Below are 1,153,433 nucleotides of genomic sequence, written 5' to 3'. Positions count from 1 at the left end.
CTCCATCTCAAGATCTGCAATCACATCTGCAAAGACCCATTTTCCAAATATTGTAACATTTACAGGTTCTAGGGAGGATTAGTGTCTGATATTTTGGCCACCATTCAGTCCACTACACTGTCCCAATAAACTGGGACCTCCTAAAGGGCAGGGACAGGGTTTTGCTCATATTTTTATTCCCAGCATTTAAGACCAATAGGGATTCAACAAATGTTTAATGAAGAGTTGGAGAATAAATAAACTAAACACTCTTATTTTGCAGGTATTGACTATGTATTTGTTCAACAGTCATTTATTGATCATTTTTAAATGTACTTGCCCTAGGCATAGAACATACAGATACTGCCCTAGGCATAGAACATATAGTAACAACACAAAACACACATGGCTCTGCCTTCAGGGAGCCTACATTCTAGTAGGGAAACCAGACATTTAAAAGGAGCATACACAAACAAATATATAAGTACATGCTATAATAACGGTTAGGAAATAAAAGTGCAAAGATCAATGAGAGAGAATAAAGGTGTGGAAGTCAGGAAAGAGAAAAAGGAATATTTGCCATCAGGAAAGGGTTACCAAAGTGGTCTTAGCCTTCACTGCTGAGCCTGGTATATCACTTAGCATCTTAATAATATGCTCTGGAAGACGCACTGTATAGTCAGATCTTTGTATGTGACAACATAGTGTTGGAAAATGAAAGGACAAGCCAATAGGACTGAACCTGTTTTGAAGACTTTTAAGGGCTCTATAAATATGCAAAGAGGTGGAACATGAAATTTGGAGTTGATAACTAATTCAAGTAAAATGTATAAGAGAATGAATTTTTGAGCTTACAGTTGTGTGTCTAGAAAGGGATATAGAATTCACAATGATCTGTCCTCTGACTTTGCCTGCCTTTCCTTGCTGGATTAGATTGGATCAGCAGGGTGTCAAAGTAAAATATTTTTAATGTTACAGAACAAAAGAGAAAAGCCATTGGGAATACTGTTTTCTATTTTTTAAAACAGGGCAATGTAGTACTGACTGCAAGTACATAAAAGTCAATTATTAATTAGTATTAATTAACATGGTCAAGAAAAACTTCTCTCTTTTCAATAAAGGGAGTCATTTTTCCTTCCTTTTCATACTCTACTGCCCATAATGTATGTGTTCGTCCCTCTCCGTTTTTTGTTTTCGTTTGTTTGTTTGTTTTGTTTTGTTTGAGACGGAGTCTCACTCTCTCGCCCAGGCCGGAGTGCAGTGGTGCGATCTCGGCTCACTGCAACTTCCACCTCCCAGGTTCAAGCAATTCTCCTGCCTCAGCCTCCTGAGTAGCTGGGACTACAGGCGCGTGCCACCACGCCTGGCTAATTTTTGTATTTTTTAGTAGAGACAGGGTTTCACCATATTGGCCAGGCTGGTCTCGAATTCCTGACCTCGTGATCGTCTGCCTCAGCCTCCCAAAGTGCTGGGATTACAGGCGTGAGCCACTGCACCTGGCCTCTCTCTGTTTTTAAAATTTTAATTACCCGACAAAGAATACATTAAAGTTGGCAATATTTGCATATGCAATCTCTTCATAATGAATTCAACAGACATTCAATGATTATAAATAGTAACACTAGGACAAGAAATACTTAAACTTACAATGGGTTGCATTAGTCAAAGAGGTATAATAAATTAAAATATTGTGATTTTCACATAGGAACAATGCTGCAATAACAGTGTTATGTTTGTAACCAAATGTCTGATGCCATATGTTGTTTTAATGACCATACTATCACATTTAATCAATTCTAAGTTATATGCCACACAGTAATACACTTTTTAATGTGTATATAAATCAATGACCAATTCAGTTGCATAACCAAGTGTAAGAATTGTATTTATTTAAGGGCGCCTATGGAGAATTTTGGTGGCAGGAGCAGTGCTGATCTGTAAGAACGTTCATCATCCCAAGAAATATTGTATCTGGGGCTCAGGAGGCAGAGCAGTTCCTAGGAAATGATCTACATACAGAAGAAACCGGGGCCCTGAAGGTTCAAGGCCAATGGAGACAAGGAAGGCCCCAGTTCATTCTTACACAGTTCAATTGGGAGAAACTGAGGGTGGTCTATGAGCAGAGAGGAGAGAGTCTGAGGACTTAAATATTGAATACCTGGCAAAGCCAGGTAGTATCTCCTTTTACCCAAGCTTTGGTTGGCTCTGGGGATCTCCTATACAAAGCTTATCTCTTTTGCTCATTTTAGATGTTCTTTGTTTCTAGTTCCTCTGTTCAGCGATTGGAATAGTAGTATTTAATCTGTCCTATGAGCACATCCAGAGAATGGCATTTTTGCCTCACATTCACCAAAACCTTAAAAAAAAAAAAGATCAGTGCTATTGAAACAGGTACAAAAGGTGAACAATTAGTTTCTCTTCTCATCTAAGCCTACTAACACTACCGAAATTTCTATCATAAATAACTCTTGGTTAGCTTTTTTGTTAACAAGTAAAATTGGCGTGATAGAAGGGAACTTTCCATTTTACCCTGAAAAAAAAAGCTTTTTTTACAACGACCATGTGTAACTTTTGCACCAAAAAAATTTTCTGTTTTGAAAATGAGCATGGGAAAGACTGTAGAGAAATGGATTGACTTGAATCAAATTAAAGAAAAGTGGAAGAGAAAATAAAATAGATACGGTAAAGCTGATTGATGCAAGACCTTGGGTAACGAGTAGAGCAGTTGAGGCTTCCCCTGCTTACTGGTTACTTTCTACTCAAATTACAGCAAGGAGAGTTTACAAAAGGGTCTCAAGGATGGAAGTTAAGGGGTTTGACTGTGGGAAAACTTGTTCCAGGGGTAGCCCCTAACTCTGCTAGTCCAGATCCATGGTAACAGCAACAACCATCTCTTCTCCTTCAGAAGAAATTCTCCAAGAGCCTCACCAGCTCACCAGCTGTCATGATGCCAGTCTTGTCAATCTGTGATTCCAGAGTAGGGTCATAGCACAAAAGAGAGTTAGCAAAGGAATTCAATGATGAAAACAGTATTTCAGAAAGTTAAACTTGATAGCAGCATGTAGTATAAATTAGAGGATATAGTAGCAATAGGAAAAAACCCTAGAGAGAAAGTAGAAAATGGTATTTATTGAGCACACACTCTATGCCATAAATTTGGTTTTCTTACATAATTTTAATCCTAAAATAACCCCTCTTCACTATGTAGAAGTTATTATTCCTATTTTACATATGAACAAATTAAAGGGTGATTAAGTGGCTTACCCACGTTCTCACTGCAGATAAGTTCAGAATCAGGGCAGAGGCAACCTTAATGGAGATGGAAGGATGAAGCTAAGAGACACTGTGGAGGAGGAAGGGGATTTGGTGACTCCACAAGAAAGTCAAAAATGAAAGAGGATTCAAGGCTGGTTCCAAACTCCTAAGCCATGGTGTTAAAAGAGTAATGCGAATGAAATTGGGGAAACCAGGAGATAAATTTGTAGGAAAGAAAGGAGTGGTTTTTTTCTGCTGTTAACAATAAAACTATAAGTATTTTTTAAAATTCAGCAATACAATATGATTTACATTGAAAAGTAAAAATCTTCTTCCTTTTCCCATTCCCACTCTCAAATCTTAGTGACTATTCACTGCTTCTTGTGTATTCTTCCTTAAAAGTTTCTTTTACACAAATAATGATCATACACTACCAAATCTTATTTACGTTGCCATTAATAGTATATTTTTAAGCTAGAGCTTTCCAGGTGTGCCTCATCCTTTTTAAAAGCTGCATAGTTTTTCACTGTACTCACTTATCCTTAACCAATTCTGTACTCAGTTAAACTTAACCAATTCTGTATTGATAAGTATTTTGGCTGTATTTAGTAGGATCGTTTATAGTGTTGTTTTTGCCACTATTATTGCTTACAACTACAAAACATTGCTGCAATGCAAATTCTTGTATGAAATTTTTTCTTTTTCTTTTTTTAATTTTAATTTTTATTTTTGAGATGGTCTCTCCTTATGTTGCCAGGTTGTAGTGTAGTGGCTATTCAGACACAATTATAGTGCCCTACAGCCTCAAAATCCTGGGTTCAAGCAATCCTCCCTTCTCAGCTTCCTGAGTACTGGGACTTCATGTGTGTGCCGCTGTGCCCAGCTTCATTTTTAACTGACATACAACAATTTTACATATTGGTGGGTTACATAATAATAATGTAAAATGATCAGATAAGGGTAATTAACATATCTATCATCTTGAACATTTATCATTTCTTTGTGTTGGGAACATTCAGTATCCTCCTTCTAGTTGTTTGAAACTATATATTATTGTTAACTACAGTCATTCTACAGTGGCATAGAACACAGGAACTTATTTATTCTATCTAGCTGTAATTTCGTATCCTTTAGCAAGTCTCTCCCTATACCCGTCTTCCTTCTACCTTTCACAGCCTCTAGTATCTCCTGTTCTACTTTTTACTTCTATGAGATCAACTTTTTTTTAACTTCTACTTATGAATGAGAACATGCAGTGTTTACATTTCTGTTCCTCCTTATTTCACTTAACATGATGTCCTCCAGTTCCATCCATGTTGCTGCAAATGACAGGATTTCTTTTTATGGCTGAATAATATTCAACTGTGTATGTAAACATTTTCTTTATGGCTCTTTATGGTTCATTCATCTGTTTTGGGCCACCTATGTTGATCTCATATCTTGGCTGTTGTGAATAGTGTTGCAGTAAACTTGGGGGTGCAGATGGCTCTTTGATATCTGGTTTCCTTTCCTTTAAATAAATGCCCAGTAGTGGGATTGCTGGATCGTTAGGTAGTTCTCTTTGTAGTTTTTTCCAGAACCTCCATAATGTTCTCCATAGTGGCTGTACTAATTTACATTCCCACCAACAATGCATGTGTTCTCATTTCTCTGCAACCTCACCAGGATTTACTTTTTGTCTTTTTGATAATGGCCATCCTAAATGGATCATTGTGGTTTTGATTCTGATGATTAGTGATGTTGAGCATTTTTTCCTATATTTGTTGGCCATTTATATGTCTTCTTTTGAGAAATGCCCATTCAGAGCATTTGACCATTTAAAAATCAGATTGTTTGGGTTTTTTGCTGTTGAGATGTTTGAGCGCCTTGTATATTTGGATATTAATCCCATGTTTGATGAATAGTTTGCAAATATTTTCTCTCATTCTGTAGGCTTTTTACTCTGTTGATTATTTCCTTTGCTACGCAGAAGCTTTTTCGTTTTATATAATCCTATTTGTTTATTTTTGCTTTTGTTGCCTGTGCTTTTGAGGTCTTATTCATAAAATCTTTTCCCAAACCAATATCCTCAGGCATCTCCCCTGTATTTTCTCCTAGTATTTTTATGGCTTCAGCTCTTACGTTTAGGTATTTGATCCTTTCTTAGTTGATTTTTGTATATGATGAGAGATGAGGGCCTAGTTTCATCCTTCTGCATATGAATATCCAGTTTTCCCAGCACCATTTATTGAAGAGACTGTCCTTTTCTCCAGTGAGCGTTCTTGGTGCCTTTATCAAAAATCAGTTGGCTGTGTGGATTCACTTATAGGTTGTCTATTCTGTTCCATTGGACTACGTGTCTGTTTTTATGCCAGTACCATGCTGTTTCGGTTATTATAGGTTTGTAGTATATTTTGAAGTCTAGTAGTGTGATGCCTTCAGCTTTGTTCTTTTTTTTTCTCAGGATTTCTTTGGCTGTTTGGGATCTTTTTGGGCTCTATACAAATTTTACGTTTTTTTTCTATTTCTGTGAAGAATGTCATTGGTATTTTGATCAAGATTGCACTGAATCTGTCAGTTTATTTGGGTAGTATTGTATGCAATTTTAAAACATATTTATGAACATGTATTTCTTTCTTTTTTTTTTTTTTGAGACGAAGTCTCGCTCCCACTGTGCCCCGGGCTGGAGTACAATGGTGTGATCTCGGTTCACTGCAACCTCCACCTCCCAGGTTCAAGGAATTCTCCTGCCTCAGCCTCCCAAGTAGCTGGGATTACAGACACACACCACCACACCCGGCTAATTTTTTGTATTTTTAGAAGAGACAGGGTTTCACTATGTTGGCCAGACTGGTCTCGAACTCCTGATCTCATGATCTGCCCACCTCAGCCTCCCAAAGTGCTGGGATTACAGGCGTGAGCCACCGTGCCTGGCCTATGAACATGTATTTCTAAGAGAAATTCTTATTAATGGCAGAGCTGGCCGGGTGCGGTGGCTCAGGCCTGTAATCCCAGCACTTTGGGAGGCTGAGGTGGGCAGATCCCCGAGGTCAGGAGTTCTAGACTAGCAGCCTGGCCAACATAATGAAACCTTGTCTCTACTAAAAATACAAAAAATTAGCCAGGTGTGGTGGCAGGCACCTGTAGTCCCAGCTACTTGGGAGGCTGAGGCAGGAGAATCGCTTGAACCTGGGAGGCGGAGGTTGTGGCGAGCCGAGATTGCGCCGCTGTACTTCAGCCTGGGTAACAAGAGTGAAACTCCATCTCAAAAAAATAAACAAATAAATAAAATAAAATAAATGGAAGAGCTAGGTCAAATAATTTCTTTTATATTTTAATAAGTGTCTTTTAAATGTTGATAAATATTACCAAATAAACATACTAACAAACAGCCATACCTACAGAACACAGGGGGGCCTTATTCTCCACACTTTTATTATTTTATTTTATTTTATTACTTTTATTTTATTTATTCTTTTGGAAATGGAGTCTCACTCTGTCACCCAGTCTGGAGTGCAGTGTTGTGATTTTGGCTTGCTGCAACCTCTGCCTCATAGGTTCAAGTGATTCTCTTGCCTTAGCCTCCCAAGTAGCTGGGATTGCAGGCGCCTGCCATCACACTCAGCTAATTTTTGTATTTTTAGTACAGACGGAGTTTCGCCATGTTGGCCAGGCTGATCTTGAACTCTTGACCTCAGGTGATCTGCCCGCCTTGGCCTCCCAAACTGCTGGGATTATAGGCGTGAGCCACAGCACCCAGCCAGAATGTGTATTTTCAAACTAATTCATCTTGCCAAACTGACACATGAATAATGTTACCATATTGTTTTAAGTTGCTGCATGAAATGTTTTTTGAGTTTGAGGAGCTGCAGGGTCACTTACAAAGAGCATTCTTGTAGGTAGTTAGAAGTATAGGATCTACATTTGAATGAACAATGAGGATTATAGATGTTGATTTTGGAATCATGCCCATGAAAAACTAAAGTGTTCTAAAAGAGTAAGTGTACAGTGAAAAGTGAAGAGGAACAAAACTAAGCTCTGGGGATGAGAAGTGGTGACAGAAAGAGGAAGATGAATCAGCTATAAGGAAACTATAAGGCCTAGGAAAATTCGGAGAAACTTAAGATTACAGAAGGCAAAAGAGGAGAGTCCAGGAAGTGAGACGTGTCACGTGTTGCATCAAGAACTAGGAAAATAACCAAAAAAGAAGTTATTTGCTTTGTCAGATAAATGAAAACAGGTTTATTCAGTTTTATTATCTATATGTTGGAACTCATGTGAGCCACATCTATGGTTGAAACCTTTACTATTTATTAGAAAATTCCACCATAACATGACAGATGAGAAACCCAGCTAGCTCTTTAAATTTTTCCAGAGATGAAGTTGGCCCATTTCCAGAATGTTAAATAATGCTGGCAATAAAATGGAGGGTAGTTTTGAAATGACCATTCTCACCATCCCATCCCAATGTACCCTGCCCACCCATTGTTTTACTAGCAGTTGCACCTTTAAAATGAAGACTCTAGCAATGCAAGGGAGGCCTGAAAGGTTGAGGATAAAGGTTATTGTGTTATATTTAAACATATAAAATTTAATCTTTATTCCAATATTGCTATAAGAAGTCTATTCATACTGCTACACATAATAAAATGAACTGAAATAAGAAGCAATAAAGAAATCATGACTTATTCTTGGAATGAGAATCATGAACCCTAGGTGACTAATGTCAAGACTATGCAAAGTGTACTTCCTGCCAGTGTCTTAGCATCGCCTCCCACTCCCTTCCTCAACCACCCACACCTTCCATATATATCTGAAGATGACTTCAACTCCACTATGCCTCTCTAATCCAAGCTCTTCCAATGGAAGAAGAATGCCTTATAATTGTATTCTACAGGATTATTTCTTGTCTTCCTTTTGTACTCTCAAGACTCAAGTTTGACCAAGATAAAAGACATCAGAAAATATAATTTGTTTCCGACTGGTGATTACTCGCTGATTTTACTTTTTGCTCTCTATTCTGAAATATGAGTTTTCATCTGATGTCTCTGGACTCATCTTTGTGGTGGTGGTGGTGTTGCTGCTGCTGTTTTAGTTTTTTAAGAGATAGGGTCTTGCTATGATGCCCAGGCTGGAGTGCAGTGGCTATTCAAAGGTGCAATTATAGCGCACTACATCCTCAAACCCTCTGCGTTCAAGTGATCCTCCCACCTCAGCCTTCCAAACAGTTGGGGCTACAGGCACACACCATAGTGGCTGGCTCTGGACTCATCTTGACACTGAAAGGGATTAGTAGAAATTCATATTAAATTTAGGAATTATATATTTGCTGCATTAGACTCCTTTCAGGGTCAATCTTTATGAAGTATATAATAACAACTGTCTTGGCCGGGTGCAGTGGCTCATGCCTGTAATTCCAGCACTTTGGGAGGCTGAGGCAGGTGGATTACCCGAGGTCAGGAGTTCAAGGCCAGCCTGGCCAACATGGTGAAACCTCGTTTCTACTAAAAATACAAAAAAATTAGCTGGGCGTGATGACAGTCACCTGTAATCCCAGCTACTCGGGAGGCTAAGGCAAGAGAATCGCTTGAACCCAGGAGTTGGAGGTTGCAGTGAGCTGAGATGGCTCCATTGCACTCCAGCCTGGGCGACAGAGTGGGACTCTGTCTCAAAACAAAAACAAACAAACAAACAAAAGAATAACTGTCTCATTTCCAACTTCTTGGGGAAACAGAAACAGATGCTCTGAATGGACACACTGGGTTCCTGAAAATGAAGCCTGGAGTCTATTAAAAAAAATCAGTATGATTTGAAGTCAAGGCATAACAGTAAGTCTAGGGGAGGTGAAGTTTTGTTCCCTCCATGACCAAGAGATTTGCCTCCCAGTGTAATTTCTGCCCATTTTGTCAATGATGTTTGGGGATGCACCTGCAGTCAAACACTGACTGGTCAACTCAGGAGAAGGAAAACCAAGCTCATTATTTAAATGTAGTCCACTAATTGTTACACACAAATTGTCATAATTGGCCAGTCAGTCTAGCCACAATATTAAGTCTCTTAACTTTACTCTATAACTTTTCATATTTCTTCACATATGCAAGTCTGATGAAAACTATGGACACGTTCCCCTGAAAAATTCACATTTGCATACCCACCCCACCCTCCGACACACAAACATGCACACACATGTCTTTTGTAGAGCTTTAATAGATACTCTGAATTCTAACCACATATCCCTTGGGGTGCCCAAATAGGCACTTCTCTTACCTTTAAATGAGTTTGAGTCAGGAAAATTTTATCCAAATATTCTTCTAGTAAAATTCAGCACAGCCAAGAGGCCATGCCTTTCAGGCTATAGAGTAGGGTGATACCACACTACTAAATATAAAAATACCCCTCTCAAAAGTGATATGAGTAATGTGCTATCACATCTGGAACAACCCTGTGGGTGGAAAACTTGATGGCTTGGGAGAACATGGATGGACCACCAAAATCCCCTTTTTTAAACAAGTGCTAATTTTCTTCTTAAATTGAGTACACATCCAGGCTGGGCATGGTGGCTCACACCTATAATCCCAGCACTTTGGGAGCCCAGGCAGGCAGATTACCTGAGGTCAGGAGTTCAACACCAGCCTGGCCAACATGGCAATACCCCATCTCTACTAAAAATACCAAAATTAGCCCAGGAGCAGTGGCTTACACCTGTAATTCCAGTACTTTGAGAGGCCAAGGCAGGAGGATCATCTGAGGTCAGGAGTTCAGGACCAGCCTGGCCAACATGGTGAAACCCTGTCTCTACTGAAAATACAAAAAATTATCCAGGCATGGTGGCACATGCCTGTAATCCTAGCTACTCGGAGATGCTGAGGCAGTAGAATCGCTTGAACCATGCAGGCAGAGGTTGCAGTGAGCCGAGATCACGCCACTGCACTCCAGACTGAGTGACAGAGCAAGACTCAGTCTCGAAAAAAAAAAAAGAAGAAAAAGAAAAAATTAAGTACACTTCCTTCCACCATAAATGGAAGAACAGAATAAAACAGGATTTTTTACCTCAATCCAAATTTGTAAATGGGGTCACATTAAGATTTCATTATAAATTTGAAATCTTTTAAAAGAAAGATTGGTGATTCTAGTCTATCATATTTATGCTTTAAATTAATATGCTTGCTTATTTGTTTATTGACTCAACAACCTTATTGAGCACTGGCTATGAGCCCAGCACTATGCTAGGCATGTGGGACAGAAAGATATATAAATAAACACAGTCCATCTCCAAGAAGTGGGAGAATGGTGAGAAACTGAGAGTATTTAATACAAGGTATAACATCAATTACAGGGATAAAGTGTGACAAGCAAAAAAAAAACTGTTTTCTAGGATATACAGGTAAGTCAATACATTTGTTGTATTAAGCCTTAAATATTAAATTATTAAGTGTGCTTCTAAGTTATAATCATACAATGGCTTTAACTATAGTTTAGTAACATATACTACCAAAGCTTTAACTCCATGAAACTTGGGCTAAACTTTTAAAGGATATTCCTTATTTTGGTGTTTGAGGAAAAGTTTTTGCTTTTTTTTTTTTTTAAAGAAATAAAATGAACACCCATCATAACGGCTAAAACTGAAAAGACTGATAGTGCTAAATGGTGGCAAGGATAGGAGCAACTGGAACTCTCATATGTTGAGTGTAGGAATTTAAATCGGTAAAACCACTTTTCAAAAATTATTTAGCAGTTTCATATAAAGTTAAACATATTTCTATGCCATGACTCAGCAATCCTCCCAGGACCCAAGAGAAATAAAAATATGTTCACAAAAGACTTTTATAAGAAAGTTTGTAATAGCTCCAAATTGGAAACAATCCAAACGTTCATTAACAAGAGATTGTATAAACAGAGTTTGTCATATTCATACTAATGGAATACTATTCAACAATAAAAAGAATGGGCAACTAATACACATAACAATATAGATGCACCTCAAAAACACTGTGCTGTGAGATAGCACCTAGGCACAAAAGAGAACTTACTGTACGTCCCGTTTGTATGAAGCTCTAGAACAGGCCAAACTAATGAAAGATGATAGAAATCAGAACAGAAGTTGCCTCTGGCAGTTGGCTGTGATGAACTGAGAAGAAGCACGAAGGAATTTTCAGAGAGAGGAACATTCCCCATTTCGGGAGGGTGAGTGTTACATGATGTGGTAGGCAGAATAATGGCTCCCAAAGATGCCCACATCCTAACACTCCAAACCTGAGAATATGCTACCTTATATGGCAAAAAGGACTTTGCAGATGTGATAAAGGTTAAGGACTTTGCCGGGCGCAGTGGCTCACGCCTGTAATCCCAGCACTTTGGGAGACCGAGGCAGGCAGATCACGAGGTCAGGAGTTCAAGACCAGCCTGGCCAATATGGTGAAATCCCATTTCTACTAAAAATACAAAAATTAGTCAGGCATGGTGGTACATGCCTGTAGTCCTAGCTGCTCGGGAGGCTGAGGCAGAAGAATTGCTTGAACCCGGGAAGTGGAAGTTGCAGTGAGCTGAGATCATGCCACTGCACTCCAGCCTGGGCGACAGAGCCAGACTCTGTCTCAAAAAAAAAAAAAAAAAAAAAAAAAGTAAGGACTTTAAGATGGGGAGATTATCTGGGTGGGTCTAATCTAACCATATGAGCCCTTAAAAGTACAGACCTTTCCCTGGCTGTGGGCAGAGAGAATGGTATCGGACAAAAAGGGCAAAAAGATACAATATTGCTGGTGTTGAAGATGCAGGAAGGGGTCATGAGCCAAGGAATGTGGGTGGTCTCTAGAAATTAGAAGAGAATAGGAAATAGATTCTCCTTCAGAGCCCCCAGAAAGGAACACAGCCCTGTCAACACCTTGATTTTAGTCCAGTGAGATCCATATCAAGCTTCTGACCTACAGAAGTGTAAGATAATAAATTTGTGATGTTTTAAGTTATTACATTTGTGATAATTTGTTACAAGGTCAATAGAGAACTAACACACATAGGTATATGCATTTGTCAAAACTCATCAAAAGGTACATTCAAGATCTATATATATCACTGCATGTAAATTATACCTTGTTATGAACTGTGTTCCCCAAAAAGATATGATGAAGTTCTAATCCCCAGTACCTCAGAAAGCCTTTATTTGGAAATAGGGTCATTGCAGATATAATTAGTAAAGATGAGGTTGTACTAGCGAGTGGGATAGGCCCTTAACCCAAAATGACTAATGTCCTTACAAGAAGGGGAAAGACAAAGATATACCGTGAGAATGCCATGCAGTGACAGGGGCAGAGACTCAAGTGACGCAGCTGCAAGATGAGGAATGCTAAGAAGTGATCACCAGGAACTAGAAAGAGCCAATCAGGGATTCCACTCAGTGTCTGCTGGGGGTGTGGCCTTGCTGACACCTTGATTTTGGAGTTCTAGTCTCTGAAACTATAGAATAAATGTCTATTGTTTGAAGTCACCCAGTTTGTGATACTTTGTTATGGCAACCCTAGGAAATTAATATATATCTCAAAAGTTTGTTTAAATCTGGAGTAACAAAAAAAAATAAAATATTACAGATACAGTTGAAGCCCCTTTCATAGTCCTGCCAGTAAACTTCTTCCCTCTCTCCATGGAGGTAACCACCATCCTTAATTTCTTATCTATCATTCCATTGCTTATTTTTATACATTTGCTATATATCTATGAATCAAGCATTTTTGCATGTTTTTATTTTTTCATTTATTGGAACAAAAATAGAAACTCCTCGTTTCTTTCTTTTTTTTTGATAAGTGTATGGGTACAATGATTTGATACGTGTGCACATTATGAAATGACTACTACAATGAAGCTAATGAACACCTCTATCACCTCACAGTTACCTTTTCTGCGTACATATATGGTGAAAACACTTAAGAGCTACTGTCTCAGCAAATTTCAAGTATACAATACAGTATAATTAACTGCAGTCACTGTGCTATACAACAGATCACAACAATTCATTCATCTTGTAACTGAAACTTTATACTCCCAGCCTCTGGAAACCACCACTTTATTCTCTGTTTTTATGAATGTTTTGTTTTTGTTTTTGTTTTAGTGTATTGCAGTCTCCATCTCCTGGGCTCAAACCATCCTCCCACCTCAGCCTCCTGAGTGGCTGGGATGACAGGCGTGTGCCACCATGCCCAGCTAATTTTTAAAAATTTTTGTAGAGATGGGGTCTCAAACTGGACTGGTCTCAAACTCCTGTGCTCAAGCAATCCACACGCCTTGGCCTCCCAAAGTGCTGGGATTACAGGTGTGAGCCACCACGCCTGGCCTGTACTGTTATTTTTTAATAGAAACCACGTCACTTCATTTGTTACAGCAAATAATAAATGAGACACAATAATTCAAAAGGGACCCAAAAAGCTTTCTCATCCCACAAAATAACAGAAAAGATAAGCACCCAAGCCTTTGGTTAATTTTTTCCTTTGATCCCTGTTCTCTCACCCACACTGGCATGCTGCTTCCAAAATAGAACTTTGCCTTCAACTTTTACACGAGCTAAGATGCTAGTCCATCAACTTGCCTTCATAATGTAATGGAGGTACTTAACTTAGCTGAGGCACCTGGACAAGAATTTGATTTCAACTTCATCCTAAGGCCCATGACTGGTTTCTTTAAAAAGCTGCAGGTGAATGAGATAGAAAGGACAGAGACATGAGATGGAAACTAGAGAAGGATGAAGAGGATGACTCCACGCACTATAGGACCGCAGGCCTCTCAAGGCTGAAAACTCAAAGAGCAGTATGATACCCACACAGCTGGGGAGAGCACATGCCTTCAGTTTCTCCTGTAACATGGGCCATGGGGCAAAAATCTGGATGGCAAATGTCACCATGATGAAGGCATACAGGGACCAGGGAAGGCATGAGGACAGGCAGACAGAAGCAACGATGGCCGTGTTCAAGGACAATGTGATGGATACAACGGCAGCATTGGTGCCACAGTGAAAGCAGATGAGGTGGCCTAACAGCGTGAAGACTGACTGACACAGCACAGGTGGTGTCAGTGCTGACAGACTGTCAGGGTCTTCGACACTAGCAAACAGCCATAGATGAAAGTACTGAAGACTACAGGCTCTTCAAGTCAGCCCACCGGACATGCCCACTCTACTTCCACCCTTCACCTCTAATCGAGATCAAATAAAACATATGCAGCCGGTGAAGAAGCCAGGCCAGTCCCAGAAGGCCAGTGGGAGACCAGAAACCCTTTGTCCATGTAACATCAGATAACTACGAAAAACATAGACACCATGCAGCTGATGGATCACCACACTCAACTCAAATACCCCAGTCGAATATTGGTATTTCTGAGCACAGCTCTTTCAGGTCCACGTAATTATCAGGGAAGGGCTGTCACTCACATAAGGCCTTCTGCCACTTGGCCTCCTTAGTGTTAGTTACAGGTTGGCATGATTTCTTTATGCACTGTCTACTGTCCTATTAATGAAGAGTAGATAGCGGATAAAGGATATTAGGCTATTTATAAGGTGAGTAGACTATCAACCAGACTATGAGTAGACTATCAACCAGGCTATCTAGTGGATTGAGGATATTTATTTTCTTTTTTTGCTATTATAAATGTTGTATATTTATATATGCTAGAAATATTCATTAACATGAGTCAATGTTTGTTAAGGATACATACTAATGGAATTGCCAGGTCTTAGAAGATATATATCTTCAATTTGACAAGACAGTCACACACTGCTATCGGAAATGACTGCCCCAATTTACAACTCACAACGATAGTATAAGGGTTCCTATTGCTCCACAGCCTCTGTGACACTTGGTATTTTCAGGCATTTCATTTTTACCATCTGATAGACAAAAGCAGATTTACCAGAAAGCAAATGAGGTTTAGGCTTCAGGACCTTTCATTTGCATGGGCCCCTTCAAAGGCCCTGCAGTTAATTTTATATGTGAAATTTTGTAATCTTTTTCTTAAAACGAGATCCACAAATTGCATAATCTTCATGCTCCACTGAAGCTAGTTACAGCCCTGCTAATGATGGATGTGAAATGTATATGGTTGTACTTACTTTTCCCTGATAACTAGTGAACTTGAACATACTTTCATATGTTAATTGGCACTTCAAGTTTTCTGTGAATTTTGCCTTTTGTTTATTGATTTGTAGGAGTTCTTGATATCTTCTGGATATTAATCTTTTTTAAGACTTAACTGGGCAAATACCTTGTTCAGTCTAGAGCTTGTCTTCACTTTTGTTGTAGTGTCTTCCATGTTTTAATTTTAATAAAGTTGGATTTGTCAATCGTTTCCTTTATGATATGCACATTTATGTGACTTGTTGAAGAAATATTTTTATTCCAAGGTTATAACAGCATATTTTTTCTTCTAAAAGTTTAAAATTTTACCTTTTCTATTTAGGCCTTTGGTCAATCGAAAAAATGTGTGTGTGATTGCTGCGAAATAGAAATCTAAATTTTATTTGTTCCACATGGATAGCCAGTTGTCTCAGCACCATTTATTGAATAGTCCATCTTTTCTCTAATGCCATGTAACCTCTATTATATACCAAGTTTCAATACATGTTTCTAGGCCTTCTGTCCTCTTCCATTGGTATGTTTATTTCCCACAGCACAAACATATAACTGCCATAATTACTATAGCTTGATAATAAGTCTTTATATCTGCAAAATAAGTTTCCCCATTTTTTCTTCTTCAAAGTTGTCAACAAATGTTGCATGTTCTCACTAATATGTGGGAGCCAAAAAAGTGGATCTCATGGAGAGAGAAAGTAGAATGATGGCTACCCACAGGCTGAGAAAAGTAGCAGGGAGGGGGGATGGAGAGCTGTTGATCAATGGGTACAAACGTACAGTTAGATATAAGGAATAAGTTCTAGTGTTTGATAACACGGTAGGGTGGCTATAGTTAACAATAAATTATTGTATAGTTCAAAATAGCTAGAAGAGAAAATTTGGAATGTTCCCAACACAGAGAAATGATAAATGTTTGAGGTGATAGATATCATTATTACCCTGATTTGATGATTACACATTGTATGCATATATCAAAATATCACATATATCCCATAAATATGTACAATTATTATGCATCAATTTCAAAAATTGTCTTGACTTTTCTTGGCCCTTTGTGCTTCCATACAAGTTTTAGGCCAAGTTTGTCCAGTTCTATTACAATGAAAAAGAAAAGCTTTTTCATTGTAATAGCATTTATGTAATAGGTTAATTTGAAGAAAACATCTATATGATATTGAACTTTCACATTCATGAAGATTTATGGCTTCATATTTTTTTTTCTTTTTTTTTTTTTGAGACGGAGTCTCGCTCTGTCGCCCAGGCTGGAGTGCAGTGGTGCGATCTCGGCTCACTGCAAGCTCCGCCTCCCGGGTTCACGCCATTCTCCTGCCTCAGCCTCCTGCATAGCTGGGACTACAGGCGCCTGCCACCACCACGCCCGGCTAATTTTTTGTATTTTTCAGTAGAGACGGGGTTTCACCGTGTTAGCCAGGAAGGTCTCGATCTCCTGACCTCGTGATCCGCCCGCCTCGGCCTCCCAGTGTTGGGATTACAGGCGTGAGCCACCGCGCCCGGCTATACTTTTCTTAGGTTTTGTTTTTGTCCTTTAATAATGTTGTGTAATTATCTCTATAAAGTTCATCATTATATATCTTTAGATAAGATTTACTCCAGCCAGGCACAGTGGTTTGTGCCTGTAATCCCAGCACTTTGGGAGGTCGAGGTAGCAGGATAGTTTGAGTCCAGGAGTTGGAGACCAGCCTAGACAACATAGAAAAAACTCATCTCTACAAAATAAAATTAAAATTAAAAAATTTACTCCTGTAATCCCAGCACTTTGGGAGGCTGAGGCGGGCAGATCACGAGATCAAGAGTTCAAGACCAGCCTGACCAACATGGTGAAACCCTGTTTCTACTAAAAATACAAAAATTAGCCAGGCGTGGTGGTGCACGCCTGTAATCCCAGCTACTCAGGAGACTGAGGCAGGAGAATCGCTTGAACCCGGGAGGCAGAGGTTGCAGTGAGCTGAGATCGCACCACTGCACCCCAGCCTGGGCAACAGAGTGAGACTCCATCTCAAAACAAATAAATAAATAAAATTAGCCAGGTGTGGTGGCATGTGCCTGTAGTCTAAGCTACTTGGGAGGCTGAGGCAGGAGGATCACTTGAGCCCAGGAGTTCAAGGTTTCAGGAAGCTATGATTGAGCCACTATACTCCAGCCTCAGTGACAGAACCAGATCTTGTCTCTTAAAAATAAAAAACAAAAAGGATTTATTTCTACTAATCTTTGTAGCTTTTGTTGCTATTACCAATGATATCTTTCTTTTCATTACATTTACTACATTGTTATTATTAGTATATAGGAAGGCTATATACTATGTAATATATATAGTGTAATATATATAGTGTAATAATTTGCCTTTGTTCAGCTTGTATCCATCTCTCTTATTTGTTCTAAAATAAATCATTTTTATGCTGATCAATATAATTCTGAGCCTCTACCTTTAAGTGCAATATTTTCCAGTTCTTCCATCAACCATACCTAAATACAAAATTTAATCAGTGTATAGTGGTTCTGAATAAATATGCTGTACATCTGTTAAAATTATAAAAAGCAGTATTATACAGTAGTTAAAGACATGACAAAGTTAGGCTTTCTGGATTCTAGCTGGCTTCAATAAAAGCCAATAAAAATTAAAAATTGAGATTTCGCCACAAATGAAATCTCAATCTATTCATTTGTAAAATAGGAATAAAAATACTAAGCTATCTATGGTTGTTATGAGGATTAAATGGGATAAACCCAATAAAACACATTGCAAAGTTACAGCCCATACTAAGCACTAATTAAAGTTAGCTAATATTGATAAAAGCACGATAAGTGGCACCACAGCTCATTCAGTTACGCAGTTAGCACAGGTGTGAGCCAGATTTAAAAACACAGGTTAGATTAATTTCTAACAAACGCTAGTGACCTGTCCACATTCTTTTGGAATTGTCTTATATCAAACATAATTCATTGATTAAACTGTCATTGAACCACTATTTATTGAGTCATTGTTCTGTGGTAGATTCATTCTAGGTACTGGGCATACAGCAGTGAATTCACCAAAGTCCCTGCCTGCGTAGGGCTTTCATTCTAATGAGAAAGCCAAACATTAGCCAAGTAAATAATTGTGTATTTTTAAATTATGATGCTATGTTTTAAAAAGTACATGCATATTAACCAAGGGACTTTAAAAAAGTACTCTGAGAGAATGCCACAAGAGGGGCTAATTGAGATTAGGAAGTCAAAGTGGTTCTCCTTGAGAAAGTGATGTTGAAGCTAAGTAACAGCCAAACCGAGAGAGAGAGAGAGAGAAGTGCATTTAAGCAGAGAAAATGATGTCTGCAAAGAGTGGGCAAATTTGGGACTACAGGGGGCCACCATGGTGAGAGTGGAGAACAAAAAAGTAAGAGCAGAGTCAGATGAGGTTGGAGGGTTGTGCAGGGAGATCATGCAAAGACTCTGGAGGCCTGTTTTCTTCCGTGTAATCATCAGCCCCACAAAGAGGACTAGTGTGAAAAGATCATTCTGATTAATGAGTGGTAAAGAGATGGGGAGGGCTGCAAGAGGAAGCAAGAAGTGCAGCAAAAGGTAAGAGTGAAGATGAAGAAAAGTGACGGCTTTGGGATGTATTTTGGAGGCATGCTCAATAGGGCTTAAGGATGGATTGGCTGCAGGTGGGGAGAAGGTCTGCAAGAGGAAGTGTCAGAAATGGTTCCCAGGTCTCTGACATGAGTAAAGGGGAATATTCTTTACTGAAATTGGGAAGACTAGAGATGGAGCAGATTTGGGAGGAAAGATCAAGAGGTCTTAATCTCGATATGTGTCGTGTTTGAGATGCCTATGAGGCATCCAAGCAAAGATGTGGAATAGGCAGTTAAATATGTGGACCTAGAGAGCTGGGGTTAGAAATCTGAATGTTGCTGGGAGCCATGGGACTCTTATTTAGGGTAAGAGGGTAGCAAGAGAGGAGAAGGAAATTCAGAACAGAATCTTAGGAAATGCCAAAGAAAGAGTTAGAGAAGAAATTGGCAAAAAGGATGAGGTGAAAAACAAGTGTGTTAAAATTTTTTTAGCATTTTAAGAAGAGAAGATTTTAGCCCAGCATAATGGCTGAGGCCTGTAATCCCAGCTACTCAGGAGGTTAAAGCAGGAGGATCACTTCAGGCCAGGAGTTTGAGACCAGCCTGAGCAACACAGCAATACCCCATCTCTAAAATTAACTAATTAGTTAAATAATTTTTAAAATAAGAAGAGGAGTTCATGAAAGAGTAGTCAGCAAGGCCAATGCTTTTAAGTAAGATGAGAGTTGAAAGGATTCATTGTGTTTAGCAACATAGGGTTTATTGCTCTTAGGAAGAGCTGTGGTGGGGGCGGAAATTGGAATGCAGATATGGCCTGTGGCTGGAAGTTGGGTGAGTGTTCCTAATGAGGGCCTTTATCATACCAGGAGTTAACCTATACACTACACTTTTGTAGCCCATGACAGATTCCATGGAGTCATCCAGCCAAAAAACACCACCACTAAACTCTCATCTAAACAAGTTGGTAAAATGTCAAGGAGATAACCCTTGAGAAGATTCTTTTTTTTTTTTTTAAGTCCACATGCGCATCTGCTGTGCAAATCTCTGCAAACCAATGAAATTACATACACACAAGTGCAATGGGTGGTTTAATCTCACAAGGAACTTGAGGAAGCAATTTTCATCATCACTTCTGCTGATCAAAGTCTCAAAGGTCAAGACCACATTGCAGTCTTTTCATTGTTGTAAAAGTTAATGAAAGTTAATTATTAAAGCTGACAGAAAGGTAATTTGTCCACTGTCTTACATAGTCTATATATAGACATCCCTATGCATATGGATGCATGCAGAGCCTGTAGACCTGAGTGGATGGACACTGCCTCTGAGAACTAGAACTTAGAACTTTATCTTGAAAATGTACCACTGTTGCAGAAGCTCCTCACAGAGTGTATGTCAGGTAGGAACCAAATTTATGATTGTTATATTCAAACTGGTTTTCTGTTCCTTGAAAATGGTATTTTTTCTGATCAAAGCCTATTTAGGAGTTATTATGTTCTTAAATTTATTCCATGTGTGTGAATATTTTGAATGAATCCACTAATAAGCTATGCATGTATGTCTGGAGCACTAGCAATGTGGAATAAATATTTAAGTAGACTTTAATTTAACAAGTAAATGGTTGTAGGCATCATTATAGCCTTTTCAAAGATATTAGTGTTCTTGTTTTAATTATTCAGATAATTCCTTTAATTCTCCACTCAAATCTTGACTTTATAGATAGATTGCTCTGAGGGTTGGCAAAAAAAAAAAAAAAAGCAAGCTTTAAGGAAAGAGTTTCTCCAGGAGACAGAATCACCTACTAGAAAAGATTCAGAAAGGCCATCTGGTCCCAGACAGGCATAGGGGTATGTACCTGTAGTCCTAGCTACTCAAGAGGCTAAGGCAGGAGGATAGCTTAGCCCAAGAGTTTGAGATCAGCCTGGGCAACATGGCAACACCTTGTCTCTTAAAAAAAAAAAAGGGGGTGGGGGGCATATGGTCTAGAAGTGAGAAATTTATCTGCTAGACATCCTAGAAAGTCCAAGACTAAGGGAAACAGGGAGAGAAGAAAAGGCAATGGGAGTAAGAAGGATAGAGAATGGAAAGAGAATAGAGATGGGGAGAAAATGGTCACTGGAAAGTAGCAGAATGCCCTATGCCACAAATAGTATAATATAATATAATATATTAGTAATGTATGAGCACTTATCCCATACGTTACTAACTCTATCAAGATAAAATCTGTTTTATTCTTTAAAATGTCAGGAAAAGATTATACAACTTTCTTTGTATATGCAAGTGAGGAACAATTTATCAAATTATTGGACTAAATAATTCTCTTTTCTGAAGTAAGTTAGTCATTTGGAAAAACTGTGTCACGAAATTTGACTGCATAAAGCTCATTCCTTTTTTTTTTTTTTTCTGAGATGGATTCTCACTGTGTCGCCCAGGCTGGAGTGCAGTGGCACAATTTCTGCTCACTGCAACCTCCGCCTCCCAGGTTCAAGTGATTATCCTGCCTCAGCCTCCCAAGCAGCTGATACTACAGGCATGCTCCCCTGTGCCTGGCTTTTTTTTTTTTTTGTATTTTTAGTAGAGACAGGGTTTCGCCATGTTGGCCAGGCTGGTCTCGAACTCCTGACCTCAGGTTATCTGTCCACCTCAGTCTTCCAAAGTGCTGGGATTACAGGCATGTGCCACCCCATCCGGCCAAGGATTATTGCTAATGAAAAATTAGGAAGCAACTAATTTGATTTCAGAAACAAGTAAAATGGGGTAACACAATACATACTTTGCCTTCTCCCTCTGGATAAGGGAATAAGTAAGTATATAAAGACATGAACAAATGTTTAATACCTCCTAAACAGCTCATATTCGACTAAGAAACAAAATCATTCAGAAAATGAGAATGAATATTTTTCAATTACAAGAATAAATATGCAATAACACAGTCTAGCTCTTCTCTACAATAAAAGTCTTTGATTCTCCAAAGAGAAAAGAAGAGGCTTCTCTAGCCTCTTTGTCACTTTGTTGAGAAGAAGGGGAAGAATAAAGCAAGTCACCTCAAGGAGATTGGTCCCTAGGCCACCAGGCTCATGTTTTGTGTTGTGGATATTGAGTGTAGGAGTGTGAGGCTTTCATGCTCAAAAGCAAGGACCCTGAAGGTGCCTCACCTTGTTCTTTTGCCTTGTCTCTCTTGGGGGTAGGGGCTGAGCCCCCTGACATTCAATATGTAGCAGAGAAGAAGATGTAGTGGAGAGAGTCAGTTATTCACAAGATGTGGCTTCTCATCCTGGCTCTGGGAAGTTGAGAAAGTCATTTATCTTCTCTCATCTCCATTTCTTCATCTGTAAATTAGTGACAATACAGCCTATCTTGTCTGCTTCCATCACACAGTAATACTCAAGGAAGCAAAGTGAAAGTGCTCAGAAAACCTCAAAGCCTTATAGAAATGGCCAGGGATTCTCTTTCGCCTTCTGTGAGCCTACTGGGTGTGAAACCCCTTGCTATGCTGCATCCCAACATTTCTCTAACGGTTTAGCCTATGGGCCAACAAAGCCTTCTGTTTCAGTGTTTGGAACTCTCAATATCTTTTGACATGATTTGCTTATTGCCCACTGCTTTGTCATCACCCCTGCCAAACCTATCTGTTCTTTAAAGTCTAACCCAAGACTCACAGTTCCTTCACAAAACCTTCCTAACTCCAACCCACATTTACATCCCTTCTTCCAATTTATTATCTGCACCAATTATTTTGGGCACTTCTCCTGTGTATGTAAACTTTGGAGTTTAGGTCTACATTATTTATATATCTTTTGCTCATAGTTCAGTTTATTTCAACAAACTTTCTTGTATACTTACTATGTCATAGGACCTAGCAAAAGAGGGAAAAATGGTTAAGATTTGGGCCTCGCCCTTGGGAAACTCAGTCTTAAAGGGAAGAGAAACATAAACAAATAATGTATGACATGGAATAGACATATATACAAGGTACTTACAAGAAGGAAATGATTAACTCTATCTAGGGATTCCATGAAGGCTTTACATCATTTTCTTATCTTCTACAACTGTTTTAGGAACTGAGTTCCTGACAAATAATAGGCTGATACATGTTTGTTGAAGGAGTGAAGAAATGAATCAATGGTCAGCTGAGTTGTGTTTTTTTTGTTTGTTTGTTAGTTTGTTGTTGTTTTGTTTTTTTTGTTTTTTTTTTAGAGACAGGGTTTCTTTATATTGGCCAGGCTGGTCTTGAACTCCTGGCCTCAAGCAATCCTCCCACTTCAGTCTCCCAATGTGCCAAGATTACAGGCATGAGCCATGGCGCCCAGTTGTGCTGAGTATTTTTAAGAATGAATTGGAATCTACCAGGTATTGGAGAAGAAAAACACAAAGGAAATCATGTGTACAAAGATACGGAACTGCTAAATATCATAGTGTGTTAGGAAGCTGCTGCAATTGTGAAGGAGGAGTGAAGAAGCTTGTGAGATAGACCAGAGCCAAAACATGAAGGACCTTGTATGCCATTCTAGGAAGCTCAGATAGATAGATAATTTTAAAACTACGTTAAAACAAACTAGGATAAAAATGGAAAACTGCTACTTCTAAAGATAAGCTTAGAGTAAACATAAAGTCATAGAAAAGTTGGCAGCACTAACATTTTCCAACAGGTTCTAGCTGACTTTTGTCATGTGGACCAGTTGTAAATTCAGTCTAAACAGTCAATACTAAACTCACTTCTGAGACTGCTACCTATGAACTTAAGGCTAAGAAGTCTCCCTTTGTATACCCTGCTTTCAGTTTTAAGAACAGCCCTAGAAGGAAAATAATGGTCTCTTCGTTTTGCTATTAGGAAATTGAAGGCTTGGGCCGGGTGCTCACGCCTGTAATCCCAGCATTTTGGGAGGCCGAGGCAGGCAGACCACTTGAGGCCAGGAGTTCAAGACCAGCCTGGCCAACATGGCGAAACTCCATCTCTACTAAAAATACAAAAACTTAACTGGGCATGGTAACGGGTGCCTGTAGTCCCAGCTACTCGGGAGGCTGAAGCAGGAGAATCACTTGAACCTGGGAGGTGGAGTTTGCAGTGAGCCGAAATCGCACCACTGCACTCCAGCCTCCAGCGTGGGCGACAGAGCAAGACTCTGTTTCAAAAAAAAAAGAAAATTGATGGCTTGAATCACTGGCTCATAGCAAACGTAGTTAAGATATGGCAAGGCAAGGATTTGAAACCTGGTGTGCTTAGTTGCCAAAGTCTCACTCTTTTCTGTTGTACCTCCCAATTAAATTAGGTTTGACTTCCTTCTTCAGCATCTTGGGCAATGTAGTAATAGAATTGATGAAAAATAATAGTAATGATTATTGCCCACCTCAGCCTCTGACCTCTTCTGAGCTCTCTTAACCAACCTCAGTGCTGAGACCCCCTCCCCTCCATTCACCACTCCAGCCCTCTCCCATTCTGATGCCATCATCTCCCTGCTTCTATCCAGCCTCGCACTAACCAGAATGTGGAGCTTCTTGTGCGCTTGATTTCTGATTCCTCTGGCTGCTGATGGAGATCCCTCTGAAGGTGCTCACTGGAGCAATTATTCTGCTTGTTCTCCCATCTCTCACCTGCTCCCCCAAGTACAGTTATCAGGACGCTGCTGTATTTCCCATTGTCCAAGGACTAATTCATGAAATAGGGCTGGCTTACCTCTGGTTTTGCACTGACTGGCTCAGAGATATTTTGAGATCCATGAGGTGAGTCGTGTTTTCAGCAGATTTCAGGCACAGTATGGCATTTTCAGTGATGTCTCCATTGAAGGCCTTTCTCAGCTTGAGCAGCTATGGAGGGGTGATGCTACTAGGAGCTGCCTTGTCCAAGAGTGGAGGCATCTAATGTGACTGCGGACGGGCTGGGAAGTGTTCTGCACCCTTGCTTGTCTGCTGGTTTCAAATGACCGCTAATTAAAGACAAATCCTAGCACTGCTCATCAGCATCTTGGTTCAAATTAGTTGTTTCCCAGCAAAAAGGGCAGACCTCTGAAAGACTAAAACACAGAATAGATAAACACTGAGTGGAAAGGTCAGGGCCAAAAGACACTTCTCAGCAGAGCAGGGCAGGCAGAGTGGAGGTTCTCGCAACTGGAGGCCAGTCTGCAGGTTGGAAATGGGTGGAACTTGGAGTGGTGGGGAGGTATGTACATGACAATCCCTAGAAATATCAAAAAGTTGTTAATACATGGGAATAGTTAAACTGAGAAACTGAACTTCAGAAATTAGTCCCAGGATTAAATTTCTGCTCAAAAAGAAAAAAAAAAAAGCAGAGAACAACAATGTGTATGACTAAGCCACAGCACCAAGATATGTAGGTATATGAATGTCTACGTGTGTGTCTATGTATGTAATATATATATCATAAAGGCCAAAAAAATAATAAAAAGCACGTCATAGGGAAGCAAATAAAAGTGGAAATATATACAAACAAGGCTTGGGATTCTATAATTAGTAAGAGGAAGGGACTCTGCGAATGAATTTCAATCCCCAAATCCACAGACACCCCAAGGAACTCAGAGATCCATGAAGATAGAACATGAAAAGGCTTTTACATTAATATGGGCGTAATATTTGAAATTGGAATTGTGATTCCAGGAACCAGAAAAAAGTGTTTTCCAAGAATTTCTGGCAAAAATGTAACTTGTTCAGGTGAAAAAAAAGTTTAAAAAATCTCTTTTGAATTCCTAATTAAAGATGAGCCGAGATCTCGCCACTACATTCCAGCCTGGGCGACAGGGCAAGACTCCGTCTCAAAAAAAAAAACAAACAAACAAACAAAAAAAAATGAAGGTCATGCTCAAGAATCTCAGAAATGATGACATGGAGAATGTCATTAATTTATGACTATCTGGAACATCTCTTCAGCAGAGGTACCATTGGGGTAGTTGATTCAGAGGCCCACATTGTATGTTACACATGGAGGCATAGCTTTTGGAAGCGGGGATGGGTGCAAGGGGAAAACAAAAAGGCTGGAATGTGGCCCTCAAGATTTCTCCCTAAAGTCTGGAAAGATTTCTTTTCTTTTCTTTTTTTTTTTTTTTGAGATGGAGTCTTGCTCGACATGTCACCCAGGCTGGAGTGCAGGGGCATGATTTCAGATCACTGCAACCGCTGCCTCCCGGGTTCAAGCAATTCTCCTGTCTCAGCCTCCTGAGTAGCTGCGATTACAGGTGCCCGCCACCACGCCTGGCTAATTTTTGTGTTTTTAGTAGAGACAAGTTTTCACTGTGTTGGCCAGGTTGGTCTTGAACCCCTGACCTCAAGTGATCCTCCTGCCTCAGCCTCCCAAAGTGCTGGGATTACAGGCGTGAGCCACCCCGCACCTGGCCGGAAAGATTTCTTAAGCTCCCCTGATTCCTACCCTGAGCAGTCCCCTTGCAGGCAGTGCTTGGGTATGAGGAGGAGGCTTTTACTGGCAAGACAGCCAGAGTTCAGGCTCTTGATTCAGCTGGAGGTATAAGAAAGCCCACTAAAGAGACAGCCATAGCCATCCTCAGAGAAGGAAGCTGATTAGAAATGAAGTTATATTTCTCCCATCATTGTCATCGGCAAAAAAAAATTAAAATAAAAAAAAAAAATACAACAGCCAGAAGAACATAAGTACCTTCAAGATATTTTTTTAGGGAAGATAACTAATACATTTCTGTGAACTTCTTGAGGAAAGCATGAGTAAAGCAAGCAAAGAGCAGAATCTTTTTTTTTTTTCCTGTCATAGCAGCATCTGACAGAAATACAAATACACAGTGCTGAAGTCTTCTTCATCCTAAGGTTGGCTAGGTTGGTTCCTTCAAAGGATTAAAGCTGTTCTTATAAGATATTCCAGATACCCTTTGTGAGAAATCCAAGATGTCAGAAGTGATTGACCATGGATTAGATCTTAATTATTAATGCTCCAATCATGTTGTTGGTAATCAGCAAAAAAAAGACAAAAATCCATGCTCTGCACAGCAATGCACAAGTCACCTCCACTTTGCGAGCAAGTTCTTCTGACAATGGGAAGTACTGTCTAGTTAGTGGGATTTGACCCCTGCAGTGTGGGTGGAGAGATGGAAGAGGGAATGGAAACAAAAGAGAAAAGAAGCACTTGGGAGTGGCAGGGGAGGAGAGGCCCAGAAAGAATAGCAAAGGAGGATCTAAATGTCATAACCTAGGCCCTGGTGGTGCACCTATCAGCTACTTGGGAGGCTGAGGCTGAAGGATTGCTTAAGCCTAGGAGTTTGAGGCCAGCCTGGGCAACATATGAAAGATCCCTGCCTCTACTGAAATATTTTAAAAATTAGCAGGGCATGGTGGACCACACCTGTAGTCCCAGCTACTCAGGAGACAGGAGGACCGCTTGAGCCTAGGAGTTAAGAGGCCATAGTGAGCTATGATTGCACCACTGCATTCTACCCTAAGCGACAGTGAGATCCTGTCTCTAATAATAATAATAATAATAAGGGAGTCATAACTGAACTCAAAGGAACTCAAATCCTGGAGGTCAAGCCAGAGATTTGGGGCAGAAGCAGTACATTGTGGTCAAAAGTTAGTACAGAGGACTTTAGAGGAAACTAGAAAATGGGGTGGGAGAGAAAAATGGGTGATCAAAGAGAGGTCAAGTGGGGCCAGCAGTAGAGGCCAGCATCTGATTCCTGGTTATAACTTGAGCTCTGCAAACATGCTGAAAATCCCATAAGGTATATGAGGGCACGGTATAACAAGATGCTATCTAGTGTGAGATAATTCAATTAATCGCTGTGATTGAAGTTGAGGAACAAAACTTGGGCATTATGAGTAGTAATATAGAACAAGATTAGAGGGAAAAAATGCTAGCAGTTAGTTGGAATGTTCTTCGATTATGTTCATATTGAACAATAGAGAAGCTGCATGACATAGAAAAGATAGCAAAGAAGTCTGAAAATGCAGGTACCATTTCTGCCATTTTAACAAGCTGTATGTCCCAAGAAAAAGTATTTCCATTTTAGTGTGGGTTTGGAGTGTGTGTGATTATTTTATCATTTGTAAGAATAAAATAATAATAATAAAATAATAAGAGTAACTGCCTCGAATTGTGAAGGCTAACCTGGTAATGTGCATTTAAACATTTTGTAAAATTGATCTTTTAAGCATAATAGAACAGGATTGAGATAAGAATTAAAAACTTAAACATTTTGTGTAGAAAATGCTAATAATTAAAATAATAACTACCATTTAGTAAATGCCTATAGTGTGTTGGATATAAACTAGATGCTTTGGAAACCTTATTTAATCTTCACAATCACCTGAAACTTGAATATCTTTATCCCCATTATACAGGCAAGGCTCAGAGAGGTTAAGGAACTTGCCCAGGATCATTCCTTTAAAAAGACCTTATTACTCACAAATAAAGTAAACAAATAATATTTAGTTTGTTTCATAGTTTCCTTAACCACAAATTGTAAAACTCTAACTCCCAGAAACAATAAGGAAATAACTGAAATAGGCAATACCTTTAAATTTCACAATTTTTTAATTTTACAAGGTAAAAAAATCAAATTTTAAAATTCTGTTGGGTAAATTGGAACAGTCTGGACTGGAGTTAGGGGCAATAAATAAACTTTAAATCTAATCTGTCCCAACACTTCAATGCCTTAACTTTGGAAATATTTCTGGGAAAAAAGTTGATGAGAGTATCTTGCCTTATAAGTAAAAAATTGACTAAATGATTCATAAACTGAGTCAATTTTGTTACTTTTTGGCAAATTAAAAAATAAAATAAAGCTCTTGTTTACTTACCTAAAAAAGCCATGTCCAGCTCACCGGAATAAAATATCGCTGTCGCAAAACACAATCTAGGTCCCTTAATCCTGCCTTTTTTGATCTTAAAAGGTGGTAACATTCAGTTCGGAGCTCACTCATCTGTAAATTGCATCACATTATCTCTGAGTTATTTAAGAAGCAAGCTCTGTTTGGTTTCAGGCATTTTTAACCTGCTAAAGGCAAGAAGAAGTGTTCACCACATAGTTCCAAAGGTCTTCAACTTGCCACAGCCAACAGAAAAATCAAAATGATTGAACCCTTTGGGAATCAGTATATTGTGGCCAGGCCAGTGTATTCGACAAATGCTTTTGACGAAAGTCATAAAAAGAGAGACAGACATCATAAAACATTTCTGGATCATCTCAAAGTGTGTTGTAGGTAAGATATTTTTTAAGGTATTGGCATTAGGAATACATTTTTGAAACACTTTCTCCTAAATTTTCTAACTTTCCAACTCTCCCTTCTGGCTCTAGTCCACAGCCTACAGTTCTTTCCTCTTTAGTTTCCAAACCTCCTACTCCCTGACAGAGTTGGAAAGGTAGTGTCTAAAATGAACCCCATCTCGGCTTATCAACACGGTCTTTCCAAATCAGACAACTAACAGATGGGGACAGAGGAAAATTCTCGTTTGAAATATTGCATGATTTGAGCTGAGGATGACAAATAGGTCTATTATGGTTAAAGAAAAGCAAGCATTTTAAAAAATCCTTTGTTGGTGACCAGAGGGCAGCTGATTATGGGTAAAGAATGTTACTGGGAGTGAAATTACTAGTTTAATCTTTAGCATATTACCATCTTTACCAATTTCCCACCGACAGGTACTAAACTTAAAGTTTGATGTTAATTGACTGACCTGTGGCTTTCCATGTTTTCAGCTGTTCCGCACAAAAGGCCAAGAGAATTGTCCTCTCTTTGTTCCCCATAGCATCTTGGTTGCCAGCATACCGGCTTAAAGAATGGTTGCTCAGTGATATTGTTTCTGGTATCAGCACAGGGATTGTGGCCGTACTACAAGGTAAAAATTTTTTTAAGTATAATTTATATACCATAAAATTCATCCTTTGAGTGTGTACAGCTCAGGGACTTTTCGTATATTCACTAGGTTGTGCATCTGTCACCACTACCTAATTCTGGAACATTTTCACCACCACCAACCCCTAAAAATCCCTTACCCATTAACTTCACATGCCCCCCACCCTTTCTCTGTGGATTTGCCTATTCTGGATATTTTATGCGAATGAAATAATACAATACATGGCACTTTGTGTCTGGTTTCTTTCACTCACTGTAATGTTTTCAAGGTTGATCCATATTGTAGCATGTATTGGTACTTCATTCCATTTTATGGACAAATAAGTATTCTGTTGTATGGGCATATCACAATTTTTTTATCCGCTCATCAGTTGATGAACATTTGAGTTGTTTCCACTTGGGGGCTATTATGAGTTATGAGTAATTCTATTTTGAACATCTGTGTACAAATATTTGTGTGAACATGCTTCAATTTTCTTGGCTATATCACTAGGATTGTAATTGCTGGATCATATGGTAACTCTATATTTAATCATTTGTGGAATTGCTAACTTATTTTCTAAAGTAGCTATACCATTTTACATTGCCACTAGCAGTGTATGAGAGTTCAAATTTCTCCATATCATCAACACTTGTTATTGTCCATCTTTTTTCTTTTAGCTATCCCAGTGAGTGTGAAGTGGTATCTCATTGTGGTTTTCATTTGCATTTCTCTAATGACTAGCAATATTGAATATTTTTTCCAGGTGTTTATTGGCCATTCGTATATCTTTTGAAACATGTCTATTCAAATTTTATATCCATTTTTAAATTGGGTTATTTGTCTTTTTGTTGTGGAGTTGCAAGTGTTGTTTCTATATTCTGGATACCAGACCCTTGTCAGATATACAATTTGCAAATAACTTTTTTATTTTGTGAATTATTGGTTAACTTTCTTGATAGTATCCTTTGAAGTACGCATTTTTAAATTGTGATTAAGTCCAGTGTATCTGTTTTTTTTATTGGTTGCTTATGCCAGGGGTCCCCAATCCCTGGGCCACAGACCAGTACAGGTCCGTGGCCTGTTAAGAACCGGGCCACACAGCAGGAGGTGAGTGGCAGGTGAGCAAATGAAGCCTCATCTGTATTTACAGCCACTCCTCATTGCTCTCTTTACCTCCTGAGCTCCACCTCCTGTTAGATCAGCGACAACATTATATTCTCATAGGAGTGCAAACCCTATCGTGAACTGTGCACACAAGGGATCTAGGTTGCATGCTCCTTATGAGAATCTAATGTCTAATGATCTGTCACGGTCTCCCATCACCCCCAGAGGGAACCATCTAGTTGCAGGAAAACAAGCTCAGGGCTCCCACTGATTCTACATTATGGTGAATTGTATAATTATTTCATTATATATTACAATGTAATAATAATAGAAATAAAGTGCACAAAAAATGTAATACACTTGAGTCATCCCAAAACCATCTCCCCTTCCCTAGTCAGTGGAAAAATTATCTTCCACAAAACCAGTCTCTGGTGCCAAAAAGGTTGGGGACCGCTGGCTTATGCCGTAGGTGTCATTTCTAAGAAACCATTGACAAATCCAGGTCACAAAGATTTATACCTATGCTTTCTTCTAAAAGTTTTATAGTTTTAGTTCTTACATTTACATTTTTAATACATTTTGAATTAATGAGGTAACATTTTTAGGATCCAATTCTAAGTACCATAAGAACCAAATGAGAATGTCTTCGATTCCTCTTGCACAGAGTAAGGGCTCTGCTGCTTATGTGTTTACAGGTTTAGCATTTGCTCTGCTGGTCGACATTCCCCCAGTCTATGGGTTGTATGCATCCTTTTTCCCAGCCATAATCTACCTTTTCTTCGGCACTTCCAGACACATATCCGTGGGTAAGTCAGTTACTGAGCTGATTAATGCTCACATTGTTTTTTCTTTATGAATTTTATTAGCCATACCTTGTATCAATTCCAAATTTCACATAATCCAGGAGAAGAGTCATGGTCTCCTGTGAGAATTAGGACCAGGGTTTGAGAAGGAGGGCAGGGTCACAGATGGCAGCCATTTTATTTATTTATTTATTTATTTATTTATATTTATTTTTTGAGACGGAGTTTTGCTCTTGTGGCCCAGGTTGGAGTGCAGTGGCATGATCTCAGCTCACTGCAACCTCCACCTCCCAGGTTCAAGCGATTCTCCTGCCTCAGCCTCCCAAGTAGCTGGGATTACAGGCATGCGCCATCACGCCTGACTAATTTTTGTATTGTTGGTAGAGACAAAGCTTCTCCATGTTGGTCAGGCTGGTCTCAAACTCCCGACCTCAGGTGATCCGCCCGCCTCGGCCTCCCAAAGTGCTGGGATTACAGGCGTGAGCCACCACGCCCAGCCTCGCCAGTCATTTTATATGCTCTTATTCTGTGGTTGAAAGACAATATGCTTTAGAGAGGCATATACTGACCACAATTCACCCACTGTTAATTAGGTCCGTTTCCGATTCTGAGTATGATGGTGGGACTAGCAGTTTCAGGAGCAGTTTCAGGAGCAGTCCCAGATGGCAATGCAACTACTTCGGGATTGTCTAACAACTCGAGTAATTCTTCATCACTGGATGACAGGAAGGTGATGGTGGCGGCATCAGTCACAGTGCTTTCTGGAATCATCCAGGTGAGCACCTTCTCATGTAACTTGCCCACCTCAATCTGTTCGTCTTGACTGTTACACATCTCTCTATTTTTCCTCCCCCCTGCCACTCCTCCCCATCTTCCCTTTGGTTTGTGTCTCTCCCTCATGGCCCATAGGAAATACTGTAAGAAGGGTCACTCACCACAACCAGAGGGAGAGGAGTGGGTCAACAGTACAAAAACGAATGAATGTGGGTCTAGACAGAAGGAAGAAGAGGAATGGAGAGGCACAAACAGTGACAAGTGAAATGCTTCAACATATATCTGGGAATTGATAGAGTCAAGAAACATAACTGTATACAAGAAATCGTCATACTGGTGGCTTTGGAATTTTTTCTTTAATACTTCAGCAACTATAATCTAGTTGGAAGGGATGGGGGCTTTGAACTGTTCATGTCAATTTTGGGGAAAACTGAAGAGGTTTATGGTGGAGCCTAAAGTCTCGCTCCCAAGCCATACGCTGACACTCCTGCTGAATAGTGAAAATGTCATGGACTTTTTGAGATGTTGCCTAAGTTTATGGATAATGATATTACTGGTTAAGACCACTTCTTAAAGAAAGAAAAAGTCAATTTCTACAAGGACATAAGCATGTGTCTTATTGACAATTTGGTTAGTTATTTCTAATACATTTCTGAACCTAGTATAGAAATGGAACCCAACTGGGCTTTGGGCAGCCACAGCTCTGGCTGCGTTCTGGAGACGTGAGCAGAAAGACAGGCCAAGTATCCAAGGGAAGGAGAATCCATCCAATTCACTTTATTGCAAAACAATGATGCTTTAGGGGTGAATTAACCATCCTTTTCCCCCAGCTAGAACCAAGCACTTCTGATGTCCAATATGCAGTTATGTATTTCTTAAGCAAGCTGAGCAACTTTGAGGAAACAGGATAGACACTCGCTCATGTATGTTCCAGCAGCTAGAAAGTATAACTTAAAATTACATCAGCAAATTTATGAGGGCTGATGCTAGCTAAGATTCTACTAGAAAAGGCCTATGAGTCTTCCAAAGACAGCACACTTAAAAATAAATTAAGTGTGAATAAGCCTGTTACTTCTTGGGGGCAAACTAGACTTATATCCTATGTGAATACCATGTAACGTTCCACCTAGATGATGTGGTGGAAGGGAAGGAGAGCGAGGAACCCTGGATGGGAGGTGTCCCAGGAGGCAGGGACATTTGCTTATTCAAGGCATGTACATACAGTTTGAACCTTTACGTTTTGTGTAATATTATTTCAGTTGCGGGTCCTTGAGTTTGCTGAGGTATACTCCTAATCTATGCTGACAAAGGCTTTTGTTCTCTTTCCAGTTGGCTTTTGGGATTCTGCGGATTGGATTTGTAGTGATATACCTATCTGAGTCCCTCATCAGTGGCTTCACTACTGCTGCTGCTGTTCATGTTTTGGTTTCCCAACTCAAATTCATTTTTCAGTTGACAGTCCCGTCACACACTGATCCACTTTCAATTTTCAAAGTAAGTATTTTTTTCACCTAAAAAATACTGAAATACATGAAACTCACTACTGTGTTTTTAGAGAGCTTTCCTTTAATGCCTTTGCCATAGGGTTTACCTACAGGTTGTAAAATTTATTCATATTAAAAAAGAAAGCAGCACTTTGGGAGGCCGAGGCAGGCGGATCACAAGGTCAGGAGATCGAGACCATCCTGGCTAACACAGTGAAACCCCGTCTCTACTAAAAATTAAAAAAAAAAATAGCCAGGCATGGTGGCGGGCACCTGTAGTCCCAGCTACTCGGGAGGCTGAGGCAGGAGAATGGTGTGAACTAGGGAGGTGGATCTTGCAGTGAGTCGAGATCACTCCACTGCACTCCAGCCTGGGCAACACAGTGAGACTCTCGTCTCAAAAAAAAAAAAAAAGAAAAGAAAAAGAAAGTAAAGCCAGGCATGATGGCTCATACCTGTAATCCCAGCACTTTGGGAGCCTGAGGCAGGAGGATCACATGACACTTGAACCCAGGAGTTCAAGACCAGCCTGTGCAACAAAGTGAAACCTCACCTTTACGATAAATAAAATAATTAGCCGGGCATGGTGGTGCATGTCTGTAGTCCCAGCTTTTTGGAAGGCCGAGGCAGAGGATCTCTTGAGCCAGAGAGTTAGAGGCAGCAGTGAGCTGTGATTGCACCACCGCACTCCAGCCTGGGCAACAGAGCAAGACATAGTCTCAAAAAAAAAAAAAAAAAAAAAAAAAAAAGAAAAGAAAAGAAAGAAAAAAGGAAAGGAAAGAAAAGAAAAAGTAGCAAGGGAACAATACTGAAAATCAACCACATCTACCATACAGCTAATGTTAACAACAAAATTAAGTAACACTTCTCTTAGATTTGACTCAAGTATTTTCCAAAAGGAAAAAAAAAAGTCTATGTTTTAAAAGCTTTACCATTTTGTCCCAAGTTTTAAAATGTTTCTTAAAATCTTATTTTGAAAGAAATTTGCTGATTGAGTTATGATGTTTTCCTGTTTCTTGAAAAGCATGTCTCATTCTTTTAGAATTGAAGTTCTTGGGTCCTTTTTGCACCCCGTTTAGAAAATAAAAGAACATTTACCACTATATAGGTCAGCAGTTCTCCCCTCCTCCAGAGGATGCAAAGTAGAACAGATAGTGTTCTTAGTTTTAAAACTTGGGACAAAATGGTAAAGCTTTTAATAACATAGATTTTTTTTTTTTGAAAATACTTGAGTCAAATATAGGAGAAGTGTTACTTAATTTTTGTTGTTAACATTAGCTCAATGGTAGATGTGTTTGATTTTTAACAACTCCCAACAGTTTTTGGGAGTTGAGACAGAACTTGCTCCCAATTGGAACCAACACTCTCTCAATTCCATCCAGAGGCATTCCAGAAGTGGAGTGTTCTAGAAGCAATTTGGGATCCAGTTTTGGCCTGCTTGGGCTTTTGGGGGTATGTGGATGTGGAACCCAACTAGCTTCAAGAAGTAAGACCATGCATAGTGCACAGTTAACCAGAAAACTATTTTCCAGAAGTGACATAGAGAGTCAGCTAAGAAATGTGAGGGGGTGTAAACCCCCAAAAAGGGCCATGAATTGAGCATACTAAGCAAAACTATCAAAGATCAGAAGTTATTCCCTGGATAGAGTAGTGATGGCTGTGAAATAAAAAGTGATGACCAAAGAGACCTAATAAAGGCAGGAGACCAGTGGGAAAAATGTGAAAAGTATCCAACAAAATTTGACACTAGCCATAGAGATTCCCAGAAAAATGCCAGAAGCATTCTTAAACTAGTGTGCCGCCTACACTATGCTAACTTACTCTTCTCATATCTCCATCGCTACTCTCTACAATTTCACATTCACGATTAAACCGGGGCAGAACAGGAAATCACCATCAGTCTCTGTCAGTCTTTTTGCTTCCATGTTTATTTTTATTTGTTTGGAGATTTGTTGTATCCAAATTATGCATTAATATAGGGCTTTGGTGGTTTTTGTTTTTGTAATTGTAGGTACTAGAGTCTGTATTCTCACAAATAGAGAAGACTAATATTGCAGACCTGGTGACAGCTCTGATTGTCCTTTTGGTTGTATCCATTGTTAAAGAAATAAATCAGCGCTTCAAAGACAAACTTCCAGTGCCTATTCCAATCGAATTCATTATGGTAATTGATCATTTTCAGACTCTGTCATAGTTACTCTACTATAGTTACTCTACTCTACTTTATATGTTGAAAGTCCTTCACCATCTGTAGCTCAGGAGGTTTTAGTGGGGCAGAGGCCATCTCTGCAGTTTTCGGGCATAATGTTTAGCATGGTTTTATTTTTATTCAGAATTTAATAACTTCCTCTTAAGATTTTGAGTTAATTTTTTCCATGTGAGACAAGGATAGTGCCGAGAGCAAGACCCTTGACAAAATGTCGTGTTAGAGCCGTTTGAATTTAGCTGTGGTTCTCAATCCTGGAGGCATGTTAGAATTGCCTCCGAATTTCTTAAAAAGTAACAAAGCCTGGGCTGGAATTCTTACTTAACAGGTACAGAAGTGGGTTTTGGCAATTTATTTTTTTTCAAAGCAAGACTCTTACTTGCATCTCACATTTCTAACTTGGGCCATTTGCAACTTTGCAGACCGTGATCGCAGCAGGTGTATCCTATGGCTTTGACTTCAAAACCAAGTTTAGAGTGGCTGTGGTTGGGGACATGAATCCTGGGTAAGTGTGTCTTCGATGATGGCATCACCATGCACTAAGCAGAGAGTTAGCAGTAGTGACAGGAGAGGTACAATCCGAACTGCAGGTCAGCCTGCAGGTAACCCTCATCAGAATCCTCCCTGCACCCTGCATCCCTAAGGAAGGCTCACTGCTTTCCTTCTAGGAAGGTGCTACAAAGAAAGGCAGGGTGTGCAGTTGTTTTTTTTTTTTTCAGCCTCCCCACAGTGAATGCAGTTCTTAATATCAGAAGGCTTCTCCTTGTGGAAGAACTCACAAACAAGACAAGCAGGGACACAGACCAGTAGAAACTCACAGGAAAGTAAAATTTAGCAAAGTAGTGAAAGTATAAAAATAAGCAAAGTAAGTCCAGACGTAGTGGCTCATGCCTGAAATCCCAGCAATTTGAGAGGCCAAGGTGGGAGGATCACTTGAGCCCGGGGGTTCAAGACCAGTCTGGGCAACACAGCAAGACCCCCATCTCTTGTTTTTTTAAAAATATATAAATAATACAATAAAGAAATATAGGCAAAGTAAACTGCTTCTCCTCTTAAAGAAACATCAAGTGAAACCAGATTTCCTTGTCCATAAATTACTATAAACAATATGTAATGCTTTGTTTGAAGTTACTGGAGCCAAGTTCTGAAAGTTCAAAGAAGACACTGAAGGAACACAGGCACTCCACGTGAGCAGTCCAGATAGGCACACTCTGTCCTTTCTCCTGATCAGATTCAAAACAAGGGCAGAGCAACTTTTCCCACTGCAAAAGGATGAGAAGTCCAATTTGTACAAGAATTTTAAAATGTATTTCATTACATTTAGTGAATTGAGAAGGAAGATCATTTTGTGTTGTTTCTTCTAACCACAGCATCAGTTTCTTCCAACTTACCAAGGAAAAGTTGTTTTCCTGTTTTGTTTTGTTTTGTTTTTTTAAAAGACTTCTCTCCCTCTCTATGCTTAACACATATTTGAGAATTCGAGAAATCAACATTTATATGAATTTTTTTTTTACTTTAAAACAGCCACATTCTTTTAAAGGCAAATATATGTTCTTTTAATTTTTTTAAAGAAAAAAAATTTTTTTATTACCAGATCTTCGTGTGTTACATTTCATGAATCTCAAGCATCACTTTTAATTTTTAAAGTTTTAAAGTGGAAATTAGGCTGAAACTGAAAGACTGTTTCTAGGGTTTCCTTCTATTCTGCCACTTTGAAGTGATTTCACTTTACTTAAATGTCTTGGGAGACATAAACCAAATAGAAAAAATAAATACTTGCAAAACCAAACAGGATCTTGTCAGAAGGGCTTGGAAAATAAAAGATAAACTTAAGATCACTGAGTTACACCTTAAATACCTCAACAACAGTCTTGTTTAGTGAGTGTATTTTCAATGTCAGTGTACCTCTCTCCACAGTGTGTGGGGTGTGGCAACGGGTAACCATTACATTCAAAAGAGTGGCAGTGTAACCTAGTAGGTAAGCTCCAGTGTTCTAGAGGCAGAGTACCTGAGATTTGATTCTGACTCACTTTCTGAGCTAAGCACATTACCAAAAACTGTGCCTCAATGTTCTTGGCTGTAAAAATGAGGCTAAAAATAATAGCTATCAAGTAGGATTCTTTTAAGAGTTGAGTGACTTAATACATGTAACATGCTTAAGTGCCTGACTTACAATAAATGTTCAAATTACACTACTATTGTTACTAGTTTAACACCTAAATTAGGTAGCAAGCACTTGAGCTTTTTACTCTCCGTTTTTTTTCTGGGTGATGATTGAATGGGTATTTTAAGTTTTTGTTGATTGCAAATAGACTATAACTGGAAGGTAGTGATTATTAATTATTGCTAACCTACTGTTCATGAGTATGCCACCTTAGAAGTTATTTTGCAAAGTCTCATACACTAAATACAAATAATTTGGCTGAAGAAAAGTGCTCATTGAAACAGTAAAGGAAACACAAGGAGTATATTCAGATTCCAGAGGGATCCTATAATAATAGCTGACAGGCACTTTGTGTTTTACAGTGTGTAAATAGTATTTGCATTTATTATTTGACCCTCCCACTAAACTGTGAAGAAAAGAGAACAAGGACAGGCGCCATGGCTCACGTCTGTAATCCCAGCACTTTGGGAGGTCGAGGCGGGTGAATCACTTGCGGTCAGGAGTTCGAGACCATCCTGGCCAACATGGCAAAACCCTGTCTCTACTAAAAATACAAAAATTAGCTGGGCGTGGTGGCATGCACCTGTAGTCCCAGCTACTTGGGAGGCTGAGGTGGGGTGATCTCTTGAGCCTGGAAGGTGGAGGTTGCAGTGAGCTGTGCACTCCAGCCTGGGAAAGAGGAGACCCCATCTCAAAAAAACAGAGAACAAGCATTATTATCCTCACTCTACAAATGAGGAAATTGTGACTCGGGAAGGGCAAGTGGCAGAGCCAGGAAATGAACCCAAGTCTTTAGACTGTAAATCTTCATCACATCACTCTGTCTATGGTGTTCAGAGACCAGAACAAAAGAATAATAAGGTCCTGGTTATTAAAAAACAAAAACATTCCAAGCTAACTTTTGGATTTATAATGGCATCAGATATAATAGTACTTCTTCAAAATTATGGTATAATAGTACTTCAAAATTAGAGCTAAAAATGTATTACCATAGATATTCACAAAATGTGGAACAGCAATTCAGAAAGAGTTGATTGGACCTAATTAACCCACTTCCAATAAGTCTGATGTCAGAAATAGATGCTTATAGGAGTGGAACATTTTAGTAAATTGATGTTAAGCTTGAGATACATCCACCTTTTATGATACAATTAGTAAATATAATTGAACTGGTCTACGTTCATGAGGCTTAAGCACAGAAGTATGCCCTATGAGTTGAAGGTTTCTCTGACATATATCACTTTAAAGAGAAACCCACTCTCCATTAGGGTCACAGTTGGCTCTAGCATTTCTGTGAAGTGCAGGGCAGAGTCCAAGGCCCATCTATTTGCCAGGAGTTTTCCATGAAAGGTTATTATTATCAACGGAAAGAAGACTTTTTTGCTTTCCTTGTCTCGGAATTGTGTTTGCTCAAAGGACTTCATGTATGGATAACTATTGGGAGCATTTTGAGTGATGCTTTGCAACCCAGTGTAACAATACAAGTGGAATGGAAGACATTTTGCAGGAAGCTTATAAGAATACACACGCACATTATAGTGTGGTTTTACTGGCAAAATCATATCTGATTTACCACTATCCTTGGATTGAATTTGCAATCTTTTACCAAATTCAGGCAGTGTTGCTTTTCAGCATTAAGAAAGCAGATTCCAAAGTTGTCAGTGGAGATAAATTCTCGTTAATCATACTCCAAAGTGAGACACAACTCAGCCTAGATTGCATTCATTCATTGATTTGCCCAATGGTTATATCAGTTTATGAATTGGTTGGTGACATTCAGACTTGCTTAATTTCAATTTTAGATTTCAGCCTCCTATGACACCTGACGTGCAGACTTTCCAAAACACCATAGGAGATTGCTTCGGCATCGCAATGGTTGCATTTGCAGTCGCCTTTTCAGTTGCCAGCGTCTATTCTCTCAAATATGATTATCCACTTGATGGCAATCAGGTAAGTATACAAACTACACTGGGTCTCATTGGGCAACTTTAAATAATATTTTGCACACATAATATCAATGGTGCCACTTCTGAAAAAGGTTCCTTCTTGTTTTCTTGTCAGGAGTTAATAGCCTTGGGATTGGGTAACATAGTCTGTGGAGTATTCAGAGGATTTGCTGGGAGTACTGCCCTCTCCAGATCAGCAGTTCAGGAGAGCACAGGAGGCAAAACACAGGTATGTTAAGATCTTTGCTGCAAGCACTGTCCTAGCATTAGTAACTAGGAAATTCAAGCCGGGGAAAAGTTGAGTTGGTGATGATAATTTTTTTATCCTCCCAGATTGCTGGGCTTATTGGTGCCATCATCGTGCTGATTGTCGTTCTAGCCATTGGATTTCTCCTGGCTCCTCTACAAAAGGTAACACTGTCTTTGGATAGCATCTCTACTTTTGGTGGTAAATCAAGGACCCCGGTTCTTAAATTCTGAAAGCACAAACTAAACTAGGGGAAATGAGGTAATGACAAACTCTCAAGTACTCTTCTTGGCCAATCCTCTGTGTGACCAAAAATATTTCTTTTCTGCTGGCAACGTTTTCTGAATGTTAGGAACATAGATGCCCAACCCTCCTTATCTCCTCTACACTTTGCATGTGCATAGCCCCAAGTAGAATTAATGTTGAAATAGGAGGGCACCCTGTAACCGCACCTTCAACATGCATGGACTGAGTAGAGGTTTTCTTAAAGGTTAAGGTAATCAGGCCCGCTATCTAATTCAGAGAATGGCACTACCAGCCACACAACTCGTTCTTAGGAAGACACCCTGAAGCTTCTAGAACTTTGGTTTAACCCCAAGACCAACACTGTTGGATTGTGGGATGGGAGTGAACAGCCAGCACAGACCTCCCAGCCCTACTCTCATGCTCCTCTGCCTATAAGCTTGAGGGTTTAGTTTAATACTTTGTAAATTGCTGCAGCACTCAGATATAAAACATACCATCAGACCCTGGAAAGCAAAGGCTCTCTAGGAAACAAGATGACAGTAAATATATTGTTCCTTGTGGTTTTAATATAATTTTGTGATGGTACATGGAGCCCTGTTGACCTGCTTCTAATCCTGGCTCTGCTACTTATTATCTGTGTGATTTTGGGCAAATTACTTAATCTTGCTGAACCTCAAGCGCCACATTTGTAAAATAGAAAGGGAAATAATACCCACTACACAGAGTGACTATAAAAATAAATAAGATCATGTATGTGAACTACTTAGCTGAGGGTTTGGCATATGATAAATACTTGATAAATGATAGTCATTATTGTTAATATTATTATTATTCTACATTGTATTACACTCCTGGCTACAAAGGATATAGAGATATGATACAGCCCACCAATGTCTATTGGCTGTTACCTAGGCCTTTTTTCCTTGTTGGTTGGTAGCCGAACGGTGACTTTGGTCCCAGGTTTCTGGACTCCCAGTGTGGTCATCTCAAAAAGCTCACTGACCAAATCCATCTTCAAGCAGGGCAGAGAACAATTTGCCAAAAATATGCATTCTCCATAGGCTATACTTCTGATTTCAAAATAAGTGGCATAAAAGGAATGAAAAAGTCACCACTAAAGAAATAGAATATATCTCAATAAAAATAAACGCACACACACTCACCCCTACAGAGAGAACTCCACCCTCTCATGCTTCTCCCCGGGTATACACTTGAGTTCTACCTAGCTCACATCTATTTGGAGACACTAAAGGAATAATTACCAAATCTTGTCCAAGATTTAATCAAAGCCCCTTTTATAAAGGGTCCTGTGATATGTTCTTTTTAGGCCATTGCGGTCAGGAATGTCTTTGTTTCAAACACCCAAATAACTATTTTGCTTCTTTTTATCATATGAAGGCAAAATAACCCATAATAAAAGCTCATAATAGATATTTGTTGAGTGCTCACTGCATGTCAGCAGAGCTCTAAGCATTTTCTCTTCATTTAATCCTTTATATCAAATGCAGTACGGATACCAGATTCCTGCGGAAATTATCCCCCTTTCCTTTCTATGATTTCTTAATGCTCTGTAATCTTTACTTTAAAAGTACTCTGTCATATATGTATGTCATCGTAAATTATTTCAAATTGTTTTTCCGTAGAATACTGACGGTGGGAAATAATGCCCGTGAAAAAAAAATGTCTCTTCGCACAGGTGTCTCTTGACATATTTTATACTTAGAGAATTAAAAGTCCTGCAAAATGGAGAAGCCGGTTGTACAGTCCTCTGACTTCTTCGCCTAGCTACCACAATGGTGACATCTTACATAGCTGTAGTACAGTATCAGTACTATACATTAGTATAGTATGTTAAGTAGATTACAGACTTTATTCAATTTTCACCATTTTTTAACTGGCATTCACTTGCGTGCCAAATTTTTTAAAAATCACTTAAGACCATATTTCTTCTAAACTGTGACCTCTATTCTCACAGTTAGTAAAATTAATTGCTTAGATATTATATTATAAGGATTACCTGTGAAAATTAGAAATAGGCAGATCAGTTCAACTGTCCTCAAGATATAAAAATAAAAACTGTGTCTGACTTTTCTTTGTACATTGTGTTTTCATGGTATAGCAGTATACAAGTTCCATACTCCATTCAGAATAAAATAAATTGGCAGAGGGAACGGACAGTGAGGGGCATGTTCCTACAATTACGATAAAATCCAAAGAACGAAGAGAATTTACTTAGCTATTCAGCATTTTTCACCTTAACTATCACAATTCCTGCAAGACAAAAGATCACATTCTGGCTGTGGAAGAATTGGAAGCCTGAAGCGTGGCTGTAGGGATTAGTACTGGCCTGGGAAATATTCATTCATTGGCTCAGCCACTCATTCACTGACTAATTTTAAAGCCCCTCCTGTATGCATTTAACATAGTAGGTTCTGGGGATATAGCAGGAACTAGATAGATATGTTTCATGCTGTCCCAGAAAGCCCGCCTCAAGTCATCTCATTCCAGGACCTCAAGCTCCCCAAGCTATTTTTTTTTTTTTAAGCAAAGAGCAACCCCCATCTCCTTGACTCCAATAAACAAACACACATTAGACTGTCTCTGCTTGGGAGGAGTTTATTCCAAGTGTTTATCTCTCATAGGTCTGAAGGTCTGCCTTTCTCTGTCCCAAGGTGCAGGCTACTAAACGCCATCAGATCATCTATCTCATAATCACAAGAGCAGCCTAGGCCTTGTCACTGTTGTGGGGACAAAGTCATTCATAGGAACAGGTCAGAGTCCCAGTTCTGGTGTGTCTTGTGTGGCATCACACACCGGAAAGGGGTGTATGCTTTGATTTGCTTTGAGGCCCTTTAAAGCACACACTTATCTATAGCCTTCACCTTCGCTTCCATATGGTTTATTTCATTAACTTAAAGTACATCTGATGTTTGTGTTTTTCACAGTCCGTCCTGGCAGCTTTAGCACTGGGAAACTTAAAGGGAATGCTGATGCAGTTTGCTGAAATAGGCAGATTGTGGCGAAAGGATAAATATGATTGTGTAAGTAGAGGCAATAGTATTTGAAAGAGAGATAAATCACAATAGCATTTTAACGCTAATGTGAAATGTATGTTTATATTGTAAACAAAATATAGAAATTTTGTTTCTATATATCCATTCAAAAAAACCTTAGTTTGTTTTATTTGCTATTTTTAAATTGCATACTCTAATGATCATTTTCTGGGACTTTAATTTTTTTAAATGGGCTACTTTTAACTTAAAAGAATGGGCTCCATGAAACACTAGTCTAGAACTTCCTTAGGCCTATTCTAAAAGTTCTTGCAGTAATCCCAAATACCACAGAAACTCTCTGAATTTAGGGTATGCATGGCTTCTGTTCTTCATTACATAATGTGTTTGTTTCCACAAATCTGTGAAGAACTTAATTTCTGAACATTCCTTTTGGAAATACTCTCATTTGGAAAGGCTCCCCCTTGCTCTCACATGCTTTGCTATTTTAACAGGGTCAAAGTCTGTGGTGTAAAAATGCCTGTTAACATACCCTTAGGTATTTAAAGATCGTAACTAGTAAACTACACTTGGTTTACTTTTGTGGGGCATTTTAACACCCTTTTGGCACGCTAAAATTCTTATAAAGATAGCAACCATTAATTAAATCAGCAGACCAAGAGTAAAACATTAGTATAAGCTCTACCAGTTAATTTGCTGATTTTTTTTTTAAGAGATAGGATCTCCCTCTGTCACCCAGGCTGGAGTGCAATGGTGCCATCCTAGCTCACTATAACCTCAAACTCCTGGGCTCAGGCAATCCCCCTGCCCCAGCCTCCTGAGTAGCAATGGCTACAGCTGCAGACCACCATCCTCAGCTATTTTTTTTTATTTTTTGTAGAAACAGATTCTCACTATGTTGCCCAGGCTAGTCTTGAACTCCTGGGCTCAAGTGATCCTCCCACCTCAGCCTCCCAAAGTGCTGGCATTACAGGTGTGAGCCTTCACGCCCAGTCTAATTTGCTGATTTTAATCAACAGCACCTGGTTCTATTAGGTTGGTGCAAAAGTAATTGCGGTTTTTGCAATTATAATTATCACTGTGAAAGATAATTCCATTTCCTAAGTGAGTTGGAGATGGGATTAGAAATAAATACACTTTCTTTGACTCCTCTTATATTTGTGTGTGTTTTTGTGGCCCAGAACCTGAGCCAGCAGAAATGACCTCTTGGGAAAAGTGTCTTCTGTGCACTTTACTCCCTGGCGCAAGATGACAACTTTCAACTTCCACCACGTCTGGCAATTTTTTAAATTTCTTTTTATACGGACAAGGTCTCACTGTCTCTACAAAAAAAAAAAAAAAAAAGAGTTTTTTTAAAAGACCCCGTCTCGACATTGTACTTCAATCAAAGTAAATTGTAGTGTACGTGTTGCCTTCTTTTCACAGTTAATTTGGATCATGACCTTCATCTTCGCCATTGTCCTGGGACTCGGGTTAGGCCTGGCAGCTAGTGTGGCATTTCAACTGCTAACCATCGTGTTCAGGACCCAATTGTGAGTGCTCAAAGTGCTCTGCATCCTGGCAGGCTCGGACCTGCCCACATCAGAAGAGAAAAAAAAATGTCACTGGCTAAGAGAACAGTAGTTGGTTGATAGGTGTGCATTTCTATCAGGATGGGTCAGTTTATCCTCCCTCCGGTTGCTCATCTCAAGGCCTGAAGGGCAATAGCGTGGCCCAGCTTTGGAACATCAGCCCAGGGAGGAGACCTGCTGTTGGTCTGCTTCTGGCTTTGACTCCAGTTCAAATAAATCATATAAATCTCTGAGTCTATTCGCCCAGCTATAAACCAGAAGTAATTCTATTCCAAGCAGGCTTAATGTCTTTGCCTTGTACTTGTTAAACATGGAAATGTGTTACTGAGATTGTGAGATTCTTTCCATCTAGTGGATGGATTTCCTCTTTATAGGTTGTTAGATTGCACTCGTACCTTTAAAATATGGAGCTGGATTAGAGAACTTCTCAAAGGTCCCTCTTACCTTAAAATTCCACAAAAGCCATTTGGAATTCTTGATTTTTAATAATCATTCAGTCCAAGCATCTTTTTAATTTTTATTTGTTTATTTATTATTTTTTGAGACAGAGTTTCGCTCTTGTCGCCCAGGCTGGAGTGCAATGCTGCAATCTCGGCTCACTGCAACCTCTGCCTCCTGGGTTCAAGCAATTCTTCTGCCTCAGCCTCCCAAGTAGCTGGGACTATAGGTGCCTGCCACTGGCTAATTTTTGTATTTTTACTAGAGACACGGTTTCACCGTGTTGGCCAGGCTGGTTCGTGAACTCCTGACCTTGGGTGATCTGCTCACCTTAGCCTGCCAAAGTGCTGGGATTACAGTCATGAGCCATGGCGACCAACCTTGATTTTTTTAAATCTCTGCCATGTAACATCACTACCATGTGGTTGCTGAGCCTATTTTGAATTACATGGTGTGACAGAAAAAGAGGCTTCCTTGGGAACTAAGGAGTTCTAGAACAGAAATTGTTATCACAAAGTCAATCCCTGACTGATGGAATACATCCATATTGAAATACTCCTGAACTCTTTCATTTATTTATATTTCATTCCATTTTTTACTGGGAACCCATCAAACATAGAGACAATGAATGGTCATAAGCAAGTCATTTTACTTTTCCATGTCCTTATCCATACAACTGGGTAATCATATCTGCCTTACCTCATGGAATAACTGTGATATTCACAATCAAAATGGCAAAAGCATAAGGAGTTGCTTTGTAAACTGTAACATGACAAATGAGAGGCACTTTTTAGGTGCTGTGAGAGGACACAAAGATAAGTAAAACAAGGTGTTCACCTTCCAGAGTCTCTGATGGCATGATGATTCCCCAACCTTTTACATTTTGAAAAGTGAGCCTGCTTTGGTATGCTGGAAAAAAAATCAGTGTTAGCCTTATAGGCTTAACAAACATACATGAATGATTTACTTGGTGTTTTTCTCCCTACAGTCCAAAATGCAGCACACTGGCTAATATTGGAAGAAGCAACATCTATAAGAATAAAAAAGATTATTATGATGTAAGGGAGATTCATTTTTTTCTTTGACTTGCTAAATGATATTAACTATGGATCTAATGGGCACCACCTAACAATGCTTCTCTGCCTTATAGATGTATGAGCCAGAAGGAGTGAAAATTTTCAGATGTCCATCTCCTATCTACTTTGCAAACATTGGTTTCTTTAGGCAGAAACTTATCGATGCTGTAAGGTTTGGGGTTATTTAATTTTTTTCCTTGTAATCTTACTGAATATCTGGGAATGTCATTGTTCTGTAAGGTCATTGTTGAGGCTGGGTTGTGTCACATATGTTGAGGTGGGGTTGTGCCAGTATTTTTTGTCCCATGTCCCACAGCAGATGAAATTACCTTATGGGGAGTTTGTTAATAGGTTGGGAAATAAGCCTCTTCAGATGACATCTAATATAGAAGAATCCTTTTCTCAAATTCTGATGTAGAGTAAAAGAAATTTACCAAGTTTTGGGCTGCTAGCTTTTAGTAAGTGTCATCCTACAGATTTTCTTTGGGCATCAACTTCAGAAACAGTGAAGGAGCATTTAATATTTGACCACATTCTCAAAGAGATTCACTATAACAGTTGTAAATGAATAGTTAATACTGAATAACAATAAATACTGAGTGTCCCTGGCAAACTGGAGAGATGATGACAAGGAAGCAGTCTTGAGAGTTAAGAAAAAAAGCTCAGTCCTCCCTCTTGAAACATGCCTTTGGTCTACTCTGTACCTTGCATAGAGCCTCTGCCTTAAACCTTAACTATTATTATTAGTTTGATATGCATCCGATATTTTTCTACCGAGTTTTTTGTTGTTGTTTGCAAAATGAGATTATATTGTATATTTGGTTTTCTGTACTGCCCTTTTCGATTACTCTAGTAAACTTCCATCTAACTATATTTTTTGTCAAGGATTTTTTTTTTTTGAGACAAGGTCTCACTTTGTCACCCAGGCTGGCATCATCACAGCTCACTGCAACCTCAAACTCCTGGGTTTGAGCAATCCCCCTACCTCAGCCCCCAAGTAGATGAGACTCCAGGCATGTGCCACTACACCCCACTAAATTTTAAATTTTTTGTAGAGAGGAGGGCTTGCTTTGTTGCCCAGGCTGGCCTTGAACTCGTGGCCTCATGCAATCCTCCCACCTTGGCCTCCCAAAGTGCTAGGATTAGAGGCTTGAGCCACCACGCCTGGCCAAGGATTTTTTATTATGTAATTTGATCCTCCTCTCTTATTTATCTGTAACTAAATATTACAGCAATAAGAATTCATTAGTGTTAAAAAAACAAAGATTAGCCTCAAATATAATACTAAAATTATAAAATAAAATTATACAATAATAAATAACATACAATTATAAATTTTAATAAGATAAAAATTACATACAAGCAGAACACTTATGTAGGTGCCACTCGTACTCAATAAATAGAAAATAAGTAAAATAAAATTCCTTAAGAGTTGTGTAGGTTCCAAACACAAACAGATTCAAATAGAGTTTATGTCCATTCATGTATAATTTATGGATGAATCCTGGACTGTGTTATACAAAAGCTTTTGACTGTTGATAACTGCATACAGGTGGAGCAGAGCATGGGTGTGACCCAATGTTGTTGCTGATGTTGTTTAAACTACTTTTAAATTTTGTCACAAATATTTTTATTATCTGTCCCAATCCCTCAAATCACTCCACTTAAAGTAGTTAAAATTATGCTATATAAATAACAGAATATTCAGTACTCTTGTAACACAGCAATGGGTTTCTCAGGTTGGCTTTAGTCCACTTCGAATTCTACGCAAGCGCAACAAAGCTTTGAGGAAAATCCGAAAACTGCAGAAGCAAGGCTTGCTACAAGTGACACCAGTAAGTTACTTGACCACATTTCTATGCATTATAGCTAAAAGCTTAGTAAAGGATGATTCAAGGTGTTAGTTCCATTCCTTTAAATGAAATGCCAGATAAACAAGGGATTTCATGTGTCAATGAGTGTTATATTTTAAAATGACATCGTTTTGAGGGTCTCCCTAAAATTTTTATTCTCCTGGGAAAAGTACCAAACACAATTGTCTACAATCTTGTTGTTGTTTTGAGACAGTGTCTCACTCTGTGGCCTAGGCTGGAGCGCAGTGGTGTGATCACAGCTCATTGCAGCCTTGACCTCCCAGACTCAAGCGACCCTCCCACCTCAGCCTCCCAAGTAGCTGAAACCACAAGCACATGTGCCACCATGCCTGGCTAATTTTTTTATTTTTTGCAGAGATGGAGTCTCGCCATGTTGCCCTGGCTGGTCTCAAACTCCTGGGCTCAAGTTATCCTCCCACCTCAGTTTCCTAAAGTGCTGGGATTACAGGCATGAGCCACCACACCTAGTCCAATCCCATCGTTTGGCTCAACTCAGAATCAGTGCTTCTGAAACTCACTGGCTATCTCTGACATACACAATGTTTTTCTTGGTCACAGTTTTCATGCTTGTTATCCTCTCCTGCAGAAAGGATTTCTATGTACTGTTGACACCATAAAAGATTCCGACGAAGAGCTGGACAACAATCAGATAGAAGTACTGGACCAGCCAATCAATACCACAGACCTGCCTTTCCAGATTGACTGGAATGATGATCTTCCTCTCAACATTGAGGTCCCCAAAATCAGCCTCCACAGCCTCATTCTCGACTTTTCAGCAGTGTCCTTTCTTGATGTTTCTTCAATGAGGGGCCTTAAATCGGTAATTTCTTTGTTCTTAATGGAAACAACCAATCAATGAATAAAGGTAAAAAAAAAAAAGTGTATTTGTGGGCTGAGCACAGTGGCTCATGCCTGTAATCCCAGCACTTTGGGAGGCCGAGGTGGGTGGATCACTTGAGGTCAGGACTTCAAGACCAGCCTGGCCAACATGGTGAAGCTCCGTCTCTACCAAAAATACAAAAATCAACTGCGTGTGGTGGCGTGCACCTATAATCCCAGCTACTCGGGAGGCTGAGGCAGGAAAACGGCTTGAACTTGGGAGGTGGCAATTGCAGTGAGCTGAAATTGCACCACTGCAGTCCAGCAACAGAGTGAGACTCTGTCTCAAAAACAACAACAACAAAAAACTGTATTTGTGGAAGGATGCTCCTTTAGGTAACATACATTTAATTAGAAGTAAATGATAATCTTAGAGTATTCCATGGAGGGAAAGGTGGTGTTCAGTGGACTCTTGAAAAGGGCATTTTCCATGAGACTGGGTACTATATTGAAGGGAATCAAATCTACAGTTCTAATGTATGCTGAATCTGCTGGTGGACAACTATGCTCACATTCCTTTCAAATTTCAATTCTGTGCTGTTTTCAAATCTTTGTGGGCATTGTATCTAAATTATTCTGAAATCAGAGAAGATCTGGAAGGGTCCTGGGAAAAAATGTAAGAGTGGATCCTTTTGTTTTATCCTCATCTATTATAAGCTGATGAAATTTCACTTGGCTAAAACCCAAATAGATATATGAGAGAATAAATGTCACGTGATTTCAAAACACGACTGAAACAATCAGATTGCAGTCTGTTTTCTTTCCACAGATTAATCACGTTTCTAAAATAAATTAGTTTCTAACAGAAATGCAGAAACATATAAAAAGAAAATTTAAGAAATTCTACATCTTTCTCTCTTTTTCTTGGGTTTCCACAAAAATCTGCCCAAGTGAGAGCTGACTGAAGATAAGACCTATTAAGCATGGGTGAACTGGATACAAAATTAGAAAATGGAAGAATTTTTTTTAAATGTTAACATCATGCAACTCTCAAGTCTACTTGCATTTTCTTTTCTTTTTTGGTTTTGGTTTTTGTTTATTTTAGCTTTTGATTACTTTAGCTTTTGTTTCTGCATTTTCACTCACACACACACACACACACATTTATTTTTTGGTTCTAGCAGTATAACACAAAGGACAGGGGCTCTAATTCTTAGTTAAGTGCCTAGAAGAGGTTCTGAAAGTGTTTACTGATGATGGCAATGATATTAATGATCATCTAACCTAATCAAACAATATAAGCTACTTTTCTTACCTCACATGATCTTACTCATATCACTACTGGTATTTGTTCTTAGCCTAGAGACCAGAAAAATGTATAAAGATTCATTGGTGCTAGATACATCCATTCATTGTGGACAAGAATAATTAGCAACTCATGGTCCATAGGTTCTTTTTTAAAACTTTTATGTAGCAAGAAAGCTCTAGTTGAGATCATCCCAAAGAAGACACTATTTTAAAATTAAATCAGAGTTGTTCTTATGAGTTTGAGGCACAACATTTTCCCATAATACTTCCTTCAAGAATTATCATTTTTAACTTCTTACTGAGGAGAAGGGCTCCTTTGTTTGGGTTTATTTCTGTCATAGAGCCTTGTTTTTAACTTTAGTATCTCTTGACACTATTATCTCTTTTTAAAATGTTAAAGCTTCTAAAAGCAATATATCACCCGTAAGGTATAATTCTGATTGTTTTCTTTATATTTCTGACAAGTGAAACTGTTCCCTAAGGAAGATATACTTTTCTTTTTAACAGATTTTGCAAGAATTTATCAGGATCAAGGTAGATGTGTATATCGTTGGAACTGATGGTAAGTGGCTTTATTTTTGTTTTATGTTCTGACAATCACTTCAGGCTCACTGCCAACTCTCAATCTAGACAGCCTCTCCAAAGAATGAGTATTTTATATAATCATGATGAAAATCTAATACGCAGCCAACCCAATAAAAATCCCTATGGAAACAGCATCTTTGTATTTTAGTTATGTTGATATGTAATTAAATACATTCTACAATTTGAATCCTGGTTTCATAGGCAACAAAGGAGGAATATGTTAACTATTTTTCACACTAAACTTCCTGAAAAGGTAGCCTTGTTTTCTGTCTCTCTTCCTCCCTTCCCTTGCACTCTCCAGCCCATAACAATTTGGTTTAGCTTCACCTGCTGATGAGACCATCCTTGCCAAGGTTATCAGCGATGTCCAGATTGTCAGGATTAACTGCCTTCGTCTCAGGTCCCTCTGCAGCAGCTTACTTGAGCATCTGGCACTCTCTCTAGCATTTGTCTTTGAAACTCTCTCCCTCCCTGACTCTGGCAGGACAGTTCTGATTCACCTCCTACCTCTCAAACATCTCCTCAGGGTCTGACATTGGTTCTTCTCCCACTTTCAGTCTCCTCCAAGCTTCAACCTTACACTCTATACCATAGTTCTAATTCCACAGATTCTTTCTAGTCAATTTCCTACATGTTTATGATTTCATGTATATCTACTTGTTAATGAATCCCCAAACTATACCTCCAGCCCAGATCTTTCTTCTGAGCTGTAGACCAATGAACTCGACTGTGGACGTCCCCCAGGCACCTCAGATAGACATTTTTAAAACTACGTATATGATTCCCCCTCCCAAAAATACTTCTTTCCTATCACAATCACTGCATCGCTGCTTACCTAGTTTTCCAGATAGAAACCCTGAAACCATCACCAATTTCTCCTCTCCTTCCCTCTAGTCAGTGAGTCACCAAGGTCCTATAAATATTTCCTCTTAAATCAGTCTCTTCCTCTCCACTTCCAGAACTTTAATCTAGACCCTTCTCACTTCTCAACTAGGCCTTCTAGAAGGACTTTCTAACTAATATCCTTGTCCATCCCTATAATGCTCTCCTATCCCATTTTCTGAAAGAAGGCTTCTTCAGGAATTTTTCCGACAATAACTGAAAATATCCTTGCTTCCCCAGGCAGAGCACTGGGTCTTCAGACGGTTTGTATCTACAGAATACGCACATATCACATAATTTTGCAGTCCAGTTTCTGTCCCTACTAGACTCTTATCTCTTCCAGGGCAGGTATTGTTCTTGCTTACCTTTTCCCTGTCTCTTCTCTAGATCCTAGGACATGATGGGCATTCAGTAAAGACTTATTGAATACCTACTATTTATCAGGCACTGTTCTGGGTGCTGGGAATACAGCAGTGAATCTGACAAGCCCCTGTCCTCATGAAGCTTATAGCCTCATAGGAAAGCCACATAATAAACAAACAAAAGCATATTTCAGGTAGTGATAAGTGCTAAGAAAAAAGCAGAGTTAAGAAACAGAGGCTGGGAGCGGTGGCTCATGCCTGTAATCTTAGCACTCCAGAAAGCTGAGGCAGGCAGATCACTTAAGTCCCAGAGTTTGAGACTAGCCTGGGCAACATGGTGAAACCCCGTCTCTAAAAAAAAAAAAACATATTAGCTGGGTGTGGTGGCATGTGCCTGTAGTCCCAGCTACTCAGGAGGTTGAGGTGGAAGGATCGTTTGAGCCTGGGAGGTCGAGGCTGCAGTGAGCTGTGATTGTGCCCCTGCACACCAGCCTGGGTGACAGAGCAAGACCCTGTCTCAAATCAAAAAAAAAAAAAAAAAAAGAAAGAAAGAAAGAAAAGAAAGAGAGAAAGAAAAGAAAGAGAGAAAGAAAGAAAGAGAAAGAAGAAAGAAAGAAGACAAAATAAGAAGGAAAGAAAGGAAAAGAAAGAAAGAGAAAGAAAGAAAAAAGGAAGGAAGAAAGGAAGGGAGGGAGGGAGGGAGGGAGAAAGAAAAACTGGTGATCAGGGATGTCCAGCAATATGACATTTTGAGTAGAGACTATTATGAAGTGAGGCAGTCAACCTTGACAGTACTTAGGGGGAGCTTTTTAGGGAGAGGAGATAAGTGGTACACAGGTCCTTCGAAAAGTATAAAATTGCATCCTTAATCTCTCCCTTTCTACTGGATCCTGTCCCTAAAATATACAGACATATTCTAGTTTTAAGACTTTTTAAAAAAACTTTTAAGTTCAGGGGTACACATGCAGGTTTATTACATAGGTAAACTCGTGTCATGGGGGTTTATTGTATAGATTATTTCGTCACCCAGATATTAAGCCTAGTACCCATTAGTTATTTTTCCTGATCGTTTCCCTCCTCCCACCCTTCACCCTCCGATAGGCCCCAGTGTGGGTTGTTCCCCTCCATGTGTCCATATGTTCTCATCATTTAGCTCCCACTTACAAGTGAGAATATGCAGTATTTGGTTTTCTGTTCCTGCATTAGTTTGCTAAGGATAATGGCCTCCAACTCCATGTACCTGCAAAGGATAGTGGGTTTTTAAAATTTTTTTTATATGTTTTTATATAGTATTCCATGGTGTATATGTACCACATTTTCTTTATCCAGTCTATCATCGATAGGCATTTGAGTCCATGTCTTTGCTGTTGTGAATAGTGCAGCAATCAATGTATGCATGCATGCGTCTTTATAACAGAATGATTTATATTCCTTTGGGTATATACCCAGTAATGGAATTGCTGGGTCAAATGGTATTTTTGTCTTCAGCTCTCTGAGGAATCGCCACACTGTGCTTATACACTGTTGGTGGGAGTGAAAATTAGTTCAACCATTGTCAAGTCTTCCTTATAATTAAAAATATCCCCTTGATCCCAGAAACCTTTAATTTACTAACAATTTTACCCTTTCCTCATCATCCCAGATATTTTGGAAAGTATCTGTTCCTGCTGTCTCTGTTGCCTGGCATTCTTTTCAGTCTTTATCAAAGATTATCACCTTCCTTCCCATTGCACGCCACCCACTCCATCCCAGATCCTGGTGGCCACAATGCCCTCCACGCTCCCTCTCCGTCACTGAAAGCTTCCTGTAAACAGAAGAATCCATCTTCATAATTGTGTACCTTCTCTTCCTCCACTTTTCTCCAAATCCTAGGCACTTTTAGATGGTATCTGCTCAAGTTTTCCCAGATACCCACCAAGAGGAAAATTTCTCAGAATTTTCATAGTACATGATCTATATCTCTCTTATATGTTCAACAAAAAATATGAAGACATACTGTGTGCTGGGAATTATTTTAAAACTAAGAGAAGGAAAAAACTAGATTGCTCCTTTCCTCATTATTACACTACACGTTTTCTGTCAGTACTACAGGAATATATAAATGTTCTGTCTTCCTTGAGGCCAAGATTCAGGTCTAATTTATCTTTTGATCTTTCTTATTACTCAGCCAGAGTTTTGCACATGGCAGACATAAGGTAATAGTTGGTTGAGTAATCTATGTAAATGAATGCTGTTTAGTGCCTACAAAAATGGGATTTCTCAAAGATGATTAGAGAGGTAAGTGGTAAGGAAGATGTTTTCTCATAAAACCCAGCAGCTTTGGGAAAATGGGCTATAATAAAGAACCACAGCATATCACTGGTCCATAAACATATGTTCCATTTTGGCAGAATCCCAAACTTTAATAAGAAGCCACACTTGATACCCTAATCATTAAGCAGGGAGATCAATTCACTAGGCTCCTGCCTAAATGAATTTTTTTCTAGGAACTACTGTTTTTCATTTGCTCCTTTGCCTTCCTCCTTTTTACATTAGGGCATTAAATTTTTTTTTTTTTTATTAGAAAGGTATTTGTTAGTTCCAAAAGACATTGTACTAAAGATAGACCGGTATTATACCACTGCAACCCACAAACACTTAACCAAACCTCAATGAAATGCACATTTGCAAATGGAAGGTGAAATTACTAGCCTCGAGGGGAAACCGGTAGCCAAACAATTTTCTTCCTAAAAGTTGCTGTTTTTTTCTCTTCAGATGACTTCATTGAGAAGCTTAACCGGTATGAATTTTTTGATGGTGAAGTGAAAAACTCAATATTTTTCTTAACAATCCATGATGCTGTTTTGCATATTTTGATGAAGAAAGATTACAGTACTTCAAAGTTTAATCCCAGTCAGGTACCAGCTCTTTGGTGACTTTCACAATTGCATAAGCAGCCATCTGCACTCCTTAAATTTCTCTTTATTTTTCAACATTAAAAAAAAATCAGCCCCTAATCCATATTTCCATTCTCTTTTTCTCAGGAAAAAGATGGAAAATTTGATTTTACCATAAATACAAATGGAGGATTACGTAATCGGGTATATCAGGTAAGATTCTGCAACAGGTTTATCTTCACCTAGACATCACAGCAAAAAAAACCCTTCCAAGTAGTGAGGCCACTTCCTGCGTGTGGCAGAAAGTCCAGCACTTGCTTGAGCCTCTGTGCCTCATCCCTAGAAAACCGAAGCAATGCTAACCAATTTCACAGGGAGTTTTCAGGAAAAGAAACTCAGACCCGTACAAAAACAGGATGAAAAAATACTGATAATAGATCTCCATTAATGCAATATTGAGCACATCTTCTTTTGTTTTTCAAACCACTCACAACAATGCTCTTATTCCGGCCCTGTAATAATCCACATAGCAGGGAAGGTATTGCTCTTTCCATTTACAGGTGAATTAGCGATGAAAATGATAAGCGAATACACACGTCCCAATAGCCAGATGCTTGAGAAGTCCCTAGCACAGTGCCCAGTCAAGCAACGAAACAAGTTTCTATCCTTCCTTACTAGAGTGAGTTGCCAATTCAGCATTTAACTGGAGAGTCCCATTTCATTGTAGATGTTCATTTCTAGAACATTCAGTCCTTTAAAGCAATGTTTCTAGTTTGGGAAAAGTAGAATCACAAATTAAAATGGGTTTCTGCTGTAGGCCAGGTAGATGGCAGGTGTATTACATTCATTATCTCAATCCTTATAACAATATACAAAGAAGATATCTTCATTTTCCAAATGAAAAAAAAAAATAGGAAACAGGCTCAGAGAGCTTAACTAATTTGCTTGAGGTCACACACCAAGTGACCCCAACAGGATTGCACTAAGATCTTTCTGATGACAAGACCAGTCTTCTGTTCACTATAGTACACCACCTCTATCCTCTAGTGAAAGACTTAACGGATTGAGGGACCAGAGAAAGAATTTAATGATTGTCTTCAAGCATGGCAGGTGGCTGGTGGTATTTCTTAGTTGAAAGGTCTCAAAAAAGGAATTTCTAGTCAAAATGAAAAAGAAATGTATAGCATAAGATAAATCTGGAACATTATTAAGAGTGGTATCAAGTAGCAAAGGTCAGATGAAAAGGCCATTCCAGAAAATTGGATAGACCTGAGGTAAGAGGTGAATGTACATAAGCACCATGATTCTGTCTCCCAGGACTAGATTCCAGAGAAACCCAATAAAACTGGCACCTTGCCTGAGTACCTTATAAGAAAAGTCTCGCACCAGAAACCCTCTCCTCAGTAATTGTATTCAGAATTGTCACCAAGTATTGGAGGATAAAGGGTAGGAACAGCATTTACCTCATGTCTGACCCAAACACTAGAACCAATTGTCTAACAAATGTAGCTAGCACAGTGGTGGACCTTGGCTTCCCCACATTAAAAAAAGAAACATTTAACACCAGCTCTTTGGCCTCAAGGAAGGTAAATCACCAGCTGTGGATAGGCTACCAGTGGTGACTAGGGTAAAAGCTGAATGTACCAGGCCAACACACATAGTCCTTTGGAATAAATGTGAAGAAAGATATTGCTACAACACACTGTACCATTACTTTAAGTTAGGCCTTTGAATTACAATGTGGTATCACATGGATCTATGTTAAACAAGCAGTGATGGAAGGTACTTGATCATTAAAATTCAAGACAAAAAAACCCCTGATAACTCTGGTAAATTCTAGCTCCTAAGATGTGATTGTTGTAACAGAACTTGACGAGTATTTTAAAACAAGAACTTTCTGTCTTCTTCCAGGTGCCAGTTGAAACAAAATTCTAATCAACATATAATTCAGAAGGATCTTCATCTGACTATGACACAAAAAACAACTTTATACCCAGAAAGTTATTGATAAGTTCATACATTGTATGAAGAGTATTTTTGACAGAATATGTTTCAAACTTTGGAACAAGATTGTTCTAGCATGGCATATTTTTCACATATCTAGTATGAAATTATATAAATATTCTAAATTTTATATCTTGTAGATTTATCAAAGGGCGAAAATTATTTTGTTCATACGTATTTTTGTAGCACTGACAGATTTCCATCCTAGTCACTACCTTCATGCATAGGTTTAGCAGTATAGTGGCGCCACTGTTTTGAATCTCATAATTTATACAGGTCATACTAATATATTTCCATTAAAAAAATCAGTTGTACAGTGGATGTGTCATGTTTTGTTAAATTTGTTAGCTTTCTGAAACATGCCTGCTGTGGGTCCTGTTATATAGTGGTCTGGCTGGAAACCTGCTACATGAGAATCTTCTAACAGAACCCCTGTAATCAGGCTTCTTTGCTCAGATTTTATGATTAGCAGTTTTTTAAAGCATCCAACCTCCTATCCAGATTTTAAACACAATCCTTCTAATGTAATATCTGTAACTATATAGATTTAGTATGAAAACTATACAAGCTAAAAAATGAGAAAACAAGGAAGGTGAAAAGAAAAGATGGGTAGCCAATTCTTCCGGGTCTCAGTGGGAAGAAGAAAAACAGATGGCAGGAAGTAGTATGACTCTCTTCTTTTTTCACTGCTGGTTATTATTTGTAACTCACAGGGCAGAATAACAGCTCTAGACCTCAATTTATCTGGAGGAGGAGATTCAGCACACCTGCTTCTCTTTTTCCACTGGCGTGGCTCTTGGTGCAAATTTGTATTTATGTAATAGTTAGAAATTAAACATCAGCACCAACAGAAAAATATTCAACGCCCTTTATTAAACATCAAACCACTTTGTCAATGGGAAAAGCTGCCCCAACTGTTTTAGATCTTACCTCTGAACATTGTTGTCAAAGTACCTTTCCACTCTCCGTTAGTGTTTTTGAGAGGGCTTCTCTACTGGACTTAAAACTACATACACAAAGGTAAGATAAAGGTTATTTACATAGCCAATCTTAAAAGCAGAATATCAGCACTCTTTAATTTTCCCATTTTTTTGTAGAGACAGGATCTATGTTGCCCAGGCTGTCTCAAACTCCTGGCCTCAAGCAATCCTCCTGCCTCGGACTCCCAAAGTGTTGGGATTACAGGTGTGAGCCATTGTGCCCGGCCACAGCACTCTTTATAACAGTGTTCAACTTTTTGAGTCATGGACTCCTTAGAGTCTCATACACCCTATGAACTTTGGGGGAAAAAATACACACACACACACAATTTACATATAAAATGCCTCACAAATCTTGGGTTAAGAACTTCTCCTCTAAAGAGGGCAGGAAGTCGAAATTGAAAACAGGAGCCTATTTACTCAATCATTTGGTTTGAAGTTGAGGCAAATGCCTTATATATAGGATTGTCGCTGAGGTCTCCATCTTCCCAAGCAACGGTGCCCTCTGCACTCTTCTTGCCAAACAAACCAAACCAAACCAAACAAAAACAAAAAACTCAAGAAACAAGCACAAGCACTCCAATTCTTGTGCCCACATCACAGTACATTCAACCTTATCACCTTAGAGGTTTACTTATCCTTATCCTTAAATGTTTTTTTCTTGTAGGCCACTAAGGTTGGGTATGCTTCTAGTAATGGGAATACATGGGGCTGAGCCTCTACTTGCCTGCCTCAGAGCACATACTGGAAATTGACTAGTACCAAAATCTGATCCCTAATTTAGGAAGAAGTCAAGAGACCATGTTGGAAGATAAAAATAAACTTATATAAACCAGAACAAGATTGGAGGGGACAGGATGCAACTGGGAGACAGAACAACTTGTGAAGAGACAAATACATTACAGAAATTCAGAAAGTGTGAAAGTAATACATGTTGAGCAGTTTATCTTTAAAATTATTTTATAAGTTATTTAAGCACTTGATACATATTTTTGTCTAAACACAGGAACTTACCACTTAGAAATGTAAATGAAAATTTTTAAATGGCTGACCCTACACTGCATGAACAAGAATATAAAAGAGGGATATTTAATTCATGTTTCTAGCATCTTCATCAGGATTTCAACATGTCAAGGCTGATCTGCTGATCTTCCCCTAATCTGCTCTACCAGCATTTTTTCTACCTCAGTTAACGACAACTCCATTTTTCTTAAGCTGATCAAGCCAAAAAATCCACCAGGAAATCCTACTGACTCTCCTTTTAAAATATAGTCATTTAACTGTCAAAAGAGCCCCAATAATGTCGGTACTATAATTTCCCGTTTTTTAAAAAAGCAAAGTAAATGAAGACTCAAAGAGCAAGTAACTATTCTAAATTAGATAGTCACAGGTGGTAAAGCCAGAAATCTGTCTGGACAGTCTAACTCTATACAACACAGGCTTTTAAATATTAGAAAACATCACTTCTCAAAAGAAATTAAAACCTAACTAAAATCTGATTACAAGATAGGACTAAACTCAGGAATAATTATAGGTGCATTCCACAGATTTGTTCCAAAGTCACTAATTTAGCATTGTACAATTATATCCAGATAAGCTGCTAGGAAATACTAATGTTCAGAATTAAATACATTTTCTCTCACGGTTTTGTATGTATTTTGGTAATGTATTTTTAAACATTAAGATTTATGTCCCGGCCACAATACTTTGAATATAAGGAAAATTTTTGAAGAAAATTTAAGGACAACTATCAAGAACAATTCCTAGGTCTAAAGTTAGAATGTAAGCTCCTAAAGGGCAGAGACCATCTATTTTGTTCATTATCATACACCCACATCTAACATATATAATAGGTATTTAACTTTATAAATCAATAATTCATATATATGTATCTTTATGCATATCTTTCCACAAGTCACCCACTTCCCACTTCTTGATACGTGTAATGTTACCACCACTATCTCTCATGTAAATTATTAAAACACCCTTCTGACTGGTCCCCCCGCTTCCATCTTAGCCTCCTTCATCTTATCACACAGCCAGAATAATCCTTTTACCCAAAAAAAAAAAGTTTTAACATTTTTAAGTGAATAGATTTTTTTTTTAAATAAGTCCTACCCAATTGTGAGAACTAAACCCATGACTTATTATTGTTCGCTTCAATCCTATGCTTCTACGGTGCCAAAAAATTCAAAATTTTTAAAGATGGGGATGTGGGAAAATTAAACACTAAAGTGTTAGGAATTCTGCCTTAAAACTTTTTCCCTCAATGATGGAAAACTGAAGGGACATGAATCAAACAAGATGTTTAAAAATCCAAATTAGGTTTTATTAGCATCACTGCCAAGTATTTTACCTGGCTTATATCCACTTCTCGTTAAGCCTAGTATATCTGATACTGCTTTGATTACACATATACTGTATTAAGCAAACTGATTGGTTTCTAGGCCATAATTTAGCAAATTACAAACCAGTGAAGAAGAGTAAGTCCACTTCAATCAGAATATAGTATGTTTATATCAGTATGAAGAGTTAAGTCCACTTCAATCAGAATATAGTATGTTTATATATGCTTAACATCAACATACTAATTTGACGGCTAATCTAATGAAGAAATATCTTTGAGTACTCATGCACTTTTTTCATGTACTCATAATATGGGGCATTTTCAAAAAATGAAAGACGGAACTGTAGAGTTTTCCCAAAAAGATTACAAAAGATACTCTTCCAATATATTAGTCAGAACAAAGCCTTCGGCAGTTCTGTATACTTCATACAGCCTCTTATTCAGTTTAAAAGATGTTCAAATATCTCTTCCATTTACATTTCAGTGGTATCTAATTAGTATTTACACGTTAATTTTGAGCAAGTAGTTTTTACAGGGCAAAATGAATATAGTTTCTTATAGTCTTTGCAACAGATATTTCCCCAAATACTGTATTATACTCTGAATAAACATGCCACTGAAGAAATGTAACATTCAACTTGATGGTTTTAATCTTTTAGAAGTGAACTTAATTTTACTGTAGAAAGTTGTATCAATATAAACATGGAAAATTCTGCATTCTCCCAAATGTGCCAATACATAAAAATTCATCTCGGCAAAATAGTATTTATGCTTCCATTTTATTGTTTTTAAGAATTAAACTGCCACCTCAGTAGTCTTAAGAGCAATATAATGAAACATACATACATTTAATTTAGACTTATGTCCATCATAGCTTCAAAGGCTTCCCTGAAATAAGGCTGGGATTCACATCTTTTTCCGTAAGGAAAGAAACACTAACAGTAATTTTGTTATCCTTCTACCCACCCACCCTCATTCAAACAATTGATGAATTCAAGTCTAACACGATTTAAAACTTTTGTCTGCTACAACATTCATCTGATATGCCTCCCTGCATAACATAGATTTCTTAAACCTAATTGAAAATAAATCATTTTTTTAAAACTCTACAAGAGTTCTCTCAATTCAAAATTTTATCATGATACTGATTTTCTCATCCAATACATAGGCTAAGTGGTTTCTTACCACATTCAACTCTAGTGACTTTCAATAAAAGCAGGATAGCTCTTCATAAATAGTTGAGAAGCTCTAAAGTCATTTTGGCTATTTTCTTATTACATGGAACAAAGAATGGTTTGGATTTTTAACAGTAATATTTTAATAGCTCCTAAACAGAGGGATGAAAAGGAATCAAGTTTGCACCAGTCCAAGTACCTACAGTAATATGATAGAAGCACTCACCACCATTTCACACTACTTCACTCCCATGCTTTTAATAACAAGCATTTCTCACTAGAAATATTGCATTAACACTGGACTTTCAAACTGCTAAATGTAGAAAATCACTTGCCTGACTTAAAACAAAAAAGTTTATTAGTTATTTTTGGCCAGTCAAGGTTGAAACGGCCATTTTGTTATTTCTAACTTCTGCTCTAGGGTTCAGAAATGATTTTGCATCTGATCATTCAAGATGAGAATTTGTTTCACCTGTATCTGACAGAATAAAATGGTAAATTAGCAATCAGATCACCCTTTGTCAAAAGAAGTATGTTCTAAATGTATATACTACAAACTATCTAATAAATGATATCTGCATACTACATATTTCATGTTTTATTATGCACCATTTTAGTGGGGAGGAAAAACTTCACAGGGATTTATTCAAAGGATATAAATAATATCCTAAGAATGTTGATTTATACATATGAGTTCTGTATAAACTGTTAAGTGGTCATCTTAGCTAAACTATAACAAGCCCCTATAATGTAAAAGCTGACTCGAAAGGCACCATGTAAAGCACTGAAATCCACAATTTAGCTGTTATTTCCTCTTCTCCAATACAAAATTATCTGGTAGTCTTCACTGTTGACTCCATGCTAAAATGTTCCAAATTCAGACTGCTTTACCGACAAAAGGAATAGGAAATAAAAGTTTTTAAATTTCAAGTTAGAGGAAAAATCCTATCACACAGCAATGAAACCTGAGCAAATGCAAATTTGTGATTACAAGAATATGTCCTTCATTAATACATTATTCAAATTCCTCCATGGCATTCAAACTGTAGTTGAAAATCCTATAAACAAGAACCCACTTAAACACAGCATCAAACTCTAACATGAAATGAAGAATTACATAAAGCCTATTCAGCCCTATTCAGTTTAAGACAATGAACAAAACAGAACACATTTCATCTAAAGAACACCATTTAAATAGTTCTATAAAATAATGTTACGTAAGATCAGTATGTGTGGTGCATATGTGATTCCGACCATTCAGTAAAAAAGCATTAATGAGTAACAGCATTCCCCCACCAGCTTGAAGCCTGTAGAGTTGATTACTTTGACCATCTCTTTCCAAATAATTAGTAATGTCTTTTAACATTACGAACAAATATATCTTAGTACTAGAATTCCAATGTATTTTGGTGCTCCTGAGGCTGCCTAAAAATGAAAAGGCATCCAAGTGAAGTGCATTGTATACTTACTATACCTCGAAACCTCAACATTTCAGTGCCTAAAATGTGAAATAATTCTCTATCATTTAACAGTCTGCCTTACAGCAAATTCTAGTAGATTTTTACTTTCAGTATTTTATTATAACTTTGGGAAATTAGTGGTAAAACATATGGTTTAAAAAACAGTATGTGGCTGCACTTAAATTGACATAAAAATAGCATTTTTACAACCATATTGAAATTTAATCCTTTTACACAGGTTAACAAAATGTATCACAAGAAAAACTAAACATTGGGTTTAACAAAACAATACTTTTGAAGTAAAACAATGAAAAATTTTTTCAATGTTTTTACAAATGGTCACCTCTGGGTCAATTTACTAAACTAGGGGAACAAAGAGATGTTAAAATATAGCTGTGCTCAACTGAGCCACTTATCTGTACTACAGTATGGTACTTGAAATCAATCTTAAGGTCAAGATTTAAAACCACTTTAAGAAACAAGACCCTATGTGTTTTATACTACCTCGGTAAGAGGTACTCTTCCTTCCCAAAACAGTCAAAGCTTAATTAAAAGATTGACTATACATAAGTTTTTTTCCTCCTCATATCTTCAGTTCAAAATACTATTATCATTGGTAATACGGTCTATATCTCGTCTGATCTGGATGATGTGGTCCAGGAAGTGGGGTTTGAGAAGGCGGACCCTGCAATCGTGGAGGAGGAGGTGGCCCTCTTGGTGCAGGCCATATACCAGGACTCATTCCCCCTGGTTGTGTAAATGGAGGGCTCAGAGTTCCTTGATCTTCAGTGAACTGGGGTAATGAGTTAGGATTATAATGGTGAGGAGGGGGTGCAGTTACAGGTGGACCACCATGTTGAGGTGGGGGAGGTCCTGGAGGAGGATGATTCATATAAGGTGGCATCTGGGCAATAATATGTCCAGGGGGCGGGGTTATTGGTGGTGGAGCAGAGGTCATTGGTGGAGGTGGAGCTTGGCTATATACCAAGTGAGGAGTACCTGCAGCCTGGGGAGGATGTGGCATTGGATGGCTTATTGGTGGTGGAGGAGGTGGGGGTGGTGCATAATGTTGCTGTGGAGGCATAATATGATGAGGGTGCGATACCACTGGTTGACCCTGATATTCAGGATGATGGTGAGCAGGTGCTGGGGCAGGAGGTGGTGGTTCTCTAGCACCTGAATTTGAGTCATCCTGAATAGGGACGGTTATTAAATTGCTGTGTTTTCTTGTTGAAATACGAAAGGTTTCCTGACTGACCGATCGAGGTGGAGGTGGAGCCATGGACAATTCTGCTGGAGGAGCACGAATATCCTCATGTGGCTGATTATAGTGCTCATGTGGCACATGTTGCAAAGGAGGTGGTGGCATCATGATGTGCTGCTTTGGCGGAATATGGCTCATATGGTGCTTGTCTGGTGGCATTATAAAACGTTCAGGGATTTCAGTTGGTGGTGGGGCAATAGGAGGATGAACATTTTCAAGTGAAGCACGGGTAACAGGTTTTCCAGCTCTCATATGGCGATGGTTGATATGAGCCTGTAAGTCTCTCTGAGACAAATATGTTCTCTTGCACCCTTGAACAATGCTACACATGAAGAGAGAACCTCGTGTACACTGCTCAATTCGCTGCACAGGATCACTACAGCTAAATTAGAAGGGAAAAAAAATGAGATTTACTAAAAGAGAATATAAAAAATTATGTAATTTTCAAAAATATGCCTGTTTTTAAAATTTGACTGTTACATAAAACACAGCAAAAGTCCACAATTAGAAGTTACAGTTATTCTACGTGAACTTTTAATCTTCCCTACTTTGTTGTCTGCTAGCCATTAAGCATAGACATTTCTGTCAACTTCAGAACTCCTAATATCAAACAGTATGTTTCAAGAAGAGACCTCATTCTTCCCAAGGCCTAGAATTTACCCAATTTTCTCAAACAATTGTACTTTCTGCAACCATTTGCCAAAAAACCCAGCAAGAAAAAAACCAACGGGTTGATTACTTACAATCATGGAATTCAAACTTGTATGGTATTATTGAGTGATAACTGTTTGTTGAGCAAATAATACTAAGTGGAAAACAGTAAGTAGAAGACACTCCAAGGACTACAACAAGTAACATCAGCCTCATCATTAGGGTTCTTAACATTAAACATAAACAATTTCAATCCAAGCCTTGACTATTAAAAGTCCTTTAAAGAAGGGTTTTTTTCTGAATTGTCAGACAAATTTACACTTTCCTAACTTTCTAATTTGTGAGCACTAAATTTAACTTCACATTTTCTTAAAAACTCAGGGTCAAAATTGTAACTATTTTTCATTTACCATATTTAATCCATACTTGCCATTACAGCTTTCTTGACACAGTGGGGAAAGACGACTGAAATAGGAATCTGAAGATCTTGGATCTGGTATTGGCTCAGTAATTTGAAGTCATTGAACCATTTTTGAGTTTGTTTCTTCATTTGTACAATGAGGTTAAAGTATCTACCCACTTCACAATGTTTTTATATCTATTTCATATTACTTAAAAGAATATTAATATCAAATGAAACAATGAAAGTGACAGTATTTAATCCCCAATTAAGCACTATATATAAATATATGTGTGTATATATATAAGCAATTATCATTGAATATGTGTGTCAGGTCATTTGACACTATACTAAATGGCTCTATGCTCTTGATTTTGAGTTGTGTCTATCTTTCCATCCTTACTATAAGGCTGGCACTCCTTATTGATGTTATTATGCTTCCCTTTTGTGGCCATCTGGCACACTGTTTGCTTCTAGTTCACTGTAAATTCCGAACTACCTCCACCTTAGCAAGATGTGAAGCACTTTCTCTTGGGTGGTGCTTAAAAACAGTAATATATACTGTTTAACTCTGACTGCCATTTCTTCACTTCCTGATCTGGGTCTGTTAATCCAGATAGGCTTCTGTCCTAAAATTGCTACTAACGACCACATAAGTGAGGTGTGACATTTAGTACTTTGTTACATTTAGTCCATTAGTAAGGTTAGTACATTAGAATATTCAGTACATTAGTTACATTTAGTACCTTGAGAACTAATTTCTTTAAACAGTAAGTACCTTTTAATTTCCTTCTAATACTTATACAAAAGAGGAAACCTTTAAAAGTCCTCTAAATAATGTTTTATCACATCTGAAATCCTTTATCCCGATGAAGCAATCAAATTTACTATGTAACTTAAAATGAATGTATACCATGCTGAAAAATTAGGCCTGAGAGAAAACACCCAAAAAACAAGTGATACGTATTTCTAATGTCTTAATTTTCTGAATTATAATTCTATAAACGAAATATTTTTTAAACTCATAGAACAAATGTTATAATCTGTTACTTTAAAATGCTAATAAAAACATGCCAAGAGAATTAGTTGTCACTGAGCTGTCAATAAATCACCCCTTTCTCTCCTGGTGACATCAAATTTTCCTACACCATAAAAGGGAATCATTACCGACAAGTGTCCACAGCTTTGTTATCAATCAATACCACAAATCTTGGTGTAGCTTTAAGCACAGGTTATAAGTGATCTAAGAAGCCTATGGCTACTCCAAGCAAGTATCTTGCATTCTTTCCTAAGCCTTCCTTATCAAGGATTCTGAACTGATATAAAAATTCTTATTCTGTTTTCTTCAAGACCATCCCAAAATGGATCTAGCTTTTTATAACTTGTTTGAGACTATGTAATGATGGTGTTCTAAGATATACTCCAAATATAATAATCCGATTTGAAAGTAACAAGAGCTTATATATACAGTGCTTACTATATGCCAGCTACTATATATATGTATGTGTGTACATGCGTTATATATATATATATAAAACCTCATTTAATCCTAAAAATACCTCAAGGAGGTAGGTACTATTATCAGCCTCATTTTATCAATAAAGAATACCCTATGACAGTAAAACAGCTAATAAATAGCAGAACAAGGATTCGAACCCAGGAATTCTAATTCTGGAGTCTTTGCTCTCAATATATCTTAATACTTCTTTAATGTCCCATCAAAAAAAGTAACTGTTTTTTGTTTATAATACTTCTATAACGGCAAACAGATTTCATTTTGACCAATTTGAGTTGACTGATAGTGGCTACCTTGCCCTATATTAAAGAGAAACCTAAAGCAAGCTGGGCTCACAGAAAAAGATTAGCCATGTCTGTATGTTTGATCTCCTGCCTGATTTACATCACTCCCTAACCTTTAATCCAACTTATAAATCATTGCACTAAAACTTTATTATTTAAAAAAGGTAATGATAATCTTATCTTACCCTGGACACATCTTGTCTCCCTTTTTTTCATGTAAAATAGCACAGTCATAGCAAAAAACATGCTTGCATGGAATCTGTAAACAAAGACATATTACAGTTAAGCATATTAGAACTTAAAATATTTAAAAATATATATATATATAGTAACCTATACATAAGGCTTAGAAGACACTTGAGAATACCTGTTAAAATGAACATTTATTAAGTACTAATTATAATAACCTTTTTCAATCACAAAGCCTTTTGAGAACATGACAAAAACTATGGCTCTTTTCCCAATAAATGTACACACATGCATTTGCTTATACTTTCTGGAGGTGTAAACCCTATGAATTTCACCCATGGTCCCCACACGTTTTTTTCCTTTTTTTTAAGAAACAGATCTTGCTCTGTTGCCCAGGCTGCAGTCCAGTGGTGGGATCACAGCTCACTGTTACCTCGAACTCCTGGCTGATGTTCCCACCTCAGCCTCCAGAACAGCTAGGAACACAGGTGTGTGCCACCACACCAGGCTAATTATTTTATTTTACTGTACAGACAGGGTCTCACTAAGTTGTCCAGGCTGGTCCCAAACTCCTGGCCTCTGGCAATCCTCCCACCTCCCAGCCTCCCAAAGCCCGGGATTATAGGTGTGAGCCACCACACCCAACCCCCTGCAGGTCAAAAGCTCCTGAAGAATACTTTAATTATGTGGGGTTTTTTTTTTTAATCTTGTTTCTCCTGAAACTATTCCAATGCAGTAAAATAACAAGTATGTCCTATATTTAACATAAGCAGCACCTTCCTCTGGTGGTTTTAAGTTAATTGACTCATAAAAATCTAAAACTCAATCAGAAGGATACATTAAATGATCTTAGAACCACATTTTTAAATTCACAGCCTGTTACTATTTCTTTACTACGATGTACAGCAAAGCAACAGTGCATAATCCACGCCATCTACCATCACAGGTATGTTACTGAATTCAATTTTTTTTTCTAAAGGCAAATGCAAAACTATCTTTTTTGGAGGGAAGAAATGTGAAAATTACTATAAAATTACAGTTAGGATTGTAAAATTTTTTTAATGATTAGAATTCAATTTTCAGAAATAATAATTACTATTAAGCCTCTCTGAGCCTCAGGAAAAAAAGAGAAATTATAAATATTATTAATGCAGTTTTAGGTAAAAAATTGTGGCCTTCAAAAATAAGCAGTTTTGTTCTATTTATTAAGAAAAAAAAATTTCCTTAATAAACTGGAATAACTGTAAATTCACTGGTATCAAACACTCCAAAGAAATTAGTTTTCAGAAATTATTCTAATTTTCAGTTTTATTTAATATTTTAAAAGAATTCAACGATTTGTCAAGATAATCATATTAAATTCATAGTATTCCAATACTTCCCTTAGTTATTTCATACTTATTTAAAATTTCACAAACTTAGTCATTAAACAATGATAAACCTATCTAGTTAAATTTCAGAACCCCACCTCTATGCAAATGCTTACTTACAAAAACAATATTTAATTATACTTACCATTCTCCCATAGATTTTAATAGGCAATCCACACTTGTCACAGAAATGAACTGGTGTATCATCCTTTTCACCTAAGATGTTTATCTGTTGAAATGATATAATTAAAATTACCTTCTTACACCATTCTAAAGATTGTATCTACACAATGAATTGGTCAATATTTTATAAAAGTTGTTAAAAAAATTAGAAATAGAAGCCTCTTGGTATAATCTCCATTTATTCCCCACCATTAGCTGTGATACCATTAGTTTTTCTTCTTAGTGTTAAGAGTTATTGATTTTACTGAAAATTACTTCAAATTATTGTTGAAAACAGAGTATTAACAAATGATTTGTATGTGCTGAAAATCATAGTTATAACAAGTTCATAACATTCTTTATGTATTGTGCATCACTCCAATAAAACATTTTAAGTATTTAACACTTAAAATATTTTATTGTTATAATACAATTTTTCATTTTTAATTATACCTGAAAGTCCCAAAAAAGGTGTCCAGGAAATCTTCGCTGATTTCCAAACAGCTCACCCCCTTTACAGTCATACCGTTCTTCTTCATTATAATCAAATCCTTCTGAGAAAAAAAAAAGTATTGCCCATTAACTTTCCAAATCTCAAATTTCATTTTGGAAGCACATATACATGGCAAAACAGACCTTTTCACTAAAAAGCCCATCTGATGCCTTTCAAAGCTTTTCTAAGAATAAGACAATCAAGATTAGTTTAAAACATCAGTTAGAAGTGATCTTGGTGATCTAGTCCAACTCTTTTACTTCATTATTGAGATTACTGTATGGAGACTCATAATAACTCAACATATAGAAGATAAGTGGCAAAGCCAGGAACAGACCTCAGATCTCTTGACTCCCATTCAAACGCTCTTATCAATTCACGAAACTATTTCTAATGTAAAACTTTACTGATTACTGACTATCATGCTTGTTACACAAATTTTTAAGATATTGATCACCATTTATTCTAGTCTAGCTACAAAAATGGTATGCTAAGAGACTGATTTTATTGCCAATAGTATAATGAAAACATAAAGCATTCTATGGATTTTATTAGCAAACAAGTTATCCTCTTCTTTAGCCCTAAAATGAGTGATTTAGACACTTTAACATATTCATATTTCATCCTGTCAATTAAAACCACTCCCTGATTAATTACTCAAACAACAGGAGACATATCATATTCTTATGTATCCTTTCCTACAATGCATTTATCAATATCAATAAACTTAAGATATATGAAGATGAAAGGGGCTCAATTTCTCTGGCCTAATTAAAAAGTTGATGGCAATCTTCTCATCTCCTACAAAAGAACAGAAAACCAATCAACAGTCTGATGGGAATTCTAGGTAGAATCCAATTACCTAAAGTAAAGCTGAGCAGACAAATATATCCCTCCAAGGAGCCAGGCTTCTCACGACTCTTTTGGCCCTAGAACTGGTAAACAGAGTAGCCAAGCACACAAGTTTTAACTTTACCCACATGACTAAATTACAGCACCTATACACAGACACAGACACACACACACACACAGAGACACATTCACATTAACACACAAACAATGATGCAAGAAGTTTTTGAAGCTGAGACACTTCAGTGTACTGCTATTTAATTACTGCCAATACGAATGTATAATCCAGTCAGGATCCTCTTGTAAGTTACACCTGAGTGTTCCTAGGCTCCTATATCACCCGTTTACACCTTAGAAAAGCTGGTGTAATCTAAAATTCAAAATAAGGAAACTCAATTTTTCATTTTTTTTTTTTTTTTTTGAGACAGAGTCTCACTCTGTCACCCAGGTTGGAGTGCAGTGGCGCGATCTCCGTTCACTGCAAGCTCCGCTTCCCAGGTTCAAGCAATTCTCCTGCCTCGGCCTCCCAAGTAGCTGGGACTACAGGCGCACGCCACCACGCCCGGCTAATTTTTTGTATTTTTAGTAGAGACGAGGTTTCACCATGTTAGCCAGGATGGTCTCGAACTCCTGACCTCATGATCCTCCCGTCTCAGCCTCCCAAAGTGCTGGGATTACAGGCGTGAGCCACCACGCCCAGCAGAAACTCAGTTTTTCAAACCAGAAAATTATTGAGATAACAGCCAAGGAAATTAGGAGCACATTATCATTTTTCAGAGTAGTTCCACCTGTACTCCCATCATTAAACTATATATATTTTGATTGATGCCTAGGAAAACAACAATCAAAAACAAATTTATTTTACTCCAAAATCCGAGAGGGAAAGGGGAGAAAAGGATTTTGGCTTTTCTGCATTGTTTGAACTATTAAAGAATGTATTTGTACACTACCGTGTTGTTTTAAAAAACTGTTTTTTTAAAAAAAGCCAAAGCAGGAGTGACCCTAAATTACAGGTAGTGCAACAACAGCCCTAGGTTATTACTAACATGATTTCTAACATTTTGACTTCAAATATACTTGTTTAGATGGGAGAGGAACCCTACAATAAAATAAACCATAACGTATGTTGTAACTAAAGCAGTTTGATTCTACAAAATAAATACAGACAAATTGCTGGAATAGAACGGCAAGTCTAGAAATACAAAAAAATACTTTTAATACAGGGGTCCCCAACTCCCAGGCCTTGGACCAGTACTCTTGGCCTGTTAGGAACTCGGCCACACAGCAGGAGGTGAGGGGAGGGCTAGAGAGCATTACTACTTGACCTCTGCCTCCGCCTCCCGTCAGATCAGCAGCCACATTAGATTCTCATAGGAACGCAAACCCTACTGTGAACCGTGCAAGAGAGGGATCTAGGTTGATGCTCCTTACGAGAATCTAACTACTGCAACAGTTGCATCCTGAAACCACTCCCCGCACACTGCCATCACTCTCCATCTGTGGAAAAACTGTCTTTCACGAAACCAGTCCTGGTGCCAAAAAGATTGGGGACTGCTGCTTTAACATATATATGATAACAGTAAAATTCCTATTCAGCAAGGAAAAGAGTTGGGACAATGTTTCGAGGGAAAAAAAAAGCCAGACCCCATCTTTTTTCCCCTTAATAACCAAATACATATCCATAAATGTTCTAAAGCAGTATCAGTGAACTTTTTCTGTGAAAGGCTAAATAGTAAATATTTATGCTTTGTGGACTATATGGTCTCAATCACAATTACTCAACTCTACCATTATAGTGTGAAAGCCCCCACAGATAATACTTAAATGAATGAGCATAGCTGTGTTCCAATAAAACTGTTTATAAAAACAGGGCTACATTTGGCCCACAGACATAGTTTGCTAACCTGTAATCAAGGGTAAGATGGAAAAACTCTTTTATACTGGTGAAACAGGGGAAGGTCTTTCAAATAATGTCACAAAACCCAGAAGTCATAAAAGCAAAGACTGGATATCTGACTACATAGAATCTTCAGGATTCTCTGCAATAACTGTAATCCCAGCACTTTGGGAGGCCGAGGCGGGCAGATCATGAGGTCAGGAGATCGAGACCATCCTGGCTAACACAATGAAACCCCGTCTCTACTAAAAATACAAAAATTAGCTGGGCATGGTGGCGGCACCTGTAGTCCCAGCTACTCAGGAGGCTGAGGCAGGAGAATGGCATGAACCTGGGAGGAGGAGCTTGCAGTGAGCTGACATCCTGACACTGCACTCCAGCCTGGGCGACAGCGCAAGACTCTGCCTCAAAAAAAAAAAAAAAAAAAAAAAGATTCCCTGCAATAAATATTTTGTATACAAAATTCAAAAGACAAATGAAGAATATATACAATATAGGCCAGGTACAGTGGCTCACGCCTGTAATCCCAGCACCTTGGGAGGCTAAGGCAAGAGGACTGTTGAGCCCAGGAGTTCAAAACCAGCCTGGGCAACATAGCAAGACCCCATCACTACAAAAATTAAATATAAAAAATTAGCCAGGCAGGTGGGGTGCACCTGTATTCCCAGCTACTCAGGAGACTGAGGTGGAAAGATCACTTGAGCCTGGAATATCGAGCCATGATCCCACCACTGCACTCCAGCCCAGGCAACAGAGTAAGACCCAGTCTCAAAAAAAACAAAAACAAACAAACAAACAAACAAAAATATATATACACACACACGCACATACATAACATATAACAAAAATCCTATTAATTTACAAAGAACTCAGAAGAAAGGATCTAAACAAGAATGACCAATACTATGAAAAAATATCTGCTCTCTCATAATTAAAATAAATTTACATCAAAACAAAAATTTTAAAAGGTTTCTAGTACTCAGTATTGGTATATGGGAGTAAAAACTAACATACCTTTTTTGAAGAGCAATTTGACAGTACTTGTCAAACTCTAAAATCCACAGTATCCATCAAGTTTTAAAATATCCAAATTTGTAGTTTTAAAGTCTTTGGAATTAAAAAAAAAAAAGGCCAAATCTGTACAAAGTACAAATTCTACAAAGTATACATACTAAACTGTATGTCCAAGAATATTTGGTGCAACGTTTTTTGTAACAGAAAAAACTGGAAAAACTGTTAAATAAATTATGGTATATCTATAAATACCCAAACCTATTTTTTTAATGAGGTACATCTGTATGTACTGATAAGAAAAAAATCTCAAATGAATATTACATGAAAAAATGGTAACTACACATAAAAAATTAATACTTTTGTATAAAAAAGTCAACAGGGATTATCTTTGGATAGAAGGATTTTACTTTTAATGTTATGCTTTCTGCAATACTGTTGAGATTATTGAACAATGGGCAGTATTGCTTTCAACAACAAAAGGAATCAAATCAAAAAATATTTATAAAGGAAAATAAAAATACAATGTGCTACAATGAGAAGTCAAACAAGAAGGTTGAAGAATGAATAGAATACGTAAGACAAAAAGAGGTAGCTATAAGATCACACAGACTGTCTGGAGCAATCAGATAAAACAGAAAGAGTGTTGGACCTATTAGTTAAACAAATTACCTTCATCACCAGGTGGAGCCTTTGCAGGCATCCTGTTTATAGTTCTTTGAGTTCGCGGTGCAGGTTTCGCTTTGTTTGCTTGTTTGGAGATGAGCTTTATAGGAATTCGTCTGCGAACATCAAGACCACCCAGGGATCCAGAACTATTAGTGCCTTGTAACTCATTGTCTGTGTTAGGAAAAAAAAGTTGTAATTTCTTTTAGTTTTTCTTTTTAAAGATTATTCTGCCACAGGTATTAAAACAACATACCTAACATTATCAAGGTTAAAGATCTGGGTTCTGATTTTCAATATTACATTAAGTTTAACTGCTAATTTTATTTATTTTGGATCAACACTTAAGGCAATGCTTTTTAACCCCTTCTGAGATATGGAATCCTTTAAAAAATTGATAAAAGTTACAGGACCTCTCCCTAGAAAAGTGAATAAAATTTTTCATATAATTCCAGAGAAGTTTACAGAAACATGAAACCATTCATGAACCCAAGAACCATTGTCTTGAACTACAAGAGAATTTTTTGAAAGAAAAAGAGTAAGAAGGAGAAAAAGAAAGAAAACCATCCCTATCTCCATGTCTGATCATCAAGCATGCAAAGCAGAAAATAAATTTAGTAAACTGAACTAACACTGATGAAGGCAAAATTAAATAATGCATTTGAAAATGAAGTTAAGAAATGTGATTATTCCTTAAGTGTAAAATAATTATTCTAAAAATCATTCAGAAATATAGTAAAAATCATTATACCATTTAGTAGTAAAAACATGCAATAATGTATTTGTGCTATAACATGTGACTGAGTTCTTAGTCGGCACTGTAATGGAAAATTATAATTTAAGAGGATGCAAAGTTCCTATACTATAACTAGGTCTAAACAACTGTCACTTTCTAGTCCCTGGAGTCTTTACTTGTTATTGTCTATAGAACAAATTAATTCTTGTCCCATGAGTAACAGGAGTATAATTTCATAGAACTGACTCCATCTAAAGCTTAAGAGTTACCTTTTTTCAAGTAAATGAAAATATATAATACAGAAAATATTTAACGTGACCTACTAAAGACAAAAAGGAAAATGCTTAAAATAGGAAATACAAATAACATGTTTTTTAATTTGTAGTGTTTTAAACATGACAAGTTATTGAACAAGGTTGTATAACTGCCCCTGCAGGAAATATTACAGTCAAGATTGATAGCCAAACCATCCACATTAAATTCAGCAAAGCCAAATTTGGAAGTAGTAAGCTAGTACCAATGGCCTCCAAGGCTACTAGGATTACAGACACACACTAAGTTCACATTCATTTGCACTTTTTCTGAACAATGTATCAAACAAAATTAAAAATGAGTCCTTAATGATTATTTTAATCTACTTACTACTCTTACAACAGCTAATCCTAAAACAAGGGGGGGCGGAATTACATAGTTAGCTAGAATCTTGAGTTAGAGTAAACCCAACTTGATCAGCTTTCAACACTTCATTAAATAGACTCACAAGCTGATTAATGTATTTGATCTGTTTTCACTGTAGTTGCTTATGTATGTGAAAGTACTGACAAGCAACGCATTGGCCAAAAGAAATATGAATGACTTTTTTCCTTGCTCAAAAAGTATTCCTGACATTCCAATGAACTAAAAAGCAAGTCGTTGTAGACATATAATCAGTTCAATGCTGTCCCTCAAATATTAAATATTCAAATATCAAAATGGTTTAATCGTTTTACCTTTGTGAATAATGAAAATACCAACACTTCATTACAAGTCCTTTTCACACCATCCTGAACACTTGAGGTCTCTACTGTTGCTTGCATAGTCTACCACTTTCAAGAGCTGGCTGGCCCTTCCCACTTTACTTCACAGATTCAAGTTCATGAGGTACAGCATTTAATAATGATAACATTCTGGGTTTCTTTGGGACTTTTTTGCTTTTTGTTGTTTTTAAATTAAGAATCAGAACATAAAGCACTATTTCCTTCTGAATACAGTAACAAATTATAAAGTCCTTAACAACAAAAATTTCTTAGATATTACATAGAAAGTGACTAAGGACTACTGGCCACTTAAGATAAATTCACTTTAAAAAGGCACAACGCTTCCATATCATATAGTTTAAAAAAGATTGGGGATTTTTATCTTGAATAAAAGGAACCAACAAATATTTTACAAAATCTGGGATCTTTTACAAAATCTGGGATACAGTTACAGAAGTGCTAATTCTTAGAATGACCAAAGAATAAATCTAGTGTTAATCGGGAGCCCCTTGGAGTAATTTTTCTGGCAAGATTCTATTAGAACACCTTCATTTTTACATTTGAATGTTTCAGTATGATCAAAAAATGGGTCATTTTTGCATAATGTTCAAGGGTTTCATCTGTTTCCCCAAGGACCTCTTAATCCTTTAATATTGAAATTATTCTTTTGAGATGCCTATCCTGTCATGATTCTTCAATTATCTAGCTAAGTGGCATTTCCTCATTTGTCAAAGGCTTTGTGATTTAAACAATTATCAAATTCATGTTTACAAATTTAATGAAAACCAGAATCTTCTGCAAGGTTTATAATTTTATTTCACAATCAATGCACAGTATTTGATACTGTCTTCTGATACTAAACATCAAAGAGATTGATTCATTTAAAAAAAATAAAATAGGTAAGAAGCTAGTGTTAAGCAGAAGGGACATCTGAGTGGGAACTAATTTTTTAAGTGTTCAGTTCATTCGTGAGTATTTTCATGTTAAGATGAGTTTTACTTCCTTAGGCAATCTCTAAACTTCAAGAATTAAGATAATAAACACTCTTTACACTCACCCCTATTACGATTTCCTAACATAATAGCCTCTAAACTATGGCAGGAACTTGACTCACAATTCCAGTAGTGGGCTCAAATAGGAATTACTTTCCTAAAGTTGAATGTTTGCTATTCTAACATCAAAATCCCAGTTTCAACTCTATAAATTCCCAAACACTGGAATTCTTTACAGCCTGGTTCTAGGCCGGCTTCTCCTCTGAACACACCCTTCTTAAGTGGTCTCATCTGTCCTCATGCTTTAAAATACCAGCTATAAATAAAGGTACTAACTTCCAAATACGTATTTTCAGTGCAGATCTTTCCTCTCATCTCCACTTGGCATCTCTCCTGTGTCTCAATAGTTATCTCACACTAGCAGTCCAAGACCAAACACTTGTTCCCAAATTCCCGTCTCACCTCTACAAAAAAAGATTGTTTTCTGCCCCAAGTTTTCCTCAGCTCAATAATGGACCCTACCTAGTTGCTAAAACCAAAAACCTAAGCATTTCTCCTTTCTCTCACATTCCTTCAAACACCATCAAAGTATTTACTGAAGCTGCCCATTATCCTTCATTTTCACCAAACCAACCTTCTCTTCCCGTCTACTGCAATCAGCTATTTTCCATCATTCTTACCTCCCTCTCTTACACCATTCTTCATAGAACAGCCTATTATATTTTTTAAAAGAGATTGTGTTCCTCCTCCACTTCTGTTCAATGGCTTCATATTCACTTAAATTAAAATTCAAACGTTTACCATAGCTTTCAATGACCTGAATGATGTGCCTGCTGCCCTCCTTTCCAATCTCACTTCAGGGCTCTTACCCTCTGGCTATTACTAGGCTGCAGCTGACTTCACTGTATCTTCCTACCTCACTGCCTTTGCACTTGCTGGAAATGCCCTTCCTCTTGCTTTTTTCCCAGGGCTGGGTTCTTCTCATCCATCAGATCTTAGCTTCCACAAAGACCATTCCTAACAACCCTCTCTGAAATTTCGTCCTATGAATCTCTCCACAGCACTCGTTTATTTTCTTCAAAATACTTATAATCCGCAAACATTAAAAAAAAATAAATTAAAAAAAAAAGAACGTATTGTCTGTGTTCCTCCATAAAACAGAAGTTCTATCACGGACCTGGTCCGTCTCGTTTACCATTCCATCTTCCATCTCCCGACCTACAGATATCTGCATGTATCTGGCATAAACATACACACCTACATAAATAAACATACACAACTACGTAAACATACATACCTAATTATATAATCAATTAGATATCTGATGAGTGAGGACAACTCAATACTCAAGAAAAAGCCTTTTTTTCTCTATTTGTGATATGGTCGCTATAAAGGTATGGGGTACATGTTAACTCCAAGAGCACTCATTCAATATCCAAGAACCACAAAGAAGCAAAAGCCAGAAAATACATAACAAAGGGTGGAGCTACTCTTACTTGGAGAAAAGTATGAGAATGCCTTGATTTTAAGCTCCTCTTTGTAAATACCCTCAAATGATGAGTAAGGACCTCAGCCGAAGCGCGGGGCATGCTTTTGGTTTAGGTAGAAAAACTGCTCCGAGTTTGATTCCAAAAACTCTATCAGACTCCCTTCTTTCACCTCTCTAGTCCATGAAGGATCGGAGACACGACAGGAGGTGACCACTGCAGCACCCGCCCAAAGCTGACTGAGACAGCAGGAAGTCTCCAACCCATTCTCGCCCGTCCACTCCCAGCGTAAAGAGGATTCCGCGACTCGGAGACCGCAATCTACCCGCCAGTCTCTATAATGTAGGCCAGAGCAGCTGGGCTGAATAAAACAGAGCCGGGGCTCTCCCTTCCCAAAGGCCTACATCGCCCACCGGTCCGGGCTCGGAGCTCAGCAGAACCAGAGAAGGAGCGGTTGTTGCCGGCACGGAGGAGGTAGGTACCACACCAGACGGTAGGCCAGGAAACGGCAGGCCCCTACCGGGCACAGGAAGGCATCTGTGAGATTTCTTCTCACTGCCACACCCTAGTGTTGTGGGGCGAGCGTAATCCCTTTTGCCTGCTGGGCGACCAGCCCCAGGCCGGCTAAGGGGGCATGGAACAGGGACCCCCACTGCCTCCGCCTCCTTACCAGTGTGATCCATGATTCGGCTCGCAGAGCACAGTGGGAGCGGAAGTCAACCGCGCCGGAGTCGCAGCGAGCGCGTGCGCACTGCCTTCCGGAGGCCGGGAGGCGGAAGTCCGAGCAGGTTGTCCCAGTTTTGGCCTGCAAAGACTTCCTTCTTTCGCCTCCACTACCCAACTCCTGTGAGGGACTCAGGCATAGTTCGGGCAGAGACAGAAAGAGCGAGCGCGCGAAGAACTTTGGTATCGAGGTTGCTAAGGCTTCTCCTCATGTGCTTCAAGAGAAAGTAGCCTTTAACTGTGGAAAGGATACCAGGGGGACCGGGGAAGGGGAGAGCAGTGGTAAAAATAAGCCTGAAGCAGATAAGGCGACTGCCCGCCCCCGCGGAGAGCTGCCTTCTGGGACTTGTAGTGCGCGGGGACCCCGGGGCCGGCTGGCTGCGCAGGTTCGTCCGTTGCGCTGGCCCCACCCCGGCGGGCGGAGTAACGGTTTGGAATCTCCCGGGGTCAGCGAGCGCTTGTTTCCTCCGCCTGGTGTAGGAAAAGTGTAAACACGCGCGCTCCGGAAGGTGTCCTCCAGTGGGAGGTTGCTTAGGGGATGGCGGAGCTGTGAAACTCGCAGCTAGAAGGAAAGTTTCAACGCTTATTGTCTAAATTTTGCTTTGTCGTGACGAGCTACCTAGACCCACGCAGAGCTGACTATATGCCCCGGTTCCCATCTCTTAAGTCTCTTAACAGTTGAAACACATTTATAATGCTTGACTGCCACTCACTTTCTAGGGAGAGCTCTTGTGACGCTACGAACCTCTCGAACACCTGACGACTGGGCGCCAGGGCCGGATGGAGGGTGGAGAGCCACTGCGGCGCAGCTGCCTCCTCTTAACGGGGACACCTAGCAGGAATGTGCGGAGTGGAGCTAAGGGGAGCGGATAGAAACCGAGGGAGGGGAAGAGAGCGCGAAGGCTTGGCCGGAAGGAGAGGTTAAAAAGGAAAGGCCTAAAATGAGGAAGAGAGTTACCACAACAAGCAGTACCTAGTTCCAGTTCTTGGTCCCAGGAGTTTGTGGTTGTTGCTGCTTTCATCTTCCTCAGCCAACACAAAAGGAAAGTGCCAAGGGGCGATTCCTAGGACCTTCAGTGCAGTCTCCACCTTGCGGACTTGGCTTATTTGTGTGCACTCCTTTCTCCAGCCTTTTACACTTGATGCTCTTGGATGAATAGAAAGGAGCACAATTAATGGAAAACACAAGCTTGGGAGTCAAGGGATTTGGGTTCTATTCTTGTCCTCCCTTGGTGACGACATCATTACCTTGGGTTATTCAAGCTTTCAGTGCCAGAGTTCCTATATTAATAAAAGATTATTACATTGACCTCTAAGAGAAATGTTTTCATGGTACTGAATTGCAAATAAAGTATGTGTAGCAATGTGTCATATCTTTGTAGTTGTACGGTATTAGCTGTGAATCATACTGTGATGATCAGTGCGATTTAAGTGCACCATGTTATTTGGTGATTATTTTTCTGAGATCTTGTAAAAGATTTTTCCGCTATATATATGCAGCTTTATAAACAAGTTTTTAGGTACATTCACAACTAAGGACATTTGTGAATCAAAATTATCCCTGCTTTTTTTAAATGTAAAGTTCTGTATTTTTAGGTGGTTTTCAAGATGCTTTCAGTTTCTGGAATTATTGTTTTGGGCGTTGGGACTTGCCTAACCTTTTTCCCATACCTCCCTATTTTTCTAAATACAGTGTTGATATAGTCAGGCATTTTTCACCAATTTGGGTTTTTTTTAAAAGAAGTTTTCCTTAGAAAGTACTTCTTTTTCATATTAAAAAAAATTTTTTTTAAGAGATGGGGTAACCCAAACTGGAGTACAATGGCACAATCATAGTTCACTGCATCCTTGGACTCCTGGGCTCAAGGGGTCCTTATGCCTCAGCCTCCAGAGTAGCTGGGTCTACAGATGCTCATCACCACCACTGGCTTTGATTTTTTTGTTCTATCATACTTAGCCTATCAGCTGACAACCTTCAGATTCATGCAAATCCAGGTTCAGAGTAGTAGTATTAATGTCTGCTGATGCTGATATTTAAATAATTAGAATTAAATAGAGCTTTCAAGTTGTATTTTATGTAATTTAACCTGTAAGTTAGAAGTTTTGTTGGCATTTTATGGTGCATCAAGAAAACTTACTGAGAGAAGATGTACTTATTTTAGATCTGATAAAATGTTAAACGTGTTTGATTTGATTTGACATCTCTTACTTTCAGGCATTGCTTTAGCATCTGTGGTCTGTATTTACCCCCTTAATTGTGGTTGCCTTGAATTACCAATGCAGTAGTAATGTGATAAATTAATTTCTTTATGTACGTTTTATTACTGCCCTCTAGTATCTCTTTTCAGGGACCAACGTGCTGTAACCGGTCACAATTTCTTTATCAAGAGTTGCCATTAATATTTATAGAGCATAAGGTTTATATTGCTTATATATAAGCTATATATAGCTTAGATGCTGACCTAAGGTTTATAAAAGTGAAAACTTATCGTAATGGGCAGTCTGAAGCACTGAGGTACACCTTTTTATCTTACTGGCAAGACCATCTACTACCTATGAATTATAAGTTAGTGGTCTCCAAGATGTTTTCATAGCCTCCCATTTACATAGTTACTGTTTATGCTATGAGAAAAGTAAGAGGGGTATCAGAGAGCTTGTTTTCCCCAATAGCCTGTTACAGACTCCTCAGTACCAAGTAAGGACAAAAACCTTCATCTCCTAACACTCTTTCAACTGTATCCCACTGAGTGCCTAGGACTGCATAAGGCAAAAGCTGTATAAATAATGGCCCCTACTTCAAGGATTCTACAGGATATCATTTATAGAAATATGTGAAGATCTATATAATTTAGTTCTAAGTGTTGAAAGGAAATTCAGTGCTACCTACATTTAGATAAAGTAGTGGGACTGAGGGTAGTTAGTTTGGCTTTATGGAGGGATTTAAGCTGAGCCTTATGTAAATGGATAAAATTTGGAGAGGAGGAGAGCAATAAAAGGCATATCACACAGAAGAGCAAGGGCACAGATGTGAGGATTGTATGGTTTATATACAGGACAGTGAAGAGCTTTATTTGTAGTCTTGATCCATGTTTGGGAGTTCTAAAAAAGTTATTATGGAGCACCTTGAAAAAGTAAGATTTCAGAGTAACAGTAAAGAAGTAGAGCAGTTAACAAAACCTAGCATAATATATTCATATAACAATATAATCCAGCAAGATACATTCAAAAACAATGAGCAAATCTTAACTTGGGGTGGGGAGATGAATCAGTTGATGAACAATCAATCAGAATTAAGGTGTAATACTATTACACCTAGACCAAGAACAATTGACCAGGAAGCCAGAGATACCTATGATGGCCAAAATGCCATGAAGTATGAATGAATTGTTAGTAAAAAAAAAAAAAAAAAGATCCAGGTAGTGTCCAGTATATGTTAATACGTTTGATAAGCAGAAATGGAAAAGGCAGTAAAATATTCTGGTTAGATATATGCCTTATCAAGGTATGGCAGCCAGCTTTTCAAACACCATCAAAAACTGGGCAAGAGACAGATTCAGAGAATAAGAGGGAAATAGAGTGTAAAAACAGAATGTTGCTGATTGAAGGCCTTGTCCCGTTCCTGTCTCGAAGGAGATTACATTCTCATTGAGGCCTGGCAATATATGTACTCATTTGAAAAGGAACCTTTTGATCTAGAGAGGTCCTGCAGCCTTCCTTCTTTTCTGAGAAGGAAAATTTTGCAGTGGATATCCTTTGAGCTGGATAGACCAGCCCCTCCCTACAGCTTCTTTGCTAGTATAATTGCCTCCAGTTCACTCCTAAAAGGATGCTTAGGGTATTAAACTGCTCTGTAGTAAGCAACTAGTCTGTATATTGTTTCCTAAACTTAAGAAGGCTTTTTGTTCAGGGGCCCCTGACCCTAACCTCAGCTGCCACTCCATGCCAGTTGAAAAAGGCTTTCAGCCTTCCTTGGTGCTATGGTTTGGATAAAGGTATTCCTCCAAAATTCATATGTTGGAACTTAAACCCCAAGGTGGTGATATGAAGAGGTGGGGCCTTTTGGGAAGTGATTTAGCTGTGAGGGCTTTGCTGTCATGAATGGTATTGCCGTTAGAGTCTTCAGAGAGCTGCCTGTGAGCCATGTGAGGACAGAGCGTTCATCCCTTCCAGTATATAAGCAACAGGGTGCTCATCTCGGAAGCACAGAGCCCTCACAAGACACTAAATCTGCTGACACCTTGATCATGGACTTCCCAGCCTCCAGAACTGTAAGAAATAAATTTTTATTGTTTATAAATTACGCAGTCTCAGGTATTTTGTTACAGCAGTACAAACAGACTAAAACACCTGGTCCGCTTGGTTTGTAAGTAGATCCTGTTACTGTTAAATAAATGTTTCTGTCAGAAATACATTCTACATCATAGTCCAGTACATAAACTCACAACACCTAAGCATATATATAAGTGTCATGAAACTATACTTACCCTTTCTATATGCAGTTCTGTCTGCTATTTTTATTCTGTCCCTTTAAAAAAAAATGTTGGTTATAATGCACTAAAATAATGTCAAAGTGCACTAATTGGTTATAATTCAAGTTTGAAAACCACTGCTTTATATCTCCCATGATGTTATGAAGAGCTTTTTGTATTGGTCAGGGTTCTCTAGAGGGACAGAACTAATAGGATAGATAGATCCTATTATTATTAAATTATTAAATATCCTCTTATTATTAAAGGGGACTTTAAATATTAACTCACACAATCACAAGGTCTCACAATAGGCCATCTGTAAGCTGAGGAGGAAGGAGAGCCAGTCCAAGCCCCAAAACTAAAGAACTTGGAATCTGATGTTTGAGGGTAGGAAGCATCCAGCACGGGAGAAAGATGTAGGCTGGGAGGCTAGGCTAGTCTTGTCTTTTCACATTTTTCTGCCTGCTTTATATATTATAGCCGCCCTGGCAGCTGATCAGATGGTGCCCACCCAGATTAAGGGTGGGTCTGCCTTTCCCAGCCCACTGACTCAAATGTTAATCTCCTTTGGCAACACCCTCACAGACACACCCAGGATCAATATTTTGCATCCTTCAATCAAGTTGACCCTCAGTACTAACCATCAGAAGTCTACTTCTTGTCAGCTTGAACCCATACACATCTCCTGAGATCATACATAATCTTCAAGTAAAGACAATAATAAGGTCATAATTACATCTAACATAATACAACCATCCTTTGTACAAACGGAAACGCACCAATCCCCTACCCAAATACTATTACATAAAGTTAACAATATTTAAATGCTGATGTGAAGTCAATAAATCTTATGTCACATGGTAACAGAAAAATACTATTACATAAGTTAATACTATTAACTTATGTTAACAGTTTGGCTTAACTATAACCCAAATACTATTACATAAAGTTAACAATATTTAAATGCTGATGTGAAGTCAATAAATCTTATGTCACATGGTAACAGAAAAAGGAAATAAAATGAAGATATTTTCTTAGTACAAGTGTATACATGCACAAACATGTTTTTAACAAAAGAAGGAAGAAATACTCCTGACAATTACAGTCCTTGTGTCTGCAGCTGATCATGTGGTCGTAGCTGGTATTGATGACTACCTTCTTCTACTATCCGTTCTGTATTCCATTTGCCTTCAGCAGGCACCTCAGCAGGTCATGGTTTTTTCCTGGTGGAGTGACCCAAACCTTCATTCCTGAAGTGTCTAGGCCATTTGTAGTCCTGCCTGGATTGCGCTGTTGTAGTTTCCCGTTCATCACAGGGCATGGTAATACTAAGAGACGCCCTAATGGATCTCCTGTATTCCATGTGTACTCTTCCCTACCTCTGTTGTGGAGTAGTAGACTGATTTTGTCTTGATAGTCCAGGTCAGTCACCGCAGCCAACACTGTAACTCCCTTCTTAGCCTGTTGACTTAAAGGTAATAGGAGCCCAAAGTGTCCAGGTAGCAATCTTAACTTCCAGTTTAATGGAATCGTTGTGTCTCCTGGTGGCAGTGTTCCTCCCTCTGAACTAAGATCTCTAGGCCAGCAGAACGTAATGTTGCAGGAACAGGAAGCAAAAATTTTACTAGTGGATCACTAGGGGTGATGGTAAGTGGTGCCACTTCTATTTCCAAACCTTGATTCCTGGACCTGTGAATCCTGGCTATGGGAGAAACAGTACCATATATTGGACGCTGCTTCAGAGCATCCATGGCTTTCTGGAGGACTTTGCCCCAGCCCTGCAAAGTACTGTCACCTAGTTGGCATTGTGACTTCAAAAGGCCATTCCACCGTTCTATTGATAGAATGGTGCTTCAGGGTAATGGAGAACATGGTAAGAAGAGTGAATTCCATGAGCATGAGCCCACTGCCACACTTCTTTAGCTGTAAAGCGAGTGCCTTGGTCAGAGGCAATGCTGTGTGGAATAACATGACAGTGGATAAGGCATGCCATGAGTCCATGGATGGTCGTCTTGGCAGAAGCATTGCATACAGGGTAGGCAAACCCATATCCAGAATAAGTGTCCATTCCAGTGAGGACAAACCTCTGCTCTTTCTATGATTTAAGAGGTCCAATATAATCAAACTGCCACCAGGTAACTGGCTGATCACCCCGAGGAATGGTGCCATATTAAGGGCTCAGTGTTGGTCTCTGCTGCTGGCAAATTGGGCACTCAGCAGTGGCCGTAGCTAGGTTAGCCTTGGTGAGTGGAAGTCCATGTTGCTGAGTCCATGCATAACCTCCATCCCTGCCACCATGGCCACTTTGTTCATGGGCCCATTGGGCGATGGCAGGGGTGGCTGGGGAAAGAGGCTGAGGAGTGTCTACAGAACAAGTGGGTCATCCTATCCGCTTGATTATTAAAATTCTCCTCTGCTGAGGTCACCCACTGGTGAGCACTCACATGGGTTACAAATATCTTCACTGTTTTTTACCCCTCAGAGAGGTCCATCTATATATCTCTTCCCCAGATTTCTTTGTCACCAATTTTCCAATCATGCTTCTTTAAAGTCCCTGACCATCCAGCCAAACCATTGGCTACAGCCCATGAATCAGTATACTGTTGGGAACAGGCCCCCCAAAATCTGGCCATAAACTGGCCCCAAAACTGGCCATAAACAACATCTCTGCAGCACTGTGACAAGTTCATGATGGCCATAACGCCCACGCTGGAAGGTTGTGGGTTTACCGGAATGAGGGCAAGGAACACCTGGGCCACCCAGGGCAGAAAACCACTTAAAGGTGTTCTTAAACCACAAACAATAGCATGAGTGATCTGTGCCTTAAGGGCATGTTCCTGCTGCAGATAACTAGCCAAACCCACCCCTTTATTTTGGCTCATCCCTTTGTTTCCCATAAGGGATACTTTTAATTAATCAAATATCTATAGAAACAATGCTAATGACTGGCTTGCTGTTAATAAATACATGGGTAAGTCTCTGCCCGAGGATCTCAGCTCTGATGGCTGTGAGACCCCTGATTTCCCACTTCACACCTCTATATTTCTGTGTGTGTGTCTTTAATTCTTCTAGCGCCGCTGGGTTAGGGTCTCCCTGACCGAGCTGGTCTCGGCAGTATGTAATCACACATCTGGCCATTTCTCCTTCCATGCAAAGTGCACAACCGGGTGCACTGCTCAAAGTTCTGCCCTCCAGGAAGATTTCCCTTCACCACTGTCCTTCGGGAATGTCTTAGAAAGGGGCTGTAGTGCTGCGGCTGTCCACTTTTGGGTGGTTCCTGCATACCATGCGGAACCATCTGTGAACCAGGCCCTAGTCTTCTCTTCCTCTGTCAACTGATCATAGGGAATTCCCCATGAGGCCATCGGTGCAAGCTGGAGGAGAGAAGGCAGGGTGGCAGGATTGGAGACCATGGACATTTGAGGCACTTTCTCATGTGACTTACTTGTGCCTTCAGGACCTGCTCAAGCCCAATCATGTATATACCACTTCCACTTGATGACGGAATGCTGCTGTGCAGGACCCGCTTTATGGCTAGATGGATCAGAAAGCACCCAGTTCATGATAGGCAGTTCAGGTTGCATGATGACTTGATGACCCTTATTCAAACATTCAGTTTCCACCAAAGCCCTATAACAGGCCAAGATCTGTCTCTCAAAAGGAGAGTAGTTATCTGCAAAAGATGGCAGGGCCTTGCTCAAAAATCCTAGAGGCCTCTGCTGTGATTCACCTATGGGGGCCTGCCAAGGGCCCCAAACAGCATCCCTATCAGCTACTGACACCTCAAGCACCCATTGGATCTGCTGGGTCATATGGCTGAAGTGGCAGAGCAGCTTGCACAGCAACCTGGACCTGTTGCAGAGCCTTCTCCTGTTCTGGACCCTACTCAAAACTGGCAGCCTTTTGGGTCACTCAATAAATGGGCTGGAGTAACTCACCCAAATGAGGAATGTGTTGCCCCCAAAATCCAAATAGGCCCACTAGGCATTGTGCCTCTTTCTTGGTTGTAGGAGGGGCCAAATGCAGCAACTTATCCTTCACCTTAGAAGGAATATCTCAATAGTCCCCACACCACTGGACCCCTAGAAATTTTACTGAGGTAGAAGTTTCCTGAATTTTAGTTGAATTTATTTCTGGTCCTCTGGCATGCAAATATCTCACCAGTAAGTCCAGTGTGTTTGCTACTTCTCACTCACTGGATTCAATCAGCATAATGTCATTAATGTAATGGACCAGTGTGATATCTTGTGGAAGTGAAAAGTGATCAAGGTCTCTCTGAATAAGGTTATGACACAAAGCTGGAGAGTTGATATACCCCTGAAGTAGGACAGTAAAGGTATATTGCTGGCCTTGCCAGCTGAAGGCAAATTGCTTCTGGTGGGCCTTATGGACAGGAATAGAGAAAAAGGCACTTACCAAGTCAATGGCTGCATACCAGGTACAAGGAGATGTGTTAATTTGCTCAAGCAATGAAACCTGGTACAGCAGGTAACTCCAATTGGAGTTACCACTGGGTTAAGCTTATGATAATCCACTGCCGTTCTCCAAGATCCATCTTTCTTCTGCACAGGCCAAATGGGAGAGTTGAACAGGGATATGGTGGGAATCACCACCCCTGCATCTTTCAAGTCCTTGATGGTGGCACTAATCTCAGCAATCCCTCCAGGGATGCAATATTGTTTTTTATTTACTATTTTTCTAGATAGAGACAGCTCTAATGGCTTCCATTTAGCCTTTCCCACCATAATAGCCCTCACCCTACCAGTCAGGGAGCCAGTATGGGGGTTCTGCCAGCAGCTAAGTACGTCTATGCCAATTATGCATTCTGGCACTGGGGAAATAATCATAAGATGAGTTTGGGGACCCACTGGACCCACTGTAAGTTGGACCTGAGCTAAAACTCCATTAATTACCTGACCTCCATAATCCCCTAATTTAACTGGAGGACCACAATGACGTTTTCGGTCCCCTGCAATCAACGTCAGCTCAGAGCCAGTGTCCAGTAGTCCCTGAAATGTCTGATCATTTCCCTTTCCCCAAGATACAGTTACCTTGGTAAAAGGCCAGAAGTCTCCTTGGGGAAGGATGGGAGAAAGATACTGTCGGTAATGTAGTGGGGTCCTTCATCAAGGGGACCCAGCCTCCCCTTCATTCAAGGGGTTCTGGGTCTGTAAACTGGCTCATGTCTGGAAATTGATTGAGGGGGCATGATTCTCTGTTTTTATAATTTAAATTAGTATTTTATCCATTTGACCTAGAAGTTTTCTGCTTATATAAATAAAGTAGGAATGCAGTAGGCTTCCTATCAATTTCACTTCTAGGAACACTGTGATTAATTAGCCAATGCCAGAGCTCTACATGAATCAGACTATTGTGATTGCCACTTTGCCTCTGCTTTCCATTACAGTAGCTACGGCTACCTTGCCTTTTACAATTGAGTGCTGCCACTTTGCCCCTGCCACCTTGGGATCCAGTTATTCCCATTGTATTTAAATTTTGTAGTTGAGTGACTGTGGTTCTCACTGTCAGCTCTGACATACAGAAAACAGCAATTACAGGGCTCTTCAAACATGCAGGTGCTGCCCTCCCAAATATATTTTGCAAGGCATTTGTCAAGGATATAGCTTCCGGACGCTCTCAGGTGGGATGAGTAGGTCTAAAGTGACTAATCCACTCCACCATCCCAGTCTCCCTAAGCCTTTGGATCCCTTCCTCTACATTAAACCAAGAGAGATCAGGCATTTCCAGCTTGCTCACAGTGGGCCATCCTTTAATCCATGTTTTAGCTAACCAAGAAAATAAACTATTAGAATCTTTTTAACTCCCTGAGCTGCAACATTAAATGGTGTCCCTACTTAGTGGGCCCCATCAGTAAATTCAGCCTGATCCAATTCTGTGTTCCTTCCACCATTATCCCACACCCTTAATATTCATTCCCATGCTGGTTCTCCAGATTTCTGTTTATATAAATCAGAAAACTCAAGCAGTTCTTTTTGAGTGTAGTGCACCTCCTTATGGGTCACACTCAACCTCACCTCTAGGCACCCACCAGGACTTTAGTCTAGCTATAGGTCTAGAAGCAGAGAGGTGTTGGGGGTGTCTCCTGAGGAGAATCAACATTATCTTGCCTGGCAACTGCCTGAGGGGATGCCATCACTGTTGCCTCAGGCATCACAGATGTCTCCTCAGACAAAGGTGGAAAGACTGATGGCAGCATGGGTCAGGGAGGGGATGTTGCCACTACTGGGGATGGGGAAGCTGTTCCTTCTGGCAAAAAAATGTTCATCAGATCTTACAAGCTCAGTGTCCCCAGCTTCATCAAGGTCCTCCCACACATCCCCATTCCAAGTTTCAGGGTCCCATTCTTTTCCAATCAATGCCTTCACTTTAACAGTAGACACCTGGTGAGGCTGTGCATGCACCTTTCATTGCAGGTCAGCCACTCACGTGATAAGAGCTTATGCCTGTTTTTCCACAATTTCAGCTCTTTCTCTACAGGAGATAAGACTGTCACTCAGGGCAATCTCAGCAGATTTGTGGCTCAGTGTCTGTTTCTGAAACTGGGAGACAGAATCCCTGAGTTCATTATTGTCTTTCATCATTTTGTCCACTGAACTTAGGAGCAACCAACCAACCAGCTTCATTATGTTCCTTGGTTCTCCACAGATGGTCAAAGGTATTATGTATAGAGTCACTAAACTCCTTGCCTCCCACGAGCAATGAATCAGGAGTGTCAATTGCATTTATTTCGCATAACTCTCTAAACAGTTCACACCAAGGACTATCAGTGTTCTCCATACTATTAGAAGTAGAGTCGTTAGCATTTTTGGGTCTAATCATATTAAGCAGCCACCTCCCCCCGAAACCAACCTAACTACTCCATCCTTAATATTCTGTTCCTCTGAACCGCACTCCTGGTACCAAAATCTCATATATATATATATATATATATATGAGTTTATATATATATGAGTTTATATATATATACATACACATACATATATATATACACTCATATATATATATGACTTTATTCAGTATTAACTCACACTATCACAAGGTCACACAAAAGGCCATCTGCGGGCTGAGGAGCAAGGAGAGCCAGTCCGAGTTCCAAAATTGAAGAGCTTGAAGTCCAATGTTCGAGGGAAGAATGCATCCAGCAGGGGAGAAAGATGTGGTCTGGGAGGCTATGCCAGTCTAACACTTTCACGTTTTTCTGCCTGCTTTATATGTGCCGGCAGCTGATTAGATGGTGCCCATCCAAATTAATGGTGGATCTGCCTTCCCCAGCCCACTGACTCAAATGTTGATCTCTTTTGGCAATACCCTCACAGACACAACCAGGATTAATATTTTACATCCTTCAATCCAATCAAGTTGACATTCAGTATTAACTGTCACAAGCATACAGGCAAAAGACAGTTATTTTCAAACATGAAGGAACTCAAGCAACACAACATGCCTGAGTTTTTCTTGGGACGGGGGGAAACATCTGTGTATATGTGTATGTTTATTTATACACCCATATGCAACAATCAAATACAATTAGAGAAAATTTTAAACTCAGGAAGTAAAAAATTGGGAAAATAATTTATTGAACAACAAGTATTTATTAGTGCCTACTATGTGCCAGACATTCTTCTAGACACCAGATACATCAGTGAACAAAGCAAATAACTCATCATGCCTGCATGAAACTTACATTTTAGTAAAGTATAGCTGGTTTAAATATGTAACTTTACTAATACTAAACAACTATGGAAATTATGATTACAGAATAAAAGGCAAATGTTTCAAACCTGGATAAAATAAATACCACGTAACTGAAAAATTGTTGTGGAGAGAGGAGACAAAGCTAGTAGGTACTAATTTTTCACGAAGTGTCTACTTTTACTGTTTAAAATTGAAAAGCAGTTTAAAATACAGTTATATGCTGCATAATGATGTTTTGGTCAACTGCACATGCAAAGGTAGCCCCACAAGATTATAACGAAGTGGAAAAATTCTTAGCACCTAGTGACATCATAGCCAACCTAACATCATAGTGCAACTCATTACTCACACGTTTGTGGTGATGCTGGCATAAACAAACTGGTGCTACCAGTCATATAAAAGTGTAGCACATAAAATTATATACAATACATAATACTTGATGATAAATTATTATACTAGTTTATGTATCACTATACTTTTTATCATTATTATTATTATTATTTTTGAGATGGAGTCGCCCAGGCTGGAGTACAGTGGTGCGATCTCGGCTCACTGCAACCCCCGCCTGCTGGGTTCAAGCAATTCTTCTGCCTCAGCCTCCCGAGTATCTGGGACTACAGGCGCACACCACCATGCCCAGATAATTTTTGTATTTTTAGTAGAGACGGGGTTTCACCATATTGGCCAGGCTAGTCTCAAACTCCTGACCTCGTGATCTGCCAGCCTTGGCCTCCCAAAGTGCTGAGATTACAGGCATGAGCCACCATGCCTGGCCTTTTTATTATTATTTTAGAGTATACTACTACTTGTTTTTTAAAAATGTCAGCTGTGAGACAGCCTCAGGCAGGTCCTTCAGGAGGTATCCAGAAAAAGACATTGTTATCATAGGAGATGACAGCTCCAAGCATGTTATTATCCCTGATGACCTTCTAGTGGGACAATATGTGAAGGTGGGAGACAGTGATACCGATGATCCTGAACCTGAGTAGGCCTGTGCTAACGTGTATCTTTGTCTTAGTTTTTAACAAAAGATTTTAAAAGTGAAAAACATTTTTTAATAGAAAAAAACTTACAGAACAAGGATATAAAGAAAAAATATGCCGTACAACAGAAACACAAACAGCTGTACAATGTGTTTGTGTTTTTAAGCTGTGTTACTACCAAAAGAGTCAAAGAGTTAAAAATTAAACAGTTTATAAAGTTAAAAAATTACAGTAAGCTTAATTATTGATGACATAAATTTTTTATAATTTTAAGTTAGCGTTAAGTGTACAGTGTTTATAAAGTTACAGTAGCATACAGTGATGTCCTAGGCTTTCACATTCTCTTACTGACTCACTCCATATATGGTAAGTGCCCTATACAAGTGTACCATTTTTTGTCTTTTATGCCATATTTCTACTGTACCTTTTCTGTGTTTAGATACACAGATACCATTGTGTTATAGTTGCCTACAGTATTCAGTACAGTAACATTCTGTACAGAGTTGTAGCTTTGGAGCAATAGACTATACCATATAACCTAGATGTGTGGTAGGCTGTACCATCTAGGTTTCTGTAAGTTCACTGTATGAAGTTTGCACAATGATAAAGTCACCTAACACATTTCTCAGAACATATCTCCATCATTAAGTGATGCATGACTATTAAGAATAATATCAAGAATAAAAAACATTCAGCCTCTTGGAGATTTTCATAATTTCTTAACCTAGAAATAGCCTTTGGAAAAAACACTTCCCATGTTAAAGAAAAAAAAAATTTTTTGAGACGGAGTTGCTCTGTTGCCCAGGCTGAATTGCCCTGTTGCCCAGGCTGAATTGCTCTGTTGCCCAGGCTGAAGTGCAGTGGCGTGATCTTGGCTCACTACAACCTCTGTCTCCCAGGTTCAAGCGATTCTACTGCCTCAGTCTCCTGAGTAGCTGGGACTACAGGCATGTGCCACCATGCCTGGCTATTTTTTTTCTATTTTTAGTAGAGACGGGGTTTTGCCATGTTGGCCAGGCTGGTCTCAAACTCTTGACCACAAGTGATCTGCCCGCCTCAGCCTCCCAAAGTGCTAGGGATTATAGATGTGACCCACCACGCCCAGCCTGAATTTTTTTTTTTTTACTTCATATCTTTTTGTTGTATCAAATTTAAGCAAAATTAATTAAAATTAGAACTTTTAAATTAAAGAGGATCTATTGCAGAGCAGTCAGGGTCTAACTAGAAACTGCTTCAAGTATTTTAAATGAGGGAATTTAATACGTGGAATTAGTTATTCAGGTAATGGAAGAGCTAAATCAAACAAGATAGTAGCAGGCGTGGTAGCACTTGCCTGTAATCCCTGCTACCTGGGAGACTGAGATGGGAGGATCACTTTTGCCCAGGAGTTTGAGACCAGCCTGGGTAACACAGCAAGACCCTGTCTAAAAACCAAACAAACAAGCAACAATGACAACAAAAAACCCAAAACATGATAGTAAGTTAATGTGGTGATTAGTAAGAGCCAGAAGCCACTCCGTTTTTAGACTGAAAGGACAAAGCAAGAAAGCAGTGTTTACCTGAACCACAGGGGCCCAAAGAAAGCACAGCTCCGCCGGGCGCGGTGGCTCACGCCTGTAATCCCAACACTTTGGGAGGCCAAGGCGGGCGGATCACGAGGTCAGGAGATCGAGACCATCCTGGCTAACACGGTGAAACCCCGTCTCTACAAAAAAAAAATACAAAAAAAATTAGCCGGGCGTGGTGTCGGGCGCCTGTAGTCCCGGCTACTCTGGAGGCTGAGGCAGGAGAATGGCCTGAACCCGGGAGGCGGAGCTTGCAGTGAGCCGAGATCGCGCCACTGCACTCCAACCTAGGTGACAGAGCGAGACTCTGTCTCAAAAAAAAAAAAAAAAAAAAAAGAGAAAGCACAGCTCATATGAAGACTATACCTCTGGCTTCTCCTTTTCTCACACCCTCCAGTTTCCACGAGTCTCTCATTGACTGATTCCAGCCTGGGAAATGCAGACTGCAGAGATGAAACTCCTTGCGGTACTGGTAGAGCAGAGGCAGGGCAAGGAACGGGCATGTAGGCCTTGGATTCAATATACAGTACTGTAGTACTTTAGAAGTTTTGTTACCTAGCTACATGTACAGATATACAGAGAGATAGTTGGGTGTGCTCTTCACCTGTCAGTGATAGTTGCCTTAGTCCATTCAGGCTGCTATAACAAAATATCATCGACTGGGCAGCTTATAACAACAAAAATGCCTTTCCCGCAATTCTCAGGGCTGAGCAGTCTAAGATCAAGGTGTTGGCAGATTCTGTTTCTGGTGAGGGCCCTTTTCCTGGCTCATAGATGGTTTTCTGGTTGTGTCCTCACATGGTGGAAGGGGGAAGGCGGCTCACTGCTGGAGCCTCTCTTTTCTTTCTTTTTTTTTTTTTTTTTGAGACAGTGTGTTGCTTTGTAGCCCAGGCTGGAGTGCAGTGGGGCGATCTCGGCTCACTGCAAGCTCTGCCTCCTGGGTTCACGCCATTCTCCTGCCTCAGCCTCCGGAGTAGCTGGGACTACAGGCGCCCGCCAACACGCCCGGCTAATTTTTTGTATTTTTAGTAGAGAGAGGGTTTCACTGTGTTAGCCAGGATGGTCTCCATCTCCTGACTTCGTGATCTGCCCACCTCAGCCTCCCAAAGTCCTAGGATTACAGGCATGAGCCACTGCACTCGCTGGAGCCTCTTTTTAAGGGCACTAATCCCATTCATGAGGGTGCTGCCCTCATGACCTAGTCACCTCTCAACAGTCCCACCTCCTAAGACCGTCACATTGGGGGTGAGATTTCAACATACGAATTTGAGGGAGATAAAAGCATTCAGACCATAGCAAAAGTTATTCCTGAGTAGAATGATTTAGGGTGATTCTTAGAATTTTATTCTAGTATTATTTGAGGGGTTTTTTAGTTGGAGTTTTAATATTTTTCACCCACATATTCTGATGAGCTAAATCACTAATGAACTTAAGTTTAAAACCATGCTAAATTGAGGTAGAATTCTAGAATCATAAACATACAGTGTTTTCCAGCATTATTACCACGTAAGTCAATCCTATATGTTTACTTGTGCAATTGATAAGCCTTCCGATTCCACTTAGGTAAGAAGTTTAAATTAAATCTGAGGCAAATTAATTATGCATTGTATTTTTGTAACAGCTTTCCCCCCATTTCATTGGTAAGTATTTCAGTATGAATCTCTAAAATATAACATAGTGACAATGCCATTATCACACCTTTGTCTCTTCAAAAAGTCAAGGTCCTGAGGGGAGGAAAGGGTAGGAGGACTTTTTTGAATTAGTAAAACTAAAGACATTTAATCATTATCATTATTTTAGAGTATACTACTACTTGTTTTTTAAAAATGTTAACTGTAAGACAGCCTCAGGCGGGTCCTTCAGGAGGTATTCCAGAAAAAAGCATTATTATCATAGAACATGACAGCACTTTTTCAAATGCAATGAAATTGATTGGATCCAAATTCAGGGGAAAATAGCTATAAAAATTTGGAGAAATTTTAATATAGATGGGCTAGGAGATGATATAAGATAATTATTCTTGCGTGTAATAATGGTATTTTGGTTAGGAGATGAACGCTGACTCGGTAGGAGGTAGCATATTGTGATGTGCAAGTTACTTTCAAAATATATATAGGTAGATAGGCATATAGATAAGGCAAGGATGGCAAAATGTTGACAATTGGTGAATCTTGGTGGGGGAGGTATAATATTGTATCCTTTCAACATTTCTGGTGTTGAAAATACTGTATAATTAAAAGTTGGGGAAAAAAACTCTAGACAGATTCATTTGTAACAAAAATAAATGTAAACAAAACCAATTAAAATAAAAGATATCTGGTGCTATAAATTGAATATTTGTATCCTCCCAAATCCACATGTTAAAGCCCTAACCCCCAGTGTTTATGGTGTTTGGAGATGGAGCTTTGGATGATAATTAGGATTAGATGGTCATGAGGGTGGGGCTTTATGGTGGGTTCAGTGCCTTTATAAGAAGAGATACTGAAGAGCTTTCCTCTCTCTGTTTCTCTCCACACACATGTGCTTAGGAAAGGCCATGTGAACACACAGTGAGAAGGTAGCTGTCTGCAAGCTAGCAAGAGAAGTCTCACCAGAACCCAGCCATGCTGTCACCCTCATCTCAGACTTCCAGCCTTCAGAACTGTGAGAAAGTAAGTTTCTTTTGTTTACATCACCCAGTCTATGGTATTTTGTTATGGCAGCCCAAGCTGATTAATACAGATTTTGGTACCAAGAAACAGGGTGTTGTGTAACAAATACCTAAATATGTGGAAGCAGTTTTGAAACTGGATAATGAGAGACTGGGAGAGCTTTGAGATGTATACTAGAAATATGAACATTAAGGGCAATTCTGTGAGGTCTCAGAAATGAGGAACATGTCATTGGAAGAATATATTAATTGGAGGAAAGGTGATCCTTGATATAAAGTAGCAAAGAATTTAGCTGGACTGTGTTCTAGTGTTTTGTGGAAGGTAGAACTTGTGAGGCTGAATTGGATATTTTACTAAGCAAAGTGTCCGAGGAGTAGCTTGATTCCTCCTGACTGCTTATAGCAAAATGCGAAATGAAAGAGGTGAATTGTAGAAGGAATTAAGCAAAAAGGAACCAGAGCTTGAAGATTTGGGAAAATTGTCAGCCTATCCATATTGCAAAAAATGAGAAAGCTTGTCCTGAAAAGAATACTAAGGGTGTGGATGAACATCCATTTGATAAAAAGATCATGAGTGCAGTTCGTGAACACAATCAGCCATTTCAACGGAAAGCAGGCATAGAGATGGGATTATACCAGCAGAGACACCACCCGTTTGAACTAAAGGGGACAAAGAAAGAGAGGGCCCAGTGCAGTGGCTCACACCTGTGATTCTAGCACTTTGAGAGGCTGAGGCAGGCAGATCACTTGAGCTCAGGAGTTTGAGACCAGCGTGGGCAACATGGTGAAACCCTGTCTCTACAAAAAATACCAAAAAAAAATTGCCAGGCATGGTGGCATGCACCTGTAGTCCCAGCTACTTGGGAGAGCTGAGGCAGGAGGATTGCTTGAGCCTGGGAAGTTGAGACTGCAGTGAGCCATGATCATGCCACTTCACTGCAGCCTGGGCAACAGAGCCGGATCTTGTCAAGGAAAGGGGAGGAGAGGGGAGGGGAGGGGAAGGGGGGGGGAGGGCAGGAGAGGGGGTTGGAGAGGCGAAGAGAGGAGAGGAGAGGAGAGGAGAGGTGAGGAGAGGAGATCCTGTCAAGGAAAGGAAAGGAGAGGAGAGGAGTAGGAAGGCGAGGGAAGGGGAGGGGAGGGGAGGGGAGGGGAGGAGAGGGGAGGAGAGAAGAGGAAAGGAGAGGAGAGGAGAGGAGAAGAGAGGGGAGGGGAGGGGAGGGGAGGAGATCCTGTCAAGGAAAGGAAAGGGGAGGGGAGGGGAGACGAGGGGAGGGGAGACGAGGGGAGGGGAAGAGAGGAGAGGTAAGGAGAGGAGAGGAGATCCTGTCAAGGAAAGGAAAAGAGAGGGGAGGGGAGAGGAGGGGAGGGGAGAGGGAGGGGAGAGGGAGGGGAGGGGAGAGGGAGGGGAGAGAGGAGAGGTAAGGAGAGGGAAGTAGAGGAATGGAGAGGAGAGGAGAGGAGAGGAGAGGAGGGGAGGGGAGGGGAGGGGAGAGGAGAGGAGAGGAGAGGAGAGGAGATCCTGTCAAGGAGAGGAGAGGGGAGGGGAGGGGAGAAGAGAGGAGATCCTGTCAAGGAAAGGAGAGGAGAGGGGAGGGGAGGGGAGGGGAGGGGAGGGGAAGGGAGTGGGAGGTAAGACTGACTTCTTGGATTTTACAGGACAGGACCATAGAGCTATTCAGCCGTGAAAGTGAGCTACTCTTCAAGAAAAGGAAAAAAGGACCCCAAAGGCAATTGAGAGGTCATCAGGACTGCCACTCCTACCACAGGCTAAGAGTGCATGGGCCCAGGGGGACGGCATAGGGCAAGACTGCCTCCACCTTGGTTTCAAAGGTCTCTGCCCAGCAAAGCTTCATGTTTGTGGCCGCACGTTAGCAGTGGGGGTGATGCTACTACCTCGGTGAGTCTGGAAGGCCAAGCATTGAGCCAAAGAGGAATTTCCTCCAGGCTTAAGATATAACAGAATTTGCCTTGCTAAGTTTTGGACTTGCTTGGGACCCATCACTCCTTCCTTCTTTCCTATTTCTTTATTTTTGAACAGAGATTTGTATTCTACGCCTGTGTCACCATTTTATTTTGGACGCCCGTAACTTGTCTGGTTTCACAAGTTCATAGCTGGAGAGGAATTTTCCCTCAGGATGAATCATACCTCAAATCTTATCCGTACCTGGTTTAGATATTTAAATGAGACTTTTGACTTTAGATTTCAGAATTGATCCTGGAATAAGACTTTTGGGGATTGTTGGGATGAAATAAATGTATTTTGCATGCAGTAAAGACATGAATTTTGGGGGACCAGGGGGCAGAATATTATGGAGTGTATCCTCCCCCAACTTCATGTGGATGCTGTAACCCTCAGTGATGGTATTTGGGTATGGGGCCTTTGGGAGGTAATTAGCATTAGATGAGGTCTTGAAGGTTAGACCCTCATGATGGGATTAGTTTCCTTACAGGAAAAAACACCAGAGAGCTTGCATGTGCCTGCCCGGAGGAAAGGTCTTGTGAGCCACACTGCAAGAAGGCTGCTGTCTGCAAGTCAAGGAGGGAGGTCTCACCAAAACCCAGTCATGCCAGCACTCTGATCTGACTTCCAGCCTCCAGAACTATGAGAAAATAAATTTCTGCTGTTTACACCACCCAGTCTATGGCATTTTGTTATGGCAGCCCAAGCTGACTAATACACCTGGGAATGACCTAATTTCCCTGAGTTGCACAGAAAATCCTTTATAGTACCATGAAGATAAAATATACTAGAAAGAGAAAAGATTGGTACTTAATTGCAGTGAATCTCTCACTGAGAGGCTAGAGAATAATATACTCTTTCTTTGTTCGGAATAAACACTCCAGATTGTTGGAACAGAGTGTGAGTTCTCTATCTAATTTGCTATATGGGGAGGAGAGTGTCAGTCTTCACCTAACTTTAGCTATTCTATTTATTGTTACTGTTTGCTTATCTCCTGCAGTAAGAGGCAATACAAATGATAGCCTAGTTCTCCTTAACCTTTACCTAGGGCACTAAAGGAATTCAGAATGAATCTTGTCTGCCCAGTGTCCAATTCAGGACATTTCTTAGGCCCTTTCTTAATGCCCCAGGGAACAATCTACCTGCTTCCTTGGACCCCATTAGCATTTAAATCTTTTTCAGCTATCTCTAGGATGTTAAACCACACCATCAACATTCACTTATCAAAAGAAATTGTACTGATTTCTTTAATTGTAGAATTGACTCAATGTTTTAGAATAGTAGTTAAAGGATTTGGGCTCTGGAATTTTAGCTCAGCAGTTTACTTCCCGAGTGGCCTTCCTTAGGCAATTCACTTAACCTTTCTTTTTCTCAATTTCCATTATCTGTAAAATGAGGCTACTTGTTCCCACCTGTAGTGTTTTTGTGGCAATTACATTAGCCAGTGAGGCCAGGTGTGGTGGCTCACACCTGTAATCCCAATGCTTTGGGATGCTGTGGTGGGACAATTGCTGGAGCCCAGGAGTTTGAGGCTGCAGTGAACTGTGATTGTGCCACTGCACTCTTGCCTGGGCAACAGAGCAAGATCCTGACCCTAAAAATAATAAGTAAGTAAATAAAAAATAAATTAACAATGAACTTAAATAACTAGCATCACAACTTTCACAATGCCTAACAAATAATAAGCACTTAATGACTGTGAGTCATCTTCATCTTTGTCTTCATCATCCTCAAATTTGACAGATAAAAATCCTAGACAGAAACCGTTTTAGGAGATGGTGTCCACTAGGTGGCACCAGCCACAGGTAAATAAAGTCTCCCACATACGTTTCACCAAAAGTTTGGAAGTCATGAAGAGATGTAAAATATATTGCATTATTGCAATGGCAATAATGGAATATATAGAGAGAGAGATATAAATATATTGTGGCCCCAAAACTAGATATTTCCTCCAAAATAATTACCTAATGGATGTCTTACAAGCAAACATGTTCTGGTTTGTGATTCCCAGGCCCCAGGAGATTCTGAGGCAGGATCAGCAGACAAATTTTGAGAAACTCTCCTATTCTGTAGCTGGGTATGATGGTATGATACTAAACCTCACCATCTCAGGAGTGTAATTAGGGTCAGGTTTGGCTAACAACTGGAGCTTTTGTTTTGCAGAAATATGTTCCTCCTACTTATGTTGTAGCAGGGTGTGATTTGGAGAAGAACCCTGTTGAAGGTCAGAGATTTTGTACCTAAAATTCTGTGGAAGGAAACTCTTTGTGGGCAGTAGGGAGGGGAGTAGACAGCTGACACAGGGACAAGAACTTGGTTGGAAGGGCAAGAGTTCAAATAAGGTTTTTAGGAAGTTTTTCTACATGACAAGTAAATATCCGCAATCCTTTTGTAATTGGATGTTTTTCTGATATCTGAGAAACTCTTAGTAAAGCAAGAACAAAATGGGCTGGACATTTGAGTTATAATACTTTTAAACTTTTCTGTCTTGACTCCTTTCTGTTATCCCTAAGCCTTCAAGCAAAATCTTATTAAACATATCCTAGTTATGTTTAAGGGAAGTAAGGTGGTGTCCATCTTTGAGATGTATTATTATACCAGTTGAAACTGAGTTATAGAATTAAAGTGACAAACTTTTAAAAATGTGAATGCACTCATTAATAGAGAAATTGAATAAAAGCCTGGAATTCCTACATAGGGTGGACTGTTTTGTCATTTGGGTATCAAAGGGCAAGGCGATCCCAGAAGACTGGCCATGGTAATACTCTAAATCAGTTGAAGACCTAGGGGCTGGAGATGGATCCCAGACAGGGAGAAGTTGACAGAAAAAAAGCATAAAAGGGTAAAAGTGAAGAGGAGATGTAAGCAAATTGGAACATAATTAAATTGGGTAGAAGAAGTTGAAAAGAGCATTTTGGGAAGTAGATCTGTCCTGGCCTTTCTGTCTTAGAAAGAAATAGAAGAGAGGCCTGTGGCAGAACCATTCCTTCAACTTCCTGGCTCCCCACTCCCATCCCATCCTAAATTCCTTTCATCCCAGAGAAAGGGGAGTATTCATCCTATACAAGTTAGATCCCCTCTCATCTTTTGTCCACACACCATCAGTTATCTATTCCCTCTTGTACATTTTCAATTCTTCTTTCATTACTAGTTCTACTCTCTAAGTATGTATGTGTGTGGGAGGATCCCTTGAGCACCAGGAGTTTGAGACCAGCCTGGGCAATATAGCAAGACCCTGTCTGTATAAAACAAAGAATACAAAAATTAGCCTAGCTTAGTGTGGCAAGTCTGTGGTCCCAGCTACTCAGGAAGCTGAGTGGTAGGTTCACTTGAGCCTGAGATGTCAAGGCTGCAGTGAGCTGTGATTGTGCTACTGCACTCCAGCCTAAGCAACAGAGGGAGATCCTTTCTCAAAAAAGAACATAGTATCAGTGGTCACCAATATTTTTAGCTCTCCTTCCCTTCTTAGACATTTGAAAGTATTATATTTGCCCGCTTTTTTTACTTTGGCCACCGAAATATGAGTGAAAGTTATATGTTGCTTCTGGGTGGAAATATTTGAAGCAGGTTCACAATTCTTGCTTTCTTTCTTGTTTTGTTTTGTTCTTCCTTGCCTTCAAGAAAGGTGATCCTGTGTTGAGATAATAGATGTCTAAGATCAAAGCAGCCTAGAATGCTAAGTCATCACATGGAAAAAAAAATTGCCTTGACCCACAGCAAACATTCAGCAAGAAAAAACCACCCCAAACTTTTCTTGTATAAGTCACTAAAGTTTTTGCTCTTTTTAGTTCTGAGGTATGAATGTGTTAGGTTACTGTAGTATAATTAAACCTATCCTGGCTAATGTAAATGCTATGCAAACACTTATTTTAAATACATCTATTTTAGCCCCCACTTCCAACTAGCTGGCCACCCATAAGCCTCCCTAAACAGAAATTATGGAGCTGCCAATGCTTGTGAACTGACGCTCTTCAAGTCTCCCATATTTCAGTAATTATCATCACCATCCACTTAGTTACTCAATCCAGAATTCAAAAACAGGGATTATCTTAATTCTTCCCTCTTCCTCCCCTCACAGTCTGATCACTAAGTTTTCCTAAGTCTGTCTCAAATAGATCCTGAACATCTGCGATGGCCTTCTTCCTGTTCCTACTTCAGGTCTTGGAATATTTTATATATATATAAAATACAATACCTTCTTGTGGTACAAAATCAGAAGTTAATACAGGGTCTACAGTAAAAATTCTGCCTCGAACCCCTGTCCCCAGGTACCCAGTTCCTTCCTGTAGGCAACCAAAATGACCAGTTCCTTTTGTATCCTTTGAGATGTGCTCTGCACATAGAAACAAACAGTCTACACTTCTGTCAGAATAATCTTTTTTTTTTTTTGAGATGGAGTCTTGCTCTGGAGTGCAGTGGCACAATCTCAGCTCACTGCAACCTCCGCCTCCCAGGTTCAAGCGATTCTCCTGCCTCAGCCTCCCAAGTAACTGGGTTTACAGGTGCGTGCCACCAGGCCCTGCTAATTTTTGCATTTTTGTAGAAACAGGGTCTCACTATGTTGGCCAGGCTGGTCTCGAACTCCTGGCCTCAGGTAATCCGCCTGCCTCGGCCTTCCAAAGTGCTGGGATTACAGGTGTGAGCCACTGCACCTGGCCAGAATAATCTTTTAAAAATACAAATCTGACTATATTTTCCCAGTCTGAAGCCTTTCAGTGCTTTCCCATTACAAACTTTTGATTGTTTAGCATCCTGCTTTGGTGACCTCCTTGCCTTTTCTCTCTTACTACCCTCCAGTCCTGCTGATCTTTCACTTCTGAGTCAACTCCCCGCCCCACTGTGTTCTTTCCTAACTCAGGGTGTTTACCTACACTGTTCCCTCTGCCTGAAAACTTTTTCCCCAGATCTGTACATGCCAATTCCTTCCTTAAATATTACCTCTTTAGAGAGTGTGCTATTCTTGTCATTCTCTATTATTGCCCTTCATTTGTCGCCTTCAGTCTCTACCTCCTTATAATGGCTATTGCTATGTAAGTGGTCATTATATATTTATTGCTATGTTTGCTTCTTTATTGATCATCTCCCACGTTAGACTATAAGTTCCATGAGAATAGAAACTGTCTTTTTTTTTTTTTAGCCGTTCCCTGGATACCCAGCCCCCAGTTTTGTGTCTATTACAAAGTAGGTTCACATTAAACATTTGATGAATTAATGAATGAGGAACTAATGGAAAATCTAATACTTTGGGGTAGGAATGCAGATGGGCAGAGGAAGATGAAACTAAAAAGAGAAACTAGCCTCAACTATTTAAGCAGGCAAATTTGGCCTCCACGTTGTTTCTCCCCTGAGTGAGGGTTTTTATCCCATGCCTCCTTACACTATGTGGCTCGCTCTGCCTCTGGTTAGGCCAGCCACTTATTATGCAGAAGAAGGGCTGGCGAGAAAGAAGAGCAGAACATCACTCCCACACTTTCAAGCCCTTTAATTCTTTGGGAGAATGTGGCAGTAAGCACAGAATGCTCATTTTACAAAATACAAGCACAGCTTGTATTTTGTTGTAAACATTTAATAATGGGTTTAAACAGAAATATTGAGCAATCACTCCTTGCTTTGTCTTAGGGACCAAAAGTTTCTTTATTACAAGCAAGTAAAATCAGAACAAACAATAATTCTCACATAGAAACAGTAACATGTTTATAAGGAAATGTTAACTCCACAATCTCAAATCAATATCTACTTCTACCCATATGTTTTTAAATAGCACATATTTCTTTTTCTACCATAAAAGTAGTGCTTCATGTAATTATAAATAATAGAATACTAAAATTATCTTTAAAGGATAGGCTATGAAAATAAAAATCACATCCATGGAACGAGCCTTTTATTTCTAAATCACAAAAGCTAGTATGTCTGCTTTCATCTCTTACTCTCTTTGGAAACTAAAAAACAAAAGCCTCATTCATCTCCACTTTAATTTCACCTTCTGAATTTATTTCTAGATACCTAGATCACCTGATTGGATTAGCGAGGTAATGTAACCCAGCCATTTGTCTTTATCTCTTACCACACTGGAGGATAAAACCCAGGCTACTTTATGTAGTATATAAGGCTTCTCATTAGCTGGCCCCAGGCCACCTTCCAGCCTCATTTACCACCTTCTTCCCTTACTCACTTAACTGGGAACTTACTGGAGATAGGTCATGGGCTCATGTGTGTGTTCTAAAGGTCTAGCCCTCTCTTACTCAACCAAATACTTCTGGGTCAGGGAATAGAAAGACGTCCAGACCTCCTTCTTTTGTATATGGCATAGGCTTGAAGGAATGGGTTAAATGATCCTGCTGTGCTGGTTTACTACAAATCGATGAGCTAGGAAGTGAATGCAACTGGAGAGAGTAGGCTTGACTACTTTGGTCAACATGCGGAAATAAGAACCGTCCTCAAGTGTTGGGCAGTGCCACTAGTTTACAAATGCCTTGACGAGAATCATACCTGGTCTTCCTTGTGAAGAGTCTCTCCCAACTTGCAGTATTGGCTGGCCAAGGACTTGTAAAATTCTTTAACATCTAAAAGGTGACCTTTACATGCTCCCCAGTATCACCTAGAGCTCCTCCATGGCTGAGGTGGCTGTGGGCAAAAATGAAATTGCAGAGAAAGAGTATGTCCTCATTGGAGGCTCACCAGAAGTCATTGCAAATGAATTCTACAACAGAATATTCAGTGTTCAACTTACCCTGACTATAGGAAGTCTAATATCAGAGCTATTCCTCTAATTCAGAATGTCTTTGTTCAGCCATAAGTCTGGGAATGGTGTCAGAAGAAGAGGTATATCTGCACTTGGAGTGCATTTTTAAAAGGGTCCCCAGAAGGAGTCTTGTGCTGATGGCATAGTTAAGCTTCTTGATTGTGGTGGTGTTTACACAAAGCTATACATGGGATAAAATTGCATAGAGTGCCCCAACACACACACACACGCAAACACACACACACACACGAGTCCATGTATAACTGGTGAAATGTGAATAAGGTCTATGGTTTATACCAACGCCAATTTCCTGTTGTTTTTTTAAATTGTACTGTAGCTAGGCAAGATGTTAACATTGTGGGAGCCTGGGTGAAGGGTGCATGGGAATCTTGCCACATATTTCTTTGCAAATTCCTGTGAATTTATAATTATTTCAAAATAAAAAGTTTTAAAGGAGCTGGAAGGGGACTCAGAGTATTGGTGCACTTGATCTGAAACAATGCTTTGGGAATCACCTTGAAACTAGAAGACCTTATGCAAAAACAGTACCTCAATGTTCAAGCCCAAAAATGTTCCTGAAGAAAACGATGAAGTGGGCTGACTTGGTTGGCATATTCAAAATGGATATAGACATTAAAGGGCCTTTAATTCCCTGAAGCTCTGTTAACATACAAGTGAATTCCCAGGCCATTTTCTGGAGACCAATAGGTGAGGCAGAGAGGCAAGCAGGTGAGCTGTCACAGTAAGTCTTTAGAATAGGCCTGCAAGCTCAGGAAACTCTGAATGTCTTATGTACTTAATGACTGCCATTCTCAAATTATGTTAACCTTACTCAGCATCACTGACTTTAGCTTAATGCATTCATCTGACAATATGTATTGCACCTCTACCGTGTATCTGACACTCTACTCTTCTGAATACTTGGGATATGTCCAGGAGCAAAATAAAGAACCCTGCCTTGGTGGAGCTTATGTTCTAGTATAAGTGAGGAGGCAGGAAGAGAAACAGTAATAAGTGAATTACAGAGCATACTAGAAGCTGATATTAATGGAAAGAGCTGGGTAAGGGGGACCAAGAATTCAGGAGATGGTGTGGCATGTGGGGGAGGGAGTGTTGCTCACTTCTCTGAGTTCTTGAAGGATATGATTATATTGAAATCAATCCTCTCTTTGGATTTTATTTTCCCATTATGAAATTCCCTACCCCACCATTCCTTTCTTCTTCTTAGTCTTTCTCTTCCTTCCACCTTTTATTTTACCTTCCTCTTTTCTTTCTTCCTTTAATTTTCCCTTTCTTATTTCTCTTCCTTCCCTAATTGTCATTCTTTTTCTCTGTGGTTCTCTTACATTTTTCTCCCTTACTTTCCCCTCTGACCTTCCTTTCCTTCTCCCCTCATTGTTTCTATTTTTTCTCTCTTCCATTCTTTTTCTAGCTATTTGTCATTATGTGACTTTCTTACAGAACTGAACTTCATGTGATTTAACTAAAGTTTGTGTGGTTTTTGTTACACTGTTAAATTGTTTGCATGATAAATGCTACTCTAACTGAAACCAAACTTTCTTCAGATACCTAACCCGATGCAAATGGAAAATAACCCTAATTTCATTGATTCTCACCTCACAGGTCTAAGCCCCAGATAGAGGAACCCCACCCCACCAAATATTTCTGGAATGTGCAAGGATGCCTCACAAAAATGTTCATAGTAGCACTATTCATGAGAGCCCAAAACTGGAAACGACACAAATATCCACAAACAGTAGGATGAATACATAAGTGGTGGTAAATTCTACAATGGAATGAATACTATATACAGCAGGGAGAATGAATGAATGATTGCTATATTGAATAAGATGGATGAATCTCTTCATTATAATGTTGAGTGAAAGAGGACAGACACAAAAGAAAGGGGGAAAAAAGAAATAATCTTTGATTCCATTTCTATGCAATTCAAAAAAAACAGATTTTAAAAGTCAGGACAGTGACTGCCCTTTGGGGCAACCAACTAAGAGGGAGCATGAAAGAGTTTATGTGGTGCCAGTGGCATTCTGCTTGTTGATCTGGGCACAGGCCACCCTGGTGTGCTTGTTTTGTGAAAATTCTTCAAGCAGTACACTGTGATTTGTATCCTTTTTTACGTATGTTGTGCCAGAATGAAAAGTTTGCTTAAAATAATAATAACCATTGCACAAAATAAACTGGAAATATTTGGATAAGAATCACAGGTTTAACTGTGATATTTGTGAGTAATGTTGTTTATTGCACTGACAAATCTACAAAAAGAAATTACAAACAGAAGTGGTGCTATAAAGAATGCCTTATAATGATGACTGATAAGAGCAATGACAAACTTAGAATGAAGTATTTTTATTATATTTTATTTATTTATTTATAGAAACAGGGTCTTGCTGTGTTGCCAGGCTGAGACTCTAACTCCTGGGCTCAAGGGACCCTTCCGCCTCAGGCTTCCAAGTAGCTGAGGCTACAAGGGCATGCACCACTGCTCCTGGCACATTCTTTATTATATTTAATAGTTTTGTTCAGAAAGGACACATCCGAGTAGTTTAAAAGACAACATTACATTTATTTTTAAATGTGTGCAAATATTTTCAAATGTACATGATTTGATTTTTTAATTTATTAAAACTCATATACAATACTGGAATCTTATCCTATAGGTTAAAAATATAACAAAAGGCAGCTTTAATTTCAAGTGAAATTTTCATTGATAATACAAAACTAATATTATGCTTACTATTCACAAAATACATAGAAAAGACAGTATTCTCACAGTTTGCTGACTTATGTCATCACAAATGAACCCAGAATTTACAAACTCTAGCCTTGTTATAAAACGTAACTTTGGCATTTCCTTCAAAAAAGTGAGCAGTGCATATTTCCTTTATTGAACAAAGGTATTCATTCATTTTCTGCAAGACTATTACATTCACTGTTTTTTTGTTTTTTTGTTTTTTTGTTTTTTTTTTTGAGACGGAGTCTTGCTCTGTCGCCCAGGCTGGATTGCAGTGGCACGACCTCGGCTCACTGCAAGCTCCGCCTCCCAGGTTCACGCCATTCTCCTGTCTTAGCCTCCCAAATAACTGGGACTACAGGCGCCCGCCAGCCACCAAGCCCGGCTAATTTCTTTTTTTCTATTTTTATTAGAGACGGGGTTTTACCATGTTAGCCAGCATGGTCTCGATCTCCTGACCTCGTGATCCACCCGCCTTGGCCTCCCAAAGTGCTGGGATTACAGGCGTGAGCCACCGTTCCTGGCCTACATTCACTCTTTAGCGAGATGATTTGTTGTCAATATAAGCAAGTAGTGCTGTGAAAATGAGGCAGCATTATAATCCTAGTTATGCTGTAACCAGATTTACAACCAGAATTCAGGATTAACCAATTTGTATGATCATTAATCGTATTCTTTCAGAAATAGACACATCGTTTCTGGTTGTATTTCAGAAGAAAAACAGAGAAACCATTCTACCTTTAGGCAGGGGTGACTGCAGGACTTGAGTGTGTACAAATTTTGGTAAATGCAGGGGTCCTGGAACCAATCCCTGGAGTATACCAAGGGATGGTGTAGTTTTCAATCAAGCAAGACATTCTCAACTGGGGACCTGGATATTACGTTTCTCTAACAATGAAGTACAACTTCATTCACTCCAGTGTGAAATATATGGGAAAAGTCCCCAAGATCAAAGCCTGTGTTGTATATAATACCTAGAAAATTGTTGGCACTTAGGAAAAAAATAAATAAAAAGAAAATATATAAAAACTTTTGGTCAAAAAAACCTGTATTTTTCAGTATGTACATTCCAAATGAATGTTTTTATACTGAGTTCATTTAGAATGCTTTGTCTTTAAAAATTCACTTTAAACATAGACTACATAGGTAGTTCAGTTTTTAGATTTTTTTTAAGTGGTCAGAGTTCAGTTAAAGATTACGTACTTTACATACTGCTAAAATTTTTGAGAAAAAATATAAACTCATTTTAATCACCATGGTTATATAAGCACATCAAAAAATTTTTCACTCAGAATAGCACTGTTTTTATGTCAGATTTTACACAGATCATACCTATATATGCCTCCATGCAATGATCATCTCTATAGACTAAGATAATTAAAACTGATTTTTAAACAAAATAATCTGTCATATATTTTTCTTTGATCTCAGTGGTGATCATGATTATTATCATATCAAAAAAATGATTTTTATAAACCATGAAAATTTCTTTATTATTTCATTTGTCTGCATCAATGTTTCAAAATATATTGGCCTGGTTCTGTAGCTTTTAGGTAAACCATTTCCAGGATCAAAGAGATCCTCAATTCCGGCTATATGTAATAACACTTCATTATTAGATACTAAGCAAATTTGCATTTTTAAAACTCCAACTTATTATCCAGAGTTATTTTCAAAGGCTTTTATTGATGAACACATTAATAATTTTATTTCAGCATTTACTAAATGTGACCTTACATGGTGATCAGTGCAGCTCATGGATATCCAGGTCAGTCAAAAACTGATTTTTCTTTATGATTAATCATTCGTGACTCACTTGACCACAGAGGCTGTTGGGTCAGCACTCGCTCTAACTGAACAGAGGTATGCCAGTACCCACGTGAACATTATTAGCAAATCTGTGATGTGGATCAGCAGCATATTATAACACCAGCTTATCCTGGACGCTGCCAAATCGTCTGAATAATTCTCACCATTTTGCACATGTTAGGGATAAGGTGTTTATTTTATAAATAAAGCCTAGAAACAGTTTTAGTGCTTCTCTTTCAATGGCTTAATAGAAAAAGGAATGAGTGTTTTGAGTCTGAAGAAACAGTCAATGCAGTGAGGAAGTTTTGTCTTGTATTCCTTGCTCATGGAGACCTCCCGAGCCCACTTTCAGGATGCAAGTGTACGCATAGCCTGTGGAAGCAAGGGGAAAACAAAGTGTTGATACAACTGAATTCTCCTAAGTCTGCATTATCTTTTTTATAAATATGTTTTTATAGTATTGATTGCTTACTGCTACTCATCTTAGGTGTACATCATCACAATAGAAATAGGGTAAAAACTTAATTTCGTATTCATTATACTTTTTTTTTTTTTTTTGGAGACTGAATCTCACTCACTGTTGCCCAGGCTGGGGTGCTGTGGCGCGATCTCAGCTCACTGCAACCTCTGCCTCCCAGGTTCAAGCAATTCTCCTGCCTCAGCCTCCTGAGTAGCTGGGATTACAGGTGCCTGCCACCACACCCAGCTAATATATATATATATATATATATTTTTTTTTTTTTAGTAGAGATGGGCGGGGGGTTACCATGTTGGTCAGGCTGGTCTCAAACTCCTGACCTTAAGTGATCCCCCTGCCTTGGCCTCCCAAAGTGCTGGGATTACAGGCTTGAGTCACTGAGCCTGGCCTGTATTCATCATACTTTAATTGGATTTATTTAAGAGCAATGATTACTATTTATTAAGCACTTACTATGTACAAGGCACTGCTCTTGTTACTTTACATGTATCCTTTAATTTTCACAATTCTGTGGTATTGTTACTACTTTACATGAAGATACTAATATGAAGACAGGATAAGGAATTTGCCCTGGCATGCACAGCCAGTAAGTAGCAGAACGAGGACTAGCACCCAGGTCTGTCTGGTTCTAAAGTCCATGCCCTTGAAACTATTGTGCTATATTGTTTTACCATCTATAGAAACCCTCCCTGAATGATTATTTTACATGGCAACCAATAAATATCCTATAATATAGCAGTCTTAAGTTCTAATGTTGACATATGAGTTTTTGCTCAAACTAAGGCACCCTATATCCATAGAGTCATAAACTACTAGAGCTAAAAGGACTTCTCAGGTTGATAATGACTTTCCTGGGCTCACTAAGCTGGTAGGCCAAGATGCAGGTACTGTGATTTTCACTCTAGCAATGTATTTCCTCCACAGAAATCTCTGCCTGTCATCCTTACTGCCTGATTTCACTACAGGGGGTTGAATGTTTTTCTTTGCAACATTTTTTCAAGACCTAGAAAAAGGCAGAGAAGGCAGGCTTATCAGATTTGATTATGACACCAGGTAACGGGTAGTGGGGTAGAAAATATCCTGGATGACAGATTCAAAACACAAAACTGGCCAATGTGGTAGTTCATGCCTGTAATCCCAGCAATCTGGGAGGGCAAGGCAGGTGGATTACTTGAGGTCAGGAGTTCAAGACCAGCCTGGACAACATGGCAAAACCCTGTCTCTACTAAGAATACAAAAAAAAAAAAAAAAATTATCTGGGCATGGTGGCGAGCGCCTGTAATCCCAACTACTTGGGAAGCTGAGGCACACGTGAGAATCTCTTGAACCCAGGAGGGAGGAGTTGCAGTGAGCTGAGATTGTACCACTGCACTCCAGTCCAGGTGACAGAGTAAGACTCAGTCACAAATAATAATAATAATAACAATACAAAACTGTGTCAGTAAACAAGAACCAACAAGACGCAATCTAGCAGAAATAGGTGTAGTGTATTAGGGTCAAAACTCAATTAAATAAATATAAGTAGGGAACTCTACTAGACCATAAGTTGTATGAAAATTCCCCAGTCTTTAGTTGGCCCCTGCTCAATAGAAGCCAAAATTCTGATGTTGCTATTATGAAAGGAAACACATTTTTAAGCTGTAGTAATAAGCATATCTTGATGAGATCAAGGTAGGTCATGGTTTAATAATCTCCACGCTGGCCTGGCCACATTTAGGGTTTTGTGTCCCCGTCATGACCAGAGAAGCATTGACTGCATGTTTGTAAGGAATAGAAGGAACTAGAAGAGTCTCAACTGGAAGAGAGTCTGCTGGAGACATGAGAACTATTCTCAAATATTTGAAGGGCTGTTCAGTGGGAAGGTTTGTGTTGCTAAGGAAGGCAGATATCAGTTCACTAGGTGGTTACTACAGAAAGGCCAAATTCAGTTCTGTAAGCACAAGTAACATTTAGAGACTTCCAACCATGTAACAAACTCCCTTGAGAAGCCGCTAGTAACCAATGTCTGGAAATATTCACATAAAAGCTGAATGAACATTCATCAAGGATGGTGTAGGAAGGATTTCTGCATGGGCTAGAATGTTAGACTACTTGATTCTAATAAATCTTTCAACTTTTTACAATTCTGTAATCTTCCTTCAGTGTTCACCTCTTACCCAGTGGCAAAGCTGCAAAATTTACTCAGATGCCACAAGTTCAGGCAAGTTTCCTAGGAATAGTCTGATGTCACAAGAGCATCTGAAATACACAGAATCAGTCTAGGGTGGGGAGAGTGTGTTTTTAAAGCGTTTATCAGTCATATGAAGGAAGGTCATAGGGTTTCTGTTCCTCACATACTATTCCTGAGGCTTATGAAATTCCTGGCTTAGAAATTTCCTCTATTCATTTTTTTCCTATCCCATGGCCTTACATGTCTGGAAGAGCAGTATGCAGAGGTGTAGGTATCAAATCAGGAGGAGTGTGTTGGCTCTTGCCAGTTGCTGATCATCCCGAAATGCCTGGGACAAAAGATCCCCAAGTACTTAACGTCTTCAAGGGAGAATTCTTATTTTCTCTTTTTCCGTGCTATGAAGCCATCTTTTTTGCATTTGGGGGAATTATGTTCCCTGACAGTTCTTAATCAGATATATTCACTATTTGTATTACTCTAATTATTCAAAATGTAATTCAAATATTTTCTTCAGAAGAAAATGATCATACCTCATCCTGGACATCAAGTTCTTCTTCCGTCAGCTCTGTTTCTATTAATTCAAGGGTATCTTTACAGTCTTGAATGAGGGTGATCTTGAAAAAGAGAACACAGGGTAGAAATAGAATAGCATCAACCCACCTGATGCTCCACTGAAAATGATTTTAAGCTTTCCTGGTGCTTCTCATCTATCTTTACATACTTCAGAATCCTCTTCAGCTGTATTGTTCTTTTATATTTCCCAACTAAAATTTTTTGTATATCATTTTTTTGCACATTCAAAGGTGAACTGGTATAGTTCTCCATTGTCTAAGCTCCTTTTCAGCTCTCTTCCCCAACCTCTTGAGTGTATGCCTCTTAACAAGTCACCCCCTCTGCCTAAATGATTCAGCAGTCAATAGTGCATCTCTCAATGGCTAAGCTAAGAGCACTTAGCACAGCGTTGAGTGTGCAATGAATGCACAGTGAAGAGCTTGTCACTGATGACAAAAAACAGTCATAAATGGAATTGGGTGGAAATTAGTTCTATTGGAGATGGAAACCAATGTCTATGGACCAAGTTGGTTATTCAGAAAAGCTCTACTTTTTAGAGGTGGCATGTAATTTAATCTTCTACACAGAGGAAACCAATGACAATTTTGGCTTTGTCTTTTGCATGGAAAAGGACATTTTCAAAGCAACTCCAAATATATATCCAGGCTAAAATGACATTTTGAAATGCTACTTAGCTACTTTTCAACTCACAAATAGCCCAATTCTCTTAGCTAGTATGAGAATGAATTAGAGGGTTAAGTCCCTGTGCAAATGGTATGACATAATGGGAAAGGTAGAGGATAAGTCTAACTACAAGTTGTGTCCTGAGATAGTCCTGTGATGGTAAAATAAAGGGATAGGAAGAGGGTTGTGTCATTGCCGTCACAATATCTGTGATACAGAGGGACTCTTCTTGAAGGAAAGCACCACAGGTGAGGTTTATCATCATTCACCTACTTATCACATACAAAGCTTTGTGCTAGACTCTGAGAAGACACAGAAATATAAGCCTCTTGATCTCACAGGCCACCAGGAATGTCCAACCCATTTTTAGTGGACCAGTAAGTATGTAATACAAGCATTCCGTTATGCTTAGTCTATTTGTTTAAGGTCCAAAAAAATCCATCCCAGCCACTCACAATACCTCTCTGATTGCAAACAAGACTGAGTCTAACCTAGTAGGTACACTCTTGGTTAGTGGTTTTTATGACATGGATAGCCTAAAATCTTAGTAAGAATGGGTATAAACAAATAAAATAACTGTTTTCATGTTGAGAAAGAACTTGATTCTGTTTTACTTGGTTCTGTTTTACCTTGGTTCTGTTTTACTTTTAATGTGGGTATCTTAAAGGATACTTCATATGATCCTACTTTCTTATCACCTATGGGTTAGAGAATTTTAAGTTGGGTAGAAAAAGGTTTATGCATTTTCAACAATAAGCAGTTTTTTTTTCTTTAGATTTGTAGCTTTACTCTTTTTTTTTTTTTCCTTTTTTATATTTAAGATCCACAGCTTGGTAGTTAGGACTAGTATTTTACCAAGGAACATTAAATAGAACAATCTCTCCACTACCAGTGCCTGAAAAGAAAAATATAATATCATTTCCTAAGTTAGTTTTCTTCAATCAACTGTCAATCTACAATAAGGATCTACTTATTCTATTTTTAGAAAAATGGGAAGCAATTTAAAATATCCACTATGTCACTGGAATCATTATTGTTATTATATCTTGATAGGTATTTGCTTTAGTTTCCTAAATTCACTATGAGAAATGAGATTCTTGTGCCACCAGGAGCACCATTAGGCCAAGCCCAGTGAACCAGACCAGAATGCTCACCTCTTCTGGGTATTTGACAGAAAAATTAACAAAATAATACCCATGGGAAATCAGGGCCTATTCTGGAGCCAGATGCGCTACTGTTGTGCCACGAGGCCTCCCATCAGGACCTATTTTATTTTGTAGGGAAAAATTTTTGGGCTTATTTGTGCCTTGATTTTTTAGTTTCTTTTTCAAAGATCACTTATGGCCTGATGGATCCTGTTTAAAGACATTTATAATTCAAGGTTTTCCGGATTGCTGAGAATTTAAGTGGAATTTATGTACACAAATCCCAGATCACAGAAGATCCAAGATTCAATATTCTAAAAAGGCATTATTAATAAACCTACACATTGTAGAACTATTCAGTACTGGGTACTACCAGGTAATTTCCTGTAAACTATCTTATTTAGTCTTCATATCTACCTAGCAAGGTTAATGTTTTTACTTCCATTTTACTGATGAAAAAAACTGAGGCTCCAAGAAGTTATAGAGATAGCTTAAAATTCAACAGCTAGACTAGACTTGTGTAATGTTTGCCATTTATAGAAATCATTATAGTTTAGAAAAGATACACCTGTAGAAAGGTTGAATATTTACCGTTTCTAAAATGGAATCTTGACCCTCTTGAGATTTCACCTGGTTCTGTAGATAGAGTATAGCATCATGGACCGTCAAAAAGAATGTGTCCTTTCTAATGTTGTCGTCAAAGAACCCGCATTGCTCCAGCTTTTCTATCACATAATCTTCAAAAGAAAGACACAATGTTTTGTTAGTTCCTAGGAAAAGAAATTTTTGTTTGTTTGTTTTTGAGGCAGAGTCTCATTCTATTGCCCAGGCTGGAGTGCAGTGGCATCATTGCTCACCGCAACCTCCACCTCCCAAGCTCAAGTGATCCCCCTCACCTCACCCTCCCAATTAGCTAGGACTACAGGCACACCCTACCATGCCCAGCTAAGAAAAGAAATTTTAAAGCATCAACCTATATTAAGTTTTTGTAGCTCCTCCTTTTATTTATTTGTTTTTCTCTTATCCAAAATGTGACCCAGATTTGAAATGACAGTTTCTTTTCCAGCAGCGTATAGAATGGTTATCCCATAACTGGTCGTAGTCAACCTTGTGGACGATCACGTCCCTTTGGCCAAGCCAGTGTATCCATCCTCCTGCTGCTGTGGGCCAGGCTGCTAATGTTTCACAGCTGTGCCCTTCTCTGGAGACTTTCCCTTGCCCATTGGCAGCTGTGTCATCTAAAGAGGACTGGGCCTGTAATTCCAGCACTTTGAGAGGCCGAGGAGGGTGGATCACTTTGAACCCAGGAGTTCTGGGCAATATGGTGAAACCCCATCTCTACAAAAAAACGCAAAAATTAGCTAGGTGTGGTTGTGTGCACCTACAGTCTCAGCTACTCAGGAGGCTGAGATGGGAGGATCACTTGAGCCCAGGAGTTCGAGGCTGCAGTGAGCCACAGTTGCACCACTGCACTCCAGCCTGGGTGACAGAGCAAGACCCTGTCTCAAATAAATAAGTAAATAAAGAGAACTGGGAGGGTTCATCCCCACGCATGGCTGGCCTGCAGCCACTGACTGACTGATATTGGGGGAGAAAGCAGGTCCCCTTGCCTCAAGAAGGCATAACCTTCTGGTACTCTTCCTGTGGTGGTGCTCCCTGTGAAATCAGGGATCTATGCTGGACTTCAGAAACCATGTCTTTGATCAGCTTCTTCCCCTTCCCTATCCTGCTCCCCTCACTGCTTCATAAATTTCCTCAGGTGTACTCTCAATAAATCGCTTGTGCAAAAATCCCCATCTTGGGCTCAGCTGCTAGAGAATTCAACCTAAGCGTTAGCACTTTCCTACACACATACATTCATGAAGAAACAGACACAGAGACTCACACCCTTGAGAGTCCTCCTGTTCTAAGGAATCTAAGTAATCTCCAGCTTTGCTCTCCTCATAACAATATCCCCGCATTGTCAATATCCACCGCACCCCCACCCACTGTCAAGACACACATTTCCATACATTACCAGCTCTGTGGCACAAATTAGAAGTAACATCTTTCTGGGTTCAAAAATGTTCTCAGAGTTTTTATGCTTTTTGTTTTTAAAAAATAATAATAATAATAGAAACAGGGTCTCGCCATGTTGCTCAGGCTGGTCTCAAACTCCTGGCCTGAAGTGATCCTCTGACCTTTGCCTCCCAAAGTGCTGGGTTTACAGATGTGAGCTGTCATGACCGGCCTATTTATTTATTTAAATCTTAACTCTAGCTTGGCAATCAGAGGTTATTTAAAGGTTGTTTCTAAATATGGACTTAGGAAGGAAATCAAAACAAGGCAGAAAGGAACTAGTAGGTAGGAAAGATGTGGGAAGAAATTTACTAGTATGAAGAAGATAAAATTGAAAAGAGAGTAATTTTTTCTTTTGTATAGGAGAGAACCTTATATGGTCAAAATGATAAGGAGAAAAGAAAAGTAAATCTTTGTCCTAAGGTGCAATGCCAATTTTAAAAAAGGAAGTATAGGACAAAATGAAGGTTTAAGCAAATTGTAGAAGGCTTGTAGAAGATAAATATCATGAAAAATTTTATGCGATTGAGTTGGCTAAAAGTAGAAGGGAATTATTTATAAGTTTTCCTAAAAATTGAGCATTAATATTAAAGTACACTGATGGAAGGCTAAAGTTTGGGCCTATGTGTTGGAACAATAGAGTTTTCTCAGAGGATTGGTTTGCTCTTAACAGAAAATTGTGAGAGGATTTTATCTTCTAGGTAACTGGCCTAGAAAACAGGGATTTCATGTTTCATCAATATAACTCTTCTTGTGCTTTGTGCCTTTGAACTCTTTTTTCACTTTGGTTTTATTTCATAGTGACCTATGATCCTATTTTGATCAAATGTTTTAAACCTTCGGTATTTGACAAACTTCTCAAAAATCAAAATTAAGTCTTTTTGACCTTGAACTAATTTGGGGATGTTCCAGAGGACCCTGGAATTTCTTAAAGAATCTGTAAAAGAGAGATGTTAAACCAAATGGCCTTATCTGATAGGTTAAATTATATGGGAAGCACTGTTAAAATAAGAAATGATGTTTAACCTTCTTTGTGCTATATTTTTATAGATATGTTATTAATATGTTCCAAAATTATATAACATTCCTAGAAATGTGATAGGTCTTGATATAAATGCTACCAGTCATAATTTTGGTTATTTTAAATTGTTGTGTGTCACAGAAATATCCAAATATCCTTGTCAATTGGGTAACTCACATCTTTAAATATAGCCACTTTAAGTCTTGTTGTCCACAGTTAATTGTTTTGTTCTGATACTTTTTCTGAAAGCTCTTTGTAAGCCATTATAATTCTAAAGTGCTGTGACTTCAAAGAGTTATATAGGAAGAATGAAAAGAACTCTGACAAATACAGGTTTCTAATAACTTTGAATTCATACCATTCGATGGAATTAAACTGCCAGCCAAGATCAAACAGAGCAAGAATTAATTACATGAGACTGAATGAACTGATGGAGAAGAATTATCGGTTTTATGGCTTTTTTATTTGAAACATTGCTTGTTCTTTTAATATTTGTTTTCCAGATCTAAAGAAAATTTTTCTTTAAAGCTATCTGTAGTTTACAGCCACTTGGTTAAGCATACTTTTTTTTTTTTTTTTTTTTTTGAGACAGGGTCTCACTCTGTCACCCAGGTTGGAGTGCAGTGGCACCATCTGGGCTCACTGCTACCTCCACTTCCCCAGCTCAAGTGATTCTCACCCTCAGCCTCCATGCCCAGCTAATTTTTTGTATTTTTTGTAGTAATGGTGTTTTGCCATGTTACCAGGCTGGTCTCAAACTCTGAGCTCAAAGCAATTGTCCGCCTTGGCCTCCCAAAGTGCTGGGATTACAGATGTCAGCCACCGCACCCAGCCTGGTTAAGCATACTTTCATAAACAAAAATTGAAACATTTGCTTTTCCTCTCTACCTGATCCTTCCAGAATTTGGAAACTCTTCGTGAGTATTCTTATTTTTATGGCAATATGATTATTTACATGAAAGTTCAATAAGAATCTGTTCTTTTAAATGGAATACAATTGGAAAACATTGGTTATATTATCAAGGCTTTGACTAGAATATCATATTTGAAAATGTGCACAGAATTCCTGGCTTCAAGGGCTTCTAGCCTTATAGTGAGTGAATAAAAAGTCATTCCTTCCTGGGAGGCCCAGTAACTTCAAGATATTAGCTACATCAGGCAAAGTCTAATGTCTGCCTTGGTTTGACTTCATAGCATCAAGACGTTTTAAAAAGTCCAATCTGAGATTCCTCGTCAAAATTTCTAGCAAAGCAATTATTTTTTGGAGACGTGGTCTCACTGTGTTGTCCAGGCTATAGTGCAGTGGCTATTCACAGGCACAATCATAGTGCATTGCAGCCTTGAATTCCTGGGCTCAAGCAATCCTCTCACCTCAGCCTCCCAAGTAGCTGGGATTACAGGCACGCAACACCTCGCCTGGCTTGGCAAAGCATATTTAAAAGGAGTCACCTATGTAGTTATTCTTGCTGTACTGTGTAAATAATCAGTCAGGCCAAGTTTGAGACTAAACTTATTTTGTAAACAAATTGGTCAGTCTACCATGATTGTCTTTGATAGAAATGGAGGTGACTATAGAAAGAAAAACATACGGTTCAAAAGAAAAGCATAGTAAAACTGTTCTTAGACTGTAGCCCGTTCAATATTTATGAGTTTTTATTATCTACTTGTAGACTGAACTGGATTCTTAATTCTTTTAGCTTTCACTAATATCTGGCTACAACACTCCAATGAAGACCAAGAACTACTCAGTTCCTGAAGTTCTGTAAGCTGAAGCTGAACAACTCAGTGTAAATTTCAAGAGATGAATCTCATGCTTAAACTGTGGGCAACATAGAGAGTTCACCAGAATGCTGGATGCCACAACTAGAGACAATAAAACTACAAACCAAAACAAGAAGTTGTCAACTTCATGCTGTAGACAGCTCCAAGACTGTCGGAACAAGACTCCCTATCATAAGATTCTTATCCCTTTTAATTTTCCCTTACTTGTGCCTACCTCTTTCACTTGGCAGGATAGTGCTGTAGTTAAAATTTCACAATCAGTAGCTTCTTTGGGTAACTTACACTTTCTGTTTTAATTTAAACCAGTCATGGAATGCTAGATTACCTGCTAACTCAACAAGGAAGCATCTGTGCAGTTGGGTGACACTTCTTGTTGTACATATATAAATACATCAGGTACTACAGAGAAGACTTCTTGGTTAAAACAGGTAGTCTCCTTGTGAGGCTATTCAATTTTAGTTGGTTTGGTTCATGGGAATCCTGGCTAAGGAGCATACTATAAACCCTTGGTGTTATCTTCCTGATAGTCATAATAGCAGTCTTCCTGGTACATTATACCCTCTCAAAGTTTTAAATGTTTCCAAAAAGCCACTTGTCAGACATCAAATGGTCTCTCTGAAACAAAAAAAACTCAGAGAAATACATGATAATGAGGAGGGCACATAAGCTACACATGACCTCCTGAGACCAGAAACCCAAAATGATGGTAACAGAGTAGTGCTGATCTCCTACATTTTGTTCACTCTTACCTAGGTGAGAGCCTGATCAAAATGGGGGAAATCATCAAATAAAAATGGTAAAGGTCATTGTTTTAGTCCTCTTGAGCTTTGCCCTCCCAGAGCTTTGCAGCTTCTAGCAGCCAGAACGAAGGAGTAGAGCAGCCTTCAGTGGCTCAAGGGCCAAGCAGCTGTGCCCATCCTGGGGTCATGCAAGGCACAAACACATAGTAAGATAAAAAATAAAAATAAAAGGGCATTGTTTTAGACTAAGCTCCTGCACTAGGCCCCAACAGATAAGACTAAAAATCAAAATGGAGTCACTCATGCTAAAGTTTCAAGTTATCAAACCTAAACTAAATTGTTATCTGACACTTGAAGAAATCAGGAGAGAGAGGTAATAGCAAATTTCCTAAAACAGGCCAGTTTAAATTTCCAGTTGACATAATAATAAAGCTTCCTCTGCAATAATCCTTATACAAAAAAGTATCCTGACATGACCTCATGTTAACTAATCCATTATTTTCCTATTGTTCTGTCTCACTGTCTCTGACTTACAAGAAAGTAACTTTGAATGGACTAATATACTCTTTGTTGCTTGCTTTTGCTGTCTTTTGCCTTTTCTGTCTATAATACCGACCTCCCACTTGGTTCCTTGGAACACTTATTCTGTTTTATGGAATGAAGCAGTGCCAGATTCTAGAATTGCAAATAATGACAATAGAGATCTTTAAAAGAAAAAAAAAAAGGCCTTCAGACATAATGTGCCCACAGTCCCAGGTAGGAGAAAGGGCTTACGGGAAAGTCTTACAGGTAGATATATAGATATATGTATTTACCTTGAAGTGATGCAAAATACACATTCACATCAATTCTTTGGAATTCTTTGACAATCTAAAAATAAAAAAGGAGAGTTTGTAACAATTAATAACCTTATCTGCCCATAATTCAGTAGCATTCAGTTACTTGCTCAGGAGAAACATTATTACTTTCATGGTTAATCAGGACTTTAAGGAGAGGTTATTATTGCAAAACCATGGAGGTTTTCAACCTACAGTAATGGTATAATTAGGATTATATCTCAAGAGATGGCAATATCCAGCGCTCAATAGCACAGCACTTGATAGCGTGGAGGTGCTAAATAAACATTTGTGGAAAGAAGAGAGTACAGGAGGCTTTCTAATATAGGCCCTGCTGATTGGAGAAGAGATATGGGTGTGGCTATGCTCATCAGGTTCAAAATGTTACTATTGACCTAAAAGTCAAGGCCTCTATTTTGAATGTCAGTGTCCTGACTGTGATTTTATGCTACAGTTTTACAGGATGTTACTCATTGGGAGAAACTGGGTAAGGGGTACATAGGATCTAAATATTATTCCTTACAACTACATGTGAATTTACAATTATGTCCAAATAAACGTTTAATTTTAAAAAGTCAAGACACAAGACCCATGGTCAATAATAAAAGAGAATTTGAGAATTGTGGAGGAAAACAAATCAAGACCTCTGTTCAAGTATAAAGTTTGGAGTCTTCTTTAGCTATCATAACTGTCATTATAATATTTGAAAGTAAATATTTGTTGTGTGGGAAATATTCTGGCATTAAATATGTTAAGACTCTCCCCAAAAGTAATTCATTGAACTCTCTGGCCAATATAGTCTACAATGGATCTCAGCCAATGCTTAGAGTGAAACGTACAACAAAGAACAAGAGTGTTTTCAAATGAGCTAATAACAAAATCTGCTAAAAGAACTGGAACAGAACCTGTCAGCATATTCTCATACTCTTTTGCCAAGCACAATCACTTCTCTACCTTACCTACCTAGTACCCACATCCTGGAATCATTTCCTCCCCTTATAGAGGTAGCAAAGAAGCCTTAGCTAAGCGGAACCTCAGTAAGGAGTCAGCTTTATATTATTACATCTGATTGTTGGTGTCTTGACCTGCTTACTTTTCTGCCTGACCCTTTTGATACCTGCCTGAAGCTTCACTAAACTTGATGCTTCAGGTGATGTCCTATTCATCTTCTTTGGAGCACTTACTACAGTTGCTATTTATAAGATGACTTAATGTTTGCCTTCTCCTCCAGACTGCTAAGTCCCACGTAGGTAGAAACTGTGTCTACTTCATCACTAGTCTCTTGTGCCTCACAGAGTGCTTAGTACACATTAGGCATTTCACATTTATTTGTTGACAGAATTAATGAACTTCAGCTTGCATAACTGGTTTCTGATATCATTAATGTTTATATCCTGCATACTCCTCAACTCTTACTTTGACTTTCCAGATGCCTGACCTGCTTCCTAATCTAACCTCTTAATAATGCCTGGCTTTTCCAGTCCTAACATACACCTGGTATTCCTTATCCTGTTGCTGTTAACATAACAAATAGAAATGTAATACTTAATAAACTTTTGCCCATTTTTTTCTACTTTTCATATACCATGTGCTATACATTCTCAGAAAGATAAAACATAATAAATGTGAATTAATTTGCTGGGGAGTATCTTTGAACCAGATATTCTTTTTTTTTTTTTTTTTTTTGAGATGAAGTCTCACTCTGTCACCCAGGCTAGAGTACAGTGGCACAATCTCAGCTGCAACCTCCACCTCCCGGGTTCAAGCGATTCTCCTGCCACAGCCTCCTAGGAGCTGGGACTACAGGTGTGCGCCACCATGCTCAGCTAATTTTTGTATTTTTGGTAGAGATGGGGTTTCACCATATTGGCCAGGCTTGTCTTGAACTCCTGACCTCATGATCCACCTGCCTCAGCCTCCCAAAGTTCTGGGATTACAGGCGTGAGCCACCACACCCAGCCTGAACCAGATACTCTTCTAAACACCTTATATCTATGAGCTTATTTAATCCTTGTAACAACCTGTGTAGGTAGATACCATCATTACCTCCATATTACAGATGAAGAAACTGAGATATAGACAGATTAAGCAACTTGCCCAGGGTTGTACTGCTAGTAAGTGGTGAAGCCAGTATCTACCCCAGGTAGTCTGGCTCCAGAGCTTATGCTTTAAAATATTACACTTTTTTACAAAAGCATTCACCTAGAAAAACTACAAAGCCCAAGTATTTGCCCTGTTGCAATACTGGACAACCCACATCATTTTACTATTGTCAAAGCTCCAAATGTATAATTCAGAAAACCAGAACCTTACCACCCGCAGTGACCTCACTCCAACAACGTCCAGGAAAGATATAGCTCCACAGTCAAGCACAAGGCTATGGATTGGCACTTTGGGAACGTTCACTTTGACTGGAAGCTCAGAGTTCCAATCCACTTGAATCTCTATTTCCTTGGTTGGGATATCAAGTTCCTCCGGATCTTCAATATCTTCATCAGGCTCAAAAGCATTATTTGTTGAACCAGCATCACTTATGATGCCATTCTAAACGAAGAAAACACTGTCAACTTAATTGTCAAAGATTTGAAATCTTTCAACCATTCATATCAAATTATCCAAAAGACCTACACACTGTTCCTTGGTAAGCAAGACATCAAGGAGATGAATTTTTAAGGATGGGTTTCACCTCAGCCCAAACTTTGATGTTGTCTAGGAAGAAAACTGGGAGAACAGAGGAGCCAGGAAACTTTTGTTTTCTGGAAGACTGTGGAACTTGGCAAGAAATACACTGGCCAGAGAGTCTGAGTAAAAGTTAATAGCTCCAAAAGTTTATGGACTTACTGCCTTCTATGGTGGGTAGTTTTCTGGCAATGAATTTGCATTTATTTTGTGCCTTTCGGTAAAAATAAAGTATAGAAAATAATGAAGACACTGTTCATGGTGGGGAAAAAATCACATCCTGTGTTTCCAGGCAGCGCTGCTGATTTTATTTCATTCCCTTCCACTCCCTCTTGCCTATAAGAATAGCTCAGTTGTTCTTTGATACGTACATGTCATTTGTTCATTCACATCTGGATACTAAAGGAGATAGATTTAATTTTAGACCATCCAACTGCTCTCATCAGGGAAAGGAAATAATTTAAGGGGGAAAAGAAAGATGTCGTCTCACCTTTGTTGCTCTTAATTGTCCATTTTTTATTAGTTTCTGTATTTTCCTCAGTGCTTTCAGCCTCTTATTATATACTCTAATGGCATCAAATCCAACCTTTGGAAATAAATGTCAAGTTACTTAAAATGCCTGGCACCTAAAGCTTATTAATGGCAACTGTTATCTGGAAAGGCTATTTCTCAAAGGGTATAATTCCTTGAGCTATCCTGCCAAAAAAGAAATTGTAAGGTCTGATGGAGTAGATCTCTGTCTACTCCCAGGCTACCCTACTCCTACCAAGAAGCTCTGAGAAGACAGTAGCATATTAAAGGCTCCAAGACAGTAAAAGACAAAACAGCAAAAAACAGCAAAAAACAAAACAAAACAAAACAAACAAACAAAAAAAAACACACGCACACACCAAAATACCCTCTTTAGTTTAAGTCTGGGTTTTCCAAATTCCCTTGGTGTCACAGAGCCCTTTTGTTATTGCAAAATCTGTGAACATTCCTCTGAATCAGTTTGCCCTGGAACTCACTTAGAAAAACACTGATTTACAGGCAAACTCCAAGTTCTTTTTGCTGCAACTGGGCAACCCTACCTCCAATACATGTTTCCACTGTCTCTCAGCTCACATAGTTCTCAAACACTTGACATGATTTCTTTCCTTCAGCCAACTGCGGCACAAAGCCTGTTAGTCCAACTAATCTGGATCTCTTCCTTCTGTGAACTCTCAACTGTCTATACTACTTATTTGGAACTTACTCAAATTCCGCCTAGAAACATCTCTGATGTTTTTGTCTGGCATAGTTATTGCTACCTGGGTTTTAACACATGTGTTTTTTTAATCCCCAAATAGACTGTAAATTATTTGAAGGCAAGGGTGTTATATTTTAATTCTCATTGCCCTACACAAAGGGAAGAGGGTCTAGTGCCTATTCCTGATTGGAGCCCAATAAATATTTGTAGAATGAATGAAGTCTCAAAAGAGGTTAGAAAACAAATTTCTAGGGTTAAAATACTTACTGTGGACTTGATACATTTTTTAAAACCATCAACATTGCCATAGAAAATAGGACTGGAAAATCTAAGAATCTTCACTCCTCGAGGTTCTTCAATCTGGCATTAAAAGAAATTGTCTGGGGTTAAATAATTTCAAGTCTCAAGTATTTAATTACATTTCTGGCTACTTAGCAAGGAGTCAAGTCACAGTTGCTCAGAGGAGCTGGGTAGCAGCACTCAACTTTTCTTTCTTTTCCTTTTTTTTTTTTTGAGATGAAGTTTTACTCTGTTGCCCAGGCTGGAGTACAGTGGCTCAATCTCGGCTCACTGCAACCTCCACCTCCTGGGTTCAAGTGATTCTCCTGCCTCAGCCTCCCGAGCAGTTGGGATTTCAGGTGCTGCCACCACATCCAGCTAATGTTTCCATTTTTAGTAGAGACAGAGTTTCGCCACATTGACCAGGTTGGTCTCAAACTCCTGACCTCAAGTGATTCGCCCGTCTCAGCCTCCCAAAGTCCGATTACAGGTGTGAACCACCGTGCCTGGCCTCTACTACTTTTCTTGAATAGGGAGGCAACAGGTTACAAAAACTCTTGGACCTCTACAGTCTCATAGAAGGTCAAAGTTAGAAAGAGCCTTAGAAAGCAATTTATTCAACCCTCTGATTTCCAGATAAAGAAACTGAGGCTTAGAACAGTGCCATGATTTGCCTGAAGTTCATACCACTGACTCTCCTGATTTTGCTAACGTTCTTTAAAAGTAGCAAAGAAAAAAAGCAAAATCAATGGGATTTGCAGAACTGAGGCCTATGATATCATCTGCTGTTCTCACCCTGACATACAATGGCCACACCCAAAATAGAACCCAGGAATCATAGAATCATATACTTTTCTAGTCTTCAGGAATCAGCAATTTTAGTCTAGCTGCTTCAGATGAGAAAACTGAGGTCCTGAGAGGCTGAATGACTTGGGCAAAGTCTCACCAAGATGGAGCCTAGAAGTCAGAATTCCCTAACTCAACTTAGAGCTCCCTGCCCCAAAGCCAAAAATATCTCTAAATCATTTTAGCTCTTAATGGCACTTGGCTCAACATAACAGAAAGATCACGGAAGTAAATTAAGTAGCAGCTACTGAAATCCCAGGTTCAATGTCCAACTTTTTTTAATGTTAAGGTAAAATTAGACTGCAACTTCCTAGGGTTCACATTATTATTATTATTATTTGCTAAATTTGTATTTTCTTAATTTACTTTCTCTGCTTTTTTATCTTTGTTTCCCCTAGTCACCACTAAGCAATTTTATTTGCAGGTGACACAAGTCCATCAATGGGATGTTTAATTTCTTTGTTTTTCATTTCCTGTGTCATATTTTATTTCTTCTAATTCCAAGCATAAAGCAAAGCGTCTAATAATAAGGTCTTGGTCATAGAGAACTTGATAATCTCTGGTTAGAACTGAATAAAGAAAATCTTACAGAAGATAAGAATTATATACCAGATAAAATTTTGGATGAACATCTAGAAATTGCCTATTATTTTTAAATTCCTCTTACAACAGTTTTATATTAAAATGACATTCAGCTGGCCAGGTGCGGTGGCTCACGCCTGTAATCCCAACACTTTGGGAGGCCAAGACGGGCAAATCACTTGAGCTCAGGAGTTTGAGACCAGCCTGGGCAACATGGTGCAACCCCATCTCTACTAAAAATACAAAAATTAGCCAGGCGTGGTGGCACCTGCCTGTAATCCCAGCCACTTGGGAGGCTGAGACAAGAGAATCACTTGAACCCAGGAGGCAGAGGTGGCAGTGAGCTGAGATCGTGCCGTTGCACTCCAGCCTGGGTGAAGAGTGAGACTCCATCCAAAAAGAAAAAAAAAAGACATCCAGCTAGCATAGACAAAATTCATATAAGCCATGGGTGTCAGAAGGTACACTGGATCAAAAATTTTCATGACAATCCCTGTGGACTAACAGAATTTCCCAATAGGCACTTCTCCCTTTGGCTACCTTGTACGTAAAACGGAGCTGCTGAAATTTCAGGCTAGTAAACCCAAGTCCAGCAAATGTCTCACAAAGGTACTTACATTTTTGTAATTCTTGGTACTTTTGTAGATATCTGTGCTAGGGATGCTTCCAAGGCCATTCCAAGAAGGACTAGAGAAAAAATATCAAGGTCAAGATTTTTTGGAACAGCCATATTTTGGAATAAAAAGTTAAAAACAACAGCTACTAAAGAGCCCATCATTCTGGTGTTTTGGACTCTGTCTTTATTGCAAATGACATTTTCCTGTAGCTAACTCTGAAATGAACAGCTGGTGTTTGTGTGGAATCGGCAGGGGAGGGGAGAAACTGTGCCTCTCTTCTGATGGCTGAGAGAAATAATGAGCATCATACTTGCACGTGCACAACACGTTATAGGATAAGCAAAGAGCTTTCACGCATGTGAAATCTTATTTAAGCCCTGCCATAACCCTGAAAGGTCATCAGTATTATCCTGATTTTTATTGTTAACTTCTTAAGAGAAGTGAGAAAAGCCCTGGAGGTAAAGGGCAGCAGAGCCTCTGTCTTTAACCCCTGGGTCTTCCAGTGCCTGGCACTTCTTTGTGACTTAGTCATTTTTTATAGAAATAGGAGACCGGGAGGACCAGAAATAAGTCCTTCCTGTCAACCAGACTATTGATTTCCTGTTCCTGATGCAATCAGATAAATTCCGTGATTCTTCATGTGTGACTAGAGACATGTTAAATACAATTCCTGAAGAAAGAGTATCTGTTTAGTGTACTTTCAGCATTGTGCTCTCTGGATCAGCATGATAATTACTGGAAATTAAATACTGTGGAGGATACTGCTTTTTGTTGGCTAAAAGCCTAGATACCAAACTAGCAGCTAAAATGTGCCACCAGTTATTCCTTGGCTTACAGGTTTGTGCTGATTTTTAACTTAAAAGTTCATAAGCTAATCTCTCTCTGTAAAACTCTTCTTTTCCAACCACATCCATGCAAGAAAAAATAGACACTGCGGCATACACAGCATGAGAGACAGCATCTTCTAAGGAGGGTTTTTGAGACATGTCCTAGCAGCAAATTGGACACTTTGGGAGCCTGCAAACCTTCTCAGGCCCTTGGGCAATCATTTAGGGTGCTGAGGTGGAAAACACAAGCCTTTTAGTTAGGCACCAATATGCCAAGGTAGGGAAGGAGGGCAGGACGGAGAACTGGCTAGTGGAACAGGAGAGGTGAGCTGATGCTAAGCTGAAGACAGCTATCTTGATGTTTTTCCATGTGTCTTCTTTCACGGCCCAAGCACAGGCAGAGCAGGGGCCAGAAGTCTGGAAAGACGATGGACACATTGAGGAGGGAGAGAAAGACTGTTCCCCTCTAGGACCAGGAGGGCACTTAACTAAGGCCTCTCTAGAATCAAAACAAAACCAACCAAAAAACCACCTTCAGGCTCCTCACCTTCCCTCACAGGCTGTTTTCCATTATTTAAATCATGTCTTTGCTGCCTTCACTCTGCATATGAGCTAATTGTTTCCTTCACATAAATGTGTGGTTTATTGGTTATATGCCTTATTGGTTATATGACAGATTTGAGTGAATTTTGGCTGTCATCAGCTGTTTTAAAGTCCTCCTGTTCTGGGTTATGTAACTTTTGGTTACTAGCTTTAAAAAAGAAAATGAACTATAATATATAACAGCTGTCTTGTCCCAAGCCTGGGGCTCAGTGCCTTGCATTCCTCATCTCATTTAAAGAAGAAACTACAAAGCAACTTCAGCCTTTGGCTAAACTATGTACCTTTTAGTCTTACCACAACTAAAAGGAGAGCACAGCAGTGGAGGACATGAGTAGGTACATAGGTTCAAATCTTAGCTCTGCCACGTACTAGCTGTGTGATCTTAGGGTTGCTTCTTAGCCTTTCTGAATTTCTCTTTTCTCACCTGTAGAATGAGACTAATCAAATCTATTCATAGGCTATTTTTGAAGATTAAGTATGTCTGTAAAACACTGTGTGCTTAATGCATAGAAGCACTCAATACATAGTAACTATAACGAAAGAAAGTGGCTTCACTGTATTTATCAAAATGGTATAAGAAAGCTCAGAGTGTGTTGTTCTGTTTATAAGAAATCTGGGTTTTATGTTACTCACAACTGAACTCTCAGGACCACAGTCAATAGTCCAAATATAAGGCCAGCTAGTAAACCGAGATCCAGCCCCAGAATGATGGACACTATACACGTAAACACCCAGATAACCTAGGGAAAAAAACAGAAATGAAAAGAATTATATTAATCTATCAGGTACCATCATGTGATAACTACCTATAAAAATAAGATCAATTATCCACAAAAAAATTACAGGTTTTTTTTTTTCTTTTGAGACATGGTCACACTCTGTTGCCCAGGCTGGAGTGCAGTGGCACCATGATAGCTCACTGCAGCCTCCATCTTCTGGACTCAAGTGATCCTCCTGCCTCAGCCTCCCAAGTAGCTGGGACTACTCACAGGTACATACCACCACACCCGGCTAATTTTAAATTTTTTATTTGTAGTAGAGACAAGGTCTCACTGTGTTATGCAGGCTGGTCTCAAATTCCTGAGCTCAAGTGATCCTCCTGCCTCCCAAAGTGCTGGGATTACAGGCCTGAGCCACTGTGCCTGGCCAAATCACAGCTTTTTAAAAATATTGTGACATCATTCATTTTATATTTAACTAGCTGTAGAAACTGGGCTTCTCAATTAAGACCAACTGTCCCATTTTATTTATTTCTAAATTTTTGAATAGCTAATATATTTGCATGGTTCATAAGGGAATTATCATTAAAAAGGGGAAAACTCTTGCTCACAACCCTCCCCCTTCTCCACCCATTCCCAACTTCCCTCCCTCCTTGTATCCGTTTTTATTTCTGCCTGTGTCTGTGCTTTTCCCCAGCATTTCTATTCTGGTCTCTTTTTCACTTAACGATTTGTCTTGGAAAATTTTCCATATCAATATGTAGGAAGTCTTCTCATTCTTTTTATGGTTTAAATTAGAGAGGAACTCTGAAGGATTTAGCTTCTGATTTTTAGTTTCTCAGAATAGTTGTGAAGGTTATGTTAGTCAGAGTTAAAGTCAGCATGGGTTTTTACACTTCGTATTTTGTTTTTGCATTGTTTTGTATGTTGTTTGTCCTTCTAAACCAGGGTGTTTAAACATTTTTTTTGCTTTTTGCGTTTAGAAGGCCAAAGGTGTATGAATGAGCCTCATATGGGATTCTTGCTGGAAATTGACCTTCCCAGAGATACAGAATCTTCACAAAATGCAGTTCACATGGAAGACTTCATGGCTTTGATTTATCCCCACAATTCTAATTTCTCCTCTGGAGTTCCCAAAGCGCAAGTGAGACTTAGGGGATGGGGGGAATATAGTGATATGGCAGGAAGCATATAAGAACCAAATCTTATTTCAGATAAAAATGGGCGGTAGGTGACTTACAGCATCAATCTTATTCTGCCTCCACAGACGAGGAATGTCACACACCTGCATAAACATCCCTTTCAGGTTGGCAATTACGACAGCTGCCAAGACCGACTGCCAAGAGAGACAGAGAAGGCTGTGTTATTCAGGGAATGGTTTTCCATGTGATGATTGTTAAATCTCCTGTTATTTATCTGGTAGCAGAGTAGTGAAGGGAAATTATGCAATCGGTATGCAGAGAAGCAGGGTTATACCTTCTGCAAGGGTTCCAGAAGCTTCCCCAGGGCAAGAATGGCGATCATCACAATTGCAGCAGAGATGATGCCAGCAACCTGGAAGACACACACCTCCCATGAAAAGGATTCGTCCTTCTCCCTTGTGTCTTCCAGCTCACTGGATGTGTGTATCAGACAGCCTGTTCACAGACACACTTCATCCCTGCCTCCCCCTTCTGCTCAATACTGTCGAGAAAAGTGAGAGTTATTTGCTCAAGCTACAACACTGAACAAAAATGGCATCTATATATGCTATGGCAGAAAAGTTAAAGAAAATGTGGAGACTGATCCTATGAAATTAAAGCCAGTTTGACAGGGAATTCATTTGGAGTTAGTACACACCTGCAGTTTCGGCGTCCATTCAGGCCAACCTTCTAGTTATTTGCCATGGCAGGAAACATGGACCAACCCCCCCTTTCCCAACAACAGAGATCATTGTCATATTCTTGGGAAATAAATTCTCATGGCACATAGCTGATTCTTCTGCATTATTGAAGCTGCAGCTATAATAGCAACTCTGATAACACTTCGTACTTGTAGCACATGGTCTCATTAAAGTCTCAGAGAAAATAAATTTACTCATCCTATTGCAAATTTGAAATGCCACATTTGCACATAGAGAGGTGGGATTGTGTCTCCTGCTTTCTCTGACAGTTCCACGGAGGCAGACTCAGAGCTTTGCCCCAAGGCAGCCTGAAACAGTGGCTATGGAGTGACGGGGCAATAGCAGGGGTAAAAGGAAGCTTCAGAAACTTTACCTTCACTGGCAAAAATAGCTCTCCTAAGATCCATAATAGTTAGGAGAGAGGCTGAGGGGGTGGGAACTACTCTCTCGTTTGATTAGATGACCAATGAATTCTCTGTTGAGACAGCTGGGGCAGAGCCAAGATGAAGATTAAAAGCTCTGAAACAAAGAAGAAAAGGAGACAGAGAACTACAAGCAAAGCAATCAGAGAGGAAACAACTGGGAAGATTGCGTTGAGCACAAGTACTGCCTAGTGCAAGAGGTCTGAGTTATGGGAGACAGACACTGCAAATATAAACAGAAAATTAGAAAGCACTCGCTCTACCTGGCAAATTGATCATTTATATTTAGATTATAGTTGGGTCAGCCTGAGGCAATATGATGTGTACGAGGTACTAAAAAGCGTGTTTTGGCTGCCTTTTCTATGCTCTTCCTATCCCCACCCTAGATTCCCAGTACCCTGGTGCTCTTTCCCTTCTCCTGACTAAGCAGAGAAGCTGATATCCTCCTTCCCTGCCTTCTCTTCGCTTCCCTTCCTCTCCCTTGTCCTTCCTTCCATTTTCTTCTTTCCTTCCTTCCCTTATCCCTCCCTTCCTTCCTTGCATGCGATTACTCAACCAGTATTTACCTAGCCACTTGCATCTCACTGTGGATGGGGAGCTCTGTGAACTGGAGAAAGATACGGAGATTTGGGGATGAGGACCACAGTCAGCTGCCAAACTCATGCCAGGAGAGTGGCCACCTACTTGCCAAGTATATGTCATAATGAGTCTCCAATTATGGGAGGCCAAGGCTCATTTGGCCAGTATATTAAAATTGGTGAGTGATCAATTATTTGTACTTACTTGATAAGGCTTGCTTGTGAGAAACTCTGTAGACTTTGTATCTACAAGCAGATTCAGTTACTAAAAAATTATTCTGTAAAGGGAGGGGGTAATCAGAGCTAAAGGGTGGTTTGTAATCAAATTACTTTTCCGTGAGTCAGTGGAAGTCAGATGGGGGTGAAGGAAAGAAAAGGTTCCAATGTTTAATTCTTCTACAATCTGTAGATGTGCTAAAAACAGTTCGTATCCACCAATACTCATTCTTCCATTCATTCATTCAGCAAATATATGCCAGGTGCTTCTTATGTGCCAGGCACAATATATGTATCATAGATGCTAAGATGCTATTCTTGCCTAAAGGAGTGAAACAATGAGCATTTACAAGTATGTGCTAAGACTTTACATTTTCTTGTTTAATCCTCACAATATCCCTATGAGACGGATGCAATTATCATTTCCATTTTGTAGATGCTGAATCTGAAGTTCCAACATAAGAGAAAACACGAGAAGCCACACAAGAGAAGCCCTGCCAGTTTATTTGTCCATCAGTCCCTGGATTTCAGTTCAGGCACTTAGACTTTTAACCCCAGAATTTAGTATACATTTCAATAATTAAACATGAAGCCATTTCTTTACTCGTTTCATTCTTTAATGCTGAAATCCTGGCATCCTTCATTCCTAATTATAATACATGCCAGTATGTGGCAGGGGGTATTAGCTTACCAGAACACCATTATCCCCCAAACCCTCTGCCAAGGAGGTCACTTTACATGGGCATTCTTACTGGGACAGCCAGCCCATGCCTCATTTGAGCCTGGAGGTAACAGCAGGAGAATGGACATCAGCAGTTTGAGATTTGCCTGTACCCGCTGAAGACCATGTGCTCTGGAGAGCTTGTCAGTGCTCCGTCTCAAATGAAAGCAGCAGAAGTTCCTGCTGCCGGCAGCTGCAGCCTGAAATGGGCACAGCTTTGGAAATTGGCTCTGACCTCTTCCCCTTGACCACAGATCTCTGGCTATGCCTCCGGATATGAGCTGTATTATTTTACCTGTTCCCTCAGAGCTGGAAATATTTGCCAAAAAATAAAAAATTAAGAAAAATTCTGAAAATAAAATTTTTTGTTGAAAAGCAGCAAAAAAACCTGGAAGAGGCCAATTCTTCCAAGTCTGTCACAAGATCCATTATACATAGGAAAGGAGCATCACATGCATATTGGGGACAATTAAAGCTCTCCCTGGGCAAGTCACTGTTGGAGTCATTAGTTTTTTCAGTTATTCTCATATATATATATATATTTGAATATATATATGAGAATATATATATATATTTGAATATATATATGAGAATATATATATATGAATATATGAGAATATATATATGAATATATATATGAGAATATATATATATGAATATATATGAGAATATATATATATGAATATATATGAGAATATATATATGAATATATATATGAGAATATATATATGAATATATATATGAGAATATATATATATTTGAATATATATATGAGAATATATATATATATTTGTGTGTGTATGTGTGTGTGTGTGTATATATATATATATATATTTGACACAGAGTCTAGCTCTTGTCACCCAGGCTGGAGTGCAATGGCATGATCTTGGCTCACTGCAACCTCCACCTCCCAGGTTCAAGTGATTCTCCTGCCTCAGCCTCCCAAGTAGCTGGGATTACAGGCATCCACCACCACACCTGGCTAATTTTTGCATTTTTAGTAGAGAAGGGGTTTCACCATGTTGGCCAGGTTAGTCTCGAACTCCTGACCTCAATTGATCCGCCCACCTCAGCCTCCCAAAGTGCTGGGATTATAAGCATGAGCCACTGTGCCCGACTTATATTTATTTTTTAAGTGTCCCTGCCTTAGTAAAACCCATTTGAAGACTGTGAAGACTGTGTGTGTGTGCGTGCATGCGTGTGTGTGTGTGTGTGTGTATTGCACTATGTAGTTTGGGTTTTTTGTTCTTTGTAGTCTCAATGCACTTCTTACTCCTAAATAATAGTTCTTTCTGTGTTGGGAAGATAAGGACCTCAAGGCATAAGAGACAGAAGCGCAATTCCTGAGTCTGTCCCTTGTGCCCATCTGCTTGGTGTGGTCTCTTCGACTGTGTCTTGCTGGAAAGAGTGGCCTTTGAGCATGGCTCCTGAGTTTTCTGAATGCTGAAGGAGAGATTATCCAGAGATTAACTAGGATGCTGCCTTTTTGGCCACCTTGTAAAGGCAACAACTGCAAACCACGTTTAAAAAGATAAGATTAAACCCACATGCAGAACTTCAAGAACATAAATCTTACTCAGGAAGAAATGCCAAAAATGTTACAACAAAAATATTCTTGGCTAGCAAACTGTTGTTCTGTGGGAAAAAACACCCGGGGAGGAATTTCCTGATCCTTGTAAAGGAAATGTGAATAGAGCTTTTCACTTTCCTGAAAATAGAATAACTCCTAAAGCCAGGAAGCGCTTTTACCAAGCCGTCTGTCTCCCCAGGTTAACAAATTAACAAAAATAAGCATCCTTCATTACTGATTCCTTGTCAGTTGTTATTGACCATAGAGAAGCAGGTAAGTGTAGCTACATGTCAGGTAAGCACTGACAAATAGATTTGAGAATGACTGTATCAGAAAACCATACATGTTGTTTTTTAAGAGATTTCAGGTGAGGGAGTGGAACAAGAGGAATAGGCCTGAGATGAATCAGATGAGGAAGTCCAAGTCTGAAAGGCAAATTGTCCTGCTAAGCTCTGTGCGAGCCTTCCTCTGTTGCCATTCCTCGACTTGTTCTCTGAGATGGGTATCATAAGGCTGTTGTTCCTACCTGTGTCTTTCCTCCAGTGCTCTCCTGGACGGCCGTGCGGGACAGAGCAGTGGTGGCCACAAAACAAGAGAAGAATCCTGAGAAGATGTTGCTGATCCCAAAGGCAATGAATTCCTAAGGGAGAGACTGGATGACAACGATCCTACAAATTGAATCTTTGCAAGACCTTCACTGAGTATTTCAGGAAGTACATTAAGAACAAAAACTCCTATGTATGCCCACCCTGCGTGGTGGTCCAGTTTAATTTTTACCGTGATAGTTACTTGGGGTCCTTGTACGACATCAAGAGTTTGGACTCCATACCGTTTGAGAGAGGTCTCATTGCTCTCGATAATTTTTAAAGTTGACAAGAAATAGCACCTGATCGTTTGCTAAGCTTTTTCACTGCCTAGTGAATGGAATGTCTGCAGCTCTCACATAAAGTGTTTTTCTGTGGTTGAATATTCTCTGTGAAGCATATTACGACTAGCAGTGCTGTTATTCTGCTTGATTACTAACCATTTAACTACTATCATTGCTATACTGTATTTTCAGAAACATATAGATACAGAACTTGCAAATTTTCAAACAGTGTGAAATCAGCTTACCTGGCAATGTATCACATGCCTACAAAAATTGCCTGTATATATTAACTGCACAGTGAACCACCTCAATTTAAAGTGGTCACAACTATTATTAATGTTTGTTGCACCGTTTTGTCACATTATAACTGCCATTAAAAATAATTGCCAAGAGGTACTGGGTTACAGGAAGAATTCTCTTTCTGACCTAATATGTTCACTTTGAATGTCATTTATGACCTGACTGAATTAGCTCTTTTAAAATTAGTGTTATTTCAACTTACTTCTTAAAAAAGCAAAGTGATGCAGTGTGTCTATTCCAAAATAATTTCTAATTAGAAAACGCAAGAGGAAAACCAACCCAATAAGGTCTGGTGAAAGAATCCAACCCCTTCTTTAGCTGACACCAAAATCTTTTCCATTTATGTTTTTTTCCTGTTTCCAGCCCTATAAAACCAGTTCAGCAAAAGGGCACCCATACCTGGTTCCCATCGATGGTGTAATCATACTTGGTGGCATATACTTTTCCTACTGACACTGCAATAGCATAAGCCACCACAGCGATGGAAAATGATGCAGCCAGCATCTCCGAGAACAAGCTCACAGGTGGAAGTTCAGGAGGCAAAAACCTAGTGAGTTTTTAAGTGAAAAATGCTGTGAAGATTTGACCACCATTCTTTTTCCCCATCTCATCAAATGCTATATCCGCTCAGTCACATATTAGACATGAAAGTACTTGATCCAAAAGAACAAAAAGCACATGAAATACCTACATGGTAGTAGCAGCTTTTATAATGTTTAATCAGAAGTTGGTGTTATCTCACTGGCTGATTTCTTTGTCCTCTATTTTCGAGCCTACCCATGCTGACTTTTCTCTATCTCTCACATGAATAAATCTGCTGTTACTGATTCTTTAATATCATACAGCCCCATCCATGCCATCTCACATGTTAGTGTTTCTTCTTCCACAATTTCATCTTAAAGGTCTTTGAATTTAAAAGAGATTCTAGCCATAATATGAGATTTACTGTGTTTGAAGAGGTATCAGGTCTGTTAAAGAGACAAAGTATGTATGATGCTAAAAGAGCTCAGTGGAAAATCCTTTTTTTGAGAGCCAGGACATTTAAAATCTTCTTAAGGCAAAAAAGATTAAATTAATATAATTATCGCAATGCTCCATAGTGACTAAAATATCTTAACGATTGTGGGGTCCAATGACTACCATTTGACAAAACCAGAGCTACCCTACAAACCATATAAAAAATTAACCTACACGTTATGCCATGAGGTTGTCTCAAATATGAAAATTTGGGAGATGTACCTATATCTTGATGACTATCCACATGGTGTAATTCCAGAGGTCCCCAGCCATGAAAGGTCTCCCCGACCTATCTCACTTATGCCTAAAGTTTCTTTAATAAGGAAACTACATTTTCCCCTATAATTAGAGAAGAGTGGTAAAAATAAAATAGAAATAAGGTTCTTAGAGAAAACCATAGAGAAAGTTAACCTAGCAAGCATCCTAGGTATTGTTGAATCCACCACTCTTGTCTTGTCTTGTTGATAAACGAACTTAGACCTGGAAACGTGAAATGATTTGCTTGAGGTCAGTTAGTGGGTCCAGGTCTAAATGTTAGATATTAGACGATTTCCTACCTAACAAGATCTGTCTTGTTCTCTGCCCTTGTAACCTTACTCTCCCTACCCGTGAAGTTAATTTTCAGACTCCTTTTCTCCTTATATCCCATCCTACCCCACAAGGAGACTCTGGAATGAGCCCCATCTGTAGACAGACAGGATGTTGGAAACCCTGATCCAACAGTTGGGCGACTCAGCATGACCTCACCTGCTAGTTGGAATGTGACTTGGGACCACACTTCTCAAAACAGGCTCCTGACTTGCTCCTGAGACCCAGTCAACCCTACTTCAGGTCACTCGGACTTGTCAGGGTAACTTTCCAGTTTCACATACAGCTTAGTTTTGATAGCAGCCTAATGCACTTTGCCTGCCTGGCTGCCTAGTTCTCCAAATATGACCTGATCCTTGATTATCCAGGGTTGCAAAGTGTAAAGTGCAAAGACTTAAGTCAAAGGACCAGAATCACTCTCAAATGACTTTTGGCATGTTATTTAAACCCACCACGTCCCGGTTTCCTCAGCTGTCAAATGGGGACTATATACTCTTCTCAAAAGATTCAATGAGAAATCACTTGTGTAAGTAATTAGTGTCTACACATATAGTAGGTTCTTGGTATGTATTGGGAGAACCTAAGTCTGTCATACTCCTGCCACTCATGTCTGCTGTCTTGCTGAACCCTAAGTGTGCCAATTATTTGCCCCAAACCAATTGAAGTCCCATATGGATATCTTCTAATGACCTGTAAGTAAGCCTTTTTTCCTTGCCCTTGCCCTTGCCCTTGCCCTTGCCCTCCTTCTGTGGATATAACTCTCTAAATTTTTTGCTCAGTGGGCCTGTTTGGCCCCAGCCAAGCATGTCAGGCCTGATCATAAGACAACACTACAAAGAGCCCAAGGGAGTGAGCAAGTGAACACACACTTATCTGAAAAAATGAAGACCGGGAGAGGTGAACCCTGAAGGGCCCAAAATTCCGCAAACAACAGGCCAGCGTCATAAACAGAATACCAAACAGAATACCAGAGTACTTCAGACTGGGTCTGAACACTTGGCAAATGCACCACCACTCCGGCTAGAAGAGAAGAGTAGCCCTCAGAAAGCAGCCAGGAAAAAACCCCTGTGGTTTTGTTGACTTTGCCCCTGTGCCACGCTTTCAAGTACAACTGCAAAGCACATACTTTAAAAACAACAGTAGGCCTGAGTTCCCCAAACCAATGAATGGAACCCAGATTGATGGGACAGGGCATGTTCTGTCGGCCACCTATAACTTGATACATCCTAGGAAACCTGATGAAAGGGGTCTATAACAGTGCCTGTAATCCCAGCACTTTCGGTGGCTGAGGCAGGCGGATCACCTGAGGTCAGGAGTTTGAGGCCAGCCTGGCCAACATGTTGAAACCCCATCTCTACTAAAAATTAGCCAGGCATGGTAGTGTGTGCCTGTTGTCCCAGCTACTCACGAGGCTGAGGCAGGAGAATTGCTTGAACCTGGGAGGCAGAGGTTGCAGTGAGCCGAGATCATGCCACTGCATTCCATGCTGGGTGACAGAGTGAGGTTCCGTTTCAGAAAAGGAAAGAAAGGAAAAGAAAAAGAAAGAAAGAAGGAAAGAAAGAAAAGAAAGAAAGAAAGAGAAAGAAGGAAAGAAAGGAAGAAAGAAAGAAAAAAAGGAAGGAAAGAAAGAAAGAGAAAGGGAAAGAAAGAAAGAAAAAGGGAAAGAAAGAAAAAAGAGGAAGAGAGAAAGGAAGGAAGGAAGGGGAGGAAAGGGAGGGAAGGGAGGAAAGGGAGGGAAGGGAGGGAAGGAAGGGAAGAAAGAAAGAGAATGAAAGAAAGAGTAACAAACATGACAACAAGAGGACCTCTGGAACTGACGAAGACAGGAGGCAAGACAGTGAATATGGATTAAAATTTAGAGGACAGAGCTGTCAATCTTGTCATGGGTTTATACACACACACACACGCACCACAGAGATCATGCCACTGCATTCCAGGCTGGGTGACAGACTGAGACTCTGTTAAAGAAAAGAGAAAAGAGAATAACAAACATGACAACAAGGGGACCTGTGGAACTGGCAAGGACAGGAGGCAAGAGAGTGAACAGGGATTAAAATTTAGAGGACAGAGCTGACAATCTTGTTATGGGTTTACACATACACGTGAGCACGCCCGCCCGCACACACACACACACACACACACACCACTATAACAGAAGAGGTAAAAGAGAAGCCTGGGCAGGATGAGTGAGGAACTGGGCAGATTACGAGTTGCATATAAGGACCAGTTGCATGAGAAGAGAGGCACATGACTGGCCCTCATAGTGTCTGCTGGTTAAGAAAGCACGCAGGATGAGAGAATGAGTGAATCCTAGTGGGGCGCTTGGATGTTGACTGGACAAGGAAAAGTTGTATGTTTCTACCAGGAAAGGGACTGGAGGGAAGGGCATGGAGCCACTGTTTTTGGCTGTCCAATGGGGCGTTGTTGCTGGGGACTAACTTATGGTCCTAACCTATGGTCCTAGGTTAGGAGTGATCCTAACTTATGGTCCCAACCCTCAATAGGATAAAGGGAACTACCAGCAGCAGCCTTAATGGAGGACTGAAGCAGGGAGGAGATCAAAAGGGGGCATATCACAATCTCTCTGTCCCTCTTCCTTTCACTGTGCTCACCTCAGGGCCACTTTAATACTCTGCTTGCTTTTTTCCAATCTCTCCACTCCCTTTCTTTTTCAGGTTGGTTAATATCATCAGAATTGCTTCTGTGCTACCAGGTGAGATCAGATAACCAAGGCCTTTGTTGTGGCTTGATTATAATGACATGGGCTTGGGTATTTTATTCCTTCAACAAGTGTTTTCTGAGAGCTTACTGTGAGAAGAGCTCTGTGCTCTGCGACAGAGCTGAACAACACCAATGGGGTCACTGCCCTCATGGAGTAGCTTAAAGTCCCTGGGGCCAGGCAGGTTAAATTAGCTGACCAAGCTGACCAGGTGGTCTGTCAAAGGATTCAGCTTCATTAAACTCAAGGGAGAGAGGCTAGAAATCTGTTCTCAGGAGGAGCGCACAGGAAAGCTCTGCAGAGGACCTGGAAGGATAATTTAGGGCAGAAGAAATGAGTTCCCCAAACCAACTAATGGAACACGGATGGATGGCACAGGGCCTGCTCTGTGGACCACCTATAACTTGATATATCCTAGGAAGCCTGACAAAAGAGATCTGTAAAGTATCTTTTTCTGTAATTGTTTCTAACTAATGAAATTATCTAATTGTTAGATTAGATTTGTTGATCCTCTCCTAAAGAGTTTCTCCAGTTTCCTTGAGGACAAGAATCACTTGAGGCACTTTTGAAAAATATTAATTCCTGAGCCCCACCTCTGGAAAGCCTGATTCAGTAGGTTTGGGGTGGGAACCAGGAATCTGTGTGAAAAAGGATCCCATGTGATTCTTACAAAAGGGTAAGTTTGAGAAACACTATAATGGATAGCATGTAAATTAAGTCCCATGTAGCCAGCTGTGCTTTTTCAAATAGTTTGGAACAGATATTAGAAGAAATTATAAGATTCATCAAATGGGAATACAGCAGTTCCCTGTAGAATAAGCTCTGGGAATAAGCTTGCCTGAGGAAGTTTCTATTAAGAGCATGGAAAACAAACACTGGTACCAAACAGTGGCTCCATGCCCTTCCCTCCCCTCCCCTCCACTCCCTTTCCTGGTAGAAACACTGGTACCAAACTCTTCTAGTCTTAGGGAAAACTAGTACCTCTTGATCAACAGCAAGTCTAGTCTTAAATGTTATGAGTGAATGTTACAAATATAATAAACATCTAGGCCTCCTTTGTAACCCCATATGAGAAAATTATGGTGTAAGGTGTCTTCACTACTCTTCGTTTCATGAGAGATCTCACTGGTGTTTCATAATAAGCTTGAGTTGAGGCTTCAGCTGTTTTTATTATCCTTGTCTTATATAGGAGAATCTCCTCAGGTCACAAAACTGGAAGGTGACAGAGATGAATGAAGGACCTTGGTCTTTTACTTTTCTAATTCACCAAACTACCAAATGTTTCCAAAACTTCCCTTGAAGATGATGCATTTTACTTATGGGTACGAGGGATATAATTATTATCCAAAATTGATTAAACTAAATGATAGAGAATTTAGACCAGATGTCCCTGATTCCTTAAGCAGATTGTTCACAGTGCAATAGATGTTACTAAGAAATGATTCTATTTATATTATAATGTTATGTATAAGTTTAAATCAGGAGTCTGGTGTTAACTGTACATGTTCTGCCATGTTTTAAGAAAATGAAGAAAAAAGAGCATATACGGCTGCTTTTAAACAAATGGCTTGACGTTTGTCTACACACATACTGTTTGTCTTATGGTTGTTTCTTCAAGATCACACACAAATAGGACTATTGAAGGAGCATCAGTGAAATGAACTTGTAATAAAAGGTTTCATTTAAATAAAAAGGACTGACTTACTGACTTAATGTATTAGTACTAAGAGGAAACACCACACTCACCCCCTTGGGATGGATTTAACAATGCCAGCATTGTAATTTTTTTCCAGGTTGGCTCCATATGAAATGGCAGTAGCAATTATCGTCTGAAATAAAACAAAAGATGTTAAAAACTCCATTGGTTTTAATAATTCCTTGCTTGTCAACCAAATAATGCTGAACTTTCTAACTACATATTCTACTTACCACAATTACTTCTATAGGAATAGGGACTGGGATTTTGTGTCTAAACCGATCATTTAATTCCTTAACTGCCATACAGACGACAATGGTGAGTAATCCAGCAGTGAAATCAGCAAGATTGGTATCACCAATATTTTGAAAAATCTCAACCAGTGTCTATAAAAAGAAAATAATTTTATATACTTCCTGCTGCTACACACACACGAGCAAGCACACACAATCAATTCTCATATGAATCTTCCCACATGAAAAACCATGATATCAGCATCAAACAACACTCAAAAGTTTCAGTAAAATGATAAAAATGTGTTGGTTGATACAGAGACCGTTACATACATACAATTGCTGCAATATATATATATACACCAAGTTTTTTATGATTGTTTACTTGGAAAGGAAAAACTGGGTGATTTCTACATTCTTATTTTTGCTTCTCTGTATTTTTTATGATAATAATAAAGATGTCTTAAAAGAAAAAAAGTCATTATAAACATACTGCCTTTTACTTTCAGAAATGCTTTACAAGTTTATATCTTAAAATGGGTTTCTAGGTGCTATCAAGTAGCCTTATTTTTACTACAGTGATACAGCATTGAGACCAAAGGCTGATAAACCTGAAACTCCCAGTTGATCAGTTGGTTGTATTTTTTGTGTGTATATGTGTGTGTGTGTGTGTGTGTGTGTGTGTGTTCTTTCTTTCTAGCTTTCTTTTTTTTTGGGCACAATTAGCCAGTATTTTAGGTAAAGTTCTTTCCTAAACCTGAATTATATAGATAATAACAAAAAATAACAAAAAATCCTAAAATACTTCATATGTGGATACCGGTAGACTGACTTCATTCTTTCTGGCAAAGAAAAGCTATTGAATTGACATATAGGCCAAGCATACTTTTTTTTTAAATTAAAACATTTTCATGTTTTATTTTAAAAATTTGATTTTATAATGATATAATTATATCAAATCTTTTTTTTTTAATTCCTAAAGCTGAATTGAATCTGTAGTTTTTGTTTTTTGTTTTTTGTTTTTAAATTATACTTTAAATTTTAGGGTACATGTGCACAACGTGCAGGTTTGTTACATATGTATACGTGTGCCATGTTGGTGTGCTACACCCATTAACTCGTCATTTAACATTAGGTGTATCTCCTAACAAGCATACATTTTTGGAAATAAATTTGGTACTTAATTTTATTTCTCAAACTTGAACTAAGATAACATAAAAAAAACTTTTTTTTTTTTTTTTTTTTTTTTTTTAGCTCTGTTGCCCAGGCTGGAGTACAGTGGCCTCGAACTCCTGAGCTTAAGCAATCCTTCCACATCACCCTCCAGAGTAGCTGGGGCTACAGGCGGGCATCTATATTTATTTTATTTATTGTAGAGAGTACAATAAATAGGCTATTTTATTTTTTGTAGAGATTGGGGCGGGAGGTGGTGGGGGCGGGGGACGGTGTCTCACTTTGTTGCCCAGGCTGGTCTCGAACTCCTGGCCTCAAGAAATCCTCCTGCCCAACCCCTCAAAGTTTTGGGGTTACAGGCATGAGCTACCACAACTGGCCAAAAAAAATCGCTAAGTAGACAGATGAATCAATTCAAGAAAAACTAGTTTTGTTTTGTAAATAGGTGACTTCTGGGAATCAAGGGTGTTTTCAAGGAAATTAGCAAGGAAGAATCCCAAGGAAGAACACTAATATCTTTGTTATATTAACTTCAGTCCTGTAGAAGGCATGATTTAAGAAAGTATCTTTGAGACATTTCTTTGAGACAATCTCCCAGTGAAGGTAACTTTTCTTTAAATGAGCTTTTTTATAGACATATTTTATAGGAAGATAAAAGAATGGAGCATCTTATAGTTTATAACATGTATTTTACTTATTTTCACAGATAAACTACTTTTAAAATAATTATAATGATAATCTGGTGACAATTATGTATGAGCTTAATGAACTTTAAGAGCTTAATGAACTTTAAGTACTTAATGAACCTTAAGTAATCTAGGAGTCACTTTGCCAGCAACCTCAACTCTCTGGAACACATTCAAGAAGAGTAAGGGAATGGGGGAGAAGTTATTATGCAAGCAAAATACCTCCCACCAAACACTTGGACTAGAGTTCAGGCATTTAACTTGTAGGAAGACTCTTGAACTTTCACTCAGAGAGTACTTTTGCTCTTTCCTGAAATCCAGTACTAACAAATTCACTTTGTCTGGTTTTCAGAGTCACTGAAAATTGCTAAAGGCAGATACACTGACAGAAACAAGACGATGCCAGGGACAGCAGAGTGAAAAAGAAAATGGGATAACTACCACCAGCAGACGCAATAACAAGAACTTAGGGCATTTAACACAGGAGCAAACAGCCCTATCTACCCCAGAGGCTTGAAGTTCATCATTGCTGTTTGGTCCTTTACATAATCAGTTTTCTGATGAATGACACTGATTAATTCAGGAGCTAAGTATAACATTTTGATGAATTGTCTATTCATTAAAGGTGTACTTTTCAACTCAAGATGCAAAAATTAAAACTTGAAAAACAAAACATTTGGAATCATTATCCCAATCACACAAACATTTTTACCTTACAAAAATAATCACTACAGGATTCCAGTTTAATCCATGAGAATCAATTAGACCTTTGAATAAAAAGTATGTCTGGTGGATTAAAAATGTAACATGGGGTTCAAAAACCAAAATCAGTTTATATTACACAATTGTATCATGCAAGGCATCTGAGTAAGTAAATAAGTTGCCTACATATTGAGTAATCATTCAGAATCTTTTAAGAAGAGCTCTATTATAGAAAGTTTAATCTGTGCAGAAATGAAACTCACCATGTGAACTGCAATAGTCAGTTTACATTATTATTGTATAATAATAATATTATATAATAATAGAAGATTATACTTATATATTATGTAATAATATATAAAAGATTATACTTATATAATAAGATAAGATGATATAATAATATGAGATTATATTATATAATAATATGAGATGATATAATAATATGAGATTATATTATATAATAATATGAGATGATATAATAATATGAGATTACATTATATAATAATATGAGATTACATTATATAATAATATGAGATTATATTATATAATAATATGAGATTATATTATATAATAATATGAGATTATATTATATAATAATATAAGATTATATAAGATAAGATTATATAATATAATAAGATTATATAATATAATAAGATTATATAATATAATAATAAAAGATTATATTATATAATAATATAAGATTATACTTAACGACATAGAAATTAGACTCTACAAAAACACTGAACAGTACTTCTAATTTAGTTTACTGTTAAAATACCATAAAATATGTTAATAGTATGGATACACATATGATTCTGTATTTTAGCTTAGTATTCCAAATAATTCAAATTATGATAACGAACTTTTTGGTAATAGGTAATATTTTACTATATTTCCTGCTGTGTTTGGAAAATTTTAGGACAATTTCATTTAGATAATTTCTTTGTTCTTGCCCAGGATTACCTGGGTTTATGAAGCCATAAGAAAAAAATTATGCCCAATAAAGTGTATGAGAAAATTGATCAGTTTACTATTGGAGCTGAATTTATTTGTTTATTTTATCTCCACGAATATCACAAACCCTTCACAACCACCTTTTGCTGTCAGGCATTTCCTTCCATATCTTTTGTGTATACATGTACAGATCAATCCTTAAAGTGTTACTTTAATACAATGTATAAATTTTACATACTGAGATAGGTACAAAGTAACAAATCTAATCAAGCTTAGTGGTGGCTTTCAAAGCTCTCACCCTTGTCTACTGAGACAAACCATTCAAATTGAATGGTGGGAAATCAACCCCTAAGTGGACTGGGATTTACTTAGATAACTGAGTAGCTACATGGTAGCATCAGGGGTATTAACTAATTCTAAATTGCTGCCAATACCCTGTCATTCTCCCTTCTGCCTCCTACATCCAGTATCTCTGACATTTGTAAATTAATTGATTTCTTTTTCTTCTAATATTTTCTCCCCTATTTCTTTGCATTCGTTATTTCTAGTTGTCAGCACCTCTTTGGGGGAGAGGGCAGGACAAACCAAAGTGCAACCTTAGAACAAAGATAAGTTAACATTCCAGGTAAAGTATTTTACAACAATCACAGTCTTTCCTGGGAGAATCCTCTACTACTCTGCATTTATTGAAGGATTCTTTCATGTATAATTGCAATGGTAACGTCATAAGCAAAATTCTCTGTTCAGGGACTAAGCGGCTCGTTTAACCCTATGCAATCATTTTCAGACCTGCTGATTTTTTTTTTTTTTTTTTTTCAGAAGAGCAAACTTGTATTCACCACCATATAGGGATGACTGAAATACCTTCTCCAACTTGGGTGGCCTGTGAGGAGTTCCTTGCAAAATTCTATGCTGCATGCTAAACTGAGAGTTCGAGAAAAATATTCAACAGGAAATAAGTTACATAATGACTGCACTTGGTTTAAAAACTATTTTTGACCTTAGTCTAGTGTTTCCTGGTCACTTTTGTCCCTGTCAAAGTGAAATCATTTGCAGAAAGTTTCTTCTTAAACATAATCCTACGAGACCAGAAGAACTATTTCTCTTGTTCTGCAGGGGTCCTGCAATGGCCATGGACCCAGGTCAACAATTAGTTCGGACCTCCTGTGATCTGTGTAGATGAAGGCCTAGCAATGTTTGCCCAATGAGGTGAGTATACTCAGTAAGAGATGTCTTGGTAGGTTAATGAGTCACTGGGTTTGTATAGGGAGTGAACAGTGCCTGGCACATGGTAAGTATTCAATATATGTTTATTGAATAGATAAACTGAATGAATGAGAATGAAGGAATAAATGGGTGAACATTTGATGGAGAAAATGTAAAAGTAAGTAAAAGCAAGATGTGCCAGGGGCTGCAAAAGTTACAGAGCCTGTCAAAATAAGGCAGTCAGAGGTCTCAAAAAGAACTAAGGATTGGCCAGGTGCAGTGGCTCACATCTATAATCCCAACACATTAGGAGGCATGCAGTAAGAGGACTGCTTGAGGCCAGGGGTTCAAGACCAGCCTGGGCGACATTGCAAAACCCCTGTCTCTACCAAAATAAAATCTAAAATTTTTAATTTTAATTCTAAAATATGGGCTGGACATGATGGCTCACTCCTTTAATCCCAGAACTTTGGGAGGCCAAGGTGAGAGGATCACTTGAACTCGGGAGTTCAAGACTAACCTGGGCAACATAGCAAGACATTGCCTCTACTAAAATTCAACAAAGAAAAAGAAAATTAGCCAGACGTGGTGGTGCACACCTGTAGTTCCAGCTACTCATGAGGCTGAGGGGGAAGAATCTCTTGACACAGGGAGATGGAGGTCGCGGTGAGCTATGACTGCACTACTGTACTCCAGCCCAAGCAACGGGGCAAGATCCTGTCTCAAAAAAAAAAATTCTTTTTTAATAGAAAACTGAGGATTTGTCAGGAAAAATATATCAAGAATGACCCATATAATGCTGAATCAAAAACTTTTTCTAATGTTTCCTAATAGGCTGGGTCCCGAGGAAATGAATGGCGAGCTTCATGAGGTCTATTCATCTGTGATAATAATAATAATAATAAACTCAATTCTTACTATGTGCCAGATATTGTGCTAAGTGCCTTACACATATTTTCCTTTTCAATCCTCACTGCTCTAAGAGGTAGCTACTATTACTACTCCTATTTTACGATTGAGGACACTGAGGCTTAGGGAAGTTGAGTATAAACATCATGGGTAGTGGGTGGAGAACCAAGACGCCAACTCAAGTCTGTTGAAGTTCAAAGTCCATGATCTTTTTTGTTTGTTTTTTGTTTTTTGTTTGTTGTTGCTGTTATTGTTGTTTGAGACAGGGTCTCACTCCCATCACCCAGGCTGGAAGGCAGTGGCATGATCTCGGCTCACTGCAGCCTCAACTTCCTGAGCTCAGGTGATCCTCTCACCTCAGCCTCCCAACTAGCTGGGACTACAGGTGCATGCCACCAGGCATGTCTAATTTTTTTTGTATTATTAGTAGGAACAAGGTTTTGTCATGTTGCCCTAGCTGATCTTGAACTCATGGGCTCAAGTGATCCACCTGTGTCAGCCTCCCAAACTGCTGGGATTACAGGCATGAGCCACCACACCTGGCCTCATGATCTTAATCACTATGTTATTCTGCCCCCTCTGTCTATTCTCACTGCTTAGCGTAGTACCCAGCCTGTAGTAAGCACTAGGTAATATTTGTTGAATGGATGGAGTGTAATAGTATGGGACTATGGCACTGTTGTAAAATTGAGCAATTCTTGATATATTCACCAATTCTTAGATATGGCCTTACATTGTTTTAGAAGCTAATAGGTGGGTCTTTAAAGACTCAAACTCCATTCTTAATGTTGACACATTATTTTCGTATGGTATCATTCCCCCCAAGCTAGGATGACATCATGTTACTATTATCACCATTTTTCAAGCATCAATAACACGCTTTATATAGAACACATTTTTAGATTCAAAACCTTTTTCAAATCTAATTAGTGTGATCTACATCCTGCTTTTGCATTTCTTTTGCATGGTGAATCATCTCTGAATCTAATGTTCCTTTTCATCTATAATTGTTGAGACATTTACATTATGCATTTTATGGACTCTCATGGTTAGAAAAAGCTTTTAGAGATACATCTCCAATCATTTCATTTCACCAATAAAAAAGAAAAGATACCTTGAAATAATCATTTCAAAATAACTCCTTTATTTAGAGTACTTGTTATGTACTAGCCCCTGGGCCAAGTGCTTATCTATTCTTATTTAACAATCCAATGAGGCATATACTATTACTAACCCAATTTTGCAGAGAAGGAAACTGAGGCATGGTGATTGGCTCACATGGCTAGTAGACAGTAGAGCCAGAATTTGAATCGAGGTCTATCCAGTTCTAAAACTGAGCTTTCAATTAGCACCCTACATGATGTATCCAGGGTCACTCACCTGTTAGAGACAAAGCTGAGGCTAGAAATCAAGTCTGTTACATTCCAGAGCAGCCTTTACTTCATTATACCACTTTGTTTTCATTAATGTTTTTAAGTACAATAGTATTTCTGACAAAAGCAACCAAATGTTTTCAATGGCTCCCAAAGTATGCATAGAGAAATGTGGGTGCTCCAGACTCAAGTTTTGTTTTGTTTTGGTTTTGGTTTTGTTTGAAACAGGTTCTTGCTCTGTCACCCAGGGTGGAGTGCAGTGGGGCGGTCACAGCTCACTGCAGCCTCAACCTCCAGGGCTCAGGAGATATTCCCACCTCAGCCTCCTAAGTAGCTGAGACTACAAGTGTGCACCACCACACCCGGCAAATTTTTGGATTTTTGGATTTTTTCTTTCCTTTTCTTTTCTTTCCTGGACTCAAGTGATTTGCCCACCTCGGCCTTCCAAAGTGCTGGGATTACAGGTGTGAGCCACCACGCCTGGCCCAGACTCAGAGAATGAATACAATTGTTTCTGGAATGAACAGTAACCCATCCCTGGAGCAAGAAGCAACACTTACATAGATAATAGAGAGAACTCCATTATAGTTTTTGGTTGAAACATTGAGGACAATCTTTAGCTGTGAGACCAGCACTTGGAAGGCAGCAGCTGTTGTGAAGCCACCAACCAAAGGATCTGCCAAGTACCTCACTATGAATCCAATCTGCAAGCCGCCAAATATCAACTATGATAAGGAAAAGGAAAGAAAAATTAAACGTTTGCCTGGGATAGAAACCTACTCTCTGGAAATATTAAATCAAGCTTAATACCAATGAAAACACTAGTAGCCTGCCTATAGCACAAAAATACTGGTAGAAAAAAATATGAATTTCTTAGTACCCTATCACTCCCCTCCCTCCACCACTCTAAAATTTGAAAACTAAGCGTAATAAAAACCTTGAAGTATTTCTATACATGTACTCAGAAAAGAAAAAATCCATAGCTTATTTCTGTGGCTTTCGGCCCTGTGTCTCTGCTCACCAGAACATTTTTTCTCCTTTATGGATTCCCGTATATTTCCCTTCTCTCATCCTCAATTGAATCACACATGTTCTTCTGTGCTTTTTTTCTGTCTCTGACTTTGATGATAAGTGAGCCTTAATAAGTGGGGTCTTGCTGACTATTTTAGCATCTAACCTAAAACAATGTAATTTAGAAAATAATTTTGGGTTCCAGGAAATTACTTTGTTTTGTTTTTAGAAGAATCTTTAAGTCTATATGCTTTAAAGTTAATTTCAAATAAAAATTACACCAATCTATATTTTACTTGTAAGTTCATTACCTGTATGATTCCAACCAGCAGAGTCAGGGCACTGGCAATGAGGACTCTAGCTGTATCTCTAGCTGCAGTGTCTATCATGGTAGTATTTAACACAGTTCCATTGCTGCTGGATATGAGAAAGTGTTCGTTGGGGGCCATGCTCAGAACAACAGATCCCACCATTAAACTCACCACTGGAAAAGGTCCTGGGGAAAAAAAGTCCCTAACAATTAATCAGTTATTAATCACAAATGTTCAATGTGTCTGCATAGGATTTTAAAAATGTATAAAAGATTTAGCTGTGACTAGGAAAATATTGTTTGTTCACGAAAGAAGCTGAGCCAGATGCAGTGGCTCACATCTGTAATGGCAGCACTTTGGGAGACTGAGGTGGGAAGATCGCTTGAGCCCAGGAGTTCCAGACCAGCCTAAGCAACATAATAAAACCCCATCTCTACCAAAATAAGACAAAAATTAGCTGGGTATGGTGGTGCGTGCCTATGGTCCCAGCTACTTGGGAGGCTGAGGTGGGGGGATTGCTTGAGCTGGGGAGGTGGAGGCTGCAGTGAGCTGAGATCACGCCACTGCACGCCAGCCTAGGTGACAGAGTCAGATTCTGTCTCAACAACAACAACAAAAAGAAGCTAAAAAAGCAGATATCTCGAGGCATTCATGACCTAGAAATAGGCAAGAGAGACATGTAGGTAGATTATTATAATACGACATTCAGGATGCTTCGTGAGTATATCAAAAGGTCGTCTAACCTGTCTATGTGTGATCCTCATGTGTATGGATGGTGGGGATGGGGATGAGAGTTGTCAGGGAAGGTTTTCTGGCAAAGTTGGCACATACATTGAGTGTTTACTTGTTCCACTCAATTTTTATTTCATATAATCTTATTAATTTCCTAGAGTGTCCAGTGTCCTGATCTCTGTGGATCTGAGTACCTTGATCAATATCACAGGGTCCAAGTTAGGATTAAAAAAACAGCAAAGGGAGTATGAAGTTTCTTTCTCTTTTCGTAAGACAAAACATTTTTTCGTATCAAATGTCAATCTGTAAGATTTTATATTTTTAAAAATATTATTTTTTTCCAGCAACTGCTCCGTTCACTACTGTTATTTTTATCCATGATGATAATGATGATTCTACCCTTTCATCATGGAAGCCTTCATGGTTTTGAGGTCTCAGATCCTAACCCCAATCACCTGGAATATCTCAATGTATAGAACACCAAAGAGCAAAATCAGCTTCCATGTTCCTCATCTAGTCAAGCACTCAACACTAATTGATTCTCCAAGGTGTGGAAGTTCTTTCAATCAATAACCTCTTTCTGATCTCCTTCTAAGGAAATACAACTAAGGACAAAAACATGGGTTGGGGATAAAGTAGACGGTTGCATTTATTTCAAGAGGATCATCGAGGTAGACATGTCTAGCCAGCAGATGAATGTAGGAGCAAAATTTTCTCTAGTATAAATGTCAGTCACAAAATAGCATTAAAACACTCATTTCCTAGGACATTCTAACAAACGAGAATTCAAATTTTAGGAATAGCAGGAAAACTTATTATAAGCCATACCAAGAAAGAAAGCCAAGCTTAGCTTCTGAATTGTTTTGGTAAGATTTTGCCAGTCTTCTAATATTAGCAATTTAAAATAAGTATGCTCTTTAATTAAATCATGAACATGTATTTGACGAACATACTTAGTAATTTCTAAGTTAATCCAGTAAAATGGTAGGTTCAAAGACCTTGTGTCATTTTTTCCCTGTCATTATGACTCCGAAAATGGAGTCAAATTTATCACGTTTCTAAAAATCAAAACATGCTAAAATGTTAAGGTAGGCTGTCATTTTCACTTTTTCGATTTTTCCTTTTCATTAAAAAAGTTACCTAACATCAATGAATAGAAAAAGCAGGCAAAACACTGAAATCCCATTTCCCTGAGAACATTAACACAGACATATTAGGTTGGTGCAAAAGTAATTGCGGTTTTCACAATTAAAAATATAATTGCAAAAACCGCAATTACATTTGCACCAACATAATAGAGGTATAATGCACTTAATATAGCCAAAACACTTTAAACATGAGCAAATATAATTGTAAAACATGCTTATAATTACCAACTGAGATATGTCTTGATGTTCCAAAGATGAAGTATGTCAGGATAGGGAAAAAAGCAGAGTAGAGACCATATCCAACAGGAACTGCAGCTAGTAGAGCATATGCCATCCCTGAAAGCACATCCAAAGTGATTACATTCACAAACCAAAGTTACAGTATGCAGAAAGTCGTCAACTTACAATGGTTCCACTTATGACTATGACTTTATGATGGTGCAAAAGCAATATGCATTCAGTAGAAACCATATTTCAAGTAATCATACAACCATTCTGTTTTTCACTTTCAGTACATTATTCAGTAAATTACATGAGATATTCAGTACTTTATTATAAAATAGGCTTGTGTTAGATTATTTTGCCCAACTGTAGGTTATTATAAGTATTCTGAGCACATTTCAGGTAGGATAGCCTAAGCGATGATGTTCCATAGGTTAGGTGTATTAAGTGCATTTTTGACTTAAAATATGTTCAACTTGCAATGGGTTATTAGGATGTAACTCATGATAAGTAGAGGAGCATCTGTCTTTCTACTGCACAAAGAAGGGCCTTTACACAGATACTCTCAATTTACAGTTTCAACAGATTAGCCTGTCCTGAGTTGGTCTCCTTATCTTGCATACAGACTGGCTACGCTAGGATGCAGAACAGGATCCAAATCACCTGGAACAATGATTGCATCTACAAACATCACCTGCTCAAATGAATTGACTCAAATGATCAGTAATTCAGTCTTCCACTAATTAGATCAGTGGGAAAAAACAATCAAGTCAAATGTTGATTAAAAACTTGGTCAGGCCCAGTGTCCTACACCTATAATCCCAGTGCTTTGGGAAGCCATAGGCAGGAGTATCAGTTGAGCCCAGGAGTTTGAGACCAGCCTGGAAAACATAGCAAGACTCCATCTCTACAATAAAATGAATGAGCCCAGCATATTGGTTCACGCCTGTAGTCCTAGTTATTAAGGAGGCTGAGGCAGGAGGATTGTTTGAGCCCAGGAGTTTGAGGTTACAGCAAGCTATGATCGTGACATTGCACTCCAGCCCGGGCAACAGAGCAAGACCTTATGTCTAAAAAAGAAAAAAAAATGTTTTGGTCAATTCACTCCAAAGGCTCAGACCAGTTTTGCACGGAGGCAGTTGTGTCTGAGCTCAGTGTTTCTCCGCGTTCTGAGGGACACAGTCATTGTTACACTGCCCTTTCTCCTTTCTTGGTGGGGAAGAAAAGTTAGACCCATAGAAAAAATATGATAATTATACTCAACAGCAGACAAGACAACTCTACCCTGATGAAGTTTACCAACTCCTCCACTAGGCAATGGCAGCAGCCCCCAGACCCATTAATGCCTGGCTATAGAGAAATCAACATTCTAGTTTACATGAGGGTTAGAAGAGGATAATGACGTTCTTTTCCTTGGTTAAATACTTGGGTAGTCAGCATATCTTACTCCGTTTTACCTCCTCACCCTTCACTCACTCACAATGAGAGAAAATCAAGCCTTTTGACCCTTGAGTCATTAATAAGGAATTACATTTATAGTAGTTTATTAAAAATGGCAACAACCTGAATATGCTGGCTCCCACACACTCAATATTACTTATCAGATGAATGTCCCCAAGCAGGGAAGTGGTTAACTAAGTTATGCTTCATACTCCGTAATTCTATGAAATGAAATTGATGTGATGCTCAGAAGTACATTCAGTAATGTGGAGAGATGTGAAGTAAAAGGGAAAAAAGTGAGTAAAATCAAGATTCAAAATGCATAGGTATGTATGCTCCTACTTTTGTAAAAACTACACTCCCACTCCAGCGTGTGGGAATGTACGCGTTAAAAAAATCCGGAGGGGCCGGGCGCGGTGAGTCACACCTGTAATCCCAGCACTTTGGGAGGCTGAAGTGGGTGGATCACGAGGTCAGGAGCTCAAGACCACCCTGGCCAAGATGGTGAAACCCCGTCTCTACTAAAAATACAAAAATTAGCCAGGCATGGGGGTGGGCACCTATAATCCCAGCTACTCGGGAGGCTGAGGCAGAGAACTGCTTGAACCCAGGAGGCGGAGGTTTCAGTGAGCCGAGATTGCGCCACTGCATTCCAGCCTGGGCAACAGAGCAAGACTCCATCTCAAAAAAAATAAAAATAAAAAAAAATCTGGAAGTATTTTGAATAAAATATGAAGTAATTTACATCTACAAGAAACACAATACACAACGAATAATATAATAAACTTTCATGTATCCATCATCTAGCTTAAGAAATAAATTACTGCCAATGCAGCGGAAACTCTCAGTATACTCTTCCTCAATCACATCCTCTTTCCTCCCTCTACCCTCAGAAAGCAACAATTATCCTGAATTTGGTGCCTATTATTTCCAGACATTTCATTATACTTTTATATAGATAAGTATTTATGTGCCTAGTAAGATATTTACTGAAATATCAATGGGTTATCTGTATGGTAGGATCAGAGGAGACTTCTAGTTTGTGGTGGAGGTATTTTTTCATGTTCCTTATATGTATTTTCTAGTTTTCTACAATGAGCATTCATTCATTCAACAACAGTTGATTATGCACCTACCGTGTGTCAGGCACTGTTAAAACAAAGTCTCTGCCCTTGTGGAGTTTGTATTCAGAAAAATATATCTATTAGTGCAATTGTTTTAATATATAAATTACAAACAGGAATTGCAATAGTCAGTAGTCCCAAGAGCATGGAATAAAATAGGAAGGTGACTCCACAGAAGGAAGATAAGAAAAGAAGGAGCAGGGGATGAAAGCACAAATTGTCTATTTCATATGGACATTTTTCAAGTCCTTCTCAAACTTCCGTTTCCCCAAACTGGGTTCTGCAGTTCTTAATATGCCTGGAAAAGGGGAACTTTTCAGTTTTCATATAGAGTGTCCCATTTAGGGACCACTACTACTCAAATATACTGGAATCATCTTTATTATAAAGAAACTTGGTACAACAGTTTTAAAATTACACAATTTGTAAAGAAATCTGGGGCTAGGTGTGATGGCTCATGACTGTAATCCTAGCATTTTGGGAGGCTGAGGTGGGAAGATCACTGAGGCCAGGAGTTCTAGACCAGCCCGGCCAACATGGTGAAACCCCGTCTCTACTAAAAATACACAAATTAGCTGGGGGTGTTGGTACATGCCTGTAATTTCAGCTACTCCAGGAGGCGGTGGTTGCAGTGAGCCAAGATCATACCACTACACTCCAGCCTGTGTGACAGAGAGTCTCAAAAAAGAAAAAAAATTAGAAGAAATCTGAGCCATTGATTTAAATGATAGAATTTCTCTGTTGGTAGTCATGATTTATAGGATGGTGACATATACTGACAAAGCAGGTGCTAATAAACAGTTGAAATTTATATTAAATTTAAATTTCTTCTAAAGGTAAAGCCTTCCACCATGTGAGGATGCAGCAAGGAGACGGGCTGTCACCAGAAACTGAATCTGCAGGCACCTTCATGTTGCAGAAATAAATTTCTGTTGTTTAAACAAACAAATAAATAAAAGTCAAAAGGAGAAAGCAGACAGCAGACTCCTTAAAGTTGTGAATAAAAATAGCACTACAAGGTTTGCATTGATCTTTTGCTGTCTGATGGGAATTTGTTTTAATAACAAAAATCAGAAAGATCCCATCATCCTTAGCAACTTCCTGGCTTCCCAGTAACCTGAGCTGGTCTTCTCGGAGTTGTTCTACTACTCAGCTGCTCAGCCAGTGGTTACGGCATGGACATTGTCATCACTGGAAACCACACCACCACCTCCAAAATCTGAATTTTGAGCCTCTCTCCAGCTACAGCCTCCAAGTCTTCCAGCTCACAAACCGCAGAATCCTTATTGCAACATTTATTTTTGCTCATGAGGCTTCTAATCAATTAACCGATCCACTTTCTCCCTATCCTCCACACCTTCCTGTCTTCACTTCCCCCTTGCCCACACAGATTCCACGGAATTTTGCAAATATTCTTAACTCCCTTTTTTCACTCTCTCCTTCCTTCCTTTTCTTGTCTGGCAAAAACCCCAATTTGGCTGACCTCAAACATCCACCTTATCCATGACAGCCTTCGAGCAGCCAGATAAACTGGACCGAAGGCATCTACATCTGGGCTAACCAATTTCATGTAAAATTTGTGACCACAAGTGCTAGATGGGCACTCAACACTGCCTGGGGACCCAATTACATTTCCTCAGGGGGTGTGCCTTCCTCTCCTTGAGACAACTATTCAAACCTCCCCTACTTACCTCAATCTGCCCAAACCCTTCTCCACCAGACTCAAAGTTAAGAGACATATTCTGCATTTAATCGAAAACACAGAATCCATGAGATGCTCCCAAGTTGCTTTTCATCAAAATTTCAAACCTGTTTGCATCTGCACCATTTGGGCTATCTTCCTTTGAAAATGGAAGAAATATCCCTCCTGCCTTTAAGGAGTAATTCTCCTAGTTCTGTTCTCAAACCCCTCCACGTTTGCCCCTTTTTACTACTTTGCTTCTAGTTATTTCTCTTGTACTTCTTGCACCATGGATCTCTTTCTTTCTACTAGGTCATTCCTATCTGTTCACAAATACATTCTAGTATCTCCCATATTGAGAAAAACAAATTCTCCATTCACTCTATCTTCATCTCTTATCTCCCTCTGATTCATGGCAAAACTTCTTAAAAGCTGTCTGTAATCCTTCATCATACCCCACCCCTCAGGCAAATTCAACACTCTTGGCCCCTCTATGCTTTTTTTTTTTTTTTTTTTTTTAACCTTCTCTCTTGGCTTCTGATCCCACATTCCTTTGGTTGTTCTTTGTCTTCAACTTCCTGCGCCCAGCTTTCTCAGGTTCTTGGCTGCCGCTCTCCTTGCCTTCCTAACTTCTAAGTACTCTGGCTCTCTTTTCTTCTACACCTGCCCTTTCTTCCTAGGTAATCACAGGCATTCCCACTCTTGTAAATATCACCTCTTCAGCGATGCTTTCCTGATTTTTATGTCTAGCCTAGAGCTCCCCTCTAACCTTCACACTTGCAGTAGCTCCCACTTCTCTATGTGGCATCTCCACTTAGATGTCTCACCCCTGCATCTCAAACTTAGCATATCCAAAAGGAAACTTGATTTCCTATCCCATACCTGCTCCTCAGCCTGTCTTTGCCATTTAGATAAATGATGTAATGATCTATCCGGTTGCTCAAGCCAGCAACCTTGGAGGCATCAGTGATTTTCATCCACACTCATCATTATGTGTCAGTGATTCTTGCTGCACAATATATTCCATATCTTGCAGCTCTCTTCATAGCCTGCCTCATCTGGTTCAAGCTGACATACCTATTCTCCCTTTAATTCACAGCAATATCCCCACAGGGCCAGGAATAGGATGAGGCAAATGAGGTGCCTAGGGTACAATATTTAAAGAGGCATCCTGAGAGTGAGTGCCTCCCTTACCTCATCCTAATCCCAGTCGTGCCTCAATTTATTTCATGGTTTACTCACCCTCCCCCACTGCACTCACCCACACTACAATTCTTCCTCTTCCTCCCTGGAAAATACTAAGTTTTCTGGCCTCAGGGCCTTTGCACCTTTACCTGGTACACTCTTTTTTTCTGCTTATCACATGGCTGTCTCCTTCTCATTCTCTTGTCTTTGACTAAATTTCACCTTCTCAGTAAGGTCTTCCTTGACCATTATATCTAAAATAGACCTCCCTTCCTGGCTGGGCACAGTGGCTTACACCTGTAATCCCAGCACTTTGGGAGGCCAAGGCAGGCAGATAACTTGAGCCTAGGAGTTCCAGACCAGCCTGGGCAACATGGTGAAACCTTGTCTCTACAAAAAATACAAAAATTAGCCAAGCATGGTGGCACATGCCTGTAGTTCCAGCTACTGGGGAGGCTGAGATGGGAGGATCACCTGGGCCCAGGAGGCCAAGGCTGTGGTGAGCTGTGATCTCACCACTGCACTCCAGCCTGCGCAACAGAGCAAGACCCTGTCTCAAAAAAATATAAAAATAAAGACCCATCTTTCAAATTAATCCCTATTGCAGTATATTTAATCCATCACAATAGATATTGCAATCTATAATTATTTTTCTATTTATCTACTAATTTAATTCCCATCTCTACCCCTCAAAATAATTTTACAAAGCTCCATGAAGTCAGCACCTGTGCCTGTTAATGAACCACTGAGTGCACATGGCTGGATACCTGGCCTACAGAATTAGTTTATAAATATTTATTAAGTGAATGAATGATAAATGAATGTGTACGTGAGACAGATTAACCTCCCAGAAATTCACCTTACACAGAAAACTTTATAGAGATAATGTTTCTAGAAAATCATCTTACCCATAAAGTAAGGAACTACACAATAGACACTGGATTAAAATCCCAGCTGTACCACTTACCAGCCACATGACCCTGGGCAAGATTTAATATATTTTTTCACCTACTGAAAATGAAATAATAATAGACCTACCTAGCAGGATTGTTAATGAGGATTAAATGAGATAGCTGGCAACATTCTTACTTAGCATAGTGTCTCATGCTTATAAACAAAATGAATTCTTATAAGATACTTGTCTATGAAAACTGGGGAGACATGGAGCATGAACCACCATTTTTCATATATAAAGAAGATTCATTATCAGGAATGCAATTCAATCTTTTTCACTAAATATACCATCTATTATGTGCCTGTCTCTGTGCTAGGCACCTGCTGAACAAACATGAATTAGGCATGGTTCCTGTCCCCCGGGAGTCACAGGGTGTCACCATGTCACAGCCCTTAGGGCACAGCGTAGAATACTTGGCATTGTTTAACTTAGGAACCGCACAGCCCATCCTAGTCTCTCTCCCGTCCACCTTTGTGATTAAGAACATGCTTGATCAGGCTGAGGCTCCACCCTGGGTTCATAGGCCATCCTCCTTCTCTGCGGGCATCTACCTGGCCTGATCTGAGCAATCTTGAAAGCTCCATAGCCAAATTTTAGCTCACAATATTGCTCAACATTCATTACTAGCTTCTGAAATAGTCTATTTTCAAGCCATCCCCACCCCACCCTACTTCCCATCACTTGGCAAACTCAGACTTAGCCATCAGGGAAACTCAGCTTTGACATTCAACTTCCAGGAAGCTATTCAAGATCCCCTAAGACCACTTTGAGTGAACCTCATTTGCACTCCCTTAGCAAGTAATTTGCACTCCCCTGCCACAGCCCTTATCACATTGAATTGTTATCTCTTTCTCCATTGGACTATGAGTTTCTTGGAAGCAGAGGATGCATCTTATTCATGTCAGCATACCTAGTGCCTGGAACATATTAGGTGTTTCACAAATTATAATAAATAACGAAATTTCTGTTTTCATGATTCAGGGTCTTTGGGAAATTGGTCAGGGTGTTGGGGGTGGGGCAGAAACGAGATGGTGGGGATAGGGGACAGAGGAGAATGCCACACTGCTAGGCATCAACTATACAACAGATTTCTAAGATGCTTATGGGAATATTATGGTATGAACTCAGTTTATAAAAGAACAAATAACCACCTATGTTGGCATATTTTCCCACAAATTAAAATAAAAGGATGAACTTTTTTAAAAAGGGATGAGGGGCAGGCAAAACATTCATGTGGAGTCCAGGCTAGGAAGCTCCCTTCACTTTTCCTTAAGCCAGTTTCAAACTGCACCTGAAGATCCATGTGTGGGAGGCTGGGTGTGGTGGCTCATGCCTGTAATCACAGTACTTTGGGATACCAAGGAGGGCAGATCACTTGAGGTTAGGAGTTCCAGACCACCCTGCCCAGCATGGCGAAACCCCATCTCTACTAAAAATACAGTAATTAGATGGACATGGTGGCACATGCCTGTAGTCCCAGCTACTCAGAAGGCTGAGGCACGAGAATCACTTGAACCCGAGAGGCAGAGAGGTTGCAATGAGCCAAGATCGTGCCACTGCACACCAGCCTGGGTGACAGAGCAAGACTCTATCTCTAAAAAGCAAAGCAAAACAAAACAAACAAACAAACAAAAAAGATCCACGTGTGGATATAAAATAATTTAATGTGTTGCAATCATCATTTAAAAAACCTAAGCATAATAGAACAAAGTGAAAGATTAGCATATTGTAATAATAAATATTTTACAGGAACTTTAGATATATATGTATATATCAGGATGTAACACATATTTCTTTTTTTTTTTTAAATCTTGACTTGAAACTCTTTACACATTTCTTATTGAATTGTGGTCAATGAAAATTGAGAAGCTGGCCGGGCGCAGTGGCTCATGCCTGTAATCCCAGCATTTTGGGAGGCCGAGGCAGGCAGATCACGAGGTCAGGAGATCGATAACATCCTGGCTAACCCGGTGAAACCCCGTCTCTACTAAAAATACAAAAAATTAGCCGGGCGTAGTGGCGGGCGCCTGTAGTCCCAGCTACTGGAGAGGCTGAGGCAGGGGAATGGCGTGAACCTGGGAGACAGAGCTTGCAGTGAGCCGAGATTGCACCACTGCACTCCAGCCTAGGTGACAGAGCGAGCCCCTGTCTCAAATAAAATAAAATTTTAAAAAATTGAGAAGCCACTGCCTAGTATATGCCTCTAAATTGGACCTCTGCACCTAGTAGGGCAGCAGTTTCCCAGGAAGAGAACTCTAAGGAAGGGGAGAAAAGAGGTGACTCTCTCCACTAAGGGGCTCTTCAGGAAAGATACAGGCCTTGAAGGGTAAGCAAACATCTGTCACAGACCTACGGTAGCTGGGGAGAAGTGTTAAACTCCTGTTGGAGACCAGAACTCTCAATCCGCCAACATCTTACCTTGCAGCGTGGCCACTAGCCCAGTACTAACTCCCGAAATGATGTCACTAAGCAGCCATTCCTTGACTCGGTATTTGGGGAGCCACTCCAAGATGGGCACGAGAGTCTTTAGCACACCAAAGGCTCTCTTTCTTGAACAACTGTCAAAAAGCAAGAAAACTGGCTTTTCAGTCCAATCTCAGTCACAATCAATTTGCAAATCATAAAGTTATGAACTGGATTCTGCTGATGTTTATAACTGTTTAGAAAAAGAATAAGAATTTCCTGGAAAATAATAACCCTGAAGTGCTTACCATGCTTTTGCCAAGAACCGTATCTATCCTTTTAAATTCACTCTTCTAGAGAACACAGGATTAAGTGTCCCACCCCTCGCTCACCTTTTTAATCCTCTGAGAAAATATTCCTACACAAAAACCTATTTTCTGGTCCAGCCAGAGACTGATGGATGTGGAGTCTCTAAATGGAGATTAATTTTCAGACTCCTAATCCAGGCGCCTTATTATTATTATTTTCTTTAAAGAAAATAAACACACTGAGTATATTTTGGCAATACAAGCCTGGAGCTAGTTTTTACAAAAATCTTAGCATGAGGAATGTATACCTTATACCTTGCTACTTAGTAGTTTTTAAATTCAATGACCTGTAGATAAAAGAAAAATATCAAAAGTAGGTGGTATAACTCCTGATTTGAATAAATTGTTTTTTAATTAAGGCATTTATGGGAAAATTGGACATTTTAATAATGACTCGATTTTTTATATTAAGGAGTTATTTTTAGATATTAAGGTGTGATCATGAAATGTGGTTATATTTTTTAAGAGTCTTTAAAGATACGCAGTAAAATACATAAAGACAGTATGCTATATGAGATATGCTTAAAAATAATACTGGAGGGAGCAAGTAGGTGTCGATACAAGAAACAAGAGTAACTCGGAGTTTATCACAGTTGAGGCCGAGTGATGGGTTAAAAACGGTGGGGGTGGGGAGTTCATTATACTACTTCGTCTACTTATGCATATATTTGAAATGTTCTATAATGAAAGGTTTTAGAAACTCTAATTTCTTTATGTTTGTGACATCTAGTTACGGCATGTTTGGGTTTAGAGACTGAGGGTGGCTCTCCCTAGGGGTCCCACCGCCTGCTGGTGAAGTACTTGGCACACCCCGCACTCCCCTGGGTCCTAGCTTGTATTCTGGTCTCTAACTGAATGGTAGCCCGCCTACTTAGCTTGGGTGTTTCAAGGACTCCTCCTGGTCAAGAGCTGGGTTTCCCTATTCATTTCATTTAAACGAATTCCCAAGAAGGCAACAGGGACCCACTGTACCCCAAGAGGCACTCCAAGTTTCCTTCAGAGAGGAAAAAGAGAGATGGGGCTCCCAGAACCCACTCTCCCCAAAGGCGAGTTTCCCAGGTAAGTTCATTTCGGGCCCGAGACTGATGGAGCCACCCTCCTACCAGAAGGGCGGCGTGGAGGACCGGAGACCGAAAGTCGGGCCTCTGGGAGAAGCAGCTGGCGCCCAGGGGCTCCGCCGCCCGCACCCCACGCTCGCCTACAGGGGACGCCCTCGTCGCCCCAAGCCGTGGACGCCCCGCTCCGCTTCTCCCTACGCGGGCCGGCGCGGCCGCTACCTGCAGCACTTGGCCAGGCTCTCCCGCAGCGTCTTGCGCTCCTGCAGACGCCGCTCGTGCTGTTGCTGGAAAGCGAGCTCGCTGTAGACCGGCCGCGACACCACGTAGCTGCAGCTGTACTCGGGGAGCTGCAGCGGCTCCGACCTGCCGCCTGGCGCTGCCATGACCTGCGAGCCAGAGGACAGCGAGGAGGGAGGAGACGCGGTAAGGGAGGACGATCGCAGGTGAAGAGCGAGGAGCAGAAAGAACGGGATCACCTGTTAGCTGCAGCCCGGCCCCCCTGCACCGCGAGTCTGGTCCGCGTCCTGCAGCCCTCGGCGCTGGCGACAAGCGCCCCACGGCGCGCACGGCCAGCCTGCAGGGGGGCACCTGAGAACCTTCGGGTCTCGCGGCCTGCACCCGCTGCCCGGGGTTCCCCAAACTTGAAGAGAGTAAGCCCTGCTCTGGGGACTTCCCGAGCTCCACTCAGTCCCCTATGGCCCGCAGCCAGGGCGCTGTCCGCGTCCTGAAATCTCCCCCCAAACCAAGGGGCTGGGGCAGGGGCCAAAGGCGCGTGCAAGGCTGGAAGCGGACACTGAGAGTCCCTCCCTCCCCGCACCTGACCCGGGACGCAGCTCCAGGCTCGCACTGGAGGAGAAGTGCAGGCCCCCGGGCCAGGCGTGGAACCCTCAGGGCGCGCTCCGCGGGTCCCCAATAGGCGGACGCTGCAGGCACATTCCAGCAGCTGTCGCAGCCCTCTCAGGGACAGAACTTTCAGCTTATTGAGCAAGTCTCTCCCCGCGTCCTGTTTTCCGAGCAGCCTGTTCGCTCTCGGCGTCTCAGAAAGAAAGCTGTACTGCCCCCTGCCCGCCTGATCCGTGCCCACTCAAGAGTCCCATCCGCAACCCTCGAGGCCTCCCCGGGAGTGGAGCCCGGGCCGGGCGGTGTGGGCATCTTCAGGGTGAACTCACCTGTCTCCGCTCGCGCCCCGCCCTGAATGCCCCGCGGACTACCCTTCCGCTGCCTTTATAGCGCTCTCAGAACGCAGTGGGACGTTTTATTTACGGAGCAACAGACACCTTGGTCGAAGGGAAAGACACACACAGGCTGCGGTCTTTCCCAACCGATCCTATCAGGAAATAAATCCTACCCCTCCTGCATTCTTTCCCTTTCCCGAACCGGGAAGGCTGAGACTCTTACTGGCTGCCACGCAGGGGCCACCCGGATCCTCACTCATCCCGTTACTAATCTCAAGGGCTGGGAGGTCAGGGGCGGGCCAGGCCCTGTGGAACTCCTTAAAGGAGAGCAGAACCTGCCTAGAGGAAGAGGTCCGTGGTCTCTGGGAGCCTGCCACAGGTGGTCTCATACCACACGGGGAGGAGAAGAGGAACAGTGGCCAGGTTTCTATATAAATAAGTCCTTGAATTTCTAGAAAGTCTTTTAGGAGTATTCAGTGAGTGGAGGATACAGAGTTCACGATTTACTCAGATTTTAGCCACTTATTCCACGTGTGCATGTGTGTGTGTTTTATTTCACAATCCAAATCAAGCCGTCCAGGTGGCCGTTTCTTACCCACTAGACTCTGTTTTCTCTTTTTCTCATTCTCCTGGACAATCAGGGAAGGAATAAACTGGACTACATGGAAATCAAGACTAGAAGAGAGTGAGGAGGAGCCGGAGCTATCCTACCTCATCAGTGTTTTGTCTTCTGTTGGGATGAACTTCGCTAAAACTAATGCATGGTTAAGATGAAAGGCAGAAGGAAGGGTTTGATAAACCAGAACATTCTCGCCTGATTATTAGTGTTCTGAAGTAAATACAGAAGAGGCTCCAAAATACAGACCTCTGTACATCAACCTTCTGTAATCCACCTACCTTACATATACAGACCATGACAATTCTACGAGCTCCTGGAAACAGAACTCAGAACTCCTCCCCAGAGAACCCTGAAATTGTAGTCAGCATGTGCGTTTTCCTGAGAAGTGAATGAGTCAACAGCTTTCAACAGATCTTCAAAGGCTTACTTCACCCAATGAAGTTAAGAACCATTAAAGAAGAAACCTAAAAGGAAAATCCAGGTCATGAACTTCGCAATTTTTATTCACATACAGAGAAGAGGGGAGGAATCTCTTGTGTATGTTTTACTTATGTATACCAGTGGTTCTTAATAAAGGGCTTTTTTTGCCCCCAGAGGGCAATGCCTGGAGACATTTTTGGTTGTCACACCTAGGGGGATGCTATTGGGACCTAGTGAGTAGAGGCCAGGGATGCTGCTAAACATCCTACAATGAAGTTTGCTATCACTCCAAGGTTTTGCATGCGACTTAAACTGTACATTTATTAATAAATTGCTACATGTACTAACATATGTATCTCTCTCCATATATGTACATAAGTGTGTATTTTTTCATTATTGTTGGATGTATAGCTCAACTTCACTACAACAGAGGAAAGTATTTGTTTTAAAGTAGAATCTGAATATACTCACTCTGTATACCCTCATCCATACCTTCAAGATCTGGTGAAAACACTATCTCTTGCATGAACATTCTTTGATGCTGTAGTTCAGAATTAATCCAGACACTTTTCTGTATTCTCTTAATACCTTATCTGATCTTCTCTTAAGTTACCTCTCACTATCTACCTTAGTAACACAATTTTATTTACATACGAGTCCTCTCTCCCTCACTAGACAAAAACTCCTTGAGGGCAAGCACTGTGCCTCCTTTCAACCATTATTATCTTCTCTCATGTTTTTTGAACAGATTTATCTATAGCCCAAACATATATTTTCAAAAAACTAAAAATTACTTTACATATTTGATCTAAGGCTTTGTTTTTCTCAATTAAGACAATGCTGTGGATATCTTTACAAGTGAGCCCATAAGGATTTTTCTTAACCTTGGAGATGGCTGTCTAGGATTTCAGAATATCAACTCGTATTTGTAGCTCCATGGCAACTCACCTACACAACTTACAACTCTTTATTGAAGGCATTCTGTACCAATATAAATATAGTCCATATCCCATTCTAATATGGATTTCTGCTCCTTGTTGCTTGCTATTTTGAACACTTTTAGTCTGGTCCAGTCAGGCCTATAAACCACTTTGCATCAGAACTTAGCAATGGTTTGCTGGTTCAGAGGATTAAAGAGTGGGGTAAGGCTGGCAGAACGACAGAAGAGAAAAGACTTGAATAACAACAGGAGGCAAAAGAGTAACTTCACTTGGCTAATAGAATTCTTATTTGAAATGCATCTCTGTATATAAGAGTTTGGTTCAATAATCACAATATAATAAGTCCTGCATGTATCTGGACGAAGATAATTGCTTTTTTCTGTTCAATGCTTTTCTATAGCAGAAATAGCTGGGGCAGAACAAAATGGTATCTCTGTTACAGGATTCTATAAGGGTATAGAACTGCTTTTCTCATAGGTGAAAAGGCAGACTGTTTGAATTTGGCTGTTTTAAAAACAGAAGAGTAGGAGGAAATAACAGCTTGCTCTCCCCACCCTATTTAATTGTGATATTAAACACCTTAGATTACTCACTTGGGCTTTACAAGGCAACCTTCACCTGTTTCACGCAGAGGTGGGTGGTTCTTATTTATCAGATTTTTTAAAAATTCAGGACTTCTTTCCAAAGAAATAGATGCATCACTTAAAAATAAATGTCAGAAAATATTATTGTTACTTTACAGTACTTATTTAGCAGTTAATACTTTTTTAAAAGGCATTTTCTTATTTATCATTTAGGCATTTGCAGTGTAATACAAACTCCCTTGTTTGATTATGCATTCACCTGTTCATTCATTCATTCATTCATTCAAGGATTTATTAGGAAATTACTTGTGCTGGCTGTGGGTACAATGATGAACAAAAGCTGGTACCCTGGCCTCATATTTATGGGTGCAGTAGACACTAATCAAATGATCACAAAATGTGTATCTTATTTCACTGATTATAAAATACAGATTTTTCACATTTTATCAGGGTTCATGTTATAATTGATGATCTACTATATATCATAGTTTAATTGATAGCATATTTTGTGATTCATAAAATAATTATGAGTTTTATAATAGAATTATATAATTAATAAAATATAGATATTTACATAAATTTATAGTGTATCTATGCCTTTTTTTTCTTTTTTAGAGATGGGATCTTGCCATTTTGCCCAAGCTGGACTTGAACTCCCAGTCTCCAGAATAGCTGGGACTACAGGCGCACACCACCACACCTGACAGAGTATCTATGCTTTTGAGTGACTACGTGTGCTACAAGAATGATTTAATTGAATCCTTCATTTATTTAACTTAAGAGCAGTCAATCTTGCTACATTATTTTTGTCTGAGAGCAAATATTGTGGTATAAATTTTTTTTTCTTTTCTTTATTTTATTTTATTTTTTTTTACAATTTAAAATGTTCTCTAATCAGAAGAATTGCAAAAGAATGCAAACATGTTGGCTGGGCACTGTGGCTCACAGTGTAATCCCAACACTTTGGGGAGCTGAGGCAGGAAGATCACTTGAGCCAGGCCTAATCCTGAGCTTTTATTTCATTATGCGTGTTAATTTTCTCAAGATAACAAATGCTAAATTTTTGCCATACTTATACAAAAAGAGAACTGAACTGAACTTTCTTTCTATATTTCTGATCTCTTCTTCTCTGAGCAACTTATTGGGCTTATTCTCAGTAATCATATAGTTTTGCACTCAATTGTTTTCTTGGTTTTTTGTTGTTATTTTTATCTTGCACTCAATTGTTTTCTATTTGTTTACTGTATGCTACTTTATTTTCTTCTCCAGTTATAAGATATGCTCCCTAGGGGCATAAATAATATATGTCTTTTATGGTATTACAAAAATAAGATGTGTCTATAGTAAATAATTTGGAAACTACATTAACGTATAATACAGTAATCACATTTTATCTCATTATCCAGATAATCACTGTTTTGCTTATTTCTTTTTTTATTTATTCTTTCTATGCAGACATAGGTATACATTTTTATTAAAGTAAAATTATAATGCTAGTCTCTTTATTTCCCTACACAATACCTTGACAAATTATGACAATATAATAGGTATCAGACTGGTTAAATTATTGATCAATCGATTGTTTAACAATGGAATTTTGAGAAATCATTGGGTAGAAATAAAACTAGTTTTAAAAGAAGAGAATCCAACCCTTAAAACATCAAAAAATTAATTATTTGTAAATATTATGTGGCAATCCATTCAATTTTAAACAACTTACAGTGTCAATAAAACTATAATTCAATAAATTTCTCAGGCAGAGCCCATCTGCCTCTTTTTTAATATGAATGCAAACTTGATATGTGGTTTAGTAAATTGCTAGAATGAAATGATGGCATAGTTTTGGGTTTTGAGGGGCTTTCAGTGTGTGTGTGTGTGTGTTTGTTTGTTTGTTTGTTTTAAACAGGGTCTGATTCTGTCATCCAGGTTGAAGTGCAGTGACACTATCTCAGCTCACTGCAACTTTTACCTCCAAAGCTCAAGCCATTCTCCACCTCAGCCTCCCAAGTAGTTGAGACTACAGGCATGTGCCACCACACCCGACTAATTTTTGTACTTTTTGTAGAGACAGGGTTTTGCCATCTTGCTCAGGCTGGTCTCAAACTCCTGTGCTCAAGCGATCCACCTGCTTCGTCCTCCCAGGGTGCTGGGATTACATGTGTGAGCCACCACACCCAGCTGGGTTTCTTTTAATGTTTGTTTTAATGATGATTTTTTTTTTTCAAGAGATGGGGTCTCGCTTTGTTACCCAGGCTGGTCTCAAACTCCTGGGCTCAAATAATCCTACCACCTCAGCCTTCCAAAATGTTGATTATAAAAGGACATTACAGGCATGAGCCAACCGCACTTGGCCTGGATGTTTTCTTTCTTTTTTTTAGAGATGGGGGTCTCACCTCAGTCCCTGAAGTAGCTGGCATTACAGGCCTGTGCCACTATGTCGAGCCAATAATGGCATAGTTTTCTAAGCAAAGAATAATTTGAAGACCCTTCCAAATTTCTTATTATTTACATGTGTTGCACTTTTAAAGTTATCCTTGCATATCTTACCTCATGAAATCTGTGGTTTGTTAACGGAGGGAGAAAAGGGAAGCTTGAGGATTGTTTCAAGTAAACACTGATGTGCTGTGTTACCACGAGTTGGATGTTTAAGTATTCCATTCATTCATTTAATTATTCATTCATTGATTCATACATTTATTTACTTACACCATGAGTATTTAGTGAGCCCTTAACTTGTATCAAACACTATCTAAGTGTTGGGGATACAGCAGTGAACAAGTTTGTCAAAGTTCCTGCCTTCAAAGTACTCATATTCTAATGGGGGACAGTGACTATCAGCAAAAAAATAAATCAGATAACATTCTGTTGTGATGAAAAGCTGTGGGAGAAACAGAAAGATGTCTTGTGGAATTATTGATGGAGCAACACACAGCAAGGGGAGGGGGAGGACCACCTTAGAGGGGGTGCTCAGGGAAGGCCTTCGTCTTTCAGAGGAAATGACATTTGAAGAGAGACTAAAGGATGAGAAACAGCCTTCCTGGAAGAGGAAACAGCAAATGCAAAAATTCTGAGTTAGGAAAGAACTTGATGCACTTGAGAAACAAAAAGAAGGCCGGCAAGACTGAAATCCACATAAGTCAGATCCGGGCACAGCAAACTGGACGTCCTCAGTATATATGTGGCAACTGAAACCAGGCATTTAGGATGAGGAGAGAGGCAGATAAAAGACCAGCACCAAGCCCTCAGACAGTCCAACATTTAGAGGTCATTTATAAGAGGAGAGGAGGGGCCTCTTCTGTAAAATGCTGAGAATCCTTGAACTCAGGGGGTGAGGAAAAAAACACCTCTAAATTATTTTGAACTTCTTGGAGATATTTCTCTCAATAAAATTTATTTTGTACTTGTATCTTTTAATGACACTTGTAAAGTGGAAAAAAAATCTGAACACTTGAAACTTGTCCCTCTTTTTTTTTTTTTTTTTTTTTTTTCTGAGACAAAGTTGCACAGGCTGGAGTACAGTGGTTCAATCTCGGCTCACTGCAATATCCTCCTCCTGGGTTCAAGTGATTCTCCTGCCTCAGTGGTACAGTCTTGGCTCACTGCGACGTCTGCTTCCAGGTTCAAGTGATTCTTCTGCCTCAGCCTCCTGAGTAGCTGGGATTACAGGCATGAGCCACTTTGTTCCAAGATCTCATCCAGGTTACCACATTACATTGGGTTGTCCTGTTTCCTTAGGCTCCACTTGGCTGTGATAGTTTCTCAGGCTTCCCTTCCTTTTCATAAACTTGACAGTTTGAGAAGTACTGGCCAAGTATTTTACAGGATGTTCCTTTTTTGGAATTTGCCTGGTCTTTCTCATTACTACACTAGTGTTTTATGGGAGAAAAACCATACAAAGTGCCATTTTCATCATATATTATCAAGGGTTCATAGTCAACATGACTTATTGTTGATATTAACCTTGATCACCTGAGAGGTAGTGTTTATTAGGTTTCACCACTGTAAAGCAACTCCCCTTACCTCTCCCCTTTTCCATTCTTCTATAATCTCTCTTACTCCTTTTTTTTTTTTTTTTTTTTTAAGACATGATCTCATTCTGTTGCCCAGGGTGAGTGCAGCGGCACCTTCATGGCTCATTGCAGTCTCGATCTCCCAGGCTCAAGCGATCCTCCCACCTCAGCCTCCCAAAGTGCTGAGATTGCAGGTGTGAGCCACCTTGCCCAGACCATTCTGCAATCTTCGGAAGGAAGTCATTATATGCAGCCTACGCTTGAGGAGTGGGGAGTTGAATTCCACATCCTTGAGGGCAGAATACCTAAATAAATTATTTGGAATTCTTCTGCAAGAGAGATTTGTCTCTTCTCCTCCATTTATTCATTTATTCAATTATTTCTTTATGTCATAAAATCATGAATATTTATTTTATATGTTGCATTATAAACCAACAGTACTTTTTAAGAAATCAAATTGTTCCAGGCTTGGCCATTAGGAACTCTTTCAGTTGGCTTCTGTGCCCTTTGACATAGCCCCACCAATGTAGGGTGGTTTTATTTTTTGGTTTTGGAGCATTTTCTTACTTTTGGGCACTGTAAGATGCTCCAGGCTGATCTTGTGTATTTCCTGTGTAAAATCAGCCATTTCTCAAAGGAACACTTGTTCCTTTTATCGGTGAATGGTATCAGCAACCAAGATCTGGGTGACAGAGTGTTTCTTGCTGCAGGGGAATTGTTGCTCTAGGCCGTTTCAGCTGACAGAGCAAAGAAATACGTGTGTATATTAACAAAGGCATATACACACATCAATAATATTTCTATATCTAATCATCTATATCTCTATTAAATTAAACATAAGTTCATACTAATTAAGAGATATTTTTATTTTATAGTATTTTGTACTATTTGAGGTGATTTTTAATAGGTCAATTTGTTACTTTGTCAGTCATTTAAAAAGAAATTATATTATGTTTGAAATGCCCTAGTGATAAGATAAATTATATATACGTATGTCTTGATAGTTGTGGATTACTAGATGCAAAACAAATGGTCTATTGGTGTTGTTTGTTTGTTTATTTTAGAGACAGGGTCACACTGTGTCACCCAGGCTGGAGTGCAGTGGTGTGATGATAGCTCATTGCAGACTCGATCTCCTGGGCTCAAGCGATCCTTCCACCTCAGCCTTCCAAATAGCTGGGATTACAGGCATGCACCACATACCTGGCTACTTTTTAATTTTTTATAGAGATGGGGTCTCACTATGTTGCCTAGGCTGGTCTTGAATTCCTGGTCTCAAGTGACCCTTCCGCCTTGGCCTTCCAAAGTGCTGGGATTTACAGGCGTGAGCTACTGCACTTGGCCCCTGTATAAAAATTTTGTGAATCAAACTTCTTTAAATATGTTAGGAGAATTAGATGATTAAGATAACTCACATGAGTTACTCTTTTATTATATAAAGAATGAGGCCAGGCCCAGTGACTCATGCCTATAATCCTAGCATTTTGGGAGGCTCAGAAGGAGGACTACTTGAGCCCAGGAGTTTAAGACCAGCCTGGGCAACATAGTGAGACCTCATCCCTAAATAAATAAATAAATAAATAAATAAATAAAGCCAGACAAGGCAGGGTACATCTGTAGTCCCAGCTACTTGAGAGGCTAAGGTGGGAGGATCACTTGAGCCTGGGAGTTTGAGGCTGCAGTGAGCTGTGATCACACCACTGCACTCCAGCCTGGGTGACAGAGTGAGACCCTGTCTCAAAAAAGAAAGACAAAAAAGAATGATCACCACATGCTTTTGTATGTTGCATGACACCTCAACATGGTAAAAAATGAAATAGTTCGAAGATGGCCGAATAGGAACAGCTCCAGTCTACAGGTTCCAGCATGAGCGACGCAGAAGATGGGTGATTTCTGCATTTCCAACTGAGGTACTGGGTTCATCTCACTGGGGAGTGCTGGACAGTGGGTGCAGGACAGTGGGTGCAGCACACCATACACGAGCCGAAGCAGGGCGAGGCATCGCCTCACCCGGGAAGCGCAAGGGGTCAGGGAATTCCCTTTCCTAGTCAAAGAAAAGGGTGACAGACGGCACCTGGAAAATCGGGTCACTCCCACCCTAATACTGCGCATTTCCAATGGGCTTAAAAAACGGCACACCAGGAGATTATATGCCGCACCTGGCTCGGAGGTTCCTATGCCCATGGAGTCTTGCCCATTGCTAGCACAGCATTCCAAGATCAAACTGCAAGGCGGCAGCAAGGCTGGGGGAGGGGCGCCTGCCATTGCCGAGTTAGTTGTTTGATTAGGTAAACAAAGCAGCTGGGAAGCTCGAACTGGGTGGAGCCCACCACAGCTCAAGGAGGCCTGCCTGCCTCTGTAGGCTCCACCTCTGGGGGCAGGGCACAGACAAACAAAAAGACAGCAGTAACCTCTGCAGACTTAAATGTCACTCTCTGACAGCTTTGAAGAGAGTAGTGATTCTCCCAGCAGGCAGCTTGAGATCTGAAAATGGGCAGACTGCCTCCTCAAGTGGGTCCCTGACCCCTGAGTAGCCTAACTGGGAGGCACCCCCCAGTAGGGGCAGACTGACACCTCACACAGCCGGGTACTCCTCTGAGACAAAACTTCCAGAGGAACGATCAGGCAGGACCATTTGCGGTTCACCAATATCCGCTGTTCTGCAGCCACTGCTGCTGATACCCAGGCAACCAGGGTCTGGAGTGGACTTCCAGCAAACTCCAACAGACCTGCAGCTGAGGATCCTGACTGTTAGAAGGAAAACTAACAAACAAAAAGGACATCCACACCAAAAACCCATCTGTACGTCACCATCATCAAAGACCAAAGGTAGATAAAACCACAAAGATGGGGAAAAAACAGAGCAGAAAAACTGGAAACTCTAAAAATCAGAGCGCCTCTCCTCCTCCAAAGCAACGCAGCTCCTCACCAGCAGTGGAACAAAGCTGGATGGAGAATGACTTTGACGAGTTGAGAGAAGAAGGCTTCAGATGATCAAACTACTCCGAGCTAAAGGAGGAAGTTCGAACCAATGGCAAAGAAGTTAAAAACCTTGAAAAAAAATTAGACGAATGGCTGACTAGAATAACCAATGCAGAGAAGTCCTTAAAGGACCTGATGGAGCTGAAAACCAAGGCACGAGAACTACGTGACGAATGCACAAGCCTCAGTAGCTGATATGACCAACTGGAAGAAAGGGTATCAGTGATGGAAGACAAAATGAATGAAATGAAGCGAGAAGAGACGTTTAGAGAAAAAAGAATAAAAAGAAATGAACAAAGCCTCCAAGAAATAGGGGACTATGTGAAAAGACCAAATCTACGTCTGATTGGTGTACCTGAAAGTGACGGGGAGAATGGAACCAAGTTGGAAAACACTCTGCAGGATATTATCCAGGAGAACTTCCCCAATCTAGCAAGGCAGGCCAACATTCAAATTCAGGAAATACAGAGAACACCACAAAGATACTCCTCGAGAAGAGCAACTCCAAGACACATAATTGTCAGATTCACCAAAGTTGAAATGAAGGAAAAAATGTTAAGGGCAGCTAGAGAGAAAGGTCGGGTTACCCACAAAGGGAAGCCCATCAGACTAACAGCTGATCTCTCGGCAGAAACCTACAAGCCAGAAGAGAGTGGGGGCCAATATTCAACATTCTTAAAGAAAAGAATTTTCAACCCAGAATTTTCATATCTAGCCAAACTAAGTTTCATAAGTGAAGGAGAAATAAAATACTTTACAGACAAGCAAATGCTGAGAGATTTTGTCACCACCAGGCCTGCCCTAAAAGAGCTCCTGAAGGAAGCACTAAACATGGAAAGGAACAACTGGTACCAGCCACTGCAAAAACATGCCAAATTGTAAAGACCATCAAGGCTAGGAAGAAACTGCATCAACTAACGAGCAAAATAACCAGCTAACATCATAATGACAGGATCAAATTCACACATAACAATATTAACCTTAAATGTAAATGGGCTAAATGATCCAATTAAAAGATACAGACGGGCAAATTGGATAGTCAAGACCCTTCAGTGTGCCGTATTCAGGAAACACATCTCATGTGCAGAGACACACATAGGCTCAAAATAAAGGGATGGAGGAAGATCCACCAAGCAAATGGAAAACAAAAAAAGGCAGGGGTTGCAATCCTAGTCTCTGATAAAACAGACTTTAAACCAACAAAGATCAAAAGAGACAAAGAAGGCCATTACATAATGGTAAAGGGATCAATTCAACAAGAAGAGCTAACTATCCTAAATATATATGCACCCAATACAGGAGCACCCAGATTCATAAAGCAAGTCCTTAGTGACCTACAAAGAGGCTTAGACTCCCACACAATAATATTGGGAGACTTTAACACCCCACTGTCAATATTAGACAGATCAATATTAGACAGAAAGTTAACAAGGATACCCAGGAATTGAACTCAGCTCTGCACCAAGCAGGCCTAATAGACATCTACAGAACTCTCCACCACAAATCAACAGAATATACATTCTTTTCAGCACCACACCACACCTATTCCAAAATTGACCACACAGTTGGAAGTAAAGCACTCCTCAGCAAATGTAAAAGAACAGAAATGATAACAAACTGTCTCTCAGACCACAGTGTAATCAAACTAGAACTCAGGATTAAGAAACTCACTCAAAACCGCTCAACTATATGGAAACTGAACAACCTGCTCCTGAATGACTACTGGGTACATAACAAAATGAAGGCAGAAATAAAGATGTTCTTTGAAACCAATGAGAACAAAGACACAACACACCAGAATCTGGGACACATTCAAAGCAGTGTGTAGAGGGAAATTTATAGCACTAAATGCCCACAAGAGAAAGCAGGAAAGATCTAAAATTGACACCCTAACATCACAATTGAAAGAACTAGAGAAAGAAGAGCAAACACATTCAAAAGCTAGCAGAAGGCAAGAAATAACTAAGATCAGAGCAGAACTGAAGGAAATAGAGACACAAAAAACCCTTCAAAAAATCAATGAATCCAGGAGCTGGTTTTTTGAAAAGATCAACAAAATTGATAGACCGCTAGCAAGACTAATAAAGAAGAAAAGGGAGAAGAATCAAATAGATGCAATAAAAAATGATAAAGGGCATATCACCACCAATCCCACAGAAATACAAACTACCATCAAAGAATACTATAAACACCTCTACGCAACTAAACTAGAAAATCTGGAAGAAATGGATAAATTCCTCGACACATACACCACCCCAAGACTAAACCAGGAAGAAGTTGAATCCCTGAATAGACCAATAACAGGCTCTGAAATTGAGGCAATAATTAATAGCTTACCAACCAAAAAGAGTCCAGGACCAGATGGATTCACAGCCGAATTCTACCAGAGGTACAAGGAGGAGCTGATACCGTTCTTTCTGAAACTATTCCAATCAATAGAAAAAGAGGAAATCCTCCCTAACTCATTTTATTAGGCCAGCATCATCCTGATACCAAAGCCAGGCAGAGATACAACCAAAAAAGAGAATTTTAGACCAATGTCCTTGATGAACATTGATGCAAAAATCCTCAATAAAATACTGGCAAACCGAATCCAGCAGCACATCAAAAAGTTTATCCACCATGATCAAGTGGGCTTCATCCCTGGGATGCAAGGCTGGTTCAACATATGCAAATCAATAAACGTAATACAACATATAAACAGAACCAAAGACAAAAACCACATGATTATCTCAATAGATGCAGAAAAGGCTAATATCCAGAAGCTACAATGAACTCAAACAAATTTACAAGAAAAAAACAAACAACCCCATCAAAAAGTGGGTGAAGGATATGAACAGACACTTCTCAAAGGAAGACATTTATGCAGCCAGAAAACACATGAAAAAATGCTCACCATCACTGGCCATCAGAGAAACGCAAATCAAAACCACAATGTGACACCGTCTCACACCAGTTAGAATGGCGATCATTAAAAAGTCAGGAAACAACAGGTGCTGGAGAGGATGTGGAGAAATAGGAACACTTTTACACTGTTGGTGGGACTGTAAACTAGTTCAACCATTGTGGAAGTCAGTGTGGCGATTCCTCAGGATCTAGAACTAGAAATACCATTTGACCCAGCCATCCCATTACTGGGTATATACCCAAAGGATTATAAATCATGCTGCTATAAAGACGCATGCACACGTGTGTTTTTTGCAGCACTATTCACAATAGCAAAGACTTGGAATCAACCCAAATGTCCAAGAATGATAGACTGGATTAAGAAAATGTGGCACATATACACCATGGAATACTATGCAGCCATAAAAAATGATGAGTTCATGTCCTTTGTAGGGACATGGATGAAGCTGGAAACCATCATTCTCAGCAAACTATCGCAAGAACAAAAAACCAAACACCGCATGTTCTCACTCATAGGTGGGAATTGAACAATGAGAACACATGGACACAGGAAGCGGAACATCACACACTGGGGACTGTTGTGGGGTTGGGGGAGGGGGAGGTATAGCGTTAGGAGATATATCTAATGCTAAATGATGAGTTAATGGGTGCAGCACACCAACATGGCACATGTATACATATGTAACAAACCCGCACGTTGTGCACATGTACCCTAAAACTTAAAGTATAATAATAATAAAATTTTAAAAAAATGAATTAGTTCCTTCTTCCAACCCCATTTTTTAACTTACTCCTCTTCTTGACTTTCCCATCTTGGTGAATGGCATCCCAATCCCATTCATCCCATTGCCCAAGCCAGAAATGTAGCAGCCACTTTGATTCCTTCTTCTCTGTTATCTTTCATGTCATCTATGGTCAAGTCCACATGTTGAATAGCTCTCCAGTTCTGTCTGCTTCTGTCTCTTTCCACCGCTACTGTCTGGGGTCAGCTGAGGATTACCCCAAAGCAATAGCCTCCTAATAGGTCTCTTTGCCTCTTCTTTTGTTCTACTCACAAATTATTCTCCAAAGCAGCCTCCAAAAGTCTAAGAAATGCAAATCAGGTCAGGTTCCTCCTCAGTTTAAAATCTTTCAAAGGCTCTCCACTGCCTTTGACAGGGCATTGCTAATGCCCTGTCTTTCTATGCACCCATGGCACTGAGCTCTGTTTTATCTCTGGACCTGGTGACTTGCTTCTTCCTCTGCCTGGAACTCTTTCCCCCTTTCTCCATCCCTCACTTCTTAGTTTAGTGGTCCCTTTGATAGTTACTTCCCTAATAACCAAAGGCAAGGTTAGATTACCTTCCTACATATAACCTTAGCACTCTTAACTATGTGTGTACTTATCACACTGAAGGGTACTTGTCTGAATCCAGTATTAGACTATGAACTTCCTGAAGGTAAGGAGTTTGTTTGTTTTTACAGAGACAGGGTCTTGCTCTGTTGCCCGGGCTAGAGTGCAATAGTGTGATCCTAGCTCACTGGAGCCTCGCCCTCCTAAGCTCAAGCCATCCTCCTGCCTCAGCCTCCTGAGTTGCTGGGACTACAGGCACACGCCACTGTGCCCGGCTAACTTTTAAATTTTTGTTAGAGATGAGGTCTCGCTATGTTGCCCAAACTGGTCTTGAACTCTTGGAATCAAGCAATCCTCCCACCTCAGCCTCTCAAAGTGCTGGCATTACAGGCACAAGCCACCACCCTCAGCTAGTAAGGACTTTTTAAAGAATATAGTGGAGACACGTTTTCTCAGTTTCAGTCCTAGGTCTACCATTTTCTACCTGAGTGACCTTGAGCAAGTGATTTAGCTTCCTTTGACTCAATTTTATCATCTTTAAAATAAGATTATGTGAGAATAGTACCCATCTCATAATGTTGGTGTAAAAAATAGTTGCAATGCCTGGCACATAGTAAGTACTTGATAAATGTTAACTATTATAATTGAGGTCTGGAGCCCTGGGAGCAGTTCAAGTTAGATCTTGGTATATTTTGAGCTTCATTCCAAAAAAAAGGTACATGAGTATATGTATATGCTATTTGATGTTGCCAGGAATAGCTAATTTTATCTGTCAAAAATTTCTTCCTAGCACACTCTTTTGAGTCACGGATTTTGGCTTTTAAGTAAGCTAAAGGTTGTTAATTGGGAGAATGGCCAGAAAAACTTATCCACAGCTTTCGAATCACATGTTGAACAAATCTGGCATCACAAGCGTCAAGCTGCCTTCTGTTTCTAATCATTTTTCTTTCTAATTTTGTTTCTCCCACCCAAAGAAATTATAATTTATTTTCATTGCAGAGTCCATGAAAGATGTCACAAGATGTAAAAGCAATTATTTTCAAGAGGATGAAACTCATATTTGCTGAACATCGCAGTTGGCTTCATCCCAAATGCTAAGCAGTAGCAATACTTCCCTAGATTGAGACAACGTGTTACTGATCTGAGAAGACTGGCAAAAGTCTTGGCTGAGAAAATCTTTCTTCTCTTCTATATCTCTAAAATTCTTTAAAAATGAGCGTGCGTGCGTGCGCATGTGCACACACACACAGAGTGCAGCATCTTAATTATGAAAGGTTCTCTAAGACCATACAGGTCAGTGGCCTGGGCCATGAAAGTTTTGAACCCAAGCCATGTTTCAAAATAGACTTCCTTATGGGAGTTTCACTTTTCTTCCTTATGTTTCACTTTTCTTTTCTAAGCTTTTCTTTCTTTTCATTCCCAACTTCTACTTCTTGCCCCCTTACTGTAACCTTAAGAGAATAACCTCTTTGCTTTTGATTTCCCCTATTTGGTCTTTCTCTTACATATCTTATGGTTTTCTAAGTTTAGGCATCTGTCCCTGCTTAGATGTTCCTGTAAAATGATGTAAATCAGGAAATGACCTTTTGTCAACCCTAAAGCCCATATCTTGTAAAACAATAAAATGCTTACAAAAAAAACAAGGCTGTTTATTCCTCTTCTCTGTTTATCCAAATCTATTCATCAAGCCTTACATCACAACCTCCTTTTTCTCCAGGATGTATCACCAGCATCTTCCCTGGACTGAACACTCTTTCCTCAGAGATTTTACTATATTTTTATTTCTACTACAGATTTGACATTATCTTGTAGTTATGCCAGTTCCTTCTGGGTTTATGTTAATTCCCAGCAGAAATAAGTTTCTTGAGGGCTAATCCTTATCTGTGACCTTGGGCAAGTTTTCTAACCTTTCTTACAAGTATTAGTAAGTAATAGTCATTCATTACATTGTCATAATAATGAAATACCATGATAGAACTTTCTGGGCCATAGTAATGTGCTCAATAAAGTTAAATCCTTTCCCTTTTCTCCTTCGTTTTGTGGTCTCCTCCATGGTGCCCATTGCCATCCAGTGGGAGGTGATATAGAGCACTGATTCAGAATATGGGCTGGAGTTTGATTCCCAGCTTAGTCACTCCCTAAGGAATTTAGGAAGCATACTCAGTCTCTTGTCAACCTCAAATAAGCAAAAGGGTTAGAATCTAGTTTAAAGAGAGTTTATTCAAGCACAAAGTTGAGGATGGCCACTTGGGAAACACAGATTCCAAAAAATGAAAGTCATTGTTCGAAAGTGTAGAAGTTTGGGCTCATTTACATAGATAAGTTTGGGGAGCTTCAAAGAATTTCAACCCTTTCTATATAAGGCTTTATCTTATTAGTTATGGCAGTCTTTTTCTTTTCAGGAAAGGTAATTTTACATTCTACACTGAAGATGTAACAGTCATGGAGTCTTTTGCACTATCTGGCCTGAATTAGGTACAGGACAATAAAAGAGAACGATAATCTATAACAAAGATTAGTGATTGGAAGGAGAGAGGGTTTGGTTTCTGGTCTCTCCTAGTCATTTACAGAACACAAACAATGAGGAACAAAGTTAATCCATAGTGTAAAAAGCATATTGGCCAGAGAGGCCTGTTGTAGAAGGTACCATTATGGGAACTGGAGCTGCTGATTAAGCTTGATTAAGATGACAACCTCCCGAAAGCACTGAGGCTTCACGGCAGAGCCTATGGGGGAAAACCGGTGGGGAGCCTGGCCGGTATTGGTGAAGTGCTGGGCAAGAAGCTGGAGGAAATGGGCTTTGACAAGGCCTGTGTTGTCCTTGGCCGGTGCTAAAGAAAGAGGAAGACCTTGCCCAGGTATGGCTAAGGGACACATGTAGCACCAAAGCCAAGCAGCCCCAGGACTGCTTTGGATGCCTTCAAGAGTGGTGTGACGCCTTCTTGTGATGCTTTCTGGGAAGCCCTCAATGCCCAGCCCCAGCGTTGCATCCTCAGAGTTTGCAGCCAAGTAGGGGACTCCTCCTGTGTCCTCTACAAAGGAAATGATTGCTGCTGTTGTGCTTGCATCCAATGGACTCCAGGGGTGTTTTGGGAGTTTTCTCCCCTAACCATTTCAACTTTTTTGCAATACTAACTCTTTCATGCACCTCCCTTCCTTTTCCTCTGCCAGTTCCCTGGTGACACTTGCCAACTTTCCTGATGGATTTCTGGCCCCATCCCTCACCCCTACCCTCACTTCTAGTGTTTCATGCCATTTGGTTCCTTTTTTTCACAGAACAGTCATTGTCTCTGTGAAGATTTTTAGATCAATAAAGTCAGTGGCTATAAAAAAATAAAAATCAGAAGGTACAGCCACAAGCTACATGGCACAGACCACAGTCACATCTCACTCAAAGCTTAAAGTGTTTTATGGGGTTTGAACAGCGTTTTAACTTTTATTTATCTTCACATTTCCCACTTTTCATCAAGATCTTTCGAAGAAAGCACTGCAGATGATCTCAATAGTTTTCACTCCTTTTATGTTCAGGAGTTTCATTCCCCGTCACTAGGAAGGCTCATTCCTAGGAGGTTATGTTCCTTACTGAGGCAGATTTGGATTTCTTAAGGAAGTCAATATCTGGGAAATCTCAGATATCACAAATATATATGAAAAGTAAGTTGAGCTCTCAGTATATCCCTGAGGTATGACTGTCCATTGTACTGTCTGTTCTCCCAAGTGAAGGCAAAGAGAAATTGACTGTCTTTATCCACAGGAATACTAAAACATGCACTGCATAAATCTATCATAGTAAAAAACTCACCTTCAGCGGGGATGGTAGTCAACAACATATGACTGTTTGACACTAGCAGATGGCAAGGAATAACTATGTTGTTAATTGCTCTCAGATCCTGTACAAACCTCCATCCTCTGTCATCTGGTTTTTTTTACAGGAAGGGTTGGAGTGTTACACAGGCTTCTACAGGGAATAATCAGACCTCTTTTTATGTAGTCTAGAACTATAGGTTGTATTCCTTCTAAGGTCTTTGGCTTTAAAGAATACTGTTTAAGGTTTGAAAGAGGTTTTGATGAGTTTATTTAAATTTTGATTGGGGAAGTCAAGATAATTTTTCCAGTATCAGTGAAAGACTTTGGCCACAACTGATCAGGTATAGCCTTTAACAATTTTTGTATTTGTTTATCAATCAATAATTCGGTGTCCTCTTTGGCAATATAAATTGCAGCTTGTGAATTTAAAAGGATCAGATTCTGAAAAATTCATGATGTCTAGTAATTCAACTTTGTCTTCTAATTCTAAAAACATTTTACCCTTTTGGGAAAAAGAAATATGGGTATTATATAGTTCTAAGAAATGTCTTCTGATCAAATGGATAGTGGCTTAGAGAACGAAGAGAAAAATACGAGTCTCTTGTAAAGGACCTACTTGAAAAGCTATAGGCTAAGATTTTTGTGCCAATATAGATGAGTATTAGTGACACCCACCATTTAAATGGTTTACTTTAAGGAATGGGACCTTGTAATAAGGTGGGATTTACTACAGATAATGCAGCTCAGTGTCAATAAGAGCTTATGTTTGTTCTCCATTTCAGATACTTTCTATTTCTCCCAGAATATTAATATGGAGGAAAGGCAAGGTCTCTTTAAGTTCTTTGGAGCACCCTCCTTTTCTTTTTTTCCTTTGCCTATTGTTGTTGCCTCCATTTTAGTTTTCAGCAACCTTTCTTAAGGTGACCAGGGTGTTTTTGCAATAATGACAAAGCAGAGGGTTAAATTCATTCTGAGGTTTTTGGGATATGTTTTGGAGGTTCAGACTAGGTAGATAATTGTTTTAGTTATAAATTCATAATCTTATTAGCCTTATTCTTTTGTCTGGCTTCTTTTTCTCTTCTTTAGTTAAGGCATGAGATAACTGATCAGCAAAATTACCCAAATCATGAATGTGGGCAATTGTCCAACTACGATGTTGTCCTTTTACTGTTAGTCCTAATTCTTCATCTAAGTAACCCACTTATGAAATCGAAATTGAGGAGAATATCATTTTGGTGATTAGCCTAACTCTCTTTGGATAATCCTGAATATGGTTTAAATATTTTTTTGAATCTCTCAAAATATGTCATTTCTGACTCATCTGAATTTTGTTGACATTGTTGTATTTTATTCCAGTTGACCATTCTTTGGAAGGTCAACTGAAGGGGTGGCTTGAGCAAAGCCTTTGAAACCTCATGGTCACATTTGTGGTCTTCTGAAAATGTATGAAAGTCCTCCAGGTGGTTCCTCCAATTTGCCTTAGCTCTTCCAATCTTTAGCTTTACTTTCTGATACTAACATGTGAACTACTTAATACAAATTGGAAAAATCAGGATTGTAAACTTGAATATTTAGTTCAAATTTCCTGACAAAACCAATAGGGTCTTGGTGGGGATGAGGGAATTCCTTAATTATGCCTTTAATGTCTACTTTTGATCATAGTTGATAAGTTAAGGCAGGTTCTCCTCTACCAGATACCAGCCATTCACAAAATGTAGCTAAAACAACAGGAGTGGGAAGAAGGGGAAGGGGAGGAAAAGAAGGAAAGGCTGGGCAGTGTCGTTCAGATGAGGAAGAGATGGGGAATAAAGAGATGGGGAAGCAGAAGGAGGAGTAAAAGAAGATTTGGCAGTTTTTTTTTTTTTTTTAATTTAGAAATGGTTTTAGAGGGCTTTTAATTTTCTTCCTGTAGAGGAAGAACTTTGTCAGAGCGCTTTTCAGATGCTTAAAAGTACCTTTAGAAGTAACTCTCCCAATTATTTTAATTTTAGAAATAGCTTTTTCTAATTGTGCACATAAATAAGCTAATTTAGGTATTTCAAAGATAGCCCACTTTGGTCATTGTTGTTTGGGGTCTTCATGGGTTAAGAAAGACAATTTTTCTAGATATTGACGGGAGGTTGCACCACAATATTATACAGGAATCCAGCTGGAATTTCTAAAGGTGGATCTCTCCTTAAAAAGGAAGACTCAGTTTTAGATGGATGATTGCCCATAATTTGGATTCTCTTTTTAAGTGATCAAAGATGAAATGGGAAAGATGTTTTTGATCTGGTATGTTGCTTAATGGGGATTATTCCTTAAGGTGACACCGGTGAATCACGTCTCTCTTCTTACCTTTCTCGGTGAAAGCCAGGAATCCTGGGCACTTAAGGCACTAGAAGATCAGCCCTTCATATGTGCCCACCAGGTTAAGCAAGATTTCCTGTATGTTCTTCTTTGAGAATTCTCTATATGACTATTGCATGTTATGAGTAATGAGTTCAGACACTCCCACAAGACCCTATTAGCCTAAGATGCCTTTTGGCCAGGAGAAACAGTGTCCCTTATCTTTGGTACTTATCTTCATCCTCATAGAAAGCTTTTCTCTCTCTCTTTCTCTCTTTCTTTCTTTCTTTTCTTTTCTTTCTTTTTTCCTTCCTTCCTTCCTTCTTTCTCTTTCTTTTTTTTTGGTGGAGTCTCACTCTGTCACCCAGGCTGGAGTGCAATGGTATGATCTTGGCTCACTGCAACCTCTGTTTCCCAAATTCAAGTGATTCTCCTGCCTTAGCCTCTTGAGTAGCTGGGATTACAGGCACATGTCACCACACCCGGCTAATATTTTGTATTTTTTGGTAAAGACAGAGTTTCATCATGTTGACCAGGCTGTTCTTGAATGCCTGGCCTCAAGTGATCTGCCTGCCTAGGGCTCCCAAAGAGCTGGGTTTACCGGCATGAGCCACCACATCTGGCCATCCTCATAGAAAGCTTTTCTTTTTGGTCACTCAAAAACAAACAAAACCACTTTAGATATGTCAAATGAACCAAGCTTCAGAGTTTAGCCAGGTTTTTTTTTTTAATGCAAATTTTGCTTAAGCCACATTCACTTCCTTTTTTCAGAGAGACAAACTTTCTTTCCCTGACTAAAATTCAAATGAGAGAAAAAGCTGTACAAATGTTAATGAGCAGTTACAAATAACACTTAACCTTAGAGAAAAGTGAAAACCACAAATCTGTGAACAGAAGAATATCTAGAGAACAAACAAAAACTCTTACCTTAAAGCAGAGCTTCAATTCCAGCTCCGTCAAGGGTGGAATTGGGTCACTTGAGTAAAGTCTGATTCTCAACTCAAATCAGGGAGATTCAAAACCTGAGAGGGTCTTCACCGGAGACCCTCTGCTGGCTCCAGTGAAGTCAGGTGAATGAAAACTGTTCATGCTGATACCAAGATCCTAACTGTGGGCAATGCAGTGGGCAATCAACAGAGGCTTGCTTTAGGTCCTTTCATAGTTGCCAAAATGTCAACTTGAAATAAGCATCAGAATCTAGTTTGATTTGAAGAGAGTTTATTTTGAATTTTGAAGAGAGTTTATTCAAGTACAAAGTTTGAAGATGGCCTCCTGGGAGACACAGATTCCAAAGAATGGAAGTCAACACTTTGAAGTGTAGAAGTTTGAGGTCACTTACATAGATAAGGTTTAGAAAGCTTAACAGAATTTCAATATTTTTCTGTATATGGCTGAATGTATAGTTATAGTAATCCAATTAGACAAGGTAATATTTTTCTTTTCAGGAAAGGTCTATTTAACATTCCACACTGAAGATATAAAATTCAGGAAGTAATTAGTGCTACCTTAACTGAGTTAGGTACTGATGGGGTTTGGTTCTGTGTCCCCACCCAAATCTCATAGTGAATTATAATCCCCATAATCCCCACATATCAAGGGAGGAACCTAGTGGAAAGTGATTGGATCATGGGGGCAGTTTCCCCCGTGATGTTCTTGTGATAGTGAGTGAGTTCTCATGAGATCTGATGGTTTTATAAGGGGCTCTTTCCCTTTCAGACACTCTCTCTCTCTTTCCTGCCACCATGTAAGATGTGCCCGCTTCTATTCTACCATGATTATAAGTTTCCTGAGGCCTCCCCAGCCATGTGGAACTGTGAGTCAATTAAACCTATTTTCTTATAAATTACCCAGTCTCGGGCAATTCTTTATAATGGGTGAAAACAGACTAATACAGGTACAAAAAAGGAGGCAGTTAATCTATCACAAAGATCAGTGATTAGAAGGGGGTCTGGTCTCTTGTCTCGCCTCATCATTTACAGAAGAAGAACACTGAAGAAGACAGTTAATCTATAATCTAAGGAGCAGAAGTTACAACTCCATGCTCCATGGCTGAAATCACAGTCACATCTCTCAAGACTTAATGTGTTCTCTGGGGTTCCAAGAGCTTTTAAATTTTATTTATTTTCACATTCTCTATGCCTCATTTTTCTTATCTGAAAATTGGGGGTAATATTACTACTTGCTTCATGGGCTTGCTGCAATGTTTAAATGACAAACAGTACATAATGCAATTAGACCCTAGCACATGGTGAGTGCTCAAGGAACATTGGCTGCTCTTATCACAAGGATCAGTGTATAGTAGGCATCTAAAAATATGTGAAATAAATTTTAAAAAGTTTATGGCATAGAAGTAGATAAAGCAATCAGAACCTAGCACATGGTGAGTGCTTATTAAAAAGTACAAGTCATTTTATTTATTTTTACATATTTATATTTTTGAGATGGGATCTTGCTATGTTGCCCAGGCTAATCTCCTGGATTCAAGCAATCCTACCTCAGCCTCTTGTGTAGCTGGGATTACAGGCATATGCAACTATGCCCAGCAGTATGAGTTCTTTTTTTTTTTTCTTGAGACGGAGTGTCGCTCAGTCGCCCAGGCTGGAGTGCTCTGGCCGAATCTCAGCTCACTGCAAACTCTGCCTCCCGGGTTTACGCCATTCTCCTGCCTCAGCCTCCCAAGTAGCTGGGACTACAGGTGCCCACAACCACACCCGGCTAATTTTTTTGTATGTTTAGTAGAGACGGGGTTTCACCGTGTTAGCCAGGATGGTCTCGATCTCCTGACCTTGTGATCCACCTGCCTCAGCCTCCCAAAGTGTTGGGATTACAGGCGTGAGCCACCATGCCCAGCCTATGAGTTCTTTTAATAAACGGATTGACTGAGGTAAACTTGGTCACTGTTTTCTACCCAATGACTGTCTTCTATTTAGTTTGCCAATCTATCTTACACCTGGATTGTAAGTGATTTGCTGCACCAGTTCAAACTGTGTTTAAGTCATAAAAAGGAAAAGTTTGGAAAACCAAAGTCAGAAATAATTAGCAAGTGAAATTATAATCAAACAGGAAAGGTGTTTAACAAGCGTGAATGAGATATCCCCAGTGGCATACATCTTATTTAAAATCTTAGAGTTCTGGAAAAGGCAAAGTCATATGCTAAAGTAATGTTAATGTAATTACATTAGAAATAGATGGAAATGTGAATACAGGCTGATGACCTATATAAAGAAGCCTGTGGGCCAGGGCAGTGGCTCCTGCCTGTAATCTCAGCAGTTTGGGAGGCAGAGGCAGGAGGAACACTTGAGGTCACGAGTTCGAGACCAGCCTGGCCACCATGGTGAAACCCCATCTCTACTAAAATTACAAAAATTAGCCAGGCATGGTGGTGTGTGCCTGTAATCCCAGCTACTCAGGAGGCCGAGGCAAGAGAAGCGCTTGAACCGTGGAGCCAGAGGTTGCAATGAGCCAAGATTGCACCACTGCTCTCCAGCCTGGGTGACGGAGCAAGACTCCACCTCAAAAAAATAAATCAATAAAGAAGCCTGTGCACACTGATTGCAATGGGGCAAAAATAAATAAATAAATAAATAAAAAGAAAGAGGTCAAAATAAGGCTTTTTTTTTTCTTTCCAAAGAGCTCAGAATGTATTATAAACATCCCATTAATCTGTTCAGTGTTTCTAGAAAAGTAAGATAAGGTACTTAATTGAGTCATACTGCTTAAAATTGTTTTAAAAAATTCATCAGTCTTATATTTTAAGAAATCAACTAGTTCTATAAAGGGTGAATAAGAGAAACCACAGTCCTCAGCCCCTTCTCCCATTCTTCTTTTCCCAAAGGCAACCACTCTCAAATGCTTTAGCTGATTCTTTGACAGGTCTCTCTATAACTGTAATTAACACTCCTGCATTTCTGTTCATTTTTCTCACTTTTTGCGATGAGGATTTGGCTCGCTTTCTTGTGTGCCCACCACTACCAAACCTCTGCACACTCCCTATTTCTCCATCCTCCTTAATACAGGGTCATAATTTTGGTCAGATCAAATTATGATATTAATGGTATTTGGATTATTATAATATGTTTTCTATTCAAAATGGAGGGGCTGGGTGTGGTGCCTCATGCCTGTAATCCCAGCACAAAGGGAGGTTGAGGAGGTAAGATCACTTGAGCTCAGAAGTTCAAGACCAGCCCTGGCAACACAGTGAGACATTGTCTCTATTGCTTAAAAAAAAGGTAAAAAAAAAAAAAAAAAAAAAAAAAAAAAAAAAAAACGAAGGTGTGTGGTAAACCACTATTACTTTTTTTAAATTAATTAATTAATTTATTTATTATTATTATACTTTAGGTTTTAGGGTACATGTGCACAATGTGCAGGTTAGTTACATATGTATACATGTGCCATGCTGGTGCGCTGCACCCACTAACTCGTCATCTAGCAGTAGGTATATCTCCCAATGCTATCCCTCCCCCCTCCCCCTACCCCATAACAGTCCCCAGAGTATGATGTTCCCCTTCCTGTGTCCATGTGTTCTCATTGTTCAATTCCCACCTATGAGTGAGAATATGCGGTGTTTGGTTTTTTGTTCTTGTGACAGTTTACTGACAATGATGATTTCCAATTTCATCCATGTCCCTACAAAGGACATGAACTCATCATTTTTTATGGCTGCATAGTATTCCATGGTGTATATGTGCCACATTTTCTTAATCCAGTCTATCATTGTTGGACATTTGGGTTGGTTCCAAGTCTTTGCTATTGTGAATAGTGCTGCAATAAACATCTGTGTACATGTGTCTTTATAGCAGCATGATTTATAGTCCTTTGGGTATATACCCAGTAATGAGATGGCTGGGTCCAATGGAATTTCTAGTTCTAGATCCCTGAGGAATCACCACACTGACTTCCACAATGGTTGAACTAGTTTACAATCCCACCAACAGTGTAAAAGTGTTCCTATTTCTCCACATCCTCTCCATCACCTGTTGTTTCCTGACTTTTTAATGATGGCCATTCTAACTGGTGTGAGATGGTATCTCATTGTGGTTTTGATTTGCATTTCTCTGATGGCCAGTGATGGTGAGCATTTTTTCATGTGTTTTTTGGCTGCACAAATGTCTTCTTTTGAGAAGTGTCTGTTCATGTCCTTTGCCCACTTTTTGATGGGGTTGTTTGTTTTTTTCTTGTAAATTTGTTTGAGTTCATTGTAGATTCTGGATATTAGTTCTTTGTCAGATGAGTAGGTTGCAAAATTTTCTCCCATTTTATAGGTTGCCTGATCACTCTGATGGTAGTTTCTTTTGCTGTGCAGAAGCTCTTTAGTTTAATTAGATCCATTTGTCAATTTTGGCTTTTGTGGCCATTGCTTTTGGTGTTTTAGACATGAAGTCCTTGCCCATGCCTATGTCCTGAATGGTAATGCCTAGGTTTTCTTCTAGGGTTTTTATGGTTTTAGGTCTAACATTTAAGTCTTTAATCCATCTTGAATTGATTTTTGTATAAGGTATAAGGAAGTGATCCAGTTTCAGCTTTCTACATATGGCTAGCCAGTTTTCCCAGCACCATTTATTAAATAGGGAATCCTTTCCCCATTGTTTGTTTTTCTCAGGTTTGTCAAAGATCAGATAGCTGTAGATATGTGGCGTTATTTCTGAGGGCTCTGTTCTGTTCCATTGATCTATATCTCTGTTTTGGTACCAGTACCATGCTGTTTTGGTTACTGTAGCCTCGTAGTATAGTTTGAAGTCAGGTAGTGTGATGCCTCCAGCTTTGTTCTTTTGGCTTAGGATTGACTTGGCAATGCGGGCTCTTTTTTGGTTCCACATGAACTTTGAAGTAGTTTTTTCCAATTCTGTGAAGAAAGTCATTGGTAGCTTGATGGGGATGGCATTGAATCTATAAATTACCTTGGGCAGTATGGCCATTTTCACGATATTGATTCTTCCTACCCATGAGCATGGAATGTTCTTCCATTTGTTTGTATCCTCTTTTATTTCCTTGAGCAGTGGTTTGCAGTTCTCCTTGAAGAGGTCCTTCACGTCCCTTGTAAGTTGGATTCCTAGGTATTTTATTCTCTTTGAAGCAATTGTGAATGGGAGTTCACTCATGATTTGGCTCTCTGTTTGTCTGTTATTGGTGTATAAGAATGCTTGTGATTTTTGTACATTGATTTTGTATCCTGAGACTTTGCTGAAGTTGCTTATCAGCTTAAGGAGATTTTGGGCTGAGACGATGGGGTTTTCTAGATATACAATCGTGTCGTCTGCAAACAGGGACAATTTGACTTCCTCTTTTCCTAACTGAATACCCTTTATTTCCTTCTCCTGCCTCATTGCCCTGGCCAGAACTTCCAACACTATGTTGAATAGGAGTGGTGAGAGAGGGCATCCCTGTCTTGTGCCAGTTTTCAAAGGGAATGCTTCCAGTTTTTGCCCATTCAGTATGATATTGGCTGTGGGTTTGTCATAGATAGCTCTTATTATTTTGAGATACGTCCCATCAATACCTAATTTATTGAGAGTTTTTAGCATGAAGTGTTGTTGAATTTTGTCAAAGGCCTTTTGTGCATCTATTGAGATAATCATGCGGTTTTTGTCTTTCGTTCTGTTTATATGCTGGATTACATTTATTGATTTGCATATATTGAACCAGCCTTGCATCCCAGGGATGAAGCCCACTTGATCATGGTGGATAAGCTTTTTGATGTGCTGCTGGATTCAGTTTGCCAGTATTTTATTGAGGATTTTTGCATCAATGTTCATCAAGGATATTGGTCTAAAATTCTCTTTTTTGGTTATGTCTCTGCCTGGCTTTGGTATCAGGATGATGCTGGCCTCATAAAATGAGTTAGGGAGGATTCCCTGTTTTTCTATTTATTGGAATAGTTTCAGAAGGAATGGTACCAGCTCCTCCTTGTACCTCTGGTAGAATTCGGCTGTGAATCCATCTGGTCCTGGACTCTTTTTGGTTGGTAAGCTATTGATTATTGCCACAATTTCAGCTCCTGTTATTGGTCTATTCAGAGATTCAACTTCTTCCTGGTTTAGTCTTGGGAGAGTATATGTGTCGAGGAATTTATCCATGTCTTCTAGATTTTCTAGTTTATTTGCATAGAGGTGTTTGTAGTATTCTCTGATGGTGGTTTGTCTTTCTGTGGGATCGGTGGTGATATCCCCTTTATCATTTTTTATTGCATCTATTTGATTCTTCTCTCTTTTTTTCTTCATTAGTCTTGCTAGCGGTCTATCAATTTTGTTGATCCCTTCAAAAAACCAGCTCCTGGATTCATTAATTTTTTGAAGGGTTTTTTGTGTCTCTATTTCCTTCAGTACTGCTCTGATTTTAGTTATTGCTTGCCTTCTGCTAGCTTTTGAATGTGTTTGCTCTTGCTTTTCTAGTTCTTTTAATTGTGATGTCAGGGTGTCAATTTTGGATCTTTCCTGCTTTCTCTTGTGGGCATTTAGTGCTATAAATTTCCCTCTACACACTGCTTTGAATGCATCCCAGAGATTCTGGTATGTTGTGTCTTGGTTCTCGTTGGTTTCAAAGAACATCTTTATTTCTGCCTTCATTTTGTTATGTACCCAGTAGTCATTCAGGAGCAGGTTGTTCAGTTTCCATGTAGTTGAGCGGTTTTGAGTGAAATTCTTAATCCTGAGTTCTAGCTTGATTGCACTGTGATCTGAGAGACAGTTTGTTATAATTTCTGTTCTTTTATATTTACTGAGGAGAGCTTTACTTCCAAGTATGTGGTCAATTTTGGAATAGGTGTGGTGTGGTGCTGAAAAGAATGTATATTCTGTTGATTTGGGGTGGAGAGTTCTGTAGATGTCTATTAGGTCCGCTTGGTACAGAGCTGAGTTCAATTCCTGGGTCCTTGTTGACTTTCTGTCTCGTTGATCTGTCTAATATTGACAGTGGAGTGTTAAAGTCTCCCATTATTAATGTGTGGGAGTCTAAGTCTCTTTGTAGGTCACTCAGGACTTGCTTTATGAATCTGGGTGCTCCTGTATTGGGTGCATATATATTTAGGATAGTTAGCTCTTCTTGTTGAATTGATCCCTTTACCATTATGTAATGGCCTTCTTTGTCTCTTTTGATCTTTGTTGGTTTAAAGTCTGTTTTATCAGAGACTAGGATTGCAACCCCTGCCTTTTTTTGCTTTCCATTTGCTTGGTAGATCTTCCTCCATCCTTTTATTTTGAGCCTATGTGTGTCTCTGCATGTGAGATGGATTTCCTGAATACAGCACACTGATGGGTCTTGAGTCTTTATCCAATTTGCCAGTCTGTGTCTTTTAATTGGAGCATTTAGTCCATTTACATTTAAAGTTAATATTGTTATGTGTGAATTTGATCCTGTCATTATGATGTTAGCTGGTTATTTTGCTCGTTAGTTGATGCAGTCTCTTCCTAGTCTCGATGGTCTTTATATTTTGGCATGATTTTGCAGCGGCTGGTACCGGTTGTGCCTTTTCATGTTTAGTGCTTCCTTCAGGAGCTCTTTTAGGGCAGGCCTGGTAGTGACAAAATCTCTCAGCATTTGCTTGTCTGTAAAATATTTTATTTCTCCTTCACTTATGAAGCTTAGTTTGGCTGGATATGAAATTCTGGGTTGAAAATTCTTTTCTTTAAGAATGTTGAATATTGGCCCCCACTCTCTTCTGGCTTGTAGGGTTTCTGTTGAGAGATCAGCTGTTAGTCTGATGGGCTTCCCTTTGAGGGTAACCCGACCTTTCTCTCTGGCTGCCCTTAACATTTTTTCCTTCATTTCAACTTTGGTGAATCTGACAATTATGTGTCTTGGAGTTGCTCTTCTCGAGGAGTATCTTTGTGGCGTTCTCTGTATTTCCTGAATTTGAATGTTGGCCTGCCTTGCTAGATTGGGGAAGTTCTCCTGGATAATATCCTGCAGAGTGTTTTCCAACTTGGTTCCATTCTCCCTGTCACTTTCAGGTACACCAATCAGACGTAGATTTGGTCTTTTCACATAGTCCCATATTTCTTGGAGGCTTTGCTCGTTTCTTTTTATTCTTTTTTCTCTAAACTTCCCTTCTCGCTTCATTTCATTCATTTCATCTTCCAACGCTGATACCCTTTCTTCCATTTGATCGCATCGGCTCCTGAGGCTTCTGCATTCTTCACGTAGTTCTCGAGCCTTTGTTTTCAGCTACCTCAGCTCCTTTAAGGACTTCTCTGCATTGGTTATTCTAGTTATCCATTCGTCTAATTTTTTTTCAAGGTTTTTAACTTCTTTGCCATTGGTTCGAACTTCCTCCTTTAGCTCGGAGTAGTTTGATCATCTGAAGCCTTCTTCTCTCAACTCGTCAAAGTCGTCCTCCGTCCAGCTTTGTTCCGTTGCTGGTGAGGAGCTGCATTCCTTTGGAGGAGGAGAGGCGCTCTGCTTTTTAGAGTTTCCAGTTTTTCTGCTCTGTTTTTTTCCCTTCTTTGTGGTTTTATCTACTTTTGGTCTTTGATGATGGTGACGTACAGAAGGGTTTTTGGTGTGGATGTCCTGTTTGTTAGTTTTCCTTTTAACAGACAGAACCCTCAGTTGCAGGTCTGTTGGAGTACCCGGCTGGCTGTGTGAGGTGTCAGTCTGCCCCTGCGGGGGGATGCCTCCCAGTTAGGCTGCTCGGGGGTCAGGGGTCAGGGACCCACTTGAGGAGGCAGTCTGCCCGTTCTCAGATCTCAAGCTGTGTGCTGGGAGAACCACTGCTCTCTTCAAAGCTGTCAGAGAGGGACATTTAAGTCTGCAGAGGTTACTGCCGTCTTTTTGTTTGTCTGTGCCCTGCCCCCAGAGGTGGAGCCTACAGAGGCAGGCAGGCCTCCTTGAGCTGTGGTGGGCTCCACCCAGTTCGAGCTTCCCAGCTGCTTTGTTTACCTAATCAAACAACTAACTCGGCAATGGCAGGCGCCCCTCCCCCAGCCTCGCTGCCACCTTGCAGTTTGATCTCGGAATGCTGTGCTAGCAATGAGCAAGACTCCGTGGGCATAGGAACCTCCGAGCCAGGTGCGGGATATAATTTCCTGGTGTGCCGTTTTTTAAGCCCATTGGAAAAGCACAGTATTAAGGTGGGAGTGACCCGATTTTCCACGTCCCGTCTGTCACCCTTTTCTTTGACTAGGAAAGGGAATTCCCTGACCCCTTGCGCTTCCCGGGTGAGGCAATGCCTTGCCCTGCTTTGGCTCGTGCACGGTGCGCGCACCCACTGACCTGCGTCCACTGTCTGGCACTCCCTAGTGAGATGAACCCAGTACCTCAGATGGAAATGCAGAAATCACCCGTCTTCTGCTTCGCTCACGCTGGGAGCTGTAGACCGGAGCTGTTCCTATTCGGCCATCTTGGCTCCTCCCTTCTATTACTTTTTATTTGCTAGACATTTTTTGGGGTGAGGGGGTGTTCTTTTGAGTTTTGTCTTGTTTTTTGTTTGTTTTTTCATCTTGCATTACTTGCTTTCTTTTCTGAGACCAGTAGTATCTATCACTATTCAACCCCAATTCTCCAGCTTATACCTACGTCTTTCAGTATGTTGATTCACGTCAGGTATCTGATCAACTTCATGTTCTAGAAAAAAACCCCACCCCAAGTTATCTGAACTGTTTCACAGCTAACAATCTCCCTTTACCAACATCCTGTAGACCTCTGCCTCTCGCTGTGTAGATCTTCTTTCTCAAATATTTTCCCATCCTTTTGGTGGAGTACATCCTCTATCCACTAGCTTCCCAAGAAAGGGTATGTGGGAGGTAAAGCTTTTGAGAACTTGCAAGCCTAAAGTATGATCCTTTACTCATACTTGATTTGCAACTTGACTGACCCATAGAATACTAGGTTGGAGATAATTTTGAAAGCATTGTGTATTAGTCTGTTCTCACATTGCTCATAATGACATACCTGAGACTGGGTCATTTACACAGAAAAAAAGGTTTAATGGACTCACAGTTCCACATGGCTGGGGAGGCCTCACAATCATGGCAGAAGGCGAAAAGCGTGTATTACATGACAGCAGGCAAGAGAGAATGAGAGCCAAATGAAAGGGGAAACGCCTTATAAAACCATCAGACCTCATGAGACTTATTCACTACAATGAGAACAGTATTGGGGGGAACAGCCCCCATGATTCAATTATCTCCCATCAGGTCCCTCCCACAACACGTGGGAATTATGGGAGCTACAATTCAAGATTAGATTTGGGTGGGGACACAGCCAAACCATATCACATTGTTTTACTGTCTTCTATCTTCCAGAGTTCCTTTTGGGAAATCTGAACTTGTTCAGATGCCTCAGCCTTTGCGTGCTGTGTTTTCTGGAAATGTGTAGAATTTTCTCTTTGTGTGTTATTCATCAGTATGGGTTTTATGCTATGGTTTGAATATGTCCCCTCCCCTCCAACATTCAGGTGTTGAAACTTAATGGCCAAGGTGATGGTGTTAAGAGATGGGGCCCTTAAGAGATGCTTAGGTGATGAGGGCTCCTTCCCTTGTGAATGGGATTAGGTACACTGAAAAAGGCGCTTGATGGCGGAAGTCTGTCCTTTTTTGCAGCCCTCACCAGATACCAAACCTGCCAGTGCCTTGATCTTGGATGCCTCAGCCTCCAGTACTAACAGAAAGTAAATTTCTGTTCTTTATAAATTACCCAGTCTCAGGAATGTTGTTATAGCAGCACAAACAAAATAAGACAGTTTATTTTTGGGCATTGGGCTGAGGATTTAGTGAGACCTATTTTTTCCTGAGGGCTCTTTTTTACTTTCTGATTTTTTTTTTTTTAATTTTTATTATGAGACAAGGTCTTGCTCTGTTGCCTGGGATGTAGTATAGTGGTGTGATCTTGGCTCACTGTGGTCTCGACCTTCTGGGCTCAAGTGCCTCAGCCTCCTGGGTAGCTGGGACCACAGGCATGTGCCACTACATCTGGCTAATTTATTATTTTTCTTTTTTTTTTGTAGAGATGGGGGCTCACTCTGTTGCCCAGGCTGGTCTCGAACTCATGGACTCAGACGATCCTCCTGCCTCAGTCTCCCAAAATTTTGGGATTATAGGTGTGAGCAACCGTGCCTGGCCTGAAATTTTTTTTTATACTTTTTAATTCTGATTTCATGAGTGCATTGTAATAAAAATTCATGACATTTCTGAAGACATTGAGAGTTTTGTTGTTCTTCCCGCACACTTTCTGTTTTCACTATATATATATTTTTCCTGTTCAGGTGTTTCTTGAATCTCTCATGCTTGATTACCTACTCATATTTAAAAGTGGAGGCTTCAAGAGCTGCCTGGAAACTGAGTAAGTGGGTGAGGCTTGGTCATGGTGAGATTTCCTGTAGGGTGAGCTGCCTGGGCCTTTGGATGGGGAAGCCCTGATGTCAACATCCATGTGAGTGTATTTGGATCTTTCTTCTTGGGTCCGATAGATTCCTACCCACAAAAGACTTATTTGGTGTTCTGCCTGGAAGTAAATAAAAGTAAATAACTGCTGCCATCATTCTGAGATGAGGAGGAAGTTTTGCATTTAGTAGGCATACATCATTTACTTAACCTTCCTGTTTTTTGTTTGTTAAAACACACCCTCTGCTTTACCCTCTTCAAAGAGGAAGACTGTCTTCTGCTGGGGTGAGGGAATGAAATCACCCAGCATTTGGAGGAAGAGAGGGGCATCTGGGGATATAACTGCTTCTCAAACAGCTTTCAACCAACCTTCTTTCTTCCATCACAGCCCTGCCCCTCTTTTCTAGAAGTAGTTGTGCCTTCAATGCCTGAGCCTTAATTATTTGGTGGTTTAAATTGACTTGGTTCTTGGATTTCCCCAGGAGGAAAATGAGTTCAATTTTTCATCAGTTTTACCAAGTCCATACCACCTGTTACCTGTTTTGTAGCTTTCAAAAAGTTGGTGTTATTTCTTCTCATGTTCACTGTATCCTTACAGGTTTATGCTTAAAAAACAAAAACAAAAACAAAACAAAACAAAACAAAAAAACCCTTTACCATACCATAGTTTCAGTGCAGTTTAGGAGAGAGTGAAAGTGTGTGTTCAATTAGCCATCTTTTTGCAATTCTCCTTTTTTTATGGTATATTTTATAGTGTTTAGAGATTTTTTTGCAGCTGCCTTCTTTTGGAAAAACCAAAGGCAGCAGACTCTCAGCATGCTGAACTGGGGCTACTTGCTCCATTTCAATTCTTAAATTTAGAACTATGCCTCTGCTTCCCTCACAGACAGTCCAATTAAAAATAAAAACTCTCCAAATCAAGAATCAAGAAACAGTTATGGGACTCTGATTGCAGAAAGCATTTTCAAAAGCATTTAGCATTCAAATAACTTACCCACTGAGATAGACAGAACAATGGTCTCCCAAGGATGTTCACATTCTAATCCCTAGAATCTGTATGTCAAATTACATGTCAAAGGGGAATCAAAGTAGCAGATGGAATTAAGGTAGCTAATCAGCTGACTTTAAAATAGGGAGATTATCCTGGGTCATCTGCTTGGCCTAATGTAGTCACAAGGATCCTTAATTGTGGACGAGGGAGACAGAAGAGTTATTGTCAAAGTGATACGATGTCAGAAAGACTTGACCATCTCTTCCTGGCTTTGAAGATGGAAGGGGAACATGAGCCAAAGTATGTGGGTAGCCTCTAGACACTGGAGCAGGAAAGGACACAGATTCTCCCCTAGAAGCTCCTGAAGGGAACCAGCTCTGCTAACAGCTTTTTTTTGGGGGGAGAGGGGATCAATTTTTATTTGGGCTCCTCACAGTGGTTATAGTCAGTCTTCAGAACAATCTCAGCACAGGAAATGCATCACCAAGACTGCCTAGAAAAGTCTGACCAGTAGCACCCTACTGCTTAAAATACACATATTCACAATAACTGACAAATGATAATGTGCCTCACACAGGAATGTGTTCGCATTTGCAAATCTCTCAACTGGCTGTAGCATCAAACCCTCCACCAACCCCTTCCATCTCATTCACCTGGAAAACCAGTCTCAATCACATCTTCCGGCCCCGGAACCAATTCCTTATTAAATCTCTCCCTGAGCGGGGTAGCCTCCTGTAGCGGGGGCCAGACTGCGACTTGAGAATCAAGCCCAGCTCCACAGGTTGCATTTCCATCTTCTTGTGCCTTTAGGGTAGGACACTGCAATGAATCCCACAGTTAGCACTCCACCACTTCGCCACACTAACTGGGGAAAGGAACTTGAGAGAGTCAGAATTCATCCATTTGATCTGTTCACTGAAAAAGGATTCATTTTGGTAGAACTTGTTTGCCTTTGAGACACTTCAGTGAGTTATTTGGGATTCTTTAAAAAGGTGGAAGGAAAGGCGTCTGAGGGCTATGACACAATCCAGCCACCTTTGGCCACATGCCAGCTTGCTTGTGCCCACTGGACTCGGCAGAGGGAGGCAGGCCCTGCAGTACCCCCAGTGCCCTCAAAGCCTCCTCCTGGCAATTCTGGGCAGGGCCGAGGTCTGGGCCACAGCTAGTCCAAGACTGTCTTTGAAGATTCAATCAAGCTTCTGTCTGAAATTCCACCTTCTTCTGTCCCAGGTTGTTGTGGACACCCCTAGGGGCTGGTACAGAGGACCAGGCACAGCCGAGGGGGGCAGACAGGCTCAGAGCACATTTCCATTTACAGGGAACAGAACACAGGCTCCCATGTGTCTCCGGAGCAATGTGCAAGTTGCAGTGGTGAGTAGAGTAAAACCTCTACGTTGAGCACAGTTATCTCTGGCAAACACAGGGGCCTGCAGTCAGTCCACAATGCTGTGGAATACACTTGAGTACATAGTCAGACATTTGCCCCGTAAACAGTAAATGCGTAACATCAGTTACTTGGAGAGGGCCATTTGTGCTCCAGACATGTGGTTTGCATGAGGAGAATGGCTGTCACTCAAAGTATCTTCCCAGGGAAACAGGGCTCGGGCTCACACAAAATGGACAGGCATGCAGGGTTCACCCAAAAAGTTACGGTGTACAGACTTCACTCTGTTCAACATGGATTTTGGTTTTGTGGAATCCAAATGCACTAATTTACCTTACAGCCTTGGATTTGTCTGTTTGGGGACGTGTATTTTATGTACATATATATATATATATATATATTTTTTTTTCTTACCACAACGTCAATGCCTTGCCTGAATATCATTATTGTTCAAGGGTGGGGGAAAATCAGACTCTTCATATGAACAGCGCTGCACGAGGAATGTTCATTTCAGCTGTTTGCCGCCTCCATTCAGATTATTCCTATCACAGCTCAGCTGGTGACCCGAAGCTAAGCAACAGGCACAAGGATCCTGCGGGTCTTCCAGATGGCTGTGTTCACCTCCTATCTGAGAGACTCTTTACACAAAAAATGAGTTGTCCCACTCAAAAGGAGTGGGGACAGGGGCAAGGACAGGACATGAAAACCACAGATAACCAAGGTGTTTCTTCCAAGTGGTCAGTTTAAAACAGACAACGACCAGCCATCCATCCCCGCAAAAAAACCAAAAGACAAACCACAAAAAAAAATTTATTCAGAATCAAAGACAAAATACTGTGTGAGAGCCAGGCTGGAGGGGCCCTTTCTCAGGGTCCATCCCTTCCTCAGTCTCCTATCTCTTTCCTCCTATGTGTGAGGAACAGTGAGACATAAAGACCTGCGGAGCATGTGCTTGGGATGGAGGCTGACGCCAGCCACCTGTGGGCACAGACCAAGGGTAGAGATGCAGAAAGCTGCACATCTATCCACCACCATGGCTTAGGGCCACCTGCTCACGGAGGTTTCAGAGACAGCCTCCACGTTAGCCTTCACACGAGACATCTCCTTCTGGCTCACCTGCAGCCAGGCTCTTTGAAGGCCAACTTGGGAAAGAACTACAAACGTCATTTTTCAGAAAAGAATTCTTGCCTGCTCACTGGTGAAGTTATTTTCAGTTGTCTTTTGTTGTCTGTTTTCAAAAGGAAAATAAAAAAAAGAAAAGGCAGTATAATCTTTCACACTGGAACCAGCCTGCAGCCAGCCAGAGGCCACTGGGAAAGGGCCTCTTAGTGATGCACACTGGGTGCATCCATCACCTGGAATTTGACAGATCAACAAGCCCCCTACCAACCTATCATACAACTGCCCATCAGCTCTCATCCTCCCACAGGATTAGCTCAATGCTGGCTCTGCAGACACTGGGAGCCACAGGTGACAAAGCCTGGGCCTCTTCAGGCTTCCTTCTTCACCCAGGGCTAAGATGGGTTGCCTCTCTGGGACTGAGACACAGTGACGTTCTCTTAAACTAAACTCATAGCACAAATCCACTTTGTCACCAACAATCATCTCAGGGCACAGTCTCAGCCTCCTTCCTTGAGGGCCTTTAAAACACATCCCTCTGACCCAAACAGGTAGGTGAGATAGGACTTTAAAGGGAGAATAAAGGGGATAGGGATGGGGTATGAGGAATGAGAAACAGAACCAACTTCTCAGCCCTCCACAACATTGTGCCTTTGTAGGGCAAGAGGCATCCACACTGCAAACTGTACCTGGAGATGGAGGAAAATGCAGGAGAGGAGAAAGAAAAAAAAAAGGGAATCAAGTGGCTGTACCAGTTTCTCTGAAAGTCATTTAATGCTTCTCTCATGGTTCTCCCCTACCCTGGTTGCTTTGCCAAGTTCTTGGGTCCTGGCAGAGCCTGATCTAGCTGCGGGAGCTGCTGCTCTGGGAGTTGGGAGAGTCCTGCTCGTTGATGGTGTTTAGCAGCACGCATGCAGGTAGCTGTGGCAGGTGCAGGTGCCCAGGCTGTCAAGCCTGCTCCTCGGAGGGCTGGAAGAGGCCTTCCTCCTCAACACCAGGAGGCTGCACATCGCAGCTGTCGCAGAAGTCCACAGGCCCATCCAGTGTGTCAGCGATGAGCACGTTGAACTCTTTAAGGCCATGATCATGGTGGCCCTGGCATACGCACTTCAATGCCCGAGTCACCAGTGAAGCGGTGATGTCTCCTGAGCATCTTCTCTTTGCTGTCGGTGGTGCGCTGCCATGTTCAGAACTGTCATCTTTCAGCAGCTCCTCCTTACATTCTGCATCCTTGTCCAGGAAGGCCCCTGGGTCCAGCTCTCCCAGGCTGGCTACAGAGCCACTGGGCTGCATCCCTAGGGCTTTGGTGGCTACTCGGTCACCTGGTAGGTCAGAGGGCTCGGGATCAGCGATGCTTGGGGGTCTTGTGATGCTTCTGCTGGGCTCAGACAAGGGATTCCCTTGGATCCCCTGGCGGGATTGGCGCCGGGGGACTGCCACCTGCCAGGCCACACTGTGGAGGCAGGAGCTGCTGCTGCTGTGTAGCTGGAAGGCACTGTATGCTGGAGGAGGAGTTGGAGGCTGGCTCACCACTTCCTCATAAGGAGGTAGTTAAGTAGTTTAGTAAAAACCTGAAATAAAAAGGCAGCACTGAGTGATTGAAGGCTTCTCGGCAGGGGATCAGGTTGATTTCATGTTGCCCATGCTGGGCCTGAAGGCGGTGCTTGGCTTGGCGGTGGTGGCCAATGTAGCAGCAGCTACGGATGATGATGATGGTCCACACCAGCCAGAGCCACCAGAGTTCCTAGCAGTAGTTGCAGCACTGATACTGTCCACAGCAGTGTCCTGTGTCACAGATGTAGCTTTGATTATTGGTATTCACTCAGGCTTCCTTATCCTGTGGGGGTTCAGCCCTCGCTGACAGGGGGCTGGGCATCGCTGGGAGAAGCAGGAGTGCCACGCCACCTAGGAGCCTTCTCTCCATCCCCCTCCTGCTCCTGTCCCTCTGCCATGGCACTGCCACCTCCCTCCTCCCTCTCCTCCTCTACCCTCTTCTTCCTCGTTCCTGCTTTTTTCTGCCAATTTGACTTTAGCCCAGGAAGACTAATTTTGGACTTCTGACTGCTAGAATTATAAGATAATAAATTTGTGTTGTTTCGAGTCACTAAGTTTGTGGTAATATGTGAAAGCACCAATAGGAAATGAATACACTCACTATAAATTAAAAAAATAAAGTATGATTCATGTTACCTTAAAATCTGAGAACCCAGAAACAAATCCATGCATGTACAGTGAACTCATTTTCTGCAAACGTGCCAAGAACATCCATTGGAGAATGGGCACTCTCTTCAATAAATGGTGCTGGGAGAACTGGGTACCATATGCAGAAGAATGAAACTAGGTCCCTATCTCTTGCCATATACAAAAATGAAATAAAAATGGATTAAAGACTTAAATCTAAGGCTTCAAACTATGTAACTACTAGAAGAAAAAATTGGAGAAACTCTCCAGGACATTGGACTGGGCAAAGATTTCTTGAGTAATACCCCAAAAGCATAGGCTACCAAAGCAAAAATGGACAAATGAGATTACGTCAAGTTAAAAAGCTTCTGCACAGCAAAAGAAACAATCAGTAAGTGAAGAGACAACCCACAGAATGGGAGAAAATATTTGCAAACTATCCACCTGACAAGTGATTAATAGTATATATAAGGTGTTCAAACAACTCTATAGGAAAAAATCTAATAATCCAATTATAAAATAGGAAAAAGATTTGAATTAACATTTCTCAAAAGAAGACATACAAATGGCAAACAGGCGTATGAAAAGGTGTTCAATATCATTGATCATAAGAGAAATGCAAATCAAAGCTACAATGAGATATCATCTCACCCCAGTTAAAATGGCTTATATCCAAAAGACAGGCAATAACTCTAGAGAGGGTGTAGAGAAAAGCAAACCCTTTGGACACTGTTGGTGGGAATGCAAATTAGTACAACCACTATGGAGAACAGTTTAGAGGTTCATCAAAAAACTAAAAATAGAGCTACCATATGATCCAGCAATCATACTGCTGGGTATATAACCCCCGAAAAGGGAAATCAGTGTATCAAAGAGATATCTACACTCCCATGTTTGTTGCAGCACTGTTCACAATAGCCAAGATTTGGACGCACCCTAAGTGTCCATTGGCAGATGAATGGATAAAGAAAATGTGGTGCATATACACAGTGGAGTACTATGCAGCCATAAAAAAGAATTAGATCCTGCCATTTGCAACAACATGGATGAAACTGGAGGTCATTATGTTAAGTGAAAATAAGCCAGGCACAGAAAAACAAACGTTACATGTTCTCACTTATTTGTGAGATGTAAAAACCAAAACAAGCACATAGGGATAGAGAGTAGAAGGATGGTTACTAGAGGCTGGGAAGGGTAGTAGGGGTTGGTACAGGGGAGGTGGAGATGATTAATGAGTACAAAAAAATAGAAATAATGAATAGAACCTAGTATTTGATAGCACAACAAGGTGACTATAGTAAAAATAATTTAATTGTATGTTCTAAAATAACTAAGAGTATAATTGAATTATTTGTACAAAGGGTAAATGCTTGAGGGAATGGATATCCTATTTTACATGGTATGATTATTACACATTGCATGCCTGTTTCAAAACATCACATGTATCCCCATAAATATCTATATATACTATGTACCCACAAAAAATTAAAAACTAAAAAAAAAATTTAAAAAAAGAACTCCAAAAAATTTTTGAGGTTTTCAACAGATTGATTACATTAACTCTGCCCTCCCATTCCTTATCTAGAGGAAGATTTATATGGAAGTAATGATAGTGAAGCTTCAGGGCTTTTGATTACATTAACTCTGCCCTCCCATTCCCTATCTAGAGGAAGATTTATATGGAAGTAATGATAGTGAAGCTTCAGGGCTTTTGGTACACCAGGTATCAAGAATACTGGAGTTGTAGAGTGTCCTAGGTAGAAAGGAGAAGCTAGGTTGCAGCCGGAATCCGGTGAATTGTCCCAAGAGATCTTAGGAGAAGGGTTTCTGAATCTCCAAACCTCCAGTTATTTATTGCAATTTCTGTTCTTATTCTGAATAAATTCATACCTAATTTTGTTTTGGTAATTTTGTATTGTTTTTCTTATAGAGAACTCCCCAAGTTGTATCTGCTCTAGGCCCCAAATATTGAGATCCACTCTGCCCTTGCCTTTTTCTTTTTTAATTATTTAATTTTTTTATTGAGATGGGGGTCTCACCCCTTTACCCAGGCTGGAGTGCAGTGGTGCAATCATGGCTCACTGCAGCCTCTGCCTCCCAAGCTCAAGCAATCCTCCCACCTCAGCCTCCTGAGTAGCTGGGACTACAGGCATGCACCACCACATCTGGCTAATTTTTGGTGGAAATGGGGCTTCACCATGTTGCCCACGCTGGTTTCGAACTCCTGAGCTTAAGTGATCCACCTGCCTTGGCCTCCCAAAGTGCTGGGATTACAGGCATGAGCCACTGCGCCTAGCTGCATTTTTCTTTTTTAAATAGACATAGGCCAGGCCTGGTGGCTCACATTGTAACTCCAGCACTTTGGGAGGCTGAGGTGGGAGGATCACTTGAGCCCAGGAGTTCGAGGCTAGCCTGGGCAACAAAGTGAGAACCCCCCCCATCTCTACAAAACATGAGCAAATTTAAAGAGGTTTGGTGGCACATGCCTGTAGTCTCAGCTACTCAGGAGGCTGATGTGGGAGGATCACTTGAGCCTGGGAGGCCAAGGCTGCAATGAGCCGTGATCGTGCCACTGCATTCCAGCCTAGGCAACAGAATGAGACCCCATTTCAAAAAAAAAAAAAAGATGTAAAAACATCATAATATATATGCATATATACATATATATGTAATTATTTTAATCATTGAGAAAGGAAAAAAAAGTTGCAGTTAAGGTTCAAGTGACTAACAAAACACCTCAGACCCAGGCCCTTTCATAATATCAAATCTGCCAATGGGATTTGAAGTGAAATACATCCATGTCTGGATGTATTTTAAGAATGTTGGTCCAAATTGCATCTGATCCTGTCATAATCTTAAGACAACAGGACACACTCTGAAGATGGGGAATGGGAAGAGTCATCTGAAAAGAATCTGACACACTAGAATTGAACTGAATTCAATCCAGATAAGCAAACATTAGCTGCATGTCTGAGCAAATGGGGCTCTGTGCTTTCTCTGAGGTGGAAGAAGAGGGGTGGCAGGGGAATGACTGATCACAGTTAAGAATAGGCATCCTCTGGCCAGGCACGGTGGCTCACTCTTGTAATCCCAGCACTTTGGGAGGCTGAGGCGGGTGGGTCACCTGAGGTCAGGAGTTCAAGACCAGCCTGGCCAACATAGCAAAACGTGGTGTCTACTAAAAATACAAAAATTAGCCAGGCATGGCGGCGGGTGCCTGTAATCCCAGCTACTTGGGAGGCTGAGGCAGCAGAATCACTTGAACCCGGGAGATGGAGGTTGCAGTGAGCCGAGATCGTGCCATTGTACTCCAGCCTGGGCAACAGGAGCAAAACTCTGTCTTAAAAAAAAAAAGGCATCCTTAACTATCTACCAGTTTCAACACTGTCCATTTTCATTCCAGAAAACTAGGGGGTCCACCTTTTGTTTCCCAATGTTTTCAATGATGTAAAATGCACTTACAAGTGGTTAATATGGTTAATACTACAATATGAATGTAGTTAACCTAACTATACACTTAAAAGTGGTTAATACTAGTAGTTAATACCAAAGAGGTTGTACTAACCAACCACTTTTAAATGTATAGTTCGGTGGTATTAACTACATTCATATTGTTGTGTAACCATCACCACCATCCATCTCCATACACTTTTTACTTTTAAGACATTTTAAAATTCCATTAGATTATTGTTTTTAGATGGGGAAATTCATGACTGGGCATCAGGCTTTGTATAATGTTCAGAATAGTTTACCATGAGAAACTGTTAAACGTTCTTAACATGTATCAACTCGTTTAGTCCCGTCAGCAAGACTTTAAGGTAGAGTCTAAATCAACTTAAAGATGAAGAAACTGAGATGCAGAATGGGTAATAAATAAAGCAGATGAGATTTGAACACAGGTAATCTACGCATGTAACCACTACATTCTATTGATTCCAGAGCATTTTCTGCCAATAAAGATTCTCATGAAATGTCACCAACAGGGGATAAGGTAAATACCTTGTCATAAGACGATGGGTCTCATCCACCTTTTCTGCTCTCACATACTGGATGGTTATGGCAGTCTCATTACTAACACTGTTGCCTGGGGCAGGAATTCTCACGGGTGGTAGTGGTAAACAGGGCATATGAGTCCTTGTGCTTTAAACAAACTGAACCCCCCAGGTGATGTGTATATGACCTATGAGAAGTTTGTTGTAGAATTCTGTTGCAGAAGAATATTTATTGATGTAGTGGGAACGAAAGCAGGTCACAAAACAGTATGCATAAAAATAGGTGTGATCTTATTTTTGTAAATATTTGTGTGTATATATATATGAAAATTAGACAAACAGCTATTTTTTCTTTCATTTCTACATTTACTATGTATCAATTTTGTTTGAAGAGGAAAAAAAACAACAAACTTAAAAAAATAAAGTTTCAGCAAGTAAACCTCTATGGAGGGTTATTCCAGGAAGCCCTTGGCTGAGAAGCGGTGGTCTAAGAGTCTTTTGTGCTCCAGGAAATTGACAGCCCTTGGGAGAGACCAAAATTCTTTACCATGGGTGGTGCTTCAGGGAGAACAACGATTTCTGAAGGAAACAGACTTCAGAGAAGCCTGGGTTACCAGGAAGACGGCTAGTTTAGGGGGCAAAGCCAACACTTCAAACACATTCTTTCCTCAAATTTAGGAAAAGAGCTGATCTCCAAGAAAAAGTTGGAAACTTTTTCCTAACTTGTTTACACACCTTGTTTACACATCAAGCTCTTATATGCTATCTTTGTATATATAATGTACCTGAAATGATCTTGAGGTGTTTGTTCTTGTTGTGGTGTACACCATAATAAAGACAAAGAGGGAGAAGAGATTTGTAAACTTTTATAATGTGAAATGCACAGCTATTGTGGGGGTGCGATGCATGATTCTGATTAACTAATAATGGTTAAGTCAAATACAAAAAGTTGAGCATGCAGAGACAGTAGAGGAAGTAATTTTTAATTAAGATCTCAACATAAAAGGCAAAGATACAAAGGTTTTGTGCTGCATAGGACAAACATATTTATGGCTTTTTATTATGTCTAGGACGTTGAGACAATGCATTGCAGTTATCTGGTGTCATTCACAGCAATTCAGGACAGGTGTGGTGCTTATGGCGTCAGGGACACAGCTCCTTCTTGTTGCTCCACTTTGCATGGCCTCAACCTCATGATCTAAAATAGCAGCATATATGTTTCAAGCAGCAGGACAGAGGAAGAAAAAAAAGAAACTGGCCCCACATGGACAGTCCTACCTATTTCCACTTACATACAAGGAGATGGAAAATGTTATCTTTATGCTTGACAGCTGTTTATAAAAAAAATACAAAACTGGAGCATGTATTAACACAGGTGAATGAAAGAATGAATACTGGGGGACAACCAGTACCCTCTGCCACAAGCATCTACTGCAGGATGTCTCCACCTTGGCAACACTGACATTCTGAGTGAGATCATTCTTTGTTCCAGTCCTGTGCATTGTGGAATGGGTTTAACAGCTTCCCTGGCTTCTATCCACTAGGAGCATTCCCCTGGTTATGACAACCAGAAATGTCTCTAGGTATTGCTAAATGTTCCCCTCAGGATGACCTCTCCACTTCCTGTTGAGAACCACTGATTTACTGTGTGCAGGAACTGTGTTAATCACTGAGGAGACAAACCATAAATGAGATCATTTCAGATGGTAATAAGTGCTATGATGAAAATAAAATAGGGTAAGAAGGCAGACAGGTCTGGGATGCAACATTTATTACACATGCAAACGTACTGACAGGGGAAAGAATTTGGCTTGTTCCAAGAATAATCAGAATGCAAGTATGTCAGGATCTATATCCCAGGGAAAGAACAACAAAAAGAAACAGGTATGATTGGCAGAGCAGGTGGACTGAGTTGAGGCTGGAGAGTAGATGGCAGCCTGGTGAGGTCTTGGTGGTTTGATCTTAACTGCAGTTGGAAAGAATTGGAAGACAAGCAGGGAATGACAGTTGGAAAGAATTGGAAGACAAGCAGGGAATGACATGCTTAGTGTTTTTTTGTTTTTTTGTTTTTTAAACCAGGTGGCTGCTGAGAGCATGTATATGAGAGAAGCACTAGAGAAGATACAGGGAGATGAGGAGGTCGTCATAGTCCATGTGAGAGATGATGATGGCTTGCAGTTAGGCAGAGGCAATGGCAATGGCAATGGCAAAGGCAAAATACAATTGAAGGAGAAAAGTAACTAAGATAGGAGATGGCTAAGGCTATCTTTGACTTATCCAAATGGCTAATGGGGAAGATGGAGCGGTGTTAGAGTAATTGTTTTCCACACCCCTTGAAATTCAGTTCAGGCCATTACAGATCTGTCCTGTATGCTCCTGTATTAATTTACTATGGCAGCAGTAACAAATAATCACAAACTTGATGGCTTGAAACAATAAATTTATTCCCATAGTTCTGGAGGCCAGGAAGTCCAATATCAGTTTTATTGGTATCTGCAGGGCCATGCTCCTGCTGGAAGAGGCTCTGGGGAAGAATCTGTTCTGTGCCTCCTCCAGCTTCTGGTGGCTGTCAGCATTCCTTTGCTGCGGCTCCATCACTCCAATCTCTGCCTCTGTGATCACTGTGCTTTCTCCTCTGCTGTGTGGTAATATCTCCCTTTGCTTCTATATAAGCATAGATGTAGCTGCATTTAGGGCACACCCAGGTTACCCAGGATAATCTCTCCATCTCAAGACTTTAACTTAATCACATCTTTTGCTATAAAAGAGAACATTTCCAGGTTCCAGGGATTTGTATAGGGATATCTTTTGGGAGGTCATAATTAAGCCTACCACAGTTCCTAAAGTGTTTGAAATCATTTCTGGTGCAAGTAATAAAGTTGTGTTTGTGTAGAGATCAAAGTGGAAAGAAACACTGTGAAAGTAATTTTAAAAATGCTGTTCAGTAAAGAAATGTTAGAAAAAGAAAAAGAATTTCATAAGTGGATTTCCAAGATTACTAAGAAAGGGATGAAAAAACACAGGAGGGTTCCATGGACTCTAGACATATCATCCTAGACATTAAAGTCAATGCTTAAAAGCACGGTCATATTCACACATTGTATAGTGGGCACTCAAATGCACAATAGCCTGTCATGTTAGTAGGGCTGGGCATAAGCTGGTGGTGGTGCACAGATGGGAGGGACAGCGAGAAGGCAGTGGACACTGGAATGGGAATGCAGAACTGAACCAGCCCACAGAGGTAGGGCAAGGCAACAGGTTCAGGTACATCCAAGTAGCTGTGGCTAGCAGGTCCGATGAGGAAGCAGGAGTGACACTGCAGGAAAGCAGAGACCATTAACAACTCCCAGAATGGGTAATATTTAGAGATTCAGGCAGGCTGCTGGCATCAGGCTAATATCTCAGAAAGTAGTTAAACTTTAGGCTCCTGATTGGGGTTCCAGGCAGGACTCTGTCACTGAAAGGGAATCCTAGTTCTCAGCATACTAGGATAAATAGCCAAGAGAGGAACTTACGCCCTAAAGAACAAGGCATGAATCTAATTAGCAGCACTGGGGTCCAAGATAGAGCTGGACAAACAACAAGGATAACTCATCCCAAATTCTGGAGTGCTTATCCAGAACTTGCTAAGTGCTACTTCCTAAAGACCAGAACCTCCAGGCAGATTTGCAAGTAGGGGGAAAGTCTAATAAAAGTTTATGTAATTCTGATGGAAAAAGACAAGAATAACATTCCTGTGTTTGAATCTGTAATACAGCCTAAGACATGAAGAAGTCATTATTGACAATGGGAAGGAAAGTAATTTAATATGCAACATAACTCAATCCATGAAATAAATATTTACTTATATAATACAATTTGCTAAACACTGCCATTATTAAGGAGAGTACTAGGAAAAACTAACAAACATAGCATGTGAAACAGCCGGGCACGGTGGTAAAGGGCACAGACTCTGGAGCCACAGTTGACTAACACACTGCAATATTTTATGTTTAGCAAATTATAGCTGGTCTGTGTATAAACAGAAGAGCGATATCTGGGGGATCAGGATACCTAAATTCTAGAATTACATCCTGGCCCTGAATCTAACTATCAATGTTGCCTTGGAAAAACTGCTCAAACTTTTGAGGTCTAAAGTTTCAGACCTGTAAACTTGAGAGGGTTGAGGTCCAGGGTCCCTTAAATGTAAACTTTAAAATGCTTTTTTTGGAATCTTTCAAATCTTCAAGCTCTTCAAAGTGCACCCAGCCTTTCTCCTTACTATACAGTCTGAACAACTTTAAGAATCACTGTATTTTCTTAGTTTATATAGTAATCCTGATCTAAATTTTATTATTCCCATTTTGGAGACAAGGAAATAGAGGTCTAGGCTAGCGTGGCTAAATAAGCGATAAAGCTGGGATTAGATTTTAACTCTGCCCATTTTAAAGCTGTGCATTTTCTATTTTTCTGTAAGTTATTCTGACATTAGACTTAATTTTCACATAGTAGGCTAGGATTCCAAGCACTCAGTATCTATATATCTACCCAGATAGCTCTTACTTTGATATTTCTAAGTCTATACTTTGAGCTAACATTTGCTCCATTCTCTCTTATTTCAGCACTCCCTTTTCTTGTTATTTATGGTGTTGTCAGCCCATATGGTCTAACTCCCATTTCTTACTCCTGTTGAATGTCTCCTACATGTCTGTTTTTTAGCAGTAACTCCTGACTTTCATCTGAAATAAAATTTTTATGTACTTGCTCATTTCAACCACTTTATGATGAAAACAATTAGCTAGGTGTGAAGTTGGTGCTAAAATTATAATAAACAGAGGACGAAACAAAGACAAGAGAAATAAAAACTCCAGGATTTTCCTTTTTTTATATTTAGGTTTTTATGAGACAAGGAAGATGATTTCATGTCTAAACACTGGAACAACTGAAATCATATTAATATTATAATCACTGCCATCTTCTCAAGTACTTCTAAATAGTACTTAATATTTAGCTTTCAGAATATAGAAACATTGTAGAAAGACTGTGTGATACCAGTGTATGTATTTTTGAGGTAATATTTATATAATTAGTTATTCTCACAACCAAGGGAAATAAATACTGCTTTTTGGATAAGTTCTACGTTAACTTTTCAAGAATTCTACACTGTTGTAAAATAAATTCAGTTCAGTGGTATAGCAGTTATACAAATATATGTAAGCTCTATTACTAGATTAACTTGAAACAGTAGCGTGGTTACTAATTATGTGTTATTAATAAAAATATTAACAAAAAACAGACCAAAATGTGCAGGGGCACAGTAACAAAAATATAATTATCAATATAGCTATCTTATTAGAGTAAACTATAGTATCATCAGGCTTAAAAAAAACTAAGGTCATTGTTTTTTCCGACTCTTCCTTACAAATACAGTGGATAACTCTGATCAGTTATCCTTATTTACATTCCCTGTGTACAAATTTGCTGATATTGAACACTATTTTTAAACACATCATCATCTGATTAAATAGGTTATTATTACTGAAAACTTATCAAAGCTTTCAAGGCTATTAATGGTTTCATGCAACTTAAAACTTCTAATTTTGGAAGTAACCGGTTAATGAATTTTTTCCTTTTATTGGTAAACAGCCACCATATACCAGTGACATTATCAATATGTAAATATGGTATTTAACATGCTTATATTTTTCTTAAGAGCTGGAATACAGCTTTTGCAATATATCTGAAACATCATCAAATATTTTGATAATGCCATTACAATACAACCTATGTGTGGCATTAAAAAAAATTACAAACCAGTCATAGCGCATTTTTCTGAACTTAAATTTTCTAGAGGCTAACGTAACAAAATTAACATTTTGACACAGTATATTGCAAACGTCTTTTATAAAGTTTACAGTCTTTTCTTGTTGCCTCTTTCTAAACGATCCTGTAAGGAAAAAAATATGATTTATGTAGTACAGCAAAGAGAAACAGATTCATAGACATGACAAGGACTTTTAAAAAACATTCTCTCTTCTATGTATACTTATGAGAATAATTAAATGTGAGAAAAAGGATTGAGAAAGTCTAAAATTTTAAAAACTATAAAATTTGTGGTTTTTACTTAGGAAAAAGAACACTCTTGGTAAGTTAATTTTTCCCCTTGCCTTAATCTATTTTGCTTTTGTTTCACAGGTTACACTAGGAAAACATGATTTCTAAAATTCCCCCACTGTTAACCCAATTAAGGTTTTTGGCAAACGAAAGAAGGAAGGGACAAAAACCTCAGCTAGGGTGGCTTTGGTTTTGTCCTTCAGATATTTGCCAAGAGAACTGACTTCTCAAATTATACTTGGCTGATCATGTTATAAAGATGACTATATTACATCATTTAAAACTGAATGAAAATGGAATAGAAATTAATCTTAAGAGATCACTTGTGCTAAGAAAGTAAATGTCTACATCAAGAAAAATATATAAAATGGGGTTGCAGAGTGTTATTGCTTGTATAAAGAAGTTCGTTAAGCTCTTGTTCAGGCTGAACATTACTGCTTCCATAGCAACTTTAATAACGTTAACTTTTGCAATCAAATAAGAAGACAAGAGTAGAGGAGGTAAATTACTTTCACATGTTTACATATGTGGCCCCTTTTGATAAAAAACAAAGCTTTAATGAAAGCTATTATGGACAAGTCCCTTAAGTGATGGCTGATTTTCCAAAATGAAATTTAAAAACTGGCAGGTGCTGATGGGTTTGCGCAGCCAATAATCTCTAGTTAGTTCTGTTTTTCTTTTTTTAAGAAGAGAAGCAGGGCAAATAAGGAAAGGACTACACGTTTTGAAGGGACTGTTTTCTAATATTTATTTAGTGCCTATAACAGGGAGGGGACCAGATGGGGAAATCCAAAAGGATTTAAAAGATGCAAATTGGGATCTATTTACGGTAAAGAAATCAGCGTTTCCCTGTTTAACCTTTGTCTCCTTAATATTTTAATGATCTTTTCTTTTATGATTGTTCCAATGAAAGTATGTCAACTATGTAAAATTCAGAAAGCTAGTTCCAAAGAACCTTAGGATATAATTCAATATCTAAGATTAGTTTGACAACAGAAGTAAATTCATGAGGACAATTTGATAGAGCTTTTTACCATAGAGGGTCTATAACTATCTTTTGCTCCTCAAGCAGGGCTCAGATGAATATTAAAGCACAAGAGTTAAAGAAAAGGGTTCTCGGCTGGGCATGGTGGCTCGAGCCTATAATCCCAGCAGTTTGGAACGCCCAGGTGGGCGGATCGCTTGAGGTCAGGAGTTTGAGACCAGCCTGGCCAACATGGTGAAACCCTGTCTCTACTAAAAATACCCAACTTAACTGCGCATGGTGGCATATGCTTGTAGTCCCAGTGACTCAGAAGGCTGAGGCACAAGAATCGATTGAATTGGGGAGGTGGAGGTTGCAGTGAGCTGAGACTGTGCCACTGAACTCCAGTCTTGGTGACAGAGTGAGACATTGTCTCAAAAAACAAAAAAACAAACAAACAAAATGGGGCTCTTAATGATATCTAAATCTGAGAATCTTATACAGGGTCTCATATTGGACAATGGTTGGGGGTGGGTAGGTGAAGGAAAAAAAATGTAACCAATCAGGACATAATAAATAGCATTCTTGATTATAAATATATAAAGTGCTTTCTTATACAGGATCTGATTTAATTTTCTTAAGGTATTACAACCTTTATTTAAGTAGTAAAGTACCTGAGGAGCACAGATGTCAAATGATTCACCTGTGGGTTACAGAAGTGGTAAACTATGGAGCTGAGATTTTGCTTTCCTTGAAACAGAGATATTATGGGAAACTGGTTTTATAGGTGATGAAAAAGTACACACACCAAACAGGGTGGTAAGGAACCTCTGGGATTATCAATAGCAGAAAAGCCACCACTACTTCTTGGGCTGGAAGGATGAGGGTTATGGAGCCCAGGTGTGAAGGCCAGTATGTAGAAGCTGCCCAGTGGGACCTGGAGGGAAGGAACTGGAGCCATAAAGGAGAAGGCCTCTACAGCAGAAAGAGTAGAAGAAATCCCTGGCTTTCCCCTTCCTCCTGCCTTCAGTCTTCTAGTGCCTGCCACTGGCTAAACCTTCCCAGACTGAGTCAGACAGCAAGGGAACCTTGGAAAAGGACCTCCCAGAGATACAGAGTAAAGCAGTGGTGAGAGGAGAATGGATCCAAGAACACAATCCAATGACCAGCAAAGGCCAAAGAACATAGTGGTTAATGACGGAGGTTCTGGAGAAAGATTCTCTGACTTTGAATGCTATCACTTACTAGTTACTTTGGATAAATTATATAACATCTCTGGGTCTCAATTTCCTCATTCACAAAATAGGGATATTAAAATAGTTGCAATTATTGAGCTGTCGTGGAGAGTAAACAAAACAACATATACGAAGCCCTTAGCCAAGTGCTTAGTCCAGAGCATACTCTCAACAAATGTCATCTATTAAATATTTCAAAAACTGATTACAAGCAGAAATTAGATCAAGTCCTAAAGTGCTATCAAACAAGGCCCTACTCTTGGCATGGTGTCTGGCATAATCTGGAATGGGGTCTTTTCCACAGAAACAGGTGTAACAACTATTTTCTTGGGAAGGAATCACTTTTTTTTTTTTTTTTGAGATGGAGTCTCGCTCTGTCACCCAGGCTAGAGTTCAAAAGCGCGATCTCGGCTCACTGCAACCTCTGCCTCCCAGGTTCAAGTGATTCTCCTGCCTCAGCCTCCCGAGTAGCTGGGATTACAGGCACTCGCCACCATGCCCAGCTAATTTTTTGTATTTTTAGTAGAGACAGGGTTTCATCGTGTTAGCCAGGATGGTCTTGATCTCCTGACCTCGTGATCCGCCCGCCTCGGCCTTCCAAAGGGCTGGGATTAAAGAAAGGCGTGAGCCACCACGCTCAGCCAGGAATCAATCTTAAAAGCTTTCTACTTCCTTTACCAAGAATGCAGCAGCTCCAGGCTGACTGTGGCTTTTTTGTGGGGAGATCGGTTGAGGAAATCTCATTGTTATATACATTCTTCAGAATTAAGAGAACCAGTGGCTGTTACCACAATGGAGACATTCAACAATGGAGACATTCAACAATGGAGACATTCAACAATGGACACTGGCCATAAGAAATTGAAGGCATACTTCTGGTTTTCCTTTCTCCATTCAAAGATCTAAGCATGTCTGACATCATGGCAAAGTCCACTAATGTCTATACTCAACCTGGCTGAGTAAACCCTAATCTCACAAATAGGGGGAAAATGTTGTATTTCTAGGCAAGAGGTCTCTGAAGTGACTTCTTCACTTTCCAAGGTGGACGCTGAAAGATACCACGGAATAATTATCATGCCCCGATGAAGTCAGCAATTTTAGGGTCTCTATTTTCGAGATGGGGAAGGGGTGGTCTTGCTGACAATCTACCTATCTGCTTCCGGCCATGTGAACTGAGCCCTCAGTGTCCTGGGACTGGAGCATACAGGGTATTCACCCTTCTCTGGCTACCTTGTCTTTTGCTATTGTCAAAGTAGGCTAGTTAAACCAAACATGCAAACCAACTGGGACTATCAGATTACAAACATGTGCTTTGGATTACTTAATCACTGGCTCTAAACCAACGCTAAAGTGGTTGGTTGAGAATAAGTCATTCTTTCAGCAAAATTCCTACAGAGGAAGTAATACAAATGATAATGATAATACCTATCATTTCTTGAGTGTTTACTATCAGCTATGCATAGTACTAAAAAACCTACACATTTTATTTAGTTCTCTTAACAATCCAGTGAGCCAGGCATCATTATTGTTTCAATTTTATAGATGAAAGAAGTGAGCCCCAAAGGGATGCTATAACCTGCCTAGGATAAAAAACCTAGCATGCAGCCAGGTATAGGTAGATATTCCAGGTAGGTCTGACTACAAAGTCTATGAGTATAGTGTCTGCTTGCCTTGTGCCAGGAACAGTGCTGAGCCTTGGAGATACCATGACCATTAAGATTCAGGGAAATGTGTACAGTGAAATAAAAAGCTATCATTTGTAAAAAGCCCTGACTGAAAGCCACAAAGGCTGCCAAATTTTGAAGACCAGCCCAAATAGTCTGTCTTGGGAGAAACTGGGAGGGAAGGCCAGGGCTGTCTCTGGAATGGTCTCTTCCCCAATTTATCAATGTGTCTGGGAAATCAATTCAGGTAACTGGCTGGCAGCAGAAGGGAGAGAGGAAAGACAAGCCTAACAGGGATGAACGTTTCTTTTATTGAATTAGAGAGAAAGAGAAAGAAAACCTATGGCCCAGATCTGACTTTGTGGCTTTAACAATGAAACATTTTTTTCCCATTTCCATCTTTCAAATCAACATTTGGAGGTAAATAATAAATTTGAATGCTAAAGTCTTGTCCTAATATGTCTAAAACACTGAGACAAGAGTAGTGTGATGTGGAACTTGAAATTCTGGCCTCATTTTGGCATGAATATGGCAAACATCCCAAAGAGCAAAACTCATCTTTTCTAGAACCAGTCTGTTTTCCAATGCTGCCATTTTTGTGGCTTAATTCTTTTGCTTAAAAATTCACCAAAACTGGAATGCTGTAAGTATGCACGTCAGCAATTCCTTAAAATTATCTTGTATTTTCCTGCAATGTCCTAGTCTTTACCCTCTAGGTAAAAATCTGGCTTCTTTAAATCGTTTAACAAAGCCAGGATTAAGTACATCATCTTGATTAGTTAAGGACAAATAACCCAAATAATTTACTTAGGTAATTACTATTTCAAAACATTTAGGCGCATAAAGTGCATGTCACACCCACCTGAAGTTCAGAGTGTTCTTTCAGGAGTTGATCATATTCTTTCGAAAGTCTCTCTGACTGCATCTTCATTTCCATCACATCATTTTGTGCCTTAGAAAGGGCTAGAAAATATCGAATAGTTTTATTTTTATTTCAAAATAATTTCAAATTTATAGAAAAGTTACAAGACTTAAATAGAGAACTCCTGTATAGTCTTTATTCAAATCCGCTGTTAACATTGTGCTACATTTGTTATCAGATTCTCTCTCTTCACACATACTATTATTTTCTTGACTCATTTGAGAATAAGGTGCAGGCATCGTGCCCCTCTACTCTTTAATACATTTCTGTGAATGTGCTTCCCAGAAACAAAATATTATCTAACATAACCATAGTATAGTTACCAAATTTAGGAAACTTAATATGAATACAATACTTTAAATCTAATTTATCATCCATATGCTAATTTTTGGAATTATCTTAATCATGTCCTTTTAGCATTTTCTCCACTGCTAGTCCAGGATACAGTGCTAGATCACATATTGCATTTAGTTATCATATCTCTTTAATTTCTTTTAATCTGCAATGATTCCCCACCATTATCACAGCCCTCTTCTCCCCATCTTTCATGACACTGACATTTTAAAGAATACAGGCCGCTTTTTAGATAGAATGTTCTTTACTTTGTTTTTCTCTGATGTTTCCTCATGAATAAATTCAGGTCATGCATCCACTTACATATGAATATAAGTGATATTAAATGCTTCTCAGGGCATCCAGAGGCCCATTACATCCAAAGTTTCCCTGTCCCTCACTGGTTTTTCCATTTTATACTTACAATTTTAACCTCTGTAACTAAAGCAGAAATATATAGGAAGACAATTTAGTCTATGCAAACATCCTGCTCCTCAAGATAATGGCACACAAGAATTATATATTGACCTTTGCCTACCAAGGAGCTACAAGTCATATGTCAGCAGATTCATGGTCTTAGATAGAAGTAAAATAAATAAATAAATATATATATACACACACATATATAACAATACATTGTGAAGAAGGTGCTAACGAGCAAAATATGTAGAAGAGCAGTACAAAATGGGTTAGAAAAAATTAAAGTTGTCATACTTGAAACTTTTATCTCAGACAGTGCTTTCAGAAATCATTTTTCCAAACTCTGAGAATCCTGAAGTAGCTCTATATCATATGTAGCCTTCAGAAGTTCTACATTTGGAGGTCTTTTAGGGTAGGAGTTTAAGGGAAAAAAGTAGAACTTATAAATTTAAAAGCTACTTTTCTGGCACAATGAAATAAAATTATAGGTTCCAGTTATAAACAATCTTTTCTCTTGAGAAGTCATCATATAGGCATTTTTATATAAATATATAAGCCATTATCAACTAAAGTGCTTTTTGTATCAGTACTTTCTAGATAGTATTGTCAAATGTTCTACACAATTCTACATCTGTGTTATCAATATGGTAGCCACTACTTAAATGTGGCTATTGTGAACTTTAAATGTGGTTAGTTTAAGTGAGGACCTATATTTTCAATTTAAGTTCAATTAAATTTAAACAGCCACATGTAGCTAGTGGCTAGCCATATTGGGCAGTACAGCTCTGTAATTTCCTCCATGTTCCTTCTATAGCTGCATAATTCTAAATAAGGTATTAAAGACTGATTTTGAGAAATTTAACGTGATGTCACTTGCTAAAGGTATGAGTCAGGTATGGAAGACACTTTTGGGGATGGTTAGATTTCATTAGGACCACCTTCACAACATAAAGAGTTATATGTTAGTTTTCAATTTGGGTTCTACAAGGCATTTCCTAGAGGCTACTTGAAAATATGATGCATGGTGGTGGTATCTTCAGAACTCAGCAAAAAAGTTTAAGACCCTGGATTTCTGGTACATAAAGTACACAGTAGATTCCGCAACCTAATAGTGGCTGACTAGCCTGCAATGGTGTTTATTTTTTTTTTTTGAGACAACATCTTGCTCTACCACCCCAGCCAATTTTTAAATTTTTTTGTAGAGATGAGGTCTCACTATGTTGCCCAGGCAGGTCTTGAACTCCTGGCCTCAAGCAATTCTCTCACCTCAGGCTCCCAAAGTGCTGGGATTACAGTTGTGAGCCACTGCCCCTGGCCTATAGTGGTAGTTTTAAGAATGTTGTTGTTATGGTCCGAATGCTTGTCTCTCCACAAAATTCATATGTTGAAACCTAATTACCAATGTGATCGTATTGGGAGGCATGGCTGGGGAGTGATTAGGTCATAAGAGTGGGGCCCTCATTAATGGGATTCGTGCACTAATAAAAAGAGGCCCCAGAGAGCTGCCTTTCCCTTTCCATTATGTGAGAACATAGCAAGATGGTACCATCCATGAATCATGAAACAGGCCCTCATCAGAGGCCTAATTTATTGGGGCCTTGATCTCAGACTTCTTAGCCACCAGAACTGTGAGAAATAAATTTCTGTTGTTTATAAGCTACTGAGTCTAGAGTACTTTCTATTAAGACAGTTGGTCAGGCGCTTGTAATGAACAGGAGTTGGTCTTAATGTTAAAAATGATTTATACTTGAATTTCTGACATTAATAAGTTATTTAATAAATTTAATGTATCTTAGATATCAACCCAGTAGTTCCTTTTTAAAAGAAGCTAGAAAACCACTTGTACAGCCTATCTAGGAGTTTCTTCTGGTTACTACTGGTATAAAGCTATTAACGGAACAAATGCAGACAAATACTGTTTTTCTGCCACTTATTAAGCCAAGGTATAAACTGTGTTTCTTATTTCATTTTGTATTTCAGTGGATATTAATAAATCTAATGAATACTATCACTCCAATTAGGGGAGGCTATTATTGTCTAGACACATCTTGGACTGTTTCCCAGTCCTTTATCTCATTTTATAAAAATTATTGTGTTTTGGATGTCTTCCACCTCCTTTTGCAACTGCATCTGTAACCAAGGGATTATATAAACTTGTTATCTGACATGTGAATATGCTTATTTTATTTTGAGTCATATTATTTTGGAAACAGCATATAGAAGAAAAATATTATTGGACAAGGAGGCTTTAGATGATACATCTAAGTTGCTATTGCAATTTTCTTAACTGCAAAAATGGGCTTCTATCACTTGCCAGTGGCTTTATGGAAATACTGAGATATTTCCTAAGAATACTGGCCAGATTCAATAAGAGACTGCTATGTCCTAGGTTATGGTCCATTAGATATTTTTAAAGGCACATGCATCATTTATTAATATAGGAAATAACTTCAACTAATGTTACAGTGACACATAGTAAGCAAAAATATTTGTTGTCTTTCCAAGTGTCAAACGTTCACTTATGGAACTATTTGCAAAAGTGGGAGGAGCTGGTGAGACTAATGTACCGTGTAAATGTATTGTATCACTGTGATTTCCACCTGAGATAACAAACACTGCCAGTAAAGCTCTGCCGGGAAACGGAAGTTTTTAGAGGCATTGGCATGACAGCTAAAGTTGGGCTGTTGTACAATAGCTGTAAGGATTGAGCCAGAGGAAAACATATTTTATTTGAAAAATTTCCATATGTCTAGTGTTGGTTTCTTTCCAATTTATTTGGTTCTCTTTTTGAGAATTCAAGAGTGTGATACACTGGAGCTATTCAGTATTTAATCCTCACCTGTACTACTCCTTTGCCAATGATCACTTATTGGATTGTTAATCTACAGTAATGCTTCCAAGATACTTGGAAAGCAGACACACAAACTTCTGTTCAGTAAGGACATAAATTGTGGTTTAATTATATTATCTTTTTTTGTAAATGCCTATATTGTCAAGTCTGTGTAGGTAAATTAAAGGTTTACGTTTTATTCATCACTTCAATCAACACCTAATCTCTTTTAACCTCACACCCATCTGTTGATAAAGTTTGTTGATAGCTATAAAGTTCCTTTACAGCTCTCCAATCCATACCTTCCACTCCAGCTCTGTGACCACTGTCCTCATTTTCAGATTAGATTATTAAGTGGATTTCTCACGTAGTTGCCCGGCTACTTTAATCCATTGTCTATAATGCTGTCAAAGTGATTGCTCTCGTGCCTAAAAACCCTCTAAGAGTGCCCTGAAAATGTTAACATACAAACATGCCATATGAGGCCCTTCAGGATGGCTTCTAGGCCTACTGCTCAACTCTCTCCACTGGTTCCATCTTATTTTACACTCCAGTTGCCTTGAGCTCCTTGTAGTACCTCAAAAGTGCCATACTCCTTTGGTTACATGCTGCTTATTTTTGTTATAACACCTTGTCCATCTCCTCCTACTTCATCTGGCTAATTAATGTCATCCTTTAAAATGTCAAGAAAGTGTCGATCTCCAGTGTTGGCTTCTACTACAACTCAAGTTTCACCATAGCACATATTGAATTGAAGGGCAACTATGCCCTTACTAGACTATGGACTACTCAAGAAACAAAGCTGTGTCTTATCTGTCTGTCTGAGTACCTAGCATATTGCCTGGTATTGGTAAGTGTTTAAAATATCCTCCTTGAAGGAATGAAAGAATGAATAAATGAAAAGTGTAAGCTTTAAGCATTTGAAAAATTCACTTGTGTGTAAACAGTTCACTTGGAAATGATAAATGTCAGGTGAACAATACAAAGTGTTACTTTAGTCACCTGATAGGAATCTTGGTTGAAACAAGATAAAAACACCTTCAATCAAAAACCAAAATACTCAGGATAGCCAAAACAAAGCAAACAGACCATTCTTGAAATATTTTGAAGAAAATCTACTCATGTTACGAATATCTCATACTACTCCAGAATCAAAAATAAAATACAAATAAATAGTATCACAGAATCCAGCCCAATTAAAAAAAATCCCTAAACATTGATTCTAAGAATGGGGCAGGAAATGTTCAAGATAAGCCTGGAGTATCTTGTAATGCCAGAAAGTAAGGAAGTGCTCCAAAAATGAAACAAACAAACAAACAAATAACCAAAATAGAAATGTGTCAAAGGGACACAGGAGCCAAATGAAAGAGCTCCCAATGGTGAAAGCTGGACAACCTGAACAATAAACTAAAGTAGTATTAAATTATAACCCAAATTATAAAATAAATACCTATGAGTCCATACTGACAAACAAATGGTAGAGAACAGACAAATCTGTGTAGAAGAATTCCAAACAATTTACACAGATACTCTACTTTCAAGGAGGTTAAGCGTAACTTTCCTTTTTTTTTTCTTTTTTTAATCCACTCATTTGCATACTGATCCTCATTTCTGAAGTGTGGGCTGTGAACAGTGACTCACAAAGATTACAGTATGGAAAAAGGAGGGAAAAGAGGAACTTTACAGTTCAGAAACTAGACAAGCACTATTTTAGCCAGGTGATCAAGGTCAACATCAAAACTGATAAGTTAGGTTAATAATATGTACTCTTGATACAATGTGATGAAAGCTGGCACATTACCTCTGTGACTTTCAAAACCTATACAAAAGTAGAAAACATGGAATCCAGGCTGGGCACAGTGGCTCACACCTGTAATTCCAGCACTTTGGGAGGCCGAGGCAGGCGGATCACCAGGTCAGGAGTTCAAGACCAGCCTGGCCAACATGGTGAAACCCCGTCTCTACTAAAAACACAAAAATTAGCTGGGCATGGTGGTGTATGCCTGTAATCTCAGCTGCTCGGGAGGCTGAAGCAGAATTGCTGGAATCGGGAACTGGGGAGCGGACGTTGCAGTGAGCCAAGATCGCGCCACTGCACTCCAGCCTGCACTACAAAGGGAGAATCTGTCTCAGAAAAAAAAAAAAAGAAAAAGAAAGAAAACATGGAATCCAGGAAAGAGGGTATCAATACAGGAAAGAGGCAAAGGAAATCCTCATAATAATGATGAATATATAGTTGTAATAATATGATATAGTAAAAGTTATGATATATTTAAATTGAAAGGATGGAGGGGGATGGGAAGTATGAGGAGTCAGGAGGGAAACTGGCTGAGATAAAGAGATCTAAGTCCTCGTCTTCCCTATAACAAAGTCAAAGATAATATCCCATAGTGAAAGATCAAGAAAAAACTACCTAAACATTGCATTTAGAAACCTGGAGGCACATACCACAGAACATTTTTTTTTTGAGATAGGGTCTTACTTCTGTTGCCCAGACTGGAGTGCAGTGGCACAATCTTGGATCACTGCAACCTGTGCCTCCCAGGCTCAAGCGATTCTTCTGCCTCAGCCTCCCACGTAGTGGGGATTACAGGCATGTGCCACTACCACCCGGTTAATTTTTATATTTTTAGTAGAGACAGCGTTTCACCATATTTGGCCAGGCTGGCCTCAAACTCCTGAGCTCAAATGATCCACCTGCCTCGGCCTCCCATAAGTGCTGGGATTACAGGTGTGAGCCACTGCGCCCGGCCTCAGAGGACATTTCTAAAGGAGTTGAATGTAGTTGCTTCTGGGGACAGGGCCTCAGGAGACTGCTCTTTTTCATTATAAGCCTTGTGTTACCATTTTCCTTTAAAAATATGTATATGTAAAACTTTGATAAAATAAAAAAAAGTAAACGGTGCTCCAGATAAATACTCCCTTTTATAACAAAGGCTCTCAGAGCTGGGAAGACCTCTAGAGATTTAGTCCCATTTTTTATTTCCCTAACATAATTATAATGAAAAGAACATGCTAATTTCTTTACTCAAATCATTTCTTCTGCAAAGTTTTATTATTCCATATCAATGGTTCTAATAAATGTTCTAAACAAACAGCCACACTCTAACACTAATGAGAACTGGTTCTGTTTACTGGCATATCCTCTCTTCTCCCAATGCCCTACATTTAAGACTTGTGGCCCCATTTCACATAGCACACTTGTGTTCCCATTTCACATAGCACACTTGTGTTGTGAGCTAACAGATGCATAAAACCTGCCAGATCCTGTCCTAAAGATCCTAAGATTGCATGAAACATTCTTCTAAAGTGAAGAATATGGCTTAATTAATCACCTGCTGAACTTATTAAGTTTGGAGAAAGGGAAGTTACTGTGAAAAGATTTTTCTCATGAAAAATAAATATAATTTGAAGGGTCAAAAAGCCAACAATGAAAATAGTTCTTGATAGTCAGTTTTGCTTAATTACATTATTTGGAGCTATATAATAGACATTAAAGTTTAACTAGTTCAGTCCCTCATTTTACAAAAGAGAAAGCTATGCCTAAAAAGAGTCAATGACTTCACCAAGATTACCCAGTGTATCCTCAGATTTTGCAATGTAATTCATGTAACTTAGCAAAAGCTATATGAACAGCTTCTAATATTTAAGGTCTACCAACAAAGTAAAGTTGGAATACGGCCAATTAATTAGATAATTCAAGCCAAAAAACTATCACCCTAGATTACTTGGGTATTTGGAAGAGGTTTTTTATTTTTATTTTTAAATTCTTTTTACAATAAAAAGCTATCTTTTTCATTAAGCAAAAGAAATTCATTGTAGAAAATAATTTAAACTCTAGGAAAAAGTTATTTGTTGTACATGCTAAGGAAAACCACTATTAATAGTTTAGTGTTTTTTCTAATTGAAAGTGTTTTAAAACTAGAGTTGTACAGTTTAATTTTTGTACCTCACTTGGCCATAAACATGAACCTTCCATAAGTTGATATCATTAGAAAAGTATTTACCATGAAGGATTATAGTAAACATGCATATCTAGGTATGGAATAAGACAGTAGAAAAGAACACCAAAGCATTCAAAGTAATTATCTCCTGTGATCTTTTAGGGGCTACATCAATGGACCCCTCAACCATACAGCATTATCATTCACTGCACCTAGTGTGACACATCGACTTCTAACAGACCACTCTGGTTTTTGCTTTGCTCTTCTCACTCAGGACAGTAGTATCATTTCAGTCACTTTTCTGCCATTCTATGTCCATCAACACATTTAGAGAATTGTGCTTGATTACATCTTTATCACCTGAAACATTCCTTGATTCAGTATGCATTTAGCACTCTCCACTCATGTTTTTGGTAGACTAGCCCATGTTTCACACTGGGGAGGAAATGAATCCCTTTATGTACATATGTTTGGTTCACCATCTGGACTACAAGCTCTTCTGAGAAGAAACTGTTTTCTCTTGCTTTAATGTCCCTCTGTAAAGATTATAAAAGCTTTTCCTCAGGGTAGACCTCGTTATGTTTGCTAATACTGTGAATAATATATAAGGTATCTTTGAATTTCTGTCTTAATATCTTCCCTATAGCAATTCCTCCTGGTTACTGAAAGACACATAGTTTATGAGTATAGGCCTTGATAACAGATAAGAAGCTCACAGGAAAGGGAAACATCACAACTAAATGGGAATGTAACAGGGAACCAAACAGGATGCAATATCACCATTATATATTAGTCCAAGAAAAGTACTCCGACAGCAAGCAAACCCTTTTTTCTGTTTTGACAATAACATCAATATGTGAAGATAACACAGAGACGAACTAATAAATACTAATAAATCCTTTATTTACCTAACTAAAAGGATTGGTCATGAGTTTTATTTGCTTTAAATAATTAAAATACTATTAATTATATATTGCCTATTGGCACAACCATCAAATAAACTATACTATTCTTTCTTAACGCAGTTTTTTTTTTCAGTTGATACAAGGGACAAAGGTGTCAAAGAAGCAGAAACTTCCAGACATGAAAACAAATAATATGTTTTTTTCTTATTTAAATCACAAAAGTGCATTAAAAGGCAACAAAGCAAAATAAAAAAAAACAAAAAAAAAAACAAAAAAAAAATGACCAAAAACAGCAAACTGTTTTTAAGCATTAATAATTTAAAAATAAGCTGGTGGCTTTGATATAACTGTAGGTAAAAGATAACTAAGTTCATGTCCACAAAAATTTACAAGTGTAAAACATGCTTAGGGCAAACTTTTAGAATTTATTTTTAGATGAATATATGATTCATTTGTAAGAAACTGGAAATTCTATGCTTTTAAACTTGTATACAAAGCTTATGTCTTATTCTTAACACTGAAGAGGCAGGAATTTCGGGTTTTGGGTATACAGAACAGCAATTCCCCTGTAATTTTCTATCTTGTCTTGATCTCCAATTTCTCTGGAAAAGCACTTCAGCTATTTTTCACTATCTGGTCCCTATGTTAACTGGCAATAAAAAGTAAAAAAAACTTAACATCTTCAAGGGTATTAAAGTTGCTCTGTAAAAGGTAATTTTAGTTTTGTTCAAGGTAAGTCAAGGTGATATGAAAGCATTTATCCAGGAAGATAGTTGAATTATCATTATTTTAAGCAGGGGACTAAGGGTTCTGTTTCCTGGTCCAAATCTAGTATCTCTATTGCGTGCTGCTAATACTTAGGTACCCGTAATAGGTCTTTACACTCAGTTTCTGATTGTTAGTATATGCTTTAAGAAATTTATTTAAAGTTTGCTTTATCCTCAAGAGGCACACTTTTTAAGGAAAGTGTTAATTATGCTCCACATTAAATGACTTTACAACGATTGAATTACTTGAAAAGTTCTTTTAAAAACTGCTGAGGCCCAGGCACAGCAGTTCATGCCTGTAATCCCAGCGTTTTTGGAGGCTGAGGAGGAAGGGCTTGAAGCCAGAAGTTCAAGACCAGACTAAGCAGCAAAGCGAAACCCTGTCTCTACAAAAAATTAAAAAAATTAGGTGGGCATGGTGGTGCACATGTGTAGTCCCAGCTACTCAGGAGGCTGAGGCGGGAGGATCTCATGAGTCCAGGAGTTCGAGGTTGCAGTAAGCCATGACTGCACCACTGCACTCCCACCTGGGCGACAGTGAGACTCTGTCTCAAAAAAAAAAAAAAAAAAAATTGCTGATGAAACAAAGAAGGAACAAAGGAAAGCAGGAACAAAGAGAAGAAAGGCATGGTCAAGAAATTTCCCCCAACTACTGTTTTCTCTTTTCCTTTATGTAGGAGACATATACTGCTAATGCAACCTTTACTACAAGATTGGCAGCCCTAAGAATTCCTTTTAAAATATGGGATGTTTTTTATATCTATATGTATTCCTGCTCCTAAAAGAATGAAGAACAGACATTTCCACATGCAGCTCAATCACTTTTTAAAAGATATTTACTTTTATCATTGCTTGGATGTATACAATGACTGAATGCTACATATTTCTAGTTATAAGAATAAAGGAGACCGGGCGAGGTGGCTCATGCCTGTAGTCCCAGCACTTTGGGAGGCCAATGCGAGCAGATCACGAGGTCAGGAGATTGAGACCATCCTAGCTAACATGGTGAAACCCCATCTCTACTAAAAATACAAAAAAATTTGCTGGGCGTGGTGGCAGACGCCTGTAGTCCCAGCTACTTGGGAGGCTGAGGCAGGAGAATGGCGTGAACCCGGGAGGCAGAGCTTGCAGTGAGCCAGATGCCACCACTGCACTCCAGCCTGGGCGACAAAGTGAGACTCCATCTCAAAAAAAAAAAAAGAAAAAGAATAAAGGAAGGTATTCATTTATGAAAATAAGTAGTTTTCCTGGAAGAGATCTTTAAAGCCAATCTCCTTGGACATCAGAAGGTTTTTCCACTAAATACAATGTCTGTGCTAGGGTGATATTACTGCACGGAAGCACCGGTAATAGTTTACAAACTCTGGTCAAAATAGGAGTTGGAGGTTAAAAACTGAAGGTGTTTGCCACTACTGACAGTGTTCTTAGTAGCTTTTTTTAAGAGGAAAATAGGGTGTTTTCCATATGAATTTTCTTATCCTTTGTGTTACTTAAATCTAAGTGAAACATTTTCTTCCAAGTGTATTAGTGGAAACACAACGTAAATACAAAAGCTGCCTCCAGAATGCCACTTTTTAAATTTGGGGCTAACTAGCTTAAATAAACATTTGTATTTATGTTGTGTTTCCACTAATACACTTGGAAGAAAATGTTTCACTTAGATTTAAGTAACACAAAGGATAAGAAAATTCATATGGAAAACACCCTATTTTCCTCCAAAAAAAAAATTGCTTTTTTTACTCAATTTTCAAATGTAAGATCTCTTTCTAAATCTTTCTTAAGCCTTGTCACCTTAACACCCTCAATATTTAGAAATCAATGAATATTTCTGAGTGGTACTGTGCACAAAGCATTGTACCACTGAATTCATCCAAATCATGCACTATTAGTTGATATATTTTCTTAGTTCTTACCTTACTGAATTTAACTGGTTTAGGTCAACAGAACATGATCAAGGAAACACCTTCTTTAGAAATGGAACTTTGATCTTCTCAAGGTCATTACAAATGTTATTTTTTAAAAAAACTTAGGATAAATAGAACGTGTTCATAAAATATTATACATCTTGCTGGAACCAAACAGGACACACTCAAACAGGTAAAATCTGCCTTTACCTGAACACTAATTCACTTTGAAAGTAGCTCTGCAGTCTATACTTCAAACACAGAAGCTGGTATCAGTTGTTATCAGATTGTAAACACAATGCTTACATTGTCAAAGAGTTCATTTTCTCTAAAATCTGATTTTGTCTTTTAAAGAAATGCTCATGTAATACTAAGTTAAGTTTTATGCCAGATTTAAAGAGTTAAAGCTCAAAATATCTCAGAGCTGGAATTTTTGAAAGGTGAAAGGAGAAACTAAATTGAGCAGGGTTAAGAGAAGTGTAGCACACATACACTCTTGTCTATCTTTTATTTTTGTGCCACCCTGCTTACAACATAAGAAAAGAGATTCTCGGTGGTTACAGAAAAAAGAAAGCAGGATTTTGAAAGAATATTTTTGTGTTTTGGAAATAGATGGTTTCATTCTTCAAAAGAATTAGTAGCAATATTTTATGCAGGGTTAAAAAAGAACACTAGTTTCTCTTCTGAAATGTCTGTTGTAAACCATAGATAACTATTAAATTCATTTTCATATAAACAATAACATTTCTTGATCATGTTCGAAATCTTTTGGAATTACAGAAAAGGCAACAGTACCAACTAGAAGATTCTTGAATTTTGGGCTATACCATGCCAACTACATAATATACCACTTTGTCTATAAGGGTAATTTATTTTTTAACTTATTGCTTCTGAACTGTCTTCTTTTTTTCACTTGAGATAGTAAGTAGGAAAGTGACTAAAGAATTTTGTGTCACATAAATATTCTCCGGAGGATTTTTGTTCTATTCACAGAATTAGCTTTTATTTTTATGTTTTCCATCTCAAATTCAAATACATCCTGATTGAAGTAAACCCTATCCAAACAATGTACCTTAACATCAACTGAAAGTGTGGTTTCTCAGTGTCTGGCCAACATAAAAAACTATCTGTTGTATGCAGAAATGTTGCAAATCATCAAGCCACAAACTTACACTCAGAGTTTTCTTGGATGACACTGAATTTGGGGTATCTACTCTTCTGCGCTGTGCAGATGCAACAAAAATAATTTGTTCTTTCACTAAGAAAAAAACACTAGCAAAACTTTTTTTTTAATGTAGAAGAAACTGCTGCCTTCAGGAAAATGGAGTTGGGATGCTCCACTTCAAGCCTACACTGCAATGTTATGTTGGAAGGAGGCACTCAAATTCTTAGCTGACATCCCAGATATTGTTGCCTACTCTGTGCCTACCCATCACTTTCAAGGAACGCTTTCCTTATGTCTAACAGGTAGAATATATTAGTGCTTGAAATAAACAATATATTTTCTTGTAAGAAAACTGTTCCCCTGCAATTGCTTCTCTGAGAGGAGGAATATACAATGATGGAAAAATGTGATTTATTTTATAAAAACACATTTATAAACAACTTTTTAGGAACATAGCTCTTTTGCTAAGGCAAGAACATCTGTATTTACAACACAGATCTGAAACACCTACATGTTTTTCTGTATAACAGAGCATGTTTCTCTTGGCTGACACAATGTTTTATCTTCATATTTGAACAAGAATTTATAAATAGGTCATTCTTGGTATCTTAGAAGAACATTTAGGCATTAGTTTTGTTTTAGGAAAAACAGTGAAGTGTACAGCACAAAATATCATGCTAGTCTTTTTACTTTTTCACATGTACACAAAATTACCATCTGAAGTCTTCCTTAATTCAGTTTTCAGTTTCTGCTGGTCTTCTACTAGTTTTTTATTTTCTGCTTCCAAAACACATTCTTCATCTTTACCATGGCTTTTCAAAATCTATTGCAAAAAGGAGATACAGGAAGAAATAAGCTTAGATTGCAATAGCCAGACATTCTTACAGAAAATAAGCTGAGTAACCTATCTAAAATTACCGGTTTGTAATTTATTCTTTGTCCTTTTCAGAATTTTATAGTTTTCTACAATGTACTTTTGCTAACAGAAACTTAATATTTGGGAAACACACAAAAAAGATTTCTTATTATGGCTGAAATCTCCAAAATGAACATAAGAATTTCTAGTTGCTATGATTAAAATAATGTTCTCAAAAGTATTTAGGTAAATAATGTCAGTCTTTCTTCCTCAATTAATGAGAAATGTAAATCTAAGGGAAAAAAAACAGTTCTGAGGATGATATTAATTAGAAAACCATTATGTTCTGATTGTAGAGCTATCTACTCAGCCTATTTTTATACAGACAAATTTGTAAGAGAAGAATATGTGAGAGTGGAGATGGGTAAGTGGGAAATGACAGGGCCATTTCTACAGCTGGAAAGTTCTAATTTTCGTTGAACAGTTTCCAAATTACTGTTATTCCATTAACCCTTTATAATGCTCTTTATATTTTAAAATTGATTCTGGCTTTAAAAATGTTAGTGTTTGTAGCTTATCTTTTCTAGGCAAGAAAAATTAAGATCCATATAGTAAAACAACTGATCAAAATAAAATTATCATGGAGTAAAAATTTCATAATCTGTATTGTGAACAGAAACTATAATTATCATCAGAACTAAGAAGCTGACTTAAAGAAATGATAAAGAATTTAAATTACCAAGAAAGACAAAGTAAATGTTTGAAAAACATAATATGTATACTGTTGTGGGTCAATAGACTAAATAAAGAGGCAGCAACTTTTTTTTTTTTTTTTTTTTAAGAAACAGGGTCTCACTCTGTCACCCAGGCTGGAGTACAGTGGTGCAACCCATAGCCACTTCAGCCTTGACCTCCTGGGCTTAAGTGATCCTCCCATCTCAGCCTCCTGAGTAGCTGAGACTATAGGGGTATGCCACCATGGCAGGCTAATTTTACAAAAAATTATATATATATATATGTGTGTGTGTGTGTGTGTGTGTGTGTATATACATGTGCATATATATATATACTGTATTGCCCAGGCTGGTCTTGAATTCCTGGCCTCAAGCAATCCTCTCACCTCAGCCTCCCAAAGTGCTGAGATGACAGGATCAGCCACTGCACCTGGCCAGTGGCAGCAACTTGATACTGACAGGTTCTATAGTCAGGTAAAAAAGGAACACAGGAGAATTTTAAACAGACTGACATAAGAGAGGAATTTCTATGCAGGGTGATTCATTTTCTAATGTAAGCCAATATATTCATCAAAACACAAAGTTCTACTGAGCAATGACTACATGCAAATATTTTACAATGCAAGGTGCTGTAAGAGATAAAAATATAAGAGAAACATGGTCTCTACTTTTGAGTAACTTCAATCTAGTAGAAAGGATGAAACAAGCATAAAAACTGTAGCACAAGACCAAATACAGTACTACTGTGCTATATAGAGATTAGGCAGCCCAGAGGAGGAATTAAAGCTCTAATGCACATATTATATAATCTCAAGGACTGTTTTTTGGAGACAGGAGGATTGAAATACATTCTGAAACTAAAGGAGCCTCATATCTTCTCAAATTAAAAAAAAAGTTTTTCTTTTTTGTAAAGAGCAGCACAAGAAAAAAATTTCTCCAAATCTCTTTTAATGTGTTGCCTACTTCAAGTTGAAAACAACTCCAGCTATTACTTCACTGAATTCAGTTCATAAAATCTCCAGTGATTACCCAAATTAGAAGAGAATCATTGAGTTGCAAGAATGTTTTCACTGACTGCTTGAATTTTCATGCCATTGACTTGGAAAAGTTGGATTTGTATTAGTCTTGTAAATAAGCTTTCACTACTGCACCTGTAAACTTGCCTAAATTTATGACGTGTAACTTGACACTGGAGAAAGACCAAGAACACTGAAATCTGAAATTTAATGATTACCAGCTACAACAACGCAAGTGTTCACTGTCTCATCCAAATTATCCCACCTTGCTAAGGTGAGTGGCTGGAAAAAAAAATCAGGGCAAAGTAAAGCTCTATCACACTGAAGTAGTAAAATTAAAAGTTAATTGGTCTTTCATAATTATTTCTTTAACTGAATATCAGAACAGAAAGGGCACATAGGTACCACATGGAAATTGTTCTATTGGATAACATAGGAGTTGAGGGCACAAAATAATGTGGTTATGAATGTGGATTCTAGAGTAAGGCTGCTTAGGTTCAAATTTTAGTTCTGTCACATATTAGTAGAATGATGTTGTACAAGTCACTTAACCTTTCTATGCCTCTGTTTCCTCATCTATAAAATGAAGATAATAACAATACTAAACTCATGGGGCTTTTCCGAAAATTAACAGTTAAAAACCTTGGTGTGAAGCATTTGAAGCAATACCTGGCACAATGTTAACTATTATTTATAGCTAAGGAACTTTGAAGCCCATTAACATAGGTGATTTGTGCTAGGTCACATGTTGGAACTAGCACCTAAGTCTCTTGGATCTCAGGGTAATGCAGTTCACTGGATAATGTGTCTCTGATAGAGAATGAAGAAGTATGGCTGGGCGCGGTGACTCTTGCCTATAATCCCAGCACTTTTGGAGGCCAAGGTGGGAAGATTGCTTGAGGCCAAAAGTTTGAGATCAGTCTGGGGAGGAAGGGAGGGAAGGAGAGGAAAGGAAGGAAAGGAAAGAAAGGAAGGAAGGACAAAACAAAGGGGGTGTTTTCACAAGCTTATCTTTCCTTAGCTTATTTTTCAAAATCTACATGAAGTACCTTGAAATAGATGTCATCTTTTATATTCTCACTTATGGCCTTTATTGGTCACTTTATTGGTCAATTAGTTATACTCTGAGCACTGACAGCTGCTTTTATGTGCTGCTCAAAGACTTTCTCCCCACTGTGTACTGGCTTTAGCCCAGCCTATCTGTTCCTCCTCTGATTGGGTCACAGCTATGCAGGAAGCAGCAAATCAGAACAGTATGGAACCAAAGGAGAGGAAAACAAACAAACAGAAAGAATAAATCATGCAGGGTCAAGGAATTGGTAATCATGACATAAATTTCCTTGCATGGGTAACCGGTTCTGAAAACAATTCCAAGAGAAAAGTTGCAAAAGTATTCTGAGGAAGGTGCTTTTTTTAAAAGGGCAGGACAAATTTAAGTGTATTAACTATAGTATGTATGAGAAAAATAACACTTTCCATTTTCTTAGAGCTAAAGAATAAGAGGAAAACAACTGAAGAGAAAAAAAAAGCAGTGTTCTGATGGTTACAAATCATTACTCCAAAATGATGTGTATAATTTTAAATTAAGATATGTACATGATCAGTTGTTCTATAAATACAAAGCTGCGTGCTTTCGAGTTTAGTTATTACGTATCAATCAAAGCTTTAATGACTGTGTTTTTATTTTTACCACTGTGAAATGAGATCAAAGGATAGAAAATAAAGGAATAACATTAAAGGTTTCAAATATTATGTGCAATTATCAATCTAGCATCAATGACGTTTCTCTGCTTTCTATAAACCAATCATTTAAAATAAAACTAAAATCTAGGCTTAAAAATACTTTAACTGAAAAAGAAATAGAAACAGAGTTATAAAGACTTGCTTTAGATTATAAAGTAAACTTAACGGTAATGAAGGAATTAAAATTCATATTCCCAGAATACTATTTTCTCCTTAAATCACAGAAAATAGGTCCAATGGTATAAATCCACTATGGAGAAAAGGCAAATCTAAATAATAGTAAAAATATTACTGGGAACAAGCATTTCTAAAGAACAGTAAAACTATTCTTGAAATAATCATTACATAAAATAGTTAATTATGGTCATTTTCTGCTTATAAAATATAAAAATGCTCTTTTTGATGCTGAAAACAAATACATTACTCCTTGGGAACACCAACAACATTTAATTTTTACAAAGAAAATTAAATACCCGTTTTAGTTTTTCATTTTCTTCCATAAATTTTTTGGCAGCCTTGTTAGTATTTTCTGCTTGAGTTTTAAGTACGCCTTTGTTTGACAGTTCTTTTGCCAGTTGAGTAATAAGCGTAACCAGACGTCTTAACACTCTAAGAAAAAAAAATCAGAATAATGTATTACTGGCCAATCACCAGAAACTTATTTTAAAACAGTCATTGCCAAATTACTCCCCATTAGGTATAGGTGTGGTGGTGGCAGATAATGTTTAGGCAGAACCCATTATTCTTTTTTTAATTTAAGTCTCTTAGTAAAAACAGGCCCGTGTCTCATTCCTTCGGAATCTTTGTTAGAAGACCAGCATTTAGAATACAGGTTCAGTGGTACTTACTTGTTTTCCTGTAGAAGGCTTTAGCTTGGAGGAATAGAAACAGGAAAATTTCAGACAGTGTGACAGGGCCAGTAAGAGAATTATTTTTTTTTGGCCCAGTTCAAATTCTGCTATTTAAGGAACATTGTGTAAGGTCAAACAAGCCGAAGAACAGCTCATTCACATCTGTTTATGGGTAACTGCCATTGTTAGAAGAAGTAGTGACTACTATCCTCAATTATTCATTCAGCAGACATTCCTTTTACTCAGGAATGCTAAGTGTTAAGACACTCTGCTAGGCACTGCAGGCGCAGCGGAAAACAGCAAAGTCCATGCCCTCGGGGGTTTGGCTCCTAGTTGTGGAAGCAAAAGTTAAAACAGTATTTAATTACAACCAGGAATGACACTAGAAAATGAAGTATATATACATTCTTTGAGCACCTGTAAGAGAAGACCTACCTACTTTGTGGGTAGTGATGGCCACAGAAGGCTTTGAGAAAGAGGCTAATGGATGAGTAAGAGTTAGCCAGGAAATGAGGAAAGAAGTGTTCTGGCAAAACGAATAGCTTGTGTAAAGACCCTAAAATGGGAAAGAGTTAGGTACACTACAGAACTCAATCAATATCTGTTGCAAGACGGAATGAATGAATAAATGGTGAAGGTCTGTAAGGGTGGAATGCATTGTACATGTCAGAGACACGTATGAGACAAGGCTCCACAGAGAGGCAGGAGCCTAATCATTCAGGGCCTTATGGACTGGGCAAACCTACAAGCTGTTAACTACTGTTTGTTATTTGGGTATATCATCTGAATTCTTTTACAAAGATGTTATAAAAAAATCTACAGGCCGGGTGCGGTGGCTCACATCTGTAATCCCAGCACTTTGGGAGGCCAAGGCGGGAGGATCACGAGGTCAGGAGATCGAGACCATCCTGGCTAACACAGTGAAACCCCGTCTCTACTGAAAATACAAAAAAATTAGCAGGGCATGGTGGCGGGCACCTGTACTCCCAGCTGCTCAGGAGGCTGATGCAGGAGAATGGCGTGAACCCAGGAGGCGGAGCTTGTAGTGAGCTGAGATCACGCCACTGCACTCCAGTCTGGGTGACAAAGCGAGATTCCATCTTAAAAAACAAACAAAGAAACAAACAAAAAACTACAGTAGGCTGGGTACAGTGACTTGTGCCTGTAATCTCAGTACTTTAGGAGGCTGAGGTGGGAGGATCACTTGAGGCCAGGAGTTTGAGACCAGTCTGGGCAACATAGTGAGACCCCATCTCTACAAAAAATTTTAAAATTAGCCCTACATGGTGGTGTGTGCCTGTAGTCCTAGAAATGAGAGGTTGAAGAGGCAGGATCACTTGAACCCAGGAGTTTGAAGTTACAGTGAGCTATGAAGGCACCACTGCACTGCAGCCTGGGCAACAGAGCAAAAGGCTGTCTCTCTTAAAAAAAAAAATCTACAGTAAAGGTGGACAAAATGAGAAAGAGAAGCATAAATCATGTTTTTAAATTGTGCTTCTATTATTATTTTTTACTTACAGCCAAAAAAATAGTGAAAATCCAGAAATGTAAAGATTTCTTTGAGACCTAAAAAGTTTCATCTGTGTGTGTTCATAGGCATCAGGTCTGCTGGTGGAGCTCTTCTCAATGGTATGAACTGAGGAATATTTCCTTACTTCTCTCACGGCATCTATTACAGAAGAAAAGAAAACAGTACTTTTGGCTTTTACGAATATAAACTTGCTAAAAATGGAAAGCAGTTTTAGAAAAACTGACCACACTTTTAAATAATGGACTTCAGGCAGAGGCGATCTTTATGTCATTCCGTCTACAGTACCTGGGAACTTTTCATGCTCAAAGTAGGTGCTGTATAAATGGACACTAGTAGCAAATTTTGAACTACTATAGCATTTTTAAATTATTCATCTAGTACTTACCATCATTTTATTGTTTCTCATCTCTAACTACACTGCAAACTATTATCCTTTACATTTTCTGTCTCTAAGATGACTAAAATTCAGCCTATTGACAATGACAGATGTCATATCCCATTACAATCAATTCCAAGAGACTATCCCATTTCTCTTACTACACAAGCATTTTATTACATATTATTACTTTAAATGATTGAGATTTTCAAAATATTTGGTTATATTGAAATTTCCACTGGCATAAGTTTGTTAAAATGGGATTTGATCTATGGTGGCATACACTCCTCCGACTAGTGCATAGCAGCTGCTACTGGAAATGTTCAGACAGCTGCTCCTTTGATGCTTTCAGTTCTGGGAAGTCTCAGATGCAGGGGAACCACTTCTTTCCAGCGGAAAATAGATGTCAGCTTATAAGGGTCTACATTGAGTGCATTCTTAGTTCCTGGATTCTTGTATGTACTAGGGAAGGCATCTGCCTTATAAGGTCTTAAAAGCCAGTGGAAGTATATGAACAAGTTTGAATGCTCCCCTTTCATGTGACCAACAGAAGTCTTGGGTAAGAGTTATTGCCACACAAGGAACTCCAGTTAGAAAACTGGGGCCATTTTGACTACTATTTTATTTTTAGTAGCTTTATTGAGATATAATTCACATACCATAAAAATTTACCTCTTTAAAATGTATAATTCAGTAGTTTTTAGTATAGTCACAAAGTTGTATAACCATTACCATTATCTAATTTCAGAACATTTTGGTCACCCCACAAAGAAAATCTATACACATCCCTCAGCTCCTGGTGACCAGCAATCTGCTTTCTGTCTCTACAGAACTACCTGTTCCAGACATTTCATATAAATTGAATCATATACTATCTGCTCTTTTGTGTCTGGCTTCCTTCACTTAGCATAATGCTTTCAAAGTTCGTCTGCACTGTAGTCAGTACTTCATTACTTTTATGGCTGAATAATATTCCATTGTATGAATGTGGTAACATTTGGTTTATCTATTCATTGGTTGATGGCATTGAGCTGTTTCCACCTTCTGACTATTATGAATAATGCTGCTATGAACATTCATGTGCAAGTTTCATATCGACATGTGCTTTCATTTCTTTTGGTACATACCTAAGAGATGAACTGCTGGGCCGTATGGTAACTCTATGTTTAATTTTTGAGGAACTGCCAAACTGTATTCCAAAGCAGCTGTACTACTTTACATTCCCACAAGCAGTATATGTTGGTTCCAATTTCTCCATATCCTCGGCAACACTTGTTATTATATTTTTGATTATAGTCATCCTAGTGGGTGTAAAGTGGCATTTCTTTGTGGTTTTGATTTGCATTTCTCTGATGGCTAATGCTGTTGAACATCTTTTCATGTGCTTGTTGATCATTTGTATATCATCTTTGGAAAAATATGTATTCAGATCCTTTACCCATTTTTAAATTGGGTTATTTGCTTTATTTGTCTCCCAAATGTCTTTCATAGAATTTTTTTCAAACTGAGAATTTTATAATGGATACTCATTACATATAGTTATGTTTCTGTAGTCTCTTGACATACAGTACTTTTTAAAAAAGGTGCCAGGCCAACTGTTTTCTAGAAAGTTCTCACATTCTGGCTGGGTGTGGTGGCTAACACCTGTAATCCCAGCACTTTGGGAAGCAGAGGCAGAAGGATAGCATGAGGCCAGGAGATTGAGACCAGAATGAGCAAAATGGCGAGACCCTGTCTCTTTTTTTAAATATTAAAAAATAAATAAGCACAAAGAAAGTTCTCACATTCTGAATTTGTCTGAGTGTAGTCCAATTTCTTTAACTCCTGTATTTTTAGAAAACTAGAAGTCAGACTTGATTGGTTCTGCCAGGCCTCAGAAAGTCAAAATAAAATAAAACAAATACTTGATTGGATAAGGTTTAATACTTTTGGAAAGAATCCCTCATAATTTATGCTGTGTAATGTTAGTTTGTCTCATACTTTTTGATGCTAAATTTGATTACTTAGTTAAGATGGTGTATTAGTAAGGGTTCTCCAGGGAAAAAGAACCAATAGCGGGTGGGTTGGTGTGGGGGGGGGTGTGTGTGTGTGTGTATGGGGAAGAGTGGTACGGGGGCAGAAAGAGAAAGAGAGAGAGAAAGAAAGAGAGAGAGCTTGAGATTTATTTTAAGGAACTGGCTCATATGCTCGTAGAGGCTTGTTAAGTTTAAAATCTGGAGGGTAGACTGGCAGTCTGGAGATTCAGGGAAGAAATACATCTTGAGTCCAAAAGCAACCTGCGGGCAAAATTCCTTTTTGCTCAGAGGAGGTCAATCTTTGCTCTATTAAGGCTTTCAACTGATTAGATAAAGCCCACTAACCTGTTTTTATTTTCCCCTTTACTGTTGAAATCTGGTAGTGTGAGTCTCCCAATTTTGTTATTTGTAAAGATTTTTTGACTGTTATATGAGTTCTTTGCATGTCTGCATAAATTTTAGAAGCAACTGATCAACTGCTACAAAAATGCCTGTTGGGTTTCTCATTGGGACTGTGTTATGTCCGTAGAATTTTGGAAGAACAAACATTTTAATAATATTGAGTATTCCAACTGATGAAAAATCCCCATTTATTTTCATCTTCTTTAATTTCTTTCAGCAATGTTTTTGTAGTTTTCTGTATAGATCTGTTGTGCCTCTTTTATAAAGTTTATTTCTAAGGTTTTTAGGCTTCTTGGTGTACTTAGAAAAGCAATTTTTAAAAATGTCATTTGCCTATTGTTTACTGCTTATAGTATAGAAATACAATTACTGATATACTGAATTTTTGTATACTGACCCATCTGTATTTTGTGACCCCACTATATTAATTTCTTTGACATAAGAGCTTTCTTGTAGATACTTTAGGATTATCTCTTTCTTTCTTTCTTTTTTCTGAGACAGGGTCTGGCTTTGTCACCCAGGCTGGAGTGCAGTGATGTGATCACATCTCACTGCAGCCTCGACCTCTTGGGCTCAAGCAACTCTCCCACCTCAGCCTTCTGAGTAGCTGGGACTACAAGCGTGAGCCACCACACCTGGCTAATTTTTGTACTTTCTGGTAGAGATGGGGTTTAGCCATGTTGCCCAGGCTGGTCTGGAACTCCTGAGCTTGAGCAATCTGCCCACCTCAGCCTCCCAAAGTGGTGGGATTACAGGAGTGAGCCACTGTGCCAGGCCAGGATTTTCTATATAAATAATCATGTCATCTGCAAATAAGGACATTTTACTTCTTTCTTTGCAATCTTTAAGCCTTTCATTTCTTTCATGACTTATTTACCCTGGCTAGGATATCTATTACTCAAATGAATAAACAGAGTGTAAATATCCTTGCCTTGTTTCCAATCTTACGGGGGAAGCCTTTGATATTTAAGTATGATGCTAGCTTGAGGTTTTTTGTAGATCTTCATCAGAATGAAAAAGCTTCTTTCTAAATCTTTAAAAAAAACAACTGAGTGAATATTATTTTTTTCACTGTCAATATTCAATATAATGGGTAGATATTATTAAGGTGGAAACTAAAATCACTGATTTTACATCTTTTTTAAAAATAAACATTCAAACCTATAATTTTTCCTTTAAGCAGTGCTTTAATGGCATCTTAAAACTTTAACATATTGTATTTTCATTATTGTTCAGTTAAAACATTTTCTAATTTCCTTTGTGAGTTCTTTGACCCTAGGATTACTAACAAGTCTTGTTTAATTTTCAAACATGTATAGGTTTTCCAGATTTCTGTTACTGATTTCTATTTTCACACTCTGTAGGGGCTGGGCACAGTAGCTCTCATCTGTAATCCCAGCATTCTGGGAACGGGGAGGATCACTTGAGGCCAGGAGTTTCAGACCAGCCTGGGCAACAAAGCGAAAGTCTGTCTCTATAAAACAACAAAAACAAAACCCCCATACTCTATATGATTCCAATCCTTGGTAGGACTTCAATCCTTTGTATTTATTGAGACTTGTTTTATGGCCCAGAATATAGTGTATCTTGGTGAAGAGAGTTTAGTATATTCATGTGCCCTTGCAAAGATTATGTACAGCAGGGGTCCCCAACTCCCAAAGCCATGCACCTGTACTGCTCCACGGCCTGTCAGGAACTGGGCTGCACAGCAGGAGGTGATTGGCAGGTCAGTGAGCAAAGCTTCATCTGTATTTACAGCCACTCCTTATCGCTGACATTACTGCCCAAGCTATCAAATCAGTGGTGGCATTAGATTCTCATAGGAGTGCAAGCCTTATTGTGAACTGCGCATGCAAGGGATCTAGGTTGCACGCTTCTTATGAGAATCTAATGCCTGATGATCTGCCACCATCTCCCATCATCCCCAGATGAGAATGTCCAGTTGCAGGAAACAAGCTCAGGGCTCTCAGTGATTCTACATTATGGTGAGTTGCATAATTATTTCATTATATATTACAATGTAATAATAATAGAAATGAAGTGCATATAAATTTAATGTGCTTGAATCATCCCGAAACCATCCCCTGCTCCTGCATATGGAAAAACTGTCTTCAATGAAGCTGGTTCCTGGTGCCAAAGAGGGTGGGGACTGCTGATGTACAGTTTACAGCTGTTTGGAGAGGCTTGATTTTTATACTTTTTTAGAGTAAGTCTGTTTTGCTTTAGGCCTTAGTTATAGTAAATTTCTAATTCCTGGGATATAGTCTCTATTCCTAAGGAGTAGCCCTTCTGTGATTTTAGTGTAAAGGTTCAAGGTCTTTACTAAGCCCCTCTAACGTGACGAGGCTCATACTCCAAACTCTGTCTCTCCTTGGTGGCCAGCAGCCAAAATTTATTCTCAGCCTTGCTGCTTTCTGCTGGCTGTTCCTTTTCATTAATCTCCTTGGAATCTTTCCTACACATCCATGGTTGAAGAGTCAACCAAGAATTTAAGGGGAGTTTACATGTGGATTTTGGGGTTCCCTTTTTGGGTTCTCTCCTTTCTTAGACATCCTTCTTATTTTCGCATCTATCTGACCTCTGACCCCTTAAGTCAGTAAGACTGTCTTTTTGCTTTGAGTTCTATATAGTTGTCTATGCCACATGACTGGAAAGTGGTTGGAAGAAAGGCTATATAAATGTGATCACACCCAGTATGATTCCCTTCTTTTAAGGGTTGACGTCCTTCTAGTTTCTGCCTGCTTTTGGTTGCTCTACAAGGCCTTCAAATACCTTTTTTCGTATTTTATCGTGGGTTCATAATTTTTAACACAGAAGAAATAGTCTAATACCACCCGTTTTGCTATGACCAAAGCCAGACTCCTATGTCTTTAACAAAATTATTTTAATTTATTGAGGCAAAATTCATGTAACATAAAAGTAAACACTTTAAAGTGAACAATTCAGCCGTGCTTAGTATATTCACAATGCTGTGCAACTACCACCTCTATCTAGTTCCACATTTCCATACTCCAAAATAAAATCCAAATAAATCACTCTAGAACCTTAAAAATTCTTAATTTTTGACTTTATATTTGTATGCCATATCTATTCCTGAAAGTCTCAGTTTCTAATACCATGAACACACTAATTTGCTTGATGCTGCACTATACATAAAACAACTTTTAAATTACCAACAATAAAACTATTATAAAGTTTCAGATTTCATTGTAATCCTCTTGGTTCTTAAAATGTACCCTACCAGGGAGGTAAAAAGTTAAGAGTACTATGTTCAAGAGTAATTATTTTTCTCTGTGTTGTATACTGCAATCTGATGTACTATTCAGTTCATTTGTTCTGACTTATTTTCAATTCTACAGCTTGCTTTTTTCTAGCGCTGCACAATTTGAAGTTTTCTTTAAATTCTAGAATAGTTTAAGAAGCAGTAGTAATATCTGTTTTCTGAAAGCAGTAGGGTTTCTTATAAAACTATCTGGTTTTTTGCTTTTTTTTTTTGAAATAGGGGTCCTTTTTGATAACTTTCTATAATTTTTCTATATAAATTACTCTGCTTAAATTTTCTGTATCTATTGGTGTTCATTTGGTAAATTATATTTTTCTACAAAATTATACATTTTATCTAGGTTTTCCAATTTATCTGCATATTTATATAAAGTAGTCTCTTAAATGATCTTTAGAAAATTTCCTGTATCTTAATGGCTATTTCCCCTTTGTCATTTCTCAGATTGCCTCAATAATATAGTAAGAGCATGCCAACCACTACCAAAAAACCAACAAACAAAGATAATATATATTTACGACTTATTTTGAACAGGCAAATAGCGAGTACTATGAAGGATCATTATGCTTTGTGATTAATCTTTCTTGGTAATTAAACGGGAATAATACTCCTGAATCCATTATGCAGAAAAGCTGAAGATTAACCAACAATATTAAAAAGGTTTATTAATGTCAATGGTCATGGAAACATACCTGTAGAATACATCACCTGTATACTAAAATGGTAACTATGTCTGAAAAATGGAATGGAGTCAACAATAAGGGAAGGATGTGACATACAGTCAATTTTCTATAAACCATCTGAAGATGATCCAATTTTAGATCAGTTATGGAAACTTTCAAATTCCTGGGATGCATTTCTGCTAACACTAAACATACTCTTGAAATTCCCACTTCCATTCTGTCTTTTACCAGCACCTAAAATACACACATGCACACACACTTGTATGCACACACTCAGTTAGTGTTGGCTCTAAGAATATAAATACTTCTTAATAGCTACTTTATTTTGGCTGGGTGCAGTGGCTCATGCCTGTAATCCCAGCACTTTGGGAAGCTGAGGTGGGTGGATCGCTTTGAGCTCAGGAGTTTGGGACCAGTCTGGGCAACATGACAAAACCCTGTCTCTATTAAAAAAAAAACAAAAATTAGCTAGGGGTTGGTGGCTCTTGCCTGTAGTCCCAGCTACTTGGGACGCTGCAGCTGAAGAATTACTTGAGCCTGGAAAGTGGAGGTTGCAGTGAGCCGAGATCACACCACTGCATTTCAGCCTTGGTGACAGAGTGAGACCCCGTCACACACACACACAAAAAAGAATAAATACATATAAAAAGAAAATGTACAAAAAAGTTACCTTATTTAGAGAGATAACCAAGAAAAAGGAAATAAATTTCCAAGTAAAATATAAATTAAGCATGAGTAATCCACTGGTTTTGCATTATTTACATCATTGTTGGGGACTGGAACATCAGACTCTGCACTTTACATATGTTACTGCGTTTAAATCTTAAAACACGAAAGTAGGTGTCATTACTCCATTTTGGATGGAGACCTAGAGGATAAGCACCTATCTGGCTGCCTTAACTATGGATGATGTCCTTGTTCTCTGGAAATTAATTACCCTGTTTACCCAAAGATGCAGGCTTCAGCCAGCAGTCATGATTCTCCCTTGTGACCTTCCTGGTTATAGGAGACGAGGAGTAGATACCTGGTGCTAGCTGGTCCAATTTTTTTTTCCTTTGATGTGGAATTGGGATTCAGAGATGATGAATTAATCCTTGCATATGTCTGGAATGGTAACACCTGGCAGCTGTTTGGTACCCATTTACTGCCTTGGAGATAGACAGAATATCAGAGTCCATAATAAAAAAGAATGAAGTATATATAGGGAAAATGTATGGCCAAGAAAAGGACATTTCAGTTTCAGGTACTAATCCCTCCCTGGAATTTGGCTTCCTTCCTTTCTTGGGCTACTCTGCAACAACCCCGTATTTTATTACAAATTTTTCCTTTTTTGGTCAAGTGAGTTCAAGTTGGTTTCTTTTTTTTTGAGATGGAGTTTCACTCTTGTCGCCCAGGCTGGAGTGCAATGGCACGATCTCGGCTCACTGCAACCTCTGCCTCTCGGATTCAAACAATTCTCCTGCCTCAGTTTCCTGAGTAGCTGGGATTGCAGGCACGTGCCCCCATGCCCAGCTAATTTTTCTATTTTTGGTAGAGACAGGGTTTCACCACGTTGGCCAAGCTGGTCTGGAATTCCTGACCTTAGGTTGATCCACCTGCCTTGGTCTTCTGACGTGCTGGGATTACAGAGGTGAGCCACTGCGCCCGGCCAAGTTTGTTTCTAATGTAACCAAAAGAACTTATACTACAACTCCCCTCCCTTACATGATAAGTGACAGTTTTCAGTAGAAATTTTTGTGATAATTTTAGAGTTAGAAAATCATAAAATCAGGAGCTGCAGAGATTATTTCCATCTCTCCCTACATTTCACAAGATGAATAAATCAAACCCAGAGAAATAAAAGCCATTTCAAAGGTCCTTTAGTTAGCTGGTGGCAGAACTGGAACCGGTTTTCCTTACTCTTCTTTACTAACTTCTTGTAACTAGTTATACGGCTAGAGACTCAATCCATAACATTAATAATGTACCACGAGACAAATATTTACATCTTGAAAAGAGGCACAAATCATTCATACCTTTCTGTTTTTGACAATACCATCCCTTCTCATACCAGATGTTCTTAGTTTTATAAAGAGGATTCTATTTGAGAGATTGGTGGTTTGGAACATGGAAGACATTTTCTCACAAAACAGTGACAAAGACGGCGGTTAGGGTCCCAAGTTCGCCTCTCTAAATCCTACTTAACCAACAACACAACAACTCTGAGGGAATTCTGAGGGAAAACATACTCTGTGCAAGAAAGGGCATTTCAAGAAGTAGCTGGGTAATCTTAGACAAGTCACTTAATTTCTCTGAGCTCAGTAACAAGTGGAAAAACATGGTGATTATTAAGACTCATGGAACTTCTGGTTTGACAAGAACCTAAAGGTCTACTTTTAATTTTTAAAATACTGTTACTATGAAAATTTAAAACATGCTGAAAAACAAGTACAGACATTATGTAAACAAACGGGCATGGTCATTTCCCAATAAAACTTTATTTACAAAAATAGGCATTTGGCCCACAGGCTATATAGGTTGCGGACCCTGCTATGTAACAATGCTGTTATTACAACTAAAGTTAACATAAATTCCCTAATATTATACAATCACTCCATATTCAAATTTTTGCAGTAGTCCCCAAATCTATGTTGCAGTTTTTGTTTGTTTGTTTGTTTTTTTAAGGAATGGTCTTGCTCTGTTGCTCAGGCTGGAGTGCAATAGTTCACTGCAACCTTGAACTTCTGGGCTCAGGCAATCCTCCAGTCTCTCAGCCTCCCGAGTAGCTGGGACTATGGGTGCACATCACCACACCTGGCTAATTTTTACATTTTTTGTAAAGATAAGGTTTTGCTATGTTGCCCAGGCTAGTCTCAAACTCCTGGACTCAGGCACTCCTCCCACCTTGGCCTCCCAAAGTGCTAGGATTACAGGCATGAGCCACCGCGCCCGGCCATGTTTATTTTTTAATCCAGTCCAAATCCACACCCTGCATCTAAGACTCCTTTGGAGAGCCTAATGATTGTATTCTTTTATTTGCCTTTCTAACAGTTAAGCTCCTGGGTGCGTAGGACATCACAGTAACAAAGGAGAGACAACACCATGAAAAATAAAGTCTGGTAACTCTGAACAGCAAGGTATGCATTATTATACAGCATTTAAATCTTAAAATAACCTAGAAGGGGTTAAGAATCATTGTGCCCTGTTGAAACTTAAGCTTGAACATATAGAATGGTAGTATCTATCAACTGTGTATCAATATATCAGTATCCACTCTATGTACTATGAATATACTATATAAAGTCAACTGTACACCAATTGTAACATCAACTCTATTAATTAAAAAGTAAGAAATTCATTTAAAAAACAATAGAGTTATATTTATTCAAAGAAGGGATCTAGTACTTACCTAGAAACAGAACAATCAACAGGATGATAATGGTAAGGAAAGCCTTGTTCCAAAAAGTTGCAATTTTACCCCAGACATTAAATGAAAAAATCTTCTGCCATCTGTAAAGCAATACAATTATATTGGTATAAAAAAACTAAAATAAAGTTTTGAAATACTTTTTAAATACTGAAGTAACATTTCAGTAATTTTGTAGCAAGTGAAAATTACAGAAATTTAATTTTAAAATTTATTAATTCTGACATGACAGAATATCTCTTGAATTAAAAAACAACTCTTTCAAATTTAATAACAACCTGATATTTGATTATCCTCTGTCTGGTGGCTTAAATATTCTAAAAGTAAACCACACATGAGCAAAACCTTAAAAAGGAATTCTTGCAGTAGTAAAATATTACATTGTTGACAGAAGCTACTACTCTGTATCTTTTTCATGGTCAGAGCAATGACTTAGAAATAAAGATATATTGTTCTAACAACTGGCAACATTTCAGGAGTGGGGTCTAACTCTGATTTTTATATAGTACACTTTTAACATATACTCCAAGTAAAAGTTTCTCTACTTTAACCATGAGGGAATTATAAAAACTACCCAGGTATTATATACATAAATTGAAAAAATCTTAAATATGTAGCTTGATAATTTTCACACTCACACACTATATATAAAAAACCATGTAATTACTACAGATAAAGATGTGAACGTAGAGAAATGAGATGGGGAAATTAGCTGGATTGAACAGTATAAACAATGACGGTAGTAAGAAAGCATGGGTTATAAATGGCAAAGTGACAAAATAATCCATCACGCAGTAGGAAAGGTAACAAACTTCGTACAAGGGCAATTTAAATGAGTAACACTTTAGTCGAAAGGAGGCAGAAAAATGTAGTAAGCATTTAAATAGCTTCAAGCACTTACAACTTGAAAAAAACAGTTTCACTTTAAGATTAGGACACATTTAAGATTTAAGATTAGGACAACTTTAAGTAACCACTAGAAATTGGTGGGGTGAGAGAGATTCATACAGATGAATTGGTTCCTTTTGTCTCTGCTTCCAAGTCCAAGCAGTTTATATAGCCAATATTTAAATTATGCAATATAAAATTTTATATTTTTAAGAGAACATAAGTGGTAATATCTTGATCTAGGTCCAAGTGTAAATTTACTTATTTCTTCAAGGTTTGGTGTGCTGTAAAAGGGAACGTAAGAGACCTGTCATAGGGAACAACTAGCAGTTGAGCACCTTATCATAGCTAATACCTATTGTGCTCTCACTACATTATGGTTCTAAGTACTTTTACATGTTTTATCTCATTTAATTACAACAACTACCATAAGAGGTAGACACTAGTACTATCTCCATTTTAGAGATGAGGAAACAGATCAGAGAGGATCAAGAGCATGCCGAAGGTTAGTAACATGCAGTTATAGGTGACCTGATTTCTGAGCATGTGCCTTTAACCACTGGGTTATGTAAGAAAATAATAGAGACTAAATGATGAAATATTTTCTTTAAAGATTATGGTGACACAAATATAAAAGATAAAAAGATGTGGATACACATAGGACATACTGTAAATGATCTGCATGCATACATACCGTATTTTCTTTATATTTGTACATGAGAATACATTTATATATCGTATGCAAATATACACACATCTACCTAATAGCTACTTGATCAGGATGGGTAAAATTTTTATTTGGCAGGAAGAAAAATATTGATCCATAAGTTACAGATCACTCTGATGGAGAAAAGATCAACTGACAATTTTTTCTTCTTTGCAAATCCTTAAGCCTTATCTATTAATTAGATGTTTATATACAAGATCTTTCTTCTTCTTGAGTATATATAGGATTCTATCATTGCAAATATTACCAAAAAGCAAAACAGGGTGTTACTGTTTGAAACAAAACCTACAGGATAAGAGGCAGCATGATGGAGTAGAAAGAACACTGGACTAAGAGCCAGATTTTTTTCTAGAATCTGTCACTTACCAGCTAGGTAACCTTAGGCTACTTGCCCTCCTGGGTCTCAGTACGTGATATATAGAACATGGGTGGAATGGATCAAATAAGATCAAAGACCCTACAGTATGATTCAATTTTTTTTCTTTAGTAAGAAACAACTTACTGAGCTTAGCTTAGCTGATAGAGAAGGACAGAAGAGAGCAGAAATCCAGGCAGGTAAGGAGCAAGTTAGCAGTTGTGAAAGACTATCTGGACCCTGAGCTAAGGTGAAACTTTAAGAAGTTTCTCCCAGTCCTGGGATTTTACTACACTTTAGTGGGTTATCTCTAGGATCTCATTTATGAAATATTTTATTTTATGTCAGGAGTATGAACAAATGTCTTGCAGCATTTTTATTACATGTATATTTCCCCATTCATACTATCAAATTTCTGGATCTAAAACTAAACGACTAAAAAGTAGATTACTGCAAGGGTAAAATGAGCCACTGCTTGGCTTGAAACACTGTACTTGGTTCAAGACCTTAGAAGTTCCGTCACTAAAGAACTAATGCTAATACGTGGTTGTGATACTTTTCACATTCAGCACTTTTAATATACATTCATTAATTTTATGTGAAATCAAAAGTAGTAAAATTGTCATTAAACATTAATGAAACTATTTAACGGTTACAAAGGCGAAAACTAAGAATAATTTATTGGTTTTGGTTTCTAAATTGCTGTTCCAGTGCCTCAATGAAACACTTTTACACCCATGCTGTACTGTAAACATGATTTATCCACTTACATTTATTTAGTTCATGGCTCCAATTCAGGGGCAATAAAACAAAGGTAAAACCTGAGACAAGGCAGGGCAGGTGTTAAAAGTATAATCGTTGCTTTATTGTATCTGTAATCAACAGAATCAAAAGTATAGGCGCCTTTTCTTTTAGAAGGGAAGAAAAAGTTATTTCACTTGTACACGTAACAGAGTTTTATATAAAATGTTATTTTAATATTGTCATTATATACTACCTAATTCGTTAGGTGAGTTTATTTTCAAAGACTTTCCAAACTTTTTAATGTTCAGAAAACTTTTTCCATTTTACATTAGGAGCGATCCAATATTTATCACAGTTAACGATTTGAAGGTTTCCTACCTCTGAGGAGGAATAAAAGGTAAGCAGAAGATTAAAATGAGTCCTATTTCGGCATAAAGAAAGGTTGCCACTGCCGCCCATTGGAGTGTCATTTTTTTTCTTCACACCTAAATGGAGAAACACTTATTTTATCTTGCTTCCTTTCAAACAAAACCAGGTTCAAGGCCCCGAGGCGCAGCGTTTTTGTCCAGGGGATGGACAGTGTCCCACCTTCTCCCACCTGGGGAGGCCGGCACGGACCCCGGTCAGGAAGGGGGAAAGGGTGGCCCGGGAAGCGGGTGTCGCCACCTCCCTGGGAGTCGTGGGAACTGGCGAGGCGGCCCGCTGGCCACTGCCTTTTCCGCCAGCTTCGCGGCGACAGAAGCCCAACGCCTCCCTCCACCAACTCCCGGCTTCCCGACCCTCCCGCTCCCAGAAGGCGCCGCGGGCCTTCGACCACCGCGCCGCGGACCTGGCCGGGCCAGGTCGGGCCAGGCCAGCTCCGCGGGCTTCTCCAGACCAGGCAGCGGCGCTCTCCCTCCGCGGCCTAGCGCCTACGGGTCCCCGGGTCGCGGCCGCCCTTACCCGCAGGCAGCCCGCCTGGCTCACCGCGCTGCTCCGCGGCCGCCGACGCCCGGGACGTCACACGCCGCGGCCGGGCGGGGGAGGGGAGCCAGGGCCCCACCCCGCCTCCCGCCCCGCAGGCTCCCGCCCGCGGGTCTGTCCCAGCTGATGTCACAGGCGGCGCGACCACGTTTATTGGCAACAATTGTTTTCTAATTGGCGGCGGGTCAGAGAATGAGTTAGACTTTTGACCTGATGCTTGGAAGTCGGAGCGCAACTTCTTCGGGAGAGCAGACTTTCCACTGCTAAGTGCGGCCCCGGCGGGAGGGTGCCGGGGTCCAGGTCTAAGGAGCGGCGCCGGGCGGCGGGGCTGGATTGGGTGGTGCAAATTCAGCGAACGCGCTTAAGACGCACTCCTTTCCGGTCACTTAATCTCTCTTCATGGTGGGAACTGTTTGTGTCCAGAATTAAGCTATATTTAATAAAGGGCCAGGATGAGGTGGTCGTGCAGCATTTTGTTCTGGAGAACCTAGGATCAACTGTATGTCACAACATATTCCGTAGGCGTTCCCGTTCCCGTCCATGGGCTGGGAAGAGACAGTAAACTTTATTTACCGTGATGTTTGGGGACTGGTACGAAAGGTGGGTATGGGGATATTCTTTCAATTACTATTTTCCAGCTTTTCAAACTGTGCGTGTACATTTAAGTTGTTGAGTTTTTTCAATATTGACAACGTATCAGGAATTTAATAAAAGTACTATCCTGGTGACAATTATTTGGGGAATAGTAAACAAATGTTGAAAATGGATAATTATAGAATATAAAACATTCAAAAACACATTTAAGTTGGTGCTTTTTCTTAATGTATCACAAATATTCTGGATCACATGTAACAGAAAAAATAGAAAAATAGACTTTGAAAATAAATTAACCATAAGGAAGATTTTTTTTTTTTTTTTTTTTTGAGATGGAGTCTCCCAATGTCGCCCAGGCTGGATTGTGGTGGTGCGATCTCGGCTCACTGTAGCCTCTGCCTCCCAGGTTCAAGTGATTCTCTGGCCCCAGTCTCCAGAGTGGCTGGGATTACAGGCGCCTGCCACCATACCTAGCTAATTGTTGTATTTTTAGTACAGACAGGGTTTCACCATGTTGGGCAGGCTGGTCTCGAACTCCTGGACTCAAGTGATCTGCCTGCCTTGGCCTCCCAAATTGTTGGGATTACAGGTGTGAGCCACCGCGCCCAGCCAGGAAGTTACTTTTTTTCTTTTTTTTGAGACGGAGTTTTGCTCTGTTGCCCAGGCAGGAGTGCAGTGGCGCAATCTCAGCTCACTGCAAGCTCCACCTCCCAGGTTCACACCATTCTCCTGCCTCAGCCTCCCGAGTCGCTGGGACTATAGGCGCCCGCCACCACGCCCAGCTAATTTTTTGTATTTTTAATAGAGACGGGGTTTCACCGTGTTATCCAGGATGGTCTCGATCTCCTGACCTCGTGATCTGCCCGCCTCGGCCTCCCAAAGTGCTGGGATCACAGGCGTGAGCCACCGCGCCCGGCCAGAAGTTATTTTTAATCAAAAGTGTTAGAACTTTTTGCCCATCCACAATGGTTCCTTCCAAACACGGAGCACATTACTCTAGTGATGATTCTGTGCTCACAACACTAGGGTAATTCAATTCAGAGTTCTGCCCATACCTCCCTATTTTGTACAGTATTCATAGAAAATGAAAAAGCCAGTTATCTTAAAAAAAAAATGCATTAACTGAAAAGTGAAAACAGAATGTACTGAGAAAAAAGATGGCACCACAGTGCTTATGTTAAAATGGATTCATTCAATATTCCCAAATGTGAATTAAACAGTTTTACATAATTGTTTCCTTATAACAGTTTCATGTTGGCAAAACAAAATAATACTGTAATTATGAAGTTTTATTTCAGTCTGAGATACTTAATTCTTGCAGTGCATGCCCACCGATAACAAAATCTATTAATAACACTCCCAAACCATGGGACTTTAAAGTTACAATCAACAGCTGAGAGGCATAAAAGTAATATCATTAAACACAGAGTATGAAAATTAGGTTTTAAAATTAAAAACAAAACCTGGTTACTATTCTCTAGGAAATATTTCAAATATATAATCATCTCCAGGTTGGCCACCAAATTTCCTATACTGAAGATATGGTAGATTGCAGTTAATTTTATCTTTTTAGGTAGCAGATATATTTATTAAGCTTTCAATCTTTGGAGGATCTAGAAGTTTTGAAATGTACCAAATTTAATGTCATTAACCAATTGGAATTTTTAATATAAGTTCTGAGTGCAATTCTATTCAGAATTTCCTTTTCTTTTTCATTTTGGATGGATGTTGGTATTTGTTCCACACTTTTTTGCACCTGCATACTTCTTGTTAACTTACAGATACTATGAGCCATACTTTCTTAGTATTAAATTTTATTTTAAAATGTTAAAAACATGATTACTTTAGGAAAAAATTCCCACTCTACCCATCCCCCCAATATCTATATAACAGGATTCAGAGCAGTATTTGTCAATGTTTGCCAAGGATGATCAGGATGTTTGAACCACCGGGAGTTTTCTTTAAACTGTATATTTCTGGGTCTACCCCAGATCCACCGAATCAGAATCTCTGAGGGTGGTGTCTATGACTGATTTTTAAAAAACGCTCCCAGGGATTGTTTTTATACTAAAATTTGAGAGCTACTGGTTTAAGGTACAAAATATGACCTTCTGTAGTTTCACTATGGGTCTAAAAGTATATATTAAAATTATTTGGGAAGTCTAGTCAAATGCCATAATGGTCTGTAAGGTAATCTATGATTGCTGATGTGCTTGACAGAGCATTAAATACCCTTTTTTCCTGCCTTGAAGTTATCTTTTCCATCATGTACATTAAATGTTGATGGAAACACATGTAAGGAGTCCCGAGTTCAAGAGCAATGTCAACCCAGTCCCAGATGCATTTCAGTGGGGTTTCCTCATATCCAGCAAACATGGCCGGGTTTGCTAAGAGTCCTCTTGCAACCATCACACCTACAAATTAAAGCACACCATATTTGTCCATACATTAAGAACCCCTGGTCATTAGTTCAAGCTCAATGAAGCAAACAGAATATTTTTTTAAAAAGTATTATCACAAGGTTTTGTAATGTCTTTATTACATTAATATGTTTAATTCGATTACAAAAGAATTAATTTTGGTACCTTTTGTAAACCAGGAAAGTTTAAATGTACTTACAGAAATCTTTATTTTTTAAAGATTTCTACATTAAACCATTAGTCTTTGGTTTTTCTTTAGGGTAAATCTGGATTGTCATAAATTGGGCTGCTTAAAGTTCAGTTTATCTATATTCTCCCATCTAGCAATTATAGGGCTTGGCATGCCAATAATTTAAGGGAATAATGAAACTGCATAGCAGTTCTGGGGTTCCTTTAGCTCTTATCATTCTCGAGTTCACTTACTCTCATTTCTAGGTGCTGTATTTTACTAGTAGGCTATCTGGAAAATTATTCACTGGTCACTAGATATAATGGTGTCAGAAAAGTAACTGAATTAATTTATCCCAGTTAAGATAATCCATGTTTTTCTAAGTAGAAAACTTAACATCATTTTAATAAATCGCTTAGCTTAAAACAGTACAATGGGAAAATATGGCTTAATGTTATACAAAACAAATGAAAATCAAATTAACATTACTTCCCCACTCTCATTTCTTCCCCCCCAATTAAAAGAACCCAAGTACTTATTTCTTACCATCTGTCCCAGTAATCCGCCACACATTTTCTGCTTCCTTTAAGCTTCTGATGTCTCCATTAGCAATTACAGGTATAGACATATTTTCCTTAATTATTTTAATGGATTCATAGTGCACCGGCTGATGTCTTTCTTCAGCAGTTCTTCCATGGACTGTAATCCAGGAAACTCCTGTTGCTTCAGCCTTTCGACAAAGATCTACAGTTCTTTTAAGGTCATCATGGATCCTACAATTTCAAAATTACATTTATCTGTTCACAGCACACAAATCTTAATGCTAACATTAACTGACTAAAATGATATTTCATCTACTAAATTAGTTAGCTTTGCTATATCATATGATTACCCTATGTCATTATCAGCAAGGTTTTCTTCAGGGATCAGTTCCTACACAAGACCTCAAATTTAGCTATTTCACTATTGACAGCAAAGGACAAAAAACAAGTTTTATCTTAGACCTAGTGCTTCTATGTTTTGGCTTTGATAAATGAAAGAGCCATGAAAGTACTGTCACAGATGAATTTAAACCTTAATATTTGCTGTGCATGCCCCCATCCCCCAGTGGGAGAAAACAACACTTTATCTTGAAATATGTTTTCAGGCTGGGCACCGTGGCTCACTCCTGTAATCCCAGCACTTTGACAGGCTGAGGCAGGTGGATCACTTGAGGCCAGGAGCTCAAGACTGGCCTGGCCAACATGGCGAAACCTCGTTTCTACTAAAAAATACAAAAATTAGCGCGGTGTGGTGACACACACCTGTAATCCCAACTACTTGAGAGGCTGAGGCATGAGAATTGCTTGAACCTGGGAGGCAGGGGTTGCAGTGAGCCAAGATCGTGCCACTGCACTCCAGCCTGGGCAACAGAGTGAGACTCTGTCTCAAAAAAAGAAATATGTTTTCAACCTGTCACGGAAAAACTGATTCCTGGTTTATTTTCTTTTCATTGTGAAATTTTAGTGCAAATATTTTTCCTATTTTCTACACTTGGCACCAGTAATGTTTCTTAACATTAAATACTACATAGCTAAAGTTGAAAGTTTGGTGAAACTTAAAGGGAGGCTTTAACTTTTGTTAAAAGTACAAAGAGGAAGTTTTTCAGGACTATAAATGAAAATTATGGTATATATTCTTTTACTAAATGTCTTATTTTCAATATTTCCATACACCAGCTACCAATTTATTTAGGATAGACACTCCCAACAGCATCAGACAAAAGCAATAATCTTTCATTTCCTAAGTAATGGATTATCCTATCAATAGATTGAAATATTGTCTTTACCTTATTTTAATAGAAATTGAAAATCCAGGGGTTTCCACTTGATTTCTTACTTGTTTCACCATGTCTCGAACAAGCTCTGGCTTGTTTATTAAGCAAGCCCCATAACCTTCTGCCATTGCCCACCTTTGTAAAGCAAACACATGAACAAGTGAATTATAAATAACTGGAAAAGAAGACAAAATTCTGAAAGCACTGAAATGTAAGTGCATCAATTTCTCTAGTGATCTGGAATAGAAACAAATTTTAAAAATTCATAGATTCAGCATTTGTAAGTGGATCAATATGAGATTAGGAAAACATGTTCCCAGATCAAAAAGTACTCAGGAGAAATGGTTTTCATTGGCAAGTGAGAATATTAAGTTAAAAGTCATTCAACCAAAACAGGTTTAAATATTTGAAGTAATTGCAATGACTTCAGATTTTAAAAATTCCAAATTTGATGTTTATTGTGCATAACAAGAGGTTTTATTAGTCTCAATAGTAGAAAGATATTTTTGGCTTACAGCATTCCAATACCACTAAACAGCTAAACAGCTTATTTAACCCTCCTAATGGGTATACAAATATGTCTAATCTGATTTGGATTATGCTATACTTAACAAGTTTGCTTTTATTCTTTGTACACATTTTGAATTACTGATAATCTACTACAGTGCCAGTAAAGTAGAACTATTATTGTCAGTCTGGGCGCAGTGGCTCAGGCCTGTAATCCCAGCACTATGGGAGGCCAAGGAGGGCGGATCACCTGAGGTTGGGAGTTTGCAACCAGCCTGACCAACATAGAGAAACCCCGTCTCTACTTAAAATACAAAATTAGCCGGGCGTGGTAGCGCATGCCTGTAATCCCAGCTACTCGGGAGGCTGAGGCAGGAGAATCGCTTGAACCTGGGAGGCGGTAGTTGTGGTGAGCCGAGACCACACCACTGCACTCCAACCCGGGAAACTCTGTCTCAAAAAAAAAAAAAAAAAAAAAAAAAAGAAATATTATTGTCAAATTAAGTACACCCTATCAACACCCAGTTATTTAACCCAACCAAGTAACTGTGGTATAGAAAGAAAAGGTGATTATAATAAGGTATTTTTATAAGGGGAATTAATTAGGAGAAAATATGTAGTGATTTCCTAAGTCAAACAATCTGTTTTCAGAGCAAGTATATCTGACATGACAGTAAAAATACATTTTAGGGATTGCCGTAAACATTAGATTCTCATATAACTACTTATGGATGAGATTCAAGGCACAGCCACATAAAAATTCTATTGGTGAGGGGGGACAAAACACCTGTCAAAGGTCTATACATCGTTTCAGTCATCAGAAAAGACCTTTGAATTTATGTTTCTAAATTACATTTCCCTATATTTTCTTCCTTCTTGTTTTGAGCCCTGGGACTGTAACTCTATTTTCTTTTTAATTTTTGGAAAACTAGAAAGATATTTTACCATGTTCACATAGTTTTTTTCCTACTCTTTTGGAAAATTCTTCCAACTTCTTTGAGCTTTACCTCTGAGGGCAACCACAGTTAATGTCTATTCCATTCGCGTAAGGACAGACTATACGAGCAGCATCAGATAAAAGTCTTGCATCGTTAGCAGCAAACTGAACAATCAATGGGCAATCACCTGACAAAATGAATAGCTCAACATTAAAATTCACAGGAAAAAACCCCACGCACACACACACCAAACTTTAATGTTTGTACAGGATAAAATAGCAATAACGATTTTTAGCCTAAGAAGCATCTGTCCAAATAATATAACATTAAACAATTTAAAATATTTAAAATTAAAAGCAATTTACACTCGGTAAAAAATTCAAACAGTACAAAATTTGATAAATGAAAACAATTCTAATACTTTTGACAAAATAGACCCTCTTCCCAAAGGTGAGAATTAGTTTACTGCATTCCAGAACAATTTTTTTGTATACCTGTAAAATTTAAACAAGTGTGAACATTCTATATATACCACTGTGCCTACTGTTCCTTTCTTTCCTCATGTATCTGGGAGACGTACTCAGACCTATTTTCTTCTTTATAGTGGGATATTCCACTGTATGGATGGACCATATAGTGTATTTTTAGACTGTTTCACATGCTCTAAGTATATTCATACGGTAAATTCTTAGGAGAATTGTTAATAGGCATTTAACATACAACACTGTGACAAATATTACAGAATTATCTTCCAAGAGTTTACCAATATAGACATATACCAATATGGATAAAAGTTCTTGTTTCCTCACAACTTATCATACAGTGTATATCCAACATTTGAATATTCTAATTTGTGAATTCTCTTCATATTCTTTGCATTTTTCTGTATATAATTTTCCCTTTAGTTGTTCTTTTTATTTGTAATTTTTTTATAAAACAAAGAAATTAGTATTGCTATCTATCATGTGTTATAAATACTCTCAGTTTTTTGTCTTTGAGTATGTGCTCTTACATATAAAGGTTTAAATTTTTTTTTTTTTTTTTTGAGACAGAGTCTCTGTCACACAGGCTGGAGTGCAGTGGCGCAATCTCAGCTCACTACCACCTCTGTGTCCCAGGTTCAAGTGATTCTCTGGCTCAGTCTCCCAAGTAGCTAAGATTACAGGTGCCTGCCACCATGGCCAGCCAATTTTTGTATTTTTAGTAGAGATAGGGTTTCACCATGTTGTTCAGGCTGGTCTCAAACTCCTGACCTCAGGTGATCCACCCATCTTGGCCTCCCAAAGCACTAAGATTACAGGCATGAGCCACCGCCTCTGGCCCAAAGGTTTAAATTTTAATACAGCCGAATGTATTAAAGCTTCCTAGGTTTTAAAGAACATATTTTTCGTATCCTTGGGTCAGTGTTATAAACTCTGTTTAGATGTATTTCAACATTTCTTTTGAGGAATACTTGTATGAGATTCACTGGGTGTTTATAAAAATGCAGATTTCGGGGCATCATCCTAGTTGCACTGATTCAAGATTCCTATGGCAATCTACTGATTTACAGGATTATGATGGTTTAGGAGAATTTGCTTTATTCTTTATGGAGATGTAAGGTTCTTTCCCTTTTGTAACTCAAGAGAGTTACAGAATTTCAATTTAACAACCATTTATTGGTCTAATATATTTCCAACACTGTACTAGACGCTGAGGATACAAATCAAGCTATTTCTAAAGCTACAGCCCTCAAGGAGGCTGAACCTAATGGGAGAAAAAGGCATATAAAGAGGAAATCACAATGCAGTAGAATTAAGTGCAACATAAGAGCCTGTGCTTAGCAGGGAGGACATGAGTAGAGGATGATAAAAAAAAAAAAAAAAAAAAATTCATGACTACAAATATTGAGAGCTGAATGAAGAAACATAAACTACAGTTTGCAAGAGAGAGAGGCAGTCTGGTGTGAGAAGACAGGGTATGTTCAAGGACTTAAAATAACTTAGGAATTTTGAAGGATAAAGTCAGTGGGCTGTGGGGAGAAACTGAAGGAAGATAAGGCTGCAGAAGATGTATTCAGAGGTCAGATTATGACAAACTGTGTATTATCTTTAGGTGCTGAAATTTTAGTCTTTAAGCCAGTAGCTCTCAACCTTTAACAAGCTCAGAATTACCTGGAGAGCTTTTGAAACACAGATTGCTGGACCACATATCCGGAATTTCTGATTTAGTGCACCTGTAAATCTCCATTTCTAACAAGTTTCCAGATAATACTGATGCTGCTGGTCTGGGGATCACATTTTGAGAACAATGAGAGAAAAATTTACATGTTCAATAGGTCACTTTGGTCTCCTTGGAGGATAGTTTGGAATGGTACAAGACTAGAGGCAGTGTGACAGGAATCTACTCTAGTAGCCCTAGTGAGAGGAGAGGGTTTCAAAGTGACCTTACACTTTGGTATATACACTGATAGTCTGCAAGGCATTCAGTAATAACATGTAAAAAATACTTATTAAAAACACTAAAGAACTAAAGCTTTTTCACATAAAATCTCTAAATTGTGTTGTTTCTGATTAGACAAGATAGTTGAGTTTGTAGACAAATTTAAAAAGTTTTACAAAGTCAGTACACTCGGTTTCACATACCTTGATTTGTGGTAAATTCGCTGTCTCTGGCTTTTATAGATTTGACAAAATCAGCGGCAACAATCATTGGTGTGTAACACAGATCACAACTATATTTTCTTACTAGTGTCCTAAAAGCCAACCTGTGAGCATATAAAACCTTAATTATGCATTTAGAAACACCACAAACATATTTTAGTGCATTGTTAAATATTTATCAGAGCAAGTTCTACCTATAGGGAGATGGAGGAGATTTACTTTTCCCTATTATTCCTGCTAAGTATTACTAAAAACCCTGGATATTATATATAAAACAAACACAAGAAAATTTTGAAAGGTGAAGAAAAGATGTCCAGACAGGCTAGTGACCTCAGGACCTGAGGAATGACAGGGTGGTGAGTTCTCTGGGTTTTATTTTTGTCTCAAATATCCTAGACTTGAAGAAGCTGGCCACCTGGAAACAACAATGGATGCAGACAAAACCAGCCCCAACAAAAGCCTTCTCTAACCAAAGGACCAGGAAAATGTTCTGTCTGACCTAGTAAGACAGAAAACTTTTAGACAGTTCTACTCCAGCCAAATACGGTAGAAAAAGCTATGGCTTTATCTCCATTAGCAAAGGCCAAGTGGGAATCCTAGATTTCTACCCTCCAAAGGCTGTAAGAAGGTGCTCCAACATTCTACTGATATGTTGTCCAAGGCCAGGTAAGGATCTGAAACTTCCATCTCTGGTGGCCAGTGAGGTCACTCCCAGCCCAGTGGTATCAGGAGGCCACAAGGGGAGCCTGGACTTCCATGCCTGCCAGCAGTAATGAAGCACTCTTCTCCCTCCCTGCTTGGTGTGGTATCAGAGGAGGCATAGTGGAGAGCCAGGACTTTCATTATTGCCCAGCATATATGAGGCTACCCTCACCATGGGGAACTGGAACTGTCATCCCTGCCCAGCAGTAATGAGGAGCTCCTCACCCACCAGATGTCAAAGGAGGCCAAGTGGAGAACTTGGACTTCTATCAGATAGCAATGAGGTGGCACCACTCCCCTACATCATTCCCTGCCGGAGTGTTGTCAGAAAAAGCCGGTTAAAACAGAAGGTGCAATAGTCAAAAACAATTAACGTAATCTATCATATTAACAGGCTAAGTAATAAAAATCACATGATCATATAGATGCAGAAAAGGCATTTGACAAAATACACTCATACACAGTTAAAAAAAAAAAAGGTGAACTCTCAGAAAACCAGAAGTAGAGGGAACCTTCCTCAGTTTGATAAAGTGTATCCACAAAATTCCTATAGAAACACTTTTGCCTTAGACAGGAACAAGGTAAGGAAGTCTGCTCTTATCACCCTTATTCAACACAGCGCTGAAACTTCTAGTCAGTGCAATAAGGCATGATAAAGAAACAAAAGGCATATGATCAAAAGGAAGAAATCCAACTGTCCTTATTTGCAGATGACACGGTTGTTCATATAGACTCTGAAGGAATTTACAAAAACAGTAGAACCAACAAGTCAGTTTAGCAAGTTTTCAGGATATAAGATCAACATACAAAAATCTATTTCTATGTGCTAGCAATAAACATGTGAACACCAAAAATTAAAAATTCTATTTACAAACATGCTCAAAACAAATCTGGATGTCTTACAAAACATGTACAGAACTTGTATGCTGAAAACTACACAATACTGATGATAGAAATCAAAGAAAATCTCAATCAATGGAAAGATATACTATGTTCATGGACTGGGAGACTCAACCTAGTAAGAAAGTCAGTTCTTCCCAAGTTGAGGTATCAGTTTCACACAGTTCTTATGAAAATTCCAGCAAGGTTTTTTGCAGAGATAGACAAGGTCATTCTAAAATTTATTTGTAAAGCAAGGGAACTAGAATCGCTAAAACAATTTTGAAAAAGTAAATAAATTGGGAAGAACCAGTCTACCTGATTTCAAGACATATTATAGAGCTATATAGTAAAATTGTGTGGTATTGGTGGGGAAAAAGATACAAGATCAATGGAACAAAACAGAAAATGCTGATTTCTCACAAAGAAGCAAAGAATTAGAGGAGAGATAGCCTTTCTTTTTTTAGAGACGCAGTTTTACTCTTGTTGCCCAGGCTGGAGTGCAGTGGTGCGATCTCGGCTCACTGCAACCTTCACCTCCCAGGTTCAAGCTATTTTCCTGCCTCAGCCTCCCAGCAGCTGGGACTATTGGCATGTGCCACCACGCTGACTAATTTTTGTATTTTTAGTAGAGACGGGGTTTCACCATGTTGGCCAGGCTGGTCTCGAATTCCTGACCTCAAATGATCTGCCCACCTCGGCCTCCCAAAGTGCTGGGATTAGGATTTGATGGCGTGAGCCACCGTGCCTGGCCGACAGCCTTTCAAAAATGGTGCTGGAGTAACTGGACATCCATAGGCAACCTAACCTAAGCCTCACACTTACATAAAAGTTAATGCAAAATTGATCATGGACTTAAATGCAAAACATAAAACTATAAAACTTTTAGGGAAAAAAACATAGGAGAAAATATTCAGGATCTGGAGCTACATAAAGGTTTTTTATACTTGACATCGAAAGCACAATTTACAAAAGGAAAAATTGATGTTAGACTTCATTAAAATGAAACTTTTGTTCTGCAAAAGATCCTGTTAGGAGCATGAAAGACAAGCCACATACAGGGAGAAAATATGTGCAAATCATGCATCTGACAAAGCAGAATATATATCTAGAGTATATAAATAACTCTCAGCACTCAATAGAAAACAAGAAAACAAACAAATGGACAAAAGCACTTGAATAGATACTTCTACAAAGACAACATACAAATGGCCAATAAACACACAAAAAGGGGAGGAGCCAAGATGGCCGAATAGGAACAGCTCCGGTCTACAGCTCCCAGCGCGAGCGACGCAGAAGACGGGTGATTTCTGCATTTCCATCTGAGGTACCGTGTTCATCTCACTAGGGAGTGCCAGACAGTGGGCGCAGGTCAGTGGGTGAGCGCACCGTGCGCCAGCCGAAGCAGGGGCGAGGCATTGCCTCACTCGGGAAGCGCAAGGGGTCAGGGAGTTCCCCTTCCAGGGGTGACAGACGGCACCTGGAAGATCGGGCCACTCCCACCCGAATACTGTGCTTTTCCGACGGGCTTAGGAAACGGTGCCCCAGGAGAGTATAGCCCGCACCTGGCTCAGAGGGTCCTACGCCCACGGAGTCTCGCTGATTGCTAGCACAGCAGTCTGAGATCAAACAGCAAGTCGGCAGCGAGGCTGGGGGAGGGGCGCCCGCCATTGCCCAGGCTTGCTTAGGTAAACAAAGCAGCCTGGAAGCTTGAACTGGGTGGAGCCCACCACAGCTCAAGGAGGCCTGCCTGCCTCTGTAGGCTCCACCTCTGGGGGCAGGGCACAGACAAACAAAAAGACAGCAGTAACCTCTGCAGACTTAAATGTCCCTGTCTGACAGCTTTGAGGAGAGCAGTGGTTCTCCCAGCACGCAGCTGGAGATCTGAGAACGGGCTGACTGCCTCCTCAAGTGGGTCCCTGACCCCTGACCCCCGAGCAGCCTAACTGGGAGGCACCGCCCAGCAGGGGCAGACTGACACCTCACACGGCCGGCCAGGTACTCCAACAGACCTGCAGCTGAGGGTTCTGTCTGTTAGAAGGAAAACTAACAGAAAGGACATCCACACCAAAAACCCATCTGTACATCACCATCATCAAAGACCAAAAGTAGATAAAACCACAAAGATGGGGAAAAAACAGAGCAGAAAAACTGGAAACTCTAAAAACCAGAGTACCTCTCCTCCTCCAAAGGAACGCAGTTCCTCACCAGCAACGGAACAAAGCTGGACGGAGAATGACTTTGACGAGCTGAGAGAAGAAGGCTTCAGACGATCAAATTACTCCGAGCTACGGGAGGATATTCAAACCAAAGGCAAAGAAGTTGAAAACTTTGAAAAAAATTTAGAAGAATGTATAACTAGAATAACCAATACAGAGAAGTGCTTAAAGGAGCTGATGGAGCTGAAAACCAAGGCTCGAGAACTACGTGAAGAATGCAGAAGCCTCAGGAGCCGATGCGATCAAATGGAAGAAAGGGTATCAGCCCTGGAAGATGAAATGAATGAAATGAAGCGAGAAGGGAAGTTTAGAGAAAAAAGAATAAAAAGAAACGAGCAAAGCCTCCAAGAAATGTGGGACTATGTGAAAAGACCAAATCTACGTCTGATTGGTGTACCTGAAAGTGACGGGGAGAATGGAAACAAGTTGGAAAACACTCTGCAGGATATTATCCAGGAGAACTTCCCCAATCTAGCAAGGCAGGCCAACATTCAGATTCAGGAAATACAGAGAACGCCACAAAGATACCCCTCGAGAAGAGCAACTCCAAGACACATAATTGTCAGATTCACCAAAGTTGAAATGAAGGAAAAAATGTTAAGGGCAGCCAGAGAGAAAGGTCGGGTTACCATCAAAGGGAAGCCCATCAGACTAACAGCAGATCTCTCGGCAGAAACCCTACAAGCCAGAAGAGAGTGGGGGCCAATATTCAACATTCTTAAAGAAAAGAATTTTCAACTCAGAATTTCATATCCTGCCAAACTAAGCTTCATAAGTGAAGGAGAAATAAAATACTTTACAGACAAGCAAATGCTGAGAGATTTTGTCACCACCAGGCCTGCCCTAAAAGAGCTCCTGAAGGAAGCGCTAAACACGGAAAGGCACAACCGGTACCAGCCACTGCAAAATCATACCGAAATGTAAAGACCATCGAGACTAGGAAGAGACTGGATCAACTAACGAGCAAAATATCCAGCTAACATTATAATGACAGGATCAAATTCACACATAACAATATTAACTTTAAATGTAAATGGACTAAATGCTCCAATTAAAAGACACAGACTGGCAAATTGGATAAAGACTCAAGACCCATCAGTGTGCTGTATTCAGGAAACCCATCTCACGTGCAGAGACACACATAGGCTCAAAATAAAAGGATGGAGGAAGATCTACCAAGCAAATGGAAAACAAAAAAAGGCAGGGGTTGCAATCCTAGTCTCTGATAAAACAGACTTTAAACCAACAAAGATCAAAAGAGACAAAGAAGGCCATTACATAATGGTAAAGGGATTAATTCAACAAGAAGAGCTAACTATCCTAAATATATATGCACCCAATACAGGAGCACCCAGATTCATAAAGCAAGTCCTGAGTGACCTACAAAGAGACTTAGACTCCCACATATTAATAATGGGAGACTTTAACACCCCACTGTCAACATTAGACAGATCAACGAGACAGAAAGTCAACAAGGATACCCAGGAATTGAACTCAGCTCTGCACCAAGCGGACCTAATAGACATCTACAGAACTCTCCACCCCAAATCAACAGAATATACATTTTTTTCAGCACCACACCACACCTATTCCAAAATTGACCATATACTTGGAAGTAAAGCTCTCCTCAATAAATGTAAAAGAACAGAAATTGTAACAAACTGTCTCTCAGATCACAGTGCAATCAAGCTAGAACTCAGGATTAAGAATCTCACTCAAAACCGCTCAACTATGTGGAAACTGAACAACCTGCTCCTGAATGACTACTGGGTACATAACGAAATGAAGGCAGAAATAAAGATGTTCTTTGAAACCAACGAGAACCAAGACACAACATACCAGAATCTCTGGGATGCATTCAAAGCAGTGTGTAGAGGGAAATTTATAGCACTAAATGCCCACGAGAGAAAGCAGGAAAGATCCAAAATTGACACCCTAACATCACAATTAAAAGAACTAGAAAAGCAAGAGCAAACACATTCAAAAGCTAGCAGAAGGCAAGAAATAACTAAAATCAGAGCAGAACTGAAGGAAATAGAGACACAAAAAACCCTTCAAAAAATAAATGAATCCAGGAGCTGGTTTTTTGAAAGGATCAACAAAATTGATAGACCGCTAGCAAGATTAATAAAGAAAAAAAGAGAGAAGAATCAAATAGATGCAATAAAAAATGATAAAGGGGATATCACCACCGATCCCACAGAAATACAAACTACCATCAGAGAATATTACAAACACCTCTATGCAAATAAACTAGAAAATCTAGAAGAAATGGATAAATTCCTCAACACATACACCCTCCCAAGACTAAACCAGGAAGAAGTTGAATCTCTGAATAGACCAATAACAGGAGCTGAAATTGTGGCAATAATCAATAGCTTGCCAACCAAAAAAAGTCCAGGACCAGATGGGTTCACAGCCGAATTCTACCAGAGGTACAAGGAGGAGCTGGTACCATTCCTTCTGAAACTATTCGAATCAACAGAAAAAGAGGGAATCCTCCCTAACTTATTTTATGAGGCCAGCATCATCCTGATACCAAAGCCTGGCAGAGACACAACAAAAAAGAGAATTTTAGACCAATATCCTTGATGAACATTGATGCAAAAATCCTCAATAAAATACTGGCAAACAGAATCCAGCAGCACATCAAAAAGCTTATCCACCATGATCAAGTGGGCTTCATCCCTGGGATGCAAGGCTGGTTCAATATATGCAAATCAATAAATGTAATACAGCATATAAACAGAACCAAAGACAAAAACCACATGATTATCTCAATAGATGCACAAAAGGCCTTTGACAAAATTCAACAACCCTTCATGCTAAAAACTCTCAATAAATTAGGAATTGATGGGACGTATCTCAAAATAATAAGAGCTATTTATGACAAACCCACAGCCAATATCATACTGAATGGGCAAAAACTGGAAGCATTCCCTTTGAAAACTGGCACAAGACAGGGATGCCCTCTCTCACCACTTCTATTCAACAGAGTGTTGGAAGTTCTGGCCAGGGCAATTAGGCAGGAGAAGGAAATCAAGGGTATTCAATTAGGAAAAGAGGAAGTCAAATTGTCCCTGTTTGCAGATGACATGATAGTATATCTAGAAAACCCCATTGTCTCAGCCCAAAATCTCCTTAAGCTGATAAGCAACTTCAGCAAAGTCTCAGGATACAAAATCAATGTGCAAAAATCACAAGCATTCTTATACATCAATAACAGACAAACAGAGAGCCAAATCATGAGTGAACTCCCATTCACAATTGTTTCAAAGAGAATAAAATACCTAGGAATCCAACTTACAAGGGATGTGAAAGACCTCTTCAAGAAGAACTACAAACCACTGCTCAAGGAAATAAAAGAGGATACAAACAAATGGAAGAACATTCCATGCTCATGGGTAGGAAGAATCAATATCATGAAAATGGCCATCCTTCCCAAGGTAATTTACAGATTCAATGCCATCCCCATCAAGCTACCAATGACTTTCTTCACAGAATTGGAAAAAACTACTTTAAAGTTCATATGGAACCAAAAAAGAGCCTGCATCACCAAGTCAATCCTAAGCCAAAAGAACAAAGCTGGAGGCATCACACTACCTGACTTCAAACTATACTACAAGGCTACAGTAACCAAAACAGCATGGTACTGGTACCAAAACAGAGATATAGATCAATGGAACAGAACAGAGCCGTCAGAAATAATGCCACATATCTACAACTATCTGATCTTTGACAAACCTGACAAAAACAAGAAATGGGGAAAGGATTCCCTATTTAATAAATGGTGCTGGGAAAACTGGCTAGCCATATGTAGAAAGCTGAAACTGGATCCCTTCCTTACACCTTATACAAAAATCAATTCAAGATGGATTAAAGACTTAAATGTTAGACCTAAAACCATAAAAACCCTAGAAGAAAACCTAGGCATTACCATTCAGGACATAGGCATGGGCAAGGACTTCATGTCTAAAACACCAAAAGCAATGGCAACAAAAGCCAAAATTGACAAATGGGATCTAATTAAATTCAAGAGCTTCTGCACAGCAAAAGAAACTACCATCAGAGTGAACAGGCAACCTACAAAATGGGAGAAAATTTTCACAACCTACTCATCTGACAAAGGGCTAATATCCAGAATCTACAATGAACTCCAACAAATTTACAAGAAAAAAACAAACAACCCCATCAAAAAGTGGGCGAAGGACATGAACAGACACTTCTCAAAAGAAGACATTTATGCAGCCAAAAAACACATGAAAAAATGCTCACCATCACTGGCCATCAGAGAAATGCAAATCAAAACCACAATGAGATACCATCTCACACCAGTTAGAATGGCAATCATTAAAAAGTCAGGAAACAACAGGTGCTGGAGAGGATGTGGAGAAATAGGAACACTTTTACACTGTTGGTGGGACTGTAAACTAGTTCAACCCTTGTGGAAGTCAGTGTGGCGATTCCTCAGGGATCTAGAACTAGAAATTCCATTCGACCCAGCCATCCCATTACTGGGTATATACCCAAAGGACTATAAATCATGCTGCTATAAAGACACATGCACACGTATGTTTACTGCGGCATTATTCACAATAGCAAAGACTTGGAACCAACCCAAATGTCCAACAATGATAGACTGGATTAAGAAAATGTGGCACATATACACCATGGAATACTATGCAGCCATAAAAAATGATGAGTTCATGTCCTTTGTAGGGACATGGATGAAATTGGAAATCATCATTCTCAGTAAACTATCGCAAGAACAAAAAACCAAACACCGCATATTCTCACTCATAGGTGGGAATTGAACAATGAGAACACATGGACACAGGAAGGGGAACATCACACTTCGGGGACTGTTGTGGGGTGGGGGGAGGGGGGAGGGATAGCACTGGGAGATATACCTAATGCTAGATGACGAGTTGGTGGGTGCAGCGCACCAGCATGGCACATGTATACATATGTAACTTACCTGCACATTGCGCACATGTACCATAAAACCTAAAGTATAATAATAATAATAATAATAATAATAATCATAAAAGAAAAAAAAGAAAAATAAATAAACTGCATAAGCAATGTCCTTATCAAAAAAAAAAAAAAAACACACACAAAAAGATGTTCAGCATCATTAATCATTAGGGAAATGCAAATTAAAACTGCAATGAGATACCACTTCATACCCATTAGGATGAATATAATAATAAAAAAAAACTCCCAGAACATAACAAGTGTTGATGAGGATGTGGAGAAATTAAAACTCTTGTTCACTGCTGGTGGTAAGGTAACATGGTGCAGCTGCTATGGAAAGCAGTATAGTAGTTGCTCAAAAAGTTAAACATAGAATCACCATAAGATCCAGCAATTCTACGTCTGGGTACATAGTCAAAAAGAATTGAAAGCAGGGTCTCAGAGACCTGTTACGAACCATGGGTATTTGTATATGGGTATTTGTACACCCATAGTTCATGACAGTATTATTTGCGATAGCCAAAAGGTGGAAGTTATCTTGTGTTCTATCAATATATGAATGGATATCAACAGATGAATGGATAAACAAAATATACATAAAATGGAATATTATTCAGCCTTAAAAAGGAACAACAGTCTGATATATGCTACAACATGAATGAACCTTGAGGATGTTATGCTGCATAAAATATTAGCAAAATAAATCCAGTTCTGAACAAATACGTATAAGACTTACATGAGGTACCTAGAGTAGTGAAATTCATAGAGGGAGAAAGTAGAATAATGGTTGCCAGGGGCTGCTGTGGGGAACAGTGGAATGGGGAGTCATAGTTTAATGTGATAGAATTTCCATCTTCTAAGATGAGAAGAGTTTTAGAGATCAGATGCACAACAATGTGAATGTAATTAACACTACTGAACTGTATTCTTAAAAATGATTGAGAGGTAAATTTTATGTTACGTATATTTTATAACAAACTTCTAAAAAAACTCAATAGTAAAAGAGCAAACAATCCAATTAGAAGATGAGCAAAAGATACGAAGAAATATTTCTTCGAAAACTGAACACACAACTACCTCAGGACCCATAATTGCACTCCTATTTGTCCCAAGACTTAAGTTCACATAAAAATCTATACATCAATACTTATATCTATTTAATATCCATTATATACTTATAGGTAGGAGTTACAACCACCACCATTTTTATAGATATAAAAAGTGCAGCTCAGAGAAGTTAATTGTTTACTCAGGATCGCATATATACTAGGCAAGTAGTAGCACCATAACTCAATTCTAAATCATGATTCCAAAGCTAGGAGTTTGAAGTTCCCATACGGTGGGTGGTCTTACAGTACTTTTAAAAAGTCAGAGCATAAAAGGGAAATTTCATCTTAGTTCATTAACCATTTTGCAACACTTACTTTGAATATCGAACCATTGGGGCACAGACTTTTACCAGCTGTCCAGAATGAAACATTTCTATGGGATCTTTTTTTCTTTCCTGACATATTGTCGTTTGCATGCAGTCACTCTTCATTAATACAGATATGTTTCAAATCTGAAAAAGACAATAAGCTTGTATAGAGAAAATATGCTTTCACTATATTAATTCCATTCTAACAATTTCAACTGCCAACAACATATTTTTTATCAGGCTTGTGGGCTCAGAAATTTTTTTATTAATAGCTTATTTTCACAGTATCCAATATGATACTATAGAATGCTGCCTCTATTTGTAAGATAAATAGATGTGGAAAACTACCCAAGATAGTTGTGGAAAAACAAGATGCAGAAAACGAGATTTTTTTCCCCTAGTTTACCATGTTGTAAGTTTTCATGTTATTTAAAAATTTTTTACATGTTACTTTGTTGGGATTGGTAAGCCAAGAAATTTGGTTTGAATTATTTTATATATGATACTCAACTGGCATTTGGAAATATCTTGTTTTATTCAGGAAAGTTAAATGGCATTAATAGAGCAACTCTTAAGTAGTCAGTGTTTCAAAAGATATCCTGGTGCTTTTATTGTAATTCTTGAATCCTGTTCTGTCTGTCAATCAGAAGATAAACAAACGTTAATTATTTTTAAAAATTTTAATGTGATATTATCTAGTGAAAATTTCAATAATAATTCTACAATTGCATTGTAAATCACTTTTATACCCCAAGAGGTACAGGTACGAGTGATGAAATTATGGAGTTTATAAATGGTTTACATTTGCTGTACTTAAAATCCTACCATTTCACAGTGTTGGCTACTTTTCATATTCCAGTCTTTGGCCTTAGTAACTTAGAAACAGGTATGTATGAAGGAAAAATGAAGCAGAAAACAACAACAACAAAAAGAATCAGATATGGGCCAACTTTAGAATGGTCTAATTGCTCAAACTTTAGAGTCTTTAACCTTTAGGCAAGGAGTTGAAATTAAAAATAGCCAAGGTACTTAAGGATGTCAGGATCTTGTAAGAAACCGCTGGAAGCACCAATATTTAAGTAACAGAGGAAAAGGGGAGAGCAAAAGAGACTGAAGATGAACTTTGGAGCTGGGAGGAATAAACCTAAAGAGTGATACTCAGAAACCAAGAGAGAGACCATTATGAAGGAAGGAGGGGATAGGTATCTTAAACATCAGAGAAAAGTAAGGCAAAAATAAAGTGTGCAATGGCAACAAGGTCATTAGTGATTTTAGCAAGAATTACTTCATTTTTATCCACTCCTGCAGTCATAGTAAATGGCATACAGAAGGCCTCAATATTTATTTGCTGAAAGAATAAATCAGTAGCTTTCAAGGGGCTGGGCTCACACCTGTAAACAGCATTTTGGGAGGCCAAGGTGGGAGGCTTGTTTAAGGCCAAGAGTTCGAGACCAGCTTGGGCAATATAGTGAGACCCCCCCATCTCTAAAAAAATTATAAAAATTAGCTGGGCGTGGCAGCAAGCGACTGTGGTCCCAGCTACTCCAGAAGCTCGGGCAGGAGGATCCCTTGAGCCCAGGAGGTTGAGGCTGCAGTGAGCCATGACCCTGCCACTGCACTCCAGCCTGGGTGACAGAGCTAGACCCCAACTCAACAAAACAAAACAAAACAATCAGTAGCTTTCTACCTTAGTTGTACGCTACAATGACCTGAGGAGCTTTTAAGAATTAGGATGCCCAAGCCATACCCTAGACCAATTAAATCCAAATGTCTGGGCTCAGGATGCAGACATCAGTGTTTTTATTAAAAGCTCTTCAGGTGATTTCAATGTGCAGCTAAGCTTGGAATTACTGGAATAAGTTAATCCAAAGATTCCAAAGCACCTGGTACAATTGTTTGTTTAAATGGGTTCCTACCTTACCTATTAACTCCTTTTAGGATATGGATTGAGTCTTATGTTTGTAAACTCATGAGAGCATGCAGAGTAGGGGGGTCAAAACTTTCACTGTATGAATGAATATTACTCACTCTTCTAAAATATTCCACTGGGGGGAATAAAGCCAAGGAAGGAAAAACAATTCCTAATTCACAAGTAATGAATGAATCACCCCTATTCCCATCATGACTAAGATCTTACATACTAGAGAAAATCCTCTGAGACAAAGAGGGCATAATGCAGTGTGGCATAAGACTTGCTTACCTAAGGTGTTATGAGTATGAAATGCATTTAGAGTTATAAAATACTTAGAACAGCGATAAGCACAGGATAAGTAATAGCACCTTTTTGAAACAGAACGTAGAAAACCACGTAGCTCTGGAACTGGATAAAATTGGTTTCCTGGATACATACCTACTGTACAAAATGAAACAGTCATCTTACAGCTTCTTTTTGCGAAGAAGCTTAAGACTGTCTTGCATACTTGTGGTTGATTGACCCTGTTAATTTATCAGTATTTATCTTAGAAGAAAGAAATCTAGGTCAAAAATGCGAACGTATTAGTAAAGAAAATACAACGGGAACCAACCTGATGCTCTTACAGCGTCAATAGTGTTAGTTGAGATATGGACCATCTATCAGTTTGTAATTAAGAAAAAGTCTGGCACGTGACTGAAACTGAGGAAGAAGTAGAAAAGGCAAAAGGTCAAAGGTCTCATGGGAAGGAAGGAGGGTAGAGACAGTGAGTTTTATTGGTCCTTTTATGGTTCAGACTTCCTTCTTCATCGATTCTCCCTAATTCTCTTCACTGTTCATCCCCAGCAACTTTTCTTCCCAAGCATTTCCTGCGGGCTTTTATTACCCCAGGAGTGCCAATCAAGGCGTGCGACAGATAAAGCTGTGTAGCAACTAACGCGTGACTCTTGTGAGTGTGGAGGGCAAACGAAGCTCCCTGAAACCTCTGCTCTGCTCTCCTGCCTTACGCCGCGCGGCCCCTGTTCTGAGGTTTAATACTTGCTTCACAGATAAGCGCTGCGGCCACGTTCCGGTGCCCACCTTCTCCTTGGCCAGGGCACGACGCCAGCCCAGGGGGCGCGGCCCTGAGCTGCTGCGAGAGACAGCGGAAAGCGCCGGCCCGACGGCCTTGGCTCCCTCGGTGCGCTGGGCGCAGAGCACTCGGACCCTGGGGGCCCACTGCTCGAGTACCTATGCTGCTCCTAGCCAGGCTTAGCCCAGGCGCGGGCTGAGAGTCAGTTCGCCAGGCGGGCCTGGAGCCATGGGCTGACTGGGCGGACGGCGCCCGGATTCTGCGTCACCACTTGGGCGGAGCCGTTCTGCTGCTGACGACATCAACGCGGCACCTGCCAACATGGAAGGTGGCGACGGCAGCGTCGCTGTAGCTGGCCTTGGAGCTCGAGGCTCTGGAGCGGCTGCAGCGACAGTCCGGGAACTTCTGCAGGACGGTAAGGAGACGGGGTCTGATCAGGTCGTGGGGTTGGGGGTCTGCGCTGCTCCGCACCTGGACAGCGAGGTGGACCCAACCCGTTGCTTTGCAGAAAGTTTTCCAGTCTGGACCTGACCACTCCCCTCCGTCCGGCCCCCTGGCGTGGGTACTTTTCTAGCCAACCTGTTTCCTCTGGGACTGGCTCCCTCTTTTCTGGTGTCTTGGGGACACTTGGTTTCTGTGTGCTCCTCATTTCAACTCGACCCCCAATGCCTCCAGCTTCCCTGAAGTTTCGGGAGCCCAAACCCTGTGGCCCGCGTTGGCAGCCACCAGCTGCTGCCGCAGTTCTTGACGAAGGGGTGTAGCGTTCGAGCTCTTCAAAAGTGTAAGCTCTAGAACAGGCGGCAGACGCATAATGAAATAGGGCCTTGTTTTAAAGTAGAACTGGAAACGCCTACTCCTTTAACAAATGGACTGTACAGGGTGACCCCTCTTGCAGGCTGGTTTTTTTTTTCCTCCTTTATGAGGCAGTTATCTACAGTGACACGTGGGGGAGGGTTTGAGGCATTCGTTCAGGTTGGGATTAACCATTTGTACAGAATCTAGCAGTCAGATTTTATTGCTAGTCAGTTTGGAGAGAAGTTGCGCAAAATAAGAAAAGTTAGATATAATATACTTGAAAAGCGTATTCAGTTGTGTCAATCCAGTTACCATGTCCTGAATCTCTTATCCTTCAGAATAAAGTTCACATTTATAAGCATAAAAATAAAGCCCTTCTCACCTGTTCTTAATTTTTTCTCTAGTGGCCATCGCATTCCACCTTGTACTAAAATCATTTGTATACTTGTTTTAATCTCTTCTGTATTGCAGACTTTTTTTAATATCCCATAGTGTGAATAGCAGTATCTTGCATACAGTAGGTGCAGAATGTTTTTTTAAATTGATCATCGCAGTTAGAAGCACATGCACACATTTGAAGAACGAAGTGGGTAATAAATAAATTTCCAAATTATTGTTTATTTTCTCTGACTGTTGAATATTTTATTGTCGTCCTGAATTACATGCCTTTTCATGATAATTTATGTACTTTTCTGAAAAGCAATGATGTTTTCTGAACTATTTTGTGTTGGAAACTCTAGGTCAGGGTCTCTGTCTAAAACTTGGCTAAACTGAATTTAAACTTTAGATACAAGGCAGAGACCCTGATATATTTGCAATTGCTCCTGATATATGTGCAATTCTTGCCCTCAAGTAGTTCACCATCTAGTAGAGGAAATAATCTTGTAGAGCTATAAAGGTAGGTGCTGTAATATAGTGATGTAAGATAGCAGTAGGGTTGCGTATAAAGTAGAGCATTAATACAGAGGAGAATGATAACTGGGGGTTGGAAACTGGTTAGGAAATGTCAGAAAAGGCTTTCTAGGTGGAGACGTTTTAAACTGTAGATAGGACTTCCCCAGGTGAACAGTGGAACACCGGATATATGTTTCAGTAGGATGTATTTCAGGAATTGTAATCAGTTCTTGGATGGTAATAGTCTTCAGTTCTGCCTTCTGTATTTTCCTCCTTGGTTCTCTGCCATTCTCCACAGCGATTATTTAAATCTTCTTTACCCTTTTCAAACCTTTCCCTTCAAGCTCAACAAATGACTTTAAGCTTCCCTGGGGAGAAAAAGAGGATCCATCAGATGTGAACTTTCTCCATTTCTTGCCCATCAAACCTATGAATTTAACCTCAACCTATAACCATCTGTTGCACCTTTTTTCCCTTGCCTTTTCAATTGCAACAGAAGTGGAGCCTCTGCTCCTTTCTTTCTTTCTTTTTTTTTTTTTTTTGAGATGGAGTCTTGCTCTGTCGCCCAGGCTGGAGTGCAGTGGCGCAATCTCGGCTCACTGCAAGCTCTGCCTCCGGGGTTCACGCCGTTCTCCTGGCTCAGTCTCCTGAAAAGCTGGGACTACAAGCGCCCATCACCATGCCTAGCTAATTTTTTGTATTTTTAGTAGAGACGGGGTTTCACCGTGTTAGCCAGGATGGTCTCGATCTCCTGAGTGCTGGGATTACAGGTGTGAGCCACCACGCCCGGCCAAGTCTCTGCTCCGTTCTAAGGATAGTGCCTCCTACTTTGCTCTGGATTTTTTCTTCCTGTTTCCTAGGGACTCAGTCACCCTCAATCTATGCCATTGAAATAACTTTGCAAGGTTTCCAATGACTTGCTTGCACATATGACAAATGGACACTTTTTTGGTCCTTTCCTTTAACTTGTAATAGCATTTGATTCCTTTCTTGAAATACTTTCCTCATGTGGTTTATGGGTGCCGTGCTTTTTAAAAATTCTTAATTCTCTAGGTGCTCTTTTCCAGGTTCCTGTAGATACTTGTCAGTTCAGTTTGTTCTGAATTAAGCGGTCTCTGTTGCCCCTCCACCCCCAACATTCCTGAGGAATTAAGCATTTCCAGCAGAAACTTTGATTCACTATATCAGGGATTTGGCCAATGACAGAGTATCGGATTGATAGGCTTGGTGAGGACAGATGCATAGTATGAAAATTGGTGAGGTGTTTCTGATATGCCTCCTATGGGAATGAGGAAACTGTAAAAGAGAAGCATTATATAATTCATCTCTTTAAAGGCTGTCAGCCCTCAAATGCCACATCCCGTTGTGTTTGATCTTTGTAAGCTCTATGACAATACTAATACTTTCTTTATCCCTTCTTTTGGCTTTTGCCATTCTTTTTTGTTTCTCTGTCTCCCTGAGCACTCTTTAGTCTCTTTGATTGCTTTCATTTTCTCTGTCCACCTCCAACTTTCCTATCTTCCTCATTTTCCTGCCTTTTTGTGCATTCTAAAACTTTTTTTCCCTAAATCATCTGGTCTTGTCCGTGGTTTCAGTATGCTCCTTACCTGTCTTCTGAATTATGAAACTATATTTTTAACTGCCTACTGGACATTTCTATCCTAATTTTTTTATGATATGCCATTCCATAACCTGTATGGACATTTCTATTTTGATAGTAAACAAGCAGTGCTAGTTCTATAATACACATGAAAACCTACATATGAACAAATAGTACAAGTTTTACATATGAAAAAATGAAATGAATTCACTTTTTCTATTCTTCTCTCCTAATCTTTTCCTCTGGTAGTTTCTGTTATCTGTGTTTACTATGTTGTTAGGTAAATGTGTGCTTGTTCCCCTTGTAAATTATGAATTCCTTGGAGGCAGAAGTTTATGTTCATCTTTGTATATTCAGTGTCTAGTGGTCTAACTTAGTGTAAAACTAAATTTCCTATATCAGTTGCTTAATCAAGAAATTTGGGAATCCTTGTTTGTTCTACCTAATCACCCATTTTCAGCTTGTCACTAAGTCCTACATCCTGTGCAGTGTGAATATTTGTTAAATTTGTCACTTTGACATTCTTAGTGCCACTTATTCAGGTCTTATTCAGGCCTTCATTATGTCTCTTAGGCTGTTAACATAGTACTTTACTGGCCTCTGTGGTTCTATTTATTGGGTGTATTGGTAAATTGGCTTTGTGGGAAAATAGAAAAAGCCCTGATTTTTGTAGTGTTTGCTGATTACCATGGTGTAAATACTCTCACCATCGTAGATTTTAAGATATCCGTGTGAAAGGTCAACCGGCTCACAGAATTCCTGAAAATTTAACAGTCGGTGCTCAAGAGCCAATAAGAGGCAACTTCAGCACATTGCTGTGTGACTAATCCTTTTTCCATCATCCTCTATACAGCTGCCAGGATTATTGTTCTGTAACGTACAGCTGATAGTGCAATTTCTTGGGTTAAATGAGATATGGTTAAACATTTCAAATGTCTTACAAACCTCTTTTCAAACTGCGCTCCAACCTTTGGAACCACATCTGTCATTCTTTACCATTTCTGTCCAATATACATGTGCTATGATCTAGACACACTGAAATCAGTATTCCCCTTATTTCTCAAAATATGCCATGGCATTTGCCACTGCTAAACCTTCCGTTTGCTTGGAATGGCTTTTTTCATTTGTCTGGCTGACAGGACTCTTAATTCTGAGAAGCACTTGGCAAATTAGAAGGAAATGTGGTTCTCAGACTTAAAAGCAGTCAAAGTAGCAGTTTCCTTCTTTCATTCCACTACATTTTAAGAATAATCAAGAGTATGAGCCTTTACTTTTTGTTGTTGGTTGTTACCAGAATGATACTATCAGCTGATGTATAGATTGGTTATCATGGAACCTGCCATGTGTCTGGTATTGTTCAGACAATGGAGATGAGTTAGCAAACAAAACAAAGACCTTCTTCCCCTCTTGGAGCATACATTATAGGGGATGTAGACAATTTAGGTTTTCTTATAAGTACTCTATTTTGTTTGTTTCATAATCTCTCTCAAGGCAGCTTTACGTGTATCTACTGTATCATTAGGAGATTTGGTACATGGTTACCATGAGCTCCCTTCTGGGTATCTATTTTTAGCTTTCAATTCTCTTAATTTTTCTTTCATCCACAAATTTGTGGATTTCTATATTGAGGGGTATCTTTTTAACATCTAGTATTACTTCTGTTTTCTGTCTATTAGGGGCCTATTTTAAACAACTTTTCTTTCCATTAACATATTTCACCCATAAATTCTAAATTTCAGTAACGCCTATAAATTTATATTTCCTATTGTTATTAAAATTGCAGATTCACTTTGCTATAACAGTATTTGTGTATTGATCTAGAGATATCTGCGGCCATAAATATTACATATATATATATATATATATATATATATATATATATACATAGCCAATTTTCCTGTTGTCTTTTCACTGACAATGATCTTGTTTTCTTGGATTAATAGTTATAGCTAGTAGTTATTTATTTATTTATTTTTTTTGAGAGGAAGTCTTTTTTTTTTTTTTTTTTTTGTGGACAGAGTCTTGCTCTGTCGCCCAGGCTGGAGTGCAATGGCGCTATCTCAGCTCACTGCAAGCTCCGCCTCCCGGGTTCACGCCATTCTCCTGCCTTAGCCTCCTGCGTAGCTGGGACTACAGGCGCCCACCACCATGCCTGGCTAATTTTTTAAATATTTTTAGTAGAGACGGGGTTTCACTGTGTTAGCCAGGATGGTCTCGATCTCCTGACCTCATGATCCGCCTGCCTCGGCCTCCCAAAGTGCTGGGATTACAGGCGTGAGCCACTGCGCCCTGCCAGAGATGAAGTCTTGCTCTGTCACCCAGGCTGGATTGCAATGGCACAATCTCGGCTCACTGCAACCTCTGCCTTCCGGGTTCAAGCTATTCTTCCGCTTCAGCCTCCCGAGTAGCTTGGATTACAGGCACCCGCCATCATGCCCAGCTAATTTTTGTATTTTTGTAGAGATGGGGTTTGGGATTTCACCATGTTGGCCAGGCTGGTCTTGAACACCTGACCTCAGGTGATCCACCCACCTCGGCCTCCCAAAGTGCTGGGATTACAGGCGTGAACCAGTGTGCCTGGCCAGTCGTTATGTTTTTAATCTCTTTCTCAATGTTATACTTCCTTTAGGTCATGATAAAAGTAAGCATTAAGCAGTATAGTGGAGTGGTTCAGAGTATGGGATCAAAATATGTTAATTATGATTATAATTGTTCTGTTGTTTAATAACTGGTTTAGTACAGGGTAATTAAGGACTTTTCCTTATTTTTTCCCCAATCCAGAGTGTTATAGTGACTTTTTAAACGAAGACTTTGATGTAAAGACTTATACTTCTCAATCTATTCATCAAGCTGTAATTGCTGAACAACTAGCAAAACTTGCCCAAGGAATCAGTCAGCTGGACAAAGAACTACACTTACAGGTAATTCTGATCTTCAGGGTCCCTATGGATTGTTCAGCCTAAAGTGATAATTTAGCATTTTTATAATCTTATTAAATACAAATGCATATTTACATGAAGAAGTGCATACTTACCAGTGTGACTTATTTTTCAAAGTAAATTTTTGAAATTTTCTGTAAACCACTTTTTGTTTGTGGGAAAACTAATATACCACCTCACCAAAGCCTTTCATTCATACTTCCTGTTCACCACCTTAACTGATGTGCAGCGAATATAGTGGGCAAAAAATAGGATGTGTTCGATAAAGATAATAGAAAATGGAATTTTGGAAGTAAAACAATATGAATAAGAAAAATTGGGATGTTACATTGGCAATTCATATTTTATAAGCACAAAGTGTAGCATTTGCTGAAATTACAGAAAGTTGATAAATGTTATTGTGAGTAGGATACCATATGAGACGTTAGGCTACGGGTCCTAATTTCAGCTATGCTGTTAACTGACTTTAATATCACTTAATGTCTTTGAGTCTTGCTTTTTTGTTTTTTAATCTATCAGATGGGTTGGAATAAGCAAGAGGAAGAGGAGACTGTAGTAGATAACTTTGAAGATTCCTTCCTCTACTAAAATTCTGTAATTTTTATAGGGCGATTTTATGGTATAATTTCTAGTGTTGCCTTTGATTGAGTAGGTATTTAATATATTTAAATGAATGAACATATGTATGAAACATAGATTGTTTACCAGGAAACATAGATTTGGTATAACCTGAGACATATCCACTTGATCTTTTTTGTGTCTTAGTTTCTTTGAGTGGCTTAGGACTGGGATGCCTTCTAAGGTTATTTTGACTCTAAAATTCTGATTATATATCATTTGATTTCAATCTTTATTGACAGATATTTAGAAAACACGTTTAGGCCGGGTGCAGTGGCTCATTCCTGTAACCCCAGCACTTTGGGAGGCTGAGGCGGGCAGGTCACGAGGTCAGGAGTTCCAGACCAGCCTGGCCAACATGGCAAAACCCCATCTCTACTAAAAATACAAAAATTAGCTGGGCATGGTGGTGGGCGCTTGTAATCCCAGCTACTCGGGAGGCTGAGGCAGGAGAATCACTTGAACCTGGGAGGTGGAGCTTGCAGGGAGCCGAGATCGTGCCATTGCACTCAAGCCTGGGCAACAAGAGCAAGACTCTGTCTCAAAAAAAAAAAAAGAAAACACGCTTAATTGTCAAGCTTTGGGTTAGACTGTGGGGATAGCCAAATAAATAGAATACATTTCTTGGCTCTCCAAGGACCCACAGACCAGTGGCAGACACGGACAGAAATAATGGCAGGCAAGCGAGGCCTGTTTTAAATAGAATAGTGTGAGTTGTTTATGAGAGCAGGGGAGAATGTATTTAGTTTAGTCTAGAGTTCTGAGGGGGTGGCTTTTTGCAAGAACCACCTGCAATTCTTTCAGTCCTTTTATGCTTGGTATTTTCCTTATTCCTTGTATGCAGCATCTACTTTGCAGGAATCAATAAGAACTTAAAATGTATTTACCATCACTTAGAGGGGAGAAGTTGTAGTGGCCTAGGATGTGAGGTAGAGGAAGTCTCTGAGTCCCAGTAGTCTATATCAGTGAGATGACTAAAATTGTAAAACATTTACTATTAGGGTTTAGTGCAGGAACTAGAAATCACTCTAAGAAAGACACTTCATACAGAGAGTTTGGATGCTTGTCAAATTGTTGGGTGAATAGCTAGTGGACGGAGTTGAAGGAACTACCACAGATGCAATACAGAGGCCTGGAAGTACCTGTTCTTACCTTACATGCCAGTGCTAAAATTCTGCCTCTAGGTACCTGATGACTAAATCCTGGAGTGAGCAATGTGGTTCTCTTAACTGTCTCTAAATTCTCAGGTCTCAGGACCTTTATTACTAGCTGAAACAGTAAGCTTTCCTCTCTCCTTTTTTTTTTTTCGAGACAGAGTCTTGCTCTGTCATCCAGGCTGGAATACAGTGGCATGATCTTGCTCACTGCAACCTCTGCCTCCCGGGTTCAAATGATTCTTGTGCCTCAGCCTCCCGAGTAGCTGAGATTACAGGTGTGCACCACCACATGCGGCTAATTTTTTTGTATTTTTAATAGAGGCAGGATTTCACCATGTTGGCCAGGCTGGTCTCAAACTTCTGACCTCAAATGATCCACCTACCTCGGCCTCCCGAAGTGCTGGGATTACAGGTGTGAGCCACCGTGCCCAGCCTAGCTTTCCTCTCTCTTGTCTTCCACAACTCTTGGAAAAATCATTTAATTGGTTGCAAGGGAGTCTATGAAACTATAGTTTTAGGCTTTTTAACCTTACCAAAGTATTACTCGTGATAAAGGAGAATAGATAATTTTTAAAAAGTTTGTCTTGTTAAGATGGACATATTGATGACCGTATCAGTAGGCTGGGAAAAATTCAGACATCTTCTGGCAACCTTACGAATAAAAGACCGAGATGACCAAGAGTAATACTTTGAGTAGATATGATAGAAAGAAACTTGACAGAATGACAGTGATATCTGAAACAGGACAAAGTGGAGAATTTAGGGGTTCCAGTGAATTAATCTTTGGTGATTAAGAACTTCAGTCAGCAGACTAGACATGAAACTTCGTATTCATTGGAATAAAAGGCACACAATAATAAGGATTCCTGCATTATTCTAAAGAGTTGCATGATTTCGTGATGTTTCTAGGAATGTCTTGCATGTGGCCTTTAGTAACATTGGTTTTTTTGTTCTGGCCATCTGCAGTGCCCTAATTTTCATAAAAGTATCAAACATCTATAGGGAAAAGGATTTGCTGTGGGTATGTGACACTGGGAAACTGGAAGCAGAGAGATGTTCAGGTATAGGTGAGCACTGAGTGCTGTATCTTTCCAGAGTAGGATGTAGCCTTGGTGGTGCTGAATCAAATTCAAGAACAAAGAGAACCTGATGTTTGAAAATATTCTTTAAAGGGAAAACATAATAATGGTGTGGCAACAATGAGCTGTTTTTTACATTTTTTGGCACAACTCCACTTGTACATCTCTTTAAGATAGCAAGGGGCTTGTCTGAATGTTTGTGTTCCCCTAACATTCATATGTTGAAACTTAATCTCCAATATGATAGTATTAAGAGCTCGGGGCTCTTATTAGGGTTTAGTGCAGGGCTCTTAATACTATCATATCATATTGGAGAGGCCCGAGGAAGCCTGTTTGCCCCTTCCACCATGTGAAGATAGATACAAGGTACCATCCGTAAGGAATGGGTTCTCACCAGATGCTGAATTTGCCAGTGCCTTGATGTTGGACTTCCCAAAACCCCAGAACTGTGAGCAATAAATTTCTTCTGTTTGTAAATTACTCAGTCTAAGGTATTTTGTGTTTGCAGTCCAAACAGACTAAGACAGGGCTAAGAAAAGGCTGTAACTCCTCTTGCTCTGTGTTGAACTGTAAATGTATGTGTGTTCCCGCTTGTAACTCATCTCAGACACACCTTAAAAACCTGTTTTTTTCTTTTGTATTTGTATTTGCCTCATTTCTACACCAAGAGAGATCGTCCATTCTACATTTTGGTTACAAGGAAAAATACCTAACAGAGCAAAAGCTAATCATTTATTTTTGATTTTCAGGTTGTTGCAAGACATGAAGATTTACTGGCACAAGCAACTGGGATTGAGTCGTTGGAAGGTATATTTCTATTAACTGCTAGAGATTATGTAGAGCTAGACCAGGGATTTTCAAGCTTTGGCAAGCTACTTTGGATGGCAAGTATTTTAGACTTTGCCAGCCATACAGTCTCTGTTGCAACTACTAAACTCTGCCATTGTAGAGTGAATGTAGCCAGATAATATGAAAACAAATGTGTGTGGCTATGTTTCAGTAAAACTTTAGTAAAACTTTGCTGGCCCCTGAGCTAAATGATCTGGGTTCAAATCCTTGTTTTACTGCTTACTAGGTGTTTGACTTTGGGCAAGTTAGTTAACCCTTCTCTGCCTCAGTTTTCTTATTTGTAGAACAGGGGTATAATGTGTACTAACATAGCATTATTCTGAGAATTAAATGAATTAGCAAGATACTTAGAACAATGCCTGCACATATTTAGTGTACCTGTAAGTGTTAGTTAATTAAAACAATAAAAACATCAACAATACCAGAGTGACTAGTAGTGGAAGAAGGCATGAATTTTTTTCTTATTTTTGCCTTTCTTGGAGCCTTTTTTGCAACTCTTTTTAATGAAAATATAGTGGAATAATAATTGGATTTTTATTTTTACAAATCTGGTGATTTTTGTTTGACTAAATCTTTTATGAATTTTTCATTCCCTCTTGATTAAATTAAACTACATCTCATAAATATGAGATGTAACTATTGTGTTTTACATTATTACTTATGATTACTATTATTAATCATTGTACATCAGAAGAAAGGTAAGTGGTTTTTCTCAATGTTGATCAAATTCTTAAGGAGAGAGGATATTGTTTTCTGTGATGCAGTATTTTTTAATGCTTCCCCCAGTATTTCTCATGTACTCAAAGATACTAACTTATTCTCAGCATGTACAATATTTCTAAGATACCCTGATGAAGAACTTAGTATTTTTGGAAATAATAGTTTGTTATTTGAAATCTGGGATACATATCTGACTGGGTTCTTAGGAAGATTAAGAAGCTCTAAGTACTGATTGACTTAGTACTGGAAATTTATTATTATTATTATTATTATTATCATTATTAGTCATTTCAACTTTTATTTTAGATCCAGGGGTGGGTATATGTAGGTTTGTACCTGAGAATATTACATAATGCTGCGGTTTGGGGTACAAATGATCCTGTCACCCAGGTAGTGTGCATAGGACCCAACAGTTAGGTACTCCCTCCTCTAGTAGTCCCTATTGTCTATTGTTGTCATCTTCAGGTCTATGAGTACCCAATGTTTAGCTCCCACTTATAAGTGAGACTGTGCGGTATTTGATTTTTCTCTTCCTGCCTTAATTTGCTTAGGATAATCACCTTCAGTTCTATCCATATTGCTGTATAGGACATGGTTTCATTCTTTTTTTATGGCTGTGTAGTATCCATGGTATATATGTACCATGTTTTTTAAATCTAATTCGCTGTTGTTGGGCACCTAGGTTGATTCGATGTCTTTGTTATTGTGAACAGTGCTGTGATGAACATACGAGTGCATGTGTCTTTATGGTGGAACAATTTATTTTCTTTTGAATATATATCCAGTAACAGGATTGCTGGGTCAAATGGTAGTTCTGAGTTATTTGAGGAGTCGCCAAACTGCTTTCCACGGTGGCTGTATCTTCCCACCAAAAGCATATAAGCATTCCCTTTTCTCAACAGCCTCACCAGCATCTGTTGTTTTTTGACTTTTTAATAATACTCATTCTGAATGGTGTGAGATGGTATCTCATTGTGGTTTTGATTTGCATTTCTCTGATGATTGGTGATGTTGAGCATTTTTTTTTCATGTGTGTTGCCTGCATGTATGCCTTCTTTTGAGAAATGTCTCTTTATGTCTTTTGCCCACTTTTTAATGGAGTTGTGTTTTTGCTTGTTGAATTAAGTTTCTTATAAATTCTGGATATTAGACTTTTGTCAGATGCATAGTTTGCAAACATTTTCACCTGTTCTGTAGGTTGTCTGTTTATTCTATTGTATTGATAGTTTCTTGGGCTGTGCAGAAGCTCACTAGTTTTAATTATATTTTTAAATCTCATAATATTTTTATGCATTTTTGAGAGCAAGTAATATTTTAATGGCAATCTTTAAAACATGCTAGTTTTTTATTAATAAGGATGGCATGGTAGTACATTGAGTGTGTATAGGTCTAGATGAATCACCACAACAGAAATATTTCTCATTGTGGGTTTTAAATATGTGTTTTAGTTCTATAATGTGCTTGTTTTTCCCAGAATGATGTTCAAAGATTAAAATATTTGAAATACACTGCTAGACTGAATTAGAATGATTATCTCTTGTGTGAGTGTGTAGAGTACAAAGGCTGGCTACTTTTTTCCTATGATTATCTCAGAATATTCACTAGATTATTTGAACATAAAAGATTGAAGTGTAGGCCAGGGTGCAGTGCCTCACGCCTGTAATCCCAGCACTCTGGGAGGCCAAGGTGGGAGGTTCACTTGATCCCAGAGTTCAGGACCAGCCTGGGCAACATAATGAGACTCTATCTCTATAAAAAATAAAACATTAGCTTGGCATGGTGGTGCATGTTTCTAGTCCCAGCTACTTGGGAAGCTGATGTAGGAGGATCGCTTGAGCCAAGGAGGTTGAGGCTGCAGTAAGCTGTGATCGTGTCCCTGCCCTCCAGCCTGGGTGACAGAGCAAGACCCTAGACCCTGTCTCAAAAAATAAATAAAATAAAAAACTTTAAATGTGAATTGGTTAGCATTCATTTTAGCATGATGTGTCTAGATGTTATTTTGAGATGCTGAAAAGTAAGTGTGGTGTGTATACATGTTAGAAAAATTGAATATTGTTCTAGCTTCTACTTCATCTGCTTTATTCTCCTAAATATGTAAAATTTTTTTAGCATGTAAATAGTTTGGAGGTATGTTTAAGCCTATTTTATTTAAAAATGTTCTTTTTAAAAATATTCTTCCAAATATTACTTTGAGAATTTGCTAGGTTTCAGAAAGCTATAGCAATAGACTTTTTGTTTTCATGGAATTTTGAGGAATATTTATTAAGCTTCTTTTTGTCAAAAAGAGGTAGCCTCCCATCCTGGCTAACGTGGTGAAACCCCGTCTCTACTAAAAATACAAAAAATTAGCCATGCGTGGTGGCGGGTGCCTGTAGTCCCAGCTACTCGGGAGGCTGAGGCAGGAGAATGGCGTGAACCCTGGAGGCGGAGCTTGCAGTGAGCCGAGATCGTGCCACCACACTCCAGCCTGGGCGACAGAGCGAGACTCTGTCTCAAAACAAACAAACAAAAAACAAAGATAGCCTCATTCATTTATTTGTTCATTCAGGCAATCAAATAGTAATTAATAACTTGTTAAGTACTAGGCACTTGTGAACGATAGACAGAGTCACTGTCCTTTTGGAACTATGTTTTTGTCCTGGAGGTAGATAAAAAAAAAAAAAAAGTGCAGGTAGAAAACAGGGCTGGGCATGGTGGATCATGCTTGTAATCCCAGCTACTTGGAATGCTGAGGCATGAGAATTGCTTGAACCTGGGAGGCAGAGGTTGCAGTGAGCCGAGATCATGCCACTGCACTCCAGCCTGGGCAATAGAGTGAGACTGTATCTCAGAAAACAGAAAGAAAAATTTTATTTGTAAATTCTATAGAGAAAATAAAACAGGTGATGGGGATGGATGAAGGAGAGGGAAGGCCTTTTTGAGAAGATGACGTTTGAGCCAAGATCTAATGATGAGGAGGAGCCATCATGTGAAGATTTGAGGAAAAGACTGAACAATAAATGGGAAAGCAGGAATTAATTTGGCATGTTTGAGGGGCAGAAAGTAGCCCAGAATAGCTGATGTTTAGTGAAGGAGGGAGAGGATCGTAGATAAGGTTCTTGGGAAGGAATTTGGATTTAATTCTAAATGCAATGGTAAACCTATGGAAGAGTTTAATCAGGTTATTGTATGATGAGATTAATACTCGGAATAGTTTACTCTGATAGCTCTGTAGAAAAAGGCAATGGTGGAATCAGGGACACTGGTTTGGAAGCTGTTAGAATAGTAGAAGTTGATGGTGCATTGGATTAGAGTGGTGGCAGATGGAGTAAAATGTAGGCAAAGCTGATAGGGTTTGTTGATGGCAGATGAAAGAGCTGATGGAAAAAAGTCACCGTGAGTTATTCCTAGGATTTTGGTCTCAAAAATTGGATAGATGATGATATGAGTAATGGAGATGTCATAGCCTGGAGAGAAGTGTGATTTTTGATGGGTTGGGGGGTAGGGCATAAACTGTCTTGGGTATCTTAAATTTGATGTAACAGTACAGGCGAAGAGAGAAAGAGGACAGAGAGATAGAGAGGGAATGAGAACATAGGCAGATATATAAAGAAAATCTTTTTACATAGATGTATGTGTATATGTTTGTATATGTGTGTGTGTATAAAATCAGTATTTTGTTGAACAGATACTATTTGAAACTTTGGGACTGAATGAAATTCCTGAAAGATTGTAGATGGAGAAGAGCAGATGGATGAGGATCACGTCTTGGGGTACTCCAGCACATGTAGAGGTCTGACAGAGGAGAAGTGGGAACAACTAATGAGATAATAGGAGACCCAGGAAGCGTGATGATTTGAAAGCCTAGAAAAGGCCGGGCGCGGTGGGTCACGCCTGTAATCCCAGCACTTTGGGAGGCCAAGGCGGGTGGATCACGAGGTCAGGAGATCGAGACCATCCTGGCTAACATGGTAAAACCCCATCTCTACTAAAAATACAAAAAAAAAAAAAATTAGTCGGGCATGGTTGTGGGCGCCTGTAATCCCAGCTACTCGGGAGGCTGAGGCAGGAGAATGGCGTGAACCCGGGAGGCAGAGCATGCAGTGAGGGGGGATCAAGCCACTGCACTCCAGCCTGGGTGACAGAGCGAGACTGTCTCAAAAAAGGAAAGCCTAGACAAAAAATGTTTTAGAAAGGGAGTAGTCAACTGCTGTGAATTTCTGAGAGCTTGAACAAGGTTAAGACAGAACGAACAATAGAATTTGGCAACTCGTAGATTTCTGGTGACCTTGGTAACATCTGTTTTGGTGGAGTATTGATGGAAACCGATTGAGACTGGGTTGTGGAGAGGATGTGATTGGAGAGGATATGATGTAAGAAAATGGTTATAAGTAATGGCAGTGTATTCTTGGCAGTGTATGGTGAATACACCACAAAACCAGCAGAAAAGTGGGAATCTTTGATTCAGAGAGGATTCTGTTGAACTGAACTCTGTTATTGTATACTTGTATGCTGATAGGAATGTTTATTTGTTCTAATATTATTTCATTTAAAATATGATGACATGTCTATACTTAAATTTAGCTATTAATAGAGTACTATGCTTTCAAAACAACTATGCCAGTTGGATATAGAAACTGAATTTTAAAGAATGGCATTCAAAATAATTAAATATCTGTACTAATTGGAAGCCTAAATAATAAAATTTATGCTTGATCTTCCTGAAAATGTTTTTCCAATTTTGTGAAAATTTCCTCATGTTGTAAGCCTAGAGAGTTGTAGACTAAGCTGTGGACTATAGTTTTAATAAAGGAGTAATGGGGCAAAGGGGATATCATGGAGGATCAGTCATACTTTTTTGGTAATGTGTTAAAATATACATAACATAAAATTTATTGTTTTTAGCATTTTAAAACATACAATTCAGTGGCATTAAGTACATTTACAGTGTTGTGCGACCATCCTCAGTATCTAGGTCCATAACTTTTCCATCACCCCAGATGGAAACCCCTTTTCCATTAAGCAGTCAGTTCCCATTCCCTGTCAGGCTTCTTTTGTGAGGCAAAGATTGGAGGGGGAGACCAGTTACAGGCTTTTACAGCAGTGTGGGTAAAAGATACTGGTTGCTTGGATTAGGATGGTGACAAAAAAAGTTAAAATTATATATGCATGTATTTTCTTTTAATTTAACTTTTTACCCAGTTGGATGCCCTGTAAATTTGTAAAGCCAATGTTAGCTTATGTTTTCCTAGGTGTTCTTCAGATGATGCAGACGAGAATTGGGGCTTTACAGGGAGCTGTTGATAGGTACTGTTATTAATTTTATAAATAAATGGAATGGGAATGTTTTTATCCATTGATATTTTGAAAATGATTTTATTCTCACTCCTCTCTTTTCTTTTCCTTTAGGATAAAAGCAAAAATTGTTGAACCATACAATAAGATAGTTGCCCGTACTGCACAACTAGCAAGACTTCAGGTAGTTTCTTACTTTTATTTCTTTATACTTTATTATTCATTTTGTTTTCATAAGTGGACAAAATTTAAGAGTATGAGTTTGGAAGAAGTGAGAGAATGGGAACAGAAGGTAAGAGAAAAGGAGAAAAAAACACTAAAAAGCCTTAAGATGTCTAGCTCAAAAAATACAAATCTAAAGTGAATTCTTTTCACTGTCATTGCAGTATATAATTGTTTATTAACTTACTTATGTCTTCAATTTCTTTCATCAATGTTTTATAGCTTTCAGTGTATAGATGCTTCACCTCCTTGGTTAAATTTATTTCTAACTTTTTTTTTTGGTAGCTGTTGTAAATGGGAAATGGGATTGTTTTTCTGATTATTTCTTTGGATAGTTCATTGTTAGTATATAGAAATGCTACTGATTTTTGTATGTTAATTTTGTATCCTCTGACTTTACTGTATGCATTTATTCTAGCACTCTTTTGGTGGAGTCTTTAGGGTCCTTTATCTAGTTTTCTGTCTAAAGGATCATGCTGTCTGCAGACAGGGACAATTTTACTTCCCTTCAGATTTGGATGCCTTTTATTTCTCACTTGCCTAATGGCTCTGGCCAGGACTTCCAGTGGCTGTGTTGATGAATAGTAGTGGTGAGAGTGTGCATCCTTGTTTTGTTCCTGATCTTAGAGGAAAAGCTTTCAACTTTTCACTGTTGATTATGATGTTAGTTGCGGGCTTGTTGTATATGGCCTCTATTGCGTTGAGGTACATTCCTTCTATAGCAGTTTTTTTGAGTTTTTAACATGATGTATTGTTGAATTTTACCAAGTGCCTTTTCTGCATCTATCAAAATGATCATATGGTTTTTGTCTTTCATTCTGTTAATGTGGTATATCATTTATTGATTTGCACATGTTGAACCATCCCTGCACCCCAGAGATAAATCTCACTTGATCATGGTGAATGATTCTTCTGATGTGCTACTGAATTAGATTGGCTAGTATTTTGTTGAGGATTTTGCATCTGTGTTGGTCAGGAATATTGACCTGTAATTTTCTTTTCCTGTAGTGTCTTTGTCCTTGACAGAAGGGTAACATTAGCCTAATAAAATGAGTTTGGAAATATTTTTCCATCTTTGATTTTTTGGGGAGAGTTTTAGAAGGATTGGTATTAGTTTTTCTTTAAATGTTTGGTAGAATTCAACAGTAAAGCCATCAAGTCCTGGGCTTTTCTTTGTTAGGAGACTTTATTACTGATTTAATCTCTGTACTCACTGTTGATCTGTTAAGATTTTGTTTCTTTATGATTCAATTTTGGTAAGTTGTATATGTCTAGAAATGTATCAATTTCTTCTAAGTTATCCAGTTTGTTGGCATATATTTGTTCATAGTAGTTTCTTATAATTCTTTATATTTTTGTAATATCAGTTGTAATGTTTTCTTTTTTCATTTCTGGTTTTGAGACTTCTTTTTTTTCTTAGTCTAGCTAAAGTTTTATTGATTTTATTTGTCTATTCAAAACACCAACTCTTATAGCAAGGCATGGTGACACGCCTGTAGTCCCAGATACTCGGGAGGCTGAGGCAGAAGAATTGCTTGAGCCTGGGAGGTGGAAGTTGCAGTGAGCCGAGATTGCACCATTGTACTGCAGCCTGGGCAACAGAGCGAGACCTTGTCTCAAAAAAAACACCAAAACCGAAAACCCAACTCTTGGTTTTATTAATCTTTATTGTTTTTCTAGTCTATATTTAATTTATTTCTGCCCTGATCTTTATTATTTTCTTCCTTCTACTAACTTTGGGCTTTGTTTGTTCTTTTTCTAGTTCTTGAGGTTTAATATTAGGTTATTTATTTGAAATCTTTTTTGATGTAGACATTTATTGCTGTAAACTTTCGTCTTAGAACTGCTTTTGCTGCATCCCACAACTTTCGGTATGTTGTGTCATTTGTCTCAAGACATTTTAAAATTTCTCTTTTAATTTCTTTTTTGATCCATTTGTTGCTCATAAGCATGTTGTTTATTTTTTTGAGAAATTTTTGGTGAATTTTTCGAAATCCATCCTTTATTGATTTCTAGTTTAATACCATTGTGGTTGGAAAAGATATTTGATATGATCTCAGTCTTCTTAAGTTTGTTAAGCCTTATTTTCTGGTCTAACATATGATCTATCCTGAAAAAAGTTCCATGTGCATTTGAGAAGAATGTGTATTCTGCTGCTATTGGACGGAGTGTTCTGTATTTGTCTGTTCAGTTTATTTGGTTTAGAGTGTAGTTAAAGTCTGTTGTTTCAATATTTATTTGTTGGTTTTTTTCTTTCTTTTCTTTTTTTTTTTTTGAGATGGAGTCTCACTCTCTCACCCAGGGTGGAGTGCAGTGGCCTGATCTCTGTTCACTGCAACCTCCACCTCCCAGGTTGAAGCCATTCTTCTGCCTCAGCCTCACGAGTAGCTGGGATTACAGGTGCCCGCCACCATGCCTGGCTAATTTTTTTATTTTTGGTAGAGATGATGTTTCGCCTTGTTGACCGGGCTGGTCTCGAACTCCTGACCTTGGGTGATCTGCCTGCCTTGGCCTCCCCACGTGCTAGGATTACAAGTGTGAACCACTGCACCCAGCCTATTTTCTTTCAGCACTTTGAATAGATCATCCCTGTCTCTCCTGGCTTATAAGATTTCTACTGAGAAATCTGTTCATAGCCATCTTGGGATTCCTTTGTATGTGATATGCTTTTTTTCTCTTGTTGCTTTCAAGATCCTCTCTGTTTTTTATTTTTGACAATTTGATTGTAATATATCTTGGGGTAGTCTTGTTTACGTTGAACCTGATTGGAGATCTTTGAGTTTCCTATACCTGGATATGTTTGACTTTCCACAGATTTGGGGAATTTTTCTTATTATTTTTTAGAATAAACTTTCTTCTCTCTCTGCTCCTTCTGGGACACCCATAATATATAAATTGGTTTGCTTGATGGCGTTTTGTAATTCTCAAAGGCTTTTTTTACTCTTTTTCTTTTTTCTTTTTGTTCCTCTGACTGGATCATTTCAAATAACCCCTTTTCAAGCACACTGATTCTTTTATGTGATTGAGTCTACTGTTGAAGCTCTCTTTGGAATTTTTTTAGTTCAGTCATTGTGTTCTTTAGTTCCAGAATTTCAGTTGGGTTCATTCTTATGGTTTCTGTTTCTTTGTTGAACTTCTCATTTTGTTTGTTTATTGTTTTCCTGATTTTGTCTACTTGTCTAGTTGTATTGTCTTGTAGTTCATGGAGTTTTTAAAAGGTGATTATTTTGAATTATTTGTTAGGCAGCTCATAAACCTTAATTTCTTTAATGTTTGTTCCTTTGGTGGTGTTATGTTTCCCTGATTGTGATTCTTGTTGCCTTGTATTGGTGCCGGCACATTTGAAGAAGTAGGAACTTACTCCACTCTTTGCAGACTGGCTTTGGCTGGGAAAGTTCTTCACCATTTAGCCTGACCAGAGATCCTAGGCAGGCTTTCTGGTGTGGTCTGTGGGCAGACTTACTGCTGGTGTCTTCAGGCAGGCTGTTGTGGTAGCTGGGTTAGCAGGTGCACAGGTCTGGTGCTTGGGTCCATGAGGTTTGGTCTGCAGACTATATTTACTGGGGCAAATGTGGGTCATGAGTTTGCTGGAGCAGACTTAGATCCAGGGTTCACAGTGCCAAGCTGGCCCCTTGTGGAGTGGACACGTTGACTATTAGGGGCCTAGTCCACAAGAGCTGGTCTGAAGCCTGGTCCCTTGGGAGCTGACCTGGCACTTGGACCGGACTTTAGCTTGAATCTGCAGGAGCCAACCAGTTGCTGGCACCTGGGACCTTGGGGATGGGCCTGGAGCCTGAGTCCACAATGCCTGGCTTTCACTGGCACCTGGGACCATGGGGGTGGGCCTGGAACCTGTGAGTCAGGCCTGGTCCTGGGTCTACCAGCGTTAGCCTGGAGCTTGGGTTTGCAAGGGTGGTCCTGAAGCCTTGGTCTGCTGAAGTAAGCCTGGACTCTGGGTCCACTGAAGGCTGTGGTCCGTGGGTGCTTGCTTTGTGCCTAGAGCCATGAGAGTCTTCCTAGAGGCTGGGTGAGTGAGTGCTGGCCTGGAGGCTGGGTCTGCAAGGGCTTGCCTGGAGACTGGGCCACTGAGGCAGGTGTGAGTCATCTGGTCTTGGGGGCTGGCCTGGCACTGGATTCTGCTGTGATAAGCCTGGACCCTGGGTTTGCCAGAGGAGGCCAGGTTCTCCTGGGATGGACCTGGACCCTGGGTCTGCCAGAGGAGCCTGGACTTTGTGTCTGTTGGAGTGTGGGGCCACAGGGGCTGACTTGGAATGTAGACCCGTAGGGCAGGCTTGGAGCCTGTGTCCTTGTGTGCTGGCCTGGTGTCTGAGGCCACAGGTGCCAACCTGATGCTGGAGCAGACATGGTGTTTGGGGCCACGTGGGCTGGTCTGGAGCATGTGGCTTCAGGGGCTGGCCTGGTGCTGGAAGTCTGTGTGCTAACCTGGCACTAGGGCTAGCCTAACATCTTGGGCTATGCGGGGTTGCCTGGTGCTGGGTTGGGCCTGGAGCCTGAGTTGGGATTAGCCTGAAGCCGAGGGCTGGTCTGGGGCCTAGGGTCACTGGGACCAGCCTGGTAGTGGAGTGGGCCAGGAGGTGTAGTCTGGAAGTACTGGCCTGGAGTCAGGCGGGGGCAGGGTGCCCAACACGATTTTAATGGGGCAGGCCTAGTGTTGGGGCTGAGGCAAAGTCCAGTGCTCAATTCCTTCTCTTTTCTCTACTCAACGAGCATCTGTCTCCTTGCTAGCTGGCTGGTGTTGGGGATGCAGGTAATGTGACACTGTCCTTCCTACTCTCTTCAATGTGCCTCTTTTTATTTCTGTGCTATATTCAGGTGCTGTAATGTCTCACCTGGTTTCTTTAACTTTTGTGAAGATGTTTTTGTGTGTGGATAGTGGTTCAAATTAATGTGTCTGCAAGCTGGAGTCCTGGAAAGTCTTCCTCTGCCATCTTACTAATGTCACTTATAAACATATCACATTGATTTTTTTAACTAAAAATTATGCTTTAATATCCTGTTTTTTTGGAAAGTATTATCCTTTTTTGGATTCATCTATATTGCTTTTTCTTTTTTTTTTTTTTGAGACAGAGTTGTGCTCTGTTGCCTAGGCTGGAGTACAGTGGAGCGATCTTGGCTCACTGCAGCCTCTGCCTCCCAGGTTCAAGGATTCTCCTGCCTTAGCTTCCCAAGTAGCTGGGATTACAGGCACCTGCCACCACATTCGGCTATTTTTTTGTTGTGTTTTTAGTAGAGACAGAGTTCACCATGTTGGCCAAGCTGGTCTCAAACTCCTGACCTCAAGTGATCCACCTGTCTCTGCCTCCCAAAGTGCTGGGATTACAGGCGTGAGCCACCATGCCTGGCCTTGCTTGTTGTTTTGTTTCATTTTTATTGCGGTAGACTATGTCATTATATGAATATTCTGCTTATGGAATTTGGATTTTTTCCAGATTGGGACCATTATGAATAATATGGCTGTGAAAACTTTTTTACAGATATATGTTGGCTCATGCTAATAGCTCTTTGTGTAAGTTATATCCTGGGAATGAGATTTCTGGGTTATAGGGTTTCTGATTTTCAACTTTATTAGATAATGCCAAACTATTTTACCAAATGGTTATACCACATATGCTATCAGTATATGAGAGTTCCTTTCAGTTTGTATCCTTGCCAACACTTAGTGTTGTCAAACTTGTTAGTTTTTGCTAATATTTTAGGTGTGTGGTGGTATCTCGTTGTGGTTTTGTTTTTCGAGGAACTAATTACTAAGGAGATTGAACCTCTTATAAGTCATCTATTACGTGTGTTTCAGATATTCCTCTGCCTACCCATTTTTTTCTCCTTCTCACTCTTGTGTGTTGTTGGAGAGAAGTTAAATTTATCCAATTTTTCTTTTATGGTGAGTTCTCTTTTATGAAAAATTCTCACAAGATAACCTTCTCTACCCTGAAGTTATGAAGATATTGTATATTGCCTTCAAAAACATGTATTGTTTTGCCTCATATGTTTAGATCTATAATCTACCTGGAATTGCTTGTAAATTTACTAATCTTTTTAATTAAGTATCTAATCTGCTGTTAATCCCATCCTGTGTGTTTTTATAGTTTTTTTTTTTTCTTTTTTCTTTTTTTTTTTGAGATGGAGTCTCACTCTGTTGCCCAGGCTGGAGTGCAGTGGCACGATCTTGGCTCACTGCAACCCCGCCTCCTGGGTTCAAGCAATTCTTCTGCCTCAGCCTCCTGAGTAGCTGGGAGTACAGGTGCCTGCCACCACGCCCAGCTAATTTTTGTATTTTTAGTAGAGACGGGGTTTCAACATATTGGCCAGGCTGGTCTTGAACTCCTGACCTCGTGATCCGCCTGCCTCAGCCTCCCAAAGTGCTGGGATTACAGGCTTGAGCCACCATGCCCGGCCTATAGTTTTCATCTCTAGTTTATATTTGTGTCTTTTTATATCTTCTCTTTCTGTTATGACATTTATATTTCAATTTCATTTATATACATACACACACACGCATAAATATATATCTATATCTATATCTATATCTATATCTATATCTATATCTATGTATATATGTTTTTTTTGAGACAGGGTCTCACTCTGTCACCCAGGCTGGAGTGCAGTGGCACGATCTCAACCCACTGCAATCTCTGCCTCCCAGGCCCAAGCTATCCTCCCACCTCAGCCTCCTGAGTAGCTGAGACTATGGGCATGCACCACCACACCTAGCCAATTTTTGTATTTTTTGTAGAGACCGGGTTCTGTCATGCTGCTCAGGCTGGTCTCGAACTCCTGAGGTCAAGCATTCCACCTTTGTTGGCCTCCCAAAGTGCTGGAATTACGAGTATGAGCCACTGTGTCCGGCTGACATTTATGTTTTCATTTACCTTCTTGAACATATACATGTTTATAAATTTTTTTTTTTTTCAAGACAGAGTCCCGCTCTGTTGCCCAGCCTGGGGTGCAGTGGCAGGATCTTGGCTCACTGCAACCTCCGCCTCCTGGGTTCAAGTGATTCTCCTGCCTAAGCCTCCTGAGTAGCTGGAATTACAGGCATGTGCCACAACACCTGGCTAATTTTTGTATTTTGAGTAGAGATGGGGTTTTACCATGTTGGCCAGGCTGGTCTTGAACTCTTGACCTCAGGTGATCCGCCTGCCTCAGCCTCCCAAAGTGCTGGGATTATAGGCATGAGCCACCGTGCCCAGCCTATAAAATATATTTTAACATTTAATTCTTCATTATTTCTAAGTTTGTTTTTGTTGATTAACTTTTCTTCTTGTTTCTTGTTCTGGGTTTTATGTGTTTTGCTTCTTTACATACCTGGTAATTTTTTATTGGATATTAGAAATGTGTATTTTATGTTTAGGGTTCCTAGATTATTTAAAATTTCTTTTAAATAATGTTGGACTTTTTTCTGGTTCACACTTGAGTTACTTGGAATCAGTTTGATCTTTTTTTTTTTTAAATTTAATTTAAATTTTTATTTATTTATTTATTTTTGAGACAGGGCCTTGCCCTGTCACTTGGGCTGGAGTATAGTGGGGCAGTCTTGACTCACTGTAACCTCCAAGTGCTGGGCTCAAGCAATCCTCCTGCCCCAGCCTCCCAAGTAGCTGGGACTAAAGGCACACACTACCATGCCCAGCTAATTTTTTTTTTTATTTATTGTAGAGATGGGAGTCTCGCCATGTTGCCTAGGCTGATCTCAAACTCCTGGCCTCAAGTGATACTCCTACCTGGCCTCCCAAAATGCTGGGATTACAGGCATGAGCCACCCTTAATCTTTTTGAGATTTAGTTTTAAGTCTTTGTTAGTACAGGTCCAGAACAGCCTTTAGCCTAGGGCTAGTTTAGCCCTGTTTACTATTAGGTCTTTCTACTGTTGTTTCAGTGTTTCTTTTCCTGTGCTTCCTCTCTCACATGCACAGATTGGTACTCAGAAGACTGGAAGCTATTTTTCTGCTTATCTCCACAACCTCTCTTTTTGCAGCTTCTTTTTCTCCAATTCTCTGCCCATAAACACTAGCTTTTTTGGCTTTCTTGAAGTGTAATCTCTACTTCCCAACTTCAGAGAGACTGTCATGCTCTGTTTCCCTTCCCTTCCCTTTCCTGTGGCCTGAAAATTGTCTCCCAGTGGTAATCTGAGACAATTGTTAAGCTCATGTTCTTGTTTCTGTCAAAGATCACAGACCTGTGTTTTCTGTTATCTAATTATTGTCCAATTATTCTTTCCTGTTGTTCTAAAATTATTTCGTGTATTTTGTTCAATTTTCTAGTTGTTTAAAATGGAAAGGTAAGTCTGACCCTATTGCATCGTTAGAAGTCACACTCATTATTAAAAATTGAGTTATAAGTTACATACTATAAAATAATCACTTTAACATGTACAGTTTAGGGGTTTTTACTATATTCACAAGATTGCATCTTGTGAATACAATATCTAATTATACTATAATATTATCTAATACCAGAATATTTTCATTACCCAAAAAAGAAACTGTGCCCATTAGCAGTTACTCCCTCTATCCACTTCCCTACACCAGGCTCTCAACTAATCTGCACTAATCTGCGGTCTTCCTTTTTGGATTTCCCTATTCAGGACATTTCATGGAAATGGATCATTCATTATGTAGTATTTGGCTTCTTAATGTGATGTTTTCAAGGTTCATCCATATTGTAGCATATGTCAGTACAGTAAGTTCTTATTTAATGTCATTGATAGGTTCTTGGAAACTGCAGCTTTAAGTAAAAGAACATACAGCAGGTCCTTGAATAACATGTCATTTCATTATAACACTGAGGAGGAAAAAACTGGGTTTTATTATATGTTGCTTTGTTGTTGTTTTTTGAGACAGGGTCTTGCTCTGTCATCTAGGCTGGAGTGCAGCCTCTTGAGTAGCTGAGACAACAGGCACGCATCACCATGGCCAGCTAATTTTTTTTTTAATTTTAATTTTTTTTAGACAGTGTCTCTCACTGTGTTGCCCAGGCTGGTCTCAAACTTCTGGACTCAAGTGATCCATCTTCCTCAGCCTCCCAAAGTGCTGGGATTACAGGAGTGAGCCACCTGGTCCATTGTTTTCACTTGAAGTCAAAAGAACCAGTTGATGATGTTTAATGAGGACTTAGGTTCTTCTTTACTTTTATGGTCAAATAATATATCATTTTATGAATATATCACATTTTGTTTATCCATTCAATTTGTTTATCCTTTCATCAGTTGATGAATATTTAGGTTGTTTCTACTTTTTAACTATTTTGAGTAGACTGCTAAGAACAAACGTTGCATAAATAATATTTATGTGTGCTTTTTTTTTTTTTTTTTTTTTTCAATTCTTGGGTATATACCTGAGAGCATATTATGCTAGGTCGTATGCTAATTCTATGTTTAACATTTTGAGGAATGCCAAACTATTTCCAAGGCAACTGGACTGTTTTCCATTGTTACCAACAATGTATGAAGATTCTAATTTCTGTACTTTTTTTTAATATTGCCATCTTATTGAAGTGGCATCGTTGTCTTGAGTAAATACCCGAGATTTGTTGTCTTACAGCCACACAAAACTAGGACACAGACACACAAATAGTGATGTTCAGAGTGGAAGTTTAATAGGCGAAAGAAAGAGAAGAGCTCTCTCTGCTGCAGAGAGAGGGGTCCTGGAGAACTGGGTTGCTGCTTTTATGGTGAAATGCAGTGAGTTTTATAGATGAGCTTGAGGAGGCAGTGTCTAATTTACATAGGGCATGAAAGATTGGTCAGACTGGGTGTGGTATTTGCCTAAGGTGCAAAAAACGAGTTAGGGCTAGGTGTGCCACTTGCATAGCATGTGAAAAAGCTGGCCGCCCTGCCCTAATCTTTTATTAGGCAGATGGGTTCTCTGGCTGGCCGGTGCTGTCTGTGTTGCCTGCTTCTTTACTGTACATGTGGTGACAAAGAAAAGCAAAGATGGACCCTCCATGTTGAACATACCTGGCTTCCAGGTAGCCCTTTTCTATTGACACAGCTGCTGGCATTCACCTGTTCAGTTTCCAGCTTGGTTATCTATGTCTGCAGCTCGATTTTTCAGGCTGCTCTTTGTTAGAAAAGAAATGATTTGGGAGCTACTTTTTGTTGAAAGAGAAATTCTGCCAAGGACTCTGTTGCCCTTATTATCTGCCTAAATAATTTCTATCTCCTGTATCATTATTGGGTATGAAGTAGTATCTCATTGTCATTTTGATTTGCATTTTCCTAATGGCTAATGATATTGAGCATCTTCTTTGGTGCCTTTTGGCCATTTATCTATCTTCCTTGGAGACATGTCTATTCAAATAATCCTTTGCTCTTTTTTTTTCTCTTTCCTTTTTTTTTTTTTTAATTATATTTTTAAGTTCTGGGATACATTTGCAGAACGTGCAGGTTTGTTACATAGGTATACATGTGCCATGGTGGTTTGCTGCACCCATCAACCCGTTATCTACATTAGATGTTTCTCCTAATGTTATCCCTCTGCCTTGGCCCCACCCCCTGACAGGCCCCGGTGTGTGATATTCCCCTCCCTGTGTCCATGTATTCTCACTGTTCAGCTCCCACTGATGAGTGAGACTATGCAGTGTTTGGTTTTCTCTTCCTGTGTTAGTTTGCTGAGAATGATGGTTTCCAGCTTCATCTTTATCCCTGCAAAGGACATGAGCTCATTCTTTTTTATGGCTGCATAGTATTCCGTGGTGTATATGTGCCACATTTTCTTTATCCAGTCTAACGTTGATGGGCATCTGGGTTGGTTCCAAGTCTTTGCCATTGTGAATAGTGCTGCAGTAAACATATGTGTGCATGTATGTTTATAGTAGAATGATTTATAATCCTTTGGGTATAGAATGATTTATAATCCTTTGGGTATATACCCAGTAATGGGATTGCTGGTCAAATGGTATTTCTTGTTCTAGATTCTTGAGAAATAGCCTCACAATGGCTGAACTAATTTACACTCCCACCAACAGTGTAAAGTGTATAAGGAAGGGCTACAGTTTCAGTTTTCTGCATACAGCTAGCCAGTTTTCCCAGCACCATTTATTAAATAGGGAATCCTTTCCCCATTGCTTGTTTTTGTCTGGTTTGTCGAAGATCAGATGGTTGTAGATATGTGGTGTTATTTCTGAGGCCTGTTCCATTGATCTCTATTTCTGTTCCATTGGTCTATGTATCTGTTTTGGTACCAGTACCATGCTGTTTTGGTTACTGTAGCCTTGCAGTATAGTTTGAAGTCAGGCAGTGTGATGCCTCTAGCTTTGTTCTTTTTGCTTAGGATTGCCTTGGCTATATGGGCTCTTTTTTGGTTCCATATGAAATTTAAAATAGTTTTTTCTAATTCTGTGAAGAATATCAATGGTAGCTTGATGGGAATAGTATTGAATCTATAAATTACTTTGGGCAGAATGGCCATTTTCACGATATTGATTCTTCCTATCCATGAGCATGGAATGTTTTTCTATTTGTTCGTGTCCTGTCTTATTTTCTTGAGCAGTGGTTTGTAGTTCTCCTTGAAGAGGTCCTTCACATCTCTTGTAAGTTGTATTCCTAGGTATTTTATTCTCTTTGTAGCAATTGTGAATGGGAGGTTGCTCATGATTTGGCTGTCTATTATTGGTGTATAGGAATGCTTGTGATTTTTGCACATTGATTTTGTATCCTGAGACTTCACTCAAGTTGCTTATCAGCTTAAGGAGTTTTTGGGCTGAGATGATGGAGTTTTCTATATATACAGTCATGTCATCTGCAAACAGAAATAATTTGATTTCCTCTCTTCCTATTTAAATACCCTTTATTTCTTTCTCTTGCCTGATTGCCCTGGCCAGAACTTCCAATAATATGTTAAATAGTAGTGGTGAGAAAGGGCATCCTTGACTTGTGCCAGTTTTCAAAGGGAATGCTTCCAGCTTTTGCCCATTCAGTATGCTATTGGCTATGGGTTTGTCATAAATAGCTCTCATTATTTTGAGATATATTCCATCAATACCTAGTTTATTGAGTGTTTTTAGCATGAAGGGCTGTTGAATTTTGTCGAAGGCCTTTTCTGCATCTATTGAGATAATCATGTGGTTTTTGTCATTGATTCTGTTTATGTGATGGATTATGTTTATTGATTTGCATATGTTGAACCAGCCTTGCATCCCAGGGATTAAGCCGAGTTGATCGTGGTGGCTAAGCTTTTTAATGTGCTGCTGGATTCGGTTTGCCAGTATTTTATTGAGGATTTTCACATCGATGTTCATCAGGGGTATTGGCCTGAAATTTTTTTTGTTGTGTCTCTGCCAGATTTTGGTGTCAGAGTGATGCTGACCTCATAAAATGCGTTAGGGAGGAGTCTCTCTTTTTCTATTGTTTGGAATAGTTTTAGAAGGAATGGTACCAGCTCCTCTTTGTAACACCTCTAGTAGAATTCAGCTGTTGATCTGTCTGGTCCTGGGCTTTTTTTTGGTTAGTAGGCTATTAGTGCCTCAATTTCAGAACTTGTTATTGGTCTATTCAGGGATTCAACTTCTATCTGGTTTAGTCTTGCGAGGGTGTATATGTCTAGGAATGTATCCATTTCTTCTAGATTTTCTGGTTTATTTGCATAGAGCTGTTTATAGTATTCTGTGATGGTAGTTTGTATTTCTGTGGGATCGGTGGTGATATCCCCTTTATCATTTTTGATTGTGTCTATTTGATTCTTCTCTTTTCTTCTGTGTTAGTCTGGCTAGTGGTCTATTTTGTTAGTCTTTTCAAAAAACTAGTTCCTGGATTCATTGATTTTTTTTGAAGGGTTTTTCATGTCTCTATCTCCTTCAGTTCTGCTCTGATCTTAGTTATTTATTGTCTTCTGCTAGATTTTGAATTTGTTTGCTCTTGCTTCTCTAGTTCTTTTAATTGCAATATTAGGGTGTCAATTTTAGATCTTTCCCACTTTCTCCTGTGGGCATTTAGTGCTATAAATTTCCCTCTAAACACTGCTTTAGCTGTGTCCCAGAGATTCTGGTATGTTGTGTCTTTGTTCTCATTGGTTTCAAAGAACTGATTTATTTCTGCCTTAATTTTGTTATTTGCCCAGTAGTCATTGAGGATCAGGTTGTTCAGTTTCCATATAGTTGTGCGGTTTTGAGTGAATTTCTTAATCCTGAGTTTTAGTTTGGTTGCACTGTGGTCTGAGAGACTGTTGGTTATGATTTCCTTTCTTTTACATTTGCTGAGGGGTGTTTTACTTCCAATTATGTAGTCAATTTTAGAATAAGTGCTGTGTGGTACTGAGAAGAATGTATATTCTGTTGATTTGGGGTAGAGAGTTCTGTAGATGTCTATTAGGTCTGCTTGGTCCAGAGCTGAGTTCAAGTCCTGAATATCCTTGTTAATTTTCTGTCTCGTTGATCTGTCTAATATCGACATTGGGGTGTTAATATCTCCCACTGTTACTGTCTGGGAGTCTAAATCTCTTTGTAGGTCTCTAAGAACTTGGTTATGAATCTGGGTGGTCCTGTATTGGGTGCATATATATTTAGGATAGTTAGCTCTTCTTGTTGCATTGATCCCTTTACCATTATGTAATGGGCTTCTTTGTCTTTTTTGATCTTTGTTGGTTTAAAGTCTAAACAATCAGAGACTAGGATTGCAACCCCCACTTTTTTTTTTTTTTGCTTTCCATTTGCTTGGTAAATATTCATCCATCCCTTTATTTTGAGCCTATGTGTGTCTTTACACATGAGATGGGTCTCCTGAATTCATCACATGAATGAGTCTATCCAATTTGCCAGTCTGTGCCTTTTAATTGGAGCATTTAACCCATTTAAATTTAGGATTAATATTGTTATGTGTGAATTTTATCCTGTCATTATGATGCTAGCTTGTTGTTTTGCTCATTAGTTGATGCAGATTCTTCATAGTGTTGATGGTCTTTAACTTGTGGTTTGTTTTTGCAGTGGCTGGTACCAGTTTTTCCTTTTGATATTTAGTGCTTCCTTCGGGAGCTCTTGTAAGGCAAGCCTGGTGGTGATAAAATCTCTCAGCATCTGCTTGTCTGTAAAGGATTTTATTTCTGCTTTGCTTATGATGCTTAGTTTGGCTGGATATGAAATTCTGGGTTGAAAATTCTTTTCTTTAAGAATGTTAAGTATTGGCTCCTACTCTCTTCTGGCTTGTAGGGTTTCTACAGAGAGATCTGCTGTTAGTCTGATGGGCTTCCCTTTGTGGGTAACCTGACCTTTCTCTTGGGCTGCTCTTAACATTTTTTCCTTCATTTCATCTTTGGCGAATCTGATGATTATGTGTCTTGGGGTTGTTGTTCTTGAAGAGTATCTTAGTGGTCTTCCCTGTATTTCCTGAATTTTAATGTTGGCCTGTCTTGCTAGGTTGGGGAAGTTCTCCTGGATAATATCTTGAAGTGTGTTTTCCAACTTAGTTCCGTTCTCCCTATCACTTTCAGGTACAGCAATCAAATGTAGGTTTGGTCTTTTCACATAGTCCTGTATTTCTTGGAGGCTTTGTTTGTTCTTTTTCATTATTTTTTCTCTGATCTTTTCTTCACGCTTTATTTCATTAAGTTGATCGTCAGTCTCTGATATCCTTTCTTCCACTGGATCTGTTCGGCTATTGATACTTGTGTATGCTTCACGAAGTATTCCTGCTGTTTTTCAGCTCAATCAGGTCATTTATGTTCTTCTGTAAACTGGTTATTCTAGTTAGCAATTCCTCTAACCTTTTTTTCAAAGTTCTTAGCTTCCTTGCATTGGGTTGGAACATGCTCCTTTAGCTTGGAGGAGTTTGTTATTACCCGCCTTCTGAAGTCTCCTTCTGTCAGTTTGTCAAACTCATTCCCCATCCACTTTTGTTCCCTTGCTGGTGAGGCATTGTGATCCTTTGGAGGAGAAGAGGCGTTTTGGTTTTTGGAATTTTCAGCCTTTTTGTGCTGGTTTTTCCTCATCTTCGTGGATTTATCTACCTTTTGGTCTTTGCTGTTGGTGACCTTTGGATGGAGTTTTTGCATGGTGTTGATGTTGATGCTATTGCTTTCAGTTTATTAGTTTTTCTTCTAACAGCCAGACCCCTCTGCTGCAGGTCTGCTGGAGTTTGCTGCGGGTCCACTCCAGACCCTGTGTCTCTGAGTATCACCAGTGGAGGCTGCAGAACAGCAAAGACTGACTAGAAAAAAATCACCGTGAGACTAGTGTTAAGCATGAGAACTAGGATTAAATGAAGGTTATAAAGAATAGTATGTAATGACTATATGTTTTGGCAAAGAAATATAATTCAGCTGTAAAAAACAGTGGGAAGAGCATATGCAAAAAACTTTAAAAACTATTTTCAGCCATCATACTTTTGACTGTAGTGTTGGTTTTGTTGATCAGGTATTTTCTGTGTATTGTGCAGCAAAGCAAATGAATAATTATACATTATTCTAATTTTGTTATCTCCTGTGTCCTTGAGAGCTAGGAATCTTAATGTGGAAGAAATTATATACTGTTTATATTTATATAGATGTAAGAAGGCTAAATCCTCTACTTCTGATTTGTAATTAGAAGTATCAGTATGAACTTGAGCTACTTTAATGTTATTTAAAAATAGTATATACCTTATATTTGTGTGTGTATATATATATTTGTGCATATGTATATGTATGTTAATCTGAGAATGTTTTATGTGTATTGTGGCATAAATCAAATGAATATTTATGTGATATTTTAATGTTGACATTTCCTAGCTATGTCTATGAAAAAGTCCCAGAAATGAACAAACCTAGTTCTGTGAATGTGGTCTTGAAATGCTGTTTTCTGCCTGGGCACAGTGGCCCATTCCTATAATCCCAGCACTTTGGGAGGCCAAGGCAGGTGGATCACATGAGGTCAGGAGTTCGAGATCAGCCTGGCCAACATGGTGAAACCCTATCTCTACTAAAAATACAAAAATTAGTCAGGCATGGTGGCGGGCACCTGTATTCCCAGCTACTCAGGAGGCTGAGGCAGGAGAATTGCTTGAACCCTGGAGGGGGAGGTTGCAGTAAGCCAAGGTTGTGCCATTGTACTCTAGCCTGGGCGACAAAAGCGAAACTGTCTCAAAAAAAAACAAGTAATGCTGTTTTCTACTAAAAGAAACCAGGGCTTCTTTGAGAAATCTTTGATTCCAGGTCTGGGGCATGAAATGTATAAAATGATCCTGGAACATTTTTATACCAGATACCAAGGAGGCTATTAACGACTGCTCGGTTCGTGACAAAGGAACTCAGGAACTGACTTGAAGAGGCTTTGGGTGACCAGCTATTTTAGTTTTACTACTGAAAGTCTTAAAACTTGGGAAACTTCTCAGTCTCAGGCAAAGTGGTTCAGTTAATCACTCTCAGAGGCTTCTGCTGGCCAAAATGGAACACTTTGAGCATCAATAAGGATAAGAGCCATGATGGGTTGGGCATCTCTTATTATGTTTAAATCCATTTCATAATGATATCAAAAAAAAAAAAAAAAAAAGCAAAACCCCAGAACACCCACCACCCCCCCCCCCCACCGACTAATTTTTCATTATTGGTGAATATTAGGAAATTATTCCTTCATTTTGAAAACTGATAAGGGAAAGATTAAGTATTTATTTTTACTTTTGGTGTGAACAATACTCTTAGGTAAACAAATAGTCAATGAGGTAAAGTTTATTTTTATAGAGAAATTTCATATGCTTGTAAATAAAGACAAAATTACAGAAATGGATTATTACTATTTTGCAGTCACTTATGTTTCAATGGATTTTGACATTGAATGTCAGTGGCTGATACTCAACACAAAAAGAGAGAAAATCATATGTCTCTTAAAATATACCACCCTCTAATGTTTAATGTTGCCAGAAATGCTAAACTTAAATCTGTTGAAGCTGCCCACATCCAACTACTAATTTACAGGTAATATAGAAGATAGAGGAACTTGTTAAACTGCATCAAGGGAATACAGTCAACAAAACCCAGTCTGTGAGAAACTTTAGGACAGATGATCCAATATATTCAACAAATTGCAATGAAAAAGAGAAGGTGAGAGAACAGATTAAAAACAGGAAAAATTAAACCATAGCACTTAGGTATTTGTACTTCAGTAATAAAAAAAAATAAAAGTAAGGAAGTGATTAATGTAAAAGAGTAGTGGTTTCTCTTGGTTGGCATGAAGGGTAATGGCACTGGGAGGGAGTACATGAGGGCTTCTGTGGTGGCTCACATGGTCCTGTCTCCTGATCTATGTGTTGCTTCTAAGTTCATTTAGCTGTGTATCTCTGAGTGTGGTTTTCCATGTTTGTGTTATATTTAGTAGTAAAAGTCTAAAATAAAAAAACAGGGAGGGAAAGGAAATTGATTGGAGGGGAGGCAGCTATATTGGGAAATGGTGAGAATTGATGCCTTATAGATCAACTTATAATAGCTTAGACTTATTAACTAAGGATTTTATTAAATGGTATTCCCAGAAGATTCAACATAATCTGTAAGTAGAGAGCCATTAAAGTTTACTAAAAAGGGGATTGGAGTGCTGAAAACTGTGTTTTTTTTTTGAGACGGAGTTTTGCTCTTGTTGCCCAGGCTGGAGTGCAATATCACAATCTCGGCTCATCGCAACCTCCGCCTCCCAGGTTCAAGCGATTCTTCTGCCTCAGCCTCCCAAGTAGTTGGGATTACAGGCATATGCCACCACACCCAGCTAATTTTGTATTTTTAGTAGAAGCGGGGTTTCTCCATGTTGGTCAGGCTGGTCTCGAACTCCCGACCTCAGGTGATCCGCCCGCCTTGGCCTCCCAAAGTGATGGGATTACAGGCGTGAGCCACTGTGCCCGGCCCAAAAACTGCATTTTTAAGAAGATAAATCTGGCTGGGTGGATTTCAATGAGAGACTTGAAAGCTAGCCAAGAAACCACTATGTAAAGGTAATGGTGATAAAGATGTGGATTGGGGTGATGCTTGTAGGAATAGAGGTAAAATAACAACTCTTGTTTTATGCAGTAGGATAGTTGGTAAGATTTGGTGACAGATTAAGTATGGTTGCTAAAAATAAAAACAGTAGAAATAAAGATTGCATGTTTTGAGAGCATACCCTTTGTTGGGTAGGATTAGGGAATTCTGGATGACAATCTTAGAGTAAGAGCTTAATTTCTTCTTACGATGTATTTAAAATCTCAGAGGAATGAGATTTTACGTTCCAAATTGTTTATCTAAAAATGTCAGTTCTAACAGGGAAGGTACTGATAATGTTTCCAGTGCAAGATATCCAAGTTACTGGTGTCGAATCCATACAGGTCTGCAGCAGCCTCAATTCTTGCCTCCCCAGAAGAAGAATTCGACTGAGGGGCATAAGGCAGAAAAAGAGACCAAGGCACATTTCAGAGCAGGAGTGGAAGTTTATTTAAAAAGGCTTTAGAACAGGAAAGAAAGAAAGGAAAGTACGCTTGGAAGAGTCCCATGTGGGCACTGAGGTCAGGTGCAGTGTTTAACCTTGATCCGAGGACTTGATAGCCTGGCTCCTTTCCCAAGATTCTTCCCTTAGGGTGGGCTGCCCACATGTCCAGTGCCCTCTTTACCTTTAAGAGGTGAGCACAGGCCGTGTGTTTAGGAATTTCTATGCATGCCTGCCTGAGGCTTTCTTCCTTTTTCAGGCGGAGTGCCCCCTGAAGGTCATATTCCACCATTTTGTGTCTTACAGCACATGCGCTGAAAGTGGCTTCTCCCTGGCATTTGCATTCAATTAACACGTTAATGCACCAGGCGTGGACCATCAGGAAATGTCCTCTACCTGGCACTGGCTGCCAATTTATCAGTTTTAGAGAGGCAATGTGATAACTTCTGAATCATCAAGTGATGTTCCTAGTGGGTGGGGCAATAGCCCTCTCCTGCCCCACTCTTGACTAACTACCTGCAACAACAGTGATTGTTTTTGTTAAGTGCATAGTTGGGACAGAGATACGAGGGTAACTTTTCAATGTTATTTCTTTTTATTTCTTGAATTTTGAATCATGTGCTTGTATTATCTATTCAGAAAACGAATAATATTTAATTAAAAGATAAAGATGCCCCAATTGTCAATTTCCATGGGAAAAATTCTCCTTTGGCATTCCTTTTTTTTTTTTTTTAATTTAAGTATTTCAGACTAGTTTCTCTGAAAAGCAGTCAGGTAAACATGTTTAATACTTGATTGGCTTTGACTTACATGTGTTTGTAAACATATGTTTGTTTTATGTTTGAGTATGGTGTATGCATACATACGGTGTATTGCTTGTGAGTGCATGAGTGTGGCTGTGTGTGGCTCTGGTGTATGTATTTATTTCACCCATAAAAGAACGTTTATACCTGGAGGTTCAGGGACCCTGGCTTCTCAGAGCTTTTAATTCTTATTGCCACCGTGTAGGATTTTTCTCCTTAAACAGGGGAGATGTCCTTGCTTCTCAGTTAGCCTTGGGACCATTCAAAAATGGTTGTGATGCAGCAGTATGGAATGTCTCTCTTTCCTTTGTAATCCCTACTGAGGCTGAAGATCACTACATGTTGGTTATTCAGTATGTCGCCCTCTACCACACTCTCCCTCATGCAACTGCTGTGAATCCAGCTTCTGTAATAAAGTGTCCTAAAATACATGAACCTTTATTTCTTATCTCAGCCTTTTGATAGGTAAAGACCTAGTATTAGATCTGGGAAAAGGAATAGGAAGTGTGTGAAATAGTTTTGTTTTGTTGTTTATGTACTTTCTCTTTTATAATTTATTAGTGATTAAAAATCACCACGCACGGTGGCTCACACCTGTAATCCTAGCACTTTGGGAGTCTGAGGCGGGAGGCTCACCTGAGCCCAGTAGTTTGAGAGCAGCCTGGGCAACATGGCAAAACCTCATCTCCACAAAAAATACAATTAGCCAGGCATGGTGGCACACGCCTGTAGTCCCAGCTACTTGGGAGGCTGAGGCGGAAGGATCGCTTGAGCCCAGGAGGTAGAGGTTGCAGTGAGGTGTCATCATGCCACTGCACTCCAGTTTGGGCAACTGAGCGAGACCCTGTTCTCAAAAAAAAAAAAAAAAAAAAGATTAGGAAAATAATGAAATTGAGAGAAGTTTTAAGACTAGTCCTGCAGGATATAGGAAAGAGAAGCTGGGACTGAAAATAACAGGAGGCAGTAGTAGGAAGCTGAGCAGCCTAGCATCGTGATTGTCAATTTTGGCTGCACATTGGTACCACCTGGGAATATTAAAAACATGAAAACATAACTCATGCTTGGTTCTAACCCATAGAGATGCTATTTTAATTGGTCAGGGCTGTGGCCTGGGCATTGGAACATTTTCAGTCTCAAGACTGAGAACCACTGGCCTAGAGAAGAAAGCTGGTTTAGGACTGAAAGAATCCTTGGCTCTCACAGTGCCTCAATTCCAAGTTCTCTCCACTTGGGATGAATTGGAGTTTATTGTAAAATGTAAATATAGTATTTCTGTGTGTTCCCTAGGACATTTGATGCTTTTTAAGACTTGCGATTATTTAGGTTTGTGGTTGGTGGGAAACAAAAAAAGCGTGAGTGAATCTTTAGCATCTGGAAAGAATGGGTAGATTCACATATTAAGCACACTGTGAGCCACTGTGTGTTTTTTTTTAATTTAAGTTCCAGGATACATGTGCAGGTTTGTTACATACGTAAACATGTGCCATGGTGGTTTGCTGCACCTATCAACCCACTGTGCTTGTTATTACTATTTATTAGTAGTAATAAAACTTCATGGATCAACTAACTTAACATTGTGATGTTTGCACAGGTTGCCTGTGATTTGCTTCGGAGGATTATTCGTATCTTGAATCTCAGTAAGAGACTCCAAGGACAACTGCAAGGGGGAAGTAGAGAGATAACAAAAGCTGCTCAGAGTCTCAATGAACTTGGTAAGTTTTTTTTTTTTTTTTTTTATTAAAAAGTTAGTAGAGATTTAAATATTTTTAAGTCACTTGATTGGTTGACTTTTGTTATCACCATTAGCAAGTACTGTTAAACAAATTTTTAAATAATTGGCTGTATACAATATTGTAGCACTTCTCAGAATAAGTACAATTAGTTGATTTCATTGAAATGCTATTTATTTTAATTATATAGTAAAATTGGCCTTTTTCATATACAGGTCTGTGAATTTTAATACATATACAGATTTATGTAAGCACCATTACAGTCATGATACAGAACAATTCCATCACTCCCCCAGATTCCCTCATTATCCCTTCACGATGACGCCTACCCGCTTCCGCTAATCCTGGCAGCCACTGATCTTGTCTCCATCATTGTAGTTTTGTCTTTTTGAGAATGACACATAAATGGAATTACAAAGTAGGTGACCTTTTGAGGTTGTCTTCTTGTACTCAAAATAATACCTTTGAGATTTATTCAAGTTTTGGGGTGTACTAATAGTTTGTTACTTTGTGTTTGATTGAATACCATTGTATGAGTAGCCTGCAGTTTGTTTATTGATTCACTGATTGAAGGACATTTGTGTTGTTTCCAGTTTTTGGTGATTATGAATAGGTGTACAGGTCTTTATGTGAAGTTTTCTTTTCTCTAGGAAATATTCTAGAGAAATGCTGTTTTTAAGATGATAAATCCCATGCTGATACTATGCCTAGAAGATTTAAAAAATTTTTTTCTTTGTTCATTCTTTTCTCAGACATTTATTGTAGGACTTTGACAGTCAAGAGTTTAATGTTCATGGTTTTGACTATTAACCAGCTGCAAAGTCCATGATGCAGCAGTTCATAATTTTTCAGGCAAAATTTTGAATAGCTAGTGAGTGCACATAGAACTGCCCAACACTTTTAATGTGGCTTGGTGGTTTTCTTCTTTTCACGGGGTACCCACTTATTTTTCTGAAGTGGATATATGTAGTGGCATTTGTACTTTGTAGGCTCAGAAGTCTTTAATTGTATCCATTTCAGATATCAAGAGTCTGCTTACTCTTGCTATTGTGCTTTGAAAGCAGTTATGCCAAAATAGTATCAGAGAAATGTGCATTACATGTTCTTTCTGAATTTTCCTGTCTTTGATTTTTTGATTATATAGTCATGCTATGCCGTAATGCTTATTCCATATTTTTTGTTAATCAAGGAAATCCTTCACAAATAATGCTTCAACAGCATTGCAATTGTGTACTGCTGAAATACAGGTTTTGCTTAGGAAAATCATTGGGAATATCTCTAACTTGTGATTTAGTAGGCTTGGAAAGTGTCATATAAAAAGTTGAACTTTTAAGCTGGGTATGGTGGCTGGTACCTGGAGGCCCAGTTACTTGGGAGGTGGAGGCAGGCAGAATTGCTTGAGGCAAAGAGTTTGAGATCAGCCTAGGTGAACAGAACAGATCTCCTCTTGGCTCTAAAAAGTAAAAATTGAGAAGTAAAGAAAATTAAAACAAAAGTTGAGCATCATAGCCTGTGCCTGCAATCTCAGCTACTTGGGAAATTGAGATGAGAGGATCACTTGAGCCCACAAGTTAGAGGCTGCAGTGAGCTGTTACTGCACCACTGCTCTCCACCCTGGGTCACAGAGGAAGATCTTGACTAAAAAAAAAAAAAAGTTTAAACAGTGAGTAATGCTTGTGTGTTGTTTTCACAGTATTATCTAAACATAGAAGGGTAAAAATCCAAGTATCAGCCACTGTTTTGCTCTATCACATTTAATATCTGTGCACCAACAATAGTTTGTAGGATTGTGGAATCATTAAACATAGATGCATATTATTCCAAGGCTTATTATGGTTGTTTGTCATCACTGACACTCCTTCAGTATTAAAAAAGTGCTACATTTTGATTGGATTATGATTATAATTTCTTCTATGATTGACAGATTCTGTAATACAAATGGTCATGTCTTCGAAAAAAACAAAAAACAAAAACAGGCACAGCTGGGCACGGTGGCTCACGCCTGTAATCCCAGCACTTTGGGAGGCTGAAGCGGGCAGGTCATGAGGTCAAGAGATTGAGACCATCCTGGCCAACATGGTGAAACCCTGTCTCTACTAAAAATGCAAAAATTAGCTGGGCGTGGTGGTGTGCACCTGTAATTGCAGCTACTCGAGAGGCTAAGGTAGGAGAATCACTTGAACCCAGGAGGCGGAGGTTGCAGTGAGCCGAGATCCTGCAGCTGCACTCCAGCCTGGTGACACAGCGAGACTCTGTCAAAAAAACAAACAAACAAAAAAACCCCACAAAAAAACAGGCACAAGTATTGATCATAATGTTCTGAGTTAGTATAATGCAGAGTATAAAACCATTATCCTTCCAGTGTGCTGTTGGCTTTACCTAAAGTTTTTATAAAGATTGTTAAAAAGTTTTTGAGAAAATATAGTTCATGGTGGAATGATCTCAAAGTGGATTGTATTAATCTAATTTTTAAAAGCTTTGCAGATGATGTGTGATTTAATATTTGCAAAGACATCATGTCTTTTTTATTCACCACTGTAGTTCAGTCTTGACCAGTCCTGGCATTTATAATAAGGAGAAGCCAAGGAAAAATAAGTTGCTACATTTGGAATTAATATTTGAGTAAAAGTAATAATTTTGCAGTCACTATTACAGTTACACACATATACACTAAATGACACTTCTGTGATTGGAACTTCTCTAAAATTGTCAGTGTCTTTATCAGTATGGTTGTTTTTCATTAGAAAGCATTAGAAAGAATAAAATGATGAAGAGTAACAGTGTTTATACCATAGACCCTTGAAATTAACTTAAAAGCAATCTTTCAAACTTGAAAGGTTTGAGGCTTGATTTGGGACACCCAGATGAAATACATTGTTGTCTGGAAATTAAGTATATTCTATGAGACTGGGGTGTGGAGTGACTACTAGTGAATACAGATTTGTTTTAGGGTGATGAAAATGTTCTGGAATTAGATAGTGGTGACTTTTGTGCCACCTTGTCAGTGTACTAAAAGCCACTGCATTGTACACTTTGAAAGGGAGAGTTTTATGTTACGTAAATTTGAAATTCATCAGTGTTGTGTGTATTACTACCTTTGCCTTTTTATTACGGACTAGTATTCCATTGATACATCATAGTTGGTTTATCCATTTACATGCTGATGGACAATTGGGTTGTTCCTAATTTTTTAATATTATAAATTAAGCTGCTATGAACATTCATGTACAAGTCTTTGTAGGAACATATCCTTTCATTTCTCTTGGATAAATACCTAGGATTGGAATGTCTAGATCATATGGTAGGTATATGTTTAGCTTTTTAAAAAATTGCCAAGGTTATTTTTCCAAGTTGTTGTAATGTTTACATTCTTTTTTTTTTTTTTTCTTTTTGAGACAAAGTTTCGCTGTTGTTGCCCAGGCTAGAGCATAATGGGGCAATCTCGGCTCACTGCAACCTCCGCCTCCCGGGTTTAAGCAATTCTTCTGCCTCAGCCTCCCGAGTAGCTGGGATTACAGGCGCCCGCCACCATGCCCGTCTAATTTTTGTATATTTAGTAGAGATGGGGTTTCACCATGTTGACCAGGCTGGTCTTGAACTTCCGACCTCAGGTGATCCACCCTTCTCGGCCTCCCAAAGTGCTGGGATTACAGGTGTGAACCACCGTGCCCAGCCAATGTTTACATTCTTACCAGTAGTAGTTGAAAGTTCTACTTCCCCCTACAACCTTGCCAACACGTTACACTGTCTTAATTTTAGTCATTCTAATAGGTATGTCGTGAGTTTTCAAAAAAAGCTGTAATTAATAAAAGAGTTGAGTAAGGTTTCAGTATACTAGATACATATAGAAAAAATTAATTGTATTTCTGTATACTCTGTTAGCAACAAGCAATTGGAAATTGAAATTCAAAAATACCACTTATAACAGCATAAAAATATGACAGACTTAAGGATAAGTCTAACAAAAGATGTGCAAAACCTGTACACTGAAAACTACAAAATATTGTTGAGAACAAAGAAGACCTAAATCAATCAATCAGTCAATGTTGTTCATCAGTTGGAGGACTTAATATTGTTTATTAAGATGTACGTTCTTCCCACCTTGATCTATGAATTCAACAGAATTTCAGTTTAAATTCCAGGAGGCTTTTAGAAGTTGACAAGCTGATTTTAAAATTCATATAGAAATTCAGAGGATCTAGAATAGCTAGAATAACTTTTAAGAGAAAACAGAGTTGGAGGAATAACCCTACCTGATTTGAAGACTTATTACAAAGACTCTTTAAAGTAATCAAGACATAAAGATCAATGGAACAGAGATCCCAGAAATAGACCCACATATATATGAACAACTGATTTTTGACACATTTAGTAGAGAAAAAAATAGTCTTTTCAGCAGATGGTGCAGGAACAATTGGATCTCAATATGCAAAACAGTGAACTTGTATCCATACTTCATTTCATATAAAAATATTAACTCAGAATGAATTCGTGTCCTAAATGTAAAATCTAAAACTATAGAACTTGAAGTAGGAGACTCAGAAGATTTTTTTATTTTTATTTTTATTTTTTTATTTTCTTCTTAAATTTTTAATTTTACTTTAAGTTCCGGGATACATGTGCAGAACATGCAGGTTTGTTACATAGTTATACATGCGCCATGGTGGTTTGCTGCACCTATCAACCTGTCATCTAGGTGTTTTTGTTGTTGTTGTTTTTTGAGACGGAGTTTCGCTCTTGTTGCACAGGCTGGAGTGCAATGGCGCAATCTCTGCTCACCGCAACCTCCGCCTCCTGGGTTCAAGCGACTCTCTTGCCTCAGCCTCCTGAGTAGCCAGGATTACAGGCATTCACCACCACGCCTGGCTAATTTTGTATTTTTAGTAGAGACAGGGCTTCTCCATGTTGGTCAGGCTGATCTTGAACTCCTGACCTCAGGTGATCTGCCCACTTTGGCCTCCCAAAGTGCTGGGATTACAGGCGTGAGCCACTGCGCCTGGCCTAGGTTTTAAGCCTCACATGCATTAGTTATTTGTCCTAATGCTCTCTCTCCCCTGCCCCCTGCTCCCTGACAGTCCCTAGTGTGTGTTGTTCCCCTCTCTGTGTCCAAGTGTTCTCATTGTTCAACTCCCATTTATGAGTGAGAATATGCAGTGTTTGGTTTTCTATTCCTGTGCTAGTTTGCTGAGGATGAAGGCTTCCAGCTTTATCCATGTCCCTGCCAAGGACATGATCTCATTCTTTTTTATGGCTGCACAGTGTGCGTAGCACATTTTCTTTATCCAGTCTATCGTTGATGGACATTTGTGTTGGTTTCATGTCTTTGCTTTTGTAAATAGTGCTGCAGTAAACATACATGTGCATGTGTCTTTACAGTAGAATGGTTTATATTCCTTTGGGTATATCCCAGTAATGGGATTGCTGGGTCAAATGGTATTTCTGGTTCTAGACACTTGAGGAATCGCCACACTCTCTTCCACAACTGTTGAACTAATTTACATTCCCACCAACAGTGTAAAAGCATTCCTATTTCTCCACAGCCTCGCCAGCATCTATTGTTTCTTGACTTTTTAATAATTGCCATTCTGATTGGCGTGAGATGGTATCTCATTATGGTTTTGATTTGCATTTCTGTAATGATCAGTGATGTTGAGCTTTTTTAAATGTTTGTTGGCTGCATAAATGTTGTCTTTTGAGAAATGTCTATTCATATCCTTTGCCCATTTTGTGATTTTTTGTTTGTGTCCTTGTAAATTTGTGTAAGTTCCTTGTAGATGCTGGATATTAGACATTTGTCAGATGGGTAGATTGCAAAATTTTTCTCCCATCCTGTAGGTTTCCTGTTCAGTCTGATGATAGTTTCTTTTGCTGTGCAGAAGCTCTTTAGTTTAATTAGATACCATTTATCAATTTTTGTTTTTGTTGCAATTGCTTTTGGCATTTTCATCATGAAATCTTTGCCCATGCCCATGCCCTGAATGGTATTGTCTATGTTTTCGTTTAGCGTTTTTATAGTTTTGGGTTTTACATTTAAGTCTTTAATCTATCTTGAGTTAATTTTTGAATAAGGTATAAGGAAGGGGTCCAGTTTCAGTTTTCTGCATATGGCTATCCAGTTTTCCCAGCACCATTTATTAAATAGGGAATCCTTTCCCCATTGCTTGTTTTTGTCCAATTTGTTGAAGATCAGCTGGTTGTACATCTGTAGTGTTATTTCTGAGGTCTCTGTTCTATTTCATTAGTTACATATCTCTTTTGGTACCAGGACCATGCTGTTTTGGTTACTGTAGCCTTGTAGTATAGTTTGAAGTCAGATCGCATGATGCCTCCAGTTTTGTTCCTTTTGCTTAGGATTGTCTTGGCTATATGAGCTCTTTTTTGGTTCCATATGAAATTTAAAGTAGTTTTTTCTAACTCTGTGAAGAATGTCAATGGTAGTTTGATAGGAATAGCATTGAATCTATAAATTACTTTGGGTAGTATGGCCATTTTCACAGTATTGATTCTCCCTATCCATGAGCATGGAATGTTTTCTCATTAGTTTGTGTCTTCTCTTATTGCCTTGAGCCGTGGTTTGTAGTTCTCCTTGAAGAGGTTCTTCACTTCCCTTAGTAGCTGTATTCCTAGATATTTTATTCTCTTTGTAGCACTTGTGAGTGGGAGTTCATTCATGATTGGGTTCTCTGCTTGTCTGTTGTTGGTGTATAGGAATGCTTGTGATTTTTGCACATTGATTTTGTATCCTGAGACTTCACTGAAGTTGCTTATCAGTTTAAGGAGTTTTTGGGCTGAGACGATAGGGTTTTCTAAATATACAGTTATGTCATCTGCAAACAGACAATTTGACTTCCCCTCTTCCTATTTGAATACCGTTTATTTCTTTCTGTTGCCTGCTTGCCCTGGCCAGAACTTCCAATGCTATGTTGAATAGGAGAGGTGAGAGAGGGCATCCTTGTCTTGTGCCAGTTTTCGAAGGGAATGCTTCCAGCTTTTGCCCATTTAGTATGATATTGGCTATGGGTTTGTCATAAATAGCTCTCATTATTTTGAGATATGTTCCATCAGTACCTAGTTTATTGAGAGTTTTTAATATGGAGGTGTGTTGAATTTTATCAGAGCCCTTTTCTGTGTCTGTTGAGGTAATCTTATGTTTTTTGTCATTGGTTCCGTTTATATGATGGATTATGTTTATTGATTTGTATATGTTGAACCAGCCCTGCATCCCGTGGATGAAGCCGAGTTGATCGTGGTGGATAAGCTTTTTAATGTGCTGCTGGATTCGGTTTGCCAGTATTTTATTGAGGATTTTCACATCGATGTTCATCAGGGATATTGGCCTGAAGTTTTCTTTTTTTGTTGTGTCTGCCAGGTTTTGGCTATCAGGATGATGCTGACCTCATAAAATGAGTTAGGGAGGAGTCCCTCCTTTTCAGTTGTTTGGAATAGCATCAGAAGGAGTGGTACCAGCTCCTCTTTGTACCTCTGGTAGAATTCGGCTGTGAATCCGTCTGGTCCTGGGCTTTTTTGGCTGATAGGCTATTAATTAGTGCCTCAATTTCGGGACTTGTTATTAGTCTATTCAGAGATTTGACTTCTTCCTGGCTTAGTCTTGGGAGTGTGTATGTGTCCAAGTATTTTTCCATTTCTTCTAGATTTTCTAGTTTATTTGCGTAGAGGTTTTTATAGTATTCTCTTGGTGGTAGTTTGTATTTCTTTGGGGTCAGTGGTGATACCCCCTTTATCATTTTTTATTGTGTCTACTTGATTCTTCTCTCTTTTCTTCTTTATTATTCTAGCTAATGCTCTATTTTGTTAATTTTTTCAAAAAACCAGCTCCTGGATTCATTAATTTTTTGAAGGATTTTTCGTGTCTGTGTCTCCTTCAGTTCTGCTCTGATCTTAGTCATTTCTTGTCTTCTGCTAGCTTTTGGGTTTGTTTGCTTTTGCTTCTCTAGTTCTTTTAATTGTGATGTTAAGATGTCAATTTTAGATCTTTCCCACTTTCTCCTGTGGGCATTTAGTGCTATAAATTTCCCTCTAAACACTGCTTTAAATGTGTCCCAGAGATTCTGGTATGTTGTCTCTTTGTTCTAATTGGTTTCAAAGAACTTCTTGATTTCTTCCTTTAATTTTGTCATTTACCCAGGAGTCATTTAGGAGCGGTTGTTCAATTTCCATGTAGTTGTTTGGTTTTGAGTGAGTTTCTTAATCCCGAGTTCTAATTTGATTGCATTGTGGACTGTTTGTTATGATTTCCATTCTTTTGCATTTGCTGAGGAGTGTTTATTTCCAATTATGTGGTTGATTTTAGAATAATTGCCTTGTGGCACTGAGAAGATGTATATTCTGTTGATTTGGAGTAGAGAGTTCTGTAGATGTCTGTTAGGTCCACTTGATCCAGAGTGAGTTCAAGTCCTGAATATCCTCGTTAATTTTCTGTCCCGTTGATCTGTCTAATGTTGACAGTGGGGTGTTAAATTCTCCCGCTATTACTGTGTGGGAGTCTGAGTCTCTTTGTAGGTCTCTAAGAACTTGTTTTATGAATCTTGGTGCTCCTCTCTTGTGTGTATATATATTTAGGATAGTTAGCTTTTCTTGTTGAATTGATCCGTTTACCATTATATAATGCCCTTCTTTGTCTTTTTTGATCTTTGTTCGTTTAAAGTCTCTTTTATCAGAGACTAGGATTGTAACCCCTGCTTTTTTTTGTTTCCCATTTTCTTGGTAAATTTTCATCTATCCTCTTATTTTGAGCCTATGTGTATCTTTGCACGTGAGATGGGTCTCCTGAATATAGCCCATCAATGGATCTTGACTCTTTATTCAATTTGCCAGTCTGTACCTTTTTAATTGGGACATTTAGCCCATTTACATTTAAGGTTAAAATTGTTATGTGTGAATTTGATCCTGTCATCATGATGCTAACTCATTATTTTGCACACTAGTTGATGCAGTTTCTTCATAGTGTCATTGGTGTTTTCATTTTGGCATGCTTTTGCAGTGGCTGGTACTGGTTTTTCCTTTCCATATTTAGTGCTTCCTTCAGTAGCTCTTGCAAAGCAGGCCTGGTGGTGATGAAATCCCTTAGCATTTGCTTGTCTAGAAAGGATTTCCTTTCTTATTTCTGCTTTGTTCATGAAGCTTAGTTTGGCTGGATATGAAATTCTGGGTTGAAAATTCTTCTCTTTAAGAATGCTGAGGCCAGACGCGGTGACTCATGCCTGTAATCCCAGCACTTTGGGACGCCGAGGTGGGCGGATCTTGAGGTCAGGAGTTCGAGACCAGCCTGACCAACATAGTGAAACCCCTTCTCTACTGAAAAATAGAAAAATTAGCCAGGCGTGGTGGTGTGTGCCTGTAATCCCAGCTACTCAGGAGGCTGAGGCAGGAGAATCACTTGAACCTGGGAGGCGGAGGTTGTGGTGAGCCAAGATTGTGCCACTGCACTGCCTGCAGCCTGGGCGACAGAGTGAGACTCCATCTCAAAAAAAAAAAAAAAAAAAAAAAGGAATGTTGAATATTGGCCCCCACTCTCTTCTGGCTTGTAGAGTTTCTGCTGAGAGATCCACTGTTAGTCTGATGGGCTTCCCTTTTCTAGGTGACCTGACCTTTTTCTCTGGCTGCTCTTAACATTTTTTCCTTCAATTCAACCCTGAAGAATCTGATGATTATATGTCTTGGGGTTGATCTTCTCATGCAATATCTTAGTGGTGTTCTCTGTATTTCCTGAATTTGAATGTTGGCCTGTCTTGCTAGGTTGGGGAAGTTCTCCTGGATAATATCCTGAAGAGTCTTTTCCAACTTGATTCCATTCACCCCATCTCTTTCAGGTACTCCAGTCAATCATAGGTTCTTTATTTTTACATAGTCCCATATTTCTCTGAGATTTTGTTCATTTTTTTTTTCATTCTTTTTTCTCTAATCTTGTCTGTATGCCTTATTTCAGCAAGGTGATCTTCAGACTCTGATATCCTTTCTTCCACTTGATCTATTCGGCTGTTGATACTTGTGTATGCTTCACTAAGTTTTTTAGCTGCATCAGGTCATTAATGTTCCCCTCTAAACTGGTTATTCTAGTTAGCAGCTCCTGTAACCTTTTATCAAGGTTCTTAGCTTCTTTGCATTGGGTTAGAACATGCTTCTTTAGCTCAGCAGAGTTTGTAATTACCCACCTTCTGAAGCCTACTTCTGTCAATTAGTTCATCTCATCCTCCGTCCAGTTCTGCGCCCTTGCTGGAGAGCTGTTGCGATCATTTGGAGAAGAGGCAGTCTGGTTATTGGAATTTTCAGCATTTTTTCACTGGTTTTTCCTCATGTTTGTGTATTTATCACCTTTGATCTTTGAGGCTGATGACCTTTGGATGGGGTTTTTGTGTGGAGGTCTTTCTGTTGTTGTTGCTTTCTGTTAGTTTTTCTTCCAACAGGCCCCTCTTCTGCAGGTCTGCTGCAGTTTGCTGGGGGTCCACTGCAGACCCTGTTCGCCTGGGTATCACCAGTGGAGGCTGCAGAACAGAAAAGATTGCTGCCTGCTCCTTCCTCTGGAAGCTTCGTCCCAGAGGGTCACTGGCCTGATGCCAGCTGGAGCTCTCCTGTATGAGGTGTCTGTCAACTCCTGTTGGGAGGTCTCTCCCAGAAACATAGAAGATTTCTGTGACTTTGAATTAGACAGTGATTCTTAGATGTTACCCAAAGCACAATTCACAAGAGAATAAAGTTGATAAATTAGATTTCATCAAAATTTAAGACGTTCTTCAAATGATACTGTCACGAGAATAAAAAGACAAACTGTGGACAAGGAGAAAATATTTGCAAAGTATATTTGATAGAGGACTTGCATCCAGACATATCAAAAGACTCAAAACTTAATAGGAACTCCAACAACCCACTTAAAAAATAGGCAAAAGAGTTGAACAGACACTTCACCCAAGATGATGACAGATATGCGTCTGTAAACATGCTCAACATTGTTAGGCATTAGGGAAATGAAAATGAAAAGTATACTATTATCTTATTGTCAGAGAATAATTATTTTAGTACAGACATATTTATTGTACTTTTTAATGCAGGTTATTATGTAATAGTTTAAAAAATAAAACTACAAAGTGTAGATTGAATGATTAAGTTATATCACATAGATTCATGATTTTTCTTTAAGAAGAGTCTTGGGACTAGATGAAAATTTAGATAGGCATTACTACAAAGTGGTGATGTTATTTAAGCATGAGTAAGATAATGTACTTACTACATTCATGGCTGCCAAGAGACAGTATTTACCTGGGTAAATTTGTCATAATCCAGGATCTGTTCTCTTTCTTATTTTTTCTGGCTTAGAAACTTTATTTTGCTACACTGAGAATTGATTTAATAATTGTTTATAGATATTTTATTGCCTGACTTGTTGTAAAGAGGGCATTAATTTGACTAACAGTAAATCAAAAGATAATGAAAAAGAGACTAGCAACAAGAGTAAAAGAAGGATGATTTGTAGGGAGTTTCTTTGACAGCCCAGCTTTTACATTAAAGTCCTCAATTGAGGCAGTAAGGATTCATCATTCTCCTCTCCACCTCCCATTGATGGATACTCTGCTTTTGAGGGGAAATGGAATATGGGATTCACAGGAGGATGAGGATGACTGTATCTCTTACACACCCTAATGACAACTCATCCTTCTGAAATTTTCCCAATTCTGTGTATTAATACATTTAGTCTCTCGAATGTTAGAATGATTCTCTACTAATCCCACTTGTGAAAACAGAATTGTTAGTATATTTACGGTTCAAATGTATAGGTTACTGTGATAAACTTTGTATCTTTTTTTAATGTTGATTCTTTACTGAATCAATCTCTTCATTTTATGAAGTCTACTTATATATCTAGCAAGATTTTTAGTTTCCATCAATAATATATCTGTATCCCGCATATCGAGTCTCATGATAACATTAATTCTAGGTAGCTATTTAGTATTATCTAATCTATTTTTGGCTTATCCTACAAATAGAGATTGAAGGAGGAAAAATTTCCCATGAAAAAGTAACCAGACCATACCTTCATGAATACCTTTAGTCTGTTTATGAAAATCATGATTTATAATTTAATTTATTTATCAAACAATTAGGTTTCAATATACATAAACCCTGTAGCTTGTTAGAATCTCCTACAAAGTGAGTAAAATGCAGTTTCTGTTTTTGAGAAATGTAAGATCTGTCCTTATCTATAAACTCAGCATAAAACTGATAATGACAACAACAATATATTGATGATGATGATGATGATGATGATGATGATGATGATGATGATGATATCCATGGGGTAAACCAGACTCTGCCTAGTCTTCCTATTTTGGCTCATCTGCACTTTCCATGAAGTAACAATAACTAAACTTTCAACATTCTTTTATCATAAAACTTGGAAAAATTCATTTACTTATTCAGCCATTGTTTATTGAATATCTACTGTGTGTGCTATGTGCTATTCCAGACACTGAAAATACAAGACACTGAACAAAACAGAAACCCCCTACCCTTTGTAGAATTTATATTCCAGTGGGTCCTAAGGACACCCATCTGGTGTATCTATAAAAATCTGATTCTAAAGCCTGAGCTCTTAAACCACCAATGCTATACTCTTTTCTTAAACTCTGTGGCAGAATTTAATTGCTTCATAAAAGGGATTGCTGCTATTGGTAGGTCTCCCAGTGTCCTTTAAAAAAAAAATCACATTTTTATTGTACTTTCTAAGAATACCTTATACAAAATAGGTTTCAATGTATATTATAATTCAGTGAAAATGAGAAAATGACTTCTGGTTGAGCTATAACCTCATAATAAACCAAAATATAAAATGTGTGTGTGTGTGTGTGTGTGTGTGTGTGTGTGTGTGTAAAATAGGCCATGTTTATATAGAAAATGTATTTTATGTTAGGATTGTGGGTTGACTGTTGTTAGTAACTTAATATTCTATTTTAAAGCTTTATTGCATTATTGAAGAATCATTTTTTAAAAGTATAATCAAGCAATTGGATATGATAGAAAATATTTTCTCTACTAATTTTAATTGCTTATGGTCTATTTTCTGAGTTTTACAGTTTTATTGCTTAGCTGCAGTATATTAACACCATGTGTCATGAGAGAATATTCTTTTTTTAATTTAATTTTATTATTATTATACTTTAAGTTTTAGGGTATATGTGCACAATGTGCAGGTTTGTTACATATGTATACATGTGCCATGTTGGTGTGCTACACCCATTAACTCGTCATTTAGCATTAGGTGTATCTCCTAATGCTTTCCCTCCCCCCTCCCCCCACCCCACAACAGTCCCCGGAGTGTGATGTTCCCCTTCCTGTGTCCATGTGTTCTCATTGTTCAATTCCCACCTATGAGTGAGAAGATGCGGCATTTGGTTTTTTGTCCTTAACAATAGTTTGCTGAGAATGATGGTTTCCAGTTTCATCCATGTCCCTACAAAGGACATGAACTCTTCATTTTTTATGGCTGCATAGTATTCCATAGTGTATATGTGCCACATTTTCTTAATCCATTCTATCGCTGTTGGACATTTGGGTTGGTTCCAAGTCTTTGCTATTGTGAATAGTGCCGCAATAAACATCCGTGTGCATGTGTCTTTATAGCAGCATGATTTATAATCCTTTGGGTATATACCCAGTAATGAGATGGCTGGGTCAAATGGTATTTCTACTTCTAGATCCCTGAGGAATCGCCACACTGACTTCCACAATTGTTGAACTAGTTTACAGTCCCACCAACAGTGTAAAAGTGTTCCTGTTACTCCACATCCTCTCCAGCACCTGTTGTTTCCTGACTTTTTAATGATCGCCATTCTAACTGGTGTGAGATGGTATCTCATTGTGGTTTTGATTTGCATTTCTCTGATGGCCAGTGATGATGAGCATTTTTTCATGTGTTTTTTGGCTGCATAAATGTCTTCCTTTGAGAAGTGTCTGTTCATATCCTTCGCCCACTTTTTGATGGGGTTGTTTGTTTTTTTCTTGTAAACTTGTTTGAGTTCATTGTAGCTTCTGGATATTAGCCCTTTGCCAGATGAGTAGGTTGCAAAAGTTTTCTCCCATTCTGTAGGTTGCCTGTTCACTCTGATGGTAGTTTCTTTTGCTGTGCAGAAGCTCTTCAGTTTAATTAGATTCCATTTGTGAATTTTGGCTTTTGTTGCCATTGCTTTTTGTGTTTTAGACATGAAGTCCTTGCCCATGCCTATGTCCTGAATGGTATTGCCTAGGTTTTCTTCTAGGGTTTTTATGGTTTTAGGTCTAACATTTAAGTCTTTAATCCATCTTGAATTAATTTTTGTATAAGGTGTAAGGAAGGGATCCAGTTTCAGCTTTCTGCATATGGCTAGCCAGTTTTCCCAGCACCATTTATTAAATAGGGAATCCTTTCCCCATTGCTTGTTTTTTGTCAGGTTTGTCAAAGATCAGATGGTTGTAGATATGTGGCATTATTTCTGAGGGCTCTGTTCTGTTCCATTGATCTATACCTCTGTTTTGGTACCAGTACCATGCTGTTTTGGTTACTGTACCCTTGTAGTATAGTTTGAAGTCAGGTAGCGTGATGCCTCCAGCTTTGTTCTTTTGGCTTAGGATTGACTTGGCTATGCGGGCTCTTTTTTGGTTCCATATGAACTTTAAAGTAGTTTTTTCCAATTCTGTGAAGAAAGTCGTTGGTAGCTTGATGGGGATGGCATTGAATCTATAAATTACCTTGGGCAGTATGGCCATTTTCACGATATTAATTCTTCCTACCCATGAGCATGGAATGTTCTTCCATTTGTTTGTATCCTCTTTTATTTCCTTGAGCAGTGTGTTTGTAGTTCTCCTTGAAGAGGTCCTTCACATCCTTTGTAAATTGGATTCCTAGGTATTTTATTCTCTTTGAAGCAATTGTGAATGGGAGTTCACTTACGATTTGGCTCTCTGTTTCTCTGTTATTGGTGTATAAGAATGCTTGTGATTTTTGTACATTGATTTTGTATCCTGAGACTTTGCTGAAGTTGCTTATCAGCTTAAGGAGATTTTGGGCTGAGACAATGGGGTTTTCTAGATATACAATCATGTCATCTGCAAACAGGGACAATTTGACTTCCTCTTTTCCAAATTGAATACCCTTGATTTCCTTCTCCTGCCTAATTGCCCTGGCCAGAACTTCCAACACTCTGTTGAATAGAAGTGGTGAGAGAGGGCATCCCTGTCTTGTGCCAGTTTTCAAAGGGAATGCTTCCAGTTTTTGTCCATTCAGTATGATATTGGCTGTGGGTTTGTCATAGATAGCTCTTATTATTTTGAGATATGTCCCATCAATACCTAATTTATTGAGAGTTTTTGTCATGAAACATTGTTGAATTTTGTCAAAGGCCTTTTGTGCATCTATTGAGATAATCATGTGGTTTTTGTCTTTGGTTCTGTTTATATGTTGGATTACGTTTATTGATTTGCATATGTTGAACCAGCCTTGCATCCCAGGGATGAAGCCCACTTGATCATGGTGGATAAGCTTTTTGATGTGCTGCTGGATTCAGTTTGCCAGTATTTTATTGAGGATTTTTGCATCAATGTCCATCAAGGATATTGGTCTAAAATTCTCTTTTTTGGTTGTGTTTCTGCCCGGCTTTGGTATCAGGATGATGCTAGCCTTATAAAATGAGTTAGGGAGGATTCCCTCTTTTTCTATTGATTGGAATAGTTTCAGAAGGAGTGGTACCAGCTCCTCCTTTTACCTCTGGTAGAATTCGGCTGTGAATCCATCTGGTCCTGGACTCTTTTTGGTTGGTAAGCTATTGATTATTGCCACAATTTCAGAGCCTGTTATTGGTCTATTCAGAGATTCAACTTCTTCCTGTTTTAGTCTTGGGAGGGTGTATGTGTTGAGGAATTTATCCATTTCTTCTAGATTTTCTAGTTTATTTGCATAGAGCTGTTTGTAGTATTCTCTGATGGTAGTTTGTATTTCTGTGGGATTGGTGGTGATCTCTCCTTTATCATTTTTTATTGCGTCTATTTGATTCTTCTCTCTTTTCTTCTTTATTAGTCTTGCTAAGTGGTCTATCAATTTTGTTGATCTTTTCAAAAAACCAGCTCCTGGATTCATTAATTTTTTGAAGGGTTTTTTGTGTCTCTATTTCCTTCAGTTCTGCTCTGATTTTAGTTATTTCTTGCCTTCTGCTAGCTTTTGAATGTGTTTGCTCTTGCTTTTCTAGTTCTTTTAATTGTGGTGTTAGGGTGTCAATTTTGGATCTTTCCTGCTTTCTCTTGTGGGCATTTAGTGCTATAAATTTCCCTCTACATACTGCTTTAAATGTGTCCCAGAGATTCTGGTATGTTGTGTCTTTGTTCTTGTTGGTTTCAAAGAACATCTTTATTTCTGCCTTCATTTCGTTATGTACCCAGTAGTCATTCAGGAGCAGGTTGTTCAGTTTCCATGTAGTTGAGCCGTTTTGAGTGAGTTTCTTAATCCTGAGTTCTAATTCGATTTCACTGTGATCTGAGAGACAGTTTGTTATAATTTCTGTTCTTTTACATTTGCTGAAGAGTGCTTTACTTCCAACGGTATGGTCAATTTTGGAATAGGTGTGGTGTGGTGCTGAGAAAAATGTATATTCTGTTGATTTGGGGTGGAGAGTTCTGTAGATGTCTATTATGTCTGCTTGGTGCAGAGCTGAGTTCAATTCCTGGGTATCCTTGTTAACTTTCTGTCTCGTTGATCTGTCTACTGTTGACAGTGGGGTGTTAAAGTCTCCCATTATTATTGTGTGGGAGTCTAAGTCTCTTTGTAGATCACTAAGGACTTGCTTTATGAATCTGGGTGCTCCTGTATTGGGTGCATATATATTTAGGATAGTTAGCTCTTCTTGTTGAATTGATCCCTTTACCATTATGTAATGGCCTTCTTTGTCTCTTTTGATCTTTGTTGGTTTAAAGTCTGTTTTATCAGAGACTAGGATTGCAACCCCTGCCTTTTTTTGTTTTCCATTTGCTTAGTAGATCTTCCTCCATCCCTTTATTTTGAGCCTATGTGTGTCTCTGCACATGAGATGTGTTTCCTGAATACAGCACACTGAAGGGTCTTGACTATCCAATTTGCCCGTCTGTATCTTTTAATTGGATCATTTAGCCCATTTACATTTAAGGTTAATATTGTTATGTGTGAATTTGATCCTGTCATTATGATGTTAGCTGGCTATTTTGTTCGTTAGTTGATGCAGTTTCTTCCTAGCCTTGATAGTCTTTACATTTTGGCATGTTTTTGCAGGGCTGGTACCGTGTGCCTTTCCATGTTTAGTGCTTCCTTCAGGAGCTCTTTTAGGGCAGGCCTGGTGGTGACAAAATCTCTCAGCATTTGCTTGTCTGTAAAGTATTTTATTTCTCCTTCACTTATGAAGCTTAGTTTGGCTGGATATGAAATTCTGGGTTGAAAATTCTTTTCTTTAAGAATGTTGAATATTGGCCCCCACTCTCTTCTGGCTTGTAGGGTTTCTGTCGAGAGATCAGCTGTTAGTCTCATGGGCTTCCCTTTGAGGGTAACCCAACCTTTCTCTCTAGCTGCCCTTAACATTTTTTCCTTCATTTCAACTTTGGTGAATCTGACAATTATGTGTCTTGGAGTTGCTCTTCTCGAGGGGTATCTTTGTGGCGTTCTCTGTATTTCCTGAATCTGAATGTTGGCCTGCCTTGCTAGATTGGGGAAGTTCTCCTGGATAGTATCCTGCAGAGTGTTTTCCAACTTGGTTCCATTCTCCCCGTCACTTTCAGGTACACCAATCAGACGTAGATTTGGTCTTTTCACATAGTCCCATATTTCTTGGAGGCTTTGCTCGTTTCTTTTTATTCTTTTTTCTCTAAACTTCCCTTCTCGCTTCATTTCATTCATTTCATCTTCCAACGCTGATACCCTTTCTTCCATTTGATCGCATCGGCTCCTGAGGCTTCTGCATTCTTCACGTAGTTCTCGAGCCTTTGTTTTCAGCTACCTCAGCTCCTTTAAGGACTTCTCTGCATTGGTTATTCTAGTCAGCCATTCGTCTAATTTTTTTTCAAGGTTTTTAACTTCTTTGCCATTGGTTCGAACTTCCTCCTTTAGCTCGGAGTAGTTTGATCGTCTGAAGCCTTCTTCTCTCAACTCGTCAAAGTCATTCTCCGTCCAGCTTTGTTCCATTGCTGGTGAGGAGCTGCATTCCTTTGGAGGAGGAGAGGCGCTCTGCTTTTTAAAGTTTCCAGTTTTTCTACTCTGTTTTTTTCCCATCTTTGTGGTTTTATCTACTTTTGGTCTTTGATGATGGTGACGTACAGAAGGGTTTTTGGTGTGGATGTCCTTTCTGTTTGTTAGTTTTCCTTTTAACAGACAGGACCCTCAGCTTCAGGTGTGTTGGAGTTTGCTAGAGGTCCACTCCAGACCATTTGCCTGGGTATCAGCAGCGGTGGCTGCAGAACAGCGGTGGCTGTAGAACAGCGGATCATGGTGAACTGCAAATGCTGCTGCCTGATCATTCCTGTGGAAGTTTTGTCTCAGAGGAGTACCTGGCCGTGTGTGGTGTCAGTCTGCCCCTACTAGGGGGTGCCTCCCAGTTAGGCTGCTCGGGGGTCAAGGACCCACTTGAGGAGGCAATCTGCCCGTTCTCAGATCTCCAGCTGCGTACTGGGAGAACCACTTCTCTCTTCAAAGCTGTCAGACAGGGACATTTAAGTCTGCAGAGGTTACTGCTGTCTTTTTGTTTGTCTGTGCCCTGCCCCCAGAGGTGGAGCCTACAGAGGCAGGCAGGCCTCCTTGAGCTGTGGTGGACTCCACCCAGTTCGAGCTTCCGGGCTGCTTTGTTTACCTAATCAAGCCTGTGCAATGGCAGGCACCCCTCCCCCAGCCTTGCTGCCGTCTTGTGGTTTGATCTCAGACTGCTGTGCTAGCAATCAGCCAGACTCCGTGGGCATAGGACCCTCCGAGCCAGGTGCGGGATATAATCTCCTGGTGCGCCATTTTTTAAGCCCGTTGGAAAAGCGCAGTGTTAGGGTGGGCGTGACCCGATTTTCCAGGGGCCGTCTGTCACCCCTTTCTTTTACTAGGAAAGGGAACTCCTTGACCCCTTGCGCTTCCGGAGTGAGGCAATGCCTCGCCCTGCTTCGGTTCAGACACGGTGCGCTGCACCCACTGTCCTGCACCCACTGTCTGGCACTCTTCAGTGAGATGAACCCAGTACCTCAGATGGAAATGCAGAAATCACCCGTCTTCTGCGTCGCTCACGCTGGGAGCTGTAGACCAGAGCTGTTCCTATTCAGCCATCTTGGCTCCACCCACCCCATGAGAGAATATTCTTAAAACCAAATGTCTTAGAAGCATTATGATACATTTATTGTGGAAGAGAGAGGTAGTTTAAACTTGTTTCATCCACTGATGTTCTTATTGTAGCTATGATATTTCTTAATCTGATAAAACAATACTTATAGGCAAACATTTCTCACTTATGTATAGATGAAAGTATGATTTATATAATCTTGCCATACAATAGGGACCCATTAATTACTGAAGTAATTGATGTTTTTTGAGATGTCTATAATATGTTGTAGTTGGTGAAGATTTTAGAAAGTTTTATTTTGGCCGGGCATGGTCGTTCACGCCTGTAATCCAGCACTTTGGGAGGCCGAGGCGGGCGGATCACGAGGTCTGGAGATCAAGACCATCCTTGCTAATACGGTGAAACCCTGTGTCTACTAAAAAAAAAAAATAGAAAAAATTAGGTGGGCATGGTGGTGGGTGTCTGTAGTCCCAGCTACTTGGGAGGCTGAGGCAGGAGAATGGTGTGAACCCAGGAGGCGGAGCTTGCAGTGAGTGGAGATTGCGCCACTGCACTCCAGCCTGGGCGACAGCGAGACTCTGTCTCAAAAAAAAAAAAAAAAAAGAAAGAAAAGGAAGGAAAAGAAAGTTTTATTTCAAGCCTATTAAAATCGTTCATTGATAGGAAAGGTTGAAAATAAACCATGAGCTTTGAAAGAAGCTGCACGGTACAGCCTACACTGTGAGCCAGGTGAAAAACTGTAAGTCCCCAGAGGGTGAGAGAGGAAGAGACTGCCTCCAGGATACACACCCCTACAGGGGAACCTGACAATCCAATCCACAGGGGAAGACCTTTATCCTACTCAACACTGGAACTGATTTAGGGAGTGGTGACGTATATAAAAGTAGGAACGGCAGTGGGAGCTGCCTGGCGTGCTTTCCCAGTCTGCAGAGTAGACCAAGGGGAGCCATTCGTTATTCTATCTCACAGCGTATCTCATGGAAGTCTGCCGGCTAACTCAGGAAGCAGTCACAGGTTGAAAGAACCTCCCAACTGAATTTTGTGATAACCTCAAATGAGGAAGAATTTCCTAGGCCAGAACCAGAGGGTGAGTGGCGAGTGTCCTGTAGCCACAAGCTAGGGAGCTGGGTTCCCCAGCTGTGTGAGCCAACTGGGAGGGGCGTGGCCTGAAACCTGTGGTTCCTGTTTTCCCGCAGGGAAGGCATATGGCTTGGGGCAGTTTTGAGTAGAAGGTCTAGAACTTAGCTGGATGCTGCTATTGGGAAACTGTGGGTGTGAGATCTGCCTTGCCAAGTATGCGGGGAGCTGGGTGGGGTTTACTATCACCTGTTACTTCCCACTCCCTACATAAAATTCTCTGTGCAGCAGAGGCAGTTAATACACCTCTCTGGAACATTATCCCAGTGCCAGAGAAACCTGCCTCGAACTCCTGCCCAGGGGCTGCTGCTTGCCCCACTTGTGGAGAGTCAGAGCGGGACCTGCCTGACCCCAGCCCCGACCTGGTTTTACCCCTCCAGCCACCCTGGTAGTTTAACACAAAGGACAGAAACTTTTGGGAGCTTTATGGCCCTGCCCATTCCTGAGAAACCAGAGCACCGCCCCTGGGTAACATAAGGCCAACACAAATAAGACTGTTACTACTGCAGCTGGTGCTCTTTTGCACACGTCATTTCCTGGCTGGAGGCCAACTAACACAGTCCATTACATCATCTCCAGGTAGAATAACACTGCACCCAGGAAGGAGAAAACTTGTGCATGACCTTACCTATCACCATTGCCTCTACTACCCTGGCCAACCAGGAGGTCCTGAGTCTGTCCACATAACCTTTTCATTACTACTACAACCATCATTTAGAAAGCCAACACATTAAGACTGTCCATAACCAAGGAATCTCACAGTCTGTGTCACTTTCCTGCCACCCCCATCAGAGCTGGTGCTGGTACCCACTGCTGGGAGACTTGAGGGCAGGCCACATCTCTGGATTCCTTGCAGATATTCCCAGCAGCAGCCTGGAGTATGGCAGCCACACTGGGCATCTAGACCCAGAGGAACAACAGCGTTCACAGTATTCTTGCCCTTAGGGACACCTGCTTCTAGGGGAAGGGAGAGCGTACCACATCAAGGGACCACCCATGGCACAAAAGAACCCAGGCGGGAGGCCTTGAGTCCCAGATCTTTCCACTGGTGGGAAGTTTCTTTCAGGAGAGATACAGTTGCCGTGCTGGGCTCAGCAAGGAAAATCTGCAGCTCTGCCCCAACAGTCAGGCAGTCCTGGTGCTTGTGAATAGCCTTGGAGAAGATGACTTCTTTTCCCCCTCATTCACCACTGCAGACACAGGTGGGGCTTTTCCCATAGGAGCTTGGCATGGGTATACCTATAGACAACCTCTCTGAAACACTTCAGGGTGACTACATCCCCACAGGAGGAGCACTCTCCAAGTGCAGGATTGTATGAGAGGCAGAGGCACAATTCCTCTCCACTTGGAAAATCAACATTCCTGCAGATGAATTTTCTGCCAGCCTGACAAGGGAGCTAAGGTGGCTCCAGTCCTTCCCTCTAAGACCTCAGTGTGTTTCACTGAGCGCTTCCTCAACCACCTCTGTCAAGGCTGGGACCTTTCCCTACCATTGGGTACTGCATTTACCCACCTGCTTTAACCATAGCTGGTTTTTACCTGTGGACACCTCCTGTATTGGCCTGAAGCCTAAAATATTCAATCCAGTAAATAAAATACTGGGAAAAAAATAAATAAAAAAGTGCACATCACAGGGGAATGAGATTAAGCATCAAGAGACCTCTACCATTTCAACCCTATGGGAGACAGTGAACTTGCTCACTTGACCAACATATTGCTACTACAACCAGCAGCAGAGAAAGCTATCATACAAAGACTCTTTATAACCAAGGAACTCAGAGTTTCCACCCCTGAAAGCACCAAGAACTGAATTCTCTCTTTGAGAGATAAACAAAATGGATAGACCATTAGCTGGATGAACCAAGAAAAAAAAGAAGATTCAAAGAAGCTCAATTAGAAATGAAACTGGAGACATTACAACCAATGCCACAGAACACAATAGATCATTTGAGACTACTATTAACACCTCTATGCATATCAACTAGAAAACCTCGAGGAAATGGATAAATTCCTGGAAACATACAACCCTCCTAGATTAAATCTGGAAGAAATAGAAACCCTGAGCAGACCAATAACAAGCAGCAAGATTGAATCAGTAATAAAAAAATTGCCAACAAAGAAAAAGCCCAGGGCTAGATAGAGTCACAGCTGAATTCTACCAGATATTCAAAGATGAACTGGTAACAATCTTACTGCAACAATTCCAAAAGATTGAGGAAGAGGGAATTCTCTCTGAATCATTCTATGAAGCCGGTATTACCCTGATACCAAAACTCAGAAGGGACATAACAAAAAAAGAAAACTACAGAGCAATATCCCTGATGAACATAGATGCAAAAATTTTCAGCAAAATACTAGCTAACCAAATCCAACATCACATCAAAAAGATAATGCATGGTGATCGAGGGGTTTTATTCCAGGGATGCAGGGATGATTTAACATATGCAAATCAATAAATGTGATATATCACATAAACAGAATTATAAATAAAAACTATGTGATCATCTCAATAGATGCAGAAAAAGCATCCAGTAAAATCCAGCATCCTTTTATGTTAAAAAACCCTCAACAAACTAGGCATAGAAGGGATTTCCTTCAAATTAATAAAAGCCATATATAACAAACCCACAGCCTACATGATACTGAATGGGGAAAAGTTGAAAGCCTTCCCCCTGAGAACTGGAACAAGACAAGGATGCCCACTTTGATCACTTCTATTCAACATAGTACTAGAAGTCTTAGTCCTAGTCAGAGCAATCAGGCAAAAGAAGGAAGTAAAGGGCGTCCAAATTGGAAAAGAAAGTCAAACTATCACTGTTTACTGATGTTATGATTGTATACATAAAAAACCCTAAATAAAGACTGCTCCAGAAGACTCCTAGGTTTGATAAACAAGTAAAGTCTCAGGTTACAAAGTCAATGTACACAAATCAGTAGCACCGCTACACACCAACGACCAAGCTGAGAATCAAATCAAGAACTTAGCCCCTTTTGCATCTGCAAAAAAGATAAAATACTAGGAATATACTTAACCAAGGAGGTGAAAGATCTCTGCAAGGTGAACTACAAAACTGCTGAAAGAAGACATAGGTGACACAAACAAATGGAAACACATCCTGTGTTCACAGATTGGAAGAATCAATATTGTGAAAATAACCATACTGCCCAAAGCAATCTACATGTTCAGCGCAATTCCCCATCAAAATACCAACATTATTTTTCACCGAATGGGAAAAAGAATCCTAAAATTCATATGGAACCAAAAAAAGCCCAAATAACCAAAGCAATCCTAAGCAAAAAGAACACATCTGGAGGCATCATATTACTGGACTCTTAGTTATACTACAAGGCTGTATACAGTTACCAGAACAGCATGGTTCTAGTATAAAAGTAGGCACATAGACCCAATGAAACAGAATAGAGAACTCAGAAATAAAGCCAAATACTTAGAACCAAGTGATCTTCAACAAAGCATACAAAAACATAAATTGGGGAAAGGACACCCTATCAAATAAATGGTGCCGAGAAAACTGGCTAGCCACATGTAGAAGAATGAAACTGTATCCCTGTCACTTTATACAAAAATCAACCCAAGATGGATCAAAGACTTAAATCTAAGACCCAAAGCCATACAAACCCTAGAAGAAAACCTAGGAAAAACTCTTCCAGACATTGGCCTAGACAAAGTATTCATGACTAAAATCCCAAAAGCAAATGCAACAAAAATAAATAAATGGGACCTGGTTAAGTAGCTTCTCTACAGCAAAAGAAATAATCGTCAAAATAAACAGACAACCCACAGAATGGGAGAAAATATTTGTAAACTGTGTATCTGACAAAGAACTAGTATTCAGAAGCTACAAGGAACTCAAATCAGCAAGAAAAATAAATAATCCCACCAAAAAGTGGGCAAATGACATGAATAGACATTTCTCAAAAGAAGATACGCAAATGGCTTAGAAACATATGGAAAAATGTTCAACATCCCTAATCATTAGAGACATGCAAATTAAAACCACAATGAGATTATCAGCTTATTCCTGCTAGAATGGCCATTATTAGAAAGTCAAAATACAATAGATGTTGGTGTGGATGTGGCAATGCTCATACACTACTGGTGGGAATATAAATTAACACAAGCTCTATGGAAAACAGTATGGAGATTCCTTAAAGAACTAAAAGTAGATCTACCATTCAATCCAGCAATCCCACTACTGGGTATCTATCCAAAGGAAAAGAAGTCATTATATGAAAAAGACACATGCACACATATCTTTATTGCAGACCAATTCACAATTGCAAAGATATGGAACCCACCTAAATGCCCATTGACCAATGAGTGAATAAAGACAACGTGATGTATATGTATATACACACCATGTAATACTACTCAGCCATAAAAAGGAATGAAGTAATGTGTTTTGCAGCAACATGGATTAAGCTGGAGGCCATTATTCTAAGTGAGATAACTCAGGAATGGAGAACTAAACATCAGATGTTCTCATTATAAGTGGGAGCTAATCTAAGAATACGCAAAGACTTACAGAGTGATAAAATGGACTTTGGAGATTCAGAAGAGGAAGGGTATTGAGGGTGTGGAATAAAAAACTGCATATTAGGTACAAAGTACACTACTTGGGTGATAGGTGTACTAAAATCTCAGAATTCATCACTACATAATTTATTTATGTAATCAAAACCACTTGTACTCCAAAAGCTGTTGAAATAAAAATCGAAAGAAAAAAAATACCATGAAACTGTTTCTAGTTTTCAATTAGGTTTCCCTTTATTGTAAGTCTGAAGTGACTTGTTTCTTAAATGCATTGAAATTTTTTTTGTGTGACAACTTCTTCATAGTTAATGTAATGTATATCTACAGTGTATATCTACAGTGTAATGACAGATTATAAACATTTTCAGTTTGTACATTTGATTTAAATGGTCTCTAAATTGCTTACATATGTGACTGGGTTCAGCCACCACCAGATGGGGGTGATGTTGTGCTCAAATCCAAATGGCCAGAAAGGCTTATGCTTAGATATGTGTTTGTATGTGGTAGAGATAAGCATATAGAAATTATACACACAAGCACACAAACCTTTTTTTAAACTAATTGAAGTTAATGTTGCTAAAATTTATATTTAACAGGTGATACCCATACCACATTTATGATTCTTTTCGTTCTTTTATCATATCGTGTAAAAAATTCAGGGTAACATCTAGACAAAAACAAGGAACTCTTTTACTATAAACATTAGTATGTTGTTTTTCATACATTTTAAAGTTGCAAGCATTTCTAGGTATGTGTTCTGTTTCATATGGTTGTTTAATAATGTTTATGGAAGCTCTGTATTTTACCTTACTATCAACCCTTGCTGGAAGACTTACAAAGTTTGAGAACAATTTATTTAGCTTAAGGTACTTCAAACTAGTAATGTATGAAAGTTTTTTATTTCTTGATTCTAAGGGATTTTCTTTTTCATTTGGATGCTTATGCCAATACTTCTCAAGTTCTTTTCCTTTCTAGTATATATTACTAATAATGTTAATTTGAAAAAAATGTGTCTTAATCTAAACAAAGTGCCTCAGAACTACAGGCTTATTCTATTGTTGACTGTTCCTTTAAAATTATGCTAGCTTTCTTCTTGATGAATTACAGCTTTGGGTCTCTAAGTATAGTATTGTACAGGAAAGTTAGGTGGGTTGTTCTACTTTTCATTGCCAAGATAATTTATTCCTTTATATATGGAAAAGCCAATAACAATGTGAAACAGTTTTTATCAGTCTTTGTTTTGGTAAATACGGTAAATTAAGATTGCTAAAGGCTGTTAGAATGGTTGAATGTAAATTTATGATTATAGGTGTACCTGTAGAATTTTACACTTTCATATTGTATAAACAACAGGGCAGGGAGGCATGATCTTCTGAGAAACATATTCAATAAAATAGCTTGCAGTTTTATTCATTTGTTTCTAACTTCTGTGTTAGAGATTTGAAATCTCTTTTGATGAATCAGAAATGTGATTTGATGAATCTTTTAATATCATATCCAAAAGGAAGATACATGCTGATGACATGGTTTTATTATTATAACTAGGAATATATCCTGTTGCCAGTGGTGATAATCTGTATTATTTCCTTATTAATTATATTAAAAATAAGGTTATTTCATTGTTGAAAAAACCCTGAAATTATTATCTCTGGTAAACCATTCTCTAAAATCCAATCAGTTTATACTATGTAACTAAAAAGTGCCAAATTAGTTATCTAGGGATATATCTTATGGTGAATTTATTTTCGTGGGCACCTCAAGAAGGCATGATCCTCAGAAAGAGATAGTACACAGAGATGTATGAAGTTGTTTCTGTAGCAATTACAGAGATTAGTAACATCTGCTTTGAAAAAAAAATCCGTATCTAAACTGCATGGTCTAGGTCTATGGAAGTTCAGTTGTTCACTTCTCAAGTTTATCCAGAGTCACTTCTTGAGGAGAATGCAGAATTTGTCAGCAAAAGTTCCTGAAGACCCCCTTCATATGTTCCAGGAAAGAACAATTGGATAGAATCTTATTTTTCAAAACAGGATGCCAACTCTTACATCTTAAATTGGTTTCCACAGCACGTGGATCTATATTCAGTGTAGCATACATTACTGATTGACTTCCCAGTTCCTTTCTTTCCATTCTTTCTTTTGGCAGGGTCTCAGTTTGATTGAGTGCTCTTCTTCCTAATAATATCTTTGGGCTCAAAGAAGGGACCACTTAATTGCTCCAGTGCTTAAATCATGATTGATCATGATAGTTTCATTCCTTTACGTAATGGTTTAAACATGGACATGCGACCTCATCTGGGCTCAGGAGACTTGAGGAGAAGTGAGCTGGGGGATGTTTTAGAAAGGTTTTCTTTGCAAAAATATGTAGATGCAAAGGAAGAATTAGAGCTGGAGATTAGATACTATCCCTACTTCTAAACTTTGAAATTGAGATACACTATTTGCCTGTTTGCACTGAATGAACAGACTCCAGTTCCCTCTTTAACATTCCATTCTGTCATCTCATTTTAAAAATTTCAGGCTAGGCATGGTGGCTCACACCTCCCAGCACTTAGGGAGGTCCAAGGCAGCCTGATCACTTGAGGTCAGGAGTTCGAGACCAGCTGGGCCAACATAGTGAAACCCCACCTCTACTGAAAATACAAAAAATTAGCTGGGCATGGTGACGCGCTCCTTTAATCCTACCTTCTCAGGAGGCTGAGGCAGGAGAATGGCTTGAACCTGGGAGGCGGAGGTTGTAGTGAGCCAAGATTGTGCCACTGCACTCCAGCCTGGACAACAGAGCGAGACTCCGTCTCAAAAAAAAAAAAAATTTACTCCTCTTCCCTTTGTTTTTTAAACTTTTCTGGATAGGTTAATAGGAATACTTTACGTTAGTGTGGTGTTTTTCTTTTTTAAATTTTAGAATGGTAAGTACGCTTAATATGAGATCTACCCTCTTAACAGATTTTTAAATGTATAATATGGTATTGTTATCTATAGGCATGGTGTTGAACAGCAGATCTCTAGAACTTACTTATCTTGCTTTACTAAAATTTTATGCCCATTGATTAACAACTCCTCATTTCTTCCTCTCCCGCAGCCCCTGGCAGCCACAATTCCATTATTCGCTTCCATGCATTTGTCTATTTCAGATACCTTATGTCAGTGGAATCATGCAGTATTTGTCCTTCTGTGACTAGCTTATTTTACTAAGCATAATACCCATAAGATTCATCCACATTGTTGCATATTTCAGGATTTCTTTCTTGTTTAAGTCGGAATAATATTCTGTTCTATGTATATATATCACATTTAAAAAATCCGGTCATCAGCTGGTGGACATTTAGGTTGTTTCTGTATTTTGGCTGTTGTAAATAGTGCTGCTGTGAACATGAGAGTGCAGATACCTCCTCAAGATCCTATTTCAGTTATTTTGGATAAAAACCCAGAAGTGGGACTACTGGATCATATAGTAATTCTATTTTTAATTTCTTTGAGGAATCACCATACTATTTTCTATAGGGGTTGTACAATTTTGCATTCCCACTAACAGTGTAAGAGGATTCCAATTTCTCCGCAACCTCACCAGCATGTGTCTGTTTTTTGTTGTTTTTTTTTTTTTTTTTTTTTTTTTATAATAACCATTCTAACGGATGTGAGGTGGTATCTCACTGTGGTTTCGATTTGCATTACTCTGATGACTGGTGATATTAATGATCTTTTTATATACTTGTTGGCTATTTGTATGTATTCTTTGGAAAAATGTCTATTCAATACATGGTTCGTGAATATTTTCTCGCATTTCATAGGTTGCGTTTTCACTGTCTTGTTTCCTTTGCTGTGCAGAACCTCTTTAGTTTCATGTAGTCCCACTTGTATGTTTTTGCATTTGTTGTCTGTGTTTTTGGTCACATCTGTGAAATCATTGCCAAGACCAATGGTACAGAGTTTTTCCTCACGTGTCGTTCTAGGAGTTTTACGGTTTCAGGTCTAATGGCTAAATCGTTAATCCATTCTGAGTTGATTTTTGTGTATGGTGTAAGACTAAGGGTCCAATTTCATTCCCTTGCATTTGTATATCTGGTTTTTCTTTTATTTGTTGAAGAGACTGTCATTACCTCCTTGTGTATTCATGGCACCCTTGTTACACATTGGTTTATCATATATGCATGAATTTATTTCTGGGCTCTCTACTCTGTTGCATCAGTTTGTCTTTCTTTTTGCCAGTACCATACTATTTAATTATTATAGCTTTGTGTATGTATATATAAAGAAGTAGGATGATACCAGCTATGTTATTTGTTTCTCAGAGTTATTTTGACTATTCAGGGTCTTCTGTGGTTCTATATGAATTTTAGATTTTTTTTTCTATTTCTCTAAAAAATGACATTGGGATTTAGATAGGGATTGCATTGAATCTGTAGACCACTTTGAATAGTAGGGAAATTTTAACAGTATTCAGTCATCTAATCTATGAACATTAGAAGTATTTCCATTTGTTTGTCTTCTTTAGTTCTTTAGTTTCTTTTATCAATGTTTTGTAGTTTTGAATATACAGGTCTTTCACTTTCTTAGTTAAGTCTGTTCCTAGTATTTTATTCTTTGGATGCAATTGTAAATGAGATTGTTTTCTTAATATCTTTTTCATATAGGTTGTTATTGGTACATAGGAATGACACTGATTTTTGTGTATTGATTTTGTATTCTGCAACTTTACTGAATTTTTTATGTTAATAGTTTTTTGGTGGGGTCTTTATGCATTTCTGTAAATATTAGATCATGTTATCTGCAAACAGGGACAGTTTTACTACTTTCCTTTTGATTTGAATGCCTTTTATTTATTTTTCTTACTTAATTGCTCTGGCTCGGATTTCCAACACTATAGAAGTTTTGGTGGAGCAGGTGCAGGCTAATACTTGTTTGTTCGTTTGTTTGTTTTGTAGAGACAGGGCCTTGTTTTGCCATTCAAGCTGGAGTGCAGTGGCAGTGGCGCAGTCATATCTCATTGTAACCTCAAACTCCTGGGCTCAAGTGAGCCTCTTGCCTCAGCCACTTGAGTGGCTGAGACACAGGCATGTCACCATGCCTGGCTAATTTTTAATTTTTATTTGGTAGAGATGGAGTCTCGCTGTGTTGTCCAGGCTGGTCTCGAACTCCTGGGCTCAAGTGATTCTCCTGCGTTTGCCTCCAGAAGTGCTGGGACTGTAAGTGTGAGCCACTGTGTCTGGCCTTGTTTTGTTTTTGATCTTAGGGAAAAAGCTTTCAGTCTTTCACAACTGAGTATTTTGTTAGCTGTGTGTTCTTCATATAAGACCTTTATTGTGTTAAGGAAGTTTTTCTTTTATTTCTATTTATTAAATGTTTTTATCATGAAATGGTGTTGAGTTGGGTCAAGTGCTTTTTCTGCATCAATTGAAATGGTCATGTGTTTTTTTCCTTTCATCCTATTAATGTGGTATATTATATTGATTGATTTTTTTTTTTGTTTTTTGAGACAGAGTCTCGCTGTTGCCCAGGCTGGAATTCAGTTACACGATCTCGGTTCACTGCAACCTCCGCCTGCTGGGTTCAAGCGGTTCTCATGCCTCAGCCTCCCAAGTAGCTGGGATTATAGGCGCATGCCATCACACCCAGCTAATTTTTGTGTTTTTAGTAGAGATGGGGGTTTCTCCATGTGGCTGGGCTGGTCTCCGACTGCTGACCTCAAGTGATCTACCCGCCTTAGCCTCCCAAAGTGCTGGGATTACAGGCATGAACCACTGTGCCCAGTCAGTTGACTGATTTTTGTATGTTGAACTACTCTTGTATTCCAGAGATAGATCCTAGTTGTTCATGATGTATGATCCTTTTAATACACAGCTGAATTTGGTTTGCTAGTATATTGTTGAGGATTTTTTTCATCTGTGTTTATACAGGATATTGGGCTGTTGTTTTCTTGTAGTGTCTTTGACTTTGGTGTCAGGCAAATGCTGGCCCTCATGGACTGAGTTAGGAAGCATTCCCTTCTCTTTGATTTTTGGGAAGAGTTGTAGAAGTATTGATATTTACTCTTTAAATGTTCGGTCCAACTGGGTGTGGTGGCATGTGACTGTAATCTCAGGTACTCAGGAGGCTGAGGTGGGAGGATCATTTGAGCTCAGGAGTTCAAGACCAGCCTGAGCAAAATAGCGAGACCTTGTCTCTTAAAAAAAAAAAGAATAAATGAATTAAAAAATGAATAAAAATAAATAAAAAATAAATGAAATAAAGTATTTGGCCAAACTCACCTGTGAAGTCATCTGGTCTGGGATTTCCTTTCTTGGAATTTTCTGCTTTTATGTTAATCAAATACTTTTGTGTCTTCTATTTTATTTTGTTTGTGTACTTTTTAGCTATGTGCTTGTACTATTTTTCTAAGAATTACACTGTAACTCTTAGAAATTCACTGGAGATTGCAATATGCATCTTTAATTACCACAGTGTGCTTAGTGTTGAATTACTTCAGGTGAAATAGTAGCTGCTTTGAAGTCTTTGCTAAGTCCCACTCTGAATCAATTTCTATTGACTTTTTTTTCCCTTTTCATGCATATGGATCATGTTACCTCATTTATTTGCATGTGAAATAAATTTTGGTTGAAAACTAGACATTATGGATAGTACATTTTATTGATTGTAAATTCTGTTATATTCTCTGAGGATTGCTTATGTTGTTTTTGTTCTAGCCTGTAGAACAAATTTAACTTGTCTGGTCTTAAACTGTACATTATTTTCCCTGCATTGTGTAGTTGCTGGTTTTGCTCAGTTCTTTAATCTTACAGCTGCCACTTTGTGAGTGTAGTACCTTATGGTTTTCCCTGTACCTGTGTAGTTAGCTGTCGCCAAGGATTCTGGCAAAGTTGGTACTAAAATTATGGCCCTTACCTCTTTTTCCTTTGTGAGTTTCTTCCCTATCCTTTCAGTTGCTCTGCCAGCCATGAGCTCAGTCCTCTGACACCGCAAGTTAGTAAGGCCCCAGCTTTCTGCCCATTATAGCTGTGCACTGTTTAGGGAATGCTATCAGTCTGAAAAAGCAGCAAACTCACTCATTTTACGGATCTTGTAAGGGTAGATTCCTCTCTGACTTTCGATTGCTTTTTTCTCCAAATCCCCATTGGATCTCTGCCACGCATATGTATTTTAATGGTAAGGTGGGGATTTGGTCTTGCTCCTGTGGCTCTCAGGATTCCACCCACCGACCCCTCGTCCCCAGCTTTATATGAAATAACTACTCTGCCTGCCCTGATTCCTGTTCTCAGCCATCTCCAGAATGTAAGTCTGTATCTATGGGACTTGGAATGGGAGTTGTGGTAGTGAGTGCCATTAGACAAAAATGACCAGACTTGCAATTCTTACCCATTGCAATTACTATAATTAAAAGTAAATCTTTCTTTGGTTATTTCTGTTGCCTTGAAATGCAGTTATTCATCGTTTAATGATGGGGATATGTTCTGAGAAATGTGTCTTTAGGTGATTCATCTTTGTGTAAACATCATAGAGTGTACTTACACAAACCTAGATGATGTAGCCTACTACACACCTAGGCTATATGGTATATCCTATTGCTTCCAGGCTGCAAGCCTGGACAGCATGTTGCTGTATTGAATATTGTAGGCAGTTGTAACACAGTGGTACTTGTCTACTTAAACATATCTAAACATAGAGAAGGTGACATATTATGCTAAGGTCACTGTGGCTGTGACATCATAGGCAATAGGAAATTCTCAGCTCCATTATAATCTTATGGGACCACTGTTACTAATTAAAGCATCATTATGTGGCACATGACTATGGTGTGTTTTTAAAAATGCTTTATATAGATTTAGAGCTTATCTGCTGGAAACTATGCCTGACCAGTTCACTCTGCCATTAGTGGAAGCTAGATGAAACTAATTTGTATTTGCCTGTTTCTCATAGGCACTCAAAGACTGTAAAATTGGATATGCATTGTAAATTTAAATCACTTTGATAACAATCTATGTAGGTTGAGAGCTTATGCGTTATTTTTAGTTTGAAATTAGAGGTAATATTAAATATAAACTTAAATTTTATGTATATAAAATTTCTGTACTCCCAAAGAACAAATGGATATAATAATGTTGTCAGGTATCTTTACTTTGGTTTTTGGGGTCTATTGCTATTAAATTACTTTGTTTTGAAAAGATGACATGTCTTGTGGAAATTTTTAATACTCAAATTAGTTTCATGTTATTATTTTTCTAGCTATTTAACAATTTATTTTCTAAGGCACATCTTTCCCTTATTTAGAAGAACAGCAGAAAAACTATGCCAATAGAAGTTGTTCTTTCTTTTTGCCAAAACTAATTCGAAGTAGCAACACCTTCTTCATAGTCTTTGAATATATTTAATATGGGGATTCTAAGAGATTCTAGATGTTGCATGTGTTGAACTCATGGGTCTTGTCACTGGTTTAAGTTTGGTCTTGTTTCTATGACAAGAACAGTGTTGTGCTTTCTAGAAGATATCATCTAAGCCTGTGTCTTCCAATGTGACTTTAGCCTTGTGGTAACATTATTTAGGGATTGAGATTTGTGGGACACAGGCAGTTAAGCAAAGAGAGAGAGTCTAAAATTATAAATAAGTTCTGTTTTACAATGAGAGATTTAATTTATTCAGCCTTAAGTTATGTTCACATATTTAGATATTCTTTGATTTCAAGAGAAGTAAGAGCTTAGTGATAATAGCTATTCTAATTGATGAATTTACTCATAGTGGTAATATTTAATGATGCAATTGCTCAGTATTTTGAACTCTAATGCTTTTGATCCTAACGACTTTTGAGGCTAAAGGATAGTATCTTACTCTGTTTTGTACTGCTGTAAAGAATACTACAGATTATATAGTTTATAAAGAACAGAAATGTAGTATCTCACAGTTCTGGAGGCAGGAAAGTCCAAGAACAAGTTGTTGCCGTTCAATGTGGGCCTTCGTGCTGCATCCTTACGTGGTGGAAGGTAGAAGGGTAAGAGAGATGAACTCTGTGTTCCTTTGTGGGATAAGAGTAGGAGTGAGAGAACCTACTCCTGCAAACCCTTTTTATAGCGGCATTGCTGTATGTGTACATAAGGTGGAGCCTATATGAGCTAAACATCTCCCAAAAGGCCCCACCTCCCAACACTGTTACATTGGGGATTAAACTTCCAGCATATGAATTTTGGGGGACACATTCAGACCACAGCAGATCATGACATGTTCTGTGGTGTTTTTTCTGACTTCAAATCAGTGCAGCTCAACAAATATGGCACAATAGGTGGAATAATGGTCCCCCAGAGAGTCCTGTTTTAATCCTTGGAACCTATGAATATGTTACCTTACATTGCAAAAGGGTCTTGGCAGGTACGTTTAAATTATAGGCTTTGAGATGGGGAGATTATTCTGTATTGGAAGACGAAGGCAGAAGAGTGGGTAGGTGATGGACGAAGAGACAGGAAAGATTTGAAGCATGAGAAGTACTTGATTTGCCATTGTTGGCTTTGAAGATGAAAGAAGGAGATCATAAGCCAAGGTATGTAGATGTCGTCTAGAAGCTGGGAACTGTCCTCAGCTGATAGCCTGCAAGGAAATGAGGTCCTCAGTTCCACAACCATAAGGACTTCAATTCTGCCAGCAACCTAAATGACCAGGGAAACAGAGTCTCCCTTAAGGGCCTCCAGAAGGGAATACAGCCATGCAAACATCTTAGTTTTAGCCTGTTGTGACCTGTTTTGGACTTTACCTTCAGAGCTATAAGGTAACAAATTTGTGCTTTTTAAGCCTGTAGGTTTGTGGTAATTTGTTACGGTAGCAATAAGAAACTAATACATGCAGCATTTGTACCATGTCAGTTACATGGAAAGAGGACTGTTTGTTTTGGAGGAAGAAGAATGATTTTTGAAGTTCTTCTCTAGAAAGACATTAGAGTTAAAGCAAAGCGAAATAAACTACACACACACACACACACACTACCCATTGTTGTTTTTGTTTTTTTGTTTACTATGTTTTGGCTCTTCTGACAGAAAAGTGCCAGGATTCTAAGACCTTTTATTGCCAGAAACTAGATATTTTTTTATACACAGATACAAAATATTAACTGATGATTTAAAAATAAACAGCTGTAATGGGATATTGCTTATAAAATATCTTTTATATGTGTCCATCTGTTTATGTGCCTGTTTTAGAATTATGCAGATTAATGAAGTTCATTCTTAGTCTTTGGAATACTTACAGGATATTATCACAGATCTGGCTACAAGTGTAGGGTGAGTCTATTTCTTAGTCATAGTTATTTAATTTCTAACAGAAGAATATATTTAGTCAAGATTTTAGTACAGTGAGCAGGAAATTTCTCATGGAATTTTCTATTGAGGCTACTTCTTCAAAATCATGTTTGTTTCACATTATGTTGTAAGGAATCCTTGTGATTTGGATGAAAGGAATGTTGAGCTGTTTCACTCTGGTCCCCTAATTTTGCTTCGTTGAGGGTAGTTTGCTTTTATCTTGTTTATAAATTTGAGTTTTGTAAACTATTTTATTTGGAAAAGAAAAAGTTCCTTTGCTAAAAGGGCTTTGAAAATGGAAGCCATATTTTTTCCTGGGAGAAGTAATAGAACATTCATTGGCAGCTGTAGGGTATGAGCCTTCACCTGGGAAAAGACTTGAGGAAGAATTGCATCTTGGGACAAAGTGGAGAGCATGAATGGTTAACATATGTATCAGCAGTCTATGTGGAGTAAGAGAGTGAGTGGGAAAAAATGGTGTTTTATTGGGATGTGCTGTGTGATAAACCACATCCTCCAGCTTGATCTAGTTACTCTTCAGGGATGGAAGAGTACCCAGGATATTGATCTCTTCTTTGGAAGATAAAGAAGCAAAGTAATCTCTGCTTGGTCTTTTCCATTAATGCCAAGTTGTGATAATTGCAGGACAGAAGGTAGAGGATAGAGAGAAGGTATTTTGTTTGTATGCTGTTGTTTTTGATGAAGTTTGAAGATACTGAAGAATAGCCACCTAATTGATTGATTTAGAGCCTTTCTACCTAAAACTAAGTACGAAATTGATATTTTAAAGTGAGTTAAATGGTAGCAACAACAATAAAAACTGCAAAGGATTAGTGAGGAAGACTTCTACTGAGGGTAAATAACTTTGAATAAATCTTGTTGAATGGGCACATGGAGGCTAGGTATTTTAAGATAATAATGAGAACAATACCGTATTCATAAACTTTTTTTCCATCAAAGTAATACTTTACTAATACTTTAGAGGCTTCATAATATCATAAAGTGATGCCATAAACTATTATAATCATTTCTGCTATGTAATTTGTGATTGAGAGACAAGAAAGAATAGGCTTTGAAACCATTTAGATCTTGATTTAAATCCCATTTCCATCCCTGTTTCTAACTGTGAATTACCAGAAGTTAACTTCTCACTCAGGTTTCAGAGGACTGTTAGGAAGATATAACAAGCCAGAGTAGATTTCCTTTGCCCCTGCCCAGTATATAGTAGGTCCTCAAAATATTGCTTTCCTCCTGTTTTCTTTCTTTAGAAATATAACTAAACAACAAATTTGTGTGATATTTTGATGATCACTTGGAGCATACATCATAATTTGTGATTGTGTGTTCTACTTCTGTGTGCTCAAAAATACTATTCCCCATCCCCCATTACATCATGTAATGCTTTTCTTGAAAAAAAAAAATGGTATTTTTGTACACACTTTTCTCATGCATATTTTTCTGGGAACAAGATATTGAAGTATTAGTGTAAAGATTTCTGCATTAAAGATGGACACTGGCAAGACACCGTGGCATGTGCCTGTAATCCCAGCTACTTGAGAGGCTAAGGTGGGAGGATCTCTTGAGCTCAAGGGTTTGAGGTTATCCTGGGCAATATAACAAGACCCTATCTTGGAGAGGCGGGGTGGGGGACAATACTGGAGGAGAGTAGAAACATTTAAGAAAAGTGAAAATCAAGTCTCTGAAATTTCTACTGAGGTAATAAATCATAATCATTCCTTTTAAAAATAATTTATTCCTTTAAAAAATAACTACATCACATAACTGAATTGAAAATGTATTTGGTGTTTTTTAAATAAAATTTCAGAATAATAATGATAAAAGTTTCCATTGATTGTTGTATTGCAGGTATTATGCTGAACATTGTTTGTGCTTATCTCATTGAAGCTTCACAACTCTGTGAGGTAGATGCTATCATTTGGCAGATGGGCAAAGAGAATCAGAATAAGATTAAGTAGCATTCCCGGATCACACAGCTAGTAGGAAGAAGACTTGGATTTCTTTTTCCTTTTTAAAAAAAAAATCTCTTGGGCAATTATTTGCTGTGTTGCAAGTTAGTTGTTGAATACATATGCCCTTAAAGTTTTTGATATGACTGGGAGGCTTTCTTTGAGGGTCATTCCTTTATAAGTAGTTATTATGTTACATACTTAACGTGCATAGTCATTCTGAAGTAAGTATTTGAGGTTACAATGTGAGTTTTCTTCCTCACTAAACATAGATTTTTTTCTTTTTTAACAATGGGTGAACTTGTTTCTTGGACTTTCACTTTTATTTCTTCAACTTGTACTCTGGTAGAGGTGGTAAGGGGATCAGACTTCTGTAAGACAAAAGTATATGTGAACTTAGAACTTTACTAAAATTTGGGTAGGGTTATAACAATATTGTTTGTCACCGGAAGCTGAATGAACTATACAGCTTTCTTTTTTAAATTTAATGTGATAGATGGCACCTCTTCCGTTGATGCGGCCTGCATTTTCTTTTCAACCATCATTTATCTCGGCTGAGATATGAGATTGGTTTGAGATTTAAATGTGTTCATTTTTAATATTCCAAGAAAATAAGAATACATTTTAGTGAAGAGTTTATATTTTGCTTCTGTTACTTAAAAATGTGTTCATTTTTAATATTCCAAGAAAATAAGAATACATTTTAGTGAAGAGTTTATATTTTGCTTCTGTTTACTCTAAATTTTAGAGAACATTTAAGGACATTAAACAGGCATCATTTAAATGGTCCCTGCAGTTTTAACATTTTAGTGAAGTATGAAAAAAGTACATATACTGTAAATGTACAGCTTAATGAATTTTCACCTCTATAGTTTTCATAGCCTGGCCTAATTACAGATACAAGAAAATAGAGGAAAACTTATTCAAGGAACATTCCAAAGGTTGGAAAAATCACAATGTTTGGTTGCTCAGGTCTCTAAAAATGGAAAATGGCAGGTTTCATATATGTAACATTATAACTTTGGGGAAATACATAGTTTTGAATGCAGGAGGAAGAAATGAGAAAAATGCTGTTATTCTTTAAAAAAATTTTTTACTAATATTTTGAGGCAGGGTCTTACTCTGTTGCCCAGGTTGGAGTGCAGCGGTGCAATCTTGGCTGACTGCAACCTCTGTCTCCTGGGCTTAGGTGATCCTCTCACCTTAGGCTCTTGAGTAGCTGGTACTACAGGCGTGCGCTACCATGCCCAACTAATTTTTGTATTTTTTGTGGAGGGATGGGGTTTTACTATGTTGCCCAGGCTGGTCTTCAATTCCTGGCCTCAAGTGATCCATCCACCTTCCTTGGCCTCCCAAAGCGCTGGGATTACAGGTGTGAGCTACCACACCCAGCCTATTATTCTTTTGGCTTAAACCAAATAATTGATAATTATGATATGTTTTCATCTTTTTCAGTTTCTTCAAAATATTACAAGGGAATGAGCATGTTGTATAGTATGCTCATAAATAAAAGATAACAGAAAACAAAACACAAGAGAAACAAGACCTGGATGTCTTAGTCAACAACTTAGTCTCAATCTAGACAGTACTTTGTGAGAAAATGTCTTTTTCTAAATATTATATCCAGATGACCAATTTATTTGATTTTCACAGGCTCAATTTTTCATATATATTTTTTATTTAATAATATAATTTTACATTTATGTTTGGTAATTATCAGTACGGACCCAAAATGTAACAGAGGAAGGAATTTTTATGAAGGCCTGCCATATGCTATATTTAAAAATTTTTTTAAATAAATGGGCTTGGAATAATCAGCTCAATTTTCTATATTTTTAAAATGAAATACTACTGTCATAATGCTTTCAATGGTTTAATAAAACAATGTTTCTTATAAATATTTTTAATTTGTAAAGTTATATTAATATATGTTCATTGTGAAAACTAGAAAATTGAGGCATATGTTGATTGCTGAAAATTAAAAACTACAGATATAACCTTGAGATTCATTATCAGCATTTTCAGAAACCTCTCAACTGTTTGCTTATGCGTTACTGTGTTTATTATACATACTATTTTGTACCTAAGATTACATTATGGACATAATGCCATGCTAATAAACATGATTGTATGTCATAATTTGAGTGGCTGGATAATATTTAAAAACTATCCAATACTTTATGTAATAATCTATTGTTAATTATTTTAGTCATACTTTTTTTTTTTACTGGTATAAACACTGTTTTGATCATCCTTAAACATACATCTTTGCACAATTGTTCAATTTTTTTCCTTATGATACATTTTAGAAGTTGAATTTCTTGGTCAAAGGTCATGTTTGAGGTTTTTGCTTAATATTTCAAAACAAAATATATTTTGTGTAGTCACGTGAAAAATACTCATAGGTGTATCGAAATTATCAGTCATAAGCATTTAAAAATTATTTGCTAGCCAGGCACGGTGCCTCACACCTTAATCCTGATACTTTGGGAGGCCCAGGTGAGAGGATTGCTTGAGGCCAGGAGTTTGAGATCAGCCTGGGCAACATAGTGAGACCCCCATCTCTTAAAAGAAAAATTAAAAATTGTTTGCCAAGCACATGTGAACATTATTTTGTATATTTGTATATTTGTATATTAATTTGTTTTAAAATTTATTCTAATTTGGATTTGTTTTTGCTGTATGTGATTGAACAGTTTTGTGTTTGTCATTCTTTTTCACTGGTGAGTTACCTGTTCGTATTCTTTGCCTATTTTCCTTTTGCCATGTTGGTTTGTAACTATTTTTTATACAGTAGAGGTAAATTTGCTTTACTACATAGGTTGTAAATGTGTTTCCCAGTTTATTCTTTGATGTTTTAGGTTTAATTTTAGAAGTTTTATAATTATACTTGTTCATCTTTTACTTAATAATGGATTTATTTGGTTCCTCATCATAATATTACAAAAATATTCACCTCCATATTCTTGGATATTTTTATGATTTTACTTTTATCTGTCTGCTATTTTTTTGGTATAACTTAGGCACATAGCAACCACATCTCACAACTCTAGGCAGTACCATTTACTGTCACATAGACTATAATGTGAACTGTGCTTCCTGGAGTTGTACAACTCACTGACTCTGGGAATGGTTAAGCATTAAACCCTGTTTTTCCATTGTTTAGTTACTTTTCCAACACTACTTAATGAATAATCCGTCACTTCACCACAGACTTGAAATATCTTAGTTTTCATAATAAATTCTTATATTTGCTTGAGTCTTGTATGGACTTTCTATTGCAGTTCAGTTGTTTGTCTGTTTTCCTTTTTTAAGTCTTGGGATTATGGTTTTTGTTGCATTTTAGTTATTATTCACTTATTACTATTTACAGCTAGTTTTTTAAGTGTTTTCTTTTTTATAGTTTTTAATAGGAAAATATAATTGGACATACGCATTTTCCACTGGCATTTTTTTTTCCAAGACTGTGTCTTTGAGTAATTTGTAAGTCATCTTAATTCTACATTTGAAAAATATGAAGAGATTGCTGCAATATTTGGATATGAATTATTTTCTGTTATATATTATGTTGTATTTTAAGTCTCGGTGATGAGTATCTGGTTGAAGATTTGTGATCAGGGATTGAAAATGAGCAGAATTGTATTTTAGGTAAACGGAAATGGAAATTATGAGAGACTGCTGGCCTCTGACTTGATTTCTTCACCTCACAGTGGTCTAGGATATTGAGGGTGTAAACTATGATGATAGAAATAGAAAGTGAAAATGTATGTTTTTCAACATACACTTGCATACTGGTAAGTCTAGAAAGACTTTCTCTAGGTTTTGGGATTAAATTATAATTTTTTTTTGGCTTGGGAAACATGAATATAACCTATTTTCCAGCTTTATCTCTGTCTGCTTCTACATTCATATAGTGTGGAGTATACTAGTCAAAGTGAATTGTTTCCTGGAGACTTGCTTTTCTTGCTTCTGTATAATTGCCCAAGTTTGTGCCTCTGCCTAATATGCTGTCCTTGCCCTGATGCCATCAGCCAGTCTCATCCCTCATTCAGAGTTCAGTGCCATTTGCTTTGTACAGCTTTTCCAGGTACATGTGCCTCCTTTTCCTTTGAGCCCAATTGCTCTTTGCTTATATTCTTATGATATTTTGCTTTGTGACATTGATGTTGGCACATTTATCTTATCATAAAAGAACCCCAATGTTTTATGAAATGTTCAAATTTGGCATAAGTGAGGGCTAAGTGCTGTCATAATGGACCCTTTAAAAGTGCTTTTATAATTTTTTTCAGTGCTTACAAGATAACAGACTTGTATACTCTAGTAACTGGGATATATGATTACTGTTGTCAGACAATTTAGTCTGGGTGTATTTGTGTCACTAGATTCTGTGACATGTTATTCACTAAGTTTTTAGAAACATTTATGTAGTTTGACAAGCTAGTTACATTGTAAAATTGGTAAGCATGTTGATATAAATAGTACCCATAGAAGAATACTGTATTTAAAAGGGTCTTATTTCTTGTATTTGACAATGGTGATAAAACATTTGTGTAGTGTCTTTTATCGTGTAGTTCAGAACACAGTTCTTTTAGCTCTTATTGTATCTGTTCTAACTGTATCTTTGAATCAAATCATCAGTTTTGAGAATCAGAAATTTCAGGCAAAGTAGACTTTTCTTAAAATTAGTTAATGAAAGTTCAGTTCTTTAGCTTATTTCAGAATTTGGTAACAGCAACTTCCGCATAAAACAGAGTGGCATTCTCGAGATTTTAGTCTTCGCTTCAGCTCCGGTGGCTGTTCAAGTTTTTGTTCTGCACTTAACCATTTCTCTGTCAATTATTTTCCATAATTTTGTTGAGAGAGAATATTTATGGAAGATATTTCTGAAGGTTATCAGTCCATGCTCCATTTCTCTTAATTAGTGAATCTCTGAAGGTTATCAGTCCATGCTCCATTTCTCTTAATTAGTGAATCTCTGAAGGTTGTGGGGTAAGGGAAGGAGAAAGTAACTGTACTAGAAAACCTAGAGGACATTTTTGTTTTTAAGAACGCTTGTCTTCTTTTCAGTTGGAGGTACTACCCTCCCCTTTCTACACAGTCTGATTGACCTCTTAGGTGTGTTACAAAATGATTCAAATCCACTGTTTTAACATTCTAGAATCTATCCCTGGATTAAACCAGAGTTGCAGAGGGTTTTATACCTAGACAACCATTCCCATCTAATTCTTTTTACTAAATTTCACTTTAGTTTGATGTTATTATTGTACATTGAAGAAAATTATAATCATTAGCTATGTAAGAATTCTTGTTGCCTTTTCTATAAGGTTTTTGTGGCCAGTGTTATACATTGAGGGATAGAAGAAACAACCATGTGAGACTTAAGGTATCGTTGTAGTTGTGGAAAACATTGAGAAGACCCGTGAGAGACATGGGAAGGCCCATGAGAGTCACTGCTCTCTGGTCTTAGTACCAATAGTTTGTACTTCTGCTGAGCATCTAGGGAGTTTTTAATGTTACCAATGCTGAGACATGTAATCAGCTCCTTTTCCCTGTTTAAATGACCTAGTAGAAAGTATGTAGAATTCAAAGAAAGAGCCTAAAATAAAAATTAAAAAGAAATCATAAGGAGCAATTTGTGGCTCACCTCTTGTAAGAATAGAAGACTTAATGATACAAGTATTTTTTCATTCTTTTCATGCTCTTTGCTCTGATTTTATTATTTTTTCATTTAGTGCAGTTGTGTCTAAAATTCTTAAAGTCATCTTGCTGGTAGCGATGGTGCCCGCCTGTCACCCCAGCCACTCGAGAGGCTGAGCAGGGAGGATTGCTTGAACCCAGGAGTACGAGGCCAGCCTAGGCAACCTAGTGAGACCCTGTCTCAAAAAAGAAAAAGAAAATGCTAAAGTTATTTTATATTATCTTTAGGATAAGGGAGGATATATATAAATAAAATTATATCTAACATTTACCAGTTTTGCTTCCCTGCTTTCTTCCTAACACTGACGATGAGTTTTATTTTAGTTTTGGGTTACATACTCTTTGGAGGATCTTACTGAATTTGTCAATCTTTGTTCTAGGAAAAAAAAAATGCATAACCACACCCGTGACATTTTGCATCTGATTTAGGGTACTTTATGAGACTCTAGGAAACCCTATACTAAAGCCATTGTTTATCTGGAATATATTATTTGGCAAATATTTTTCTATAACGTGGCCATATCCAATCACCTGAATTATTGAATTATGGTCTTTGTATTTTTTTTTTTTTTTTTTTTTTAGATGCAGTTTCGCTCTTGTTGCCTCCCAGGCTGGAGTGCAATGGTGCGATCTTGGCTCATGACAACCTTTGCCTCCCAGGTTCAAGTGATTCTTCTGCCTCAGCTTCCCAAGTAGCTGGGATTACAGGCATGCACCACCACACCCGGCTAATTTTGTATTTTTAGTAGAGACGGGTTTCTCCATGTTGGTCAGGCTGGTCTCGAGCTCCCGACCTCAGGTGATCCACCCACCTCAGCCTCCCAAAGTGCTGAGATTACAGGCATGCGCCACCACGCCCAGCCTTGTCTTTGTATCTTTAAGTTGTATTCACTAGCAGCTGATTTTCAGTAATGCTCATTTTCAATAAGTTGTGATAGGTTAGTTTCATGATTAAATCAATGAAAATACTAAAAACCAAAAGTAATAACAAAAGATAATATCGGTGTGGTTGGAAAAAGTTCTTAGTGAAAGAGTTAATAAGAAATGTTCCTAGAGTAGTGTTTCCGTAATACCATTTGCGGCATTTATCAAGTATCAGTGTTACTTAAACTATTATAATACAGAATAGGAATTTAAAGGATGTCATAAAATTATCAAAGATTAGGTTACTGTTTACTAAATTGCATTAATGGTACAAAGTAAATAATAATAGCAAAAGAAAAATGTTTGATTCAAACCTCTACCTAACCTGAATGGCATTTGTTCAAAACATACAAAATACAATTTGTAAGTATTTTCACTGCAAGTTTATTTTAGAAGTAATTCTTTTATGTCAGTTATGTTTCAGTAGAAGTTTTATAGTGAAATGAACAAAAATGTGCAAGAATAGTACTTCTGGTTTGAGTAAGAATTTTATGAAAAATAGTAGCCATGCAATTTTATAATTAATTGAGTAGTTTGGTTGAGTGAAGTACATAACAGTTTATGGTGAATGTTTTGTGTTTGGTAGCATTTTATCTTCTGAGAGTATATGGTTCTTAAAGGAAACTTTTGTCTAGATAACCTTGTTTAAAGAAACAACATTTTATTTCTTAGAAATCTAAGGTAGTACTGGATTATAGTATGTGTAATCCAACTAAAATTTAATCAGTTAAAATGAAGTAAATGGAGGAGTTTTTTCAAGAAGGCAGTACAGTCTGAATTAAGAGCTGCTTCTGTACCTTTTCATTTATTACCTGAATATCACCTTGATACATAGTCTGTCTTCTGATATCTAAAGTAGTAATTCTTAAACGTCAGCACACAAATCACCTGAGAGTACTTATTAAAACATATATTGGTTGGGCGCGGTGGCTCACACCTATAATCCCAGAACTTTGGGAGGCCAAGGTGGGAGGATTGCTTGAGACCAGGAGTTTGAGACCAACCTTGGCAACATAATGAGACCCTGTCTCTACAAAATTTTTTTTGTTAAATTAGCTGGGCATGGTGGTGCCTGCCTGTAGTCCGGGCTACTCAGGAGGCTAAGGTGAGAGAATCGCTTGAGTCTCAGAGTTCGAGGCTGCAGTGAGCCATGATTGTACCACTGCACCCCAACCTGGGTGAGAGAGCGAGTCCCTGTCTCCAAAAAAAAAAAAAAAAAAAGATTTTTTTTTTTCAGGATTGCAACCTCAGAGATTCTGACTCAGTAAGTCAGAGGGTCAGAGATGGGGCCCAGGAATTGGCATTTTAAAAAGTACCACAGAATCTCTGACAGAGGTGGACTACATTTTGAGAAACAACCTTCTAAACAAGATACAACAGTAGGGTCTGAGGTTAAAAATTTGTTCATTTTCAGTTCCACTAATATTTACTTATCAGTCGGTATGTATCAGGTACTTTTTTGGGAGGCATTATAAAAGCAGTATAAAAGTATTATAAAAGTAGTGCGAAAGTACATTAGTATTACCAACTGTTATTGTATTGTGTGCATTTAAGACAATTTTTATAAAATTGTTAGGTAGCTACAGTTTGCTAGCATTTTGTTGTTTGTAAGAAGTGATAGTTGGAAAAAATTTAACAGCAAAAGAAAAGACAAAGCTTTTTTAAGAATTGAGAGTGAGACTTTTTAAAGTACAGAGTATGTAAATTTGATATTTTATATTTCAACCTGTCCTAAGGCATTAGCAATATTTTGGATGAAATATATATCTTTGATTCTTCTTTACCCAATCAATATGCAGTATACCCAACCAGTGTACTCAGTTTATAGTATATGACATACGGGATTGTGTGTAATATTACTGGCTGATTGAAGTATAAATATATTAATATATAGTTATTACCTCACTACAGTCCCATATGTATTTCTCACTCCTACAGTCTACATTTAATGTGGCCAGTGCTCTCATTTGTTAGCATTGACATTTTAAAATTTTATATTAAATTTAAAACATTTAATTTTTCAAATCTTATGAGTATTATGTGTCCACAGCTGTCTGAGGGAAAAGCAGTTTCCCCATAACCTTGTCATCCTCGCTAGGCACTTTCTCTCTTCATCCTGATAAATTGGTTGATGTGCTTTGGTAGTCTGCCTTGCTTAATACCTCTGAGAAAAATATGACATATTGCTCTCATGGAAGCAGGGTGACGAAAATGACCTCAATCCCAGACAGACTTAGCTCACCTCCCTTATCTTACTTGATGCTTCAGGGTTTGATAGTGGCAGGGAGTTGATATTGGTGTCAGTGACAGGAATGACAGCACATTTTAACACTTGCTGGTGCAAGTACAAAGCTGTCATATTTGAAAGCCATGGATACAGCTTTTGGAGGCCTGTAGAAAATGTGTGAATAGAATGGGAGAGACACTTAGGATTATTTTCACATGTTGTTTTAATATGAGCAAGGGAAGAAATATTATTGTGATTACGTTCACTTGGCTTTTTTTGTCCTGAAAAAAATGAGTATTTCTGAAAAGTTGATGGCTTTTGTATTAGTGATAAGCCCACTTTTCCATTTGTTTCCACATTTCAATGCCATTTTGTTCTAAATATCTATAAATTGTAATATTTAATATTTATTCTACTTGTTATGATGGAGTGTTTGTTACATTTCTAGTATGTGCAGCCTCTCAATGGAGGTATCTTTTGCTTTTTTGAATGCTTTTTAGAAAAAAGTCAATCTTCAAATTAGTTTCTTTTGTGAGCTCTAACCTACAGTTCTGTATTCTATTTGTATTTCTCTAAGAGCTTAGCATCTTTGAATATTTTAGGTCTTTTTCCAGCCTCATCTGGGTTCTTTTATCTCCTTACTTTCTCTTTTACGATATGATCTGAACTTCTAAATTTCTAACATTTATTATTGGTCAACTCATTTTTAACTTTCTTAGAGTTCACTGCAGTCCCTGAGTGGGGGCTTACATTCATGAGTACATACAAGTGCTCATCTGAGATACAAAGAAAACAGTTGGTAAAAGTTTACTTTAGTTTTCTTATTTCTCATCTTATTTAGTGGAAAGGATAAAAGAAATACATTATTTTATGGTTTTCCCATTGCTTCTTGCCTTCATTCTGAAATATAACCTTCTCAGTTGCCAAAGGTAACTTGGCAATTAAAAATTTTAATTTTTAATTGAAACTGAAAATGTGAATTTTCTAACATGATTTTGAAATACAGTTTGAAGTCACTTAAATGGAATAGAAAAAGCTTTATTTGCCCTTTAATTACTATTATCCTTTAGAAATGTTGCTATTTTAAAACATTTTAATTAAAAACTATTTTTATGTAGCCATTAACCAAGAATGAGGACGATATGTTTATAAAGAGTTGGATGGATGCCCGTAATAAATTATTCAGGGAAAAAAGCAAAGGATGACATTTGTGTGTTTTACTTCATATACATTGGTATTTTCTCACTGTGTATTTTTTATAGTTAAAATAGTTATTAGAAAATATGTGTTTAATGGAAAAATGGAATAAACCAATTGAAAAATATATAAAGTAGATAATTTAAAACATCAATTCGAAATTTTCATTCTGAATAGCTTCTAATAACTAGAACATTATTTAATGTTATTTTACTTCATTGAGTTTTCTGCCTTGCCAGATAATCTTTTTGTTTTTGCCTGTGTTATCAATGTAATTTATGCAAAGCATAATTAAATAGTTATTTGATTATTGCGGATAATCTGTTTCTTATGGTCTTCCTTATGGTCATCATTTTTAATTCTTTAGTCTCTTATGCCAGTTTTCTTTCCTAGCTAGTTAGTAAATATTGATTCTGCCTTCCCGTTGCCTGTCACATCTGTACACTCCCTTGTCAAGCTAGTGCCATCACTTTTTGCCAGGCCTTTCACTAGCTATGAAGGTGATGGCAGCAGCTTCCTATCTTCTGTGTCTCATCAATTCTGTCTATGTGTTGCTGTTTTATTTGTTTTTTTGAAGCTCATTTTTTCACCTTGTAATTTCCCTGCTCAGATACCTCTTCTAGCATAAGATAGAAGGCTTTCTATCTTATGGCCCAAATTTAACTTTCCAGATAACTTCTCGCTACTGTATTACCTTTCTTCCAAAGAACAATTTGCTCTTCCAGAATATGCTGCAGCAGCTTTATTCAGCAATGTTTTTCTTTATACTGTTCTTAAATTCAACATGATCCCTTTCTTCTAAAGTCTATTAAGAACTTTATTCTTCTTTTATAGTATTTACCACATCTGCCTCTGTTTTTAGGTATTGCCATACTTTTTAATACCTTGACTCTAGATTTTAAGCTCTTGAGGGTAATGACTCTTTCATATAATTCAAAGTATCTGCCAAAATGCCTCTTTTCTGTAAGATTTTAAATGCTAATTGAATCACAAAGTTTACTTAATTGTATAATCATGAAATGCAATAAAATTAAAAGTTTTATTGACTTTGAGAAGTAGCGTTGAAATACTGTGTGGAATAAGCCCTACTAAGGTCCTATTTTCTAATGATTTTAGATTTTTTAACCCTTAAGTCTAATTTCAGTTCATTGAAGAATCTGGTTTTTAATGCCCAAGGAACTGAGATTTTGCTACACATTCGTCCCCCCTTATCTTCATGGATACATCCCAAGACCACCAGAGGATGTCTGAAACTATGGATAGTATTGAACCCTATAGATAGTATATCATGTACTATGTTTTTTTCCTATACATACATAACTATGATAAAGTCATATATCAGACACAGTAGGATATAACAACAACTAATAATAAAGTAGTACAATTATACATAAATTTATAAATAAGTTTAAATATAACAATTTAAAACTTATAAATTGTTTATTTCTGGAATTTTCCATTTAATATTTTTGGACCACAGAGATGACCATGCTAACTGACCATGGGTAACTGAAACTGCAGCAGGTAAAACCACGGATAGGGGGAGACTACTGTTATTTTAGTTAAAGGATGAAAGAATAGAACATACAACTAACAATTGACTTGGGTCAGAAGTACAGAATTATCATGAATGGCATTTTAAAAGACATATAATTATAAATAATTCTACCTTCACAATAAGTTTGAACGTTTGTTCAGTAGTAGTTGGTAGAGTAACAACTCCCTTAAATTAACACACAAAACAAAGCAAATAAAATTTACCACATCTTGTTGAGCTCATATTTGGTTGGTATTTAAAATACTATGCGGAATAAGCCCTACTAAGGGCTACTAAGGGCTTTTTATCCTTTGGAAGAAATGACCCAATTAACTATGTAGAAATTGATATCTATGCCTATGATTTATGATATATGGATAGAAAAATTTAGTTTTAAGAAAGATCCCATATTGAGTTTATTGTTGCCTCTATTGCGTTTGCATTTTCAATTTTTTCATTCTAACAGGAAGAATTAGCCTTAATGCTTTTTTGAGCAAAATTATTTGAAATAAAGTGAAAAATTCACACATTGTAATGAAGACCAACATAAAGAAAATAGAAATATTTCATCTTTTCATAGAACAGATGTTTAATACAAAAAGTTGTCTAAGCTTCTCATTCTCACATTTAAGCTGAGGTCAGTAGTTGGAAACATAGTTGTGACTTGTTCTTGAAGCTAAATTTTTAACACATAAATATTATTTTGGTTTACATATTATATACTACTTAGCACATTAAAAAGCTGTTAGAAGTTTTCTGATAGGTATGTTTTCTTTGTCGTAAATCAGTTGATGCACTTTTGTATACCTGAAAGATCATTACAGATGGTCAAAAATGCTTGTTAAATGTCTGCTTCAGTGTCAAGTATAGAAATGATAGCAGTTTAAAGGGCAATGTAATATTTACCATTTATTTCTTATTTAATTTCTTATTACAGAGGACAAGAAGGCATGAAAGCAGTTTAGACAAATATATTAGAAATCTCTTTTTATACTGAGTTCTTTGGCATAGTTATAAACCTGAAGAATAAAAATATTTAAAACACAAGGGAGTTTTTCTTAATATGAAGGTTCTAAAAATAGTCTAATTTTTATTAAGATTATAAAACTAGATACTAAAATTTTAATTTATGCTTGGGAGTCCAATTATAAAAATCATTTTTTAAATTTTTAAATGAAGATATTAATGAGTTTGTTTTACTTCCTGGGGTAAAAAATAAAAGAAGATTAGGAGCTAGTCTGTGCCAAATGTATTTACCAGACGAAAATTTTCTTAATCGTTTTGTGCCTGAAGTGTTAATTTCTCTTTGGGGTTTCAAAAAATATCTTACTTGCTTATACTACCTTTTGTCAAATTGAAGCATTTTTTTTAAATTCCAAAAAACAGTAGAAAATAAGACAGAAGGAAATTGGGCTTTTGCCAAGATTTGACATTATGTTAACATTATTATCAGAAGTAAATTACTATTTAATTTGTCATGTAACCTTAGTGAGTTCAAGCTATTGCATGGTATTCATTTCTCCAAGGATTAGGGTATTCAGTAAACTAGACTGGATAAATCTCATTTATTTATATAAAAGTGATATATTATTGAATTTTTAGACATTTAATATTTTCTTTAAAAATGAATTGCTACTTGGTTTAGTGGATACGGTTTCAGAAAATAGAATAAAAGTTGTTCAGCTGACCAATTACAATGCAGTATATTCCTATTTTAAATAACTTATTGCTAAATTTCTGATAGTGATATTGACAGTTATTGATAGAGTATTACATTATAACAATTGGAAAATATTTGTTTGATATGAGATTCCCAATCCTTGTAATCTGTAGTTAGGGTTAGTAATTTCATGATTTTCCCACATGAATTGAGGGTGGGAGAGAAAAATGCCTAAAGTTAAGTGATGGTACGGTAGAAAAGTGACAAGACTTATTGTTACCTTAGTGATTTCATTGTGGGAATAAAACAACTACATTTTGAATTACTTGGGAGCTATGATTTGGTAGGAACATTGTATAAACTATATTACTCTAAAGTTGTATGTATCTAAAATTAGAGGCTTTGTTAGACTTTTCTATAATGATTTAAAGTCTTTTTTTTTCATTCCTGGTATTCAGATTTGGGTAGTTAACTTTCTATTATACAAAAGGGCTGAGTTGAATAAAGTTAGGAAGTCAGTTTATTTTGATGTACTTTTTTTTTTTTTTTTTAAATCATTGTACTATATGAATCCAGAGCATTTGGCTTAGACTTAAGCAAAGTGAGGAAGGAAGAAAGAGGCTGGTGCTTTAGTATTCTTCCTTCCCTTTATTTTCATTTCATTTGTATATTATAGGCATACTGTCCTTGAACTTAGAAAATCAATCTTTTTTTTCCTAGTAAACATGAATTTTAAAGTTTCTCTATTTTGGTGTGTATACAGAGGTTTTTTTGGTTCATTAATTTTAAAATTTTGATAAATTCTATGATTTTTTACATTTAAAAGAATAAAGCTTCATACGTACTTAATTATTTTTGATGCATCATATATAGCAAATACACTATACCAGGAAACATAGCATAGTGGTATGGAAAATACTGGATTGTTTTGAGCCCATAATTTTGGTTTTTAGATTAAAATGCTACTCCAGTTGTAATATAAATATATCTGTAGTTCGTGGCTTAGAAACAATGCATTTTAACTTAAAAAATAAAGCAAGGATACCTATGTCAGTTACATTTTAAAGTTATACACTGTTTTAAGGCTATGTATTTATTCTTTAAAAAATATGACTTACATGAATATTTTCTGTTGGACATAATATTGACAAAATATACACATGATAGTACTTTAACAAACTGCCATGCAACAAATACATTAAGTAATGAAGAAATTGAATATATATGACCTATCTAATTGACATTCACATTGAAAATTTACAACATAATCAATACTTAAAATATTTTTCTTATATTTGGCAGTAATATCAGTTTTTACAATTTAAATTTAAAACTCATTTGAATGTGGATTTGGTGAAACTTAGACTTTTCTCTAGTCTGTGACAACCTGAGGCACTAAACATTTTTCTCTTATTTCACTATCTTCAAAGGTAATTTTTTTGTTTCTTTTAGGATCTATCCAAGAGTTGTGTATTACAGCATTATTAGGCAGGGGATCAGCTTCTACTATAGAGACAACTCGCTTTTTCATTTTACTTTTCAAGACCTTTTGAAATTTTTGTCTAGTGAATGCATATAATAGAGGGTGAAATATAGTTGTTCCATAAGCCATGACTAAAAAACACAATCTTAATTTTACTAAAAGGTCACTTGGGCCTAAACATAAAATGGTGGTATTTAAAACAGAAATTGGTGTCCAGCAGAGAAGAAATGTAGATATAATCAGTAAAGACATCCTGAAGACTCTCTTTTGTCTTTCTCGTCGTTCACGGTGTCGTTTCACAGCTCGCCGGAGGGCAATTATTACAGAAACTGAAGTTCTTACACCAAAGACTACATTTCTCCCACCACTGCTTTGTGACATGTCTGTAGCCTCATGTTGTGTGGTTAGAGAAATTGTCTTTTTCTTTCTTGCTTTCTTCTTCTGCCCTGTTGAAAATCTTGTGCCTATTCGAATATTAAGAGCCTGAAGTATTTTGGTGTATGTGATTAACATTACTACAACAGTGAAAAAGAATATTGGGATCTGTACTAACAGGTGATAATACATTCCCAGTTCAGTGTAGTATTCATTTGTACTGACACATAAAAGTGTCTTGTTTTCCCAGGTATTTCCACTTTGAAGACTGAAAAAATTTACCTCAATAAAAGGAATCAGGAAAGAGAAAAAAGAAAAAATCCAAATGGATATCATTAACATTACAGCTCTGCCCATTGTCAGAATTCGATTTGCAGGTTTTACAGAGATGTCATATCTGTCCAAAGTGATAGCAAAAACGTTGATTGCTGTTGAGACACTTGCAAAAGATACACAAGCCTCATGGAAACAGCAAATGAGAGCAGTGTTACTCTCCAGTGAAAGCAGAAGGATAACTATAGTTAGAGGAATACATCCCACACAAATTATTACATCAAGTACATGAAGATTCATTGTAATAATGTTACTGACAGAGTTGATTAAGTTGGATTTCATGCAGTAAAGTACCAATACGGTGAGGTTGCTGCCAAGTCCCAACACAATTTCTAACATAAGAAATCCGGTGAGAGACACTTGAAAGCTTAACGGATATGATAGTGGTTGGTACATATTGGTGTTGATGTCATCAATGTCATCTCGCACTGTAATGTTAGATTCAGACTGCATGTTGATTTCCAGAATGGGAGAAAAACACATTCTTTTGGAGCAGTTGGTTTTTTTCCCTAGAAAGTGAAATAGAATAAACTATTTGATATTTGGCAATTTATATGACGTATAACGTGTTCTTTGTAAGAAAAAAAAATCTTTCAATTGTGTACTTAGTTTAATTTTTAAGCTTGTAAACTATTAATAGAATATGAAGAATTAAGAACCATCAAGTTTGCATTGTTTTGATATAAAAGAAAATTGTGTTTTCCTTTTGAAGAAATAACTATGGAAATTGTTCCTCTGTAGTGTAAAGTTACTTAATATGCTAAAGGGCTTTTCTCATTTGAGTATTTCAAGCTTATTATTTGAGATAAAGTGTATTTTTATATGATAAAACTACCTAGCATACAAAATTAATTTCATCCCAGTGTCTTAAAATTTCATTTAAATGTTGTGAGTAGGTACCAAATGAATGCTATTTTAATATGCTCTAGCATAATGAGTGTAGGTGTAAGTTATTCCTGTGAGATTTCAAATGAACAGGACAAGTGTTCATTTAAAATGACAAATGGTACAGAGCACTAGTTTAAGATGCTTTATCCATGTTGATTGAATTCATATTCAGAAGTCAACAATGTGCTTGGTGATATTTGGGGTTATTTCCCACAGAAATAGGCCAATGATAAATATTTTACATATCACAGTTACAGTGCTCACTGAACTTTGCAATTGGCAAACTTAAAAATTAGAAGAAATGGGACATTATGCTAAAATAAAAAGCTACAAAGCTTGGTAAAAGAGCACTAATCACTCCTATGAAATGATTTATTTTGTGACCACACCCTCTTGTATCTTGTGGAAACAGAAAATTGAAATTTAATATCACATTAAGAAATAGCCATTTTTGAAGTAGTTTAAAGGAATATATCAGTTGACATTGTTTAAACTGAATTTTTAAAGTAAAAGATGAAATTTTAGAGAAAAGGAGTATGTGAAGCCCGTTTTTTGAGGAAGCTTTTAAAGTTACACATTACCTGTGAAACCTTTTGTATATATCACCCATTGTCTAATTTTGAAGAAAAATTAAAAAAATACAAACGCTTTTGCTAATTCATGCAAATCTATATTTTAATATATAGGGGTTTAGAATAATTTGTAAAAAATAATGTCTAATGTTCTGGGCTAAAATGTCAGTTAATCAGTATATTCATTTTAAAATATGAACTCATACAACCAACTATATTTCACATTTCAAATACAGCATTTCAACTGCAAAATCATATTAAACATAAATTATAAAAGCTAATAATTTTCAAAATTCATGTTAACTTTCACTTGATGTTATATTTGACAGGTTTTAGAATACAGTTTTATTTATGCATGTTTTCTGGGAATAATATTGCAGAAACACAAATGGTAACATTATTTCTTTTGAATTAGTGTGAAATATTACTAGAGGTATATTTATTCAAGTAAGCTATGGTCTTAGCTAACATTGAAATCCTATAAAAATGGAAAATTTTAAGTGTGCCAAATTTTCTGAACTGACAGATTAAACATCAGGTCTTTATCACATCAGTTAGATTTATAATTAAATAAAGCAGAAATGTCAAGTTAAATGATGATTAAGAAAAATACATTTTCTTTAGAGCAAGATTCTGTTCTTTTGTAAATGTTAAACAGTGTGGTGGGGTGCATGCATCTTCTGACCTACCTGTTTGCTGTTGCCTTATGGGCCTTTTGGTTCACTATGGCAGTTTTTGACAAATTGATACATGATATCATTGACAGATTTTGACATGAATTTTTACCTGACAACAGTGAAGTAGCTGTGTTTTATTTCATGTCTTGTAGGAATTCTTTCGTTTTCTCTCCAATACTTCAACTGCATGCATTATGAGATTTAGTTGGCTGATGGATTTCTAAAGAACAGTACATAATATTTGTATTTGTTTTGCTTTAAAAAGTCACGGCCAAGAGAAATTTCCTCAGATGATAGGAATTATGTTTCCCTTTGATGGAGTACATGATAATATTTCTTTATTTTCCAGAATATGTGAAAACAAAAAAGGAAACATAAGGTTTGTAGCTTCTAAAATATATTTAGACATCCTTTTGTTACCATTGTAAATCTGTTTTTAATAGCAGTGCTCACTATTTTGAAATGATTTCTTGATCACATAACTTGCTTTATATTATAAATCCAGGCCATGTCCTTTTGATAAAAACCATCTGCTGTTTAATTTTGTTTGTTTTCATTAGAAGAGGATACATAATTGGTCATAAAAGTCAGATAGAAAAATCCATTAGTCATACCAATTGATATGAATATCTGAATATTTAGTGCAGAAAACACTTGCTAAATCTTCCTTTTGTGTGCTGATAAAGTATTTTGTTTTCTTTTTGGAAATTCATGTTTCATTATGTCTTCCAGAATCAGTAACTTCCACAATTCTGGTATATAAAAGTATAAACTTCCCCTTTTAAAAATTCTTTTCAGGCTTTTACAGTTATATTGTTTTTCTTTTTGTGGTTATTTTATGTAGCATCTTCTTAGGATACAGTTGATTTTTTATATTCCATCAGTAATGTAGACCTATTCCCTGGTTTTAACTCCTTAATGTCTTAAAGTCATGTTACAAGAACATCTTGCAGTTCGTAGTTCAGACAGCTAGGGAGATGCTCAGTCAATTGCATTCTTCATATTGTCAGTTGTAAATACTGAATTCGCTGCTATCGGCCCTTGTGAAAAGAAGAAAATTGGTTAAGAAATAGGGTTTTTAATAATTTGCAATTAATTGAAAGTTACTTTAGTTTTGTTTAAAAACTATCCAGTATTTGTTATCAAAATAACCAAACTGTATTATTAGAGCCACAGCTATATGCATAAAATTAAGTTTCTTTAAATAAAAGTCTTTTTTCCTAATAAAGATTGTATATATTATGTATTATGTTATTTAACAATAGAGTTCACATTTCAAATACAATTGTGAGAGAAAAGCTATATTTTTTAAAACTAATTTCTGCTCTCATTTTAGAAGCTAACCTGTATTTTCAGAGATGATGAACAATTAACATACACTAAACATACTGTTATTTCTTCTTTGTAATAAATTTAACAACATTTTTTGCTGTAAAAATATTGTAACTTGCCTAGTTATTAGCACATGCTTTGAATTTTAACTCATTAAAACATTTCATAAAATACTATAAATTTCCATTGATGAATTGTTCATGTGGTTGAAATACAAAAGGTAATAAAAATTGTAACTGCAAATTAATTTTCAATGAACTTGCCCAATAATAAACTTAACATAAAATTAAGTAATAAGTAACAGCAAAATAGTAAACCTAGTTCTTTTAAGAAACATAAGCATTTTGGAACACTGGAGAAAAACTGTACTGATTACATTAAAAATATTTAGTATATCTGAAGTGACTCAAAAGCTGTCTTCATAGTGAATTTACAAAGAATATTTGTATTTAACAATGCATCCTAAAAAATTACATTTAAAATGTAGCATGTCTTAAAAGAAATAGATCTTAAAATACATGTCTAGCAATAAGTAGAATTAAACAAACTCTTAAAATTTAGGCTGAAATTTTTCAAAGTAATTTTTACCCCACTATGCCGGTTCAAAAGCAGCTGTATACTATAATAGGAACAAATCTTACCTCCGCTAAAGATTTGATAAATTCTTGATGTAGTTGAAGCATTTCCAGTTTGGATTGATTCATTTTGTTCACTTGTTAGTAGAGGACTGGGGGAAGAGGGTCATAAACATCTCTTCGAAAATGACCTTAATGAAAATACATGTCTGTAGTGTGCCATTGTTTCAGCAGTACTGCTAATGTATGGAACATGTAGTGCTGCTTAGAGGCTGCTGCAGTCTCTCACTCTTCCTACTGTGGAATCAATAAGCATCTGAAAATACATAATGAAAGTAATTTGACATACTGAAGGCTTCTTGTCTCCAGAGACAACATTTAGATTCAGTCTTTCTAAAAAGGAACGGCACTGCTTTTCAGAGGAAAGCCTGTTCCGGGCAGCTTTTGCAGAATGACAGCCTACCTTGTCGCTTCTCTCCACTGCAGAGAGATGCAGTGCATTCACTAATTTTGATTGGTCAGTTGTATTGGGCTTAAACTGTGCTTCATATGTATAGCAGGGATTTCCCCCGCTCCCCACTGTTTTATATAAAGGACACTTTTTTAAAAAGGCTAAATTTATGAGTGGTTGTATGTTGTTCTTAAATAGAATATGTGTAAATTAGTATTTTAAAAATGTGTATTCTATTCTGGTTTGTTGGTCACTTATGCCAAACATTAAAAAAAATGCAGGGAGGTGGGGGAACAGGACAGAATTACATAGTAAAAAGTATATATTCTTTTTAAAGCCTTGATAATTGCATTTGAGAATATTTTAGTCATATATAGGTTTTTGATTGAGATCTTTGTTCTACAAATAGAAACCCACTGCATCTTTACTGTGAGCCACATTGAATTTCAAATAGTTTGTTTGTATTCAAGTCGTCTTCTCTGGGTATTCCAAATTGTTGTGAGCATCTCAAGGTGTTAAACATTGTCATGACTTCACTTCAGTATTCATTCATTTGGGTATTCATTCATTTCATTCATTCATTCATTCAAAATAATAATCAGATTGACCTAAGGTGATAATAACCTAAAATATTTTTTAAACATTTCATTGTAGTAGCTTAGTCTCAGGCTGTAAAACTTCAATCAGTAATCATTGTATTACTTTTGGAGATTACTACTTGGTCTTCACCTTTGATAACCCTTTTATTTGGTAGATGTATACTGATCATTTGCTATAATATTTTATTTCAGTTGGCTTATTCTATTTTTGACCTGGGCACATTTATTAGTAGATTGCTGTTTCTTAAATATTATATGTAGCTACACACTAATGTTGTTAGTAAAATATTATTTTAAAGGATAAAGTGAGTTACATGTCTTTATAAGTTATAAAGCCAAATCATTATAAGGTAGATACATTTTCAAAATGAAAATAATGGTACAAGTAGTGAATATTTAAAATTAAATATTTAAATATTTAATTAAAATTAAAATTTAATATTAAAAATAAAATTAAAATATTTAAAATTAAATTTCTATTAATTTTAGTTACCTATAAGTTTCTGTTTTTAATGGTGAGGATAAATTTCTTTCAGACTTAAGTAGATAAAACAGCTGGACTCTGTTGACAAACTAGAAGACATTACATGTGGCTAAACTGTTAGAATGTTAATTATCACCTGTTTCCATTATTTTAGGAATATTTAGTGACCTTCATTTTTCAAAATGTATACTGTTTTTTATTTGCAACTGGAACTATTATTATTTTGAAAAGCAGTATGCATTTTTATAATCTTCCACTGGTAGTGTTGAATCTTTATAGGGGAATAGCTGACCAATATGAGTTGTGAGTTGCATTTCTATAGAAGTTGAGAGTAATATGGTGGAAAATTTTGTTGTGAATTTCTAAAATCTTCTGCACAGCTTTGGGTGGCAAGGCTTTGGTAATTCTAAAAATGAAAATGTTGTGCTGCTATTCATGCATTTTGAAAGTTGGGGAAAAGGATCTTGCTAGAATGCCAGCCATTTATAAAGATAACTTACACACACAGAAACACATACACACACACACACACACACACACACACCACAGCACACACATTCATTTAAGCTTAAAACTAAGACCAGAGAAAGCATGGCATCAGTGGAAATATGTAATGGGGACGAGGAGATTATTAACACAGCAGAGTGCTTTTCTGCCAGAGTTCAAGTAGTTGCTTATGTTTATCATCAAAATATACCCATGAAGTAGAAGAAACCAAGGTACAGAGAAATTTACTGACTTGAAAGGGTCAAGGTAAGTTAGCAGCAGAGTCAATGTTAAAACTGCAAACCACGCTGTACTAGGCAGTTGGCCGCCTCTCTTTGGAAAATTGTGAAGGTCTTGGGACTTAGAATTGGATAATCTAGATTTAGTTGCTATTTATTACCTATATAATTTTTGGCAAGTCAAACGTCCTTTGGGTCAACTTTGATTCCTTTTGTTGAAGTATATTTTTGTGCTTTGTTTAACTCTTTGTGAGACAGTGTTTTCAAGTTATATTCAGATTATTTCAAAAAAACAAAATCTGGGGTTTCTGAGCCATAATGGTAGCTCGAGCACAGACAGTGCTCTTTATTTTCTGTATGAGTAACTTGTCTCCAAGGATAAATAAGATATCACAAACTTTTTTTTTTTATTGTGTACAATGCTTAGTATAATTTTATTTCCTTTTTAAAAACCACAAATTGGTGATTAACAAGGTATGCCGAAATCTTAACAAGGTAATTCCAGCTTCCCCTGTTTTTAACAAATATGCAAATATCTCAACTACTGATTGAGAATCAGATTATATTATTTTCATGAAAAAAATTAATTACAGGCCGGGTGCAGTGGCTCTCGCCTGTAATCCCAGCACTTTGGGAGGCTGAGGCAGGTGGATCACTTGAGGTCCAGAGTTCGAGACCAGTCTGGCCAACATGGTGAAACCCTGTCTCTACAAAAAATACAAAAATTAGGCATGGTGGCACAAGCCTCTTGTCCAGCTCCTCGGGAGGTTGAGGAATGAGAATCGCTTGAACCTGAGTGGCAGAGATTGCAGTGAGCTGCGATCGCACCACTACCCCTCCAGCCTGGGCAACAAGGTGAGACTAGGTCTCAAAAAAAAAAAAATAATAATATCAGATTATCAATTTATGAAGATCCTTGTTTCCATAGTAACACTCACACTTGTGCATTTAATATATTTTGTGCAATTAATATAACCTTTATATACTAACCTAGGAGAGCAGTTTGACTTCCTAATGATAACTAAGCACTAGATGTGATTCTAACCCCAAAATACAGCTCAATTAAAATCCTTTTTTAAAAGTTGTGCTTTTCTTTTTAGTTATAAGTATTTTAATTGCATATCTGTTTTAATTCCTAAAAATTCCTCCTATGGGAAGTCTCTGACTAATTTTATGTATTTGTCTTCTTAAATTTGGACAACAGTGACTATGACAGAGTAATTTATTGTGTATTTATATTGTACTATTCATATCAAATCATCTTACCCAGCTTGTGGCTAGTTCTGATGCCACAGTTTTGAAGATTCTCTGAGTTTGTAAATAAAAACTCAGCTTTGTGAAATATTGGAATTCACCATAACTGAAAGTACTTTGAAACAATTTTAAGGTATCTATGTACAAACAATTTTTAATTGCTGAAAATCAGTTTTGAGCTGTATTGCGACAAGGGTCCTTTTTCAATGGATACTTAGCGTAGTAAACCTTGAACTCTCTCTGATACTGGAGCCCATAGAAAAAAGGTTTATTTTGCTTTAACGCCAATTCAGAGATTTTATTTGGCTTCTCAACTTTACATTTATTTCACAACAAATATTTCATCAGAAAAATAGAAATGGACCATCTGCTGAACTTCCATCAAGTGGGGAGTAGCTGAAGTCATAGAGAATCAACAACATTGGTGATTCATTTTCTGTATGAGAATAATTGAAAACTGATTATATTTGATAAAGCACATGCATCAGAATTGCATACACTTAACAGATAGAAAATCCAAAGCCATTCTTTCCCATCCTTCCCTACTTCACCTAAATTGGGCATTTACGTTTTTTTCATTTTTACTTTTCACACTGTGTTTGTAAGTCATTTGCCAGAATCACATACATTATAAAAGTAAATACATGGCATTTCTTGCCATTTTTCCATGCATACCTACACTTTGGATCCTGTGACTATTATTACAATTTAGCCTCCCTCTGTTGCACAACTGTTGGCATGTCTACCTTGGGGCTTTGTCCAAATTATTACCTTCATATCCAGTTTTCTGGTTTACTGTTTTGACTGCTTACTATCCCTCTTTGCCTTCCTAAATATTATGGATTTTATTGATGTTTTTCTCGTATATTTTCATCAAGGAACTACACAAATAGCCATGTTTGTGCTCCATCACCCCATTGATTTCTCTTTTCTCTTGCTTCCTTTTTTTCTTTGCATAATTCTCTTACTCTTAAGTTATGCAGAATCAAATTAATTTTGTGTCCTGAGGCCAAGTCCATTGATCAACTGCATTACATATTTAACAAAGCTGTGTCAAGGACATAGCTGACTGTCTACAATCTAGTGCTCTGTTATTGATACTAGTTAGATACATAACATTTTTGTAAGAAGGCTGCCATTCTTTATATAAAGAGCCTGAGAATGGCAGAGTTTTACTATAGGCTATAGTTCTACTATAGACTCAGTAACATCCACTATACTACTTGAGTCATCCATTTGGGAAAATGAATGCATTTTAAGAGTTTAATTAATAATTCTTAAAGACTGTAATCACTGGTGTCTTTCTGCCAGGTATATTCAGCAGTGTATCTTCAGTTACTGCTACCTTGTGATCTCTGTTTAGGGGTGCAATATCTATAAAAAGTCCTGCTGTTATTTTGATTGGTATTGCAGAGAATCTGTAGATCAGTTTGGAAAGAAATGACATCTTAACAGTACGGAGTCTTCTAACTTATGAACATAGTATCTCTACTATTTTTAGGGCTTTTAAAATTTATTTTGTCAATATTTTGTAGTTCTTGGCCTATAGATCCTGCACATATTTTGTGAGATTTGTGTTTAATTATTTCTTTAGTGCTATTGAAGTAGCACCTAATTTTTAAAAAAATCCAATTGTTTATTGTTAGTTTATGTAATTAGGATCATATTGAACTCATATCCTGCAACTTTACTAAATTCATGTATTAGTCTTGGGAGTTTTTTGTGTGAATTCCGTGGTATTTTCTATATAGACAATTGTCTGCAAATAGAGATAGTTTACTTTTTCCTGAAACATGTGAGACTTACTTATATTCTTGTCTTCTTGTACTGCCTAGGACCTCTGGTATTAGGTTGAATGGGAGTGTGTTGGGAGGAACAATCCTCATAAGCCCTGAATATCCCTGAACATTCTTGCTGGATATGCTGAGAATGCAAAGCCCTAACAGAACTACCCTTTACCCCATCCATTTCTCAGGAAGGGGTTGTAGCTAGTAACCTTGAGGAATGAAGTAATGACACGCTAAAAGATGTCAGCAATGAGGATGTGGAGCTTTGGGTAGACTAAGTATATTATAAGTTCATTTGTGGAGTTTGAGTGGGCAGCCACTTGAAATTGAATGTAAATGCAGTCTTGCTGACTGGTACATAGCTGCTCTTTCACTTTGTGGACTCTCATTTTTCTCTACCCCCTCTATTCTAACCTCAGCTGCTTAAGATAAAAGCCAAATATGGTAGGGAACCTCAGGGAGGGAGAGGAATTCAGACTTTTTTTTAGCTCTGTTGAATAGAGATGCTCAATTCGCCATCCTACGTGGTCCTGTGGGGAAGAAGCACAGTAGGTGTCAAGGTAGGCTGAAGGCACTGAGGACTGCAGGGTGGAGTCCTAGCAGCATGCACAGGGGCAAATTAGAGACCCCTAGGCCCAAGTACTTCCAGGAGCACAGCGTCACCCTGGAGTGAGAAACCAAAGCAGAAGAAAAGCCTTCCCACCACCACAGTCCTCTGCAGAATAGATTCCCCCCGCTACCTTGTCTTCCCCATGCTCCTGGTTAGGAAATAATGTAGTCTCCTGGCAGCTATGGCTGTAGTCCCTTTTGTGCATATGTTAAATTCCTTGGTCTGTGTTCCTACAGGGGGTAAAACACTCAAATTTTAAAAAGCTAAAATGTGGATGGAGCCTCTGGGCCTATTCAGTGTACTATTGTTTTGGGTTCCTCTGCTAAATGTATAATTGGTATTGATAATTTTATGTTCTTACACTATGAATACTTATAGATTCAGAGGAGATTCTCCTATTCATGGGCTGCTGCATGTAGAGAGGTGTTCCCCTGTTCCGTTTCCCCTCCCTGGGTGATTCAGCAAAAATAACGTATCATCCCAGGAGGGAAGAAAAGAAAATCACAACTTTGGTTAAAGGCTCCATGACTGCTGGAGAACTCAGCCATTTCCCAGTACAGCAGTGCCACCTGCCTGACCCAGCTACCAAGTGCATCTCTTTTGAAAAGGCAGATGCAGCTTTGAAAAGGGATGCAGCTGGCCTGGACTTAGTATCATTTTGGCTTTCCGCGAAGTAGAACCTACCCCTTTTGGGGAAAAGCTTATTTCTCACTTTGCCACCTGAAGCAAAGCAATTGACTCATTATGGCCCTGGATTTAAGGAATTTCTTGTAAATACCTGGGCCTGTTTCACTAACAGTTCAGCCCAATTAAAAGCTGATGCAGTTGTTCAGGGTCAGTGCCAGCTACAGAAAAGTGAGAGTGGGTTCCATCACTCCATTCTTATAGCTTTGACCAATATGCCCCTTGGTTAACCTTGTTATATTTTTACTGGCTCCTGGCCTGTTGCGAATAGCCTAACCTTCAGGTCTGCTGTTAGAAGACTAACAGATTAAAAACAACTTTTCTGGGACTTCAAACTGTGAAAACAAATTATAGTTGCCAGTCAGACAGTCTGGCTTACTCAAACCTGTACCTCCCAGATTGCCATCATTTCTACCTGGAGTCGTTATTGTATCAGATATGGTAATAAATCCACCATAATAGTCTGGGCAATCATTGTGTCCTGGTTTTTGGGAATAGGGACTTCAATCAGTGTCCCACCCCTGCTTCCACTTGTAGGATGAATTCCTTTTCCTCCTTCATGGCTAAAGATTTTTTTTTTTTTAAGGCATTTTTCTTCTCCTAGTTCTAATGTGTTTTCAACAGTGCTCAAAGCATATTGGGGTTGTTGCCCTTCCCTCTGGGGTTTAAGGCTCCCCTCTGACCCCTTACCCCCCATATTAAAGATGGTAGAAAGGATCCAGCCTGGACTTCATGCTTTCCCGCAGTGGCTTCATGCTTCCCCCAAGCCTGCACCATGACAAATGCTTTCTCAGGCCTTTCACCATACACTCAGTCTTTTTGTGTATGCCTGTGAACATCTGGTGAGATCTTTGCAAAAGTCCGTGAATGGGTATGAATTCCCTTTGTGTCTGTAGATTCCCTGGCTTCCATATTTTCTTGCGAACACACACTTAGCCTTTAGCAATTCATTAACAGTTTTGACTGAATTATTCTTACTGGTGTCTAGTATTGTCTTCTCCAGATACTCCAAGTGCTCATGTCCCATGTGTCCTGCCTTTCATTAGAATTTAGATTGGTTAGTTTTCCAGTAACCGCAGCACTCTGATGAGTTCAAGAAGTTTCTGTTTGTAGATCATTTGTTTTTCCCTTGTTCTTTTTTGTAGTTACAGTGTGAGCTATGTTCTATCCAGCTTCGTGCATCTCATATGGAAGCTGGGATTTTAATTGATATCACAATGAACCTGTCTATCTGTTGGGGAACATTCACACCTTTGTATTGAGTCCTCTGATCTTTAAACATGGTATATTTCTCCACTTATTTAGGTTGTCTTTAATTTCTCTCAGTAATATTTTGTAATTTTCAGTGTAGAGGTCTCACACATATTTTGTCAAGTTGGATAGTGCTAGACTCATAACATTTTTGATACTATTATAAACGATATTTTAAAATTTTGATTTTGTTTATATAAAGAAATACTGTTGAATTTTGAATATTGAACTTAAACCATATGATTTTGCCAAACTCATTTATTTATTCTTTTCTTGATTCCTTACTATTTCCTTCTTACAGAATTATATTTGAATAAACAAAGGTTTATGTCATCCTTTTCAATCTTAAATCTGTTTTGGTCTTGCCTTATTGCCGTAGCCAAGACCACAAGTAATATTGAGTAGAAATGGTGAGAGCAGACATAATTGCTTTTTTCCATGTCTTCAGGGGGAAAGTATTCAATCTTTCATTATTAGGTTTGATGCTAGGTATAGGGTTTTTATGGATATCATTTTTCAGGTTGATAAAGTTTCCTTCTTAGTTTGTTGAGAATTTTTATCAGGAATGCATACATTATTTAGGATTTTTTCCATTTAATGAGAGTTCTTATGGTTTTTCTCATTTAATCTAGTAACATGATAAATTACATGGATTTTTTTTTTAATGTTAAGCCAACCTTGCATTTTTGACATAAACCTATTTTGATAGTACTACCTTTTTAGATATTGTATGATTGTATTGACAATTATTTTTTAAAAATCTTTTGTCTATGTAGTCATAAGGCCTATTGGTCTGTCATTTTCTTTTATTGTAATATTTTGATCTGGTTTTGAATCAGGGCAATGCTGGACTCCAATGAGTTGAAAGATGTTCTTTTTCTCTAATTTTGAAAATGTTTTTGTAAGATCAGATTTAGTCCTTTCTTAAATGTTTAATAAAATTCACTAGAGAAGACATTTGAGCCAAGAGGTTTTATGTTGTTCAAAGTTTTAAATTATAAATTCAAATTATTTAATAGATAATAGATTCATATTTTCTATTCTGTATTTTGATGATATATATCTTTTGAATAATCAGTTTACATTTAAAAGTTGCTGAATTTATTAACATCAACTTGTTTTTAATATTTCCTTATTGTATCTTAATTATCTGTAGGATCTGTGCAGATATCTTCCCTTTCATTACTGATATTTGACAATTTGTATCATCTTTTTTTCTTTTTGAGTTTACCTACAAGTTTACCAATTTTCTCAATCTTCAGAAATAACTAGCTTTTGATTTCTTTGTTCTTAGTGAACAATGTTGTTATGTTCTTTTTCTGTTTTATTGATTTCTACTCTTTAGTATTTCCTTTCCTCTCTATTCTGGTAAAAGTTTCTTTCATCAATTTTAATTTTTTTTTAATACGCGGTTCAGTATTGTTTTACCAACATTCCACAACTTTGGATGTTTTATTTTATATCGCTTAGTTCAGTAGCTTTCTGATTTTCCTGAAGTATCTCTTTGCTGTTACATGGGTTATTTCAAAGTATGTTGTGTTTTTTTTTCTTTTTGAGGCAGAGTTTTGCTCTCTCAACCAGGGTGGTACAATTACTGCTCACTGTAGCCTCGACCTCCTGGGCTCAAGAGATTCTCCCACCTCACCCTTCCAAGTAGGTGGCACTACAGACATGTGCCACCAGGCCCAGCTAATTTTTGTATTTTTTGTAGAGACAGGGTCTCACCGTGTTGCCTGGGCTTGTCTTGAACTCCTGGACTCAAACAATCCTCCAACCTCAGCCTCCAAAAGTGTCGGGATTGCAGGCATGAGCCACTGTGCTCGGCCAAGTGTATTTTCTAATATTTAAATACTTGGTGATTTTTCAAAGTTTTTTGTTAGTGATTTCTAATTTAATTTCGTTATGGTCAGAGAACATGATTTGTATGATTTCTGTTCTTTTAAATTTGTTTAGGTTAGTTTAATGGCTCAGTATATAATCTATCTTGGTGATTGTGCTGTGTACTCTTGAAAATAATGTGCTTTCTCTCATTGTTAGGAGTAGTGTTCTATAAATGTCAAACAGGTCAAGTTAATGATAGTATTGTAAAATCTTCTCTAGCCTTACTGATATTGTTTTTACTGTTCTATTAACTTTTTTTTTTTTTTTTTTTTTTTCCCCTGAACCAGAATCTTGCTGCATCACCCAGGCAGGAGTACAGTGGTGCTATCACAGCTCACCGCAGCCTCAACCTCCCAGGCTCAGGCAATCCTCTGGCCTCAGCCTCCCAGGTAGCTGGGACCACAGGTGTGTACCACTGTACCTGGCTTTTTTTTTTTTTTTTTTTTTTTCCAGTAGATATGGAGTCTCCTTATGTTGCCCAGGCTGGTCTTAAACTGCTGGGCTCAAGGATCCTCCTGCCCTGGCCTCTCAAAGTGCTGGAATTACAGTCGTGAGCCACCACAGCTGGCCCTGCTCTATTAACATTTAAAATAAAGATTTTTTTTTTTTTTTTTTACTGAAGAGTTGTGAAATCCTCACCTATAATTGCAGATTTGTCAGTTTTAGTTTTTTGACTTCATCTGGTTTTTGTTTCATGTGTTTTTATCGGGTGCATGCACATTTAGGATTGCTATGAAATACATTTCTTTGTGCTCAGTGATAATCCTTTTCTCCTGTCAATATAGCTATTCCAGGTTCATTCTATATAGTTTGCATCATATATATAGATTATTTTTTAACCTTCACTTTTAACTTGTTTATTTTTGAGGTGTATTTTCTGTTGATAGTAATGGTTTGTTTTTGCTTTTTAAATCCAATTTGATTTTTGTCTTTTAATTGGAGTGCAGAGTATTTGCATTTAGTCTAATTTTCATATGGTTAGGGTTACATCTTCTGCCTCTCATTTGTTGTTTGTTCCATGTATTCCTTGTTCATTTTTTCTTTCCTACCCTTTTTTGGATTGAGTAATTTTTACAATTCCATTTTACCTTCTCTGCTGACTTATTAGCTGTATGTATATAATAATATAAATGTGTGTGTATATATGTACATATATAATATATGTATATATAACATGTACATATATATGTTATATATGTACATATATATTATGTATATGAAGTACATGAATTCTCACTCTGTTGCCTAGGCTGGAATGCAGTGGAACGATCTTGGCTCACTGCAACTTTGACTTCCCGGGCTCAAGTGATCTTCCTGCCTCAGCCTCCTGAGTAGCTGAAACTACAAGCACTTACCATCAGACCTGGCTAATTTTTGTGTATTTTTGTAGAGATGGAATCTTGCTATGTTGCCTAAGGTTGGGGTCTTCAACTCCTGGCCTCATGTGATCCTTCTGTGTTGGCCTCCCAATGTGTTGGGATTACAGATGTGAGCCACTGCACCTGGCTTAGCTATATTTTTTAGTTTTCTTGTTTTAATGGTTGTTTTAGGTTTTTTGATATACATGCTTAACTTATCACAGTCTAGTTTGAAGTAATAGCACATCATGTATAATGTTAGAACCTTACTATTAATACAATATAATTTCTCTTGGTCCCTTCCATCTTTTCTGCTGTTTTTTACTTCATAGTACAGTGTCACTATTTTTCTTTTAAATAGCCAGTTATCTTTCAGTTTTTAAAAAAGTTTATGTTTATCCACATATTTACAATGGCATTGTTTGTTTCTTTTTGTACATCAGGGATACCTTCTGGTATATTTTCCATCAGCCTAAAGAACTTACTGTGACAGCTTTTGTAGTGCAGGGTTGTTTGCAACATTCTTTCTGTTTTTCTTGTCAAAATATGTTCTTTTTGTCTTCATTTTTGACTTTCACTCAATAATAGCTCTATACAGACACTTTGTTCTTCCATCATTCAAAAAATGTTTTGTTGTTTTATGGCATGCTTGGTTTCTGATGACAAGTCTGTGATCATTCTTATCTTTGTTCCTCAGTTCTGTGATGTATCTTCTTTCCTCTAGCTTCTTTTAAGAGTTCCTCATTATTTCATTGTTTTTATAATTTTCATTGTGATGTACCTTGGTGTAATTTTTTGTGTGTACTCTCCTGCCTTGCTTGGGGTTCACTGATATTTGTGGATCAGTGTTTTCGTTGTGGTTGTTGCTGCTATTGTTATTTGTTGTTTTTGTTTTTTCATCAACTTTGAAAAATTATTTCATTGTTTCTTGAAATACTTTTTTTCCTTAGAACATTATTCTCTTTCTTGGACTTCAAAAACTCCTATTTTAGGCTGGGCGCAGTGGCTCATGCCTGTAATCCCAGCACTTTGGGAGGCTGAGGCGGGGGGGATCACGATGTCAGGAGACCGAGACCGTCCTGGCTAACATGGTGAAACCCGATCTCTACTAAAAATACAAAAAATTAGCCGGGCATGGTGGTGGGCGCCTGTAGTCCCAGCTACTTGGGAGGCTGAGGCAGGAGAATGGCATGAACCTGGGAGGCGGAGCTTGCAGTGAGCTGAGATTGCGCCACTTGCACTCCAGCCTGGGCAACAGAGTGAGACTCTGTCTCAAAAAAACAAAGAAACTAACAAAAACTCATATTTTAGACTTGGTATTTTTCCACGTCATTGATGCTTCCCCCCCCCCCCCCCGTAGCTTTAATTTGTTTGGGTAGTTTTGGTTGCTCTGGTTCCTATTTCATCACTCTTTTTAATCTTTTATAGTGTCTGATTTGTTGTTAAGCCCCTCTAAAGAACTTTTCAGTTCAAATATTGTGTTTTTCAGCTCTGGAAAGTTTTATTTGATTAATTTCTATAGTTACAATTTCTCTCTGTTGTGTTCATGTGTTTCTTTAAATCTGTGAATATACTTTTAATAGATATTTTAATATCTTTGTCATGTAATTTTGTCATCTTTTTTGCATTCTAGTATTTCTAATAATTTGTTATTGGATGCTGGTCATGTTGTTTGAATACTATGAATGGATTTTCTTATCCATTAGTGAATGTTGTACTTTGTTCTATCAGGCAGTTAAGTTACTTGTGGATCAACTTGATCCTTTCACGCTTGTTTTTAAGCTATATTAGGGCAGCTTTAGAGGATCATTTATTCTAAGGCTAGTTTAGTCCTACTGTTAAGGCATACTCCTTCATAGAGCCATATTGAATGCTCCTGTTATTTAATGGTATCTCCCTTTTTAGCATTCCAAGCTAGAATATTTTGCAGTATCTGTGAGTTTGAGAGTTGATCAGTTTTGCAGATTTTCTGGTAGTGGTTCTTTGCCTGGCCTTTTTGAGTCTCACTGTGTACATTTATAACTTAGTATTTCTTTGAAGATTCAGGAGTCCCTATATAGAATTTTCTGGTACTGTTTCTCTGCTTAGCTTACCTTTTTTCTGTTATTCTTACCTGAGAATTACAGCTTTCTCAGCCTTCCTTAACTCAAATTTGTCCCTTCAACTAATTGAGTTCATTGTGTTTACTGAGGTTTTCCCCTTACATTATAGGGGAAAGTATATTTAGCCGAAAGCTAAAGTATATTTAGCTGAAAGCTATTTTTTAGGGATCACAGTCCTGCATTGCCTGCTGTCTAATATCTCAAAAGAGTAGTTTCATAAATTCTGTCCCATTTTCTAGTTGCTAGGGTAAATCCTGTACCAATTATTCTGTTAGGTTGGAAGTAGAAGTTTTAAATCTGTTTTTACAACTTAATTGTCATGGCACTTCTTTTAGCAATTATGAACTACCTTGAGGCATTTCTTTTACTGGTATCTTAAAGTTACGTCTTAAAGTTATTGAAAATCTTTGGTGGTTGTTTTACTTTTTACTCCTTGTTTCTTATGTTAGAGCCAATAGGTTAGTAATATTCTGAATCATGCAAATCTGATTCTTGATGTTTAAAATATCTGCTCTGGGCCAGGCACAGTGGCTCATGCCTATAATCTCAGCACTTTGGGAGGCTGAGGGGGGCAGATCTCTTGAGGTCAGGAGTTCGAGACCAGCCTGGCCAACATGGGGAAACCCTGTCTCTACTAAAAATAAAAAAAAAATAGCCAGGTGTGGTGGTGTGTGTCTGTAGTCCCAGCTGCTTGGGAGGCTGAGGCACAACAATCGCTTGAACGCGGGAGGCAGAGGTTGCAGTGAGCAGAGATAGCACCAGTGTACTCCAGCCTAGGTGATGGAGTGAGACTGTGTCTTAAAAACAAACAAACAACAGATCTGCTCTGGACAGTTTTCTTTCATAAATGCTTCCATAATTTTTTTGTTGTTGGAGGAAAAGATTATGTGCTGGAGAAAAAAATCATAAACTATACAAATTTATGCCCTATGATCTCTAGTCATTTCTCTGTCTCTCTCTCTCACAGGTGTTATTATATATACCATCAGTTAGCAAACTTTTTCTGCAAAAGGCCAGATAATAAATATTTTAGGCTTTGTGGGCTGTATATAGTCTGTGTCACATATTCTTTGTTTTCTTTTTTGACCTTTTAAAAATGTAAAAACATTCTCAGCTTGAGGGCTGAGACCACCACCACTTTGTTCACATAACCTTCCCCTTTGATTTTTACCAGAAGACCTTACTTCTTTATTGCAAAAACAAATAAATTTTATCAACTTTTTGCTTCCTGTGCATCTCATCTAAAAGCGTATCTAGACCTTCAGTTATTTGTCCATCTTTCATTCTTGTGTTGAGGGAAGATAGATGCATGTTCTTTCGTTTAAGCCTAAACCCACTTTGTGGATTCCTCTTCCAAATTCATTCACAGGTTGTTCCAGTTTGCACTCCTATGTATTATCTTCTCTGACTCTTCTAGCTATACTCTGTTAACATGTTCTGTTCTCACTTTATTCCTGCTGCTTTAAATTTTGTATTCATGCCATCTACCACGACAGCTTATCTTATTATGTACTTTTAGTTGAGTTTAAATTGCAAATGGAAAAAAATAATGGTCTTTAAACTGTAATAAAGTACTTAGGTATAAGGTGTTTTACATACTCATTTCTGAGTCAATCTTGGCAACATTTTCTTTATTTCATAAATTAAGAGCTTTTTTTCCTCTGGTGACAACATATTAAGACATATTAGAACATCTCAAGCAAAAATCTTCTGTGATGGGGAAGGAAATACTCTCCAAAAGGCAAAACATCAAGTACAGATTTTTTTTTTCTTTTTAATTTTAGGAATCAGACTAGATGTAGGCACATTGTGTTGCAGGCGTCACCTCACAAATCTGCCAACGCATGTCTTTTCTGAGCTTCAACACAGCTGCTGTCCTAACCAGCAGCTCTCCTTTCCTCTCCTTGATAGTGGTTTGCATTGGTGTTTTGGTTTATGTTGGGGAAGGAAAAATACAAAAGAATCTCTTTTTCATTTTTCTTATGATACTATGGGTTTAAAAAAACTATAATGTGAGTTAAGTAGCAGTGGCTTCTTCAGGATCATCCTTATACTAAGAAACACAAAGGGCATTAGGTGTTTTAAATATAGATAAGTCCATTTATGTAAAAAATACTTTAAAGAATAAGATTACTTGTAACGAATAAAGACATTAAAAAACTACATGTTCTTACAACAATTTGTTCTATTCTTTTTTCCCTGTAATACAGTTATTCCTCCCCCGCTCCCCACACAACAGATTTGTAATGTAAGAATAGAATCATGGTGCAGCCTGCAACTCCCAGAGGTAAAACACACAGTACTAGACTTCCATCTGTAGATTTTACTTTTCAGATTTCATATCATTTTCTCAGAGTTAAATTCAAATTTAAAATCATTTTAAGCTTTCAAGGATTGTATTCATATTGTTCTTTTAAGTGGTTTCATCATACTGGATTCTGTGTTTAGATATTTTATTAAGCATAATTTTATTATTTTTCAATTATATACACTAGGCAACTGCTTGTGTCTTAAGTTTTAATTGCTTGCTTTTGTCATATTGAATTAGTTTTGAAATAGTCTTTTACTGTTGAATATTTCCCTTTTGATGAACTTAAAATAGTATCATTAATGAATTTTTTTATCTATTTGAGTAAATTTCTTATTTTGATTTGGATATTTCACATATACAAGCATAACTCAGAATTATTCAAAATTGAAGAAATGTGGTATGAATCATCTGAAGGATCAGTAATACAATAATTTAATATTTTTAAATTCATGTTTGACATTGCACTTTCATTTGGAAACATTTAGCCTAGAATAAAGACAGTTTATTGGTATTATAATAGCTGTGTTAAGTATTTGAATCTTTTGAATCACAGATGAACTCTTATACTAGTAGAATGAAAATCTGTGCCATATTGTGCTCTCTTTTTGAACATGTGATGTAATGAAGATATTTCAGATAAGTTAAAAATACCATTGTTTTACTAGCTTTAGAAAGGAGACCAGTAAAAGTGTTATTTGACTGATGTAATCTGGGGGAAATTGCTCTGTGAAAACATTAGGTGATTTTGCATTTAGATTTTGACTGTTCCTTCCTCGTTATAGAAGATTCTTAATTTATAGTAACTTGTTTATTTGCTGAGACAAGAGTATAAAATACATTTGGTTTTGCTGATGTTCAGGAAGAGAGTCATTTAGCTAATGTATGGGCTTAGCTTTGCTTACTTTCCCAATTTTATCCTTGTTAGTTATCTATATATTCCTCAGATTCTCATCATTAATACCATACACAGCAACTCTCAAGACTCACATTTAAAAACTGGGAAAATCTTGAAATTCCTATTGTTTGTATCTATTGAATGTACTATATTAGTATGAGAGATTTAACTCCTGTACTTTCAGTTGTAATGCTGACTTACTTTTATTTTGTAGACATGTGACTATTGTTCAGATTATTTTGAAAATCACCATAGGAAGGTCTGATTGCTTGGTTAAACATTTAACAAATATTCATTACATTCTGTGTGTCCAAAAAGTATAAGGTGCTAAGGGAACAATGACAATGCATTTGTAGTTTAGTAAAAGATGCAGATGAATACGCTATGATAGTATACAGTAAGTGCAGTACTAAAGATTAAGTATAAGGTGCTATGCAATCACATAAGATAGACACTAGTCTGCAGGGAAATGATCATGGAAAGCTCTCCAGAGGAAGTGGATAAACTAGATATGAAGAATACTCAAGTATTTGCCAGATCAAGGGGATGGGTGCTTGTTCAGATTGGTGAAGGTGTATCATACAAAGAGACAGCCTTTCCTAGAAGAAATTAAAGATGGGGAATACAAGAAAAGAAGGACAGTGTATTAGTCTGTTTTCACACTGTTGATAAAGCCATACCCGAGACTGGGAAGAAAAAACGGTTTAATGGACTTACAGTTCCACATGGCTGGGGAGGCCTCACAATCATGGGGAAAGGCAAGGAAGAGAAAGTCATGTCTTACATGGATGATAGGGGCCAAAGAGAGTGCTTGTGCAAGGAAACTCCCATTTTTAAAACCATCAGAAACTCCCATTTTCAAAACCATCAGATCTTGTGAGACTTATTCACTATCAAGAGAACAGCATGAGAAAGACCCGCTGCCACGATTCAATTACCTCCCACCGGGTTCCTTTCATGACAGGTGGGAACTGTGGGAGTTACAATTCAAGGTGAGATTTGGATGGGGATGCAGTCAAACCATATCAGACGGGGAAGCATTGAGAGATAGGGCCAAATATTATATGGCCATCCAAGCCATATTAGGGAATTTCAACTTTTACAGGAGAGCATTGATGACTCTAAGGGAGTAATGTAATCAGACTTGCATTTTAGAAAGATCGCTCTGACAATAATGTCAAATGGATTGGAATATTGGGAGCATAATTAGAGATAGGGAAGTCCAGTATGCCAGGCAAGAGTTTATGGTGATAAGAATTAAGGGAGTAGCATTGAGGATGGAACAAAGTAGTGGGATCTGTTTTGAGAAGATATAGGAGCAGTGAGGTGTGGTTAAAGAAGTAGGGCTGACTTGCAAAATTAAATGGATAGTAGGTCTACTCACTGAACCATTCGTAGGAGGAATGGTTCTGTGAGGGATAATTATATGTACATAATTAACCTTTGAACAATGTGGGGGCTAGGGGTGCTGACTCCCCATGCAGTCAAAAATCCATGTATAATTTTTGACTCCCCAGAAGCTTAACTGCTAATAGCCAATTGTTGACTGGAAGCCTTACCAATAACATAAATAGTTGATTAACACATATTTTATATGTTATTTGTATTATATACTGCATTCTTACAGTAAAATAAGCTAAAGAAAATATTATTAAGAAAATCATAAGAAAGAGAAAGTATATGTAATGTTCATTAATTGGAAGTGGATCATCAAAGATTTTCATTCACATCGTCTTCATGTTGAGTCGGCTGAGGAGTAGGAGGAAGAAGGAGGGTCGGTTTTGTCTTAGGGTCGCAGAGGCAGAAGAGATGGAGGAGGTAGAAGAGTAGGCAGGAAAGGCAGGCACACTCAGTGTAACTTGACAGAAATACATGGCAATTTCTGTCTGACTTTTTTGCTTTTTCATTTCTCTAAAAATGTTTCTGTATGGTACCAATCCTTTCACCATTTACTTTAGTTTCAGCGCCTGTAACGTAGAAGGGTCCATGTTATAAAAGAAGTCAAAAGTAGTCTTGAATAATTGGAACCATTCTGCTAGATTGTCTAATGTCAATTTGTTTTCTGGCACATCTTCTTCTACATCTTCTTCCTCATCTTCTGGCACTGGTTTGGAAACACTCCTGAAACCCTTCACCACTGCCACCTTTTTCTCATATCTATGATCTCTTTCATGGTTTTTTTGATTGGCTCTGCTGTGAATCCTGTGAAGTCATGCACAACATCTGGATCCAGTTTTCTCCAGCAGTAATTTATTGATTCAGGCTTGATGGTTTTCATGGCTTTTTCTGTAACAGCGATGGCATGTTCAATGGTGTAATCCTTCCAGACTTAAATTATGTTCTCTCTGTTGGAGTTCTCTTCCATAGCATTGACAGCCCTTTCCATAGAGTACCATGTGTAATGAGCCTTAAAAGTCCTTATCACACCAGATCTAGATGTTGAATTAGAGTTGTTGTGGTTGGGGGCAAGTAGTCTACTTCGATGCCCTGGATGTTGAACTTCATGGGGTTCTGGGTGGCCAGGGACATTGTCTGATATCAAAATAACTTCAAGGCAAGGTACTGACTTCAGGGACAAACCAACAATGGAAGCAATCAAGAAAAGGTGTTCTCGTTGTCCAGGCCTTCTTGTTGAACAACCAAAAGACTGGCAGTAGTGTTTATCTTTTTCCTTCAAATCTTGGGGTTAGTAGCTTTAATAGATAAGGACAATCCTCCTGATCATAAGCCCAACTGCATTTGCACAATACAGTGGAGCTAGCCCATCTCTTACTGCCTTAAATCCCGGTGCTTACTTTTCTTCCTTACTAATAAATGACCTTTATGACATGTTTTTCCAGAATAGGGTACTTTTGTCCACATTAAAAACCTGTTCAGGCATATATCCTTTCTCCTCAATGATTTTCTTAATAGCACCTGGGAACTCATCTGCTTCTTCCTGAGCAGCAGAAGCTGCTTCTCCTGTTACCTTGATTTTTTTGTTCTTGTTACATAAATTAAACCTTTATTCTAGGCTAGTGATGTCTCAAATGATAGAGCTTCTACTGGCCTTTCAGTTTCTTCAGTCTTCTGATGGCCAACTTTGCCATGTTGGTGGAAGTGGCATTGTAGATCCAGGCACCATCAGCTACTGTTTTCATGTAGGAACCATAGTGTAAGATCCCTACTGCATGTTTCTTCATCTTGGTTTAGCCACAGAAGGAGCAGGTGTACTTGGCAGGATGGCTGATTTCAGTTTTCTTCAGTGTTTTCCAGAGGGAGGCACCATAGCAATCCCATATTTACCAATGATTTCAGCCTACTTGGTGAGTTTTAGCTATGTAGCTGTGAACTAGGCACAAGCCCAGAGAGGACTATCTTGATATTTTTAAAGCTACACCGCTTTCTAAAATTATGAAACCATCCTTTGCTGGGATTAAATTCTCTAGCTTTAGATCCTTTACCTTCTTTTTGCTTTAAGTTGTCATATGACCTCACTATTTCTTGAATCATAGGTGTACCTTTTTTATAGCAATCATGCACCCACATAAAAGCTACATTTTCAATACGAGATAAAAAGATATTTTGCAAAAAGTGCTGCTGTAGTGCAGCAATGGCTTCACGATTTTTCTTTTCGTTTTTTACAGTGGTCCTTGTGCCGGATTCATTTATCTATCTTGAGATGGTAGGCAACCATAGCTGCAGGTCTCAAAATTCAGCACACATCAAGCAATTCAACTTTTTCTTGTAATGTCCTGTCTTTTCTCTGCTTCTTGGAAACACTTCCAACAGCGTCACTAAGGGCACTTCATATGGGTCCCATGAAGTTATTCAAGGTTTATGGTATTGCATTAAAAACTATGAAAAATAAGTGAGAACTGCAAGAGATCACTTTCTATTGTGATAACACAATTTATTGGAGAGAGACAAACTGCTCAAGCAAAGATGTTAGCATCTCTTAACATTTAAGGAGATAATTGTAACACTTGAGATCACAGCAATAGCAAAAGGATGTGGCTACCAAATTATTACAGTAGTACAGTATGTGCTACAGTTAATTTCTTTTTCTTTTTTCTTTTACTTTAAGTTCTTGGATACATGTGCAGAATGTGCAGGTTTGGATACATGTGCAGAACGTGCAGGTATACATGTGCCGTGGTGGTTTGCTGCATCTATCAACCGATCATCTAGGTTTTAAGTCCTGCGTGCATTAGGTATTTGTCCTAATTCTCTCCCTCCCCTTGCCCCCCACCCTCTGACAGGCCCAGGTGTGTGATGTTCCCCTCCCTGTGTCCATGTGTTCTTATTGTTCAACTCCCACTTATGAGTGAGAACATGGGGTGTTTGATTTTCGTACTACAGTTAATTTTGTGCAGTTGTGATTTAATACCACATCTTTATGTTTGTTTACATTTTTCTCAACTGTGAATGGTGCCATGTGTGGTCTGCAAGTGTTTTCATAAGTTTTGATAAACTTTAATTTTTATAATATATTTGTGTATATTTTATGGTAGTGATAAAATAGACTGGTATCCGCATATATTTTATATATTCTTGACGTATCTTTTTCTTAATTTTTTTGATATTTCTAGGCTGTGTGGTTCATCTGCAAGTTTTTTCAAATTGTTGCATCAAATCTCCAAAAAAATTTCCAATGTATTTATTGGGAAAAAAGTCTGTGTATATGTGGACCTGCACATTTCAAACCTATTCAAGAATCAACTGTACTCTGGGACATGTTGAATTTGAGGTGCTTATTAGACATCCAATTGTAGACAGCTAATAGGAAACTGTGTATGTGGATTTGAAGTCCTGGAGAAAGAAAGGGGCAGAAGGCACAGATTTGAGAGTTGCCACAAAAGGGGGGAAATAGGACAGATATCCTGAGGAATTCTGACATGTAAGGGGTGAGCATAGGAAGAGAAGACCAAAAGGAGACTAACAGGCATTAGCTAGAGAGGTGGGATAGTATGAAATGATGGAAGCTAAGAAAGCATGGTGTTTTAAGGGTGAAATATCAACACTGTAGATGAGAGTTGAAGAGTAGCCTTAGGATTTAGCCAAAAAAAAGAAAGAAAGAAAAAACATAGCTGGTGACCTCCGCAAGACAGCATCAGGAATATGGTAATCACACAAGTATTGAGATCAAGGTGAACATTAGTGTGAACTTATTTTTCATATGCCTCTTTCAATGAAGAAGTAATTTCAGCTGTTCAGCAATATAACATTCCATGTTTTGGGGGAGGAGGGTGTCAGTAAGAATATTATTATTATTTTTGAGACAGAGTCTCACTCTGTCATCCAGGCTGGAGTACAGCGGCATGATCTCGGCTCACTGCAACCTCCACCTCCCGAGTTCAAGTGATTCTCCTGCCTCAGCCTCCCGCGTAGCTGGGATTACAAGTGTGTGCCACCACACCCAACTGATTTTTGTATTTTTAGTAGAGATGGTATTTCACCATATTGGCCAGGCTGGTCTCGAACTCCTGAACTCAGGTGATCCACCCACCTCAGCCTCCCAAAATGCTGGGATTACAGGCGTGAGCCACTGTGCCCGACTGTCATTAAGAATAAAATTAATTTGTGGAAAGTTATTTTTGAAGACTTTATAATCCGAATAAAAGCCTGATTTATGAAATGCTGTAACCTGAAACTTTAGATTGTAAAAGAAAAAGAGAAATAGATGTCATAATATAGCTTGAATTTGAAATAACTGGGATTTAATATAAACTACCAATGACTTGGAGTTTCATCTTATAGATAATATATGGTTATTGACAGAGTATTATGAGATACTGTATGAAAAATGCTATAATGCCTATAGCCTCTAATATAATACCTGTCAAGTATGTGTGTTTGTATGTAAATATGTGATATACTGAACACCTTATATATAACTATATATACTGGTTAATAACTCAGGACACTTTTCCTCTTCGTATGTATGTTATCGTGTGACAAAGTGAAAGTTTAAAACAACAAACATTTATGAAATTACATCATTTCTTAAGAATAATAGCCCCCTAAAGATGTCCATGTCCTATTTCCCAAAATCCCCAAATATGTTACATTATGTGGTGAAAGAGACTTTGAAAATATGGTTCCAATTATGGACCTAGATATGGGCTAAGTCTAATACATGAGACCTTAAAAGTGGAGAACTTTTCCCAGCTGATGTTGGAAGAGATGAGTCAGAGAGGTGAGGCAGAAGGGTGTTCAGAGAGGTTCAAAGCGTGAGACAGAAGTAGGGAGCTATGAGCCAAGGAATGTGGGTGGCCTCTAGAAGCTGAGAATATCCCCCAGCTGACAGGCAGCAAGGAAACCAGAAAGTCAGTCCTCCAACTACAAGGAACTGAAGTTTGTCAAAAACCTGGCTGAATCTGGAAGCAGTTCTTTCCCAGAGCCTCCATTAAGTAACAGAGACAGCCAATACCTTGATTTCAGGTTTGCGACACCCAGAGCAGAAACAGCCAATTGAGCCCACTGGACTTCTAACCTACAGAATTGAGATAGTAAATTGTACTGTGTAGAGCCACTAATTTTGTTGTAATTTGTCATGGCAGCAATAGTTAACTAATGCAAAGGGGTAGGAATCCAGAAGTGGCTTAGCTGGGTGATTCTGGCTTAGGACCTCTCATGAGGTTGTAGTGAAGTTGTCAGCCAGGGTGTGACTGGGGTGGAAGGATATACTTTCAAGCTGACTCACATGGTTGTTGGTAGGCCTCCATTCCTCACCATGAGGGCCTCTTTCTAGGACTGTGCATGATGTGGCACCTGACTTCCCAGTGTGAGTGGGGAGAGAGAGAGACAGTGAGAGCATGTGAGTACACGGTATAGAAGCCATCATTTTTTTATAGTCAAATCTCTAATATATATCATTATGTTGGCTGTATTCTGTTGTTCACATGGACCACCCCTGGGATAATAATGATTACATTACAGAGGAATGTGATTACCAGGACGCAGGGATCATTGGGGGATCATGTTGAAGGCTGGTTACCACAAGTATGTGTGCCTAAGATGACAAACTGTCAGTTCCGTATTACCTAATTAGCCATATATAATCCCAGGTCTGCAGTGTAATTTTAAGCAAGTTATTTAGCCTCTCTGAAACTCCAGTTATTCATTCAAAATTGAAATCAGTTGAAATTAGTTTTATGTGTCAACTTAGCTAGTTTAAGCAAATAAGGTGTTTCTTAAAGGTCTCAGGACCTATTTTTGAATATGCGATTTGAAGATTAAGGATCTTGAGATATTTTTGATAAGCTAAAGGAATGGTTGAAGATAGAAGACTATCACTGATTTACCTTGTCTTAGATTATTCTTGAACCGGTCAAGTTTGTCATATCATATGAACATGGCTGCTCCCTCTGTAATGACATGGATTGTTCCTAAAGCTGCTGAGTAGTGCCTTTATTGCAAGCGGCACTATTCTCAATGAGGTCTTTATGAGTGGCACTTGTCAAGTTGTGCATTGGGCAGTCTGTGTATCTGTACACAGTGGCCCTGTATTTATGTACTTTTGACAATTTTAGGACTTATGTCCATAGGTATAAGTGTCTCTTTTGTCTGTTGGTGTGTCTTGTAGCATAGTGCCTAGCGCATGATTACTCAATAAATATTTGTTAAAAGAATGGATGAGTGCATGAGTGAATGGTTGATGGGGCAATATCACTATTCAACTACTTAAATGCTTTTCATCGTGTACCATTCTTTTAGTCATCACAATATTTTTTATTTAACTTTATATTGTGATACCAAGAAGATTCTGTTTACACTAAAGAATGAAATAGAACAATTTGTAAGATAGTGGAATAAATGAAGGGATAAGTACTTGCTAGCTAGTTTCTGATAGATTAAGGCAATTTTCCAATTCATCTTTCATTACATAAGTCCAAAATGGATTAACAGTAAACCTGTTTGTAAATAGCAGTCTCTTATGTGCTGAAGAATTGCTTTCAGTTTGTGTATGCTCATCATAAGTATAGAAAAGTTTAATAATCTTAAGTATTTTATGGGTGGTATGCAAGATATTTTAGTTGAAGAATCTTTTCAGGAATATTTTAGTTGAGGGTATTGTATCTTGAGGAATTATGCTATTCTCTCTTACTTAAACCTTTAGAAACGTGTATGGTTTTAAGCAAAAATTTAACAAATAAAGACCTAGGAAGAGTGTGTTTTTGTAACTCCACTAATATTTATTAGCTACATTTCTACAACATGTTTTTTTGAGACAGGGTCTTGCTGTGTTGCCCAGGCTGGAGTGCAGTGTCCTAATTACGGCTCACTGCAGCTTCAAGCTCCTGGGCTCAGGAACTCCTGGGCTCCTGGAAGCTCCTGAGATTCTCCTATCTCAGCTTTCCAAGTTGCTGGGACTACCAGTGCCTGTCATCACTGGTATTTTTTGTAGAGACAGGGTTTTGCTATGTTGCCCAGGGTGGTCTCAAACTCCTGGGTTCAAACAGTTCTCCCACCTCGGCCTCCCAAAGTGCTAGGATTACAGGCATGAGCCACTACGCTTGCCCTACATTTCTACTTATTAGTTTCAGTTATAAGAAATTATGAGGGTATGTATGTCACAATCCAAAAAGAAGTACTCTTTAAGACTGGTGCTTTTTTAAATTGTATTTTTGGTCATCCTAAAGAGTTGTGTTACTCAACTTCAATTCAATTTTGATGTGTTTCTTATGTGAAAATCACTATTCTTTTATTACAGGAGAGGCATAGTCCTTGCACTTTAGAGTTTATGATATAGTATTTGATGATTTGGGATATGTAAAACTAAGAGAAGTATAAAAATAACTTTAATGTGATCAGTATTCAAAAAGAGATATTAACAATGTGCTATGAAGGTTCAAAATAAACCATATTGTTTGAAGAATTAGAACAAGTTTCGTTAAATAAAGTAGGGGGTGAAAGAACAGGTATAATTCTGAAAAGCAGGGTTGGAGTGGCGAAAATAGTGTAAGAAAACTGCAGGTATCTTTCAGCTTATAAAATCCTGAACCATTTGGCCTGTGCCACTTTTCATGGCTAATTTTTTATTTTTAATTATTGCTCTGAGCGATGATAAGATGGACTTGAATAATTTAAACTCTATAAAACTAATACTGAATAATTTAGACTCTATTCTAAAAATAAATTATATGATTAATTTGCTGCTCTATCCTGCAACCAGCCAGTTTACTGAGGATAGGAGAATTGTGGTAGTGTTAGCTAGACTAGAGGATAATACAGAATATAGAGACTTATAGAACTGAGAGGGAAGTAGAGAGACCAGTTAATTCATCATCCCCATTTTGAAGATTAAGAAACAACAGAGAGATAAGTGCCCAGTTTTCTGCACATATTTACTCTGATGGAACTGTTCCTGTGTAAGTCTGTCTTTCAACAGTCAGTCCGTTAGGACAATTTGAGGTAGGCGTCTAATTCATTTTTGTTAAGGTAACTAAATCTGAAATATTTAATTTGTGCAGAATCTGTAGATTCCTACAAACAAGTCAGTCCAGTGCTTTCCCTGCTTTCTGTGCCTCTTACTAGAGATCTCATTTATAGCTCACCTAGAAGACGGTAGAGAATATATGAAATATATAATATCAATTTGGCTGTAGGAGAGACTGTGAGTGGGATGGGTAGGAACATAAGTATGCCAGTTGGCATAAGTTCTTCATGGCACACAAACATGAGGAAAAATTCTAAACTATGCTGATAGAGGAAGAGATTGAGCCCACCACAAATTAAGACTAGGATTTTAACAAAAAAAAAATTTCTGGGCTGTCAGCAAAGTCATTTATATTTTTAGTTTTTATTAGCAGCATAATTTAAAGTCTCTCCTCTATTATAATACTTCATTACATTAGAGATATTATTTTGGCCTGAGGTATTTTTTAACAGCTTTATTAAGATATAATTAACATATCATGTAATTCACCCATTATAACTTGTGCAATTCAATGGCTTTTAGTATATCCAGAGAGTTGTGCAATTGTAGCCATAAACTAATTTTAGTAGATTTTTATTATTCCCCGAAACCACTTCATACCTATTAACAGTCACTCTCCTTTCCTCCCCAAATCATGCAGTCCTAGGCAACTAATATTCTAGAACCAATATTCTGTTTCATAGGTTTGACTATTGTGGATGTTTCATATAAATGGAATAATATATGATCTTTTATGCCTGGCTCTTTCACTTAGTATATATTTTCAGGGTTCTTTCACATTGTAGCATGTGTCAGTACTTCATTCTTTGTAATTGCCAGATAATATACCATGTATGGATATACCACCTTTTGATTTTCTTTTCATCAGCTGACATTTGGGTTCTGCAAATATTTTCTCTTTTTCTGTGAATTGTCTTTTCTGAAGTAATTTTATTTTAGTTTAAAGGTAATACAGTTTGAGAGATATAACATCCTATTTTCATGGACCTGCAGCAAGAGAAAACCCTTGATGTTGCATCTTTTAAAGATTATTATAGACTCCTCTCAAGCTTGGAAAGAGATTAGGATGTATAAATTAAGGAACTGGAGAGTTATACTGCAAGGTCAGCTATTTTATTACAGCAGATTCCAGACTGTATCTTTAAATTCTGTTCTTTCTTACTGGTGTTTCTTTTTCCAGCTTTTAAAATCTTATATTTGTATTCTCTGAAACACATCTATTATAGCATATTATTGGGTCTGCCATCTACCCAAAGAGTCTGCAACCCTAAATTATCTCTCTCGGTGACAGATTACATGCTACTAGTTTCTCTTTTCTTATAGACTTTTTTTTTTTTTAGGTGAAATTGATTTAAACCTCAGATGAGACTGTATTTCCAGAAGGTAACATGTAGCCAGAGGCATATATGTGAAAGTAGGGAGGGAACATGGTTGACATACTGTTGGGCTGATGTTTACCTTTAGTGCATAAGTATTTAAAAAAAAAATAAAACCTGCGGGTTACTCCTGACACATACAGCCATATCAAGCTTTCTCTTTTGTCAAGGCCAGACGTATTAGTCTGCTTTCACATTACTATTAATATAAAGAACTCCCTGAGAATGGGTAATTGATAAAGAGATTTAATTAGCTCGTGGCTCTGCAGGCTGTACATTCTTCTGCTTCTAGGGAAGCCTCAGGAGACTTATAATCATGGTGGAAGGCGAAGGGGAAGCAAGCATGTCTTACATGGCTGGCAAAAGGAAGAGAGCAAGCCCAAGGGGAAAGTGCTGCACACTTTTAAACAGCCAAATCTCTTGAGAACTCACTCACTATCACAAGAACGCGGAGCCGGGGGGGGATGTCTGCCACCATGATCCAGCCACCTCCCACCAGGCCCCTCCTCCAACATTGAAGATGACAATTCAATATTAGATTTGGGTGGGGCCACAGAGCCAAACCACATCACCAGATGCTTGGTTCTTGAAATTGTGTAAGATTTCTTTCCTTACCTTTTAGATAACATATTTGCTCAGTTCATGGATCATCGTTTGGGCTAGAAGGAAGAGAGCATTGCTAAACTAATGCATACCAATAGGTTTATTATTTTGAAGAATATTTCTATTTTAAAATGTGACTTATTAAATAAATCCCTGATTGATAGAATTTAAACTCTTTTAGTGAAGTGAATAACTTTGAGCAGTGGAGGAGATTTTTGAGCATTAGTCATTAAAATTTAGCACATATGGTCTAAGTAAATGCCAGAAGAGATACAAGTAATGTGCTGTGAAAATTCAGAAGATGGATAAGTTATTTACAATTTGAAAGGTTAGAAAATATGTTATGTGGAGCTGGCACTTGAACTGAGTTTTGAAAGATAAGATTTTATTAGGCTATTTGGAGATTGGGAAGGTGCATACACTTGGAGTCAGGGGAATAATCTTCTAGTTTGACTAAAATGTAAGCTCTGGATTACAGGTCAAACATTGGATTGAATGCACACCTTTATTTCTGCTCTCTCCTTTATGTTCACTAAAATGACAGTGAAGGGCTAAAAAGGCATAAACGACAAAAACAAAGAATGGAGACAAGTTAAGGACTCAGTCCCCTAAGATTGTTCCCACTTCAGATGCCAGTTATAAGTCCCAGGTTATCAGTAGTATTTCTCATCTACCTGCTGTAGATTAAGGGGTTTCCCACAACTCCCTCCTCAGGATTGGTAATTCTTTTTTTTTTTTTTTTTTTTTTTGAGACGGAGTCTCACTCTGTTGCCCAGGCTGGAGTGCAGTGGCGTGATCTCGGCTCACTGCAACCTTCGCCCCCCTGGGTTCAAGCCATTCTCCTGCCTCAGCCTCCTGAGTAGCTGGGATTACAGGCTCCTGCCACCATGCCCAGCTAATTTTTTTTGTATTTTTAGTAGAGATGGGGTTTCACTGCGTTAGACAGGATGGTCTTGATCTCCTGACCTCATGATCCACCCGCCTCAGCCTCCCAAAGTGCTGGGATTACAGGTGTGAGCCACCACGCCCGGCCTGGGATTGGTAATTCTTTAGAACAACTCACAGAGCTCAGAAAAGTGCTTAACTTATTATTACTATTTGTTGTTGTTGTTGTTTTAAAATAAAGGATACAACTCAGGAACAGCCAAATAGAAAAGATATATAGAGCATAGTATGGGGGAAGGGACACAAAACTTCACTTCCCTCTCCCATGGGTTGACCTCTCAGCACCTTGATGTATTCATCAACTCAGAATTTCTTTGAACCCTGTGGTTAGGGGTTTTTATGGAGGTTCCATTACATAACCATGATTGATTAAATCATGAGCCATTGGTGATTGACTCAGTTTTCAGCCTCTCTTCCCTCGCCAGAAGTTGGTGTGGGGTGGGATTGAAAATTCCAATCCTCTAATCATGCATCGATCTTTCTGGTGACCAGCCTTCATCCTGAAGCTATCTAGTGGCCACCATCATTCTATTAGCGTGCAAAAGACAGTCTTATTAGTCCAGAGATTCCAAGGGTTTTAGGAGCTGTGCCAGGAACCTGGTACAATATTTGGAACAAAGATGAAATAATTATTTTTTATTATATTACAACATCCCTCTCAGCTTTTTTTTTTTTTTTTTAACCAAGAAAAACAACCAAAACTAAACTATCCTATAGCTGCTGAAAGTTGTAGTTATTTTACTGATTTCTGCTGAGGTGTTGAGAATTAAGACCAGAATAATCTTCTGGTAATTAATTCATTCAAACAAGTACATATTGAAGTTCTCCTATGTCCTAGATATTACTCTAAGCACTAGTGATACAACAGACAAATTTCTGCTCTCAAGGAGATTAAAAGAATGTTTTAGGGACAGTTAGACAAGTAGATTCATACACAGTACCCTTTACTGATGTGGAGAATACTGTGAGGAGCCATTTTATGGGAGAAATAACAGTTCATTTTGGAAGTATTAAATTTGGCCTACCTTTCCACTACCCAATGATATATTAGTCAAGAAATTCATGGAGGATGTTGGGGCTGAGGATATAAATTCAGGGTAGACAGTGTGTCGATTCAATGATCCAAGAAGCTCAGCTCCTCAGCAGAATCATAGGCGTGCCTCTCCCCTTTGCAAGTTCACCTTACCAAACTTAGACTCCTTCTGTCCTTCTCCTTCAGCACCTCCTGTTTTCTAGTGTATCCCATTTTTGAAATATCATTTTGGCACAAAACTTCTACTTCCTTTTGCCCAGTCTCTTAGACCCTGCAAAAGTACAAAATTGTCTTTATTTGCAGATGACATGATAGTCTACTTAGAAAACTCAAAAGGATATATTACATTAGATTATAATCTATTAGTTATAATTATATTTTACATAATAATTGTTACATATATAGTTAATATGGTTATATTAAATATATTTAAGAAATATAGTTAATAAAATTTAGCCAAATTTATGGAAATAAGATCAATTTATATAAATTATTTTCCTACATACTACATATAAAGTTAGAAATGTAATTTTCTAAGTAAAAGATACATTAAAGTAGCAGCAGAAAAGTAATGTATTGAGAAAAGAGCAGTTTTGGTGGTGGTAGGAACAAAAGCCTATTTGTAATGGGCTTGAGAAAACGGGGAGAGCAAATCCAGATAGAATACAAACTTACCTGAGGAATTTTCCTGTAAAGTGCAGCAGAGAAACTAGTAGTAACTGGAAAAGGATGTAAATTTCAAAGATTTTTTTTTTCTTTTATAGGCTGTAGGAATTGCATCATAGTTATGTCTGATGGGAATGATTCCACAGAGAAGGGAAAAATTGATGATGTAAGAGAGTGAGGGGAGCATTCCTGGAAGAATGTCCTTGATGAGGCGGGAGGGCATAGAACCTAGTGTACATAATGGAGGGGTTGGCCTTACAGTAATGATCGTGGGATTGGGTAGCAGAAATTGGGTTGAACACAGGATCATTAGAAGAGAAGAGGTCAGGAAGTGGTGATGAATGGCATAGTTTGATGATATGAGATTCAAAGCTGGAGTTTTGAAGAGTTTTGAAGCGGATGGAGGGAGAAGAGCCTGGAAGTGTCAGTAAGAAGCAAAGTGGACAACAACCTAACCTCCAGACCATGTGGTAGAGAAGGGGTAAAGGAGAAAACATTGCCTACTTGAAAGACTGTAGAAGGAGAGCCAAGTTTCTGTTAGAACAAGAAGGTGTGAATTTATTTTCTTCATAAAGCCTGTTTCTCTCTGATCTAAATTATATTCCTTCTCATGGTCTTTTCGAGCACTTAAATCGCCTCTAGTTTATAATTACTTCTTTGTAAGTACCATTGTTTGGTTGTAAGTAGTATAAAGTCTCCCATACAGTAGCTTAACAGTAACAGGTGCATCTTTCTCATATGATAGTCCAGGGGTATTGTAGGGCAGGAAATATAACTTTGCAGTCCTCCTAAGTTTGTAGTTGGGAGAGAGTCCTGTAACAAAAGACGGAGTAAGAAGAGAAAAACAAGCAAGTTCGCTAATGTGTGCAGTGCACATCACTCAGAAGAAACCTCAACGAAAGATAAAGCAGTGGCTTAAAACTCTGGCTTATATAACGTTTTTAACAAAGAACAATACATTTTAGAGAAGTGACAAGACAAAGAAAAGCAGTTTTAGGCTTCCAGAGGCGGGAAATCGTGGGAAGGTAAATTTATGGGAATAAACTAATGGAGTAAAATTTGTTTGCAGATTTCTCTGGTGCTGCCTCTGAGCTGATAAGACTTGTCTCCAGTAAAGGAGAATTTATATCCTGTCTTGGTGGAAAAGAGTGGAGGATAGAAAGAGCCCTTACTCCATTTGCTGCTTCTTAATTGCCTTTAGCTCAAACATATTTATGTCAAAGAGTCATATTTTGGGATGATAGAAACTAAGTTTCTTCTCTTTTTCTGGTCCACCATGCTTATTTTCATCCATAGGGCCTCAGTAAGATTGCTTTATCTTCAGGCATTGAATCTAGTTTCCAGGTAGGAAAAGAAGGAAGAGGTATTGACTACCTGAGAAAGTAAAACTTTCCCATAAGTCTTTGACAGATTGGGACATATATCTAATTGGCCATTTCTTGCATGTTAACTGTTTCTCATGGACATATTTTGCTAGAAAAGGAGATTTATTTAGTTGAGCACCTTATTACCATGAACAAAATTATAGTTTGGTTAGTTATGATCAAGGGGAAAGTGGATATTGGTTTAGAAATTTGCAGGTACTGTAATGAAAAAATACTTAGTATACTACTGTTGTAGGAAAGCAAGAATTTCAGTTTCTATGAGGAATGTCTGATTTTATTATGGTTTAAAAATGCATATTAAGATGTACATTAATATGTGCATCTAAATATATATATAAATTAAAAATAGGCATGTGAAATGTATATTAAAATCATATACTTCCTTTCTGAAGTATCTAAGAGAGCAACTGTCACAGAGTAGCTATTCAATAATAGTTGTCCAGTGGAAGGACTTTAAGTATCTGAAAGAGCACCTGTCACACAGTGGCTATTCGATAATAGTCGTCCAATAAAAGGCAAGACATATTCACTTTCCTCCAGGCACCAGTATTCTATATTTTTAGCAGAAACAAGAAAGAAGTTACTATGGTTCTTAACCTAAGATGCCTAAACCTCAGGTTTTGGCTTATTGTTTTAAAATGATGCCAAAGGGCTATGCTATCTACTAACATAATAGATTAATACCAAGCAGAATGCACTGGGGCCAGATATTCACCATTTTTGGAGTAGAGTAGGCAGAGGAAAGGGCACTTGGTGACATAGTCAGAAAGAAATCATGTGACAATGTGTTATAATGCCTTAAGCTAATGTAAAAATTCATGGTTTTTAAATGATTTGGTAAATATCTCATTTGAAACTCATACTAATTCAGAGAGGAGATCCCAATTTAATGAATGAATAAACTGAGGCTCATTAAATTCCTTGTCTAGGTTTGCATGGCCTGTAAATGGTGAAGTTGAAATTAGATCTCTGATTTTTGACTTGGTCAATACATGCTGTTTGACCACAAACAGTGTCATTGAAATGGCTTACTTAATTTAAGTATTACTGTAAATGGACATTGACTTCTTTGAAAAGACAAATCAGGGTCATATTTGCTTTATAAATACATCATACTATTTGCAATTATTATTAAATACTACACTTTTTATTTAAACAAGGCATACTGCGTCTTGATGACATTTGCTGAGCATTCATGATCCAACTCTGCTTTCTCTATTGCTTTAGAATTTTTATTATATTCCTTTATTCCCCTTTTAAGTCAATTTTGGTTTTCTTTCCATCAGTTGAAAGCAAAAATTAACATTTCATCAATTTTTATTTACAATAAAAGTTTAAAATGAATGCTACACATAAAATAGAACTTTTTTTGTCATAAAATATGCATAACAAAATTTGCTATTTTAACCAATTTTAAGTATGTAGTTTTATGGCATTCGTTACATTCGCATAGTTGTGCAACCATCACCACCACCTGTCTCCAGAACTTTTTTATCTGTACCAACCTGAAACTCTGTACTCATTAAACACTAACTGCCCATTCTCCCCTACCCTCAGCCCCTGGCAACCACCATTCTTATTGTGTCTGTGATTTTAACTACTCCAGGTACCTCACATCAGAGGGATTATATATTTGTTTGTTTGTTGACTAGCTTATTTCATTTAGCATAATGTCTTCAAGTTTCATCTATGTTGTATAGCATGCGTCAAATTTTCCTTCCTTTTAAAGGCTGAATGATTTGCTGTATGTATATACCACATTTTGCTTATTCATCTGTCCATGGACATTAAAGTTGCTTCAGTGTCTTGGCTACTGTGAATAACCAACCTGTCTTCATCCTTCCCTCTCCCCATCCTTCCCAACTTCTGTCTGGTTATCAGCATTCTATTCTCTAACTCTATGAGATCCACTTAATTAGCTCCCACATATGAGTGAAAACGTGGTATTTCTCTTTCTGTGCATATTTCACTTAATATCATATCCTCCAAGTTCATCCATGTTGCCACGAATGATGTGATTTCATTCTTTTTTATGGCAGAATAGTATTCCATTGTGTATGTATACCACATTTTCTTTATCCTTCATTCATCGATGTACATTTGAATTGCTTCCACCTCATGGCTATTGTGAATATTGCTGCTATGAATATGGGCTTACAAATACCTATTCAAATCCCTGTTAAATATCTTTTGGTATATATAGAAGTAGAATTGGTGGACCATATGGTAATTCTATGTTTAGTCTTTTGAGAAACAACCATACCATTTTCCACAGAAACTGCATCATTTTACATGTCTGCCAGTGATATATGAGGATTTCAGTTTTTCTTTTTTCTCTTTTTTTTTTTTTTTTTCTGGGACAAAGTGTCTGTCGCCCAGGCTGGAGTACAGCGGCACGATCTTGGCTCGCTGCAACCCTTGCCTCCTGAGTTCAAGCAATTCTCGTGCCTCAGCCTCCCGAGTAGCTAGGATTGCAGGTGCCTGCCACCATGCCCAGCTAATTTTTGTATTTTTAGTAGAAACGAGGTTTCACCACGTTGGTCAGGCTGGTCTCAAATTCCTGACCTCAACTGATCCACCTACCTCGGCCTCCCAAAGTGCTGGGATTACAGGTGTGAGCCACTGCGCCTGGCCAGATTTCAGTTTTTCTATATACTCCTCAACAATTGTTATTTTCTGTTTTTCTTTTTTAATTGTGGCAAAAAACAAATACCATGTAATTTCCCATCTTAGTCATTTTTAACTGCACAATTTAGTACTATGTTTATATTGTTGTAGAGCAGATTCCCAGAACTTTTTCCCCTTGTAAAATGGAAATTCTATACCTATTTAACAGCTCTTAATTTTCCTCTCCCCCACCTGCTGGCAACCACCATTCTACTTTCTGTTTCTATGAGTTTGACTACTTTAGATAACCCATAAAAGTAGAATCAGACAGTGTTTGTCTATTTGTGACTGACATTTCATTTTGCATAATGTCCTCATAATCTGTGTTGCAATATGTGACAGGATTTTGTTCTTTTTTTTTTTTAAGACCGAGTCTCGCTCTGTCATCCAGGCTGGAGTGCAGTGGCATGATCTCAGCTCACTGCAACCTCTGCCTCCCAGGTTTAAGCGATTCTCCTCCCTCGGCCCCCCGAGTAGCTGGGACTACAGGCGCGTGCCACCACATCCAACTAATTTTTTGTATTTTTAGTAGAGACAGGGTTTCACTGTGTTAGCCAGGATGGTCTAGATCTTCTGACCTAGTGATCCACCCGCCTTGGCCTCCCAAAGTGCTGGGATTACAGGCGTGAGCCACCACACCCAGCCAATTTTGTTCATTTTTAAGGTTAATATCCTATTGGGCTTATAATGCCGCATTTTCTTTTTCTTTTTATCTTTTTTAAAAATTTTATCTCTTTATTTTTTATTTCAATAGGTTTTTGGGAGCAGGTGATGTTTGGTTACATAAATAAGTTCTTCAGTGGTGATTTCTGAGATTTTGGTGCACTCATCGCCCAAGCAGTGTACACACTGTACCCAGTGTATATACCACATTTTCTTTATACATGTATGTCTGCCAGTGGACTTTTGGGTTGCTTTTACTGCTTGGCTATTTTGAATAATAGCTGCAGTGAACATGGATATGCAGATATTCCTTTAAGATCTTGTTTTCCATTTTTTTGGATGTATGCCCCAAAATGGGATTATTGTATCATATGGTGATTCTAATTTTAAGTTTTTTCAGGAAGGTCTATATGGTTTTCCGTAACAGCTGCACCATTTTGCATTTCTAGACATGATGCACAAAGGTTCCAATTTTTCTACATCCTTGCCAACAGTCGTTATTTTCTGTTTTGTGTATTTTTTTAATAGTGGCCATTCTAACTGGTGTGAGGTGATATCTCATTGTGATTTTGATTTGCATTTGTCCAATGATTAGTGATGTTGAACATCTTTTCATGTGCTTGTTGGCCACCTGTCTCTCATCTTTAGAGAAATGTCTATATTCTTTGCCCATTTAAAAATCAGGTTATTTGCTTTTTTGTTTCTTAATTGTAGGATTTCTTTATATATTCTAACCCTTTATTAGAAATATTATTTGCAAATATTTTCTCCCATTCTGTAGGTTGCCTTTTCACTCTGTGAATTGTGGTATTTACACGGAAATTTTACATTTTGATGTAGTCCAGTTTATTTTTACTTTTTTTACCTGTGATTTGGTGTCAGTATGCGAGAAATTGCCAGATTCAATGCCGTGAAATTTTTCCTTTATGCTTCTTCTAAGAGTTTTATAGCTTTAGCTCTTATGTTTAGGTCTTTGATCCATTTTGAGTTAAATTTTGTGTATAGCTAAGGTAATGGTACGATTTTATTGTTTTGCATATGGATATCCAGTTTTCCCACCACCATTTGTTGAAAAGACTGTCCTTTTCCTGTTGAATTGTGTTGGCACCATTGTAAAAAATCATTTGACCTTACACATAAAAGTTTGTATCTGGGCCCTCTATTCCACTGATCTGTATGTCTGTCTTTATGCCAGTACCAGACCATTTTTATTATTGTAGCTTTGTAATATGTTTTGAAGCCAGCAGGTGTGAAACTTCCATCTTTTGTTTTGGCTGTTTGGGGTCCCTTGAGATTCCATATGAATTTTAGGATGCCTTTTTCTATTTCTGCATGCACACACAAAATGCCATTGGGATTTCAATAGGGATTGCATTAAATCTGTAGATCAATTTGGGTAGTATTGACATCTTAACAATATTAAGCCTTTCAATTCAAAATCATGGGATATCTTCCATTTATTTGTGTTGTCTTTAATTTCTTTCAGCCATACTTTGTAGTGTTCAGAATACATGTCTTTTGCCTCTTTATTTTCTCTAAGTTTATTCTTAAGTGTCTTACTCTTTTTGATGCTAAAATTGCAAATGGGATTATTTTCTTAATTTCCTTTTTGGATTGTTCATTGTTAGTGTACTGAAATGCAACTGATTGTTGTGTGTTGATTTTGTATCCTACAACTTCGCTAAATTCATTTATTTTTACAGTTTTTTTTTTGGTGTGGAATCTATAAGGTTTGTTATATCTAAGATTATGTCATCTGTGAACAGAGATAATTTTACTTCTTCCTTTCCAATTTGGATGCCTTTTATTTCTTTTCTTGCCTAATTGTTCTGGCTAGGACTTCCAGTACTATGATGAATAGAAAAAAATAGAAAATTTTTTGTAGAATTTTTTTTGCGAAAATGGATGCATCCCTGGACTTTTTATAGTACATGGTAGAATATATGTACTATAAATAGAATATGACTTCATAAATCCCCATTTTTCTTCCTAGTTAGAATTTTTTAAGTAGAAAAGACTTTATTTTCACGTAGAGGCAGCTTTTCTTATAAGGCCAGTTTGATATTAATGGTAATTTTTGGTTAAGTGATATTCTTACACTGAAACGATTGTGTTTGAGTTTTTAAGCATTATTGTATTTTCCTCTGGTCTGTACTTACGTCATGTTCTTATTTCAGTATCCTAAGTTCATATCCTCAGAGTATTAGGTGGTACTATCTTGTTAACTTCCGCTCCCTCTCTTTTGTATATCAATTACTCTTGAATTGCCAAAATATTTTGCAGCCTGGCATATTTTATCAGTTTGAATTTTATTTTAACCCAGCAATGTTTTGTCTGACCTCTCTGTGTTTAATTTTTCAACTTTAGTTTACTGTATAGCAGTTATTTTTATAGAACATTATGGTCTTTTCACTTGACATACTCTTTTTGATTATTCTCTTTGTACTTAAGATTTAATGCTTATGCCAAAGCATTCAAACACATGAGATAGGATATGGTCAAAATAAGAATGGCAAAATGATGGTAATTGTTGAAACTCAGTAATGGGTACAAAGGATCATTCTCTCTTCTTTCATGATATTTTTACAATAAAATGTTCACACACACACACACACACACACACACACACACACACACACACACTTCCTGTTTAAAATAGCAGTTCTTTAGGCTCTGTATTTGTAGGCTGACCTTTATTTAAAAGTCATTGTTGATTGGGCAGGTTCGTACCTTTAATCTTAGCACTTTGGGAGGCTGAGGGCAGGCAGATTGTTTGAACTCAGGAGTTCTAGACCAGCCTAGGCAACAAAGTGAGACCTTGTCTCTACAAAAAATAAAATAATTAGCTAGGTGTGGTGGTGCATGCCTGTGGTCCCAGCTACATTGGAGGCTGAGGTGAGAGGAAGTTGAGCCTCAGTATCCTGAGGTTTGAGCTTGGGAAGTTGAGACCACAGTGAGCTATGTTTGTGCCATTGCAATCCAGCCTGGGTGACAGAACGAGACCCTGTCTAAAAAAATTAAAAAGAAAATCAATGTGGCAGATAGGATTTTTCTAGTAAATAATAAAATCTAATAGTAAGATGATAGAGTTTGATGATGCCCCAGATAAAAAATAGATTATCTTTCATATATTCTCTATACTTCAGTGATTTTTCCCCATCTTTTTATTTTAAAAAGTTTTAAATTAGAGAAAAGTTGAAAGAATAGTGAAATAAACACCCCTTACCCATAACCTAGATTTGCCAGTTGTAAAACTTTTGCCATGTTTGTGTTATCTCCCTCTATAGATATCTTTACTAATTTTTTGTCTGCTTGTTTTATCGATTATTTATAAAAGGATATAAAACTATTTGACATAATTATAGATTTTCAAATTTCATTCTTTTTTATTTTTGCTACATTTATATCAAACTCTGTTGTTATGTGCAGACACACTTAAGATGTATTGGGTGTATTAGTTCATTAGGGATGCTGTAACAAATTACCACAAATTTGGTGGCTTAAAACAACACAGATTTATTCTTTTACAAATCTGGAGATTAGAAGTGTGAAATGAGTTTTAAGGGACTAGAATCAAAATGTCAGCAGAGCTGGTTCCTTCGGAAGGCTGTAAGTTAGTTTTCTGTTTGTTTGTTTTTGGTTTTGGTTTTTTTTTTTTTTGGTTTTTGGAGGTTGTCCACTTCCCTTGGTTAATGGCCCTGCATTGTATCACCTTTTCTCCTCCTGCTTCCATTCTCACAGTGCCTTCTTCTGTAATCAAATCTCCCACTGCCTCTGTTTTATAAAATCACTTGTGATTTTATTAAGGCCTATCCAGGATAACCTCCCCATCTCAAGACCCATGGCATATCTGCACTGTTCCTTTTAGCATGTAAGGTAGCATTTCACAAATTCTGAGGATTAGGTTGTTGGATATCCTTAGAGTACATTAATCTGCCTAGCACAGATGGCAGCACTTCCCAAATTGTTCTATAGATTCAGTGCAGTCCTTATCAGAATCCAAATTGGTGTTTGCTGCAGATATCGTAAAATGATCCTAAAATTCATACTGGAATGCAAGCAACCCAGAATAGCTAAAACAAATTCTAAAAAGAATAGCCAAAATCAACTTGAGAAAGAACACAGCTGGAGGACTTACACATACTGATTTTAAAACTTAGTACAAAGCTACAATAATTCATACAGTCTGGTAATGGCATAAAGATAGATATGTAGATCAGTGAAATAGAATTGAGAGTCCAGAAATAAACTCTGACATTTGTAGTTAATTAATTTTTAACAAGAATGTGAAGACAGTGTAATTGGTAATGAATAGTCTTTCAAAAAATTGTCCTGGGACAACAGGTATCTACATGCAAAAGAATGAATATATATCACTTCCTCATACCATGCAAAAAAGGAACTAAAAATGTATCATATACCTAAAGATCTAAAACCATACACTCTCTTAGAAGAAAATATGAGTAAATTATTGTGGCCTTGGTTTCTGAGATACAACACCAAAACCACAAGTGACAAAAGGAAATGAGTTAAATTACATTTTATCAAAATTTAAAACTTTTGCACATTAAAGGACATTATCAAGAAAGTGAAAAGACAATCCACAGAATCAGAAAAGATGTTTTTAAATCATATATCTGACACAGGGTACTTGCATACAAAATATATAAAGAACCCTTACAACTCAAAAAAGATGAATAACCCAACTGTATTAGTCCGTTTTCATGCTACTGATAAAGACATACCCAAGAGTGAGCAATTTACAAAAGAAAGAGGTTTAATGGACTCACAGTTCCATGTGGCTAGGGAGGCCTCATAATCATGGTGGAATGTGAAAGGCACGTCTCACATGGCAGAAGATGAGAGAAGAGAGCTTGTGCAGGGAAACTCTCCTTCATAAAACCATCAGATCTCATGAGACTTATTCATTCTCACAGGAAAGACCTGTCCCCATAATTCAATTACCTCCCACCAGGTCCCTCTCACAACATGTGGGAATTTTGGGAGCTACAGTTCAAGATAAGATTTGGGTAGGGACACAGCCAAACCGTATCACCAACTAAAAAATGAGCAAAAGCCAGACACAGTCCTGTAGTCCCTGCTGCTCTAGAGGTTGAAACAGTAAGATTGCTTGAGCTCTAGGAGTTTGAGATCAGCCTGGGCAACATAGCAAGACCCCATCTCTTAAAAAAAAACTGGGCAAAGACTTGAATAGGCGTTTCTCCAGAGAAGATGTGCAAATGGCCAATGAGCACATGAAAAGGTGGTCAGTATCATTAGTCATTAGGAAAATGCAAATCAAACCACAATGATATACCACTTTACACCCCCAAGAATGACTAAAATTAAAAAGACATATGGTAACATTCTACTCCCTCTGAGCTGTCAGATCCATAATATGCTACTCTTCCAAGATGATATTTTATTTAGTTCCTTTGAAGGATTGAGTAAAATATGGTTGTTCCATAAAGATTCCCTATAGTAAGGGACAGCTAAAATATTTTAGATAAAATTTTAAGTGGTACTGTTAGTAATATTCTGTTACTTAGTATCTTTCATTGTACAATAGGTTTGTCACACACTCATTCTTGGCTTTTTTTAAACAGCAGACAAGAAATGCTCATGGTGGAATTGACATGGTGACCTCCATTTTATTTAGCAAAATATCTGATGCCTGTGCTTCAAGCCAATATAGTTTTTGTTCTACCTTCCTAACTCCTCTTTATAAGCATATTCATTCATTATGAAAATTGTGTTTAGTAGCTCAAGAGCTCTTAAGCTAAGAAAATATGAGAACTTGCTGGTAATATGCCAATGAGTGTTGTGTAGAAGATTAAACAGCTTATCCTGCAGCTGCTCTGCATGTGGAACCTTCATTGACTTCAATTCTCAGTTAACTCTTGGTCTGTAGCTTCAGGCCTAAATTGGGGGTTGATTGAAGATAGAAAAAAATGAATATAACAGAGAGAAGATGTTTCAGTTTCCTAGGGCTACTGCAGCACATTACTAAAAACTGAGTGCCTTAAAACAACAGAATTATTCTTACACAGTTCTGGAGGCTAGAAGTTTGAAGTAAAGGTGTTAACAGAGCCATACTCTCTCTGAAGTCTCTAGAGGAGGAATCCTTCTTTGCCTCCTGTAGCTTTGGTGATTGTGGCTGTTCTTGTTGTCGCTTGACTTATAAATGTGTCATTCCAATCTCTGCCTCTATCTTCACATGGCTTTCTCCTAGGTCTGTGTGTCTTTACATGGCATTCTCCTCTCTGTAGCTGGGTCCAAATGTTCCTTAAAAGGTGTCTTTTAAGGTCACCAGTCATTGGATTAGGGGCCACCCTAATCCAGTTTAACTTTATTTTAACTAGGATAGTAGCAGGAGACAGACAAATCCTAAGCAGACAGGGGCAGGTCCCTGGTGAAACCCCACCTTCAAATGAAAGACAATTTAAAGTGTGAAGGCCAAGCTACAAGTCTTGGATAAATCCACATACCGGCTTGAGAACCTCTCTTCCTGTTTGGCGTACTTTCCTCTGATTGATCCCCACCTTTCACCTGTTTTACATATACCTACCCTTTCCTAATTGGTTTTTTATACTGTCGAGCCCACCTTTGAGTGGTGCCTTTGTTGTAGTCTTTTTTGCGTACTCACAAACCAGTCAGCATGCACTTCCCATTCTGAGCCCATAAAAGCTTCGGACCCAGCCACACTGAAGGAGAGACACCCGACTTTGAGTGGGGGACCACCCTCACATTCCCTCTCTGCTGAGAGCTGTCCTATTGCTTAATAACACTCTTCTCTGCGCTTCTCAACCCTTGATGGTCAGTGTAATGTCATTCTTCTTGGATGCAGGACAAGAACTTGGGAACTGCTGAACGTGGGTATGAGCTGTAACATGGGTGGGCTGAGGCATTCCCAGCCCAGCCACAGGCTGAGCTGGTGCATAAGCAAGGCACAGCCCAGTGGGCTGAGTGGGTAGGATGTCTCCTGTGGCAGGCCTGGGGCCGAACGAGGCTTCGGTGGAGGTGTCACCAGCTGGAGGTGGTCCAGCTGGCAAAAGTCAGTGAGAAAAATCCAGCGTCAACTGTATTACACCTGGGAAAACCTTGCTTCCAAGTAAAGTCACATTTATAGGTACTGAGGGTTAAGACTTCAGTACATCTTTTTTTGCATAATACGATTCAGTCCATAACAGAAGAGTATATATTTTTGTCCTAAAATGTATTTAATTCTCAAGTTGTGAAATAATTTGTGTGTGCAGTGTTTTCACAGGGAGTTAACATGAAGGGAGTTTAGTGAAGAACAGTGAATAAGAGAAGAAATTATCAAGTTTGGGCCATGTAAATTTTGATGTATAGGAAAAGCCAAATCTCAGTTGCTGATCTCTGGTCACCTCTCTTGAAGTCCGTGGTAGTTTGGAACCCTCCATTATTTTCCTTACCTCGTGACCTCCACTCTTCAACTGGACTCCAGTGTGGTCTGTCTGTACAGCCTTACTTTTGGAGAGAGGTCAATAAAGTGTTTATGATCAGATAGATGAACAAGACCAGAGGAATTGATTTTTGGGGCCAGGTTTGTCAGATTGGCCCTTCACTGCTGTCGTGCAAACCTCGAAACCCATATATCGAATAGTAGTCAGAGATTACTCAGATATTTTTCTGGGGCTGCAACCACTGTCAGTTTCTTTAAGTACTTCATCTTTCTCCAGAACTCCAGTTCCTTACTGAAATTAGAGTTCCTAGTTGAGATCGACTGAATCTACTATACCTAATTTAAGTAGAAAGGATTTATTATAAGATTTTAGAATGTATAAAGAGAACAAAGTTTTACAGGTCCAGAGAATCAAACTTTGATCTGAATGCCCCAGACAGTTGAAACACACAGCTACACTATGGGGCCATTCTAGCAACAACACTGCAATGGACAGAATGTTTATGTCTCCCCCAAATTCATATGCTGAAATTCTTACCTCCTAATGTGATGATATTAGGAGGAAGGGCTTTTGAGAAGTTATTAGGTCATCATGATGGAGCCCTTATGAATGCTATTATTATCTTTGAAAAAGGGATCCCAGAGAGCCCTCTTGCCCTCTTCTGCCATATGAGGATACAAGCCTACAGCCCAGAGGAGAGCCCTTACCAGAAGCTGACCACGTTGGCACCCTGATCTTGAACTTCCAGCTTCCAGAATTGTGAGAAGTAAGTTTCAGTTGATTATAAGCCACCCAGTTTATGGTACCTTGTTATAGCAGCCTGAACTAAGACAAACACCATTTGTGTCACTTTCCAAATCCTGCCTTAGTAGTTATGAACTTGGGCAAGTTAATTAACTGCTCTGTGCCTCAGTTTGATCATCTGTAAAGTGGAGCAGATAAATGTATTAAATGAGTTGTTATATTAAATGAGTAATATACAGGTTCTTATAACAGTGTCTGGAGACATAGGGTCTGTAGTGCTCGAGCTGCTATAACAAAGTACCACAAACTGGGTGGCTTAAATAACAGAAATGTGTTGTCTTACAATTCTGGAGGCTAGAAGTCCTAAATCAATATGTCAGTAAGTTTGCTTCCTTGTGTGGTCCGTAAGGGAGAAGCTGTTCCATGCCTCTTGCCTAGCTTCTGGTTTGCTGGCAGTCTTGGGAGTTCTTTGGCTTGTGGAAACTTTACCCATGTCTCTGCCCTTGTCTTCACATAGCATTCTCCATGTGTGGGTATTGTCCAAGTTTCCTCTTTTTATGATATAAGGACACTAGTCATATTGAATTAGGGGCAACAACCCTATGTTTAAATAAGGTCACATTTTGAGGTACTGGGAATTAGGACTTCAACATAAGAATTTTAGGGAGACACAGTTCAACTCATAACACATAGTAAGCATTATATGAATGTTTATTGTTATTGTTATTTCTGATGATTTATTGTATTATCACCCCAAGTAGTTCTTCTAACCTTTTACATCAGTGTATTGCATCTGTAATGTGTAGATTAGAGAGTAGATACTCTGAGTTAACTTTAAGCCCTTAAAATTTGCAAACCTTAGTAATTACCATTAATAATCTTCATGTTATTTCTTCATAGTAAGGACTCTTCTGACTGTGGATATGTGACTCCCATAATACCTATATAATATTTCTTGTGTGTTTTTAAGTAAAATTCAGATATAGAATAAAAATTAATCTGACTAGAAGTTGTTATGGTATCATGTATATGAAGATTCTGTGGTCATTAATGTTTATATGATGGAGACTCTTCATAGGAGAGTAGGATATAAATAGAAGTGTATCTTCATCTTTTTTTTTTTTGGAGACGGAGTCTCACCCCTGTATTATTGCTTGTAAGTGCTTTATACTATATTAATAAGACCCTTTATTGACCTGATTTTTAAAGGAGTAAACAAAGGGCTTCTATCAGTGGATTTATATGGATTTTGTTTCTTTTAGTATTGCATCTAAATCAGTATGAAGTAGTCACTGTGTTTTTTTAAGTGTGTTCCATGGGTTTTAGTCTTACTGGATCTTTTGAAAAATCCGAAGGGAAAAAAGTGGGGGATGGATGGTATCCTGTGGATAAATAGATGTGGGAAATATTATATATTATATTCTTCTTTTGGATGTTCATTGTGCACAGTAATAGTTTTGAGGAGTATTGTGGTAAAGTACCTACTTAATTTTGTGTTTACCCTAGGATTCCCTTAAGTTATAACACCTATTAATATATTGCAAAGTCAGTGTCCACTAAGCTTTTAATTTTTTGGAGTGCTTGGACCTGAGTGAAGCAGACCCTCTAGTGTCCATAATTAAGAATTGTGTGATCATTTTTAGCTCTTTGGGAACAAAACACTTTAATGTATATAAGGGTATCATTCATGATTTTGGATAGAGGACAGCCTGGTTTATAATTCTGTTTTCTAGTCTGTCAAAAAAGGTATAACGTAAATGTAGAATTGATATCTGTTTCCGTCTTTATACAGTGCTGAGCATATAGTGGCTGTTTGAAATAGAAAATCCTTCTTGGTGTCTTTCGTAAGCATAGTGAAGAGGGAAAATGCTTTTTTCAGGGGTTGAATAAACCCCATAGCTCTGTTTGATATATTTCTTTTGCAGTTTTTCTTTTTTTAAAAAAAAAAAAAGTTTTGTTGAGGTATAATTGGTATCAATAACCTGCACTTGTTTAAAGTATATAACTTTATACATTTTTATATATTTATAGGCCTGAGACAGCATCAACATAATCAAGATAATAAACATATTTATCACTCCCAAAAGTTTCCGTGTGAAACCTCCATTCCACCCTTCTCTGAAAACCCCTCCAGGCCCCAGGGAACCACTAACCTACATTTTTTATTTATTTATTTTTTATTTGGAGACAGACTCTCGCTCTGTTGCCCAGGCTGGAGTGCAGTGGCACGACCTCAGCTCACTGCAACCTCTGTCTCCTGAGTTCAAGTGATTCTCGCGCCTTAGCCTCCCGACTAGCTGGTACTACAGGCACGCACCACCACGCCCTGCTAAATTTTTGTATTTAAGTAGAGACGGGGTTTCATGATGTTGCCCAGGCCGGTCTCAAACTCGTGAGCTCAGGCAGTCTGCCAGCCTCAGCCTCCAGAAGTGTCAGGATTATGGGTGTGAGCCACCCCACTCAGTCTCACTAACCTACATTCTACCTTGTGTTTTCTAGAAATATTTTGCAGTCTCTGTCATCTGTTCATTGTTTTTCTGCATTCTTTTCATTATTTTTAAATTTTATCTCATTTGTTGACTTACTAGCTATAAACTCTTAGTTTGTTGTTAAAGGGTTCATAGTAAACATCTCTAAATTATCAGTGTGTATCTTCCTTGCATTCCCAGAAGAAATTCCTTGTGGTCATGGCATATTATTCTTTTCATATGTTGCAAGATTCTATTTGCTAATATTTTCTTGATATTTTTGCATCTCTGCTCTTGAGGGAGATTATTTTGTAGATTATTTTTTGTTGTTGTTATGTCTTTGGTTTTTGTATTAAGGTAATCACATTTGCTAGTGTTTTGAAGACTTTTGTGTATATCTCTTGAGGGATAATGTTCTGTAGCATTCTTTTTTTCCCTAGTTTTGGGAAGTGTTCCCTCTCTCATTGTATAGAATTGATTTCTTTTTTCAGTGATAATGAAAACATCTGGGCCTGTTGATTTCTTATTCAGAATGTTTTAAACTACAAATTCAGTTCCCTTAATGTTCTAGATCGACTGAGATAATCTTGTATGAGCTCTGGTCGTTTTGCTAAGTTGTTCAGTTATTCATAGTTTTCCACTATGATATGCCTGTGAGATCCATAGATATATCTTCTTTTTAATTCCTGTTACTGATACATTTAATTCTTCATCACATCTCTGCCTGATTAAGAAATTCAGACTAAAGTCTTTTACAAAAGCAAATATCAAAATATAAAACTGTGGTTTAGAGAGGGTTATCTAGAAGACTGATGAACAGTAATCTGGAGAGGAAAGATGCCTTTTTTTGATCCGTTCAACAAACTTTGTGTCTTTGAAATTAAAATAAATTGTATTGCAAAGATTAAGGCTTATCACAACCACATTTGAACTCTTTCTGAAGCATCAATCTTCTTGGCTACAATCATATCAGATATTCTACAAAGAACACAGCTGCTAGAGAATACTGAGATAAATAACAAATTTAAATTAAGACAAAACAAAACAAACAACCATTAAATAACACCAAACAACATGAATGTTGTAGGGTTATAATATTGACAGAACTGATTTATCCAATCACAAATGAGATTTGGGCTTTCCACATACTGAATAATGTTCCAGAAGTCAAAGAGAATAATGTTCCAGAAGTCACTTAAATCTAAGGTAGTTCAGTTTTTTAAAAATTGCTTTAAAGATACATCCACACACAGACACATAAACATACACAGAGTCATGGCTTGCTTTTTCTGTTTTAAGTTTCATTAAAGAAACCTTAGAGAACACAGAAGTTAGTGAAAAAGTCATCCAAAACTCCAAGGACAACTACATATATATTTGATTTTCAGTTCATTATTCTAATGAACTAAAAAATAGTGTTTTATTTTTATTTATTTGTATTTTTAGTTTAGTTTTGTTTTGTCTGAAATGGAGTCTTGCTCTGTCACCCCAGGCTGGAGTACAGTGGCACAATCACAGCTCACTGCAACCTCCGCCTCTGGGGTTCGAGAGATTCTGCTGCCTCAGCCTCCCAAGTAGCTGGGATTACAGGAGCATGCCACCATGTCCAGCTAATTTTTGTATTTTTAGTAGAGACAGGGTTTCACCATGTTGGCCAGGTTGGTCTTGAACTCCTGAACTCAGGCGATCTGCCTGCCTGTATTTGGAATACTTTAATCATATTTAAGTAGAGATCTTAAATCTGATGATGAAACATGTCTTTGAAGAAAAATATTTTAAAGACAAATTTTCACATACAATTGCAGAGTATTGCTAATAAAGTAATATAATTGAAAACACAGTAAAATAAAATTATAAGGCAAAAATTTTAAAGTTGTGGTATTTGCACAGAAATGCAAATGGCTTATAGAGAACAGAGAACGTAATAATGTGGGCTTAAAATTTTAAGATTTTAATATGTGATAGCCTAAATATAATTAGACAAATAGAAAAATTATAAATAAAAGCTCACAATATATAAAACCAATAATTGAAAAAAATTTAACGAATACAATGCTTATTCCAACTAAAAATAATTTCTTAACCTTTAAAGAATGAATTACAAAAAATATTTTACTACCAATTATCTATTTTTTCTAATAGTAAAAATAAAAAAGAAAAAGAGAATGGAGGAGGTATGTTTATCAAATGAAATAGAGAAAGGCATTATCATCAAAAACACATAAAGAATTTATAGAATTTTTTTTTTTTTTTTTTTTTTTTTGAGACGGAGTTTCACTCTTGTCGCCCAGGCTGGAGTGCAATGGCACAATCATGGTTCACTGTAACCTCCGCCTCCCGGGTTCAAGCGATTCTCCTGTCTCAGCCTCCTGAGTAGCTGGGATTACAGGCATCTACCACCATGCCCAGCTAGCTAATTTTTGTATTTTTTGTAGAGATGGGGTTTCACCATTTTGGCCAGGCTAGTCTCGAACTCCTGACCTCAGGTGATCCGCCCGCCTCGGCCTCCCGAAGTGCTGGGATTACAGGCGTGAGCCACTTTGCCTGGCCAAGAGTTTATAGTTTTAAATGGGAAGATAACCAAAGGCTATTAAATAACACATTCATGTAACAGAATAACCGTAAGTCTATATTTGAAAACCTATTAAACCTTTTTAATAATCTTTGAAATTAATCTTTACATAAAATGAAATAGTAAATATTCACTGAAACATCTTTAAAATATGTAAAACTATATTTCAATTAAAAGTCATTTCTTACAAAAATTTTAGAGAAAACAGGTACATCTTTTCAGAGGCCAAATATTATATGATAGAAAGAATACAGAACTAGAAATGAGAACACCTGTGCTTTAATTATGCTCAATTCTATGACCTGAGAAAAATCACTAAACTTTTCTGAGACTCCAACAGTGAAGATTAAAAAACCTATGTTGCTAACCAAGTAGGGTTGTATGGAGCAAGTAAGACAATATGCATGAAGCACGTTTTGTAGACCATAAACAACTACATGTAAGTTATTAGTTATTATTTTCATAATAGGATATTATTCTTTTGATTGGGATAGGGAGAAGAAGGACCTGGAAGAACATGTAGAGATAATCTTAAGGAGTTCAGGTATTACAGAAAACAAACACAGGTTATAAAATTTGTTTGTTTGTTTTGAGACGGAGTCTTGCTCTGTTGCTCAGGCTGGAGTGCAGTGGTGCGATCTCGGCTCACTGCAGCCTCCACCTTCCAGGCTCAAGTGATTCTCCTGCCTCAGCCTTCTGAGTAGCTGGGACTGACTACAGGCGTGTGCAACCACGCCTGGCTAATTTTTCTGTATTTTTAGTAGAGATGGGGTTTCACCGTGTTAGCCAGGATGGTCTTGATCTCCTGACGTCGTGATCCACCCGCCTCGGCATCCCAAAGTGCTGGGATTACAGGCATGAGCCACCGTGCCCAGCCTAAAATTTGTATTTTTCTGACTAGTTCTTAATTGATACCATCACATAAACTATGCATAGAATAGCCTCAGGCTTAAGTAAACTCCTTTAGCTGAATCTTTATATTTCAAGTCTAAAGCACTTCTCAGGACATGTTCATCTTTCTTGTTCTTCAAAGCTTCATGGAAATTTAGAATCAAAAGTCTTACTTCTTTTTTGTGTCTCTCACACAAGGGGGAAGGAAAATACCTTACTATTAAAAATGAGAATTAGTTTTCCTTTCCTAAGTCTCACTCTGTGTCTGCTTTGGCTACCACAAAAAATTACTCATAGCCAATGGAAAGAAAATACGTTGTCCGTCTGTTCTTCTGGGCACCATTTTTCCTTTTTTCCTGACTTTCTAACTGTGATACTGTTGATATGACATTATACTTTAAAAACATGAATTTAAACAAAACCTCATCCCTCCATCATCAACAGAAAGAAATTTCAGGTCCTTTATTTAATGCCTACCTTCCAGTCAGTACCTAGCTAGAAATAACTGTCAGTATCTCTCCTTAGATGCCCTAGGTAAAATCAGCAGGGATATATAAACAATGACCACTACCATAAACTAAGGATCTAATTGACATCTACAGAGCACTCCACCAAGCAAAAACAATACAAATTCTGTTCAACTACACATGGAACATTATCCAATATAGACCATGTTCTGGGTCACAAAACAAACCTTTTAAATGTAAAAGAATTGAAATAATACAAAGTATGTTCTTTGGCCAGCCACAGTGGCTCATGCCTGTAATCCCAGCACTTTGGGAGGCCGAGGCAGGCCGATCACTTGAGGTCAGGAGTTCAAGACCAGACTGGCCAACATGGTGAAACCCCATCTCTACAAAAATACAAAAGTTAGCTGCATGTGGTGGCAGGTGAAGCAGGAAGCTTGAATCTGGGGGCGGGGGATGGGGAGGTTGCAGTGAGCTGAGATTGCGCCACTGCTCCAGCCTGGGAGATAGAAGGAGACTCCGTCTCAAAAAAAAAAAAAAAAAAATTGTTCTTTGATCATAATGGAATCAAATTAGGAAATTTTCTAAACCTTTGAAAATTAGTACATTTTTAAATAATCAAGGGATCACAAAGGATCTCTGAGAAATTTCTCTTTGATTTTGAATTGAGTGAAAATGAAAATACAAAATCAAAATCTGTGCAATGCAACCAACGCAGCAGTTAAGAAGGAATTTAATAACATTAAGTGTGTTTTTAGAAGAAAAACTTTGTTATTAGAAAAAGGTCTCAAATCAATAATACAAACTCCTGCCTCAAGAAACTAGAAAAAAGGTAATATAAATCCAAAATTAGAACAGAACTAATAAAGAAGATGAAATCAATGAAATTGAAAACAGGAAAATAGAGAAAAATCAATCAAACCAAAAGTTGACTCTTTGAAAATATCAATAAAATTTGTAATGTCCTAGTAATTACAACGAAGAGGAAAAGGAGGAAAAATTACTAATTATATAATAATATTCACTGTTTGCCTATCATATTTGCTATGAGTATTTTCCCAGTCTGTTGATTTTTAAGTTTTTGTTTACATATTATTTCTTGAGGCCAACATGGTGAGACCGTGTCTCTACTAAAAATACAAAAATTAGCCGGACATGGTGGCATGCCCCTGTAATCCCAGCTACTTGGGAGGCTGAGGCAGCAGAATCGCTTGAACCCCGGGGCGGAGGTTGCAGTGAGCTGTGATTGTGCCACTGTACTCCAGCCTGGGGTGACAGAGCAAGACTCCATTTCAGACAAAACAAAACTAAACTAAAAATACAAATAAATAAAAATAAAACACTATTTTTTAGTTCATTAGAATAATGAACTGAAAATCAAATATATATGTAGTTGTCCTTGGAGTTTTGGATGACTTTTTCTCTAACTTCTGTGTTCTCTAAGGTTTCTTTAATGAAACTTAAAAAAAGAAAAAAAAAAAGCCATGACTCTGTGTATGTTTATGTGTCTGTGTGTGGATGTATCTTTAAAGCAATTTTTAAAAAACTGAACTACCTTAGATTTAAGTGACTTCTGGAACATTATTCTCTTTGACTTCTGGAACATTATTCAGTATGTGGAAAGCCCAAATCTCATTTGTGATTGGATAAATCAGTTCTGTCAGTATTATAACCCTACAACATTCATGTCGTTTGGTGTTATTTAATGGTTGTTTGTTTTGTTTTGTCTTAATTTAAATTTGTTATTTATCTCAGTATTCTCTAGCAGCTGTGTTCTTTGTAGAATATCTGATATGATTGTAGCCAAGAAGATTGATGCTTCAGAAAGAGTTCAAATGTGGTTGTGATAAGCCTTAATCTTTGCAATACAATTTATTTTAATTTCAAAGATACAAAGTTTGTTGAACGGATCAAAAAAAGGCATCTTTCCTCTCCAGATTACTGTTCATCAGTCTTCTAGGTAACCCTCTCTAAACCACAGTTTTATATTTTGATATTTGCTTTTGTAAAAGACTTTAGTCTGAATTTCTTAATCAGGCAGGGATGTGATGAAGAATCAAGTGTGTGGAGCTTTTTAGATAATTTTATGATTGTGTTCTGAGAATGGCCTCAAGAAATAATATGTAAACAAATAACTTAAAAATCAATAGACTGGGAAAATACAAAATAATGGGAAAATAGCAAATATGATAGGCAAACAGTGAATATTATTATATAATTAGTGCAAAGGGATTTAAGACAAAAAGGGAGCAAAAATTATTTAGAAATTCTCAAGAGGAAATATAGTTAGTAAACAGTATTCAGCTTCATAACTTAAATCAGATTAGACTATCAATAAGAACATATTTCTTATAGAAGCATATATAATATTCAAAAACAGTGGTAATATCCAGTGCTATCTGTGGTTAAATTACTCCCATAGATTATTGGAAAAAGCATATAAAGTAGTATAGCCATTTTGAAAAGTAGTTTGATAATTTGTATCAAGAAGCTAAAGTGTTACTTTGATCCAATAATTCTGTCTTTGATTCTCTCCCAAGAAAATAATTCAGGATATTGAAAATCTTTATAAAGATGTTTAAAGTAGTCATTTATGATAACAAATATTCCATCTTAAACTGAAGGTTAAGTAAATTTTGGTCATTAATTTGATGAAATATTGGGAGCTGTCAAAAATTGATATTTTTATAAGGACTGTCTTAGGGTAGGTAAATGTATGTAACATTAAGTTAATAAAGAAGACATTGTAAATAAGTATAATTACAAATAATAAGAGCAAAACAACTCATAGGTAAAATTTTAAAAGGATAGATTTAAAAAGAATATAGTAGACATTTACTTTTAAGCTCAATCAAGGTTTTAAGTATTTTAGAAACATCTGAAGGTTGCTTCTGAGACATTTATTTGTATGGTGCTCTTTATAAAGTTGGTGTGTAGGAGGGAGCCACTTTTGTTGGTGACTGTAGCCAGCTGCCCAGACCCTGTACCTCAGTTTTTCCTTTCTCTGCACTTTCTCACATAAATATCCAGGAGGAGGATATATGCTGTTTTTCTGTTACTTGAGAATTTGGAGATTCATAAATTTCTGAGATATTGCTGTGCAAATTCCAATGCTCCACTGGCCAGTGGTTGCCTCTGTGTTATGGGGTTATATAATTTCCCCTCTTTTTAATATTTCTCTGACTTCTAAAATATCTTTAATGAAAACGGTACTATCTTAAAAGCTTTTATCTAGTTACCAGTTAGTAATCTTTGCGTTAAACTCTTCTCCCTGAGGTAATATATTCTGCTTTTCCTATAATGTCCCATCTGCTGTTAATCTCATCCAGACATTATACATTTTAACTGATTTGTCTTACTTTATTATCCATGTCTATTTGACATGGTCAGTCTTTTTTGATAGGGGAACATATGAAATACAGTTATAGTAACTGTTGTGAAGTCCTTGTCTAAAAATGCTATACTCTGTGCCATTGGTTCATACGTAGTTTTTAATGGGAAAATATAAAAATGCAAAAACACATTTTTAACATATATAAGTTATAATACTGCCCACTAAATTTAAGAATTAGTGTATTAGAATAATGTTGTATCTGCTATCTCTGCTAATTTTTCTAAATGTTGTTAATGTTTCTGTGTATCCCAAATAATATATGTTTAGTCTTATGTTTCTCAGTATGAATTACCTGTTGCTGTGTGTGTTTTCTAAAACTTGTTCTTGTTCCTTAACATTATCTTATTGTGATTCATTGTTATTGATATTTATACCATATGTATATACCTGTCATTTGTCTATTTTTACTCTTCTATAGTAGTACTTGGAATGAATATATTACACAATTTTTTTCTTTTATTGATGGTTATTTGGATTTTCAGCTTTGTTTTTAACAGTGCTACTACGAACATTCTTGTACATGTCTTCTGATACACATATATAAAAACATTTCTGGGGTATGTGCCTAAGAATGGAATATTTTAGTCATGGGGGATACACATATGAAACCTTATCAGATAGTCCCATATTGTTTTCCAAACTGGTTTTTACTAACTTACAATGTTGCTATTTATATATACACACATCTATACACACATATATACATATGTGTATATATATACATACACATACATATATACATTCATGCACATGTACATATATCCCTATGTATATGTTACTGTTGCAATTAACACTGTAATAAATGAGTTTGTGCTCAAATATATTCACCTTTTTCTTCTTTTTTAAAATTATTTATTCCCAGAAGCAGAATCATTGATTTAGAGGATGTGATTTTTTTTTCTAGTAGGCTAGCCACCTTATTTTAATTTTTGGTATTATTTTTCTTGACTTCTATTTACTTTTTAGAATTTAGTTTTATTTATTTTGGAAGTTATACATGTGTAATAAACTCAAATAGCTCTACAAGGTTTATTTTTTTAAAATGGCAATGCTCTGCCCTCTTCCTGGCCTCATTTACTCTTAGAGGCAAACTTTTCAGTCTTTTTCAGCTAATTATTTTAGTATTTGCCTCCATATCTGTAAATAATCTGCTTATATTTCCACTTTTTAATTTTTAACTTCTTTGACTCCCCATCATGGAGCATGAAGATTTACCCTCCTCATTCCTTTCAACTTCCAGCACCAACCCAATTTCATACGTGCATTCCTCATTCATCTAGTTTCTTCTAAATAAATTAGTGCTAACATAATTGTGAAACATAAGTGCATAGCTGAATTCTTTAGCAAACTGTAGTTGTACTTTCCTTTTTTTGTTTTTGTTTCCACAAAGGAGGAGGCTAGTAAAAGAAGGGACAGTGGGCCGGGCGCAGTGGCTCACGCCTGTAATCCCAGCATTTTGGGAGGCTGAGGTGGGTGGATCACAAGGTCAGGAGATCAAGACCATCTTGGCCAAAATGGTGAAACCCCGTCTCTACTAAAATACAAAAAATTTGCCAGGCGTGGTGGCGTGCACTTGTAATCCCAGCTACCTGGGAGGCTGAGGCAGGGGAATCACATTGAACCCAGCGGGCGCAGGTTGCAGTGAGCTGAGATCGCGCCACTGTACTCCAGCCTGGCAACAGAGCAAGACTGAGTCTCAAAAAAAAAAAAAAAAAAAAAAAAGGGACAGTGAGGATTTTGGAATCAATAAAGACATTTTCTATTGTAAAATAGGAGAACATGTTAGTCAAGGTGAAGCCAGAGGTTCATGAATGGAAGGGCAACTGTAATAAACTAGAATAAACCAGAACGTTTATTCTGGTAGCCATGTGTACTATTGACTAGAATATTGAAAGCCTAGTAAAATGACTGATGTGCTTGAATTCCCTTTTATCTAATCTAGTAGATTACATTTTTCTCAAGTAAACCAAGAGATGATTAATATCATTTCTTTTCCACTAAAAGCACTAGTCTCATAGTTTTCTCCTAAGGAGATGATAAATACATTAAATTCAGATAGATCAATTTCATTTCCTGCTACATCATTGTGGTATATGAAGGGATCCAAGAGATATTTGTATTAAGTGGCTAGGAAGTTAATTCTGGCTGTGCACTCCACATTTATTAAGGTTTAATTGTCATGATGTGAGTAATGTTGCCACATTTCAAAATTTGGATTGCATGTATTTTTAAACATTTACATATTTTTAAAAGTTAAACTAGTTATTTAATACTTTCATTGTTCTAACCTGGGCAAATTTTATGAACAGTTATATCTGTTATGATTTTTACATCTTTACCCTTTCAATGTGCAAATTGGAAGAATATCGGAGGAATACTATCTCTTTGAATATAAGCTCTATTCTTTCGAGACCTGGGATTATCTACTGAAAAGACTGTGGTCAGAAAGACCAGGATTTAAATTCTGTTTTACCGGTTACTAGCCAAGTGAATTAGTTCAGATTACTTAGATTCTTCGGATTTTAGTATCTCCATCTAGGTATGATGAAATTTCTAGCAAGATTGTTTAGAAAATTACAAATAACAGATGCATTAAAGTAATATACACTTTGCGTCTAGCTTAATGTATTATACATGCTACATCTTCAAAAATGTTAGTCATTGTTATTAGAATCATCATCATCATCATTTTGTTCTTGGCTCCAGTCTCTAGATGTGCTTGACAAAGAGCAGATACATAAAGACTTGTAACACTGATAGTGATTGTATGCATCAGATAAATGGGAGGGTAAAATTTAGTATCATAATCCCTCTATTCTTCTGTGGTGAAGGGCAGACGCTGGGGTTTGTTACTACATTTTTTTCCTGTTTTTTTTTTGTTGTTGTTGTTGTGTTTTTTTCCCTCTGTTGCTACATGTCTCTTACTGAAAAGCACGTTTGGGAATAATTAGTAACTAAAATAATATAGACCTTTCTCCCTCCCAGCTCTTAGAGCCCTTTGTACTGCAAATCTAGCGTGTTGTTTGGTTACTTCATCAGGTGAGTGATTGTAAATATGGTTTGGATAACTGGGGAGGTGGAAGCTGGTGGTGGTTATATAATATGATGAAAGCCACTTTTTTGCTTTTAAAAATACTGGGACCCAGCTACTCAAGAGGTCAAGATGAGAGGATCACTTGAGGCCAGGAGTTTGAGACCAGCCTGAACAACATAGTGAGACCCTGTCTCTTAAAAAAAAGAAAATAGTTGGACGTGATGCCAGGTACTGGTAGTACCAGCTACTTGGGAGGCTGAGGTGGGAGGACTGCTTGAGCCCAGGATTTTGAGACTATAGTGAACTATAATCACATGTGTGACAAGCCACTATACTCCAGCCTGGGCAGTGTATGAGACTCCCCCATCTCTTAAAAAAAAACAACAGCAGCAGCAAAAAAACTATACTTTCATCTTGAGAATTTTCTGAAAATGTGAGAATATTTATTTACTTTAAAATACTAAATTTGACACTTTTAAATGTGATCTCTTGACATTTCCTTAAACTTGTCATAATCATCATTTCTATTCTTGCCTTACCAAATCTGTCTTATTTGGAGCATTTAACTCCAGCATAAATTACTTATTAAATAGAAAATATTTGGGAAACTATATTTTTTAAAATACGGATTTTGAATGGCAACCCTGTTTGATAGCCTTGTTTTTTTTTTTTGAGAAGTTATACATATTTTGATACCTTGATATTTATTCAGTATTGAAATATTTGAATGTGTATGTTTTTGTTTTAAACAGATTATCTTTCTCAAGGAATAGATCTTTCTGGAATAGAAGTGATAGAAAATGATCTACTTTTTATTGCAAGAGCCCGACTTGAAGTGGAAAATCAAGCTAAGCGCCTACTAGAGCAGGGTTTGGAGACTCAGGTAATAAAAATAAGACTGTTTTTTGATGTGAAAAATGTGTCATAATACAGGTGAACATTTGACTTTGAGTTCAAAAAGGTAATGTATGTCTTATAGTAATATATCACTGAGAAAGTATGTCTACAATTTAAATCAAAGAATGGGTCATCGTTAAGGGAAATTTTAATATATGTTTAATATATTTAATTTAAAAATAGACCTAATGTTTCTAATGTATAATGTATATAACATGAAATGTATTTTTTATGATGTGCATATATAGATAGATAACTAGCTGACCATGCCTGCTTTGTCTAAAGCACGGTTCCTTATTTAAGCCTTTCAACAACCCAGTAAGATTGGTATTATTGTTAATTTTATTTTGCAGTTGAAGAAACAGAACTTAAATAAGTTGTTGAAAATCACATAGCTAGTAAATTATTTAGTTTGGATTCAAATTTTAATCACTGTAGTCCCAGAACTTTGCACTCTTAATCATTATGCCATAATTTTAAAAATTTTGGACTTGACATTTCTCCTAAGGTATCATTTTCCTGATGCTTAATTTTCTGAATTGGAAGAAATTCAAAGTTATTGATGTATTAGATTCAACAACTTAGAATTAGATCTTAGATCTACCCTTGTATTACACCCAGATATTTTCTCCATTTGTATTGGGCTCCAATATAAATATTAATACTTAGAGTTTTTTCATATCCTGTAAATCAGGAATTTCATTTTGTGCATTTATATTGGACAGAAACAATGTTATTAATGTGCTGTTCTTTAGCCTCTAAATCAGGAAGGTGCTTATTTGACTTCTGATTCCTAAATAGTTGTAATTTTTAAAATATAACTGAATCAGGTACTTTTTCTTTTAAAATTGAATATCATACAAAATGAAAAGTGGACAAATCATAAACTTTCATATGGAATGAATACCACAGTGTGAACATACCTGTGAAATCAAAACCCAGGTCAGAAATAGGACATTACCAGTACTCCTAGAGTTTCTTTACCCTCTCTCACAATTTTTACTCTCTTCTGGCTTCCCCAAAGATAATTATTATTCTAACTTCTAACATTAGAGATTACTTTTAGTTGTTTGGTCAATTATGTTTTAATTCTAGGTCTCCCTGTAAGGATGAAACTGTTACACCGTTTAAAAAAAATAGAGTATTTCTCTACATTAAATAAGAGAAGATACCTTTTTTTAGATCCTCAAAAGAGAAGGAAAGATAACTCTATTAATCAAACATTTTGCCCTGAATTTCAAAACAAGAAAGGGCAGTTGCCTTCCTAAGAAGTGGCCTCTGGGTTTGACTCTGTAGCCCTCCATCCTGTATGAATTATGCCTTCTTTGGGATTTTATGCAGGGAATTTATTTTCTATAACATATTGTCCTCTTCCTCATATGGTGGTTTTCATCTCCTAATCCTTTTGTGTCTCCCATCTCTAGGACTTCAGCAGTACTGTTTTCTCTCCATTCTAAATCCCATCATCCTGGATGTTACCAATACCTATGGAGATGGTTAGTCTCATACGCTGGGCTCACAGTAGTTTGACATCTACTAGCCCAAACTTGAGTCTAGTGCCCTTCCCTTCCGTCCTATTTCAGTATCTTTCCCTCCTTATCAACGTTGAATATTGTCATTAGTATCATTTGGTCTAAGTCTCCAGTGTCTCTTCCTTTGACTGTAGATTCCTGTTTTTTCTGCCCTCCCGCTCCCTTGTTCCTGTTATAACTCATAATTCTTTTATTAACCTAAAACATCAATCTCTTGGCCGGGCACAGGGGCTCACGCCTGTAATCCCAGCACTTTGGGAGGCCAAGGCAGCCAAATCACCTAAGGTTGGGAGTTCGAGATCAGCCTAACCAACATGAAGAAACCCCTTCTCTACTAAAAATACAAAATTAGCCAGGCATTGTGGCACACTCCTGTAATCCCAGCGACTCGGGAGGCTGAGGCAGGAGAATTGCTTAAACCCAGGAGCCGGAGGTTGCGGTGAGCCGAGATCTTGCCATCACACTCCAGCCTGGGCAACAAGAGCAAAACTCCATCTCAAAAACAAAACAAAACAAACCCATCCATCTGTTAACTCATCTGCAGCATAAATGTCTTTACTACTTGATGATTTTCTACTCTGTCAACCTCATGTCTGTCCCCTTCTCTGGCTCTACTTATTTTTTTATATTAAATTGATCAAAGATGTGTCTCTTCAACTATTCACCTAACTAATGATTCTCAAACTTCACAATGCATCAGAATTGATGGGAGGACTGGTTAAAACACAGACAGCTGAGCCCAACACCCAGAATTTCTGATTCAGTAGATCTGGTACCAAGAACTATTCCCCTTGATGATACCCTCAAATTATTTCACCGTTGCCTTTCTACTACTCCTGCACAGCAAAATGCCATCTGTGGACCATGCAACATTTATCCCTATTTTACTTCTATGCCTAGTCTTTTCATTGCTCTTAAAAAACAAAAACAAAACAGACAACTGTAAGATTGATGTAACTAAAATTTATGATTCTTAGATGCAGCTGGGCTTCAATTACTTTTTTATTACGTCCAGTTCCCTCTTCCATTTCAAATGGTTGTTTCAGATTTTCTTTATTCACTGTAAACCTCCAGTCTCTTCTCTCTCATTGTCGTGAGATGATCTTGTCACACTCCTTACAAGGAAAATCAAGGTCACAAGGCATGCATGTTTTTGACTTCATGCGAAGTTCATTCTTAAGGACACAACTCCATCAGATCTCTAACCTTCCTATTTAAGGCTAATTCCACACCATCCTTTCTGCCCTGCTTCTTTACTTTGCTTTTTGGCTTATCTGAATCTTCAACTTTTTCCTTTTTATTAGCAGCAAACAAAGATACTAAAATTTCTGTCACTTGAAAGGAAAAAGCATTCTTCAATTTTAACTGTTTACTTAGTTATATCTTATTATGTAACTATTTCCTAGTCTGTTTACTTCATAGTCAAACTATTTGGAAGAATAAGCTGCTCTTACTGTCTCCTTTTCTTGACTTCTCATATAGTCCCCAGTCTACACTATTGTGGCTTCTAACATGACTTCTTCAATAAATCTACTGAAAGTAGATTGCTTTCAGTAGATTACTGAAAGTAGATTGCTTTCAGTAATCTACTGGGTGACCTCCCAGTTTCCTAAAGGACTTTTTTTTTCTTTTCTCAAATTTTTGACATTGGTAACCATTTCAACTTCTTGACAACCTTTCTTCTCTTCTTTTCTTTATCTCAGTCTCTCCTGTTTTCTTTTTTTTTTTTTTTTCCCATGACATTGCTTTTTGGTTTCTTCATAATTGTCCAATTTCTGCTTACTTCCTTAATCTTTGTGCTCTCTCTGTGTGACCACTTTTTATTCTAAATGCTTTTCCTTGATGATCTCGTATATTCCCATTTGCTGATAACTTTAAAATCTCAGTCTGCTTCCAAGATCTCTTTTGTAAACACTAAATCTTTATAGCTTCCTGCCCTGCCTGCAGGATGCTTGTATTGGTTAAGGTTTGCTTATAGAGAACAGAACTTACTTTAGCAAGTTTTAGTAGATAGGGGTTTATTATAGGATATGGTTGGGAGGGCTCAAGAAAAAGACCATAATCTGAGCCTCTCAGAACTACTGAACTGTGCGGAATTGGGCAAGTTGGGCAGGTGTTGCTTCCTCCATGTCAGGAAACTCCCCACTGGTGTTTTATATAACCTTCATTGCATTTGATAGCTTCAGAGCCATATTTCCTCTGACAAGATCTAGATCAGCAAAATGGATGTCCCCTGTTCTGCCTTTTGGCACTCATAATGCTGGGGACTATACACCAGGCCCCATTAGAGCTGATAGAAGAAATCCAAACACCTCTATGACCGAGCTTGGCAGGGAAAACAACAGAAGTAGGAAAAGTACAGCCTCTGCCATCTAAATGTCAAACAAGTTCTTATAGTTAACGGAACATTAGTCATATCTGGACCCTTTTACAGCAAACACATACTGAAACGAAGCCAGAATGTATATTAAGCAAGCTCATTCTTAGTATCATCCATATTATTCCATGAGACCATCATAAAGACTCTATAACTCAGAATATTAAAATACAGAGTTGTCAAATGTATCTTCTCCTGTGTTAGCTGCTGTGGAGCACCACTATTCAACTGGAAAACTTGGAAATCAGCTCATCTAAGGACCAGCACACTTTTTGCGAAGAGACAGATAGTAAAGTTTAGATTTTATAGGCCATTTACTTTCAGTTATAACTACTGAACTCTGCTGTTGAGGCAGCAAAACAGCCATAGACAATATGTAAATGAATGAACGTGGTTGTGTTCCATTAACACTTTATTAGCAAAAACAAGCAATAAACCAGATTTGTCCCACGAGCATAGTTTGTTGACTCCTGTTCTACTCTGATTGTTTCTGTATTCTTGTTTCATACCTTAGCTTTCTCATCCTGATTACTATATTAGTCTTCTGTTAGTGTCTGATTTCCATTTAATATTCATACTGCTTCCACAGTGATCTTAATATAAGGCATATCTAGTCATGTCCGTTTACTACTTAAAATTCTTCAACAACTTTGCTCTTTATAAATCTCAAACTGTAATCCCATTTGCTTTTTGCCATCTTGCTACATCCCCAAATGACACTTATGGCTGTCCCTTGTTTCCCTGAACATAACAGGTTTGTTCAGCCTCTGTGGTTTGCATTTAATGTTAAATATTCTTTGAACACAGTTACTGGTCGAATTTACCTGGCTATTTGTTTTGTATTCATTCTTTACCCAACTTTGTCCTCCTTAACTTCCCCAAATAGCCTTTCTTGATTCTTGTGGGTGGTTTTAGAACCTCTTTTTAGGGTTATAATAGCACCTTTGGAAAAAAAAAGAAGATGCTTAATAATGTTTTTTATTATATTTGAGCATTTTATTTATCACTCTTGTTACAATATATATATGTTTTGATGTACTCACTGGATTGACGTTAAGACCTAGTACTATATCTTTTATCTCTGTTTTCCCATTCTTTGAATTGCTCAATAAGTATTTGTTAAGTATTAAATAATTGGATAAAACACTAGATGATGGTCTTGATGTTTATTTTTCTTTTTCCTTTTTTTTTTTTTTTTTTTTTTTTGAGATGGAGTTTTGTACTTGGAGTGCAGTGGCGCGATCTCGGCTCACTGAAACCTCCGACTCCTGGGTTCAAGTGATTCGCCCGCCTCGGCCTCCCGTGTAGCTGGGATTATAGGCACATGCCACCACACCCAGCTAATTTTTGTATTTTTAGTAGAGACGGGGTTTTGCCATGTTGGCCAGACTGGTCTCAAACTCCTGACCTCTGATGATCCACCTGCCTCTGTCTCCCAAAGTGCTGGGATTACAGGCGTGAGCCACCATGCCCAGCCCTAATGTTTCTTTTGAAGGATGATTGCTCAAATTATCAAATTGTTTGATAATTACTTCTCAAAGAAATACTTAAGGAATTCCAAGTCAACCTTGAATAAAGATGAATATTTCTACAGAAAATTGATATTAGCATAGTTTGTTTAGTTGTGAGAAAGATGGCAATTTATATTTCAGGGAGTGCAATGTCACGAGCCTTTTGTATTAATCTAATGGGAAACCTTATGTATATATACTACCTAAAATTTTGTATCTATGACATGTTTTTGATGTACACATTTGTATATATCTTTATGCAGTTCTTAAAATTTTACTATATTTTAGAGTCATGGGACTCAAACCAAGTAATTCTAGAAAGGAAACAGTACCAACGTTTTTGAAACCAAAATATTATCTTCAATAGGGATGGATAAATTTAACATGTCAAAAAGGAATGGTTACTTTTAAAGGCTTTTTATTTTTTAATTTAATTCTCTTATATTTAAAGTAAGAAAGTATTTTCTAGCCTAGTTGTTTCTAAATAAATATATATTAGATATTTTATTGTCTTGTGCACATTTTTACCAGTTGTCAAGTTTGGCTTTTCTTTGGTTTTTAAATTCATGTTAAAAATTAAGAGACTGACAAACTTTTAGGAAGTTAGTATTCCTTAAATGTTGATAGTTATCTGTTCAGACTGTATAAATTTATTCAAAGATTTATCAAAGTAGATGACTGTTGTTATTTAACCAGTGGCCTATTTCTAATAAATCAGATTAAAAAGACAAAAGTATAAAAGTAATGTGTGTCTGCACGGGTAGATGTAGAATGATCTGCATAGATCTTAGAAAAATAGGAGTCAGGGAACTATAATTTTGTTGTATGTCTCAGCATGGTTCATAGGAGGATAGGTTCTGCTCAGTGGACGGGGAGTATTTTCTCCCTGTAAGGCCATATGTATCATATTGTCATAGTTTATTGACATTATCCCTTAATATTATCCAATTCATTTGTCTTATTTAGATGTATAAAGTAACCTTCTGAGTATAATTTGGCTCCTCTGTTAGTCCATTTGGGCTGCTGTAACAAAACACCATAAACTGGGTGGCTTATAAAGAGAAATTTATTTTTCACAGTTCTGGAGGCTGGGGAAGTCTGAAGGCTGGAGGTGCCAGCAGATTGGGTATATACTGAGGGCCAACGTTCTGATTCACAAATGATGCCCTCTCGATGTGTCCTCATGTGGTAGAAGGAGCAAAGGCACTCTCAAGCTTTTTTTATAAGGGCATGAATCCCATTCATGGGTGCCCTGCCCTCATGATGTAGTCATCTCCCAAAGGCCACACCTTCTAATACTATCACCTTGGCGGTTAGGATTTCATCATATGAATTGAGGAGGAAAGACACAAACATTCAGACTATTGCAGCTTGCTGTATAATTTTCCTAAAGGGAGAAAATGTATTATCTGCCAATATTAACATTCCGGTTCAGTTCATGAAATTTACTGTATTTCTTATGTATAAATTGATATTTGTGTTTGTAACATCTTTCTGAGTTTAATTGTGTGTGTTTGTCTTCCTCAGACCTGGCTTACTCACAAAGTCAAGTTTCGGGTTTTGTGGAGCTGAGAGGATTAAACTCTTAATAATCACGTCACTGAGATAAGGCTTCTTGGGAAGCAGGCTGTCGTAGTAGAAAGAGCCTGTGTTTGGGAGCTAGTGCCTTTTCTTCTCAGAGAGCAACAAGACAGAGGTGTCATCCAGCTGTGTCAGCAGGCAATTTAGGAATTAAGAATGAAAAGAACCATTGTTCAGTCCCTGTTCTCTGTCAGGCTCTGTGTTAGTCACTTTACATTTGTTATCTCAATTGCAATAACAGATCTGTGAAGAAGATATAATTATCCACTTTCTGTATGGTTAAGGAAACAAAGAGATGGAAAGGTTAGGAAATTAACTGAAGATTACATAGCTGGCAAGTAATAGAATCATGATCTGGAGCTCCTGCTTCCCCCCTTCTTTAGTAAGACCAACCAGTTTATTCTAACTTTATTAAATAATTATATTGAAAATTATTTGACAATTTGTGAAGCAATTTGTATTGAAAAGGGAATTTTTATAGCATAAAAGTTTTTTTAGGAAGTCTCCATTTGATGACTAATCTAAACTGGTCCTTCAGTGTTCCTCAGAATTTTTGTTTTCTGGCCAACTGTTTTTTTTTTCCATCTTCTGAAATTACTCTTTTACACTCTCTTTACTTTCCATCAACCATCTCCTCTTCCCATACCCCCATTTTACTCTGAGCTGATGTCCTTAATTCCTGCTTCACTGAGAGTCCTCTCACACCACCTCTGCTCTAGATCCTATTTTTTATTTTCTTAGAACCTTATCCTGTTGACATTTCCATCCCTCATTTCCCTTATACTGTCTCCTTCTCATCAGCATTTAAACGTGCACATTTTATGCTACTCTCCTCATATGTTCTCTGCTTTTCAGTCTCACAAGCTTTCTATTAGTCATTCACATCCCATTTTCCTTTCTTCTTTAGGGCCTTGGTACTCTTTTTATGCCTGGAATATGCTTCACGCTCCCTGTATTTGAACAGATGCTACAGCTTATATGTATTTTATCCTCAAATTATATTCTCGCATATATCAGAGATTAAAATAAATGTATAATGTTTATTATAAATATAGACTAAAAGAATTACAGTATTTTAACTTTGAAGTACTATTGCATTCATGAATGATTGTGCACTTAGTTTATAGGCTCTTAGCCTGAATAGATGTTCAGTAAACAAGGAACTTTTGAAAAATTACATCATATTATCAGTTACATTTAATAATTAATTTCTGACATTAATTTGATTCCTCAAAAGTGTTGATGATCCTCTCTTATTGAGTATGTAGTTGATGCCCATCATTTTCAATATCAGTTCATTGTAAAACTTAAAATAGCATGAGTCTTTAGTGCTATCTTTACCAGTTGTGAAATTAGTAGTATTTAATAACACTAAAAATTCTCCATCTTCATTGTGTTCAGTGATTTTTAGATTTTTGGTTATTGACTGATAATTCAATGAGATCTTTTGTTAAAAACTAAATTGTTACTTTCTGTTGAATCATGTTAAAGAAATGGATGGTGTTTCTATTCATTGAATTCTGCCCTTATAAAATCATAAAAATAGTAATAATAATAATAGAGTCACCTAACTGTAATTTGCAGATAAATTGCCACTTCATTTTTATGGCTGCTATGTTCCGAATGCATCCTCCTCAAAATCTCCTTATGTTGAAATCCTAACCGCCAAGATTATCTTCAAAATTATGTTATTTGGAGGTCGGCCTTTGGGAGGTAAACAGGTCATGAAGGTGGGACTCTCTTGAATGGGATTAGTGCCCTTATAAAAGACTTTTTGCACTTATATCTACCTTCCTCTCTCCTTCTACCCCTCATTTTACTCAGAGCCTGAGAGAGCTGCTTATCCTTTTGCCATGTGGGATCACATTAAAAAGGTGTCCTTGTCAGGGAAGGGAACATCACACACCGGGGCCTGTTGGGGTTAGGGGGCTAGGGGAGGGATACCATTAGGAGAAGTATGTAAATAGGTGACGGGTTGATGGGTGCGGCAAACCACCATGGCACGTGTATACCTATATAACAAACCTGCACATTCTACACATGTATCCCAGAACTTAAAGTATAATTAAAAAAAAAAAAAGGGTGTCTTTGTGTGAACTAGGAACATGAGCCCTTATCAGATACCCAAACTGCTGGCACCTTGAACTTGGACTTCCCAGTCTTCAGAACTGCAAGAAATAAATTTCTCTTGTTTATAAGCCCAGTCTATGGTATTTTGTTGTAGCAGCCAGAACAGACTAATATAATAGCTATTCCTTTGTTATCTGAAGCAACTATTTATTAGAAGAAAGTTAGTGTAATTTCTTTTTTTAGCATTCCTTTCCAAACCAAAATTGTTTTAGTAAATGCAAATAGCCTCTTTCATCACTACTGTTTTTTCCTAGTTAATTGCCTAAGTGTTTTGTATTTATTTTTATGTTTTAAATAGCTTTGTAGTATTATAAAATACTGTCATATTGCAAAATGTCTATTTTCAGATTTATAAACTAAATGACTGTTTAGATATGGAGGAGCTATTGTTTCTTTCTACACGGAAAATACATAAATAAACTTCTGACCTTACAAAAGCCTTATTATTTCTGTATGGGAAAGATTTATAGTGATATCACTACCATTTTCTTTGGAAAAATTTGGAAGGACTGGTGATTTAGAGCACATCTTCTGGGGATGCACAGAATATGATCATATTAGAAAAAACATTTTTCAACTCTATAGGCAGTCTGTCACAGCATGCGACTAGATATGCCATCCATCTGCAGCTCTTCCTGATTCCCATTTCTCTCTTTTCTACTCACCATACAATCTTTCCCTGACAGGAGTCACACAAAGAAAGGGAGAGGACCTCATTTATTTATTTATTTTTTCAGGATTACAACAGACTCCATTACCTCAGGCTTTAACTAGCTTTCAAAAATAGGTGGTAGAAATTGTGATCTGAATCAGTTCCTGCATCACCATAGATACCAGTCCCCCACAGTAAAATGATGACATTTTAATGAGGAAGATGACTTTACCTTGTGAATTAGAAGCTTTCCCAGTAAACAAGTGTGAGACTTTCTGTAGGTTCAAGGTGGAGGAAGATAATGTATTTACTTGTCTTTAGAGGTCATCAGGAAAGAGGATTTCCGTGTTCACTTCTTTCAGAGCTTAGTACCTGGCTATAATCTCGACCCTGTGGTAATTGTTGCTAGTGATAGTAACTAAGTATTCATGAACTTGCCTTTTCCCTAAAGCAGAAGACCTTCTTGGTCAAGCCTAGGGTCCTGGTGCTTATCAACTGTCAGCCAAAAGTACCATGACAACCTTAGAAAAGCCAGCTCTAGAGAACCTAGACCTAGACCTAGCTTCTCTAAGAAAATAATGTAGAATTGAAGTTCAGTAGATAAATATCTATATAGTATACAGTAAGAAATTATGATATTATGAGCTCTTTTCACTTTTGCAGTTAAAAATTCTGACTTATTTCTGGTATAGCAAGGATACTAGTTCAAATGCATTGTGTTCAGTGGGCTCTATGGAAGTTAAGCATTATCTTAAGCTTCAAAAAGAAGGTCCTCCTGAAGTTGAACACAGTGATTCCTTTTGTAGTTAATGATAGTAGTTCTGCAGGCAGCAAGCAATTGTTTTGGGATGTTTTCCTTCCCTTATGACCCAACAAACACCATGTGCCTAGCTTTAAAAGGTACAGCTTTTATATATTTAGCTGTTTTTCTGACTTGTCTCATGGATTATACAACAGAGCTCATCATTTGGGCCTGTGTAAACTCCTTTGTATATTTGGTCCCAGTATTGTTTTTACCACTAACTAGAGTTTCAGTAATTTTTCCCCTCTTGTTCAAAACTTGTTCCTTGGCACACAGTAAACAACTTGAAAGAATGAATGTAGTAAGAGCTCTCGTATTTCCTTTATGACCTTCAAATGATAATTTGCTGTTGTTTCCCCAAATATTTGTCTGTTTGTTCTCATCACTATAGCTTTCATTAGATTTAATGGAGACCTGATGTGGAGTACATTGGTATTCAATTAAATAAACTTTATGACATGTATAAATAATAATTTTAAAAGTTACTCTTCGACAATTTCTTTTTAAAGATAACATTATACATCGTTATTAATAATAGTTACATAATATGTACCATCATAGCGTTTTATAATTTAAAAGGATATTTTAAAACTAATCATTTAAATTTTTTCTCTCTAAAGCTTAATGTTAGTTGTGTAACATGTCCTTTTTATTTTATCCTTAAATTTGAATGGAGATTAATTTGAACTCTTACATAACACCCAAAATCATGGGTTGGTAAACTACAGCCCGTGGCCTGTTTTTTATATTGCCCCAGTGCTAAGAATTATTTTTATATTTTTAAATGATTGGAAAAAAACAAAAACAAACAGCATATGTAGTGTGCAAAGCCTAAACTATTTGCTGTATTGCACTTTAAAGAAAAAATATGCTGATCCCTGCTTTAAATAATTGATTTTCTTGGCAGATACTTTCATCTTTTCTTTTCTCCTACTCTTTCTCTCTGTCTATCCTTTCCTCTTTTACGCTGTGTCAATTACCATATGGTATTTCTGTATGCTTTTGTTTTACACCAAATGTAAAGTATTACTTTTATTCTAGTTTCTATACGCAGTCATGTTATTTTCATATTCTTTGACAAATTCTCTTCTTACGAACAATCCACAATAACATTGGCTACTTTATTATTTTATTTTATTGCCATCTTGCAGTGCGGACTTACATCTAATTAACTATCTGCTTTTAGACTTAGAGTATTTTGGTGTTATTACTTCCCATAGTTTTCCAGTTCACAGAATGCATTTCATTTCAGTTATTCATGTGAATAATTTTTCAATAACGGACTAAATTTATTGTATTTCATATAGAATTCTGTTACTGCTGTTTGATTAAAATTTGGTGGTCACTCTAGTCTATGTGTAATTGCTTTCTGCTTCTCAAAAATTTCTCAAAACTGTGTTTGTACTTATATAAATCTATATGATTTTACTTAATTTAAACACTCTTGTGCTGGAGTGTTATTATAGTAGTGAATACTAGAATTTTATTTTGTAATTTAGAAAAATTACAGGCAGCAACTTTTTGTCATTATAGATTAATTTGCATTTCCATGGTTTTATATAATTAGAGTTATACAGCGTGCTCTTCCTCATATCTGGCTTTATACATTCAACATAATTATTTTGAGATTCATGCATGTTATGTGCATTGATAATTTGTTCCTCTTTTATTATGTCACTACTTATGGAAGTATCTTTATACATTCACCTATTGATGAGCATTTAGGTTATTTCTACTTTAAGACTATTGTAAATAAAGCTGCATTAACACTCAAGTACAAGTCTTAGTTTCAGCTTATATTTTCATTTCTGTTAGGTTAATACCTAAGGCAAAAAAAAAGGTTAGATTTTTGCAAAGACTATTATGTTTACTTTTTAAAGAGAATACCAGTTTTCTGAAGTGGTTCTATTAGTTGACATTTCCACATCAGTAGTTTAGGGTTCTGGTTCCTCCAGATTGTTGCCAGCATTTGATGTTAGCAGTCTTTTTAATTTTAGCCAGTTTAGTCGGTGTGTAGGAGGTTCTCATTGTACTTCTTATGTGCATTTTGTTAATAACTACTGATGTGACAAACTTTTTAACTGCTTAATAGTGAAGGTTTTTGTTCAGTTTTTAAAGGGTTTGTTGTCTTCTCATTATTGAGTTGTAAGAATTTTTATTACATTCTGGATGTAAGTCTTTTATCATATTTTGTATTGTAAATTGTATTAGTCAGTTTTCACACTGCTATAAAGACATACCCACGACTGGGTAATTTATAAAGAAAAGAGGTTTAATTGACTCACATTTCCGCAGAACTGGGGAGGCCCCAGGAAATGTATAATCATGGCAGAAGGGGATGAGGCATGTCTTACATGGTAGCAGGCAAGAGAGAGGAGTGTGTGTGGAGCTAAGGGGAAAGAGCCAATTATAAAACTATCAAGTCTTGTGAAAACTCACTCACTATCATGAGAACAGCAAGTGGGAAAACCACCCCCATGATCCAATCACCTCCCACTAGGTTCCTCCCTCTACACATGGGGAGTATGAGGATTACAATTCAAGATGAGATTTGGGTGGGGTCACTGCCAAACCATATCATAAATATTTTCTTCTGTGTCTTTCCTTTTTTTCTGTTATCATACACTTTTAGTGTATAGTTTGATGAGTTTTAGTACACTTATTTATTTTAATTTTTTTTTTTTCAGACAGAGTCTTGCTCTGTCACCCAGGTTGGAGTACAGTGGCGCGATCTCGACTCACTGCAACCTCCATCTCCTGGAATCAAGCAATTTTCCTGCCTCAGACTCCCGAGTAGCTGGGGCTACAGGCACTTGCCACCACACCTAGCTAATTTTTATATTTTTAGTAGAGACGTGGTTTTACTATGTTGGCAAGGTTGGTCTTGAACTCAGGTGATCTTCCTGCCTCGGCTTCCCAAGGTGCTGGGATTACAGGTGTGAGCCACCTCTCCCAGCCAAGTTTTAGTAAATTTATACAGATGTGCAACCATCTTATAACCAGTTTTGGAATATTACCATCATCATACAAAAGTTCCTTCATGCTTGTTTGTAGTCGGCTCCTCCTTCTACCCCCAAACCCAGGCAATTACTAATCTTGATAGATTATAATTTCTGTCTTCATAGTTTTTTTTCTGAAAATTTTACATAAATACAGTCATATGACAGGTAATCTTGTGTATCTAGCTTCTTCACTTAAGCACAATGTTTTATTTGGAATGATCCATTTTGTTGTATGCAGTGATCCCCAACCTTTTTGACACAAGGGACTGGTTTCATGGAAGACAGTTTTTCCACACATGTGGGGGCAGAGGTGGTGGTTTTGGGATGAACTGTTCCGCCTCAGATCATCAGCATTAGATTCTCATAAGGAGCACACAACCTATGTCCCTCGCATGTGCAGTTAGCAGTAGGGTTCGCACTCCTATGAGAATCGAATGCTGCTGCTGATCTGACAGGAGGCAGAGCTCAGGTTATAATGCTCACTCCCCTGCCGCTCACCTCCTGCTGTGTGGCCCAGTTCCTAACAGGCCACCGACTCTTACTGGTCAGCAGCCCAGGGGCATTGGGAACTCCTGGTTGTATGTATAAATAGTCCATTGTTTTTCATTGATGAATAATATTCAGTTCTATGGATATATACATTTTGCTTGTGTCTTGATAAGTTGGTAGACTGCTTTTGTTTATTATGAATAATGCTGTATTTTCCTCCCTTGATATTGTCTTTTTGAAAAGCAAAATTTTTTTAGTTTTGATAAAGTCTAGTTTATCCATGTTTTCTTTTGTATATTATGAAAGAAAGTTTTGCGTACCCTAAGGTTACAAAGTTTTTGTCTCATGTTTTCTTTTAGAGGTTTTAGAATTTTACATTTTAATTTTTATGTACAGTGCAAAATTAATTTTTTTCCATAGAGAAAGTCAGTTTTTTGAGCACCATTTGTTGAAAAAGACTTTTTTCCCTTTCATTTAATCCTTCATTGTAATTTGTGGATACCTTTGCATTTTGAGGTTATTTAATTTCCTGTCAGTCTTTCCCATAATGGTTTTAATATCTATTAACGATTTCTGCCTAAATCTTTTTCTTAAATTACTTAGTCAGGGATTATGAAAGGGTGATTTTCTATTTTTGTTATTCCTTGTGTTTACTAGCTGCGATTATTTTGTAAAGAACTTTAACTCATCAGCTGTGCATATTTGGTTACCCTGAATTGCAGTTTCTTTTGAAAATTATATATAAATACTTAGAAATTTCACTGTCATTACTTTATAGAGTAATGAGTTGATACAGTAGTCACCACCAAAGGCAGCAGATGAGATGTGATTTTATTCTTTTGTTTTTCATCTGTTAAAAAATTATTGTTATGGGCCCATGTATTTTTTAATATATTGTCTTTCAATCAATTTGGTGCTGGATGAGGCTGTATGAACTGTTAACAGCAAGCTAGATTAATAGTGCCTTAAACCAACAGATTCGACTGGGTGTAGGTGGTGCTAACATTGTTTCAACTATTCAACAAGGATTCAGGCCTTTCTTTTTTCCATTCCATCATCCTTAGTGTGCTTTTGCTTGTCCCATCATGGTCACAAGATAGCTGTCATGCCGCTAGCCATTATGTCTGTGTTCAAGGTACAGAGGTGGGGCAGAGCCAGTTGTTAGTCAAAAGGTGTTGTTATAATATCCTTCCCCAAATTGCCTAAGCCAACATGTCCTTATGTCTCACTGGCCAGATTTGAGTCACATGCCCAGCCTAGCTATCGAGAAGACTGTGAAAACAAGTGTCTGGTAAAGAGGAACAGAATTGTCAACATTGGCTCAGGCTACTTATCAGCCATTGCCTGAGAAAATTAGGTTTTTATCAAGAAAAAAGAAGGCAGAAAGGAGTTTTGGGCAATAGCTAATACATAATGCTTGCCATAAATATCTTTGGTAAAGCACAGAATGACTTTACATTTTATTATATTTAAAAATAAGCTATGTTTTTATGGCTGCCACATTAATTTGTCATTATTACTTCCATTTTCTTATAAAATTCATTTTATTGTTGAATAAACATTTTCAATAGTTTCCTTTTAATATTAATTACTGTTATCTAATATGACTTGGAATATGTTATTCTGTGTATTGACATTATTTAAAAACTTTTATTTAATGCCAAACTATGACTTGTTAGAATGTCTTCTTCAGATATTTTGTTAAAAATTGAGAAATTCAAATAGCTCTTCTTCTCCATATTGATCATTTTTATACTCTCTTCCTCATTTTTTTAGGCACTCGGTGTTTCACTTTCTGTAGAACTTTCCTCTTCTAATCCATGTTCATCTTCATTCTTTCTACCTCTTGTCTTTTTTCTCTCATTTCCCACCCCCCACTCCTCACCCCCCTGGCCTTTCTATATAATCCTTTTTCTTTTTCTGCCTCTCTTCAAAATAAAGGCTAGAATAAAGTTGATTTCTGGTGTATGAGATCATATTGTACTATTAAATTTCCTTTTTAGTATCTTAATTTTATTTGTATTTTGTACTGTTGACTGTTGATTGTTAACAGGTTCTGAAATAATTATATTAGGTTAGCTGAGAAGTACACATCAAGCATTAATGGGTTGCATGTTACTGAATCAGCAAAGCTACTGCTAAGCTCTGAATCACAACCAAGGTAGCTAATATACTTCTTGCTTTTAAATTATGGTATTTAATACGATTCTCTTTTCCTTTAATTCTTGTAATCTCCCATGGAGCTCCATTAAGTTTTCATTCTTCTAGACATGTGTTATCTCCAGAAAAAGTGTTACGTGTGTGTAACATAATAGAGCATATGCACACAGATATTATAAGTTGCCTTAAATATTTTGTCCTGTTATATGGTTGTCACATGTATGGTGTTATGGATTTATTAAATGTTCTTCATAAATATTAGGATTTTATAATTTCTCAATGATTGTACATGATTAAGGTACTGCTCCTTTTATTGTCTTAAATTTACCTGAAAATCGGCCTAATTTTATTAAATACATATTCTACCCAGGGGGAGTGGTTTAAAGAATTATCTGCTTTGTTGGACATTTGGGTTGGTTCCAAGTCTTTGCTATTGTGAATAGTGCCGCAATAAACATACGTGTGCATGTGTCTTTATAGCAGCATGATTTATAGTCCTTTGGGTACCCAGTAATGGGATGGCTGGGTCAAATGGTATTTCTAGTTCTAGATCCCTGAGGAATCGCCACACTGACTTCCACAATGGTTGAACTAGTTTACAGTCCCACCAACAGTGTGAAAGTGTTCCTATTTCTCCACATCCTCTCCAGCACCTGTTGTTTCTTGACTTTTTAATGATTGCCATTCTAACTGGTGTGAGATGGTATCTCATTGTGGTTTTGATTTGCATTTCTCTGATGGCCAGTGATGGTGAGCATTTTTTCATGTGTTTTTTGGCTGCATAAATGTCTTCTTTTGAGAAGTGTCTGTTTATGTCCTTCGCCCACTTTTTGATGGGGTTGTTTTTTTCTTGTAAATTTATTGAGTTCATTGTAGATTCTAGATATTAGCCCTTTGTCAGATGAGTAGGTTGCGAAAATTTTCTCCCATTTTGTAGGTTGCCTGTTCACTCTGATGGTAGTTCCTTTAGCTGTGCAGAAGCTCTTTAGTTTAATTAGATTCCATTTGTCAATTTTGGCTTTTGTTGCCATTGCTTTTGGTGTTTTAGACATGAAGTCCTTGCCCATGCCTATGTCCTGAATGGTAATGCCTAGGTTTTCTTCTAGGGTTTTTATGGTTTTAGGTAATGTAGCACATATACACCATGGAATACTATGCAGCCATAAAAAATGATGAGTTCATGTCCTCTGTAGGGACATGGATGAAATTGGAAATCATCATTCTCAGTAAACTATCGCAAGGACAAAAAACCAAACACCGCATGTTCTTACTCTTAGGTGGGAATTGAACAATGAGACCACATGGACACAGGAAGGGGAACATCACACTCTGGGGACTGTTGTGGGGTTGGGGGAAGGGGGAGGGATAGCATTAGGAGATATACCTAATGCTAAATGACGAGTTAATGGATTCAGCACACCAGCATGGCACATGTATACATATGTAACTAACCTGCACATTGTGCACATGTACCCTAAAATTTAAAGTATAATAATAATAAAATTTAAAAAAAAGAAAAAAAAAGAATTAATCTGCTTTGGCTGGGCGCAGTGGCTCATGCCTGTAATTCCAGCACTTTGGGAGGCCAAGGTGGGTGGATCACCTGAGGTTGGGAGTTGGAGACCAGCCTGACCAACATAGAAAAACCCTGTCTCTACTAAAAATACAAAAATTAGCCAGGCGTGGTGGCACATGCCTGTAATCCCAGCTACTTGGGAGGCTGAGGCAGGAAAATTGCTTGAACCCAGGAGGTGGAGGTTGCAGTAAGCCAAGATCTTGCCACTGCACTCCAGCCTGGGCAACAAGAGTAAAATTCCTTCTCAAAAAAAAAAAAAAAAGATCTGCTTCATGGTAAAGACGATTTGATTTGTATCCTTTACACACTATTTTAAAAAGGTGTATCGCTTTTTAGCAGTTAGGATTGTCTATATAGTGAAAGATAGCTACTTTGAATTTTTGCTTGAGTTGACTTTGCATCTTTCTGACTATAACCTCTGTCTTTGGGAAAACAGTGAGTTGGGAACATGTTGATCATTTCTTTCTTTCTTTCTACTTCCCACCACCCTTTACTTCTCCCTCCCTATCTTCATTCTCCCTCTCTTTCTCTCCACTTTTCTTTCTACCCCACCGTTTCCCCGTCTTTTTAATGTGATTCTGGGGTTTCTTATTTTTCATTTTGAGTGTGAAATGGTGCACTTATTAAACTTTGAAGAAATATTTTAGTTTTGAAACATCCATACTAATAAATTATTTTGGAAGTAAAATTTTTAAATCTCTGTGTGGTTTTCCAGTTAAAATCAGTTGGACTCAACTAAGTCTTTATCATAAGTCAAAGTTTTGTGAACTGAGTCACTTTTTGTGAGTCACTTTGTGAGTTCACAAAGTTTTGTGAACTGAGTCACTAAAGACTAATATTCTTTAGTCACTAAAGAATATTAATATTCTTTAATATAGAATATTAAAGAATTCCATAATATTCTTTGTTATAGAATTTCATCACTATAACAGCAGAGCAACATGAGCTAAATTTGTATTCTGTATTTGTCCTTTTCCTTCGCTCAGTTTGTTGCCCTTCTTTTATAGACGAAACACTTAAAAAAAGAATTTAACTTCTAAGGAATATTTTATTTAGAGGAAAAAGTAAAATGTGATTGTTAGTCTTCATGATACAAGGATTTCCTTTCAGAGTTTCAGTGTGAATGGTATTATCCACTGTGGGCCCCTGGACTTTCATATTTATGTCATTTTTGCATTTTATTTCTCATCAAATTCTGTCACTTTTTATTTCTAATTTCAATTATATAAAGTTTTAAAAATCCTGTCACACTGATTTAATGCTGTATTTATGCTCACAAAGGTTATCTCATATTAGCCTCTGGCTTTGTAAACTAAAATATTGCTTTCTATTTCGTGAAACAATCTTTATAGCAGTCTTGCTACATCTCTGTTCCATTAGCTATGCCAGCAGTTGCTTTGGTTACAGTGTTCCTGTTTTGGCAAGCTTGGGTATCTTAAACAATTATGCTTCTTTTCTGACTATTCTTGTGGAATTTTATTTTCCTCCCATGTAATGCTACAGAGAGGTTGAGAAAGAAAGAAAAAAATCACATCATATTTATTTCTAAAGCAGGGGAAATATTTTGGTTTTGTAAAGAAAACGATTGTGCCATATTCTGAAATGCTTTTGAGGATCAGGAAGTCTTTTTCTTTTTAAGTATCTTTTTCTTTTTAAGTATCTTTTTCACTTAAAAAATATCTTTTCTGGCCAGGCACGGTGGCTCACGCCTGTAATCACAGCATTTTGGGAGGCTGAGGCAGGCGGATCATGAGGTCAGGAGATTGACACCATGCTGGTTAACACAGTGAAACCCTGTCTCTACTAAAAATACAAAAAAAATTAGCTGGGTGTGGTGGCAGGTGCCTGTAGTCCCACCTACTCGGGAGGCTGAGGCAGGAGAATGGTGTGAACCCAGGAGGTGGAGCTTGCAGTGAGCCGAGATTGTGCCACTGCACTCCAGCCTGGGCAACAGGGCAAGACTCCATCTCAAAAAAAAAAAAAATAATAAACAAATATCTTTTCTACCCTGTTACATGGTCTTTTATCAAATTTTATATTATAATCTATGAGGTTAGGAAGTTTCATAGAAGATTGATTTGTTGAAACTTACAGTGACAATTCATAGAAAAGTTATTCTTCGAATATTGATTTTCCAAAGAGAAGACATTGGCTAGAAGATAGCGCAACTTTTGCAGTATAATTTATCTTTTTCTAGCATAGTATTTTAAAAATGGTTTTGGTCTGTTTGTTTTGAGATCTCTTACAATTGCCATAGAACATATCTCACCTGCAAAATGGGTACATCTGGAGATCGTGTAAAGTCAAGAGTTGACAGGATGACCTGCTGGAGAGAGGACAGAATGGGAGTGAAAGACCCAAGACCTGAGCCTGGTCTGCCACCAAGCAGCTGTGGGCCCACCCCCTTGGTAGCTTAGTTTCCTTGACTATAAAGTTAGCATTATGCTACTTATTCATGCCTATCTTGTGATGACAAAATAAAATCAGTAGGTGTAAAGGCCTTTTTAATAGCTGGAAGCAATATTTACTCATAAGATGTTATTGATCACGGGGAGAAAGTGTCTTCTTGGAGTATACTGTTTTCTACAGATCATGATGGGGTATTGCAGTGAATGCGGACCACCTAAGGGCACAGAGTACCAAGAATGGGAGTGGTTTTGTAAAGAGGGAGTTTGGTAGGGGATGTAAGGAAACAGAGTAGAATTCCTAGAGCTGATCCTGGAACATTGAAAAAATAGGTGTACAAAGCAGGCAGTTCCAAGATGAGCAGTGAATTGAAGTACTCACATTGTATTTGTCAAGATTTCTTATGCAGTGAGAAAGAGGACTTCATTAGGGACAATTTATGATTTTATTGACCTAAACTGCAATAAAATTGTAATTTGTAGCAGTCTGGTATGCGAGGCAAGAAGTTGATTAACTGTTGTTCTCTGCTTGCTTAAAACCATCAAGCTCCCCAGAGAACACAGTGACCTAGAATACTAAGAAATAAGAATTTTTTCCATGGACAGTTTTTATGGAGACTTTAAAGTTGAGGAATACATGTGGTATGGAGGCGCCTTTTAGAAGGTTTGAGCTAACCTGTGTATTTGTACAGAAAATAACATAAGTAATGGTTTCCAAACAGTGACCTGCAGATTGGTGGCAATCATGCCAAGGTTTCATCAGTCCCCTCTACAATTAAAAAAAGGACATGGTAGTGACTTTTTCATAAAGCAATGTTAATGCTACATAAAAACAGCTCTAATTCTGATTTTTATCCTTTTTTTTTTTGGTATTTCAATATTCTTTCCCTCATGAATTAGTGATAGTAGATAGTGAGTTGTTTTTTAATAGTCTTACTGAAATAGAAAATTCATTGGTCATTCTACTTCCTTTTAAGGTTTATTTTACCAATTTTTCTAAAAAATAGGCCTTTCTTTAATTGGTATTAATGGTTATTTGCAAATAAGCATTGTTATTTGGAAAAAGCATCAACTTTAAAATCAGACTTGAAGCCCTACTCTGCCATCTATTCCTTGTCTCTTAACTTCTCTATACTTCAGTTTCCCTGTCTTTAGGAAATGATAGCAACTATGTTGAACATTTTTTGGGGGAAAAGTAGACATCATATATGTAAAACACCTAAAATAATGCCTGGTTCATAATAGGAGCTCACTAGATGATTGCAGCAGAGAAACTATTGTTATAAGACCATAATTTTCATCATTAGTAAATTGGGTTTTCTGTCCTTCGCATAAGGATCATACCCTTTTATACTCTGTGCAAGGAACACCTGGGCATTAGAGAACCAGGTAAACCTCTGGAGGAAAGTGATCAACGTGGTATTGCTGAGGAAAATAATGTTTTTTTAGGGGTGGGGACTGAGTCTCGCTGTGCCGCCCAGGCTGGAGTGCAGTGGCGCAATCTCAGCTCACTGCAACCTCCACCTCCCAGGTTAAAGCATTTCTCCTGCCTCAGCCTCCCAAGTAGCTGGGACTACAGGTGTCCGCCACCATGCCCAGCTAATTTTTGTATTTTTTGGTAGAGATGGGGTTTCACCATGTTGGCCAGGGTGGTCTCGAACTCCTGACCTTGTGATCTGCCCTCCTCGGCCTCCCGAAGTGCTGCGATTACAGGCTTGAGCCACACGCGCCCAACCAATAAGGTTTATTAATTTGGCTTTCAGGGATGATGTAAATAGTGGTTCTCAAACTTTGGTGTGTATATGTCACTTGGGATGCTGCTTTGAAAAAATGCAGATTCCTCCCACATGCAAAGGAATGAAATTATACCCTTACCTTGCACCATATACAAATAATAACTCAAAATGGATTAAAGACCTAAAGGTAAGACTTGAAACTATACAACTTTTAGAAGAAAACATAGGGGGAAGTGTCATGACATTGGATTTGGCAGTGATTTCTTAGATATGACACCAAAAGCACAGGTAACAAAAGCAAAAATAGACAGATGGGACTACATCAAACTTGTAAACGTTTGCAAATATTCAACAGAGTGAAAAGGCAACCAACAGAACAGGCTGAAATATTTGCAAACCATGTATCTGATAAGAGGTTAATATCTAAAATCCACAAAGGACGCTTAGAACTCTGCAGGGGTCCCTCCCGCAGACCCTGACCCAACAACAGATAAATAACGTACACTGACACAGATATTATGCTTGTCAGTCTGCTGAGGGTCCAGGCAGCTTACAGACTCCCAGGAGAGTGCCATAAACAGTTGCAACTGGGGCCCTACTCGCTGGCCTTCCGGGCATTTATTCAGCACACGTTAAATGACAAAAGTTTTAAGTAAACATCAAGAGAAGGTAATTACTGTTGCCGACCCTCCCCCCCTCCCCCCACCAAGTAGAGAGCAATCATGCATCCATGGATGGTCAAACGTTAGTCTTAGGACCACATGAGTAAACAAGCTATTTAGATAGACTCCTCTACGTTCCTATGTTAATTACCTTGCTATAGCTCAAAGAGGATTAGGGTGCCTTCAGCCATAACTCTATCCTGAGGCTTTTGCAAAAACCTTCTGGCCTTCCAAGAAGGTTTATTTGACAATTTTTCCCACCACCCTGACTGAACCCCTAACATCTCCCCCTTTTCTGTATCAAGCCTTATTGATTGGAGAGCGCAGATATATGCAGGAACAGATTTGTCAGATGTGGCGGTCGTTGCTCTTATTCTGGCTTTGCATCCTAGATAAGACAATCATGAGTATAATTAGCAACATTCTTTTCCAGTCAAAGAGTGACCCCCAGGAGCGGGGGTCTAACTAGGAGATGATCTGGCATACCCTTCCATATGGCTGTTTATTGGCTGTGTAGATCTATAGTGTGAACGGATTCTAAAATTTTAGTTTTAATTTGCTTTACGTCTGCTGTTAAATTGTCATGAAAGGTTCCCCAGAGGTGTTGTTTCACCTCATCCCAACTATGGATTGATTGATTCCATGGTAGAGAAGTGACACAGATTATGTTTATGCTACTAGTTTCATTTTAATTGCTATCAGAATGTTAGTGCATCTTGTCGCTCCCCAACATATTCCAAAGCAGCCTCGAGGGCTTGCAGACGTGCAAGAATTTTTTTATCTATACCTTGCCGTAAGAGGTTCATTAGACACATTTTTGGCCAGATTACCTACAAAAGCAGCTGTTTGTACTGATTCAGTAATAGATGCCACAGCAAGGCAAGCAGTTGCCAGGATGATTGTGGCTGAGACTATAAAGGCCATAAGTGTAACTATGAATCTTTTGTGTCTGACAGGCACATTCTAAGGTGGCAGGGGCAGAGGAATCTTGCCAATCACGTGTCAAATTGACTGGTAGGAATGCCTCAGATTATCTCCTTAATACCATGACACTAGTAATATTTCGAACAGATATATTGTAATATATTGTAATTAGTGATACATGAGGCGAACCAAGCCTGTTCTTGCACCTGGGTCACAAACGTGGAGTATTGGGGTGAAATAGAAATATTGGTTCCCTTAAGGAAAACATATGGATGAATAGTGCAAATTAGGCACTGATGTGTGTGATTGTGAATAAAGGTCATAGTGTAGTCATTACTGGAATTATGATATGTCCCATGCCAGGTGTTAAGGGAGGTGCCAAGATGTCCCAGGTGCCATGAAGTGTCTTGGGGTGGCATGGACTTTACTTGGGGTCTGGGATATCCCATCCCCCCATCGGCCCAAATCATAGGGGAATGGGACATGGCAATGAAATGCTGATTGAGCCATGACAGGTGAGGACATTAGTAAGGCTGCCCTGCAAATGGCTGTGGGGGCTCCAGTCTAAGATGTTATAATTGCCTCACTGGAGGCCACGGGCTTGTCCCCCATGACAGACGTGCCAGCTAAAGTGAAATCCATTACTTTCCCGGCTTTGTCCTTTAGCACAGGAAGGAATGTTTGGGAAAGCGGCATTGATTGTATTACCTGGTTTGAGGCCACCTGCAGCTAAGGCTGTTAAGGCATTTTCTTTGCCATGATTTAGCCATAATTGTGTTTGGGCAGAGATGCACAGTAAGGGTTAAAACCTTTCTAATTTACATACAGTGGGAGAATAGTGGAGTTATATGTAGTGTTATCTGGCACCTTAGTCCAATGTGTGCCATTATTGAGGGACCCCACTGGGGGTAAATCTATCCCTCCTAGCCAAGCAGTCATGTTATTATAGGCTATCTGGCACCTTAGTCCAATGTGTGCCATTATTGAGGGACCCCACTGGGGGTAAATCTATCCCTCCTAGCCAAGCAGTCACGTTATTATAGGCTGGGAAGCGGGTGTCTGCCCAGGTGACAGGGCGAAAGAAAGGCAGATCTAAGATGTGAGCCCAATAGAGTGTAGCAGGTACAGGTTGCAGACAAAGGGAGAGCATATAAAGGATCGATACCCTACGTGAGTTGCAATATTCAACAGAAAGCATAGCTAGGAACAAATTATTTGGAGTAAATGATGTCTGTGTCTGGAGTAGAATTCGTTCAGCCTTCTGAGTTATCCTCTTCAGCATCAGGTGATATTTGAGGCTTGTGTCGTCCGTGGAAGCCGCGTTGTCCAGGGCTGCGGGGTCCTGTAGGGTCAGTTCCTTCATTTCTGGTACCAGGTTGGGTCCTAGGCACGCCATGGTGTGGTTTGATGTGCCATGCTGGAACACAAAGAGGACCTAAGGGGGTGTGAACACAAGCATGTCCTCTTCCCCACGTTAGTAATTCACTTGGACCACACCATACATTACTGTTCACATCTTTCCATAAAACTGCAGGTTTTATACCTTAAGAGGTTTTAGCAAAGTGCTTTTCTACAGCTGATTGAAATTTGTCATTTAAATTTAAAAACTTAAGGGTAAATAAGGCTTGTGCCAATAGTGTTGCAGGGTCTTTACCCATACTCTCCCTTTTCTGTTTTCTGAGCATATTTTTAAGGGTGGAGTGGGCACGTTTTACTATGGCATGTTCTTGGGGGTTATATGGAATGCCTGTGGAATGTTTGATGTTCCATGAGTGACAAATTGTTGAAATTGTGAGCTGTCATAAGCTGGACCATTATCAGTTTTAATTTTTTGGGCTGCCCCATAAACACAAAAGTTAAAAGAAGATGTTTAATGACATATCAGGTTGATTCTCCAGGCAAAGCATGGGCACTAATTAAGTGAGAATTGGTATCAATGGATACACGTACATATCTAAGTTTTCCAAATTCAGGGTTGTGTGGAACATCTGTTTGCCATAACTGATTAGGTTCTAATTCTCTAGGGTTAATACGTGTGGAAGGAGGGGACTGCCTGTGAGCTGGCAATCTGGGCATTGTAGGATAATTTGTTTAGCCAGTTTCTGGGTAAGTTGAAATTGTTTAGATAAGTTTCTCCAATTTTGGTGGAAAAATTGATGTGGTTAGGTGGCTTGGTCAAGCAGTGATGTCATAACCTGAAGGTCTGCTTAATTATTACCATAAGCCAATGGGCCAGGCAGAGAGCCATGGGCTGGAATGTGTGTGATAAAAATAGGTTGTGTATGTTGATCTAGCAATTGCTGAAGTCGAAGAAAAAGAGCACACAGGGTGGGCTCAAGAATGTACCTAATTAAGGCTGTTTCAAGGTTCTGCAATAAATAAACAGAGTAAACTGAGTCACTCACGATATTTATGGGCTGAGTGGAAAAAGTTTCCAAGGCCAGTATCAGAGCCCCGATCTCAGCTCTTTGAGTGCTAGTAAACCCAGATTGAGTGATTGAATTATGTGGTCTCCACCAGACTGCTGCTTTTCCATGTTTATCATCCAGCTTTTAACTGCTCCTTAACTAACTCATGGGCTCTTTGTTAATTTCCCTTCAGAGGTTACTGTTTACTTAAATTGGATTTGGAGAGAGTCACATTAGGGGTAAGAGAGAGATAACAGTGGCCATCATCAGAAATAGGTCTATCAAATTCTTAAATTTTACTTAAATTTTAGCAGCAAATTATAATCTGAGATGTTGCTTGTATACAAGGAACACACGAAATTTTGCCCTGGGCTACCTGCGGAGCTGGAGAGCTGAGCAGGTGGGCCCCAGGGCGGCAGCCACTTTGCACTTGCTTAGGCACTGCCGCTTTCTGCTGCTGGCTGGGCGGACCTTCCCGTTTGCACCTCCTGCCCCTTCCCAGCAGGCCAGCTGTGGCGTGCTGGGCCTGGCTTCCTGTTGCTGCCTCCGCTGCTCAGGCTGAGTTCTGGGGAGCATTTGCTGGCTCCGGGTTTGTGAGCTTACCTGCCGCAGAGCCTTTAATTTACCATCTGCTTGACCATGGAGCTCCAGTCTCTAATGCTTTATCTTTTTATAAGTGTTAAAAGAAATACCTGATGGCCTTGTCGATCTTGCATTACTGGGCAAGCTAAGAACTCCCCCTCTAATGCCACTTGCTTAAGACAGGGTCTCATAGCTACAGCGTTATCTCTTGTCTTTTTACGTATTTATTGGAGGAGGGGGTTCAGGCAAAACCTCCATTTCCTCTTTGTTATTTTGGCCCAGTGATAGTGGGGCTGAGGGAAAAGGAGGCAGTAAGGCAGGTGACTTTCCTCCTCCTTCCCCTTTTTAGGCTCTCTGGTGTATAACGAAGCCAGGGCTGCCTTAATTAAAGCCCACAGCATTAAAGATGATGCTGGTACCTGTTACCCTTGTGCATAATGTTTCAGATTTCTCCCTACTTGTTCCCAGAGCTTTTTGTCTAGCGTGCCTTTTTCCGGGAACCTTGGGCTTTGGGTTACAGCAGTTTGCATCAGGTCCCTTAATTGTGCCTGCGAAACCGAGGTTCCACTAGCTTCAAGCAGATGTTTAAATACTTTTATATACTGTTTTTGTTGAGCTGATAACTGTTGTCCCATCATGAACCCTCAGCCTGAACAATCCCCCCCGAACTTGGAGATCCCGAGTGGGCACCAATGACTTACTGATTACTCACTGACCACGCGGTCCTTTTCACTTGTTTTTGGGGGCTTGTTGTGCTTCCTTCCCAGCGTTCCTCACACGGCGCACCAGCTGCAGGGGTCTGTCTGGCAGACCCTGACCCAACGACAGAGAAATAACGTACACTGACACAGATGTTATGCTTGTCAGTCCAGCTGAGGGTCCAGGCTGCTTACAGATTTCTCAGGAGAGTGCCATAAATAGTTGCAACCCCGGCCCCAACTCCTTGACAACCACGCCCCACCCCTGCCCCCAGTAGAGAGCAATCATGTACCTGCGGATGGTCTAAGTTTAGTCTTTAAAGAAGCTATTTAGATAGACTCCTCTATATTCCTATGTTAATTACCCTTGCTATAGCTCAAAGAGGATTAGACTACCTTCAACCGTAACTCTATCCTGAGGCTTTTGCAAAAACCTTCTGGACTTCCAAGAAGGTTTATTTTACAGTTTTTCCCACCATCCTGACTCAACCCTAAGAGAACTTAACCACACACACACACACAAAACCTGGTTTAAAACTGGGCAAAAGACTTAAATAGACATTTCTCCAAAGAAGATATACAGATGGCCAGCAATCATGTGAAAAGATGCTTACCATCATTAATCATAAGGGAAATGCAAATTAAAACCACAATGGGATATTACCTCCACCCATTAAGATGTCCATCAAAAAAAAAAAGAAGAAGAAAATAACAAGTGTTGGCAAGGATGTTGAGAAATTGTAATCTTTCTGCACTGTTGTTGATAACTCTATACTCATTAAATAACTCCCCATTACCCTCTTCTCCTAACCTCTGGAAACCTCCATTTTACTTCGTGTCTTTATGAATCTGACCACTACAGGCACCTCATGTTAAATGGAATCATACATTTGTCTTTTTTTGACTGGCTTATTTCACTTAGCAAAATGTCCTCCAGGTTTATCCGTGTTGTAATGTACATCAGAATTTCCTGCCTTTTAAAGGCTGAATAATATTTAATTGTGTATATATGCTATATTTTGTTTATCCGTTCATCCATCAATGGACACTTGGTTTGCAAGCATATGTATTGTTTTCTGTTACCCTTATCTTATGTATTGGTTTCCTGGGGCTGTCATTAAAAATTTACACAAGGGTAAAAAAGAATTTAAGAAGAAAAAATTGCCACAACTGGGGTGGCTTAAAACAGTAGAAACGTATTTTCTCACAGTTCTGGAAGCTGGAAGTCAAATCAAGGTGTTGGCAGAACACCTTGAACTCTTGAAGAATTCTTAGCCTCTTGTGAGGTTCTGGTGGTTCCCATCATTCCTGGGTGTTCCTTGCTTTGTAATTGTATCATTCCAGTCTCTGCCTCTGTTGTCACATGGCCTTTTTCACTGTGTGTCTCTGTGCTTTTCTTTTAAAAGGACATCAGTCATTGGCTTTAAGGCCCACTATAATTCACTATGACTTTATCTCAACTAATTACATCTGCAAAGATGCTGTCTTCAAATAAGGTCACATTCTGAGGTTTGGTTGGACATGATTTCTGGAAGGACATTGTTCAACTCACTATGTCTTCTACAATTTAATTCATTTGTTAAGCATATAAAGATGTATATTAGCTCTGACTACCATAACAGAATACCATAGACTGGATGGTTTAAACAGCAGAAATTTATTTCCTCACAGTTCTAGAGACTGGAAAGTCCAAGACAAAGATCCAGCAGGATTCAGTTTCTGGTGAGGGCTCTGCTTCTTGCTTACAGACAGCCACGTTCTTGCTGTGTCCTGCCATGGCAGACAGAGTGAGCAAGCTTTCTGGTATCTCTTCTTCTTAGGGCACTGATCCCATGAGACCAGCCCTCCCAACCCCTTGTCATGACGTTGTTGCAGGACTTTTCCTTAGTTCAGCTAACGATGGGGTCCTTGTTTGTCCCATGGCCACAAAAATTTAGGCTTGCAGATGGTTTGAAGGGTGAGTGAAGCTCGGTTTTATTGGGTGAAAAGGGGAAAAGGGGGAAAACAGGGCCTCTCGCAAAGCCAGAGTCCCTGGTACAGTGCTTCCTGCCCAGCAGTTCAAATCCCAGGTTCTACACAGGAAGAGGAAGGGCCAGGCTCCTCCCTGCTGCAAAGGCGGTGAACTTCCCAAGGCTCCACCTCAGTGGGCAGGCAGGTTGGAGTTTCTCCAGGGACCCCTCCCACCTGGCTGTTTCATTACCCCCTCTAAAGAAGTACATCTAACTGCCATTAGATGAAGGGTAAGGATGAAGACTGATCTTAACTGCTTCCTGGTGACAGGGGCCGCTATTTTGGGGGAAATGGCAGTCAGAGCTTCCTAGAGGCCAATCTAAGGGTTCCCAGCAGAAGGAGCCATCGTCAGAGGCTCCGGTTGTGACCATTTGGAGTCTGATGGCTTGAAGGCAAGAACAGACAAACCATCTTATTAGAAGACATGTATCAAAATGAAACAAGGGGAGGGGTAAGGACAGCTCAGAAATTCCGAGGCCTTCTACCAATTTGCACAGGGAGGGAGACCAAAAGCTTGACTGGCAAAAAAAACTTTATCCTTTTGGTGGTATGTTGGGCTTCTGGGATCTCTTCCCCTGAGCTTAACCCTAAGCCAGCGAGTTTGAGAAATTCTTTCCAGTTTGGAGGATGCATCTGAAGGGAGTGTCCCCTAGTACAGAGGCACAGTTACCTATCAGTGAAGAGAGGACAGATGAGAAGAAAGAAAAAAGAAGGCATCTTTTAATGGCTTCCCGGGGGTTCAGAATGCATTAGAAAGGGGTACAGACTGAAGATGAATGGCTGCCCATTTAAAAAGAGAGGAACAGGCATCCCTGGTTCCCTTCTCTTCCTACCAGATACCTGGGGTACGTGAGGGAGAGAGGGAAGAGTGTCCTCTTTCCTTCTTCTGTCCTTGCACCCCCAAGTTCCAGCAACCTTGGCAGGCACCGCAAAAGCAGCTTTGCACCCTTGAGGTAGGGGGGCCTAGAGAATAGGAATTATCCACTCTTACCTGTGTCTCTCTAGCACCTACTGTCAGTAATCTTGGAGTTCCCTAGACCTCATTTATGCCATGGATATTAACCTGGCCTTTATCCATGAAACAGGAAGGTTGGGGTTGGCTTAATTGTCAGGAGTGAGCCACGCTTACCTGCGTTGTGCCTTTTAACCTCTGTTGTCATTTGCCTCTGGATCCCTCAGATCCAGTTTTCTGTCCTAGGGCTTTGACCCAAAGCTTGAGCCCGGGACAAAAATGTGTCTTGGAGGGGTTGGATGGACTCCTTATCATAAGCTAAATGCTAAGGTGAAACTGTGTAATTGAGTCCTCCTCCAACAAGGGAGAGAAAATGATGTCTTGTGACACACCCAGATAACTGGTAGCTATAGTCGTGCTTGCCAGAATTTGGGTGCGTGGTGCTTGGCTTTGGTTAGCTCCCTTGGTCTTACTTTCCCAAAAGGAAACCTCTGAGTGATGTGCATCCTATTTATTCCCATCACCTGGCAGGATTTGCAGGATTTGCAGGATTTTAGCTCAGAAATAGAAAATTGATCCAGATTTTTACATTACCCATCCCTCTTGTTCTTTCTGAGTTACAGCTGGAGATTGCTGTTTGATTTACAGGAACAAGTAAGGTTAGTCTAAAATGTAGGCGAAAACTTAAAAACAACTAGTGAATTTAGAATTTAATGACAAATATATGATGAGTTTTGAAACATAACTTCTGTCTTTCCAGTCCTCATGTTTGTTAAAAAATCATCACAGGACTGAGTTCTTTGAAAAATAGACTTTAGGCTGGGTGCGGTGGCTCATGCCTGTAATCTCAGCACTTTGGGAGGCTGAGGCGGGTGGATCACTTGAGGTCAGGAGTTCAAGACAAGCCTGGCCAACATGGTGAAACCCCGTCTTTACTAAAAATACAAAAAATTAGCTGGGTGTGGTGGTGGGCACCTATATTCCCAGCTACTCGGAAGGCTGAGGCAGAGGAGAATCGCTTGAACCCGGGAGGCAGAGATTGCAATGAGTTGAGATCGTGCCATTGCATTCTAGCCTGCAACAAGAGTGAAACTCCCTCTCAAAAAAAGAAAGAAAAAAAGAAAAACAGACTTTACTTTTATACTTGGCCTGGTTATTTGCATAAAGTGCAGCAAGAATAATTATTTCTACATAGGCCTTTTGGAGTGGCTTTGATGGAATTCTGTTCCACAAGGAATCTCGGATAAGACCTTTTAAAGCCGAGCCCAGCCATGGGTTTATATCCTCAAATACCTGTGATTTGGGTGATCCTCTCCTCTTAAGGTCCCAAGATAAACTTGGAGCTCCTGGACCTGTTAGAAAGTGACATTCTTTACTGACCACAGGTCAGGAACCCTGTACAGGGACTGAGTAGATGAGGGTTTGAGGCCAGTTTCCCCACTGGACTTTTATGGGCTCTGCAAGTCACGATTGACCCCTTAAAGAGAAGCATACCCTTCCAGTCAAAGCCTTGGTAAATTACCAGTCTTTTCAGTTGTGTCATGTTGCAAAGGAAAAATGGATTCTTGTTGCACTGATGCAAACAACTATATTGCCATAAGAATACTCACAGATAGTTTCCAAATTTTAGAGGAACTAGACAGAGAGAAACAAACATGCTCCAGTCTTGATCACGGGGGGTATACCTTACCCAATTAATAAAGGCCATAAATGTATAAAATAAGTTTCCTTGACTCTGAAAAACAAAACAAAGGTCAGCAGTATTCCAACCAAAAGTCAAAAAGGTTGCTTCAGCTTTCTGAGTTCAGTCGATAATTAGTTAATTATTGTTTTGCTTGATACTTTTGAACATTTTAGCTCTTCGTGAGTCTTGTACATTTTCCTTTATTCCAATGTCACAGTCTCCAAAGTTATGAGAAGCCTGTATTTGAGAGCACCTATACAAGTTCTGTAGATTATAAACCATCTTTTGAAAAGTATAACAACAAGACGACAATTGTGAATTGCAAAATGTCCAGGGTAGTTACAGTTAGAAACACAATTGACGAAGTTTGGTTATCTCCATGGTTTCCAATAACTTAACCTTAATTATGATTAGTAGCATATACTTAGATATTACAATTTTAGAAATCTCATACAATTTGGAACATATTAGCAATATTTACAAAAATATAACCTAAAGAAGACTGAACATCATTTTGGCAATCCCATGTAGCTAAACATATCAAATAATTCTGTTTACCTCTCTTTTCTAGACATTTCAGGGGCCCTCTACACTATCTGAAAAGCCAGGTGTCAGGAAAGACAATTCTGAAACTGAAGTTTGATTTTGGGAGCCTTTTTAATATTTTTAAAGTGCTTGATTTTATGAAATAGAATTCCAGATTAACATAAACGATTTTATTTTGTCAAAATGACTCAGAAATTTTAAAGAAGCAAAAACCTTTTATAAACCTTTTGAATTTAATTAATATGTTCACACAGAGAACCTCTTCTGCAAGATTAATTCCCACAATTTTCCACCACTTCTTTGAACCTTCAGCTTTCTCTTACCTAATTTAAAATAATCCTTTAACCCTAGGTAAAAATGTGTATCTCCATGCCTTCTTATAACATTACAGAGAAAAACCACATTTTACTGTTCTTACACCCCTTGCATGTAAATCTATTTCCAGTAGTCTCAATTACATGTTATAGTGGTAACTCCTAGTAACTTTTAACTTTAAGGTAAAACTTTAATTGTGTGCTAAGGTTTGACTAAGGTTTGACTTCAGCATAATTAAGGGCGTGGTTAGTTCCATAAGTCCCCAGGCCTTACAAATTGTGAAGCTGGCAATAGTTTCCAAACCCAAAAAGCAGTTTATAACCTTAAAACATTTAGTAAACCTTGCATCTGACTGCATAGTTTAGTTCACCTATTTACATTTTTATGACACATGCATTTTACCAATAATCTTTAAGCCTGCTTTTATTTCTCAAAGATTAAAGTCACATGAACTGAAAGGTATCACAGCTTTTAACTTCCCTTAAAGAAACAGTTGATCCAAGCTCTTGTTTTTCTTTAGGCCAAATTAATTAGGGCTCCTTTTACAGACATCACACACAGTATACACACAGACAGGCCGAATAAAACCCAGTTGCTGGGTGGAGCCCTTTAAGAGACAGGGCTAGGATAACATGCAGATGTGCAACTAGAGAGCACTAATCCTCTAAGGCAGGATTGCTAAACAAAGCCTTGCCAAGCAGTTACCTGCCATGCCCCCAGGATGTGAAACAAGATGGAGGCTGGCAGCACAAACCATACAGACATGCAAAGCACACCAGACTGGCCACAGCCTAAAACTAGCCACACAAATCCTTTTTCACAATTAAAGCTTTGCAGAGAGGATCAACAGTGATAGTTGGGGGGCCTGGCCTAGTAAAACGTCTTGTAGAAGAAAAAAAACTTTAAAAGTTAACTTGCTGACCGGAAAAGTTAACTTGCTGACCAGGTAGAGAAGGGGAAAGGGAAAAAAAAAACAGTTTAAAAATGCCTGAGGAAGAACGTCTTATTCTTATGCAAGTGGTTCCTCCAGCAGGGAGAAAAGTTTAATTACTGTCCCATGGAGCTGGAGCTGAGCCCCTTGGCCAGGGAAGGGGAAGGCTGCTGCAGTGGTGCCTGGCTGGGAACAAGCCAGCCTGCTGTGCAGGACCCTTGGGCCATGCATCCCCAGTCCTGGCACAGAGGTAGGTACGGAGGGGCAGCTGCTGCTCGCTGGTCCGCACCAAAATGGGAAGGAAAAGCCCATGAAAAGGACCAGGAGTGATGTGCGGGGAGGATGGGAGTGGGGGTCATGGTTTCCCCCGCCCTTAGAAGTCTGAGGATGAAAAGACTCAGGAGCAACAGTGAGAAGTTTTGAGTCCCCATTTCACTCACCTCTTCTGGAGGTTCCACGTTGCATGCCAAAACTGTTGGAGGACTTTTCCTTAGTTGAGCTCAAGGTGGGGTCCTTGTTCGTCCCACAGCCATGAAAATTTAGGCTCACAGGCAGTTTGAAGGGTGAGTGAAGCAGGGTTTTATTGGGTGAAAGGGAAAAACCAGGAAAACAGGGACTCTCACAGGCCAGAGTCCCTGCTAGAATGCTTCCCGCAAGGTAGTTTAAATCCCAGGTTCCGCACAGGAAGAGGAGGGGCCAGGCTCCGCCCTGCTGCAAAGGTTCTGAACTTCCCAAGGCTCCACCTCAGTGGGCAGGCTGGTTGGAGTTTCTCCAGGGACCCACTCCCACCTGGCTGTCTCAACATCATTCAACCTTAACTGTTTCCCGAAATCCCCATCTCTAAATACCAATACATTGCAGGTTAGGGCTTCAATATGTGAATTTTAGGGGACACAGACATTCAGTCTATAACAACATTCAAAAACAAGACACAAATTTCATGTTAGGCAATATTTCGGAAGTTAATGATTTTTAAAAACAATGACATATACTTTTGATTATGTATACACACAAGCATAAATCTTGCTTATATTGGCTTTTAAAAAATACATAAGATTTATGTTTAATAATTTAGGCATTTGTATATTGTTTTACTGTATCTAATTTCTTTCCCTTAAAATAAATGATAAATCATTATTGAGTGTTGTTTTAGTTGGTTGAGCACTTCCTATTATTTATTTTAGAATTTTTAAATTGAAATGTAATCAATAGGAAAGTGCATGCACCATCAGGGTGCCGCTTAATGAATTTTTCACAAAGTAAACAAACATGTATAACACGCGCTCTGATTTAAAAAAAAAAAAAAAAAAAAAAAAAAAACCACCTTTCCAGCATTCCCCAAGCGTTCTACATGCTCATTCTCATTTAATAAGCTTCCCTCAAGTAATTCTTATATCAGGGTTTGAGAGCCACTTATGTAGGTACCGGGATTTGTAGTAGGTATTAGTGTGGATCTCTTATCTGTCAGGTGGTGGTGTTAATGGATTTGGGTTCCACCAATGTGCTGTCATTCACAGGCTTTTGTATATATTGTGTCTCTGCTTGAAGCCATTTTTCCTTTTGCTTTCTCACTCCTCTAAATCGTCCATACCTTCTTACTGCCACTCCTGACACCTTCCTATAGCTCCTTACTGCCACTCCTGACACCTCCTGACACCTTCAGTTCAGATTGTAGCTGAGAATACTTCCTTTAAGGAACGTCGTCACCTCACTCCTCCATCCCTCTTTTCTCCCCAAGTCTAAGTAATTGCCCCTCCTATGTGTTTTCATTAATCCCTCCATTTTCCCCCTCATTTATCACAGTACATTCTAATTGCTGATTTACTTGCCTTTATCTCCATCAGACAATAAATATTGAAAGCTCAGACAGTGCAGTGTTTGCTTCATTTTTTTAGTCTACAGTACCTCACACAGTGTGAGCACATAGTGGATGATATACATGGAATGATGTTAAAATCATTATGTTTTAGTATTATAAAGGATATTAGAGTTCATCTAGTCCAGTCCCCTTATTTTACAGATGAGTGAACGAAAAGCCTGAAGTTCATTATTAATAAGGGTTCAGTAAGAGCCAGTGGTCAAAACCGATGGTATTTATAATGAAGCAGAATAGTGGGGAAAAGACACTAATGTTCAGTATCACTAGATGTTCTTTATTTGAATCGTAGCTAGACAAAATTATTTCATTTCTAATTTTTGTAATGTTCCAGTTCTGGCTCTGACTAGATTATTCTAGCATTCCATTTGTGTTCTCTCATTCCTACTGATTCTGTTTTATATTTATCTCCTTTGTAATTTCTCGATTCCTATCCCTTCGTCTTCCCTCCCCTCCACAGTGGTGGGATCGCCACTCACTGCAACCTCTGCCTCCCAGGCTCAAGTGATTCTCCTGCCTCGGCGTTCCAGGTAGCTGGGGCTACAGGCACACGCTACCACACCCAGCTAATTTTTGTATTTTTAGTAGACACGGGGTTTTGCCATGTTGGCCAGGGTGGTCTTGAACTCCTGACCTCAGGTGATCTGCCTGCCTTGATCTGCCTGCCTCAGCCTCCCAAAGTGCTGGGATTACAGGTGGCTAACAGTTTTCTATTTTCATTATTTATTACTTCAATTTAGTTTGCTTCCTAGACTAGATTCCTATGATGATCCATTTCAAAAGTGTTCACATTTCCAACAAACAATGCCCCATGGGCAGCTTAGACTCATCCATGTTTATATAAATAATTAATTGACAACTATGTTATCACAAAATAATTAACACTTTTTTCATGTACACAACACTCCAGCCAATTTTCTGTTCACCAATCATCATTTAAAGTCCGGCAAAGTCATTTAGTCTGTTGGTTCCCAAATGCTGGTTCTCAGGTAGCTGCTGATTGTATCAGAATCAGCTGAAGAGCTTTGAAAAATATAAATAACCAGGCCTCAGTCTGATCCAAGTGAATCAAAATTTTGTTGTCTGCCTTTTTCTAAAAAAGATCTTCAGCTAGCTTTTGGAATCCCTCCTTTCATCTTGCCTCATCATTTTAATGTCTTATGAAATTGAGACACAGAGGAAAGAGCTGACTTCCTCAGGGCTACCCAAATGGTATCTATTGTGTAACTTTATTTTAATAAGTAAAGTAGCATGATAAGAATTCCTTTGGAATTGGAACAAAGCGAATTCTTAACATTCTTAAAAGTTTTGGGATATTAATAAATGATGTCAGAACCAATATTTTTTATTATATCTATACTGAATACCAGATAATGTAAATGTGTTGTCTCAATATTCTTTGCAACTGTCTCACAAAGAATTTATTAGCAAAGCAAATCATAGAAATTTACACACTCTTCACTTATTCAACTGACACTTCCTGAACACGTATCTGGGACTTGTGCTGGGTGCAAGGAGTATAGCAGTGAATAAAACAAATGTGGGACCTTCCCACAAAGATCGTAAAATCTGATGAGGAGGCAAACATTAATTATATACATAAATACAGTTTGATGAGTGATAAAGTAATTTTCCCAGAGTCACACAGCTTATCTTTAGGAGAGCTAGGTTTTCATCCCAAGAATAATTTTAAAAGCCCATGTTCTTTCCACTATAGCATGATGCTAATGGATCAAGGTAAAAGAACTAATGTTTGGGGCCTCTTCTTCCTGTCTTCTAATGCTAACTCCGTTTATAAAGATTATATATATTTTTTATGCTTCCATTCTTTATTGATAGAATGCAGATTATTGGGTAATAAAAAGGGCAAAACATATTGTTTCATTGGAGAGAAACTTCATAAAATCTTTGTGAAAAATTCTTTGGAATTAGGCTCGAAATAAAATTTTATCTGACACTGACTACAGGAAGAAAACATGTAGTCAAAGAAACTCATTGTTCCTGCTTCTCCTCTGCAGTCTGGATTCATGAGGGACTAAGGATATGGAAAAAAATAAGTCAGTTTCACTGGTAAATCACACTATGAGTTCACTTTGTATTATTTTTATCCTTATTATTATTACATGGAGATATCTTATATCATCCAAGCTCTTCCAAAACATAGCACTATTCTCCAAATAATATCAAGCATTTGGTGGTACCAGAGTTTACATAACTAGGTCCTGCATTTTTGGATGTGTAATTAATTTTCAAATTTGTATGATTCTATTGAGTGATGAAATTAAAAAAATCTTTGTTAATTGTCTGTTTATGTTTATTGGTCTGAAAGTTCCCTGAAGTCAGGGAAAGTTACTCTCTTTGTGCTCCCTGTTCCTTGCACAATGTCTGGCACTTAGAACCCATTCCATAAACTTTGTCAATTACTTGTATCCTTGAATTTTTAATCTACTGGAGTCAATTTTTACTGATACATTCTGGTAAACTTTCTCTTTATCAAAGATGCATATATGTTCATACCATTCTTTGATATTTGCTATAAATATTTACCTTAATATGTTATTGATGCTACAATTATGGATGTTTTTATGTGCAAATGTTTTATCTTAACTTTTTTACTTTTTAATTTCTTTTTTTATTATACTTTAATTTCTGGGATACATGTGCAGAATGTACAGGTTTGTTACATAGTTATACACGTACCATGGTCGTTTGCTGCACCCATCAACCCGTCATCTTCATTAGATATTTCTCCTAATGGTATCCCTGCCCCAGCCCCAGCCCCCGACCCCCGACAGGCCCCAGTGTGTGATTGTCTTCCACAATGTTGTCTTCCACAATGGTTGAACTAATTTACACTCCCATCAACAATGTAAAAGTGTTCCTATTTCTCCACATCTTCTCCAGCATCTGTTGTTTCCTGACTTTTTAATGATCGCCATTCTAACTGGCTTGAGATAGTATCTCATTGTGGTTTTGATTTGCATTTCTTTAATGATCAGTGATGATGAGCTTTTCTCATATGTTTGTTGGCCACATAAATGTCTTCTTTTGAGAAGTGTCTGTTCATATCCTTTGCCCACTTTTTGATGGGGTTGTTTGTTTTTTTCTTGTAAATTTGTTTAAGTTCTTTGTAGATTCTGGATATTAACCCTTTGTCAGCCCTGGATAGAGTGCAAAAATTTTCTCCCATTCTGTAGGTTGCCTGTTCACTCTAATGGTAGTTTCTTTTGCTGTGCAGAAGCCCCATAGTTTAATTAGATCCCATTTGTCAATTTTGGCTTTTGTTGCCATTGCTTTTGGTGTTTTAGTCATGAAGTCTTTGCCCATGCCTATGTCCTGAATGGTATTGCCTAGGTTTTCTTCTAGGGTTTTTATGGTGTTAGGTCTTACATTTAAATCTTTAATCCATCTTGAGTTAATTTTTGTATAAGCTGTAAGTAAGGGGTCCAGTTTCAGTTTTCTGCACCAGTTTTCCCAGCACCATTTATTAAATAGGAAATCCTTTCCCCATTTCTTGTTTGTGTCAGGTTTATCAAAGATCAGATGGCTGTAGATGTGTGGCATTATTTTTGAGGCCTCCGTTCTGTTCCATTGGTCTATATATCTGTTTTGGCACCAGTACCACGCTGTTTTGGTTACTGTAGCCTTGTAGTATAGTTTGAAGTCTGGTAGCGTGATGCCTCCAGCTTTATTCTTTTTGCTTAAGATTATCTTGGCTATATGAGCTCTTTTTTGGTTCCATATGAAATTTAAAGTGTTTTTTTCTAATTCTGTGAAGAAAGTCAATGGTAGCTTAATGGGGATAGCATTGAATATATAAATTACATTGGGCGCTGTGGCCATTTTCACGATATTGATTCTTCCTATCCATGAGCATGGAATGTTTTTCCATTTGTTTGTGTCCTCTCTTATTTCATTGAGCAGTGGTTTGTAGTTCTCTTTGAAGAGGTCCTTCACATTCCTTGTAAGTTTTATTCCTAGGTATTTTATTCTCTTTGTTGAAATTGTGAATGGGAGTTCATTCATGATTTGGCTATTGTTGGTATATAGGAATGCTTGTGATTTTTGCACATAGATTTTGTACCCTGAGACTTTGCTGAAGTTGCTTATCAGCTTAAGGAGATTTTGGGCTGAGACGATGGGGTTTTCTAAATATATAAACATGTCATCTGCAAACAGAGACAATTTGACTTCCTCTCTTCCTATTTGAATACCCTCTATTTCTTTCTCTTGCCTGATTGCCCTGGCCAGAACTTCCGATACTATGTTGAATAGGAGTGGTGAGAGAGGGCATCCTTGTCTTGTGCTGGTTTTCAAAGGGAATGTTTCCAGCTTTTGCCATGATATTGGCTGTCTGTTGGTTTGTCGTAAATAGCTCTTATTATTTTGAGATGTTTCATCAATACCCAATTAATTGAGTATTTTTAGCTTGAAGGGGTGTTTCTGCATCTATTGAGATAACATGTGGTTTTTGTCATTGGTTCTATTTATGTGATGGATTACGTTTATTGATTTACGTATGTGGAACCAACCTTGCATCCCAGGGATGAAGCCAACTTGATCAGGGTGGATAAGCTTTTTCATGTGCTGCTAGTTTCGGTTTGCCAGTATTTTATTGAGGATTTTCACATCGATGTTCATCAGGGATATTGGCCTGAAATTTTCTTTTTTTGTTGTGTCTCTGCCAGGTTTTGGTATCAGGATGATGCTAGCCTCATAAAATGAGTTAGGGAGGAGTCCCTCTTTTTCTATTGTTTGGAATAGTTTCAGAAGGAATGGTACCAGCTCCTCTTTGAACCTCTGGTAAAATTCAGCTGTGAATTTGTCTGGTCCTGGGCTTTGGTTGGTAGGCTATTAATTACTGCTTCAATTTCAGAACTTGTCATTGGTCTATTCAGGGATTCGACTTTTTCCTGGTTTAGTCTTGGGAGGGTGTATGTGTCCAGGAATTTATCCATTTCTTCTAGGTTTTCTAGTTTATTTGTGTAGAGGTGTTTATAGTGTTCTCTGATGGTAGTTTATATTTCTGTGGGATCAGTGGTGATCTCCCCTTTATCATTTTTTATTGTGTCTAATTGATTCTTCTTTCTTTTCTTCTTTATTAGTCTAGCTAGTGGTCTATTTTGTTAATCTTTTCAACAAAACCAGCTCCTGGATTCATTGATTTTTTTAAAGGGTTTTTTGTGTCTGTATCTCCTTCAGTTCTGCTCTGATGTTAGTTATTTCTTGTCTTCTGCTAGCTTTTGAATTTGTTTGCTCTTGCTTCTCTAGTTCTTTTAATTGTAATGTTAGGGTGTCGATTTTAGATCTTTCTCGCTTTCTCCTGTGAGAAATTTCCCTCTAAACACTGCTTTAGATGTGTCCCAGAGATTCTGGTACGTTGTGTCTTTGTTCTCATTGGTTTCAAAGAACTGATTTATTTCTGCCTTAATTTCGTTATTTACCCAGTAGTCATTCAGGAGCAGGTTGTTCAGTTTCCATGTAGTTGTGCGGTTTTGAGTGAATTTCTCAATCCTGAGTTCTAATTTGATTGCACTGTGGTCTGAGAGACTGTTAGGATTTCCGTTCTTTTGCATTTACTGAGCAGTGTTTTACTTCCAATTATGTGGTCAATTTTAGAATAAGTGCGATGTAGTGCTAAGAAGAATGCATATTCTGTTAGTTTGGGGCGTAGAGTTCTGTAGATGCCTATTAGGTCCGCTTGGTCCAGAGCAGAGTTCAAGTCCTGATATCCTTGTAAATTTTCTGTCTCATTGATCTCATATTGACAGTGGGGCATTAAAGTCTCCCACTATTATTGTGTGGGAGTCTAAGTCTCTTTGTAGGTCTCTAAGAACTTGCTTTATGAATCTGGGTGCTTCTGTACTGGGTGCATATATATTTAGGATAGCTAGCTCGTCTTGTTGCATTGATCCCTTTACCATTATGTAATATGCTTCTTCATCTTTTTTTATCTTTGTTGGTTTAAAGTCTGTTTTATCAGAAACTAGGATTGCAACCCCCGCTTTTTTTTTTTTTGCTTTCCATTTGCTTGGTAAATATTCCTGAATCCCTTTATTTTGAGCCTGTGTGTGTCATTGCACGTGAGATGGGTCTCCTGAATATAGCCTACCAGTGCGTCTTGACTCTTTATCCAGTTTGCCAGTCTGTGTCTTTTAATTGGGGCATTTAGCCCATTTACATTTAAGGTTAATATTGTTATGTGTGAATTTGATCCTGTCATCATGATGCTAGCTGGTTATTTTGCCTGTTAATTGATGCAGTTTCTCCATAGTGTCCGTGGTCTTTACAATTTGGTATGTTTTTGCAGTAGCTGGTACTGGTTTTTCCTTTCCATATTTAGTGCTTCCTTCAAGAGCTCTTGTAAGGCAGGCCTGGTGGTGACAGAATCTCTCAGCATTTGCTTGTCTGTAAAGGATTTTCTTTCTCCTTCGCTTATGAAGCTTAGTTTGGCTGGATATGAAATTCTGGGTTGAAAATTCTTTTCTTTAAGAATGTTGAATATTGGCCCCCACTCTTTTCTGGCTTTTAGGGTTTCTGCAGAGAGATCCGTCGTTAGTCTGATGGGCTTCCCTTTGTGGGTAACCCGACCTTTCTCTCTGGCTGCCTTTAATGTTTTTTCCTTCATTTTAACTTTGGTGAATCTGACAACTATGTGACTTGGGTGCTCCTCTTGAGGAGTATCTTTGTGGTGTTCTCTGTATTTCCTGAATTTGAATATTGGCCTGTCTTGCTAGGTTGGGGAAGTTCTCCTGGATAATATCCTGAAGTGTGTTTTCCCACTTGGTTCCATTTTCCCTGTCACTTTTAGGTACACCAATCAAACGTAGATTTGGTCTTTTCACCTAGTGCCCTATTTCTTGGAGGCTTTGTTCATTTCTTTTCACTCTTCCCTCTAATCTTGTCTTCTTGCTTTATTTCATTGAGCTGATCTTCAATCTTTGATATCTTTTCTTCCACTTGGTCTTTTCAGCTGTTGGTACTTGTGTATGCTTCATGAAGTTCTCGTGCTGTGTTTTTCAGCTCAATCAGGTCATTTATGTTCTTCTGTAAACTGATTATTCTAGTTAGCGATTTTTCTAACCTTTTTTCAAGGTTCTTAGCTTCCTTGCATTGGGTTAGAACATACTCCTTTAGCTCGGAGGAGTTTGTTGTTACCCACCTTCTGAAGCCTACTTTCTGTCAATTCATCAAACTCATTCTCCATCCAGTTTTGTTTCGTTGCTGGAGAGGAGTTGTGATTTTCTGGAAGAGAACAGGCTTTCTGGTTTTTGTAATTTTCACCCTTTTTGCGCTGGTTTTTCCTCATCTTTGTGGTTTTATCTACCGTTGATCTTTGCTGTTGGTGACCTTCAGATGGGGTTTCTGTTTGGACCTCCTTTTTTTTGATGTTGACGCTATTCCTTTCTGTTTGTTAGTTTTCCTTCTAACTGTCAGACCCCTCTGCTGTAGGTCTGCTGGAGTTTGCTGGAGGTCCACTCCAGACCGTTTGCCTGGGTATCACCAGCAGAGGTTGCAGAACAGCAAAGATTGCTGCCTGTTCCTTCCTCTGAAAGCTTCGTCCCAGAGGGGCACCTGCCAGATGCCAACTGGAGTTCTCCTGTAGGAGATGTCTGTCGACCCCTGCTGGGAGGTGTCTCCCAGGCAGGAGGCACTGCGGTCAGGAACCCACTTGAGGAGGCCGTCTGTCCCTTAGCAGAGCTCGCTTCAGAGCCAGCAGGCAGGAACATTTGAGTCTGCTGTAGTTGTGCCCACAGCCACCCCTTCCCCCAGGTGCTCTGTCCCAGGGAGATGGGAGTTTTATCTGTAAGCCCCTAACTGGGGCTTCTGCCTTTCTTTCAGGGATGCCCTGCCCAGAGAGGAGGAATCTAGAGACTAAAGATTATTTTATTTACCCATTAGGTTGATGCTCTTATTTTTGCTGTTATGCACATGAGGAAACTCAGCCTTAAAGAGGTTAGATAATTTGCCTTTAGGTTTTGACTGCTAAGTGGTAGAGTTTGGATGCTCACCTAGGTCTGGCTCCAAAGTCTGTGAAATAATAACAAAAAGCTAGTAATGGAATACAAAATCCAATAGAAGCCAAAATTTAGTTACTTAACAAGATTAACAAATTAAATTGTTAAATACCAACAGGACTGATGAGGAGAAGGGAAAAAAGAGGCACAAATTACCACTATCAAGAATCAAAAACGTGATCTAATAACAGACCCAACAAAAAGTAAAAAAAGTTAAGACAATATTAAGTATGAGTTTATACCAATTGATTTGAAAAGTTAGATGAAATTGACAAATTTCTGGAAAACAACATATCAAAAATAACACTAGGAAAATTATAAAATCTATCTAGTTCTATATCTATTAACAAAATTGAATTTATTATTAAAAAAACCTTTCCTTGGAAAAAACTCCAAGGCTAATCAGCTTCACTGGGGCAATTCTTCCAAACATTTAAGGAATAAATAAACCAGTGTTACGTAAACTGTATCCAAGAATTGAGAAAGAGGGACCAAACATATTTACCTGCTCATTTTATGAGGCCAGGATAACATCAATATGAAAATGACAGTATTGTAAGGAAGTAAAATTACTAGCTGTCTTCCTTTAAAATCTCTACAAAAATAATAAGCAAAGTGTTAGTAAATGTAGCCACAGAGATCTAAAACTGATAATGTATTATGACCAAGATGGCTTTATTCCAGAAATATAATTTCTCAAGTAAAGGAGGAAAATTATTATCTCAATACATACTTAATAACATTCAAAATCAATTCATGATTAAAAATACTCTTAGCAAGCTAGTATCTATAATCTGATAAAGGGCATTTCTAAAAATCTCGATGGTGAAATATTTAAGGCTTTCTATTTGATATTAGGGATGATGCAAAAATACCACTCTTATTTCTTCTACTCAGTGCAATACTTAAGATCCTAGCCAAAGTAATAAGAAAAGCAATGAGATAGAAGATAATGGGAAGGGAGAAATAAAAATTATTCAGAAATACCATGGTTATATAGTTAGAAAAGTCAAAACAATTTACTGATTGTTTACAAAAAATTTAAAAACATACAGTTTATATCAAAAATAATAGAAATAATTTAAACTAAAGATATATGACTTTTTCACAGAAAACTATCTATAAAACATTAAGAGAAATTAAAGACCTGAGTAAATGAAAAGAGATACCATATTCATGGATTTGAGAACTCAATATTACAAAGATATCCATTATTTCTAATTATAGAGTTAATGCAATCTCAAACAATACCTGAAAACTTTTTTAAAAAAAGGACATTTGTCAAGCCAATTTTGAAATTTATATGGAAGTGTCATATATCAAGAAGAGCCTATATCAAATTGAAGAACAGAGGCAGAGGATTGCCAAATCTGATATTTAAAGCTACAGTAATTTAGATAGGTGAATTGTAAGGATAGAGAAATGGTAGAGATTTGAAAGTCCAGAAACTCACACACATATTTAGAAACTTGGTTTATTGCAAAGGTGGCTTTTCAGGAGTGCGGGTGATTTTTATTTGCTCTTTTTTTGATCAATTGGGTATTCATGTAGAAAAACACTAATCTTGACTCCTATTTCACATTCTATAGAAATTAATTCCAGGCGAATTGTATTTCTGAGCATGAAACATGAACCAATAGTGTTTCAGTAGGATAACTTTATGAATGAAAGATATCTTTATGAATGTGGGGTGGGGAACACTTTTCAAACAATACCAAAAGTACTAAACCATAGAGAGTAAGATTGATAAAATGGGCTATATTCAAATTAGGAATTTCTCTTCCTTAAAATACTTGATTAAGAGTGGGAGAACATATTTGCAGTACGTATAATTATCAAAGTGGTTGTATCCAAAATATATAAACAACTTTATATGTAAATGACAAAAAACAACTAGTTAAAAAAATGGGCAAAAGATATGAATGAGTTCTTCACAAAAGAAGATATCCAAATGGGTAATTACCATGTAAGAAGTATTCAGTTTTTTAGTCATCATAGAAATACAAATTAAAATCATAGTACTCACTCAAAATAATAGCCAAAATTAAAGGAATGATCATTTGAATTTTTGGCAAATTTGTGGGGCATCCACAATTTTCATATATCACTGGTGGGAGTGTAAATTGCTGCAATGGCTTTGTAAAATTGGCAGTATCTATAAACTCTAAGTGTACTAATATGATTTAGCAGTTCTACTCTTGCCTGCAGAAATGCATGTGTATATATGTTCACTAATAGAGGTGTACAGAATGTTCATGGTGGCATAAATTAAAATACCTAAAGGTAGAAGTAAGCCTATTATTTATCAACAGTAGGATGGATAAACTAAAGCAAATTATTACAGTGGAATACTGCACAGCAGTAAGAAATGAATCAACTACTGCTGCATCCAACAACATGGATGAATTTCACAAAAAATATGTTGAGTAAAAGGGACAAGCCAAAAGATAATACAGACCGTATAATTCCATTTATGTGAAATTCAAAAACAAAATAAATTTTTGGTGTTAGAAGTAATGATAGTGATAATATTTGGAAAGGTGCAGTTTGGGGAACTACACAAGATTCAAAGGTGCTGATAATACTTAGCTTCATGATCTAGGTGATAGTTAACTAGGTGTGTTCACTTTGTGATAATAAAGCTGTGCTTACGTAATTAGCATACTCCTCTGTATGTATGTTACTTAAAGAATTTTATTTCAGATAATTATTTTGCAGTTTTTTAACTGGCATAATCTATGTGTTAAGCTATAAATATGAATGCCATTAATTGAAAAAGTGAACATGTTAATTGACAAGTTTAAAATTACTTCTAGAATTATAAATATTGTAAATTGTAAGTATTATAAATAGTGCTATAATATATACTTCTTTAATGATGAGCTATATTTGTAATATAATACACTATTACATTAAAATAACGCCAATAGATTTCAGAAGTAACCTTTTCAAACATGTTTTGAGAAGTTAGAAGTTAGTAATTTTTGAAGTGGAGAATTTTGAAGAGTGGTTTATTTTAGCTAGGTGTTTTAAGTGAAAAATTTAAGTGTTTTTTAGTTGTTGTATGCATAAATCTTACAACGTACATTCAGCTGATAACACTGAAACTGTACTCTGTGTGGAGAAGCTATGCTTTTCAGATCCTCTGATAATAGTAAAGGCAATAAATATAGTTTTAAAGTATATCTGTATTATAGTTTTATGAGGTGAAAGTATTCTTTGATGTTGCTCCAGTAGTGCTTTCTTGGATTATACATACACTTAAATAATGACATGGGAAATTTCTTTACAGCTGCCTCATTTTGATTTTTGGTCTCTACTAAAAAGTTTAAAGACAAAACAGTCTGGGGAGAAAGGAAAAAAATGGAAATAACAGTAAAAGCAAATGCTATGCCCCTTCTTTTCAGTTAATAATTTTTTATAAAATAGCTTATTTTCCTTGTTGGCATACATTAATAGAGAATTTACAACATAGAATTAAGTTCTATTATGACCATATTAAATTAAGCTTTTTTATTAGAACATTTTAATTTGAAATAATATCCATTTGGTTCTTTTTCTTGTTTAAAAAAAAAAAAAAACTCAAATGAGTATTGTTATTCGCCAGCCATGTTTCCTGTTATTTTCTTTAAGCTGAGTCTACTTTGCATCTGTGTGTGAGTTTATCTGTATGTCTGCAGCATGTACTATTATTAAAATAACACCAAAAGATTTCAGAGGTAACCTTCTAAAATAAACTTAGTATAGAAAATAGGTTCATGAAATAATTTAACATTTTAACCATGTGTCTCTAATAACAGACACTTACTAATGCGTGAGAGGATTTTGAGTTATTTGGACCTGAAAATATATGTCAGTGTCTCAACTTCTAGCTTGATAATTTGTTCGTTAACTTAGCCACAAATCCAACCACCCATTTATATCACTCTGGCCATAATCCACTCATTGATGGTATTTCAATACCTCCCTCATCTTCTGCCTCTCTGCTTCACTCTGCTCCATCATGGCCTTCTTGCTGTTTCCCTAGCATACTAAGCACATTGCTGTCTCAGCACTTTTGCTAATACCACTGCCCAGATCTGTATTTTCCCATATCTTCCTTTGACTCCCTCAGTGTATTCAAGTCTTTGTTTAAATATTACCTCAGAGGTGCATTCTCTGACTAATCTCTGTATAATAATTCCCATCATACTCTATTCTTATTCCCTACTTCACGTTTTTATAGCACTTGTTACTACTCGTTATTCTGTTTTATTTATGTTTTGTACATTTCTCAATAAATATAAGTTCCATGAAGACAGGAACTTAATTGGTTTTATTTCACTACTGTTTTTCCAGCAGTCAGAGCTATGACAGATACAGTAGGCACTGTATAAATATTTGTAGTTAGAATGAATGAATGGGTCAGTGAAATATAATGAATATAAGTCTTCATGGTTCAGCTCTCAATCAGCTCCACAGAATTCATTTATTGTCTAAACAAATGTAGAAATAACAAATGTTATTTCTAATATGGTTCTTTTTATAGGGATTGGTGGTAGATTTTAAATAAGTTCGAATATTATACAACAGACTTTCAAACTTCTTGTTATTTTTTAAAGGAGGACAAAAATGTTAAGGGGGAAAATAATATACATAGTATTTAACTTTGTCTTTTATGAAATAAATAATGATTAAAAATAATCTTCACTTCAAATTGTGTTTTTTCTTGTCTTTGATAATTTTAAAATATGGTATATTTAAATATGATAGGACTGCTGAAGTCCTGCTTAAAGTTGTATATTTATATTTATTTTGTTTGTTTTCGTATTTATATCTGTTTCCACCCCACCCCACCTTTTTTTAAGAATCCAACTCAAGTCGGAACAGCTCTTCAGGTTTTCTATAATCTTGGAACTTTGAAGGATACTATTACCAGTGTTGTGGATGGATATTGTGCTACTTTAGAAGAAAATATCAACAGTGCATTAGACATAAAAGTTTTGACTCAGCCTTCCCAGTCAGCTGTGAGAGGTATGGATGTGGTTTATATTTAGCTTCTTTATTTATTTATAACTGAGAAGTCTTTTGCATAGTATGTGAAACACTCATGTTTCAAAGCAATCTAATGACTCATTTTTTAGTAGACAGAAAATGAGAGAAGAAATTATGTTTCAGAATTTATTTATATCTTTTTTGTCTAATCAGTGAGTTGAACTGGCCAATTGGTATATTCAGAACTTCTAGATAAAGATCCATAAACTGTAGCGTCATTTGGTTGAGAGGAAACAGATGCAAAAAATAAAAAATAAAAAGGCAAGGAACATATTTTTCTTCTAAAATCCTTATCCTCCCATGTACTTCTTAAAGACAGAAAATTTTTTTTAAGGAATGCCATCTCTACTTTAGCTTTTTGGACTTTTCTTTATGATAATTCTGGTACCCAGGAAAAATAATGATTGACTGTGGAGATAGAAACTGATAAAATCCTTGGCAACATTACAACTGTAGTAAAGTCTAAAGAAAACTATTAAAGGATGGTAAATTCAAGGTAGAGAGGAGTAACCTTTCATTAGGAGTCTGTAAACCTTTTCCTACCAAGGCATATCTGGTGATATTTACATATACACATGCTTCTCCATAAAAGAAGATAGAAAAGACCACAGATATGTCCATCCTTACTTACTTGCTGCCACTCCATCTCTCCGTTTCTCCCCTTATATTCATTCTTCCTTCCTGTTGGTAAGGATGAACTATGCTTTCTCCCAGCAAAGACCAAGCACTCTGCAGTTGTATTAGATCCCATCACTACAAGGTATTGCTTTAGCAGATGCCTTCTATCAGGTTGACAGTGTTTCTTTCTTTGCATCTCTTTCCCTTCACATACAGTTGTGTTATTGTATCTCCTTTTGCTTAAAACCAATTAAATAAATATATCTTAATTTCTTTCTTCAGCTCTACTACCTGCATGTTATTTCTTCAGTCTTCAGGAAAATTTCCCAAAATGTTATCTGTAGTTAATGTTTCTGGTTTTTCTCCTCCCATTTTTCTGTTGAAGGCACTCTGATCCATCACAGGGTTGATAGAATAACTCATATTGAATTAATAACAGTTCCTGATCCATAGCTAATAGTAAAAAAAAGTGACTATTTATTAATTTTTAATTTTTTTTAGATTTTTAATTTTTTATTTAAAAAAATAAGGATGGAGTTTTGCAGTGTTGCCCCAGTTGGTCTTGAACTCCTGACCTCAAGCAATCCTCCTTCCTTGGCCTCCCAAAGTGTTGGGATTACAGGCATGAGCCACCATGCCTGGCCTATTATTTTTATATTTGCTATATAAATGTGATCTTACGTAATACTGAATATATATAACTTTTAAGTTGTACTAGATAAAAAGAGATAAAAGAATCTTAGGTCTTAAAGAGATTTTTAAAGGTTAGCCCTAGCCTCTGAATAGGTTTGTATTGAAACTATTCCAGAAAGAGATCTTTGAAAAGAACTTGCCAAAGGAGATTTTACTCTTGGCTTTTCCCAGCAAGTATTCTCAGAAAGTTTGATATAATGTTTAAATTTCCAGGAGCAGTTTAATCTCATTCCCCCTTGTGTCGTCAAGAATGGGGAAAAAAATGAAAGCAGTTATTCACGTGCTGTCAATCCTAATGTATACCTCTTTTGTTGAGAGAATAAAGAGTTTTAAAGCTGCCTTATTACCATGTGTTGACAAGTGGATACCATGATTTAACACAGAAACCTTAAGCATCAGTTCTTTATTATTTTCTTTAAAAGAATAATCACAATTTTTATATATATATATATATATATATATATATATATTTATTCATTTATTTTTTTAGCTGGAGTTTCTGGTCACCCAGGCTAGAATGCAATTGCACGATCTTAGTTCACTGGAACCTCTGGTGCCCGGGTTCAAGCAATTCTCCTGTCTCAGCCTCCTGAGTAGCTGGGATTACAAAAGCCCACTACCATGCCCAGCTAATTTTTGTATTTTTAGTAGAGATGGGGTTTCATCATGTTGGCCAGGCTGGTCTCGAACTCCTGACCTCAGGTGATCCACCCACCTCGGCCTCCCAAAGTGCTGGGATTACAGGCGTGAGCCACCGTGCCCGGCCAATTATTTTATATTTTAAAATGTTTTATAGACAGTATTAATGTTAGTTTCCTGATCTTGTTTATATTGAAGTTATGTAGGAGAATGTCCTTGTTTGTTGGAAATACACATTAAAATATTCAAGAATGATGGACATGATGTCAATAACTTACAAGTGGTTCAGGGAAAATTTTTTTTTACAATACTTACAATTTTTTTTATAAGTGTAAGATTATTTCAAAATTTTCAAAATACATAGGATTCTGTCAGTGTGTGTTTCTGAGAGTGAACGGCTTACAGCTGGTGAGTATCTAACACAGCCACTACACAGGAGATTGACAGTGGCATTCATGAGTGTGATGGTGCATGATCTCATTTTCAATCTGAAACTTCCTAAGAAGAGAAAAAAAATTATACACACACACATATAAATATAAATAATATAATTTTAAGTACAAAAAATAAAAAGCCTGTAACTCAATAAGAAAAAGGTAAACAACCCAAGAGAAAAAAATGGATAAAGAATATGAATAGGCAGGTCACAGAAGAACACATTCAATAAACATGTGAGAAGATATTCAGCCTCTTTTTGGAGGATGAACTAGTTATTAAAGAAATACAAATTAATCATCAGATTGGCAAAATCTAAGACACAACTAAGTTCTGGACAAGAGCAGAAACTCTTGTAAACTATGCAAGGAGAATAAAATTCACTTTACTCAATTTTATCAATTTTATCTCTAAGGTGGAAAATGTGTTCACCTTATGATGTTATACTTTCTAAGAATATACTGCAAGGAAACTCTGGCATGTATATGTAAGAATTTTTGTTACCTGGCCGGTGTGGTGGCTCATGCCTGTAATCCCAGCACTTTGGGAGACTGAGGTGAGCAGATCACTTGAGGTCAAGAGTTTGAGACCATCCTGGCCAACATGATAAAACCCCCTCTCTACTAAAAATACAGAAAAATTAGCCGGGCGTGGTGGCGCATGCCTGTAATCCCAGCTACTCAGGAGGCTGAGGCAGGAGAATTGCTTGAACCCGGGAGGGAGAGGTTGCAGTGAGCCGAAATAGTGCCACTGCACTCAACCCTGGGCAACAGAGCAAGACTCCATCTCAAAAAAAAAAAAAAAAAAGAATTTTTGTTACCTCATTGTTTACAAATAGTGAAAAAGTGCGAGCAACGGATAAACTAGTTTATTAACAGGATTAATATACAGCATTTAAATTAACAAATTTCCCAGTATAGATAATGGTCAAAAACAGTACATGAAAAAGTTACAGATACATACATACAGTCTGATACCAATTTAAAGCCTAAGAATATGATAGACTATATTAAATTGTTTTTGCATGTGCACATATGTACTAACAGTGTAAATATGCACATTGGAATAATGATCAACAAATTTAACATACCAATGCTGGGCATGGTGGCACATGCCTGTAATCCCAGCTACTTGGGATGCTGAGGCGGACGTATCACTTGAGCCTAGGAGTTCGAATCCAGCCTGAGCAACATAACAAGACTCTGTCTCTTAAAAACAAACTACAAAACCCGATACCATTACATCTGATGAGAGAGCAAGGGAAATGAGACCAGCAAAAGAGAGGACAAGGAAACTTCACTTTATTTAGTGTTGTATTTCTTAAAGCTTGGTGATTAGTGTTCATAACATTATTCTATATGCTTTTTTGTATGCCTGAAATATTTAACAATAAAACATAAATGTTAAGAAAGTCTAACAATGAAGAAAGATGATGATGAAGCAAAGTAGACAACACAGAATATCCAAATTTCGTCACCCAGATAGATACTGTAGTTGTTACTATACAGTGAAAAGTAGTCCATACATTTATCTGTGCATTATATGTTATAGAAGGGTAAATGGAGAGGCATAAATGGAATTTTAAGTTATGTGCTTTTTAAAAATACCTTTTTATTATAAAACTTAAAGAAAAACATAAACATGTAGCTTAATGAATTATTATAAGGTGAACACTTCCTAGGCTAAACCAGCGATCCAGAAACCTGTTTATGTACTCCATACCCATCACAACCAACCCCTCTCTCTCTCATATGTAACCATTATCCTCACTTTTATATTGATAACTTCCTGTTTTTCTTTTTATAGTTTTATCATTCATATGTGTGAACTTAAGTACCATAGTTTAGCCTCACCAGTTTTAGAATTGTACTTTTTAAAATAAAAAGTATTTTACTTTCATTCAACAGAATAATTAGAAATTTATGTAACATCAAGGACTTAATGAATTTCCAATTAATGCTTCTTCATAAGAAATACTAGATCCTAATTGATACCTCTAAATTTAAAAGTAGTGAATGAAAGATTAAAAAAATTAAGAAATTTAAGTCATTTGTTTACTAAGTCTGTTGAGTCTTTACTACTAAGTGTGGGAAATAGGCATACTTAAACTTTTCCCTACCCGCCCCCCATCCTCATTTGCCTGTTAGTTATGTTATTTTTGAATGATTAATGTTTTTTACATTTTCTTCTATTTTTAAATTATTTTAATCTCTGGTTCTTTTAATATGACCTCTGCATTTCTTTTCTCTTTTTTTCAGTAGCTTTAGGGGTACAAGTGGGTTTTGGTTGCATGGATGAATTGTATAGTGGTGAAGTCTAAGATTTTAGTGCATGGTCACCCGAGTCATGTACATTGTACCAATATGTTGTTTTTTAGCCCTCACATCCCTCCTACTCTCCCATTCTGAGTCTCCAATGTCCATTATACCACTCTGTCTTTTCGTACCCATAGCTTAGCTCCCACTTATAAGTGAGAACATATGGTATTCAGGTTTCCGCTCCTCAGTTGCGTCACTTAGAATAATGGCCAATTGTTCCATCCAAGTTGCTGCAAAAGATATTATTTCATTCTTTTTTATGGCTGAGTAGTGTTCCATGGTGTGTGCGTGTATGTATATATATATATACATACACACACAACAGTTTCTTTACCCACTCATTGTTTTATGAACACTTAGATTGGTTCCCTATCTTTGCAATTGTGAGTTACATTGTGATAAACATACACATGTAGGTGTCTTTTTGATATATGACTACTGGGTAGATACCCAGTAGTGGGACTGCTGGATCGAATGGTTAGATGTACTTTAGGTCTTTGAGAAATCTCCGTAGTATTTTCCATAGAGGTTGTACCAGAGCTCTCCATTTCTATATTCATCTCTCCCTTGGCTGGATATCGTAATCTAGTTGATTTTTTAAAATGTTTTATGGGTACTGTGCTTTCTGAGTCCTTGTGTAGTTGGTGGTGTGTTTTGCTTTTATGCTTAAATGATTTGGCCAGGTATAAATTTTTGTTTACACTGTCTTTCCCTTAGAATTTTGTAGCTGTGTGTGTCCCAATAAATAACGTTTTTCTTCCGCCACTGAATTGGAAAATGAGACACAAATGTAGGAGACAAAAAGATGACAATTGTAATGTTAGTTTTATTACTGTTAAAAAAAAAATACACCAAAAGGCATAGCTTAGATTTATAACCAAATGGATTTTTTAATATATCACCTCAAAATTAAACTTATTTCCCAATTCAGCCTTTCCCACTATACTTACCATTGGTAGAATGTTGGTCAGAATGCATCTTTTATATATGCAAAGCTTCAACAACAGAGAAAGGAAGAGACTGAGCCAGTTAGGCTCAGTTTCTTATTCAGATTCACTCATCACTCACTCCTCTTCACATGGGGAGAATTGGATAAGAGGTAGGGAAAGAAGACAAGAAAGTTACTTTAGCTGAAGTCCCTTCATATGAAAGGAAAATGGAGGGTCCCATCTACCATCAGTCATTGCTTTACCAACTGCTGGGTTTTAGTGTTATATTAGAGAATTATGAGACTAATCAGATTTTTATCCCACACTAGCTGACTTGCTTTTTCTTGACTATCCAAATGGTTTTTCCTTTATCTTTGAAGTTTAGTGACTTCTTTAGGATATGTCTCAGAGTTTAACGCTGTGTGTCAGTTTTTGTGTGTGTATGTGTGTTAAAGTATGTTCCCTTTTATAGAAAAGTTTTCTTGCATTGTATATTGAATGTTTTTCTGTTCCATTTGTTTTTTTCAGGAGCTTTATGCATATATCAGATATTCTCTGTTTTCCATGTCTAGTATCTTCTTGCACTTGGTGCTGGGCATAATGTGGGAGAGAGGGTGTCATGGATGTGGAAGTCTGATTCTCAGCCTGGAGTTTTTTTTTACTTTGCTTCCAGTATCTTTGTATTTTACTTCATTTTGTATTATTTCCTCTTGCCTGTTTCACATGTGTTACTATGTTTTCACTCTCGGTTATTATAACTTTTGTTTTTTTCTAATATGGTCCTAATTTCTATAATATTTTTCCAGTGAGTATTCCAGTAATTTGAGACAGTGGAAAACTGGTATCCCTTTCTATTGTTTCTTCGGTGATCTATGTTTATCATTGCTTTTAGCTTATATTCCTTTCTTCCTCCTTCCTGCCACCCTCCCCAGTGTCTATGTTAAGTCCATTGTTGCTTTGTTTCTGATGATTATTCATCATTGAAAAGTGCTAGCTATTCATTGAAGAATAGTTTAGGCATGGCTGAAGGGAGATACCTGAAGCAGTCTGCAATTTAATTTAGGTTTGTTGTCTACAATAACCATTGACCAGTTTGTTACTTCTTTTTACCTTGGGAGCACATCTGTTCTCAAAATTTGTATCATTCAGAAGCTTAGTATGGCTCCCAGTAAAGCTATTTAAGCCATTTCAGTGTTGAATCCTAGCATTCTCAGTATTTTTTTTTTCTTCATCTCACTTTACCTCCAGTAGTCTCCTCACACTCAGGGGCTAATTCTTAAACAACTTAAATATCAATTCCTTATGATTTTCCTTCAGCTTTTCTTTTTTTTTTTTGTCGTTTTGCAGTGTTGAACATTCCCTGGCCTGTCCTAATCTGTAGATCTCAGCTGTAATCAAATAATCCTTAGATAGCTTGTGCAAATTCTTACAATTGGTTTTAAGAGCAATTTACTTCTTCCTAATGATCTAAGGTGTCATCTATCTGTTTCCTTCTTCATTTTGACTTATCTACAGCAACTGGCGTGCATGCTTCATAATCTCAAGTTTGAAGTTTTGGTTGATTCTTTGTTTCTTTGAAGTTGACATTTTCTACCTTTTGTTTGATTTTCTTTTCATTGGCATTCAAGAGAAAAAAGAAAATGATTTTATTCCACCATCACTAACTAGAAACCATTTTTCAAGTATTATATCTATGAGGAACTCTTAGTTTATTTTATCACTTAAATAAAACTTAAGAGACTATTTTGTTTCTTGAGTCTATTAAAGCTAACTGGTAATGCAATGTCTTGTATTTCTGCTTGTATTTAAAAGAATAATAGGTTAAAGGGTTTCATAATTATAATAAAACCAAGTCATACATATTCCAGGAATTTGACCTATATTTTTTAGTGTTCATAAAGGCACTACATACCCTTTTCTCACTGTTATGAGTTCATTCTTTATATAACATGAGACAGCTGCAGATTGTTAAAGTATTATCCATTTCCTGTATACCTTCCCTTAATAGTCTTTGCATAGCACTGCAAATATTCTAAAGATTCATTAGATGCAGATTTCAAACAGATATTATCTATATTTTTTAAGCCAACATCTTTCTCATAGATTATTTTATTGCTTGCTACTATTATCAGATTAAAGAAATAACTGCATCTGTTTGCTAAAGGTACATGTAATTCTTTTCTGAATTGTTGAAAAACTACAGTGAGGTAGTTTACACACACAGTCCCTCTGGTTTTCTTGATCTTGTCCTCCGTAAAAGCAGGGATATAGAATGACTAACCAATGATGAGCTCTTCTACTGCCTGGTATTAAACGTTAGTTTGGAGTGAAATGTATGCCTTTCAATTTGGGATTAAAATTTCTATATTATTATTGAAACATTTCAAACTTTTACATATAGATTCCTGTGTGTGTTATATACAAGAAAATTCTTAGACACTCTCACTCTCTAGAAATTTAGTATTGATACATTAATATTATTTAAGGTGCAGTTCATACTGAGAATTTTATTGTTCCCCAAAATGTTGTTTATGTAAGTTGATTTCGCCTGACTGAAACCAATGAAACCAATCAGGGATCATGCTTTTCTTTTGGCTGTCTTGTCTCTTTAATAAAAAACAGCACCGCTGGCTTTTTTGTTGTTGTTGTTAATGGCATTAACATTTTTTGGAGAGCCTCATAAGCTGAATTTGTCTGGATTCATGTGACATTTTCTTCATGATTAGCTTCAGGGTAAACATACTATTGGTAAGATGATGTTGTGTACTTCCTATTACATCATATCAGGAAAACAAAATTATTTCAGTTTGTTTCATTGTTGCTGATGCTAAATTAGATCACTTCATTATTTAGGCAAATGCCAGATTGCTCCTTGTAATACTATGCTCTTATCTTTGTAATTAGTAATTTATAGGTGCATACTTTGAGACTATGTGATGAATATCTTGTTCTCGATAACTTTTTTTTTTTTTTTTTGAGCTGGAGTTTTGCTCTTGTTGCCCAGGCTGGAGTGCAATGGTACGATCTCGGCTCATCGCAACCTCCGCCTCCTGGGTTCAAGCAATTCTCCTGCCTCAGCCTCCTGAGTAGCTAGAATTACAGGCATGCAACACCATGCCCGGCTAATTCTGTATTTTTAGCAGAGATGGGGTTTCTCCATGTTGGTCAAGCTGGTCTCGATTCCTGACTTCAGGTGATCTGCCCACCTTGGCCTCCCAAAGTGCTGGGATTACAGGCATGAGCCACCATGCCCGGCCAATAACATTTCACTTAGTGTTTTGATATCCATCGATACTCTTTCTCTTAATTAACTTTGCAACTAGTAGTTGCAAAATGGTGATTTTTTTCTAATTCTGTCATTCTTTCTGCATTTATTAGCTGATGATACTCTTTTGTAAAGAGCATTTCCATCCTTTTTAAACATTTGAGTTTCCCTGTGTACTCATGAATTATTTTTTAATCATTGTTTTATAATTCATTACCATCAGTATTATTTTGGATGGCCAAATTCTCTGAAATTTGTGTTGTGGAAGCCCCGTCCAGTCAACTTGATGTATCCTTTTGAAAAATTTCATTTGTCTGCAAATACTTTATTGCTCACTGGCACAATATCTACTACATTCACCTTGTATTTTCACTGCTCCAAATATGAAGTCACTCTTTTTTCCACTGAATCCTGCTTTGTTTTTACTGGAGAATTGTCTTAGAAATCAAAATTTGGATACTATGTATACTTATTACTATTGAGGAACCATTGTCTCTCTGACTTTCCAGTGGATAGAGTGGGGAAATACCTCTGATTCCCGTTACATATTTGTGTCTTTTATTATGTTTACACTGAGAACCTTATTTTGCTCCATTCCAAAATATACCTAAACTAGTTTCAGGATTACTACTTCAATACCACATCCAGCAAAAATCTATTTAATAAAGTTCAGTATTTCTTTATAATTTTTTTGTGCATAAATGTATCTCACTAAAGTCAGCATTCTATAAGTAAAAATTCCATGAATTAAAATTGTTTTCCTCCTGTGTGGTTATATTGTCAATTTGACATACAGTTAGTTTTATTTGCTTCGGTATTTGTTTATATTCAGTTTTTTTTTTTTTTTATGAAAGAGGGGGCACAACACACCCATACTTTATTTGTTTTGGTATGTGTTTATATTCAGTTTAGGGTTTTGTTTTTTTTTAAGAAAGGGGATACAACACACACATACACACACATGTGCATACACAGGATAAATGGGAAATTAGTGAAGATGGTTTCCTACAAGGGGCATGAGAGCGGTAGGAAACAGAGGAAGACTCACCTCCATCCCTGTACCTTTCACCTGTTTCATTTCCCACCATTCTCACACCTCTCGTAGGAAACCATTTTCATCAATTTCCATTTTATCCTTCCTGGGTATGTGTCGCTTCCCTTTCTTTCTTAAGCATAAAAGGTTAAGATTCTTACTCATAATAAATTATTTCCTAAAGAAGGAACGTCTCATTTTTTAGCTTGTGTATGGTTTTCATAATAACATATATATATTTGCCTTTGGAAAACTTTATTTTTCATTGTTCTTTCTCACTCATAACCAGGGGGACCTGGACGATCTACCATGCCAACCCCAGGAAATACTGCAGCTTTGCGTGCTTCACTCTGGACCAATATGGAGAAACTTATGGATCATATTTATGCCGTTTGTGGACAGGTAAATGTTTGAAGGAGTGGAAAAAACATTAATATGGATTAACTCCTGGTTATTCCAAGTTGTGTGACCTTGGGCAGGTTTTTTAATTGATGGGCATTCAAAATACCTCCACTAGCTGATGATAATGTACGTAAAGGTTGCCATTTGTCTTTTCTTGCTTTTTCTATTGCCTAAGCTTTACACTTGTTTCATTTAAGGTACAACATCTACAAAAAGTATTGGCCAAGAAGAGAGATCCTGTTTCTCACATTTGTTTCATTGAAGAAATAGTTAAGGTATGTTTAAATGAAAATATTTTTATATCTTTCTTGTACAAAACAGGAATATATGAGTCAGCATCATTTGTGTTACTACCTTATAGAGTGGCTACATATCAAATGGCAATAGAGAAGTGTATTTCTTGACAACTATAAATGTTCCTTGCAATATAAATGTAATCATGGGGCTGGGCGCGGTGGCTCACGCCTGTAATCCCAGCACTTTGGGAGGCCAAGGTGGGTGGATCATGAGGTGAGGAGTTCGAGACCAGCCTGACCAATATGGTGAAACTCAGTCTCTAATAAAAATACAAAAATTAGCCAGGCATGGTGGCATATGCCTGTAGTCCCAGCTACTCGGGAGGCTGAGGCAGGAGAATTGCTTCAAACCAGGAGGCAGAGGTTGCAGTGAGCTGAGGTCGCGCCACTGCACTCCAGCCTCGGTGACAGAGCGAAACTCTATCTCAAAAATAAATAAATAAACTAAAATAAATGTAATCATATTTGTTTATGGAGTAGCTGCTAGCAATAGTATTATTTATAGATTAATTTCTGTAATGTATATACTAATTTCTCATTTTCTGTCATATAAATGACAGCTTATAAGTGCTTTAAAACTTCCACTAGAGAATAAGGTGAAAACTTTTGATAAATACGACATTTAAATAGAAGTCATTATAATGTGTTTACTGAAGGTCATTGATTTTTCCCATAAAGTACTTTGCTATATTCATTTTCCATATTCTGAGATCTTTCTGTCATCCACCAATCTACTAGCCTCATGGGCCATAAGAATTCTTTCCATGCATAGGAATCCCTGATTCTACATTTTATTCATTATATTGATGTGTTTTTGATAATGATTCATAGGATAATGATGCTACCGATTGTTAAATCCTAACCTCCAGTAGCCCAAAGAAAAAAGTTTCCTGAGTTTCCAGTGTTATGGTATAGGTAATTTCCTTTGTAAGTCCACAATATTAAATATTTTGTATACTGTGTGGAAAGCCTCCAGGACTATCCCTCAAGTTTGATGATTTATTAGGAGGATCGATAGGACCCAGTGTCCAGGATCCTTAGGGTGTCACTTCGCCAGCCAGAAACTCCTGTGACCAGTGGTGCCTTCTGCCTGAATATTGCTCGTGCCTGCTGGGCTCGTTCCGCCCACTTGGCCTAGCAGGTTGCACTTGGCTCGCACTACCAGCCCAGACCCCACAACTGACAAACACGAGCCAAGGACAGAGTGGTGAGTGGTATGTGAGTGACAAGCCTGGGGTCCAGCCGCTGTGCACAGCCAGGCACACTGGCTGCTGTGGCAGGGCAGGCAGCTCCAGGTGTCAGCACAGGTGCTAGCTCCATGTGAGGCTGCAGCTGGATCAGATGTACTGCACACAGCTTATGCTGCAGGCGCCCACATCTAGATGAGAGGAATGTAGTGACACCTGGAAACTCAAGAGACACCAGGAATTGCAGAATCCCAAAGAAGGTGTCACAGCCCTGGTTCGGGGTGCCCCTAGGTGTGGGCTCCCCAAAAGGCCACAGCTCTTCTCTCCTTCTTGTTGCCCAGAACGTGGTGAGGAGTGGGGGCATGTTTCAGCCTTGTTTGTGTTACAGCTTTTTTAGTCCAGCCATTTGGCGGGTCCTGAATTCTTGTCCCACATCCAAGAAGAATGAGGTATGTGGACAACTGGAAGGTGAGCAAGGCAGAGAGGAGCTTCACTGAGTGGCAACCCGAAGTGGGTAGCTCCTTTCTGCAAGCAGGTCGTCCCCACAAGTGTCCAGCTCTTAGTGGAGAGGTGACCTGCAGTGTTTAGCTCCATTCCACAGGCAGACCATCCTGATGTCTGTGCAGCCCTCAGTGTAGAGGAGATCTGAAGTGGGTAGGTACCATCCACAGGCTGGTCATCCCGACATCCATGCAGCCCTCAGCATAGAGGAGACCTAGAGTGGTCAGCTTATATCTGCGGGCAGGTCACCCTGTCATCTGCGCAGCCCTCAGCATAGAGGAGACCTCGAGTGGTTAGCTTGTATCTGCTGGTAGGTCATCTTGTTACCTGTGCAGCCCTCAGTGGAGAGGAGACCCAGAGTGGGTAGGTCCCTTCCGCAGGCAGGTCATCTTGATGTATGTACAGTCTTCAGTAGAGAGGAGACCTGGAGTGGATAGGTCCCATCTGCAAGCTGGTCATCCTGACATCTGTGTAGATGTCCCTCAGCAGACATCTCCCTCAGCAGAGAGGAGACCCAGAGTGCTTAGCTTGTATCTCCTGGCAGGTCATCCTGTCGTTTGTGCAGCCCTCAGTACAGAGGAGACCCAGAGTGGGTAGCTCCTATCCACAGGCAGATAGTCCTGTCATCTGCCCGAGTCTGGCTGAGTCGGGGGTTTTTATGGGCTTCAGAAGGGAGGAAGTGTGTACTGATTGGTCCATGGTTGGCGATGGGCAGGCCTGGAAAAAGCACCATAACTTCTCACTCCAGTCTGCAGAACTGGCATTCCAGCCCCCAGGCTTCAGATCCCTGGCTTAAATGTAGGTTCTCACCACGGACTCGCCCATTTCTGCCCAGCAGCCTTTCTGCCTCCCGCCACCATCAACCTGTCGTCCACAGCACTCAGGCTATTCATGCCAAGGGGCACCTGCAGGCCCTCACTGAGCTGCCCTCAACACTCCCTCGGCCTTCCTCCCATGCTTGTTGGTGTCCAAAGTCTGGAGTAGGCCAAGGTGGCAGAGGGCTGGTGTGCTTCCCTGAGTGTGCACACACCTGGCTGAGATGTGACAGCACCTGGGCTTGGCCTCAGTTGTGCTGTGAAATCAAAGTAGGTGCTGGGAGCGGGGAGAGGCCAGGCAGTGGGAGCAGGCACTTTCAAGCCTGTGGAGGTAGGGGGCTTCCCAGGTCCCCAAGAACACAGGGATGCCTCGGTCCACAGCTGTTGCTGGGCAGCTGCAGCTACAGCCAGGAGGGCAGAGTCCCACCCCTCCAATTCAGAAGTGGGTGGGACTCCTGCCAGCTCTCCGCTGCAGCCAGCCTCATGGCAGTGGCTGCTCCAGACAGGTCGCCCCTGCCATCACCAGCATATAGTTGTACTCATGGCTATGATTTGTGGCAGTGAAAGGATGCGCAGCAAAATCAGCAAAAGGAAAAAAAGATGCATGGGGCAAGGTCTAGAGGAGACCAGATGCAAGCTTCCAAAGAGTCCTCTCCCACTGGAGTTAGACATGACCCCCTTGGTTATTCCAGCAGCAAGTTATGACAGCATGTAAAAAGTGCTGTCTACTGGGAAAACTCAACTTGAGCTTGTGAGTCCAGAGTTTTATCAGGGGTTAGTTAATGCCTAAAGACATACCAAAATTCTAGACTCCCAGTAGAAAAGCAAGTGTTCAGTATAAACCATATTGTTTGTCACAGACAGTTTAGGTACAGTGAACAACTCTTAACAGAGAATTATGGGGTCCTTCTCAAAATCTGAGTTCCTAGATGCTAGCCAAATACCAACCTTGCAATCAGGATTTTCTGACAATAGCTACTCAGACCTGTTATGTTAACTGTTTTGTGCACATATATTTATATCAGTAACTTTACCCTGCTTTCTACTTGGCTTTCAATTGTGTGAAAGAAACAATGAGATGCTTTTGTCAAGGTGTATAGTCACTCATGTTTTGCATTTATTACTAGATGGGATAATTAATATTGGGCCTTCATATTTACAGACAAACAACTATACTTGCAGTGTTTTCATTCATTTGTTCTGATTTTGGCTGTCTTTCTACACAAATGAATCTATTTAGTCTTTATGTGCAGTGGCCTCATTTTGAGCCTTTTTTATTATTATTATTATTATACTTTAAGTTCTAGGATACATGTGCACAGTGTGCAGGTTAGTTACATATGTATACATGTGCCATGCTGGTGTGCTGCACCCATTAACTTGCCATTTAGCATTAGGTATATCTCCTAATGCTATCCCTCCCCGCTCCCCCCACCCCACAACAGTCCCCAGAGTGTGATGTTCCCCTTCCTGTGTCCATGTGTTCTCATTGTTCAATTCCCATCTATGAGTGAGAACATGTGGTGTTTGGTTTTTTGTCCTTGCGATAGTTTACTGAGAATGATGATTTCCAATTTCATCCATGTCCCTACAAAGGACATGAACTCATCATTTTTTATGGCTGCATAGTATTCCATGGTGTATATGTGCCACATTTTCTTAATCCAGTCTATCATTGTTGGACATTTGGGTTGGTTCCAAGTCATTGCTATTGTGAATAGTGCCGCAATAAACATACGTGTGTATGTGTCTTATAGCAGCATGATTTATAGTCCTTTGGGTATATACCCAGTAATGGGATGGCTGGGTCAAATGGTATTTCTAGTTCTAGATCCCTGAGGAATCGCCACACTGACTTCCACAATGGTTGAACTAGTTTCCAGTCCCACCAACAGTGTAAAAGTGTTCCTATTTCTCCACATCCTCTCCAGCACCTGTTGTTTCCTGACTTTGTAATGATCGCCATTCTAACTGGTGTGAGATGGTATCTCATTGTGGTTTTGATTTGCATTTCTCTGATGGCCAGTGATGATGAGCATTTTTTCATGTGTCTTTTGGCTGCATAAATGTCTTCTTTTGAGAAGTGTCTGTTCATATCCTTTGCCCACTTTTTGATGGGGCTGTTGGTTTTTTTCTTGTAAATTTGTTGGAGTTCATTGTAGATTCTGGATATTAGCCCTTTGTCAGATGAGTAGGTTGTGAAAATTTTCTCCTATTTTGTAGGTTGCCTGTTCACTCTGATGGTAGTTTCTTTAACTGTGCAGAAGCTCTTCAGTTTAATTAGATCCCATTTGTCAATTTTGGCTTTTGTGGCCATTGTTTTTGGTGTTTTAGACATGAAGTCCTGGCCCATCCGTATGTCCTGAATGGTAATGCCTAGGTTTTCTTCTAGGGTTTTTATGGTTTTAGGTCTAATGTTTAAGTCTTTAATCCATCTTGAATTAATTTTTGTATAAGGTGTAAGGAAGGGATCCAGTTTCAGCTTTCTACATATGGCTGGCCAGTTTTCCCAGCACCATTTATTAAATAGGGAATCCTTTCCCCATTGCTTGTTTTTCTCAGGTTTATCAAAGATCAGATAGTTGTAGATATGCGGCATTATTTCTGAGGGCTCTGTTCTGTTCCATTGATCTATATCTCTGTTTTGGTACCAGTACCATGCTGTTTTGGTTACTGTTGCCTTGTAGTATAGTTTGAAGTCAGGTAGTGTGATGCCTCCAGCTTTGTTCTTTTGGCTTAGGATTGACTTGGCGATGCGGGCCCTTTTTTGGTTCCATATGAACTTTAAGGTAGTTTTTTCCAATTCTGTGAAGAAAGTTATTGGTAGCTTGATGGGGATGGCATTGAATCTATAAATTACCTTGGGCAGTATGGCCATTTTCACGATATTGATTCTTCCTACCCATGAGCATGGAATGTTCTTCCATTTGTTTGTGTCCTCTTTTATTTCATTGAGCAGTGGTTTGTAGTTCTCCTTGAAGAGGTCCTTCACGTCCCTTGTAAGTTGGATTCCTAAGTATTTTATTCTCTTTGAAGCAATTGTGAATGGGAGTTCACTCATGGTTTGGCTCTCTGTTTGTCTGTTGTTGGTGTATAAGAATGCTTGTGATTTTTGTACATTGATTTTTACTTTTCATATTGTTATTCCTTTTGAACAATTTAATATTCTATAAACAACATAAGAACAGTTATAATGAAACAACTGTACTCAGGAGAATCTAATGAAAATATCAAAAGTAAATAATACTGCTATTTAGGAGGCTTATGTTTGTAATATTATTACATTGGGTAGAGTTTCTACATAAAAACACATATAAATTCTTGATAACAATAAATTATTAAGGTGAATGAACACTGGCAACTTGTGCAGGCCAGATTTTAAATGCATATGAGTCCAGGGACAGTGGCTGATGCCTGTAATCCCAACAATTTGGGAGGCTGAGGAGAGAGAATCTTTTGATGCCATGAGTTCAAAAAAACCAGCCTGGGCAACATAGGGAGACCACATCTCTACAAAAACTAAAACAATTAGCCAGGAATGGTAGTGTACACCTGTAGTTCCAGATATTCAGGAGTCTGAAGCAGGAGGATTGCTTGAGCCTAGGAGTTCAAGGTTGTAGTCAGTTAAGATTGCACCACTGTACTCTAGCCTGAGTAACAAAGCGAGACCCTTTCAGGAAGAAAGAGAGAAGGAGAGAAAGAGAGAAAGAAAATGCATATGAATCATTACTGATTAAAAAGGATTGTTAGGTATAGGGATATATGCTTTTTATTCACCTATTTCGTGTACTTAAGAAACTTCTCATTAAAATAAAACCATTAAAGATTGCTGTTTCAGAGACTATTCTCACGCTATTTAAGAATATATTCCTATGCCACACACACATACCTATTTATATATAAATTTTAATGTAAATTACCAGTTTAGTTGAAATTTTTTTGAGGGCAATATTTATGAAAAAATTTAGTCTCTTGGAATTCAGTGTACCTATCTGTAGAAAAGATCAGTCTTTTGTGAAAAGTCCAAAGTGACGTTTCCCTCTCCATACTTGGGAATTCCAGAGCAAGAGAAAAGTAAAAAAAAAAACTCAAAAGACAGCACATAAGGTCCTCAATATTTAGCACAATTTCTTTGTATAGTCTTTTTCTTCAAATACATCTTTATTATAAAGCTATAAACAAATATTTTTGCTAAGGATGTAACTACCAAGTAAGAACATTATTTTTCTAGTTAAGATAATTATCATTGGCAATAGAACCTTTATAAAAAGTTCAGGATTTTTAGAATGATTTGGGGACCCTAAATAATAACCCTTATATTCTTCAGGAAATTTCAAACTTGAGTAGATAATGATATATCTCTTGAGTCACTGAAGAGTGATATATGCACCAAGATCTCTTTTTGTAACCTCTTTTCAAGGAAAAGGTTATGAATAGAATGTTCTTCTTACTCTACAAGTTTTTGCAGTTTTAAGATATTTAAGGATCTATCCTGATATTGAAAATTCTTTCTAATTTAGTGACTTAGCCTTTTATACCTGTGAATAAAATTTTATTTATTTTAAAAATGAAGTAAAAGAGTATAAATAGTACAGGATGAAATAATATTAGAATTATGTCATATGTTTTCTATAATGTTTGTTCAGAAATTAATACTTTTTTTCCCTAGGGCAATCATTACTAGCAATTATCTTTTCTGCACTGGAATCTGTCTATAACAGACTTAAAAAAAAGTACTGAAATTTTTTTCTTTTTTTATTCAAAAGCTGCCTTTGAGAAAGTAAAATTTTTAATTACTTATTTTATTATTTTGTTTTATTTATTATGAGTCAGGGTCTCACTGTATTGCCCAGGCTGGTTTCAAACTCCTAGGCTGAAGTGATCTTCCTGCCTCAGCCTCCAAATAGCTGTGACTACAGGTTTGCACCACCACACTTGGCTAAAAGTTGTACAAGCAGTAGTCTGTACTTGAAATTCACTGAAAGCTAAATTAATAGATATGTTTTCTTTGGTTTAGAAAATGGATTATAAACAGTTACATTATTAATTTCGTATCAAGTAGGAAAATTAAGAATATATTTTCCAGATTTCTTTGTTTTCAAACCATTTGGTTTCAATGCTTCTGTAATTCACTGTAAGCTATGATGAAATTTCTGTATTTCATTTCTTCTTACCAGCTTGTTTTATTTCTACCCAAAAAAGCCTTTATTTTACATTTTCCTTTGTTAAATAATTTTTATAATTATTGTCCTTTTATTGTAGTTCAATATCTAGAGTTGTTTTAAAATTAATTTTTATTTTAGGGCAGCTTTAGGTTTACAAAATATTGAGCAGAAAGTACAATGTTATGCATTATGCAAGAACCATGGGACTATACCGTGCTAAGAGCAAACTCTAATGTGTAAACTGTGGACTTCAGTTGATAATGTAACAGTAGTGGTTCATCAGTTGTAACAAATATACCACTATGCACAATGCTTTATGCAAATGTATGTCATGCATCCACCATTCCAGTATCACACAGAATGGTTTTACTAGTTTCACTTCCCTAAAAATTCCTTTCTACCTATTCATTCTTGCTTGAATTCCCTTCTAAACCTCTGTAACCACTGATCTTTTTACTGACTTCATAGTTTTTGCCTTTTTCAAAATGTCATGTAATTGGAATTACACAGTAAGTTGCCTTTTCTGAATGCCTTCTTCCACTTAGCAATATGCGTTTAAGGTTCCTTCAATGGCTTATTTTGGTTTGGTAGTTTTCTTCTAATCACTGAACAATATTCCATTGCCTAGATATACCTCAGTTTGTTTATTCATTCATTTATTGAAAGATATTTTGGTTGCCTCCAGTTTTTGCCAGTTATGAATAAAGCTACTGTAGACATTATTGTGTGGTTTTCACCTCTTGCTCAGCCTTTTGCATTTTCATCTCTTTCGGGTAAATACATAAGAGTTGCGCTTGCTGACTGTATTGTTAGACTATATGTAGCTTAGTAAGAAACTGCCAAACTGTTTTTGAAAGTTGCTGTATCATTTTGTATTCCCATTAGCAAAGAAAGAGAGTTATTTTTGTTCCCCATCCTTGCCAATATTTGGATTTGTCAGTGTTTTGGAGATCGGCTGTTCTAATAGGTATGTCATGGTAACTCATTTTTTAAATTTGTGTTTTCCTGTAGATTTTTTAAACCTGTGTTTGTGAAAAAATTTTTCATTAGTTAATGTTCTAAGACTTCATCTGTAGCAAAAACAAACTGTCCTGCTACGCTCATTATTTAATAATCTTTATGTGTTATATTTTATAGTCAGTCTGCCCAGATCCCTAAAATATGTTAAAAGTGGTCTAAAATAATTTACGTAAGAGTAACTATAGCTTTTAGCATTTGGAAAGCCAAATCTTAAAGGGCTTCTTTTGTAACAGTTATTCAAGTGGTGTCAAGGGCAGGACAATGTAGTAATTAAGAGTTTTGACCTGCTATCAGACAGGTATGATTTGCTACCACTGATTGTGCAACCTTGGGTAGGTCATGTAATCTCAAATATCAGATGAGGATAATAATAGTGCCCACAGAACTGAGATATTATGAGGGGAAGTGAAATAATTTACACTTATTTCAGAGACTGACTTGACAATTTGCTATCATAATTATTAAGTTTCGCATTTATTTTATTTTATTTTATTTGAGACGGAGTCTCACTCTTGTTGCCCAGCCTAGAGTGCAATGGCGTGGTCTCAGCTTACTGCAACCTCCGCCTCCTGGGTTCAAGCGATTCTCCTGCCTCAGCTTCCTGAATAGCTGGGATTACATGCACCCACCACCATGCTGGCTAATTTTTGTATTTTTAGTAGAGATGGGGTTTCACCATATGGGTAGGACTGGTCTCGAACTCCTGACCTCGTGATCTGCCCGCCTTGGCTTCCCAAAGTGCTGGGATTACAGGCATGAGCCACTGCACCCAGCCCTAGTTCAGTCTTTTTTTAATGCTGGAACTTTTATATAGGGTTCATAAACTGAACAAATGCTAGCTGGTAAAGAATCTTGCCATGTGAGAAAGTCAGTTTTACTCAGTAGTTCTAATAACATGATATGCTTGTACATTAATTCATGTAGAGTATCAGAAATTTAAATTATTGATCATGCTTCCTTAAACCAGTGTCAAGGATTTCCTCTGAATGTATCAAATTCATATGTCTCACTTTACTAAAGTGAGTTATGACCTAACGTGGTAATTTTGTTGCTATAACAATTTGAAAATGGTATTTCTTAGTTGTGTTCTGCAGAGTCTTGTGAGAATTATTAATTCTAAATTATATACTTTTTTTAGCAGACAAAAAAATAAACATTTGGGTTTACTTTAAAACTTAGTTTTCAACGTAATCTTCCAAATCTGCCTTGGTTTTTGCTAAGATTTTGATTTCAGATGACAGAGACAACTGTGTAGATTAGTATTCAAAGTGTAATCTTAGGAATGTTCAAGGGAAAAAAAATCCCACATGATAGTGGGATTCTGTAATGCTTTACTAGTTCAGAAGTTTTTACAGTTGATGGCTATAATGGTATAAAGGATATATCAGAATATAAAGAGGGCATAAATGGTCTGAATATAAAATAAAACTTGACCAATTATATCTGGTGTAACAATCTTAGGGACATTTTAGTTTATTATTATTTCATTCCTCTCAGCTCATAACCTAAGCGGTATTTTAGTTTAAATGTACAGCCTTTTGAAAGCTGTTTTTTAGTTGAGATAACTAATTCTGCTTCTGCATTAATAAATGCCCTGGCTAGCTTATAAAATTATCCTGTTATTTTCAGTTTATATGATAATTTGAAAAGATATATTTATACCTATCCATATTATTTTGGCATTTTAACATTGAATATTCTTTTAACATTAAATATTCTTTTTCTCTTTACTATATTGTGTTTTCTATGGTTTATATGAATGGATGCAGTATTTCATTTTTAAATTAGAATTTTAGGTTGATTATTAGACATTAAGAAATTCAATGTTGACATCTTTAAAACCAGTTAAGAGTTTTATTATCACTGTCTAATCACCAATACTATATAATACTTTGCTTGAAAGTGAGTGTAGCAAATTATTGACAAATTATTAAGGATCTACACATTGGAAAACAGGCTGTAGATTCTTATTTGCAGGATTAAGTCAGCTTAGCTGTGTGGGGGATTATAGATATGATACTTTCATTTTCTAAGCCGGCAATTTTTATCATTGAACAGAATCTTGAAATCATATGTATAGGATGCATTAAACTAAATTTGGAGAGCATTCAGCATTTTCAGTTGCTGTATTACTAATGAGAATCCTAACTATGAAAAATAATGTGTTTTCTTTTGCCCTTTTAGACATATCAAATGATTTGAAGATAGCATTAAAGACTCTAACTCAAAAATTTAGGACATCCAATCCAAATTTGAAATCTTTTGAAATTTAGGACATCCAAATTTGAAATCTTTTCAATATTATGAGATAAATGTTCAACTTATTTATCTATGGATTCTCAATTTGATTAAAATATTGAATAGGGATAAACCAGGTAGATTTCTGTGTTTTGTTTTTGTTTTTGTTTTTGTTTTACAATTACCTTGCGAAGGACCATTTAAAAAAAAATTTTATTATTATTATACTTTAAGTTTTAGGGTACATGTGCACAACGTGCAGGTTTGTTTCATATGTATACATGTGCCATGTTGGTGTGCTGCACCCATTAACTCGTCATTTAGCATTAGGTATATTTCCTAATGCTATCCCTCCCCCCTCCCCCCACCCCACAACAGTCCCCGGAGTGTGATGTTCCCCTTCCTGTGTCCATGTGTTCTCATTGTTCAATTCCCACCTATGAGTGAGAACATGCGGTGTTTGGTTTTTTGTCCTTGAGATAGTTTGCTGAGAATGATGATTTCCAATTTCATCCATGTCCCTACAAAGGACATGAACTCATCATTTTTTATGGCTGCATAGTATTCCATGGTGTATATGTGCCACATTTTCTTAATCCGGTCTATCATTGTTGGACATTTGGGTTGGTTCCAAGTCTTTGCTATTGTAAATAGTGCCACAATAAACATACGTGTGCATGTGTCTTTATAGCAGCATGATTTATAGTCCTTTGGGTATATACCCAGTAATGGGATGGCTGGGTCAAATGGTATTTCTAGTTCTAGATCCCTGAGGAATCGCCACACTGACTTCCACAATGGTTGAACTAGTTTCCAGTCCCACCAACAGTGTAAAAGTGTTCCTATTTCTCCACATCCTCTCCAGCACCTGTTGTTTCCTGACTTTGTAATGATCGCCATTCTAACTGGTGTGAGATGGTATCTCATTGTGGTTTTGATTTGCATTTCTCTGATGGCCAGTGATGATGAGCATTTTTTCATGTGTCTTTTGGCTGCATAAATGTCTTCTTTTGAGAAGTGTCTGTTCATATCCTTCGCCCACTTTTTGATGGGGTTGTGTGTTTTTTTCTTGTAAATTTGTTGGAGTTCATTGTAGATTCTGGATATTAGCCCTTTGTCAGATGAGTAGGTTGCAAAAATTTTCTCCCATTTTGTAGGTTGCCTGTTCACTCTGATGGTAGTTTCTTTTGCTGTGCAGAAGCTCTTCAGTTTAATTAGATCCCATTTGTCAATTTTGGCTTTTGTGGCCATTGTTTTTGGTGTTTTAGACATGAAGTCCTTGCCCATGCCTATGTCCTGAATGGTATTGCCTAGGTTTTCTTCCAGGGTTTTTATGGTTTTAGGTCTAATGTTTAAGTCTTTAATCCATCTTGAATTAATTTTTGTATAAGGTGTAAGGAAGGGATCCAGTTTCAGCTTTCTACATATGGCTAGCCAGTTTTCCCAGCACCATTTATTAAATAGGGAATCCTTTCCCCATTGCTTGTTTTTCTCAGGTTTGTCAAAGATCAGATAGTTGTAGATATGTGGCATTATTTCTGAGGGCTCTTATTATTAGTAAATACTCTTATCTGTAAAGGTTAGAGGATTTCTTGTTTTACTTGTATAGGGACCAGATATTCTTAAAGGCTCTGTCACTACAGTACATACAAATTCTACATAAATTAGAAAAAGATGATTTTTAATGTACTATTAAGCTTGCAAAAAATAAGAGAATCTTTGAGGGACATCCATACATATATAGATACATGTAAAGATAAAATAGTTGAACCTGTAGTGAGGATTTGTGAGTGATAGGTGAATGCACAAGATGGGGTTGTCTTGAGGTCAAATACCCACATCAGTGATGGGATCAATACTCTGTGCTTTGGGGATGTAGCAAGATGGAAGAAGAAACTTGAGAGTCTTGCATTACACCAAGACCCAGGGTAGTGGCTAACATGAACCTTAACTGGTAACATCATGTCACTCCCGTAAGAAACAAATGCAGTTCCTCTGTAGAGGAACACATTTTTAGTTTTAGCCACCAGAATTCTTATATTAAGGTTAGACAAATATAAGCTCACAGTAAAAAATTGCCAGTCTCATAAACTAGAATCTGTGAATGAGAGCAGAAAAAATAAAAACAATGCAAAATGGCTTTTAGACTCCTAAAGAACTTCTCAAGGATGCTATGGATTTCAGATAGTAGAATTATCTGATAAAGAATCTAAGGTATCTGTAAATGAAATCCTTTAAAATATGGAATAAAAAATTGAGAAACAAGTGACTTAGAAATTACTAGGTAGATCTGAAAATGAACCAATAGAACATTTAGAAATAAAAATAAAGTTGTTGAAATAAAAGAGCAGATACATTAAACACAAGACTACAAAAAGCTAAAGAGCAAATTAGAGGTCTGGCAGATAGAATCAGTGAAATTATCCAGAATGCCTCATAAAGACTAGGTTATGAAGAATATGAAAGAAAAATTTAAAAATTATGGAGGATCCAATGAGGTTTTAATATAAGCCTTACTGGAAAAAGAAAGCTAGGAAACTGTAAAAGAAAATTTGTATGATCCTCTCAATACATGCAGGAACAGCATTTGACAGAATCCAACATCTATGTCTGATAAAAAATTCTAGGCAAACTAGAAGTATAGAGGGAAGCTTTCTCAACCTAATAAAAGGCATCTAAGAAAAACGAACAGGTAAAATCAGACTGGGTGCAGTGGTTCATGCCTGTAATCCCAGCACTTTGTGAGTCCGAGGGGGGTTGGGTCAGTTGAGTTCAGGAGTTTGAGAACAGCCTGGCCAACATGGTGAAACCCTGTCTCCACTAAAAATACAAAAAAGGCCGGGTGCAGTGGCTCACGCCTGTAATCCCAGCACTTTGGGAGGCCGAGGCGGGCAGATCACCAGGTCAGGAGATCCAGACCATCCTGGCTAACACCATGAAACCCTCGTCTCTACTGAAAATACAAAAAATTAGCAGGGCGTCGTGGCGGGCGCCTGTACTACCAGCTACTTGGGAGGCTGAGGCAGGAGAATGGCGTGAACCTGGGAGGCGGAGCTTGCAGTGAGCCGAGATCGGGCCACCGCACTCCAGCCTGGGCAACAGAGCGAGACTCCGTCTCAAAAAAAAAAAAAAAAAGAAAAAAAGCCGAGTATGATGGCATGTGCCTGTAGTCCCAGCTACTCTGGAGGCCTAGGCAGGAGAGAATCACTTGAACCTTGGAAGCAGAGGTTGCAGTGAGCAGAGATCGCACCACTGCACTCCAGCCTGGGCGACAGAGCAAGACTCTGCCTCAAAAAAAAAAATCATATTTAATGGTGGAAACCTAATGTTTCTCCCCTAAAATAGGGAAAGGATTTCTTTTTGTTTTCACTACTTCTGTTTAACATTGTTCTAGCTAGTGGAATAGGCAAGAAAAATAAAAGGATTCCAGTTTAGAAGAGAAGAAAATTATCTTTATAGATTACATGATTGACTATATGGAAAATCCATTGGAACCTACAAAAGCTATTAGAGGTAAGTCAATATATAAAAGTCAGTTGTACTTCTGTAAATTGGTAATGTACAGTTAAGATATATGTTTAAAAATATGTACAATTCAGTATAATATGCAATAGTTAGTTGTACTTTTATATATTAACAATGTACAATCCATTGTTCAGGAATTGATCAGTGTTAAAAACTCCAGAGCCAGGCATGTTGGTACAAGTGTGTAATCCCAGCTACTCAGCAGGCTGAGGCGGGAGCGATCACTTGAGCCCAGGAGTTCGAGGGTGCAGTGAGCTGTAATGGCATCACAGCACTCCAGCTTGGGCAACAAAGTGAGACCCTATCTCTTTAAAAAAAAAAAAAAAAAAGAAAAATTCTAATATTGATAACTGTACTATGGTTACATAGGAAAATGTCTTTATTCCTAGGAGATCACTGAATTATTTAGTGGTACAGAGCCATGATGTGTGCAACTTACTTTCAGATGGTTCGGAGACAGATAAAATGAGGATGGTAAAGTAAATGTGGCTCGTGGTAAATATGAGTATGCAAATAATGAGTGGGTTTTTGGGGGGCTATTCCTGCATCTTTTCTGTAAATTCAAAATTATATCAAATTAGAAATTAGAAAATAAGAGGACAATAAGAAAAACTTTATGCTAATTTTTAAATACAAGTAGAAATGGACAGATTTCTAGAAAAATACAGCTTTCCAAAATTGCTCAAGTAGAATTAGAAGCCATCCACAGTCCTGTAGCCTTTAAAGAAATTCAATCAGTAGTTTAAAGTCTACAGATCAAGAAACTAGTAGGCCCATATGGTTTTTCAAGAAAATTCTACCAAACTTTCAAGGAACAGATTATGAAGTTTTTCTAGAGAAGACCCCTTGCCCAACTCTTTCTGTGAAACTAGTATGACCTCTGTAACAAGACCAGTTTAGGGTTACAAGAAAGGAAAATTACAGTACAGTCATGCTCAGGAATATATATTGAAAAATTTTCAATATTACCACAGAAGTGCGGTAGTATATACAAATGATATAACTATCAAAATAGATGTAGAAAGAGTATTTGGCAAAATTCCTTTTTTTTTTTTTTTTTTTGAGACGGAGTCTCACTCTGTCACCCAGGCTGGAGTTCAGTGGTGCGATCTTAGGTCACTGCAGCTTCCACCTCCCAGGTTCAAGCGATTCTCCTGCCTCAGCCTCCTGAGTAGCTGGGACTACAGGTGTGTGCCACCACCCCTAGCTATTTTTTTGTATTTTAGTAGAGACAGGGGTTTCACCATGTTGGCCAGGATGGTCTCGATCTCCTGGCCTCGTGATCCACCTGCCTCAGCCTCCCAAAGTCCTGGGATTGCAGGCATGAGCCACTGCGCCTGGCCTTCGATGCCCTTTATCCTTGCTTATTTTCTGCATTGTACTGGAGGACTGACCCAGCATAGTAAAAGAAGAATAAGAAATAATAGAATTCAAATACACGTTAAAAATTTTTTAAGTTTTAAAATGTTTTTAATGAACACATAACGTACTATTTATAGAGTACATAGTGATGTGATACATATAATGTATAGTGAGCAAATGAGGGTAATTCGCATATCCATCTCAAACATTTATCATTTCTTTGTGTTGGGAACATTTACTGTCCTCCTTCTAGCTATTCAAAACTATATAATGTATTATTGTTACAGAGTTCAAATATTCGAGAGGAATTCATTTCTATTGTTTATCTTCACATTTGAACAAATTGCAGACCTATCAAAATTATAGAAAGCTACATGTAAAATCCAAATAATCTATGAATGCCTATAATTCTATTTAAGGGCGATATCTTCTTGCTTTGTTTCTAACTTTTATACTGATTCATTCTCTCTCTCTCATCCCCCTCCCCGGTGGTAATTATTTACCTATAAACTTTTAATCCTGTATATCACATACTTGAGTTATAAAGTCCTGGACACGAACACAACCCAAAGTATAACAGTCTTTTCCTGATTAGGATCATATGTAATACCTCTTTTTAACAACATTTGAAAGAATGTCAGGTGGGATGGAGGAAAGTTCTCCCCAAACTCTTTAGTTATTTGAGTGAATCAACTTATTTATAGTCAGAATCACTTTCTGTTTGTCTCTCTCTCTTTGATGCAGTCATTGCTTGGGTATATAATATATGTGAACATTTCTAGAATATTCTAGTACATTATGATATACCATTCATCAAAATTGAAATGGTGAACACTTTCTCAATCTTAAAGTTAGAAACTTGCTGAATATTTAAACGGTTTTACCTTTTCACACAAATGGGTTAATATCCTCCTGTTGATGGGGAGCATCACACACCGGGGCATGTCGTGGGGTAGGGGGAGGGGGGAGGGATAGCATTAGGAGATATACCTAATGTAAATGACAAGTTAATGGGTGCAGCACACCAACATGGCACATGTATACATATGTAACAAACCTGCACATCGTGCACATGTACTCTAGAACTTAAAGTATAATAATAAAAAAAAAAAGAAAAAAATATCCTCCTTTTTATGTGGTGTTAGAAAACCTACAGTGAGCAGATACATATGGGTAGAAGTTAGATGAAAGTGTGAACAGTTCATTGTCTTTAAAGTTGGCTCCAATTATTTTCTCCTTTTGATTTTTCTCTTTATTTCCTAGGGAATGCTTAGACTTTAAAAAAAATCACCATATGACCCATAGAGAAAAGTAATATCTAATAATGAAGTGAATGTTTTACAAAATTTTCTTGAACAAGTTTTGCCTAGGCACTGGGACACAAAGTTGAACAAAGTGACCTAGTCCTTGCCTTCCAAAAGCTGCTTTCCCCCTTTGTTTCCTTTCCAGTCACAGTTGTTTCCCTCAAGGAACCCTTCACAAGACTTATTTTAATATTCCATGGAAATATTGACAGAAAATATCCTTCAGTAGTTTTAAATGGTAAAATATTAAATTATCTGAAGAAAGAAAACTTATAATGGGAAGGCCTAAAGAAATGTTTCCATAATATGTTTGTTCTTGATGTGTAAAAATGGTATTTAGAAACTGTAGAAAATGGAAGATTCTGTCAGAGTAATAGGCTTTTCTAGCAATCAGTTATGAATTTTTCACTTCCTCAAAATTCTATACAGCATCAATTAGTTTACATAAAGAATTTGCCGTTACTAAAACTACTTTTTTTAAGTAAAAGTGAAAGATATTATTGGTTCTGTTATATAATTAATGCATGAGTATTATACTTAAGCTATACAAAATTATATATAATGTATATTCTGATTTTCTGATACAAAGCAAAGTAATACCAGATTAGGCTGCTTGCTCAAATAGCAAAATATGCTGAAATGAAATATGGTTTGTTTGTTTATTTTTAGTAATCCAATATAAATTTGGCATACTCTTAGGTGGGAATATAAATAGTTTCACTCCAACCTAATTCATGTGATTTCTTGTGTTTATTTTTTAATTGTGATAAAAGAATTAGCTTAAGAATTGCATTACTTAAAACTTATCAACTTAAGTTTAAGTGTACAGTACAAAAATAGTATTACCTATATGTTGTCTGATGCTTTCTGTTGTGCAACAGATCTCTAGATCTTTTTCATCTTATAAAACTGAAATTCTGTATCCATTGAACACCACCTCCCATTTCCCTGCCCCTTACTTTCCCCTGGCAAACACTACTCTACTTTCTAAGTGCCCGACTACTTTAGATACCTTATATAAATTGAATAATACAGTATAGGCATACCTTGTTTTGTTGTGCTTCACCTCTATTGTGCTACACAGATACTGCATTTTTATTTTTATTTATTTATTTTTTACAAATTTAAGGTCAGTGACAATTCTGCATCAAGCAAGCCTATTGGTGCCATGTTTCCAACGTATGCTCATTTGTGTCTCCCTGTCACTTTTGGTAATATTGTCGCAATATTTCAAATTTTTTTGTTATTTTATCTGTTAAGGTGATCAGTGATCTTTGATGTTACTATTGTATTGTTTTGGGGCACCATGAACAGCCCCCATATAAGATGGCAAACTGAATCAGTAAGTGTGTGTGTTCTGACTGCCCCACCAACTGGCCATTCTCACAACCCTGTCACTCTCCTCAGGCTTTCCTGTTTCCTGAGACACAACAGTATTGAAGTTAGGCCAATTAATAACCGTACAGTGACCTCTAAGTGTTCAAGTGACAGGAACTGTCACATGCCTCTCATTTTAAATCAAAAGCTAGAAATGAGTAAGCTTTGTGAAGAAGACATGTTGAAAGCTGAGAAATGCGGAAAACTAGGTTTCTTATACTAGTTAGCCAAGTTGTAAATGCAAAGGAAAAGTTCTTGAAAAAATTAAAAGAGCTATTCCAGTGAATACATGAATGATAAGAAAGTAAAACAATCAGCCAGGCACGGTGGCTCACGCCTGTAATCCCAGCACTTTGGGAGGCCGAGGTGGGCGAATCACCTGAGGTTGGGAGTTCAAGATCAGCCTGACCAACATGGAGAAACCCCATCTCTACGAAAAATACAAAATTAGCCGGGTGTGGTGGTGCATGCCTGTAATCCCAGCTACTCAGGAGGCTGAGGCAGGAGAATTTCTTGAACTTGGGAGGTGGAGGTTGTGGTGAGCCCAGATTGCACCATTGCACTCCAGCCTGGACAACAAGAGCAAAACTCCGTCTAAAAAAAATAAATAAATAAAGTAAAACAAGCTTGTTGCTGATAGGACAAAAGTTTGAGTGGCCTGAATAGAAGATCAAGCCAGCCACAACCTTCCTTTAAGCTAAAGCCTAATCAAGAGCAATATCCTAATTCTTAAATTCTGTGAAGGCTGAGGTAGGTGACGAAGCTGCATGTTTTCTTGTTGGAAGCTAGCAGAGATTAGTTCATGAGGTTTAAGGGAAAAAAGCTACTCCTATAACATAAAAGTACAATGTGAAGCAGCAAGTGCTAATGTAGAAACTATGGCAAGTTATTGAGAAGATCTAGCTAAAATCATCGATGAAGGTAGCTACACTAAAATCACAGATTTTCAATGTAGATGAAGTAGCCTTAGAAGAAGATGCCAACTAGGACTTTCATAGTTAGAGAGCAGAAGTCAATACCTGGCTTCAAAGCTTCAAAGGATAGGCTGGTTCTTTTTTTAGATCTAATGCCCCTGGTAACATTAAGTGGAAACCAGTGCTAATTTACCATTCCACAAATCCTAGGACCTTTAAGAATGATGCTAAATCTATTCTGCTTGTGCTCTATAAATTGAACAGTAAAGCATAGAGGATAGCACATCTGTTTATAGTATGGTATGCTGAACATTTTAAGCCTACTGTTAAGACCTGCTCAGAAAAAAAAAAAATCCTTTCAAACTATTACTCATCATTGATAATATACCTACTCACCTAAGAACTCTGAGACGTATAAGGAGACTAATGTTGTCTTCGTGCATGCTAACATAACATCCATTCTACAGCCCATGATTAAGGAATAATTTTGACTTTCAAGTTTTATTATGTATTTTTGGGTTTTTTTGTTTTTTGTTTTTTGTTTTGAGACAGGGTCTCCCTCTGTCTCCTAGGTGGGTGTGCAGTGGTGCGATCTCAGCTCACTGCAATCTCTGCCTCCCAGGCTTAAGTAATCCTCTAGCCTGGGCTTCCCAAGTAGCTGGGACTGCAGGCATAAGCCACCACACCTGACTAATTTTTGTATTTTTTGTAGAGAGAGGGTGTTGCCATGTTGCCCAGGCTGGTCTCAAACACCTGAGCTCAAGCAATCTGCCAGCCTTAGCATCCCAAAGTACTGGGATTGCAGGCATGAACCACCATGCCTGGCCTTATTATTTCTTTTTAATTTTTGTTACTTTAATTTTAACTTTTACTTAGATTTTAAATTCATGTTTGTTACATGGCATATTGCATGATGCTGGGATTCGGGGTATAAATGATCCCATCCCCAGGTAGTGAGCATAGAACCCAATAGTTTTTCAACCTTTGCCCCCTCTCTCCTTGCCTCCTCTAGTAGTCCCCAGTGTCTCTTGTTGCCATCTTCATGTCCATGAGTACCTAATATTTAGCTCTCACTTATAACTGAGGACATGTGGTGATTGGTTTTCTCTTCCTGTGTTAATTTGCTTTGGATAATGGCCTTTAGCTATATCCATGTTGCTGTAAAAAGACATTATTTCATTCTTTGTTTGGCTGTGTAGTATTCCATGGTGTTTACATGCCACATTTTTGTTATCTAATCTACTATTGATGGACACCTAGGTTGATTCTCTGTCTTTGTTATTGTGAATAGCACTATGATGAACATACAAGTGTGTGTGTCTTTTTGGTAGAATGATTTATTTTATTTTGAATATATACCTAATAATGGGATTGCTGGATTGAATAGTAGTTCTATTTTAAGTTCTTTGAGAAATCTTCAAATTGCTCTCCATAATGGCTGAACTAATTTACATTGCCAGAAACAATGTATAAGCATTCCTTTTTCTCTGCAGCCTCGTCAGCATCTGTGGGTTTTTTGGGGTTTTTTGTTTTTTGTTTTTTGTTTTTGAGACAGAGTCTCGCTCTGTTGCCCAGGCTGGAATGCAGTGGTGTGATCTTGGCTCACTGCAACCTCTACCTCCCAGGTTCAAGCAATTCTCCTGCCTCAGCTTCTTGAGTAGCTGAGATCACAGGTGCCCACCACCATGCCCAGCTAATTTTTGTACTTTTAGTAGAGACAGGGTTTCACCAGGTTGGCCATGCTTGTCTGAAACTCCTGACCTTAGGTGATCTGCCTGCCTCAGCCTCCCAAAGTGCTGGGATTATAGGTGTGAACCACCGCACCCAGCCTGTGGTGTGTTTTTTGTTTGTTTGTTTTGACTCTTTTATAATAGCTATTCTGACTGTTATCTCATTGTGGTTTTGATTTGCATTTCTCTAATGATCAAATGTTGAGTATTTTTTCATATGTTTGTTGGCTTCTTGTATGTCTTCTTTTGAGAAGTACCTGTTCATGTCTTTTGTCCACTTTTTAATGAGATTATTTGTGTTTTGACTGTTGAATTAAGTTCCTTACAGATTCTGGATATTAGACCTTTGTTGGATGCATAGTTTGTGAATATTTCCTTCTATAGTGTAGGTTGTTGGTTTACTCTTTTGATAGCTTCTTTTGCAAAGCAGCTCTTAAGCCTAATTAGGCCTCACTTTGTCAATGTTTTTGTTGCAATTGCTTTTGAAGACTTTGTCATAAATTTTTTCCCAAGGTGAATGTCCAGAATGGTATATCCTAGGTTTTCTTTTAGAATTTTTATAGTTTGTGGTCCTACATTTAAATCTTCAATCCACCTTAGTTAAGTTTTGCATATAATAAAAGGTAGGGATCCAGTTTTATTCTTCTGCCTATGGCTAACCAGTTATCCCAGGACCATTTATTGAATAAGGAGTCCTTTCTCCATTGCTTATTTTTGTAGACTTTGTTGGAGATCAGATGGCTGTAGGTGTGAGGCTTTATATCTGAGTTCTCCATTCTGTTCCATTGGTCTGTCTGTTTTCGTACCAGTACCATGCTGTTTTGCTTACCATAGCCTTGTACTATAGTTTGATGTTGAATAATGTGATGTCTTCAGCTTTGTTCTTTTTGCTTAGGATGCTTTAGCTATTCAGGCTCTTTTTTTTGGTTCCATATGAATTTTAGAATACTTTTTCTAATTTTGTGAAAAATGAAATTGGTAGTTTGATAGGAATAGTGTTGAGTTTGTAGATTACTTTGGGCAGTATGACCATTTAAATGATATTGATTCTTTCAATCCATGAGCATGGAAAGTTTTTCCATTTGTTTGTGTCATCTATGATTTCTTTCAGCAGCATTTTGTAGATCTTATGGAGATCTTTCACTTTCATGGTTAGATGTATTCCTAGGTATTTCATTTTTTGTGTGTGGCTATTGTAAATGGGATTACATTCTTCATTTGGCTCTCAGCTTGGACATTATTGTCATATAGAAATGCTACTGATTTTTATACATTGATTTTGTTTCCTGAAACTTTGCTATAGTCACTTGTCAGTCCCTGGACCTTTTAGTGTAATCTTTAGGATTTTTTAGTTATAAGATTATATTGCCAGAGAAGGCATAATTTTGACATCCTCTTTTCCAAATTGGATGCTATTTTTTCTTTCTCTTGCCTGATTGCTCTGGCTAGCACTTCAACTATTATATTGAATAGGAGTTGTGAGAGTGGGCATCCTTGTCTTGTTCCTATTCTCAAGGGGAATGCTTCCAGTATTTTTCCATTCAGTATGATGTTGGCTGAAGGTTTGTCATAGATGGCTCTTATTGTTTTGAGGTATGTTCCTTTGATACCCAGTTTCTTGAAGATTTTTATGAAGGATATTAGATTTCATTGAAAGCTTTTGTCTGCATCTATTGAGATGATCATATGGTTTTTGTTTTTAATTCTGTTTATATGTTTAATGACATTTATTGATTTACATATGTTGAAACAACCTTGCATCCCAGGAATGAAACCAACTCGATCATGGTGAATTAACTTTTTGATGTGCTGTTGGATTCCATTTGCTAGTATTTTGTTGGGAATTTTACATCTATGTTTGTCAGGAGTGTTGTCTGGTGGTTTTCTTTTGCCATTTTGCCTTTGCCACATTTTGGTATCAGGGTGTTGCTGGTGTCATATTATGAGTTAGGGAGGAGTCCCTCCTTAATTTTTTTTAGGGGGATTGGGAGAGAATAGTTTCAGTAGTATTGGTGCCAGCCCTTTTTTATGTCTTGTAGAATTCTGCTGTGAATCAGTCTGGCCCAGGGCTGTTTTTTGCTTGGTAGATTTTATTACTGATTCAGTTACAAAACTTGATATTGGTCTGTTCAGGGTTCCAGTTTCTTCCTGATTTGATCTTGGGAGATTGTGTGTTTCCAAGAATTTATTCATTTCCTCTAGATTTTCTAGTTTGTATGCATAGAGATGTTCCTAATAGTCTCTGAGGAGCTTTTGTATTTCTGTGGGATCGGTTGTAATGTTGCCTTTGTCATTTCTGATTGTGCTCATTTGGATCTTCTTTTTTTTCTTTGTTTGGTCTATCAGTCTTGTTTACTCTTTCAAAGAACCAATTTTTGGTTTTATTAATTCTTTGTCTGGATTTTTGGGCCTCAATTTTATTCAGTTCCACTCTGATTTTAGTTATTTCTTTTCTTCTGCTAGTTTTAGGGTTAGTTTGTTAGTTTCTTTGTTCTTGGTTCTTCTAGCTCCTCTATGTGTGATGTTAAATGATGAATGAGAGATCTTTCTGACTTTTTGAGGTAGGTATTTGGCACTTAAAACTTTCCTCTTAACACTGCTTTTGCTGCATCACAGAGATTTTGGTATGTTATGTCTTTTCATTTTTTTCAAAGAATTTTTTTATTTCTGACAATTTCATTGTTTGCTCAAAAGTCATTCAGGGACATGTTGTTTAATTTCCATGTAATTGTGTGAGTTTTGGGAGATCTTGTTGGTATCAGTTTCTATTTTATTCCACTGTGGTCCAAGATTATGATTGGTATTTCAATTTATTTTTAATTTATTGAGACTTGCTTTATGGCATGGCATGTGGTGAATCTTGGAGTTTGTTCTGGGTGCAGATGGGAACATATATACTGTAGTTGATAGGTGGAGTATCCTGTAGATATCTATTAGGTCCAGTTGGTTAAGTGTTGAACTTAAGTCTAGAATTTCTTTGTTAGTTTTCTACCTCCATGATCTATGGAATGCTCTCAATGGGGTATTGAAGCCCCCCACTATAATTTTGTGGCTGTCTATATATGTTTTGCAGGTCTCTGAGAACTTGTTTTATGAATCTGTGTGCCCCAATGTTGGGTGCATGTATATTTAGGATAGTTAAGTCTTTTTGTTGAATTGAGCACTTTATCATCATATAATGCCTTTCTTTATCGTTTTTTACCGTTGTAGGATTAAAGTCTGTTTTATCTGACGTAAGAACAGTGACCTCTGCTCTTTTTTATTTTCCATTTGCATGATCTTTCTCCAACCCTTTACTTTGAGCTGATAGGTGTTACTGCATGTGAGATCGATCTCTTGAAGATAGCAGATAGATGAATCTTGTTTGTTTTACCCAATTTGCAATTCTGTGTCTTTTACCTGGAGCATTTAGGGTATTTACATTCAAGGTTTATATTGATATCTGAGGTTTTGAGCTTATTATGAAGTTGTTAGCTGGTTACTTTGTAGTTTCTATTGTGTGGTTGATTTATAGGATGTGTTGGCCATGTAAAGTGTGTGTGTTTTTGTGGTAACAGGTATCATTCTTTCATTTCCATGGTTAGCACTCCCTTAAGGATCTCTTGTTGCGTATCTATTCTTATGCTTTTTAGCCATTTTAATATCATCTTTGAAGAAAAATCTATTGAAGTCTTTTGTCTATTTTAAATCAGGTTATTTTTGGCTGTTACTATATATTCTAGATATTAACTTATTGTCTAATATATGGCTAGCAAATATTTTATCCCATTCTGTAGGTTGCTTTTACTCTCTGTTGTTTCCTCTACTGCATAGAAATCTTCAAGTTTGATGTAGTGTAATTTATTTTTGCTTTTGGTATCATATATAAGTAATTGCCAAATCCAGTGTCATGGAGCTTTTCCTTATTTTGGTCTAGGAGCTTATATTGAAGTCTAATCTTTTAAATTAATTTTTATGTATGGTATAAGGTAAGAATTCAGCTTCTTTCCTTTGCATGTGTATGTATATCTAATTTTCCCAGTAGCATTTATTGATGAGGCTATTCTTTCCCCATTTTATAGCCTTGGTGTACTTGTCAAAGATCATATGGCCATATACTTGAGGGTTTATTTCTGGACTATCTATTCTATGCCATTGGCCTATATGTCTTGTTTCATACTGGTACCATACTGTTTTGATTATGGAAGCTTTGTAATATATTTTGAAGTCAGAATGTATGAGACCACTAGTTTTGTTTTCCTTCTCAAAAAAGATATTTGAGGTCCTTGAGACTTCATATGAATTTTAGGATTGTTTTTCTTATTTCTACTAAAAATGCCATTGAGATTTCTTCAGCACAAAAATTGATTTCCTTTTATTGAAGAAAAATGTAGTTGTGGACAAAAACGTGGGTTTTTGTTGATGGCAGCCCATTGTTCAGTGCATCATGGTAACATTATGCAGCTTTAATGCTGAAGTGGAATACATCTCAATTCTGAGGATACTGGTTTTGATCCTGTTTTTAAAAATTGATACATAATTTCTATACATATTCATGGGGTACTTATGATATTTTCTTTCATGCATAGAATGTAATGATCAAGTTAGGGTATTTAGGGTATTCATCTCCTCAGGTACCTATTTCCATGTGGGAACATCTCAAGTCCTGTCTTCAAGCTATTTTGCAATAAAAAATACATTGTTGTTAACTATAGCCACCTTACTCTGCTATTGAACATTAGAACTTATTTCTTCTAACTGTATGTTTTTACCCATTTACCAACCCCCACTTTCTCCCCCACCCAAAACACACACCCCTTCCCAGCCTCTTTGATATCTATCCTTCTTCTTTCTCCCTCCATGAGATCAAAATTTTAAGCTCCCATATATGAGTAAAAATGTGCAATCTTTTGTCTTTCTGTGCTTGGCTTGTTTCACTTAATGACTTGCAGTTCCATCAGCATTGCTGCAGATGTCCAGATTTCATTCTCTTTTTGTGGCCAAGTAGTATTCCATTGTGTATATATGTCATGTTTTCTTTATCCATTCATCCTTCAATGGACACTTAGGTGATTTCATATCTTTGCTTTTGCGAATAGTGCTACAATAAACATAAACCCCTTTGATACACTATATCCTTTTCTTTAGATAAATACCCAGTAATGGGATTGCTGAAGTATATGGTAGTTCTCTTTTTAGTTTTTTGAGAAATCTCTGTACTATTTTCCGTAGTGGCTATACTAATTTACCTTTCCACCAACAATGCGTAAGTTTTCCCTTTTCTCCGCATCCTCACCAGTATCTGTTATTTTTTGTTTTTTTAATAGTAGTCATTCTAACTGGGGTAAGGTCATATCTCGTTGTGGTTTTGATTTGCATTTGCCTGATGATTAGTGATGTTGACAATTTTTTAATGTACCTGTTGTCCATTTGTATGTCTTCTCTTGAGAAACGTCTATTCCAGTCCTTTGCCCACTTTTTAATGGGATTATTTGTTTCTTACTGTTGAATTGACTGAGTTCTTTCTATGTTCCGGATATTTGTCCTTCTGGCTCCCAGGCGGTCTGCACTGGTCTTGGCTGTGGCTGCAATGAGCTGGCTGGGTCATTCCCCAGGCCCACAGGTGGCATATGCAAGTGAGTGACTGCTGTGGTAGTAGCGGTAGCCTGGGTTGAGAACCTGCTGTACATCATTTTGTTTAAAATTACAATTGAAAAACCCTGTCAGTGACTTTAATTGAGGAACATTGTGAACTCATAAATTGATTTAAAAAAATTTTATTTTGTAATATGCATATTTTCAGGTATATGTGATAATTTGTTACGTTCATATAATGTGTAAAGATCAAATCAAGGTAATTGGGATATCCATCACCTTAAGTATATATTTTATTTATGAATTTGAATTATTCTCTTACAGCCATTTTGAAATGTACAATAGATTATTGTTAACTGTCATCACCCTGCTGATCTATCAAACTTTGGGTCTTATTTCTTCTATCTAACTGTATATTTGTAGTCATCAATCAGCCCCTCTTTGTGTACCTCTCCCCTCGATTTTTTCCAACATCTGGTAACCACCAGTCTACTCACTATCTTCATGAGATCCACATTTCTAGCCACACATAGTGTAAGAATATGCAATATTTGTGTTTCTATGCTCGGTGTATTTCACTTTTCATACAGTTTCAGTCATGTTGCTGCAAATGAAAGGATTTCACTCTTTTTTATGACTGAATAATATTCTACTGGGTATATATGCCACATTTTATTTATTTATCCCCTGATGGACAATTAGGTTGATTTCATACTTTGACTGTTGTGAATAGTGCTTCATTAAACAAGGGAGTACAGATATCTTTTTGATATATTTTATTTCTTTCTTTTGGATGATCTGGCCATTACTGAGAGTGGGGTTTTGAAGTTCTCTACTATTATTGTGTTGCCATCTATCTCTCCTTTTAGATATGTTAATGTTTTCTTTATATACTTGGATGTTTCAATATTGGGTGCATACATATTTATAATTGTTATATATCTTCTTGCCAAATTGACCCCTTTCTCATTATATAGTGATCTTTGTCCTTTTTATAGTCTTTGGCTTGTAGTCTCTTTTATCTGATATAAGTATAGTTTTTCCTGCTCTTTTTGGTTTCCAGTTGCATAGAATATCTTTTTGCATCCCTTTACATTCAGTTCATGTGTGTCTTTGTAGGTGAAGTAGGTTTCTTGCAGGCAGTGTATAGTTGAGTCTTGTTTCTTGATCCATTCAGCTACTCTGTGTCTTTTATTGTAATTGTACAATTGAATCCATTTACATTCACTGTTATTACTAATAAGTAAGAACTCACTACTGCCATTTTGTTTGTTTCCGGTTGTTTTGTAATTCCTCTTCCTTTTTCCCTTTCTTACTGTATTTTGTTAGCGCTTAAGTAATTTTTGTCTGATAGTATGTTTTAATTTGTTGCTTTTTATTTTTAGTAAATGTTTTAGAGACTTTTGAATCATTATGAGGCTTACAAAAAACATAAGTTGTTTTGTTTTATTTTATTACTTTTTCAGACGAAGTCTTGCTGTGTAGCCCAGGCTGGAGTGCAGTGGTGCGATATCAGCTCACTGCAACCTCCACCTCCTGGGTTCAAGCGATTCTCCTGCCTCAGCCTCCTGAGTAGCTGGGATTACAGGTGCACACCACTGCACCTGGCTATTTTTTGTATTTTTAGTAGAGACAGGGTTTCACCATGTTGGCCAGGCTGGTCTTGAACATAAGTTATTTTAAAGAGATAACAACTTAGATGACAAAAGATACAAAGAAAGAAAAAACTTTAAAAACTTTACATTTTAACTCCATTCTCCTATATTCTGACTTTTTGTTTGCTCAATTTACTTTTTTTCACTGAGAAAACACCTGTGAATCAATTTACATATTTTTGTGTTGCCTATAAATATAAAACACGTCAATCTCTAAATATCAATATGATATATCTGATTGCTATAGCTATTATTGTTTTTCATAGATGTGTCATGCTAGAATTATGAGTGGATCACACAGCACATTTACAGTATTAGAGTATTCTGGTTTTGTTTGCGTATTTAATTTTACCGGTGGGTTTTATACCTTCAGATGTTTTTGTTTATTTGCATATTACTGTTTTTTTTTTCTTTCAGAATTTTAAGAACTCCATTTAGTATCTCTTGTAAGACAGGTCTGATGGTGGTGAATCCTTTCAACTTCTATCTTCTTCCTTTTTGAAGCATAGCTTTGTTGGATACAGTATTTTGGATAGCATTTTTTTTTTCACTTTGAAAATGTTATCCCACTCTCTCCTGGCCTGTGTGGTTACCATTGAGAAGTCTGTTGCCAGACCAACTGTAGCACTCCTTTATATAGTATTAGTTTCTTTTGCTGCTTTTAGGATCTTCTCTTTGTTCTTGGCCTCTGAGATTTTAATTATTATATGCCTTGGGGTAGTTTTATTTGGTTCTAATCTGTTTGATTTTTTTCAGCCTTCCTGTAACTGGATATTCATAGCCTTCTCAAATTTTGGAAGTTTTTTTTATAATCTTCAAGCTTGGAATACTTCTGTAAGATCAACTTCTTTAGCTTCTGCTTATGAATGGAAACATGCAGCATTTATCTTTCTGTTCCTGGCTTATCTTACTTAACATAATGTCCTCCAGCCTCATTCATGTTACCTTGAATGACAGAATTTCATTCTTTTTATAAAGGCTGAATAGTATTCTATAGTGTGGATATACCACATTTTCTTAATCCATTTCTCCGTAGATACTTAGGTTTTTTCCATATCTTGACTAGTGCTGCAGTAAACATGAGAATGAAGATACCTCTTTGACATACTGATTTCCTTTCCTTTGGATATATACCTGGTACTGGGATTGCAGGAATTTTCAAAATACTAGTAAACCATGCATTCTTAACTGGGGGCAATATTGACCCCAAGGGAGAGAAAATAGTTCTTATTTTTCTTTCTTAGTTTCTCTTATTAGGGAGAAACTAAACCTTATTAATCAAATCTAATTATAGTATATAATTATATATTAAATATAAGCAAAATATATGTACTATATTATATAGGTATAAGTATAGTTAATTCTTTAATTTTTATTTTGGGAGAGTGATAGTAAAAAAAAAAAGGTTGAGACACACTGCAGTAAACTATATGAAAGGGGTTTTAAACCCTTTAACACCATTATTTAACAGTGATCTCTAGGTAAGAGTATGAGATTAGGCATTAGACATTTGAGTTTAAAGAGGAACTTTTACTTTTTACAATATGTACGCTATTATTGAAATTTTTACATCCAGAATTTACTGTTCTAGTTAGCATTAACTTTTAGATTATCTCTATTGCTCCTCCAAAAAATTTAAAAGAATAATGGAAACATCATATTTAATCCTTTCATCCGGAGACAACACCTGTTACTATTTTGTAAAAAGTCTTCGTGTTTATCTGTATATATTTTAATAAATGCTACCTGTTCTACCTTCAAAATGTATTTAAAATCTGACTACTTTTCACTATCTTTGACTGCCTCATTAATCTAAGCTCTTATTTTATAAAACAAAAAGTTGATTGCATTATAAATATTTTTTTCTCTCTGAACAATATACATGTAAAAGCTAATATTTTGATTTTATTGGAAATTCTTTGGGTTTCTTATTTTGCTCTGTAGTGTGTGTATAGGGTTGTACATGTATAGGGTTTCTTTGCTCTGTGGTGTTCATCTTGAAGTTTCTATTTAATTTCCATAGCTTTCTTCTTTGTAATGAGACAGCAAAATGTTTCCCCTGAAGGCTATTTTTCAACAAAGAGAAATTTTTCTTTGCCTTATTTTATTTGCTTTGCCAGGATCCCTCTGCTTTGAATCCAGAAAATGATTAAGAACTAATTTAAAATTAATGTATACTTCGTTTCTTTGATCAAATCGGCAGGCTTCCTTATTCACAACATGATTTATCCACAGAGATCTCTGGCACAGACCTTTTGTTAAGTCTTTCACACTCTCCTTCCTTTGATCTTAATTTAGCTCCCTCTGCTTCTCTCTGACCTCCTCTCAGTAAGCACACTGACTTAGAGACAATTTATCAAGGACCAAAAAAAATTGTATTGCTTATCCTCACCTCCCCCATCTGCCTCAAAGGTGTCTACTTCTTTTTCAGGCTTAGTTTTCAACTTTTGTTTTTTGATTCCACATCATCCCATCTTGGTTTTCTCCAGTATCAACTTCTTTCCTCCTTCCTTCTTTTCAATGTTTTACCATCTAAATATTTTTTTAAAACAACAAAAACCTGAGTCCTTTATTTTCTTCTAAACCCTTTTTTCCTTCACACTCAGGTTTCAGTAAGCTACCTGGTATCTCTACTTCCCTGCTTCTCTTTTGCCCCACACCCTTGATGTTAAGGTTTCACTCTACTGAAACCTTGTTGCTCAGTGCACCTTAGTGACCCAGCTGCCAAATCCTTCTGCCCACTTCCCAGACCATGTTTACTTCACTCCTCTGAGGTGATTGACCCTTCTTCTTAAATCTCTCCTCCCTCAGGTATTCTCACTCTTCAGAATTCCTTTACTGATTCCTCCTCCTCTTCATCCCCTTCCTTTTAAAATATTTATAAAATTTCAAACATATACCAAACTATAGAACCCAAGTATAGGACGGTGAATCCCTATGTACCTGCCATCCAGTTTCAGTGATTATTAACTTATGCTCAATCTTTATTTTATAATCATCTCCACCCACTCCTCTCTCTCCACTCTGAATCATTTCTTCCATCAACTTTTAATTGATTTGTTCCCTGTGGCCCACCCTCAACATTATTTTCTTCCCATGCCACATGCAATATATGGAAAAGCTTGCACAGGCTAATAGTTTCTACCACCTCTAAATGCTGATAACACTTAAATCTATTTTTTTAGCATAGGTCTTGCTGAAAAGCAGTCAGTGGCCAGGTATGGTGGCTCATGCCTGTAATCCCAGCACTTTCAGAGGCCAAGGTGGGTGATCACATGAGGTCAGGAGTTCGAGACCATCCTGGCCAACATGGCGAAACCCCATCTCTACTAAAAATACAAAAATTATCTGGGTGTGGTAGCAGGTGCCTGTAATCCCAGCTACTCAGGAGGCTGAGGCACGGGAATCATTTATCATTTGAATCCTGGAGGCGGAGGCTGCAGTGAGCCGAGATCGTGCCACTGTACTCCAGCCTGGGTAACAGAGTGGGACTCCATCTCAAAAAAAAAAAAAAAAAAAGACGCGAGCAGGGTCATCTCCACTTGGATGCCCCACAGGTTCCAGAAGTATAAGTCTAAAAGAGCACATCTTTCTTTGCCCACCTGCTGCTCCTTCTTAAATTCTATTTTGGTTGCATAATCTTCATCCTCCTAGTTCTTCATAAATATATTTAGTCCTAGTTATTAATAAATACATCTTCTGGCCCATCAAGTTGTATCAGTTTTCCTGCTGTCCACTCTTACTCTACTACTATGGCCATAGAAAGGTCCCTTTTGCCTAGATTTTTTCAGTAAATTCCTAACTGATCTTTTTGCCTGTAGACTTGGTACCACCCCACACACTATTCGTCTTCCACATTATTATCAGAGTGATTTTCTTTTCTTTCTTTCTTTTTTTTTTTTGAGATGGAGTCTTGCTCTGTTGCCCAGTCTGGAGTGCAATGGTGTGATCTCGGCTCACTGCAAGCTCCGCCTCCCGGGTTCACGCCATTCTCCTGCCTCAGCCTCCCGAGTAGCTGGGACTGTAGGCACCCGCCACCATGCCTGGTTAATTTTTTTGTATTTTTAGTAGAGATGGTGTTTCATAGTGGTAGCCAGGGTGGTCTCGATCTCCTGACCTTGTGATCTCGGCCTCCCAAAGTGCTGGGATTCCAGACGTGAGCCACTGTGCCCAGCCCAGAATGATTTTCTTATAGCACAGCTTGATCATGGTATTATCTTATTAAAACTCTCAAGCGATTCACTATTATATCTATGATGAATGTAGACATACCTTGATCTGATCCTTGTCTTACTTTCCATTCTTATGTCCTCCCTCTTTCCTGAATGCTCACTTTTTATTCAGGGGATAGAAAACACTTTTTCACATCTCTGTGTACTATTAGCTGGGTGTGGTGGCACGCACCTGTAGTCCCAACTACTCGGGAGGCCTAGACAGGAGAATCGCTTGAACCCGGAAGGCGGAGGTTGCAGTGAGCCGAGATCGCACCGCTGCACTCCAGCCTGGGCAACAGGGTGAGACTCTGTCTCAAAAAAAAAAAAAAAAAGGCTCTAGCTCAAGAGATCCTGATTCTTCATAACAAAATAAATCCCATGAAAATATTATTTCTACTATTTATGTGAGGAAATCAAAAGCTCAGAAAGATGAAGTCACCTTTCTAAAGTCACAGCACAAGTGATAGACCTTGGATTTAAGTCAAGGTTATTTGACTTCAAAACCCATACTCTTTTCACTATACCCAGCACAATAAGGTTAGCATGAAAGTTTGGACCTTATTCAATGTGCAGCAAGAAGCTGTCAAATATATTTGAGCCAGGAAATCCATGATCAATTTGGTGTTATAAAGAGAAAAACTAAAGAATATATGCTTTGAAAGCTGTTTTGTTTAAGTATTAATTATTCTAAGTTTCTCTGTATACATTTAATTATGTTGAAATCAATGACTAAAGCAAAGGCCAAGCCATAATTCTAAATAATAGATTTATCTTTAAAAAGTTGTGACATTTTTGTATATTTTACTTTTGTTCTATTTATATGTAATAATATGTGTCTGTTTAGTTTTATTATCAGCTTACATGGTCTCAGCCAAAAGTCCAAATTTCATTGTTTCTTAAAGTTAGAATTATACTGTTTGTATTTATAACCAAGAAACAAGGTCAGAAAGATACTTTAAATTACAAATGTTTCCCTGAATTGATCTGATAACATGATTCCATTTAACTTAATGTAAGACATACTGGGAGTCAGTTATAAATAGATCATTGTCAAATATCCTTCCAGTTCAAATCTACTTGAATTATTCAAAATGTAGTTCAATTAATTTTGTTTCAAAATGTTTAGAAGCAAATATGTAACAGGCTGACTTGACTTGAAACAAGCACAATGATTTTTGTATAGCTTCATATTTTCTTTATGCAGGAAATTATATTTATGTGATGTAGTTTTGACAGTAAAATTTTGTTTTTGTTTTCTTAAAGACAGGGTCTTATTCTGTCATCCAGGCTGGATTGCAGTGGTGCGATCCTGGCTCACTGCAGCCTTGAACTCCTGAGCTAAAGCAGTCTCCTGCCTCAGGCTCCCAAGTAGCTGAGACCATGGGCACATGCTCCCACACTCAGCTAATTTTTAAAATTTTTGTGTAGAAACGGGGGGTCTTGCTGTTGCCCAGGCTGGTCTTGAACTCCTGGCCTCAAGCGATCCTCCCACCTTGGCCTCCCAAACTGTTGGAATTACGGGTATAAGCCACTGCACATGGCAATAACATTTCTGACTATCCTTTGATAATTAAAATTAACATTCTATCTTTTTATATTTTGGTAGGAGATATAGATTTACTATTATATAGTATAGTATATGTACAGATACTATTATATATGTGTATATATAGGGATACATTATACATACACAGCATATATATATATGTATAAATAGATGGGTATATAGATAGAGAAAATCATTGCTTTAACATATTATCTTACCCCCAAATCCACTTTTTTATTATTATCTTCTATACTTTCCCATTCCCTCTGAATCTACTTTATCTCTCTCTATCTCTCCCAAGGACTTTTCACATCCTTTCTTGTTCCAACAGCTATGTGTCCTTCTTAGTACATCTCTTTAGTAGCTGCCTCTAGCTCTTAATTTAGACAAGTCCTTGGGGTGGATTGATTGATTTATTCAACACTTGTATTAGGGTATCAGGGTTCTTCAGAGAAACAAAAGCAACAGGAAATGTTATATATTTGTATATAGAAAATAAGGAATTGGCCAATGGGATTATGGAGACAAGTTTGTAGATCTGTAGATCTGTAGTTGGCAAGCTGGAAAGCCAATGATGTAGTCCCAGTCCAAAGGCCTGCAGGCTCAGACCTAGAAAAAGCTGGCGATTCAGTGGTGGCGTGTGCCTGTAGTCCCAGGTACTCAGGAGGCTGAGGCAGGAGAATCACTTGAGCCCAGGAGGCGGAGGTTGCAATGAGCCAAGATCACACCTCTGCACTCCAGCCTGGGCGACAGAGCGAGACTCCATCTTAAAAAAAAATAATAAAAACATAATAAAATAATAAAAATAAAATAAATAGTTTTCTGTTTCCAAAAAGTTTCCTTAAAAATATTTTTACTATTGTTTTAACTAGTGAAATTTCTTAAGAGTTTTATGGGGGAAAGAATCTCAGGCTATGATAATTGTACTAAAATATGTATTAGAATAACTTTTTTAAATAAGGGAAGTAACTAATTCATTTTCCCTGTCCCCCATCTCTTGGCAATTACCATTATTCTTTCTGCTTCTAAGAGTTTGACTATTTTAGCTACTTCATATAAGTAGAATCTTGCAGCATTTATCTTTTTGTGACTGGCTTGTTTCACTTAGTGTAACATCTTCAAGGTTCATTCATGTTGTAGCATATGATAGGATTTCTTTCTTTTTTAAGACTGAATAGTGTTCTATTGTAAGTACAGTCATGCACCACATAATGACATTTCAGTCAATAATAGGCTGCACATACAACTGTGGCCTCGTAAGACTGTAGTACTGTATATTTGGTGTGTCTTTTTGATGTTTAGATACACAAATGTACTATTGTGTTACAATTACCTACAGTATTCATTACAATAACATGTACAAGTTTGTAGCCCAGGAATGATAGGCTATCACATAAAGCCTACTTGTGTGGTAGGCTGTCCCATCTAGGTTTGTGTAAGTACATTCTGTGATTTTTGCACAATGACAGAATTGCCTAATGAGGCATTTCTCAGGCACATTCCTATCATTCAGAAATGCATGACTGAATATACTACATTTTCTTTATCCATTCATTCTTTGATAGACATTTGGGTTGTTACCATCTCTTGGCTCTTATGAATAAAGCTGCAGTGAACATGAGTATTCAAATAAATCTTCAAGATCCTGCTTTCAGCTCTTTTACTTATATACCCAGAAGTGGAATTGCTGGATCATATGGTAATTTTGAGCAACCTCCCTAATGTTTTCCATAGCGACTACACTATTTTACATTTCTACCAACAGTGCACAAAGTTTCCAGTTTCTCCACATCCTCGCTGACACTTGTTATTTACCGGTTTTTTATAGTAGCCATCCTAATGGATGTGAGATGACATCTCAGTATGGTTTTGATTTGCATTTCCATGATGATTAGTGATATTGAGGATCTTTTCATGTGCTTGTTGGCCAGCCATTTATTTATTTGCTTTGGAGAAGTGTCTACTCAAGTCCTTTGCCTGTTTTTTAATCATGGTATTTGTTTTTTTAATTGTTGAATTGTCAGAGCCATTTATATATTCTGAATATTAACTCCTTATTAGATATATGGTTAGCAAATGTTTTCCCCCATTCTGTAGGTTGCCTTTTTACTCTATTGATTGTTTCTTTTGCTGCACAGAAAATTTCAAGTTAGGTATAGTCCAGTTTGTCTATTTCTGCTTTTGTTGCCTGTGTTCATGGTGTCCTATACAAGAATTATTGCCAACTCCAGTGTCATAGAGCTTTTCTCCTATGTTTTTTTTCTAGGAGTTATAATTTCAGGTCTTAGGTTTAAGTCCTTAATCCAATTTGAGTTAGTTTTTATATATGGTATGAGGTAAAGGTTCAACTTTATTCTTTTGCATGTGTATATCCAGTTTTCCCAGCAGCATTTATTGAAGAGACTGTCCTTTTCCTATTGTGTAGCCTTGGCACCCTTGTTCAAGATTGTATGACTGTATACTTGATCATTTATTTTTTTGTCTCTCTATTTCATTGGTCCATATGTCTGTCTTTATGCTGGTACCATACTGTTTTGATTACTGAAGCTTGGTAATATGGTTTTTTCCATTTGGATGGGTTTTATTTGGGTTTTTAGAGATAGGATCTCCCTTTGTTGCCCAGGCTGGCTGCAAACGCCTAGGCTCAAGCAATTCTCCCACCTCATCCTCCAAGTAAGCTGAGACTACAGGTGTGTTCCACTGCACCTGGCTCTGTAATATGCCTTGAAGTCAGGAAGTCTGAGGCCTCTAGCTTTGTTTGTTTGTTTTTTCCCTCAAGAAAGATATTTGGATATTTGGGATCCCTGGAGATTCTCTATTAATTTTAGTATTTTTTTATTTCTGCAAAAATGCCATTGAGATTTTGAGAATCTGCAGATCATTTGGGGAGTATGGACATTTTAACAATATTAGGTCTTCCAATCCATAACACAGGATGCTTTCCATTTACTTGTGTCTTCTTTAATTTCTTTCAACCATATTGTGTAGTTTTCAGTATACAAGTTTTTTACCATCTTGAATAAGTTTATTCTTAAGTATTCTTTTGGATACTGTTATAAAAATAGGGTAGTTTTCTTCATTTTTTTCTGGATACTTCATTGTTAGTTTGTAGAAACACACTAATTTTTATGTGTTGATTTTGTAGGCTACAACTTGGCTGAATTCAGTTATTATTTTAACAGGCCTTTTTGAGGAGTCTAGGATTATCTACATACAAGATCATATCATCTAGAAACAGATATAATTTTACTTCTTCCATTCCAATTTGGATGCTTTTTATTTATTTTTCTTGCTTGGTCCTTCTGGCAGGACTCCTAGTACTATATCATATAGAAGTGGTAAGAGTGGGCATCCTGGCCTTGTTCCTGATCTTAGAGGGAAAGCTTTCTGTTTTGCACCATGGAGTAGGATGTTAGCTGCAGATTTTTCTTATGTGGCCTTTATTATGTTGATGTAATTTCCTTTGAGTCCTAGTTTGTTGAGTGTTTTTATCATCAGATGGTGTTAAATTTTGTTGAATGCTTTTTCTGCATTAATTGAGACGACCATGTGGTTTTAGTCCTTCATTCTGTTAATGTGGTATATTATACTTCCTTAACATGATGAAAAGCATCTACTTTAAACTAAGATACGCAAGACATAATACATAAAATCTTAGGAATCCGAATGTATTTTCTGATCGTTGCATAAGAAATCAACAATGATTTGATTTGCCTTGTTTATGATAAACAGTTCTTGAGTAAATTTACAACCATAAGACTTATTTTAAAAAGGAACAATAATGAAAATGAAAGTGCACACAGGTATAAAAGTCACAAATCAGTATTTTTCATTGGTCATTTTGTTCACTTGTCCAAAATTATAATTTTATTTTGGGGACTGTAGCAATATTTTAACATTAGAGATATTTTATTTTATTTTTACTCTTACTTTGTTTTTTTGTTTATTTGTTTGTTTCTTGAGACCGAGTTTTGGTCAGTTGCCCAGGCTGAAGTGCAGTGGCGCAATCTTGGCTCACTGCAACCTCGGCCTCCTGGGCTTAAGCGATTCTCCTGCCTCAGTCTCCCTAGTAGCTGGGATTACAGGCATGTGCCAGCACACCTGGCTAATTTTTGTATTTTTAGTAGAGACGGGGTTTCACCATGTTGGCAAGGCTGGTCTCAAACTCCTGACCTCTGGTGATCCACCCGCCTTGGCCTCCCAAAGTGCTGGGATTACAGTTGTGAGCCACTGTGCCCAGTCTTAAAATATTACTTTGAACCATATGAAGTTGGCATTTCTGGCTGCAAAAATAGTAGAATATTGGCAGTGTTATATTGTATGCCACACATGTGGATGTATCTTAAAGTATTTGGCAAAATTTCTAAGAGTGTGATTCTGTTTTAACAGTGTTAAAGTTCTTTGTCTTTCTTTAACAAATGATACTTTAATTAATATTTGTCTTTTCTTTATAGTGCTTACTTTTTAAAACGTATATTCAAAGTTGAAAGTATCATACTAAACTGAGTGGTAGTAATTCCTGTGAGTTTTTTTAAAACTATATCTAGGCTTCAGCCATTCTCTTTTGTAATAGTGAATTATTTCTTGTTAGTTATCCTTGATGTAAGCATGCTTTTGTCTATCATTTTGTTATAGTCACACAAATTGCCCTCCGTATTTAAAAAAATGATGATGACAGTAATAATTGTAATAATAGCTAACATTCATTGAGAGTTTATTGTATTTCAGGCATTGTCCCAAGACTTATATTAATTTGTTTAATCCTCATAATTATCCTGCAATGTTATCACCGTTTTTCATATGAAGAACAAAGGCCCTGAATGGCTAAGCAACATGCCCAAGGTTACGCCAGCTATTACGTGGCAGAGAAGAATAATGACTACTTGAACATGAGACATAATTTGAATAATCTTTATACTTCCATTTAATTAATAATTCTATTGTTTGATGGTTAGATGTCTAAAATTTTTATTTAAATTTTAAATAAATTTTCAAGGTTACATGTTACCCATTATGATTTCTTAAAATAAATGAATTTTTTTTATTTTTTAAAAATTTTTGTTTGTTGTTCACAGGATGGACAACCTGAAATTTTCTACACATTTTGGAATTCAGTTACTCAGGCACTTTCTTCTCAATTTCATATGGCAACAAACTGTAAGTTTACTACTTATTTTGAAAATTAATTTCAAAGTTTTAAGTTATTTTATCATTTGATGTCAAGAAGCTTTGCTGTATTGGTTTACAAAACATTTTTATTGCTATTTTAAAATTCCTGGCTAATTGTCATTTTGTCTAGATGTTTAATCTGGAATCTCTTAGACATATATTCAGTAAACAAAATTTTTACACATTTTTGTAATTAATATTTAGAATAAAATTCTCCAGAAAAATAAGTCAATATCTTATTATTCAGACATCAGAAGAACTCTGTCTGAATTTTTCCTACATAGAGTGTGTAAAGCAGTTAATGTTGAAAAATTTAGTTCATGCTTTTAGAATTAGTTTATAACTAAAAGATATAAAAATACAGAGACTTTGCAAATTTTTTATTGTTAAAAATGAAGATTTAATGAATAAACAGATGAAATATCTACATCATGAATTAAAAGTTGGTCACTCAAATATGTTCCACAAAACTTTTTCTTTATTTCTTTATATCATGAAATAATGGCCTGGTAGGTCTATACAATGAAATATGCAAACCAGCTAATATCTTATGCGTGTGTTTGTCTGAATACTTTAGGTAAGAGCATATAATGTACCTAGGCCTTTAAAAAAGTGTTAAGAGTTCCTTTCTATTTAAATTTTTATTCACAAGCATTTACTAGAAGGACTTACTGTATGCTAAATATGATTTAGTCACTGCCCTCCCCACACTGACCAGAGTTAAATAAACTAGTCTGCTTGTCTCTACCTATTTCTAATGAAGTATGTAATAAGACAGTAACCACAAAGAGGTCTTCATTCATTTGTAGCTAAACAGAACTTAAGCTAATGGGATATTAGGATCCATTTATTCCATTTAGTTGTAGTGTTTTGTTTTTTTCCAGATGGAGTCTCGCTCTGTCACCCAGGCTGGAGTGCAGTTGCGTGATCTCAGCTCACTGCCACCTCCACCTCCTGGGTTCAAGCAATTCTCCTGCCTCAGCCTCCCTAGTAGCTGAGACTACAGGAATGTGCCACCACACCTGGCTAATTTTTTTGTATTTTTAGTAAAGACGGGGTTTCACCATGTTGGTCAGGCTGGTCTCGAACTCCTGACCTCAAATGATTGGCCCGCCTTGGCTTCCCAAAGTGCTGGGATTACAGGCATGAGCCACTGCGCCCGGCCTATTCCATTTACTTGTGAATCACACTGCTCATTTTGGGAGGGAATAAATATCATATATTTCCTTGGTTTTTGTTTTTGCTCAGCTTTATTGAGATATAATTTATATGCAGTAAAAGTCACCAATTTTAAACATAAAATTCTATGATGTTTGACAAATGTTTACATTCATATAACCATCATTACAATTAAGATATAGAACATTTCCATCATCCGCAAATTTTCTTTATGTACTTTTGCAGTTTATCTGCTACCTTCACTCCCTGGGTCCTGGCAACAACTAGAATCATATAGTATGCATTATTTGATCATTAGCATAATGAAGATTCTTCCATGTTGTTGCATATATCGGTAGTCCATTTCCTTTTAAATTGTTGAATTGTATTCCATTGTGTAGATATATACCACAATTTTTTATCCATTCTGCAGTTGGGAAACAAGTTGGATTATTATGAATAAAGTTACAGTTATTTACATACATATATCTCTTTTGTGGACATATGTGTTCCTTCTCTTGTGCAAATATGTAAGGGTGGAATTGCTAAATTATTTGGTAAATGTTGTTTAACTTTACAGAAACTGCAGTGCTGTATTCCAAAATGGATATACCATTTTGCATTTCCATCAACAATGTGTGATAGTTCCAGCTGCTCTGCATTTTTGCCAGTCCACGATATTGTCAGTTATTTTAATTTTAGTCATTCCAATGGGTGTGTACTAGTTTTTTTTATTGGGGTTTTAGCTTCCACTAAACTAATGATGCTTTCTTAGTTCATTTGGGCTGCTACAACAAAATACCACAGACTGGGCAACTTATACATAACAGAAATTTATTTCTCACAGTTCTGGAGAAATGGCAAGTCCAACATCAAGGTACTGGAAGATTTAGTATTTGGTGAGGGCCTGCTTCCTGGTTCATAGACTGTGCCTTCTGACTGTGTGCTCACGTGTTAGAAAAGGATAGGGAAGCTATCTGAGCCTCTTTTGTAAGTGCACTAATCTCATTCATGAGGACTTTCTCCCCCTGACCTCATCACCTCTGAGAGAATCCACTTCCTAACCCCATCACATTTGGTGAGTAGGTTTCAACATATGAATTTGGGGAGATAAAACCATTCAGACCATAGCAGATGTTGACCACATTTTCACAGGCTTAGATGCCATCTGTATAACTTTTTTGGTTTTGTATTTGTCTAAAGGATTGCCCTCTGTTTTTATTGTATTTCTTGTTCTCTTACTGAGTCCCAAGGAATCTTTGCATATTCTGGGTTCAGAGTACTTCCTTAGTTGCATGTTTTGAAGATATTTTCCCCTAGAATGTGGCTTGGCTTTTTGTTTTCTTAACAGTGCCTTCCAAAGGACAAAAGTTTTAAATCCTGATCAAATTCAATGTATCAAAGTTTTAAATAATTTGTACTTTTTTTTGACCTAAAAATTATTGCCTAACCCAAAGTCAGAAGCATTTCCTCTTACATTTTATTTTAGAAGTTTTACTAGATTTGAGTTAATTTTCGTGTATTTTATGAGTTATCTCAACATTCATTTATTTTAGAACATATGGCTCCAAAAAATTATTCTCTGCCTATTGACTTCTTGGAAACTTTTGTTGAAAATCATTTGGTTATCTGTAAGTAAGACTATTTCTGGACTCTGTTTGGTTCCATTTTTCTGAATGTCTATGTTTACATCAGTACAAGAGGGTTTTCGTCACAGTAGTCAAAGTCCTCCTATTTTGTTCTTCTTTATCAAAGTAATTTTGGTTACCATAGGTCTTTTGCATTTCCATATGTGTTTCAGAGTTTTGTTCCTACAATAATTGTCTCCTGGGATTTTGATGAGGATTGCATTGAATCTGCAGATCAATATGTGATGAATTCACAGTTTAATATTGAGTCTTCTGATCCACATCCTGTATCATTCTATTTATTTAGGACTTTTACATTTTCTCTTATAAATGCTTTATAGTTTTTAGCATGCAGTTCTAACAAATCTTTTCTTAAATTTATCACTGTTTTATATATTTTGATGCTATTCTATATGTTATTTTTTCATTTTACTTTATAATTGTTAATTTTTAAAATAGAGAAATACAATTGATACTTGTATTTTGACTTTGTGTCCTCTGACTTTGCCAATCTTACTTATTAGTTCTAGTAGTTATTGGTGATTTCTTACAAATATGAAAGTCTCAGTTTTTGGAATAAAAGAAAGCAAATGTAAAACTCACTTATGGAAGCCCTTTGAAACCCTGATGTCTAAGTTGGGTAAAGAGGTGCCTTCTGATGATAATCATTACGGGAGGTGAGGGTGTAGAAGAAGTCCTGTTTTAACTTTGGACTCAGTTTACTGGGAAGGAAAGGATGTCTGTACTTAACCAATCATGGTTTTCAGTTCACTGAGCTTCCAAAAAAATCAGTGTGAAGTTTTTCTTAAGCATTATCATCTCCTTTCTCTCAGAGAGTCCTGTAATTATGGAGAGGGTCTCATTTTACAGTGTGACAGAGGGGACATATATTTATACCTTTAATTATACCTCCCTCTGATCTCTCTTTCCATACTTATCCTTTAAGATACTAGACAATGAAATAGATCTTCTTTTACTGACCAACCTAACCTGTAATTGCAACCAGTTTTAGACTTGGACAACCAGAAAGACACCCTTGATATGCATCATGACCTAGGCTGGTTGGGGTTTCCTTGTGCTGATTACTGAATCTTGAGATCTCTTAGTGTTGCTGATGTTTAGATAAAAATTCAGTTGGACAAAACAAGATTATATTTCCTACCATTCACACCAAGAGGGGAACCAGGAACATTGCCAGTTTTCTGTGGATATTTGAATGATCTATGGCATTTTGCATAGAAAAGATATTCTAAAAGGAAAATTGTCATTGCAAAGTTTTGTGTAAACAGATATAAATCCCTGTTGTTGCTATTAAGCCATAGCTCACATAGTCTAACCTTTAGTTACACACTTTAAAAATATTTAAAATAGTATAAGTAAATATTCCAGCATAAGGTAGGTAAAATTAACATCTGTCTTCTACTATTTATATCACAGAACTTCACAGAGTCACCAATTTTTCAGTGTTGACACAATTTTTTGTCTTGCCTATGCCGTCTTGCCACCTCATTCTCCTTATCTCTCATTTGTCTAGCCCTAAGCTTGCCTGCATGGATCTTTTCCAACATGTCACACTGTACAACATCAGAGTGTTCACTCTTTTCTAAAGAATTATGCTTTTCAGTTTTTTTGTTGTTGTTGCTTTGTTTTTTGAAATGGAGTCTCACTGTGTTTCTCAGGCTGAAGTGCAGTGACTATTCACAGGCACAATCATTGCACACTACAGCCTTGAACTCCTGGCCTCAAGTGACCCTGCTGCCATGGCCTTCTGAGTAGCTGGGCCTACAAGAGCACTACCACATCCAGCAGGTGATGTTTTTTGAAACTGGAGAAAACCAGTTTCTTATCACTCAGTCACTCAGCATAATAAATTAGGGATTAGTTGTGTTGGATCCTAAATCACTTAAATTTTGAAAAGAAAGAAAAAAGGTCATTTAATGGACTTTTACTTCCCTACATGGAAAGGTAACTGCTACCTTAGATGTTCTCCCATTATAAACTAGAACAGTGAGTAAAATTTGTGAAACACCTGTTTTCAGACATTGGGCAACAGGCAGTATAGAACTGTGATCCCAGATAAAGCAAAACAAATTGAACGCTAAAATCACCCCAGCTTTCTACCTGGCAGTTTCCAGACAGCTGCACACACAAAAAAATGGGAATCAATATATAGTCTGCCATTCTTACTAAGTTGAGTCCAGAACTCTTTAAAGGATTACAACAAAATCCGTCACTTAAAAATGTAATATCACATATTCAGCATCCAATTAAAATGAGTGGACATGAGAAGAAGCAGGAAAATGAGACCATAACCAGTAGAAACAGAGAAGCTGAAGTATCAGTAGTATAAGCAGACTAGGAATTTTAAAACACTTCTTATAAATGTTATAAATGTGCTCAAATATTTTAAAAATAGCATAAACATAATGAGATAAATGGACAGTATAAAGAATCAAATGGAACCTCCACATATGAAAAATACAGTATCTGAAATTATTTCACTAAATAGGACTAAATGCAGATTTAACCCTGAGAAGAAAAAAAAAAAAAATCAGTGAACTAGAAGATATAGCCATAGACATAATTCAGAATAAAGGATCAAGATTTAAAAACAAGCTTAAAAAATTATTAGAGTCTTAGGACCCATGGGACACGTCAAGCAATCTAACATATGTGTAATTGGAGTTTTAGAGCCAAGAGAGGAAGGGAAAAAGAAAAAAGTTAGAAAAAAATAGTTGTTGAAAATGTCTAAAACATTTTTGTTATGGACTAAATGTTTATGTGCCCCCTCTTCCAGTTCATACACTGAAGCCCTAACCCCCAGTGTAACTGTATTTGGAGATAGGGCCTTTATGGAAGTAATTAAGGTTAAATGAGGTCACAAGGATGGGCCCTGATCTTATAGGATTACTGTCCTTATAAGAAGTGGCGCGAGAGAGCTTACTCACTCTCTATGTACACAGGCACAAGGAAAGGTCATGAGAGCACTTAGCAAGAGGGAGGCCATCAGCAAGTCAGGAAGAGAAATCAGCCCTACCAGAGCCTTGATCTTAGACTTGTATGTAGCCTCCAGAACAGTGAGAAATAAATTTTTGCTGTTTAAGCCAAAAAATCAAAAACAAAAAAATTATTTATGGCTGTAGTTGCAACGCATCTGTGTCACATATTAATTTAAAATGTACTTTATCACTCTAAAAAGTTTTTTAAAAACTTGGGGTGGCTATCATTTTATTTTCTTTCTTTAAATGAGTACATTTAATTTGTACTTTGAATATTTCTTCTCTCAATGTGACAGGAATCTACAAAGAAAAAAGCCATTGGAAGCCAGGTGCTGTGGCTCATGCCTGTAATCCCAGCACTTTGGGAGGCCAAGGTGGGCAGATCATAAGGTCAGGAGATTGAGACCATCCTGGCCAACATGGTGAAACCCCGTCTCTTCTAAAATACAAAAAATTAGCTGGGTGTGGTGGTGCGCATCTGTAGTCCCAGCTGCTTGGGAGGCTGAGGCAGGGGAATCACTTGAACCTGGAAGGTGGAGGTTGCAGTGAGCCGAGATGGCCCCACTGCACTCCAGCCTGGCGACAGAGCGAGACTCTGTCTCAAAAAAAAAAAAAAAAAAAAAAAAAAAAATCCATTAGCATACTTGAAAAATTTCAAGCCTTTAACCATTATGTTTTCTGATATTGTTTATTATTTATTGTTTTAGTACATTTTTAGTAAAATTGTAGAAGGTAAACTATGGAAATCACAATAAGTAAGTTGAACTCTACAGAGTAAGACTAGGATGGAAATGCCCTTGTCCGCTCATTCTAACATCTATGTTAATTCTGGGTTTTTGTTTGGTTGAATTTTCTTTCCATCAGATCTGATATTTTTCTACTTATTTGCATGTCTAATAATTTTTATTGGATAATAAACATGAACTTAAACTTGTTTGGGGCTGATTAATTTTGTCGTCTCTAATACTGATACTATCAGATTACTTAAAAACAGTTTGATCCTTTTGAATATTGCTTTAAGATTTATTAGCGAATTCAAAGCAGTAATAATCTGCTATTTATTTCCCAGTTATGAGGCAACGTTCTTCTTAATACTCTCAAATTAATACCCTGTGAATTATGAGGTTTTCCAGCCTGGTTTTAGAGAATAGGGACTATTCTCAATCTTATGTGAATGTAACAGGATGTTCCCTCTAAACCTTTTTCATAGTTTTTCCCCAAACTCTGGAAGTTTAATGCTGATCAGTGCTTTGCTGAGTACTCAAAGGGAACCCTTTGCACATCTCTGGAATTCTCTGTCTATGCGCCTCTGTTCTCTCCGGTATTCTTTTTTGTGAACTCTAGTTGTTTCTTTTTGGCTGTTCTGGAAGGGAGGGGATAGAAGGAAGGGTATTTTCCCTCTTTCTGTGCCATGGCCTGGAAAGTCCTTTAAGATAATGAGCTGGGGCACTCATAGGGTTCATCTCATTTGTTTCCTGACTCTGAGGAATCACCATCCTATGTTGCATGTTAAATGTCTTAAAAGCCATCTTTCATATATTGTGTATTTGTTGTTGTTTCAGATAGGGTGGTAAATCTGGTCCCTATCATATCATCGTGACCATAAGCAAAAGTTCCTCATTAAAATTTCAATGAGAAACTTTTGCTTATGTTCATGATGATTTAAATAGTGATTAAAATATTTAATGATTCAAATTTAAATAATGATTAAAAGTATATTTCAGAATATTATATGGGAGTGTGTGTGTACGTTTATTTAGTGATACTGTCATTTACTTGTCAGTGATTATCTGCTTTTCTTTTTTTTTTTCCTGAGACGGAGTCTCACTGTGTCACCCAGGCTGGAGTGCAGTGGTGCGATCTCCATTCACCGCAAGCTCCACCTCCTGTGTTCACGCCATTCTCCTGCCTCAGCCTCCCGAGTAGCCGGGACTATAGGCGCCCGCCACCACGCCTGGCTAATTTTTTTTTTTTTTTTGTATTTTTAGTGGAGACTGAGTTTCACTGTGTTAGCCAGAATGGTCTCTATCTCCTGACCTTGTGATCCGGTCGCCCTGGCCTCCTAAAGTGCCGGGATTACAGGCGTGAGCCACCACGCCCCGCCTGCTTTTCTTAACCATTACAAACCTTCAGTATTCTCCACATGTCTTCCTTTATCTCCTGGGTCATTAGGACAATTAATGTCATTAAGAAATTTTTTCCTGTACCTTTCTTCCAAATAAGAGCCTTATTTCCTCCCTTTGAGCCTCAGAAGATAACTGAACTTCTTCTTCAAGGCCACCCATTTACTGGTGCCCACACCTACTCTGTTTATTTCTCTCTCCTAGCATCATCATTTATACTTCTCCTTTTTCTGTGTTGGATTTCTACTTCTCTTTTAATTTCTTTTCCTCAGCTATAAGCCTATTCAAGTTGCTCCCATGTAATAAAAAATAAAACAAAACTAGAATGTTCCTCTTTAGTTGTTATTTACTCTCTCTGTTTTTATGTAAATTTCTCCAAAGAGTAGTTTGCATTTTTTGGTCTTCATTTTCATTCTGTTGATTTCTCAACTAGGTGTAATCTGGCTGTCTTCCATCATTCTATTGAAATTGTTCTCATTAAGGGAAGCAATGACCTGCTTTTTAATTGCCAGTGTATGTTTTCAGTTCTTATCTTATGGGACCTATCTGTCTTGTATAGTGAAAGAAGCTAATGAGAGGAAACATAATATGTAGACAGAAAATCCCATTAATATTTCACCTTAGGAATAGCCTGCTACTTCTAATACCATAATTACTTTAATAACTTCCTTTGGGAGAACTCCAAAGTAAGTTGTTTATAAAGTACCTTCAATTTTTATAGCACATACAGTCCCTGAAGTATACTGTAGTACTTCTTAGAATTATAGACAGGCAATATTAAGGAAGTGCAACCATCTGCAGAGTTGAGGATTACACACAATGTAACAGATTGTCTAAGTAAGTAATATTTTGGCAAAGTATATCTAAAGGAAAATGTTCCTAGTTAGGAATATGTTCTTTCTGATTATACATGTTCATGCTTAGTTTAAAAAAAAAGTTCTATTAGAAGGTATAATCCAAGAGTTTGACAATAAATTTACTTCTGTTTGGAAGTATGCTTGAAAAATCTAGCAAGTACATCTCTTTTTACAGGTCTAAAACCCCTTGTGCGGTATTAGTCTCTCAAAACTCTTAAGCCACTCAAAGAAGTTGTTCATACAATTTACAGTGCTAACATGGTTATATATCTGTAATACTTGGCTTCCCAAACCAAGAATGAATAAGAGATACATTGAGATATATGTGTTTTCAGATTTTAAAAGTTTTAAGGCTTGAAATATTGTATACTAAAGCTCATTATCTTTACCTTTTTAAAACATATAGTGATAAAGAGTCAAATCTTTCCAAGAATTAGGGAGATAAACAAACTACATGAGAATGTATGTTCTTTAAAAAAAAAAAGGTTAGAATAGTGTGCAAGTTGAGATCATATTGTGAATATTTCTTGAAAATTAATGTCTACCTTAATATGTGTATACTTAGGGAGATAAACCTAATATACTTATTTAAAGTACTTTTTAGAATTTTGATCCTTGCAATGGAAGCATTTTGTTACATAGTTCTAATGAGCCTATAAAGTACCATCCTAACACTGTGTAACACAAAAAGAAAACTTGCAATTTGTGTTAAGGGCTTGAGATAAGAGGGATCTTTTAGGAAAGTACTAAAAGTTTATATACCATGGAAGAAAGTAAATCTAGCTATCAAGTAAGTGCTTTGATGTTCTATTTGGCAGAACAAATTTGATCATGTCATTTTCTTATTAAAATCCTGCATTGACTTCCAGTAACCTTTGTTTTGTTTTGTTTTGTTTTGTTTTGTTTTGTTTGAGACAGAGTCTTGCTCTGTCGCTCAGGCTGGAGTGCAGTGGCACGATCTTGGCTCACTGCAACCTCTGCCTCCCAGGTTCAAGCAATTCTCCTGCCTCAGCCTCCCAAGTAGCTGGGATTACAGGCACGCCCACCATGCCTGGCTAATTTTTTTTTTTTTGTAGTAGAGATGGGGTTTCACCGTGTTACCCAGTATGGTCTCTACCTCCTGACCTCGTGATCCGCCTGCCTCGGCCTCCCAAAGTGCTGGGATTACAGGTGTGAGCCACTGCGCCCAGCCAGACTTCCATTAATCTTTTTAAAAAGTATTTATTAAGCTATAATACTCAATAAGAAAAAGTGTGCATATCATAATTTCACACCTAGATGAGTTTTTCAAATTTTAAAACATCTGTATAACTAAGATCAAGTACAGCATCAAGAATAAGAAACAGTATTATCTGTAGTCCAGATGTTCCCTTTGTGTCTCCTTCTAGTTTCTACCAGCCCCTCTCAACAAATTTCTAATGGAATTTTTTCCACTAATTTCTAATGGAATTTTTTTTAATTGTTATTTTTCTTTTATACAGATAAAATCATCTAGTTTGTACTCTTGTGTCTCCTGTGTGACTTCTCTTGCTCAAAATGTTTCTAAAAGTCCCCCATATTGTTGCATGTACTTGTAAGTCATTCTCAAAATGGTAAAATATTCCATCCTGTGAATATACCGTAATATGTTTATCTCTCATATTATTGATGAGCATTTGGGTGATTTCCCATTTTGTGCTACTTTAAATAATGGTACCATGACAATTCTGTGCAATTTTGGGAATTAACTCAAAAATGGAAAATTGATGGCAGAATAATAGTCCTTCCAAAGAGTTCCATGGCCTAATCTCCAGAATCTATGATTACATTACCTTCATAGCAAGAGGGATTTTGCGGATGTGAGTTAAGGATCTTAAGGTAGAGAGATTATCAAGATAATCTGTGATCATCTGAGTGGACCCAGTGTAATCATATAGTCCTTTTAAGAGTAAGAGGAAAGCAGGAGTCAGAGGAGGAGATGTGATAATGGAAACAGTGGTAGGAGTAATATAATTGCTTGAAGGGGAGCCACAAACCAAGGAATGCAGACAAGTGGAAAAGACAGGGACAGAATTCCCCCTAGAACCTCCAGAAAGAACATGACTATACTGCTGACACATTGATTTTGGCTCAGTGAGACCAATCTCAGACTTCTGACCTCCAAAACTGTAAGATAATACATATTAGTTGTTTTCTCAGCTTATTAGGTACTGTCGGAGAGTTTTCCAACATGGCTGTACTCATTTAAACTCTCCTTGGCAGTATATGAGAGTTCTAATTTTTCCACATGCTTGTTAATACTCGGTATTGTCTTCCTCTGGCATTCCAGTTGTGTATATAGAGGCTGATTATTTCAGTTCACTCTAGGATTGGGTTGGTGTGGGGCAGGTGCAGTTTTAATAAACACTCAGTTTGCCTTTCATTCTCCTCTTTTACTTTGACATGCTTCTCCCAAGCTTTTAATTGAGAAGTTGAAGAGTCTTTGTCCTGAAATACTGAGGTTGATCTAGCTCTGCTGTCCAAAGTTTCACAGACTTCCCACCTCATGAAACTTTAGACCTAGTGAATGTCTTCAAGATAAGACCTTGCTTGTGTTTGTGGCATGTCCTTTCCCCACAGCTGGTCTTTTGTTTCCTAAGCCTCACAAATGGGAAGAAACTTCTACTCCACTTTTTGAAGATTTACACCTAATTCCCTGGCTTCCCTCACAATCGCAGAACTCAGCAAATGTTCCATGGGAAATCCAGTTTGAGATTCCTTAAGTTTCTAATTTTTCACTCCTGTTCTGTGAACCCCTAAAAGCTTTGTTAGTTTTTCCCTTCTTCTGCCGAGGTCCTCTGCTTCTGCCAAGCCTGAATTTTTTAAAATAGATAAGCCTTCTTTAATTGTTACAAGAAGTGAACTGGTCTGCCTCCACTCTTCTTCCATTACTCTCAAAATGCAATTCAAATATGACTCTTCTGGTCCCTTCCTGTTTCCTCAGCACTCATTATTTTTCTTTCTACGTCTTTATCTCATACTTAAGCCTGAATTGTTGAATGAATCACCCTCTTTCTCCTCAGCATTTACAAATACCTGAAACACATGTCTATATCCTCCCCTTCATCTCTGTAACTCATACTTGTCTTTTCAGTCTCAGGGTAGAAATGAAGTGTTCCCTGACGCCTCTTTCCCCATGCCCACCCAAACATGAGCAAGACCTCTTCTGTCAGTTCCCACAGAATTCTTAATGTACCCGATTTCAGCACTTAGCCCACTGCATTATAATGGCTCACCTACTAGCTTATCTGAGTCTCCCACTGGGCTCTGCAAAAAGCTTCTGCCTACCTCTTTCCATGCTATAGTCCTATGAGAACACAGTGCTCAGTAAATAACATTCTGTTGAGATGGATCCCTAAAGTGTTAAATATTTAAAGTCTTTATTACTTTGAAGGAACTCTGAAGAGAAAATGAACTGTAAAAATCAAAATAATCTTTATTTTTAAAAACGGACTTATAAGCCAAAGGAGACCCAAATATGAAATACTTTTAGAAACCAAACAACAATATCTATACATGATAAACAGGGACATGAAAAGATGGTTGCAAGAGCATTAGTGGTGATTATTATAGGATGGGAAGCTAGGATGGGTTCACAGAAAAAAAAATCTCCAGTTTACTCTGTATGTCAGGGTAAATTCCAAGTGGATCAAACAATTACATATGAAATATGAAACCATTCAAGCCTAGAATAAGCTAAGAATTGGGGAAAAATTTTCTGATTCAACATCCAGAAGCAATGATGAAAACTTTGATGATTTGATTATGTTAAAATTTTTTTTGCATGGAAAAAAACCTTGAGCAAAAAAAAGGAAAAATGACAAAATAGAAAAAAAATTTTTTAATTAACACTAAAGGTATGGCATTAGTATCTCTATTATATAAAAAGCTTCTAAAATGGGAATTAAAAAGCCAAAAACTCTATAGGGAAAAAAATGTAAATACTCTTAAGTGTGTGTAAATATGCTCGATATCACTTATAAATAGAGAAATGCAGAATGTACAGAGAGACATTATTTCTCATCTATCAAATTAGCAAAAAATCAAAAAGTTTGATAACATACTCTTTGGCAAGCCCGTGAGGAAAAGTCAGTCTCACACATTGTTAATTAGCATACAAACCTTATGGAGGGGCATTTGTGAGTTCTCAACAAAATTATATAAGCAGCTACTCATTTACCCCGAAATTCTACTTTTAAGGATCTATCGCATAGATGCACTGGCAAAAATTTAAACAGACATTCATCGGGCTATGGGTTGCATGATTATTTGGAATACCAAAAATTGCAAACAACCCAAATGTTCATTACTGTGGCATTAGTTAAACAAACTATGTTGAATCCATAGAACGGATGTTGAATCCATAGAATTCCATAGAATGGAATGGAATTTTTTTTTAACATATGTGCTGAGAACTTTTATTGATGCCAGTCGAGATTAATGAAATATAGAGCATCTTTGTTGAAGATAAACTGAGGGAAATACCACAACTTTCCATTGCTGACAGGCTTTTGTTACCCAGCTGTCTCAGTCCTGGGTGTGTATACTGGGTGCATGCCCTTGCCTCTTCTTTTGGGATGTCTTAGTGTTAGCACCTGCTCCCTAATGACTAGCTTTTCTGCATAGTTTGAAGCTGCTTCATTTTTTGTTTTTTGCCTTCGAGCAGTTTTCAGTTTTTAGTTTTTAAGAAACTGTCCTCTAACTGGTTTAGAAATTTGTCCAGCCTTTTGGGTTGTATTCCACACATGTTCTTTATCGTTTCTTCTTCCTTCAAGGGTGTCCGTAGCATCTGCCATTAGCGACTGCAGCACTAATTTTTGTTTTAGCATTTTGTGAATTCACTAAGTTGTACAGAAAACTTGTGTTTACATTGTTTTTATAGAACTAGCAGAATAATACTGATCTATTTTTTAAAAATGCAAGCCATTGCTTCTCTAATTTGTCTGATAAAGTGGGCAGCTTAAATTCTGAAACATCTTTATAAAGTTTATGAGCTTTTTATTCCACTTCTGGTGAGCCATGGTTGTGGCTTTATGAAGTAGCACTGTGTGATCGGTATATTAATATGCTTCTACAACGAGCTTTTTCTTTGCTTGTGTTGGATTGTCTGGGGGAACATCCCAAGTCTAACTGGTATCATTGGGGAAGTTAATCACATGATATTAACTATAGCTTGGGAGAGTGGCACATGCAGCTATAAAAAGAAATGAGGAGAAAAAAAGGAATGAGGAATATCTTTACATACTACTTTGGAGAGGTCATCAAGATTGTTAAGTTAAAAATCAATGGCTAAATATGTGTATAGTACACTTTTGTTTACCTAAGAAAGAGGTGACATAAATATACATTTTCCTTATATTTTTAAAAAACTGAAGGATAAACTATAAAATCCAGAAAAATGGTTGCCAGTCCTAGGGAGAGAGGGGGTTGGGTATGAAGAATACATTGGCAGGAACAGTGATAAAAGCTAGACTTCTGTGAATATACGAATATACTTTTTTGTGTAGATTTAAGTTTGAAGCCATATAAGTATTTTACACATTTATAAAACAAAATGAAAATGAAAAAATTCCTAAAATTACAAAGTAAAATTAAATAAGTGAATGTAGATGTGTGACACAACCACACAAAGTCAACTCTTTCATTTGACTTTCTGCTTATTTGATGCCTTTACTTTTAAACTCAGTAATTTGTTTCTTGTATTCCTACTGGGATACCCTTAAAGGACAACAAAAACTGCCCCCAAAACCCATGAACTCTTTTCAGTAATCAAGATACTGATGGCAGCATTACTACTATACCTACTAGCTTATCTGTGTCTCCCACTGGGCTCTGCAAAAAGCTTCTGCCTACCTCTGTTCCATGCTATAGTCCTATCAGAGAACACAGTGCTCAGTAAATAACAGACATTCTGTTGAGATGGATCCCTAAAGTGTTAAATATTTAAAGTCTTTATTAATTTGAAGGAACTCTGAAGAGAAAACGAACTGTAAAAATCAAAATAATCTTTATTTTTAAAAATGGACTTACATGCTAAAGGAGACTTGTTATTTTCAGACTGTTGTGTGTGTAGTGTGGGATAAAGTAAATGAATAATCATATTGATATGATAGTCAGCATTTTCAGCATGAGAGAATGAAGATGCAAAGTGAATGAGATCAAAGTGAACTGATGATGTATTTTTTTCTTTAAAAAATATTTGATTTATATATATTTCATAGCTCTGACCACCGAAAAGGCCTAGAAATAATTGTCATTCAGTAGTACTGAACCCCTTTATCACTTATGTTGTGGTCTTTCCACATGATTTCCCATTTTAAAAAACCATAATTCCATGAGGAAATGGCTGATTCCAGGTCTGGGGCAGGAAATGTACAGAATAATTCTGTAATCCTTTACATTAGAAAGCCAAGGAGATATCAGAGACTACTGGGGTTGTATTGAAAGGGCTTAGAAAACACTTTGAATAGACCATCTACCAAAGATGGAATAATTTTAGTATACAATGAAGATAACAATTGCAAGGGATTGTCTAAATCCACCGTACATTCATAATGATACAAATAAAGAAATACTTTTTTTATTGGTAATGGTTGGTTACCATTAATGATGGTATGGAACTTTGAAAACTGGTAAATAAAAGGAAAACGATCAAGCATGTTTTTCTGTCTTTCCTAAACAAATGATACCTCAGAGAAACCAAATAATTCATGAGAGAAATTTCTATTTATTTAAGTATTGCCTCTAATAAATGCAGAATGAATGTTGGAATCTCTTCATTTTGCAGTCTTCATTGAATTAGCAGACCTAAGGATGATTATTAGTGGCTGCTAATTTTATTTCAAAAGGCAAACACTTCAAAAAATTCACTCACTACATATGCAGTAGTCTTGTTAGAAATGATAAAACCTGGAATCTGATCAAATTCTTACCTATATCAGTGGTTTTCAACTTGGTTGCTCTTTAGAATCACTTGGACACTGTTTAAAAATCCCAGAGCCTGGGCTGCAATTACATTAGAGTCTCTAAGAGTAAGACCCAAACATAAGGAATTTTAAAAGCTCCTCAGTTATTTCAAGATGCAGTCAAGGTGAAAAACACAGTTTTAGATTCAACTGATGATTTACAGGAAATACAGGACCAGAGGATGGAATCTGCAAAATCTAGGCTATGGAAAACTCTGTAGGACAAATGTCCCAGTTTCTTAGACAAATAATGAAAAAGAATAAAATGAGAGAACTACAGATTAGGTTGATGATATATCAACTAGTTATAATAGGTGAACTATTTATGGATCCTAAATCAAACAAAGCATTAAAAAAATTCCTAACTCAATCAGGCAGATGTCACCACTGATTGTTAATTTTGTAAAGTATAAGAGAACTGTGGCTATGTATTTTTGTGTAATTTTTATTTTTATTTCAATAATTTGTAGGGTTCAGGTGGTTTTTGGTTACATGAATAAGTGTTTTAGTGGTGGTTTCAGAGATTTTTGTACACCCATCACCCAAGCAGTGTACACTGTACCCAATATGTAGTCTTCTATTCCTCACCCCACTCCCACCCTTCTCCCCCATCATGTCCCTAAAGTCCATTATATCATTCTTATGTCTTTGCATTCATATAGCTTAGCTCCCACTTATCAGTGAGAACATACAATATTTGATTTTCCATTCCTGAGTTACTTCACTTAGAATAATGACCTCCTGTGGCTATATAAAGAAAATAGTTCCTACTATTAGATATACTTGTGATTATGAGTGAAATGATAGAATGCTATTGGCTCCAAAATAACTGGTAGTGATGGAGGGGCATTGGCCGGGATATAGATAAAAACAAGAGTGAGTTGACAAATGCTGAAACTAAGTGATGGATACACAGAGGTTCATTATACTATTCTCTCTACATTATATGTTTGAAACCTATAAAAACAGTGTTTTCAGAATTTTAAGGAAAGCACTTAAGGCAGAGGAAGGAAGTCAGCACAGAAGAATAAGAAGAAAAATTTAGAGAAGTAGAAAATACAGGAAAGAATGGGGTCATGGACAGTATTTTTCAAAGGAGAGAGTGATCAACAGAAATCAAATGAAAGATCAGAAAAATGCCCACTGTTGTTGGCAGTTGGAATGATAGTGTGATTTTCACCAGAATAATTTCAGTGGTGTTGTGGCAGTTGAAAGTCTGGCTACAGTCTGGTAGAGGCAAGCAAATGTGTGCAGACTGTTACTACAAGGAGCAACAGGACAGTGGCTGCAAATGAATAGTTTATAGAGTTAAGGTGGAGTGTTTTGGCATCTTGTTTGTACTTTTTTATATCATGAGAGAGCATGTTCAGGCATCTTTTATTGATCCTAAGAGGAAGCCAGTAGAAAGTGGGATGCTAAAAATACAAAAGAAACAAATAATCTTGGAGGAGATGAGTTGGGATGAAGCAGAGAACAGAAATTGAGGAATAGGTCTTGGACATGTGTTCCTGTCAAAGTTGAAGACTAGAAATAGACGGGAAGAAGGTAGAAAATTGAAGAGTTTCTTTCCTAGAAGCCTTTATTTTTCTGTGAGACAGGAAAGATGGCCATTTTCATATCACCAGTGGATTGAGGCTTACAGAGTTAGACGTTTGGAAGAGATTGTGTATGCTTTATATCCCCGTTAAAAAAGAAAGGATTGCAGTACAGAATGCGTACCTAGTTGGTATTGGATTCCATAACTTTGTGTTGCTGCCATTATGAGGAGGAGAAACCATAGAAAACCAAAATGTGAGAAATCTCTTAGGGCTATAGCCAGATATTTTCATTCATTCCATCCTAATAGTTTGTATATAAAACTTGCATTTTAATATCTGTTAATCTTAAATGAGATTTCTCTGAGTTTTACAAAGGTCTGTTTTATTTCTATTCTGGCTTGAGTTTTTCTGAACTATAATTAAAGAAAATTACATTTATTTACAATTAGTTTTAGTTCATATAAATGTTTATTTGCTTCTAAAAATTATTACCCACTTCAGTGGCGAAAGCAGAAAGAATGATGAAAAACTCATTAACTTGGGGCAAATGACTTAGCTGTGTTTTGTTCTGCTACTCTTATTTTATGTCTGAACTATTTTTAGCGTATTTGGGCATTTTTTTCCAATAATACTCTAGACAATTATATTTTTTATGTAAAACTGATTTTGTTTTGTCATTGTTTTGTATTAGGAAGGACTAATATGCTTTACAGTATATAAGTATTTGAAAAGTAGGTGTTTGCAAGTTTGCTGTATGGCCTTTAGTATTTGACTTTTATATAATTCCCATTAATGTGAATGAAATATGATATATTTTATTGTGGCAGACAGATTCTAAGATCACCTTCAGTGACATCTGTCTACTAGTATTTGCACACTTTTGTAATCTTTTCTTCTTAAGTATAGGCAGAACTTGCTTCTAACTTGTACATACAAAGTGGGTATCCCTCCTGTGATTAGGTTGCATAAGGTTTTAACCTCCATTTTGCTCTCAGGCTCTCTCTCTATTGCCTTCTTGGCTTGCACATTTTGACGATACAAGCAGCTGTCATACCATTCCACTTGGCAGGAGCCAAGGTCAGCTTCCAGCTAACAGCAAGCTAGAAACTGAGGCTCTCAGCTCACAAGGAACTGAATCCTGCTAACAAGCACAAGAGCTTGGAAGCAGATCCTTCCCCAGTTGACTCTTCAGATGAGACTCCACCCATGGTTGATACCTTGATGACAGCCTTGTGAGAGGTCCTGAAGCAGAGGACCAAACTAAGCCATGCCAGGATTCCTAAGCCAAAGAAATTATGATATAATATATGTATGTTTTTAAAATAAGCAGTTAATGTTTATGGAAAGTTGTTACATGACAATAGATAACTAGTACATTTATGAAACATAAAATATTCAAGACATCCTAAAGGCAATAGATTACTGGCTTCCTTTGCTTTCATAATCTGGGTGATATAGGTGAAGGCCTGGCAGTTGATTGAGAACTGGGCCAGTTAGGAAAAGGAATGAGCAAGAAATGGGTAGCAGCCTGCTCACAAAGGCGGCACTTAATTAAGCTATGAAGGCTGACTGTTTCAGGCCAAATCCTCCAAACAACAGGCAGTTCTCTTAAAATATGACCAGCAACCTCTACTAGGATAATCTATTCCATGTCCTTTGCATTTGCTGTTTCTTCTCTCTGAATTGCTCTTTCCCTGAATATCCAGATGGAGCATATCCTTGCTTCATTCAGAGAGGTCCTCCCAGATAAATATATAAAATAGCACATCCTATCTGTCTCTTTTCTAACCTTGCTTTATTTTTCTTCAAGGCACTTAGCACTTCCTGACATTATGTTACATAATGACTTGTTTATTGTCCTTCTTCACTCAAGTATAATCTCTATATGGAAAGGAACTTGCTTATTTTGTTTACCATTGCATATCCAGCTTTTACAACAGTATTTGGCATGTAGTAAGTGGTCAGCAGATATTTGTTGAATGGAGGAATGCTTAAATCCTTCCAGGTATATTTGGCACTGCCCAGTATTTGGGCATCTGAAGGTTGGCAGAGTTTTAAGGAGTACTGCCTTTTCTTGGTCAGACCCCAGCCAGTTTCCTAGACGGGAGGTCTTTGGTCCTTTTATAGGGAGATACAGGAGAAGCAGCATCATACAGGTTGAGATTTAGATACAGCTAGTCAAGACTAAGACAAGACCTAAGATTGCTCCAACTCTAGGATAAAGGATACATTAGAGCTGTCCTGTGAAGCCTTAAACCAGGGATGTAGGGGTAGTAAGAAGATTAAGACAAGGCTGATATAACTCCAAGGGGGAAATGACAGAACTCCAAACCTAGACCCCCTTTTCATTCTACTTTCAATTCATTTGTTCATTCAGTAATTGAATGCTAAGTGTTAAATCTAGGTAAAAGAAACACACAGGAAAATAAGTCAAATAATAACCCTGCTTTCATTTAACTCACATTTTAAAGGGGAAGGACAGTCAATACAAACTAGTAACTTCTTACAGTGTTCAGGGCTAGGGAAGAAAGTAGAAGAAGGTACTGGAATAGAGAAGATGGGAAGAGAGAAATTGAGCACATAGACTATTTATATCCTTTAATCTTCATGTGAATTAGCTCAAGGTTTTGGATGGGTCTGTCCCTACACATTTTGGAAGCTGTAGGGGTTCTTATTGCAGTGAATTCAAGAAGACAAAGATAGGGGAATAAAATCAAAGGCAGACTTTGTTAATCAGAGTTTTCCCCAGACCTATTATTACCTGGTAGGAGTACCATACATAGAATTATCTTCTAAATTATAAAATATTTTTTAATAGTCATTAGGTTGTTTAATGTGAGTTTAATATCCACATTTGTGCCTGTGTTGTAATCACTAGTGATTAATTAAAAAAAAACAAGTTTGCACAAGGCAATAATCTGAATAATACATTCCCAGATAACTGGGAATTAACCTGTAATTTTCCTTGTATAAATTATTTGATTATCAGAATGTACAGTAGGTGTACTATAAATTTTCATCAAATAATTAAAATTGTATCGGTAATATGAACACTTTATAACTACATATCAAATAAATTATAGTAGAACTTACCTTTGGCTGGGTGTGGTGGCTCATTCCTGTAATCCCAGTGCTTTGGGAGACTGAGGTGGGAGGATTCCTTGAGCCTAGGAGTTTGAGACCAGCCTAGGAATTTGAGCAACATAGGGAGACCCCATCTCTACAAAAATTAAAAAGTAAATAAAATTAGCTGGGTGTAGTGGTGCATAGTGGTCCCAGCTACTTGGAAGGCTGAGGTAGGATTGCTTAAGCCCATGAGGTCAAAGCTACAGTGAGCCGTGACTGTGCCACTGTTCTCCAGCCTGGGTGACAGACTGAGACCTTGTCTCTAAAAACAAAAAACAAACAAACAGAACAACTTAGCTTCAAGATTTAAATATATAATACTTGTCTGTAAGCTTTAAATATAACTGACTTAAGTAACTTACAGTTAATCAATCACATTTGCTGAGATAATATTGACAAAGTTTGGCTTAAACCCTCAATAGTAATTTGTTCTGTATAGATAAGATTTTTGTGAAAATGATACTGTCCCCTAAAAAAAAAAACAAACATATTCAGTTGGGCATGATAGCTCACACATGTAATCTCAACACTTTGGTGGCTGAGGTGGGAGGATCGTTTGAGACCAGCCTGGGCAACAAAGTGAGACCTCGTCTCTAAGAAAAAAAAGAAAAAAAAAAAAACTTCATTCTGTTATTTAAGAAATATTTACTTCTGCTATTACAGGCACTGTGCTAGGTACCAAATGTGCTTTGAAGAAAAGAGGCATTGTCCTTGCCTTCGTGGAGTTAACAGCCAAGTAGGAGAAACATACTTCAAACAAATATGTTTAGAACTTTATTACAACACAGCAAGCATCATGAGCATTAGCATATTGTTTTTTAGTTTCACATGCCTCCAAATATTATAGGGTGATATGACATGGGCCCATGTGGATGGTGCGTGTACAGAGAGATTACATGGCAGGTAAGGAACTTTGAACTTGAAGAAACTACCACTTTTGTAGTGAATAGTAAATGAGTCTGCTGTCTGTCTGCAGGATGATGTTACCATATCTCTCAAGATTTCTTGCCAAATACAAGAGCAAACCCAGGGCCTTGCATTATTGGCATGCCGTGAAAGAACATATAGTGTTACTTGAGGCCCATGGTGCATTGCTGCTTTATCAGGGAAGAGGGAGGCCAAAGAAGTTTTCTCTGAGATAATTTCTCTTAAATAGCTTTACTGAGGTATAGCTGGCATACAATAAACAACACGTCTTGAAAGTATACAATTTGATATGTTTTGACCTATGAGTATACCCCTGAAATCATCACAATAATCAATCAGTGAACATATTCATCACTCCCAAAAGTTTCCTTGTACAGCTTTGTAATTACTCTCTCCACTATCTCCCTCCCCCATCCCCAGGCAAACACTGATCTGCTTTTTGTTACTATATGGTAGTTTGTAGCTCCCAGAATTTTGTACAAATTGAATGATTTAGCATATATTATATATTCTTATTTGTTTGGCTTCTTTCATGCGGCATGATTTTATTGAAATTCAACTATATTGTAGTATGTTTTTGTTGTTGCATAGTATTCCATTGCATGGATATATTAGTTTGTTTATGCATTGGCCTGTTGATGGACATTGGATTGTTTCCAGTTTTTGCTACTACAAATAAAGATACTGTGAATGTTCAGGTACAATTCCTTATATAGATATATACTGTTATTTTTATTGGATAAATATCTAGAAGCAGAATTATTTAACAATATGTTAGGTATATAGTTAACATTTTAATGAAATGCTAAATTCTTTTGCAAAATGAGTATACGATTTTTTATCTCCACAAGCTATACAAGAGTTCTAGTTTGTTTATCCCTGCCAATATTTGATATGGTCATTTTTTTTTTTTTGAGGCAGAGTCTCACTATGTTGCCCAGGCTGGAGTGCAGTGGCACGATCTTGGCTTACTGTGCAACCTCCGCCTCCTGGATTCAAGCAATTTTCGTGCCTCACCCTCCCGAATAGCTGGAATTACAAGTGTGCACTGCCACACCCGGCTAATTTTTGTATTTTTAGTAGAGATGGAGTTTCACCATGTTGGCCAGGCTAGTCTCAAACTCCCGACCTCAGGTGATCCACCCACCTCAGCCTCCCAAAGTACTATTTCACTACACAAGCCACTGTGTTTGGCTGTGGTATGGTCACTCTTTTTAATTCTAGTCATTTGAACAGTTATATAGTTGTATCTCGTTGTGGTTTTAATTTGCATTTCCCTGTTGACTAAAGAGATTGAGTATTTTTTTCATGTGTTTATTTGCCATTTATATACCTTCTTTGATAAAGTTCCCATTTTTGAAGTTAGGCTATTTTCTTATTATGGAGACTTGAGAGTTCTTTATGTGTTTTAGATAAAAGTGCTTCATCAGATATATGTGAAATTGATTTTCCCTTTCTGGGGCATGTATTTTCATTATCTTAGCCATATTTTTTTGAAGAGCAGATACTTTTAATTTAGATGTTGTCCAGTTTATCAATTTCTTTTGCGGACCATACTTTTGGTTTCATATCATGTCTAACTCAAGGACAGAAAAGGTCCCTCAGATGTTTTCTTTTAGAAAATTTAATCTTTTTTGAGTTAATTTTTGTATAAGGTACAGAGTGTGGGTTAAAGAGGATATTTTTGCATATGGCTATTCAATTGTTACAGTATCATTTGTTGAACTCTACCCTGTGTCTACTAAATTGTATTTGCACCTTTGTCAAAATTCAGTCTCTCAGATACGTGTGGGTCTATTTTTGTACTCTCTATTCTGCACCATTAATCTATGTGTCTGTCTTTACCCCAGTACCAGTGTATTGATTATTATAGTTTTATATATCTTGAAATCAGGTTGTATTAGTACTCCAACGTTGTTGTTTTTGTTGCCCTGACTATTCTGGGTTCTTTGCATTTTCATATGATTTTTGGATCATTGTTTCAATTTCTACTAAAAGAAATCCTGCATTGATTTTAAATTAGATTACATTTAATATATAGATTAATTTAGGGATAATTTACATTTAACAATATCTTGGAACTATGAATGTTCTCTCTTTCCATTTATGTAGGTCTTCTTCATCTCAGCATTGTTTTTGTAGTTTTCAGTGTGCAGCTATTTCCCATTTTGTCAGATATATGTAAGTATTTCATATTTTTAGTGCTATTCTAAATTGTATTCTTTTAAAATTTCAACTTCTGATTGTTCATTGCTAGTATACAGACATATGACTGAGTTTTGCACATTAATCTTATATCCTGCAACTTTGCTAAATTCAGTTATTATGTTAACTCTAGTATCTTTTCTCATAGATTCCATCAGATTTTCCATATAGATGCTTGCATATGGTCTGTCTAAAAAGACTGTGTGCCTTTCCAATCTGAATGTCTTATTTATTTACTTATTTACTTAGGCCTCATTACACTGGCCAGTACCTCTAGGATATTAGAAGTGGGGAAAGCTAACATTGTTGTCTTGTTGCTGATTTTTGAGCAAAAGTATTACTTATTCTCTTAAGTATTATATTAGCCGTAGTTTTTCTAGATGCCTTTTATTAGGTTAAGGGTGTGTTCCTTTCTGTTCCTAGTTGACTGAGAGTTTTTAGTAGGAGTGAATGTTAGATTTTTTTCAAATGCTTTTTCTTCATCTATTGAAAGGAGCATACGCTTTTTCTTTTAAGTTTGTTAAAATATAAATCACATTGATTGATTTTCAAACATTAAGCTGACCAGGTATGTTGGCTCATGTCTGTAATCCCAACACTTTGGGAGGCCAAGACAGGAAGATTGCTTGAGCCTAGGAGTTAAAGAACAGCCTGGGCAATATAGTGGGACTATATATATAGATATATATAGAGATATATATATATATATATATATATATATATATATATATATGTAATTCCAGATATATGTGTATATATATACACACACACGTATATATGTACATATATATATATGCCAACTATAAATTTCTGACATAGATCTCCTTGGTCATGATGTATTATACTTTTTATATATTGTTTGACTAGATTTGATGACATTTTGGTTATAATTCTTGCACCTATCTTCATAAGGAATATTGTTTTGTAGTTTTTATTTTTCTTTAATATCTGGTTTTTATATCAGGGCAGTGCTGGCCTCAGAATGAATTGGGAATTGGTATAGAATTGCTTTTATTTCTCTCTTAAATTGCTTTATAAAATTCACCACTAAAGTCATCTAAGCCTGCAGTTTTTCTTTGTGGAAAGATTTTTAATTAAAAGAATCAACAGGTATAGTGCTATTCAGTCTATCTATTGCTTCTTGAGTGAGCTTTGTTAGTTTGTTTCTTTCAAGGAAATTGTGTATTTCCTGGAAGTTTTCAAATTTATTCACATAAAGTTGTTCATAATTCCTTTATTACCCTTTCAGTATCTGCAGAATATTTTGTAATATGTAATGAGATCATCTCTGTTATTCTTAATATGGGTAATTTGTTTCTACTCTTTTTTCCTAATCCATCTGGCTAGAAGTTTGTCAATTTTACTTATCTTTTCAAAGAACCAGTTTTTGGTTTCAATATTTCTTGTTTTCATTTTCTGGTTCATTGATATCTGTTCTCAGAGCTTTATTATTTTATTTCTTCTGTTTACTTTGGTTTTTATTTGCCCTTCTTTTTCCATATTCTTAAAATGGAAGTTTAGGTCATTGATTTGAAACTTTTCTTCTTTTCAAATGTAAATATTTGCGTAAATTTCCCCCAAGTACTCCTTTGGTGACATCGCACAAATTTTGATATGTTGTGTTATAATTTTCGTTCAGTTCAGAATACTTCTAATTTCCCTTTTGATTTCTTTTTTGATCCATGGGTTATTTAGAAGCATTTTGTAGTTCCAAATAAAAACCCTAGAAGAAAACCTAGGCATTACCATTCAGGACATAGGCATGGGCAAGGACTTCATGTCTAAAACACCAAAAGCAATGGCAACAAAAGCCAAAATTGACAAATGGGATCTAATTAAACTAAAGAGCTTTTGCACAGCAAAAGAAACTACCATCAGAGTGAACAGGCAACCTACAAAATGGGAGAAAATTTTCACAACCTACTTATCTGACAAAGGGCTAATATCCAGAATCTACAATGAACTCAAATAAATTTACAAGAAAAAAACCAACAGCCCCATCAAAAAGTGGGCAAAGGATATGAACAGACACATCTCAAAAGAAGACATTTATGCAGCCAAAAGACACATGAAAAAATGCTCATCATCACTGGCCATCAGAGAAATGCAAATCGAAACCACAATGAGATACCATCTCACACCAGTTAGAATGGCGATCATTACAAAGTCAGGAAACAACAGGTGCTGGAGAGGATGTGGAGAAATAGGAACACTTTTACACTGTTGGTGGGACTGTAAACTAGTTCAACCATTGTGGAAGTCAGTGTGGCGATTCCTCAGGGATCTAGAACTAGAAATACCATTTGACCCAGCCATCCCATTACTGGGTATATACCCAAAGGACTATAAATCATGCTGCTATAAAGACACATGCACACGTATGTTTATTGTGGCACTATTCACAATAGCAAAGACTTGGAACCAACCCAAATGTCCAACAATGATAGACTGGATTAAGAAAATGTGGCACATATACACCATGGAATACTATGCAGCCATAAAAAATGATGAGTTCATGTCCTTTGTAGGGACATGGATGAAATTGGAAATCATCATTCTCAGTAAACTATCGCAAGGACAAAAAAATGAAACACCACATGTTCTCACTCATAGATGGGAATTGAACAGTGAGAACACATGGACACAGGAAGGGGAACAGCACACTCTGGGGACTGTTGTGGGGTTGGGGGAGGGGGTAGGGATAGTATTAGGAGATATACCTAATGCTAAATGGCAAGTTAATGGGTGTAGCACACCAGCATGGCACATGTATACATATGTAACTAACCTGCACATTGTGCACATGTACCCTAAAACTTAAAGTATAGTAATAAAAAAAAAATATTTGAGGATTCTTTTCAGGTATCTTTTTGTTACTAATTTCTAATCTAAAACTATTTTGGTTAGAGAACAAGCTTTGTATGGCTTGAAGCCTTTTCGATATATTGAGACTGGTTTAATGGAACCAAATATTGTTGATCTTGGTAAATACTCCATGTGCACTTGAAAAGAATTTGTGTTTGCTGTTTTGCGTGAAGTATTGTGTGAATGTAAATTAAGTCAGTTGGGTGTTAGCGCTGTCCAGTTTTCTGTCCCGATTTTCTGTGTACTTATTTTCTTGATTCTTGAAAAAGGGAATTGAAATCTTCAACTACAATTGTGGGCTTTTCTTTTTTTTTTTTTAATATAGATTAGGTTTCAAAATATGACCTGCACATCAAATGCAGTGAATAGTCAAAGTGGAAAATTATTATTATTAGCATTGTTATAAAAGGCCTCATTAGAACACATCTTTGGTTTGCCCTGTAGTGTGGTTTATTTGGAACCCACTTCATATGCAAAAGAAACATTTACTACATTTTATTATTTTTCTAATTCATGTTCTTGTTTTGCTTGGCAGCTTCTATGTTTTTGAAGCAGGCATTTGAAGGAGAATACCCCAAATTATTACGTCTTTATAATGACTTATGGAAGCGTCTTCAACAATACAGTCAGAATATCCAAGGGAATTTTAATGCAAGTGGAACTACAGACCTCTATGTTGACCTACAACACATGGAAGATGATGCACAAGATATATTCATACCAAAAAAGCCAGATTATGAGTATGTTTGTTTAATTTGACCTGTTAGTTGGCATCTTAATTTTATTTTTATTTTAAATTTTATTGTTTACTTTTATTTTAAATTATAAATTAAGTATATACCAAGTCTCTAAATATTTGTAATTTATTTGTATACCTTAAAAGACTTTGCAAGACTTTTAACTGAAGAAGTCAATTTTTCACCCTTAGTTGAACACTTCTGGCTCTTGCTGGAGTCAATTTTAAAGTGTAACACTAAGTAGGATGATGAGAAGCTAGAAGATAATCATGCTGTGGTCATTGTATTTTAATCGATGTTATAATATACCTGTAATTACCTCAGACAGTATCATTTATTGATGGACCACTTGCATAAATGTGACATAAAAGGAACCTGGGTGCTCAGAAACTACAGGGGAGATAAATCCTATGCTGGGATAGGTTCTCAGTCAATGTGTTAAGAAAAAGCAGAGTGGATCACTAGGTCAGGAGTTCGAGACCAGCCTGATCAACATGGTAAAACCCCGTCTGTACTAAAAATACAAAAATTAGCTGGGCATGGTGGCGCTCGCTTGTAATCCCAGCTACTCAGGAGACTGAGGCAGGAGAATCGCTTGAACCCGGGAGACAGAGGCAGCAGTGAGCTGCGATCACGCCACTGCGCTCCAGCCTGGGCGACAAAACGAGACTCCGTCTCAAAAAAAAAAAAAAAAAAGAGGCAGAGTGTAGTCATCCCTTGGGTATTTGTAGGGGATTGGTTCCAGGACCCATTGGGAAGCTCAAGTTTTTTATGTAAAATGACATAATATTTGCATATAACCTATGCACATCATCTCTAGGTTACCTATAATACCTAATGCAATGTAAATGCTATACATAGAGTTATTATACTATATTGCGTAGAGAATGATAAGAAAAAATGTGAATAAATGTTTCATTACAGCCACAACCATTGTAGGCCTAAATAGGTTTTCAATCCATGGTTGGTTTAATCCTTGGATGTAGAATTTGCAGAAATGGAGGTCCAACTGTATAGTTAAAATTACCCCTGAAAATCTCTTAGGTCACCCATGGAGTATAGTAGTATAGCTATATTTAGGAACCATATTGGAAACCAATATACCATCTCAGTAAGTTTAGCCCACCCAGCTTTTCCTCCAAAATTGAAAGAGTATTTTAAACTTTCAATTTGAGCATCAGATCAAGTGATTGGCTTTCACACCTTTCTTTAAACACTAGAATCATATTTATTGTGTCAAGGCTGGCTAAAGCAGTAGCAGTTTCTTATCACCTATCTTGTAAGAAAAATGTTGGATAGACTCATGGGTGCTGTTTAAACAGTTGTTTGTTTCTCTTCTAATTTTATTCCTAAATACATATAGTTGAATTTGTGTCCAGTGTAGTTAGAAGCTCTGACTAGCAGAATACAGTATATAGAAGTTCTGACTAGTGCTGGGCAGTGTGACACATGCTTATAATCCCAGCTACTTGGGAGGATCTCTTGAGCCTAGGAGGTAGAGGCCAGCCTGGGCAGCATAGTGGGACCCTGTCTCTCTTTAAAAAAAAAAAAAAAAAAGAGTAGTTTTGACTGGCAAAATAAATGGCCATGATAGGTTAGAATCATAGAATGAGACCAGATTATCTTCTCAATAACTCTTTTATAATAGGCAGATTCAGTAAGGCCTAATAGAGAGGGCAAAAGAGAACAGAACCTATGTCTGTTGATCTGCAAAGATTTAATGATATATTTTTTGAAAGTATATATAAAATAGCAAATATAGTATTCTATTTCTGCCTTAGTTTTATTTTTAAATCTATGTGCATGCACTAAAAAATGTCTAGAAATATACAAAGCAAACAGTAACAGTTATTTCCAGGAGGTGGAATCCTAATTTTGTATTTTCTGCATTTATGTAAAATGAATATATGTTCCTTGTGTGAAAGAAAGAAAAAGAAAGAAAGAGAAAGAAAAGAAAAGGGAGAGAGAGGGGAGGGAGGGAGGGAAAGAAGAAAGGAAGGAAGGAAGGAAGGTAGGTCACTGTGTGAGGAAGGAAGGAAGGGAAGGAAGGGGAAGGGGAGGGAAGGAAAGGAAAGAAGAAAGGCCGTGAACTTTGGAAGGCCAATGTGGGCAGATCACCTGAGGTCAGGAGTTCGAGACCAGTCTGGCCAAAATAGTGAAACACCATCTCTACTAAAAATACAAAAAATTAGCTAGGCGTGGTGGTGCATGCCTGTAATCCCAGCTACTTGGGAGGCTGAGGCAAGAGAATGGCTTGAACCTGGGAGACGGATGTTGCAATGAGCCGAGATCGTGCCACTGCCCTCCAGTCTGGGTGACAAAGCAAGACTCAGTCTCAAAAAATAAAATAAAACAGTAAATTCAATGGAGGTAAAACAAATTAGAGGGGAGGAGCCAAGATGGCCGAATAGGAACAGCTCCGGTCTACAGCTCCCAGCATGAGCGACGCAGAAGACGGGTGATTTCTGCATTTCCATCTGAGGTACCGTGTTCATCTCACTAGGGAGTGCCAGACAGTGGGCACAGGTCAGTGGGTGAGCGCACTGTGCGCCAGCCGAAGCAGGGGCGAGGCATTGCCTCACTCGGGAAGCGCAAGGGGTCAGGGAGTTCCCTTTCCAGGGGTGACAGACGGCACCTGGAAAATCGGGCCACTCCCACCAGACGGGCTTAGGAAACGGTGCCCCAGGAGAGTATAGCCCGCACCTGGCTCAGAGGGTCCTACACCCACGGAGTCTCCCTGATTTGCTAGCACAGCAGTCTAAGATCAAACAGCAAGTCAGCAGCGAGGCTGGGGGAGGGGCGCCCGCCATTGCCCAGGCTCGCTTAGGTAAACAAAGCAGCCAGGAAGCTTGAACTGGGTGGAGCCCACCACAGCTCAAGGAGGCCTGCCTGCCTCTGTAGGCTCCACCTCTGGGGGCAGGGCATAGACAAACAAAAAGACAGCAGTAACCTCTGCAGACTTAAATGTCCCTGTCTGACAGCTTTGAGGAGAGCAGTGGTTCTCCCAGCCCGCAGCTGGAGATCTGAGAACGGACAGACTGCCTCCTCAAGTGGGTCCCTGACCCCTGACCCCCGAGCAGCCTAACTGGGAGGCACTCCCCAGCAGGGGCAGACTGACACCTCACACGGCCTGCCAGGTACTCCAACAGACCTGCAGCTGAGGGTTCTGTCTGTTAGAAGGAAAACTAACAGAAAGGACATCCACACCAAAAACCCATCTGTACATCACCATCATCAAAGACCAAAAGTAGATAAAACCACAAAGATGGGGAAAAAACAGAGCAGAAAAACTGGAAACTCTAAAAAGCAGAGTACCTCTCCTCCTCCAAAGGAACGCAGTTCCTCACCAGCAGCGGAACAAAGCTGGACGGAGAATGACTTTGACGAGCTGAGAGAAGAAGGCTTCAGACGATCAAATTACTCCGAGCTACGGGAGGATATTCAAACCAAAGGCAAAGAAGTTGAAAACTTTGAAAAAAATTTAGAAGAATGTATAACTAGAATAACCAATACAGAGAAGTGCTTAAAGGAGCTGATGGAGCTGAAAACCAAGGCTCGAGAACTACGTGAAGAATGCAGAAGCCTCAGGAGCTGATGCGATCAAATGGAAGAAAGGGTATCAGCCCTGGAAGATGAAATGAAGCGAGAAGGGAAGTTTAGAGAAAAAAGAATAAAAAGAAACGAGCAAAGCCTCCAAGAAATGTGGGACTATGTGAAAAGACCAAATCTACGTCTGATTGGTGTACCTGAAAGTGACGGGGAGAATGGAAACAAGTTGGAAAACACTCTGCAGGATATTATCCAGGAGAACTTCCCCAATCTAGCAAGGCAGGCCAACATTCAGATTCAGGAAATACAGAGAACGCCACAAAGATACCCCTCGAGAAGAGCAACTCCAAGACACATAATTGTCAGATTCACCAAAGTTGAAATGAAGGAAAAAATGTTAAGGGCAGCCAGAGAGAAAGGTCGGGTTACCATCAAAGGGAAGCCCATCAGACTAACAGCAGATCTCTCGGCAGAAACCCTACAAGCCAGAAGAGAGTGGGGGCCAATATTCAACATTCTTAAAGAAAAGCATTTTCAACCCAGAATTTCATATCCAGCCAAACTAAGCTTCATAAGTGAAGGAGAAATAAAATCCTTTACAGACAAGCAAATGCTGAGAGATTTTTGTCACCACCAGGCCTGCCCTAAAAGAGCTCCTGAAGGAAGCGCTAAACATGGAAAGGCACAACCGGTACCAGCCACTGCAAAATCATACCAAAATGTAAAGACCATCGAGACTAGGAAGAGTCTGCATCAACTAACGAGCTAAATAACCAGCTTACATCATAATGACAGGATCAAATTCACACATAACAGTATTAACTTTAAATGTAAATGGACTAAATGCTCCAATTAAAAGACACAGACTGGCAAATTGGATAAAGACCCAAGACCCATCAGTGTGCTGTATTCAGGAAACCCATCTCACGTGCAGAGACACACATAGGCTCAAAATAAAAGGATGGAGGAAGATCTACCAAGCAAATGGAAAACAAAAAAAGGCAGGGGTTGCAATCCTAGTCTCTGATAAAACAGACTTTAAACCAACAAAGATCAAATGAGACAAAGAAGGCCATTACATAATGGTAAAGGGATTAATTCAACAAGAAGAGCTAACTATCCTAAATATATATGCACCCAATACAGGAGCACCCAGATTCATAAAGCAAGTCCTGAGTGACCTACAAAGAGACTTAGACTCCCACACATTAATAATGGGAGACTTTAACACCCCACTGTCAACATTAGACAGATCAACGAGACAGAAAGTCAACAAGGATACCCAGGAATTGAACTCAGCTCTGCACCAAGCGGACCTAACAGACATCTACAGAACTCTCTACCCCAAATCAACAGAATATACATTTTTTTCAGCACCACGCCACACCTATTCCAAAATTGACCACGTACTTGGAAGTAAAGCTCTCCTCAATAAATGTAAAAGAACAGAAATTATAACAAACTATCTCTCAGATCACAGTGCAATCAAGCTAGAACTCAGGATTAAGAATCTCACTCAAAACCGCTCAACTATGTGGAAACTGAACAACCTGCTCCTGAATGACTACTGGGTACATAACGAAATGAAGGCAGAAATAAAGATGTTCTTTGAAACCAACGAGAACCAAGACACAACATACCAGAATCTCTGGGATGCATTCAAAGCAGTGTGTAGAGGGAAATTTATAGCACTAAATGCCCACAAGAGAAAGCAGGAAAGATCCAAAATTGACACCCTAACATCACAATTAAAAGAACTAGAAAAGCAAGAGCAAACACATTCAAAAGCTAGCAGAAGGCAAGAAATAACTAAAATCAGAGCAGAACTGAAGGAAATAGAGACACAAAAAACCCTTCAAAAAATAAATGAATCCAAGTGCTGGTTTTTTGAAAGGATCAACAAAATTGATAGACCGCTAGCAAGATTAATAAAGAAAAAAAGAGAGAAGAATCAAATAGATGCAATAAAAAATGATAAAGGGGATATCACCACCGATCCCACAGAAATACAAACTACCATCAGAGAATATTACAATCACCTCTACGCAAATAAACTAGAAAATCTAGAAGAAATGGATAAATTCCTTGACACATACAGCCTCCCAAGACTAAACCAGGAAGAAGTTGAATCTCTGAATAGACCAATAACAGGAGCTGAAATTGTGGCAATAATCAATAGCTTACCAACCAAAAAGAGTCCAGGACCAGATGGATTCACAGCCGAATTCTACCAGAGGTACAAGGAGGAACTGGTACCATTCCTTCTGAAACTATTCCAATCAATAGAAAAACAGGGAATCCTCCCTAACTCATTTTATGAGGCCAGCATCATCCTGATACCAAAGCCTGGCAGAGACACAACAAAAAAAGAGAATTTTAGGCCAATATTCTTGATGAACATTGATGCAAAAATCCTCAATAAAATACTGGCAAACAGAATCCAGCAGCACCTCAAAAAGCTTATCTACCATGATCAAGTGGGCTTCATCCCTGGGATGCAAGGCTGGTTCAATATATGCAAATCAATAAATGTAATCCAGCATATAAACAGAACCAAAGACAAAACCCACATGATTATCTCAATAGATGCAGAAAAGGCCTTTGACAAAATTCAACAACCCTTCATGCTAAAAACTCTCAATAAATTAGGTATTGATGGGACGTATCTCAAAATAATAAGAGCTATCTATGACAAACCCACAGCCAATATCATACTGAATGGGCAAAAACTGGAAGCATTCCCTTTGAAAACTGGCACAAGACAGGGATGCCCTCTCTCACCACTTCTATTCAACATAGTGTTGGAAGTTCTGGCCAGAGCAATTAGGCAGGAGAAGGAAATCAAGGGTATTTAATTAGGAAAAGAGGAAGTCAAATTGTCCCTGTTTGCAGATGACATGATTGTATATCTAGAAAACCCCATTGTCTCAGCCCAAAATCTCCTTAAGCTGATAAGCAACTTCAGCAAAGTCTCAGGATACAAAATCAACGTACAAAAATCACAAGCATTCTTATACAGCAATAACAGACAAACAGAGAGCCAAATCATGAGTGAACTCCCATTCACAATTGCTTCAAAGAGAATAAAATACCTAGGAATCCAACTTACAAGGGATGTGAAGGACCTCTTCAAGGAGAACTACAAACCACTGCTCAAGGAAATAAAAGAGGATACAAACAAATGGAAGAACATTCCATGCTCATGGGTAGGAAGAATCAATATCGTGAAAATGGCCATCCTTCCCAAGGTAATTTACAGATTCAATGCCATCCCCATCAAGTTACCAATGACTTTCTTCACAGAATTGGAAAAAACTACTTTAAAGTTCATATGGAACCAAAAAAGAGCCCGCATCGCCAAGTCAATCCTAAGCCAAAAGAACAAAGCTGGAAGCATCACACTACCTGACTTCAAACTATACTACAAGGCTACAGTAACCAAAACAGCATGGTACTGGTACCAAAACAGAGATATAGATCAATGGAACAGAACAGAGCCCTCAGAAGTAATGCCACATATCTACAACTATCTGATCTTTGACAAACCTGAGAAAAACAAGCAATGGGGAAAGGATTCCCTATTTAATAAATGGTGCTGGGAAAACTGGCTAGCCATTATGTAGAAAGCTGAAACTGGATCCCTTCCTTACACCTTATACAAAAATCAATTCAAGATGGATTAAAGACTTAAACGTTAGACCTAAAACCATAAAAACCCTAGAAGAAAACCTAGGCATTACCATTCAAGACATAGAGGGCAAGGACTTCATGTCTAAAACACCAAAAGCAATGGCAACAAAAGCCAAAATTGACAAATGGAATCTAATTAAACTAAAGATCTTCTGCACAGCAAAGGAAACTACCATCAGAGTGAACAGGCAACCTACAAAATGGGAGAAAATTTTTGCAACCTACTCATCTGACAAAGGGCTAATATCCAGAATCTACAATGAACTCCAACAAATTTACAAGAAAAAAACAAACAACCCCATCAAAAAGTGGGCAAAGGACATGAACAGACACATCTCAAAAGAAGACATTTATGCAGCCAAAAAACACATGAAAAAATGCTCACCATCACTGGCCATCAGAGAAATGCAAATCAAAACCACAATGAGATACCATCTCACAGCAGTTAGAATGGCAATCATTAAAAAGTCAGGAAACAACAGGTGCTGGAGAGGATGTGGAGAAATAGGAACACTTTTACACAATATTGTGTAGAGTTGCTACACAATAAAACAATGCTGTAGAGTTGCTTACTATATAGGATGTCAGAGAAAGCTTCTATGAGGAGGTAACATTTGACCTGAGATCTAAATAGTGTGGAAGAATCAACCATGAGAAATTTAGAGTAAGGTTTTTGCAGGCAGAAGAACAAATTTAGAGACCTTAGGAAAATTAAGACTGGGTGCAGTGCGGTGGCTCACGCCTATAATCCAAGCACTTTAGGAGGCTGAGGAGGGTGGATCACTTGAGGTCAGGAGTTCGAGACTAGCCTGGCCGACATAGTGAAATCCTGCCTCTACAAAAAAAAAAATATATATATATATAAACACACACACACAAAAATTAGCCAGGCATGGTGGCACATGCCCATAATCCCAGCTACTCAGAAGGCTGAGGCAGGGAAACTGCATGAACCCAGGAGGTAGAGATTGCAGTGAGCTGAGATCACGCCACTGCACTCCAGCCCGAGCAACAGAGCAAGACTCCATCTCAAAAAAAAAAAGAAAGAAAGAAAGAAAGAAAGAAAATTAAGATGAGAAGGTTTGAAGAACAGAAAGAAGCCAGTGCAGCTGGAACATAGTGAACGAAGAAGGGAAGTGTTTAAGATTGGATGAGAGAGGAAAGGAAATGTGAGATCAGGTAGAGCTTTATAGGCAATGGTAAAGGGCTGGGAGTTTATCCTAATAAAGTGAGAAACCATTGATTTAGAGGAATGATGTGAACTGATAAACATTTTAAAATTAGCACTCTGACTGCTATGTAGACAACTTAGGGGGGGGCCAACACAGAGTTGGAGAAGTGGAAGATGGAAGCTATTTTGTTTATCCAGATAAGAGATGATAATGACTTGAACGAGGATGAGCAGATGAGGTGGTAAATTGGTCAGATTGATTCAAGATATATTTTTGAAGCAGGATATATAGAGGGCAAGCCATGGATTTGAGAGGACAGGGGAATCAAGGATACGACTAGTTAGTGGAAGACTGACTGGTTAAGATAGGACAAGTTTTTTCAAAGCATTGTATTTAATTAATATTTTTCTTTTGAAACTGGTGAATTGAAAATGCAAATAGAGTTGTTGAAAAGGTAATTAAATATGAGTCAGGGCTAGAAATGTGTATTTGGAAGTCATCATGCACTTTTTAAAATTTTTTTTAGATGGAGTCTTTGCTCTGTCACCCAGGCTGGAGTGCAGTGGTGTGATATCTGTTCACGGCAACCTTTGCCTCCTGGGTTCAAGCGATTCTCCCACCTCAGCCTCCCAAGCAGCTGGGATTACGGGCACACACCACCATGCCCAGATAATTTTTGTATTTTTAGTAGAGACGGAGTTTCGCCATTTTGGCCAGGCTAGTCTCGAACTCCTGACCTCAGATGATCTGTCCGCCTCAGCCTCCCAAAGTGTGGGGTTACAGGCCTGAGCCACCGCACCCTGCCATCATCATGTACATTTTTTTAAATCGTGGAATTGGAAGAGATTACATAGGGAAGATGTATAAAGAGAGAGAAAAGAGAGCCTTGGCCCAAGAAAGGTACCAGCATTTATAGATTAGACAGTGGAGTGGCAGCCTACAAAGGAGACAAAGACAGAAAAAATGGTCACATAGGAGGACAACTCAAAGCAGTGTGGAGCCCCAAAGAATGAGTTCATTTAAGTTGAAGTCCAGAAATGGTCCTAAGAGCAAACAGCAAAATGAAGAAGCATCTATTCAAGAAAATCTAGGAAAATTTGGTCAGAAAAACTGGAGCCTGTGGTATTTGAGTCAAGATTGTTCCCGTCTTACCTGCCTCAGTTTAGTGAAGTGGAGATTGTTCTCTAGATTGCAGTAGCCAAGAACACAGGGTTCCCTCTCTCCTAGCTCCCAGCTGGAAGGCTCTTTTCCTGGGAAGAGCAGGGCCTCAACATTTCTCATAATGACCTGAGCAGAAAGCTGCTGAGGCTAAATTTCAGGTAAGCGAGGTCAGGAGTAGAGAGCTCCCAGATTGTGCCCAATTCCCACACAATGAATGGGTCCTTGAGCATGGCAGGCTCAAAGTACTGGGGCCCTAATTACCTTTGCCTGGGCTTTTGAAATAGTGATTCTTTGCCAGGAAATATAAACTGAAAGGACCTCATGCAATTGCCTTCCACCAAGTGCTCGCTTCCTAGGATGAGTTTGTTCCCAGACCAAACTGAGGGTTGGGCTGCTGTTTCTTGTGGCCCATAACGAGATGCAGAACTGGAGAGGAGGAGAGTTTTTTATTTCTGTAACCAGTTGCAGGGATAAGGCCCAGAAAATATTGCCACACCAACTCAAAATTACAAAGTTTTCCAGAGCTTATATACCTTCTAAGCTATATGTCTACATGTAAGTGTGCATTTATCTAAAGACATAAGTGATTAACTTCTTTTAATCTATAACTAAGTTCTGAGTCTTGAAGACCTTCTTCTGGAGCCTCAGTAAATTACTTAATCTAAATGGGCCCCAGGTGCTGGGGTGATTACTCTTATCTTCTCTCCTACTAAATCATGGAGGTTTAGGGAGTTCTTTAGACTACCTATAAACTTGTTTTTGGAGGCCTGGAGAATTTCTTCAGATCCTCAATAAAACTTTTTAAATCCTAAACGGGTCCTGTTAAGAATTCCTTCGTTATCTTGTCATGCTTTAAGGCCCAGGAAAGGCCTAAGCAAAACTCTTGGTAGGCTTTTGTTATATCTCAACCTTTGTATAAGGACATGGGCTCTTTCAGCTTTTAATATTTAGCTTAACCACTCAGTCAGTTCTGAAAGTTGTTATGGAGGCCTACATTAATGAGACCTGGCCTTCTACAAGGTGTCAGTCAGAAAGAAGCTTGCCATTTTCTCCACCCTCAGGTCCAGAGCCCTGGCATAAAGATTTTTACTTGAGTAGAGGCAGGCAATAAAACAGGTCCTGGGTCAGACATGGTGGTCGGTCAGCAGTTTGGGAGACCAAGGCAGGCAGATGGCTTGAGCCCAGGAGTTTGAGACCAGCCTGAGCAAAACAGACCCCGTCTCTACAAAAAATAAAAAAGTTAACTGGGCTTGGTAGTCCACACCTGTAGTCCCAGCTACTTGGGAGGCTGAGGTGGGAGGATCACTTGGGCCTGGGAAGTCAAGGCAGCAGTAAGCGGGGATCATACTACTATACTCCAGCTTAGGTGACAGAGCAACACACTTTCTAAAAGAAGGAAATAGAAAAAGGCAAAGAAAGGAGAGGAGGAAAGGGGAAAGGAAAAGGAAAAAAGAAAGAGAAAAACAGCCCCTATTCTCTTCCCCAAGTAAGTGACTTCATTTGCAACTGAACCTGGAGAAGTTTAAACCTAAGGGTATTCTCAAAAAAACCCTGGCAGTGTGGTGAAAGGCAATGGGAGGAGACTTGTAGTTCTAGTGAAGATAGATGAAGGTAAGCTAGCTCCAAGGAGCGATCCGGAGAATAAGACAGCTGGGAGGAGCCCCTCCTGGAATCAGAACAAATATCAAACATGACCTCAGAAAGGTTCTATCAAAGGAGCTACAATTAGCTCCTTTGTAGATTCCTTTGTAGAGGAGTTTGTGCCTCAAGGCATTGTTGAAAATGTAGAGCAGTCAGTTAATGGAGTTTAGTATCTGGGTGTGGTCAGAAAAAAAATGAGGAAGATAATCCTGCCATTAGCACTGCCATCTCAAGGTGACTATTAGCATACCCAAAGCTGTGTCTAGCTGAGGAACATCAGAGATTTAAGACTGTGGGAGAGAGATAGACTTCATTAAAATAACCCAGCCAATCACTAAACAGATAAAAAGCAAACAACAATAACAAGCCTTAGAGCTGGGGGAACCAGTACCCAGAGTTGCAACAATGTATCTAAAATGCCCAGTTTTGGCTGGTTGTGGTGGCTCATGCCTTCCTTTAGTTCTGTGAATAGCTTTGACCTGGCAGAGAAAAGAATTCACCAACTGGAAGCTAGGGTGATAGAGATTACACAAGTCAAAAAACAGAAAGAAAAGAATGAAGAAAATAAACAGAGCCTCAAATAAATGTGGGATACCATTAAGAATACCAACATCTATGTTATAGGAATACCACAAGGAGAAGAGAGACGTAATGGAGAAAAAAACTTGAAGAAATAGTGAATGAAACCTTCCTAATTTATTGAAATACAATAGCCTATCCCTCCAGGAAGCTCAACAAACTCCAAGTAAGATTCATGCAAAAAGACCTGCAAACAGATACATCGTAGTAAAAATGTCAAAAGTCAAGGACAAAACCCTGAAAGCAGCAAGGGAAAAACTATACAAATGGCTGGGTGTGCAGTGGCTCATGCCTGTAATCATAGCACTTTAGGAGGCCAAGGCAGGAGGATCGCTTGAGGCCAGGAGTTCAAGACTAGCCTGGGCAACATAGTGAGACCCTGTCTTTACCCACTCCCCATGCCCCCTTCCCAAATACAACTACACTTCACTTACAAGGGAGTCCCAATAACATTAACAGCTGACTTCTCAGCAGAAACAAAGGATGCCAAAAGGTAGTGAGCTCAGATTGCTCAAAGGAAAAAAAATGAGCCAAGAATCCCATGTCCAGTAAAGCTGTCCTTTCAAAAATGAAGGCAAAATATTTTCCTTGATTTAAAAAAGAGAATTTGTTGCTAACATTCCAGCTTACAAGAAATACTAAAGAAAGTTCTTCAGGCTGAAAGCAAGTGACCCCAGATAATTCGAATCCCCACAAAGTAAAGGTAATTATGAAATTATAAAAGACAATATAAACACACATTTTCTTCTTCTCTTAACTGACCTAAAAAGCAATTATATAAAATAATATGTATCGACTGTATAAAACAAAAAGTGTCTGAGACAGGTCTCTATTAATTTAGAGGTTTATTTTGCACAGGTTAAGATGTGCCTGGGAAGAAGAGACTCTAGTCACTGAAGGATCTGAGACCTGGATTTTTTCCACAGAGGGTTTTGAGGACTTCAAGACTTAAAGGGGAAAGAGTAGGCAGGAAGGGAAGGGGAAAAGAAAAAAAGTGGGGAGGGTAGGTAGTGAGATAAGTGTTCACATTCTTGTGAGGCTTTGATTAGCACTTACTGAATCCACATGTTACATGTGAAAGAAGAGGGTACAGGAACAGTCAGTTATGCATTTGTTTCATGTTCAGCAAACCTGCATTTGTCTCATAGTGGGCAGTAGAATTATTTATAATATTGTCATTGTACCTATATGTGAAGATAAGCTGTTAATTTACAGGATCAGGGTGAGGGAGGCCACCTGGAGAGAGATGTGGCCTTCCATCTTGTAGCTGTTTGGGAACAAAGGAAAGGCAGTTTTTTTGCATAACTCAATTTCCAAGCTTAACTTTTATCTTTGGCATATCAAGTTTGGCACAGGAGGTAGGTAGGAACAAAGCTGAAATTTGCTAGGAAATGATGACAAATAGTAAAATAATAATTATAACAATTCATTGTTGGGTTTATTAACATTAACAGATGTAATATGTATAACAACACTACAAAGATAAAATATTTAGGAATAACTTTAACAAAAGGAGTGCAAATTTATACTCATAAAACTGTAAAATATTGTTCAAAGAAATATCTAAATAAGTAGAAAAGCATCTCATCTTCATGAATTGCAAGACTTGACCTTGTTAAGATGGTAATGCCCCCCAAATTGGTATATATCGATTATTTATATCAGTACAGTACAGATCAGTACAGTACAGTACAGATCAGTACAGTAGCTATCACTATCAGAATCTCAGCTGAGTTCTTTGTAGAAAGTAACAAGCGATTCTAAAATTCATAAGGAATTTCAAGGGACCCAGAATAGTTAAAACAATATTGAAGAAGAAGAAGAATGTTGGAAGGCTCACAAGTCACTACAAAGCAATTTTAATCCCGATGGTATAGTACTGCCTGGCACAAGGATAGACATAAAACTGAGAGTACAGAAAGAAACCCATAAATCTATGGTGAGTTGTCTTCAAAAAGTGTAAAGACTATTCTTTCAATTGAGAAAGAATTATCTTTTAGACAAATGGTGCTGGGACAGCTGATAGTGACATGCAAAATAATGAAGTGGTGTCCTTCACATCATATACAAAAATTAACTCAAAATGGATCAAAGATTTAAATATTAGATTAAAAATATAAAACAAGGCTGGGCACAGTGTCTCGTGTCTCGTGTCTCATGCCTGTAGTTCCCAGCACTTTGGGAAGCTGAGGTGAGAAAATCACTTGAGTCTAGGAGTTTGAGTCCAGCCTGGACAAGATAGGGAAACCCCATCTCAATCAATCAATCAGTGTAAAAATTAAAAATATAGATAAATTTTTAAATTTTATATATATATGTATCTGTTAGAAAACATAGGGGCAAATCTTTATGCATTAGGATTTGGTAAATAATTCTTAGCCATGACACCAAAATCACAATCAACAAAAGACAAAATTATATTTAAATGATATTTTGGACTTTCTGAAAATTAGAAACTTTGCTGCTTCAAAGGATTACCATTAGGAATGGGTGAAAATATTTCTGACTCATAGATCTGGCAATTGACTTGTTTCAGAATATATAAAGAACTCTTTCAATTCAACAATAAAAAGACAAATTACCCAATTAAAAAGTGGACAAGGGATCTGAGCAGACATCTCCAGAAAACATAGATGACCAATAAGGACATGAAAAAGATGATCAGGAAAATACAAATCAGTACCACAATGAGCTACTATATCACGCCACCTAGGATGTCGATAAACAAAAAGACAAATAGTAGCAAGTGTTGGCAAGGGTGTTGAGAAATTACTATCCTCATATGTTGCTGGTGGAAATCTAAAGTGGTACAGGGCCTTGGAAAAGGGTTTGGCGGTTCTTCAAACTTTTTTTTTTTTTTTTCTTGAAACTGGGTCTTGTTCTGTAGCTCAGGCTAGAGTGCAGTGGTGCAATCACAGCTCACTGCACCCTCTAACTCTCAGGCTCAAGCAGTCCTCTGCCTCAGCCTTTGAGTAGCTGGGATTACAGGCGTGCACCACCGTGCCTGGCTAATTATTTTATTTTTTGTAGCGGCGAGGTTTTACTTTGTTGCACAGGCTGGTCTTGAACTCCTGGGCTCAAGGGATCCTCCTGCCTCAGCCTCCCAAAGTGTTGGGATTACAGGCATGAGCCACTATGTGCGTCCTCTTCAAACTATTAAACATAGTTACCATATGACCCAGCAGTTTCACTCCAGATGTATACCCAAGGGAAATAAAAACATATGTTCACATAGACATTTGTATGCACGTGTTTGTAGCAGCATTATTCCTGATAGCCAAAAGATGGAAACAACCAAATGTCTGTCAACAGACAAATGGGTAAACAAAATGTGCTATATTCATACAATGAAATATTACAATTAAAATATATACAGTATTAGCCATAAAAAGAAATGAAGTACTGTATGTGCTGCAACATGGATGAACCTTGAAAACATTATACTAACTGAAAGAAGACAGTGAAACACACACATACACAGATACACACAGTATATTATCCCATTCATATGCAAATCCAGAGTAGCAAAATTTATAGAAACACAAAGTAGGTTAGTGATTGATTGGGACTGGGGATGGAGTAAGGAAGGTGGAGTGTTGTAGTTAAAGATACAAGATTTCTTTTTGAGGTGATAAAATGTTCTAAAATTGACTATGATGATGATAGCACAGATCTCTGAATATACAAAATTCATCAAATTGTATACTTTCAGTGATTGAATTCAAGTGGTGGTATGCTATGTAAATTATATATATGAAGGTTGTCAGATTCGACATGGAGTCACTTGTGTCAAAGCCTGGCAAAATAGAGCTGGGGGAGGGTCATGAAGGGAAAGCTGTCACACTTGATTTGCCTGATAACAAGAACTATCACAAGAAATTTTTCTCAACTGCAGCTTACTACACAAGTCACACAGGGACAGCTAGCCACTTAAACAATAACATTTGCCTGACACACTATCTCACAAGCCCAATCCAAACTGCAAGGGCCTAACCATAACACTAAAATTGCAAGTCCTACCTTGCAATTTACTGACACTCACCAATCAGAACTCACCAGCTCTTATATAAGATGCTGCCAGTGCCAGTAAACTGTCTTTGAAAACAACTTGCATAACCTCCTCTTCCTCCAATAAACTCCAGCCTTTCTTTTGTTTTCCAAACATACCAGAGGCCACCCTGTTCTGTCTGTAGGTCCAAGATAGCAATCCTGCTTCTTGTATGTTATTCCCCAATAAAACCTTTTTACTTAGAGATATGTCTTTATATATTTTTTATGCTGACATATCTTTTTCCTTTTTTTTTTAACTGACACATAATATTTATACATATTTATGGAGTACAGAATGATGCTGTGATACAGGTAATATATAGCGATCAGATCTGTGTAAGAAGAGAATGGGATAAGAAGAGATAGATTAAATTATTCTGGGAATTTTTTATTTAAAAAAAAGGAGTGACGTTACCTCTTTCATTGAAATAATAAGAAAGTCACAGAGAATAGATGAAGTTGTAAGAGGAAAAAACGAGAGAAGTGCCAAGTTGAGAAAGGTCACGGTCAGTGGTTTTGCTCTTAGGGTGAAACCAAGACAAAAGTCATCTATAAAGATTGAAGAGTTGCACAAGTAGAATTTTAGGTTATTACTTTGACCTTCAGGTCTCTTGATTTTAAAGAGGTTTGTATAAATGTCCAGTAGAAATCGTTTTTTCTCTGAAGTACTTGGCCAGCTTAGCAGCAGATACAGAGAACATCTCAATAACATTTTCTTAGAACTTTGAAAGGAAGGTGAATTGGAAAAATCAGGGTGCTAATGAGAGCACCTTGAAATGATGGCTGTGGAAAAAGGATGACTATAGACATGGTGGGCTGATGGAGGCTGGAAGCAGGAAGGGGTCATGTAGCATAAATTACAGTAAGGTCAAAGAACAAGTTCTTTAGAGTAAAATATACCACCCTTATAGATATGCAAAGCCCAACATGACGTCCATCTGTTTTCTGTGATATTATCTTGTGCTAGCCTCCTGTTACTTGATCTGCACCTCTGGCCAACACAGCCAGGTATGGTCTCTCCTCAGGGCCTTTGTACTTGCTGTTCTTTCCTCATAGAAAGCAATTTCCCTGAAAATCTACACAATTAGCTCCCTCTTTTCCTTCAGGACCCCTCAGTAAGCCTTCCTTTGCCTCATCCTATCTAAAATTGGATGAAAAAGGAAAAAAGACTTAAACATTATTCTCTATCTTCCTTGCTTTATTTTTCTCTTAGCACTTATCATTATCATATTCCATATTTAACTTATTTTAAATTTTTATTTTTGTGTGTATCTCTCCTGTTACTGTGTAAGCTTTAAGAAGACAGGGATTTTTTTTTTTTCTTGACAGTCTTGCTGTGTCGCCCAGGCTGGAGTGCAGTGGCATGATCTTGGCTCACTGCACCCTTTCCTCCTGGGTTCAAGCAGTTCTCCTGTCTCAGTCTCCTGAGTAGCTGGGATTACAGGCACATGCCACCATGCCACCAGGTCCGGCCAGGAATTTTTTTTTTTTAAAGCAAGTTCTCTACTATATTTCTGCACCTGGGAAATACTTGGCAAATATTGTAGTGACTTAATATTTGTGGAAGAAAAATAGAGATAGAAGGTGGGGCATGTAGAAAGTTTCCTTTAAGCTTGAAGATCTTAGAGGTGGAGCAGTTCAAAGTGATGACTCAAATTTGGAAGCCCCCTAGTAAAGCCAAAAAAGGTTATTATAAATGTAGACTTTTAGTATAGGACATATTTTAGAAAAGATGTTTGACATTGTAGTTACCAAGGATCTTTAACGGTAGATTTGGAGAACGGGAAAGTGTTAGTTCTTATAATTCAGTGCCAAAATTTCTGCAGAAGTGGGAAGAGGCTTCTGAGGTCAGTAGATGTCATGAGTAAAAATAGTGACATTTAAATAGATGGCTCGGACTTCAACAGAGGATTGCTTCAGACACATTTAGATACTAAGTTCTTTCATGCTCCCATCATGGTCTTGGTATCTTCATCTATTTCAGAAATTATTATAATTAGCATTTTACCTGCCAATTTCTTCACAAGACTGTAAAGCACTCTTAATCTCTATCTTCCCAGCACTTTACAAAGTGTCTGGTGCATGGTATTCTCAGTAAATATGTGTTGAGTGAAATACTTACTGAATGAGAAAACATTAAAAGATAACTATGGAATTATGATGTTGGAGCCAAGAGCATTCTGATCTCTAGGTCATATCAGTGGACCAGAAAGGTGAGAAAAAGAGAAAGCCAAGTTTCATATACATGAAGGAGCAGGTTAGATGTTTTAAAGGTTAACTTTTTAGATGAAGGAAAATTTGTTGTTTATAAAAAAGACAATGCAAAAGCTGGTAGAAGGATTGTAAACAGGGATGATGTGAGAAGACAATTAATTATAGGAGTAAGGAAACATGAAAATAATGGTTATAGACATTTGATAGTAATTGTCGAAAGAAAAGTGTAAGATCAAATAGTTTGACTGCTAAATGAAAATCAGCATGAATTATTAAAGATATGGGAAGTGCAAGCAGGAAAGAAATGTTTCTCAGGTTAAGTTTGATGTTGTGAAGAATATTATAAAACAAAGTAGCATAGAACTCCACTTGGGAGTATTTACGTGATTTTAGGACTTTCATAAATACTTTTTATTTTGTCTCACTCTTGTTAATAACACAAAAATGGAAAATGTAAAAACCTAAGTCTGTACACTTCCCTCTCAGACAGTGAGCTTTATTGGGGAGGCAGCTGTGGATGGAAAGGGCCAAGCTAATGGAGCAGGTCTCTGCAGGCTGGTCTCTCTTCCATATGCTTTGATAACTCTAGGTAGGATTTGCAAGTAAAGGCATAGTCCCCATTAGCATTAATAGGATTTTACTGTTATTCTTTTAGTTTAAGGAAACAGATAATACAGTAGGTATTGGTGCATATTATTGTGCATTTATAGTGGGGACTTACATAGAAATGAAAATGTTGATGTAGGCTGGGCACGGTTGCTCACACCTGTAATCCCAGCAATTTGGGAGGCCAAAGCGGGTGGATCACTGGAGTCAGGAGTTTGAGACCATCCTGGCCAACATGGTCTCTACTAAAAATACAACAATTAGCTGGGCATGGTGGCGGGCAGCTGTAATCCCAGATACTTAGGAGGCTGAGGCAGGAGAATCGCTTGAACCCAGGAGGTAGAGGTTGCAGTGAGCCAAGATTGCACCACTGCACTATAGCCGGGGCAACAGAGTGAGATTGCGTCTCCAAAAAAAAAAAAAAAAAAAAAAAAGGTTACTATGGTCCTGAATGTTTAATTATGAAATATATTGGTAAATATGTACATTGTAAAACAAATTATTTTCTTTTTCTTAATATAGAGTTACATTTTTATGGGAGGTACATTTTTTAAAAAGGTATTTACAGCCTGATACAATAGCATTTAGCTCTGTGCAATTTAAGTTAGTTTTTAAAAAATTTTGTTTCCACAGTCCAGAAAAGGCTTTGAAAGACTCACTACAACCCTATGAGGCTGCTTATCTATCAAAATCCTTATCTCGACTCTTCGATCCTATCAACTTGGTTTTTCCCCCGGGTGGTCGTAATCCTCCTTCCTCTGAAGAACTTGATGGTATTATTAAAACTATAGCAAGGTATGTATTTTTTATATAGTGGCATGCCATAAGGTGACTGCCATATTTGTTAGTGATATGTGATAGCAGTACCTTTTTAATTTATTTTCAAATTATTCAAGTAATTAGGCCCACAATTAAGAACTTTACAGTAAATGAGTGCACACATAGTAAGTACTTGAGATTCCAATTAATAAAATAATTTAAATACCTTAAATATAGTCTAAAAACAGTCTATTATAATTATTCTATATCTTGCCAAGGATGCAAAGTAAACCTAGCTGTTTATATCATAGTAAATTTCTTACATTACACAAGAAATCAAATATAATAAATGATTTTATAAATTGAGAAGCTAAAACATACAGGTTAACTTTTTTTTATCCTAAACTCCAGAAAGTGCTTCATGGCAGAAATAGGAATATAACTTTGATTAGCTTGTATTCGCTATTTTAAGCTTTTTAAGTGAATGTGACAGCTTTTAAGACTAAAAAGGGAAGGTATCCTAGCAGAGGTGCCACCTGAATGCCTGCAGACGATGTAATTATATACTGTTGGCTTTAGACACTTATTTAAATGTTATCCAGACCAATTTGCAGTTGAAATTATTTCAGTTTCTGTCATGACTAACAAGTTGTCATGATAGTAGATCTGTGCATTTGAGATGGACGTTTTAAGGAATAAAAAATAGTATGAGACTGAGGTCTAAATTCTTTTAAAGATTTGAAGATGGTGATTCTCAGGCATGGAAGAGTGAGACTAAAAAGCCACAGGTGGCCCGGCCTGGTGGCTCACGCCTGTAATCCCAGCACTTTGGGAGGCGGAGGTGGGTGGATCACCTGAGATCAGGAGTTCCAGACCATCCTGGTGAAACCCCATCTCTACTAAAAATACAAAAATTAGTTGGGCCTGTTGGTGCACGCTTGTAACCCCAGCTACTCGGGAGGCTGAGGCATCAGAATTGCTTGAATCCGGGAGGCGAAGGCTGCAGTGAGCCGAGATCATGCCACTGCACTCCAGCCTGGCTGACAGAGCGAAACCCTGTCTCAAAAAATAAAAAGCCACATGTATAATAATATACATAAGCATATCTTTTGCTGCAAATGTACCTACAAATTGTCTAGATTGCCCAGCATCTTGGTCCTAAATCTCTCCACAATTGCCTTGACTTTCCTTCTGACTATAGGTCTTAGTAACTTGATCTCTTTGACCTGTTTATGTAAATGTTAAAGAGGAATCTCTCCCATTCCTCTATGCAACTTGACAATGCTATAATCAAATATAATCTACAGCTGGAAGAATCATGCTTATGCTAGTGTTTAATACAATTTAAAAGTGAACATTAACAAAATTATGTCTCAATACTATATGAACGTGCATTTTTGTTACACATAGTATGCACTAGTATTGTTTCAAACTCTTTCAATTTCTTTAAAAAGAGAATCTGGTAAGATTTACTCTACTACTTCAGGGACGATAATTACTTTTCTTGCTTTCCATCTGTATATGGGTTTCTATATTATTTTTAATTTCTAGTGTTCTTTCCATGGTCTTTGTAAAATACTTTTTTTTTTTTTTTTTTTGGCAGTCAGATCAAATGCCCCAGTTAATCCAGTGTTAAAGTTGAAGCATGACAAAAATATACTTTAAGAATCCGAGTCTTTCGGCTGGAACCGCCATCTTCCAGTAATTCGCCAAAATGACGAACACAAAGGGAAAGAGGAGAGGCACCCGATAATATGTTCTCTAGGCCTTTTAGAAAACATGGAGTTGTTCCTTTGGCCACATATATGTGAATCTGTAAGAAAGGTGATATTGTAGACATCAAGGGAATGGGTACTGTTCAAAAAGGAATGCCCCACAAGTGTTACCATGGCAAAACTGGAAGAGTCTACAATGTTACCCAGCATGCTGTTGGCATTGTTATAAACAAACAAGTTAAGGGCAGGATTCTTGCCAAGAGAATTAATGTGCGTATTGAGCACATTAAGCACTCTAAGAGCCGAGATAGCTTCCTGAAACGTGTGAAGGAAAATGATCAGAAAAAGAAAGAAGCCAAAGAGAAAGGCACCTGGGTTCAACTAAAGCGCCAGCCTGCTCCACCCAGAGAAGCACACTTTGTGAGAACCAATGGGAAGGAGCCTGAGCTGCTGGAACCTATTCCCTATGAATTCATGGCATAATAGGTGTTAAAAAAAAAATAAAGGACCTCTGGGCTATAAAAAAAATTAAAAAAAAAAGAATCCGAATTTTAAAAATTTGTAATTATAGTCCTGTTGTGCTTTTATATTATTTAAAAAGCTACTCTATTGAAACTAGCATGAATTGGCATAATTTCTACAGAAGCTGAGTATCTTTATATATCATGTGTAATTTATATTTTTAGCCTATGTCCCTTCAAGGTCATCATTTCCATTCAAGAGCTGTCATTTCCTTGCAGATGTCTGTGATATGCAATGCCTCTAATTGCACTTTATCAGTATTAGCAAAAGTGCTACTTTAAAAATCTGTACACAATTTATTCCTTTAATCGCAGACTGAACCCACATATGACATGCTTTTATTAATGAGAAACTGGTCATTAAGGAAGCTATCTCCAGGTACTTTTTCCGAATGCTGAATTTAGGGGGTAAAACGAAACAATGCAACCAGTTCTTGGAAGCAGTGAAATCTATAAAAAGAATAACCACATTGCTTATTGGGTTTGAGTTTTTATCTTGCTCTTTACTTTGTTGATGAATGATGTTGCTAATATTTAAAAACTGTTTTTATTTTCTCCAGTGAACTAAATGTTGCTGCTGTTGATACAAACCTCACATTAGCTGTGTCAAAAAACGTGGCAAAGACCATCCAGTTATACAGTGTAAAATCAGAGCAGCTTGTAAGTGGTTTCCTTTATCTGTAAACTTTAATGATTTTATTTAAAATTACTAACTATATAATACTTGACTAATCATAAATATTGAATTGACTATTCACTTACTTCCATTTTTACTGTAGTGAAAGTTTGTAACTTCCTGCTGAATTTAAACCAGAAAAAAAATTTCTGTTAACAAAAAAATGGCCTTCCTACACATTGTCAATATACTTTCAGAAGACAGGCAAGTTTTATAAGGTTTCTTTTTTTAATGCATGTGCCAATTAATGGGCTAATTATATATTTTTAAATATTTAAATATTTTAATAATTTACATAAATTATAATTATGTATGATCAATCAAATTTTCCCTTTTGTGTGACCACTAACTCTATATATCATTCATGCATGGTCACCTAGTGTGAAATTGACTTGAACTGTTAGAAAACTGTTGGAGGAAGTAAAGTACGTAAAATTTTAGTAGAAAAATGTTTATTTACTTTTTAAAGATTCCAACCCTAGAACTTGGGAATTTAACCCTAAAATTATTCTATTTGAAATAACTATATGCATGCATTTAAAATAATAAGTACATAACTGAATCATAATCTTAATTCTATACATTAATGTTTTAAAGTTAAGCACACATATTTCACTAGTATATATGTATGCTAATTGAAATCCAAACAAAATGAGACTTCAATATATTTTTTTACCGTTATTGATATACTAATTTTAGACAGTGTGTCAAAATCTGATTGTCTCCACTGTCTTTAGAATGTTAGCTAACTGCATTTTCAGTTTATCCTCTCTAATCATTCCCAATTGAAATACCATAATAAACAAAATAATCTACTTTTACCTATATCCAAGTTGTTTCAGTTTGTTCTGTGATAATTTTTAGGGTAAGTTAGTGACATACTGAAGGATTTCATAAAATGATCCTTGGAGGTAACAGTCATGTTATGAGGCTCCCTTCTTTTTGTTACCATGAATGGCCAGATTTTGTTTGCAAATATGGTACTATTTTCATTCAATTGATCTTGTAGTCTTGACAAAATCATCTTAGAAGCATCTTTTTAAGAACTTTATTGAAAACTAACCATACAGAGATATGGAAGCTCTTTGTAGGAAATGACTATGAATTTAGATTACTAATTTTTCTCTCAATCTTTGTTTAAATCTTTATTATAATGTTCACTGTTTCAAAAACATGGTTATTGCTATAAATAAAATTCAGTATTATATCTAGTAGAGTATAGTGTAATTACTGACAATGCTAAGATCTGAAGATAACACCGTAAGAAAGATCCAGCATGTATATAGAAAATACCTTGCATTGAGAGTAGGGAGGGACAGTGGTAATGGTAATATGTACTTCAGTTAACATAGTAATGGCAAAAGGCTTAGACGAAATCAAAATATCTGCAAACATTTGACTGAGTTGATACTGTTGATCAAATTGTCAGTGGCTGTAAATTACTTAAGCCTATCTAATGTACCTGCAGTGTTGAAGGCTAACAGAAAATCATTGACATTTTTTGGTTTTTAATTGGATTATATCTTTTTTTATTAAAAATAGTTTTATTTTTCAACTTTCATGTTAGTGTATAAGGGAAGCTTAAGCATTAAATAAGATTATAAAAAGCATCATTATGCCTTATTTTTAAAAATATATTATTGACTAATGTCTTAAGTAACAACTTGCTGTTAATGTTTGTTTCTTGGCATTTAATAACACTCTTCTACCCCTCTATGTGTTAAAATTATACCTGTTTTGTTCTTTAATCTTTACAAATATTCCTATTCTTTTAGAATAATTTGACTGAAAACATTTAGAGAAAAATAGCCAAATTGTAAGTCTTCAGTGGAAGAAAGACTTGAAACACATTTTTGAATTGGATAACTACTCTGCCTATAAATGGAAATGTTGACTTGAGATTTGGTATGAAAACTAAATCAATGAGTAGGAGATTCTTTTCAAAGATGAAAAATTTAAGCTTCCAGTCCACAAGATTAAGAAATGACAGAATCTGTTGTTTCCTGACTTTTTAATGATCGCCATTCTGACTGGCATGAGATGGTATCTCAATGTGGTTTTGATTTGCATTTCTCTAATGACCAGTGATGATTAGCTTTTTTTCATATGTTTGTTGGCCACATGTATGTCTTCTTTTGAGAAGTGTCTGTTCAGATCCTTTACCCACTTTTTGATGGGGTTGTTTGTTTTTCTCTTGTAAATTTGTTTAAATTTTTTGTAGGTTCTGGATATTATCCCTTTGTCAGATGGATAGATTGCAAAACTTTTCTCCCATTCTGTAGGTTGCCTGTGCACTCTGATGATAGTTTCTTTTGCTATGCAGAAGCTCTTTAGTTTAATTAGATCCCATTTGTCAATTTTGGCTTTTGTTGCCATTGCTTTTGGTGTTTTAGTCATGAAGTCTTTGCCTATGCCTATGTCCTGAATGGTATTGCCTAGGTTTTCTTCTAGGGTTTTTATGGTTTTAGGTCTTACGTTTAAGTTTTTAATCCATCTTGAGTTAATTTTTGTATAAGGGGTAAGGAAGGGGTCTAGTTTCAGTTTTCTGCATATGGCTAGCCAGTTTTCCCAACACCATTTATGAAATAGGGAATCCTTTCCCCATTGCTTGTTTTTGTCAGGTTTGTGAAAGATCAGATGGTTGTAGATGTGTGACGTTATTTCTGCAGCCATAAGAAAAAGTGAGTTCATGTCCTTTGCAGGGACATGGGTGAAGCTGGAAACCATCATTCTCAGCAAACTAACACAGGAACAGAAAACCAAACACTGCATATTCTCACCCATAAGTGGGAGTTGACCAATGAGAACACGTGGACACAGAGAAGGGAACATCACACACTGAGGCCTGTTGGCGGGTGGGAGGCTAGGGGAGGGACAGCATTAGGAGAAATACCTAATGTAGATGACGGGTTGATGGGTGCAGCAAACCACCATGGCATGTGTATACCTGTGTAACAAATCTGCACGTTCTGCACATGTATCCCAGAACTTAAAGTATAATAAAAAAAGAAAAGAAAAGAACAGAAACGAAGGAAGGAAGGAAGGAAGAAGGAAGGGAAGGAAGGAAGGGAAATGAGATCATTAATAGAATGTTCAAGCAGTGAGATAAAGGAAAGCTAGAATTTTAAAGATAAGCATGTTTTCAGAAAGAGTGACTTGCAAATACAACCTGAAATGTACATCGAACAGCTTTTCAGAATCTGAAGTGTATTTCCCTAAAGATTGGTTATAGAAGTTTCTTGGCTACTGAAACATTTTAGTATACTTAATTATAGCTTTAATTCATATCAGGAGAAAGGCTTATAAAAGGTTTTTTCAAGCTGATTTTTAATATTCTGGGATATAGTAAATTATAACATTAAATTGTATGTAGAGTGCATTATATACTTATAATAATACATCTGAAATTATTTTTATGATTAAATATTTTTTTCCCTAAGGCTTTTCTGTTACTAATCACCAAAGGTATGTGTTATACAAACCTAAATCTCTGTAAGGATAAATCCTTCAGTCCTTCTGAATCCAAAGCGGTACCAGAGAATTTACTTTTAAGAGTGAGGTTGGGCCACAAAAATAACTACCATCATTAACCTTTATAGTGAATCAGGAATTGTGCCAAGCCATTTGTATATATTATTTCATTTATTTCACAACAATCCTATGAAATGAAAGTATTACTGTCCACCACTACAAAATGTAGAAATTGAAGCTGAGAACAGTTAATAGCATGAGTAATATAGACTACTAAAATTGGAATGCCTGGGAGCAGGTGTTGGCACTAGCATTCAAATCCAGACCAGACTGTAAAACAAGCTTGCCCAGCTCGCCTTATTTTTCACTGTTGTTGTTCTCTTGTGTTTTTTAGGCTTTTAGCAGCCTGAAGCCATGGTTTTTAGTTTCTATCTCTAGTGCTAAGCAAAAACATATAATGAGTAAGGGGCTTTACTGGCCTAACCAGAAACAAACTAAGAACCCATGACTGTATTCTCTCTCATGTTCACCTCTGCACCAACCTTTAATACTTTATTTCTGATCTGTAGCTTGTATATAGACATAACATCTTTTTTATTTAAGAAAAGTTGCATTGTGTTATACATATTGTTTTGTGAATTGCTCATTCATTTTACAATATATCAAGATCTATATTTACTATGTTAATACATGCAGAATATATTTTATTTATGTGTAGAATAGTTTATGTTACTTCTGTGCTCTTAATGTATAGTTAGATGATTTCATAGTTTAATTTTGAAATAATAGGAATTTAGCATTGAGGCTTCACATGTGAGTTCTAAGCAATAGGATTTAGTTCCTGCAATATGTGTTTAACTTAGTATGGGTCATGTGAATATCAGCTTTCTAGATGCTCTTTTGTAAAAATGAGATCAAGGTTTTTTAGATTTTCATTTAAAAATTCTTATTTGTCTTGACAGCAATTGTGAGGTTATAATTAATTTACTAAGAATTTTATGTTTCAAATACACACATACTATAGGTGTAATATCATAATATTTTATGATTGAACTGAACAAATTATTTAATGGTGATATATTAGGGATTTGTTTGTATAGTCTGAAATGTGATCTTTAGAAGAAAAGTTCACTAGACCTTACAGTGGAAAGTTTGGGGTTTTTTGTTTGTTTTTGAGATGATCTCACTCTCTTGCCCAGCCTGAAGTACAGTGGCATGATCATGGCTCATTGCAACTTCTGCCTCCCAGGCTCAAGGTATCCTCCCGCTTCAGCCTCTGGGCATGCCAGCATGCCTAGCTAATTTTCTTATTTTTTGTATTGATGGGGGGTCTTGTCACATTACTCAGGCTGATCTCGAACTCCTGGGCTCAAATGATCCGTAGCCTTGGCCTTCTGAAGTACTGGGATTACAGGTGTGAGCCACTGTACCTAGCCACAATGGAAAGTTTGAATTAGTGTTTTTCTTATCCTCTGTGTGTTAAAAGGAAACTAAAATATTAGTACATAAGGGAACTGTTGTGGCACCTTTAAAATTTATAGGCTTGTAAACTTTTTTGATATCAACTTTGGAGCCAAATATATTAATAAGTATCCCTTTTAAAAACTGAAGGGTATTTTCCAACAGTAACCATTATTTGATGGTTCCAGGGAATGGCATCTAGAATCCTAGTGTAAATGGCAAATGTTATGAACTGTGAGAAAGGAGATTGGCATTTAATTAGGTTGCAGACCATTTGAAACAATAATAGGAATGACATTTAAGGGGAGGTCTCAACTTCAATGCAGATCAGTAGCTATGTATGAGGTCAATAGTTCTAGACACTAAGGTTTTATTTTAAGGCTTTGTAAATATACACTTTATTCTTTATATAATTTTATAAGTTGGAGACTTGACATTCCTATGATGGAAAACAACATACATGTGTGATATTTAAATGGTATAGAGACATATGAGCTCAAATATGAGTTCAATTTTTTTTTTTTTAAGTTTTAAAAGTATTGGCCAGGTATGGTGGCTCATGCCTATAATCCCAGCACTTTGGGAGGCTGAGGTGGGCAGATCACCTGAGGTCAGAAGTTCAAGACCAGCCTGACCAAAATGGTGAAACCTCATCTCTACTAAAAGTACAAAAATTAGTCAGGTGTGCTGGTGCGCCAGGAGAATCGCATGAACCCAGGAGGCGGAGGTTGCAGTGAGCTTAGCTTGCACCACTGCACTCAAGCCTGGGCGACAGACCGAGACTCCATCTCAAAATAAATAAATAAATAAAAGTATTATTTAATGGAGATTTTAATGCCATCTACATGGATTATCACCCCGTATATTGTTATATAGGAATAGCTTATGTTGTTAATATACAAAAAAATAAAAGATCAAAGGAAATATGAAATCACTTGGAAGAGTTTTTATATTATGTGCAAACAGATGAAACAAATCAGTAGTGTCTTTTTGACCAAATGCACTTTCTCTGTGATACAAACACACCAATCCCTTTAGGTTACCTAGCTAGCCTCTTGATCCTTTTTTTTTTTTTTTAAGAGATGGGGGTCTCACTATGTTGGCCAGGTTGGTCTTGAACTCTTGGCCTCAAGCAGCCTCCCACCTCGGCCTCCCAAAGTGAGCCACTGCTCCTGGCCCTCTTGATCCTTTAGATAGCCTGGCACTCTTTGTTACCTCTCTTCTTTTGTTGGACTATTTTAGGATTACTTCATCCTTTCTTCAAGATAGCTTTCTGGCCTGACATACTGGCTATACCTATAATCCTAGCACTTTGAGAGTTCGAGACAGAAGGATTGCTTGAGCCCAGTAGTCCAAGACTAGCTGGGGCAACATAGTGAGACCCTGTGTCTACAAAAACAGAAGAAAAAAAGATAGCTTTCTGACTTGCTTCTCAGACCTGTAAGAGCTTGATTTTCTGGGGGCTGTGGCAAGTCAATACTAGACGAACTGTCAGGACTAAGTCAGTAGATCATATTGAAAACAGAGAGCAATGACAAATAATATTTTCAAGAGAAGGTAAAAAATTTGAAATTGTTAGTTAAAGCAGGTCAAAGTCTGTATTAGTTATCTGTTGTCATAAGAATGCTGTGTAACCGGCAACCGCAGTTGGCGTGGGTGACACGCAGTAAGCATTTATTGCTCATGCTTCTCGGGTCATATGGGGTGCTAGCTAGGTGTCTTTACTGAGGTTGGCTGGGTTTACTCACAAGACTGGCTGGCTGCTGTTCTAGGCTGGCCTTAACCATATTAAAACTCGGCTCTATTATATGTATCTCTAATCCTGCAGCAGCCTATCCTGGGCCTGATCCCGTGGTGAAGACGGGGTGCAGGAGAGAAAATATTCCCGTAAGTCTCACTCACCAAAACAACCCCTCCACAGTGCAAAATTAAATAGCAAAGAATGTAGATACAAAGGGGGTGAAGAATTGGGACGAATTATGTCATCTATCATAAAGCCAAATTGAGAGCATGCAACAATGAAAAAAGAGAGCTCATGAACTTTTTTAATTTTAATTTTTAATATTTAGAGACAGGGTATCGCTATGTTGCGAGACTGTTATGCAGGGAGTATTCACAGGTGCGACCAATGTTCTCTAAAGCCCCAAACTCCTAGGCTCAAGCAATCCTCCTGCCTCAGCCTCTCAAGTAGCTGGGACTACAGGCAACTCCACCACACCTGGCTGAGCTTTTATTTTTATTCCCAAAGATGTACGCTCCCTACTTGAATCCTAATGGTGTGTTTTTGTTAAATTTTATGTCATTTGACACCACCTTCATTGCCAAAGAAGAGAGAAATTCATTGCTACGGTAATTTAATTAATGATTTCAGTTAATGCTAATATTACTATAAAAATCATAAGCCTTTTTCCTATATGGCTTTTAAATTATATATGTTGACCTCTTATCACATTTTCTAATCTTTATTTTCCTAAACCTCTTTTCGTTACCACAGGCATATAATATTCAAACATTTTCTCTTTTCTATTTTTTTATCTTTCTCATTTAAAAATTTTTTTCTTCATTCCAGAATATGAAGTTTTTTTAGTCTCTGAGTAAATGGAATCCTCCACACCCACCCTAGAAAATATTAGTATTAGAAGTTTGAAAAGAAATTGAGCAATTGAATCTTGAATTCAATTGAGCAATTGAATAACTTTTTACTTGCCATGTTATCACTTCAATACCATCAAGAAGATTTTTGAAATTTGTTATTTAGTTTTTCCAGATGTTCTCATTGAGAGGATTGGTCAATTACATAGTCAGTTTTTTACTGGGATTGGAAGTCCTAACACTATAGAGCTTTTATATCTGTTGAAGCATATTAGTGATCAAGTAGAGCTTTTAATCTTACCCTGTTCCAAGGTATGGACTATAATTTAATTCCTTCATGTGTGCTTAAAAATTACACTATTTGAAATTATATTTCTGGGAGATAAAATTGTCAACATTTAGTCAAGGTTAGGCTGTGGTTTACTCAGAGCACCCTCCTTCCTAGTGTACACCCACATACAAATACATATCACATTAAAGATATAGCTGTACTCATAATAAGATCTAAAGAAAACCTGCATTTACTGCCCAGGGCCGCTATAGGTATCAACCTAGTGTGACAAACAGCAAGATTGCCTTGCAAATGGAACTAAGGCCAAAACATGCTCAGGAACTACATCTGCAGTATCCCAGTGTGACGCCAGCTACCAGCATTAGATAGGGTTCTGAATTGGAGACGTGTAGTAATGGTATGAAGGGAGGCATGATTAATGGGGCAACTGTAACTACCCCTCCCCCAACACACGTATTAGGCACAAACCCAGAATGAGGGAGAAGACTTCCTTTTAAAAATTAGGATGCAAACTAAAACTCTGCATTTGAGTATAAGCAAGCTTGTTTGAATCTTAGAAGCTATGGATTGTCTTTGATTATCCTTTGCTATATCAGACATGTAGCACACTTTTGAGCAGCTTTTACTCAACTCAGTAGTATTAGGTTGTGCCAGTTTAGAGTACTTTCTGAGACATATCTAAAAGCAAAAATGGTGACATGGAAAGATTCTCGCTGTAATGGGAATTAAGAAAAATCCTCTTTCTCTTTCTCTATGTCTTAGAAAATCTTCTTAGCATATTCAATATCTTAGGACAGGAATTGATAATCTAGCAATGGGAATGGGTTTAGGGGATCTGTGGATCCTAGGAAATTATAAAACTTACAAAACTTAGTTCCATTTGCAAGTTTTATGAAAACAAAAATATTTCTCAAAATATTTTTGAAATTGTGAACCCCATATATCTGAGACAGATCTCAGTTAATTTAGAAAGTTTATTTTGCCAAGGTTGAGGACTTGCAGAGACACAGCCTCAGGAGGTCCTGATGACACGTGCCCAAGGTGGTCAGAGCACAGTTTGATTTTATACATTTTAGGGAGTCATGAGACATCAATCAACATATGTAAGATGAACAGTGGTTCCATCCGGAAAGGCGGACAAGTCAAAGCGGGAAGGGGGCTTCCAGATCACAGGTAGATAAGAAATAAATCGTTGCATTCTTTTGAGTTTCTGAATAGCCTCTCCAAAGGAGACAATCAGATATACATTTATCTCAGTGAGCAGAGGGGTGACTGAATAGAATGGGAGGCAGGTTTGTCATAAGCAGTTCCCAGCTTGACTCTTCCCTTTAGCTTAGTGATTTGGGGCCCCAACATTTATTTTCCTTTCACAGAATTTTTCTGGGAAAATGCTCTAACAGATTTTAAAGAGGGCTGTGATTCTTCCTCCCCAAATAACTGATAGATACCTGGAAAATTCCCCAGGTATTTGAAAGTTAAACAGCAAACATTTAAATGATTTATAGGCCAAAGAGGGATATTTTAAAAAAATATCTCAAGCTAAATAAAAATGAAAATAGAACAAATGTATAGGCATTTGTAGGATGCAGCTAACTCAGAAAATTCAAATCATTAAATACTTTTATTGGGGAGGAAAAAAGATCTCAATCAAGGATCTAATCTTTTACCTTAAGAAACTAAAAAGAGAAAAAAAAAGGGCAAATTAAACCCACAATACATAGTAAGAAGGAAATAATAAAGATGAGAGCAGAAAACAATCAAATTAAACACAAAAAACCAATAGAGAACACGATTAAAGCCAAAAGCATATTCTAGAATTATGATTTTTAGTAAAATCATTGTATACAAGGTATCACTGAAAACCAACTATTTCTGTCTACCAGCTACAAACAGAAAATAGAATTTACTTTATAAAAGGCTATTTACAGTGGCAGCAGAAAATATCAAATTCCAGAATTTGATATTTTCAAATTCTAGGAATAATTTAACAAAATATGGGCAAGACTTTACACTGAAAACTATAAGTTGTATTGAGAGAAACTGAAGAAGAATTTTTTAAATGATGGTATATATACTGTTCATGTATTAGATGACTCAGTATTGTAAGGGGGTTGATTCTTCTGAAAATGATCTGTAGATTTGATGTAATTCCAATAAAAATTCTAACTTGAAAAAAATTTGATCAATTGATTGTTAAATTTTTATGGAAATGCAGAAGTGTCAAGAATAACCAAGACACTTGTTTCAAGAGATGGAGTCTTGCTGTGTTGCCCAGGCTAGATGCAGTGTCGTGATCCTTGCTCACTGCAGCCTGGAACCCGTGGGCTCAAGGGATCCTTTTGCCTCAGCCTCCCCAGTAGCTGAGATTTCAGGCATGAGTTACCACACCTGGCAATCAAGACACTTTTTTAAGAAGAGGAACAATGCAGAGCGATTTGCTCTACTAGATAAGAAGACTCATAAAGTTATAGTAAAGGCCAGGTGTGGTGTCTCACGCCTGTAAATCCCAGCAAACTTTGGGAGGCTGAGGAGGGAGAATCACTTGAGATCAGGAGTTGGAGACCAGCCTGGGTAATTGAGTGAGATCCCATCTCTACCAAAAAAAAAAAAAAAAGTTCTAGTTAAGATAATGAAGTATAAAGTATTAGCACAAGTATAGAAAAATGGAACATTGAAAGAGAAACAGTCCCACACATATACAGTCACAGTATATTAAAATTCACAGTAAACAATTAATTTTACCAAACAGCCACTTTTCTCCAGTTTAAACATCAACTGTCTAACATAACATTACCAAAACTAAATGTAGTATATATTTTGGAAGTTTGGAGAAAATGAAGGAGTAAAGGGGTGTGTGTGTGTGTATGTGTATGGGGCGGGGGTGTGTGTGTGTGTGTGTAACATCTTTCTTTTCTTGGGTCTAGATTTTTTATGTTCACTTTTGGTAATTCAAAACATATGTGAGGCTGGGTGACATGGCTCACGCCTGTAATCCCAGCACTGTGAGAGGCCAAGGCAGGTGGATCGCTTGAGCCATGGAGTTCAAGACCAGCTTGGGTAACATGCGAAACCCCATCTCTACTGAAAATACCAAAATTAACGGGATGTAGTGGCACATATCTGATATCCCAGATACTTGGGAAGCTGAGGCAGGAAGGATCACTTGAGCCCAGAAGGTGGAGGCTATAGCGAACCAAGATCGTGGCCACTGCACTCCAGCCAGAGTAATAGAAGGAGGTCCTGTCTCAAAAAAAAAAAAAAAAGCACGTGTGAGTACTATCTTTGCTAAGAACCGGAGAGAGAACTTTTTGAAAAATTTTATGCCTTTCAGTTCTGTTTCAGTTTTTACCATATGCAAGATTTTACAAGAAGGAATAACTTCATTAGTATTCAGAGGGACTGATCACAATGAATGGGACTGAAGAGGCAAGTCCAAGTGCCTAAAAAGGCAGTAGCAGCCTGGCAATTACTGAAGCATTGTGTGTTCTGGACTTTGGTTATACCGCCATAAAGTGATACCTTCAACCCCAGATCTTCTTGCTTATAAGCCTGGACTCTTGAATACTGACAGACTTAAAACTGATTAAATGCTCTTGCTTTTCCAGAATTCCTTGTGACCCAGTCTGACATCCTTGAAACTATGTAACCTTAATCCTAGATCCTGCCAGCTCTAGCAGGCTATAGTAACAGCTTTGGCCTTCACTCAGAATGAGAGGGAAGCTATTTAATGGTTGAATGCAGAAGGAGGAAATCTAATGCAAAAAGGAAGGATTAGAATGCAGGAAGTAATAATAAGTAATAATGAGCACAAAACATTGATAAACATATAGGTAAATCTAATCTTTAATTGCATAAAATAAGAAATAATAGTGACTAACATGGAACATAGAAGTAAGATGAAACTAAAATACAAGTCCGCATTAAGGTATAAAATGAGGAAAGAGTGATGGATTTTAAAGCATTTTAAAATGCATGTCATTGTTCAGAAGGATTGTAAAGCCATAGATATATTCACTTAAATTGAATATAATTTTGTTTTGTTTTTTTTTTGAGACAGAGTCTTGCTCTGTCGCCCAGGCTGGAGTGCAGTGGCACAATCCCGGCTCACTGCAAGCTCCACCTCCCGGGTTCATGCCATTCTCCTGCCTCAGCCTCCCGAGTAGCTGGGACTACAGGCGTCCGCCACCACACCCGGCTAATTTTTTGTATTTTTAGTAGAGACGGGGTATCACCGAGTTAGCCAGGATGGTCTCAATCTCGTGACCTCGTGAGCCCCCCGCCTCGGCCTCTCAAAGTGCTGGGATTACAGGCATGAGCCACCGCGTCGGGTCTAAATTGAATATAATATTAACAATTTAATTATGACTACTGAAAGAATAGAAATAGAATATATAACTTAGAATTAAGTTAATGGAAAAGGGTAAAAAAGGAAACTATCAGTTGAGTAAAAGGCTGAAAAATATACAGAAACAAAAGAAGCAAAAATTGAATCATGACAAATAAGAGAAAGTTTATAATAAGGTAGTAAAATAATTCCAACATATACATCACTGATCACAATAAATATAAATATACTAAACTGACCACTGACATTTTTCAGTTTGCATAGAATCAATGGCTGAATTCAGCTTCGTGTGACATACCTAAAATATAAGGACAGATAAAGGATGAAAGTAAAGGAATGGAGAAAAAATATTTCAGGCAAATACTAATCAGAAGAATGCTGACATAACGATATTAACATTAGACAGAATAGACTTTAAGTCAAAAAGCATTATTAGGGATTGTGAAGGTCACATATTGAGAAAAGGAACAATTTACTAGGAAGGCAAAGAATTATGATATACCTTACAAGACAGCCTCAGACTAATAAAGCACAAGTGGATAGAATTATAGAGAGAAATGGACAAATCCACTATCAAAATGAGAGACTGTGGTGGGGAAGAGGGTCAGTCAAGCCACGTTGGAATTGTATCCTTTAAAACTACTTCTCTTGAGATGCTTTCTCAAACAGTTATAGCCATTTATGGCAAACACAATCATAGAATGACAGATATAGTGCCATGTTTTGCAAACTGAATTCCTGCTTTCAATCAGGTAATGAACCTTTTTTCCTGGTTTTACATTATAAACATTAATATTAAAACCAATAAACAGAAAGAACCTAATTAACTTGGAGTTCAGTAATACACTTTTTTATTATTAGGACTTTAGCTGAACTGAATATTATTGTTGGACTATATATAAAGAATTTCTTAGGCCAGGCGCTATGGCTCACTCCTGTAATCCCTGCACTTTGGGAGGCCGAGGCAGGCGGATTACCTGAGTTCGGGAGTTTGAGACCAGCCTGACCAACATGGAGAAACCCCATCTGTGCTAAAACTACAAAATTAGCCAGGCGTGGTGGTGTATGCCTGTAATCTCAGCTACTAAGGAGGCTGAGGCAGGAGAATCGCTTGAACCTGGGAGGCAGAGGTTGTGGTGAGCCAAGATCGTGCCATTGCACTTCAGCCTGGGCAACGAGAGCGAAACTCCATCTCAAAAAAACAACAAAGAATTTCTTACTACGAAAAGTAATAATGCATGTAAGATTATAGATTTAATTACATTTTTTAAATTATTTTTTAAAAATAGAGGTGGGGATCTCACTATGTTGTTCAGGCTGGTCCCGAACTCCTGGCCTCAAGCGATCCTCCCACCTCAACCTCCCAAAGTGCTGGGATTACAGGTGTAAGCCGCCATGCCCGGGCCTTACCCCAATTATTTTTTTTAAATTGTATTGATTAATTAGGCCTTAATACTAGGAGGCTGGGATTTTAGTTATTCTGTATCCCTCAAAGTAATAAACTGTCATTCTTTTTTGAAATTCTGTAGTTTGAAGTTTAGTTTGTACTATAATCAAATTACTATAAATCAAAGAAGCCTTATTCTCTACATTTCATGTAGATATGAAGGATTAAGTTGTTAATAAATTACTTACAGTATTCATTATTGGAAAGTGGGAAAAGCTCAGCATACCTGAAAGTGAACAGTTCTTTCTTTTTCAAATAATTAAAAATATGCAGACTTATGACTCTAAATTTAATTAACAAGGCCAGTGTTTAGGTCATGGGTAGGTAGAAATTCTGTCTGCTGTTCAAAAGCTTAAGACCCGTTCAGGAAAAATAAAAGCTCTTAGAGAGGATAATAGATTTGATTAGATGATTCATTCTTAGCAAATTGTGTTTGCATTTCTTATCTCCTGTATTGCCAGGTGGAGGTTTTGACAGGAGCATGGGAAATCTAGAGAAAGTTAATGAGAAAGTTAGGTTGAGAAAGGGGCTTTGTGTAGTAGGAATTGGTGGTGTTTGAGCAACAGAGTTTTGAGTTACAAAGCTGTATTTTATTCCTGTCTGTTGTTCATGCTCATCTCTCATGCATAAACAAGACATGATTTTGTTTCTTACTTTTTGGTTATATATTAACTGTTCAAACTGGATCGCATCTCAAACTATCATCTCTTTAATAACATATTTGTGTGAAGATTTAGCCTGATGTTAAGATACAACATTACCATTGAATCTGTTCTGTGGTTCAATTATACCTGTCTTTATTTTGTAAATAGCTAGTAAAAAACCTCTTTTTAAAATTAAGTTGTCAAATATTTGATAAATTTAACAGTCCGGGAGATAACTAAGAACCAAGAAGGCAACGAAATCATTCTCTGAACTGCTAGAATTGATGTTACAGTGTCCATATACTAAAGCACACACACATAACTCATAGAAAAGTCTCCCGGCTTTCACATGGTTAGTCCTCTGGTTTCCCACTTCAAAGCAAGTTAGACCAAGATGAGGGAAGAGTATCAAAAAAAGATCAAAAAAGAGAAAGTTTACACCCTAGGAATAAGGGAAGGACTCGTAAAATCACCAAAATTTAAAGAAGAATACGAAACACCAAATATCAAAAGAGGTAGTAATCTAAGTTTGTTTAATGAATGAAGGGGAATGCAGCTATGTATACCCTGCTAAGCTTGGATGAAGTCACTAAAAGCAGAGAAGAGATGTAACAGCATAAAAACACTGCTCAAACACTTGTGAACATTTACAATGGTTAACCTAAGTAGAATTTGCCTTCTTCAGGTACATGTTCTGTGTATCTTATTTATGAAACCAGAAAAGTATGACATGCACTGTGAGAATATTTTCTTGAAAATATTTTCTGATAGTTTTAGCACTCAAGAAAATTAGTTTCATTTATTATCAAAATGTAGTTAGATTGATGTGCTGGGAAAGTGACAAATTGCTGTGTAAACCTACAGATTTGTCCTTTACTATACATTTTCAAAAACATACCCTAACCCTGGATTCCACATAAAGTATAATTTCTTATGTATTACAAACTCTCTCACACACGTGTGTGTATGTGTGTGTGTGTGTGTATTATTATTGTTATTATTATTATTTGGAGACAGAGTCTGTCACCCAGGCTGGAGTGCAGTGATATAATCACAGCTCACTGCAGCCTTGACCTCCTGGGATCAAAAAATCCTGCCTCAGCCTCCTGAGGACCTGGGACTATAGGCAAGAACCACTATGCCCAGCTAATTTTTTCATCTTTTATAGAGACAAGGTCTCACTGTGTTGCTCAGGTTGGTCTCAAACTCCTGAGCTCAAGTGATCCTCCCACTTCGGCCTCCTGAAGTGCTGGGATTACAGGCGTGAGCCACCATGCCCAGCCTATACAAACTATATTTAGCCTGAAGGATCTTTGATAATTTAATTGTGAGCACATACATATTTAAACATATAATTTTACATTTTTATAGGATAATTGACATGTTATAACAAACTAAGTGATATTTAATCATAACTCTTATATTCCTTAATCTGAACCAGGTAATCTATGATAAAAGCATTTGAAAAATAAACATGAATAAAAATTAAGGCTGAGTGCAGTGGCTCACACCTGTAATCTTTGGAAGATCCCAAAGGTGACTTCTTGAGCCCAAGAGTTTGAGACCAGTGAGGGCAAAAAGTGGACCCTGCCTCTACAGAAAATTAAAAAATTAGCTGGCCATAGTGGTATATGCCTGTGGTCCCAGCTACTCGGGAAGCTGAGATGGGAGGATCACTTGATCAGGAGGTCGAGGCTGCAGTGAATCATGATCATGCCACTGCACTTCAGCCTGTGTGACAGAGGGAGACCGTGTCTCAAAAAATAAAATAAAAATTAATTATTTTTGTCTGTGTCACAGATCAGTAGATTATAAAGTACCTTGATGAGATTATCTTTCCCCAAATCCTTCCTTTGGTCAGGTAAACAATAACCAAAGCAGTTTATCTTGTCGTATTATCTTAAATCTTTCAGAGATGGAGATTGTATCCTTTTAATGTTTATAATTTATGAAATTATATTGTATAACAATTTCTAAGTATATTCTACAAGTAAACCTTTTAGATACTTTATGGAATTCCACAGTGCCTTTTACTAGTATTTTACTATTCTTCCTCTTTATGTAATGCTTCATACTATTTCTTTACATTTTTGCTTTTTTTTTTCCAGTCTTTTTGTGAAAGCAAACTGCTACATAGACATATCTGCTTTCTTTTTTTACAGTTAACAGTATAACTTTAGCTACTTTCATTGTTTGTTCCATCATGTGAATTGCCTAATAGAACCATCCATTCCCTTATTCTTCGACATGTAGGGTTTTCCGATTTCTCAGTTTTATAAATATAATCTTTTTGTATAAACTTTTCTGTATTATTTTCTTATGATACATTTTCTGGGGTTCGTTTTTGGTTTTTGTTGTTGTTGTTTTGAGACAGGATCTGGCTCTGTCACTCAGGCTGGAGTGCAGTGGCGTGATCTTGACTCACTGCAATCTCCGCCTCCTGGGCTCACACCATCCTCACACCTTAGCCTGCCAAGTAGCTGGGACCTACAGGCGCGCACCACCACACCCGGCTAATTTTTGTATTTTTTGTAGAGATGAAGTTTTGCCATGTTACCCAGGCTGGTCTCAAACTCCTGGGCTCAAGCGATCCTCCTGCCTCAGCCTCCAAAGGGCTGGGATTATAGGTATGAGCCACCACGCCCCGCTCCATTGTCTGGAATTTTTTTACAATATATTTCCTACAATATTTTCTTACATATATAAGGGTATGGCAATTTTGAGGCTCTTGGAATATATTGCTCCTTAGTATCTCGTGACTAGAGGATCATTGAACTGTATATCTAAAAAACTGATGTGATGTAGATCAGGAATTGCTAATAGATTTTATGCCCTGGGTCAAGTCTTAGCGATTTGTAGTCACTGCCTGGAGTGCAATGTTGAGAGACCATAACAGGGCCACAATTGATTATTGATGTCTTCTATATGCATGGGAGTGGGCATAAATAGACCACTAGAAGTGTTTCCATAGTATCTGGAAAGTCACTTACTTACCCTTTTGTAATTTATAAGTAATCTATAATATATTATTTTGTTCTTTTTAGACATTTTTCGGAGTCATCAACTTTATAACTCCCCACAAATAATTCTTAGATTTTCTTAATAGAAACTTAAAGTTGTCATCCAACTCATCCCTTGAATTGCCAGTTTTATTTCTTTTACTTTTAGTCCTCAGGCATGATGATTAGGGAGATTTTGGTCATTTCATCTGCAGATTAACAGTTACATAAAAACATTCTTCATGTTATTATAACTGTGTAGTTTATTGTTTCAGTTATCTAGTCTCATCAGTTGTTTCTCACACATTGAATTCACATGCTGTTCCTAATGAGCAGATATACAGAATTAGAATTTCTGAAGAATATTTTGTTCAGATAATTAAATTTTAAAAAATAGTGTATCTTGTCATTTGCACATAAGAATTATTTTAATTTTTATTTAAGGATTTGTTTAGCATTTGGATTTCCTCTCATTCCTTGTGTGTGTGTGCATGTGTGTGTGTATTTGTGTGTGTGTTTTAAAAATAAACTCAAATGCAACTCTTCTTGTTTCTAACGTCTTTCCAGATTGTACTGGAATAGTGTAACATGATTAATCAGTATGTACATTTCTCCTATTTTACAATGTTGAATCTCTTATTGCTCCCACTTTTCTAGTTCCCTCATTCTCAGTGCTTTACAGCCAAAGCTGTATTTTTGCACCTTGGTACAATTTTATTCATCTCAAATAAGATAGGCTTTGAAAAACAACCATATGTAATAAGCATCTTCTACTTTGAGACGCCTTGCTGAACATGTACATGAATTAGTGATGTCAGTTTTAAGGACCTTACAGGAAATGGCTTGAGATAGTAAAGGTTAAAGTGGCTGAAGATGGGTGGAGGTTTATGAAGTAGTTGAGGTGCCTACTTTATACAAGATGCTTTGTTACCATAACCCAAATGGAGCAAAACCTACTCTGTAACTCCAGGCAGCTTCAGTAGCATTTGGTTCTCATTCCTAAATGCTAATCTGTTCCTTTGGTCCCTAGCCAGTACTGAGATAGATTAGAGGTTGGGGGAAGGAACCAAGCAAAGGAAAAGTGAAAAGAAAATATGAATAAGACATAGAATTGTCTGGAGATAGAAATATGTGGTATTACCATTTTTAAGGCATTTTACAGTTTACATAGCATACTTTGGTATAAACTGTATTATTAGTTCCATGTTACAGATTAAGAAATTGAAGCTACAAGTCACTCAGCTAGCAAGTGGTAGGGATGGCAGACATTCTGGGAACAGGAGTTTTCTGATTGCTTCTATTTTTTTCAGTGAAATATACAGCAAAGTCATCAACTGAGAATAAGGAGGAGGGAAGGAGGTGTCAGAGATTAGAGAAATGAGAAGGTGAGGAACAATCTCGTAGGGGCTTAGGAGCATGAATGGGATATTTAACAGTATTGACAGGCAACACCAAGAACCCACCTGGGTTTAGTGATCATAGATTTAAAGTCCAACCAGTGAGAAGCTCATTCAGCTTCTCACACTCAGGTATTGACTTGGTTTCACCCAGGACTAGAATTTTCCTACGTGACCATGAATATATGTATTCTTAATACCCTGCCCCGCTTGCTCTCTGAAAACTAATGAACACTCCAGGCCCCAGTTTAAAGCCAGTATCTCCACAGTTGCACTGGATCCCATTTCCTCTCAAGATACCACTCACTGCTGAAAAGATATCACTCACTGCTGAAATTGATTTTAATGAATCATGTAATCTAATCCAGAAAGGAAAGAAATAAAGAAATGGGTATCAGGGACTCCTGTGAAATAGAATGAGAAGGTGGTACATTTGGGAGGTCTCAAGGGGTTACTGAATTATTGGAATTAGAATCAAAGGGACGGCCGGTGCGGTGGCTCATGCCTGTAATCCCAGCATGTTGGGAGTCTGAGGCAGGTGGATCACTTGAGGCCAGGAGTTCAAGACCAGCCTAGCTAACATGGCAAAACCCCATCTCTACTAAAAATACAAAAATTAGCCAGGCATAGTGACACATGACTGTAATCCCAGCTACCCAGGAGGCTGAGGCACAAGAATCACTTGAACCAGTAGGTGAAGGTTGCAGTGAGCCAAGAACATGCCGCTGTCCTCCAGTTTGGGTGACAGAGAGAGAGCCTGTCTTTAAAAAAAAAAAAAAAAAAAAAAAAAGAGAAGCATAAATATATCTACCTACTGTGTACTCACAGAAATTAAAATTAAAAATAAGTAAAATCAAAGGGAAAGATTTGAAATGGCAGCCCGAGAGTAGCATACTTGAACTCAGATTCAAGAGAGAGTTCAGTCATTATAATGGCAAGATTATAGAGTGTGACCATGGAAGAAGATAAATGAGTTGGAGTGAACCGAAGATTGTTGAAGGAGAAGAGGACAAGGAACCGAGAGCCCGTTGTATTGGAAGGATCATCTATTTGAATATTGATTTAATCAAGAAGTATTGCAGGGTCAACAGCAATGAGCAAACCTAGTGCCCAGATCTTTGTCTCTAATTCCATTTTCCACTAAAAGGAACCAGAACTCTTTGGAGACATGGCTGATTCCAGATAAAAGTATTTCATCAATGTAAATCTGTGAAGTTGATAACAACTGTGGTTTTGTAAGAAGATATCCTTATTAGGAAGTACACACATTGAAATATTTAGGGGTAAAGGGCCATAATGTATGTATAATTCAGAAAACAAATTATGCACATTTCTGTATGTGACAGAGAGAGAGAGAGAATACAAATCATAAAGCAAACAAGATAAAATGTAATGATCAGTAAATCCAGATAGAGAACATACAGTATTCCTTGTCCTGTTTTTATTTTTGTAACTTTCTGTAAATTTGAGATTACAGTTGCATAGGTCCACTTATACACAGATTTTTTTCAACCAAAGGCAGATCAAAAATACCCATATTCACGGGATATAAAACCTGTATATATAGAGAGCCAACTTTTCCTGTACGCAGGTTCCTCAGGGCCCACCGTGGGACTTGAATATGCATGGATTTAGGTGGGGGGTGGGTGTTACAGTCCTGGAACCAATCCTCCTTGTATACTGAGGGGAGACTATATTTCCTAAAAAAAAAAAAAAAAAAAAAAAACTATGACAAGAGTGGTGTTGGAGAGAGACACAAGGTCATCCACTTATTTAAGTATTGGACTTGCACTGATTATATTCTGTGTGGTAAAATCAGGATAAGCAGCAGATTATTTACATCTCCAATCTTTTGGAGACTTACATTTTCACTTTGATATTTTTATTTTGTTCTTTGTTTTTGGCATGATGACGTTTCATTTTTAGTTCTTTTATATCAATAATGTTTTGTACCCAAAACTATAAATTCTTTTTATGTAGCTTTGTAGGTCTTTTGAACTTGTCATCTTCTCTTAACCTTCATTTTCACAAGGTTCTCAGAGCATCAGTCGATAACCTTGGAATCCTGGGATTCTTTCTATACTTTCTTAAAAAACAGTTTTATTAAGATATAATTCACATGTCATATAACTCACCAATTAAAGTGTACAAGTCAGTGGTTTTTAGTATATTCACAGTCAATTTTAAAACATTTCATCACCCTAATAAGCAACCTCATACCAGTTAGCACTCACTCCTCATATACCCCACTGCCCCACTGCAATTTCCAATCGACTTTTGCCCATGTAGATTTGCCTGATCTGGATATTTCATATAAATGTAACCATTTAATATGTGGCTTTTGCGGTTGGTTTTTTCATGTAGAATAATGTTTTCAGAATTCACCTATGTTGTAGTATGTATCAGAACTTTATTCCTTTGTGTTGCTAAGTAATGTTCCATTGCATGGATATTCTACATTTTATTTGTCAGTTGGTTGACATTTGGGTTGTTTCTGTTTTCTTATTATTATGAATAAATGCTGCTATGAATATTTGTGTACAGATTTTTATGTAAACATATGTTTTTATTTCTCATATATATACGTATATATCACTAGGAGTTGAACTGCTGTGTCACATGGTCACTCTGTATCTACCTTTGAGGAAAGACCAGATTGTTTCCAAGCAGCTCCTCCAATTTTACATTCCCACCAGCAATGTATGAGGGTTCAGTGTTTCTACATCCTGGCCAGCATTTGTTATTACCTGTCTTCCTCATTATAGCATCCTAGTGGGTGTGACTTGGACCTGTCTATACTTTGAAACCCCCAAAATATGATCAGTCCTCAATAATAAAGGATCTCCACCCTTTTCTAGCAGCAAGCATATCTCCTCATTAAATACTGAACACACAAAACAAATTGAAATAAAATAACATAAAAATTCTTCCCCTTTCCCGTTTCTTTGTTCTTCAAAATTGATTGGAGAGAATCTCAAGAGAAGTAAGAAATTGGATTTTTAAAATTGTACAGCTAGAGCTTGTAACTTTTAAATGCCCATTATAGTCAGATGTATGTTTAGCATTTGACCCCCCCTGCCCCGAGTCTGCCATGTCCACGGATGCCACTCAACATGGCCACTTACACCTCCAAAGTGCCTTTTTCAGGAGCCTCTCCATCTCCTCACCTTGGCACAGAGCCCATCATTTGCTTTCTCTTGGGAGGTCAGAGCTTCTGTTAGTATTAGTTCACCACATTATTGATTAAGTTGGATTTTGTGGGCTCTTCTAAGTGCTTAAGCATTATCTTTTTAACATAGTTGTACAGGAAAATAAATATATTTTCAGGCCACCACCTTAGAACACAGCTTGATTGCAATTGTGATTATCTATGTCCATGAGGAAAGTCAAAATAAATTGGAGTTGTTTAACCTAGTTATGCTTTCTATGTCCTGATCAAGTTTAATTTATCTTTAAATAATAATTATTATAAAGGATTGAATTAAAATCTGATCAATATGAGAATGGTTGAAATATTTTTTTTCTTAAATTTGAACCATGACAGTTAAGAGATTAACTCAATAAAGCATTCCATGTCCGTTTCCCTAAAACTCATGAATTTAGAAGTAAATTAAAGGTCAAGTGTAGAAAGTTTTTAATACCACTTCTACTGATCATCTATACACAGTATAATTTTGGGCTTTTTTTAATCTATAAAAAGTCATAGTAATACCCTCTTTGCATGATTCATTTCATTAGTATATTAGGATGCCTGTCAAATATACATGGGATTTAGATTTATTTTTATTTATTCCTCTGTCTAGCCATCCCCTTTCCCTCTCCTTCCCCTCTCTCTCTTCTCTCCTTTCCTTCTCCCTTTTTTTGCGGGCTTATTTCTGAGCATTTGAATAGAAAGAGCCCAATTGGCAGTTGCCAGAAGGTATTCCTTAGGATTACTATGTTATTATATCAAAATAATAGCACACATGGGACATTTGGGTCACACCTGCCTCAAGAGTCCATCAGCTGTGAAGTATTAATGGAGCTGTTCTTCCCGTGCAAGACCAATTGTGCTTCCACATCCATGGTGTTTTCTCTACACAGATTGCTGGCTTTACCTCAAGTCCAAAGCTTTAACTTGACCTGAATATTTCCAGTTAACATTCTCTTTGTCAGAGGGGCATGAACTTCTCCCCGGTTAAAGAAGTGTGTGTGTGTGTGTGTGTGTGTGTGTGTGTGTGTGTGTATGTGAGAGAGAGAGAATTATCATTTTGACACATTCTTTTGATATTGAATTCTTACAGCTCTCCACACAAGGAGATGCAAGTCAGGTGATTGGGCCTCTTACTGAAGGACAGAGAAGAAATGTTGCAGTAGTGAATTCATTGTATAAGTTGCACCAATCAGTAACAAAGGTAACTATTTTATGAAGTTTTTTTTACTTAATTTTAAATTCTTCTTGCCTCAAATTTGGACAGTTTACAAATTGTTATTTAGTACTTTGGAAAAGAATACAATGAAAATGTGATGATTATAAAATAAACTAAGGAGTTAACTCTTTTGAACAGTCTTTGATTCTGGCCTTCATTGTTTGTATGACTTTTTGTTTGTACATTCAGTTTAAAACACATGAACTATAGCTCCTCAAGTTAATTAAGTTTATTGAGCAAATTATTGGAGGACAAATCATACATATTTCATACTTATTTAAACGTGTAATTTGATACAGTGTGGATGGTAGTAAATTATAGCAAAGCTAATGACAGAATAAGAATGCTGAAGCCCTCCAACATGTCACAAATGTTCTATTAATATCTTTGCATTAAAAAGTCAGGGAGGAGCTGTATTAAAAACTGAATTTTTATGATATAATCACTGATGACTGCTTACACATAGATAACATGTATTCATTTTGCTATTTTTCTACTAGACATTTAAAAGAAATGGCTGAACCTTGTTTGTCTCCATATATTATGTCTAAGGTGAACTGTATTGTTAATTATTAAAAAAGCAACACTTTCAAGTCCGTCTGTGACTCTGGAGTAGCTTGTGCTTAATTTTTCTCTATAGGTCATTTTTGAAATATTTTATAAATAGGAAGATAATAATTTAGGAGACCTGAAGAAAGCTAATGGTTAAATGATGTTCTTGAAAACTTGACTTATAGTATGAGCTTTAATATACTAGATTGTGTTTTAGAATAATTCTAAGTGACTATTACTCACTTATTTAAAGATTTTAACAAGTCCTTTTATCAATTAGCGGTTTCTAAAAACGTGTATTTTACACACTAAACAAAATACATGTTAAAGAGTTATTAACAGGTAAATCTCAGAAGGGTAAAAATTATTAAAAAACACTAAATGATGTATTTTCCATTTTCTTTAATCATTACTCCAAAGCACCACAAGCAAGGAAAGATTGTGTTCTGTCTAGCCTGCTTTAAATGTCTTTATTGATATTTTCAAAATTTTCATGATGTTTGTATTGATTTGTAAAAATTGAAATGCTGACATTTTTATTTTAAAGACTTGTTGGAAATCAGAGTCAGCCTAAAGACATGAGTGAAAGAAATGTGCAAATATGGCTTTATTCTGACCTTTTCAAGTTAAAACTTTATAATTAAAACCTATGTAACATGAATAAAGGAAACCTAGCTCTTAGTATTTATTAATGTTATTTGAAGTATGTGTTTGCTTTATACACAAAATTATTTTTCAACCTATCTTAATAAATACTGATTTTTAAAATCATGTATAAGATATTACTGTAAAGCTATGATAATATTGTACATATACTTTGTGGAAACAGCTTTATTATGCTATGATCAAAATTAGTATTTACAGAAATAGACTTAAGCAAAACTATAACTGGATCAAAACCTTGTTCTAGGTTGTTTCCAGTCAGAGCTCATTCCCACTGGCAGCTGAGCAAACTGTAATTTCAGCTCTAAAGGTAAAAGAATTTAATCTTTGACTCTATAGATCAAAGTGGTTTTAGGATTATTTGTTTTGCTGAGTGGGCAATGTCACATTTTATAATAATTCAGAATCCTCTATATATACAAAAGTAGCATGTTGATAATTATCCTAAAGAGAATAGATAACAAGTGTGTTTATGTTTTCTAGAATTTAAAAATAGACCCTTTTGGTGTCTACAGATTGTGTTCTACTTATGACAGTTGTGTACATAGAAGCAAAAGTCTTACATGTATTTATCTAATGGCAGTACAACCCAGTATTATTCCACTAAAGCAGTGGTTCTCCAGCAGAATCATTTTGTCCCCAGGTGACATTTGACAGCATCTGGAGACATTCTGTATTGTCATGACAAGGTAGAGATGCTACCGGCATCTAGTGAGTAGAGGCCAAGGATTTTGCTGAACATCTTGCAATGCATAGGACAATGCCCACCCCTCTCTCATAACAGAATTTCCCAGTCCAAAATGTCAGTAATGCCAAAGTTGAGAAACCCTACTTTAAACTGAGGCATAAAACCAGAAGATATTCTCATGTTTTATATACAAACATAAGTATACCCCCTTTCTATAATTTAGGAAATTTCATAAAAAATAATGCTGTGAGATTCAGAGCCATATGTAGTTGACAGTATCTCTTTTAAAAACAAGCATATTATCAACGGTACTAGAGAGGCACATTTTGAAATATTACTACAACCCTTCAAGTTATGTATTTGTATTCCCACTTTATATATCTTAGAAATAATGTCTTGCTCAAGGTCATATCGCTGGTAAATGCAGACCTCATTAACTCTAAAGAGTTATGTCTACTATACCTTGCCACCATCTTTCCTTTATTTGCTAAATATTTATTTAGTACTTGGTGAGTAGGTAACTAAGGCCATAAAGCATAGACTTTGGAGCCAAACTACCTGTATATGAATCCTATCTCAGCTATTTAACCAGCTATATGACCTCAAATAAGTAAATAAGCTCTCTCTTGCTTTAGTTTCTGCATCTATAAAATGGTACAATAAACCTACACAAGAGTAATAAATTTCAACTATTAGACTGGATTTACATCTGTAAGGGAGAGTTTTAAAATTGAGATGAAAGTCTACAAGTAAACCCTATGGAGAAACACATATTTAGAGGAAACAAGGAAAGAACAATCAGAAGAAGGAAGAAAATTAGGAGAATACTGTGTCACAAATCCTAAAGGGGAAGGGAGCTTCTAAAGTCAAATGCTTTAGAATTTACAGGGAATGAGGATTTAACAGGCACCAAAATGTAAGGACACTAAATTCATATATGAGTGGATTTGATTCATTGAGGGTAAGAGAAGGGGACAGTCTATTTTCCCCCAATGTATTGAAAGTATACTTGTATGTTTTCTCTATATCCCTTTTTCCCCCAATGTGCTTTAAAATATTTTTCCATAATAAAATAATTGTTTTTAGTAAGGTTGGCATATATATCGATGATCATAAAATCAGCTCAATACGACAAATCTTAAAGTCCTAACATTCTTGATTCCAGACAGGGAATGGACACTCTTCTATAATTCCACATTTTTTTCTTCTAGCAGTAACTATCAAACATTTTTTGATAACTACCCAAAATAAGTACATTTTACTTTGTGCCCTCATACATAATACATACGCATTTATAAATATATACATACATATGTAATTGCATAAAGTGTACTTCTATACACATAATTGATACAGAAGTTGCACAAAGTAATACTTATCCTTATTTTGTGTACGCATTCTAATATTTTCTGTGCTAGTCTATTACTTTTTAAAACATTATGATAGTGACCCACTGAATTGATTTTTTTGACCTCTAATGGTCAGACACAACCCACAGTTTCAGAAGGTCCATTCTCTGGATTAAGACAGAGTGCCTTCACTTTGATGATAAAAATCACTTGGAGAGTTAAAAATAGAAATTACTCATAGACTGTATTTCAGTATAGGGTAGTTTCTCTGAATCTTTATTTTTAACAGACAACAAAGATTATTCTTTTAATATATTAGCTGGAGTCAGTGCAGGGAAAATTGCCCTAATCTTGGGCTGCAGTCGTGACTCTGAGGTTTGCTTACCAGGACCAGTGCTGTGTGTAGCTGGGTCTGTACTTTGCTAAGGCATACCAATTTTGCCTTTTCGAACTGGGTAACAGAAGACTAGCAATAAGTACAAAGCCCTCCTGCAGTGGCCTCATCAGTTAGAGACTTCACTGCTCATGTTAATACACTTAGTGAAAGTTTTAACTTTGCTATTTAAGTCTTGTAAAAAACTGTTATGACTTATTAAGTAAAAAATAAAAAAAAAACTGACTTAGAATAAAAAGGAATGTTGAATTTCATAAAATTGTTGGAAATTTAATAAGTCACTTTGAATTCAAGGTAGAAAGTTACGACATATAAATGCCTGCAGCCCAAACCAGAAATCTGCTTGATTTTATTTGATAGAGAAGATATTAGACATACTTTTTAACTTACTGAAAAATATAGATATAGACACATAACAGTCCTTTCTTCTCTACCTTGAGATTTTATCCAAAATTAAGTGTTATTTTAGGCTTGAGGTTCATCATTACGTATTCTTTTTTTTCATTTATTCAAAATATTTATTGTCTGTCATATGCCAGGTATTAGTGATACACAGTGAAAGTCACAAATAAAGTCCTTTCCCATGTAGAGCTTTTATTGTAGTGAGGAGCCCAGTGGTGACAAGTGCTATGATGAAAAATAGAGCACAGTAAAGGATAGAGAATGGGAATGGAAGGAAAGTGCTATTTTATATAGGCCTCTCCAATCAAGAGACATTTTAGCAAAAATCTGAAGGAACTGAAGGAGTGAGCCAAGCAGCCATCTGGGGCAAGTGTTCCAGGAATAGAGACCTGAATTGGACAGGCTTGTAATAGTCACAGGACGGCCAGGAGGCCAGAGTGGCTGGAGCAGAGTGAGTGAGAGTAAAGGAGCAGGAGTGAAGTTGGAGAGCAAGCAGAGCAGGGGTTGGGTGGAGAGCAGATGCAGAGTCTCCATCATCACATATTCTAAGCATTGTCTAATATGTTATGAATGACATAATTAATATTGAGTATACATTTAGAGTTATTTCATTATAACCACCATAGCTATATAAGTACCATTTAAACCCCTTGGTCCAGTAATTCTGATCCATTTTTTACTGAGATTTGTCTTGTGCAGATAGTGATTACATTGCCAAATTTATATATGGCAATGCTTCTTTCTCCCTTTTTGTGTGGGTTTGATGTTCTATATAAAGGAATATTCCAGATTGCTGAGGCTCCAATATTTTTGTAATTTTAACTATTTTAGGTAAATCTTTTAAAAATGTATAACATATTTCCCTGCTTCGTAAAGAGCATAGGAAATATAATCTAATCTCCTTTCTCAGTTTCCTTGTTAGTTGTTAGTTTCTACCCATCCTTGAAATGAAGGCATTCCCCAAGATGCTCTCTTCTCTTCCTATTTCATATTTTTCCCAAGTGGGAAACCTCACCCAGCAATAAAGTTTTCTATGTAAACCACCATACCTTATGCAAATAGGGATTTTTATTTCTTACTTTCTGATCTTTATGCCTGTTTTTCCATGCCTTGTTTCACTGTCCAGGATCTGCCGTACAGTGTTGAATAGAACTGGTAAGAATGGACCTCATTTACTTGTTTCTGACCTGGGGGTAAAGCATTCAGTATTTTACTATTTTAAGTATAGTATTAGCTATAGGTTAATGATATAATAATGTTAGCCGTAGGTTTTTGATAGAAGGCCTTTGTCAGACTAAACAAGTTCCCTTCTATTCTTAGTTTTCTATTATTTATTATAAATGGTGTTGAGTTTCATTAAGTAGCTTTTTCTGCATCTATTGAAATAATCATGTGGCTCTACTCTTTTATTCTGCTAATGAAGTATATTATAGTAATTTATTTTCAAATATCAAACGAACCTTAGTCATGATGTATTACCCTTTTTATGTATTCCTGGATACTTAATGTATCCTTTTTTGTATTCTTGGATACTGATTTACTTAATTTTTGTTAAGGATGCTTACTTACGTCTATATTCATAAGGAATATTGTCATAAAATTTTCTATGTCTTTATTTGGTTTTGGTAGCAAGTTAATACTGGCTTCACTAAATGAGTTTGAAAGTGTTTCCTCCTCTTCTGTTTCCTAGAAGAGTTTGTGTAGAATTTGTTTTTTCCTCAAGTGTTTAGTAGAATTCACCAGTGAAGCCATCTGGGTCTGTAGTTTTCTCTGTAGAAAGGCTTATAACTACACATTAATTCATTTAATAGAGAAAGGGCTATTTGTGTTATCTATTCTTCTTGAATGAGCTTTGATACTTTGTGACGTTGAAGGTATTCGTCTACTCATCTTAGTTATCTAATTTGTCAGAATAATCTATGTAATACTTACTATCCTTTTGTGGTTTGTTTGTTTAAAGACAGGGTTCCACTGTGCTGCCCAGGCTGGAGTGCAGTGGCTATTCACTGGCACGATTATGGTGTGCTACAGCCTTGAACTCCTGGGCTCAAGGGATCCTTCTGCCTGAGCCTTTGAAGTGGCTGTGACTACAGGGATAAACCACTGTGCTGAGCTCACTTAACTATCTTTTTGATGTCTTTAGGAGCTATAAGAATAACCTCTTTTTCATTTTTGATACTGTTGATTTGTGTTCTCTTCCTGTTTTTTTCCTCGATCAATCTAGCTAGGAGTTTAGCAACTGTGTTAATTTTTTCAGTGAAACAACTTTTAGCTTTACTAGTTTTCTCTTTCATTGATTTCTGCTTTTATCTTTTTTTATTTTCTACTGTTTGCTAGTTTCAAGACTTTCTGTTTATCTTTGGATTTGTGAGTTTTCTTTGCTATTTTTTAAGATTTATTTGAGACTTTACATCATTGATTTTAGACCATTTTCCCCACAAATAAACATTTAACGTTGTAAATTTTCCACTAAGCACTGCAATTTTTCTGTGTTATACTTGTATCTTCATTCAGTTTGAAATATTTTTCTAATTTCCTTTGTGATTTCTTATTTGAGTCATGGATTATTTAGAAATGTGTTTTTAAATTTTCTAATTACTTTTGGGTTCTGCATATATCTTGTTACTGATTTCTAATTTAATTCTGATAACAGAATTAAATGTTGATGGTTTTACCTTTTTTTAAGTAAAAGCAAGTTTATTAAGAAAAGAAACAAAAGAATGGATACTTCATAGGCAGAGCAGCCAAATGATGATTTTTAATGATTATTTTAGATCATCATTTAAAATCTGATGAGTTTAAATTAAATTTTATCATGTGAGTGTGATGGCAAAGAACACTCCTAATTTTCTTTTGCCAGAAATGTATTTCACTTTCATCTTTGAAGGATATTTATACAGAAAATAGAAATATGGGTTTGAAAGATGTTTTTCTCTTAGCACTTAAAATATGTTCCACTGTTTTCTGGCCTCCATGCTTTCTGATAAGAAGACATTACTTATTAAAATTAGTTCCCTTGTATGTAATCTTTTTTTTTTTTTTTTGGCTAGTTTCAAGATTTTCTGTTTGTCTTTGGTTTTCAGCAGTTTATGATGTGCCTAGGCATAGTTCTCATCAAAATTATCCTGTTTGGGATCTGCTGATTTTCCTGAATCTGTAAATTCATGTTTTTCATTATTTTGAGAAGTGTGAGGCCTTTCCCCCCCCCGCCCCCAAGTAGTTTTGCTGCCTCATTCTCTCTCTGCCCCATTATTTTCTTTTCTTACAGGACTCCAGTTACCAGTGTATTAGACGTTTTGCAGTTGTTTCTTAGGTTTAATTATTTTTTAGTATTTTTTCTCTTCTCCAGAGAGATTTCTATTAATTCCGTCTTCAGGTTCATTGACTCTTTCCTCGGTCATCTCTATGTATAATTCTTCTACCAAGCCTATCCAGTCAATTTTACAATTTCAGCTACTATAATTTTTAAGTTTAAATATAACTTTTTTTTTCTTTTACATTTTCACGCACTCTACTGAGATTTCCTATTATTTTATTTATTGTGAGCATATTTTTCCTTGCCTCATTGAGGTTCTTGCCTGATAATTCTAGAGTCTGGTTCATCTCACGGTTAGCATCTCTTGATTGTCTTTTCCCTTGAGAATTGATAAAATTTCCTAGCATTTTATATGTGTAGTAATTTTGAATAAATCCTGAACGCTGAATGTTATGTTGTGTAGAAACAGGATTTTTTTTTTTTTTTTTTACATTTCTTATAAGCGTGTTGGTGATTTTGCTTTACAGGCAATTAGATTGGTTATGCTCAAACTGTGTACTGTCATACCTTCAGTTGGCCACACCTCAATCAGTTCACTTCTTTAAGCCTCAATTGCAAGCCACATTTAGTTTGCTCTGCACATGCATTGTTGATAGTTAGCTGAAGACTCATGCTGAGTTTAAACATAAAATTAGGCGGTCTTCTCTGGCTCTCTCCTTTTCAAGCTCCCTCTCTCACTCTCCAGCAGCTCTGTACCACTGCTGTGGCCTTATAGTTGTACTCCTTTTTGTAGTCTAATTTATCCAGTTTACTATCCAACATGGTTTTTCCTAAATCCAAATCATTAACCACATTTTGTGTATTGCTTAAAACCCATCATTGGTTTCCTGGTACCTTTAGGATAAATTCCTGACTTCTTAGTAACCCTATACAAAGTACACCTCTTGCTGCCTGTCTCTTCCAGGCACTTATACTCTATATATGCTGAATGTCTTGTGGTTTCCCAAGTGCCTCAGCTTTCCCAAACTCCTATGCTTGGGAATCCAAAACTTTTTGAGTGTCAACATGATGCTCAAAGGAAGGTACTCACTGGATGTTTTCAGATTTTGGATTTTGGGTTACTCAACCTGCATAACGTTTTAACTGTTCTCACTAGACTCTGAGCTCCTGTATGGAGGGCAAACTATATGTACATACACACACACACACACACACATACATACAATCCTGTACATTGTATATTTATTTTTACCAGAGATTAAGGGTTATAGATTAGGAATTTAATGATTAAGGGTCCTATATTTTACCTTTGCTCATTGATTTTGATCATTTGTATGAGCCAAAACTATCTATCTTCATTATATTTAATTATCTTTGAAGTGTGTATAATATATTTACATTTTTGATTTTACATGTTTTGAGCCTCAGTCATTATTTTCACACTAAAAGCCCATAACTAAGACCTAGGATTTTACATCAAGTAAATGATGATTTATACCTCCCTGTTGAACAGTTTCCCAACCATGGCACTATCAACATTTTGAGCTGGATAATTCTTTGTTATAGGGGCTGTTCTGTATTCCGTAAGATGTTTAGCAGCATCTTTGTCCTCTACGTACTAGATGCTAGTAACAAACTTGTACCCCCATCCCCAACTGTGACAATGAAAAATGTCTTTAAGCAATACCAAATGTTTCCTGGGGAACAAAACTGCCCACAGTTGAGAATCACTGCTGTAGAACTCTCAACTGAAACCTAATTCATGAAATGCCCAACTGTTGTGCCCTATTAGAAACATTGTACTGGAGCCTACTTGAGGGTAGAAGGTGGGAGCAGGGGAAAGAGCAGAAAAAAATAACTGTTGGGTACTAGGCTTAGTGCCTGGGTGATGAAATAATCTATACTAGAAATCCCCATGACACAACAAACTCCTATATAATAAATCTGCACATGTACCCTTGAACCTAATAGTTAAAAAAAAAAAAAAAAGAATCAATGTCTGTTTATTATATTCACTCTGGTTAAAAGCATATGATGTTGTTCCAATTCTTTTATAATTACTTTTGGTCTTGCCTAACTCTTTTGTGAAACTTAAATGTGTTCATTTGACCTTTACCTCTATTAGTGGAACTACTGTCTTCTTGCGTATGCCTTCCCTTTTTCATGGGCTTATTTAACCACTGAACCTTTTGGAAAAATTAAGAAGGGTGGGGGTGTTGAAATTTGTTAGTGCCATGTTCCACATATTTTAAGCTTTAAAAATCATTACCGACAGTGGTTAGGGAGAGGAGCAGACTTCTGTTAACTTAGTCTGCATTTGATATAATATGAAAACTGTTAGTCACGGTGTTTCTCACATCTCAAATTTCTTTGGGTTGTTTTTCTTTAACCTTGCCTCTTCTTTTTCTTTCTTTCTTTTTTTTTTTTTTTTTTTTTCAGGCTATTCATGCTCTTATGGAAAATGCTGTGCAACCCTTACTCACTTCTGTGGGAGATGCTATAGAGGCCATAATCATCACCATGCATCAAGAAGACTTTTCTGGGTAATTACTTTTAACCAAATTTTTACTAACTTTTACTGCCTTTATTTTGTATTCCCACTTCTATGCTTACTCCCTAAGCTGCCCCCCTGGCATCCAGGGCCTTGTTCCTTTTGTGATGGCATTAGTTTTCAGCCCTCTTCATTACCCATTGTGAGCGCCATTCACAGATTAAAATTTTTCAGTTCTCATTTTCATCACTTCTCTCCTCTTTTTAAAAACTTTTTCTTTATGAACAGTATCGCATTACATGTACATACATTTCTCTCTTATTGAAACATAAAATGAGTCTGTGGAACTTAGCCTGGTACTTCAGGACTTTTGGTAGTTTGTACCCTCTTCCCTTCCCAGGCTTGTCTTTTTCCTTACTTCTCACAAATACCCTCTACTTCAGCCCCTTTGTTACCCCTTGGCATAGGCATGGTATTCCTTGTGTAGAATGCCCTGCCTCTGCCACTGTGCTAGTCCAAATCCTGCTTTGGCTCTGGGGCAAGCTCCAGCCCAACCTCCTCCAAGATTGATTTTTCTTCCTCGGAGGTTATGTGACAATCTAATCTGATCACATCACACCTAGCCACAAACACTATGGCGTTGTTCAAACCTGTTTCATATGTGTCTTGCTCATCCATGTCATAGGTATCCTGAGAATAATAATCATAGTTCCTAATCCAATATTTACAGAAATCTTTTAAAATAGAGTTAAATGGCTTTGGTTCAGTGTATTAGAAAACTGTGGAGCATTTAGAATAGTTATTTGCAAATGCTTGCTGTGATTTTTAAAAAACTTAACCACATTAAAGCCAAACACTCAAATATTAATATGTAGATATGTATTTTATATTCCCAAGTTCATAGTTATTATTTTTGAGCAGTTCTGTTTCTCTTTACATTCTTGTTGTTTTAAAGAATATCTGTTTTATGAAATTTCCATCTACGAGTTTAGCTATTTATAGAAAAATATTGATTATTTCACTGTCCTCTACTTTTTCAAATTATTTATTATTTCATTTACAAAGTTTTTTTATTTTTTTGTAACTTTTATATTAGGTTTGGGGGCACATGTGAAGGGTTGTTACATAGGTAAACATGCGTCATGGAGATTTGTTGTACATATTATTTCATCACGCAGGTATTAATTAAGCCCAGTACCCTGTAGTTATCGTTTCTGCTCCTCTCCCTCTTCCCACCCTCCCCCGTCAAGTAGACCCTAGTGTCTGTTGTTTCCTTCTTTGTGTTCATAAATTCTCATTATTTAGATCCCACTTATAAGTGAGGACACGTAGTATTTGGTTTTCTGTTCCTGCAATAGGTTTAATAGGTTGCTGAGGATAATAGCGTCCAGCTCCATCCATGTTCCCACAAAAGACGGGATCTTGTTATTTTTATGGCTGCATAGTATTCCATGGTGTATATGTACCACAATTTCTTTATCCAGTATGGCATTGATGGGCATTTAGGTTGATTCCATGTCTTTGCTATTGTGAATAGTGCTGCGATGAACATGTGCATGCGTATGTTTTTATGATAGAATGATTTATATTCCTCTGGATATATACCCAGTAATGGGATTGCTGGGTCAAATGGTAGTTCTGCTTTTAGCCCTTTGAGGAATCACCATACTGCTTTCCACAATGGTTGAACTAATTTACACTCCCACCACAGCATATAAGTGTTCCCTTTTCTCTGCAACCTCACCAGCATCTTATTTTTTTGTCTTTTTAATGATAGCCTTTCTGACTGGTGCGAGATGGTATCTCATTGCGGTTTTGATTTGCATTTCTCTAATGATCAGTGGTGTTGAGCATTTTTTCATGTGATTGCTGGCTGCATGTATGTCTTCGTCTTCTTTTGAGAAGTGTCTGTTCATGTCTTTTGCCCACTTTTTAATGGGGTTGTTTGTTTTTCCCTTGTGAATTTGTTTAAGTTCCTTATGGATTCTGGATCTTAGACCTTTGTCAGATGCATAGTTTGCAAATATTTTCTCCCTTTTTGTAGATTGTCTGTTTACTCTGTTGATAATTTCTTTTGCTGTGCAGAAGCTCTTAGGTTTAATTAGATCCCGCTTGGCAATTTTGGCTTTTATTGCGATTGCTTCTGGTGTCTTTGTCATGAAATCTTTGCCTATTCCTTTGTTCAGGATAGTATTGCCTAGGTTGTCTTCCAGGGTTTTTATAGTTTTGGGTTTTACATGTAAGTATTTAATCCATCTTGAGTTGATTTCTGTGTATGGCGTATGGAAGGGGTCTAGTTTCAATCTTCTGTGTATGACTAGCCAGTTAGCCCAGCACCATTTCTTGAATAGGAAATCTTTTCCCCACTGCTTGCTTTTGTCAGCATTGTTGAAGATCAGATGGTCACAGATGTGCGACCTTTTTTCTGGGCTTTCTATTCTGTTCCATTGGTCTATGTGCCTGTTTTTGTACCAGTACCGTTCTGTTTTGGTTATGGTAGCCTTGTAGTTTAGTTTGAAGTCAGGTAACGTGATGTCTCCAGCTTTGTTCTTTTAGCTTAGGATTGCCTTGGCTATTCAGGCTCTCTTGTGGTCCCATATGAATTTTTAAATAGTTTGTTTTTAGTTCTGTGAAGAATATCATTGGTAGTTTGATAGGAATAGCATTGAATCTGAAGATGCTTTGGGCAGTATAGCCATTGTAATGATACTGATTCTTCCTATCCATGAGCATGGGATGTTCTTCCATTTGTTTGTGTCTTCTCTGATTTCTTTGAGCAGTGTTTTGTAGTTCTCATTGTAGAGATCTTTTACCTCCCTGGTTACCTATATTCCTAGATGTTTTATTCTTTTTTGACAATTATGAATGGGATTGCCTTTCTGATTTGGCTTTCAATTTGGCTGTTGGTGATGTATAGGAATGCTAGTGATTTTTGTGCATTGATTTTGTATCCTGCAACTTTGCTGAAGTTGTTTATCAGCTGAAGGAGATTTTGGGCCAAGACTATGGGGTTTTCTAGATATAGAATCATGTCGTCTGCAAACAGAGATAGCTTAATTTCTTCTCTTCCTATTTAGATGCTCTTTATTTCTTCCTCTTGCCTGGTTGCTCTGGCTAGGACCTCCAATACTGTGTTGAATAGAAGTGGTGAGAGAGGGCATCCTTGTCTTGTGCTGGTTTTCAAGGGGAATGCTTCCAGCTTTGGCCCATTCAGTGTAATGTTGGCTGTGGATTTGTCATGGATGGCGCTTATTATTTTGAGGTATGTTCCTTTGATACTTAATTTATTGAGAATTTTTAACATGAAGAAGTGTTAAATTTTATCAGAAGCCTTTTCTGGGTCTATTGAGATAATCATGTGGTTTTTGCCTTTAGCTCTGTTGATGTGATGAATCACATTTACTGATTTGTATATGTTGAACCAATCTCGTGTCCCAAGGATGAAGCCTACTCGATTGGCCTGAAGTTTTCTTTTTTTGCTGTGTCTCTGCCAAGTTTTGGTATCAAGGTGATGCTGGTCTCATAGAATGAGGGTTGGGGAGGAGCCCCTCTTCCTCCATTTTTTGGAATAGTTTCTGTAGGAATGGTACCAGCTCTTCTTTGTACATATGGTAAAATTCGGCTGTGAATCCATCAGGCCTCAGACTTTTTTTAGTTAGTTGGCAATTCATTACTGATTCAATCTCGGAACTCATTATTAGTCTGTTCAGGGAATCAGTTTCCTCCTGGCTCGGTCTTGGAAGGGTGTATGTGTCCAGGAATGTATCCATCTCTTCTAGGTTTTCTACTTTTTGTGTTTAGAGGTGTTCATAGTGGTTTCTGATTTTTTTTTTCCTGTGGGGTCAGTAGTAACATTTTCTTCCTCATCTCTAATTGTGTTTATTTGATATTCTCTCTTTTCTTCTTTATTAGTCTAGCTAATGGCCTATTTTATTAATTTTTTTCAAAAAGCATACTCCTGGATTAATTGATCTTCTGAATGGTTTCATGTCTCTGTTTTCCTCAGTTCAGCTCTGATTTCTGTTACATCTCATCTTCTGCTAACTTTGTTGATTTGTTCTTGCTTTTCTAATTCTTTAAGTTGTAAAGTTAGGTTGTTAATTAGAGATTTTTTGGCTATTTGTTGTCAGCATTTAGTGCTATGAATTTTCCTCTTAACACTGCCTTAGCTGTGTCACAGAGATTGTGATATGTTGTCTCATTGTTCTTGTTATTTTCAAAGAACTTTTTCTTTTTTTTGAGATGGAGTCTTGCTGTGTCATCCAGGCTGGAGTGCAATGGCGTGATCTTGGCTCACTGCTGCCTCCACCTCCTGGGTTCAAGCGATTCTCCCGCCTCAGCCCTCCTGAGTAGCTGGGATTACAGGCCCGCACCACCCCTACCCCAGCTAATCTTTGTATTTTTTTTTTTAGTAGAGACAGGGTTTTGCTATGTTGGCCAGGCTGGTCTCCAACACCTAACCTCAAGGGATCCAGCTGGCTCAGCCTCCCTAAGTGCTGGGATTACAGGCATGAGCCACCAAGCCCAGCCCAAAGAACTTCTTGACTTCTGCCTTAATTTCATGTATTTACCCAAAAGTCATTCAGGAGCAAGTTGTTTAATTTCCATGTAATTGCATGGTTTTGAGGAATTTTCATAGTCTTGACTTCTATTTTTATTGTATTGTGGTCTGAGAGTGTGTTTGGTATGATTGATGTTCTTTTACATTTGTTGAGTATTGTTTTATGTCCAATTATGAGGTCAATATTAGTGTATGTGGCGATGAGAAGAATGTGTATTCTGTTGTTTTGGGATGGAGAGTTCTGTAAAGGTCTATCAGTTGCATTTGGTCCAATGTTGCATTTAGGTCCTGAATATCTTTGTTAATTTTCTGCCTTGATGATCTGTCTAATACTGTCAGTGGAGTGTTGAAATCTCCCACTGTTATTGTGTGGGAGTCTTTGAAGGTCTTTGAGATTTTTTTTTTTTTTTTTTTTTGAGACGGAGTCTCACTCTGTCCCCCAGGTTGGAGTGCAGTGGCATGATCTCGGCTCACTGCAAGCTCTACCTCCTGGGTTCACGCCATTCTCCTGCCTCAGCCTCTTGAGTAGCTGGGACTACAGGCACCTGTCACCATACCCAGCTAATTTTTTGTATGTTTAGTAGAGACGGGGTTTCACTGTGTTAGCCAGGAGGGTCTCAATCTCCTGACCTTGTGATCCATCCGTCTTGGCCTCCCAAGGTGCTGGGACTACAGGCATGAGCCACCGCGCCTGGCCAAGACTTCTTTGAAGGTCTCTAAGAACTTGCTTTACGAATCTGGGTGCTCCTGTGTTGGGTCCATATATATATAAGATTGTTAAATCTTCTTGTTGAATTGAACTCTTACCGTTATGTAATGCCCTTCTTTGTCTTTTTTGATGTTTGTTGGTTTGAAATTTGTTTTGTCTGAAATTAGGACTACAACCTCTGCTTTTTTCTGTTTTTCATTTGCTTGGTATATTTTTCCTCCATCCCTTTATTTTGAGCCTGTGAGTGTCATTACATATGAGATGGGTTTCTAGGGTGATCTCAGTGTTCCTTCCCCAAATCGGAAGCAGCAGAGGAAGGGATCTTAGTAGTGGCTGTGGCCAAGGGTCATTTGCTTGTCTCCTGGGGGCTCCACCCCAGACAGATGCATGTTAGCACTCACTCACTGCAGTCAGCCCAGTGGGGGAGGGTCTGAGCTGTGGGCTTAGCGGGGAATGTCTATGCTGTGGGCCGAAGCCGGGGGTTCTCCTGGTGACAAGCAGTGGGGTGAGGGGCAGGGGGACCTGTGGGAGACAGACTGGTTTCCTCTCCTTGGGTTGACTGCAGCTTGTTGGAGGTGTGGATAAGGTACTTAGGGTCTTTGCTCCTTCATTAATCCAAGGGTGACAAGGGCAGTTCCATTGCAGGGGCAGTGGCAAAGAGGCTCTCAGCTGCCGCTGGAGGCTCTGCCCTTGGAGTTGCCGAGTTGCTACTGGCTTGATAGCTCTGGCTGGGGATGGCTGGAGGCCCAGGCCTGCCCGGTGAAGAGATATGGGAACAGGTACCCATGTAACAGTCTGGCCGCTTTTCCATAGGGCTGCTGCAGTATGCTTGGGGCCCACTCCAGTCCCTAGTAGACTCGGATTTTCCAGTGCTTGGAGTTACCACCGGTGAAAGCACTTTTCTGGGCAGTGGGGGTTCCCCTGGCTCTGTGTTGCTTTTCTTCATTCTCTGTCAGTCAGGTTGTTTCCTGGATTAGTCCCTGAGTACCTGGATGTTTCAGTTGAAGGGGTCTGTTCCTCTCCATGAGAGCCCTGCACACTAGCTGCTTCTAATTGGCCATATTGACCTCTCCCACATGGGAAATGTGGGAAATGTCAAAAGATCAATCTAGGCTGGGCACAGTGGCTTATGCCTGTAATTCCAGCACTTTTGAGAGGCTGAGGCGGGCAGACTGCTTGAGCTCAGGAATTCGGGACCAGCCTAGGCAACATGGCGAAACCCTGTCTCTACAAAAAATACAAAAATTAGCTGGGTGTGGTGGTGTGCATCCGTAGTTCCAGCTATTTGGGGAGCTAAGGCAAGGGGATGGTTTCAGCCTGAAGGAATTGAGGCTGCAGTGAGCCGTAATCATGCCATTGCACTCCGGCATAGATGACAAAGTAAGACCCTGTTTCAAAAAAAGAAAGATCAGTCTCTATTTTAAAAAATATATGAAGCACAGGCTGGGCGCGGTGGCTCACGCCTGTAATCCCAGCACTTTGGGAAGCCGAGAGGGGCGGATCACGAGGTCAGGAGATGGAGACCATCCTGGCTAACACGGTGAAACCTTGTCTCTATGGGTTAGTCTCTACGGCTAAAAAAATTAGCCGGGCGTGGTGGCGGGCACCTGTAGTCCCAGCTACTCAGGAGGCTGAGGCGGGAGAATGGCATGAACCCAGGAGGCGGAGCTTGCAGTGAGCCCAGATCGCGCCCCTGCACTCCAGCCTGGGCGATAGAGTGAGACTCTGTCTCAAAGGAAAAAAAAAAAATTATATATATATATATATATATGTATATATGAAGCACAGAAGGGTAAAGTGAATTCTACCAAAAAAAAAATACTATATTTGGAACTCAATATGAATAGGACTATATAACTGCTGATTACCAATATTTGAGAGGAAATAGTTTTTGTTCAAAAGTGATCTGAAGTGTCCCAGTTAGATCAATCATGAATGCCTCTCAGAAGGGAGCCAAAACAAGCTGATTTTCGAAGGCTTATTCTATAATAACAGTGGTCACATACTTTTAATTTAATTGGTGAGCTGCAACTAGTGCCTATAGATAACACATTAGACATTAACAGCTGAAAGTTAGTTCCCAAATAGATATGTTTTTACTAATTTGCTTAAATACTAGCGAGCCAAACTGTTTCTTCAACTGATAGGTTGCCATGAGTATGAAGCATTATTTTAAGGTGCCTAACATTGTCCTTATTTTTTTTCCCAGTTGCTTTGGTGACTCCATTTCAGCTCAGTGTATACAACAGTCATTTGAGATTCATGTATACAGCAGTCAGTTGAGAGTCCAGTGAAAGTTATTCATATATAGCAGTACAGGCATATGGAGCACTGCTGCTTTTATTTAAAGTATTGCCCCCATGGCAGTAATTTTCCTACTTTGTAGAATCTTGTGATTAGTAATTCTGTAATGTCATGTCATTTCATGTATATATGGCTTATGTGAAATATGAGGTGGAGTTGGATTAGTCAAGAAGCAGGAATTGCCTTTATTTTAGGGCCAGCCCCCAGAGATAACAATTAGAAAAACAATAGTGAAAGCCTGACCCTTCAAGCGCTCCATACCTATTCCTAGGTAAAAGGAATAAAGTTTACCTTCAAGTCCAACTTATATGTAGTAGGGTTGCAGACTCCCCTGCTATTTAAAGAGTAATCATGGGCTGGGCATGGTGGCTCACGCCTGTAATCCCAGCACTTTCGGAGGCTAAGGCAGGCTGATCACTTGAGGTCAAGAGTTCGAGACCAGCCTGGCCAACATGGTGAAACCCTGTCTCTACCAAAAATACAAAAATTAGCCCGGCGTGGTGGCAGGCAGCTATAATCCAAGCTACTGGGGAGGCTGAGTCAGGAGAATCGCTTGAACCCTGGAGGCGGAGGTTGCAGTGAGCCAAGATCGAGCCACTGCACTCCATCCAGCCTGAGCGACAGAGTGAGATCCTGTCTCAAATAAATAAATAAATAAATAAGTAAAGAGTAATCATCAACATGGTTTCTTGGTATTTGAAATTTATTTTAAAAGATTGATGTGTTTGTTTCCAAATTAGACAAAGTTTAAAATGTAAATATCTGATTGACATAGAACATTGATTAAAATTGTTGCAGTCAATGTAAAGTGACTCATATCTGATTACAGTTTTGAGTAGGGAAGGGAAGGCAGTGAAAGAAGAACTCCACATTATTGAAGTGATAGATGAGCCCCTTTGTGGAAGGGAGAGCACTCACACAAAAGGTTAGTGGCATGAAGATTAACATTCACTTCTCAGTTATGCGTATGTTTAATTCTTCTATTTATATATATTTGGCCACAAACCAAGTCTGAACAAATTAAAGAGAGCTGAAATCGAGTATCTTTTCTAATGACAATGGTATGAAACTAGACATCAATAATAGGAGAAATCTTCGAAATTTCACAAATGTGTGGAACTTAAACCACATGCTCCTGAACAACCAATGGATCAAAGGAGAAATCAAAAATATCTTGGGACAAATGAAAATGGAAACAAAATGCATTTTGTTTAAACAAGTAAAATATCTATGCACTGAAAACTATAAAACATTAATGAAAGAAATCAACAAAGACACAAATAAATGGAAACATATTCTGTGTTCATGAATTGAAAGAATATCGTTAAAAGGTCCATACTACCCAAACCAGCCTTCAGATTTAATGCAATGTCTACCAAAATTCCAATGTCATTTTTCACAGAAATAGAAAAAAATAATCCTAAAATTCATATGGAACTACCAAAATCTCTGAATAGCCAAGGCAATCTTGAGCAAAAATAAAGCTAGAGGTATCACACTACCTAATTTTAAACTATATTACAGAGCTACATGATTAAAATGGCATGGTGCGCTGGCATTGACCAATGAAACAGAACAGAGAGCCCAGAAATGAGCTCACACATTTACAGTCAATTGATTTTCGACAGAGGTGCCAGGAACACTCAATGGAATAAGGACAGTTCCTTCAATAAATATGTATTAGTTAAACTGGATATCCAGATGCAGAAGAATGAAATTGGACCCTTATCTCACACCATATGTGAAAATAGATTAAAAACTTAAATGTAACACCTGAAACTAAAACAAATTTAAGAAAACAGGAAAATCTGAGCAATAATTTTTTGGATTTGATCCCAAGAGCTCAGACTACAAAGCAAAAATAGACAAATGTGATTACATTTATCTAAAAAGCTTCTGAACAGCAAAGAAAACAAGTGGAGTGACAACCTATGGATTGGGGAAAATACTTACAAGCCATACATCTGATACGGGGATTAACATCCAAAATATATAAGCAACTCAAATCAATAACAAGAAAACAACCTGATTTAAACATAGGCAAAGGACCTGAACAGACATTTCTCAAAAGAAGACATACAAATGGCCAACAGATATGTGAAAAAACATTCAACATCACTAATCATCAGGGGAATGCAAATTAAAACCACAATGAGATTTCACCTCACACCTGTCAGAATTGACTTATCAAAAAGATGAAAGATACCGAGTGTGAAAGATGATGTACAGAAAAGGGAACCCTTGTATACTGTGGTTGGAGTGTAAATTAGGCAGCCATTATGGAAAACTGTAAGGACGTTTCTCAAAAAACTAAAAACAGAACTACCACATGATCCAGCAGTCCCACTTCTGGGTACATAACCTAAGAACTTGAAATCAGTATGTCAAAAAGATATACGCACTTCCATGTTCATTGCAGCATTACTTACAATGGCGAAGTTATGGAATCAATCTAAATGTCCACCAACATTTAGATTGATAAATGGATAAAGAAAATGTGGTATACATACACAATGGAATACCATCCAGCCTTCAGAAAGACAGGAATTCTGTTAATTGCAACAACATAGATGAACCTAGAGAACATTATGCTAAGTGAAGTAAGCCAGACACAGAAAGACAAATACCACATGACCTCACATATCTGTTGTCTAAAACAACCGAATGCATAGAAACAGAGAGTAGAATGGCAGTTAGCAGCTATGGGGTGGAGGGAATAGAGAGATGCTTCATAGGGTACAAAGTTGCAGTTAGGAGGAATAAATGATACGTATTTAAGGTGATGAGTATGCTGATTACCTTGATTCAGTCATTACACACTGTATACATATAACATTACTGTGTATCCCCTTATTATATATTATTATAATTCATCAAAAATAAACATTAAAAAATGAGATAGATTGGCACCATTTTCAGAGAGGGAGGCTTCTTTTATTTGTTTGTTTTTGCAGCCTGGCCTTGTGGAGTGACAAACCTAGAGTAAAGCTAGGCTATGCAGTTGTCTGAATCTGGCAAAACCAAACCCCACATGAAGATGGCCATCATTTACTAAGGCTCCCCTGTACCCAAGCGCCACTCCACCATGTGATGATACTGCAAACAAAAATGTTCCACCATACACCCTTCAGCAGCCTTGCTGCTGTTGGCACAGTCTTATACCTGTATGAAATCCCTTCCTGCTGGAACATAGGCCTACTTTTTCTATCTCTATCTGCTTCTGAAACTGACGGACCTCTGGTTGGCATCCTATTTATAGTAACCACTGGTGTATTTGAAGATAATTAAGTTCAACTCCTTCTCTTGCCCTAAGCATTTTAGTCATATCTGTTGTTCTTCTGTAGACCATCACCAGTTTCTCTACGTCATTCTCAGAATATGGAAACACTTAACTTGCTTTTTGAAAAAGATTCAGCATGATGTAGCCAGTGATCTCATTTATTAGAAAATATCAGGTGTTAGCTAGTTTTGGTATATCTCTTTCCTATAAATATTTCACATTCTTTTAATATATTCTTTAAAGAGCAATTATAAACATTTATAAATTATAAATAGTATTTCATGGAGCATCAGCTGGTATCATTTGTTGATCCAAATTAAAGCCTTTCCAAACCTCATCATCTAGAGGAAAAAATTGCATGCCATGTGTACTGTTACATAACCATTTCCACAGTCAGAATTCTGTTGGACTGATCTGATTAAATAGCACAAGAGCAGAGAGATCTTTGCCAAGAATTTGTATAGGGAAAGCAGCATTTTCTGCCATTGCAAAGTATAAAATGCTATTTCAGGATCCATTATTGATACATTCAGTTACCAGGCAAAACATGTGAGTGGATGGAGAGTTGAGAGGCTGGGAGGGACCTTGAGAGGCCAGAGAGTAGCACTTGTATGATTCATCCAAGACAGACAGTTGTCTATTTCATTCTTAATAATCTTTAGGTAAATGGATTCTAAAATTCTTTCAGTAATCCTCCTGACATCTAAACCACTTTTTAAAATGTAATTTTTAAACATTGTTTTCTGCTAACACTTATCAAAAAGTAATTAATGTCTTTTATACCATTAAGGGAAAAGAAAGGATTGAAATAGCAGCATTGGTGGGGAGAGGAGTACAAAATCAAAGAGTGTGATTTAGTGCATCGGTGCTGAAAAGGGCTGCTTTTTCTTTTACAGGTCATTATCCAGCTCAGGAAAACCTGATGTTCCTTGTTCTCTGTACATGAAGGAGCTACAAGGTTTCATTGCCAGAGTTATGAGTGACTATTTTAAACACTTTGAATGCTTGGATTTTGTCTTTGACAACACTGAGGCTATTGCCCAAAGAGCCATTGAACTTTTTATCCGCCATGCCAGTCTCATAAGACCTCTTGGTGAAGGTGGGAAAATGCGACTTGCTGCTGATTTTGCACAGGTACATTGATGAATTACTACAAAAGAAAAAATGTTTTGGCCTCAGTATTATCTATTAAATGAAAGAATGTGTTTTCATTAGTGTTTTTAAAGAGTTGCAGCACAAAGAAAAGTAAGCCCACTTAAGCATAAATAGTTAAAAAAAAAGGGAGAGTTTAAAGATACTTTTATACCAGATATATTTTTCTTTGTATTTAACAAAATAATTATCCGTCTCTTTGGTATTTCAAGGTTAAGGTGAAATAGCTTATTCCACAGGAAAGCAGCACTCCCCATTTTTACTTAATATGGGATTTTCTCACTATTTTACTGTCCCAATAGGTCAAACCTTGCTGACCAATAATGTAGGCAACGAAATCATATTTCACACAGTGAAAAGAGACCGTTTGTTGCCATGTCACCATTCCGAGGCAGTGTTCCCATTCCTTTAAATGCACAGTGGGCCAGGTAGACATAGAGTCTGATTATTTGTTCTCTCTCTATCAGGTAGAGTACAGTTCTTCTCTGTGGCTATCCTTGAAATCATTTCAAGCTATCTGATGTGTGTGAGAGATAGAATGACATTAAAATAGCAAAACATTATCAGCTCTTATAGAAAGCCTTTTCTTTGTCCTTTAGACAGATTTTTTAAAGCCTTTCAGTAAGCAATGAAGAAAAACCCCAAACATGCTTTCATTAAAAGATTCAGAAACAAAGATGATTGTTATTTTTGTATAGCATACCAAGGGTAAAATCTTTTTTTTTTTTTTTTTTTTTTTTGAGACGGAGTCTTGCTCTGTCGCCCAGGTTGGAGTGCAGTGGCACGATCTCGGCTCACTGCAACCTCCGCCTCCCGGGTTCGAGTGATTCCTCTGCCTCAGCCTCCCGAGTAGCTGGAACTACAGGCACGTGCCACCGCGCCCGGGTAATTTTTGTATTTTTGGTACAGACAGGGTTTAACCATATTGGCCAAGCTGGTCTCAAACTCCTGACCTCGTGATCCACCCGCCTTGGCCTCCCAAAGTGTTGGGATTACAGGTGTGAGCCACCACACCCGGCTGGGTAAAATCATTTTTAAGCCTTTCAAAGCTGTTAGCTTTACTAGTCTAAATAGCTACTGAAATGAATTCTTCATGGCAATTTGCCAGATCCTCCCCACTTATAAAGATAAATGTTAATGTCAGTATTTATTCTTGTGTGTATCCGGGAGTGTGTCTTGCTTCATTATTTCTACATGGAGGAAAGGACCTGGACAGACTGCTTGTATCAAGTCAGTGGTTGTCAGGTGCTCCCTCAGACTTGATCCACTTTCAAAAAAGGAACAGGTAACATGAACCTAAACTTTCAAGAGCCTGTTTCATTGCAAATTGACTGATGCAGCAGTTAGTCATTTTCATCTCCAAATAATATTCCTGGGGCCATTAGACCGTAGAAATAAGCCTTCATTTGGAAAATATGTTTGTAGTAGCCACAGCATAAAAACAGAGATTAAATGTTACCATTAATATGGCTCTTTTTACCTTTTACATTTTATGAACTTCATTCTTAGGCACCCGTACATTTTACTTTGTTTTACAGGTACACTTTGCTTAAAGAAAATTATTTGTAAATAGTGTCTTATTTGTCTGTTACTGGGGTTCCAGATTGCTTATTAAAAACCTGGTGATGTACTAGAACCTCCTCTTATTTGTTTAAAAAAAAAAGTGTAAACTATACTCAGATGGTCTCTGTTCTCCTCTTCCCCTTTCCTTCTTAATTTTGTTTTTCTTTTTGTGTCATCTTCTTTCCCTGGGCTCTCTCCCCTACCAGCTTATTTGCATTCTGCTCCAGCTGGTTCTTGAGTCACTTTCCTGGAGGCAGCACTTCAAGTCCAATTAGAGTGGCAGCCGAGCAGGAGATGGCCAAAACGAGAGTGCTGTAGGAGAGAGGCTTGTTTTTGTTTTTTATTTTAATATGTTCCCTTATGGGTCCTGAAAGATGGAAAGTATTGTCCTTTAACCCTTGCTACTGCAGCTAACACCTGCTCAAAATGCATAGCATCCAGAGGCAGGGGTGAGCTTCCACCTTCCAAAAAACTGCATTATTCAAAATGTTATTTGGCATCCTTTTTTCTTAAGACATGTTGTCTAATAAGCCAAACTTTTCTGGGTCCCTTCCCTTAAGGTAAATTAAACTCATCAGTCATTATTACTAACTTATGCTCAAAAGCCTCTGTTTTCTGTTTTTTAAACATAGAAGAAGCATTTACACACACAGCATTTACTCACTGTTAAGCCCTGCAATGACATTTGGTTGCAGCAGGCAGTGTGGTATTGAAAAGCAGATTCCTTTGTTCACCCCTGTACAGTGTGTCCCAGTTTCAAAACATCCTGGCACTCACCTTGGGGATGGCTCCAGTCCTGTGGATCATGGGTACAGAAAAGACAGGTGGAAGCACTACCATAATTAATCATATCTGTGATCATTATCTTTAGCAAATACTGTTCTACTGTTATGTCATGGTCTCCCCCACCCACTTTTTAAATTAAAATTTGAATTTCAAGGTTTTATTTCATTTGGTTTGGTTTCTTGCCACAATTGCAATTATGTGTTGTACCTCAGCTTTTAGCATCACATTTGGTTGAAAGTGTTTTTCGGGGGTCAGTCAAAACATTTAAATAGCATTACCCTAACATTTATATTCATGACAGGCATCAACTGGGGACTAGAGGGCTTTTCAACTGCCTTATTATTGAAAGTTCTATCAATTCATATTCAAAATTAAACAAAGCCATTGAGGTCACTGAAATCAAAAATACACAAATACTCAATGGGTTTAAAAACTGTTCTTGTGATAAAAGTGCCTGCCATTCTAGCCTAAATAACAAAAAGAGAAAGCTCAAGAAGGGATCTATAGACCAGGTTTGGGAATACTAGTTATTTGCCATAAAGTCCAATTGCAAAGACACATAATGACGTATTTTCAGGATTTCTTTAAGAATCCTAACTTCTCCTCACTGGCACCAGTGCAGGAAAGAGAAAGTAGTTGCAGGGTGCCATCTGGAGGGATCATGGTGAGGGAAGTACCTGACATCCAGCCCCCTTAGGAATCCAGGTCATGGGCATGAGGTGGTTTCCTACAGGTAATTAATTCCCCACTGTGACCACATGGTCTCAGTGCCTACACTGATCACACAGCAGTTCTGAAATCACTAAGCCTGTCCACGACACTGGGGTTCTGCTGATTCTGAATCTCTTTGGGATCTTGCCCACAGTGTCCTCTGAAGCACATACTCCCCCTCCACCCCTCAGTCTATTTTCTTAACTGAAGGAAAGAGTGGCTATTGAAGTTGGTATTAAATTATTTAGTGGTACTTCTAACAATTTCTATTTATAGGTCTTCTGGTTCCCTTTAAGCATACATTTATATCTATTTCACTTTGTGCCTAAAAATATTAATTTAGAAAAGAAAACAAGACAATCAAAATTCTAATTTTTGTTCTAATTCCTATTGCCTTTTCTTCTCCTGAACAGTGTCAGGGCAGGAGTGCCCTAGGAGTATCCAAAGAAGTCCTGTGGTTAACCAAATGTCTGTGGTAGGGAAGGAACAGCTATGTAATTAGTTCACCGTGCCTGCAGCTGACCGCTCATTCTCTCCAAACGGGGGCTGGAAAGAAGCAGTTGCACATGCCACTTTTGTATCCACTGCTAATGGCAGAGTCACCTCCTCTTACCACAACACTCTTGCCCTTTAAAACATGGCCTTTATTGTTTAATGGAATTCTGGAAGAAGAAAATGATTTACAATATCCTAGAGGTCCTTTATGGATAAAAAAATTTTATTTTAAACATTAAACATTTTGAAATTGTCCTGCGGCACAGAAATCTTTTGCATAATCATACATTTTACAGCCATTCGAGGTCATATTTTCTCATATCGTAACTTTTTCCTAGCCATTTATTTGTTTTAACATTTGGTCCTGCTCAAGTGCTAAGGCAAAGGTTTTCTTTGAAGACAGTGATTCCACTAGAATAGTTGAGAAATTGACAAAAACACTTCATGAAAAATATATAATTTCAGTATGTAAAAAACCATTATATAGAGAGAGTTAGGTATTTGAATGGAATTATATCAAAGATACAATGATAATCACATTTTTCCTTTGTGCTCAGTGTAAAGTAAGTGACACATATGGAAAGAAAACAGAAATTCCTACCCAGTGAATAAATGAAACAGGTTCCAAAGAACAGCCTATCACCTACTATCTTTTGAGTTGGGCACACTGGCTCACAGCTGTTCTGTTTTGCATTGTTGGCAAGAATCCTTTTTCTTCCTTACATTTTTATCTTTATATTTATTTATGATTCTTCATTTTATAGTTTCCCAACCATATAAGGTTTCCTTCTAGGACATACAGTATGCAATCCATGTCTTTAATGTGTTATGAGAGAAATTAACCTGGTTACTGTTCATCCTCAAGACCATCCCAAGGAAGCTTCTCCAACTCTCTCTTGACACTGAGGTCATAAGTTTGACATAGCATTTATCATTTTGCTTAATAAGAATCATTATGTGTGTATGTATGTATGTATGTTTATATATGTGTATATGTGGACATATACACAAATACTTTTGATTTTGTTGATAATAATCATATTGTTTGAATAAATAAATATCCCCTTTTTCATTAAATTTGAGAATTTAGTGAAGGCAAGACAGTCTAATCATCTAATCATCTTATCCTCATATCTAGCTTGGTACCCAGCACTAAGGCAGTCAAATGTTTCTCAAATGAGTGATCGATTGGGTCTCTATAGTGTACCCATGGCAAGGAGATTTTAAGCAATTTTTTGTAAGGGTGGCCAGCAGGACAGAAGCCTTACATCATATGTGCTTCTTGAAGAAAGGTGCTGTACTATCAGGGAGCAGCCTATTCTCAACCATTTTCTAAACCATTCTTTACCAGGGTGCTATTTATAGCAAGAGTGGAGAAGCAGTCTATCACCTGAGTAGCACATATGCAAAAAGTTTACATATGCACTTGGTAGAAAAGAACAGGTAACCTAATTAATGACAAGTAGAATTTCCAGTCAAAGGAGGAAAATAAAGAGAAGTGAAACCAAGATTTGTTAAATTCTTGAGTTAGGTAGCATATTAATTCATTAATAATTGAAAAGAGAAAAAATTTTTAAACACTGGTAATAATTGCTGACAATTAACAGCACTTCTTATATGCTATGCACATAAAGCTTTGTGGAATTATCTTTTAATTTGCATTATTCTATTAAGTAGGTATTATTATCTCCATTTTATAGATGAGAGACCTGAGACTTAAAGAGGTTAAGTAACTTGTCCAGGGTCACAAACTAGTAACTAGTATCAGCATTTGGAATGCTGATATAGATGTGCTACTAAAAGCTCCAGAGTTAGTCCTTTTAATTACTTAAGCCACACTGACTGATAAAAATTGTCATCATTTATATTGAATGTAAAAAGACTTGTAATGCCTAAAGTATAGGCATGCAGTCTTGAAAATTTTCCTTTTCTTTATTTTTCAATGGATAAATGATATAAACTTTTTCCTTTTATATAACAAAAAAATTTTTTTTTATTTTCGTGAAGGAATTGTCTCATCTTGGGCCGTCTTAGTAAATAAATGCAAAAATTATGTAAGTGCTTTCCTTTTAATAAATTTAGTTGGCCTTCACAACTTGCCTTACAGTCCAGATAAAATTAAGTTTACTGCAAGCTACAACTTTCTGTGATCCGGGTCTTTCCCAAATTCCCCTAATGATTCCGACATTACAACAATGGAGTATCTTTTAATATTTCAGATGGAGTTGGCTGTGGGTCCATTCTGTAGACGAGTATCTGATTTAGGAAAGTCCTATCGGATGCTGAGATCGTTCAGGTAAGACCGAATTCTTTGTTCATACATTCATATCCTCCAGGCAAATAAATCCTTTCTGTGCAGGTTGAACTTCATAAAATTGCCAATATTCAACCATTTTTGATCTACAACAATGACAATTTCATGATTCATCTTAGAAAGTATTCAAATCAGAAACCCATATAGATATTTATGCAATGACTAATAAATTAGAGGGTATGTGTATTTTCTTAGTCACAGTTCACAAGATGAAGCTGGTAAATTATACTTTTCTTAGGGAGAATTTTTTTTTTTTTTAGCTTCCCATTCTTATAGAAATGTAATACTAGGCAATTCATAATTATATAGACAAGTTTTTCTGAAATGTTCATTTGTTCATTTATCATTTTTAACCCAGTCTCCTTCTAACAGGTCATAAGTTACATTCCAAGATATAGATGTGATAAAACTATTAAATGAAGTATTAAAAGAATCAAGTTCATGGCTGAGCACGGTGACTCATGCCTATAATCCCAGCACTTTGGGAGGCCGAGGCGGGTGGATCACCTGAGGTCAAGGAGATCAAGACCATCCTGGCCAACATGGTGAAACTCTGTCTCCACTAAAAATACAAAAATTAGCTGGGCATGGTGGTGTGCACCTGTAGTTCCAGCTACTGGGGAGGCTGAGGCAGGAGAATCGCTTGAAGCAGGGAGTCAGAGGTTGCAGTGAGCCGAGATCACGCCAGTGCACCCCAGCCTGGCGACAGAGTGAGACTCCGTCTCAAAAAAAAACCAAAAAAACAAAAAAAACAGAAGAATCTAGTTCAATGATGAAATGCAGAGAATGACTATAAATGTAATAGGTAACTTAGCCTAATGCAGTTGAGCACAAAATTTAGTATTGAGCGGAGAAATCACTTTACAAAGAAACACAAGAGTGGATTCATATTCATGATCTAACAGAATACCAGTATAATGGAGAGAAAAGTCCTTGTCAGTGCTGAACACTTAAATTTTTTTCAGTTCAGATTTTAAGGAACATTGAATTACATTGAGTAATGACTGGGGTCTTTACTAGCTGATTTTTAGAAGAGAAGGAGATGTTATTCATATGGCTGTTTATTTAGTAAACCAGAACTTTGTAAGTTTTTTACATCATAGCACAAACAGAAGAAGAAATTTTCTTTTGTTTTTTGAGATGGAGTCTTGCTCTGTCACCAGGCTGGAGTGCAGTGGCAGTCTCGGCTCACTGCAACCTCCACCTCCCGGGTTCAAGTGATTCTCCTGTCTCTGCCTCCTGAGTAGCTGGTATTACAGGAACACGCCACCACACTCAGCTAATTTTTGTATTTTTAGTATAGACGTGGTTTCACCATGTTGGCCAGGATGGTCTCGATCTCCTCTCCTCGTGATCTGCCTGCCTCGGCCTCCCAAAGTGCCGAGATTACAGGCGTGAGCCACTGCGCCTAGCCGAAGAAGATATTTTCATTTAAAAAGGTGGCCAACCCTAAGGGCTGAGGGGATCAACATAATGTTTTGTGACCACAGTATACCAGATGCGAGGCCTTTATATAAACTGTCCATAATATCCAAGAGCATAATGGTTGAAGATTTCTCAATAAGGATAAGATAACAGAGTACAGGTATGCAGCTTTCTAAAAACCAACTCAGTACTGGAAACTAGAGGATCAATAAGCAGTATGTCCTTTAAATGATCGCTTTGCTCTCTTATGTCATCAAGCTTTGGTAGTAGAAACTTCTGGTGGAATATAAGAAATATAAGAATCCAATATTGTTGATTGAGAATGAATCCGTATATTTTACCTTGCCTGTTTGTAATTAGCACAGCCCTTTTTTTTTTTTTTAATGGCAACACAAGAGTCTGGATTTTATTTTTTCTCAAATGAAAGATCACTGCCCATCTGTACAGAGATGAGTTTTAGGAAAACTTAAAGTGAGATCACAAATGCTTTCAGATACTTTCTTTGGATCAGCTCAAATCTTTTTAAAACTGTTTAAGTATTTTGTTGAAGCTATAGAGTTCTGCACTACCAAACATGGGTGAGTTGAAGGATGATGAGGTCCTGAGGTTGCCAATCCATTGGTCATCTGTTTGTACCATAAAAGTTACTTTACTAAAACCCCCCCTGTACAGTCATCTACTCTGAGTAAGATGGTAACACAGCAATCCTAGCTGGGTAATAAAATGTTGCCCTGGCTGGCTGAGTCAGTTAACATACTGGAGGATATTAACCATCTAGTTATTGAAAAAGGTATGAGAAAAGCTGTGATTTAGCATTGCTATAGGAAGATTTGGCTTTTTTTTTTTTTTTTTTTTTTTTTGAGACAGGGTGTCACTCTGTCACCCAGGCTAGAGTGCAGTGGTGCGATCTCCATCTCAGCTTACTGCAACCTCCACCTTCCATGCCCAAGTGATCCTCCCACCTCAGCCTCCTGAGTAACTGGGACTACAGGTGTGCGCCACCATGCCCAGCTAATTTTTATATTTTTTTGTAGAAATGAAGTTTCACCATGTTTCCCAGCCTGGTCTTGAATTTCTGAGCTCAAGCTATCTGCCCGCCTCAGACCCCCAGACTGCTGGGATTACAAGTGTGGCAGGTGTAAGCCACCACACCTGGCCTAGGCTATTAATTTTTATAGCCCCAGTCCCATGTTTAGTTGTTTATTGCATTATTGCACATGCATGTATAAAATAATGCTAATTCAGCCTGGCCAACATGGTGAAACCCCATCTCTACCAAAAAGTACAAAAATTAGCCAGGCATGGCAGCACACATCTGTAGTCCCAGCTACTTGGGAGGCTGAGGTGGGAGAATCGCTTTAACCCGGGAGCCGGAGGTTACAGTGAGTCGATACTGTGCCACTGCACTGCAGCCTTGGTGACAGACTGAGACCCTTTACCGCCCACCACCCACCCCCCCCCCCAAAAAAAATAGTGCTAAGTTTCCTGTTTGCTGAGGCAGGATGACCTTCATGTAAGCACTCTTAAAGTTGTGTCACAGTATGAAGATACAAGGTCTGAGGATAAGTTTCGCTTAAGACATCTATTTTAAGCCATTTAAGATGGGAATTTTCTGCCAACCCTTTCCAATTCTCACATGAGAAAAAGAATCTATAAAGGAACATTTAAAGTTTGGGTGACACCTTCTAGTACCTATTTATAGAATCAAGAATCGATTGATCAATGTATAATTTTAATAGTTCTACTTTTTTTATATATCTAGCTTCTTATGGCATAACAGTTTTCAAACTTTTGACCATGACCCACAGTAAAAGATACTTTCTATTGTAATTTGGCATATACTTGTATGCAAACATGTGAACACACTCAAATCTACATACATATACATGGACACCCATATGTATGGTTTATGAAATAGTAATTACCCTTACTTCATGTGATAACCTCTAACATTTCTATTTCATTTGATTATTTTAACCCACTAAATTAGTTTAATGACCCGCTCATGGCCTGCATCCAGCAATTTCTCAGATTTCTCACGAGGCCCTTAACTCTTGAACTTTAGTTGCTCTAGTGACAGGGAGCCAAGTTTTTTCCTTTCCACAAACTGTGAAGATTTATGCCCTTTTCTCTTGGGATTCTGGTATCTCTGAGCTTCCTCCTGCAGATGACTCCTTAGCTCCCAAGGCCTCAGGCACATAAGAATAACTGTTTCTTGCCTGTGGAGTATCCTTCATAACTTGAGTTAATTGAAAAATTCCAACAGAGGTATTTTTCTATATACCAGTATATTTCTATATTTATATTGAATCTACAGAAATCTACTGAATTAATCCTAGTACTTTCTCAGTTGTTTGATGGGACTGATACAACTATTTTATAAAAAGTGTAGGATTAGGATTAACTGGATCAAGAAATAAAATAGAAGTATAATATATTAAGGGGTTCAAATCCAGCCCTGGTCTACAAAGAATGTTTTCAGTCCTATCGGATGAGAAGAAGAGAGATGTGAGCATGTGCTGCGGCCTCTGCCCCGCACCATTGTTGGGAAAGCCCTGGCCCTGCCAGCTTCTTTGCAGTTGTCACGTGAAGAGAATTGACTTGAGAAAGCTTACCCATGTGGCGGGTCCTACCAAATTCCTTCCTAGATAGGAGTAAATCAGTACAGAGCCATCTTTATTCCCATAACCTAATTATAGGCCCTCTGTTTTACCTACCTGCAAAATCTTGTTAGAGATCTGTCTCTTCTTCAAAATGAGTCCTGAGCAGTTGCAGTGAAGAGCTTACTCTTATTAATATGTGCACTTCTTCTATCTGTGCTGTGGGCTGTGACAAAGAATAGGCATCATCCAAGTTAGACCTTGGCACTTGTTCATGGGTCTCCTCACCAAAGACTCTCAATCAAACCAAAACCAGTTGAATGGTAGTCAGTAGGAGATTGCCTGAATAAAATATGCTAAATACATAGGATCAAATATACGCAGACATTAACAGTAATATTATTAGTTAATATCTGGTAAAATGAAAAATACTCCTAGTTCATCACTAGATAAAACAGGCAACTAAGCAGTATATGGTATGGCCTCTACTATTTTTTTTTTATTGTTTTTTTTTTGAGATGATGTCTCGCTTTTGTCCCCCAGGTTGGAGTGCAATGGCGTGACCTTGGTTCACTGCAACCTCCGCTTCCCGGATTCAAGAGATTCTTCTGCATCAGCCTCCTGAATAGCTGGGATTACAGGCCCCTGCCACCATGCCCGGCAAATTTTTGTATTTTTAGTAGAGACGGGGTTTCACCACGTTGGCCAGGCTGGTCTCAAACTCCTGACCTCAGGTGATCTGCCTGCCTCGGCCTCCCAAAGTGTTGGGATTACAGGCAAGAGCCACCACCCCCAGCCGACCTCTACTATTTTTAAAATAATAGCATTTACTAGCCTCAGCAACATGGCAAAACTCTGTCTTTACAAAAGATAGAAAAATTAGCCGGGCATGGTGGTGCACATCTGTGGTTCCAGCTACTCGGTAGGCTAAGGTGGGAGGACCTGAGCTCAGGGAGGTCAAGGCTGCAGTGAGCTATGATTGGGTCATTGCACTCCAGCCTGGGTGACAGAGTGAGACCCTGTCCCAAAATATAAAATAAATGAATAAAAGTATTTGTTTGAATGGAGAATAAAAGACGAAAAGGAAAAACATGAAAATATCTTTGAGTAAGATTGTCACTTGGGGTTTTTCTTTTAGGGTTTTTATTTTTTTTTTAATTTTCTGCCTTATTTTATTTTTATAGTCAGAAAAGTCAAATACTATTTTTAGATCTCTCTTGCATTGTTTTTCCCATTTAAAAATAACCATGGAGCTAAAAAGTAATAAAAAAATGTACTAAAACATTACCCAATAAAGAGCAGGTGTGAGTTGACAAGAAAAACAGACAGCCAAACTGCCAAAAGCCAGTAGGTTGCAATAGCCGCAGAGGGCCTCAGTTCCAATTAGGGGCAGTGGCTGCAGGGGAGAGCAATGGGCTCAGTTCAGGGGCCGCTTCATAATGGAGGATTACAGTGCCAGCCGGAGTTTCCAGTCCAGACCACACCCAGCGTGTGCACACATGCACACGCCCTCACACATACACACACACAGGCCTTAGTAGGTGCTCCCTTCCCCCATCATGCAGCCATCTGCCACGGGGCACTTTTTCTTGATGGTGATATTAGTGGACTATTTATGTAAGCCAGCAAGCTTCTTGCATATATTTACATTTTACTGTCTACATTATAGTTTCTCAGGCAGCAGGAATCTTTTCATACTCAGTAGAGAATGCTGCCTCTGAAAGCTTTTGACATCAGTGATTTGTCCCTGGGTGATTTGTATTTCTACACAAGACACAGAGCTGTAGAGACCCTGTCTTTGTCCACCTCTCTGCAGCATGGCATTATTCCCTAAGTAGTGTTTGTGAGGTTGTTACCTCAGCTCCTTCTGGCCAGAGGCCACAAAGCTGTGACCCTTGACATTGTCAGTATAGATCTTCGTGAGGCAAAGGGCAGAAAAGGGAGCAAATGCTCTTCACCAGCTCAGGGGCACAGACCCTGCCTTCAGGCAGGCCTCACCACCTTTTCTCCTGAAGGGACAGCTTGTCCCTGATGATGTCCACAGTCTTCTCGGCTGGAAGCTCATTTCCAGCTAGGCTTAATGAAAGGGCAGTGAAAGCTGTCAGGAGATAGGGGCTGTGTTCTGATGGATCTTTTAGCATGAGGAGCAGTGGAAGAAGAAAACTGTCAATAACTAGAATGTAGTGTTCCTGTCAATTGTTTTTAATTGTAGGAGTGATGAGGGTTTTCTAGGTCTACAGTTTGTATTTATGATCCTCTGTTGATTGAAATTCCAAACCTCTGTGCCTGAATGTTTATAGAACTGAGAGAAGGCCGTCTCTGCAGCTTCCATTTTTAGCACCTTTAACACTAAGACCCTCCAGATGCATTCTGTCTTTTCTTTCCGCTTGTGAATCTGGGGCCCTTAACCCATCCCTTGAAATAATTGTTTCTGAGATTTCTGGATTCTTAATTCTAAGTTTCAGATTTCAGTGTTACAGCCAGAAGGCAACCACCATCTTGGACTTAGTTATTTTGTTGCTCTTTGCTACAATTTTGGCAGTGCTAAGCGCACCCAGGTAAACATGAAGAGTTGAATATTTAGTTTATCATTATTTTTATTATTTCTGACAACTATGATTTGGTTATTTATTTTATACCAAGCCTGTGCTGAGTGTTTTACTGATACTTTCTCATTTAGCCCTCACAGCACTTAAAAGTTAGGTATGATCCCCATGAGGCCATTAAAACCCACAGCAGCAAAGTGGGAGAATCTGGGAGCCACATTTTAGACCCAGGCTGCCTGATTCCAAAGCCTGTGCTTGTAACCACCATACCCCACATCTTATTCCAGAAGTTTCTGTTTGTTTTCTATCTGAATGGTCCTGGAACAGGATTTGAATGCTTACGTGTATCATCCAGGAAGATCAGAAAATTTTAAAGAGAATCTAAACTCCCCACTTTAGTGGCCACCTCCTGCTGCTGAAATGCCTCATCTCACTGTCTTCTGTTGCATTCAGGCTCCCAGACAGTACACAAGGAACACTCAGCCAAATGTACGCTTTTATTCTTAGAGAATGTCTGCCCAAATCTCTGCCTCTTTTCCTACCTGGTCTGCTGGTATAGACAATCCAGACTGAGACAGGGGCCTTTCTAACCTCTCTACTTTGAACTCAAATCAGCCTCCTGCTTCATTCTCTCCTGGGACCCACATGGCCCCTCGTGCCACAAACTAGGCCTCCCTAAAGAATCTCCATAGAAATGCTTACCTTCTGCAGGCCTCCAACACTTTCTCTTCTCTCTCAGAGGCCCTCATTGTGTCCTGTGCAGAGAGCATGGCCACCTGTGCCCTGCCCCCCGAAGGGAATCATGTTCCTTCTCCCACTCTTTCATTTCTGTGCTTGTTCCAGACCTCAGTACACATACTTAGTGGTCTTGCTGCCTTCCCAGGCTCTTCATCAAGAGGAGGTCAAGATGGGGTGGTGGCAAGTGGCATGGAAGAGAATGATGCCTATATCTGTCTCAGGATACCACTGATGTTAGATGTGGACACAGGAGCAGCAGGATTTTTATCTTACTTTACTTCATGATTGGCCTTAACAAGCTGTCAGAAGACTGACAGCTGCATAGCTATGAATCGTTTAAATGTGAATCTTGCTGAGTAGAAATGCAGGGTTTTTTTTAATGAGACCTAATAGTTGACAAATTAACACTACCTTCTGCCTGTAAAGTTTACCCTTGAAAGTGCTGCTGTATTTAGAATATTATCCTCTAAGAATGATATTGTGGCATTTGGTGTATCTGCATTTTATAACACCTTATTTCTTTTTGTTTCATAAAGCATTTTAGATGGTTATTTATTTTTTAACTTGCTAGTGTTTAAAATTCCACCTGGAATCAGCGAGAAGGGAGTGCTCAAGCTGTGTTCTTTCAGCCTCTTAAAACAAGCACCCAAAACAAAATGTCTGTGTTTGATGTTTACAGGTAATTATGACAGTGATGCACAATACAGAATCAAATCTAGTTTTGCTTTTCATGGATTTTTTGACAGTCCTGTTAAAAGGGACACGTGAGGCTAGGCATGGTGGCTCACGCCTGTAATCCCAGCACTTTGGAAGGCCGAGGTGGGCGGATCACAAGGTTAGGAGTTTGAGACCAGTCTGGCCAGCATAGTGAAATCCTGTCTCTACTAAAAATACAAAAATTAGCTGGGCATAGTGCCGTGCGCCCCTGTAATCCTGTAAGCCACCTCAGAAGGCTGAGGCAGGAGAATCACTTGAACCCAGGAGGCAGAGGTTGCAGTGAGCCGAGATAATGCCATTGCACTCCAGCCTGGGCGACAGAGCAAGACTCCATCTCAAAAAAAAAGGGGGGGACAGGTGATTACCCAGAAGATTCCATTTAAAATGAGCTGGTTCTTACCAGGCCTGGCTTAGACAGGCATCTCAGCCAGAAACCTCTGTGTGGGCTGGGCTGCTAGACATGCTGTTATGCGCATGTACTGTTCAGATTGTTTCCCTCTCCTTGTCTGTCTCCCTCCTTGTCCTTCCCCTTCTGCCCTTCTTTCCTTCCTTGTATCATTTACAGTTTGCATCAAGAATATATTGGAAGAAAATAAAGAAAAAGTAAATATTCAAACCATAAAACTAACTTAAATTGCTATAGATAAGTTTCAAACTTGGCTTTAAACTTCATGAAGCCAAAGATAAGAGAGAAACAGAATCAGCTATCTGATTCTCATTATCAGAAGGAAGAAAATGTATCAATTCCTAAGAGAAAGTTAAGCATCTCTCTCTTTTTTTTTTTTTTTTTTTTTTTTGAGATGGAGTCTCACTCTGTCACCCAGGCTGGAGTGCAGTGGCACGATCCCAGCTCACTGCAAGCTCTGCCTCCCAGGTTCACGCCATTCTCCTGCCTCAGCCTCCCAAGTGGCTGGGACTACAGGCACCCGCCACCATGCCCAGCTAATTTTTTGTATTTTTAGTAAAGATGGGGTTTTACCGTGTTAGCCAGGATGGTCTCAATCTCCTGACCTCAGGATCTGCCCACCGCGGCCTCCCAAAGTGCTGGGATTACAGGTGTAAGCCACCACACCTGGCCAAGAAAGTTAAGCATTTCTTGGCACTTAATTCTTAAGTACTTATAAGGACTTTTATACAGAGAGCTTCATACAGGAAGTACTAAGAGATGGCAGGACCAAAATTCTTGATCACCTTCCTGTTGTAGAGGTAGTTATAGGATTCCATATGGCTGCTGTTCATTAACAATCAAGGACTGTCATATAGGACTGAACCCCACCTCCACCCCTGGGGTCTTCTCACATCGTAAACTAGGGTTCAAGATGAACCCTACTCTATCACATGACGTGAGCAAAGAATGGGCTCTAATGGAGAAAGGGAAAACTCACAGGACCAATGTACTGCTGAACACGACAACCAGGGACAGCAGGACAGAAGTGAGGGCATGAAGCCAGATGTGGTGGATCATGCCTGTAATCCCAGCACTTTGGGAGGCCAAGGCTCACAGATCACTTGAGGGTCAGGAATTTGAGACCAGCCTGACCAACATTGTGAAACCCCGTCTCTACTAAAATACAAAAATTAGCTGGGCATGATGGCAGGCGCCTGTCATCAGCTACTTGGGAAGCTGAGGCAGGAGAATTGCTTGAACCTGGGAGGCAGAGGTTGCAGTGAGCCTAGATTGCACCACTGCATTCCAGCCTAGGCGACAAAGCTAGACTCTGCCTCAAAAAAAAAAAAAAAGAAGTGAAGGCATGAGTCCCGCTATCCTTTGCATCCCTCAAAGTCCCCTTTCAGGGCCTGGGCACACCAGACCTACAGTATGAACTTGTGACCCAGTGGAGGGACTTCTTATTACACTTTTTCCCTGCAATAGCTCAAACATGAGAGCAGCCTCGTCACAATGAGCAGGTTGGAATCATGGGATGGATTTGGAGTTTAGGGAGCTGTCTGGGAATGTCAGCTGCTCAGCATCCAGGGACCATAGGGCTGCAAGCTTTTTCTGTTGGGGACAAATAGTGACCAGCCTGTGGAGAGCAGAGCTGAGGCATAGCCTCATCATCATTCCAACTCAGAGTCAGTTTCCAGAGGCCTTTAAGACAACACCACCCATTACCCCAGAGGAACTTAAGGTCACACCATGTGAAAATAATTCCAAAAGAGTCTGTGATTATATGCTTCAAGTAGCTAAGTGACTAGAGGTCCATTTTGACCCAAAGATAGAATTTGGAGTACCCAGAGAGGTGATAATTGTGTGACCTTCAAATGATGATCCTGTACACATTAGTTTTCTCAGATAGGTTTTTCTATACAAGTTGTTGACAGTTCAAAATTGTACTTTCTCTAGAGGCCTTTGTTTCTGTATATACTGATTCTGTGAATCAGCATATAGCTGTTCTAGAAATAGGATGAGTAGTTGCTACAGTTGATATTCTAAAAGAGGCTGCATTGCAGAATTAAGAGCCAGGCTGTCTGGGTTTGAATCCTTGCTTTGCCACTTCTAGCTTTTACTGGATTTCTCTATGCCTCTGTTTACCCATCTGTAAAATGGGGATGTAATAGTATCGAACTCCTAGGATTTTTAGAAGAACAAATGAGTTAACATATATTTGTTTATTGTATACACTTATGGGATACAAAGTGATATTATATGTGTACCATGTGGGATGATTAATTCAAACTAAAACATCACCTCAAACACTTAGTATTTTTAGTGATAAGAACATTTGAAATTTATTCTGTTAGCAATTTTGAAATGTATTATGCATTCCTACCAACTATAGTCATCATGTTGTGCAATAGATTTCAAAAACCATCTTCCTCCTGTCTAACTGTAACTTTGTACCCTTTAACTAAAACATCCCCATTTCCTCCCCCCTTAGCCTCTGGTAACTACCATTCTGTTCTCTGCCTCTATGAGTTCTATTGTTTAAGATCCCACAAATAAGTGAGACCATGTGGTATTTGTGTTTCTGTGTCTGGTTTATTTAACTTAACATAATGTCCTCCAGGCTCATCTGTGTTGTCGAATGACAGGATTTCCTTCTTTTTGAAGGCTGAATAGTATTCTATTTTGTATATATGTCATATTTGCTTTATCTACTCATCCATTGATAGACACTTAGATTGATTCCATAACTTGGCTATTGTAAATAATGCTGCAGTGAGCATCTGCTGTCTGCAGTGCGCTATCTGTTCAACATGCCAATTTCAAGTCTTTAGGATATGTACTCAAGTGGGATTGCTAAGTCATATTGTAATTCTATTTTTAGTTTTTTGAGGAACTGCCAGTTTTCCAAAATGGTTGTATTAATTTACATTCCCACCAACAGTGTACAAGGGTTCCCTTTTCCCCTACACTCTCACCACAATCTTTCATTTTTTAAAATAATAGCCATTCTGACAGGCGTGAGGTGATATCTCATTGTGGTTTTAATTTGCATTTTCCTTATGATTAGTGATGTTGAGCATTTTTTCATATATCTGTTGGTCATTTATATGTCTTTTTTTGAGAAACATCTATTCAGGTTTTTTGCACATTTTTAAATTGGGTAGTTTTCTTGCCATTTTTGTGTTCCTTATAGATTTTGAATGTTAGCTTCTTATCAGATGTATGGCTTTCTTCTAATCTATCAGTTGTCTTTTTACTCTCATTATTTTTTTTGCTGTGCAGAAGCTTTTTACTTTAATGTAATCCCATTTGTCAATTTTTCTTTATTGTCTCAGCTTTTGGGATCAAATCCAAAAAGTTACCTCCCAGACCTATGTCATGGAGGTTTCCCCCTATGTTTTCTTTCTTCTAGTTTTTTTACAGTTTCAAGTCCTTTCAAGACCACATCTTGACTTTTATCCATTTTTGAATTGATTTTTTATATGGTATGACATAAGGGTCCAAATTATTCTTCTTTAGATGGATATCCAGTTGTCCCAACACCCTTTATTGGAGAGGCTGTCCTTTTCCCATTGTGTTTTCTTGGCACCTTTGTTGAAAATCAATTGACTGTAAATGTGTGGGTTCATTTATGGGCTCTATGTTCTGTTCTATTCCTTAGTGTTTCTATTTATATTCCAGTACCATGCTGTTCTAATTACTATATAGCTCTGTAATATAGTTTAAAATTAGGTAGTGATACCTCCAGCTTTGTTATTTTTACTTATGATTGCCTTAGCTAATCAGGGATTTTTATGGTTCCATATGAATTTTAGGATTATGTTTTCTATTTCTGAGGAAAAAGATGTTGGAATTTTCATAGGGATTGCATTGAATCTGCAGATTGGTTTGGATAGTATGGACATTTTAACAATATTAATTCTTCCAGTCCGTTAACACAGGATAGCTTTCCATTTATTTTTTTGTCAATTTATTTCATCAGTGTTTTACAGTTTTTAGTGTACAAATCTTTCACTTCCTTGGTTAAATTTATTCCTAAGTACATTTATTCCTAAGTATTTTACATTCTTGTAGCTATTATATGTAGGTATTTTCTTGATTTCCTTTTCAGATCATTCATTGTTATTGATTAGATTTGTCTTAATTTTGTATCCTGGGACCTTATTCCTTTATTAGTTCTGTCTTTTGGTGGTATCTTTTTGGTTTTGGATATGTAAGATAATGTCATATGCAAACAGATAATATTTCATGTCTTTCTTTTCTATTTGAGTGCCTTTTCTTTCTTTCTCTTGCCTAATTGCTCTGACAAAGACCTCCAGTAGGATTATGAATAAAAGTGCTTGCTGACAATGGACATCTTTGTCTTGTTCCTGATCTTAGAGGAAAAGCTTTCAGCTTTTCACCATTGAGTATAATGTTAGCTGTAGGCTTATTGTATGTGGCCGTTAATTTGTTGAGACTTTTTATTATAAAAGGGTGTTGAATTTTGTCAAATGCTTTTTCCGCATCTAATAGAATGATCATATGGTTTTTGTCTTTTGTTCTGCTGATATGATGCATCACATTTGTTGATGTATATATGTTGACACATCCTTGAATTTCTCCCAGGGAGAAATCTCGTTTGATCATTGTGAATAATCCTCTTAATGTGCCTTAGAATTGGATTTGTTAGTAGTTTGTTGAGGATTTTGTATCTTCATATCTATGTTCATTAAGGATATTGTCCTGTAAGTTTCTTTTATGTCGTTTTGTGGCTTTAGTATCAAGGCCTCCTAAAACTAGCTTGGAAGTATTCCTTCCTTTTTTATTTTTTTGGACGAGTTTGAGAAGGATTGGTATTAGCTCTTCTTTAAACCTTTTATAGAATTCACCTGTGGAGCCATCAGGTCCTGGGCTTTTCTTTGATTGGAGACTTTTTATTATGGATCCAATCTGTTTACTCATTATTGGTCTGCTCAGATTCTCTGTTTCTTCTATTTCTGTTTTCTATTTCTTCTTGATTCAGTGTTAGTAGATTATATGTGTCTAGGAATTTTATCCATTTTTTTCTAGTTTACTGAATTTGTGGCCATATAATTTTTCATAGTAATCGCTTATTATCCTTTGTTTTTCAGTGGTACCAGTTGTAATATCTTCTCTTTCATTTCCAATTTAAGTCTTCTCTTTTTCTTTTTTAGTCTAGTTAAGGGTTTGTCAATTTTGTTTAACTTTTCAAAAAACTCTTTGTTTTGTTGATTTTTTCCCCCTGGTTTTCTAGTCTGTATTTATTTCTGCTCTGATCTTTGAATTGTTTTCCTTCTGCTAACTTTAGGCTTAAATTTATTCTTCTCTTGTAGTTTCTTGAGGTGTACCATTAGGTTGTTTATTTGAGATGTTTATTTTTATTTAAGTATTTGTTGCTATAAATTTCCTTCTTAGAACTGCTTTTGCTATATCCCGTACGTTTCGGTATATTGCATTTCCATTTTCATTTGTTCCAAGATGTTTTTTGATTTCTCTTTTGTTTTCTACTTTGACCCATTGGTTGTTGAGGGGCATGTTGTTTAATTTCCACATATTTGTGGCATTTCCAAGATTTTTCTTATTATTGATGTCTAGTTTCATACCATTCTGATTAGAAAAGAGACTTGATATGATTTCATTTCTCCTAAATTTGTTCAAACTTGGTTTGCGACCTAACATATGACATATCCTGAAGCAAGATACGTGTGCACTTCAGAAGACGTCTATTCCCTTGCTGTTGGATAGAATATGCTGTACATGTCTGTTGGGTCCATTTGGTCTAAAATGTAGTTCAAGTTCATTGTTTACTTATTAACTTTCTATCTGGATGATCTGCCATTGTTGAAAGTGAGGTATTGAAGTCCCCTACAATTACTGCATTGTAAGTTATTTCTGTCTTTAAATTATTTAATATTTGCTTTACATATTTAGGTGCTCTGATGTTGGGTACAGATATATTTACAGTTGTTATATCCTCTTGATGAATTGACACCTTTATCATGATGACTTTCTTTGCCTTTTTTTATTGTTTTGAGCTTAAGTCTATTTTGTCTGATAAAGGGATAGCTAGCCCTGCCTCTCTGAGTTTCCATTTGCATGGAATATCTTTCTTCATACTTTCACTTTTATTCTTTGTGTCCTTAGAAATGAGTTGAGTCTCGGGCCGGGCGCAGTGGCTCATGTCTGTAATCCCAGCACTTTGGGAGGCTGAGGCGGGTGGATCACAAGGTCAGGAGATCGAGACCATCCTGGCTAACACGGTGAAACCCCATCTGTACTAAAAATACGAAAAATTAGCCAGGCATGGTGGCAGGCGCCTGTAGTCCCAGCTACTCCGGGGGCTGAGGCAGGAGAATGTCATGAACCCAGGAGGCAGAGCTTGCAGTGAGCCGAGATCACACCACTGCATTCCAGCCTGGGCTACAAAGCGAAAAAAAAAAAAAAGAAAAGAAGTGAGTTGACTCTCTTGTAGGCAGCACATAGCTGGGTTTTTTTTGTTTGTTTGTTTGTTTCTTTGAGACGGAGTCTCATTCTGTCATCCAGGCTGTAAGTGCTGTGGTGCAATCTCGGCTCACTGCAAACTCTGCCTCCCGGTTTACGCCATTCTCCTCCCTCAGCCTCCCGAGTAGCTGGCACTACAGGTGCCTGCCACCACGCCCAGCTAATTTTTTGTATTTTTAGTAAAGATGGGGTTTCACCATTCACAGGATGGTCTCGATCTCCTGACCTTGTGATCCGCCCACCACGGCCTCCCAAAGTGCTGGGATTACAGGTGTGAGCCTCCACACCCGGCCAGCTGGGTCTTATTTTTTATACATTCAGCCATTTTTTCTTTTACTGGAGATTTTATTGCTCTTAAAATCAAAATAATTATTGATAGGTAAGGACTCAATAATACTAGTTTGTAGTTTGTTCTCTCATTGTTTTGTGGATGCTATGTTTCCTTGTTCCTCTCTTGCTGTCGTCCTTTGTGGTCTGATTGTTTTCTGTAGCGGTATGCTTTGAATTCTTTCTATGTATGTTTTGTGCCTCTACTCTAGATTGTTGTCTTGTACTTACCATGAGGCTTCCAAAAACCATATACTAATAACAGGGTATTTCAAGCTGATAACACTGAATTTTGATAACATACAACAACTCTACATTTTTATTCCCCTTCCCTATACATTTTAATATTTTGATGTCAAAATATACATCATTTTGTAATTTGTAGCCCTAATTTGGGCTATACTTCTTTTTCTTTCTTCTTTCTTTTTTTTTTTTGAGACAGAGTCTCGCTCTGTCACCCAGGCTGGGGTGCAGTGGTGCCATGTTGGCTCACTGCAACCACCACCTCCCAGTTCAAGCGATTCTCGTGATTCAGCCTCCTAAGTAGCTGAGACCACAGGTGTACACCACCATGCCTGGCTAATTTTTGTACTTTTGGTAAAGACAGGGTTTTGCCGTGTTGACCAGGCTGGTCTGGAACTTCTGGCCCCAAGTGATCCGCCCACCTCAGCCTTCCAAAGTACTGGGATTACAGGCATGAGTCACCATGCCTGGCCTTGAGCTATAATTTTAATAGTTTTTAACCTCGTATTAGAGATAAAATTATTTTACAGACCACTATTACACTTCTAGGTTTTTCTGAGTATGACTCTATATTATTTATAGCATTGATTTTTGTGTTTTCATATATTTTATTAATTAGCAGCCTTTTATATCAGCTTAGAGAACTCCATTTAGCAATTTCAATAGGCAAGCCTACTGATGATGAACTCCATTAGCTTTTGCTTGGGAAAGTTTTTCTTTCTCATTTCTGAAGGATAGCTTTTTTGGTTGGCAGCACTTTAAATATATCATCTCATTTTATGCTGCCCTGCAGGGTTTTTGCTGAGAATCCTCTAGTAGCCATACTGCAAGTTCTTTGTATGTGACAAGTTTCTTATTTCTTGCTGCTCTCAATTTTTTTGTCTTTTATTTTTGACAGTTTATTATGTGTCTTGGTGAACTCCTCTTTGGGTTGAATTTTTAGTACAAGTCTACAGTTAAAACTTGCTATTTAATCTTTCAGTGCAGTTGTTGTCTCCATTTCCAGGATTTCTATTTGGTTTTTGTTATAGTTTCTGTTTTTCTGTCAGATTTCTCATTTTGTTCATATATTGTGTTCCAGATTTCATTTAACTTTTTATTTTTATATTCTTGTATTTTCCTGAACTTCCTTAAGGGGATTGTTGTGTATTTTTTGTTAGTCATTCCATAGATGACCATCTCCTTAGGGTCCATTATTAGAGCTTTATTAATTTCTTTTGGTGGTGTCATTATTCCCCTAATTCTTCATAATCTTCATGTCCTTGTATTGATGTCTGTGCATTTGAGGAGACAGCCACCTCTTCCATCCTTTAGAGGTGTTCTTTAGCATAGATTTAACTTCATTATTTACTTTAGCCTGTGATTCTGGATGAGCCAGCTGATATCAACCCCAGGGAGGCAGAGCTTTCTGTCAGTTTCTCTAGTTGGCTGGGTCTCTGCCTTTGCTCTGAGTTTGGATGCGGCTGCTGGCTGAGCTTCACCTTCCAGCAAGACTACTGGCTGGCCTCTGCAATCAGGCAGAGCTGCTGGCTGGGAACTGTGATTGCTTCTGATACCTGGCAGGGTCACAAAGTGTATTTCCCTGTTGGGGAGTATTGCTATTTGGGTTATGCAGCTGGGCAGGTCGGCAGGCTGGGCTCTAGGTTTAGATGGATCACTGTTCTAGACAGATCCAGAGGTTATGCTCCATAGTCCTTGCCTGGGCTGGACCATGGGATGGGCTCTGACACTGGGTGGAGCCACTGTTTGGCGCTGCTGTTTGGACTTCAGGGTTTGGGCAAGTCTAGCCCCTGTTCTCTTCAAAAAATGCACTGTGGTGAGCATCTCTTTTCCTGGATAGGGCCTTGGGGTGGGCTCTGAGGCTGGGCATAGAGGCTAGTTTTCTAGGGACTCAAGCCAGGTTGAACTTCTTGTTCAGCTTCTGGGAGCAGCCGACTCAGCTTTGTAGGTAGGGTAGATCATTAGCTGATCTCTCTGATCAGGTGCCACTGCTGGCAGGAACACAGAGCTACCACCCAGATCTGCACACCAGTCACTGCAAACTCCACCTTCTTGATCTGTTTGACACCAGGGGATCTTGCCCTGCAGTTACTCCAGTATTCCCTTTGAGGCAAGACAGTCATGGGCTTCCTTCAAAGCACCTCAGAATGCTAGGGAAGCTAGATCTGTACTTTCAGTTCTCTTTTCCTCTGTAGAAAACGTGGGCTTAGGAGAATCCCCCCTGTGGCTCTGTGCTGACTTGGAGGAGTGGGAGGAGTGATATGGTCAAGGTGAAACCATGCCTCTTACTCTTCTAGTGCAGTTTTTATATGGTTCTGTGTTCCATGTAGGTGTTTCATTCTCATTCCCAAGTTTTAGGGTCTTCACAAAGTTCTTGTCTGTGGATAATTGTTAGTTGGATCTTCTGTGGGTGGGCAGTGAAGCCAGGAAGTTCCTATTCTGCCATCTTGCTGACTTCACCCTCTGTAAAGCTTTAAACTGTGCCTGACCCACTGTAGGTGCTATACTGTTGATGATGAGAATTATGTTAAAACTAGGAGCTTTTACCTAGGTGAAGACAGTGTCATCCACACAGAGGACTTACAGAGATGCCTACAAACAAATCTGAAATATTCTCAGCAAAGTTTTCATATTTGTTTAGATACTTGAATTATCACCTAAAGCTCTGCAGCATTGAACACTGTGAAATTATTTGGGCCTTGTAGATTTTCAAGGCAGGTACATCACATTTTCAGTGTGGCCATAAGACCTTAGTCGTCTTCTCATGGAATGTCTGGTTTGGAGCTTTATGGCTTTCTGGTGATAGACAACATAAATGACTGAAATGCTTCCCCAGTAGCTAAGGAAAATAAATTACAACATAATGTTATTTGATAGAGATAGATTTTTACTTGTAGAATAGTTAATATAAAGCCATCTTTACTAATAATAATTCTGTATCTAATGAGAACCAGCTATCTATTGAGAACATTCTTGACTCTTGTCCCTATCATTAGTGTAGGGAAGAAGTTTGCTTCTCTATTTTGTACAGGCCTTCATTCATAATCAGAGTAATTAAGTTGGGGTGAAGAAAGACCCCAGGATACAGTGCTGTTTTACATGGTTCAGAATCATTATCTGATCTGTCAAGAGATGTTGCTGCCATCTTACCACTTGGGATTCAATGTCCACAGCTCCGCTTCTAATCAGCTCTCATCCATAAGAGCTCAAAGCCAATAACAGTTCAAATAATTCTTGCCAGCCTTTTGCACAAAGTGGTATATAATTGGTAGTGGAATGGATTTGCCTGCATGCTCCTTCTATAAAATGTGGACAATGAAACCCAGACATGTAATATAGTATAAGGGAGCTAGCATAAATTTTTGATGGAATGTTCAGCAAAGTAATAACTTTGTATATACAGACATATTTGCCTTTTTGGAAAAGTTGTGTAGAAAATGTTTGAGTATACTACATTTGATTATGGTCCAAAGAAGGATTCTATTTTAAATAAAAGCTGAAAGGATTGATGAACATAAGAATCTGTTAATAACAACTACTTGAAGGCTTTACTTTTGTTCTTTATTTGCTTTTAGCCTAGTAATTAGATGAACTTTATAAGGAGCATTTGCTGAGTCCGGTGGATGTCAGACTCATAGACCAATGAACTGGGGGTCAAATGGGAGCTGAAGGGTAGATCAGCCTGTGAGCATGTGGGCATGTGGGGGTGGAGGCGTGTGGGCGTCTCAAGGCTGAATAGAGTGGTTAAGCAGTGGAGGGCTCCTTCAGTAGCCAGTCTAGGAAAAATGCTATTCTACAGGGAGAATGATTCTCCCACCAAATCACCTATTTCAGTATTGAACAGTGTGAAATAACTTCTGTTTTTCTCGTCTAGACCTCTGCTCTTCCAGGCAAGTGAACATGTAGCCAATAGTCCTGCATTGGGGGATGTGATTCCGTTCAGCATCATTATTCAGTTTTTGTTCACGAGAGCACCCGCTGAGCTGAAATCTCCTTTCCAGGTAATAAATGAAGTCAAGCCAGAACCCTTTTGTGACTCTTCCCATTACCTTTGTGAATCCTGAGCCCCTACTCACTGAATGATTCCTGGCCCTCTGCTGCTTTGTTTAGTTGCTGATGTCTATCTTTGACAGTGAATAGATACTAGAAAAGGAAAACTCCCACTGCTGAGTGTCTTCTTTCTCAGCAGTGCAAAAAATTACCTGATGCATCCAGAATTTACCTTTAATAATGACACAAGTAATTTGTGTTCATAAAGAATTTTTGATGGCAGCCCCATTTTCTTTGCTGACCCAGCATCAATTGGCAAATCTAGAAGGCTCCTTGGTAGTCAGGAAGGTGCACCAAGGCCTGTGCCCCCTTCATACTTCCCTTAGGCAGGTTTTGGGGCAGTTTCACCTTGGGACTACTTGAGAGTGCTTTTCGAACCAGCACTTGCTGCCATTTACTAAAGAATGCGTATGCACTCTCTCTAATTGTGTTTCAACCCTGCAGAGGGCAGAGTGGTCCCACGCACGCTTCTCTCAGTGGCTGGATGACCATCCATCTGAAAAGGACAAGCTCCTCCTCATCAGGTAAAGCCAGGTGCTCCAGGGGCACCCATCTGGGCTGGAAGCCCAAGGAGGGTGGGGATGCAGGAGGGGATGAAGGAGCAGTGCCTGGGGGCATGGACATGTGACGGCACCTTCCGGTGGCAGGCCACCTCACTGCCTAGGCACAGGTGCTGGAGCAACCAGCAGTTGGAAATGTTGGCCACAGCATCTTTTGCTTTCTTTCATTCCAAACCTTCATATCCCTGATGTGCAATCCTGTCTCCCATGCAACCCTAAGGACCATGCATTTGTACCTTTGAAAATCATCATCTGCTATGAAAAGTTTTGCCCTAGCTCCGCATCTTTTACTTCATTTTCGTGTGCTGCAGTTACTGAATTGGTGGAACACAGATGTGAGTGAACTTTTAAAAATACCCAAGTGTGAAACAGTTCTGAGGAGGAAACAAGAACAACCCAGCAGCCACTCGGATACCATGGCCCTCCAGTAGTGCCCCATGAATGCGTTCACATACATATGCATGTGCTCTTGCCCACACACGTGCACACACCCCCATGTACCCCAACCATGCCCAGGGTGGGTTGCTTTAACTGTCATACATGGCTTATTAAGCAACACTCTTCCCTGCAACTGCTCTCACCATCACCAGAGACCTCTCAGCCACCAAACATTCCCATTCTTACCTTACCACTTTGTAGCTTTAGCTAGAGTTGACCAGCATTTCCTTCTGTAAACTCATAAACTGGAACTTAGCACATTTTTATTGATGCTGAGCTCACATTTTATCAGCATGGTAGGCCCTGGGCCAGGAACCGAGGATACGAAGTAAGCCGAGATACGGCCCTGTCCTCTCAGAGCTTGCATTACACCACAGCCATCTGTTTCTGTTCTAACTTCTCTGGCCATTTTTTTTTTTTTTCTGTGTCATTTGCTGAATTATCTTCTTCTAGCCATTCCTTAAATGCTATCATTTCCCATATTTTGTTCTTCTCATCCTGCCTCTGCCTTGGTTCCCAGGTGAGCTTGTCCAGACCCGTGCCTCTAATGCCCCTTCTATACTTAAGAGCCCTCAGATCTGTGACTGCCTATTGATGGGGCCTTGGCCCAGTAAACTTGCTATCACATGTCACCACCCACAGAAATCTCAACCCCAAAATGGTCAAAATAATTCTAATCTTTTCTCTCAAATCTTCTCATTCTCTTATACTCCCTGTCTTGGTTGGGAGGTCACAATCACCTAACTAGCCAAGCCGGAAAACCTTTACATCATCATTCAACTCCTCTGTCATCCTTATTCCTCAAACCCACTCTGTTGCGTCTCTGAAATAGCTCTTGAAGTCATTCTCACCTCTCCCAGGGGATCCCAATTCTGTTGGTCTGGGCCCACTGCACCCAGTGGGCCTCCGTGTCAGGTGATGAGTTGAGTTCCCTAAAGCCAGAGTGGGGCTGACATGATGAGGTGGTTCTAAATCACATGTGCACACAAGAATCATTTACACAGCTTGGAAAATTCCTAGTGCCCAGGTCTCTCACCCTTGCCTACCTTAGAATCTCTGGGGTAGGCCTGCTATCAGGATTTCTCTATAGCTCCCCAAGAAGGTCCAGGGTGCAGCCAAGGGCGTGCACCCCTACTACAGTGGGTCATATTTCAGTTAGGATGAAAGACTGCTGAGGAAGCTATGACAGGTCAGTAGGAAACATCAGCCTGTCAGCTTTGTTTCCAGAAGTGACCCTGAGCCCTCAAGCTTGGTGCCCACATCCTACATGAGCCACTGGCCCTCTGGGCGTATGTGTGGATAAAGATTAGCTCGGACCCTGCTCTTTTTCCTTGCTTATCTGTTACTCAGCTATGAACATCTGACACAGAAATGGGAGAGGTTACCAGCCCCAGTGAATGTTCCTGGTAAAATCTGCCCTCAGGAAAGGCTTTGAATTTGGGTGAGGAGTTTGGGCCTGGGCTAACACAGGGATTTGCAGTGTCTCTGTCGATTATTTTTCCTGAGTCCCAAAGATTCACTCAGCTGCAACACACTCGGTAATCTTAAAAAGAGGATTCAGTTAATTGAACACGTTCATTTTTCTCATCTTAACAAGTTGGTCATTTTTGTCGTCTTAACAAGTTGGAATGAGTTCATCCAAAACAGTTGTCCTGCTGTGGGTACATCACAAATCTGTTTTCTTTTGCTTCTCTTTAAAAATGTCTCCTGAGTGATTTCATCAGCAGTGCTGTTGCTAAGCCTATATTTAGCAACTGAAAATCATGCTCAGAAATACTGTCATGCTTTTTTAAAAAGGCATATCTATCCCTCCACACATGGCTGATTCCAGAACCTTCATGCCCTTAGCAAAAAATTGAGCTGTCCTTCAGGGATTCAAAAAAATACTGTACTCCTGCTGCACCCCAGGCTCTTGGCAAGGAGGGGACTTTTGTCCTAGAGAATGTTCTTTCTTATGTATTATTGCAAAACAATTTTGTTCTTGCATACTGAAGCATCACTGGATGAATTTCTTTCCCCTGTAGACAAACTGAGGGTGAGTATTGCTCTTTAAATGTCAGTAAATTTGTTTTAGCTTCTGGGGCAAACCTGGTTGTATACTCATTCTGTTCCTCCCAGCGTAATATGTTAGGTTGTCATAAAATAGGGCAAATTGAGGATAATGTAACTACTGCTGCTGAATAAATGGGAAATAGTGAACCATCCTGCCTTCCTGTTTTCTTCTGACACCAGATGCTTTCTGGAGCTTAAATGAATACTAGTCAAGTTCATTTGAAAATCAGAGTAATGACTTACTCATGGGACCAAGTGGTGTAAATGGGGGCAGTTGTATGTGTTCAGCCTGCATCAGGCAGGTGCTCCAGACACATGTGCTCCCTCAGATGCAGAGGCAGCCGGCTGGCTCCTGCCTGTGGGTAAGTGTTGAATGTGTTTTCAATAAAGATAAGAGTCTTTGATGGAAATATTTCTCAAGCTCTGTAACAGTGGTGGGGTTAACAGTGGTGGGGTTGGCCTCAAATCCATTTACTCTGGATATTTGCCGTGGAGAGCAACTCTTCTTCTTATGGCCCTCTTTGAGTAGGAGTACACTTCTGTGGTGTCAAAAATGTTCACAGACCTTATTAGCCTAGTGGTACTTTTATCTACACCATCAGAGAATGCTTGGTGCCATGTGCATCCTTGGATCCCTTGCTCTCTTGCCATGGTCCAGGGTCCACATTCTGGAAGCCATTCCCTCGGCTCCTCTGTATTTCTGCAGAACTCCCAAGATCTCCATTGATGGAGGGAAATGTTTCTCCTCCTGGTACCCCTGTGTCACTAGCTACCTATCAGTTCTGTGAATGGAGTGCCTGAAATAGGACCAAGAGGGAGGATGGAACCAGGAAAAAGCCTGGGCTTAACTGCTTATTGAGGCATGTAGTGTATCTTTAAGTCATTTATGCATTTCAGTACTTACTAATCACATTGAATATTTAAATGCCTGACAAAAATCAATGTTGTTTTCCATGAAAACCTCCACTTGGCTAGTTTTTGTCATGTTGAACAGTGTTGCCATGTTACCACAAACCATTCCTCTACTAATCGTGTTTTTTTTCCCAATAAGGATAACCTCAATAATCTACTTATTTTGGTTACAAACCAGAATTAAGACTGTTACATAACGCTTGGCCTGACTTCCAAGAAAGCTAATGTTTTGCTTAAGCAAATGAAGTAATTTAATAAGTACTCAAAAATCTTGCTCTAATTTCATGTGGGAGGGCAGCTTAATCTTTTTTTCCCCATACTTCTGATGGTGTTTTTGATGACTACCCAAAAATCTAACCAAACTCATTTCTGATCTTTCTTCTACATATTGTGTAACTTATGTGATGTCTTATCCTTTTAAATGCCAACGAAACGAAGTTGATTTTTGTCCATCAAATATATCTAATCCATTCACTATGAAATGATTATAATTCCTGTGAATTTAAACACTTATACACTGATACATACACTTCGGTGTCTTAAAGACAGATGAGCCCTTGGGGATTTCTTTACTGTATATGATTCTGTAGGGACTACATTTGGGGAGTGGAGACAATTTCCCAGGATGGCATACCAACTAGAAGCATATTACTAAAAGAAGCAAGTTTTTTTTTATAGACAAATATCTCCATTCAGGGTCAGCTGTGGTTGAACTAAGGCATCTCACAAAACATTGTTCTCTAAGAGCACTAAATTCCATCTTGCATGCCAGTTGAGAGTCGTATGTTAGCTGGGACTTGAAACTGGGTATGTGAGCTGAGTAATGGTATGAACTTCCATGTTATTTAAAACAGCTACACTTCTTCTGGCTCACGCCTGTAATCCCAGCACTTTGGAAAACGAGGCGGGTGGATCACGAGGTCAAGAGATCGAGACCATCCTGGCCAATACGGTGAAACCCCGTCTCCACTAAAAATACAAAAAAATTAGCCAGGTGCACTGGCGGGCGCCTGTAGTCCCAGCTACTCAGGAGACTGAGGCAGGAGAATGGCATGAACCCGGGAGGCGGATCTTGCAGTGAGCCGAGATCGCGGCACTGCACTCCAGCCTGGGCGACAGAGCAAGGCTCCGTCTCAAAAAAACAAACAAAAAAGCAGCTACACTTCTTCAGTAAGGGCTTGCCCATCCCCCTACGTACCTGATTTAAAGTACTCCTGCCCTGACCAGAGCATGGAGCCAGCCTTCGGGGATTCCAAAATGCCGGATCCTACTAAGTCAAGGCTGTTGATATAGAAGTTAGATCGTTTCACAAACCTGTGTGACTCCAAGATGGTTTCCATTCTTTCCTGCTGCCTGGAGTTTTAAGAAAGGCTTTCCTTAAAAGGGAGCATTGAAGCCGAGTCCTAAGAGATAAAGAGCTGCGCAAGAAAGCAAGCAAGGAAGGGTATTCTAAGGATAAGGAAGATAATGTGCAAGGGGCTAAGAGAATGTGGCTCTTTAAATGAAACATTCAGCATGGCCAAAGATAAACAGGCCCTTTGGCACCCCCTACTTTGTTAGGCAGATACAGCTTTATTTCATAATAATGTATGAACAAACACCCTTAATCTTTCCCTAGGTGGGCAGCCAGGTTGGGCCATACAAATGGGGCAAATATGCTTTGCACATTACTTGGTAACATAAAAATGGCAACTAATGATTTGAGGGTCTTTTTAGGCCACATAAAGCTATCTAAAACCCAGCAGTAGCACAGAAAGGGCTGGGAGCAGCTTGATGATGAAGCTGTTATTCAGTTGGGTTGAGTCTAGGCACTGACTAGAGCATGGAACCAGCCTTCAGGGATTCCAAAATGCTGGATTCTGCTAAGTCAAGGCTGTTGATAGAGAAGTCAGACCTTTGCAGATTTCCTATAAAGAATAGGGCATGGGAAGTGCTGTAATACTTCAGGGGGAGAGCTCTTGCTATAATACGGAAGACTGACCAGAACAGGGGAGAAACAGCAGTAGGATGCTCACCACCTTAAGAGGCTACAGCAATCATTAGGGCCCAAGATAGCAAGGGTTCAAAGTGAAGTGAAGGGGAGAGGAGGGACTGGATGTGGAAATGTGTGTAGCAAATTAATAGGATTTGGTCATTGTTTCAGTGTAGGAGGGGAAAAGAACTTAGAGACCTTAAGTTGATGGTGCCCTTTGTTGAAATAAGGGAAGGCGGGCAGAATGCTGCCCCAATTTTTTGACAAGTGAGTTTGAGGGCCACCTGGAAGCAAGTCAGATAAAACCGTCCAGAGGACAGGAAGAAGCAGAGATCAGGAGGGGGAGGTCGAGGGCTGGAACTTAAGAGATTTGAAATTTACGTATGACAGTGGCTTATGGGATGAAGGGCACTACAAACTGATCAGTGATAGCCAGACTCTGGGGAAGTGTTTTCCCCACAATTTAATGAAAAATCTTGAACGAACCCAATTAGATTAGTATTTTCAGTATTTGAGAGCAAAAAGAAAACCACTTAAGTGCTATCGTATGTGAGCTGAGTAAGGGTGTTAACTTACATCTTTATACAAATGCTCCAATCTCAAACTGAAATTTTGAAGAAAATATAATTATGACAAAAATGTATTTGTGTACCTGATACTTAAATAGACCAATAATTAAAAATTAATCTCGTAACCATTCTTTTTAGCTTCACTTAAACAGATGATCTGGTTCAGGGACTAACGAACTTTTTCTGTGAAAGAAGGGCCAGATATATTTCAGACTTTGCAGGCCACATGGTCTCTGCCTCAACTATTCAACTCTGCCATTGTGTGAAAGCAGCCACAGACAATATATAAATGAACAAGCATCAGGCTAGATTCAGCCTACAGGCAGTTTGCTAACCCCCAACCTAAACCATGAGATCACAATCATAAGTAATGGAATGGTACCACATCCCCTTGATTAAGTTCAGACTGCTTCCCGATCATGTATTTTGCCATTACAGCCCAAGAGCACTTATTCTAGTTGTTGGTTGTTCATAGTTCATCAAATAACAGGAATATAATGCATCTACTGGTGTTACCGAATGTGCCAAAGGGCCCCATCCCCTTGTACTCTTGAGGGTGCCTTTCAGAGGCGCAGGATGCCCCTCATGAGCTCTGGGAGTAGGCACAAATGCCCATTCTGTTGCAGGTGTCTTCAGTAGGGAAGCAGGGAAAAGGGAAATTGAGAACATATTTACACAGCCAGAGGACTCTGAGTATATGACTAGACCACTAAGAACAATGCAGACTGAAAACATGGTTATAGTTTTTCACACTAAATGTAGTAACCATAGTAACACTACCAGTAAATGAGTGAAGGCTGTTGGTCACTTGGCTTGTGAAACTGAGCATTAACAGTTCCAGAAATGAGCTTATTAATAATTTTTATATATTGGTATCCCCTAATCTATGTGATTTATGTAATATTTTGACATTGTTTTCATTTTGGTTTTCAGGGGAGCCCTGGAAGCTTACGTTCAATCAGTGAGAAGTAGAGAAGGCAAAGAATTTGCACCAGTTTATCCCATAATGGTTCAGCTGCTTCAAAAGGCTATGTCTGCTCTTCAGTAATGATATGAAATCTTTGTTCATCTCCACTTTGTGCTAACCCATTCATAGTTGGCAGTTAAACACATACTCCAAAAGACAGCTACTATCTACTATTTTAAGAATGTAATTGATTGTTCTGTATTTCCTATCGACGTTTATTTACCTCTTTAGCACTTACTTATACGTTAGCATAAAAATGTTGCGTCATCACCACCTTTTAATTCCATGGACCTGATTTTTCCAGAAAGATGTTTTCCTCTTTCAGATTTTTGTACAAGGCTAAAATTTCTTTCCCATCCATAACCAAGTCCTCCTATGGGTACATAAACCCAAAGTCCCCACTTCTTTTAAAGGGATATGATCAAGTTATATAACATGTACCCCGCTTTCCCCAACCCTGCCTTCTTCACTAAATAAGCATGTAGCTCAGTGGTTTCCAAATTTGGCTGCACATTTGTATCACCAGGGGATTTTTTTAAAATCCTGATGCCCAACTTGCACTCCATATTAATTAACATGTCTAGGAGTGGGAGCCTGACACCAGTATTTAAAAAAAAAAAATTCCCAAAATGATTTCCATAGACAACAAAGTTGAGGAACCACTGGCACATCCCAAGCTAAGATAGATACAAGGTTAAATGGCCTTGTTTAAGTGTGTCATACTGGATCTTTAAATAAAGCAAGGCTTTTGTTACACTTTGTCATGTTATTAAAAGCAGACCTTTGGGCTGTTTAACCTTGTAACAAAGATGCCACATGAAAAATAAAAATTTTTATTCTATAGCAATTCTCTATAAATAGTAGATAATCTAAGTCCTTATTTTCTGATGGCTCTTGTGCAACTATTAACATTTTTGTTTTTAATAATTTTTAAAATCCCATCAGCAGCCTCCTAATTAGCGGTGTTTGTTAGGAATTTGCCTTATGTTTTCCATCTCCTGAACCTGTTATTCTGAGAACTCATAAATAAAATTCAGCCAAGATTAATCAGTAGACGTCAGAGATAAGCAACTTTTTTTTCCATTTATTTGAAATAATATACAAGAATATAGTGTGCAAAATTTAGGGGCAACATCAGGAAGAAGTGTAATGAACTGAAATCAATTTTACAGCTGTGATTCCTAACCAGAAACACCACTTGGTAAGTAACATGAAAAGCCATGATTGTAGCTCAGAGCAAAAGCAGCTGTATTGCCAATGTATTTGCTCTAATTTTAGATAGTTGGAGGAAAATTAAAGTGCAAGTGTTGCACTGCAGTAAGTGCAAAGTCTGCCCCCACCATAAAGATTATGATGACAAAATATATTTAAGATACATGGCTGAGGAGATACAGAACACGAAGTTAAAAAATACAATGGTGTTGACTGTTTGTTTGTTAATAGCACCATTACAGTGACTATATCCCAATGCTATTAACTAACTTTACCTTGGCCTGGGCTAGGTCTCCATTGGAAATAACGGATGGCTGCTGCCACCTGGTGCATCAACTCAGCATGCCATGGTAACTGCAGCAGGTGGCTCTTAGGCTGGGACACCAACACCAGCCACCTGCCACATGTTCTGGTAGCCTCTTGGCACTGACCAGACTAGGAGCGCCTATGTTTGGCACAGATGCTGAGCCATGTGGTGGTTACTTGAGGAAAGGCCGACTCCCAGCTTCTGCTTCATTCCATCATGTGTACAATACAGATTAATAAGCAGTAAGGAGCCAATGTATAAACAGCAGTTACATATTTTTTAAATTCCCCTTTCGTACAATTTAAAATAAAACATGTATACACTTCTCCTCTCTTTCTACTGTACTTTAGCACCACAGGATATCAATTTTCAAGCCTATATTACCTGATAGACATATATGAAGTTTGGAAGAAAAATAAGGCAATTTGGTTTAAAATGTTGATAGTTTTAGCTTAATGCTCTAATGGAGAAAGCAAATCCTCACTCATATTATTAAATCATTTCAAGACTCAATGCTATCAGTATCTTATGGTCACACGAATTGAGGACAAATGGTGAGACCTTGATCTTCTTAAGTCTTTCCATCAAGAGTCAATGTATATGCAAATATAGACTTAAGAACATAAGCATCCTGGTTTAATGTTGTTGTGAGCCCTGTGGAAATAAAATTAAACTCAATGAATGTTTACAAATCAATACATAGTAATCCTATATATGAAAGCTAAGATGTATAAGATGTTTATAAATTTACTATTAGAAAATACTGCTTTCTTAAAGGTGATTTTAAAAAGCTAGCTGATATCTGATGACTCAAGCATCCAGAAAATGTATGCAATGATAAGACACTGAGTCAGGATGAACAGAAAAGGGATACAGGAAAAGTCCAAACACATGAAATTCTAAATTAACCAAGAACTTCCAAAACTCAGTTCAACCACCCTCTCATCTGACTACTGACCACTATTTTTAAAGAAATTGTTGAAAAATGTAAACAGATGTGACCTGCATTTTACTAAGAAACAGGCACATGTACACAATGAATTTAAAATATCTTTGGCCAGCCCTCCTACTATAAAACTATTGGTATCTTCCCTTCATTTTTTAATGATACTTCAAATTGACCCCACTGTATCACATGCAATTTTTTTGCAATTAATCTAAAAATGCTGAACCTAAAAGATGCTAGTTTAGTAATGGAAAAGTTTTATAAGAAACAAGTCTATCCAAGATAGCTTATCATACAGACTTGTTTGCCACCATTCCTGGGCCTATTTCTTCTCCTCCTTGAAAATTTTCAATCTATAAATTCTGTGCCAATGGCACAAGCCCCCATGAATGGCAGCTAACATACCCGCACACCTCCAGCCTTATTGGTCCCTCACCAATTAAGGAAAAAAAGCTGTTGAGACATACCAAAAATTATTAGAGACATTTTCTACTGTGATATTAATGGATTAATAATGCTTATCTTTCAACCCAACTAGAAACACTGCATTCCAAAATTATTTTTCCAACTCAATGTTTAGAACAAACATTCTTTTTAAAGTTTGCCTGAGATTTCGACTTGCCATGCTAAGAGAGTAAATGACACTTGAGGAAAGGCAGTCTTTATATGATGATGTGATAACATTATTAGGTTTTGAAGTATAAAAATGCTAGAGATAGCATCAACACAACCTCTTAAAGGTTGTAACAACTGCTCCAACATGCCAGTACACCTACACGGATAAGGCAAGATAATTTTAAACACTATTTATTGAAACATACTGAATTGGTTCTTTTCCTCTTCCAACAGTCAGGATTTAAACGTTTCTGTTCTTCAGCCAAAGCCTTTGCTTCTAATGTGTACATTCTTCTCTCTTCATTCTTCATTTTCTTCCACCTGTCACCAAGGATCACACTTATGGCTCTGTAAAATAAATATTTACACAATGCTGAAGGCACACATTTTTCATAAATCTCATGTCAAGTGCTGCTACTTCAGGAGAAAAATGTGAAGTTAAAAAAGATGAAAATCTTGTCTATCATGATAGAGATGGGAAAAGGTCAAGGCCATAATGCTCATTTCCAGTAAAATCCCGCATCAAATAATCCATTGTTCCGTATCAGCAGCATGATGTATTCAACTTGTACTAAAAGCTAATCTTACTATTTGTGCCCGTAACCTATCAAATAGTTTTGATAAAGGTCTTTTTTCATTCACACAATCATAGTGAAAGTGTAGAATTAACTATGCGTATCTTACTATTTCTCTCTTAACAGAAAACCAAATAAACCTTTAGACAGTATTTTTTATTACTTGAGAAAACTGGATAAACTCAAAATGGTAAGAAGTTAAACTGATAGACTACATCATGACAAATATCAGAAGCTATTTTCTCCTGTTTGTTACTCTGCTATGAAACCTACTAAAACAGTCTCACCTAGGGCACACAGATGTAAACCACCTTCCTTCTATGAAGAGCTTTTAGCCATTCACTTCATGACACCCATGTAAAACATAAGGTCCTGGAAATTTTGCACAAAGCACATCAAGTGATTTTTATACTGACTGATATGGAAGCCAAAGCAACAGGCATTTGTGCCTTCGAACAGTAAACCACAGACGCTCTCCTACAAGTGTATTTGTCTTTTTATCCAATAAGTTAATGCAGTTAAAACATTGTGCTGCATTTTCCTTTATTATAAACCAATTTTTGGGCTGGACGTTGTGACTCATGCCTGTAATCCCAGCACTTTTGGAGGCCAAGGCGGGCCAGGTGTGATGTACTATTTGCCAGGTGTGATGGCACATGCCTGCAATCACAGCTACTGGGGAGGCTGAGGCACTAGAATCGCTTGAACCCGGGCGGCAGAGGTTGCAGTGAGCTGAGATCCCGCCACTGTACTCCAGCCTGGGGAACAGAATGAGACTCTGTCTCAAAAATAAATAATAAAACGAAAACCAATTTTTATATTCCATTTGCAGAACTCATTAAAAAGAAAAAAAACTTTTAGTCTTGGGTTAAAGGTACCATATAATGGTTGACACATTTAAACAAATCAATAAATACTCACACCATCTCAGTCATCCACAGTAGGAAAGAATATGAGATGTTTTTGAAGGGGGTGGCACTTGGGAAACATTTATTATTTTAAGCTAAAAGATGACAGGTAATGAAATGCATACAATGCTATAGACTATACTCTGTATTCCCCAACAAATGTAAAATATACACATCTAAAGATTATTTCTGCAGTGAATGTTACATCCAGATGGACATTTATAGCAACTTAAAATGAGCTACATGTCTCTGACCTATTCTAGTCTCCATTCCCTCAGAATTTGCCTCCAAATGAGAATTTCTTTATTCACGGAATTAAGGCAGCTTTATTAGAGACAGGAAAAAATCCAATTTCAAAATTATGATTTATCCCATTCAGTTTAGAGATAGGTGACATCTGATGGCCCTCAATGTTAGATGATTACCAGTATATCACATGGGAGCAATGCTAAAATGTAAAGAAAATATCAGATTTGGCTGGGCACGGTGGCTCACATGTCATCCCAGCACTTTGGGAGGCAGAGGTGGGCAGATCACCTGAGGTCAGGAGTTCCGAGACCAGCCTAGCCAACAAGGTAAAACCCCATCTCTACTAAAACTACAAAAAATTAGCCAGGTGTGGTGGTGCATGCCTGTAGTTCAAGCTGCTGAGGAGGCTGAGGCAGGAGAATCACTTGAACCTGGGAGGCAGCAGTTGCAATGAGCCGAGATCACACCACTGGCACTACAGCCTGCGTGACAGAGCAAGATTCCATCTCAAAAAAAAAAAAAATAAAGATTTTTGAGCAATAAAGGGTATAACCTGATTTAGAGATCCTATAAAAAGATCAGAAAAAACAAAACATGTAAGGATAAAATGAGATTTACACTCCTTAGGATAGTCCAGTTCCCCAGAATTGGAAATAAATACAGAATGCATCCCAGCTGACATTCTCAATTACTGGTGGGGAAGAGACTTACAGGGACGCGAATCCTGTTTCTAGATGTCAAAGGATATGTTTAATAATTAAATACCAGAAATGTACAAAAAGAGAAATGCAGCATGTACCTGTCACTAAATCTAAGGCCAGTCATTTTCTCAGGAAAAACAAAAATTGAGCAAGGGGAAAGGTACAAATTATTCTTAAAATGTCTTTAAAGCCTAAAAGTCAGTCACAGAGAAGTAGACTTCCAAACTAACTTCTTTTAAAAAACACAGTTAAACCCACTCTTTTTACTGAAGAAATGGATTACAACTTAGATTAATTGCCAAAAGTCACACAAATGACTGACAGATCCAAGAGTTAAAAAATTTCAATAGTATTAAAAAGGCTCTTAGCGCTGGGCCAGTGGCTCATGCCTGTAATCCCAGCATTTTGGGAGGCCAAGGTGAGTGGATCACTTGAGCTCAGGAGTTTGAGACCAGCCTGGCCAACATAGTGAAACCCCGTCTACTAAATATGCAAAAAATTAGCTGGGTGTAGTGGTGCATGCCCGTAATCCCAGCTACTCGGGTGGCTGAGGCTGGAGAATCGCTTGAACCCACAAGGCAGAGGTTGCAGTGAGCCAAGGTCCTGCCACTACACTCTAGCCTGGATGACAGTGAGACTCTGCCTCAAAACAAACAAACAAAAAAAGGCTCTTAGAATTCTTGACTCACTAATTACACACTTATGTATCTAAAGGAACTAGGACAAAGCTATTCATTACTGTGTTACATCTGACTGTTCTCATGACACCAAGATAAAGCAAATGGTAGTTTTGATCCTCAGGGTACAAAGACTGGAAGAAGACAGCGTTATTAATATGTGGAGAACTTGACTGGTTTGAGAGGGATTCAGTAGTACAGGACTCGGAGATGAGTAAGGGTACAGGCAACAGAGTAGGAAGGACTTGAGTTGATTTTTATTCCCAGCGTCTACTGAGGACAGCTCTTAAGTTCAGCGTTTTGACAACTCTGGCAACTTGCTACAAATTGCCACAAATTGCCAGTTCCCCGTACAATCCATAGTTGACTCAGGTGAAAAGCTGTTCCATAAAGATAGAACTGTTAATTGTTAGAACTGTGTCCTCTAACAGGTAAATAACATGATTTTAAAAGGCAGATCTTGCACTTTGGGAGGCAGGCAGATCGCTTGAACCCAGGAGTTTGAGACCAGCCTGGGCAACATGGCACAACCCCATCTCTACAAAAAATACAAAAATTAACTGGGTGTGGTGGCATGTGCCTGTAATCCCAGCCATTCAGGAAGCTGAGGTGGGAGGATTAATTGAACCCGGGAGATAGAGGCTACAGTGAGTTGCGTCGCTGTACTGCAGCCTGGGCTACAGCACAAATAATAACAGGTAGATCCTTACTACTAAGGTAGGTAACCCAATTGTCTATGTATTATAAAATAATTACATATAACCCTAAAAATTCCACTTAAACTTTTTACTTTAAAGTCAACCTGGCTGGGCACAGTGGCTCACGCGTGTAATCACGGCACTTTAGGAGGCCAAGGTGGGTGGATCACGAGGTCAGGAGTTCGAGATCAGCCTGGCCAACATGGTGAAACCCTGTCTCTACTAAAAATACAAAAAATTAGCCAGGTATGGTGGTGGGCGCCTGTAGTCTCAGCTACTTGGGAGGCTGAGGCAGGAGAATCACTTGAACCTGGAAGACGGAGGTTGCAGTGAGCTGAGATCGTACCACTGGACTCCAGCTTGGGTGACACAGCGAGACTCCGTCTCAAAAAAAAAAAAAAAAGTCAACCTAAGAGTTGAATAAAAGCTATTAAAGAATAAGTTTACTTAACTATTCCAGTTACCATGAACCGTATTGAAGTGTTACTCATTTATTATAATCAGAATTATCACTATTTTTACCTGTTATCTTTCCCTGGATACATCTGAGTATATTCAACTCTGTATTTTTTGGCAAAAAGCATGAAGGCATTCATTGGTCTTTTGCACTTATTAGGAGAAGTGGCACTCACAGTCCCTGAGCTGTGGTTTTTGACAGCTTTAGCATACAAAGAACTGGAAGAGAGCTGTGATGATCCAGGTGAGCCACAGTTTTTACTGAATCCAGATCTTGCAAAGTCTTGACCACCAGGTCCTCCACAAGACAAAGATGCACGACGCTGGCGAGCCATACTACTTAACACATAAACTGCGGAAGAATCCATAGGTGTGAAGTCATAGCTATAAAATTTAAAAAAAAAAATGAGATTTTAATTCAATTTTGAATTCTCTGATTTCTAAAAAGCAGGTTAAAAAAAACAAACAAACAACATCTGATTGGAAATTTCAGTGCATTTCCCCCTGTATCATGTTACCAACACTAACAACTTTTGCCACTGATAGTTGCTTATAAAATGAAATCTGTGTATGTGCTAACTAAAATTAATTTTTTTAAAAAACCTCTGCAGATAATACAAAAGCTTAAAAAAGACTATGAAGCCCCCAAAGGAATGTTATAATCAGCATACTTTATTCATAGCAAGTAACTCCTCCAAATCCTACACAACCCACTTATTCTTACTTTAAATTCATTTCTGAACAAATTTGACAATATGGTTTCTTGACCTATAGGCACCTAGACCTAGAAAATTAAAATGGAGTGGCAGGCAACATACCAGGCCTAAGGACTACTACAGAAAACAAAAGGTTGGGAAAGGCAGTGAAAAGCTGTTAAATGTGGCTAAAGGAACTTAAGGACAGGCCTGGTGGCTCACGCCTGTAATCCCAGTTTGGGAGGCTGAGGTGGGTGGATCACCTGAGGTCAGGAGTTTAAGACCAGCCTGGGCAATGTGGTAAAACCCCAACTCTACCAAAAATACAAAAATCAGCTAGGCGTGGCAGCACATGCCTGTAATCCCAGCTATTCAGGTGGCTGAGGCAGGAGAATCGCTTGAACCCGGGAGGCAGATCACGGCACTGCACTCCAACTGGGCAACAGAGTGAGACTCCGTCTCAAAAAAAATAAAAAACAAGTAAATAAAGGAACTTAAAATGCCCAGTAATCTGGGTCATTTGTTTAGGTAAAGAGAGCCATACATACATCAGTCTCCCGAAAGGCCATCCATGAACTATAACATAGCCTAATAACATAAAGTTCACTGTAAAAACCCGACTTTGTCAGGAAAGGCCACATTTTGTTCTGTATGTTCAGTTTACATAGACATGGAAATAAGCTAAAGAATTCTCTTTTGTTCCAGCATTAACTCTCTTTCTGCCTATAGTACTTTTCTATCTTCTTGGCAGGAAACCTTTTATTCAGCTTCTAATCTGAACCTAGCTCCTACTTCCTTCCCTGAAACAGAAATTCCGGTAATACATCAAAATAGGTTAATATTAGCTACAGGAATACCATCTGCCTAAAGGTAAAACATGAGTTTACAAAATTCTAAAGATAGATGGAAACAGCCAAAGGAACGAGGGCAGTCCCTGCCACTGACTACACACAGTAAATGACTTCTACCAATTATCAAGCACACAATGTCTTTTTTCTGAAAGTATTGCATGAAATAAATGTACTTAAACTATGACTCCAAAATTACCTAATGAATGCTTAGCAATCAGTATTATGTCAGGAAAACAATGTCTGCTTTCTAGGTTTGTAGTTTTTGTAAGATATCTTCAGCCCCTCCCATATATAATTTAGAAAAATAGCAAACTTCAGCACTGACACAAAATTACCCATCTCTACTGATGGAAAATGATTACAATTTAAAATACTAAAAGATACTGGGTAAGCTAATTACTAAAATTTGAAAACTCCACCATCTAGTGGCACAAATATAACTATCATCTACTTCCATTATGGATACAACTTAAATCAGTTTTAAATATTCAATCACAAAATTCAATGACTAACATTACTGCAGCAGTAATGACATAGAGTATCTTTAAAAACAGCTTCATCTTTTGCTATACTACCTTAGGTAAGCATTCATTCTCTTCACTAAAGCACCTGTACCCAAATGTGCCTTTCACAGCTCTACTTTGTGTACATGCCATTCCTTAAGCTTACAATGCCCGTTCCCACCTCACTAATCATTAGTCTTAATGGCAAACTCCACAATAATGTAGTGCCTATTAACCATGTCACATATATTAACTTATTTAATCCTTCCAATATTATCCCCATTCTACAGATTTTTTTAAAGGAGCCACAGAAATATTAATTCACTCAAGCTTCCACAGCAAATCAACTGCAGAGCCAGGATTTGAATCCAGGCAGTCCAGATCGAGCTCATGTTCCTATCAGGCTACACTGCCTCTCAATCAGCATGTACAGTAAATATACATTTAGTAATCCATTTCCTTCTCTAGACTGGAAGCAAAGAGGTATGGCCATTCTTAACTCATTTTTTTAATCAATTCTGAATAACATAATAATGGAAAATTTTAACTGAGTTCACATTCCAGCTAGTAATATGACCTTGGGCAAGTTAAATAAACCCTGTAGCCTCAGTTTACTTATCTGTAAAATAAATCTATGCTATGCAGTGGCGCCAAAAAGAACAATAAACGTAAGACACGGCAGAGGCTGGCACAGTGTACTTCGCCATTAGGAGTATCTATTATTGTAGAAGGATCTTAGGTGAGTAGCTAGAGAACTCAAAATTCGTGATCTTTACAAGATATGGGCTTGAATCCTAATTCTGATACTAACTGCCTTTGTTTTGGGCATGTTCCTTAACCTCTCTCAACTTTACTTCTCTCTGTAAAATGAGGATATAATCTACAAATAGGGTAATTAATATTAAATAAACATTATATATATAGTAGGCACTCAATAAGTTTGTTAAATCATATTACTTGAACAGAAATGTCAACTTCAAAAAGTCAAAACTGACTGTTTTAAACCCGCCTGAGGCCTAGAAGGTTGGCCTCAATTCTCAGTGTTTCAGAATGGGCTACTTACAACAGAACCTTGAATTATATATGAGAGCTCATCAACTGATTACTGACTTCTGATTCTTCCTGAGCTAGAAACTACTCACATGTCCTCTGTAAATCATGACCTGAGAGTTTGCCTGGAGCAGTCCCAATTGGACTTTTTCCTCTTCTTACCTCTTTCTCTTCTTGCCCTCCCCCTCCGCCAGGCATCATCTCCCTTAACCAGTCTAATCCACAATGAAAATATAGTTACTTTCAGCTTCTCAATTTTTTCGTGGTTTCTCCATGATGATACCACCCATTTCCACTCCTTTGCAGGGTGGGTGCTCCTGCTGTTATATTGAAGTAACTCAACAGTAAAATGAGACCAATGACTAACATCTTGGGAGTGATTATTTATTCAGTGAGATCAAATGGTAAGAATTTGCTATCTCAGAAAAACAGGAATTAGGCAGGCAAGTTTTCCCTTTTACTTTAAAAAAGTTTATGTAAACTTTACATATATATGTTATGAAGCATACAAATAAATGAGGGAACCCACAATCCAAATTAAGAATAATATTTCTAGTATCACTAAGTTCCATATTTGCCATCCCCAGAAATAACCACTCTCCTGAATGTTTATCATTTCTTTTTTCCAATAATTTTATTATGAAAATATTACTCATAAATACAACATATAAATACTATATAGCATTAGTTATATTAATATCTTTCTTAATATATAAGATACAGTGTTTCATTATGCAGAAATGACTGCTATCCTTCCAAAAGTCTACTTACAAGGTTGACCCTTGACTAATTTCTAGAACTTGGATTTTGAGGCGTCCCATCATTCCCACAACTGAGAAGAGTAGTTTACTGTGCCTAAACTGAATGTACAAACAACACAGTTTACTCTGAATGCCTGCTCCCTTTGGAAGTTTGGATTTTGGTATGTGCCAAGCAGAAGAAACCTACGTGACTGCTCTCAATAAAAACCCTAGGTGCCAAGTGCACCTAACAAGCTTCCCTGGGAGACAACATTTCATATATGTTGTCACAGCCCACTGCTGGGGAATGAAACATGCCCTTAATTCCACTGGGAGAGGATCCCTGGAAGCCTGGCTTCCCTCAGACTTCACCCCACATCTTTTCCCTCTCCCAATTTTGCTTCGTATTAGTATCTTTTTGCCATAATAAATCACAGCCATGAGCACAACTATGTGCAGAGTCTTGTGAATTCTCTGAGCAAATCATCAAACCTGGGAGCTAGTCTTTAGGTTTATACTGACAGAATTTATAATGTGTATTACAAACCATATATAAGGGTTATTTTATTTATTTCTAAGGAATATGATTCCATAAAATAGACTCATACTGTATATTTCCAAGACTTATTTTTACTTAACATTGTTTTAAAAATTGATCCATGTTTTAAAGTTTGTAGCTAAGGTTCATTCATTTTCCACTAATTCCACTATATGATTATATCATACTTCATGGATTCACCCTCCAGTTAATAAGTATTGATATTGTTTCCACATTTTTGCTATCATGAGCAATACAGCTACAAACTTAACTGGCACCATCTCCTTGAGCATGACTACAAGAATTTACTTCTCTAGGATATATATAAAAGAGAAATGAAATTGCTGATACTCACCTTTACAAGATAAAGCCAAATTATCTTCCAAAATTTTTCTATCAGGTTACAGTCTCACCAAAACATAGGAGTTATCATTAATCTTTATATCCTAAGTATCAGTCCTTAAAATTTTGACTCATTTTTCTAGTTTTTCAAAAAAGAGTGTATATGAGGGATGTAATCAAACAGCATTAAGAGCATAAGCTTGTAGACATTTATTGAGCATGTGGCTTGTGTCAGGCCCTATGCAATTTGCTTTTTTAATAATAGTTTCACTCATCCTCATGATATATAAAACATACTAATTAAATTGAATGAAATAAAATCTACAGGCCAGCAGGGACTCTTGAGAATTCTCTACTTAGTGCCAGTACATGCCTATGGATTTGATAATTATCTTAAAGAAAGAATGAGTCTTTAAATCCCACATACCTACACACAGACTTTCTCTGGGTTCCTTCTAGGAGCAAGGTGACCAATTGTTCCAGTTTGTCTAGGACTGAGGGGTTTCCTGAAAGCTGGACTTTCAGCGCAAAAACCAAGAAAGTCCCATATAAATGAAGATAGCTGGCCAAGCTTCTGGAGTCAGGACACATTGGTTCTTGTCCTATTCTGCCACTTACTAGCAACGTGATCTCAGGAATAACTACTTCCCTCTCTAAGCCTTTCTAGATGTCAAGTTTGGGCTATTTTCTACTATTTGTTAAACCATGCAACTAATGCCCTTGGTCAAAATGAGTATTAAACAAAGATACAGTTAACTATTATATCAAGAAAAATACAGTTAACTACAAAAAACACAAGAGATTTATAAGCTATTTAAAAACAACTGGCCAGATATCACAACTTTTTAAATGTAACTATCAAAGCTGAACCATTAAACTCTTGGTCATGTAACATGTGATATTCTTCCTAATCTAATCCTAAATGTTTTATAAACTCAATTTTCCTATATGACAACTACATGCAAAACTCTGATAACTATTATACTTTAATTACCTACTATGTTTTCATTTCATACTTTCCTCTTAATAATTCTTTTATAATTCTCAAATCTTTAAAGACTGAACTTCCTAAATATCTGACTTAACCATCATTAGGGAAATGAAGGGCAAACTTTAAGAGGAAAATAAAACAAAGAATTAATCCAATATTACCTTTTAAATGTATCAAAAACACCTGAATCATCAAAATTAATGGCATCGGGGTGTCCAGGAGGTAGACATACATCGCCAATATGAACTTCACAACATGGAATGCCATGCTGTACCACAGTCAAGCTTGGATAAAATGATGACCAACCTAAAGTTAAACAATGTTGCATAAAGGATGAGGACTCACAGAAAGCACCCTACTTTAAAACAGACATATCATTTCTATATCTTAAAAATAAAAAGTTATTGCTAAGTCTCAAGAGATTCTCTAACACAAGTCATGTATCTTTACAATAAAGTACTAGATAAGTATTTCCTTTCAGCAATGTAAAAGCCCTCCAAAACTAGCTTATCGTTCAGCATTTTATTATATATAGAGCTCCTCTATCAATCAGCACTTCCATCAGTCTACAATGACAATAAGTGATAAATGACTGAGACCATGAAATAGTCTCTGAATTATAAAATTATGTTTAACATGGTGTTACTGTAATAAGGCTCTGAAGAGTGACTCAGGTTTATATCATATTTGGTAACTCTTAATGAAAATGTGATTACCAGATCACTACATTCCCCAAACTATATGAAGATAATAGAAAACTTATTATACTATACTACATGAATCTAAAAATTTCTCATACAAGAAATAAAGTTCCACCTGACTGCTAAGATACTTACGCACCATTAGGTATTATTATAAGCATTCCCTATGGTAGTTTTTTATTTAGTTTGAAAGACGTTTTCCCCTCAAATTTTTTCTTAATCATCAAAGCTACAGACATAATTACAGATTTAAGAAGCTTTGTTTAAAAAAAGTTACTACAAATGCAATTCAAGCCCTACCTTTATTTTTAACATAGAAAGGGTGGTCCAGCTTACACTCTACGGTAAGTAAACCATCTTCTACTGTACCAGGATCAAAAGTCAACTTCAGTACAGACTCGCCAAATGATACACTTTCTTCATGTGATAACAACTTTAGACCATCAGAACCATAGCCCTGAAAATATATGCATAGCGTGAATGAATTGGAAATGTTCAATTCAAAACACTGTGAAGTTCCCATTACATGTAAGACTTTGCGGAAAAGGTAAAAATAACCAAGACAGGATCCCTGCCATTAAAGAGCTTTCAAACCCGGTAGTGAAGAAAGACACATATATAAATAACTAAACTGGAATAAGCACTTACACTCAAGTATAAATAATGGTGATGCAGTTTAATAAAGAGTTATTAATACCAAAAGAGAGATTAAGGAGGATTTTCAATTCCAATTGGAACTGAGATTTAAAAGAAGAATGCAATTTAGAAAGATGAAAGGACATGCCTTGCACCAAGAAATTTGTAATTAACAACAACTTTGGGGAGTGCTGGGTATTTGCGAAAAATACAAGGTGAGTTCACATTTGGGGCAAATAAAGCTAATAAGAAGAGGCCAGTTAGTAAAGGCCTCTTAAAGACAGGCAAAGTACATACAATTTTTGCTTAGAAGGTATTGGGAAATCAATCAAAGTGTTTTTATCAGCATGACTGTCAATTTTTTAGATGATGGTAAATAAGAAGAGACTCTACAGAAGAAAAGATCTCATATTCAATTACATGAGGATATAATGGGAGACACCTATTATAGACCTGAATTGACAAGTGCAATAGTAATAGAACCAGAAAAATTTAAGTTCAATGAATATTGAGCATTTAACACATGCCACATGGTAGGATCTGAAAATACAAACACTAACAGACATGATCCTTACTCTTACATTCACAGAAAAACAAAGGAGACAAACACGCCAAAAGCTTGCTGTAGTATCCAATCATAATTACGCTAATGCATGAACAAGGTAATGAATAAGAGATGATGACTTAAAAATCTTTACAGAATTAGAATCAAATGAATATAAATAAAGGGAAGAAATAGAATGTAAAAGACAACTTCATGGTTTTGAATCTGGTAATCAAGAAGGATGATAATAATAACTTTAAAAGAATAGGAGAAAAGTAAGCCAAGAAGAGGAAGAAAAAGTTAAGGGTAGTTTTGGTCACACTAAGCTTAGTTCAAAGAACTGACTGATATTCATGCAGAGATGTCTAACATGCAGCTGGAAATGTGCAGGTGAAGGCTATAGACATAGATTGGCAAATAACGAAATTACAAAATCTTCCCATTCGCAGGGCTGCAGGAGATCTTAAAACTAATCCAATCCCATTTTTCAGATCAGGAAGCCAATACTCAGAGGGGTTAACAATCTGCCTAAGATCAGTAACACAGATAATTGCTGGAGAAGCTATGAAGAGCCCAGGTTTCCTGACTCCAAGTCCAGAGTGCATTCCACAGGACATGATGGAGGTGCTGCTGACATTACCAGGAGAGAGGAACTGGTGAAGAAAGTGAAGGGGGCAGAATCTTGTCTAATATTCAGCACTGCGGGCAGTCAAGTACCAGGCCTAAAAGACTGAGAATCAGGATGCTGCCATGCTACACAAATCAAGGGAAGACAGTGTCAGGAACTAACCCAGTGTGTCAAATGTTGTACAGATGTCAAACAGAACAAACGAGGTCTCTCGTCCTAGAAATCAGAATAAAGCTAGTAACCTTTGAGACAATTTTTGTAGAGCAGTAGAGGCCAAAGTTAGACTACTGTGAACTTCACTAAAGTGAAGAGTAAAGCAAGGGGAGGAAACTGAAGGCAGCCAAGACAGGACAATTTTTCTCAAGAGACTTAACAGTGAGACATAGCAGGATCAAAAAAAGAATCTGTACAAGCACACTTCACATGCCCATTTTCTTGCCTATAGGAGAGACGGAGAAATTAAAAATTTCAAAGCGAAAGGTGTCGACTTTATCGTAATATTGCTTGCTACTGCTTTTGCTCATCGACTTAGAAAATGCTAGTTTTAGTAACTTAATATGAAACAACTTATATAAAGTAACTTAATATAATTGACTGTCAATAATCTACAGGGAATTAATCACTTTGTAGATTACCTAAGGCAAGGCTTTGGTTAGTTTATTTATTCATTACATATAAATATATATATATTTTCTGAGACAGAGTCTCACTGTGTTGCCCAGGCTGGAGTGCAGTGGCCCAATCTCGGCTCACTGCAAGCTCTGCCTCCCGGGTTCACGCCATTCTCCTGCCTCAGACTCCAGAGTAGCTGGGACTACAGGCGCCCACCACCACGCCCGGCTAATTTTTTTTGTATTTTTAGTAGAGGTGGGGTTTCACCGTGTTAGCCAGGATGGTCTTGATCTCCTGACCTCGTAATCCACCCATCTCAGCCTCCCAAAGTGCCGGGATTACAGGCATGAGCCACTGTGCCCGGCCTCGTTACATATTTTTAATACCAGTTTTCCCCATTGTGAAGTGTATAAAACACAAAGAAGCACCAGGAAATATACTATTTCCCATCCAAGAAAGCATGTTAGAAAGGCAAACCTAAAATCATTGCTCCTCCCCATCAGACTAAGCAATGAGTGGTCATAAAAATGCTCTACCTAAAATGTACGATGTCATTTAAATATGAAAGTGAATGGAGGATATTTCTGTAGATTAACAATAAATCTTGTTTCATTTTGAAAGATTTTGAAAATTTTTTTTAAGAATTTTAAATCAACCTTGTGAATGCCCATTTGAAGATCTTCCTCATTATCACAGCCTTCAGCTCTAGCAAAATCTTCGACATCTTGCCATTCCTTATTGCTTCCCTTATGAAAGCACAGTCGTGTTCCTAAGGTTTAGGTAGAAAACAAGTATTAGACACATGACTGTACTAGACAAGTAAGCTGTGGAAAATTCAAGGGTTTGTTGTTTTTTTTTTTTTTTACCTTTCAAAAAACAGTGCCAGACAGTTGAAGGCCAGGAATTGCACCATCCCAAATCATCATCATCTGACAGGGAGGACATGCAGAAAATGCCAGATTCTGACTCACTATTTGCCTATGGAGAAAAATATTATCAACTTTTTTATTTTTAAAATACACCTTTTAATATCTGTTTTCATCCCACGTCTTTAGGCCCATGCTTATAGGTGGATAACTTAATAATTCTAAACTTAGGGAAAATATAATGCCTTCAAAAACTGAAGATTGTCAGGCTGTGGGAGAATTTGCTAAAAAAAAAAAAAAAAAAAAAAAAAGACACACACAAAACGAAGTTTTTGGAAGCTTTAATTATATGCACATTCCCATTAATAATAAGCTTTCCTAACACATAGTAGAGCTGTATATAAAATCAAATCCAGATCACTAACAGAACAGTGAGACTATTTCTTATGGGGAATGTTAAAATGTATTTCAACTGTTGTACAAACTTTGTAAAAGTTTAACCTCATAAATAAACTTACCCTTTCATGTCTTACTGGTGTTTCCTCCTTCCAATGGTGATGAGGGAAGGCTGGTTCACTCTTCGAAGAAGAGGACACTGGTGGAGGGCGTGCATAGGAATGTAAACTTTTGCTAGTGGCTATGATGTGTACAGGAGATGATCTAAAATAAAGCAACAGTTTCAACCATAAGCATAGGTCCTTAAAGTAGATCTTTCCTATTAATGAAAGCACTTCATATTTAAAATGCCAATGTTATTACATTGAACACATTTATGGTAAACACTAGTAAAAACAGCAAGACTTCATTTTATACTTATATTCCTTAACTCCTTATCTAAACCCTCCTCACACATTTTAGACATCGTTTTTTTCAGATTTGACAATATATTTTAAATTACGACTACGGTTTCATTTATTTATCCCATTCATTTTTCTATCAATACATATACATGTGTATATTTCATTTGTGAATGATAATATCCCCTCTTATGCAGGGCGTCCTATCCATTTCTTTCTTCTACTTTGATGTACTCAGTAAGTCTCAGTATGAAGACAGCATTTAAGCTTAGTGTAACCAACTCTGAACTCTTTATCTACCAACCACATATCACCGGGCAGGTACAAGAACTACCTTAAGCAAAAATGCTTAAAACTTTTTATAGCAGAGAGCAGCCTATCTGCCCTCCTTGTAACTGGACACTATTTCTTGTTTTCTAATTCAAACTTGCTGAAAAGCAACTACATATAAGGTCTAGTTATTTTTTCTCCTCAAAGATCACCTTAAAAAAAAAAACTTCCCTTCCCCTCAAAAGTCTCTTTTACCAGACAATGGTCCCTTTAGAGTATATGGAGCTCCCAGGAGCATACCCAGATCCTTCCCTCACAAACAGACCAGATATTCATGGGTGGGGTAACAAAGAAATAAGCCTATAAAGGATGATGAATGATGTGTATGGACTCAGCAGTCTGGAAAGGAAGCAGAGAGGAAGACAGCCAGGTGGAGGAGGGAAAACCATCTGAAGGTAAGGTCCCAAATCAGGATAATTGTCTGAGATGCCAAATAGAGATCTGGTCCTTAACAGAAAAAGTTTATGCATGTCTGTACTAATACTCTTTTTAAAAAGGAGAGGAAGGGCCGGGTGCGGTGGCTCATGCCTGTAATCCCACCCAGCACTTTGGGAGGCCGAGGCAGGCGGATCACGAGGTTAGGAGATCGAGACCATCCTGGCTAACACGGTGAAACCCCATCTCTACTAAAAATACAAAAAACTAGCCAGGTATGGTGGTGGGTGCCTGTAGTCCCAGCTACTCGGGAGCCTGAGGCAGGAGAATGGCATGAACCTAGGAGGCGGAGCTTGCAGTGAGCTGAGACTGCACCACCGCATTCCAGCCTGGGCAACAGAGCAAGACTCCGTTTCAAAAAAACAAAACCAAAAAAGAGGGAAAGGACATCTTTCCAATTTTTCCCTTATTCCCTGAGAAATTGTATTAGCCCTTCAATTTCTACTTTATCCTCATTAACATTTTTCATTTTATCTTTCCAGAAATTACTTTTACATAAGGATCTATACTTTCTTGTTCATATCACTCCTTAAATCAAAAGGCCCTCAGATTTCCATGCATTGTAGCATACTGTCCAATTTTCGATTTCAAATTATATGCTGAATGTTTCATCTTTTGCCCAAAAACTGCCCATCCTGTTATTACACATTTAGATATATATGAAGTATCAGAGAATGGCCCAACTGCTAAATATTCCTTTTGTTCATCCCTGACTCCCTAATTTTAAAAAGTGAGTTTTAGCAGTTCTTCTGTTTAACCATTTAAAACAGAAGTACCAAAAAGTAAAAATAAATAAAAATGAAGGGAACAATGTGATATTCTAAAATGTATATGGCCTAAATACTCTGTGAAAATTAACATGCTCAACATGTCCAAACACTAACAGCACTGATTTCTTCATCTCTCTATCTATTCAGGGGTAATATAAATTTTTACCTGTCCTCAACTCCTTAACTATACAGTTAAGACTTCAGATATCAAAGCTCAGTAACACAGTTTAACACCCAACAATAAGCTGCACGAGCAGACAGTGTTAGGAGGTAGCCCAGACAGCAGAGCATTACTCAAAATGCTGGACAGAATAATACATCTTCAGGGAGATACTCCTTTCCTTATGTCTTATGTTTTTATTTACACTGATTTTCTTCTGAAGGGTTTACTCACTTTCCATAAACTGTTATTATTAATCCTATGACTCTGCTGTAAAAAGTGAAAAAAGTATTATCTCTAGAGAAAGAAAAAAAATCCAATAGTTAAATCAGGTTTTTAAAAAAAAATAAATAAAAGAATTTTTAGCTTTTTGACTATTAAGATTACAATAAAAACTAGGACTATAAAGGAAATAAGAACTCTGAAAGGAAGTTTTCTTTCCTGTGGAAACGAACATGGAATTAAACTGAAGTTAACCAAATTCAATTTGCTCTAGTCAAGATCAATATCCTGCTAAATGTAAGAAAAGCAGCACAATTTAATGGGTTACAAGAAAAGTGAGATTTCATACCTAGTAAGTTTATTCTTTAGCAATGCATTACACTCAAGAGCACTAACAAAATTTACAGTTATTCCTACATTACCTAGTATAAAACTCTGCTCTATCATTTTCCACTCACAGGTGTGCAAATATAGGCATTTCTCTCCCTTATAAACTGTCATATTTATCCATTTCTTTTTAGGGATAAATAATGAAGTGTTTTCCACTTAGGTCTCCCTAGGCATATTAGCTGGAAGCTTCGTAATTTCATAGCACAACTGCTCATTTTCTTAAACTCTGTCTGGATATATGAAACAGTGATTTTTACCAATGGGAATCCACCTTTGTAAGTTTAAGATTTAATATTAGCAAATTTTAGAATTAGCAAACAGGCAAATAACATAAGGCCACATAAACTATGGAAGAAATAAACCTAGACCAAAAGGAACCCAATTAAAGGCTGATAAAAGTTTAAAATATAATCTTGATTGCAACTCTGTTTCTTTAGAGAAATACAATTTTCATTTCTATATGTAGAAATGTATAGTAAAAGTATTTCATGGTCTAATTTATTTTGAACATTTACAAATATTTTTTACTCTATGGTTCTCATTATCACCTTTATCTAATTCTCAAAATATGAAATCATGGTAGTGAGTGAAATAAGTCTTTGATCATTAGATAAGGAGCTTAATTCTAATGACTTATTTTAAATTCTAATAATTTAAAGCATTATTACCTTTAAACTAGAAAAATTTTTAAATAAAACCTTTGTGTAATGATAGAATGTTTAAATAAAAATATAATCAATGCTCCTACCTATTGTAAAATGAGCACTGCATCAGTGGACTTTGTGGACTGGTCGCGATATTTGCCAATTCTGTTAGCCAGTCCACCTCATTTTCACGGTAAGTAGTTTCTGGTATGTCTGAGGTATTTTGGTTCCAAGATGATCTTGGGTATTCTTGATGTGAAACATCTGAACTCAGCTGGTACATGCCAGATTGGGTAGGATCACTTTGAACTGCCTGAAGTTCAGGAAGGTCATCTGCAAATAAGCACACTCAAAATCATAAAAAGGAAATTGCTAATACAAGGAACAATATTATAACTGCAGTTAAAAGAGAAGTCCTCAATTTTAGCTAATTGAGAGAGGAAAATCATAAATTTAACATTCTGTTCACAGACTGGAAAAACATGGTTTGGTTTATGTTTTCTGCTTTTTATTCCCCCTAGTTTTTTGTACCTCACCTAGGAGTGATCCATATGTCATTGAGACATTTTTACATTAACAAGTTAATGAAGAAAAAGGCATTTTATGTGTGCAATATGGACTTATTACTCACATACTTTAATAACCTGTTACACAGACTATAATGAAAACAATAATTTCCATAATGATAATATAGATCACATAAATATTTAGCTACTACTTACACAACTCTGTGTTAAAGTATTTCTTTTTACTAATAAATTCTGAACTTGTTAATATTTACTGGTTATTTATTGGTTATTTTTTCCTACAAGTGAATTCTTAAAAGGCAGTTCATGATACCCTTTCAGCTCCCCATAAGATGACTGGAAATATTACCCAAGTACCACTCATGCACACACCAAGCACTATAAGGAACACTGAATTCCAAAACACTGAATTCTTAAAAAAAATTATATATATATTCTTTAAAAAAATCATATATATGTCTGTATGTATGTGCGTGTATGTAGTAGGGAAGAAAAAGCATCTTGAAGGCTTAAAAAAAAAAACTCTCCATGAAACACATACCTACAAACTCCACAAACCTATTGGGTCCCTTAAATATACAAGTCAAGAAAATTTCTAGTCTCCTAAATGTCACTATAAAAGTATGTATAATTCCCATTCAGGCAAATATTCCAGAACAGTCTACTAAAACTGAAATGTCCTATCTTTAAAAAAAAAAAAAAAAAAAAAAATTTTTTTTTTTTTTTTTTGAGACAGGGTCTTACTCTGTTGCCCAGGCTGGAGTGCAGTGGTACAATTATAGCTCACTGCAGCCTTGGACCCCTGGGCTCAAGTGGTCCTCACGCCTCTGCCTCTCAAGTAGCTAGGACTACAGGCATGTGCCCACCATGCCCAGCTAATTTTTAAAGAAAATTTTTGTAGAGATGAGACCTCACTACGTTGACCAGGCTGGTCTTGAACTCCTGGTCTCAAAATGATCCTCCCACCTTGTCCTCCCAAAGTGCTGGGATTACTAGCGTGAACCACCATGCCAAGCCAAACTGAAATGTTTTAATTAGAAGTACTGACTCGGGATATCCATTTGTAAAAACTGACTTCTTTCATGGAGTCATGAAGGAGCCAAGGAGTTCTAGAACATCACACTAATTTAAAATAATTCTACCCTACAATTTTCATGCTGATATAGCTATTTCCTTTCCCTCATTGCCTTTGACCAACATTTATTTACTGCCAAGGGTTCATTTCTGTTTCTGAAGTTCAGGAAATTACTTTTTAAACGAAGTCATAGGTGGAAGGGGCATGTTATTTTACTCCCCTGGGCCCTAAGTTTCTGAGTTCCTCCTTAAACCAAAAACTGAGAAAGATCAACTACCTGATTAAAATGGCACTCCTTGCTCAAAAGTAACCAGTACTCAATAAATACTAGGGCCCAGAAAATCCTTGGCATTCAAGCACATTATGTGTCCCAAGAGCTTAAGATCTCCAAATTTCCAAACATTACCATAGTAATAATCTCCTCCATTTCATCATTTGTAAAATTAAGACAGCTGTATCTTCTCACTAGGGTTTTTATAAACATGAAGGAAACCCCCATATATTAAATGGGGGCAAAGCCAAGCTGAAAAGCTGGGCAGCAAGCCAAGGTGACTCATTACCTCCATACTCCTGAACACCAGCCTCGAAGCAATACAATTCAAAAACACACCTCAATAAACTTACACATTTCTACAGGTCACATATCTCCAGGAGTAGTTTAGCAATAGTAACAACCATAAATGTCAGATCCTCAAGTTTCAAGGGTCCACTGTAATTTCCACATCATACCAGCAAATCTGCCACGAAGAGTGGCTAAGCATATTTTACTGAGCTCTCTCGAGTATATTTCAAAAGTAGCATCTTTCGGAAAGCCACAAGTGGGGTCCGATCTTTATACACAAAGTAAAGTAGTTTAATTTAACAATCTGTAAATGAGTCTCTACGATAACCATAAATAGCCCAACTCATGTTGGTTTTAAGTAGTATTTTAAAAGCAATAGAAGAATGTTGAAAATTCCTAATATACAAATACTTCATATCCCTTTCTAGCCAGTCAAGGTTGGTGGGGAAGCGGGCTAAGTAGAAAAATTTATCTGAATCTTAGTGAGATTTCTATATAACTTTTAATTTTGCTTACCAAGCTCCATGTGTTCATCACAGGAGTTATATCCAGGTGAAGATGGCAAATTCTCATTACACTGCAGCAACTCCAATGAGTCATTCATTCCTGAGGCTCTCTTGTCCATCACCAACAGGAGTTTCTGTACTGCATTAGGCATCTGATTTGTCTTCACTTCCCACACCATGTTATGGTGCTCTGACTTAAAATAAAAACGACATTAAGAAATGATGTCAAGCCATGCAATTTGGGCATTACACAAACCTAAAATAAATCAGAGACATGACAATGGTGTTTTATTTTTTTTTGAGACATAGTCACACTCTGTCACCCAGACTGCAGTGCAGTGGCGTGATCTCGGCTCACTACAAACTCCACCTCCCGGGTTCAAGCGATTCTCCCGCCTCAGCCACCCAAGTAGGGGGGATTACAAGCACATGCCACCACGCGCAGCTAATTTTTGTATTTTTAGTAGAGATGGGGTTTAGTCATGTTGGCCAGGCTGGTCTCGAACTCCTGACCTCAAGATATCTGCCCACCTGGGCCTCCCAGAGTGCTGGGATTACAGGCGTGAGCCACCATGCCTGGCCACAATGTTAGATTTTAACTTAATCACACACTGCCATTTATAGCTCCCTCAAATCCTTTAGACCCGGATGACTCCTTAACATCTTGGCCTACAACTGAATACTCAGCACTAAATTACATCTCAATCCCAAAACATTAATATCTTGAATTATAAAAAAAAAGTCTTTTCTGCTGAGGAAAAATGGTATTGTATATACTTTTATTTAACCTAGTAACCATCCTTTCAGATGCAAAAACTGAGACTAATAAGACTCTTTTTTTCACTTGTACCTTCAAATTCAAAACGAAATTTAAAAACTTTCCTTAATAAAAGTTAAAAAAAAACTGGAGGAATATTCTATTTTGTCCTTTTATTTTTTTAAAGATTCTATTTTAATGTCTCTATTTACTGTGTTTTTTATTTTGTTTCCTCATTCTGAAAGTAAACTACTTCAGCACACTTAAAAAAAATACATTTTATTTTTTTTGAGACGGAGTCTTGCTCTGTCACCCAGGCTGGAGTGCAGTGGCACAATCTGGGTTCACTGCAACCTCCGCCTCCTGGGTTCAAGCGATTCTCCTGCCTAAGCCTCCCTAGTAGCTGGGATTACAGGCGCGTGCCACCACACCCAGCTAATTTTTTGTATTTTTAGTAAAGACAGGGTTTCACCATGTTGGCCAGGCTGGTCTCAAACTCCTGATCTCAGGTGATCTACCCGCCTCGGCCTCCCAAAGTGCTGGGATTACAGGCATGAGCCACCGCGCCTGGCCAAAAAAAATATATTTTCTAAATAACATTTAAGAGTTTCTTAAAATGGTCATATGTTACATTTCTCATAAAAATAAAAATGTTCTTAGGTTTTCTTAATGAAAATTTGGGACCTAGCCATAATAAAAGATACCTGTCATTCTGAATAGGATATTATGTATAGAAAGATTAATAATAATCATGGGAAATTTAAACAACTAGTACATCTACCTGCAAGCCTACAAAATTATCACAAGGAAGAGAATATGGGTTAATACATTTAAATAAGTTCTCAGCAAAATCCAACAACTAAATATTATTATGAAAGGAAAATGTGGTTATACCTTTTATTCCCCCCTTTGGACAATGATTAAATTAGTTCTTTATTTAACATAAGCAACAATGGTAAGATTTTTCTGATTTCTCAGGCTCTAGTCTAAATTCCATTTTTTAAAAAAGTTCTGGCCTGATGCAGTAGCTCATGCCTATAGTTCCAGCTACTTAGGGTAGACTGAAGGGGGACGACAACTTCAGCCTATGCGTTGGAATCCAGCCTGGGCAATGTAGCAAGACCCCCCCTCTTAAAGAAAAAGTTCTAATGAGTGAATATGAAATACACAAAAAAATCCTGACTTTTGCAACATATTTTTCCTCAAAATAAAGCAATAAAATATTGCTGTTAAAAGTCACTGAAAGTCAAGCACCCCAGTGCAGGCTGATCAAAACTGCACTGAAAAAATGTTAATCACTTAATATTTATAAGCTTTTTTTTTTTTTGTCTCTTCATATTTTTATTTTTCTAATTTTTTTGAGACAGAGTCTCGCTCTGTCGCCCAGGCTGGAGTGCAGTGGCGCAATCTCGACTCACTGCAAGCTCTGCCTCCCAGGTTCTCGCCATCCTCCCGCCTCAGCCTCCCGAGTAGCTGGGACTATAGGGGCATGCCGCCACACCTGGCTAATTTTTTGTATTTTTAGTAGAGACGGGGTTTCACCATGTTAGCCAGGATGGTCTCGATCTCCTAACCTTGGATCTGCCTGCCTCGGCCTCCCAAAGTGCTGGGATTCCAGGCGTGAGCCACCGCGCTCGGCATATTTTTAAAGGAATCATCATGCTCAATGAAGGACAGGCTAATTTTTTCAACATGAAGATAAGTGTTTTCCTATGTGCGACTGGGTTTGCATGCATGATTTCTTGGTGGTGTTGGTTCTTTTTATTTTCTTGAGCTGCAGGTGTTAAATCTCTCCACGCAGAGTCACTCTGATGCACCTACAGCTCTCTGGCTCTCTGCAGATCTTCTTGGCCATTGCTGTCTTTATTTTTATTTATTTTTATTTTATTTTATTTATTACTATACTTTAAGTTTTAGGGTACATGTGCACAATGTGCAGGTTAGTTACATATGTATACATATGGCATGCTGGTGTGCTGCACCCATTAACTCGCCATTTAGCATTAGGTATATCTCCTAATGCTATCCCTCCCCCCCTCCCCCCACCCCACAACAGTCCCCAGAGTGTGATGTTCCCCTTCCTGTGTCCATGTGTTCTCATTGTTCAATTCCCACCTATGAGTGAGAACATGCGGTGTTTGGTTTTTTGTCCTTGCGGTAGTTTACTGAGAAGGATGATTTCCAATTTCATCCATGTCCCTAACAAAGGACATGAACTCATCATTTTTATGGCTGCATAGTATTCCATGGTGTATATGTGCCACATTTTCTTAATCCAGTCTAAGCTTTCTAAGTCACGATGTTAATTACCAATAAACACTGATGACACTGATAAATTTCTTTCTACAAAGACTTTTTCACGATCTTTTTGGTTTTGAAATGTATTCCTGACTAGAAAATACCATCACTGTGCAAGAAAAATGGGAAAAAAAATTTTTTTGGAAAAAAAGGAATATGATTACTTCTAACCCCACCAATCAGAGTTACTTTTAACATTTTGATGTATTACAATCCAATTTCTTCTTCGTGTACACATATACTCAATCATGTTTTTCTTCATATTTCATATTATAGTTTGATACCTTTTTGCCTAATATAAGTTCATAAACATTTTCCTATGTTATTTTTTTCAAAGCTCTAAATGGTTAAATTTACATCATAAGGATGTACCGAAATTCACTTATCCCCTCTACTGCTAAATATGCTATTCCCAGTTTCTTCATTCTTCTAAACACTGAATTTATATTCTTATTTTTAAAAAGTATTTGCTTACATCTGATTATTTTAGATTGCTAGATACAGGGTTCTTGATACATAGCCCAACTGCATGCATACTGCCTTACTGTATGTCTAATATTCTATTTTGAATGCTATCTGCCTATATCCCTCAAAAATAACCCTTAGCCTGGGCACTGCTTTACAGCCTTGCTCAATACTGACGATACAATTTGCTACTATTATGGTGTAGCAAAAAGGGCACTGGGTTAGATGTAAGGAAATGGGTTTTGATTCCCGCTTGATCACTTACCAAATATATGACCTAAGTGACTGAGTTTCTCTTCATCTGTAAAATAGAGCTAATGATACCTGCCCTACTCTCCTCGACAGTAGTTGTGAAGATGAAATGAAATAGTGAAAAAAGTGTAAAATGACATCTTTTGAAATTTTTTTATCCCCAGACATAGGGCAATATTAAACATACTTTGGGTTTGTAATGTCCTAAATAGAAAAGTTACTGAAAATACATATAACAGGTGGAAACCAGGTAGCTATTCAGTTTCAACAGTCTCCTCCCTAGGAGATATTATGACAAGTCATCCAGCACATCTCCATAAAAATCATGTATCATGCCATTACTTTAGGCCCCTAAAAGATGAAATTTGGAAGAAATTAACGCTTCTCCAGTTTAGTACAATGTACTGATCACAATCAGTCTTAGCATATAGTTACAGCAAATATGCTGGGATATAACGATTTCCCCCACAGAACTAGTGACTAGAGAAAATGTGTAACACAAATCTATTTCTCAAGTATGAAATCACGATTTTGAGCCTCCACTCTCTCCCTGAAAAAAAAAAAAAAAGGAGCAAATTTAATTTCATCAGTGATTCTCAACTCTACCCTGTGGCACACAGAATTATATATATGCTTAAAAAAATGTTGTCCAGGCCCCATCCCCAGAGGATCTGATCTATTTGGTGTGGGGTATGGCTTTGTGCACTAGTTTTTGTTTCCAGGTGCAGAACATTGAGATACATTGGGCTAAAAATGGTTGCTAAATTCCTACTTATTAAAAAAATCATTTATTTAATAAATACTATGTACAGGGCATTGCATTAGTTGCAATGTTGGATCTCACTAATGAACAATTCATCATGAGTCTGACTTTAGTGGAAAGATATAAGCAAATGACCATAGTTCTACAGAGCAGGACTTGGCTATGAATGGGTTAAAAGAAAAGAAGGGGCTAGATCAGTGGTTCACGCCTGTAATCCCAGCACTTTGGGAAGCCGAGGAGGGCAGATCACGAGGTCAGGAGTTCCAGACCAGCCTGACCAACATGGTGAAACCCTGTCTCTACTAAAAATACAAGAATTAGCCAGGTATGGTGGCACGTGCCTGTAATGCAACCTGAGGCAGGAGAATCGCTTGAACTCGGAAGACAGAGGTTGCAGTGAGCCGAGATCGCACCACTGCACTACAGCTTGGGCAACAGAACGAGACTCCATTTCCGAAAAAAAAAAAATGAAAAAAGAAAAAAAGCCGGGTGCGGTGGCTCATGCCTGTAATCCCAGCACTTTGGGAGGCTGAGGCGGGCAGATCATGAGGTCTGGAGCTAGACACCATCCTGGCTAACATGGTGAAACCCCGTCTCTACCAAAAATACAAAAAATCAGCCGGGCATGGTGGCGGGCGCCTGTAGTCCCAGCTACTCGGGAGGCTGAGGCAGGAGAATGGCGTGAACCCGGGAGGCGGAGCTTTCAGTGAGCCAGGATTGCGCCACTGAATTCCAGCCTGGGCAACAGAGCAAGACTCCGTCTCCTAAAAAAAAAAAAAAAAAAAAAAAAAAGAAGAGAGGGAGGTCTCCCAATGAGAGAAACTCACATGAGTAAACTCATATAGCTGGCAAAGTCCTAGTGAGATCAGAAGAATATAGAATCTAGTTTTACCACAAAGTAGGATGGCCTTGTGTGTCATGTGATCATGAACACTGAGGCTATACTACTACTACTACTACTATATGGAAAGGTAGTCTAGGATCAGAGTCTTCAATTGTAGTTTAGGAAAACTATTTATTTATTTAGAGACAAGAATAGGGGCTGTGAAATCAGGCTGCCTGAGTTTACATACCAGATTTGCCACTTACTAGCTATGTACCCTAAATAATTTACTTAAAATCTTCATGCCTTGTTTATAAAATGGAAATAAAAGTACCTACCTCACAGGCTGTTATAAAAACTCAGTGAGATCATGTAAAATGCTCAGAATAGTGCCTAACACAAAGCAAACCTTCAATGTACAGTGGCTAGTGTTATGATTAGCAATTATCAGACAATGAAGAACCACTGATGTTTTTTTTTTTAAAAGAGGTCTGACATGATCAGAACTATATACTTTAAAACAGTCTCTTTGAGTCTATGGACAAAATCATACTGAAATACTGTATGAGTATGCAGGAACACCTATAATATTTTAAGGAGGGTATTTTTTTTTTAAAGAGAGCACTCACATTCCCAGTCTCTATGTAAGCCACCCGTCTCCAGCTTCCTCTGCAATGGTTCTCAGTGCAGATTCCTTATTTAGTAACTCTTAAGAGAGAAACTAGTCATACTATGTGAGTTCTTTAAACAACTAATATTAACAGTTTAGATAGGAGATTTTAACTCTTTCCATAGAAGTATTTCTGGCATCTTAAGTATACAGAATATAATTTAACCTATTTTGATAACTAAAAATCTTTATGAATATCTGTACTATGCTTCACATACAGATGTGAGCTGCAGTCAACCCTATCTGAACTGAAAACATTTCCCATTTTTACCTTTATTATGAAATTTAGAAGTTGCACTACACATGTATCTCTCTTCAGAGCTATCCTCTGTGTATGAACAGTGCTGTTCTTGGGGTCCACAGAAGCACAGCTGCAGTCTGTCTTGTCTTACCCCTCCCTCTGCAGAGCTCTTTGGTTTCCTCATTCTTCCCAGCTAGAACTTTTTTCTTCTCTACAGCAGGTCCTGCAGTTTCCAACATTCACCAAGTATAGTACACTAATATCTCTTTGCAACTTCTATCATTTCTTCAGCACTTTGTCTTAGTTATCAACCACCATCCCAAAACTCCTTAAATGAAGTTGGAAAAAAACATTATTTTAATTTCAAAACACAGCTACCTATAAATAACCAAAAGAACCAAATAAATATTTACTGAATATAAGTTCTATGTGTTCACACCTCTCATTGCTCAAGGCTATCAGAAGTTTGGTCCTGAGAAAACTGAAGTTCTGCTACTGTAAAACTACCATACAGTAAGATAAGCTACACTTCAAGACAACAGACTTCAGTTTCACTCTTACTAGCTGTGTAACCGGGGACAGGTCACTCAATCTCAGACTCACGGTCCCTCTACTTACCTCACAGGGCTATTCTGAGAGTTCAATACATGAAAACAAAATTCAAAACTATATACAAATGGAAGTTTTCTGTCTCTTCTGTCTATTCTCAACTATCTTGGAGAAACAAAGCAAGGTCTCCAATACAGTAAAGGAATACCAGAGAAGCCCTTACATTTCTTACTCCCCTACATACATTATACCAATTACATACTCATTTTGATAAACAAGCTCCTCTTTCAAATATCTCCTGGTAGAGCTAACCCTATTGTTCATTCATGCTTTTGTATACTGCTTTGGTATCAGATTCAACACAGCTTGCCTTGTATTTTAGTTAACTCTGCACATGTCATCTCTTCACTAGATCAGTGATTCTCAGTAACTATTTTCCAGAAGTTGTACTCTGAAATGTCATGTTCAGTGTTACAAATTTTACTTTCTTAGAAGGCCCCATTGCTTTTGGTATGCAAACTTCCAGAAGCAAATATCCACAAAATCTTAAGACAGGAGAGAAAGAGAGAACTAGAAAAAGCTAAGTCTCAATGAATGAAGAAGGAAACTAAGTTTTACAAAATGCTTACCTACACAGCACTTCCATGTACTTCATCTAATTTTACTTTAAACTCAGAAGAACTCTGTGAATAAAGTATTATTATGGATGAGGAAAACAGGACTATGATGACTAAATGGGATCATTTTCTTTTTGAAGGCGAGAGCTGAGAGGGAAAAAAGACAAAAGGTATAAGCCAGCATGGGTTACTTCCTGCTTTCAAGTGCCTATTATTCCCTGAATCCTCACCTTTCCATCATGATTATGGAATCCACAGCAGGATCTTCTATTAGGCTCTCCCCTAATCCTGAAGGATTTCCATACCCAGTCCAGACTACATGCTCAAATTGTTTTCAAAGAGTAGGTGAAGAAAAGGTAATTTGCAATTAATTTCTATCTCTGAAACTGAGGTATTTTAAATGGATTACATAATTACACTCTAACAAAGTATATTAAATGCAACTTTCTATACCAAAGCATCCATAACAAAGTATATTAAGTGCAACTTTCTATACCAAAAGCATCTCAGAGGCCTTAATGCTGTTCTTTTAGAGTATTTTCAATAAAACTTCAAAAGATTTCACAGATATTTGTCTACAATCTAGTTTGCCACTGGGCTACGAAAAAAGACAAAACAACAACAAAAATCCTTAGTGAATTCGTTTTGGTCACTTACCACTTTCATGGTCCTGAACAATTAAATCTCTAGGCCTGTTTTCTTATTTGGACCTGTTTTTTTATTTGTAAATAAGACTAGTGGCCAGGCCCAGTCACTCAGGCCTGCAATGCCAGCACTTTGGGAGGCCAAGACAGGAAGATCGCTTGAGCCAGGAGTTCAAGACCAACCAGGGCAACATAGCAAGACCCCATCTCTAAAAAATTTTTAAAAATAAGTAAAAAAAAAAAAATGGGACTAGTACCTATCTACCTATCAGAATTGTTGTAGGTATAAAAGATATTACATCCCATAGACACTGCCCAATCCACATCTATACAAGCTCTTTAGTAATTTCATGCTCATTCAACATAAAATGCTATATTGATCAAGACAATAGAAAACCCATTAATAGCAGAAGCAGTCATCCCCAAACTGTTTTAGGAGTACTGTCAATTCAAGTAAGTATTTAAGATGAGTCATATAAGTCATACATTAAAACTTGACATCATCTAAAAATTCTTATGAAACTTGTTTTCCTAAACTTTAGTGCTTCATAATTTCTATTATCATTTTCTATAGAGAAACTAGAAACATAATTTTCTCCATAATGTGGTTCACTGAGTTTACAAAACTAAGATGAAACTAGAAAGTGAAATCAAAACTTCATTCTATAATTTATCAGTCGAGTAAGCACAAACAATATTTTGCTTTAAAGTGGTTAAATCGCTCCTCAAAAGTATAAGATAAACTCCTAAACATTTTTACATTATCTATAAAAACTTGTGGAAAAAGCTTTTTTTTAAAGCTATGTTCAATAACTTTTAAAAACTCAATGAACCACAATTATGGAGAAAATTATGTTTCTAGTTTCTCTACAGAAAATGATAGTAGAAATTATGAAGCACCAAAGTAAATGCTGATCAGTATATGAAAAATGTGAATGTTACTGATATCAGGCAGTTAATAAGAATATTAGAGTATGCCATTTTTTTCCTGAATTTTGTGATAAGCAGGTATCTGGCAGCTTTAATTTTTTTTTAATTCATTGTGATTTATTTTTCCATTCTAAGTAAATACTCACTTTCATACTTAACAGACATAAAATTCCTGGCATTGACTTTTTTTTTTTTTTTTGAGAGGAAGTCTTGCTCTGATGCCCAGGCTGGAGTACAGTGGCCTGATCTTGTCTCACTGCAATCTCTGCCTCCCGGGGTCAAGCGATTCTCTTGCCTCAGCCTCCCAAGTAGCTGGGACTACAGGTGCGTGCCACCATGCCCAGCTAACTGTTGTATTTTTAATACAGACAATTTCACCACGTTGGCGAGGCTGGTCTTGAACTCCTGACCTCAGGTGATCCACCCGCCTCAGCCTCTCAAAGCGCTGGGACAGGCGTGAGACACCATGCCAGGACAGTAGTAACTTCTAATGGATAATGTATGCATAGGGGGGAGAGGGGAGTACCAGTATCTTTATTTCAAACACATATACAAAACACCAGCTTGCAATTCACCCTGAAGAACCCTCAGCGCAGAGCAGTTTAATAAGTCCATGCCATCGTGCCATATGCCTTCTTCACTGGGCACTTCGATTAGTGAGGAAAGAATCCAAAGAAGTTAAAATATAGTGGGCCGGGCGCGGTGGCTCACACCTGTAATCCCAGCACTTTGGGAGGCCGAGGCGGGCAGATCACGAGGTCAGGAGATTGAAACCATCCTGCCCAAAATGGTGAAACCCCGTTTCTACTAAAAATGCAAAAAAATTAGTTGAGAGTGGTGGCGTGCACCTGTAGTCCCAGCTACTCGGGAAGCTGAGGCAAGAGAATCGCTTAAACCCAGAAGGTGGAAGTTGCAGTGAGCTGAAATCGCACCCCTGCATTCCAGCCTGGCGACAGAGCGAGACTCCCTCTCAAAAAAAAATATATATATGTATAATTATATATTAAATATATATGTATATATTTAATATATGTATATATTATATATTTAATATATATGTATACAGTGAAGAAAACAATTCTTACAGTGACAGTATCATGTTTGAAGTCTGAGAGGTATGCCCTGTGAAGCACACAGGACAGCGGAGACATGTAGGTGGGCAATCCTGGGAGAAGGTACCCTTTTAACTAGTGTATGTAGTTAGGAGTTTGAGAAGTTAAGAAAGAGGAAGGGTTTTCGAGACAGAAAAGCTAAGTAGGTTTACAAAACTAAGATGAAACTAGAAAGTGAAATCAAAACTTCATTCTATAATTTATCAGTCGAGTAAGCACAAACAATATTTTGCTTTAAAGTGGTTAAATGGCTCCTCAAAAGTATAAGATAACCCAAAAACTTTAGGGAGTGGATTTACTTCTCAATATAGTTCAAATTTCCTTGAAATTTTGTCAACTACTGTCTACCTTGCAAGAACTGAGTTTAACCAAGGCAACTGAACAGATGACCGACTCTACCACACTCATTTGCAAGATAAAGGAAAATAACAACAAAAAAAACCACCCAAAAGTACAAGACATACATTGCAGATTTAGATCACTGTTAAATGACCAGAAAAGTATTTCCAAATGTTAAAATTATTCTAATTCTCAAAAAGTACCTTTAATTTCAAAACCACTATTAGGAGTGGTTACGGCTATTCAGAGGAAAGTATTAATAAATCTAAAGCCTCCATCCGAGCTGTTAGTAGGACTCCATCGCTTCCCAGTATGTATAACTCCTTTTCTAAGCTTCCTCTCGTCCTGGCATCAGTGGCACCGTGAGCCAAAAACAAAACAAACAGAAAACTTGAGCATTACCTCACTGTCAGTGCTCCTTCTAAAAACGACTGTAGCTAAAAACTCCCTAAGAATAAACTAGAGTGTAGAGCGCACAGCGGAGAGTGAAATAGCCTAGACAGCACGCAGCATTTAAAACTACAAAAACCTGGCTGTCCACTTGGCCTGGCTTGTTTTGTTTCGTTTCAATCGGCCTGCGGTGGCAGCATAGGTTGAAAGGCGGAGACTGGAATCGCCTGCCAAGCCTCCTCTTTGGGTCACACAGAGCGGTGCCTCCCGGTTCACGCCAAGTCCATCCCCCACCCTCTTTCGCCATTCATCGCGTTCCCCTCCCTTCCCCCCATCATGTGACCGCAGCCCGGACTCCGGGCTTGTTTTTCCCCTCGGCTCAACCCCAGCGCGCAGGCGCCTGGGAGCCCATTCATTCGAACTGCGTAACAATGAGCCCCGGGGCCCAGCGGCTCCGCGAGCTCCTCAGCTCGGCCAGAACCCCCCTCAGTCCAGAAGGAGGCGGCGCCTCACTGGGGTCCCCCACCTCCGGCCAGCCCCCCACCCCTGGCCAAGCTCCGACCCTCCGCCCACAAGCGAGGAGTTGAAGTCAAACTTTCCTGGGCAGCCCCGGCGCCGCGTCGGCCCCTTCCCCCGCCCTGGCCCGCCCCATCTCCACACCCCAGCCCGGCCACCCACCGCGCGACCTGGCCCCGAGCGTCGCCCTCCCCCTGCCTCCTCCCGGCCCCCGCCCGAGACCCCCTAGCGCCGCCGCCCCGAAGCCCAGGTGAGCTCGCGGGAGACGCTGGTCCGGTGGGCTCGCCGCGGGCACCAATCGAACGGTTAACTGTCCCCACCCCAAGGGCAACCCTCCGAGGAGAAGGAACGAGGACCCGAGCCCTCCCGTCTGCCCAATCCCCCGCGCTCCTGCCCCTCCCTTCCCCACCCCCACCTCTTCCCTAACTGAAAGACAACAAACCTGCCGCGAAGTGCCGGCAGCCCAGGCGCGGGCCGCTCCGGCCACGACAACACCACCAGCAGCTCTCGTACCCCCTCTCCGACCGACGTCGGCCTCCCCCGCGCGGGTTACTGCTCCCGCGGCAGCTCTTACTCCTCAACCGAAACTTTCCTACTTACCAAACCCGTCGCCATTACCAAGTCTTTCAAGCTTCGTCTTCCCCCCTCCCCTCAACCCCCTGGGGGTTGAGCCCCCGCCCAGCTCTTTCGCCCTCTTATTGGACTGCAGAACTGCCATTCGGTCCTTCCCCTTTTCCATTGGGTCGTACCGTGGTCCGTCTCGGGGAGCGGGCATGTATTGACTTTTGTTTAGTGTTTACTGGAGAAGACGGCGTGTCAATCACAAGAGTAAGTGCTTTGGATTGGACTATTGCCTAGAGTCCGGGGACCCGAGCCAAACTTTGTCCCCGAAATGGATTGTGGGTTCGTAGTCTCAAACCTTCGTCCTTGGCTGTGGGAGACTGCTGGCTAGGGAAGAGCTGGACTACATATCCCAGAGGCGCTTGCACAGCGCAGTCTTGATAGTAAACAAGAGTCATAGGGACACGTGTATCAGCTCGTTTGTTTTGGTGTCTGGGACAAAAGGGAGGGGGCGGAGGAAGGGAGTGTTTTAAAGCTTGGGCCTCTTCTTTTCCTCCCGGCCTCCGCTAACACTTAGAGCGGCCCAAGCCTCTTACAGCACCCAATCCGGGCCATAAACAGCCAGAGTTGCTTGCTGCTCAAGAGTTTGGCAGGAGGCCAGGGTATTGTTTTAGTGCGAGGGGAAGGAGATGACTGCACCAGCGGAAGTACTGCAGGCTAGCGAGGGACTTGGTCACCCACAAATCACGGCCCCAGGCACGAAGGGGCCGAAAGTGATGCTAGGGGCTGCACTGGCAGTGGGAGGAACTAGAAGTCCTTTCTCTTGTGCCTTGCCTCACCACTCCCAGGACAGCAACTTGAGATTGCCTTGTCAGCTCTGTTCAGTTCACCTAAGTTTGTTGAGCCGCCACCTAAGTGCCAGGAAGAGTGAGGCTGGGGGATGGACTGTGAGCAAGCGAGAAGCTGGGGTCTAGATAATTTACAAAGTGGGGGCGGGCGATTACGAAATTGAGGCAAGTTAAAGCGACATTTTCCATGCTGGTTAGTATGCTCGTTGGTTAACGTAATACAAAGGGGCGTAATGTATAACGTAAACTGATTTAATTTGCGAATCATTATCAGTAAGTTTCTCTGGTGAGTTTTATTAACCCTCTTCTTCTAGACGTTTTCTCATTGATGAAAGAAACTGTCTTTCCACTTCATTTCCACTAGGAGTTCCTCAAGTTACGAATTCTCTGACTCACCAGAGACGCTTCCCTGCTTTATAGTTAACTTCTCTTTAAACATGGCTGTCCATTTACAGTCGGCTGCATCTAGTCAATAATTGGTGTCTTTACCATTCACATTACAAAGGCATGATTAAGCTTTTTTCCCCCCTTTGAACCTTTAGTGTTTAATCATTTAAATTGTGCCTTAGATTTTATAACTTTAGATCACTAAATATATGCTTAGAATTAAGATGAGGAAAACCTACATTAGTAAGAAATCTGTAAGAGCAAACCTTTGGACAGAGCCAGAAATCACACAGCTAGTTATTTCTTTAAAACCTCCTGCATTTCTTGGATTTTTAAATATACCTGAAAGCCGCGTAACAAATCAAGAAATCCAAAATAAGCCCCAATATGTTGAAATCGAGTTTAAAATTCTTGAGGATTCCCCATTTGAATCCTTGAAGTGAAATTATAAAGTAGTCCTCCCGTGTAATCAAATACTTTCTATGTTCACAAATAGTAATAAAGCATTCTATTTTTTATTAAAATAATTCAGAGGAGAGCCAACAGAACGCTTAATTTTTCCCTGAGGAAAAAGACAGGATTTGAATTTATCATCTTTCAGAAATTATTAGTGACTCAGAGAAATGAATGTCTCTGCTACTTTGTGTGTGCTTTTCTTCTTTTTTTTTTTTTTTTTTAACAATGGAGGGTCATCGTGTACTAGAATAGAAAATATAAACTCTACTCCAACATGTAATTTCTTGACAAAAAAGAAAAATCTGTGAAGTTCACCTAATTATTTAAAATTGTTTTGAGATATTTATGTCTAACTAACTCCTTCTAGGAAACTAAAAAACTTTTCTCTTTAAAAAAAAAAAAAAAGAGCTGGCAAGAGATTGAGATACTGCTTTACCCCTCTCCAGTACACAAACTGTGAGATCTGCTTTCAGCTAAACCTTGTTTTTAAAAGTTAAACTATTTTAAAGTTTTTACCAGATGCCTTAGTGGTGATATTTTTTATCGGGGGACACCAGAAATGGGAAAAAAAATTCAACTTTAGATCCAGATATTGTACGATATATTACAAATAATAATTTATCCTTTAATAGCTCTGTAAAGCCTTTTCCATTCATTCAGAAACGTTTAGTTCCATTTTTTGACCACTGTGCCAATTATTGAAAATAAAAAGATAGAAAACATTTTTTGCACACTTTTTCTCATTTTTGTCCAAGTCTTTAATGTGGTTAAATTTAGATAGTTTAGTCACAACTGATTAAATACTAGTATTAGAATTCGCTACACCTTTAAGTGGACAATTAGTCCAATCTTCTGACTTCCCTTGGGGGGCTAAATGACTACATTAGTAGCTTATGTGTATTTAAGAGACATCATCATTAATTGAGTGACCAATAAAACTAGCCAACTTATAAGCCAGAACAAAGATCAAAGTACAAAACTAGTAAGATCTCCTTGGAAATTTTTACATGTGCAAATTATACTCTCAGACTAAGATATAACTACAGTTTTTAACTATCCTTCAGATGTTTCCATGATAAAATTGACGTTAAAAAATCAGTTACTTTAAATAACACCTCTTCTTCATTGGTACAGTCACCATATCTATATACACATATACACACATAAAATGTATGCAAAAAATGTCAAGAAATTGTCAAATCAAAATGTCTTTCCAGCAGTTTGTAAAGTTACCTGTTATCTTAAATATCAAGTTCTAATTTGTTAGAGATAGTAAAAAACGAACAGAAGAAAAACAAAAAACCGATAACTCCTATTTAGGAGTGAAATAATGTGTTTCCCTGATTCCACCATATTTGATACACCAATGACTGCTTTGCTGAACTAAAGAGAAGTTCAAGTACGTGCATTGCCTGATATTGAAAATAATCACTTTGAATTGTCAAAAGGTAAACAAATGAAATCACATGAACAATAAATGGAGAAATTGAACACATGTATGGTCTAATAAGTACTTCTCAAAGTTTTCAGACAGCATCTTGCATATTTAAACTCTAACAAATATCCTTCCATATACCTTACTATCCTTTCAAATAAGTTAATTTTCTAATTAGTTGAAAGTACTCAGGTAATTCAGGCAAGTTGTAATGAAATCCACAGGAGCTAATGATGGCCATTTTAGAACTGAGTCATCTGTCTCCTGTTCCCGTAGTTCTTGATGCAACTCAAGTTTAGATTTTGCTCCGATGACCAGAAAGCAAGACCTTTCTTCAGTGGCTGATAAGCTAATGACTTAACACTATAACCACATTAGGAAGAAAAATCAACGTAAAAGGGAAGAATCAAAATGATTGTGTCTCCGGCTTGGGTAATTGCAGTATGTTGGGGAAGGGTGGTTATGCTGATGTTATTGACTGAGGGAATGCTGGAGAGGATAGCAGATTTGGGGACTGGGAGGAAGGGAAAGGATAGGTTCAACCTCAGGTGATGAGCATGCTGTGCAGGCAAGAAATTTGAGTCCAGAGGTCCTTGGGCAGCTGAATATATTCATCTGGCATTTAGGAAGTCCAAGTCTAGAGAAATAAACCTGGGTATCCTCAGGACATAGAGAGGACTACTCATTTTTTTATCCCAATTTTTCTCAGAAAGTTTTTGTCAAGTCTAATTTGGTATAAATGAAAATGTATTTAGAGAAGGCAACAGTTCTATTTCATCTCACTCTCGATGTTTAAAATCAAGCTCAAATGACTATTCTCATGTCCTGCAAGTTTTCTAGAGATCATTAGTGTTATCTGAACTATTTAACACAAACTCTTACATAGTATCTTCTTCTCCCACCTATTTGGTATCCTAGGACCTTCTCTGTGTTTAGTTGCTAGCAAAAAGTACCTCATTTTAAGTGCAATTAAGTCGGATAAAGAGCAATTAAAATTGTAGGAATAGGGTGGGGCACGGTGGCTCATGCCTGTAATCCCAGAACTTTGGGAGGCTGAGGTGGGTGGATCACAAGGTCAAGAGATCGAAACCATCCTGGCCGAAATGGTGAAACCCCATCTCTACTAAAAATACAAAAATTAGCTGGGTGTGGTGGCGCGCACCCGTAGTCCCAGCTACTCTGGAGGCTGAGGCAGGAGAAACGTTTGAACCCAGGAGGCAGAGGTTTCAGTGAGCCGAGATCACACCATTGCACTCCAGCCTGGGTGACAGAGCCAGACTCCGTCTCAAAAAAAAAAAAAAAAAAATGTAGGAATAGTACACACATCGCTTTTATCACACTGTGCTAAACTGAATATTGTTGCTTACATTTGTCCCCCCTCCACATTTACATTCTCTCCTAATCAGTCACCATCTCGTGCTTTTTTTTGTCTCGTCCATAATAAGCTATCAAAAAAATACCTACCTGTGGAACAAATGAATGAAAAGTTAGGGGAGACAAGCAGCATGAATTTTCTCATATACAGCGTAGTGTAGCACTATATATAGGATGCTGGTCTGAATATTTGACTTAGTTAAATAACTTGCATGCACTTTAACTGTCACTTCCTCTATGTAGTCATTGTTATTATTTGAGAACATGTCTCATCTTCCAGCTATGTTTATATGATAAGCACTATTATTCATTTTTGTTTCCCTCACAGTGTCAGTCACTCAAAGGCAAACAAAGTATTGGGTTGCTGCAAAAGTAATTGTGATTTTTACATTTTTACCATTAAAAAAAATGGCAAAAACCACAATTACTCCTGCACCAACCTAATTAACACTTCAACTCCTTCAAGTTATACAGAACATTAGTAATAAAAATGTTGAGGATATTTAATTAAGTTCAGCTTTAAAGTGCAATTATGAGAAAATAGATTTACCAAAGATGTCTTTATAGTGTGCACCTTTCTTAAAATATTGCTTGGCTTATAAAAAATGTCATTTGTATATACTTCAAGAGTATAGTCATTATGTAAAGGAAGTACACTTGTATTAAATGTCAGCCCCTGGCCTAAGAGAGGTGATGAAGTTTCAGGGATGCAGAGTTTATTCTCTTGTTCCTCAGCAAGATCTAGGAAGGTTTCCGATTAGGACCAAGATGGAAAACCAGTCATCAATAGCAACTTTATCTAAGATTTTAACTGGTCATATTTCCTGTTCATAAACTCATTTGAGGGTCTACTTTGTAACCTTTTTTTTCAAGTTAAATAGAAAATATTTAGGGTTTCATGTCTGGGTTGTTACAGTCAAGAGCCACAGAAAACTTTCCCTTGTGCCTGAAAAAAAGGTCATTTCCTGTTTTCCAGTGACAGTAAAAAATGCATTTATATGCTATAATGAATCAGTTATAATTGGTGCTGACAAAACATGATTTAATGTATATACATTTTCTAGTAGCATTTTTTAATATTTGGAAAAATGATGAGACTCAGGCTACGGTTACATCAAAATCTGGGAAAACCACCTCCTTGGTAGGTAGCATTCATTTTTGTGGTGTAGACATTACCTCCCTATCATATATCACCACATTTTCCTATATATGTGATACATACTTCTTCAGGATTTTCTAGGCAATTTTATATTTATAAATTTGGAGCATAAAAAGATGAAGACCGACCCAGATCTGTTGGTCACATCAAAAGTTTTCCTCTCGAAATAATCTTATTCTCTGCATTTGAAACTATACACAAATTTATATGCCAGGCTCATTAACATTATTTGGGAAAATATATGAGGCCATGAATTGGATGAGGAATCAATAGATCTCAATTTTCCATAAGTTCTGCCATTGACTCACGAAGTAAATGACTTTAGTGAAGTCATTGATTGTCCTTAGGTATACAAATTGAACTGATTTAAGGTCTCATAGTTATTGCTTGACACGAGTCTTATGCAAATAACTGGCATACTTTACTGCTTATATTTCCATAATTCATTACACTTTTAAAGGGTTTTTATACCTGTGAAGATGAACAACTCTATAGTCTATTCAACCAGTTTTGCTGCCTTTAAAAGTATTCTAGAACAGGTAAGGTTGTCTCAACTCATTCCAATTCTTCCTTTTTTGTCAAAATTCTTTCTGATACTTGGCATCAGGCTATACCAAACACTAAATTTTAGAAGCCAGCATTCCTTAAATCTATATTTCTCTTACGTAGTAATTTTTTTTTTTTTTTTTTTTTGTTAAGAATCCCGTCCAGCAATTTAACAAAGCTCTGCCTTAATCCAGATGTATGACTCACCTCTCTAGGCCTACACAGTATTAATTTTCCTTAAGAATGGCAAAGGTCATCTCATCCTTTATAATGTTTTTTGAGAAAGGAAAAATTCTATCAGTATCTTTAAAGATGCTTTGGAAAGGGAAAGAACACAGCATGTTTTTAAATCTTACGTTTCAATAAAATCCGAAGTCGCTTGCTTCATGCCGTTTCACTTGAAGAATTTTTAAGCTTGTTTGTTTTATAGACGGAGTCTCGCTCTGTCGCCAGGCTGGAGTGCAGTGGCACAATCTCGGCTCACTCCAACTTCTGCCTCCCGGGTTCAAGTGAGTCTCCTGCGTCAGCCTCCTGAGTAGCTGGGACTACAGGTGTGTGCCACCACGCCCAGCTAATTTTTGTATTTTTAGTAGAGACGAGGTTTCACTATATTGGCCAGGATGGTCTCGATCTCTTGACCTCATGATCCTCCTGCCTCAGCCCCCAAAGTCCTGGGTTTACAGGCATGAGCCACGGTGCCCGGCCTTTTAAAGCATTTTAAATGGCATTTAGCCAGAGTTTATAATACTAATCCTAATGGTAACACATATACATTCACCTAAGTTGGGTCACAGGTAATGTGTATGTTAAAATATCTGCACTAAGCCCTAGTACATATGGATATGCAGAAAACAACACACACACACACACACACACACCCCTTTACACACACACACACACCCACCCCTTTACACACACACACACCCACCCCTTTACACACACACACACACACCCCTTTACACACACACACACACACACACACACCCCTTTATTTAAAACAAGGGAAAGCATCGTCACTCTTGGGGAAAAAGTCCTCACCCCTTTCCTTAGCCACGCATGATACACGAGAGGCTCTGTCCTTGAATGAATGGTCAACAGAGAATTCTCACATAGTAAGGAGTGTTGATTAATAATTAAATAATGACATCCACAAGTCAAACTTGAGCTGTTTTAATCAGATAATTTTACACATAAATTCCTAGTTAGCCAGATTTATTTGGTTATTCTAAATGGCCAAATAAATCTGCAACACACCACAATTATTTCTCCCACACATGATGAATAGCTAATAATTTAAAAAACCTATTGCCATACAGAACCATACTTTCTATGTTATGCCCTGGGGGTTAGCTTCCACATGCCACATTGCTATCATGCTTTTCAATGAATTATGCATTATGCACATCAGAAAACTTTAAAGAAACAAGCAAAAAAGTATGAAAAACAGTAATTCATGTATTTTATTATAAAAGTGTGCTTTATTAAGGAAAATTTAAATATAACCAACAATACTGAAAATAATGTAAGTGGCATTTATAGCCTTGATCAAAGTTCTTTATTAAACAGGCGTTTGCTGTTCCATGAATAATTAACAATTAGTTTATGCAACAAAATAGATAACTTGAAAAAGTGAGTAAGAATACAGAATGATGAACCAGGAATCTGGAGTTGTGTTTTTTCTTGTGTAACAGACGTGGCTTTTAAAATAAAATCTGAAATATAAAACAAGTCATCTTCATGTAGAGAGCTCTCTTTTCCTACAAGAAGGTTTTGCAAAAATGTTAAACAGTGTTCTAAAAATGTGGCTGAAGTTATACTTTACATACTTTAACTTCTTATATATACATTATCCAATTAACATTCTAACCACATTTTCATATACAAGTGGGACCATAAACATTCTCTAATAAGACTACACTAGCACAGAGTAATTTTACCCATGTATATATATCCATTTGAAGCCTGTTTCCCAAAATGAAATCACTCATTTAAAAGCAAACAACTGGTTAGAATTAATGTCTCTAGACACTGGGTCATGGGGCCTAGAAATCACGTAAGAGTATATTGCTTTGGTTGAATATAATTAAATTCATCTTATGTGGCAGCATACTGAGCATATCAATGAACAATGAAAATCTAGTACATCTGAGTTCATTCTGCACTAATTTCAACTATGAGTCTACATTAAAGCAATGGCAAGGCCTAATGGTATATATGGTAAGGGCAGAAATTCATTTTGTCTTTATATAGGGTTATGCTCATAAAAATTTGTTTCTATTCCTCTAGAGGATGTTTTTAAGAATTAAAAAAAAAAAAAACCCATATTGACTGCTGATCAATGAGACTGTGTGTTGGCAACCATCCTAAGGAAGAACAGAAACCCAAGGGAACACATGTCTACATAGGACTGTATTATGCAGGCCTAGTGAAGAACAAAGAAATAAACTGTGGGCATGCTGATAAGGATCCCAAATTATTTTTGGGATAGGAGAGATTTTTTAGGTGTAAAATCTTAAAGAATACAAAAAATGTCGGATCTTAAGTTTAAATCACTTTTTAAAAAAACAAAACTTTGTGACATTAAATGTCAAGATCAAATTTTTAAAGATATAGAATACAGAGAATTACAAAATAAAAAAAAGCAGATATATGCTTGATGAGGGAAAAATGCGTTAATGATCTCTCATCTAAAACACTGTTTTCCTTATTATCGTAACGAATAAATTGCCTGTCCATAAAACCACTGGAATATGTAGGTTACTGACATTATGCCAACGAAGTCAAAATGTACTTTATTGCAAAAATATAAAAAGTTTTAAAACTGCATATGATATTTTATACCATTTCACCAATAGGCCAAGGCCAGCACATAACTTATCAAGCTAGAAAACTTTAAAACAAAAATCATTAAAATTTTACTGTGTATAATGAGTTATAAAAAAAAAAGTGATGCCATGCTGTGTAGCATGTTTAATTGCCAAGTGCCCTCTTACATGGGGATAGTCACTAATATGGTATCAGTCTGAATAAGTAAACACATATAGCCTATGATAACATCCTTTAATTATCTTCTTAAACACAGATACTTTCTATATATTACAATCATTTTAATAAACCTTTCGGTCATAATTTTGTGGAGTACAAAGTCATTTTATCAGTATGTTGATTTTTTTCTGAACTACTCTTTAGAAAGTGATGTTAAAGCCTATTGACTATTAAATCACTACTGTTTATTGATACGTTGTAAATGTAAAAAAAGGAAAAAACCTGAAATCACAGAAAATGCTTGGCATCTACACAAACACATTCTCAGTGGACTAACCACTACTGTGTAATTTTGTCACTACAGGTCTTGCTCCATACTTTTGCTTCATGCAGTGGGTTCAACAATATCCATGTTTGTTCCAAACAGGGCAACTAATTGTTCTTCATAGGTAGCGATGTTCCTTTTCATAATTTCCATGCAAGGTCCCAGAAGCCTTTCAAATGCTTGCACATCCATTGCTAAGAAAAGAGAAGATTTTTTTTAAATAACATTCTTTGCAAATCTGCAGAATTTCTAAGTCATTTACGGTATCGACTCCATATATATCAATAATGCAATGATATTTTAGGTAAATACTATAAAATACAAGAAAAAGCATAATGATAAAAATGTTCCGCTTGAAAAAGGAAGCAGCCAGGGCCACACTCTTGGGCCACACTCTGCAGTCCCTCGGCAATATGATGAGCAATGCTAAGTTGGTGGGAGGTTCCTGGTCCAAGGTGAGAAAAGAATGAGGGACTATCATGGAAAGACCTTAGAATTTTAAAAAATAAATGTGCTGTCTCCACCTTAGCAATGTGAACTCCTCAAAGGTGGCACAAGAGTGTTTTCTATCTTGTGTTCCCTTCTCAGGGTTTAAAATGCCATGTTGTTAAGGCCAAGTGTTAACCTTTTGTAAGTTTTGCTGCCATACTATGTCTATGCAATCCAAAAATGGCAGCTGACATAATGCTTTTGTTTACTTCTATAAGTACATGCTAGAAATCACTTTGCTTGCCTGTCTCCTGGATTTTAAAACTGGATTTATAATATATAGATAGAAAATATGATCATACACTATACATAAAAGTACAAATTAAAATATATCTTCTTTGCCTTTTAAATTAGCAAAGACAAAAAAGGCAATGTTTACAAGAATAGGGTGAATGGGCATTATGGCACTGCTAGTAGCATGTAAATTAGTACAAATAAAAGTAATCTGGCAATATGTGTCAAAAGTTAATTTTTTAAAAACCCACTCCTGAAAACCATTTCTAAGGAAAACTCCTATAATACAGAAAACTCTTCTATGCACAAAAAATTGCTCCCCACCAAAAAGCTGGAGCCAAAACCTTCAAAGTATTTACCACTAAGGAATGATTAATTTATCATGTATATATTTACCGAAAAGAATTTTAAAATTTGGTGTAATAAAATAAGAACATTCCTAAGCTATAATGAACTTTAAAAGTTGTTTGGAAAACTGTTTAATAACTGGAAGCCCACACAAATAAAAAGGACAAGAAGGAATTATAATAGCAGAAATCACTGAGTGGCGGTGGTATGTTTTTTCCTACATTTTCTGTATTTCTCAGGTTTTCTTTGATGTGAGTATAATAATCTATTATTGAAAAAAAATTAACAGACTTTCACTCACCTCACCTTTACTCTTTCATAACAGACTTTCACTCACTCACCTTTACTCTTTCTAATAGACTTTCACTCACTCACCTTTACTCTTTCTAATAGTCCTACTCAGGGAAATTACCTGTCAGTTTCTAATCATCTTCTCTTCCGTCCAAATTTAACACTTGATTAATATTATACTTATTTAAAACCTTTTAAAGAATGACTTCTCTAAGAAGTTAATTCAAAGGATCCTTGCAAATCTTAAAAGCATTAAACTAAGTTTATTCTATTGAATTATGGATGAAAAGCAGAGAGGGTAATAACTGTGGGATCAATTTTCTTAAAATACCCTCCATATTGCCACCTTCTGAACTGTATTTTCTTATCAAAGTAAGTGATTTCTCAGATATACAGTCTCAGATATATACAGATGTCTGCACCTGAAGACGACATTTCTGCCAAGCTACTCTGGTAAAATAGTAATAACAACTGAACAGCAAAGAACATTTGACTGTGCTTTGACAAACCTGAACCTTTGTGTCCCAATACTGTAATGAGTAAGGATTCTCACAACATCTTAGCATTCCCCGCAGATCTTAATAACGGACTTTATAAAAATAGTACACCTTAGCCTTCTCTTTTGAGGAACACAGCACATGTTGCTTATTTGAGAGATTCCATATAAAACGTGGTACTTGGAACTCTTATTTTAATGACTAATATGGGATGTTATTTCATATATACACAAAAGAGCAAAATGTATCTGGATGTAAAAATTTCAAAGAAAAAATGGCTTCCACAAATTGATTTTATGAGGCAATGAGTCCTAATCTTGTTACCTTTTGTGGGGACCACAAAACCTGTGAACCCAATAAAATGATTCACTCAACATGAATACATAAAATGCAGACATAAGTTCAACCAGCAGAAGCACGCCCACTGGTGCAATCCCTACCTAAACATTTGACAGTCCCAATGGCGTGCGCAGAAGCTGCTCGAGGTTTGTTAGTTACCAGGGCAAGCTCTCCAAAGTACTGTCCCCGCGAGCATCGAGCGATTTCTACTGCACCATTCTCTTCCACTTCTGATTTACCCTGACAAGGCAATTAAAAAGATGAGCTTTTCCTCAGCTTATGAAAAATAAAATCAACCTCAGTCTAAACATCAAAAAGTAGATCTGTTGTGTTCCTTGCTAACAGTATGTGGGTTCTGAGGACTTAGAATGCTTACCTTTCTTTTCATAGTAATTTTCACTTCTCCAGATTCTACAATGAAAAAAGAATCAGCCGAATCTCCCTATCAGAACAAATAACAAAAATAGATGGTGAAAATGCAAATTAATTGACAACAATCTTGTTACCTTTCATATCCCTAAAATTGATCCAACCCCAAAGTACAGATATTCACCTGAAAAGTGAAATCCTATGGGAACAAGCTATCTCGGTTTCTAAATCAAGAGGTTTTTTTTTTGAGACGCAGTCTCTCTCTGTTGCCCAGACTGGAATGCAGTGGCGCGATCTCTGCTCACTGCAAGCTCCGCCTCCCGGGTTCACGCCATTCTCCTGCCTCAACCTCCTGAGTGGCTGGGACTACAGGCGTCTGCCACCATGCCCGGCTAATTTATTTGTATTTTTAGTAGAGACGGTGTTTCAACGTGTTAGCCAGGATGGTCTCAATCTCCTGACCTCGTGATCCGCCAGCCTCGGCTTCCCAAAATGCTGGGACTACAGGCATGAGCCACCACACCCAGCCCTAAATCAAGAGGTTCTGATGGACAATTATGTAGTAATGATTTCATTTGTAAAATTATTTGAAATAATACTTTCTTTTTTCCCCCTCAAGATGGAGTCTCGCTCTGTCACCCAGGCTGGAGTACAGTGGTGCAATCTCGGCTCACTGCAGCCTCCACCTCCTGGATTCAGGCGACTCTCCCACCTCACCCTCCCAAGTAGCTGGGATTACAGGCGTGTGCTACCACACCCAGCTAATTTTTTTTCCTTTTTTTAAAATTTTATTTTAAATCAGGGATACATGTGGAGAACATGCAGGTTTGTTACACAGGTATACATGTGCCATGGAGGTTTGCTATACCTATCAACCTGTCATTTGGTTTTAAGCCCGGCATGCATTAGGTTTCTGTCCTAATACTCTCCCTACCTTCACTCCCCACCCCCTGACAGGCCCCGGTGTGTGATGTTCCCCTCCCTGTGTCCATGTGTTCTCATTGTTCAACTCCCACTTATGAGTGAGAACATTCGGTGTTTAGTTTTCTACTCCTGTGTTAGTCTGCTAAGAATGATGGCTTCCAGCTTCATCCATGTCCTGCAAAGGACATTATCTCATTCTTTTATATGGCTGCATAGTACTCCATGGTATATATGTACCACGTTTTCTTTATCCAGTCTATCACTGGTGGGCATTTGGGTTGGTTCCATGTCTTTGTTATTGTAAATAGTGCTGCAGTAAACATATGTGTGCATGTGTCTTTACAGCAGAATGATTTATATTCCTTTGGGTATATACCCAGTAATGGGTTTTCTGGGTCAAATGGTATTTCTGCCATCAAAAAGTGGGCACAGGATATGAACGGACACTTCTCAAAAGAAGATATTTATGCAGCCAAAAAAAAATGAAAAAAAGATCATTACTGATCATTAGAGAAATGCAAATCAAAACCATAATGAGATACCATCTCACGCCAGTCAGAATGGCAATTATTAAAAAGTCAAGCAACGATAGATGCTGGTGAGGCTGTGGAGAAACAGGAATGCTTTTGCACTGTTGGTAGGAATGCAGATTGGTTCAACCATTTTGGAGGACAGTGTGGCAATTCCTCAGGGATCTAGAACCCGTATTTATTTATTTTTTTGTATTTTTATTAGAGATGGGGTTTCACCATGTTGGCCAGGCTGGTCTCGAACTCCTGACCTTGATGTGATCTACCTGCCTCAGCTTCCCAAAGTGCTGGGATTACAGGCGTGAGCCACTGTGCCTGGCCTTGAAATAATATATTCTCTACCACTGTATTTCTGCTAAAAACCAAGAAAATGTGACAACACTGGGGTAAGAATTTCACCCAAATTTCAGCCTAGATAACAGCATACATAGTTGGAAATGGCAATACTGCTGTGTATGCCAGCAGTGTCCCCTTAGTTGGCAGAAACATGTCTGCGGATCCTGTGATCCTGAGGAAGTGCCGAGACGTGCACCCTGCATCATCCTAACATTGCAAGCATTGGTGTGATGACCCAAAATAACCCATCAACTTGAAAGGGCAGAAAGCACCCAGATGGAGCCGGAAGCAGCAGATGTGGGCCTTGACATTTTCACTACAGTCAACTGAGGACCAAACTCTGACATGCTAGCCTACTGACATTCCATTTCAAGGCTTTGGAAGGACTTCTAAAAGAAAAGTGTTGCTATTTCTACCCATATACCTATTCTTTCTTGCTTTTGTTTCTTAATGAACTCTGCCTTGATCTCCAATGATGCAGTCTGAATTAAACAATACAATATGGAAGATAATAATACAGACACTGACTTTTCTAAGCCTCTCAAAGTGATTCTGGAGAAACTTAAAATATTTCAAAACTCCTTAATACAAATTCAAGAAGTTTAGCATCTGATTCTATCACAAAAATAAATGTTGAATTTAGATTTTTAGAATATAGTGCACATATATGTATATTTATAAATGCTTAAAAGACAACAAATATGTAAGAATATCCTTAACAAACCCTAAGTATAGCATATCTCCTTTCCCTTATTCTTGTATCAGGTTTTCATAAAAGCTTCATATTAAGTTTTCGAGTGTTCTGAATCATAATAGGTCTATTAACTGCTGAGTAATTTTTAACTATTTTTAAAGCATGCTCTAAGTGTATGTAAAACTGGTGAAAACTGAATATGGTCTGTGAATTATGCCAACGTCATTTTCCTAGTTTTTATATTGTTATTAATAGTGATGCAAGATGCATTAGGAGAAACTGGGTGAAGAGTACATGGGACCTCTCAAAACTATTTTTGCAACTTCCTGTGAATCTATAATTATTTCAAAATAAAACCTTTAAAAATCATTTAAAACATGCTCTTTGCTTTGTTATTTACCAGTTTATATAGTAGAACTTTAACCCTGCTTGACTCCATTTCTTCCCAATCCCTGAATGCTCTCACACACACATACACACACACACACACACACACACACACACACACTCAGCAATGGGAGAGGGGTGTTGATTGAAAGATTTACTTAAGTATTTGTCTTCTAAAACAATTCTTTTTCTCAATCTCAAAGACCTTGAATCTTGTTTCCCATATAAAGGAAGAGACTGCATTTCAGATAAAGAGCACAAAACAGTCTAAGGCTGTGATACAAAAATTACAGAAACTATTAAAAATCCATTTTAATCATTTGCTTAGTGCTTCAAAAATATAACTAGGAAACAAAATACTATCATCTGCATGCCTTACCTGTGAACTTCAACAGTCTTCACAAATTCTACTTTTGGTAGCCCTACTCCAACCCAGGTATCTAATATTATTGGTTCCAGCTGGGATCTTAGAAAAGTATTAGGGATTAAATAACATGTTGACCCACATGTAGTCTTGGAAGCCAAAACAGTATATGTTGCAGTGTGTTCCTTTCTTGGTGAATTTTATCAAGGAGCAGCCTCAGGAATTTTCATCATGAACTGATCATGCAAAACTCTGTAGAATTTTCCAGTGTACTTCCTGGGTCCTCATTAATGTCATGGAACATTCACCTGTTTTTTCCTCTTATAAATGACTACAATGATGCAGAAAACCATTTGATGGTTTAATACATATTCATTAGGAGTTAATTACATAAACAAAAATATTCAATAGAGTAATGACTATAAATGAAACCATTTTTAATAGGTCATTTGGTAGAAGTAATATTTATTTAACCCATCACTGCATACTAATTTTAGAAACATGAAAAGTTTATCAAGATCTACCACTACACGAACCTTTTGGAATATAACCCTAAACTGAATTACATTTCAAAATATCATACCTGAGCAATGATTTGTTCTCCATCGTTGTATACTTTGGTGCCTATCACATCTACTACTTTCAGGCGTTCAGAAAACTACAAAGAAAGAAAGACAATATTAAATAGAAACAAATTAACTGGGTAAGCTTATCTATTTCAGAAGTAAAAAACTGGTAGCCTACAGGCCAAATAAATCGAGCAGTGTGTAGGTTGTATATGTGTTTGTTGCACTAATTACCAGCCAGCATTTTAAAATAATTTTTCATAAAAATTGGATCTCCAGCTTCTCTTGAAAAATCAGCATCACATAGCCCATATTTCCACAGGGCAACAATAAAACTATGGTGGGATAGCAGCTGTTTCTTTAATGAAATACATGTTCTCCAATCTGCCAAAGTCCCTTCCTGGCTTAGTTTTCTTCTCTGTGTTACCTGCCTAGCTCTGAAGGCACCAGATTTCCAATCCCTGACCTACTTTTATTTAAAGAAATAAGCTGCTGGAAAAGATCAGCTGTCTACCACGCACTGTGTGATGTGGACAAAATTTCTACCAGGTGCAAGCTGATAATCCAACAGAGACATTCAAAAGGAGAAGCACTGCTGTTTTGACACTTGCCATTTTATAAGATGTTGTGGGTACATATACATGCCTGTCTTTAATTACTCTCAAAATACTTCAAATATGACAGTGAAGAAATAGAAAAGCATTTAATTTAATGATGAAGTATGGAAAATGAAGTTGAATTTTTAGGGTAACAACAACCTACTCTCTAAGTCTCTACCTTCAAAGATAAAAACCTAAGAGCTGGTCTCATTGAGAAGACATCTGGGCTGAGAAATGAAGGAGCCCTGCAGCTGTGTAGGGAGACATTCCAGACAGACGGCAAGTACGAAGACCCCAAAGTGGGTATGGGACAGGTGTGTTTGAGGAGTGGCAAGAAGCTGATGTGTCAACAGAGAGATGATGAGTGTGGAGCAGTAGGAAATGAGGTTGGGGAAAATGGGTGGGGGAATGGGACAGACTGTGCAGAGCCTTAGAGGCCATGTGAGGAGGAGCTTAAACAGAGCAGTGCCACAACCAGGGATTTTAAAAGATTATTCTGCAATTAACCAGGCAAGAGGTGATAGGTGATGGTGGTTCAGATGAGTCAGTGCTAACTCGAAGGTTTCTGGCCTGAGACACTGGAAGGATATGTTGCCATCTGCGGGGAAAGAGAAAAGGAGTAGATTTGGGACATATTAGGTTTGAGATGTCTATTAGACATCTGAGAGGAGATCTTACATTTGCAGTTGGATAAGTAAGTCTGACCTTCAAGGGAGGGGCCTTGCCCAGTGATATCAATTTTAAGAAGCATCAATATATGGACAGTACAGATGATCCCTGACTTACAATGGCTCGATTAATGATTTTTCAACCTTACAGTTGTTTGAAAGCGACAGAAACTATATTTCAAATTTTGAGTTTCGATCTCCCAGGCTAGCGATATGCAGTACAATGCCAGGCAGAGAGCCATGACACCCAAGCCAGCCTCACCACAATGAGGTGAACAACCCATGCTCTCCAGTGCACTGTGCTGCCAGGTGACTGTTCCCAGCTGTAGGCTGATGTGAGTGTCCTAAGCATGTTTCAGGTAGGCTAGGCTGAGCTAGAATGTTCCGTAGTTTAGGTGTATTAAATACATTTTCTATTTATGGTATTTTCAACTCACAATGGGGGTAAGGTAACCCCATAGTAAGTCAAGGGACATCTGTATTTAAAGCTATGGGATTCGACATGTTCACCAAGTGAGTAAGCGTATCCTAAAAAGAGAAGAGGCCAAGGACAGAGGCCTGGAATGCCAGTTTTAAGAGGAGAAGAAAAGAGGAATAAAAAGCAAAGATGACTGAGAGGAAGAGGCCAGAGAGGACATTCTATATCTAGAACGCCTCACTGTAAAGTTACAACTAGTGGCTCTTGTCTACATCTATGTGATTGTAGTAAGTCTGCTATTAGATAAAGACCACATATAAATTTGCTATAGATGCTGGGTAGGAATGTATTACTCTCAAATAACAAAACAAATGAAATTATAGATAGCAGAAGAAACAATGAGTTATAAAAATTAGCACTACCATTTAGTCTTTTCAAATAAAAACATCGATAGATTTTTTTATTCAAAGAAATTTTTCTATAGAACTAAATATTCCTAGCAAAACAGAAACTTTTAAAGCAAAATAAAATAAAAGCATAAACATATACTTACCTCCAAAGATTTAAGGAATGGCAGTGACTCAATAAAGCTTTCATACATTTTTCTCTTTTTGGCATTGTTTTTCACAATTATTCTCCTGAAGGTTACCCTGTCCTACAGGCAGAACAGTTAAAGGATAAATTTTATGGGGGTAAAGCTATACAAATAGTTTTATTTTATTCCCTACGAGAAACAATGATTGAAGACTCTGAAATAAAAGATTAACATCATTATACTTTTAATGCAACTCATTTCATATTTTTATTTCATCAAGCACAAAATATAATACAGAACCACACAAAATACTGTTTTCATTTTTTTTTTTAAAGGAAGCATCTGTTGACTTTTATACATAACAGAAATCTGACCAACATGTTGGGCTCTGCCCACAAGGAGGTGCTGTCACAGCATTTTTAAAAATGTATACTAGCACTCTGTTCTTTTACTCTGTGTTATGTACTCTACGTTCTTTTTCATATCCACATTATGTCAAAATTTTCTTCTTAAAAATGTGGAGGTATGCCCAAAGAAATTATAAATGCTTAAAGTGATGGCTACTCCATTTACCCTGATGTGATCATTATACATTGTATGCTGGTATCAAAATAGCTTATGTACCCTGTAAATATATACACATAATATGTACTCATAAAAAAATTTTTTTTTAATGTGAAGGCACAGAGAAACTACAAGTATGTTTTTGAGTAAGATCTAATTCCAGTGTTTACCATGTTCACAGTCTAAAATGTTCCTGTTTATACTATCATGCCCTCAAAGATACAGAACTCCATTGAAGAACTAGTAAAAATTTTTAGAATACAGCTCAAAAAATTACTTTCCTAAAAATTTTATTTTAAATAATTTCTCATAAAATATTTTAATTCTTTAATAAAAGCCTCAATAATTATGTTAGCTTAGCATTCATTAATAAACAATTATACCATTTTAATAAAGTAAAAATTGGGATATATTATTTAATAAATTACTATGCCAACATTTTAATATGTTTTTACTTTTATTTTTAATTTTTCTGGGTACATAGTAGGTGTATATTTATGGGGAACGTGAGATGTTTTGATACAGGCATGCAACATGAAATATGCACATCATAGAGAATGGGGTATATGCCCCCTCAAGCATCTATCCTTTGAGTTACAAAAAATCCAGTTACATTTATTTTAAAATATACAATTTTATTATTGACTATGGTCACCCTATTGTGCTACCAAATACTAGGTCTTATTCATTCTTTCTTATGCCAACATAATAAGGCTGAATTTAAATGAACTAGTGCAATGGAGACAAATGCCAGTATAGATGAAAGTCGCTAGGTGTGACGGACTGCAACTGAATGTTTCTATCACTAAAATCCCTCTGTTGAAATCCTAATCACCCAGGATAGTATTAGGTGGTGGAGCCTTTGGGAAGACGGTTAGGTCATGAGGGTGGAGCCCTCATGAATGGGATTAATGTCCTTATAAAAGAGATCCCAATGAGCTCCCTTGCCCCTTCCACCATGTGAGAACACAAGTAGAAGATGCTGTCTGCTAAACAGGAAAACAACCCCTCACCAGACACCGAATCTTCTGGTGCCTTGATCTTGGACTTCTCAGCGTCCAGATCATGAGAAATAAATGTTTGTTGCTAAAGCCACCCATTCTATAACAGTCTGTCATAGCAGCCCAAAAGGACTAAGACACTAGGAAATTAAACATCTTGTTTCCCAATTTGGTATTGGCTGTAATTTGGACTTGTTTTACTCTTAATACTTTTTTTAAAAGAAAATTTTACAAGATAATTAGCACAAATATTGAAATTATTTCCAAGCCTGGCTCTGCATCAGAATAAGCTATAGTATTAAAAAAGATTTCTCAGACACCAGACCTTAATGACTCAAGATCTCTGCATGTAGGGCTCAATAATCTGTATTTCATAAATGCTCCCAAAGTGATTCTGATATATAATCAGGTTTGCAAATCAGGTATAACACCATTTTATGGACAGCGTTTATTGCAAAACAGAGAAGACTCAAAATAGCTTAATGATTTAGAAACTAATCATAATCAGTTATATCTCTCAGAAAGAATTTTCCATTAGTAACCTATCTCTTCACACCCACTGTGACATATAAAGTCCAGAATTTCAAATACTTTCTTCCTGAAGCCATTTCAAAAATCACCTTTCCAAATCATCCGTACAGTCACGTAGATCATGTTAGCCCTAAGGCTAATAGTGACCAAATATTATTTACAGAGTGAGACTACTCTACAATGGACTTTTCTCTCAGGCTTTTTTCGCTTATCTTTACACACCTGTATTTATAAGGCAGACCTCCAGTCTGTTGACCTTAAAAGAAAAATTTATTTTCAACTCGACTCTCCCTGAGAAGGAGTTATTATAGTTAGTCAACTCACCCTTAAAAAGTAAGCTTGAAATACTAAGTAATTATGTTAATTATTCTAACTTTTTTAGAAAGCTATTATATGTCAGGAGGATTATCATAAACTGCCCATTTTTATAAAATTTAATAACATGTATAGACTACTAAAAATCTCTGAAAATGCTTAATCCTATCTTAGGAACTTAAGTAGTATGTGCACTAGGAAATTCTGGGTCTTTTATACCCCATTAAGGTTTCTACAAGGGCTAAAAACTATCAGTATTCAAAGAGGCCAACCTATAAAATAGTTGATCTTATTCTGAAGATGTGCAAGGAGGCAGTTTCCTTACTGTGTGACAATATGACAATCTGAATCTGCATGGCAACCCCACTGGAATGACTACATTTGAAAAGTAAACCTTCCTGAATAAAACAGGTCACGGCAGATGCTAGATTTATCCCACCACTTTAATGACAGGCAAACAAACACTTCTGTGGGTGAAGGACTGTCCTGGTTTGAAGTTTTTTCTTTGCTGGCTTTGGGTATTCAAATCGCTGACAGTTCTTAAAACACTTCAGATGATGAGTTTCCTTTTGTCTGAGACAATTCAGCTTTTCTTCTAAACCTTAAAAAAGTGACTCATCACATTTTTAAATAAGTATATAATAACTGGTTCCAATTAAAAGAAATGTAAAATGTCTTGTCTCTTTGATCAAGAGATTTTTTTATCAGCTGAATTGACTTCAGAGTCAAATGCTGAACTGTGACTAAATAATGTGTGACTTCCATAATGCTATATACAGTAGTCCTTGGAAATGAGACTGTTAACAGACTTCATATTTACTTCAACCTCTTCTCTTTCCACAAAAGGATTTGAGAGAAATAACCCAATAAATGCATGTCAAAACTAGTGGGTGGGCTATTTTCAACAATTTTAAAAGAAAATACATATACTGTAAACATTTCCCTAAATCGATGCTGTTTGAAGTTTGGCCTGACATCAGGCAGTACTGCCATCTCCTGGGAGCTGATGAGAAATGCAAAAATCACAGGCCTCACCTCAGAACTACTGAATCAGAATCTGCATTTTAACTGGATTCCTAGGTGATTTGTAAGCATATTAAAGTTTGAGAATGACTACCTTAAATACAGTCCTTCAGAAGCAGCTTTAGTAGTGCCTAATAATTTGCATCCTATCATATGTGAAAATATTGCCCGAATATATCTTTAAACCAGCTTTTAAGTCTGGCGGGAATACCACATTAAGAAATATATTTAAAAGTACTAATGCTCAGGTCCCAGTGCTGAAGATTCTGATCAATTTGCCTGTGATGAGGTCTAGGTAAGAGGACTTTTTTTTTTTTTTTTTTTTGAGACGGAGTCTCACTCTGTCGCCCAGGCTGGAGTGCAGTGGTGCAACCTCAGCTCACCGCAAGCTCTGCCTCCTGGGTTCATGCCATTCTCCTGCCTCAACCTCCTGAGTAGCTGGGACTACAGGTGCCCGCCACCGCGCCCGGCTAATTTTTTGTATTTTTTAGTAGAGACGGGCTTTCACCGTGGTCTCAATCTCCTGACCTCGTGATCCGCCCGCCTCGGCCTCCCAAAGTGCTGGGATTACAGGCTTGAGCCACCGCATCAGGCTAGGTAAGAGGATTTTTAAAAAATACTCCAGGTAATTCTGATGTGGGGCACATGAGCACAGCCACCAAGCATTTTTTCCCTACACATCTGCTTTTAAATGCAGAGTAGTTACCAATCAATTTATAGCACCAAGAGCATCCTTTTATACTGGTTTCTCAAACTCCAAATTTCTGATGCAGTAGGTCAGAATCAGTGGGTGGGGCCTCAGAATGGGCATTTCTAAAAAGTTCCCAAGTGATACAGCTGCCAGTGTTCAGGGGACCACACTCTGGGAGCCACAACTTTATCAGATTATAATACTTACCTCAGAAAGCTATCTGAGAAAAAGTACCGAAGGCTGTGTTTGTATGGCTGGTTATTTTCTAAGAGTGGGTAAGACAGGAGCATTCTGAATCTGAGTGTCTTTCCTGGGCCACCAGGTCCCAAGCTCCTGACTGGACTGGAGGAGTGGGGGCAATGACATGAGGATCTGACTTAGTGCAGTCTTAGTGCCCTACAGAGTTCAGCATTCAGTGGCTGCCTAATAAATTACCTGATGACTGATGATCTTTAAATTAAAATACTACATGTGGCAATTTGTAACACTGTCATAGCAATTGCTACAAATCATAACATTCAGGTCAAATAAATATTTCACTCACCAAACCCCACAGAGCACCAGGAGAGGTAGCAGTGATTGTAGCTGCTCTGGGTGTATTGTACATTAAGGCCAGTTCGCCGAAACTCCCACGATTATCATAGTTACCAACACATCTTCCAACACCATCACATTTCACATAAATATCAAATGTGCCTCTGTTGGACATATGTATATTGGAGGTTAATTCAAATAAAATCTCATTAAAATAAAACATTATTTCAGAAAAGAGCCCTGTGAAATAAAAATCTTATTTCCAGCCTGTTTATCCCCTCCGATGACAATAAAGGGCAATCGATCTGTGCCATCTGTTCCAGACCATGTGCCTGCTGGGAAAAATGGGACTAAACAATAAAAATTTGGAATAACGAATGATAAAACTATAACTAAAGACTACAACCAAATAGTATATGCGTAAAAAACCATCTGGAGAGGCCGGGCCTCATGCCTGTAATCACAGCACTTTGGGAGGCTGAGGCGGGCGGATCACCTGAGGTTAGGAGTTTGAGACCAGCCTGGCCAACATGGTGAAACCCTGTCTCTACTAAAAACACAAAATATTAGCCGGGTGTGATGGTGGGATCCCATAATCTCAGCTATTCGGGAGGCTGAGGAAGGAGAATCGCTTGAACCTGGGAGACGGAGGTTGCAGTGAGCCAAGATTGTGCCATTGCACTCCAGCCTGGGCAACAAGAGCAAAACTCCATCTCAAAAAACAAACAAACAAACAAACAAATCATCTGAAGAGGCTGGGTGTGGTGGCTTACTTACACCTGTAATTCCAGCAATCTGGAAGTCCAAGGTAGGAGGATCACTTGAGCCTAGGAGTTCAAGACCAGCCTGGGCAACATAGCAAGATCCCATCTCTATAAAAAATTAACCTTAAAAAAAAGAAAGAAAATCATCTGAAGAAACATTTATCAAACCACTGACTGTAGTTACCTAAGAGCATAAGAATAGTGAGGGATTCTAGGCACATTGGCTATCTAATTTAAGAGTTTCTGTTTGTAACATTAACATATTATTACTTTTGTGATCAGAAGAAAATAACTTTTTAAAAAGAATCTAGCTATAGCAATTTGGTTAGCCACTACTCTACAAAACTTACTAGGGTCCTTTATAATCTACGGCAGAGGTTGGCAAACTATAGCCCACAAACTGGCTACCTGCTTTTGTAAATAAAGTTTCACTGCAATATAAACACTCTTGTTTGTTTATGTGTTATCTATGGCTGGTTTTATGCTACAACTGCAGAGTTGAGTAGTTACAACAGAGGACATATTGGCCTGCAAAGCCAAAAATATTTACTCTCTGGCCCTTTACTTTAGATCAACCCCCATTCTAAAGTTAAAAAGTAGAAATTCAGACTAGATATCTAACTCTGGTCTTTTTATAGGTTTTTGGTGCTTATCTTTTAACTGGGGTTCTTTTTCTAGGCAAATAAGGTTCAGTTTGCATGTCACTGCACTTCATATTACCCAGACTCTATATTCACATAAACTGCATTCTTCGTGTGGATGACTGACTTTCCACATACTGTATTTTATCAGAGAACATCTTTCAAGGCTTGCACCTGTGAAAAAATTCTTTGGCTTTATTCTGTTGACTAAACCCTAACAAGGACAAAGGGTGGGGATGTGCTGCTAAAAAAAAAAAAAAAAAAAAAAGTGGCTTTTAACATTAGAAAATTATTATGGGCCAGGCCTGGTACCTCATGCCTGTAATTCCAATGATTTTGGAGGCCAAGGTGGGAGGATCATTTGAAGCCAGGAGTTCAAAACCAGCCTGGGCAACATAGCAAGACTCTGTCTCTACAAAAAACCAAAAAATTAGTCAAGTATGGTGGCACATGCCTGTACTCCTAGCTACTTGGAAGGCTGCAGCAAGAGGATCGCTTGGGCCCAGGAGTTCAAGGCTGCAGTGAGCTGTGACTGCACCACTGCATTCCAGCCTAGGCAAGAAAGTGAGACACTCTCCCTGCCCCTCCAAAAAAGAAAGAAAAGGATTATTAATAATAAAGAAGCAATAACAGCAGAAACATGGTGGACAGTAGATATTATTAATAAGGAAGAAAATAATTGGTTTTCATGGCCAGGCACAGTGGCTCACGCCTGTAATACCAGCACTTTGGGAGGCCGAGGTGGGCAGATCACAAGGTCAGGAGTTTGAGACCAGCTTGGCCAACATGGTGAAACCCGGTCTCTACTAAAAATACAAAAAAATTAGCCGGGTGTGGTGGCAGTCACCTGTAATCCCAGCTACTCGGTCGGGAGGGTGAGGCAGAAGAATCGCTTGAACCCAGGAGGGCAGAGGGTGCAGTGAGCTGAGATGGTGCCACTGCACTCCAGCCTGGGCAACAAGAGCAAGACTCCATCTCAAAAATAAATAAATAAATAAATAAATAAATAAAGAATTGGTTTTCAATGTAATTCATGGATAGAATGACTGTTTCAAGAGAAACTACTAGAATTTGTCCCATGGATAATCATTTTTCAAGTACAGGTTGAGTTTCCCTCATCCAAAATTCTTGGGAACAGAAGTGTTATAGATTTTAGGTATTTTCAGATTTTAGAATATTTGCATATATAGAATGAGGTATCTTGGGATTGAGACCCAAGTCTAAATACAAAATTAATTTATGTTTCATATATACCTTATACACACAGCCTGAGGATAATTTTATTTAATATTTTAAGTAATTTTGTGCATGAAACCAAATTTATGTACACTGAACCATCAGAAAGCAAAGGTGTCATTATCTCAGCCACCTATGCGGACAATCTGTGGTTGTTCAGCATTACCATCATTCCTGACTCTGAATTTATATGCTACCAGGAAGCCATCATTTTTTACTTGTATTCACACATAAGTACTTAACAGTAAAAAATACGACATACCATTAATACAGTAAAAACTAATGTGTTTGGGGCAACTAAGCAGCACAGTAGCATCCCCAGAATACCTGCACCGGCTGCCAAACAAGAGCAACCACAAACAATGGCAGGCTTGCAGTCTCCACCTACAATGCTATATTCTGATTAAAGTTACTGTACATCGTACACTAACCTCTTCGGAGATGCTGAATAAGCTGTTGTGTGCCTGCATTTTGACTGTAAACCATCACATGAGGTCAGGTGTGGAATTTCCACTTGTGCCATCATGTTGACTCTCAAAATGCTTTGGAGTTTGGAGCATTTCAGATTTGCAGACTAGCAATGCTGTATAGATTAAACTCATTGATTTACACTATTTATACTTTTGCACCGAAACTGTTCTCTACACTCGCTACTTTGAATAGGGTAAAACAAAGCCAATGTGCTGAGGAGAAGTAAAATGAGCTACCAGTCCAGTTGAAATCACATCAGTCTAAAGTCTGTTAAAATACCGCAGGCTAGGCCAGGCACACTGACTTACACCTGTAATCCCACCACTTTGGGAAGCCAAGGCAGGTGGATCACCTGAATTCAGGAGTTCAAGACCAGCCCGACCAACATGGTGATACCTCGTCTGTACGGAAAATACAAAAATTAGCTAAGTGTGGTGGCGGGTACCTGTAGTCCCAGCTACTCTGCAGGCTGAGACAGGAGAATCGCTCGAAACTGGGAGACAGAGGTTGCAGTGGGCCGAGATCGCACCACTGCACTCCAGCCTGGGCAACACAGAGCAAGACTGTTTAAAAAAAAGAAAAACAAAAACCTTGGACTGTTTTTTCACACAGATTTCTTCTCTGATAATATAAGGCCTCCGGCAGGCAAGAATCCCCAGAAAGAGCATGAACAGGACAGGAGACCTGGCTGTGGAGTTGGCTCTATGCCAGTCATTTGGGTGATCTGAACCAAGTGCTGTCACTTCTGTGTGCCTGCATGTTTTCATCACCAAATGGGTGACTAGGATCTAACTGAAAAGGGAATAAACTATATACAAATGTAAGGCAGTTTTGAAAGTCAAAAATCCCCACTAAATGATTAAGATCGTAGAGGGTCAGGGTTTCTCATACACCTCTACAATTAAACACACTTAGGTGCATTTCCGAGGTGTTTCACTGATGAAAACTATTAATGATATAAAAATCATTACTTTGATTCACATATAGATAACTGGTTTATTCTATTCTAAAATCCTGGCTAGTGCTTCAGCCACAGGTCACCAGGCATTAGGGATGAGGGAATGGGAGAATCAGTGAAAACTCTTGATTTAAACAGCATGCGTGACTGACGCATGAAAGACACTACCCACAGAGCCAAAATAACAAAATGAGGCTTCAGGAGACCAAAGAGGTCATTTTCACCAAGACCTCTGAGGTGAACACAACCCGGCCCAGAGAGCAAACGTAACCCAGTAAGTCAGGCTGGGAGAGGACATGCGTTCCATACACAAGGGGAGGGGTCAGGGATGCCAATTGTCTCATGAACATTTATCATTGTTTTAGAAAAGTGAAGAAATAAGGACTCAGCTCAGGCTGCTCTGCTGTTAGATTTCAGGATTCATCTATTGCATAAGGCACATTATTCTATGATGAGGTAAAGCACAACTTAGATTTCCTGAAAACAGATTTTCAACATAAATGCAAGACTTCTTTAAATAATTATAGAGTTTTTTTTAAGACAAATATAATAATATACAATTCTTGGAAGGATGCACAAACTACTTACTATACAGACTGGATGATGTTAAAGCAGTAGGAAGAAAGACTTTTCACCTTATGCCCCTGTGAAATATTTGCATTTTCTATTTTTATTTATTTATTATTATTATTATTATTATTTGAGACGGAGTTTCACTCTTGTTGTCCAGGCTGTAGTGCAAATGGCGCAATATCGGCTCACTGCAACCTCCACCTGCCGGATTCAAGCAATTCTCCTGCCTCAGCCTCCCAAGTAGGTGGGATTACAGGTGTGCGCCACCACACCTGGCTAATTTTTCTTGTATTTAGTAGAGACGGGGTTTCACCATGTTGGTCAGGCTGGTCTTGAACTCCTGACCTCAAGTGATCCACTGGCCTCGGCTACCCAAAGTCCTGAGATTGCAGGCCTGAGCCACCACACTCCGCCAATTTTGAATTTTTTAAACCATGAGCATGTTTTACATAGTTTATAAAAAAAACCTTTTAAGAAATACCAATTGAGGTCTACTGTGAATTAACATCTTAGATGCTATATTATACTGCTGTTCTCACTGAATAGGCATCTAGTACATACTAATACTATTACACACTACCTCTCAATTAGAATTTAGCAAATGAAGATGCTCACATTAAATGACTGACATTTACAGATTAGACTAACCAAAAGTCATCAGTTTCTCTATAAACTATGCCTCTTTTCATGATCCACTGTGGTTTCACTGCATGTACTCACAACAGGTTTACAGTGCCTATTATGTAGTAATAAGAGTAGTGGCAATAACAACTATCCTATAACTGTCAGTTGCCGTAATAATGGTTGAGATTTTACACAAAAGGTTCTTTAAATTTCAGTAACAAGGTTGGGCAAAACTTACCTATCAATTACATAAAAGTTGTCACCATCGTCACCTTGATCAATTACATGCTCCCCATCTTTGACCAGTTTTTCAAACATGGCATCTAATACTTGAGACATCTGCTCCTATTTTTAAAAAAGATGGGATATAATCTTTATGTTTATCTAGAACATGTTTTCTTAAGTAACCACAGTTATATTTCTGTGAACAAGTCCAAAGAAATGGAAATATCATAACTACCATTAAATGTTGTCAGAAAAATACACAGTAGTCTTTCTTACCACATACAAATAAGATGATTATATACTCTCATATTCGGTATTTGAATGAAAGTAATTATAATTAGTCTATTTTAGAATATTTGCAACTATCACCACTTTATAAAATGAAAATTTAACCACCAAACCACCATATACCTTGTGAAATATAATCTTAGCAACTAAAAAGGATCAGGTTAGTAAGGAATTATTTCAAATTTCTTTTAAAGATACCCATTTTTAAAAACTTCCTTATTTTAGTCATCACTAAAATTTGTGTACAGATAACCTAAATACTTGGTGAATTTAGATCCTGATTCCAATCTTCTTTTTGGTTTAGCATCAAAATCAAAACAGAACAAAACAGAAAAACAACAAAGTAAACCAAAAATGACTGTGGCAAATATTCTGTCACTATTCACAGTCATTAAGGTTGGCTTCAAGCTGCATCCACTGAGCTCACTAGGGCAGATTTGTCAGAAACATCAAAAATATTATTCAACAACTAATTAAACTACGTAAAATTTTTATTCTGTCAAAATGTGATTGACAAGACACAAGGATAAACTTCAAACTGATGAGAATAAACTAGGAGGTGAAAGAAATCTTTAATCAGAACAAATACAGGAATAATTCAACAAACTTTGAAAAGACAGAATAAATGGATATGAGGAAATAATACAATACAATGGAAAAGTCTAAAGACTTAGAGGGTTATTTGTTCTGCTACTTATTAGCTCTAAGCCCTTGGTCAGGTCACTCCTTATGGGCATACAAAAAAGGTATAATGCTAACTGCCCATGCCAAAATCAATTACTATTATACATAAATTAAGGAGTTGAAGATAGATTCAAAGGGAAAAAAGATGCAAGTGGAAAACACAGGTTGAAGAAACAAGATATTCTGGATAAAGAGGATAACAGACCACATGTGATTCTCTCCCTTTTGAGAGCGCATGAAAATGTTGCAAGGCATATGAAGATATGAATCTACAATAGTATAGAGTACAGGAACGGACAACTGAAGGATGAGGGAGTTTCAGGGCAAAGGTAAGTAACATGTGGCAGAGAGAGCTGCTCCAAGTAGCACAGGTTAGAATGCAGTGTGGAGGGGCCAACATGCCTTGCGGAGCACCAAGAGGCTCCAAAGTGGGTAACATCTGGTTCTGCCAGCATGGGACTGAGACACAAAGCTAAAGACAAGCGGACTGATTTAAAGTCCTGCAGAGATTAGTTGACACCTTCCTTCAAAATCCCTCTACCCTAATACAGAATACCTAGCAGCCAAATGTGGACCCTCAACTCTTCCCAGACAAAAGATTAGAGAGAAACTCAACAATTTAGAACTAGAACAGATACTGTGAACACTGGTGCCCTAGAACAAAAACCTTCATTTGGTAGGACTTAAGGGTTCCCCAATGTAACAGCTGGCTCCCTGTCAGCTCAAGCTAAACAGTGCACTGGTTGACAGGCCTGCCCTACTTACTCAGAGCTCTAAATCAGCTTTATGTTGCTCCCCTGGTAGCCTACAAGACTAAGATAAACAGCAAAATGACAACACATGAGATAGATATTTCAGGAACTGTAGAGAGCTTTTGCAGAGACATTTAAGATGATATTATATCCATGAGACCAAAAAAAATAGGATAGTTAGGAAAAGAGCAAATCAGAGAAAAATGGGTAGCTTGGAAATTAAAAATATGATTGTCATTTTTTTTCTTTAAAATAGATTCTTTTTGGCAGGGTGCAGTGGCTCATGGCTGTAATCCCAGCACTTTGGGAGGCCAAGGCAGGCAGATTGCTTCAGCCGAGGAGTTTGAGACCAGCCTGGGCAACATAGCAAAACCCCGTCTCTACCAAAAAAAATAAGCTGGGCATGGTGGTTGCACACTTGTCGTCTCAGCTACTCAGGAAGCTGAGGTCAGAGGACTGCTTGAGCCTGGGAGGTTGAGGCTTCAGTGAGTCGTGATCGCACCACTGCACTCCAGCCTGGGCAACAGAGTGAGACTCTGTCTCAAAAAAAATGAGTAGTCTCAGCTACTCAGGAGAGGCCAAGATTGGAGGATTGCTTGAGCCTGGGAGGTTGAGGCTGCAGTGAGCCATGACTGTTCCACTGCACTCCAGCCTGGGCAACAGAATGAGACTCTGTCTCAAAAATAAAAAATAAAATAGAATTTTTTAGAGCAGTTTTAAGCTTGCAGGAACATTAATCAGAAAGTACAGACATACTCCACATATCCTCTACCCCAACACATGACACAGACTCCCCCACAATAAACATCCTCCACCAGAGTGGCACATTTGTTACAACTGATGAATCTATACTGACATCATTATCATACAAAGTCCATAGTTTACATTAGGGTTTGCTATTGGTGTTGTACATTCTATGGGTTTGACAAATGTATAAAGACATGTATCCACCATTACAATTTTTTTAAAGGTAAATAAAAGAGTAAGAAGATAAATTAAAAACAAACACCTCAAAAAAAGCCAATAAAGAGATGAAAAGAAACAAGTGCCAGAGACAGTAACAGAGAAAACAAAAAGGAGGAAATATAAACAACACAGGATGAATTTTCTAGACCCAAAGGACACAGGTTTTCAGACCAAAAGGGCACACTCAAGTGCCCAGCACAATCAATGACCACAAATCCCCACACTAGGATGAAATAATGTATTTTTAGAACACTAAAGATAAAAGATCTGCAAAGCTTCCAGAAAAGAGAAAGGGGGATTCTTAAAAACATGAAAAGTTACTCAACTTCTCTCAAAATGAAGAGAAATCCAAATTAAAATCAAAATGAGATGCCACTTTTCACTCACCAGATTCAAAAAGATACAAATGTTAGAATATCACACTGTGTTGGAGACCGTGTGGGAAAAGAGGCATTCTCACACAGACTTCCGGTGAGAAGGTAAAATGGAACAAACTCTAAAAAAGCAATTTGTCAAAATTTAATAAAATTTCAGATATGCATAATCTTCCACCTCACTGTTCCTTTTCTAGGAAGTTATTATATAGATATTTATAAAATGCATCACCATTTTTCTTTGCATCACAATAGCAGAAGACTGGAAACAAACTAATAGTTTATCAACAGGGCACTGGATAAATAAGCTGTCATATATCCATTCACCAAATAGCTTTGCTGCTGTAGGCATGTAGGGATTTTCAGACATCTGTCTTTCAAAGGAGTCACTGGCAGTGCGAGAACACTCAAAGAAGGGTAATCAAGAAATGTGAAAACCTGCAATGGGGGAATTTCAGGAAACAAGGCATTTAGGTGACAGAAAAGAAGACCTATATGAGAATACACCAGTTATCTTCTGTTCAAACCATGACATCAGTAGTTCTAGAGGCCATAACTGGGACTGTTGGGTGGAAGTTTCATGGAGGTTTTGGCAGAATATAAAGACCTGCCTAGGAATGAGAGCTGTCTAGCAGGGACAAGGGCTGCCTTGCAAATAATTTTGCCTTTTCCAGAACGTTAAATAGTTGGAATCACGCAGCACATAGCCTTTCCACATGGGCTTCTTTCACTTAGTATTATGCATTTAAGGTTCTTCCATGTCTTTTCATAACTAGATCACTCATTTTGTCCACTGTCTAGATGTACCACAGTTTATTTATCCATTCACATACTGAACAACATCTTGGTTGCTTCCAAGTTTTGGCAGTTTTGAATAAAGCTGCTACAAATACCTGTATACAGGTTTCTGTGTGGACCTAAGTTTTCAACTCCTTTGGGTAAATACCAAGGAGCATGACTACTGGAGAGGATGGTAAGAGTATGTTTAGTTGTAAGAGACACCACTAAACAATCTTCTAAAGTGGCTGTACCATTTTGCATTCTCATCAGCAAGGAGTTCTTGAACCACCTATGTTCACCAGCATTTGGTGTTGTCAGTGTTCCGAATTTTGGCTATTCTAATAGATGTGTAGTAGTATCTCATTGTTGTTTTAAGTTGCATTTCCCTGATGACATGTGATGTGGAGCATCTTTTCATATGCTTGTGTGCCATTTGTATATCTTCTTCAGTGAGGTGTCTGTTAACATCTTTGGTCCGTTTTTTTAATCTGATGGTTTACTACTGTTGAGTTCTTTGTATATTTGGGATAACAGTCCTTTATCAGCTGTGTCTTTTGCAAATATTTCCTCCCAATCTGAGCCTGTCTTTTCATTCTGCTCACAGTGTCTTTTGCAGCAAAGAAATTTTTAATTTTAATGAAGTCCAGCTTATCAATCCTCTCTTTCATGGATGTGCCTTTGGTGTTACATCTAAAAAGTTATCACCAAATCCAAGGTCATCTAGATTTTCTCCCATGCTACCGCCTAGGAATTTTATAGTTTTGTGTTTTACATTTAGATCTGTGATCTATTTTGAGTTAATTTTTGTGAAAAATATAATGTCCATTTCTAGATTCTTTTTCAGATGTCTAGTTTTTCCAGCACCATTTGTTGAAAAGGCTATCTTTACTTCACTGTGTTGCCTTTTCTCCTTTGTCAAAGATCAGTTAACTGCATTTAAGTGGGGCTGTTACTGGATTCTCCGTTCTGTTCCACTGATTAATTTGTACATTCTTTTGCAAACACTATACTGTCTTGATTACTGTCACTTTATACTAAGTCTTGAAGTCAGTTAGTATTAGTACTTTAACTTTGTTCTTTTCCTTCAATATTGTGTTAGCTCTCCTAAGTCTTTTGCCTCTCCAAACTTTAGGATCAGTTTGTTGGGACTGCACTGAATCTACAGATCAACTTGGGAAAAACTGACATCTTGACAATACTGGGTCTTCCTATCCATGAACATGGAAATCTCTTCATTTATTAAATTCTTCCTTGATTTCCTTCATAATTTGATAGTTTTCCTCACATAGATCTTATACACATTTTTGTTAGATTTACATCTAAATATTTCATTTTGGGGGGATGTTACTATAAATGGTATTGTATTTTTAATTTCAAATTCCACTTGTTCACTGCTGATATAAAGGAAAGTGATTAACTTTTGTATATTAACCTTGTATCCTGCAACCTTGTTATAATCACTTACTAGCTCTGGAAGCCTTTCTCATTTTCTACTTAGATAATCATGTCATCTGTGAACAAAGACAGGTATATTTCTTCCTTCTCAATACATTTTACTACACTTTCTTGTCTTATCGCATTAGCCAGGACTTTCAGCACTATGTTGAAAAGGAGTGGTGAGAGGAAACTACAAATTTGTTAAGGTGAAATTCACATAACATAAAATTAACCACTTTATTTTCCTTTTTTAAAATTGTAACTATCCCGGTGGGGAAGAAGTGGTATTTCATTGTGGTTTTGATTTGTATTTCTCTAATGACTAACCATGTTGAGAATTTTTTGATTGCCAGTCATTTGTATATTCAAGCACTTTGCCCATTTCTAAAGTGGAATTTTTGTCTTTTTATTGTTGAGTTGTGTTAATTATATATTTTGGATACTAGATCTTTATTAGATATATGATTGGCAAATAATTTTCTCTTCTGCAGACTGTCTTCACTTTTTAAAATAATGTCCCTTTGATGTACAAAAGTGTTACATCTGTGTGAAGTCCTATTTATCTCTTTTTTCTTTTCTGCTTATGCTTTTGGTGTCTAAGAGTCCAATGCTAAATCTAAGACCATAAAGACTTACTCCCATGTTTTCTTCCAAGAGTTTTATAGTTTAAGCTCTTATATCTTTGGTTTTTGATCCCTTCTGAATTAATTCTTGTATATGCAAAGGAGTCTAGCTTTGTTCTTTTGTGTGTGGATATCCAGTGATTCAGCACCATTTGTTGAAGAAACTATTCTTTTTCTATTGAATGGTCTTAACACTCTTGTGGGAAAATCAATTGGCCATAAGTATATACGTTTATTTCTAGATTCTCAATTCTACTCAATTGTTCTATATGTCTACCCGAGCCCAGTATATTGTTTTGATTACCATAGCTTTTCAGTAAGTTGTAAAATTAGGAAATGTGAATCCTGCAACTTTGTTCTTCTTTTTAAATATTGTTTTGATTACTTGGAATCTGCTGTTCTATGTACAATTATAACATAGTGGCAACAGCAAAACATTAATGTGTTATCATGATTTAGCTTTATAATACATAAAAGCTACTAGTTTAAACTTGTATAAACAACACTGATGAAAATATTTTTTAAAAAGAATATGGAACCTCTATAAATACTGATATATTGTTAAATTTGAAAAGAACAGGGCAGGCCAGGCACGGTGGCTCACACCTATAATCCTAGCACTTTGGGAGGCTGAGGCAGGCAGATCACTTGAGGCCAGAGTTCCAGACCAGCCTGGCTAACATAGTGAAACTCCATGTCTACTAAAAATACAAAAATTAGCTGGCCATGGTGGTGCACACCTGTAGTCCCAGCTACTCGGAAGGCTGAAGTACGAGAATCACTTGAACCCAGGAGGTGGAAGTTGCAGTGAGCCACGATCATGCCACTACACTCCAGCCTGGGCAACAGAGCGAGACTCTTAAAAAAAAAAAAAAAAAAAGAACAGGGCATAACAGTGTGTCTATTCTGCTGCCACCAAAATTTGAAAAAGAATATACTTGTATGTGCATTGCATGACCCTGGAAAAATATACAAGATAGTACTAAAAGAACATAGTTCCTGAGAAACTGGGTTTCTGAGAGGCAGAGGTGAAAAGGAGATTTCCTTTCACTGACTACTACTTTTGTTCTTTTTGAATGTTTGTCAATTTTACATGTATACTGTTTTTAATTAACTAAAAAACTCTAATTAAACTGAGAACATAATTTTACATCTTCATATGGGCTAAGAAAAACTTTTGGAAGAATGATGGTGATGGGTTTGCAGGAAGTGGTTTTCATCCCCTCCTTGGGTCCTTGTGTGAGCTCTGGCATCTTTTTGTGGAACAGCAGCCAAGGTTGAAGATGAAGCCAAGGTAGCAGTGAAACAGACCTTTCTTGATGTAGTGCTAATTGGCCCCACAGGGACCATTCTACCCAAATGAGTTCATCAACTCAGGCAACATATGGTCACCTATCAAAATTCTAAAGGTTGATTAAATGATTTACTAATATATTGTTTGCTTGCTATTTATATTTTGACTTTTTTAAGGCAGGTAGAGGGTGAACATTAGCTTTATTGATCAGTTCTGACTCTAAATGTCAAATGGGGAAAAAAGATGAAATAAATTGCTATAGTAACTATTTTGTGATGCTGGTATTAGCTGCATTTGAAAACATTAAAAAACTGAAGAATTCATACACGGATATATGAAAAAGCAATTCCTGATAAAATACAGACAGGTGTCTGTTCTAGTCAATCAAAATGTAATTTCCCCATAATTATGCACAGAGTGAAAAGAACTTAGGAAATATTTAATACGCAGAGGCTTATCATGACGACTGACAACTACTGTAGGAAATCCACATCTAATTCTCCTACAGAATGCCAATTCAAGACTGAGCTCAGTAAAGGCCTCTGACTCACTTAAGAAATAACAATTTACTCTTCATTAATGAAAGAGCCTATCATATAGCCTTAGAAAATTATTTCAGTTAGCCTCAAATTAGAAATATTTCAGGAGGAAAATGGCCTACTGAGTGGCGCATTAAAATATTCATGAAAAGAATATCTTCAAAGAGATTAATAATTACAAATGCTGTGCTCAACATATGAATATACAGCTCTCCAAGGAAAAATTTTCTGAAGTCTAGGAAGTGCAAGATTTTCAAGCTAAATAATGACTTCGGGAAATTCAAATGAAATAGTAAACACAAAGCCAAGATCATTCTTCTTGCTAATTACTAATTAGTTTCCCCTTCCTCCTTCAAGTTTTCCCATTTCAGGAAAAGGTAGCAACTTCACAGTCACTCAAGCTAGACATTGGGAGCCATCCTAGATTCTTTCCTTCAGTCCCCAACTAAATCAATCACCCAGTACCAAGTTCTGTTAATCCTTTCTTGTGAAACCATTCTTTTCTGTCTGTCCCTTTCCCCCTTCCCTGGAGTTCAGGCCCTTTTCTTTTCCCTAGATCATGACCTCGTTTTCTTACTGGGCTCCACTCTTTTGTTCTTGTCTGCTTCCCCTGTTTTTCTCCCCTCTTTAACTCCATCCTCGACATTACCACCAAAATGACCTTAGATAAATCTGATAGTTACATTCTCTGACTAAAACTCTTCAGCTGTGCCCACTGCCTACAAGGCAGTCCAGTGCCACAGCACAGCATTCGAGAAAGAATGGGCCTTTCTGATACAGCATCCACATCTTAGCTCCATCACTCCCATCACTAGATGGCGGCCATCCATCACTGGACGGTTGCCACTTTAGGCTCTAGTGATAACACTCGGTACTTTTCCTCACCTGGTGATTCCCTCCTCATTTTCAGAGGGCACAGCTCAGTGACCTCTCCAGCTTTCTGAACCGTTAGGGTAAGCTAATAGACAGACATCTTCTCACCGTGCCCTGACCATATTACAGCAATATATCATGTTTTCCCAACATGCTTTGCAGATGTGTTTGTACCCTCATTAAATTATAAATTCCAAAAGGACAACAACCATCTCTAAATATCTTTGTGGCCTCCAACACCTTAAACAGGTCTTGAAACATAGTGAGTAGTCAAGAAATTAAAATGAAAGGAGCTGCATGACAAGCAGATTATATGAACTGAATATGTAATTCCATTAAAACACATTTGGGTTATTGTAAATAATGTGTATCATAAAAAACTAGAAAGCTATTTTACAACACGAGCTTAAACTAAAACCTCCAATCTGCCATGTTTTGGGCTAAATGTCTTATTCCAGGTAGTAATTTGCTGGGAAAAATAAATTTTACTTACTTATATCCTATATCATCTCTGGAAGGATTTAAATAGTAACGGAGTCATTCAAGGTGGTCTGAGCTCAAAATTCAAAAAAAAGGTCTTCTGAAAACTACTATGTATATACATTTGCTTCTTCTCTATAAAACATTCGATCATGACAATTCAGAAACTGTAAAATACATATTGACCTTCAGCAAAGCAGTGAAAAAAAGTCTAAAAAAACTCTTATGTTTACAAAATAATCACACTAAGCAAAGATGCTCCTTGCCAGACTATATTAGCAAAAGCTTTCTTAAATATTAATAATTTTAAATGCAACCAAAATTTTCACAATGCTTTTAAAGAGCTAAAGTTGAAATGGCAAGGAAGATCAATTTAATTTAGAAGACAGAACAGAAGAGACAACATCCCAGGAAAGCATAATTAGCAACGATTTCATTTATGCTTGTGTGTCACTTAACCCTACAGACACCAGAATTTCACGACTTAGTCCCCGCTGAAGCATGAAAATACTGGTTCATCGAATAGGAAAGCATGCAAACATAACACATGTAACAGCAACCAAATACTGAACTTGAACATTTTCACATCTAGCTCTAGTCCTTGGTATTCAAAGTATGTTGTGGGCCAAGAACATCAACATTACCGGGGAGCTTGTGAGAAATGCAGACTTTTCAGGCTCCACTCCAGACCACGAGAATCCAAATCTGCATTTTAACAAGATCCCCTGATGATACATCAGCATATTAAAGCTTGAGAGCACTGTTTTTGGTGACCTCTGAAATTCTCCCATGTAAAGTTCTAGTCAAAAAATACAGAATTCTTGAATAAAGCCTACCTCTAAGTGTAAAACTAAGGATTAATTTTACCACTGCCTTCTGTGTGCCTCTGCAGCAAAAGAGTTAAATACTACATTGGTCCTTGCCTTAGAGAACATTTGATCCACAGGCTAGCTTTGATATCAACTCAGGGTACTGAACCAGGTCTTTGCTTCCTCAGCACTAACTCCCACTGCTGGTAAGTGATGGTACTCAGCAAACGTGGATTGAATAACCCGAGCAAAGAAACTTGAATGGACAAGGATATATCAGGGCCACTCCGAACTACTGAATTCATACCATGAGACTGTAACTACATTCAAGGGTTTGGCATAATTTTTTTTTATTTTTTATTTATTTATTTTTTGAGATGGAGTCTTGCTCTGTCGCCCAGGCTGGAGTGCAGTGGCGTGATCTCAGGTCACTGCAAACTCCGCCTCCTCCCAGGTTCATGCCATTCTCCTGCCTCAGCCTCCCGAGTAGCCGGGACTACAGGCGCCCGCCACCACGCCTGGCTAATTTTTTTGTATTTTTTTAGTAGACACGGTGTTTCACCGTGTTAGCCAGGATGGGCTCGATCTCCTGACCTTGTGATTCACCCACCTTGGCCTCCCAAAGTGCTGGGATTACAGGCGTGAGCCACCACGCCCGGCCTGGCATAACTTTTAACAAGACTTGAGTTAGATATTACTTAAACACCATCATTTTATTACAAATCTATCCAAAACTATTATTTAGGATTAAATATGTATACTTAGATAACTATAAAAGTGTCAGAGGTGCATGAACCCGAGTAACTCCATCTTGAATAGGAGCTGGGTAAAATGAGGCTGAAACCTACTGGGCTGCATTCCCAGATGGTTAAGGCATGCTAAGTCACAGGATGAGAATGAAGGTCAGCACAAGATACAGGCCATAAAGATCTTGCTGATAAAACAGGTTGCAGTCAAGAAGTCGGCCAAAACCCACCAAAACCAAGATGGTGACAAGAGTGACCTCTGGTCATCCTCACTGCCACACTCCCACCAGAACTATGACAGTTTACAAATGCCATGGCAACGTCAGGAAGTTACCCTATATGGTCTAAAAAGGGGAGGCATGAATAATCCACCCCTTGTTTAGCATATTATCAAGAAATAACCATAAAAATGGGCAACCAGCAGCTCTCGGGGCTGCTCTGTCTATGGAGTAGCCATTGTTTTATTCCTTCACTTTCTTAATAAACTTGTTTTCACTTTACAGACTCACCCTGAATTCATTTTTGCACGAGATCCAAGAACCCCCTCTTGGGGTCTGGATGAGGACCTCTTTCCTGTAACAAAAGGATAACTTAAAGCATTCTTGTCTCAGTCCCATGTTTTCTTTTGAGAGCCTAGTGCGCATAGAGAGCCATGAGCCATCTGCTACTTACAGAGCGATGCAAAGATACAAAAGACAGTTCCTGCCCTCAGACAATGGACAGATGAAGTGACTGATGGATCCTGGGTCTGGTCAAATTTAGGCCTAACAAAGCCAGTAATGGAGCCTCACAGATGGACATACAAACTTGTAATGTGTGGGCCTAACATAAATCTCCAAAGTCACACAATGTACTGTGTTCTGGAAGACATAATATAAACATAAATTACACTAGAAACAAGAGATTTTTAAAATATTTCAGAGTGTAAATATGACGCAGTATAGAACTGGTATGATGCAGTACATGAATCTTTATAAAAACGTCCTTCTTAAGAAGATCTCATTTTAAAAAGAGCAGGTATTGAGTTAATGCTTCTCCTCTAGGAAATAATCAAAAACTCGAAGATGTTGAGTTTGGCCAAACAAGAAAGTCGAGGTAAGTTACAAAAGTTGACTCTATTTTCACATTTGGAATATGGCAGCAGAGGTTCGCTCCTAAATGACTATATAGCAACGACTAAGTATAATCTGAGATGAAGGAAGCAGAATATGTACATCACAGTGCAAGACAAAGTCTGAACAGCACGCACACTCATACCAAGAGTGGGTATTCGAGAAATACCAAACCCAAAAATTAGAGATTTCCAAATCCTTATAAAGGACCAAAAAAAAAAAAAAACCTCACCTTGAAGCCAAGTGAAATGTTACTTTTAATCTGTATAATACAGAGTTTATACACATTCAAATATAATTACTATTACTGGCTGTAAAGAGAAACAATCCTCCATGGGCCCTGAGCATCCCTGCATATTCCTGATGGGTACGAAGAGGGCAAGTTCCTACCATCTTTTTACCTGGGCCATTTCTCAGGGCTGTTTTTGTAGCCCTGAGATAATATCTTGAGAGATGAGATAATATCTTTCACAGGACAAACACCTCAGGCTTCTTTATTTCTTGCTCCAACAGCAGTATATTCCCCCAAACTCAATATTCCTCTCCTGCAGTTCAACCTACTGTGCGCTCAAGCATCTGCAAGGGGGCCTTTACCATCACCCCAGGGTGATGTCAGCTTACAAAGAGGGCAAAACTCAAGACCCTGCACAGTTCTTGACACTGTCACTGGGGAAAAAAACAAAGCCATTTCTATTATTAAGATTTATCTTACCGGATCCAGATTCTTAAACAGCAGGATGTCTTTGCAAGCCTCTTGCAACCTATTTCTTTGATCATCAGTTTTTGGATGTATAATCTAAAAGGACATCAGATTTAAAAAACAAAGACATTAGCCAATACCATCTCACTCAAAGAGATTTAAAAAACTAACAAAAATCAGAACCAACATTAGAAAGAAGAACTGTTAGCGCTCAAGTTTGCTTCAGGTTGGTGCTGAGATTCACTTTTGGTGACTGGTAACTTATGAGCCTACCAAGTAGGGGAACATAATTCACCTTGTTGGGGGGAGGTTGGTATCCATTCATCAATATAGCACTGAAATGTTTTTCAAAAGCATATTTTCCCCTAGGTTAGCAAGTTCATTATGTACAGAACTGTGACTGGCTAGGAAGACTCCAAAGCTCCCAGCCAGTGGGGACCCATACAAAAGGACAACAGGTGCCAGCAGCTACACTGAAAATTTGGACTGCTGTCATTCTGTTTCTACTGAGTTTAATACTCTTTCAGGATGTAGTTTTCTTCTGAATCTTGATAAGGTCCCTGGAAAGAAGTAAAATGTTTAAATGTATATGGCATTAGATGCCGAATATATTTTTACACATGTGGTATGTACCTGCCCCACAGCGAGCAAGTGATTTTTAGAAGGGAGCAAGCAATCACGCACTGACACTCTAAGAGAATATGTGTTCCAGGGAAAAAGAGTCCAAGGAGGCTGGCTGGTGCACTGATTTCAGAAGGAACTCAAGGAAACTAGTATGCTATATTCTCACTAAACTCATATTCTAGAGTGTGAAGAGTGGCAGAATGCTGTGTGTGTTAAGTGTGGCTTGCCATCTCTCGAGTCCCTTTTCACTAGCAGGAGGCTCAACTGACTTGGACCAAAAGGTCCACTCTTTTGTGAACATGAGCAGTTTGTGACTATAAAATGAGTTAGAGGGGCAAGGGGTAGTTCTAAAAGCAGCAGACATGGAGTTGGTTTCCTGAAGACCTACACCCACCCTTTCGTGTTCCAATGCTCACTCAAAGAGTGACCACGAGAGCTGATGGGCAGGTGCCTTGCCTCTTCAGGCAGCCTGCCCTACCATCAGAGCATCAGAGCTCACAGAATCAGGCAGCAGTGGAGTTTATAGCCACAAACATCAAAACTCACAATGGGAAATTTAAATCAGCATTTCAAACCACATCAGATGGCTAAAAATTAATGAAAATTATAAGCCTGAAAAGAATTGGGGAAACTTATAGTATTGATATACTATTTATATGTAAACTATTGATATGTATACCATTTATTTGCATTATGTATAGACTACGTGAAAGAACTACTAGCTAGTGAGAGAAAGGGTCACTGCACTTTCCCCTCTAAGGGTAAGGTAGATGTAAACCTTTGTTTACTATCTGCCCAATATTCATCTCAAACTAGATTCTAAGATGACACACAAACACAGACAAAGTAGATCCCGGAGACTTCTCATTCACTGCTGCACAAGAAACCTTTAAAATTTAGGTATTAACCAAACCACACCAACCAAACTTCACTTCCTCCTACTTCAAATAAGGAAGGCTAACACACTAAAACAAAACAGAAAGTCATTTCTCACTTCACAAAATCCATCTAGAACTTCAAACCAAAGCAACCGAGATGTCTGCCTGCTGAGAAGCTCTGTTCTCAGAAAGGAAACGGGGGAGAGTGCATCAGGCATCCGTATCGTGTGCCCGCTTCACTCTGGTCAATTTTAAGTCTTTCTCTCCACCCCATTCAATTCCTATAAGCCTTCACACAGAAATCCAGCTTTTTCCTCTTCTCTCTTCTTCCTGCTACCTCTCTTACCAATGACGATTTTTTTTTTTTTTTTTTTGAGACAGAGTCTCGCTCTGCTGCCCAGGCTGGAGTGTAGTGGTGCGATCTCAGCTCACTGCAATCTCCGCCTCCTGGGTTCACGCCATTCTCCTGCCTCAGCCTCCTGAGTAGTTAGGACTACAGGCGCCTGCCACCACGCCTGGCTTTTTTTTTTTTTTTTTTTGTATTTTGTATTTTTAGTAGAGACGGGGTTTCACCGTGTTAGCCAGGATGGTCTTGATCTCCTGACCTCGTGATTTGCCCAGCTCAGCCTCCCAAAGTACTGGGATTACAGGCATGAGCCAGCGCGCCTGGCCTCTTTTTTTTTTTTTTTTAAGACAGAGTCTTGCTCTGTCACCCAGGCTAAAGTGCAGTGGTGCACTCGGTTCCCTGCAACCTTTGCCTCCTGGGTTCAAGCGACTCTCCTGCCTCAGCCTCCTGAGTAGCTGGGATTACAAGTGCCTGCCACTGCGCCCAGCTGATTTTTGTATTTTTATTAGAGACAGGGTTTCACCATCTTGGCCAGGCTGGTCTCGAACTCCTGACCTCATGATCCACCCACCCTGGCCTCCCAAAGTGCTAAGATTACAGGCATGAGACGCTGCACCTGGCCCAATGATCATTTCTAAGTAGTCTTTTTTTTCTCAGCGCCACCTCCATCACTATGGTCTACTGTTCTCCTCCTGTTTCCCTTTTCCCTCACCCTGCCATTACTCCTCAGCACTCAGAGTCCAATCTCTGTAATTAACCTCATCAGTAAAATCCCTCTTCACTGGGGAAAGTAAACAGTAAGAAAGCGGATGTGGTCTCTGACACTCCGGCTCCTCTGTACTGCAGCCACCTGCTCTGAAGATGCTCTCCTACATTTTTCCTCTGGGGCTTAGCATGATCCCACCTAAGGGATCTGTCTCTGGATCACTGAGGCCTCAGCAATACACCCAAAGTGTGATTTTATTGTACTAGAGGCCACTTTGGTTTTCATTAAAATTCATTCCTGATTTCAGATAAAAATTTTGTTTGTTAAACAAACATAGCATAAATACATGCCAGGTACTATTTTAAGGGCTTTACTAATATTAACTCATTTTATCCTAGTGACAGATCCCATGAAGCAGGTTAAGAAATTTAGAGTTAAGGAAATCAAGTTGCCCAAATCACTTGTCCAGTGTCATCCAGTCCACAAGGTGCAGAGCCAGGATTCATGCCAGCCAGGCCAGCTACAGTCTATATTCTAAACCAGGGATCAGCAAACTACACCTGCAGGCAAAGCTGTTTTTGTATGTATGGCTTCTAGGCTAAGAATAATTTTACATTTTTTAATGACTGGGGGAAAAAAATCAAACAAATGATAATATTTCCTGGCACATAAAATCTATATTAACTTCAAATTCAAGTGTCATAAAGTTTTAATGTAACACAACAGACATGCCTTTCATGGATGTACTACCTACAGACGCTTTCAAGCTACTATAGCAGAACTGAGTAGTTGCAAAGGAGACCCCATGACTCCCCAAAGCCTAAAATATTTACTCTCTGAAAATAGTGCATTTTTCAGTTAAAAAAAAAACTTTACCAAAAAAAGTCTGCCAACTTCTGCTCTAAATTTCTGCTGCCTTTCCATTAAAAAAAAAAAAAAAAAGAAAACCAGTTAATAAGTAAGGTTTTAACTTAGACATTTTCTTTAAAGAACACTGTATATGGAGTCGGGCACAGTGGCTCACGCCGGTAATCGTAACAGTTTGGGAGGCCAAGGTGGGTGGATCACTTGAGGCCAGGAGTTCAAGACCAGCCTGGCCAACAGGGTGAAACGCCATCTCTACTAAAAATACAAAAATTAGCCAGGTATGTGGTGGTGCATGCCTGTAGCCCCAGCTACTCAGGAGGCTGAGGCATGAGAATCACTTGAACCCAGAGGCCTGGGGGCTGTGTTTTGATTCCTACACTGTTTCACTGTTTCTTTAGCACTTCATGTTTTTTAACTTTTCATTAATTTATTCACTTGTCTGCTTCTGCCACTAGACTGTAAACTCCAAGAGGGCAGAGGCTTGTCCATTTGCTCACCACTTTTACACCTAGCACCAGGTCAGATATACAGGTGGAACTCCAAAAAATTTTTGTGGAGAAACATAAGAAATACTCTACCCTTAAGTTTATTAGCTCTTCTCTACCAGTTTCTACATGCTAGATCTAGACAACCCTTACATTTTCATTTATTAAAGGCATTCCAACTAAAATCTGTTATTTTCCGAAATGAGTCTAAAGTATTTACATTTTCTTTGAATTCATATCAGATGATAAATTTCTGTTTATACTACAGACTTAATGCTTCGGCGAGTCTCAGAAGTCATACAAAATGTCCAAATGAAATGTAATTTTATCACAATACAGAATACATTTTCCTCATAAGATATTTCCCAATATCCTTCTAGATCTAAATAATTTTGAAATCTGTAATAATCATTCCCAAGCATGTGGTGTGGTTTGCTTCATAGTTTTTGAGACCAAAATAAGTATAGTTTTTAGTAACACATTTAGAGGAGAGAATACGCAACCTAATTGATAACCTAAAAGTACTTTGCTATAATCAAACATATAACACATTAACAAAAAAACTATTAAATATAACTTTAAAAGGTGTTACAGGGGACAGCTCTTAGGGTAAATACCCAACCCACAAAGATTCCTCCTCCTCTAGTAACTGCCCTTATTTACAGAAGTGGTTCCCAAGTAGGTTGGACTTTTTGACCCTGGCCCTACCCTGGGCCAAAGCTGGGTCCATCAGAAACTCTTGGGAAATTGGAATTTTGAACTGAGAGACACAGTAATAGAGATGGGTAGCTGAACCCGTTTCAAAGACACTATGCTAAGTCTTACACTCTTGCTCTTGATGGACCCCAGAGGTGGGCTGGCTCCTGCCTGCCAGGCCTACAGCTTGGCCTTTGAACACTTTCTGCAGTTCAATATGATCTCCAAGCATTTGTCTGATAATCTCTCCCCAGTGTTTTCTTTTTCACATTTGTCTCAATAGGGTGAGGTTTTACACAGTCAAATGAATCTTAACTGGTATAGCCTCCCCAACAAAACTATTAGAAATTAGCTGGAGTGAACCTGCCAAAACACTTTATTTACCTCATGAATTAAATGGCAGCTAAAATTCAAGGCCTAACAGCTTTTGAATCAATGAGATACTGCATATTGTTTTTAAACTGTATTGCAAATGTTCATTAATTTAGGTTTTTATTAATTTAAACCAGCTCATCTCGATTGCTCTGATCTCAATTACTAAATTTTATCATACTCATTTATACACACAAATAAAGAAGCATGTTGTCTTCATTGCCGCCTGGTATTGTTTCTGCTAGATACATAAAGTATACGGTAGGCAAGATCTCGTTTTTCAGACTATACAGAGGGGTAACAGCACATCACAGATTAGTAAAATACCTTAATCCTAAAACAACATCATTTCCAGGCTAGGATTTATAAACTTCATGAAAATAACTGAAGTTCTAATAGTGAGAAATGAGCTTCCACAACCCTGGTAGTGGGAATCCCCATGGGTCCAGGAATAAAATGGGATTTCAAGATCTTCCACGTTGTAAGCCTCCTGATACCACTGGATTTTACATAAGTTTCAAGGAGCTTAATGATGTAATGACTTAGGGACGTAGTATCTGCTTCTCCACATGAAACCTCAATCTTACTTAAGTACTTTTCAGAGCTACAAAAATAAGTTTTTGTTTATACTGTTTAAGGCCAAAGAAACAAGAGGCACTTTTGCAACATATGTACTCAAAAAAAGGGGAGGAGGGTGACGCAGAAATTATTACTTTCCATTTCCAGGCATAGTCATCTCTTAGTTTACTTTTTACTAAATAAATAATAGAACTGAGCTGAAAGACATAGCTTAAAAACTGCTGAAATCACAGCGGACAAATTCTTACAAAAACATTAGGGCCTGCAAGAAGTCAGCTGCTGAGCAAACTATGAAGACTCACAGATTTAAAAAATAATCCTAACTGCTGTATTGACACACTGGATGTGATTTTCCCGTGATTTGTTTGTTTCAGAGTAAGTTTCTGTTGTTATAAATTAATAGGAGTAGAAGGTCTTTCCCAGTATTTTTGTTTACTAGAAACACTGTCTAAGAAAAATAATATTATCACTATGAGAAAGACAGCTGAAAACATTTTTCATCACCAGGATATATTTTGTAAAGAGAAATACTCTTTGGATAAAAATAATTCTGCAAGACTCACAGCAGGAGTAGGCTATTGGAGATGAGACTAGGAAAAGAAATAGTCAAAATAATTCCATTATGTCTCCTGTTAAACTTACATGCCTGTTAAATCTTTTCTATGATTATTTTCCTTATATATGACAAGGGCATCAATTTAAAATTCATTCATTCAGTAAATTACATACCCTGGACTCTGCATCATCTTCTTCTTCATCAGGATTATAAGCTTCTGCACATACTATAAAAACAAAAATGAACATCTTAAAGATTGTTTCATCAAAAACCATACTACAATGAGTACATCATTAACACTTAATGAACAAAAGAGTACCACGGTATAAAAAACCATTAATTCACCTCAACCAGGGGAAGCAGTCTACCCCCCAAAACTGATTTCATATTGCAATTTATAATTTACTTAAAAATAAAGCTGTATTTTATTTAGGGCACTGACACTTTCTTTTTTATTTCTCTTATTTAGAGAAACATAGCTTAAACCCTTTCATTTTCATTTCCAAGGCATAATATCTAAACATTACCTAAAGGAACAGAAACAAAAGAAAAGGCTGTCTGCCATGAAATGATGAATTTAATCATATAGTTGTGACTAACTTTCACAAATTATCCATAATCTAAATGTTATGGAACAAATATTAACATTTTGCGTATTTCAGGGACAAATATTAACATTTTGGATATTTCCTTCCAGTCTTTTTTCTGGGTTGAGTTTACATTGCATACGCAACTTAAAAACCTACTTTTTTCATTTAACACTATAAGAATTTTGCATGTCATTAGAAACACTGTGTAAATACTGCATTTAAGGATTGCAGATTATCATACGCTGTAAATAACTACTTCTCTAATACTGAACTTTAGCTGGCTTATATTAAAACAACTTTGCAATAAACACCTTCATGCATCGATATTTGTCTACATTTCAGATTATGCTGTAGGCATTATTCCCAAAGTTATTTGTGGGGGCTAAATGGTATGACTATTTTTAGGGCACATTTATCACCATGTTTCTTTCTAGAAGGATTGTACCTATCGATTGTCCTACAAAAAATATGTAATAAGACTCCCCTAACTGTACAACAGAATTGGATGCTACTGCTTAAAATCTTTGTCAATTTAAATAAATAATTTAAAAATTTTAAAAAAATTATTAAATAGTTCGAATTTAATAATTTTTTAAAAATTTTTAAATTATTTCAATTGACAAAGATTTTAAGCAATAGCAAATGTTTATAGGATGATTGTATTTCCTCCTTTGTCCTTATCTATAGGAAATATTTGGTTTTCTTTTTGACTTAAATTAGTTTTTTCATACCACTTTATCTGTCATATTACTCACAATCATTTTATCCAATTTGCTTTTCAATTGTAACTACAAAGCTTTTATAGATTATGCATATTTATTTTTAATGTCATGACATCTATGAGGAAAGAAAATTCCCCAATGTGTTTTAAACCCAACATTAAACATCACAGAGGTATCACTGCTTTTGACCTTGAAAACCCTTTCCTTATTTGCAAATCTAAAGATTTACTTCTTTTTTCATTCAGTTGTTTAAAGGTAGAGCTTTTTACATGTACTATTTAATCTACATGGAGTTTATTCTGGCATAGACATAAAAATTTAAGGACAAAGAATAAATGAAAGGCTGACAAATGTCTTCCTAGGTCCCTCAGGGTGGCATCAAAAGTAGTATCATCTTTGGTACCACTATTCCCATTATTTTTATATCATAAAACATTTTCTTTCCCTCAGGCACTACTCTAAGCACCTGGACCAGTGACTCTTAACCAAGTCCTACTGTGCTCTCCACAGAGGTGATTCCATCTCTGTGACATTTTAATTGTCACAACTATAGGGGGTTAGAGGGATGCCACTAGCAACTACTGGGTACAGGCCAGGGATGCTGGAAGCATTCTATGATGCACTGAACACTCCGCCCTGAACAGAAAGAATTACCTGGCCCAAAATGTCAACAGTACCAAGGCCGAGATACCCTGATCTAAAGTACATCATCTCATTCAACCTCACAACAACCTTAAGGTAGGTGTTAATGTCATCACTTGACAGATGAAAGACTAGGGCACAGGAAAGCCAAGATCATACATCCTAGTAAGTGACAGGACCCACATTTTATCCAGGATTGTGTGTCTTGACTCCAAAGCTCTTGCTCTTAACCACTATTCTACACATGACTGCTTTGGTGAATTTACCAGCGTAATTCCTGGACTTCAGCCTTCAGTCTCAGAAACATAACAGAAATGGACCACTCATGCAGAAGCAGGCTCACATTAAAGAACCTCACTAATATATGAAACCAGAATGCCAATTTAGTAACTACCTTCCTGAATGAAGGATGGGACCAGCACAACTAGCTAGATCTCGCCCTGCTGGAAAACCAAAGCAGCAGCCAAGTCACTACTGAAAGATTGCCTGGTGAGCAGGAAATGGGAAGTAAGAAACTTTGTTAAATAAATTGAATGTTTCATGGAATCAGGCTAGACAGCCTGAGGCACTCAATAGGGATGGCCCTGCCAACGTGTCTGGGACACTTTAACTGGGTTGGCTGCAACTCTCCAGAGAGCACAAGGACATCTACTTCTAAAGCTTGGCTCTCTAACTTTCTGTCCCCAGAGATGGCCAACTTCATAGGTGGGACTGTTACATAATTTGTATGGCCCAGTGCAAAAACAAAACAAAACAAAACACCATATATGGGCCCCATCTTCAAAAATTAAGACTTTCCAAAGGACAACAAGAGCAGAGCATTAAACCAAATGCACGGCCCTCGTGAGTGCAGGGCCCATGAAGCTGGCCATGTTCATAGGATTGACACATTCAACGAGGTGGTGCAGTAGGCAGTAGGCAAGATATTTGGTTAAGATTAACTTGTTTTACACATCCACACACCCCCACCCTCTGATCCATTATTGTTGATCTTAAATTTTAATTCACAGAAAGCAATCCTAATTCTCAAATTTCTAAGTGCCTAGCCCCTAAGTCCTAATTAAAAATCATCTGGAGTAAGAATCTACTATTTTTCCAAATAGTTTATCAATTGTCTCAATATTACTACTTAACACCCTGTTGATCTGTGATACCCACTTTATCACATAGTGTGTTTGTCTGTTTCTGGGCTGTTTCACTGAACTATACATTGTGCCAACACTACAAGGACTTAGTTCTTGGCATTCCTGTTGCAATTGTTTCACTACATTAGGATTCATCTACCCCCACCGTCTGCAGCCAAATCAAAATAAAGTATTTGCAGTTTTGTAAAGCTGTCTTCGTGCCTTATAAAGCTCCTTATCATCACTTAAACTGTTTCTTCTGATTGAACTCCCTCCAATCTCCTTTCCAAGCCAACCCTTCTCTCCAGCCTCAACTAAAAAGTCAGATGGAGAGTCACATCCTGACCTTTCACCCACACAGAACTAATTCTGGAAACTCCACTTCTGTGCTCATCCTTTGCACTCTCGCAATACAGTGGGACGAGCTCATTATTGTCATTTACCACACTGTATGCTTCCAAAGATGTTAAAAGCTGTTTGCCTCTCCAGGCTGAGACGCAGCCCTCCAGGGACTGACTGTGTGCTCTTATTCATCTCTGTATTTCCCTAGCACTGACCTGGCACATTGCCTACTGGCTCAATGCACTTTTTTTTTTTTTTTAATAAATGACTGGTTGATGAACAAACAAGCTTGCAAGGTCCTTGAGGGCAGAGATGTCTTTTTTAAATATCTCACTATAATGTACTTGTATTATATACACTCAAACACACATTGAATGAATAAATGAATGAATGAATGAAAACTTGCTCAATGTTAAAATGTCCTACACAATTTGTCCAAGAAATGGGGACAGAGAGGATGAGTGAAAATGAGAGCCTTTTGTCTTACTCACCAAAAGTCCTGGCACAAAGATTAGGAGGTCAGTAAATATTTCTGTAACAAATAAATGAATGAATGGCTCTATCTCTGGATGGGCACTCAAACCAAAGCCTCCAGATAACTTGTACTGCCTTGTATTCTTTCTGAAACATATCTGCCCCATGCCTCCTACGCAATCTGAAATTTAGCTTGAAACTATATACTTCATCCTTTTTGTTTGGCAATTAAGCAGTGGTGAGAACCAGAACCTTATTCTTTAAGTGAATCTTATATTGTGGTTTCCCTGTTTTGTTGTGCATATATGTATATACTACACTGGTTATACAGAATGGCCCAAGAATTTAAGCAGATTCCCACATTGCAGACAGAGTAATGTGCACTGGTGTAGCCAGACAATGGTCACAACTTGCAGGACAGAACAGGAAAACACAAACTATACTGACTTCGCATATTGTGTGACTTGGCCCTCAACCTTTTCATGTGCTATACATAGAGAATGATACATGAGGGATTATTCAACTCCCAGGGTTTTTCACTAAAAGCCCACAACATTTTGTTGTTGATGTTTTAAAAATCAGTATGGTCAAAACAACTCTGCACTAGACAAGTACACATGACCCATATTTGCATCCTGGCTAGCAATGAGTTAAAGGAAGCAGACTGAATTCCACAATTCACTGGATCCTCAGCTCTGGCAGAGTCTTGCACACTCTAGACGCTCAGTAAGTATATGCTGAAGGAATAAAAGGCAAATATGGTTTGCACAGAATGTGTGGTTTAGAGGCCTTCAATCTAGAAAAATTGACTTCTATAAAATATATAAAAGTTAATTTGCCAATGTTCTCAATAAACTAAGATTTTAGCATACTTATTTAAATAATAATTAGCTTAAAATAAAGCTGTTACAAAAGCACAGGTGTATTAAATAACAGAGTTGTGACTCAATAGAGTTAAACTTAGCTTATTGAAGGGGAAACGCCCTCCTACAAAGGAAAAAAAATTACCTCTTTCAAATATTAGTTGAAGGCATGCATCAACCAAGAAAACTAGTTCTTAGGGGGCAAAAAGACTTACTGTATTTTTTTATAAAGCACAGATATACATTCAATATATAAACAGATATACGGTATTTCTGTGGCAGTAAAATCTCATTGCGGGCATTTAGGGGGAAACAGCCCAAAAAGACTGGGGGTAGGGGATGATAACGGAAAAAAGATTGAGAAACACTGGTAAAAGGCTATAACAATTATATATATACATATATATATATATACACACACACACATATATACACACACATATACACATATATATACACACATATACACACACACACACACACACATACATATATATGTATATATATATAGCTAAGTAAAGGGAAGAGGCACAATGACAAGTTAATAGGCTTCCCCCTTCCCTGTTCATTCACATTTCTGCCCAGGTAATTTGGTATAGACCTGTTCTCATCCATTAGTAATGCTCTTAAATTTGAATTTACAGAGCAAAGGCATTGGAAGAACATGCCCAAAATATAGAAGTTCACATTTTGTTCCCAAATCACATTCAGGCAAAAGGCCCATAGGAAGCCTTATTTATTCACTCAAAAAATATTTTTTTGAAATGTCGGGGATGACATAAAGGGAATAAAGGGATAATGCAAAGCATCTATGTGTATGTATACATATTCTTTTGTTACACATTTTATATAATGTGTAACTTGTTTTGCCTACACATTTTATATTACTTTCAATATTATATATGTACTATGTTTAAAACATTTATAGAAACAGTCTAGAAATCAAGACAGAAATAGAATGATCATGATAACACCAGTGCCACAATGACGATATCTACAAAGTGCTGGAGGAACACAGATGAGAAAGGAGCAACCAGCAGCTCAGAGGGCAGGGGAAGGCTTCACAGCAAAGGAGGTTCCCTAAAGAATTAACAAAGAGTGGGAAGAAGAGATTGCTTTGTTCTGTTCCCTCTATTTTCCTAGCACCTAGAACAGTGACTGGCACACAGTAAATGTTAACAAAAATGACCGAAGAAATAAATGGTCATTTTAGTTGGTGAGAAACATTATTATCTTCTTCCTTATCCTTAGGCATAAAGAAACTGCATACTGCATATGTCAGATTAGACTAGCTTACACAACAGTTACAAACACTGCCATAATCTCAATGACTCAAAATAACATAAGCGTATTTCTTGGGCACCCAGTATGTCTACCTCAGGAGAGTGAGTACTTGGTTCCACTTCCTTACTGAAGGCTGCAGGCTAATGGAGCCTCTGCCATTTGGAAGACCACCAGTCCCTAAAGCTTCTGCCTGGAAGTGACAGATGTCTCTTCTGCCAATAAGGAATATATATCACATTGCATTCGACAAGTTATATAGTCAGTCCTAACTTCAGCAAGATGGGGAAGTGCAAGTGCTACTACAACCTCAGAAGGCAAGAAAACCAGAATTTTGTGAATACCACTGATGACTATCAAAAAAAAAATTTGATGGCCCCAACACAAGGTGTTTCTCTCTCACTTTTTTTCTCTCTCTCTCCCTCTCTCTCTCTGGCTTAAGGCAAATGGAGGAAGGGCTGAAATTGACATCACCATTTACATAAAAATAGGAGAGAAGTTCATAATTTAAAAATCTACAGAATAAAGCTGTCTCATAAACTCTGAACAGAACCATTACAATTTCCTTAAAACCACCTTTCAATTTTTAATATTTTCCTACTTCCTGCATCAAAATATTAAAAGTTACTATAATCCACTCGGTTACAGGCTAAATTTCAGCTACAAAAATGCAATATAAATATATCTTTTACCTTTCTGGCAGAAATTTTGGCACTGTTCATGAAATAGTACTTAAGTGAATATTTAATTCCCAGACCAGCGATGTTCATGTCAGCAAAATTTTACTATAAAGATTTTAGCCAAGATACTTAACTGTATAAACCTGTCTTGATGAAATAACAGAAATACAATCTCTATTTAATTTAGGATGTTCTGCCTCTCCCCAAGGTTATCAATGGAGCTTTAAGAATTAGCCATTCACAAACCACTTTCTAGTTCTCTATAAAATTGTATTTTTTACCTTTATTTAGGTAGGTTCTAAACCATCCCGGACATGTAATTACTATTCCTAAAAAATTTCTATAAAACTTTTTTCCTACTACTTCTACTATAAAATATTCTGCTGCCTCATAAACATTTTAGATATTTTAAATATTTGACTAAATTGCCATGATTCATCATAAGCCCATTATTTTTTGTAGCCCTTTAACAGCAGTATTTAGAATAAAACTCCAAATTTACTAATTCCTTTTTATGTTTTTATGTTTCTAAAAAGATTTTCTTTACATGTATACCACTACTCTTTAAGGGACTGTATAATTAATTAAGAAACATTCACACCCCACAAGTAAACATCAAGTTCAGGACACTATTGGGAAGGGTATTGCCGAAATACATAAATAAGCAGCAATTGAGAGCTTCAAACAAATAAAAATTTGCTCATCATTTGCTATTTTCCCCTTATTAAAACTGTACATGCTGGCCAGGCATGGTGGCTCACGTCTGTAATCCCAGCACTTTAGGAGGCCAAGGCAGGTGTATCACCTAAAGTCAGGAGTTCAAGACCAGCCTGGCCAATATGGCAAAATCCCCTCTCCACGAAAAAAAAAAATATATATATATATTAACCGGGCATGGTGGTGCGCACCTGTAATCCCAGCTACTTAGGAGGCTAAGGCACGAGAATCGCTTGAACCCAGGAAGCAGAGGTTGCAGTGAGCCAAGATGGTGCCACTGCACTCCAGCCTGGGCAACAGAGCAAGACTTCATCTCCAAACACACACACACACACACACACACACACACACACACACACACACACAACTGTACATGCCAAAATCTTTAATCTGGTTTTTTAACGTGTAATTTTTTTTCTTCAAAAATGCCTCCAAAGGAAAAACAATACCCTATGTCAGAACCCACATACGTTTTGTAAATAATTTTTTATTCTACTCTTGGGCTCCAAAGAGTTAAAAACTTTAGTATGTGTACTCAATCACTGGAACTATCCTCAATAAAGTATCTTTCTACTACATGCTCTACAAGTATGTATTCAGTCTATAAAACATCAACCATTTCTTTTAATAACTGACTTATTTATAGCATGGCACAACTAAGAGGACACAGCATTCAATCGGTTTATAAAAGGAATCCTATCAACACGGAACGTTTCTAAGAGGATGAGTCCAGAATAGGATAGGCTCAAATATTCTACTTAATTCCACTGCTCATACATCATGAGTAGCCCGTGGGATTCTGAGAATAGAGGAAACACCATACAAACCTTCACTCTTTCACAATGGAACAGTGGTCCCCTCTAGCTCCCAGTGTTCCTTAGATAAAGATACAAGACTAACCCAAGAAAAGACAGATGCATGTAATCCATGGTATTTTACAAATTCTCTATTTAAAGTAAATTTTCTTTAAGACAAAAAATAAAACCTCACAAATGACCAAAAATAAGATAAACAGATACAATAAAAAGGGCGAGAAGAATAATTCGGAGGTGAATATGTTTGGGAAACTATCCATTTTTTTAAAGTCAATGTTGTTTGCGACTAATCATCAGAATTCCTCAATGCTGTTCTCTAGAACTATTAAGCAGCAGAGAGTAAGTGGATCAACTTGTACTAGAGGACAGAACTGTAATAGAAACTGTATTTGTACTTTGCTGAAAATGGTCTGATAAGGATTTCTGAGCATTGCAGTTGATGAATATTATGAATTTTAAGAAATTAAAATGCCAAGGTGAAATAAAAACAGAAGCCTAACTCTTTGGTTAAAAAGTCAACAAACAACTTCCCAAGAATTTGTGCCAATGCTCTAATTGCTTAGATAATACAATCATCTCTTGGCATTTATTTTGGCCTGAGACCTTGAATCACATTAATCTAAATATAAATACTAACTGACAATGAATGACATAGCTACATTTATCAGAATACAATTTTGTCTTTCAGATATAGTAAAGCTAGAGGTACTTAAAGCTTCTGAGTAGTTTTATTTACTGTTTTTGAGATGAATGCTGCCTAGCATACACATATCAGAGAATTATAGGAACAGAAACATTACAGAATCCTTCCCAATTTATTAATATATTTTCAGAACAAGTATCATTTGACCTGATGGCTTTAGGATGAGAAATTTGAACTAAAATATAGCCATAAGAAAATAGTTTAATTACTGGCTTCTAAATCAAATATGGGCTTTAGGGGAACATATTTCAATCAAGCCTCTCTACTGATTATCAGAAGTCTAAAAAAATCTTGATGCTATTAAATATAAGCAAATTGTGATAGTGCAATGCAAATCAATATCCAAAGATTCAAAATATAGAACACATATTTACAAAACAATACAATTCAGACTGGATTTTTCATTATTTAAAGGCAAAAGAAATAAATCCATGTAAATAATGTAATAAGCATTTCTTCTTGAAAATTCCATTTCCATTTTGCAAAGGGGAACTCATGAGCCTTTTTTTCACGCGTTTTCTGTGAGTTCAAACTACACATTTGTCTTATAAAGTCTGCTTTAAAAAGATAAAAAATAAGATTTAGTAAACATTTTCCTATATTATTAGGTAGTCCTGTAAAACAATTTTTAAGTAGCTGCATAGGAATCAGTAATACATATGGATATTTATTTTAATTTTTACATTGGAAATTTAGATTTCTTCTTTTTTAACTTTCATTTCTTCAGCTCAATACTTAAATCAAGATTTGTGAGAAGATAAATGATAAATTTAAATGAACTTTTAAATTAAAAGGAAAAATGATGTGATATCAAGAAAATAACAGACAAGAAATATAAACTAATAATTAAGCATTTTAAGTCTATTAAATTAGCAAACTTACTTGTTTCTTGATAAAAGTCAGTATTAATTAGAGAGGATGCCTAGTTTGGTTTTTGTTTTTTTTTTTTTTAGAGACACAGTCTTGTTCTGTCACCCAAGATGGAGTGCAATGGTGCAATCATACCTCACTGCAGCCTCAAACTCCTGGGCTCAGGCTGTCCTCCTGCCTTAGCCTCCCAAGTAGCTAGGACTACAGGGGCACACCACTGTTCCTGGCTTTTTTTTTTTTTTTTGGTAGAGGAGGCTCTTGCTATATTGCTTAGGCTGGTCATGAATTCCTCGGCTCAAGCAATCCTCCTGCCTTGACCTCCGAACATACTAGGATTACTGGCATGAGCCACCTCACCTGTCCAGGATGCAGAGATTAGAAAAGACTTTTTTTACATACTGCTGGTGAAATTCTAAATTGGGGGTGGAAGTGGGAACGGAGGGGTCAGTTTAGAAATATTATTAAAAGTCTTGAAATTCTTCATGCCCAATTCTGTAAGTGCTCATCAAGTAATTTGATCTGAATAAATGACAGTTAAAAAAGAGAGATCTAAATTCCCAACAAGAAATTAAAATAAATATTCATATATACTACTGATATCTATGTAGTCATTTAAAAATCATGTTTTAGATAAGATCTGGAAGAATTATCTGGATTACCAGGCAGAGACTCTTGTTCTCTTCCCTTATTTTCTCCCAAACAAACACAAACAGAGCCTCTCTCTGTGTTTTGAGCTGCCTGGAGATGTGACCACCACCACTGGGACTGCACTTGGTCAGACCAGAAGCTGGCACTGGGATCTCACCCAAGGCCTGCTGTGACTACCACCTGGCTATGGCCTATGTTCACTCAAGGCCCTGGGGCTCTACAATCAGCAGGAAGTGAAGTCAGCCAGGCTTGTTTCCTTCCCTTCATGGTGGCAAGCTCCCAAATCCCAGGCAGATCCAGAGGTGCCATCAGCAAGCCAGGGACTACAGTCAAAAATCTTAGAAGTCTACTTGGTATTCTACTGTACTGTGGCTGAGCTGGCACTGAGACAGTCCTTCCCACTCTTCCCTCCCCTTTCCATAAGCAGAGGAACCTCACCCCGTGGCCACCACCACTATAGACCTATGGGACGTACTGCCAGGCTATTGCTGATGTTCCCTTAGGGAGGGCTCTTCAGTCGCTTATGATGAAGGGTGCCTAGCCTGGGACTCTCCCTTTGGGCAGTGGGCTCCCCTCTGGCCTAGGGCAAGTCCAGAAGTGTCATCAATGAGTCAAGTCCTAGAATTGGGGACCCCAAAAGCCCACTTAGTCCTCTACCCCTCTGTGGCTGAGCTAGTATCTAAGGTGCAAGATCCAGTTCCCTTTACTTTTCCCTCTGCTTTTCACAAGCAAAAGGAAGTCTCTCCCTGTAGCCACCACAGCTGGTAATGTGTAAAGTCTCACCTGAAGCCAGCAGGTCTCAAAGACTCACCCAAGGTCCACAGCATACTACCTGGGTATTGCTGCTGGTTTTTCAGGGCCCAAGGCTCTTTAGTCAGCAGGTGATGGGTCCTGCCAGGACTGGGTCCTTCCCTTCAAGGCAGTAGGTTCCCTTCTGGCCTTGGGCATGTCTAGAAATATCGTCCAGGAATGAGGGCCCGGGAAGAGGGCCTCGTGGCTCTAATGGGTATCCCATCCTACTGTGGCTGAGCTGGTATCAAAGATGCAAGACAAAGTCCTCTTTACTTTTCCCTCTCCTCTCTTCAAGCGGAAGAAAAGGGTCTCAATTGGAGCTGCAAGCTATGCAGCCTGGGGTTGTGGAAGGGGTGATGCCAGCATTCCCTTAGCCACCCCAGTGTCTCAGTAAGTCGCGTGCCTCTCCAGTCCAATGGCTCTGAGCCCACTTCAGCACTAGAATTTGCCTAGGAGTTCAAGTCTTTGTGGCCTAGACTGTTTTTCAAGTTTATTTACGGCCCCAGAGCACTTTAGCCCAAGGTGGTGAGGCTTGCCGGAACTTTCCAACTGTTGGGATGGGCGATTCTCCTCTAGCTAGAGCTGGTTTAAATATTCCTTCTGTGGGCAGGCATCAGCTGAGTTAGTTTGCTTTTGCTTTTTGCTGTGACAGGGCATTACTGAGTGCAATACAATGTCCTACAACTGCTACACTCTCTCTCTCCCAAGCACATGGATTATCTCTCTGCACCACGCGGCCACTGCTGGCAGATGGTGGAGTGGTGGTGCTGGTAACCCAAGACTGTCTCCTACCCTCCTCAGTGCCCATTTCAGTTCTGTGGAGTTAAAACAGGTACTGTGAGTGCTCACCCGATTTTGGTTCTTATGAAGGTGCTTCTTTTGGATAGTTCAATTAATGTCCTTGCGTGGGGTGGGGGAGGAACAACTGGTTGAGGCTTCTATTCAGTCATCTTGCTCTGCCCCTCCTAAAAATTATGTTTTACCGGAGTATTTAATGACATTGGAAATTGTTCACCAACTTTTACTATTTTTTTAAGAGAGTTTCAATATAGATGCATAGTTTGAACCTACAGAAAATATCCATGAAAAAATTCTGGTAGGATAAACACCAAAGTTTGTATGGTAGCTATTCCTCGGTAGTATGATTATGATATTCTTATTTTTCTATTTCTTCACCTTCCTAGTAAGATAGGAGATTAACAGGACTTGTTTTCATGACCCTGCTGATAAAAACAGAATGTAGGCCAAGCACAGTGGCTCATGTCTGTAGTTCCACACTTTAGGAGGCTAAGGTGGAAGGATTGCTTGAGTCCAGGTGCTTGAGACCAGTCTAGGCAACATAGTGAGACCTCATCTCTTAAAAAAAATAAAAAAAATTAGCCGAGTGTGGTGGTGCCTGCCTGTAGTCCCGGCTACTTGGGAGCCTGAGGTGGGAAGATTGCTTGAGCCCAGGAGGTCAAGGCTGCAGCAAGCCAAGATCATGTCACTGCACACCAGCCTGGGCAACAAAGTGAAAACCTGTCCCTTAAAAAAACAAAATGAAAACAAAAACAAAAACTAGGATGCAGTAAAGAGACCAGCCCAAACCAGCTAGGACTAGGAATTATAGTTCATTTGCATAAGACATTCCCACCAGCACCACAACAGTTTTCAAATGATGCCACAGCAATGACCTGGAGGTTACCTTACATAGTTCTGGGAACTCCTCACCCCTTTTCTAGAAAGTTCATGAATAACTCACCCCTTATTTAGCATGTAATTAAAAGTGGGTATAAATATAGCTAGCCAGCAATCCACAAGGGCTGCTATGAGCCACTCTGTCCACTCTGCTCTGGGATAGCTCTGCTCTGTCTATGGAGCAGTCATTCGGCTGGACGCTGTTGCTGTAAGAAACTTGCTTTTCTTGAATTGTTTCTTGAGCAAAGCCAAGAACTCTCCCAGGGTGAGCCCCAATTCTGGGGTTCGCCTATATCAGCCTGGCAACCATGAAGGAAGAAACAACACTGAACAAGATGAACATGACAAAGGGGCTCAATAAAAATTGGGGCTCTGGAGCTATAACACTATGGAGCTCTAACTCTATCAGGCTGTAGAGCTGTACGTGAGCCAAAGGCTCTTTTTAGAGCCAATCATCATTCCTGGTGACTAATAATCTAAGGGAACCTGAGGGAAACCTTCACTCAGACACCAAATTAAGACCAGTCAACACCATATGACTTCCAAGGACAGGTGAGTCTCCCCTCTGTTCCCCCTTGACATTGATCTTTTTGGGTGAACCAAGAAGAGGGAACAAGGCCTCTGGCTTGGTAGTTCATCATCCCCTATCATTTGGGCGCCCCAGACAGGAGCACGCCTGCCATATCCTTGTCACCCTTTCTCTCAAGTCTTTTTGTCTCTTTAGTCTCTAATAAATGGCTGTTTTACTCTAATGCTTATTTTGTTTTCTTTCACATCTGTAGTCTTTGCTTTGGCTATCTGAGCAATTGTTTCTATTCTATGTAAGTCGGGACACTTTCTTAGTCTGTTTTGAATCCTCTTTTGGTATTTTCAGAAGTCCCCTGTTGTGCTAACTTTGGGATGCCAGAGTCATGTTGTCCAGTGGCCCCAACTGTGTTAGGTCTTATGCCTTTGGGGTTCCTGATGGGCCAACTCCTGGATGCTGTGGGTTTTTTGGCATTTCATGTTCCAGGTTTTTCAGCATTTGGCACCCTGTTAGGGTTGTTGGTCTTTGTCATACTGATCATTTTCAGCCTCCTCTTTCTGTGTCTTTTTTGGAATTAAAACTATGAGAATCCTGTCACTCTATTTTACCTATCCTTCTACACTTTGCTTATTAAAACACCTCTTGGCCGGGCACAGCAGCTCACGCCTGTAATCCAAACACTTTGGGAGGCCGAGGCAGGCAGATCCCGAGGTCAAGAGATGGAGACCATCCTGGCCAACGTGGTAAAACCCCGTCTCTACTAAGAATACAAAAATTAGCTGGGCATGGTGGCGCGCACCTATAGTCCCAGCTATTCGGGAGTCTGAGGCCGGAGAATCGCTTGAACCCAGGAGGCAGAGGCTACAGTGAGCCAAGATCACGCCACTGCACTCCAGCCTGGTGACAAAGTGAGACTCTGTCTTAAAAAAACACCTCTTTTGTCATATTCTGCTTGCCGGTGGATGCAGTGATCACTTCACTACCCATTCATACCTCATAATTCACTTTCGTCACACCCTAACTGTACTCAGGCTCTCAGGAATTGATGGCATTTGTACTACTGTCTAGCAGAGATCCCTGTTAGGGGGACAACGGCAAGCATCCCAGAGGACTCATTGCTAGGGTGCTTTTTAGGCAACTGAAGCAAATTCAAATTAAATGGCTTAAAAAGAAACTAACTTTCTTTAGTTTAGCAATACCACTTGGGTCCAATACAAATTGGAAAACCAAGAAATTTGGCCTAAAAATGGCTTTTTTTATTTTTATTTTTTGAGATGGAGTCTCACTCTGTCGCCCAGGCTGGAGCGCAATGGCGCCATCTTGGCTCACTGCAACCTCCGCCTCCCGGGTTCAAGTGAGTCTCCTGCCTCAGCCTCCCGAGTAGCTGGGATTACAGGCACCCGCCACCATGCCCGGGTAATTTTTGTAATTTTAGTAGAGACAGGGTTTCACCATGTTGGCGAGGCTGGTCTCGAACTCCTGACCTCAGGTGATCCACCCACCTCAGCCTCCCAAAACGCTGGGATTACAGGCATGAGCCACCGCACCCAACCTATAAATGGTTCTTTACATTGTGATACTATTTTACAATTGGACTTACTCTGTAAAAAAGAGGAAAAATGAGGAGAGGCCCCTTATGTACAGGCTTTTATGGCATTTTATCAGGATCTTGACTTAAGTGACAACTGTAGGATGTGTCTAGCTCATGTTACTTCCAGGCACCAAGAAGCCACACCAGAGATCCTAGATTATCTCCTTCTAGCCACTCCACCTAGAAGGGCCACACTCTCTCTCCTGGGAGCCCCCTCAGTCCCTTGATTCTGAGGCTCCCCTGCCAGTTCTCCAGTGCAAGATTCTACCCCCAAAGTCATCAAACACCCCTCCGGCTTTTACAGCTAGCCTCAGCCTATACCCCCGACTGCCCAAGGAAGTGCATCCAACCAGTGCCACCAGGAGTGGGGCCTCATATCAGCCCCCAAAATCAAACCTGCATCCCTTGCAGGAGGTAGCTGACGGAGATGGAGGGACAGTCTACAAACATGTACCTTTTTCTATGTGTGATTTGGCTTTATGCAAGGAGAAATTTGGTCAGTTTTTGGAGGATCCAGAGAAGTTTATAGAGGAGTTTATTAAGTTGGCCAAGTCTTTCGACTTAAATTGACATGAGTTGCAAATATTATTGTCCATCTGATGTACGGTAGAGGATAAACAAAGGATTCTGGGTACTGTCCATGAATATGCAGATGGAGTGGCCACTTATAACCAAGGCCATGCCATTTTTCTTGTGGGGTGAGATGCAGTTCCAGATCCAGACCTTTAGTGGGACTACCAGAGGGGTTCCCAAGACCTTAAATGCAGAAATCACATGGCAACTTGTTTAACAAAAGGTATGGAGAAGTGTGTGGTTAGGCTAGTTAATTATGAGAAGGTTAGAGAAGTAACTCAGGAGAAGAATAAAATCCCTCTCTGTTCCAGGGCTGTTTAGTTGAGGCACTCAGGAAATACACTAATGTAGACCCAGATTCCCCGAAAGGGTGAGCTATCCTTGGTATGCATTTTATCACTCAATCTGCCCCTGACATTAGGAGGAAGCTACAATAGGCAGAAATAGGACCTCAACCCCCCATGAGCTAACTCTTAAACATGGCCTTTGGAGTTTACAAAAATAGGGACAGTCAAAGCAGGCAGAAAAAAAAACAAAAGAAATGGCCAAAAAGTACAATCGTTCACAACTGCCTTAAGCACTCTTCTGCCTCAGGGTTATCCATCTCAAGGAAGTGTTGCAAGATCAGTGTCTGGAATGCCCAGACAAGAGCCCCTGACTTGCTGGTCCTGTAGCCAGAATCAGTGTGCCTACTGTCACTAAGAGGGTCACTGGAAAAAGGACTACCCCAGGCTCCAAAGGCCACCCAAACCCATAATGGCTAAGAGAATAGAGGACTGACAGGCCCCAAGGTTCCCCACAGTTCCCAGGGACACCTTACCATCTCCACAGAGGAGCCTCAGATAGCCCTTGATGTAGCAGGCAAGGATACTGAGTTCTTACTAGACAAGGGAGCAGCCTTCTCAGTGCTGACCCATTTCTCAGTACCATAACTGGGATTCATGACCAGCCAAAAATTAGGAGATTCACACACTCCTTTGGTTGTACCATGTGGGACCATACATTTTCCCACAGGTTCTTGCTTATGCCTAAGTGTCTTATTCCTTTACTGGGAAGAGACTTAGGTTCCCACTTACAGGCCACAGTTCAATTAGGAGAGCCTCATAAAAATGCAATAGGCCAGGCAGGAATACTACTTCTAGCTCTAAGCGCTTGCCTTCATACAGGGAAAGAAAAGACCTCCTTCCACTGCATATCACTTCTCAAGTAGTCCTCTGTTTCAGACATGGAAGTTCCCGGTAGAGCTGCTAATGTACCCCCAGTCCAGTTTTCTTTAAAACTCAATGTTGGTTACCACGGAAAAAAACAATAATTTTTGAGACCAGAAACACAATGGGGCACACAACCCCCGACAGTAAAGCTTTTAAAGTATAGACTTTAAAGTACTGACTGGCCCTGTCAGTACCCATGTAACATCCCTATTTTGCCCGTAAGTAAGTCAAATGAGGAAAAGAGATTAATTTAGTATCTGAGGGCAGTTAATGAAGCAGTACTCCCAGTCCTTACACAAGGACTCCTACTAGTTTCTAATAGCTCCAATAGCTCCTAATCCTTACACAATATTGACCACTGAAAATGCTAACTGATTCATGGTATTAGACTTAAGGAGTGCTTTCTTCAGTACACATTTGCACCCAGACTCCCACTATATTTCCAGTGTATTTTTGCTTTTGAATAGACTAATGCAGACACTCATGCTACATTTCAGTTTACCTGGACTGTCCTCCCTCAAGGTTTTAGGGATAATCCTCATTTCTTTGAAAATGCATTGGCAAAAAAAATAAGGTAACTACAGCTTAATAAATGGATCCCTCCTACAACATGTGAATGACCGTATTAATTTTCAGCCTTACTAGGGAGGACTCTGAAAAAAATACAATACAGGTCCTTAATTTTGTGGGGAAATGAGAGTATTGAGTATGCCCCCCCCAACAAGGCCCAAATTTCTGTCCAAAAAGTTAAATACATGGGATACATTCTCACCCTTGGGACAAGGACTCAGCCCAGGAATGAAAAGAATTCAATCTGGCACTCCAGCCCCGCGAAACTAAGAAACAATTAGGAATTTTTTTGAGGCAGGGAGGGCAGGCATAGTGGCTCATGCCTGTAATCCCAACACTTTGGGAGGCAGAGGCGGGCGAACTGCCTGAGCTCAGGAGTTCGAGGCCAGCCTGGGCAACACAGTGAAACCCCATCTCTACTAAAATACAAAAAAAAATTAGCCAGGCATGGCGGCATGCACCTGTAGTCCTAGCTACTTGGGAGGCTGAGGCAGGAGAACTGCTTGAGCCCAGGAGGCGGAGGTTGCAGTGAGCCGAGATCGTGCCACTGCACTCCAGCCTGGACCAACAGTGTGAGATTCCGTCTCAAAAAAGGAGAAGAAAAAAAAAATTGTGGGGAGAATGGCTGGATTCTGTCAGATTTGGATGCCCAGGTTTGGGTTCATAGCAAAACCACTCTATGAAGCTCTAAAAGGGAATAATCAGGAGCCTTTAAATTGAGACAGAACCTGCTAACAGGCATTCCTAATGGATTGATCCAGCAATCTTTATGTGGCTGAAAAACAAGGAACAGCTTTGGGTGTTCCAACTGAAAGATTCAGGAATAATCCTAGACCACTGGCTTACTACTTTAAACAGCTAGACCAGGTGGCAGCTGGGAGGCCAGGATGCTTGCAACCTATGGCCACCACCACTCTACCGATAGAAAAAGCCAGTAACTCTACCTTGGGACAATTACATGTCATAACAATTATACGTCATGGATGCTTGTAGAGTTTATCAAGTGCCTCTGTGACTGTCTCATTTCTTGTTAAATTTCTGGTTAGTTTGCTTGTCTGTTTGCGGCAGCCAGGACCCAGCCTCAGGCTATCTGAGCTTCTAGACTTCCTGCATGTCTGTCACCCAGGTCACTGTAACCAATGGTGCTGCTGGGCAGGGGCTGTATTTGTGTGTATGTGTGTGCTTTTCTTGTGTTCTCTCAATCAAATCAGCTTCCTCTTGCAGCCAAACTGGTAGAACCCTGGGGTTGCCTGCATCAAAGGTACAGAGGAAACTATATTATTACAAGAGTGAGGTAGACGCTGGCTCAATATTTCTTTTCAAGTGAATGTTTTAATTTTTATTAGAAATAAAGTTCTCAGTTTTACTATAACATTGTTAATGAAATTTTTTCCTATTTCCCAAGAAATTTTAGTGCCTTGATTCTGATAATTACAGAAGTTGTATATTTTTAGAAAGTATTAAATTTTAAAAGTAATTTTGAAAAGCGATTAGATACATTTAAAAGAAAGACTATTAGCAAGAAAACATTTTTGTTTTAATCCCTTCTTATGTTTGAGATATGAACGTTTCAGAGAATTTTATAATTATCTTTTTTGAGATATGAATGTTTAAGGGAGTTGTGCAGTAATATATTTTGAAAAAATATTTCTTTCAGCCGAGCATGGTGGCTCACACCTGTAATCCCAACACTTTGGGAGGCCGAGGCGGGCAGATCACCTGAGGTCAGAAGTTCAAGACCCACCTGGGCAACATGGTGAAACTCTGTCTCCACTAAAAATACAAAAATTAGCTAGGCATGGTGGTGGGTGCCTGTAATCCCAGCTACTCAGGAGGCTGAGGCCGGAGAATCACCTGAACCCCGGAGGCAGAGGTTGCAATGAGCTGAGATGGCGCCACTGCATTCCAGCCTGGGTGACAGAGTGAGGCTCTGTCTCAAACAAACAAACAAACAAAAAAATCTTTTCTTCCTGATTATAAATATATTCTTGATGAAAATGAGGAAAACCTAATAATGCTGGTGAACCGCAAAATTGGGGCTCACTCTGGCAGGGCTCTTGGCTTTGCTCAAGAAACAATTCAAGAGCAAGCTGACAATGAAAGAAACCAAATTTATTAGAGCAACAGCGTATAGCCGAATGGCTGCTCCATAGACAGAGCAGGGCTATCCCACAGGCAGAGTGGCCCAGAGCAACCTGCAAGGATAGCTGTATTTATACCCATTCTTAATTATACGCTAAATAAACGGTGGGTTATTCACAAACTTTCTAGAAAAGGGGTGGGGAGTTCCCAGAACCATATAAGGTAACTTCCAGGTCATTGCCATGGCACATTTGTAAACTGTCTTGGTGCTGGTTGGAGTGTCTTATGCAAATATATTATAATTCCTAGTTCTAGTTGTTTTTTTTTTTTTTGAGACGAAGTCTCGCTCTGTTACCCAGGCTGGAGTACAGTGGCGCAATCTCGGCTCACTGCAACCTCTGCCCCTCCAGGTTTAAGCAATTCTCTGCCTCAGGCTCCGGAGTAGCTGGGATTACAGGCGTGTGCCACCACGCCCAGCTAATTTTTTGTATTTTTAGTAGAGACGGGGTTTCACCGTCTTGGCCAGGCTGATCTTGAACTCCTGACCTCGTGATCCACCTGCCTTAGCCTCCCAAAGTGCGGGGATAACAGGCGTGAGCCACCGTGCCCAACTTGGTTTTTTTTTTTTTTTTTTTTTTTTTTTTTTTTTTTTACTATATCGTGTTCTGATCAGCAGACTGGTGAAAATAAGTCTTGTTGATCTCCTGTCTCACCTTGGTTACTTGAAACTATCTTTAGAAGTACAATATAGCAGAATGAGGAGCATGGTCAGTCCTCATCTCAAAAGGCAATGAGGAAACTAAATAAAACTGTAAAAAAAAAAAAGAAAAGAAAAAAGAAAAAGAATCAGGGATCTGGAAATCAACCAAAAGCATACAACAAATTAAGCATTTATTCATAAAAATAACTACTGATTTTGAGTTAGGACAGTGGTAGCCCATGGCATTCTTGCCTCGGGCTGCAATCCCTCACCCGCCAGGTTGGTCAGCATGGTGGTTCTACCAGCTTTGCAGGAAGAGGCTAACTTGATTGAGAGAACACAAGAAAAGCAAAAACGAAACAAAACCAAAAAACCAACAAACAAGCAGGAAGCCTAGAGAATTAGATAGCCTGACGCTTGGTCCTGGCTGCAGTGAACTACCCAGAAATTTAACAGAAAATGAGGCAGACACGGAGGCACTTGATAAATTCTCCAAGCATCCATGGCTGCCTGGAAGGCTGTGTGGGTAGGAAGGAGAAACTGGGCAATGCCCTCGCCCTCTACATATCTCTAGGCTGTCCAGGTGGCTACAGCGCACTTAGAGGAGGTATGAGTTAGCTTGGCAGAAAGTAAAAGCTAGTATACTTGAAAACTGCCTAAAATTTGAATATGCCCCCAAACTCACACAAGTCCCATTGCCCTTACAACCTGACCAATCACTGGTCACTGCATCACGAAGACACAGGGGCTAACCTTGAGAGGCCAGGGTTAAAAATAAAAACAAACAAACAAAAAGCAGAAACATTAGCAGCCACATACCATGGCAAAGACAGAGCATACAGATTTAGTACAGACAAGTTACAAAAAAAAAAAAAAAAAAAAAAAGCAACAACCTGAAGAGAGAGGAAATCAGAATCCAGAACTGCTACAATATATAATCTAAAATGTCCAGTCCTCAGCAAACTTGTAAGACATGCAGAGAAACAGGAAGTGTGATACATATTCCAGAAAAAAGCAGTCAACAGATATGATCTACAATTGGGCCCAGTCGTTAGACTTAGCAAAGATTTCAATTTCAAGTCAGCTATTATAAATATGTTCACAGAGCTAAAGGAAATCAGGTTTAATCAATCAAAGAGTAACAACAATGACTCAATACAGAACCTCAATAAAGAGAGAAATTCTAAAAAAAAAAGGAAGTTCTGGAGTTGAAAAGCGCAATAACAGAGATGAAAAACTCATTAGGTGGGCTCAAGAGATTTGAAGTGGCAAAAGAAAGAATCAGGAACCTGATGATAGATTAAGAGAAACTATTCAATTTGAAAAACGGAAAAAAAGAATGAATAAAAATGGACAGTCTTAGATATCTGTGAGACATCAAGTATACTAGCCTAAGTATAATAGAAGTTCCATAAAAAATGGAAACAGAGAAAGAAGCAAAGAAAAATGTTAGAATAAAATGGCCAACAACTTTCCAAATTTTACAAAAACATTTATGTACAGATTCCAGAAGTTCAATGAACCTCAGCATAGAATAAACACAATGAAATCCACACCCACACACATTTTAATCAAACTGTTAAACTCAAAACCAGAGAAAATTGTCAAAGCAGTAAGAGAAAAATGATTTATTTCATACAGCGGAACAACAAAACAATTACTAACTGCTCATCAGAAACAATGGAAGTCAGAAGGTAGTGAGATGGTATATTCAAAGTGCTAACTGAAAAAACTATTGCCCAAGAATTCTCTATCTAGCCAAACTATCTTTTAACAAGGACAGTGAAATAAACTCATGCCCAGACAGAAAATTCAAAGTGCTAATAGAAAAAACTATTCCCCAAGAATTCTCTAACTAGCAAAACTATCTTTTAACAAGGACAGTGAAATGAACTCATGTCCAGATAGATAACACTGACTAGGAGTATTTGCAGCTAGCAAATGCACCTAACAAGAAATTAAAGGAACTCTTTCAGGCTAAAAGGAAATGATACTAGATAGTAACTCAAATCTACAGGAAGAAATAAACAGCACCAGAAAAGGTAAATATCTGACCCACAGAATGATATAAAATATTTAGAAACCATGTATCTGACAAGGGATTAATATCTAGACTATATAAAGAACTCCTACAACTCAACAACAACAACAACAACAAAAACAAGCAACCCAATTTAAAAGTGGGCACAGGACTGGCTGGGCACGGTGGCTCATGCCTGTAATCCCAACACTTAGGGAGGCCAAGGCAGGCGGATCATGAGGTCAGGAGATTGAGACCATCCTGGCTAACATGGTGAAACCCCATCTCTACTAAAAATACAAAAAATTAGCCAGGCATGGTGGCGAGCGCCTGTAGTCCCAGCTACTCAGGAGGCTGAGGCAGGAGAATGGCATGAACCCAGGAGGCGGAGGTTGGAGTGAGCCGAGATGGTGCCACTGCACTCCAGCCTGGGCGACAGAGCGAGACTCCATCTCAAAAAAAAAAAAAAAAAAAAAAAAAAAAAGATTTTTCATGCAAGATGGCCGAATAGGAACAGCTCCAGTCTACAGCTCCCAGGGTGAGCGATGCAGAAGATGGGTGATTTCTGCATTTCCAACTGAGGTACAGGGTTCATCTCACTTGGGCTTGTTGGACAGTGGGTGCAGCCCACGGAGCAGGGTGGGGCATCGCCTCAACTGGGAAGCACAAGGGGTCGGGGAATTCCCTTTCCTAGCCAAGGGAAGCCGTGACAGACAGTAGCTGGAAAATCAGGACACTCCCACTCTAATACTGCGCTTTTCCAACAGTCTTAGCAAACGGCATACCAGGACATTATACCCCGTGCCAGGTTCGGAGGGTCCAACACCCACAGAGCCTCGATCACTGCCAGCACAGCAGTCTGAGATCAAACTGCAAGGTGGCAGCGAGGCTGGGGGAGGGGCATCCGCCATTACTGACGCTTGAGTAGGTAAACAAAGCTCAAACTGGGTGGAGCCCACCGCAACTCAAGGAGGCCTGCCTGCCTCTGTAGACCTCACCTCTTGCAGCAGGGCATAGCTGAACAAAAGGCAGCAAAAACTTCTGCAGACTTAAACGTCCCTGTCTGACAGCTTTGAAGAGAGTAGTGGTTCTCTGGGCACGGAGTTTAAGATCTGAGAATGGACAGACTGCCTCCTCAAGTGGGTTCCTGAACCCCGAGTAGCCTAACTGGGAGACACCTCCCAGTAGGGGCCAACTGACACCTCATACAGCCGGGTGCCCCTATGAGACGAAGCTTCCAGAGGAAGGATCAGGCAGCAACATGTGCCATTCTGCAATATTTGCGTTCTGCAGCCTCCGCTGGTGATACCCAGGCAAACAGGGTCTGGAGTGGACCTCCAGCAAACTCCAACAGACCTGCAGCTGAGGGTCCTGACTGTTAGAAGGAAAACTAACAAACAGAAAGGACACCCACACCAAAACCCCATCTGTATGTCACCATCATCAAAGACCAAAGGTAGATAAAACCACAAAGATGGGGAGAAACCAGAGCAGAAAAGCTAAAAATTCTAAAAATCAGAGCGCCTCTTCTCCTCCAAAAGAATGCAGCTCCTCGCCAGCAATGGAACAAAGCAGGAAAGAGAATGCCTTTGATGAGTTGCGAGAAGAAGGCTTCAGAGGATCAGTAATAACAAACTTCTCCAAGCTAAAGGAGGATGTTCAAACCCAATGCAAAGAAGCTAAAAACCTTGAAAAAAGATTAGATGAATGGCTAACTAGAATAAACAGTGCAGAGAAGACCTTAAATGACCTGATGGAGCTGAAAACCATGGCACGGGAACGACGTGACGCATGCACAAGCTTCAGTAGCCAATTTGATCAAGTGGAAGAAAGGGTATCAGTGATTGAAGATCAAATGAATGAAATGAAGCAAGAAGACAAGTTTAGAGAAAAAAGAGTAAAAAGAAATGAACAAAGCCTCCAAGAAATATGGGACTATGTGAAAAGACCACATCTACGTCTGATTGTTGTACCTGAAAGTGACAGGGAGAATGGAACCAAGTTAGAAAACACTCTTCAGGATATTATCCAGGAGAACTTCCCCAACTTAGCAATGCAGGCCAACATTCAAATTCAGGAAATACAGACAACGCCACAAAGATACTCCTCAAGAAGAGCAACTTCAAGACACATAATTGTCAGATTCACCAAAGTTGAAATGAAGGAAAAAATGTTAAGGGCAGCCAGAGAGAAAGGTCGGGTTACCCACAAAGGGAAGCCCATCAGACTAACAGCAGATCTCTTGGCAGAAACTCTAGAAGCCAGAAGAGAATGAGGGCCAATATTCAACATTCTTAAAGAAAAGATTTTTCAACCCAGAATTTCATGTCCAGCCAAACTAAGCTTCGTAAGTGAAGGAGAAATAAAATCCTTTACAGACAAACAAATGCTGAGAGATTTTGTCACCACCAGGCCTGCCTTATAAGAGCTCCTGAAGGAAGCACTAAACATGGAAAGGAACAACCGGTACCAGCCACTGCAAAAACATGCCAAATTGTAAAGACCATCCATGTTAGGAAGAAACTACATCAACTAACAAGAGAAATAACCAGCTAACATCATAATGACAGGATCAAATTCACATATAACAATATTAACCTTCAATGTAAATGGGCTAAATGCTCCAATTAAAAGACACAGACTGGTAAAGTGGATAAAGAGTCAAGACCCATCAGTGTGCTGTATTCAGGAGACCCATCTGACATGCAGAGACACACATAGCTTCATAATAAAGGGATGGAGGAAGATCTACCAAGCAAATGGAAAACAAAAAAAAGCTGGGGTTGCAAACCTAGTGTCTGACAAAACAGACTTTAAACCAACAAAGATCAAAAGAGACAAAGAAGGCCATTACATAATGGTAAAGGGATCAATTCAACAAGAGCTAACTATCCTAAATGTATATGCACCCAATACAGGAGCACCCAGATTCATAAAGCAAGCCCTTAAAGACCTACAAAGAGACTTAGACTCCCACACAATAATAATGGGAGACTTTAACACCCCACTGTCAACATTAGACAGATCAATGAGACAGAAAGCTAACAAGGATATCCAGGAATTGAACTCAGCTCTGCACCAAGCAGACGTAATAGACATCAACAGAACTCTCCACCCCAAATCAACAGAATATACATTCTTCTCAGCACCACATCACACTTAATGCAAAATTGACCACATAGTTGGAAGTAAAGCACCCCTCAACAAGTGTAAAAGAACAGAAATTATAACAAACTGTCTCTCAGACCACAGTGCAATCAAACTAGAACTCAGGATTAAGAAACTCACTCAAAACCGCTCAACTACATGGAAACCGAACAACCTGCTCCAGAATGACTACTGGGTACATAACGAAATGAAGGCAGAAATAAAGATGTTCTTTGAAACCAACGAGAACAAAGACACAACATACCAGAATCTCTGGGACACATTTAAAGCAGTGTGTAGAGGGAAATTTATAGCACTAAATGCCCACAAGAGAAAGCAGGAAAGATCTAAAATGGACACCCTAACATCACAATTAAAAGAACTAGAGAAGCAAGAGCAAACACATTCAAAAGCTAGCAGAAGGCAAGAAATAACTAAGATCAGAGCAGAACTGAAGGAGATAGAGACACAAAAAAACTCTTAAAAAAAAAAAATCAATGAATCCAGGAGCTGGTTTTTTGAAAAGATCAACAAAACTGACAGACCGCTAGCAAGACTAATAAAGAATAAAAGAGAGAAGAATCAAATAGATGCAATAAAAAATGATAAAGGGGATATCACCACCAATCCCACAGAAATACAAACTACCATCAGAGAATACTACAAACACCTCTAGGCAAATAAACTAAAAAACCTAGAAGAAATGGATAAATTCCTGGACACATACACCCTCCCAAGGCTAAATGAAGAAAAAGTTGAATCCCTGAAAAGACTAATAACAGGCTCTGAAAATGAGGCAATAATTAATAGCCTAACAACCAAAAAGAGTCCAGGACCAGATGGATTCACAGTCAAATTCTACCAGAGGTACAAAGAGAAGCTGGCACCGTTCCTTCTGAAACTATTCCAATCAATAGAAAAAGAGGGAATCCTCCCTAACTCATTTTAAGAGGCCAGCATCATCCTCATACCAAAGCCTGGCAGATACACAACACAAAAAGAGAATTTTAGACCAATATCCCTGATGAACATCGATGGAAAAATCCTCAACGAAATACTCACAAACTGAATCCAGCAGCACATCAAAAAGCTTATCCACCAAGATCAAGTGGGCTTCATCCCTGGGATGCAAGGCTGGTTCAACATATGCAAATCAATAAACATAATCCATCATATAAACAGAACCAAAGACAAAAACCACATGATTATCTCAATAGATGCAGAAAAAGCCTTTGACAAAATTCAACAGTCCTTCATGCTAAAAACTCTCAATAAACTAGGTATTGATGGAACGTATCTCAAAATAATAAGAGCTATTTATGACAAACCCACAGCCAATATCATACTGAATGGGCAAAAACGGGAAGCATTCCCTTTGAAAACTGGCACAAGCCAGGGATGCCCTCTCACCACTCTTATTGAACATAGTGTTGGAAGTTCTGGCCAGGGCAACCAGGCAGGAGAAAGAAATAAAGGGTATTCAATTAGGAAAAGAGGAAGTCAAATTGTCCCTATGTGCAGATGACATGACTGTATATTTAGAAAACCCCATCATCTCAGCCCAAAATCTCCTTAAGCTGATAAGCAACTTCAGCAAACTCTCAGGATACAAAATCAATGTGCAAAATCACAAGCATTCTTATACACCCATAACATAGAAACAGAGAGCCAAATCATGAGTGAACTCCCATTCACAACTGCTTCAAAGAGAATAAAATACCTAGGAATCCAACTTACAAGGGACATGAAGGACCTCTTCAAGGAGAACTACAAACCACTGCTCAATGAAATAAAAGAGGACACAAGCAAATGGAAGAACATTCCATGCTCATGGATAGGAAGAATCAATATCATGAAAATGGCCATACTGCCCAAGGTAATTCACAGATTCAATGCCATCCCAATCAAGCTACCAGTGACTTCCTTCAAAAACTGGAAAAAACTACTTTAAAGTTCAGGTGGAGCCAAAAAACAGCCTGCATTGCCAAGACAATCCTAAGTCAAAAGAACCAAGCTGGAGGCATCACGCTACCTGACTTCAAACTATACTACAAGGCTACAGTAACCAAAACAGCATGGGACTGGTACCAAAACAGAGATACAGACCAATGGAACAGAACAGAGCCCTCCGAAATAATACCACACATCTACAACCATCTGATCTTTGACAAACCTGATAAAAACAAGCAATGGGGAAAGGATTCCCTATTTAATAAATGGTGCTGGGAAAACTGGTTAGCCATATGTAGAAAGCTGATACTGGATCCCTTCCTTACACCTTATACAAAAATTAATTCAAGATGGATTAAAGACTTAAATGTTAGACCTAAAACCATAAAAAATCTAGAAGAAAACCTAGCCAATACCATTCAGGACATAGGCATGGGCAAATATTTCATGACTAAAACAGCAAAAGCATGGCAACAAAAGCCAAAATAGACAAATGCAATCTAAGTAAACTAAAGAGCTTCTGCACAGCAAAAGAAACTGTCATCAGAGTGAACAGGCAACCTACAGAACGGGAGAAAATTTTTACAACCTGCCCATCTGACAAAGGGCTAATATCCAGAATCTACAAAGAACTTAAACAAATTTACAAGAAAAAAATTCAAACAACCCCATCAAAAAGTGGGCAAAGAACATGAACAGACACTTCTCAAAAGAAGACATTTATGCAGCCAACAGACATGAAAAAATGCTCATCATCACTGGCCATCAGAGAAATGCAAATCAAAACCATAATGAGATACCATCTCACACCAGTTAGAATGGCGATCATTAAAAAGTCAGGAAACAACAGGTGCTGCAGAGGATGTGGAGAAATGAGAACACTTTTACACTGTTGGTGGGACTGTAAACTAGTTCAACCATTGTGGAAGACAGTGTGGCGATTCCTCAAGGATCTAGAACTAGAAATACCATTTGACCCAGCCATGCCATTACTGGGTATTTACCCAAAGGATTATAAAACACGCTGCTATAAAGACACATGCACACATATGTTTACTGCGGCACTATTCACAATAGCAAAGACTTGGAACCAACCCAAATGTCCATCAGTGATAGACTGGATTAAGAAAATGTGGCACAGATACACCATGGAATACTATGCAGCTATAAAAAATGATGAGTTCATGCCCTTTGTAGGAACATGGATGAAGATGGAATCCATCATTCTGAGCAAACTATCACAAGGACAGAAAACCAAACACCGTTATGTTCTCACTCATAGGTGGGAATTGAACAACGAAAACACTTGGACACAGAGTGCGGAACATCACACACCGGGGCCTGTCGTGGGGTGGGGGGAGGGAGGAGGGATAGCATTACGAGATATACCTCATGTAAATAACGAGTTAATGGGTGCAGCACACCAACATGGCACAGGTATACGTATGTAACAAACCTGCACGTTGTGCACACGTACCCTAGAACTTAAAGTATAATTTAAAAAAAAAAAGAAAAAAAAAGTGGGCACTGGACTTAAGTAGACATTTCTCCAATATCACAAAGTCATTAGAAAAAGACAAGTAAAAATCACAGTAAGATACTTCATACCCATTAGGTTGGCTATTATCAAAAAATCAAAATAACAAGTATTGGTAAAGAGGTGGAGAAACTGGAACCCTCGTGCACTGTTAGTGGGAATGTAAAATGGTGCAGCACCGTGGAAAACAGCACAGCAGTTCCTCAAAAAAATAAACAGAATCACCACATGATTCAACAAGTCCACTTCTGGGTATATACCTAAAAGAACTGAAAGCAGAGACTCAAACAGATATCTGTACATCCATATTCACATCAGCATTACTCACAATAGCCAAAGGTAGAAGCAACCCAAGTGTCCATCAACACATGAATGAATAAACAAATGTGATATTTACATATAATAGAAAATTATATCATCTTAAAAAGGAAGGAAATTCTCACCCATGCTACAACATGAATGAACCTTGAAAACATTACACAAAGTGAAAGAAGCCAGTCACCAAAGGATAAATATTGCATGAGTCCTAGTCTATGAGGTGCCTAGAGTACTGAAATTCAAAGAGACAGAAAGAATGTTGGCTGCCAGGGCTGGGAACAGAACGGAATGAAGAGTTAAGTATTTAACAGGTACAGAGTTTCAGTTTGTGAAGATTAAACAGTTCTGTGGATAGATGGTGATAATGGGTGCACAGCAATGTGAATGTACTTAATACCACGGAACCATACACCTAAGAATGGTAAAAATCGTGTATTTTATGTTATGTTTAAAATTGTAATAAAAATACATAGACAAATTTTTTTTAATTTTAAATAAGTATGTGAGTAAACAGAAAAGACTAAACATAAATTTTTGCTCTTCTCTTAATTTCCTTAAGGCATCACATTTCATAAAGCAACAACTATAACACTGAATTGTTAGGTTTATAACTATATAATATATAGGCAATAGCAGCACAATGGGCTGATAGTCTATGTCCCTCATTTCCTCTTAGTCCACACACACTTCAATAAGAGTGTTTAATCCTTAAATGCCGCTATCCCCTGAAAGAGATCATCTCCTTTCAGCTGCTTCCTGGATAATGACCACCATGAAAGGAATAGGGAGGACTATAAAGACCCATTTTAAAACTTCAGGATTCTATCCTGACCATTTCTGGTAATGATACATCTGCTAATTTCATTCTCTGACACACACACACACACACATACACACACACACTCTTAATGGTTCCCCACCACATACAGAATAAAATCCAAACTCTTACAGTGACAGTGGCTTTCAAGGCTACCCTCCCCCACAATCTGATCCAAACCTATATTTAGGGCCTCTTCCTATAAAAAAGCCCACATATTCCAAACCTTATTATTCACTATTCCCTGAACATCATATTAATTTACATGGTTTGCTCAATTGGAAATTTATTCCTTCCACTACCCATTCCCACCTATAAAAATCCTTCTCTTCCCTCAAATCTCTGCTCAAATGCCACATCCTCCCTGACACTTTTCCCCAAAATAAATACATGAGTTAGGATTAAATACTCTCTTCTATGTAGAAACACAGAACACACCTTATTTATGTTTCTCTCTCAGTAGATTCTCATCTTACATGGGGGATAAATTCTAAACAACATATGAGGCAAAAATCTTCTATCGTCCAGGTTATTCTTGAAAATCCCATAGGAAGCCACTGCTGGAGACTGTCATATAGTCCCACAGGAAGTCCAAAATAGTGGCATTTCCACCATTAAAACTGATTGCCTTTTCCTTCTAAGCACTAGAAGTTACTGCTGACTTGTATTTAGACGCCATGTTATATGGAAAATGGATACCTTTAAGCCCTAGAAATGTTCACACTCTGGGAGGCATGCAGGAACCAAGTGAGCCGCAGGAACAGCAGATTCACATTCACAGGCTCTCACTGTCCACCTACTGCAGGGCACAGACTCACTGAGTGGAATGTGCATGCAGCTCCTTTGTGCTTGTGCTCTCTGTGGGATATGTTTAGTAGAATCAGGGTAGGTGACATTTGTCATGATGCACTCTCCTCCCAGAGGAGAGTGCATCATACCCATTTAGCTCCTCTAGGACTCGGGCACAAACTATACCTTACTTACCTTTAGCAATCTCATAGAATGCACATATGAATGTCCTGCAAAGGGTGAATAATTATAAATGCTTTTGAATGTAACTAAAGTGACAGCACAACCAACCACATATAAAACTATCTCTTCTACAGTTATTACAGTATAATCATTCCAAAAATGATCCTTTTTGCACCAAAAAAACCAGTGCTCTTACAAATTAGAAATGCTTACAGTCCTAGAAATAACATCCAATCTGCTCTTTAAATGCAATAATTTTGCATAATGAGGGAACCAGGTGGTTGGCTGCTCTTAATGTTCTGAAGAAAATAACATCAAAAAACAGTTCATAAGATGAAAGATGACAGTGACCTTTAGCCTCCCACTTTATCTCTTTGAAAAACTTGTGGTGTAAATGTAAAGTATTATTTCTTTTTTGGGACCTTTTCCTTTAGTAGCTAGAAGAACTGATATGCAACATAGTGGTCCCATTCTTTTAAAGAGAAACATTTGTCTAGTATTGTTATTTCCTGTCATTCTAAGTATTATTCTGTTATAAACAGTAATATTTCTCAACAGAAAAAGACACATCCAAATGGGTCACCTGCAGTTGCACAGCAGGTGGTGAAACAGGTGACTTGAGCTTCCCTCACACAAGAAGCTCAGGGATTGTCAGTTTTCTCAGATTTGCAAATTTGCTGAGTAAACTGCAGATGTCCCCTTAGGCTGGAAAGGAAGCTCAGCGAACCAACAGAGACACTGCCTTTGGCAAAGAAAGACAGAGGGCTTCTTCAGGGCAGCCAGTCTAAACTAAAAATCAGCTGGCAGATAACGGTTCTCATAAGCTGACATGGGTCAGTCAAAATTAGCTCCAGGTGAGGTCAGGGTTTCTGAGCCCTGTGCCATAGCAGACCCCATATGGGCAAATGAGACAATTTCCAGGTCAATCCAGGATGGCTGGGCTAATTAGAATGCTTTCCTGGGATTTTGGGGAAGCCTTGAATGAGAAGGGATGTCAGGTCCACCTCTTTTTTGCTGCAGCTGTAAAACGTGGAACTGCAGTGGCGATGCTCCTCACCATATGGAACAAGTAGCTGACGGCAAGAGAGAATCAGAGGCAAGAGATGGAGAGATTCCTAACAGGGTTCAAAACCACGTTCCAGTTGCTTCTGAAGTCCAACTGCACTCCGACCCTTGCTGTGACTTGGTGATTCTGTGAACCACGCCCCTGCCATCTCAATAAACCCCCTTTTCACTTGATTGAATTCAAGGTGTTTGCACATTGCAGTCACTTGCAACCAAAGAGAATTCAGATGTTAAGAATACGTGTTCAAAAAGATCATGACAAGGAAAACAAGACAATCCAACCAGTTACCAAAAGTAACTAAGAATAAAACCATAGGGCAGTCATTGATAAGAAAGTAGTATTTGCAAGATGACAGATTCAAATGCTAGTGACTAGTCAATAGAATTATAGCCACAAAATGGGTGACACATAACTCAGGTATCACGTGTGGTTCTGAAAGGAGTGTCCATGACTGTTTTATCTGCTTATCTGTGCTAGTAGAGAATGTAAATGATAGTCTGCAAAACTGAAATTATTCTCTTCCAACAAATTTTGCTGAGCAAATGAATAATCTGCAAAACAAGTAAGGTTGGCCTTAGATCTTTAATTTAGTTTTTATGTTCCATGAATTTCAGAACCACTGCCTGGTACCTCTTTATAAATAGCTTTATTGTTTTTAGAAAAATGATGCATGTACCCTGCAAATAACTTTTTAACTATCAAAATTTTATTTTACCATAGGAAAAATGGTCTGAAATGCCTCTGGCTTTAGCAAAACTGATACATGGAAACAACTTTTATTTACTGACCATTTATATATAACGCAGTAGTTGGTGTTTATGAGGGAGACAAGTACTAAACAGGGTCCCTAAACTCTACTAATGTAGAACCTGGTTAGGAAGATAAATCCATCTGTTATGGGAGGAGTATAAATTATTATCCATGGTTACATCTAGAATGACTGATCAACAGTATGAGGAAAGAGTGCAGAATTCAGAGAGACTGAAGCATAATCCCATCTCTGCCATTTTTTTCCTGTCACTTATTATATGACCTTTACACATTGCTAAGTATTATGTCTCAATTTTTCTCATGTGTAAAATGTGACTATTTTTTTGTTTTTGAGATGGAGTCTCGCTCTGTTTCCCAGGCTGGAGTGCAGTGGCACAATCTTGGCTCACTGAAACCTCCACCTCCCAGGTTCAAGCAATTCTCCTGCCTCAGCCTCCCGAGTAGAAGAGATTACAGGCACAGGCCACCGTGCCCAGGTAATTTTTCTATTTTTAGTAGAGATGGGGTTTTACCATGTTGGCCAGGCTAGTCTCGCACTCCTGACCTTAGGCAATCCACCCACCTCGGCCTCCCAAAATATGATTATTAAAACCTACCTCCGGCTGGGTGCAGTGGCTCATGCCTGTAATCTCAGCACTTTGGGAGGCCAACGCAGGCTGAACACTTGAGGCCAGGAGTTCAAGACCAGCCTGGCCAACATGGCAAAATCCTGGGTCTACTAAAATTACAAAAATTAGCCGGGCGTGGTAACACACGCCTGTAGCCCCAACTCCTCAGGAGGCTGAGGCAGGAGGATCATCTGAACCCAAGAAGAGGAGACGGCAATGAGCCAAGATCACACCACTGCACTCCAGCCTGGGCAACAGAGCAAGAGTGTCTCGAAATAAAATAAAATATAAAATAAAATAAAAGCCAACTGAGAATCACATGAGGAGTGAATCTCAAAAAATAGATTGATATATTTGGCTTAAGCTGCCAAAAGACGTAAGAATGATGTCAAAAAGATAAACATTCACACTGCTGACAAATGAGGGAATAAGCTCCAGACCTTTGCACACAACATCTCCTTTCCCTGGAATGCTCTCCTCTCCCCTCACCCTCCACCTGGTGCTTCCCAGGCCTTGGCTGAAATGTCAGCTCCTGAGAGAGGCATTCTCTGACCATGTAAATAGGTGCTAGGCATCACTCACTAGATAAATAAATCACCTCACAGATTCTGATTCAAGATAACTGCATAGGATACCTGAACGAGGTTTCCGCCCCTATGAAAGACCATGCTGAAGAACCCACGTCCAACGAGTGGCTCACTGGATTCAAACTCTGACTGCTCTCTTGATAAGCTGTGGGTTCCTTCGACCAGTTACTTAACTTCTCTGTGCCTCAGTTTTTGTTTCTTTAAAATGGAAATAATAATAGTATCTAAAAGCTGATGAGAGAATTACATGACATACTGTGAATCAATGAATGTTTAGTATACAGTAGGCAGCCACAGCTTGGTTATATGAGAGGGTTTGTGGCTGGTATAATAGAAAATGGGGTTAACAGAGTACCTGAGACTGTAGGTTCTTGAGGCCCCTGAGTTAAAATGTATAAATTAAATTAAAATGTATAAACTTTATCATATGTGGGATGTTAGGGCAGAGATGTACCAGGTGAGTGAGAAAAGAATAGGAAGGCTAATTCGAGAGAGATAAGCAATCTAAGTGTGTGATAACTGGAGTGGTGGCAACACAAATAGAAAGTAAGGAAAAGAAACAGGGTTTCACCAGGTTGCCCAGGCTGCTCTTGAACTCCTGAGCTCATGCGATCCGCCTGCCTCAGCCTCCCAAAGTACTGGGATTACAGAGAGAATGCCTGAATTTGAATCCAGTCTCTGCCCATCAGTCACTGTGTAAGCCTGGGAAAGGACTTAACCTCTCTGGATTAGTTTCCTTACTGGTAACATCAGAACAATAACAGTGCCTGTCATATAGAGCTGCACTTAAATAATAAAATGATTTAATACATGTAAAGCACTTAGAAAAGCTCCTGGCTCACAGTAAGCTCTAAATAAATGGTAGCTATTATGATTATTTAAAGTGGTTCTTACTGGAATTCCAGGTTCTATTTATATTAAAGTTTGTATGCAAAATGGAACCCAAGTTCTTTTTCAAAATGAAATATCTTTATCCTATGCAGCACCATGTTTCTAACGCCCTTAATATAGTACTTTTCAAGTTTAAAAAGAGGAAATAAGAAAAAAGTCCATATTTGATGGATGAAAATGCTTTTAGAAAAAAAAAACATTAAATGTGAACTACATAAATGTTCTCTATGTATTTATTTCACTTTTCTGCTAGATTCTCAATCTAAAATCAATCTTAAGTAAGAGGACTTAGACTGTCAAAATAATATACTATTTCAGAGAGGCATATGTTCTTAAAAGGCACATAATAGAACATATAACATTTTCCTATGTGTGAAAAAGTTTCATTGCAATTTTATAAAACTATTCTGTAATTATTTTAAAGCCATGAAATATACATAATCTTAAAAATGTGTTTTAATTTGTGTTAAACAATAGTTGTTATATGTTAGTTATATTTTAAGAACATAATCAATATGCTATGACCAAGCAGAGTTCATTCCAGGAATATAAGGATAGTTCGATATTAGATAATCTATTGAAACTTACCATATCATTATGTTTACAAAGTAAACCAAATGATCATATGGATGCTACAAAGACATTTTCGGGTCTGGTGAGTTGGCACATGCCTAATCCCAGCACTCTGGGAGGCCGAGCTTGGCAGATCACTTGAGCTCCAGGAGTTCAAGACCAGCCTGGGCAATGTGGCAAAGCCCCATATCTACAAAAAAAAGCAAAAATGACCCTGGCATGGTGGCGCACACCTGTAGTCCCAGCTTGTGGGAGGCTGAGGTGGGAGCACCACTTGAGCCTAGGGGTGAGCTGAGATCATGCCACTGCACTCCAGCCTCAGCAACACAAAAAAAAACAAAAAAAAGACATTTCTGAAAATTTCTACTTTTAATTAAAAAAAAAAAACCCTACTAGTATTAGTAATGCTACTAGCAAGCATATATTCTCACTATACTTTAAGAAATTGGCTAAGTATTTTGTATTCATTATCTCATTAACCATACCTTATGAGCTAGGCACTCTTACTACCACATTTTATGGATAATGAACTGAAGTTCAGACTAAACAACCCTCTCAAGGTCAATCAACTAGTTAGTAGTAAAGCCCAAATCTGAACTCAAAGCCATTGAACCTCAGATCTGTACACTTACAAATCAGAGAAAAAAAAATTTAACAGGAAATTCACACAAGAAAATATAAATGGTCAACAATTAAAAGGAGCTATGTTTCACTCATAAATAAGGAAATGCCAAATGAAATATAACTGACCTAGCAAATTAACAGACATTTCAAAACTCTGTAATATCAAGTGTTTTACACTGTGTTGAACCTAAGATGGGAGTATGAATCAGTATACTGTTTTAGAGGGCAATTTGACAATGCCTATACAAATTTCACATGCTCAAATTTCATGCTGCTTTGATTAAGCAATTCCACTTCTAAAAAATACATCCTGTAGATGTACTTGCAAAATTATGCAGGTATTTGCACCTAAATTATGCAGGTATTTGTACCTAAAACCTAAATACCCTTGTTATACCCTTGTTGTATACATTTCAATACACACATATAATGGGACACCATTAAGAAGTATTAAGAAGCAAGAGGTGGCTTTATGTGATTAAAAAGCAAGAGGTAGCTTTAGAGGTAAGGTCATGGAAAATGGAACACAATACACTGTTAAGTGAAAAAGACAATGTTCAAAAAATTGGATATAAGTTTAATTTCAACTAAATATGTATGTGCATAAAAACATCCAGGAAATACACAACAAACTATTAGGTATGGCTATTTTTTAGGACTGGGACTGGGAACACTGTAGAGACACAACCCTTTGTTTTCATTTTATACTCTTCTGTACTACTTGACTTTCTTACCATAAGCATTTATCAATTTTACAATAAAAGTTTTTTAATGATGTAACATATATGCATACACTAATCACAACTATAAAAAAAGATTGATTCATAAATATTACATTTTGGAAAAATTTTGGTAATTGAACCTTACAGTGAGAAACATGACCTTACCATCAAAAAGGCCAAAAAAGTATTCTGACTTACTCTTGCTGAATATATGGAAGTTGGAGATGATTTCAAATTAAAACACAGAAAATTAGTACAATCATCACCTCCCACCCTTCACTCCATCCATGCCCACCTCCCTTGTATATTCCTCCCTCTCCTCACCTTCTTCCAAATCATCGTAGAGCATCTAACATTATTGCTTTTAGACGGCTGAGAGGACAGGTCTCATCCATTCCAAGTTACACAAACAGAGACAAGTAGATCTTTTATTTTTCATAGGATCCATAATTACAAACGAATATGGTATTTAATAATCACAATTCTGCGAACCAAGCAAACATGACTTCCTCAGTTGTTAGCACCTCCCTTACGTATACCTGTACTATATTAATCTTCTGTTTGATTTGCAGATACTTCAAAAGTACATAGGCCGGGCGCTGTGGCTCACACCTGTAATCCCCAGCACTTTGGGAGGCCAAGGCGGGCGGATCACCAGGTCAGGAGATCGAGACCATCCTGGCTAACACGGTGAAATCCCGTCTCTACTAAAAAAATACAAAAAAATTAGCCAGGCGTGGTGGCAGGCGCCTGTAGTCCCCAGCTACTGGGGAGGCTGAGGCAGGAGAATGGCGTGAACCTGGGAGGCGGAGCTTGCAGTGAGCCGCGATCATGCCACTGCACTCCAGCATGGGTGACAGAGTGAGACTCCGTCTCAAAAAAAAAAAAGTATATAGATGGTAGTTATTATAATAGGAGTTAAATTGATTTTCCCAGTATTAAGGGTTTTCTCCCTGATCCAGGGAGAAACAAAGAGCAATAATAAACCAGACTAAACTGTAAGCAAATCACTCCTAAAAATGTACAAGTTTCCTATTTGTATAAATGAATACTATGCTTTACATATTTCTAGATATACATCCACTAATTTGGTTGGCAACAAGATATCTTCAGATTTCTAGCTGAAAAGATAATAACATAACATTTAAATTTAGATCAAAACTAATCTGAATCACTCAAATTGACTGCTAAAAGCATTAAAATGTGAACTATTTTGTAATTTGGGGCACAGAACTTTGAATGATGAATTGATTAAAATATAAAGAACAACTTTAAAATGTAAAAAAACTTGTTACCAAAAAAACACAATAATTTAAATGCTTCACCTATAACAGTATGTATAGAAAAACAATGCTGGAACTACAAATTACCTAACAATTGCCTTTTCTCTGTTTTATTGGAATTTAGTGCAAAAAAAAATTTAACATAATTTCCAGACTCAGGATAAAAACTGTAACAGGAGAAAATAGGTAGAAGTGGTTTGATTTCATTTCCTGCAGAATAGTCAAAAACACTTGCATGATCTGGTCTTAAAGTAATCAAGACTGTGACAGTCCTACAAGTCTATAATTCCATTTAATAAAATAGTTAAAAACTAGGTTTGGCCAGACGCGGTGGCTCACGCCTTTAATCCCAGCACTTTGGGAGGCTGAGACAGGTGGATCACAAGGTCAGGAGTTCGAGATCAGCCTGGCCAATATGGCGAAACTCCATTTCCACTAAATATACAAAAATTAGCCGGGCATGGTTGCGGGCGCCTGTAACCCCAGCTACTTGGGATGCTTAGGCAGGACAGTCGCTTGAACCCAGAAGGCGGAGGTTGCAGTGAGCTGAGATCATGCCACTGCACTCCAGCCTGGGTGACAGAGCAAGATTCCATCTCAAAACAACAACAACAACAAAAAACTAGGATTGAAGTATTAAGGAATAAATTAATAATATTAAAAATAAAAAGTAAACTCTTTGTGCCTCAGTTTCCACACCTATAAAATGGAGATAATAAGAAAACTCCCTTCAAATATTGCACTAGTGATTCTCGCAGGTCATCTCAGGGAAAGCAAAGTTGAGAAAACAGCACTTGACACACAGCTGACGGTGCATACATTTTAATTAGTATTGTTATCATCATCATCATCATCATCTACTTTTGCAAATTAGACTACTAACACTCATAATCAAAATAATCTTTATTCAAAAATTTGAGCTACTTCCCTTATTAGAGAAATGTATTCTTTGATAAAATTCCGTCAGAGGGGAGGGAAGGCTTTGGGAACTATAAACTCTATTTTTTTTTTTTTTTTTTTTGAGACAGAGTCTCGCTCTGTTGCCCAGGCTGGAGTGTAGCGGCACGATCCCCTCAAGGGATCTTCTCGCCTCAGCCTCCCAAAGTGCTGGGATTACAAGCATGAGCCACCATACCCAGCCTCGGAATTATAAATTCATAAAAAACATTTTGAGACTCACAGGCTACCTTCAAAACTTATAATGACCTCTGCCTCAGAATCTCTGTTATAGATGAGACACACATTGCAACTCTCCTGCAGGTACAACCTCCATCTAAGACACTTCAGTCTCACCAACTATACAGTCTAACACCAAGATCCCTTCTAAAAGAATCATTAGGCCAGGCACGGTGGCTCACAGCTGTAATCCAACACTTTGGGAGACCAAGGCGGGCAATGGATTCTTTGAGCTCAGGAGTTCAAGACCAACCTCGACAACATGGTCAAACTCTGTCTCTACCAAAAATACAAAAAAAATTAGCTGAGCTTGGTGGCACGCATCTGTGGTCCCAACTACTCAAGAGGCTGCAGAGGGAGGATCGCTCGAGCCTGGGAGGTGGAGGTTGCAGTGAGCCAAATGCACCGCTGCACTCCAGCCTGGGCGACAGAGCAAGACTCCATCTCAAAAAAATAAAAATAAAAATAATTTAACTAAAGGAAAATTTTAACTTCTAATTAATTGTCTATGTAATATAACATGAATGCTTATTTTTTAGTCAAAATATAATTCTGAATTACAAATTTTTTCATTATTCTAAAAAGAGCTTTCAATTCTAAGAATTGTATTTAAAATACATTAAATAGCTATCTTCATATAAATGTACTTAACAAAAGCAGAGCAATTAAAACAAACATTTCTAAGGACACAAATGGGGGAATGATAAATATAAGCAAGTAAGAAGCAATATCATTTTTAAAGTAACATGAAAATAAAATACATTATTTTTATGGTACAGAATTCAGAGGTAAATTGTAAGCAATAATGTATCAACGTTATAAAAAGAAAATTTTGAGATCCACAAAATCTAAATAAAGTGAAAATACCAAATAGGTAACTTGAAAGTAGCAGTTTATTTTTAGAAAGGCACAAGAGTAGTTACGGCAAACCTAAGTTTTCCATTTCTACTGCAGAGTACCACTCAGCATCCTGCTAAAACTCAGCACATCTGGTAAGCTGCTGTTCAAAAACTGAATAAAAGCTATGTATATTTGCTGTATTTGTAGCCTATATACTCTGTTAGGCAATGCATATATTAAAGTATCCATACCTGTTTTTAAAGGGGAGCTATAACTTGGAATTCTGTTTAAAATATCTAAGGAAAAGGTCAGCTCTACCTTTTTTGATGGTCAATAAACACAACATTTTGTAATTCCTTGAAACACGTCTAACAACACTATCATTTAAGCTGTTCCGTCTTTCAAGTGAAAGGCCCCTTCTTTCCACTATTCTGAAAACAATATACTGTACCATTAATGTATATTTTAATTTGTTGTCAATTTTATGGTACTGTCTTCTGTAAAACAACATTAAAATCAGTGTTCTCTGGTTTTAGTAACTCATGAGAAAGCAGAAAAACTAATTCGGGGAGGGGCAGGGAGGGGGAAGACCCTGATTCTTACTGGTAAAGGGAAGACAAGACCTGAATACATATTTTGGTTTTTAGTTGCAATATTAATTTTTAAAATATTAGAAAACATTATCAAATGATTAGCTAGTATAAAATATATTGCTGGGCTCTCAGAGATGAGACTTACAACCCAATGATTGTAACATTCTCTAGTAGTCAGCTCCAAAGAAGCAGATGGTTCAAGATGCTGATGGGGTGGGGGTGGGGGGGGGAACTGCATTTGCACACACCTGTTTAAAATATCAGTTTAGATTTTTAAAAGGTGGATCAATTTGTTTTCAAAACTACAGTCTACAAATACTGTTTATGATGAGAGACTGAAGTTGCTTTTCTGTTTTCATCTAAAAAGCTAAAGGATGTTACATTTCAGAGAAATCTTTGCTCTTCCCCACAAATAACAATACAATGTTAAGTTAACCCAAATTTGGGGTAGGGGAGTTAGTTGTAATACATACACAAAATTATGCACTTTGGCCAATTAATATTAGGTGTGATAAGTTACAAGAGGAAAGAAGAGACACTAAAATTATGGTGTTTTTATCAGGTTAAAATTAGAAAAATCCAGTCTAATAATATATAAAAGTTTATTTCGCACTCAAAATGTGTCAGACACTATGCTAAAAGCTTTGCCTGCATTCTCTTCCAGAATAACCACAATCTGGTTTTACAGAAGGTCATTTAAGTAAGTTGCCCAAGGTCACACAGCTTATAAATGATGTACCTAAGATCCTAAACTGTATCTGCCTGCCCTGGGCCCAGCCCAGTGCCCAACACATTGTAGGCCCTCATTGAATATTCGACTGTTAAATGTAAAAACAGCTCCAAATCCAGCCTCTTTACTTCTACATCATATTGCTTTCTGTACCTAAGATAAGTATCAGAAAGTTACAGTGCTCTCATTGGGAAGCTAACAGAGTTAGCCTTAAGGGAAGTTTAGTTAAACAAGTATTTACAGTGAATAAATTATAACCTAAAAACTATCAATCCAACTATGTCCTCTTTGCTCTGTCACCCTTGGTCATCCACAAGATGTAAGACCCTCCAGACCACCATCTTTTCCCTAATTTCATCTCCCTATGCCTTAAGCTTCCCTAGACTGCAAGTACTTCAAGGGCACAATGTGTTTACTGCTGTGCCTAGTGTAGTCCCTGGCAATGGTAATTGCTCGGAAATATTTCCTCAAATGAATTGCTGCCCTGTGGCTTCCTTCTGTCCATTACTACCCTCCTTCCCAACACATTCCCCACACCCTCACATTCTTTTATAAAACATTACTGACTTTTCTCTGCCTTGGTTGAAACTTGATTCTTCTCCAAGAACACTCCTTCTCTTAGAGGGTACCACTCCCTGCACACAGTGGGATCTGAAAGATAGTGAGGGCACGCTGTGGCTCCCCACACTGGCATCTGGACCACTCCATGGTGCTCCCACTGAAACCTCTGTGCTCCTCCGAGAGCCACGGCATACAGATGCCCCTTCCTGACTGGTACCTGGCTCACAGTTTTCATTTCACTCCAATGTGCCACCATCGCAGGCAGTCAATGTCCAAGTTGACAACCCATTTGAGAGCCCATCCTCAACTTATTTTGGCTTCCTTAATTCCAATAAAATGTCACTCAATCTGCCCCTTATAGCAGGCTCACCCTGTAACTATATTCACACTGGTCCTTACCCCAGCACACGCTACCTCAGGAATCTCACACCGCTCTACACACATGCCTGGCGAAATCTTCCCATCCTCCTTGCATTCTCATTTCCTTACTTCACATTCCATTTTTTCTTTGACCTCATCCAGAGTGTCCTTGTTTCTCAGTCCATTAATTATGAACCTTACTGTTCAGCATAGGGAAAAAGACATGTGAACAAGCAACTGCAACATCAAACGATGTGTAATAGTAACGGTATCGGAAGGAAGGAAGGGAGGGAGGGAGGGAGGGAGGAAGCTGATGGCAGGGAATGTGGTGAGCTATAGCAAGGCCTAGGTAAGAGAACCCATGGCATGCTCTGAATATGAGCAGGCATACATGGAGGCAGAACGCAGGCACGCCACAGTCCTGGAGCAGGGCTGCCACACGCCACCATTCAACAACTCAAGGGCACCATTCATTCATGCAGGCTGTCCTGACAAAACGCCAAGTTAGCAAAATAAGGTATGTGTGTTTGTTTTTTTAAATAATCACTTCTTTTAGATAAATGTGCAATCTTCCTTTATAAAAGATTTTTGTGAGAACTTTCATATCTCATGTAGCACACACCATGGTTGTATCACCTAAGCCATGGCAATCTGCAACAAGTACAGAGAGTAAAACAGTGTTTAGATACAATTATAGCAATTTGATATTGCTGTGGCAAATTTATATTTCTCAAAAGTGCTGGTCTGCAGTGCACTGGGAAAACAAAAACGAAAAACTGGTCCTTCACACAGAGCTGGTGAAGTAGTGACCTAAACTCTGCTTGTAATTAAAGAATGGTTGCGCTACATCTAAATGTCTATTCTATCTACTCATACCTATTTTATAGATCTAACTCCCCGACCCCTTTCCCCAGCAGTGGCAGTGTTCCTGTAACTAAGGCACACGGGGTTTGGTGGGTTACATAAGTCCCATGTTATCTTCCAAGCCCTTCCACATCTACTGGCAAAACCACCCGTGTGAAGAGTCTGAGGACACTATAGGCACAAAAGGATCCTCCCTTCCCACCATGCCCCAACCTGAACAGCTGCTTTCACTATCTTCCTTTCTCCTTTCCCTGGGGGGCTCTAAGAGAACTCTGGGAAAATGCAATTAAGTTCAAGAGATAATCTAATTTCTCATTAGCCTTGAGGTAGCTTATCAGCATTCCAGGGCCTAACAAAAAAGAACCGAGACTCAACATTGCCACAGATTCCACTGGGTTCCAATTCCCAAGGTTGCTTAAGTATCAGTAAACAAGCACTGCTAGAGTGTGGAGCAAGAGGAGCAAGAGGAGCAAGTGGCTGGAAATGAGCCAGGAGCAGCACTTGCTCTGTTCACTTGGATTATTCATAATGAATCACAGGGGAGAACCCATTTTACTATAATACTAGTGTGGGCACTAAGAGATAACAGGTGCATGAAGTGACTTGGAGGCCTCCTAAATGGCTTCCATTCCACCCAAGGAACAAGCCTGGACAAAAGCCCCCAGGCCTGTGCCCTGGCATCTCAGAGAACCTCCTTAGGTCCCAGTCCCACCCTCCATCCTGTCTTCCCACCTCCCTTGCTCAAGACTGACACCTCGCGTTTCATCCTGTTGCCTCAGTCAAATTGTCTTTCTGACCCTTGATTTCAGCCTCACCCTGGGTGTCATCCTTCTAAGTCTTCATGTCAAGCTCTGCAGTCCTGAAGCCATTTCTTTTCTTTTCTTTTTTCTTTTTCTTTTTCTTTTTTTTTTTTTTTTTTTTGATGTAGTATCACTCTGTCATCCAGGCTTGGAGTGTACAGTGGTGCAATCTTGGCTCACTGCAATCTTTGTGTCCCTGGTTCAAGCGATTCCTGTGCCTCGGCCTCCCAAGTAGCTGAGACTACAGGCACGTGCCACCATGCCCAGCTAATTTTTATATTTTTAGCAGAGATGGGGTTTTGTCATGTTGGCCAGGCTGGTCTTGAACTCCTGACCTCAGGTGATCCACCTGCCTTGGCCTCACAAAGTGCTGGGATTACAGGCATGAGCCACCATGCCCGGCCTCAAGAATCTGTTTTTCATGGGTTATCTACTGTTTCATTACAACAATCATCTTGTGAGTTAGGTATTATCCCCATTTTACACCCAGAGAAACTAAGCCTTAGAAAGGTTACTAAGGATACACACACACACACACAGAGACACTTTTAATATGTAGACAGGTGAGTAGCAGAGCTAGTACTCTAACCCTGGTCTGATTCCAGAGCCTATACAGCCTCTTCTGGTAAGGCAGATGTTAACATTTTGAAGCAATGGTAAATTAAAGGATGAAATAACTCCTGGCCTTAAGTCCCTGCTATCCATAGCCAATGGGCATCTGCTCACTCCATGCCATAGGTGCTTGATGGCAGAGGCAAACTGCATAGCAACATATGGTGAAAATGGACTTTTTACAGTAATACTGAATAGAAATACCTAGAATAGTCTCTCTCCTTATAGTCCTGGTAAAACCTATGTTATAAACCTTAAAGACAGCACAAATAGTACCCTTTCTGTGAGGCAGGCCCTGGAAGAACTGTATGTTTTCTCCTTTTCACTTTGAGGATATTATGGCATTTACTACACTATAAGTCATCATCAGCTTCCCTGCTAGACTGCGCACTTCGTAAGAACTGTATCTTATTATTTGTGGCATCCCCAGCACTGTACCTGACACACAATAGGGACTCAGTAAATATTTGCTGAATAAACCAGTATATTAATTAAAGTAGTATTCTCCCAATATGTATTCCCAAGTATTGGTGATTACCAGGCTTATTAAAATGAAGCTAATTTCAAAAAACAAAATATGAATGTAACTATAATTATACCAGCAAATTGGTTTGACAATATAGAAATGACCTCTGGAAAAAAATAATTTGGGGGTTAAAAGCTGTTATCGTCAAATAACCTTAAAGTAGAAACAATGAACACCAAGGCTACAAGATATTTCCCAAACAAAACAAAAGGAAGCATATATTCCGTGAAATCAAGGAAGCATATGTCCCCTGAATCAGATTCAAGACAAGATCTGAACTTCTGGTATTTCACTAATTTCTTGGGGACTAATCATTTCTGTTGAGGGTGATTTCACTGAGATTTGTAATATCACATTTTACACAGTAGGCGTGTGAGATTGAAATTTAAAGATTAATTTCATCTGTGAATTATTCTACATCATAGTTTAGAGAAAATTATAAAATTTTAGTTCTGTTAAAAATATACTACAAAATTCAATGTTCATACTATGGCAAAAAATTAAAGAGTGGTTAACTATATGAGAAAAGAAAATCCTTCTATTATAAGAAATAATTACTTACTAGAACAAGTAATTGCTTTCAAGTAGTCCTTGAGACAAAAAATCAAACACCGCATGTTCTCACTCATAGATGGGAATTGAACAATGAGAACACACGGACACAGGAAGGGGAACACCACACTCTGGGGACGGTTGTGGGGTGGGGGAAGCGGGGAGGGATAGCATTAGGAGATATACCTAATGCTAAATGACAAGTTAATGGGTGCAGCACACCAGCATGGCACATGTATACATATGTAACTAACCTGCACATTGTGCACACGTACCCTAAAACTTAAAGTATAATAATAATAATTAAAAAAAAGAAAAAAAAAAGTAGTCCTTGAAAGCAATAGTAAATGTCAATGCAAAGATTTCATGGACGTCAGTGGGGCATACTGACCAAACAGCAGTTGTGCTAATGCCATCTATGAATGCATAACAGGCGGTATAGGGAACTGTCTTATGGTTAGGAATAACCTTCAAAACTCTCAAAAAGCAAATTTCAAAAACTTCAGGGAATCAATTTATGAAAGGCAAGAAAAACTGAGTCATGACAATTAAATGCAATAAAAAATCCTTCAATTAGCTTGAATTTAAAAGAGAGAAAAAACATGACAGGACAACAGAGGAAATCTGACTCTAAACTCTGTATGAGATAATAGTATTGTATCAATGTTAAATTCCTTCATTGTTATAGTACCTAGAAGAATGTCCTTTTTCTTAGGAGATACAGGCTGAAGTATTTAGGATTCCTAAAAGTTTCAATAAAAAAGAGTGTGTGTCTGTCTAAAGATGGAGAGGAGAGAGCATGCAAATGTGGCAAAATATCAACATCTGGGGAGCTTAGATAAAGGCGCTCACTGAACTCTTTAAACTGCTCTAGAAGGGTAACTTTTTCAAAACAGTATCTTAGGATTAAAAAAAAATTCAGAGTTCCAACCTCATGATGCAATGCACTGTCTCAAGATTAACTGGACATTTCTAGCCCCTCCCCAATTCAGAGACAAAACCACAGAGGAAAACCATTACAATTTTTTTAAAAAACCTATAATGTACAAACAATAAAAAGATGCCCATATTAAAGGATTACTATCAAACAGTATTATGACTCTCTAAGGCTTTATTCTGACAAGCTAGGGGAAAAAGCTGAGGGGTTTATTGCTTTGTTTTAAACCACGTTCATAAGAAGAAGGCTGAGAGCGAACGTTTTGAAAAGCCTAGACTCTCTGCTGGGGGCTTCATTAAACTCATCCAACACCTATAGTCACAGCACTTTGGGAGGCTGAGGCAGGTGGATCCCTAGAGCTCAAGAGTTCAAGACGAGACTGGGCAACATGGCGACACCCTGTCTCTATAAAACATACAAAAATTAGCTAGGCATTGTGGTGCACACCTGTTCTCCCAGTTACTAGGGAGGCTGAGGTGGGAGGACCACTTCAACCTGGAAGGTGGAGGCTGCAGTGAGTCAAGATCATGCCACTGGACTACAGCCTGGGTGAGTGAAATCCTGTCTAAAAAAAAAAAAAAAAAAAAAAAAAAAAAAATTGCCAGGTGTGGTGGCTCACGCCTGTAATCCCAGCACTTTGGGAGGCCAAGGTGGGCAGATCACGAGGTCAGGAGATTGAGACCATCCTGGCCAACATGGTGAAACCCTGTCTCTACTAAAATACAAAAAATTAGCCAGGCGTGGTGGTGTGCAGCTGTAGTCCCAGCTACTCAGGAGGCTGAGGCAGGAGAATCGCTTGAACCCGAGAGGCAGAGGTTGCGGTGAGCCAAGATCCTGCCATTGCACTCCGGCCTGGCGACAGAGCGAGACTCCATCTCAAAAAAAAAAACTTAAAAATAATAAAATCATCCAATTTAACCCTCACAAGCTTGAATACAGCTGTTAAGATCCCAAGCTGAAAGAAAAGAAAATAAATAAAGTTAAACTCAAAGAAGTAAACAACTTACATGCAAATTCACAGAGAAAATGGGAAAACTATAGTCAGTACAACTTCAAACCCTAGGATCTTTTCTATATATTAGGTGAACAGTGAAGCAACAGGATTAATTCTTGATTAAAGCTTTACCTTGAAATATTTACTGAGCTACTACTTCTACTACCACCACTAAATTTTTATTTATTTATTCACTTATTTTAAACGGAGTCTCCCCGGCTCTGTCGCTCAGGCTGGAGTACAGTGGCGCAATCTCAGCTCACTGCAACCTCTGTCTCCCAGGTTCAAGCTATTCTCCCACCTCAGCTTCCCAAGTAGGTGGATTACAGGCGCCCGCCACCAAACCCAGCTAATTTTTGTATTTTTAGTAGAGTCAGGGTTTCGCCATGTTGGCCAGGCTGGTGTGGAACTCCCAATCTCAGGTGATCCACTCACCTCAGCCTCCCAAAGTGACAAAATTAGAGGTGTGTACCACAGCGCCCAGCCACCACCACTAATTTTTAATACTCACAACAACAAATGATATATTATTTTTATTTTCCACCAAAAAGAATAATCTTCCAAAAAACAAAAAGCCCATACATAATGTAAAATGGTTTATGTGGCCGGGCACAGTGGCTCACACCTATAATCCCAGCACTTTGGGAGGCCAAGGCGGGCAGATCACCTGAGGTCAGGAGTTGGAGACCAGCCTGGCCAACATGGTGAAACTCGTCTCTACTAAAAATACAAAAATTAGCCGGGCATGGCGGCGTACGCCTGTAGTCCCAGCTACTTGAGAGAATCGCTTGAACTTGGGAGGGCGGAGGTTGCAGTGAGCCAAGATCGTGCCACTGCACTCCAGCCTGGGCAACAGAGCAAGGCTCCATCTCAAATACAAATAAAATAAAATGGATTATGGACAATGATTTCTCTGTTATTTTATTTTATTTTATTTATTTTTTGAGACAATGTCTCACTCTGTTGCCCAGGTTGGAGTGAGTGGCACAGTCTCAGCTCACTGTAACCTCCACCTCCAGGGTTCAAGTGAATCTCCTGCCTCAGCCTCCCGAGTAACTGGGACTATAGGCACGCGCCACCATGCCCGACTAATTTTTGTATTTTTTGGTAGAGAAGGGATTTCACCAAGTTGGCCAGGCTGGTCTCGAACTCCTGACCTCTAGTGATCTGCCCACCACGGCCTCCCAAAGTGCTGGGATTACAGGTGTGAGCCACCACACCAGGCCTCTCTGTCTTAAGGTTGTACTGAAAAGAAGGGATTATTAAGAGCTGAAGAGCATTTTAAGAGACCAAAAGCAGTATTTCTTTTCGTTTTGTTTAAAAATGGGACCATGAGGTACTGTTTAAAAATAAGGTTATGGGGTGCTGTCAGGATGATATCGGAGATATATCTAGACTTCAGAAGACATCTGACAGTTTTTCATCATGTTTTATGGAACTTACCCAATCTAATCAGTAAAGTTGGGTCTTATTCTTCTGGTGCTCATCTACACTTCTCTCCTTTAGTCATGCTTTCTACATGCCTTCCACTCCCGTACCAAGTAGGATGCTGGCTTATACAACCCTGAAGCCTCTATAAACTCTTAAGATGCTAGGAATTCTGTTTGAAAATACTGAGTGAAACTGATTCCTTTCACTTACAAAAACAAAAACTGACACGTTTGTGGGCCAGCACTGAACACATGAAGAAGACAAGAGACTATAGCACAAATAGTGTTCTTAAAAGTGTAAAAATAATCCTAAAGAATGTATTTGTTAAGCATAAATATTCCTCTCATCTTCATAACAAAAGAAAAAGGTATCCAAAGGGGAAATGTTTTGTTTAAATTATTCAGGTTTGAAATATTTATGTTTGATAGATGCAGTATGAATATCAAAAGCCAAAAACTCAAAAGATTTAGGAAAGTCAGTTAATGAGTTATTAATTATAATTCATAGTAATTTTTTCTTTTCAATCAACAATGATAGAACACCTAGCACTACACATTTTGTATCTATTGTTGTAATATATACATATAGCATTTACTGTTGTAACTTTAATTTAAAAACAGATGAATAAAAAACAAACTCTTACGTCATACAGACTTCCAGTTGATTTTACCTGACTTACTTTCTTCCCCTAAATTACCATTCTTACATTAAAGTTTTATGGGTTATGAAAAGAAAAAGTATCTCTGAAATAAAACTCAATCAGAAAAGGCATCATAAGAAATCTTTTTAATTATCAAATACAATTGACTGCATTTTGAGAAAATAATCATTTCTTTTTTATTTTCAGGAAATGTTACTTTTTTAAAAAGTTAATGTACATCTCTACTACTAAACTTCATGTTAGCCACTAAATTAACAAAAAAACTGTAGCATTTCCTCCTCAGGATGTCTTAAGACTGTTTCTATATTCTTTGCCAAAAACATTTTAGACAAGCTTTTATAAGAAATAAGAAAGTCTCGAATAAAATACAGACAAGTAGATGATTAAATAAATCCTCTTCCCTTTTTTCTTATACCACTTTTTTTATCCAAAGTATTAAATAATTTTATTTTCCTTGCCTGAAAGACTAAAAGTATATATAAAATGCTTAGTACAGTGCCTGATCTATCAGTGGTACTCCATAAACTAGTTCTCTTTTCTTCCTTACAATTAATGTCAAGATTCATTCTCCTAATGGTTTCCAGCATATTATATTACTGGGATAACAATTTTACTCCTTTTAAGGCTTACTGCTATATACAGCGTGACTCCTGAACTTGGTATCATCTTATTTATACCAAATTGTTTCCTGTTGTTTTCACTGACATTTCTTATTACCTGTCATTCTGGGAATAAACGCAACATTTGATTTTAATGTGTATTTCTTTGTGTCATTACATCATCTCTACAATTTTGGCCAAGTCTTGCTAAAATGTACTGGACACACATGGGGGTGGGGTATAAAATAATGGCATTTCAAAACTAACCTATACCCTGGAGCCCCTGATCTATCAATTAAAATGTGTGTGTGTGTGTGTGTATATATACTTTTTTTTTTTTTTTTTTTTTGAGATGGGGTCTCGCCCTGTCTCCCAGGCTGGAGTGCAGTGGTGCGATCTTGGCTCACTGCAAGCTCTGCCTCCCGGGTTCACGCCATTCTCCCGCCTCAGCCTCCAGAGTAGCTGGGACTACAAGCACCCGCCACCACGCCCAGCTAATTTTGTTTTTGTATTTTTAGTAGAGACGGGGTTTCACCATGTTAGCCAGGATGGCCTTGATCTCCTGACCTCGTGATCCGCCCGCCTCAGCCTCCCAAAGTGCTGGGCTTACAGGTGTGAGCCACCGCGCCCGGCCGATGATACGTATATTGCACAACAAATACCAATGGAACGTGCCCAGAAATAAATGTCACATGTCATACGGTTTGAGGTAGAAAGGGTGATTATTTATTCTATGACTCTTAACTGTGTTTCTATTGAAAGAATTTCACCTCATGAAGACAAGGCATCACAATACTGATTCTCTCGTCTTCCTCCCCTATTCCCACCACTGCTCACAAAGGACAACTACACTAGAGTATGATCACACTTGATAGTTCTTCTTTGGGATAAAATTTGATGCCTTACTGACATAAACATAACCTCTCATTTCACAAAAGGCATTACAATCTACACTTGTTTTCACCATTTAAAATAAATATGCCTTGAGATTACAAAAAGCTCAGAATGATAAAGCAGATGTTATTCCAACGTAGCACATTATCCTTATAGACCTGGTCACTACATAACAAGAGTAAATTATACCAGTAACTGCTGACAAATCAAAAATAAAATTCAACATTAAAATGTCTTTAATATTATAGCACAGGTGGAAATAAGGTAATTTTGTGAAATAAATGACTCATTTGTATTATATAAACTCCAAAGATGATCTGTGTGAAATGTTTATCTTGGGTTTAACAAAAAATTTCCAGGTATACTTAAAGAGTAATTTTCTCAAATCAAATATTACCCTCACTTCATTTGTCCTCTTATTCAGAGAAGGTATGCCATATGGTGAATTTTCTAAATAATAGTTTATCTCAATGCCCAAACTCATTTTACTTAAGCCATTTTGGATAGAAATGCTCTTAATTCTGTCTCATACTTCCCCAGCAGTTTAAATAGTACACAGTATACTGAACCTAATGTACGCCCTTGTTAATGGCTAAGGCCTATCATGCTGACTACATTAGGGTACTGTGGTATATTTAAACCAGCAATAGCCTCAGGGGCACAAACAAATGTAAAGCAATTTGATCCTATTCTAAATGGCCCCATAATGACAAGTTCTTATATCTGCATTTTAAGAGTTCTCCTGTCCCTTATTAAAAACCCTCTTATGAAAACAAACAAACAAAGAAACAAAAAAAACAAACACTCACTCATCACTGTTTCTAAGGTGTCCCCTTTACCCATCTGCTAAATCACTGCTTCTAGATTATGGCTGGTAAATCAGACAACCATACAAGTAGTAATTCTATCAAGAGCAAGAATAACACCCTGGGCTGAGAGCCTCCATTTTAAAAGGCCCACCAGTTTAGTACGCAGTGTGACTTTCAGTGTAGCCACTCACATTTTCAATTGCATTTGAAATTGCTTCCTAGATAGGGCATTTTCAATTGCTTCCTAGATAGTGATTGTATCAGATAGTTGTGTTTTCTGGGAAAAAAACTGACAAATAAAGGTTTACCACACAGCAATTATTATTCGTACCTTCTTGTCCAATATTATCATTTTTTAAATGTCACCATTAGTATACAAAATCCGTAACATAATCAGACTTACCTGAGGCACGCCTTGTGAATCGGTTTATTACTGGAGCTAAAAGAAAAAGCAGAATAATATGATTAGATTAAAAGTCTAATTTTCCCCAAACCCTGAAAAGGCTCAAATTGGTAAACGATCTTATAATTTAACTAAAGAAAAAGATGAATAAATAAGAGGAAATACTATAAATATACAAAAATTAAATGCTGAAATTCATTAATAATCAAATAAATATAAATTGAAATCAATATTTTACCTATTAAATTAGCACTTTAAATTAAAAGAAAAATCCCTAGTTACAGACAGCTAAAACTACTTAACTGGGAACCATATAAAGCAACACAACACCTTTAAACAACAATTTGGCAATTACATCAAGTACTATAAAAGATTTGTGTCACTTAATAGGGTAAATCTACTAGAGATTTAACCTAAAGAAGTACTACTAGTGAAAGGAAAGAGCAATGTATGAACAAATCTATTCAGCAGCATCATTTTTTAAATGATAAAATTAGAAAACACAACTGAAATTGCTCATGTATGTTGAAATCATCTTTAGCTGAAGGATAGTATATCCTTAAAGTCTCAGATTTATAGTTCTGACAGTTTTTATGCAATCTAAATGTCCATAACGTGCAAATCTGTCCACTGAAAGCTGCAATCTCATCCTGTGTGCGCACCACTCAGCTGGCAAGCCTACCATCTGCCCACTCCTCCGACTCAACTCAGCTCTGTATCTTCTTGGTTTTGATGACATCGTTATCTCAAGAACTGAGGTTTTTAAAAACATTTCTTTCTCAAGAGAAGCAGGTACATTTCTGGTTCATCTTATATAAAGAAAGGACACAATGTACTATGCAGTATTTTGGTAACAGAATGTCATGAGTCTACTTCCATACTTTTAGAAGAGTAATTATGAAATTTGTTTACACTATGGAAACACTAGGTCAAGTAAAAAGAGAAGACAAAATTTTTATCAGCAGTATGATTGCACTGCATGAAAAATATGTATGCACAGGAACAAGTACTATAATAAAACTATGTCAGATGTGTAGTGCATTAATCCTTACAATCATGCTATCAAATATCAGCATCTTCGGCCAGGCATGGTGGCTCACGCCTGTAATTCCAACACTTTGGGAGGCCAAGGTGGGCAGATCACCTGAGGTCAGGAGTTTGAGACCAGCCTGGCCAACGTGAGGAAACCCCATTTCTACTAAAAACTACAGAAATTAGCCGGGCATGGTGACAGGTGCCTCTAATCCCAGCTACTTGGGAGGCTGTGGCAGGAGAATCACTTGAACCCAGGAGGCGGACGTTGCAGTGAGCCAAGATCGCACCACTGCACTCCAGCCTGGGTGACACAATGAAACTCAGTCTCAAACAAACAAACAAAAAATCAGCATCTTCAAACAACTGATAAGTACATTTTACAGTAAGTCTCAGAGAAATTTATTAATTTGTTTTAGATCACACAGTCACTCTGCATCACAGCTGGAGACTCTGAATTTACAAGTATCTTGCATCAAAACGCTGCCTCAGAGAGAACAGAAAATGAAAATACAGATTCCTGAAATCATACAATAAGAGGTGAATATTATCTTCCGTCGTGATATTCATTATGATTAAAGATTAACTTTGTGAAATAATTCATAAACCCAATTATCAAGATATTATCATTTATAACAAAATTATATCCTCCAAAGTGAAAGACATACAATATTTACTATTTATATACCACAATACTTTAGTCATATATTTGCACAGTCACAAATTACTTATATTAAAAACTTGCATCAGGTAAATTGTGTTTTATATATTTTACTACACATACACACAAAGGCCCATCAGTTTTCAAACCCCTTTTTTGCAACTATTAAAGTTAGTCTAAAGAGTGCCTCCCGAGCAAGCTACAAGGACAGTGAATGGAAACAAAATGCAAAAAAATGCAACCACAGGAATGCAGAACAGAGAATGCAAGCAGATACAGGCAAGATGAAGGTTAAAAACTTCTCTCAGCCTTGGGGCAAAAATATAGTAGACATTCTCTGCCGCCCTGCCCCCTCCAGCCTCTTTAGATGATGAAGCCACAGGACCATGAGCTCCTGATTTGAAAGGTTGGGAAGTCTTTGTTTTCCTGGGGTCCTTAGGTTTCTGTGTCTTTCTGAAGTGTTTAAGGCAGAGGTTTTCCACAAAGGTGGCATCGCTATCTAGAAGATGTTTTCTAAATTTGTGGGGGCAATTTTGATTGTCACAGTAATTCAGAGGACACCCTTCCTTGGCTTTTGTCAGGCAAACTCCACAACAATCCTGCACAACAAAGAACTGTCCTGCAACCTTCAACTTTTGTCCTGCATGACTTTTAAAACATCCCACTGGGCATTCACACTGGCAAAAAAAAGTCCATTTATAACCATCTGGGCCTAAATCCTAATACAGCTCTTTACATACACATGATTCATTTATGCAGTTTTAATATACATCAAATTTTCTACAACACAATGACAACATAAATCAAATTTGGGATTTTTGTGTGTTTTGTTTCTTGCTTTGTTTGGTATTTTACTAATAGATGTTCATCATTTCAGAAAACCATGCGACTACTACAATGCTCCTTATGGTATCTGGATTGCTAGTAAAATGCTTTTTGATCAGACTCTGTTTGCCGCTATTATATTCATAGCCTCTACATCTAGGTGGGACAATCTAACTACATTGTCTTCTTGAGTACATGCTGAAGCACATACCTACTGAAATACATTTTACTTGCTATAAATTATTTAACTTTATTTCTCCTTGATATTTTTGCTAGACATTCTATCAATTTCTAAATTGTGGGTAGACAGGTTTTAAGTCTGTGATTTTCATTTCCCGACAGCAAATGGGGCATAGGATTGGACAGTTAAGAAGATGGGTGCACCAAGCAAGTGGTATGCAGTAGTTAAGGTAAATACTGGGTTTTGAGAACAATCACCAAAAATCCAGGCTCTCATACCCATATCCCTCCATTTCCACTTGCAGGGATGAAACACAAATGTTTCCTGTACAAACTTTCAGCAAGTTAACGGTTACCTTCACCATTTTTCTAAGTTTTTTAGTCTAATTACCAAAATAGAGAAGAAGGCTGGGATTCAGGGTGGAGGCCTTGCTGGAAATAAAGAAATGTGCATCTGGCCGAGCTATGCCTAGTCCTCTCTCTCAGGAACATAAGTCAGGTGAGGATGGGCACCGGCAACATCCCGACCTTCCACATCACTGGCAGGGAGGGGGTAAGGCGCAGGGCATGGACAGACCACCCAACTGGCAGACAGGAGCCTTGGGCTCTAATACTGGCCACGTTGCCTTCCGATGGCATAGATGAACCATGTAACCTTGACTTAAATTTTCAACTTGTGATATATGGAGAGTAAGATCTGCCCTCCTTCTTTCAGGGGGTTTTTCTGAAGAGAAAAACCTGGCCAGGCACGGTGGCCCATGCCTGTAATCCCAGCACTTAGGGAGGCCAAGGTGGGCAGATCACCTGAAGTAGGAGTTCAAGACCAGCCGGGCCAACATGGAGAAACCCCATCTCTATACTAAAAATTAAAAAAAAAAAAAATTAGCCGGGCGTGGTGGTGAGCACCTGTAATCCCAGCTACTCGGAAGGCTGAGGCAAGAGTATTGCTTGAACCCAGAAGTCAGAGGTTGCAGTGAGTGAAAATCGTGCCACTGCACTCCAGCCTGGGCAACAGAGTGGTACTCCATCTCAAAAACAAAAAAAACCTAAATATCTTTGGATGTACCTGTCAACTATAAATTCCTATTCAAATGTAAGAGACTGACGCTTATTTACTGTAAACTAATATTACCACTTTTTAAATATAAAAAATACACAGCAATACAAATTCCCAAAAAATGTTAACAGACGAAGGTGTTTTAAAATGTGACAAGTCAAATTAAATTTTCTCAGACTTTTGGTTTTTACCTTTAGATTTTCTTATTCTGTGAATATTTGGTGAATACACACACACACACACACACACACACACAGAGAGAGAAAACTAGAGACTAGGATAGAACGAAAAAACAGGAAACATATTGTATGCCTGGAGAAACAAACAATATGATTTAAGAACAGAGTAAAATCCTAGCATTTTTAAGAGAATATAACCTAAGATCTTAGTGAATCCCCAAGGAAAAAAGACAAAAATATTTATATAAGGTTTGACTTTCTCCCCAACACTACTGCAGTGGAACACTGAGTCCTATGTTCCTATGAATATCTTCGTGCTTGTATAACCAGAGATCCCTTCAGTTGCCAAACTATATTCCACTAGATTCGTTTAGTTCCTACGCTCCCAGGAGACACAGAAGTGTAACTGATTCAAGTCTTCTTTAATCCTTCCGTGTCCTTACAAGAAAAATCCTCCATTACTTTGGATAAACCGAAGAAGTCTCTCTATCTCAGTAGTGAAAACAGCCTCCCACACCTGCTGGACTGAGTTCTGCACCAGGACAGCAGGAACTGCTTATCTGCTCACCTCTTCATGCCCAAAGCCTATCACAGTGCCTGGCAGATAAAGGTGCTGAGTAAATACCTGCAGAATCCATCAATAAACTCTGCAAGGAAACAGAGCAAGTCTCCCTGACCCCACTAATTTTGTTGCTGTATTGAGTGTGGATGCTGGGCAATGGAATTTTAACAGAGTCCCTGCCCTTGAAGAGCTTATTAAGTCTAGTTGTACTTTCAAATACAATGGCTTCAAAGACTTACACCCTGCAAATAGCTACCTAATTTAGAAAAATGTAGGTGAAGGAGAAATCCAGTAGAAGACTAAAAAACCTAAGATAATCTATGAAACTAAAAGGCTGATAGCAGTACACACAGTTTGCATCTCTGAGCATACTCCTGGGAGAGAAACTCCAAGTTAAAGAAACAAGAGCCCTGAGCTGTGATCTGCAGTCATAAACACACACACACACACACAGACACACACACACACACACCGAGCAAACAAAAATAAAAAACAAACTACCCTATCCACACTGAAGCTGTGTTAGTTAAATTAGCCTTTTACAGGAAAGTGTTTATATACCCTAAGTGAAATATACACAATAATCTTGGATTCAGCTGAATAATTTTAGCATCCTTATCCTCCCATTAGTCACCTTTTCTAGCAATAAATCTGTTAACTTCTGAATCTGTTAACTGTGTAAATAAAATATTCCAGAAACTGTGTAAATCGAAACCATGTAAGATAATTAAGAGTAAATATTTAGTGCGGACTAAATTAATTTCTCTTATGCCTGTGCTTCAAAAATTAAAGTGAAGTAAGGCTCACCCTTGAACCAAAGAATAATTAACTTTTTTAAAAGGTCAACAGCAAACAGGCAAATAAACAACAAAACTTGAAAATTTTTCTAATTAACCTAACACACACAACTTGCAAACTTTTAATACATACATAATTTCTGGTATTGAAAAGGACCACTTATTTTCTACATTTTTGTTAAAAGGTACTGAACCTTGACCACAATTATTAATACTCAGAGATACTTTACTCATCACTGTCTTGTAAGCCCTTGAAATTGTATGTATTTCTAGATACACAGTGCCTAGGAATTTGTTGAGATTCAGCCTGTGGAGGGGCTCAAAGGCACAAGGACAGAATAATAGTTGGCGGGTACCCTCCAAGGCTTCACGGTCTTGGTCTCAAGGAGACACAGATTATGAACCATTTATCTCAAAGCACTTCTTATGAGACATAATGGGAGCTGTTTGAGAAGCCAGCATTTGGGAGACCACTTTTCTTCTTCCGTTTTGATTATACAGCAAGAAGCACAGAGATCAGGTGTCCAACCCACTCAGACACGTGGATTACGGCTGGAGGTGGGGAAGAGTAAGACGAAATATCGATGCTCCTTCTGCTTTTACAAAGTGCCAACTTCAAAGACTTTCTTTATATTTACTAACCGAATTCCTCAAAATATAACTGACATTTTAGAATATGAAGGTAATAAAATAGAATGATTAAATTAGAAAAAAACATATTTTTGCTTGTGAATGAACATGAGTCTCCACTTCTTAATTCATGAGGATTTTACCACCAATGCCCTCTTAGAAAAAGACAGAAAAATACAGTTTCAGCTAGAAGACTCCTAAAATGACTTAAGTTTTTATAAAACTACACAGAGAGTTGAGGCAGTAACAATGTCAAGAAAAACGTTCCCAAATACTTTCAGGGTTTTAAATGTGGGCTCAGAGTAAGTAGAAAGGGGTGGGAAAAGCCACTGTCAAGACGATATAAATTCACTTTCTGCTTCTCCATACACAAAACTGTCTCTTGTAAGTCTGTATAGTCAGATTCATGTAAAGAGCAGATTTATGGAGACCAGTGTTCTGCTTGTAAGAGTAAACAACCCAAACTAGGCTAAGAATACCGGAAAAGCTGGAAGTTGCAAAGAGTTCAAATTGCTACATGTCTATAAAGTCACAACAAAACAGCTCCAGAGAAGGGTAATTTGGGAGAAACAAAAAGGAAAAGACAGGAGGGAGACTTTGAAATGAAGAGCAACTGAGAGAACAATCAGGGATGTGATTAAGGTTGGCCTACTAATAAGAGTACGGTTATAGAAAATACCCATATTCAGAGCCTTCCCCATACACCTCCCAGAATGAAGATATTCCTGCCATTCCAGTCTCAGCTCAAATGACCCCCTCTCAGGAAGCTTTTCCCTGAACACCCAGTTTAAAGTTGCCCCTCTTGTTCCTTTCCATGGTATCATCCTGTTTCCTTTTCTCCAGAGCTGGCGAAAGAGACCTACTGTTTTATGTTTATTGTCTGTCTCCTCCTTCGGTACATTATAAGCTCCATGAGGGCAGGGTCTTTCCTTGTCTGTCTGCTTGTATCCCCAAGGCTTAGAACACTGCTAGCTATAATATACATTAGGTTCAAAAATGCTGAAGGAATAGTGCTAATGAAAAATAATATAATAGGGGTGGCACCTAAAGATTATTTGGCCAGGTATGGAGGCTCATGCCTGTAATCCCGGCACTTTGGGAGGCCCAGGTGGGCGGATCACATGATGCCAGGAGTTCAAGACCAGCCTGGCCAACATGGTAAAACCCGTCTCTATTAAAAATACAAAAATTAGCCAGGCATGGTGGTGCACACCTGTAGTACCAGATACTTGGGAGGCTGAGGCATGAGAATCGCTCAAACCTGGGAGGCAGAAGTTGCAGTGAGCTCAGATCGTACCGCTGCACTCCAGTCTTGGTGACAGAGTGAGATATGGTTTCAAAAAAAACAGCAAATGTTATGTATAAAAGTATTAAGTTTCTGAAACCCATAAATTAAAATATAGTGTATAGTATTGGCTAAAAACATAAAATAGACTTTCAACACTAGAGCTTGACTAGTCTTTGGCTTTTTTTCAAGTAGTATTATTAAAAGCAGTACCATTTATAACCCACAATTATGAAAATGTAATCTGGTTTTAGTCTCTAACAAGAATAATGAAAGATTTCACAAGATAATCAGAGCAGAAGGCAATGGCATTTCTCAATTAAAATGTGGAAAAAAAAGATTTCAAGAGTGTCCACATGTCCAATTTTTTTTTTAAAAAAAGATGTGAAATTGACATACTATAAAATGTACAATTCAATGAGTTTTGATAAACATATACATCCACAACCAACACTCCAATCAAGATATAAAACATTTTCAACACCTTGGAAAGTTTCCTTGAACCCCCTTACAGTCAATTCCCACTATCTCATAGGTAATTACTTGTTAGGATTTCTACCACCGTAGTTTAGCTTTGCCTGTCTTTGAACTTCATGCAAACATAAGATTAACTCCTGCTGTTCTTTTTTATTGATGAGTAGTATTCCCTTATATGAATATACCACAATATATATATCTCCATTCTCCTGTTGATGGGCATTTCAGTTTCCAGTTTGAGCTATTTTGAATAAAGCTTGTATAAATATTCTTTAATATTCTTCTAAATATTCAACCCTTTGTTGGTAATATTCACTGAAAAAACTTCCAGTCTTGTGCTTGTCTTTTCGTTTACAATAACTTTGGTTGTATAAAAGCATATGTTTACAACCATTTTGTAAATGTTACTTTTATTTCTCTTAAATACCTAGGAGTGGGATTGCTTGGTCATAGGTGGGTGAATGCTTAACTTTATAATATGCCCACAGTTTTCCTAAGTGTTCATATCACTTTATGCCCTCAAAGACCATACAGGAGTTCCAGCCAACATAAGATATGTCTTATTTTAGCCATTCTTGTGTGTGTTTAATGATGTGTGTGTTTAATGGTGTCTTACAGTGGTTTTAATTTTCACTATCCTAATAACTAAAAATATTGAGCACTATTCCACATGCTTATTGGCCATTCTTATGTCTTCTTTTTTTTTCCAGACAAGAGTCTCACTCTGTCACCCAGGTTGGAGTGCAGTGGCACAGTCTTGGTTCACTGCAACCTTCGCCATCCCGGTTCAACCGATTCTCCTACCTCAGCCTCCCAAGTAGCTGGGATTAAAGGCATGTGCCACCACTAATTTCTGTATTTTTAGTGGAGACAGGGTTTCATCATGTTGGCCAGACTGGTCTCAAACTGCTGACTTCAAGTGATCTGCCTGCCTAGGCCTCCCAAAGTGCTGGGATTACAGGCATGAGCCACGACACCCAGCCATTCTTAGGTCCTCTTTATTGACGTGTTCAAGTCTTTGCTCAGTTTGATTAGGGTCTTCTTATTATTGAACTTTACCAGTTCCTGTTATATATTCTCAGCAACAGCAAATTAAAATGTATAATTTTTAAAATCCCAGTTGTGATAAGTTACATAGGAATAAACCTAAGAAAAGATAGCAAAATCTTTATGGAGAAAATTATAAAACATTATTGAAGAATATGAAAGGAAGACTGAATAAAGGGAGATATATCATGTTCATGGATAGGAAGACTCAGTATCATTAAAATGTCTGCCATCTCCAACTTTGTTTATAAATTCAAGCAATTCCAATAAAACAACCAATAAAGATTTTCTACAAAACTGAAGAAGCATATCCTAAAAGTTTTATGGAATAATAAAAGCCTACAAATAGTTAAATCATTTTAAAGCAAAAAAAAAAGAGTTACCATACCATATATCAAGCCCATTTTAAAGTCACATTAATTAAGGGAAAGAGGCATTGAGGAAAGGACAGCAAACCCAATAGAACAGAACAGAAGCTTGAAGTACATTCACATGTATGTGGAAATTTGTACATTCACATATAAATGGAATTTAACATTTAACAATCAGTGGGGGAAAAAATGAGTCAATACATGATGCATACTAAAATAATGAAATGAGATTCCCCAATTCATACCATATATAAGAATAAATTATAGATTAAAGCCTTAAAGATGAAACTCAAGACTTACAAATTTTTACAGGAAAATAAAGAGATTACCTTTTTAATTTGGGTTAGTGATGAAATCCTTAAACAAGGCAAAAAAAATCACAAGCAAAAGGAATGATTAATATTAGCCTACATTAAAATTAAAAATTATGTTCAAAGTTATTGTAAACAAAATGAAAAGACAAACCTAAGATTGGGAGATTTTTTTCAATGACTATTGCCAACATAGGGTTGGTAGCCAGAACATTAAAGGAAGGAAGGAAGGAAGGGAGGAAGGGAGGAAGGGAGGGCGGGAGGGAGGGAGGGAAATCCTTCTACAAATCAGTAAGAAAAACACAATCAGCCAGATGGGAAAAATGGCAAAAAATTTTCAAAGCAAATAAACTACAAATACAGTCAATGAACAGGAAAAGATGTTCAATGTCACTAGCAATAAGAGGAAAAAAAATGCAATTCACAGTAAGATGCTATCTGACATCCATCCTACTGTCAAAGCTTGTTGAAATCTGACAATATTGAATGTTAGCTTCAATGTGAAAATCAGGGACTGATACTGCTGATGAGAGTGCAAACTGGTGCAACACCTTTACAAAGCAGATATGACAATGTGAGGTGAAGTCAAAGCTGTGCACCCCTACAATCAACCTTCCCACACTTAGGTACACACCCTACAGCAGCAGTCCACAAACTTTTCGATCTCAAAACCTCTATATACTCTCAAAAATTATTTGTGTATATGGTTATATCCATTGATATTTATTGTATTATAAATTAAAACTGATAAATATTTAAAATATGAATTTAAAAGAACTTACACGTTACTAATAACATATTTTGATTAAAAAAACTATATTTTCCAAAACAAAACTTAGTAAAATTTAGAATGACTTTTTACATTTTTGCAAATCTGGTATGATAGAAGATGGCTGGGTTCTCATATTTGCTTCTGCATTCAATCTGTCGCAATATCATACATCATGTACCCTCTGGAAAACTCTACCGTAAGCTATCGTGCTGAGAGCATGAGAGAAAAAAAGGCAAAGAAAATCTTAGAAGTATTATTATAATTTTCATCCTATGGACTCTTGCAAGGTCTGGGAAGAGAGGGAAATGGTCCCCCAGAGGTATCCAGACCACACACTGAAAACTATCTTTAAAAACTACATTTGCCTAACACACATACATACATACACACACACACACACACACACACATTCACTACAGCACTATAACAACAAATTGGGAACAATCAAAATATTTACCAAAGAATGGACAAAGTGTATATTTATACAAGGGTATACTACATAGAAGGTTAAAATAAATGAACTAGAGAACTAGAACTACATGAATCAATATAACATCTCAAATGCCGTTCTCAAAAACAAGTTGATGCATAATAATTTACATAAAAGAAACTTTTATAAGTGCAAAATTTATACAAATTTCTAACCTAATGCCTATGTAGTAATACTACAAAACCACATACCAGAAACATAAACACTAAATGCATCACGGTGGTGGTTATCTCTGGAGAGAGAAGCTGGAGATGGAATGGGACAGGAGAGAGTACACAAGGGGTCTCCTCCTACTGCACATGTGGTATATTTTAAAAGAAAAAAAAAACAACTTTTTTTCTTTTTTTGAGACAGAGTCTTACTCTGTCACCCACGCTGGAGTTCACTGCAATCTTGGCCTCCTGGGTTCAAGCGATTCTCCTGCCTCAGCCTCCCAAGAAGCTGGGATTACAGGCATGTGCCACTACACCTGGCTGATTTTTGTATTTTTAGTAGAGATGGGGTTTCATCATGTTGGCCAGGATGGTCTCGAACTCCTGACCTCAGGTGATCCGCCCATCTTGGTCTCCCCCAAAGGGCTGGGATTACAGGCGTGAGCCACCGTGCCCAGCCAGAAAAAAAAAATAAAAAACCTTGAAGGGTGCCAAAATGTTAAAATCTGTCAGAGCTAGAGGACTGCTTATATGAGTGTTCCTTATTTATCTGTGTCTTTCTGTATATTGAAAATACGTCACAACAAGTAAAAGAGAAAAAAAATTCTGCTCTACTCAGTTTTGGCAGATAAAAATCTCTCACTATGCTCCGATACTATCAGCCCAACCAAATTAGTTAAAAATGTACTTTAATGTAAAATGTGCTCCTAAAATATTTTTCATAAAATATTCTTTTTACAAATGGGTTTTTGTTAAAATTCACATTTTAGATTCCATTTAAGGAATTACTTTTGGATTCCATTTAAGGAATCACAAGAAACGTATTTCAAGGAATTATTATGCATCAAAAGTCCTAATATTGCTTGGCTGGTAAACTGATGTTAACAGTCAAATAAACAAATCAAAGACGTATGAACAAACTCCATGTAAAAACAAAGATCTCAAAAGATTGTCTTTATTTTCTTCTAAAAATAAATTATTAGCAATTTGTAGTTGAATAAGTACAGAATTATAAGTTTTCAGAATAAAAACACATACTAATGTAAGACTTGGAGAGGTATTAATTTGTCCCACCATGAGCTTACTTTTATAAATATTATGACATGAGGAAAGGGCAACAAGCTGTCAATTTAATGCCAACTAATTGTTTGCCAATTAATTTGTATTTCAGGCACACAGTTATGTTTTTCTACAAGCATCTGCCTCATTTAAATAAAGTAACAATTTTCAATACTTCTACCTACACGTTCCTAAGTTGTTCAAAAATTACCTGCTAAACCTTAAATTTAAGATCATAAACTTGGAGACTGTGTACACACACATCTATTTACTCTATCAGTTAAACACTGTTTCTCAGGGGAAAGGATGGTATGAAAACAAAGCAAAGCTTTATCCCATCTTTTTTTTTTTTTTTACTTTTTTTTCCAAGTCGACTATTTGCCTCAAATTTCAAATGGAATTAAAGGAGGACACAAGATTTAAAGAAGTGCAAGTTTTTAAAAATTAGAAACACTTAACTAAAAGATTTAAAGACTTTACTTTCATGTTTTTCATTAATAACTTTTTTAAAGTACTATTACTATACTGGCTTGAGAGCAATCTCTAGCTTATATTTCTAATCAAATTTCATTTTTTTAAACTGTCATGTTCTCATTGAATTCTAAAACTTGTATTTGTTTGTTTCCTTTTGGTTTTGTTGTGTTTTGTTTTTTTAACACACATTAATGCTTAGTGTATGCCAGGTACTGTTAATTCATTTAATTCTCAAAACATCCCTCTGAGATAGGTACTATCTTTATTCCCGTTTCATAGATGAGGAAAATGAGGCACTGATCATAAAATACGTAACTTATTCAAGGTCCCAAAAGTTATAAATGGCAGAGTCAGGCTTCAAATCTAGAGTCTATACCAAAATAAAATCACACTCTTAAAAAAGCTTCCACTATTTCAGATGTTTCACATAATTACTCTTAAATTTTTGGCAACTAAAAGCAATCTGGTTTATTTTTGCTTTTTTCCATAAAAGCAAATTGCCAGGTTTAAAAAGTATGAGGCAAAGGAAAAGGAGCTCTAGTGACCACGTTTATGAAAATTAGTGGAGTGGGAAAAAAAAAAGAATGACATCAGAGTACAGGAGAGAAGAACTGAGGAAGGAGAGAACACATTCAGTTTAGGATAAAATTGTTTGGAGGTGGCTGAAGAACATGCAAGCAAAGGTATTTGGTAAGCAGGTGGATATGTCCATTTCAATCTTAAAGAGACAGGTCTGTGCTGGAGCTAGAGGAAAAACTGGAGGAGTCCAAACAGCAAGTGAGTCTTGAGGGGTCAGCAGAATTCAAGCAACAGAGGGAGGAAGGCAGCTTGCCTTGCAAAGTGGCAGGAAAGATGAGGAAAGGCAAAAAGATGGAAATGGACAAAGCAGGTTCAGGGCAATAGATCAGTTTTAGATTAAGCACAGGGTTCACATAAGCAGATTCAATGACATACAGCATTAGTCATTTGTGGGGGGTCAGAATGTCACCTCAATTACAATATGAAATCCTACAGGCAAAAGAAGCCTGTGCATGTGCGTTCTGTGCATTTTGTAGTGTTCAAATGTCAGGCCCAAGCCTCACATTGTATTTTTAATACAACGAAGTCCAAATCTATGAGACTGAACTGAAGATAGGCTAAAGCTTTTATATTTTATGAAAACATCTTAAAATACATTAATGTAAAACATTACTAGGAGACTATTATTAAAAGTCTATTTAACATCGTCTCAGCCCAAAATCTCCTTAAGCTGATAGGCAACTTCAGCAAAGTCTCAGGATACAAAATCAATGTACAAAAATCACAAGCATTCTTATACATCAATAACAGACAAACAGAGAGCCAAATCATGAGTGAACTCCCATTCACAATTGCTTCAAAGAGAATAAAATACCTAAGAATCCAACTTACAAGGGATGTGAAGGACCTCTTCAAGGAGAACTACAAACCACTGCTCAATGAAATAAAAGAGGATACAAACAAATGGAAGAACATTCCATGCTTATGGATAGGAAGAATCAATATCGTGAAACTGGCCATACTGCCCAAGGTAATTTATAGATTCAATGCCATCCCCATCAAGCTACCAATGACTTTCTTCACAGAATGGGAAAAAACTACTTTAAAGTTCATATGGAACCAAAAAAGAGCCCGCATCGCCAAGTCAATCCTAAGAAAAGAACAAAGCTGGAGGCATCACGCTACCTGACTTCAAACTATACTACAAGGCTACAGTAACCAAAACAGCATGGTACTGGTACCGAAACAGAGATATAGACCAATGGAACAGAACAGAGCCCTCAGAAATAATGCCACATATCTACAACTATCTGATCTTTGACAAACCTGACAAAAACAAGAAATGGGGAAAGGATTCCCTATTTAATAAATGGTGCTGGGAAAACTGGCTAGCCATATGTAGAAAGCTGAAACTGGATCCCTTCCTTACACCTTACACAAAAGTTAATTCAAGATGGATTAAAGACTTAAATGTTAGACCTAAAACCATAAAAACCCTAGAAGAAAACCTAGGCATTACCATTCAGGACATAGGCATGGGCAAGGACTTCATGTCTAAAACACCAAAAGCAATGGCAACAAAAGCCAAAATTGACAAATGGGATCTAATTAAACTAAAGAGCTTCTGCACAGCAAAAGAAACTACCATCAAAGTGAACAGGCAACCTACAGAATGGGAGAAAATTTTTGCAATCTACTCATCTGACAAACGGCTACAACGAACTCAAACAAATTTACAAGAATCTACAATGAACTCAAACAAATTTACAAGAAAAAATCAACCCCATCAAAAAGTGGGCAAAGGATATGAACAGACACTTCTCAAAAGAAGACATTTATGCAGCCAAAAGACACATGAAAAAATGCTCATCATCACTGGCCATCAGAGAAATGCAAATCAAAACCACAATGAGATACCATCTCACACCAGTTAGAATGGCAATCATTAAAAAGTCAGGAAACAACAGGTACTGGAGAGGATGTGGAGAAACAGGAACACTTTTACACTGTTGGTGGGACTGTAACCTAGTGTAACCATTGTGGAAGTCAGTGTGGAGATTCCTCAGGGATCTAGAACTAGAAATACCATTTGACCCAGCCTTTGGGTATATACCCAAAGGATTATAAAACACACTGCTATAAAGACATATGCACACGTATGTTTACTGCAGCACTATTCACAATAGCAAAGACTTGGAACCAACCCAAATGTCCAACAATGATAGACTGGATTAAGAAAATGTGGAACATATACACCATGGAATACTATGCAGCCATAAAAAAGGATGAGTTCATGTCCTTTGTAGGGACATGGATGAAGCTGGAAACCATCATTCTCAGCAAACTATCACAAGGACAAAAAACCAAACACCACATGTTCTCACTCATAGGTGGGAATTGAACAATGAGAACACATGGACACAGGAAGGGGAACATCACACACCAGGGCCTGTTGTGGGTTGGGGGAGGGTGGAGGGATAGCATTAGGAGATACACCTAATGTTAAATGAAGAGTTAATGGGTGCAGCACACCAACATGGCACATGTATACATATGTAACAAACCTGCACGTTGTGCACATGTACCCTAAAATTTAAAGTATAATAAAAAAAAAAGTCTATTTAAAATATTTACATGCCTAAGAAGTTTTCAATCATTTTACATTCATACACATTTACCATTAAACAGTGTTCAATATTTAAAAAAACATTTGCACACCTACGGTGAGCAAAGCACAACACATACAGCAAAGACTTAGAAAGAGAGGGTATATTCCTGCACATTCTTGCCTACCTATACTGAGGACCCTTGACATCTGCAAAGCTGACTGATGGAGGCCATATTCATCCTACCATATTGATACCATTAACGTCAAGGAGGGAAACCTGCAAAAATATTTGGTAGGGTGAAATATAAGTTAAACCTTTGGGAAAATGAGATTTAGCAGAAAGATAGGGAGAGGGGAGTGGGAATTCAGGACCAAGAGAATGACTTAAGACAAGAATATTTGGCTATATCAATTTAGAATCATGTCATGTGCCACTATATACTGTGGTTTTTGTTTGTTTTGTTGTTTTGTTTTGTTTTGAGATGGAGTCTCACTCTGTCAAGCAGTGGCGCGATCTCGGCTCACTGCAAGCTCTGCCTCTCGGGTTCATGCCATTCTCCTGCCTCAGCCTCCCAAGTAGCTGGGACTACAGGCAACTGCCACCACACCCGGCTAATTTTTTTGTGTGTATTTTTAGTAGAGATGGGTTTTACCAAGTTAGTCAGGATGGTCTCGATCTCCTGACCTCATGATCCGCCCGCCTCGGCCTCCCAAAGTGCTGGGATTACAGGCTGTGAGCCACCACGCCCGGCCTACTGTGTTTTATTTACTACTTAATGGATATTTACAAAAGAATTGCCTTTCTTTCATGTATTTTTACACTTATTTAATAGGTAATCCAAGCACATGCTAAACATTTTTTCAAAAGTTACAAGAAAACAAATAGTGAACGATCTCTCTCCTAACCAAATAACCTAAAATATTCTACAAAATTGCATTTCTTTTCAACTATTTTAAACTTTAGACTTTCTTCTAATTCTGACCGGTATTTTCATGATTTACTGATTCCTAACCAGAAAACTATAATATGATTCTCTTTGTCCCATCCACAAATGTTGCACCAAAAACATTACTACTATACAATTGGAATTCAAGGTATATACAGGAAAACAGGTTTTAAAAGAAAAAGCCTGGATTTTCCCCTTCAGGTAATGTAGTTTTATTTCCTTTTTATAAGATAGAATTTTCCTCTGTATTCTGCCAACTTCTATTGAGTCAATTAACTTACCGAGTGACTGTCTTTTAAAAAAGACACACATACAAACACACACACACGCAGGCTCTTTATAATCTAGAAGCTCGAATCAGGGAACCAAAATTGATCATGGCTACTTTATATATTACTTGAGTATCAATTTAAGTGGTATTGTTTAGAGCTGTAGTCTCCAAAATGGGGTTCATGTATGCCAAAACAGTGTATAAGGCTATATGTTGGGATGTAGGAGAAAATTACAACTTGCTTAGAATTGCTTTCTACTTCCTCCTTTCAAAATTTATATTGTAGGAAGCTTTATCATACATATAAGTCAATATATTGCCACATATATAAAATTTATCAACATATATTGGGGGTGTACACTCAAATATATTTTGCTAATAAAGGTATATAATAAAATAAATTTAGAGAATTAAGCAGCTCAGTACATGAGGTGATTATTTCTAAAATAAATAAATGTAAGGCTGGGTGTGGCGGCTCATGCCTATAATCCCAGCACTTTGGGAGGCTGAGGCAGGTGGGATCACTTGAGGCCAGGAGTTCCAGACCAGCCTTGCCAACATGGAAAAACCTCGTCTCTACCAAAAATACAAAAATTAGGCAGACATGGTGGCACACACCTGTAATCCCGGCTACTCAGGAAGCTGAGGCAGGAGAATCACTTGAACTCAGAGGCAGAGGTTGCAGTGAGCCAAGATGGCACCACTGCACTCCAGTCTGGGCAACAGAGCAAGACTCTGTCAAAAGCAAAATAAAATAAAATAAACAAATGTACTGAGTTTCTAAGGTACATGAAATGCTAATTTGGGTTGAATAGACGGAGAATGCAAATTGTAAAAGGGAGAGATCAATGCAGGGCTAGCCAGCAAACTTTTAGAGGGAAAAGTAGGTAGCTTATTTTTTGATATGTGGTTATTTTCAATCACGTTACTGCTAAAAGAATTACTGAAATGGAGTGCATAAACTGTGGCTGATGAAGAAGAGCCTGAAGTCAGATTACCAGGTTCAAACCTTGATTCCACCAATTACTTTGGGGAAGACTAAATCACGTATGTGTAAAGCATCTGTTCAGATGACAATGTGTAAAGCACTGTTCCGCATCTGATACATCAGTAGTCAAAAATGTTAATAATAACTAGTATTAAATAAAAAGGACACCATTTATTTATTTTTTTGAGACAGAGTATACCTCTGTCGCCCAGGCGGAGTACAGTGGCGCAATCTCGGCTCACTGCAACCTCCGCCTCCGGGGTTCAAGCGATTCTTCTGCCTCAGCCTCCCAAGCAGCTGGGATTAAGGCGCCCGCCACCACGCCCGGCTAAGTTTCGTATTTTTAGTAGAGATGGGGTTTCACCATGTTGGCCAGGCTGGTCTCATACTCCTGACCTCAGGTGATCTGCCCGCCTCGGCCTCCCAGAGTGCTGGGAATTATAGGCATGAGTTATAGTGCATGCCTATAATTATATGCACTATAGGAATTATAGTGCATGGGAATTATAGTCCTACAGTGGTAGGACACCATTTTAAAGACATTAGTTTTCTATAATAATGAGAACGAAACAGCCGAATCATGTTTTAATTCAACATGATCTTTGAAAAAGATGCTTTTTGGGTGTAACTGAAATATATTAGAACAAATGGAACTAACGGCTTTTTTCCTTCTTTTTTTTACCCCCCAAATTCCCCTCAACATCACTCCCATGGACTATTTTGTCTTGGAACAGCTAATGTAAATTAAACAATGTCATCCTTAGTCAAACAGATACAGGAATAACTGTATACAGTATATCTACTTGGCTTCACTTTTATGTGGAACATGTGTTTACATTTTGACCTTTTGTCTTTTTTTTTAATTAAGAAACATTTTTAAACAGCAGCAACTGGAAAGACTTTTTTTTTAGTTTCCAAACATATTAAGCTACACATGGCAGAGCCTATTGCTGAAACATTTATAAATGTTACACCAACTGTTTATAGTTCTGATTTTCTTATTTGATTGTTTTGTTGTCATGTAAGCCATGACCTGAAAATTTTAGCTCAAATTCTTTCCATAAAATAATTACATAATGAAACAGTCTGAGTCATTTTGAATTTGTGAAGCACAAAATTCGCTCCCATAAAATAATGATAAGCATCATAGTGAGGTTTTTAGAACAGGATTTTGTGACTGTCCCAACCACAACTAGATGATATAGATAAGACAGGAAGGACAAGAACAGGATCAAGAACACAGTAACAATTCATCCATCTCAGAAAAATCACTGCATTCTTGTTTCTTTTCCATTGTCTCTTCTTAAGCAAGTGATAGGAAAATACAGTCTAATATTAGATTTCACTTCATTGAAAAAGAATCAAAGAACAAAAAACCTGGAAATTCTGAAGACAAAAGTACTTTTCTTTAGCCCATCCTTTTAAACCTTATCTATCAACTTGATGGAAGACAGAAAAAATTCATATGACATAAGTTAATATAAATAGCACACAAAATGTTGGCAACAGTTCTATGAACAAAATCAAATTTATAAGGCCAAAACCTACCAAATTTGGATAAGGAACTTCTCTGTCTCTCACCTGCCCCATCTATTAACAAAATTGATCACACATACTATCTATGAGGCCATCTCTGACAAAAGGATGGTGTCTTAAGTCTAGGCAGGGAGCAGTGTCTCACGCCTCTAATTCCAACACTTTCGGAGGCTGAAGCAAAAGGACTGCTTGAAGCCAGGAGTTCAAGACCACCATGGGCAAGAAAGGAAGACCCATCTCCACCAAAAAACAAACAAAAACAGAAAAAAATGAAGTCTAAAGAGAGTAAATGTAAGACTAATCACTTATTTTTTCTTAAGATAAGAAATATCCTACCTTCCAACTTCACACATTCTTTCTAATAGGCCATCCCAGATCTCAGCACTTTCTGTTATTCTCCACACTTCTAAAGTAGATCCTGCAGTTAGTCACTTCAGTCTTCTTCACTGAATTTCTCACCTTAAAATATTCCATCATTCCCCAACCTCCACTGTAGGACTTTATTACTATGACTACTGACAAACGATTTTCTTAATGGGTCAAAAATAAACCCCAAATTGATGGATTCATAGGTCCCCTGTTTGTATTTGCACAACTGAAAAAGAAACACAATTGTTTTTCAACATAGCTGTTAACAAAATCTTGTTGGCTGGAAATTTACTGGAATCCATGGAATGAGATTTGCAATAATAAAATAACCATTCAACATTCACTCCTGTTCTACCCAGACACAGCACATCAATTTATGTGCATCCACAAAAAAAAAAAAAAAAAAAAAAAAAAAGCTGGTAACTGTCTTATCTAAAATAATAGCTAAATGATTTGGTTTTTGATAGAAAAACTAAAGTACTAATGCTTCAATTTCTGTTTAGGTGTTTCCATTGTATGTCTTCAAAGTATAAGTTACTCAAGCAAGGCTTCACAACTGGTTTTACTTCTCTCTTGCTCTCTCCCTCTCCCTTTCCCTCCTGACTTCATTATCTTTCTCCCTCTACCGCCCTTCTTCCAAAGCCCAAAGTAATAGATGGTAAGAGAAGAAAGGACACTACTTCAAGTTTTTTAGTTTCCCAATTTAAACCCCTAAAGCAATCCACTTACTATTACTAGTAAAATGAATAATGTTCTTAACTTCTGCTTTGAAAATCACAATCACCATCTCTAACTCAAAATAATTTTTATTATCTTTTCTGACACTATTGTTTTATGCTCATAACTAAAATAATGGCTTCAATATTTTAGCCATTGTCATGAACGATTTAATCCATTTCAGGAGGATTTAAAATCACCATGTAAATCTCTAATAGCCAAAAACTATAAAGTCTCATTAATTACAAAATTCTGGAGCTCTTAGCTACAAATTATGAGCTGAAAGGATATGGATTTTATTACCGTATAACATTAAATAAATAAAGTAAAACTGCCACATAAGCTCATTCCCTACTTCATCTCGCCAAGAAGTGCAATACTGGATTCATTTCCATAAAACACAATGAAATTGCTATTCTACAAAAAAAAAAAAGGATATAACTCTGTAAGATTTTATATCAATGATATAAACTTTACAATATTTTGTTTGACCTTAAGGATGTTTTGCAAATTCTCCAAATTCCCTTTGAATTGTAAAAACCAAAAAGGTAGGTAAGATTCCAACAAGACTGGACATGGGACAGAGTTAACAGGATTAAGCCATAGTTATTACATGGTAAATTTCTATTTATTACCTTTGATATGCTTGTCTTATGGGGTATGAGTCTATATTTTTGGTATGTGTATCTACTTTGAATTCTAGATCTTTTTCTTTTATAATATAGAAAATCAGCTCTTTATTTTCTATCACAGTAGTTATTTTTTCTCCCAGGTTGACTGCTCCGCATGTGCCCATGTGTAGTTAATTTTGTTTCTGACCACTTGTCCATTTATCACAGTAATCTGAATGGTATTTACTTCATTTTTTGTTTCAGCAATTCCACTGAAGAAATTATTGGGCAATACAAGATCTCTTGATGATGCCTATATAAAATCATGAATTACCACAGACTTTACTCCAAACTAGTACTGATGCAATGCTATAGCCTACCGTAAACCTTCTAAGAAATTCAAGGCCTAGGGACGCTACCCTTTCAGACATGTCATGTCAAACTGTATTTGCTTTCTCTAGGACAGGGAAGAGGGAAACAGAGTAGATGCCAAGAGGTTTCCATTATGGCTTCTTTCTGGCCTTTGAGAGTTTCCCTAGAAAGGGTCACCATAAGCCACTATCATTCTAACACCTAAAGCTTGCTCTTTCGACCAGAATTGATAGCAAATGGAAAGTAACAATTAGAACTGATAAGACTGGAAGAGAATAGGAGAGGGAAAGGAAAGCTATTAGACGAGGAAGGGATCCTTTGGAAAGGTAGGAAAGAAGATGACCTTCACCTATCTGACTGTTTGCTCTAGCGCCACCTACGGCCATGCCACCTGACCCTCAAAAATCACCGACTCCTGGCCAGACAACATTTTTCCAGCTAACTGCAGGTGCCTGGCTTATTTGATTAAACCACCACATTATGAGGTCAAGGTCACATGCTTGATCCCTTCATTCGTCCTACGTTCATCAATGGGCACAAGTTGCATGGTCAAAAATTTGCCTTTTAACTCAACCTCTCATAAATACCATCACTTACGTTAAAGACATTCACAAGAGAGGATATGAACCAACAATGCAAATCCATCACTATTACTAAAAAATAACCAGGAAAACCTGACTTGTGAGTCAGCCCACAGAACAAATTCCATTTAAGAACTTCCTGATCATCCTGGGCTTCAAGGTTAGATACATAAGAGTAAGAAATCAGGCTTCACTACTTACTCATTTTATGTGTGACCTTAGACAAGTTAATTTTTCAGAGCTTTAACAATAAATACATTAAGGGTCCCAAATAGAGCCTGACATATAACGGATACTCAGGTTATGCTAACCCCAGCCCCATCTGGAGATAGAATCTGGCAGTCAAGAGCACAGGGATGAAGCCAGGTTCACCTGTATCCCAATCTTGATTTTGCAGCTCACGTGAAACACTGGGCAAGTGATGGCCTTATCATTCTCATAAAGCTGAGACAAAAAAAATAAAGCATTTAGACAGCACACAGCAATTGTCAACTAATGGCAATTATGCTTTAATTGTTAAGAAGAAGATAGTATTATCACTATCTGTTAATGTTTTCCAAAATACAGTCATGGAACTACTGATATCAGAATGACCTGGGTGGATGTCTACTGAGGGGGAAGAAAAGGATATCATGTCCCATCTCAATCTATTAAAAAAAGCTCTCCAAAAATGGTACAGGGTAATGGTCAAACTTCCTTGAGATATCTATGAAAATTTCAGAATTATTGACCCAGCAGGTCTTGTGCTGTGTCATAGTAAATTAAGACTTGTTTTCCAATCCTTATTCTTTACTATGCCAGAATTGCCCAGTATCTGGGGTTCTTTTCTAGTGAGACACATTTCTGGACATAGATGTCAAACTGATAGGCTCATACTTTTTAGGATCACTCCTGTTTTTTCCCCCAGTGGTACTATTTTGACTTTTTTTTTCTTCTAACCAGGGGTCAGCAAGCTATGGCCTTGATCTGCAGCTAATTTTGTACAACCCCAACCCTCAGAAGGTGTATGTGTTTAAAAAAAAAAAAATGAAGAAAAAGTGATCAAGACCACATGTTGCCCTAAGTCTAAAACATTTACTATCCGGCCCTTTACAAGAAACCTTGCCAATCACTTTGTAGCCTATAATGAAATGTTTTTCAACTGCAGGTCTCAATACAATTTAAAATAGGGAGAAATAATTGATTCGAATAGGAAGTATCAAAAAGCACTGCATCTGACAGAAGGAAGTACCTGTACTATTGCCAAAGTTTCTGTTATACACATGTATGTGCCTCCTGGATAATGATCAAATTGTATTTGGTTGCAGTCAAAAAGTTTTAAAGTCCTTGGGAGTGAGGCTAGGGAGTAAATAGTGCAATTGTTTAACAAGTTTAACTTGTTTAAGTCACACTGAGCAATTTTTACGGCAAAGGTGCCTTGGAGAATATAAAGCCATATAAAATGACCCCTGCTGTTCAGAAGTTAACGGCTTATTTCTTCACTACAAAATGAAAATGGAATCTTTTCTGTGCGCAATATATTGTTATAAGGAGAAAATTGAATCATCAATGCAAAGTACTTCAACAAATGCATTATACAAACAAAATATTTTGATTATATTAACAACATTTCATACAGAATATATATATGGTCTTTACCAAGCCCCTTAGTTCCTAGTTTTCTCCAACCTGGGAAAAGAGTCCTTTTTCTCCCCTTTGTGTGTGTGCATGAACATGTCAGGAGCATAAAAGAAGTATTAGATATCTCTGCCCTTTCTGTCATCCGTTACTGGCTGCTGCTTCTTACCTATTTAAAACGTGCATTCTTTTCTCTTTCTCGTTTCTGGTAGGAAAAGCTTTTGATTCGATTCTTGTGCAAAAAGAATTATTAAGACTATGTTTATCCTCTTGGGGAAACATTTAAAAGTCCAGAATTAAAATTGTAAGTAACAAGCTTCACTTTTATCTTCACAGAGCACTAATTTCCAGGGTTTCTGGGATTGTTTTGGACAAACTAAAAATACATTAATTTTATAATCCATTTCAACATGTAATCCTGCAAAGAAAAGAAACATCTTCCTAGGAGCATACACAAGGAAATGAAATGACACTTTTAAATGTTTTCATTTTATGAAATACACTGCGGACACACAAACCACAAGCAGTGTAAATAAATAAAAGCTGGTGCAATGCTGCATGCATGTTTGCCTTACACCACAAAGAGAAAACACTTGCACATTGCACTCCATGGTATTTCAGCTTGGGTTGCCATAAAAATGAGATTTGGGCATGTTGTGTAATACAGGGGGCTGTAAATGAAGGTGTGTGTCTGGGTGTGTTAGGGAAAGAGGGTTGTAAGCAGAAGGGGTGGGACTTGCCAGGAGCAGCTATTTGAGAAAATTCCTTTTTCTTTCCCATTCATTCTTTCTAGCTCTACTGTCTGGCACAATCCTTACAATTACTCACTGGCTTTTCATTCTAAAGACAACTAACAAGCTTTCAGAACTTCCTACAGTGTTTTTCTCACACACTTTTAAAAAAATAAAGCACCAAATAATTCAATATGTCTTTTATATAAAATGCAAACCATTAACCCATTTCCTCGTTCCAAAGACCCCCGTGGGTTTCAGACTAAATAGAATCCTTTGTTACGTGTCCAAAAATAACACAACACGGTATTGGCAAATTGGAAAATAATAGATAACTCTTATTTCCAAGAATGTCTGAGCTACTGGCCCTAAATTTTTTTCTGCCCCAGTGAGTCCAATTTCATGCTTCTTTTAGCGAATCTACCGTCCTAACAACAGTAAAGGCAATCACATTAAACACCGTTCTCCTTTTCTCTTTCGACATTCCATTAATAAATACAAGGGCTGAAAGAAGACGCCAAGCGGGCCAGTTTCTTTATGCACAATGGTATCCTCCAAGCGAAATACCTCCAACCACAGCGAAAGTTGTCTTTCTAGCAGATGCCCACCCCAACCGGCCCAGGCAGAGGGGGCAAAGGGGAAGAAGGAAGCGTAACATCCCAGCTCTCCCACCTCCAGAGGAAGGGAAGAGGGTATGACAGAGAGCGGAGTAGGCAGGTGGGCGAGTGGGAGAGACAGAAATGGATGCTGAGGGGGTGGGCGAGATGGGAAGGTAGGGAAAGGTGGAGAATGCGGGGAGAGGTGGGTGCGCAAAGCGGCAGGATCCGAGAGCACAGCGGGGAGCGGTGGGAGGCAGCGAGGGGATCCGGGGGCGCGAGGTGGGGGTCTGGGCCTCACCATTGAACGCCCCTGCGTCTGCGGGCGCCGCCTCCTCCTCCTCCCCGTCCTCGGAGTCGGAGTGCATGGGCTCCTCGGCGAAGTTGACCCCCTTGCTGGGGGTGCCGCCCCCGGCAGCGGCGCCCACGTCCCCCCAGATCCTGCCCTCATGGCCGAAGCGCGCGGTGCCTTTGCGCTCGTTCTCCTGCTGCAGGCGGGTGAAGTGCTGCAGCGCGAACTCCAGCAGGTCCGCGGGCTGGTGCCTCAGCACCTCCACCGTGAAGCCCTGCAGCAGCTCCGTCAGTCCCGCCGGGATCTCGATGCTCATCCTGCCCCCGGGGCGGCAGGCGCTTGGGCGCCGCCCTCGCCCCCTCCCCGGCACGGCCTAGGGCCCCGCGGCTGCCGAGCGAGCGCCGACGGCGCTGGCGGCGCTACCGGCTGCGAGCGCGGCGCACTGGGCCCCGGCGGCCCGGCTGGCCCGGCCCGCGGCTCCCGGCGCGCGTCTGCTCTGTGTGGTGGCGGCGGCTGAGCGAGCGCGGCCCCGGGAGGGCTGGCAGCATCTCCTGCTCCTCCCGCTCCCGCCGCGGCCGCGCCTCTCCCCCGCCCGGGCGCCCCGCCCCCGCCCCGCCGCGGTGCGCGGGAGGGGGCGCAGAAGAGCGCGCCCACGTGACCCCCGGAAACCATGGCAACCTCCGCTGGCTGGCGCCGCGCACCCGCCAGTCAGACCACCGCAGGGTGGAATGCGCAGGCGGGCTGCGCGCCCGGGCCGGGTGAAGCGGAGGGAGGCCCAGCGAGGCCGCCTTCGTGTCCACCTGTCCGCGCGTCCAGGAGCGGGCTGGCCACTCGCCCCGCTTCCCAGGCGTCATTCGCCATGGTGAACCCCTGCAGAGGTGGTGCCACGCGATTTGTCCTGAAACTTCAGCCTCCACCTTAGTAGTGGCATTTTATTTTCCTTCTAGAATCTAGTTGCATGATAAGTGTTGTTAATGTCCTTTGTTTAAAGTCTTATGGTGGTACTGGTTCTCTTTTGGACAAAGAAATGCTACCCCATCTTTGTGACGTCTTTTTCTTCCCCACATTTTATCCAGCGTTTCCCGATCCATCTGTTTATTGTGTTTCGTCTTACTGATGCTATTCCGTTGTGCACTCCACGCATTAACTATTTATTGAGACAGAGGCACCATTTATTGTGAGGCACCTATCAAAGTTAGTTGATCTCCTTCAAATAGGATAGCGCAGGATGAGGCGCTTATTATTTTGAAACTTTCCTTTATGCTTTGAATGATTTTTGACTTGTATCTCCAAAAATTGAAATACTTCAGTATAAAGAAAAATAGAATTACTAATGTGTGCTTTTAAAGTAGAAGGCTTTGACTTTGAAATGAGGCTTACTTTGCAAATGTTTACAATTTTGAAGTAGAGAAAATTGTCTTTTGTCAATTAAATGCTATTTAAGTACGCATACTTCATTTTCTACAATTATCATATCATTGTAAATAAAATATTTCAAGAGCAAGCTCACTCGGTTATTCTGATTTATCTTCCCACCCACGGAAGAGTAAACATATGACTAGGGAAACTCCAAGACTAGAAATCAGAGATGTAACAAACTAGTCCCTTTTGTAAAAATGGATCTTGATGTTAACCCTTTGTTAATGCTGCATCTTGTATTGACTCCATAAGCCAATGTATTTCTCTATTTTCATTTCTTAACAACTTTATAGTAATAATGTTACGTTGTTTTTAAATATACAATAGTTAAGTGCTTCTAATTGTGTCAAGCATTTTAAGAATTAAACTTTTGGCCGGACGCAGTGGCTCATGCCTGTAATCCCAACACTTTGGGAGGCTGAGGTGGGCGGATCACCTGAGGTCAGGAGTTCAAGACCAGCCTGGCCAACATGGTGAAACCCCATCTCTACTAAAAATACAAAAATTAGGCGGGCATGGTGGCAGGCACCTGTAATCCCAGCTACTCAGGAGGCCGAGGCAGGAGAATCGCTTGAACCCGGGAGGCGGAGGTTGCAGTGAACCGAGATCCTGCCATTGCACTCCAGGCTGGGGGACAAGAGTGAGAGACTTCGTCTCAAAAAAAAAAAAAAAAGAATTAAACTTTTATAAAATATGGTGAGCCTCACATGTCACCGGTTGGAGCACAATGTTAGTACTACTCTGTACCGTGTAAGCATTATTATTTTTATGGATCTGGTAATCTAAGATGCATGTGTATCACCTGTCTAAATTTGTGATAATATTTGTATTAATTATGATTAACAGCTCACATGTGGCAGAAAATGCAAAATACAATAGCTTAAGATTTATTTCTCTGGAATCTAAATGTGGGCAGTTCAGAGTTGGTATTGAGAGGTGACAGCGTGCTGGCAGTCCTCACAGCCCTCACTCGCTCTTGGCGCCTCCTCTGCCTGGGCTCCCACTTTGGCAGCGCTTGAGGAGGCCTTCAGCCCGCCGCTGCACTGTGGGAGCCCCTTTCTGGCGGCCAAGGCCTGAGCCTTGCCTCAGCTTGCCGGGAGGTGTGGAGGGAGAGGCGCGGACGGGAACTGGGGCTGCGCGTGGTGCTTGCCAGCCAGCGAGAGTTCCGGGTGGGCGTGGGCTCCGCGGACCCCGCACTCGGAGCTGCCGGCCGGACCCACCGGCCCCGGACAGTGAGGGGCTTAGCACCTGGGCCAGCAGCTGCTGTGCTCAAATTTCTCGCGGGCCTTAGCTGCCTTCCCGCGGGGCAGGGCTCAGGACCTGCAGCCCGCCATGCCGTGGGCTCCTGTGCGGCGGGAGCCTCCCCGACGAGCGCCGTCCCCTGCTCCAGGGCGCCCAGTCCCATCGACGACCACCGCAGGGCTGAGGAGTGCAGGCACACGTTGTGGGACTGGCAGGCAGCTCCACCTGCAGCCCCAGTGCGGGATCCACTGGGTGAAGCCAGCTGGGCTCCCGAGTCTGGTGGGGACGTGGAGAACCTTTATGTCTAGCTAGGGGATTGTAAATACACCAATCGGCACTCTGTATCTAGCTCAAGGTTTGTAAACACACCAATCAGCACCCTGTGTCTAGCTCAGGGTTTGTGAATGCACCCATTGACACTCTGTATCTAGCTACTCTGGTGGGGACCTGGAGAACCTTTGTGTGGACACTATGCATCTAGCTAATCTGGTGGGGAAGTGGAGAACTTTTGTGTCTAGCTCAGGGATTGTAAATACACCAATGGGCACTTTGTATCTAAGTCAAGGTTTGTGAACTCACCAATCAGCACCCTGTGTCTAGCTCAGAGTTTGTGAATGCACCAATTGACACTCTGTATCTAGCTACTCTGGTGGGGACTTGGAGAACCTTTGTGTCCACACTGTATCTAGCTAATCTGGTGGGGAGGTGGAGAACCTTTGTGTCTAGCTCAAGGATTGTAAACACACCAATCAGCGCCCTGTCAAAACAGACCACTTGGCTCTACCAATCAGCAGGATGGGGTGGGACCAGATAAGAGAATAAAGGCAGGCTGCCTGAGCCAGTGGTGGCAACCAGCTCCGGTCCCCTTCCGCACTGTGGAAGCTTTGTTTTTTTGCTCTTTGCAATAAATCTTGCTACTGCTCACTATTTGGGTCCACACTGCCTTTATGAACTGTAACACTCACCGCAAAGGTCTGCAGCTTCACTCTTAAAGCCAGCGAGACCACGAGCCCACCGGGAGGAATGAACAACTCCAGACGTGCCGCCTTAAGAGCTGTAACACTCACCACGAAGGTCCGCAGCTTCACTCCTGAGCCCGTGAGACCACGAACCCACCAGAAGGAAGAAACTCCGAACACAGCCAAACATCAGAAGGAACAAACTCCGGACACGCCACTTTTAAGAACCGTGATACTCACCGCGAGGGTCCGTGGCTTCATTCTTGAAGTCAGTGAGACCAAGAAGCCACCAATTCTGGACACAGTGTGGTGCTCCATGATCATCAGGGACCCAGGCTCCCTCCAGCTCCTTGCTCTGTGATCCTGTTTGTGGTCCAAAATGGCTGCTCCAGGGCCAGTCGTATTTTAGCTAAGAGGAAAGTGAAAAAGAGAAGGGGGAGCTCCCCTCCCCTCCCTGAAACACATACCCTTTAAGGACACTTCTAGGAAGTTAAACACAATTCCTCTACTATCCTCTTGGCTAGAACGTAGTCAACATGGCCACACCTTTGGTGTGGCAGATTGCATTTTCCAAAGATGACTACAACAATATCTCCTATAGTGTGGCGTGGCCACTACCCACTAATGAATTGAAGTCTTATTTCCCCTCCCCTTGAATCTGAATGTGCTTGTGATTTCTTTGACCAATAGAGCATTATAAAAGTCAAGTCAGCGTGACAGAAGAAGCCAGCCCTGTGCTGGATGCCCTGGCTGAAGCCTTATTCCACAGAATCTGTGAGCATAATAAAAAGGTTATTGTAGGCCTCTAGGTTTTGAGAAAATCTGTTACACGGCAATAGCAACTGAAACCCATGGCTATTAGGAAAGTTTGGCAATGTAATATTTATTTTGAGCAGTCACGTGCCAAGTAAACATTTGGGGATTAAAAAGAACCAAGTCTGGATGAGCACAGTGGCTCACTCCTGTAATCCCAACACTTTCGAGGGCAAAAGAGGGTGGATCGCTTGAGCCCAGGGGTTCGAGACCAGCCTGGGCAACATAGGGAGACTCCATCTCTACAAAAAAATACAAAAATTGGCCCGGCTTGGTGGTACACATGTGGTTGTAACTGTTCGGGAGGCTGAGGTGGGATGAGCGCCTGAGCCCAGGGAGGTCAAGGCTGTAGTGAGCTGTGGTTGTGCCGCTGTACTCCGGCCTGGGTGTTAGAGTAAGACCTTGTCTCAAAAAAAAAAAGTCTGGAGATAATTATCAATCTCTGCAACAATGTCTAACACCTTTTCCCCAGGAATGACAAAATAAAAAAAGCACTACTTTTCCAAACATTAATAAGACCCATATCTTGTTAATGCCATTTTGTGTTTCCAAATTCATTTATTTCTTTTTGTAGATGTATTATATGAAGCATGGTAGACAGCTCTCTGTCATCAACCACAATGCCAAGGTTGTGTGGTTCTCATTTCTTTAAGAATATAGAAATGATTTCAAGCATGAAATGCGTAATTGGATTAGATGACCTATATAGTCTCTTTCATCCTGAGAGATTTACAATAGTATGATACTAAAACAAGACTTATTGGACTTGAAACATCTTTGCAAACAGCTCTTTGGTAATTTTCATTTGCATCAGTTCTTAAATCAATAACCATGACCTGAAAAAGTAAAGCTTGGTCCTGATATTCCCATTAAGTTAGCATTGTTCTCAGAACAAATGTTCACTTCTCAAATCATATTCTGGCTTTTATTCACTACCACATAACCTTTTTGGTAATATTGTATGATTTCTTTTGCTTTCATTTTCAGAATATTTCATTTTGAGCCTTTTGAACAGTGGCTTATGGGAACTATGTATCTCATATTCTTTAAAAGAACATCATTGATACTGATTCTTTGGTTGTGGATTTACAAAGCAATTTGCACCAATTTCTCAGAGAATCAGACTGGAAGCAATGGCAAATGAACTCTGAGAGCTCAGCATTGAAATGAAAAGAGTGCTACCAAATTTGTTTTCACACCGGGAAATTAAACAGACACATCAACTTGCTCATATGTAAATGCCAAAAAACAAAGTCAATAGCTTGGGCAAGCAGTACAGAATAATAACTATGACCAATCAATCATGCAGCATTTCCTGTCAACAGTTAAGGTGTTTCCTGATCAAGTCTCTGGAGTGCAAGAAATGTATACCCACTCAAGGAAAAAAGAGGAGGCAATTGAGAGGATACAGGGCCTGTTCTTGCCCAAGGCTGACTGTGATTATCAGCCTCAGTTTTACATACCTTTAGCGTTTCAACACTGACTACAGTTTTGGTGTCTCTGATTCATATTCTCAAGAGAGAATCAGGTTAGTTGGTCTTGACCATCTAGTAGGTTGCCTGGCCTTGACTGGTCTAGTAAGTGTGGCCAGTAGGGTGCCAGATAAGGAAGTGGTCAGGTAGTGTAAATACATGATAAGGCCTGCCTCTTCAGCAGAGGAAAGTCCCGAATATTGGGAATAGTCCCAATGTTATAGACGTGGTATAGCTACTTCACAACATGCCTGCTAAAAGATGGTCACCTCATAGCCTGAAAATCTTACAGACATTTGGACTAAGAGTATGTAAAATATTTAATCTCTACGTGCAACTTTGCAAAAGGGTTGCCGCTAAAAAACTAGTGATTCTCAAATTTTACCAAGCATCTGAATCACCTGGAGGGCTACTTAAAACACAGTTGCTGGACCCCACCCCCAGAGTTTCAGATTCAGTAAGTCTGAGGTGGGGCCCGGGAATTTGCACATCTATCAAATACTCAGGTGATACTTAGGCTGTAGGTCTGGGGACCACACTTTGAGATCCACTATGCTAGATTCACTAAGGAAGAGCTTATATTCATGCTGAATAGGAAGCTGCTTGAAGCAACTTTTTTTGCTTAATATCAACGCATAAGTTTTTCTTTGGCTAAATCAGGATGAAATGTATACGCATTATTCTCCATTAAGGAATCTTGCAAAGTTAAAGAGATTCCAAAAAAGCAACAAAGAATATGTCCTTAGACATATTTCATAAATAGAATATGGGTTTTCTATTAAGGACCAGGTTGGACACAGAAGTTTATCTCTACTCCACTAAAATAATGTCTAAAGGAACACAGGAAAACTCAAACAACAAAAAGAAGAGGAGAACCACAACAAAAAGAAGAGGAGAACCACAATAAAAATTTAAAATAATTTTAATTTTTTTTGATTATTCAGCCTTAAAAGGAAGGAATTTCTGACATATGCTGGAAGACATTATGCTAAGTGAAATGTCAGTCACAAAAAGGCAAATACTGCATGATTCCACTTATATGAAGTATCTAGAAAAGTCAAAATTTATAGAAAGAGAAAGTACAATGGTGGTTGCCAGTGGCTGACTGGGGAGGGGAGAATGGGAAGCTGTTTAGTGGGTAAAGAGCTTTGGTTTTGCAAGATGAGAAAGTTCTGGGACTGGTTGCACAACAATGTGAATATATATAACACTGCTAAACTGTACACTTAAAATGATAAAGATAGTAAACTTCATGTTATGTGTACTTTATCACAAATTAAAAAAAATTTTTTAATTCTTTAATTAAAAAAAAGAATAGGAAAAGAGACAAGAACAGATGAGAGTTGTCTACTAGAATTTTGGAACTAACAGCAAACTGAAGAATGCTGGAACCTAAGCCTGGGTGAAGGGTCAGTGAGAGCAAGCCAACAAGAAGCAAGATCACATCTGTATTACAGAGCACAGAGTCTGAAGACACTGGGTGTCTCTGGAGGGCTGGTAAAGGGTAAGGATTGGTTAAATGGCTGTAGAAAGAGCTGATAACACTCTCCACCCTCCAGCCCCTTCTCTATCTTATGTAGGCAAGTAATTGCTCTTCTTCATTCCCAGCGGGAAGTGGAGGAATTTATTTTCTAGAGAAGTTTACACAGCTTATTGTGGGGATGAGGTTCTATACTAAAAAGAGGAAGACTGATCCTGATAAGTGAACTACTTATCGGTGGCCTCTTTCCCTTCTGGACTCCCCAGATTTTGGACAGACAGATTTATACCCTCTTAGACAGGAAAAAATTAGATAATTCTTTTTAGGGAACTGACCAGCCCAAGAGACAAGACCTACAGTTGCTGACATTGGAGGGTCCCCATTGAAAAACTCAGGTCTCTGTGTTTTCACTCCATTGTGAAGTCCACTGGTCAGTAACCACCACCCCTCCGCCTACTTTACAAGTATGAAATTATGCAAGAATCCTGACTTCCAAGAAAAGTTATTCATATGAAAGACTAGAATCAAGATAAATGAATTAAATACATAAATTCAAAGAAGTAAAAACTGAAATGTGAACAGAAGAAAAAGTCAAAAAGGCATTTTTCTCTAACATACAATAATGATAACAATAATTCCTAACATTTATTAGATACTGTTCTAGATACTTTATATCTATTGACTCATTTAATTTTTACAAGAACTCTAAGAGATAGATATATTATTACACTACAGATGGATAAACCAAGGCACAGAGAGGTTAAGTAATTTGCCCAAGATCACATAGCTAGCAAATGGTACTGGGATGGGACCCAGTCTGGCTCTAAAGTCACTGTGCTATATTTTAAAGAAATAAGAAAGAACTTTTAGAAATTAAAACTATGACAGTAGATATATAATCTGTAAAAGGGTCCAAGATAAAGCTGAAGAAATTACCAGAAAGTAGAACAAAATAAAAAATCTAGAAAATAGCAGAGAAAAATAAGAAAATTAAAGGATTTAATTTTTAACATTGAAATAATAGTTCAAGAAAGAAGACAATGAGAAATGGAGAAAATTATTAAAGAAATCATACAGTAACTTTTCCTAGAATTGAATGATATGAATTTCCAGATTGGAGGGGCCCATGGACAGGCTTATGGGACAATAAATAAAAATATCCTTACTAAGTCCAGAATGCTGAAATTTCAGAACACTAACATAAATAGAAGAGTATAGAAGCTTTCAGAGAGAGGAAAAACAAAACAAGACAAAAAGAGACAAAACCAGAACAAATCACATCTGAAAGCTCAGGAATCAGAACATCATCAACTCCTCAACATGGCACTGGAAGCTGGAAGACAATAGAACTAATATCCTCAAAATGCTGAGGGAAAACTGTTTGCAACCCAAAATTCTATATTCAGCAAAATAAAGGTAGACTGAAGATATTGTCAGACATGTCAGTTTTACATAATATAAATTCCCATTTCCCTTTGTCAAGAATCTACGTTTTAACAAAACGAGGAGTAAACGAGAAACAAGAATATACAGACTCCAGTAAGCAGAAGGGAACTGAGACATGCGCCCACCACGACATCAAGTAGCCTACCCGAACCTGTTCCCACATACTTCACTTTCCATCTGTTTATATTCTGTCTACCTGTACTCCATTCATTCCCTCTGACCTACTCAAGGAAATTGCTCCTGCAGTTGTCACCTCTCTCTTCTGTGTCATCAATGTTTCTCTTCAATTGAGCCATTCTGTGGCAAACAAACTCTTGGATGACTGCTTTCTCCCTGCTATTCAGGTCCTGTGCAATCCCCTTTCTTTTTTTTTTTTTTTTGAGACTGAGTCTTGCTCTGTTGCCCAGGCTGGAGTGCAGTGGTGCGATCTCAGTTCACTGCAACCTCCACCTCCTGGGTTCAAGCAATTCTCCTACCTCAGCCTCCCTAGTAGTTGGGATTACATGCGCCCACTAACATGCCCAGCTAATTTTTGTATTTGAGTAAAGACAGGGTTTCACCGTGTTGGCCAGGCTGTTCTCAAACTCCTGACCTCAAGCGATCCACCCACCTTGGCCTCCCAAAGTGCTGGGATTACAGGCATGAGCCACTGTGCCTGGCCACAATCTCCTCTCTTGAGCATGAGTGATACCTGTAACTTTGTTCTAGCCAATAAAAAAACAACAAAGTTGAAGGGATTTTGCAGATGAATTAAATGAATTGCAGTACCAAAGCAGTTTTTTTTTCTTTTAGTTAATCAAAAGACAGATTATCCAGGTCCTGACTTAATCAGGGGAAAGCCCTTTTAAGAAGGGAGAGATTCTCCTTGCTGCTTTGATGAAGTAAGCTGCCATGCTGAAAAAGCCCATGTGAAATACTTTCTTCACTTAGCTTTCATGATTCCACCTTTTCTTAGCTCTCCTCCTGTGTCCCTGGCCACATCTTGTCATCTTCTTTACTGAATGTGACTCATCTTCCTGACCTCTCAATGTTGAAGCACTCCAGACATCTTTCTCTGCACTCACTCCCTGGGTGATCTCATCAAGTCCAGTGGCTTTAAATTCTATTTATATATGGATAATTCTCAGGATAATGATGAAGGACCTGGGATAGCTGTGGTTCAGCAGGTCTAGAGATCATGCAGGTCCAACTGGAAGAGGAAATCAAAGACATACAGAAGGAAGTCCCCAAGAAAAAGGAAAGAAACTCATACATTATCTCATGTGTTTGATTATATTGAGAAAAACTACACCTCTGGCAGAGACTATGGGGAATAAATAAATTATAGTTCAGAGAAAGCTAGGCGATTGAGGGCTGGGAGCGGTGGCTCACGCCTGTAATTCCAGCAGTTTAGGAGGCTGAGGGTGGGGATCACAAGGTCAGGAGATCGAGACCATCCTGGCTAACATGGTGAAACCCTGTCTCTACTAAAAATACAAAAAATTAGCCGGGCTTCTTGGCAGGTGCCTGTAGTCCCAGCTACTCTGGAGGCTGAGGCAGGAGAATGGCTTGGACCCGGGAGGCGGAGGTTGCAGTGAGCCAAGATCACACCACTGCACTCCAGCCTGGGTAACAGAACGAGACTCTGTCTAATTAGAACAGTCTATGCCATAGGGATGCTGATTAGCAAAAGAATTCTACACCTGGGAATCTTGCTTCTTCAGTTTCACAAGTGACAATGGAGTAACTAAGTTGGAGATGGCGCCACTGCACTCCAGCCTGGATGACAGAGCAAGACTCCATCTCAAAAAAAAAAAAAAAAAAAAAGAAAGAAAGAAAACTAGGCAATTGAAAACAGTGCAGTCTACTTCAGGGAAAACAAAAGTTGAAACAAATGGAAATAAAGTCATAGAACACTATGTGGCTTAGCAATAAGCAATATTTATGTAGTCACAACAATGAAAACAAATATCGATACAACCAAAGAAGTGTGGTATGATTTAGGAGCGGAAAAGAGAAGGGGAAGATTGCATATGTCTGTGTGACTGTGTGTACTTTTCTGTGTGTGTGTATCTGTGTATATGTTGTGGGGGCACTAATTCTGATATTCCATAACAGGAAGTCAATGGAAATTCTAAATGAATCAAGAAATAAAAACATATGTATTATTTAGAAATATGTCATTAAATAGCAAGAGAAATCTTACATAAGTGAAGGTGCCTTTGAGAAATGGGAATGATATACACACATCACTTTGATTAAGTTGAGGAGTATGGATTTCTATAGCGGGTACTAGGTTACAGGTGCCTCAGCATTTCTTACAGCTCTTTCCTTTATTTCTGGGCATAAGGGTCCACATAGCTGAGATTTTCCAGTTCCTATTTAGTGGGTTAAACATTTAGTGGGAAATTCCAAACCTGCAACTTCAAGTTTTGTGAGTTTTAGAAATCAGAGGCTCTTAAGACAAAGAGCCACTTTTTACAGGGAAAAGTCTTCAGGGTGTTCTCTAAATAGTCTATTTATTGTCTTTGTTTTATATTGTTTTGTTCTATTTCTGTGATTTTTTTCCCTTGATCCTCATTTTCTCTCTGCAACTTAGTTACTCCATTGTCACTTGTGAAATTGAAGAAGCAAGATTCCCAGGTATAGAATTCTTTTGCTAATCAGCATCCCTATGGCATAGACTGTTCTATTTTTGCTTTCAGTCTTCCTAGAGCAAATGTGTGCTTTATTTGAGGAACAGTTTACCATTTACCCTGCTTCAGGGTCATAGTATCTTTTGTTTGTTGAACTGTATGGTCTGCTAAATTCTGTTTAGTCTTTCCCTTGCCAACAGAAACAGATTGCACATGTATCAAAGCACAAGGGAATACTTTCGGGTGTTTAAAGTACTTTTATTTACCATTTTAAAGGTAGACATTCTACATTTTCCAGTTCTTTTACTGTACGAGTTCTAGAACTTGTAAAATCACACATAAGCTAGGCCTACCTAGCAGACATAGAAAGGGGTAAGATTTGTAGTGGATGTATAGATCTTTTTCTATCTGCAGCATATTGTGCATTAATTAATGTTTTTATTCATCAATGAGAAGTCTTTGGTGTTATCTCTCTACAGATGACTCCAAAATAAATGAAATTTTTCATTCAATCTTCCCTCTTAACCACCAAGCCACAATTTCATTTACCTCCTGGAAGACTCTGCATATGGGTACATTGCCAACACCTCAAATTCAATAACCAAACTTGTCAGGAAAAAAAACCTAGCTCTCTTGCAGTGAGCCAAGATCGCACCACTCTGCTCCAGCCTGGGTGACAGAGTGAGACACCGTCTCAAAAAAAACCATAAAAACACAAAACAAACAAACAAAAAAAACCTAGCTCTGTGCTCTCAGAATTGTTCTTCCCCATTATCATTCTCTATCTCTGTAAGTGTTGTCATAACACCTTCTAGTTACTGGCTTAGACTCTCAGAGACACAGTTGACTTTTGCTTCTGCAGGGGCCAAAGGAGAAAGTTCCCCTTGGCCCTCTGAAAGTTCACTGAAAAAAACTCAGCTCACAAAAGGCAGATTGATAGGAGAAATGGCATACAAATTTACTTAACATGTATGCATGGAAGCTTTCAGAAGAAAGACCTACAGATACAGGAGAAATTGTTCATTTTTATGCTTAGGTTCAATTCAACAAAGTATGGACAGCCATATAGAAATATGACTAGACAAAAAGATTAGGATCTGATGCGAATAGGCAGAACGGGGAACCTCAGCAAGGCCTGTCTGTCTAGATTCTTCCGGGCCCCTGAGTGTGCATTCTTTCCTTCTGGGTAGAGGGCAGGACCCTCTGTGGAATGGGGGTCTTATGACCTACAGTCAAATAAGTTCAGATAATTTTCTTTATAGCAAGTTTTTACACAGAAAGGCAGAGTGGAAGTTAGAGTAATATTTTTAGGTTTTATGCCTATCTTGGGGGAAAAGGGGTTCTGGTTTCTATGACCTACCTTGGAGAAGAGGGATTCTAGTTTCTATGGCTGGCCTCGGGAGACAATGGGACTGAGAGACAGGACAGGAGAAGCCAGAGAACACTTTTGCTTCTGAAGCCTTCATTTTAGGGTATTGTTTTCTGAGCCCCAACATCTCTCATGTCCCAAAGTAGATTGGTTGTCAAGTCCTGTCACTTCTGCTTCTGTGGTATCTTGCTGACGTTTGTCTTCTTCCTGCCATTTCTAATGTCACTGTCTGTCTTAGTTTGCTCTGGCTGTCATAACAAAGCACCACAGACTGGGTGGCTTAAACAACAGAAATTTATTTGGATGGAGGTCCAAGATCAGGGTGCCAGCGTGGTTGAGGTCTGGTGACGGCTCTCTTCCTGGCTTGTAGATGGCCACCTTCTCACTGTGTGTTCACATGGCCTTTTCTTGGTGTGTGTGCATGGAGAGAGGGCTCTGTTGTCTCTTCTTCTTCTTATCAGGACACCAGTCCTACAAGGTCCACCCTTATGACCTAATCTAACCTTAATTACCTCCTAAAAGCCCTGTTTCCAAATGCGGTCACACTGGGGGTTAGGACTTCAACATATGAATTTAGAGCAAGGGACACAATTCAGTCCATAGCACCATCCTAGGCTGGGTCTTCATCACTTCTCATCAGGACTGTTGTCTCCCAATTAACCATCCTGTCTCCAGTCTTTCCCATTTCTAGTTACGCATTATTACTTGAGAAATCTTTTCTGGGTACATTTCTGTTTATGTCACTTTCTGCTAAAAATAAAACAAAAAATCTCCAATGGCTTTCTATTTCCTGGAGAATAAAAGCAAACCTCATTATCATGAAATCTGAGGACTTCCATAATCTGATTCCAACCTAATTTCCCAGCTTTAGCTCAAAGTCTCCATCTTACCATTTATACTATAACCAAACAGGAACACTTGCCTTTCTCTGAACACACCTTTGAATTTCCTGTCTCTGTACCTTCACTTACTATGTTTGCCCCACTTGGAAATCCATACCCATCCTCCCCAGTCAAAAATCCTACCTCCTGCTCAAGTGCCACCCCCTCATGAAGACTTATTTCACCCCTTGGCCAGAAGTAACTGCTGTCTGTGTTGTACATTCTTTTATACTTGTAACTTTTTGTTTCTTTGGGGAATCATTTGGTCTCCCTTTGGAAATAATGTATTGGAAGATACCTGGCTTGCACACATGATACAGCAGGATCCTTAGGGGTCCTTAGGGGTACCTAGCAGGCATTCAGTGAGTATTAATAAATACTCACTGAATATGATATGAATTCGTATCAGTGTTTATTAATACTCACTGAATATGATATGAATCAATTAATGGAAATGATAATATTTCATAATCAAATGACATGATAGTATTTAGATTAGTGATTTTCAAGCTACATTAATTGGAGCCATATTCTATTCCATACTTCAGGCTTTGACAAAATATTTCATTTGAAGAAAGAGTTTTGTTGCTAAATATTCTAAACCATTGATCTTATTCAATTCCTTCAATTTGTAGTTGAGAGAAGCGAGGCCAGATAGAGGTTAAAAATGACAAAACCAAGGTTTCCCAACCATTTACTAGCAGAAACAGAGTCAGCAGAATATATATAAACCATATCAACTGGAATGATCTGTTTGTAGAGCAGCTTAGAGACCTCATTCTTTTCTAAGACATTACCCTGCCACTGGGAAAATTAAGAAAGAAATCATCGTAACTCAGTGAGGACACCTACGGTTAAATTTTGTTAAATCATTTCTTGTAGGCACCGCTGGTACTTCAAAACTATGAAAAATTTCATTTTCCCAAGAAATGTGTTACTCATCATGGATCCTAATAGAATGAGGGTGTTGTCTTAAAAGATTGGACATAAGCTAAAAAATAAAAAAAATTAAAAAAAATTTTTTAAAGACACCTCACAGGCCTTCACTGTGGCTCATGCCTGTAATCCCAACACTTTGGGAGGCTGAGGGTGGGTAGATGGCTTGAGGCCAGGAGTTCAAGACAAGCCTGGCCAACATGGCAAAACCCCGTCTCAACTAAAAATACAAAAGTTAGCTGGGTGTGGTGGCACACACCTGTAGTCCCAGCTACTCGGGAGGCTGAGGCAGGAGAATCACTTGAACCAAGGAGGCAGAGGTTGCAGTGAGCCAAGATTGTGCCACTGCACTCCAGCCTGGGTGACACAGACAGACTCTGTCTCAAAAAAAAAAGAAAAAGAAAAAAGTCACATAAACTCTTTAAAATATAAACAAGCACTGAGGGAAGATTTGAGCAATTCCCCAGAATTTCTCAGGGGCTATGTTAAAGTAAGATCATGCAATAGTTATAATATCAGATATATCTACTGCTTGCATATGCTTGTATATATGATAAAGTTAATGTTATAATGACGTTTCTAGCTATTGCTAGTTTTTGAATTATTCTTCTTTGGAATTTCTTTTAAACCAGGCCCTTCTCAAGTTTTCCAAAAAACGAGGAAGGATGGAAGAAATACAGAAAGCTTCCAACAGTATTGTTTTTACTGCAATGTTACTTTCCAGTAGTAGTTCACTCTTAGCAGCACAGCCTGACAATGCTTATCTATGTATTTAAATAGAACCTGCCACTTAAGGAACTAAGAGCTCTATAAAGCATGCCTTTTTTGGCATGAAATAATCCAGGGAGGATGGAAAGCTATTGGGAAGAGAGTTGAAACCTGAGTTTATCATCAACAATAATAATAATATGTCCAGGATGCAGTCCTGGGCCAATTTATGTATTTAGATTAGATGTTCTATTTTTGGAGCACATCCCAATGAATCAAAAACATTAATGCTGAGAGTTGCAGTAAGCAAATGAATAAGAATAAGCCTTGGAATTTATTTGAAATGCAACCATTCTCCTGGATTTAAAAATGTAAAAAGTTAAGTGTTTGACATAGATTAAGGAAAATATCCTTTGATAGCTGCAGTGACTCTCTGAGAGAGAGTTCATCCATGAACTCAGCATTATTTATAGCACTTACTCTGTGCAAGGCACCATGCTAGAAGTTATGGTTACACCAAAGGACAATTAGGATAGAGGCAAACTATTCCTGTCCTTATATCCTATTCCTGTCCTTATATCCTGGTTGGAGAAACTGACATTAAACAAAAATAGAAAACAAATTACATAATTATGAAGAAATATAGGATGGTCTGAGAGACTATAAACTGGGATACTTAATTCAGAGGTGAGTGGAGATGTGTCCTTTTTGCCGACTTGCTGGTATTGGGCAGAAATGCATCATCATTTACTATTAAATAGAGCCTGAGAATGTTATCAGCAGGGCTGCAATAGGGAGAGCCGCTGATACCATTATGCAGATCCTTGGTTTAGAGCCAAAGCCCCCGAGACAGCAGTTGGCAAGATGTGGCCATTTTCCATAGGGTTGCCTCCCCTAAAACACATCTATCTCCCCACAGTGTGCAGGGCCATGTCTGATCCTCCCAGCTGGCTTTATTGCATAATTGCAGGAGCCTCTGATTCTAGCAGAAGTGGGACTGACAGGTCAGCGTTAGTCATGAAAAATATACTTGACAATCTTCTTTTTTTTGTTTTGTTTTGTTTTACTCTTAAGCTGCCAATGCTGTGTTCATAAAACTTCATAAATATGTTTAAAACAAATTTTTCTGGGTGATAAATAAAAGAAAAAACTTGAAACATTTGCAATGTATTTATCAAAAGCTAATCTCTTCTCTTTTCATTATTTATTGATGGGCTTCTTTTACTCATTTTTATAGTTTGCACTTATTGTTAATATAACAAGAACCTAAATATAAATATCCTCAACCTACTCTTCATGTATTTTTTTGTTGTGAACTTTTATTTTTACTCCTTAGAGAGAGTTTCTTCCTAAAATCTGGTTGCACTATTTCGTGTCAAATAATTCCTTAAAAATCCAATTATTTCTATGTTTTTGTGTTACATTCTCTGTCACTCCTGTCTCCTAATTGCATCTACCCTTTTTCTTTTTCTTTGAGATGGAGTCTCGCTCTGTCACCCAGATTGGAGTGCAGTGGTGCGATCTCGGCTCACTGCAAGCTCCGCCTCCCGGGTTCAGGCCATTCTCCTGCCTCAGCCTCCAGAGTAGCTGGGACGACAGGCGCCCGCCACCACACCTGGCTAATTTTTTGTATTTTTAGTAGAGATGGGGTTTCATCATGTTAGCCAGGATGGTCTCGATCTCCTGACCTCATGATCCTGCCGCCTCGGCCTCCCAAAGTGCTGGGATTACAGGCGTGAGCCACTGCGCCCAGCTGCATCTACCCTCTTTCTACTTTCTACTTCTTTTTTTTTTTTTTTTTTTTTTCAGAGACAGAGTCTTGCTGTGTTGCTCAGGCTGGTCTCAAACTCCTGAGCTCCAGCGATCCTCCTCATTGGCCTCCTGAGTAGCTGGGATTATAGGCGTGTACCACCACACCCAGCTTACTTCTTGCTTTTTCTTTGAGTAACAGTTCCTGAACAGAGCTCTATTAATCCTCTGTTCTCTATTCATAACTTCCAGAAATCTTTGTTATTTGGCTTTCCTTAAAAAAAAAAATCACTTCTGAGTCTGTAGTCTTTCTACAAACTTAGACCTAAATACCTAAAGTTTCATTATTTTCATTCACTATCACTACAGGAAATTTTCTACAGAGAGCTATCTCATTCTATCTTTTCCCTCCCTTGAGTCAAGATCAGTCTCAATTGGCTAATCTCTTTTACTCATGCCTTCCAAGTTGTGTTTGGGTTCATTGACAGCCCCTATACCCACCTTACCCCTCCCATTTCCTCCATTCAACCTTAAAATTAACTGGCCTCTTTCCTTCCTTCCCCTTTAGTTAGCCAACACTTTTCAGTTTTAGACAGATTGAACATAACATTTTAAAATACTGCTTTTTTTTTTTCTGAGATGAAGTCTTGCTCTGTTGCCCAGGCTGTAGTGCAGTGGCATGATCTCCACTCACTGCAACCTCAACCTCCTGGGTTCAAACAATTCTTGTGCCTCAGCCTCCCAAGTAGCTGGGACTACAGGTGCTCACTACCATGCCTGACTAATTTTTGTATTTTTAGTAGGGACGGGGTTTCACCATGTTGGCCAGGCTTGTCTCAAACTCCTGACCTCAGGTGATCTACCCGCCTTGGCCTCCGAAAGTGCTGGGATTATAGGTGTGAGCCACTGAGCCTGGCCTGAAATATTGCATTTATTATGTCCCCTTCCAGCCCTAATGAATGTTCCTTCTCCTTTGGGGAAGTTGTGGTATGTAGTTGACTGTGATGCTCACATACAGCATAAATTACAATGAAATCAGACAGAAGGAGCACTGAAGTCTTGTGTTCAAATCTCAAACTCTCTCTTACAAGGTTTGGGACTTTCTGGGTCTCAGTTTTTTTCTGTAAAATGAAGGAATTGGATACCAGATAATCTCTAAGACTCCTTTTAGGTCTAGAGATCTATGATTCTATTTATGTCTCAATAGAAATACCTCACATTCAATACAATGTACATACCCATAATTTTAAACTCTGCAGGAAGTCAACTTTGTTCAATATTCTCTTTAATATCCCTTACAGTTTTTGTTTTGTACCGTTTTTATCTTTTCAGAAAATTGGATAATTAAGATTCTAATGAAATTAATTTTTCTTTTCTCATTCTTTAAAAAATTTTGTCCTCTTTCCTGCCTCCATCACTCTATAGTTGTTTATACTGAATCTAGACCTACATATTTGTCACCAAAATGAAAATAGAATCCATCTGTTCCTGTCATCCTTATAATAATATTATTTTTGTAGGCTACAACTTACATGTGCTCTTTCCTCTAGTTATATACAGTACTGGCCTTAAACCCGAAGTCCAATTTTTAAAAATAATATTTAAAATAATAATAAAGTTGATCAAAGAATTATTTGAAAAACAAGAAATTTTGCATAGTCCCAATATTCAGAGACAACAACTGTTATTTTTTAAAAATAAATTTGGAATCATACTTTATATTTTCTCCTGATGCTTAGATACACAAAATAGACTGCCTCTACCATTTTTAATTCTGTCCCCTTTTTATTTATATACCTTCACTTTTCCATAAACAATAGATTCCTAAGCTGTAATAACCCTTCAGTTTCACTGATTATGCACAGAAATTTTTACTTATTAATGTTTCATTAGCATTTTTCTCATGCAGTATACTTTCAGTTTCTATTGTTATTCATATCGCTGAGGATTGCATGAATATTCTTGCCTTATTTCAAGCTCTATCCATAATGTATCGGAATGCTAATCACATTTTGCCTAGCATTTTTGTATATTTCACACAGTTAGAAGGCAACCCATATGCTGGCTCTGTTTTTAAATGATTTATGCCTGATTGTATTGACTACTGTCTCCTGAGACAAAAGCATTAGTTCAAGCTCTTTTAAGTCATTCTGTTATTGGTTTCAAAACACTGGAAATTCTAGTCTGTCATCTTCTTGTAACATAATTTAGGCCTGAGGTATTATCCTGTCGCTGGCTACCACTAGTCTTTGCAGTTAAATGATGAAAAAAATTTTAGTCTGAATTGTAAAATGTTGAGTGCCTCTAATTTCTACTATTCTTTTGTTAGTTTCCTTAAATGAGATAGCAAAAAGCACGAATGTCATGGGTTTTATTATTTCCCTTTTCCCAAAATCAAACTGAATGTATCTGCCAAAGGCTTATTTTAACAGTAGGGGAATTATTTGCAAATGCAGTGGTAAGCCAATCTGTTCCAGGAACTCTCTTTTTCCTCATGAATTTTATTATGCTTTCTAACTCTCAGCTGTTTGCCTCTGCCACTTAAAATCCAGTCTCCCATTAGGAAAATAAAAACAGTACAATCCCAGAGCATTAGAAGGAACTTTATTTCATCCTGCTTTAAGATTACTTGCATAATCATAAGAGGCTGTCTTGCAGAGCTGGACGATGTGGACATTCATCATTCTGTAGAAGTCTTGGGATCACTCACAGAAATTGCTGACTCATCTTTTTTTTGTTTGTTTTAGAGACAGAGTCTCTCTCTAGCCCAGACTGGAGTGCAATGGCACGATCATAGCTCGCTGCAACCTCCAACTCCTGGGCTCAAGCGATTCTCCCACCTTAGCCTCCTGAGTAGCTAGGACTACAGGCATGCACCACCACACTCAGCTAATTTTTTTATTTTTTGTAGATTTGGGGTTTAACTTTGTTGCCCAGGCTAGTCTCAAGCTCCTAAGCTCAAGTGATCCTCCTGCTTTGGCCTCCCAAAGTGCTGGGATTACAGGTGTGAGTTACCACACTAGCCTTATCTTTTTTTTTTTTTAACTGATATTTATTTATGTAAATAAATAAACATTTTCTCCTTTATCTGATTTACATCTTTTAGTATATCTCTGAATAAAGCTTTTACTTGAGTCAGTGCCATTTTCCACCTTTCATAAATGTGTTTGCCCATTTCTTCTTTAATTTCAGCGATTTTTTTTTCTCTCTGACACATTCCCCTTCTTTTGGCTGCCCCCTTGGTGTTACACACAGATGGCCCCCTCCCCAGCCTGCCTTCCCCCACATTGCCATCTCTATCTCATGATCTGACATGTCTCACCAATTTCGCATACTCTAAGGCATTTTCCTCAACGACTCTTCTGATTGCAAGCACAAGGAACAGCTACTCTCACTATCATCTTTCACACTACATTGTTCACAAAATTCCTAACTTTGTATGATATTCACACTTCTTTAGTTTTACTTTTCTCTTTTAATGTTTGTTCATTGAGAGTGAGAAGATGAAAGCTGAGTGGAAAAGGAATCAAAGAGCATTTTTTTTTTTTTTTAAAGTCTACATTTAGAATGAATGATAGCCACCAAATATCAGCATGAACAACTAGGGGCCTTTCAGCAGAAACTTCAGAGGACCCCCTCATCCTGTATTAAATATAATATGAGGCCACAAAAAGAGGGGTTCATAGGGAGACATCTACACTTGGCAAGCAGGACTATGTGTATGCGTGCGTGTGTGTGTGTGTGTGTGTTTCATGAAGGCTCAAACCATAGGAATAATTGTTTGACAAAGTGAACAGCTACTCTTCATTGAAATGAAAACTTTTGTTATGGTGGTTAGTGACAGTAACTTTGGTTATTTTATGGAGCTTTACTGCTCTCTGATAGCCATCTCCACCCCAAATATTAACACTGAACCAGAAGAGCTTCCTTTAGCCTCTAGGCTCCCTGAACTTCCTGCAAAGACTGTCACAAGAATTGTAGATGGAAGGATGAACTCTTGGAGCTTGGAGGCAGTTTTAGTATAAAAAAAGATGATAGAGGGCTCAGCATTTTTTTTTCTGAAGTCTATAAATTGTGTGTGTGTGTGTGTGTGTGTGTGTTTAAATTAGGAATGGTGAAGGCTCTTGATTTCAAAGCTCAGTGGCATAAAGAGTAACCATGTTCTCTCACAAAATTTTTTCCATCTTCATAAATAGAATATTGGGCTTCTATAGACCATAATCTGACCAGAGTGGCATTTTGCAAGTGTTTAAATTGTAAAACATGTTTTCTTGGATTCTTACAAAAACCATGACATTCTGTGCTCCAAATATGTTGATTTGGCAGTTCCTCAACTCATCAGCCTTTTGTGTTATCTAGTTATTCTCTTAACAGTTTTTGGCAGTGGTGTGCAGGAATGTTCTACAAGCAGTATTTTTTTTTCTGATGACTTTTTCTCTTTGTTTTTTTTTTCTGTCGTTCTTTCCCTTCCTTGCCATCTTAATTAACTTTTGCCCCATAACAGATTACCCTCAAACTTAGCTATTTAAAACAACAAACATTTATTATTTCACAGTCTCTGTGGGTTAGGAATTCAGGAGCATATAAGAGAGGTTGTTCTGGCTCTGAATCAAAGTCAAACTGTCTTCCATGGCTGTGTTCATCTGAAAGCTGGACTGGGGCTGGAAGATCTGCTTCCAAGATGGCTCACTCAAAAGGCTGTGGGTAGCATAATAGTCCTTAGTTCCTCTCCACAGCATTACTTGGAGTTTTACTTTTGTGTTCTCACAACATGGCTGCTGGCTTTCGCCAGAGCAAGTGTTTGAGAGAGACAGAGAGCAAGGAGAAAATCTTATTTCCTTTTATCCCCTAATTTAAGAAGTGACACACCATCTCTTCTACCGTATACTGTTCATTAGAAGCAAGTTATTAAATCCAGCCTATATTCAAAAGAAGAGGAATCCAGCTCCACCTCTGGAGAAATAATTTTTTTTTTTTTTTGAGATGGAGTCTCGCACTGTCGCCCAGGCTGGAGTGCAGTGGCACGATGTCAGCTCACTGCAAGCTCCACCTCCTGGGTTCAAGTGATTCTCCAGCCTCAGCCTCCACGGTAGCTGGGACTACAGGCGCCCACCACCACGCCTGGCTAATTTTTTGTATTTTTTTAGTAGAGACGGGGTTTCACTGTGTTAGCCAGGATGGTCTCGATCTCCTGACCTCATGATCTGCCCACCTCAGCCTCCCAAAGTGCTGAGATTACTGGCGTGAGCCACTGTGCCCCACCTGGAGAAATAATTATTAAAGAAATTGTTTACACATTAAAAAATCACCACACCTACCTTCTTTTCCCTCCCTTTACGGGAATTCTTGTTTGAAGAAAAAAAAACTGGGGTAAGACAACACCCATATTGCTTTCTTCTTCTAGAAATAAAGATAATGTCCCCACAGTAGCAGAGAATTAGGAACCAGAAGGCCAAATTTACCCTCAGTTCTGTAGTTAAAGAACTTTGTGATTTTGGGTGAACCACTTCACCTTATCTGCCTCAATTGTATTCATTGTTAAGATCTAGACACTCTTTAAGATTCCTTTTAAATCCAAAATTCTATTTTACTTCCTATATTTATTTTACGGGGAAGTATTACTTAAAATTTGTTCTTTCAGAGCCCCTGAAATGAAATTTCTAGTTCTTTGGGTCTCAATCACTATATAATCCAATTAGTCACATACTGTGCTCCAGTCTTATTTGGCTTTACCTCCCATTGGTGCTATATAAGTCTAAAATCAATATTCTACCTGTATCAGGGTCCCAACAGGAAAGAGATGGCAAAAGCGAAGTAGATACTGAGAAGAGTTTAATAAAGACATTATTTACAATGATATGGACAGGGTTCAGGGAGACCAACAAGGGACACTGCAATATCTTCAGGCTGTAACACCAAGGAAATATTACCACTCTGAGGCCCAAATTGGAAAAGGAAGACAACTATTACTGAAACTCAGAAACAAAGAGGGCCCTAATGACAAAAGCTGTAAACTTTGGTCTGGAGATGTAACCTGTTTGTAGTGATCACATAAGGAGGGAACTGAGGGATTAAATATCTTGACATTTTCCTCCTTTCCTTTCACCTCTGACATCTCATTGATTGGCCAAACTCAACTTTGGCTGCCTAGAGAATAGATCTAGTACATGGAAAATAGGCAGCACACCTCCAAAACAAGGTTAAAATTACACTTTGAACATAAATGTAGAAATAATTAAAACATGATAAATAAAATCAGACTTACATAGGGAGGGCCCAATAGGTTGTGAGTACTCAAAGGTAATCTGGAGGATCTATCTGTGTGCCACCTTAGGAGGACAAGATTGACGAATTGTAAGTATACCTAAGAGAAATTATATTTAGTTAATTATATTGTACTCTGTCTGGAAAATGAATATGTAAATGTAAGTGGGGGGGGTCTATAAAATGGATATTGAGAAAGGGGGACTGTGATAGTCCCTCTTTCAGTGCCCAGAGGGACAGTGCCTTGAGCCATGAACACAGATATCTTCTGTGAGGCAGATAATGGTTGTACAGTGCAGATTAGTACACTGGGCTATCACTGCTTGGTGACACTGCATTAAGACCATGTAGCTCACCCCCATTCTTATGATCCATTCTCTTTGAACAAGCCATTGATGGCAACCTGGCTCCAACTTAGATTTGTCTGTTATGTAAGAATGTGCTGATCAGAGAATCCAAACAGCCAAGTCTTTCAGAATTGTTTTTTTCAGTATAAGTCAACAGATTGGTCTTCTGGTGGTTGTGCCATTGTGAGCTTGGCTAAGGTGTGTCCATCCCTAAGAGGTATACATGGATGGGGGAACAGATCAGATTTCTGCTCCTACAAATCCCCAGAGGCAGCCTCTGGTTTGAGGGAACAACCAGCATGGAATCCAAGTCAGCCTGTTAATGCCTGCCATGTGCTTCCCAGCCCTGCACTTACCCTGTCTTGGCACCTGTCACGGTTTTTTTGTTTGTCTGTTTGTTTGTTTGTTTAGACAGAGTCTCGCTCTGTTGGCCAGGCTGGAGTGCAGTGGTGCAATCTCGGCTCACTGCAACCTCCGCCCCCGTGGGTTCAAGCGATTCTCCTGCCTCAGCCTCCTGAGTAGCTGGGACTACAGGCATGTGCCACCACACCCGGCCTGTCACGGTTTATTATAATTGCTTGTTTAGTTGTCTGTTTCCATTGCTAGGCCCTAAGCTCTGTGAGAACGAAGACCATGTTAATAACTATTTGTTGAAGTGAATGAATAAAAGAACAAATGAACTTGTCAAGGTATGTTTGCAGATCTTCCCAAAAGTTACCCAACCTCATTCTGCATTTTTTAAACCCCCGATAGGAAACAATCATTCTGCAAATTTTATTTAAACTCCAGCACCTTAAATTAACATCCTGCTATATGGCTTATTTGGAGCTCTTATTCTCCCTTGAACTTGGCTTCCTCATAGAGCATCCTTCTGCTTTATCTTTTACCATTCCTCATTTGGAGCTAAGTCCTAATCCGTTTCCATCTCTGACAATAGTTTTTGCTTGTGCTTTAGCCTTTTTCATTTCGCTCACCCATAATGCTCTCAGCTAGGCCTGCTTTGATCATATTTTCTCTTTTTATTCCATTCTTTCTGCCTTTTTTTGTAGTAACTAGGTGCTCAGAATTTCTGGGTTTTATTCATTTCTCCTTTTTTTGCTCTTGATTTTCTTTCCATTTCTATTCCTTTCCCCCTTGCTCTCGCTGCCTTGAATTGTGTTTCCCAGGCCCTTCCCCCTTCTTTGTTTCGACTTGCTCCTCCATCCATATCAAGTGAGGCCTGATTCTTCCCTCTTGTAGAAGAGCCTGTATGTTTCTGGTTACGGCTGCTGCCAGTGGTTTTATGCCTCACTGCTCTTTCCTGGATCTGGGAAATTAATTTGATATGCTACTAAAAAAAGGTTTTATAGTGCAGATTTTCAAAGATAAATAAAAGTGGGGAGAATAATAGAAAGAACTCCTGTCAGCTTCAGCCATGATTAACATTTGCCAGTTTCTAGGTGTGACCTTCTAAGATTTTTGCGTTACTAAGCTACTACTCTCTATGCCTTCAACCTGCAAGTAGGAAGCAGATCATAATCAGATGCCCTCCTGAACCATGGAATATCCAGGTAGACTTGACTGCCTGATCCCTTCACACACTCTGAACAAATCTCTGGAGAGTTCTCAGCACGCTGTTCTGATACGAATTTTCTTTTCTCTCCTCTTCTTGACTATGAACTCTTAATGGTAGCAGTTTTATCTTCTTCATCCCTAGCACCTTGCACACAGTGCATGACACTTAATGGCCCTTCACAAAGACATTGTTGAATGAATGAATGAATAAAAAACTGTGCTGCAATGACTTATCTCTATTTCAAGTTTAAAAATTCAGCTATTCTGGTCACCTCTCTGCAATGGTCTACTCTCCCTTATCTAATTTCCAACTTTTTTCTCTGAAGAAATGCAGTTTCTTGGCTGGGCATGGTAGCTCATGACTGTAATCCCGGCACTTTGGGAGGCCGAGGCAGGCGGATCACGAGGTCAAGAGATCAAGACCATCCTGGCCAACATGGTGAAACCCCGTCTCTACTAAAAATACAAAAATTAGCTGGGCGTGGTGGCGGGTGCCTGTAGTCCCAGCTACTTGGGAGGCTGAGGCAGGAGAATCGCTTGGACCTGAGAGGTGGAGGTTGCAGTAAGCCAAGACCGTGCCACTGCACTCCAGCCTGGTGACAGAGTAAGACTCCGTCTCAAAAAAGAAAAGAAAAGAAAAGAAAAAAATGCAGTTTCTCACTCAGTTGATATAGGTTATGTGTTTTGATATCATCATTGATACAATATCTGCATTCTATATAGCAATCATTTGTCTCTAAATAATATAATCACCAACAATGTAGCACTTATTATGGGCCAGGCACTGTACAAAGTCCTTTGCAGATGTTATCTCTATTAATCCTAAATCGCAAAACCCCATGAGCTGGAAACTATATTATCTCAATTTTCTAGATAAGAAAGTCACCTTTGGGAGCCTGAGGCGGGCAGATCATGAGGTCAGGAGTTTGAGACCAGCCTGATCAACATGGTGAAACCCCGTTTCTACTAAAAACACAAAAATTAGCCGGGCGTGGTGGTGCACCCCTGTAATCCCAGCTACTCAGGAGGCTGAGGCAGGAGAATCCCTTGAACCTGGGAGGTGGAGGTTGCAGTGAGCCGAAATTGTGCCACTGCACTCCAGCCTGGGTGACAGAGCAAGACTGTTTCAAAAAAAACGAAAGAAAGAAAGAAAGTAAGTCGAGATACAGGGAGAATAAATAACTTGTCAAGATTATATCACCAATGAGTAAAAGAGTCAGTATTTAAACCTAGATCTATTTGATTCCTGAACTAGAGCATCTAACCACTATGCTTACTACCATGGAAGTGGTCTTTATCTTTGGTTGGCTTAGTGCTATTTGTGTTCAGCCAATAGCTCTAAATTTTCTCTCTAGAAACTTTGTCCAAAATAAATAAGAAATCACTCTATTCCTAAAGCTTAAGCCATGCTCTTTTTGCTCTTTCACCCTTGGCAATGGAATCACTGCAAAAATGTCTCTTGAAGTCTTTCCCAGTGACTTTATAGTCTGGGTTCCCACACAATATCCTCATGCAAGCACTTGTTGACTGCTTTTCATCTTATCTTGATGACAAATAGTCCTTCAGAAGGCTTCATAATCTATTCTTTCCTTCAGGGACCGAGTAAGTCTTTTCCTTCTCCTTTTAGAAACACAAGTCCACACCTTTTTTCTTTTGTTGCTGAATTCTTCTACCTTTACTTGTTCCATCACTTCAGTCAACCTGGTCTTCAAATCTTCCTATCTTGCGCTTACTTACTACTTCATGTCTCTGACTACTAGAGTAGACATACATTTTTGTGTGATCAGTATCACTTTGGGGCATTACCCTTCACACTTATCATTCTCAATCCATGCGTTCTGGTGGAACTGGCCTTAACCCCTGCTCTGCAGGTGGACACATAACCAGGCCTAGCCAATGGCAATTACTTCAGGCATAGTGATTGCATCAGGATGGTCACATGACTGAAGATGAACCAATCAAATCCTTTAAGGAACTTGTCACTCTTGAAATTGCAGGTACCAAGGATGATGTAAACCTGAAGCTGCTGGTGGCCATCTCTGCCACATGTGGAAAGAGCCTTCTTGACAATGAATGGAGCTCTCACAGAGGATGCAGTATTAAGAAATGGAAAAATAAATTCTCCTGACCCTGTAAATTAAAGCACGGATCAAACCATGCCTAAAGTCACCTCAACCTCTGAATGTGAAAGCCATCAACAGGAAAGAATTCTACAGAGTAGATCCCTATTATGAAGAGAAACAGAACATTCACCTTCATAAAATGTAAACACTATATTTGATTGGGCGTTATGGGACGAGGCAGATATAAGAGTAAGAAGTTTCAAGCCATGCCCTGAGCTGGCCTGAGGGGCCCCATAAAAGTTCCTTTGGAGTCATGATAGAAATAAGAAAGCTGGGCTAAGAATAGTTCTGAATTTATTTTCCGTACTGGGCTTCAAAATAAGGCTTCTGAAGAAAGGATGTCTCTGTTGCTAACAAAAGCAAAAACAAAAATTTTTGGAAATCATTGACACAACACTCATGTTAGTTCTCCCAGAAACCCAACTTCTACTTTCTAAATCCTGTTTTGCATCATATTTTGGCCATATTTACACCCCCAACTACACAATAATTTAATTGCCCTTCATACTTTTTTTTTTCTCTCTTGTAGTCACTTGGGGGTGATAAATCAGGCGTCTCCTCCACATGCTCCTCTCTCCTTTCTCATAGGTGTCAGCCAATTCAGATATACAATAAAATTCAAATTCAGCAAATACTTATTTGCTCTACAAGGTAGTACGATGTGCTATATTTTGTAACATTCATTAAATCTTTCAACTCCCTGAGAGGTAGGTAGCTATTGATATTTAAGTCTGATGAATGCGGTGAAGTGATGATCTCAAAGGTCACAAGGCAAATTGTTGACAGAGCTAGAAATACAACCTGGACCACAGTCAGGTATATATGAAGAGCCCAAACAGATAGCCTTGGATTTAAATCCTGATTTGTTACTACTAATTTTTGGAACTTGAGCAAATGATTCAGCCTCCTTGAGCCTCAGTTTTCTATCCATAAAATGAATATCCTCTACTTCATAATGACATATGTGGATTATATTAAATAATGTACTGAACACATTAGCACAAAGTTTCCTCAGCAACTGTTAGTTTCCTTCCACTGCACCAGGAAATACCTAGGTTCCTCTATCCATAATGATTTGCACATTAAAAAGGACTCTAGTAAGATGTTAACTCCCTTTAAATACTGTTTTACATTTAGATGCTCATACACGCAGAACGTATTATGCTACAAGTCGTTAATACTTAGTCATTTCTTTATTGATATGACTCTCTTTGGCCAGGAGAGAGCAAGGGCCAGTGACTGCGGATTCTCAACACAAGGACTCATCATAGAAAAGAATCAACACAAAATTATTTTGCACTTTTATCCGACAATGATGAAGAGGGGAGGACCCACAGACTTTCAGTAAATTGTGACCTCTTTTCAGCCATCTGAATCTAGCTATCATTCACTAAATCCGCAATTGTATATTCAGGCCTAATCTACGCCATACAGTGTCCTAGGGGCTGGAGATACAGTGTGAACAAGACAATCCAAGTGTGTGGGAAGAACCAGAAGAATATGAACGATTCCTGCATGCTACCCTGCTACCCTTCTGCCCTTTTTGGCCCTTATCCTTGGTGCTGTAGTTTAGGGTGGGGAGTAGAAACTTACGTTGTTGTACAGCTGAGCTAAGGATAATTTTACATTTTAAGGAGGTCCTATGTAGCCTGCAAAGTCTAAAATATTTACTATTGGCCCTTTACAGAAAATACTTGTGGACTCCTGGTTTAGAGTGACCTGTGTCATTCATCAAGACCGGAGTAATGGTTTAATCCTATGCCTATTAGAATATTTTTTATTAATCATTTGTTATTTATGTAAAACATTATTATTATTGACGATGATTGTTAAACAGTGTTGAAGAATAAAAAGTGACTGATAGTGGGAGGGTAGACTTTTTGTATCAGTTTTGTAAGAAAATAATTTCTTTTGTAAGTCACTTGACTATAACTTGTTTTCCTTGACTACAACCGCCACATAAAATATGGACTTTCCAGGCCTGGCACAGTGGCTCATGCCAGTAATCCTGGCACTTTGGGAAGTCGAGTGGGTGGATTGCCTAAGCTTAGGCGTTTGAGACCAGCCTGGGCAATATGGCAAAACCCCATCTCTACTAAAATACAAAAAATTAGCCAGGCGTGGCAGTGAACGCCTGTAATCCCAGCTACTCAGGAGGCTGAGGCACGAGAATTGCTTGAACCCGGGAGGTAGAGGTTGCAGAGAACCGAGATCACGCCACTGTACTCCAGGCTAGGTGACGGAGTGAGACTCCATCTCATAAAAAGAAAAGGAAAAGAAAACAATATGGACCTCCTCTATATAACTTTTCTGGGGTTTTTCTATTTCTTTTTTCCTGTACTACTATGGAGGATTAGAAGATGACCCAGAAAAGCTATGATAAGGGGGAAGAAGAAGAGAAGTTAATTTGCCATTACTCGTGCCCTTTGGCCTTTACTACTTAAAAATTTCTAAATGTACTCTATGTTTCTTCTTTGTGCCATATTTATTAAAATAAAACAGTCCTCCTTTTATTTTTTATTTTTATTTTTTTTGAGACGTAGTTTCCCTCGTTGCCCAGGCTGGAGGGCAATGGCGCGATCTCAGCTCACTGCAACCTCTGCCTCCCAGGTTCAAGTGATTCTCCTGCCTCAATCTCCTGAGTAGCTGGGATAACAGGCATGTGTCACCACACCCGATTAATTTTTTGTATTTTTAGTACAGATGAGGTTTCTCCATGTTGGTCAGGCTGGTCTCGAACTCCTGACCTCAGGTGATCCTCCTGTCTTGGCCTCCCAAAGTGCTGAGATTACAGGCCCAAGCCACAGCGCCTGGCCAACAGTCCTCCTTTTATTTGTCTAAATGGTTCTCAGGACTTTCCCTCATTCATGCACCCATATTATTGCCTGACTTTCCTTTCAGTAAGGATCACTGGCTAGCAGGAACTTACTCAATGGCTTGGCTTGTTGACATTCGCTCCTAAGGGTAATTCTGAGCCCAGGAGTTGCACCCTCTTCTTTCTCCTGTAAACTGCTTCCAGGTAACACAACTCTCAGTGCCCACCCTGAGCTTGTGATAGGCTGTCCTGGTATCACCCGATTATAGAGGAGTCTGTGCCAAACTAAGCTCACATTGCACATGATTTGATGAGTCTTGCAGCTCTAGCCACGAGTATCCTGGCTTGGGTATCAGCAGACTAATTCCAGCTCCTCTTCCTCTGATTTGTTGTTGCATTTGGGCCAGCTACTTAGCTTCTGAATGCCTAAATGTTCACGTCTGTAACATTAAGATAATGCCAACTTTCACTTCAGCTTCTGGGAACAGAATTACACCATATAGGAACATTGATGTTCCCATGGTAACAGTCATGTAAAGTATCTAGCATGCCACTGGAGGCAATAAATTATAAGTACGTGTAACAATTCCTAACTGACACGGTAATAAAAAATTCTTACAGGAAATCCTGGGGATATACTTTCACATTAATTTACATTCATTATTTCAAGGAGAGTTCATCATTCTGCTCCAAACCACCTAATTCTAAATTCACAGAATAAAATCAGTTAGCACACCCTGGAGCTGCTGAGTTCAAAAGCAATACAGAATGCTTCCATAACCTGTGTAAGCGGAAGGAAGAGAATGGCTTCCTGGGACTATGTATTAAAACCAGGGAGGAGTCAATGGGTATGGCTTGTCTAGGAAGAGATGGCTCCAACTTTCAACCATCTGAAGAAAACAGGAGATGTTAGGCAGTGCTACCAAAAACAAATTTGTTGTAATATTATTGTTACTATTATTTGGAGAAACTTTAAATATACGAAAAAAAATAATAATTATCATTATCCAGAAATGATCAATATTAACATTTTGGTTTATAGCCTTCTCATTTTTTTTCTATATTTATATTTTTTCAAATATTGTTTTGTAAACTGCTTTTTGATTTGTGAGCAGTTTTCCAGGTCATTAAAATTTTTCCAGAACATAATTGGCTGAATATAGCATCATGAGGATGTCACAATTTATTGACGCAATTTGCAATTATTAAACATTAGATTGTGTCCTGAATTGCCTTTTAATTAAAATCAATTCATGTATCAGTGTGAGACCTCATACTAATTTAGCTGACATATTTTAGACCTACCCATGATCCATCCATAATACTTCAATTACTTATAGCACTCTCTATCTTCCTTCCCAGCCTCTTGTTATCAGCCAGATACACCCAAAGTTTTCTTCAAAAACAAATTCCCAAAAGGAAAGGGCTCTTAATTGAATTTTGTTTTTCCATTGTCTTTGGTCCTTGTATTTGTATCTTGTGCCTAAAATACTGTTTTCTTTTATTTATTTATTTATTTATTTATTTATTTATTTTTATTTGAGACAGAGTCTCGCTTTGTTGCCCAGGATGGAGTGCAGTGGCGTGATCTTGGCTCACTGCAACCTCCACCTCCCAGGTTCAAGCAATTCTTATGCTTCGGCCTCCTGAGTACCTGGGATTACAGGCATGTGCCACCACGCCCAGCTAATTTTTTGTATTTTCAGTAGAGACGGGGTTTTGCTATGTTGGCCAGGTGGGTCTTGAACTCCTGGGCTCAAGTGATCCACCTGCCTCGTCCTCCCAAAGTGCTGGAATTACAGGTGTGAGCCGCCATGACCAGTCTTTAGTTTTCGTTCTTGATCTTATTAAAAATTTTTTTTTGTTGTTCCTGAATTCTCACTTCCTTTAACTACAATATTGATCTCTTTTACTCCAAATTCATTCTCTTTTGACAATGTTATTTTTGACTTTCTCTTTTAACAGGGATTTTGTTCCCTAACTAACCCAGCAGATCTCAAACTTTTTTAGTATCAAGATCCCTTTAAAAATTTATTGAGGATCCCAAAGAGCTTTTGTTTATGTGAGTTGTATCTATCGCTGTTAACCATATTAGAAATTAAAAGTGAGAAATTTCAAAAATGTTTAATATTTAAAGTAACCAAGCCAGGCATGGTGACTCATGCTTGTAGTCCCAGCACTTTGGGAGGCCAAGGCGGGAGGATTGCTGAGGTTAGGAGATCGAGTTTGCAGTGAGTCACGATCGCACCACTGTACTTGAGCCTGGTCAACACAGTGAGACCCCATCTCAAAAAAAAAGTAACAGTAAGAAACTTATTACATTTAACATAAATAAACATTTTATGAAAGATAACTATATTTGGCAATGGGAACATAAATTTAGTGAGAACGCTGGCATTGTTTTACACTTTTGAAATCTTCTTAATGCCTGCCTTAAGGATTCTCCTATCTGCTCGGCATCAACACTGTTTCCATACTTTGTTTTGGTTGGCGCATATGAAGAAAATCTTGCCTCACATAGATATGTGGTTGGAAAAAGAAGGACCGACCTGCAGACCCCATGAAAGGACTCAGGAACTCATAGGGATAACTTGCCCACACTTTGAAAACTGCTGCTCTAAACTGTCTCTAATTACTGTATGATGTTTTTATGCTTCAGTTTCTCTTTTCATAAAAATGGGCAAACAATAGTATATCAAAGTGTTCTGAAACTTTAACATGAAAAATGCTACAGTGATAGGCAGAAATCTACACCTGTACATAAAATAGGAAAACACTTCCTTTGGGGCATGTTGAAGACATGATGCTGCCCCCAACATGATTACTAAACAAATTAGTGGCCAGGCACCATGGCTTATGCCTGTAATCCCAACATTCTGGGAGGCTGAGGAGGGAGGATCACTGGAGCTCAGGAGTTCAAGACCAGCCTGGGCAACATGGTAAGATGTTGTCTCTTTAAAAACCAAAAAATAAAATTAGCCAGGCATATTGTGGACCCAGCTACTCAAGAGGCTGAGGCAGGAGAATCACTTGAGCCCGGGAGGTTAAGGCTGCAGTGAACTGTGACAGCACCACTGCACTCCAGCCTGGGCAAGAGAGCAAGATCTTGCCTCAAAACAAAAAACAAAAAACACAGTGGCTCATACCTGTAATCCCAGCACTTTGGGAGGCCAAGGCGGGAGGATCTCAAGGTCAGGAGTTTGAGACCAGTCTGGCCAATAGGATGAAACCCCATCTCTATAAAAATACAAAAATTAGCCAGGTGTGGTGGCAGGCACCTGTAGTCCCAGCTGCTTGGGAGACTGAGGCAGGAGAATTGCTTGAACCTGGGAGGCGGAGGTTGCAATGAGCTGAGATAACGCCAGTGCACTCCAGCCTGGGTGACAGAGTGAGAATCCGTCTCAAAAAACAAAACAAAATGAAACAAAACAAAAAAACAAACAACAAACCATACTGGTTTACCAACATAGTTTATAAAGCAAGTTACTCTTTGCAATAGACATTTAGGTTTCACACATAACCACTGCAACACAAAATCGGGAATTTTCCAAATAAAATTAAAACAGTTCATGTAGTTTTGGTAAAAATAATTTTTTTCAGGAGCATAAGGTATGAATTCTGGCTCAATTTCAAAATGGAGGCATATTTCTCTGAAACCTGCTGCCCAGTTATCTTGGCATTCTTTGCTGTGTAAAATGGACTCATGCTTCATTTCTTGGAAAATGTTGAATGTGTCTCGTTTTAACTTAATGAGGTCAGGGAGGAACTAATCACTAAGAGACTTTTTGTTTGTTTGTTTGTTTGTTTGACATGGAGTCTTGCTCTGTCGCCCAGGCTGGAGTGCAGTGGCACGATCTCAGCTCACTGCAAGCTCTGCCTCCCGGGTTCAAGCCATTCTCCTGCCTCAGCCTCCAGGCGCCCGCCACCACGCCCGGCTAATTTTTTGTATTTTTAGTAGAGACGGGGTTTCACTGTGTTAGCCAGGATGGTCTCGATCTCCTGACCTTGTGATCTGCCCACCTCGGTCTCCCAAAGAGCTGAGATTACAGGCGTGAGCCACTGCGCCCGGCCCACTAAGGGACATTTTTAAGTCAGAATATAAAGTTTCTCATGGTAGACCTCATAATGGATTCTGTGTACCGCAACTGATCCACTATAAGATATGATGATTGTCATATAACATTCTCTACAGTGGTTTTGATTGTGTGCACTTGGAGTTGAGGTGTAAAACTGGAATGTTTGCATCCTTCATGGTACCTATTTCACAACAGTGCACATTCTGCTTAATCGGATACAGTGACTCAGTCTGTAGAGGAGGGATTTGGGGGCAGGATGGCACAGAATCCTGTCTTTAATCCCCACCCAGAAGTCAGTAGCCTGTCCATCCTTATAAAAGCCTCTTGGTGGACTGGGTGTGGTGCTCACGCCTGTAATCCCAGCACTTTGGGAGGCCGAGGTGGGCGGATCACTTGAGGCCAGCCTGACCAACATGGTGCAACTTTGTCTCTACTAAAAATACAAAAATTAACTGGGCATCATGGCACACGCCTGTAATCCCAGCTACTTGGGAGGTTGAGGCAGGAGAATCGCTTCAACCCGGGAGGTGGAGGTTGCAGTGAGCCAATATCATGCCACTGCACTCCAGCCTGGGTGACAGAGTGAGACTCTGTCTCAAAAAAAAAAAAAAAAAAAAAAAGCGTCATGCTGGTGACTCTTGTCTTTTTAGGGCCAAAGGTATTTTTCTTCCATCTGCCCCAGATCCGGATTGTATCTCAACAAGCATCCCGTGGTGTTGAAGAGTAGTTGCAGTCTGAATTTCAGAGAGACTGAGTTGTGTTTGCATTTGGAAAATGGAGATGATGGTCAATAGGGATGGATGAGGACAAAATGAGAATGGATATGAAAGTGCTTTGAAAACACTTTATGCTTCATGTAAGTTAAAGAATTGTTTTTATTTTTATGCCTAAACCCTCCTTATTGTGAGGTATTGCAAAAAACAGGGACGCACCAGGCCTGGAGGTTTTTTGTTTTGTTGTTTTGTTTTTCATTTGCTTCTATCAGGCTAGGGAAAAGAACATGCTGGATCCTTCACAGATCTTCTTATGCTAATCTCTCTGTGGAGTTCTTGGTGTTGACATTGGCTATAAAGCCAGTTGTTGATCCTCACCCCTTCTTTTGTCATAAATGAAAAGTACAATCTGGTACTGAACATTTTTATCTCCCTGTATAATCTGATGACTTGTTCTGCCAGGAAAAATTGATTGCAGCATTCATTATCAATGACTTTATTTTTCAAGTTTTTATACTTTTTGATATCTAAAAGTAGCTAATAAAATCACCGAAGATACACTTGATGAGAATATATCAAACACTTTAGCATGCACATCCAACATTTTAAAAATCCTCTGTTAATTATTTTTTCAGTTTATAGTAATCAGGAGCTTGGCATTGAAATGATCTCTGAACTTAGAAATTGGTTCTTGAGTGAAACCTCAACTTCTTTGTGTTTAATTAGATTTCAGTTGCTCCACTTAAAAAAGGTCACCTAAATTTGGAAAAGACAACCAATTCTAGTTGTGACAATCTAATGCTTGCTGAATTTTCTTAGAAAGGTTAAAGTCCTTTTTTCCATTCACGTGGTGGCATTTATCCAGAATTTTTTTTTTTTTTTTTTTTTTTTTTTTTTTTTTTTTTTTGAGACGAAGTCTCGCTCTGTCACCCAGGCCGGAATGCAGTGGTGCAATCTCGGCTCACTGCAAGCTCCGCCTCCTGGGTTCATGCCGTTCTCCTGCCTCAACCTCCCGAGTAGCTGGGACTACAGACGCCCGCCACCACGCCCAGCTAATTTTTTGTATTTTTGTTAGAGCCGGGGTTTCACCATGTTAGCCAGGATGGTCTCCATCTCCTGACTTCATGATCCACCCTCCTCGGCCTCCCAAAGTGTTGAGATTACCGCATGAGCCACCGCACCCAGCCGCATTTACCCATACTTTCACCACAGCGCATCAAAAAAAATCTTGAGTCCTCAAAAAAAAGGTAATTATATTTTAATGGATTAGGCTTTGATTCCTTGTCTCAGCGGCTTTATCAGCTTGCTGTGTGCAAATATTTTAGACTATGTGCACCTAGTTTTCTTTGTGGTGATAATGGAATTGTGTTTCTCATGGGTCTATTAGAGGTGCTGTAGATTGAATAAGAAAATGTCTATAAAGGGCCGGGCGCAGTGGCTCATGCCTGTAATCCCAGCACTTTGGGAGGCCGAGGCGGGTGGATCACCTGAGGTCAGGAGTTCGAGACCAGCCTGACCAAGATGGTAAAACCCAATCTCTACTAAAAATACAAAAATTAGCCAGGCATGGTGGCACATGCCTGTGGTCCCAGCTACTAGGGAGGCTGAGGCAGAAGAATCACTTGAACCTCAGGAGGCAGAGGTTGCAGTGAGCTGAGATCCCACCTCTGCACTCCAGTCCGGGTAAGAAAGCGAAACTCCAACTCAGAAAAAAAAATAAGAAAGAAAATGTCTATAAAGCTCTTAGAGTGGCTGTGCACTGCGGCTCACGCCTGTAATACCAGCACTTTGGGAGGCCAAGCCAGGTGGATTACCTGAGGTCAGGAGTTCGAGACCAGCCTGGCCAACATGGTGAAACCCCGTTGCTACTAAAAATACAAAAAAAATTAGCCAGGCATAGTGGTTCACACCTGTAATCCCAGCTACTTGGGAGGCTGAGGCAGGAGAATCGCTTGAACCGGGGAGGTGGAGCTTGCAGTGAGCCGAGATTGCGCTATTGCACTCCAGCCTGGGTGACAAAAGGGAAACTCCGTCTAAAATTAAAAAAAAAAAAGTTTTTAGAGTATCTAGAGATAGCTGGGTCATACATCAAAGTGTCCTGTTTCTAGAGAGCCAAGGTAGAATAAGATGGGTGACTCAAGGAGAGAGCTCAATAGGAGTCAAGGCAGGGGAACTTGAAAGGAGCCCTGAGAAATGTGGGCTGGAGTTGCATGGGCTTCCTGAGCTGCCACGCTTCCCGTGACAGTATGAGGCTGTCAGGCTGCATAGTATTCATAGCATTCCTTGGTTCCCATGGAAAATGGAGGCCAGTTCTAGATTATGGCTGAGAACTAGATAAAAGATTCCAGATGTTCTGTGAACCGTGTCAACTTAGTTTACATACAGATATTGAGCAAAATAAGAAAAATATTTTAGCTAAAGATTATAACCCAGAACATCTCACATGGACCATGATTCAAACACAAACTGAATTCCCTTTTTTTTTTTATTTTTATTTTTTTGACTCCTAACAATGTATAAGTGGCCAGGTATTTTTTTTTTTTTTTAAAGCAAGTATCACCTTCATTTTTGTGGCCTTTCTCACGTAGCTGCATGGAAATTTCAACTATGATGGAACTATTGCAATACTGTTTTTCCTTACTGCTGGAAGTATCACTGAATGAGTTTTGCATTACAGTAAAATAACACCCTGAGCTGTCATGTTCCCATAGTTGTCTCTGAAAGTAAAAGCTGTGATCACATCCAAGTTTAGAAGTAGGGGAAGAGGGACTGAGATAGGGAAGGCTATCAAAGCTGCCACTGTTGTAACTGCTGCTGCAGTCGCGCTGGTAAAGACAAGGGGAAGCAGGCCAGCCTGAGATTCTGGGCCTTAAAGCCCTGGCTCTACCAGCAGGAGAGAAAAATAGCAGCTCTGAAGGATTTATCAGAAAACTTTTTTAAGAACAATGTTATGGGAGATGAACTGGTCTCATATCTCCAGTGTTTCTAGCAAAAACAGCTTCCACTCTTATCTCAGGTAGAATGACCACACTAAGAATTTAAGACATCTCATAGGGATATCTGTCCAAAGCCTCTAAGATGTGAGTCATTGTCAGAATTTTTACGAAAAGACAGTTGACTGAATAATGAACTTTCAGGAAGGCATTTACTAACCTTCAGTTATGGGGGACTTGCAGAAAATTACCTTTTATCTCCACGTCTAGCTAACACGCTAATTCCTTTGAAGGACTCATTATAGAATGCTTTTCTGTTCACGGTGAGGACATTTTCAGGGCTGAGGGACCTAGCTACAACACATGGCTCAAGAGAAGCTAGCTAGTGATTTTTCCCTCTTATGTTTTCTCCTTACTCAATAGTCCTTATTCTCTTTTTAACTGTTGTCAAGAAATAATTTAATCAACTCGTTTCTCCAAAGAAGCAGAAAAAGCAAATAATGAAAAAGGTTCCATGTGTTTTCTTTCTCGGGGTATTTTCATTAGGGGACTAAGGAATGAAACACTGCATACAGAATTGCAAGCATGAACTAGCCCAGTGGGGAGGTATTTGGGCAGCAAGCCAAACATCGCCCATTCTACATAATTGTCCCTCTCCTTTTTATTTTTTATTTTTATTTATTTATTTTTGAGACGGAGTCTCGCTCTATCGCCCAGGCTTGGCTCACTGCAAGCTCCGCCTCGCAGGTTCACACCATTCTCCCTGCCTCAGCCTCCCGAGTAGCTGGGACTGTAGGCGCCAGCCACCATGCCCGGCTAATTTTTTTAAAAAATATTTTTAGTAGAGATGGGGTTTCACCGCTTTAGCCAGGATGGTCTCCATCTCCTGACCTCGTGATCCACCCACCTCAGCCTCCCAAAGGACTAGGATTACAGGCGTGAGCCACCGCGCCCGGCCGTCCCTCTCCCTCATAACATGGTAGACCTGAAGGGTTCCTGCTAACATGGTAGACATCTCTCTTACAGCCACTTCAGAAATCACAGCTGGGGCCAGGTGCAGTGGCTAACACCTGTACTCCCAGCACTTTGGGAGGTCAAGGTGGGTGGACCGCGAGGTCAGGAGTTCAAGACCAGCCTGTCCAAGATGGTGAAACCCCATCTCCACTAAAAATACAAAAAATTAGCCGGGCGTGGTGGCGGGCATCTGTAATCCCAGCCACTCAGGAGGCTGAGGCAGAGAATTGCTTGAACCCACAAGGCAGAGGTTGCAGTGAGCCAAGATCATGCCACTGCACTCCAGCCTGGGTGACAGAACGAGACTCCGTCTCAGAAAAAAAAAAAAAAAAAGAAAGAAAGAAATCACGGTTGGATGTCTACGTTATGTGTCAGGATAAATGGCTGAGTGGAGGAGGCATTTCCTAATGCCCTCTCTGTCTCTTAAGAGTTGGGGGCCAGCAGGGCGCAGTGGCTCATGCCTGTAATCCCAGAACTTTGGGAGGCCAAGGCGGGCAGATCACAAGGTCAGGAGATCGAGACCATCCTGGCTAATCCAATGAAACCCCGTCTCTACTAAAAATGCAAAAAATTAGCTGGGCGTGGTGGCGGGCACCTGTAGTCCCAGCTACTTGGGAGGCTGAGGCAGGAGAATGGCGTGAACCCGGGAGGCAGAGCTTGCAGTGAGCTGAGATAGCGCCACTGCACTCCAGCCTGGGCGACGGAGCAAGACTCTGTCTCAGGAAAAAAAAAAAAAAAAAAAAAAAAAAAGATTTGGGGGCCAATGTGACTTTACAGCAATTATACAACAGTTTCCAAGCTGAAGGCTACCTTTGGACAGGGTGGAGGCATCATACCTGGGAGAGAGGTCCTTGCTGAAGAGGGTCTCTGCCTTTCCTCAGGATGATTGCTATAAAGAAAGCAAATGGGCTGGGTGCGGTGGCTTATGCCTGTAATCCCAGCACTTTGTGAGGCTGAGGTGGGTGGATCACTTGAGGTCAGGAGTTCGAGACCAGCCTGGTCAACATGATAAAACCCCGTCTCTACTAAAAATGCAAAAATTAGCTGGGTGTGGTGGTGCATGCCTGTAGACCCAGCTACTTGGGAGGCTGAGGCACAATAATCACTTGAACCCGGGAGGCAGAGGTTGCAGTGACCCGAGATAGTGCCACTCTACTCCAACCTAGGGGACAGAGCGAGACTCTATCTCAAAGAAAAAGGAAAGCAAATAAAAAATTTTATTACATAGATTACAGTAAGGAATACCAATGCAACATTAAATATGAAACTGCCCTCCTTCCATTTATTCAGAAAATGCAAGACTTTCTTCATAGTAATGTCCCCCCTAATTGTATATCACGGACTAATTTGTCTTACTTTGCATCCTTGTGAAGCTTGTCAGCTAACATCAGAGGGAGCCCCCCAAAAGGAGTGTGCAGATTGCATGGAGTCGTTGTATCAGAATCTCTGCACACTGTCTCTATTTCCCTGACAAACATAACAATCAAGGACACTTGTTCTTTCTAATGTTATAATCCTACCCCGTAAGTGACACTTTGGATGCTTCATGTTGAAAAATTAGAAGTCACATTGTTCTTGAGGGAATATGGTTTACAATAAATGCCATTACAGACATTTGAATAAAATGTTTTTGGAACGGAAAGAAGGAAATAATCAACTCTAAGGGGAAGGAAATTATATTGACAGTAACAATAATAATGGCAGCTACTATTTATTCAGCTATTCAGTTAGGCCTCAAATGTACACTAGTCCTTCATTTTGAGACAGAAATGTTCTGTTTCAAATGGGGGAGGAGAGTGGGAGACAATTCTCTGCCAATGTTGCTGTTGATTGAATAATGAACTTTCAGGAAGGCATTTATTAACCTTCTTTGTCTCACCTGCTTCACCTGTATAATGAGGGTGATGATATTAGTGTATCACGAGTTTCATAGGAAAACTTCAAATAAAAACAAATGCATAGAAGCACTAATCTGTTTCCTGATAAACAGTAGTGAGCAGCAGTAAAGGTATTGCTCTGTGTGTTGACATTGCCAATATGTCTTGGCATTGGTTATGGGTGTTGAAATACATTACATAAGCTTTCTTGGAGGTGAATTTTGGCTTTTTGAAATACTGGCACATTTTTAGTAATTTAGAATTGAAAAGGTTCAAATACACTTTTTTTTTTTTTAACAGATGCAGAAATACAGGGTTAGACAGAGAAAATGACTTGTACAAGGTGATATGGCTGGAAAAAAAGTGGACCCAAAGTATGAGTTTGGATCTGTCTAATATCAAAATCCGTGTTCTTTCTACCCTGTCGCATCGCATCTCAGCAACAATGCTGTTTTTTTATTTGTGTGTGTGTGTGTGTGTGTGTGTGTTTTAGACAGAGTCTCGTTCTGTTACTCAGGCTGGAGTGCAGTGGCATGATCTTGGCTCACTGCAACCTCCACCTCCTGGGTTCAAGCAATTCTCCTCCCTCAGCCTCCCAAGTAGCTGGGACTACAGGCGTGTGCCACCACGCCCGGCTAATTTTTTGTATTTTTAGTAGAGACAGGGTTTCACTGTGTTAGCCAGGCTGGTCTTGATCTCCTGAACTCGTGATCCGCCCCCTTTGGCCTCCCAAAGTGCTGGGATTACAGTGAGCCACCGCGCCCAGCCAACAATGCCATTCTGAAAACATATTATAGCGATGTCAAAAGAATTGTGATACTTTTAATGAGACAATTTCCCTGACACCAGCCATGACTCTGTGATACCTCTGTGGCCATTCAAAGTCCACTGAGGCGAGGATCTTGACCTAGAACCAGGAGATAGCAGGGCTTTCTCTCTCTCTCTCTCTGTCTCTTTTAGAAAGGGTTGGGGAGTGGAGAATAACTCCATCCAACCATTCTTATGAGTACACCAGCTACTAACATTTCATGCCTTCTTTACTAGAACCATTTTCTTTGAATGTCTCTTAGGAGACTCTTCCCTGAGAATAAATAGGCACGTTGGAATCTTTACTATATTTAAAATTACTATATATGTGTGTGTATATATATATATATATATATATATTTTTTTTTTTTTTTTGAGACAGAGTCTAGCTCTGTCACCCAAGCTGGAGTGCAGTGGTGTGATCTTGGCTCACCGCAACCTCCACCTCCCAAGTTCAAGCGATTCTTGTGCCTCAGCCTCTAGAGTAGCTGGGACTACACGCATGTAACACCACACCTAGCTAATTTTTTGTATTTTTAGTAGAGACGGGGTTTCACCATTTTGCCCAGGCTGCTCTTGAACTCCTAACCTCAAGCCATCCTCCTGCCTCAGCCTCCCAAAGTGCTAGGATTACAGGTGTGAGCCACCACACCTGGCCTAAAATGACTATATTTTCTAAGACACACATTCTGAACAAATAATTTTTTTCCTGATTACTGAGTTTATTATATAAAAATTCTTATAAAGATATGAAAATTATATAACCATTTAGCTATGGGTTTTTAAATCAAATTCTTATACTAAAAAGAGTAAAAATTACAGAAAAGTGGAAGTACTTTGGGACTATGCTGTATTTTAGGACACAAAATAAATTAAAAACCTTAAAATGGGATCATCTTCATCCTTGTGTGAACAAATTTAAAGAACAATATATTCTTATATTATTCTTATTTTAGGATCTGATAGCAAGAAAAAAGCTTCTGATCAATGTAATGGCATTTTAGAAACATTAGCACAAATTAAATAAGAAGTTGTATATAAAGTATGATTCTGCTGTGATCAGCACAATGCCTAATAACTGTGTTATCTGGCCAGCCCACTGCTGGTTTTTAAAACCCCAAAATATAGAAGAAGAAGAAGCAACCTTTGTTTTCTCCATTGTGGTCAGTAGCCTAAATTCTTATTCAAAGCCATAGTCACCAGGGCAGTTCCAAGAAGGCTGTCATAGCTACAAAGAATGAGAAATGATTCTACTTTGCTATCATAATTTTTTGGTTTCTTTTTTTTGTTTGTTTTTTTCTTTGAGAGACAAGATCTTGCTTTGTTGCCAGGGCTGGAGTGCCATGGTGCAATCATAACTCACTGCAGCCTCAAACTCTTAGGGTCCAGCAATCCTCCTGCCTCAGCACTCGAGTAGCTAGGACTACAGGTGACCACCACCATGCCCAGCTAATTTTGTAAAAATTTTTTTTAGAAAGGGGGTTCTCACCATGTTGCCCAGGCTGGTCTCGAACTTCTTGCCTCAAGCGAACCTCCTGGCTCAGCCTCTATCAGGTTTCAAAATTTTACTTTAGCCTTTGCAATGGAATTTAAATTGTGCCAGCCATCTTTTATTAGTCAGACCCAGGGGATTTTTATTGTTATTTTGAACCAGATCTATTTTTGCTTAATTCTATGGGAACCACACATAGTTTGTACATTTGCCAGAAATTTATTTTCCAATGAATATTACTCAATTCTAAGTAAGTACATTCTGCATTTTCATACTGGGACATAGTAGGGGTGAGTTCAATTAGGAACATCCATTTTTAAATTATATGATGTAGCCTGAACTTTTTTCTAAGTCTAACCTGCTGCTAACTAAAAGTAAGTTAGGGTTTTGCTTATTGTTTTTCAAAGTAATACATTTTAAACAAAGACAACCTTTCATTTATTTATTTATTTTTAGACAGAGTCTTGCTCTGTCCCCCAGGCTGGAATGCAGCAGCAAATCTCATCTCACTGCAATCTCTACCTCCCGAGTTCAAGCAATTCTCCTGCCTCAGCTTCCAGAGTAGCTGGGACTAGAGGCATGTGCCACCATGCCTGGCTAGGTTTTTTGTATTTTTAGTAGAGATGGGGTTTCACCATGCTGGTCAGGCTGGTCTCAAACTCCTGACCTCAAATAATCTGCCTGCCTCAGCCTCCCAAAATGCTAGGGTTATAGGTATGAGCCACCGTGCTCGGACAAAAACAAGTTTTAAAAAAGTCATTAAGAACTGGTTTGTTACAGCAGTGTGTCTTATCTGTTGACTATACCACAGCTTTGAATTGTATAACCGCTTAATGTCTGTTCATTCACAGAGCTAACCAGCAGATAACATTATGTTAACAACAATAACCAGAAAATTAATATCACTTGTCCTTCTAGTCAACACAAAAAAGGAAATATTTTCTTACCTAACTTTTGGAGCATGATTTATATGGAAAGCTTGAGCTTGTACCCAGAGGTGGGAAGACCTCTTGCTCTACGGCATGGGGTGTCAGAATATGGAATATTAAGACTGTGTCTCTTTAACCCAAGAAAAGCAGAATATTTTCACTTGCAGCAAAGCTTAACTCCCAGGACTGGAAGAAAAAAAGAGGCAATCTTATTATAAGACAGAAACTTCATGTGTCTCAGACCCTGAGGGATTCATAAATGTTATATTTTATTCAGTGGAACAACAGAATCTTTGAGCAAAACTGTCGAAGCAAAATCTACAGAAAATGATGAATCCTTCATTAAAGCTTAAAACAAACATGGAAATAAAATTACAAAGCTCCTACAAAGACTGTAGAAAAGAACACCAGGGAGAAAACAGAGGGGATTTTTAGTAAATGTCATTTATTCTCTTGTCAAAAAAGAAAATAAAGCGGGTATCTTTGGTTGGCTTGGTTTTCCATTGTAGAGATATACACCACAGAAGACTGTGTGACCTAAACTAGCCATGAGAATAGTTATTTGCCCAAACATGTGAGGCATGAAATAAAATTTTATGTTTTGCTTAGCCTTTCAAATGGACAGATTTTCTTTTAAAATGTACCTTTTATATAGAGAAAATGATAAAGAGTAAAATGTAAATGGTCCACAATTCCATTGGCTAGATAACTCTGTTGATATTTTTATTATTTTTATTTATTTATTTATGAATTTATTTATTTATTTATTTTTGAGACAGAGTCCTGCCCTGTCGCCCAGGCTAGAGTGCAGTTGTACCATCTCGGCTCACTGCAAGCTCCACCTCCCAGGTTCACGCCATTCTCCTGCCTCAGCCTCCCGAGTAGCTGGGACTACAGGCACCCGCCACCATGCCTGGCTAATTTTTTGTATTTTTAGTAGAGATGGGGTTTCACTGTGTTAGCCAGGATGGTCTTGATCTCCTGACCTCATGATCTGCCTGCTTCGGCCTCCCAAAGTACTGGGATTACAAGCATGAGCCACTGTGCCCAGTCAACATTTTTAAAATTAAAAGTAATACAAACACATATTTTTTAAAATTCAAATATTAGTAAGTTCTGAGAGGTGTAAATGAAAAAAGATGTGTTCCTCCCCTCCCCTCTCCTTACCTCTGCTTAACGACCAACCTATTTCTCCAAAGGAGAAATTGTTAACAATTGCTGTTTATCCTTGCATAAAAGGGAATATGTCTCAGGATACCAGCATATACCCTAAGATATATGCTGGGTTGTGTGTGTGTGTGTATGTGTGTAAGATTTTTTTTTTCACAAAGGGTATGCTATTCCATTGTATATTGATTTTTTCATTTAATATTATATATTTAATAATATATTTACAGATCTTCCCATATCAGCATACACAAAGCTATTACATCATTTTTTAAAGGCTTGATTTTTATAGCAGATTATTTTTAACAGCTGTAAAATAGTTCATTACACAGTGTGCCATACACAGTGTGCCATAAATATATAATCAGTTCTCTATTGACTAACATTTAAGTTGTTTCTAACTTTTGTGAGTATATCTGTGAAGACTTAGCCGTTGAATAGCTGTGAAGAAATGTCAACATTTTAAAATTTTATAGATATTATCTAATTTGTTGAGTGAGCTTTCTTCCCACTAACAGTATTTGAGAGTTACTATTTCTCTAGATGAGATATCAAATTTTAAATTTTTACCCAAGAGAAATTCTCTTGAGTTTAGAGTACTCTCATTTAATTCTTTTTTTTAAATGGATGGACTTTTTTTTTTTTTTTGAGACAGAGTCTGGCTCTGTCGCCCAGGCTGGAGTGCAGTGGCGCGGTCTCGGCTCACTGCAAGCTCCGCCTCCCGGGTTCACGCCATTCTCCTGCCTCAGGCTCCCGAGTAGCTGGGACTACAGGTGCCCGCCACCACGCCCGGCTAATTTTTTGTATTTTTAGTAGAGACGGGGTTTCACCGTATTAGCCAGGATGGTCTCCATCTTCTGACTTCGTGATCCGCCCGCCTCGGCCTCCCAAAGTACTGAGATTACAGGCATGAGCCCCCACGCCCGGCCAATGGATGGACATTTTAAGTAAAGTAAACCAGAGTATACTTGTTTTTGAAATACATGTTGTCTTAACGCAGAGATATGTGGACTTGTGGGGGAAAAAAATACTTTAAGATTGGATTGGCAAAGGTGGCTAACACCAGAGTAAAACTTTGTAGGCCAATAAGTTTTAGGAAACTTTCTAAAGAGTAAATTAAACTGATAACTCTCGTGTTCAAAAGCTGATGTGCAGCTGAGAGGAGGAGAAATGGGGAGTTGTTTAATGGGTATAGAGTTTCAGTTTTGCAAGATGAAAACAGCCCTGGAGATTGGTTGCAAAACAATGTGAATGTACAAAACACCACTGAATTTCACACTTAAAAATGGTAAAGATAGTAAATTTTGTGTGTATTTTACCACAATTTAAAAAAAACTAATGTACAAGATCATGCATCCCTAGAGAAAGAAGACAACTATTTAAGTATAGTTTCAAGAGTTTAAGGGAAGAACTTCTACCAGAAACTCAGTTGAATACTTTCAGGGGCCAGTTAATATTGTTACACCATCAGAAACCGCTCAGAATGCAAAGATCCCCAGTAATGGATTTAAATTTAATCTAAAGCACAAATGACTAATATCTGCAGCAGTAATCTCCCCTCTTGTGTGTGGAATAGTTGCCCTACCAGGGCATTTCCCCATCAGGGAAAGTATCCGTTCTCTTGAGCCTAATCAAACGTTTCTCACATAAACTTGCAGTCATAGCCTTCAATCCCAATGACCAGGTTTAGCACCTGGAATGAAGATGCTGAAGATGAAAACCTAGTTATGACCAAGGGGCTCAGGTCATTCATTCATATGTCAGGTCTGACATACACCATTGTTTACAAGCACTCTATAATTATTTTTGTCATCTCTCATAGCCACCTTGTGAGAAAAGCCAGACTGAAAGGGACGGTGTGGTCTCCAGAATCTAGAGAAAATAATAACACTTTTGTTCACAATGACTCTGAGACTCAGGGTACTGATTGCCAGAGCAGACAAATCACTGTTATAAAAATAAAATACATTTATCTTGGAAAGGTGACTCACTATGAATGCTAGGGAATTATCTAATTAAAGTGTTTCACAAATAGAATAAGACCATTTCTCGAATATTCAATGGAAGTTGGATAGCTGCTTGCTGATAGCACAGAGCAGAGCATCTCAACGACGGCTGAAGATTAGAATCACTTGGGGGATCTTTTAGACGTTTGATTCCCTGGGGTCATCCCAGACCAATTAATCAGAGTCACTGAGGTGGGTCTTCAGGTGATTTCAAAGTGCAGCTGAGGCACAAAGTTTCTCAATTTCAGTGTGCATTATCCTAGGGGGGCTTGCCTCCACCTGTCGACCACCCCAAAGAAATTTGGTTTCGTAGGTGTGGGATTTTCTCACAGATCTACATTCACACATGCATCTCAGGTGATGCTGATGCAGATGATCTCTGGTCCACATGTGGCTACTGCTACCGGACTGAAGTTCTTGATTTTTCATCCTCATCACTTACCTTTTCTGCTTCTCCATAAATCTGCTCCTCTGGGCTTTGTTCTTGTGGCTCTTCACCCCAAGCTAATAATTTTTATTGCTTTGCCCTGGACTATCCCAAGATCTTCACATATTACTTACAATGAGTGGCTCCAAACTGGCCGCATAATCCGATGAAGTCCTGACCAGGGCTGAAAAGAATGGAAAGATGAAAAGATGATGTCATGGTTTCCTCACGTCATGCTTTTGCTAACTAACTCCTGGATTCATACTTTTAAAAAACAAGAACACAATATTCAACACTCACCAACATCAGAATGTAATATTAGGGCTGTTCTGCTGAGTCACAATTAACCTGTTGCCTACCACGAAGGTGAAAATATTTTTAGCCAAGCTTACTAGAATTAGCCCTCTAAAGTTTGTATTTGCATTTTTTCTTGAGAAGTTTTGTCATTATTAAATGTCATCATCATTATTTTTGACCACTGCTCAAGTTAATGTCATTGGCAAATGATGAACACATGTATGTTCCATGATTCAAGTTGTCAAGAGAAATTGTAAGCATCCTGATCTCAGAACAGATCCTGTACATTAAAATTTTGTATTTCTCCCAGGCTCACCTAGAACTCTATATGCCTATTTGAATAATCATAGCCCAGTTTAGGGTGGTCAGAGTCAATGTTTCACAGCAAAAAGAGGATGGGCTTCGGGTAAGATAAACCTATTTCAGACTCCCAGCTCTGTTTCTCAGTAGGTAGGTGACCTTAGGCAATAACTTAATCTTGCAGAGTCTCATGTTTTCTCTCCTTTGGAAATGTGCAACTACAAATCCTTCCTCAAAAGGGTATTACATGAAATGAAAAAGTGTTTAACACACTGACTGACTTACTGTATTTATAGTATCAATTATATATGACACTACATTTATAACATTTACATATTAAAGTATTATAAGTATTAGTCTTTTTTCCTTTCATGTAATATATGATAGATAACATGCATAGGTGAGAGTACACATATGGAAATTTTTTTTTTTTTTTTTTTGAGACGGAGTCTCGCGCTGTCACCCAGGCTGGAGTGCAGTGGTGAGATCTCAGCTCACTGCAAGCTCTGCCTCCCAGGTTCACACCATTCTCCTGCCTCAGCCTCCTGAGTAGCTGGGACTACAGGCATCCATCACCACGCCCGGCTAAATCTTTTTTGTATTTTTAGTAGAGATGGGGTTTCACTGTGCTAGCCAGGATGGTCTCGATCTCCTGACCTCGTGGTCCGCCCGCCTCAGCCTCCCAAAGTGCTGGGATTACAGGGCGTGAGCCACCGCGCCCAGCCTACATATGGATATTTTTCTAACTTAGTCTGCTCAAAGAAATTAGGGGAAAGGAAAAATAATTCAAACTAGCGTTATACTAACCCTCAGAAGGTCATTCAACCAAAGGTGCCTGGGTTATGCTCGAGCATCAGGCGATATTGGGCAGGGGGCACTGGGTGCTGGATGGGAGCCAGACCAGGAAAGCTTGGCTATGGCCGAGAATGAGGCTCAGGGTGAAGCCAAGGAGACCAACCAGAGCCAAATAGGGGCAGATGCCAGTGCTTGAAGGCAGTGAGGGCTCAACACTGAGCAGTAGTGGCCCTCAGAGAACCTGGAAGACGCCTAGAAGAGGCAAAGGGTCAGCTGCAAGGAACAGATCAGGAGCCCAAGAGACTGCATCAGGGGAAAGAGTGCAGCTGGGGCCAGGAGGGACTCTGGAGCAGCACGGCCCCAGGCTGAGGTCGTCTGTGAGACAGGTTACAGTCTGTCTTCCAGAGCCACTCTTGTCTTTTTATATGAACATAGCTAAACTTCTGTTCTCATATTCGGCTTTTTGGTAGGCTTTTTTGGGTGGGTATAAATGTATTCTTCTATAATTAGACACACTGCACTAGGAAGAGTAGGCTAAATAATATAACTCCAAAATCTCAGTGACTTAATAGAATAAAAGCGTATTATAAACTCATATCACAGTCCACTATAAGTAGGTGGGGAGTATTGTAGGGAGGGGACCCTGTTTTATGCAATTATCCAGGGATCTAAGTTCCTTTCATCTGGTGGCTCTGACATCTCCAGCAGGGATTTCTAATTTCTTTTTTTGTTTTTTCTGATTCCTTTCTTTTGTTATGAATTTTCTTGGAAGTTTAGTGGTCTATAGACCCTATCTCAGCATGAGGTTTTCAACTGGATAAAGTAAAATACACGGGTTTTTTTTTTTTGAGACGGAGTCTTGCTCTGTCGCCCAGGCTGGAGTGCAGTGGCGCAATCTCGGCTCACTGCAAGCTCCACCTCCCGGGTTCACGCCATTCTCCTGCCTCAGCCTCCCGAGTAGCTGGGACTACAGGCGCCCGCCACCACGCCCGGCTGATTTTTTATATTTTTAATAGAGACGGGGTTTCACCATGTTAGCCAGGATGGTCTTGATCTCCTGACCTCGTGATCTGCCCGCCTTGGCCTCCCAAAGCGCTGGGATTACAGGTGTGAGCCACCGCACCCGGCCAATACACGGTGTTATAAAGGAAGCCGATTAAATCAAATTACTCTTATGAAAATAATTACAATGTAAAATTTTGATAGCGTAATAGATGTGTTCCCTTATTAATGTCCATTGTTTTTCACAGGAGGCATGTGCCTGCTGCAGAGCTCCTCAGGATTCATGGGAGTGCTCCTGCTAACCCCGAGTCAGGGCCAGCACCATAGCTGGGTGCCCACCACACGCTTCGTATAATGTTCCATCACCTATTGCTGCAGAACAAACTGGCCCCCAAACTCAGTGACTTCAAACAACTGTTTTATTTTGCTCATGATTTGGTAGGTCAGGAATTTCGAAACATCTTAGCTGGGCAATTTGTCTAGGATCTACATGGTATCCACTAAGACAGCTGCTAGATGATGGAGTTCCAAGATGGTTTCTTCACTCACACGTTTGGCACCTCGGTGCTTCTTGGCCGCAGTCTCTACATGGCTCGGGTTCCTCACAGCACGGCGGTTTCAGGGTAGTCATACTTAGATGGCAGCTGGCTTCCAAAAGCAAGTGTTCCAAGAGTGGAAATCGAGTATAAATATGGATATTTTTCTAACTCAGTCTAAGAAATTACAAGAAAGGAAGAATAATTCAAACTTGTGTTGTAATACTAAGCCTCAGAAAGTCACTCAACAAAGGGTGACTGGGTTGTCCTCCAGCATTGAGCAGTGTTGAGCCAGGACCACAGCATCACTTCTGCCGTAGTCTACTAGTCAAAGCAGTCGTAGAGTTCATCCAGAGTCAAGGAGGAACGGACACAGTCCTCACCTCTCAATGGGAGGGACATCAAATAATTTGTAGCTGACTTTAATCTGCCATATATTTTTTAAAATCTCATTTAATCTATATAATAACACTATGAAGTAGGTGTTACAGTTTCCATTTTACTGATGAGGTTTGACCATGCCTTGTCCAATGAGGTGTAAGGAGGAGTACAGTGTAACTTTTAAAGATGTCCCTGTTACTCAAGGATGTCAAAAAATTTAAGTGTCCTTAAAGAAAGAGTTCTTTATCTCTTCTGCTGAATGCCATGCAGATGTGAACACTGGCACTCAAGCAGCCATTCTGAAACATGAGGGAGCATGCTAAGGTGGAGGAGTAGTAATACAGATGGAGCCCCAGTCTTGACGATCACGGAGGTGCCATACCCACCTTGGACAGCTGCCTCTGGACTCCATTTAAAAATGTGAGAAGGAAACAAATTAACCCTTTGGAATAAGCCACTGTTATTTGGGGATTTTCTGTTTCTTACAGTTGAACCTGATCCTAAATAACATAGAAGAGCTGTATACATTTGGGGATATGAGTATCAACTTTGTCATGACAGCTTCATCTCAGTGATATGGAAGTACAAGGAAGCAGGAAATCATTAACAAACTGAAATAACTTTATGGAGAAGACGTATCCTAGAGCAGCTCAAGAAAGAGAGGAAGCCTGGGTAACATACTGAGACCCCATCTCCAAAAAAAAAAATTAAAAAAAAAATTAAAAAATTAGCTGAGCACAGTGGTGCATGTCTGTGGTCCCAGCTACCTTGGAGGCTGAGGTGGGAGGATTGTTTGAGCCCAGGAGGTTGAGGCTGCAATGAGATGTGATCACACCACTGCACTCCAGCCTAGGTGGCAGAGTAACACCCTGTCTCAAGAAAGAAAGAGAGAGAAAGAAAGAAAGAAACAAACAAACAAACAAAGAAGGAAAGAAAGAAAGAGAAAGAAAGAAAGAAAAGAAGAAGAAGGGAAGGAAGGAAGGAAGGGAGGGAAGGAAGGAAGGAAAAGAGGAAAACTCAATGTATTTGTCCACTTAAAAATATTTCAGGTTGGCCAGGCATGGTGGCTCATGCCTGTAATCCCAGCACTTTGGGAGGCCAAGGCGGCAGATCATGAGGTCAGGAGATCGAGACCACCCTGGCTAACATGGTGAAACCCTGGCTAACATGGTGAAACCCCGTCTCTACTAAAAATACAAAAAAAAAAAAAAAAAATTAGCAGGGTGTGGTGGCGGGCGCCTGTAGTCCCAGCTACTCGGGAGGCTGAGGCAGGAGAATGGCATGAACCTGGGAGGCAGAGCTTGCAGTGAGCTGAGATCATGCCACTGCACTCTAGCCTGGGCGACCCCATCTCAAAAAAAAAAAAAAAAAAATTCAGGGTGACTAACATATTTGCCAAGGAACTGGAGATAATTTTAGGTGAACTCAAAAACCATGTGTGTTTTTAACACATATGAATAGGAATGCCCTGAGGGGCACTTATAAGCTGTGCTCTCCCATGCTGCTTGACCATTCCAGCTTTTTTGCTTCACTTATTCCAGATTTAAAATCTTGGGCAGGAGCATCTGATTGGCCAAGACTGAGTTACACACATGAGCCAAAACTTCCAGGGGTGGTAAATCAAGGATCAGGTTCTTCCACTAAGACCTATATGATGGGGAATATCATAAACATAGGAAAGAGGCCCTTCAGATACCCTACAAATCTCCAGTACACTTGGCATGCAATCCCTCCCAGCAGTCACTGTCATATAAGTGAAACCACAGGCTATGTGGGGGGCTGAGGGTGGGGGGAGGAATTTTTTGTTTGAATCCACACACCAGGGCATGTGTTTGGATTCAGATGGGTATTCTCCATTCATGTGCATTAGTGATACTGGGGACGTGGGGAGGGGCTGTAAGGAATGTTGGTTCATGAGATTTTTAAACATTTTTAGCACCAGCTTGTGAAGGAAGTGTGAGCTACTTCCTTCTTTCATACCAGATGCCTCCTTAAGTCATTTGATTTCTTCCTTCCCATCAACATGCTCATTAACAAATTCAGAAAATATGGTTTTGATTAAGTAAATGGATAAACAGATGCCAAACCTGGGCGGAATAACAAAACTAGTGATGTTTGCATAGAATTGGTTTCAGGCTCAGTATTCTTATTTCCTTTGGTGGTTTGCATAGTGGAATAGAAAGGTAACTTATAACATTTCCAAAATAAATTTTCAGCATGAGAAGAGATAGGCCTTCAATTTGGGATGGTTTAGATTTAGCAGGAGAAGTTACCAGAAATCATCCTTAGAAATGAGATTCATTTGCTGGAATAAGAAATCACCTCTTTGAGTGTCTGTTTCCCCACATTGAGGGAAGTGGCCTAGATAGAGCCCAGAGTTCCTTCTAGTCTTCATCTTTAAGAGTATAACAATGAAGAAAAACCATATGAATATGATAGTCAGGGCTGAAAAACATTCAGTAGTTTTCAGTGGTTTGTATGTGAATATGTTATTAAGGTGAAATGATTGTAAATGAAAAACCATCTACAGTTTAATTCAGTGGTAGCTCTTATCTGTGGGTTAGCATTCTTAGTTGCAAACAATAAAAATTCTAATTTAAGCAAAAAAGCAATTTATTGAAAGGAACTTGGACAAGTCACAGAATTTCCAGGAAAGCCAGGCTCAAGACTCAGGTGAGAATAAGAGCCCAAATTATGCCACAGAACAGAAGATGGGACACACCTGTTATTGTCAGTAAATGCTGGATGTCCCTGTTGGCTTCACAAGGCACAGATGAATTCTTGAGCATTGCAGCTTCTTGCTTCATTTTTTTTCTAGATTTAAAGTTTTGGGAAGGAGTAGCTGATTTTGCACCTGGGCCCAAATTTCCAGGGATGTTGAAATTAAGGATCAGACTCTTCCGCGAAGACCTATACAATACGGAACTCCCCTAAACATAAGAAAGGGCCCCTTCAAATTCCCTACAAATTTCTACCACATCTGGCATACGGAGGATCATCTCTGCCAGTCCAGAGGTGGGAAGAGAAGAGATAGATTTTCTAGATTTAAAGTTTTGGGAAGGAGTAGCTGATTTTGCACCTGGGCCCAAATTTCCAGGGATGTTGAAATTAAGGATCAGACTCTTCCGCGAAGACCTATACAATACGGAACTCCCCTAAACATAAGAAAGGGCCCCTTCAAATTCCCTACAAATTTCTACCACATCTGGCATACGGAGGATCATCTCTGCCAGTCCAGAGGTGGGAAGAGAAGAGATAGATTTTCCTAAAAGTCATTATATTACTCTACAAGTGAAGAAGCAAACATCTCTATTTATTTAGAGTTTCACCCCCTAAAAAGGCACAGAACTGAAAAACACATGCTTCTTGATGCATTAAAATTTAATAGTCCATTAGATATGCAGAGAGTACATTAAGTCTGTCTGGATAGAAATAGTGAATGTTTGTTTCAGTTTTTATAGCCCAGCTTCTGAACTTCCTTCTTATATCTGCGAACAAGAATTCTTTACTTTGTACAGAAATCTTCACTGTGTGCTTTACTGTGATGCACAGGTTGCTAATATTTGACAAGCTGAAAATTCAAGATACATCCCTTCTTAGCTTCCATTACAGCTGTGTCTTGGGCACATGATGTAGACACCACAACCAGATGTGCCTGCCCAGACCTTGGACTGGGAGCTGGGGACACTGATGGAGATGGTGAGGAAGCCTCTCTGGCAGTGGGGCAGTAGAGGTGGTAATACTGGTGGCTGCCCCAAGTGCTGAGGGCCAGTGGTGTTAGTGGTACAGGTGTCCAATGTTTGGTACTGGTCAAGAGGTGTCCTATGTAAGCCAGTTCTGCAGTATGATTTTAAATGGTTTTCCTGGCTGCATAACCATGATCTTAATTGTCCAATCATTCTGGTGATTCTGATACCCAGTGCTCTTTTAAGAATCTGTTTCTTTTCTTTTTCTTTATTTTTATTTTTATTTTTTGAGACGGAGTCTCACTCTGTCACCCAGGCTGGAGTGCAGTGGCGCAATCTCAGCTCACTGCAAGCTCTGCCTCCCAGGTTCACGCCATTCTCCTGCCTCAGCCTCTCGAGTACCTGGGACTACAGGCACCCGCCACCATGCCTGGCTAATTTTTTGCATTCTTAGTAGAGATGGGGTTTCACCGTGTTAGCCAGGATGGTCTCCATCTCCTGACCTTGTGATCCGCCCACCCCGGCCTCCCAAAGTGCTGGAATTACAAGGTGAGCCACTGTGCCTGGCCAATGATCTATTTCTTTTAAATAAACCAGAGTAGGCCTCTGGGAACTAAAACTCTGATTGATACATTTTGATACATATTGGCACCATAGTATCCTCTGAAAATATCCAGCATAAGGCCTGATATCCAGTAGGAGCATGGTAACTATTTGTTGCAGACAGACAGGAAGAAAAGAAGGAAAGAAAAGGAAGGAAGGAAGGAAAGAAAGAAAAAGGGTAGAGCATGTAGTTTGGAAGCTAATTGTTTTATCACAATTTGTAATTTTGAGGGGTTGGGTTCACCCAAAAAGAAAACTAGAGGGTACCTGGATAGTTTACTGCAAAGTCACAAGGACAACGAAAATTGGAGATTTATTTTGAGAGAGTCAAAAGAATAGATGAGATTTGGCCTTAAGAGAAAATGCAGGGTCGGGCGTAGTGGCTCACACCTGTAATCCCAACACTTTGGGAGGCCAAGGTGGGCAGATCACTTGAGGTCAAGAGTTCAAGACCAGCCTGGCCAACATGGTGAAACCCCGACTCTACTAAAAATACAAAAATTAGCCAGGCATGATGGTGAATGCCTGTAATCCCAGCTGCTCGGGAGGTTGAGGCACAAGAATCATTTGAACCTGGGAGGCAGAAGTTGCAGTGAGCCGAGATGGTGCTGACACAGAAATTAAAAGAAATTAAAGAATGTGTAAGCAAAAACTCAGTTGTATGTAAGAAAACCCAATTCCCCCTGAGGAAGAGAAAGAGTTGGAGTCCTTTAAAATTAACTGCCTGTTTTTCTGTGGCTAATGAGACTTATCTCTCCCTTTCCCAGGCATTGTGAAGACTGTTTCTCTAGCTGTGCAGCTGCAAGGTCACTAGACAGATAATCTGAAGTTGTAAAACATGTCGTTCCTTAAAAAGTAAGAAATAATGTAATGCATGTCTTAATTGAATAACTGTCTTTGTTTCTCGCTTCTGTAATATGACTCCCCCTGCACAGATCTCCCCCCGCCCCACAAAATGCTTAAAAGATAGCTTGACTCTTTGTTTGGAGCTCAGTCCTTTGGATGTTAATCCAATTGGGTCGGTGCACATAAATAATTAAATAATTCCTCCTCAACCTCTCGGTCTCTCTGATTCCTTAATTATCCCGCAGCATCGCCACTGCATTTCCGCTTAGGCAACAGAGTGAGACTCTGTCTCAAGGACTATAATAATATAATTAATTAATAAAAAATATAAAACTCAGGTGCAGAAATAAAAATGTATATATTATTATATAGGTTCTGCTACATGTAATAGATACTCTAAATAACTGTTTTAAATAAGATGAAAATTTAATTCTTTCTTATGTTACAGTAAGAAGTAGATGGTAAGAGAGATGGTGTGGAGGTTTTATTTCATGAGATCACTCAGGGATCCAAGTGTCTTCTTATTATTCTATAATACTTAGCATATTGCCCTTACCTCCATGGTCCAATATGGTGCACCATCATATCCATCTCCATGTTCCAAGCAGCAGGATAGGAAATGGAGGCATGCGGCCGGGCACGGTGGCTCATGCCTGTAATCCCAGCACTTTGGGAAACCAAGGTGGGTGGATCATGAGGTCAGGAGTTTGAGAACAGCTTGACCAACATAGTGAAACCCCATCTCTACTAAAAATATAAAAATTAGCCAGGCATGGTGGCACATGCCTGTAATCCCAGCTACTCAGGAGGCTGAGGCAGGAGAATCACTTGAACCCAGGAGATGGAGGTTATCGTGAGCCGAGATCATGCCACTGCACTCCAGCCTGGTGACAGAGTGACACTCTGTCTCAAAAACAAAAAAAGAAAAAAGAAAAAAAAAGGAAAAAAGAAAATTGAGGCATGATGGGAATGCCCCTTTCATTATGACACATTCCAGAAGTTAAACATTTTACTTCCCATCACATGCAATTGACCAGCTCTTAGTGATGTGACCACACTTAACTGTAAGGGAGGCTGAACAATGCAATCTTTATTGTTATTTTTTTCAATATGGGATCCTGCTATGTTACTCAGGCTGAGCTTGAACTCCTGGGCTTAAGCAATTCTCCCTTCTCAGCCTCCTGAGTAGCTGGGACTACAAGTGTACACCACTGCACCTGGCTAACAATGCAGTCTTTATACCGAACCTCCATGCAAATGTCTACCAAAAAAAGGTTCTATCATTATAAAAGGGGGAGAAAAGATATTGGAATGCAGCCAGAAATCTCTGATTCAATAAATAGCAGACACACTTTAACATACGGAATTAGAGGAGAATATAATGGAATTTTCTCTGAGGGTTGCTGAACATAGCTGAATGTGAGAAATGCCTCCAGATATCATTAAATGGGACATTCTTCATTTATAATGAAACAGGTTGAGAAAAGGGACAGGTTATGCTCAGTCTCAGCTCTAATGTCTATATTCAGAAAAGAAAAGGGTAAAAGACTGGACTGAATGAAAGTTTAAAGGTCTTTCTCAGGGCAAATTGCTAAAGTGAAGAGCTGTATGCTTGGCAGAATGTAGTGTGCCTACCCAAACATTCCTCTGGGCCTTTGTAGAAAATGTAATGGCCCATAAGGAGGTCAAAGAGGCCTTGGGGCTAGAGGAGACAGAGAAAATACCAAGGGAAATTTACAGATGACAAATGCAAGGGCAAATTGGGTACAAGTTCAAAACTGTGGAAACAGCATGGAGAGATGGAGGGCACGTGTACATCTGAGTTATCTTGCAACATACTACTAGGGGCAAAGAGTAATGGGGTTCTAAGTCACTGGTGGTAAAGGCAGAGGGCAGTGTCCAGAGAATGACAGCTGGGGCAGAACCTCCTGGGGCCACTGCTGCCCAGCTGACAGGCTCCTAGGCTGACTCTTCTGAATTGTACTTTTTTTTTTCTTTTGAAATGGAATCTCGCTCTGTCACCCAGGCTGGAGTTCAGTGGCGCAATCTCAGCTCACTGCAACCTCTGCCTCCTGGGTTCAAGCGATTCTCCTGCCTCAGCCTCCCCAGTAGCTGGGACTACAGGCACCCCCCACCACGCCTGGCTAATTTTTTTGTATTTTAGTAGAGACAGGGTTTCACCATGTTGGCCAGGCTGGTCTCGAACTTCTAACCTCAGGTGGTCTGCCTGCCTCGGCCTCCCAAAGTGCTGGGATTACAGGCATGAGCCGCTGCACCTGGCCCTGAATTGCACTTTCTGAAGCAGTCTTCAAGCAGCTGATTTCCTAGAACAGTGGTAATACTTGGCCCGTCTTCACCACTGTAAATGTCTGCAAAAGCTTTGGATAGATATTCCCTCTTCTCATGCTCTCAGGTTGATTATAAAGATATACATGTCACCCAAGCCACCTATGTGTGTCATAGGGTGCTCTGGTTTAGTGTTAGAGTTTTTGTTTCCTTCCATTTTTGGCCTATTGCAATTAATTTAAGGTGAGATAAATCCAAGGAAAAATATGGCTAAAGGTCTATTTATTCTTATTTCTAGTGCAATAACATCTTGTACACTCTTCCCTATTCTGGACCACTGAACCCAGGAGGTAGAACTTGCAGTGAGCCGAGATCGTGCCACTGCACTCCAGCCTGGGTGACAGAGTGAGACTCCGTCTCAAAAAAAAAAAAGAAAGAAAGAAAAATGGACTATTATTATTTCCAGAAATTAGTCATAGGTTTCTTCAATAGTGAGCATCTGTTGGTGTGCATAGCATGCCTACCCTCCCTTGTTCTGGTAATAACACATTTCCTTACCGTGGGGAACTACCATTCTACATGGTTTCATTATTCCTGGTCCCACTCAGTTGCCAGGGCATACAGATGGGCATTTGACCCAAGCAGGGACAATCCTGTGATTCTTCATTCCTTTAGCAGCAGTGACTGTTTCAAAGTGTGGGCCTGGAATCCAAGGAGGGCCAATCAGAATTCTTCTTTGGCAGTGACAGGCAGATGTGGCTTAAAATAGTCAATCTTTCTGCCAGGGCTGCTAAGCTGAGATAATGAAAGTTTTGTGATAGAGGCAGCCATCTTCCCTGTCTGCAAAGAGGAAGCCCACCTGAGATGGGAAGCAGTAAGACCAATACACAAAAGAAAGAATGGAGAGGTTGTGGGATAGGGTGGGGAGGAGAGGGAGAGACAGAGGCCTTATGACTCTGAGTTTTGGGGACTGGCAACCCTCAGCCAGCTCTTACAAAGAACTTCCCAGTTTGGAAGTCGGAAGAGTCTCTTTTTGTGCTTAAGGTAGTATGAGTTGAGTTACTGTCATTGTAACTGAAAGAATCATGGCTAATATGCCCTATATACTAAATTTGTTCTTTTCCCTTTCCTTCCTGCCCTTTGACTCCTTTCCTTCCAGGTCCCTGTGTGACGAGGCCCTTGGTCTGAATTGGGACTGCCAGACTCTTCTGCAGGACCTGTCTCTCTTCTTGTCTTGGTTCAAGAGTTTTCCATCTCTGGCTAATATTCCTGGTTTCCTTGGTTGTATTGACCAACTGTGACCTACAATCTTTATTTCCTCATTTCTTCTAAAGTCTCTCCTCAACAGCCCTCCAATGTCTGTCTCCTTATAATCACCTCAATCAACTTCCATGTTTTCCTTTGAGCAGATGTAGCCAGCTTAGTTTTTACTCTTTGTTCTGCAGCTGGTTCCCTTATGTCTTTATTTTCTTCAGATCTTAATCTTGAGTCATTTGCATAAATGTGTTTCTTTTTGACAGGAATGTTACATACCAGCCCCCTTATATCCTGCCAACTTTTTTTTTTTTTAATACAGAAGACACTTCTCTGCTATGTTTCATATCCAAAACACTTCCTGACTACACTTTTTTTTTTTCTTTGAGACAGAGTCTCGCTCTGTCACCCAGGCTGGAGTACAGTGGTGTGATCTCAGTTCACTGCAGCCTCCGCCTCCTGGGCTCAAGTGATTCTCTGGTCTCAGCCTCCTGAGTAGCTGGGATTACAGGTGCCTGCCACCACACCCAGCTAATTTTTGTAGTTTTAGTAGAGACAGGGTTTCTCCATGTTGGCCAGGCTGGTCTCGAACTCCTGACCACAAGTGATCCGCCCACCTCAGCCTCCTAAAGTGCTGGGATTACAGGCATGAGCCACCACACCCGGCCCTGACTACACATTTCACTCTGGTGGTTTAGGGCTGCCTCATCTCCAGCTGCTCCCTATCTCAAGTAAAATTATCAATCCCTAATGAAAACCACAGCAATTATTTAATTTTGTTAATTTTCATGCCAACAGTTCTATTTCTCACTTATTCTCTAGTTCAAGCCTCAAACCAGACCCTTTATGGAGGGCTGTTAAATTTTCATTGTTGTTTAAAGGCAAGTCACACAGCTCTTCCTTAGCTTACTCTTGTAATTAATAAATGCAGAAGGAGTAAATAATATAAAAATTCAACATTAGGCAAACACCATAGTAATAACTGTTGCAAGAAAGAACCACTAATGAATGCTAGAATTAGTGGACAAAGTCCAATGAGAAACAGGATATTTGCATAATTTCAAAGAATCTCCCCACAAGCATTTATTCATTATGAAGAGGGAAAGTTGTAACTCTACACTGGCGAATCCTAGAAGTGATCAAGGTCAACATCACCACGAAGACCCATCAGTATCACATAACCACGCTGTGATGCACTGAGAAGTGAACAACATCCCTTCTGTGATGTTGACAAAAATGTACAACCTCAATCTAGTCATGAGAAATCATCAGATAAACCCAAATTGAAGAACAGTCTGCAAAATAACTGACCAATACTCTTCAGAAATGTCAGGGTCATGAAAGATGAAGAAAGACTGAGCAACAATTACAGACTGAAGGAGACGAGGGAGACAGGACAACTAAACGCACATAACCCAGGATGGGATCCCAGACAGGAAAGGGACAGAGGACAAGTGGTGAAATTTGAGTAAGGCCTGTAAATTAGGTAGTATTATTCTATCAAAGTTAATTTTCTAATTTAGATCACTGCCCTGATTTATTGTCTGAGTTAATAGCCTAGGCATCGGGATTTTTTTTTTTTTTTTTTTTTTTTTTTGGGGATGGAGTATCGCTCTGTCACCAGGCTGGAGTGCAGTGGCGTGATCTCGGCTCACTGCAACCTCTGCCTCCTGGGTTCAAGTGATTCTTCTGCCTCAGCCTCCCGAGTAGCTGGAATTACAGGTGCCCGCCACCACGCCCGGCTAATTTTTGTATTTTTAGTAGAGACGGGGTTTCACCATGTTGGCCAGGATGGTCTCTATCTCTTGATCTCGTGACCCGCCTGCCTCCGCCTCCCAAAGCGCTGGGATTACAGGCGTAAGCCACCGCACCCAGCTGGCATCAGGATTTTTAAAAGCTGCATGGGTGGTTTTAATGTGCAAAAGGAGGAAGTATTACATATCAATAACAGTCTAGACACTAGCTTTGGCTTGTCCCACTACTCTTTTGTATTAACTCCTTGCAAAGATTGCAACTAGTCATTGCCTTGAAGGAACTCTGTGATAGACTGGATTTCCTAGAGGGAAGACATGGCAGATCAGACAGGAGCCAGGTCTGAATGGTGCTCCATGCTCTAGCTACTCAGGAGGCTGAGGCATGAGAAGCACTTGTACCCAGGAGGCAGAGGTTGCAGTGAGCCAAGATCGGGCTATTGCACTCCAGCCTGGGTATATACATATGCTTACATACATACTTACGAATAAATTTAACCAAAGAGGGTAAGATCATACACAGGCAACTATGAAACGTTGATTTATAAAATTATAGGAGACACAAATAAATGAAAATATATCCTGTGATCATGGATTAAAAGAATTAATATCGTTAAAATGTCCACACTACTCAAACAGAGTTCCAAATAGAACTCTTACCTGATAGGTCAACAATGTAACCAGTCAATAACCAATGTTTTTCTTGTGAACAAGTAAGAATTCCTGAACAACTTTTGTATTTTGTGTGTGTGTGTGATTTGTTACTCAAAGCAATCTACAGATTCAATGATATCCGTATCGAAATTCCTATATCATTTTTCACAGAAATAAAAAAACAACCCTAAAATTTGTATGGAACCGCAGAAGATCATCAATAGCTAAAGCAATCTTGAGCAAGAACAAAGCTGGAGACATCACACTTTCTGATTTCAAAATATACTATAAAGATGTAGTCATTAAACAGTATGGTGTTAAACAGTATGGGCGACAGAGCAAGACTGTCTCAAAACAAACAAGCAAACAAAAAATTCAGAGATGTTTTCCATCAGCTCTTTGAGAGGTCCAGGCAGGATGGAGCATGAGACGCCCTTGGCCAAGGCCAGCTCAGTTACACATCCTTGTGTTGCTTTGCCCTCCTTTGTTTTCCTCCCACTCTCCTGTACTACTGCTCCTGGAATCACATTTCTGAATAATGACTTGCTCACAAGTTCCAAAGGCTCTCGTTTTTTTGTTTTGTTTTGTTTTTGTTTTTGTTTTTTTGAGACAGAGTCTGACTCTTATCACACAGGCTGAAGAGCAGTGGTGCAATCTCGGCTCACTGCAACCTCTGCCTCCTGGGTTCAAGCGCTTCTCCTGCCTCAGCCTCCTGAGTAGCTGGGATTACAGGCATGCACCACAAAACTAAGTTTTGTATTTTTAGTAGAGACGGGGGTGTCACCATGTTGGCCAGGCTGGTCTCGAACTCCTGACCTCAGGTGATCCGCCTGCCTCAGCCTCGGAAAGTGCTGGGATTACAGGTGTGAACTATCGCGCCTGGCCCAAAGGCTCTATTTCTGAGAGAACCCAGGCTAAGATGTCTTTAGTGAAAACAATAAAATCACACAAAATTGGGATAATCATGGAAAATCCAGGATGTCTAATTTGGGGATAAGATTGTCTTCTGTTACTTGAGCTATCTGTCCCTCTTTTCTTCTTTCAAATGGGAGGCAAAATGGCTAGTCCAGTATCAGCTTGCTTTTTTTTTTTTGACCAGTCTGCTTTAATTCTTCAAATTCCCTTTGCACTCGCTCTCCTTCAGTGGTTTCATTTGCAGCTGACAGCTAACCCTCATTACCCCCTTGGCCGAAGTCAGAAGAAAATAATGAGGCTTAAATAATTTTTCTACTCTGTTTAAACAAACTCCCACTGACCAGCTGCCGCTGCTGTTGTGCTTACAACCCTCCTTTTTTCTTCCAGCTTCTGAATATCTCTGCTGATAGTTAGCTTCCACTATCTTTCACCTTCTGCCCAGCCCACTTGCTACCCAACTTCCCCGTCCACGCCTCACACCTTGCAACTTTCCCCCTGTGCCTCATCACCGTTCACTCCGTCAGCCTCTCTTCTTCACATCTGCCACTCATGAGCAGTTTACGCTTTCCAAGACAGCAGCCATGCTGTGACGCAGGTGGGAAAATAATCAATGAACAAATAGTCCCTAAGGGCCATTTGACTTGTCCAAGACTACAATCATTGACGTGTTGATTTGGCAAACACGTATTGAGTGTCTAATATGTGCCGCACGTTGTTCCGGTGCGGGGTGTATAGCAGTGATAAAAGAGACAAAAAAAAAATCCCTGCTCACATACAGCTTACCTTTCAGAGAGTGGCAAATTAGTGACAGAGCTGGGACACAACTCTACATCTCTTTATTTCTAAAATAGTCCTTTTTCTATACCTGTTTCCCTAATGGCATAGCACTCATTCTATATCTCATGGTGTACTAGGCCGTTCTTGCATTGCATAAATACCTCACTTTGGGCGCGGTGGCTTACGCCTGTAATCCCAGCACTTTGGAAGGCCGAGATGGGCGGATCACGAAGTCAGGAGATCGATACCATCCTGGCTAACACGGTGAAACCCCATCTCTACTAAAAATACAAAAAAATTAGCTGGACGTAGTGGCGGGCACCTGTAGTCCCTGCTATTCAGGAGGCTGAGGCAGGAGAATGGCCTGAACCCGGGAGGCAGAGTTTGCAGTGAGCCGAGATCGTGCCACTGCACTCCAGCCTGGGCAACAGAGCAAGACTCTGTCTAAAAAAAAAAAAAAAAAAACACCTCACTTTGGGAGGCCGAGGCGGGCAGATCAGGAGGTCAGGAGATCGAGACCATCCTAGCTAACATGGTGAAACCCTGTCTCTACTAAAAATACAAAAAAATTAGCCAGGCATGGTGGCATGTGCCTATATTTCCAGCTACTCGGGAGGCTGAGGCAGGAGAATCGCTTGAACCTGGGAGGCAGAGATTGCAGTGGGCCAAGATCAGCCACTGCACTCCAGCCTGGGCGACAGAGTGATACTCTGTCTCAAACAACAACAACAACACCCGCAAAAGAAACACCTGAGGCTGGGTAATTGAGGAAGAAAAGAGGTTTAATTGGTTCATGGTTCTGCAGGCATTTATAGGAAGCATGGTGCCAACCTTTGCTTGTCTTTTGGGGAGGCCTCAGGAAGCTTACAATCATGGCAGAAGGCGCAGGGGGAGCAGGTGTGTCACACAGCAAAAGCAGGAGCAAGAGAGAGTGCTAGGGGGGAGGTGCTACCCAGTTTTAAATGACCAGATCTCAGGAGAACTCACTCACTATAGAGAGGACAGTACCAAGGGGGATGGTGCTAAACCATTCATGAGAAATCTGCCCCCATTATCCAATCATCTCCCACCAGGCCCCACTTCCAACATTGGGGATTACAATTCAACATGAGATTTGGATGGGGACACAGATCCAAACAATGTCACATGGCTAAATTTTCTTATGAGTCATCGGGCTCAAGATTAAAATTTGTCATTGACTCACTACCCCCAGCCACCCCAGATTCTTCTCTGTTGAGCCTCTACAACTGTTAAGGATGTTCAACCTACCTTTCCCTATCTTGGCCGGAACTACGCAAGCTGAAGGGCAGGAAATGCCAGGTAGAGCAGGAGAGGCTGAACCATGGCTGAACCATTTCAGCCACGGTTCCACTCTGAAGGGACATCAGCTTTTTCCCACTGATGTCCCTTTTCTTTGTGATTTTGAAAAGACTTTGCCACATTTCTCAGACCTGTGACTTGATATTTATTATAACAAAAAACCTCTTCCTTATGTAACAGCCTGCTTTAACACCATCGTTATTATTAGCAGAGGTACAATTAGTTAATGAGACCACTGATATCTGTGATATCTGTGTAGGAGCAGTTCAGCTTTACTGATGAGCCAGTTGATTCAGCAAGAGGCTGAGTGAGATGCAATCTCTCCTACTTCCCCTCATTCCCTGCAAAGGCAATGGGAAATGACTGAGTGCTTTTTCAGTTCAGTGTGTACTCTCTTTGGGAATTTGCCATTGTTGTTTTTGAAGATAATGGAATTTATGCCACAGGCTCCAGGTAGAATGCTATCCAACTTTTCTGTTTCCTAACAGAAGTTAGGGCAAGGGCATCTCCATTTCTTGATGGATCTGAAAGATGAAGAACTGGCCACTCAGCAGCTGACCTGCATTTACAAGTTCTGATAAGCCTCCCCTCCCCTCTCTCAATGGTTCGCATCTTGACTACACAAGATGATTGGAGGGGTTTAAGATCTGGTTCATTTGGAAGAAAAAAAATCCCTGTTAACCTTTAGAGATTAATTGCTTTGGATTGAGTATTGCCTCTCTTAACATCTTCTAAAATGTAAATACTTTCTGGAAGGAAGGAACACATTACGTTTTTTACACATTAGTGAGTTTTATCACATCAGCCTCCTCTATTTGAAATAGCTGGGAAGAACAAGCTCTAAATCTCTATCTTTAGGGAGGGAGGTAGAGAGCCTTGGAAGATATGAGGGATACGCTAGTCCCAAGGACTAACACAGGGCTGGCTGACCCTTTGTGATTACCAAGGACACGGTAAGGGTGATGCTGGGAGGGGACGGGAGGGAGAGGCCCTGAGGGTTGTCGCTTCTGGCCTGGGGCCTTTGTTTGCTTTAGCTCCCCTGTGGACATGTGGGAATAAAGCTGCTTCTGAGAGGTCCCTATGACCCCAGCAGCCAGGTTAAGCAATATTTCTCAAACTTTTCCCCACTCTGAGCGAGGCCACAGGCAATCATGGCAATGTGTCCTAGACGTAACTGATTTTACTTTGGCTTTCTCCTAAAGCAGTGGAAAAAAAAAAAAAAAAAAAAAACAGTAAAAAGGATATAAACAAGATAAGTTCACGGAAGCATGGAAAGGCTCCCTGTTGCCTCCCTTTTATTTTAGGGAGGCCTTTCTGGAATTCCATGATCTTGCTAGCTCTGCAAAGATGCCTTTTATGCTCCAAGTCAGAAAAAAACATACAGTAGCATACAAGGCTATGATTTTACTACCCAGAAAGCTACATCTCTCAGACCTGTCTGGGTTTACAGCCTGGAAATTCTTACTGCATCGGCTCTGGGAAAAAAATCTCACTTACCCAAGCTTATGCTTTTGGGGTGAGTTTTCCATTTACGTCCACTAGGGACAATGGCCCACTATGCATTCAGATCTTTCCAGGGATCGGACACACTTCCGTCTGTAATGGCTGCCCATTCTTGTGGTGACTTCACACGGTTAAGGGAAAGACAAGAGTAACAGCAATTCTGGAGAAAAGAAGCTTCTAATACACTCCACAAAAGAGGGAGGGCTCCAGGCCGTGTTCCCTTTAAAATATATATTTTTGGTGCTAATGAAAAATAACAAAATAAACTGGCACAACAGGTGACTTTATATAGCTTAAACTAATTTCCAATTGCTACGAGGTGTACTAAAGGTCGTAGTAAGGATATCTATAATGTATTCTCTTTAATTTTATGTATGTTAATTACAAATGCCTGGATTTCCAACATTGAGGAATATAGGTTGCCTTTAAAATTGTGATTTTTCGTAGTTGTTTTGGTTTTCATGTTGATAAACTTTTAAAAATGCCATCAGCAGTCTAAGACATGACTTTCTGTACTCGGAGGCTAAAGACGTGATGACAGTTTTTTTTCTTTCTAACTCCCCCTATCTTTTTGGAACAGGCTGTGACTGTGGGCGGACTATTCTGATACCATTGCTTTGGCTGTGCAGTATTTTGCAGCTTAAAAGTAAAAGTTCTCTCTGTTATCATTGAACATGCATCCTTGCTAAACACACAATGGATGTTCTGTAGATATAAATGAGTTCCTTCGATTCTGATGTTTCAGCTCAAAGGCTCTCAAATTTCAGCACGCATTTACATCACCTGGGAAGACTTCTAAAATGCACACATCTGGTGTTACCTACAGAGTATATGATTCAGTAGGCTGGGTTGGGTATCAAGGATCTGCATTAATCTGTGGCCAGAGGACTGCATTCTGAAGACAAATCATTACCTTAGAGCAGAGTTTCTCAACCTTAGCACTATTGCCATTATGGTTGGATGATATTTGTTGTGAGGGCTGTTGTCTGCATTGTAGGATGTTTAACAGCACCCCTAGCCTCTCCCCATGAGATGCCACTAACATTTTCATCCTCCTCCCACTTGTGACAACCAAAAATGTCTCCTGGAGTGGTGGATTTGAGAACCAATGCCTTAGAATCTTTGTCCTTCCCAACTCAAATGTCCTGGCCACCTGAGCATTCTTGTGACGAATTTGTGTATGGGGCTCTTGTCCCAAACATATTTTTCTTTTCTTTCTTTTTTTTTTTTTTTTTGAGACAGTCTTGCTCTGTTGCCCAGACTGGAGGGCAGTGGTGCAATCTCGGCTTACCACAACCTCCACCTCCTGGGTTCAAGCGATTCTCCTGCCTCAGTCTCCCAAGTAGCTGGGACTACAGGTGCGTACCACTGCACCTGGCTAATTTTTGTATTTGTAGTAGAGACGGGGTTTCACTATGTTGGCCAGGCTGGTCTCGAACTCCTGACCTTGTGATCCACCCACCTCAGCCTCTCAAAGTGCTGGGATTACAGGCGTGAGCCACCACACCCAGCCTCCAAACTTAGTTTTCTTAGGAAGCTGTATGATAAAATGAGGGTTTTGTTAGTCACTTAGAGCTTAAACTAAGGGCACATGACCATTACCAACCCCCCAGACAACTTTTATTTGGCCAGAACAGATTTAGTTCATTATTAAAATTAGTTGCTAACATTTGCAACTTGAGATACATCCATTTTTTAAATTTTCTTGAAAATTCAGAAGATCCGATCACACGGGCCCACACTCCTATGAATCGGTTCTGGGCGTGGTGGCTCATGCATGTAACTCCAGCACTTTGGGATGCCAAGGTGGGTGGATCACTTGAGTCCAGGAGTTCAAGACCAGCCTGGGCAACATAGTGAAAGCTCATCTCTACAAAAAATAAAATTAGTCGGGCGTGGTGGCTCATGCCTGTAGTTCCAGCTACTTTGGAGGCTGGGGTGGGGGGATGGCTTGATCATCCCATTGTGTTCTGGCCTGGGCAACAGAGTGAGAAGCTGTCTCAAAAAAAAAAAAAAAAAAAGAATCAGACGGACTGGACTAGGGCAAGAGCTGCACCTAGAGAGCCAGATGTGCTCTCCAGTTGCCCAAGTCCCCACGTATCCGACCTCACTCATGTACAGTACCTGTCTGGCTCCTAAGGGCACTGGATTTACAATTCTTGGTTTAAAGTTTCACAGCCACTAGCTGAGAATGCAGCATTCCTTATGGAACAATTCTACTAGGGTTGGCAATGTTGGTGCTAACTCTTGAATGTATTCAAAGATTACTTTGATTGCAAGGCAATGGGCCAAGTGTTTTAATCTCCTATGATCACGATATCTTCTCGTTTTATGGTACATTTATGTGGAGTTTTATGTGTTTTCCCTTTCTGGAGCAAAACTTGGATCATAGGCACTCAGCCTCCTTTGCACATTCCACGAATGCTTTTGTTGTTTAGGAACACAACTCTGTGTGTCTGTTGAGAATTCTCTCTCAAGTGTTAGTTCTTGATCTGACTAATGGATCATTTCTAGGAAACAGAGAAACAAAGGAAAAATAGGTGTGTGATGCACTCCCAGCCACACTGTCTCTCATCCCACCTGAAATAACAATGTCATATGTAATGATTAGAGACTGAGAGTTGACCTCAAAAAGCATGGAGGAAAATGTCATGGTGGGGAAGGCTGGCTTCTTGGGCATGCAGCCTATGCCTGTGAGGGTCCTGGGCTTGGTTTAACGCTCTGTTGCTGCCATCTTGAAATTCTTAACAATTTTTGAACAGTAAGTCCTGCAATTTCATTTTGCACTGAGATCCACAAATTATGTGGTTGGGCCTGTCTAAAAGAGGGATTTAAAACTTTATTATTGTGGGAGGTGAAGAGTGTTCAAAAATGTTAGTTCAGGAATTTCATTACTGTAAAGAGAAACAGCATCCTTTTCCCTTGCTGAGATAGGGATTCCACTTATTCAGAAAATTAACAAACAAATTCTGAAAACCGCTGTGTGTGAACTGCTAGGAGGCAAGAAAATACAGATGATAAGGAGGGCAGTATGGTGGTGTGGAGCCAGGTATAAATGGATTTTAATGAACTTAGACAAATCACATAATTTCTCCTCTTATTTATGCCTCTGTTTCTTGTGCCATCAACTTTCAGCATTACTATTAAGTCTCAGCTTAATAAAAAGATGTTGGTGCCCCCATTTTTTTTAAGCTTCCCTCCTCCTTCCGTGGTCCTTTTTTTTCCCTCACCTGTAAGAAAAAAAGGCCTCCTTCTATGGCCTTAGTTTCTTACCTGTAACGTGAGGATAATAGTTCTGACGTTAAGAAGTTGTAAGGGGGCGGGCCGGTGGCTCACGCTTGTAATCCCAGCACTTTGGGAGGCTGAGGCGGGCGGAGCACGAGGTCAGGAGATCGAGACCACGGTGAAACCCCGTCTCTACTAAAAATACAAAAAATTAGCCGAGCATGGTGGCGGGCGCCTGTAGTCCCAGCTACCCCGGAGAGGCTGAGGCAGGAGAATGGCGTGAACCCGGGAGGCGGAGCTTGCAGTGAGCCAGGATCGTGCCATTGCACTCCAGCCTGGGCGACAGAGCGAGACTCTGTCTCAAAAAAAAAAAAAAAAGAAGTTGTAAGGATGTTTTTTTTTTTTGAGACGGAGTCTCGCTCTGTCACCCAAGATAGTTGTGAGAGCTTAGTGCAGTATCTGACACATGGTTGGCCCTCACTATATGGCAGTTCTATTAATATTAATATGGGCCTTTGCTCTCAAGGAGTCTAGAATCTAGAAGGGGAGATAGATATATTAAATCACGGCAGTAGAACCTGGTGCATTAGTTGGCTCAGGCCACCATAACAAAATATCATAGACTGGGTATTTCTTAAACAGTAGAAATTAATTTTCTCAGAGTTTTGAGAAGTCTGAGATCACGGTGCCAGCATTGTCAGGTTCTGGTGAGGGCTCTCTTTCTGGCTGGCAGACACCCACCATCTCGCTGTGTCCTCACATGGTAGAGAGACAGTTCTGGTGTCTCTTCCTCTTCTTATAAGGGCACCAGTTCTAACAGATCAGGGCTTTACCCTTATGCCCTCATTTAACCTTAATCCACCCCCCACTCCCCGAAGGCCCTATCTCCAATACAGTCGCATGGAAGTGAGTATTAGAGTTTCAACATATGAATCTGGGAGTGGGGTGAGCGGGACAAAATTCAGTCCATAGCATCTGATATAAGTACAACTATGGCATAAATGAAAGTGCCCTGCTCAGCTAGGCATGGTGACTCACGCCCGTAATCCCAGCACTTTGGGAGGCCGAGGTGGGTAGATCACCTGAGGTCAGGAGTGTGTGACCAGCCTGGCCAACATGTTGAAACCCTGTCTCTACTAAAAATATAAAAATTAGCCGGGCACCATGGCGGGCATCTGTAGTCCCAGCTACTCAGGAGGCTGAGGCAGGAGAATCACTTGAGCCCGTGAGGCGGAGGTTGAGAGATGGTGCCACTGTACTCCGGCCTGGGCAACAGAGTGAGACTCTGTCTCAAAAATAATAATAATAATAATAATTCTTCCTACCTCTGTCTAGCCTCAAATCTATTTTCCATAGTCAATGGTATGGACCAAATATTTATATTCTTCCAAAATTCCTATGTTGAAACCCTAATCCCCAGTGGGATGCTGTTTGGAGATGGGGCCTTTGGGAGGTGATTAAGTTGTGGGGGTGGAGCTCTCATGATGGGATTCATGCTCTTACAAGAAGAGACATGAGACAGCTTGCTTCCCCTCTCTCTCCCTTCGCCATGATGAGATGGCCCTCTTCAAATCCAGAAGAAGGATGTCACCAGATATGGGATCTACGAGCACCTTGATCTTGTACTTCCCAGCCTCCAAAACTGTTGAGAGATAAATGATGTTTAACGCACCCAGTCGATGGTAGCTCGTTATAGCAGCCTGAACTGCCTAAATCAACATTCAAAAAAGATTTCTGTTGTAACTGTTCTCATATTTGATGTTCTCCTTTACTCCTTTCAATGCTGGATATCTATCTTGTGCCATATTTTTCTTTCAGTTTTTCCATTAATTACCTTCGTGAGTATGAATAATTTATGCCTCTATTTCTTGTGCCATCAACTCTAAGCATTTTCTGTTGAGTCTTAGCTTAATAAAAAGATGTGGGTGCCCCCATTCTTTTTTCTAGCTTTCCTCCTTCTTCCACGGCCCCCCCCTTTTTTTTTTATCAATTACCTTTTTGCATGATCAAGATTACCTATTGGTATTCTGCTCTGCTACCACAGTCTAGTCTTCCTCGCAAGCCAAAAAAGCAGCTTTTGTGTTATTAGGCCTGTGCAAATGCTGGCTCAAGTTATATGCTAGAAACACTTTACTTCTTTACTGGTCCAAATGATACACTCATGATCAGTAGGACAATTTCTTTTCCTCAAGGTCAAATGAATTTTCTTTTCTTACAATTAAAAAATGTCTTCAAACAATTATGCATTTGAGCTTGCTACATATTTAGATTTCTTTTTCTTGTCGAGTTTTATTTTAAAATTTCTAAATGTACTCCTCTCTGTTTTCTTCTTAAAGCCCTGGCTTCAACAAATCCTTTCCATCATATCATCTGTTAGATTATTTCATCTTTTCCATCAATATTACCTTTTTAGGCCAGGCGGGGTGGCTCACGCCTGTAATCTCAACACTTTGGGAGGCCATGGCAGGCAGATCACTTGAGGCCAGGAGTTTGAGACCAGCCGGGCCAACATGGTGAAACCCTGTTTCTACTAAAAGTACAAAAAATTAGCTGGGCGTGGTGGTGTACACCTGTAATCCCAGCTCCTCAGGAGGCTGAGGCATGAGAACTGCTTGAACCCAGGAGGCAGACTGCAGTGAGCCAAGATCATGCCACTGCATTCCAGCCTGGGCGACACAGCAAGACTTTCTCTAAAAAAAAAACAAAAACAAACAAAAAACACTAGATAAAATTTGGATTGCAGAGGGAAGAAAAAGGCAGAGAGACAGAGACAGGACTAGCTGGATTTCCTAGGCCGACTAAGAATTCCTAAACCTAGCTGGGGAAGGTGACCACACCCACCTTTAAACAAGCAGCTTGTAACTCAGCTCACACCTGACCAATCAGGTAGTAAAAATGGCTCACTAAAATACAAATTAGGCTAAAAGCAGGAGGTAAAGAAATAGTCAAATCATATATTGCCTGCGAACACAGGGGGAAGGACAATGATTGAGATATAAACCCCAGGCATTCAAGCCGGGAGTGGGCAGCCCCCTTTGGGTCGCCTCTGGTTGTATGGGAGCTCTGTTTTCTCTCTATTAAATCTTGCAACTGCACACTCTTCTGGTCCATGTTTGTTCCAGCTCAAGTTGAGCTTTTGCTTGCCATCCACCACTGCTGATCGCCGCCGTTGCAGACCACCACTGCTGATCCCGCCATTGCAGATCCGCCGTTGACTTTCACCCCTCCGGATCTGGCCAGGTGTCTGCTGTGCTCCTGATCCAGCAAGGCGCCCATTGCCGCTCCAGATCAGGCTAAAGGCTCGCCATTGTTCCCGCACAGCTAAGTGCTGGGGTTCGTCCTAATCGAGCTGAACACTAGTCGCTGGGTTCCGCCATTGTCTTCTGTGACCCACGGCTTCTAATAGAGCTATAACACTCACTGCATGGCCCAAGGTTCCATTCCTTAGCATGGGCGAGGCCAAGAACCCCAGGTCAGAGAACAAAAGGCTTGCCGCCATCTTGGGAGCCACTTGCCACCATCTTGGGAGCTCTAAAAACAAAGACCCCTGGTAACAAGACGACTTAGAGACAGGAATAAAGAAAACATGATGGCTTGAACTGCCTCCCAGGTTCAAGTGATTTTCCCGCCTCAGCCTCCGGAGAAGCTGGGATTACAGGCATATGCCAACACACCTGGCTAATTTTTGTATTTTTAGTAGAGATGAGGTTTCACTGTGTTGGTTGGCCCGGCTGGTCTCAAACTCCTGACCTCAAGTGATCTGCTCCCTCGGCCTCCCAAAGTGCTGAGATTACAGGCGTGAGCCACTGCCACCAGCCTATGTAGTCTTTTGTTTGTTTGTTTGTTTGTTTGTTTGAGACAGAGACTTGCTCTGTTGCCCAGGCTGGAGTACAATGGCACCATCTCGGCTCACTGCAAGCTCTGCCTCCCAGATTCACGCCATTCTCCTGCCTCAGTCTCCCAAGAAGCTGGGACTACAGGCGGCTGCCACCATGCCTGGCTAATTTTTTTGTATTTTTAGTAGAGACGGGGTTTCACTGTGTTAGCCAGGATGGTCTTGATCTTCTGATCTCATGGTCCACCCACCTCAGCCTCCCAAAGCGCTGGGATTACAGATCTGAGCCACGGCACCTGGCCCAGCCTATGTAGTCTTTAGAGTGGAAAAACTAACTCTGCAAGCATGTCAGACATATCCTTTGGCTAAATATCTCACCCTTTTGATTTTATAGTCTCTGTTACTGCTTCCAAAGTGGGTGACTTATTCCTATCTGAGGAATAAAAAGACCTGAACTGAATGGAAGAATAAAAAGACCCTAGGGGTGCAAGTGGGAAAAAAAAATAGTCTTCCCACCTCTATTTAGCTTTAAATCTATAAATCTATTTTACACCTAGGGGTGTAAAGAGGGAAAGAAACACACAGGAAACATATGATTAATGTTTCACGATATAATCCCACCACAACTGATGGAATATTATTTTTCCTTAGACTTTTGAAAGTATAAGTCCACTTTTTTCAGCACCCACTGTTAACTAATGAGAAATCAGATGCCGGTCTGGCTTGTTCTTTTGCGTCTGACTTGGTTTTACTTTCTGAAAGATTTTGAGGTAGTCTCTATATGTTTAGTGCTCTGAAATTTCATAGTAATGTGTCTAGCAGTAGGTATTTTTAAATTTGTGAACTGGGCATTTAGTAGATCCTTTCAGTCTGAACATTTATGAACAAGAGGCTTTATATATTTTCATTATTTCTTTGATAATTTTGTCTTCTTCATTATCTCTGTCCTTTCTTGAAATTTGATTTGTCTAATGTTAGACTAATGCCAAATTGGTTTGTCTCTTAGTTTTTAAATATTGTGGCAAAATATACAAAACATTAAATTGTCTCTTCACTTACATCTCACCCCCTGCCTTCATATCTTTGTCTTTTTGTTCTAACATCTGAGAAATAACTTTTCCATTCTTCTAGTGTGTTTTTTATGTCAATAACTAATAATTTGTAATGGTTTCTTCTGTTTTCTGATTGCTCCTTTTTAATAGAAACGTATCCTTGGTTATGAATATCATTTGAGTATTTTAATTACAATTGCTTTGTTTCCCAAATTATTTCAGTGTTTCTGATGATTTAGCTTGGTCTGTCTTGTTGCTGGTTCTCTCTTGTTGCTGGTTCTCTTCATTGGAAGAGAACAGTCCTAATTTATCTATTCACTTGTAAGAAGGAGAGCCTGAGTAGCTAATGTGGCTTTCTTTTGTCTTCCTTTTGTTGTAAACTGTTCAGATTGAGATTCTGCAAGGGGTAAGCAGGCAGGGCTGTGGGATGATAGGCTTTGCTCTCAGGTGAGCAAGGTAAGGGTTGGCTATCAGGCTAGGTATCCTTCTAAACAAATGAATGAAAAGGACTTTATTCAGGGACACCATTGTCCACCCTAGAAACCTTAGTTTTGCCAGTTAGTTCATGTGGAGTTGGATGGATGATTCAAACAGATCAAGTTTGAAAATACAATAGATACCTTTGGAATTTTTCCAGTGTTGATGCTTTGTTTTAAGTTAGTCAGCCACAAACTATTTGTATTCTTTTAATGGAATTGAAAACATTCTCTACATTTTGTTTTGTTTTGTTTTTGTGACAGTCTGTCTCTGTCATCTCACTCTGTCATCCAGGCTGGAGTGCAGTGGTGAAATCTCAGCTCACTGCAACCTCTGCTTTCCAGGTTCAAGCGATTCTCCTGCCTCAGCCTCCCAAGTAGCTGGGATTACAGGCTCCCACCACCACACCTGGCTAATTTTTGTATTTTTAATAGAGACAGGGTTTCATCATGTTGCCCAGGCTGGTCCCAACTCCTGACCTCAAGTGATATGCCCTCCTCAGCCTCCCAAAGGGCTGGGATTACAGGTGTGAGCCACTATGCCTGGCCCATTCTCTAAATTTTGAATATGAATTTCCTTGCAATAGGAAGTATTTCACAAGTAGAGTATGTAGATGTAGGGATGAATTCAACACTATAACTGATTTATTTAAAGAAAGAAGGATTTATCTACATATTGGGCTTCTACTGCTATTGAAGTAGACATTTGAGAAGCAATTGAACTCAAATTATGGAGTTATTTCCACCTGCCAAATTTTTTTTTTTTTTTTTTTTTTTGAGAGGGGATCTTGCTCTGTCACCCAGGCTGGAGTGCAATGGCGCAATCTTGGCTCACTGCAACCTCCGCCTCCCAGGTTCAAGCGATTTTCCTGCCTCAGCTTCCCAAGTAGCTGGGATTACAGGCGTGCACCACCATGCCCACCCAATTTTTGTATTTTTAGTAGAGACAGGATTTTGCCATGTTGGCCAGGCTGGTCTCAAACTTCTGACCTCAAGTGATCCACCTGCCTCAGCCTCTCAAAGTGCTAGGATTACAGGCGTGAGCCACCGCGCCCAGCCAACCTTCCATCTTTATTTGGATGTTGTTTTATGGTATATGCCAATAGGCTAGCCTTGTTATATCCTTCAACTTAAATATATATATACATAAATTTATTTTTCATTTACATTATCAGTATGAATGCATATATTTATATATACATTCTCTGAATTTGCAGGAGATGTGTGTGTGTGTGTGTGTATCTCCACCAATCAGTCAATGTAGATTTGGTAGCTCCAATGGTTCTATGGTTCTGTTAAAAAAGAATTAAAAGTACGCTGGCACATCCAAATGATAAAATATTCCCCAGTCTTTCCACTTTTTCTTACTTTCTCCTTCCCTCCTACATAGAAGTTTAATAATCATTCAGAAAATATGTATTCAATTCAACTTTTTTTTTGAGATGGAGTCTTGCTCTGTCGCCAGGCTGGAGTGCAGTGGCACAATCTCGGCTCACTGCAACCTCTGCCTCCTGGGTTCAAGAGATTCCCCTCCCTCAGCCTCCCGAGTAGCTGGGACTACAGGTGTGCACCACCATGCCCGGCTAATTTTTTGTATTTTAGTAGAGACGGGGTTTCACCATGTTGGCCAGGATGGTCTCAATCTCCTGATCTCGTGATTCACCCACCTCAGCCTCCCAAAGTGCTGGGATTACAGGCGTGAGCCACGCACTCGACCCTCAGTTCAACTTTTTTATCATCCATTATGCGAATCCTGAAGCCTATTCAGCATCATTTTGTTTCTAGCTTGCGAAGACTGCAGGATCTTCATATTTTGACCTAAAATTGGTAGACTGTCTTTTTGTCTATCTGAGTTGCCTCTACATAATTCGTAGGCGTTAACTCTGGCTAGATCCTGAGGCACATGATATATTTTCCTTCCCTTGTCACTGTAGAACCTAGTGAGTAGTCTCTGGGGTTATGTCCTTCCAGAGGAAACAACAGCTCTCAATACAGACAGTGAGTAATGTTGAACAACCCTAGACTTTTTCAGCAAAACCCTAAGACTCCTTTGTCATCCTCATTCAAGTCGGACCTCCAATTTTCTGGAGTTAGCAGAAACCCAGGCTGGAATTCTCCTGTGCATTTAGATTGCTGCAAGGCCCACAAATACTCCACAGAGAAAGCTATGGCCACTCCAGAAGTCTGCTGTCTCCCAGGGTGAATGCTGAATGCTGTGCTCCCACTTGCCTTGCAGAAACCCTAAGGAAGGCCCAGCAGCCAAGAACTAGCCGGCTCTGCTTCACAAAGTGAAGTTCATTCGTATGCTAAAAGTAGAGAAGGGGTCAAAGGGCAGCAGGAAGTTGGGTCTGGACTTCTCAATAGGTTCGTACTCCTTCATGTCCCTCATTTCCCACATATCTTTTGGAATCTAGAGAACGAGTGACCCTGTTTGTTTACTATTTTATTTCTATTTTTTGGTCTTAATTTCTGGGAGGTAGCTTCATTCCTAGGAGGTAGCTTCATTCCAGGATGAAGCTTTCAGAAGAACTTAACTCCCAAGCTCCTTTCCCTTAGTAACATAAAGAAGGCATTCGGTCCCCAGGGATTATATGAAGTGTTCTTCCTTCTGTTTTGCTATGTTTGAAATGGCTGTTCCCCAGTGCTGTAAAGAAGTAGCACTTGAACATAAATTTAATTTCCTCAGCAAGGCCATTTTTACTTCCTGCAGAAAGGGTACGCTCGCCAGCAGTTTTGCCACGAGAGTACACCGAACAAAGGAGACAGGGTCATTTATAACCTGACACATCCACCCTACTGCTGTGTCCAGTTTCCGTTGGTTGGAACGGGACCTCACATTCTGTATTTGTCCCGACTGGCTAGCAACTTAGAACCTTTTAAAAGAGGCAAAGGCAGAGGAGAACAAAGGAAGGAGGAAGTAATTTGTGGAATGCTAAGAAAGGTAAAAACACCTTCAAATAAGGGAGAAGAACAGGCTATGACCCAATGCTTGCTTGGACCAGTATAAGCATGCCAGGGCAAATATTTAGGCTAAATTGTGGGAGCTAAGAACATAAAGTACATTGATTTCTTTACCACGGCTAGCAGGTATTTAAGAATGTTAGCACAGGTCTTTGAATAAATTTTGCTTCTAAGAGAAGTTACTACTTATTCCCAATTAAATGGGGAGTAAAGTCTTTGAAGAGGAACCTCTACTTTACTTTTTACAGCTAGAATGCATCTGACAATGAATAAATTATGTGCAAAATTAGGTATATTCATGCAATAGATGTTCAGTCCAACAAATAAAAAATTTTAATAAAACAAATTGAAATAAAAACTCTCTAACGGCCTCTTTTCTGTGGTCCTGGAGATCTATGTCCCCATCCGCACTCCCTTGCTCAGGCTCTGCTTTGCCCCATTCCCGTCTGCCCCTGATACAGGAGGGAGGCAGGGAAGTGCTGGGTAGAGAAGGGTGGGATCCCTGGAAAGGCTCCACCCTCGGGCCTGTGCATGCAGACCTAAGTGAGAACGGGCACTCCTGTTTTCACGCCCAAATGTTGCATTTTCCAAGACCACTGTGCCCACCATGCCCCCCCATCCTGTGTTCATACAAACCTGAGACCTTAGTGGGCACAGACACAAGTGGCTGAATGTTGGAACCAGCAGACCAGTGACAACGGAATAATGCGGCAGAGAAAGAGAGAAGAGGAAGGACGCCTGGAGGCCTAGGGGAGTTCAGCCTGGAGCAGTCAGAGAAGAGTCAGCCACTGGGCTGCCCAGCTCCAGGGGAAGACCACTCTCCCCACTCCATCCCCTGCTTCTCGCTCCCTATCTGTCTTGCTGACAGCCACCTCTACCACTCCATAAAACCTTGCACTCATCCTTCCAGCCCACATGTGATCTAATTCTTCTGATACACTGGGCAAGAACTCGGGATACAGAAGGCTGTCACACTGGCCCCCTGCCCTTGCGATAAGGCAGAGGGTTTATTGAACTGATTAGCACAAGCCATCTGCAGATGGCTAAGCTGAAAGAGCACACTGTAACACACACCCGCTGGGGCTTCAGAAGTTGCAGATACCCACCCATAGACACTGCTGAGGGGCTGGAGCCCAAAAGTGCTCCCTACTGCCTCTGTACCTGCCCCCTTAGGAGTTTGAGCAGCGGGGCTACTGAAGGAGCAAGCCACACCCTTGTTGCACATCCTGAGAGGGGCATAAGGGAACTCTCTCCTCTTTCACTCCTAGCCCTCTCAGTTTAAGATACAAGCATTCACCTAATGAGTAACTGGTGATGAATGAACAGTAACTGGAGAAGGCAAGCAATAAGGAGGACAGCATCTCCCAAGGAACCACTGCCATCCTTGCAATGGCATTTGGAGGTGGCTCAGCATAGCTCAGTCTGAACAAAATCCATGCTAAGAAAGAGACAGTGGGAATTTATTACTATCTTTTCAAATACTTGCTGGAGTCACTTGCAAATCAGAAGAAATACAACATTGTATGCAGCTATGTTGCCCACCTATCTGGAGCTTTAGAAAGGATGCTCTCAAAAAATTAAAATGAAGGAGGTGGCACAGAATTAAACTATGAACTCCACACAGAATGGTACAGAATAGAATACGGAATGTGGAATATGCAAAGCCGTTACAAAGACAATGTTCTTCAGCCTGCGAGACAGTAAACTGAGTAATATTAAGCATAGCTAAAGAAATAATGTGAAAATCAGGAGCATGGTGGTCAGCTTGGAGATTAGAATCATAAGGAATAGAAAATATAAGGAACAGTTGGCAGGACCCTCCAAACCATTGTCCAGAGGAGATGAAATAATCCCCCTTCTATTTGCCCGGACCAATCCCATCATGTAGGTGAAGCCTCAGGCCATCTCAGCCTGATGCCATTAGCATTGGATTTATCTGGAGAACTCTCTTTGTTCTGATTTCCTGCTCTCCAGGCAATCTTTGATTATTATCTGACTTCCTCTGTCATTTTGCCTACGGAAATGGATCTGTTACAAGGGCTTTTAGTATTCCATTTCTTACAATAGTTTTCTTTTTCTGACTGTAAAAGAACAAAATGGCATTTTGACCACTATATTATTTGGCTTGCCCTGTAGGTCCACCAACCTGGGGAGGAAGAGCTGGTTATACAATCCATGAGTGTTCCTGTTCCTGAGAGAGGTACTTCTCATTATAAATGAATAATCTGGTATTCCGTTTTGGGGGCTTAGTGAATATGAGTCTGTCCCTGAGGAGGGTTCATATACTTTGAGAACACTTGGGTTTCTGAGCCTGGAAGGAAGAAAACCTGGCTCAGGAAAGTGGAAAGTTCTCTTGGTGAGGACACAGCCTATTGAGCTTTATTTCCTATGTGATAAGCACATATGCTTCAAGTTGCTGTTATTTTTCCATTTTAGGCAAAGATAAAATGTTCAATGCATAATGTAAGATCCAGTGTTTACTGTGCATGATATGCTCCATATTAACATCTAGGTTTCTGGAACATAAGTGTGGCATTGTTTCCATCACAGTCACACTTTTAAAAATTTCTCTAAACTCCGTATAAAATAAACAGTGTTTTAAAATTTTAACTTAATTAAAATCCTAGTGCAGATGCATTTATTACTAGGTCTACTAATTAACTAGGGGAAGGAGGAAGGCAAATGAATTATTTCAACCCCAAACTCAACCCCTCCTATTCCCCTACATGCAAGGGATGATATGAGATTTGTGCCAAGAGATGAGAATTTCCATCCTGTTTGGATTATGCTGGAATGCTTTTGGAAGATACGTAAGAGAAGAAAACAGTATGATACTCTATTTACTTCTTTTTTGGATACACATTTATAAGCCCTCAGAAGCATGCCTCAAGAAAGCATGATTTCTAATCTAAAGTAAGCAGAAGCTGGGGTTTTTGAACGGAATGGCAGGATTGCCTAAGAGGGGATCCTCTCCGGTGATAATGGCTGCTGTTTCCATGGCAATTGCAGATTCACCTGCACATCCAGTCTCTGCTCCTTTTGTTCATAGCAAACTATCATTAAGCAGCAACCAGTACTATCAGCGAGGCAGAGGCATTTAAGGAAACTGGTTCCCACCATTCTGTGTTCAGATCTTTTGTTCTGTAATGGATCTGCAACTCCCTAGTGTTTTGTTGACATAATAGCATGAGGGTGCTAGAAAAAAATGTTTGTGATCTCACCTGGGCCAAATTTTTCTGAGAAAGTAGTAGTGTTTAATTCTCATATCCAGTAATTCCCAAACACTAGTATGTCTCAGAATCCTCTAAATTCGCAAAAATTCCCAGGCCCCACCTCCGGAGAATCTGACTTAGTAGGTCTGAGACGGGGTAGAGGTTTGAGGTGGGGCTGAGGACTGATTTTTTTTTTTTTTTTTTTTTTGAGACAGAGTCTCACTGTGTCGCCCAGGCTGGAGTGCAGTGGCGCGATCTTGGCTCACTGCAAGCTCTGCCTCCCGGGTTCACGCCATTCTCCTGCCTCAGCCTCCCGAGTAGCTGGGACTATAAGCACCTGCCACCCCGCCTGGCTAGTTTTTTGTATTTTTAGGAGAGAAGGGGTTTCACCGTGTTAGGCAGGATGGTCTTGATCTCCTGACCTCGTGATCCGCCCGCCTTGGCCTCCCAAAGTGCTGGGATTACAGGCGCAAGCCACCGCCCCCGGCGGAGGACTGAATTTTTAACAGGTACCATTGTTCATTCAGTTACAGATGGTCCCAAGACAATATGTCAGGGACAACTTATTTTGGATACTCTCCAAATAATCCAGAAGAGGAGAGAATTGGACACTGTCCCCTTCATAATTTTAAAGAAGCTTATGATTTTAAAGAGAACAGTTGAATCTCAACGAATTTCTCTGGCAAAGAATCTAGTTTGAATATACTCAGGCCATATGGCTTTAGTTAGGTGGCAAAGTCATTTTAGGATAGGCCTGAGTGTTAGATTTGCTTTTGAGGCTCGGATCATTATAACTCATTTTCAGGGCTCCCTCAGAGCAGTATCTAACATCTGCTTTCTCATCTATAGAAAAGACAGGGAACTACTCCCATGGCAGGACAAGGCTAGCTTCAGAAAACAGGCAGGTGGGGCTGTTACTTCCAAGGGCAAAACAAAGATCAAGTACTAAACCATGCTCTACCTTTCTCAGAAAGGTCAGTGTGGGCTTCAGCTTTAGGAAGGCTGGAGCTTCAAAGCTGTAGGAGGGAGAAGGCATCTCTTTGATTCCTTTTCTTGCTGATGCTTAAAAAAGCTGTGAGCCCCACACCTTGAAGAAGACCTCCTGTAGTAATCTCTCTTCCTTCATCTTTCAACTTTTCAGCCTCCTAGGCTTTAGATGTTCTAAGATAAAGTCTCTCCCCACTCTTTTAGTGTCTAGGTTGTGCTGATGCCTCTTTTAAACATACTGTGTTTGTTAGATACAGACTACTGCAGGCACTTGCCTCCGGGAATGGCCTTGGAAAAGACTATGGTACATCTAGGAAACCTTCCCACAGAGTTGGCATTTAAGGTACACAGGAATCACACATGGTGGCTTAAGTTTAAATTCAGAGCATCCTAAGTACACTTTGCTCCTGCCCCAACCCCACAGTCCACCATTTCAGAAATAACTTCAGTGTGCGTGTGCCAAAGCGCCGCAGGTGGTACCTGAGCTTTTATTCAAATGCAGTTTCTCTTTGAGGGAGAACAAAGTAGACTGGAATAAAAGTCCTATTTTTGGAAAAGAGCAGTGATGCCCTGATAGATATTTGCAATGTAAAAACTCCTTTCTATAGGAAAGCATCCTCAATTACTTCACTTTCTTTACAGCAGGTGACTCAGGAAGAGCTCCAAATCACAGCAAGTACCTGTTGACCATGACTGCTTGTATTGCTGGTAACCTGGTAGCTTTTCCCATTTTTACAAAATGAGAACAAAATGACTGGTTTCCATTGCAATATGTAGGCAATTGTTGGCAACTGCTTTTATTTTTATTTTATTTTATTTTTTAACCTCTACTCATTGTTGTGAACTAGAACCTCCCTTGCATCAATAACTACAGGGCCAGCTTTGTAAACAAGTCACAGTTTAGGGGTGAGTGCAGAGGTGCTGAGTTATTATCCGTGTCAAATGAACTACAACATGGAGTTGCTCTACTTTGAAAGTGGCAGAGAAAAGAAGCAGTAAAATGTGATGGTGAAACCTGCAAGTTTGGGAACCAGGCTGCCTGAGTACTAATCCATGCTGTACTGCATTCTCAACAGGCTCCTCATCTGTAAAATGGGAATAATGAGAGCTGGGGAGAATTATACTAGGTGCCTTTAGTGGAGGGCCAGCACTTAGCCAGGGCCCAGTACACATTTGCTATTCTGAATGTGCTATTCAATGGAGTGATAGCTCAGTGGATACTCCTAGATTTATTTGGAAGATCAGGGAGACAATGCTATCACTGATTTGGACTAGAAGAGTTAGCTCTCTGGTTGCCATCTTGTATTCATGGGATGGATGCTCAAATCAGCCCCTGTGAATCCCTTAAACAAGCAAGTGGGAGCAAGCATGCCAATAGAGTTGAATTTGGTGCTAGCCATTTCTGTTTCCTTCCAACCAAGATCCCCTTTCCTATACACCCAGGTTCCATGATCAGATCTCATTATCAGATCTTGTGGCTTGCCTCTTCAATATTAAGAACTGCCATTTAGGGCCAGGTACAGTGGCTCAGGCCTGTAATCCCAGCACTTTGGGAGGCTGAGGTGGGTGGATCTCTTGAGGCCAGGAGTTCCAGACCAGCCTGGCCAACATGGTAAGAACCCATCTCTACTAAAAACACACACACACACACACACACACACACACACACACACACAAAATTAGCCGGGCATGGTGGTGCGTGCCTGTAATCCCAGCTACTCAGAAGGCTGAGGCTGGAGAATCACTTGAACCTGGGAGGTGGAGGTTGTAGTGAGCCGAGATGGCACCACTGCACTCCAGCATGGGCAACAGAGCGAGACTCCATCTCAAAAAAAAAAAAAAAGATCTGCCATTTAGCCATTTATTGTCAAGCTCTTTTTACTGTCTAAAAAGAAATCAGGGGACTCTATGTCTCAATTGAATCATTTCTTCCTGTGCAATTGAATAAAGCAGAAGGGTTTGGAATAAACAAGGAAAAATCCAGCTCTCCTTGATGCCTCCAACCCCTCACCTCTTAATCTCTTCATCCCTTCTTCATATGTCCATTGAGTACCTATCCTGTGTGCTAAGTGCTGATGACACACAGTGAAGCAGATAAAGATGGTCCTGTCCTCAAGACACTCATATTCTAGAGGGAGAATGATCATAAACAAGAAAATAGACAAAGAAGCAATTTTATGTTGTAATAAGTGTTTTAATAAAAAGAAAGAAGGAAGGGGCTGAAAGAAGAGAACACTGGATCAGAGAGTTGGGGTGCTACAATAGATAGGGTGTTCAGGGAAGGGGCTGCTAGGGGTGGGACCCTAAGCTGAGAAAAGACTGCCTCTTTGCGAGGTGATTGTGGGCAAGGTGATGTTTTTAACAATGAGCCAGGCTTGGGTTGAGATGAGGAAGTAAAAGTTCTTTGAAAAACGCTGAGATTATGATGCTGGTGCTGGACTCAGAGCATACACCCCAGAGGACTCAGGGAAATATGTATATGGGGTGGGTCTTTGGGTTCCTGGCAGATCAGGTGTATACAGAACACAATGCTAATTCATTAATTCATTCTTTCACTCCACAAGTTTATGGAGTATTATAATAGGTCATGTACTATTCTGGGTGCTTGGACTACATTAACAAACAAAACAAAGATTTCCACTCTGGAGCTTGTGTTCTAGCTGGAAGAAATAGAAAACAACTAACAAAAGTAACATGCAAGAAAATTATGTCCAATATTGGAAGGTGTTAAGTGCTATCAAAAAAAATAAGACAAGGTAAATTAAGGTAAGGAGGAATTGGGAGTGCCAGGGGTAAATGTATCTGCACACACATGTGTGCATATGTTTGTGTGTATGTAATTTAAAATAGAGTGGTCAGCATAGGCCATGTCAGAAGGGAGTGTCTTAGTCCATCTTATGTTGCTATTGCAGAATACCACAGACTGGATGATATATAATGAACAAAAATTTATTTGGCTCACAGTTCAGGAAGCTGGGAAGTTTAAAAGCATGGTCTTGGCATCTGGTAAGGACATTTGTGCTGTGTTGTCCCATGGTGGAAGGCAGAAGGGTAAGTGAGGGTGAGAGTGAGAGACAGAGAGGGCTAAACTTGTCTTTATAACAGCACAGTCTTGAGATGATGAACCCACTCTTATGATAATGCCATTACTCCACTCATGAGGATGGATCCCTCATGGCTTAATAACCTTTTAATAGTTTTACCTCTTAATACCATCACAATGGCAATTAAATTTCAACATGAGTGTTGGAGGGGACGTTCAAATAATAGCAGTGAGATTGAAGGTGAGGGGTTTAGCCTTACAGGTAACTGGGGAAAGGGGTCCAAGCAGACTGAACAGCCAGTACAAAGGCCGGAAAGTAGGACATGAGACTCTGGTAATGAGTATCTAGGGGACCTGGACCTCTGGGGTGACTAACCAGGGATGTGAGGCACCGTGAGCCAGTCCTGAGGGTCTCTGAGATGAAGTGGGGCTGCAGATCCTAAGGCACACCGCACTGGTGCTCACAGCAGCTGCCATTCTAGAGGCTGGAGCTGGTGTTGCAGGTTTATGAGCTGAGACTCAGGAGGCTGTGGGTGGGACACTGCCAGGTACTGGGGCATACAAAGATGCTGACCTGCTTCTCTCTCTGCCTCCAAGATTTCTGAAACCCTTCTCTGTAGCACTACTCCGGCTTCCTCAACCTCCTAAAAGGCTTCATGGACCCAAATTGCCGGTATCCTCTTCTAGTCCTATCTTGTTCAATCCCAACCCCAACTCCTCAAGGCAGAGGACCTCAATGAGAGGTTAGGAGGGAAGCAACCAACCTGAGCTAACAACCCAGGGCTTTCTGGGGTGGCAGGAATTTTGATTGAATTCCTGGGAGTGCCTGTGGCTGGAGTGCTGTGTAAGCTGATGAGTTATGGGACTGACTGAACTTGGCATTTAGATGGTAGAAAAGCAGAATATTCAAGGTCAGACAAATTTTGGTTTACATTTCACCTTTGCCGCTTTTTAACTGACAGACCTTGTAAAAGTTATTCTGTTATTCTCAGGCTCTCCTAGAAGCCTCGGGGAGCCCTGGGCAGCTTTTGGATTTTGAAACCCCCACCTTTGGACATATATATGCAAATATATATATTTGAAGCTATAATTCACATACCATAAAATTCAACATTTTAAAGTGTACAGTTCAGTGGTTCTTATATTCATAAGGTTGTACAACCATCACTAACATCTAATTCCAGGACATTTTCATTTACCCCCCAAAAAAACTCATATACATTGGCAATCACTCCACATTTGCTCCTGCCCCCAGCCCCAGTAATTATGAATCTACTTTTTGTGAATTTGCCTATTCTGGACATTTCATATAAATGGAATCATAGAATATGTGTCCTTTTGTGACTGGTTTCTTTCATTTTGCATAATGTTTTCAAGGTTCATTCACATTGTAGCATGTATTAGTACTTCCTTCGTTATGGCTGAATAACATTCCCCTTGGATTTATCTTATTTTATTTTATTTTTATTTTTTGAGACAGAGTCTCTCTTTGTCACCCAGGATGGAGTGCCGTGGTATGATCATGGCTCACTGCAACCTTGACCTCCCAGGCCCAAGCAATCCTCCTGCCCCAGCCTCCCAAGTCATTGAGACTCCAGGCACACACCACCATGCCTGGCTAATTTTATTTATTTTTTGTACAGACAAGCTCTCGCTATGTTGCCCAGGCTGGTCTTAAACTCCTGGGCTCGAGTGATCCTCCCACCTTGGCCTCCCAAAGTGCTGGGATTACAGATGTGAGCCACCACACTGGGTGGTCCCTCTGGATTTAGTTAGCAGCAGGGATCAGTGGATTTCTGTAAGACCTCTATGATGAGGCTTTACCCTACTTTCCACACAGATTTGCCATCCATTAGCAGTCTATACCTCCATCCCCTAAGCTTGATGCCTGTATACAAATGCTTTTACTTTTATTGCCTTCTAGATCCTGGGTATGTATCCCCGTTGGGCCGTTGTCGAGCTGTAAATGAGACATACTAATTGCTATCTTACGTGTTGTGGTAAGGGCAAATGAAACAGCTTATAAAAGCATCTACCCTCCCCCTTTGCACTGTATATGCTTCATAGAGGACTCCATTAGTTCATGAAATACCTTGCTCTCCAGCCACTTAGGAAGAATGTTTCTAGTCTCCTTGTTCCTGTGATATGGCTGGGAGCAGGGCTTTCTGGGGTGGCAGGAGTTTTGATTGAGTTCCTGGGGGTGCCTGTGGCTGGGGTGCTGTGTAAGGTGCCTACCTCCTTTACCTGCTGAGCCCCAGGGTGAACAATATGCAGTGGGTGTCTGGGGGAAGCTTGGATAGTGTTTTTAGATAAAGGCCTGAAAGGAAAGCTGATAAGTGACTATAACTGACATGATGAGATCCCTTGGTCTCCAGCTAAAAGTGTTAAGTCTTAGCTGGTGTCCCAGCACAGCCAGTTCCTCATCTTATTGCCTCACTTCTCTGGCCTAGCCAGTCACCACTTCTCCTTGCCACTACTCACCATCAGTGAGTGACCCTCCGGAATAGGAGGAGTGTTTTTCACATAGCCTCAGGCAAATTGCAGGCTCTGTAGCTCTAATCTGAGCTGCAGAGAGGGAGACTTCCTGGCACTAAGAATCCAGGCTGGGTGGTGGGGTATGGTAGAAAGGTGAGGCCTTGAAAACACCAGAAGGAAAACACCTTTCTTAGGACATTTAGGTTATTAGTTATACTTTGATCAGTACTGTGATCCACCCCTCTTATCATCACAGGTCTGCCTCTCTTGTTTGAGTACCTGGAGCAGTAGTTCTTTTGTTTTTTAGATGGAGTCTCGCTCTGTCACCCAGACTGGAGTGCAGTGGCGCGTTCTTGGCCCACTGCAACCTCCGCCTCCCAGGTTCAAGTGATTCTCCTGCCTCAGCCTCCTGAACAGCTGGGATTACAGGCACATGCCACCATGCCTGGCTAATTTTTATATTTTTAGTAGAGACGGGGTTTCACCATGTTGGTCAGGCTGGTCTCGAACTCATGACCTCATGATCTGCCTACCTCGGCCTCCCAAAGTGCTGGGATTACAGGCATGAGCCACTGCGCCTGGCCTTGGAGCAGTAGTTCTAAGTCATCCCTGTGTAGCAGAATCACCTGGGGGGAACCTTTAAATATACAGATTCCTTGGCCCTTCTCTCAGTAATTCTGATTCCCCTGGGGTGGGGTCCTGGCAGTAAGTATTCCTTCCTTTTTTCCTTCCCTTCCTCATCCTCTCTCTCTCTCTCTCTTCTTTCTCTCTTTCTCCCTCCCTCCCTTCCTCTCTCTCTCTCTTTCTGTCTTTCTCTCTCTCTTTCTTTCTTCCCAGGGTCTCACCTGTTGCCCAGGCTGGAGAGCAGTGCTGTCACACAGCTCACTGCTGCCTCAACCTCGTGAGCCCCAGTGATCCCCCAATCTCAGTCTCCCAAGTAGCTGGGACCATAGGCAGGTGCCACTATGCCAGCTTTTTTTTTTTTTTTAAATCTTTGTGGAGACAGGGTCTCCCTGTGTTGCCCAAGATGGTCTTGAATTCTTGGGTTCAAGTGATCCACTCATCTAGGCCTCTCAAAGAGCTGGGATTACAGGCATGAGCCACCATGCCTGGCCAACATAGGGAGACCCTATCTCTACCAAAAAAAAAAAAAAAAAAAAAAAATAGCTGGCATAGAGGTACCTGCCTGTGGTCTCAGCTACTTGGGAGACTGAGGTTGGGGGATCACTTGGGCCTGGGAGGTTGAGGCTGCAGTGAGTTGTGATTGCAAAAGTGGGCAAGGGACATGAACAGATACTTTCAAAAGAAGACATACATGTGGCCAACAATCATATAAAAGATTATTTTATGATAATCTTGAAATAATCTGATCATTGGAGAAATGCAAATCAAAACCACAATGAGATCATTGGAGAAATGATCATTGGAGAATCACTGATCATTGAAGAAATGCAAATCAAAACCACAATGAGATACCATCTCACACCAGTCAGAATGACTATTAATAAAAAGACGAAAAATAACAGATGCTGGTGAGGTTGTAGAGAAAAAGGAGCACTTATACAGTTAGTGGGAGGGTAAATTAGTTCAACCATTGTGGAAGACAGTGTGGTGATTCCTCAAACACTTAAAAACAGAAATACCATTCAACCCAGCAATCCCATTACTGGGTATATACCCAAAAGAATATAAGTTTTTCTATTATAAAGACACGTGAACACATATGTTCATTGCATCATTATTCACAATAGCAAAGACATGGAATCAACCTAAATTTAGCCCATCAATAATAGACTGGATAAAGAAAATGTGGTGCATATACACCATGGAATACTATGCAGCCATAAAAAAGAATGAGATCATGTACTTTGCAGGGATTTGGATGGAGTTGGGGGCCATTAGCCTTAACGAACTAATATAAGAACAGAAAACCAAATATTGTATATTCTCATTTATAAGTGGAAGCTAAATGATGAGAACACATGGACACAAAGAGGGGAACAACCCACACGGGCCATATTGGAGGGTGGAGGATGGGAAGAGGGAGAGGATCTGGAAAAATAACTAATGAGTACTAGGCTTAATATCTGGGTGATGAAATAATCTATATAATAAACCCCCATGACACACGTTTACCTATGTAACAAACCTGCATATGTACCCCTGAACTTGAAATAAAAGTTAAAGAAAGGTGTCCAGGTGATTCTAATGTGCACAAGGTTGAGGAGCACTGAGTTGGAGTCAGCTCTCACTCACCTCCGAGGAAACTTTCTGTAGGCTGTCATACCAGAGCCAGCAAGATGCAGTCTTCTGCACATCTTGGAGAAAGCCTGTGTCTTAGTCCATTCATGTTGCCGTTGCAAAAAATCTTAGACTGGGCAATCTATAAACAGCAGAAATTTATTGTTTACAGTTCCGGAGGCTAGGAAGTCCAAAATCAAGGTGCCAGCAGATTCGGTGTCTGGTGAGGGCTTGCATTCTGCTTCCGAGATGGCACTTTCTTGCTGTGTCCTCATATGACAGAAGGGGCAAGGGAGCTCTCTTCAACCTTTTTTTTTTTTTTTGGTAAGGGCATTAATCCTATTACCTAATCACTTGCCAAAGGCCCTAACTTCTAATACCATTACCTTGGGGGTTGGGTCTCAACATCTGAATTTTGGACCATAGTAGCCTGCTTTCAGAGTTGAGGGAATCCCTGATCTAGCAGGAGTTCATCAGAGGCATTCCCCTGCCTTTACACTGATCTCATCACTGCCATTACTGCCTGTGTGGCTTTGTGGCCATGGGCAGCCACTTCTGGAGCAGGCTGAGTCTGTTCCTCCAGAGCAGTAGTCTATACTAATACTTGTCTAGGTTGGAAGGCATGAGAGGGAAGTCAGCAGAAACCACAGCAAGGCAATGTGGGCAGGGTAACTAGTCATAGAAAGTGGGCTAAGGCTTCAGGACTATCTCCTATCAGCTCTAGTATTTGATTATCTGTGAGGTCCATATTTCTTCTTCTTTTTTTGGAGACAGAATCTCACTCTGTCACCCAAACTGGAGTTCAGTGGTGAGATCTTGGCTCACTACAACCTCCACCTCTTAGGTTCAAGCGATTCTCAGCTTCCCAAATAGATGGGACTACAGGCTCGTGCCACCACGCCTGGCTAATTTTTGTATTTTTAGTAGAGACGGGGTTTCACTTGTTGGCCAAGCTGGTCTCGAACTCCTGACCTCAAGTGATCCACTTGCCTTGGCCTCCCAAAATGCTGGAATTACAGGTATAAGCCACCGCGCCTGGCCTGTGAGTTCCGTATTTCTAATCTCAACAACTTTCCTAAATGATTGTTATGAGGTTCCAATAAAACAATGTGTTCATGAAAGGGCACTGTAAATTGTGAAGTTCAACAGAAACATTCATTATATTATTATGGAGTGGCCTCAAGTCTCTCTTTTCTTTTGAGTGCTTAGACATCTCCCCAGTAGATTGGAACCCATCTCTGTCCCAGGAGTTTGGGAGCTCAAACAACAAAGGGTCAGGAGCAAACCTGTAGATTAGTAAATCTCTTTGTAAACATATTTACAAAATATGATGCTGCCCAACTGGATGGTGAGGACAGAGTGAAATTTTTTTTTCCAACAAAGGGGATAAAAGGATAGAAAACAACGTGAGCCCTGCATGGCTGAATTCATTGGAATCCTGAGCTCCTGTGAGGGCTCGAAACTCTCTTACTTTTTTTTTAGACAGACTCTCGCTTTGTCACCCGTGCTGGAGTGCAGTGGTGCGATCTCTGCTCACTGCAACATCTGCCTCCCAGGTTCAAGCAATTTTCCTGCCTTATCCTCCTGAGTAGCTGGGATTACAGGCATCCACCACTATGCCCGGCTAATTTTTGTCTTTTTTTTTTTGAGATGGAGTTTTGCTCTTGTTGCCCAGGCTGGAGTGCAATGGTGTGATCTCAGCTCACCGTAACCTCTGCCTCCCAGATTCAAGTGATACTCCTGCCTCAGCCTCCTGGGTAGCTGGGATTACAGGCATGAGCCACCACGCCTGGCTAATTTTTTGTATTTTTAATAGAGACGGGGTTTCTCCATGTTGGTCAGGCTGGTCTTGAACTCCCCACCTCAGGTGATTCACCCACCTTGGCCTCCCAAAGTACTGGGATTATTGGCCTGAGCCACTGTGCCTGGCCATCTTTTTTTTTTTTTTTTTTTTAAGTAGAGACAGGGTTTCACCATGTTGGCCAGGCTGGTCTCGAACTTCTGACCTCAAGTGATCTGCCTGCCTTGTCCTCCCAAAGTGCTGGGATTACAGGTGTGAGCCACCACACCCGGCCTGGAAACTCTCTTTCTGAGAGAAAGCTGAGGCCAATGCAAGGATAGAAAACAACGTGAGCACTGGCGCCCATGGGAGGCCAGGGACAAGGGAGAGCCTTCCCAGGATGGGGCTAGGTGAAATGGGGATGCCAAGGGGCTGCAACTTGAGTGGGTGGAGAGAGAATGCAGACAGGACTAGGCCTCCTCTGAGATACCACGCAACAACCTAGCTGCTTTTGCTCCCCTAAGGGAGCTCCCTGAGGGCCTCCAAAAGTTCTCTAAGGACCTGATGTGCTTGTCTATACCATCACAGAAAAATCCCCACTCCCCCGCCCCCATCCTTACCATCCTTCCATCCTTGCTGAGGCCAGCAGATTTCTCCCATACTGGCAGGAGGAAGGAGGGGCGTCTTCTCCTTGTACTCAAAGGTAGAGGCAGGTGGAGTGTGCAGCAGATCCTGCAGCAGGCCCGTTTTTCACGAGTAATGCCATTTATGGGGAAGCAGGGAGATGAGGAATCTGAGCAGGAGGAAGTGGGTGGAGAGTGCAGGAGTCTAGAGGATTTGTATTTTGCTGTTGCTGGGCAGGGCTCTGACAAAAGGGAAGAAAGGAGAGAAAAGCACAGCCCTGGTCATCATTCTGGTCACTGTCACCATGGCCACAGCTGGGCCATGGCTCAAGCTCAGCAGGAAGAAAGTGGTGTGTTGCTCATGTGACCAGAGCTGAGGTCTCCAGACAAGCTCTTATCGAACCCCACAGAACTGCTCCAGGAGGAGGGGATATGGGCTTTGTGAAAATACCTAGATAAATTCCCAATTATTCGTGTGCCTCTTTCCCACTTTAAGAAATACTTTACCTTTTAACTCTTTGGATTCTCACAAGAAGTCTGGAAGGGAAGTTGAGCCAACATGAGCAATTCCATTTTATAGGGAAGAAACCTGGGGTTTGCAAAGGTGAAATTAATCATCTAAGAGTCTGGACTTGTAGGTGGTAGTGCTGTGAGTTGGACACATGCTGACTTTAAGTTGTTTGGTATTTGCTCACTTTTCATTTTTGTTTCTCTCTCCAGTGACTTGGATTTGGTCCTACCAATTCTGCAGGTGGGCAGATCAGGTTGCCAGGCCCTCCGATCTGACATCCCTTCCTCCAGCTGTCTGAGCAAGCTCACAATATGAGCATGTTTGTGTCTTGGCTCCACTGGCCAGAGACCAGGTTTTTGGCTAATGTGCGAACTTGAGCTCCTGCTTTTGCTCTATGCATTGTGTATATTTAATCATATTTGACGGAATTTACTTTAGCCCAAGTTCAGCCTGTTAGCCTTTTTCCTCTCATTGTCTCTTTCATTTTTACCCACACTCCATGCAAGTGATTTGTCTTCCCTTGGACTTCAAATAGATGGTTCCCTCTCACCACCCACACTGCCACAGAAGATGCTATCCTTTAAGAACCTCTCGCTCTTGTTCTTGGAAGGGGCATTTACTTTTGGGATAGACTCTTGCCTTTGGAAGAGAAGCCAAAGTTTTTTTGGCTTTTTGGCTCTTCTTCTTTAAGCTGCACATTTGTTTTACTCTTCCTTTCCCTGTCTCAGTTATTTTCCAAGTTTCTTTCCTGGACTGACTCGAGACTTCCCCTGCAAAGTCAGCCTGACATTTTCCTGCTGCTCTGAGCCCTTCCCCATTTAATTATTCCAACCAAAAATTATACTTTTTGTTCTTGTTAAAAAGAAAATAAACACAAAATTAGGGACCAATATTTTAATGTGCAGTTCTCTTCTGGGTTAAAGTGACGGGCAGGGGCCTGATCATGGGATGGTTGCACATTTGCAGAGTGTGTTCTCATGCATTTGATTGTCACAACAACAACGACGACAACGATGTGAGGCTGGCAGCGTGGGAATTATCATCCCCATTTTACAGAGGAGGAAACGGAGGATCATAGGGGTTGGCTGGCTCATCAAGGGTCATCTAACTTCAATATTGTCCTTCAATTATGATTCTGAATTTTGCATAAGAAAACTTACTGTTTTGGAGTAGAGTATACAAGTTCAAATACAGAGTCTAAGTTGATATTGGGGGTGCTTAGGAGATATCAGCTTGACTTCTAACACATTATACATCTTAGTGAATTAACTCTGGCCCAAGGGCTGGCCGGTCCTCAGACCTGAAGTCTCACAAGCTCAGTTCAGCCCTGTCTGTGTTCCAGAGGTGATAAGATATTGGTTGCTGACACATCCTATCCAAGCTCCAAGGCTGCATATTTTTTAAGATAAGTTAAACATATTATGGTCAAATGTTGCAGTTCTAAGAGCTAGTAACTTTCTATACCTCCAATCTCATCTATTAAGTGCTGATTTATATTTACTCTCAGAGCGCCATCTTACTTCTGTTTCTTATGGAACATCTCACTGTCACTTCCACATACCACTTATAGGGCCAAGAGAGGTCTGTTTACTCTCAGTTAAGCTGACTTTTCCTCTTTTTGCTCCAATTATCCTATTTTGGTAAGTTCATTGATATTCACAGATTCTTCATTTCTTGCGGCAGGGAAGACAGATGCTGTATCTCACCTTCTGCATTGTGTTAATATAGGGTTCTTACTCATTGTTTCCATGAAAAGTCAGACTCAGGAAACTGTTATTTCCATTTTAATTTAATAACACTTTCTTTTGGGAGACTAATCTTGGAGACAGAAGGAATCTAACACAGTGATAACATTCTTACCTCAATAAACACTTCTCTAAACCCTGCCTGAAATGTTCACTTCATTGTTGTTAGACTGCCTGTAAACCTATTCATTTCAGATTTCACTTTGAAAAAAATGTGAAAACAATTGGATCAATTATTTGTCCATTAATTCAGCAAATATTTGTTGGGCACTCTCTCCATGCCAGACACTGTATTATGTATGCTTCAGGTACGCTGAGGCAAGGAGTCTTTGTTCTCTGGAAGCTTGCAGGCTTATGTGGAAACCAGACAATGTGCAAAAAATTATACAATGGAGGATTATACAAGATAGTATGGGAATCCTTGGGTTTATGTGTGGACATTCTAATCCTCTGGCAGCAGCTGCATCTCCCAACAATTACACTTTCAAATGCTTGATACCCTCTTTCTCCCCATGGCTCCAGCTCTCCCTGGGCTCTGATATTATTTCCTCCCCTTGTTTCTTCATTCCTGACGTGGTGATGGTTTCCTACCATTGCTAATCTATGGGCACACCATCTTCCTTTGTTGATTCACTAAACTCTTCCCATGCCTTTGAAAGTGGTTCTTTCATTCAAGGGTCTTCATTTGAACTACCTTAGGTGAGTTCTATTTCTGCCAGGACTGCTGTTATTGATACAGGCACCAGAACAAGAGGGATTTCTGCATATGCAGGGAACTAAATGTAGTAAGTAGGACCCAAGTATAGGGTGTGAGGTGGAGGGAGGATAGATGAATGGTTAGGGATGGGGCTGAAAGACACCAACTCACGAATGCTGGAGATTTTTATTCTGAAAGCTCTGATTAGCCATTGAAGGATTTTAAGCAAGAGAGAGACATCATTAGATTTCTACTTTAGAAGGAAAGCTGGCTAGGCACGGTGGCTCACATTTGTAATCCCAACACTTTGGGAGGCCCAGGTGGGCAGATCATGAGGTCAGGAGATCAAGACCATCCTGGCTAACATGGTGAAACTCTGTCTCCACTAAAAATGCAAAAAATTAGCCAGGTGTGGTGGTGGGTGCCTGCAGTCCCACCTACTTGGGAGGCTGAGGCAGGAGAATGGCATGAACCCGGGAGGCAGAGCTTGCAGTGAGCCGAGATCGCACCACTGCACTCCAGCCTGGGTGACAGAGTGAGATTCAGTCTCAAAAAAAAAAAAAAAAGCTTATTGGCTACTGTGTGTAGACTGGATTGTCAAGGTGGTATGGGAGTGGTTAAGACGAGTTTAGCTAGGAGGTACATAAGCACATGAGATGATTGGAGCTGAATCAGCTAATGGTAAACCTTAAAAGGTTTCTTACCTCTGTAAGCCATTGGTTCTTCCATCCTCCCTGAGGATGAAGTTGCTCAGGGAGAGGTCTAGTTAGTTAGTTTTTCTTCAGTTTCAGGGAGCTACCCAGTATCTTTCTGATATGTGTGTGTGTGTTTGTGTATTTTTTTTCTTATAACCAATTTTCCAGAACTAGTTTCTGTTGTTTGCAACAAAAAATCCTGATAAAAGATTCAAGGAAGAAATGAATGGAGTCCATATGGGATGAGTCCATTCCACAGGTACTTAGGAATAAGTACAACTGACTGAATTTGGTGATAGAAAGAATGCATGTGGCCAAGTGACCAAGGGGAGAGGAGTCAAGAATGACTCTTGGTTTTTAGATTTGAGACTTGGTAGATGATGCACCATTCACTAAGATGAAGGATATTGGAGGAGGATCACATTTCCCACTCCCACTGTGGGGGAGGGATGAGTAACTCAGTTTTGACAAGCTGAGTTTGAAGTGCTTATGGAAATGTCCAATAGATACTCGGTTATGTGGCTCCAGAATTTAGGAAAAAGATCTGGCTGGAGATGGAAATTTGGAAAGCATCAGCTTATTAGTAGCAGCTGAAGCTGTGGGAGTAGATGAAGTCACTCAGGGAGAGTATGTAATATGAAAACAGGAGAGAGAAGAGCTGGGAGGAGAAAAGAAGTCCACCTAGTGAAAAATTGGAGATGGTAGAGTACAAGGGATTGAAGTGAGCATGGAATCTAGGGTGGAAAAGAGTAAAGGAAACTGCTGCCTCCAGTTCTGGGTGGGATTCAGAACTGGCGGTAGCAGTCTGGTTGAATCGTGGCTGTATCGTGATGATCTAGAGGAACAGAATGTGGTGGTGGAGGTGGAAGTGGTATTGGAGTCTAAGATTTCCAAGACAGAGCAATTCTGGGGAGTAATTAAACTCAAGGTGTGGTCATGAGACTCAAGGTACTGTGAGCCTAAGGTGGCTTATGCATGGAGATTTAAAATCCTCCAGGTGGAAGTAGTGACCCAGTTGGCCGAGTTTATGTTGAATGTGTAGTGAGGTCAGAGATGAGAATGACAATGAGCGACTAAAGGAAGTATTAATAGTTTGGAGGCGGAAACGGGAGAATTCTGCAACCTTCCTTGCAATACACACAAATAGAGCTTGAAAATACAGAACAGCTCTTACCCCAGTCCCAGAGGACTGCAGAAAAGTGGTGTCACAGAGACGGCAGAGCTTCCCTCTATGCAAGGAGAGTAGAGAGCAGGGAATTTATTTCAACAGGTTGAGAATAATAAAGAAGTTTGTTTACCACCAAATGGGGAATCCAGATGATAATAAGAATGAAGGAGGAAAATAGTGGAAAATTGGATTTTGGGAGCAGAATAGGGAAGGGGATAGATGATAACTGTGTTCAAGGATGACGGAGGTGTTACTGGAATTCTGATGAAAGTTAAGTTCATGCTGGTGCTCAAGATTGGTCGTTACCCATGAGTGGTGGCCTTTGCTTTTCTTTGTCCTTCCACAGGACAAAAGTGAAAACAACTGGGCTGCAAGAAACTTTGGGATATTTGTTTTCTCTCAAGAAAGTAATTTTGAGTGTAACATAAGAAGCAATTCTGATAGGAATATCCTCCAAAATTATTGAATTAAGTGTTAACCTGACATTTTAATACCATAAACATTTTAAACATTAGTTCTTAGTTTTTGCCTTTGCCATACTCTACATCTGAGGTCAGATACAAATGTGCTTCTGTGAAATAGTTTTCTGAAAAGTTTTTGTGAATTATAATTTATATATATACAGAATATATTTTTTTTCTAAAAAGATACATACAGTGGTTTCAAGACAAGGAGGAAGAATTATATCAGCATGAAAATAGAAGCTATTTGGTCTAAGTTGGAAAACCAGCAAAGAACATTATTTCTTGCTAAAGAATTAGGAAAGACTTAAAATAGTTATCTAAATTGTCAAGTCAGGAACATTTTTGTGCAATATACAAAGGGTTCATTAGCCTACTCACAATGATTTTTGACATTGCCTTTTCTTTTTGTCATCCAGACCTACTCTGATATCTTCAGGTAAAGAGATGTAAGAAAGTTCTTTGGAGAAAATCTCAATTCTCTCACAACAGATAAGAGGATACTCTCTGGAGAAATAGAGCTGAGGGTTCTTGAGCTAATGACTAAAACCCCTAAGGCCACTTCTAGTTGGTTAATTCTGACCCCTTGGGGTTGGTTTCTGCAAACGCATCTACTTCAACACTAAGGCAGGACATGTATGACTATAAACTGGCTGGCACTGCTTTTAAAAAAGAACCTTCACTGAATTGAAGCAAGAATGTGGAGCCATTTATTACCAAATTGTAGAGAAAAAGTGGTATTAAGAGGCACTTAAATGCAAAAGTGAACTCATTTAAAAAAAGAAAACAAAACAAAGGGCTTCATAATGTACTGGCAATAATAATTATCCAGAAAAGGATGCATTATTTACAAAATCATAAAATGTCATTGTTTGTCAATTTTCTTCATAAAGACAAAAACTGGTAAATCACAGTACCTCTTTCTGTTTCTTTCTTTCTTTTTTTTTTGTGTGTGACGGGTTCTCACTCTGTTGCCGAAGCTGGAGTGCAATGGTGTGATCTCAGCTCACTGCAACTTCTGCCTCCCAGTTTCAAGTGATTCTCCTGCCTCAGCCTCCCGAGTAGCTGGGATTACAGGCCCTTGCCACCATACCCAGCTAATTTTTGTATTCTTAGTAGAGATGTGGTTTCAGCAGGTTGGCCAGGCTGGTCTAGAACTCCTGACCTCAGGTGATCCACCTGCCTTGGCCTCCCAAAGTGTTGGGATTACAGGCGTGAGCCACTGCACCCAACCTTACAGTACCTCTTTCATTAAAGCATCAAATATGTGCCAGGTATAAGCAAATATATTGTTACATGGCCCATGTAACAGGAGAGAATAGGATGGTGCCATTTAGCTCTGGGGAAGCTTATATTGGTAATAGATGGAATTATTAAAGGTAGGAATCTTAGAATTTTATTTTAAAAAGGCACGATAAGTGTGAGAATGAAAAAAGATTCAGCATATGAGACTAGGGCTGCAAGGAATTCAGTATTTTTCTTATTTGTCCTAATACCTCATAGTGGAGGATAGGCCCTCAGGGAGCTAAATCTTTAGGTGTGTGAAAGACTGAGAGTTGAATTGCTGCTAATGCCAAGTCCCCAAAATAAAATGAAAAATTAGTTAGTTGAAATTCCTGAAGGTCTTTAATATCACCACAAAATACGGATCATGTGAAAGAGAAATTTTGCTCAAGAGCATCTTCTAAAAATCCTCAAAGAATACTTTCCCCATTATTTCAACTATTCAGCCATTGATTGATAGAACTGGCTGTAGCAGAGAACTGTTTCTATGCAGTGGGATTTGATGAGTAGGGTCCCATTTGTGGAAATAGGGTAGAGGTAGGGAAACTTTCTAGTCCTGATACAATTGTGGCCAAGTGGAAGGCTTTGAGTATTTCTACTAGAAAATGTTGTTTTCTGGTTTGACCCCAGAAATTAAACGGTGGGCAACCCAGTAGATCTTAATCAAAACTGTGAGGCAAAATTTGTCCTTGGTCCATTCATCAACATTTTTTCAAGCTTTTTTTTTTTTTTTTTTTTTTTTTTTGAGCCTGTAGGCCAGGCACGATGGCTCATGCCTGTAATCCCAGCACTTTGGGAGGCTGAGGCAGGTGGATCAATTGAGCTTAGGAGTTCGAGATCAGCCTGGACAACAGGACAAAACCCTGACTCTAGAAAAAATACAAAAATTAGTCAGGCATGGTAGTGCATGCCTGTAGCCCCAGATACCCAGGAGGCTGAGGTGGGAAGATTGCTTGAGCCCAGGAGATGGAGGGTGCAGTGAGCCTGGATCGCGCCACTGCACTCCAGCCTGGGTGACAGAGTAGGGCCCTGTCTCAATAAATAAATAAATAAATAAATAAATAAATAAATAAAACACTTATTATGTGTCAGGTATAGGTACTAGGGATACCTGGTCCTAATCCTAGTGAAATGAATATTCTAATGAGAGAATAAAATAATGACTACAAATTTTGATGGACATTATTTGGGAAACAGACAAGGGAAAGAAAAAAATGGGAAATATTTAAACTGGGCTTTAAAGATGAAAAGGAGCTTGAGTTGGGCAAGATCTTAGTGGGTCCAAGAATCTGAGAAAGGCTAGTTGGAGTTTTGTAAGATAGAGGAGAGAAAGTAGGATGAGGCTGGAATTGGTATCTTCTTACCTATCATTTCAGTCTCGCTCTCCACCTTCCATGACCCAAAGCACAGTGTGTTGTCAATCATTCATTTATTCTGTCAATATGTAGGTACTATTCCAGCTGCTCAGAATAGGAGAGAGAACCAAACAGACCAAATTCCTGCTCATATGGCTCTTACATTGTAGTAAAACCCAGGACATTGATTTGATTACTGTCTTTTATAATGCTTGATGTGAAAGCTGGATATGTGGATGGAAGGAGATAGAGGTGAAGGGGGAGTTGGGGAGAGGAGGGAAACTTGATACAGGGTGGTCTGGGAAGGCTCTATGATAAGGTGACTATTGTCAGCTTTTCAAAATAGAAAAAAAAAGATAACCCTATGGCCAACGGGATGTTAGTTGATTGGCTCAAGATGTTGCTTGTCCTTGGAGTATTTTATTCAACACTTGACACAAAGTGCATTGGGGTAGTCCATTTGCTCCCTAGAAGTGGTCGGAATGCAGACTAGGGGTGAATATGTATGGGAATTAGAGAAAGATTCCTGGAGAAGATAGAAACAAATAAGGTTTTGACAGAAAGACAAAGGAAAGAATAAGATTCCTGGCTGAGAGAACGACTTGAACAGAAGCCTCGAGGTATTGAAGTATGCTTTTATTGCGTAAGTTTTTTGTCACTGTGGGAAGAAGGAGTGGTGCATCTTTGTCAGTTTAGCCCGAAAACACACAGCACTTTAGGTATTTCAAGAAGAGGAAATGTAACGCAGAGAATAGGGTATGTAAGTGATGGAAGGGGTAAGAAGTCAAACAGAGGCGGTGAGGCAGCTCAGAGTTCAGCTGTACCAGGATGCTGCTGCTTCCTCTAGGACTGGAGGGAAAGAAGGTGGTGCTACCACAGCCCAGGATCTGGGGCCATTATGTGGAAGTGGGAATCACAGTAGACCTTCCTTAAGGGAATGGGGTCTATGAAGGAAGATAATGTTCCGTGGGAACTGGGAACAAGCCAGGGGAGGAGGTCAGTGTTAAAGATGCTGACTTGAAGCAGAGAGAGGGGCAGGATTCCGGCCTTTCCCGACTCCTGTCTTCCAGTCTCCTGCCGCAGCACCCACTGGCCAAGGCTACTCCAAAGCTAGAGAGAGGGAAAGGGAGCTTGGGAAGTGTAGTTTCTGGGGTACAGAGCAAAGGGAGAAGGGCAGGGAGTGGATGTGAGAGCAAACAAGCAAATTACCACCAAGTGGATGAGGGGAGCAAAAGAAGGAGGGCAGGGCAGTTGAGATTCAGGAAATGAGGCTACAAGGGAGGGGTAGATCAGAAACAAATCATGGCAGCCTTTGGTAGCTAAGGAGATTGGGCTTTATTTTTTGGCCATGGGGAGACATAGTAGGATTTTTAAGAAGATATTAATTTTTATGAGTTTTTTAAATTATAAAAGTAATATACATTCATCATAAAAACATTCTAGCAGTACATAAATTTAAAGACAACAGTAAAATCAAGGTTCTCAACTTCCTTCTGGACTAACTACCTCTCCTCCCATCCCACTCTCCACAGGTTAGCAGTTTGGTACCCCCACCGACATTCCTCAAGTGTATACAAACAACACATATGCACATGCTCTGCTGTGTATAATAAGACTCATTTATTACCCATATATGCATACTATGACCCCATTTATGTATTTATATATATATATATAAAGTACATATAGATACACAAATAGGGTCATATTATGCATATTTATATACATAAATACATAAATGGGTTCTTATTAAACATTCTCTTCTGTAACTTTCTTTTTTCCACTAAAAATACATCTTGGACATTTTCCATGTCAATACATGTAAATTTATGCATCTATCTTAATCTTATTAATGGCTATATAGTATTCTAGGGTATGGATTTTATTTAACTAGTGCCTTATTAAGGGGCATTTAGACTGTTTCCAGTATTTTGTTCTGATGAGCAATGTTTCAGTTAACAACTTTATACAGGCTGGTTGCGGTGGCTCACGCCTGTAATCCCAGCACTTTGGGAGGCTGAAGTGGGTGGATAACCTGAGGTCAGCAGTTTGAGGCCAGCCTGGTCAACATGATAAAACCCTGCCTCTACAAAAAAATACAAAAATTAGCTGGGCGTGGTGGCAGATGCCTGTAATCCCAGCTACTCAGAGGGTGAGGCAGGAGAATTGCTTGAACCTGGGAGATGGAGGCTGCAATGAGCCAAGATCGTGCCACTGCACTCCAGCCTGGGCAACAGAGCAAGACTCCATCTCCAAAAAGAAAAACAAAACAACAACAAAAAACAACTTTGTACATAATCATGCATTTTTGACTAAGTATCTAGAAATAAAATTGTTAGATAAAAGGGAATGTACCTTCCTAATTGAAAATACATGATCAGACAAATGATGGTGGCTCACACCTGTAATCCCAGCACTTTGGGAGGCCAAGGCAGGAGGATTGCTTGAGGCCAGGAAATTAGACCAGCCTGAGCCTGAACAACACTGCAAGATCCCATCTCTATAGGAAAATTTTTTAAAAATTAATTGGGAATAGTGGTGCATGCCTGTAGTCCTAGCTACTTGGTTGGCTGAGGTGGAATATCACTTGAGCCCATGAGTTTGAGGCAGCCATGAGCCATGATTGCATCATTGCATTGTAGCTTGGGTGACAGAATACCACCCTGTCTCTTAAAAAAAAATGTGGGCTGGGGCCGGGCGTGGTGGCTCACGCCTGTAATCCCAGCACTTTGGGAGTCCGAGGCAGGTGGATCACGAGGTCAGGAGATCAAGACCATCCTGGCTAACACGGTGAAACCCCGTCTCTACTAAAAATACAAAAAATTAGCCGGGCAAGGTGGCGGGCGCCTGCAGTCCCAGCTACTGGGGAGGCTGAGCCAGGAGAATGGCGTGAACCCGGGAGGCAGAGCTTGCAGTGAGCTGAGATTGTGCCACTGCACTCCAGCCTGGGCAATAGAGCAAGACTCTATCTCAAAAAAAAAAAAAAAAAATGTGGGCCAGACGTGGTAGCTCACGCCTGTAATCCCAGCACTTTGGGAGGCCGAGGCAGGCAGATTACAAGGTCAGGAGATGGAGACCATCCTGGTCGACATGGTGAAACCCCATTTCTAATAAAAATACAAAAATTAGCTAGGTGTGGTGGTGCACACCTGTAGTCCCAGCTACTCTGGAGGCTGAGGCATGAGGATCACTTGAAACCAGGAGGCGGAGGTTGCAGTGAGCTGAGATCATACCACTGCACTCCAGCCTGGCAACAGAGCAAGACTCTATCTTAAAAAAAAAAAGTATACACACAACACACACACACATAAATGTATACACACACACACATACACATATATATGGATTTGTATATATGTATATATAACCAAATTGCCTTTCAAATTGCCACTGCACCAATCTATGTTCCCACCTACAGTAAATCAAACTGTTTATCCCGTATCCTCAGCAACACTGATCATTGTGATTTAAGTCTTAGTTAATCTGGTAGTTGAAAAGTGATATTTAATTGTTCTTTAAAATTTGCATTCATTTAATAGTAAAGAAATAGAATATTTCTCATATTTGTTAGTCATTTATACGTCTTTTGTCCATTTTTCTCATTGAAGGGTCAAGTCTTTTCTTACTGATTTTTTTTTTTTTTTTTTTGAGACGGAGTCTTGTTTTGTCACCCAGGCTGGAGTGCAGTGGTGCAATTTCGGCTCACTGTAACCTCTGCCTCTTGGGTTCACGTGATTCTCCTGCCTCAGCCTCCTGAGCAGCTGGGATTACAGGCACGCACGTACCACCATGCTCAGCTAATTTTTTGTATTTTTAGTAGAGACAGCATTTTACCGTGTTGGCCAGGCTGGTCTCAAACTCCTGACTTCAGGTGATCCACCCATCTCAGCCTCCCAAACTGCTGGGATTACCGGCGTGAGCCACCACACCTGGCCACTTACTTTTTTTTTTTTTTTTTTTTTTTTTTTTAGACAGAGGCTTACTCTGTTGCCCAGGCTGGAGTGCAGTGGTATGATCTCGGCTCACTGCAACCTCCGCCTCCTGGGTTCAAGCGATTCTCATGCCTCAGCCTCTGGAGTAGCTGGGATTACAGACACCTGCCACCATGCCTGGCTAATTTTTTGTATTTTTAGTAGAGGAGGGGTTTCACCATCTTGGCTAGGCTGGTCTCGAACTCCTGACCTTGTGATCCACCTGCCTCAGCCTCCCAAAGTGCTGGGATTACAGGCGTGAGCCACTGCGCCTGATCTTCCACTTACTATTTTTAATTGCTCTTTGTATTTTATGTAAATTACTCCCTAGACTTTAATTTGTGTTGCAAATATTTCTCATTTGCTAACTAAAAAATATTTAAAAGGGTCATTAGATTTTCTAGACAGTCAAACTAATCAGTGAGCTGTATCTAGTTGGCCTATCAAAGACTAAACTTTCAGGGTTAATAAAAAGTGGGGGCCAGATGCAGTAGCTCATGCCTGTAATGCCAGCACTTTGGGAGACTTAGCTGGGCGAATCACTTGAGTTCAGGAGTTTGAGACCAGCCTGGGCAACATGATGAAACCTATCTCTACAAAAAATAAAAAAAATTAGCTGGGTGTAGTGCCTCGTACCTGTAGTTCTAGGTACTTGGGAGGCCAAGGTGAGAGGATCTCCTGAAGCCAGGAGGTTGAGGCTGCAGTGAACCATGATCGTGCCACTGCGCTCCAGTCTGGGCAATACAGTGAGACCCTGTCTCAAAAAAAAAAAAAAGTAAAATGAGTATGATATTAGGGTAAGTAGCTGAAGCTTTAGAGGAAAGTGGGAAAATATAATGGATCTGACGTTGTTGAAAATAGATGGCATTCACAGCTAGAGGATTAAGGCATTTATTTAGAATAATATACAATTGTGTTCTACAAGAAAATGTTTTTCTGTAATTGTCACAGAGAAACCTCATTGTTTGCCTTAAGAGAACACTTCATTAATCCTGTGGTGCAGAAAGGAAGTTGGAATCTTGCATTTATCTGTGAGTGTCTCAACTGTTTATGTATTACATTGGTGTATTGGTGTATTTTAAGGTGTTGGTATTACATGTGTTTTTGGGAGAGGTATTTAAAGAAAAATCGAACTGTTGAGGGAATCTAAAAACACCCAGATTTCTTTTTTTTTTGAGACAGAGTCTCACTCTGTTGTCCAGGCTGGAGTGTAGTGGCGCGATCTAGGCTCACTGCAAGCTCCACCTCCCGGGTTCACACCATTCTCTTGCCTCAGCCTCCCAAGTAGCTGGGACTACAGGCGCCCCACCAGCACACCCGACTAATTTTTTGTAATTTTAGTAGAGACGGGGTTTCACCGTGTTAGCCAGGATGGTCTCGATCTCTTAACCTCGCGATCTACCCTCCTCAGCCTCCCAAAGTGGCTGGGATTACAGGCGTGAGCCACCGCGCCCGGCCAAAACACTCAGATGTTTTAAGATCATAAAGAATTAAATAATTTTCCAACAGACTCTCTGGTTTATTTTCCAGGCTTCCTCTGCTTTTCTGGCTTTTCGTTGTTCTTTCTTTTGGAGGACACAAATCTCCATTGAAAAGATATTTAGGGCTTCAATATTGTTTTAACTGGGTCAGTGAACAGGAGGAAATGATCTCTAACAGTGAGTAGAAGACCTCGTATAGGGATGATTGCTCGATAATTGCATTTTGTTCAAATTCTTAGGAGCTACTGGAAATATTAAAAATGAAAAAAAGCTTTGGGAAATCATCAACTAAATACCAATGCTAATGGATGATATTTGTCACAGACTGTGATATAGCAAAGTTATTTGTAGCTGGGCGTGGTAGCTCACACCTGTAATCCCGGCACTCTGGGAGACTGAGGTGGGCAGGTTGCTTGAGTCCAGTAGTTTAAGACCAACCTGGAAAACATGGTGAAACCCTATTTCTACAAAAGTGCCAAAAATTAGCTGGGCCTGGTGACGTGCGCCTGTAGTCCCAGCTACTTGTGAGGCTGAGGTGGAAGGATTGCTTGAGCCCAGGAAGTCAAGGCTGCAGTGAGCTACAATCGCAGCACTGCACCATGGCACTCCAGCCTGGGTGACAGAGTGACACTCTAAAACAAACAAACAAACAACCCAATCAACCAACCAATCAACCAAACAAACAAAAAAACCAAAAAACAAAGCGATTTGTGCCCTTTATCCGCTCATTAGACTAAGATCCTTGGGAGTTGTATCTGAATCATTTCTTAACCCCCACAGTACTGCATATAATATTCAGTAATCATTGTGCCCAAATGAAATTTCATTTAAAAACACAAATTTCACCATCTTAAGGAAACTAGAATCCCGTCAGCATGGAAATATGAAAAAAGCACAAATTAAATATAAGTGGGGAAAAGCCTGTCTTAGTGTGCTGAGCTCTTATTGCATTAAAATAATTCAATTATTCCATTATCCGTTATTGAACTTTTCTAGATAGAGGGATATCTCAGCCAGAACTTCCTAGAAGAGCTTTTGAGACAATCTAATAAAAAGTTTGGCCTGAGAGCAGGCTACCATCTAAATATGCTGGGTAGAAGAGAGAAAAACTGATAGAACCCCAATCTAAATTTAAATTTTAAAATTTAAAATCACATATTAGTGTTTCTCCTCCAGTGTGCTCTTCTTTCTATCTTCCTGGAGAGCTTCTCTTACCCAGGGAAAGCTATCTTTGTAGCCCTTTTCTTCACACCCTCCAGTGACTGGTTTCAGGTTTTTTAGAAGGCTGTGGTATTTATTTATTTATTGTTATACTTTAAGTTCTAGGGTACATGTGTACAACATGCAGGTTTGTTACATATGTATACATGTGCCATGTTGGTGTGCTGCACCCATTAACTCGTCATTTACATTAGGTATATCTCCTAATGCTATCCCTCCCCCCTCCCCCCACCCCATGACAGGCCCGGGTGTGTGATGTTCCCCTTCCTGTGTCCAAGTGTTCTCATTGTTCAATTCTCACCTATGAGTGAGAACATGCGGTGTTTGGTTTTTTGTCCTTGTGATAGTTTGCTGAGTATGATGGTTTCCAGCTTCATCCATGTCCCTACAAAGGACATGAACTCAGCCTTTTTTATGGCTGCATAGTATTTCATGGTGTATATGTGCACATTTTCTTAATCCAGTCTATCATTGATGAACATTTGGGTTGGTTCCAAGTCTTTGCTATTGTGAATAGTGCCGCAATAAACATACGTGGGCATGTGTCTTTATAGCAGCATGATTTATAATCCTTTGGGTATGTAGCCAGTAATGAGATGGCTGGATCAAATAGTATTTCTAGTTCCAGATCCTTGAGGAATCACCACACTGTCTTCCACAATGGTTGAACTAGCTTACAGTCCCACCAACAGTGTAAAAGTGTTCCTATTTCTCCACATCCTCTCCAGCACCTGTTGTTTCCTGACTTTTTAATGATTGCCATTCTAAATAGTGTGAGATGGTATCTCATTGTGGTTTTGATTTGCATTTCTCTGATGGCCAGTGATGATGAGCATTTCTTCATGTGTCTGTTGGCTGCATAAATGTCTTCTTTTGAGAAGTGTCTGTTCATATCCTTAGCCCAGTTTTTGATGGGGTTGTTTGATTTTTTTCTTGTAAATTTGTTTAAGTGCTTTGTAGATTCTGGATATTAGCCCTTTGTCAGATGGAAAGATTGCAAAAATTTTCTCCCATTCTGTAGGTTGCCTGTTCACTCTGATGGTAGTTTCTTTTGCTGTGCAGAAGCTCTTTAGTTTAATTAAATCCCATTTGTCAGTTGTGGCTTTTGTTGCCATTGCTTTTGGTGTTTTAGACATGAAGTCCTTGCCCATGCCTATGTCCTGAATGGTAATAGCTAGGTTTTCTTCTAGGGTTTTTATGGCTTTAGGTCTAACATTTAAGTCTTTAATCCATCTTGAATTAATTTTTGTATAAGGTGTAAGGAAGGGATCCAGTTTCAGTTTCTACATATGGCTAGCCGGTTATCCCAGCATAATTTGTTAAATAGGGAATCCTTTCCCCATTGCTTGTTTTTGTCAGGTTTGTCAAAGATCAGATGGTTGTAGATGTGTGGTATTATTTCTGAGGCCTCTGTTCTGTTCCACTGGTCTATATCTCTGTTTTGATACCTGTACCATGCTGTTTTGGTTACTGTAGAAAAGCTGTGGTATTTAAAGGCTAGCTGCGGTGACTCATGCCTGTAAATCCCAGCACTCTGGGAGGCCAAGGTGGGCGGATCACGAGGTCAAGAGATTGAGACCATCCTGGCCAACATGGTGAAACCCCATCTCTACTAAAAATACAAAAATTAGTTGAGCATGGTGGTAGGCGCCTGTAGTCCCAGGTACTCGGGAGGCTGGGGCAGGAGAATCGCTTGAACTCGGGAGGAGGAGGTTGCAGTGAGCCGAGATCATGCCACTGCACTCCAGCCTGGTGACAGAGTGAGACTCTGTCTCAAAAAAAAAAAAAAAAAAAAAAGGCTGTGGTATTTAAAAATCTGCTGGTACCAAAGTGCTAAAGGCATCAGTCAAAAAGAAGTTAATGCCTTAAATTTAGGGCACATAAAAGCACCCGTGGGCAGAAGAAAAGGACCTTTTGGGTCTGGCAATATTGTAAAATAGCAATCAATATCATAGTTTTTTTTTTTGAGATAGAGTCCTGCTCTGTCATCCAGGCTGGAGTGCAGTGGCATGATCTTGGCTCACTGCAACCTCCACCTCCCGGGTTCAAGCAGTTCTCCTGTCTCAGCCTCCTGAATAGCCAGGGCTACAGGTGTGCACCACCATACCTGGTTAGTGTTTGTATGTTTAGTAGAGACAGGGTTTCACCGTGTTGGCCAAGCTGGTCTCAAACTCCTGACGTCAGTTGATCCACCCACCTTGGCCTCTCACAGTGCTGGGATTACAAGTGTGAGCCAATGCATGCCATCCGGCCTATCACCATTTTTGAAAAAGATGCTGTTGATATTGAGCAATACCTTTCTCTTTGTATATGAACATAGTTACCACACAGTAGCCCGTGAAGTTGATAGGATCAGGTGATTTCATTTTAGAAATCACAGTAGGGAGAGCTGAAAGCAGGGAGAAATTAATTCATTTGTATAGCATCACTTTTGTCCTAAATTAAGATGTGAGACTGAATCAATACTTGCAGTAGGATAAGACCAGGGGAACAGAGGCATATTAATACCAGAGTCTTAGTTTTAGAATAGAAAGAAAAATACCCAGAAAAATAGGCAACAGTAATTACTATATTAATGTTTTCTCCTCAGGGGCAATTAATCTTAGCTTAAAATCTAAAAAGAGGTTGGTCTTAGGGAAGACTGGGTTGATTAAGGGAGTTGTTAGAATTGGAATGAAGACCTGATGGATTCACTTTCTCTTAAGGGCCTGCAAACAGAGCAGATTTTCATCTAGTGTTATTACACAGAGGTTGTATCTAAAAGCAACATAGATAAGTCAACTTAAATTCTTGGTGAGTCTTCTGATCTTAGGGTTCAATGATAGAAGAATTGGTATTTCCTGGTATTGTCTCTGATTTACTTTCAGTAGAAAAGTTTTATTAAGATATAATTCACATACCACTCTTCATTTAAAGTAAAGAGTTTTAGTATATTCACACAGTTGTGTAACCATCACAATCAATTTTAGAACATTTGTATCACCCCTAAAACAAATCCCATAACCGTTAACAGTCACTCCCCATTTCCTTTCAATCATGCCCAGTGCCAGGCCTAGGCAAGCTCTAATATATTTTCTATCTCTATAGATTTACCAATTCTGGACATTTAATGTAAGTTGAGTCATACAATATGTGGTCTTCTGTGACTGGCTTCTTTTACTTAGCATATATTTTCAAGGTTCATCCATGTTGTAGCATGTATTAGTACCTAGTTCTTTTTATTAATTAATATTTCATTGTATGACTACATTATATTTTATTTACCCATTCATCAATTGAACATTGGGTTGCTTCCAGCTTATGTCTATTATGAATAATGCTGCTATTACTGTACCAGTTTTTGTGTGGACATAGGTTTTCATTTCTCTTGGTATATATTTAAGAGAGGAATAATTGGGTCACATAATAACTTGATGTTTAATCTTTTGAGGAACTGCCAGACTGTTTTCCAAAGCAGCTGTGCCATTTTACATTCCCACCAGCAGTGTATGAGGATCCCAGTTTCTCTATATCTTTGCGAACACTCATTGTTCTCTGTTTGATTATAGCCATCTCAGTAGGTATGAAGTGGTATGTCAGTGAGGGGTTGATTTATATTTCCCTTATGGCTAATGTTGTTGAGCAAACTTTCATGTGCTTATTTAATACTTTCTATGGAGAAATGTCTATTTAAATCTTTTGCCTTTGTCAAAATTGAATCATTTTTCTTTCTTTCTTTTTTTTCTTTTTTAATTTTAGAGACAGTGTCTTGCTCTGTCGCCCAGGCTGGAGTGCAGTGGCATGATCCTGGCTTACTGCAGGCTTGACTTCCTGGGCTGAAGTAATCCTCCACCTCAGCCTCCTGAGTAGCTGGGACTACAGGTGTGTGCCACCATGCCTGGCTAATTAAAAAAAAACCTATTTTTTGTAGCGGTGGGCGGGGTGGGGGGGTCTCAATATGTTGCCCAGGCTGGTCTTGAACTCCTGGCCTCAAGCAATCCTCCTGCCTTGGTCTCCCAAAGTGCTGGGATTACAGGTGTGAGCTGCTGTGCCTGGCTTTATTTCTGTTTTTATTATTGAGTTATAAGAGTTTTTTATTTATCCTAGATACAAGTGTCTTATCAGATATATAATTTGAAAATTTTTTTCCATTCTGTGTGGGTTTTATTTTATTTTATTTTATTTATTTATTTCTTTTGAGACAGAGTCTCACTCTGTTGCCCAGGCTGGAGTGCAGAGGTGCAATCTTGGCTCACTGCAAGCTCCGTCTCCTGGGTTCACGCCATTCTCCTGCCTCAGCCCCCCAAATAGCTGGGACTACAGGCAACCGCCACCACACCCGGCTAATTTTTTGTATTTTTAGTAGAGGTGGGGTTTCACCGTGTTAGCCAGGATGGTCTCGATCTCCTGACCTCGTGATCTGCCCGCCTTGGCCTCCCAAAGTGGTGGGATTACAGGTGTGAGCCACTGCGCCCGGCCCTGTGTGTTGTTTTTTTAATGTTCTTGATGGTATCCTCAGAAGCACAAAAGTTCTTAATTTTGATGAAATTCAATTTATTTTTTTCTTCTGTTGCTTTTCTTTTGGTATCATATCCAAAAAACTCATTGCCTAATCCAGTGTCATGAAGATTATATCTAAGATTCCTTCTAAGAGTTTTATGATTTTAGCACTTAGATTTAGATCTTGGATTCATTTTGAGTTAATTTTTGCATATGGTTTGAGTTAAATTTTGCATTTGAGTTAATTTTTGCATATAAAGGTAGAGTCCAACTTTACTTTTTTGCTTGTGGATCTCCAGTTGTCCCAGCACAATTAGTTGAAAAGACTGTTCTTTCCTCATGGAATTGTCTTTGCACCCTTGTTGAAAATCGCTCGAACATAAATGTGAGCATTGGCCAGGTGCGGTGGCTCACGCCTGTAATCCCAGCACTTTGGGAGGCTGAGGTGGGTGGATCACCTGAGGCCAGGAGTTCAAGACCAGCCTGGCAACATGGTGAAGCCCTGTCTCTACTAAAAGTACAAAACTTAGCTGGGCGTGGTGGTGCACACCTGTAGTTCCAGCCACTGCACTCCAGCCTGGGAGACAGAACAAGACTCAGTCTCAAAAAAATAAAATAAAATAAAAATAAAATAAATGTGATCATTTATTTCTGGACTCTCAATTCTAGTCCATTCATCTATGTGTCTGTCCTTATGCCAGGACCACGTGGTCTTGGTTACCATACCTTTTAAAATAAGTTTTGGAATTGGGAAGTTTGAATCCTCCAACTTTGTTTTTTGTTTTTGAATATGTTTTAGTTATTCTGGGTCCCTTGCATTTCCTTATTAGGATCAGCGTGTCAATTTCTGCAATGAAACCAGCTGGGATTTTTTTTTTTTTTGAGACAGAGTCTCGCTCTGTCACCCAGACTGGAGTGCAGTGGCGTGATCTCGGCTCACTGCAAGCTCCGCTTCAGCTGGGATTTTTAAAATGTAAATTATGTAGAATCTTATTGAGTCTCTGATCCATGTAAATGAATGTCTTTTCATTTATTTAGGTCTTTAATTTATTTCAATAATGTTTGGTATTTTCAGAGTATAAGTTTTGCCTGTTTTTTGTTAAATTTATTATTAAGTATTTTATTCTTTTTGTTATTGTAAGTAAAATTTTTTTTAAATTTCATTTTTTAAAAATTTCATTTTCAGATTATGCATTGCAAAGTCTATAGAAATACAATTGATTTTTGTTATTTGATTTACTTTTGCTTTAAGGTAATAATTAACCTGGTAACAGAAAATCTAGCTGCAAGAAATACTGTTTGTTCTAAATAGATTATGCTAATGAAATAGAATATTATAGCATAAACAGTAGCTTCGTTTTGTCCTAAGGATGAAAATATCTAATTAAAAAGCAGATACATAATGCAAAGGCATTTAAATATATCATAGCAATCCCATAGATAGCTTTTAATGCTCAGGTACTCCAGAATATGTGACTAGCATCATCTGTTTCTGTATTTACATAATTTTCACCAGCAGCAGTTCATAATTTAACTACTGGCACTCTAATGCTCTCCTTTCACATCTCAACTCAGATGTCAATTCCCCAGAAGGCCTTTCCTGACTCGCCTATGTATGGTTGCCTTCTTGTATTTACTTGGTAACACATCATCTATTTCTTTAATGACACTTATTACAATCCATAATTATCTGGTTTGTTTATTGTCTCTCTCTCTCTCCCACAGAGTGTAAATAAGTCTATCAATTTATCTAAGTTTACATATTACTTGACTCATTCATCATCACATTAAGTAATCTGAAAACATTTGAGAGTTATAACTAGAAGCCTCTAAAAGAAACCTTGCCTCTATAATACAACGGAGAGCTAGGTCCTTGGCACATTCAGGTTTAAATAGTGGAATATCGAATATAGCCATGGACTTGTTCATATCACATATCTGATCCAATGCTAAATTTAATTTTATATCTGTATCTGTAATTTTGGATGAGAACCATCACTACCTAAGTCCTCTTTACTTTTTACTCTCCACCTCAAGCACTAGTGTTTGATATTCTTTAGGTAGCAATTTTTAACTTTACAAAACCCAATTAAAAGACATTACTTCATAAGGACTGATGTACACTCTAAAGAATTGTAGAGATACGAGGGCCCGGTCCGGTGGCTCATGCCTCTAATCCCAGCACTTTGGGAGGCCGAAGCGGGTGGATCATGAGGTCAGGAGATCGAGAACATCCTGGCTAACACGGTGAAACCCTGTCTCTACTAAAAATACAAAAAATTAGCCAGGTGTGGTGGCTGGCGCCTATAGTCCCAGCTACTCGGGAGGCTGAGGTGGGAGAATAGCGTGAACCTGGGAGGTGGAGCTTGCAGTGAGCCCAGATCACACCACTGCACTCCAGCCTGGGTGACAGAGCGAGACTCCATCTCAAAAAAAAAAAAAAAAAAAGGAATTGTAGAGATATGAATATGATGGGTCAATTCACCCGTTAGCTAAATGCTTCAACCCTCACATCAGCCTCAAAGCCTGGATTCAAAGTTAGTTTCCTACAAAAAATGATCAATTAGTACTATTAGTACTAACCATAAACCTTCAGATTTGCTCTTCACTAGTTGGATTCTTGGTTGTTAGATCTGCAAGTGTCTATGCTATACTTTGTGGTTGTCTCAGGGATGTTAATGAAAGGTTTTTAAAAATCTACATATATTTAGATTCTAGTAATTCTAATTGTCATAATAATATTAATCATTTGATTATTTAGTCCAATTCATTACACACCCAGAAATCTTTCATTCTATTTCATAGTTTCTGTATCTAGATCTGTGTAACTTCAAAATATTCTCAAGTCAATTCAAATACTTAGTAAGCCGGGTACGGTGGCTCACACCTGTAATCCTCAGGCTCAGGAGTTCGAGACCACCCTGGGCAACAGAGTGAGACCCCATCTCTGCAAAACAATACAAAAAAATTAGCCAGGTCTGGCGGCAAACACCTGTGTTCCAGCTACTCAGGAGGCTGAGATGGGAGGATAGTTTGAGCCCTAGAGGCAGAGGTTGCAGTGAGCCAAGATTGTGCCACTGCACTCCAGCCTGGGTGACAGAGCCAAAAGCTGTCTCAAAAATAAATAAATATATAAAAAAACCTGGCCAGGCACGGTGGCTCACGCCTGTAATCCCAGCAGTCTTGGAGGCCAAGGCGGGCGGATCATGGGGTCAGAAGATCGAGACCACCTTGGCTAACAAGGTGAAACCCCGTCTCCACTAAAAATACAAAAACAAAATTAGCTGGGTACCTGTAGTCCCAGCTACTGAGGCAGGAGAATGGCGTGAACCCGGCAGGCGGAGCTTGCAGTGAGCCGAGATAACACCACTGTACAGCAGCCTGGGCGACAGAGCAAGACTCCGTCTCAAAAACAAACAAAAAACAAAACAGAACAAAAACCTTTAAAAAAGTACTTAGTACAGACAAAATATTCCAAGTATTCACAATTGCCTTACATATTTGCCTTACCATAAATATAACATTTTAGGAGCATTCTGGAAATGTCGAGAAAAAGGGAATGCAGCTTTTAGTTATGAACCGACACATTTTTAATTTGTGATTTGCAGACACAGAGCAATGAATTTAGAGGGCAGAGCCACTAACAGAATGATAAGCCCTCACTGATCTTTGCAGGAGGGTTGATGGAAGTTCTTGCTCACACAAATCTTATGTTCATTTGGATTGCTGGCTTCACTTTAGGGCTAAGAAGAGCAAAGGCCAGGAAGGATAAGAATCATTCATCGTGATAAACGTTGGAAGAACTTGAGCTCTTGTGTATTAGAAAAATTTAGAAAGCCAAGTTTATATGAGAAAGTTTTTCCTAAATAACAGTTCATCCAGACTAATTAGGGAACGTGATTAAATTTTTCCTAAAAGTGAGCCAGGAAAAGATACAGGTAGAAGACATAAAATTACCCTATCTCTGAAGAATTGTGTGTTATTCTGAATTCCAAATATTCCATGGTGTCTGGCATGGAAATGTTTGAAAATCATATTGAAAGAGAAGGGACATTATCCTGAAAGCAGATTGGGTACTTTCAGCTTTGACCTCCTGGCATCCTAAGTGTTGAGGATGATTTCAAGTAGAAAGAGGGATGCTGTTTTGGAGGCTTTGATTAGTAAGGGAGACTGGAGTAAGCACTGCTTGGGCTATTATTTCTTTCCGTTGCCTATTCAAGACTTGTCAGTGTTTTAGTTGTACTGCCTGTTCTGATCTATTAAATGGAGTCATGCAGTCTCTTCCATATCTTAGAATGATACTCCCTTGTCCTGTGTGATTTTCATCTGCTATATTGATGTTGGACATCAGAGAAGACCTTGATACCAAGATATAGTACTCATGCCTTAAAATATCAAGTTTCCTTGTTGGACATTTGGCTTGGTTCCAAGTTTTTGCTATTGTGAATAGTGCCCTGGATCAAGAAAATGTGGCACATATACACCATGGAATACTATGCAGCCATAAAAAATGATGAGTTCATGTCCTTTGTAGGGACATGGATGAAGCTGGAAACCATTATTCTCAGCAAACTATTGCAAGGACAAAAAACCAAACACCGCATGTTCTCACTCATAGGTGGGAATTGAACAATGAGAACACATGGACACAGGAAGGGGAACATCACACCCCAGAGCCTGTTGTGGGGTGGGGGGAGAGGGGAGGGAGAGCATTAGGAGATATACCTAATGTTAAAAGACACGTTAATGGGTGCAGCACACCAACATGGCACATGCATACATATGTAACTAACCTGCATATTGTGCACATGTACCCTAAAACTTAAAGTATAATAATAAAAAAAAAAATCAAAAGTTTCCAAGGAAGAAATAACATGGAGCTTCCAAGATAAGCATCTTTATATTGGAGGCTGAGATCACAGAGGCAGGCTGATTTCTTCCTTTTAAAAACCCTGGGTGTTAAGGAGATGGAAGTGAGGAGGAAACAGGAAGATGACTGAAATATTGCAGTGGAAGGAGGGGTCCTTAATGCTATGATCTAAATGTTTCTGTCTTTCCAAAATTCATATTTTGAAACCCTAATCCCCATGTGATGATTTTGGAGGAGCCCTTGGGACATAATTAGGCCATGAGAGTGTAGCCTGTGTGAATGGAATTAATGCCCTTATAAAAGAGGCCCAAGAGAGACCCCTTGTCCCTTCTGCCACGTGAGGACACAGCAAGAAGTTACCGTTTATGAAATAGGCCCTCACCTGACACTGAATCTGCTGGTGCCTTGTTCTTGGACTTCCCAGCCTTTCAACAGTAAGAAATAAATTTCTGTTGTTTATAAGCTACACAGTCTATAGTATTTTGTTATATCAGCCCAAATGGACTTAGATGCTTATATAAGCCTGGTTGTCTATAATATATCCCCTTACGCCAGATAAGAATCATTCTCAACCTAGCTCCCTTGGCAGTTTGGGAATTAAGGAATCAATAATCTCTGAAATTCTGCAAAGCTGATAGTTCTTTGCCCCTCCCTCCCTCTCTCTCTCTTTCCTCTTCTCTTCTTTTCTTCTTTCTTTTCTTTTCTTTCTTTGTTTCAGACAGGGTCTCGCTCTGTCACCCAAGCTGGAGTGGAGTGGTGCAAGCTTGGCTCACTGCAACCTCTGCCTCCCAGGTTCAAGCAATTCTCCTACCTCAGTCTCCTGAGTAGCTGGGACTACTGGTATGTACCACCAAGCCCGGCTAATTTTTGTACTTTTTGGTAGAGACAGGGTTTCACTATGTTGGCCGGGCTGGTCTCGAACTCCTGACCTCAAGTGATCTGCCTGCCTCGACCTCCCAAAGTGCTGGGATTACAGGCGTGAGCTGCCACACTCAGCCCTCTTTCTTTTCTTCTCTTTTCTTTGTCTCTCTTCCTCCCTCCCTCACTCCCTCCTGTCACTCTCTCTCTCTCTTTCTTACCTTACCCAAGACTCTGTAAGGTCACAGCTATTGGAAAAGGCCCTGAGAGACCTGCCCTTTTCCAGGTTACTTTTATTCTAATCTGCAATGAGGTCTGAACATGACTGCATTGAGAATTCAGATTCAAATAATTTTTAATAATCAGTAAGCTATCTCCTCTTTTTCCCTGAGAAATCCTCATCACCCATTCTGATATACACTATAGGACTTCCTCTGCTTCTCTTTGATAAGCCAGAACTTGCAAATCCTTCAAAAGATGTCAAAAGCTACCTGAGCATGTTTTTCTCACTGAACAGCTGCTAAAGAGAGACTTGACATTAAATAACCTTAAGCAAAATAAGCCCAACCACTGTTCCTGGAGCTGCAACTGAGGAACCCTGGCCTTGACCCTTTAGTGGATAGCCTAGGGCAGGAAAGAGTCCTCAAGCTGCAGCACCTGCTTCTTGAGAAGGTGCATGTGCAAGCTCTTTAGAAAAGGTTTCCAGGGAAACCATATAACTTCTATTCTTCTTTTCTGAAATTTATTAAGCACTAAACATGCCTGCTAGTGCCTGGAGTTCTCATTTGAAGTCAGAAGCTGCTGAAGAAAAGCGTTTGCATGAAACACACCCACATACCCAGAAATCATTTTTATGCTTCCTTCACTAAATGTCAGCTGCATACTCCACTGGGGAGAACTAATGACCTGAGTTCACTTAAGGGGTGAAAGAAAGGAGGATTAACTTCTGTTAGTTGAATTGCTTTTCTTTCATGTCGTTGTGATGGCTATTAATGAATGATAGTGATGTTCAGTTTGAGCAGTGGTGTCTTCCCAGGGAGACCCTATGTACCTAGGCTATGCAGAAAACTTGAATACCAGAGAATGTGTTTTTTTTTCAATGTTTATTTTAGATTCAGAGGGTACATGTGCAGGTTTGTTACCTGAGTATATTGCATGTTGCAAAGGTTTGGAGTATAAATTATTCCATCACCCAGGTACTGAGCATGCTATCCAACAATTAGTTTTTCAACCCTCCCTCAACTCCCTTCTCTAGTAGTCTCTAGTTTCTACTGTTGCCATCTTTATGTCCATAAGCACCTGATTTTTAGCTCTCACTTATAAGTAAGAACATGCAGTATTCGGTTTTCTGTACCTGTGTGTAATTCACTTAGGAGAATAGCCTCCACCTGTATCCATGTTGCTGCAAAGGACACAATTTCATTCTTTTCCATGGCTGCATAGTATTCCATGGTGTATATGTACCATATTTTTTCATCCAATCCACTGTTACTGAGTACCTAGGTTGATTCCATATCTTTGCAATTGTGAACAGTGCTGTGATGACCATGTGAGTGCATGAGTCTTTTTGGTAGAACAATTTGTTTTCTTTTGGATATATACCCAGTCATGGGATTGCTGGGTTAAATGGTAGTTCTAGCTTAAGTTCTTTGAGAAATCTCCAAACAGCTTTCCATAGTGGCTGAACTAATTTATATTCTTACCAACACTGTATAATGTTTCCTTTTCTCTGCCTCACCAGCATCTGTTGTTTTTTGAGTCTTTAGTAACAGCCATTCTGACTGGTGTGAGATCGTATTTCATTGTGGTTTTGATTTGCATTTCTCTGATGATGAGTGATGATGAACAGTTTTTTTTCTGATGATGATGAACAGGTTTGTTGGTCGCTTATATGTCTTCTTTGGAGAGTGTCTGTTCATGTCTTTTGCCCAACTTTTAATGACATTATTTGTTTTATGCTTGTTAAATTGTTTCAATTCCTTCTAGATTCTGGATATTAGATCTTTGTCTGATGCCTAGTTTGTGAATATCTTCTCCCATTCTGTAGGTTGTGTATTTACTCTGTTGATAGTTTCTTTTTTTTTTTTTTTTTTGAGATGGAGCCTCACTCTGTCACCCAAGCTGGAGTGCAATGGCGTGATCTCAGCTCACTACAACCTCTGCCTCCCAGGCTCCAGTGATTCTCTTGCCTCAGCCTCCTGAGTAGCTGGGATTACAGGCACCCACCACCATGCCTGACTAATTTTTATATTTTTAGTAGAGACGGGGTTTCACCATGTTGGCCAGGCTGGTCGTTCAATACTGGTCAGGCTGGTCCTGACCTCAGATGATCCGCCCACCTCGATAGTTTCTTTTGCTGTGCAGAAGCTCTTTAGTTTAATAGGTCCTACTTGTCAATTTTTGTTTCTGTTGCAATTGCTTTTGAGGACTTCGTCATAAATTCTTTCCCAAGCCTGATGTCTAGAATGGTGTTTCCTCTAGGATTCTTTTTTATTTTTATTTTTTGAGAGACAGTCTCCTTCTGTAGACCAGACTGGAGTGCAGTGGTATGATCTCGGCTCATTGCAACCTCTGCCTCCCAGGATCAAGCGATTCTTATGCCTCAGCTTCCTGAGTAGGTGGGACTGCAGGTGTGCCAGTGCACCCAGCTAATTTTTTTTGTATTTTTTGTAGAGACAGGATTTCGCCATGTTGGCCAGGCTGGTCTCTAAATCCTGGCCTCAAGCAATCCTTCACATAGGCCCCCCAAAGTTCTGGGATTATAGGTGTGAGTCACTGTGCCTGGCCTAGGATTCTAATAGTTTGAGGTCTTACATTTAAATATTTAATCCTTCTTGAGTTAATTTTTGCATATGGTGAAAGGTGGAGTCCAGCTTCATTCTTTTGCATATGGCTAGCCAGCTATCCCAGCACCATTTATTGAACAGGGAGTCTTTTCCCTATTGCTTAGTTTTGTCAACTTTGTTGAATAGCAGATGAGTGTAGATGTGCAGCTTTATTCCTGGTTTCCCTATTCTGTTCCATTGGTCTATGTGTCTGTTTTTGTAACAGTACTATGCTGTTTGGGTTACCATAGCCTTATAGTGTAGTTTGAAATTGGATGATATGACGCTTCTGACTTTGTTCTTTTTGCTTAGGATTGCTTTGGCTACTCAGGCTCTTTTTTGGTTCCATATGAATTTTAGAGTAGCTTTTTCCAGTTCTGTGAAAAATGATGTTAGTAGTTTGATAGGAATAGCATTGAATCTGTATATTGCTTTGGGATTTCTGTTTATTTATTCAGAGACAAGATCTCACTCTGCCACGCAGGCTGGAGTGCAGTGGTGATATCATAGCTCACTGCAGCCTTGAACACCTTGGCTCAAGTGATCCTCCAAGCCCAGCCACCTGAGTGGCTAGGAATACCGGTGTGTGCTACCATGCTATTAAATTATTTTTTTTGTAAAGATGGGGTCGGGCTGGTCCCAACTCCTGGCCTCAAACAGTCCTCTTGCCTTGGCCTCCTGAAGTGCTAGGAATAGGCATGAGCCACTGCCCCTAGCCCCAGAGAATATCTTGATGTACATTTTTTTTTTTTAGACAAGGCCTTGCTCTGTCACACAAACTAGAGTACAGTGGTGATCACAGCTCACTACACCCTCAGCCTCCTGGGCATAAGTGATCCTTCTACCTCGGCCTCCTGAGTAGCTGGGACCATGGTTGTGCGCCACCATAATCAGTTAATTATTAGAAATATTTTGTAGAGACAGGGTCTTACTATGTTGCCCAGTTTGATCTCAAACTCCTGGGCTCAAGCAATCCACCTTCCTCTGCCTACCAAAGTATTGGGATTGCTGGCATGAGCCATGTGATGTAGATTTTTTAATATGCAAATAAATATTTGAATAAGAAAATTACAGAAAATTAGGCTGAAATATTTCTATATCTACATATCTGCATTAATAACCAAAGAGTTTGAGATATAGCCATCCCTTGGTACCTGCAGGAGTTTGGTTCCAGGACCCCCTGCATAAAACAAAATTTGCACATATTCAAGTTCTATAGTCAGCCTTGCAGAATCTGGATACATGAGGAGTCAGCCTTCTGTATATGGGGTTTTGCATTTGTGAACAGTTTCGTTGAAAAAAAGCTGCATATAAGTGGCCCCATGCAATTCAAACCATGTTATTCAAGGGTCAACTATACTTGGTCTGCCATGTTTCCAGTGTCATAGGGGTAGATCCCAGCAGCCATGTCTCCATCATGCGATCCCACATCCCTGATCATAACTGACGGGCCCTGATGTGGACTCTTGACCAAAGCTCAGCCAATGAAATTTGAAGTCGAACAAAAGATTCTGGAAGTTTAAACTAGGTAATCAAATCAGAGGAGAGCTGAGAGGCATCCATGCTTAACCACCTACTCACTCAAAGAAGGAAAGCTGATATGCAGGGAGAGAGAAAGAGATTAGAGTCCACACAGAGAAAGATACAGCAGAGGAAGTGAGAGAGAGAAAAGAGAGATTGGAAGAACTTGTGTTGGCTCTCTAGTTCCTGTTTCTTTGCCTGGGAAGCCTGGGTGTACTCTCTGTTGCAAGATTTTGTGAGACAGATTGATAACCTCAAAATAAATTCAACTTTGTTCTTTTTTTTTGGATGATTTTTCTAGATATTTTTTGTAACTGTTATTTTTTATTATACTTTAAGTTCTAGGGTACATGTGCACAACGTGCAGGTTTGTTACATAGGTATACATGTGCCATGTTGGTTTGCTGCACCCATCAACTTGTCATTTACATTAGGTATTTCTCCTAATGCTATCCCTCCCCGAGACCCCCAACCCATGACAGTCGCTGGTGTGTGATGTTCCCCACCCTGTGTCCATGAGCTCTCATTGTTCAACTCCCACCTATGAGTGAGAACATGTGGTTGGTTTTCTGTCCTTGTGATAGTTTGCTGAGAATGATGGTTTCCAGCTTCATCCATGTCCCTACAAAGGACATGAACTCATCCTTTTTTATGGCTGCATAGTATTCCATGGTGTATATATGCCACATTTTCTTAATCCAGTCTATCATTGATGGACATTTGGGTTGGTTCTAAGTCTTTGCTATTGTGAACAGTGCCACAATAAACCTACGTGTGCATGTGTCTTTATAGTAGCATGATTTATAATCCTTTGGGTATATAGCCAGTAATGGGATGGCTGGATCAAATGGTATTTCTAGTTCTAGATCCTTGAGGAATTGCCATACTGTCTTCCACAATGGTTGAACTAGTTTACATTCCCACCAACAGTGTAAAAGCATTCCTATTTCTCCACATCCTTTCTACCATCTCATCTGTTGTTTCCTGACTTTTTAATGATTGCCATTCTAATTGGCGTGAGATGATATTTCATTGTGGTTTTGATTTGCATTTCTCTGATGACCAGTGATGATGAGCATTTTTTCATATGTCTGTTGGCTGCATAAATGTCTTCTTTTGAGAAATGTCTGTTCATATCCTTGGCCCACTTTTTGATGGGGTTGTTTGTTTTTTTCTTGTAAATTTGTTTAAGTTCTTTGTAGATTCTGGATATTAGCACTTTGTCAGATGGGTAGGTTGCGAAGATTCTCTCCCATTCTATAGGTTGCATGTTCACTCAGATGATAGTTTCTTTTGCTGTGCAGAAGCTCTTTAGTTTACTTGGATTGCATTTGTCTATTTTGGCTTTGGTTGCCATTGCTTTTGGTGTTTTAGACATGAAGTCTTTGCCCATGCCTAGGTACTGAATGGTACTGCCTAGGTTTTCTTCTAGAGTTTTTATGGTGTTAGGTTTTACATTTAAGTCTTTAATCCATCTTGAGTTAATTTTTGTATACAGTGTAAAGAAGGGATCCAGTTTCAGCTTTTTGCATATGGCTAGCCAGTTATCCCAGCACCATTTATTAAATAGGGAATCCTTTCCCCATTGCTTGTTTTTGTCAGGTTTGTCAAAGATCAGATGGTTGTAGATGTGTGGTGTTATTTCTGAGGCCTCTGTTCTGTTCCATTGGTCTATATATCTGTTTTGGTACCAGTACCATGCTGTTTTCATTACTGTAGCCTTGTAGTATAGTTTGAAGTCAGGTAGCGTGATGCCTCCAGCTTTGTTCTCTTTGCTTAGGATTATCTTGGCTATGCGGGCTCTTTTTTGGTTCCATATGAACTTTAAAGTAGTTTTTTCCAGTTCTGTGAAGAAAGTCAGTGGTAGCTTGATGGGGATACCATTAATCTATAAATTATCTTGGGCGGTATGGCCATTTTCACGATATTGATTCTTCCTATCCATGAGCATCGAATGTTCTTCCATTTGTTTGTGTCCTGTTTTATTTCATTGAGCAGTGGTTTGTAGTTCTCCTTGAAGAGGTCCTTCACATCCCTTGTAAGTTGGATTCCTAGGTATTTTATTCTCTTTGAAGCAATTGTGAATGGGAGCTCACTCATGATTTGGCTCTCTGTTTGTCTGTTATTGGTGTATAGGAATGCTTGTGATTTTTGCACATTGATTTTGTATCCTGAGACTTTGCTGAAGTTGCTTATCAGCTTTAGGAGTTTTTGGGCTGAGACAATGGGGTTTTCTAAATATACAATTATGCCATCTGCAAACAGAGACTATTTGACTTCCTCTTTTCCTAATTGAATACACTTTATTTATTTCTCTTGCCTGATTGCTCTAGCCAGAACTTCCAACACTATGTTGAATTGGAGTGGTGAGAGATGGCATCATTGTCTTGTGCCAGTTTTCAAAGGGAATGCTTCCAATTTTTGCCCATTCAGTATGATATTGGCTGTGAGTTTGTCATAAATAGCTCTTCTTATTTTGAGATACATTCCATCAATGCCTAGTTTATTGAGAGTTTTTAGCATGAAGGGCTGTTGAATTTTGTCAAAGGCCTTTTGTGCATCTATTGAGATAATCATGTGGTTTTTGTCGTTGGTTATGTTTATGTGATGGGTTACACTTATTGATTTGCATCTGTTGAGCCAGCCTTGCATCCAGGGATGAAGCTGACTTGATCGTGGTGGATATGCTTTTGGATGTGCTGCTGGATTCAGTTTGCCAGTATTTTATTGAGGATTTTCGCATCGATGTTCATCAGAGATATTGGCCCAAAATTCTCTTTTTTTGTTGTGCCTCTACCAGGCTTTGGTATCAGGATGGTGCTAGCTTCATAAAATGAGTTAGGGAGGATTCCCTCTTTTTCTATTGATTGAAATAGTTTCAGATGGAATGGTACCCGCTCCTCTTTGCACCCCTGCTAAAATTCGGGCTGTGAATACGTCTAGTCCTGGACTTTTTTTTGGTTGGTAGGCTATTAATTATTGCCTCAATTTCAGAACCTGTTATTGGTCTATTCAGAGGTTAAACTTCTTCCTGGTGTAGTCTTGGTAGGGTGTATCTGTCCAGGAATTTATCCATTTCTTCTAGATTTTCTAATTTATTTGAGTAGACGTGTTTATAGTATTCTCTGATGGTAGTTTATATTTCTGTGGGATTGGTGGTGATAATCCCCTTTATCATTTTTTATTGTATCTATTTGATTGAGTCTTCTCTTTTTTTTCTTTATTAGTCTTGCTAGTGGTCTATTTTGTTGATCTTTTCAAAAAATCAGCTTCTGGATTCATTGATTTTTTGAAGGGTATTTTTTGTCTCTATCTCCTTCAGTTCTGCTCTGATCCTAGTTAATTCTTGCCTTCTGCTAGCTTTTGAATTTGTTTGCTCTTGCTTCTCTAGTTCTTTTAATTGTGATGTTAGGGTGTCAGTTTTAGATCTTTCCTGCTTTCTCTTGTGGGCATTTAGTATATAAATTTCCCTCTACACAATGTTTTAAATGTGTCCCAGAGATTCTGGTATGTCGTTTCTTTGTTCTCATTGGTTTCAAAGAACATCTTTATTTCTGCCTTAATTTCGTTATTTACCCAGTAGTCATTCAGGAGCAGGTTGTTTAGTTTCCATGTAGTTGTGAAGTTTTGAGTGAGTTTCTTAATCCTGAGTTCTAATTTGATTGCACCGTGGTCTGAGAGACAGTTTGTTTTGATTTCTGTTCTTTTACATTTGCTGTGGAGTGTTTTACTACCAATTATGTGGTCAGTTTTAGAATAAGTGTGATGCGGTACTGAGAAGAATGTATATTCTGTTGATTTGGGGTGGAGAGTTCTGTAGATGTCTATTAGGTCCACTTGGTGCAGAGCTGAGTTCAATTCCTGGATATCCTTGTTAACTTTCTGTCTCGTTGATCTGTCTAATATTGACAGTGGGGTGTTAAAGTCTCCCATTATTATTGTGTAGGAGTCTAAATCTCTTTGTAGGTCTCCAAGGGCTTGCTTTATGAATCTGGGTGCTCCTGTATTGGGTGCATATATATTTAGGATAGTTAGCTCTTCTTGTTGAATTGATCCCTTTACCATTATGTAGTGGCCTTCTTTGTCTCTGTTGATCTTTGTTGGTTTAAAGTCTGTTTTATCAGAAACTAGGATTGCAACCCCTGCCTTTTTTTTTTTTTTTTTTTGCTTTCCATTTGCTTGGTAGATCTTCCACCATCCCTTTATTTTGAGCCTATGTGTGTTTTTGCATGTGAGATGGGTCTCCTGAATACAGCACACCAATGGGTCTTGACTCTATCCAATTTGCCAGTCTGTATCTTTTAATTGGGGCATTTAGCCCATTTGCATTTAAGGGTTATATTGTTATTTGCGAATTTGATCCTGTCATTATGATGTTAGCTGGTTATTTTGCCCATTAATTGATGCAGTTTCTTCATAGCATCAATGGTCTTTACCATTTGGTATGTTTTTGTAGTGGCTGTTACCAGTTGTTCCTTTCCATGTTTAGTGCTTCCTTCAGGAGCTCTTGTATGGCAGGCCTGGTGGTGACGAAATCTCTCAGCATTTGCTTGTCTGTAAAGGATTTTATTTCTCCTTCACTTATGAAGCTTAGTTTGGCTGGATATGAGATTATGGGTTGAAAGTTCTTTTCTTTAAGAATGTTGAATGTTGGCCTCCACTCTCTTCTGGCTTGTAGGGTTTCTGCCGAGAGATCAGCTGTTAGTCTGATGGGCTTCCCTTTGTGGGTAACCCAACCTTTCTCTCTAGCTGCCCTTAATATTTTTTCCTTCATTTCAACCTTGGTGAATCTGACAATTATGTGTCTTGGGGTTGCTCTTCTCAAGGATTATCTTTGTGGTGGTCTCTGTATTTCCTGAAGTTGAATGTTGGCCTGCCTTACTAGGTTAGGGAAGTTCTCCTGGATAATATCCTGAGGAGTGTTTTCTAACTTGGTTCCACTCTGCCCGTCATTTTCCAGTATACCAATCAAATGTATATTTGGTCTTTTCACATAGTTCCATATTTCTTGGAGGCTTTGTTTGTTTCTTTTCACTCTTTTTTCTCTAATCTTGTCTTCTCACTTTATTTCATTAATTTGATCTTCAGTCACTGATATCTTTTCTGCCACTTGATCCAATCGGCTATTGAAGCTTGTGTGTGCATTATGAAGTTCTCTAGCCATGGTTTTCAGCTCCATCAGGTAATTTAAGGTCTTTTCTACACTGTTTATTCCAGTTAGCCATTCGTCTATCCTTTTTTCAAGGTTTTTATCTTCCTTGCAATGGGTTAGAACATGCTCCTTTAGCTCGGAGAAGTTTGTTATTACCGACCTTTTGAAGCCTACTTCTGTCAACTCATCAAACTCATTCTCTGTCCAGTTTTGTTCCCTTGCTGGCAAGGAGCTGTGATCCTTTGGAGAAGAGGTGCTCTGTTTTTTGGAATTTTCAGCTTTCCTGCTCTGGTGTCTCCCCATCTTTGTGGTTTTATCTACCTTTGGTCTTTGATATTGGTGACCTACAGATGGGGTTTTGTTGTGGATGTCCTTTTTGATGATGTTGATGTTATTCCTTTACTGTTTGTTAGTTTTCCTTCTAACAGTCAGACCCCTCAGCTGCAGGTCTGTTGGAGTTTGCTGGAGGTCTACTCCAGACCCTGTTTGCCTGGATATCACCAGTGGAGGCTGCAGAACAGCAAATATTGCTGCCTGATCCTTCCTCTGGAAGCTTTGTCCCAGAGGGGTACCCATCTGTTTGAGGTGTCTGTCGGCCCCTACTGGGAGGTGTTTCCCAGTCAGGCTACATGGGGTTCAGGGACCCACTTGAGGAGGCAGTCTGTCCATTCTCTGAGCTCGAACGCCGTGCTGAGAGAACACTGCTCTCTTCAGAGCTGTCAGACAGGGACATTTAAGTCTGCAGAAGCTGTCTGCTGCCTTTTGTTCTACTATGCCCTGCCCTTAGAGGTGGACTCTATAGAGGCAGTAGGCCTTACTGAGCTGTGGTGGGCTCTGCCCAGTTTGTGCTTCCTGGCCTCTTTGTTTACACTGTGAGCTACTCAAGCCTCAGCAATGGTGGATGCCCCTCCCTCCGCCAATCTGCAGCATTGCAGGTTGATCTCAGACTGTTGCACTATCAGTGAGCAAGGCTCAGTGGGTGTGGGACCCGCTGAGCCAGGCATGGGAGGGTATCTCCTGGTCTGCTGGTTGCTAAGTCTGTGGGAAAAGTGCAGTATTTGGTCAGGAGTGTACCTTTTCTCCAGGTACTGTCTGTCATGGCTTCCCTTGGGTAGGAAAGGGAAAAATCCCCTGACCTCTTGCACTTCCCGGGTGAGGCGACGCCCTGCCCTGCTTCAGCTCGCCGTCCATGGGCTGCACCCACTGTCCAACCAGTCCTAATGTGATGAACCAGGTACCTCAGTTGGAAATGCAGAAATCATCTGTCTTCTGCGTCGATCTCGCTGGGAGCTGCAGACTGGAGCTCTTCCTATTTGGCCATCTTGGAAGCCAGTGCCCCATCTTTGTTCTTCATGAGAGTGATTTTCCGTTATTTCCAACCAAAAGACCCCTCATAAAAACACTGAGCTTTGCTAGAACCGTCCTTTACCCCATTTCTTTCCAAATGGGCAGGGCTTGCTGGTTGTTGGGCCTGCCATTTCTGAACTAAGCTGTGCTGTGCTCCATGTTCTATATTATAGGACTGCAAGGGCGACGTCCTCCTGCACTGGCCATCTGAGGGGTGGGTGGCATGACTGTGGCCATGCTCTTCACACTGGAGGTGGCTGGTGACCTATCCAGGAATGCTGCTTCCCAACCATGTGGTATTATATTTTTCTGATGACAGTGACCATGGGGCTTTTTGTAGAACTGACACAGAGCAGGTTGGCTAGGGAAACAGAGTCAGGGAGATTCAAAGTTTTCCCTGTGAAGGAAACTCCCAGGTTTGGGGAACTTTTGGGTTTAGGATCATAAAATGGTAGACAAGAAAGAGACCTTTGGCAAAGTCCAGCTCTACTTCTTCTCTGTCCAGATAAGAATCAGGAAGCCCAGGAGGCTGGCATGTCTTGCCCCAGGGTGGAGCCGGGACTCCCCATGTCCCAGATTCTCTCCCCATCCCATCTGCTTCTAGTACTTTCTTGATGAAAAGAGAATCCTGCATTCTTCCATTTTGGGCTATGGTAGTAATACATAGAATAGAGTTCTTATGTTACATATATGGCTATGGATTTTATAATCCTAGTGTTGAAATTTAAGTCATTTCTTTTTAAAGCAAATTGAAGAGAAATGTGAATCCACAGGTAATATGAAAGAATAATTGTTTTTTTTTTTCTTTCAGTAGACCTGTGTATATAGTGTTTGTCTGACTTCACCCCAAGTTGTCTTAGGTTGTGCTTGTTCTGATATCCGGTAAACCATGATAACCCATTAAGGTCACCTGAACTTAGTTAACATGGGTAGAAACATGCTATATAGAAGAAATCAAGTTTTGACTTTGTACCATATGCCCCCCCAGATCGTATTTATTACAAAGACGATTCCCAAATCTACTTCTCTTTTGATCCCTAGACACTCTGTGTGAAGTCCTGAACAACTATTTGGTCCATGACATGCCCATGATCCTGTCCTGATTCACACCATTTTGTCTCTTGTCTACTCTATTGCAGAGTTTTCCTTGCCTCTGGGATACTCTTCTCTCTCTCTCTAATTTTTTTTTTTTTTTTTTTGAGACAAAGTCTTGCTCTGTCACCCAGGCTGGAGTGCAGTGGCGCGATCCTGGCTCACTGCAACCTCCGCCTCCCAGGTTCAAGTGATCCTCCTGCTGCAGCCTCCCCAGTACCTGGGATTATAGGCACGTGCCACTATGCCCTGCTGATTTTCTCTATTTTTAGTAGAGACAGGGTTTCACCATGTTGGTCAGGCTGGTCTCGAACTACTGACCTCAGATGATCCACCTACTTCGGCCTCCCAAAGTGCTGGGATTGCAGGCATGAGCCACCACGCCCGGCCTTTCTCAATTTTCTTCAACAGATTGCCGCTGGAATAATTTTTTTCTATTTTTTAATGAACAGTTTCTTTTGCTAGATTTGCAACCATTTCTTCTTTTGAAAACAGCACTTAGATTTTCCTTTAAGTACCACCCCCCTCCCGCTGTAAATGAGTTAATGAGGCTTGGATGGTGCTAACCCTTCTCTCTGTCTCCAAGGATGGGCAATGTATTCCCCTGGCCATGGTGTTCATATTTGTACTGGGTGACCAAAGTTATCACATGAGACTCAGCCCAGGATCTTGATGGAACTATTGGGGAAGAAGCAATCTCTTCTCCTAAGGGAGTCTAAGCTATTAGGATATAAGCCTCCAGCTGATTTGATTTGTCATCTTTGCCACATCTTTGGCAAGAACTCCCTTGAGAAAGAAATCAAGAAGAGGAAAGTAGAGCCAAGAGATGACATCATTTTATTCCTTGGCATCAGTTGAGCCTGAAGCCAGATGCATCTTTGAACTTCCCAGTTAAATGAACCAATATATTCTTTGTTGCTTAGGCCAATTTGAATTAGGTTTCAGTTACTAGCAACCTAAAGTGTTCTTACTAATGAATGGCCATATCACTATTGTTCTTAACAGTTATTAATGCCTTTCTATTACATGCAGAATAAATCCAGCCTCCTCTCCTCAGTTTCAAGGCCCTTGTAACCTTTGCTTCTACTTTTCAACATTAAACTGGCATTCCTGCCATAGTGCTCTATTGGTATTTCTTGACTCACCTTGCATGTTCGCCCCTTGCTGTCTTTGTCTTGCTGCTCTCACTCTCACCCCATTTGGAATGCTCTGACCCACATGTTGAGATCCTACTCTCACCTCAAGACCTAACTCAAATGTCACTTTCTCTAGAAAGCCTTTCCTGGTCCCTTAGTTGGAAAAGCTCTTACCACCTTTGTAAGAGCTCTTTGTTTATACCTTGAATATAACACATCACAATCTGTCTTGTGTTCCTAGTCAAGAGGTCTTGTTTATATTCCTGCCCCCATGCTCAAGCCTAGAACAGAGTGGCCATCAGTAGATCATGATTTATCACAGATTTTCTTCTATTATAATCAAGTGTGCATGAGCCTGTTCCCTCCACCAGACAGTGCCTGACTTATTTTTGTTTCCACAGGATGATCTAGTATGGGTGAGGGCCACATGCATAATCAACGCTGAATAAATGTCTGCTGAATGTGGATTTGGTTTTAGAGGCTTTCACAGTGATTTTCATAGAGGTTTTGGTGGTACTGAGCCAGTTTCAACCACTGGTTTCAATGCTCTCATCTGTGACTTCACTCCAGCCCTCAGCACCATCTTATTAGCCACCCTAGCCAGTTTTAGCTACCTCTGAGTGATCTGTGGCAATGTTTGCTAAAATCTAAATGAGGGCAGAGGCGAAAGCATGGCTAACAATTATTCAGGCCTTTTGAGGGCTTCTGCAAGAGCTGTCTGAATGCTGATCCTTTTCTTTCTTTCTAGCTGAGGATGAATGGCTGTTACTGCTGTTAAGAGAGTAGCAGTTTTAAGCCTGGGACTGACTTCCCTTAAATGTTTCTTGATAGTTTCCATTTGGCTTGATGCTTGCGATTGAACTTGCTTCTTTGAATAAACTAGAAGTTAGGAGAGGGGAAATGAGAAGAAAAAGTGGGATCATCATTTTACAAAACACAGCTGAGTGGGAGCTCCCCTTCCACCACCATCATCATTGTCATCATCATTATCATCATCATCATCATTGCCTGAGTACCTGCTGGGGTGCTTGATCCCGCTCTAAGATCTAGGGGGGAAAAATCTTACATTTTATTTATTTTATTTTTATTTTATTTTTTTTGAGATAAAGTCTCACTCTTGTCCCCCAGGCTAGAGTGGAGTGGCCCGATCTTGGCTCACTGCAACCTCTGCCTCCAGGTTCAATCTATTCTCCTGCCTCAGCCTCCCGAGTAGCTGGGATTACAGGCATCTGCCACCAGCCCAGCTAATTTTTTGTGGGTTTTTTTTTTTTAGTAGAGATGGGGTTTCACTATGTTGGCTAGGCTGGTCTCGAACTCCTGACCTCAGGTGATCTGCCCACCTTGGCCTCCCAAAGTGCTGGGATTACAGGCATGAGCCACCACGCCCGGCGCAATCTTACATTTTAAAAGTGGGTTTGTCTACATATATGTAACACACCTGTGGACATTTAGTTGTTTCTTTGTACTTATTTGTATTAGTTAGACTTTTGGGTCTGAAAGTTTCCTGACAAGGGGAAACTAGCAAACTTTATACACATAGATTATCCTTAGTTTACTGGCTGCAGGTGCTGTTTACAAGTACTGGTGATGTTTGTTACTTGGCTGTTTTTAGATTTGACTGACATCATCAAGTAACTACCCTGTGCTAGGCGCTATGCTAAGTTCTTTCCCATACATTAATGTGTTTGTCTTCTTTAATCTTCATGACAACTCTGAAATGTATTAGTTATCTATTGCCACATAACAAATTATCCCCAAACTTGGTGGCCTAAAACCACAGTATTTATTATCTCATAGTTTCCATAGATCAGGAATCCAGGGATGGCTTAGTAGGGTGATATAGCTCTGGGTCTCTCCCAAGGCTTGACTTGAAAGGATACCCACCCTGACTCACCAGTGTGGGTGCTGGCAGAATTCTATTCCTCACGAGCTCTTGGCTAGAGACCTCCCTGAGTTCCTTGCCACACAGACCTTTCCACAGAGCATCTCACTACATGACAAGGGCCTCCATCAAGCTGAGCAGGTTCAAAAGAGAGCTAGAGAATGCCTACAAGATGAAAGTCACAGGCTTTTTATAACCTAATCTTGGAAGTGAAATTGTACCGCCTTTGTCATGTTTTATTTGTTAGAAGCAAGTTGACAGGTCCAGTTCATACTCAAAGGAAGGGGATCACACAAAGCCATGAGAACCAGGAGGCTAAGATCATGAGGACCATATTAGGGGTTTACCTCCCACAGAGCTAGGTATTATCAGCTGAGAAAATTGAGGCACCGTTTGAAAAAAGAGATTGATGATGCATGTATGTGTGTAGTTCATCATGTATGATGACAATTCATGTCTCTGAGTAGTATTGCACAAGCACAGATTGGTACATATTTTCAGCCCTCTTGTTGATTTCACTTTCCTCATTCACTGAATCTGCCTCTATGTCCTACAGAGCCTTGCTATGCAAAGTGTGGCCTGGGGACTGCCAGCATTAGCTTCACCTGGGAGCTTGTTGGAAATGTAGAACCTCAGGGCCCACCCTAGACCCGTGGAATCAGCGTCTGCAACCCCAGGTGATACATGTGCATGGTGAAGTTTGAGAAACTGCTCCACAAGTTCTCTTTAAGGTTCTCTGCTGACTTCAAGTGTTCCCGTGCTCTTCTGTCTGCTGGCCCCGTGAGGGGATTTTTTTTTTTTTTTTTTTAGCAGTAGTGAAGAATATGTTCTATTCCTACACTATTTTAAAACCAGAGCAGAGCCAGGCATTGTGGCTCATGCCTGTAATCTCAGCACTTTGAGAGGCCAAGGTGAAAGGATCACTTGAGCCCAGGAGTTTGAGACCAGCCTGGACAACACAGTGAGACCTCATCTCTACAAAACATAAAAAAATTAGCCAGTGTGGTGGTGCATGCTTCTGTCCCAACTACTTGGGAGGCTGAGGTGAGAGGACTGCTTGAGCCCAGGTGGTCAAGGCTGCAGTGAGCCATGATCACACCACTGCACTCCAGCCTGGGTTGGGAGCAAGACCCTATCTCAAACCAAACCAAACCAAATCCGAGAAAATAAAGCCTCTGAAATGAAAGCTTCTTATCACCTACTATTAATATCTTGTATAAATAGCAACAAGGTAGGTATAATAATAATGAGGTCTCTTAATACTCTAAAATGGAGCAGGAGCCACTGGTATGGATAATCATATACAGCAGACAATTAAAAATGAAACTTGGCATTTGGCTCTAGAATGAACTGCAGCAAATCTGTCCAGAAACTGAGCCTTCCTAAATTATGTTTTATTTAGGCAACATAGATGAATCTCAAAAGCATTATTCTATGTGAAAGAAGCTGGGCACAAAAGACCACATATTGTAAGATTCCATTTACATAAAATCCTAGAAAATGCAAAACTATAGTATAGAAAGCAATTCAGTGGTTCTTAGGGGTTAGAATTGGCTGCAAAGAGGTATGAGAGAACTTTCTGGTGTGATGGAATTGTTCTTTATCTTGAACATAGTGGTAGGTGCATGGGTTTATGTATTTTTTAAAACTCATCAAATTCTACATTTAAAATTGGTGAAATTTATACATGCAATGTTCCATAAAGCTGATTCAAAAAGCAAATGGGAGTTGGTACCATTGTCAATTGATTCTAGCTTCTCTAATTTTCTTTAAGCCCAGACCCAGGGACTAATTTGCATTGATTAGAATAACTCATCAGAGAAGGTTGCTATTTAGAAGATTCCTTGGTATCTGATGTTGACAGAGAATGGAAATTATTTTTCCTTTGAAGTCCTACTGAGAAGATACTGTACTTAGAAAATTGTTAAGATTTTCATCATTTAAAGTACTCCTAAAAGTCACACTCCAAGGGTGATGCCATTGAACTTTTGGCTTTAATTTCTTGAGATTTTTTAGCTTTCTTCAGAAAGTATATAGAAATGATAGTGATCACTTATTGAGCATTAATTCTTGGCCAGAATTCTACTTAATGCTTCACTTTCATTATTTCAATTAATCAGCACAGTAATTCTATAAAGCAGGTACTATACTGTCCTCCCTAGTTTACAGAGGAGAGGGCTGAAACTTGGCAACTTGTTCAAGTGACAATTGGTACTTGAATTTGGAATGATCTAATGCCAAAGCCAATTAAACCACTCTTTACTTCTATCTTATCTATTAACTGCCCCTGCAGTGTCTTGCTCAGGCTCTAAAATAGATTATCCCCAAATTGCTGGCTTAAGGTCACCTTGTGTCCACAGCCACACATGCTCACTCTGCGTTTTCTCCAGGATCTCATGAGTCTCATACTCCTTTAAATCTACACAGATTAAAGTAATCAAATCCATCTACCTGCTGAAAACCTGTAGAATGTGCCCTGCCACTTTGAGCAGGTAGTGCCTGAGCAAGGAGTTGCTTCAAAAATGAGGAACTGTCTTCTCTGAACCATAGATTGGGGAGAGCAGATCCTGGGAGAGGTCAGGGATTTGGCAGTGATGTGTGGCCATGGGATTTGACCGCAGGAAGCCCTCAGTAGTAACAGGGCTGTTTTTTTTTTGTTTGTTTGTTTCTGTTATTGTTGTTGTTTTTGCAGAACAGGGTGCTTAGTGATGCAAAGGAGAGGTGCAGAGTGGAGGGTGCTGGGGACCAGCATAGCTTTGGCCACCATACACATCTGGTGATGGGAGGTGCTGTGTAGCTACAGACCTTGCACACAGTGGTGATAATGATGGGTGGATCTCTGCCAGGTAGTAAGGACCCATTTTAACTCTTACGTGTAATCAAAAGATTCTGAGTTTGATTCTCTGAGTATAAAACTTCTCAGATGGCTGTCCATCTGCTGTTAGAGGCAGAGAATTGCCACTGAGGTGCTGCAAATGGACTCTGTGTTCCTTGTGTCCCATTACAGTCCCCAAGACAGATGCCAAGTGCATTATGGATGCAGACTCAGAGTCCAGCCCCAGAGAGAAAATTCTTACCCAAGCAGCAGGCAATGAGCTTTACTCATACTAATGAGCAAATGCTTAGAAAAGAATCTGACATTCATGAGAAGTGAAAATGAGGCTGTCTGCACCTCCAAGGGGGGACCTCAGATGTGAGCTAGAGAGCTCAGCATGGCCAACTGGCTGCATGAGGTCTGCAGAGCTGAGAAGAGCTGCACCAGCCAAGGCATCCCTCACTGATTAACAGACAACATCCTTAGAGGCCCTTCTCCAAAAGCGTTGCTATTTTAGGGGAGAAATCAAGGCCAGCCTTAGCAGTTCAACAGATCAAAACCAGGTGTGGCTGGTAAAGCAGGAAACTTTTACATGGACATTTTTACACCAAGAAGTTCTGACAATAGCTTTGATGCCACTACTTAATAATTATTGACTTCACATAATTTTTTTTCCTTTGAGAAACCAAATTTTCTGAGCTTTAAATGAGTCATGACATAAGCTAAAGGATAAAATTATTATGCAGACTGTGTTGTTTTTCAAAATGAAAAGTTATAACTTTTTCCCCTTATAAAAAAATTCAAATAATAGAAAGTCATTTCCTAAAACTCAATGGAAAAAAATAAACGTGAGGTTAAAAAAAAAAAAAATCACTATTTGCCGGGCACGGTGGCTCACGCCTGTAATCCCAGCACTTTGGGAGGCTGAGGCGGGTGGATCACCTGAGGTCAGGAGTTCAAGACTAGCCTGGCCAATGTGGTGAAACTCCATCTCTACTAAAAATATAGAAACTAACTAGGCGTGGTGGTGGGCACCTGCAATCCCAGCTACTTGGGAGGCTGAGGCAGGATAATTGCTTGAACCCAAATGGAGATTCCAGTGAGCCCACACAGTGCCACTGTACTCCAGCCTTGGCAACAGCATGAGACTCCATCTGAAAAAAAAAAATTACTATTAACAGTGTGGTGTAAATACATCCTCCCAGCCTTTTCATGCATATATAAGCCTATATTTTAACTCAGATGTAATCAGAACATAATACAGTCCTGTAACCACTTTTTCACTCCTTAGTATGTCATAGATCTATCTACGTAGATCTATCTTCAACACATTTTGATCTAATTTATCTTTTCAAAGGCTTCATTGTGAGTCCACTGTATGGATGTAATTTCAATGTAATTTCAGTCCCCTACTGAAGGACTTTTAGGCTATTTTGAAATTTGGTTATTATAAAGAATGTTGACAACTTATTTTTGACCATAAGTCTTCCCACACTTGTGCAATAATTTCTGAAGGATAAATTCTTAAATGTGGACTTGATGGGTCAGAGAATAGATACCTTGATTTTGATAAGTTTTGTCAAAATGCCATGCATGAATTTCCCAACTTGCACTGCTTTCAACAGTTTGATAGAGTGCCCTTTCTCTAAAATTAGTACTCACTCTGGACTTTACCAGTCTTTACTAAACTGATAGGGAAAATAAACTTATTTTAATTTGCATTTGTTTAATCAATCATGACTTGGGGTCTGCTGTCATATGTTTATTGGCCATACATATTTCTTTTCTTGTGAATTATTTTCTGATAAGGTATTTATCTTTTACTTATTGAATTATTAGACCTTTTTATATATTAAGAATATTAACCCTTCACATATTTTGCATGCAATACATCTTTTTGTTAACAGCAGAAAAGAGATGTACTTACATAAACTCTGTGATCCCCCTACTAAAAAATAAAAAGCCTCCACAAAATTTTTGGGTATTGACACTATTTTAGTTCCCTAGAGATCCATAACAAAGTGCCACAACTAGTGGCTTAAAACAATAGAAACATATTCTTTCACTTCCAGAGGCTAGAAGTTCAAAATCAAAGCACTGACAGGGCATGAGCCCTTGGAGGCTTCTAGAGGTGGATCCTTCCTTGCCTTTTCCAGCTGCTAGTAGCCCCAGGTTGTTCCCTGGCTTGTAGACGCATCTCTGCCTCCATCACATGGCACTCACCTTGGATGTTACTTGGATTGGGGCCACTCTCATAACTTTGCCTTAACTTGATTATATCTGTTATAACCTTATTTGGAAACCATTTCCAAATAAGGTTACATTCACAGGCACCAGGGTTGAGACTTCAACATATCTTTTTGGGGGACAAAGTTCAACCCACAACAAACATACACCCATTATGAAGTATCAGCTATTGCTAACGTATTATAAACATGGTAAGGACTGGGACTAGGTCAATCTTGCTCCGTATTTGAATCCCCAGTACTTGGCGCAGTGTCTGGTAGGTGGTGGGTCCTCAATAGTGATTTTTTTTCTTTTGAGACAGGGTCTTGCTCTGTTGCCCAGGGTGGAGTGTAGTGGTGTAATCATGCCTCCCTCCAGCCTCGACCCTCTGGGCTCAAGCAATCCTCCCACTTCAGCCTCCTGAGTACCTGGGACTATAGGCATGTGCCACTACACCTGGCTAATTTTTGTATTTTTTGTAGAGATTTTTTGTACAGTATTTCACCATGTTGTTTCCTAGGCTGGTCTACAACTCTTGGGCTCAAGTGATCCACCCATCTTGGCCTCCCAAAGTGCTGGGATTACGGGCATGAGCCACCATGCCTGGCCAAGGTGTGTGTTTTATGTTCCCCAGGTACCTGTCCTGAAATGAATCTTTGAGAATATGCAGACAAGCACCAAACTAGAACCAAATTTATTTACCAGAATTATTGGGTTGGATGAAACAGAAAATAAGCCAACAGAACACTTAAAAATACAAGTTTATTTTCTTCATATTGTTAAGTCTAATTATGATTTATTTCAATATCTTGAAAAGCAGAGCCTAGCATACCAAATGCTAGGTCAGATTTGCTCTGGAAACTTACTTTCTAGATTATTTTTTGGACTTACTTAAAAAATAATTAATTTCCATTAATATAGCATGAATTGCCTCCAAATTATACTGCAGAATTCCTATATGTAACCTTTTTTAAAAAAATACCTGAAAAAGATATATTTACTACAGTTAAGTTTTTAAGTCAAGAGTTTTCTCTGGGAATTGATATATTTTATATATAATGCCTCCACTTCTCCATACTTTCATCAAAGTATCACTGACGCAGTCAAATGCAGTCCTGTGGGGCTAGGTCTACAACATCTGCTTAGGTTTATTTTAGTGGACATGGTTCCAGTCTAAGAGCAATGGGCCACTGTTCTAGGTCCTAATGTACAGCCATAGAGATGAGGTATTTCGATTTGAACAGAAGCAACATTTTGACCCAGGCACTATATTTACCACTCATGCAGACGTGGTAGACCGTGTGTGCTAAACTGAATACCAAAGCCATCATTCAGACCCACACAGTGCTGGTCTCATGGACCCATGCAGTCACACAGAGCCTCATGCTCAGAAGGGCACTGTGCTTGGTGTGACAACTGCTGTTGCCATCTTGAATTTCTCAATAATTTTTGAATGATGGGCCTGCATTTTCATTTTTCACTGGGCTCTGCAAATTATGTCGCCAGTCCTAGATATACATAAAAGTTGCTTTGGCCTGATTCATCTGACTTGTGATCTGTGTTTTCATCTGTCATTGAAGATAGAGCTGTGGGTAGTTCCCAGTAGCAGGATGATTCTAGTTCTAGAACATTTTCAAAGGTATAGAAGTTGTTGGTCATGTAATTCACTGGGAACAGTAAAGGAAGGAAGCCCACAAAGATGATTTTTATTTATCTATAAGTCTATAGAACTGAAATTATGCTCTTTGGAATACGGAAGAATCAAGCCCAACTGAGATATATATATATCTATAACTGTGATATATATATGTGATATATATATTAGCATATATGTGATATATATATTAGCATATATGTTATATATATATATATTAGCATAATGAAATGAAAGAACTGGTTCATTTGAAGAGGAAATATGTATGCACATGTGCCAATAAGCTAAATATAAATATATTCCTCTCTAATTTTTTTTTTCATCATCAAGAAATTATTTCAGCAATTCAAATAAAAAGAAGAATCTGTACAAGGTCTGAACTTGGCTATTGTTTATCAGAATAGTGAAAACATCCTCTTCTGAATTAGAAAGTACTCTTCCTGCCTTTCTTCAAAAGAATAGTAGGGAATAGTTGGTCCAGAAGTGCCACAAAATGTTTATCCTCCATTTATAGAGAGGAATAAACATTTCATTATAGGGCATGGTCCTCTGTACAGGCGGGTAGAGTGTGATTTTAAAAGGACAGGTTGCCAAAGAAGAGGAGTTTTTTTCTAGATACCTGTGAGATGGGGAAAAGCTCAAAGGGCAAGGAAGAAGAATCATCTAGACCTTTAAAGGCCACGCAGGGCTTCCAACTCTGGCTGTGAATTAGAATCACCTGAAGAATCTAGAAAAATATTGATGTCTGGGCCTCATCTCACAGTAATTAAATTATAACCTGGGAATGGAGCGCAGGCAAGGGTGTTTTTATTTTTTATTTTATTTTTTTGAGACAGGGTCTCGTTCTGTTATCCAGGCTGGAGTGTAAGGACATGATCACCACTGTCTGCAGTTTCCACCTCCTGGGCTCAGGCAATCCTCCTGCCTCAGCCTCCCGAGTACCTGGGACTACAGGCACACACCACTATACCCAGTTAATTTTTTTTTTTAAGAGATGGGGTCTCACTGTGTTGCCCAGGCTGATAAGAGTGTTTTTAAAAAGTGTCCCTGTTGATTCTTCTTTGCAGCCAGGCTTAGGAACCACTGGGCTTTTGCACACATTTAAAAAAAAAAAAAAAAAAAGGTCTGGACTACCTCAAAGTCAAACAGGTATCTATTTTTAAAATTAAAAAATTAAGTATATATTTATATCTGATTATACTTAAACATAGACACTGTTAACATAGAGTTTTTTTCTATGTAATGTATTAACTACAGGTAATTACAAAATATTTTATAAATAATTTAATGGTCTCTCTAAGGTTAAACAATACCTCCAATAAATAATGAGATATTTAAGAGATGAAAATATTTTTACAGTAAGATATTTCAATTATTTTTAGGAAATCTGAAGGATGTGTCAAAGTTTAAAAGTCCTTTAAATGGGAAATGGATAAGGCAAGTAGTGTTCTTCCTAACTTGGAATATTTTTAAGATATTAAATATCTTCTTCCATTAAAAAAAAGAAAACACTGTTCAGGCCAAAGTTTAAAATTAAGGCATTTGGAAACTAATTCATATTTTCTAGAATGCCTCCTTTAATAAGATACTTGAAAAAAAAGTCACTAAACATCTTTACAAATAAGTACCTAAGATTCTAATAATCCTTGAGAAGTAATTATTTTTCAACTAATTTTTGAGTTCTAGAGTAAAGGTGTCCTTGAAGATTTCACAAGTCTGTAAAGAGTTGTGGAAGCATCACAACCGATGAAAAAGGGAGGCAGGGAAAAAGGAAGGGAAGAAATGTCAGGCATAAAAGAGGCCCTGTAGTTACTTCCTGCTACCATGCTGGAGAAAGCTATACTAATCATACTAGATAACTCACTCTTGTGGACAGAGTTGACACAAAAAGTCTCATCTCTATTTTTTCATATTCATAACCCTGGAACAAGACCAGCAGAGGAAGGTCAAGGCACAATGGTTTGGATTTCTCCTGCTGTGTTTGTGTGTCTCAGTTATACATGACAAAAGAATTGAATTGCAAAAGACACTGAAAAGACTAACTCGCTTTCCTTGCTTTTAGCACACCACTAACACCTGCAGACACTAAGGAGATGTTTGGAAGCATCATGTAAGGAATGAGACAAAGGTTACAATGATTACATCTTTTTCTTTAAAGAGCTTGAGGAACACAAAGATAACCAAAATTGAGAGTAAACCCAGATGAAAATAGATGTCATCAATTATTCCAAAGAATTTCCAGAAGCACTCAATAGTAAGATAGTCAAAATATCAGGGACAATAAAGAAGTCATTAGTCTGTTTAAACCGAGAATATTCTCCAATGCCACAGACAAATGAGAAAAAACCAAACCTGCAAATAATCCTAGCACTGGACATTGCTTAACCAAACAATCAGCAATGCCAACATCTTTTCTCCAGGGAAGAGTTCAGGTAGGAAAAGAGCTATACTTCTGAAATGCCAGCTTTCACAATGTCTATTGCATTTGAAATCCAAGTTCGATGATTGCTATGCTAATTTAAACCACAGAACACTAACTTGTTTTTGATTCTAGCCTAAAGTATTAGGCTGAATGTTTCTCTCCTTGTTTGATGCCAAGAACAAGATGTAGAAACCAATTAAACTGCACAGTCCATCCTTTGTCTCTGCAAACTTCAATCTGATCAAGAAAATACTTTTTAGCATCCTCCTCATTTTTCCCCACTGTGAGGGCATCCCGGATATATTCAATGTCTTCTTTGCTTGTTAACTGAGGCATTCCCGTCATCAGCATCATGGAGAACAGGATGATCAGTAGGTTTGTGTGATGACGAAGGGCTAGATAAGCCTTGACACAGATGTCCTGGATAAAGGAGAAGAAAATGCTGTTACTGTTGTTATGGTAACTAACAAGTAGGCTGAAGATTACAGGGATGTACTGAAATGTACATAGCGTTACCTGTCCATGAGGAGAAACCATCACAAACAAGGTAGGTCCCTGCCTCAGACGAAAAACTTGATGAGAAACTGTTTTTATAATCTCTTAAATACTTTCGTGTAGTTGCATATATCCAGGGAGTGCTCAAGGAAAACTAATTGATACAGACAAGTTTCATCTTATTTCTTACTCTACCTTTTAATTCAGTTTCTTTCCCAAGAGATTGAGGGTAGACATTTCTGTAATTTCTGAAGAGCAATGAGTCAGCTTTTGAACATCATACTGGAATCAATAAACTTTATGTAAGTGTAAATAATGTTTGCCAAGAACTAATGAAATCCAGAGAACTGATGGAAATGTGTTTGAGATTTAGTTTTCACCTTTATTTTATACTCTGTTCAAGTCTAAGAAAACAGATGAATTAGCTTTTCACTCTCTGATAATCAAAATTGTTAAATGAACTTTGAAATTTTAATACAAATTCTGAACACTGAGTGAGAGAGAGGGCTTTAAAAAATGCTATGGCTCATGATCCCCCAAAAAGCTTTGGAGCAGGTGATACAGGTGAGTTAAGTCTGCTTATTAAGCAACAGGTATGATTATGCCACTTAAATTGTTCCAAAGCATAGAAAAATGCAAAAGTCTCTATTTTACAACATGAGAATAATCCAACCTTAATACCATAACTTGACAAAGATAGTATATTAAAGAAAACTAAAGTTAGTGATTATATATATATTTCAAATAATATTGAGCATAATGTTAAAAGATTAATACACCATAGCCAAATAAGGTTTATTCTAAAGCTGAGGGATTAATTCGCCATAAGGTACTGTATTAACATCTATTTTTGATTTAAAAAATATATGACTTCATATGTCATTAAAATATAACAATGTGAAGAATTATTTGAAATTATAAAAATAATTCTAAATAATGAAATACCAGAAAAAGAAGTGAAGTATAAAATCAGAAAAGTGGGCCTGGTGCGGTGGCTCACACCTGTAATCCCAGCACTTTGGGAGGCCAAGGTGGGTGGATCACTTGAGGTCAAGAGTTCAAGACCAGCCTGGCCAACATGATGAAACCCCGTCTCTACTAAAAATACAAAAAAATCAGCTGGGGGTGGTGGCATGTGTCTGTAATCCCAGTTGCTCAGGAGGCTGAGGCAAGAGAATTGCTTGAACCCGGGAGGTAGAGGTTGCAGTGAGCTGAGATCACACCACTGCACTCCAAACTAGGCAACAGAGTGAGACTCTGTCTCTAAATAAATAAATAAACAAAATAAAATAAAATAAAATCAGAAAAGTGAAGGTAAACTTATTTACAAATGACCTAATTGTCTTTAAAAAATCAAATATTACTGTAACTAGTTTTTAATAAACTAGCTTTTCATAAAAATTAATAAATAGAATGCTGTAAATAGGATCTACAAGTTGGAAAGTAAAATGCAAAAACAGATGCTAAAATCAATGGTAACAACAATAACATGATTCCTAGGATGAACACATAAAACATGTAGAACCTATGCTTTTATAATTTTTATAATTTATAATTTTTATACTCTTAAAAAATTATAAAACTTTAATCTCTGAAGAGCAATGAGTCAGTTTTTGGACATCCCTCAGTGACGAGACTGCTTATAATGATATAAATTATTCTTAGATTAATCTATAAACATAAAATTTCAATACAAATTCTTATTGGGTGTTTAAACTCAGATATGATTTAAAGTTCATCTGAAATAATTAGGGCCTGAGAGGACATTTTGAAAAAGTATAATAATGAAAAGTAGTGCTTGCCAAAGCAGATATTAAACCATTTTATAAAACTACATTATTAAAAACAGTGTGAACCAGTATGTATTCTTCTCCCAAAAAGACAAGGAATTTTGTGGAACAGAAGGGAAAGTTCAGAGACATACTTAAGTACATAAATATGATATATAATACAGGTGACTTTTCAAATTGGTGGGGAAAAGATCTATTATTTGATAAATGGGACCAGGACAACTGGCTCATCATTTGGGGGAGAAAATAAAATTCTACTCCATGTGATATACCAAAAATAAATTCCAGATGAATTAAATGTAAAAAGGGAAAATATTTAAATAATCATGGAGTGGGAAAGGACTTTATGAAGATGACTTCCATGGTGGACTCTATGAGGAAAAGATGGTGAGACTACAGGAACTTAAAACTTTTGAGAGAAAAAAAGCTATACATAATATTAAAGGAGGCTTAATGACAAAAGAAAATGTATTTGCGACATGACAGATCACTCTTTCAACCCCAGCCCCCTAATAGTTCTTAAAAATCAATAAGAAAGAGATAGTTGGCTAGAAATACAGGCCAAAAACATAACAAAAATTCACACTGTAAGATATAAAAACAGATAAACCTATGAAAAAATATGCAACTTCATTAATATTAAAAAATTGTAACTTAAAATGAGATGGAAAATTTACCTACAAACTGGACTTTTTTTTTTTAGTCTTTTAAGGACAATACCCAATGTTCACATTTTATAAACTGATGGTAGATAGGAATACATATAATGTTACCAGCAGATAATTTGATTAACATGCATCAAAAGCTTTAAAATGCTTATAAATGTTATATAACTTAATTGTGATGGTGGTTACATGACTGATGCATTTGTCAAAATTCACAGAACTGTACACCTAGAAAGGGTGATTTTACACCTCCAGCAAGCTGCAGCTGACCCAAAGAGAGGAGGCCAGTCTGTCTCCTGTGCATCCCACACACCCCCTACACTGCTTGACACAAGACAGGAAACCCCTGGCTTGGGCCCACAGCACAGACTCTCCATCCCGGGCTGCTTGCACTGAGCCACTGCTGACCTGCATCTCACTGGGGTGGAGTCCCCAGATGACAAGCAAATGACCCTGGGCCACAACCAATACCAAAGTCCCTTCCTCTGCTGCCTCCAAGTTGGGGAAGGAACATAAACACTGAGATTACCCGAGAGCTGCAGTGGGCATCCAAGGAGTGACAAGTCATGATCTACAGACAGCACTCAAGGGGGAGAGAAACCCACACTTTCAGAGCATTGAGAGAGAACATGGCTGCAACTATGAGGTAACATGGGGGAGCCACACAACCAAGCAAGAGTCTACCAACTGACCAATAAGCCTAAGTGCCACCTGCTGGATCATACCCCAAAGCTTCAACACCAAAAATACCTTACTAACATACCTCCCTCTGAAACCAGGGACAAGAAGTCAGCTTCAAATAAAGACTGTGCACAAAACCTTGGCCTGGTGAAAACATCCAGAAAAGAAAGGAGCACCCACATGCAGAGATGAGAAAGGACCAACACAAGAACTCTCGTGACTCAAATGGCCAAACTGTCGTATGTCCTCCAAACAACCACACCAGTTCTCCAACAAGAGTTCTTAACCAGGCTGAACTGGCTGGAATGACAGACACAGAATTCAGAATATGGACAGGAACAAAGATCTTCGAGATTCAGGAGGATGGCAAAACCCAATCCAAGGAAAATAAGAATCACAATAAAGTGATGCAGGAACTGAAGAATGAAATAGCTGGTATAAAAATGAACCTAATGGGTCTGACAGAGCTGAATAACACAATATAAGAATTTCACAATGCAATCACAAGTATCAATAGCAGAATAAGCCAAGCTGAGAAAAGAATCTCAGAACTTGAAGACTGGTTCTCTGAAATAAGACAGTCAGACAAAAATAAGGAAAAAAGAATAAAAAGAAATGAAAAAAAAAACCTCTGAGAAGTATGGGATTATGTAAAAAGGCCAAATCTATGAATCACTGGCATCCCTGAAAGGGAGGAGGATAAAGCAAACAACTTGGAAACACATTTCAGGATATCGTCCATGAAAACTTCCCCAAGCTTGCTAAAGAGGCTGACAGTCAAATTCAGGAAATACAGAGAACTGCAAGATTCTACACAAGAAGATCATCCCCAAGATACATAATCATCAGATTTTCCAAGGTCGAAATGAAGGAAAGAATGTTAAGGGTAGCTAGAGAGAAAGGGCAGGTAACCTACAAGGGAAACCCATCAGGCTAACAGCGGACCTCTCCACTGAAACCCTACAAGCCAGAAGAGATTTGGGGCCTATATTCAACATTCTTAAAGAAAAAATCTTCAAGAATTTCATATCCAGCCAAACTAAGCTTCCTAAGTGAAGGAGACTTAAGATCCTTTTCAGATAAGCAAATGTTGAGGGAATTCATTCCCACCAGACCTGCCTTACAAGAGACCTTGAAAGGAGCGCTAAATATAGAAAGGAAAGACTGCCATCAGCTAATACAAAACCACACTTAAACACACAGACCAGTGTCACTGTAAAGCAACCACACAAACAAGCTAACACAGTAACCAGCTAATAGCACAATGACAGGATCAAATCCATACATATCAATACTGACCTTGAATGTAAACGGGCTAAATGTCCCACTTAAAAGACAGAGTGGCAAGCTGAATAAAAAAGCAAGACCCAATGGTAATGCTGTCTTTAAGAGACCCATCTCATGAGTAATGACACTCATAGGCTCAAAATAAAGGGATGGAGGAAAATACCAAGCAAATAGAAAACAGAAAAAAAGCAGGGGTTTGTCTTAATTTCAGACAAAACAGATTTCAAACTAACAAAGATCAAAAAAGACAAAGAATGGCATTACATAATGGTAATGAGTTCAATTCAACAAGAAGACTTAACTATCCTTAATATATATATAAAGTAGCCTAAATATATATAATCCAAGTAAATACAATTAGAAATGAAGAAGGGAATGTTATTACTGACCCCACAGAAATAAAAACAACCATCAGAAACTACTACAAATATGCACACAAACTAGAAAACCTAGAAGAGATGGATACATTCCTGGACACATACACCCTCCCAAGACTGAGCCAGGAAGAAACTGATTCCCTGAACAGACCAATAATGAGCTCCAAAATTGAATCAGTAATAAATAGCCTACCAACCAAAAAAAGCCCAGGACCTGATCGATTCACAGCTGAATTCTACCAGATGTACAAAGAAGAGCTGGTACCCTTCCTATATAAGCTATTCTAAAAAATTGAGGAGGGACTCCTCCCCAACTTGTTCTATCAGACCAGCATCATCTTGATACCAAAACCTGGCAGAGACACAAAAAAAAGAAAACTTCAGGCCAATATCCTTGGTGAACATCAATACAAAAATCTTCAAATACTTGCAAACCGAATCCAGCAGCACATCAAAAAGCTAATCCACCATGATCAAGTCGGCTTCATCCCCAGGATGTAAGGTTGGTTCAACATAAGCAAATCAATAAATGTGGTTGTCACATACAAAGAACTAAAGACAAAAACTACATGATTATCTCCATAGACACAGAAAAGGCTTTCAATAAAATTCAACACCCTTTCATGTTAAAAACTCTCAATAAACTAGGTATTGAAGGAACATATCTCAAAATAATAAGAGCCATTTATGACAAACCCACAGCCAACATTATACTGAATGGGCAAAAGCTGGAAGCATTCCCCTTGAAAACTGGCACAAGACAAGGAACCCTTCTCTCACCACTTCTATTCAACATAGTATTGGAAGTCCTGGCCAGAGCAATCAGGCAAGAGGAAGAAATAAAGAACACCTAAATAGGAAGAAAGGAAGTCAAACTATCTTTGTTTGCAGATGACATGATTTTATATCTGGAAAACCCCATAGTCTCTGCCTAAAAGTTCCTCCAGCTGATAAACAACTTCAGCAAAGTTGTAGGATCCAAAATCAGTGTAAAAAATCACGCATTCCTATACACGAACAACAGCCAAACCAAGAGCCAAATCAGAAAGGCAATCCCATTCACAATTGCCACAAAAAGAATAAAATACCTAGGAATACAGCCAACCAGGGAGGTGAAAGAGCTCTACAATGAGAATTATAAAACACTGCTCTAAGAAATCAGAGAAGACACCAACGAATGGAAAAACATACCATGCTCATGGATAGGAAGAGTCAATATCATTAAAATGGCTATACTGCCCAAAGGAATTCAATGCTATTCCTATCAAATTACAAATGACATTCTTCACAGAACTAGAAAATACTATTTTAAAATTCATATAGAACCAAAAAAGAGCCCAAATAGCCAAGGCAATCTAAGCAAAAAGAACAAATCTGGAGGCATCATGTTACCTGACTTTAAACTATATTACAAGGCTATAAAAACAGCATGGTAATGGTACAAAAACAGGCACAGAGACCAAAGGAGCAGAACAGAGAGCCCAGAAATAAGGCCACACATCTATGACTGTCTAATCTTTGACAAAGCTGACAAAAACAAGCAACAAGGAAAAGACTCCCTATTTAATAAATGGTGCTGGGATAACTGGCTAGCCATATGCAGAAGATTGAAGCTGGACCCCTTCCTTATACCATATACAAACATCAACTCAAGATGGATTAAAGACTTACATGTAAAACCCAAAACTATAAAAACCCTGGAAGACAACCTAGGCAATACCATCCTGGTTGTAGGAATGGGCAAAGATTTCATGACAAAGACACCAAAAGCAACTGCAACAAAAGGAAAAATTGACAAGTGGGATCTAATTAAACTTAAGAGCTTCTGCACAGCAAAATAAATTATCAAGAGAGTGAACAGACAACCTACAGAATGGGAGAAAATATTTACAAACTATGCATCTGACAAAGGTCTAATATCCAGCATCTATAAAGAACTTAAACAAATTTACAAGAGAAAAACAATCCCATTAAGAAGTGGGCAAAGGACTCAAACAGATACTTCTCAAAAGAAGACATACATGCAGCCAATAAGCATATTAAAAAAGCTTAACATCATTGATCATTAGAGAAATGCAAATCAAAAGCACAATGAGATACCATCTCCCACCACTCAGAATGGCTATTATTAAAAAGTCAAAAAATAACAGATGCTGGCGAGGTTGTGGAGAAAAAGGAACACTTATACATTGTTGGTGGGAGTGTAAATTAGTTCAACCATTGTGGAAAGCAATGTGGCGATTCTTCAAAGAGCTAAAAGCATGACTACCATTTTGATCCAGCAATCCCATTATTGGGTATATACACAGAGGAATAGAAATCATTCTACCATAAAAACACATGTACAGAAATATTCACTGCAGCACTATTCACAATAGCAAAGACACAGAATCAACCTAAATGCCCATCAATGATAGGCTGATTAAAGAAAATGTGGTACATGTACACCATGGAATACTATGCAGCCATAAAAAAGAATGAGATCATGTCTTTTGCGGGAACATGGATGGAGCTGGGGGCTATTATCTTTAGCAAACTAATGCAGAGACAGAAAACCAAATACCGCATGTTCTCTCTTATAAGTGGGAGCTAAATGATAAGAGCTTATGAACACAAGGAAGGAAACAACAGACACTGGGATCTACTTGAGGGGAGAGAATGAGAGGAGGGAGAGGAGCAAAAAGGATAACTATTGGGTACTGGGCTTAATGTCTGGGTGACAAAATGATGTGTACAACAAACCCCTGTGACATGTGTTTACCTATGTAACAAACCTTCACATGTACCCCAAGCCAAAAATAAAAGAAAGGGTGATTTTTACTCAATGTAAAACATACCTCAATAAACTTGGCTTTAAAAACATCTATATCCTTTTACCCAGCAACTTCCATGCTAGGAATCTACCTTTAAAAATACTGAATAATTTTGCAGTGATTTATCTATAAGGATGTTCATTAGAACATGGTTTAAAATTGTGGAAACTTGAAAGCAATCTATTAATAATGTCCTACAATAGGGGACTGATAAAAAAAGATTCACAAAAAGTACTTAAAATTGCATGTCCTGGAACTACTAGAAAGATACTGTAGAAGGATATTTAATAAACATGTAAAAGTGTTTAAGAAGTAGGTATAAAACAATGCATCCTATTTTGGTAAATTAACACAAAATATTTATATAGAAAAAAGAATATAAATTTATAGGACAAAATATTAATAGTGAGTTTTCTTTTGCTTTTAGCTGATATTGTCTGTGACATTTGTGTGTGGCAGGGTAACTGCAATGATAATTGAGGTCAGGCTCGTGTCATTCTGTATGCCAAGGCTGGGCAGGGTACACATCATCCTATGCAATACAAAACCCATGGAATATTCTGGCATTTTCTAAGTGAGACAATATACATAAAGTGCCCAGCATGGAGGCCGGTACATAGTGAAGGCTCAATAAACGTCAGTCCTCTCCCTTGCCTACCATCCCCTCTGCATTTCCTCCCTGTTCACCAAGAAGTGGGAGACTTGTGTGGGCTGTTGCTGCTGCTGCCCAGCCATCACTTGTCCCCTGGAAGTGGCCCCAGTGCATTAGTGCTCTTGCATTCTTAATGACTCCACTTATGTCCGGAAATTATTTTCTTTTGCTCATCCATAGGACCCACTGAGGTCTCTCTCATTTCTTAGTAATTACACAGGCTAAGTGCAGACTTCACCCCAGGCAACAGCCTCATTAATTTGCCAACTTGCACAATTTTCACAAGGACATAGATGGGGGACGCCTTTTGGTTTTGAATTAGAGTACATTCTGATTTTTAATTATTTTCTATCCTTCCATACACTGGGGGATCCACACAAATCCCCTGCTGTGTGAGCCCACTGTGTGGTCAAACTCTTTTTAATAGAAAATTTTTGAGGACGGAAATTAACCTGAGGCCAAGTTATTATAACACCAATCCACTGGTGCTCAGCAAATACTTGTTAAGCAGTGACGCAGGAATTCACCTATCCCTGCTGCACCCAAGGAGAGGCGTTAAAGGAAATAACTGCCCTGCTTTTCTTGAAGGTTATTTCACTCCCATAAAGAATTTCTATTGATTCAAATTTATTCAGATAGTTCTAATTTTCACACACAAGGATCTCTTCTATGAGAAAGAAATTTCTTCCCCAGTTTAACTGCATGTCCCATGCTTGTCAAACACAGTGTCGAGATTCTGACGGGCTGTACATACTTAGAGACTTGGTGCAGCTTTAATCACCCTTTGCTGAAAGGCAGTGTGTTGTGGTGGTTAACAACACAGATTCACATCGAGCTGAATGAATTCTAATTTTGGCTTTATTACTGGTAAACTATATATCACTGGAGAAGTCACTTAACCTCTTTTAAATATAGATTAAGAATAATAAGAATGATACCCATTTCATGTTGTTGTGGTGAGATTTAAGTGCTACATAAGTAGTTGGCTATGATTACTAATCAATACCACGAGGAGCTGCATTATTGAATACACATACTGTTCAACGCTAAGGGGCTCACTGTCCCTCTAGACCATCTGCCCACAAGGTCTCTTAGTAAAGGCCTAGGAGGTGAGGTAGGTTGGAGTCGGGGATAAGCCTCACTCCAACTAGTGTCAAAGGGAGGCTGTCATGGTGCTGGCCCACTGAAGTGGGCAGGATGGAAGCATACAGCAACACTGGCTTCCTGCAGGTGGTTCTCTCACCTTGGGGGGCACAGCTGAGCACCTGCCCTCCCCACTCAGTCCCAGAAGTTTCATTTCTGCCTTTTGGACTCAGCCACAGGGTCTGTGGGAGTGTTCTGACACTACCTTGGCCTAGAGGGCTGTGGTTTCAGGGACTATGAGGATGTGGCCTGGGGAGCTCAGGGGAAAACACAGAACACAGAAGTTACTGGCTGTAATTTTCCCTTCTGCCAGGGCTGCCTCTCCTTGACCTCAAACATCCTCATTCTCTCCTTCTCAACTGACTGTTGAAGGATTTGTATTATTGAGAGAAGAAGAGTAAGGGAAAAATCTGACTTCGAGGACTTGGTTCAATGCACTTGTTAATGACTACAAATGTGGGGAACATTACATTATTATTAATGCCATTAGCTAGAGCATTCTCCATTAGTAGCTAATAAATAGATTGAGCCTACGTAGTACATCTGCTCTCAATTTCATTGTTGATTCAAATGCCTTAATTATAGCATCTAGTACTAACAGAAAGAATTGTTTTTACAAAGCTACCGCCCTCAGAAGTCTTGGGAACAAAGGAATTCATTATCATTTCAGGGCCCAAACTTTTACTTGATTTGCTAACTGCCCCAACTATCAGTTAACTAAAGTGAAAACAAACTACTTCTATATACAATCTACTAATTTATTAACCACTGATGAGCTGTGGCTGCTACAGACTGTCTGAGGTCACATGAAATACTTTTCTTAAGATCAAAATCCTCCACTTTCATCTAGAAATGAAGTGGAACCTCCACCTACTTTTCCTAAATAGTAATGTTGCCTCTGTCTGCTAGAGGAAGGAGACAATGGATAAAAATCATTCCAGTCAAAGGCAGAGAATTTTATTTTGTTTTTTGTTTTTTTTAATAAAAATCAATGCATTGGCTAGCCAGTCTTTAGGAATTATTTTGGCAAAACAGAGAAGGTCACTGATTATTAGACCTAATAGTGCATGAGAGCACACTTTCTGGTAAATCCGAAAGAGGACTGTGTCTGGTACTTGGCCATGCATTTGATGAGTTTGAATTAGGATTTTTATCTGTAAGTACTTGAAAAATGATTCTCAGACTAGCTCTGTTTACCAGGGGAAGGGCTGTACTGTCATCTTCTTGAATATTTAGCTAGAAGCACATTAGAAACCTAAATGCTACAATAAGCTATTCTACTTTAGTCAATATTCTGATAGCATGCACGTAGGGGTGTGTGTATGTGTGTCTGTGTGTGTGTGTGAGATTTATCTTCAGCCTTGTTCCAAAAAGGATTTAAGGTGGACTATCTGGAGATACAAAAGTCAAAATAACATTAGTTAGAACTGGCTGAAAAAAGGAAAGGAAACAATCCACAATGGGTTGGGGAAGGAGGCTAATTTAAAACTGTACATCACAAGTCCTATATACAGTCATGTACTGCATAACAATGTTTTGGTCAACCATGGACTGCATATATCATAGTTGTTCCATAAGATTATAATTCCATATTTTTACTGTACCTTTTCTGTTCAGATGTGTTTAGATACACAAGTGCATAACATTGTGTCACAACTGCCTACAGTATTCAGTAAGTAATATGCTGTACAGGTTTGAAGCCTGGGAGCAATAGGCTATATCATATAGCCTAGGTGTGTGGAAGACTACCATCTAGGTTTGTGTAAGTTCACTCTGATGTTTACACAATGACGAAATTGCCTAATGATGCATTTCTCTGTATGTATCCCCACTGTTAAGCAATGCATGACAGTACTTGCTACAGGAAGTCTTCAAATATATCTCTAGCTAAAAGGACATAATCTGTTACTCTAGTCAATGTTCAGAAAATTTAAAAGAAAACATCTCTATTTAGGAGAAGCACAGCTTTTCTAGAAACTAAGACCAGTAGAATTTTCACAAAAAGATCTTTATAGAGAGAGTATGTTTTGTAGTATGGTAAACAATGTCCTTGACAATATTCTATATTAGACAAAATGTTCTGAAAGAAACTAAATGTTGAGAGAATGATGTCAATTAAAAGGTTATTATCTTTCCAGTTTTGGATTTGTATCTTTTCCAGAATAGTAATTTAAATTTGACAAGCTTAATAAAGTTCTAACAGTTTGACAAGCCCCACAAGTCTGCATATGGGGGAGATATCACACCAACATATTCAAACTCCAACAAATGGCTGAAATCAGACCCTTCTTTGAGGATATCTTCCAATGCATAACGTGGAGAGATAGTGAGTACTGAAAGTCTTCACACTGAGACAGAGGAGGCTGAGCCTGGCCTATTCAGTGGGTCGGGGTGCAGATCCCAAGACGGAATCCTTTATCAGCTCAGTACATTATGGGTGACAGATGAACTGGTCATCTCCTGCTTGACCTATAATAGACCTTAATTATGGTTATTTGTGATTAATCGAATGAGCTCCAAATGACTTCTTTGCTTTGCTCTACCCTCTACCCCTCTAATCCAGCCTATGTACTGCTTCAAGTTGGACCCAAATTTCCTTTCTTGATTCAAATTCTACTACACACTTCCAGAAATACCTACTTTCTATCCATACCAGGTAAATATACTTCTTGTTCCTAAATACTGATTGTATGTACTTTTCTAACTTCACGCACTTGCTCATGCTGTTCTTTCTGTGTGGATGTTCCCTCCCTTCCCTGTATCTGCCTGGAAAAATGAAACTGAATTCATCCCTTAAGGCCTGAGAAAAACACATGCTTCTCTGAATAGCCCTTTTCTATCCTCTAGGGCAGGATTAATTGCTCCCTCTGCAAACCACTGTGGACACTCTTAGCACAAAGTATTCCTTGGCACAAAGTTGTGTAAGTAGCTTTCTTGCCATGTTCTGGGGCCATGCTCTGTTGTCTCATCTGTGCCCAATGCAGTGTCTGATACACTACAGATAATCTGCATATATAAGACGGATGAATGCTTAATGTTCAGAAGCCAAGTTCAATATTGGACAAAATTCACTACTTTAAAATCAGGACGAATTAGGGAACAACTGTATTTGAAAGGGACCAAACTGGGAAAATATCTTGCCTTGCCAAAGGCGGTACCTGACCCTTCTTTATGCCTGGCATGGTGCCTAAAATGTAGTATGTATTTAGTTAGTGTGCATTGAATTAGTGTCCTATTTTGGATATGGTGAATAAGCCCTGGTAACTACAACAGGCTAGAGCAGGAGGCTGAGAAAATCCAGCCTAGCAGTTTATAAGTATAGACAAGGATGAGGGCTACCACACAAAGGAAGGGGAGGTAGAGAATAGTGACTGGAAATGATGCTGAGATGGCCGCAGCCCTCGGAAGAATGTCAGATCACAAGGTCTCTGTGGTCCCTGTGGCTGGGCTTGGGAGAATACTCGAGTCTCCAGCAAGAAAAATGACAGGAGGCATTAGGGCCCTAGTTCTAGCAGCTGGGTAACAAACAGAGGGACCTCTGGTGAAGAAACTGAAACAGAAGCAGTTAAAACAATGTGGGACCCAAGAGTAGAGCTAGACCACAGAAGAGATGGACTCTGGTTGAATAAAGGTTCTTAAAAACCTCCTGAGTCAGGACCCTGCATAGAGACTGGGCATGTGGCTGAGCCTCCGGGTTGGAGGCTTGGGTATACGCTGGCATGGGGATGAGACTGCGGAACTGGAAACAGGGCGGGTCTGATAAAACTGGCAAGAAAATTTCCACAGTCATCCTAGATTAAAATAACACAACGAATGGGCTCCAGACTTTTCTCCTGTAAAATGCTTCTTAAGAGTGACATCTAGGGGCAAGTGCTTTTTAAAGACACTCCTCAAACGACCTGCTTTGCATAGATTTGTCTGTGGACGTGTTATTTGGCTCCCCTGATGACTTCAGATTTGCTTGGTGCCTACTGTTTGCACAGAACATCTCCAAAATGCTTGTTTATAATAGAACAGGTTGTTCCTGCCCTTTAACCACTGTCCTGTATTGAATGTACACTATGTGTATACACTCCATGCCCTGTTCTCTTGGCAAAAGGTACAGCTCTGACTGGAAAGAAATATGTAAGATTTATGTCAATAAGGAAATCTCTACAAAAATGTGAATATGTACCATATTACACTCACATATTTGTATTATTTAATGAAACATTAGATTTCATAGTTGGATTTAGTTCCTCATCCAATGTACGCATGTTTAACCTGCCTCCTGAAGGCTTATTGCCTTCCATGTGATGGTGGTCTGTCAATCTGGGCCTGGGTTATTGTGAAACTCACAGAATATGATGTATGATATGGAAGAAAGACACCCAGAGGTTATTCAGTTTGATCCAGCTCCTCCCCTACGAGGTGCTGTCCCTCTACTACTCCACTCAGCAAACACCTACCGAGTGTTTACTGTGGCTCAGCCCCTTGTGAGGGACACAGGACACATGTGGCCCTGCTGCACAGAGCTCACAGTTGGGATAGGGAAAGACAAACCGCAAACCAGTACAAATAAATGTATTTTGTGATACATGCAATGAAGGACCTGGCAGGGGACTGTGGCAAAGGGTAACAGGAGGGAACCTGATTTAGAAGACTGCTCTGCAGAATGACATTTATCCTGAGACCACAGGGCAGCACAGAGCATTCTGGGAAGAAAGCAGTGGGTAGCTGGGATGGGGGAAGATGTGGAGGAAGGCCACAGTGATGAGGGAGCAGATGAGAGGAACAGTGTGGCATGAGGCTGGAGGGGCAGCCTCACACAGGGCCTAGCAGGCCAAGCCTGGATATTTAGATTTTATTCAAAATGACAAACTACCATCTCATGGATGTTAATCAGCCTTACTCAATTTGAAGAGACAAACATATCTATTTCTTAAGTTCAGTTTTTAAGCAAATGCTGATTAATTTACAATCTTCTAAAAAGACTAAACAGTTAATTGAATGAAGGAGAAACTTTAACATGTTGACAGTATTATCTTTGGAAAGCAGGATAATGAGTTTTTATGTCTTTTGGTAGTTTCAATATTTTGCTGGCTCTTGATTTTAATAAACAACATTTACTAGTTTTAAAATTTTAAAAAACAACACATTCGGGGCTGGGCGCGCTGGCTCATGCCTGTAATCCCTGCACTTTGGGAGGCTGAGGCAGCCGGATCACAAGGTCAGGAGATTGAGACCATCCTGGTTAACACGGTGAAACCCCGTCTCTACTAAAAATATGAACAATTAGCTGGACGTGGTGGCGGGTGCCTATAGTCCCAGCTACTTGGAAGGCTGAGGCAGGAGGGCGGTGTGAACCCAGGAGGCGGCGGTTGCAGTGAGCTGAGATCACACCACTGCATTCCAGCCTGGGCAACAGAACGAAACTCCGTCTCAAACAAAACAAAACAACAAGAACAACAAAAAACACATTCTGACATTTAAAAAACTTAGAAGCCAAATTTCATTTGCCAATGATATAAATATATTTGTTTATTGTATATGTTCTATAACTGTTCAGTGAAATTTAAAATAACGTGGTCTAAAATAAATTACCAATGAGTAAAAACACTGTTTTCTTTTTTATTCCTCCCATAAGGGAGATTTTTCTGTGGAGAATTTATCAAAATTGTCACCATTGAAATGCATTTGTTTAGCACCTGTGTGTAGGATGCTGCTCCAATGGCTAACAGATACTCCTGGGTTCAAATGCTGGGCCTTGGTTTTGTGTTTCTCTATCTAATTATAGCTTGTTCCTGAACTCTCCCCTATTCTAGAAGTAATTGTGACTATGATCCTAGGCTAAAGTAGCTCCCTTGGGAAGCAGAGAGGTGGGATGCAGTAGAGCTTATTTCAGTTCCTCTTACTTCCATGCTCAAGCCACTAGTTAGGTATGTTTTTCTTTGTGGACCAGGCTCACCTCACCCTTAACAAAAAAGTGGATCAATTTTTCTCCATTGTTCCTAACAGGTTATTCAAATACGCAGCATGTATTAGTCAACCTTATCAATTCAAAATAAGCGATTCACTGGAAATGAGGACACCTTTAATTCAAAATGCAAATGTATACAACATTTCCCAGCTTCCCTAAAAATGGCAGCCTTTATTATACAAGACTCTGAGACACTATTTGGAGAATTTAGAGATGCGGTCCCTGATCTTGAAGAACTTCAATTCTAAAAGAAAACATAAAACCAAGAAACAGAAAATCTTTTTGGAAGGCTTAGCAGTATGTAAAAGAAAAAAAAATTACCACAAGGTCAGAGTCAAATGATGTGAAAATCTGCTGTCCATCTTTGTCATGCTGTAAACTTTGGAAATTCTGCATATATGTAAGTTAAAGCTGTGGTGTTCAGGTTTTTTTCGTGTTGTGAAGGATGAGGGAACACAGGGAGACGGTGAGCAGAGAGGGGGTGGGGAAGGGGAAGCAGAACAGGTGGAGCTGGAACTCCACTTACTCTTTAAGCAGAGCATGCTACTTTGTTTTATATATTACCTGAGATCTCATTTGAAAAATGGTTTCTCAACTTAAAAGTTTTCAAAGTTTGAAGACACACTGTGATGACTACAACAATGGCGGCTACTGTTTATTGATTTTCTGCTATGATCTAGGCACTGGGCTAAGCATTCTGAATATTTCATTTAAATAATCCCTAGAAAAAGCACAGGAAGTATGTCTTATTATTCCCACTTTACAGATGAAGAAACTGATGTTATGAAAGGATGAATAATCATCATATATGTTGTTATTAAGTAGCAGGTCCAGCATTCAAACTCAAGTTTCTCCGCTACAAAGCCCATCCTTTCAACCACCATGTTATGCTGTATGTGTGCTTAAGGCTCAACATGCACAGATTCACAGGCATTTAACATGTATGCTTAACACGTATGTTTAACAGTACTCCAAAACACCGACACACACAAGTACAACAAATGTACAAAAGTGTGTTTTTAGTGGAGCACACTACCTAAACGTTGCTTTAGTAAAAAAGATTTTAATGGCTTGAGAAACAAACTTTGGTCACTAAGGATGGAGAAATACTCCAGACTGAGAGGACAGACTGCACAAAGCCTCACCGCAAAGGTTTGTTGCTTTGGGTGGAAGATGCTGAGAGTGGGAAGAAACCTCTCCATGGCCTCCCCATACTGCAAATCTTTTTGTGAAAGAATGTTCTGAAACTTAAAAATAGCAACAACAGCAAAGAAAGAGAAGTACTGCTGGGATCTGACGGGGTGACATGGGCACCAAGGGGTCTATGGGAATGTTGTCAGCAACAGGACAGATGTGCAGTCATTCTAGGAAAAATTACTGGCAAAAAGGAAGAGAACACATATACAAAAAGAAGGAGAGCCGGCTGGGCACAGTGGCTCATGCCTGTAATCCTAGCACTTTGGGAGGCCGAGGCAGGCGGATCACAAGGTCGAGAGATTGAGACCATCCTGGCCAACATGGTGAAACCCTGCCTCTACTAAAAATACAAAAATTAGCCAGGCATGGTGGCGCGCACCTATAGTCCCAGCTACTCTGGAGGCTGAGGCAGGAGAATTGCTTGAACCTGGGAGGTGGAGGCTGCAGTGAGCTGAGATCACGCCACTGCACTCTAGCTTGGGCGACAGGGAGGACTCCGTCTCAAAAAAAAAAAAAAAAAAAAAAAAGGAGAGCCGTCAATGAGGCCAAATTCCTTGCGTATGTCTGATTCTTTAAGTTGCAGTTTATTGCTGCTCTGTTTGTCCAAAGCAAACAGACAAACAGATGAACCCCGCTGAGAGGAGAGAAGACTTGAGTGTTTTCCCCCCTTTAAATGGTGAAATTCTTCCAGGGTTTTTTTTTTTTTTTTGGAACCATTTCTCTGTTCCAGGAAGTTGTCAAAACATGTGATTTTTAACTTTAAAGAAAAACAGGACTGAAATGTGTCAAGTCCCTGGAAATAGCCTGAAACTCAATTGAGTTTATGCAGAAAAACACACACTAAAAATCACAAGACCATCTGGCCACAGAGATCTCAGTTTCTCTGACAACACCGCTGGAACTGTGGGAGGGTAAGTCTTGTAATCACCAAATTGAAAATCAGTCAGGAGAACAAACAAGAACAGACAGGTTTCAAAACAATGTATCCTACTTCCTGTTCTACTGAACTTCAAGGGTCATGTCGTCTCCCAAGGGTAACCTTGGACTCAAGAAGAGACTCAGGGAAAAGAGAGCAAGTCTGAGATGTGAAATGCAAAGCAAATCATGTTTAAGATGTACTAAGGGAGTTGGCTATTTAAAGGGCACCCAAGGTAAATGTACATATTAAGTAATTATTCTTTGTCTTTGTTTTGTGTTTGTATTGCTATAACATAGGTATATTACAGTAGTAGTTACAACTCTTATGAATTATGTTCATTAACAGTTATTAATTTTGCCAGTGTTTAATTCTCTTTGGTATTTGAAGTATTTGATAGTCAAAACTGGATACAAACCAGAAAGGAATGGTAAGTCAGTAGAATCTACGCCAAGCTCGTCCAACCCGAATGTAGCCCAGGATGGCTTTTAATGTGGCCCAACACAAATTCGTAAACTTTCTTAAAACATTGTGAGGCTTTTTTGTGATTTTTTTTTTAGATCATCAGCTATCTAGTATATTTTATGTGTTGCCCAAGACAATTCTTCCAATGTGGCCCAGGGAAGCCAAAAGACTGGACTCTCCTGATCTACACACTCTCAGGGAGAAGGACAGACTCATGTAGGAGCTTGTTTACAGGTAAGCAGGAAAAGCTAGAGGTCTTAGCAGAACCTGTGGTCAAACCAACAAGATTTCAAATGAAATATTGGGTATTCTGCTTTATAAAAATGAGATAAGCCCAGCTGGCACATCAAGAATTCACCTGTAGCAAAAACCAAGAGAAGCTCACAACCTTTTGTGAGTTCTAAAAAATATATGTAAAATTTGAGTCTTCTAGCTAAGGTCTTGAATAGACAAATATCTAATGGCTAACCTGCTCAGCAGACACCCTTCCTGAAAGCCCTCTTTAGTGCCAGCATCATCCTGGTGTTCCACATTTGCCCATCCCACTGCTTATGAAATATTTCTACTTCTGTTTGGTTTTAGGTAGGAGGATTACTGAGAAGTGTCATTTTGCACCTGGGAAAGGAATGAATGGAAGTGAAAGGGAGGAGGTAGGGTTGGCCATGCCAGAAGAGGGTAGGGGTAGAGGCTGGACTGGCCTCCAAGCTGAGTGAGAGGTGAAGGCTGCGGCATGCTGTAGCAACCATCTGCTTGGGTGCTATTCTCAGCAGGCGATGAAGAAGGAGGTGACTTACCTGAAATTTCTGGAAGTGTGGGCTTGTCTTCTTTCCAGAAGTTCCCATCACAAAGAGGAAGTCAGGGGTTAGCACAAATGGCACTCTCTCTTTATTAATGCCCAGGAAACTTTTGTAATTCCCAAGAATGTGCCCGAAGTCAATATGAAATAGGTTTCCTTAAGAGAAGAAAGTATCTGACATCATTACAGTGGCACAGCACTTCGTTCCTTAAAATATTTCTTTGAGTTGCCTAAAAATGAGCTATCTTATGTTGAAAGCATTTTTTACAATGTTTGTCAGTTTGTGATATTTTTCGTCTTAGCAGGTGTGTGAAAGTCGTAGCCACAAAACATTCTTTGAACCAAGTATGTTTTTGATATCCTTCTGGTGTTCTTTAGATGACAGCCAGATACCACTATAAAATTCTCATCTCAAAATTATTCTTAGAAACATAAATCAAACTCTCTGGCCAGTATGTCATCATTATCCCTAAGACTCTCTTATGCTCTTTATGTAACTCAGGATAGACTGATGTTTCACTCTGCTTGGGGGCAGGGATTATTCACCTTTTCCTTTTGAGTAGCCATCTATGGCCATACCATCCTGAATGTATCTAAGCTTCTCTGATCTCAGAAACTTGGGCAGCATGATAGAAGCAAATCATTTTAAGTCTCCTTTGGGTCAATTTCTACCACTACTACTATCACCACCACAATAATCATCATCTTATTTGTTTAGCCCGTTATCATTTCTATTGTCCATAAATACATTATCTCTTTTAATTCTCACAGGAAGTAAGCAATCTGTCCCCATCTGATGCCTTTTCCAGACTCTACTCTTAAAATGGCCCAAATTCATAGAGAAAAATCTCATGCTTTGGTGGCCACTACTGACTACTGTCAGAGTGGACAGTGAACCACTAAAGTGGAGTGGGTTAGGGAGATTTAAGGATATCTATGAGTTCTTTCTGTTCTTTCTCTGCAACATCTGTCACTGGTGATCACTCCCACCTTCGCCAGCTTCTGGGATATGACCCTCTCCTAGTTTCCCAGCGGTCCCTCTAACTTTGCCTTCTTAAGACTCATTTCCTGCCTCTTCTTCCTTCACTCACACCTTAGTCCTCAAGTGAGGTGGTCTCTCTAGAGCAGAGGTCCCCAAGCCCTGGGCCATGGATAGGTCCATGGCCTGTTAGGAACTGGGCCACACAGCAGGAGGTGAGCGATGGGCAAGTGAGCAACTTCATCTGTATTTACAGCTGCTTCCCACTGCCTGAATTACTGCCTGAGCTCCACCTCCTGTCAGATCAGTGGCGGCATTAGATTCTCATAGGAACACAAACCCTATTGTGAACTGTGCACGAGAAAGATCTAGACTGTGCACCCCTTATGAGAATCTAATGCCTGATGATCTGAGGTGGAGCTGAGGTGGTGATGCTAGCGCTGGGGAGTGGCTGTAAATACAGATTAACATTAGCAGAGAGGTTTCACTGCACAGAGACCATAATAAATCAATTCCTTACATATCAAAACCCTCTCAGTGAGTGGCAAGTGAAAATTGAGCTGCATCTGGTGGCAGGCTTTATAGTGGCAAGTGAGTTGAAAAAAAAGTGCGCAATAAACGTAATGCTCTTGAATGATCCTGAAACCATCCTTGCTCCCCAACCCTGTCCGTAGAAAAGGTGTCTTCCAAGAAACCGGTCCTGGTGCCAAAGAGGTTGGAGGCCACTGCTCTAGAGTAACTGAAGCACCAGTGTCCCTACACAATGACTTCTAAATATGTGCTCCAGTCTTAAACTCCATTTAAAGACTACTCCGTTCTGAAAGGAGTGGGGGCATGGAGAGTTAGTGTTTAATGGGTACAGAGTTTCAGCTGTGGAAGATGGAAAAATTCTGGGGATGAATGGTGATGATGGTTGTACAACAAGGTGAACATATGTAATGCCACTGAACTGAACACATACAGTTAATTACAGTTAAAACAGCAAATGTTATGTTATATATATTTTACCACAATGAAAGTTTATTCTGCACTAAATAAACTCACCTGTCTCGGTGATCATAATATTGTCATTGTGTCTGTCGCCTATTCCAAGAACAAAGGTTGCCACACAGTAGCCTGCACAGGAATAAACAAATCTCTCCACTGCTGCCTGAAACTAATTAAAATGCATTTGAATATTAGTTGTCTTCCAACTACAAAAAGCATCATGAATCTACAAATGACTTCTAAAAAGTCATGAATCTACAAATGACTTCCAGACTATTCTGGAAACCATTTTCAGAGAGCAAGTTAGTTGTGCCTGATTTCATTAGCATTATATCTATGAATTGCCAACTTTCTCATTGCTCTGCTTATATTTTAGGTGAAGATTCAGTGAATCACAATGGCATGAGGAAGAAACAAGAGTCAAAGGGCAACAGTAATTTAATCAAAGGGTTCACTTCCTCTCCATGCATCACTTGCCAACAACTATACAGAACCCACGGTAATTTCTCCTTCATTTGTGAACATGTTTTGCTTGTGACCACTAAGAGTATGCTTGGGTTCACAGATCCACATGTATAACATATTAATAAGTGCTACTCATTATATTTCCTCCCCAAAAGGCTGCTAACCATGCAAATGAGAAATGCTAATCCTGTGCAGCAGAACTTTAAACGACAGCCAAACAGCTAACACACAGCTTGTGGAGGATTGAGCATATGCACTTCCAAGGAATGGTGGAAATGACATTTTCAGCATCCATGATTTACCATTTAGATTAGAGTTCAGCAGTAAATTATAAATTACTTTGTTGTGTATGTTGTATTTCCCAGGTACATAAGAATTTATACATGGTAACTAAATATTTTGGCTGAACAACAAAAATAGATAGCCATAAAAAGTGCTAACAGATTATTTTACAGAACCAAATTTTAAGCAAAGCATGCCTGATAATCAAAAGAGAAGCAAATGTTCATGGAGTCCTGAACTGAGTGCCTCTGTTTCACACAGATATGCTGTCACTATGGGAGGGTACTTAAAACCTCCATTATTTCACAAGTAAAAAACTTCACTAATATGTCAGGAGGCAAGACACTGGCAGATTCTCTGAAAATGTGAAGCCACTACTGCTATATAAATGACAACTTGTAAGGAGCCATTAGACTGGGAAAAAGCATGAGCTCACCTTTTCTTCAGTAGGGGATTTTTCTTTGAGCCAGTGATTCAGGACTTCATCTTTAAATGCTCCCGTGTTGCCCACTGTGCTTTGCTGGATTTTGGCGATTGTCGTGGCGTCTTTCACAATCTCGATCATTCCTATAGAAGGATGCACAGAGTCTGATGGAGATTGGGGGCCAGTGCCTGGCCCAGAGGAGGAAAGGCTATGTCTTTGTTGAGTGAAGGGCAGAGGGTTTTTTTTTTTTTGACCAGAGAGCTATTTTCCAGGTCTATGCTATTGGTTTTCTTATGAGGAATAGAAAGGAAAGAAGGAGGATATGGAAGTTGTGTGGGATATGTTTTCAATATCCCAGAATGACAAGAGGAAAGGGCTGGTTTTGAATAGTAATAAATAAAAGCATTTATATGCTGAGCATATCCTTCCTCAGATGGCAATCTGTGCCTTTTCCTTTTTTAAATTACAGGGTTAAATGTAAATGGTTTTGTAGAGTTCTCACATCAGAAACTTGAATAAACATATGTTTGATTGAAACTAATGCTGAATGTCTATAAAAATACCTGATAGTAGAGTGTGTAATAGCCTTGATAATGTGAATTCTGGAATACTAAAATAAGTGACAGATCTTTCCATCTATTTTTAAATGTTATTTGTGAGAGAAAAGTTTAATGTGTAATGAAATGAGTTAAAGTTTAGAGATGGAGAAGGAAAGAGGAGGGAACAAGTTCTTACTAAAATCATTTCCATGTATAGTCACAGGGATTTGAATCATGCATTCATGTATTTTCAATATATCCACATTAAATTGAGAGTCACATTCACCAGCATGGAAATGTTTTCTTCCTTTTTATACAGATTAAGATTATGATTTTTCAGTTATTAAATGTCTACACTGAAGGAATTGTAATCTTTTCAAATGAGCTGAGCGGTCTATTCATCTCCTGAGGTAACTACATACCTATTTTGTCACCAGTTGAAATGCAACCATATGGCAGGAGGCACAGATCCAAAGATTCAGTCTCCCAAATAGACTCCATGATTCGTAGAATCTGGGCATCGAAACACAGAAATGTTTATATTATATATATATTAACTTAATATATTTTTCTTCTCCCTTAAAAATAGCAATCATATCTAGTAACACAAAATATAAAAGTAAATGTAAAACATATAAGTAACAACTGTACGTTTATTGGTCAATCTGGCACTCTAAAGTTTCTCTTCTTTGTGAGCTTGTTAATTTTGTTTTCCGAAATGTACCTTGGGGAAGAGGATAAATAAATTTCTTGTTTTGTTTTGTAGATGGAATCTTGCTCTGTCACCCAGGCTGGAGTGCAGTGGTGTGATCTTAGCTCACTGCAACCTCCGCCTCCCAGGTTCAAGTGATTCTCCTGCCTCAGCCTCCTGAGTAGCTGGGATTACAGGCACGCGTCATGATGCCCAGCTAATTTTTTTTGTATTTTTAGTAGAGATGGGGTTTCACCATGTTGGCCAGGCTGGTCTCAAACTCTTGACCTCATGTGATCCGCCCACCTTGGCCTCCCAAAGTGCTGGGACTATAGGCATGAGCCACCATGCTTGGCCAATACATTTCTTTTGGAGTGGGTTTTAGCTGTGGTTCATCACCTCTCTGTTCAAATGTTCTGCTCTACTTGTGTCTATTTTACCACAAAACTCTAACATCCTTACACATATTTATCACTCTAAGGCAACAACCAAAGCAGCAGTAACTACAATGATGATAATGATAGTGAATATATACTGATTGCTGCTTTATGTGTGATCCTTGCATTGCCCTATAATGTGGATAGGATTATTCTTCCCATTCTACAGGTGAAGGAACAAAGCCTTAAAGAGCTTAAATAACTTGCCCTTAGCTGCCAAACTATGTGCCCCAACAAATAAACAAAGTAGGCTGGGCATGACGGCTCACATCTAGAATCCCAGCAATTTTGGCGATTATCTGGCTCATGCCTAGAATCCCAGCAATTTTGGCAATCGTCATGGTGTCTTTCACAATCTTGATCATTCCTACAGAAGGATGAAGAGTCTAATGGAGATTGTGGCTAGTGCCTGGCCCAGAGAAGGAAAGGCTATGTTTTTGTTGAGTGAAGGGCAGAGAGGTTTTTTTTTTTTGACCAGAGAGCTATTTTTCAGGTCCACATTGTTGGTTTTCTTTTGAGGAAGGGAAAGAAAAGGAGAAGAATGTGAAAGTTGTGTGGGAGGCTGAGGTGGGAGGATTCATTGAGCCGAGGAGTTTGAGGCCAGCATGGGTAACATGGCAAGACCCCATCTCTACAAAAAATATAATTTGCCAGGTATGGTGGTGCACACCTATAGTCCTAGCTACTTCAGAGGCTAAGGCAGGAGGATTGCTTGAGCCTAGGAGTTTGAGGCTGCAGTGGGCTGTGATCGTGCAACTGTACTCCAACCTGGGCAATAAAGCAAGACCTCACCTTAAAAAATAAAAAAAAACAAAACCACGAAGTACATAAAGGGCAAAGGCAAACTTTCACTCAAAATGAGAGGACCAACAGGGTAATTTTTGTGTTTTTAAAGTGTCCATCTTCAAACAATTCAAAATATTTTACAGATTTATTTGAAATTTAATAAACTTGCAAAAAGTTTGAAGGATTTCTCTTTTTCTTTTCTAAAATACCTCCTGGACAAAACACAGACCATTCTTGAAAGCAAAGCAAAGGCAAATCAAAGGTATTCCTGTTTCTATATTAGAAATAAGTAAAAACAGAAACTTAGAATTGGAAACATGACCAGTTTTAAATAGGCTACCTTGAAATCAATGTGATTTGTCTACTTCAAATAAACCATATTAAGTATTAGAAATTATTACCTCTATAACACTGACCAACTAGAATCTGGAGAATATTACTTTACAGACTTGTGAAGCTAAAGTTTATCTAGAAATGTTAGAAAATATGAAAATAATTAGCACTGATACATTGACCATTCACCTTCTGCCCTAACAGTACTTCACTCTTGTCACTTACCTGCAGGATTTCTGTGGTGACCTACTTGTTCATCTTTCTCCTTCCCATCAAATCATTTGCTTGATTTATTTATGTGCATCAGACGAGATGTATCTAAAAGATAGTGCCTAGAGATGTGCAGACATGTCTATGGGCAGGAATGAAGTGAGTGCTGGGGATAAACATGGCTATTTTCTATGTTATCAAGCTTAGAATGGGGTGTATAAAAAAGACATTAGGTGAGGGAGGTATATCTGGCTACTTGGGAGTGTTAGATATGCAACTTGGACAGAACCATAATGCTCATTAGATTGCATATCTAATAGTCTGCAGCCATATTCCCCAAGTGAAAACTCTCTATAGTGTAATATTTGATCACAATTCATCATATGAAAGAAGAGAGTGGGAATAGAGCCAGTAGGAGAAAGCATGTTTTTGATGTAATATAGAATTGTTTTCAGATAATTGAAAACAACCTTAAAATTAGCATACCTGTAAAATAAGCATGTCTTGGCGCAGATCATCACCGTGTTTAAAGATAATTCCAATTGTTTCATTTGATAGGGCTGTAGGATCAGCACATTTAAACTCAAGCCACAGTGGTTTTTTCTTGGAGGCCATTACTTTACATTTTTCAATCTGTAAGGAAGCAGTCACATGTTCCCCACACACAATGAATAATGAATATACATGGTGGAGACATAAATTCTCTTGCAAAACATCACTATAAACAACAAGGACAAAGTCCTAGTTGGAAAATGATTTTCAATATTTGGGTAAAAATACAGAAGTTGTTTTCACCAAATCTGGAAATGCCATGTGAGAGCGAATTCACAACTCTTAAACCAGTGCCTCTCAAACTGTGCTCCAAAGAACCACAAGAGTCTTTGGAAGTGCCTAAGAGGTATGGCAGATCTCACCCTCCCCACTCATACAGAGCTCTGACACTCCCACATCCTCTTTAATAGACAGCAACCTGGCTATTACATTTGTCCGCCTTCTGAGATTTAATTTGAAAAAAGAATTCTAATGCTACCACAATGTCAAAAAAACTATTATTGCAGAATCAGATGCAATAGGCTACATCTAAGAAGGTGAAATTTAACAGAAATAAATGGAAAATCTGGCATTTAGGTACAACACGCCCTCCCCCTAAACCTCATACATCTAAATAAATTCAAGGCAGGGGAAATGCGGCTTCGCAGTTACTCACTTAAACATAAAAAAGGTAGGTGTTTCAGGCAAAGGTGAGTTCACCACAGATCAAAATTGTGATGTAGTCATTTAAAGAAGCAAATACAATTTGAAACTGTATTAATATGTCATAATTCCTACCAATCTTTAAATAATGGACAGTGGATAGTGTGTGCTTTTGCTATAGGGCCAGTTTGCTGGTAATTGTACATAAAATTAAACATTCAGGGGAAGAACTTCCTCATCTTTTCATGTGGCTTCGCTGCTACGGGAGTTGCTGTCCTGCCATAAACAACTAGAAAACTATGCAAAATATATAAAACTCTTTTCAGACATTGAACAGGCAGTGTAGGTCTGTGATCCCCGAGAAAAGGAAGACAAATGAAGTGAGCCCTGTAATTGCCCCAGATTACTGCCTGGGGGCTGTTTCTAGGCTACAGCACAGAGGAAGGAAATCCAGACTGAGCCCAGAGTCCAGCAGTCTAAATTACTGTAACTGAAGTCTCAGAGAGGAGAGAAAAGAGGCAACATAAAAAATTGTTTGAAAAATTTCCAAATTTGATAGACTATAAACTCACAAATTCAAGGAGCTCCATAGACTCCAGCAGGCTAAACACAAAGGAAACCCATACCAGGGTACATCATAATCAAATTGCTGAAAACCAGAAATAAAAAAGAATCTTAAAAACAGCCTGGGGAAAAAGACGTATCATGCAGACAGAATCAAAGATAAGACTCATCATCAGAAAATATGCAAGCCAGAAAAAAATGTTACTGCAAGAAAAAAACCAGTCAATCTAGAATTCCACACTCAGGGAAAATATTTTTCAAAAATGAAAGCAGAATAAAAAGTGTTTCAGATAAACAAAAGCTGAAAGAATTTGTTGTCAGCAAACTTGCAGTAGAAAAGATGTTAGAAGCTCAAGGAAATGTGGACCGCTATAAGGCAATAAAGAGTACCAAAAATGGTAAATATGTAGGTGAATAGTTAAAAATTATTTCATCTATTAAGTCTGTTAAGTCTATTTTTTAACTGTTTAGGGCAAAAATACTAACTTATTTTATTGTGACATTTATAACATATGTAGAAGTTAAAATCATAATAAAAATAATGCAAAGGATGTGGGGGTTAATGGAAGCATACTGTTGCCTGTATAAGCACACGTATATGAAGTGCTTTGTTATTTAAACATAATCAAGAAGGACAGACATTTAGATCACTGGAACAGAACAGGGAATCTAGCTGTAGACCCACACATATATGGTCAGTCGATACTAGACAAAGGTGCCAAGGTAGTTCTCCAGGAAAAACAAAACAAAACAAAACAGTCTTTTCAACACATGGTGCGAAAAATCTGGATAGTCATATTAAAAAATGAACTCTGACCTTCACCTCACACTGTACACAAAAATTAACTCAAATTGGATTGCAGACTTCAATGTAAGAATTAAAACCATAACCCTTCTAAGAAAAAATATCTGCCACATTGAGTTAAACCAGAATTTCTTAACCTTGGCACTGTTGCCATTTTGGGATGGATAGTGTTTGTTCTGGGGGACTATCCTGTACCCTGCAGGGTATTTAGCAGCATCCCTGGCCTCTACCCACTAGATGCCAATAGCATTCTCCCAGTTATAACCATCAAGAATGTCTTCAGACATTGCCAAATGTCCCTTGGCAGACAGAGGGATTACCCCAGGCTGAGGCACTGGATTAGACAGATTTCTTTTTCATTTTTTTTGAAACAGGGCCTCGCTCTGTAGCCCAGGTTGGAATGCAGCGGCACAAACACAGCTCAATGCAGTATCAAACTCCTGAGCTCAAGTGATCCTCCCACCACAGCCTTCCAAGTAGTGGGGACTATGGCACGTGCCACCATGCCCGGCTATTTTTTTTTATTTTTTGTAGAGATGGAGTCTCGCCATGTTGCCCAGTCTGGTCTCGTACTCCTTGCCTCAAGTGATCCTCCCGCCTTGGCTTCCCACAGTGCTGGAATTACAGGTGTGAGACACTGTGCTAGTCCTAGACATATTTCTTAGATAAGACACTAAAAGCACAAACCACTTAAGAAAAAGTTGCAAATTTGACTTAATCAAAATTTAAAGCTTCTGCTCTTTGAAAGACACCTCTAAGAAAATAAAAAGGCAAACCACAGACTAACAGAAAATATCTGTAAAATGTATATCTGATAAAGAATTTGTATCCAGTTTATATAAGTAACTCTCATAACTAAGACTAAGGTCCAGGTGTGGTGGCTCACGCCTGTAATCCCAGCACTTTGGGAGGCCGAGGCAGCTGGATCACGAGGTCAGGAGATTGAGACCATCCTGGCTAATACAGTGAAACCCCATCTCAACTAAAAATACAAAAAAAAAATAAAATTAGCTGGGTGTGGTGGCGGGCACCTGTAGTCCCAGCTACTTCGGAGGCTGAGACAGGAGAATGGCATGAACCTGGGAGGCGGAGCTTGCAGTGAGCCGAGATTGTGCCTCTGCACTCCACCCTGGGCGAGAGAGCGAGACTCCATCTCAAAAAAAAAAGAAGCCAACCCACCTAAAAAACTGGTGAAATATTTGAATAGAAAATTTTCAGAAGAATGTACTCTAATGGAAAATGAGCACATAGAAAGACACTCAACCTTATTATGGAAATGCAAATAAAAACAATAGTGAGATATCACTTCATACTCATTTGAATGGCTAAGATTAAAAAGACTGACGATAACAAGTGCTTGCTAGGCTGTGGAACAACTAGAACTCATCATATACATTGCTGGAATTTAAATGGTATAACCATTTTGGAAAAATGGTATCTTGTAAAATTACACACACACACACCATCTGACCCAACTACCCCACTGTTAAACATTTACTCAAAAAATGAATGGAAAACAAACTGTGGTATATCCATACAAGGGACTACTACTAAGTCATAAAGAGGAACAAATTACTGATACATACAATAACATGAATGAATCTTAAAAGCATTATGGAAAGTAAAATAATTCAGATATAAAACTATGTACTATATGATTCCTCTTAATAAAAGTCTAGAAAAGGTATTTTATGATAGAAAGTAGATCTGTTGCATTATCAGAGAGAATGGGAGGAGAGAAAGGACTAACTGCAATGGGACATGACAGAACTTTTTCTGTAACATGTCTATGGAAATGTTCTAGATCTTGATTGTGGCGGTGGTTATATAATTGTATACATTTCTCAAAACTCACTGAATTCTACTTTTTTTTTTTTTTTTCCGAGACGGAGTCTTGCTCTGTTGCCCAGGCTGGAGTGTAGTGGCGTGATCTCGGCTCACTGCAACCTCCGCCTCCTAGGTCCTAGTTCAAGCAATTCTCCTGCCTCAGCCTCCTGAGTTGCTGGGATTACAGGAATGCACCACCACGTCCGGCTAATTTTCTTTTGTATTTTTTAGTAGAGACGGGGTTTCACCATGTTGGCCAGGCTGGTCTTGAACTCCTGACCTCGTGATCTGCCCGCCTCCGCCTCCCAAAGTGCTGGGATTACAGGCGTGAGCTACCGTGCCTGTTCCCTGAATTCTACATTTTAAATGGACAATTTTTATTGTATACAAAGAATATCTCAAGCTGATTTTAAAAAATATGGAAGGGAAATTATCTGGTATTGAGGCTTTCATAACCAGTGATTAGACAAGGGCTTATGAGAAACCCATCCGGAGACTCTCCAGCTTCCCTGTCTCTGCATAAACATTAGCTTTTAAGTACTGGGCCCCAGCAAGCATGTTAGACATCTTCAAGACATAAAGACCACATGGAGACATCCAAGTGATACCTACTGCCAGCGCTCCTGCTTTCAGTCCAGGATCATATGGAACTCTAAAGCTTTTGGGGAGTTGAGAATTCTGCAGGTTTTCAAGCTTTTGTTTAAGTTGTGAAATAACTGTAATTGTCAAAAGTACACAAGAGTTACGTCAGTTCCAGAAATCATCAATATTATCTATTACATTTCCTGAGAACACACTTATTCATAGCATTCTATATATTTGTTCTGGTGTAGAGCAGGAGAAATGTGAGTGGGCCCTGCCTTTGAGGAACTAACCATATGAGGCGGCAAGATACACTGGGCTTAAGGTGAGCAACATAACCATGTACACATACTACAACAGGAGACAGAAATATGTGAATATATGTGGGATAACACATAGACACCAACACAATCCAAGTAGAGAAGGATGCTCTGAGGGTGATGCTAAGGAATTAATACTGTAGTTTTCTTTCCAGCACGTTAAACTTTAAACTACCATCTGATTTGAGGAACAGACATTTGAAGAAAATAATACATGGAATTTGGTTAGGTTTCTGTAATTTCTTCTCAGAAGAGGAAGTTAGGTTCTGTAGAGAAGTAGAGAAGATGGATGTGACAGCCTTAAAATTCTAAAGGCAAAATATGTGAATTAAAAATTACTGGATAACTGACAGAATGAGGGTCAGTACAAATGTTTTCCTTTCTTAAAATGCAAATAAAATATTATTATTACCATTATCATTTTTAGGAGGAAGCATTGTAAGAATCAAAGGGAGAAAGAAAATTTAAATATTCAGGATTTTAAAATACTGGTTGAGTACATGAAGTGTCTACGTAATGAGCCATAGTGCTAGGTCTAGGTATATAAAAATGAAAAAGAGATATTCTCTAGATTCAAGGTTCATACAGTTTACCAGACCAGGAAGATATGTTAAAGACTTTAATTTAATGTAGTATCAATCAAAATCTACAGAAATACAGAGAAGGAGTGATTAATTTTCCTAGGGCAGGGGCAGGTTTTCTTAGGGTAAGAATAAGATATTGGAAACGGCTTGAGAGAGAAGGTGGTGTGTGTGTGTGTGTTTATTACCTTTACACACACACACACACACAGATACAGAGTCGTCTCTTGGTCTCTGTAAGGATTGGTTCCAGGACCTCCGGCAGATATCATAATCCATGAATGCTCAAGCCCCTGATATAAAATGCTGTAGTATTTGCATATAACCTATGTACTTCCTCCCATATACTGTAAATCATCTCTAGATACCTATAATATCTGATACAATGTAAATGCTATATAAATAGTTGTTACACTGTACTGTTTAGGGAATGACAGGAAAAAAAGTCTGTACATGTTCAATGCAGATGCAATTTTTTTTCCAAATGTTTTCTGTCCATGCTTGGTTGAATTTACAGATGTAGGACCCCAGATAGGGAAGAATGAATGTATCTCTATATATTACTCTGAGATATATAGATGAAGAAATGCCAAAAAATTAAAATAGCCTCTCAAAAATTCATCATTTTATAAGACTGAAAACTTGAAAACTGTATGTGCATATTCAGAGATGTGAAGAAGATTTGGAAATATCTCATCTTTCCAAAGATTAGATTTGGTAAAGATTTGGAAATATCTAATCTTTGTGTATGCAACTGTTCTTAAAAACTACATCTTACATCTGAATAATGCTGCTTAATTTTTCAGAGTTAAGAACATGTAAATATATAGTTAAAAATTATGAACTTATAAAAGGAGAACTTTAAATTTGTTTACTCCATGCAGACAGAAGACTCAAAAATGTGTTCTTGGTGCCTTCAGGAGGATGCAACTTGGGTTCCAGGAAGAAAAAGAATTATAGGAACAATGGCATTTGGAGATGAAGGCATTTGGAAAGAGAACCAAGAAAATATAGCCACCGTACCTTGGGAACTGACGTCATACTTTTCAGCAGAGAGCGATTTAATATCAAGGGTGACTTTTTGTAACATCTCGATTACTTGGACTTGTTGGGTAAAGTCGTGCAGCATGGCTGTGCCACAGCCCCTCAAATAGGCTTCCAGAATCACAGCGAACCTCTGCTGATAGTGTCTGGACTGGGCTATCTCACTTCTCAAGAACCAAAACAAAAAGTGACCAATTCTTTTGTTCTGAGGGCAGGTACAAGAAAGTTGAAATTATTATGACTAATGCTTTAGGTCTACCAGTTAATTCTTGGCAACTTAAAATTTCACGCTATTATCAAAATGGAAGTACTTACTCTTAAACCACGCTTCAGCAGAAATCTGGCAAGGGCGCTATCATGGTATGGTTCAAATTTCACAGCCTAAAGGAAGAACACATTGGCATTTGTAGGACTGTACTCTATGTTGTTGAATCAGGGAAAAGGAAATGGAGAAGAATTGGTGCTCTGCTTTACTCGGTCTTCATGGCTAGAAAGATGAAAATCTTAACAGTCACTTAAGTTTAATCCTGTCTTTTAGAGGACACTTAGGACCAGACTGAACCACTTGCTTAAGATCATAGAGCAGCCGATGACATAACTGGGATTAGAGGCTGAAACTCTTGACTCACAGTCATGTGCTGCTGATAAATTCAAAGGTGAAGAGGTGAGGGAATTTGCTCTAATTAGGTCTTACTGGTTTTGTTGGAGGGGTAGAGGGGGAAGATGGAGACACTGTAATCAATCTATAAAGTGGAAGGTAAGAGAGAATGTGAGAAAGAAAATGGACAGTGGAGATATAGTATAATACACGTAAGGAGAAAAATATTTGTTAGATGAAAAGATCCTAAAAGCCCTATAGCTTCCCTTTCTGGCATCTCACTGGCAAGTCACTGAACTGTCTCACAGGTCCTTAACTACAAGTAAACAGTGGCTCTAGATTAATCTACACAGAGCAATCACTACCCCCTGCCACACTGTGGTGTGTACAGAGCTTTCTGTCCAAAAGTCCCTGATTTTATGTTTTCTTAAGTATAATTTGATCTTCGTTTTTAGTGTTTAGTAATTTTCATATCACTTGGCTGATGTTAGAGAATATTGACTTAGTACAGCTCCATTACTGACGACGGAGAACCGACAAAATGTAAAAAACACAATTAAATCTTGTGAGTGCATAGGTGTTTCATTGTTTTCTGTGCTTTTCTGTAAGTTTGAAATAGTTCATAATTTTAAAAGCAGCAACACTAACATTGTTCAGATTATTATAAAAGCATATATAAAGTTAGAGGATAGATGTCATATGTAAACATGAAGAGAGACTTAATATTAAATATCTCAGAGTATACACTTTATGAATAGAAATGGTGTATCCTTTTTTCCTAAGGAACGGAAGAAATTCACATTCTAGTTTATATTTTAGGAACTGGAGGCTTCTTGGAAGGATTTATAATTCTTCCTCTGGTTTTCCAGTTTGGACATGATCACTAGTGGCTTCATCATGTTTCAATTATACAAGTGTTTACAAAAATGCTTTTCAAAAGTATGGTCAAATAGGTGCCACGGTAGCTGCATCAAAGGCCCTAATTCTGAGAACGTGGTCTTTTAGCCACCAGTACTCATTTTCGCGATGTTTTAAGTTTCTAACCCAGATGTGAGTCTTTCTGACCTTCTTCAGGTTTCACTTCTGTAAAGACAGTGCAGATCTCAACTAGAAGACCATTTTGATCAGGAATGAGTCATTTAGCCATAGCTGAAAATGTCTCAAGTAGTTTTACAAATGACTATTCTTCTTCAGATTTAAGACCACAAATTCAATGTTAATATTATGTATTGACCTCTTTCATTTAACACATTTCTAAAAAGAACATTATTCATTTTCCAGCTCTTTAAAGTTTACTTGTGAACATGACAATGAAAAATAATTCCTGTTAGCCTTGGGATTTGCAACAGAGCTCATCCAAGTTTTTTTCTGTTGTTTTTGTTATGGAGAGCTAGAAAACTGAAGATTCTTTAATTATTCTAAAATTCTTTAGTGTTATACAAATATCTCAACTAGTGAAAAAACTACTGAATATATTTAATGGATGAAAACAAAGCCAAATGTAATGTTTCAAGTATCTGACTAACAGGAAGGTGAAGATTGAGAGTTAAGTTGAGGCTATCCAAAATGCTTATCAGAAAACTCCAGAACTTCCTATAAATACGGATAGTGATTAGACAGTTTAGTGTGTAAAATTTAGTCTGGCTAATCCTAAAGATCTCAGTTCAAACGTCACTTACTCAGAACTGTCCCTGGGTCTCTTAATCAAAATTAAGTGTCCCTTGGACCCCTGGACTGTTTCCTCATAATACGGTATAGTTTTACCTAAAGTATTTGTCACAATTTGGTATTAAACATCTATTTGTGTGTGTACTCATTTAATGCCAGTCTTCTCAGTACATGTTGGTGAATTAATGAATGAATAGGTCTGTGCTCTAAAATAGCATTTCTATTCAAATTCCTTTACTTCCTTTCCCTTGTCAAGCAGTACAATGTAAGTTGAGAACTGCTAAAGTGAGCAGGGGAACTGTTCCCCCTTCTTTCTTTAACTTCTTAGCTGAACCTTAGAAAAATCACTTGTCCTCTCAGGACCCCAGGGAACATCATGAGAAAAGGAGTAGAAATACATACAGTCCTGTAGCTATCTGCAGAGAGGAGCTTTCAAGATTCTCCCCAGATATGAGATATTATTCTGTGAACTGTAACAGACATAGACAGAGAGTAAGACCTTTTATCTCTAGCCCCAGAATCCTGACACCAGACTGACAAAGGATATGGTGGTGGATTTGTGAAGGATTTGGGGTAGTGAAAAGAGCAGGATCTGGAGGCAGACCTCTTGGGTTTGAATTCTGGTCTACCTCTTTCAAAGTATGTGACCTTGGGCACATTACTTAGCCTCTTTGTACCTCAGTTTCCTCATGTACAAAGTGCAAATGTTAATTTGACCTCCATCATAGTTATTGGAAGAGTTAAATGAGATAATACACTGAAAGCATGTCAGTCACTTGGAGCCTTGGCACAAGGAAGCATTCAGTAAGTGCAATCTATCATTAAAATAATAAATGAGAACAAAGTATTCCCACAGGGCCAATTCTCCTAAAAACGTGAAGTACTAATGTCTGCAAAACGCTTGTCAGCAAACCCTCCAAGACAGTAAAAATGTACATGGAACAGTTTACTACTTTTTGAGGCGGCTTCATCAGATCTACTTTTGCCGATGATGAAGCTCTGAACAATGGGCATTTGATGACAATTCAATGGAGTGCCTGTGCATATGCAAATAAATTCCTTTTGAGAAGGCTTCCATTGATAACACCAACATCCCCTACCTGGACCAATTGTAGAAGGTAATGCAGAACATCATCGTCCTCCAAGCTCTCCAGTTTCTGAACTGCAATGGCTCTTACATTTTCATCTGAGAAGTTGCAGTCCAGGAGTTGCATTGTTAACCCAACATCCAAAGCACTTTGATCCCAGACTTCCCTTCTGGCCAACAATTGGTATGTTTTGGCCACAATTTCTTGCTGTCCCCATTTCACTGAACTAAATAGCTTAGGATATGCTTTTGGGTGCTTAAGGCTTTCATATCTAAAATGCCAGAGCAATTCTTTGTCCTCTGCTGTGAGAGGGTTAAGTGGATCAGTGGCTATGATCGCCTCCAATTGCTTGCGAAGCTGGTTGGGCATTTCTGCTCGAACCCGGTCCCCTTCCGGGTCAGGGGTGGGCTGATGCTTAGGCAGGGCTATCGGGTGGCAGTAATTGTCCAGAAGAATGGAGATGGACATTGAGTTCTCCTTGTCTGGGTTAGTTGCAGACGTGAGTTTGTCAGCACTGAAGCTTCCTTGGTCTTCTCCCTTCCCGGATATCTGCCACATGTGGAGGACGTATTCTCCACGGCGCAGGAGGAAACGGTGGTCTATCAGCAGCAGGTTCACATAATAGAGAAGTTGAACTTTGCCCTTGGACTCAGAACTGGGGGACTCTGCAGAGGCCTTGCTGGACAGTGCTGGAGCTTTACCGCAGTAGATCTGGAGGTTCAGTAGAGCCCCTTTGGGCAAGTCTTTGATTTTGATACTGAACTCAAGCCACACATTCCACAGCACCTCCTCTGTGAAGGGTTTGGGGCTGGTTCTCCTTTGGCAAAGGACTTGTTGCCCATGCTGGATGTTTGCCTCTACAAAAACTGTGAGGTCGGTGTTCCGGGGCAGGACGGGGATATCAATGCCTCTGATCTTGACTCTGAACTTGCGGTCGCAGTCCCACAGGGACACGGTGAACACACTCTCGTGGTCCTTGCCGTGGATGGTAAGCTGCTCATGGTAGCCGGTGACTCCCGTGCAGTCGTCCACCAGCGGCCACTCTTCCTTCCTCACCTCGTCTAGGGCCGGGTCTGGAGGCGTGTCCAGTACCACGTGAATCTCTTCTCCGTTCTTGAGGCAGTGCCTCACCCACTGGAAGTTTTTGATGGGCGCTTCGCCCACCAGGTACTCATCCCGGCCACAGACGCGCAGCACAAAATCCTGTTCGCTTTGGCTTTCGGGAATATCCATCAGAGATTTCTTCTTGGCCATCTTGGTGAAGAAGCTCTGCAGGATGGTGCCGGGGGTGTCGTCGGGCGAGACCTTAATGGTCTGGCTGGTGGTGCTGCGGTGAATGACGATGAAGATGCAGTTGTTGGCAATCTTCTTCCACAGGTACTCCGGGAGGGGCTTGGACGTCACCCACGGGTGCATGGCGTAGAGCTTGGGGTCGCGGCTGGCCACCTCCGCCATGCGCGGGGTCACCAAGCCACGGCGCGTGAACTCCAGCTCGTCGTCGTGCACGTTGCTGACGTCAGTGACGTCATAGCCAATCAGCGCGGTGAGCTGCCGCTGGAAGGCTTGCGACTCTTCGGAGGGCGGGCGCCGCTGCACCAGGTGGATCTGGCCCGGGCTCCGGTGTGTGGCCTTCCAGTAGCGCAGGCAGTCCAGAGTCTGCACCACCTGGTACTTGTCGTAGATCTCGTACCACTGCCCCTTCTTCTGATAGAGCAGGAGGAAGTGGTCAGGGCCCAGCCGGTGGTAGAAGTCCGCTGCCACGCTGGTCTCCAGAGCTCGCAGCCACACCTGGGCCTTCATCTGCTCCACGTTGCCGTGGCCCGCCACGTGCAGCAGCGCCGTTTCGGGGCTCTTGCATTTGCGCTGGCTGGTGGGCAGCACGAACTCGATGGGGATGAGCTCCATGGAGGACAGGCTGGCTGCAGCACTGCGCGGCTTCATCCTCCGGCGCCTGCGGCAGTTGTCCTCTCTCAGCACCACGGGCTGTTTATAGTTTTCCAGCTCCATGCCCTATGCGACCTGGGAGCGGAGGGACACAGGGATTTGTCACAAGAAAGGCACTTTCCCCTTATATTTTCTGGTGAGATGAGGGAAGAGGAGGTATAGGCGGCGTACATGTGCACAGGGACCCAGAGGGACCAAGTGTTTTAAACTGGAAGCACTACAGCCCTTTAGAGCGTGGGTTTTGGAGTCGGGCCAGTGAGTCCTGGCCCAGCCACTTACTTTCTGGGTGATTTGGGCTGTTTAATCTCTGAGCCTGTTTCTCATCTCTCAAACTGGTTAGTAATGAATGCCCCAGAGGGAGAGTTAAATAAAGTAATACTTGTTCAATATGGGTGACAGGTATATGGGGGCTTATTGGTCGTTCTACTTTTGTATACTTTGAAAATTTTAAAGAGGTAGGTAAAACACTCATCCAGCACAGCGCATGACACATTATAATGGCTCAGAATGGACATTGTTCTTAAACATACTGAAATATATAGATGACTAAAATAGTACAGTTAAGGATCAAGTCCCAGTTTACAAGGTGCAACACGAGATGCCAAAAAACCTCACTTTGAAAACAGGCCTTTAACTTACTTCCTCTTTGTTAAGTCTCACACTTCTTGGAACCCAGACACCTCACCCAGCCTTGCTTCACGTTGCCTGTTTTCAAACTGCCTGGACCTAGGATCTACTCCCTAATAAATTTCCTGCCTCTTGGTTTCATTTTTTCTTTCTAATTAGGGAAGCAAGTAATTTCATTTGTAAAGCTAAAACATGTCGGAATTAGTAAAGTTACAGTCAAAACCATTTGCAGATATGTAAAATTTTGAATCATGGAATTTGTCAGCATTCTGGCTGTCATTGCTGTATTAGGGCAGTATCTTAGAAGAGTCACCCAAGGCTGTACTCTCCCAATAGGAACATTTAGGTAATTTTAACGTTGTTTAGTTAATTAATTTAAATTAATTTGATCTGTCTCTACTTAATAGTGGAGGAGCCACAGGATGGAAGGCAGGATTTCTGGACTCCAGTTACCTTCTGTTAAGACCCCCAATCATTTAACTTCTTTTTTGCTCTAATAGTTTCATTTTTGTAACACAAATTCACAAATTTATTCTCATTAACCTACTCACTCTTTCCACAAAATTCAGTAAGTACCTACCCTTCACAAAGCGCTTAAGTATAAATGGGACATACTGCAATATGAAATCCTTCAAATAATAATTGAAATTTGAAAGGTATTAACACGGAAAGATTAATAGGTATTTTGCTTTCAATGTTTAGTATCACTACATTGTAATACATTATATTCTAAACAAGAATCAATTATTGAAACAAAAAATTAATGTTTCAGAAAATATCATTTACTCTCTTAAATAACTAATGTTAGACTTAAAACTACATTATTTCCTTAAGAAATAGTGGAGCATTTGATGTATACCAAAAAGGAGAGCTTGATAAAAAGATAAGAAAGACAAATTTCATTTGATCCAAACTTCTGTTCAAATCTTGGCTTAACTTTTAAAACCAATATTCCCTCTCTTAAAATATGAAGTTATACTTAGTAAGTGAAACCAACTGTCCCAAAGAACTGTCTCTTGTGGCTTAAAACATTCATTTTGGTCTTTTGCTACATTATAGAATCACTAACAAAGAAGAGAACTGTAAGATACATTGATACTAACACAAACTTGAAATAAAACATGTCCAAATTTAGGCAGCATATAAATACACAGCAATAACTTCTGCCTCAGTGATACCAAACGATCTTATAAGATGCAGAGGAAAACAGGCTGACTAATACTCACTGGTTTCCTTCATGGTTGAGGCTATGAAGCTTTCCCCTTTCATGAGAAGATGTTGGAAACACTGTAAGTACAGTAATCTTGAAGCATGCACTTGTAGGAATATGAAGCCTGGCTGCCGTGCCCTCGCTTTTCCTCCCAAAACAAAAACAAAAATGTGATGCACCTGCAAAACTATTGCCGGAACCTTGTGGATATCCACAATACAGGTTGGACTAGACAATGAAACACAGACATTCGGTGGTAGTATCATCTCGAGAACCGACAACAGTTTCAGATAAAAATAATCTAGCTGAGAAGGAAGTGCCACTATTCCGAGTCAGACCCCACATAGAGCAAAAAATAGAAGGAAGCAATACCTGATAAAGCAGCAGAGACGATGATGCTGAAGGATCATTTGTTTAATTTCTGAAAACAAAACAAATTCAAACCTACCCAGTGTGCGTCTAAATTCTTCCGCTTTTTTGGGGCTCCCTTCATATCCAGATGCAGAGGAAGTGTTGCAGTTACCAGGAAGGAAGTTTTAACCAAGTCGATTATACGTGTGATTGCTCATTTTAAAAGTGTCAGAAATGCATTTCCTGTGTTAGCATAGAGAGGGTGGGAGTATGAGACTCAGCAATGTTTACCATGGTTTTTCTTTTCTTTTTTTTTTTCTCTTTGAACTAATTTTTCAAATATTGTGATACTGAGACAAAATGGCATAAATCCAAACCAAAATTACCCATTATGAGACATAAACATATGAAATATATTTGTAGCTAGTTCTAAGAGCCACAGTATTAGGTGTCCTATTAGGAAGACTTTTACCAGTCAAATTAAACTCATTCCCCTCCTGGGAATTCAAAAGAATCCTTGTTTGCACACGCTAACTGAGGGGTGGGGGAAGAGAAACCTAGTCATCTTGAGGACTAAGTTATCAAGCTGAAAATTTTTAAAGGCGGGGTCTGGGAGCTCACTTCCTTAGCTTGGTGAGAGCTTTCTCTATTTTTTCAGAGCGTTTGGGGCCTAAAATATCACTGGCTCAAACTGAAAGCACTGCAGCATGTGCATGTGTGTATATAAATGTGACATACTGCAGTAAGTAACCCTTCAAATAATGGTTGAAAAGCTAAAAGTATTAAAATTGAAAGATGAATAAAAAGGTATTTTGATTTTAATACTAAGTACTACTACATTGTAACACATTATATTCCAAACAAAGATCAACTATTGAAACAAAAATTAATGCTTCAGAAAATATCCTGTGTTGAGGATGGAGCCTTACTGTCAGCAATATTGATTAATTGACTGTAGACAAAATAGAAGGAGGTCGCCTGGTATCATGGGGAAGTCAGGGAGCTGAACACTGTTACAGCAACAGGCAGATTCCATCCTGGGAGTTGGCACCTGATTCCTATGGGAGTAGAGAATGCATCGAAAAGCCATCCTGAATCATTTTTAGAGCAGCGTTGTATCTTCCAGGTGACCTCAGTTCTTTCCAGAACCTCCAGGCATCCCGAACCAGGGCCCCCTCCCTCCATCTCAGAATTCTGTATGCTAGAGTTTATCCTCCAATCGGGGTGTTGAGGGACTCCAGCTGAGCTTCAAGGGCAGCAGATAGAAAGGAGTTGACCTCACAAGTCTCTTGGAGGTATATAGTTAAGAGTTCCTCTGAATTACTCTGATGTCGAGATAAATGATTGATTTGACTTATCTGCTTTTACATATGCCTCTTGGGTTTTAACTTTTAAATAGCACTCTAATAGTTGACATCAGCAGGCAAATAATTTAATTCAAAGGCTGCCTCCCAAATATTTAGAGGGGGCTGATCAGCTTCTCAAAGTATATTCCAATATAGGAATACTCCCTCAGGAGGCTGGCAGCTTTAGAAGCGCCAAGGCTGGCTTTCTTGGTTGGTCCTGAGGGAAGATCAACACACTGTAGCTACCAAGCCATGATGTGAGAGCTTGCCAAGCTGTGTTTTACCCAGAGTGTGTGGGAGGGTTCCTGGGGGTGGGTGGAGTGGGAGGAGGTTTGAGGGTGGGAGGGCTGACCTCAGAGGGACCATGAGCTTGGCCAGCTCTGTTCCCCAGACCATTCAATAGATCCCTTCCCTGTCCTGGCTCAGTCACTTCCAGGGGGCCAAGTCCCAGTCTGGCACTGCCCATACACACACACACCACATTATTCCAGAAACACAAGACTCAGCCTCTTGGCCCTGCCTGCTTCTGAAGGAACTATTCAGCTAAGTTTGATTAGGCAAAAGATTTTCTGTTTTATGACTAAACTTGCAAATACGTCAGGTTTATTGGTGGCTTGAGATTAAAAGTACCCTGCTCTTCCCCAAATCTTAATATAGCCACTAAAATTTGACTATCTGTAGTAAATGTTCCCAGGCAGAAGTAATGGCAAAGATTTCCTTCCTCTGTGGATACTTCCTCCATGCAGAGGCATCCTTTACGAGTAAGAATATTTTATATTCCCAGAATATTTAGAAGACCTTCAGTCCTCATTAATATCTTGTTTTAATAATATATTATTTTTCCCTTCTGTGAATCTGTGGACATAGAAATCATTTTGGTTGGGGAAAAAAAAACCACAAAGGCTCTGACCTTCTATATCATATCGGTGGTCACAGCAATGACAACATAGAACAGTTTAGAAAATAAGAACACAGTAGGAAGTATCGGTGATTAATAGACATTAAAAATTAATTATTTGTTATGAGGAAGGCTCTTTGCAATGGCCTTCAGAGAGATTATTTATGGTCTACTTGGAGAGACAGAACATGCAGAGGAAAGAATAACATGTGCAATGCGTTAGCATATGCAGTCCAAGCGGTTTAACTGTGTGATGTAACTTTCATTATGCAAGCCAACAGTTTACTGGAGGAGTTCACTTTGGGTGAGATTTGAAAATTTTTGTTTTAAATATGCAGGGGAAGGTCCAGGGTTCAAGGCAAGAGGAATCACAGGGGCAAGTCCTCAAGCCAGAAGGCATCTGTGGGACAGTGAACAGATCAGTTCACTGAAATGGAGAGTCTGAGAAAGACAGCAGTGCAAGAGACGGGGAGAGATATGGCCAGACAAGTGTGTGCTTCCCATACATATTTCATGTGTTGCCACATGTAAATAGTGGTGACATGTGTATGGCACACTGGGGTGAACTGAGGAAGCTCCTCAAAGCGTGAGACAATGGATGCATCCCCAAGGACCTCACCGCTTTGGGCATACTGGCTGGGAACTCTCTTATTGGTTATTTACTGTTGGAGTAGCTATGTCACTCAGACTCGAGGGAATCTTTCATCATGAAAAAGCACGATCATCTTTTCATATATTTTTTTAGCTCAGCTTCAGATGGTTTATACATTGTGATAAAAATGCAAAAAGGCATTTTAATCTAATCTGACAGTTTAGTTCACCTTCATACCTTGCTTTGTTGTCCAAGCACAAAGGCAAACCTTTATGAAGCAGTGCCTGATATTTTTTGGTCTGTATTTGGTAAGATTTAAGAGAAGCATCCTGGTATTGTAGAAACACATACATTCATGAGACCTAGGTTTATTCTTGCACATTCTTTAGGCCTCATATATGCCCCTTCATTTCTTTTGGCTTCCTAATCTACCAAAGGATAATAACCACCCTACATATTTCATAGGAAGTTGTTATAAATCTTCAGTTTTCAATGGAACAAAAACTTATCTCACCATACTATGTAAGATATTATGTTAGATGACTCTAGAAGGTACAGAATTCCAGGTATCAAGCACCAACACGACACACAGAGGAAGAAGAGTCTATGCCATCTTGTGTGTTTCTTTTTCAAAGAGAGGAAGACTTTCCCAAAGGTCTTCTGGGTCCCCTTATGTCTCTGGCCAGAATTGTGGCAAGGGCCCATCGATACCTCAGCCAATCAATAGGAAAGGGGATAGAATTATGTAAATGGTTTAAGCTAATCAGGATTTGTCCCCTGAGTTCTGGCTGGCTAGAGAGTGGTGGACACCAGAACCAAATGTTAGGCCTCTGACTGTAAGGACAAGTGGGATTAGGGAGGATTGTAGGAGACTGTACCACAGTCTTGATGCCATTAGGAATGTAGGCTATTATTATGCCATGTGGGTGGGGGGAAGCCATTTCAGGTTTTGAGAAAAGAAGCTATGGGAAATCAGTCACAGTCAACACAACTCCATGGACCTACAGCCAGATCTAGGTCCCTATGGGAACTTCCACTTCGTTCTCCATTCTTAGTATCAGAAACTGACCATCGAGCACATTTTTCTGTTTCCTTGTTTGGTTAAACTTTGCCAATACATAGTAGTAAGCACTTCACAAATTTCTGGAAAAGATTTTTCTATAAATTGGTTTTTAAAAATCCAAAATCCTTTGCGTGATACTTTATTTTTATTTCATTTTTTATTTTTGAGACAGAGTCTAGCTCTATCTCCCAGGCTGGAGTGCAGTGGTGTGATTTCAACTCACTGCAACCTCCACTTGCCAGGTTCAAGTGATTCTCCTGTCTCAGCCTTCTGAGTAGCTGGGATTATAGGCATGCACCACCATGCCCAACTGATTTTTGTATTTTTAGTATAGACTGGGTTTCACCATGTTGGCCAGCCTGGTCTTGAACTTCTGACCTCAAGTTATCCACCTGCCACAGCCTCCAAAAGTGCTGAGATTACAGGTGTGAGCCACCACACCCGGCCTGCATAATACTTTAGACCTTTTATGATTTATCCCTTATGAACTATCCTTAACTCTCTCTTCCAGATTCTCCTCTTCCAATTCCCTCCATGACTGAATTCCACCAATTTCTGCTCTCATACCTTCTGTGTTCCAACACATCTGTGCCTCTGTGCGCCATTCCCTATGTCCTATCCCCTCCCCTCATTCTCTCTCCTCTCCCTCCCCCTTCTCTCATCCCCTCAGCCATTTGACCAGCTCCTCCTTCATTGGTATTCACAGTGAGTAACCTCCACTGAGAGGGCTTTCTGGTCAGGAAAGCATAGGGTTAGGGAAGCTTTCTCCCAATAGTAACCACCACAATAACAATATCACCACCAATAAGCGGAAACTCTTTTTTGGGGAAGGGTCTCACTCTGTTGCTCTGGCTGGAGTACAGTAGTGCAATCTCAGCTCACTGCAGGCTTGACCTCCCGGGCTCAAGTGATCCTCCCATCTCAGCCTCCCGAGTAGCTGGAACTACAGGTGTGAGCCTCCATACCTGGCTTATTTTTTGTATATTTACTAGAGATGAGATATTGCCATGTTGCCCTGGCTGGTCTGGAACGCCTGGGTTCAAGTGATCTGCCTGCCTCGGCCCCCCAAATTGTTGAGATTACAGGCGTGAACCACTGTGCCTGGCTCACAAACTCTTTTATGGCACTTTCTTTGAGTCTTACATTGATCTAAGAACTTTAGTACATTCATTCATTTAATCCTCACATCCTTCCAAGGAGAGAGGCACTACTATTATCTCCACTTACAGGTGCTAAAAGCAAGGCACAGAGAAGTTGAGTGGCTTGCCCTTGGTGCCACAGGTGGTAAGTGGCAGACATCATAGCACTTCTCCCGGGTGAGGATAGCTGGTGACTGGGCTGCCTCCTCTACCAGACTGGGTTCTTTGAGTGACTGCTCTGTATTGACTCGCTGTATTCCCCAGAGGTTAATACAGTGCTTGCCACATACAAAGCTAGGGCCTTGATAAATGTTGGTGGAATGGTTAGTTTGTATAGAGTCTCTCTTTTTGGAAGCCATTGGATTCCTTTGTATTTACAAGAAGCAATGGGAGTACTGAGTGATATTCCCAAAGCCTCCCAGACTAACCAAAACCCAGACAGCCCCTCCCTTCCATGTAACCACGTAACGTAAAACTCTCCAATCTTCCTCCTCTTCAAACCTTGCAATGTGAAACTTGGGAGGAAAATGGTCTGTAGGGTGTGGAACTTAGGAGGGAACCTAGTTTGACATTATAAGGAACTACAATGCTTTAGAAACATCTCCTTTATAGCTCTTATTTGGTCCAATTTAGTAGTTTTCTTTGTTGTTCCATTCCTAATATTGATTGAAATATAAGACCAAAGACCGTTGGTACCATGTCCTGTGAGCAAGAAATCCTCCCATAGAATGGATATCCAGACCCATCCCTGAGTCCCTGCCTTCAGAATTACCTGCTTGCTGCTAAGGAATTTTATCTACCTACCTATGCACCTATCTAATCACCTACCTAACTGTCTCATCCACCTCTCACACACACACCATGATCCTGACAGAGACAAAGCTGATTGCAATAAGGGAGTAGTTTCTGAACCAAATCTGTTTCCTTCCTTCATAGGATTTTCCCTGTTCAAGAGCATAGCAGAGGGTCTTAGGAGACAGGAAGACTGAGTAGACCAGCTTGCTTGGAGTCTGCCCTCAAATCCCTGGTCCTGAGGCTGGAAGGGAGATTATAGTAGGAGCTGCTTCTCAGGCCTTCTTAGGGAACATTGTTCCTTCCAAAGCCCTGGGTTCTCAGCTTTGAGTCTGGCAGGAGTCACATCCAGCTGGAAGGAAGCCAAGAGGGTGCCCCGCCTCTCCAGGTTCAGAAAAAGGGCACAGGAGCAAAGCAGGCTGGGGCTGGGAAGTGGGTGGTGGGGCTGGCCAGGAGCCAAGTGCTTTCCTGGCCCTCAGGAGGGTGAGCCGGGTCGCTGTGAGGCCACGACCCTGCACCTCCTTCTTCTTCTTTTTAAGCAAAAATCAACTTTATTCCAGTGGCCTCTGCACTGCTTTCTTCTCTGATGGGTAGACAAGGATCTTGCGGGCCACGGGCACTTGCTCCTGCAGGGACCTGGGGCGGGACAGGGAGGGATCTCTACCTGCCTTGCTCTATACCTAGGAGGAATCTTTTTGCCTCCAAAGCTTGGCCTGCATTTTCTGGAATTACCCATCATGTGTGTCTGTTGAATCAAGTGAGAATTTTCTGCAGATTGGGAAATGCCTTGCAGGGTGTGTCTCAGTGAGGGCTCGAGTTCCCCCGGGTGTGCCCCTCTGCTGCCACAGCGTTTCTCATTTTCTTTTCAAATAGATGCCTGGGCAGTCTCCATTCCTCCAGCCTTTTTCATTCTCTCCTCCTCCCCTCTTGCCTCCTTTTCTTTTAAAATAGTATGTACAACCTGAAGGGGAGGAGCTTCTGGGTTGCTGGTAGTTTCTTGATGGGGTGCCGGCCTAGCTTATGATCAGTTTGTGGAAGTTCATGAAGCTTGGCACATACAAAGCTTGTGCACTCAATGATCACTTTTCTGTATGTGAATGTCAAAAGTTAATTTTACCTAAAGATTTAAGCTACTTTCCATACTTTTTTTTTTTTTTTTTTTGGAGACAGGTTCTCACTGTGTCTCCCAGGCTAGAGTGCAGTGATGCAAACAGGGCTTATTGAAGCCTCCATCTCCCTGGCTCAAGCAGTTCTCCCACCTCAGCCTCCCAAGTAGCTGGGACTAGAGGTGGTACACCACCATGCATGGCTAATTTTTAAATTTGTCATAGAGATGGGTCTCGCTATGTTGCCCAGGCTGGTATCGAACTGCTGGCCTCAAGCAATCCTCCAGCCTTGGCCTCCCAAAGTGCTGGGATTACAGGCATAAGCCATTGTACCTGGCCATACTTTCTTAAACAATTAAGAGTGTTCCTTGCCCACCCCACCCTCCTTTTCCTGCTACATTCTTGCAGACTCTTTTCCATGTGAACCTTGATGTTTCAAGTGGAGCCTAGTTCGGAATTGTTGGGTTTGCCTCTCACAAGCTCTGCCCTTGGCATAGTGGCTCCATCTTTATATTAGCTGGGGGCCACGGTCAATTCAGACTCATTTGGAGGGAAAGGGTTCTCCCATTCAAGCTGATGGCATTCCATTCAATTGTTCATTGACTTATGCAATAAATGAATGCCATGAGTGCATTGTGTTCATGCATTCATTAAGCATTTGTTATTGAACATCTTATGTAATGGCACATGGAGTTTCTGTGTGCACGGAACTTGAAACCTAGCAGGGCAGAGAAGATGTGCACCTGTCATCATCACAAAGCATGGCATGTGAGAAGTGTCCTCCGGGCTGTACAGGGAAAGGGCTGTAGGAGTCACAGCAGGATGCTGCCCTTTCCAACTGAGCCTTCCAGCAGAAAGTCCACAGTAGAAGTGGCGGGGAGAACAGCGCAATTCAGCTAGGTAGGGGTGAGGGGAAAGAGCATTCCAGAGAGGGAATAGTGTAAGGCAGCCAAAGTTCAGAAGAGTGAAATTCATTCACTTAAGTAGGCTTGAATGGGAGAGGCGGCCCAAGGAGGGTGGGCTGTGGTCAAGCCAGGGTGTTCCTGTGAAGGCCATGGCAAGAAACATGGCCTTCATTTGTAGACATTGGTGAATAATTACGAAGAACCAAATTGAACAGGGTGGAAGTGGGAGTAGGTGAGGGGATGCAGTACATCTCTAAAGACCCCCTGCTTTCTTTTTAAAATCATGGCTTTATTCAAGTATACTTAACGTTCCACCTCCACCCCTGCCAGTTTTAATCTTTGACATAGTTCTCTGAGACAAATGAAATAGTCTTAACATATTCATTATGTTATGCTAACTGTGCTGATCGCTGTAACAAAATCTCAGTGGCATATTTCTTTTTCACCCTATAGTCCCATGCAGGTTGGATGGAGAGGAGCTGTTCTAATCATTCATTCTGGACCTGCCTCCTTCTAGTTGGTGGTTCTGATTTTCCCCTGGGCCTTGAGTCCTCCATTCGGTCTGAGAATGGCTCACATTTTTGTGCCCATTTTCCATTGGCCAGAACTCTGTCACCATGACCCATCTAACCATGGGATTGGCTGGGAAATACAGCCTATCTATGTGACTAGAGGGAAAAGAAAATAGGTTTGGCAAACCCATAGCATTATGTTTGCCAAGAAAATACTATGCATAATAGAACTTTATGAATATGATAAAATTTAAGTACTATCCTACATCTAATTTCATGTGTTATGAATTACTTCTGTCATGAGACACTTAGAATTATGGCCTTCCAGCATTAGACAATCATTGATGTCATGATTATATCTTGTCTCTATGTTGAGTGGAAGTGATAAGTAAAGGGTTTTACAAAACTAGAAACTGGCAGTCCTACCCTGTTGCCTTTTCCAAACTGTTCTATAACGATGCAGTTCTTCCTTCAGTCACCAGGAAATTCTGTTCTAATCAGACAGTGCACATAACATGAAGAGAGATTAATAGGTAGCTACGGGATTACACTGTTAGAACTTGTCATTGTCAAGGCTAACCCCAGAAATTTTTTTTCTTTTTTTTTGTTGAGACAGAGTCTTGTTCTGTCGCCCAGGTTGGAGTGCAGTGGTGCCATCTTGGCTCACTGCAACCTCCTCCTCCCAGGTTCAAGCGATTCTCAGATCTTAGACTCCCAAGTAGCTGGGACTACAGGTGCCTGCCACCACGCCTGGCTAATTTTTGTATTTTTAGTAGAGACAAGGTTTCACCATGTTAGCCAAGCTGGTCTCGAACTCCTTACCTCAAGTGATCCGCCCGCTTCAGCCTCCCAAAGTGCTGGGATTATAGCCACGAGCCACCGCGCCCAGCCCCCAGAAATTTTTAAATTCACACTTTTGAAGTGTTTTGTCAATTTATTCTTCTACCCCATCACTATGAAAGTTTACCATAATAAAAGTTTATTTTTGTGAACTTTAAAAATGAAACTATTTTTTGTAATAGGTTTATATGTACTGTCAGCAGGGAGGGAGACTGGTGGAAGGTCTGTGTGATGTAGTCATTTGGAGACTGGGATGACAGGGGCTCTGCTTTCTTCAACACATGGCTTTCAAGAAAGCCTCAGGCATCAATACCAGGCCAGAAGATGAGAGTGGAGGATGGTGCAGGAGGTTTAGGGCTGGGTCTAACAGTGGGAAATGCCGCTTCCATCAAAATTTCATTGACTATTGTGAGAATGGGGGTAAGAGAAATACAGCTTCGGTTTCAGTTCAGCAGTGACTCTACCTATGGTGGGGGTGGGGATGGGGTGGAGACAGAGGGCCGGTCTTTGGTGAATAACTAGTCATCTCTGCCACAGCCAGGCTACCAACTTCTCCTTTTTTTTTTTTTTTTTGAGATGGAGTTTAGCTCTTGTCACCCAGGCTGGAGTGCAATGGCATGATCTCGGCTCACTGCAACCTCCTTCTCCCAGGTTCAAGAGATTCTCCTGCCTCAATCTCCTGAGTAGCTGGGATTATAGGCACCCCTCCCCATGCCCGGCTAATTTTTGTATTTTTAGTAGAGACGGGGTTTCACCATGTTGGCCAGGCTGGTCTTGAACTCCTGACCTCAGGTGATCCACCCTCCTTGGCCTCCCAAAATGCTGGGATTACAGGCGTGAGCCACTGCGCTTGGACACAACTTCTCTTCTTAAAAAAACTTACATGTAGTACCCTGACTCTGCCTAAATTAGATGTACTAGACATACTGCTTTTACGAAAAAGAAAGGAAACTTTGCTTTAATATGATAGTTCTAAAATAATTCAATGTTTGTTGTTGGTGATATGATAATATAAATTTGTTGGATTGATAATATGAGTCCCAGACAGGGGAACAGTGTGGATTATTACATGGAGCCAAGGTCCAAAGGAAATGAAAACCAAAGGCAAGTGTGGTAGTCAATAGGGCCGGTCATGCATACTCCAATTATCTTCCTGCAAGAAGGCAGGAGGTACAACTATATTCTCCCACCCTTTGAAATTAGGGGTGATGATGTGATTTACTTTGACCAATGAAATGTGAGAAGAAATTTGTCACAATTTGCCATGTTTCCTTCCCTCTCCTGTGGAGACCTTGGAAGCACTTGTGATGGAACCGTGTCTACCTGGCTCCTGAGACACTGGGGTCAGTAGAACCCCCAGCTGACCCATGTTGGATATTTATGTGGGCAAGAAATATACCTTTGATGGGTCAAGCTGTTAAAATCTTGGGATCGTTTGTAACCATAGTCCAATTTAATATGTTCTGATTGATACAAAAGATTATTCTTGAAAAAATAGGCTGACATAATATTTTGGATCAGATTTTTATAAGGTTAAATTTCACTTGATAGGATTTGAAATGTAAGGATTTCTTGGGGGTGGAAATTTAGTTGAAATCAACTTTAAGTGATATAAAAAATTCTATTTATTCATTAAATGTGATACTTAATTTAAAAATGCTTCAGAAGTGTGATATTATAAACTCCTTTATTATACAAATGCCAGAGAGACAACTAATAATTTATGTAATGTTTAAGGTATAAAATTATAGAAAAATATTAGCAAATTTCTTTTATCAGCAGCTTTTAAATGAGATATAATTTTCAGGGTTTTAGATGTGTTTTTTAGTAAAAGTAAATTATATTTAAATCTTTTTATCTTTCTTTATGAAACTGCTTCTCCTTTCCCACAGGGATTTTGTGTGGCTTTTCTTAGAATCTCCTCCTTCTTAATGGTATTGAAATAACCAGAATTAATACCAGATGATCCTATTTCTCCTTTTGTCTCCTCAGTTCTGTTTTGAAAATTCTGTGATTACCGTATTTAAATTGCAGTATCAGTGCCAAATTGCTAACAGTGCCAAGATTCACTGTGGATACCTTATATTCTTTGCCCCCTGTATGCCTCAAAATGAATAAAGATGATGACAATACTAAACCGTGTATATACACCTTAATGTGAGATAATGGGTTATGAGTCTATTTCACAGTACAGAATGAAGTTCAAAGCTTGTAGGAAACAGGGTGGGGTATACTAATGGTTCACAAATGCCAGTTTATGTCCTGGCTACATCAAAACCCTCTGGGAAACTTGTTAAAAACACAGATTCCTAGGTTTCCCTCCAATTTTCCTGAATCAAAACATCCAGAGAAAGGAGTTGGGGATCTGTATTCTTAACAGTCTCTCTAGGTAATTCTGCTGGGCAGAGGGTCTGCCTCAGCAAAGGGCATAGAGGGCCATTCAGAGGACAGCATATGGAGCAGAGTGCCCTCCTTGTCTTCCATCTGCCATGAGGATATGTGTGTACTTCACTCTGTGCCCAGAAGCCACGTTGAGATGGTGGTGGTGACACTGTTTGAGAGGGGAGAAAAATCTCTGATAGGGAGTTTCAACTTTTTGTTTTTGTTTTGAGACAGAGTCTCGCTCTGTCACCCGGGTTGGAGTGCAGTAGTGTGATCTCGACTCACTGCAACCTCTGCCTCCCAGGTTCAAGCGATTCTTGAGCCTTAGCTTCCCAAGTAGCTGGGATTACAGGTGTGTGCCACCATGCCTGGCTGTTTGTTTTTTTTTTTTTTGTATTTTTAGTAGACACAGGATTTCGCCATGTTGGCCAGGCTGGTCTTGAACTTCTGGCCTTAAGTGATCTGCCCACCTTGGGCTCCCAAAGTGTTGGGATTACAGGCGTGAGCTGCCACACCTGGCCAGGAGTTTGAACTTTGACTTAGCTAAGTATTTACCTCCAAAGAGACCATTTCAAAATTGGTAACACTGAGGTACTTTTAAATGGAAAGTTTAATTTTTTCCTGTTGGTGGGAATGAAGGCCCTGAAAGAAGATGAGATCAGGTATAGAAAATAGATGTGATTTTTTCTTTGCACAACAGAATCATGGTATATATAATATCCCTCTATTCTGTAACCTATCATTTCTAAAATTTATTTGACATTAGGATGGTTTTTCAAGTAAAATTTATTGAAAATTCTGTGGAAACTACTGTTCCTTGGAATGTATTTTGGGAAATGTTGCTCCAAATTATTTTGCTTCGTGTGTGTGTGTGTGTGTGTGCACGCGCGTGTGTGTGTGTGTGTTCAATGTATATTTATACAATCTTGCAAAGCATTGTCATGCATAATTGGTGGCTCCCCCAAGTGGCAAACTCAAAGCACTATTAGATGGCTGATATGGGGGGGTATGATGCCACATTGATTTGAAGATCTCGGCTCCTAAAACTGAGATATAAGAATGAACAAACATGGAATGGAAGGTTCAGTGTCTTAGTTTAAATTTCTTAAAAATGATGGATTCCAAAATTGAGATAATGATTTGAATGCAAGTCATTTATTTGGGAAATAATCCCAGGAAACCTGGTGAAAGAATGAGATGGTGAGACAGAGAAGGGGGAAGTCAACAACAGATATAATGATGACCACTCTGGGCATGAGGATTCAATTCCTCTGGTATCCTCTAAGAAAATAGGTGAAACATGCCTCAGAACTGGCCTGTTGATGGAGAAGGAAGTTGATTATTTATTCTTCATTGGTTGGGGGTTGCTTCTGTGCACATTAATTCTTTGGCACTTCTGGTCTCTCCTAAGCTTGGGCTGAACATGCTGTTGGGTAGAGAGATACAGGTGCTTAAGGTTAGAATCTTTTGGTATTTGTGGGTACTGTTTTCTGAAGACTTCTACATAGGGAGAGGGGGATATGAGAGGTTTATTGACAGCATCTGCCATACCCAGGTTAACTCTTATCTTTTAAGGTCACTGCTTCTGCTCCTATTGGCAAAACTACCTCTTATATTCTGGGGTTGTGTCATCAGCTGGAACTGCCTATTTTGGCACCAACTATATGATCAGTAGTAGCATGTAATACATTTTCAAAGGACTTGCCGTAGAAACAAATTCTGGGGACATCTTTTCATCTTACGTTACAAGAAACAAATGATGTTTGATAAAAGCTGACCCATAAGTAACTTAAATTATGAATATAGGATGAAATGTAGACAGGCATTTCATGGCCAAGTTAGTGCTTGAAAGTCCATCAGATTAGAACCCATCACTGGTGATATCGTTTGGCTGTGTCCCCACCCAAATCTCATCTAGAATTTTAGCTCCCATAATTCCCACATGTTGTAGGAGGGACCTCATAGGAGATAATTGAATCATGGGGGCAGTTTCCCTCATACTGTTCATGTGGTAGTGAATAAGTCTTATGAGATCTGATGGTTTTGTAAGGGGAAACCCCTTTCACTTCATCCTCTCTTGTCTGCCACCGTGTGAGACATGCCTTTTGCCTTCCACCAAGTAAGACGCGCCTTCGCCTGCCACCATGATTGCGAGGTCTTCCCAGCCACATGGAACTGTGAGTCCATGAAACCTCTTTTTCTTTATAAATTGCCCAGTCTTGAGTATGTCTTTATCAGCAGCATGAAAGTGGACTAATACAACTGATGACCTGTGAAAATGGTCTCGGTCAAATCTAGTCCACTATGCTTAGGCAACCTGATAGGTCATCATGGTAACAAACCTGAAATTAAGTAGTTGACTTATTTTAGCAAACATTTATTGGGTCCTTATGTTTATAATAAAGAGCATACTGAAGGTGATTTTAAAAGTAGTATTACTGAACTTTGGAGCTGCTTGGAATTATGCAGCATGCATTATGAGCCTGTTTAATGTGATGGTTAGGAACATGGACTCAGGAACCAGACTGCCTGGGTCCAAATCCTGGTTCCATTGCTTGCAAGCCTGCCTTGGACAAGTAACTTCACATTTCTACCCCTTTGTTTATTCTATACAATAGTACCTCCTTATCAAATTCTAAGGATTAAGTGAATGAATATACATAAAGCTTGTAGAACAGAATCTCACACAGGGTAACCAATAAGTACATTTTAGCCATTAAGTAGCTCCATCTTGGTTTACAGATGAGGAAACTCCAGCCAAGAGATGCTTAGTGACCTCCTCAAGGTCACTCTGCCTTAAACTCACAGCAGAGTTTAGATTGGAACTCATGTCTTCTAATTTCTAGAGCAATTTGTTTTCATTACAAGTTGCTGAATGATGGCAGACAATCTCTACAGGTTAGATGTTTGTTATTATTTGAGAAACAAAGTCAATAATAATTTGAGAGCAATTTAAAAAGATTATAAATGTAGGGTAAGGCTGGGTGTGGTGACTCATACCTGAAATCGCAGCACTTTGGGAGGCTGAGGCAGGTGGATTGCTTGAGCTAAGGAGTTTGAGACCAGCCTGGACAACATGGCAAAATCCTGTCTCTACAAAGAACACAAAAATTAGCCTGGCATGGTGGCATGTGACTGTGGTCCCAGCTATTCAGGAGGGGAGGTGGGAGAATTGCTTGAGCCCAGCTGGTTGAGGCTGCAGTGAGCCAAGGTTATGCCACTGTACTCCAGCCTGGGCAACAGAGTGATATCCTGTCTCAAAAAATAAATAAATAAAAAATAAACATAGTATAAAGTATCACATAGAATCTATGAATGCTAAATGTAGAAGAAACTAAAAGTAATGTGTGGAAATCATCATGGCGTCAAATTATTATAAAATCTTCCTGAAAGAGAAGAGCTTTGAAGTTTATTTGGCTCTTGGCTCATGCTTTTAGGAAGCAATGGATTTGACTGGGAAGGTAACATGGGAAAGGAATGTGTGGATGAAACATTAATGCCTGAGGAGATGGGCTGGATTGTGGGGGGACTGAGGTTATAAATTGGTGGCTTGAGGTAGGATCTAGGCCCATGTATGTGATTTGTTTGGCCTACACAGAGTTTCACAAAAATTTGAGTTGGCTACTTTATCAGTGAAGGTTCTTCAGAGGAAAAAAACCAGTAGAATATGTATATGCCTATATATGTATGTGTATACGTGTGTGTGTATGTTTATATGTGTACAGAAAGCATGCATATATACACATAGAGAATACATATATACATACATATACGTGTGTGTGTATTTAGAGAGACAGAGAGAAAGAATGATTTTTAAGGAATTGGTTCATGTGATTGTGAAAGCTGGCAAGTTTGAAATCTGTGGGGCAAATCAACCAGCTAGAAATTCAGAGAGGATTTTTGTGTTACAGCCTTGAGTCAGAATTCTTTATTGCATCTTCTCTGGAAACCTCAGTGTTCTGCTCTCAAGGCATTTAACTGATTGGATGAGGCCTCTCCACATTATTGAGGGTAATCTCCTTTGCTTAAAGTCAGCCAATTTTAGATGTTAACCACATCTACAGGATACCTTCACAGCAACATCTAGATCAGTGTTTGACTAAACAACTTGCCACCATTGTCTAGGTGACACATACAATTCACCATCACAGTTACCAACATTTAAAAAAATCTCTAGATTTTAAAAGGAACAGTCAGAATTCTATCTTCCTTTGAAAAATGGAAGATCTGGCAACCCTGAAACTGCAATTCCTTTAGATGAGGAAGGGGCAATGGTGGGAGTGGGTAGGTTGGTTCCTTTGTGTACTTTAATATGAGTGGCTCTATTTTTCATCTGTTTTATGTTTTGTGCTGCTTAAGTGTTTGAAAACCACCCCTTAAGACTAGCATGGCCATATTACAATGGAAGAAACCAAAGCCCAGCTTCTCAGCTTGGTTTTGTATGACCAGCTGTCTTAGTCCATTTTCTGCTGCTGTAATAGAATGCTACAGACTGGGTAACTTATACAGGATAGTTTATTTGGCTCATGGTTCTGGAGGCTGGAAAGTCCAAGGGTGTGAGCACCTTTGTGCTGTGTCATTCCATGGCAGAAGTGCAAGTGAGTGTGCAAGACAGAGAGAGGATGAGGGATAAACATCCTTTCATAAGGAACTCACTCCTGAGATAACTAATCCCACAATAATTCATTAATTCATTCATGAAGGCAGAGCCCTCATAACCTAATCACTTGTTAAAGATCCTACCTCTTATTGTCAAAATTAAATTTTAACATGAGTTTTTGAGGGAGCTTTCAAACCACAGCACTGTCAACAGAAAGCCTTTGAGCACTCTCCAACTGAGTAGTCATGCATTCACAGAAAATTCTCATCTGGTGAAATCACTGAAGTAGTGAGAGACAGGGAGCCAGAGGATCAGTGCAGAAGCCATGCCATTATCCATGCGCAGCATCCATGTCCTAGACCAGACAGTGGCTCTGAAAATAGAGAAGGAAAATGAATAATAACTGTAGTCAAGCTGAATATCAGTAAGTAAAGAGTGGGCAAGGCAAAGAAATCTCTAAGGTGTCAAGCCTGTGGACTAGGAAAACAATGACACTTTTGGCAGAAATTGGAAAACTGGAAAGGGAGTCCATTTGAAGGGCCAACATCTTTAAAATCACTTATTGCATTGGGGGCTTACTTTTTTTTAATAGTAAAATTGCCTGAAACTGGATAAAATTATTTTTTTAATAATTCACTTTTTTAAAAGCTATACTTCACTTTTCTCCATCCTCCATTCCTTAAAACAATTCAATGTTTTACTTTGGCTATGAGAATTTGCTGACAGCAAGTGCCAGGATAAACCTAGTGTCTGATAGGAATGACTGAAAATTTGGTAATCTTATAAATGTATAATTTTTACCTGTACTTTAGATTCTAAAAGATTTATATAAAGAATTTAGAATCTTAAAGCTTGTAGATAAAAATATACGTTTTAAAAATGTAGCAAAATAAACATAGGTAATATTAAATGAATTAAAATCTTATTAAAGAAAATGTGTGAAATAAATAATACACTTTTAACCTCTGTGATGAATTCTCTAGAAATAGCTTTAATTGGCTCCAATACAACTGCCTTTTTAATATATGTAAATTAGCACCTTGCATAGTGTGCCCGAAGTTTAGCTATTCAATTTTAATATAATTTTCCCTTTAAGTTATTGCTCTCTTAATTGAACTAGTTTAGAAATGTCCTCAATCAGAGTTAAACTCTGCACAATCTCATCCTTAGATAATCCTCACTTATCCTCTCTCAGAATGCTTTGTTTATATGTATACCCTAAGTAAGAATACCCTCTTTAACTCCAATATGAAAGCATCCTCTGAACTGATCACTGACTTGAATGGGCTGCATCCTCACCAATACATTGTATATAATATCTTGTCTATAGCTGTACATGTTAGTGTTCTATACAACAACAACATTTAAAGAAGGTATAACTATGCGACCAATTAAAAGACTTTAGGAGAGCAGAGAAGTAGACAAGACAAGGATGAGTGTAGTAGAAAGACTGAAAAATGGAGACTGAATTTTAGGAGATAGCTACAATGGGGAGTTGAAGAAGGGAAATCTAGCCATACAGAGATAAAGAAGAACTACAGAGAGTCAGTCAGAGGAACCAAGAGAACCTTGCTGTCTTAGTCCATTAGGACTACAACAAAATACCATAAACTGGGTAGCTTTCTTTCTTTCTTTATTTTGAGATGGAGTCTTGCACTGTTGCCCAGGCTGGAGTGCAGTGGTGCGATCTTGGCTCACTGCAACCTCCACCTCCCTGGATTAAAGTCATTATCCTGCCTCAGCCTCCCAAGTAGCTGGGATTACAGGCACCTGCCACTATGTCTGGCTAATTTTTTTTGTATTTTTAGTAGAGATGGGGTTTTACTATGTTGGCCAGGCTGGTCTCTAACTCCTGACCTCGTGATCTGCCTGCCTCGGCCTCCCAAAGTGCTGGGATTACAAGCATAAACCACCGCGCCCAGCCTTATGTAATTTTTTTTAGAGACAAGGTCTTGCTTTGTCACCCAGGCTATAGTGCAGTGGAGTGATCATAGTTCACTGTAAACTTGACCTCCTGGACTCAGGTGATCCTCCTACCTCAGCCTCCCGAATAGCTGGGACTACCGGCATGGGCCACCAGCCCAGCTAATTTTTTATATTTTTTAGTAGAGATGGGATTTTGCCATGTTTCCCAAGCTGATCTTGAACTCCTAGGCTCAAGGGATCCGCGTGCCTTGGCCTCTCAAATTATTGGGATTACAGGCCTGAGCCACTGAATCCAGCTAACGGGGTAACTTTAAACAACAGAAATTTATTTCCCATGGTTATAGAGGCTAGGAAGACAAAGATCAAGGCACCAGCAGATTTGGTGTCTGGTGAGGTTGGTAATGGCAGTCTTCTCGCTATTTCCTCACCTGGCAGAAGGAACAAGAAAGTTCTCTGGAGTCTCTGTTTTTTTTTTTGAGATGGAATCTCACTCTGTTGCCTAGGCTGGAGTGCAGTTGCTCGATCTCAGCTTACGGCAACCCCACCTCCTGGGTTCAAGCGATTCTCCTGCCTTGGCCTCCCAAGTAGCTAGGATTATAGGCATGTGCCACCATGTCCGGCTAATTTTTGTATTTTAAGTAGAGACGGGGTTTCACCATGTTGGCCAGGCTGGTCTCAAACTCCTGACCTCAAGTGATCCATCAGCCTCGGCTTCCCAAAGTGCTGGGATTGCAGGCATGAGCCACTGCGCCTGGCCTGGAGTCTCTTTTATAAGGACCCTAATTCCATTCATGAGGACTCTGCCCACATGACTTAATAACTTCTCAAAGGCCTCATCTCCTAATACCATCACCTTCGGGGTTCAGATTTCAACATAAGAATTTGGTGGTGGTGTGGGGGAATGGGAGGCAGTCACAAACGTTCAGACCGTAGCACTGGTGTCAGAGAATCCAAAAGAGAAGAGCTTTCCAAGAGAAGGTGAAAATGGATGGTGATCAACCAGGTCAGAAACAGCAGATGAAAATGTTGAACAGATCATTGAACTCAGTCGGCAAATGTTTGGTACTGATGTGGAGAGAGCAATTTCGGGTGGAATAACTATCCTCTTGAGATGCAAGTGGATTTGAGAGAACAAAGAAGAGGGAATAAAGACACAGGCTGCAATTCAAAGAAAATTTTACCACCTTTAGCCAAGAACTCACTGTTGACTCCCTTGAAATGCCTCATTTACTTCAATTAGTGACTGAAGCAAACTATTGGTATCTGTAAATTATACTCAAAACAGTGACTTCATATTGTTTCCATTAATTACCCAAGACAGGAGTTCATTAGCTAGTGAGAGCACACTAATGATTTGCCCAAGTAGCTGTAATTGTGGTGTTATTAAAATGCTTGTATTAATATCTCCTTTACCATGGATTTATCTGTTCATAGAGATAGGACAGTGGCTGTCAATTACAGAAATAGCATTTTTTTGTCTCTATATCTAGGAATCTTTTTATTCTAAGCCTGGCAGAAAAATTTTAAAAAGGAAACAATTTATAGAAGTTACAGCAATTCTCTAAATTGTACCCAATGCTAAATAGTAAGAGTCACCACGGGACTATTCCAGAAATTATCTTTGGAGTCTTCTTACTAGTCCTTCCATTACAGCCTTCTGCTGCATCTGAAATTGCTGGCCATTTTCTCAATTGAAAACATACTCCCTTGGTTCATTAGTTACCAGCTCTTCTCTTGTTTCTTCTTCTCTGACTGTCCCCCCACATCTCTGACTCTCCCCCATGTCTCCTTGATTCCTTTTCCTCTGCCAGCCCCTTAAAGGGTGCTTTCTCCCCCCAGGTACAGTCACAGCTCCTTCTTACTTTGTGCCTTTTCCTGGAAAATCCCAGGGCTTTTCCTGTCACTCAGACTCAGGTGGTCTCCACATGCCCACTTCCTTTCTCCTTAGCTTCGTTTCCACATTCCCAGCTGCCTACTGAACAGCAACTCTGGGAGGTTTTACAGGCAACCTGAACCCAGTATGTCCAAAACCAAGCTCACACTCTCCCCTACCCAGTGCTTCATTCATTCCCCACCAGACCTGTTCCACTTCTGTTGGCTGATGGCATCAACATCTACATGGCCAACTGAGCTAGAGACCTCAGAACCATCCTCAGTGCATCCCCCTTCCCACCTCGCACATCCAGTTGGTCTCTGAATTGTGGTCACTCTGCTCTTTGACATTTTAATCTACCTGCTTATTTAACTATATTCATTCAACAAATGAGTCTATTGTGTGCCAGGCACCTGAGTGATGGCAATTAACAAAACAGATGAAGTCCACGCTCTTGGAATTTATATCTAGTAGGGGAAGGTAGGCAGTAAGCAAAAAAAAAAAAAAATACACTCTGTAATCGTAGCTGGTATTAAGTGCTAGGGAAAAGAAGCAGAGTAAGGGGACAAAAAGTGGTGGAGGGGGATTGCCATTTTAGGTAAATTGAAACCACCTTAGCAAAAATTATAACCGAGGAAATTATGACAGTGAAAGAAATCAGACATAACCAACTCCATCTTGGTTCTAACCTCTATGCTGTCCTTGTTCATTCCTGGGCATAGGGTGAACTAACCTTGGGAAGGAATATAGTTTGTAGTTTAACTTTGAAACAAAAATGATAATAGCCCTTTCCCCGAAAACACCAAACCAAATCAAACCAAAACCCTTCTTGCCTGAGGACTGGTCTGCCTTTGCAGGTCTAACAAATTAGCTACAAGAGTAGAAATTATGGTTTAGGGGCCATGCAAGCTCTGGCTGCAAGAGTCTCAACCTCCCCAAATTGCTCCTGGGAATAACATCACTGTTGTAAAACCTAAGATCAGGGCTTGAGATATTTTGTAGATCCTCATTCTGATGCACCAGCTGACATTGCCCAGACTGGTAATCTGGCTCAACCAGGTCTGCATGCCACCCAGGAACAGAAGACAGCAATAAAAACTCACTTCGACCCCCTGTGATTTCATCTCCAACCCGACCAATCAGCACTTCCCACTTCCTGAGCTCCTACCTGCCAGATTATCCTTAAAAACTCGGATCCCTGAGTTTTCAGGGATACTGATTTGAATAATAAAAAAACTCTAATCTCCTGCACAGCCAGCTGTGCATGAATTACTCTTTCTCTATTGCAATTTCCTTGTCTTGATAAATCAGTTCTATCTAGGCAGTGGGCAAGGCTAACCCTTTGGGCAATTACAAATTGATTTAAGAAGACCTCTCTGATGAGGTAACAAATGAAAACACATCTGAAGCGAGCAGGGAATGATGCTGTGACTTTCTAGACATAATCGTGCTCCTGTATTCTCCCTGTCTCTAGCCTTCACCACCGCTCCCCCGACAGTTTCCTTTTTTTTTTTTTTTTTTTTGAGAGAGAGTCTCACTCTGTCGCCCAGGCTGGAGTGCAGTGGCACGATCTCAGCTCACTGCAACCTCCGCCTCCCAGGTTCAAGCGGTTCACATGCCTCAGCCTCCTGAGCAGCTGGGATTACAGGCATGCGCCACCACACCCAGCTAATTTTTGTATTTTTGGTAGAGACAGGGTTTCACCATGTTGGCCAGGCTGGTCTCAAACTCCTGGCCTCAGGTGATCCGCCTGCATTGGCCTCCCAAAGTGTTGGGATTACAGGAGTGAGCCACCATGCCCGGCCTCTTGAGAGTTCCCTAACTGGCTTTCAGGTTCCATGCTTCAAACTTCATATTTCTTGGCCGCATATGACCTCTCTTTCCTTCTCTGGAACATCCACTGTATGGTCCAGTACACTGAAGTCATTATAGTTCTCTGAACATCCTACCATTGTTTATTTCCTTAGATGTTTTGTGTGTGTGTGTGTGTGTGTGTGTGTGTGTGTTGTACCTTTTGCCTGAAATGCCCCTTCGTTAACACCTGTGCTGGAAGAACCCTTAGCCTTTCCATATTCTTGTAAACTGCCTTATATTTTTTTCCCCAAATCTAAGGACAGAGAGTAGACACTTCTCCTAGAGTGGCCAGGTTTTGTTCCTGATTACTAATCAATTTGTATATATATGGCAACAATTTTTTTTTTTTTTTTTTTCAGACAGAATCTCACTCTGTCACCCAGGCTGGAGTGCAGTGGTATAATCTCGGCTCACTGCAACCTCCGTCTCCTGGGCCGAAGTGATCCTACTGTCTCAGCCTCCCAAGTAGCTGGGACTACAGGCATATGCCACCATGTTTGGCTAATTTTTTTGTATTTTTAGTAGAGATGGGGTTTCACCGTTTTGGCTAGGCTGGTCTCAAACTTCTGACTTCAAGGGATCCACCCATCTGTGCCTCCCAAAGTGCTGGGATTACAGGTGTGAGCCACTGCGCCCAGCCATGGCAACAATTTGATCTGAAACTTCTATTGTAACATCCACCTGGTAGTGAGTTTGTAGAGGTGACCACCTTTCTTCTAATCTGATTGTTGTTGATTGACCAAATTAGCTTAGGTTGGTATGCAACACTGAAATATTGATACCCCTGTCCTATAAAAGCATGATCAAATATTGTTCAGGTTACTTTGGGTTTCAATTTCAGGAAAAAGGGGATTATTTTTCTCAGACAATGTGTCTACACAGGGGCAGTTGCTGTTGATGATGTGATAGAAAATATATCCCAAAGAGTTTATTAATCAACATTAATCTGCATCGCTTCTCTGATTTCCCCTATAAGATAATGTAAGCATAACTTAGCCTGGGGTTTAGAATTACAGACTGAGTGAGCCTAGTTGGTTAATGAACAATGACAAAGAGACACCTTGTGAGATTTGTGAATATCAAACTAAATCCATGACTTCTGGCTCCACTTAGTGTGGAATCATCACTTATATACCCTTGAATGCCATTTTGTTTTGCTCTCCATGTTATTAAAGACTAATTTTGATTTTAAGACTATAATGGATGTGGAATTGGCATTTCACTTTCCAGATGTGCTATTTGTCTGCGGACAATGCAAGTGAAAAGTGAAGCAGAGTGTGTTAATGGCCTACAGCTACTCTACAAGAGATGTTTGCCTTCCCTCTAATGGACTTAATCACCAATCACTCAGCCTATCCTTAGGAGACCTCCCTGGCTGTTGAGAACAAAGGGCTACACAGCTTGTCACTCTTCCCACAGCTGGCTGCTTCCTCTTCTGATTTGCAGCAGTGTCCTCCAGTCTGCTGAGAGGCCCCCCAGGCATCTCAAACCAATAGTCCAAAGCTGAACGCAGCATTCTTCTCATTCAAACCCTCTCCTCTTCATGCACATGCTGTTTCAGTCAATGACATCATCATCTGCCCAGATGCCCACGCCAGAAACCTGGGGATTCCCTTCGGCCTATCCTGCCTCTCAAAAACTGCATCTAATCAGCCTCAGGTTCTGTTGACGCTAACTCCAAAATAACTCTCGGAATAGATCCACTTCACTGTGCCCCATAGCCAAAGCCCCAGTCCAGGTTGTCACTGTCATACTTAGATGACCCAGTACTACCCGATTTCCTTCCTTTCTTTTCCTTCCAGTAGGATATCATTTGAGATTAAAACACATATTTATTTTATTTCTGTATTTTCCTTTTTACATCCCCTCCATTCAGCCATGCACAGTAATATCTACAGTAAATATCTACCATAAAAAATGGGAGAAGTAAGGTTAGAAAAATCTAATACTTAAACTGTGGGGTGGGTTATTTCATGGTTCATGAAATGTGTGGGGTGAGTCTGTGTAGTAGCTGGCCAGCTGTTCTGTGGGTCTGACTATCCCGGTGGTAGTGATTCACAACAGCTCAAATGTCAAAAGGGCCCATTCTGAGCTCTGTGTCTGACTGAGACTTCCAGGACTATAATGGTGATGGCAGACATTTTCCAGGTTTGTTGGTAGAACTCTCCCCTCTGCCTCCCTGCTCTCTGATCTGGAGTTGCCTGCCATCTATCCATTCATCTGCTCTTCCTTCCATGTCATTCGCCAATCCCTCCCAGAATGTGTCAAAATTATCCTGTCTCTGCTAGAGAATGGGGGCTAGTTGGAGACCTAGAGTTCATGGTAGTCATGCTATAACAAAATTTTGATATCACAGGTATGTTTTCATGGATTTTTGTTTTGTACTCACTGCTTTAGGGTAGGTATATAGAAGGTAAGAAATTCTTGATTTTGTTCCCAAAACTTTATCAATAGATTGTGATGTTGACTATGGAAAAAACAACCTGTCCAGGTCAAGGTAATGGGAGAAAAGACTTTACCCCAGATAAAAATACAATCTCCTGCCCCTCCCTAATTCCAACTCCTGGTGGAAAGAGAGAAATGTGAGGGAGGTATGTGAATAAAGTAGAAAGGCTTAGGCTCAGGCTTCTAGAAGTACCCAGGGAGGCAACAGGACTCCAGAATGAAATGCTGCACATACATCCAGGCAGAGGGGGCAAGAGTACCCACTTATACACACCTAGGCCCCATGCAATCTTGGAAAAGAAGCTGATAAATGCAATTCCACTGGTTATAAATAATAGAAAACCTCAAATATTTTACCTTTCTCAGAGAAATCTTTATTTTATTAAATTTGTATAAAATTATGGTGCAACTTTGTCACATGCATAGATTGCATAGCAGTCAAGTCAAGCCTTTTAGGATATCTATCACTTGAATAACATACATTGAACCCATTAGAGATCTTTATTTTAATGTGAAGCAAATCAGTCTGTTGTCTTGTAGCTGTAGGCCTGGAGATGAGGTGGGAGAGAAAAGGTGGCTAAAAAGGTTTTCCTGGCTATTCCAGTCCCTAAGATCAGCCTTCTGTGCTGTCAGCACAGGCAGGGGAGGTTTGGGTTAAACGCACAGCGTGGGGCCTTTTCTTCTGATTTGCATTCCCTAGGGAGGTAGAGACTTGGTTAAAAATTACTGAAAAATGAGTCACTATTGCTGATGGGATGGAGTATATTTCTCCTGTGTGTCAGAAAAAAAGTTAGCAACTGTAACTATTATGTTTGTAAAGAATTGAGAATAATCTGAGTAAAACATTTTTTTCAATGGCACCAGGGCTGAAAGTTTTCACTACTATTTCAGAATCAACATAATTATTTACGTTCTTTAATGCAGCTGAGGTGTATCTGGCTGTGAGATGAACTGAGTATTTTCAGTTAGTATATGTCAAATCATGGGAATCGTGAATAACAAGAAATCTCAGAGTCATTCTGAGTGATTTGTGACCTGAGTAGCTAATTTTCTGACCATACGCCTGGCAATTCTTAAATATATGCATCTTGTTTATACACTACTAAATTGTGAAAATATTAAGGGTTACTTAGTAGGTAAGATTGCCCACAGGTGTGAAAAAATTAATTACTAACTTCTTCTTGCTTACCAATCATTTAGATAGATAGATAGATAGATAGACATGTGTACATAATATATGTGTGTGTGTACATATGTAATATTCACCAATTATTTCTAGATATATTTAACTTCTGCATTAATGATAAAACTAAGTATGTACATAAAATTGTAAACTTCATGTGTGTTATTGTAAACATTTCATTATAAAACTACTTCCTTTTTTTAGTTGACACAAATCACTATGAAGCTGCAAATCCATCTTATTTAAATTCTCATTTGAATAAGTTCCTGTGACTGCATCACAAGTAAGTACCAGGGTGTCCCCTCAGGGTTGTCCTAATGACAAGAAAGACTCAGAGCCTCAGTGAAGTCAACTGTGCAACACGTCGCTGGTTAAATGTTTTGGTGGAACATCAAATAGAGTGTAGTTCTTTCCAGAAGTGTGGTCTCACTAAGATGGAAAAAAAAAGCCATTCAAAAAAAAAAAGCAGCCAAGTAAAGATCTTCGGATAATTTTAAACTAAACAATTTGAATTAAATATGGAAGTGTGAAGCCATGCATTACTGGGAAAAATCATGACCAAAATGAAAGCCAGCATTCTACCTCTAACATTATGAATATGATTGCTCCCTAAATGTGCTTTCTTGCCAAAGTGAGGGTGAACAGAATTTTCATAATGCAGATCACACTTTAAATGTGTCGGAAAAGCTAATGATACAAAGAATCATGCAGTGTAGCCTTTTCTAAATTGAATACTTAATTGCACATGCAGGACTATGTGTCATCTTTGGTGCAATTATTCGTAGGTTTTCTTGACATAGGTTTCATTTTTGAATTAATCTAAGAATCTATAGATTGTAAGATGCACCATTAGTTTATGTTCCACCAAGAAATAAAATACTGTGACAAATGAACTCTGATATAATGCTTTGTTGCTCATTTTTATATGTGTTGAAAGACCTCCTAGACAAATTTGGACATAGATTTTTACTTTATATCAATCTAATGCTGCAGTTCTCATTTAAAAAAATCTCAGAATCACTTTATACTCTTAAAAGGATTCTGAGATATTGTTTAGGAGCCCCAAAAGCTTTGGTTTATATGGATTTTATCCATTGATCTTTGCGGTATTGGAAATTAAAATTGAGAAATTTTAAAAACTTTTATGAATTGCTTTTAAAATAATAAATTCATTATACATTAAAATATTTTGTACAAATATGTTGTTAAAATATGAATGTGAAGAGTAGTGTTGCTTTACATTTTTTCATATTCCTTTAATATTTGGCTGAATAAAATTTAGCTGGATTTTCATATATATTTCTGCATTCAATAATTCAATAGTAGCCTTTTCAAGAATTGTGAATATTCAAAACTTGACAAATGGTAGTTCTTTAAACATTAGTTGCAATATTGTTAGCAGTGGCAAATCCATATGGGTCTGCAGCAACCTCGATTCTTGCCTCTTCAGAAGAAAGAATTTGACCAAGGGTCATAAGGTGGAGTGAGAGAGAGACCTAGGCAAGTTCTTGTTACACGCGTCCTTGTGAAGAGACCACCAAACTGGCTTTGTGTGAGCAACGAGGCTGTTTATTCACTTGGGTGCAGGCGGGCTGAGTCTGAAAAAGGAGTCAGCAAAGGGAAATAGGGGTGGGGCAGTTCTATAGGACTTGGGTAGGTAGTGGAAAATTACAGTTAAAGGTGGTTATCTCCTACAGGCAGGGATGGGGGACACAAGGTGCAGGGTGGGGAGATCATGAGACTCATCGTCCAGGAGAGGAATGTCACAAGGTCAATTGATTAGTTAGGGTGGGGCAGGAACAAATCGCAATGGTGGAATGTCATCAGTTAAGGCAGGAACTGCCTGTTTCACTTCTTTTGTGGTTCTCCAGTTGCTCCAGACCATCTGGATGTATACATGCAGGTCACAGGGGTCATGATGGCTTACTCTGGGCTCACAGGCCTGACATTCCTGTCTTCTTATATTAATAAGAAAAACAAAACAAAATAGTGGTGAAGTGTTGGGGTGGCGAAAATTTTTGGGGTGGTATGGAGAGATAATGGGCAATGTTTCTCCGGGCTGCTTCAAGTGGGATTAGGGGTAGCATGGGAACCTAGAGTGGGAGAGATTAAACTAAAGAGAGATTTTGGGGTAAGGGGTGATATTGTGGGATTGTTAGAAGGAGCATTTGTTGTATAGAATGATTGGTGATGGCTTGGATGTGGTTTTGTATGAATTAAGAAACTAAAGGGAAGACACAAGGTTCGAATAAGAGAAGGAGAAAAACAATTATCAAAGGACTAAGAATTGGGAGGACCCAGGACATCCAATTAGAGAGTGTCCAAGGGGGTTCAATGTAATTATTTGCTTGGTTGGTGAGTTTTTGGGCTCTATCCTTGAGTTTTTTTATGTTGTCATATACCAGGCCAGATTGATTTAGGTCAAAAACAACACTCTTCATTTAAAAATATACGGAGTCCTCCTCTTTCAGCAGTGAGTAAGTTGAGGCCTCGGTGGTTTTGGAGGACAACTGCAGCTAAAGAGTCAACCTGGGCCTGAAGGACTGATAGAGTTTGTGATATGTCCGCAGTGCTAGCAGAGAAGTCATTAGAGAGGCTATGGAAGGTTGTGACAGAGGTTGAAATGCCTGCTATTCCAGTTCTGAAAGCAATAGTGGAGGCAGAAAGTCCTAAACTAACAAGCAAGGGAATTAGTGGAATAATCCCTTTTTGTTGTGTCGGTGTCATGAGAGAAACAGGAAGCTGTTCGGTTCCATTTGCAAATTGAATTTTGGGGGAAAAGAAAACTAGTGTGCATGTGCCTGTCCAATTAGCAGGAGGCACATGTTGGTGGATGAGCCACAGAGGAAAGAGAGACCTTGTGTAAGGCAAAACTGGAAGTGCAAAGTGAAAAGGTGAGAGGGTGTACTAAAAGAGATGTCTCGCACCCAGACTCCTAGGGATCCAGCTAAGGCAGCAGCTGTCAGAGGTTGTAATGGGGACTGATGGGGTAACTGCGTAGAGGGGGAGGTTTGATTTTCATGGTGTATGAGGAAGCGTTGAGTGTCTATGAGCAACTTCTCACTGGTATTTGTGGGGCTGGGTATGAGCAAACAAGAAGAAGGGCTGGGAGGAGAATCTGAAGAATAAGGGGAAGGTAGCCAAGGATGGAATGAAATGCAGGGCAAATGTCTTCCTAAGCAATGGTAACTGTTAATGTTTTTAAGTTTGTCAGTATTGATAGAGGGCTTATCTGTAATGCGGAGCTGAAAAGCCCCAATGGTTTTGGTAATGTGTGTAGTTGGGCTTTGGAGATGAAGAGTGAAGCAGCATAGAGAAGGTAAAAGGTTACCTAAGGGAATTCTGGTGGGCCTTCGCTGGGAGATGCACAAAGGAGCAGCAACAGGGATAGCAGTTTGTGTTGTGAGGGGTCCAAATATGGGAGGAGTAGAACTGACATAAGGAGAAAGGTTTTTAAGTAGATGCAGAGAAGAGCATCAGCTTGCTGATATGAAATGTCTGAGGAGGTTTTGCTAGACCTGTCTAGAAAGTAAAGAAGTTCTTCAGAAGAGTAAAGATGAGGGCTGTTAAAGGAGGTTCGGAGATGTAGGGAGACAGGAGATGTTGCCTAGTTGGTTGTAAGGTGGGGAGAGCCGTGTAAGCGCAGAAAGAAAGGGAAATGCAAAGCCAGCAATTGTTCGCTAATGAGGGATTAGAAACAGCTAGGAGAGAGTGAGTGAGATTGACAGTGTGGTGGAAATAGCTGGGGAGAGGTAGAGAGTGACATAAGAATGAGAATAAGAATAAGAGTGAGTAGAAAAGTCAAGACTAGGACTTCATCAGGGTGGAAGTATTGGAGGGTGCCCTGCCAGCAAAGATCATCCACCCACTCCAAGATGGAGTTAATAGTGGCATTTTGGGGATAGTACTAGGAGATATCTGCTACGATGGTTTGGAGGAAAAGTGTAAACCAGCAGTGTAAACAGGGTCAGGGCATTTATGAGTAGTTGAGAATGGTGAATAGGAGTATGACTAGACAGAAGATAGCAGGGATGACAAGTTTTTGGGGCACAGTCCAAGTAGTGGTGGTGACTGCGTAAAGCCCTGTTGCAAAAAGTAGGGTAAGGATGAATAGACCTATAGAATGAAGGGATGTATTAGGGTCATAAGGGTTATTACTGTTCTTCAGAAATGCAAGTGAGTTTAAGGGAAGTAGGGGAGAGTACTTGCGACTTCCAGGAGGAAGAGGAGAGACCAGGCTGGCTGTCCAATGGACACAGCTTTATTCTGGAATGGTGAACCCAATAGGGAGGGTCCTGTAGACAGACAGCTGTTGGGGTGCTATAGATGACTAGGTAGGGTCCGGTCTATCGAGGCTTTAGAGTTTAAGGGAACAGACTCTTAAAAGAACCGATTGTCCAGCTAGGGTGTCTTCATATAGCTGGGAATCTGGAGTAGGCAAGAGAAGATTAGCAGCCTGGCGAATTTCCTGTCTAGCCTCCTAGAGGACTGGAAGATAGTCACCTAGAGGGCTGGTGTCTGTAACAAGATTGGGGCCGAGCAAAAAAGTGTGTCCATATAAAAGTTCAAATGGGCTAACACGGTGAAACCCGGTCTCTACTAAAAACACAAAAAATTAGCTGCACGTGGTGGCGGGCACCTATAGTCCCAGCTACTCCAGAGGCTGAGGCAGGAGAATGGCATGCACCCGGGAGGCGGAGCTTGCAGTGAGCCGAGATCGTGCCACTGCGCTCCAGCCTGGGCGACAGAGCAAGACTCCATCTCTAAAAAAATTAAAAATAAATAAATAAATAAATAAAGTTCAAAAGGGCTGTACCCTGTAGCATCTCGAGGGCAAGCTCTAATTCTAAGGGCAACTGGTAGAAGTACTGTGCAGTCCTTTTTAAGTTGGAGGCTGAGCTTGGTGATGTGTGTTTTTAAAAGACAATTAGTCCGTTCTACCTTTCCTGAAGATTGAGGACGGTAAGGGGTATGAAGTTTCCACTGAATACCAAGAGCTTGAGAATCGGCTTGGGTGATTTGACTAATAAAAGCCAGACCATTGTCAAATTGAATAGAAGTAGGGAGGCCAAATTGGGGAATTATATCTGTTGGAAGGGAAGAGATGACTGCAGTTGCCTTTTTGGAGCTAGTGAGAAAGGTCTTGACCCATCCGGTGAAGGTGTCCATCCAAACCAGGAGATATTTAAATTTATGGACATGGGGCATGTGAGTAGAGTCAATCTGCCAATCTTGTGTTGGAGTAAATCCACGAGCCTGATGCATAGGAAAAGGAGGAGGCCTGAGAAAGCCTTGGGGGCTGGTGGCATGACAGACATAGCATTGAGAGGTGATGGTCTTAAGGATGGATTTCCGTGAAGGGAAGGAGATGAGGGGCTGCAGGAGGCGAGCCAGAGGCTGGTATCCCACATGGAAGTGGTCGTGAAGGGAAGAAAGAATGGACTGAGCTTGTGAGGCAGGAAGAACGAATTTTCCATGATCTAAGAACCACTAGCCCTGAGTTGGAAAAGGCTGGTAGAGCAGATTTTCAGAGTAGGTGGGAGTGATAGAGGAGAAAGAAAAATACTGGCCCTCTGGAGTGGGGGCTGGAATATTAGCAGGTGTGGAGGCATTGGCTATTCTTTTGCTGTCCTGTCAGCATAGGCATTTCCTTTTGCAATAAAATCTGTAGGTTTCTGGTGTCCTTTATAATGAATGTCTCCAGCCTTGGCCAGCAGGAGAGCAGCTTTAAGGAGGGCCTTTATTAGAGAGGCATTGATAATGGAAGAGCCTTGTGTGGTAAGGAAGCCTCTTTTGGCCCAGATGGCAGCACGGTTATGGAGGATGTGGAAAGCATATCTGGAGTATTTGGAGTCAGTATAAATGTTAATGTGCATTCCTTTAGCGAGAGAGAGCGTACGAGTTAAAGCAATCAGTTCGGCTTGTTGGAAAGTGGTGGAGGGAGGAAGTGCAGCAGCTTCGATAATAGAGGTGTGGGACATGACAGCATATCCAGCTTTAGCTGGTGAAAATTGATTGGGTTTAGAAGAACTGCCATCGATAAACCAAGTGTGGTCTAGGTTTGGAATTGGAAGAATAGAAATATGAGGAAGGGGGGAAGATGCCATGTATATTAGGGAAATACAGTCATGTGGTTCAGGACTTGTGTTGGGTGCTAAGTGAGAAGCTGGGTTGAAATTGGACCCATGGGTAATAGTTACTGTTGGAGTTTCAACAAAGAGTGAATACAGCTAATAGAGCTGGAGGAGTTGAGGGGCAGACAATAAATGGGAAAGGTGTGAAGAAGATATTAATGCTTGAAGGTTGTAAGAACTGTAAAGGTAATTGGAGCATAGCCTGTGATTTTGAAGGGCTCTAGAAGTATTAAAGCGGCGGCTGCTGCCACACACAGACATGAGGGCCAGCCCAGAACTGTGAGGTCAAGTTATTTTGATAGAAAGGCAACAGGTCGTGGGCCTGGCTCCTGTGTGAGGACTCCAGCAGCACAGCCTTGTATTTCAGCTGTGTGTAAGGAAAAAGGATGGGACGAGTCAGGGAGTTCTTGTGTGGGAGCTGTCTCCAGGGCCTTTTTGAGAGAGCAAAAGGTAGAATGGGGAAAAGACTTAGGGTCTATGGGATCAGTTAAGTTACCTTTTGTGAGCGTGTAAAGTGGTTTGGTTAGGATAGCAAAGCCTGGTATCTGGAGTCAGAAATATCCAACAATGCCTAAGAAGGAAAGGAGTTGTTTGGTGGCGGGGATTGGGGTCTGGGTGATTAACTAAACACGGTCTGCAAGAAGGGCACATGTATGTTGATGGAGGATTATACTGAGATAGGTAACGCTAGGAGAAGAAATTTGTGCCTTGGAGGGGGATACTCGGTACCCCTTTGAGTAGAGATGTTGAAGAAGCAGGATAGTGTCCTGCTGGGAAGATTGGTAAGAGGGGCTGCAAAGAAGATCATCAAAATATTGAATAAGATGGGAGGCAGATGGGTGAAAACAAAGCAGATCATGAGAAAGTGCCTGGCCAAAGTAGTGTGGGCTGTCCCTGAAGCCTTGGGGCAGAACAGTCCAGGTGAGTCGTGGGATTGGTGGGTGTCAGGGTCAGTCCAAGTAAAGACGAAAAGAGGCTGAGAGGAAGGATGCAAGGGGAGAGTAAAAAAGGCATCTTTGAGGTCGATAACAGAATAGTGAGTTGTGGAAGGGGGTATTGAAGATAGGAGGGTGTACAGGTTTGGCACTATAGGATGGATAGGAAGCACGATTTGATTAATAAGGTGAAGATCCTGAACCAACCTGTAAGACTTGTCCAGTTTCTGGATGGGTAGGATAGGGGAGTTGAAAGGAGAATTTGTAAGCTTTAAGAGGCCATGTTGTAACAGGTGGACGATAACAGGCTTTAACCCTTTTAAAGCCTATTGTGGAATGAGATACTGGTGTTGAGTGGGGTAAGGGTGATTAGGTTTTAATGAGATGATAAGGGGTGCATGATTGATCACCAAGGTAGGAGTAGAGGTATCCCATACTTGTGGATTAAGGTGGGGAGATACCAGGGGAGGATGTGAAAGAGGCCTTGAGTTGGGTAAAAGTGCAGCAATGAGATGTGCTTGTAGCCCGGGAATAGTCAGGGAAGCAGATAATTTGGTGAAAATGTCTCTGCCTAATAAGGGAATTGGGCAGGTGGGGATAACTAATAAAGAGTGCATAAAAGAATGTTGTCCAAGTTGGCACCAGAGTGGGGGAGTTTTAAGGGGTTTTGAAGCTTGGCCGTCAATACCCACAACAGTTATGAGGGCAAGGGAAACAGGCCCTTGAAAAGAAGGTAATGTGGAGTGGGTAGACCCCGTCATCTATTAAACAGGGAATGGACTTACCCTCCACTGTAAGAGTTACCCGAAGCTCAGCATCTGTGATGGTCCAGGGGGCTTCCAAGATGATTGGGCAGCGTCAGTCTTTAGCCACTAAGCCGAGGAGATCTGGGAAGGAGTCAGCCAGGAGCCTTGGCTTTTTGCTCCAGTAGGTCTAGGAGCAGCTGTAATCCAAGTTGGACAGTCTGACTTCCAGTGGGGTACTGCACAGACAGGACAAGGCTTAGGAGGAATCCCGGGCTGTGGCATTCCGAGGCCCAGTAGCCAGGCTTTTGGCATTTGAAGCAAGGTCCATGAGGAGGTTTTGAAGGAGTGCCTGGAGGTTGCAGTTTTGTTGTTCTGAGGTTTTTGTGTGCCATAGGCGTGGCTGGGATTTTTCTTATGGTGGAGGCAAGCAGTTTCAGCTTTGAAATATATTGTCGCTTGGCTGCCTCTTCTCTATTGTTAAACACCTTGAAGGTGAGGTTAATTAACTCTTGTTGTGGGGTTTGAGGGCCGGAATCTAGTTTTTGGAGTTTTTTCCTAATATCTGGGTCCAGGACTGTAAAGCGTCTAAGGGTAGCCGCCAAGCGGGCCATGAACTGAGCTGGGTTCTTGTCCTTACCTTGGGTGGTTTCTTTAAGTTTTTCATAATTAACAGCTTTGTATGCTGCCTTTTTGAGCCCCTCAACTAGGCAAGAGACCATGTAATCTCGCCTAGCTATATCTTGGGAGCCTGTTTGGTATCCCCACTGGGGACCCTCCTGGGGAACTGCCCTGGTGCCTTCTTGGAGGCCTGGCTCATGATGCCGGCGGTCGTCAGCGTGAGATTGGTCTAGGTTATAAACTCTTCCTCACTCATCTGGGGAGAGGGTAGAAGTCAGGATGACATTTAAGTCACTCCAGGTTAAATTGTAGGACTGAGTTAAATATTGGAATTCCTGTATATATTTAGTGGGGTCTGATGAGAAACAGCCTAAATGCTGACTGATCTGGAAGAGGTCTGGAAAAGGCACATGTACCCTGACTATGCCTTCAGCTCCAGCCGCCTCTCTAAGAGGAAATTGTTGGGCAGGTGGGAGAGGGCTAGTCACGGAACGAAACTGTAAGCCAGACCAGGTGTGAGGAGGGGAGGTAATAGAAGGGTTATAGTGTGGCGGAGTGGAGGCTGTGGAAGAATTGGGACATGATTCAGCCTGGTGAGGAGAGGCTGGGGGAGGAGGAGAGAGGTCAGAGGGGTCAGTGGAAAAGGAAGATTCAGAGGACTCTGAGCTTGGGGTGGAGACTGAAGGAGTGGACGGGAGAGAAAGAAGGAAAATCTGGGACAAGTCACATACATTGGGAGCAGAGACTAGGGAGAGAGCGAAGTGTAAAAAAGGCCTGGAGGTAAGGCACCTCAGACCATTTGCCTAATTTTCGACAAAAATTATCTAGGTCTTGTAGGATAGACAAATAAAAATTGCCATTCTCTGACCACTTGGAAATATTGTCAAGTTTGCATTGGGGCCCAGCAGTATTACAGAAGAATATAAGATGTTTAGGTTTTAGGTCAGGTGTTAGTTGAAGGGGTTTTAGGTTTTTAAGAACACAGGCTAAGGGGGAAGAGGGAGGAATGGATGGCAGAAGCTTGCCCGTAGTGGAGAAGGTAAGTTTAAAGAGGAAGGTAGAGACACGGAGAAATGGAGGTGGGCAGCTGCCAGGCTTCTAGTAGGCGTCCCTGACTGAGTCCTGGGCTGTAATGTGGGTGAGCAGCCAAAGCAGGTGTCCCTGCAATTGACCTACCACCAATGGAGTGTGGGTGAATGATCAAGGCAGACGTCCCCGCTATGATCAGACACCAAGGGAAGACTGTCTTCCCAAATCCATGACCGACATCAGAGTTTTTGAGTTCATGGATAAAATGTGTCTCCTTTGTCTCTACTAGAGAGGAAAAAGAACTGGAATTGGAAGGATAGGGAGATTGAAGGGTAGTGAGAGAGGCTGGAGAAGAGAGTGAAGAGACCGCTTACCCAATTTGAAATGGGTGAGATGTTCCCTGGGCTGGTCTGAGGACCTGAGGTCATAGGTGGATCTCCTTCTGGAGTGAGGGTGAGGACAGGGGGCTGGTCTCCCGAAGGAGTCCCCCTGTCTTGGGTTTCAGCACCAAATGTTATGTGCATCTGTGTGAAGAGACCGCCAAACAGGCTTTGTGTGAGCAACGAGGCTCTTTATTCACTTGGGTGCAGGTGGGCTGAGTCCGAAAAAGGAGTCAGCAAAGGGAAATAGGGGTGGGGCAGTTCTATAGGATTTGGGTAGGTAGTGGAAAATTACAGTTAAAGGTGGTTATCTCTTATGGGCAGGGGCGGGGGTCACAAGGGGCAGGGTGGGGAGATCATGAGACTCATTGTCCAGGGGAGGAATGTCACAAGGTCGATTGATTAGTTAGGGTGGGGCAGGAACAAATCACAATGGTGAAATGTCATCAGTTAAGGCAGGAATTGGCTGTTTCACTTCTTTTGTGGTTCTCCAGTTGCTCCAGACCATCTGGATGTATACATGCAGGTCACAGGGGTTATGATGGCTTACTCTGGGCTCAGAGGCCTGACAGTTTTAGAGTAGGAGAAAAAGTTTAGTAAAAAGTTTTAGAGCAGGAACAAAAGTAAAGTACAATTGGAAGAGGGCCAAGCGGGCGACTTGAGAGATTCAAGTGCACGGTTTGACCTTTGACTTGGGGTTTTATACCTTGGCATGCTTTGGTTGGGGGTGAGTGGGTGTTGCATCCCTGCTTCCCTGATTCTTCCCTTGGGGTGGGCTGTCCGCATGTGCAGTGTTCTGCTAGCACTTGGGAGGGGCTGCAGGCCCAGTGTGTTTACTGAAATTGTGTACATGCTCACTTGTGGCGTTTTTCCCTTACCATTCAAATGCTCCTAGAGGGAGGTTATATACCAGTTGAACTCTGTCCTTTTGCCCATTAATGTGCATGCTTGAGCCCATATACCCAACTCCTGAGATCTTATTAGGAAGCTGCGGATCACCAGTTTCAGGTGTTTTTATCTACTGGGAGATTGCCTTTCCCTGGCACTGCTTATGTCTGACTACCTACTGTAACAATATCAAATCTGAAACTACATCAATGAACTTTCATAATCTGTTATATTAAAGTTGATTGGTCTGTTTTGCACTTTGAATGGATTTTTTTATTCATGCATGATTTTGTAACATCATGCAATGTTCATTTAGAAAATATGGGTCCATTGAGTTATGCCAATTTTCCAAATGTTGACACATTTTATTATACAATATTCCAAAAAAATCAGATTTCTTACTATCACCATTGACCTCATCAGAAGAATCTTGAAGTATTGGGAAGGTATGAAGTTCACAGTGACACAAGGTTTTTTAAGATTCGATTTTTGCTTGGAAGTATAATATTAATTACAAAAATGCTTCTTTTCAAGATAACGATAATACTTTGTTATGCAGCAGAAGTACTTTTTGCTTCATTAAGAATATTCTTATGAGAATTCAGCTTTTAAAAAATTGTGGTGTGCAGTAGTAAGAATACAGTGATTACTAGTAAATTTGGTGCCACTGGCTTGATGTGTGCTAAGGCACCATCAATTATATCCATCAGTACTTTTTACCATCTATACAAATGTTAACACAGTGAAAAATACAAATAACACCTTGGTATTATTATGAAAACAGAATTTGTTGTTGTGGGCCCCCTGAAAGGGTTTTGGCACTCCCAGGAACTTTTAGACCACACTCTGAGAGCTGCTGTTCTATTACTCATGTAGAATAAAAACAAAAGTGAAATAAATTATTTAAGATATTATTAAAATTTCTTTACAGTCAGTGTCTGACTCCTTTGAAACATTTTTGGATTTAGGGTCAAAAATCCACACACTATTATATACCAATATTATACAAATTACTATTGCATATGTTGTGATTCTTCCATCTCTTAAAGCAATGTCCAGAATCATGTAGCAATATGAAAATTGGTATCAGTTTCATGAATGTTATATCCAAACCTACAAATATATAATTTTGTAGTAATGTGAATTGGTTAATATTGCTAAATATATATTCCTAAGGGGTCATATGGAACTATTGTGAATATCATATTAATTTGTGAGTACCCTAGAACCAAACTAATCCCTCTGGAATTGGAGTGCTAAGAGAAGCTTTGATATTATTGGGAAATGCTACTTAGTTAGCATAAGAATCTGGGTGCATTCAAGCTGAGAAGAAAGATTTGAAAAATTAATTCATTTATATTTTACTTAGATGTTTCCATCTCTCACATCTCCTCAGTGTCAAAGCAACAGCTCAGAAGTCAGCAGATACATCCCAGAAACCTTCAAGTCATTCAGCTGGAATCAATTTTCATTTTGAGATCATAGGGCATACATAGTGCAAGACATGCAAAGAAGTGTTTTGCTGGGTCCCGAATGGTGTTAGTCATGAGAACAGATGTTTAGGATCACGGGTTATATTGTGATATTGTGTCAGTTCTGAACACCTGGTTCCCAGGAACAAAGGTGACCATGTGTTCTCTGATACATTTCTTTTCTAGTTTTGGTAACATTAGGGGCCTTTAAAGCATGGGGCCCAGCTTTTTGAAAGGAGAACAATAAAAAGTTAATTGATGTACAATGTTCTTTTATATAAGGATGAGGAAGCATTGGTATGTATAGCATGGGGGATAATCAACCCAGAGGATAGAGGCACACTGAAGAAAACACACAATCTGATTCCAGTGCCAGCAGGTGAATACTACTGCCCAGGGGGTCCCAGAAATTGGTGGATCAGTCTTTGGACTGGTGCCTTTGTTTGGATTTATACGATGTTAGGGGACTCTGTTGACGTCGACTTTATTTACAGACATTACTAAATCTCCCCCCGGCCACACATACTAAAAACACTATAAAACTTGGCATGGTAAAAGTAATCACAACAACTTATGAAAACTGCTTCCCATTTATGCATAATTACTATGCAGCAGAATGTTAAATAGACACATCGCTGAAGGTGCCGAATTAGCTTTTCTGCAGTTTTGATAACGCTAAACTCTGTTCACATACACACAACTAACATCATTTATTGCACATGTCACATGGTTGTCTGCATAAAATAGAGTATGTACTCTCTGTGACTACATTAAGTTCCCGATGTTTGTTTATCACCATAGATATTTTGCCACAAAATTTAGGACTAGGTGGTTGAGAATGTATGTTTAGCTGTGGACCAAATCCATGATACCCTGGAAGCCCAACTGAGGCCCCTCAAGTGTAAAGGAACAGCCAGGGTGGAGTTATAGATGAGCTGAGGGATTTAGTAGAATAGTAAGATTTTATTGTCTTGGGCGTTGGCAGCAAAAGTGACTATGGTGGCCATGGGTGTCCACCTAAGTCCACATAAGCAAAACCTGCTCTGTGTACAAAGTCTCTTGAGACTTAGACTCTAAAACCAGTTCATCAGAACTAATACCAGAGACAGCAATCCCGTGATGACGAAGTTTTATTGTTATAGATAAGACCATACAGGACTTAACGAGAAATGCATGCAGATAAAAAGACACGACAGATTTTTAATGAGAATGTTTTAATTAATATATTTTTTGGTGTTGAGGGCGACACAGAGAAGGATTTTACTAAAATAATAAGAGAGGGATGAAGTTGTGGAAACAACACACTTGAGACTAGAAAGTGTAAAAATGGAGGACTTCAATTTTTCTCACTACAGCTAATTCCAGCTACTGCTTATAAAAGCTGTCATTCTTCATTTCTTTAAATGTTAATTATAATCACAAAGGCATTACTGGAAAATACCCTCTCCCTATATAGGTCCATATGGCAGGAAATGTTTCATAAGTGGTTGTCCTTTTTATTAGAGTTGATTTCAGAAAATTATTTTAACCTGTATTCAAAAATGCTGTCATTATCTGTTTCTATATCTACCAGTGTATTTATTAGTCAGGGTCATCCAGAGCAACAGAACCAATATGGTATAGCTATAGCTATAGATATAAGACAGGGAGTTACTGGGGGAACTGGCTCATGCTATTATAGAGGCTGAGAAGACCCACTACAGGCCATCTGCAAGCTGGTGGAGACCATGGGATGCTGATAGCCTGGCTCAGTCCAAGTCCAAAAGTCCAGAAACCAGTGGTGTAATTCCCAGTCCAAGCCCAAAGGCCTAAGAACCCAAGAGGCCACTGGTGTAAGTCCTGGAATCCACAGGCTGAAGAACATGGAGTTCTAAAGTCCATGGCAGAAGAAGAATTTCCTAGCTCCAGGAGAGAAAGAGATTGAAAATCATCTTTCCTCTGCCTTTTTTTGTTGTTGTTGTTCTATCCAGGTCCCCAGCTGATTGGATGGTGCCTGGCCACATCAAAGGTGGATCTTTCCCACTCACTCCACTGACTTACATACCAGTCTCCTCTGGAAACACCTCATAGACACACCCAGAAATAAAGTTTTACCTGTTCTCCAAGTATTCCTGAATCCAGTCAAGTTGACACCTAAAATTAACCATCACAAGTCCACTGCTTGTCAACTTGGCACCCACACACATCTCTGTAAACTGTACTTAGTCTCCAAATAAAGACAATAACAAGGTAATAGTCCTACCTAACCTGATACAATTATCCTGTGGCTCATGCTTGTAATCCCAGCACCTTGGGAAGGTGAGGCAGGCGTATCACCTGAGGTGGGGAGTTGGAGACCAGCCTGACCAGCATGGAGAAACCCTGTTTCTACCAAAAATACAAAATTAGCCGGATGTGGTGGTGCATGCCCGTAATCCCAGCTACTCAGGAGGCTGAGACAGTAGAATCGCTTGAACCCAGGAGGTGGAGGTTGCAGTGAGCAGAGATCATGCCATTGCACGCCAGCCTGGGCAGTAAGAGTGAAACTCCATCTCAAAAAACAAAACAAAACAAAATAAAACAAAACAAAACAAAACAAAACAAAACACCACTAATCCCTTACCCAGAAGAGGACGTAAAGTCCTTGAATGATGTTTACTTGTCTCCTGATATCCCATAACTTAAATATTATGATGTATTATTAACAATACTTAAATACTGATATAAAGTCAATATATCTTATGTTAAATGATTCAGAGGAATGAAAACAAAGATACTTGTTTAATATATGTATATATACATACAAATGTATTCTTAACAAAATAGGGAGAAATATGACAATTACAGTCCTCATTTCCGTAACTGGTCACATGATCATAACTGGTATTTATAACTACTTTCTTCCAATATCCATTCTGTAGTCCCTTTGCCTTCAACAAGCACCTCATCTGGTCATGGTTCTTTACCTGCTGGGGTGAACCTTCATTCCTGAAGGTCCTGGGTCAATTGTAGTCCTGCTTGGATTGGGTTGTTGTAATTTTCCATTGACTTTAATCACAGGGTTTGGTAGTACTAAGAGATGCCCTAAGGGATCTTCTGTATTCCAAACATACTCTCCCTTAACCCCAATGTGGAGTACTCATCCAGTTTCCCCTTAGTAGTCTGGATCAATTTCCCCAGCCAACACAGTAACTCCCTTGTTTGCCCATTGACTCATAGGCATGAGAAGCCCAAAGTGACTGGGTGGCAGTCTTAACTTCCAGTTGAATGGAATCATTGTTGTGTCTCCTGATGGCAGCACTCTTCTCTGGTGCTAAGACTTGTAGGCCAGCAGAGCATAAAGTCACAGGAACAGGAAACAACATTTTGCTACTGGGTCACTATGGATAAGGGTGAGTGGTGTCACTCCCATTTATACCTCTTGATTCCTGGAACTGTGAATCTTGGCTATGGGAGAAACAGTACCATATATTGGACACTGGTTCAAAGGATATATAGCTTTCTGGAGAACTTCATCCCAGCCCTTTAAAGTATTATCACCTAGTTGATGCTGTAACTGTGACTCAAAATGCCATTCATCAAGCCAGTTGCTTCAGGACAATGGGGAGCTTGGTAAGGTCAGTGAACTCCGTGAGCATGAGCCCATTGCTGCACATTTTTGGTTGTGAAGTGAGTTCCTTGGTCAGAAGCAATGCTGTGTGGAATGCCAAGATAATGGATAAACATTCTGTAAGTCCACAGATGGTCGTTTTGGCAGAAGCATTGTATACCAGGAAGGCAAATCTATATCCAGAGTAAGTGCCAGTAAGAAGGAAATGTTGCCCATTCCATGATGGAAGTGGGAGTGGCACCATTTGCCATTATCCCTATTGACCCACTAGCAAAATGTTGCTTCCTGTTCCTGTGACTTTATGCTCTGCTGGCCTACAAGTCTTAGCACCAGAGAAGAGTGCTGCCACCAGGAGACACAACAATGATTCCATTCAACTGGAAGTTAAGACTGCCACCCAGTCACTTTGGGCTCCTCATGCCTGTGAGTCAACAGGCAAACAAGGGAGTTACTGTGTTGTCTGGGGAAATTGATCCAGACTACCTAGGGGAAACTGGATGAGTACTCCACATTGGGATTAAGGGAGAGTATGTTTGGAATACAGAACATCCCTTAGGGCATCTCTTAGTATTACCAAACTCTGTGATTAAAGTCAATGGAAAATTACAACAACCCAATCCAAGCAGGATTACAATTGACCCAGGACCTTCAGGAATGAAGGTTCACCCCAGTAGGTAAAGAACCATGACTAGCTGAGGTGCTTGCTGAGGGCAAAGAGAATACAGAATGGATATTGGAAGAAAGTAGTTATAAATACCAGTTATGACCGTGTGACCAGTTACAGAAATGAGGACTGTAATTGTCATCAGTATTTCCTCCCTATTTTGTTCAGAATACATTTGTGTGTGTGTGTATATATATACATATATGTGTGTGTATATATATGTGTGTGTATATATATATATAAAATACACACATATATTAAACAAATATCTTTGTTTTCATTCCTCTCGTAATCATTTAACATAAGATATATTGACTTTAGGGACCTGGCACAGTGGCTCACGCCTGTTATTCCAGCACTTTGGGAGGCTGAGGTGGGCACCATCACTTGAGGCCAGGAGTTGGAGACCAGCCTGGCCAAAGTGATGGTCTCTTAGTAGACCCCATCTCTACTAAAAATACAAAAAATTAGCGTGGTGGCATGTACCTGTAATCTCAGCTTCTCGGGAGGCTGAGGCACGAGAATCACTTGAACTCAGGAAGTGGAGGTTGCAGTTAGCTGAGATCGTGCCATTGCACTCCTGCCTGGGCAACATAACAAGATGCTGTCTCAAAAAAAAAAAAAAAAAAGATATATTGACTTTATATCAGTATTTAAGTATTGTTAATTTTACATCATAGTATTTAAGTTATGAAATATCAGGAGACAAGTAAGCATCATTCAAGGAATTTACCCCCTCTTCTGGGTAAGGGATTAGTTTTTTATTGTATGCAGGATAATTGTATCAGGTTAGGTGGGACTATTACCTTGTTATTGTCTTTATTTGGAGATTAAATTCAGTTTACAGAGAGGTGTGTAGGTGTGTAGATTAAGTACAGACAAGAGGTGGACTTGTCATCATTAACTTTAGGTGTCAGCTTGACTGGATTGAGGAATACCTGGAGAAGTGGTAAAGCATTATTTCTGGGTATCTGAGGGTGTTTCCAGAGATTGGAGTAATCAACCTGCCACAAGGCAGCTGGCTGATCCACCCAAACAATGATGCTGTATCAAGGGCTCAGTGTGGGTCTCGGCTGCTGGCAGATTGAGCCCTCAGAGGTGACTGTAGCCAGGTCAGCTTTGCTAGGTGAAAGTCTGTGTTGCTGAACTCATACATGACTTCCATCTCTGCCACCCTGGGAAATTTGTTCTTGAGCCCATTGGACGATGGTAGGGGTAGCTGGGGAAAGAGGGTGACTAGTATCCACAGAATGGGTCATCCCATCTCCTTGATTATTAGTCCTCCTCTGCTGAGATCACCCTTTGGTGAGCATTGACAAAGGACATTATCATCTTCACATCTTTTGCCCACTCAGGTCCATCCACATATCTCTTCCCCAAATTTCTTTGTCACCAATTTTCCAATTATGTTTCTTTCAATTCTCTGACCATCTGGCCAAACCAATGGTTACAGTTCATGAATTGGTATATAATTCCACATCTGGCCATTTCTCCTTCCAAGCAAAGTGTACAAACTGGTACACTGTCCAAAGTTCTACACACTGAGATTTCTCTTCACCGCTATCCTCTAAAGATGTCCCACAAAGGGATGGTATTGCTGAAACTGTCCACTTTTGGATGGTGCCTGCATATTATGCAGAACCACCTGTAAACTGGGACCTCTATCAGTTGATCATAGGATACTCCCCATGAGGCCATCGGTGCAGGCTGAGGCAGTGTAGTTGGAACCAGGGGCATTTGGGTCACTTTGTGTAACTTACTTGTGCTTCAGAACCTGCTTGGGCCCAGTTATGTGTATATCACTTCCATTTGATGATAGAGGGCTGCTGTGTATGCCCAATGTTATGGCTTGGTGGGTCAGTTAACACCTAGTTAATGATGGTCAGCTCAGGTTGCATGGTTACTTGGTGGCCCATGGTCAAGTGTTCAGTTTCTACTAAGGCCTAGTAGCAGGCCAAGACTGCCTCTTAAAAGAAGGGTCATTATTTGTGGATGATGGCAGGGCCTTGCTCCCAAAATCCTAAGGGCCTCTGCTGTAATTCACCTATGGGGACCAATGAAAGGCTTCAAACAGCATCCCTATCTGCTACTGACCCCTCCAGCACCATTGGATCTGCTGGGTCATATGGCCCAAATGGCAGAGTAGCTTGCACAGCAGCCTGGAACTGTTGCCTCTGCCTTATCCTGTTCTGGGCCCCATTCAAAACTAGCAGCTTTCCAGGTCACCTGGTAGATGGGCTAGAGTAACACACCAAAAGGAGGAACACGTTGCCTTCAAAATCCAAAGAGGCCTACTAGGTATGGTGCCTCTTTCTTGGTTGTAGGAGGGGCCAGGTGGAACACCTTATTCATCACCTTGGAAGGGATATCTCAACATGCCCCACACTGCTGGACCCATAGAAATTTCGCGGAGGTAGAAGGCCCTGAAGTTTAGTTGGATTTATTTTCCACCCTCTGACACACAAAATGCCTCACCAGTAAGTCCAGAGTGCTTGCTACTTCATGCTCACTAGGTCCAATCAGCATAATATAATGGGCCAGAATGATATCTTGTGGATGGGAAAGGTGATCAAGATCCCAGTGAACTAAATTGTGACATAGAGATGGATAGCTGATATAATTCTGAGGTAGGACAGTAAAAGTGTATTGCTGACCTTGCCAGATGAAAGCAAACTGCTTCTGGTGGGCCTTATGGACAGGGTTGGAGAAAAAGCCATTCTCCACATCAACAGCTATATACCAGCTACCAGGAGTTGGGTTAATTTGCTTAAACAATGAAACCACATCTGGTATAGCAGCTGCAATTGGAGTCACCACTGGGCTAAACTACAATAATTCACTGTGATTCTCCAGGATCCATTTGTCTTCTGTCTTCTGCACAGACCAGATAGAAACGTTGAATGGGGATGTGGTAGGAATCTCCACCCCTGCATCTTTCATGTCCTTGATGGTGGCACTAATCTCTGCAATTCCTTCAGGGATGCAATCAGTGGATTTTGATTTACTATTTTCCTAGGTAGGGGCAGCTCTAATGGCTTCCATTTGGCCTTTCTCACCATAATAGTCCTCATTCCACAGGTTAGGGAATATGGGGATTCTGCCAGCTGGCAAGCACGTCTGTTCCAATCATGCATTCTGGAACTGAGGAAATAACCACAGGATGGGTTCACAGACCCCCCAGATCTACTGTGAGTCAGACCTGAGCCCAAACTCCATTGCTAACCTAACCTCTATAAGCCCTTACTGTGACTTGTGGGCCACAATGACTTTTTGGGTCTCCTGGAATCAGTGTCAATTCAGAGGCACTGTTTAGTAGTCCTGAAAGATCTGTACTTCCTTTTCCCCAATGCACAGTTATGCTGGTAAAAGGCTGTAGGTCCCTTTGGGGAAATATGGGAGAAAGTTTAATAGTGTAAATTTTCAGTAGTGTGCCAGGGTACTTCCTGGACAGAACCTGGCCTCCCCTTCACTCAAGTATTTCTGGGTCTGTGAACCGGCTCAAGTCTAGGAATTGATTGACAGGGAATGATTCTCTGTTTTTATGTTTCAAATTAAACCTTTGTTCACTTGACCTGATAGTTTTCTGTTTATACAGATCAAGTAAGAATTTAGTAGGCTTCCTATCTATTTTACTTTTAGGAACACCATGGTTAGCTAGCCAACACCCTAGATTTACACAAGTCACACTATTCTGATTGTTGCTGTGCCTCAGCTGTCTAAGATGGTAACTACACCCACCTTGCCTTTGATAGATGAGTGCCACCACTTAGCCCCTGCCACACCAGGTTCCAATGATACCCATTGCATTTAAGTTTTCCAATTGAGTGACTGCAATTCTGTCATGATTGGTGCAAGGTTAGAAATAACCAGGTCCATGTGTGGTTGTGTCTTTCCACACTGTCAGGCTTTTATTGATACTGTTCCAATCACAAAAGCCAGAAGCTACATGGAGTTCCCAAGGAAACAATCCCCTTTAGTACTTTCTGCTCACTCAGTGGTCAGAACTTCAGGCACACAGGCTCAAGACATTCCACAAGTCAGTCAATATTGCAAACCATACATAATAGTATACTTAATCAATATATAAATGTTACAGGTTAAACATTCCATAACAAAGCCACATTTAAAATCAAGAGGAAAAAGGATAGGAGAAAGTGTTAATAAGCCAGTCCAGGGAGGGCTAAGAAGACAAAAGGAATCCTGGTTTGAGCCAGATAGTCTGTCAGCCTTGCAAGTCCTTGAGGTGGCAGAGCTTTTGGCTGCAGACATCAAGTTCTTATTGTAAGTGACTGCAAGACAGTGTCATTAAGGCAGCCATTTGGAGCTGCTGAAGGCCTGATCTTTTACAGTCATAGAGTCCTCTGATGATGAGAACTGACAGTGGAAGGGTGTGCTTGTTTGTGTCTTTATCTCACTGGATGTGATCTTTATTTTTTTATTTGTTTATTAAACAAAACATCTTATCCTTGTTCGCAAAGTGCCCTGTGAAATATAAAATGAAGGCTTTTTCTAAGATGGAATTAGCTATGTCAAGGGTGCTCTATGCAGGTTCCCACTGTAAGGTCCAACCTACAGAAAAGCACAATCATAGCACTGTTCAGGGGTGCTGGGGCTCCCCCCACACATCTATTTCTCAAAGTATTTGGTGAAAGGTTATGACTTCTGGGCCCTCCCAGTGTGGGTTAGTAGGTTTTAAGTGACAAATCCATTCTAGCATTCCAATCTCCTTTTAACCCTTTCCTCTACATTAACCCAAGGGAGATGGGGGATCTCCAGCTTGTCCTCATGAGCCATCTTTTGATCCAAGTTTCAGGTGAAGAGGAGAAAATATAATTTCTTTTCTCAACCCTCATAAGTTTGTAGATGGGACACTTTTGTCACAAAAGACGGATAAGAGAAAAACAGGCATTTTTATTTCTTTATTTATTTTTTGAGATAGAGTCTCACTCGGTTGCCCAGGCTGGAGTGCAGTGGTGCAATCTCAGCTCACTGCAACCTCCGCCTCCCAGGTTCAAGTAGTTCTCCTGCCTCAGCCTCTCAAGTAGCTGGGACTACAGGTGCCCTCCCACCACACCTGGCTAATTTTTGTATTTTTAGTAGAGACAGGGTTTAACCATATTGGTCAGGCTGGTCTTGAACTCCTGACCTCAGGTGATCCACCTGCCTCGGCCTTCCAAAGTGCTGGGATTACAGGCGTGAGTCACCACGCTCAGGCTTTTTTTTTTTTTTTTTTTTTTTGAGATGGAGTCTTCCTCTGTCACCCAGGCTAGAGTGCAGTGGCGGTATCTCAGTTCACTGCAGCTTCCGTCTCCTGGGTTCAAGTGATTCTCTTGCCTCAGCCTCTCAAGTAGCTGGGATTACAGATACGCGCCACTATGCCTGGCTAATTTTTGTATATATATATATATATATATATATATATATATTTTTTTTTTTTTTGGTAGAGACGGGGTCTCACCGTGTTGGCTAGGCTGGTCTTGAACTCCTGACCTCAAATGATACACCCACCTCGGCCTCCCAAAGTGGTGGGATTACAGGTGTGAGCCACCGCACCTGGCCAAACCAAGCATTTTAATTTAAGCATGCAGTGTGCATTATGCAGGGGAAATATCAGTTCAAAAGTGTCTCTCAGATGGTGGCTTAGGGTCTCAGCTTAGATAGCATATCTAATAAAGAACAATAAATTTAGAAGCAACAAGACAAAGGAATAAGCAACTTTTCCCAAAAGGTGAGAAAACTACGAGACAATAGTCAAGTTTGTTCCCAGAATCCTCTGACCCTGCTGGTGCCAGTGTCTGAGCTGATAAGCAAGAGAGAATTGATATATCTGTCTTTAGGTAGAAAGGGGAGGCAGAAGCCCCCCTGCATCCTTTTCCCTGGAATTTTATGGCCTGCCAAAGTTAAGAAAGAGCAGCTCAGATAGCTCTTTCTGTAACTGTTGCTTTCCAATTGCCTCTGGCTTAAAGATATTTTTGTCAAGAAGGTATATTTTGGGGTGAAATATTCTGGTTTCCTTCACAGCCAACCAATCAACCAAACTGCTAGCACCTTTCCTAACTCCTCTAACTGCAGCATGCAATGCACAATCTCTGCTTAGTGGGCCTATATTAATAACTTTGGCCTGATGCAACTTTATGTTCCTTCCACCATTTTCCCATACCCTTAATATCCATTTCTATACATATCCCCTGGATATCTGCTCTCATAAATTAGAAGACTCAAGTAGTTCTTTTGGAGTGTGGTGCACCTCCTCATGGGTCACACTTTGTCCCTCTTAGGGGCCTGCTGGGACTTGAGTCCAGATATAGGTCTAGAAGAAAAGAGGCGGGGGAAGGGGGGGTGAATCAACATTGTCTTGCTTAGCAATTGCCTCAGCAGAGGCCATTACCATTTTCTCAGGCTATGCAGAGTCAATCCCTGAAGACACAGGTGGAAAGGCCATGTCACTATGAACGGGGATGCTGGTGCCACTGGGGGTGGGGGTAGGGAGGCCACTTTTGCTGGCAGACAAGATTCATCAGAATTTAGGAGCTCAATGTCCCAGCTTTATCAGAGTCTACCCACAAATTTCTACTTACAGGATCCCATTCTTGTGCAACCAATGCCCTCACTATGAGACTGAGAGTTCAACTTTTGTTGTAATTCAGCCAATCACCTGCAATGGCTTGTGTTTGATTTTCAGCAATTTCAGGCCTGTGGCTACAGGAAAGAAGATGTTACCTTAGGGCACACTTAGAAGTTCTTAGGCTATTTATGTGGAGCTGGAACTAGAAATTTGAATCCCTGAGCTCATGTTTTTCTTACATTACTGTGTCCAGTGACACTAGACGCAGCCAACCATCCTCATTATATTCCTTGGTTTTTCACAAATGTTTGAAAGTGTGATATAGAGAGTTACCAAGTTCCATGTGTCTTATAAGTGGTTGATTAAAATTATCAAATGTAGATATTTTGTGTATCTCTATAAACAGTTCGTGCCATGGACTATCCAATGCTGTCTGCACTACTAGAAGTGGAGAAGTGGAGTTTGTAGGGTTTTTAGGTCGAATCAAATCAGAAAGCCAATTCCAGAAAACCCCAAACCAATAAAGGAAACTCATCCTTAAAATTCTGTTCCTCCAGAACCGCCCATGGTACCAATATCTGTATTAGTCAGGATTGTCCAGAGAGAGAGAACAAGTAGGATGTATGTACATAGATAGGTACGTAGATAGATAGATAGACAGATAGATAGATAGAGGTAAATATAGAGATAGAGATATATAAGAAGGGACTTATTTGGGGAATTAACTCATGCTATTATGGAGGCTAAGAAGTCCTACCAAGGGCTACCCACAAGCTAGAGACCCTGGGATAACCAAATCATTGCTCAGTCCAAGTCCAAAAGCCTCAGAACCAAGGAAGCTGACGATGTAATTCTCAGCCTGAGGCAGAAGGTGTAAGTCCCAGAGTTCAAATGCCAGAGAACATAGAGTAGTCCAAGCGCAGGAGAACAAGAGTATCCCATTTGCAGGGAGCGAGAGTGAGAGAAAGAGAGAGAGAGACTTTTTTCTGCCTTTGTGTTCTATCCAGGCACCCAGCTGATTGGATGGTGCCCAGCCACATTAAGGGTGGATCTTTCCCACTCACTCTACCAACTCACATGCCAATCTCCTTTGGACACACCCTCACAGACACACCCAGAGATAATGCTTTACCAGTTCTTTAGGTATTCTTCAATTCAGTCAAGTTTACACCTAAAATTAACCATCACAGACAGTTATGATTGGGATTTGACTTTTGACCTTGTGTCCTATCTTGCCACTTGAGTAGAGGAAAATGGAGTGTGGGAGAAAGTGCAAGCTAAATAAAGGGCATTTGAAGAAGCAGACCTGGCAGTTAGATGAAGCACAATTTAATCAAAATTAGATGTGCAAGTATGCATGCATTTTTGCTAATGATATTCTGAGGAATGCAAAGTAAATTTATTTTACCTACATTTTGACTGAGAAATGAAGATATTAGCAGGGAGTTATGAGAAGCAGGTGGCATTAAAAGCAAATGCATTTTTAATTTTTCTTTGTTATAGTTCCATGGTTGTTAAAAGAGCAAGGCTTTTCAAATCATAGCCTTAATTCAAAGAAGTTTAATTCTGGATGGCTAATGGGAACTGACTCAGTTATTACTTTTTTCCAATGGTTTATAATTATTGTGTTTGAAATTACTTTTGAAGCTAAGCTCTTCCCACAGTGCTCTCTGGGTAATTAGTTTTACCATAGATTCATGTGGCAAATCTCTATCCATTACTGTTTTTGAATATAGCCAAGAGAAATGTAGTTAAAATTGTTTGTTATTGTGACATTTTCAAGGAATAATTTGAATTTGTCTGAAATTGTATAGTGCACTCATTCAATCACTCAATGTCTTTTTTGGGTCAGGCTCCTCAGAGCAGAACCTGGGCTGAGGACTCATAGGAAACTGAGCAGGAAATCGTACTCCCACGATGCAGTCATTGGCTGCAGGCTGCCCAAGGGAGATATAAACACCGTTACTTCCATGTCCTGCACGAGGTGGCAAAACATCTCCAGGAGCCCCAGAGCAGTGCTCCAAAGATGAATTGGATGTGTGGGGCCATTGGAACCAAAAGCACAGAAAGGGATACACAGAAGCAATACAAAGGTAACAAAGAGGTGATGGGCTCGGGAAGGAGCATCGATGGTGTCCGCTGTATTCAAACAATATATTGAGCACCCACCGTAGGTTGAACAGTGTTCAAAGCCCTGGGGATTCGCTGGAGTATAAGCCAGTAGGGCTTTCATGCTAGTGGGAGAGATGGTTAATATAATAAGTAAGCTAATATATGAATAACATAATAATAGCATGATGATCCATGCTATGAAGAATAGGAAGCAGTACAAGGGAATAGAGAATGATTAGGGGTGCTACATTAAATAGGGTAGTCAGGATAAGTTAAATAAAAAAATTCTATGAAAAATATATTTGGGTTTCCATGGGGCTCTTATCCTTTGGGAAGTACTGGCATTGTGTATTGTTTCTTCCTAACCCTGGGAACTTCTTTCACATGGAACTCATAGAAGGGAAGTGTGCCTCCTATTTGAATAAAACTATCACAATAGGTATTCTTGACATATGAATAACAAACATGAAGTAAAAGGCATTTTTCTACCCTCTGCATTTATTTCTAAATGCTCTGAAGTCAAATATTTGGGGAAGCAAAGAAAGAAGAAAACTGGCTTTGTATGTTAAGAATTCTGGTAATGTGTATTGGTAAGCATCTCAACTCTGATTAAGAATATTGAGAAAATCTAAGTTATTTAGGGGAAAATGGATAGAAAAGAAGGAGGAAAACACAGTCATCTGGCTTATAACATAAAACTATCTTTGATGTTTTTAACTGAAAATCCAAGAGAATCTAAAAAGAGGCAGTAAACTTTCTAAAGAAAGGTATGTGATGAGATCATAGTGTTGCAGAGATGACAGTCAAGGTCAGTTACTGGATATTCTGTTGCAGAGGTGACTAGACTCTTGTCACTGTTTCATACTGAAACTCACAAATGACTGCCAATCTATGGACATCTGGGTTTACGTTTGTGGGGAATCTTACTGGGATATGTAATTTTACAAATTCTTTCACCTGATTATTTCATCTGATGCAACTTCTGGTAACCTCCTTCAACTATCTTTTTACTGTCCCCCAATTTCTCTGGTCTTTTGCACCAGAAGGATGGACAGGAGGTGGTGGTGGAAGAAGCCAAATAGAATTTGCTAGCAGGAATAGAAGGTGACTCATTTTCTCCCTTCCTTTCTTACTTATTCGCCATGATAAATGTTCCAGGACTTTTCCAGTTGAAAAGAGAGAAGATGAGACATAAGTTATAACGGTCCCACTGTGTAATTTTTAGTAGGTAATGAATGCTTCACAGCTTTGTTTTATTAGAAAATATGCATGCTATGTTAATAAAATAGGTTGTGGAGTTTGAAATTTCATTAATGAACATTAAATATCATTATCAAAAGGCTAATAATTCATTATAATTTTAAAATTAAACATGAGCTCATCAAATAATTTAAATAATCTAGTAATGTTGAGATGAATTGTGGGGCAATGCTCTTGAGTGCATACTATTTTATTTTATTTTATTTTATTTTATTTTATTTTATTTTTTATGAGACAGTCCCACTCTGTCACTCAGGCTGGAGTGCAATGGCGTGATCTTGGTTCACTGCAAACTCTGCCTCCCGAGTTCAAGCGATTCTCATGCCTCTGCTTCCTGAATAGCTGGAATTACAGGTGTGCACCACCACGCCTGGCTAATTTTTGTATTTTTAGTAGAGACAGGGTTTCGGCATGTTGGCCAGGCCGGTCTGAAACTCCTGGCCTCAAGTGATCCACCTGCCTCGGCCTCCCAAAGTGCTGGGACTATAGGCATGAGCCACGGCACCAGGCCCATACTATGAAAACACACACACACACACACACACACAAACCCACAACTGTTAATGAATAATGAAATATGTAACAGTGTCTTACTTTATTTTGTGCTGCTAAAACAGAATACTTGAGACTGGGTGATTTGTAAAAACTAGAAATGTATTTTCTTACAGTTCTAGAGGCTGGAAAGTCCATGACCAAGGCATCTGCAGGTTCAGTTATCTGGTGAGGGCTGCACACCAGAGAGGCACTTGGAGTGGGGGATGACGAATTTAGATGGGGGTGGTTAAAGAAGACTCCTCTGAGGAGGCAATATTTGAGATAAAAGGAGAATCATGGGAACCCAGCCTTGTGAAGCTTGAGGGAAGAGCTTTCCAAGCAGAAGAAATAGCTTGATCAAAGGTCCCTATAGCAGGAACAGGCTTAGTGTGTTCAGTATTCCATGATGGGAAAAATGTACATTTGTATCACTATTAGCTTTTAAAATCATCTTTAAATTATTGTGTCATGTCTGTAGTTAGTATATAGATAGCACAGTGAGGTGCCACCCAGTGAGAGCCATATTAAGGGGACAGGCCAACCAGACATAGAAGGATGGGCACCATTTTATAAGAGGTGTTAAAGCATCACTGGAAAACATTTGGAATGCGGCACCCCTAAACTCAGGTCTCCATGTACAAGTCCTTATTTAAGTAGTGAAGCTTAGGGACCAATGTGATGGTGAGGTATCTGAAGGCAGTGAAGTCTCTGAAGTCTTTTTGGTGCTCCTTGTCAACTGCTTTCCCAACAGCCTCTGCCGGTAGGATCCAAGGATGCAAGGATCCAAACCCAGTTGGAGCTGTCATACCCTGGGAAGGAAGGAGTGAGTTACAGAGCATGGAGGCTGAGCTTGTGTGTGATTTTCACTCTGTTGCTCAGTCTTTCTTCCCTCCCTGCTGGGTGTGGCAGCCAGAATTTAGTCAGAAGTGCAACGCACGTGAGGAGCTCGTGGCAAACCCTCAACTGCTTTATTTAGCAGCAGACCTCACTGAGGCTGGGGAGGAGGAAGGATGGGGCTGGCTGCTCGGCTTAACTGTACATCATCCTTTTTTTTTTTCTTTTTTTCATTGGTATTTACCTCATGGCCCACCTTGTTTCCAGATCTTGCAAATTTTGAGCAAGAGGTTTTTCTGGAGCTCTGTTGGGGAAGGCAACTTACTTAATAGAATGAAGGCTCTGGTTGGCTTTCCTTTAATCTGATCCTAGATTTTTCATATTTTCCAAAAAGCCTCAAAGTTTCTGGAGTAAAATGGTGTCTGTGGCAGAGACTGCTGGTTGTCTACTCCCAAATATCTCCCCTTTAATAAGAGAACCCCAAATTCCAGCTGGGCACATGACTGCCAAGCTAAACAAACAAACAAACAAACAAACAAAAAACCCACAAAAGAACAACAACCCTACATCCCCCAAATTATTTGTAGTCAGATATGACCCTGTAACTAAGTTCTCACCAATGAAATATAAGCAGAAATCGTGTGTGGGAGTACACACTAATATCTTTAAAGAGAGAGAACATGGCCTCCTTTCTTTTTTCTTCATCTTTCTGCCTGAGACGTGAATGCAATAGCTGGAGCTCTAGCAATCACATTGAACCACAAAGAAGAATGGTGGAGGTAAAAACTGGAAGGAGCCAGGGTCTGTGATAATCACCATAACTGCTCTGAAATGCTTATTTCTAGATTTCTCTTATATGAGAGAAAAAGAAACTGTTTTGTTTAAGCTACTGTCATTTTGTGCTGGTTTTATAGCCAAATCTAATTCTAACTGATATAGTTCCCTTTTTGTTTTTTAAGAACCTATTCAGAATTACACACATACACACACACATACAATGTGTGTATATATATATGCATACATACATATATATATGTATGTATATATAGAGTATATCTATATATATGTAATGCCATTTCACTGGGAAGTGAGGAAAACTTCTTGAAATGGAAACTTGCATGCAAAGATTGTCTCAAAAAGAATGAAAAAATTACTTGAATCATGATTTTGTATTTTTTTCTTCATAATTTTTTCATCCTCCTATATCCTTACAGAGTAAGTGCTTAATAAATCTTTTGACTTTGAAAACATTGCAGGCTCATCTTTATTATAAAATGTAACTTTTAAAATATTAAAAGTTAACCAAACACCGCATACTCTCACTCATAGGTGGGAATTGAACAATGAGAACACATGGACACAGGAAGGGGAACATCACACTCTGGGTACTGTTGTGGGGTGGGGGGAGGGGGGAGGGATAGCATTGGGAGATATACCTAATATTAGATGACGGGTTAGTGGGCGCAGCGCACCCAGCGCACCAGCATGGCACATGTATACATATGTAACTAACCTGCACATTGCGCACATGTACCCTAAAACCTAAAGTATAATAATAATGAATAAATAAATAAATAAATAAATATTAAAAGTTACATAATGAAAACAATTTTAGACTTGGATTCAGAAGATGTGGTACATAGTGGTGGTGCTTGGCCCAGAAGGCCATTACCTGGCCATGGTACCCATCTTCCAGCTGCTGTAGACTCAACGAGTGTAAGCTCCTTGCCCAGAGATGCAGCTTCCATCCACCAGGGGTGGGGTGGGGTTGGAGGGCAAGAGGTAATGAATGATTGATAAAGGGATATAAAAGCCTCGCTCTCTTGTCTCAAGGCAGGAAAAATTTGTGGAGCACTCATGCTCCAGAGCTCCCCACGGCATCAGGCTAGTGATAAACTCTAGCTGACCCATATCTTAGCCCAGCCCCTTCCCCTGTCCTATTCTACTTCCCTTACGCACATGCAGGTGTTTGCTCCCTCAATAAATTACTAGCATGAGAATCCTCATCTCAGGCTCTGCTTCTAGGAAACTTGACCTAAGAGGGAAGATGTAGGTGGCTGTCTCAGTTTTGCTGTATAGCCTTAGGAAACCAACTGGATTTTTTGAGCCCTTTTCTCATAAATAAAAATGAAGAGAATAACACTCTGCTTATGGGCTTTTTGTGAAGCTTAAATGTAGTAATTATATGTAAAAGCATTTTTTTGTGGGCAAATATATTATTAATAACTAGTATTTAGAAAAATAGAATGTAGTTGTGAACAAACTGTCATAGAAATAGATTTTAGGCATCAAGTACTTGTGCTTTATGGTAACTATATTTTTACTACTGGGTATGCTATTTCATCTGTAACTTACTATACTGTATATAATACTAATACTTAGTCACCAATTTGTTCCTTGCTGATTGCTTCTCAGTTGTATTCATCAGTCTTATCAATATTTATGGAAATTTGTCACTTTTTTCTACATATGTTTGACAAATAGTTATTAAATTTTTATTTTTTTGAGATGGAGTTTCACTCTTGTTGTCCAGGCTGGAGTGCAATGGCACGATCTTAGCTGACTGCAACCTCCACCTCCCGGGTTCAAGTGATTCTCCTGCTTCAGCCTCCCCAGTAGCTGGGATTATAGGCACCTGCCACCATGCCTGGCTAATTTTTATATTTTTAGTAGAGACGGGGTTTTGCCATGTTGACCAGGCTCGTCTTGAACTCCTGACCTCAGGTGATCCACCTGCCTTGGCCTCCCAAAGTGCTGGGATTATAGGCATGAGCCACCGCACCTGGCCCTAAATTTTTTATGTTACTCAGAAGCAGAACATTATTGCAAGACTCACAGATTTCAACGTTTTATTTCTGTGAAAGCCTTCTGGCAGCTCATGGCCAGGAATCTGACAAAGCCGGTGCCATGGTCAGAATGTGTCCCTCTGCTCTCCTGGAATTCATGTGTTGAAATCCTAAGTTCCAAGGTGATGGCATCAGGAGGTGGGGCCTTTGGGAGGCATAAGTGCCCTCATCAAAGAGATCTCAGAGAGCTGAGACTTCTACCACATGAGGACATAGGGAGAAGTTGCCATCTATGAACCAGGAAGCAGGCCCTCACCAGACATTGAATCTGCTGGTGTCTTGATCTTGAACTTCCAGACTCCAGAACTGTGAGAAATAAATGTCTGTTGTTTGTAAGCCACTTAGTACATGGTATTTTATTGTAGTGGCCAAAGTGGACTAAGACAGCTAGGCCTCAGAACAATGAAGGCAATTATATTGCCAAAGGCCTAGGAGTAGCACGGTTGTTGCTTCATTCATGACTTGGCTCTATTTGCCACTGGTTTCCTCATCTACTTGTGCCCCTACTGCGTGCTTCGTGCCATCACAGTTATCAGCCTGAGTTCATGCCTCCTCCATGTTGCTAGGCCATGAACCCTCCCCTGGCCACTTGTCTCTCTCCTCATCCTCTAAGTGTGAGGGGAGATTCACATAAGGAGGGAGGGAAAGAATACCTGGGAAATAACATCACCCTGCACTTAAACATCATCATTGTGGAAAATACCCAGCTAGACCACTGCCTTGCTTTACCTGAGTTGAGAGCTGAGCAGACTGTAAACCAAAAATAAAATTTAAAGGCCCCCTGCAACCATCTGAATGGGCTGCCTCCCGGCCACGGAACTCTAACATTTAACCTGAAAGACTGGTTCAGGCCATGACAGGAAGTGGGGGTTGAACATGCTTCATTATACCCCTCCAGCATTATCATCAACACAGACCTGAAGTCTGGTAAGACCCATGTACAGTCTATTCTCTCTAAAGCCTGCTACTTGGCTTTAGGAGGCTTCATTTGCATGATAAAACCTAGGTCTCCACAATCCCTTATTATAACCCAGACCTTCCTTTCTACTAATGATAACTCCTTCAACCAACTGTCACTCAGAATACCTCTGACCTAGAAGCCCCCCACCCTTTCCAGTTGGAACCAATGTAAACCATACATGTATTGACTGATGTATTATTATGTCTCCCTAAAATGTATAGAAGCAAGCTGTATCCCAACCACCTTGGGCATATGTTGTCAGGACCTCCTGAGGCTGTGTCATAGGCATGTCCTTAACCTTGGCAAAATAAACTTTCTAAATTGATTGAGACTTGTCTAAGATGCTCTTGGGTTTACAAGGCTAACAACAAACCATCGACACTCACTTGTCTCAAAGCTTTTCTTCTTCACAAAGGAGATACCATCAAGAATGTGAAAGAAAAGGCCGAGCATGGTGGCTTGCGCCTGTCATCCCAGCACCTTGGGAGGCCAAGGCGGGCAGATCACTTGAGGTCAGGAATTCAAGACCAGCTGGCCAACATGGTGAAACCTCATCTCTACTAAAAAAAAAAAAAATACAGAAACTAGCCGGGTGTGATGGCACGTGCCTGTAATCCCAGATACTCGGGGGGCTGAGGCAGGAGAATGGCTTGAACCCAGGGGATGGAGGTTGTGGTAAGCCAAGATCGACCCACTGCACTCGAGCCTGAGCGATAGAGTAAGACTCAGTCTCAAAAAAAAAAAAAAAAAGAAAAAAAGGAAAAAAAAAGAATGTGGAAGAAAGGACAAGAAAGAAACATTAGCATCTGTGCGTGAATGTGACTTCCTGACTCTATGGAAGGAAAAATTACAATGACTTGAGTAAATATTTTCTTCCTCATTATGGGTTTCAACTGTCTGTGAAAATTAACGTTAGCCCCTGAAGAACGTGTGGAAGGACTTGGTGTAATGGGTCCCTCTTTAGATCAACAGGTGTTAACTAAACTGGAGAGTACTCTCAGCTTTCAGGTGAGTCCTCAGCAGGAGGTTGGCTGGAGGGCTAGATGCTTGCCCTGGACAGCCCCTCCTCTCCCAATCTCTGATTGTTCAGAAGTGCATGGCAGCATCAACAGATGTGGTTGATGGTCTTACTGAAGCCCCTGATGAAAGGCCCAGGTAAGGGGACATGATCTAATGGGAGAAGGTAGATGCATCCTAGGTTGAGGATGGATCCTTCTGGGTGAGAGGCACAAATTTCCAGAAGATGGTGGAGGTTTTCCTCCTGAAAACTAGAAGCAAGGGTCTCTTTGAGGGTGAGCTGTAGGTGTGAGGAGATTGGAGTCAGGTTACAAACAGGTTGCTTCTGAGTCCAAGCAGGAACCCCGTTGTGAAGAGTTGACATCTCCAGTGCTTGTTGTCTTGGGATTCTGAAGAAAGCCAAATCTAGCACTTAGCTTAACTTTTCCTTGTTTTCTTTTAAAATTACCTTGACCCTTCGGTAAAGAAGTTGTCCCAAACAGGCTGATGTAGGTGGATTGGGGAAGCCGGATTGCAGAGTCAAGGTAGCAAAAGGGAAGGTCAATGATTGTGTCTGCAGAGAAGCATCAGTAACTTGTGGGCGTCTCACTTCCTGGGATTTGAGTTGAGGAGCAGCGGGGCCGTGAGTGGGACTCCTGGAAGACACAAGAGCACCATGAGGTCCTGAGACAGAGCTCTTTGTCTGGGGAACTTCTCAAATCCTCACACTTCTGTCAAAACATTGTGTGGGGTGAGGGTGGGAGTGCAGAAAGTAGGATGGGATAAATTCAAGTAGAAAGTATAATTGATTGATAACAAGATCACTTGAACTTTAATTTATGATTAAAACCTTAAGCCTTAAGACTGTCATTCTGGTGTCTTTGGACATTAGCCAAGACTTTAGGTAAGAAAGGATGTATTCAGGAGGGAGGAACTTGATTGTGCTTCAGGAATCGTGTCTCCTGGGATGTTAACCACTTCACCCATGAGGCAGTCCTTTGATGGCGATAGCAGGTTTTACTACCAGAAACCAAGGAAGGCTAAGTGTGTAATTGGCCTCCATGGTTAGTAGCAGAAAAACGTGGCTGTATTTCATGTATAAATCATGTATTTCTGCCTGTCCTCCCGAAGGAATTCCTTTTCCTTAGAATAAGAATGCTCCAAAGAGCATGTGAATACATTTAACAGAATGAGATGCAATCAGAGGTGATTAAAAGCATCTGTGATGCTGATTGCATGTCAGATCAACAAGGAAGTATGTTTCCTTTAAATACATAGGTGTTGCTACTGTGATAGCCTTGACATCTATTTCTACCTGTTAGTGGATTTGACACACAGTCACGCACAATAAAGCCTTATTTTAAAAACTACAGTCACTGTAGTCAGTCATTACAAACACTCCTTTACCTACTGCTTTTGATTCACAGTAACTGTGTAGCAAAACCCTGGATAAATTCAACTCTGCCTGACACTTGTGCAGCTGACTGTGGCAGGTGAGTTAACACACCACCACCCTGATGTCAATTGAATTAATGGCCATAAACCTCAAGTGGGTCTTTAATGCCACACTTCTCTATTTACTCTTCCACTTTCCTGGGTGACTTTACTCCTCCTCCTCTTTACCCTTCCCTCCTCTTTCTCCTTCCATTTGAATTGAGGTGTAATTTATTCTCAGTGAAATGCACAGATTGTAAGTGTGTAGTTTGGTGACTTGACAAATGCATTCATCATGTAACCCATACCCCAGCAAGATATAGGACACTACCATCACCCCAGAAAGTTCCTTTAAATCACTTCCCAGCCAATTCCTGCACCACCACCCCCAGAGGCCACCACTGATTTTTATCCTTGGTGACCATTTCACTCACACCTTTTCCTTGCCTCAAATCTCCAACTCCTCTTCCCCATCCTCACTGTCAGCTGATGATCTTGTTTCCCAGTTTACTAAACAAAGGAAAGCAATAAGAAGACAGCCTCCACATGGTCCCCACCTGCTCCCAACTTCTACAAATGACTTGGCATTTGCATCCTTCCTGTCTGTACCTGGGTGGTCTATCTAACTGTGCTCCTGTCTAAAACTAGGTCCTCCCGTCAACTTCTGTTCATCAAGGGTAGCACACCAGCAAGTCTTTCCTCTTTTTCTTGTATAAATTTTCACACATTACTGGGCCTATTCTAATTAACATTTATTTCTATGCTATTTGCTTCCAATCTTAAAAAAGAATAAAACATTCTTTTGACCCCACTTCCTCTGCTAGCCCCATTTCTATGCCTTTTTTTGTAGCAAAACTCAAAATATGGCTTATACTTTCTGACTTTAATTCTTCCCTATTCTCTGTTAAACTCATATTATCTAGGCTTTCACTCCTGCCACCCCATGGAAACTACTCTTCTCAAGGTCACCAAATGACTTCTACATTGCTAAATCCAATGGTAAAGTTCTCAGTCTCCAGTAGATATGACATAATTGGTTCTCTTGCTGCACCTTTGATGAGACTTCTTCACTTGGTCTTCATAACACTGTCTTGGGTTTCTTCACTGCTCAATCCTTCTCAGTCTCAGTTTCCCCTGGTGAATTCCTTGTCTTTTTCCTTAACTCCTCTTGTTGGCTTGGCTCAGCTCAGCCTTTGGTCTTCTACTTTCTCTGTCTACACTTACTCTCAGTGATCGCACCTGGCTTAGGGCTTTAAATGCCAACCATGTGATGATGTTTTCCACATTTATGCGTCCAGTCCAGGTATCTGACCTGGAATCCGCACTATATTATCCAGCCTTCCCACTTGACATCTTCACTTGGATGTCTGATAGGCAGCTTGACCTGAACATGTCCAAAAGTGAACTCCTGATCTACCACTATAAACAGCTTTACCATTTGGGTTGATGGTTGCTCCATTTTTGTGGTTGCTCAGGCCAAAATTTTCAAGTCTTTCTGATGCTTTTTTTCACTCACACCTCACATTCAATCTGTTAGGAAATTCTGTTGGCTCTGAATGGCTGATAATAGATAGTATTACTTTTCCCCAAATAATCTAAATTTTCCTCCTGCTGTGCCTCTCCCTGCAGGAGGATTAAATATCCCCACTCTGTTGAAAATAGTAGTGGCCATACAACTTGCTGTAGCTGAAGAAATGTGAGCAGAATTGATAGACATCATTTCTGGTGGGTGCTTTAAGAGCCAGCATGTAGTTTGCACGTCTTCTTTCTCCCTCTGTCACAATAGCTTAAGATATTCCAGATGGAGGCTGCTGTACCAGCCTGGACCCAGAGCCATATCAACAAGGAGCAGAGTCATAGCCAACCCTCCCTGGACATGAAGTGTTGTAAGCTGCTGAGATTTGGAAGCCTCTTGCTACTGCAGCTTAACTACCTGTGGTAACTGAAACACACTCTTTCAAAATGTAGCCAGAATCTGATCACTTCTACTACTGCCGTGGTTCAGGACATCGTCATCTTACTGGGCTCCTTGGTTCTTTCTTCATCCCCTGCTATCCATTCTCAATGCAGCAGCCTGAGTGATCCTGTTAACACTGGGTCTCATTTCTCTGTCCAAAAGTCTGTAATGGTTCCCATTTCATTTAGAGCCAGAGCCAGTCCTTAGAAGACCCAGGAGTCCCAGCATGATCTCATTATGTCTCTCTCCTTATGTCTCACCACTCTCCTTCTTGCAATCCCACTGGCCTCGGCCTCCTTCCTTCACTCAGCAGGTGTGTTCTGACCTTTGGACTTTCCTCTGAGCTTTTCTCTTTGCCTAGAATGCTCTGCCCCAGATACCTCACATGTAAGTTCCTTGCCTCCTTCAAGTTTTTGCTCAAATACCACCCTTTCAGTGAGCCCTACCCTGACACTCTATTTATAATTGTACCCTTCCTCTTCTCCACCTTAGCACTCTTAATCTCCATTACCTGCTCTACCTTTATCCTCAATAGCCCTTAATCACCTTTCAGCATACTGTATCATTTACTTTTTATATCATGTTCAGTGTTATTTATTGCCTACCTCCCCCATTTGAATGTAAGTCCCACAAGAGCAGAGATATTTGACCGTTTTGTTCACTGATTGTACTATTTAGCTATTTCAGTGACAGCATTTAATACCTAGGTGAATTTCAGAACATATTTATTGTAGGAGTATTGAAGCTAGAAAGTGATGGTGCTAGAAGGAAGAGATGGTTAAGCAAATCAACAGGTAGGATCAGGGCCCAACCTCACACAACTCAGAGTGCCCGGAGACAGCGGCTCTGGTTGGATGATGAGCTGTAGCAGTGGTAATATCTGCGGCTCCTCTCATTGGCAGTAAGACAAAAAATGCTTGCTCCACCCTCATAGCCTTTGGGTTGCTTGTTCTTTAGATATCCCATAGTTAGTTGTATAGGGTGCTAGTTTTAGAGCCACGCTGATATGTCACACCGCATTTTTCTTGAGTATCAATATGCAACTCATCCCTACCTTTCTTGTCCATTCATAACCATGGATCCAGTAGAAGTTGGGTTCTCCCATGGTGGGTAAACAACACAGTTCACTGATCTTTTGGACCAAGAACCCAGAATAGTACCTGGCACATAGTAGTTGCTCAACAAATTTGTTGCCTAAATGAATTCAAGAGAACAACCAACTCCAGGAATAAAAGAAGCATTTTCTCAAAGTAAATCCTCACTTTTCAGTCTGGCTCCATATACACTTTGACAGATAAAGCTCTGGACCATGGTAATTATGAGTGAAACAAATATCTGATTGAGGCTTAGCTGTGGGTTTATTTTCTAAGAAAATACTCTAGAATATTTGAGACCTTGATCAAAGGCGTAAGTGCAGTGTTACTTAAGGTCTTTACATGACTAAAATGTTATAATTGTTCACACAACACTAGTTAATTTGCAGTTAGTGGTTGAGAGATGGACTCTGGAGCCTGATTAGGTTCAAATCCCAACTCCACCACTTACTCTAATAGCTGTGTAACCTGGGGCCAGTTACTTAACCTCTCTGTGATTCATTTTCCTCATTTGTAAAATGGCAGCAATAGCAATACCTAACTCATAGGGCTGTTGTGAGGCTAAAAAAGTCAATGAATGTAAGTGTTTATAACAGTGCCCAGAGTAGAGGAAGTAATATATGTTTGCTTTATTATCATTATTATGTTTATTATCTCTACATTTTCTTAATTATCCACTTGTTCTAAGTGAATTCTGAAAGCCAGGAAAAAGACACTGAGTTCCTTAGAATGCTGTTGCCCAAATGTCTGTTCCCTATGACTGTGCTTGGTCGAAGTTATACTATTAGGTTCATATTTGTTTAATTTTTGATAGGTTGGGGTAACTAGCAGAACAAGTTTTGTTCTTTAAAAACAGCTTTTGGATTTTCTCTTTCCCTCAAATCCCCTTCTTAATCTATAGTAATAGCTTAGCCTTTTCAGAAAAGAGAGATCAACTGGAAAGAAAAAGTCATTGACATAGCCCATAGAAAGAGGGACACCTTCAGGATATGTGAAAATGTGCTTTAAAGAGAAAATGAGGACTGCAGGTAAGTTTTCTTTTTAATGTTTTTTTCTCTAAAATATGCCTAGTAAACATGTATATTTTTAAAATTAGAATAAAATACAAGATAGAGAATTAAAAATCATGCAAAAATTCCTAAACAGCTGTGCTACAGAGGGTCATAGATAGCAGACAGAATGGGGTGGGGAGGAGGACAGCAGCTAATATAGATTTTGGAACATGATGGTGCATAGCCGGGAGATGTGTGCAGTAGGTGTGAGAGGTGGGCTTTCCTACATACCTCAAATCATCTAGAAGAGGGAAAGAAAAATCAGAAGGTCAGAAAGACTCTCAGCTGACCAATAAACAACATTTGAACACCTACTGTATGCAAATTACTGTTCTAGATACAGTGAGGAGTATAGCCATGAGTAGCACAGGGTCCCTATCCTATTGTCAGAGACGTGTGAACCAGAGCAATTTCGTCTTGAATAGGAGCTGGGTAAAATGAGGCTGAAGCCTACTGGGCTGCATTCCCAGACTTTTAAGGCATTCTAAGTCACAGAATGAGATAAAAGGTCAGCACAAGATACAGGTCATAAAGACCTTGCTGATAAAACAGATTGCAGTAAAGAAGCTAGCCAAAACCCACCAAAACCAAGACGGCGACAAGAGTGACCTCGGTTGTCTTCACTGCTACAGTCCCACCAGCACCATGACAGTTTACAAATGCCATGGCAATGTCAGGAGGTTACCCTATATGGTCTAAAAAGAGGAGGCATGAATAATCCACCCCTTGTTTAGCATATTATCAAGAAATAACCATAAAAATGGACAACCAGCAGCCTTCAGGGGTACTCTGTCTATGGAGTAGCCATTCTTTTATTCCTTTACTTTCCTAATAAACTTGCTTTCTCTTTACTTGATGGACTCGCCCTGAATTCTTTCTTGAGTGAGATCCAAGAGCCCTCACTTGGGGTCTGGATCAGGACCCCTTTCCGGTAACATCTTTCTGGCGACCACAGAGGGACTATAGTGAGGAAACCCCTGGTAAGTGTTGGGGTCCTATAACATCTTTCTGGCGACCACAGAAGGGACTATAGTGCAGAAACCCTAACCCAACGGCTACCTTTGGGTAAGTGCTATGGTCTTGTAATATCTTTCTGACAAACCCTGAAGGGATAATACCTAGGAGACCCCCACCCCAACCCAAAGGAAACAGACTGCAGCACTGATTGGATGACTTTGGGTAAGTGGTGGGGTACCCAGGTAAAGAATGGGATTGGGTTACAGGCCCAACTTAGGGGAGTTAGAGCTCTTCTAAGAGAGGGTTAAAGGCTCCTCTCAATAAAAGGCAAGGGCACTTGACCAACCTTGGTTTAAAGGTCAGACTTAGGAGAATTAGAGTCCCTTCTAAGATTTAGGGAGTTAGAGACCCCTTTCAGTAAAGTCCCTCTTGGTAAAGTCCCTCTCGGCTAAGAATGGGTTTGGCACTATGGGATGTTAACTGCTATTCTCTTTGGATTAATCTGCTTTGTACTCTTCGCTGATGGCTGTGGGTGACAAGGTTAGGCATGTACAGGATCGTGAAACATGGGGAGATTTTTCCTCCCTAAAAGGGGAAACTTGAGAGCTGATGGCACTGCTGGAAAAGATTCCTTTGCGACCAACAAGTGGCACCTTGAACTTTTGATTCAGTGTTGCTGCAATGGGTGTGTCTTTCTCTGGCCTCCCTGAGCAGCTTGCCTTCCCCACCCTGCCACAGGCAATCCTTTTCTCTCTCTCCTTTCCCTTTCTTATCTTTTCTATTACTCAGGGTGACCATCTTGCCCAGAGACCATATGTTGAAACTCCCGGTTGGAGGTTGGATTAACGATGATGGGGGCAAGTTTGAGCCTTGCCAGTTTGATATTGGGTGCCTAGCAGAGTGGCTAATGTCTACGTTTTGTCACATGTATTTTACTCTGGCCAGAATGGAAGGAGATAATTTTTCCTTTGTGTTGCATCTTGGCCCCCAGGGCTGTGGTGCAGCCAGCTGGATCACTAGGGCCACTCAGGGAAAGGGAACCCAGAAGCCTGGCATGCTGGCAAGAGGGTAAGAATTTCTTACCAGTCAGACTTCTGGCCTCTATGTGTGTGTGTGTGTGTGTGTGTGTGTGTGTGCGCGTGCGTGTTTGTGTGTAAAGTGGATGAGGTTTTCCTCTGGTCAGTCATGTCCTTGGAAGCTTGACCTCGTAAGCACGTGGCAGTACTTTCTCTTGGTCTCTGCCATCACAACGGTGGCCCGGGTTCAGGATTCAATTCCTGTCTTAGAAGATGAGTTCTTTGTCTTCTTCTGTCTGTGTATTTATATGTGTTGTGTGATGTCTGTATATGAAAGAGCTTTAACTGATTGGCTTAAAAAGAGCGTCAGTTAAATATTTTGTCAGAAAAGTAAAAAAGTGTAATGCCTTTTAGTTCCTGTGACTTTAGTAATGTTTGGGAAATAAAGATAGTTTTAAAGATTATTGGTAAAAAAGACATTTGGTCTAAATTATGCAGGTCAGATATTAAGTCTGTTAAATACTTAATGGTCATAATCTGCTTCTTTGACTTTGAAAAATTGTTCAGTTTATTTTGGAGCATTAGATTCTAAGTAAGTCCTAGGACACGTGAAGTTAAATGCTGGAAAGAGTCAGACCTTATCTGCATTTCTGTCTGGGTCCTAGGCTTCACGTCTAGTAGATAATTAAAATCACTTACTAACCAGGGTTTTCACCAAAAGTAAAAGTCACTAAGAGTTAACAGAGTAACGTGTGTCTAAGACTACTGAAAAAAAGTTCTACATTCAAGGCGTGTAAGGAAAGTAGAATGTGTTTTTGGTAAAAGATTATAAGAACACATGGGAATGTGTATTTTTCTTTCCTAGATTAAAGGATTAAAGGATTGTTTTAAGTTAGATAAAGCTGAAGGTTTAAGCAAGTTGTGAAATGTTTATGAAAAATTAATTATAAAAGAAATTCTGTGTGTAAACTTACTGGCTAAAGTAAAGGGGGTATTATACAGTTTTTCTGTAAATCAAGCATTGGAATTAAAGCACAACAGGTTTTTCTTAAGAACAAAAAACCTGCCTATAATCTGCTCTTTAACAAAAATTTTTAAAGGGTTACAAAAGGTTTATGAAAATCTTACCTTATAGTCAAACATTAAAATTGGGTAGATACGGCTATAAGGTTTTATTAAGAATTGAGTTTAACGTTAATAGTATACTAATGTAAAGGTGAAATTGGGCTTTTTGTATATTAAAATTATACAGAAAGCATTATCAAATGTAAAATAGCATTTGGCTTTCTTTGGGCTGTATTTGTATAAATATGCTATTGGTATGTGTTCCAAAATTATTTTTAAAAACTCCTGGCTGGGCGTGGTGGCTCATGCCTGTAATCCCAGCACTTTGGGAGGCTGAGGCAGGAGGATCATGAGGTCAGGAGATTGAGACCATGGTGAAACCCCATCTCTACTAAAAATACAAAAATAAGCCGGGTGTGGTGGTGGGTGCCTGTAGTCCCAGCTACTCGGGAGGCTGAGGCAGGACAATGGCATGAACCCAGGAGGCAGAGCTTGCAGTGAGTGCAGTGAGCCGAGACTGTGCCACTGCACTCCAGCCTGGGTGACAGAGTGAGACTCTGTCTCAAAAAAAAAAACAAAAAAAACCTCCTATAATTGTAATATGGCTTAGTGTAGGTTATTAATAATTATAATTGCTAAATAAAATCATTGTGTGACACAAAGGTAACCAACATTTCCTAGTCAATTGTGGCTTAAATAGTGGCTGTCCTAAGACTTTTTGTCATCCGCAGACAATTGTCTTGTTTTAATCCTCTTTAGAAGGTGGTTTATAATCAACCATAGAACTCTGACAGGTGCTTTTGAATGCAAGTTTCTAATAACTTTGGCAATTGTGACATTAGAATAGAGGAAAAAAACTTTCAGGATTTTCATGGAGAGCTGAAATGTTTATGAATATCAGGCAAAACAGGAGTTAACTAAATTAACTGAACCAATAAAAACTGAAGTAATCTTTTTAACTTTTTTCTTAAAATGTTGCCAATCCTTTGTTTCATTTTTCAGAGTCAAGAAATACTTTTCTTTTAAGCTATTTACAGTGTTTAACAATTGAGTAAAGTATATTCCTATGGACAAAATTTGGAGCATATTTGTTTCTCTCTACCTGATTTCTCCAGAATTTGGAAACTATTTCTGAGTATTCTTAATTTATGACAATAAGTTATTTACATAAGTGCATAAGAATCTGTTTTCTTTTGCAACAGAACACAATTGGAGAAATTGGTTATTTTACCAAGGCTTTGACTGGAAAGGCGTGTTTTCCTTTAAAGAATCAAACTTGACTTGTAAAGTCAATAAAAGCCCCTTAGGGAAATGCCTCACACCTTGCCTACAACAGTCCCTGTATAAGGTTTCAGACCTGTGGTAAGTAAAGAATGTCACTTTCTAACAGGCCTAGAAACACCAAGTTATCTTGGGACCCCAAGAGGAAGGGAATTTACTCAACTCATAGGTATTTGAGGGTGCAAACCCATGGCAGAGCTCAGCTTTAAAACAAGTCTTATCTAAGATTCTTTCTATGGAACACAGTCCCATCAAAGCCAGTTTAAAAAGAGCTTATGTGAAAAATAATTACTCTTGCTGCACTTTATACAAATAATCAGGCCAACTATAATAAAGCAAATCAGTATTACCATGATTTGTCTTTCATAAAAATGGGAAACCGGAGACAGAAATATTACATTTTAAGAAATATGGTACACTTATTAGATTCTAGTCTCATCATTTATTTTTAAGTTTGTTTCTATAATTTAGGCTAACCCTGTGAACCACCAATGATCTCTGACTGCTGCTCAGAAGAAACAAGAGGAATGGGTAACGTAAAAATCTGAATCAGTATTCTAATTCTGGGTGTGTACAGAGATCATCTAGCAACTCCATATTGGCTTGGTTCCAACAGCTGCCCAGTTCATGGAAAACCCTCTAATTTAGTTTACTTGGAATAATTTTACTTATTTTGCTTTACTGTTGTGAAATATATTGCTGTTGCATGTAAAAATGCAGGACAAGCTTACTGGATGTTTTCTTAAATTGAACACTTATTAATCTTCCAGATATCACCTTTTGTTAGAACTTGGAGTTATGAATGGCCCCACATACCAATGCTTTCTGACTGAGCTCCTCTCTACCCTGAATACAAGAGACCCTAATAGTTAGGCAGGAATATTGTCACCCCTATTCAGCCTGAAGAACTTACAGAAGGTGGATCTTCATTCCTCGGCAACCCTTAGGATTAAAGGTTCTCTTATAAAAGGGAGGGGGGAAATGTCAGGCATGTGAACTGGAGCAACTCCATCTTGAATAGGAGCTGGGTAAAATGAGGCTGAAACCTATGGGACTGCATTCCCAGGCTGTTAAAGCATTCTAAGTCACAGAATGAGATAAAAGGTCAGCACAAGATACAGGTCATAAAGACCTTGCTGATAAAACAAGTTGCAGTAAAGAAGCCGGCCAAAACCCACGAAAACCAAGATGGCAACAGGAATGACCTCTAGTCGTCCTGACTGCTACACTCCCTCCAGTGCCATGACAGTTTACAAATTCCATGGCAATGTCAGGAAGTTACTTTATATGGCTTAAAAAGGGGAGACATGAGTAATCCATTCTTTGTTTAGCATATCAAGAAATAGCCATAAAAATGGGCAACCAGCAGCTCTCGGGGCTGCTTTGTCTATGGAGTAGCCATTCTTTTATTTCTTTCTCTTTTTTTGAGACAAAGTCTTGCTCTGTTGCCCAGGCTGGAGTGCAGTGGTGTAATCTCAGCTCACTGCAACCTCTGCCTCCTGGGTTCAAGTGATTCTCCTGCCTCAGCCTCCCGAGTAGCTGGAACTAGAGGCACATACAACCACACCCGGCTAATTTTTTGTATTTTTAGCAGAGATGGGGTTTCACTGTGTTAGCCAAGATGGTCTGGATCTCCTGACCTTGTGATCTGCCTGCCTCAGCCTCTCAAGGTGCTGGGATTACAGACGTGAGCCACCATTCCTGGCTTCTCTACTTTCTTAATATACTTGCTTTCACTTTACTCTACAAGCTCATCCTGAATTCTTTCTTGCCTGAGATCCAAGAACTCTCACTTGGGGTCTGGATGGGGACGTCTTTCCTGTAACATCTTTCTGGTGACCACAGAAGGGACTATAGTGAGGAAACCCCTGGTAGGTGTTGGGGTCCTGTAACATCTTTCTGTTGACCACAGAAGGGACTATAGTGTGGAAACCCCCTTCCCAAAGGCTACCTTTGGGTAAGTGTTGGGGTCCTGTAGCACTATCGCATGCACTTTAGAGGAGGAAACAGACTCTACAGCAAGTGTATCATCCCTTCTTTTGGAGAGAAGAAATCTTTTACAGTCATAATGCGAGTACTTCTCTAAGTATCCTTTTTCAAACCAAGTTCACTAGGAGGGCCAAGACTGATAATGAAAATCCAGACTCCCAGCCCTCTCCATTCCTGCTGACTCAGAATGGCTAGAGCCCAGAGCCACGAGATCTGCCTTTAATCAAACACTTCAGGTGATTCTTAACGCACAATTTAAAATGCTGGAACCCCTGTTGCTAAGTGATAGGTATCAAATGAAGAAAAACTGCTGTACTTTTGACCGGAGTGGTGATGGGGATGGAGAGTTTCATGGAAGAGAGTTTGAACAGAGGCTTCAGCTGATTTTATTAACTGTGGCAAAGAGGAGGTGGCATTCCAGGAGCAAGGAATGATGGTCAAAGGCAATGAAGTGCACAGGGCATTAATGGCTCTAGCATAGAGAAGAGAGAACTGCCCCAAAGTCTCTCACAGACGTGCACTCCAGGCCAACCAGACGTTGTCTCTTGCCTTCTCCAGGGCCATTCTGCAGCCTCTCAAGCCTCCCTTCCATGTGCAAGCAGGGTGACACTGGAGAGGAATTGAATCATGGAAAGTTAGTTTTGCTCTGTGCTCACTTGTCACTGAGTGAGCTAAGCTGGCCGGTTTTTTGCCTTCTGTCAAGTCAGCTGCTCTCTGAATTCAAGCAGAAGTATGAGAAACTGGTTACCACTCAGGCTAGAATTTTGCTGTTCTCACTTCTTGAGAGAGCCACAAGCTGACTCTATTTCCAAATGGCAAACAGCCCTCTCAAGGCTACCCTCACCTTAGAGCAGGACCGCACAGCACAGAAAGGCCAGCGCTTAGCACACCAGGCATATGGAGCAGCTCAGGTGCCTCCGGGTGAGTAAGTGGTACACAGCAGGAGGAGATCAGATGTTACTAAACAGCACGAGGTCTGGGCCAACTGTTGCATCCTTCCTTACTTGGCCACCTGGAAGCTGTCAATCAACTGAACAACAAGCATCTAATGACTGACAGTACTTGGAGCCAGTGCAATCAGCCTCCACCCCTTTGTTTATTTCCACTTGATGTTATTTGATGAAATGTCTCTTTGGATGAGAGCCTGGTATTCATTTCCCCAGGAAGTCTGGGGTCTGGGCTCACCACTCCACAACCCCCAGCCCCGCCCTACCCTCCAACTCCATCAAAGACTACCGCTGCCTCCCTGCTGGCCCTCTCCCAGCATGGTGTAGCAGAGAGAACGTGATTAGCTGGAACAGAGTAAGACACAGGCATGGCATAATGAACGTGGTGATGCCAGATGCCCCTCCCAGGAAGGACTTGTTCTAGCTCTGGGAGTGCTGTCAGCAGACAGTTGTCAGGTACCAACCCTTCAGGGTCCACCTCAGCTGCAGAGAGCTGCCTTCCCCAAGGCCATTCCCTCCTGTGAGGCCCATATCCAGTGACTGATGGAGACAGGTGTAGAAAAGCCTGGCTCTTTGGCCCAGTGCTGGCCAATCCTTCCACCCTTCCCTTCTCTCCATAGGTACTAATCCTAAGGGCACTTCCTAGCAAACACCTACAACCTGAGTTCCCAGAGAACCCACCTTGCCAAACATGAGTTTGAATTTCATCTCAATGGCTCATGAGGCCTGTGGCTTTCGGGGGACAATCACTTATTTTTTTGTAAGGCTTAATGTCTTCATCCAATAAATGGAAATAATAGTAACTTCATAGGATTATTGTGCATGCAGAGTAATCCCTCATAAATATTAGATATCATAATCTTGGGCAAGTTTATGGCTTCTGGGAGCCTTGGATCCTTTATGCAAAAATAAGAACAATACTACTTACATCTCAGGATTTTGGTTAGACTTGTATGACATAATGTATGTCTTGTTATATGCGCAATAGATAAGAGCCCCCGCCCCCCACCATTTTTCCTTTAAAATACCCACAGAACTTTTATATAGTGAATTAAAAAAATAAGTTATGTTTATTTTCTTTTTCTGTATTGCTTGCCCTTCATCAGCGTATAGGACATTTGTATCTGGAGGAGAAAAACTGAATGCAGAACAGAAAGGCAGAAGCTAGGTTGGAACCCTGGATTTGTGGCTCTGTTCTCTTTCATCACAGCTCAATGGCCAGCTCCTCCGGGAAGCTCACCCTGACTAACGCAGTGCATTCTGCAAATTATTCATGCAACTATTGATGACCATCTCTTTTTCCTTGATTCACTTTTTTAGTCCTTATAATAATATATTTTCATGAATTACAGGATTTCTGTGTTCTTATTGTGAGCCTCTGAGAAGCAGAGATGGTGTCTGTTTTTTAAAAGACAGTATGCCTGGTGGAATACTGCCATTTTCCCTGGGAGTGTTCATTTGTTACTGTGCTAGTTACCAGCAACGAACTCTTCTAACAGTGCTGAGTCCTGCTGCAACCCCGAGATGCTCCAGGAATTCCCGCTGAATTGACAAGAAATCTGAGAGCCAGATGGGGTCTTCTGAGGCCCCCTAGTCCAACTCTGATCATCTTACCTTTCTGGAAACTTATTTTTGGTCATCTCCTAACCGCATTTAAAGGCTCATGTGAAAATTTTTGTAAACCCATCTTTATTGTATCTTCTGTATTTTATAATTTGATAACTCAATTTTTTAAAAAGCTTGGTCAGTTCTAGGAACGTTGTCTTACACTGACACCTGCTGGGCAGGTGGAAAAATAACAGGTACCTGTAACTGTAGTGTCTTTCAGGACTAGAAGCAGAGAAACTCCATTCATCTTTCTTTAATAAGCATCTTTCTTACAATTATCCTAATTTTAAGCTTTCCTTTCCCTCTTCTCCCACTAAACCTAAAGTCTGGATTTTATATTTCTTGATGACTCTATTGCTAAAAGCCTATAGCACCATTAAACAACATCATTTCATAGATATACTTAATGCTTAATGATGAACAATAATCCCGCTCATTATATGTGACCTTGGTTCTGCAAGCACTATACCTCCAAACAACTGAGCTGTCAAGTGGGCCCCATGAAAAGTAAGTGGCCATTTTTAACCCTGGATTCACCCAGTTGGCTGGAACTGTGAGGCCGTCTGATCTGGATCAGAATGTCTCAGTGATGGAAGGAAGAGTCATTCAGTGTGAATGTCAGAGTTCTTATTTTGAAAGTTTTTCCAGGGATCATGACCCCAGTAAAAATTTATTCAAGTGTTTCATCATCCTAATGAGACTTTGTTATAAACCATGTCTCTCTCTGTCTGCTTTTATTTAAACACTTTTTTTTTCTGTCCAAACAAATTCCAGCTCTAATAGTCCTTTTATTCCAGGAAAGGATGGAAAAACAAGTAAATAAAGTATATGATTTGTCAAATGATCATAAATGCTAAGTTTTACAAAAGGGCAGGAAGGAAGATAAGGATTGCGTGTGTGTGTTTGGGGAGGTGGTTGCTTACTGCTTATAGAGCTGTGTGGGGGATGAAGGCTGACCCAGGAGCCTCGGGTTTCTTGTGGCAACATAAACAAGGTTAGAAAATATGCTGATGCTGAGGCTGAGGCAGGAGGATCACTCGAGCCCAGGAGGTGGAGGTTGCAGTGAGCCAAGATCGTGCTATTACACTCCAGCCTGGGTGACAGAGACTCTGTTTCAAAAAAAAAAAAAAAAGTATGCTGAGGTTTAGAAAAGACTAATCAATATCCTATTTATTATAAAAACTTTATGATATTTTAATTTATTATCATAAAAACTTTACCAGATATACCAGCAGGCTATATTCTAATTATCCCCCTTACCAATCCCTTTCATTGTACTTTTTTGGGGTTTATTTAATAATTTAATCATTAAAAGTACTTTCTAGTTGGTTCCATGCTTTTTTCCTGCAAGTGTTGATTTAGAGAGGAAGACAGGACCCAGGTTCTGAGCCTGTGGCATTTGTTAGCACTGCATGGGAACTAATTGATCCTCTGGGTCATCTGGAACTTGGAGAAGGAGGCGCTGAAGAATTCAGATGGAGTGCACAGAGGAGCGGGCCTGATGCCTGGGATGGATGGGCCAGGCAGACTCAGTGAGAGGAAGGGAGGTGGATTTTGGATCTGGGTAAACTTTAGGTTTGAAAAGTGGCTCTCCTCCTTGCTAACTGTGGATCTTGGGCAGTTACTTGTCTCCTCTTTGCCTCAGTTTCTTCATCTGTATATGGGGATAACAATTCCATCTTGAATAGTGCTTGTTGACACGGTGCTTGGCACATAGTAGGTGTGAAGTTATTTCTATTCCCTGTTTCAGAAGGAACACTATTTTGCTTATGTCTGGCCCTGTATCTGCTCTGAACACCGCACTGCTAATTGTTCTTTCACTTGGTCCATGCGTGTTCTGAAAATCTTTAGAATTCAAGCCTTCCCCTTTTCAAGTATTCTGGCTGCCACAAATGATCGCTCTTCTCTTAAACTTCTCCGACATCCTTTCATCCTGACGTTTTCAGACTTCAAAAAATGGTCTTAGAGATTCATTGATTTAACAAATGTTTATTAAGCTCTTACAAAATGCTAACACTGAAGATAGAACAGTGAACAAAACAAACTAAAATTCCTGCTCTCAAAGACCTTTTATTCTGGGAGAGGATGGAAAAACAAGTAAATAGAGCTTATGAATTATCAAATAATCATAAATGCTAAGTAAAAAAAACCACAAAAACCAAAATGCAGTGCAGGAGGGGTGATTAGGATCGTGTGTGTGTGTTTGAGGAGATGGTTGTTTGCTGTCATAGAGCCGTGTGGGGTCTGAGGGCTGACCTGGGAGTCCTGGGCTTCTTGTGGTGACATAGACAAGGTTAGGGAGCATGCTGAGGTTGATCCTGGTGGTCTCAAGGAGGATAATGGTGTGGAGTGTGAAGGCTGGGGATTGGTAGGTTGGGCTCCAGTCAGGAGCATACGGAATCCCCTCTTCATTCCTGCCAAAGGCGTCCTGGTGGAGAACATGGGGAGGGGCCTCCTGATTACACCTGGACCACAGAGAGTTGGTGGGCTTCCCTCTCATTTGCATCCTTCAGTTCCTGATGACAAGACAGGCTGTGGGGACTTGGTAAATGTTGACTTCTTAAGACTCAGTCCCTGACAAGCGCATTGTCCTGCCCGGCTCTTGGCACATTTGCATACCCTTCTGAGTCTCTATTTCTCCTTCATCTCTAGGAGGAGGAGGAGGCTGGCCTCTGATATCGATTTCTGCTAAAAACAAATTCTGTGATGTTAAGAAGTTTCAATTGTATCTCCATTGTTGGAGTTTTGAACAGAAAATAGAGAATTTTAGGGTCTAGATAGAATTTTTGGTTTATTTTTTCTTTCCAGTTGGCTTTGGGAGAAAAGGATGCAGGAAAGGAAGACTTGGCTTCTGTTGCTGGTTTAGAGGAGTGAGATTAGGTTTCCTGGATAATAGCCAAACCTACCAGAATAGGGGGATTGGATCTTTCAAAGACTGGGAAGAATTTGTTTGGCAGGAGATTTGCTGACTTGATCAAGAGGGATTTTCCACTCAACTTTTCTGGGAAAGGGAGAAGAAAATCCTGGTAAAATCAACTTAAATCCTCCCTTTGTGGATATTCATGACCCTAAGGGCTGAATTAGTTGCTCCTGTCAGTTTCCACAGAGAGGTGGGAAGAAAGATGGAGCCAAGGGTTAGGATAAAGGCCAATGATCTCCTGCAGGAGCAGCAGTGCATGTATGATGAACATTTAATAAGTGCGCAATGAATTAAGAAATAAATGAAAGAATGAAAGACAATAAGACAAACTGTATTAGGCCTCGCTGTAAGGGAATACATGAGACTGGGTAATTTATAAAGAAAAGCGATTTAACTGGCTCCGAGTTCTACAGGCTGTAGAGGAAGCGTGGCGCCAGTATCTGCTTGGCTTCTGTGGAAGCCTCAGGGAGCTTTTACTCATGGCCAAAGGCAAAGTGGGAGGAGGCATGTCACATGGCAAAAGCAGGAGCAAGAGAGAGTAGGGAGAGAGGTGCTACATACTTAACAACATTTTCAGTTATTTATTTATTATTTTTGAGATGGGGTCTCACTGTTGCCCAGGCTGCAGTGCAGTGGCTTGATCACGGCTCATTGCAGCCTTGACAGCCCCCTCCTCCTCCCCGCCCTGGGCTCAGGTGATCCCCCAACCTTAGCTTGCCAGGTAGCTGGGACTACAGGCATGCACCACCCTGCCAGGCTAATTTTTTGTATAGCTGGGGTTTGCCGTGTTGCCCAGGCTGGTCTCAAACTCCTGGGCTCAAATGATCCTCCTGCCTCAGCCTCCCAAAGTGCTGGGATTGCTTGTGAGAGCCACTGTGCCCGACCTGGGTGCTACGCACTTTTAAACTACTACTCACTATTGCAGGGGCAGCACCAAGCCGTGAGGGATCCACCCTGATGATCCAATCTCCTCCCATCAGGCCCCACCTCCAACATGGGGGATTACAATGCAACATCAGATTTGGTGGGGATACAGATCCAAATCGTATCACAAACCAACAGGTAAGAAGAAATGGGGAGATACAGGAAAACTGGCCTTAGCTTTGTGTTAATCCCACACAAATTTCAAGAATGAACTATTAAATGTGGTTTATGATTGCTTAGAAAATGATTTTTTCATGATTTATTTTGAAAAAAATTATAGACCCATAGAAAGTTATACAAAATATATAGGTCACGAGGTCAGGAGTTCTAGACCAGCCTGGCTAAGATGGTGAAACCCTGCCTCTACTAAAAATACAAAAATTAGCAGGGCGCCTGTAATCCCAGCTACTCAGGAGGCAGAGGCAGGAGAATCGCTTGAACTTGGGAGGCGGAGTTTGCGGTGAGCTGAGATTGTGCCACTGCACTCCAGCCTGGGCAAAAGAGCAAGACTCCGTCTCAAAAAAAAAAAAAAAAAAAAAAAATATATATATATATATATATATATATATATATATGTTCACTCTGTTTCCCCCAGTGATAACATCCTGCCTAACTATAGTACAACACCAAAACCAGGAAATTGGCATTAGGCCAATCCACACAGCTTATTCACATTTCACCTGTTTGATGTGTTCTTGCACGTGTGTGTATGTATAGTTCTGTGCAGCTTTTCTATTGTATAGGTTCATGTAACCACCACTATAATCAAAATATAGAACTGTTCCATTACAAGGCTGTGTCGCTATCCTACATCCACTCCTACCCTGATGAACAATCAGTAATCTGTTCTCCATCTTTAGAATTTTTCATTTCAAGAATGTTATATAAATGAAATCATATAGTATATAACTTTTTAATATTGGCTCTTTTAGGCTAGGTGTGGTGGCTTATTCCTATAATCCTAGCACTTTGGGAGGCTGAGGTGGGTGGATCAATTGAGCTCAGGAGTTCGAGACCAGCCTGGGAAATATGGTGAAACCTTGTCTGTACTAAAAATACAAAAATTATCTGTGGTGGCTCATGCCTATAATCCCAGCTACTTGGGAGGCTGAGGTGGGAGGATCACCTGAGCCCAGGAGTTTGAGGCTGATCACGTCACTGCACTCCAGCCTGGGCACCAGAGCAAGACCCTTTCTCCAAAATAAAATAAAATAAAATAAAATAAAAACAGTTTGGCTCTTTTCACTCAGCATAATTCCCTTAAGAGCTATCCAAGTTGCTGCATGTATCAATAGTTTGTTCCTTTTTACTGCTGAAAAGTATTCCAATGTATGGTGTATGGATAGAGTACAGTGTGTTTAACCATTCACCTGCCAAAGAATATTTGGGTTGCTTTTGTTTATTATGAATAAAGACATCATGAACATTCATATACAGGTCTTTGGTGAATGTAAGTTTTCAAAGCTTTGAGATAAGTACTCAAGAGTGCAATTATTGGATTATATGGTACTTGTATATTTAGTTTTAGAACAATTTGGCAAATTAAAAAAGAGTGCCTCTGACTGCTAGCAAGAGGTGGGACTCCCTTGGATTGGTGGGACTCCCTTGGATTGTCTGATCATTACTCTGCCAAGGAACCAGCTATGGGACAATGGACAATTTGCCCAGCCTCTCTGTGCCTGCGTTTTCTTTTCTGCCACTTAACAAAAATAGTGCCTTCCCCACAAACCCCACAGGCAGTTATGAATAATACATTTATGTAAAAGTTCTTTAAGCAAAACATAAACATATGACACTAGTATTTCATTGAGGACCAAATATACCCTTAAAAACTAGCATAAGTAATTTCTCTCTCTGACTCCCTCACCTTACAAAATTCCTTAGATTTTCCCGTTCCCCTCTCCACCTTTTTGAGCTGTGTCTCAAAATGCAGTGTGGCTGGCTCCAACAGAGGTGCTCTTTTGTCCTGGGAACTGCTTTTCTAGTCTAGATCATTAAGCTTTCTCTCCTCTCCTAAATCTGCACTATAGGAAACTGATCTTGTTTATTCACCCTATGCTCTTGTGACTTCTTAGGTGTCTTTATGTCTGAAAAATACATGAGCCCCAGACCAAGGACTAGTGTCCAAAGTACTATTTAGCTGAACCCACCCAAAAATACAAGCTTTAATTTGTCTTAAAGAATAGATAAATATTAGTTTAAGCTCCATAATGAAATGTAAGTGTAGATTCACTTTACTCACAGTTCCACTGAAAATTGTGTGTGTACATATGTGTGAAATAGGTTGAAGGGGGGCAATTTTTTTAATTACCATAATTTGTCTATATTTTTGCAGAGAATAGTAGGATATTCTTGATGGTTTGCTATTATGGTCATCATTACCTTTAATTTTTAACTATGTGGTTATTCACTAAAGGGATTGGGTTCATGGACGTAGGTCAAAAATTGAGAATTAAAGAATTAATGGTCATTTATGATCATCATTACTTTAATTTTTAACTGTGTGGTTAACCACTAAAGGGATTGGGTTCATGGGCTTAGGTCAAAAACTGAGAATTAAAGAATCCTTTGGGGCATATTTTAAGGAAAAAAAAGAACTAGTGGCCACAATGTCTTTAAATTAAGTATGAAAACACAGTTAGGATTTCTAACAGTGAACTAAATAGAGACCCTGGAATAATTTCAAGTTTTCTTAATTTGAATGCTTATTTGCTATTCATACTTGATTCTCCCCACCCCTGTAACCTCATTAAGAAACAGAGTGATGTGTGTATCAGAAAGAGAGAGAAAAAATGTATTTTCATGATTTCAGGAGGCACTAGGAAGAGTGTCTTGAAGAAAATACCTTTCAAAAGTCTGCCACATAATCCTGAAATCCACCATTAGAGACTTATTACTTTTTAAGCACTAGTTTGCTAGGAGGCAGAGATATTCAGCTGCTGCCAGTTGAGAACACAGAAACAAGGCCACGTAGGGTGAACTGCAGAGCACAGGCTCTCCAATCAAATGGAGCTAGGGTTGAATTTGGCCGTGGCACTTACTAGCCGTGGGATCCTGGGCAAATTACTTTTCTCTGAGTCCCAATTTATTCATCTTTAAAATGGGGTTAATAAAGACTATCATATGAGAAGTACAATTTAAAGAGCACATGTTGTCTCTCCATATATATATATATATATATATATATATATATATATGAGAAACTTAATATACTACCTGGTTTAAAATAGGTTCCCAGTACATTGCAATGATAATTATTAGCAATGGTAGAAATATTTAATTCAAATTGAGATTTGCATAGCTTTGGGGCTACATGAAGACATCCCAAGAGCTATGCAGACTCAGAATCAATTTCCAAATTCTTTCTCTCTCTCTCTATACATATATATATATTTCTATATTTGCTCAAAAGTGCACCTGAATCAAGCTGCTTCTCCTTATCCACCTTTTCTTTTATAGCTCCTTTTCTTCTGCCCTACAAAAAAGTGACATATTTTTCATCCAACTCAAATTATACTGTGGTACCTTAATTGCTCTGGTTATACAAACCTCTGGGACACCAAGCTGAGGAAAGTCAAACTATGGGTATTTGAGAGAGAGAGACTCTCAAAGGAAATACTCTCTGTTGAAGGAAATACTATGGGTATTTTCCTTTAATCAAACCAGCATAAACCAAAGGTGCAGGGCATATTATCTTTCTCTGTCTTATGCTTATCTCTCTTAGGGGCAAAGCATACCTTAAGCAGGTTTGCTCACCCATATCGGGGTGTTTGGACTTCAGGAGTATCATGGAATTAGGCAGGAGAAGTGATGGCATTTTCCTCGTGTCTTCACTACTGGCAAAGAAGGCATTGTTCCTGAGGAAAGAGACTCTTGAGTGCGAATAAAGCAGGCTGGGCACAGTGGCTCACGCCTGTAATCCCAGCACTTTGGGAGGCCGAGACGGGCGGATCACGAGGTCAGGAGATCGAGACCGTCCTGGCTAACACGGTGAAACCCCATCTCTACTAAAAATACAAAAAATTAGCCAGGCGTGGTGGTGAGTGCCTGTAGTCCCAGCTGCTCAGGAGGCTGAGGCAAGAGAATGGCGTGAACCTGGGAGGCGGAGGTTCCAGTGAGCCGAGACCGCGCCACTGCACTCCAGCCTGGGTGACGGAGAGAGACTCCATCTCAAAAAAAAAAAATGAAGAAAGAAATATTGAAGATGGCAGTAAGTTATTCATCCAGGTGGCAAACTCATGGGAGGTCTCTGTCTATCTTGAAATATTCAAGATTTGTAAGAAGTGTACTGGGAAATGCCAGTGAGCTATGAACCACATTTTCTCTGCAATTTCACCATCTCAGTAATGAGAGCAAGCTCTGTGAATACTCTCATTTAGCTGCATTTTACTCTATGTCTCAGTAGTGTAATTTGCATAACTTCAAGGTGAAAAGACTACAATTTTTTCCAACATATCAAGGCTACATTTTCTAACAAAAGAAACACATATTAGAGGTAAGTTAGTATTTTGTATTTTGTTAAATATTTACTCAGATTTATAGGAGAAACACTTTCATTAATTTTTGCTAAAAGTTAGCAAAATATGAAATCTATATTCATTTCTGATGAAGGTACAAGTCTCCTGCTCACTGTCACTCATGAACAACTTTCCCGTTCATGTATTAACTCCTGCCATGTAGTTATTAGGTATATAAGTCAGCTTGTATTGCCATAACAAAATACCATGCACCAGGTTGTTTAAATAACAGAAATTTATTTTCTCATAACTGGAGGCTAGAAATCCAAGATTAGGGTGTCAGCATGGTCAAGTTCTGGTGTGGGCTGTCTTCCTGGCTGGCAGATGGCTGCCTTCTCCTTATATCCTCACATGGGGGGCAGGAGGAGAGAGAGAGAGAGTGAACCAGCGAGAGAGAGAGAGAGAGAGAGAGCACATGAACGAGAGCGTCTGGCATCTCGTCTTCTTTAAAGGGCACCAGTCCTATTGAAGTAGGACCCCAGCCTGTAACCTCATTTAACCTTTATCACTGCTTCACAGGCACTATTTCCAAATATAGTCATGTTAAGTGTTAAGCCTTCAAAATATAAATTTTGGGGGAATGAAATTCAGTCCACATAATTAGCGTTAAGTAATTTAACAGGAATATATTGCAGATCATACTCTAACTAATGTGCTTAAAGGTCCTTAATGTGCTTTCCATAATCTTGTACTATACTTATTGGTGACTAAGTTCTTTCTCTTGTTGTCAACTTACATAAAGTATTTAAACTATACTGTCAAAAGCAGAAATCTATTGGTTCAAAAGCAAAAAAAAATTTTTCCAAAATGTAAATCTAATATGCAATGACCTGAACTTTAGAAAACCGGCTTGATTTAATTAGGATTAATTTCTCCCTTTCAGATGTTAATATATTGATTTCAGTTCTGCTAAGTGTATTGTCTTCAGTCATATTTGGGAAGAAGTTATTAATATATACATGAATATCCCCAAGTGTCTATCCTTCTGTCATTTCTTTACTCTGCATTTTGAGACATTCTTAAAAAATGAAATTTGGCAATATATATAGGTCTCTGTTCACAGACAAGGAGAAAAGTCCCCAAATGCACAATTTACAATTTTCTGTTTTTGTTTCTAACTCCAGTTTCATCTATTTTAGCTCCATAAGCAAGACACCTGTAAGTAAAAGGGTGACGGTATAATCAACAGCCATGTGATAAGTCTTGGCCAAGTTTTTTGGGTCATACTTCCTGGAAACTTAGAAAGTGAGCTCTAATAATTAGGTAACACATTTCTTCTTCTTCTTCTTCTTTTTTTTTTTTGTAAATTAGGTAGTTTCCAATTCTTTGCTTTCAATAAAATTAAAGGAGGACCTAACCAAGTTGTCAACAGATAGGCCAATAGTTTTTGATAATAGATCACTATGTACTTTTTGACTTATAATCAAGAAGGCATTCAAATAACAGAGTGACATTTTTATCAGAAAATGCCTAACATTCTCATTACTTATTTAATTGAACAAGTTTTCTCAGGGCTTACGTCTAAAAAAATTAAAAATAAGAGTAGAATTGACGCTGACTCTGTCTCATTTTAACAGTTAGAAACAGCCACAGATACATGAACTTATTTAAAAAGATCCATTCATTTAGTTTAATTTTCTAATAACACTTAACTTGCTATGTTTTATAATTATTTATCAAAATATGCTATATATTTATGTTGCTTTGGCCAGTTGTATACTAAAAATCATTGTAAAAATAATTCAATCAAGAAAACTTCAAAATTTTAAAAAGGAATAATACAAATTTTTCAGTTGTTAAAAAAGAGGTTGATGGTGAATTTTTAAGACTGAGGGTGGGAGAGTAAATGTCAAATTGCTATGGTGTTTAGAGTTCATTGGATACAAAGTGTGATATATTTTATTTAAAAATCAATATTTACAATATGCTAAAAAGTACATATTTTGAAGTTATTCAGATTTATGATGAAAAATCTTAGGTGTTTACTTGAAAATGTGCAAGGGGATACTTAGGTTTTCAAAGTTCCTTTAGGAAGTATGAGAGAAATTAGTTCAAAGACCACTTATTTAGCTGATCAAATCTTTACAGTTTTAACAGTTGATGGTGAGAGACTTCATGGAGAAAAGTAGATAAAAAGAAGGACATACGTGGGTGTGTTGTTGATATGGGCTCTTGTGACAGAAAAGTAGACTTGGTGAAAAAAGAAACAAAATAACACGTAATTCCCAAGTTCTTAATTTTTTTGGCCAGCACCTTTGAGACATAGCATATCCATTGTTTATGAACTTTGCAAAGCAGATTTATGAGGTTGGTTTTTCTTTTGTATGGGCTTAATTATGTTGAAGACCAATAATCCACTGTTGTAACCATATTACCATGTGCCTGGCACTGTGCTAATTACTAGAGATGCAGAGATGAACAAGGAGAGAAGATCCCTCAAGGAATTGACAGGATAGAAGAAAAAGGGAAGTTAAACTAGTCTAAGTTGGAAGTCAATGATGATGTGCTTTAAGTATTTTTCATTTGTATCCCATATTTGCACAAAAAACTTGAGATTGGGTAAAGATCTCCTCATCATCCAACCTGTTGAGGAATGGAACAGGATGGAACAAAATGGTGGAAGGAAGGTGAATTTGCTTTCTCTTTTTGAGCTGGGACAGCTGTCTTTTCCTGCTCTCTGACAGTGGTGCTCTTAGTTCTTGGGCCTTTGCACTTGGGCTGATTTGTACCACCAGCTTTCCTAGGTCTCCAGCTCGCAGACAGCAGATTGAGGGACTTCTCAGCCTCCATAATCATGGAAGCCAATTCCATATTTCTCTATCTCTATACCTATGGGTTCTGTTTCTCTGGAGAACCCTGGCTAATACAAATGGTTTATAGTACAAGGTTCTCTGAATCCTTGGGGTCTGGATCTTGATGTTTAAAGTCAATGCTCTAAAATTTAAAAGAAAAAAAAAAAGAAAGAGAATCCCTTTTTTCTTCTCTCAAACTCTTGCTACTTACAATAGAAAGCCATACCCCCAACCCTAAATGCGCCCAATTTCATCTGATCTAGGAAGCTAAGCCAACTAGGGTTGGGTCTAGTTAGTATTTAGATGGGAGAAAACCAGGCCCCTGTAGACCATGGTTTCTGGTGTCCATTTACCAAACTCTCCTCTGTAGTTCATGATCAATGGCTTTTGTTCTGCCTGATGGTCCTACCCTGATGTACCCAGAAAGTGTCTGCTGACTACTGAATGGTGGGTGAAAAGAAAGGGCAATAGGAATTAGAAAGCCTGTGGTTTAATAATTTTTAAAAATTCCCTACTTTAATTGGGAAGTGATGCATGTTTCTGGAATTTTCACCAAGAGATAATGGTGTTTCTAGGAAGCTGGCTAACTACGCCTGATATATTAAAAAAACAAAAAAACCCCAAACCCAAAAAACTACAACCTACTCAATTACATTGCAACTTGCCAGGAATTAAGTAATGGTGTTCTCAGAATTGGAGAGTACGGTGTAATCAGTGTTTATCTGACTCTGTGCTGAAGAGTCTGGGCTTAACTTCCTGAGGACCAGCAGGCTACCTAGCTGGTAATGTCTCTAGAATGGAGAGCAGCTCATCCAAGAGCCCAGCTTTTGAGGGCATAGAGTTGATGAATTTCATGGGAAAGGCAGGACCCTTCACTCCAACTTCTAGCTGTTTGACAGCAATTCTCAAGCTTTAGTATGAATACAAGTAATTTAGGAAGATTGTTTAATAATATAGATTCCTGGAACCCCCATACAGATCATCTGATTCATAGGTCTGGGTTGGGGCCTAGGAATTTACATTTTTACATACTTCTTCTGGACCATGTTTTGAGACCTTTAGACTCCCATTTGGAGAGCCTAGGATAAAAATTTAGTAATTGTTGAAAATACCACCCTTAGATTCAGACCAGAGGAGCTCCTGCCCTGGGGTCTGTGATTTAGGAGGCCCTGCTCTGGCCCTCCCCTGGCCATGTTGGTCCCCATGGGATGAGGAGTCTGGGGGCTCTAGGGGATATGCCAACCTTAAGACTGTGAGCAGACTTCCAGACTGTGATCTGGGGAGAGAGAGAGAGAGACAGAGAGAGAGAGAGGTTGATTTTGAAGAACTGGCGCCTGTAATAATAGAGGCTGAGAAATCCCACAATCTGCTATGTGCAAGCTGGAGCCCAGGAAAGCCAATGGTGTAGTTCAGTCCAAGTCAAAATGCCTGAGAACCAGGGAAGCCAATGGTGTGAATCTCAGTCGAGGGCCAGAGAAGATGTGATGAAATGTCTCTGCTCAAGCAGGCAGGCAGCAAGCAAGTAAGGGCGAATTCCTCCTTCCTTTGCCTTTTGTTCTCTTCAGGCCCTCAGGAGAGTAGATGGTGACCACCCACACTGGGGCAGACACTGACTTTGCCAATCCACGGATTCAAATTCTAATCTCCTCTGGAAATACCCTCACAGACATACCCAGAAATCAGATTTAATCTGAGCACCTGCGTCCAGTTAAGTTGCCACATAAAATTCAGCATCACAGGTGCTGAGCTGGCTCCTGACTGTGCACGGGCTTCTTCCGTGGTCTGACCTCCAGAGGGCATACACTGCTGGGCGTGTCCTTATGCCTGAGTAGTGGCCAAGGGGCAGCTGTTTGTGGGGGTGTGGATGGAGTTGACTGTGTGAGCTGCAGCATGCACTAGCGGCCCCAGGAAGCCCCTCATTCATGGAGGGCTGGCTGTGGGAAAAGAGGGAGCATGGGCTGTGAGCCAGGAGTTGGCACTCCCTGTGCCACCGCATTCCTACCTTGGGTTTCTGGGTTGTTTGGAGGGTATATTTATCAGATAGGAGAATAGGATCTTTTATTCAGCAGTTTGTTAGCTTTGATTTATAACTTCTAAATAACTAGACATATGGTTTGGGGACCTTAGTCTGTATTCTTGCTTTGGGCCCCACAAATGTTAGAGACAGACCAGATCAACATTTCCAGACTAGTAACATCTTAGACTTGATTTCTTCTAAACAAGAATTGTCCTTCAAGCCAGGCCCCAGGGAGGGAAAAATGGACAAAAGGTAAAGGAAATATGACCTCCAGGCTGGCAGGGCCCAGGGAGGGAAAACCCAGATTGTGTGGCAAGGCAGCAAATCTTGGCATGTCCTCTCCAAGCCCTGTCTGCATCTCAGGTAAGGAGTGAGAGAATGGGAGTGGGGCATAATTCTGTTTTGCAGAGCTGACAGACTTGAGCTATCTTGGGGGACCCAAAATCTGGGTTTTTCTAATTTCATTCTCTCCAGGATTCTAGCCTCCTCAGCATGAGTCAAGTTGTCCTAATTTTTCCTAGAATGAGATAATAGTCTGAAAATGTGAACACTTTTCTGGCTAACTTTAACATATTTTCAAAAACAATTGCACATAAAAAAGACTTGTTCAATTGATTCAATCCCCAATCAATAAGGGGATTGACGCAGGAAACTTTTTTTTTATATTTCACACACATTGGAATGTGTAAAAGGCATTGTTACATGACAGTCACTACTTGATACCATATTCCACATACTTTAATGAAAATATTCCTTAAAACACCCAATTACTTTTCTCCCATTAGATCTGCTATGTACAGTTGTCCAAGTTGTTGACTGTGTAAGAATACTTAGCCCAAGAAATGAATAGGATCTAAAATCCAGCCTACTGTCTCCTTGTCAAGCTGAGTGCCCTGACATGGCCTGCATCCACCAGGAGGAAGGATGCTTTTTTCTAATCACAAAAGTCACAGTCTGCTTGTCAAACCACATACCTTGCTCATGAGAGGGGCATGTTTGCTGAGGTTACCCTCAAAATAACAGAGTTGAGGATGCTAAAATGATGCCATATGTTGAGGAATAGTGAAAGCCTTCTGGGAGATGGTCATCTGGGAATCTGATTACTTGCCCTCTCCCTCTCTGCACCCTCTCTCCCTCTCTCACTTCCACTGCAGTGAAGAGAAAGAATGCCTTTTTGGGAAAAAAAATTACTGGGAAAAACAAAACCAAACCAAAACAAAATGACAAGAAACCCCACAACAACACAGCTGCTGTGATTTCTGTGGGTCCCAAAGAAAAGAGGAGCTCACTGCTGCTTCAACCTGTGTAATAGCCAGGTCCTGGGACAGAATTAGCTAGAGTTAGAAAATAAAGTCAACAAGGTGAGTATAGCTGGAGATAGAACATTTATTGCTACCAATCTACTAGCTTGGAATCAGTGAAGTAATTAGTCCAAGGTGGATCAGCATTGGTCATGGACTAGAGGAGGACATCTACCCTTGCCCAATCCTGAAGCCCCTTTTGGGCCCTGCTGGAACTCACAGTCCATTATTAGCAAAACCCAGTAGTGTCAGCCTTGGCTCTGACTCTTCCAGCACCATCTCACTCTGATGAAAACATGGCTCTCCCCTGGGAACATTGCCTTCTGATTCTGCCATTATTCTCCTTGTCCCGTGGTGGCTGTGGTTTGCTCCCTCCAGTTGTGCCACAGGGCCTGGAGGCGGGGTATGTTTCTTTTACACTCCTCATTGCCACTTCTGCATCATTACCTCTTTCTCCTCCCTAAAAGTGTCCTGCATTGAATCTCAGGTCATCAGGTTATGTCACCTGACTTCTCATTTTGTGACATCTGTCATCCTGAAGTCATTCCCCCTGGTTCCTGCCTCACCATTGCATTCCTCTTCCTGTCTTAACTCTGGGCAAGTTCAACTTACACATGGATTGTCCCTCCATTATCTTGGTCTCTCAGTTCCCTACTGACCTCTCCTCTCACAATCTGGTCCTTCCCCTTTCATCACCCTGATTGCAGACCCTGTCATTTCCCACAGCTGCGTGGCCTCCACGGCTGCAAGGCATGCCGCCCACTCTAGGACCCCTGCTTCCTCTCTTCCTAGTACGCTTCCTCAATCACCCTGTGTGCTAGAACTGTCAAAGCAAAGTGCCACAAATTAGGTGGCTTAAAGAATTGAAATGAATTCTCACATAGTTCTGGAGGTTGGAAGTCTGAGATCAAGGTGTTGATGGAGTTGGTACCATGTAGAGGGCTGCCCCAGGTTGCTGTCCTGGCCTCTGATTAATTGCTGGCAATCCTTGGCTTGTAGACTCATCACTCCAACTTCTGCCTTTGTGTTGACTTGGTGTTCTCCTTGTGTGCCTGTCTGCACCCAAATTTCCTATTTTTATAAGGACACCAGTCACACTGGATTAGGACGCCCCCTCATCTTAACTAGTTAGGATAAGTAAGGTAACATTCTGAGGTACCAGAGGTTAGGACTTCAACACTTAAATTTTTTTTTGAGGGGGGCATACAATTTAACCGCTAACATGCTCCATCTCCAGCAGTCCTTCCACTCCCATCTTAAATTCATGAACATAAACCCTTAATGCTGCTTGGCAAAGGCAGACATACTCCCTGATATGGTTTGGCCATGTCTCCACCCAAATCTCATCTTGAATTGTAGCTAACATAATCCCCATGTGTTGTGGGACGGACTTGGTGGGAGGTAATTGAATCATGAAGACAGGTTTTTCCTGTGCTGTTCTTGTGATAGTGAACAAGTCTCACAAGATCTGACGGTTTTATAAAGGGCAGTTCCCCTGCACACGCTCTTGCCTGCCGGCATGTAAGATGTGCGTTTGTTCCTCCTTTGTCTTCTGCCATGATTGTGAGGCCTCCCCAGCCATGTGGAACTGTGAGTCCATTAAGCCTCTTTTTCTTTGTAAATTACCCAGTCTCAGGTATTTCTTCATAGCAGTATGAGAATGGACTAATACACTCCCTCCCCTACGTCATCAGTTTTTCCCCTCTTGGCCTCATCAGTACTATCACCATGTAAAGATGTTTTTATTTCTCTCACATTAATTATATTAAAAACTTTCTTGACCCTACATCCACCTGTAACTCTCCCTCCGGCTCTACTATCTCTGCTGCTCTTCACTGAATGATTCTTCTTGGGTTGTCTATACTTACTGCCTTCAATTCTTCTCCTCCCATTCCCTTCAGTCCCTTCCAATCAAGCTTTTGCCTCCACTACTCCTCTGAAAGTTCTCATGTCAAGGTTAACACAGTTTGTAGTATTAGTGAATTTCTTCTTTTTTTTTAATCATGGTTATCCTCGATGAAAAATTGAACTTACTCCCATTTATTGCATGCATTAAGTGATGAGATTTGCCCAAAGCTGAGGAAAACAACAAGGAGAAGGTGAAATAATGAACAACATATAGATTGGCAGGAAAAATACAGAATGAAAAAATTGTTTAGAAGAAGGTAATCCTTTTATAGCATTGGCCACTCTATAGAGATTCAATTTTTAGCATTTACATTTACACATTTTAATCAATTACTTTGCCCACTTGGAGCACGTGGATGCATTTACACTGACCACTCTGTGTCCTTCCAGGTTTTCCCTGTATGGCCTTCTTGATCTCTGGCAATTTGGAATCCCAAGCCCTTTCTGGGATTATTACCTAGCCCCCAGGTCAACCCTCTCTAGGGATCCAGGGTGGAGGAGGGAGGAAGAGGAGGGGGTGGTGGTAAAAGGGGGTAGGAGCAGGAGGATTTAGTGGAACAAAGGGATGAGAGAAAATAGGAAAGAAGAAAAAGCAGCAGACCCAGGCAACATGTGCTGTGGCCATAAAAACTTTTCTGTACTGTCTGCTGCAACTAAATTTTAAAAACATGTTTACCCTTTTTTTTTTTTTTTTAAATGAACAAACTCCTTCAAAGGGGGTGGATTGTATAGTTTCTGGCATGCTGCAGGGGAGAAAAAGTCCATCTCAATACCTTATAAGCACGCTTTGAATTCAGAACTTTACAATTCTTCAGAAACAACTAATGAAAAAAAGAGTGCTGTTGGGATGACTGTGAGTCACTTCCCCACCCTATGATTCACTAAGTCACAAATGCTGGACATGCGGACAGGGGAGAAGGACTTTTGATTTTGAGGATTCATGAGCTGATTCAGTACTGTCTTTATGTTTTGACACTATCTATTCAAGTTCAAGCTTTGAGTTGTTTTGGCATCATAAAGCAGCATCAAGTTAAGGGATCAAAGGATGGGAAAAGCCAGCATGAGTGAAGGTTTGTTAGCTAGAAGCGTCCAATTCTTGCGTAATATCAGAAGGCAAGGTTAGGCAGCTACTGATAGCATGGATGTTGAAGAAAGCTGAAGTACTTTCAAATCCAGATAGCTCCAATTGCTTGTTTTCCTATGACTACTCTTAACTGAAATATTTATAGTGGCTCAAGAACGACAGCAAAATAAATATCCTTGGGCTCCCCACTGGTCTAAATCCCTCCACAAAAAACCTTGTCACTGGAAACACTGATAAATACTATATGTTTAGAAAACATCATATAAAATATCCAAATAAATAAGCTATACCGTAATTGGTCCTTTATTTTAAGGAGGTAAAATTTTCTAACATCTGAATTTCTACCTGTCAGAGGCGTTTGAACCAGAGCAATTCCATCTTGAATAGGGGTTGGGTAAAATAAGGCTGAGACTTACTGAGCTGCATTCCAGGAGGTTAAGGCGTTCCTAGACACAGGATGAGATAGGAGGTCGGCACAAGATACACGTCACAAAGACCTTGCTGATAAAACAGTATGCGTAAAGAAGCTGGGCAACAGAGCGAAAATCTGTCTCAAAAAAAAAAAAAAAAAAAAAAAAACTGTCCAAAACCCACCAAAACGAAGATGGCGATGAAAGTGACCTCCAGTCGTCTCACTGCTCATTATACGCTAATTACATAATGCGCTAACAAGCTAAAGACACTCCCGCCAGTGCCATACAGTTTACAAATGCCATGGCAACATCAGGAAGTTACCCTATATGGTCTAAAAAGTCGGCGGGGGCAGAGGCGGGAACCCTCAGTTCCGAGAATTGCCCACCCCTTTCCTGGAAACTCATGAATAGTCAACCCCTTATTTAGCATATAATCAGGAAGTAACAAAAAGTATCATCAGTCGAGCAGCCCACGCCGCTGTTCTGCCTATGGAGTAGCCATTCTTTATTCCTTTACTTTCCTGATAAACTTGCTTTCACTTTACTGTATGGACTTGCCCTGAATTCTTTCTTGCGTGAGGTCCAAGAACCCTCTCTTGGGTTCTGAATTGAGACCCCTTTCCGTAACAAAAACATTTAACTTAATTACGAGGTCATGACATTCTGGAAGATTTCTTTGGAACGATGTCCTAGTTTGAGCTCCCAGTTTGATAGTACAAGTTGAGTATCCTTAATCAAAAAATCTGAAACCTAAAATGCTCCAAAATTTGAAATTTTTGAGTGCCAACATGGTACTCAAAGGAAATGCTCATTGGAGCATTTCAGATTTTGGATTTTTGAATTAGGGATGCTCAACCAGTGAGTATAATGCAAATATTCCAAAACTGGGAAAAAAAATCAAAATTGGAAACATTTCTCATCCCAAGCATTTCAGATAAGGGATACTCACCCTGTAGAACTTGAACATTCTTGTTAGTAGAAAATTAAATGTAATGAATGAGATGAATGTACCTGTATTTGGTTTTTCTGTTTTAAGAAACTAAATGTTCAAAGATTATTAGCATACACTCAATTACAGAGATATTAAATACTAATTGGATTGTGACTCTGATTTTATTTTCATCTAGATTATTTTGCTTTACCTATGACATTATTTCATATCATTGCTCATAGGAAGCCTACCTTTTTGCTTGGTAGTGAGTGTGAAGCAGCTGAAAGAAATGGAGATATTTGAGAAACTACCAGCTGGTAACCATTATATACACTTGAGATACATCTATGTATTTTTCAGATTGGAACAGTGAGTGACTATAGGTTCCAAAACAAAATTTGGTGTTAAATCCCCCATGAGTATCTTGTGTGATAGCATATTTTAAGATTGCTGAATTCATGGGGAAAAAAAGCATACTGCTAAACCAAAATGCATGAGTACAGTTGAAAAGTTAAAAAGTTATATTCCTGTTTTTGAAATTTTACCCCAAATTTTGACAACAACAACAGCAAAACTGCTTGGTTAAGTTTATTAGATTAAAAATATTGCTAAAATCAGGCTAAATATGCATGCAAAGTTCCTTCTGATATGAACTGGCTGAAAAACATTAAAAATCAATAGAATTATAAACTAAATCATGCCTTGAGCTATGAAAGACAAAATGACCATCACAAGTAAACTGACAGGCATGAGTTCTCAATAGGCAATGACTTACTTATGTTAAAAGATGAAAGAAACATAGATCAGTGTAGTTTAAGCCCTTCATAAACGTTAGAAACCAAGAAATTGAGGTGCATAGTGGTTGCTTGACTTGCCCAAGGTCTCATGACTTGTCAGTGGCAGAGCCAGGCTGGAATTTGACTCTGCATTCCAGGAATGAGCACCTTTATTATACCATGCCAGGCCAGCACTAAAATTCCAGGACTGCTTTTACAAGTGTTACATTTAACCAGGGTTCTTAATTACTAGCTGGTAAGCAATTTGCACAGAACCATATGGATGTAGATCAAAATCACTTGATTAAATGTTTCACAGGTGGTAAATTACATATATGTATACATATATGTGTATATATATGAATGAGAGAATTAAAAGTCCTTTAAAAATATATTTAACTTAAAAAAAAAGCCTTGGGATCATCTATTGAGATGAAAACAGTAATGTCATGGAAAGATTACCAGATGTCTACAGGAACTGACCTCCCATCTTGCCCTGCCATTCATTGGCTGTGGAATTGCTTCATTTTCCAGTCAACAAAACGGGGATGTTGATGACTGCTGTACCTTCAAGAAACACTCTGAGGATAAATAAAATAGAATAAGTGGAGTGTTCTGAGGGTTTCTTACCTTCTTAAAAGAATTAAAATAGGAGAACTAGGCTTTAGACCACAACTTGTTTAACTTATGTTGCTGATGACTACAAGTTTCCTTGTAGTTATGAGTTAGTGATTCTCAGGAATTCCTCTTTGCACCACTTAACCTTTAAACTGTTTTCTTTATTGAACCTTAGATTTAGAAGACTGAGAAATCACCTAGGAATTTCTCCTCTCAGTTCAACTACCCACTCATAGAAATGCCGATAAAGAACTTATTCCTGTGCAAGGTAGTTTATTCTGTGGTTGGAAAGCCACAATACAGAAAAATGTTCATGTTATTGAACAAAAATTTATGTCTGTAATTTTTTTTGTCATTCATTTTTAATTTATTTTTCTATAGGTTATTGGGGTACAGGTGGTATTTGGTTACATGAGTAAGTTCTTCAGTGGTGATTTGTGAGATTTTGGTGTGCCCATCACCTGAGCACTATATACTGCACCCTATTTGTAGTCTTTTATCCCTCACCCGGCTCCCACCCTTCCCTCCAAGTCCCAAAAGTCCATTGTATCATTCTTATGTCTTTGTGTCCTCATAGCTTAGCTCCCGCATATAAGTGAGAGCATACCATGTTTGATTTTCCATTCCTGAGTTAATTCACTTAGAATAATAGTTTCCAATCTTACCCAGGTCGCTGTGAATGTCATTAATTCATTCCTTTTTATGGCTGAGTAGTGTTCCATCACATATATATATATATATCATATATATATTCCATCATGTATATATGATATATATATCATGGAACCAACCCAAATGCCAATCAATCAATTAGTGGATAAAGAAAATGTGATATATATATATATATATCATATATATATTCCATCATATATATGTGATATATATCACATATATATTCCATCATATATATGTGATATATATCATATATATATTCCATCATATATATGTGATATATATCATATATATTCCATCATATATATGTGACATGTATCATATATAATTCCATTATATATGTGATATATATGTATTCCATCATATATCTATCATATATATATGGTTGAACTACACTGGGCTTGAACTACACTGATCTATGTTTCTTACATCTTTTAACATAAATAAGTCATTGCCTATATTCCATCATATATATATGACATATATAATCACAGTGTAATTTTTAACTGTAGTCATAGTTTTTTTTGTTTTGAGTTACATAGATTTTATCAATTCTTAAATTATTTGAATTCAACTATCAAGTTTCTGCTAAATTTTCAATGTTATAGTAGGAAAGAAAATAGCATTATTAAGTGGCTACTGTGCAATATTAACAATTTTATCTGGGTGTTTTCAATTAAAACTCAAAATAAGTTAATGCCAAGTAGCCTCCATTCCTGCATTGATGAGACTAGTAAAGTTGCTAAAACCACAAGCCCTGAATTTAGACACACCTGGATTTAAGTCTTGGCCACTTACTAACTATAAATTGCAGAAATTACTTAGCCCCTCAGCCTTAGCTTCCTCGTTCATAAATTTTAAAAGTGATAATTCTAATGATAATGTGGTGGTTATGAGGTTAAAAAGTATAATGCCTGGGCAACATGATGAAGCCCCATCTCTATAAAAAATATATAAATTAGCCAAGCATGGTGTTGTGCCTGTAGTTTTAGCTATCGGGAGGCTGAGGTGGGAGGACTGCTTGAGCCTGGGATGGGGAGGTTGCAGTGAGCTAAGATTGTGCCATTGCACTCCAACCTGGGCAACAGAGCAAGATCCAGCCTCAAACATATATATATATATATATATATATATATAGCATGTGACTATATAATGCATAGTAACTATTCAATAAATGTAAGCTATTGGTATTATTAGTCTCTCTTTTTTTTTTTGGCCTTATGTTTATCCCAAATAACTTGTATTTTCTTTGTTTTGGGACTGATTTCTACATGAAGAAATAGTTTTGAATTGTCTCCTGGTGTATTAGCTCTGTCTCTCTAATTTTTAAAATCAAATATTCATAAACATGCATTCTGTGGTTTTCATGTTTTTGACAAAAATGTTGAACAGAAATGAGCAAATCATAAATTCTTGGAGTTTGCCTTTTAAGGTTGAAGTCAAGTCTTTGGCCAATATTCTTTGGGTGACATTGAATGCCTAACTGTGAAGCAAACCACCAGTCATCTTGCTCTTACCTGGCCCTCATTCCTCCATCTTAACAACAAAAGGTGTGCATCACGATATTTGGCAAATGCTATGCTAAAACCAAGGCATACCATGTACATGCCTTCCTCCTGACACACAGGCAACCAAATCTAAGAAAAGAAATGAGACTGGTTGGCATGACTTGTTCTTAGTGAATTCACACTTGTTAGTATTTGTTTACTGTATCTTGCCTACAAATCATCCATTTTAGAATTTTGTTTGGCGTCTGCGTAAAGCTCATCAGTTTACATACAGATCTCATTGTTTCACTATTTTTAGAAGTAGAAACATTTTCTAGCCATTAGTCACCTTTTCCATTCTCCTTGATTCTCAGGAGCAGTTCTCTGATCTCATCTGCAAACTCTTTTGATACTTTGGGATAGAATTTGTATTAACTGAAGTTTTGAAGTCATTTAGAGTAAGTGAAGATTTCTCTTACTATCTCTTTTTCTATTGTAGGTTTTAATTCTTTCTTCATAATGTTTGCTTCAAAATTGATGTTCATCTCTCTTAGAATATGGAAGAAAGCAGAAAATTGAATGGTTCTTTGATTATGCTGTCATTTGTTAAGGTTTTTTTCTATTTTTATTTTTTTTTTTGAGACAAGGTCTTGCTCTGTGGCTCAGGCTGGAGTGCAGTGGAGTGAACATGGCTAGTGAGGGCTTACTTCCTGGGCTCAAGTGATCCTCCCACCTCAGCCCCCTGAGTAGCTACCACACCTGGCTAATTTTTTACAAAGTTTTGTAGAGATGGAGTCTCACTTTGTTGCCCAGGCTGGTGGGCAAGAGATCCTCCTGGGCTCAAGCAATCCTCCTGCCTTGGCCTCCCAAAGCATTAGGATTACAGGTGTCAGCCACTAGGCTTTGCCTAAGGTGATATTGTCTGAGATACAGCATAGGTTTTTCTTCCCAGATCTTTTCTTGGCTACAGAGATTAAAAAGAAAAACAGCTTTCTTGCTGTCTTTAGTGTTTATCTCTGCCCCTACTTTATTTTAAGACTTTATTCTCATAATACTCTAAACAAATTTTCCCTTTCTTTTATTGCATGCTTGGGTCTGTCTACCCCATCCATCCTCTGAGCCACAGGAACCTCGAGTCTTCCTACTCCAGATCTAACCCTCCTTTTACTTCCTCTCTGAGAGCTGTCTGCTCCTAGACTATTTTTCTATTCTTGCTGTTTATGTTTTCAGCACAAGCTCATTTATGGTCAATTATCTGAGATTATTTCTATTATATTTTCTTTCCAGACAGCATATCTTTCCTCCTAAACAGGATCATTTTTGTAATGCTCAAGTAATCCTGTTTTCAGAGTCTACATTCCTCTTCTAAACATATTTCCTTGGGCACTATTATTTTCCTCACTTTTTACGAAGCTTCCTTTCTGAAGGCATGACCATTACCTTTTTCACTATTATAAAACATCAAGGCCATTTTATCCCAATGTTTCCTTGCTTCTACATTTGACACCTCCTTCTTTCTTGTTGGAATCCAGGATAGAAGTTTCCCAAATGTATTCCTTTACCTGCTGAGGGAAAATTGTCAGTGACACAAGCCAAGAACAAACTCTCTGTCTGCTGTGTGCTGGGTTGAATGTGTGCCTTTCCCCTGTTTATGTCCACCTGGAGCCTGTGAATATGACCTTATTTGAAAATACAGTCTTTGCAGATGTAATCAAGTTAAGATGAGGTCATACTGGATTAGAATGGGCCCTAAATCCAATATAACTGGATCCTTATAAAAGGAGGAGCATTGGGACGCAGGGACACAGACAGGGAGAAGATCGTAGGTGGAGACTGGAGTGATGCATCTAGAAGCCAGGGAGCACCAAGGGTGGCAAGCAACTGCCAGAGGCTAGGAAGAGGCAAGGAAGGTTCCCTAGAGGTGTCAGAGGAAAACATCACCCTGCCAGCACCTTAGTTGCAGACTGCTAGCTGCTGACACTGAGATGATAATTTTTTGTTGTTTTAAGCCACCTAGTTTGTGGTGATTTGTTATGGCAGCATCAGGTAACCAATACATGTGGTTAATAGCAGGATACCACTAACTGGTTCCAGGTGGCCAATTCTGTAGCAGTTTTGTTACATGTATCGGAAGATAGCATGGCTATGTGGCAAGAATATAGACTTTAGGCTTAAAGACCCGTGCTCAAGTCTTAGACCTACCACTGATGAGTTGGGCAATCTGCGGCTGCTAAAAGAAAAATTTTGAACAAACTAAATTTAACAGAGTTTAATTGAGCAAAGAATGTTTCATGAACTGGGCAATCCCCAGATGAGAATAGATTCAGACAGACTCACGTGAAAAGGATTTATGAACAGAAAAACGAAAGTGAAACAGAAGTGAGGAATAGGAACAGCTGGATTGTTACAGCTTGATGTTTGTCTTATTTGAACATGGTTTTAAACAGTTGGCCATCTGTAATTGGCTGAAACTCAGTGATGGGTACAAGAGCAAGTTACAGTCTGTTGATACATCCAGTTAGGTTACAGTTCACTATGTGCAGAGAAACCTTTAGCCTCGACTTAAAAATACATAAGGAGGCAGCTTTGAGCTAAACTTAATTTAACAGGGCATGGTCAAGTAATCACTTATAACTTCCATAAAATAATGATAACGTATTATTCATCTGATAAGTCTTCTGTGAGATTGAAGAAAATGTGAGAAAGCACATTTTAAGTTATAAAGCCCCAACAAAGGCTATTGTATTGAGCACCCTTGACATAAGTAACTCCATCTTAAAAAAAGACTCCATCTTACATTTCACTGGACACTTTGCCAACAGGGGTACGATGTTTGCTTAATAAATTTATAATAAATAAAGACTGCATCCAACCAGATAAGGGCATAAACAAGCACACACTTCCACTATCAATCCTCTGGTGGTCGTAAAAAGAGCAGGGCTTCAGCAGCTCAAAGCAGCCATCTTAACTGACATGCTCTTACTGTCACTAGTGATCAACACCTGGCATCTGCTGCTGAAGGCTCTGCCCACATAAAGGACTTTTCCTTTCAAGACCTTTCCTGGACCGCCGAGCACAGACCAGGAGATTTTTTCTGTCTTCATCGTCACTTTCCTTGGACTAGTTCATTAACCCTTTTTCCTATTCCCTTTCTCTTAATGTTAAATATTACTTTGGGGTGGAATGTTTAATCTTAACATTTATATGTTGATGAAATATACTACTATATATGGTTTGCAATATTGACTGACTTGTGGAGTGGCTTGAGCCTGTGTGCTCTGACTACCGAGTGAACGAGAAGTACTAAGGAGAGAGTTGCCTTCTTGAGAACTCCATGTAGCTTGTGGCTTTTGTGGTTAAAATAGCATCAGTAAAAATCTGACATTGTGGAAAGACACAAACATGCATGGACCTGGTTATCTCTGACTTTGCCCTGCTCATGAGAGCTATCTAGGATTGTTTTACCCAATTTCCTTCATCTGCTGGGTATCTGTATTACAGTCCTTCAAAGATACTACTTCTGTCTCTTTCTGGGTTTATCCCCTTTAAATACTTCTACCCTCAGATTTTAAATTTCCATTGGAATATATACATTCTTGACATACAATTTTCCTATCCTATCGTTTCAAGGAAACGTTTTCTTTTTGAACAAGGTATACATGCTCTTTAATGTTATATTCCAGGTATGCATCTCATCAATAAATCTCAATGATCCTGAGACAGTATTTACCAATCCTTATCTAAAAATCTTCAAAGTATGGATACTGTGTGCATGTGACATATGCACATTTGAGTCTAGAGTTTTTTTAGGTCTACTTCTATGACATCATCTCTGGAGAATTATAAGGTTTCTCTTCTATGGGATCCTTGCAGTCTTTCATTGTGTCTAGTTTTGAGTAGTTTATGTCTGATCTAGCTTTTTCTGAGATTTGATCTCTTCTTCAGTCTCGTGCTGGGTACGTCTTTTTGCCCCACCCCCGCTCTCTGCCCCTGGCACCCAGTGGATTTGAAATAAGATTCTTCAGATTTTCTTCTGGCTGACTTTTCGTTATTTGCTTCATGCAATTTTGTTGTCAGGCAGACATTACTCTGAGTTAGAATATTATTGTATAGTTTTTAAAAAACTTTTTTAAAAAGCTCCCCCTTTTTTCTCATAGCCTAAAAATAAAGTAGATTTAAGAAGGAATCCCCCCTGCCCCAATATCTGAGAGGCTGTCATGTGGAAAAGGGATTAGACTTATCCTACATAGACCCATGTGTGGAGATTACAGAGGCAGTGTGATCCGAATAAAATAATAAAACTTTTCTAATGATCAGAGCTGTCCAAAAACAGAATGGCATGCCTTGTGAGGCAGATAGCTCTATTTCTGGAAATGTTCAAGGGAAGTGCCTTAGGTCAGGTTCTCTAGAAGGAGAGCCTGAAATGGAGTGACTCATTGAGGGAGTGGGTTCAGGAAAAGCCAGTAGAGGAGTAAGCTGAGCAGGGGACGGGAGGGGAGGAAGCTGGGCAAAGATGCGTGTACGCTAAAGTCTGACCCCAACCTGATCCTGCGGGAGTTCTGGGGCATGAATGGTATCACAGAATTGTCCTTCCTTGGGTCTTTTCTGCTTCTTCATCAGTCAGTCATTGCCTGTGTGCTGCCCATGGAGGGTGTGTGTATTGGGTAGGGAGGCATACACCTTACAGGCATTTCTAGGCAAGGCGGCTCTGCTGAAGGCTATTCTTAGGTTAAGGGTACAGCTGTGAGTTGCCAACAGCCAACATTCACACAGCTGGGAAATGCAGGCATTTACCAGATAAACAGGATCTGAGTAGGACCCCAATAACACCTACTGCAAAGAGGAACAATTATGCAGAAGCTTTAGTTTTTTTTTTTTGTTTTGTTTTTTTTTGTTTTTTTAAAGATAGGGTCTTCCTCTGTCACCCAGACTGGAGTGCAGTGGTGCAATCATAGCTCAGTGCAGGCTTGATCTCTCAGGCTCAAGTGATCCTCCCACCTCAGCCTCCTGAGTAGCTAGGACCATAGGCACACCACCATGCCCAGCTATTTTTTTTTTTTTTCATTTTTTTTTTGTAGGGATAAGGTCTCCCTATGTTACCCAAGCTGATCTTGAACTCCTGTGCTCAAGTAATCCTCCCACCTCAACCTCCCAAAATGCTGGGATTAAAGGTGTGGGCCACCACACCTGGCCCACATTGCCTTTCTTTATACCATTCAATGTGAGATAGTGATACCAATAGTGACAATATAGATTTTGGTCTTGCTGAGGGCTTGTGTCTTAGTCTGTTTTCTGCTGGGTAATTTGTAAAGAAAATAAATTTATTTGGCTCATAGTTCTGGAGATTGAGAAGTCAAGAGCATGGCACCGGCATCTAGTGAGGGTCTTCATGCTGTATCATCCCCTGGTGGAAGGCGGAAGAGCAAGTGAGTGTGCAAAGGGGGCTGAACTCTTGCAATAACTATAACTAACCTACTCTTGTGATAATGGTGTTAATCTATTCATGAGGATGGAGCCCTCATGGCCTAATCACTTCTTAAAGGCCCCACATCTTAATAGTGTTGCAATGGCAATGAATTTTCAATATGAGTTTTGAAGGGGACAACATACAAACCATAGCAGCTTGATGGAGTTGTGTTGGGAGACAATTCTTCAAGGGTCCCTTACATTTCTGCACATTTTGTGAACAGAGGCACGAACTGCTTTTGTATTGATTATCTTTTTAAGAACCTTTGCATCACGAACTGCCTTGGAAGATGGTATCTTCCTATGGAGCAGAGGACAGATTATTTACTGTCCAATATGATAAAGATAATGTCTGTTTGAGAGCAAAGTTTGGGAAGGTTTTCTTGCAGCCCATTATAAATGATTGAGGTTCCTTAAACTTGGGTTTCTTTAGCTGTGATATAAGTCCATGTGTGTGGAGCATCCATGCAGTTGCTCTGTGGAATTTGGCGGGGGTGTCGGGGGAAGGGGAACTAATATGAACGTGTAGCTCATGCTCCTTTCCGTGCTCTGGGTGATAAAGTCCTTTGTCTCTGAGCCAGAAGTCTGGTGCCTTCTGTCAGCATTCATGTAACAGTAATAGGCTAATTTGTTAATTTGCCAAGTAGAATATAATCTCAGAATCTTTATAGTTCTTGACAGGTTGACCATTTACTATTGAGGAATCACACTTCCCATGATAATTGGTTTATGATCACAGAAGAAAATATGTTCTTGTTTTCCAGAAAAATAAAGTAGGGAAATTTGATCCCTTTGACCATAGGCCAACATTTATTATTAAAGTGTTTTTAAGCCCCTGCTATTTGGGGATGTCATGACTAATGATTGGAAGCAGATTAACATGGACAGTGGCCAGTCTTGGTATTTATAGGGGCTTTTCTTTTGTCTCTAACATCATGACTGTAGGTAGCCATCTTCTCTACCTTCTTAGGAGATAATACCTGGCCCTAAATCCTGTTTGCTGTTTTGTGCCTTGGCAGGGCTGAGGGCAACCAAAGACTGTGTGTCCATCAGAGCTTCAGTGAGATGATGCGGCCTGTGGCTCAGTGGTCCATTGGGATCAATCACAAAACTTCCCTCGCCTGGGCAGAGGATTGCCAACTCCAGCTGACACAGAAGATTGCCCTCCAATCTAGCTCTCAACCCCACCTCCTACATCAGGAGCTGTTTGCCTTCCTGTGACAAGTCAGTTGGCATCTGGGAGCAAAGATCACAAAAAGGAGAGAGAGGATAGGGGAGCAAAGACGACAAGGAGGAGAGGGGAGGGATATGGGGTTGGGTTGAGAAGGTTACATGGGCCTCTGATTGCTTCAGGCAGAGAGAAATGAGTTAAATTAAAGCCACCTTTATTAGAATCAGATTGTTGCTCCACTCCCATACTTACCTAATAGTGACTTTAGCAGTAAAGAATAAAAATACATAGAGTTTAAAATACTTGTCGGTGTATCACCTACTTGTTTGTTCTCTTTAATCAATTGTCTATAAGCTCAGTAAAGATGAGTATTCATTTTATAGCAGCTATGTAGGAGATCACATGACAAATTAAAAAAATGAGAACTCGAGTTCTAAATAATTAATGATACATAGTCATGAAACTTTCATGCTTTTCATAACTTGAGTTGTGGTCAGTAGATTCTCCTTTTAGTAATAATTCAAATAGTGGGCCCACCATGTTGTATGGCAACTGAAAAATGTTTGTTTGATTTTTGCATTTATTATTATTATTATTATTATACTTTAAGTTCTGGGATACATGTACAAAGCATGCAGGTTTGTTGCACAGGTATACACGTGCCATGGTGGTTTGCTGCACCTATCAACCTGTCATCTACATTAGTTATTTCTCCTAATGCTATCCCACCCCTAGTCCCCACCCCCTGACAGGCCCCAGTGTGTGATGTTCCCAGCCCTGTGTCCATGTGTTCTCATTGTTCAGCTCTCTTTTATGAGTGAGAACATGCGGTGTTTGGTTTTCTGTCCTTGTGATAGTTTGCTGAGAATAATGGTTTCCAGCTTCATCCATGTCCCTGCAAAGGACATGAACTCATCCTTTTTTATGGCTGCATAGTATTCCATGGTGTATATGTGCCACATTTTCTTTATCCAGTCTATCACTGATGGGCATTTGGGTTGGTTCCAAGTCTTTGCTATTGTGAACAGTACCGCAAAAACATATGTATGTATGTGTCTTAATAGTAGAATGAATTATAATCCTTTGGGTATATACCCAGTAATGGGATTGCTGGGTCAAATGGTATTTCTAGTTCTATATCCTTGAGGAATCACCACATTGACTTCCCCAATGGTTGAACTAATTTACACTCCCACAAACAGTGTAAAAGCATTCCTATTTCTCCACATCTTCTCCAGCATCTGTTGTTGCCTGACTTTTTAATGATCATCATTCTAACTGGCATGAGATAGTATCTAGTTTTATTCTAAAATATATTTCTAAATTATTAAAATATTTTCTGGGAGTTTGGGCATAAAGAATCACCCTCACAAAATCAAAAATCAGGAAATACCAAATGTCTTTTACTTTGTATTATCTTGACTAAGCAATTCACAGAAACTGCATGTAATGGCTATTTGAAAAACTCTCTTCTGTATTTATATTTAAAATATGCAATAGTCATTACAGGTATTGGGAAATTTTCTTTGTTTTATTGTATTTGGTCTTTATGGTCTGAAATGTCTGTGGCTCTCCTGCTTTTAGAATCCCCCTTCTTGGCCCCTAGTTCACTGTATTCTAACATCAATACACCCAACATGGCATCATGAGATTCAACATTTTATAAAAGGCTTTTACTATCTAAAGCTAACTTTGTATATGTATTCCTTACCTTTTGCTGGAATATGTTCTTGGAGACCATAATAAAATGAATGGTCAAAGTGCAGGTTACACTGTTCCATAGAAACATTATGTTTGAGAAGTATGCTCATGAGCTACCATTTGGTACTGAGTACATTTAGGTTCAATTAATAAATTATTGTGAAAGCAATGATACAACTGTTATAAATTTTATCATTATTTTGAATATTAAATTTATATTAGAAGTCTTCTGGGCAAAAATGATCATACCTAATGGGGACATAGGAGTGTAATGTTTAATATATAATATTATGTATGTAATATATTTCATATATAATATTATGTATGTAATATATTTCATATATAATATATATAGCATATTCATATATTATATATACTACAACTTGAAAATAACATAAACCAGCAAAAATAGTCATGCGTTAAACATTTAGCTAACAGTGAAACTTGCCTTCTTAGATGTAGGAAAGTTTTAGGGGGTAATTTGGTTAGACTACATATCATTTACAAAAACACTTTGTTCTTGGAGCTCTGGCCCATATAATAAGGCAAAACATAAAATAAGACAAATAACATATAAGTTATTAAATAACCAATAAGTATTAGAAAGGAAATATATTTATTATTAATAAATGAAAAGACATACCATGTTCCCAGATGGAAAGACCCAGTATTATATAGCTGTTTAGTATCTTGAATTAATTTGTAAAGTCAAGGCTGTAATCTCAACAGGATTATTAAACTTGAAGAGTAGATTTTGAAGTTCATAAAGAAGAGAGAGTGAGCAGAAATAGCTGAGAAAACATTGGGGGAAAAATGAGTTTGAATAGAGGACTTGCTATGTTAAATAGCAAAATTACAAACTAATACAATGTGTATTAGTTATTGCTATGTAGCAAAATACCCCCAAAGTTGACATCTTAACACAAACATTTATGGTCTCTCACAGTTTCTGAGAATCGGGAATCTGAGAGTGGCTTCCTGACTCAGAGTCTTTCATGAAATTGCAGTCTTCTAAGCTCACTCAAGTGGCTGTAGGCAGAAGACTTCTGTTTCTTGTCACTTGGGCCTCTCCATAGGGCTGCTCAGTGGACATGGCATCTGGTTTCCCACAGGAGAAGGAAAGAGAATCTCAAATAGAAGTGACATCGCATCACTTCTGCATGTGCTGTTGGTCACACAGATCAATACTGGTACAATGTGGGAGGAGACTACGCAAATGAGTGAATGCCAGGAGCCAGCGGCCAATGGGAGCCACCATGAAGGCTAGACAGCCGCACAATATGTAAACAGTGTGGTATTAGGAAGAGATAAACGAACCAACAGGTTAGCATAGAGATTCAGACACTGACCATGAATACATGGGAATTTAGTTTATGTTAAAGATGCAAATTCAAATAAGTGAGAACTGACATTTCAACACATTGTGTTATGAAATTCACTACCCCTCTATAAAAAGAATCATATTAGACCCATACCTCATACTATACTCCAAGTCAATTTCAGAAAAAATAATTAGGTAAAAAGCACATACACACATATTTAAGACAAATATAGGAAATTTTATTTTTTTGAGAAACAGGGTTTCCCTGTGTCACCCAGGCTGGAGTGCAGCAGTGTGATCATGCCTCACTGCATCCTTGACCTTCTGGGCTCAAGTAATCCTCCTACCTTAGCCTTTCGTGTAGCTGGGACTCCTGGCATGCATGCCCAGCTAATTTTTAAATTTTTTGTACAGACAGGTTCTTACTAAGTTGCCCATTCTGGCCTTGAACCCCTGGCCTCAAGCGATTCTCCTGCATCAGCTTTCCAAAGTTCTAGGATTACAGGTGTGAGCCACTTCACCCAGCCAGGAAAATATTTTTAATAAAAAATTTTAATAATCTTACAGTAGGGATGACCTTTCCAATGTAAAAAATGCACAAAAATCAGAAGCTTTACAGTGAAATATTGACGTAGTTCATTACAGTAAAAACACAACACAAACTTCTACAGAACAAAAAAGAATTTAAAGACAACTGAAAATCTATGAAAATATAGTTAGGATACATCTTACAGGAAACATGCATTAACCCAGATGGTACAAAGAGCTCCCACAATTAATAAGGTATAGGGACAATATCATTAGTGAAAAGGGCAAAGCATGTAAACAAAACAACTTGTGGGAGAGGAAATATAAGTGGCAAATGAACATAAAATATACATTTCATTAGTAATCAGGGCAATACAATTTTTTAAAAAGGTTGTTTTACCTATTATATTGGCACAAAAATATAGATTTAATGAGTTGGCAAGATGCTCGCTCCTCAAGCAGGGAGTAAAGAAAAAACGAGAGTTGGCAGGATACAAGAAAATGAGCGTGCTTATGTTATCAGAGGATTGTATGTAAATGAGGCCTTTTTGGAAGGCAATTTGGTAATATCTATCAAAATGTTAAATGTTAGTAACTCTGAGGCAGGCTTACATGTCTAGGAATCTATCTTACGGAAATACATGTGCACAAAGATGTATGTGCAAAGATGTTCATTGCAACATTGTTTCAATTAAGTAACAAAATAATTGGAAACAGACAACATGGACACAAGATAATAAATTATAGAAAATGTATACTACAGAATACTATGTAGCCATTTAAATGAATGTAATAAACTTATATCCATTGAACAGAAATATAAGAAGCATTGTATGTAAAAAACAGTATGTCACAAAACAATACTTATGGTATGAGCCCACTTGCTACCTGTAAATGTGTTATGTGTATTTGCAGAGAAAAAGAACTAGAAGGCTGCTCACGGAACTTTCAAATTAGTACTCTCCTAAGAAGGGTTTAGGAGTGAGGACAGAGGCAAAAGAATATGTTCATGTTTTAGTTTGCATATTTATATATTTTAATTTTTTGTAATAGGAAGATTAATATATTGTTTATATTTAAGAGGAAAATTTTAAAAAAATCAAAATGTTTTAATACATCAGATTCAAGATGGCACATTGGGCATCTTCATCACCTCCCTTTTCTCTCTAGGCTTTATTGAAAGTGCAGAAAAACTCCACTTGATCATGGTGGATAAGCTTTTTGATGTGCTGCTGTATTCTGTTTGCCAGTATTTTATTGAGGATTTTTGCATCAATGTTCATCAAGGATATTGGTCTAAAATTCTCTTTTTTTGTTGTGTCTCTGCCAGGCTTTGGTATCAGGATGATGCTGGCCTCATAAAATGAGTTAGGGAGGATTCCCTCTTTTTCTGTTGATTGGAATAGTTTCAGAAGGAATGGTACCAGCTCCTCCTTGTACCTCTGGTAGAATTCGGCTGTGAACCCATCTGGTCCTGGACTTTTTTTGGTTGGTAAGCTATTGATTATTGCCACAATTTCAGCTCCTGTTATTGGTCTATTCAGAGATTCAACTTCTTCCTGGTTTAGTCTTGGGAGGGTGTATGTGTCGAGGAATTTATCCATTTCTTCTAGATTTTCTAGTTTATTTGCGTAGAGGTGTTTGTAATATTCTCTGATGGTAGTTTGTATTTCTGTGGGATCGGTGGTGATATCCCCTTTATCATTTTTTATTGCATCTATTTGGTTCTTCTCTCTTTTTTTCTTTATTAATCTTGCTAGCGGTCTATCAATTTTGTTGATCCTTTCAAAAAACCAGCTCCTGGATTCATTAATTTTTTGAAGGGTTTTTTGTGTCTCTATTTCCTTCAGTTCTGCTCTGATTTTAGTTATTTCTTGCCTTCTGCTAACTTTTGAATGTGTTTGCTCTTGCTTTTCTAGTTCTTTTAATTGTGATGTTAGGGTGTCAATTTTGGATCTTTCCTGCTTTCTCTTGTGGGCATTTAGTGCTATAAATTTCCCTCTACACACTGCTTTGAATGCATCCCAGAGATTCTGGTATGTTGTGTCTTGGTTCTCGTTGGTTTCAAAGAACATCTTTATTTCTGCCTTCATTTCATTATGTACCCAGTAGTCATTCAGGAGCAGGTTGTTCAGTTTCCACGTAGTTGAGCGGTTTTGAGTGAGATTCTTAATCCTGAGTTCTAGCTTGATTGCACTGTGATCTGAGAGATAGTTTGTTATAATTTCTGTTCTTTTACATTTATTGAGGAGAGCTTTACTTCTAAGTATATGGTCAATTTTGGAATAGGTGTGGTGTGGTGCTGAAAAAAATGTATATTCTGTTGATTTGGGGTGGAGAGTTCTGTAGATGTCTATTAGGTCTGCTTGGTGCAGAGCTGAGTTCAATTCCTGGGTATCCTTGTTGATTTTCTGTTTCGTTGATCTGTCTAATGTTGACAGTGGGGTGTTAAAGTCTCCCATTATTAATGTGTGGGAGTCTAAGTCTCTTTGTAGGTCACTCAGGACTTGCTTCATGAATCTGGGTGCTCCTGTATTGGGTGCATATATATTTAGGATAGTTAGCTCTTCTTGTTGAATTAATCCCTTTACCATTATGTAATGGCCTTCTTTGTCTCTTTTGATCTTTGTTGGTTTAAAGTCTGTTTTATCAGAGACTAGGATTGCAACCCCTGCCTTTTTTTGTCTTCCATTTGCTTGGTAGATCTTCCTCCATCCTTTTATTTTGAGCCTATGTGTGTCTCTGCACGTGAGATGGGTTTCCTGAATACAGCACACTGATGGGTCTTGAGTCTTTATCCAATTTGCCAGTCTGTGTCTTTTAATTGGAGCATTTGGTCCATTTACATTTAAAGTTAATATTGTTATGTGTGAATTTGATCCTGTCATTATGATGTTAGCTGGTTATTTTGCTCGTTAGTTGATGCAGTCTCTTCGTAGTCTCGATGGTCTTTACATTTCGGTATGATTTTGCAGTGGCTGGTACTGGTTGTGCCTTTCCATGTTTAGCGCTTCCTTCAGGAGCTCTTTTAGGGCAGGTCTGGTGGTGACAAAATCTCTCAGCATTTGCTTGTCTGTAAAGTATTTTATTTCTCCTTCACTTACGAAGCTTAGTTTGGCAGGATATGAAATTCTGGGTTGAAAATTGTTTTCTTTAAGAATGTTGAATATCGGCCCCCACTCTCTTCTGGCTTGTAGGGTTTCTGCTGAGAGCTCCGCTGTTAGTCTGATGGGCTTCCCTTTGATGGTAACCCGACCTTTCTCTCTGGCTGCCCTTAACATTTTTTCCTTCATTTCAACTTTGGTGAATCTGACAATTATGTGTCTTGGAGTTGCTCTTATCCACCATGATCAAGTGGGCTTCATCCCTGGGATGCAAGGCTGGTTCAATATACGCAAATCAATAAATGTAATCCAGCATATAAACAGAACCAAAGTCAAAAACCACATGATTATCTCAATAGATGCAGAAAAGGCCTTTGACAAAATTCAACTACCCTTCATGCTAAAAACTCTCAATAAATTAGGTATTGATGGGTCGTATCTCAAAATAATAAGAGCTATTTATGACAACCCACAGCCAATATCATACTGAATGGGCAAAAACTGGAAGCATTCCCTTTGAAAACTGGCACAAGACAGGGATGCCCTCTCTCACCACTTCTATTCAACATAGTGTTGGAAGTTCTGGCCAGGGCAATTAGGCAAGAGAAGGAAATGAAGGGTATTCAATTAGGAAAAGAGGAAGTCAAATTGTCCCTGTTTGCAGATGACATGATAGTATATCTAGAAAACCCCATTGTCTCAGCCCAAAATCTCCTTAAGCTGATAAGCAACTTCAGCAAAGTCTCAGGATACAAAATCAATGTACAAAAATCACAAGCATTCTTATACATCAATAACAGACAAACAGAGAGCAAAATCATGAGTGAACTCCCATTCACAATTGCTTCAAAGAGAATAAAATACCTAGGAATCCAACTTACAAGGGACGTGAAGGACCTCTTCAAGGAGAACTACAAACCACTGCTCAAGGAAATAAAAGAGGATACAAACAAATGGAAGAACATTCCATGCTCATGGGTAGGAAGAATCAATATCATGAAAATGGCCATCCTTCCCAAGGTAATTTACAGATTCAATGTCATCCCCATCAAGTTACCAATGACTTTCTTCACAGAATGGGAAAAAACTACTTTAAAGTTCATATGGAACCAAAAAAGAGCCCGCATTGCCAAGTCAATCCTAAGCCAAAAGAACAAAGCTGGAGGCATCACGCTACCTGACTTCAAACTATACTACAAGGCTACAGTAACCAAAACAGCATGGTACTGGTACCAAAACAGAGATATAGATCAATGGAACAGAACAGAGCCGTCAGAAATAATGCCACATATCTACAACTATCTGATCTTTGACAAACCTGACAAAAACAAGAAATGGGGAAAGGATTCCCTATTTAATAAATGGTGCTGGGAAAACTGGCTAGCCATATGTAGAAAGCTGAAACTGGATCCCTTCCTTACACCTTATCCAAAAATCAATTCAAGATCGATTAAAGACTTAAATGTTAGACCTAAAACCATAAAAACCCTAGAGGAAAACCTAGGCAATACCATTCAGGACATAGGCATGGGCAAGGACTTCATGTCTAAAACACCAAAAGCAATGGCAACAAAAGCCAAAATTGACAAATGGGATGTAATTAAACTAAAGAGCTTCTGCACAGCAAAGGAAACTACCATCAGAGTGAACAGGCAACCTAAAAATGGGAGAAAATTTTTGCAACCTACTCATCTGACAAAGGGCTAATATCCAGAATCTACAATGAACTCCAACAAATTTACAAGAAAAAAACAAACAACCCCATCAAAAAGTGGGCAAAGGACATGAACAGACACTTCTCAAAAGAAGACATTTATGCAGCCAAAAAACACATGAAAAAGTGCTCACCATCACTGGCCATCAGAGAAATGCAAATCAAAACCACAATGAGATACCATCTCACAGCAGTTAGAATGGCAATCATTAAAAAGTCAGGAAACAACAGGTGCTGGAGAGGATGTGGAGAAATAGGAACACTTTTACACTGTTGGTGGGACTGTAAACTAGTTCAACCCTTGTGGAAGTCAGTGTGGCGATTCCTCAGGGATCTAGAACTAGAAATTCCATTTGACCCAGCCATCCCATTACTGGGTATATACCCAAAGGACTATAAATCATGCTGCTATAAAGACGCATGCACACGTATGTTTATTGCGGCATTATTCACAACAGCAAAGACTTGGAACCAACCCAAATGTCCAACAATGATAGACTGGATTAAGAAAATGTGGCACATATACACCATGGAATACTATGCAGCCATAAAAAATGATGAGTTCATGTCCTTTGTAGGGACATGGATGAAATTGGAAATCATCATTCTCAGTAAACTATCGCAAGAACAAAAAACCAAACACCGCATATTCTCACTCATAGGTGGGAATTGAACAATGAGAACACATGGACACAGGAAGGGGAACATCACACTTCGGGGACTGTTGTGGGGTGGGGGGAGGGGGGAGGGATAGCATTGGGAGATATACCTAATGCTAGATGACGAGTTGGTGGGTGCAGCGCACCAGCATGGCACATGTATACATATGTAACTTACCTGCACGTTGCACACATGTACCATAGAGCCTAAAGTATAATAATAATAATAATAATAATAATAATAATAAAAGAAAATGCAGAAAAACTCATTTTTATTTTAAAGGAATGGCATCATAATAGCATTATAAAACAAGAGAGGGGGCCAAGCATGGTGGCTCACGCCTGTAAACCCAGTACTTTGGGAGGCCAGGGCGGGCAGATCATGAAGTAAAGAGATCAAGACCATGCTGGCCAACATGGTGAAACCCCATCCCTACTAAAAATACAAAAATTAGCTGGGCGTGGTGGCACGTGCCTGTAGTCCCAGCTACTCGGGAGGCTGAGGCAGGAGAGTGGCTTAAATCCAGGAGGCAGAGGTTGCAGTGAGCCAAGATCGCACCACTGCACTTCAGCCTGGGCGACAAAGCGAGATTCTGTGTCAAAAAACAAACAAACAAGCAAACAAAAAAACAAGAGAGGGTACTACTGGTAGACCAGACAGTTTGAGAAGTCCTAGAAGAGAGAAATCAGAGAGGATCAATATAAAAATTAGCAAAGAAACCAGAACAATAAGAACAAAAACTAGAACCAAACATCAAAGAAAACATATGTTCTTTCCAAGAGCTACCAGGAAGGCTCTAAAGTTGGAATCAGTGAATATGAACAGCAGAGATGGCCTGTAAAATAGTCACCAGGGCAATTAGCTGGTATTGACAGGGCATTTGGAATACTGGGTTCGCCAGATTCCAGACCTTCCTTACATAGTGCCTATGGAATGGCTAGCGCTGTAGCCAAACCCGAGGTACTCTTGTAATCACCCAACAGCTTCTTCCTGCCTACTGCACAGACAAAATTGATTCACTGACACTGTGGCAATTGCAGTAGAGAAAGAGTTTAGGTGACACAAGGCCAGCTCACATGGGAGAACTAGAATTATCACTCAAATCAGTCTCCCTGAAGGCTTGGAGGTTAGGGGTTTGTATGGACAATTTGGTGGGCGGCCGGGGGTGGCTAGGGAATGGACACTGTTGATTGGTTGGGGATGAAGTCTTAAGGGTGTGGAAAATGGTCCCTCATGCTAGTCCACCGTTGGGTGAGACCAGAGGATCAGTTGAGTCATGAGTCACCAGTCTGGGTGGGATCAGTCTGAAAAGTATCTCAAAAAAGCAATTTTAGGTTCTACATTAGTGATGTTATCTATAGGAGCAACTGGGAAGGTCCCAAATCTTGTGACCTCTGGCCACATGACTGCTGAGCAGTAAGGGATTATAGAAAGTACACCTATCTTGTGATCTCTCATTAATCTTATAAAGGCAGTTTCAGCCCTGGAACAGGGAGGGGATTAGTTTCAGGAAGAGACTATTATCCTTTTTTTTTTTTTTTTTTTCTTGAGACAGGGTCTTGCTCTGTCACTAAGGCTGAAGTGCAGTGGCACAATCACAGCTGACTACAGCCTTGACCTCCTGGGCTCAATCTCTCCTCCTACCTCAGCCTCCTGAGTAGCTGGGACTATAGGTGAGTGCAACCACGCCTGGCCAATTTTTGCATTTTTTATAGAGACGGGGTTTCACCATATCACCCAGGCTGGCCTTGAACTCCTGGGCTCAAGTGAACTGCCCACCTCCACCTCCCAAATTGCTGGGATTACAAGCGTGAGCCACCACATCCAGCCTAGTATTACTTTTGTTTCAAAGTTAAACCATAAGTTAAATTCCTCCTGAAGTTAGGAGGAATGGCCTATGCCCAGGAATGACCAGGGATAGCTTGGGGCTCAGAAGCAAGACAGAGTCAACTATGTCAGATTTCTCTTGCTGACATAATTTTGCAAAGTCAGTTTCATTCTTGTCTAAAGAAAATGACAGGTTTGCCTGGAGAGGAGAGGGCTTCTCAGATGGATGTTGGGGCCTGATGAATATATGGAACTGAGTTAATACTGGTGTCCACAACAGAGACCAAGGAAAGAACAATTAGAATAAAAGTGTGTTTTGCCCAAAGCTCCCAGCTTTGGCTATTTTCTGACCATGAAGCTGCAGGGGAATCAGCCTAATGAAGTACGGGAACATGGAGCTTGCAATCAGTCCTGTGGGAAAGCAGGTTGTGGGGCAGTATGCATATATAATGCTAGTTTTAGTTAAAAAAAAAAAAAGGAGTCTAACTATCTGAAGATCTAGAAGAATATGCCACAAACTATGGACAGAAGCTACTCCCAGGAAGTAGGAGTTTAGAGGGAGGGTGAGAGGGGATGAGGGTGGGTTTTTCACTTTTTACTTCAGACATACATTGTTTGAAATTTGTGTCCATGAACAAATCTGTTATTTGTTTTATAAATAAAAACATTAAAATAATAATTGCACTAGGAAAATGTGGTTAGAAACACACACATATTTATGTCTGGAAAGATATACATCACAAATATCAGCAGTGTTTCTCTCTAAGCAGTACACTTATAGTAGAGATTTACATCCTTTATGCTTTTCTGCATTATCTAATATTTGGGATCCTGCTGTCAGAAATAGCCATTAGAGCATCTAGACATTTGAAGCCATCAGTTAAATATTAGGGTTGAAAGCAATGACGTGCTGGTGTTTAACAAGGGGCTATCTGAAAAGAATGAGTACGCTGATTTGTGAGATTTGCTGACTTCTAAATTCTCCCACCACAGCAGATGCCACATGACCAACATGGGGTCACCAAGTGGAACGGGGAAGAGATGTGCACAATGGCCTCTCTCCAGCTTGTGTGAGCCGGCTCCAACACACATCCTGTGGAGCGAGAGTTTGGTGAGTAGGGATTTACTGACTCAGATCCCCTGGCTTGATTTTCTTCTCTAGCCCACTCTCCTTGGTCACATGGAGCGCAGGCCCGAAAAGGCGAATTTGGGAGAGGTAGCTGCTTGCTGAGAGTGGAGTTGAAGAGGCAGCTGCACTCTCTGGCGTCCTGGTTAGTCATGGGTCTATTGCAGAGAGGGGCCTTCATTTTGTTTTTATTAACAGAACAATTAGAACGGCTGACCCCTCTTCCCACCACTGTTGCAAACACAGGTGGGGTAAAGGCAGTTAGGAAGTAGAGGTATGGAGGCAAGCAGCAGACAGATGAAGCAAATTAAAGTCAACAGGTGCATAGACTGCAGGAGGCCCACCTGTATTCAATTCCAGTAAAGTTTGTCTGCTCAGTGTAACAACTCAGTCACCCCCTCTTTTATTATCACTATAAGCATCCCATGCTCTCTGGCTATGCTGTGGTCATGCTTATCCCGCAGTGCTGCCTTTTATTTAGAAGGAAAATGGAGTAAGCTGGAAAATGTGGCTGGCTGTGCCCTTCAAAACTATAAAAGCAGGAAAAAGAAATTAGCCACATTCCTCTCCCTGCCCTCTTGTCTATTTATTGCCAGCATCTCTCCTTCTCCCTGCCCCCGTGGAAACCTCTTGATTTCCATTGACTTTACATCTCACATGATGTCCCTTCCATGTAAGATGATAAGCATCACCTCTTTTTTTCTGAATAGAGAAAGCCTGTTCTTCCAATGGGCCATGTACCACTATTCCCTCCCCGCCACGAAACATAGTGCCTTTGTCCTACATAGTCAGTATCCTCATTGCTCCTGAGTTTTCTTCAATGGGGCCTAATGGTGGGAGATAAAATGATCTAGTTGAAAAGCAGAGGTAGGAGATGAGTAGCTAGGACCGTCATTATTTCTACATAAAGAAACCACAGGGGAAAAAGAATGTCTTTGGGTTGACTTCCAGGGAGTTGTTGCACTAGCCTATGATGAGCATCACCCTTTAAAGAAAGCTTTGCATTTTTCAACACCTAGATTACATTAAAAAGTATTTGGGTCAACAACTGTTAGTATTCATTTGTATAGCTTTATTGTTTTTTAAAGGGAAGCATATATGTAAGGTTGATTGGTTGATAAACATTTGTAGGCACTTACGTAAATAGAAACATTTTATGTGCACACACATCATATACCAAATATTAATACGTTTACATAAAACTAAAATTTTCCCCTTAATGTTTAATTTAGATTTGAATATATTGGTTATCACTGAGAGGGGGAGTCAAGATGTTTTTGCTGTTTAAAAACAGGTTCTAGAGAACATCTGTATTTTCTTGATAGAAGCAGTAAACCATTTCTGAGATGTGATGGTGAAAATAACAGAGTTGTATCATGAACCCACAGTTCTCATTTTACTTCTGCGCATGCAGGAAAAGTGTGATATGGGCTCTTCATGGGCCACTGTGACAAAGGGGGTGGTGTAAGGGGTGGTCACAGGGCTTAAGAAAGTTGAACAGAGTAAGGTGGTGGTGGGAAGGTGAGGAGAAAAGGGAATGTTAAAACTCAATTTTATCTAAAAATAAAGAAATAAGATTTATTAATATTGTATATATGAATTGATAGGCATGCATGAAAATAATTTGCACTTAATTTAAAACATTTATTGGGCAGGTAGGACCAGGTGCACTGGACTACTATGTAGCAGGTGGGATGGATACATTAGTGGACCATGGGCAGAAGAGACAGAGAATAAAGTTTATTTGGTGGTGATAACATCAGGGAGAAGAATAGGTCAGGGTGAGGGGGACTGTTCTTTTATGAGGAAGGGTCGGAGAGTGCCTCTCTGACAACAGAATGAATTTGGGAAGAGATGTAAAGAAAGGGACCAAACCACACAGATATCTGGAGGAAGAGCATTTTAGGTGGAGGAAGCAGCAAAAGCAAAGGTCTTGCTGTGGGTGTACTTAATACATTCTAGGAACAGCAAAGTGGCCAGTGTGACTGTGGGGGTTGGTCTGAGAAGTAGCTGGCCTCCAGATCTGTCGGGCCCTGAGGCCATTGCCAGGACTTTGGCTTTTGCTTTGAATGGTGGGGAAGTCATGGGAGAATTTGGAGCAAAGAGCTGTTCTCATTTGACTTACATTGAAACGGACTAACTCTACTGTGTTGAGACTCAACAGTGAGGGCAGTGATGTGCAAGACCAGCTGGTAGTTCACTAGCCCCGGGAGCAGTTGTCCTGGCTTAAACCAGGTCAGTAGCAGTAGAGATGGTGAGAAGTGGTCAGATGCGGCTTCTATTTTTAAGGCGGTTCCAATACTGCAGGGCTGGGACTCTGGGAGGCAAGTGAGCACCTTGGGTGAAAAATTTAAGAAGGAAGGGAGGAGCCAAGATGGCCGAATAGGAACAGCTCCGGTCTACAGCTCCCAGCGTGAGCGACGCAGAAGATGGGTGATTTCTGCATTTCCATCTGAGGTACCGTGTTCATCTCACTAGGGAGTGCCAGACAGTGGGCGCAGGTCAGTGGGTGAGTGCACCGTGCACCAGCCGAAGCAGTGGCGAGGCATTGCCTCACTCGGGAGGCGCAAGGGGTCAGGGAGTTCCCTTTCCAGGGGTGACAGACGGCACCTGGAAAATCGGGCCACTCCCACCCGAATACTGTGCTTTTCCGACGGGCTTAGGAAATGGCGCACCAGGAGATTATAGCCCGCACCTGGCTCAGAGGGTCCTACGCCCACGGAGTCTTGCTGATTGCTAGCACAGCAGTCTGAGATCAAACAGCAAGTTGGCAGCGAGGCTGGGGGAGGGGCGCCCGCCATTGCCCAGGCTCGCTTAGGTAAACAAAGCAGCCGGGAAGCTTGAACTGGGTGGAGCCCACCACAGCTCAAGGAGGCCTGCCTGCCTTTGTAGGCTCCACCTCTGGGGGCAGGGCACAGACAAACAAAAAGACAGCAGTAACCTCTGCAGACTTAAATGTCCCTGTCTGACAGCTTTGAGGAGAGCAGTGGTTCTCCCAGCACGCAGCTGGAGATCTGAGAATGGGCAGACTGCCTCCTCAAGTGGGTCCCTGACCCCTGACCCCCGAGCAGCCTAACTGGGAGGCATCCCCCAGCAGGGGCAGACTGACACCTCACACGGCCGGCCAGGTACTCCAACAGACCTGCAGCTGAGGGTCCTGTCTGTTAGAAGGAAAACTAACAGAAAGGACATCCACACCAAAAACCCATCTGTACATCACCATCATCAAAGACCAAAAGTAGATAAAACCACAAAGATGGGGAAAAAACAGAGCAGAAAAACTGGAAACTCTAAAAAGCAGAGTACCTCTCCTCCTCCAAAGGAACGCAGTTCCTCACCAGCAGCGGAACAAAGCTGGATGGAGAATGACTTTGACGAGCTGAGAGAAGAAGGCTTCAGACGATCAAATTACTCCGAGCTACGGGAGGGTATTCAAACCAAAGGCAAAGAAGTTGAAAACTTTGAAAAAAATTTAGAAGAATGTATAACTAGAATAACCAATACAGAGAAGTGCTTAAAGGAGCTGATGGAGCTGAAAACCAAGGCTCGAGAACTATGTGAAGAATGCAGAAGCCTCAGGAGCCGATGCGATCAAATGGAAGAAAGGGTATCAGCCCTGGAAGATGAAATGAATGAAATGAAGCGAGAAGGGAAGTTTAGAGAAAAAAGAATAAAAAGAAACGAGCAAAGCCTCTAAGAAATGTGGGACTATGTGAAAAGACCAAATCTACGTCTGATTGGTGTACCTGAAAGTGACGGGGAGAATGGAAACAAGTTAGAAAACACACTGCAGGATATTATCCAGGAGAACTTCCCCAATCTAGCAAGGCAGGCCAACATTCAGATTCAGGAAATACAGAGAACGCCACAAAGATACTCCTCGAGAAGAGCAACTCCAAGACACATAATTGTCAGATTCACCAAAGTTGAAATGAAGGAAAAAATGTTAAGGGCAGCCAGAGAGAAAGGTCGGGTTACCATCAAAGAGAAGCCCATCAGACTAACAGCGGATCTCTTGGCAGAAACCCTACAAGCCAGAAGAGAGTGGGGGCCAATATTCAACATTCTTAAAGAAAAGAATTTTCAGCCCAGAATTTCATATCCAGCCAAACTAAGCTTCATAAGTGAAGGAGAAATAAAATACTTTACAGACAAGCAAATGCTGAGAGATTTTGTCACCACCAGGCCTGCCCTAAAAGAGCTCCTGAAGGAAGCGCTAAACATGGAAAGGCACAACCAGTACCAGCCACTGCAAAATCATTCCAAAATGTAAAGACCATCGAGACTAGGAAGAGACTGCGTCAACTAACGAGCAAAATAACCAGCTAACATCATAATGACAGGATCAAATTCACACATAACAATATTAACTTTAAATGTAAACGGACTAAATGCTCCAATTAAAAGACACAGACTGGCAAATTGGATAAAGACTCAAGACCCATCAGTGTGCTGTATTCAGGAAACCCATCTCACGTGCAGAGACACACATAAGCTCAAAATAAAAGGATAGAGGAAGATCTACCAAGCAAATGGAAAGCAAAAAAAGGCAGGGGTTGCAATCCTAGTCTCTGATAAAACAGACTTTAAACCAACAAAGATCAAAAGAGACAAAGAAGGCCATTACATAATGGTAAAGGGATTAATTCAACAAGAAGAGCTAACTATCCTAAATATATATGCACCCAATACAGGAGCACCCAGATTCATAAAGCAAGTCCTGAGTGATCTACAAAGAGACTTAGACTCCCACACATTAATAATGGGAGACTTTAACACCCCACTGTCAACATTAGACAGATCAACGAGACAGAAAGTCAACAAGGATACCCAGGAATTGAACTCAGCTCTGCACCAAGCAGACCTAATAGACATCTACAGAACTCTCCACCCCAAATCAACAGAATATACATTTTTTTCAGCACCACACCACACCTATTCCAAAATTGACCACATACTTGGAAGTAAAGCTCTCCTCAATAAATGTAAAAGAACAGAAATTATAACAAACTATCTCTCAGATCACAGTGCAATCAAGCTAGAACTCAGGATTAAGAATCTCACTCAAAACAGCTCAACTACATGGAAACTGAACAACCTGCTCCTGAATGACTACTGGGTACATAACGAAATGAAGGCAGAAATAAAGATGTTCTTTGAAACCAACGAGAACCAAGACACAACATACAAGAATCTCTGGGGTGCATTCAAAGCAGTGTGTAGAGGGAAATTTACAGCACTAAATGCCCACAAGAGAAAGCAGGAAAGATCCAAAATTGACACCCTAACATCACGATTAAAAGAACTAGAAAAGCAAGAGCAAACACTTTCAAAAGCTAGCAGAAGGCAAGAAATAACTAAAATCAGAGCAGAACTGAAGGAAATAGAGACACAAAAAACCCTTCAAAAAATTAATGAATCCAGGAGCTTGTTTTTTGAAAGGATCAACAAAATTGATAGACCGCTAGCAAGATTAATAAAGAAAAAAAGAGAGAAGAATCAAATAGATGCAATAAAAAATGATAAAGGGGATATCACCACCGATCCCACAGAAATACAAACTACCATCAGAGAATAGTACAAACACCTCTACGCAAATAAACTAGAAAATCTGGAAGAAATGGATAAATTCCTCAACACATACACCCTCCCAAGACTAAACCAGGAAGAAGTTGAATCTCTGAATAGACCAATAACAGGAGCTGAAATTGTGGCAATAATCAATAGCTTACCAACCAAAAAAAGTCCAGGACCAGATGGGTTCACAGCCGAATTCTACCAGAGGTACAAGGAGGAACTGGTACCATTCCTTCTGAAACTATTCCAATCAATAGAAAAAGAGGGAATCCTCCCTAACTCATTTTATGAGGCCAGCATCATCCTGATACCAAAGCCTGGCAGAGACACAACAAAAAAAGAGAACTTTAGACCAATATCCTTGATGAACATTGATGCAAAAATCCTCAATAAAATACTGGCAAACAGAATCCAGCAGCACATCAAAAAGCTTATCCACCATGATCAAGTGGGCTTCATCCCTGGGATGCAAGGCTGGTTCAATATACACAAATCAATAAATGTAATCCAGCATATAGACAGAACCAAAGACAAAAACCACATGATTATCTCAATAGATGCAGAAAAGGCCTTTGACAAAATTCAACAACCTTCATGCTAAAAACTCTCAATAAATTAGGTATTGATGGGACGTATCTCAAAATAATAAGAGCTATCTATGACAAACCCACAGCCAATATCATACTGAATGGGCGAAAACTGGAAGCATTCCCTTTGAAAACTGGCACAAGACAGAGATGCCCTCTCTCAACACTCCTATTCAACATAGTGTTGGAAGTTCTGGCCAGGGCAATTAGGCAGGAGAAGGAAATAAAGGGTATTCAATTAGGAAAAGAGGAAGTCAAATTGTCCCTGTTTGCAGATGACATGACTGTATATGTAGAAAACCCCATTGTCTCAGCCCAAAATCTCCTTAAGCTGATAAGCAACTTCAGCAAAGTCTCAGGATACAAAATCAACGTACAAAAATCACAAGCATTCTTATACACCAACAACAGACAAACAGAGAGCCAAATCATGAGTGAACTCCCATTCACAATTGCTTCAAAGAGAATAAAATACCTAGGAATCCAACTTACAAGGGACGTGAAGGACCTCTTCAAGGAGAACTACAAACCACTGCTCAAGGAAATAAAAGAGGATACAAACAAATGGAAGAACATTCCATGCTCATGGGTAGGAAGAATCAATATCGTGAAAATGGCCATCCTTCCCAAAGTAATTTACAGATTCAATGCCATCCCCATCAAGCTACCAATGACTTTCTTCACAGAATTGGAAAAAACTACTTTAAAGTTCATATGGAACCAAAAAAGAGCCCGCATCGCCAAGTCAATCCTAAGCCAAAAGAACAAAGCTGGAGGCATCACACTACCTGACTTCAAACTATACTACAAGGCTACAGTAACCAAAATAGCATGGTATTGGTACCAAAACAGAGATATAGATCAATGGAACAGAACAGAGCCATCAGAAATAATGCCACATATCTACAACTATCTGATCTTTGACAAACCTGACAAAAACAAGCAATGGGGAAAGGATTCCCTATTTAATAAATGGTGCTGGGAAAACTGGCTAGCTATATGTAGAAAGCTGAAACTGGATCCCTTCCTTACACCTTATCCAAAAATCAATTCAAGATGGATTAAAGACTTAAATGTTAGACCTAAAACCATAAAAACCCTAGAAGAAAACCTAGGCATTACCATTCAGGACATAGGTATGGGCAAGGACTTCATGTCTAAAACACCAAAAGCAATGGCAACAAAAGCCAAAATTGACAAATGGGATCTAATTAAAGAGCTTCTGCACAGCAAAAGAAACTACCATCAGAGTGAACAGGCAACCTACAGAATGGGAGAAAATTTTCGCAACCTACTCATCTGACAAAGGGCTAATATCCGGAATCTACAATGAACTCCAACAAATTTACAAGAAAAAAACAAACAAGCCCATCAAAAAGTGGGCGAAGGACATGAACAGACACTTCGCAAAAGAAGACATTTATGCAGCCAAAAAACGCATGAAAAAATGCTCACCATCACTGGCCATCAGAGAAATGCAAATCAAAACCACAGTGAGATACCATCTCACAGCAGTTAGAATGGCAATCATTAAAAAGTCAGGAAACAACAGGTGCTGGAGAGGATGTGGAGAAATAGGAACACTTTTACACTGTTGGTGGGACTGTAAACTAGTTCAACCCTTGTGGAAGTCAGTGTGGCGATTCCTCAGGGATCTAGAACTAGAAATTCCATTTGACCCAGCCATCCCATTACTGGGTATATACCCAAAGGACTATAAATCATGCTGCTATAAAGACACATGCACACATATGTTTATTGCGGCATTATTCACAATAGCAAAGACTTGGAACCAACCCAAATGTCCAACAATGATAGACTGGATTAAGAAAATGTGGCTTATATACACCATGGAATACTATGCAGCCATAAAAAATGATGAGTTCATGTCCTTTGTAGGGACATGGATGAAATTGGAAATCATCATTCTCAGTAAACTATCGCAAGAACAAAAAACCAATATTCTCATTCACCGCATATTCTCACTCACCGCATATTCTCACTCATAGGTGGGAATTGAACAATGAGAACACATGGACACAGGAAGGGGAACATCACACTTCAGGGACTGTTGTGGGGTGGGGGGAGGGGGGAGGGATAGCATTGGGAGATATACCTAATGCTAGATGACGAGTTAGTGGGTGCAGCGCACCAGCAGGGCACATGTATACATATGTAACTTACCTGCACATTGCGCACATGTACCATAAAACCTAAAGTATAATAATAATAATAATAATAAAAAAGAAAAAAAAAAAGAAACTAATCAAAGAAAAAAAAATTTAAGAAGGAACTCACCTGGCAACATGTCATTGAGTAGGTAAGAGGGGACAAGACTTAGTGCAGCAGTTGGCTTATTAGAGCAGAGAAAATTACTTCATCTGTAGTAACTGGAGGGAGGGCAGAGTATATGGGCATGGAGCCAGTGGCTTGGCAGATGTGTGCATGGGAGGAAGTGGAGCTTCTTTTGATTACTGTAGTTTTTCAGTGAATTAGAAAGCAGGGTCATTAGCTGGGTGAGCTTTGAGAGAGACGGAGTTTTGCAACGAGTGAAGAGGTTTTCACCCTCCATGTAGGATGGTGAAAATGAATGAACCAAGTATAAGTAGCAGGGTTTTTCAGGTGTTACTAGGGGCTCCTTGAAGTTAGCAGTTGTAGTACTGGCACTGGAGCTGTATGCTCAGAATTATTTACCCATTTCTTTATTTTACCCACAGGGAGGCATGGAAACCACAGCTCTAGATCATATAAGATCTGCCAAATTGGCTTTACAATCCATGCTTGAAAATCTACTTTAAAAAATTTCAACAATAGCTGCTACTCTATGTCTAAATAAATCATGTCTGAAAATAACCACTTGAAAATGATTAGTTTAAAAAAGAAATCAAGAACACAATCCTATTTAACATAGCATAAAATATTATAAAATACTTAGGAATAAATTTAGCCAAGGAAGTGAAATTCAGTACATTGAAAACTGTAACACTGATGAAAGAGGTTAAACCCAGTATACTGTGTTTGTGGACTGGAAGAATTGATATTGTTACAATGGGCATACTACGCAAAGCAATATACAGCTTCAACATGATTCAACAAAGTCTTATGGACATTTTTCACTGAAATAGAAAAACCAACTCCAAAATATATAGATGAAAGACTTTCCCCGGGGCCTAGAAGCTTGAGGGGGTGGGTGGCGAGTAACTCCTACCTTCTCAGGCCCAGTCCCAAAGCACAAGATCACTTGCACCAGCAGCGTCCGTCAGCAAGACAGCAGAAGCAGGAAGAGAGCTAGCTGGAGGACATGTGCTCCCTGAAGACTGAGAGAGGCCATCGGGGTACCGCGTAGCAGTTACATCAGACTGAGACACTTCCTGTTTACAGGAGACTATAAAACCCCTGCTCTGTCCTCATTTGGTGCTGACGCCATTTTAGGCCTCAGCCCGTCTATACCCAGGAGCTCATTAAAACAGTGTGTTGCTCCACACCACCTTGTGTTGTTCATTGTCATGCTCTCAGGGTTCAAACCAATACAAGAGCCTTACAATATAAAAACAGAGAAGACCCCAAATAGCCAGAAAAAGCCAGAGAGAGAAAAACAAAATTGGAGGTATCACACTGCCTGATTTCAAATTATATTACAGAATTGTCATCAAAACAACATGGTACTGGCTTAAAAACAGACACAAAGACCAGTGGAAATGAATACAGAGCCAGACATAAACAAAAGCATATATGGTCAGTGAATTTTCAACAAGGCCATGGAGAAGACACATGGAAAAAACATAGTTTCTTTAATAAATGGTGTTGAGAAAACTGGATATCCACATGCAAAAGAATGAAACTGGACATTTATCTTATACCATGCACAAAAATCAACTCAAAATGAATCAAAAACTTAAATGTAAGACCTGAAATCATAAAACTTCTATAAAGAAGTAGGAGAAAAGCTCCTTGATATTGTCCTTGGCAATGATATTTTAGATATTACACCAAAAGCATGGGCAACAAAAGCAAAAATAAACAAGAGGAACTACATCAAATTAAAAAGCTTCTGCACAGCAAAGGAAGTAATCAACGAAATGAAAATGGAACCTATGGAATGGCAGAAAACATTTGCAAATCATAAGGGTTTAATACCCAAAAATATAAAGAGCTCACACAGCTCAAAAGTAAAAAAACAAAACAAATAACCTGATTAAAAAAATGGGCAAAGAACCTGAATAGACATTTTCCCAGAGAAGACACAAAAATGGACAACAGGTATATGAAAAATGCTCAACATCCCAAATTATCAAAGAAATGCAATTCAAAGCCACAATGAGATATCACCTCACACATATTAGGACAAGTGAACTGTTGGCTGGAATTCAAAATGATGCAGCCACTGTAGAAAACAATATGGTGGTTCTTCAAAAATTAAAAATAGAATTACCATGTAAATCAAAAATAAAATTCTAAGCCCCCCCAACCAACTGAATGGACCCCTCGTCTCAGCCAGGGGCATTCCAAAGTTAACCTGAAAAACTAGTTCAGGCCATAATGGGAAGAGGGGGTTAGATATGCCTCATTATGCTCTCCTCCCTTTGGAATTCAGGCACAACTGAACAACATTAACATTAAAACAGAGAGTTTAAGGCTGACAAAACAGACTCTGTAGCAACAAGACACCAAATTCCAACCTGACTCTAGTATAGCATCACATGACGGATAGCAGGAAATGGAAAGAAATGGAAGTATTCCCAGATATGTTTCTTTGACATAGTTTGAAATGGCCCTGTAAAGCTGTCTCTTATGGGGAAAATATACATTCTCTAGAGAATCCCCTTCTCCTCTTCCCTTCCAGGTCTTTTCCCTGATCCAGTAGAGAATTAACTGAGTATAGCACCTTTTAAAGTCTTGTTTGTTTGTTTCTTATTTTTAACTTTTATATTAGGTTTGGGGGCACATGTGAAGGTTTGTTATGTAGGTAAACACATGTCACAGGGGTTTGTTTTACATATTATTTCATCACCCAGGTATTAAGCCCTATATCCAATAGTTATCTTTTCTGCTCCTCTCCCTCCTCCCACCCTCCCCTATCAAGTAGACCCCAGTGTCTGTTGTTTCCTTCTTTGTCTTCATAAGTTCTCATCATTTAGCTCCATCTTATAAGTGAGAACTTGTGGTATTTGGTTTTCTGTTCCTGCATTAGTTTGCTAAGGGTAATAGCCTCCAGCTCCATCCATGTTCCCGCAAAAGACATGACTGTGTTCTTTTTTGTGGCTGCATAGTATTCCATGGTGTGTATGTACCACATTTTCTTTATCCAGTCTATCATTGATGGGCATTTGGGTTGATTCCATGTCTTTGGTATTGTGAATAGTGCTGCAATGAACATTTGTGTGTATGTGTTTTTATGGTAGAGTTATTTATTTATTTTGAGACAGAGTCTCACTCTGTTGCCTAGGCTGGGGTGCAGTGGTGCAATCTCGGCTCACTGCAACCTCTGCCTCCTGGGTTCAAGTGATTCTCCTGTCTCAGCCTCCCAAGTAGCTGGAACTATAGGCACACGCCACCATGCCCAGCTAATTTTTGTAATTTTAGTAGAGATGGGGTTTTACTATGTCGGCCAGGCTGGTCTTGAACTCCTGACCTCATGATCCGCCCACTGCAGCCTCCCAAAGTGCTAGGATTACAGGCATGAGCCACCGCACCTGGCCTAGAATGATTTATATTCCTCTGGTTATATACCTAGTAATGGGATTGCTGGGTCCGTAAAGTGGTAATTCTGCTCTTAGCTCTTTGAGGAATTGCCATGCTGGTTTCCACAATGGTTGAACTATTTTACACTCCCACCAACAGTGTATAAGTGTTCCCTTTTCTCTGAAACCTTGCCTTTTTAAGTCTTATAAGAAACATTTTAAATCTATTCCCTCTGAAGCCTGCTACGTGGAGGATTCATCTGCATAATAAGAACCTTGCTCTCCACAATCTCTTATAACAACCCAGACACTTCCTTTTATTGATTCCAGGTCTTTAGGTAATAACTAAAATCTTTCAACCAATTGCCAGTCAGAAAATCTTTGAATCCACGTATGACCTGGAAGCCCCCTCACCTGCTTAGAGTTGTCCTGCTTTTCCAGACAAGACCAATGTACATCTTACATGTATTGCTTGGTGTCTTATGTCTCCTTAAAATGTGTAAAACCAAGCTGTAGCCCAATCACCTTGGATACACCTGCTCAGATCTCCTGGAGCTGTGTCATAGGCCAGGGTCACTCATATTTGGCTCAGAATAAATCTCTTCAAATATTTTACAGAATTTGACTCTTTTTATCAACAACCATCTGGTCTAGGAATACCTCTTCTGGATATTTATCCAAAAAAATTGAAGGTACAAGATATTTGTACACCCATGTTTGTAGCAGCACTATTCAAAGTAGCCAAAAGGCAGAAACAACCCAAATGTCCATCCACAGATGAATGGATTAAAAAACACAATGGATTATATACTATTCAGCCTTAAAAGGGCAGAAAATTCTGACATATGCTACACTACGGATAAACCTTGAGGACATGATGCTAAATGAAATAAACCAGTCCCAAAATACTGTGTGATTTCATTTATATGAGGTATCTAAAGTAGTCAAATTCATTTTATTTGTTTATTTATGTATTTTATTTTTTTTGACATGGAGTCTCACTGTGTCACCCAGGCTGTAGTGCAATGGCATGATCTTGGCTCACTGCAACCTCCACCTCCCGGGTTCAAGAAATTTTCTTGCCTCAGCCTCCCAAGTAGCTGGGAATATAGGCATGTGCCACCACACCCGGCTAATTTTTTTTTTTTTTTTTTTTTTTTAGTAGAGATTGGGTTTTGCCATGTTGGCCAGGCTGGTCTCGAACTCCTGACCTCAAGTGATCCTCCCATCTTGGCTTCCCAAAGTGTTGGGATTACAGGCATGAGCCACAGTGCCTAGCCTCAAGTAGTCAAATTCATAGAGACAGAAAGTAGGTAATTGCTGAGGGCTGGGGGAGGAAGGATTAGGGAGTTGTCAAATGGGTATAGAATTTTAGTTTTGCAAGATGAAAAAGTTCTAGAGATTGGTTGCATAACAATGTGTACACTTAACACTACTGACTGCACAGTTAAAGAAATTAAGGTGGTAAATTTTGTTATGTTTATTTCATTTTATAAAATAAAAGATAAATCGATATGTGTTGGCCAGAGTTGGGGTGAGAGATCCCTCACTCACTGGCCTGTTACTTAAAAAAAGAAGGAAGTCAGTTGCCTTACATAGAGCAGGCCCTTCTAACAGTTCAAGGTAGTTTTGTGTTTGTTCATTTTTTAAAAAAATCAGAATGGTGTGCGGCATGTACTATCTGCTAACCTTAATGTTTTCGTAGAAGGGCTTCTTTTTAAATTAAAAATATTTGCAATACCACTCATATCCAGGAGACATCAAGACATGTACTCAGAATGAGTGTTTTGACTCTGGTGGACAGCTAAACGGTGGGAAGTGCAGTTCTTGGTTCTGTCAGCAAGGCATGGTTTTTGCTTTGTTTTTTTGACTCCAGAATTTCTGTAGTCTGAAATGGCTCCTTCCACCAGTCAATCTACTCAAATCTAGCTTAGCTGCACATCTCCCCATTTCCTTGTCCTAACTCTATTCCCCTTTTATTTCCAGCAGCACACCAGGTATGCACACCAGCAGCCTATGCCAACGTCTGTCAGAGATGGCAAATTGTTGACTAAAATCTCCTGGAACTGCTTCCTGATTTAGCAGGAAAAACATTATGATTTTCTTCACTGGGGGACAGAAGGTCAACATAGAATCATCAGCTCCTTTATCTGGATTCCTTATCTCTGTTCTTTTTGTTCTTTTGCCTGCCAAGTTCTCTACACCCTCTCAGGTCTTGTGACTTTGCTGGCACCTGTTCCCTTGCTCTGACAGTTCCTGCTAAGTGTCCCCTTTGCCTGCTGATCCTCTGCTTGGGGTTAGCTCTGCATTCTGCTACAAGCAGTAGAGATAGGTGAATCCCAACTCCAGATTACATACCTGATTCTAGACACTTCTAGATCCTCCCCTAGACAACCTCTTTAAGAAGGGTCTTCAGGCCACAGCTGTTTTCAACTCATGGCTTCCAGTAGCAGGTATACATCAGAATCATCGCTGTGAATATTTGAAAATTTTTAAAAAAATAGATGCCTTCTGTGAACAGCTCCAGAGTGGGGCTTGGGAGTGTGTCTTTCTAAAAAACAGCAACAACAAAACAAAACAAAAAACAAAAACCTACAGGGAAAACAGTTTGGAGATTTCTCAATGAATTAAAAATTGAATTACCATTTGACCCAGTGATCTCACTACTGAGTATGCACCCAAAGGAAAATAAACTGTTTTTCCAAAAAGACACATGCACTCATATGTTCATTGCAGCACTATTCACAGTAGCAAAGTCACAGAATCAACCTATGAGTCCATCAACAGTGGATTGGATAAAGAAAATATGGTATGTATATACCATGGAATACAACACAGCCAAAAGAAAGAACAAAATCATGTCCTTTGCAGCAACATGGATGCAGCCAGAGGCCATTATCCTAAGTAAATGAACACAGAAACAGAAAACCAAATATCACATATTCTCACTTATAAGTTGGAGCTAAAGATTGGGTACACATGGCCATAAATATGGGCACAATAAACTCTGAGGTCTCCAAAAGCAGGAAGGGGGGGAGGGGGTCAGGGTTGAAAAATTACGTTTTGGGTACTGTGTTCTCTCTTTGGGTGACAGGATCAATAGAAGCCCAAGCCTTAGCATCATGCAATATACCCACGTAACAAACCTGCGCATGCGCCCCTGAGTCTAAATAAGAAATTAATGAAAAACCCTCAGGGGATTCTGATGACATTTAGAGTTGGGAATCAACTTGTTTGAAAGGAATCAGTTGTTGAAAGGACAATCCAACATTCGTCCTTTCCCTGACTTGGCCTTCAGAGCTACTCTGCTCCATTGACTCTCACCCTCTTAGAGCCCCTGAGATTACAGACTTCACTTATACAGGGGCAGGTAGAAGAAGATAATATTTAGTTTAAATTAGGGATAATATATTTTCATCACATGACCCTTCCACCATTATAACTAGTCTCTGGAGCTGAGCATTTGTGACTCTGGGACAGGTGAGTCACAGAGAACAAAAGTTAGATTTGTGGCTCTTGATTTCTAAAATAGATGCTTGAAATTTATGCCAGTGACAGCAGACTGGAAAGTCAAAGAATTCAATAGCAAGGATCTGCCCTTTTGGGAGTCTATTCAGATCCAAAAATGTAAGGACTCAGTTCATGAAGTTTATGCCATAAACAAAAGAGCTGGGAAAATTCCTTGATGAAGGAAGAACCAGTGTTTCCACCTAAAAGGAGCTAACGTTAGTCCAGCAATAAGGGAAGGAGAAGATGTAGTCACTGCATCTTCAAGAAGGGATCTTGTGCTGCATCCCTGACTCAGCACAGCCACGGGAGGGGACCTAAGAAAAACTTGAGATAGGTTTAAGTCAATATCCCAGTGGGGCCAGGCTTCCCAAAGAAGCCCTTTGCTTCAACAATGTGCAGCAGCCTGTGAACGAGGTGTGTCAACAAAGAGGACACACGCCAGTCTGAGTCTCCCTTAGACCCAAAGGGCGGATGACTTCCCACATTTCCCCCATTCCTCCAGGAGGGTTGCAGAAGCAGTAGAAAGAAGGATGATGGAGAAGGGACTCTGAGGCCACAAGGAGAGGATGCCATCACAGGGAGTGGCCTGAATGATACAGACTGGAGTTCACAGTTGGACACCTGGCCTTTGCAGTACAACAGATGCTACTGACTAAAGACCAGGCAAGGCCAGGCACTGTGGCTCATGCCTGTAATCCCAGCCCTTTGGGAGGCTGAGGTGGGCAGATCACTTGATGTCAAGAGTTCAAGACAAGCCTGGCCAACACGGAGAAACCCTGTCTCTACTAAAAATACAAAAATTAGCTGGGCACGGTGGCACATGCCTGTAATTCCAGCTACTTTGGAGGCCAAGGCTGGAGAATTGCTTGAACCTGGGAGGTAAAGGTTGCAGTGAGTTGAGATCACACCACTGTACTCCAGCCTGGGCACCAGAGTGAGACTCTGCCTCAAAAAACAAAAATAAATAAATAAAAGTTAAAGACCAGGAAGACAAGTCACATCTCAGCAGAGACTGGAGTGGACAGAGAACCATAGGATGTGATGCCCCCCTTCCCACAAGTGCTTACGCTCCTCTCTTCACTCACCTCCTTATATGGGCAGAACTCCAGGGGGAAGACGAAACATGGTTCCCTGGACTAACTGAGAAATATCTAAAGTAATTGAATCTGATTGGAAATGACGAGATCGCATTTTTGCCATCAGCAGAAATGGGGGCTTGAGATAAGATTAAGTTTATTAATTGGGGGGTGGGTGGGAGTTATGAGCCTGAGATTGGCAAACTGCAATCGTTCTTAGTTGATACACCAGAATCTAAAAGTAACAGTGGATTTCATACATGCATTAATGATGAGATGATTCTTAATTGTATACACCACACTATGATGGACCCTTTGGAGATGCTGTGGTAAATGTACTGACAGAGGTCCTCTGGGCAAGTCTAAGTCCCAAAGGAAGGTAAGAGCTGCTGCAAATTTATGTAAGTTTTCAGAAGGCTGTCTTTTAGTGACAGAGAGAGCAACTTACTCAGGGATCCCAAGGTTTATTTCTATCTGAAGCCCAGACATGTATAGAGATGTCATTAGTGCTGATAGATGACTTTTTTCATTTTTTTATTGTATATATTTAAGGTGTACAACATGATGTTTTGATATACATATACATAGTGAAATGATTACTACAGCCAAGCAAACTAACCTATCCATCACCTTCCATAGTTACTTTGTGTGCATATTTTTGTGTGTGTGTGTGTGTGTGTGTGTGTAAGACCACCTAAACTCTACTAAGCACATTTTCATTTCAAATACAATATATTAACTGTAGTCCTCATGCTGTCCATTAGATCTCTAGACTTATTCATTCTACATAACTGCAAGTTTGTGCCCTTCGACCCACTTCTCCCTTTCACCATCCCTGGTAACCACCCGTCTAACTCTCTGTTTCTACATATTCAGCTTTTTAAGATTCCACATATGAGATCATGCAGTATTTTTCTTTTTATGTCTGCCTTATTTCACTTGGCATAATGTCCTCTAGGTTCATCTATGTTGTTGCAAGTGTCATTACTGCCTTCTTTTTAAAGACTGAGCATATTTCTTTGTAAATAGATTTTTAAAATTGTGGTATAAATAGAGCTATGCTACAGTTCTTTTTATCCATTCATCTGTCAATGGGCATTTAGGTTTTTCCCATCTCTTGGCTATCATGAATATTACTGCAATGAACATGGCAGCACAGTTACATCTACAGGGTGCTGATTTCATTTTTCTTGGGTATACACCCAGCAGAGGGGTTGCTGAGTCGTATGGTAGTTCTATTTGTAAGTTTTTGAGAAACTTTTGTACTGTTTTCCATAGTGGCTATACTAATTTACATTTCCACCAACAATTCATAGGGTTGCAATTTCCCCACATTCTCACCAACACTTGTTATTTTCCGTTTTTTAAAACCAGCCATCCTAATGGGTAAGAGATGGTATCACATTGTAGCTTTAATTTGCATTTCCCTAATGATTAGTGATATTGAGTACATTTTCATATGTTTGGCCACTTGCATATCTTCTTTGGAGAAATATCTATTCAAGACCTTTGCCCATTTTAAAATCAAGGTTTTGTTGTTGTTGAGTTATAGAGTTTTAAAAATATATTCTGGATATTAATCCCTTATCAGACATATGATTTGTAAATATTTTCTCCTGTTCTGTAGGTTGCTTTTTCACTCCGTTGATTGTGTCCTTTGATGCACAGAAGTCATAAATTTTAATATAGCCCAATTCATCTATTTCCACTTATATTGCCTATGCTTTTGGTGTCATATCTAAGAAATCATTGCCAAATCCAATGACAGAGAGCTTTTCTCCTATGTTGTCTTCTAAGAATTTTAGAGTTTAAGATATTATGTTTAGGTCTTTGATCCATTTTTGAGTTAATTTTTTGTATATGATATAAGGTAAGTGTCCAATTTCTTTCTTTTGCATATGAATATCCAATTTTCCCAGCACCATTTGTTGAAAAGACTGTCCTTTCTCCATTGAATCACCTTGGCATCTTTGTCAAATATCAGTTAACTATATATATGAGGGTTCATATATGGATTTTAAAAACAGCTTTATTGAGATATAATTCATGTGCCATATGTTGAAAGACAAAATCACAACAAAGTTAGTTTAAAGATCTTCATTGGCTTTTATTTGTGACTCTAGAATTGGGCAAGAGCTTATTCCATAAAATAGATTAAGTGTTCCAGTGAGCTGAGTAGAGGAGTTTGGCTTTATAGACAGAAAAGGGTGGAGGAAAGCAAAAGCAGAGATCAAAAACTGTGTTGGTTGTTTCAAAGCTACTTTCCTTGTAAATGTTAAAGCAGAGGGGACTTCCTTCTCATGCCAGCTAAAAATAGTCTGTTTGGGGATTTGGCTATTATTTCTCTCCCTCTCTTGATTTCTTGAAAGGTCAGATAAACAACTTAGTTTTGGCTCAGTTCAAACTAATGGCCTCCTATAATTTTTTTTTCTTTTGAGAGGAGATCCTGCTCTATCACCCAGGTTGGATTGCAGTAGTGCAGTGGTGCTGTCATAGCTCACTGTAACAATTGTTAAATCAAGGTTAGCCTAAAGCTACCTCCTTACATATTTTAAGTTCACTCTAAAGGTTTCTCTGTACATTGTGAACTATAACCTAAATGGAACTGTAAACAGACTGTAGCCTACTCTTGTGCCAATCACTGAGTTTTGGCCAAAGGTGGCCAACTGTTCAAACTGTGTTCAAATAAGGCAGATGCCAACCTGTAGCCAATCAAGCTGTTTCTTTTCCTCACTTTCATTTTCTGTACGTCATTTTCCTTTTTCTGTCCATAAATCTTCTTCCACCATGTGGCTGCGCTGAAGTCTCTGAGCCTACTCTCACTCGGGAGGCTGCCTGATTCACAAATTGAATTGATCTTTGTTCAGTTAACGCTTTTAAATTGAATTTGGCTAAAGTTTTATATTTAACACCTTGAACTCCTAGGCTCAAGTGATCCTCCTGCCTCATGTTCCTGAGTTGTTGGGGTTACAGGCATGAGACACTGCATCCAGCCAAATTTTATTTAACACATGTAATTTACCCATTTAAAGTGTACAATTCAACGAGTTTTTAGTATATTCACAGACTTATGCATTCATTGCCACAATCAGTTTTAAAATATTTTTGTCACCCCAAAAAGAAACCCCATATCCCTTAACTGTAAACTTTCCACTGCCTACAACACCCTCTACCAGCCTTAAGCAAGCATAAATAAACTTTCTGTTTCTATAGATTTATCTATCCTGGACATTTCGTAGAAATGGAATCATACAATATGTGGCCCTTTGTGACTGGCTTCTTTCATTTACCATAATGTTTTCAAGATTCACCCACATTGGAGCATGTATTAGTACTTCATTCCCTTTTGTGGCTGAATAATATTCTATAATATGGATATATCACATTTTGTTTATCCATTCATCTGCTGATGGACATTTGGTTTGCTTTCACCTTTTGGCTATTGTGAATAACATTGCTATAAATATCTGTATAGTGTATCAGTATTTTTGTGGGCAAATGTTCTCATGATTCTTGGGGTATACAGTGAAATTGTGGGGTCATATAGGAACTATGCTTCTTACGTGGATTTTGAATATGAGAAGAGAACTGGTTTCCAGGAGAAGGAATAATAATCTGGAGAAGAAGAAAGAAAAATTTGGGTTTCAGAAGGTCAAAAATGACTGAAATTAAGTAGAGCCAGAAATTATTAGTTCATAAACTATTTTAAAATTTATATCCAGAAGTATTAGTTTATCAGGTTCACATTCCTTGGACATAGTATCAACAAAGAGGCTAGGCTAGAGTTGATAAAATAGGAGAAGTTCAAGGAAATAACTGATGTGGTATATCCCATGATAAAAATAAGGGAAATATGAAAAGGAATTGGTCAGTGGCAGTCCTTTGATTTCCTTTAAAGTCAAGGATTGTAAACTCTCCAATCCTGAAGGTTTTACATAGTCAGAAGAAACAATAATTTAGAGGGGCCAGGTATGGTGGTTCATGGGTTCATGCCTGTAATCCTAGCACTTTGGGAGGCTGAGGTGGGTGGATCGATTGAGCTCAGGAGTTCAAGACCAGCCTGTGAGATACGGAGAAATCCCATCTCTACAAAAAAATAACCTGTAGCCCCAGCTGCTTGAGGGGCTGAGGTGGGAGGATCACTTGAGCCCAGGAAGTTGAGGCTGCAGTGAGCTGAGATCGCACCACTGCACTCCAGCCTGGACAAAGTGAGATCCTGTCTCTTAAAAAAAAAAAAAAAAAAAAAAGAAAGAAAAAGAAAAAAGAATTTAGGTTGATTCACAAACTCAAATGCCCATGGGGTCAGGAAAGTAATGTAAATTAATGGATCAGTCTTGACCACACGACAATAGGGAGTGGTGGGCAATGTGGTGGTCTGGGGACACAGGCTTATCTAAAGCCATTGAAATTTAAACTTTTTAAAAATACTCCGACAGCCAATCAAAACATGTCTGCAGGTGAACCCAGCCTTCAGTAACTAGTTGTAATACCTAAAACAAAACAATGGGGAGGGGAGGGATATGGCACAATTAGGGATGTTTTCCCTTTCTAGGCCAGGCCATTCTTTGAGTTTTACAAATATAATAAAATATTTCAAGATATCAAGAGGAAGGAACCAAAGGGGTCACTGTTCCCAGCAGCCAAGTGTGGCCAGTAGGAGGTGATCCTTAGTAACATGCAACTTTCGAGTTATGCCTTTCAAAGGAAGAACGTTCTCTCTCTTTCTTTCCCTTCTCTTTGGCTCACCATACACAGTGGTGAGCTATTTTGGACACTGCAGACAAGAGTAACAGCCTAGGGATGTCAGGGCAAAAAAATAGAAATGGCCTCAACTTTGTAGTGCAGACTAGCCATACCCACGCAGGCATTTATTTTAGAGAGAAATAAAGTTCTAACTTTTTTAAGCTACTGCTATTTTGGGTCTAGCAAATGCAACCAATCCTATATCATAAGTAGAATATAACCACACGGCTAATTTCATTTATTGTATTAGTTAAGGTTCAGTTACAGAGAACAGATTTAGGAAGATTATGACAAGGAATTAAATGGTTTGTAGGAATGTTGTGAAGAGCAGATGCTAGAGTGAGCTTTTGGAAATGACTCTGAAAACCACACAGCAAAATGGTGTCACCACGGCAGCTGCTATGTCTTCCACGTCAGAAAGCCACTGCTACAGAAAAATGCAGGACTGGCAAGGATGCCACAACAAACAGGAAACTGTCATTACTGCTGAGGGCTCTAGAACCACAGCCTCTGCTACGATCTGCTCCAGTAACCTGGTGCCTTGTGCCTGTGCGTGACATCCACAAAACTAAACAGTGTAATAGGACCTCTGCTAATTTAGCTGGAGAGAAATTAGTTACTTCCAACTGTGCCTGCTAGCAGAAGCCGCAGAAACTCTGCCTCTGCCTTTTTTTTGCCTTCCAAAAACTTGCATGAATGCAGCTGATTGGCTAAATCTAAATCTCCTTTAAAATCCTGTCTGCTAGGGAATCTGGGAAATGTAGTTCTCAGCTTTCTAGGCTCTGCAGTTCAATAAGGCACACTAGAAACACAGTACAATGGATGTTCAGTACCAGTCTGCCATATATACACAGTATCCCCTCATAAGAATGGTGCCTACCAGAACTTCTGAGATACACCAAGACTGTACTCAAAGGAAAACTCATACCCTTATATGCTCTAATTAGTAACCAGAAAGAGAAAATAAATGAACTAAACATTTAACTCAAGGAGCAGGAAACAGAACAACAAGCTTAACCTAAAAAATACAGATAAATTATTTTTAGATAAAATCTTAAACTACTTTTAAAGCAGAATTACTAGTAAATTAAAAGCTTGTAACAAACACAATAAAATACAAAAGTCTCTAGAAGACTAACCTAGAAAAAAATGAAAACACACATAACATTCAGAATGGTAAAAGGGACAACCCATATATACAGAGGGAAAAGTTTTAGACATTTCAGTATTTAAAATAGGACAATGAACCCCTATGTACCCATCAGTCAACTTCAACAATTATCAACACATTGCCATTCTTGTTATTTATTTTCTCTCCTTTCTCCCTCCCTCTTTCCCTAACTCTCCCCAACTTATTTTTCCCTTGGAGTATTTTAAGGAAATTCATACAATATAGTATTTTACTCATAAATACTTCAGTATATATCACAAACAAATTAGGACTTTAAAAATTTGAATCTTAACCATAATAAATACCATTACACTGAACAAAAGTAATAGTAATTTCTTTGTATCATCTAATACTCAGTCTGTGTTCAACTTTACCTTAAGTTCTCAAACTCTTTTAACAACTGTTTTGTTCAAATCCATGTGCGAACAAGGTCTACACACTGCAGTTAGTTAATTTGTTGTTCAGTCTTCAAGTCTAGAATAACTATCTTGCTCATTTTTCCCATAGGCCATTTTTTGTTAAAGACACGTAGTCATATGTACACTGAATTTTCTAATTCTCTATTTGACAGATTGCATCCTCATAAAAAAGATAATTTTTAAAAGGAGAGCTGGGCGTGGGGACTCATACCTGTAATCCCAGCACTTTGGGAAGCTGAGATGGGAGGATTGCTTGAGCCCAGGAGTTTGAGACCAACCTGTGTGACACAGTGAGACCTCGTCTCTATTAAAAAAAAAAAAAGGAGAGAGAGAGAGAAAAAAATATTAGATATAATTCTATGATGATAAATTTAAGTACTTTAGGAAAATGAGGGATTTTCTAAGAAAATAAAAAGTTCCAAAATTTACTTACAAACAGGTGGAAATCATAAATAGATCCCAAAAAGGCATTGGAAAAAAATTTAAAGAATTATCAAAAAAAAAAGTCCCCATACCTAGAGGTTTTATAGGTAAGTTCTTTCAAATATTCAAGGAGCAAATAATTTGTTTTTATTTTTAAATCTTTAAGGGCATGGAGAGAATATAGAAATCTTCCCAATTCATTTTACAAGATTACCCAGAAAATGATTCAAAAGTTTGAGAAAAACAGCATAAAGATGAAAACTACAAACCATTATCATATATATATATATATATATATTTGGAAAAGAGAATAATAGCAAAATGTTAAAAGAACCATGCACTATAAGCAAATAAGTTTTATCCTAATGATTTAGAGATGATTCACTATTAGGAAAATTTATTAAGTAATTTAACACGTCAATAGATTAAAGGAGAAAAACCACAAGAACATCAAAATAGATGCTAAAATGGCATTTAATAGAATTTAATAGAATTGAACATTCATTTCTCATTAAAAACAAATTTGGCAGACTAGGCATGAAAACATAATAACAAATTTCAATCTTAAATGAAAAGTCGATACCATACTACTCTGAGCCTATGATCACCGCTATTATTTAACATTTTCCTTGGAGGGCTAGCAATTATAAAGCAAGAAAAAGAAATAAACTGTGTAACCTCGAGAAAAATATAAAATTATTATGTTTATCTCCTTGAAAAAATACAAGAGAATCAACCAAGAACCATCTAGAACTAAGAAAAAAGGTTCAGTTGTTTTCTTCTATATCATTTATCTCAGAAAATGTAATAGAAAAAAATCTCATCCACAATAGCAAAAAATAATACAATACATGGGAACAAATATAGCAAGAAATATATATGTTCCCAAATGAAGAACACTGCAAAACATTATGAAGGTTTTAAAAAGACAGTCGTCAGGCACAATTAAAAAATTAGCCGGGCATGATTGTGCATGCCTGCAGTCCCAGCTACATGGGAGGCTGAGGCAGGAGGATCACTTGAGCCCAGCAGGTCGAGACTGCAGTGAGCTGTATTTGTGCCACTGCCCTCTAGCCTGGGTTACAAAGAGAGACCCTGTCTCAATAAATAAATAAATGCATACATACATACATACATACATGCATACAATTAATACATGGAGACATATTCATGTTCCTGAATCAGAAAATGATGTAGTAAAGATGCAACTTCTCCCTCAAAGTAATCTATCAGTTTTAGCAGAAGGATAAAGGACACAGACATTAGCAGAGGACATGATATCCAAGCAAATTGAACTGCAATTCATTTTTTTTGTTTGTTTGCTTTTACCATCACTGCTTAAAACTTTTACATTAAATATTTTTAGATGGAGCATGCACTATATTATTCTGGCATTCCCTTTTGTTTTAAACCCCGTGGCTCCACACATTTAGGATACCTATGTGACTGCTGATTTAATGCCATCCCTACTCAAATCCAAGCATGGTATTTTCTAGATAATAACAATATGATGCTTCACTTTTTCTGAAAGGATAAACAATACAGACTGGTCAGCGCTGGCTACACAATTTTCATGGCCCAGTGCAAAATGAAATTGTGGAGCCCCTGGTACAAAAGAAGAGAAAAAGTGCTGTTACAGTTATTAAAATACAAAACCCATTCCTTTCTTTTCTTCAATGGTCTCTTCCTCAGCTAGTCACGATGTTTTAAATTTGCTATTTAATGTTGTTCTAGGTAAAGAAAATTGGAATTTTAAATTACTAGTATGAAATTTTCTGTTCATCTATTTTATTTTTATTTTATTTTATTTTATTTTATTTTATTTTATTTTATTTGAGACAGAGTCTGACTCTGTAGTCCAGGCTAGAGTGCAGTGGCACGATCTCGTCTCACTGCAACCTCTGCCTCCTAGGTTCAAGTGATTCTAGTGCCTCAGCCTCCTGAGTAACTGGAATTACAGGTGCCTTCCACTGTGCCTGGCTTTTTTTTTTTCTTTTGTATTTTTAGTAGAGATAGGGAGTTGCCATGCTGGCCAGGCTGGTCTCGAACTCCTGACATCAAGTGATCCACCCACCTCGGCCTCCCACAGTGCTGGAATTACAGGCGTGAGACACTGTGCCCAGCCTTCTGTTCATCTTTATATTATGCAATGCCAATTTTAAATGCAAATATAGTAGCCCTTTACTCATATGTGGCATCACTGAAAATACACAATTTATATTTTGTAGCTTGCACATGCATGTTTTTTACTGTTGCACAGCAGTGGAAATGCTGTATAAAACATATTTAACTCTTTTTATTTCACCTCTCTATATCGCTTCATGCACATTCTACCAACACACTCTACCCTCAGCTTACTGATGAGTAAAGAAGGACTGAAAGGACATAGAACATGGGTTGCCCTATTTTTCTGTTTCCTTCGATGTCATCATTTTTAGCATAAGTGATTAGCTAATGCAGGGAAATAACATAAGTAAGAAAGGATACAATAGAGTTACTTGGTTATTTGCATTATTAGAATGCCTTCTTTCTGCATTTGAAGAATGAAAAGGGTTACCTCTTGTAACACACCTGCTTTGTACTTGCTTTTAGTCTCACTGAACTCCTATACATCATGGTCCCACTAGAATTCTATGCTCATGGGGAATTGTGAATGTTATATACAAATGGGACAGCAAGGAATGATAGGCACATGCATATGAATATCTTTTCAGCTCACATGCATGCGCCTTTGTCCCATTGGACTTCACTTATAAAACAAAGTTGAAAAATAAATGTATTAAGAATTTCAAGGCTGTGTGCAGTGGCTCATATGTATAACCTCAGCATTTTAGGGGGCCAAGGCTAGAGGATCGCTTGAAGCCACGAGTTTGAGACTGCAGTGAGCTACGATTGTGCCATTGCACTATAGCGTAGGTGGCAGAGAGAGACCCTGTCTCTAAAAATTAAAGAAAAACATTTAATAAAAATAAATAGATAAAAGAATTTTAAGACAGTGACAGCAGAGCATTAAAAACCACATATGGGGCCCTTTTGAGCCCTGGGCCCTGTTAGACTGCATAGGTCACACGCCCATGAAGCAGGGTCTGAAACTAGCTCACCATTTTTAGGAAGGAAGAGTAATGATAGAAGGGACTTGCTTTACATAATTTTACATAATACTATGTAGTAAAGGATTTGGTTCTACTTAAGTGAGGTCTGGCCTTTGCCCTTGGCTTCTAGGAGGTAGTCAATGACAAAAGTGTCTTTGTTTTTAGGGTGCGAACTGACCACTCCTAATTTTAGAGTGGGGCTTGCCATGTGATCAACCATGTGATTTAGGATGGAGGCCTTGGTAATCTGGTATCAGTCCACCTTGAGACTGAGTTCAGCCACATGGGGAATCAATCAGTCAATCATGCCCATATAACAAAGACCCAATAAAAACTCCAGACACTGAAGTTTGGATGATCTTTCCCAGTTGGCAATACTCCATGCATATTGTCACACATTGATGCCAGTAGGGTAATGTGTCCTGATTCCATGGTGAGGACAATGGAAATTTTTCATTTGGAACACTTACAGACTCTACCCTGTGTCTCTCTTCCATTGTCTAATTTTAATCTGTATTCTTTCTGTGTAATAAACTATAACTGTGAATATAATAGCTTCCAGTGAGTTCTGTAAATCACTCTAGAGAATTATTAAATCTGAGGGTCATTTTGCAAATCCCTCAAACTTGCAGTCAGTGTCAGAGGTGAGGGTAGTCTTGGAGACTGTGCCATTAAACTTTATAGTTTGGCTGACTCCAGGTAAATACTACAGAGCAAAAATAATGAAAATGGTACATTGTTGGTGCAAGAGTAAATAAATTAATAGCATAATGGAGAAAATGTAGAAACACTGAACTCTACATAAAAAATTAGTATATGATGAAATAGCATTTATTTTATTTAAAAATTTTTTTACACAAATAAGTTCTTTAGCAGTGATTTCTGAGATTTTGGTACACCCGTCCCCCGAGCAGTGTACACTGTACCCAGTGTGTAGTCTTTTATCCCTTACCCTCTTCCCCTGCTTTCCCCCAAGTCCCGAAAGTCCATTGTGTCATTCTTATGCCTTTGCATCCTCATAGCTTAGCTCCCACTTATGAGTGAGAATGTATGATGTTTGGTTTTCCATCCCTGAGTTACTTCACTTAGAATAATGGTCTCCAATTCCATCCAGGTTGCTGCGAATGCCATTATTTTGTTCCTTTTTATGGCTGAGTATATAATATTTTCAGTATTCCATGTATTATACACCATATTTTCTTTATCTGCTCATTAATTGATGGGCATTTGGGCTGGTTACATATTTTTGCAGTCGTGACAAAGTAGCATTTTAAATCAATGAGGACAGGAAGGAACTTTCAATAAATGATGCTGTAACAATTGGCTTATCATTTAGAAAAGTTTTCTGCTTTAGAACACACAACTCCACATGTATTAAGAATATAAATGTGAACAATAAAAATATAGAAAAGATATCATCTGTGTAAAGAAGTTACTTCTATGCTTAATAGCAAAATTTTAAAAAAATTGAGAGATTTGATTATTTAAAATGAAAACATTTCTGATCAGCAGATAATCTGCACAAACAAAATCAAAAGTCAAATGAAAAATTGGAATCATACATTTGGAATACATAATGCAGAAGAAGGATTAATATATTCTATACACACACATTTTATATATATGTGTATATATATATATATATATATTTTTTTTTTTTTGAGACAGGGTCTCACTCTGTCACCCAGGCTGAAGTGCAGTGGTACAATCTTGGCTCCCTGCAGCCTTGACGTCCTGGGCTCAAGTGATCCACCATGGTCTCCCAAAGTGTTGGGCATGAGCCACCACACCTAGTATATTCAATATATTTTTTAAAGCCCTTACAAATCAACAATGTAAAAAAACTTGAGGGGAAACTGAGGGAATTCACCCATACAAATAAACACAAATATCCAGTAAACACTCACAAATTGAATTCAACCTTAAATGACAGAAAAATACAAATTAAAACAATTAGAAGGTATGAATTTTTACTTATAGCAAATATTGTTTAAATGATAATACCCAGTTTTTTTTTTATTATACTTTAAGTTTTAGGGTACATGTGCACAATGTGCAGGTTAGTTACATATGTATACAGGTGCCATGTTGGTGTGCTGCACCCATTAACTCGTCACTTAGCATTAGGTATATCTCCTAATGCTATCCCTCCCCCCTCCCCCAACCCCACAACAGGACCTGGTGTGTGATGTTCCCCTTCCTGTGTCATGTGTTCTCATTGGTCAATTCCCACCTATGAGTGAGAACATGCGGTGTTTGGTTTTTTGTCCTTGCGATAGTTTGCTGAGAATGATGGTTTCCGGCATCATCCAGATAATATCCAGTTTTGATAAATATTCAGAGAAATAAAACTTTCTCACTGGACCAATAGGGGTGGATATTAGTACAGCTTTTTTGGAGGACAATGTGATAATGTGTATCAAATGTCTTTAAAACATTCATGTCCTTTGAACACATAGAAATGTACTCCTAATAAACAATTATGAATTATTTGTCTATGAGAATATTCATAATAACACACTAGGAAGCAACCAAATGTCGAATAATATGGGAACAGTTAAATAAATACAGCTACCATGTAGCCATGAAAAATGATAATGTTGGAGAATAACAGCATAGAAGAATGATGTCCACAAGATGGCAGAATAGAAAGTCCCAGCCCTCATTCTTCTACAGAAACACAGATTTAATAATGATATAAGTAACAAAATACCTTTATGAGAAGTCTAATTCTAATTAATAGCTTGCAGTACTCTTGGATAGGCACAAAACCAAGAGCAGCTGTGCTGAAACAGATAACAAAATGAATTTCACTTTATCTACATCAGCCCCTTGCCCAAATCAGCACAGTTCAGTGACTCCTCCTTTGTGGGGAGTGGGGGAGAGTGGGGAAAATGTCCAATGGTTCCCAGCCTTTCAAGATGCTCCCCAAGGGGCTAGTTTATCCCACACAGAGTGTTGAAAAGATTGGTATTGTTAGAGTAGCTAGACAGGCATGAGCAGGGCAGGAGAGGGCTCTCCCCCAACCCACCAGGAATGTTTAGTGTCCCTCAGGTGATGGTTCGGCACTTACCACACTGCTTCCCCAAAAATGATAATTTGGCAGCTGTTGCCAAAGGGCTGGTTTATGCTCTGCCTCACAAAGAGCACTGAAGAAAGTGAACTAGTTCAGATTCCTGGGGCAGCTGTTGCTGGCATGGCTCTGAGAGATTGGGATAATGTGCATAACTGAGGCTTCTCCCTTAGGAAAGAAGGGAAACATCCCAGCCTTTCACAGTGCTGATTGAGGGGCCAGTTTCCATCTTGCCTCACACAGATCACTGATGGAACTGACACAGTCAAACACCAGAGGGAGCAAGAGATATGGGCTCCTGAAAGAAAAAGGCCGAATGCCTAGAGCAGCTAGGAATGAGGGCCCTAAATCTCTAGCTCAGTTGATTGATGAAGGCCTTTCCTAATCAAAGCCAGTCTGTAAAGACTGGGAAAAGGGACTGTTTCTTCAGGTGTACAAACACCAATGCAAAGCTACAAGGACATGAAGAATCAGGAAAATGTAACACAATTAATAGAACAAAAGAAATCTCCAGTAACTGATCATAAAGAAATGTAAATTTCTGAACTGCCTGACAAAGGATTCAAATAATCGTCTTAAAGAAGCACAGCAAGTCGCAAGAGAACACAGACAACTAAAAGAAATCAGGAAAATGATACATGAACAAGCTGAGAATATCAACAGAAGCAGAAATTATGAAGAACCAAACAAATTCTGAAGCTGAATATAATAACTGATCTTAAAAATTCACTAAGGGGCTTCAATAGTGGACTCGATCAAGCAGAAAAAAATAATCAGGAAACTAGAAGACAGGTCATTTAAAATTATCCAGCCAGAAGAGCAAAATGAAAAAGAATGAAAACAGTGAATAAAGCCTAAGGGAATTATGGGACACTATAAAGTGGAACAGTTTATGCATTACTGGAATCCCAGAAGGAGAAGAGTGAAAAAAAAAAGAAAGCCTATTTAAAGAAATAATGGCTGAAAACTTCCAAGCTCTGGGGAGAGAAATAGCCAGATTCATGAAGCTTAAAAAAATCCCAAATTGGATGAACCCTATATACAGAGACATATTATAATCAAATTATCAAAAGCTGAGAACAAAGAAAAATTTAAAAACAAGAGAAAAGTGACTCATTATTTATGAGAAGCCCCCATAAGACTGTCAGTGGATTTCTCAGCAGAAACCTTGTGGGTCAGAAGGGAGTGAGATAATCTATTCAAAGGGCTCAGTCGGGGGAGCGGGGGAAAAAAACCCTGCTAGCCAAAAATACATTACCTGTCAAAAATGTCCTTCAGAAATGAAGGAGAAATAAAAAGTGTTCCAGACAAAAAATGGAGAAATTCCATTACCACTAGACCTGTCTTACAAGAAATACTAAGTGGAGTTCTTCGAGTTGAAATGAAAGGACACTAAACAGCAATAAGAAAGCACACGAAAGTATAAAACTTAGTAGTAAAAGTAAATACATTGACCAACACAGAAAACTGTGGTAATGTAATGTTGGTGGATAAATTTAGCTCTAGTATAAAAGTTAAATGACAAAAGTTTAAAAAATAACTATAAATATGAAAATTTATGGATAGATATACAATATTAAAAGAAGATATAAGCTGGGTACAGTGGCTCACACCTATAATTCTAGCACTTTGGGAGGCTGAAGATTGCTTGAGCCCAGGAGCTGGAGACCAGCCTGGGAAACATGGCAAGACTTTGTCTCTACAAAAGAAACGAAAAAATTAGCTGGGTGTGGTGGCACAGGCCTGTAGTCCCAGCTACTTGGGAGGCTGAAGCAAGATGATCACTTCAGCCCAGGAGGTTGAGGCTGCAGTGAGCCATGTCCAACCTAGGTGACAGAGCAAGACCACGTATCCAAAAAAAAAAAAAAAAGATTTAAAATGTGACATCAATAATATAAAGTGTGTGTGTGAGAGATGTAGAGTTTCTGTATACAATGGAAGACAAGTTGTTATCAGTTTAAAATAGACTAGTGTGTTTCATGTAATCAAGGTAACCACAAGGAAAATTCCCATAGTAGACATACTCACACAAAAAAGAACAAGGAATCAATGCAAATAACTATAAAAAGTCAATAAATCACAAAGGTAAACAGAAAAAAGGGAAAGAGAAACAAAAGAAATACAAAACAGAAAGCAATGACAGTAGTAAATCCTTACTTATAAATAACTACTTTCAACGTAAATGAATTAAACTCCTAATCAAAAGACATAGAGTGGCTGAGTAGATGAAACAACAACATCTAACAATGTGCTGTCTACAAGGGACTCACTTTAGAATCAAAGGCACACATAGGCTGAAGGTGAAGAGATGGAAAAAGACATTCCATGCAAATGTAACCAAAAGATAGCAGGCTGGCTATACTTATATCACACAAAATAGACCTTAAGTTAAGAACTATCACAAGTGACAAAAAAGGTCATTATATAATGATAAAAGGGACAATTCATCAGGAAGATTTAACAATTATAAATGTATATGCACTTAACATAAGTGCACCTAAATATATAAAGCAAACCTTGACAGGTTTGAAAGGAGACATAGCAATACAATAATAGTGGAGGACTTCAATACCTCACTTTTAACAATAGAACATTCAGACAGAAAATAAATAAGAAAACAGTGCTGCACTGAAACAATACCATGGACCAGATGGATCTTACAGACATACATAGAACATTCTATCCAATAGCAGCACAACACATTCTTCTCAAGTGTACATAGAACATTCTGCAGGAGAGATCACATGTTTGGTTACAAAACAAGTTTCAACAAACTTAAGAAGACTGAAGTCATACCAGGTACCTTTTCTAACTACAATGCAATGAAACTAGAAATCAATAACATAAGAAGAAATGGAAAATTCTGAAATACGTGATTGTCCCCAGACAACTCCTATTCATCCTACAACGTTCAGTTTAGGAGATGCCCCTTCTGGTTATCTTTCTTCATCCTCCCATGCCCGTCTTACCAGTTCTCATAGCTCTTCCTTTCTGTGGAGGGAGCACTTGATAACCTGCACAGCCCTTGATCACAATGCTTCTTAAACTATACTGTAATTCAGTTTGCTTAGAATATAAAATCTTTGAGGGCAGGAACTGAGATGATCACTTTTGTATTTGGAGTACCCAGCAAGTGCCAGGTGCTAGAGTTCAATGAATGTTTGCTGAACAAAGGAATCATTCTCAATGTTAAATCCCACACTCCTATTCAATAAGAACTCCGGGTTCATCTTATTTCATTTTTAAATTCTCTCATTATTCCAAACTCAAAATTAATGTTTATGGGGGCCTGAAAGTTCATTTAAACTCATGAATCAGGCTAGTGTTGGGCCTCAGGTGAAGTAGAGTGTCCCTCTAAAGGCATTCAAATTTTAGAAGTTTTGTTTTTTTATTTTTACTTATGATAAAAATATATAAAATTTATCATCTTAAGTTTAAGTGTACAGTTCAGTAGTAGAAAGTATATTCCCATTCTTGTGCAATAGATCTCTAGAACTTTTTCATTTCACAGAACTGAAACTTTATACATGTTAAACAATTCCCTATTTTCCCCCTCTTACCAGCCCCTGGCAACCACCATTCTACTTTCTGTATCCATGCATTTGACTACTTTAGATAACTCATATGTGTGGAATTATACAGTATTTGTCTTTTTATGACTGTCTTAATTCGCTTAGTATAATGTCTTCCAAGTCCATCCATGGTGTAACATGTGACAGGATTTCCTTCTTTTAAAAGGTGAAATAATATTTCATTTTCTGTATATAACACATTTTGTTAATCCATTTATCTGTGGATGGACATTCAAGTTGCCTCCACCTCTAGGCTATTGTGAATAATACTGCAAGGAACATGGCCATCCAAGTATCTTTTTGAGATCCTGCTTTGAATTCTTCTGGAAAAATGTGTTTTTTCAAAAACCCATTGCAGGCCAAATAAAATATAGCTTCTAGCCAGAGGTAGACTGTAAGATGCCAGTTTACAATTCCTGTTATTTTTAATGTATTTTGTATAATGGGGACAATAGAAAGGCAGTGATAGCCCTGACAAAGAACAGAAAGTTCTGAGTCCAGTAGGATGAGAAGGAGTTATCCAAATGAAGATGTCTAAGGGCAGTTGATACCAGACAAAGTGAGCAGTATTAAGAAGAAAGTATGGGAGCAGACAAATGATTGGAGATGTCTGAATCTCGGCTGAAAGTGATGACAGTGATGAGAGGCAGGATGGTGGTGTTAGTAGTCTGCAAAGTGAATATCACTGAAATTAAATGTCTTTGAGAGTATCATCACTCATATTCCAAGGTCAAAGGAGTCTTTAGACGGGCAAAGGTGCTACGCCAGGCATCAAAGCTCCAAAAGAGCAAAGCAGAACAGAGAGAACAGACACCAACGACAGCAGCAAGCAATTGTGGATGAAATTATCAACTAAGGGAGTTTCACATGGGCATGAGGCAATAATCAAGATTTGACAACAGGGAGAAGGGTTAACGCGGTCTTTGGGAGAAAGTGCTCTGAAAGAAACATTGCTGGGCAAAGCAGAGCTCTAGCAAATTGAGCTTCACCCAATCTTGTCCTGCAGAGAAGCCAAGTCTCCACTGAATACAAAGAGACACACCCTTCTGCCTGGACGGTATCTGTAGGTAGGAGAAAGGATCATGAGGGAGAAAAGATGGGGTCAGAAATGTATGATGTGGGAGTGTTTTGGTGGCGAGTTGTGGGGTGGAACCTCTTGTGGTATCCCTCGGTGGTGAGATGGACCTCCCACACAAAATTTGGTTTAGATATCAAGACTCATAATGCCACACGTAAACAAAGAGGGGATGGAAGGTTTATTGCACATGTAATGAGGTTTTCTAGAGAGAACAGGGCAGGCTCCCAAGCAGATCTGAAAATTCCTTGAAAGAGCAGGGAGGGGAAACCTCCCTGCTTGGGGTTTTATAATAGTTAGGGGGTGAGGCTGGGATGCTGGTTTCCTCATGCTGGCCAACGTTTGTATGGTTTGAATTTCCCATCAGTGCCAAAGGAGCACCAAGGCTTTTTTTTTTTTTTTTTTTTTATCAGCTTGCTTGGATGTGGGGCACAAAAGGAAGGGGGCGTGGCAGGGCTTGACAGCTGTCAGCTGTTAAACATCCATAATGGAGTCAGACTCCTTATTATTGAGTACTAGAGAGCACTGGTGAGCCTGAACCTCAAGATAATTAAAACCACAGGGCTGCCCATAGGACATGCACTTAATTCCTTAGAGGAAGTCGGTAACCAGTGACTATAGAGGCCAGGACTCTACAGCGTATGTGAAATTTTGGGACTTTTGTAATTTTCCGTTTCTCATTTGTATTATTTTCTGTTTGGGTTATTACAAAAATTCACATAACAAAAATGGCCAATAATCTTGTCATCTGGGGTCGTGTGTGTACATGTATGCACGTGTATGCATTTATAGTGTGTGTCTGTATGCTGGATATAGCTGATTGGCACTCAGCCATTTCCAGCTCTTTTTTTGAATGCTAGAAACCACATTTCCCTGACTTGTTTGGATGAATTTATTAAATACACTTTGTTTTACATGTAGAAAGCAGAAGTGAAACAGAAGCCACCTTCCTTCTATTGTCTGACTGTTTTTCTGTGTGTGAACAAGATTTTGGACCATCTCCAAGATCTCACGTTTTTCTGAAGTGGTGTTCTAGCGTTCAGACATTAGCTTCATAGATGGTTATAGGCAGTTGTGGTGTGGCAGCAGTAGCTTCTCGATCCTGACTTTCTGATCCTGGGACACAGCTATCCTTGTAGGTTCATGAACTCAAAAGTTCCAGTGTCAGCCTGCTTACTGCTCACCATCCTGATTGTTGCAGAGCAAGTAGCTTGCCTGGATAGTCAGTCCTGCATTGTTCTAGGAGTTATTCCTGGAGGCCCAACCTTGAGCCTGCTCCTCTAGCCATTCTAGTTCACATGTAAACACCCAATTTCCTTTATTAAATTCCTTTGTGCTTAATACAAATAGATAGGTTTCTATATTTTTCCCTGAACCTTTATTATCATTGTATGTTTGTGTTAGCAGAGGGGACTGGTATGGGGGCAATGAAAATGGGGGGATGATGCTCAGCTCTAAACCTTACTTTGACATAGGGGAGTATAGGGACCCTACAGGTGAGAGAATGGTGGCCTCAATGGAAAGATTGGCTGGGACTTGAGAAGATCCTCTGGATCAGAGGGGGAATGCAAGGAAAAGGCCTTTGGGGTTCCCAGAAATCCTCCCTCTGACTCTACTGAACCTGGGGCTACAAAGAAAGTAGGTCTTAGGTGAATTTCTTGAATCAGTAAAGGTGTTTAATATCTTATTTATTGTTTTGCATATGCATTATTTTCATTCTAAATTTCTAGAAGCTTATTCTCCTAAGTAGTTTTTATACTCTTAGTGTAATCATAGTACACTTGGAAAACTCCAATTTCTTTTTCTTTCCTTTTTTCATCCATAGATGAGAGGTAACTTGAGTATGGTCTCCATTGAAACTCATACACCTATCCCTAAATTTAGTAGAAAAAGAAAGAAACTTACCTAGGGCAAACATGGTGACAACTTCCAAGATGATTGAAGTAACACTGATGCCTTAATGTCTCATGCAGTGCTGGCACGGGAAGTAATTCTTTCATTCAATTCAACAAGTACTTGTGAGGTGTATTAAGCTTTGTCACTTCCTGGGCCTCTACCACCTCTCCCTCTTCTCCACCCTTTGCCACTCACTTTCATGACACACCTTGGAACTTGTCATCACCTGGAACTGTACCACCTCTGCAGTCTTTACCTCTGACGTACCATTATCTGATTATAAACTCCTACTTGGCAGATGGATTTGCCTTCTATTTCAGTGAGGAAGTTGAGGTTTCTAGTTGGGAATTTCCTCAACTTTTTGACTTCAGCCAATGACCTTATTTAAACCCATAACCTGATACCCATAACCACTTCTTTTACTCGGTCTTAAATTAATAATTTAAAAAAGTTTTTATTAACATATAATTCAGATAACATACAATTTCCCCATTTAATGTGTACAATTCACTGGTTTTTAGTATTTTCACAGAGTTGTGCAACCATCACCACAATAAATTTTAAATCATTTTCATCACCACAAAGAGAAATCCCTTGGCCATCAGTCCTCATTCCCCCATTGCTCCTAGCTCTAGGAAACCACAAACCTATTTTCTTTCTTTGTGAATTTCCGTATTCTGGACATTAAATATAATGGGATAATACAATATATAATCCTTTGTGACTGTCTTTTTTCACTTAACATAACGTTTTCAAGGTTCATCCACACTGTAGCAAGTATCAGTTCTTCATTCCTTTTTGTGGTTGAATAATATTCAAGTGTATGCTTATACCACATTTTATTTATACATTCATTAGTTGATGGACACTTGGGTTATATCTAACTTTTGCCTATTATTAAGAATGCTACTATGAATATTCACACACAAGGTTTTATGTGGACATATGTTCTCATTTCTCTTGGGTATATACCTAGGAGAGGAATTGCTGAGCTATATGGTAGCTTTATATTTAATTATTTGAAAAATTGCCAGACTGTTTTACAAAAGATGTACTATGTTACATTTCCATTAGGAGTGCATGAGAGTTCCAATTTCTTTACATTTTTGCTAACTTGTTATTATTTAACTTTTTGATTAGAACCATCATAATCTGCATGAAATAGCAGCCCATTGTAGGTTTGATTTTCATTTCCCTGAGGCTAATGAAGTTGATCATTTTTTTCATGTGCATATTGGCCATTTATATATCTTTTTTGGAAAAATGTCTATTCAGGTTCTTTGCTTTTTTGAAAATTATGTTTTCTTTTTATTGTTGAGTTGTAAGGTTCTTTATATATTCCACACACAAGTCCTTCATCAGATATATGATTTGCAGAAATTTTCTCCCATCCTATGGGTTGCCTTTTTAATTTCTTAATAGTGTGTTTTGAAGCATGAAAGTTTTTTTTTAAATTCTATGATATCCAATTTACCTGTTCTTTTTTGTTGTTGTTGCTTTTATGTTGGGTGTCGTAGCTAAGAAATCATTGCCTACTACAAGGTCATGAAGATTTACCTCTGTTTTTCTAAGAAGTTTACAGTTTTAGCTTTTACACTTAGTTATTGGATCCTGTTTGAGTTGATTTTTGTACAGATGTGAGGTAGGATCTAACTTCTTTTTTTTCAGATTGTGTCAGCACCATTTATGGAAAAAGACTTTTATTTTCCCATTGAATTGATTTCCCTTGTTGGAAATCAATTCAATGGGAAAAAATTTCCCTTGTTGGAAATCAATTGACAGTAAGTGTGAGGGTTTACTTATAGACTTTCAATTTCACTCTATTAATCTGTATGTCTTATCTTATGCCAATACCACACTGTCTTGATTACTGTAGATTTTGTAGGAAGTTTTGAAATGGGGAAGTGTGAATCCTCCAACTTTGTTTGTTTTCAAGGTTGTTTTAGCTCTTCTGTTTCTTGCATTCTCATATTTTAGGATCAGATTACTGGTCCAGAATTTTGATGGGAATTGTGTTGAATTTGTAGATCAATTTGGGGAGTATTGCCATCTTAACAATATTAAATTTTCCAATCCATGAACATGAGATGAATTTCCATTTATTTAGGTGTTCTTTAATTTCTTTCAGCAATGTTTTGTATTTTTCAGAGTATAAGTTTTGTACTTCTTTTGTTAAATTCATTCCTAAGTATTTTATTCTTTTTGATGCTATTGTAAACAGAATTTGTTTTCTTAATTTCATTTTTAGTGTATTCATTGCAAGTGTATAGAAACACAATTGATTTTTTAAATATATTTGTATTATACTTTAAGTTCTAGGGTACATGTGCACAATGTGCAGGTTTCTTACATATGTATACATGTGCCATGTTGGTGTGCTGCACCCATTAACTCGTCATTTACATTAGGTATATCTCCTAATGCTATCCCTTCCCCCTCCCCCCACCCCACAACAGGCCCTGGTGTGTGATGTTCCCCTTGCTGTGTCCAAGTGTTCTCATTGTTCAGTTCCCACCTATGAGTCAGAACATGCGGTGTTTGGTTTTCTGTCCTTGCGATAGCTTGCTGAGAATGATGGTTTCCAGCTTCATCCATGTCCCTATAAAGGACATGAACTCATCATGTTTTATGGCTGCATAGTATTCCATGGTGTATACATGCCACATTTTCTTAATCTAGTCTATCATGGATGGACATTTGGGTTCGTTCCAAGTCTTTGCTATTGTGAATAGTGCCACAATAAACATACGTGTGCATGTGCCTTTATAGCAGCATGATTTATAATCGTTTGAGTATATACCCAGTAATGGGATGGCTGGGTCAAATGGTATTTCTAGTTCTAGATCCTTGAGGAATTGCCACAGTGTCTTCCACAATGGTTGAACTAGTTTACAGTCCCACCAACGGTGTAAAAGTGTTCCTATTTCTCCATACCCTCTCCAGTGTCTGTTGTTTCCTGACTTTTTAATGATCACCATTCTAACTGGTGTGAGATGTTATCTCATTGTGGTTTCGATTTGCATTTCTCTGGTGGCCAGTGATGATGAACATTTTTTTTATTATACTTTAAGTGTTAGGGTACATGTGCACAACATGCAGGTTTGTTCATGTGTCTGTTGGCTGCATCAGTGTCTTTTTTTTTTTTTTTTTTGAGATAGAGTCTCGCTGTCACCCAGGCTGGAGTGCAGTGGCACAATCTCGGCTCACTGCAGGCTCTGCCCCTCTGGGGTTCACACCATTCTCCTGTCTCAGGCTTCCGAGTAGTTGGGACTATAGGCGCCTGTCACCTCGCCTGGCTAATTTTTTATATTTTTAATAGAGACGGGGTTTCACTGTATTAGCCAGGATGGCCTCAATCTCCTGACTTCGTGATCCTCCCGCCTCGGCCTCCCAAAGTGTTGGGATTACAGGCCTCATCAATGTCTTCTTTTGATAAGTGTCTGTTCATATCCTTTGCCCACTTTTTGATGGGGTTGTTTGTTTGTTTTCTTGTAAATTTGTTTGAGTTCTTTGTAGATTCTGGATATTAGCCCTTTGTCAGATGGAAAGATTGCAAAAATTTTCTCCCATTCTGTAGGTTGCCTGTTCACTCTGATGGTAGTTTCTTTTGCTGTGCAGAAGCTATTTAGTTTAATTAGATCCCATTTGTCAATTTTGGCTTTTGTTGCCATTGCTTTTGGTGTTTTAGACATGAAGTCCTTGCCCATACCTATGTCCTGAATGGTATTGCCTAGGTTTGCTTCTAGGGTTTTTATGGTTTTAGGTCTAACATTTAAGTCTTTAATCCATCTTGAATTAATTTTTGTATAAGGTGTAAGGAGGGGATCCAGTTTCAGCTTTCTACATATGGCTAGCCAGTTTTCCCAGCACCATTTATTAAATAGGGAATCCTTTCCCCATTGCTTGTTTTTCTCAGGTTTGTCAAAGATCAGATGATTGTAGATGTGTGGTATTATTCCTGAGGGCTCTGTTCTGTTCCATTGGTCTATATCTCTGTTTTGGTACCAGTACCATGCTGTTTTGGTTACTGTAGCCTTGTAGTATAGTTTGAAGTCAGGTAGCGTGATGCCTCCAGCTTTGTTCTTTTGGTTTAGGGTTGACTTGGCAATGTGGGCTCTTTTTTGGTTCCATATGAACTTTAAAGTAGTTTTTTCCAATTCTGTGAAGAAAGTCATTGGTAGCTTGATGGGGATGGCATTGAATCTGTAAATTACCTTGGGCAGTATGGCCATTTTCATGATTTTGATTCTTCCTATCCATGAGCACGGAATGTTCTTCCGTTTGTTTGTGTCCTCTTTTATTTCGTTGAGAAGTGGTTTGTAGCTCTCCTTGAAGAGGTCCTTCACATCCCTTGTAAGTTGGATTCTTAGGTATTTTATTCTCTTTGAAACAATTGTGAATGGGAGTTCACTCATGATTTGGCTCTCTGTTTGTCTGTTATTGATGTATAGGAATGCTTGTGATTTTGCACATTGATTTTGTATCCTGAGACTTTGCTGAAGTTGCTTATCAGCTTAAGGAGATTTTGGGCTGAGACAATGGGTTTTCTAGATATACAATCATGTCTTCTGCAAACAGGGACAATCTGACTTCCTCTTTTCCTAATTGAATACCCTTTATTTCTTTCTCCTGCCTGATTGTCCTGGCCAGAACTTCCAACACTATGTTGAATAGGAGTGGTGAGAGAGGGCATCCCTGTCTTGTGCCAGTTTTCAATGGGAATGTTTCTAGTTTTTGCCCATTCAGTATGATATTGGCTGTGGGTTTGTCATAAATAGCTCTCATTATTTTGAGATACGTCCCATCAATACCTAATTTATTGAGAGTTTTTAGCATGAAGGGCTGTTGAATTTTGTTGAAGGCCTTTTCTGCATCTATTGAGATAATCATGTAGTTTTTGTCTTTGCTTCTGTTTGTATGCTGGATTACGTTTATTGATTTGTGTATGTTGAACCAGCCTTGCATCCCAGGGATGAAGCCCACTTGATCATGGTGGATAAGCTTTTTGATGTGCTGCTGGATTCAGTTTGCCAGTATTTTATTGAGGAGTTTTGCATCGATGTTCATCAGGGATATTCGTCTAAAATTCTCTTTTTTTGTTGTGTCTCTGCCAGGCTTTGGTATCAGGATGATGCTGGCCTCATAAAATGAGTTAGGGAGGATTCCCTCTTTTTTCTGTTGATTGGAATAGTTTCAGAAGGAATGGTACCAGCTCCTCCTTGTACCTCTGGTATAATTCGGCTGTGAATCTGTCTGGTCTTGGACTTTTTTTGGTTGGTAGGCTGTTAATTATTGCCTCAATTTCAGAGCCTGTTATTGGTCTATTCAGAGATTCAACTTCTTCCTGGTTTAGTCTTGGGAGGGTGTATGTTTCGAGGAATTTATCCATTTCTTCTAGATTTTCTAGTTTATTTGCATAGAGGTGTTTATAGTATTCTCTGATGGTAGTTTGTCTTTCTGTGGGATCGGTGGTGATATCCCCTTTATCATTTTTTATTGCATCTATTGGATTCTTCTCTCTTTTCTTCTTTATTAGTCTTGCTAGCGGTCTATCAATTTTGTTGATCTTTTCTAAAAACCAGCTCCTGGATTCATTGATATTTTGAAGGGTTTTTTGTGTCTCTATCTCCTTCAGTTCTGCTCTGATCTTAGTTATTTCTTGCCTTCTGCTAGCTTTTGAATGTGTTTGCTCTTGCTTCTCTAGTTCTTTTAATTGTGATGTTAGGGTGTTAATTTTAGATCTTTCCTGCTTTCTCTTGTGGGCATTTAGTGCTATAAATTTCCCTCTACACACTGCTTTAAATGTGTCCCAGGGATTCTGGTATGTTGTGTCTTGGTTCTCGTTGGTTCCAAGAACATCTTTATTTCTGCCTTCATTTTGTTGTGTACCTAGTAGTCATTCAGGAGCAGGTTGTTCAGTTTCCATGTAGTTGAGTGGTTTTGAGTGAGTTTCTTAATCCTGAGTTCCAGTTTGATTGCAGAATGGTCTGAGAGACAGTTTGTTATAATTTCTGTTCTTTCACATTTGCTGAGGATTGCTTTACTTCCAACTCTGTGGTCAATTTTGGAATAAGTGCGATGTGGTGTTGAGCAGAATGTATATTCTGTTGATTTGAGGTGGAGAGTTCTGTAGATGTCTATTAGGTCCAGTTGGTGCAGAGCTGAGTTCAATTCCTGGATATCCTTTTTAACTTTCTGTCTGTTTGATCTGTCTAATGTTGACAGTGGGGTGTTAAAGTCTCCCATTATTATTGAAACACAGTTGATTTTTGTAAATTGATCTTTTTGTCCCTTTTCACCCTCACCTTTGATGTAAATTGATCTTTTATCCTGCAACTTTGCTGAACTCGTTTATTAGTTCTAATTGTGTTTTTAGTGTATTCTTTAACATTTTCTATGTATTAGATTATGTCATTTGCAAATAGAGATAGTTTAACTTATTCACCTTTCAAAGCAAAAAATAATTAAAGTGCACTTATTATGTCTCAGGCACTGTGCTAAGTTATTTGTTTACATTAACTCTGATCTTAGAGTAGCAGGGAAATTCAGAAGCTCTCCTGGCCCCCAACATTTTCCCCCACATAGAGTTTAATTGGAACATGCATAGAGCTGACTCCATTTCATCTGAATGATAAAGAGATCAACCAATGAAGACTGACACAATTTTTTTCTGTGGTATAGTTTGGCTCAAACAAGACAGAAAATGTGTCTATTGTTCCAGAAAGGAGAAGGGCAACACCATGCTGATAGGAGAATGATTGTTTTCTCAGCACAAGATTAGACCTTGTCTGGCTCATCTTGATAGGGAGTATTTCTGTCATAGGCACTGGATAAGTCACATTTCTCTCTAGTGGAAACTCCAAACTGGGCTTAGAGCTCTTGTGTTCACTCTCGCTCACAGTTTGAACCCAACCTCTTCTGTTCTGCACCTTCAGAGGCCAGTGCTAATTGACAGAGGAGAGCCTTGACAAGCATCCGACTGCTTAGTTGTGAGGCTTTGTGTGTAGTAGCAAACGTGGGATGCCTCTAGGGGTGGCACAGCCTCCTATAGGAGAACATGGGTTTTTTGGAAGGAGGTAAGTTGAGTCATCAAACAGAGAGTCTTAAAGGGGAGACTGGGTACTAGGATATCTGAAATCAAACTAGGGCAGAGAGGTTGGAGTACAGGTTAGCAGGCAGAGAGGAGGCAGCCTCTTTATAAAAGTTAGTCTTGGCTGGGCACAGTGGCTCACGCCTGTAATCCCAGCACTTTGGGAGGCCAAGGCCGGCAGATCACGAGTTCAGGAAATTGAGACCATCCTGGCTAACACAGTGAAACTTTGTCTCTACTAAAAATACAAAAAATTAACCAGGCGTGGTGGCACACACCTATAGTCCCAGCTACTCGGGAGGCTGAGGCAGGAAAATCGCTTGAACCCAGGAGGTGGAGGTTGTAGTGAACTGAGATCGTGCCACTGTACCCCAGCCTGGGTGACAGAGCGAGACACCATCTCAAAAAAAAAAAAAAAAAGCTACTCTAGAAGGCTTCTCTGGGGAGGTAAAAGGAAACAGCTATGTTCACCATGAATTTATTCTTTATCTGCACTACATACTGTTGTAGATGGGATTGTCTGGAAGTTGATGCAGAGATAGAGTTTAGGATATCACATATTTTTTAGAGATTAGCATCTGTAAAAGGAAGGGAAAAGAAGCAGGATGAGGGTAAAGGTGAATTCAGGTCCAAAAAAGCCTCAGCAAACCTGAATGGAAGCTCCAGAACAAATATTTCACAACAGAATTGTCTCGCATCTGACCAAAATGGACAGAATTGTATACCTCTGTGTCAATTAGTCACTAGATGCAGGCTGCTTGGAAATATGTGAGATCGGGTCTCAAAGCTCTCTGAAGTTTAGGCAAATGCGGAAAAATAAGTCGGCTAGAGACTGTTGTTTGCACTCATGGCTGCTTGGTAGCAAGTCCTTCCTTGGAGGAGAAGCTGGGTACCTCCATATCTCTATATCTACTATAACTGTATCCTATTTGAAGAACTGAATCTACTTATTAGTCTGAAGTGTTTGGTATGGTGAAGGCTGTTGGGTCAGGCTACTTCCCCATTCCTCCTCCTGTGAGCTTTTGTGGCAAATGAAGACCTAGTCATGTTCCTCTTCCACCATGCATGGATTTTGATGTAAAAGTCATCTTGTTTGTGGGCCATGAGAGACATGATCATCCCTTAGGTTGGGAGTACCCCTCTCTTCCTCTCTATGGTTTCTGGAAATGCTTTAACAGTCTTGAGGAATTATCATAAAGGACATATCCATTTTTCTCTTCATTCCTTTCTTGGTGCCTCCTCTTGTTTTCCTGCCAGATGGGGTCACTGTATATGTACGGCCTTAACTCTTGGTTCTTGCTCTCCTGCTACTTGCCTCAAAAATGGATAACGTCTAGGACCTTTCTCATATCTTATCTACAGTGTGGTAAGTAGACTGGGCAGAGTGTCCCCTCTAGCTCTTCTGCCTGGCTGGGAATGCAAATTCAATACAAGGGAAAGGCATTTTGACCTTAAGCCCAAACTATTTTCTTCATTCCAGCTTTACCATGAATAAAGCTGATACTTTGATATCCATTGGTCACATGAGTCTGTTCTCAGTTTGGAAGAAGCTGGAAGCAGTGTGGTAGTGAATGACTAGGTTCTCCCAAATTCCAACAACCAGGAGGTGTTTGGGGAGATCCTAGGTACAAAAGTGAGGTTAATTCTTTTGATTTCCATCATAGTGGTGAATGCCTGGCCATATCAGGTTGCACATAAAACAAACATACAAGGTGTGCATAAATCCATTTTAATAGATGAGGAAAACTCAGGCCCTAAGAGATTACTTCACACTTAAGAGGAAGATAAACTTGAAATCAGTTTATCCTTCCCAGTGACTTCTTAACCCATTTCAAGCAAGCATCCTTCATAACCACTTCACTGAAAGTGCTCTTGCCAAGGCCACCAAAGGACCTTGTTTTTGCTAACTCTATCAGATACTCTTTAGTCCCCAACATTTTTGACATCAGGGACTGGTTTCCCAGAAGACAGTTCTTCCATGGAAAGGGGTGGGAGGTTGGGGGGGAATAGTTTTAGGATGAAACTGTTCCACCTCAGATCATCAGGCATTTGTTAGAGTCTCATAAGGTGAACACAACCCAGATCCCTCACATGCACAGTTCACAATAGGGCCCTTGCTCCTATGAGCATCTAATGCCCCCTATAATCTGAAGGAAATGAGCTCAGGCAGTAATACAAGCAATGGGGAGCTGCTGTAAATACAGATCAAACTTTGCTCGATCGCCAGCCACTCACCTCCTGCTATATGGCTCAGTTCCTAACAGGCCATGGATGGGCCCCTGCTTTAGAAATTATCCAGCTGTTTAAACAGTCACTTCTTAGCAGCTTCTGACATTGACCTTTCTTCACTCCTTGCTTCTTCTGGTGCTGCTTTCTTCTTCTGCTTCCTTTCCACTGGCTTCCACACTGTACACTCACTGTGGTGCTCACCTCTCTGGCCATACATTCTTTGGTATGGCCAAACTTCTCACACTTTCAGTGTTCATGTTCCCCAGTGTTCTGCTTTTGGTCTTCATGGTAGATAATAGGGTCTGGCTCACTCACCACACGTTTCAGTTCAGCTTCCTTATAATATGTGGAAGACAGAAAGCTCAACACACAAAGCCAAAGCAAAACAAAGCAAGCCATTCTTCAAATGTCCTAGAGTTCTGGGTATAATTTACCTTCTGACAATCAGACAGATACATTGTATGAGATTTAGATTTGCAGTTAAATCTAGGAGGAGAGAGTCAAGGCACAGAGTCATATTTTTGCTGGTGGAGATTTTAGTGAACGTGATGTGGTTTGGAAGCAGGTAGTGTTAGTAGTTTCTGATATGGCAGTTTGCTAATTTTACAGATCCCTGATCATTTTTAAGGCAGCAGCTCCTTCAGCTACCCAGTTCTGTAGTGTGGCTTTGAGAATTGTTTCTAGAACCTTAGAACGGAGTCTTTTTTTATTAGCTTTTTAAAGTAAGCCATTTAATATTCTGTAACAAACCCCTTTCCTCTTAAACCAGCTACAGTGGATTCTGTTCCTTGTAACTGAATACTGACAATACAGTACTGGTTATTTTGGAGGTTTTCATGTTTTTCTTAAAAAAAAAATTCAATAGGCCATTGATGGGCAATATTACCCAGTACCACATATAAATGTCTTCTAATTTTATATCTGCAGACTAGGCAACTCTACTAAGCTCCAGATTTATATATCCAACTGCCTACTGGACATCTCTATCTGGTTGTCAAATAAAATGTCAAATAGTGTATCCAAAACTAAACTAATATTTTCCCTTAATCTTTTATTTGCTTCCCATCCAGATATATGACCTAGAAATTGTATATCTCTCCTATACTTTGTTGTCATCTTTCTCAACTTCCCATCAGTTCCAAGACCTGGTGATTCTAGTTACTAAATATGCCTTGTGTCCAAACCCTTCTCTCTCGCTCTCTCTGCTATTAGTACCTTAGTTCTTATCTGGATTATTAGAACAGTTTTCTCTTGTTCTTCTCCTTTTCCTCATCCTTTTCCTTCTCTTCTTCTAGGTTTAAAAATATATCTTGAAGATGAGCCTAGTTTTTGTTTTTACACGTTAACATGTCTAAAATTGGGATGCGTCTTATAATCAATGGTGTCTTGTACTTGTTGTCAGCCAAGAAGTTGTTCTAACATAGTGATTGTTATCTACTTGTACAAACTTGGTTTTTAGGACGATGTGAGTAGACCACAGCAATTCCTTGATATTTTATTCAACAATCATTAAAGGGCCATTTGAGGAAGGAATATGGTCCTGATTCTTGTATAATAAACTTTTATTGACACTTTCTGGTAAAGTCAAGATTTGAGAGCAGCAAAAGCTACAGAATGGGTGCCAGTAGCCTGGGAGGAAACCTCAAAGACAGTATTGGAGCACTCTTTGAATAGATACTACACATCACTAATACTCTGGATAGAACAGGGATCAATATCAGGTGATTTTAGGCTGTGGAGTAGTGAGATGGGGTGGAGGAACAATTTTTAAAGTGAGCATAAAAGATCTTTTCTCTCAGAAAGATTATATCTATCCACACCCAAAGTATATCTTTTTTCTTTTTTGAGATGGAGTCTCACTCTGTCGCCCAGGCTGTAGTGCAGTGGTGCAATCTCGGCTCGCTGCAACCCCAGCCTCCCAGATTCAAATGATTCTCCTATCTCAGCCTCCTGAGTAGCTGGGATTACAGGCACTCGCCACCATGCCTGGCTAATATTTATATTTGTTGTAGAGACAGGATTTTGCCATGTTGCTCAGGCTGGTCTTGAACTCCTGAGCTCAAGTAACGTGCCCATCTCGGCCTCCCAAAGTGCTGGCACTACAGGCATGAAAGATCCTTAAGACCTAAATTTTTATCTTGAGTTAGCCTTGGCTTTTGTTTATAAAAAATTGTTTAAAAAATTGTTTTTAAAGAATAATCTCAAGTATTCTGGAAGACAGGTATCTCCAAATTGATGAACATTTTCTTCTTCAAGAATTTTTCAGTAATGATGATTTTGTTTCCTTCATCTCCAGTAGGCAGTCATGGCAGCTTGGTAACTTGAGTCACATATCTGAAAAATGATAATGAAATGGTAGTATACCTTGCACAATAAAGACACTGGCCATTAAATATTTTTAAATGATGCAAAAGTATTTATCACCAGTTGCCAGTAATCATGCTCAGTAATTTCCTCCCTGGCTTTGCTCTGCCCAGATATCTTTAAAAGAATGCTGTTAATGTCACAACTCATTATGAAGCTGAACATATTACAGCATAAAAAAAAATGCTACTTTTCTAACCATAGTAAAAAGTTGTTTAATGCAATTCTTTTAGACATTTGCTTATCTTCTTTCATCTTCTACCCAGTTCTGCACCCTTCCCCCACACATGACTATTAACTAAGTCATAATGAATGCTCCCATTGCCTCCTACTCAGCTGAATCAACATTTCCGGAGGCTGTGACTAATACAAGCCACAGCCCATGGTATACTTGACTTTTGAAAATCCTGATTAGCTTTAAGGGCATAATTATGTGTACCTCTACTTATAGAATGAGGAAGTTGATTTGAGCTATGTCTCTAAATTACACTAAAAACTACAAAAATAAGTCAGACTTCATTAAGATTATTAACTTATTTGGCTTTTAAAAACTGTATTGACTGATTACTTAGGTATTCTGAGCTCATCATGGTGTAAACTAAAGCATTTGGCTAATAGGATACTTAATGGTCCTTTGCTTTGCTATTCATGGCTCAAAATAAAGGGAAATGTAGAAAAGGAAAGATCTAATCTCTGAAAGGCAATCTAACAGATACTATATCTCTGAACATAATTTTGTCGGTTAATTACCATGGAGATAAATTTATCCAAGAAAAAAGAGAGTGCTTCATAACTCCAAAAACAAATGGGTCTCTTCCAGTAGTGTCACTGTGTATTTGTCGTTGAACTGTGAGTACACTTTTAATTTCTCCCAGAAAGAGGATCCACTAAGAAAAAGCAAATTGTGCATTACTTTGGGTGCTCCCCTTTGATTGACAGCTGTGCCCATAAGGTAAACTTCCCTTGGCTTAGTGCCCACTCCTGTCCAATAAGCAGGGCAAGATCACTGGATACTGGCCGCTCAGAGGAGACCATGGGCCTAGCAGAAATGATAGGTAGGATTAAATAATTTACTTATCTTCTTCCAATCAGAGCCAAGTGCTTTGAAAATGTAGTGTTCAATTTTCTGTCTTCAGTTTCCCATATCCCCTTAGATTCTCAACTCCTTGTACTCTGCTTCTGTCCCCAACACTCAAGTGAACTTCTCAAAACAGCTCTTACTGATGCCCTAATTGCCAAATACAGTAGACTGTTCTCTGTCCTTATGTTTCTTGAAGTTGTTTAAACAGTTGGCATAGTTGACAATCCTTAGATTTCTCTGGAGATTTCCCTTCTGATGCTTCAGTTACTTCTTAGATTCTTTTCTTTTCCATTTTTTCAACCTATTATCATTGGCTTCTTCTCCATAGCCTTTTACCATGCTACAGGTTCTACCACATTAAAGGAAAGTTCTTTCCCCTAAATTTGTAATTCTTCTTAGAGATCACCCTATATTTTTCCAACTTCATTATTAACCCCCCAAAAGAATATAAACCATTCTCTGCACTTCATCATTGCTCATTTACTCTAAAGCTCTCCATAATGAGGCTTACATCCCATCAACCTAGTGAAGTGGCTTCTGCAAAGTCATTAAAGATTTTCTAACTATTTAAAATCCTCATCTTATTTAACTTCTCTTTCCAGCACTTGACTATATTGGTCACTTCCTTCATAAAATTCTCCTCCTTGGTTTCCATTACATTGCTCTTTGCTGACTCTCTTCTTGCCTTTCTGGACATTCTTTTTCAGGCTTTCCACCTGTTAAACACTGATGCTTCCCATCATCTTGGCCCTTTTCTCCTCTCACCCTCTAAGCAATCCTAGCATAAGCTCACTCTTTTTCATGGCTTTACCCACCCCACACATGCTGACAACCTGTATGTAGGCTACAGAAGTTGGTATCTTGTACTTTTGCTTCTGCTGTACAGTGTTGCCTTTGACTGAGGGTCTTCTGCCAGCTTTGGAGCACTTCTCTGGGAGAGATATAGAGATGTCCCTTAAGGCAGCCCTCTTCATCCGTGCAGAATTTGCCCCAGGCAACCCTTTTTTCTGCTCTCAAAGACCAAGACACTATGTTTATCTCCTCTCTCAAATCCCAGGGCCCCTTTGGAAATATAATTCTGGTGGTCCTATGAATTAAGCTTTGAAAACAAAATCCTTTTAACTGTTCTCTAAGGTAAACAAATACCAGACCTCCAGGACACACTGCTTGGTTTCTGGATGTTCTACCCCTACTTCAAATATAACATGTCTGCCAGGCCCAAATGCTGGGTGCCATCTTGTGCTCCTCATCCTCCTCATCTCCTGTGTTCAGCCAAACCTGTTGATTGGCATGTCCTTGGTGGCATTGCCTCTATTCAAGCCCTACTTACCTCCTTCCCTTGCCGTTTCCTCCAGTATTCCTTCCTCCAATTTGTCTTCCACACTGTTGTTAGACGGATCATTTAACTATAGATCTGGTACCTTTATGTCTTACTTATAAAATATTTTTATGGCTAGCTTTCCAGTGATTTTATGAGATGCTCAACCTTCTCAGTGTGTTGGGCAAGGCTTTTGATACTCCTCCTTGTATTCTCTCTTGCCTTGTCTCTTGCTATCCTGTGCACCTACCATACATATTTTCTCTAGCTTCTGTGTCTACTTGTACATGTTGGTCTCTCTGTCTATAATGCCTCTTCCTCCATCTACCCTTTCCCACCTATTGCCTTCACCAACATCTACTCATCAGGGAAATGCAAATTAAAACCACAATGAGATGCTATGACATATCTACCAGAATGGCTAAAATTACAAAGACATACAATAGCAAGTGTTGGCCAGGATGTGGAATAGCTAGAACTCTCATACATTGCAGGTAAGATAATATATTGGCTCAAATACTTTGGAA

General features: G+C 39.0%; 10 protein-coding genes, 3 long non-coding RNA genes, 1 other non-coding gene and 2 pseudogenes across 60 annotated transcripts; 5 read left to right on the top strand and 11 right to left on the bottom strand.

Moving 5' to 3' along the window:
• The first annotated feature begins 20,181 nt into the window (after positions 1–20,181).
• Positions 20,182–57,801, top strand: SLC26A3 (solute carrier family 26 member 3). The gene is made up of 21 exons (XM_054494251.1): positions 20,182–20,291; positions 28,847–29,065; positions 29,563–29,702; positions 31,502–31,612; positions 32,203–32,384; positions 33,713–33,877; positions 35,879–36,031; positions 36,496–36,578; positions 40,040–40,187; positions 40,299–40,412; positions 40,517–40,594; positions 43,622–43,717; positions 45,113–45,219; positions 46,685–46,754; positions 46,847–46,939; positions 48,512–48,607; positions 49,233–49,466; positions 51,281–51,335; positions 55,357–55,499; positions 55,626–55,691; positions 57,390–57,801. The coding sequence occupies exons 2-21, from the start codon at positions 28,935–28,937 to the stop codon at positions 57,411–57,413; spliced, it is 2,289 nt and encodes a 762-aa protein (XP_054350226.1). The 5' UTR covers positions 20,182–20,291; positions 28,847–28,934; the 3' UTR covers positions 57,414–57,801.
• A 3,768-nt stretch (positions 57,802–61,569) lies between these two features.
• CBLL1 (Cbl proto-oncogene like 1) lies at positions 61,570–79,923 on the bottom strand. 4 transcript variants are annotated; one of them, XM_054494216.2, is made up of 6 exons: positions 79,098–79,923; positions 74,203–74,370; positions 69,734–69,834; positions 69,264–69,347; positions 67,745–67,818; positions 61,570–65,090 (listed from the first exon to the last, which is right to left on the bottom strand). In XM_054494216.2, the coding sequence occupies exons 1-6, from the start codon at positions 79,108–79,110 to the stop codon at positions 64,055–64,057; spliced, it is 1,476 nt and encodes a 491-aa protein (XP_054350191.1). In that variant the 5' UTR covers positions 79,111–79,923; the 3' UTR covers positions 61,570–64,054. The 4 variants fall into 4 exon arrangements, with proteins under 4 accessions (XP_054350191.1, XP_054350192.1, XP_063523771.1 ...); XM_054494217.2 differs by having other exon boundaries at positions 69,734–69,831; XM_063667701.1 differs by lacking the exon at positions 79,098–79,923 and adding an exon at positions 78,437–78,461.
• On the top strand, positions 78,500–81,334 carry LOC129040173 (uncharacterized). The gene is made up of 2 exons (XR_008503561.2): positions 78,500–78,901; positions 79,871–81,334. It is a non-coding gene; the product is annotated as an uncharacterized LOC129040173 (long non-coding RNA).
• A 26,432-nt stretch (positions 81,335–107,766) lies between these two features.
• On the bottom strand, positions 107,767–163,473 carry SLC26A4 (solute carrier family 26 member 4). Its single transcript, XM_054494193.1, has 20 exons — positions 163,310–163,473; positions 161,680–161,819; positions 152,880–152,990; positions 150,775–150,959; positions 150,013–150,177; positions 142,450–142,602; positions 142,267–142,349; positions 136,596–136,743; positions 135,555–135,668; positions 131,116–131,193; positions 130,880–130,975; positions 129,554–129,660; positions 127,491–127,560; positions 125,434–125,526; positions 124,429–124,524; positions 123,573–123,803; positions 121,239–121,293; positions 115,414–115,559; positions 112,972–113,055; positions 107,767–110,165 (listed from the first exon to the last, which is right to left on the bottom strand). The coding sequence occupies exons 1-20, from the start codon at positions 163,471–163,473 to the stop codon at positions 110,142–110,144; spliced, it is 2,343 nt and encodes a 780-aa protein (XP_054350168.1). The 3' UTR covers positions 107,767–110,141.
• Positions 163,474–180,747: 17,274 nt separating this feature from the next.
• On the top strand, positions 180,748–181,009 carry LOC129040172 (barrier-to-autointegration factor-like; annotated as a pseudogene).
• Positions 181,010–200,762: 19,753 nt separating this feature from the next.
• Positions 200,763–201,931, bottom strand: LOC129040168 (WW domain binding protein 1-like; annotated as a pseudogene).
• On the bottom strand, positions 200,763–250,397 carry BCAP29 (B cell receptor associated protein 29). Of its 12 annotated transcripts, none has more exons than XM_054494231.2 (8): positions 249,876–250,025; positions 249,312–249,418; positions 246,202–246,302; positions 236,045–236,195; positions 234,149–234,284; positions 230,041–230,149; positions 216,999–217,099; positions 200,763–201,578 (listed from the first exon to the last, which is right to left on the bottom strand). In XM_054494231.2, the coding sequence occupies exons 2-8, from the start codon at positions 249,401–249,403 to the stop codon at positions 201,534–201,536; spliced, it is 735 nt and encodes a 244-aa protein (XP_054350206.1). In that variant the 5' UTR covers positions 249,404–249,418; positions 249,876–250,025; the 3' UTR covers positions 200,763–201,533. The 12 variants fall into 12 exon arrangements, with proteins under 12 accessions (XP_054350206.1, XP_054350199.1, XP_054350208.1 ...); XM_054494224.2 differs by lacking the exons at positions 200,763–201,578; positions 249,876–250,025 and adding exons at positions 207,147–208,844; positions 250,107–250,224; XM_054494233.2 differs by lacking the exon at positions 200,763–201,578 and adding an exon at positions 207,147–212,106.
• LOC129041882 (small nucleolar RNA U109) lies at positions 226,927–227,070 on the bottom strand. Its single transcript, XR_008503997.1, has one exon. It is a non-coding gene; the product is annotated as a small nucleolar RNA U109 (small nucleolar RNA).
• Positions 250,398–252,287: 1,890 nt separating the features above from the next.
• On the bottom strand, positions 252,288–272,433 carry DUS4L (dihydrouridine synthase 4 like). 15 transcript variants are annotated; one of them, XM_054494242.2, is made up of 9 exons: positions 272,127–272,399; positions 271,702–271,790; positions 269,688–269,808; positions 269,184–269,320; positions 258,965–259,086; positions 256,410–256,527; positions 254,908–255,030; positions 253,626–253,852; positions 252,288–252,904 (listed from the first exon to the last, which is right to left on the bottom strand). In XM_054494242.2, the coding sequence occupies exons 4-9, from the start codon at positions 269,297–269,299 to the stop codon at positions 252,657–252,659; spliced, it is 954 nt and encodes a 317-aa protein (XP_054350217.1). In that variant the 5' UTR covers positions 269,300–269,320; positions 269,688–269,808; positions 271,702–271,790; positions 272,127–272,399; the 3' UTR covers positions 252,288–252,656. The 15 variants fall into 15 exon arrangements, with proteins under 15 accessions (XP_054350217.1, XP_054350219.1, XP_054350224.1 ...); XM_054494244.2 differs by having other exon boundaries at positions 269,688–269,812; positions 272,169–272,357; XM_054494249.2 differs by having other exon boundaries at positions 258,965–259,103; positions 269,688–269,812; positions 272,169–272,286.
• COG5 (component of oligomeric golgi complex 5) lies at positions 272,398–649,753 on the top strand. The gene is made up of 22 exons (XM_054494192.2): positions 272,398–272,575; positions 278,231–278,370; positions 281,992–282,049; positions 288,043–288,097; positions 288,200–288,269; positions 309,067–309,187; positions 422,825–422,955; positions 471,376–471,541; positions 481,782–481,894; positions 482,092–482,169; positions 521,393–521,474; positions 548,431–548,635; positions 567,928–568,089; positions 570,850–570,949; positions 593,897–594,007; positions 595,485–595,547; positions 603,766–603,869; positions 615,568–615,805; positions 621,598–621,674; positions 641,055–641,181; positions 641,675–641,754; positions 648,667–649,753. The coding sequence occupies exons 1-22, from the start codon at positions 272,482–272,484 to the stop codon at positions 648,779–648,781; spliced, it is 2,490 nt and encodes an 829-aa protein (XP_054350167.1). The 5' UTR covers positions 272,398–272,481; the 3' UTR covers positions 648,782–649,753.
• GPR22 (G protein-coupled receptor 22) lies at positions 355,234–366,426 on the bottom strand. 3 transcript variants are annotated; one of them, XM_063667703.1, is made up of 2 exons: positions 365,991–366,426; positions 355,234–365,057 (listed from the first exon to the last, which is right to left on the bottom strand). In XM_063667703.1, the coding sequence occupies exon 2, from the start codon at positions 362,361–362,363 to the stop codon at positions 361,062–361,064; it is 1,302 nt and encodes a 433-aa protein (XP_063523773.1). In that variant the 5' UTR covers positions 362,364–365,057; positions 365,991–366,426; the 3' UTR covers positions 355,234–361,061. The 3 variants fall into 3 exon arrangements, with proteins under 3 accessions (XP_063523773.1, XP_054350197.1, XP_054350196.1); XM_054494222.2 differs by lacking the exon at positions 365,991–366,426 and having other exon boundaries at positions 355,234–362,389; positions 364,127–364,198; XM_054494221.2 differs by lacking the exon at positions 365,991–366,426 and having other exon boundaries at positions 355,234–362,389; positions 364,030–364,185.
• Positions 446,059–457,264, bottom strand: LOC134739880 (uncharacterized). The gene is made up of 3 exons (XR_010126966.1): positions 457,075–457,264; positions 450,200–450,311; positions 446,059–447,925 (listed from the first exon to the last, which is right to left on the bottom strand). It is a non-coding gene; the product is annotated as an uncharacterized LOC134739880 (long non-coding RNA).
• A 16-nt stretch (positions 649,754–649,769) lies between the features above and the next one.
• HBP1 (HMG-box transcription factor 1) lies at positions 649,770–686,473 on the bottom strand. 15 transcript variants are annotated; one of them, XM_063667697.1, is made up of 15 exons: positions 683,968–684,148; positions 682,823–682,964; positions 679,825–679,909; positions 679,607–679,741; positions 678,580–678,756; positions 672,170–672,353; positions 669,594–669,822; positions 666,260–666,401; positions 665,742–665,853; positions 665,532–665,644; positions 662,756–662,912; positions 661,916–662,060; positions 656,111–656,428; positions 651,987–652,128; positions 649,770–650,873 (listed from the first exon to the last, which is right to left on the bottom strand). In XM_063667697.1, exons 5-15 carry the CDS (start codon positions 678,610–678,612, stop codon positions 650,856–650,858), a joined length of 1,593 nt encoding a protein of 530 aa, XP_063523767.1. In that variant the 5' UTR covers positions 678,613–678,756; positions 679,607–679,741; positions 679,825–679,909; positions 682,823–682,964; positions 683,968–684,148; the 3' UTR covers positions 649,770–650,855. The 15 variants fall into 15 exon arrangements, with proteins under 15 accessions (XP_063523767.1, XP_054350172.1, XP_063523766.1 ...); XM_054494197.2 differs by lacking the exon at positions 683,968–684,148 and adding an exon at positions 683,149–683,406 and having other exon boundaries at positions 679,825–679,916; XM_063667696.1 differs by lacking the exon at positions 683,968–684,148 and adding an exon at positions 683,149–683,391 and having other exon boundaries at positions 679,825–679,980.
• A 5,276-nt stretch (positions 686,474–691,749) lies between these two features.
• PRKAR2B (protein kinase cAMP-dependent type II regulatory subunit beta) lies at positions 691,750–809,022 on the bottom strand. Its single transcript, XM_054495493.2, has 11 exons — positions 808,453–809,022; positions 783,328–783,363; positions 731,080–731,132; positions 724,810–724,893; positions 712,354–712,460; positions 706,859–707,012; positions 702,208–702,309; positions 699,987–700,061; positions 696,176–696,241; positions 695,901–696,039; positions 691,750–693,795 (listed from the first exon to the last, which is right to left on the bottom strand). Exons 1-11 carry the CDS (start codon positions 808,757–808,759, stop codon positions 693,662–693,664), a joined length of 1,257 nt encoding a protein of 418 aa, XP_054351468.1. The 5' UTR covers positions 808,760–809,022; the 3' UTR covers positions 691,750–693,661.
• A 137,405-nt stretch (positions 809,023–946,427) lies between these two features.
• Positions 946,428–989,717, bottom strand: PIK3CG (phosphatidylinositol-4,5-bisphosphate 3-kinase catalytic subunit gamma). 3 transcript variants are annotated; one of them, XM_054495791.1, is made up of 11 exons: positions 989,630–989,717; positions 985,413–987,419; positions 982,362–982,427; positions 982,026–982,251; positions 980,132–980,235; positions 975,616–975,762; positions 973,095–973,185; positions 972,146–972,276; positions 971,020–971,131; positions 968,995–969,152; positions 946,428–950,180 (listed from the first exon to the last, which is right to left on the bottom strand). In XM_054495791.1, exons 2-11 carry the CDS (start codon positions 987,405–987,407, stop codon positions 949,902–949,904), a joined length of 3,309 nt encoding a protein of 1,102 aa, XP_054351766.1. In that variant the 5' UTR covers positions 987,408–987,419; positions 989,630–989,717; the 3' UTR covers positions 946,428–949,901. The 3 variants fall into 3 exon arrangements, with proteins under 3 accessions (XP_054351766.1, XP_054351764.1, XP_054351765.1); XM_054495789.1 differs by having other exon boundaries at positions 989,554–989,693; XM_054495790.1 differs by lacking the exon at positions 989,630–989,717 and adding an exon at positions 989,198–989,511.
• Positions 967,749–983,224, top strand: LOC129040904 (uncharacterized). Its single transcript, XR_008503741.2, has 4 exons — positions 967,749–967,970; positions 968,296–968,434; positions 971,339–971,461; positions 981,887–983,224. It is a non-coding gene; the product is annotated as an uncharacterized LOC129040904 (long non-coding RNA).
• Positions 989,718–1,153,433: the final 163,716 nt, after the last annotated feature.

Source organism: Pongo pygmaeus, chromosome 6, assembly GCF_028885625.2.
Source record: "Pongo pygmaeus isolate AG05252 chromosome 6, NHGRI_mPonPyg2-v2.0_pri, whole genome shotgun sequence".
Taxonomy (NCBI): Eukaryota; Metazoa; Chordata; class Mammalia; order Primates; family Hominidae; genus Pongo; species Pongo pygmaeus.
The sequence above is the reverse complement of the archived record's forward strand: the minus strand, read 5'-3'. Positions and strand labels throughout refer to the sequence as shown.

Excerpts from the sequence above, each read along its gene's own strand:
- SLC26A3 (XM_054494251.1), top strand. The coding sequence starts at position 28,935 with ATGATTGAACCCTTTGGGAATCAGTATATTGTGGCCAGGCCAGTGTAT. Across the intron at positions 55,500-55,625 it reads CAAAGTTTAATCCCAGTCAG|GAAAAAGATGGAAAATTTGA; the intron begins GTACCAGCTCTT and ends TCTTTTTCTCAG. Across the intron at positions 55,692-57,389 it reads TACGTAATCGGGTATATCAG|GTGCCAGTTGAAACAAAATT; the intron begins GTAAGATTCTGC and ends GTCTTCTTCCAG.
- CBLL1 (XM_054494216.2), bottom strand. Across the intron at positions 69,348-69,733 it reads ACCTTTTTTGGGACTTTCAG|ATAAACATCTTAGGTGAAAA; the intron begins GTATAATTAAAA and ends TCATTTCAACAG. Across the intron at positions 65,091-67,744 it reads GGAGACAAGATGTGTCCAGG|CTGTAGTGATCCTGTGCAGC; the intron begins GTAAGATAAGAT and ends CTTCTAATTTAG.
- SLC26A4 (XM_054494193.1), bottom strand. The coding sequence starts at position 163,473 with ATGGCAGCGCCAGGCGGCAGGTCGGAGCCGCTGCAGCTCCCCGAGTAC. Across the intron at positions 142,603-150,012 it reads GAGTTCTCTCTATTATCTAT|ACACTGGTTGAGATTTTTCA; the intron begins GTAAGTGTTGCT and ends TTCTTTTTATAG. Across the intron at positions 142,350-142,449 it reads TTCCTATAGAAGTAATTGTG|ACGATAATTGCTACTGCCAT; the intron begins GTAAGTAGAATA and ends GTTTTATTTCAG.
- BCAP29 (XM_054494224.2), bottom strand. The coding sequence starts at position 249,403 with ATGACACTCCAATGGGCGGCAGTGGCAACCTTTCTTTATGCCGAAATA. Across the intron at positions 236,196-246,201 it reads GTTGATTGTTCTGTTTCTAG|ATGCCGTGAGAGAAGTAAGG; the intron begins GTAAGTACTAGA and ends CTTCTGTAATAG. Across the intron at positions 234,285-236,044 it reads TTTTCACTATTTTTTTGGCT|AGTGTTAAGACGTCTGGTTA; the intron begins GTAAGTAAAAAA and ends TTTTTTTCTTAG.
- DUS4L (XM_054494247.2), bottom strand. The coding sequence starts at position 269,299 with ATGAAGAGTGACTGCATGCAAACGACAATATGTCAGGAAAGAAAAAAA. Across the intron at positions 255,031-256,409 it reads AACTGTGGTTGCCCTCAGAG|GTGGGCAATGGCAGAAGGTT; the intron begins GTAAAGCTCAAA and ends TGCTTTACAAAG. Across the intron at positions 253,853-254,907 it reads TCAATTTCTATTAAAATAAG|GATCCATGATGACCTTAAAA; the intron begins GTAAAGACAATA and ends TTGAAATTGTAG.
- COG5 (XM_054494192.2), top strand. The coding sequence starts at position 272,482 with ATGGAAGGTGGCGACGGCAGCGTCGCTGTAGCTGGCCTTGGAGCTCGA. Across the intron at positions 288,270-309,066 it reads CACAACTAGCAAGACTTCAG|GTTGCCTGTGATTTGCTTCG; the intron begins GTAGTTTCTTAC and ends ATGTTTGCACAG. Across the intron at positions 621,675-641,054 it reads CGGATGCTGAGATCGTTCAG|ACCTCTGCTCTTCCAGGCAA; the intron begins GTAAGACCGAAT and ends TTTCTCGTCTAG.
- GPR22 (XM_063667703.1), bottom strand. The coding sequence starts at position 362,363 with ATGTGTTTTTCTCCCATTCTGGAAATCAACATGCAGTCTGAATCTAAC.
- HBP1 (XM_054494201.2), bottom strand. The coding sequence starts at position 678,612 with ATGAGGAAACCAAAGAGCTCTGCAGAGGGAGGG. Across the intron at positions 666,402-669,593 it reads CAGTGCTCATTTTACAATAG|ATCATCTCCTGTACACATCA; the intron begins GTAGGAGCATTG and ends GCTTTATTTTAG. Across the intron at positions 665,645-665,741 it reads CTGGCACTGTTTTTTGAAAG|GAACACGACTGTGCTTTCAT; the intron begins GTAAAAAAAAAA and ends CCTAAACCTTAG.
- PRKAR2B (XM_054495493.2), bottom strand. The coding sequence starts at position 808,759 with ATGAGCATCGAGATCCCGGCGGGACTGACGGAGCTGCTGCAGGGCTTC. Across the intron at positions 700,062-702,207 it reads CATTCCTTAAATCTTTGGAG|TTTTCTGAACGCCTGAAAGT; the intron begins GTAAGTATATGT and ends CTTTCTTTGTAG. Across the intron at positions 693,796-695,900 it reads TGGGACTGTCAAATGTTTAG|CAATGGATGTGCAAGCATTT; the intron begins GTAGGGATTGCA and ends CTCTTTTCTTAG.
- PIK3CG (XM_054495791.1), bottom strand. The coding sequence starts at position 987,407 with ATGGAGCTGGAAAACTATAAACAGCCCGTGGTGCTGAGAGAGGACAAC. Across the intron at positions 980,236-982,025 it reads GTATGACGTCAGTTCCCAAG|TTATTTCACAACTTAAACAA; the intron begins GTACGGTGGCTA and ends TGACAATTACAG. Across the intron at positions 972,277-973,094 it reads TTCAACTGGTGACAAAATAG|GAATGATCGAGATTGTGAAA; the intron begins GTATGTAGTTAC and ends ATCCTTCTATAG.